The following is a 1,130,010-nucleotide window of genomic DNA, read 5'->3' on the forward strand; positions in this document are numbered from 1 at the left end:
CGGCCGACCCGTACAAACAGGCCGCACTAAACGAATTAAACTAACCGGAGTGCAATTAAACAACGTACAGCTCGTAACAAACGATCCAAATAGATATCATTTCCACAAAATATGGCCGCGGCAGTATCTCATAGAAGCAATCATGGCACCTCCATCCACTAATGATTCCTTTGAGAGCGCCGCCCGCCGCCCGCCGCTCCTACGTACCTCGTTATTAAGTGTGAATTCTACAAATTGTTCACAAATATTTGCCTCTACCTGTGTTTTTTCGAGCGGCAATATTTGCCGAATCAAGGCCGGAGTAAACGTTGGCCGATTCGGTCCGCCACATTATGGCGGTACTCTAATGGATTTACAGTGGGAAATCTTAAAGCAATAAATATAGTTTATGATGGATTTGAGGATACGATGCTCTCAAACCTGTTTGGGTAAGCACTCGTTAATTTGAACGCGTTCAACAGCCGTCGAGACTCTAAATAGAAGTGAAAACGGTCCAAACTACAAAATTTTACATTACAATATGTAAAGTAGTCCGTACGTTGGTAACGTTAATTCAGGACGTGTCACTTGTCTCCATCTGCAATACACACTACACAGTAAAGTGCTTAAATTCTAATTTAATATAAACCAATTTTTTTAACTAATCTAGAATCATAGACGTATACGTGCATATCTACACAATTTCATGATTAAAATCTTGACAAATTGAATCTTAAACTCTAGGACCTAGGTATTTAATGAGAAATAAATAGAGAGTCAAAGAATAAAACAAAGCAAAAAAATACTGGCAGAAATACTATACGTATTATGGATGGTTTCAGAGAAATTAGCAAAGATTTGATGGCATAAAGCAATAATACCAAAAACATTTTTAAACATAATATATGATCTAATATTTAAGTTGTATGGAGTGTCCTAGAACATTTAAATTTCGAAACTGTGAGAAAATTCACATGTATAGGTCTACCAGAATCTGATGGCAAACAGTGAGAAAATAAATTGACTCTAGCAAAACTGGGGTAATTGGAATAAAACATTTTGATCCTTTTTTTTCTTAAAGCGGCTGATTCTGTGTGCACAAATATAAAACAAAATCCAATGATGATGACTTCAGTTTCGCATGGTGTTTCCCGTTTCCGTGGCAATGCCGGGAATCGGGATAAAATGAAGCCTACATTACTGCAAATTTTCCTCAGAATCCATCTAATAAACACAATTCCCAAAGCTTTGTATAACCTTTGACCTGTCCCCCGTTACCCCCCTTCCAACCCCCTTTTCCAGTTAAAAAGTAGATTATGTCCTTTCTCAGGCTCTAGACTACAAAATTTCATTACAATCGGCTCAGTTGTTTTGGCGTGAAAGCGTGACAGACAGACAGACATATACTTTCGCATTTTATAATATTAGTATGGAAGTATAGATTACTATGAGAGAAGTAGCTGACAGCTGTTATAATAATATTATAGTTCATACCTACATACTTTGATACCTCCATGGCTTATATTATACGAAAAATTTTATTTTCGGTTTCGATATGATTAATAACCTATCGGCTTGTTTCTAGATAGAATATCTACCACAGCTGCCCTGCGGCTGTCGCGGTACTGCTATCGACGCGACAGGGTCGCGCTCATCGAAATTTGCCGCGCCACGCCCACCGCACAATAGACATAACGACACCGGTCTCGTGTCGTGCGTCGCGGTAATCGGAATGTCGTCCATATAAACACATACAAAGCAGTGGCTTGGCGACAGTCTCGGGTCGCGGGTCGCGGACATCGGTATGCTATTTTACGCGGCGACCGGACCGGTCTCTCTGTCTCGCGACGCGGGTCGCCGTGATTGTTTAGTCCTCCATACAACTTCATAGTGAGCAGTGGCTGTTTGGGTCGCGGGTCGCGGCGACCCGCTGCATGCTGCCTTGATCCGAATCATACCTTAAAGTATAATGTTATGTATCATAAAATTTTATATCTAATATACTGCTTACGCGAAATAGGAGTTTATTGTGAGGAAACAAAATAGAAAATCGCTTGCCTACCTTGGTTTAATACACATTTTTGGTAATTCTGGGTTTTTCAGATGATTATTATTAAAGACGTTTAAGTCGTTAACCGCATTGCCAAATGTAAAAAAAAATGTTTTTTACTATGTAGTTTGGCCTTAAGAAACTAATAATCAATATTTTGCAAATTGCAGACGTCTAGGAAGTAAGAAGCATAACTATTCAGGTCGTAAATTATATAATATGTATTTTGTACAGTTAAAGATAATACCGTCATAATTATTTATAACTGGGTTCAGCACAAAATATAATCTATAGAAAGAGACGATTTAATTCAGATGAAAAAATAAAATTTTGTATTTGTGTTAAAGGTAACGCATTATCTGTCAATACCAAGACTCTACAAGCTTCCTTTCCCATGAGGGCAAAATCACAACTAATCGTACCTACTGACATCTTGTTAAGTCACTTATCGAGACGAATTAGAATAGAAAAAAACAGATGTTGTAAGCTTACGCTCTCCAGCAAATATCTTCCAAATTTCACGTTGCTGAAATTAAGTACTCTGGTGTCGCTTTCATGACACAAGATTCTTGTAGGTATGTACAACATTATTTAATGTGGACTGTGGTGCTAAATTGTCTGTATTCATCTATTTGGTACACAAAAATCTGTACAGTTCATTTTTTTTTAATAAAACAATCTACATCTGCACAATTAATTTATTTGGAACAAAACAGTCTGCGTTATTCATTTATTTGGTAAAAACCGATTTGTGCAATTTATTTATTAGGTACAAAACCATCATTTATTTGGTACAAAACGTAGCCGGTAGTGGCCGGTAGTACAATCGTATCTCGATCTCCCCGATCTCGTGCTTTGGCCGATAATCTCCTAAAAGGTGTTCGTTGTGTTGTAGATAATTAATATTTAGGTCTGCCGGCGCCCCGCGGCGTCGCGCTCTTCAACGCTTTGTGGAGCGCCGACTCTATACTTCAGAGCTTGTTTACCGCAAAGTTTCTTTGATATTAATCCTTATGCTACCGGCATAGTGGTCACATACGAGGTAAGATAATAATGAACGGATCGTACATTTGTCATGTTAGACCATCAAAGGTGTGAATGACTTTTTTCTAGCCATTATTAATGACATTAGAAAATATTGTTTTTTGTTGCAATGTTGATTGTTGTCAATTAGTTTTTGTAGCGTTTGATTGTGGTAGTTGATTTAGTACATTTGGATATTATATTCGGATTTGTTTCGTTGGTACCGGACGTTTTATTAAGATTTAATTATGATAATAAATTATTATGTTATTGTTAAAAGCTTTAAAATCATTGTGTCTATATTCTAGGTAGCAGCCCTGGGTACTTAGTCAGCTATCTCGGGTGTCGAAACTATCGAATGTAACTCGACTACTTACCCAGCTCTGTAATAGCTGTATCAATTTGCATGTTACCACATCCTTGATTTCTAGTAGTCGATGAAAGTTTGAAAAAATTAATTTGCTGTAATTAATCATAAGACAATGGCCATTATGTTCAGAGTAATTGTGAGAAGAGAATTCAACTGCTGGACCGTGTATGGCGTAGCTTATGATTAAAAAACTATTAATTTTACATTTATTAAAATTAATATTCTTCTAGGCCTTCGTACGTTTGGTTCATCGGAAACAAGTTCTGATTCCGATAAGGTGTAAAATATTTTGGATATAAAATAAAAGGCAAAGCTGACTATGAATATTATTATGATACGTTGACGCACAGGAGGTAGGAACTTAAAATTCAATATTGCTGTGATCATGTTGGGCACATCTACAAGAATAGGATTTAGAACAGAATTTCATACCCTAAAATGTAACGTAGGCGTTAAAATACTACCTCTGTCACACAGGCAAAGATGTGGGAAAAAACTATTATTAAATATTTTTTCATCGGTACCTCCATTTTCAGTTAGCCAAAACTGCAGTAAAAACAAGTATTTAACAACATGAACAAAATAGATACACTTACAGAACAAAACGCAAACGAGGCGGCCGTATTTCATAGACGCGATTAGATCGGACTCGTAAAATGATTAACATGAGCAACAAAGATCCGGAGATGGAGATTTTCCAATGAATTAAACATGTTTTCATTGTGAAGGACGAGAGCGATGGGCGTGAGGCACAGGCGGCGGCGGGGGCGGGAGCGGGGGCGGCGGGGCTATTAACGCGCGGTTTAGAGATAACATCGGCCGACAAACTCGATTAGCGTCCGAGTGGTTCCATTACCAGCGTCCGAGTCATAGAAGCCGGCGGATTGGCTATAAAAAGCTTTTTATTAATATAAAATCGATTAAAATTTATTATATTCTATGTATGTATTTATGTATAAAGTCAGACTTTTGTATCATTCGTAAGTATAGTAAGTCAATATGTTTGTTAAAAAAAAAATACTTTTCAATTTATCAATATCAACTAAAGACATGAGTAACTGAAAATGGTAAAAATCACTTATCCCTTATGTTTATAATTATTTCAAGATTTGTACAGATTGTATGTATGTCGTATCTTATCATTACTTACAAATGTGTGTTGTAACTTGTGAATGAAGTGGAAATAAAAATTATTTTGTTTTTCGTACATCTTAAAATGCTTGTAAAATATATTTTTAAATGCACAGTAAATAATTGAATAGTTGCCTCTTGTGACTCGGACCACCAGCTTCGTTCCCTTTGGCTTTTATCGATACTGTGAGTTGAATCTAAACAATATTCTTAGTTAAATAATAATACGTTTTAAGTGTTTGTATTTAAATGCAAATTTAGAGATTAATTGTTTAGGTTCCGCGTCATTATTTAGCGGCATTATAAAAGAGGTTGTGTAAAGAAAGAAGATACAGATTTTTTATTCAATATTATATTATATGCATATTCTAGCAAGTATTATTTTAACTTTCTGATTTGTAAGAAATTGAGTCTTTTTCGTCAACTTTATTTTCGAATGTTAACTTTACCAAAGTTACACAAAAAAAATAATAATAAACTTACAATACATCATCACACACGTGACACGACACAATCTTAAGTCGAGCTACATCAACTGTTTCAGAAATATAAACCTTTAAATATTTTGACTAGTAATACAAGGAATCACCCATGACTATTCTACATAGAAATATTATTAACTTCTTTTGGATAACAATAACAACTCCCACACCGGTTTCGGTGACGGTGGCCGGCTTCAGGGCTGTTACGCAGGCGTGATTTTATAGTGCCCAAGTGTGTGCGCAGTACACAAGAGCACTCTCTATTCCTTTTGCTCTCATAACCCAGTGGGACGGAAGACCGACACGACTTGCGAGAGATCAGGTGCAGGACTGACTTTTTACATGTCCCTCCGATGCATGGATCATCTTACTTGTCAGAAAATCAGGTGATCAGCCTGCATTGTCCTAACCAAACTTGGAAATAACATGTTTCCAACGCGGGAACCGAGCCTACGACCGCCGCGTCAAGACCCTGGCTCTTAACCACGACCACGCAGGCGTTCCTTTGGATATACATCTATTATCAGAAAAATCGATTCATTGGCAGACGGACTAACATTGTTTTTTTGTACCTCGACGAAATAACGTAGATACGCCATTTGCCATTAAACCCATTTCCCTGATGATACATTACATATTGCTAGCATAATATTATGGACTATGGTCACACGCCTTCATCACTCGTATTTCTCCAAATGAGTCCAATTCTCGGCCCAATTGAAGTTAATCAGTTCCCTTAAACAAGGCTTTAGCGGCAACTGGCTTAATAATTCCAACGTGCCCGGAGCCTCCCCCAAAATACGCGTAGACGGTTCGGCGCGGGCGACAGAGACGACGCTATACGACAGACAAGGACGGATACACACTTTTTTTGGAGCTCAAGGTACAGACGATGTACTTTTTATAGCATTTCAAATATTGTTTTAATTGATTACTGTCAGAGTTTTGTCGGTTCAGTGGGGCGATTGAAATCCTAAATTACAGTGGTTATATTGTTTTTGCGTTTGAATTATTACAATACGATACGTAAGCTGCAGCTCTCCCTTTTATCAATATGTTTAAAATCCACAATTTTTTTTAATATATCAAAATCTATACTTAGTATTCAGTAACTTGTGTCGTGATACTGCGTTGTTCTGCGCTCCTACTTAATCTTAAATGACGCTTATATTTGTGAGCCCGATTCAGCTCGATAAGGGCTGCTGTATGTTTAATATTTAACGAACTTTCAAAAATATTCGACTGTGTATATATTTTTTAAATTGTACAGAAACAATGTTTGATAAATACGATAACAATAAGAAGTTAAGGAGTAATTATTGATGTCGCGTCGCCCGCATGCGGCCGCAGTGGCCGACCGCAGCCCGCTATCCGCTTCGCTACCCGCCCCGCCGCCCGCTCCGCTACCCGCGCCCATTGTCCGCTTTACGACCCTAATAAATTTTACTCGAACCGAATTTGCATATCTGTTTAGTGTTTACTAGATTCCGCGGTCAATTTTATTTGTTGAAACATAACTCATACTTTTAGTGTCGTTCTGGAGTTTATGTGCCCTAGTTCTCGCGTTTACACTCATGCTGGTACGCTACCGTTAGTGGTCAGACAATAAATAAATCTTTCGTTTGTGATCGATTTGTATATAGTACCTAAGTAGTATTTAAGTTCATCGCGAACTGAAGATATTTGGAAAAGTTTATAAATTGCGTGAGATGTTTTTGATCAATTTTATCCTAATAAGTATTGTTCCCGTAGCGCATAGATTATAGTAGTAACTATAACTAGGACCAAAGCTAGTTTGTTATTATTTTTTACAATCTTAAAAATGTGTTCGTAGCAACTCGTAACGCTTGCTACGTGAAACAATGCCTCTACGAACTGTCTACGGCGTAGCAGCTAATGAGCATCTATGATTTCTATGACACTTTTTGTCTACCTTTTTGTTCAATTTTTTTTTCTGAGGATAACTGTTTTCCTGATTATTTTGTCTGATGACTTTTGTTTGATGACAAGATAAACTTTGATGCGCATACGTTGCAAATATAATTAATATTTGCAACGTATGCGCATCAAAGTTTATCTTCCATAAAACTTTTTTATGGAAGATAATTTTTGAAAAAATTGTTTTATGGAAGATGAACTTTGATGCGCTGAGTTAAATATGTACTAGCTGAGTCAATATATTAACTCAGCTAGTAACTATTTAATATCCATAGTCTCAGCCTGTCATATGACGTTTCTAATATGTTTGAAAAAAACAAGCAAAAACAGAGATAGGACTGTTTCTCTGTGCATTTTTTATTAGTAAGGAGTAAGGACTTAAGCACGTGGTCGACATCACTTCTGAAATGATGAAATATCCTTAAAAAATTATCATTTTTCGAGTTCATAGGTTACTAAAGGTAAATGAAATGATCTGTAACCATAGAATATGACAATTGAAGCCAGCTCGTCTGGTGGTCTTTGTCTGCCGCGTGGCGAATCGTCACCACACCTCATATTGTCTGTCAAATGGTTTTGTAATGCGAACTGCCATTACCGTTGTGAGGTCTTCAAAACTTTTGATGGAATACAATGGGTAAGTTTTAATTTCTATTTGATTATTTGAAGAAAGTTTTAGCGGTATCGTTGACTTTTTTTTAATGTGTAAAATTTCTAAACTCGCTTCCAGGATAGATGACGGAAATTTGATAAGACGAAGGGAAAGCAAGGAGTAAAAAAGAGAGGACATAATATACCCCTCTTTCTATCGTGCAGCGAAAATGTATGCCTGCTCTGAGGTTTCTTTTGCACTTTCGCCGGTACTCCTAATCGTTGTTAACAAACATCACAAGATGTCCGTCAAAAATCTTACATATTTAGCCTGGCCGCACATTGTCCGAAATTTCTGATCAGAAACAGTTGAACGTCCGCGCTGTCTCTTACATTTTGTACTGAGCCGAGTGAGCTCGAACTCGCCGGAAGGATATTTCGGATAGTGTACGGGGTGGCGGTCCGGCGAAATTCAACTGTTTCTGATCAGAATTCGGACAATGTGCGGCCGGGTTTAAACGAGCAATTATTGTATATATATAATTGGAATCTCGGAATGGGCTCCAACGATTTTCATGAAATTTAGTATATAGGGGGTTTCGGGGGCGATAAATCGATCTAGCTAGGAATCATTTTTAGAAAATGTCATTTTATTCGTGTCTTATCGAATACCGAGCAAAGCTCGGTCAATTAGTTAGTGTAGCGTTAAATGACACAACATTTTGTTCTAATTTACCCGGAGTATATAAACATTAAATATATTTTGTAAAGTCATGTGTAGAGAAGAACCTTTTTGAGTACAATGCTTTTGATAATAACGTGTTGAATATCCCTTTAACGAAATATCAAACAAAAAATAATAATTAGAATTCCGATTCCATTTAAGCCGGACCTTTATTTGCTCACCGCGATTCACTCCATTAGAGTCCTGAATAAACTCATTATAAATGAATGCGACTGCCCGCCGAAAGCCCTCTTACAGAACTATATTAAACATTATCCACGTTTATTCCAAACCTTGATTAGTACCGTATCATTTAGTCCTGTATAGTAATTATAGCGGAGCAGCCGAAAATCAACCGTGAGCTGTTAATTTAAGGTTCGAAATGGAGTAATAGAAAGTCCGGGCGGCGCCTTTGTGAGCGGGAGATGAAAAGCGCCGCGCCACCATTTATCATTGACAAACACAATTGTATCGAGACACGGTCAAAGATCGGTGGACAAACAATACCGGGTTTAACTTATCAAATCCTACCTGTTGTAGTTTTATGGCTTTAATAATCCGAAATTATGGGCCGCGGTGGAAGGATTATTTTTATTCCCGTTAATCTTTTGTAAAGGTGAGATTAGTTCTGAGTTCTTTTGGAAGAAAAAAAAAACATATTTTTTCATTTCAAGTCGTAAACGAAAATAATGATGTTCGCGGCCACTCCGATATTCACATAATATTTATCTGTATACTAAACACTATATTATTATTTTAAGTCAACACTAGCTGTGTGACCGAGCTTTGCTCGGTATCCGATGAAAATGACATTTTCTAGAAATGGTTCTTTTCTAGATCGATTTATCGCCCTCGAAACCCCCTATATACTAATTTTCATGAAAATCGTTGGAGCCGATTCCGAGATTCCAATTATATATATATATATATATATATATATATATATATATATATATATATATATATATATATATATATATATATATATATATATATATATATATATATATATATATATGCAAGAATTGCTCGTTTAAAGATATAAGATAAGATAATATACATCATATTGACTCTAGAGTGAAATAGATAATAAAAAAATCAACAACGCACTAAGCCAAAATGGCAAAAGAGGGTTCCTTCGGTGACTAGACAATGATGGATATTAGACATAAAGACAATGTCGCAGGTCCTGCAAGAGGCGGGCTCACCGCAGCGGCCGCCCCCGCGCCAATATGGTGCGCCCCTAACGCTAACGAATGTCTCATACTAATTAGTATATAACTATCTCTTTCTTAAAGTATTTTAATGATCATTATAGAAGGTTATCTGATTACAAGATTTGTAATATAGTTGTACAAGTCGTGAATATAAAGTAATTAGCTTCTTAACTTAATCTATTTACTGAATGCAATAAGTAAATAATCACCTTAGTTCCAAAAACATGATTCAGTTCGTCCGTTATACTGGTTTATAAGACGTTTAATTTGCCTGCGAAGGTGTATCTCGCGGGGCCATTATTACGGTATTGATGAAACTTTATAACCACTTTAATTGGATTCCACCAAAATTGGCGTTTGAACTTTTAATAATAAATATTTATACAGGTAGCAGCTGCATTAAAAACATCGCTCGATACCCAAATAATAATTAGCCTGCCCTTAGCACCTCGGTCGGTGCGCGAGAAAAAAGAACGTCCAGCCTCGCTCGCGAACTAATACAACCTGTAATTTGGAAATTATTATCTAACACATTGTGCCTTTCTGGTTATCCCGCCGGTCAATTTGCCGTTTTTATGGCTCCCACCGCGCCGCGGCCTCTAATTATCTCGGCCACGATCGCGGCCCGAGGCGCGGCGGCCCCTGCCTCGATCCGCCAAAACGGGCCCTAACTCCGCCACCGTGAGTCCCAAATGACTCGAACCGCGCGCGGCTCTCGGAAAAAATATTTCAGAATAATATTTAAACTAACGCGTTAGTGCGAAATCTATTTGTTTTACAATAAGATTTAAGTGACTATTATCATTCATCGCGGCTGGCAATTTCGAGTACGACGGAATTCAAATACGGTAGTCGAAGTAGATACCATATTGTATAAATATAAGTTTAATGTAATAACAAAATACGCCGACAGTTGCGTCAGCCTCGTTAGTAGAATCACCATAAACGGCCGATTTCCTTACATCAGTACCGACGTATTTAATATCGTATATTTAAATTACGCTCGGGCAATTTAAAGATCTAATTTTAAAGAGGAACGTCCCGCGCTTCGGAGGCGTTTTTGATGCTCGACGCTTATTCTATTAGAAAGGACTACTAATAAAATTAATTTATTTCTCGATTACAACAGTTAAGCGACTTCAAAACGAGCCGCTGCGCGTCATTAATCATAATAATTAAGAATGGAAACGATCGCTTTTGTTACAAGTATTTAGTACGAGAGCCGTTCGCCGTAAACTTGTGTCGTGCGGGCGCGGGAGGGGAGGAAAAGAGAGGAAGACCAAGGGGGTTACTTACGGACAGGGTTGCCAATTTGAGAGGTGTCCTGATGAATTCCTCACAAATTAGCAAATTGCTGGGATTTTTCAAATCAATCGACATGTGAAAATATTTATTCCATATTTATTTATATACAAGTATAATTCATTTTGTATGACAAAATGAATTGTATATAAATAAATTATTCATTTTGTCATACAAGTCCTGAGCGAAAATTGTGGGAAATCAGACAACTTTTGTCCCCCATTACGGGAAATTCGATCCGGATTTTCGGGGTATTAGCATAGTATTTTAGTTGGCAACCCTGCTCACGGATGCCGTGTTTCATATTCATTTAGTTGTAATTATTCAGGCGATTCCGATAGGGCCCGGAGGCTCGCGGAATTGAAAGTGCATAACTAAGCGCTTTCTACAAGTAACTAGATACGCGTCCCTGGATTTTCTGCATTTTATTGCCATCACCATTCTGAATCCTTGCGATTATTACCTACTAAGTGTAGCAAAACTAATTTACTCATAGATAAACGCACAAAATATGATAATGATTTAGAAAAATCTACACGTGAGACGTAAGTGGATGAAGTGGCTAACTCACACTTTTAAAATGTTTATTTTTGCATAGATGGAAAAAAATAAAGCCTCTAGGCTTTAGTATTGGGAAAATGATTTACAATAAAACAAAGGTGTGTAACAACTAACAATAAAACAATAAAATGTTATGTGGCTAAAGTAAACGTAAAATCCATATTCCCGGTTCTAAGGTTCTTAAAATCTTACCTAGATAAGAATTAGAGGCACAATCGTTAAATTGATAATAATTAAAGTTTGTATTTCAGGATTATTATTTCACGCAAGCGAATTGTTTATCTATTTTTTACATTTTAGGGTCATCAATTCCAATGTTTCAAATGCTGTTATGGAAAATATTTATTGATTGAAACCCAATTGGCGGCGTTTCGTGATTCCAGATAATGCGCTGTATCGTTTGCAGTATACAGATTGGTCAGTGTTATTTAGTTACATTGTTATTGGCCATATTGATTATGGCCAACAATGATTCCAGACCGTGCAGTAATTTAATGAATTTTTAAAGGTTGAACTCTATCTCTTTTTGCTATTTTAAGCTGATCGCACATTTGTCAGTACCACACGCGTCATACGCGTCGAACGCGCCGCATAGTACAAGAAATGCGGTGCGTACGGTGCGGACGATTCTGCGAGGTTTCACTTCATTTCATACAATAAAATTCTAAAATGCGGCGCGTTCGACGCTTGCGTGCTAATAAATGTGCGATCACCCAGTCAGTTCACATGACAACGTGACGCGTAGATGCAATGCGATACATTTTAAAACGAACCTTTCAAAACTGAACTTTATTTACTAGAGAGTTTTATGGACACACTGAATAAAAATACTTGTTGCCTTCGGTACTGGGCTGCATGTTCCAAACTTGTATGGTACATTTAAAACTGCATCGCAACGCCTCGCGTCGTTGCAATGTGAGTTGACCCTCACTCTGAGGTCTGTCCGATCGGCACGCGTTGTTCCACTCATCTATTCGTTACACTTGTATTATTTACCTACTTGTAACAAAACGGAACGGTTACAGTTATTACATTTTTAAGTTTTGATGACCCTCGAGCAAGTAATAAGTAAATGTTCGACAAGATACGAATCCGCGTAGGAAAATAAGTGTAATTTTTCCTGTTTATTTCGTCTAATCTAAGCGTGACCAGTTTTGTGTGTCTGTAACTTATGGTACTAACTTAAGCCTACAACCAAAATAATTAAGTAAATAATTTCTTGGTCCATTTCCAAGCGAAAGAAATTGCGGGCCACAGCTAGTGTTAAATTAAATGACTTGTAAGTTGTATTTTGAAGCTTTAAACATGAAAGTGTTTCATTTACAACCGACGGTTTTATACTTCAATAAAATTGCAGAACGATGTGTGTGCATAATTGACGTCGGCACGATTGGTCGGCACAATCACAGAGTAATCGTGCAATCAATCGGTAGCGATGAATTATGCTAAATAGTCATTTGCATATCGCGTCCTTCAGATATGGTTAGAATATACCTATAATACATGATTAAATACTTTATTAATCAATACATACTAATATTATAAATGTGAAAGTGTGTCCGTCTGTCTGTTACTCTTCACGCCCACACCGCTAAACAACGTGGGAGAGCCATGCTTCGGCACGAATGGGCCGGCTCGACCGGAGAAATACCACGTTCTCTTAAAAAACCGGCGTGAAACAGCGCTAGCGCTGTGTTTCACCTAGTGAGTGAGTTTACCGGAGGGCGGAGGCCCAATCCCCTACCCCATTCCCTTCCCTACCCTCCCCTATTCCCTTCCCTTCCCATCCCTACCCTCCCCTATTACCCTATTCCCTCTTAAAAGGCCAGCGACACACCTGCAGCTCTTTTGACGCTGCGAGTGTCCATGGGCGACAGAAGTTGCTTTCCATCAGGTGACCCGTTTGCTCGTTTGCCCCCTTATTTCATAAAAAAACTGATTTTGCTGAAATTTAGTATGGAGATACTTTGAGTCCCGGGCAAGGACAAAGGATAAGCATCCTTTGTCCTTGCCCGCGCGAATAACGAATTTTGGTGCAACGGAGTTGCTGACGTCATCCAGTGTGGTATAATCGATACATTATAATAGAATAATGTACTGTAATTACTACTGTTTAAGAAATTATAATATTTCGGACTTTTTTTCAGATTAGTTTCCCGTTTTCCAAATTCGATTTTGCCCGCATCTTCGTCGAAATTGGTGTATCACTTAAGAATCCTATATATTCCGGGGATAAAAATTATCTCACGACATATCCTGGTATTCAAAATATTCCCATAACAAATTACATGAGGATTGGCTCAGTGGTTTGAGCTTGTAAAGGTAACAAAGACGGACCTGGATGGATGGAATAAAAATATTGTAATAATAATACTGTCTAATTGTCGTCTAATTGTACCTATAAATCGAACATAATATAATGCAAATATTCAATTTGCAAACTGAAAGTTATTTAATTCCTTTGGAACTAAAGTTGCATTCGATTTAATAAAAGTTGATAGAGACTGAGCAATTTCACGCGGCTGATAATGATAAATTATGAGATAAATTATTATAATTAGACGTTATCTAATTGGTTGCCTCGCCCTTAACATCAATTATAATTATCATAGTAATGATGCTTATACCTAATTATAACGAGTTTTTGTAAAAATATAAAAAAAATATCGAACAGTAATTGACCTTTAGTTTCACTCGTAGTATTCCTCCGTTTAATTTATTCACGGCTTTAATAAAAACATAATTATATCGCTATAATTATGTTTTTATTAAAACATTAATGACGATGAAGAAATATGAAAGTTGATTAAAAAATCATAATATTTTAGCGTGTCGAGACCGGCCGCCACTGCCGCCGACTTTACGACAACTCTTGGCCACTTAAATTTATTTAATTTATTTAAATGGCGAGCAAACGTTTTTCATAATTTATCAGTTTGACTAATATTATATATTTTAGTGCATTCAACTTTACTCAAATAGTGAGCATTAAAAAAGTTATAAGTAGGCACTCTACCAGCTAATGCCCGGCTTCAAGTTTTGTGACTGAAGTTTATATTATATTCACTAGCGCAGGGCTTCCCAAACTGTGCGTTGCGACGCCCCGGGGCGTTGCGACACTGTCCCAGGGGCGTCGCATGTCAACACAACCAAATCGAGTGAGAGCCGCTTGCATTATGTCAATCATACATCCCGGGATTCCCGGGCAGTCTAAATCCCCGGTTTCAGAATCTATGCTCAGAAAAGCTGGCTTCACATTAGCCAGCCTTGCTGGCTTCAATATCTTTCATAAATATATCTCTTTTAATTTTTATGCTTATGTTTTGATTTGGTCATTATATTTCCTAATCTATATATATAAAAATCAATTGCTGTTCGTTAGTCTCGCTAAAACTCGAGAACGGCTGAACGGATTTATCTTATCTTGGTCTTGAATTATTCGTGGAGGTCTAGGGAAGGTTTAAAAGGTGAGAAAAATTCGAATAATTGCCGGGAAAATCCTCAAAACAGCATTTTTCTATTTCCCATACAAACGTTTTCTAAATAAAATGGAGAGTCAATTTGTAATTTATTACCGCTGCATAAAGTTCAAATTCGCGTGCGCGTTGGAGGACCTAATATCGCGTTCTGAAACTCAACAAAAGTGAAAGTGAATCGCGAACGCGACAAAATTGCATAGTCTCAAAATACATAGTACATAAATAAACACAATTTTAGCTAACTTCAGTTGTTACTCTGTCCGATTATTTTTTTATTTTAGCTAACTTAAGTTGTTACTCTGCCCGATTATTTTTTTAATAAGACTATATAGAAATCGAAAGATAAATCAATAATAATAAAGACAAATCTTAATATATATATTTCTTGTGTGCGTGTGTATGTGACTGAACTCCTCCTAAACGACTGGACCAATTTTGATGAAATTTTTTGTGTGTGTTCGTGGAGATTCGAGAATGGTTTAGATTTACAGTTTGGTCTACTGGAAAATGTTTTTTCAATTAATTTCTTATTTATAAGGAGTTGTTGATTTTGGAATGTTTTACATTAGATCCGGCGGACGGCGCTATCATCGCATTCAATATTATTCTATTTCAATTTAGAATAATATTGAATGCGATTTACTCCGCCGTTTGTGAACCGATTTTCAAAATTTTTCTTCTGGTATATGTGGTATCATCCCAATTTGGTATTATATTCACAAAAGTGGTGATCTGATGAAGGATGCATAAGTAATCGAGGGAACTTCTCAAAATTTATATGGAAACATGTGGTGACTTCGGTTTCGTGAGAAGTATTCTAAGCATGATTTTGCAGCGAGGTATACCTGGTATACCGTGGTTCGGAAGGTGCTGAGAGAACTCCTGATTCTTTATAGATACAAGTTTGGGAAATTCGGCGTTGTTTTAAGAACGGAAAGCATATGCTACTACGCAAATTACATTCATCATCATCATCATCATCACTACCATTTTATACCATACATCGTCCCATGGTTATGACTTATGAGCCTATAATGACCCTGTTATTGGTACTTTGCATAGTCTTTTAGATCGAGACTCGAGTTTGTCAAGCGATAATTTAAAAAAATCGATACTTAATATTGCTTGAGAGTATATTTGCTTGAACTGAGAGTATGTAAGATAGTTAATTTATCGAATAAGACTATAGGCTATTTATTATCACGCTAAAACTAATACGACCGAAGAAACTCAGGAAAATGTGGGAAAAACGGGGGAAATATTAGAAATTACGAACTACTGGAGCAATTTTTATGGCAATATTTGGCACAGATATAGAGTAAACCAAGTGAAGGGAGTAGGGACATAAGAGCTATTTTTATGGGAAAATATCCGGTTTCCGTAAAATTCCTAATTTACGCGGGCGAAGCCGCGCGGGACATCTAGTAAAAATATAAATATCCAAATAGTGTTTATGTGATAACCTATGTAGACTGATTGTAAAATTAGAAAGTGTTTTTGGGGGCTGGGTTGAGGGGCGTCGTAAAGAAATGGCAAAGTCCCAAGGGCGTTACAGTACAAATACGTTTGGGAAGCCCTGCACTAGCGCCCTTAATTGGTATTTGGGTAACACTATTGAATACTCCTTTCAAAGACATCGGAAACGTTAGATAAGTGAACCTGTCAAAAAGTGTTGCATTTAAAAAGTGTTGCATTGATTTGACAAAAAGTTATACTATGATGATCGATGATGCCTCATGTAGATTTTTAATTCAGAGCTGTGACTTGTGAGTTATGTCATTAATGTAACTAGAATCAGTAAAATTACGACCGAGACATTACCGTGTACTGTGTAGTTAGCGATAATTGGAAGGTTCAGTTGTCGATGGTTGTTGAATTAATTATGCGTGCGTGATACGCCAAGCTGTCATTACATTGACGGAACTGTGACATGCATTCTGTCACTGTCATTAAGTGACGGAATTGTGACATGGGAACTTTGCACAATCAGTGGGAATGGTTACCCAGTAAATCACTTATTTACAATTTCATGAATGAGTCTAACGGAAAAATTTTGATAGCCTGAAGTTAAGATGACATTTTCAAAGATTGAAGACATGTCTTGGCACTGTTTATGATGAAATTCCTCACGCGAAAGTTATCACAAGAAATAAAAAAAATCTAAACACAAACCTTTAAAGCGCAAAGAAATCCACACGTCGAACACATTCCTTGCATCTTTTAAAGTCGGTTAAAAAAGTAACCTTCAAAGTCCGCTAAACCTTATCGGCGTTTCAATTACCCATACACTGTGCTAAAATTTTAAAAGTCATTTGCGATTATTTACGAATTTCATTACTAACTTTTCATTAAAAAAACACATGACGATGGCAATATAAATCTTATGTTTCATATGTTTAGGTTTATTTTGGCGTGGATTAAATGTATTGAGGAGATGAAAGATGCCGCCACCATTTGTCACTAGTTTCGGAACAAGGTGGTGCGGTAAGTACTGGCCCGCCCTGTTTGCACCTTTGCTGTAGGGTTGCCAACACCTGTATAACACTACAATCTATATATATATATATATATATATATATATATATATATATATATATGCAGGCATGCAGGTAGATGATATGACGTAGGCAGCCGCTAAGAAAGGATTTTGATCAATTCTACCTCCAAGGGGTTAAAATAGGGGTTGAAAGTTTGTATATAATATTACTTCTTAACGCGAGCGAAGAAAGAAAATTGTGTAAAATGTTTCTATACTCTACAAAATACACAAAAACTTAAACAATATGAGTACATGTTTGAAATATTTTATCACAAAATACAAAAAATTTGGTTCCAAATAAATGAGCTCAATGCTAATTCTTAAAACTTTAGATACAATATTCTAAATATCTGTGTAACAACTACTTTTTATCATGTGTTATTTTAATAAGCACCTATAAAAGCTGTAAAAGTAAATATAAAATGAATTGACAACCCTAAAGCATGTTGATGGAGCTCACTTTTTCACCATCACGAGGTGAAATGCGAATTTAATGCGTTCTTTTGGAACCGTGGCCAATCACTCGACATCGGATCAAAAAAATTATCCAAGAGGGGAATTCTTATCGCGAATATTTAAGCAAATATTCATTTAGTGTTGCAAATAATATGTAGTTCGTTAATTACAAGTTGTATAAGTCGTTAGGTTTGTCGGCAGATTATATAATTAAGGTTTTTAATTACATATATTATATTAAACATTAAAAATTAAATTTATTTTAGAAACTTTCATTTAAAGATATCATAAAGAGCACATTTTTGCAAAGAGGTATGAATATTGAATAAGTCTACGTGTTTCACTAATTGTAACGTAATAGAAAATGTCCTTTGTGAAATTAGCTCCCATACATTGAATGATATTCGCTTTTCTACAAAAACCTACACAAAAACTATTTTTTCTTCTCTTTCTCCATCTCTTAAACTTTTCAGCTCACCTTTCAATTAACAGTTATCATGTCAGTATAGGGAGTAGTGTGACGAACTTTTCATAATAATTTAAATAATAATTTAAAACTTGTAAGACTGCAACCGCTTTTGCCATATTTGATTAATTTGAAAAAAGAACAAAGTAAAATTAAACACGACCTCTGTGGCGTGGTCCTATAATGTACATGCAAACACGCTATAAATAGCAATTAAATATTTGGTATAACTAATAGCAGTGGACGCCATTACACCAAACGCCAAATCATTTACGAGAAAGCGAGAACCTGGCTGTACTATTTACATAATTTATTCAACGCACACCCCTACGGTTGTAACTTGGAAATTCAAGACGGAATAGTCGGTCTTGTGTGAAAAACGCCAAGTGGAATTTAGTCTTTATACTCACTTAATTATAGAACACTTTTTCTTTGACATAACATTTTCGTTACAAAACGTATAGTTCTATAAACGTCAGTAGATACTTATCATGGAACAAAGAGACTTCAATACTAATATTATGAATGTGAAAGTGTATGTCTGTCTGACTGTTACCTCTTCACGCCCAAACCACTGAACTGATTTTACTGTTTGGTATGAAGATACTTTTCATGGTTTGATAGTAATAGGGTAAGGGTACATGCGAATTTACACAAAGACTATTGTACGATATCCTGCAAAGATAGAATATTGATTCATTTTTATGTTCTATCAAGTAGTCTTCATTACTATTTTATTCTCATTAAAAAATTTAAATGTTAAAGTTGTTAAAAACTTTTTTACGTACAGAAAAAGTTTCTTTCATATTTTAAAAATTATAGTAGACTGTAGAGTACATTTATTGTTTTTATTTATAAAGATAATGGTTTGAAATTAAAGAGTTCATTTAAAACGTTTAAAAACTCCACAGTGAAGCGATATGCTACAATGTAAACGAGTTACAACGTTGTGGTAGTCAGGGCGCGATATAATCTTCTAAATATTAAACTAATATTTAGGCAACGCTTTGGTCGGCCGCCTCATTTGAATAAGGCCCTGCCCTACCATGAGCCCTCGTGCTTGTGCGTGAATACGGGGTATTATGAAGAACAAAGAAGTAGCCAAATAACGTCATAATATGCTATACTCATAGATCATATTATTATAACAATAACATACTTAATTTTATTGAATGCTACTCACAATATAAAATTATCATAAAGCAGGTAAGTACTTATATTTCTATCTGTCAGAATGGTTGCTTAGAGATGGTAGAAGGTTTCAGCCGTTTCACTGAATACTGAACAGGCCACGAACTTTTTTTATAATACCCAAATATGCGCGCAGTACATGGAAGTATGGCCAATACACGGTGAGAGCTAAGGTCTAAATCAGCTACAGACAGGGGTGGGATTTGACATACCGCCGGGCGGCAAATGACAGACTAGAGGTTAAATGAAGCTATTATTTTGAAATTCACGCCTTTTTTTTTAACATGAGGAAATGCTTTGCGCATCCCCGGCAAATTGGGGATATCGGCCGGGGGTTTTTTTTTTTTTTTAATGAAATAAGGGGGCAAACGAGCAAACGGGTCACCTGATGGAAAGCAACTTCCGTCGCCCATGGACACTCGCAGCATCAGAAGGGCTGCAGGTGCGTTGCCGGCCTTTTAAGAGGGAATAGGGTAATAGGGGAAGGTAGGGATGGAAAGGGAACAGAATAAGGGAGGGTAGAGAAGGGAATAGGGTAGGGGATTGGGCCTCCGGTAAACTCACTCACTCGGCGAAACACAGCGCAAGCGCTGTTTCACGCCGGTTTTCTGTGAGGACGTGGTATTTCTCCGGTCGAGCCGGCCCATTCATGCCGAAGCATGGCTCTCCCACGTCTAAAACATATGTGGGACTCCTGCGTAGTAAAACGTAAAACCCCATGGTGCTCAACTCATCGCTTAAGGCAGAGTTGCGGATACGATAGAACCTACCTACCTAAGTCAATTTTGGTTGCGGCCTATGACCAAAACGTGGATATGGCACGTATAAAAAAGGTTGAGTACCACTGGTTTAAACTCTTAAGTCTATCCACTGGACCTTGAAGGCAACCAACCATAAGATTCATAAATAAAAAGATGTAGGAGTTATATATTATAGGAGTATACATCTATCAAAAAGTCGCTTTTGGGATCTCAATTTGTGTCCTTTAGTTTATTTCTGGTACGTCTACCTAGTTTTTTCATTTAGAACAATAGTATGTCATTATTCTAGTTATCTTTGCATTCCTTTAAAACAGTGATTCTCAAAGTGGTCCAGGTGGACCCCCGGGGGTCTACGTTGGCCATGACAAAAAATGGGGGTCCTCAATTGTAGGCGGGGGTCCATGAAAATTAGTTTGGTTAGCAGTGAAGAACTTTTGTGTAGACTTGATTTCACTTATTAGAAAGCATAGGCCAGGGATGGCGAACCCTGCTTTATCAACGTACCACTTTTCTGAATAATCTCTAATAATATGTCATAGACGTGCCATCAAATAATATTTTTCTTTGTAATCCTGACGCGCATACGCCCCTAGCCTAACTTGGCGCTTTTGCAGAATAATCACCATAATATGTGCTCAAAATTTTATGGGGGTGCTTCAGGTGGTCCGCAGTATGCACCAACACCTTAAAAGTGGGCCACGAAGCAAAAGAGTTTGGGAACCTCTGTTTTCAAAGATAATATATGTCGCTGTATGCCTATACTGCCTATATATATGCCTGTCGCTACGATGCGGCACCCAGTAAATATCATAATCGTTATAGAATATAGCCTATAACTTGGATTAGTCTTCGCGGCTCCTTTGACTGCCTACAAAACGTCAGGGCCTGATTACACTTACCGAGTGGAGTGGCCAGACAGTGCTCTCGGCCAAGCACTCGGCATGTTTGTTATGCATGTGCTCGGCCGAGGGCACTGTCTCGCCACTCTACTCGGTAGGTGTAAACGAGCCCTTAATGCAGGATAGACCTGCACTCTCACAACAATAAAATATATGAGAAGTCGTAAAAATTCCGTGGGCTTTGTTAAACTTTAAAGCTCTCCGTTAAAGCTCGCTCTACCTTCAGTGGATAACCAATAAAATCCTACAGCTTTGTTTGTTTATAGCTACTGCATTGAATAAGTACATTTATGTGCATTTAAAGGGTTCCGTAACTTAAACTATTACGAGTATAAAGGTGCCGGTTGGCAGCGGACGACAAAGCTAGCGACACTTATTCATAGAAATACATAGAAACCAGTAGTGTCGCGACGACACGTAGTCTGCTGCCGCTGCATGTAGCCAGCTTCCAACTTGTACCTTAACGGTGTGTCTTGACCGTAAGTCCATTTAAATGGTCGGTCAACACCACAAAAGCGTAATTAAAAATGTACAGTAGTAACAATGGGCATTGTCCAAAAAAAATCACATGTACTTTTTATATTAAAAAAAAAAAACCTAAAATGTAAGGCATAAGTCATAACACATAAACAACAACACCATGCACCTAACTATATTGTACTTATGTTATGTCAAAATATAATAATGGCAGCAACAACTTCCACCGGATATTCCGGGCTGAATGTAAAGTATGTCGAAGCATTCAGGCACACCACATCTTATAATAACTGTGCATTAAACAAATGGGCCAAATACCAAGCTTAAATTTAAATATAAATTACAAGTATGAAAAATATCTGAATTGTAAAGGTAATAGAATTGTGTAATTGTAAATTAAGACGACATTAGATTTTTATATATTTATAATGGAACACTAATGCTTTTAATAAGAACTTAGAATAGGAGACAATTGTAATTACCTAATTTTTGACGACCTCTGTGGCTCAGCGGTGAGCGCGTTGGTGGCTCAAGCCGGGGGTCGCGGGTTCGAATCCCGCCGACGGAACAAAAATTTTCAAAGTTCCTGGGTCATGGATGTGTATTAAATATGTGTATCTTATAATAAAAAAAATCTTAAATATGTGTATAGTATAAAAGTATTAAATATATTTCCGTTGTCTGGTACCTGTAACACAAGTCCATCAGGTACTTACCACGGGGCCAGACTGACGTGGTGTGAAGCGTCCATAGATATTATTATTATAATTAAAATAATGAAAATGTAAATTTATATATCAAATGTAAATGTTAAACACAAAAGATAAGATCATGTAAAAAGAAATAGATATAAATAATCATGGAAACAAGTAGATTTTAAACTAAAATAAACAAAGTATGGAATTAACGAAATGTAAATTATAATATGTATTGTAATAGCCAGAGAAAGGAAAAAAGATAATGTAATAATTAGAGAAATAAAAATATGTGTTATAAATTAAAAATAAAACAGGGAATGTAAATAAATAAATTTGAGATAGAATTGAACAATGTGAATGATAATATAAAAGTTGTATCAAATGTTATGTGGAAATTGTATGTACAAATAATTTTAAAACAAAATATTATGTTAAGTGTAAAAATTTAATAAAGAGTAAACAATTGTCCCTTCTTATTGAAGGGGGAACAAGAGGTCCCATATAAGGGGGTCATTAAAAAAAAATAAAAACTCCGTAATATTTTTCATTTATGTTTTATAGCGTATATTTAATAAACTACCTATAGTAGCAATAGTAGTTTATGTACAATAATATTATGGATTTTAACTACCGCTACCCAGTAGCGGCTAATCAAGAGAGATTCGATTTTTATGACATAAATATTGTAATCGACTGACAAGGCCGGGCCTTTCATATCAATTTCCAAGTCGTTTGAATAATTGAAAAGAATTGCGTGTCGTAGTTTGGTACGAACGACGTTTTGTTTTACCTCCGGCAACACCTTTATGGTAACAATATAAGGATGAATCTCAGAGGTAAATTAAATGTGAACGATCTGAAGGTTTCAGTATAGTGCAATCTATGCGCGAGAGGCGGCGTCAGCCCGCCCCTTTCTCTGAGCCAATGGGATGCGACTCACTTGTCTCCGAGATCAGCATGGGCGACGACATTCATTGCTCTAGGGTGTACAAGTCACAAGCTCTCAGCGATTCTTGATTCCTTATAATTCCTTATTAATGTTATAAAAGAATACTTTAAACAAAATAATTAAGTTCACTGTATCAAATATTATCATTGTATAATTCGCTGATCTTGCTATAATTCTTTCAATTAAAATGCTATGACATAACAGACACATTTTAAAGACCTGAAAATATGATCATTGTGTATTTTTTTCCTCAACTCGCAGTGGAACGGTAGACAGTAGTAGTTTTATATAAGTGGGAGTTTATAGCTTTTAATTAAACATAAATGGTATGCAGGATACATAATTATTCGAATAAACAAATTAATTTAAAATTCAATTAAAATACAGAGCATGGTTAGTTTAAAACAAAACTATTAAGTATTCAGTCTTCAAAGGAAAAACAGTATGATTCATGAAATTTACATCAATTTTATACAGCTCTACATTCTACGCTCTCTCTACAATCGCTCCGCTGTGCGCTCAGCTCGGGTAAACCGCTCCAGCGTGTCCCGCGCACCACGCGACCGGGACACACCGCTTTCATAATCCAATTAAGAATAATCGTCGATAAACCGACGGCTCGATATCGATTTACGCGGTGATATTTTAGCGTCGTTAATAAATTTGTGCTCGTTCCTGCGTTTGATTGCACGCCACGTTCATTAATATCATTCGACATACTCGGCCCGCACGTATTTGCGCAATATGGCCTTCGTACTTAGTTATCGTGCGTCAAATTATTTGTAGGTTATTGGTGGTATAGGCGCAATAGTGTGTGCAGGCTTTAACAGTGTGTTTAGTAATAGAGGAAATTAAGCATATTTCCACTTTATTGGAATAAAATGTAACAAAGTAAATATATCCAGCATTTGAGTATGTATTTCGGTATTGCTTAAAGAATTACAAGTGTTGCTTTGCCACATTATTAGAAACGATAACATAATATATAGACGATAAAATAATAAGACAATGATTTGTTATCCGACATCATTTTAATATAAAATAAAAAAAAACTCAAATCGGCAGTGTCCGAGCTTTATTAATTTAATCTCAAACAATTAAACTTATCGACGTCCAATAGATAAAGTAATTAAGCGGGCTTTAGATCAATGACAGTATCGGGAAGTTGGAAAAATCGGATGATCGTGCAAGTCGGGTGGTAACGGTGGGGCGGGGGCGGGGCGGTCTATTGATTTCGCGGCACATTGGACGTGAGTTACGGCGGCGGCTCTGACGGACGACCGCATCCGACCGATTTATAGCATCGTTACACCATCCGACAAATAAATTCCTTACTTTTGTACGTGAAATCGGAACGGTTAGGTGCGATTTTATTTATGCGGGTCGCTTCAATTTGACTCGAAACAAACCTTTATAGTTTATGCGGTCGCGTAACCTGTAGAAAACATCGGTAAAATATGTAAAGTACGATTTACGATTCCATACAACAGTAGTACTTAGTGTGTATGATAATATGTAAGATTTTAGGTACTAGCTAAAAGCATAGCTTTGTGAGGGCTCGCGTTGTTTTCTACGTGGTAATAATAATTTTTATGGTTTATATTTTAATAGTAACCAAACCTTGACTGACCGATTATAACACATTTACATATAAATAAAAATTACTATGTTAAAGCACAAATCAATAGGCATGATAGCTTCTCCGTAAAGTGTACCACAAAAGTGCTCAGATTGTGGGTGAGATAATTTGTTTTCATTCCAATTTACAAAATTTCGGAAGAAAAAATGATGCTGCTCTATATCCCGGTAGACAGCACTTTTTTAAGTTACGAGAATTTTATATTATGCACTACTAAACTCCTAGCAAACGCTTCCAGGTCAATAAATATAAAACAGAAAATTACAAACATATGAAAATAACAAACTTTCACGAAACGAGCCTCGATAAACTACAATTTCTGTTTCTCCTAACGCCCATTTAACTAATGTTTTGTAACTCACATTCAATACAAACTTACCATATTACAACGAAATGTTGTTACTTTGTACGAAGTTCTCAAACTACATAAAACGGGGACATTACGCGTTTAAAGGGTAATTCCGCTATGATATGGCTGTTAAGTTACATTGTTGTCGTGTTTTGTGATGTGGGGAGCTGTCACAACAGACATTAATTTATTTTATTTTATGATTTTGTAACACAGCGTGAAGTTCAGCTTTTTGTGAAGGTATTGTATTCAATAGGAAGATTCACAAAGAGTAATGTTTCATCGCTAATTGCCCGCAACTTTTGGCATTACTCTCCAGTCATTTGATTCTCGTAATGGCGTGATGCAATGTGAAAAATCGAATCGGTAGATTGTTATGTAAAGGGTATTGTTAGTAATGTCACAGAATATATATTAGTAGTACCAAGTAATGTACAGAACTTTGATTACAAAACTTAAGTTCTATACATGTGAAATGTTTTATGTATAATACGTGGGAGAGCCATGCTTCGGCACGAATGGGCCGGCTCGACCGGAGAAATACCACGTTTTCAAAGAAAACCGGCGTGAAACAGCGCTTGCGCTGTGTTTCGCCGAGTGAGTGTGTTTACCGGAGGCCCAATCCCCTACCCTATTCCCTTCCCTACCCTCCCCTATTCGCTTCCCTTCCCATCCCTACCCTCCCCTATTTTATTCCCTCTTAAAAGGCCGGCAACGCACCTGCAGCTCTTCTGATGCTGCGAGTGTCCATGGGCGACGGAAGTTGCTTTCCATCAGGTGACCCGTTTCCTCGTTTGCCCCCCTTATTTCATAAAAAAAAAAATTGCTTCATTTTGTATTTTTGGTGGTCCGTTACAAACTTTACATAAAATCTATGGATTATTAAATCTTACACACTGCAGCTTCTACATTTGCATATTTTAAGCGATGGCTAAGTATAGTAATTAGTAGCATCTTTACAGAATTAGAAAATCGCTACAGAATTTGAAGTGTAGTATAAGAAATAACTATACTACGAGTAATATTTATTTTTCGTACCACATACCTGGACACTAAACTATACTAATATTGACAACAGAGAAAATGTTTTATTTTTTGCTATACACACTCATCAGAACTATTTCACAGATGAAATTTGGCAGAGTACCGACCTAGTAAAAGGACATAGGCATGTCGCGGAATACGCTCAAGATCTTTTACGCCGAAGAAGTTTGATCATCTAGTAATAAAATTCAATCGATAGTAATTAGTGAAACCGTTAAATCTAGCGTGAAGCGATCGCTGCCGTCGCATGATGGCGCGCCGTTACCATCTTCAATAACAATATTCAAATTTACCATTCGTCCCGGATTTAAACAAAAACGTTCTATTTAATAATGGGACGAGCACGAGTGTAATGGTATCTGTGCGTGCGGCCTCTCGAATCGATTATGATAACCTGTGTGCAATATAATAATCCTTATTACGTTTAAATAAGGGTTGTTCCAAAGGTAGAATGATTGCGAACGTCTCGCGACGCGTGCGGTTCCGCCCGCGCTCGATCTCTACTTAATTGTTTACGGTACGATAACGCGTTACTGATTTCAAATATTTCACACATATTTGTCGTGTACGTTAACGTGATACCGTCATCGATAGAGATTCGATTATATTGCCGTGAAATAATCGATTAAGAACCTCAAAAGAGTTCTCGATTTCTTAAAGTCAAAAATATAAGAAAATAGTGAGTAATGCATACTATACTAAATAATATTATAAATAAAATGCTGTGCTCTTACGCTAAACAGATTATGATATAATTATGCAAAGAGATAGTTGGAATTGCGGGAAAGAACGTCATTCCATATTTTTATCCCTTTTATGCTAAGACGGTTTTGCTCGATCGAGCAATAACGTCGAGCAAAACTCTCGAAATTTCGTCCACGTCCAATGAAGTTATAGCATAAACAGTCAACTAGTAGAAAATCCAATAAATAGCTGAATAACTGTATATTATTTAATAATGGAGCATTTCCCTAGGAAAGTTCGGAATACGACCGGATGGGGGCCGAAAACGGTACAAAACGTATGGGCGGGGACGGGGTAATGATATTACCCCACGGGTACATGTTTATTGTCGCTGGGGTCGGGGCGATGATATCATGACATAAAATGAATAATAGTATAATGAATAGACAAGATTGTCTATAATGACTTTGTCTATGATTAGGGTCTACGCCGTAGCAACGCTACGAGGCGTAGACACTAGACGTACTTTAATTCTCTTCTGTTACTGTTTTGTTTGACATTGATATTTCATATGATTTATTTTGATGTTATATTTTATTACTTTATTGTTGTAGGCAAGTAATGTATGTGCTATAAGTTTATTTTTTGACAGTTTATAAATTAGTGTTTTTTCGAGTTTGAGTCCTGATGAAATGTATATTCTAAAATATGTTTTTGTTTTGTACTAAAATATCGAATTTCCCAAGTTCTAAGTCTAGTTTACTTATCTTTTCACGTGACATGTAGTTGCAAATTATCACTGAAAACATGATAAGCTAAAAATCTAAGAAACTTCTCACATTAAAAGAGTGATCAATAATTAGTAATTAATTATATTATTCAGGACAATTAATATAAGCGTGGTTATTAATATAGGTACAAGATAAACGATGATTCAAACGCCAGAGGCGTAGCGAGCGAAATGATAAATATTTGCCAGGTGTAAAACTGAAACCTTCCAAATAACAGTGTGGGTGATTATGAAGCAGGGACTATACAATATACATGCCAGAATACCGGAATCGCGGAAAAAATCATAGCACCCAATTTCAAATTCTTCGCTAATATAATAAACTTGAAAATCGAAAACTTGAGTGCAAAATTGTGTTTCACTTTTAAATTTTACTTAAGATTTCTTAGTATATTAATGTGACTCAGAGTTATAATTTCAATAATAAAATTATTCCAGAAATTTGGAATACGGCACGTGTAGTCCCAGCTTTATAATAAAAGCGTCCATGTTTGATGCGGGGAACCGGTCATTTTAAAATTAATTCTATCACATCACCGCGGCCGGCGCACTAGGGTTGCCAACTAATATAACAATTTTTTCTTGCACGATAGATGTGTTCAGCGATGTTTCTATGTGAACATAATATATTATGCTATGGCTGTAACAGCTCAAAAGTCTACGTCTAGTTTACCCGGCTAGAACAATTTACTCTCAGTTTAATCTAGAATAAGCCGATTATAAATATAATATATAGGTATTAGTACTAGTAGTAGAAATTTTTTTTATAGTATACGCTAGGTTTTAGCTGGTAAACACGACACACGTGTTCTTCTCAAGAGGTATCATGATGTGAGAAATAATTTTACACAACTACATACACAAGCAAAGATTTTGAATACATTATCAAAAAATGTTGTTTCTATTTTTACCATAATACGATACCATTCTTACTATCGATACCACCAATTCATAGATGAAGACGAAAATAGATCCGTAGTCATTAATTTAGTTAATTAGAGAACAGGCACTGGAACTAGGCGAGCTATTTGTCAGTCAGTCAGTCAGCGCGAGACAGGCGACAAGCGCTAAGTAGACAGGCCAGGCACAATTGACGTCTGCCTCGCAGCTATACCTGTCTCCATCGACTGACGAGCCCATCTAGTCTAGACAATTAATAGCAAACATGTAGTTAGCACAGAATTTTAGTTTCTTAGGGTTCCGTACCCTAAGGATAAAAGCGGGATTTACTAAGACTTCGCTCTCTGTCCGTCTATTAATTAATAATGCTTATGTAATTTTATATTAAACTAGTTAACGACAAAATGCTGTTACGTTATAGGATTCCCATTTGGCTCTCAAACTTATTCGTGTTGGAGTGGAAAGAAAGATATTTAGAGGAAGGTGTTGTCATTTCAGCCATTGTAGTGAAAACTCCTTTCAGAACCTTTAACTTCAGAACAACATACATACACAAATTTACATTTATAATATTAAAGCATGGAAGTCGATATGTGTAGAGTTCGCAGGATTCAATTTCGCCACCCCTGTCTTGTTTAAACGTTGACGTGTCAGCCACTGAGCTATAGAGGTCATGCACAACTGCTCAGAATAAACAGCTCTTCATCACATTACTATTCACATATTTGCTTATTTATTACTATAATAAGTTAATTTGATTTATTCATGTTATATGACATTTACGCGTTAACTTTAATTACTGCTTACTTAGAGATTATTGATAATATTTTTTTTTTATGAAATAAGGGGGCAAACGAGCCTGATGGAAAGCAACTTCCGTCGCCCATGGACACTCGCAGCATCAGAAGAGCTGCAGGTGGGTTGCCGGCCTTTTAAGAGGGAATAGGTTAATAGGTAAGGGGAGGGTAGGGATAGGAAGGGAAGGGAATAGGGGAGGGTAGGGAAGGGAATAGGGTAGGGGATTGGGCCTCCGGTAAACTCACTCACTCTGCGAAACACAGCGCAAGCGCTGTTTCACGCCGGTTTTCTGTGAGGACGTGGTATTTCTCCGGTCGAGCCGGCCCATTCGTGCCGAAGCATGGCTCTCCCACGTCAAAAAATTATTTATTACGGATTAAAAATTCTTTATTATTTATTACGTATTAACAATTACGGACTTGAGATGTTCATCTATGAATGTCCGTGTTCAACTGTGCATGCTATAGAAAGCTTCGCAACCATGACAGTATCCAATAACGATTATTATCCAATATGGTCCTATATGGAAATTAACTCTTTACAAGAAGCCTCGACTGTCTCTTTTACAAAAATGTAATTTTGTTTTCTTTAATATGCGTCTTATAATTACCCAAAACCACTTCCATTTTATGGTACCAATAAAGTAAAATATTTGGATAATTTCGAAATAATGCGTAACCTATCAAAGATGTATCAAAAATGTTGAGTGCATTCGATTTGGTATTACCAATCAGTGGTCGGATTAGTCACGAGCGATTAGGACCTTCCAGAGACCTTAGGAAGGTCGCACCCAAAACAGGACGAGACGGCAATAAATTAAACCGTAATTATTATGATCGAATCGAGCCTTGAAGTTATTCGTAGATCGGGGGTCATCGTTGCATGGTACGTTAACATTTTTGTTACCGGGATTCTGTTATAGATCGAACGAGACTAAACTTAGGGACGACGCACGTTCAAGTATATTTGTAAAAGCTCGAACTTCGGTAAATTTTAAGATTTGACTGTAAATCTTAGGATTTATTTTTTATACAACATATTACTTCATCAATTTGTTCAAATATTATCCATACTTAATGTTATACATTCAAAAGTTTGACTGTCTATCTGTTAAGTCTTCATGCCCAAACCGTTGAATCGATTTTGCTGAAATTAAGTATACTTAGATAATAATAATAGCTCCCACACCGGTTTCGGTGACGGTGGCCGACATTGAAACCAGGCCAGCTACGCAGGAGTAATTTTATAGTGCCCAAGTGTGTGCGCAGTACACAAGAGCACTCTCTATTCCTTTACTCTCATAACCCAGTGGGACGGAAAACCGACACGACTGGCGAAAGATCAGGCGCAGGGCTGACTTTTTACATGCCCATCCGACGCATGGATCATCTTACTTGTCAGACAATCAGGTGATCAGCCTGCATTGTCCTAACCAAACTTGGAAATAACATGTTTCCAACGCGGGAATCGAACCCACGACCTCCGAGTCAAGAGCCGCGCTCTATACCACTAGACCACGGAGGCGTTTGGTATAGAGATGCCTACATTGAGTCCCGAGAAAGTAAATAGAATACTTTTTATCCCGGAAAAATGTACGGTTTCCACGCGATAAACGAACTTTGGCGGAACGAAGTTGCGGGTGTCATCTAGTCGACAGTAAATAAAATAAATAAATAAAATATCTTTTTATTCAAAATGGGTACCATGATACACTTTTTGAAAGTCGAACGAAGAAACTACGTTGCCTACCACCGGTTCGGGAACTACCCCGCCGAGAAGAACCGGCGTAAGAAACTCGCACGGGGCCATCTTTTACTAAAAAAAAAAAAAGTTATCAATAAGGTTTGAGTAGCAATCACAAATATATTTAAACCACAAAATGCAAATACTTGCGAATTTTCAGACAAATAATTTCTTATCATAACTATTAGCTACGTTATAATATTATACGGTAATCACTAGTATATCCCACAATGTTTACATTTTGTAATACACTTTACGGAAAAACTATCACGCCTATTGTTCTGTGCTTTAACATAGTAATTTTTATTTATATGTAGATGTGTTATCATCAGTCAGTCAAGGTGTGACGACGCCAGCCCTCACAAAGCTCGGCTTTAAGCTAGTTTATTAGTATCTATTATAAGTTAGTGCACTTCACCGAAGTCAAACTGTATATTAAAAGTGAAATACGGCGTAGTTAATATCATAATAAGGCAATTTCTTGACGAAATTATCTCATTTCACGGCGTGTTAATGAGTGAATTCGCCTGAACTTTCATGGAAGGTTTTAAATTTACTACAGCTATTAAGTTGAATTAAGTGTCTGCTGTACAGTATGGACCATTATACCTCTGAGTTTGTATGAAAATAACCCTTATTTTTTTAGTAGTAGAGGCTCTTTATGAAGTAAAATAATAGAACGGCGTGTGTAAAGTGCAAGTAGAGTAATGAATAATACAAACATTTGAGTTTTGCTGCGGTTTTAAAACTTTATCAGCGGTCTCAATTATTAAGTGTCATTAACATAAATAATATGCAGCCAGTAAAAGTAGTAACCTGTATAATTAGCACCCTTAATCTCACTTTTATTCAATGATAATTATATGAAGATGTTGATACTATTTCTAACATCTTAAAACGAAACTTAAATGTTAGGTTCATTACTTTAGCTTAAATTGTAATAGTTTGAAACTTCGATCAAATATTTTACCTTAAATTGTAATAGTTTGAAACTTCGATCAAATATTTTACCTTAAATTGTAATAGTTTGAAACTTCGATCAAATATTTCTGTATTTGATCGAAGGTTTGAAAGTAGTTTTAAAAACATATTGTGATATTTATACACTACACATCATTTTTATTCTTTACTCTCCAGTTTTAAGGAAGATGATATTATTGGGTAAATTAGATGGAATGGACGGCATGACTCGTAGAAAGACAAGTAGAAAGTATTAATCGTTGAATTAGGTGATAGTAATCGTTTAAATTTTTATTATTATTTTATTTTTGTTTTTATATTTTAAAATGAAATGTTTTTAATGTAACCAATAAATTGTAATGTAATATATTTTAATCCGAATAGTATCAATAATAACTAATGTATGCATGTAATCTTTGTAACAATTACTGGTAATAGAATAAAGGCTATTTTTATTTTTATTTACTTTATTTTATTTATTTTATTTTATTTATTTTAATCGTTTAAATTTTGAAGTGAATTGACCATTGTTCGATTCGTGTCGTGCGCTTAACGATTGCTGGGCGAAGCCGCGAACAGTTCCGACAATAGAGTACACCGGAAGCAATGGAAGTGCTAATTCGAAAAAAACCACACTGATCATCGGGATGACGCTCGTTGAGCGATGAAGTGACAGCGGCCTGCAATTAGCGACCAAGCAAAATGGCTGCGTATACGACAACTGTTTAACGACGCGCAATAATTAACCTGAAACCAACTCTAGCCCCTGGTTTTACGATTTCATTTAGCATGACAGTACGTCAACTGTTTAACGACGCACGATTTTCAAAAACCAACTCTAACCCCTGGTTTTAGGACTCCTTTTTAAATTTCAGGAAGTCCACCCCCATGTTGCTCGCGTGTGTGTTAATTTAATTTTCTACTTGCAACAAATTGCTCGGCGGGACATGACACTGGCGGGTCATGTCTAACGCATATTTGTATACGCCTTCATTATTCAGGATTTAAAGTAGCGAGTTTTTTGTTTGTACGTCTGATTACAAACCTGCTGGACGACATTGAAAGTTAAACTGGTTTGAATTAGATGTTAGTACTTTTGGTTATTAAAAAATTCCTTAACAGTCATAATAAATCTTAAGTTGAATAATGTATAGCCTAATAAAGATAGTTAATAGGTAGTTAAATTATAAACATTTATTCATTAATACATATATTGTAGGCTCTAAAACTGTTATTTTAATATATTGTATTTCAAACCACAGCACTACTAATACATATTCTGTGCCACAGCGCTTGACGTTTTCCGACACCTACCTTAGCGACAATGTTTATCAAGTAAGTACTTAAAACTTAAGATATAATAATACTTCGATTAAAGCTGGCTATTCCGCAAAGGTTTTCAATTAATTAATATCCTGTATCGGATCCTTTTTGTGTCATTAAAAGTTAATAACACCAATTGATCAATAATATCGATATGTGTGGCATAAATAAAGCGGGTGCGTAGAGCGCCCCGCGGCGCGCGGCGGCTCGCTGTGGGCATTTGTCATGTTAACACTAAACGTGTGAGGCCGTTTGTCCATGGGGAACGTCACCGACATAATCTTATAAAATGCCACTTTATGACCTAGGTCCTAGGCTATAGCCTAAAGTTTTAGTCCCTAGTCGCTACTCTCTAGACCAACATCGGTAGAAAATTAAACCTAATATAGATTAGGTCATAAGGGGGCATTTTTCGGATTTTTTGTAGGTGATCAGTAGCGGCGTTAGGAGGGGATGACGATGCTAGGCGACCGCCCAGGGCGTGATAAAAAGGGGCGAGCCGATAAAAAGGGGTGCCTAAGGCAAACAAAAAACTTTTTTTAGACCTACCAGAACCCTGGGCGCTGAAGAAAATTCGCCCGGGGCGCTGGTAGTACTGAAAACCGGCACTGACGGTGACGTATTCCGGTGACGGCGGCGGTGGACAAACGGCCTAAACGTGTGAAGCCACGTTATTAATGTCGGTCGGATTACCTCAGTCGGGTTGTGTCCATTGTCCTTCTCTTTCAAGCTTTCGAGATTGTCTGAATGAAATTTGATTTATGCTTTTCAAAAGTAAACATCCTTTGAGTCTATTTGAATAGTTTTATGCCGTCAATTGCATTAGCTTTTTGCTTGACCATTGTGAATCGAGAGTTATTTGTCGGCGTCTGAGTGAGAGACTCGATGAAAGGTTTTAACTTTTAACTGACTTCTTGAGAGAGGAAAAGTGACAAAAGTGGTAAAAGATTTCCACTCATCTAATCTATTTCTGAACACACTACACCGAAACATTAATAACGAATTTTTGTGAAACTAGAAGTCAAACAACCAAACGGATCATCGAAGAAGCAACACAAACTCTTGCTTACGTGCAAAATAGTTTCATTCATAAACTATAAAAGTCTACGATGAACCCAAACTTAACCACTTTTTAAATTAACTAGCTGATTTTACGATGCAATAACCAGCGGGTTCGGTCATCTTAAGCCAAAAGGTGTGATGCAGTAAAATTGTAAGCTGTTTTTGGAACACGCCGACGCACAGGTGTTTTAATAAGTAACCACTACTAATCAGTTGAAGGCTGCAAAAAATATGTGCCTCCTGTTTATAAAATAAGTGTTTAATGTTGTCATAACTTACAAAAATTACAGGTAGTTTGTTAGTTGTTTTAATAATAGCTAAAAATACTGAAATAGTTGCTTTGTTTGCGAATTGCTTTGATCATCTATTAAAACTTAATTAAACTAAAACAAGCTTACAAAGTAAAAGTATGACTGTGTGTTAAGTGCACCTTTGAGCTCAAATTTGCTGAGCCGGTTTGGGTGAAATTTAAGATGTAGAAACATTGAGCACCGGGAAATAACATAGAATATTTACGACCCGGAAAAGGTCAAGTTGTATAAACGACGTTTTTTAGACGTGGCAGAGCCATGCTTTGGCAAGAATGGGCCGGCTCGACCGGATAAATACCACGTTCTCACAGAAAACCGGCGTGAAACAGCGCTTGCGCTGTGTTTCGCCGAGTGTGTGAGTTTACCGGAGGCTCATTCCTCTACCCTTTTTCCTTCCCTACCCTCCCCTATTACCCTTATTCCCTCTTAAAAGGCCGGCAACGCACCTGCAGCTCTTCTGATGCTGCGAGTGTCCATGGGCGACGGAAGTTGCTTTCCATCAGGTGACCCATTTGCTCGTTTGCCCTCTTATTTCATTAAAAAAAAACTAATTTCATTCAAATTTCGAAACATTATCGAAATAAACTTTCAATACCGAACCGTGATGCGCTTCATTTTTAACTAACCCTAACATAAAATATTACATAATCAATTCAATTGTTATGATTTTAATGTGGCGTTAAATAAAGAACATCCTAGAGTTTTGAGGGGCGGAGCCCGACCGTCTGGAGATCCCTTTGTGATGCCGACCATTGTGAACGGCCATAGACAATGCGGCGATAGCACTCCCAGTGATATATGAATGCTAACCGATGGGATAGATTAACGATGTACTCGTTTGTGGGCGATGTACCGGAGGCTTCAGAAGGTTTTTAAATGGCGTAACAAGAACCATTAGCGCAATGTTGGGGGTAATATTTTGTAACAAGATACAATTTAGAGTTTGTCTCCACTTTTAGGCGTCTAAAGCCTACAAAGGATGCTATATCTCATACTAGATGTCGCCCGTAAATCCGTTGCAAAGAGATTCGTTTATCGCGCGAGAACCGTACATTATTCCGGGATAAAAATTATCTTAAATACGTCCGGTATATACTCAAAGTATCTTCATTCCCATCAAAATCGATTCAGCGGTTTGGGCGTGAAGTAACAGATATACACTTTTTATAATATTAGTATGGTTAAGAGAGACTTCTATACGTGCCTTTTACGTCAGATACGTCAGATTGGAAACAGTAGCGGCGTTAGGGGAGGCGACGCTGGGCGACTGCCCATGGCGCCGGATAAAAAGGGGCGCCGAAGCCTAACAAAAAGGGCGCCGTAACCCCTACACACTACCAGCACCATGGGTGCCAAAGAAATCTAGCCCAGGGCGCTGGTAGTGCTAAAACCAGCACTGATTAGAAAAGTATACACGGACCCAATTCTCGTACTCGTAACTCGATTCTGAGCTGTCATGGTTGGCTAACAATAATCACATGTCCTGGGTGAAACAACTCCAATAGAACCTATTTGGACTCTAGCACTTCAATTTCTGATTGTTTACGAGTCAAGAAAATGGCGGAACCGACCTACGTTTAGATAAATCTCGCAATCAATTGGCTAACAATGAGCCTTAGCCGATTATATCAGCTGTAATTGTCCGCTGAGCCAACGTGGACGATAAATTAGCCGGAGCTGCCCTGAGCCGCTAATACTACAACACAAATATTTAATAACGATCTGAGATCCTTTGAGGCGACCACTTATGTGAATAATACTACAGCAACCTGAATGGAGAGGCTCGTTGATATTTTATTTTTATAGCGTTTGTAGAATGATCTATAGAATCTATCTGAATTATGATAAGTCCATGTTATAAGTTATAATAATTATAATAAATAATGTAATGTTTTCCCTATTAAAATATGTTTCGTACTGTAAAAAGGTCTTAAAATAAAATTATTCCTAATAGAAACCAACATTGAGAGTTGAGACTAAGTACGTAGTTATTGTAAATTCGAAAACTCTACTAACGTCAGCGTAATCCGCATCTCACATGCAATTATTACTGTAAACTGTGAGGTTAGCTCAGCCAAAGTACACAAGAGTATAAAATAAATAATTAGTATAAGGTCTCCACTTCCTTCGCTGTGCGAGTTATCGCTCCACGATTGTTAAACATTATTACGACGGGTGTTGTTTAATAGAAACAAAAATATCTGGCGGCGCGCCTCGTGTTTGATCTCGAGGTGTTCGGCCGTCGGACGCGATTAGCCCGCTCTCAACGTATAATCAAATGTGCCTCGGGCCGATTCTCCGCGGGACGACCGAAACCGACCGCACCTCATACACGTCGGCGCCAACTCCAACCCGCACAAACGCAGGTCAAACAAACGCAGCGATGCACCAGCGAATGCTTTTCTTCGTCCCAGTTTTACATTAAAAACACAGCAAGTGAATAAAGCGGCCGTTGCCGACCGCCGAAGCCTCTCATTTGACCGCCATTTGTCGGCCATTTCGGTACAATCATAAACATCCCACACCGGTCACGTTAGCAACGAGAGAAATGATTTCGAACCTGAAATTGTTTCGCAAAGCTCTTGCCAACTAAAGTTTGTATAGTATTTATTTAATTCTGCAAGGAACCGACAAAGATTAAATGGAGGCTGTTAATAATTTGTGTATCATCCCACAAAAAAATTAGATATTGAATTTATGAATGCAGTCATTATCTTTAGAATATTATAGTACACAAATGGACTAGATTATTTTGGTAGCGAACACGTAGACTCTACCGATCTCTTTATCTCACCAAATTATTACAAAACAAGCAATTGAGTTAACTTGCTCTCATATATTTAACCGGCGAAAAAGGATTTTGAAACTTTATGATAACAGTGTGCTTTTAGTCAACATGCAAATCTTTATAACGACGCATTGAGTAAACTGATTTTGAAAACGCTTGTCTTACCATTATACGACTGCATGCTGCCGGCAGCCGCTACGCCGCAGGCTGGGAGTATATCAGCCAATTGTTTTGAAGCATCCTATAAAAATTACACCCCACGTCCCTCCAGCGTTTCTGATTTATTTAAAAGGTGTTGTGAGCGCACACCGGGCAGCTGATGCAACTAAAAAGTAAAATCGATGTTAAACGCTCATTCATAACAATTGTTAGTTTAAGTCCCGGTTTGGACCAGTTATCAGAAAGATTAAAGTTTCTTTGAAATAAATATATTTTGATGTTTTAGCACGGAAAATATAGCTAGATACTGTATATACTGTACTCTTTCAATGGGAAGAAAGTTTGTACCCAAAAAATCGTGCTGTTCATTTTAGACTAGATATAATAATATTGCCAGTAAACAATTTTAGTAATAGTACCTTTTTTTTACATGGGGAAATGCATTACGCATCCCCGGCGGATCGGGGACATCGGCCGGGGTATGTGGGACTCTCCGAGGAACTACCCACTAAAACCCCATGGTGCTCCACTCACCGCTTAGGCAAAGTTACGGGCACGATCAACCCACCGACCATCGAGGAAATTGATTCCGCCTTGACAGACCAACGTCATTTGGTCGGATCATGTCAATTCAATGTTAATAATTAATTATTGTGATCTGTCGGCTGGGTTTGACGTAACGCGACCAAACTACGTAAGTCCCCCATCTGCCTAGGAATCAACTTCTCTGATAGTACAACAAACTTACTTTACCTAACTTAGGCTATATGTTAATTATCTTTCGTACAGTACTACATATAGTAAAAGATTATTAAAAATAATGGATATTCAAGCGAAAACACAAGTCATTACATTTATACGTGAGCATTTAGGGATAATAAAATTAGTTTTTGACTGATGGCGAGCGGCGTCTTAACGATTGTCCGCCAGACGTGCCGGCGCAGCCTCCGCCAGAGAGGGACGGACGTATGTGATAGAAGGAGATAGACCACCTAACAAATTGGACCAACAAGAGTAATTCATTCTGATGAAACGTTGCTAAAATAACAGATTGATTGTTCAAGTTAGGTTGGTTGTTGCATAGTTTACATAAATCGAAATACTTGTATCTAGTTTCTGTTAAGTTGACCAATTTCTTTTAAAAAATCGTACCTATAATTAAATTAACTTTCCTTGTCCTGTTGTCTCATAGGCCTTAATCTATACCAGGCCTTGAATAAGGCCTTGTTGAGCTGCGTGAGCCTTACATACATAATTGTTAGTAGAAATGTCGACGCCAGCATGGACACAATAATTATTCATTCGAAGACCCGTCAAAAATATAATTTCTTAAAAGGATTCCGCCAAGTTTGAGAACCACTGATCTACACTATACCACATCTATTTATTTAAAGATCAGTGACATACATAAAAAGGAGATTGATTGACCCACCTCGCTCCATAAACGGGGTTTTGGGTGTATGTTCCCAAATGCGCTTCTTGCGGGATTAGCCACGTGATGGATGCGATGATGGACCGTCGCTATCAACGGCTTTGATTCTCCAAGTCCGATGGATTATTAATTTTATGACGATGTTTTAGGAATTTTATTAATTTTTTTCGGCGATGAATCAAAGTTTTATTTTATTAATTTTTTTTCGGCGATGAAGTTTGATTTTCAACTGACAAAAAGTTGGTAGTCCGCGGCTGTGTTGTGTGTATGATAGGATACGTATGAAGTAGAGAATAAACATTGTGGTTTTTTTTAATGAAATAAGGGGGCAAACGAGCAAACGGGTCACCTGATGGAAAGCAACTACCGTCGCCCCCCATGTACACTCGCAACATCAGAAGAGCTGCAGGTGCATTGCCGGCCTTCTTGAAGGTTTGTAGGTCGTATAGGTCCGGAAATACTGCTGGTGACACTTGACAGTTCGTTCCGTTCTGGTGACAGTTTTACAGTGTGCGGCAAAAATTTACGCGAAAAACGCACGGTGGAAGACTGCCACTCTTCAAGGTGATAGATAGATAGATAGATCGTTTATTTGCTTAGAATGCTGGTACAATAATGATCAGATGTTACATTGGTTTTCAGAGCCTCATACATTCTGCCTTACGGCATGCAAAATTTTAATGTCCGATAATTATATTATAAGCTATTAGATACAGATTTAAACTTTACACTTTAACATTATTTGCTAACATGCGACTTTAATTAGATAACGTAATATCTAGTAATGTCATAAACTCCCTAGTATAATTTAATTAAAAAATTACATCAAGTTTTTAATGTCAGTTAAAAACATAAAATCAATTAAATGTTCATCATGAAAACATGCGATTTAAGTTAAATATCTAGTCAAAAATAACAATAATAATAATAATCAGGTGAAATATCATAATTCATATAAGACAACAACAAATTAAATTATTCAGGTAGGATGTCACAATTCATAAAAAAATAACACGAAATTAGAGATTTAGTACATAGCAAATGATGAGGAAAAGTTGCAAATTCCTCAGAGCACTCCCCGTGATACAACCGATAGAGGATGCAGAGTGAAGCTACATCTCGGCGTAATTCCAAGGGGTCCAAGCTGTTTGAAACACTATGGGAGTCAACAATTCTAGCGGCCCTTCGTTGGATACGATCCAGAAGAAGCAATTGGTATTTGGCGCCCCTGCCCAGAGATGAGAACAATATTCCATATGAGGCCGAACTTGCGCCTTGTAGAGTTGTAGGCGTTGGTACGGAATGAAGTACTGTCTCGCTCTGTTCAGAACACCAAGCTTCTTCGAGGCTAACTTGGCCTTAACCTCTAGATGATATCGAAACTGGACTTCGCATACCTACGAATAATAAAATTGCATAGTACTGTTATTTTTATCGGCAATTTTTACTAAACAAAGTATTCTCCATCTCCCTTCATACGTAACTTTAGAATTTAGATACTATTTGATACTGACAGATGTTGTTTGCTAAAAAACTTAGAAAAAGTCGAAAACTTATTAATGAGTTAGTATACACATTTGTAAAATTTATCAACAAAAATTTCGGTGTAGCCGTATTCAGAAACGAGAGATTTGTTATAAACAATGATTTTTAAATAACAAATTTCAGGACGTTAGAGTGCCATTATCTATTTTTCTATTAATCCGTCGATCGTGGGAAAACGAGACACAATAGATATTCTATTTATTGTGTCTCGTTCACCGGTGAGCGTACTAAGGGGCTTGATGGATTAATCTAATTGCCTCGCTAAGCGTAAAATATTATATAGAAAAGTACTTTATAACCTAGTAGCAACTAACTTTCGAAAAGTAATAATTTAATAATCAACTTATGTTAACTGAGCGCCATCTATTGGTCGATAGTTACAGCATAAAAAGTTTCAACTCTACTCCAATATAATTCAACGATGTAGAGTTAACATTTTATTGCTTTTAGTTAAAAATATTATATTGCTAAGCATAAAATTATATACTATTAGGTAATATACATTGTTCTGTTTCTTAGGTTTCGCAACTTTATCAATAAAAATATTTTGTATCAGATGTATTGTTGTTTTCAATAAATTATTATTATTATTATTATTAAATTATTAGTTACATATTATGGCGTTATGTGAAAAAAGCCGCATTAAAATTCCAGAAAGGATAAGCACAAATAATACAACTATACTTAATTGTTATTATTGTCTATTTATGCAACTTTAAATTAATTTACACAATTTTAATGTGTGTGACATCAAAATCGTTTTGTCACAGACACACCCCTAAAACTGATTTAATATTCAAAAACACGATTCGCCTTTTATTCCATTATCAAAAACCCTAATTTGAAACGTAACAGCCATTCAGGCGGACCCCTTTCGGGTTGTCCCCAACAATATGTCGAGCTGAGTCGACGTCACGGTGACTTCTCACCGCCGTAATCGCGGGGGAAGCTCCAGGCTCTTTGTCATCACACCCCTGGTGACACCTCCATTGGAAAATAACCTTTGAGCCCCCGTTAATACACCACAAAGTCCCATACTATTATTTTTGCAAGCGTCATAAATTTTATGACATTTTAATACAGCCGTAACAACAATCGTAGGGCAAATGTTTTGGTAAGTAAGTAATAAATGGAATTACGTGTGGATGATTGATTTTTTCAATAAAATTTATTTATTGATATGGTATTTTAAAAATATTATATATTTTGCGAAAAGTCATGTTACAAGCTAACTATTTTGTGCACAGCATAATTTGTCCAACATTGGCAGTGCAAGGTGATAGGTATGCCTTACAACTGATACTGTAGTATTTGGATCGATATGCAGGGGAGCTACGGATGAATTATAAAACTATACATATTACTAGCGACCCGCCCCGGCTTCGCACGGGTATCAAATATAATATAGCCTACTTAGGTATGTCACTCACGGAAAAAATGATTAAAATCGATTCAGTAGTTTGATAGTGTCCAAGACCCAAGTCTGTGCGCACTAACCAAGCTTCTCTTATCCTTTACTGTCGTAACAGTGAGATGGTTTATTGCATAGATGGAGATTACTGATAGCTACGGTGGATAAATAATTATAAACTACGATGACATAGTAATTTAAGAATGAGTCAGAAAAAAATTTACGGTCTTTGGCAGGACTTTGGTCGTGATCTTAGTTATGGCGCTTGCATTGCTTTTAAATGTTAAATCCAATACATTTTTAGAGTCAATATGCCGTGGTATTGTTTCTTTTTCTCATAAAACACAATAGAGTTTCCAGGTTTAGTAAACAGGCAGCGCTAATAAATAGCGCTATAAATCGTCCACAGTACATTAGATGTGGGTAAGTGAGAAGTGCTCTTAGCGGCGAGAACGTGCGGTATTTATTTAACAGACGATAAGTGGGTTTGAGCGGACAGATTGTTGTGAATGTGCACTCACGGGTCAAATGGCCCAAGACTAATGCCGCCCCCGCCCGCGCCGCTCGCGCCGCCCGCCCAGGCCAGGGTTGCCACTTTTAGATGCCAGGCTAACTCTAAACCAGAGCAATTGGACCTATTTATGCATACCAGACTCAACCCACACGATGACAGTTCTGAGAAAAAGCCGTTTTTATTAAAATTGTGTACTCTTTAAAACTGATTGTTATTTTAAGTAAAGTTTATTTACAATAGTGTATTTTGTAATTTATTCTATGCGTACAAACATAAATATGTTAAAAATTACTACTATTTCCAACAAAAATTAAGCAAAAACAGGAGGGTTCCTTTTAGCAAAACTATCTTAGCGTGGGATACATTTAATCCAAAAATAATCATTTCTTAAATTTATTACACAAGTCAACAGGATTTTCGTGCATGAGATCTGTGTACCCAATTTGGATGTCTAACATCTAATTAGTTATAGAAACAATGATTTTAACTTACTAGAGATCGCCCAATGGTCGAAATTCGACCTTAGTTTCAACGACATTAGGACTACTACCTATATTTTGTAAAAAAATATTAGCTTTATCATAGTTTTTTCAACTCTTGTCTCTGGGACTCAGTTGATCTCAGACTGGCCGTGTAAGGATTGTCTAATAGTATCTAAGATTCAATAAAAAAAACTATAATCCATTTTCAATTTGTCACCTTCTTGTCAACAGACTTCAACCATAATTAAAAGAATATAATTCATATGTATAGGCTTGTCACTCAAAAATCTGTCATTTCTCATGTGTGTGTGTTGTAGTGTGTGCAATGTTTTATTTGTTAAAAAAATGTATGATAAAAGCATAATTTCAAAATAATATTAGCTCGATGCACTCCTTCACCATATAAACTATAACTGTGCAAAATTTCATTCTCCTACGTTTCCCCATTTTTCGTCAAAAGGGATACAAAGTTTTTGGCTCACGTATTAATATATAGATAAAATTTGCTTTTATATAAACTGAGACCTCATGAACTTTCAAATTTTGAAGAAAACCGGTATTTTTTTCTATCGGTTATGTAGTAAAAGAATGAAATATATATTTATTATTTTTTAGTTTATATTGTTGCTTATATCCCCAAAACAAGATTGAAATTAAAAAATATTTAATTTAGATTTAAAACTTAATATATTTTGTATCTAGGTGAGCATATCCTAAATATTATATATTGTTGTATGCTTCAGCGGTAAGTACCTAGTACCTACCTGATATAATATGGCGCTCCTACTTTTTTCTGGTTTTTACAAGGATGTTTAAAACTAGATGACGCCTGCAACTCCGTTTCGCCAAAACTCGTTTATCGTGCAGGAACCGTACCGGGATTTTTGCGGGAGGAAAAGTAGCCTATTGCCCTTTCTCGGGACTCAAAGTATCTGCAAACCAAATTTCAGCAAAATCGGTCCAGCGGTTTGAGCGTGAAGAGGTAACAAACAGACAGACAGATAGACAGACAGACAGACACACTTTCGCATTAGTAGTGATGGTTTGAAGGATAACGGTGTTTACACTAACACACTGTATAAGTAATTAGTATGGGTGAATGAAAAACCTCAGATTTCGTAACGTATTTGTTTATTATTTAAATAAGAATCTATAACTATATAAATCTAAAAAAACAAAACTATTGTAAAGTAAATTAAATGCTAAAACTATTAATCTAAATTGTATTATCTAATTCAAAATCAAAATCCGGTAGGCTTGTAAACCCTTCAATATCGTCTTCTAACTTCTATAGCATTATTTCCGACTGCGACTTGCGTTGGGCTTCTTGATAGAGAGTTATCATAAAAGTTTGAAAACAAACCTTATTACTATTACATAAGAGTTACCTACTATAAATCCCGTTACATAGTGTACTTTTTATTCTGTAAAAATGTACGGTTCCTCCAGATAAACGAAATTTTGCCACAGTCGAGTTGCGGGTGTCATGTAGTTTATAATATTATTATATATATACTAGATAACGCCCGCAATTCCGTTGCGCCTAAATTCGTTTATCGCGCGGTAACCATACATTTTTGTCGAGACAAAAAATATCCTATGTCCTTTCCCGGGACTTAAAATATCTTTGTACCAAATTTCAAGAAAATCGGTTTAGCCGATTGGGCGTGAAGAGGTAACAGACAGATAGATGGACAGGCAGACAGTCAGACACACTTTCGCATTTATAATATTAAAAGCATAAATGTAAGTATGAATATGGATAAAAAAATTAAATATATTATTATCTATAGGCTAATAGGTAAGTATTAATGTTAAATTATTAAATGTTTAAACTAGACGAAACAAATTTAAAGTGAAAAGTTAAAAAAAAACATCTTTTTTTTTTGTAATAAGTACCTATTAAATTGTTACATTACCTTGCTTGTCGTTTTCTTTATTATTTGATTGTTAGACAATTAGAAATCATAGTACTTATCTTGGTTTTCTTTTTTCCCATTGTTAGTATTTACTCCACAAATAAATTCGATAAATCTATTTATAAACAGGCTAGGCGCGCGCGCGCGCTTTTTTTTTTTAATAAGAACTCGACTTAAGAACGTAAAGGATTTGTATCCAACAAATCCTATTTCAATTATTCATGATTTCATAAATCATTAACGCGCGCTTTTACAAAGTGTTGCTATTTTTTGATAATATTGTTTTATTTAAATTGACTGGTTTTAATAAATAATAATAATAATAATATCTATGGACGCTTCACACCACGTCAGTCTGGCCCCGTGCTAAGTACCTAAAGGACTTGTGTTACAGGTACCAGACAACGGATATATATTTAATACTTTTATACTATACATATATTTAAGATTTTTTATTATATCATACACATATTTAATACACATCCAGACGGGAACATTGAAAAATTTTTGTTCCGTCGGTGGGAGCCACAGAGGGTGTGAAATTATTTCATTATTTTGAGTATATCTTAGTTTTTAAACAATTTTTAATTTTAAAATTTATTATAAATTTCTACTGTATAAGAATCACTCACTTGATGGAATTTTAAAGATTCAAAGGGCAATATGGCCTATTAAATGTTTAAAAACTAAAATATAATATTATAGATCTCTTAAACATAATATCTGGGATGTTTAAGACATTATGTTTATATGGAGGTTGATTTATTTGTTGATTTTAATTAAGAAATAATTAGTATTTATAAGGACGGCTTTATCGTTTTACGATAGAGTCTCTTTTTTTCTAGATTAAAAAAAACAGAATGGTAATAATCATAGACTTAGACCATGCGCGCACGGGCAACTTAGTTGCTCGGCGATTTATTTGTCTCTTTCGAAAAAATAATTGCCATGTCGCCGGAGTGCGCGCACGAGAGCGACAGCAACCCGACTTTTTTCAGTTTTTTTCTTGACAGTCATCAACATGGATTTGGTCGAGAAGGCTGTGGCCGTTGCACTCGCTATAAAAAACCGAAGAAAGCGTCGAAAAATAGAATAATGGGTGCATCCACTATGGAGCAATCGGCTGACTCTCGAGAAATTTTATACTAGTTTTATGAAATTGAGAGCATACCCAAAAAAAAATTTTAGTTACTTTAGAATGAGTGTCGAAAGTTTCGATGAACTGTGCAGAATCTTACTAGATTGGCAGTTTACGGCAGCAACGCGTTGCCACTTCGAAGATGTCTGCAGGCATATTTGACCTACATAATGACACAATAACATTATGAATTGACATTGTCTTTTGAGCTATCAAGTGGTTACGCATTTCTGAGAATATTTTGTAAGACGTTGCTATTGCTACTCTAGTATTTTAGAAACTCATTGCTGCAAGTACACACAAATTAACGCAGCGGCGGTCGAGTGGCAACTGGCCGGTCGGCAACTTTTTTGTTGCCCGTGCGCGCTCTTGCATAGAAACCAATAGGGAAGGAGACAGTTGCGTCGCGGGCTCTGGACAACGAAAAAGTTGCTCAGAGTTGCGTCGCTACGTGCGCGCACTTTCATACTAGCTCCTAGACTTCATCAAGAGACAAATAAATCGCCAAGCAACTAAGTTGCCCGTGCGCGCATACCCTTAATATATACTGTCGTATAGGTTTATGGTAATAATTTATATAAAAAAAACAGCCACGGCCCACGTGAGTCTTTGTAAAATATTAAGAACTAGGCCTTTTTTAATATGCAAACAGCAACCAAGTCGCATGATTCTACTTGCCTAGTTAAAAAAAATACCGAGAGACCATGTAGTTTGGATCTATATAAAAAAACAATACTCATTAATTTGTTAGTCGGTAACTTTGTTGTGAAAATGTTTTGTTCTGAAAAAAATGTTAGATTAGTACGATCTTCATAGGGTCGATAAAAGGGCCATTTTGGAATACTTCTGCATTATTAACTCAATTTTGGCAATGGTGTTGATTGGACTCATTTTGCATAAATAGGGTCAATTGAGCTGATGAAAATAAACGTGGTTTGGTCGGATACTGGATAGAATTGCATATTAAATGCTAGTATTTAGTCGACTCGACTGATTCAGATAACTATAATAGCATTTGAGCCCTTAGTTAAGATAATATTTATTATATAGTTTATCTTCATTGCAGCAAAATATATTATGGTCTCCGCGTTACACAATATTAATATTATGTTTCTGTCTTTAGCTCTGTACTTTTTACTGTTTTTCATTTCTTTCCTGTCTTCTTTACTGCTATTTACACAGAAAAAAAAATCACATTTTGGTAGCCCTTAGGAAGAAGTAAAAGTATTAAACACTTGTTTGGAACCTACGCCGAATTCGAATGATCCAATCATTGTTTTAGAAAAATCAAACTTTGAATTCTTTCCGCGGTGGATATTTGGGAAGCGGATATTTCATTATATTACTATTATTTCTTTCTGAAATGTAACTATTATATTCGATTATTTTAGGATTCAAAAATAACCTTTCAGTGTTTTATAGAAAAAATATATTTCGTACTGTATAGCTATTAATGATTGGTCTCCGCATTCTAAAACCAATCATTAATCTATGATTTCATAGTTACTCATGAATTTAGTTCGATTAATTAAGATATATTTTTCTCAAAATATCTACATACTTATAGATTTTCATTTTTGTCTGTCAGTCTTCGACTGTACAATAGCCAGATAATTAGAGCGCATTATGGTATACAAACCCGCTATTACTGGTAGCCGTTTGTAGAAGACGGACGGACAGTGTCATTTGCAACTATATTACGAAATCAATTCCTCAATCGATTTAATTCGTTGCACTCATTAGGCTTCTTGACCTATATTCAATTTCATTGAACAAATGCATATTTCTAGTAGAACTTGGCCTAGGAAACCGTATTTCACCCTTATCATCAAATAAAAGCTTATGATTGATAAATAAAGTCGATTTGAAAATACGATTTTATGAAAATAGGATTTGTACTGACGAAAACGCTTTTGCGGTACTTCCGATTTGGATGTGACGTCATCAGACTCCTAATTTAATATATTTTATTTATCGCGCTCGTTATATATAAGTTTATTTGTACATAAGTAATAAGAATAAGCCTTGCAAGATTTCTAAAATATATTTTCTTGAATAAGTCAAATAAAACATCAGTTTTATATATTATCTCCATTTATTGTAGACGGGAATTGAAATGGCCAAAACTTTTCTTCAAAAGTTTTCAACATTATAAATGATTTCTAATTTCTTATTTAATTATTTTATAATTTTTGGGCACTTTTAGACTCGTACATTTAGCACATAAAAATGTTCAATAAAAAGAGTTTAAAATACAAAACGTATGACGTCACACTATGGCGGACAGGGTTTTCGGCGCCATTATATAAGGCATATTTTTTAATCAACATTTTTATGGGTTTCTACTGTGTAAAATATTAAAATATTAGTTTTTTTGTGAAAATGAATGATTAAGAAGCGATTAGCATGAAGAAAAAAATTAGGTCAAGTAGCCTAATGCCATACAGTAGAATAAACTCAGTGTTGTCCTTAAAATGTAAAAGTCGTGACTTCAGAGACTTTAAAAAAATTTTAACATTAAAACCCGTAGCCAAATTGCATGCCAGATTATTATCAGCAAGGAGCGCTATCCTTTTTTCATAGGTTTTAAAGTTGTCCAAAACCACGCTATTATAATATGTGCGTGGGCCGATTCGGTCAAGTATTGAGATAGTCTACTGAATATTCAAATAGCGCATGTAAAGGCCGTTCGGAGTTATTTTACCTATGTTAAGACCTTTATATCGATGACTTAAGAAACATAGTTGTAGAAAATTCGACGTAAGTATTAACTAAGAAGTAATAACTGAAGTACCTACAGCGCAGGAACTGACAAGCAGCGTCATAACAGCTGTCCAAGAAAGTTATTTCTAGAAAATAGAAATACCTGGCCAATAGAATACAGTAGATTTATCGATTTAAGAAGGTTGATTCTCGTAATTATGTATGTACAGTATGATTCGAGTTTTAATTCTGTTTCACTTGCAAATGCACTCATTGTTACAAGTATTTTAGGAGCTCTACCTTTTTTGTAGAGACTAGGTACCTACTTATTTGCTTATTTAAATAGCCGCACGATGTTACATCACATTATGTGTAATACCATTAAATTTAAATAGCCGCACGATGTTACATCACATTATGTGTAATAATAACAGTAATTCAATTAACGCACATAATATATAATTGTCACATTCGAAATAAAATAATTAATATCTATACATAAATGGTTCAAGTTGTTAGTATTCGTATTTTGTGTCGATATTAAATCAAAAATCTTTATTAATTTCTCCTATATTAGAAAATAATTCAGTACAATTAAGATATCTAATGTTACAAAAATATATTATTATTAAATAGTTATAGTAGGAGACATGATGCCCTAACTAGGTTGCCCTGAAATGAAAATTGTATCTACGCCCAAACCAAATTATTCTGCCAGTTTTTGAGCGACACATACGGAAGCAGATTGCGACTAAAGACGTAATTTCTTTTGATATTAATACAAAATGGAAGCTAAAACAGGGCGAATTAACCGCTAACAGCTGACCAGGCTCCCCTAATGTTTCATAATTTGGACTAATTTAGCGGTTTTATATATTTTGCGTTATTGTGGTTGTAGGTACTTATGTCATGTCATGTTTAATGGGGATGTTTTATGTGTATTTAATTTCTATTAAGCCTTATGTACAATTAATAACAGGTAGGTACTATGAAGCTGGTCGATTTTAGGGACAAAGACAACTTTTAAGATTAACTTTGTAAGTCACTTTGTCTATTTTAGGTGTAAAGAAACTTTAGAAAGAAACTGTATCTAGTAGCTACGCTTATTCACAGTTAAAAACAATATAAATATGTATTTGTGGTGTACTTCCTAATTCCTATTCTTGACCTTATACATGATATGGTAACCTACCTACATGATAATATACAAAAGATAACGAGAAAAGCATTCTGCATTATTCGAGTTTCCCTTAGCATCACTTAACAATATTCGGTAGGCAGATAAACGACTTAAATAACATAAAGACTTACTTACTGTTATAACAATACAATATAGATAATGGTACGTATATATAACATGCGCTAACCTTCGAGCATTTTATTCTATTGACTATTGTCCCAAGCCAGCAGTAGCCACCTGAAGTTTACATGCGAATAATCATCCTTTGTCCAGAATTAAAAAGAAACATGCGGTTATAATTTTATAGCATGTCCGTCTGTCCGTCCGTTAGCGCTAATAACTCCATACATGTGGGCAGAAGACCTTGTGGTCGGCCATTCTTTAGGGAGCTAATAATTCTATCAATAGGAGAGCTGCGGTATTGCGGTAATGGCGCTAATGTGGCGAATTTCTAAATATGAACATAAGTTTGTAATTATTTATTATAGTTAAAATAATAATCGACAGAAAATTACTAGAATGATTGGAGTGGTTTTGAATAGCTCCGATATTTAAAAGGAGGTAGCGGATAACTCCTGGTAATTTAAGACACCTTCACCAAACTACGGTAGATACCTATTACCGAATTAATAGGTTCCGTGACCAAACTGTGGTTTCAAGAAGTAACTACACTGCGTTAGTTTGGTAGGTACCTACCTCTCGTTCATCACGTCCTAAAATAATAAACATGAAAGGCCATAGATGTACGAACTTAAAGCACGCGGGTTTTAAATTCGCGAACTTAGGTAGGTACTCAGCTCGACGTCGGTGACGCACGAGAATCGCTTACACTGGACTACCATGCCCCCAGGGCTCGTGGCTCGCGGCTTTTTGCTGAAATAAGATCGTCGAGGCATAAGTCCGCGTATTTACTTGCACGTCTGTCACCCCGTTCAGAATGGTCGTTAGAAGTAGGTGGTTACATCGCTCTTTAAAATTTCTGAATATTTTCAGGTTCCCATTACAATTCTGTTATCCCAGAATCTCACGGGAACCGTTTTAACTACGATTAAAACGTGATTAGAACGAACGTATAAATAATAATATTTTAATTTCACTACTCAACCAAAGATGGCGCTTTATTCAAATGGTAAAGTTTCAGGTATTAAACGAAAACCTCTAAACTAGAGAGCTTCAACTTTATCAGTAATGTTCTTTCAATAATATTTTATAAAATTTCAATAATATTGCCTAGATTTTGGACTTGACAATTGAGAAAAAACTTTTACACTTGACTCTGGCAATGGTTTTAGGCCTATGAAAAAAATGATTATGTCAATGTCAAAAACAAAAGTAAAAGAAGGAGATTATTGGATAATTTGGGCTATTTTGGAAATTGTGTTTTAATTAAATTTAAAGATTATTAATATTTGGAATAGTTCAAAGGGAAATGTGATTGTGTAAAAATGTCCCTGTTACGTTTAATTTGTGCAAGATCTTTGAATACATTGGATAAATATGTTCTTCGAGATACATTCGTGCGGCTCAATTCGCAAAACTCCATCAATTTGTCTGACCCGTCTGTACAAACATATTTAAAATATTTAATGGTAGAACATGAAAACCTGCTCGTTAAATCCCGTAGAACTATCGAAGAAGTCAAACGTTTTCAAGAAATAAGACCGATTGTTACAGTGCTAGAACAACGAATCGCATTGTATGACAGTATAGATTCTCTAAAAGATCTAAATAAACGGGATGGGCAGGACGATGAAATGAAGAAAATGATAAAAGAAGAAGCTGAGATTTATCTAAAACGAATGAAAGAAATCGATGGTGAATTGCAATCAATATTATTAGAACCCCACTTGTCGGATGGGGGTATTCTACTGGAAGTTTCAGCTGGCGCGGGTGGCCAGGAGGCCATGTTATTTGCTCGGGAACTGTTTGGACTATATCAATCGTATTCAGAATATAAAGGATGGGAAGTAGACATTGCATCCATAGAAAAGTCTGATATAGGTGGGATTCGGAAAGCTTCAATGCTAATTTCTGGTTACGGTGCACCCGAGTTAATGAGTATTGAAGCTGGCGTCCATCGTGTTCAAAGAATTCCCGTCACAGAAAAAGGTGGTCGTATACACACTAGCACAGTTTCAGTTGCTGTTCTGCCTCAGCCTACTGAAGTAGAAGTAGAAATTGCAGACAAAGACCTTGTGATAGAGACCAAAAGAGCGAGTGGAGCTGGCGGACAGCATGTGAACACTACGGACAGTGCAGTTCGCATTGTACACACACCTACTGGCACCGTTGTAGAGTGCCAAGAGGGAAGGTCACAGATTAAAAATAAAGAAATCGCTATGCAGAAGCTGAGAACACTCTTGCTTCAAAAACAAGAAGAGGAACAAACATCTAAAATCAGGAATCAGAGAAAAACTCAGGTATTTATAGATACTTTACAAAACTTTAATTCATCAAGCCCCATATGGTCACCGGTGACCGAGACACAATAGAAAATCTATTGTGTCTCGTTTTTCCACAATCGAAGGGTTCAAATATGACAAGAATAAACTTTTAATTCTTGTAATATTTTAAAAGAATCAAAAATAAGTCATACTAGCAGACTAATTTAATTACTGCTCTAAATGACTAAAGTATGTATTTTCTACTATTTCAGGTTGGTTCTAGTAATAGGAATGAAAAAATTCGTACCTACAACTATCCACAGGATAGAGTAACAGAACATAGGAAGAGTGGAGGTACTGTCCACAGTTTGAAAACATTTATGGCGGGCGGATCACAGTTGGAAGAACTACAGCAATCACTACTCAGACAGCAGAAATATGAAATGATAATGGCAGAGATTAACGACTACGTAAATAGACATAAAAGTGAAAAAGTAAGTGAATGATTAAGTTATAAATAGTGTATTTAAACTATTTTTATTTGTTGTATTTTAGTGTTGTTACTAAATAAAGTTAGATAAATATAGTGGTGTAGTTTGAATGTAAGCTTATTTTTAATTTAATGCTTTAACTCCCATTCGACCGTGAGAACAATAGATTTCCACGAATCCACGATTGAGGGATTAAATAATAGTCATGATTTAATCTTTAGAGGTTTTATTATAGTAGGCAGATTTATTGTAGATTACAAGTAATATGTGGCGTAATATAATGGTGATGTGAGTAAGCTATTAATTTTATGAAGGTACACCATTTAGCCAGCCACAATATTATATTTTTTATAAAACCCACAGAACTATTAAGCTTAGCTTAAATTATTTTAAGCTAATATAATTTAACAATTGCTATACCAAAAAAAATAAAACAAGTGAATGTTCACAATAGAGTATTTATTTGTACTTAACATGTTTCTGATAAAAACTAAAATCACATCCAACTAACAATTAGACTATGTAACTGAAGTAACATAACACCTATTACTTTGATTTGTTTTAAATAAAAATTTGCAATTTAGATAAATGATTCCAATCCCAGCTAAGCACAACAATGTTACCAGGACGGAAATATTTACTTTACCATAAATTATAATGCTAACCATACATACCTGACAGGCTATACAGTTTTAATAGGTAAATTGTAGCACAAATTTTTGGAAACTTGAGAAGGTTTCCGAACTTGGCTGAAGCCTACTTGACTTGGTTTACCCGTACAGTACAGGGTAACTTGTCAGGTACAGTATGTGCACAGCTTAACATTTTAAACATATTATATTGATTTACAAAATATAACAAAAGTAGAAACTGACATTCTTACTAATAAATTTTAAGATTAATTTTATTTGATATGAACATAGCGTTTTGCTTTGTGGCACCTCAGAATAAAATTATACAATAAGATATATAAAAATGTATTACATTAGTAAAATATTTTATTTGATAAGTTTTTGGAATTTGATATGCTAAAATGACATGTTTCATTATAGAAGTGCGACAAGATTGTGTAATGTGTAGTCAACTTTGTAGATAGTCTGTACCTTTAACCTGGATAGGTTTTAAACAGTCTCAACAACAATTTTTTTAGAGTTATTATTTAATCTTGCCATACTTCATTTTAAAATAATCGACTAGGATAACAGGGGTCCCCGCTGGATATATTTTTTTTTTAACTAACTACATAATAAATCTGAAATATATCTATCAAGTATAATCATTTATAAACAGTCAATTATGTAAATAAATTGAGTACTAAAATCAGACAGGAAATAATTAAAATTATACTCTGTTGTATCAGGCAGCCGCGACCGCACATTTGAACGTTGCTTTCCTGAAAAAAGTTTAAAGATGACTTTTATTACATTATGTTGGGAAATTCAGGATGAATGGGCCGGCAAGATCGGAAACGCAAAAGGGGAGTTATGGCCAGGCCATAACACTGCGTTGCGGCGTCGTATTGCAAAACCAACATTTGAAAAGAAATGTAGTTTTTTGCGATGCGACGCCGTAACGCAGTGTTGTGGCCTGGCCCTTAGAACGGGCGGGCGCACTTGGGTGGGTTGTAAAAAAATGGACCAAAACGACTCCTTGCTTAGCACGGGGATTGAAATTTGTTTCCGATCTTCGTAGACAAAATATACCTAACTACGTATAGTTTTTTTGATAAAAGATCCTACGCTTAAGTAAATAAGATCGTAGATTCATTGTCAATGTTATTTTATTTTTAAGTGTATTTTGTGAACTGTTTTTATTACCCATTGTTTAGCGTGGGAAAATTGATAATTTCACCCTCAATGATTCTACATCGCCAAAGTGCTGGACAAAATATGGTGTAACATTTTATAAAAATATGTTTTTAAATCCGCGCTCGCAAAACAATAGGTCGTAAAAATTGCTCGAAAAACTTATATAAAAAATGATTTCTGTTGTCGATGAATCTACGACCTTATTTGCTTTAAAACAGGAACTATTTTCCAAGAAACTATAGTTATTTCTTGTCTTTATCTTTTTCTTCTAGATCGACAATCCCCGTGCTAGGACAGCTGGCAGCATAGATAATCAACTCCGCTTTTCTCTCACGCTTTTCCGAGTTCAACGGTCAGCCCCATACACCGAATGCGGTCCTCTCATTTTGCATACTCTAACTCTATCCAGCGCCCGCACTAATACCTACCTCCGTATGATTTCTTATACACGACGTAGGTTGTTTTCTGTACAGCGGATGCATGTGCTTCAAGCAGGGCAGCGACTCATTGTACTGAACTTCGGTCGCGTCTATCGACGGTAGCATGACCCCCTCCTTCACCGAACAGAGCGCGTCTACGACCACCAGCAACATATTGGTGTAGTTCACGACCTGAGCGTAGAACGGTCTCTCGCACTCCTTAGCCGGTTTGTTGAGCTTCTCATCCAAATTCTTGTAGTCCAACTGGTAGAGATACATCTCCCGGTCGCAAGGTGTCGGCCTCGTTCGGTTTATTAAGACCAGCTTCTCGAAGTCTCGTTCTAGGATCCTCGGTGGTGGTTTCGATACGTTCGGGTCGTCCGTTTCGTCGTCGTTTTCGTAGTTCTGGTACGCAACTGTCATAAAGAAAACCGTTAATATATGGTTTTGGCGGTGGTGAAGTAACATGCAGAGATCGAGATCCATAAAACATGTAAAATTTGGACGTGAAGACTTCCTAGTGAATTCGAATCTATTGTATTGGTATCAAAAGCTGTATGGGATTAGGCGGAATGTTACAGCGGGAGGGGCCTATAAGCGAGAAAATATTTGTAATATAAACATGCATTTTCATGTACAAGTATAAATTTCTTGTTACAAGTAGCATATATAAGCATAAAGGGCATTGTCAAAACCTCATATTCTATGTCGTTTCAAACAATTAGATGGTAACAAAACTTAGGTATATGTTGTTAGTGATTATAAACTTTTTGTTGATTTCTAGTCGGTAAAGATATAGTTTGAAGACATTTTTAAGGCTAGGGCACGGAACTAAAATAGATTTTTAATGCTAAATGAAATCGAATCGATACTTTCTAGGTTTGAATCGTTATGAGTAAAAATTTATTTCTACTTCATGCGCATTCCAAATTTGAATCTACATTTTGTTCTACATAAATAGAATTGAGAGGGAACGGAGTTTCAAAAGTTGTTTCAGTGCAGTTGGCCACACTGTCTACTGTGCTCGGTCTATAAACTCACCAGTGGGTGTAACATACTCTGAAAACATAATGGAGTCGTTACTACTGTCGTATTTACTACAATCCAATGAAGACTCCATGGAAGAATTTAGTTATTACTATTAGTATGTGTCAGTTCCGACATGCACATTTTCAGTGTTGTGTGTGCATTGTAAGATACCATTCGAAGAAGACCAAAAATTGGATAGAGATTGTGATCAAAGATTCGTTTAACCCATTTAACTTCTTCACGATAAACAATGTTAATAACAACTTAACTCTCGTTACTATTACTATTTATCCACTCTAATGACATCAAACTAAACGGTTACATTTCTGTAACGTTATGCAGCTGTGCTCGTTGTCATGCAATAGACAAGGCATGCTGACAACTTCAAGAGCAACATTTATTTGCCATTGCTCCAAACAACCAGGCCCACTAGCACAAATCTGGATTAAATTGCGAATCCTTTTTGACATCATGCCTTCTATTTCCCATAAAATGTGGTAAAATCTTCTTCTGGCTAAGTATAGTGTTACATAAATGGATATAGTAATATCCATTTATGCAACTCGCTTAGACAAAAAATGTCTACCTGAATTTTGGGTAAATTTACTATCATAATATGAGTGATGAGATGTCTTTTCCTTGATAACCTAAAAAAAATGTTGCCTAAACCTCCTCACACAAGCAGTATACCATATACCCAATTGGTCGGTTATTGATTTTAACACACTACGAATAAGGAGGGAGATGACATGATTTGTAATCAAGGTTTGACTACCCCAGACTGGCGCAAGTGGACCATTCACTAAACTCCATGTTATATCTAACTTCTCCACAAAGATGCTGACACTGATGACGACACAAATAAAGACTAGGTTGTTGCTTACCATAGTCGAACGGGTAACTCGAGGCCTGGCTGAGGCCTACCGTGATAGAGTTGTAGAACCACATTGTCGTGCTTAGTATCCATACCATGATCAGACGAAGATTTTCCAGCGGCTAAAAGTTTATTTCGTATAATTGGAGAATTTAAGGCAATTGGATAAAACAGCTGTCTATTATTGGTGATTTTAAGGCTTTCATAGGCTTTGTTTTTGTATGGAATACGTGATTGGTTAATCATTACCGTCAGTAGCATAGTCGCTGGATTTGTCGTCTTCTTCTCCCTGAAGCAGACCGCTTGATAGTCAACGATGTGGACCGTTTTGAATACTTCGTCCTCTACCAACTTCATCATGATGTCGGGACGTATCTGGAATAGTTTAAACCTATATTAGTTACTAGATGTCCCGCGCGGCTTCGCCCGCGTAAATTAGGAATTTTACAGAAACCGTACATTTTCTCATAAAAAATATTTCCCCCGTTTTTCCCACATTTTCCTGAGATTCTTCGGTCGTATTAGTCTTAGCGTGATAATATAATATAACTTGATAAATGATCTATCTAACACTGAGATAAGTTTTTAAATCGGACCTGTAGTTCCTGAGATTGACGCGTTCAAGCAAACATACTCTTCAGGTTTATAATATTAGGTAGGTATAGATTTTTTTTAATTATCGCTTGACAAACTCGAGTCTCGATCTAAAAGACTATGAAATGGTATAATATGGTAGTGATGATGATGATGAATGTAATTTGCATAGTAGCATATGCTTTCTGTTCTTAAAACAACGCTGAAACTCCCAAACTTGTATCTATAAAGAATCAGGAGTTCTCTCAGCACCTTCTATCTATCTATTATATATCTCGGTGCAAAATCTTACTTGTTGGTAGCATATGCTTAGAATACTTCTCACGAAACCGAAGTCACCACATGTTTCCCTATAAGTTTTGAGGAGTTCCCTCGATTACTTATGGATCCTTCATCAGATCACCACTTTTGTGAATATAATACCAAATTGGGATGATACCCTATATACCAAAAGAAAAATTTTGAAAATCGGTTAACAAACGGCGTACGAGTAATCGTTGAATATAAGAAAACGAACATAACACCTCCCCCATTTTGAAAGTTGGTTAAAATTGTAGCCTATGTGTTGTTCTGATGTATAAGCTATATTATTGTAAAGTTTCATTAAAACCCGTTCAGTAGTATTTGCGTGAAAGAGTAACAAATATCCATACATCCACACATCCATACATCCACACATCCACACATCCATACATCCAAACAAACTTTCGCCTTTATAATATTAGTAGGATTACATTCTGCTTTGACAGGAACTTTTGATTATTAAAGTAGCTTAGTCCCAGTTGTATCAAGGATTTTGACGTTGGTATGGTTAATGTATCTAGATTCTAGATATATTACTAAATTGGTTTAGCCGAAATTACCTATATGAAGCAATTTGGCCTTGGTACAGATGACGTACTGAGTAAATGCTAAATAAGGTACGGTACCTTTCCAAAGAACTGTCCGGTGTGTTTGGTTTCCTTGCTGACAATCACCCATCCGTTGTTATCCACCAAGTAGCACTCCCAGTTGTTGTTCATGCAAGTGACGCACTTGTTGTGTTCGCACTGAAATGGAGACACAAGGAATTAACTTTGTTCCACTTTCATAGGCTTTCGTGCTTTTTAAAAGAAAATAGTGACAATTTAATTGAAATGATAGATGAGCTACGTGAGCTTTTTCATTCTTCTGTATGGTATTTACTGCCTTTTCATGGGTAAGCCTTGACGGCTTTGACTAAGCTTGTTAGGATTAAAAAATGTTATGTTCTTGATATTGGAGTTGTAAACGAATGAGTAATAAGTAATAACTAATCGATGTTTCAGTGCATAATTGGCTAGAACATTTCTAGCCAGTTTTGCACTGAAATCTCTCAATTTCTTCAGGCGTTAAGCTGCTTTGCACATTTGCATAAAACTTGCACATTTCTGCGCACTTAAAATAACAAAAACTTGGTGTAAGCATAGACGAATGTGTAAGTGAATCCATACCGACGAAGTGATATTCTCGAACCACTCGCTGAGGCGTTCGTGTTTGAACTGGAAGCCGACGACAGCAGCCGGGGCCTTCCGGTGGCCATCACCGTGGAACACCGCGTGCGCCGCCGTCACCACCGCCGCGCTCACGTTGAGTGGTGATCTGTCGGTGCTCATGTCGACGCTGTACACATAACTCAGAGGGTCCACGCCGTGTTGCTCCACCGCGCGCCGGTACCACACCTCGTCGATCGCACGCGGCCACTGCTTCCCGAATTGCGGCCTGTAAGGATGTGTTAGGGTTTAGTCTACTTACTACTCTCACTACTCTCTATAGCAGCAGTGACCGGTTGCGCCGCCATGGTGTCCTGGTGAAGTTAAGTTGCAGATTAAACACCATGATCGTGACATTGCAAAAATGTGTGTATTATTACCTCGATCGTGGAAATAGTACTCACAATAGATATTCAATTGTTATGCGGCACCCGGGTGCCGCTTGGGGGTTGATGGGTTATGTAAGTATTGTAGATTTGTACCTAGATGTCACATATCACAAATCACGATTAATGGCGTGCATCTCGAGACAGTGTGTACTGTACACACTGTCTCGAGATGCATTTAGTCACGTCACGCTAAGCTGGATGCACCCTCTCATTTTCGTTTTATTGCCCTCCTTGCTAACTCTTGCAATTTTGGTCCATATTCTAGGTTGGTAGGCTGCATAGGTTTTTATTGTCACTATCATCGGCCTTACTTGTCATTGTGTTCCTTTGGCGGATGCATTTGCCAGCGAGTGAGGCCGCTGTGCGTCGCCAGGAACGCCACGATGTAACCGAACCGCTGAATGAATTCCGCTCTGAAAAAGAAAACTTTCTTAATTTCCTCGCAGGTGCATTTAACCAAATCAAGTAACAGTTTTTATATTATGGAACGTGTCTATTTCGTAGATTTGGGACTTTTTATACCTACTGGTGTTTTTTGCACGTCCTTCTATCTATTTTATGTGTTGTTGTTTATGTTGTCTTCAAGCGCACCTCTTGTTCTAAGTTTATGTTCTTATACTTACAGTGTCCTTAAAGCTGCTAAACAATTATTTCAAAATAAACAATAGATATACTTACAATCCTGGTTTGCTAAATTATTTTTATAAGGACCTAGGTATAATAATTTGTTTTTGTACCACTAAAAGGAAAACAGATCTCTTTTTAGATTTTTATTTTATTCTGGAACTTTTATTTCGGAACCTTTTACTTAAATGGGCAGGTTAGTAAATTAATTTACTTCAGCTTAAAGGTTTAGCCGTCGTCCAAGGGAGAAATTTGTTCCCAGTAGGATGCTGAATGCAAATTTCATCGTATGATGCAGCTTCCACACGTATTCGTCTATAGTTTTTATTATTGTTTCGATGCAACGCTGATGAGCTTACAATATCATGAAGCCAAGGTGAAAATTGAATATTATTAGCTTCGGATCAAGCACTTTGTTTTAAATCAAGGACATCCTTACCAGACATACTTACACGGCAGCAATATAAAAAGAAATAACGGAAAACCTAATGTTTAGTTACCTTGGTAGGAGTCCAATCACTTTTGTCAAAGGGCTGGCACATAAAATGTTTCGTCTCAATCAATTAATTTCAGAATGATACAATTATTGAAATGTGGATCTTTAAATGTTGGCAGAGCGTAATTTATTTTATTTGACTATAAACAATCAAATAAGGCACAGAGATAAAGAGGCAGAGAGTCATCTAAAATGGATGGAACCATATATATCATTGGCTACTGACTTAAATTGAAGTTAATTTATGTTTTAGTAAACACTATTAGTACACAATATTGTTTGAACTTTTAAATACTTACGCTTTCTCATCTGATGCTGATTCTGAAATGCTTTTGTTAAACCATGCTGTGTTCCTCGCGTCGTACACAAGAGCTTGCATCAGCCCGTGGTCACCTGGAATTTTAGACACTCATTTAAAACAATTAGGCAGGTGAAGCCATGAAAGGTTGTATCTCCAATATTCTCATATACCTACACTTGCAGTTATTGAAAGTCATTTTTCCACCAAAAGCAATTCTTTAAATATCTACTACTAATACAATGCAAAAGATTATATTACCACTAGATGCGGGCATCATCTAGTGGTAATATAATGGTAATGGTGACATTAGTGGTAATCTTTTGTCATGCATTGTATGCCGCCCGCGCTACAACTCGTTTATCGCGCCGAAACCGTACATTTTCCGGGATAAAAAGCATCCTATATCCTTTTCCGAGACTCCCAAGTATCTTAATACCAAACACCAAAATCGATTCAGTGGTTTGGGCATGAACTGGTAACAGATAGACACACTTTCGTATTTATAATATTGGTATGAATCTTATTCGCTTTTAGAATTTAGGTGAAGAAAAAAAAAACTTACAGTAATATTCATTACGTGGAGGTGGGTTGGATGATTTCCTCTCGCGTGCTTCTAGGGTTCCTAAAATGTTAAAATTCTTCTTCAGACACACTTTCGCCACACTCAAAATCTCATTCTTATTTTTATTTTCTCACAAAATACCTTCGTTATGCCGTTCGTGGCCTTTGTTCTTATGATGCTCAGGAGGTCTCGGTTTTGCTGGCCATCTCCACCCCGGTTTTGCTACTCTTTCTAGGAAGTATAGCAATTCCTCTTCAGGTGTTGAGAAGGTTCGCTCGTAGTGGCGACAGTAAAGCCTGCGTAAGTAAAGTACTTATTGCAATTTTTGATACAGCCTCAATTATGCCATCTTTTACTTCGATTAAACTTTAAGAATCTTAGTAAAGTTTCAGAATATCTCCATGACAAATAAAAGTTATAGTGTAACTTTTACTTGGCTTTGCTTAAAAAATCCTTAACTTTTCTTTTGAAATTGTATTTAGCCTACGTTGGTATAACATACCTATTATATGCTGGGTAGGGCTAGGGCAGTTTTAATATAATTTTTTTTACATTAACAATCGCTGTGCTTCGTTTGTTAGTGTAAAGTTTATGACGTATTTACTAATTTAGTACTTTTGTAATCTACCTACCAATCAGGATGAACGCTCCAGTTGTCAGACAGGTATTGCAGGGCAGATATGTTCTTGGAGGTGAGTGAGAGTCTGTGTATGTCGTCAGTGGGTGGCGGCGTGATGCGGTGCCGGCCGTAGTTCTCCGGAATGGTCACCACTAGAGTGAACGGTGAGTCGCTGATGCCCGTCCAGTAGTAGTGCTTCTTACCGCGACCGACTCTTTTCTGGAAATAATGTTTTTATTATTACAGTATTGCAGTTCCTTAATTATTTTTTGTTGTGTGTCAAAAATTACTCTCTACTAAAGTAGGAAGTAATTTTTTACGGTAGTCGGTTCTTTTTTAATGTAAGTTTTGCGAAACGTTACTTTAGTATTTAATCGTTTCTTCGTTACTCACCATGTCATCCATATGATATTTTACATTCATTGCTTTATTTCCAGTTTTCTGGTCAATTATTTCTTTCCTGAGCTGAAATCACGTATTGAAATATTTTATTTAACATAACATAGTTTTTAAAGTGCTTGAAATTCATTAAAATTTTCTAACACGCTATATTAATTTTGGCTACAAAGGTAATATAATATTATGCAACCGAATTTGTTATGATCTACATGTATTTTTTTTTATTGATACAAGATGTGAGCCTCAAGAGTTCATTACCGGTTAAGAATTAGACTCCGTCTTTATAAACACTGCGATACTCACTGCAGTAAGCTCTTTGCTGAAATTTCTCGGACTTCTATCGTCATCGAATAATTCCACCTCTATCATGTCCACGCTGTTGTAACTAGGTTTCAAGATTTGCTGAAACTGAAAATACAATTTCGTTTAACAATGGGAGTCAAAATTGTAATATTAAAAGTTTCTAGGTGTTTAACATGACTATTTCTTTCTCATGATACTCACATTATTTTTAATCAATTATTTTGTTATTTTTAAGAAAAAAAGTCTTATACTTACCACTGGTCTCAAGTCCGGGTGTATTAATATGTATCCGTTATTTGTAACCATGAAAGCATATCCATTCACTCCTACCTGAAAATCAATTTCATAAGTACATAATTTTTTAAATGCATACAGCTTTTTTCTATCTTCGTCTTTCCCAGGTTTTTTTCTACGAAATTTAGATCTACTCATACAAACTATTAATTAAAAGTATGAGGTTTCGTGTCTGGTTTATAATTATATCTTTTCTCCTATCCAGACTACCTACTCGTGATAAAAGCCTTGTCCATTAACATTTGCAAAATTTAACCAGATCCAACCAAAATTAATAAAAATCTGACGTCGTAATATTTACCTTGTAGGGTGTCATCAAGGCTTGTATTTCCGATAGCGGGACATCGGTCCCAGCGACGCCTAATAACCTAGCAATTCTCATCTGAAAATACATTATCAATATTTTATTATTATGCTATAATATCTTATTCTGACTCTACTAAAATGTTATCACTCAAAACTACAAAAAAGTTATCAAAGTGAATATTAGTCAATATAAAAATGTCCAAGGTCAGAAGTGATTATTGACCTGGATAAATATGGTTAAAAGTTAACTGATATATATCCATGATGCTCATACTCTTACTTTTAAACAAATTAAGATGATAAAAGCAATTAGGAATCCAAAATATATTAAAATAGAAAAATAAGTTAATACTATCACAGTCTCACTACACGCAGACAGAAAAAAAGCCACGTGACAAGATAATTCTGCAGGATCTGTAAATTAGTGGTATCCTGCACTATATCTGTCCATATGACTTCGAATGACTTTGTTAGTAGACTGTGTCACTATCTACTATTCAATCATATTGTCTCATCTCAAATCATATATCTACTCTCATAAGTATTCTCGTAAGTCTAGCAAATAGTTCCGACTAGCATCTACGCCCCGTTAGTTACCAAACAAACTACGATACCTTTAAGGTTCTAGTTTTAATTATAATTATTACTAGCAATAATTCTACTGTAAATAGGAGTTATATATTCCAAAAACTCTACCGATATTTCTAAGCACCCACTACTTCTAGATCGGACCGTAACCTTATCCTTTAGTCCTTATTAGTTAGTAGGTATCTGTTGACATTTTAATTAGAGTTTTAAATTTAAAAGTACTTATAATTGTAACTTTAGTAAAAATAATAAATTTATGCATGAGTGAATTATTGCCAATTATGTTGAATTCTGCAGATAGTTTTAGGTTTTTGTTATGTTATGGAATTAAGTTTTTGTTATTCGCATCACCACTCATCCTTCGCCGTTCACACGAGTCTATGAGTTCGTGGGCCTACCTCTCTCTGGCCGTTCTCCTCTACGGACTGCGATTGTGGACGAACGAATGCAATAAAATATAACAACATATAGATAAATGCACTGAAACAACCTCCACTAAAATCAGTATCCTCTATCATGTAACTTATATACACTAGTAGCTGTAGGATATTATAAGTAATGTATCATTCTGCAAATGCAGTACAATAAAATCAATAAAATACACGAGATATAAAAGCCCCGTACGTCTTTCATGTTGGGCTGAAAATATTTAATGAAAAATATTTACATTTACTTTTCATGTTACGAGTCAACCGTTAACGTGTCTCTACGAAGACATCACTAGATCAGGCAAAAAATACAAGTTATTTATTACATAGTGTGCGAAAATGACTCTTGCACGAAATAATTAACTTGATAATAATAATTGTAGAAAATTATATGTCAATACCCTAGTGGTCTACTCTATCTAGTAGAAAACTACTTCTACGGTAAGCCAAAGGGTCCAACAACACAATATGAGCCGGCTAGCGACAGACACCGCTCTGCCGACCTCTATCGGGGACAGTTGCATCGCTAACGGGGCCAAATAACATTTTACCGTTACTGAAATCCAAAAACTAAATGAAAAACTCTCTCGTATCTTGCAATATATACTTTACATTAAAATCATTTAAATTTTCTAAGTGTAGTTCAATACCTCTTTCGTAACGGATACCCAGTAAGCTTCATTTATCAGTACATTCTCTGTGATGTTCTGAGGGGAAATCATCAAACAAAACTGAGTATTATTAGAAGGTATTGGTAATAAAATACATTAAATAGATTAGATCTAAAAATTCAGACTATGAAGAAAATATATAAGGAGAAAGAGCTTACGTCCAATAGGTAGAATAAAGAACAACCAATCTGTAAAAATAGGGCTATAAGTCGTTCATGCAAGGGAAAATTTTAAATTTGGAAAAATGGCGCTTGTTCGCCAGATCCGTTTATTGGCACAGAAAACAGAACAAAATGGGTCATCGTTTGTTTCAACAGAGCAAATTACCAGTAATTAATAAATATTTCCCATTTTGTTCTCTTATAAGTATAACGGTCATAAAATAATTTCAACTAAAGAACTACCATATAAAAAGCGATCTTACCTCGTTGTGTCGCAAATCGTAAACCGGCATTGATACTGAAGTCATAAGTTGGTACCGTGAATTTCCAAGTTCACTATACTGACCCTGCTTCATCTGAAAATGTATAAGAATACAATTTACCGTCAAGTCAAGTGAAAAAAAAAACTACCTGATTTTCTTCCTCATATCGTCAATCAAATTGTAAAAATTATTATTGTTTAATTACCTGCGTTATTTTCCATCTACGATTTTGTTCTTTTTCAGAGTTGAACAGCACTTTATCCCGGCGTTGGCTCATAAAACGTTCCTTCTGTTCTGCTCTTTCCCGCTGCTCCCACAAGTAATCTGCTACTTTTGGATCCTGACATAGGTAGTAATAATTAAAAGTTAATCTTTTAAATTTCTCTGAAATTTACAGCATTTATTGGATTCATTTATCGAATGGGTATTTTTCGGGTTTCGTCATACATGTTACATTAAGTTTCGTCGTATGTTTTCCATGATTTAATTCGCATGTATGGGATATAATTTATGATTTATTGATATAGTTTTATTCTAAATTCCCAAAGAATCTTACCGTCACATTCGCGTAAACTGGTGTCCATACAACTGGATGCTTCTCCCTCTGCAGTACCAAAGGTCGAGCGAGCACGTTCACGTGTTCCAGCACTCTCTCCCGTACTTCAGCTAACGTACTTAGATGCACGTAGTATCCCCTATTAGCACAGGCCATCCACTTCACCTCTCTTACGTCAGCCACCTGTGGTATGCTTTTCAGTTATAAATACATTCCAAATATTTCATGAGATGATTTACTATCTCGAGTTGTGATGTTTATCAGATCTATGATGGCTACATATGTGATGTGTCTGAATTTCGTTGTAATGAATGTGCTATGTAATCAATGGAATCTGTTAAATGTTGATGCTATGGAACGTAATAAAAAAGTATACCGTTAATATTGTTTTGTTACTCGTGTGCTATATTTTTGTACTTATATTAATATCTAAAAGTATACTAATAAGAAAAAGACAAACAGAAAGGACAAAAACACTACACAAACAAACAATGAGCGCCATACGTTTTAGCCCTTACATCTAAACAGATAATCTATAAGCAAAGCGATGAAAATGTCGGAAGGATGGAAGAGACATGAAGACACATGCACTTAAAGTAAGTTTCAGAAAGACATAGTACCACATTCAAGGTTACTGGTAATAGGTTCAAAGGGAAGGCATTATGCAGGTCGCACAATGACTACGACAAACAGTAATACCTGGAGTGGTACTACCTTTACCTCGCGACCTATCAGGTACGTGAACACCCTTACTGGAGTGTCGTATTTCCAATTATATCTCTCGTATAGTTCCTTATAGTTATAGGGAACGCCATCCGTAACAAGCATTATAGCCTGGAAGATGAAATAATATGTTCATAACATTTACGCATTAAAAAGTATACAAAATAGTTATTAAAACTTTCTATTGTTATTTTTTAAAAACGTGACCTACATTTTGCACAATATAATCAAACTCGTACCTGATTGCAGTTGGCGCCACCGCTATTGTTTCTGTAAATTTCAAGAAGTTCGAAGGCCCTTGTTAACGCTGCAGAGAAATTTGCTATTTCGTTTGTTTCGAAATTGTCCAAAGCAAGTTTGAGTTCCCGCAGATTTGCTAATGTCGCCTGAAAATATTAATTCTAATGTTAAAAGTACACATTTTCAATCATAAAATAAAGTAGTGATTTAAAACAACGACAACAATACTAACTTGCACTAAGGAATCTTCGAAACATGGTACAATTTCTTCTACGGTGTCAGCAAATGTCATGACGCTGACAAAATCATTATTTCCTAATGTATCCAAAATATTTGTTACTACATGTTTAGCTATATCTCTTCTTTGTCCAGTCATAGATCCGCTTCTATCTACTAAGATAACTACATCTTTGGGACTGGCAGCCGCTTCCATATACCAAGCTCTTGTCCGACAATCGTAAATATCAACTGGATCTGCACGCCACTTCATTGCTAAAATATTTTCATTATTAAAATGCATTAAATTTTTCGTTTCTCGCGCATTATTTTAACTTTCAAGATAAAATACGCTTACCGGGATAGTGTCTCATGAATCCAGTTGAACTACCAAAATACTGCCATGATAATGTCGGATCACTTTGGTAATTGTTCATGAAATGTGTATCTAATCCTTCTGACCAATGAATACCTTTAATTACTTCAGTCGCTGCAATGAAAACAATGAGCATTCGGTTTTCATTTACGATGTAAACAGAAGAGCAAATGTATAAACTATTTATAATCGTCAGTAATTTACGACCAAAACTGATTATTTTACGATCAAAAGTTATTTAGAACGTATTTCTTACCCCACGCATAAACATTTGTCGGTACGTGAACGCTACTAAAATTTATGTTGACTGGTATATTTGAAAAGTGTGGATTCTGAAGTAAGTGGGCATTCTTCGATGGAGGTCGTATAATCCAATTCTCCATATTAAATTCTGGTTCAGGCGTCGTAGTCATTGATAGGTCTTCGTATAAATCTTCCATTTCTTTACTATTATAGAATTGATAATCTTCAGGTACAGGTTCATTTTGTTTATCAAACGCCATATTTTCGGCGGCTTCTACTATACGTTTTACAGCACTTATTTTAAGTTCCATCATGCCTCGAATATCATCGGCCATACTCTGTACCAGCTTTTCTCCATCTCTTGATTCGATTTGAGCTGATTTAAAACTCTATAATACAATTATTCAATGTAGGTATATTATTATTGTGGACATTTTAATGACACGGCCTAGCTCTAAAGTACCTAATTTACAATAAGACCAAAAATAGTCTGATAAAATATGAACAGAAAATATAAGTAATGTTTTTCAAATATTTTTTAACTATAACTTAACACGACAGAATAAAAGAAATCTAATCACAATTAGTAATCGTTTAAAATCTAAATATGGGTCAACCTCAACTGTTTTCAGCATAGGAGATAAAACTACTTAACAACGGCATTTTACTGTTTTGTAATCGTATAATTAACAACAATAAGATTCTTACGTCTTGAACTTCCTTTTTTCTGGTGATGAATTCGCCAAAATGATAAAGTTCCGTTCCAAGTTTAACTGCCCATCCTTGAACGCTAAAAATATGATATCGCAAATTAAACTACTCATCAATCTTTTTATCAGATTCGATCTGAAATAGTCACTTACGTATTGAGAGATATTTTATTGACGGCATCATATTGTGAACTCGCGGAACAATCCCTGGATTCGAGGGACAAAAAAAGAAGCAACGATAAGACTATACCGACGCGGTTGCACATCAGATACACAATAAATTTCTTCGGTCTGATTTTTAAATTTCTTTCATGTTGGTTTTAGAGGAATCACTATCGGCTTTAAACAATATTCTAAAGGAACATGTAATAGAAAATGTATGGCTACAATTTATAACGTAGAAACGCGTCGTGCGCAGGCGTGGGTGCAGCCGGGCGGGCATGCGCTCCGCGTTCCTTGCGCGGACCGACTGAGTACTGACCAACATTTGTTTGACAACTTGTGGCTCTGATAGATAGGCACCTGCAGAACTCATCGATTCGTAAATTCGATTGAAATAGGTCAATATGCCATCGCTCGGGGGGGGTCGTGTTATCAAACATGCCTGTTATTGTTTTTAAATGAAACCATTAATAAGGATAATAAATTTATTGCCAAAATAGTAAATATAAATCTATAACACTTTAACGCAAACGTAACGTAAGTAACTTATGAAATTAGTAAACTAAATAACACAAATGCAGTAGCCGTGACAAAAGTCAACGCGTCAGATGTCGCTAGACTTCCTCTTCCACATGCTGTGATGTTGTTTTCCTGCAACAAAGTAAAGCATATTTTTTTAGCTAAAAGTAAAGCCCCCTAACTCTCTGCAATTCATAATAATTTATTCGGACCGATTACGAATGTGCGGTGGCCCTTAAGTAATAATTATTTTGTACTGACACTTTTAGTTACTTTATTAATTTATTAAATTAAACAAACTGTAGGGAGCGAAAATTTAAAAAATTAATGAACGGGCAATTTTAAAATGCCGAAAAATAATTCTCGCTAATTTTAATATTAAAACTTTTTATTCCTTTATCTTACTAAACTTTGTATCTTAACTTCAACAACAAAGTCGGCAAACGTTGCTATACAAAATACACAATTTGGTATTTCATATTATGTTACGTTAGCCGACGACGATAACTAGCCACGTGATTTTACTGTACATACTTTGTCGTGATACGTGAAACATCCCTCCAGTCTCCGTCTCATCAGGCCACCTAAATCCAACTTGTGGCAAGGTTCTCGACTCGTCGTGGAATTCGTAGTCGGTTCAGGTTCCGTGGATTTTGGGAGAGGATCGCATGAGAACTCCCTGTCGTTGTAATTTTTGTCAACGACGACCAAAAGCAGGTTGGTCTTGGTGACCAACGTTGCCCAGTACGGCGAGTGACACTTTCCCGGCTTCTCCTCTGATACAACTGGGGAGACGCCCATCGAGTTGAGGAAGTACGATTGGTTTAAAATGTACAATGTTATTCGGTGGTCGCACGAGAATAACTCCTCCTGTGGTTCTTGTACTGTATAGTTCATATCAGGAGCGGGTGTCGTGCTCTCTTCCTCGCCATCAGAGTCGTAGTCATCGGATACTGAAAAGGAATTGTAAAGTAAATGCTTATTGCTTACGTTTTTACTTTTGATAATTTTTGGTAGTAATATTTTGATGAGCTGAATTAGATTTAGATTTTAAATATTGTTAGACTTGTCAATACATTTTTTTATCATACATTAACAAAGAAATCGTGTTCAGTCTTCTTCAGTCTCGAAATCAGCGGGCAGCGGGGCGGGAGCGGCCGTCTAGTACTTACCTACGACGCGCGCGGCGCGGCGTGCCGCTCGTACTAGACGGCTTATCCATATAAATTTATACATTGGAACGTGCCACCGCTGGTCCCGTCCAACTGTCCGCTGATTTCGAATAGGTTAAAAAAAGTAATTTTAGTCATAAGAACAAAAAATCACGATATTTACCAATTGCATCCATATCGAACTCCTCGGCGTAACTATACTGGTTCCATTGAAAGAAATTGCACGACACGAAGAAGGTCTCAGTAATAATCCATTTTATGAACGCCCAAACAATTCTGAAGGGCTAAAAGCAAGAAAAATCTGAGATGACTATTATTTTGAAACTCAGTATTCAAAATCTGCACTCCAAATAATACTAAATGAAATTCTAAAATTCATGATTTAAATACTTCTGAAAAGAAAATTTACCGTGTCAAGTGTGAAGGCACTGTTCAGTTCAGGGAGGATGGACACTGGGCATAACGCCTGGTAGTTGAAGACCTCCACGTGGTCGAATATTTTCTTGTCGATGAAAGACTGGAGTACTCCCGGATAGAAAACTCCGAAGAACTGTCCGACCTGCGGCTGCTGGACACCGACGACGATGTACCCTGAGCTGTCGATCAAGAAGCAGTCGTACGAACCGTGCTCGTCGCAGGTCAGGTCCTGAGACAGATGAAAGAACATTGAAAGAAGATGTCTCAAGAAAATTAAATTGTAATTTAACATCCAACTATGAGTCCTTACACTTTACTTGGCTCACCAGGGTGTAGTCTGCTACATCCTGTAGCCCTAGCAAGGCCACCAGTAGAAATGCGAAAGTATGGACAAACTGTGGACATAAACTAAAGGTGCCGTTCCAATCTTTACGGCGGCCAATCGCGAGCGACAAAAATTCAATTAAAATACCATTTTATGATAGACTATAGTATATGTCATAAAGTAGGTTATTATTTGAATTTTTGGAAATAAAATAACAAAAAAAGGACATGGGCGAACAGTCCATAGACGGTCCCAATTTTATAATTGAAAAAAAAATTGGCATTTTAATTGAATTTTTATCGGTCGCGATTAGCCGCGGTAAAGATCGAAACGGCACCTTAAGTTTATGTCCACAGTTTGTCTATACTTTCGCATTTCTACTGGTCGCCGTGCTAGAGCTACTGGTGAGCCAACAACGCTGTACTTATAAGAGCGTTTCATAGAACGATAGGAGAATCATTATGAACTTTTTTATTTGTTGGTCATTGAATATAACACTATTTATTATCAATCTTCACTTACTTTCCTAATATATATCGAAGCTTACTTACCCTGCTGTTCTTTGTAACATTCGAGAAAATTTCAAAGAAGTTGGAATACAAGTATTGGAAGCCAACAACGGCGGCAGGAGTTTCCGAGTTTCCGTCCTTGTAGAATATCGCATAGCTCGCGGTGATGGTTATGTCGCCATTCTCATTGGTTATTTCCGGTCGGGAGGATATAGTTTTGTCTAGTATAGGAAGTGGCGTTGCGATGACTAGGGACTCCTTGTCTATCATGTGCTGGAGCACGGCTGCTTTGTACCACGTCTCCTCTATTGCGTTGTAGTAGTAATCTCCGAACACCCTGTATTAACATTTAGTTTATTGAGTCAAAGTCTATTGAGTTTTCTAAGCATAATAATCTTGTTTTACTGTATATTAGAGGTATATTCGATACCAGATAAACTGCCAATTTCGTGATAGGCATACGCATCACAAAAATGTCAGTGTACATATTATTACATTAGACTTCCACTTTTCAAGCAGCTCATGTACAATAAGCAGAATGATTCATAAACAAAGGGCTGACCTACGTTATTTCGTCGAGCTATGCCGATTCAATGTTGGTGATCACCTGGGGCCGTACCACGAAACTATTTTGAGAATCAAACAATCGTACGAGAATGCCGCGTTCTACTCTAACAAACGTGTAATGACGTTGCTAGAGCAGGACGCGGCATTCTCGTTCGATTGTTTGAGTCTCAAAACGTTTTCATAGTAGGCTTACTGACTCGTGATATGTCGCCTGGTTACAATATCACCCGACGAAGTTATGTCGATATGCCATCTACCTATGAATCACCATTTTATAGAACCTTAACAGTTTTAAAACTTACTTTCCAGTGAATTCCTTGTCTCTGTTACCCACTTCGTCGACCCATTCGTTTTTGTAGTCGTCAAATATGTAGTGCCACCTGGTGAGGCCGCTTGATGTGGCGATGAATCTGACGCTGACGTTGTACTTCCGCGCCAGGTTCCTCTCCTCCTCCGTAGCAGACCAGCTCCGGAAATATGGCGCTGAGAGCTTCGCGTCGAACACCAATTGCTTCACTAGATCCTCGTTGCAGTAGTAGTCGTCTTTGCCCAGAGGAGTTGTGCCGCAATGAGCTGAAAGGATATTTTGTTAGTTTAGCCGTTCAATCTTATGTAAGAGTTTTGACCCATAGCAAATTTCATTATTTTAACAAAAAACCGACTTCGAACAGTATTTCCACGTGGGTCCACCTGTGAAGTATCCTCTTTCCAACAAAAAATAATCATTATAGTCGGTTAACAAACGGCGAAGCTATCCGTGAACAAACATAAAAAAAATACTTATACGGGCGAATTGAGAAACCTCTTCCTTTTTTAAATTCGTTGTTTCAACTAGTGCTCGAAATGATCGATCACAATTAGTGAATGAACGCTCATATAAAAAAAAGATTCAATGCAGTATTGGATCCAATAAACTCAAACAAAGAGTTCGCGACGATACTTACTCTCGATCGTAAACGGCAGGCTCTGTGTATTGTCTTCTTTGTATTGTGTTTTGGTGATGTCTATTTTATTCCTCGATATATTTACTAAAAACTTAAATATTTCCACCTCATTGTTTTCAGATTCATGTCCTTCTAAGTAATGATACTTGCAATAAACCCTGTAAAGAGAAATTGTTGTATTACAAACAAAATTCAAATACTGCTTTGGTATAGTTCTAATCGAATACCTTATCATTTTTATTATCTTAATGTTCCATATCATGTTTTTGTGTTCATAATTTTCAGTATACTGACCAATACGATCTGACGTCTCATAAGCCTATTCATCATCATTATCATATTAGCCTATATTCCTCCACTGCTGGACATAGGTCTCTCTCAATAAACGCCAAGATGACCGATCTCCTGCTACTCGTATCCAACATGAGCGCGCAACGGTGGGACGACGATCTCTGTTTAGTTTAGAACCCATAAGCCTATTAAATCTCATCAAATCATAGGCTCGGTATTCTGCTATAGTTTCGGAACACATCGAATTGTTGTAGTTACCACAAACAATTTGACTTACCAATCGGGATGAACTCTGTAGGTGAAATTGAAGTAACTCGTCACGTTAATACCGACAAGCTCCTGTCCCTGCTTGGCCTCCACTGGGTTGTCTTTCAGCATCAACTCAGTGTCTCCATAACCCATAGGTAAGGAAATACCCATGGAGAATGGTGTACCCTCTAACTTGTTGAAAAAGTAGTCATGTTTTACTCTGGAGATTCTCCTGTAAAGAATAATGCTTTCTTTTAATTTAAAACAAAAATTGATGAGGCTATAATCTTACTAAAACTATTCTATATCCTTTCCCAGGGCTTTAAGTATGCCAATAAACCAAAATCGGTTTAGTTATATTTTGAGTGTGTAGTGGTAAAAGACAAAGGAACCGACTTACTCCTATTTTTGCATATTTGTAGATCACTCCATATACAAAAAGGCCGATCGAATCCGATAGAACTGGGTACTGACACAGGCTGATACGATATGATGTATCCCCACGTGTGTTCCGAAAGTCTACTCAGGTTGGCCTGCGTTCAGTCCGATCGGATTCAATCGACCTCCAAAAAGGCATGCTACTTGATCCTGATGAAGATGATATCTTAAAAGCCATGACACTTGGTGGCATTAGCCATGTTATTTGATTATGTATACCCGAGGAAATTGATTCCTAAGCAGTTGACATACCTACGTCGTTTGGTCGGCTTATGTCAATTCAATGTTAGCTGTTATTTACTTAGGTCCGCCATCTGCCTAGGAATCAACTTCTCTGATAGTACCTCATCCCGTCGTAATGAAACAGCACTTCGACGTTGGTCATGTTCCCCTCGACGCCGTTGACGAGACTCCTCCTGAGGTCCTTGATCTTCTGCCCCAGCTCGCGGGGACCTTTGCCGTCGTCCACCTGCTCCACCTCCACAAAGTCCACGCTATTGTAGTTCTCTTGGAGTTTGTCGTTTATCTGCATTAATCATATCAATCACAGAAAGCAGTTTACGAAGGCGTTATTTTTAATTTAGTTTGTACCATTAAAGAAACTGATTCATAGGCAAATGGCGGACCTATGTAATTTGGTCGATTTACGTCAAACCCAGCCGACAGAAAACATGAAATGAATTGACAGGAATTGACATATTCCGACCAAATGACGTAGCCTATGAATCAATTTATTCGATGGTACATCTTGTAGTGGTACAAGACGTATGGGGTGCAAAATTTTGCTGATTAATTCGTAATATTATGTCTAGAGGTGTAGCATGCCAGTAAAAATTAATTGCTTTTGATGCTTATAACAGCAAAATATTACTTGACTCTGCTCTTATTTTACACTAGCGTCTAGCGTGGAAACCCGAGTATACTAGACTTATTGAGCACTAAAACTCATCAAGCTCAACTTATAGTAACCAACGCTTATGAAGAATAAGAACTTATTTTATTACTTACTGTTGTTATGAGTAGCGGATGCAGTAACAAATATCCATTATTGCTCACGATAAAGGAATACCCATTAACGCCCAGCTGAAATTTAAGCGCAATTATTGTGTAAAATATTTAGTTACAAATATCCACAGGGCTAAGTTTACGCAATCAAAATTTCGGTTGAATAATGTTCGAACTTCTAAGATATTAAGTTACAAACACACAGGGTTCCATTAATTTTCGCACTTCGGTTCCCGCTCAGCCTAACATGTCAGGCTCAGCGGGACAGCTGGAGAACCAAACAGAGAAAGGATTTTTTTTATAACGGTTTTTGACCCACCATTATGTTTCCTACCACCACCACCACGAAAACCCTTTGATATAATAGGCCTTAGGCTCCCTGAGATTATATCAACATCCTAATGCTATCTTGGGACGTAACGTAATTAATCAGAAGAAAATACGAAAATTAGGAAGTATTCCAATTTTTTAAACAAAATTAAGGGAATTAGTCCCTTGGTCTTTGATAACATGTTGTTTCAATTCCTGCTTAGCCTGACGAGCTGTCTCGCGTATTAGGTATTCTAAAGGACTGCCTAAGACTGGCCATAGACGGACCGCAAGTTGCAGTCGGGACCTCCTGCATTAGAGCGGTCGCATTGAAATTTGCACCGACCTTTAATGACTGCTCGAGAGGTCCCTGTATTGCCGATATGAATTTAGTATGAAAACTGCATTTTGCAGTCGGTTTCGACTGCAAGACACGGTCAAGAAAAAGTGAAAGTAAGAGCAAAGAATAGGGGACTTACCTTACCTTTAAGGTAAGGGAAGTCCCCTAGTTCTTGTTTACATTATGATGAATACCTGATGCGGCTGGGCTAGCTTAGCGATGCTGTCAATGGGCACATCAGTCCCCGCCACTCCCAGCAGCATGGCGTCGTTGTGCTCCTCGTTGTACTTGCGGTCAAACGCCGGTATCGCCACTGACGTCACCAGCTTGTCTTCGTCCGGCTGGAGAAAAAACAAAAAAACTAATGTTTTGAGTTTTATTGAGGTGGAATGTATAGGGACGCTTTCATATCATGCGGATTAGCACCCGCGCGCGAATCTGTTGCGCATAAAAGTTACCCGCATCCTATCATCTCATAGGTGTTTTTCCCGACAGGTGAACAAGACGCACGTGTCAAGATCATATTACCCGCATGCGGGCCAGATCCGCGCACGGGCGATGATCCACATGACAGGAAAAGCGCCCTAATATATTATTATAAACAGGACAGGTCTTTTAGTCAAGTTTAATTTTTTTTAAGCGAAGGTAAAATTTAAAATATGGGACTTGGCATTATATTATTTTTAGGTGATTTGGTTCTTTCGAAGTCTATTGTCACGTCGCATAAAATTGTGAAATTCGTTGACGAAATGATCGTTCCTTTCGTTTTAAGGGCCTTTGTATAAAACAGGTTTTTAAACAACTTTTATTTAAGTAAATAAACAATTTAACACAAATGAGGATGTCATGATGCGAATAAAACTTGGCCCGAGGGGCTTAGCAGTTCGGTCACGAAGTTCCTAACTCGTTACTTATTAACAACAATGTTTACTTTTGCCTTCACCCTCGGGTCTTCAATTAAAACGTGAAACGTCGAAGAATCGAATTTGCCAATCAATTTGATGCCTAGTAAATGCTAAATCATATTGTAGCGATTTGCTACTCCAACTACTTGAAAAAAAACAATTTTTTCACAGAGGTACCTAACTTAAAAAATAATTTAAAAAATTTGAGCTACAAAAATATATTTTTGTAGCTTAAAATTTTAATTCATATAAAATAAAAAAAAATGGAGCATTCCTTATCATTTTACATAACCTTTACATTAGAATTAAACAAAAAGGCGTCAAAAGAGGCACAAATTCTCCCAGATATTGTCTTAAAACTACGTTTACCAAAGCACTCTCATCAAATATAATGAGAGCACTTATTTAGCCGCTCCGAAACAAAAGGTCACCTCGTCTCGCCCGTTGTTAGCGTCAAAAGAAGTCTGAAATAATTGGGCTCCCAGGCGACCACGTGTAAAGATTTCCCTTGTCTCACTGTCACTGAAAGTCTCGGGGCGAATGAATCTTGTTAATGACTTTTTCGCCTTTGTTTTACCACAGCAGTGCTGGCTGATACATTTTTATGACTATTTAATGCCGGTAAAATTTCGTAGCTACTATAAATAATGTTCTCGTTAATACATACCTTTGTCATGTCCTTGCTGACACCCCATTTGGATGTTCTCTGAAAAAAATAGGCTTAAAATAATTTCAGGAATACCCTTATACCCTTACCAAGCATATGAAAAATAAAAATACCTGAGATTCATACACTTGAAAATCATAAACGCGTAACTGGTCGCTGTTAAGCATTCGTGTCCTAACCCACAATTTTTTTGTTGTTAAATTTTGAATGCTGTCTTGTTCTCAATCATGTAAATAACATAACTGCATTCATAACTCAACACGTAATTTTTTTGTGGGTTAGTAATCGAATGCTTAACAGCGTCCAACTTTCCATCAGGCACAGTTGGGTAATAAACTCGAATTTAATAAAAATACGGCACAGTACAAACGGCTATTCTATGTAATAAAAATACGGTATAGTACATTCCATATTATCCTGGCAATGGCAGAAAAGTAATTCCACTACAGCCGGCAACCGGTGAAATATTACATCCGGGTTCCGGGCTACGTAGCTCGTAACACCGCTACGCGCTACGAGCTACGAGTGCGTAGCACTTAGCTACGCGTAGCCTTATATTATGTTTTATTAATTAGGGGGCGTTCATTAATTACGTGAGGTGTTCTAGGGGGAATGGGGTCAAGCTAAATCTTTCCAAAACTCACTTAGGGGGGAGGGGTGGTCGTAGCAAATGTCACGTATTTTTTTCAGTTGGGGAGAATCTTATGAGATTTCCCCAAGGGGGGAGAGGGGAGCAAAAATTTTTTTCACTTTTGTATGGGGAAACTCGTGACGCTCGGGCCCTTGCCCATACAAAAGTGAAAAAATTTTTTCGTCTTTCAGAGCTGCTACTTTCACAGTGAACTCTCTACAAGGAACACGTACACACCCTAAAGTATTATCACTTATTTTTGTTACACACTGTATAGATGCTGCGGTAATCGAACATTTTTTCTGCGATAAAAAGATACTATAATATACTTGCCCGTAATACAATACAAACAAATAAAAAAACTCCTCTAACTTTATAGTTATTATTTGTATTATATTAGTTAATGCTTGTATAGATTTTGCATACAACTTACGATTAGTGAAATTTAATTGAGAAATATATTGCAAAGGAAATGTACATTATTATTTTTTCTCAAGACAATTGGGGAATTTCATAGCAAGGTAGACATTGTTTTGGAGAAGAATAAGGGTAATAAATCATCTGCCATGATAAATCGCCGCCATTTTGGATGGCCGTAGCTCGGCCCATTAGACGGCAGTCTAATCCCATCACTCTTCATGATATCGCGTTATACGTGATATTAATTCCTCCGGGAATTGTGTGTTTAGTTGAAGGCTTTATTTATATGAGACTAGATAACGCCCGGAACACCGCTGCGCCAAATTTGTTTATTGCGCGGAAACACATTTTTCCGAACTAACGCGTATACTATGTCCTTTCCCGGGATTCGTAGTATCTCCATACCAAATTTCAGCAAAATCGATTTAGCAGTTTGGACGTGAAGAGTTAGCAGACAGATAGACAAAAAACAGACAGACAGACACGCTTTCGCATTTATAATATTAGTATGGATTTTTAAAATGATGTTTATTTTTATACTAAAATATTTAGGAGTTCGCGAAACGTAGGGGATGCGTAAATCCGCCCGCGCAATCCACTTTTCCCAAATAAACTTTTTACAGCTTCATGTAAAAATTCCCAAACGTCCGTGTTTTGTAAACAGAAATAACTGATCTTGAAAATAACGTTATGCTATCTTTACATTACTTGTAAATGTATAAATAGAGGTTATTTTTTAAGAAATGCTTAAAATAATCGCTTATCTTATTTATCCGTTTCAAATGCCATCTTGGATCATTGACTCTATTTTGAAGATAATAGTCAACAGGAAATTAATAATTCGTTTTTGAATACACTTTGCGGCAGGATTATTGTGAGTACTATAATAGAAATACATAATATTTTTCTAAGGAAGTGTAGAGAAAATGAGTTTGATAACGATCCGTCATTTTGTCTCAACAATCTTTGTAATCAATCTGTTGAATACAAAATACATTTCTACTGTACTAAGCCATTCTAAGGGCCATTTCCACCGTAGCTGCGATGCGAAAACTATGTTTTTAACCAATAGAAATACTTCATTTGCCTGTTCTTGCTCAGCGTAGCGATTCTATTGGAACAAATTCGCAACGCAGCTTTGGTATAAACTCCGGTGCCTGCGGTCATTTCACACACAAATCTCGTCCTTATTTGATAATGCACAGTATAGTACCGTATAGTCGATGTTGGCGTGCGTCCACGTGGGCGGGGGGTCGTCGCCGGCGATGATCATGGGCCGGGCGATCACGTTGATGTACTTGAGCACCTGCTGCTGCACCTCCTCCACCGAGTGGATGTGCACGAAGTACCCTGGAGACAGAAGTCGGCGTAATGAATTATATAAGTTATGCTAGCTAGCCTTTTGTAGTTAATTTCGTGTTAAGGGACTTAGGCCCGATTTCACCAACGACTGTTAAAGCTGATGCTCGAATTAGTATCACGTTACCTTTTCCGTTTTTTATATGAATGAATGAGAAGATATGACCACTAACAGACGTTTGTGAAATTGGGTCTTAACAGTGAGACAATAATATATAGTTTTGCATCTCGTTTCATAGTTTTGATGTAATATAGTATAGAACATAATATTATGTACTAGTATTATTATATAGACTACAGAGAACAAAGTTAGTATATACCAATTATGTCAGATTTTATGATAAAAAGGTAAACCTTAAAATAAACTTTATTTTTAAGAAAAAACTTTATTTTTTTTTCTAAGGTTTCGTACTTGTTAATAATGTTCAAGTTAAAATCTACTTTTTCAATAAAGAAAAAATAAATATATTAATAGCTAGTCATTTGCCAGTATTTACCCCATGAAGGACAAACATTTAATAAGCATACTTATATAATCCTAGTCCATCATGGGGATGGCTACGAAGGACAAATATTGTATTATGCTTATGTTAACGATAAGATAAAACTTGATATGACTATTTTGAAGCTATTACCATCGTTATATTAACAAATAACGTCGATAACATAAAAAGTAACAAATTCAAAATCCTCTATGCTTTTCTGAAAAACAAAAACAAAGTAATACTCGTAGCGTGTTAAAATATTTAGTGGGCATCAAAAGCAGTGGACAGAGCTAAAATGTCTAAAAATAGCCATTTTGGTAAATGACGTCTGAAATAAACCACCACCGTCCACCGCGCCTCGCGTGTTGATTCACCCGTCAGCCAGTATTTTACAACGAAATTACCATATCCGACCTCAAAGGCCGTTGGTCCACCGCCTCCGTCACCGACAAAAATTCAAATAAAATACTACTTTATGACTGAGACCATAAGCTTTCATTTTGCTCTACTCTACGCCACTACAAAGCATCGGCGGTCTGGGTCGCTAGACCAATGAATTGTAGAATTGTGTATTTAAATACTAACAAACTAACTTCTTTTACGTTTTGTATTGTTTCAGATTTATTATAAGGAAATTGATTAGTTTAAACTTAAATCCGCTCCTTATCGACATTTTTGGAGTTTTTTTTCTCACACTTATACTTTTTATTATTATTTTTATTCTATTCACAAAGGCCAATCCTAGAGCAAAGTTATTGCCACACGCAACGAAGTCTTTTTTTTCCTCATCAAATTACTGACACTAGCTATTCCTTATAGCAGGTCATTTTTAAAGAAGAAGAAGAAGACCAAAATGAAACCTGTAATAGCCTAGGCCCTAGGACCTAGGTCATAAAGTGGGATTTTATGTTAATTTTTGTCGGTGAATGACGTCCCGTTGACGGCGGCGGTGGACAAACGGCCTTACACATAATTTAGTAGCGAGTCATAATTTCAGTTTGTGTTTATTAAAACGCCTGCCTACTGCTCATAATTTGATGAATTATACATGCTATAACGTGAACTTGGAATATTCAAGCCATTTGAAGTGAATATACAGTTCTACAAGCATAAAGGATAATAATCTATTATAAGGTAATGCAAGGTTTCTGAGTTGTTTTGACGGGAGTTCATCTATTTATTTTTAATTATGTCAAAACCTAAACCAATTAACGGCTTTGTGGAATAGATAACCTCTTAATAAATACCTCTAGAACCGGACACATGTCTGATAACAATACAAATTAGCTGCTTGTATTTCATCTGTAGATGCAAATCCCCAAACATTCTAATATATTCAATTATATTCTACTATAGCCAAGAGAATATTACATTCAATTCCATTTAGAGCACACATACACAGATCTACTTGACACACATACCTCTATTGAGACAAGCCATCCACTGGATTTCCCTCACATTCGTGACTTCTTTTCCAATAAGATAAGTGAATACTCGCACTGGGATGTACGTTTTCCCGCCTATGACCTCTCTATTGTATTCTTCGAAGACTTCAGTCAAGTTCCCTGGCACGTAGTCTGTGATCACCATGACGAGTTGATTACAGCCCTGTGTACTGCTGACGTTGCAGTGACGCCTTTTCTACAAATATAAATACACGTCATCTTTCTTAAAGTAAAATATTATCATAATTATATGAAAAAAATGTTTTATTCTATTCTAGTAAGCAGCTATTTAAAAGAGTAGTAATTTGCATTGTTATCATTTTAATCAAATATCATTACTATTGCTATAAATGCGAAAGGGTGTATAACTGTCTGTCTGTCCCCTTCACGCTTAGACGACTGAAGCGATTTAGATAAAATTTATTATGGATATATTTTGAGAGACTGAAAATTATATAGGATAATTTTGTCAAGGAAATAATGGACGGTTTCCATGCGATAATCGAATTACGGTCGTCATCTGGAATACAAAGTACATAATTAAAGTAAAGCACCTCCTTCAACGTAGTAAAAGCGGCTATATACGCTTTCGTCAAGTTAGCGTTCCCATCCAAGGGCACTTTATGTTTCTTCCCGCCGTCCGTCGGCTCGAGCGTGTTGCTTATTGTTAGCAAATTCTCCGGAGTCGCTTGTACGAGGCCCTTGAAACACGTCACGACCTCCGAGGTATTCCCTTTGAACGTATACACATTTACATAGTCGTTGTTCGACAGCGTCGCCAAAAGGGAGCCTAGCGTCCTTCGTGCCACGTAGTTCTTGAAGCCGGTCATCGATCCTGATACGTCGAAGAGTATAATAACGTCTTTGGAGCACGTAGCGGCTTCTATATACCAGGATTTGACGCGGCAGTCGTATGTGTCGACTTCCTTCATGTTCCATGGCATCCCGGGGTAGAATCTGAGGATCCCGTGCGAGCTGCCAAAGTACTGCCACACAAGTGACGGATCGGAATTGTAGTTCTTTATGAACACTTCGTTGAGCTCCTTCGACCACAGTATAGCGTTTAGCGCTGGTGCCTCTGAAACATAGAAATGTATCACCTTTCTTGTATTTTCCCTAAAGAACACACACACAAAATGAGTAGGTACCGTACTGCAGGGTATAATTTAAAAATATGTTACAATATATACATAATATCTTGAAATGTTCCAGACCGTCTATTATGACATTTTTTGCGCTCAAGTTGTTAAACTAAATCCATCACTCCCAAATCAGAGTTTGTTTTATAACAAGTTACTAACATAACGAGTTTGCCGGAACATAACTTGTTATAAAAGAAAATTCTGATTTCGGAGTGATGGATTCTATATTTAAAGGATACAGAAAAAAAGAGACTCGTTTTCCTCTCGAACCAATAACATTACAGTTTAAATGGAATTAAATCGGCAATTTACTTGTATTTTATATATGGCAATGGTCCAAATAAATAGGTCAGCTGAAAGTTAAATTACAGTATTCGGGTGAAGAGAAATAATGGCTTAATTTTTTACCTCTATAAAATATGTTTGTAGGTACTTGTACACAGCTTGTGTTTGTGTTCACGTTTATGTCGTAAAAATGGGAGTCCTTTTCTAGGGACACATTCATATAGTTCGGGTTGTTTTTGGCAAAAGTCGGCGGCTCTGACGGCCTCTTAATCTCGGCCCCGTCCTCATTGAAGAACGCAGAATACTTCGCGGAACAGTACTCGAACTCGTACGTCTCATCTTCGATCATAGAGTAGTTGAATTCTGCGGCCAAACGCTCTGCCGTGGCATGAATGCACTAAAAAAATAAACGTTTATTCTTAAGAGCGCGTGTAAAGCAAAATTTTCGTTCTTTGATTTTATTTCTCTAGCGTTCAACGCCCTCTTAATTTGTAATGTCCTCGTTGCACGTGTCTAAGTAATACACTTTATCATTTTTGTTTCATTTATTTTAGATAGTTTTTATTATTCGTAGGATCTAGCATATTAATAAGCATGACACGTGTTTTTTTATTATTATTAGCTATTCTTTAATTAAAATTTAAATAATTTCGAGATATTTATAACACATTTCAAACACATTTTCATGAAAATGTTAAGGTGCACCCTCACCGGGAGCATTCGCTTGTAATGTAACGTTTTAGAGTCGAGCATTACATCAGTGAAGGAGGAGAACCGAGCTTTATAATGCGCACCGTAATACGCATACAAATTGTATATCAATGCTACGTGACAGTGAAGTCAACTTGCTATGGAATGCTCAAAGTCGAATTTATAATATTACATTACACGCGAATGCTCGTCAGTCAGGGAGGTAGTATTGTAATGTAATGCTCAAAGACGAATTTATATTGTTACATTACACGTGAATGCTCCCGGTGAGAGAGCATCTCTATAATAACAACGCCATTAACAAACGACAAATTTTAGGAAATTTAGAGGACTGTGGATGTAACATGTTTCTGAAAAATGCACACAAAATAAAGCTGTTATAGTATAAAAGCCCTGTTGTAACATTTTCTTTTCGGCCTCTAAAATTAATATCGTTAAAAAATTATTACGTCAGAAGCAAGAATTTATTTGAACATTATGCGTCCTTAATTAACACGTTTCACTTTATTCATGAGCCGAAAGATTTAATTAAGAGTACTATTTACCTTAACGGCGTTAATTTTCCGCGTCAACATAGTGCTGACCGACCGCAGAGACGATTCCAAAATTTGCTTCCCGTCTTTTTTCTTCACGCTAGCGTTCATTTGTTTGTATTTCTTGAAAGAAGAAAGACATTTTGATTAAGTATTCAAATAAAAAGTTACTTGCAAGCCGACGAGTTATCTCCTGTGGCCAAGTTCGGTAAGTAGTTTGTCGAAACCAATACTAGTTTTATTAAATGCGAAAATGATTATGTCCGTATGTTACCTCTTTATATGTAATCGCTCAACTGATTCGGATAAAAGGTAATTTATTTATAAACGAAAATTCTTCTAGTATTTTAATATTTTTACACCAAGACTATTTATATATACAATATCCTTATTATAAAGGGATACAGGTGTTCAAAATGACATCAATCAGATAAATACGGGGGTGAATGTGAATTATTTGAACACTTTCGGCAACTTTCTTTAGAAATTGTGACCTCAATATTCACTTCAGTGAATTTCATCCCTGGAGCGAACTGTCAATCGTATTCAGTTTGAAATACGTAGATACTTCGCCAGCAGGGAGTGTTGTGCTACTGATTGCCGGTACAGATATACAGGGTGTAACAAAAATAAGTGATAATACTTTAGGGTGTGTACGTGTTCCTTGTAGACAGTTCACAGTGAAAGTAGCAGCGCTGAAAGACCATTTTTTTTAACTTTTGTATGGGGAGACGCGTGACGCTCGGGCGCTTGCCCATACAAAAGTGAAAAAAATTTCGTTTTTCAGCGCTGCCACTTTCACAGTGAACTCTCTACAAGGAACACGTACACACCCTAAAGTATTATCACTTATTTTTGTTACACACTGTTTATTCTATGGCCCAAGCAACAAGATGAGTTACAAAACTATTATATTAAGTAACAAAATAATATGGTAAGTTTTATACCTAGTGGTTTGGAAATTGTTACCTAGGTTTATTTATTACAGCTTCTGCCTGCGTCTTCGTTATTGTAGACCAAAAAGTATTTAAATAATTTTAAACTGTATTTATTTTTAATTAAAAAATAAAATAATAACAATTAATACTTACTATTCTGATTTGATCAGATTTCGTTAGGGATTCACTTAATCTCCATAATTCTTCTCCTAGTGTTCTCGCCCATATTTTTACCCTAAAAAAATATTTTATTGTCACAAAATATGAAAATAAACAGTCAGTACAGTTGTCAACAGTAATAGTCTAAATAATCTTAGAATTTAGACGATTTAAAAAGTGGGTAGACCGTAGTTATTTCTAGTTTAGTTTGTTACATTGTTAGTTTAGGCTTGAAATCTGGTTTTCCCCACTTTTGTTATCTTCGTTATTTTTAATCATATTATCATATTTTCAATATAACAATAAAAAATATTGTAAAAAAAGGGGTTGGTTCAATTTTATACAGAATCGTTTTCAGATGAAACAATGTTAAATGTCAAAGTTTTAATTTTCATCAAATTTAATGTTACTCTACAGTGCTGAAAATTTCCCTTCATTTCGGTATTTTAAATGAGAGATTAAATTAAAATACATATAAAAATTGATTGCAATTAATAAATTATACATAAAAATGGATTGAAATTTTATTTCCTCGCTTGTTTATTGATTGATTATGTATTATCATTTATCGCTTATATATTTGATTTATTTATTGTATAGATAGACTATTTCAGTAGAATCGTAAAGTTTCTTGTGTTACGGCCGCATGCAGAGACATTTAATGAATACTGAATTTTGTAAAGAAAATTTACATACTTTTTCTGTCAAACTTTTTATTCAAATAATTAAGAGCGCACCTGACCCTAACTTGAACTAAACTGACTACATACTTAAACCTAGATCTCAAAATCTGTAAGGTCTAGAAAACTGATTTTTTGACACAAGTAACTTCAGTTCATGAAGATTAAATGCTCAAGATGAAAACACGATTACTGAAAAAATGCTCGATAGTTTCTTTTTTACAAAAAACCTTGTTTTAGAAACATTTTAGCTTGGATCTTCGAAATTTGCTGTCATTTCTTTAATATTTTTTAATATCTAAAAAGGCATTGATAAAACCTAAATTTGCTCAAAACACTTTTTTCATAATCATTATAGTTCGTCTTTTATTCAAGGAAAACTAACTTGGCGATGATTCCCGCCGTCCTTTTTCACCTGGCATATGAAAGACGGGCGTGAGTGTGAAGAGAGAAGGACGATGTTTGATTTTTGGAGTCAGGAGCGCTCTTAAATGTTTCTGAATGCGGCCTTTAAAGTAATATAATATAAAGCAGGGATTTATAGTTTGTGTGATGGTGTTCAGGGTGTAACCAAACTAAGTGATGCTACCTTAGAGAGTGTATGGGTCCCCTATGTAGAGTTCGTTGTGAAGGTAGCAGCGCTGAAAGAGTAACTTTTTTCCATCTTTGTATTGTAAAATTCATAACACGTGGGCGCTTGCCCATACAAATCGCAAAAAAGTTGTTCATTCAGCGCTGCTACTTTCGCAGTGAACTCTATTATAAGGAACACATACATACCCATATTCATTTTTTTTATCACTTAGTTTTGTCACACCTTGTAGTGCAGTGACATTTTAAGTGCGACAAAATAACGTGTGTGCTATAATTGTGTATTGGGTCTCGGGGCAGTGCAGACAGGACATAGTATTAGTGTCTAAACGCACTATAAGGCCGGAAATACGCGGCCGAAGTTCGGCATGATTACGTCAGCAATGCGCTACGCATACAATATAATGCGACGTAAATTCGACATTGTGTGTCATCGGTAATTGAAAATACATTGCAGGCGTAATCATGCCGAACTTTGGCCACGCATTTTCGGCCTTGTGTGTTTGGACACTTAAGGTTTTACCACAAAAGATTAAACATCTATTGAATTAAGTTAATTAAGTTAATTGGCGTGGGAGAGCTATGCTTCGGCACGAATGGGCCGGCTCGACCAGTTTTCTGTGAGGAAATACCACGTCCTCACAGAAAACTGGCGTGAAACAGCGCTTGCGCTGTGTTTCGCCGAGTGAGTGAGTTTACCGGAGGCCCAATCCCCTACCCTATTCCCTTCCCTACCCTATTCCCTTCCCTACCCGCCCTTATTCCGTTCCCTTTCTATCCCTACTCCCCTTTTACCCTATCCCCTCTTAAAAGGCCGGCAACGCACCTGCAGCTCTTCTGATGCTGCGAGTGTCCATGGGCGACGGAAGTTGATTTCCATCAGGTGACCCGTTAGCTCGTTTGCCCCCTTATTTCATTAAAAAAAACAGTTATTTAGAGACCATTTTGTACTGAATTTTTCTCTAATCAACTGTTCAACAGGTGTTTTAATCTTTTGTAGTAAGACCGTGGATGTTAACACAATAAAGAATGGTTAATACTTACGCTAAGTCAGGTCCACCTCCAAGCGGGCTGTAAATGAGTTTCTGTTAATTTTATTGTTAAATTGAAGTAATTGGTATACGTATAGCGTATGCATATATACGTACTGTATAAATGTTAGTAGAAAAACATAGAGGAAATAAACCAAAGAGTGTTAATTCACAATTTAAATTTTCAGTGTTGTATATAACTAAATTAATAAACCTAGAGCTTTATTAATTTAGTTATATTATAATTTTTATATGTTAGTAGTTATTTTTGTTATAATAGTATTTGTGTCTTGAATATGTATAATGTAATTACTTAGTCATGATTGTAATAATGGTCACTTTTATCAACTTTTATTTGTCGTTGATAAGAATGACTAGGATATTTAGAAATTAGACTTTATACTACATCTAAAGGCTTTTCCCTAAACTTAAGTGATATACTACCATAACTGAAGACATAATGTGAATGTAATGGGTAACAAAAAGTTTGGGAAAATAATTTGAAATAAAAAAATGTGGATTTTATGTACCATCGAGGAAATTCATTCCTAGGCTGTTGACAGACCAATGTCATTTGGTCAGATCATGTTAATTCAATCGGCTGAGCTTGACGTAACGCGACCAAACTACGTAGGCCCTTCTGCTAGGAATCAACTTCTCTGATAGTACCTATAGTCTATAAATATAATAGCCAGATGATGAAATCGATAAATAACAAAGTTTGTTCAAATTATACGGAAAAATGAGTAATTGTCCTTATGTTAAAAAATATTAGTTATCCGTTTCATTCACTTGCGTCTTCAATTATTCTTGTTTCTGAGCAAGTCCATACCTATGAGAATGGTGTGTTAATATTAAACTCTCACTTCCATTTCACGTCTGAGAACACTCGCGGCTCCTGGGTTCAATACATATCCCTATAATTCCCTTGACGATATAATGTAACGCTATTATATATTCATTATAAAAGAGGATTAAAATTTGAGGTAATCAGTGCGTATAAATCTGTCATTATTTGTTGAGTCAGGAGTAGGACAGCTGCTTGCAATATTATAATTAAATAATGACTTTCAATGGTGAATTTATTGTATTCATGTTGACAATGTATAGATTAAGTTACAACAGTGTAATTTTTGTTTTTCAAAAGATGATTTTCCCGCTTTTTTTGATAAAAAATGGCCCCGTGCGAGTTTCTTACGCTCTTTCTTCTCGCCGGGTTAGTTCCCGAATCGACATTAGGCAATTACACATAGGACGTTCTAAAAATATTTGTTTCAAATCTATTCAGAAATAAAACGATAAAAAACATACGGAAAATTTAAACTTATTGTATCGATGCTCGATTCAACATATTATTAGAATAAATTTGATTCTCTGGTGCAAGAGTGATATTGCTGTCATTGACATTTTACGATCCTTCTTACTTGCACCCAATACACAAACACTGTATTAGATTAAGTTCATAATTATTGTATTTTTGTCTAAAGTTTTTAATGAATTAAATAAATAACATACGTTATTCAGGCTCAATTATAGTGGGTTGGCAAGAATTCTGATAACAATATCTGAAATAAGCCTTTTACATAAATCCCTCTACCGTTACCCGATCGGTTCATTGGGTATTCTAATCCAATAACAAATGAATAGTTTATTAAAAAGTATTTCAATGAGAAAATATTTACTATCGTAACTTTGTACCACTCTACGTAGAGATAGTATAAATGTACATTTCAGATTAGATTATAAATACTGAAACCCTCGGCGGCGAGTTACATGAATTGTGTTTTAACTTTTAAATAAAATGTTTTTCGTTTACTAAAAGTAATAACGATTTCTTTTCCACTACAATATGCATTACGAAGCTTATTTATAATTCAGCGTACACTACTAGCTACTTACAGAACGTATCTACACAAAAACATTTCAGTAACTAGATAAATAATAAATCCAAAAAAATTCAGCTGTAACTCGTATTATATAATATAAACAAAGTAAACAGCTTTATCTGTAATTAATAATACAGGTAAAAAAAAACTTACGTATCGGCTTGAAAGGCAGGTGCAGGCTCAGGAAGCACGATCAACGTTAAAAACAATAGACACTTGAAATAGGACATTTTCAGGGCTGACTCACACACATCACAACTATCTCACGAAGCTCAATCATATTACTCGATAAGGCACATCGTTACATCTCTACGTAAGGCGAAACACGCGTTTAACAAGTGCAAAAAGTTCCTACAAAAGTTATAAATACGCGAAAGCTTCACCGGTGCGATAACGGACAAGGCCACTACGTGCTATTTACGTACTACGACTAATTTAAGCGTACACAATAGTCAACATGTTTAAAGGAAAGTTACGCGAATAAGGAAAGTTGAACGATTGAGGAAAGTTAAAATCGCGGAGCCGCGGGGCGCGGGCTGCGAGCGTTCGTCCGCTCGCACGCACGTGCTGCGTCTATTCTGGGCGGGCGGCGCATCGAGCGCCACGAAATAGGTCGCCCCGACGCCGCTCAGCCATGCCTGATGCCGCACGCGGCTCGGCCGGCTTAGCGAGGATTACCGAAATATGCTAGTTACGATGCATGTTTTAGAAGGTCTCGGTTATTGCTAATTGCAGTTAATGTCGCTTAAAATGCCTTAAAGATAGGTCTCGCGTATTTGTAATTGTAGTTAATGGTAGTCTGGGAATGTGATCGTTTAACAGTTGAACAACTGTCTTTCTTTTCTTTCTTTCAAGTTTTCATGATTCGTTAAGTGTGTGATAAACTAATATGGATAACACTTTTGCGTATACTACAAAATCAAGTGTTCTTGTTTATAGTGTAGAGATTTGTTTTGTAGAACATTTGAAGAATTGAAGAATTATTATTTATTACTAGAGATCGCCCAATGGTCGAAATTCGACCTTAGTTTCAACGACATTAGGACTACTACCTATATTTTGTAAAAATCATATTTTTTTCAACTCTTTGTCTCTGGGACTTAGCTGATCTCAGACTGGCCGTGTAAGCATTGTCTAATAGTATCTAAGATTCAATAAAAAAAACTATAATCCATTTTCAATTTGTCACCTTGTTGTCAACAGATTTCAACCATAAATAGAAGAGTATAATTCGTATGTATACTGCTTGTCACTCAAAAATCTGTCATTTTCCCTAGTGTGTGTGTTGTAGTGTGTGTAATGTTTTATTTGTTAAAAAAATATATGATAAAAGCATAATTTCAAAATAATATTAGCTCGATGCACTCCTTCACGATATAAACTATAACTGTGCAAAATTTCATTCACCTACGTTTCCCCATTTTTCGTCAAAAGGGATACAAAGTTTTTGGCTCACGTATTAATATATAGATAAAGTTATGTATAGGTTTTCCGTAAATACGTTTAAGCTTTTCTTTTTTAAACAAAAACGTTAATTCAAGAGTCTTATGAATTCTTGGGAGTTTTTACTGAAGTAAAAACTTTTAAAAACCCAATAATTTACGTCTCAAAATCGTTGGATTAAATGACTTATGGCGTGTTATGGCATCGATGGTATCTCTAGGGCCCCTCAATTACGGACTAACGCTAAAACGTGTAGGAATTCCCTGCCCACCCCCACTCCGCCTCCCCCTCGATCTCAGGAGATCGTCTGAGCACGCTCTTCATAAACAATCGCGAGCAATTTGAACTAAACAATAGACTAGCCAAGCGCGAATCAGACTATCAATCAACGGGGTTCCGTAATAGTAAAAACCTCCTAAATCGCCTTTGAGTTTTTAAACTAGTAACTTCAATTAGGTTTCCATTAACTTGTTTAAACTTTAAAATTCAAATAAGTTCCCCAACTAATGGAAAAATTAGCTTCAATTTTAAATTTTGTTTTATTTTTATGAAATAAGGGGGCAAACGTGCAAACGGGTCACCTGATGGAAAGCAACTTCCGTCGCCCATGGACACTCGCAGCATCAGAAGAGCTTTTGCAGGTGCGTTGCCGGCCTTTTAACTTTTAAGAGAGAATATGGTAATATATGAGGGTAGGGAAAGGAATAGGGGAGGGTAGGGAACGAAATAGGAGAGGGTAGGGAAGGGAAAAGGGTACGGAATTGGGCCTTCGGTAAACTCACTCACTCGGCGAAACACAGCGCAAGCGCAGTTTCACGCCGGTTTTCTGTGAGCCCGTGGTATTTCTCCGATCAAGCCGGCCCATTCGTGCCGAAGCATGGCTCTCTCACGTCATTTAGGTTTGAGACTATCTATCTAGTAACTAGTGTTTTGCTAGCTAGAATCTAGTTAACAAAACTGCCGAGTCAGGTACATGTGGCGTCGACTTTTTGGGGGCAATGTATGTACCACATAAAGTTAATATACCTAGCGGAATAGAGAGACAAAGGCCTGAATAAGCGTGATGTCACTATCAGTAACACTGCGTGGTAAAAAGAGACGTGTGATACATGACAGCAGAACTCTTTTTTTGACGTCCAGTCGGCACTTTCGGCACGTTGACAATTAATCTCTTAGAATTCATGTTCAATCTTGCTTGTGTAAGTGTATACGTACACATATTTTTACACACCCAATTTCGGTTTTATTTGACAGCTCAAGATTGTTGCTCCATTCCGCTAGGTATATTAACTTTTTGATGTAGGTACCATCGAGGAAATTGATTCCTAGGCAGTTGACGGACCATGACGTGGAATACAACAACAACTGCCTAGGAATCAACTTGTCTGATAGTACATTGTACTGTATACATAATATTATATCTGTATTCGTGTGAGCTTGAAACAATTTTAGTGCTACCATTTAATGAGATTTGCCTATGTCTTGAGAGTTAGACTTCATCTTGAGACTAATTCTCTTGTATTTCAAAACATCTCAATCAGTACACACCAGACCATAATCTTACAATGAAGTACTACTCAAGCAATCCTTTAGTAAAGAAATATAGCTAAGTGTATCGGCAAGGTCAATCGACAGCAAGTCGGTGTGGGGACAGGGGGCTGGCGCCGCCGTGTCGCCCACCCCAAGGGAGGAACATTTCTTATTAAACCGTGCATGAGCTATGAAAAGTATAATGAACTGTTAATGATTTTTCCATGCAAATGTAGTCTGTAGATATATTATGTGACAGTGTATGGTAGCTATGTCACATCGTCGTTCCCATGATTTTAGCTGGTTTCATTGCATTTTACAGCTAAGATTGTAATATCAAGATGATGAGTATAATAGCAAGATGAGCTATAATCTATGGACGCTTCACACCACGTCAGTCTAGCCCCGTGGTAAGTACCTGAAGGACTTGTGTTACGGGTAGTGAATGTTATTATTCGACAAATTTTACTATTCGAATAATTCGAATATTTTGCAAAAGTTTTCGAATAATTCGAATATTATTCGAATAATTAAAAATTTTTGAAAAATGCTGAAAAATCTGAATAAAAGTAACAAAAAGCTTCGTACAACCATGTACAACCTATTTTCTTAATACTATGAAGTAAGCAATTCTTATTTTTACTTTTATCAACATAATTTTTTGTAAATGACATAGTTAATTTTTATTGTTAAACACTTTAACATGTTTAAGGTTGCAGCTGGGCAATTAACGAAAGGCTGTAAAGTGTAAACCGTTTTCGATTGTAGCACCTTTTACTTTTCTCATGTGTATATGCTTAATATTGCTAGTCAGCAGTGGAGATTAAATAATAATAATATAATATTCGACGTTATGGTATCTGTTCATTAATACTAAGCCAGCTCATCCGTCTTTTTGATATTTTCAATCCACGTTCACCTAGTTCACCTTCACCTGTGTCAACGTAGCTCGTAATTATAAAAAATGGCCACTAGAAAACAAACACCACAACAAAGAAAAAAATTGCAACGAAGCCCTAGAGGAGGGTGAAACAATCTTAGAGTGACTTTAGTAATATGAAGTTTGATAACGCCAATAACATGATATTAAGGAGCCATCGACATTTTTTGATACTGTACTGTTTCAATTATCAGTCGAGGACTGCCGCGGTAAAGCTATTGAATAGCTTAACCGCTTTAATATTTATCAACTTGTCGAATCATAGATCACATATCGCGCGTTTCAAACCAGAAGGGTGTATAAAAAAGTGATCTTTTGTATTTTAACTACATATTTTAAGACTCTCAATATTGCACTTACATCTATTACTTTCTTAAAAGACGAGTTTGTTTTATATACATCCTTCTGGGTTAAAGCCCGCGATATAATATAGTTATCACGGTAGACAAAAATTTGAGAAAGCTTAAAAGAAGTCGATGGATACAGATCGTGAGCGACCATTACTGACGATACTGAAATCCATGACTGAAAGGAGTTTATATCTTCATTTGCATGTCTTTAGGCAAAATAACGTCTTAATATATATATATATATATATATATATATATATATATATATATATATATATATATATATATATATATATATATATATATATATATATATATATATATAACGGAGGAGTACGGCAACTAACATTGTGACACGAGAATTTTATGTAAGTATAAGATTAACCTACGTGATTTCTCTCCTGACAAGAAAATGAAGATGATAGTTACGTTGCTAGGAAGCAAGCAAACGGCATTGCTAAGATAAAAATGGCAGGCCCCGTAAAAAGATAGAAAAAGTTAACACAAACTCAGTTGCGCTAAAATTCGTTTATCGCTCGGGAACCGTATATTTTTCCGGGATAAAAAGTATCTTAATAAGTAATATGTTATTTTCCAGGACTCAAAGTATCCCCATACCAAATTACGTCATACCAAAGTTTGGGTATGAAGAGGTAACAGACAGACAGACACAATTTCGCATAGTATGGATTGTATTTAGTGATACTAAATCGGGCTGGACAAGAGATGGGATGAGTTTTCAGTTTTCATCCCTTGTACCTTTGAACAAAAATAAAAATGGCCGACCTACTGGCTAACCTATCACGTAATATTCCCAAAGAACAAGAAAACATCGATCAGCTTTTTCGCTAAATAAGTAATAAGAGAGACACTTGAAAGTCAGGCTAAAATTATAAAGAAAAAATGTTTTAGCGAGAGCGTACTAATTTGGAGCTGCTCCTATAAACAATCTACAAACTTTTCGGTTAAAAACTGGCTATTACTGTAAGAATCTTTTACGAGCTATGTCCTAGGTCGTAACACGCTCTTGATTACTTATTTTTATTTATCACTAGCTATTTGACCGAGCTTTGCTCGGTATTCGATAAAACACGAATAAAATGACATTTTCTAAAAATGATTCCTAGCTAGATCGATATATCGCCCCCGAAATCCCCTATATACTAAATTTCACGAAAATCGTTGGAGCCGATTCCGAGATTCCAATTGTATATATATACAAGAATTGCTCGTTTAAAGATATAAGATAAAAGTAGTATAATAAACTTCGGTTGGTCACAACTCACATCGTACCTGAAAGCCAAAATCCTGCGAAAATGAAACAGAACTTAAAGTACGTATTTGTACCGTTAAATGCTCTGGTAGTGACAATTACAATAATTGAATATTAAATGCTCCGGATATGCAGGGTAGAAGTGAGTACCGTGAACCGTCTCCAAGAGGTTTAAAGTGAAAAGTGTCCGCCAAACATAATTAAATAAAAGCGAGAGACGAAGTGGCGCTACAAGAACTTGAAGAGTCAAGAGATTTTGATCGGCGATTCTATAACGAAGCGAAAACGAAAAAGTTTCGGCTAAATGGCCTGGTTTTCAGCACCACAAGACAGAGTGAAGTGAGTTCACTATAAAGCTCCCTACTGATAATGGTATACATAAATAATGGCGTTGTTCAGTCAAAGGGCTAGCTGTTTAATTGAACGTCTATTTTAACCAGTTGGCTGCGACATATAATCATAAATATATTTCATATAAGCTATAGGCAAATTAAAACGTATGCTTGAACCAATCTATGTACAAATTTTGGAAGCTTAAATCACTCTCCTCTGTTGGCAAAATTAGAATCCCTTTTTACAGAGGTCTTTTTGATTGATTATTCTGTGTTATAAAAGTTGACCAATCGTGTTTTGCTATGGGTTTCTTAGCTTTAGTCATTGCTGAGAAAAATCGATATCGCTACAGCCAAAATATCGATGGCCCCAACGAATAAACGTGCAAGAGCTCTTACCCAAAAATTTTTTTTTTTTTATTTTTCGTTTGCATGGACTATGATACACCTATGTAAATTTTTTTGATTTTTTTTTTTGACTTAAAATAACGATTTTATAGATATGTAAACCTTTACTGTACGGAAAAAATAATAACATATATCACATTAAAATTAAAACATGCGCTTATTGCAGATTATTTGTTTATTTGAGTTCACCAGAATAAACGTGTTAAAACAATCTGGCGCTCGTGTCTATCTTTTCCTTTGGGTTATAACTCTTGCACGATTATACGTGTAAAAATGCAAGCGACTTTTTTCACTAATGCCTTATTGCAGATGGCGAAACTTTGAATATAATAATCACAGCTATTCTATTTTCTTTTACTAACTTCTCTTGTCTTTTCTGCGTTTGTAAAGGTTATTCGAAGAGCTATTTTAAAGTTTATCACAAGAGCTGCTGGTGAGTTGCCGGTCTTTTTAAGAGGGAATACGCTCTGTCCTTGAAGGTTTGCAGGTCGTATAGGTCCGGAAATACTGCTGGTGACAGTTCATTCTAGATTTTACAGTGCGCGGCAGAAAGTTACAAGAAAACAGCACGGTGGAAGTCCGCCACTCATCAAGGTAGTGAGGATGGTATATTTTTAACGTGGAACGATGCTGAAAAGTTGCAGGAGGTTGATTGACATGATTCCGAACGATTCCTCAGAGCACTCCCCGTCATACAATCGATTGAGGATGCAGAGTGAAACTATATACATCTCGGCGTAATTCTAAGGGGAATAACATTATGGCAGTCAATAATTCGAGAGGTCCTTTGTTGGATACGATCCAAAGGGATTTGTTGGTATTTTGAGGTCCCTGCCCAAATATGAGAACAGTATTCCATATGAGGCAGAACCTGCATCTTGTAGAGTTGCAGGCATTGGTCCAGACTAAAATACTGTCTCGTCCTGTTAAGAACAGAATCAGAAAAGTATCGTCTACCCCATTCAGAGACTTTCTCCTGTGAATTCTCTATTTTAGACATAAGTTCGTTTCGACTCTCGATGACATGTAGCCGAGAAATATGGGGGAAGCCGGTAAATAGGGCATCACCTGTACTATCATCCGCATAGCAATAAATGCCATTGGAATGTAACATGTCATTGATCTGCCAAAAAACTTGTGACCTATTTGCATAAATTCTCGGAAAGCCCATATTGTGATAGAAGCTTTGATAGTAGCGCTTTGAGCCAAACCCGATCAAAGGCCTTCGCAATGTCCAAACTAACAGCCAATGTATCTCCTCTCCACACAATCACCTGAGCCCAATGATGAGTTTTGTACGCCAAGAGATAACCAGTCAAGCGACCATACCATATAACATTACAAAGCGACAAATACGACTGTATGTCGTATTTGTCGCTTTGTAATGTCTGGCCGCCCAAGTATCGAAAGAGCTGATAATGGATTCCATTATCTTCGAGATAACGGAGGTTTATGCAATTCTAAGAAGCCGGGACAATGCCAGAAGAGTAGGAGAACCAAAAACGACGCGTTAAGACCGGAGCCAACTCTGGAGCACACTTTTTCAACACAATAGGAGGGATTCCGTCAGGCCCACTCGACTTTTGGATACCAAGGGCATGCAGGGCTATTCACACTGAGCGCTGACGTAACCTATTACCTAATATCCCACATGATGCCCCTGCATCGTGGTATGGTCGGCGGTTTTTGTCCCAAGGTCATCAAGGGTCGAGTTTGACGCAAGGAGCTTACCCAGAAGATCGTCTTTGTATTTGTCGTGTCGTTTCGTGGGCCAACGATCCATTTCCTACTTATAGGGATGGTAGGATGGCTTTCAAAAATACCCTTCAACAGCTTAGGCCAGAGACCAGAATTCACGTGTTTCCAAAGGAAGACACTCGAGTCTCTCACCAATACTATTGACGTGCTGTTTCTTTGCCCGATTGATCTCTCTCTTGAAGGATCTATAGGCAAGGTTGTACTCCATTTTATATATATTTGTCCACGCATAGACGCGAGGTAGGTCAATATTTATCAACAACAATAGGTCAACAATATTTTTTTACTGAACCATCAACAAGAAAGTATTAGCTAACTAGACGTTACACGCGGCCTCGCCCGCATAAATGAGAAATTTTACGGAGACCGTACATTTTCCCGCCAAAAGTAGCCTATTTTCTTTCACATCATGTTCTACTCTACATCTGTGCCAAATAACTTAAAAATTAATCCAGTCGTTTTCGAGATAAGCGCCCTCAAATAATTTTAGCGGTTTTTTCTACATTTTCCTATGTTTCTTCGCTTCTATTCGTCATAGAGTGATAATTTATAGTTTATAGCCTTCTTCTATAAATGAACCATCTAACAACAAAAGAATTTTTCAAATCGGACCAGTAGTTCCTAAGATTGGCGCGTTCAAACAAACAAACTCTTCTAATTTATAATATTAGTATAGATTTACATTTTATACCATACACTAATAAGGTCGTATGACATAAATAATGAATCAACTTCTTAACACTAATATACGGGCTTTTATCTTTACAAACATGTAAAAGCAACAAAATATAAAAGAATAAGCGTGTAAATGACCAGAGCATGGCTCAAGGGGAAAAAAACGTGGAATAACCATGCAACATTTCACTGCACTTGTTAAAACTTCATTTATGACACGAATAAACGTGCATTGATACAATATTCACTAGAATAATAATTTAATATGGTTTTTCTTAAATATGTAGTAAACCGTTAATATTTGATTTTTAATAAATATATGAGCTATAAAATATGTTTTTTACCTTTAATTTGATTATACATTATATTTGTCTATTTATTATGTAGTCAAAGTTATGTGGTTCCAAACGTTTTTTGGCTTCCAGAAAAGTTGTCTTTTTTCGTTTGCACGTTTATTCGTTGGGGCCATAGATATTATCAAGGCGTCGCCGTCAGCGTCGCGGGTACGGTAGAACCTACCGCAACTCTACCACACACTTTTCTATCCTAGAAGCTCCATCTACACTTCATAGCTTCGACGTTTACATCACTACAATCTCCAGAATATTCTTTTAGCATGGAAAGTCCTAGCTTATTATTCCGTAACATTGTACGACAGTTACATCACACCATTATCGCAAAAACATTGAAACTGATATTTCTGCTCTTCATTTGTTTGTATTAAGGGCCTTCTCTACAGGGATTCCGTAATTTACCGTATTTAAAGCCTTATAAACTCATAATTTGAAAACTACAAAATTATAATAAAAATACAGCAATAATCTTTAGTATAATATTAACATTCCTGTCCTCGTTTTAAATTTTCTATTTTTGTTTATTACACTCATGATATCAGCTTCCAAAGTAAAACCAATTTATTAAAATCCAAGCATACATTCAGCGTCTCCTTAGGATTTACAAATTACTTTTATTTGAAACACACGCCAATAGATCGACAATATCATAAACTACATATTCCCCGTTTTAAATTTTTTGGGACAATTTTGAACTAAGATAAGTAAAAAATAGGATTTTGGTGCGATCTCGGCAACGCGGCAAATGTATGGCCAAGGTCGTTTGCTCGGGGGACGGCCTTAATGCGCCTAATAAAATTTTACGATGAGTTTTTTCTATTGTTATTCAATTGATAATAATTAGTTCGGATGTGAACTAGAATGTTACTAGTATTACTTAGTTTATAATTACTACATCAACAAGCAAAACAAATGCTCTCTCATGATAAAAAATAGCCAACTACAAGTTGGAATTGCGCACGAATCTTTCCGTATTATTGTAGATAAAAAAATACAAAATTTAGCTTTTTGTATGTCAGCCCCCGAGTAATATTATATTATCATATTTTATTAGGGTTCCGTAACCAAAAGGTAAAAACGGGATCCTATTACTAAGACTTCGTTGCCTGTCTGTCCATCTCTCTGTCCGTCTGTCTGTCAGCAGGCTGTATTTCAAAAACCGCTATAATAGCTAGACTTCTGAAATTTTCACAGGTTGTGTAAGCTCGTCAAAATGAACAACTTTTTCTATGAGAATTGTTCTCATAAAAAAAGTTTCTCAATTTTTTATGAGAACAATTCTCATAGAAAAAGTTATGAGAATTGTTCTCATATATGCAGTATTTTTTTGCAAATACTGCATTTACGTGGGAGAGCCATGCTTCGGTACGAATGGGCCCTACTCGACCGGAGAAATACCATGTTCTCACAGAAAACCGGCGTGAAACAGCGATTGCGCTGTGTTTCGCCGAGTGAGTGAGTTTACCGGAGTAAACGTGCATTGATACAATAGTGTTAACAAGTCACATATTATTCACTAGAATAATAATTTAATATGGTTTTTCTTAAATATGTAGTAAACCGTTAATATTCGATTTTTAATAAATATATGAGCTGTAAGATATGTTTTTTACCTTTAATTTGATTATACATTATATTTGTCTATTTATTATGTAGTCAAAGTTATGTGGCTCCAAACGTTTTTTTACATGAGTCCCAATCCCCTACCCTATTCCCTTCCCTACCCTCTCCTATTCCCTTGCCTTCCCATCCCTACCCTCTACCCTATTCCTCTTAAGAGGCCGGCAACGCACCTGCAACTCTTCTGATGCTGCGAGTGTCATGGGCGACGGAAGTTGCTTTCCATCAGATGACCCGTTTGCTCGTTTGCCTCTTTATTTTATTAACAAAAATACAATTACGAGGGCAGAATGCTGGGAACTCAAAAAAATCCGTCTTCATACCCATACAAATTGCCGATCCGGGCATCCGTATGGTAAGTTTTGAGTTCCCAGCATAATTGTTCTCATAGAAAAAGTTGTTCATTTTGACGGGCTCATTTGATGGTTTTAAGGATAACGGTGTTTACACTAACACACTGTATAACACACGTGACCCTGGGATTCTCGTCATTAAAATCCATCAACCTCAAATATACATTAATCTATGCATATTATAAAACAAAGTCGTTTTTTTTCCTTCATGTCCCTTTGTTCCCTTTAATCTTTAAAACTACGCAACGGATTTTGATGATTCTTTCAGTGTTAGATAGCCCATTTATCGAGGAAGGCTATAAGCTATATTTTATTACGCTAATAACTAATAGCAGAATGTGGAAAAAACGGGGGAAATTATTTGAAAGGGCTTATCTCGCGAACTACTAGAGCAATTTTTATGTTATTTGGCACAGATAAAAATTGACAACGCGAAGGATCATAGGCTATCGATTTTAAGCATTTTTTCAGTGGCTATAAGTATATTTTACACCCGTGCGACGCCGGGGCGGGTCGCTAGTTATATAATATATTATATATTTTGTTCTAAACAGTATAGTCAGTTTCATAAAATATTCAGCAGTGAGGTTATGGGACTTGATTTTCATACCTCGAACGACGAATGACGTTTCGATCTGAGGCTGGCTCACTCGCATTCGCTTGTGTGCGCGAGTATGACAGTCTGCAATAGAAACGATATTCGAAGTGTTAGAATCAGATCGTAGTTTTTAATCCTTCCACGTTCATCCTGATTATTTCCCGATGCAACAGGGCAGCTCTCAGCTTATTATTAATCACTTCAGAGAATTTATACCTAATGATTCATTGCAAGCAAACAAGCGTCCGGTGTCATAAATTTGCCAATACAATAGTTAAAAAATCGGCCAAGTGCGAGTTGGACTCGCGCACGAAAGGGAAACCTTACCACTAAAGAGCAAAAATAGGTTAAAAATGTGTTTTTTTTTTCTATGGGATTATTTATATGTATTTTGTTTTATTTAAATTGTATCATTAATTATTAAATTATAAATATAACTGAATATTTTTGTGAACGTTTCAAGTGCCTACCTATTGTCATTATTGATATCGAGCAAAAAATTACAAAAAAAATTATTTTGTTGCATGAGCCCGTAGTCTTTCGATCGCAGATTCTTGGAAATGCTATTGTATTCTATTGTTATCGCGATCACGGGTGCTCTTATGGGGCTTGAAGGATCAAATATTTAATTTATTTTGTTTTTGGTATTTGTCGTTATAGCGGCAACAGATACCTACACACAACCCGTGAAAATTTTAGAAATCTAGCTATAGCGGTTCTTGAGATACAGCCAGGAGACAGACAGGCGGACAGACAGACGGACAGACAGACGGACAGACAGACGGACAGACAGACATCGAAGTCTTAGAAATAGGGTCCCATTTTTACCCTTTGGGTGCGGAACCCTAAAAAATACTCTTTCAGCGCTTCTATTTTCACAGTGAACTCTATTACATGTACCTTAAGAGGCCGGGTGCCATCGAAATTCTCATACATACGTAATACCAAAATCATTTGCTCCTACGAAAATATTTAACATGTTTGAGTTATTTTTAGCTTAAAATAGTAATTACCTACTTACCTAAAAAATTATTACGAAATATTTAAAAACTAAAAAAAAATTTTAGTGTTTAAATAATATTTTATAGTAAATTTTTGTGCAGGAACCTAGGTAATTACTATTTTAAGCTGAAAAATAACTTAAACATGTTAAATATTTTCGTATGAGAAAATGATTTTGGTATTACGTATGTATGCGAATTTCGATGGCACCCGGCCTCTTAAGTTCTATCACTTAGTTTTGTTGAACCGTGTGTTGCAAATAAAATTCGCCACTACCATCGCATGTCTAATGTTACAAAAGTGACAGGTGACATTGGAACCAAAAGGGTTAACCCCTCAACTGCCAATGACACGGTGTGGATTAAATTTTTGATACATCGAAAGAATTTTGTTGCAAAATAAACATCTGAATTCAACCTATCAAATATAAATGTACGCAACTGTACTCTATTTTGTAACTGTGACTTAATAACAATTGGCATTGTCCAAAAAATATCACATGTACTTTTTATACTTTTTTTCGTTAAAATAGGGTATTTTAAGATTATAAATTAAATAATTTTGAAATTCATTGGCTAGTTTTTCTTAATAAATTTTTAAAGTTTCGCTCTGACGTCATCGTCGGCCACCAATTAACCTCTGCATATGTTTTAAATTACCTTCCAATCTTATTTATAATGGCTGGTTCGTCAAATGCAAATTCTCATAATGTGAAAACTGATACGAGAAGCTTACCAAAAGTTCGAAACGTAATGTTAGTCGAATTTATTGCTAATTTAACGCCATTGAAGGTCAAACAAAGGTTAAACGTATTTGTTCAAAAATATAAGTAACTAATGGGTATTTTTTTCGTTTATATACAGAAAAACGATCAGTGACCTTATTTTTAGTAGACCTCGAAATGTTTTTGTAATGAGCAAAATTTAAAAAAAATGGACAATCCCCATTGAAATTGTGCTAGGTTAAACAAGGATACAAGGGTTAAACTAGGTTTGTTTGTATGACTTTGTTTGTTTTTACTTTTAACTTTTCGTCAACAGTACATGATAATTTCTTAACCATACTCTGTCCGTGTATTCGTGATACTCTGGTCACCAAAACCCGAATAACTTAAGGTGCGGTTCCGATCAACAAGCGACCGTGACTGACAAAAATTCAAACCAAATGCCACTTTATGACGTACGAATATCGAATAGGTTTCGTTTTGCTCTACACCAAGGGTGGCAAACACGCGGCCCGCTGTCTGTTACCTTGTGGCCCGCGAAGCCGAGCACATTTTGAAAGTAAAAAAATTAATACCAAAATTACCTTCAAGCCTAAAAGCAAATAAACACTTCTTTTCTTTTACTTTTAAAATAAAAGCTCTAACTAAGTTCTAATAGAAAAAATTAGTGTCCGATTTTGACTTAACATAAAATTTGGTAGTTCGGCCCGGGGTGAAATTCTACTTCCGAATTTCGGCCCAAGTGTCGAAAAGGTTGCCACCCCACCCTTGCTCTACATCATTACAAATCATCAGTGGCATGAGTCGCTAGACCTATGTTGGGAGAAAATGAAACTTTTAGCCCAGCACCCGTAGCATGACTACAGTAGAAATACGAAAGTATAGGTACACAAACAGCGGAGATAAACTGAAAGTGCCGTTCCGATCTTTACCACGGCTAGTTACTACTAGTTTACTTTCGCATCTCTACTGTAGCCATGCTACGGTGCAGGTCATAAAGCAGTATTTAATCTAATTTTTTGTCGGTCGCGGTCGCTTGCGGCAAAGATCGGGAAGCTACCTTTAGAATTAATACACCCATGATCATTCTTAGAAGTGACCCACTTACTAAAATAAAAGGTACGTTATTCCGACAAGCGTGAAGCAGTTATATCGATTATTTTATCAAACGAGTGGCGGCCTCGATTCTGAGAAAATATGAATGTGGCACGGGTGTTAGCCCGGCCGTCGCCAGGTAGTGGCGTGAGCCAGGGGTGTGGCGCACCTGGACATACTAGGGACTGACCCTGACTCCGCTGGGTAATTTTTTATTTGGGAAGTTTTTTCGATGACTATGATCTCAAACCTCATGTGACTTACAAAATAATAATATTTCGCCATATTAGAATTCGAGCCTCTCTTCAATATTTTTAATGCCCTAATCTTTGGATACTTTTAATATTTTGTATGATCTATCAAACTGAACCCATGACTTGTTTATAGTGACGTATGATTTTAAATGTAGATTGCCTGTATTTTTTTTCTGACGCATGTGAGTATCAAATCAATTTTCCGTACGTACATAAAACTAGCTCTACTAAGCTATATTATTGTTATATGTATCATCGAAGAAACTGATTTATAGGCAGTTGACGGACCTACGACAATTAGTTGGATTATATTTTCAACTTAATGTAAGTCGTCATCTGTCGGCTGGGTTTGAAAAAACGCGACCAAAATACGTAGGTCCGCCATCTGCCTATGAATCAACTTCTCTGATAATACCTGAATATAATGTAACAGAAAATGCAAAAAAGATTTAATTGAATTATCTATATACCTGCTCTAAGTACTGCCGCGACGCCGCTCGATGACGCTTAACGCCGAAGCGGATTTTCAGATTACGGACAATGTACATCGAATCCACTTAAAGTATCTACATAATATTATGTAATATACGTTTATAAAGTATAATTATTTTTCTTTTAATATTGTCTCGTTTAGAACATATCGAGAAATAGAAATATAATCATACTAGATGTGGCCGACAACCAAAGCGTGAAGAGGAAACAGACAGACAGACCCACTTCCAATGTATAATATTAGTAAGTACTAAGTTTTAGTATCCAAATGAATATTTGTATGAAATCGCCAAAACAATAATATATTAAATTAAGGCAAATTATAATAATACGACAACCGAATTTAATATCATTTCCGGAGAAATACCACGTTCTCACAGAAAACCGGCGTGAAACAGCGCTAGCGCTGTGTTTCGCCGAGTGAGTGAGTTTACCGGAGGCCCAATCCCCTACTTTATTACCTTCCCCACCCTCCCCTAATTCCTTCTCATCCCTACCCTCTCCTATTACCCTATTCCCTCTTAAAAGGCCGGCAACGCACCTGCAGCTCCTCTGATGCTGCGAGTGTCCATGGGCTTACCATCAGGTGACCCGTTTGCTCGTTTGCCCCCTTATTTCATTAAAAAAAAAATTAATTCATAGTTTTTGCAATAGACGTGACGTATAAATACCGAGCATCAACAAACAGCCCGAGTACCGACAGCGCACAGCGGACGAGATGTGTCATTACAGGGGTACTCGTTGAACTACGTGTTATGCCACTGCCTGCCAAACTTTTCAACGTTTGCGAAAACACATTTTATTAAATTTTAATTTATTCATATTTCACATCCTAATTCCTAGCCTTGCTTAGACACAGATTAAGACGTATTATTTCTAATTATGTATTCATAGATAATTTTTCGATTTAGGGATCTATTTGTGAAATATGAAGTTTTAAAGTGGAAAATTCGTTAGAGTCCAGTGTCCCCCCTTCTACCAGCTAAACAGTTGCTTCTGGAAATGTGAAAAAATTCACAGGAGTATATATGCTGAATTTAAGGAAAACTATCATGGCTAAGAAGATTTCATAAGTTATTGAGTCTATTAACTAAAAAAAAAGGTATTCGGCGAAGTATAAAATAACTTTACGTTCAAATTCCTTTGAACATAACTGAGATGATGTTGTTAGTATTGTGAAACACGTTATAAATGTACATTCATTGACCATACAAACATTTTTTTTAAACTAGCGGTACTACAGAACCCTATATTGTACGTGGCCCGACACGCACGTGGCCTATTTTTTGTGAATCAAAACTGTAACTCAAAACCACGCATGCATAATATCTTACGATTGTCGATATCGTGTTCAAACTTCAGAGTAGCTCGCCATCATGGCAGTTTGCGTAAGCTTACGTAACAATAACAACACAAGGGTGGCTACTGGCTGGTATATACTATATAGATTAATATTGCAAGTTGGGAGCCACTGTCCTGTACAGTATGTACACATCGTCGTAGTCACCGGCGGCGGTGGTCGAGTGCACTGTGCTTGCCGGGAGTTAAAAATTACGAATTACGATGTCATGACATTTTAAATTATATTCATCTTAAAATTTATGTAATAAAAAGGGAATAAAATATTTTTAAAATAGAAAAGGGTTTATTAAAAAGTAAATAATTTGCAATTTTATAGGCGCGTATGTTAAAAAAAATGTGCAAACATGTGGTCCTAGTTCCTGTGGAGAAGCGAGGCAGTGGTAAGTCTTTTGCAATTATAATATCACTAGCTATTTGACCGAGCTTTGCTTGATATTCGATAAAACACGAATAAAATTACATTTTCTAAAAATGATTCCTAGCTAGAGTAATATTTTTTTATGATAAGTATGATCATTCAAAAAATAAAAAAGCGTATAAGTTTAACTTTTAATTGGTCTGTACTTCTTCAGCAATTATTGGAGGAATCATTTTGTCAAGAATTATTATGTAGCACCTCCATCGTGGGTATAGCAGACACAATAGATTTTCAATTGTTATGCGGCAGCCGCTTGGGGATTGATGGGTTTTTTAAGTACATTTACTGCCTCAGGTTTAGAAAATATAACTTTTTTAGAGTTCTGATACATGCGCTATCGCGAAATCCTTAGACAGCGATGCAAACATCGATCGTTTAAAACTTTTTCCAGTTTCGCCTTGGCCCTTTTTCAAAACTTTTTCACAGTTTTAATTGTGCAAATATTAATTCAAATACCTACCATAGGTATTATTTTATTTATCTATGAAGTTACTTATCAAATAAAGTTTAATTTTAAGGGCTAAATTATAATTGCGTTTCGGTAAAATAAAACTGGCCGTAAATTATGTCGGATGCGACTCATGCATTACACGTGTTAACATCAATTATTTATTTAATAATTTTATAAAAGTTTTAGAACAAAAAATGGTGTGGCATATAAATTTCGGATTGATGAAAATTGTATTGATTGATACCATGAAGCAATTAGCTGATCATTATGACTAGAGCGTGAAGTCTTGGAGTACATCAGTAGTCATCAATTGAGGACTTGGGTCTACCTTGTGCGTCTGTGTCCAATTAGATTTTAGGCAATTGGTCCGAATTAGCAACGTGTTTGTCCTAATTTAAAGCGATTGTTCGATCTACATATTGTGCACTGTCTTCTAAAAAAATAAGTACTGTACTACGCACCACCGTTTAGTTTCTATTTTAAAAAGTATTCTAATTTTGAATTCAAACTGTGCTAGAAAATGTGTTTGTGCTAGATGAACTAACACTCGTTGCACAGATGATCTTAGGTTAGTAAGTTACGTGTTTACAATGGAATCTAAATTATCTATGAAAAATTATTGTCAATGAAAAAAATAATAATTATGTGTCCAGACTTTAAATTTTACATTATTTATCTTCAACTTATAGTTAACAGACTTCTGGTATAATAAATAATAAGTAATCTCGTCAGCCACACACAAACTTAAATCCAGCCAAGTGCCGGCAACGCACCTGCAGCTATTCTGATGCTGCGAGTGTCCATGGGCGACGGAAGTAGCTTACCATCAGGTGACCCGTTTGCTCGTTTGCCCCCTTATTTCATAAAAAAGTGTGCCACGCGCAATATAGGGTTCCGTCGTACCGCTAGTTTTTAAAATTTTTGTATGGTCAATGAATGTACAATTATAACGTGTTTTACACTACTAACAACATCATCTCAGTTACTTTCAAAGGAATTTGAACGAAAAGTTCCTTTATACTTCGCCGAATACATTTTTTTAAATCGACTATTACTCAATAACTTATGAAGTCTTCTTAGCCGTGATAGTCTTCCCTTTAAATTCAGCATATTTCCTACTCCCGTTAAATTTTTTCACATTTCCAGAACCAACCGTTTAGCTGGTAGAAGGGGGGGACACTGGCCTCTAACGATTTGTTCCACTTTGAAACTTAATATTTAACAAACGGATCCCTAAATCGGAAAATGATCTATGAATAATCATAATATTTTTAAAAAACCTATCCAACGACACCCCACACGATGAGGTGGATGAAAAAAAATTCATCCCCGCTTGATGTGTAGGGAAGGTACTAAGTATATAAAAATATTTTTTAAGATTTCATGTACCATTTTGTCGGCGTCATTAATCTGGCTCTGTAGGTCCTATAAATCTCTGAGCAGAACCGCGGACAGTCAGATAGACGGACAGAAAGAAGGACAGACAGACGGACAGACAAACGGACGGGCAGACCGAAACTATAAGGGTTCCTTGTTGACTACCGCGGAACCCTAATCTAAAAAAAATCTAAAGTTGCAAAAAATCCTATTTAATTACGATTTACGCCGTGGCCCGTGTAGTATTGCTTAAAAAATACTTTTAGCAACGAAGCTTTATCATTAATTCACATTTACCTATTTAAATTTCACGGTTGTAAATTGGGTGTAAATATAAATTATTATTTTTATTAATGTACCCCATAACCACAAGTCTACAAACTCCCTTCGTTAGCGGGTAAAAAGGGTTCATAAATATGTGACATAAGATAAGTTGTTACACAGGCGGGTTATTAGGAATATTGACAGAACGGTGCGCGGCGCTGCATTGAAATGCCGGCGCGCGCAGGCGCAGTACAAATCATCAATCTACACAACATCGCGAAGAAATACGAGTCCCCGTTGTTTGTGCTATGCTATGTGGCCATATAAGTGAACATAATAATATGAAGCTGCCGAAATTCGATATCTGTAAGTTTTCTGTGTAGGCATTCCGGTGCAATAACTCATTGTGCATGCTCATATTACTTTTATTAGGCAAGCTGCAAAAGTATTTTAGAGTCCCCGCAATTTCATACGCGCAAAATAAATAATTTTCCGCGATACAAAGTAGCCTATTATACAGTGTGTAACAAAAATAAGTGATAATACTTTAGGGTGTGTACACGTGTTCCTTGTAGAGAGTTCACTGTGAAAGTAGCAGCTCTGAAAGACGAAATTTTTTTTTCACTTTTGTATGGGCAAGGGCCCGAGCGTCACGATTTCCCCATACAAAAGTGAAAAATTTTTTTTGTCTTTCAGAGCTACTACTTTCACAGTGAACTCTCTACAAGGAACACGTACACACCCTAAAGTATTATCACTTATTTTTGTTACACCCTGTATAAGGACATAGGCTACTTTGTCTTTAACTTATTTCTATAATTATAAAAAATGTCATCAAAATTGGTTGCGTTATGCGTAGTACCTATTAAAGATTTAAGCAAAGGGACTGCCAGCGAGTAGTGATTATGTTCTATACCTACCATCAACTATGTAGTGATGTCGTTCAGTTGTTTTATTTTGCAACTCTGCTATGGGATGCCGGTAATAAAATACTATGTGCATCATGATATGGCGATAACCAAGAGAGGAGTCACAAAATATAATTACTTGTAACAATTTTGACATTATAAATGCAGTTTTGAGACTAATCTCGGAATAATTCACTGCTAATTTGGAGCTTATTTTTTGTTTGTTTATAAACGAAATTATATACGACTAGTATTTTAAAATTTGCTACATGTAATGCGCACTTACACAGATCTGGTATTCTGGGATCTTGGGATTCTATTCTAGAAATTATGAACAAATATACAATTTTGTAGGGATATTGGTATTTAAGCTTACATGTCTGAGAGCTATGCAAAGCCACGACTAGGTTTGCTCGACCTTAATCAACAAGTTACAAGACCCAAGTTGACCCAACAGAAAACCGAGGGCTATTCGTTTACTGTCAGATCCGTATGTTTCTTATATTATGTATTATTTACTACGAATAATAAATAGTTTTTATTATTCGTAGATTATTTATTTAAAAAAATATGATCTGATATTGTTCAGATTTAAAAGTATTTAGATATTTCCATGGCAAATCATTAAAAGTAGATTTGTGAAAAATAGACATGTTATTTATGTGCAAGGCTACCAATTTATGTCTTTATAAAATTATTAGTACATTATATAATAGGTAGGGTAGGTAGGCCGTAGGTCCTCGGAGAAGGCCGAGGCGAAGACCAAGGGCCAGACATAGTCATGACGTCCCGCCTTAGCAGAGGAGCTCGGGGCGTCGGCATAGGGCTGCCGTCGCCCATGGCATAGGTAGGCCACGATGCGCTAGGTGTTCCAGCGCAGCGTCGCGGAGTGGTGCGGAATGTGGTGTTTCCACGAGTGGAACCCAAAGAGGCAGAGGTGGTGGGGCTGCGGTCGTGTTACATCACGCGTTTCCCGTAGTCCCACCTTCAGGAGCAGGAACACCGTTAGGGTTTTAGTGTGTAGTCACTAGTCCCGGGTGCGGATCTTACGTCCGCCCCGGGAAGTCCCACATACCTCGGCGGTCCTCCCCAGCCCCGTGATGCGTAAACGCATTCCACCAACGATAATAAATGGCAGTCGCCCATTCATGAGATTAGTGATTACATTTTTACTTTGCGTGCAATTATTTTTTTTCTGTCTTTTCATAAATAGTAGATCACATAATGATTCACATCATAGACAAAATATAAGTACGTAACTTTGTTTTTATATAAGTATTCATAATATATTTATAGTAATCAGCATCTAATTGAACTGGTCATGGAAGTAACGATGTAGTACGCTAATTGGTGTTTATATGGGATTGGGTTCATTAGTACCAGATGTCCGCTAGACAATTATTAGCAATTAATATACGATCGATGCGCAGGTGGCGGGGGCACCAATTGATAGAAATCGTTCCATAAACAATCGCTTAGCAACAGTTAAAGTTAAATTAATCGCAATTTAAACATTGACATGCGGTCAACTGTCGCGTCCCCCAATCAAACGTCGGGTGCACGAAAATAAACAAAATCGTTGGTGCACCCGGAGATGTAATTGTTGAGACGTTGAAGAGGGTTTGAAGTTGAAAGTCCGTAGCTGTCCGGGAATTGCAATCATCAACCTTTCTCTTCTGCTGACTACACGGCCCTGGTGTCGATCATAGTGATTACAAATGAGTAATGACTAATGACAGCTTATCTCGGTAATATCGAGGTCCAGTGCTACATATTGTGATGTCTGCGGCGATTTACAACGCGAGAGCATCCGTTGATGCTGAATCTATTGACACCGCCACATTGTCAGCCCATTCAGCAGTTGGCGAGGATTATTCAATTAACTATTGTGCATCGCTGGACGGTATTGTATACTATTATATTCCGTTTATCGTAAGTACGAGACTCCCCGACTATTGGACTAATACACCCACGGTTCCGCAGCGGAATATAATAATCATTTTCCATCCGACTCTCGAAAATAACTGCAGCGTTCTGCTTGGTGTGACTACTATAGTGACACCATATAACATGACATGAGTATTATGAATATATATCTGTCATTTTGGGCTTACAATCTATCGGTATTCCTACTCTTGTCTAGACAAAACGTTTCTATACATGGAGTGGACATGTTACGAGTGCTGTTTAGGGTTCTAATGGTGCTGTAACACCACTGTGCACTGTTAGGTACTATTGTTGAGCTGGTGAATAAAATTAAGAGGATTCCACACCGCCATTTTTCCCATACAAACGCTGTCCCCTGTTTCCTCCCTGGATAATGCTAGTAGAGTTATAATTTTTTTCCTGAATATCTACGGCCACTAATACAATGTCCCTATGTTTTCCTTTTTTTCATAATTTAATTATTAAATAAGATATGAACGTTCAAAAACCCAAAAAAATGGCCAGATTTTCCACTGTGTTCAAACGTCCAGAAAACAGATTTGGATAGATTATACAAAAAAAGCAAAACATAGGAACACAGCTCAAGCCTTTTTTTAATCTTTAATGAAAAAAGTACTTAAATCGGTTAAGTTTTGGAGAAGGAATCAGGGGACAACGAATCGTTGATTTTCTGGATTTTCTGCAGTTGTCTCTATCGCGTTCTGCGGTATAGGCTTGAGGTAAGGGAGACAGCTATAGATATTACACGTACTTTTTTTTCATTTCTCTAGCTGCTGTGGTATCCTCTTAATAGCGATGAGGGAACTAAGTGTAGCGTTGTGGTTTCTCCGATCAATCTACTGAGTAGGTACTGTGTTATAATATAATATTATAATAAATTATTATTTAAACCATTCGGGAAACAAATTTTTCCAATCATTTTCTGTCACCGCTCGCGCTGTACAGATAAATTTAAATATATATAAATGGTTAATTATTAGTTTTTATTTTATTACCTGATTTAATAGATGTGTTCAATACTTACTGATTTATATAACCGGTGATCATTAAAAACAAAAATTCCAAACAATTTAATATCAATTCCCGTACAATAATGACCGAATGAGCTGCCATTGCCATGGTAGGCAATAATAAAATTGAAATGGCCTAGGACATAAATATTGCGGAACAATCGCGCTGCAATAAAAACTACTTAAATATCTTATAGTCGCAGTGCCGTAATTTGTGGAGTGGCCTGGCAAAAAAGTGCAGGGTATTTTGCCAGAATTATTTTCTCAGTAAAATCGTATAAAAATTACTTTAGTTCTGTAACTGCATTGGAAAAACGATGATATCCAATAAGGGTGTTGAAATATTTAATATAAAGTAATATTCTCAAAAGCTCGGTTGCGGTGTGAGTACCTACTCGTGTACATACCTACCTATCTATACATCTACCTAGAAGGAACCATAACAATTTAAAGGATTGGTGAAATCGGTTCATTTACCTATCGCTGTAAAATCATAGGATTGGTTTCGAAGTATATAGATGTGTGCGCACTTTGCAACTTTGCCTTCTTACTACAAACTAATTTTCTGTGGAGGCCATGAACATTGGACTGCCCCGTTAGCCATCGCCTAACTACGTCTCTGCTAAGATTTTTAGGCACATGAGTGCGGGAAATCTGATAAAAGTGCTATAAAATTGCGAGACATAAATTACGAGCAGGGATGACAGTGTGCGTTTAATCGCCACAGCCGGGAGCGGAACTAATCTTAATTAAAACTCAGAACATCTTTATTGATCGCGTGCTGCCGCCGCGCCGTCACATGCCCGCGCTATTAGCCGAGCTTACCTCATTACCAGCCATAACTCCTTTAACGTATAGGATACGTTGCAAAGCGCTTTTATCGAAATAATAAGTTTATCTATCCATTAGAACTTTTGATTGGATAACGTCAACCGTTAACCGAAACACTGCTAAATAGATAATATTTTTTTTTAACTTTTTTTTTTTAATCTTAGAAACTAAACTAGGCAAGTTTGTAAGCTATACATGCTACGGTCTATCGGAGAGGTCCACCTGTGCACTGTATGCATGCGCACCTGCGCGAAGACCGGAATGTGTGTGGAAATAGACCTGTGCAATTTTTCGGACCTGCGCAGGCGACCGGCACAAAATCGAAAATCAATTCTTTCGAGTGACACCTGCGCAGCTCAGGCATAATTGCACAGGTGACCTCTCCGGTAGACCGTAGCGTACATTAGGGAGGAAAAATTAATTATTTTTTTTTAAACAATCTCATCTTACTTTTGCAGTCCATGACAAAAGTACACAATTGAGAATACGATTTTGCATTCAAAATTTGTTTTGCAGCAATGAAGAAGACCTGCAAGCCGGCGATGCTGGGCCGCATCTGGCACGCGGGGCGACGGTCGCTGGAGCTCGAGCACTCCCCGCACCACCAGTTCGCCTGCTGCCAGTGGCAGACCGGCACCGCGCCAGCCAGGGCTTACTTAGTATATAGGTACGTGACATTCAGTTGACTTTTTTGAGCAATCAGCTATATTGTTCCTTGACTTCTCTGAGGAATCAACTATAGTCCCGACTCCCGTGTAGCCCCTCCCTTTTTTTAAGAGCAAAAGAACTCCGACGGCTGTATAACGTGCTAATCATGCATTGGTCTGACGAGACCGCCTGATTGATGCCAATAGTTGAGACTCTCCGCTACCCGTTATAGGTCTATTATAGCGAATCTTTAAGAGTCCGTATACGAAATTTTGCCGATTTTGCTGATTAACAGACGTGATTTAACAGTTAAAATACAGTATTTCAATAAGTTTGAATGCACAACATGTAAGATCATTTCAATTATAATCTAATGTTGCAGCTAGATTTTTGTTTTTTTTTTTAAGTATTTTTAAATAATCCAACTCAAACCCGCGAAAGTTTTGTGATTTTTGCTGTAAAAGGTTTAGAATATCACCTGTTTATGGATTGTATTAACGTCTTAACGGTATGAAAAAAATACAATGTATTGTTGAGAAAGTCGTCTATACAATGTTGGAATTACTTTTTACCACCTTAATATGAAATAGTTGAGTAAAAAAATATGTAACTCGGCAAAATTTTAGAGAAAATGGGCAAAGAATTGCTGTTAATTTCGGCAACTTGGAGCTGTAATTCATAAAAAGAAAACGACAGAAATAATCTATAGATAAAATTCTATCCAATTCGAGAAAAAAGAAAAAAAAAAGAAAAGCAAATTGTGCCAAAAAACACGATTCAAAACAACCTAAATCTCACATTAGCCTTGCGGCGAGTAATATAATGTGAGATTTAGGTTGTTTTGAATCGTGTTTTTTGGCACAATTTGTTTGTTTTTTTTCCTTTTTCTCGAATTGGATAGAATTTTATCTACTTATATAGATTATTTATGTCGTTTTCTTCAAAATTTCGGCAAAATTTCGTATACGGACTCTTAAGGATTCAAATAATACCTACTTCTTGCTGCGATACCTATTAATACGGAATATATTTCCATATTCTTTGAGTAACACTTCGTTCTCCAAGTGTTAGGGTGAAGCCAAACGAGCGTAATTTTGTGAGTCGTGAGTAGGGAATGCAATCTCGTTCTCGCGAGATTTCGGCCTTTTTGAGCGGGATTGATCTCGGACGAAAAAAAGGCGAGATCTCGCGAGTTCTCACTTGAACATAAAACCGTCTTATTTGAAGGGCGGACTGACACAGACAGGGTTGCGATCACGGAGTCAAAATAAAGAGGAGCTGGCCTAAGCAACTGTGCACTGTGATTCTCAACTAGGTCCTGAGTTTTGAGGTTTTGTTAGTTATAAAAGAACGTCACGTTATCGTGGACGCCGGCTTCCACGATAAAACGTTGGGTGTACCTTAAGTGCCCTTTTGATTTTACGCACCGCGGACGTTTTGTGCGGTTCAGAAATGTAAACGTTGTGATGTCCTCTAACGTGCGCGTTAAAAAGTTATCGTCGACGGAAATTTAAAAGCTTCTCCATAATATATTTCCATAAATCCCTATGTTATCGTTTTACCGCGGACGTCCACGATATTACTGCCACGTACAAAATTATAAAAGCGCATTAGAAGAGAAGACTGGCTGTCTCTTATATTTGTTATTTGATAGAGTGTAGATACGTATGTCAAAGTTTACTACTTAAAAATTTTAGACAGATACATCAAATAATGTTTGATGCATAAAATGCTATTGAAAAAAATCGTGAAAATTAATGTTAATCTTATAATACTTATAATATTTATTACTTTTTTTTCGTAATTTATTCAAATACTGTGATTATTTGCAAAAAAAAAACACCAAACTGCTAATCTCGCGAGATCTCGAAATTGGCGAGATCTCGCGGTATTGTATTCATAAAATCGCGGCATCTCACTTGAGGCCCAATCTCGCGAGATTCGCATTCCCTAGTCGTGAGTCGCAGAATTTCTGCCGCGTAAATATATTTTCATACAAATCATGACTCACAAAATTACACTCGTGTTAATCAAATGGGACTTTTATATGAAACTGAATGCAGCAGAATTTCTGCCAGCCGAAATTCTGCGACTCACAACTCACAAATTACGCTCGTTTGGCTTCACCCTTACTCAAAGAATATGGAGACACACTATTGTACAGTAGCAGACTAAAAGCTTAATTCTTAACTATTTAAAATTCCAGGTGGCTACTCTTCCTCACACTGTTATCGATTGGTATATCAAGTTTCGCCTGCCAGCGCCTGCCTCGCCTCTACGAGGGGCCCGCGATAGAGCTGAACTACTTCAAGTGGTTCATCTACTTCACCAACTGGGGCTTCATACTGATCATCCTGCAGGCCGCGCTCGCGCTCGCTGTTGTGCAGAGATACAGGAACGTCAACACGTTCAGTATATGTAAGTCCAATAATAGATATATTTTTTTATATAATGCAAACGAGCAAACCGCTCACCTGATGGAAAGCAACTACCGTCGCCCATGGACACTTGCAATATTAGACGAGCTGCAGGTGCGTTGCCGGCCTTCGATCAATTCGAGATATCGATATAAATCGATAGAAATCGATTTAATTGTGATTAACGGCCGCACTCAGAGAAATCCAGTGACTGCTTATAATAATAATAATAATAATAATAATAAAGCCTTTATTTACTGATACCATTTTATACGTGGGAGAGTCATGCTTCGGCACGAATGGGCCGGCTCGACCGGATAAATACCACGTTCTCACAGAAAACCGGCGTGAAACAGCGCCTGCGCTGTGTTTCGCCGAGTGAGTGAGTTTACCGGAGGCCCAATCCCCTAACCCCTACCCTATTCCCTTCCCTACCCTCAACTATTACCTTCCCTTCCCTACACTCCCCTATTACCCTATTCCCTCTTAAAAGGTCGGCAACGCACTTGCAGCTCTTCTGATGCTGCGAGTGTCCATGGGCGACGGAAGTTGCTTTCCATCAGGTGACCCGTTTGCTCGTTTGCCCCCTTATTTCATAAAATAAAATAATAAAAAAACATAGAATAATAATATTTCAGATTATGATTAGACATCGGTGTCACTTTGCCCTTTGGCAAAGGCCTCCCCTAGACTTCGCCACGTTTGTCTGTCTGTGGCCGTCCTCTGCTACAATGCTCCGGCCATTTTTTTAAAGTCATCTTCCCATCTCTTTCTTGGGCGTCCTTTCTTTCTTTTACTATCCCGAGGATACCACATTGTTATATCTTTTGACCATTTATTTCTCTTGTTTCTTATCATAGTGACTGCTTAGCTTTAATTTAATGATCATTTTGACATTAATATTTTCTGACGCTTTTTGTACTTTTTGTTAAATTAAAATTAAGTAATCCTTATTAGATAGGTAAGTTAGGTACTTACCTACCTAATAAGGATTACTTAACTTTAATTTTGCATATTATCTCGGATATTATGGAGATATTTATCTCGGAGTGCGATCGTGAAACTTTATCACATTTGGTATAGTTTAGGCGTGAATTGCTGACTTAACTACTACCTTTTTTTTTTTGTTTTTTTTTATTTTTATTAACGGCCCCTCACTAGGGACCTCTTGTTCCCCCTTCAGTAAGAAGGGACAATTATTTGCCTGATTTAGATTATTACAATTTCTAAATTTTTTATGAATTATTTACTTACTAGCGGCCCGGCCCGGCTTCGCACGGGTGGACATTGGTTTTTAAATTATTTTTTTTAAATAAAGGTAGTCAATCTTTAAGTTAAGCAGAACATAAAAATAGTTTACATTATTTAGCCTGCAACTACTATATTATAATTATTATGTACATATAACACATTTTTATTGTATTTTTTTTTATATTTTTATATTTTAAGTGTTATGTTTGATTATTTTATCCTTACCTGCAGAAGATACTATTATTTATAATATTTTGCAATTTCTTCATGTTTTTTTTTTGTTTAAAATATTTTATGTTTTTTTTTTTTAATAGTTTTATGCTTTATTATTTTATGCTTACCTACATCTACTATTATATACATTTTGAAATTTTCTATTTGTTTTTGTATAAAGTATTTTTGTTGTACTTTTGCGCTTTATGTTTTTTTACACCATACTTCTTTTTGCGTAAAAGATTCCATTAAAATTGGGTTAAAGCTTCCCTGTAAACGATATTTGATGTTGTTTTATTTTGTGGCAGCAAAATAAATTGATTATCAGCAGCTCCAACTCGGGATAGGCCAACGTATAGTTGACCATGAGTAAAACATTCTTTTCGTAGGTCGATGCCTACTAATTTGAAAGTTTGACCTTGGGACTTGTTAATAGTCAATGCGAAAGATATTTTTACCGGAAATTGAAGCCGTTTAAATGGGATTGGCAGATCAGTTGGAATCATCGGTATCCTCGGTATATGAGCTAGTTGACCAGCTGCTGGGCCGGTGTTAATGGTAGCTACAATTAAATTGTCCTTTAATTCTTTAATAAGCAGCCTTGTCCCATTGCACATATTTGGTGGGCATAAATTTCTCAAAAGCATGATTGGAATTCCGATTTTTAACGTCAGTTCGTGTGGTGGAAGTCCAGAAGGATTCAGCGAATTTAAAAACTCCTCTGGTAAGTACTAATACCTGCTGATAAGTAGTTTGGCATGGTTTGTACCAGCGCAACGTTACTATTGCATATTTTTAGTATTGCATACATACGATATCGCGGACTTTTACGTTGATATTAATGTCCTCTATAAGACTATAGTACATCACTTTGCGATAAGTAAGTATAGTCTATAATTTATAAAGCATAAGCAAGAAGGAATATTTTGGTAGATTTTTCACACAATTATTAACACTTAATACGGTTCCCTTGTTTCTCTCATTAAATATAGCCTATATTCAGCAGAAATTCCAATTCCATCGTGCATCGGCATCGTGGGTATCGCAGAACAATAGATCTTCAATTGTTATGCTGGCAGCCGGCTGCCGCTATTGGAGATTTATAGTTAAAGAAATTAATTAATTATAATAGCAATCAAAAATAATAGTCATTCAAAACTTATTTTAAAAAGTTCTAAAAATATTACTTTCGTAGTCATAACTTTTAAAGCTTTTTTGAAATTAGGATTATAATAATGAAGCACGATAGTCTATATCAAATCAATAAAGCAGCACCCGGCTGTCGCATAACTATTGAAAATCTATTGTGTCTGCGATTCCCACGATCGAGGTAATATTTACGTGGACTCTCCGGGCGAGTCTGTGGCACTGATAATTATTAAATCTCTCCCCTACCGCACGCACACCCGCGCATCGCGCCTTGACGCCCAATTCGCAACGTGCAGCAGAAATCGTAATATTTTAATTTCGCCATAACATTAAAACCAAACGTCCAATTTTAATCATTCAAAGACCAAATATTATCTACATTAACTGTACTTAGTGATGAAATAATTTATTTTGATAAGGGTCAATAGCATGATTTAAATAAACGCATTTAAATATAGTCCAAAAAAAATTCTAGATTTTTTAATAAAAAAATGGTTATTGTGCCTCACTCAACATAGATAGGTATAGTGTGTCGCGGATTTTTTTGTAGATATTTAAAAGATCTATAATTACTTAGAACATTTTATGCCTCTATCTTTTATAGTTTAGGCAGCGTACGCAAAATAAGTAACTTTTCTGGTTGATTTTTTAAACCTTGCGTCCGAAAATCCCAAATATCTTACGGAACCTTATATTTTTCCAAAATAAAAATTAGCCTATGTTCAGCAGAAATAATGCAGGATTCCAATGGTAAAAGAATTTTTCAAATCGGTCCAGTAGTTTCGGAGCCTATTCGACTCAAACAAACAAACAAACAAAAAATCAAATCTTTCCTCTTTATAATAGTAGTGTAGATAATTTTTTCTGTACATTTGTATCCTTATATCTGTTTACATTAACTTGCATCTTAATTATATTTCTATTTCACTTACAGATTTTACGTATTACATTAAATTTGTTGCATTCTATACTTTTACATTTATTACCTTCATATTATTACATTTATTACTTTTATAATTATTACATTCATTATTTTTATACTATTACATTTCTTCTTTGTATTTATATTGCTGTTACATTTATTACCTTTATTCTACTGCATTTCTTATTTTATACAATTATATTTATTATTTTTATACTATCACATTTCTTTCTTCTTCATATTTATATTGTTATTACATTCATATAATTACATTTATTACTTGTGTTGAATTACATTTTTCTTTAAACTATTGCATTTACTTGTTATATTTTTCTTAATTTTTTTGATAATTATAATTTCTTAACATTTTTAATATGATAGAATAGTGTCTTATGTGTTATATTAAAATACATTTTAAACGTTATTATATACCAAAAGATGGCTCTTATTTTCTATGTTATCTTATTTTCTTATTTATATGGGTGTTGCAAAATCTCCAATACAGTATGTGCATCCAGCCCGGAACTCCCGGCGCGAGTGGTTGCTTACATGATTATTACAATAATAATGTAATTGCAAAATTTTGTGGGACTATATAGCGCGTGCAATTGACATTTCAAATTTTTTAAGCCTTAAAATAAAAAATACCGTTTCTTTAGTTTCTTCTCCTGATATCAAAAAAATATTCAAATTTTTTTTATATTGCTTATTTACTGAGAAAATAAATAAAAACTGAAAAATACGCTGTGACGTCATACTTACGGCATAATATCATACAGTTTGTTTGCCTGGTGTAAAATAGTTTTAAAAAGACAACATGAAGCATAAAAACAAAAACGTCACTGTCAACCACCTGTCAACACTGACATTTCTAAAAAATAACATTACCTCATTGGTTACCTATCCTCCAGGTTGACGATGACATTGACAAACGTCATAATAAACGTAACAAACTTACATTGACAGATTTTTTCTTTTGTTAAAGTGTAATGGAATTAACCGTTCAGACGTAAGTATGACGTCACTTGGCGCTTACATCTCTTTAGAATACGAAGGATTAAAATCTATTTTTTAGGTTAGTATCATAAAAACATAATTTTGAAAAAGCAAGAAACACGTGTCGCCTTATTTTAAGTCTACTTTCATATAAAATAATAAAAAAGCCATGTTAAAATTTTGAAATGTTGTCAATTGACGGTACAGATGTTTCAAATCTTGAGTAGGAGGTGGTAACTTTATGTGTTGTGCATTGTCAAAAGCTTATGCCTTACATGCTTCCTTATTTTACAATAATATCATGTAAGTGCAAAGTCGTGTGGGTTTTTTTTTTCTCCACACAACACATTTACATTTATTGCTGCATTTAATAACAATTATTAACTACATACAATATTCTATCCTGTTCTCTTACAGTGACTTACGCGCTGGATATCTATATAAAGATATCCTGCCTCGGTGAAACGCACCCACAGCCCCGGTGACACATTGAGTACCACGTGCTGAGTGTGATCATCCTTCCCTTTCTTCTTATACTTCACACTCATTCTGTCCTTTATCCCTCCCAGGATGTCCTCCACGAGGTGCTTATTTTGCTCCCTGATGGCTTCTAGAATGTCGTCATCAGTGTAGCTTTTCAGCACCCCGTACAGCACAACCTGGGGATCCTTATTTTCTATTATCTGTGTATCTAAATTCACTCCCGCTTTTTCTATTTTGTCTCTGACTCTTTCTCTATCTTTCTTATCCCTGAACCCTATGATAACTTTTCTACCTTTTCCCCTCCTAATTCGGTCCACCTTTATCCCTTCTCTCTTTGCTTCCACAACCCTTCCTACGGTCTCTACTATTTCAATTGTGAGCATGAAGTTTTCCTTGTCCGATACGACTACTACCTTTCATTGTAAATGGATGAGGTGTCTGGTGTAATACATACTTGTAGTATGCTCAACTGTTCGTCTCAGATTTTGCGACTGCGCTCCAGGCAGTACAAACTAATCAGTTGTCAACAAGCAGTTTGCCTATCATAACGATTTCAAGTTTAAAGAATTTCAGCCAGCGAATCGCAATACTACAAATGACAAAGCCAACGGCCTAATAATGCCTTTTGCGGCCGTCCTAATAGGCAAAAAATTCGCGCTATTGAGTTCAATCGGGCATTTTGACAGAGATCTATTTGTTTAAATAAAGAAAAATTGTAGAGAAGTCAATATATCAATGAACAGCATACAATAATATTGGATAATGAATCTAGCCTTGACACGTCCCAAGTATCCGAAATTGTAATGGCTCGCGTGATTTTCTCCGTTAGTGTTGGTACTATGCACCATCGAAGAAATAAATTCGTAGACAGAAAGGCAGAGAAGACCTACGGAATTTGCTCGCGTTATGCCAACTTCAGCCTACAGATCAGAGACCATCCATAAAGTATGACACACGATTTTAATGATTTTTTCCCTCCCTCCCCTCTTGTCACAGGTGCTTGTCATACATTGTGAGCCCCCCCAGAGACATAGATGTGAAATACTTTATGGATGGTCCCTCACGACTAACATTGAATTGACATAGCCCAACCAAATAACATGGATCCGCCAACTGTCTATGAGGCAATTTCTTCGATTGTACTGAGTGTACGGAGTCGGGACGCGAGTCGCGTGGCCGCAGCAAATAGCAATCAACGTAAGATCACTTGGGCGACGCCGCACGTGGCACTGTGGACGGGAATAATTCGCGTCATCGCGTTGTTTAGCTCGTCTGTGGGATCAGCATGAGCATGTCAAAAAGTTTTTGCCAAAGTTATCAAAATTTTCAAATTAACATTTATTTTTGACAAACGTAAAGGTGCCTCTTCACGATGGCCCATGCCGACCCACTACAGGCCATCGCCATTATGAACGAGGTGTATGATGGCGGACGATTTCCAGGCTAGGCGCCCAATGGCGTGGCCTGCAGTGGGCCATCGTGGGTAATTGTGTATTGGCTATACTTTACAATTTCGTAGAACTCATGCGTAGGGTAAGCATGCAGAGTTCTACGTAAACGTAACGGATAATGTCGATACCTTACTTTTAGTTTTCTCCTTCAAGAAGTCACGAGGTACTTCATAAAAAAATGCTTCGGGCACCAATCTGCTAACTAGCCTTAATCCTTATCAGTAGTCTTTAATAAAGCCAATTACAAATTGCACTAATGGTATCTTTCTAAATCTGAGCGAGTCATCAGGCACGGAAATGGAGTTTCTAGTGTTCCAAATTCCGACCTGCAAACCTTCAAGAAGTGATCGTATTCCCTCGCGGGCTACGCATCTACAGCTCTTCTGAATTCTGATGTTGCCAGTGTCCATGGGCGACGGTAGTTGCTTTCCATCAGGTGACCTGTTTACTCGTTTGCCCCCTTATTTTATAACAAAAAAAGTTACAACATATTTTGTCATATAACTAACTTGTGTCAGCAGTCAGCTAACACCGCCCACAAGGGCCTGTTGCGGACGGCACATCAGACGTCAGTGCTAGATTGATACAATTTTGCGTCAATTAACGGCCGTTCCCAATATTTGATCTATCTCTGGTTTTGCCCTACTAGAGATAGGAATAGCTCACAATTGACATAAAATATATGTCTCTAATGTCTAATGTGAGCTATATAGTAATATTGGGAACGGCCGTAAAGCGACAAGTCGGATGCTGGCCGCCACAATTATCCTTATTGGTTCCTCATTCCGAGTGCCCCCGCTCCCGGCCGATATTCAATAACAATTGACGCAATTAACCGCGTATTGAGGCTATTCGCTGTCCATTACCTTCCATTCTGTCATTTATTAATTATATTTAAACTTGTTCTACAAAAGAGAATAAATCCATGTGATAACTTGAGTAAACAATATTGTGTCGGTACTAGTTATTTGACCGAGCTTCGCTCGGTATCCGATAAAACACGAATAAAATGACATTTTCTAAAAATGATTCCTAGCTAGATCGATTGATCACCCCCGAAACCCCCTATAAGTATACCTACTAAATTTCATGAAAATCTATATATATATATATCGGCTCCAACGATTTTCATGAAATTTAGTATGGTCTTTTTGTGATTGCCATAACGCGAAATTCGTGTCGTGAAATGCCATTCGTTTTTCTTGATTTGTTCTTGATTGATTAATCGTCCATAGGTATTGAAAATTATATTTAAATTACCACGCGTACTACAAAATATTTTTTCTTTTACTAAATCACTACATAACGTGTTTTTCATTATTTTTTGAAAATATCCATAGTTCCATAATATCCGTATATTAGTACTGTCTGTCTGTCTGGCGCCGGTTATGGATATTTTATAAGTGAAACGACGCCAATTTCGCGACGTGGCTGTTTCACTGTGACCACAACGCGTTGTGAGCCATTTTTTCGCTCATTGATGCGATTTCGGTCTTTGAGCGTAACATATAAGTACTTATACAAGAATTGCTCTTTTAAAGATATAAGATGTGTGTCCTTTTTAAAGCGCCTACAAAGGTCGCTTTAGCAATGACGAGTATCGTATTTTCCCCTATGCGCCAGTTACTTTTGAAAAGCAACAGATTTAAAAATAAAACTACATCGATTCATATTGCGAATTACCGAAACATGTTTACAACAGGTACAGTACACGGGAATACCGCAGTAATAAAAAACTGTAGTCTGCCTTAGTGCGTTCAGTCAGTTAATTTTTTATATTTATATAAGCATTCATATAAATATATAAAAACTCTTTACTAAAAAAATAGTTTACAAAAACACAAGAAAGAAAAGGTTCTAATTTCCAGCCTTTTGCAGTACAATTTATACGCTCTAAGCTACCTGTAATGGTTCTTTGAATGATGTCTATCCTGTTTCAGCATGCGACGAGGAGGAGATGATAGGTCTGCCGCGGCGGCGCCGGACGCCGCTGCTGTGCCGGGTCTACTGGCTGTGCCAGATCGTCGCCACAGACCTCGCCTTCGTCATCACACTCATCTACTGGACGCTAGTGCACGACCCAAGTTAGTAGCTTTCACTGTTTAATACAAAAGAGGTGTGACTAGAAAATGTTTACACGTCCCTTTGGACCGCAGGTTCTTGCGGTTGTGGGATATGTGCGTGGCGGCCAAAGGAAGATCTTCCGACCGAGCGAGGTGGTATGCTCGGTCAGGCCGAAGCCCACGTGATACATCTCAGCTGTCGTATATATACCAACGCGCTCAGAAAACTTCGATAGCGCGATGCAGGAATGTTAGGCGAATTGTGGGTACTCACACATCACTCCCCCCCGAAGACCGGAGGTCGAATCTTGAAGTCTTGTCGCTTGAGTCGCCAGTGCCAGTGAGTTCCAGTGAGTCGGAACTGTTGCAGTGAGTCCCAGTGAGTCGGAACTGTAAGCTGCTGCACGGGATCCAGTGAGTCGGATAGCTGCCGTGCGGGGCCGATGCTACGTGCTGACCAGGAGAGATGTGCTCTGCTTGCTGACCGGTCGGTGTAGTGAGAAAGCCCGATGATGCCGATGCGGAGTCGCCCAGGCCGCGGTACATTGCGGCTAGTGGACGATGTACCCGATGAGGCGGTATGCTGGCTGTGCGGAGGGGCGGGGAGTGATGATGATGAAGGAGGCGTGTTCTGTCGAGGGTCACCAATGTGGGATATGTGCGTGGCGGCCAAAGGAAGATCTTCCGACCGAGCGAGGTGGTATGCTCGGTCAGGCCGGAGCCCACGTGATACATCTCAGCTGTCGTATATATACCGACGCGCTCAGAAAACTTCGATAGCGCGATGCAGGAATGTTAGGCGAATTGTGGGTACCGCCACACGGTAATAAACTGCTCCACTTTACAGAGATCCACGACGTCAACACCCTCAACGTGCTAGTACACGGCGGCAACTCGCTAGTGATGCTCGTGGAGCTTTGCGTCACGGCGCATCCTGTGCGGGCCGCGCATGCGCTATACGGGGCTAGCTTTGGCCTAGCCTACGGAGTCTTCAGCGCGTTATACTGGGCCGCTGGTGGGACAGACCGCATCGGCTCGCCTGCTATATACCCGGCGCTGGACTGGAATAAACCAGGTTAGTATTAATTGTCTTTGACGGCCAACTTACTTCTAAGGCCAGTGGTACTAGGCATCCTATGCACTTTTTCATTCTCTATTATTTATCTTTGTAATTCCAGGATCGGCGTTCGGTTTCGTGGCTCTATGTGCAGTAGTGATGATGCTAGCGCACGGCGCGGCGACGCTGATAACGTGCGCGCGCGCGCGTCTTGCGGCGCGGCTGCTTGCGCGTGCGCAGCCCGACCGCCTCGCCCTACCCACGCACTGAGGGTTAAGAAAACGGTGCGTCAGATACGGCAAAAGCAGAACTCACATATGAAAGAGGGTCAAATAGTGGTAATTCACGAGACTGGAAAATTGTGTAACTTTAAGTAGCTTTTCATAAGCGTAGGTATTGTCTACCTTAAACATTGTAGGTCGCACCGTTATTATTGTAATAGTTGAAGACACTGAGCCCTTAGCCAAGGCTCCGATCACGACGATAAGTTAATAAATACATAAATAAGTTCAACAACAAAATGATTGTATGATATTAATAATATTATGTTTAATGCATCACGCCATACACTTTTTTCGTCGCACGTCTTTAGCTATGACATCTTGGATTAACACTCCCAAGCCACTAATTTACGGTGCCTGCACTATGCACACCCAGAGAAAGGCACGAAAATCAAAATGATTTTTACGCCCTAACGTGAAAATGTAGCATGAAACTATTCGCTACTGTGTGCATGTTTTGTGTTAAATATAAAGCATTTAAATAATGAAAAAGAATACAACAACAATAATTTATATAACTTATGTCAATTATATTAATTTACCTGTGGTAAATTAATATTTTACATTAATATTGTAATGTCATTACTGATTGTATTTAATGTAAGTATTGTTAAAACTTAAGAGTCTGTTATGCTCTGCTCAGTTTGATGCGCCGTATCAGTATTATTACGAGTATACACAAATTGTGATTAAGACTTAGATGTACACAAATGTTGCCATAAATATATTTAATGCTTCCGCCAAAACGCATGGAACTTTCACCTTACATACAATATTATTTGTAGCCTTTAAGCAAAGGGTGGAAGGAGAGTAAAACATCTCTAATATTTTATCACTGTTGAAAAAATGCATCTATAACTTGTACCATTAGATAAATTAATAATTCATAAGCGTATAGCGTACCTACGTTATTTGGTCAGGCTGCGTCAAAGTAATCTTAATTATAAACTTTCAGCATCTCCCAGACAGACGCGGCCTGCGGTGGCGGTGGAGGTGGCGGTCAATTGGGTAACTTGAGAGTTCTAGGAACGACACAGACACACGCGGCCACGCGGCCAAGTCATCCAACTGACAGCCGCCACCGCCACCGCAGGCCGCGTCTGTCTGGGAGACGCTGCTAGATTAATTATTTTTGTCATAACTCAACCGAATTACGTAGACCCGCTATCTGCGTGTGAGTCAATTTCTCTGAACGTACATTTGCGTACTGCCCATATATACTGCCTTTATTTAGGTCAGGTATTATGCTACTTATTTAAACATGTTTATTTGTTTATTTAACATTCCAAATGCACGAACGTCGTATTGCATTTAACGAGCTTTTTATGAAATAATGTAATAAAAGAAACGCTCGAAAAATCAAATTATTTATAATGTGTGTGATGATAATTTTTGCTAATTTTCAATAGAACACAACTGCAAAATAGTAGTTAAAATGTTTGAAATGCGTAAAAAATTTGTAGCATAGTTTGTGTGCTCAGCACTATTTTGTATTCAGAAGCCTCGTTATTAATTATTATTATTGTAACACGATAATATTATAGTGATTCTTGATTACTAATAAATAATAATATTATATTATACTTAATTACTATTGAAGCAAGAATGGGCTTCCGATGGTCGCACTCTGAGATTTAATAATTTCGTAATAATTTATTAATTATTATATACTTAAATTTAAATAAATAAGGATTTCGACAGAAAATGATTTGCTAAATCATAAAATCTCTTGAGTGCCGACGACCTCTGTCATGTGGCTCAGTGGTGAGCGCGTTGGTAGTTCAAGCCGGGGGTCGCGGGCTCGAATCCCGCCGACGGAACAAAAAGTTTTCAATGTTCCCGGGTCTGGATGTGTATTAAATACGTGCATGATATAATAAAAATCTTAAATATATGTATAGTATAAAAGTATTAAATATATTTCCGTTGTCTGGTACCTGTAACACAAGTCCTTTAGGTATATCGCGTCCATACATATTATTATTATTAGTCAATTTTATATTTCCAGAGTGTCGTGTCCAATTTTTATGCTTAAAAAATCGCACACGTTTTCATAATAATTTATATGTTAGCAAATGTAAATATAATAAGTAAGTACCTCTTGTATCCGTAGCAATATTTTACGGGTGGAGCCAAATGCTAGTATTATAAATTTATAACTCTTATGAGTGTTTGTGATTTTAGTGATAGACAAAATAATTGTTCCTATCCTTATTAAGCCTAGAGCTGTGATTTGTTATCACTTAGTTATATTTAGACACAGTATAAATATGTAAATATCTTGCAGTAGACCGTTTTTTTATAGATACCCGAAGCACACTGCACACAGACTGCAGGCGTGATTTCAGATGATTTGAAGTAGCAAAATATCATACAGTATGCGTATTGCGTATACTGTATGATATTTTGCTGTACTTCTATTCTTCGTACTAGACTGCTCGAAACGTTCGCACATTTTAGCATGTTTTCAGATAACTTGCAAACAAAATAATGCAGTATCACTTTGTGCGTCCCTATAACTATTGTTTTTGTTAAACAGTGTGATATCAAATTCATTTAAGATTGATTATTGTATTCGATAGTTTCAATAGCGAAGTTAGAAATCAAGAATTTTTGTTATAGATTTATAATATAATACATCGCAAGCGCCACGACATTTAGCGATGAGTTAACGATGTCAAATCCTATAAATCCCATACACTTTTGACATCGTACTTCGCTGTCGAAGGTAGATAAACGAAAGATATAAGCTCTCTGGTTACTCTACTGTATGACATTTATACTGTGGTTTAGGTTATTGTGTAGTGCACTCCCGGTGAGCAATATTTTATATCAACTCGTGTTGTGTTTCAAGCTTTTCTAAATTATAATCAGTTGCATCAAATGCATGTTATGTTTGGTAGAGTTATGCAATAATAATTTAAATGAATAAATGCTTAACATTTTATATTTGTGAATTTATTGACCTGACTTATTAATTTAATTTATTAAAGAAGGAAACGTTGACTCATGATGGAAAGCCATGATTGTCATAACAATTGAGCTAGACAACAACTAAACGTCTAATAATAATATTAAGTGGTGTAATTAAACAACTTAGATACCCCTTTTGCTTTGCTTATTTGATATACTTTGATGGGCCTCAATTCTTGTATATATACAGGGTGTAACAAAAATAAGTGATAATACTTTAGGGTGTGTACGTCTTCCTTGTAGAGAGTTCACTGTGAAAGTAGCAGTGCTGAAAGACCAAATTTTTTTTTACTTTTGTATGGGGAAACTCGTGACAAAAAAAAAAATTCGTCTTTCAGAGCTGCTACTTTCACAGTGAACTCTCTACAAGAACGTACACACCCTAAAGTATAATCACTAATTTTTGTTACACACTGTATAGATCGATCCGAGATATCGTAATTGGGTCCAAATTATTGTAATTTTTTATTTTTTTTACTAGTGAATGTCGGTGTTGATTATCCGTCCTATATGTCTTAAATTACACGGGAAAAGACTTGATTTTTTTTTATTATTGGAACCATTGGAACGTAGCTCCTTATTATTATTTTTAGTGTTCTGGCTTTGCTGATTGCTTTTCGCCACTTTTTTTTCTTTCTTTTGAAATAAGGGGGCAAACGAGCAAACGGGTCACCTGATGGAAAGCAACTTCCGTCGCCCATGGACACTCGCAGCATCAGGAGAGCTGCAGGTGCGTTTCCGGCCTTTTAAGAGGGAATAGGGTAATGGGGGAGGGTAAGGATGGGAAGGGAAGGGAATAGGGGAGGGTAGGGAAGGGAATAGTGTAGGGGATTGGGCCTCCGGTAAACTCACTCACTCGGCGTAACACAGCGCAAGCGCTGTTTCACGCCGGTTTTCTGTGAGAACGTGGTATTTCTCCGGTCGAGCCGGCCCATTCGTGCCGAAGCATGGCTCTCCCACGTCTAAACTTGCTCCACAATCTTCCCCGCCATCTTCATGAATGTCGGTCTGGTCGGTCCAAATTATTGTACTTACGGACGTAAAACAATAAAAACGTATTACGTATTACAGACGTAAAAAATAGTATTGAAACCTTACTTAAAAACGATAATGACAGTATGGCACAACGTTGCCCTATTTTAAGATGGGATCAGAATGGTTGACAGCGCGTGAAGGTGTTTTCTTTGGCAGCCTTGACTCGCAGTATCATTGTACTCGTTGTAGGGCCCGAGATGTAAGGTCAAGCTGTTCGGGAGTTATGTTCGCCTTGAGCCGACACGTGGGATGAGAAAATATTCAGTGAACAACAAAAAGGTTGTGTTCGGTTGTTTAGTTTTGAAGTGATGTTGTTAGTATAGCACGTTACGTGTTAGTATATCAAGCACTTTAGTAGCGTGCTGGTCGTGGTTACAGAATACAGGGCTTAGCTTACCCCCGTAGACTTTCAGTCATGGCCAGTGGGACCGCCTCTTCGCGGCGTGCCCTTTTTCCGCTGACTCTTTGTAACTTGCCAACAGAAGCGTATTCCGTAGCGTGCTTTGGTGGGGCCCTTATAAAAAATAGTTTGGAGGCCCTCAGGAAACGTTGGGGACCCCATTGGCCCGGGAGCCCCGTTTATACACAATATTATTATGTCAGCACCTACTACAATGAGACGACTATAATTTTCCTCAGAGCATAATCTAAGGCTAGCGATTAACGTGCAGCGAGATCGTAACCCTGGAGCGCACGCTTCACCAGGCAGGGCGATGCGCGTGCGCTTGCTATATGCGCGTGCGCATGTTCAGTCGGTCGCGCGCTAAATCGTGCGCACGACGCGAGCGCGCACCGCTATTAAGTACCTAGGCAACGCTCGCTGACAGTTCGATGTGTTTTATTAATTTTAAAATAAATTAAATAAAATACATGTGGGAAAGTTGAGTTTGTGAATTTACTAGCTCGTAAATTGACGTTATTCCTGGTATGTTATAATTTTAATATCGTTTAATATAAATAGATAAATCATCAAAACCCCATACATTTTATTCGATTTTAGAACGTTTTCATTACCATTCATCTTAAACACTCATACATACTCATTCATACATACTACACTATAATTACCGAAAAATATGGTTTCCCGCAAATTTTCCAAATTCTAAAATAAAGTATGAAATAGTCTGTTCAGAATATAAAACGTACATAAATATAAAATATATTTTGCTTTTTAAAGAAAGTATTATCATAGACTTAGTTATCGACTGCAGTTATGAGTTTTAAAAGGGACAAAAGTAACCTCCTCCCTTTTGGAAGTCGGTTAAATATAGACTTCATAAGTTGCGCCAGAGAAAAATTATACAGAAAACGCCTTCTACAATAATTCAAGTAATTAATTATAGTAAAATATTAAAGCTGATTATTAAATAAACTTAATATAATATCATACGCTTCAAGTCAGATATTTAATAAAATTAGATACTTACGCTTTTTAGATTTAAGCACACGGCTAGCAAAACTTTCTTTGGCAGAAGTGATAACGGTGGAGACTGATAGAGCATGTAGCACATTAAAATATGCGATAAGCATGTAACATTCTTAATTATTGTTTAAGGCCATTTTAACTTTTGTACTAAAACTGTAGTTTACGTAAACTACGTAGCGTAGTTTGTCTCGTCTTGCTGCCTCTAGCCTTTACATTCAGCTATTCAGCTTCAGTATTTGATATTTTATCCCTCTACTATTGTAACTACGTACTGAAGCGTAGTTTGTGACGTCTAAGCTGCCTCTAGTCTTTACATTCAGCTATTCAGCTCCAGTATTTGATATTTTAATTTTTATCTCTCTACTACTGTATAGCATAGCCTGACTGTTCCTCCTAGTTACTAACTTAGCAAGTGATATGAATTGTGCAGCAACTATAAAGTGAGTAATTAAAATGGTAAACAGCAATTTATTTTTTGCTCGCGTAAGTAAATACGTAGAGTGTAGACGGACTAATAACAATCGCAACAGCTTTATTTCAAATTGCATCCGGGTTATTTGATTAACAGTCGTGTAAAGCTTAATTACGAGGGGACACGGCTCTTCAGTTTTATAATTTACTTTTTATTTTTCTTTTCTTTCCGTAATGGTAACCAATTTTTCAGTTAGTTTTGCGAGTTAATAATGAATGCTGAAATCACGCTTGGAAAAAAACTATATTCTCTTAATTTACGCAAAAACCAGCTAATCTACCAACAGCAAGCAATGTGTAGCATTCGCATTAACTTTTGCAACTTTGCAACAAATAAAAAGTCTGTCGGAAAAGGAAGGAAATTGGAGGGAAACCCTAGAGCTTAAATGAAATAAAGTTGTTTATTTTTTGTCCTTGCAACTTCGTAGGGTCTCTTCATTGCAATAACAATAAAATTAATTGTTTCACCTTTTGTTTGACACAACGTGCATCAGCTGCACGAGTCACGACTTCATCATTTAACTGAATACACGTTTTAATAAAAACCTTGGCCTTGACCAAGGATTGCCTTTGGCCCAAGAACAAACAGAAGACAACGCTTTCGCAAAATTATCGAAAATTGTATAATAATAACGCGATAGCACTTTCAGTGTCAATTCACATTGAAAAGCGACATAGTGTTTGCATTATTAAAGCCACTAAGATTGGCAATGGGTAGCTCGACACCGCGAGTGTGCATCTTGCATCGACGCATCACGTACTGCAATGTGAACTTACCCTTACAGTTCATTCGATAATACAACTTTGTGAGTTCGTGCTTGGCCGCATTAGATGCGGAGATATCGGAGTGAAATACTATAAACAATTTCCTCTGAGCAATGGGCATTGGGAACGCATGTTCCTCGATTTCTATGGCCATGAGCACTTTACACTATTCATCATCCCACAGAGCGTTCAAAGGTATTTCGCCTTCAGTTTATAAGGCCGTTGTTTTTTCTTTTACGTATAGCAATCCGGGACAGCTAACCTCATCAAGTTGATATGGTTTTAAGAACACAGTTTGAATTTGCAATAAAATTGATATTAATAGTGTCGTAATAAGAAGTTCTTATTGTATTAAAAAGTATATTAAATTAGTTGTCAACGAGCCGGCGTTTGATTATACAACATGGTGGCAGCGGAAAAATAAAATATTTTAGAAAGAAAATAAAACGCTTACATTCCATATTCTAATTACGGGAAAAGTAATAAGAAGTAGAGAGTTACAAGTATGGAGCACGCTCGTCCGCCTCCAGAGCTCTGTTTGGGAGGCAACTCCGTCAGCCGGGCTGACGCATGGAAAAGGTGGATTACTCAGTTCCACCTTTTTACGAAGGCATCAGGGATGCAGAAGGAGGATAGCGGGGTACAGGTCAGTCTGTTGTTAAATCTCATCGGCCCGGACGGGTATGATATTTATGAAACTTTTCAATTTGCGAATGAATCGGACCGAGACGATATTAAAATTTTGGAAGAAAAATTTAATAAATACTTTGGAATTAAGAAAAATATTATAGTAAAAAGGTTCAGTTTCTTCATGAGGTGTCAAGAAACTGGTGAAACTATAGACCAATATGTAACTGCATTGAGACTTTTAAGTAAACCGTGCGAGTTTAAAGACCTGGAGGACGAGTTGATCAGAGATCGAATCGTGTGCGGCATTCGCGACAAAGCACTTCGCGATCGCATGCTGCGGCATGAAGACCTGACTCTCGATGCTGCTATTGGCATCTGTCAGGTCGAAGAGGTGTCGCAGGAGAGCAGCCGAGTGCTGCAAGCGGGGCCATCTCGCGTGGATGGCGTGAACGCACGCATGGTGCGTTTCGGCAGCGGCGGCAGCAGTGGCGCTGGCAGTAGCGCTACCAGAGGGCGCCGCGGCGGACAGCGGAGCTGGCCACAGCGAGAGCACCGGGTCGCAGTCGGCGCTGCTGACGCCGGTGTGCCGCGACGGAGCTTCGCGAAGACGGCTACGTCATTGCGTTGTCGTCGATGTGGAGGCGAGTGCAAGCACGTTGGCGAGTGCCCCGCCATAGGTAAACAATGTTACGTATGCAATAATATTGATCATTTCTCGAAAATGTGTAAGGTACGGAAAGTACACAATATTGAATTAAAAGAGCAAATGTATGACCAACAAAATATTTCGGACGCGGAGGCTGAGGAAGAGTTGTTTACGATATCATCCTTAGATAATATTGCCGAAATTAATTGTGTATCGGAAGATTGGAGTGTAGTTTTATATAGTAAGAATGGGTCTGAAAAATTTAAATTAGATTCGGGGGCTGACATAAATGTCATTTCTTACGAACGTTTTTTGGACTTAGGATTCGACTTGAGATGTATTAATGTCAATCATAAGATTAAATTACAATCGTATAGTGGTAACTTTATTCCTATAAAGGGTGTAGGTTTTTTAAGATGGTCTTATAAGAAAAAGGAATATTGTTTAAAGTTTGCTATAGCGAACATGGTCTGTCAAAGCGTGCTGGGATTGCAAGCATGCTTGGAGTTAGGACTTATTAGACGAATCCATGATTTGAGTGTCTCCAATAATGAGGATTTATTCAACGGAATCGGGTGTTTACCAGGCGAGTATCATATTGTTGTTGATAAGGGGGTATCACCAGTTATATGTGCACCCAGGAAGGTTCCATTAGCTTTGCGCGACAAGTTACAGGATGAGTTAAATAGAATGGTAAAGTTAGGAATAATAAGAAAAGTTACTCATCCGACGCCCTGGGTTAATTCTATCGTTGTGGTGGCCAAGAAAAATGGTAGTTTGCGTGTCTGTTTAGATCCTAGACCACTAAATAAGGCCATTCAACGGGCACATTTTCAACTGCCCACTTTAAATGAAATCGCTATGAAATTAAAGGGTGCAAAATTTTTTACAGTTTTAGATGCCACTTCAGGCTTCTGGTCTGTTAAGTTGGACGACGAGAGTACAGATTTATGTACATTCATAACGCCGTTTGGGCGTTATCAATATTTGAGGTTACCCTTTGGATTAAATAGTGCGCCGGAGATATTTCATGCTAAGGTAAGACAATTATTGGAAGGACTAGAAGGAGTAGATTCTTTCATCGATGATATAATTTGCTGGGGAGCAGATGAGAAGGAACACAATACGCGTCTAGGTGAGTTATATAAAAGAGCTAGGCATATTAATTTAAAGTTTAATAAAGATAAGTGTAGGATTTGTGTAACTGAGGTAACTTATTTAGGTCATATATTTAATAAGGACGGAATGCGGGCAGATACTGAGAAAGTTAAAGCTATAGTGAATATGCCAGAACCGGGGGATAAGAAGAGCTTAGAAAGATTTTTAGGCGCTATAAATTATTTATCTAAATATGTACCCAACCATTCAGAGCATATATATCCACTGACTAGGCTGTTAAAAAAAGAAACAAGTTGGTGTTGGGATGCCGGGCATAAAATTGCTTTTGACAAACTAAAATCATTGTTGAGTTCGTCGCCGGTGCTTGCGCTGTATGATGTAGACGGAGAGGTACTATTGTCTGTGGACGCGAGTAGCATTGCACTGGGCGCCGTGCTCATGCAGGCGGGCCGGCCCGTAGAGTACGCCTCTCGGACACTTACGCAGACGCAGCAGCGTTACGCGCAGATCGAGAAAGAATTGCTAGCTATTGTTTTTGCTTGTCAAAAATTTCATCAATACATTTACGGCAAGAGACACGTTATTGTTGAGACGGATCATAAGCCACTTGAGAGCATTTTCAAAAAGGCATTAAACGATATCCCAGCACGCTTGCAGCGAATGATGTTAAAGTTACAGGGATATGATTTGTTTGTTGTCTATAAGCCCGGAAAATATATGTATTTACCTGATACGCTGTCGCGTGCGCCTCTTCCTGAATTATTAGATGAGGATATTAGTAACGCTATACTGTGCCAATTAAAAATGGTTATTGAAAATATTCCAATGTCTATCAATAAATTAAGTACAATAAAAAAGGAAACGATGAAAGATAAAATGTTGCTTTGTTTGTTGAATTATATTAAGAACGGTTGGCCAGTCAATAGGTATGAAGTTCGAAATGATTTGAAGTACTTTTGGCCAATGAGAGACAAATTGTATTGCGTAGATAGTGTAATTTTTAAAAATAATCAAATTTTAATTCCAGTTACGTTACAAAATGAAATGTTAAAGATTGTACATGATGGACACTTAGGAATTGATCGATGTAAGAGACGTGCTCGTGAAGTTTTATTTTGGCCAGGAATGACTGATGATGTGGAACAATATGTGAGAAAGTGTAGAGTATGTCAAGAGAATCTAAATAGACCCGGTAAAGAACCAATGATTCCAATTTCAGTACCGAATATGGCTTGGAATAAAATTGGTATTGACATCTTTGAGTATGCGAGAAAGAACCATTTGATTTTAGTTGATTATTATTCAGGTTTTGTGGAAGTCTCTCAATTGAGTGATACCACGTCAAAGTCAGTTATAAATATAATGAAAGAGCATTTTGCACGCTATGGTATTCCAGAAACTGTCATAAGCGACAATGGTCCGCAATTTTCAGGTCGGGATTTTAAAGTTTTTTCTAACGAGTGGGGTTTTGAGCACATAACCTCATCTCCATATTATGCTCAGTCCAACGGTAAAAGTGAGAGGGCCGTACAGATGGTTAAAAAACTCATCAAAAAATCGGTTGAGAGTACGACTGATTTTTATTTAAATTTACTGAGTTACAGAAATACTCCTAGGGATAATTTAGATTCTCCGGCTAAAATGATGATGGGACGCCGACTAAGGTGTAGGCTCCCAGTGCATCCAGATCTTTTGAAACACGGTCACTACCCTGATCAATATAAAAATATTGTAAATAAGCAGTTAAAATATAAAATTTATTATGATCAGCATACTAAGCCACTGCCAGAATTAAGTGTTGGCGATGATGTAATAATGGTGGAAAATAATAATGAACGAATTCGTGGAAAGGTAGTCGGAAAAGCTGAGACCCCTCGTTCCTATATTGTAAAAAATAAAAAAGGAATTTATCGACGCAATCGCAGGCACTTAATTAGGCCTGTGACAGAAAACACAACAGATAACTCTGTTGTGCAAAATTTTGACAACTCGTGTGAGGAGATAGAATCCGAAGAGGAGAATAGGGATCATGGTTCAATCTATGAACCATCTGATTTAGAATCAACGGTTGACTTTGATTATTCTCCTCCTCGGACGCGAGGTTGTAAGCAGAGATAGATTAGCAATTTGTTTTATTTCATTTTATTTTATTGTTATTTAACATACTTACTTAGTTTAGAATAATCATTTTGTTTCTTTTATGTATGGGAAGATGTCGTAATAAGAAGTTCTTATTGTATTAAAAAGTATATTAAATTAGTTGTCAACGAGCCGGCGTTTGATTATACAACAAATAGTTTGGAGAAATAATTATTATTATTAGCGGCGAATAAATAAATTGCGTCAGACATATTGATCTAAATATTATTTCTCCACGCTAAAACCGGTAAACCAGAATTAAATTCGGTGTTAAGATTATTTGAGTCGTGGTTTAGCAAAGGCACGTCCCGAAAAATGCACGGTCAAAGAATTTCGGAGCAAGTTACCGGCAACATTTACTTATCTGTAGAAAAGGTCAGTTGTAAAATAGCCCTTTATCCAAGACGTTTTCTTCACCGTTTAGTTATAGAATCGCCGATCAAAATGTATGGAATTGACTCGCGTCTGTCGCGTCTGTTGCGAATTATAATAATTCTACTCATTTTGATCGGAGATACTATATAGAAGCGATAAGACAAGAAGATTAACAGATAAAGAAAACGTCTTAGCCAGGGGCTCTGGTCTTCATCATCGTCACGCGAGCGTCAGGTGAAACTTAATAAGCGCGTATTAGCACAGAATATATAATAGTGCTCCGTAGTATTAGCTCCAGTGTGTAGTACATGCTAATTGTTATGATACTAATGATTACGTACGCGTTCTTCATTAACTCTTATCAAGTTTCACTGGTAGCGTTTCTCGTTTAATTATTAAATTGTAAGGAATTGTGGCTTGCTGAAATAACATCAGCGGAACTAATATGGTCGCTTTGGAAAATCATATTATGAATCATAATAATATGATTCATTTTTTAAAAATCGCAAAATGCTTCAATTCATGTCACTCTGCTTGCAATTCATGTATATGTAGGTAATTCGTACTAAATTGAGATTCGTCAGTTTGAGAGGAATTGCAAAATTAGACCATTTTAGGTCCGCAGAACCCTTAGTGAAATTATTGTAGTGAGAAGATTCAATAACATTACGGAAAGGCCAGAGCAGAGGGCGCTACTAACACCAAAATCCAACATGCTGCACACGTCATATTAGAATACGAGCGTTTGCCCGCGGCTTCACCCGCGTTAGGAAGTATTATATACAAACTTTCATCCCCTATTTTACACATCTTGGGGGTAGAATTGATCAAAATCCTTTCTTAGCGGATGCCTTCGTCACAACATCTACCTGCATGCCAAATTTCAGCCCGACCAGTGGTTTGGGCTGTGCGTTGATAGATCACTATGTCAATCAGTCAGACACCTTTGAGTTTTATATATACCTATAGATTGACAGAAGCATTGTCAAACGTCGAACATTTTTTTTATTTACTGTCTGTGCTGGTGCTGCCCTCTAGCGTGAAAACGTTGCAGTAAATAATAAACATACCGGTAGGTTAAGTATAACCTACCCCTAGGCCGTAGCACTTAGCAGTAATGTTTTATTTATTTGTATGACAGGCTTTTTTTTTATGAAATAAGGGGGCAAACGAGCAAACGGGTCACCTGATGGAAAGCAACTTCCGTCGCCCATGGACACTCGCAGCATCAGAAGAGCTGCATGTGCGTTGCCGGCCTTTTAAGAGGGAATAGGGTAATAGGGGAGGGTAGGGAAGGGAAGGGAAAAGGGGAGGGTAGGAAAGGGAATAGGGTAGGAGATTGGGCCTCCGGTAAACTCACTCACTCGGCGAAACACAGCGCAAGCGCTGTTTCACGCCGGTTTTCTGTGAGAACGTGGTATTTATCCGGTCGAGCCGGCCCATTCGTGCCGAAGCATGGCTCTCCCACGTATAAAGACTACCGGGTTGATACTTGATTGTTTTACGAGTATTTACAAAATATGATTTGCTTTGTTTGGGTTATTAACTATTTAGTGCTATTTATTTTATGTTCACAATTAAATCGGTTTTACGTCATTTAAACTAGGAAACAAACAAAACATGTTCGGGATTCTTTTTTTTATTTAGATTCATTTCGAAGGTTCGAAAGGAATTCACTTTCAATAAAAACGTTGTACTTAAAGTTGTTACCGTTCATTATTATAAACACGTTTACGTGATAGGTATGTGATTAAATTGTATTAATTACTTAAATAATTATTACTTTGAGAGCGAGTGTTAAGAACATGTTTGTTGCAAAGTGAAATATAAAAATCGTTGCAATTTTCTAAAGTAAAAACATTTTTAAACAGCACGAGTTGACTAATTTGTGAAATGATATGTATGTACAGATCTGTCTGTGTACGTACTTTTTGAGACCTTATTCTACCCTAAATGTAGAGCTTTAGACACTGCGTTATTTAACTAGTTTATTGACTAGTTCCTCAGAAAATCATAAATCGTTATAGCTACGCAACGAGGTTGGAAAATCAAGAAATTTAACCGTCTTGGCAGTCAAAACAGCCGCACTGCCATGAAATTAATGAGTACCCTGACTACCCGCAAATAAGTAATAACTTAAACTGTTAACTAATTACATTATGTAGTAAAATTTACTACATAATATAACTAGTTAACAATTTCATTTATACTTTGTTACAATATTTGAGCTCACACGAGCGGCGATAGCCACTAGCGTCATCCGAACAAAAAATCATAATACAGAATTAGCTAGAAACCACTTGGAAATACCAAGGCAGTTTTAAAGCAAAAAGTATTGTATTTAGAAAAAGAAATATTATGTGCAGTTCACTAACTTTTTACGAAAGCTCAAGAGGAGCGTCCGATTTGTCTGTTTGTCTTTGAATAGGAGCTTCTAAACAGATGAGCTATTCTTGCTCTCGGTACTTTTTTTCTCACTTGCTACCGGAAAATTACAGCGTTTCCCTTTTTATTTTTGTTTATGAAAGGAAAAACTTAGATGATCTTATGTGCTATTTTCGCTGCCCGACACTTTTACCTGATTTTCAAAAATCTAACCTTTTGTAACCAGCGATAGCTGTACGATCTCTAGCTCATGTTATACTGTAGCGTTAATGTCTAAACACATTACAAAACACGACTCGAATAACCTTTTAATTAGTTGCAGGGTACCATTTAACATTTATTACAAAACAGCCCATTAAAATAATGTATTTAAATAATAAATATCTGAGACACCGAGCTTACTCGGAACTTAAGTACGAATTAAGACGAAGAGACACAATTTATCGTTTTTTTTTTCTCCTTAAAAATTCCCTACATAATTAATAATACCAAATTATCAAAAAAGGTCGTTGTCGAAAATCCGATTTTACCTATATTTACTCAAGTTTTTTCTCGTAAATGTGTATAAGTCGTTAAAATCAAAATATACGTTATAATCCATATTAAACCTTGACCTCATCGAAAAGAATAAAAAAATAACATTATCTGAAAATTGACATTATTTGTTGAGCCTGGCCATTTAGCCAAAACTTTTTCGTTTTCGCTTCGTTATAGAATCTCCGATCAAAATGTATGGAATTGACATAAGACGAGTCGAACGTCTACGTCATATTAAGGAACGCTTATGTCAATTCCTTACATTTTCATCGGCAATTCTATAATGAAGCGAAAACGAAAAGTTTTTGGCTTACCCCCCTGTTTTCTTTCTTGTAACAAGTATCTCTATAAGGCCGCGTTTCCACTGACGCAGAGCGGAGCGGAGAGGAGCTTAGCGGTGCCCGAATTGACCAATCGTGCTATTCCAGCGGAATGACAGCAAAGCGTAGCGAAGATTTCGAGTATGGTGATTGGTCAATTCGGCACCGCTAAGCTCCTCTCCGCTCCGCTCCGAGTCAGTGGAAACGCGGCCTTAGGAGACCACATCCACATCTCACCTTCAAACATAACTTTAAAATAACATAATACTTATTAAAATAATTTATTTAAATACTGCTCATTCACGAAAATTCACCTTGAAAATTGTGAATGAATAATAGTAACAGTGTCATTAGCATTGATAAGAGGTTAATAGCATACGTGACCAAAATAATATGAGAGTTAACCGTGACATTTATTAGTTAACTTAAAATTAATTTCGTCACATCAAGTTAAATTTTCTGTAATAATTAACTAAAATGTTCATTTAAAACAATTAAATTGTTTTGCAATAACTACACATCGTAATTAACAACGTGAATAATAAAACAGTACACATATACAAATATTAGAATTATACATTGTTTTGTTGTTGTTTTTCTATCAACTTCTCCAATGTATAAGAATAAACATTGTATAAATTTTAAAGTTTTTACTTAAAGAAATACTGTGTAAATGTTTTATTACTTTATGGGTATATTTTATCTTTTCCAAAAAAAGGAAAAAGAGTTAAAACAACTTCTAAAATTTATTCTTATTAACGGTTTTAACCTCAGGTTTTAATATACAAGGAGCCTGCAAGTTGCAACTTGCAACGAACAAAGGTCTAAGTACAGTGAAATCCTGAAGCCTGGCTCCTATTGTTTTACCTTGTTCATTAGCAACGTTAGGAAATTGCCCTTGGTAGATGTCATGCTACAGATAATGCAAAGGTTGAAATTATTTTTAATTATTATAGGCATGTCATTGTAAATTCGCTAGGCTTATAGATCTGCAAGGATGTTTTGGCACGTTGACGTTGTCACAGAGGACTGATTGCTGAATGTGAAGGTTTCAATCAAAATAATAATTTTCTATTCTTTATATATGTTGGATACAATTTATCCAAGACATATTTCATTTCTTGGATAAAATTTACAGGAGTTTCATTTTATACCTCCACAGTCCACAATATTATGTGTCTACATAGAGTTATACTTACACAAGTGTTAAGTGACATTTAAAAACAGGGAGGTGTTACTTCTGAGTTAGTCCTCACACCAAAACAGCCTTGTAAGTCTGTGTGATCTAGATGAAGGTTGCTCTCTGTGCTCGCATGCTATCCCACGCCACAGTACGCTAGCTTAACGTTGTGCAACCGATTTTTGTGTATGACAATAGAAGTTGCAACAGAGTTAAATGTAAGCTTTAACAATAGACTACACATAAACGACATTTAATAATTCGAATCTGATATGAGTTATATACTTATTAGTTATTGTACATAAACATACATTAACTCAGTTTAACTTATTTTGATCTAATTATCGTAAACCAAAATTTTAAAATTGACATAATATTATATCATTCCGTTTCGTTGTTGAGCGTCACATAAAGTGGTATCATTATAGATTTTAATGAAGTATTAGTTACGATATTGTAGTAGAGTTTTGTTAAAATTCAGATGAAAATAAATTAAAATAAATTATAGGCACACGCACAATAACTGACGTATTGAGAACACTATTAATCTACGTAACATTTTTTTCAGGTACAAAACCCAAGCAGATGCAATAATCAGACACATTTCAAATTTCACACATTCACGCAATCAAGATGAAGAAACTAAGCAGTTGGAAAGAGGATGCGCCGGAAAGCTTCTATGTGTGCTGCACGGCGCAGCTTCGGGAAACAAATGAAACCAGCGACATGTTCACCAACTCCTGGGCTAAGTGCCTCAGTCCCCTGGTCTGGAGGGTCCCGATCTTCATCTGGTCGATAATCATCATCACCCTGTCGGTGACATTCTTCTGGGGCCCCCGAGAGAAGTTCCTCCTGTATATGACGCATTGGGGCCTGGTGCTGATATTTTTGGAGTCGCTCTTCGGGATCGTAGTGTGTGTGAAAAGCCAGACGCAATCGAAGGGTAAGTGATAAGTGCAAAGAGACTTATTAAAATATGTATATTATGACTAGATCCATTTCTGTGATATTATGTAATCTGAAAGTAAATATGAAAAAATACGTGTGGCACTCGAAGACTGCCTCGGTAAAGCTACTGCATAGCATTTTTATCAACTTATGCAATTATAATTCGCATACGTCTAGTCACACGCACACAAACACCGTGCCGAAGCCTGGCAAGTGGCAACGCCGCACCGACCGGCACAGCGCTGTGTCGGTCGGAGTGGGATTGTTAGGTTTTTTTCGTTACGGAATTTCTTAATGCAGCCGCCGTAGCTCGCGATAAAAGCTATGTAATAGCAAAACAAGCCAGAAATTAAACAAATCATAGGGATGGTTTTAGGCTAAGGAGAGCTGGACAGTTGACCCAACCATTATTTGCTTTGTTTATAATATTTCCATACATACGAGTACTACACTGTTGTTCCGTGTTAATTATTGCCTTTACTATACCATACAGACGGTAGACAATAGGCATATTTCATCATCTATCTGTCTCATTTGTGAGGTATGTTAAGCCTTCAGGAAAATGGAATATTTCAGTATGCACAATACTAGAATCTTCAACTTTTCTGGGGGCACAGAATACATATTAGTACAAGTCTGGGGGTTGAAAACGGCTAGAACATTCAACGAAATGAGCACAGGCCTACGAGAATAAACTGCGTGACCGCTCGCTATTTCGGCGGAGCACTGAGCAAGATTGTTGCAGGTGGCCTGCTCTTTGCGCTTCCTACTGACATCGCGAGTGTCAGCCAACTTCTTGTTTCAATTGTCACCACTCACCACCTTTCGTAACTAGAAAGAAGATAGTCTAAAATCTAAATCTAAATAGCGTGACAAGGGATCTTGCCTGACATGTTTTAAATTGTTTTTACAGCAGAAATTACTAAATAGTAACTACGTAAGTATAGTAATCATCTTATCAACAAAATTCATGTATAATATTGATTAATATCCATAGATACTTAATTAAAAAGAGTAAATGTTCGCTTGTGTGTTTGCATCGTCCATCGAATTGGCTCCCAAGGTCCCAAGCTACTGGGCCGATTTTGATTTTTGGCATAAACTTATACGTGAGAGAGCCATGCTTCGGCACGAATGGGCTGGCTCGACCGGAGAAATACCACGTTCTCACAGAAAACCGGCGTGAAACTGCGCTTGCGCTGTATTTCGCCGAGTGAGTGAGTTTACCGGAGGCCCAATCCCCTACCCTATTCCCTTCCTTACCCTCCCCTATTCCCTTCCCATCCCTATCACCCTATTCCCTCTTAAAAGGCCGGCAACGCACCTGCAGCTCTTCTAATGCTGCGAGTGTCCATGGTGACGGACGTTGCTTTCCATCAGGTGACCCGTTTGCTCGTTTACCCCCTTATCTCATAAAAAAATTAGAGTACTACGGGAAAGGATAAAGTATACTTCTTATCGCGGAAAATGTACGATTACCGCGGAATTCTTTATACTGATTAACACAGGCCGTGCACACCGCTAGTTTAATAATTAGTATATATTCATATTATAGTAGATTGAATACACTCTAGTATGTAAGTGCGTTGAATTACGAACAACGAGTGGAAAACAAGAGGAACTTGGATCGTATCCAATATACTTCAATGCTAATTAATAAATTGTAATAATAATATGTATGCTTTCCATTCGCTAAATATAGAACAAAGATCATCATATGAATAAACTTTCAATAATTGAAAACAATATAACAAAATATCTTAACCCAGAATGTAGAGTACCGATAACAGAAGCAAAGTTTTAAAGTAGCCACAACTATCTTTTTCCAAAGTTTTTCATGGGTTTTTCATTTCCCCTTATACTAGGTATAACTATAGTTTGTGCGTTTTATGATGATATGCGTGACACATTATAATTGACAATAGTAGCCGGTAAGTTACCTAACAAAAATTAATCGAGAGTTTAAAAATATCTAATCACTTCGTAAAGGACTTGCAATCGAAATTATCGATTTCGTACTGACATTTCAGTGGTGCCGGCGATTTAAGATGGCCGCCCTTTTTTATCGATTTGATTTCGATTCAACAGAGTCAATTTCTATTGACATATGTTCCGTTTCATGCATAATATGACATTTTTCAAATGTTTTCGTAACAATAATTTTATACTCCTATTTCACAGTTAATATTTATAATTTTATATTAATAAGTTAGCATTTAGCAACTTTTCATTTTTATTCATTTACAATTATAGAAAACATTTGTTTTTGTAGATGGAATATAATTTATTAAGTACATTTTGTTTTTTTTTTTTTCTTGTAAAAAAAAACCCGTAGCAAGGAACATGAAAACTGTCACCCATATCATCTTAAAACGCACAAACTATAATACCTAGTAATAAGGGAAATTAATAATAATAATAATAAAAAAAAATTATTCAAACATAAATACAATACACTGCACACACTAAAGCAAAGAAAAAAAAAAGCAAACAATAAACCAAAAGAAAAAATAAAACAACAAACTACAAAAAAAAATATGGCATCATTAGGCAGTGCATTGTATAATGCCGAAAAGGATACCCACTCAGGTGTATTACCACGGCGCAGAACACTGCACCGCGGTACCTGATCTTCCGTGGTTCCTATACATATTACGCCTGACGCACGACAGATTCAACATAAATAATAATAATAATATATAATAATACTATACATAATATAATAATACAATAAAATAATAAAACATCATTTAGAATACTTAAATAAGAGTACGGTAGCTGTTATTTACGACACGGCACGGCATAACACCCGCACCTGTGATGCAACGACATTCCAGCTTCAGGAGATAAGTGCCTATTTCCCGCGCTTCAGTGCCTGAAACGAAGTTGTACGGGGAGCACGCGCAGGCGGCCTACCACAACCTTTCCTAAAACTATCATGTTTCCAGAACACTTTGTTGTAAGATTACAATAACCTTACTTTGATTCGTACCATGAACTTTTTAAGGTGTATGAAAACAATCTTGTTTTATTCCTGCTAAGTGATGGGAAAGAACGAACGATATCAAATTATTTGTTTACATTTATCAATGGGTGGAAGCGAGATAGCAGCTACAAAGCGCTTTGTCTCTCTCACACGATTGTATAAACAAATGAATTGTCATGGGTGGAAGCGAGATAGCAGCTATAAATCTTTTTGTCACTCTCACACGATTGTGTAAACAAATGAAGTGTCTTATTAGTCTAAACATATGTAGAAAAAACTTATTAGTGACTGTAGAGAATTTGAATGGTACTAAACCAAAATATTTCAATAAATTAAACCGATTCAGCGCTAAATTGTTAACAATAAGAATTAAATCAAATAGTGAAATTGTTGAAAAACCAACGCTGAAACCCAAATAAGACGTGAAGTGTTGGTGTGGTACGCTAAAACAAAAAAGTTTTAAGTGGTGTGTGAGTTGCGCGACTTTGAAGACTGTTTCGATATTTTCTATTATAAGGTAAATAGAAGGTACGTTTAGTAAATATTTAATACATTAGTTATCTCAAAACAAACGCCGTTTTTTATGTACATGGTTAACTTTAAATACAAATAAAGTTAAGAATTTTGTTGTTAATACATAATATGCGTAATTTAAAGTCGTACCGTACTCAATTTTTAAATATAATTTTACTAAAAAACAGTAAAAAATGCAAAACAATCTTTAAAAAGTTGATATTTCACAGCGGATTTGAGATCGCTAGTTTGACGTTAAAGTAATCTTGCTCATCTGTCAAACGGTGTCAAAATGGAGCTCATGGTACGCTGAGAGCGAATGAATCGGGACATGACGTCACAAAACGTCTTGACGGAACAATCATAAAGTAATCTTACTTTTAAGAGGTGATGGTACGAAATCATAAAGTAAGATTAAAATAATACTGCTTTAAGAGGTTGTAGTAGGCCCCCAGGTGTTTAAAAACCCGTTATTAACGCCAGTCGCCAATCCTCTTTATTTTTTTTTCATTCCTTTTTCGATTTTTATCGTTAAAAACGATAAAATCATTATATCGCATTTTGGTTAGTTAATAAATTTTTTGTGTCATTTAACTAGAACATCTTAAAAAGGTTTTCTAAAGCAGGCTGTCACTTGTATTATTAGGGTAAACAAGGACAACACTGAGAGCCTCTCAAAAATAAGCATTCAAGTATTTGTTGATAAGACACATCAGGCACATCTCACAAGGTCGGTTTCGCAATACGAAGATGCCAAAAGATTTATTGCTATACGCTGCTGTACTAGTATGTACATTGTATGAATGCCCTTCTAATATTTTTCAATGTTTCTGTGGAACTATACAAGCGGACACTTTCGGCACGGGTTAAGACTGTTTTCTTTGTCGAAGTTTAAAATGCTTAAATTATTTTATTTTATTATTTAAAAAAAATCAGGTACTTAGCACGGGACCAGACTGACGTGGTGTGCCATGTGAAGCGTTCATAGATAGATATTATTATTATTGTTTTGGGCATTTTTCTTTTACTAATGAAATATTTTGCATATTTTTACTAGCTCGTTTTTAAGATATGCTTGGATATACGAATTTTATATTAAACTTCGCTGGACGCTAGCACATACATTCGTTCATGTGGAAACCGTAAATTTTATTATATTAATAACTATCCTCAGCCCTTTTCTAGGAGTTCAAATATCTCCATATAAAATTCCATCCAAATCGATTGTGCGGTTTTAGTGGGAAGAGAAAACAAACACACACACAGCTGACTTTAAAATTAGTATCTAGATTGGATCTAAAGATTATTATAAAGCGACCCGCCCCGTCTTCGCGCGGGTATAAAATATATTATAGCCTATGTCACTCACTAAAAAAAATATTTAAATCATAAAGTTAATATACCTACCGAAATAGAGGAACAATCTCGAGCTGTCAAACGAAACCGAAATTGATTTACATCTGTGTGTAAAAATATGTGTACGTATACACTTACACTTAAGCATCTTTCTATGAGATTAAATTGTCATCGTGCCGATAAGTGCCGACTAGATGTCAAAAAAAGAGTTCTGCTGTCATATATCACACATCTCTTTTTAACACACAGTATTACTAATAGTGACATCTCGCTTGCTCAGGCCTTTGTTTCTCTATTCCGCTAGGTAAGCGTTTGCGTTTACAATGTAAGCGGAAAAAAATGTAATTATTTGCCACATCACATTAGAAACCTCAAAAATAACAGTATTTCTCCACTATTCAATGAATGTTATTATACATATAAACCTTCCTCTTTAATCACTCTATCTATTTAAAAAACCGCATCAAAATCCGTTGCGTAGTTTTAAAGATTCAAGCATACAAAGGGACATAGGGACAGATAAAGCGACTTTGTTTTATATTATTTAGTGATTACCTATATGAGATTTCCTGGTTGTGGCTAATGACTAATGAGTTATGAGGCGTATCACTGCTTATGTCAATAGGCTGTATTAACCGCGTAAATAATAATGAACTTGCTGTGTAATTAGAGTACAAGGACCCGTCACAGGCCACAGCCTCTTAGGGCTCTGATCGAAAATCGAAACGCGACTTTTAAAAGCTTGCTTGTTTTAGATGACAACTTATTTCCATACTAATATTATAAATGCGAAAGCGTATCTGTCCGTCTGTTTGTCTGTTACCACTTCAAGCCCAAACCGCTCAACCGATTGTTCTGACATTTTCTATGGAGATACCTTGAGTCCCGGGAAACAACATAGGATAATTTTCATGCCGGAAAAAATTACAGTTCAGATTAACATTTTTTTTTTTATGAAATAAGGGGGCAAACGAGCAAACGGGTCACCTGATGGAAAGCAACTTCCGTCGCCCATGGACACTCGCAGCATCAGAAGAGCTGCAGGTGCGTTGCCGGCCTTCTAAAGGGTAATAGGGGATTGGGACTCCGGTAAACTCACTTACTCGGTGAAACACAGCGGAAGCGCTGTTTCACGCCGGTTTTCTGTGAGGACGTGGTATCTCTCCGGTCGAGCCGGCCCATTCGTGCCGAAGCATGGCTCTCCCACGTCAACATTAACAGAGTTGCGAGCATCTAGTAAGGTAATATGTACAGCGGTCAGCGCAACATTTCCAAAACAATTATTCTTCTTTACAACTTTAGCATGCATCGATTGTAACTTTTAAAACCTCTAAAATACTTTAAAAATTAAAACACGTTTATCGCAATACGCAAACTTATAACAACAGCATAAAGTAGTTCCCGCAAAATCCCTCCTTTCTATATGGTTACTAGCTGTCCCGGCAAACGTTTCTTTGCCATATAAAGTACTAGATGACACCCGCAACTTCGTTGCGTCAAAACTCGTTTATCGCGCGGGAACCGTGCATTTTTCCGGGTTAAGAGCTCACCTGACTCTAAATATCAAACATCGTCCTTCTCTCTTCACACTCACGCCCGTCTTTCATATGCCAGGTGAAAAAGGACGGCGCGGAATCATCGCCGAGTTAGTTTTACTTGAATAAAAGACGAACTATAATGATTATGAATAAAGTGTTTTGAGCAAATTTAGGTTTTATCAATACCTTTTTAGATATTAAAAAATATTAAAGAAAAGACAGCAAACTTCGAAGATCCAAGCAAAAATGTGTCTAAAACAAGGTTTTTTGTAAAAAAGAAACAATCGAGCAAATCGTGTTTTCGTCTTGAGCATTTAATCTTTATGAACTGAAGTTACTTGTGTCAAAAAATCAGTTTTCTAGACCTTACAGATTTTGAGATCTAGGTTAAAGTATGTAGTCAAGTTAGGGTCATATGGGCTCTTAAAAACTATCCTATGTCCTCTCCCGGGATTCAACCTATCTCCATGCCAAATTTCAGCAAAATCGGTTCAGCGGTTTGAGCGTGAAGAGGTAACAGACAGACAGACAGACACACTTTCGCATTTATAATATTAGTATGGATATGGATTTCACCCGTATTATTTTATTAAAGTCACTAAATAAGTATGTCACCATGGCAACGTCCATCGCTATCCCGTCGCACAAACAATGGTCGCCTTCAGTCTCGAGTTGTAATAATTTACTATTATTTATTCAACAAATGCACTTATCAATATAAAAAGTACCCAGTAGCCGATTCTCAGACCCACTGAATATGCATATAAAATTTGGTTAAAATCAGTAAAGCCGTTTTGGAGAAGTACGCGGCCTTACATTGTGACACGAGAATTTTATATATAAGATAATAGACAGAGGTTAAAAATTTGCGTCGGACAGAAGACGTTTCAAAAATAGGTAAACTTAGTTTGTATCACACATCGATCGTTGACTTTACAGTTTACTGACATAATCATTCTCATCGGCGTAACATTGAGCCGCGCGCCGGCTGACCGTGAAATGGATCTTGTTGACGTGCAACAAGCAACAACAACACACAGACGACACATTCCGCAACAAGCGACAACAACAACACTTTACGTTGAGGCCACGTTACACCTAGACCAGTGGTACTCATAACTCAACCTTCGGGTCGCAACCATTCGTTTGGGTTACAAAAATAGGGTTCTTCAAAATTAACGATATTTTCACGACTTGCACAACATTGCACAGTTTTTCCGGAAGGCGTGAAAAATCAAAATGGTTTAACTTCACGTGGGCCACTGGAAAAGCATTGTCCATAGTATAAACGAAGGTATGAAAGTATAGACTCTATAGTCTATGGGCTTCACTAAACTGGCACTTTTACAAACAAAAAAATGCGCCCTCAATATATTATTATGGACGATAAAGTTATACAATGTTTAGTCCTTCTCTGTCAAGCCACTTTTCTAACGTATCGAACAAGACAAAATACTGATAATATGTAAAAGGTCTGTGCTCAGTGTGGAGGTCGATCTTTTTATAAGACGCTAGCTGTCAAATGACTAAACGAATTCACTTGACTCGATACAGCGTGATTTGTTGCAAAATATTACTCCAATCTTAGACCCGTATTGATTTTTGGCATGCTCTATAATTAAGAGTTGCTTAAACTTTGTTACCTAAATATACAGATTTAGGTAACAAAGTTTTAGCCTGACCTCCATGTTTTTTCAATGGCTTTTCCATTGTTATATAATCTTTAGGGAAAATGGTTCTCACCTTAGGTCAAAGTGTCCCCGAATTGGTTAGCTCATGCCTCATTGGTATTGTTCTCGTGGAGTTTGAGAACCTTCTGAGTTCCGCGTACCCGGGGTGAATTCGTAATATGTACCTATTAAGTATAATATTATGTAGTTACATTGTATAGACTATAGACTTATAGAGTATATAACACTATCTGAAAAGTTCTCTACGAACTTTTCGGACAGTCATATGTTGTCAGATAGGTATAATATCTCGAAGGTCGAATTAAACCACAAATACTTCATCAAATTTCCAATTACACAATAACAAAATATACAAGGTGTAACAAAACTGAGTAATAATACTTTAGGGTGTGTATGTATTCCTTATCATCCCTTCACACCCTATGTACCAGAGCTGCGTCTGCGAAGCGAGGTTCCCACAACGCCCTTGTACATAATATCCCGCCTGCACTGGTCCATAAAATATGAAGGTCGAAGCCGTCGTGGACTACATCCAGAAGAAGAACTGCGCCTGAGGGTCGAGCGTCTGCAGTCTCGCCACAAGGTTTACTTCAGTTCCTTTGTGGTGAGAGTACTGACGAACCTTCTTTCGACCTTCGGGGCGCAGGAGTTCTGGCCGATGGATGTGGTCTACCGGAGGTTCCGGGGGAGACTCCGAAACGATGCACGTCAACAAGTGACAAATACACTTTAAAAAATAAAATAAAAATATAGAGTTTACGGTGAAAGTAGCAGTCCTATTTTTTTATATATTTGTGATTTGTATGGGCAAGCGACCCCACGTTATAAATTTTACCATACAAAGATGAAAAAAGTGACTCTTTCAGCGCTGCCACTTTTACAGCGAACTCTATTAACTATTCTAACTATGTAACTATTAACCCATTCACTACAGTATCATCACTTAGTTTTGTTACACTCTGTTTAATTATTATTAATTACTTACCTACTAATAATGGTATTTTCTGTTTATACCTAGGCATAGTTTACACTTACAGGATTTCAACTAAATCCTTCTGCAATTTCAGATGGTGGTCTGGCATGGCACGTGCGCTTGTACTGGGTGCTGTACAACATCGCGGTACCCGTCGCCTTCCTCATCACACTCTTCTACTGGGCGGTACTGAGGCTGCGTAAGACCATTTCTATCTTCTCTTTAAGCACTACAATCTAGTGCCACACCGCACCGCAAAGGATCCACTAACTCACTTTACGGTGCACGGTGTATAATTATTGTACAGTGAAAAGTATGGTAAAGCCATCTAGTTTTAAATTGTCCACTGACCAATCACTTCATGCCTACGCTGATGATGAGTTTCAGGAAACTCATACTACATAATAATTTATATTTTTATTAAATAATACCCAGTTATAATAAAGATATTTCTTTAAACCGTACTGAATTATCAAGAAAAATATAGACTAGCTTCTAATGTCCAAAAAATTGTCGTACATTCTAATTAGCCGTTTGTGTCCCACTGCTGGGCAAAGGCCTCCTCTCTTTCCTTCCACCCGTCTGTATCCTTTGCTGTGTTTGGCCACTCTTTATCAACAGCGTCTAGTTTTTCGCGCCACCTTTTCTTGGGTCTGCCCCTGTTTCGCCGACCTTTCGGTAGCCACTCCGTAACTAGACGCGCCCATCTGTCCGGGTGCACTGTGAAAGCGACAATTATTAGGATATGTACAGGTTTAATCATTAAACTTGTAGTATAATGTACAGCACACTATGTCTTTTGGCGACGAAGACACAAGGCCTTTAGGTCAAGATCAACGATTTCTTAACCCGAAAATTCTCTCGCAGAAAATGCCATAAGCATCGAGTCATTAAGCCTTTTAATAGCGTATTCGATTTGTCTTTTAAGTATTTAGCGACTTGACCATATAAGTCCTCTAAGCGTGACCAAAATTTAGCCCACGTGATTATATACCCATGACCTTATCTGTTGCAATAATTATCTCTGGTAACCTTAAGCTTATTTACTATCGATCGTGAATTTAAAATCGCACATTCAGATATCTATCTGAAGCTGGTTCTTACCAAATGCACCTCTCAATGTCAAATATTTATGTGGATATATGCAAGTATGATTAAAATTTGCAATTCTAAAATTTTTATTAATTTGTTTTTAAATACATTTTGCTTCGAAATTCATCTATCAGTATACTAACTATTATTCTGATCACCTACCAACGCATTTAACCCATCAATCCCCAAGCGGCAGCCGGCTGCCGCATAATTAACAATCGAAAATCTATTGTCTCTGCGATACCCACGATGGAGGTGTTCAAATTAATCTTCCAAGAAAATCGAGAAAACCCAAAGGCCCAATTTATACTAGTGCAGAGTCGAAGCGCATCGATTACGTTCTGGAGTCGTTGAGGTTGAATTTATGTTCAATTATGGTAAGTCGCTTCGATGCGCTTCGACTCTGCGCTATAAATTGACCCTAAGAGCATTTCGCGACGCAACTTCCAGCGGGGAAGAAGATGAACTTCGCGCCAAACCCCATCCTGGACGTGATGCTGCACGGCGTGAACTCGGGGCTGATGCTGCTGGAGCTGGTGCTGTCAAAGGCACCGAGCCGCCTGCTGCACGTCATGCAGCCGCTCTACTTCGCCGGCATCTACCTGCTCTTCTCCGTCACTTACTATTTATGCGGAGGGCTGGATCCGTGAGTATCCCATAAGTTGCTAGAGAATTATCCTAATCATGAAAGCATAAATCACGTAATCTTAAAGCTTACTATTGCATATTACCAAACAAGGGGCGTAATTAATGGACGATTCCTGATACTCTGACGATAAGTTGATGAATAAAACATCTCATTCATAATCATTAACATCGTGAACCCTAGGACGCTGGTTCCGGCCCATAAAGCATTAAACTTTGCTAGATATGATCATATGCCACATCCTTGCTTTGTTCCCCTTGCTTATCCACTTATCAATCAATCATTATCGGCATTTTTCTTCATTCATTTCATAAACCATCTATGCCTTATTGATTGTGCCGGCCTAACCATTAGGCTGTATATTTTATTTCGGGTATTCGGTGAACGGCCGATGCAACTGCCAACTTGTTTGGTGTTTCACAAACTACGACCGAACGTATTTTTTGCCCACTTTAATTATTTATTGTTACTCGATAAACCAGTTGCTCGATAATTGAATAAAGATTCCGCTTTGTCAATCACTAATTATGTTAATCCTGGTTGCTTGTGTGGTATATGTAGGTCGGTCTACAGTAGGGAGACCTCTCATCCATCTTATAATAAGTGAAAAATAAACACAATTTCATGAGAAAATAAACAGTGAGTACCGAGTACCCCTGAAAATTGATATCGAGAAATAGATAAGTCGCCTTTTGGGAATAGGCGTTTCATTTTATATTTCTATCAAACATAATTATTGTGTAATCATTGCAGTGAGTGTTAGAGTAGAACATATTTGTTAGAGTAGAAGATTTCGTAACTTTTTTGTGCATTAATGAGCACCCATGCAGATGGACCTGTCAGAGCTATAGTAACTCCGAACAGTTTGAGTTCGAAGCGGTTTTATCTAGCCAGGCGTGAGAGGGGACGCGAACATCCGTTCAGGTCTTACTCTCACGACCTGTCGAAAAGTCGCTAGTGGTCTGTGCCAATTCTGTGACAAGGCTAACACGTTTCATTCATGCCCCTACCTTTCCACGCTGACGCAGAGGATGAGGTTTTTTTGCTCCAGTTCACTTCCTTTATGCCGAGCTGATAGGATTAATTTTATAAGCGAAGGTCGTATGTTTAACATTTATTTAAGGCTAGTTAGTAGTTACACATAGAATAGAAAGCAAACACAACTAAATATGAAGTTTTGTGAATCGCCTCTTAGTTAAGACTTTAGACCATAGTCACTGCATGTTATGGAGAGGTAAACAGTCTGAGTACCTACTTACAAAATTATATCAATATCTTCTCATTAAAAACGAAATGTATCGAATCAAGTCCCAAACATTTTCCAGTAAGCCCATTGCTTTGTTGACTGAAGCAATAAGCTATTGCCTATCGCCTAATCATGGTTCCCCTTTAAGCAAAAAAAATTAACTTTAAACCTCAATAAAGTCATAGAGAACAGAACCCGCAAGATAATTATTGGCAATACGTTCAATTAAAATATTAGCACACGGCCCAAGGAACGAGGTTTAGGGACTAAGGACTTCCACTTTTGAAGACCAATTACAATTATTTCCTAATACCTAAATGAATAAATTTTACCTCGTAGTAAAGACAAATTAATTCAAGCCCTGCCTAGATTTATTAAATGTTTCTTATTTTGAGTGTAATTAAACGATTTTGGCATTATAACTAACGGACTTAGATATAGTACAATATCAAGTTACTTATTATTATACAAAGGTATGTAACTTTTTGTATCTTCGATGCCACGGCCCATTGAAAATCCTCATACAGAATTGAATACCCAAGTAAGTAAGTAAGTAAGTAAGTAAGTGTAAGTATTGTTTGCTTTCGATCTATTGGGTCAATAAAAACTCACAATAATTCTAGTTAGCAGTTAGCAACTCTAAATAGAATTCAAACAGCGTTAGCTGGTAATTGGTAAGAATTTTGGAGTTTATTTTTTTAAGGTTCTATAACTTAACGTTCTCTGTATGTTAACGACACAGCTTAACATACATGTACGATGTTTGCTCACCTACTTGATAGGTTCGTTTTTCGCGGTCAATATTTGTTTTTGGTCAAATATAAAGTGGTCAGTGACGGTCAAAACCGTCTTTACTGTATCCTTTACGTGACAAATATAATTGTAATGATGTAGTGATTTATTGTTTATGATGATTTATTTAATCATAAACAATAAATAGGTAATTATTATATTTTATATAACACTTCAACTACTACTACTACTACTTATAACCTGTCTGGATTATTCGCTGAACCGATTTTAATGAAATGTTGTACTTTGCATCCCGGAAAAGGACAATACTTTTAATTCCGGAAATGTGCGGATAATCGACTTTTTGCGCAATGGGCATCAACTAGTTACAAATTTTTGTAGATACTTAGGGTGGGTTGCACCAGAGACGTTATTATAGTTAAGAGGATACACCAGGGGCTAGAGAAATGAATAAAAAGTACGTGTAATATCTATAGCTGTCTCCCTTACCTTAAACCTATACTGCAGAATTCGATAGAGACAACTGCAGAAAATCCAGAAAATCAACGATTCGTTGTCCCCTGATTCCTTCTCCAAAACTTAACCTATTTAAGTACTTTTTTCACTAAAGATTAAAGAAAGGCTTGAGCTGTGTTCCTATGTTTTGCTTTTTTTTTTGTAAAATCTAGCCAAATTGGTTTTCTGAACGTTTGAACACAGCGGAAAATCTGGCCATTTTTTGGGTTTTTGAACGTTCATATCTTATTTAATAATTAAATTATGAAAAAAAAGAAAACATAGGAACATTGTATTAGTGGCCGTAGATATTGAGGAAAAAAAATTATAACTTTACTAGCATTATCTAGGGAGGAAACAGAAGACAACGTTTGTATAGAAAAAAGGGCGGTGTGGACTCCTCTTAAGGTTAAGGTTATCGTCAAATATGGCGTACATTATTAACTTCAACTAGAGATTTGACAGTTCATTTGACATTTTGTTATAGTTAAAGTAAGTTGGTGCAATCCTGAACCCACCCTTAAAACAGTACATACTATTTAGGTACTGTGTCTAGGTTATAGTCCGTACTCACAAAATCACAAGCCATACACGTAAAGTGCGTGTTTTCGCAACAGCTAGCTGCAGCAACTGCGGACATATTGTTATTGAAATGATCGTTTTGTGCAATATAGAAAACATTTCCGAGCCCGATCGTGCGCTCAACGATGAAGGATGGTCGAATTAGTGCTCACTCGACCTACCTACCCTGAACTACTGTTCAATCGAACTACTGTGACACATCCATACTAATATTGTAAATGTGAAAGTGTGTCTGTCCATCTGTCTGTCTGTCTGTTACCTCTTCACGGCTCACGCCCAAACCGCTAAACCGATCTTGCTCGCTATATGGAGATACTTTGAATCCCGGGAAAGGACATAGGATATTTTTTATCCCGGAAAAAATTACGATTCCCGCACGATAAACTAATTTTGGTGCAACGGAGTTGCGGGCATCAACTAGTACTTAAATATTCAAATTTCGAACTACATCTGTGTTCTATAGAACACAGATGTAGATGATGTCTACACCAAGTCTACACACTTATTTCTAGTGTTTGTTCAGTTTTATTATTTTTGTTTTTTTATTTTAATAATTATATAGTTAAAGCATAGAATGAATAATAAAAATTATTCATTCTGTGCTTTAACTATAGTTGTTTTGATCTAATTTTGGCAGATATAATCGCATTCTCAATCATAATATTGTCGACCACGGACTTAATTATTTTATCGTACAACTAGCTGTCCCGGCAAACGTTTCTTTGCCATATAAAGTATTTCGCCCATATTATTTGATTGCTGTGACTAAATTTGTATGTCACCATGGCAACGTCCATCGCTATCCCGTCGCACAAACAATGGTCGCCGTCAGTCTCGAGTTGTAATAATTTACTATTATTTATTCAACAAATGCACTTATCAATATAAAAAGTACCCAGTAGCCGATTCTCAGACCTACTGAATATGTATATAAAATTTGGTAAAAATCAGTAAAGCCGTTTCGGAGCAGTACGGTAACTAACATTGTGACACGAGAATCCTACTAATATTATAAAGGCGAAAGTTTGTTTGGATGTATGGATGTGTGGATGTATGGATGTTTGTTACTCTTTCACGCAAAAACTACTGAACGGATTTTAATGAAACCTTACAATAATATAGCTTATACATCAGAATAACACATAGGCTACAATTTTAACCGACTTTCAAAATGTCCCCCATTTTGTGTTATGGTGTTATGTTCGTTTTCTTATGTTCAACGATTACTCCGCCGTTTGTTAATCGATTTTCAAAATTTTTCTTTTGGTATATAGGAATTTGGTATTATATTCACAAAAGTGGTGATCTGATGAAGGATCCATAAGCAATCGAGGGAACTCCTCAAAATTTATAGGGAAACATGTGGTGACTTCGGTTTCGTGAGAAGTATTCTAAGCATATGCTACCAACAAGTAAGATTTTGCACTGAGGTATACCTGGTATACCGTGGTTCGGAAGGTGCTGAGAGAAAATTGTGTAAACCGATTGTGTAAACAAATGAAGTGTCTAATTAGTCTAAACATATGTAGAAAAAACTTATTAGTGACTGTAGAGAATTTGAATGGTACTAAACCAAAATATTTCAATTAATTAAACCGATTCAGCGCTAAATTGTTAACAATAAGAATTAAATCAAATAGTGAAATTGTTGAAAAACCAATGCTGAAACCCAAATAAGACGTGAAGTGTTGGTGTGGTACGCTAAAACAAAAAAGTTTTAAGTGGTGTGTGAGTTGCGCGACTTTGAAGACTGTTTCGATATTTTCTATTATAAGGTAAATAGAAGGTACGTTTAGTAAATATTTAATACATTGGTTATCTGAAAACAAACGCCGTTTTTTATGTACATGGTTAACTTTAAATACAAATAAAGTTAAGAATTTTGTAGTTAATACATAATATGCGTAATTTAAATTCGTACCGTACTCAATTTTCAAATATAATTTTACTAAAAAACAGTAAAAAATGCAAAACAATCTTAAAAAAGTTGATATTTCACAGCGGATTTAAGATCGCTAGTTTGACGTTAAAGTAATCTTGCTCATCTGTCAAACGGTGTCAAAATGGAGCTCATGGTACGCTGAGAGCGAATGAATCGGGACATGACGTCACAAAACGTCTTGACGGAACAATCATAAAGTAATCTTACTTTTAAGAGGTGATGGTACGAAATCATAAAGTAAGATTAAAATAATACTGCTTTAAGAGGTTGTAGTAGGCCCCCATTCTTTATAGATACAAGTTTGGGAGTTTCGGCGTTGTCTTAAGAACGGTAAGCATATGCTACTATGCAAATTACATTCATCATCATCATCATCATCACTACCATATTATTATACCATGCATCCTCCCATGGTTATAATTTATGAGCCTATAATGACCCTGTTATTGGTACTTTTCATAGTCTTTTACATCGAGACTCGAGTTTGTCAAGCGATAATTAAAAAAAATTATACCTACCTAATATTAAAAACTTGAAGAGTATGTTTGCTTGAACGCGTTAATCTCAGGAACTACAGGTCCGATTTAAAAACTTATTTCAGTGTTAGATAGCTCATTTACCGAGTAAGACTATAGGCTATATATTATCACGCTAAGACTAATACGACCGAAGAAACGCAGAAAAATGTGGGAAAAACGGGGGAAATATAAGAAATTACGAACTACTGGAGCAATTTTTATGGCAATATTAAGCACAGATATAGAGTAGACCAAGTGAAGGGAGTAGGGACATAAGCTATTTTTTATGGGAAAATGTACGGTTTCTGTAAAATTCCTAATTTACGCGGGCGAAGCCGCGCGGGACATCTAGTTTTATATATAGGATAAGACACGACGTTTTGGTTGCTTTCCTACGTGGTTGACAAGTTTTTTTTTTTAAGTTCATGGTTTCAAGTATAAAACACAAAACTATTGAAAGATGTGTAGGATTTTGTTTAAACCTCAAAAAATTTTATCCTCCATACGAAGTCTCTTCATAATATAATATACTGTCAGACTCTTTGAGTGACCATAAACTAAGTTGTAGAATAGAACCTGAGTTAGGACCCATTAAATTTAATGTACACGTTGTTTGCGCATTCAATATGTACTTTTGGCTGTAAATAGCAAACCTTGTCCGTGTTTGCGACGACTCATAATAGCTAAACTGCTCCAATATTCAAACTTACGGATTGGGGATTGTCCATTTTTTTTTAATTTTGCTCATTACAAAAACATTTCGAGGAATAAGGTCAGTGATCGTTTTTCTGTATATAAACGAAAAAAATACCCATTAGTTACTTATATTTTTGAACAAATATGTTTAACTTTTGTTTGACCTTCAATGGCGTTAAATTAGCAATAAATTCGACCAACATTACGTTTCGAACTTTTGGTAAGCTTCTCGTATCAGCTGTCACATAATGAGAACTTGCATTTGACGAACCAGCCATTATAAATAACAACTGAAAAAACATACTGCAGAGGTCAATTATTGGCCGCCGATGATGACGTCAGAGCGAAACATTAAAAATTTATTGAGAAAAAACTAGCCAATGAATTTCAAAATTATTTAATTTATATTCTTAAAATACCCTATTTTAACGAAAAAAAATATAAAAGTACATGTGATTTTTTTTGGACAATGCCCATAAAATATTAAACTTGGCTTCTATGAGATCTGAAACTTTTTACCATTTGTCTTCTTTTTACATTGTTTTCGATGAGTTACTAATATTAAAAAAAAAACTTGTTATGGTTTATTTTTAAACAACAAGAGAACTCGAATGATACAAAAACTTATTTTCTTATTCTTAAAAGGTCATAGAGCACTGACAAAGATTTTTCTTGATTTTACATATTTTTTGTTGTTGCTTCTTATTTTCCATAGTTAAGGCGAGGATAAACTGTTATTCCGTTCCGTAAAATTTGTTATTCCGCGACTTCCGGTTTACCTAGTTGCAATATAATAACGAAGTTTTAAAAAATATGAGGTATAAAGCACAATATTTAAAATACCTTAAACCATAAACATTTTAATAAAACTTAATACTTTGGCTGTAATTAATTTACAAACTCACCTCCGATAAAAATCTATTTCATCGAAATATAAGTATTAAATAGGATAAAATCTGTTGTCAAAAATTGCCATCAGATTCTAGTAGACCTATAGTATCGAAGCAACAAGTCAATATATTCTTAAGGAAAGGGAGAAAATTATGAATTATCAGCAGAAAGATGATGGCCGATGAATAAATTTTCATAATATTTCTAATGAAAGGTATCGCCGAATTCATATTATATTCAGTTGATAAGCCCTTAACGCGCGTTTTGATTATGCGCGTTTACAACTATGTAGATATAATATGTGTAGATTCATGAATCATGATACATTTTATTCAAACCGTACACATGCTTTCACGAATAAAATGTTTGCGATAAAAGCGCGTTATCAAAATTCAAAACGATCGTTTAACGCTTGTCATATTAACATACCCTTATGACTATTTAGGGTGGGTTGCACCAGAGGCGTTGTTATAGTTAAGGTTAAGGTTATCGTCAAATATGGCGTCCATTATGGTCTATGGATTTTTACTAGGGATTTGACAGTTCATTTGATATTTTGTTATGGTTAAAGTTATAGTTAAAGTAAGTTGGTGCAACCCACCCATAGTTATTTCAGAGCTTAATCTGAACATACCATCAAGATTATTTAGTTGTCTCACACAGTCTAAACTCAGGGTTGTGAGACATAGAACCAGTGTTAGCATTGACAGATTAGTCTGACCTGAATGCTAGATTTCGCAATCTGCTTATTATCATCTCGCATTCTTATCTATCGTTAATTATCGTAAAGGTTACAGTAAATATTCCGTTTAGCACGTGTGGAGACTCGAGACTTGAGACAAGGACCTTGATATCCAAAAGGCATCCAGTCAAGGCGATCGAATCTCGTGCATACAAATGCGTTACGTATAGTTATGTCATTGCAGGTGGGGCAACGAATTCATATACCCGGTCATTGACTGGTCGAAGCCGGTGGCCGCGTTGGTGGTGGTGACCCTCACTGCGCTGTTCCTGGGTCTGATGCACATCCTCACCGTGCTGGTGGCAGCCCTGAGAGATTACCTCCTCAAGAAGTACCTCGGTGACAAACTCGGCAAATACAACGACGGATTCGACGCGTAGACTAAGTTGACCTACCAAAATAGACTGTGATGTGAAATAGTTGTAATTAATTTAATCGTACTATCGGGAGTCTAATTTGTGGGGTAGGAGACAAATGCTTTTATCATCTGTGCCAAAATCTCAAAATGTCAGTTTGTTAATAGTTCATACCTTTTTTATATACTTACCTACTATAATATATTGTAACTTTACTTCGAATATAAATTAGATTCTCTGATAGTACAAAAGGTAGTTTAGTTCACGTTGTAAATAATAAAAGTTTATTTCCTTAACCAAAACAATAGTTACCATAATGAAGAGTTAATTTGGTAAAAACCTTGCGGTAAACTCATGCAGTGGCATTGCTTGAAGTGCACAGTGCGTTATTTAAATGCCCATATACAACGTTAATATACAAGGCGATTCTAATTAAAAGAATAAACAATTAAGATGACATGTCAATGCTTCGAGATGTCATCAGATACTATGTGGAAGGTCTCGAATTATTATGTTTTGTAATTCTTTTTAGTGCTTCAAATATTGCAATTTTAAGACTAAATTTTCTAATTAATCTTCGATACACACTATTGGTCACACTCAGAGACATTTCACAATTAACTATAATTTAATGATGTCTTTTGACATTTCTTAAACTTAAATTTAATGAAGAGTTTATAACAAAATGGAGTCTGCTAACAAATTGCTGTTAAAATTTTTCATTAAAATTAAGTTATGTAATCGCTTAATTAATGTCTTTGAGTGTGGCCATATTTTGTGTGTTCTAGCTGTGTTGGGCTTTAGTTGGAGTTAGAGTCTGACATCCTGACTAAAGTTTAAAGGCCTGATTATGAAGTAGTACAGAAAATTGTTGTGACCTGACCCTAAGACAACATGAAAACAATCGTCTATAATCCAGTATCCACTGGCTATGATCACACTGCATAATTATTATCAACTTGTACTATCAATATTAAAATACCATACTATAAAAAAATCGATTGCTCTGTTCAACTATGGTCTTTTGTCACGCCATAGTTAAGCTAATTATGTCAGTAATGTGACTGTGTATTGTGCGCTCAATACGTTCGGAATTGCTTTACCTTTGATAGCACCTTCATTATTAGTAAATAATTACGAAGACGTAAGAGCTATTAGCGGAGAAACTCCGAGGATTTAATAGCTCTGGGACAGAAGATGTAAAGTAAAAGCACGAGAGATTGGAGGTTTTGTAGTATGCTATACAGTATTGATGAATGTCCTATAATATTATGTTATTTGGTCAAGTCAATGTTCTCAGGTGATCTGTCTACAAAAACTGACCATATGAGACGAAACCGCCATCTATGCCTATCAATTTCACTGATAGAACTTACCTTTTTAAGCGCCTCCAAAAAATGAAGAGGTTTTTGTTTTGTTAGGATCATGGGTAATATTATAAGTCTCCTCGTTATGTGCCTTTACAACTTACTTTAGGAACAACCTGATATAAAATTAAAAGCCTATACAAGTTTCATGGGACTTCCAAAAAAAATAGGAGGTTCTACGCTTGGATTTTTTTGGACGTCCAACGATCACTCCGTCGTTTGTGGACATATTATTAAAAAAAAAATTGTTATATTTAAATTTTAAAATAATAAAGGAAATTTTCAATTCGATCGTTATAATATAATCTGTAAGACTTTTACTAATATTCTGTAACCTATTTTTTAAGAAAAATTTTATGGGCTATGCAGCATAGTTGGTGTATGGCTAATATTAAATCTAAGGATGTATCATAATAGAGGCATGGGAAAAGAATTGTTCTAGGTATCTAGTTGCTCAATATTTAAATTTTGTCAAATCGGCTCTTAACTATTTTTTCTTTCTTACTGTTGTAAATTAAACTACCGCTTTAATTATTGGTATTATTCAGGAATAACATTTTTTTTTTTATGAAATAAGGGGGCAAACGAGCAAACGGGTCACCTGATGGAAAGCAACTTCCGTCGCCCATGGACACTCGCAGCATCAGAAGAGCTGCATGTGCGTTGCCGGCCTTTTAAGAGGGAATAGGGTAATAGGGGAGGGTAGGGAAGGGAAGGGAATAGGGGAGGGTAGGAAAGGGAATAGGGTAGGGGGAATGGGCCTCCGGTAAACTCACTCACTCGTGAAACTCGTGAAACGCGTGAAACAGCGCTTGCGCTGTTTCACGCCGGTTTTCTGTGAGAACGTGGTATTTATCCGGTCGAGCCGGCCCATTCGTGCCAAAGCATGGCTCTCCCACGTATACGTGACAATAACGATTTATTTAGGCCTTGCTAGCGTTAGCACTTTTCTGAATAAGTTTTCATCATTGTCACATAACCACTGACTCGATCTTGATGAAAATTACGTCACTAATTAAAGCCAGATGTAGGCTTTAATATGCAAATTAAATTAGGTCTTCAGACGGTATAATAAATGTGCTAGGACCTGTGAACGGTGCATGATTATTTATTTTTTATTGGAGCGCTAATTTAAGTAAAGTTGCGAGGATTCGTTTGCCGAAAATTATAGACTTCCATCCAGTAAGTAGTGTTCGAGATCTGAAAAATCGCCAAACGTTACCCCAGCAGGATTTTGAATATCTTCACAATGGATCAAGCTACAAACAAAAATTTTGTGCCCTAATTAACGTTCTACAAAGCTTAAATTATTTGCATTATTTTTATCTTTATTTTTACAAAAATCGTTTTTTCGAGTTTTTCAAGAAAACTACTAGCCCACTTATTATAAAAATTAGGCCGCATTTATAGAAGCCTGCGCTTTAATTAGGAGTACGAAAAATGTTTAAGAAATCAACAACATCTGGCTGGGGTAACGCACGCGAAAAAGGCCCTAAATAAGTTTATATCACTTTAACCTAATTACTATTAAGATTTTTTATGAGATTTCGTGCAATCTATGTTTACTAATACTTCTAATTATTGTACTAGGTACCTATTTAAATATTGAATGAGGATTAAGTATACTTAACTTAAAGAATTGTGTCATGTAGTATAAGTTTTATATCAATTATTTCTTCTTCCAATTACCTACATCTTGTACCCTGAAATCACCCTGAAATACTGTGATTTTTTATATAAAAGTTACCATCTCACACGTTCTTTTATTGCCTGATTTTTTTGTAGAATTAGTTATGTATTGTTTTTTATTATTCTAAACTACAATCAGTTAATCACTTAATTATAAAAATCTCCTCGGTCTCCTGGTGCCGTTTTTGGGTCCTAGGAATAATTATTTACAACTGATAGTAGCCTAGACGACTGTCAGTTGTAAAGAATTATTGTATCCAGAAATGACTCCTGTCAGTTTAAAATATTCACAGTTCGTAATTAAGACTGCACGAATAAACATTTTAGGCGCAAACAGTTAAGAAATAATACATATTTCTTAACTGTGAGTAATAACAGGTGAGGCGTGAGCAACAAGTGTTAAGGCTGCCCCCTCCCTAAAATTAGCAGGTCGATGTATGTCAGTACGAATATCGACGTAAAATACATTAACATATCAGCGCGCCTTGCACAGGGGCGGTTACGACGCTCGCCGCGTCCTTGATAGGGCGAAATAAGAAAAAATTATACTTTTCACATGGACCTGACTGTTCGATTAAAAATTCCTCGTCAGGTATGTATTAAATATAACATTTTCAATGCTCTAAGCCAGCAGGTTACGAAGTTAATAGAATATTTGCAGTAAAATCGATGACTACGGTACATTTTTTTTTTCTGAATAGATACCTAATGAGTTTGGAAAAAAAATCTCGTGAACAATAGAAGGTTTAGGATTAGTCTACAATATATATTTTTTCAGTATCGTGCTTTAAGTTCTACCAGACTTTATACAGGTTCAACTTAGTCTAAATTGCCAGGTGGCGCCTTAAGAGGATTCCACACCGCCGTTTTTCCATACAAACGCTCTCCCCTGTTTCCTCCCTGGATAATGCCGGTAGAGTTATGATTTTTTTCCTGAATATCTATGGCCACTATTAGCATGTCCCTATGTTTTCTTTTTTTTCATAATTTTATTAATAAAAAAGATAAGGACGTCCAAAAACCCAAAAAAATGGCCAGATTTTCCTATGTGTTCAAACGCCCAGAAAACAAAACTGGCTAAAATATACAAAAAAAAATAAAACATAGGAACACAGCTCAAGCCTTGCTTTAATTCTTAATGAAAAAAGTACTTAAATCGGTTAAGTTTTGGAGAAGGAATCAGTGGACAACGAATCGAAGATTTTCTGTTCTTTTATTAGAACTTTTGTCGTGTTGTCTTTATCGCGCTTTGCGGTGGGAGACTTGAGATTGGTGAGACAACAATACATTTTCAAATACCTATTTTCAATTTCTCTCGCCCCTGGTGTATCCTCTTAATTTACCTAATAATATAATACAAAATTCTCGTGTCACAGTGTGAGTAATTAAACTCCTCTGAAACGGATCGAACGATTTTCGTTACTCTTAGCGAGCATATCGGCTATGGTTGAGAGTCGAACAACATGTACTTTTTATATTGATAACTAGCTGTTGCCCGCGACTTCGTCCGCGTGGACTTCAGTTTATAGCGCGCGGTGTCAACAAAATTGGTGTCAAAAGCTTTTTAAACCCTGGTACCCCTCAAATCAAAATTCCCAAAACAGCTGTGCAGTGTGCACATAATATATATTTTTTAATTAAACTTTTTTATACCTAAAGCTAAGCTTTACATAACTTAGCTGCATAACACAATTTTAGCTTTACCCATAAACTATTTAGTATTTATATTTTATTACTAGATGTCCCGCGCGGTTTCGCCCGCGTAAATTAGGAATTTTACGGAAACCGTACATTTTCCCATAAAAAATAGCGTATGCCTCTACTCCCTTCACGTGGTCTACTCTATATCTGTGCCAAATATTGCCATAAAAATTGCACTAGTAGTTCGTGAGATAAACCCTTTGTAATATTTCCCCCGTTTTCCCCACATTTTCCTGAGTTTCTTCGGTGAATTAGTCTTAGCGTGAATTATCACCCTAAGATAGAGATATAGCCTATAGCCTTACTCGATAAATGAGCTATCTAACACTTAAATAAGTTTTTAAATCAGACCTGTAGTTCCTGAGATTAGCGCGTTCAAGCAAACATACTCTTCAGGTTTATAATAATATTGGGACGATCCATAGTATAATATGGTAGTGATGATGATGAATGTAATTTGCAAAGTAGCATATGTTTTCCGTTCTTAATACAACGCCAAAACTCCCAAACTTGTATCTATAAAGAATCAGGAGTTCTCTCAGCACCTTCCGAACCACGGTATACCAGGTATACCTCGGTGCAAAATCTTACTTGTTGGTAGCATATGCTTAGAATACTTCTCACGAAACCGAAGTCACCACATGTTTTCCTATAAATATTGAGGAGTTCCCTCATTACTTATGGATCCTTCATCAGACCACCACTTTTGTGAATATAATACTAAATTGAGATGATACCCTATATACCAAAAGAAAAATTTTGAAAATCGGTTAACAAACGGCGGAGTAATCGTTGAACATAAGAAAACGAACATAACACCTCCCCCATTTTGAAAGTCGGTTAAAATTGTAGCCTATGTGTTATTCTGATGTATAAGCTATATTATTGTAAAGTTTCATTAAAATCCGTTCAGTAGTTTTTGTGTGAAAGAGTAACAAACATCCATACATCCACACATCCATACATCCAAACAAACTTTCGCCTTTATAATATTATAGTAGGATTGGTAGGCTGATATCTATTGTTAGGTGCAGTGTTGTCACATCTACCAACTTTGTGGTAGATCTACCTATTTCACCGTCCTTCTACCTATGTATAGATATATTAGACTAGCTGTTGCCCGCGACTTCAACAAAATGTGATAACAAAGATAATAAAAAAGTGAAATATATCCTCCTCCTTTTCGGAAGTCGGTTAAAAAGTAGCCTAAGTTATTCCTTACTACATCAACTATGTGCCTAAAAAAGTTTCGTTAAAATCGCTCCAGCCATTTCAGAGATTAGCCGGAACAAACAGACAGACAGACAGACATACAGACAAAAATTGTAAAAAAAATTGTTTTGGTGTCTGTACCCTATATACATTCATATGCATTTATTAAAAAACGGTTCTTTTAATATTACAAACAGACACTCCAATTTTATTTTTATGTAGTATTATAATATTTAGTATGTAGTATGTATAGATGTATAGATTATTTAGTCACTTCAATAAAATAATATGGGCGAAATACTTTTATTATGGCAAAACAACGTTACCGGGACAGCTAGTTATATTATAAGATAGCTGCGATAATATTTATCGGGAACCAAATTATATGACGTATTGTCGTGTTATCGTCAGATACAAAACACAATGAGTATTATTACCAAAAAGTATGTCAAATAACACAGGTAACGGTTCAGATTTATAGTATTATCATAATATTATGAGTCACAGGGTCACAGACGATCGGCCACAGATCGGTGAAATGTGTACTAAGGTGTGATCGGTTGAAGTCATCTACGAAAAAGCATCCTTTGATGGTACCACTTTATATTTGGAAAAAATTACAGCTTGTTTAAATTTAGAATCATCTGTCGCCAGCAGTATTTCTGGACCATTAAGACCTGCAAATCTTCAACAAGAAAGCGTATTCCTTTTGAAAAGGCCGGCAACACACTTGCAACTCTTCTGATGTTGCGAGTGTCCATGGGCGCCTGTAGTTGCTTTCCATCAAATGACCCGTTCAGTAATGGGGCAAGAAGAAGCAACATCGCTTCTTTTTTGCGCAACTCCCACTTGCGTCAAAGTAAAGGCTCTACATAGCCTGTTCCTCAACACCAAGTGAAGGCCACTGCTCGCATGACCACCGCGGATGGCGGATGGGATTAGGTACGGGGCGATTGCGAATCTTATCACACGATAATGTCCCCGCGAGCAGTGTACGTCGTGTGGCCGCCGCGACAGCAGCCTTTCATTTCCGCGTTACAAAATGGGCGCCGTAAAAAAATACTTCGCGCGAGAGTTTCGCAAGGACATGCTTCAACTGGAGCACGAGGCGGTGTCGGACTTCTATTTGTGTAGCTTTATGAGGAACCGCTCGTCGATTCCGCTCCTGCTTGTTCGAGGGCTGCTGCTGCTGGGTTGCATCGGTATCGTGGTGTCGTCGTTCATCCTGACGGTCGCGGAAGCCCCTGCGGGCAAGTGGTTCATCTACCTGACCCACTGGGGGCTCCTCCTCATCACGGCGACCAGCGCGCTCGCATTCGCGGTATCTTGCCGAGCGTACTTCAAAGGCCCCATCGGTGAGTTGCTCAACCTTTGCCGACCGACCGACCGCGAAGGCCGCAAGCTGTAACTCGCTTGTGGCTTAAAAATATAATATTAAAGTCGAAGAACTGAATTGAAGATGTAAAAAATAGGTACCTACCTGTCAAACTTGGAATTGTTGACTGTATAATATTAAGTTACAAAATTGTAAACTTTATTTTAAAAGAACAATTTTTCTCTCACTTTTTTGGTAAAAAGTGGAACCCGTGCGAGTTTCTTACGCCGGTTCTTCTCGCCGGGGTAGTTCCCGAACCGGTGGTAGGCATCAGGTAGACATTCTGAAAAAATTTGATTCAAATTTACTCAGAAATAAAACATTTTTTATTTATTTATTTTTATTTATTTAGAAGGTCAATGCCACGAAACTAGTCGTAGTATAATAAATTGGACTATAGTTGCTTCTATTAAGTAAATACCAAATCAATATAATAATATAAGAAATTACACATGAATATTTAAAGTCTAGGTACTAAATTAAAGCGCAATTAAGTACCACAAGCTGAGATAATTTAAATTCTTTTAAAACGACTCAGCTCATCCATATTTTTTATTCTATTACGCAGAAGATAAGAATTAAGAACGTTTCTCTCCTAAGTGTTTCAACTTTCACTGTATATTGCCAGAATACATAATTGGTTATCTTTATTTGATGTTCACAAACATTTTCAGTTCACAGTTTAGGAGCAAAACTTAACATTTTTTACAATTCTAACTATGTATATTCCCGTAGGATCTTAAAAATTTGATTTGGTTCTTAGTGAAGCCAAATCCAGAAGAATTTCATGCTTGATTACAAGAAATACCTCTACAGTATTATCAGATATCATATACTTAGTAGTTAGTATGTTTACTATTCTAGTAATATAGCAATTTCTATTTACAAATTTTAAATGTGTTCTTAAAAAGTTGAAGTTATAAAATAAACTCTACAGGTCTAATCAACCTAATAATATTTATTATGTCACTACACTTATCTCTTCCTTAACGTAGAGTCTGTAATATTGTTATCAAACTAGTCGAAAATTCAAGTAAATTGCTGATAAAAAAGGCTAATGATTATAAAATAATTAGTCATCCGCGTATTCATATTATCAGTACAACATGTTTCCGAGCCTAAACTGAAATCGCCTCAACAGGCCTACCTACTCATTACCATTACCTAGGTACTAGACACTACTTAAAACTTAAAAGGAATTGACAGGTTTTAAAAAAACGGCCAAGTGCTGTATAATTATTATAGAGCAAAAATTGTGGTTTTTTTTTTGGAGCCTTAAATAATAATTTTATTTTGTTTACACTTTTTTGTATGTTCTTATAGTGGCCACAGAAATACACAAACTATGAACATTTCGAAAAGTCTAGCTATAGCGGTTTTTGAGATACAGCCTGGAGACAGACAGACGAACAGATGGACGGACAGACGGACATACCTTAATGTACAGGAACTCTAATGACTAAATGAGTTTGTTTTGTACAAGGAAATAACCATTCTTAGATCCTTTTAAGCTTCTTAATGACATCGTAAAATGTTTAACTTACTGTGCCACTAACTCTCGTAAAATTTAATGAGTAGGTATTGAATCGTGCTAACGATTAATGACGTAGTAATAAAATAAATAGACAACATAAATATAACACTAGGCTACAACTTCAAAGAAAAACTTTTAATGAACGCCACACTCAGAGACGTTTAATTATGATTATCCTTCAGTTTAATGAAGAGTTTGACAGATAATGTAATAATGGCTTATGTCAAAATTTTCATTTAATTTAAGCTAAATAGAATTTAAGTAAGTCATAATTAATTATTATAAGTTGCCCTAGTGCTTACAAAAAATCAAACTAACTATCTAACCTAACCTATGTTATCAGAATTTAAACCAGAACAGCGATATCAGGCCATTTAACCGAAACTTTTTCGTATTCTCTTCGTTATAGAATCGCCGATCAAAATGTATGGAATTGACATAAGACGAGTCGAACGTCAACGTCATATTAACGAACGCTTATGTCAATTCCATTCCATCCATTGTAGGATAATCGCTGATAGGAATAATTAGGATGCTTTCCAAATTTGCGCACTTTCAAGAGCTTTTATAGTCTATAGAGTGCAAAAAAATATTTTTTTATTACTTCAGAACTTAAAAAATCGCTAAATCTCTCTTAAGTGGTGCTATAGATTAACACAGGCTACTTTTAAAGCCGAAAAAGGGGCCTATAAGTTTTATGCGCTCTAGTCAAAAGCTACAAAAATAATACAAGGTGTAACAAAACTAAGTGATGATACTTTAGGCCTTAGGATGTGTAGGTCCGTCTCCCTTATAAGTGATAATATTTTAGGGTGTGTACGTGTTTCTTATAGAGAGTTCACTGTGAAAGTAGCAGCGCTGAAAGACGATTTTTTTTTTAACTTTTGCATTGGGAGACTCGTGACGCTCGGGTCCTTGCCCATACAAAAGTGAAAAAAAATCGTCTTTCAGCGCTGCGACTTTCACAGTGAACTCTCTACAAGGAACACGTACACACCCTAAAGTATTATCACTTAGTTTTGTTACACACTGTATAGAGTTCACTGTGAAAGTAGCAGCGCTGAGAGAGCAAAAGTTTTTTTTTAGATTTGTATGGGTATGCGCTCCCGCGTCATTACTTTTGCCATACAAAGGTGAAAAAAGTTACTCTTTCAGCGCTGCTACTTTCACAGCGAACTCTATTTAGGGGACCCATACACAACCTAAAGTATTATCGCTTAGTTTTGTTACAACCTGTATATTTGAAATAATGTAAGAATATTAGGCTGATCACCTGATTGTCTGACAAGTAAGATGATCCATGCGTCGGATGGCCATGTACTCCCACTGGTTTATGAGAGTAAAGGAATAGAATTTACGCTTGTGTACTGCGCACACACTTGTGCACTATAAAACTACTCCTGCTGATTCATTCGTCAAGCTTATTTTGAGAGAGGATACGATTGAGGAATGGGGCAGGAGATACGAAGTAGGAGGGACGGCTGGAGTCACGAAACTCTTTTTCCCAAGCTCTGACTGGACACGGCGGATTCGCCTTCTACTTGCACAGATTCAAGTTGAAGGAGGATCCGTCGTGCCTGTGTCAGCTAGAAGTTGAGGAGACGGTTCCTCACCTGTTACTCGAGTGTCCAATTTTTGCTGGCAATAGATATGATATTGAGCAAGAATTGGGCACATCGATAACAGGTGAGAATCTGCCTGTCATCCTGAGGGAAAAAAGAGGTTTGTTCCCCTTTTTTTTGTTAAGAGGATAGTGTGTTGCAAACAAGAGAAATTCTAGTAACCTATTTGAACGTTGTGCCGTATTTTTATTGTTTTAATTTTGACATTAATTGTAAATTGTAATTTTAATTGGAACGGAATTTGATATTTATTGAACCGTTATATCTTGTTTTTAAGCTGAAGTTTAGTTATTTAGCAATTTATTGCAATTTTTACCGGCCACCGTCACCGAAACTGGTGTAGGAGTTATTATTTGGAATAATTTGATAATGAAGACGTGAGTCGAAGAACACGATAACTAACATTTTGTAACATACAAACATTTACTCATTTTTTTCATTATAATTTGAACAAACCTTGTAACTATTGCTTCGTCACCTGGCTAATATATCTGGCTACACATAAAATGCACAGTTTTCTTATCTCATATAATTTTTCGGTCCAAAAGCCCCAATTTATGCACAAAAACTGTTTTTTTACTGTTAATAATACTTAATTATTATTATCGTGTTCTTCCACTTACGTCTTGGATTGTGTTTCAGATGGGACGTTCGGGCTGCCGTGGTACGTGAAGGTGTACTGGGTGCTGTACGAGATCACCATCACCATCGCCTTCTTCATCACCGTCTTCTACTGGACACTTCTCTCTGGTGGTGGTGAGGATTTAAGATTGTTATACATAACTTTAAGCTTGACATTGAATTAGAGATCATAGGTTACATTATGCTTGGTTACCCAGCTTTTGTTTCCTACATTATCGCACAGGATAAGACAGAATATGTCTATCACATATTTTGACTGCAAGATAATACACGAGTAACTAATATTATATGTATCAATAATCTGAATCAAGACCAAACCTACCCCATCAAGAGAAATCATGAAAATCCTAAAGAGTTACCTTCCCACAATTTAATTAATGAACTATTTAGTTCATGAAAATCATTAAAGTAAAAGTACCTCCTTGGTCCTCCCCTTAATTTTAAAACTTCTTTGATTTAGCATCTTCAATTGAATGTATTGCAGACGCGGAAGGCGAGTATGCTGTGGATCCAGTGCTGGATCTATTCATCCACGGCGTGAACAGCATGGTAATGTTCTGTCTGCTGGTGACGTCACGGCAGCCGGTCAACATACTCCACTTCTACATGCCCATCGTGCTGGGGCTCATCTACACGCTGTTCACTGTCATATACCACTTCGCTGGCGGCACTGACTTGTGAGTCAAGCTTAAAATTAATTTCCTTCTCTACTGTCTTGTACACGACTAGCTATCTATAGACCACGTATACTCAATGCAAAAAAAGACCACTTACTTATTTTTTGCTGATGCCACAATACAAACTTTTGAACACCCGACAAAAAAGAGGTATTATAAGGTTGGCATATGCCAACCTTATAATACCTCTTTTTTGTCGGGTATCTTTGTGTCTTTTTTTAACAGATATCTGTTTACCTATGTGTGTATCTTGCCGTAGCATCGTAGCATCATGTAGCATCCATTGGGATGGACCAGGGTTGACTGATTAATCTAGTTTTTGTTGTTAAAAGCTGACATGATCTAGACTCTAGAATACGTGTTCTTAGCAATAGCTTACAATTTACATGATCAACTAACGAAGTACTGGAAATTGCATTGTGATTCGTGACATTCATAAAAATGTTAAATAGGTGATTGTTTTTAAATTTAACATGATTGTTTTCCAGACTCGGAAACCCCTGGATCTACCCGATGATGGACTGGGCGAATCCCGGTTCCACGGTCATCATGGTAGTGGTCACGGCCATCGGCATCGTGGTCGTCCATTTGGTTGTGGTCGGCATCGCCGCAGCCCGAAACGCCCTCTCCAGGTTGTACAGAAATGACCTTCAGACCTTCTCCCTAAGCTAGCGCCGCAAATTATACCTACGATAATTGCGCTTTTTGTTAGGTGACGCCGAAATTTAAACCTAAGCTATAATATTCTGCCTGTTCCAGATGCTCCGAACAATGATGTATGCAGATACAAGCTGCTATACTTTTCAGACCCTGATGCTTTCCGTACAAATTATAAGATGTTTTTTACTACAATCACCAAAAGTTACTTTCCTCTAACGATAAGAGCCAAACCAAAATATATAATTCTTAAAGTTGTCCTTGTAAATATTACAAACTAAGTTAAACACAGACCCTATAAACACAAGTATTTTATTATTAAATTTTCTTTGTTTGGCAAACTCTGTGTCCGCGTCAAACACTCCTAAACCAAACGGTATCCAATCGAAAATTTATCAGTTCCAATAGCATCAAAGACTGACTATAAGTGGAACAAGTGTAGAGTGATTCCGTGTGATGATAGTGTATAAGTCTGATGAGCGTATAGTACTTACAGTTTTTATTGTAAATATTTTATACAATACATTTTATGTTCATAAAATAAAATGTGTATCATTTCCATCCTTTACTAACAATTGATCAAAGTTTATGAAAATAATCTTCTGTAATACAATATTTTTTTAATAAGTAGTCGTGAAAACCTTATTTCTACTTTTTTTTTATAATTTTTTTTTATAAATTATACATTTTTACTTTATAGAAATAACAATAGTAAGTAATTAAGTATATGTCGCAGCCGACTGGTTAAGTAAACCAGTCGGCTGCGACATTTATATTAGTAAATGTCGATTAAAATTAAGAAATTCAGCAGTTTCATGAAATATTACGAATAAAAAGTTCTAAGAAAACATGCCCTACACGAAGATAAGAATTTGGCAGTGATAACGGTGAATCAGTCGATAAGCGACCGCCGATCGGGTGCGATAACGCCACTCAGGTGTGTACTCGAACACGCAATGGACGCCATAAAATTATACTTCAAACAGGAGTGTAAGCTGCTGATGCTCGCCCTAGAGCATCCCAAGCCGTCGGATTTCTACATCAGCGTTTGGCAAGCGACGCGGTCGCCCGTGCCGCTTTTGATCTGGCGGGCGTTGCTCTTTCTGACGTCGATCGGCATAGTGATCACTTCGGTCACGTTTTATGCAATAAGCTCGGTGTCTTTGGGCTACTGGTTCATCTACCTCACCCACTGGGGCCTGACCTTGATGATACTGTCGACGGGATTCGGCTTCGCCGTCTCTTTGCGCACCTACATCTCTGGACCTTTGAGTGAGTGCCAATTTTTGCTTTGGATAGTGTTAACGTCGAATAAACTCTCGCTCAGCATGAACACCATAGAATGGGTTTCTTTTAACGATACAATTGATAAAGTGACTGATTTACAAAGAAAATAATATTGTCCCATAAGTCTGGCAGTCTAAATCTGGTAGGCCATGCTAAGCCGGCTGTTTGCAAATACTTGTTAGAAAATGTGATAATCAAGAATTAAGTGCTATAATAAATCATAATAATATTTTAAAAGATCGACTTACATAACGGCAATACTATATAATTTCCCTGCCTGAAAGACATCAACGCTAACATTTTACCAGCTAACTATTTTGCATTAAAGCGCTAACAATTTACCATCTCACTTTTTAGGCGTTGATTATAGTTTGCCGTGGTACGTGAAGACTTTTTGGGTTCTGCACAACATGTCAGTGCCGGTCGCCTTCCTCATCACCTTGTTCTATTGGACGATACTCTATGAGGGTGAGTTGAAAGTTGAAACCTACGACTTACGAGTATAATTATCAGGTAAATGGATTTATTAATTTTTTTTAAAGCATTCAAAGTCCTAAGCATTCATAGGCCACCTAGTTTTAGTATTAACTTATAGCTACATGAAAATAAATACAGATATTTCTTGCTATGCCAGGATATCGGGAAAATGAGGAGCCTGCTTTTAATCCTGGAAATATTGTCATAAACACAACGCCCGGGCATAAAATTGATACTGAGGATTAAGTTAATAGTTACATATTCATCGCATTAGATCCATTAGTATTTACTGAAAAGGATTAAGAATGTACCATCGAGGAATTTGATTCCTAGGCAGTTGACGGACCTACGTCATTCATCGGTCGGATAGGTTTGACGTTACGCGACCAAATTACTTAGGTCCGCCATCTACCTAGGAATCAACTTCCTAGGATAGTACATAATATTTTACTTTTTATAACCATTGTGTCTTCGCATAAAAACAATGTACGCTGGTAATCGTGCATTTTCAAGCGATATGAACGTTTTCACTTCTTCGTGGTCTACTACTCTATGTGGATACCAAATCACATCAAACATTTACCCTTTATAATAATAATCAAAGACAGTATATTATTGAGGATATAAACTAACATTTCCAGCGGGCGTGTCGGAGGAGATGAACCTGGGTCTGGACGTGTCGATCCACGGCATCAACTCCGTGGTGATGTTCCTGCTGCTGTCCAGCTCGTCCCACCCCTCGCGGCTGGTCCACGTGCTGCACCCCATGCTCTTCGCGCTCACATACGTCGCCTTCAGCCTCATATATTATCTCGCTGGAGGCGTTGACACGTAAGTGACTAGAAATTTCCCACGATATTGGTTTTTCTTTTTTCTACATTTTTAAAGTGTTTACAGATCTTGTACCTAATGCATAATATTATATCTGAAGATATTTCTAAGTTTTGAAATTTATCCAACCCAAAATAACGCTCATGTGCCATCCTTACATTAAAATTATGTTATGAGCAGATCTATGATGATTAATAATAATATTATTAAATGATGTACTTACCTATAGAGTTTTTGGTAAATGTTACTTAAAATTAAGTATAATATTCTTTAGAATCTCCATACAATGTTAACTCAAAACTATTATGGGCTCTCTACATTTCAAATAATTTGTTTTTCAGGGCCGGCAACCGCTACGTGTACCCGGTACTGTACTGGGGATCGGCGGGCAAAGCTTTCCTGGTGGTGGTGATAACTGGTCTCCTGCTGATAGTCCTCCACTTCGCCACCATCGGGCTGGCTGCAGCACGGGACGCCATCGCCAACCGTCTCATAAGGCCGTCCGTGACCGTCCATGTGGACGAACGATTAGCTCTGAGAAGGCCAACGGACAATGTGTAGATGTACTCAGAGAATTGTGAATACAGGCAAACATAGAGTGACCTGCCGATCTTCTTACAGACGAATGGCAGTTGTCGGCGGCACGCGTCGACGGCAGTCGTGCCGTTCGTCTGTAAGCGCTCTAACAGTTATAAAGTGTTTAAAGCAGGGGTTCCCAAACTGTGCCCCGCGGAGCCCTGGTGCGCCGTGGAAAGGCAAAAGGGGCGCCGTGAGTCGATCCTCCATCCTTATCCGAAACCACAAATATCAAAAAAATAAAATTATAATATTAATTAAATGAAGCAGGTAGATGATTAAATATTTGTTTATTATTATTTACCTGCGTAACCTAAGTGTAATTATTAAAGGTTTATTTATTTATTTTTCTAATAGCTAGGTAGAGTAGGGCGCCGTGGCAAAATATTAACGTGCAACTGCGCCGCAGGCTGAAAAAGTTTGGGAACCCCTGGTTTAAAGCACCTAAAGAAGTTTTAACTTTAAAATTTAATAGTTTACTGTAAACACTGTCTTAAAGTGTGAAGACTTGAAGAGAGACTTATGAGTTATGACTATTAATATGTTCATGTAGTGCGGTGAGGCGTGCGAAGTGGGTGGAGAGGATAAAGAAAGCGATTGCCGCGCTTGCCGTGGCCAAAATATGCAACCAAAGTGGCTCAGTTAGTAGTCAAACAAACTTGTCAATCTTGTTTTGAAATTTTTAGAAATTGGTCTTTATGGTTTTTGTATCGTAGACTGCAAAAATAACAGCAAAAATAGGTAGTCAGTATACAAATTTAATGTTTTTCCTAAATTCACTAGGATATTAGATCAGATAGCTGCTGTAAAAATGAAAAAGTATGTGATTCGATATAACCTAAAATTGCATTATCAGTCAAGTCAATTTTATTTAAGTTGCATTTTATAAAGATATTAATTGAGTACCTAACTATCGTTTTAGTGTTGATGAATGATGGACCACCATGTTCTCCAAAACCCGACGACAAAACTCGCAGTGATAGTTTCATAGAAAACCTATTTTATTTAAAGCCAATGTATCAGTGTTTTAGTAAAATTATAGACTCCGATTTTCTTACTGAGTATTAATATTGTAAAAAATAAATAAAAACAAGATTTTTAAAAACATTACATTTATTTTTTTCAAGTATAAAGTATTGCTTGTATTTTTGTTACTGATTAAAGCAGCAATATGTTTGCACTTGCCGCTCTGGTTATAAACGCAGCTGCATTTTACTCCAGCAACAACCGATCATTATTATCTATCTGTAAGAATAAATAAAAATGTTAAACTACAATAGTTACGTTTTTGGTTGGTTCATTACTCACGTTTGAACTTGTTTTATAGGGTGCTAAAGTCACCGATGTTCAACGAATTATATTGGCTCGTATTAAATAACATTGCCATTAGTTCTTAGCTCTTCTACATCCCTTACATGTCCTGCTAATACTAATTTACATAATTCCTTTTAGCATAGATTGGGCCTTGCAATGATATTCTATGTTACTAACGTAACTTGAAACTTATTGAGTGTTTTATACTTTCAAAACCAAACTTTTTTATGATTATATTCATTTTCCACAAGTAGTTTTTAACTAAATCTAACCCAAATACCATCAATTATTGTTCTAAATATATTTTATTTGCTATAATATTTACAAAATAAACAAACTCTTGTTTTTTTTTTATTTTTTGACACATGCCCCTAAAACTTCTTTTGAAATAATATGTCACTACTGACGTGCACGTTCCGAATACTCGTAGTATGCTTGTTAGGACATAGTGGCGGTGTAGGTTTACATTTCCAAAGTGCTCATTGCGCCTAAAGAAGTTTTCTCTTTAAAATTAGGTAATTAAAGTTAGGTTAATGGTTTACTGTAAACACTTCCTTATAGTGTAAAGAGAGACTTATGACAATAATGTTTTACGTATCGCGAATGCTCAATACCAGTTAGAAGTATAGATTAGAAGTAAGGTTATTTAATAGTTTTGTTATCGTTAATAGTGTTTTCAAGCCTTAAAGAAGCGCTTACACGGGCAATAATTACGGCAATAATTGCTCGGCGACACGAATGGAGCGATCTGGAGCAATTAGTGGAGCAATATGGAGCAATTTATTACATATCGCTCAATGTCATAATATCGCTCAAGTATTCGATGGCCACATCACTCAATATTGTATTGCGCAATATTGCTGCTTGTTGCCGCAAATTGCTTGATGTATTCGTGACGTCAAAGTTGACGAGAATTGACTGGAGTTGAGCAATTTTAGTTGCCATTACTAGAATCGGGTTTGATCGAAACATGAAATGTTTTATTTCAATGAATTTATGGCTTAGCTTGAGAACCTAGTCCTGTATATTGTCCTGTACCAAATCGCATTAATAAATTGTTGTTAATAGTTATGAGTATCATTTTATAATCCTCGTCATTATTCAGTGCATAAAACTTTTTTCACTGCAAGGAGTCACCAATGTAGCTATCGTTTTGGGTTTCTTTTTTTTTATGAAATAAGGGGGCAAACGAGCAAACGGGTCACCTGATGGAAAGCAACTTCCATCGCCCATGGACACTCGCGCAGGTGCGTTGCCGGCCTTTTAAGAGGGAATAGGGTAATAGGGGAGGGTAGGGATGGGAAGGTAAGGGAATATGGGCGGGTAGGGAAGGAAATAGGGTAGGGGATTGGGCCTCCGGTAAACTCACTCACTCGGCGAAACACAGCGTTTTCTGTGAGAACGTGGTATTTCTCCGGTCGAGCCGGCCCATTCGTGCCGAAGCATGGCTCTCCCACGTATAATCATATCCACCACGTATATCATCACGTTTCACCGCAGAGTACCAAAATATGCAGACATAATATAATTATATTTAATAGCATTGTGCCGGTTGCTTTTACGACAAGTATTTTTTTCTTTAATCGTAGTACTACCTTACTTCGGTATAATACTACAAATCCCATCATCGTAATTCTGAAACCCAAGCACAGTTGGACATAATATTATCTACGATCCAGTTGTAATATAAGTTGTTGTAAGCAAGAAATAGTATAGTAGGCAGGAAATGGTAACTTAAGTTGTTGTTAACCTAACCACACCACAGACATACCGCAAACTCATCTGCGCAGATTGCATGGCTAATGAAAAGTTATTGATAGAGGCAAAAGTAACTGAACGTTCCGATATGCTCTATTCTGTATAACATGTATATTGTCTATTCTGTATAATACTACGTCAGCCTTATTAATAAATACAGACTAGAGCAAGAATAACTTTACTCCTAGGCTTAAGGTAAGAGTAATAAAATTCAGTATTAATAAACTTGGAGTAAGGAAGGAGTAAACTAATCCGAATCTACTCTCGGAATAAAAGTTAGTCCTTCACACTACCTAGTTTAAGGAGAGATTAAGTATAGAACAAATGTGTATTTTGACATTTGAAAAAAAAACATTGGAACAAAAAATAACACGAACCAACATTTTATAGGTACCAGATGTCTAACGCGAATGTTCGTAAAAACTTACTTTTTCATCTTCATCTTAATTACTGGAACGAATACGTTTTGTTTGTTCGTTTATTGTATTTGATAATTTATAATAATAAATATTATTATATTTAAAATATGATAATATTTATTATTGTAAATTATCAAATAAATATAATAATATTTATTATTATAAATTATCAAATACAATGAGCGAACAAAAAAAAGTTTATCCCAATTACTGGAACGAATACGTTGTTTGTTTGCTCATTGTATTCGATAATTTGTATATTATTTTATTTGTTTTCAACACAGATTCGAAGTACAAAACTTCAAAGAAGTAACGTTGCAAACTTGCATAAAATAACAGTACTAACAAAACCAAAGAACAAAACAGTAAAAACCTTAGCACCACATGCACGGCATGCACCACAGCAAAACCCGCGCATATTTTGAATTTTGAAATAATAACAGGCAAAGTATGTTGACTGTCAGTGTGATAAATGTCATTTCTGACGTTAGTTCATTCCCTCAGTGACACTATTTACTTTTAAATTGGAAGGGTTGCCATAATGCACTCTTTAATCCCGATGTAAGGAATGTATTGTTACTCCAAGCTTACTCCACGTTTATAAATAAAAATTTATTACCAGAGCTAAGTCGGCCTTACTCCTGGATTAACAACTCCGAGTGTAAGGACAGATTATGCTGGGTGTAGGCCATTTTTATTAATAAGACCGTGTATGTGTAAATTTTATACATCATTCTAGCCTCCGAAGTCTAAGTTTTAAAAAAATAATTACTATTAAGGCTCTATAAGGATTTATAAGGATCTAAACTCAAATTTTTGATAGCCTACATAATATAATAATGACATAAACTGAGTACCTACTAAATAGGTTAAAATCGTACAATACAACATTCTACAAATTGTTTGTTAAATAGTTGCTAACTTGCTAACTTACGTAGATTTAAATTACTTACATTAAAACATTCTGAAAATATTCTAGATTTATGATCAAAGTCTAAACTAAATGGTAGTGTTGCAGATGCAGAACAAATATAATAAACGAGATATTGAGAATAAATCTAGAATATTTTCAGAATGTTTTAGATACTTAAATATAAAGATATAATAGGTAACGCAAAACAGGTAAAACACAAGATACGGAAATCCCAGAGTCGGAAAGCCCGAATTTATTCAATATACTTTCATTAATATGACACGAATGAGTCATTTTAGGACCTAGTTAGGTCTGAAGTAACTAAGTAAGTCTAGACATTGTAGTTAGCATCAAAATGAAACTGGCGGACCGAAGTCTGCCGGATAACCTATATATTTTCCTCGTCGATAAAACTTATTGGAAAAGTTTTTTTTCCGTTAAATGACCCTGACAGTAATTAATGTTTATGGGAAAACCTATTCAGATTGAAATCATTGATCTATTATTATTCAAAAAAAAAAAAAACTCAAATTTTTTTATTCAGAATAAATTTTTTCAAATATTCTCTGAACGTCGGGGCTACACAGATGCCTACCACCGGTTCGGGAACTAACCCGGCGAGAAGAACCGGCGTAAGAAACTCGCACGGGGCCATCTTTTTCTAAAAAGATGGAAAATTACAAAAAATATATTATAAAATAACAGTGTCATTATGACTAAATAAAATACAACGAATGTACAATTATTATACATATTATAATGAAACAGCTCTGCAGGGGGCGACCTTATTCCCATGGCGTACTATCATTCATGAAATCAGTAACTTTATAGTACGCTTTGGTACACAAACGTTCTTTAACAACTTTTTTAAATCTATTAATTGAGAGATTTTGAACGCTTTCTGGGATCCTATTATAAAGGCGTATACATTGACCTTTAAAAGAATTTTTGACTTTAGTAAGTCTAGTCACCGGAATTTCAAGCTTATGTTTATTACGAGTATTTCTCCCATGGGTATCACATTTTTTCGTGAATTGATATATATTCTTTTTAACATATAATACATTTGATAGGACATATTGAGAAGCAACAGTTAAGATTCCAGTTTCCTTAAATTTTTCTCTAAGTGAAGTATTACGGGCCAACTTGTAGATTGCCCGCACAGCTCGCTTCTGCAGCACAAAAATTGTATTTATATCTGCAGCATTGCCCCACAGCAAAATGCCGTAGGACATAATACTATGAAAGTAACTAAAATACACTAGACGTGCTGTTGTTTCATCTGAAAATTGTCTAATCTTACTTACTGCATATGCTGCTGAACTGAGTCTGTCGGCCAACCCAGCAATATGAGGGCCCCACTGAAGCTTGGAGTCTAGTGTAATACCTAAAAATACAGCTGTATCCACTAGCTCCATAACATCACCATTTAAAAGCACATTGGTTTCCGTTTGCCTTACATTGGGCAATTTGAATTTAATACATTTTGTTTTTTTACTATTAAGTAAAAGATTATTAACACTAAACCAATGTACAATCTTTGAGAGAGCATTATTTACTTCGTCATAACACGCATTAAGCCGTTTGACATTGAATGTAAGAGATGTATCATCAGCAAATAATACTATCCCATGTTTATCTTTAATTAAGAATGGCAGGTCATTTATATAAATAAGAAACAGGAAGGGTCCTAATATAGACCCCTGTGGGACCCCCATTTCAATTTTTGCACCAGCAGATTTTTTACCATTTATCTCAACCCTCTGAGTTCTATTTGACAAGTACGATTTTAGGAGGGCGAGTGCTGTGCCTTTTATGCCATAGTGACAGAGTTTCCTGACCAATGTTTTGTGTTGCACGCAATCAAAGGCCTTTGAGAGATCGCAAAAAACTCCTAGAGCATCCTGCGACGTCTCCCAGGCATTAAAAATACTACTGATCAATTCAACGCCTGCGTCTGTAGTAGACCGTCCCTTTGTAAATCCAAATTGTTTATTATGTAAAATATTATTTATATTAAAGTGCGTTAGTAATTGATTCAGTATTATCTTTTCATAAATTTTACTCAATGTCGGTAAAATAGATATAGGTCGGAAATTAGACGGGTCCAACTTACTACCAGATTTAAAAAGAGGTAAAACTTTACTGTGTTTCATTAGATCAGGAAATACGCCACTTTTTATACAATCATTAAATATAGTCGCTAAGTAGGGCGCGATAACATCGATTATAGATTTAATAACTTTCATTGATAGGCCCCACAAATCAGTAATAGTAGAGGTACGTCAGTACATACCTAAATGGTTTTTATACTTGACAAATTAAGGGGGCGACTAACCCTAAATTGACGATTACATAATTCATTTTTATACTTGAAAATAAGAGCCGAATTGTTTCATTTTCTAAACACAGATACTACATTATATTTCCAAGAATTTGATCTGAGTGAAAACACGATTTAAAAATTTTCTCGACAGAAAAAATATTACAAAAATGCATCTAATTTTCACGAATTTTTTTATATATTGCCACAACCGTGCATTAAACTAAGTTAATATTTTAACACATTGTATAAAATTCTATCATTGAGACACTGACCTGGCTGATGTTTAAAATTCGCCTCGTTTCGTCGTCCTGAAAGTGAGTGTGAAGATGTTTCGATCGAGACGATGTTTCATTTTTTGCGTTAGTCGCCCTCTTAAAATCGACATAATAAAACACTACTAACCTCTTATGACATGAATACTACAATAGTGTGTATCCGATTACGGCATAATCAGTCGTAAATTGAATCTCATAACCTATCAATGAGTAGCTTACGAGTTACGCCGTACTCAGGCACATCTAAAGATTACTAAGTAAGTTATGAGTTGTGGCGTAAAGTCCATACAGAATTGCATGCCCATAATATACAATTTACAATACATAACGAAACCCGAGTAAAATTCTAGAAGGTTCAAGAACCTTCATAAATATTGCTTACTAGATGGAACTCGCAACTCCGTTGCGTCGAAAATAGTTTATCGAGCGAAACCGTACATTTTTCCGCAACCTAACCTAAAAAATATTAAAAAAACGCCATCTATTGACGCCCAGGAATACTAACAACGCGTCGCTGTTTATTCTCAAAAAACGCCATCTAGTTGACGCACTGAGATACTATCAACGCCCTCTGCCCCTACCATGCAGGTACTAATAACAAAGTATCGAGGTCAAATATCGTTCTCTTTTCGTTTCTAGCCCCCTTTACGCCGAACGCTCGATAATGAACTTCGTTCCAATAAATTAGCGTGTAGGACAGACAGACACACTTTTACATATTAGTAAGGATTAATTGCTTTCACAATTCGATGTTTCCAGAACATTCCTGGCCACATAAACATTAAGGCTGTATACAGGTCACCCGGTCCGTTACTAGGCCAGTGACCATTATGGACGTTACCCCACGTCTGACATTGACTATTGAGCCACCATAGCCGGTTTGTGTGCAAAACAGCTGATTACATAAAACTTTACGCAAGACCAGTTTAGCGCCGGCAGCCACCACCGACGTTCGCGCGCCACGCCGCCGCGCCGCGAAGGCATGAGCCGGAAAAGTCTATAAAAATAAAACTAATAAATGAAACATCGCTGAATATTATTCAGATAATAATTATTGTCCGACTGATTGAATTAAAAATAATCGGAAAGTAATTTTGTAAAAAAATATTAAGTTTTTTTTTTTACAACCAGTTGTTGTATTTTATGATATTAGTGATCGAAGATTTTATGGGATGTTTGTTCACAAGGTGCAATAGAATAAACATTTCGTAAATTCGTCCGTGATAATGGTACTCGATCGATAACGAATCTGACAGACATCTCAGCTTGTGAAATCATCACAGATAGTGTTGTGAAAATGGTGAAGTGCACTAAGAAAACTTTTTCGTTCTCCGATCTGTGGGTTTCCTACCACGAGCGAGCCGGGGACTTCTACCTGTCGTCATGGCAACGGGGGGAATCCCCCATCCCCATGTTCGTGGTGCGGCTGATCCTGGCGGCAGCTTCGGTGGCCATCCTCGTATACTCCCTGTACTCCGGGGCCAGCCAGTTCTGGATGATCTACCTCACCAACTGGGGCCTGCTCTTCATCACAGTCATCACCCTCAGCGGCCTTCTGGTCTCGTGTATCGCGATATGTACAAAAATAACCGGTGAATATAATTAAATGTAATTATAAACTTACAGCGAGCAAAAAATCTCGCTTAAATTATCTTTTCTTAGTGTAATTCATATTATTATCATATATAGTATGAATATTATAATCTTATGTATAATTTAGTACGGATGTTTTGAGTACATGATCTACTGATCAGTAGATCATGTATTCAATATAGACAAACATTGCATTCGGACAAAGAAATAATTATCAAACTCAAAAAATGAGGCAAAAATATGTTGAATACAAATAATTATATATGCGTGGGTTACCTATGTGGGATGGTTTTAACTTTTAAGGACAAAAGCCAAAGCACTTCGACCAAATAAATATTTACCAAAACAAGTAAGTTGATATGGGCCTACTAAATGACGCCCTCAACTCTGTTGCACCAAAATGCGTTTATCGTGCACATTTTTCCGGGATAAAAAAAATATCCTATATCCTTTCCCGAGACTCAAAGTATCTCTATACCAAATTTCAGCAAAATCAGTTCAGCGGTTTGGGTGCGAAGACGTTGCTACCTCTTCACGCCAGACTTCACGACAGACAGACACACTTTCGCATTTATATTATTAGTATGGTTCTATGAACAACGGAAACCGCAATACAAAGGTAATATAACGACCAATGCCTACTAATACCATTCCAGCCATGCACTGAAAGCTGATCTGTCTCGTGGCTATCCAACTTCCTAGAATAAAGTAAACATTAGTATTTACCTTACTTAATATATTGGTATTTACCATAGCCTATACTTACCCTAAGTTACATTACTAAACTACTATTATACTACCTATATAAAACTAAGGGACCGTACCCATACTACGTGACCCAATTGGGGGGAGGGATGTTCAAAATACTACGCTCAGTCACAAGAGGGGGGAGGGGGTCTAGGAGTTTTGTCACGTAGTCAATTTCGCCGAGAGAAACGTCATACGATTTTTTTTTTCTCGCCATTTAATACTTGACATTGGCATTTATTATGGTTATTTAAAGCCAACAGCAATTAAAAGCAACTTATCAGGCATTTTGAAGTTTGGTGAAGCTGTCAGGCTTGGTGATCATTTTTGGTATTTTTATTATACTATATTTGGTGTTCGATTACAATTTGAACTACAGTCGTTACTAAAATAGCTAGTATGTACCATCGAGGAAATGGATTCCTCAGACCAACGTCATGTAGTCGGATCATGTCAATTCAATGTTAATTGTGATCTGTCGGTTGGGTTTAACTTTAAACGCGACCAAATTACTTATGTCCGTCATCTGCTTAGAAATTAATTTCTTTGATTTTTCTATTGTAATTTTAGACTATTGTAATTATACCTACAGGGTGTAACAAATCTAAGTGATAATACTTTAGGATGTGTATGTATTCCTTACATAGTTTACTGTTCACTGTGTGTAGTTCACTGTGAAAGTAGCAGCGCTGAAAGACCAAATTTTTTTTCACTTTTGTATGGAGAAACTCGTTACACTGGGGCACTTGCCCATATAAAAGTGAAAAACATTTGCTCATTCAGCGCTGCTACTTTCAAAGTAAACTCACTGTAAGGAACACGTACATCCTAAAGTATTATCACTCAGTTTTGTTACACCTTGTATAGTCTCTTAAATATTGGTGTCAAGTATTTCTTTTTGGTGAACTATTGGGTACAAAAGTATTTTTTGGTGATCGTTATTTTTATTCCCATATTATTTAATTAAGACCATCCCCCGAGCATACGACCTTGAACATACGCCAATTACTCGCCGTCAAACAATTAGTTTGGCGAGATTTGAAATGTAACAATATTATGTGGATTTTAATGAATAAATATATTTAAAAAAAAAATTTGACGCGTTGCCGAGATCGCACAAAAATCCATTTTTTTTTTACTTATCTCAGTTCAAAATTGATCTAAAAAAAATTAAAACGGGGAATATGTAGTTAATGAAATTGTCTATCTATTGTCGTGTTTTTCAAATAAACGTAATTTGTAAATACTAGGGAGATGCTGAAAGTATGCTTCAATTTTAATAAATTGTCTTTAGAAGCTAATAATTATCATGAGTATAATAAACAAAAATAGAAAATTTAAAACGGGGAAAGATTATTACTGGATTTTTGTTATTACTTTGAAGCTTTCAAATTATGAGTTTATAATACTCTAAATACGGTAAATTACGGAATCTCCGTAGGGAAAGGGCCTTAAGTAGTAATAATATTATTATAAACATGCTAAGAGTCTTTTATAATAAATAACTTAATAAGCATAAATACGAGTCAAATTATTTTCATTTGCTATCTACTCTTTCTACTTACAAAATGATTAAAAATTATTCTTGTCAATACCACGTGAACAATTGAAGGGGGGGGTGGGTCTTGGCATATACTACGCATGGTCAAAAGGGGGAGGGGGGGTGTCAAAAAATCTTAAAAAGTAGGTCACGTAGTATGGGAATGCTCCCTAACTTGATAGACGATATGACAAAATGTTTTGTAAATAGTGTGGGTCTTTCTATTGCTTAGAGGGTTTCTTTAAAACCAATCCAAACCTTTATGTAGTGTTAAACTATGTACAAAACTTATCAACAACATACCTTCGCTAGTCAACCACAAAGACTCTACAAATAATTGAAAATATTATGCATACGTAGTTACACTGTAGTACGTGCTTATGTATACTTCACTCTATGTATAAAACTTTATAGCAAAACTATGAGTAAATAACCACAAAGACTCTAAGAATAAATAACATTATGTATACGTAATAAACTGCAGTCTATAATCCATATTTACTTATGTATTTATAGTTGATACCAAACAATGTATAAGTAATGTATATTAACAATACGCCTTCGGAAGTCAACCACAAAGAATATGAAGAAATGATATGCAGACGTAGTTAATCGTACAAAGAAATAATTCAATAAATTGCGGTCAAAGTCGCAAATACACAAACCTAGATAATAAAAGAACTACACCTACTTACATTAACATTGTTTACATTTGGTTTACATTATGTAAGGATAGTTCAAGTGCGTGTAGCGCCACACGCAATGAAGAGTTCCAGAAGATTCTAAACTGATTTCCAATGGGCGTCGCGGAAGAACTGGCAGATGGTCAATGCAAGGTGTGATAAAACTAAGTGATAATACTTTCTGGTGTGTAGTTGACCTCTATATAGAGTTCGCTGTGAAAGCAGCAGCACTGAAAGAGTATTTTTTTCTCATACAATTCACAAAAAGCTCTTTCAGTGCTGCCACTTTCACAGCAAACTATAGAGTATAGACAAGGGAAACATACACACACAAAAGTGTGATACTTTAGTGTGTAACTTACAGGGTGTAACAAAACAAACTAATAGTTTTGTTACACCCTGTAACGCTATTAGTAATATGCTCAGAATGAATTGAGTACCAATCAATGACAATATTATTATTGCTGCTTAGTAATAAGGCCGCCTTTGTGTACCTTCTTCATATTATGATATTATAATTTATATTATTTTAAACTTTGTCTTTGTATTGAGTGTGCACAATAAAGTATATTTTCATTTCATTTCATTTTCATTTCATTTCATTTTCATTTCATTTTCATTTCATTTTCATTTCATTTTCATTTCATTTTCATTTCATTTTCATTTTATTTTCATTTTATTTTCATTTCATTTTCATTTTCATTTTCATTTTCATTTTCATTTTCATTTTCATTTCATTTTCATTTTCATTTTCATTTTCATTTTCATTTTCATTTTCATTTTCATTTTCATTTTCATTTTCATTTCATTTTCATTTTCATTTCATTTTCATTTTCATTTCATTTCATTTCATTTCATTTCATTTTCATTTCATTTCATTTCAATATATATTTAATAGATTTTGAGGTCTACTTGAAGCTATAATTACTTCAAAACCATGAAATAATTTCAGAGTTCTATATTTATTACAAGAAAATAATGAATCCATGTTTTTTAACATGGATTCATTATTTTCTTGTAATAAATATAGAACTCTGAAATTTCTTACAAGAAAATTGAACGCCTTTTTAGGCGAAGACAAACTGGAAGCGTTTATTAGATGAACATCGTGATTTAAACGACGTAAACATACTATCTTTCTTATTATCATATAACATATATATTAGAATAATTAATAATAATATCAAACTCTACCTCTCCGCCCATATAAACCTTAAAGTCTGAACCATTAGGTATTTACAGATCATTTAAAGACATAATGTTACCAAAATCGTTTGTCATGCCTTTTTTCGTTGATACAAAGATCGTAGAGATAACAAGATATTTAACGGACTAATTAGCTATATTTTGAACAGGTTTAAGTGAAATTCGATCTTATTTTCTCACACAGTCTACTACTGTCCTACTATGACTTTTTGGCTCGTGGCCAATATCGGAACGAATGATACGGACTACCGTCTTGTAAATTGTCTCAGTGATAGACAGCTGTTGCTGTCTATCAGGACAAAATGTCATCCAAGACAGTATATAAATAAGTCCATGCATCCAAATGACTATATTAACCTCTTGAACCCCACCGACACCTTAACATGCCACCCGTAAAAATACCTCTGTGTACCACCGGCACGTTAATGAGCCACCTGATGCACTCGACCTCACGCTGTTTTGTAACTTATTTTAGTGGGTTTAAGATTTAATTTCGTTTGTTCTATACATTATTTTTAAGAGTATGAAGTTGGCTACAAAAAGAATGCACTAAATTATAGTGTCCGACCGAAGCTTTGGCTAAGGCTTCAGCTTCAGCCGCCTTCGGCCAAAAAAAACACCTTCGGCGAAACCTTCGGCTTCGGCCTAAAACCCGGCCGAAGCCGAAGCTTCACCGAAGGTCCGAGCAACCGTCGAAATTGAACGAAAGACTGAGTAACTTCGTGAGAGAGCGACGGACCGGACCCTCAATATTGAAGTTTTGAAATAATTAATTATAGCTTGTGGACATATTGAACATAACTGTATTTTTAAAAGATAAAACCGACTTCAAAATTATACGTAATTGATAATTAAAACTCCGTATCTCCAAATCTACTAAACCGATTTTGATGAAACATGCACTATTCCCTAAGTTGAACAATACCTAGTACAACAAAAAAAGAATTACTGAAATCGGAATAATAGTTCCAGAGATATGATACGAATAGATACGAACACAAACATAAAAACATACATTCATACATACACTTGTAATTTGGCACCTTTGTTTACACGCTGATACAGATTACAGACTTACATATAGGAAAATTGGGCAGTTCTGGATATATTACACACATAGGTACGCTTGGAATTGATAACCTTCTTTATTTAAGTCGGTTAAAAATTATTAATTACTGAGAGTCGAGCGATTAAGATTATAAACCTTCGGCTTCGGCCGAAGGTTGTAGCCATTGCCAATTAATCGGCTTCGGCTTCGGCCAAAAATAGACCTTCGGTCGGAAACTACTAAATTAGTTCCTGATTGGCGCAAATTTTGTAAAACTTGAAAAAAGAATCGAAAAATTTGAATGGCGCCATAGAACGCGGTTTTTGAGGCTCAATAGAATTTTAACATCCCGGTATTCGAGAGGTTAAAGATCTTTGTCGGTCTTAAGAGGGCAACTAATCTCAAAAATCAAACATCTTCCTTCTCTCTTCACACTCACTTCTTTCATATGCTAGGTGAAAAAGAACGACGCGGATTCATCGCCAAATTAGTTTTTTCTCAATAACTCGATAAATATACAACATTTTAAAAATCCGCTAGGTCGATCTCTCAATGATAGAATTTTATACAATGTGTCAAAATATTAACTTAGTTCAATGCACGGTTATGGCAATAAATAAAAAATTCGTGAAAATTTGATGCATCTTTGTGATTTTTTCTATCGAGAAAATGTTAAGATATCGTGTTTTTGCTCAGATCGAATTCTCGGAAATATAATGTAGTATCTAATTATATAAAATGAAACAATTCGGTGCTTATTTTCAAGTATAAAAAATAAAAATGAATTATATAAAATCGACACAATCGGTTAGTCGCCCCTTTAACATGACCCTAATTTAGTAGTTGATTTTTATTGTGTTGGTGGTCTTCATTAGTCTCCGTAAGGACCTAGCAACACGTGTGGTATATGTATATAATATCTAATATCACAGTAATATAATTTATTGCATTCGATAAAATTATTATGGCCTTTTTATCGCCTCCTTTACGTGGTACACGACAAAACTAGTTTCATTAACCACTAAATCCTTCGGTGCGACTTCGTACTATACAGTGTTAAATTCTGGACATTCAAACATACGCGAGATAGATGTTGTTTTTTAATCGACTTAAAAATAAGGATGTTATCAGTTCGGCGCGTATGTATGTAATATTTCCAGAACTGCCCAATTTTCGTTTAAGTTTCTCTATATCACAAATGTTCCAAAGGGGTATGAAGATTTTTGTATGGAGCCTGGCCGACCTACGTTCCGCCATTGTGTTTTTCCGCGTTTACGATTTTTTTTTTCAAAAATGTATAGCTAACTTGTATTGATACAAGCAAAAAATAATCTTGAACAAAACCGCGTAAAGTGTCACATTTCGAAGATTTGAGCTGCCAAAGTTGCAATATCTTAAATTGGTAAAAGTTTGGCAGCTCAAATCATGGAGCTAATATAGCTTCATGGCTCAAATCTTCGAAATGTGACACTTTACGCGGTTTTGTCCAAGATTATTTCTTGTTTGTATTGATGTTAGCTATCCATTTTAAAAAATATATTCGTGAACGCGAAAAAACACAATAGCGGTACGGTAGGTCGGCCAAAATCTTCGTACCCCTTTCAAAAGTGTATGTATATATGTGTGTATGTATGTCTGTGTTCGGATATCTCTGAAATTACCATTCCGATTTCAGTAATTAAACTTAGGGAACAGTGCAAGTTTCATCAAAATCGGTTCAGTAGTTTTGGAGACAGGAAGTTTTAATTCCCAATTATTAAGTACGTACAAGTTTGAAGTCGGCTTTATCTTTTTAAAATACGGTTATTCAGACCAGAGTTTCAACTTTATATTATGTAAATATTTAAGAATTACTTATATCAAATGAAAAAACTCACGGACAGGGTTAAAAATTAAAATGCAGCTTTTCGAAATTAAAATAATATTATGTTGGCTCTTATATAAAATAAAACGACGCCATTTATCTGTCGTATGATGATGTTTTAATGACATTATGATGTGTAACTACCTGAGCGGATGTGCAGCGATCACAAACATTATTGGAGCAAAATAACCACAGGCTCTACCTAACGAGAGGATACATAATCATTATTTTGATTAGCCGGAAAGTAAATACCACGTATTCAATGAAACAAAGTTATATAACATCTCAATTCTAAGCTACAGTTAAGTTATTTTGATAATAAGTGTAGTGTTGGAAACAAAATATATTTTCAGTAAGATTAATAAAAGTCAAAACAGGTGTACTGCCCCCCTAGCTTAAATCCTGGGTACGCCGATGCTCTTAAGTCTAAAGCAATTAGAAATTATGAAGTATAGACATAAGAAATAAGTATGAAGTAGATACCTAAGTTGGTTTCAACAAACTTATCTAATGTAATGAAATCCTTAATTCCTAAAGCACTTGAAACAATTCGGTGCTTATTTTCAAGTATAAAAAATAAAAATGAATTATATAAAATCGACACAATCGGTTAGTCGCCCCTTTAACATGACCCTAATTTAGTAGTTGATTTTTATTGTGTTGGTGGTCTTCATTAGTCTCCGTAAGGACCTAGCAACACGTGTGGTATATGTATATAATATCTAATATCACAGTAATATAATTTATTGCATTCGATAAAATTATTATGGCCTTTTTATCGCCTCCTTTACGTGGTACACGACAAAACTAGTTTCATTAACCACTAAATCCTTCGGTGCGACTTCGTACTATACAGTGTTAAATTCTGGACATTCAAACATACGCGAGATAGATGTTGTTTTTTAATCGACTTAAAAATAAGGATGTTATCAGTTCGGCGCGTATGTATGTAATATTTCCAGAACTGCCCAATTTTCGTTTAAGTTTCTCTATATCACAAATGTTCCAAAGGGGTATGAAGATTTTTGTATGGAGCCTGGCCGACCTACGTTCCGCCATTGTGTTTTTCCGCGTTTACGATTTTTTTTTTCAAAAATGTATAGCTAACTTGTATTGATACAAGCAAAAAATAATCTTGAACAAAACCGCGTAAAGTGTCACATTTCGAAGATTTGAGCTGCCAAAGTTGCAATATCTTAAATTGGTAAAAGTTTGGCAGCTCAAATCATGGAGCTAATATAGCTTCATGGCTCAAATCTTCGAAATGTGACACTTTACGCGGTTTTGTCCAAGATTATTTCTTGTTTGTATTGATGTTAGCTATCCATTTTAAAAAATATATTCGTGAACGCGAAAAAACACAATAGCGGTACGGTAGGTCGGCCAAAATCTTCGTACCCCTTTCAAAAGTGTATGTATATATGTGTGTATGTATGTCTGTGTTCGGATATCTCTGAAATTACCATTCCGATTTCAGTAATTAAACTTAGGGAACAGTGCAAGTTTCATCAAAATCGGTTCAGTAGTTTTGGAGACAGGAAGTTTTAATTCCCAATTATTAAGTACGTACAAGTTTGAAGTCGGCTTTATCTTTTTAAAATACGGTTATTCAGACCAGAGTTTCAACTTTATATTATGTAAATATTTAAGAATTACTTATATCAAATGAAAAAACTCACGGACAGGGTTAAAAATTAAAATGCAGCTTTTCGAAATTAAAATAATATTATGTTGGCTCTTATATAAAATAAAACGACGCCATTTATCTGTCGTATGATGATGTTTTAATGACATTATGATGTGTAACTACCTGAGCGGATGTGCAGCGATCACAAACATTATTGGAGCAAAATAACCACAGGCTCTACCTAACGAGAGGATACATAATCATTATTTTGATTAGCCGGAAAGTAAATACCACGTATTCAATGAAACAAAGTTATATAACATCTCAATTCTAAGCTACAGTTAAGTTATTTTGATAATAAGTGTAGTGTTGGAAACAAAATATATTTTCAGTAAGATTAATAAAAGTCAAAACAGGTGTACTGCCCCCCTAGCTTAAATCCTGGGTACGCCGATGCTCTTAAGTCTAAAGCAATTAGAAATTATGAAGTATAGACATAAGAAATAAGTATGAAGTAGATACCTAAGTTGGTTTCAACAAACTTATCTAATGTAATGAAATCCTTAATTCCTAAAGCACTTGAACGCAATTAAAACATCCCTTTAACAAAAAAAGATTCACAACCTACAAAGCTATACAGCCCACCACGACCCACTGAGCTAGCCATTAACTCTTCAGTAAGTGCCAAAATCTTTGCAAAAATGTAGGGTACGTGGTGTGCAAAAAAAAATGGCGCCCGGCCTACCCTCTTTATACAAATAATGTAATAACCTTACATCTAATCCATATTTTATGTTTGTGTGAAAAATATTATAATATATGTTAAATTTTCTATCTATCAAGCCATCATAATATAGTATTTAGTCAGATGTGATATTCGTCTCACCACTGTAAACTTTGAAATCTATGTTTCTAACTATTTCGCAACAAATATATTAATACATTATTATAATCTCAATAACACAGAGCTATACAAACTGTTTATGTAAACAATTCTTTGAAATAACTTAACTTGTTATCATTAAACAGATAAGAGATAAGAGTAACAAAAACCGGTTTTGGTATTATACACAAGCAAAATTCGTCCTTAGTGCAATACAAATAAAGTTCAAAATGGCCGCGGCCGGCAAAAGCCGTTATAAATAGGTAATTTTTATCTTGATTGTTTTACTAAAACGATACTATTACATACTATTACTAGGATCTAAATCGTTTTGTACACGATAATATAAGCTTTTAACGTCAATTATTTACAAAAATATTAAACAAATCGCGTTCAAATCACATAAATAAAAACCAAATTTTCTCGTGTAAACTAGAAGTAATTACGATGTAAGTATTTCTTTCAAATGATTATCTAAAACTATTTATAAATTATACTTAATTAATAAATTAAACTATTTTAAAAAAGAAGACGAAGAAGACCCACATTTCCCTGATACTAAATTTTAGCAACCCTTTCTGTGCATTTGAGTTTAGACAGACACAACGATTTTAAAAATACATGATCAATGTTGTTTCAAGTTTCACTAAAGTATATGAGGGTAAGTTCAAATACAGGGTAAGTCCGGATAACTCAACTTATCTCTAAAGTACCTAGTCTGTAGTCGGTGTTTTCTTTTGCTTGGCGCTACGGGCATATACATCATACTGCACTGCAACCGCAAACTGTATAGTAGCGTACCGTAACTGTAGTCAGTGCCGTAAATAGGGCGGTGCCACCGGTGCCGAGGCACAGGGCGTAGTCTCTGGGGAGGCGCAAGAATGGCCAGACCAGGCAGACTCATATTCTTTCGAATTGCTCCCGATGTTTTCCAATGTAGAAAAAAAAATATCCACAGCCGAACATATAACATTTTCCTTTTTGGAAGTCAGTTAAAAAACAATGGTGTAGTTATATACCTAAGCTCGCACAGGGCGCAAAAAAAGCTATTTACGGCACTGACTGCAGTTTAATTTGGCGTAAACTTGAATTATCCGGACTTACCCTGTATCCGAACTTACCCTGATTAACCTTATACGTTAAGATTTTTCCTCATATTGTGACAAAAATGCGTATAGTCGCCGGGGCGGCGACTGCCGGCGAGCTATAAATAATAACAGTCAATTATTTCAACATCTCCGTCAAGGGAAAACCTTACATGAATCAGCAACACTATGCAAGGCTCTCCGATACATTCTTAGAGAGAATGGACATTATTACTTTATATCAAAGAGAAGTCTTTGCTTTATATAGCACATAAGAATCCTTCATCTTATAGCAGCTTATTTTAACGAACGCCTCCGTGGTCTAGTGGTATAGAGCGCGGCTCTTGACTCGGAGGTCGTGGGTTCGATTCCCGCGTTGGAAACATGTTATTTCCAAGTTTGGTTAGGACGATGCAGGCTGATCACCTGATTGTCTGACAAGTAAGATGATCCATGCGTCGGATGGGCATGTAAAAAGTCGGTCCTGCGCCTGATCTCTCGCCGGTTGTGTCGGTCTTCCGTCCCACTGGGTTATGAGAGTAAAGGAATAGAGAGTGCTCTTGTGTACTGCGCGCACACTTGGGCAGTATAAAATTACTCCTGCGTAGCTGGTTTCAATGAAACCGGCCACCGTCACCGAAACCGGTGTGGGAGCTATTATTATCATTATTTTAACGGGCATAAGGCACATATTCCCATCTCTTTCTCTATCTCTCAGCTCTCTTCATATCTCTTCATAATATATCTCCTGTATCTCCTGTATCTGCCAAGATCGACAGATAATACATATATTTGAAATATATTATTGTACAAACGTTGAAATATATTATTGTAGAAACGAAATGAGGATAGCCACATACCCAGCAAAATCGTAAATAAGGTTTAGCGGTTTGGGCGTGAAGACGTAACAGACAGACAGACGGAGAGACAGACATACTTTTGTATTTATATCATTAGTATGCATTGCTTACTAGATATTGCCTTATCAGCAAAAAAACTAGGCCTTTACATCCGTTGTGGATGATTTATACAGTATTTTCAGTGCGAAGTAACCACTCCTCAAATACTGTAGTGCCTGCCAAATGTCCGTATGGTTGCCAAAGTACATACGGCATTCTCGCAACATACTTAGTCGGCCTAGTCCAGAGGAAAGAACTAGTCAATACGTCTGGGACCAACTATGTGCGGGTTTCCTCACGATGTTTTCCTTCACCGTACGAGCGTCCGTATTATGTACTTGAGATAAAATGTTATATCAGCAAGCAGCAACTCTTTTTCTCTCTCGCAACAAAACAAGCCGATCAAAGTGTTATATGAACAAAAACTACCATAATAAATAATTTTACATTTATTATTCTGCATAATGTTATAAGTAAATCGTGATTATTATAAGTAAATACTAAATAGAAATGCTATACTGTTTGTTACAACGATTTATTTAAAGCGCGCTTGTAAGCTATGGGCAAATTATAGTGTATGCTTTAACTAATCTATGTACTCGTAGGTACGTATACAAATTTTTTATTATAAAAAAATTAGAATCCCTGTTTTTGTAGAGGTATTTTTGATTAATTTTTCTGTGTTATAAAAGTTGACCAATCGTGTTATACTATGGGTAATTCAAAGACAAAGACATGATGAATACTGACAATGAACTTTAATTTCTTAGCTTTAGTCATTGCTGAGAAAAATCGATATCGCTACAGCCAAATTATCAAGGCTGACGTCACCTCAAAATGTAGTTTTAAAATAAATAATTGAAAATTTAAAGGATTTAAGGGGCAATTCGGGAAGCTAAACCTGCAAACACCACCGTTATCAGCTATAACCCACAATAGAGCTTAGAGTTTAGAACGAATGATTATTTTTGGGTGCCACATCTTCAGGTGAGGCTTGCTTTCAGAATAGCCACTTCTTTTTGTCATCGGAAGCAAACTCACGTAGCAACGATTTTCCTGACGCCTCCCTGATAAGTTATAACTGAACTTATACCCTCAGGACTCAAGCCGGAGGGATGAGGGCAAGGACGACACGCACGGAAATTGTGCCGCCAGTACAAAGCCGTGTTTACACTGCACGAGTACACACAAACTTCAATATGTAGCTGACGAGCTGCGTGATGACTCGTTCCTGTGCAAACACCCTTTGTTTCCTTTCAGAACAAATCCATCTGTGATTTATTTTACGCACACATTCAAATGTTACATATGCACTTCACGATATGTATGAGCTAGATGACGCCCGCCTCCGTGGTCTAGTGACAAAGAGCGCGGCTCTTGACTCGGAGGTCGTGGGTTCGATTCCCGCGTTGGAAACATGTTATTTCCAAGTTTGATTAGGACAATGCAGGCTGATCACCTGATTGTCTGATAAGTAAGATTATCCATGCGTCGGATGGGCATGTAAAAAGTCGGTCCTGCGCCGACACGACCGGCGAGAGATCAGTCTCTCGCCGGTCGTGTCGGTCTTCCGTCCCACTGGGTTATGAGAGTAAAGGAATAGAGAGTGCTCTTGTGTACTGCGCGCACACTTGGGCAGTATAAAATTAATCCTGCGTAGCTGGCCTGGTTTCAATGAAACCGGCCACCGTCACCGAAACCGGTGTAGGAGCTATTATTATTATAGATGACGTCCGCAATTCCCATGCGCCAAAATTCGTTTGTCGGTCAGAAACCGAACATTTTTCCGGGATGAAAGTATCCTATGTTCTTTCTCGGGCCACAAAGTATCTCTGTACCAAATTTCATCGTAATCAGTTCAGTGATTTAGGCGTGATGAGGTAACAGACAGACAGACACACTTTAGCATTTATAGTATTAGTATCTACTAGTATGGATTATACAGTACATATTGCATTGTGTACAATGTACATGCTTGTAGATTAGTATGTCGTATGTCAAAGCACTAAGCAGCAATGTGTAATTTGCCAATGTAAATATTTAAGTGCTTACTGCATACTGCGTAGTGCATACAATATACAGATACTAGATGTTGGCACTTGGCAGCTCCTTTATTTCACAGGAATTCATTTATCAAGCGGGTACAGTACCATATCTGAGATAATAATATTAGTACCTGGATGACCGAGCTTTGCTCGGTATAGCAAACACTCATTGACTTCGTCTTACTTAACAACGCCATCTGCTGGAATAGCTTTAGCTGTTGTTGTGTCTGTAAGTAATTAGTGGCTCACAAAATAGTATTATTATTCGCCAATAGATGTCAGGAAGAGTCATATCTTTCAGTTTATCGATTATCGATAAAACACGAATAAAAAGACATTTTCTAAAAATGATTCCTAGCTAGATCGATTTATCGCCCCCGAAACCCCCTATATACTGAATTTCATGAAAATCGTTGGAGCCGATTCCGAGATTCCAATTATATATATATTATATGTGTGTATATATGTGTATATATATATACAAGAATTGCTCGTTTAAAGATATAAGATAGAATATTATTATATTTTATAGAAAGATAATATTATTATCTTTCTATAATCCCTTGCCATTTCCCGGGATTTAAAGTAACTTTACTAAGTATATGAAGTTATACCTTGCTTTAAGGCGAGGATAAACCCCAAATTGTTATTCCGTGACTCCCGGTTTACCTAGTTCCAATATAATAACGAAGTGTTAAAAAATATGAGATATAAAGCATAATATTTAAAATACTTTAAACCATAAACATTTTAATAAAACGTAATACTTTGGCTGTAATTAATTTACAAACTCACCTCCGATAAAAACCTATTTCATCGAAATATAAGTATCAACTAGGATAATTATACATTTTATTTAAATAAATTGTTAGTAAATCTATATTAAAATGCCCTTAACCGAACAATTTTGTTCCTTAATGTTTATTTCCAAAGATATTTTTAAAAAACATTAAAAATAGAGAAGATCCGCCCGAGAACCTACAGTTTTATGCTTAGCTAAAATGAATCTTATTGCGATGCGTATACGCTTGGTCTTTGGTTGTGTGCAAGGTTATCGTTTTGGATTGACATTAATCCCCGCCTTAAGTTTTAACTTATGAAGTTAAAGCTTAACGAGATTTTAAAGAAACTGCATTTGCTAGAATATTCTGTTTTCGTACTTACAGATTCAGCACAGCTGCCGTGGTACATAAGTTTGTACTGGTTGTTCTTCAACATCGGTGCTACGATGGCCATAGTCATAACTGGCCTCTACTGGACCTTACTGTATGCTACAGGTAAGCTAGGTAGTTTTGTATAAAGTTAGGTGGCAATCGATCTAACGGATTACCTGATGAAAAGCAACTACCGCCGCCCATGGACACTCGTAGCATCAGAAGAGTTGCAGGTGCGTTGCCGGCCTTTTAAGAGAGAATGCTCTCTCTTCTCGAAGGTTTATTTTTCAGCCTTATTTACCGGCCTTATTAATAATTATCGTCTACTAAAAAAACCATCTAGTATAAGTTACTTTATGTAATGTCTTATGGTCAAATATTGAAAAATCGTCAAAATACAATATCAGATATAATAATATTATGGTGAGATTAATTATTCATTTATACATAAATATCAATACTTTCATAAGAACATGTTTAGATTCCAAAGATTTATTAGCACGAAGATGTGAACCAGACCTTCTCAACGACAGACTTCCTCAACGATGTTGTCCAAGGCAAAATAAAGGCATTCTAGCGCTAAACAAAAAACATTTGAAACTCTACAGTCGTGCGTGATAGTCGCTTATTATGCGTGTTCAGAGGATCAACCCGGATAAAAACTTGTTACAAGGTTCTGAAGAGCAAGAACATTGTTTTAATTCATGGAAATTTGGTCTGGCAGTTTACAATAAAAAATTAAATAGGTAGGAACAGGAAAATTAACAAAAAAAAACTGCGATGATTAAATCTACTTTTAAAGGGAATTAGTTTTAGGAAATTAATTTTCCGTATACCATGCTGCACCCTCGAAGAGCTGAAACTGGACATCTATTATATTGATTGGTGTAGAGTTGTTATGTAGCCCGGTCAAGGGCGGATCCAGCTTTGGCGCCATGGGGGGGTCACATAGTCGTGGTCAAGACACAAGAACTTATAATTTAATTTTGATTAAATTTACTTAGTGGTTCACCTAGGACCTGGACCCAGCCCAAGGGGGGGTAATGAACCCCATGACCCCCTCCCCCCTGGATCCGCCCTTGAGCCCGGTCACCGAAAATGTAGAAATTATGCCATAAACGTGGCCCAATCTAATATCATCTTTCGACTGAAGAATGAAAATGTACTATCATCTGCCAAACTAAGTAGTTTTACCCTTGTTTATATCGTGCAACATATACATGGACCTCTAGGTCATCTGTGATCAAAATTATCTAGTTTTACCCTTGTGTATATCGTGCAACATTACCCTGCTTTTCAGAGGAGGACGTGAACTTCTGGTTGGACCTGACGACGCACGGGTTCAACTCGTGCATCGTGTTCGTGGAGCTGGTGGCGTCGCGTGCGCCGGTGCGGCTGCTGCACGTCTACCAGCCGCTCGCTGTCGGCATCTGGTATGCCTCCTTCACCGGCATATACTACGCGGCTGGTGGTGTTAACGGGTACGTATGATGAATCAAGTGGAATATACAGGCTGTCATAAAACTAAGGGCCTGTTTCACCACTTCCTGATAGGTGCCGGACATATCCACAACTTAACTTGACAGATAAAGTATGGAGAATCTGTCAAATAAGTTGTGTACAGCCTATCCGGCATATTATCAGGAAGTGGTGAAACAGGCCTAGCCTCTAAGTGATAATACTTTAGGGTGTGTATAGGTCCCAACTAGGGTTGCCAACTCAGTTGATCAGAAATCCGGGAGGTAAAAAAGTAATGAAAATCAAAAAAATAAAAGTAATTGCAATTCGTGCACACTTGAATTTCAGATTTTACATGTGTTTCTCAAACGATTGCGACATTTTGACCACTTCTTTTTTTTCCGGGAAAATCCCGGAATTCCGGAAGAGTTGGCAACCCTAGTCCCAACTCCCACGTATAGAGTTTACTGTAAAAGTAGCAGCGCTGAAAGAAGAATTTTTATTTAACTTTTGTATGGGTAAATTTATGACGCTCGGACGCTTGCCCATACAATATTGCGCTTTCAGAACTGCTACTTTCACAGTAAACAAGGAACACATTATACAAACCCTAAAGTATCACGTAGTTTTGTTATATTATGTATATTTTAACAATCGACACTTTAGAACTCAGTCATTGTTGGCCGGAAATGTATTTCCATTCCCAAATAGTTAACTATTAAGAGGATACACCAGGGGCTAGACAAAATGAAAAAAAGTACGTGTATTATCTATAGCTGTCTCCCTTACCTCAAGCCTATACCGCAGAACGCGATAGAGACAACTGCAGAAAATCAACGATTCGTTGTCCCCTGATTCCTTCTCCAAAACTTAACCGATTTAAGTAATTTTTTCATTAAAGATTAAAGTGGGGCTGAGCTGTGTCCCTATGTTTTTTTTTTGTATAATCTAGCCAAATCTGTTTTGTGGATGTTTGAACACAGCGGAAAATCTGACCATTTTTTTGGGTTTTTAAACGTTCATATCTTATTTAATAATTAAATTATGAAAAAAAAGAAAACATAGGGACATTGTATTAGTGGCCGTAGATATTCAGGAAAAAAATTATAACTCTACTAGCATTATCCAGGGAGGAAATAGGGGACAACGTTTGTATGGAAAAAAGGGCGGTGTGGACTCCTCTTAAGTAGTACAAAGAGTAAGTTATAGTTATTAAAAACACCAGCGAACTAAATATTCACCTCTTATACTGCATTTATACATTCGCGTTCGCTATTCGCCTCGTCATTCGACGTTGATTCGACGAAACATTCGTATACGAATGCTGTCGCGAACTTTGTCGCGAACTACTACCGTTCACACATTCGTGGAGTGATTCATTTTGATATTCGCACACGAACATGGAGGACGTGTTCATATTATCTAGCAATGTTGAATGAAAAATATGAAATTTATTATAGCGATATTTTGGGTTCCATTAGAGCTCTTCTTTTTTGTAAAATTCTAGGAATTCTAAAATTCACCTTTCACTCCACTCCATTTTTATTACATAATAATAATAATAATACTAAAATATACTAATAATAATATTTATTAAAAACCAAAATATATTTCCTTATTCTATTAGCCAAACTGCATAGTAGTTTGTCGGCGGGCTACGCGCTCATAAATGCAAAACTAATAAATATAATACTTATTATACTTTAACAACAAAATATAATCTTTTTGTATGTGTTATATCTTAAATTATGACTTATAAGTTTACACAATGAAAACTTACTAATGCCACGTGCGTGGCATTAGTAAGAAAAGAAACGAGTGTGATAACTAATAACATTGTACTAACGTTATAATAATAATAACATGATAACATAATATATAGAATATATAAATAATATAAGCCTATTTTTATATAGAATATAAAAATAGGCTTATTTTCAGTACAGTGTACTTAAGTCAAATATGTATGTTCAGCTTTGTACACGTCCTGTAGGGTCGGACGCTAGCTGTCAACTGAATGCAGGCGAATGTGTAAACAGTAAGTTCGTATTCGCTATTCGTGCCCTTTGATTCGCGTCCGAAAACCCGCTCTCAACGCGAATTATTCCACGAATAGCGAGGCGAAGTGCGAGGCGAATAGCGAGCGCACTGTTTACACATTCGTGTTCGCCATTCGCCTCGTGATTCGCCTCGCTATTCGTGCGAATGTATAAATGCGGTAGATGAATGATTGGTCTCGCGCTCGCGCTACGACTAGATACCGTCGGAGTACTTGAAAAATGCGGCAACAAATCATACGCCTGATAAGGCGTAAGCGCGCCAGTCGCGCCGCAAGCTTCGGGTGAGGTAGATGTGTCGATAAGTTTCGAAATTTTAAGTTACGTCCGTAGCAAAATGCCAGTTTGCGTAGTGAGACTATGCAATAATAACACTACAAGAAACAAGAAAGGTACTGGCATCACATACCATCAGTAAATATTATATAAATCGTCATAAACACAGAATAATAATATAAACCTGAAAATTCGGATCGGAGTACCGCTTGATGTTCAGTGTTGCCAATTACCATAAACTAAAAATTCCCAAATTTTTCTGAGATTGTGATTTTTATTTATTTATTTATTATATCTTATTTTTTTATATATACATAGTGGCTGAGTGGATGAGCGCATTAAAATCTCTAGCTAGGGTAGCTGGTTCGAATCCCGCCAACGGAACAAAAAGTTTTCAAAGTTCCTGGATCATGAATGTGTATTAATAAAAATGAATTATGAGTATCATATTATAATAAAAATCTTAAATACAGTTTATGTTTTATGTAAGAACACAATACAATAACAAATGAGAAAACAAATTTAACATTTGCTTTTTTATGACTCATTCTTAACTTTCGTTAAACTTCCTACCATTGTTTTTGTATTGTTTTCTCATCAATATTGTACCCATTATATTTCGTTGACCTAAACAACGTTGTTATTTTATCGCATTCTTTTCGAATGGACTTTATTCCAATGGTAAAGTTTATCTGGGGATTGAAAAATCAGCACTTACTATACAATAATAATAAATTACAAGACCACAGCAAATAATTTTTCCCCATTGATTGGGCACCAGTCACGTATCTGGCAACCCGATTATCTACGCACACAACAATATTTGTGCATTGTTTTACACACAGTACAATAATGAGGTGCCGCATTCGGGAATATGTGTTTTCTATACAGCGCGGTATCTAGTCGAGCGCGCGCGCGAGACCAATCATTTATCTAAGATTCACCTGTTGCACCTGTTGCACCACGAAAAGGAAAGATGATTGCAGGCACCATATTCAGTGGTACCCACTACCTAGTGGCTAGTATAACTTGCAAGAAATTATTTCGCCTCATTAACAATATTTTACTATAGAAAAATAGTAGCAGCTCCTATAACCCTAGAAGTATAACATCCCATAATTAAAAAAAATCGCTGCGTGTTTAAGAATTTGCAAGCCGCAACTCATAGGGGCACCTTGTTATGACATAATGCCTTCGGGTCAAAGGCAGCCCTACACGACTGCTAATACATATAAGGTACTTATTGTGTTTTTTTTTAGTTTTTTTTAATGAAATAAGGGGGTAAACGAGCAAACGGGTCACCTGATGGAAAGCAACTTCCATCGCCCATGGACACTCGCAGCTTCAGAAGAGTTGCAAGTGCGTTGGCGGCCTTTTAAGAGGGAATAGGGTAATAGGGGAGGGTAGGGAAGGGAAGGGAAGGGAATAGTTGAGGGTAGGAAAGGGAATAGGGTAAGGGTTAGGGGATTGGGCCTCCGGTAAACTCACTCACTCGGCGAAACACAGCGCAAGCGCTGTTTCACGCCGGTTTTCTGTGAGAACGTGGTATTTATCCGGTCGGCCCATTTGTGCCGAAGCATGGCTCTCCCACGTATGTTTCTGTATGTAGCATTGGTTGTAGATAGTAATTTCACGCCATCGCACACCCACAGGCAATAATTCAACATTACAACAGAAAATACAGGAGGCCATTAAATAAACACCTTAAATTTTTACTTTTTAAATAATTACTTTCCTAAATGGTTATCACCTTTTTAATGATAGCTTCTTAACGACTCGTCCTCGCTTACAACGAGGATATAGGAAAAAACAAGGCCGTTGCACATCTGTTGACGATTTTAAAAAACTGTAGTACCTGGGACAAGATTTTAAATGTCCGTGCGGTTGCCCAAGCACTTTCATATTCTCGCAGCCTAGTCGGCCTAGTCCAGACTCCAGAGGAATGAACAGGTCAATATGTCTGGGACTAGCTAACCATGTGCGGGTTTCCTCACGATATTTTCCTTCACCGTACGAGAAATCTGAAAATGTCTCATTGGTACACGCCTCCACCGGGATCGAAACTGCATCCTCTCGAGAGCAAACCAAAGGTATTTCCACAAGGCTACGGTCGCTTTTAGGATATAGGAAACCATTACAAGTTACCAGTGACGGATTAACCCCTAATCAAATTAAGCAATTGCTTAGGCCTTACCAGCAGTGACGGATTAACCCTTAATCAAATTAAGCAATTGCCTAGGGCATCACGTCTGAGGGGGCACCAGAAGAAGGACAAAAAACATCCGTCCTTAGGGCATCACGTCTCACCACTCTCACTTGACCAAAAACCTCACCAAAAAAAGTTTCTAAAAAAGAACTAATGTTTTTAGGTGGTAAAAGCTTCAAGACTCTAGTTGACATACGAATGGGGGGGACGGAGTACACAGGCATGGATTGCTTAGGGCAACAAGTAGTCTTAATCCGTCACTGGGTACCAGAAAAGTAAAGGTTTAAAGACGCGAGTTTAGTTGACATACGGTAAGAGGGGCCACAGGCATGGATTGCTTAGGGCATGAATGTCACTGCAAGTTATAACAAAACCTTATACAGAGTGTAACAAAACTAAGTGATAATACTTGAGGATGTGTATGGGTCCGTATAAGTATACTTAAACAGGGTGTAACAAAAACAAGTGATAATAATTTAGGGTGTGTACGTGTTCCCTGTAGAGAGTTCTCTGTGAAAGTAGCAACGCTGAAAGACCAAAAAATTTTTTCACTTTTGTATGGGGAAACTCGTGACGCTCGGGCCCTAGCCCATACAAAAGTGAAAAAAAAAATTTGTCTTTCAGCGCTGCTACTTTCACAGTGAAATCTCTACAGGGAACACGTACACACCCTAAAGTATTTTCACTTGTTTTTGTTACACCCTGTATAGAGTTGGCTATGAAAGTTGCAGCTCTGAAAGAGTAACTTTTTTTTCACCTTTGTATGGGAAAATACGCGCGGGCGCTTGATCATATAAATCGCAACAAATGCTATTTTAGCGCTGTTTTTTTCACTGCGAATTCTATACAAGGAACACATATAACTACACACCCTAACGCCTCCAGTCCACCGACGCTGCGAACTGCGAAAACTCTGCGAAACCATTGCGAAACAGAAATAGAGCGAGATGCAATATAACGCACTGTCGTGTGGCGGATGAGACAGTAAATCGGTTCGCCGCTGTTTCGCAGTTCGCAGCGTCGGTGGACTAGTGGCGTAAAGTCAGTATTATCGCTTAATTTTATTACACCTTGTATTTATACAGCAAGGACGAGCCGTTCATCTACCCGGTGCTGGACTGGCGGGATGGCGGGTCTTCGGCGGCGCTGGTGGCAGCCGCTATCGCCAGCCTGATCATCGTGTACGTGGTGCTGTGGGCGGTCACCGTGTGCCGGGACCGCGCGTCGCGCCGCCTCGTGCGCACCACCAGCTTGGATCTGCCGCTCACGCCGCCTGATCGACATACACCTAATGCTGTTTGATAAGTAATATGAGGTATAAGTTTTAGTGCTGTTTGAAGTAATGTTTAAGCTGTAGTAATGATTGGTACTCTATTGGTATAGGTTATACGCGCAGGAACACTTGAGTTGCGGAAATCAGAACTCTGTAACAATACGCCCTAGGACAAGGTGATAAGATAAATAATGCCAAATTAATACTTAGTTGGTGGTACTACATTGGTACCTGAGGACAGGTATTATAGTCAGAATTAGGAAATTGGAGTTCTACCTTAAAATAATAGAGTTGGAAATTGGATGTAGAGCATTTTTTCAGAGTCAATAGTAATAATCCAATGCTGAGGTTTAAGATTTTCAGCTCGTTTATATTAGCCTGGAATTCATATTTAAACACTGTAAATTTTTCACAACTCCTGAATTCCGGCGCGTACCGTCTCGACTATGGAGAGCTAAAAAAGGAATGCAATTACTCACTTTTAAAGTGCCGATAAAATAATTTTGCTCTAAGTAGACAAATAGTGTGATAAAAATGTTACCATCGTAGCCTAATATACGCAAAGCCTTCGCTTTAACTTTAAGTAATGTAGGTATTAGCCTATTAGGTAATGTTTGTACCATCGAGAATTTGATTCATAGGCAGATGGCGGACCTACGTAAATTGGCCGAATAATGCCCATGCCCAGCCGACAGATCACAACAGCGTATACAATACTTTAACATAAGTACATAACCCATTAAGCAAATAACGTTGGTACGACATCTGCCTTCGAACAGTTTCTCTGTACATTAATAGATGATTTTGGTATGTGTATTAATAGATGATTTTGGTTAGTTTAAATACTGCGGTGATAGCAAGAGTGTTCAAATATTATTGATCTAAGTGGATTTGTGGTTTAAGAATAGTCATGTAAGACTAATTTATTGAAGCTATAAGTATATTATAATTCAACAACATAGAACAACCTTTTTAACAGTCACTTAAAAGTTAAAAAGCAGTTAATCTTGAATTTTAATGGTGGTATTAGGGTTTTAACTTTCAATATTAGATATACTCTGATATACTTATGAAATATCATAACAGTATGTTTTTCCCATCAATGAAGAATTTGATCAAGTCGTCTTTTTTTCAAAGCCAAAGTTTTTAGTTAGTTACTTACGTCCGTTCCCAATATTTGATCTATCTCTGGTTTTGCCCTACTAGAGATAGGAATAGCTCACATTAGACATTAGAGACATATATATTATGTCAATTCAATGTTAGCTGCGATCGGTTGTATGTCAAACCAGAGATAGATTGAATATTGGGAACGGCCGTTATTGTATCAAAATATTTGATAAGCATATAGGTATCTAATACCACTTTAGGAATTATTATATATATATACATATATATATTTCGTTTAAAGATATAAGATAATAGCGAAAGATATTTCATATCTTACTAACTTATATGGTCGGCTATAAAACGCGGCAATAAATTTCGATAACAACAAAAATCATGTCCGTGAAAAATAATGACATTTACATAATTATTATTTTAGCAGTAATTTATCACAATGTCACGATATAAATAATATGCAGTAGAAAATCAGCATCAGCGTGTTTAACGTAACTTTAGAGTAAAATGCAGTATCACGTCGCCCTTATAGCTTCGGCCAAACCTACGCGACCAAAGCGACTGCGAAGCAGGAGCGTCTGCAACGCGGGGCGTTCGCGTCTTCAGAGCGGGAATAATCTACGGTTTCGCACCGTAGTCGCGCAGTTGTGCACAAGTTTCGCGTTGCAGACGCTCCCGTCCTGCGTTACTAACTTAGGCTTGGCCGAAGCCTAAAACTTGTCTCACTGCCGCACTCAGAGACGAACTTTAGTTAATTACTTACCTACCTATAATTAAATGAAAAGTTGACAGAAAATATAAGTTAAAGATCTCGACGCCTCATGGCTTAATATATGACAAAATCATATGGTTTTGCTCTACAAGGTGTAACAAAAATAAGTGATAATAATTTAGGGTGTGTATGTGTTCCTTATAGAGAGTTCACTGTGAAAGTAGCAGCGCTGAAAGACCAATTTTTTTTTCACTTTTGTATGAGGAAACTCGTGACGTTCGGGCGCTTGCCCATATAAAAGTGAAAAAAATTTTTGGTCTTTCAGCTCTGCTACTTTCACAGTGAACTCTCTAGAAGGAACACATACACACCCTAAAGTATTATCACTTGTTTTTGTTACACCTTGTAGAGCAAAACCATATGATTTTGTCATATAAGCCATGAGGCGTCTAGATCTTTAACTTATATTTTCTGTCAACTTTTCATTTAATTATAGGTAGGTAAGTAATTAACTAAAGTTCGTCTCTGAGTGCGGCAGTGAGACAAGTTTTAGGCTTCGGCCAAGCCTAAGTTAGTAACGCAGGACGGGAGCGTCTGCAACGCGAAACTGTTGTGCACAACTACGAATCGAGTAATAATTACTGTGTGGACCGCAAAACTCACAGCTCAAAGGCTCGCATCGAACCGGTTCAATGGAATCAAATATATCGATTTAGGATAAAACTATCGAGCAATGCTGAATGTGTGGACGATATCCCGAGCCGCGGGTTTTGCTTGACGTTATGTGAGCACTTAGCACTTAAGTAAACATCTGAGTGCGGCAGTTAGTGTTGCACTTTGATTTCAGGAATATGTCTGGAGTTACGCTACTGTATATATTTATATTGCGACATTATCTTGCCCTAGTCAGCAGGATTAGCACTACTAGATATAATAGTTTATAAGTTTCTGGTATTGATATTGTAATCCTAGGTTATTAGGAAGATTTTTTAGGAAATAACCAGGATATCACCAAGGCACTTTAGACAACATGCATTCGAAACTAATAATTTAAGACATCATGTCTTATGCATGAGTGCATAAAGTGGGTTAAGTAACTAACGATTTGAATAAACATGTAATAACAATGATATTATACCTAAACCCATATATTTTGGATATCTGAATTCACTGTCCAAATTGTCGAATGCAAATTGTCTAAGTACCCTGGCCGGTCGTTATCTACCTGAGGTATTGGGTAAAAAATATACGAAATCTATGTATATATTCCGTATATATGTGGCATTTCATTTAACTTAATGTTGTCGCTCAAGTTATTTAAAATTATTATAAACTGATTTAAATTTTAAATTAAACGGCATTCACTCACATTCTTACTTTATGTGATTGGAAAATGCCACATCTCGACAACACTGCTCACAGTGTACCTATATAAGGTCGTCGCCAAGGGGGGAACAGTTGCCCTAAGAGATCAAAATATACACCCGGCACCCCGCGTCCCATTTGATGTTAAAACGCTCAAAATAGGAGGCATTTTGAGCGTTTTTAACATCAAATGGAACGCGGGGGTAGTAAAGTTTTATACATTGATATTGATAGTATATATTGCTATTATATATTGATATACTTATATTGATTTCGATAGTAAAACCACAAAATTACTAAATAGTTACTACGTAAGTATAGAACCTTTCTCATTACAATCGTCATCGAGGCGCTTCATCATCTCGACTGAACCAGGCGTTCATGTTATATCCTCCATTATATTGCCCTATTACCCCCCTTAGTCATAAGTTGGCGACGCCCTTGATTGTTCATGGCCATGTTGTACCATGTTCCTTTTTCATCCATTCTGATCTAAATGTAAACAAATAACTCGACCAAATTAATATGCTATCGTATCTTTATTGCTTCCTCTTTTATCTTTTACTTTTCAATAGAACATACATTCTTATTCAGCGCACTATAAACTTATTACAAGTTTTTAACGTACGCCGTTAGGTATATATGATATTTAAATTAGTAGCATATTATAAATTTAAGTATTTAGAATTGTTTACGTTTAGACTTTAGATCTAAATATAGTCTGTCAAAAAAGTGGCAACATCGTAGTACCCTTTTTTCGTATGATTTGAAAGGGATGACATTACGATGTTGCCACTTTTTAATTTCTTCACTTTTTTGACAGACTATAATTTGAAACGTATTTTCCTAGGTGTACTGGTTGCGCAAAACATGAGCGAATAATAATATTATTGTCTTATAAAAAGAGAAAAATAAAATAGTAATTGTAAGCCATGTGACTTACAGTATACAAATAATATACAAATTGATGGAAAAACATTTATTTTATATAGCAAAACTCGTTATAAACACAAAGCAACCGATTATAATTATACAATTAATAACAAAACTAAATATGATATGTGATTATTAAGATTGACTTAGCCTGTATCTTGTGATTAACATAAAAATACCATCAAAACTACACAAACAAGTATAACTACAATAAAACTATGTATGTATAAATATAATTTTGAATTTCATTTCTAGCTCCCTTGCTTTGCTTCAAATGGATAAAATATGTTGTAAGTACATATAAAAATTTAATATGTACTTAGTTCAAACTTTACTAGCTGAACTATAATTTCAAGCTTTAGGCGCACTGCAGACGACAGACTATGCGTGACGCACTTTTTAGTCCGTGGAAATAGAACGTATGCAATTATATGCAGTAACGCACACGTTTGCGCTGCACGTCGTGTGCGTTATTGCATATATTTGCATAGGTTCTATTTCCACGGAATAAAAAGTGCGTCTCGGATAGTCTGTCGTCTGCGCTGCACTTTACTGTCTGTGAGACCGCACTATGCAACGCAACACTTCCACGTTTTATAGACGTTTTGCGAACGTGAATCGCACATTTAAAAACGTCAGTTCTATGGAATGCAAAGTGTCGCGTCGTGAGTCGTGACGTGTCGCTTAAGAGCGCTTACCGACGAAAGGCACGCGTCGACGGCAAGTGTCAAAAAAAATTAGCGACTACCGTCGATAAGTGTCGTACGTCTGAAAGAAGCCACGGCCAGTCCACACGGCGCGTTGCGTCGTAGATGCACTTAACAGATTTGCAAGACGTCTCACGCAATTGAAATCTGTCAATTCAGCACAAATTTAAAGACGCAACGCGCCGTGTGGTCAGGCCCTTAGTGCGATTTGTTTTTGCGATTTTACGCCGCAGCGCAGTTAGCTTTATTGCAAATCAACTATCTAAGGTTATAAAAAATGTGCACACCGTAATATTATCTGTAGCTTCAGGGAGACCATATTGATATTAACAACAAATACATTTCAAATAACAGTCTAAAAATAATGTTACATAGCTTCATTCTTCCAAAAATATGTTTTCTTATTTACAAAATATAACTATAATGCTACAAATTTAAATATATTACTGGGCTTATTTGAATGTTTTAGTGTGTTACAATTATGTATTTTTTATTTTTATTATTATATTTTATTATTATTAAGTGGACGCTGTTAAGCATTCGTGTACTAACCCACACAAAAATTACGTATTGAGTTATGAATGCAGTATGTTCTTTAGATGATTTAGAACAAGACTGCATTCAAAATTTAACGACAAAAAAAATTGTGGGTTAGGACACTAATGCTTATCAGCGACCACTTATTATATTTTATTATTATAACATAAAAACCTCTTTTATATCTATCTTATTTTAAATGTATTCGGTAAAAATGCGTCCAGTAAAAATCAGTAAAGGATTATGCGTGGAAGTTGAAAAAAAATAATCTAATAAAAATATTCATGCAGCAAATAAGTAATAACTATGCAAGTTTTGCTTGTATCTGTCTGTCTGTCTGTCATATTATTATTGCAAACGTCGTATAATCGACAAAGACATGGATCTTGAATGATTATACGATGTGACAATATTTTGTTAGCAAGAGGATTAACTGAAGCACTCAGAGGATTATTAATTATAGTTTGTGCGTTTTAAGATGATATTGGTGACAGTTTTCATATTTCTTGCTACGGGTTTCTTTTACAAGAAAACAAAAGAAATCAAAATGTAATAAATTATATTCCATCTACAAAACCAAATGTTTCCTATTTTTTTAAATGAATAAAAATGAAAAGTTGCTAAATGCTAACTTATTAATATCTTAATATATATATTTCTTGTGTGCGTGTGTATGTGACTGAACTCCTCCTAAACGACTGGACCAATTTTGATGAAATTTTTTGTGTGTGTTCGTGGAGATTCGAGAATGGTTTAGATTTACAGTTTGGTCTACTGGAAAATGTTTTTTCAATTAATTTCTTATTTATAAGGAGTTGTTGATTTTGGAATGTTTTACATTAGATCCGGCGGACGGCGCTATCATCGCATTCAATAATATTCTATTTCAATTTTAGTTTGTCCAGACAGATGGTGCTACGATTAATTTGAAAAAAATTTTGTTATTTTAAAATATTAAATAAATAACACATAGGCTACAATTTTAACCGACTTTCAAAATGGGGGAGGTGTTATGTTCGTTTTCTTATATTCAACGATTACTCCGCCGTTTGTTAACCGATTTTCAAAATTTTTCTTTTGGTATATAGGGTATCATCCCAATTTGGTATTATATTCAGAAAAGTGGTGATCTGATGAAGGATCCATAAGTAATCGAGGGAACTCCTCAAAACTTATAGGGAAACATATGGTGACTTCGGTTTCGTGAGAAGTATTCTAAGCATATGCTACCAACAAGTAAGATTTTGCACCGAGATATACCTGGTATACCGTGGTTCGGAAGGTGCTGAGAGAATTCCTGATTCTTTATAGATACAAGTTTGGGAGTTTCGGCGTTGTTTTAAGAACAGAAAGCATATGCTACTATGCAAATTACATTCTTCATCATCATCATCATCATCATCATCATCACTACCATATTATTTCATAGTCTTTTAGATCGAGACTCGAGTTTGTCAAGCGATAATTTAAAAAAATCTATATCTACCTAATATTATAAACCTGAAGAGTATGTTTGCTTGAACGCGTCCATCTCAGAAACTACAGGTCCGATTTAAAAACTTATCTCAGTGTTAGATAGATCATTTATCGAGTAAGACTCATCATTTATCGAGAAGGTTATATTATATTATTACTGTAAGACTAATACGACAGAAGAAACTCAGGAAAATGTGGGAAAAATGGGGGAAATATTTTTTATGGGAAAATGTACCTACGGATTCTGTAAAATTTCTAATTTACGCGGGCGAAGCCGCGCGGGACATCTAGTAAAATTATAAATATTAACTGTGAAATAGGAGTATACAATTATTGTTACGAAAACATTTGAAAAATGTCAGATGTCGGAACTTATGTCAATAGATATTGACTCTGTTGAATCGAAATCAAATCGATAAAAAAGGGCAGCCATCTTAAATCGCCGGCACCACTGAAATGTCAGTACGAAATCGATAATTTCGATTGCAATTCCTTTACGAAGTGATTCGATATTTTTAAAGTATCGATTAATTTTTGTTAGGTAACTTCCCTACTATTGTCAATTATAATGTGTCACGCATAATATCATCATAAAACGCACAAACTATAGTTTTGATGAAGAGTTTGACGTTATTTGTCAAACTTTTCATCAAATTAAAGTTTAATCATTATAAATGTATCTGAGTGCGGCAGTAAGATTACTATTGGTTTGTGTTGAGATATTATTTTTATAAGAGAGATATAGAGCTACTGTATATAAAACACTTGTTACATAAGAACATTCAAATTATTAGGAGCCCACTAAAACTAGCGTACATACCTAATACCTTATCATACATAACCGTTCCAACTCATCTTGATTTGAATGTAAACAAAAAAACTCGACCAAAATTATGTGCTATTGCATTTTTATTGCGTAGTTATTAATACTTAAACCCACTTAATAAATAATAATTGAAATACTCATAATATGACAGATATAGACAGCAGTGAGCGTTGCAATCTGCGTAAATATTGATAATAGGTCCACAAATTAAATGAGTTATTTAAGGGGGGGTGGGAGTTGAGTAAAATATCATCTAATCTTACGTTAGAGAGAGGGGGGGTCCTCGGCAAATCTCACGTAAGTAATTTTTTTCAGAAAATTAAAAAAAACATTACACATTTAAATACGATATAGAACTGCAAAGTTTTCACGGTAGAGGCAGCACCAGCACAAAAGTTTTGTTCGACGTTTCACAACATTTCTGTCAAAAATATGATATGACGTATACATGTAGGATTTTGGTCAAACCATTTACTGTGTGTGTTAGGCTAGGAGCCCCTTTTGGACCGTCCTTTGCGTAACATTCCCTATTGGTAGCATTATAACCGCCCATGCATTGTTTACATTTACGTCATAATGAATTGGAACGGCGTTTACATAAAATGTGCATATTATCACAATAATATTAAGCTACATTAACACTAAGAAGGCAGCTAGAGATCATCAGTATTATATACTTTCGTCAATATAATTTGGTTATACACTTATCAATATAGTACAGTCGCGTTGAGTTTCCAGTGAGCCATCAATACAAACGACAAAATTACGTCTAGGAGTCAGTACGAATACGATACGTTTTTAAAACAGTCATTCAAATTTAAACTTTATTTATTACATCAATTTGAGTCGACAGATTTGCGCTTGCGGTGTTGGGCTGCCCTTTTCAGTTTTGAATGGCTCATTTAAAAAAGCATCGCATAGCCACGTCACGTGCAATGTGAACTGACCCTAAAGGTCAATTCAGACCCATAAAGTTAATATACCTAGCGGAGTAGAGCAACAATCTGTCTGCTGCTGCATCTGCTGTCAAACGAAACCGAAATTACGTACGTATGTACGTATACATGACGTATATACTTACACAAGCATCTTTTTATGAGATTAAATTGTCAACGTGCCGATAAGTGCCGACTGGACGTAAAAAAAAAGAGTTTTGCTGTCATGTTTCACACGTCTCTTTTTACCACATAGTGACATCTCACTTGCTCAGGCATTTGTTTGTCTATTCCGCTAGGTATATTAACATTATGTTCAGACCGCAACGCGACGCGTAGATTCATTTCTAAATTTGTATTGAATTGACAGTCTTGCATGACCTCTCACGCAATTGAAGTCTGTTAAATCCATACAAATTTAGAATTGCATCTACGCGTCGCGTTGCGGTCTGAATTGACCCTAAGCCGCCATTTTTAATTTATCATCATTAGCACTGACGTCACTGCAAACTATTGTTACTAATATGAGCGAATTCTGCACCGGGGATTCGACCTATATTTTTACAGATAAAAATGCTACAAGAAATTTTGAGACCAAAAAAGTCACTTGGAAGATCTTCGATTTGTTTTTCGAAAGAGTTGACTAGATCATAGGAGTATGTTCCCGGCACGTTTGAGTTTTTTTTTTTATAAAATAGGGGGCAAACGAGCAAACGGGTCACCTGATGGAAACTACCGTCGCCCATGGACACTCGCAACATTAGAAGAAGCAAGTGCGTTGCCGGCCTTTGAAGAGGTAAAACGCTCTCTTCTTGTTACATTCTATACAGGGTGTAACATATTATAATATGAGTGAAAATACTTTAGAATTTTTATGCATCGCTTGTATAGAGTTACCTGTGAAGGTAGCAGCGCTGAAAAAGTGACTTGTGACTTTTATGTTTTTTGAGAAATACCCCAAACAATATAATACTGCTACTTTTACTGTAAATGTATACAAGGGGCATATTTCTACTCATCCTCCTGTATTATTATTCATTTATGTTATTTCGATTTATATACATATGTATAAACAAAAGATGAAGCTCGACCAATCTGATTTGTATTTCTTTACTACTGAAAACAATTTACAAAGGGGTAACATCATAGTCGGCCATACTTAGTTTTGTATATTATTATTATTTTAAAATTAATCGAAAATAAAAATTGTACATATCGATATTATGCTTTCACTTGTGCATATCGCAATTCGCAGTATATCGATCCTTGTCTGTCGATCATTAATAGCATAAGTGAGAAAGAGACAGAGCGATTCCGCTGTCCTAATTATTTTATGCCTGAGTTGGAAACTATAAGGATGTTATGGCTATCAGACAACAGACTTAGTTCTCGTTTATGGCCAAATATAAAATTATGGCAACATTTGTACGTTGCAATGACGACAATCATATAATATTCAAGTTATTTACTAGCATACATATTATAATATATAAAAAATATATTTATTTGTTACTGCTACTTCCAACTTTGTTTAAAAATCGATTTTAAGGGAGCTAATCGTTACCGTACCGTACCTGAATTGCACTGGATTTTTTGTGAAAAAATTTACATAAATACAATAAAGGTGTCGTATTTCAACAACATACAATGGTTCAAGAACAGTGAACTGCTGAACTGAAAATAACGCACCAAAGCGCTTCAACATTAGAGACTTTGTAAGTTTGTAGCCAAAACTAAAACATTTATTGCACCTGTTGACGAACGTAGCGCCCAGCGCAGATGTATATTCAAGGATATATAGTTAATCAGGGTAAGTTCGGATACAGGGTAAGTCCGGATAATTCAAGTTAACGCTAAATTGAACTCAGTTACGGACTACGGTACAGTAGTACAGTTTGCGGTTGCAGTGCAGTATGGCGTATATATTATGTCCGTATCGCCAGGCAAAAAAAAACACCGACTAATTTAGTGATAAGTTGAATTATCCGGACTTACCCTGTGTCCGAACTTACCCTGATTAACCTTATAGTGTAGATGTGTGTGTTTTACTCGGCGACGGCCAGCTCCTCAGCACTCAGCAGGAACACGCGGAACGAGCTCTCGTCCACCGCGTCACTGTACAACTCCTCCTGACATACATGTAGACATCTGATTATATGCACGATCAAGCCGAAATAAGCATGCAAATATGCACGAAAAATAGCCGAAATATGCACAAAATATGCACAATCGCAAGTAACTTATTAAAATTAATGATTCAATACATTTGTATTTGGTACCCGTAACACAAGTCCTCGTTAGCACGGGGCCAGACTGACGTTGTGTGGAGCGTCCATAGATAAAGGTATGTTACCTGTGCTATGTCGACTGAAGGCGCGTCTAGCAGGTCGGCATCGAGTGGCGGCGCACGGGACATATGCCTAAAACATTATATTGTAGACGGTTATGTTACACAATAATTGCAAATCTATGACGTCTCACAGTAGAAAATGGGGCCCAAATAGCTTAGATGCTGTGAGTAAAGTTATTAAACTGAAATAACAATCCTATCGTCGAATGAAATATCCAATTTGTAACTGTAATTTGCTGTTCACATAACTTAATAATGTCCAGTTCTTTTCAGCTTTTGATTGGATAACGTCAAACATAACCCATCAATAACGCCAGTAAGAAAACCTGTCAAAAACCTTAGAAAATAGTAATGAACTCACTCGCTGTCCTCATTGTGTATGACGTTGCCGTGCAGGAACAGGTCACTTCGTATCGTGTAGCTGTTGCTCTCCGCCCCTTCACACTGTTCCACCTGCAAATAGTTAAGCGTCGTTTATTTTTAACCCTCTTCGACAGGGAAGTGGGCAGGGAAGTGAGTACGGAAGTGGGCAGCGCGAGAATGTAAATAGTCACTCGCGCTGCCGCTGCCCGACGCAACAAGTTCGAGTATAAGGGCTGAGAGCCTCCGGCACGGCGCGTTGCGTCGACGCAGCGCTGCCGTTGCGTTGTTTTATATACAAATAACCATGGTAACAGCAGCGCGCAACGCACACATGACGGACAGCAGCCCCCGAAACGAAGCGGGAGGGGGTGTTGACGTTAAGACTGCTTCGTAATATGGAGCTGCGTCATCGCAGCAGCATCGTCAAACTGCAGCGCTGCGTCGATGCAACGCTGACGCAACGCGCCGCGTGGACAGGCTCTGCGTGTAAACGCTCACTCGCGTCGTTACTAACGTAGAAGAATTCAGGGCAATATTGCCGGTAGCGCGAGGAACAGCGGCAGTGGCTGAATCTGGGCTGAATGTAAGCGTCCCATTATAATAATTACGATTAGTAATCCACCGTTGACGATCCTTAACTCAATTTGATCGCCACGTCAAACATACCAAACATGTAAGCTGATTTAGATAAAATGAAGAATATATTATACAATGTGTTAAATCCCGACACCGGTGTCCGATCCTTTAATGTCATATTTTATCGACAAATTGGTCCTCAAATTTTATCTCTCTCTCACGGTTGTAAAATGGCAGCCATTTTAGTTTTTCTCGGGCTTTCACACTAATCTGACCAGTACTTCTCATGTAAATATCCTATGAAGATAAAAAAGGTCTCATTTGATAGCTAAACTTGTGTACTACGCTTACACAGGCAGTATGTTATAAATTTCGTGGAATTAAAAATAGAAAATTCAAAGTTTAAGAAAAAAAAATGTGTATTTTTTAATTAATGGCTTTTTGTGAAAAATCTAGCACATTAAACTGGTTCTTTTTTATTTTAAAAAGATAGAGGTTTTTATCTTAAATAAATTCTTTACTTCAATGCTTTAAGTCAGATAGTTTAGAAGTTATAACCATTTTCCTAACAAAGTATACGTTTGATTTGTCGTGACGACGAGAGTACCATAGAAATAAATATGGATAAATCAAAATGGTCGATTTTAGTCAGCAGTCTTGTTAGTTATTCACCCCTTCAGCATAGGTTCTAGCTACATTATTTAAATAACATTACTTACGTGAACGTCCTCGCCCAAAACGAACGCGTCGTGTGCGATTTCTGCGTGTACGTCCTGCACAATTTCTTCATGTTCGTCGAGCGCGTGCGCATCCGCATCCATTGCGTCCTCGTCAATTGCGTGTGCGTCCATTGCGTGCGCATCTATTGCGTGCGCATCTATTGCGTGTATGTCCATTTCGTGCGCATTAATTGCATTTGCGTCCATTGCATGCGCATCTATTACGTGCGCGTCTATTGCGTTCGCATCTATTGCGTGTACGTCCATTGCTTGTGCGTCCATTGCATTCGCATCCACTTCTTGCTCTTCTGTGTGTGTGTACACATGTGTGCGTTCGAGCGGCCACGTACAGTGAGTGCGTGCGGCGTGCTCCTCATCATCAACACTTTGCTCCACAACACACTGCTCCACTTCCGCTGGCGTGACTAACTCGCACTCTGGGTATAGGCTTATCTGTATAATAAAAATATATAAGTATAGACAAATGTTATTCATTTAATTATTAAAAAATACTTAAGCTTAGTCGCTTTGTGACACCTGTGGTGATTTCAACATTTATTATACGCAACTTTAAGAAAACGAAACCTAATGTTATCGTTGCTTAGTGCAGAATAGTATTGTAGACGTGAATCATAAATACAAATGTCAATACATATTACCATAAACATGTTTTTGCTCTCTCCAGGTATACATATTTTCTCCTCCAATACTTCAGATGTTTCATCTGTAGATGACAAATTTTGTTCTTGCCTGTGGACTCTCTTCATGTGCTTGTAGAGGGAACTCATGTTTGTAAAAGTCCGCTGACAATCTGAAATTATTTAAATTATGAATACACAGAATACCCTCCCTTACTAATAAATATTTTATTTAGGCATTAAAAGCTTCACAATAATATAACTTTATCTTTTACATGGGACTTTGGAGTGCTTAATAGGTAATAACAAAACATTGCATGTAATTGTATTTGTAAATGCGTTACTGAATTTGACTAGTATCACTAGCACGCTATCACGCACGCACTCGCGTAGAAACACGTAAATACACGTACGTAAACGCACAAGCGTTCATTTGGGCGGCGCCCGGTGACCTCACACATAGCGTCTGATACGATTCACACATAAACACGCACGCACGTACACGTGCGCAAGCGTACACCAGGCGTTCCAAGTGACCTCACACATATCATAGTGTCTGATACAGTGCGTGTATACAAGTTGTAACAAAACTAAGTGATAATACTTTAGGGTATAAATGTATCCCTTGTATAGAGTTCACTGCGAAAGTAGCAGCGCTAAAAGACCAATTTTTTTTCTGATTTGTAATATGGGTAAGCGCCCCAGCGTCACGAGTTTCCCCATACAAATGTGAAAATTTTGCTCTTTCAGTGCAGCTTCTTTGTATCCCACACTGTATACACATACAGTGTTTATGTCCCATGTATACAGAGAACTCTATACACGGGACTCATAAACACATTATAATTATCACCTAGCGGAATAGGGAAACAAAGGCCTGAGCAAGCGAGATGTTGATGAGACATTGCGTGGTAAAAAGAGACGTGTGATACATGACAGCATTCCCATTTTTTTTCATCTGTTTAACGTCCAGTCGGCACTTATCGGCACATTGACAATTTAATCTCTTTGAAAGATGCATGTGTAAGTGTATACGTAAACAAATTTTTACACACAGACGTAAATCAGTTTCGGTTTCGGTATATTAACTTTATGGGGTGTACATATGAGCTCACCGGGCGCGGTGCAGGCGCGGCGGGGCGGGCGCGGGGCGTGGTAGCGGGCGACGTGGTCTCGCAGGTGCTCGCGCCGCAGGAACGCGGTGCCGCACTCCGCGCACGGGTGGCGCCGCTCGCCCGTGTGACGACGCGCGTGACGCAGCAGCTTGCTCGCCGTACGGAACGACCAGCCGCAACCCTAGAGTTTAACACGATTTTATCACCTTGGACTGTATGTTTGTAACGGAATCTTTGAGCACGATTTTTACCGATCTCCAGTAGTCTAAATAATTCGAAACTTTGCGTACGTATTAAGAGCCAATAGGCAGGTCAACACAGAGCAAGCAGCCTCGCGCGGCGAATGCCTTGCGAGGCTGCTCGCTCTGAGAGGACACGCCTAATGACAATGCAATCATTTGTTAAAATTTTTGAAAAAAAATTGCTTCTTTTTCCTTTTTAAACGATTATATTAATTTTATTGAATAATATTATGTTGTTTAATGTTACTTCAATGTTCTAGAGCACATAGCTGATTGTTTTCAATGTCAGAGGACAATAGTAATTTTGCTGTAACCTTCCTAAAAACTCATACCAAATTACCGGTTCAGCATATTTAATAGTAAAGAAAGACAGACAAACAGTCACATATTTTTATTCACATTACAGTATCGAGGGTAAAATGTAAGTGTAAGTATATATTATGTTAAAATGTGGATGACTTAAGGGTTCCCACATAAAACAGTTAATTCGCATCGCATCGCAAAAATCTGAAACAAAACTTATTGTCCACGCATGGACATCGTGGCATAAAGTGCGACGTCCCTGGCGCACGGACCTCGCGGACCTGCGGGGGTGCCGGGGGACAAGGCGGAACGGGTTTGGAGCGACGGCGGCGAGCTGCCCGGCGGGGCTACTCTCTTCTTCCCGGACCACCGGCGCACGCGCACGTCCACTAAAATATATCACTGTAAAATTCAGAATATATCGGAGTTCTATCTTTTACCTTTTTTATTTAATTTACCAGTAGATAGGACCCGACACTTATACTAAAAATAACAATGCGATGCGAATTCGCAGTTTTGCGTGGGAACCCTTAAAATTGAAGTCAATTAAAATCATACCGGGTACTGGCACGGGTACGGTTTGTCCCGGGTGTGGGCGCGCTGGTGCTCGCGCAGGCGCCAGGGCTTGCGGAATACGCGGCCGCAGCCAGCGTACGCGCACGCCAGCGCCGGCGCAACTGAGATTGGCGCGATTTGGCGCGGGGTAACTTTATATATGAAATCAAATCATACCGGGTACTGGCACGGGTACGGTTTGTCCCCGGTGTGGGCGCGCTGGTGTTCGCGCAGACGGCAGGGCTGGCGGAACACGCGGCCGCAGCCAGCGTACGAGCACGCCAGCGCCGGCCGCCGTACGTGCGAGCGGCTGTGCGCGCGCAGTCCCGTCGCCCAGAAGAACGAGCGCGAGCACTCCGTACATCTGAAGGTGTTAGCATATTACTTTAGCTATTAACGGCCGGCCTCAGAGAAATTTGATAATTACTAAACTTTAATTTAATTGAGATTTTTACCTTAATAAGGATAATATGTTATATAAAAGTGTTTTTTTACAGTTAAGTAATCTTTAAATTTCTCTGAGAGTGCCCATTAGTCTCTTACTACATAAGTTTGGGAACTTCTGGTGTACTGTTTCAATTTAAAATGCATCCAGATGAAATAAATCACCACCCAAGCCTTTACACAACGCCACCATTTTTTTCTTGGTCCCACACCCCCCTTTAGACCTTCAGCGCCCATAAGGGGGTATTATCTCCCACTTTGGGAAAGGCTGATGTATACTAACAGAGATTCTTGAGATTCCTCAGCAAAAATATTTCCTCACATATAATATAGAAACCACTTATCACATCACACATAAATAAATAAATTAATATAGAATATTTTATGAAACTTACTTATAAGCGGCTTCGTCTGGTGTATGTTCTTCATTTAAATGTTTTGATAAGTCTTCCCTAACTTTAAATATTCGTCCACAGGACTTTTCTGATCCATCCTCTCTGATTTCTTTCACAGGACACTCAATAGTTATTTGTCTTTGTGGTTTAATAGTGCCGTCTTTGTTGTGTAAGCTTTTATGCTTTTTCAACTTTTGTTCACTCGAAAACTCCTTATCACATCCATCTATATCACACTGAAATATTATATAATAGTAGGAAAAATTAAATTAATAAGAAAAATTACCCCTTGTATTTGGCCCGTATTTTGTATGCAATTTAAACGCGGCGGAAATTACGCCGGCGTAATTCAGCCTAGTGTGTTTAGACACAAAGACAGCATACCTTGAATTTTATTAGTGAGGGGGTGTGAGTACAATTTTAATAAGCAAAATATACCTTTAACTTATTTGTGCTGCTGCTCTCCATATCCTCGGAGTTAAAATTTGATGTATTCAGTATTGTAATACTTGATATGGGAACCACTTTAGTACTAGTTTCTGGTGCTGTCTCTATATAAATACTTTCTACATCACCTGAAATCAATTAAGGGTATATTTTAGAGCATGCTGATTGCTGATACACAAACAGAAATAGCACAAATAATTTGTATGTACTATCAGAGAAGTTCATTCATAGGCAGATGGGTGACCTACATAATTGGGTGTGCAATACAGTGCTTTATTACAAACCCAGCCCACAGATCACAAGTAACATTGAATTAACATGATCCGACCAAATGACGTGGGTCTGTCAACTGCTTATTAATCAATTTCTTTGATGGTACACAAAGTCTAGTGACTACAAGCCCTTGTGATATACATACAAACTCAAGCAAAGAGGACTTACATGGCTTGACCACTGTCTTGTTATTAATAAATTCCATCCACTTTGGTTTTTCGCTGGTCTCCAAGTCTTTTTCGATTACTACATTGCCTAATTTTGATATATAATCCTAAAATTTAAAGTATATCTTACAACATGAAATTTCTCTGTGCAGTGGCGGATTTACAAATTTGCCGCCTGTAGGCTATTCAATTTCTGACGCCCCTATAACTGACCTTTGAACTTCAATACGTTAGTTTAGTTCACTATCATATCCCACCAAAAACATTTTTTGAAAATTTTTGCTGAGACGACCACACATGGTTTCACCCTGTGCGGTAGCGAAATGGCGAAGCCTTACATATTTACTGGTATGTACAATTTGTTTAAGTTAGGGTCAGTAGAGTTAGGCCATGTAGACTCAGAAGCTTGGCTCTACATGAGATCTCATATCTTTTTCACAGGGTAAACCCTTATGTGGTCGTCTCGGCAATATTTTACAAGAAATGTTTTTGGTGAGATTTTTTATTTCTGTAAGATAAAAAAAAATGAGGCTAAATTTGCCGCCCCCTAAATCTGCCGCGTTAGGCTCAGCCTACTTAGCCTATTGGTAAATCCGCCACTGTCTCTGTGGTAATAAATAATTCTATCAACATACAGGATAGTACTTACTTCATTAAAATCTTTTAAGGAATAAAAATTGTCAACATAGAACTCTTGTGGATCTGAAATTTTCAAGAATTTATTAGATGTTTACCTCCAGCTTATTACTTCCAAACCACTCTAATAAAAATGACTTACTTAGATCAGTCTCATCAGTATCATGGGCTGCATCCTCAAATACCTCATGACTTTTCATTGTAGTATTCAATTTTAATACTTGTATGGGCTTTAGTTTCTTTGGAGGATCTTCAACTCTTAATTCTTGAGACAAAACACTTTTCCCAGAACTTAGAGATTCACATGCTAAGTATGAAAGATTAGTCGCCTTCGTTTTGCGCCTCAGAATATTTGGCTTTTGAATTTTTTTCTTTGGGCTTATGATATCGTGCGAGACAAACATTTTTTATTCTTCTAAACATTGAACAAGGGTTTGGGTATTTATTATTCTGGTTAAAGAATACAGACCCTTCGAAAGTGTAGACATGCGGACCGGATAAAATTCATAATAATTTAAAGGTAAACATCAAAACTGGTTCCAATACAACCTATTGTCGTCTAAATACTGATGTCAGAAACGCACATATTATAGGCGCGAAAATACTATGTTCTTGCCAAAAACTTATTAAGCCACATTCTCGCAAAACACAATATGCTTATTCCCACATTCTTACTAGAGTAATAGACGATATTGATAAATATTGTAAGGAAAAACTACAAAAGTATTGCAGAAATTTGTCTTGAAATGAAATGAATCTTGATTGACATTTGACACTTGACAGTAGACTGTGATAAGTGACAGCACAAAAGTCATAGATTAAGTATTAACTATAATACTTAATCTATGACTTTTGTGCGTGCGTGTATTCAGAGCGTGCGAAGTGGGTGGAGGGGGTAAAGAAAGCGATTGCCGCGCTTGCCGTGGCCCGTGGCAAAAATATGCAACCAAAGGGGCTCAGTTAATAGTCAAACAAACTTGTCAATCTTGTTTTAAAATTTTTAGAAATTGGTCTTAATGGTTTTTGTATCGTAGTCTGCAAAAATAACACCAAAAATAGGTAGTCAGTATACAAATGTAATGTTTTTCCTAAATTCACTAAGAAATTAGATCAGATAGCTGCTGTAAAAATGAAAAAGTATGTGACTCGATATAACCTAAAATTGCATTATCAGTCAAGTCAATTTGGAAAAAATTAATATTCATATGGCCTTTCAAATTATCAAATTTTGCTTGTTTGTACCAAAATTTACCTACTTTCTAAGGTGTTCTCCAGTTTGGAAATTTACCAATAGTTTGGCCTCTTTTGACGCCGTATCCATCCGTAAAATTTTGACCCATATTTTTAATTGTTCACTTACGGATAGGGCGTGGTGCCAAGCATCACTCCCTATTCGCTTTGGGGGCATCGGCATCAAGAAAGTGTCAGATGTTGCTCTTCCAGCCTTTCTGTCTTCAGTAAATAGCACCAGTCCATTGACTCGCCAAATTCTCTCCCCTTCTTTTGGCAACTTTGATTTTCCGTTTTATAGTGATGCGTTAGAGGCCTGGAGAGAAGCTAGTGCCAATGGGGCCGTTCCAGCCAACATTTGTTTGCAGCGTCTTTGGGATGAGCCGCTTTGCCGTGTTGTATTTGATAAGCTAGTTAACTCTAGTTCCGACGCGGCTGAGCGGGCCCGTCTTCTGGCTGCTGCAACTTGGGAATCTGGACTCTGGCTCTAAGCACTTCCATCTCCAAATTTAGGCACGTTACTGGACAATACCACCTTCTCCCTTGCCATCAGTCTGCGACTAGGTTTGCCAACAAACCATCCACACTGCTGCCCTTGTGGATCTATGGTAGATCGTCTGGGTCACCATGGGCTTTCTTGCCAGCGGAGCGCTGGTCGTCTGTCGCGCCACGCGGCATTGAATGATGTTGTACGTCGGTCTCTTGTCTCCATCAACGTTCCGGCTATTTTAGAGCCGAATGGTATTGCCCGTGATGATGGCAAGAGACCCGACGGCTTAACATTAGTTCCATGGAAAAGTGGGAGGTGCTTGGTGTGGGACGCAACATGTGTCGACACACTGGCGGCCTCCTATTTACATGGAACTTCAGTGACGGCTGGTGCGGCGGCGTCCGAAGCGCAAACGCGTAAGCGGCGAAAATATGTATCTTTAAGCCGTGACTACATATTTTTGCCGCTTGCGTTTGAAACGTTAGGCCCATGGGGGGATGATATGAAAAAGTTTTTCAATCTTATATCATCCCGCCTCATAGATCGCACAGGTGACCAGAGGGCTGGAGCGTATTTTGGCCAGCGATTAAGCCTGGCCTTACAGCGGGGCAATGTGGCTAGTATTCTGGGCACTCTCCCTAAAGGCAGCAGTCTGGATGACAACCTTTTTTATATTTAAACTGTTCTCTTTTTTTTTTTTTTTTACTTATATACGCTAGTTTTTATTGTAATTTAGTTTTATTGTATTAGTTTTATATTAAGTTGTTACTTAGTTTGTTTTAATTAAAATTATCATATTTTTAATCAGTCAATTTTATTTGAGTTGCATTTTATTATATTAATTGAGTACCTAACTATTGTTTTAGTGTTGATGAATCACCATGTTCTCCAAAACCCGACGACAAAACTTGCAGTGATAGTTTCATAGAATACCTATTTCATTTAAATCCAAAGTATCAGGTGGAGGAAACAGTGACTCACAAATTACGATAAACCAGATACTACATCTCGTTTAACTGATCTTTTAGAAGCTGGAGATAGAGTTTGAAGGAAAAAGGTTTTTCAAGTAAGCAAGTCTTAGATGAAAGGGGTAAAAAAGTTAAAATTATTATGCCCCCATTTTGAGCAAAACAAAACGAGTACTCTCAAGAAAAAACCGAAAGGACTTGCTCGCTGATGTTGCTCAAGTAAGAATCCATATTGAAGTGATTGAAAGCAATGATATTCTATGTAACTATTTTAGAAACTCATTGATTTCATGTGTATTAATGCAAAGACTCACAAACATGAAGAATGTTTGCAGTGGTTTAGTATTAATGTTACACAAAAATAAATAAAAACGAGATTTTTAAAAACATTTCATTTTTTTTAAAGTAAGTATAAAGTATTGCTTGTATTTTCGTTACTGATTAAAGTAGCAATATGTTTGCACTTGCCGCTCTAGTTATAAACGCAGCTGCATTTAACCCGATCATTATTATCTATCTATAAGAATGAATAAAAATGTTTAGAGTTGCTTTATCTAAATGCTTAGTTACGTTTTTGGTTGGTTCATTACTTACGTTTGAACTTGTTTTATAGGGTGCTCTAAAGTCACCGATGTTCAACGAATTATATTGGCTCGTATTAAATAACATTGCCATTAGTTCTTAGCTCTTCTACATCCCTTACATGTCCTGCTAACACCAATTTATTTCCTTTTAGCATAGATTGGGCCTTGAAACTTATTGAGTGTTTTACACTTTCAAAACCAGTTTTTATGATTATATTCATTTTCTACAAGTAGTTTTTTAGCTAAATCTAACCCAAATACAATTAATTATTGTTCTAAATATATTTTATTGCTATAATATTTACAAAATAAACAAAGTCTTGTTGTTTATTTTTTGACACATGCCCCTAAAACTTCGTTTCAAATACTACTGACGTGCACGCTCCGAATAGATGTAGTCTTAGCTCGTCATCGCGTGGCCATTTTGTGCTTATTTTCATACAAGTAGTGTGCTTTTATTTTCTTGAAGATTTCTATTTGTCTATTATTTCGAAGCACTTTATGATACCGGAAAGAAAGTCAATTAGTTAATGATATCGATTAACTATAGTTCAAGTGATGAAAATCCGTAAACACACGTAAAAAGCTATGCAATTTTTATAGCCAAATTATTAATTGATGTGACATTTTTAGCACTAATGCCATAGCACGAATATTTTAGCACTAATGCCTTATATAGCACGAGTAATGGCCTGTATTCACTTTCATTAGTACAAGTGCAAGTGACTAGTAATTGAGGCAGTGGAGTGTAGGTATGTAGTGCAAGTAGTGTGAAGTGTCCAATTCTTATTTAGTGATAATTTAGTGGCTCTATTTAGTAAATTCAGTAGTAGCTGTCAACCAGCGATTGTTTTTTTGTCAACCATGCGAGTACGGCCGAACATCGAGAAGCGAGCTTGCAATTGCAAGAAGTACTCAAAGAAGTATTAAATGCGGTGCTGTCTGAAACGGGAACTCTTTTGGAAGCTGAATTTGCAAGACCAAGAAAAATATGGGATCAATAGAAGCAGAGTAGACAGAATGATAGAGTATGCCGACTTAGAACTGATGTTGAAATTTTTAAATTTGACGTATTACGACGAAAATCGTCGCTAGGGTTGTTAAGTGTTACCTACGAATTTAAAAATATGACATATTCGATGGACGTGTTCCTCTTTGGCCTTATTGTTGTTTGTGTTTTGGCACATGCGATTAAAATTGTCAGAATCCAATTTTGAAATCTTTATTTTAAATATTTAAAAATAAATTATATCAGCCAGCGCGAGGCACATTCCGTTCATAATCCTAGTGAAACCCGACGAATTTGACAGATATTGAAACCTGACCGTTTCTTTGCAGTCAAAGTACTGGTAGTTATGTCTATTGTGATAGAAGCCTTTGCTATTTTTTGCAAAAATACAACTGCCATTTTGACATGTCCTTCATTTTTAATATTCGTTTTATTTAAAACTAGTTTAAAACTATTTAACCATAAAGTATTTATATAAAATAAAACTAGATATCACCCGCAACGGAGTTGCGGCAAAAATTAGTTTATCACGCGGAAACCGTGCCATTTTTCGGGATATAAAAATATCCTATGTCCTTTCCCGGGACTCAAAGTATCTCCATACCAAATTTCAGCAAAATCGGTTCTGAGTTTGAGCATGCAGAGGTAACAGACTATAGGTGAGAAGGCGGTAAAGAATACACCTATATAAATTTAAACACTGTATTGTCTCTTAAATACAGGAAATTAGGAAACGTAACGAAATAATTGCTAATATCATAAATATCATGCACGCGCGCGGCCTTCAGTGCCGAGGTTCGTTTCAGACTGGCGAGCACAAACTATATAGAATAGAATGCTAATGCTGGCGAGGCATCGCTCGAAGGCTGCGCGTGCGCATTCCTTAGACATTAACAGAGAGACACATATTCGCATTTATAATATTAGTAAGTATAGATTAGTATGGAAGTAATTGAAAAGGTGTCCTTTTGTACTTTTAATATAATATAATAATAATATCATATCTATAGACGCTTCACACCACGTCAGTCTGACCCCGTGCTAAGTACCTGAAGGACTTTTGTTACGGGTACTAGACAACGGAAATATAATATTTAATACTTTTATACTAGACTAGATGACGCCCGCAACTCCGTTGCGCCAAAAATCGTTTATCGCGCGTGTACCGTACATTTTCCCGGGATAAAAAGTATCCAATGTCCTTTCCCGGGGCTCAAAGTATATCCATACTAAATTTGAGCAAAATTGGTTTAGCGGTTGGGGCGTGAAATGGTAACAGACAGACATACAGATAGAATAAAGACAGACAGACACACTTATAATATTAGTATGGATAGGTGTAATTAGGTCTAATTTTTATGTGATAGCGTCCTTAAAACGATACCATTGGACGATCTTGGATCTGCGTGTATCATCCAATGGTATCGTCTTATAGACCGAAGGTACGGCCGCCCGCGCCGTGGCAAGAGAGGCACCCATTCCAGTTTTCCGTTACTAAACTTTTCTGTGAAACGAGTACCTAACGAGTAACGACTAACGACCAGTGAAAATGACTGCGACTTTGCGACCTTACCAAACACCATCTAGCGCAGCCATTCCCAAAGTGGGTGCCGCACTGGCCGCTGAGAGTCTAAAGGCGTTGTGTAGAGGCTTGGAAGTGGGGGTGATTTATTTTATCTGGATTTATTTTAAATTGAAACAATGTTGACGCTAAAACATAATTTGTTCTCAAACTGGGCAGTGGCAAAATTAGTTTGGAAACCGGTGATCTAGCGAGTAGTGATTTAGCGACTGCAGTCAGCTGCATGCAGTAGTCTGCACTCTGCAACGAAATATATTGGCAAAAAACTTACTTTTTCAAAAGTGAAAGGAATGGAAGAAGCTAATGTCAAAATACGTGCCTTAAATAAATATATAGATAAAGAAGTAAAAATATCACGAATTTTATTTATGTATTTTTAAATAGGCATAACTTTAAATTTATTAAAAATAAAACATTACAATTTGGTTGTAGTTGTAGAAAATTTGTAGAAAAATGGATACAAAAATAGCATTAAAAAAAGTTTGTAAGAGTGTAAGTGAAAGAAATTATTCCTTACTGACCTCTGGAGATCTATCGCATTTAAATAATAAGGATGTAGTAGTGTGTATTACCGGAAATCCAGGGCTATGTGAATTTTACACAGATTTTGCAACAGAGGTTCATAAACAAACATCATTGCCTGTTTGCGTTATTAGTAAGTGAATTTCCTAATGAACTTTTGACTTTGTTCCTTCTTATATCTTTCTAACCAATATTTGTATCCACAGATCACATAGGTCATGAAGAAAATGAGAATAATGAGTTATACAAACTTGAAAGTAATAAAAATATATTTAACCTTGAGGGGCAGGTGCATCAAAAATTTGACTTTATAACTAACCACATCGATAAAAACAGCAAAATACACTTGGTCGGTCACTCCATAGGAGCCTGGATGCTCGTAGAAATGTTAGATAGATATGGTGAATTACATGAAAGGATATCATCAGCGAATCTTCTGTTTCCGACAATACAAAAACTGGCTCAAACAAAAAATGGCAGGTTTATGAATAATTATGTTAAGAAATCTTTTAAAATAATAATATTCTTGTGCACTTTACTACAGTGGTTGCCTAATGCATTTACAAATTTGCTTATCGGTACATATCTCACATTAAATTCATTACCTTGGACTCATTGTAGTAGCATTAGACAGCTTCTAAATCCTTCTGTCCTAGAAAAAGTTTTATCTCTCGCTTTTGAGGAAATGGATACAGTTAAAGAATTAAATAATATTGGTATGGAGAAATTGAAACACTTTTCCAATGTTATCTACGGTAGCAAAGATAACTGGGCGCCAGTTCAGTATTTAGATGAGTTAGAGAGATTTAAACCGGAACTCCAAGTGAAGATTGTTGATATTGATCATTCTTTTGTTTTAAAATCATCTGAAGCTGTTGCTACTATGGTATCAGATTTCATTAACAAGAGAAAAAGCAGTTAATAATTAATTTTACATGTATGGCCTGAGCTTCTGTTGCTTTTAAAATAATGGTTCAAGACAATAAGGAACAGGAATGTGCATTTATAGTCAAATAGATTCCACTGTCTTATAAAGGGGGTAGGTATGATAGTTATTTAGAAATAATTTATTTAAACTATGTGTAACAACTAACAGTAGCTAATAAAATGTACTTCAATGCATTCCATAACATTTTATTGTTGTTTTTATTTTTTTATAGCTTTAATTTTTATAATAAAGATTAATGAGCATTGAACTCATCATTTATCTGAACTACAGTTCATATTTGTTTGCATGTACAGAGATGAAAATAATCACCAGATTAAATACCTAAAAAATAAGGTTTAGGTAGTTATAAAAAAGGCAAATAAATTTTGTTTGATTAATATTTTATTACAAGGCTAGAAAGTATAATTTATTTAAACATTTTAATCGCCTCAAACGCATGAAGACACTTTTAGTATTACTGACTGAGTCTAATATCCAGTGGTGACACTTTATTATTAGTTGCCACTAATTACAGTAACCCTAGAAGTGTCTCTCGATGTTGGAGCTCTTAATAGTTATTAGTTGTTTAAGTACTAAATAACATGTGATGAATTAATTTATACAATGTATGTGACAGGATTTAAAATATGTGTACAATGCAAGTATTTTTTTCACCATCATCCATATGCACAACCACTACATCGGAATCAGGCCCTACAAAAAATCAGCATTTAGTATTTCAGTAGTTGACATAATAATTTGACCGGCGATCAAGTGTCCATATGTAACACAAACATTGTAAAAAATCCCATCTGCTTTTCAAAAATACTGAGAGAATGTATGGAGTGGATAACCAAATTTCGATACCGTGAATGCGCTTCTATTGAATCCATATAACAGCTCTCACTTAAGACTTCTTTACTAGTAAAATGTAGCATTAGTACTCTTAGAGTTTTGGAGTAAGTCTTCTAGGGAGGTGTTATTCGAACCATATTATACTTGACAATTGAGTATATAATATTAATTGTAAAACAGGTTTGACTCATACACTATAGTTAACAAAGTGTACAATAAATAAATTAATTTACATCTAACATTATAATGCAGTTTTTGTATATTCTGGAAATTTAAGAGATTTCTTTAACTCTGAAAGTTCAAACCATACAGGTATTGTGAGTACATATTAGGTAGTTCTAGGTAGGTTCAATATAATTGCACACTTTTAAAATGACTTATTTTTTAAAACTATTACATACCTACGTGCAGTGTATTTTTCGTGTTTGGTATGAAATATTACCAGCCTTATAGTTTTTATTTAGCATTATAGCAAAAGAGGCAATATACAGTTTCTTACATTTTCTTTTGGTTGTGTAAACCAGAAGTATAAAATTTGTTTATATAAATGATATGTAAATATGCATTTGTAAATATGAATAATAATTTTTGAACAAAACATACAATATGCATATTTAATGAGGTGGTCAAAATCTTTGGCTTATTCCTAACACTTAGTAATTTGTTTAAAGACGTAGATTCATAGCATGTAATTGTAAATTTAAATTTAAAATGATATTTAGTATTAATTACCTCCATATAATAAATACATTAAAAGCAGCGTTTAACTACTCATGGTCCAATGTCTCTGTATGCTATGTAACTTTTGTGTGCCAGACAAAAACAAGCTAGTTGCAGAGTTTAATTTGCTTTAAATATTATAGTAAGGTGTAGTGTCAGTAGCGACAAATTACCAACATTATCAGGAACAAGCCAAAGTCACTACATGTTACAAATAATCCTATTTTAATCAAGATGAGGATCATACAAACAAAAATTAAATAATAATTATGCGCAGACTGAGTTTAGACTACAAATAAAAATTACTACAGTTAACATATACAGCAATATTGTTCAAAAATTTAAATTGACAACATTAATAATCGGCCAAGAGCGAGTTGGACTCGCGCAAGAAGGGTTCCGTACCATTATAGAGCAAAAGTAATATAAATAATAAAATATTATTTATTTTATTTCAATTTTATTATTAATTATGAAAGTTTAAATATAACTGAGTATTTTGTGAACATTGCAAGTGCCCACCTATTGCCATTATTGATATCGCGCAAAAAATAGCAAAACAATTAAGTTTGTTGTATCATGTATGGGAGCCCCACTTAAATATTCAATTTGTTTTGTTTTTATTTCTTGTTTTGTTAGCGGCAACAGATATACACAACCTGTGAAAATCTAGCTACAGTGGTCCTTGAGATACAGCCTGGAGACAGACAGAAGGATAGATTGGGTCCCATTTTTACCCTTTGGGTACGGAACCCTAAAACAGAAAGTGACATGATTATAATACATAATAATATATTGCTCTAATTTTTCAACTGCATTATTTGATTTAATACTCGCTCAATTAATTAACCTGATTAGATTTTAGTGACTTATTCGGGTTACTTTAGATATTAATCGATAATGCTGCATTTTCTACTGAAGCTTATCTTGATAAGAAAAGGCGTTAATGTTTTTTGGTTTGTTTGCGAATGGTACTTATATATTATTATTTTATAAATTAATACATATATAATTTTACAGCACATTCAAACAGTGATAATTAATCTAAGTAATATTTCACAGTAGGACTATTAATGTTTGTCAACTTTATTTCTATCAAAAGCTAAATTTTTAAGCGGTTTTTATTATCTGATTTTGCTTCTGGCAGTTTTAAGAATGTGAAGACATGTTTAAAAAAATATGCATCCCTGAAATAAGTAGTACACATGACAAGGGTACGGTCCCCGCCAGATTGGGTGTACAATCTTTGGACACAGTAATGTTGATTAGATCTCGATCGAATATTGGTCGATCTATGAACCTGATATCGGCGACCGTGTATAAAAAAAGTACATTTATAAAGCATTTAACCAAAATTGGTGTGTGTACCAAAACTGTACACAAACATACCTCAGTCAATACACATACAAGAGAACCTTGGAAGCCCGTATAGCGTAGTTTAACATTTATGATATTTTGAGTTTCCCAGTTTGACTATGTATATTTTAGCAGGTTGTCAATTTCAGATCTTACGACATAAAAGTAACTCTAAATGATACAAAATTAAATGCAGAAATAACACACAAAATCTATTACAGCACTTTAAATAAAAAAAGAAATTATCAAAATATATTATCATTATATTTTCACCCTAAGCCTCTTTAATATAATAATTTAAATATTTAAAATGTTTACATTCACACTCGTCCATACTAGCCATTGAATAATGAAAAGTCCATAACAAAGTACTTAGTTACCTAATAATAATTATAATATGTTATTTCATCAAAACGATTTTTTTGTGGTTTATTAGAAAAAAATAATTATGAAATTATTTAGAACTCAAGTCAAAATTAATTTATGGCTAATACATTACATCTACACTCTCTTGGATAAGATGGTATGATTATAAGTATGTACTCAGTAAAATGAAATATATCTGTATAAAATATAAATATTATATGAATGTAATATGTTCAAACTAAATAAGAAAATTAAAATTACGGTATAAACAATATAGGAACTAGCGAGATAGCTCTCAATCGAAATCGGTATAGGGGTCAATTTAAGTATATATTTTAATCCTAGCAAGTAAATATAGTAATCTAGAATGATTATTTAAAATGCAATCATAGATGAACAATCGATACCTGCGCAACCTCACGAATTTAAAATAATTACAGTATAAAACGTTCACACGCATACATCAATCATTCGGACAACGAATCGAATATGGTACAATTCACATTTATAATTTGAAAAATCTTAGTATCTAGGGAAAATAAAAACTCGCACTAATAATACTCGGCGGGCGGCGCCGGAGGAGTCTAGCAGGTGGTCTCGAGCAGCGGGTCGACGCGGGGCTCCGGCACGCACACCGCGCGCTGCGACGACGACTTGTACAGCCGCCGCGGCCGCTCCTCGTCGTCCGATAGCGCGCGCGGCGGGCGGCGCGGCGCCGGCGAGCACGTGCAGCGCCGGCACTCGCAGCCCACCGCGCCGCACGCCTCGCACACCGCCGCCGCGCGCTCCAGCCGCCCGCGCCGCACCTCGCGCACCCACGGGTCCGCCACGCGCGCCCGCCGCCCGGACCCCGCCAGGTCCGCCTCGCTCATCTTGCGCCAGGGGTCGCGCTCCGCTCGCGGCCGGTCGAGCTCCGCCAGGGTGTGCGACGACGCATCGGGCGACGAGCGCTCGCTGCGGACGACGCGGGGGGTCGGCGCCGCCAGGGCCGAGGGCGAGGCGGGCGGGCGGCGCGGCGAGGGCGCGGGCGAGGGCGCCGACGACGGCAGCAGGGCGGGCCGCGGGCGCTCCGAGTGCGAGCGCGCGCGGGCGACGGGCGAGCGGGCGGCCGGCGTCACGTCGCTGAGCGAACGGAGATGGATGCGGCGCCGCACGCCCCCGGGTGAGTCGGCGTCGGTCACGCTGATGCTGATGTTGTGCACGAGGGGCCGCGGGCTCCGCACGATGTCGGAGTCTGGTCCCTTGCTGTCGGAGTTTTTTTCTACAGTATGGGGGCTCGCGGAGCCGTCGAGCTTGACGATAGGTTTTTCGGGGCCGGCCCGGCTGGGCCCGGCCCCCGCTAGCTAGAGGAGTCTCTCGGTCGCCGAGCTCGAAGTCCCGGAGCTCAGAGTTGACGCAGGATTTTGGTCATCACCTGCAAATGTTACAAATACTAAGATAAACATTCATAAAATTAGTGTCATGAACTCATGACTCAAAATAATATAATATTATATTAAAATTTAACTTGAAATAATAGTTAGTTCTGTTTTATTAAAAAACACCCAAACATTTGTTAATTTCAGTCATTCACTTTGAGTTTCATATAATTTTTAATTTCTAACCCCCTAAAGACAATTAATTTTCGGACTTCATTTGATTTATAACTTTTTCTATATCAAAAAGAGTTTTAATTGATTTGTAGTTATAAATTCTAATAGTAAATTTAAAAAAGGGATGAATCCCATATTGGCATAAGGCAATAATAAGAAAATAAAAAAATTATATTATACTTGATAACTGTTTACAGTTACAAAAACATATTAATTGTTGTTAGTTCAAAAGTATTGAATTGGTTCCTTTCATTGAGTCCAATATCATAGCTTCATTCTGCTTAAGTCTTTGCAGACATTTTTGTATGCAAAAATACATATTATACAACATTAAGCTCATGCAAATAGCTTTCAGTATTCCAAAAAATTTCAGAACTCACACAGTAAATAGGGTATAGGTCTACCAGGATCTGATGACAAAAAGTGAGAAAAGAACTTGACTCTAGCAATACCGGGGTAATTGGAAAAAACATTTGATCCTTTTTTTTCCTTATGGGCTGCGCTACACCGGAGTGGCAGCGGCAAGGTGAGCACTTTCAGTGTCACTCGATTTGAGACGCCTCCGTGGTCTAGTGGTATAGAGCGCGGCTCTTGACTCGGAGGTCGTGGGTTCGATTCCCGCGGTGGAAACATGTTATTTCCAAGTTTGGTTAGGACAATACAGGCTGATCACCTGATTGTCTGACAAGTAAGATGATCCATGCGTCGGATGGGCATGTAAAAAGTCGGTCCTGCGCCTGATCTTTCGCCAGTCGTGTCGGTCGTCCGTCCCACTGGGTTATGGGAGTAAAGGAATAGAGAGTGCTCTTGTGTACTGCGCACACACTTGGGCATTATAAAATTACTCCTGCGTAGCCGGCCTGGTTTCAATGGGACCGGCCACCGTCACAGAAACCGGTGTGGGAGCTATTATTATTATTACTTTCAGTGTCACTCGATTTTAAACTTTATCTTCATTACTGTAATACATAGTATCGCTTGAGAAGTCTACGGCCGCCCGTGGCCGCTCGTGGCGATAACTATACTATGTATTATAGGCAAGCGATACTATGTATTACAATAATGAAGATAAAGTTTAAAATCATATGACACTGAAAGTGCTCGCCTCGCCGCTGCCATTCCGGTGTGGCGCGGCCCTATAACGGTTGATTCTGTGTGTGAAACATGCAAATATAAAAATGTATCCAATGATCAAGGATATTTTTTGAAAGTATGCCATCCGAATTTGCCAACAAATCCTGGTAGATCTATAACATCAAGAGTTTTTAGATATTTGTCAATGTTTCTAATGTTCGGGCCACACTAACGAGAAACGCCGTTAATTATCGCGTTAATTCTAAAACATGTTATAGCATTATCGCCTTTAATCAGTGGCATGTAAAGGCGATAATGCTATAGCATGTTATAGAATTAACGCGATAATTAACGGCGTTTCTCGTTAGTGTGGCCCGAACAAAAGAGCTGGCCATCCCTAAATCATAGCAGCTGTCATTCAAATGGGGTTTTTGCAGTCCCAACTCCCAACTTATTTTAAGAGTGATAAAAACATTGTCTTTTTCGTATTATGAAATTTGTTTTAAATAGAGAGAAGTTATTCTAATGGAGTACTCATTTAACCCGTTGATTGTGGAAAAAGAGACACAATAGAATTTCTATTGTGTCTCGGTCACCGGTGACCGTATGGGGCTTGATGAATTAAGGCCTCGTTAAGGGATTTGTTAAAAGCAAAATAAGTAAAAACTATGTAGCCTACATAAACCTAACATTATCATCATTTGGCAAAATAAAAAACTTGTTAGTAAAACAAGATTTTTAATTTCTAACACACACAATATACACTATACAGTATTAAAATTATTTCCAATTAGAATGTAGTAATATAAACAAATTGTACTTGAGTTTTGTCATAATTACCTTGAGTAGTTTGGCCTGTGGCCGGCAGTCTTTGTCAGTTGAGCAACTCAACAGAAACAAAACGTTTCAGTCTTTCCAAATATTGGTTAAATAATTCCACATCATTGTGACCAGCGCCCTGCAATGAAACATTATTGTTACATAATTTTTTTTTATGTATTTATTCAAGTATTTTACAAAATTGTTTCCTTATTTTAAAAACTGCCAAACTGCATTTCAGTTTGTTGGCGATATTTGTAACACATATTTTATAATTATATATCTAATTAAACAATTTTATTATGGAGCTTAATGATTTTACTAAACAATGTGACATGTTTGTTTCAAAATAGGTACTGACATAGGTAAGTACATAGAAATTTAAAATTTGTTATGCAATATTTTTTTCTGAAACATTATTTATTCTGAAACCTAAATACTACAAATTTTGAGCAGTTCAGAGTTCAGCCAAGTAAAGAGATAAAAGACTAGCAGACAGACATTTTCACTCGTAATATTAGTATGCAATATGCATTGTCCCTATTTAATCTTGATACACACATTCAATTCAATTTCCAATTTGTATTACATTGAATGAATTACACACATACCTATGCTAATGTAGTTATACAAGGCTTATGATGACTCAACTATGTGCAATGAACAAGGGATCAACATAAGCATTTTGTGTTACAAAACATAATATCCCTATATTGTTACACATGTATACTTATAGTCCACTGACTTAATATAATTGGTTGAATATGTTCTATGCATCATTGGTGAATCTTATATATAAAAATGGATTTTCAAATGTGTTAGTCGCGCTAAAACTCGAAAACGGCTGAACGGATTGGGCTGATTTAGTCTTAAAATATTCGGAAAAGTCCAGGGAAGGTTTTAAAGTGACACAAAGTTCACCGGGACAGCTAGTTTTGACATATTTTTGCTTATTGCTATATTATAAAACACCTTAACATAAATTAATCATTTGTACCTCAACCCATAAGGGCTCCACAGCTCTGGGACACCGCTCATAGATAGCTAGTCCATGAGAGAAATCTATCACCTCGTCTTCAGTTCCATGTATCACTAGAACTGGTGAAGTAACTTTGGGAATTTTGTCAATGCTGAAAACAACATGATACCCTAAGTTAATAAACATAAACAGATCATTTTGATCAATAAAATATTCCAAACAAAAAAGATGCTAATACTTTTACACTATCTACTATCAGAGAAGTTGATTCATAGGCAGATGGGGGACCTACGTAGTTTGGTCGCGTTACGTCAAACTCATCCGACAGATCACAATTAACATTAAATTGACATGATCCAACCAAGCGACGTTGGTCTCTCAACTGCCTAGGAATCAATTTCCTCAACGGTACATGGCTTTTTAGCACAGCAAGATTTAATATAGCTAATGACAAGGGCAAGGAGGACATAGTACATGCTAACTTGATTTCATTAGATCTATAAACAATAAAATATTGTTTTGCAAACATTCCTTATCACTTTTGATAACTGCATTTAAGGTAAATCATTAATTTTTATAGAATCTGTATTACCTGGGAAATGCATCAAAGAACCATGTTCTTTTGGTATTCGGAAACGCGACGCGCATCCCAGACATCAACGGCGAATGGAGCACCACAGCTCCAACCTCGTATCGGGCAGCTAAGTCTACTGTGGGCACAGTACCAATACTCTGACCATACAGTATAATATTCTCTGGACTTATTCCATATCTTGTTCGCAAAGCTTGCCAGGCAGCGTCTATGTCAGCGTACAAGTTCTTCTCTGATGGCTTTCCTCCACTCACCCCATAACCAGAATAATCATAACTGAATATATTACAATTTATTCTAGTACCTAGTCCTAAGTAGAAGCTACTCATCTGTCCCAGATCTACAGCATTTCCATGAGAAAACAATATAGTAAACCGAGCATTGGGGCTGCAACGAACAAAGAGGCAAGCGATTCTATTGCCTCTAGAGGTTCTCGAATAAAATCCCTCAATATTCTCTTTCTCGCGTTCGGAGTATTGCCACTCGGCTCGGTCGGTAAATGTTAATGAAAATTTAGATCCTGTCTCGTCTGGAGTAAACGAATACGTGGGTTCAGGGGGTAGGAATGCAAGCTTAGCCGCAATTTTTCCTGGGCATGGCGGACAACAAAACAGACAACAAAGTTCACTGAAACTTAACCCGTTCATATTGGCAACTTACACAAGTTCATTGATATAAATTGCAACCATTATTTTTATAAATTCACAAACGGTAAATTACAATTCATTGCGAAAATAAAAGAAATCTCAATTCTATTTGACAGCTACCAGCTACGATAACATTTCAGCCATTATTATTTTTTTTTAATATGAAAGGCTCAAAAGTACAAGAGTATTATCTATACAGCCTTTTAAATGGCAGCTACACTCCTGCCAAGTGCCAAACTCATAAAGTTATTAATATATCCTAGCGGAATAGAGAAACAAAGGCCTGAGCAAGAGAGATGTCACTATCAGTAACACTGCGTGGTAAAAAGAGACGTGTGACACATGACAGCAGCATTTTTTTTGACGTCCAGTCGGCACGTGCCGCACGTTGACAATTTAATCTCATAGAATTCATGTCCAATCATGCTTGTGTAAGAGTATACGTACACATATTTTTACACACAGGTAAAACCAATTTCGGTTTCGTTTGACAGCTCGAGATTGTTGCTCTATTCCGCTAGGTATATTAACTTTATAGCCAGACTATAATATTTAAGTTCTCTTAGATGCTACAAGCTGTGTCTCGTAGTTTATTTATAGTCTATGATATTATATTATAAAAAAAAGTTTAGTACATACAAGTTTAATTATTAGTAATACCAAGGCAGATATTATATCTCAAGTCTCAACGGCGCGCGGCGGCGTTACGAATGCGACTGGGCCGATTTGGTCGGAACAAAGCTTCCAGACGTTCCAATTTGGTCGGACGGTCGGCTTACCGGATGCGCCGCGCCGCGCCGGCGATCCGACTACGTCCGACCAATATTAATAATAATAATTATGTCGGAACTGTTACGTATAGTTTATATCCTCTATGGTCGGACCGACCGCTCTACTCACTTTCCAATTTGGTCGTGGCCGGATGGTCGGCACCGACCAAATCGGAGCGTCTAGCGTCTGTACTTCATAGTATATTAAGATGGCCATTGATCTTTTTATCTTCTCGCGGTGTTTTTAATTTTATTATACAGTATACTGCCAGATACCAGGCAGCGACGGATAAAATACACATTTTGAATGATCGTAAGAGCCCAAATGCCTAGGCCACTTTCTATCTAAGTATTCAATATTAAATGTACCTAATAAATAATACACGAGCCACAGATGTAAGAACATTAATACAGATTTAAATGATACAAGAGTTTTAAGTAATTAATACGAAAATTTTATTATGGTAAGTATATATACTTTTGTAAAAATCACAATGTTATGTTTGTAAGTAGATCTAAGTTATTAATAACAATAAATAAATTTAAATAAAAAATTATGCGCAAGATTGTTGTGTATGACTGTATAGTCCGTCAAGAAAGTGAAGAAATTAAAAATGTGGCAATATCGTAGTGCCATCCCATTTTTCTTAGATTGATTTGAAAGGGATGGCACTATGATGCTGCCACTTTTTAATTTCTTCACTTTCTTGACAGACTTTAAAATAGGTTTATTTATTTACTACATCATATTACAGATTATAGAGCACTGTTAGCATCGCAAAATATTTTAACAGTCCCTTTTTGATCACAAGATGACTTAAACCCATAAATTAGTGCATTCAGATAAAGCAAATATATTTTAAAGACTTATTGTCTTCCATTCTTCAAAATTCGCATACAATACAAACTTTATCTTTGTTCCACTTCTCTTTCTCAATAAAAAATAATAAGGTCAAAAGTTTATTAGTCCATAATATTATAATTTTCGGTTTCCTGATTACTTCATGGCTCTGGTACACTATACCCATAATTAGTGTTTAAATGTATTCAATATAAAACATTATAGACTTTCATTATTTATCCAAAATTCTATGGCCGAGTCACAGGTACCAACAACTAAAACTCCATTCATGTAACGTAACTGAAATAGAAAATAAACTTTCGTGAAAAATAAAATACCTACTAATAACAATTATTAACGTAGTAAACTTTAAAGAATCATTATTTATTATTAAGTATATAATTATGTAACAAGTATTGAAATGATGTAAGCTGTTTAATTATTTTTGCTAAAGAAGAGCTGAGATTTCTGGCACAAGGTTCCACTTAAGAGAAATCTCCACCAATGTTTTTGTAAAGCTGTATTTTTGGTGAATAAATAAATTTATTATTATTATTAAAACAAGTTACAAGCAAATGAGGAATAAGGTTAAGGCCTCTTTAAGTCTATACTTATATTATATACTCTGACTGTAAGTTCTAAAGGAATGGGCTATTATTGAGGCATAGCTCCAGACATTTATATAATTCTTGAGGCCCTTACGCGAGTATACTTTTATTGCAAGGATTCAAACAAACTGTGTCCGAATAACAATAGTATACAGTAGCTTGTTTATCAGTTTTTGTCGTAGTCGCTAGATGGCGCTAGTGTGTTGTTTCTCAACACTCACCTCCATTATATAAGTACGCTGGACCCTTTCAAATGACAGCTATTTTTGTGCCTATTTGAAGCGGAATCAGCGCCCCCAATGCGGGGGAAGAGAACTAAATCTGACGTAAAAATGACGTTTGAAAGTCGCCATATTTGCGCTGATAGCAGTAGTGAGAGTACTTGGAACTTATACTAGTGATGACAACCAATAACGATTAAGCAGCCATTTGCAAGTTACGTCAGATTTAGTTCTCTTCCCCCACATTGGGGGCGTTGATTCCGCTTCAAATAGGCACAAAAAGCAGGTGGGTATCATAAGTCCAGCGTACTTGTATAATGGAGGTTAGTATTCCTCAATAAATCTCTATAGTCTAGACTCTAGACTCTAGAGCTGCATACTTAATCAAGATTGTAGTGAATTCACTACTCAAATTTCTAAATACAGTGTGTTGAAATCTCTTATTAATGGAAGCAACTCATTGATCAATAGATCAACTCCTCAACTGCTTCAAGCATTGTCATGACTCGTGTCACATCATGATTTGCCCAAAATTGAACATATTAAGAACTAACCTGTGTTATGTCAACTGTGCTTGTCTGTATACTCTTATATTCCTGTGGTGGGTTGCAGTTGTATAAAAACTTAATCTCCCCTCGGTCAGAACTAACAATCATAGTCCCCAGACCCTGGGTACAGCCAGCTACCTTATTAGCCGGTTCAGTATGTGACGACTCAGGCCACAGAGTGTGAGATGTTACATATGTAAAGTCATCAGGGCGGAACAAATGCAATACTCCTTTTGAGTCACCGATATACATTGCACTTGGACTCCAACTCATTGATACTGGGTAAGCTTTGTCTGAAGGAATCTTTATATCATTCTTGAATATCTTTCCAGCTACTCTGTCATATATAGCTAGTGTTTTGTCTTCGCTGACTGATGCTATTTTATCTTTGAAAGCCGATAAAGCCAATATTGGTCCTCTATGGGGTTTGTATGAACTTATTTCAGTTGGTCCACTTTTAATGTCAAATGTCAATATATTTTTGGAATATAAGCCAACCATTACTATCTTGTCACATGCTGCAACTGAAAGAGCTGACATGCCACATCTGAAATAGACGAAAATGTTATTGGTCTTCAATTGATACTTAATAATACAAATAAGTAACAATAAAAAAAATATGTTAATTAAAATATTATTCCATTAATATTAAATACATATTTGCTTCATTAGAAAATCACAAAGCTTCACTATTCTCAATGTGGTTTGCTGCTATAGAGCAGTCATAGGACTTATAAAACTTATAAGATCTATTGGTGCAATATTTAATTGCTGCTCAGGTTCAAAGTGAACTTGTTTAGAGCATAACTATGTTTGTCTTAATTTATCACTTACTGGAATGTTTCCAGACACTCTAAACCAGTTTCAATATCCCAAGCCTTAACAGTACTATCCCATGATGCAGAGTATATAATATTTGGAACATCCTCATCGGTCGCTAAGTCCCAGACCCATCCGCCATGGCCGTCATGTTTTAGTTTGGTTGGTTTTAGACCTGTTAATACAGTTTCATGTTCACTTGATGCATTTGATTCTATGTCTTTTACGTCCCACAATGCTATGCATCTATCTCTACCACCAGAGATACATGTTTTTCCTTGCTAAAACAACTTTAAAATGTTAATGCTTAATAATGTAATGTACACTAATTGAGTTTTATTCAACTTCTGTTTATTATACTGATAACAAATAAAACTTACATTCATTAACAGCACTGTGTCCACAGAAGCGTAGTGCACATCTTTGATTATTAGGTGTTTCATTGTTTTCTCCACATTGTACCATTTACTCTTCTCAACATCCATTTCGACACATACTTCAGGCCAATCGATTTGAGTCTCATCATAAGTTTCTAAGTAGCACAATGGAGGGAAAAAGCCTTTTACTCGCTCGTGTACCCAGTGTTTCCACAGACTTTCATCTTCCAAAATATCCATAAACCTTTTGCATACTCTTCTTAGAGTACATCTCAAAAAGTCTGCTTCCAAATATGAACATATCTTAAGTATAATCTGAAATTAAACAATACATTATAAAATATCTGACTTAAATCTAAATTAGCTAATTATCTCTAAAATGATTTGTTATTTCATGTCATTTGGCATTTCAGCTGTCTGTAATTACAAATTAAGCACTGACTGACAATATTCGTTTGTAAGAACAAACAAATATTGTCAGTCAGTAATTAATTTCAATTTTATAATAGGTATACATAATTTGTTTAAAATTGTTAGTACCTCTAGTGGCAAATTTTCAAATGTTGGTTCAGCTGCCTTATAAATTTCATCATAATTCGTTTCTGCTAAATCTGTTTCGATTTCACAACTAAAGTTTTCGGTTGTTTCAAGAACTTCACACATTTTAGTCTACAAATAACAGCTGTGAAATTAAAAGATAACAATACAGTGTATGACTAAGGCTATGACAGGACATAAAATAAACCAGTATTCTCTTTATGGACAATAACACAAATCTCGTTTTCCATGGGATCCTAAATTTAAAAAAAAAAAATTGTTACTGTTGGAAGATATTGTCGATAAGAGTTTTAGTAGATTACAAACGTTCAATAAAATGTGGCCTAGATAGGATAGTCTCGAAACAATGCTATTTTTATACGGTTCTCGATTCCATTAAACAAAGACCTTACCTTTTTTGCTTAGGGATTACATATACGTATGTTTGTAATAGTGAAACACAAATGCATAAAACTTATTTCAACAATACTATCTAGCACTCTATAAAAATTTCCCTTTCACATTACACGATTGTTTGAAAGTAAACTTGCTAAACAGAAATATTTTGGTTGATTTTTGTTATTTTGACAGAAAAACAGCTGTGACTTGAGTTCATCTTCTTCTTCTTTTTTTTCTTATTATGGCACTCGGCTTTTTAACCATGGCCAGTGTCAAGTAAAATATGGCCGTTTAAATTCCAGATTATTGTCAAGTCGAAGGTCTAGTAAAAGTCTAATGTCGGTTGTACATTCTCGCCGAGACACAGCGAGGCGGCCCGAGTGCGAGAATGTAAATGGGTGCGCTCGCCTCGTCTCGCCTGTCTCGGACCCTCTCGGTCCGGTGTCGGTATTTTGCGCCCGAGACAAAGGGTCTCACGAGGAAAGCGAGCGCATTACTGTACACTCTAGCGTTTCCGCTTCGCAGACGCTTGTTCGCATAGGTTTGACCTAAGCTTAAACCTCATTTTTATGCGGGCAGCGGGCTCCACACTCGCGGCGCGAATTACAGCCGCGATTCACGGATACTTGAACGCGCCGTGAACACGTCACGAACAATTAATATGGCCCTCAGCAGCTCAGCTACCTACATTATAATATTATATACACTCGCAATCTTCGCATATTTACGTTCGGGCATTTGAGTAAAATGGACGTTGAAGTCTCTGTTGCTGCTGCTCTGACATTGTGTGCGACAGCGAATAAAAGCGAGTGTGGAATCCACACTTATTCACTGTACTGTGGATGATGTTCGCGTTCGCGCTTCGCTAGCCCTTGGCGCGGGGCAAAAAATCGACAGCGGTCGAATAGCCATTTAAATTAAAAAAAAAACAAACGTGTAACATCGATCAGGGATCAGGGCTTGTACCACGAAACCGTTTTGAGACTCATACAATCGAATGAGAATGCCGCATCCTACTCTAACGTGAAATGACGGTGATAGAGCAGGATGCGGATTCTCATCCGATTGTTTGAGTCTCAAAACTGATTTCGTAGTAGGCCTACCACCTACAGAACAAAATTAAAAAATAAAAATGTCAAAACAAAATGTTTTGCAACATCGCCGATCGCATGCGGCAATTCCGAATTGACTGTCTTAAAAAGTCTTGATTTTAGTTTTCCATATAATTTTGTAAATATTGGGATTCACTAATAAATCCTATTTGTAAGCATTGTGAGTACCTTTGCTTTTTCTTTTTATAAATTACACATTGTTGTACTTTATATTTTTATTCTTATATTTTTTAATAACTCAACTAAGTTGTCCAAAATGGACTCGGAACTACCACAAGAAGGCGGTCCTGAAAAGATGGATATCGAAAAAGAGTTAACAAACAAGTTTTTGAGCGGTCAAATGTCTTTTGCTGAATATTCGAGTGAGTGGTATGAAGGTGACGAAGAAGAAGATTTAGACGAGGCGGACAAAAGATTCGAGGAGGAACCCCAGCAGTCTAGACAGTTAAGTAAAATCTTGAAGAAAAAGCGCAGATATACTCGCCTTTCAACAGCACTTCTGGGCTTGATGGGAGAAGCCAACTTACGTTTCGCTCGTGGCGACGTAGAAATGGCCGAAAGGATGTGTCATGAAATTATCAAGCAATTGCCAACAGCCGCCGAACCTTACCAGACGCTCGCACAAATATATGAGAATGATTCTGACAAATCTCTTCAATTTTCTCTTCTCGCAGCTCATTTGGGCCGCGCCGATGCTGATGAATGGTGGAGACTAGCCGGAATATCTAAGCAACGAAATGACATTAAGCAGGCAATGATTTGCTACACTCAAGCAACAAAAGCAGAACCTCAAAATATGGAAACGCACCTCAGACGGTTAGAATTTGTAGAGTACCTAGAAGAAATTAAATTTCCACTAAATTCATTGAATATATCTCGAGTAAAGTGTTACCATAAAATTGTGACTTCCATGTCACCTCACAAAGGTGAAATTATCATGAAGTATGCTAGAATGGCTGCATCTCTTTATGATACTAGTACAGAAGTAGAGAGAACTATTGAAGTGTTATCAGCAGCATTTAAGAAATGCCCAGCATTGTTTACACCGCAAGATATGAACATCTACTTGGAAATGTTGATTACACAAAAACAGTATCAAACCTGTATAGAAGTTTTTGTATCAGGTGTGGGTATTGACATTGAAGCCGAAATACAAACCTTCAAAACTGCAACTGGTGAAATTGAAGAGCAGACAAACTATATAAATTGCATGATCCCAGACAATTTGGCTATTGATCTTAAAAGCAAACTTTTAGTGTGCTTTATTCATTTGGGTGCATTCAACCTTGTACAAACACTATTGAGTGATTTTCTAAAGAATGATGTGGAAAAAGCCGGGGATCTTTACATGGACATAGAAGAAGCATTTTCAGCTGTGGGTCACCACGAAATGGCTATAAAGCTTTTAGAACCTCTAGTTAGGAACACAAATTTTGATTTAGGGGCTGTCTGGCTCAAGCATGCTGAATGTTTATTAAACTTGGGTAGAATTGACGATGCTGTGGAATCATATCACAAGGTTCTTAAACATGTGCCACAACATCCGGATGCCCGTAGAAAACTGTTTACTATTCTCGAGTCCAAGGGGTGCATCAATGAAGCCTTGAACATCCTGCAACAAGATCCTAAATTTGTTGTAAGTCCCTCTCTTCTCTACGAGCAGTGTAAAGTTTTAAAAAAGTACAACATGTTACTAAAATATTTAGAAGTCGGTGAAATATTTTTATCCAGACATGGAACAAAACTTAGACATCAGGAGGAATTGATCATGGCGAGTCGAGTGAAAGGGGCACTGGAGCTTTTGCATAATTTTCGGACACTCAGAGGAGAAAGTATACATAGTGAGGATGATATACAGTTTGCAGATGAATCATTTAAAATACCAGTTGGTGAGGAGTGGGAATTTTTTCTTGAACTCTATAACATCGCTTTCCAAAACAAATTGTATCCAATTATGGAAAGATTAACATTCACAGCTTTTCTTGTTAAAGGATTTTCGACTTACAGACAACACTTGGAATACTATTGTGCACAATCTTGTATGTTGAATCGAGATTTTAAAAATATGTTAAAGTTTTTAAGAGATTTGGCCAATAAATACTATGGCACAAGGATATTTAACTTACTTGGATATGTTTTCAATTTTTCTGAGGAATGTATACAAAATCGTTACATTACTAGGCTCTTTCAGAAAGATTGTAATGTAGTTAGATTGTTGTTCTATGGGAACAACTTTTTTATATCTGGGAGATACTTGATAGCTTTAAAATATTACTTGGAATACCATGATCATTGCAGAGAGCCAATTTCGGCTCTTCTTATTGCCATCAGTATTTTGTCACTTGCAGCTCAGAAGACGGTTGACAAACATCATAATTTAATTTTACAAGGAATTTCTTACATGCAGACATATCGAAAACTACGAAAATGTGACCAAGAAGCATACTATAATCTAGGTAGGGCATACCAAATGTTAAATATAAATAATCTAGCAATAGAGTGCTATGAAAAGGCCCTTAAATGTGGACCTATAGCCCAGTGTAGTCAGCACGGCGTTTTAGACTTAACAAAGGAGGCTGCTTTTAACTTATATGTTATTTACAAAGACCATTCTCCAGAAATAGCTAGAAGATATATTTTAAAATACTTGGTTGTATAAATAAACTTTACAGTAAGATGACGTCTTTCTCTTGTCAAACACCTTTAGCAGTTATAGAGTTATGAAATACTTTTGTAGTAGCTCTACAGACAGAGTCTAAAATTGTATCAACAATAGGGAAGAATAAAGATGAAATAAATAAAATTAATACATTGGCTTAGTACGGTTTCACCTTTAAACAGTTTAAAAAACATTTTGAAATATTTACATGTTTTATGATTTTTTAACATACTACTGATGTTTTCCTACATAAAATAATTAAATTTAAGCCATAATGAAATCTTCCCCACTTACTGCCTTAACTCTAGAGTGTGTCGTTAAATTCTTCAACAAGTGTTTGTTTTAGATCCACAAGAATGGCCGACACAAACATAACACCAGCAAATGAAATAACATTCAATGAAATATGTTTATTATTTGAAAAATTGTATAAAAGAAAAAAACAAAGACAGGAACAAAATAAAATTTTGATGAACTTTGTTAATGAATTCAGATTGAAAGTAGCGAAAACTATTGGAAAAAAGGTAAATACTGCTTTTATTATATTTTGTTGTTTATAAGATACTCCCCTCAAAATATGCTGAGTGCTACTGGCTACTGCTGAGTGTGAGATTCTATTACTTCTTGCCATAGGCACTTTAACGACAATTTGTTTGGCTTTGAATAACTAAGTTTCTAATGACGGCCACTAGGGGCGCTGTTTCGATCCCGTACAAAATATTAAAGTTAACCTCGTAATGATTTGCGATACCACAGCCATAGATTTGGTCAGTTGGTTGTCTATTTAAGCCCTACCCTAGGTAGCAGGAGTGGGTAGGTCCTAAATCCAACTACGTATAATTACTGTCCTATATCCTATCTATCTACTGCCAACTATTACTATACTAGCGACCCGCCCTGGCGTCGCACGGGTATAAAATATATAGCCACTGAAAAAATGATTAAAATCGATAGCCTATGATCCTTCACATGGTCTACTTCTTGTCTGTGCCAAATAACATAAAAATTGCTCCAGTTCGCGAGATAAGCCCTTTCAAATAATTTCTCCCGTTTTTACCACATTCTCCTATTAGTCTTAGCATGATAAAATATAGCCTATAGCCTTCCTCAATAAATGGGCTATCTAACACAGAAAGAATTTTTTAAATCGGACCAGTAGTTCATGAGATTAGCGCGTTAAAATTAGCCCTTTTAAATAATTTTCCTCTATTTCTTCGCTCCTATTAGTCTTAGCCCCAATTTCACCAACGTATGTTAGCGTTAACAGCTTGTTAAAATGTCATGTCTTCTCTTTCATTCATAAGAAAAATGAAAGAGGTAACGTGATACTAGTTCGAGCGTTAACTTTAACAGTCGTTGGTGAAATTGGGGCTAAGGCTCAATTTGACCAACGACTGTTAAAGTTAACGCTCGGATTAGTATCACGTTACTTCTTCGTTTTTCATATGAATGAAAGAGAAGACATGACATTTTAACAAGCTGTTAACACTAACAGACGTTGGTGAAATTGGGCCTTAGCATGATAAATTATAGCCTATAGCCTTCCTCGATAAATGGGCTATCTAACACTGAAAGAATCATCAAAATCCGTTGCGTAGTTTTAAAGATTAATTTAAGGGACATGAGGGAAAAAAGCGACTTTGTTTTATAATATGTATAGATTTAGCTTACCCAACACCTTGTTTCAGAATACAACCTTCTATCCTATACTAAGACTGCTACTTCCGCAGTGCGAGCGCGAGAGGAACCCTTACAATCTAAAAGAGACGAAGCTAGGGAGGCTATTGGTGAACGTCCTTGGGCTCAACAAACAGTCTGACGTAGCTCAGAAACTGTTGAACTTTCGAGCTGTAAACAGTGGTTCAAATGACAGTGATTTCGCGAGCGTCGCATACTTTGTATTAAAGTCTAGAATAGGCCAAGATGCGTCGACCGTGAGTGTTGGTGTAGTGAATGAAGTGCTACACACTATTGCTTCAGCCGAAACGGGCAATAAAGGACGTAAGTTGAGTTTGTTTGAGATGAGTACATTAGAGATTAACTACCACACAAACTGCCGCACTCAGAGTGGAACATTAATTAGTTAAATCATAAATGTAATAAGTAATTTATTCAAAATTTTGACATAAGCCCCATACATTATCTGTCAAACTCTTAAATTTATATTTAAGAGTTTGACAGATAATGTATGGGGCTTATGTTATTTATAAATAAAAATTAAAGTATGTCTCTGAGTACGGCGCGGCGCGGCGGTCAGACCGCCGTACTCATATTTACGAATTAATTACATTTAAGTAATTAATGTTCCACTCTGAGTGCGCCAGAGAGACAAATATGTATATTTAAAATGTCTTCTCTTTCATTCATATGAAAATCGAAAGAGGTATGAGCTAAGATATAAAGGAGAAGAGAGACAAAGGAAAGGTCTCTTGAGTATTTTTTTCTTTTTTTTTTACTAATAATACACTTTATTAAAATAAGGTTTAATATTCTACCGACATTGGTAGATATTAGATTTACTTATTAACATATTCCACATTTTCAGCTGTTCTCGACGAGTCGTTCAGTTATCTGATGAAAAAGTTAAACGCAGCAGAGTTCAAATGGATACTGCGGATAATATTGAAGGATTTGAAACTAAGTATGAGCACGCAGCGCATTTTGGGCGCTTTCCATCCGGACGCACCAGAGTTCTTCCAAAACTGTAATAATATTCAGAAGGTATTTTTAATTTGTTTTATCAGAAAAATTAGTTAGGTGCGATTCATTAATTAGGTACGTGTTTTTTAAGCCCTCTTTTATTTATTTATTTATTTAAAGATACACCAACAACATAATTATTGTGACAACATTAATAACTTAAAAGCTAATACATTTTTGTTTTAAACTAACACAATAGTTAATTACAGGCGTATGCAACTGTTTTAGAGGTATTTGCTCCTTACATTAAAATAAGTTTCTAGAAGTGTGTCATAAGAAATGCTTAACTTACTATAATATTTAATGTAATTATAATTAATATAAACGAACTTACAATTAATTAGAAGAACTAATATTTAATTTTATTTTCAAGCCTTACGTGATTAATGGACAATCCCTTACGTGTATAAACATTAATGCTGCAAAAGAAAACAATGTCTACAAAAAATGTGTTCGTTCGTATTGCACAAAGTTCCAACTTCAAAATGATTCAACAAAATATCCTTCCTTCAGTAAGACAAGGACACTATTATACTATAGTCTTTTTTTATGAGTGTTGAGCGAATGGCACTGCTATAATTATATTTCCAACATTATCATTGACTCATTTTAATTTCAATGCAATACAAATATTGTCGCTTATATTATTCAATTAATAATATCTAATTAGTAAATAAACAAGATACGTCAGTGATGATCCATTTGAGCTTAACCGGTGCTAGACTATTTTAGCTTGAGATTTAATTCATCATCATCATCATGATTTTTGTCAGGTGTGCGAAGAGTTTGAGGACGGTGACATTAGGCCTTTGGAACTGGGCGTCCAAATCGGATACGCGATCTGTCCCATGCTGTCCGAGAGAATGGACGTCACGGACGTACATCAACTGTCGCCAGACAAAGCTTATCAGGTTGAGGATAAATTTGATGGCGAAAGATTTCAGGTAGGTTACTTATATTGTATACCACACCAGTTTTCGAGCGTTATGCATATTTCGAGTTCAAAACTCAATGTTATGTAAATGTCCAGTCACCGCATTTTGAACAAGACCTAGCCCTACATGTTTCTTACACTCGCGCCTGATGCATTGCATTGCTTTCTCAGTCTTTACCGAACTTGAAGACAAAACGTTAATTTGTGCGCGGATGAGAGACAAGTGACCTTATGCTCGATTTACACGGGTGACTAACGGGTCGATTTTAGTCGCGCGGCAAGTCACCAGTCGAATCGCCTGTCCAATTTACACATTCTACAAAAATCGCCTGTGCCGCCCGAGATCTCCGCTATGTATTTGCAGCAAGCGATCGCTTGCGACTGAGCGTTTGAACGGTTGATTTTAGTCACCAGCCGCATGCGGCCACTGGCCGCAGAACTTTGGGGCTTGCGGCTTTAGCCGCATGCGGCGTAGTCGGATTGTCATTTAGACGGTCGATTTTCGCCGTGCGGCTTTAGTCACCCGTGTAAATCCACCATTTGGCATTTCAAAGATTTTTATTTATCTAGCGACTGGAAGTTTAAAAAAAAACCGGCCAAGTGCGAGTCGGACTCGCGCACCGAGGGTTCCGACAGCTTAAAGGTATTATAGACCTGAGTATTTAGTATGAATTTCAATTTAATACCTCTACGCGTTTATGAGGAAATGGGTAGTAAGTTTAAAATTATTAAAAAAAAATATATTATGTGATGTAACTAAAAATTTATGGTTTTCGTAATTTTTCCTTTATCTATGCTATAAGACGTTGCTTCGTACCAAATTTCAAGATTCTGAGTTCACGGGAAGCACCCTGTAGGTTTTGATTCCCTTGCAAGTGTCGAAAATTTGCGGCATAAACGGCTGTATCTTTTGATTGCGTTGGCTTAGAAGTTTGATTTTTTCACAGCTTCAAGGGACAGTAGACCTGAGTAATTGATATAAATTTCAGCTTCATGCCTCCACGCGTTCCTGAGAAAAAGGGTCTTGACAGACGGACAGACGGACAACAAAGTGATCCTATAAGGGTTCCGTTTTTTCCTTTTGAGGTACGGAACCCTAAAAATCAATTTCTCAAGTCCTCGTCCCTAGAGTCCAAAATGCCAGAGTACTCTCAATTTGGTATTTCATGAGAATACCTGTATTTTGTACTTAGATGGAAACCGGACACGAATACATAATCTAATATGGATCGAAGCTGCGTTATTATGGCATGCAGTAGAATCAGGGTACAGGGGTACAGAAGTCGTATAAAAGCTCATTGGTTTCTTTGTGCACAGATGCACATGGAAAACGGAGTGTTCAACTATTTCTCACGCAAGGGTTTCTCGTACGCCGACAACTACGGACAGACATACGAGTCGGGCTTGCTCACGCCGTACCTGAAGGATTGTTTGAACAGTAACGTCAAAAGCGTCATACTCGATGGAGAAATGATGGGATGGCATAAAGAGAAGCAATATTTCGGATCCAAAGGTATTTCATATTAATTTTATTTAGTCCGAAGTTTATGTGAAAGTAGTACAAAAGTATGTCTGTTTGTTATTTTAAGCCGTTATTTATTCGATTTTATGAATTTGATATAGAAAGACTTCAAGTCTCTCAAAAGGAAAAATTATACCTTATCATGGAAATGTTTTGCAGCAAGGACCTAATCGTAGTTACTAAAAGATTTCAATCGCAGGTTACTCGTACGACATCAAGAAAGTAACAGATAACTCGTCGTATCGCCCCTGTTTCTGCGTATTCGACGTGCTCTACTACAACGGCCGTTGTCTCATCGGACCCCCCGAGAAAGGCGGAGTTACTCTCAGAGATAGACTGAAGGTACTGGACACTGTATTCACCGATGTGGTCGGCGTTATACAGATCAGTAAACGGAAGATTGTCAAAGATAGGTGGGTATTTTCTCAGTTTTTTTTATTAATTATTTATTTTTAACCCCCGACAAAAAAGAGGGGTGTTATAAGTTTGACGTGTCTGTCTGTCTGTCTGTTTGTCTGTGTGTGTATCTGTCCGTGGCATCGTAGCATCCAAACGGGTGGACCGATTTTGATCTAGTTTTTTTTGTTTGAAAGCTGACATGATCGAGAGTGTTCTTAGCTATAATTCATCATCATCAGCCTGCTCAGTGCTGGACAATCAGGGTTTATCTGGTTCATGAAAGGCTGTTAGCAACTTGTAGTCGTTTGATGGGTTTTATATTTCATTCTAGTTCGTGACATTTGTGAATATACAATAAACGTATTACGTATACACATAATAATGGAAAGTTGACCTGGTGCTGCAGCATCACCTGGTAATGAATAGGATATCCAACTCCTCGCCAACTTAGAGCAGAGGTTTCGGGTTTGGGCTCATTTTAATAGCGACAACCAGTAAGAAGTAGATAAATAGCAAATATTTTCATGCTGCTGCTGCAGCATCACCTAGATTCTATAGGAACCGAGCTTCGTATGAACCCAAAGTGGAGATTTCATGTTTGGGCTCATATTAACGGCCTCATCGAAAAGGACATTGATAGATGGTAATCATGAAACTATGATTTTGTTGATAGGAATTATTCTGCACTTTAACCAACACAAGTTTAAAAAGTATGAAATAAAATTAAATTAAGAAATTAAAAAAAAAGCGGTTCCCCGACACACCTTGACAACAATTATGGACTAAAATATTACTTTACACAAGTTAGGAATTATTTGAACTTAAAGGCAGTAAACATTATTTCATTACTTTTTAAAGTTGTTTGGCGGGGGTTTTTTTTAATTTTTTAATTTAATTTTTTGCTTTTTAAAAGTGTTCTAACAACAAAAAAGTTTGGAACCGTTGTTCTGCAGTATTTGTTCTTGACATTTCTCATCGCTTTGCTGCAATGTAACCGCCTAGTGCGGTCTTTCCTTAAGGCCTCAGTCTCGATATTAGCGCGCAGTGAGGCGGGAGCGTTGGCGGCGGCGCGGGAAGCCGTCTAGTACGCCGCGCGCCATTGCCTTCGAGCCCAGCTGTTTCATATAAATCTATCCCACCAAAAACATTTCGTGTAAAATGTTGCCTAGACGACCACATTAAGTGTACACTGTGAAAAAGATAATATAAAATCATATATGTAGAGCCAAGCTTCTGAATCTACACGGCCATACTCTACTGACCCTAACTAAAACAAATTCTACATAATATCATTGTATGGCTCAGCTGTTCGTTACTAACTTCAGATCAGAAACTAGTAACTACAGATACATTGGAACGCGCCGCTCCCGCGCCGCCGCCGCCACCACCCCGCTGCCCGCTGATTTCGAAGCTGAGACCTAAGAGACACTTATAGCATAGAATAGAAAGATCTAAGACAATCGTATCCCCAGGTATAGGAGCTTAGAGTCGAATTTTACGATGTTGGAATTGAGACTTTATTGCTTTCCTTTCAAATAATTTTAGATGCCAAATTTATACAACTTCAGGAAAAAAGACAACAAGCAAAGATAATATTATATCTTTATCATTGTTATGGTCTTTGTTGTTAAAAACTGCTCGTAAACTAGCTATTTTAATATTTTTATTTTTGTTAACAGTTCCGAAGTACTAGAAGGTCTCAATACGGCTATCGAGAACCAAGGCGAGGGCATCGTGGTCAAAGACTTGGACTCCTACTACATTGCCAACAAACGAAACGCCGGCTGGTATAAGATAAAACCAGAGGTAAAAAATGTTTTTTACTATTAAGTATGCCTTAAGACAAGTATGACTGACCCAAAAAATCAAACATCGTCCTTCTCTCGTCACACTCACGCCCGTCTTTCATATGCCAGGTAAAAAAGGACGACGCGGATTCATGGCCAAATTAGTTTTTTCTCAATAACTCGATAAATAATAAATATACATCCCCTATAGCTCCTCCGTTCGCAACCTCGGTATATACTTTGACCGCACTCTTTCATGGAACACCCAAACTCAAGAACTCCGCAAGAAGCTCCTCGCTGCCACTGCTTCTCTCAGACGCCTCAGTTACTTCCTTCCTGTATCAACCAAAATCTCATTAGTTCACGCTCTACTCTTTCCCATCCTAGATTACGCAGATGTCTGCTACAGTGATCTAAATGATCAACTTCTTTCTTCCCTTGAACGCCTGCAAAATCTTTGCATCCGATTCATCTTTGGTCTGAGAAAATACGATCACATATCTAACTACCGGACAGAGCTAAAGTGGCTACCTGTTAAGTTGCGTCGGAATACACATATTCTTCATCTTCTTTTTAATATTCTATTTAATCCCAAAACTCCTGCTTACCTCAAACAAAACTTTACCTTTCTTGGACACAAGCATCCTACACTTCGCTCAGCCAATAAATTAACTCTTGCCTTCCCTTCCCACAACACTAACTTCTATGACTCTTCCTTCACCGTCTCTGCTATTCGTCTGTGGAATTCTTTACCCGAAAGCATACATAAGTCCAAATCTATTGATAATTTTAAAAAAAGACTCAAACAATATTACTTAGATTTAGCTGCAAACTCTTAAACCCTTACGATTTATCCTCTTCTTCGATTCATATTATTATATTACTTATATGTATTTATTTTATTCGGTATAAAGTATCTATTATATTTATTTGTGTATTATATTTATTTATTTATATACTAATAGTATCTTATCTTATTTTTATTTTAAATATTTTTAGTTATATTTTATGGTTGCCTGGTAGAGACTGCTTCCAGCAGTAAGGCCGCCAATTCAAACTATTTCTGTTTTTGTAACGTGTGTAAATTGATCTGTTTTGTTTGTTTGAATAAAGAGTTTTTTATTTATTTATTTATTATACAATATTTTAAAAATTCGCTAGGTCAGTTTCTCAATGATTGAATTTTATACAATGTGTTAAAATATTAACTTAGTTCAATGCACGGTTATGTCAATAAATGAAAAATTCGTGAAAATTTGATGCATCTTTGTCATTTTTTTCTATCGAGAATAATTTAAGATATCGAGTTTTTGCTCAGATCGGATTCTTGGAAATATAATGTAGTATCTAATTAAAGAAAATGAAACAATTTGGGGCTTATTTTCAAGTATAAAACAAAATTATTAAATCGTAAATTTTGGGTCAGTCGCTTTACAAAAAAAACTTTACAAATATGTCATCACACGACCAAGAAACGACTGTGTCTTGGTCGTGTGACTGACATTGGGTGCATCCTATTGCACTAACGCCATGTTGCAATGTGAAGTGACTACTACTACATTGAAATTGACAAACTTGCCGCCCGCGTTGGGCTGTTTGTTCCAAGATTGAATGACTTATTATTGAATTTTAATGGCATTAAAAATGCATCTAATGCTTCTTACAGACGAACGGCACGTGTCGATGGCAGTCTACGGCAGTCGCTCTTTTTTTTCATTGATTTTTTTGACACTTGTTGACAGCAGTCGACGGCTGCCGACGACTGCCGTCGATGCGTGCCGTCGACAAGTTCCGTTCGTCTGTAAGCGCTCAAAGTTCAACTTAGAGCGTTAGTAAGTTGTCACTTACTTGTGACGTGTGCACAGGACAACGTCTGTAAAGTCCTTTAGTGTAGGGGTTCCTAAACTGTGCTCCGCGGCTCCCTGGTGCCGTGGAAAGGTAAAAGGGGCGCTGTGACTCGTGAGTCGATCCTCCATCATTATCCTAAACCACAAATATATATAAAATAAAATTAAAATATTAATTATACAAAGCAGACAGATGATTAAATATTTCTTTATTATTAATACTTACCTATTTGGAACAAGGGTGGAACCCTTGTTCCAAAGAGGTAAGTATTTGGAACCCTTGTTCTTTTTGTGTAATATGTATGTATATTGTATGTTCAGTACACCGAGGGCGCGGTGACGGACCTCGACTTGGTGATAGTGGGCGCGGACGAGGCGGAGAACAAGAGGCAGGGCCGCGCCAAGAGCTTCTACGTCGCCTGCCTCGACCACGCAGAGGGTAAGTCGTTGTTGGTAATATGATTAAATACTAACTTTAACACCCCTATCATGGGTATCGCAGACACAATAGATTATTATGCGGCAGCCGGCTGCCGCTTGGAAATTGGTGGGTTAAAGCGAAAGTACTGTATCTATCTTTTTGTCTGTCTTTCACGTCTAGACCGCGAAAATATCTTAGAAAAAATGTATGGTTTCCGCAAGACTAACCAATTTCTGCGAATTAAAGTTGCAATAAAGTTGGCAACATCTACTAATAGTATTTAAAAATTAAAAAAAAAAACTAAAAATTAATATGTGCGAGTCCAATTCGCAATGATTGGCCAAATGTTTATGTTCATTGTCATTCCAGGCCTTTACAAAACGTACCGTTGTCTGTGATCTGTTGCCGAGAACCCTAATAATTTACGAATAGCTTAGCCGTAAGTTTCATCGCTACAGTACTACTGCTACCTACTGAATAGAGAGGGCACAATACAAATATGATAAAACTTCCAGATTACTAACTTATTCGTATGTATTAATTTTATTATTAATTGAGCACAGCTGGAACCTTTTCCTCTTTTACAGGATCTGAACGGTGGGTGTGCGTGGGTGGAGTCGCGTCAGGTCTGACTTTCGACGAGAAGGAGCGAGTCTGCGCGTTCCTGGAACCCAACTGGAACACCAGCAAGAAGAAACCCCCGCCATCGGATATACACTTCAACAGACTCAAGCCCGACTTGTGGATATTGCCTGAACATTCTATTGTACTCCAGGTATTGATAGAGTTCGACTTCTTTCTCTGTATCCTGAGAGAAAGAGCGAGAAAGTTTGATAAAAGTTAAATGCTACGTGTTTCCGTCACTCGTATATACGCGCAATATTGCTATCGCGTGCGTTTTGAACGACAATGAATATACTATCCTAATTCACTTAGCTAATATTCCTCTCGCTTATAAAAATGCTGAATTTTGAATACCATAAATTGAACTACCAGATCAAGGCGTCAGAGCTGATCCGCAGCACGTACTGTGGCGCGGCGTACACGCTGCGTTTCCCGCGCATCACCGCCGTGCGCGACGACAAACCCGTACGTGACGTCATGACGTTGGACGACTACAACAGACTTGTTGCTGTAAGTTTTGGTTTACAGTTATTTTACCTAAGAGTTTACAGTTATTTAACCTGTATTTTAAAATACTTGGGCCTGTTGCACCACTTCCTCATAAATGCCGAATAGGCTATCCACAGCTTATCTGACAGATGGAGCATCTGTCAGATAAGTTGTGGATAGCCTATCCGGCACTTATCAGGAAGTGGTGAAACAGGCCCTTACTAATTTAAAACCGACCTGTATTTGTCAGTTTGTCACACAATAAGATACACGTTGAAATGACCGATTTGCCGCTCGCGGTGTACGTATGTCTGTTTTTTTTTAATGGCTCATTTCAAATACATACATCGCGAGGTCTCACGACGAATTTCTTTCCTACAGAACAGCAATCCAGTAGAGAAATTATGCACGAAACGCATAAACGAGTCGGAAATCGAGCAGTTCGGTGTGAAAACTCGGCGGACGCGCGCGGCCAAGGTCATACAAGTTCCTGAACAATTCCGAGCGGTGCCGAAGAGAGACGTAGAAGTGACGTCACAGGCGCTGCGCGGACGCAAGATTTGCGTGCTCTCTGATGACGAAGACTGCAAGAAGATTGAGCTGATTAATATTATAGAGTCCCATGGTGGAAAACATGTGGAGAATATTGGTAAGTTTTTTTTTTATGAAATAAAGGGGCAAACGAACATACGGGTCCCCTGATGGAAAGAAACTTCCGCCGCCCATGGACACTCGCAGCATCAGAAGAGCTGCAGGTGCGTTGCCGGCATTTTAAGAGGGAATAGGGTTATAGGGGAGGGTAGGGAAGGGAATAAGGGAGGGTAGGAAAGGAAATAGGCGAGGGTAGGGAAGGGAAAAGGGTAGGGGGATTGGGCCTCCGGTAAACTCACACACTAGGCGAAACGCTCTTTAACGCCGGTTTTCTGTGAGCCCGTGGTATTTAGCGTAGGTGTAAGCATGGCTCTCCCACGTCAGATCGTAAGTAACGATATGACTTGTCTGTATCAGAGTCCGACATGAGACACACCGAAATAAAATTAAACGAGGTACGACTTGGCGACGCATAATAATAATACGAATTAAAATGTCAAATAGCGTGACGCCGCTTAACACTTTCCTTAACAGCATAACATAATGCAGGAATCTATTCGCCGAGAATATTATATACATAGTCCGACATGACTATGTATATAATATTCTCGGCGTTTGTCGTTTAGGTGTAACCTGACATTAAGTAAAGGGAGAGGAAAAAATGCCTATACTCCACTCGGGCTAACTTGTCGCTAGCGGTCATTGCCTCTGTCAAAAACTTGTCATTTTCCATATAAAAACACGATAAACAATATCTGACACTTCATGACGCGATTGACACGCGGTTTATAATATGGAAAATGACAAGTTTTTGACAGGGAGTCAATGACCGCTAGCGACAAGTAAGTTAGCCCGAGTGGAGTATAGATTCTAGAATATAATATACTATATCAAAGAAATAAAAGAATACCCGCGTCTAGTTTTCATACCCTTCTTGTTCTATTGTACCCTTTTAATAATTTAACTAAGACCATAGAGAAAAATTTGTCAATACAGATACGACCTTTTTTTGCTTCTAGGTTCGGACACATGGTGCAGCGTGGCAGGACAGTCGTCTTTCCGTGTTCGGAAACTGATCGCCTCTGGCCAATACGACATAGCGCCGACATCATGGCTCAGGTACGAGGAACTTATTACAATGAAGTAAAAACAGATTACTTAGTGAAATTACATTGAAAATTTTCGATAGCAAAGTTAGACAATTTTTTTTTTAATCGAATGTGGCGATGATTGGCGGCCGAAAAGGAAGATCTTCCGACCGAGCAAGATAGCATGCTCGGTCAGGCTGGAGCCCAATGACGTCATTTCATATTATTATATAGGGAGTGCCTCCGCTGCCGGCGCCGACTACCAAAAATATCAATAATGGGAACCGGCGTATATGGAATCTATACCTTCACACAACGCTCTATAGTGTTGAGTTCGGGTATACCATAAAAATATGTAACGCCGTGTTGAGGGTTTTAAAATATACCCGACTGCAACATTCGTTTTGAGTATAGTATAAAAATATTTACCGTCGTGTTAAGGATTTCAAAACCGGCGGTAAGTGTACTGCCGGCAGCCGAGATATAAAACAACGGCTGCCGGCGCTGGCACTCAAAATGGGAACCGGTGAAAATGCGTAAAACGCTAGGTTCCAATGCCGATAAACAAATTTTAAAAATAAAATATAATTATAATCTCAAATATTCGACTTCTTAACCGACCAAAGGTGGAGGTTGTGTTCTGCTGTGGATATTTTAGTTTTTTGTGATGCATTTTCATTAGCTTTACTACATTTTTTCAGCTACCAAAAAGTAAGATTTTGCACCACAGTACCCCGTAGTATAATTTGGAAGGTAAACAGAACTTCGGACTCCTTATACATGTTAGACTTTAGAGAGTTTCAGCGGTGTTTAAAGAAGCAAAGGTACATATTATATTATGCTACTATGCAGATCAAATTTATCATCATCATCATCATCACTACCATTAAAATATGCATCCTCACATTATGATTTATGACCTTATTATTTATAGTTTTTGATAATTATTCTGTCATTTGACAAGCGATGTTTGCCGAATAGGCGCCGGCAGCCTATTCGGCAAACTTCGGAAAACGGTGCCGGCAGCCGTTTCGGAAAACGGCGCCGGCAGCCATTTCGGCAACCGGCGCCGGCAGCGGAGGCACTCCCTATTATATATCTTGCCGTTCCCAAAAACTACGATAGCGCGATGCAGGATTACGGCGCTAGTTGTGGGTACAGCCACAACATTTTGACTAAGTGTTTTAACTAAAACCTACCTTCCTATCTAATTTCTTTATTGGTTTCATACTCAGGTCTTTACCAAAATCGGATTCACCATGCAACATAGCACCCCTAGACATGCTCTCCATAAAGAAAGAGACGGAGCTACAGCTGTGCCATATGTACGACGAGTACGGAGATAGTTACACGGAGTTTACCGACGAAGCTACGCTTAGGAAATGTTTCCAGAGGATGGATAAGGAGGTATGTTGGCTCTTGTTTTATTAACTGACTTCCAGAAAGAAGGCGGTTATTATAGCGTTAGTAAGGAACATTTTAATAATTGAAAATTCTCATAAAACTATGGAGGAAGTTTGTAAGGAACATTTTACTAATTGAAAAATTTCATGGAACAGTGGGAGAGTGAAAGACATGCTTTGTCATGAATAGTCTAATCGTATACATATCGCACTAAATAGTGTGATACTAAGTACCAAACGCGATTAATTTTATTTGACTTAAAATTTTCATACTCATCCTACATGTAGCTCGAGGACTGCCGGGGTAAAGTAATAAAATAAAATAAAGCGTAGCAATTACTATCAAGTTGTGTAATTATAATTCGCATGCGTCGGATGTAAGGTTTATTTTCGTTACGGTTTATTCGGTCTTGAATTGTATTCCTATCTTTTGACGACCGTTCTTTTATTCTTTCATCTATTATGCAGAAGACCATTCGAAACATAGTGGTTTTATTGTTAGTATTTCGGGTGTATTAGGTATATATTTATTTTGTGTATTAAATTAAGGTCATATTTTCAGCCACCAATCTATTTGACGACCAAAGAGAAACTACAACTTGACTCCGAGTTGTTTGGGGAAGGCCCAAATCCATTCTCATATCTACGCCCCTGCATTATTTACTCCAAGAATCCTTTATACAGTCTCCTAGCTAAACTAAGACAGGCTACGATAACCGATGACATGCAATATGCTACTCACATAGTTGTACCTCAAGAAATTGATGTGAAGGAAATGGAAAATAAGAGACAGGAAAACGCAAAAATAGTGACCGAAGACTGGCTAGAAGCGTGCTTTGAAAGTAATAAAATGGTGGACGAAGTAGATTTTTTACTAACTGAAGATAGAAATAAACGATGATATCTATCGTTGTGGATTCTTTTTTGAAAAATTGCCGTATCCTTATTGAAATTACCTAATCTAAGACTTATTTTAGTGTCCCGCTGACCGTCGGTGCTAACACTGATATGTATCTATTAAATATCAATACTGTCCGCACTGTCCGCTGCGCGTTATTCAATGATGTTAAACTAATAAATTTTATAACAACCCCCGATTTGAAATTGCCTGCACAAAACGCTTTCTACAATTTTACACATCTCGGGCCATCAGCGCCGAAATGACGGCGCGCGTGCGGCCGGCGCGGCGTAAGACTAAAATCAGCCTTAAACTTTTTCTGTTGGGTTTGTTTCCCAATTTAAGAGTATCATTGTATGATGCTTGAAGAGTGTATTGGTTATAAAATTTTCAAGCATACTTACACGCATCGAATTGTATGTGAGACAGAGTTTAAATAAACTGTAAGTTTAACAAAAGTAAAAATCTCAATAACGTAACTTTGAATACAAACACACAACTTTGTTGTAGTTGATTGTAACTTTGCAATAAGTATCAGATGCATTAATTGAGCATAAGATCAAACGCATCCAGCCGTCAAATAAAGCACAATGGAGCGAGGCGGGCGCACAATACTCTCTTGTGTCAAACAAACTGCTCAGTGCATATTGAAATTGTATACTAAACGAAATAAGTGTAGCCACATAATAAGACTACCTATAACATGGCGGCTGCAAGAAAAAAGTAATAATTGACAAGGTCTGAATTAATGATAACAGTATAAATATACCTATGTTTTTAAGGCCGGCAATGCACCCGCAGCTCTTCTAATGTTGCGAGTGTCCATGGGGGACGGTAGTCCAGGTGTCGAGTTTTATTTAATTTAAATATTATTGTTAATTATTAAAGTACACACTTCGTACACAATCATATAATTAATACTTTTATATGAAAATTTCAAGGGCCTATCTGTCGCCATTATTGATATCGAGCAAAAATAGCAAAAAAATCATGTCTGTTGTATGGAAGCCCCCCAGCCCCCTTAAATATTTATTTTATTTTGATTTTAGTATTTGTTGTTGCAGCGGCATTCGGCAACAGACATACACAATTTGTGAAAATTTCAGAATTCTAGCTCTAGCGGTTCTTGAGACACAGCCTGGTGACAGACAGACGGACAGACAACGAAGTCTTAGTAATAGGGTCCCGTTTTTACCCCATTCAATATTTTTATTTGTAACGCAGTAAAGTTTAATCGAGATAAGCGTAAACGCTTGCTTGCACTACATTACGGATGAAATTCCTAACACTTAAGTGTGTTAACACAAAAGCAGAAAATATCTCTTATCTTTCCCTATAAACATAGAACTCATAGAAGCAAATTAAAAATGAAACAGTAGCGGTGGTCAAGATGTAATATGAGCGGTAATTGGCAATCGCTGACCGGCGCGGATATCGGGTCACAAACTGAGATGATATTGTCTATGGTCTATGGAGTATTTATACATGTAGGTACGAATTACGATTTTTTTGTATTTGATGAAGTTTTAATTGTAAATTAAACGAAGATTTTGACATACCTAAGTCTCATACATTATCTGTCAAAGTAATTAAAGTTTAATCGTCAAAATCGTTAAATGTCTCTGAGTGCGACCGTTAGTACTCAAAGTAGCTACCTAATTTTACGTAGGTATGTTATGACGTCTAGTTAAGCCCTACGTATTTGTAGTCAATATGTCATATATTTTCCCGACTGGGCCTTTCCCTTTCGGGAAAAGAAAAGTTGGAAGACCTAGAGATAGATGGGTCGACGAAATTAAAGATATAGCCGGCAGGGATTAGATGGGAGTGGCATCAGACAGAAAAACATGGGAAAAGTTAGAGGAGGCCTTTATCCGTAGAGGAGCCATGCCAATAAACTAAATGAAAAATAAAAAGGATAAAAGGGGTATACTTAATAAAAATATTGTGTTTTTTAGTTTTGTATATAAAATATATTCTATTTAAGTTAAAAAGTGTGTAAAGCATGGAAATAAATGGCTTTATTATTATTATTATTGATGTCATATATTTCATTCAATAGTGCTCTTTTGTCCCTTTCATTATTTTTTGTAAGTAATCTAAAATGTATGTTGCATAAACTTGCGCAAAACGAACATAAGAAAGAATGTAATATAATTTTTGAAAATATTTATGTAAGTAATAGAACACAATTTAATAATAAATTATGTGTAGCACAAAATATGAATCGTTAATCATCTGTGACAAGTAAAAAATCTATCTGTTTGTTCATGAAACGTATCAAATAACAAAATAAAATTTTCTAACACCAGACTGTTAGTACCCGCCCACCGGCGCTCGACCAACCGCGAGCAAGGGGGCAGGGCCGATCTCAGCTGACGTTTACTTCGGCAACTTTTCAGCTCTCAATCGCTGAAAGCATTCGATCGGGGCTATCCGTTACCGACCCACCGTTTAGTAAATATCGAGAATTTTTGAAAGAAGTAACATTCGAATTTTTTAATTAAAAATATTTAAGTCATTATATCTGATTGCTTATTTGTTTTTAAACGTAAACTCAAAAAAATATATTTGTGAATTGAAACTGAAAAATTATATTATATCCGTGAATCGTCTGAGAATGTGAGAAGATGGAAGACGACAAGGGTCCGCGGAAGCCGTTGCGCACGCCCAAGTGCGCGCGGTGCCGTAACCACGGCGTCATCTCGTGCCTCAAGGGACACAAGCGGCTGTGCCGGTGGCGCGACTGCCGCTGCCCCTCCTGCCTGCTCGTGCTGGAGAGACAGCGGGTCATGGCTGCGCAGGTACATACACTACACACGGCGTCATCTCGTGCTTCAAGGGGCACAAGCGGCTGTGCCGGTGGCGCGACTACCGCCTCCAGCCTGCTCTCATAGAATTAGAACGTTAGAAAAGACATTCCATACAATCGTCAGCGCTAAAATGTGTCACCCTCGAAATGAGTGAGCTCACTCATCTGAGAGCAGTGTGCCTTAGGACGCGGTAACAGCCGGACGTGTTTAACTCATTAATTATCGCGTTGTTTTTCGTTACATTTCGCTCCAGAAAGCCATCATGTGCCTTCCGACAGTGCAGTAACAAAACGAGGAATACAAATAAAGCCAAAGGTGTAATATTTCACACGTAATTACTAAGATTTTATTAATATTTAAATTATTGTCTTCCATTTTAAGAGAAAAATCAAAGCGAAGCGTAAAATGAGCGAAAGAGAAAGTAGTATATGATATTACTGTAAGACAAAAAAGGACGACAATATTTTCTCTATTCGATTAAAGCGTAAAATGAGCGAAAGAGAAGGTAGTATATGCTATTACTGTAAGACAAAAAAGGACGACAATATTTTCTCGATACACATTTTGCATGCAAAAACATTGCTACAGTTTTGACGGCATACGTCGTATCTAAGTATTTTGATATCGTTGCCTGCTCTGTGCTGGAGAGAGAGGGTCATGGCTGTGCAGGTACTAACACAGTCAATAATTATAGGTACCCCTCGATTTTGGTGCCTATGGCCAGTTAAGCTGAAACCGTAAGTCAGAACACGTCCGCATCGTCCTCTTTCTTGTGATATTGATTAAACTGAGACAACCGGCGACTTCGACTTCCGAGTTCAGTGCCAATCTCTATCTATACCACTGAAGACGCTTTCGACCACATTAAACAAACCATTGAAACGTGGTAATACTAGTTTTACGTTTAACGTTTGTAATCGGCAATCGCGTAATTTCTGTTGGGAAAAATGGTTACTAATTATTATACAAAGTCGCATGTAGCTAGTCTTATTACGTGTTTGGGTTAATTCTATTTTAAATTTTCATTTAGGAAGTTTTCGGCCAGTTTTCCGTTCTAACATAATTATCACAACCTCAGGTGGCGCTCCGTCGACAGCAGAGTGCCGGCGGCGCGGCGCGGGACGGCGAGGCAGCGGCGCTGGCTGCACGTAAGCGAGCGTACCGCGCCCGCCTGCGCTGCATGCAGATGTCCAGGACATACCCCATGCAGCCCGCTTATGGTGCGTATTTATTGATTTTAACAGCTATGTAGCCTACTAGAGCTTGTCCAATTTAAATGACGCGCCTCTCTCTCTTCTATCCCTCCCTCGCACCGATTTCGGTGACGGTGGCCCATTTTTTACGGTAACCGGTTTCATTGAAACCGGGCCATTTACGCAGCAGTATTTTCTATTCCTTTACTCTTAGAACCCAGTCAAACAACGAGAGATCAGGCGCAGGACCGACATTTTACATGCCCATCCGACGCATGGATCATCTTAATTTTCAGACAATCAGGAGATCAGTCTGCATTGTCATAACCGAACTTGGAAATAACATATTGATATTTGATATTTCCAACGCGAGAATTGCACCCACGACCTCCGAGTTAAGAGGCTCTAAACCACTGGCCCACGGAGGCTCTTATGAGAAGTTCTACCAACGCGAAATGATATAATAGAACTCTCTTTTACCATGGCATGGGTATGGCATTGCGCTGGTCTCAAATCCTATTTATCCAGGATCAATAGTTTGAATTTATATAATCAAAATATGATTGTTTGTACCTTTGAGCATCCTGCATCCCTAACAACTTAGGAATTGTCATCTTTATACATGTACCCAATTCACAGCAGTTCAAAAACAATTATTGATATAGCCTGTCAAGAAAGTGAAGAAATTAAAAAGTGGCAATATCGTAGTGTCATCCCTTTCAAATCAATCTAAGAAAAAAAGGATGACACTATGATGTTGCTTATTTTAAATTTCTTCACTTTCTTGACAGACTATACTTTAACGGCTTAGTTACAAAAAAATTGCTAGACAGGTATTTCTCGTACAAAAAGATATTCTAAAATCTAGATTGTAATTAAGAAGTTAGGGTTGTGTTAATTCTTAGAACACCTCTTGTCTTTTTTCGAAACGTAAGGTAAATTACCACCCGGCACCCATAAGAGATTTTCTTTCTATACATACATATGTATACGTTCTCGGGCGTGGAGCATTAATAGCTTACCCTTTGCTCCCGACTAATTCGTTCCCCATATGTTGTTATTGTTGTAAGCGAGCCCACTACTCCGCCACTAACAACACTCGCGAATTAGCTGAACAAATATTAGTTTTGGAACAATCGTATTCTGTTAACTTTGTTTTGTGAGGTGTCAGCTTTAACTCTTTGAAATGTTTCTCTATTTTTCAAAAAAATAAATTTGTTGGAGAAATATAACTTGTTGCTTTGATTTTGTAAAACGACAGTGTTAATATGTTCTAAATCTAAACAAAAAAACCTGGTTGGTATTATAAAAACTAAAAAGTCGACTGATGCTATCGGTTGTACATTCTAAAGTATCTTTTTTTATTTTTTTGTTTATTTTTTGCGTTTGATATTCCTTCATTTGCTTTTGATATTCGTCATGTAAAATGCTACAAAATAAAAGCCGAGACTAAATAACATTTTCGGGCGATTAAAAATAGATCACCGCAGCAATAAAACTCAAACGAGGCAAACTTGTCGTTTCATCACAGAACAAAAGATGACATCTAACGCTCAGTAACACTTCACTGTCTATTAAAAAAAACTAAATATCTTTTAACTATTTTTATGAGCTCGAGTGTGTATTACAAAAAACTCTGAGGCGGCACTTTGTCGCGGTGTCGCATTACAACAGTTGTGTGTAAACATGTCTTCCGCTGGATGATAGCCCGCCGCCCGCGCCAAAATTCTTTTTATCCCACCGTTTTACGAGGGTTGTTTATTTATGTCACGTTGTTACATTTCCTCTCGCATAATTTCGCTTTAACTTCACCGATATTTGTAACTTTCGACTTTTTTTATAATGCCGGCTGATTGTATATAATATAGTCCGTCAAGAAAGTGAAGACATTAAAAAGTGGCAACATCGCAGTAACATCCCCTTTTTTCTTAGATTGACTACGATGTTGCCACTTTTTAATTTCTTCACATTCTTGACAGACTATACGTACGTATCTAATACGCGAGACCGCACCAGGCGACACTAAGCTTCAGCAGAGCAACGCGACAGGACTAGTTATAATATCGTCGGTTAATTGTACCTGATATTATTAATAACCAACGATTATATCTCAAAACCAACCCCCCACTAGAACACTACGGTGCCACTATCTTCAGGCAGCCGATTCTAAAAACTTTATAAATTGCAGGCAACGTACGCATGGATTCGTCTTGGAGCGAGCGGTTGCGGCGTCGCCGTGCGTTCGCGGACGCGGCGCTGGGCGAGCCCGCGGCGTTGTGCCGCCACCTGTTGGCCGCGCTCCTCACTAATTACATACCGCCACCGCCCCCGCCAAAGAATCCAAAGATCTCCTTCTCCATCGAGTCTATAATCGGCGTTAAGTAGAAGAAACTATAATATAGTATAGTCAGAAAAAACAAAACTATAAAGGTAAACAACCACAAATTTTTGGTTGCCTTTTTTGAGGCTATGAAATATTTTAAGGATTCTATAGCCCAGTTTCGGAACACGTAGAAATTCGTAAATTGAATTTTTTCTCCTTGTACTTCGCGCACGAAAATTATTTGTAAAATTGTAAAAATTATGGCTAAGAAAATGAGAGAGACAGTAGCGATTCAATGAATTTGTACTTACGTGTTTCTCGACGTGACCGTATGTTAAAATTTTTCTTTTTCTGATAAATATAACAATCAGTATTTATGTCTACCAAAGATTAGTTTTAAAAGAATAATAAAATGCGTCTTTATCGAACAATTAGTGCTTTATTAACGAAATGTATGGTAAAAGAATGTCTATGGTGAGGTTCCCAATTACAACCACAATACATTATGTACATTTATGTTTACACAAAATATTATTTTGTATCGAAACGAAACTTCCGAACGGTGAGTACAGAAATTATTGCAGAATACAAAATATGTTTACAAAATTACAACCGTTGTTCAACACCTGTAGTTAGGCCTCAGATAGGAGGTAGAGACGAAACGACGTACAAAAATATCTTCACTGTACTCACTGTTGACCATAATGACTTACAATGTTCCACTGAAAATTGAATTCATATCAACTGAAGACGATTATTCGAAACTATAAATGTGTTTGAATAACGAATCAAGTACATAAAATACTTAAAAATGTTCTATACAATACAAATATCAAAATATATAAGTACGATTTATATAATTTAAATATGATATATAGATACATAGCGGTACGAGTTGGCATTGAGTTTTGATGCAACATAATAATACATTCTGCAACCGCCCATTATTCGGCGTTCGTGGTAATGACTAAATATTTTTCAGTTATTTCACTTCAGAGCTTTTTTAAAAGTTAATAGTGACACTTTTCCGTTGACAAAATCAACACTTCAAAGGGAAAATAACTCTGAACGGACTATGTGGTTTTGTATATGTGGTTGGTGTGATTTGTGTATATGTGGTTTAAGTCCGAACTTACTAGAACACTGGCGCTACCGAGCTGCGTTTTAACCAATTAAAAGCGTTATCGAATAGATAAACTACCGATAAATTCACTTCAGCAATAAGGTATTAGTGATTGAAGTCGCCGCTAGTGTTATAGCTAGTAAGAGCTGTCACATACATGGCTTTACATGAACCTTCAACTGTTTCATTTAACGATAATTTACGAATATGTGGAGTTTGAATAATAATTGAAGACGTAAGTGGCTGAATTGGATAACTAAAATTTTATAACATGAGGGCAATTACTGATTTTTTCCCCTCTAATTTGAACAAACCTTGAAACTTATCTACTTCACCATCAGACCATATATAAAATCCACATTTACTTCATTTAAAATCATTTTCCCGGTCCTAAAGCCTACATTTGTGCAAAAAAAAAACAAATTTAAAATTGTTAGCCACTTCACCTACTTACGTCTTCAATTCGAACAGACAGCTTGTCTCACTTGAGTGCCAAATAATTTTTGTGAAAAATACAATCTGATTCCGATCACAAATGGTTCCCTATTACATGACACATTGTCAACACATCATTATACCATCGCATAGGAACATTGTTCTTCAGTTTTTTAACTACATATTAAGTTTTGCTTTATTTTTATACAAAATATGTTTATTTGAAAATATTACAAAAGATTTATTTTATTTCCGTTTGTAGTGATACATTTCTTAATTTTTTATTACAGAAAAATTAATTTCGATGGTTAATAAAAATGTGATTTATATGCGTCATGTAATATTGTAGTATGTGTACCAGAATTTACAAATTGATTGCAACATACAACTTCATAATTTTTAATACAATGCCTGTGTCAATTATAATTTTTCGGTTAGACGAATTAAATAACTTTCATTACTTATTGGCCTTATTGCATTGAAATATTACCAACATATTTTATTTTTCTTAATCATTCAATTCGCCTGACCTAATAAATGTATCTTAATTAAAATATTATATTATAATGCGTGTTTCAATGAATATATAATAACAATGAATGTTCGACAAAACCACAAATCTTAGAAACCAGTAGATATGACACTTCAGATAAGTTTTTAATGGGAAAGTTAGCGAACGACGTGTCGCATCAACATCACTCGTTTCTATGAGTTTGTATAAAGTTCCCTCGCATGTCGCGTACGGAATTTCTTACAAATTAAGACAGGCCGCATAAACATTTATTCTGTATTCGTTTTCCTAATGTAATTTCGATTTGGAATTTCGTGAAGCTAGCGCAAACATTCGTTTTTCTTCACGAGCGAACGCGCCGTCTTGCATTCGAAACGCACGTGCGGAATTCGTTCCGTTCGGAGAAAAGCGAGCATGTGCGTTAGTTAATAGTTAATGTATTTTCTTCTGATTCCTTGCATTCGTATGTCCAAATATGGAAAACAAATTCAGAAATCGAATACGGAAAACGTGTTCATGCCAGCCTAAAAAAAAAACAGTAGTCTATACGACATGTCGTTTGCTGATGCTTCGTATCGTCCGATACGATCATTAAAATATAATTTTACTTTTGTTTTTGATAAATAGGTAAAAAATATTAATTATTGCTCTCAATTTCAAAAACGCAAGTAGTTGCTATTATTTCCATTTAGGTGCTTCAACTTATCCATGTCGTGAGTCGTGACATATCTACCTTAGACCATTGATCTGTGGTCAACACTAAACTACATAAAATAATAGCGTAACTTCTCTACTCTAGTAAATATTTTTTTTATCTTCATTTGTTGAGTTTTAATGGGATAATAAATACGTAAGGAAACGCTTGTAAATCAAATATCCACTAGAATAGACAAGTCATTAAAATTAATATGGAATACCTAACTAGGAAGGGAAGTGCCATTACGAACGCCGCGCTCACACACACACGCACACACACAACACTTAAACAGCTATTATCACGGTTTTTAGGAAAACAATTCTAAATAAAACATTTAATAAAATCTACTAACCTTAAAATTAAAGAGGGCACGAGCAGCGCGTAAGTACAATGTGTAGGTATTACAATAATTTTCCTTTGAAACTAAAAACTAAAAAAAATATTAAAGTGAGAAAATGTTACTTTTGAACTTTTTAAAATTGGAATATCTTTTCAATTTTTTACACATGCGCTTTTTTTTATTATTATTCGATCAAGTCTCATAAAATATAAAACCGATAAGTACCAAACGAGTTCTAAATTTCTAGTCCAGATTAGATATTATGAGATTACTATTTTGAATTCTGTGAGGATCCAGATTGAATCGAAACTGAATTAATTTTAGATAAAAGTATCAGTCTACAAATAACTAAAAATTATATAATCCGAGCGATTTTTTTTTTGATATAGTGACGCGGTATGTGTAAAAAATCGCAAAAACCCAACACAACAATGACATTTAGTGCATAAGTAGTGCCGTCTACACAGTATAATGCTAGACAGTAGGCAAACTTACGATTACGACAGTGAGCGCTCAGACATCGGGCATCGTTGGCACATGACAAGGAATGGGACTAGACGGGATTGGGGACGGGACTTTGGGAGCGTCGGGTATTACGCAACGCAGTTAGGTTTATATAAAACGAAGTGTTCGACCCGTAACGTCTTTATAATACCACATTATACATATTAGTACAATTAGTATAATACTCCAAAATGAAAAAGAAGGTAGAGTTGTAAAGAAAAATGTTACGGTAGTGTTAAACAAGAGAGTCTAAATTGATAGAAAATTGCGTCACATAATACTTGAAGCTTCCCTTTTGGGTCTCGGAGGGATAACTGGGAATATACATACGAATATCATAATTTGGGTTGCATACGATAAACATATATACTTATCGTAAAAAATAATATATTTTGTTTTGCCAAAAAATAATTTTATCCCAAGGAATGTAGAATTTGATGTATCCCCGAATAACCCTATTACATTCCGATGCACTTAACCCTAACGTTACGATTGCAATAGTCTAATGTTCATTCGTACTACAAAATTTCAGAAACCATCTTGGACTCCATTTTACCATAAATATTTTTTTTCAAAAGTTATGACTATGCACTTATATTGTTTTTGGTACGTATTCAAAAATCTTAAAATATTTTTACATTGAATTATTATTATAAGGATTAGATATTAAACTTTCAACCTGTAATGAATGTTCAACAAATGCTTTTGTTTCCTGTGCACCTATAATATTATTTAATACAACTTATTGGTTACTATCAATTCCTGTTAATAGTTAATGTCGCACTACTGCAACAGAACGTAAAGTAGGCGTATCAACAATCTCTTACCAATAAAATGCGTCCAAGACAGAATCTGAAAACCCTAAATAATATAACAAGTGTTTAAAGTCAGACTTTTAGCTTTCACAAAACAAAAAAATAACATTTTTAATTTCTATATAATTATAATATAATATACAACTCATATGTATTTACATATATTTAATATTTTATTTATACACATAAATAATACTTCATATCAATCATACAAGTTGCGTCCTAGGACGCGACTGTCGTGGCGTCAACGTACACGCAAGTGCGGATTGTGGATCTAATTCTAATGACGCGAAAAATCATTTCAATTAATGTGTCTGTTTGTTGATTACTGAGGTATGCCCTCATGAGAATAACACTTTAAAAATTGCATAAAACAATAACGCTCAGTACAAAGGTATGGGTAAGTTGGCACCACAAGAGTCGGTCCACGCCAGCAACTGAGCAATCATACAAAATACAACGTAAAATACTATTTGGTATATATAGAAATCTAGCTGACACAAATACAAGCGATATATCTACAACGGCATATAATCGTATATAGTCAAAGTAAACCAGTCACAAATCACAGTTGACATAAATTCTCGATTTCACAAGTCTTTTTACATTTATATAAAAAAAGTTAGCACATGTTCTTACTCGACACATACGAATAGAGACACTAGAGGAGACATAAATGCAAGGCAGTTTATTATTTGCACTTTACCGAAACTCAGGAGTCAGTCACGTTTGCATTTGAAATAAACGAAGCGCAATAAATTTAATATTTTCAGTCGACACAGAGGCGACCGCGAAAGCAATATTACGTCAATACGAGCTACGTCCTAAATATAACATGCAACAGGTTAGAGGGCCACATTCGTTTGACGAGGTGCATAAAACACGTACCTCTTTACTAATAAAAAAAACTTACCCAATAAGCTATACAGCATTTTGTCCGTATCTATTAGGCGTAGACAAGAAAGAAACATTCTACAGCGTATCAATTGAGTACATAAATATTTTTATTTCTATTAAAATGCTTACCCATTAGATACGCTATAAAATGTATTGTCCTCTTTCAATCATCTCTGCCAACATTCTAAATACTATGTCCTTATTTATAATAACATTATAAATAAGGACTTAACATTGTATAGATTTAAGTAACTTTTTTATTAATTAGTAAGGAGGTTAATAAATTTTGAAGTAGGCAAAACGCATCTACACACGACACCTGACACCGATACACTGAGGGTACAAATGTCCAGTTAAAATGTACTCGAAAAAATATAAAACATACTCATATACACTAACACTATCACTAGTTCATGCAATGTGGAACTGCGACTATCGCCGCGGGCTCTCGAACGGACACAGGTTTTTAAACATAAAATTGTGCCGAAAACTACATGAAATAAAAAATAAACGGAAACGGTCACAAGAAACGCCACAGTTATGATCTATAGATTTTGCTTCACATAATTTCAAGGTTCGAGAGCCTCATGCAGTCACTTGTTAAGTGACCACCAAACTTCTATACTTACCCGACAACACAAAGCTTTTCAAGCGTTTTCTCCACGTTAAAAGTGAACCGTTGCGATAAAATCATCAAAAAATTTACAGTCCCCGTTTAGATCCTACGTGCGAGGATACGGTGTGCGTCTACCCTAACTCGGTTCACAACCTACTACACTCGATGAGGTTAAGTGAAATAGCCGCTTTACACTAGTGAAACTTTCAGGTACGATACTGTTACGGGTTGTTTTAGGGTTGTCTATGGTGAGGCCAGTTCTTGTCTATGGTGAGGCCAGTGTTCGGTAGCTGTAGTCTGTGGTGAGGCCAGTGGACTGCAGCTGTTGGCACATCTCGGAGCGGCTCCGGCACAATGTCTCCCCGACCCGTGCTGACATTGGTTCCCCTGGAATCATCCACGGCTAGTAAGCTCGGCCACACCGGTGCGTTGCGTCTTCCAAAATGAATAATATAAGAACAATAATAAAATTACTATTATTTTCAACACGAATATTAACGCGTTTTATGCCACGTTGTATTACAGCAACTATATAATATACAATAGTTACAGCGCAGCGCTTCATTTCCCCTCTGGGTGACAACGACAACTTCCGAAAGCAACAACTTCCGAAAACGACAACTTTCTAAAATGTTTCCTGTCTGTCGTTCCGTTTGTCACAGTTATCTACTTAAAGTGAAACCAGACTAAGCGTAACTACTTACTTCTAAAATCTGTGGTAACTACACTACAACAGAGCGACGCGAAACTTAACTTTCAATAGCTTTGGAGTTATTTGTTGCGTAGTATCGCAGCCCCGTATTGACATTTACGTCATATAAAGAATATTTGGCCGTGACGTGTCGTGTCGCTACGCTGTACACACTGACCTCTATAATACACTGGACAGGCGATCGCTATCAATAAAATATTCCTATTTGAAAGTCGCCATATTGGCGCTGATTGCTATGTGAAGGCAGTAGTGAGTGTACTTGGAACTACTATTTTGCAAATGGCGGTTGTCATTTTCTATATAAATTAGTTCACAGTACGCTCATCGCGGCACTTCAATTCGGCATAAGAAATAGCTGTCATTTTGTACGGTATAGCCTGTCCAGTGTATTATAGAGGTCAGTGGCTGTATAGCTCGACAACTGACTAGGCTTTATATGAACGTGGGTGACATTGACGGGAGCGCTGCTGGTAAAGGAGAACTGTCAAACACATGTCAAAAATGACGTTTTTGTATGATAGAAGCGTTTAGTTCCGTTTCTCACCACGTTCATATAAAGCCTTGTCGAACTGTAGTGTAGTTACGAATAGTGCGGTCTGACCCTGAGGCCAGTTACAAGTCCTAAATATTTTCAGACATCTGTAGCCATGCATTTACCGATGCCAATAAAAACATACTAATATTATAAATGTAAAAGTGTGTCTGTCTGTTACCTCTTCACACACACAAACCGCTGAATCGATTTTGCTTGGAAATACTTTGAGCCCCGGAAAAGGACATAGGATAGTTTTTATCCCAGAAAAATGTACGGTTCCAGCGCGACAAACATATTTTGGTGCAACGGATTTGCGGGCGTCATCTTATATTACTACTAAAGCAAATATAGATCCTCACCAGGTAATAGTTAGCGCGACGGCCTATATCCCGCACATGGCGGCGAGGCGCGCGCTCAGCTGCTCGGGAAACTGCTCCGTGAACCGCCGCCAGTTCTCCTCGCCCACCTGATTCTTAAAACCGTGCAGGATCTAGAAACAATAATGCACATTTTAAGCCATATTAAAGGTGCGTTTCCACCGGAGCTGCCTTGCGAGGAATGTGTTTTTGAGAACCAATATAATCGTTTCATTTGCCTGACCTCGCTAAGCGCAGCGATTCTATTGGTTCTCAAAAACACATTTCTCGCAACGCATCTCCGGTGGAAACGCATCCAAGGGTCTACGATGCTCAACGATCCCTATCGGAAGCTATTAAAGAGTCGTCTAAAGATTTGACTGGAATCCTTTATCTTGGGACTAGGTATTAGGGCGCCAATTTTGCTCTGATTTTGTTCTATAAGGCCATTGCACTATCAACCACGTGTGATGTTCATTTACTGAAAATCTTAGGATCGGAAGTGGTGACCACCAACACAAAAGCAAGATAAAAGGGAAGGTGAAATGAAACTTTTGCTTACGATGCCTATTGGAGATTCGCAAACAGAGTCTAAGTTTTACTCGCTCGTTTAGATCTGGGTTATAATAGTGAAGCCTAAGTTGAATATAATTTTATCTCATTCCAAATACGAAGTTTAACTTACAGGCTTTATCTTACATCTATCATTTGGGCCTAAAACGAAAGTGATTACATACCTTAGTGAACATCTCCTTCAGGTCGTCCTTAGGGTGCGACCACGATGCGACCGCGTCGCAGAAGAACATGAAGTCCGGCACTACGCCGCCCGGGTTAACCTGGATCATCTGGCACATGCCGCGGAACGCAGAGTCCTTCTCGTCGTTATCGCGAATGTTGCGTAGCGATATACACCTGCGCACCACCACAATGTACTACATGACACTTCCCCGCTAGTGCGAGCTGTTGCACCGCGTCTGATACGATCCCGACACGATATATAAATCGGATGAAAAAAGTCGGATCGTGTCTCGGGCGCGGATCGGACGTAGTTCAAAATGCTCTAGTAGCTGAACACTCTACAAGCTATGCGATAGGATGCGATTAAATTCGTCTCATAGATAAGGAAGCAAATAATAATTACCAAATAATTTAAGGTAAAATGTATGGTTAGAGTGAACGTATTAGGACATACGGGGACACATCGTATATGAACACAGATATCGGACTCTGAACTGGGGACAAATATTTTTTATTTATCAAATAATATTTTAATACTAGTATAATATAAAGTTTGCGTGTACGTTTCATATGCATGTGACACTATAGTAACATATTATAATATTTGTTCGTCAGTTCGGGTGAGATATAATAAATAATAATTAGCTTGTATATATATTCGGAAAGCGGATGGTGTTCACACACTGGCTGGACACGGCACTGGCTGCGGCGAGCGCGACCCCGCGACCCACGTCGGCGTAACAAAACAAATATAAAACAAAACAACTCATCGAATAAAACATATCAAGCTTTAACAAACACCATCCACGATCGAAATAATACCGACAAATTATTTATCAAAAATTAATAGTAATAATATAAATTAATAATAAAAAAAATTGACTACAGACCACTGCCGTACAAATTGATGTAAAACGGGTGCGACGTCGTGGGGGCACACATAACCTAGCCGACCGATAGTAATCGCTACGCCACGACATACCGAGAACAAAACCAAGAAAACAAATCAACAAACCATCCAAAACATACTTAATACATAATCAACAGCGGCGAATAGTGTCACCGAGAGAGAAGTGAACTCCTACGCGCTAGCGACCGCGCGCGGCCCGGCAGACCTACTCGTACCCGGAATTATCTAAAGGCCTTATCCTCGTATCTCAAATCTCGGTTCGATTACGTACTGGGGCTCAACTCTCATACCTCAAATTAGGGATTGTAAGGCTGTCGCGCTCGTGCGCGCTGGATATCGTGCGAGTGCGAACGAGACAGGCTTACGATCGAATCTAAGGTACGACTATAGCTCCCAGGACAGTCTTAAAATCGATATTCCAGTTACAAAAATTGAGCTTCTGACTGAATACAGTATACATCGGTCTTTAAAGAGATATGTTTCGTTCGTATCGGATTTGTAGAGCGCCATCTCTTACAAACGTGTTGAGAGATGGAGCTCTACAAAGATGGGCTTGATTACACCTACCGAGTAGACAGGCAAGATAGTGCTCTCGGCCAAGCTCTCGACATGTTTATTATGGATGTGCTCAGCCGAGGGCACTGTCTCGTTAGCCTACTCGGTAACCATATCTTTCCTAAAGCCGAAGTACTACATATTTCTTTCGGTTAGAATGATGTAGATTTTATAAAGCTGAACTACATATGCCAATATCATTGTTTTACTAGTGGAAAAATACCTCGCGCAACCAGTTTCGCGTTCGGCGAAATATAAGTAGTGAATAGACAATAGATATGGATACTATAAAACTATTTAGGTGACATGATGGGCGTGATCTTGCGTATTTTTAGTACGGTAAAATATATTATTACAATATAATATTATCATAGAAAGTTTCCAGACAATTGGTAATGTGAATTGTGAATGTGTAAAATTTGTGTTGAAAAGCAACAATAAAATATAATCATAATATTACAGATAACTACAGACTTAATACACTTCTAGTTGGTTAGTAAAAAAAATTTTTCCTGTTTCATAGGGTTTTATTTTACTATCACTACAAAAAAGACAAGCGGGACATGCTATTTCTTTCAACAATCAAACAAGTCAATCTTTTTAATCTACATTGTAGATTTTAAAATTGTATATTTATACCCCTACAAAAGTTTTATTTTTGTAAACACTAGTTTCAATTTAAATTTGTATAATTCTAATCAAAGTTTGAAGACACTATTATTTTATACACCGGTCCGGTCCAGTCCGGTCTTGGAAAAGATAGAAAATCGTCCATTCTCTTATATATCTACTCTACTAGACTCATTCCTCCGCACGCGAAAATACTTATATCGCGTACCCATGAAAATGAGATAGCAATATATTCGTGGGCGAATGAAGGAGACAAGTTGTAATGGGTCAATGATCTAGTTTCTACTTTCTCCACTGGATACACATTTTTTCTACTGGCCTACACATTTTTTAGGGTCCTGTACCCAAAGGGTAAAAATGGGACCCTATTACTGAGACTTCGATGTCTGTCCGTCTGTCTGTCTCCAGGCTGTAGCTCAAGAACTGCTGTAGGTAGACTTCTGTCACAGATTGTATATTTCTGTTTCCGCTATAACAAATACTAAAAACAAAACAAAATGAATATTTAAGAGGGGCTCCCATACAACAAAAACGTGATTTTTTTGGCCTTTTTTGCTCGATATCAATAATGGTAACAAGGAGGCACGTGAAATTTTCACAAAATTCTTAATAATGTGTACTTTAATAATTAATAATAAAATAAAAAAAATATTTAAGGGGGCTCCAACACAATTTTTGGACTATTTTTGCCCTATAACGGCACGGAAAACTTCGTGCGCGAGTCCAATTCGCACTTGGCCGATTATTACAACATTGCATTGCTATATGTCGTTACAAGGATATTGACAAATGCAGTCAGCGGTAGCTCGGGCGTAGTAACTCCGGGCCGCCTGCGGTCGGCACACACTCGCTATGGGTACTACTCATATTTACACCTCAGATAAAATAAATTAAAATATGCACTTCACTATCCCATTGCTAGCATCTCAAAAATTAAATTTAAGCTGAAAAATTTTAGGTATTAATATAATATCTCTACAAAAAACATCTGGATACATTTAACGACATTAGAAATTAGTAAACATTCAGGTGATACATATGTTCAGTTAATATAATATGTAAACATTATAATATAAAATAAATGATGAACGTTTATGATAAATCAATATAAAGCGGTGAAAAAAGTTTCATACGTCTCTGTAACATGACTGCCACCAAAAGTAGTTCACAGAATATTCTAGCAACTTGTAGTTTTAACTTAAGTCAATGTGTTCGCTTCGGTCACTTACCTGTGTTTTCGAGTAGTGTCTTAGGTGTGTTGTGCCTGTTGATGATGTCTACGAGATGGTTCAGCACTAGAGGTACATATTTTGATGTGTCGGCTCCTACAAGTAGACATTACGATTATAATAAAGTTACAAACAGTAACATTGCCTATTAAAAGTTTTTGGCTGATAATAATTAAATAAATCTCATACAAAAAAATACAATTAGGGCGAGACGCGTCCCATCAGTTACGTTATAGAATAGAGCGAGATGCAACATAATGCATTACCATTTCACTTGCAAGACACTTTCAGTATTCGTAAATCTTTTTCTTAGTCGCAGCGTTGGTATGCTAACAGCTATAAGCCCGGGCTCGCACCAGCGGCCAAGCCGCGGCGGCCATCGAGATAGATACCTTAGTATGAAACCGCCATAGACGACGCGCACCTGGCCGCACGCTGTCAAGCGGCCACACCATACTTTCGATGGCCGCTAGTGCGCGCCCGGGCTTAGGATTACTTTTAAAACTACTTTTAAAAGTATACTTACCTAGTTTTATACTAATCTCGCCGATAGCCCACGTGGCGTTGTTGCACACAGATATCAGTTCCGGGTTGAGGTTCATGCCGAGTATGGGTAGGAACTCAGGAATATATGGTAGCACATGTTGGAAACACGCCTTCGTCAAGTCTCCTAATAACGCAAATGATGATTGCCGCACCTGAAAAAGTTGAGTTGCGTACATAGATGTGTCGGTACCCACAATTCGCCTAACATTCCTGCATCGCGCTATCGAAGTTTTCTAAGTGCATCGGTATATATGTAGTAGGATGATTTGATAAATCGGATTATCGCGAAAATTCTAGGGACTTCGCGAAAACACGGATAATTAGACAATACATTGTTCAACCTTACTGACAAAAGGTCGTGTATTCGGGAAAACGCGAGTCGCCTTAGTAAGATTGCTAAATGAATCGTTAGTTATTACTTATTATCGAAAAAATCACTGATTGGTCGGTTTAAGCGCCCCACAACAACATCTTCTCTGATTGGTTGAAGACTTGACGTTTTAAATGTCAATTCATTGTCACGCGTTGTTTTTTTTGTGGTCGTTTTTGTAAGCGAGCTAGCAATTTTTGATATTTTTAATGTGTTTAAAATTGCAGTTGGACTTGAAAAATAGTGCGAAAAGTGTGTCTGTAAATACAAAATGACTGATGCATACGTGAAATTAGTTCTGAAAGTCCAACAGATCCAGAAACTAATTCTAAGGTTATGGTTGAGGTAAGAAAAAGGGTAATTAAAAAGTAAAGTTCCTATGAAGAGGCATTGTCACTTCTTAGTTCTTACTAAAAAGATAGTAACCAATCAGAATAAGAGTTGGCCAGTAAGCAAAAATCAAGCCAATCCGCGTTAAGAATGTGCAATGTTACTAAGGCAACTCGCGTTTTCGCAAAAAACCTAACTTTTTTTAGAAAAATTGAAAAATATAAACAGCATTATCTAATTATCCGTGTTTTCGCGATGTCCCTAGAATTTTCGCGATAATCCGATTTATCAAATCATCCTACGACATATATACGTCAGCTGAAATGTATCACGTGGCTCCGGCCTGATCGAGCATAACACCTTGCTCGGTCGGAAGATCTTCCTTTGTGGCCACCACACAATATTACCACATAGAAATTACAATTACAATTAAATGTGACTTGCAGGGCAAATGCATTACAAATTCTATTTAGTTTACGATTAAAATCACATATGGGTAACATATTAATAAATTGTCAGCAAAACATCATATCTACTAAGAGACAAAGAGAATAAAAAGAATCAAACATTAATGAAATGTTTTGCCTCAGATAATAAAAGATAACAATAAAAAAACGAGCTTAACTTACCTCTGGCATTGGATCCTGCATGCACTGGTAGAGTAGCTGCATCAAGTTGGAATTGAGCACCAAGTGGTTGATGTGTCCGTCCAATCCCTCCGCCAGTCCGCTCAGCAAGTCCAGCGCCACTATCATAAAGTCTTTGTCCGGTGCCTCAAACTGCTCAGGACTTTGACTGTTTGCCTGTTAGGAGGATATCATGAAATATATTGAATGATACTTTAAACATAAAAGACATAGGGCCTGTTTCACTACTTCCTGATAAGTGCCAAATAGGCTATCCACCACTACTTGACAGATGAAGTATGGAGAATCTGTCAAAAAAGCTGTGAATAGCCTAATCGGCACTTTATCAGAAAGTGGTGAAACAGGCCCTTACAGGCTTACGATACAAGTATATTGTAGCGCGTTAGAAATCGGAACCAATACCGTCATAAACTTAACTCAAAAAAATTTATACAGAATATTTTTTTTCTAATATTCTCTGTATATTGGTGCTGCTGGTCCTACCACCGGTTCGGGAACCAACCCGGCGAGAAGAACCGGCGTAGGAAACTCGTAACATATTGCAAACTATCATAGACTCACCAAAGCATCCTCGTAATGATAAAGAAGTAAGCTACTCCTTACTAGCATAATAAGTATGACGTAATGTAATAATATCTATGGACGCTTCACCCCACGTCAGTCTGGCCCCATGCTAAGTACCTGAAGGACCAATGAATATACACAAATAAAATAATATGTCACTTACGATGTTTTGATTGAGTGTCTGTTCTATAAGTGAGACACATCTCCTGAACACAGGTTCACAGTAGGGTAGGAAGCCGGACTGCAGCGCTGTGGCGACTGATGACAAACACTAAAACAAAGAAGATATCTATGTATTAGGGTGATAAGACTTTATTACATAATTGTTTAATGCAAGAAGTAACTAGGCTGTTACTTGCACCAATTAGTGATATTTTTATGCTGATATGCTAATCATGCCTCCACTTTCGTGTCATATATAAAGAGTGAGCGTAATAATGTTTAATATCATATTCAATTTGAACCTAAATAGTTCAAGCCTAAGCAATTTGAATACCTATAAATATACACACAAAACATTACAAACTTACCTCCAAAAGTGGAAACAGATCCTTATCCTCATCCTTCAGGATATTCCACTTAGTTATGAGCGGAGGCATCAGTAGGTCGATGTATTCCGGCTTGTTGAGATGGTGTCCCACACTATCTGCCAGCGTGCCTATAGCGTCATACAAGATCAGCAGGTTTTTGTGCTGGTATCTATTGAAGGCATACACCAGAGTCTGTAGAATATGACCGAGGTACGGTACGAGTTCGGTACACGCCTCCTCCTCGAGAGTTGCGAACGCTGAACAAGCTGCCTCCTGTACGCGCTTATTGTTGTCTAGCACTCGTTTGAGTAGCTGTAACATGAATAAATTGGGTATAAAATACGTTTGAAATAACAGTAATGAGGACACTTTATTTTGTATTTCAAGTTAAGATAGGTCACGAACCACTCATTACACACACACTGAACTCTACACATAGTCCTACTTCGTTTTATAGTTTCTTAGATCAGAGCGAGGTTAAGCTCCTTCCATGCGTTGAGCATAACGCGTCGAGCGTTACGTCTTCGGAAAGACATAACCTTATAACATTCACCCTCCCACTTCATCTCCTATCGCCGGCTCGCTAGTCGCTAGGATAAGATTTCGATTAGCGTCGTAGATTCCCACGACACGACGTCGCACTGTGAAACGACTTCACGTCGTGGTACGACACGACGTCGTATCGTGTTTTTGTGTCACGCTCCTAACACCGCTTCGACAACGTTTGCCGCGGCCCGGCGCTAGACCATCAATTGTATTGTGCAATATCACACTTTAATTTTATTGCAGTTTATTTGACAATTTGAAGGCGCGCGATGTTGAATATCAACCCTAGACGGTCAAAAATATTACGTAATACATGATATTGCGCAATGAAATTGCTCGTCTTGGGGCCCACTAACACATTAATGTGGTAAAATATGCGCATACTAATATTATAAATGCGAAAGTGTGTCTCTATATGTTACTTTTTCACGTCTAAACTGCTGGACCGTTTTTGCTGAACAGTAACAGAGGAAATTTTGGGTAAATCTGTATACTTGTACAATGAACCCAGACGGAAGTCATTTCAGAACGAAATATGCAGCGCTAAAATTAAGTGGGAATGAGAAATTTGTTGAATATTTAAGAATGACCATATTAACTTTTGAATAACATATCAAGATAGCACCTTGTTTACAAAAACAATATGTGTTCAGAAAACTTGTGCATCCGCATCCGCGGAGTTTATGTTTGGACAATTTTTGTTCGGAAGTTTCACCCAGAATAGCGCGCGGTGCACCGTTTGCGGCACCGTGTCACGGTGGCGCGGGCGGCGTCGTGCCGTAACACGGTGCCGGCGCCGCGCCGTGTGTAATGGGGACGCGGCCTATCACTTAAGTCACCTCAGTCATAACAGGTCGTAGATAGAGATCGTGCGACTGCGAGACTATCCAGTGCGAGTATCGCGACAGCGTCCAGCACGTGATGGCGCGCACCAGGGCCTTGCGCTCGCCGAGACAGCACACGAGGTATGGCACGAGGTCGGGCAGGTGCGGCACCATACCGCCCATACAACCGTCCGCCACCGCGCCGAGGGCTAGGATACCGCTCTCCTAGACACAACATAATAATGTATAATTCAGTATTTTTTTATTAATGGCTGGGGGTTCGCGAAGCTTCTGTAGGGTCGCTAGAGGTCGAGAATACTGTTTAATTTGATTAAAAAAAAAAAAACAATTAAAATTAAAAGTATTAATAATATTAAATTAAGTAGGTGAATTTTAACTATTCATAAATGTTGCGAGCCAAAATAGAAAAGGGTGGGGGCGCGAAATATTTTTTCATACGTCGCATCATAAAAAAGGTTAAAACACTGACGTGTAATTGGTAAAAAATTGCTTTTAATTATATGTATAGGCCGTGCACAAGTTTGTTATCGCTTGGCAAAAATAGATGGGCAATGCGCCATGTATGGGCATTGTCCAAAAAAATCACATGTACTTTTTTTTTTTTTTCGTTAAAATAGGGTATTTTAAGAATATAAATTAAATAATTTTGAAATTCATTGGCTAGTTTTTTTTTATAAATTTTTAAAGTTTCGCTCTGACATCATCATCAGCGGACAATTGACTCTGAGTATATTTTAAATTTCCTTTCAATCTTATTTATAATGGCTGGTTCGTCAAATGCAAGTTCTCATTATGTGAAAGCTGATACGAGAAGCTTACCAAAAGTTGAAACGTAATGTTGGTCGAATTTATTGCTAATTTAACGACATTGAAGGTCAAACAAAGGTTAAACATATTTGTTCAAAAATATAAGTAACTAATGGGTATTTTTTTCGTTTATATACAGAAAAACGATCACTGACCTTATTCCTCGAAATGTTTTTGTAATGAGCAAAATTAAAAAAAAATGGACAATCCCCATTGCCTCTAATAAAATATCTCATAGTGTGCGACTTAAAGTCGGGGCGTTTAACAATTATATTAGATGTTATTTAAAAACACGATAGAAGTTTTAATCATATCAAATGAAATGTGAATGTGACAATTTTGTCCCATAGACTTTTGTCTCTTTTCTATTCCAAATTTATGGCAACAGAGGTAAACTAATTTTAGACAAAATATTGTAATTACCTTGATGACCCAATTATCGTGGAACAGTGTCTCCTTGAGTATGGGGAAGAGTACGGGCAGGAGGTCGGCGCCGAACACGTTGGCGAGCATGTCGAGCGCCGCCGCGCTGCACTTGCGCAAGTTCCAGTCGGACAGCGAGCCGTCGTCCGCCTCGCCGCCCTCGTCGTCCGAGTCCGAGTCCCCGCCGCCCGACATGGCGCTGTCGCCGCCGTGAACTGAAACGTTGGTTTATAAGGGTAGTTTGTGAGTCATGAGTCACAGAAATTCTGCTTGGCAGAAATTCTGTTGGGATGCCAGACGAGCGCCTTTTGGCTATTTTGAAATTCTGATGTCATTCGCTATAAAATCGGAAGACACATCGTATCGTAGTCAATTAGGACAGGACACTTAACAAAAACTCCTAAACCAATTAAAATATTTAATTTGTTGGAAAAAGTACAGCGTTCTTTTACTAAAATACCCAGAAAACTGAAAAGACTGTCATATGAGGAATGTCTGGAAGCCTTGAAAATTACCACTCTTGAAACAACAGAGGGATAGAGGCGATTTAATAGAAACATATTATAAAATCCTGAACGGACATTATGACATTCAAGATATACAAAATATATTCACATTGAATGATAATAAACATTTGAGAGGCCATAACATGAAGCTCTCTGCCAGTTCCTCAAAAAACAATCCACATAAACACTTTTTGTGCAATCGAGTTGTAAGAGCGTGGAACAGCTTGCCAGAGGATGTTATAGCAGCCCAGAATGTTAATCATTTCAAGAACAGACTTGACAGATATATAAGACAGTTTATACGTGGGAGAGCCATGCTTCGGCACGAATGGGCCGGCTTGACCGGAGAAATACCACGTTCTCACAGAAAACCGTTGTGAAACAGCGCTTGTGCTGTGTTTCGCCGAGTGAGTGAGTTTACCGGAGGCCCAATTCCCTTCCCTTTACTCCCCTATTCCCTTCCTTTCCCATCCCTACCCTCCCCTATTACCCTATTCCCTCTTAAAAGGCCGGCAACGCACCTGCAGCTCTTCTGATGCTGCGAGTGTCCATGGGCGACGGAAGTTGCTTTCCATCAGGTGACCCGTTTGCTCGTTTGACACCTTCTTTCATAAAAAAAAAAATATATATATATGAAAAATCACTGTTAAAATGCACAGAGAACAATCTGATACAGGCAACATCAGTTGTGTATATAATAATAATAATAAAAAATAATAATAATAATAAAAAAAATAAAAAATATATAGTAAACCTGCTTTAGTATGGTATCTATACAAATTTTGCAATTGTTTTCTCTCTCCTAAAAATATGCTATTTATGGCTTATGTGGTGTTAGAACCTAAAGGATGATATTTCTTATGACCCAATCAATATGGTTACCATTGTGTTTGATGGTGTGCGAGCGCGGCTTGTGGAACCTCGGCCGTATGTCGGACTCGCGGTCTGGTTCCGCATCATCAGCATCATCATCCCGGTCACCCCGCAGCAGGATAACATCCATCTCCGAGTACCGCATACCCCGGACAAGGACTGGCAGCAGCGCTGGTAACCTTGGCCCCAGGACCTATAAAATATAAGATTTCTTACAACTGTAACAACCCCAAATAAAGGAGAATTTGTGTACTAACCACCTTATTTATAAAAAAAGTAAATGTTTTTATAAATAAGGTGGTTAGTACACAAATCTCCTTTACAGAACTTCTGTAGTTTGAAAATTGCAAATGTTATTATTAAGAAGAGGACAAAGATTATTGTTTATGTTTATTTCCAAGCTCAACAGTCAACATATTAGAATTGATAATGAATAAGATAAGCAGTGTTCTATCTAAAATGCTGAATACATTGTACTAATATTATAATACCTATACAAAGTTTCTAATTTGAGATAATAACTATCTGCTGTTATTATTAAAACCTTGAATATGAGAGAATGCTTAAAATTATTAAAAACAGCTAAGAATATTGACTTAACAATATACTTACATCTCTGCACACATTTTGTTCCGCTAACGACAGCCAGAATTCGCAAGCTTCCAAAGCGACACCCTCTTCAGCATCTTGAGTGCGCATTAACATGTACTAAAAAAATAGATAACCCATTAATTTAATCTTATGATTTGTGTTAACATTCAATAATAGTTTAATACATATCAATATTGTTTCATTTTAATGTAATCAAGGATGTTTTAAATTATGTTTAAATTCTATGATATCTCACATGTTTTAAGAAATGAATGACTTAAGAGCTAAAGTATTGAGCACAGATATATCTTATATATAAAATTCTCGTATCACAATGTTAGTTACTGTACTCCTTCAAATGGCTTTAATGATTTTAACCAAATTTTATATGCATATTCAGTAGGTCTGAGAATCGGCTACTGGCTACTTTTTATATTGATAAGTGCATTTGTTGAATAAATAATAGTAAATTTTATTAACTCGAGACTGACCGTGACCATTAATGTTTGTGCGACGGGATAGCGATGGACGTTGCCATGGTCACAGAATATATATTAGTAGTACCAACAGATTTCCCACTCGTGCAACCCGTTTAAAAAAATAACAACTCATGCTACGATACTATAAAGTTCAAATTCCGACCGCGCAATGCTAGGTGCCTACAATTATATTTGCCTACATGTACGCTCTCTTTCTATCGCGTAAGAGGCACCCTTTCTGACGAAATCAAGATTGTCACCTTTTAGAAAATAAAATAATCTTCTTTTAATTACTATAGCTACTAAAAGCAAACTTTTTTTTAATAATAATCAAATTTTAGTAACCCAATGTATATTTTATAATAGTTTTATATTCGATTATAGTGTAGGAGCTGGTCAGGAATTTTTTACAACTTAAACATAGTAACTTGTGTTTATTTATGTGTAGTATGCGGTTTGTTTGTAACAAATTAATTTATTTGCTATGTTTGTGTATTTTTTTTATCTTTTTTTGTATTTTAAAGTCTTAAATTACTTTATTGAAATATTTCTTTGACTTTTTTCAATTGTTCATATTTAATTCAATTTAATTCAAATATTCTTTATTGTGCACACAATACAGAGAGAATACAAACAATTTAAACAAGATTACATAGGTGTCACAATGGCGGCCTTATTACTAGGTAGCAATCTCTTCCAGGCAACCACGAGCGAAGGTGATATTGTGGAAGAGATAAGTGTGCATGTGTAGACAAAAGAATACACATATTATATTATTTATATTTATCAGATTAATAACGATTCTGTCACAGCGTTTAAATCAGTACGTAGATAATATATGCGACGAAAAAATCTTGCGCGCGCGTCACCGCTCGCTTGTGAGTCCCTTGTGATCTGCCCCTTTAAAGGGGTACTTACAGTTCGATACCTAAACACGCGAGTGGGACAGGCCTGCCATGGTGCCATAATTATTTTTTAGTCACTTCAATAAAATAATATGGGCAAAACAATGTTTGCCGGGCCAGCTAGTTTACTACAAAAACTTAAAACTACCATCACTGGAAACCTTATTTAGTAGATAAGTAACATAGACTACAATGTGAAGATACTGACCTCTATAATATTTGGTAGGTATGGTATTAGTCTGTCTAGTCTCACTTCCAACAGCAGAACGAGTGCATGACAAACATTTTTCCTCACATCAGGGTCTTCGTCAGCTGCCAGGTGAAATAGGTTCTGAAAACAACTATACTTACAAGTTTGTTCAAACTAAATAATCCAAATATAATATTTTATGGTTACTATGAGTTTCACACAGCAAGTATATAATTTCTGGCTTTAATAGAAAGCTGGCATTCATTGAGTAAATAATATGATGTTACATTGACTCTATGAATGAATACCATGGTAAATATTGGAAAAATTTGAACTTATTTATTATGGGATTCTATTGTACAAAAATTATGGTTGCAGTAAATTCTTTAATTTAAAAAATTAAAGAATTTTCAAATATAATACCAGTCTTGGTTGACAGTTGTTGATTATATTTAATATACATTAAAATAACAACCCAAGCTTGTATCCTGGTATTAAAACGGATCCACACATGAAAAAAAAACACTAAAGATCTATTTCACAACAAATTACCTCAATAAAGGAGTCTATGTGCATCATAAGTGCCTGAGATCTGCCCATGATGAAGTAGTTGACACATGCTATGGCATGACATCTTATTTTAGGTGATGAATGTCTGAAAAACTGTAGGAACTTGGGTATTAAAACATTTAATGGTCTATTTAATGCATCACTGTCAAGTAACTCGGCTGTGTCTTCGCAAATCTTCTGTAATGCTCCAAATGCTCCCTAAAACAAGTAACATAAGGTGAATACAAAATAGTACTAAATAAATTTTAAATAATGTTTTAAGTTACACTTCCATTATATAAATTAAAAAAAAAAACCCTGGAAGTAGCACTAGCAAAGAAGAATAAGTGTTATTTACCTCACAAACATTGTAATCTTGTGAATCGAGCATCTGGCACAGTGCTGGCAGCAGCTCCGGCCATGATGTTAACTCGCCTTTGCTAGCAATAGTTGTAATGATTATACCGACAGTAGCTCTTATCAGCGGAGAGGGGTCTCCTACAGCTGACAGACATTCTCTTTTGATAAACTCGGCAACCTCCGGTAGGAAGCTGTTGTACCTTGCTTTTACATTATTTTTTAATATAAGTCCACTCAAAGACCGAGTCGGCTCCTCCTCCGACACCAACTTTGTGAGGACGAAGATCAAGTAGTTGTTAAAGTCCGGGTATTTGTTAAGTTCTTCCAATTTCTGTGATTACATTGTTATGGAAATCAAAATCTGACATTACTGTCATGTCGGAAAAATCGATATCAATAAAAGCGTTATATGAAGGACTCCAAAAAAATAATATAAAAATATCCTGCCCTACTTAAAATTTGAAATAATGAAAGCACACAAACAATTTTTTTCATTTAACATTGCAATATATCTTTGAAAAAAACCACGCCGATAAAATTCATTGACGTGAAAACTTTATAAAGGATACTTGTTGGACTGCTCTTTGAGTTGCAGTATCTGGTGATTGAGACTCTTTTAAAAGTGTTAATATTTGCATCAGCCCTTCTTGTTCAGGTTTCCACTCCATTTTCATAATAATTTTAGTGATAAACGGTTTTATTTCGTTTGGACTTGATAAGTTCAACCATGCCAAAAATTGACGAATGTCGCGGGTCGTCCATAGACTACGGAGAGGTCACAGATAGCAATTGTATTATCATGGTATTATCTATGATAGATAGCACTGGCAAAGTCCAAAAAAATCACCTGCACAAATTTAGCACCCCATCGAAAGATTTTTGAAATCAAAATGACCTTAATCGATAGGTCTACGTTAGGTCTGTATAGGTCCACCATAATTTTCGTTAGGTCCCCTATAGTTTTTAAATGGTTTTTTAAATATTTTTTTAAATTTTGCAAAAAAAAAGGTATCTTAGCACCTCATCTTTAAACCGAAACTGATGATTTTTTATATTTTTGCATTATTTATCGTTAGGTCTGTATAGGTCCACAAAATTTTTGTCAGGTCCCTTATAGTTTTTTAATAAATAATTTTTTAAATTTTGCAAAAAAATTTGCATTAAAGCATCTAATCTATACCGAAACTGATGAATTTTTATATTTTTTTGCTTTCTTTATCGTTAGGTCTGTATAGGTCCACAATAATTTTTGTTAGGTCGCCTATAGTTTATAATAAATATATTTTTTTAAATTTTGCAAAAAAAAAAACGAATTAGCAGAATATAGTGCCAAGAAAAAAAACAATAGATTTATGTTGTTAAAGTAGTCAAAAAGGTCATTTTTCCGAAAACATTTTCTCTTTTTATTTACCAAAGCTGCGTGAGCTACGAATAATAAAAACGAAGGAATTGTAACTCCCATACTATTACCGTTTTAAATTTGGTTCCTTTTGATCTGTCATGTTATGTAACGTCAGCCTAGTACCGCTCAAGGTCACCTTAATATTTCAAATGTATTGAAATGTGTAGGTACCTAAGAGTTAAGACTGGGTTGCACCAGAGGCGTGGGTAAAGTTAAAGTTAAATTTATGGTTATAGTTAAGTTAAATTTAACTTTAACTTTACCCTTAACTTTGCCCGGAGAAATTGACAGATGACAGCTGATCCAACAAGGTTATACATGCGCGTGGGCGGGGGCGCTGCTGGTAAAGGAGAACTGTCAAAAGTTTTTGTATGATGACCATAGATTAAGTATTATAGTATAGATATAGTCTTAGCCCGTCATTGCGTGGCCATTTTGTGCTTATTTTCATACAAGTAGTGTGTGTTTATTTTCTTGAATATTTCTATTTGTCGATTATTCCGAAGCACTTTATGATACAGGAAAGAAAGTCAATTAGTTCATGATATCGATTTACATTCAAGTGATGAGAATCCGTAAACACACGTAAAAAGCTATGCAATTTTTATAGCCAAATTATTAATTGATGTGACATTTATAGCCCTAATGCCTTATATAGCACGAATAAGGGATTAATAAACTTATAAATTATCTTTTTAGCTTACGAAAATACCGATTGAAAAGCCCAAAAAACGTTGTTCAAAACTTACGTATTTAATGTTAAATGCACGTGTTTGAGGCATTCTTTGGCCATTCTTATGATTTATTATTTAGCGAAACCACAAAACTCAATAATATCTAGCATTAAATGTTCTCTAAAAACCTTTATTAACACTTTTATTACATGAAATATGCCGACCGACTCCTTTGTTATGTCCTAGTAAGTAGGACATAACATTACACGCTTTTGACGCTTATACACCGATATAAGGCTCTCTCCAGTATAAAGTACCTCCAATAATAATTATTTTACTGATACCATAGATTTATTATAGGTTTATGACTGATACAGATATGTTACGTCCATACTATTTTCCGACTTAAATGTCTTCCGAACAATTTTCAAATTCAAAATTGCAGACATTGACAAATTTGACAGATAAGTGAAACAAAAGATACGAAAAACCAATTACATAAAAGAGACAGTTCTATTTTTAGACGTCGAATCGTATCGCTATCTTTTTCTTCACCTGAGCTATGACGAAAATTCGTTTCTTTCCAGATTGCTCGAAAAAATAATTGAAAATATAAATAATCGAGGTATTTATTGCAATCAAGACATGTGGTAAGAGATTCCATGTGTTTTGTTTACTTTCGAGTCATAATTGGTACATTTTCGAAACACGCACGACGTCATTTTCAATTTATTTAGGTAAGACAAGACGCGGCACGTTCGTGATTGCGCTCGATGCAGACTAAACAACAGACGGCCCAAACAACGGCGGCGCGCGCGTTAGTAACATATCTGGTTTGAGTATTTCATCATTGTTGTACCTCAATGATGATGACAGTGTTTGTTCCTTTTTTCGCCACATGCATTTAAAACCTTGTCGAGCTCTATGGTTATAGTTAAATATGGCGTCTTGATGGCGTCCATTTTTAACTTTACCCAAAGATTATGCACTGTAGTCAAAGATAAAGTTAAAGTTCAAGTTAATATATTATAGGTTTATGTTCGCATATTATGTTTCGCACTTCGCGGCCCGTTCCCCGGTTTTCTGTCCCGCGACAAAGAATTTTTTTTTAATCTTTATTTTATGGGCTTTTGCCATACAAGACATGCCAGCATTGTTTAGTGAACAGAATATTATAATTAACTTTATACTTTATTACTTTATACTTTATATACTTTATTTACTTTATAATATTATAAAGGCGAAAGTTTGTTTGGATGTATGGATGTATGGATGTTTGTTACTCTTTCACGCAAAAACTACTGAATGTATTAAGATACATGAAATTTTACAATAATATAGCTTATACATCAGAATAACACATGGGCTACAATTTTAACTGACTTTCAAAATGAGGGAGGTGTTATGTTCGTTTTTTTATATTCAACGATTACTCCGCCGTTTGTGAACCGATTTTCAAAATTTTTCTTTTGGCGTACAGAGTATCATCCCAATTTGGTACTATACTCACAAAAGTTGTGATCTGATGCTGGGAGCCATGACTAATCGAGGGAACTCCTTAAAATTTATATGGAAACATGTGGTGACTTCGGTTTAGTGGGAAGAAGTCTAAGCATATGCAATCAACAAATAAGATTTTGCACCAAGGTATACCATGATTAGATTGGGAAGGTGCTGAGAGAACTCCTTTGCATTGCTTTAAGAACGGAAAGCATATGCTACTATGCAAATTACATTCATCATCACTACCATATTATACCTTGTAATGTTATATGCATCCCATGATTATGAGCCTATTATGACCATAGACTTAATATACAGGGTGTAACAAAAACAAGTGATAATACTTTAGGGTGTGTACGTGTTCCCTGTAGAGATTTCACTGTGAAAGTAGCAGCGATGAAAGACCAAAATTTTTTTTCACTTTTGTATGGGCAAGGGCCCGAGCGTCACGAGTTTCCCCATACAAAAGTGAAAAAAATTTTTGGTCTTTCAGCGCTGCTACTTTCACAGTGAACTCTCTACACGGAACACGTACACACCCTAAATTATTATCACTTGTTTTTGTTACACCCTGTATACTGTCGATATTAAGTCTATGATTATGACCCATTGGTACTTTTCATACGTTAGTAACATAGAATATCATTGTCATAGTCATTTAGATCAAGATTCGATTTTGTCAAGCGATTTAAAAAATATTTATTTGTTTGATTGAACACATTAATCACATGAACTATTGGTCCGATAAAAAAATATTTTAGTGTTATTAGATAGCTCATTTATCAAAGAAGGCTATAGGCTATTTTATCACGCAAACTAATAGGACCGAGGAAACAGGAAATGTGGTTAAAACGGAAAATTATTAGCAAGGGTTTATCTCACGAACTACTAAAGCAATTTTGTATGTTATTTGGCACAGATATGAGTAGACTACGTAAAGAGAGATAAGCTATTTTGTTGCTAAAAAATGTACGATTTCCGTAAAATTCCTAATAATTTACGCGAGCGAAGCCGCGCGGGACATCTAGTTTATAATATAAAGTAAGATAAATACGGCTCAAGAGCGCAAACTATAGTGCGTCAAGAAAGTGATGAAATTAAAAAGTGGCAACATTGCGGACATGTCGTGAACTTTGCGAGTGTGGATGATGGATCAGTAAATTTGGCAGTATGCGCGATCCGCGGCGCGACGCGCGCCACGATCCGCGCCGCGGTCCGAGGCGCGCGACAGTGGATCGGCAGTTACGACGCTTGCCGCGTTCTTGATAGGGCGAAAATGTATGAAGAAATTTGAGAGTGTTTCTTATTTTTCTTATACTTAAATGGAAATGTTATTTATTTTATATAAAACTAGCTTTTGCCCGCGACTTCGTCCGCGTGGACTTCAGTTTATAGCGCGCGATGTCAACAAAATTGGTGTCAAAAGCTTTTATAAAAAAAACCCTGGTACCCTTAAATCAAAACAGCTGTGCAGTGTGCACATAATATTAATTTTTTTTTAAATTAAACTTTTTATTTTATGCCAAATTTTTAAGCTTATTTAGCCCCCCAATTACACAACTTTACCCATAAACTATTTGTCATTGATAGGTTTAAGGTTACGTCACTGCATAGATAAAGTACTGATTTATTAAATAACGTAAAAAAGAAATAACAATCGAAAAAGACCAAATTTATGATAATACCATCTCTTATAGAAAGACTTTTGGGCAAGCGTTAGCGCGATGTAGGAGACGCACGGCGCCATCTATTATGAATTTTTGGAACTAACTTACGCATTTTCACTCCCTTACAACGCTTTTTTCCAGTAAAATAGTAGCCTTATTATGTCCTTTCCAACTCAGGCCTTAGACTATCTATTTACAAAATTTAATTACAATCGGTTCGGTAGTTTTGGCGTGAAAGCGAGACAGACAGACAGAGATACTTTCGCATTTACAATATTAGTATAGATATAAAATATTTAGCTATTGATACAGGGGACTTTTTTTGTATATTTATTTTCGTGGGTGACATTGACAGGAGTGCTGCTTGGTAAACGAGAACTGTCAAAAATGACGTTCTTCTATGATAGAAGTGCATTGACTTTTATAAGGTCATGACTTTCTTGACACATCAAAAATGTCAAAAATTTATGTCGTCTGTCAGATTTTTCCAAATTTTTAGTCTTAAATACTAGTAATTGGGGAGGCTTACGCCAAAAGAAGAAGAAGAAGAAGAAATACTAGTAATCTGTGTTTTTAGTTCTCACGTGTATTTTGTTCACTTTGTTTTTGAATAGTTATTCGTATTTAATTCTAATAGTAATTAAACTAAAATGCCGAAAATCAAAGCAGAAAAGAAATGTAGAGTTCATAATGAAATCGCAAAACAAGGTAAGCAATTAGGTTATGTATTTGGTTATAATACAAAACTTGTTATTTTTAGACTGTTCGTTAATTTTAATAGTTAATAATTAAATTATACTAAATTTTTTTATAAATCTTACCCCGTAATAAACGAATATATTCATATTCATACATAACAATCTAATTGAATGTTTTTTATTTACTTTTTTTTCAGGAATTCAATTCAACAAGGATTTTGGCCAACATATTCTAAAAAATCCCCTTATTATCACATCGATGTTAGATAAGGCGGGCTTAAGACCTACAGATGTAGCCCTTGAAATTGGTCCCGGTACTGGTAATATGACTGTAAAAATGTTAGACAGAGTCAAGAAAGTTGTAGCCTGTGAAATTGATACTAGGTACATATAAGACGTTAAAACACTGTCTAACTTCAATCCAAACTAGTTAAATTTAACCCTTAATCAGGCATAGTATGGTATATTGACCACCTAGGTAATTGGGAGTTTTATAGTGATCTTTGTTTTTTTTTATTACCAATATTTATATCCATTGCCCTAATTTTAATATTTTTTAAGAAACGGTTCTTACGTGTACATTGTAGAGGTAAGAATTAAGACCACACCATATTTAAAAATATTTTTTTTATTGACAGTGCACAGGGGGCCTGATTAAGGGTTAAAGCTTATGATGAAATTGTGTCTGTCTTAATCGAACATTCTGTGTAAAGTTGCTTGATTGCAATGTTTTTACTTGTCAAATAGATTAGTTGCCGAGCTGCAAAAGAGAGTTCAAGGAACACCCTACCAAGCAAAGCTACAGATTCTAGTTGGGGATGTATTGAAAACGGAGTTACCGTTTTTTGACATTTGTGTAGCAAATATACCTTACCAGATCAGTTCACCTCTGGTATTCAAATTGCTGCTACATAGGCCATTCTTCAGATGTGCAGTATTAATGTTCCAACAGGAATTTGCCCAAAGACTAGTAGCAAAGCCGGGTGATAAACTGTATTGTAGATTGTCCATAAATACACAGCTGCTAGCTAGAGTTGACATGTTAATGAAGGTGAGAAGAGTGGCTGCCAAGTCAATAATGGGTATTTTAATGACCATTATTGACGTGGCTTAAGCAACATTGCTATTGAAAAACAACTTGTATTGCATTTGTATATAAAACTTGACATTCTTTTTCAGGTTGGCAAAAACAATTTCCGACCTCCACCAAAAGTTGAATCCAGTGTTGTAAGAATAGAACCAAGAAACCCCCCACCACCTATCAATTTTGTCGAGTGGGATGGCCTGACCAGAATAGCATTTGTCAGAAAAAACAAAACACTATCAGCAGCTTTCAAACACAGCACAACCATGGCAGTCCTTGAAAAGAATTACAGAGTTTATTGCTCACTACATAATACGGTTAATAAACTTAATTAAAATTTTATTTTATTAATGTTTATATGCTTAACTTCACAAAGTTATTATCATAGTTGTAAAATCTGGTTCTAGACTTAGTAGATGACATAACAGAAAATGTAATGTAGAATAAAGGTCAAACCTCAAGACAAAATATAATTGGTGTTTTCTTGAATCACTATAGTTTTTCAATAAATTATTTGTATGTTACAGGATATACCTGAAGATTTTGACATTAAGCAAAAAGTTCAAGAAATTCTAACAAAGGCCGAAGCAGATCAAATGCGCGCCCGGACAATGGACTGTGATGATTTCATGAAGCTACTGCATGCTTTTAATGCGGAAGGAATACACTTTGCATAACAATATTGTATTTCATTTTATTCTAACTTTGATCTATAACATTATATTCACTTTTAGTTAAACGCAGATTTCTTGAAACCTCTATCAGCATAATCAGAGTCAGTTGTACGTTCGGACTTAAATGGAAATCCTGGTTGTCCTGGTAATACCATTGGCTTTGTCCTCATTACTCTCCAGCCACCTTTCTTAGTCCAATCCTGCAAAATAAGTCAAATGATAAATATACTGTTGCAATAGATGTATGACTAATAATCTATATGTCGCCGCCGACTGGCTTAAAAAGGCGTTCAATCAAACAGCTAGCCCTTCGACTGAACAACGCCATTCAATCACACGTCTAGCTTTTATATTGAATATTTTAGTCGCTCAAAACGTTCAACACTACAGCTGATTCAAAAGCCGCCGTCTAATTGAAGTAGTTCAGCGTGCACCGCTGCGGCGCTAGGTGCGTGTTATTTACAATATGGCGTCAACTAGCAGGTGTTTGTTGGTGTTGGTTGTTTTGCGGAAAGAAAGTAGTTAATAAGAGTTACAAATGTTCTTAGAGATACAAAAATTGTGGAGGCACATACGAGTGAACCAAAATTTCAACAAATATTCGAGGAGAAATTACGGGATTATGAAATGGATGGACGCAGCCCTCCCGAAAGGGGGGTTTGGGGGGCACAGCCCCCCTTCAAAACAAAAACAAACGCAATCCAGAAAGTCCAAAAGTTGGTTAGGTTAGGTTACAACTTAGACCACAACACGTAGGGAGCCGAACGAGCGTGCTGCGGCAGCAGCCGGCGACCGTCGTTAAATAAAAGGGGGGCTCGGGGGGGCGCAGCCCCCCGCCAAAACAAAAACAAACAATCCAGAAAGTCCAAAGTAGGTTAGGTTAGAACTGTGACTGTGCTGCGGCAGCAGCCGGCGACCGCCTCAGAATTTTTTATTTTTACTTATTGCTTTAAACTTTTGGTCACCCCTTAAACTTAATCCGAGAATAATCTTTCAATAAAATACAAAAAGTTTTCCTATTCTCCCAAATTACATATTAAGCTAATGGTCGCCCTAGTTAATTTGCCATTAAACCAGTTGGCTAAGTGTCGTCTAGCTGTAGTGTTGAATGTTGTAGTCAACAAGTCAGCTAAACGACGTATAGCCGTGTGATTGAATGGCGTTGTCCAGTCAAAGGGCTAGCTGTTTGATTGAACGGCTATTAAAACATACTGCGACATATATAATATGAAAGAAAGATTTTAAATTTATTTTTAACTCCAAGCCATAGTGATTATATCTATCTCTTTGCTCTAAGTGTTAAAGTTAAACTGAGATCCCAAAATTATTTGAATATCAAGATCTATTTTAGGTAAATCTTAGACTCAATAAATAAAGGCAAAAATAATACAGTTGTATACTAACATTTCCTTGATATTTGAAATAGTAAAGAACTCCCAAAATTCCGAGAGCTATAAATCTTTGCATAAAATGTTAAAGTTAAACTAAGATCCCAAAATTATTTGAATATCAAGATCTATTTTAGGTAAATCTTAGATTCAATAAATAAAGGCAAAAAGAATACAGTTGTATACTAACATTTCCTTGATATTTGAAATAGTAATGAACTCCCAAAATTCCGAGAGCTATAAATCCAAGTTTTCCTGTGATGTATCTGTAGTCTGCAGCTCTTTGTGCTCCCTAAAAAGAGATAAACATGGTAATGAGTTATGTGCATATAGCTTTTAAGCAAAGCATTATGTAAATTATATTATAACGACAATGTTTTATAAGCATTGTTTAGGTTATTACTATTATGTAACTTTACCAGCATTGGAGTTAAGCGATCATAAAGAACGTCCAGGGGTTTGCGATAGAAGCGGCGGATAGGATTGATGCGTTCTTTCCAATATGCCTCAACGTGTACGGGTTCGTTCGGGGCTAAGATCTGATCCTTCAGCCACTGCTTGCGAAAAGCTCTTTCAGCATCAGTCATTCCAATGCATCTTTCGCGTTCTATTGCCACACGACCACAGATGGTCATAGGCTTGGTGCCTGCTAATTGCGACATTTTCAGTAATTAACTCCACACCACTATTTGAAAAGATAAATGGAAGTAAATAAATCGAAATCGCAATTTTCGTATTTTTTTTTTTTATTTTAATTTGACATTTTGACAGTGACACTGACATTTGACAATGACTTCTTTTTACGTTTTGGGGTAAGGCAAATAGCTACGGAACTCCTAAATGTTTTAAATCGGTTTTATCTTATGTAAATACCCCTTTTATTGAGATTTTGTGTACATATATTCGTGATAACAATATAAGATTGTGATGTCTCTACTAACATTTGTGTTTGTGTTTGTTTTAGGTTAATCAACTCCTGTAAATATGTAATTTTGTTTTTTAACCGTACACGTCTTGTTACTTCACCAGACCTTCGCTACATAGAGCAAAGTCCTTTAAGCCACTCTGACATTGGCAACTCACCGAGGCGGCCATTTTTAAAAGAAGAAGAAGAACTCCTAAATGGGGAGGCTTACGCCAAAAGAAGAAGAAAAAGCGCGGGAAACTTCGGAGTAGGCGGGAGTGTTTTCTCGGAAAAATTTTTGCAAAATTATTAAAAATAGGATAAGGAGGGTTAAAGTTGTAAATTATTAAGTATTTTTATTATTTATTACTTGTATAAATAAATTTAGTGTAGTTAGCTGTATATAATTGGTAAGTTTTTTTTTCTTGTATATATTAGTTGGTCCTGTTGTATAAATTGTAAAAAATAAACTATTTTGGGTGGTTCAATGAATGAGCCGCCCGACCCTACGTCGGGGCCGGGCCCGGGGCCCGGTCCTGATGTAGGCCTGAATGTAACTATTACGACGGATATGGACTATGAACATGATATGAGTGGGAGCCGCAAACGGCCGAAAACAACTTTCAAACAAGACTTTTTAACAGATAATATAGTATCGAATACGCCAACAAAACCATCAGAATCTATTGATTCACAAATTATTAAACCTCGTATGTACACTACTACTGATAGTTACCCATATGTTGTACACGTTCAAAGGATAACATCATCTTTACAGGATGGTACCACTCTGCACCCCCTTATTTTAGGCAAATTTTTTAAAACGAATAATGTAAGTAATATAGTACCAGGTAGTATTAAGAAAATAGGTAGGAACCGATGTACAGTAGCTTTTAAGTCATACATGGATGCCAATAATTTTGTTACTAATAAAAATTTAGAGTCTTTTAAGTTAAAGGCATTTATTCCTAATTTTAATGTAACCAGAATGGGTGTAGTTAAAAATATCCCAACAGAATGGACTGATACTGAAATATTAGAAAATTTAGAAACACCAGTAGGTTTTGGCAAAGTATTAAAAATTAGGAGGATTAATTATAAGGTCAAAGTAGAAAACATTGTCGAATGGAAACCTTCTCGTTCTGTGGTTGTTACTTTTGATGGACAAATCTTGCCTCCTAAAGTTTATATTTGCTACAATTCATTACCTGTAGATTTGTATATATATCCGACTATTCAGTGCTACAATTGTTGTAGATTTGGCCATACAAAGACAATTTGTCGTTCAACGCCACGATGTTTCAAATGTGGTCAAGAGCATTCAGCAGATTCATGCGTGAGTGAATCAGAAAATTGTATAAATTGTTTAGGTAATCATTATGCTACGAATAAAAACTGTCCCGAGTTTTCTAGACAGAAAGCAATAAAAACTTGTATGGCTGAAAAAAATATATCTTATGGTGAGGCTAATAAATTGCAGCCTCCTATTCTAACCGGCAGAAGGTCTTATGGTGATGTTTTGACATCCAATGGACAATTTTCTGATTCTTTTATGACATCTCAGGATAATAATGTTCGATCTTATAAAAAAACTTTTTTTTCAAAGCGTACTCCACAAATTCCAGCTGGTAAGGGGTATGACAAAAATTTTCATAACAGTATTATCAGAGAATATCAAATTCCATCATCTAAAAACGGTTGTGCATATGTTGACTCTGAAACAAAAAAGGAATTATCAGACAAAAAGATTGACACAAACACAATTTTAAACGTATTATCTGCTCTTGTTAGTGCTTTGCAACAAAATAATACACTTAAACCGTCCAACGTTGCTTCTTTAAACAATTTGATTAACTCTTTTGATAACAACATCAACAATGGATTCCAACATAATGCAATGGAATTGTAGAAGTATACTTACTAAAAAAACTGATTTGATTTACTTAATAAATAAATATAACCCAATAGTTATTGCCCTTTCTGAAACTTGGTTACGACCATATTTTGCGTTTCGTATTCCAGGTTATTATTGTGTACGAGATGACAGACCTGACGGATATGGTGGGGCTGCCATGTTGATAAAAAATACCATACCTTTTAAAGTATTGACATTGCCACATGTAAATAGTACTAATTTCAATAGAGTCGGTGTACAGTTACTAAATCCTAATATGTATATTTTCTCATTGTATATAGCACAAAATTCTTCTTCCACATTTTTAGATGTAAATAATTTGCTTAATTCTTTTTCTGGCCCAAAGTTAGTAATGGGCGACTTTAATGCTCATCATCAGTGTTGGGGAAGCGATGTGTCCAATAGGGATGGTGAGGATTTATTAGATATCATAGATAAATTTAATTTATGTGTACTTAATACGGGGGTTCCCACACGGGTCGTGAACATTAATGAAAACAAAAGTGCAGTTGATGTTTCCATATGTTCTCCTTCATTAGCACCGAATATATCTTGGCAAACTTTGTCTTCTTCATATGGTAGTGATCACTACCCTATTCGTTTATCTTTGGCTTATAAAAGTAATAGTATAAATAATAAAAGAATAAGAAATAGATTTAAATTGGATAAGGTTGATTGGAGTAATTTTAAAAATGAAATAGATTGTGAAGTTAAGAATCTTCCTGAAATTCGAGTAGGAAACGAAGTAACTGCTTCTGAATTGCTAGCTAAGACAATTATTGAAGTTGCTGATAAGCATTTCCCTACAAAAAAAGCAATGGGAACCAAAGTTCCATTCCCTCCGTGGTGGGACTCCGAATGTTCGGAAGCAGTTAAAGAAAGAAAAATCATTGAGAAGGAATATGCTAATAATATGTCTAATGAAAATTTTGATAAATTAACACAAATTAATAAAGCCACTCGAATTTTTTTTAAAACAAAAGAAGCAACAGGGTTGGAAAAATTTCTGTTCATCTCTATCCCCATCCACATGTCCATCAGAAGTGTGGAAAAGTATAAAACGATTTCGATCTGTATTCAAAGAACAGACCATGGTACTTCCTAAAGACTTTTTAAGTAATTACATTAATCTATTAGCTCCATCTTCAGTAGCAGAATATTTTCCGATCCCTTCTCCATCCTGTTACATAAGAGAACATTCGTATTCTGCATTAGATTCTCCATTTACAATGGTTGAGCTCAAAGGTGTTTTATCAAGTGTAAATGATTCTACTCCAGGCATGGATGGTATTCCGTATTCTTTTTTGGCTAACTTAGGGGATAAAGCATTAGGGTACTACTTAAATCTTATTAATACGGTCATGATTTCTGGAAACATTCCTGGCTCTTGGAAATCTCAGGAAGTAATTCCAATATTAAAACCTAATAAACCCGCAGACAAAATTACTTCATATAGACCAATAGCACTATCATCAGTTTTAATTAAAGTTCCTGAAAACCTAATTAAAAATAGATTAGAATGGTTCCTTGAGCATCATAAATTATTGTCAAACAGTCAGTTCGGTTTTAGAAAAGGTAAATCCACCATGGACAATTTAAGTATATTTACTACAGATATTCGATTAGCTTTTATAAATAAACAATACGTTGTAGCTGCCTTTTTAGATATTAAGTCTGCCTATGATAATGTTATTATTTCAATTCTAGAGAAAAAAATGTACAAATTAAATATTCCTCCCATCCTTATTACGTTCATAATTAATTTAATTAAAGAAAGATTAATTTCTGTATTTTTTAACGATATTGAATGTCTTATTCGTACCATATTTAAAGGACTGCCACAGGGTTCGGTTTTAAGTCCTGTTCTTTATAATATTTACACGTATGATTTGGCTTCGGTATTTGCGAAATTTGTGAAAAAATTACAATACGCAGATGATTTAACTATTTACGCTATCAGTGCAGACATTCATGCCGCTTGCAATTCATTAAACCAAAGTCTTGTTGCCCTTAAACAGTGGCTTTTTGATAATGGACTAGATTTAACTGTGGAGAAAAGTAGTGTAGTAGTATTTACCAAAAAGCTTTCTATTCCAAAAGTAAACATCTCCTATGATAATAAATCAATTCCGGTTAAAACAAGTGCAAAATTCCTAGGTGTTCATCTTGATAATAAATTAAATGGTAACTCACATATTGATTATGTGATTTCTAAATGTGAACGTAATTTGAATATGTTAAGATGTCTTGCGGGAGTTTGGTGGGGAGCTCATCCGTTCTGTTTAAAACTCATTTATAATGCTGTTATTAGAAGTGTCTTAGACTACGGTATATTTTTATTAGTAGGTGATAATTTGTGTGTAATGAAGAAATTAGATAAAATTCAATCTAAAGCTCTCCGAATAATAGGTGGAGCTATGAAGTCAAGTCCCATTAATGCCTTACAGGTAGAATGCACTGAGCCACCTTTGAGTCTAAGGAGACAATATTTAAGTGACAGATTCGTTTTTCGTTTAAAACAGTACAAATTCCATCCTTTATTAGAAAAACTAGCTCAACTGAATACTGTTTTAGAGTCACATCCCTTTTATAAAAGGTCTCTGCCATGTCTTATTGTAAGTTATCGTAAACTTCTTTCAATATCTGCTCCTATTTATCAATCTGATGTACTACCTTTGTTCTCTTATAATTTTGAAAGTCTGTTGATTGAACCGGATGTAAAATATAATTTAGGTGTAATTAAAGATAATAATATAGATAATTTTATAAACACCCAATATAGTAATTGGCATCATATTTATACTGATGCTTCTAAGTTACAAGAAACAGGAAATGTAGGAGTTGGTGTTTATCACAGTCAATATAAAATACATCAAAAAGTTAAAATGCCTGTAGAAAGTTCAGTATATTCCGGGGAATGTTTAGCCATATTCAAAGCTTTAGAATACGTATTAATGTTTAAATTAAAACAAACCATTATCTTTTCAGACTCAAAAAGTGCATTACAGGGTATTGAAAAATTTCCATTTCGCAGTAAACCCTATCACCATATTATTTTTGATATCAGATATAAACTTTATAAAATATGCATTGAGAAAGGATATACAGTGTCATTTTCTTGGGTTCCTAGCCACTCAGGAATTGTAGGCAATGAAAAAGCAGATGAAATAGCTAAGGATGCAGTACAGAGTGGCGACATGTATCCATTTCAAATTTATCCCAGTGACCTTTTGAGTTTACCGGCAATTGATTTATATAGAGAATGGAATAAATATTGGGAATTTACTGGACAACATAAGGGTAACCGGATGTACAATCTGCAGCCTCTAGTACCAAAAAAGTCTTGGTTTAATAGAATCAATAGTTCAAAACGAGTGATTTCATCCATAATCAGAATGCGATTAGGACACGCGTGTATTCCTAGCCATCTAAATAGAATTGGCGTATTCAATAATGATATGTGTGATTGTGGGGAGGACACGGGAACTTTAGATCACATATTTTTCTCGTGTCCTTTGCTTGATCATACATCGTTTTTATCCTCTTTACACTCCCTTCATGTTCCTCTTCCTACTAGTATGATGTGTATATTAAGTGACCCTATTAAATATTTAAGTATTTTATCTGAATTTATATTATGTAATAATTTAAGTTTATAAAATATGTAATCACTGATGTTTCGTATTTTATTATAATTAAAAGTATTTGTATACCAAAATTTTCCTGATCCTATCCAAAATTTCGTCCCTGCTATCCCTACCTTTACCGCGTCATAAGTTTCCCAACCTTTAACACTCGACACTGGCAATAGTTATATGCTAGTCGCCAAAAAAAAAAAAAAAAAAAAAAAAAAAGAAGAAGAAGAAGAAATAGCTACGGAATAGTAATTAATTAAAGCTGGTGGATGCGTATTCTAATACCGCATTTATACATTCGCACGAATAGCGAGGCGAATCACGAGGCGAATGACGAACACGAATGTGTAAACAGTGCGCTCGCTATTCGTGGCATTCGCGTTGAGAGTGGTTTTTCGGGCGCGAATCAAAGGGCACGAATAGCGAATACGAACTTACTGTTTACACATTCGCCTGCATTCAGTTGACAGCTAGCGTCCGACCCTACAGGACGTGTACAAAGCTGAACATACATATTTGACTTAAGTACACTGTACTGAAAATAAGCCTATTTTGAGTACAGTGTATAGTATTAATTATTATGTTATCATGTTATTACTATATTAATGTTAGTACAATGTTATAAGATTATATTTTGTTGTTAAAGTATAATGCAGTTTGGCTAATATAATAAGGAAATGTATTTTGGTTTTTAATAAATATTATTATTAGTATATTTTAGTATTATTATTATTATGTAATAAAAATGGAGTGGAGTGAAAGGCGAATTTTAGAATTCCTAGAATTTTACAAAAAGGAAGAGCTCATTTGGAACCCAAAATATCGCTATAATAAATTTCATATTTTTCATTCAACATTGCTATCACAATATGAACACGTCCTCCATGTTCGTGTGCGAATGTCAAAATGAATCACCCCACGAATGTGTGAACGGTAGTTCGCGACAGTATTCGTATACGAATGTTTCGTCGAATCGACGTCGAATGACGAGGCGAATAGAGAACGCGAATGTATAAATGCAGTATAAGATTTGGGGGCATTGATATTTTATGGATGAACTTTGCATATCACGGATAAGGCGGAGCACTTTTCAAGATTTTGCTGCTGCACCCTGTGGCCCAAGCATCAGCGACAGCCAGTCCTTCGCTATTTTATAAAAGCTGAAAGTTTACCTGTTTATGACCAGGCGCGGTCGCAGACTGAATGGGTCATTATTTTGTGAGTTGTGAGTTGTGACCCAGGCCCGACACAAAAGAGATATATAATAACATAAGATTTCCATGCTTTTAATAGTGACACTCCAATCTTTTTATCACAATGGATTTTTTAAATTATTTTATCGTAACTATTGTCCGCACAGATTGGACGTCATAGTAAAAAATGTTTGGAATTGTGTATTCTATCCGAATATTGTTTTTTTTTCTTTTTGGCCGGCACTTTCATTTTTTGGTCCAAATATGTATGAAATGATGTCCTTTACTTTTATTAATCTGACTGAAAATATATTTTGTTTCCAACACTTCATTTTGCGCAGAGTAGGTAACACTTTTTTAATTGCCACTTGCCAGGAAAATTGACGTTTATTTTATCTTCCAGGGGGGGGGGGGGGTACCTTGGTACGCCCATGGATAGTTGTATATTTGCATGCAATGAAACAACAAATTAAATGAATAACTTTTTATTTTACCTAAAGTACACAGTTAGTTACCAACAAACGCCCTTAATTCTAAATTCTAATTCGTCTTAAATATTACAAACATTATTTCATTCAGAAAGCTCATCTTCTCTTTTATCGCCATGGACAATTTTCTGTTTGGTGAATGGCGACCAAAGACCTCTAAACTGCTCTAAACGAGTGAAAGTGGACGGAAAGCGACTATTTGTAAAGAATAAAAAATACTGTAAGAATTTTAAGTCATTCTTTTCTCAGAAACTGCTTATATTGCTTAGGTACGATAAAATGTGATTCGTATTGCTTTGGCCCTTGTATTACTGATATTTATTTATTACATGAGCAAGAGAAGATGAAAGAGTGAAATGAAAGCACAATCAGTTATGGCGTTTCTATTGTATATAGTCTCTTCAAAGATAATTAATTATAATAAAGTTAAATATCACTATTCACTCCTACAGAAACTCCGGCAAAATACTATGAGAATTTCTGAGAAAAGTTTTAATGGTAGCTTTCATTATTTGCCACAGCACAGCACGGCACGGGCACGGCACAGCTGTTAAGGTATAGTTACACATGCTTATTTCAAGCACGAAAGCATGCTTCAACCAAGTAGTTGCAGTTTTCGAGCACGTGTGCCCAAGCATTGCTCAAAATAGGCATGCTTATTTCGAGCATGCTAAAAAATCGACAGGCGTGCGATTTTTGAGCATGCTATCTGCGGCGCGGGTGGCGGGGGGCGTGGTTTAAGCACGTGTGGACAGGTTTGTGGTACTTATCGATAAGTTTTTCTCTTATAATAAGCATGCTCTAATAGAAGCAAATGTATCGAGTTCAAACAGCATGCTTGTTTTAAGGATGTTCCTCCTCATTGTAAAAACCGTATTTTTAAACTGCACTGTACATTTTATTACTCCATTTAATGCCCGAGAACTAAATACACGCTTCACACAATAATAGGTTTTATGTATTACTGGTTGACTGGTAGCATTTTTCTTCGCCTAAAGCACAGTGGTGAAATTATAAGCACATTTTATTCAGAAGTCTAACTTCGTAAAAAATACGTTTTAAAACTTGGTGTAATATATTGCTGTAACTACTAGTAGTAGTACTACTAGTACACCTATTATTACATTTTTGATAATAAAGTTTTAAAATGTTTAAAAATAGCAATTAGCATGTATCTTAAAAAGTATAAATATAACAATCATATTTTGTTTCTTACCCTGCGTTTTAAAAACGAAACAGCGTAGAAAAATATCTTACAATACATAAGTGTAAGGTAACAGGGTCTACCCTATACATGATGTTGCAAAAAAAATCACGTAAAATTCACACAAATAGGATTCAAACCTAGGTATGACCTATGTAGGTTGTAGAACTCAATATTTTAACTTTATTACGTCTCATTGCCTGGTGTTGCCAAACACGGACATAATGACAAATAAATAATCCGAAACCACGAAACTTTAATTTTTATCTCAGTCAGTAATATACAAGCAAAACAAAATCTTTTCAAAATGATAGTGAATGGATTATTATTATTGGTCATCCTAAAATTTACGTCACTCGATAAGGGGGAACCATTCATATTATGACGTATTTTATGTACCGACTGAGAGTATTATTAATTATAAATTCGTATTCTAAGTGCCCTATTTGAATTTCTGTCTCTACTTTATATCTACTTGCCGTGAATTTAAAGGTGCTGTCGCGTTCACCGCGGCAATCGACTACGACAAAAATTTAAATAAAATGCTACTTTATGACCTAGGTCCTAGGCTATAAGTTTCATTTTGCTCTACGCCAGTATATTAAGCAGCGACAGCATGGATCGCTACACCAATGTCGGTAGAAAATGAAACCTATAGCTTAAGTAATAAAGTATCATTTTATTTGAATTTTTGTCAGGCGCGGTCGCTTATGGCAAAGATCGGATTTACATTTACTTCGTAAAGTTAACTTAGCATCCATTTGTATGGCGTCAAAACAACCTCTAAATTAATCGGCGTAGGCACAAAACTTCACATAAAATATCAAAATCTGTATGAATTTCTGCGCAACGTTATTTTGATTATACGATAGTGACAAAAATTCGCACTCAACACACTTTTATTACTTTTAATGTTCCGGATAAAAGCCATTATCTTAATTACTGTATCGGCCTTATCTAATGCACGGTCATACAAATATTTGTACGCGAATTGACATAGTTATTGCCGTTGTACAATGTACAGTTACGAGGGGTTCACCTCGACCACGGTGTTCATGTGCTGCGGGTGCGGCTTGAACTCCACAACCTCCTTCCACACCAGCTCTGAAAAGCGAAAACATTATTTTTAACAATGTTTTCCGTTTTAACCATAAAGTTATTATACCTTTTTTATCGTTGGGGAAATGTAATTACGCACCGGCGGTCTGGGGAGGGCTACCGGGGTATGTGGGACTCCCTAGGGGCAGGGGGCCGCGCCCGGACAATGGGCATACCCACTAAAACCCCAACGAGTGTTCCTACTTTCGGCTTTAGGCAGAGCCACGGGATACGCGGGCTACACAACCGCGACAAAGTTAATATACCTAGCGGAATAGTAGTAAACCAATTTGCATTTACACAAAAGTAGTGTACTGTAAAACCATGTTGCCTTATTAGAGTTATTAGTTATTCATTTCATATGAAAATGACAGAATGCATAATTATGTAAATGATTTACTAAAGGTGACGTAGTAATGATATCAACCCTGTTGAGCTCGTCCTAATGTGCGCGTACATAATATAATTTTCATTGTGTAATTCGAGTGACTTGATATTTAAGGTGACACCGCGTTAAAGTAAAAAACCGTGTTGGATATGTTTTAGATTGCTTGTTTTCTATGAGAGGCCGGCCCGGCCACAACAAGAAATGGAAAGGGCGTCAGCGACAAAATGGTTTTGGTCGCGTAATTTAAAAACCATAAATATATTTCATATAAGCTATGGGCAAATTAAAGCGTATGCTTGAACCAATCTATGAACAAATTTTGGAAGCTTAAATCACTCTCCTCTGTTGGCAAAATTAGAATCCCTTTTTTACAGAGGTCTTTTTGATTGATTTTTCTGTGTTATAAAAGTTGACCAATCATGTTAAGCTATGGGTAATTCAAAGACAAAGACATGATGAATACTGACAATGAACTTTAATTTCTTAGCTTTAGTCGTTGCTGATAAAAATCGATATCGCTACAGCCAAATTATTCCGGCGGCGTATAAGGCGTCGCCTTAAGGACAAAATATTGTAAGTATAGCATATTTTGTATCGTGTAATATTTTTTTATCTAAGACATTGCAGCTCTGCCACGGAGAGTTGACTAAAATGAGAATTGAGAGTGCTCGTTTCTTGGTAGTAACCAGTGCGCAGTGGCGTAACATCTGTGGGCGTAACTATACCATCTGGGGCCCGTGGCAAATTGATGGGGCGCTACCAGTAAAAATCGTCACTTTAATAATAAAATGGGTACAATCAATGTGTAAAAAATTAGTCACGGCCTCTTGGGCCGGGGCCCTTTTGGGTCGGGGCCCGTGGCATTTTGCCACCCCTGCCACTGGTAGTAACATTGTGTGATTTCCTAACCTTTCCACTTGTCGACGGGCAGGTCCATGTCCTCGAAGCTCTGATCGTAGGGCGCGGAGGTGGGCTCGTCCGTGGGGTCCGCGTACTGCGCCAGGTACGCGTGCGCCAGCGCCTGCTCCGCCGTTATACGCCTGCGCAGTGTTATGAGATCATTAGGGTCAATTTATAATAGCGCAGAGTTTAAGCGAAGCGAATTCCCAAAAACAGAACATAAAATATTCAACCTTAACTCCAGAGCGTAACGCCAATCAGTGTTGCTCGGGCGTTAGAGTTGCGTACGGTAAAATGTACGGTTTTCGCAGGACTTTACACGTGTAAAAAGTCATTGAAAAAGTGAAAAAAATTAAGAAGAGTGAATCATCAACACAAGACGAAGGACGCTTTGTCCGTGTTAATGTTCAACTTTAATATCGTCGGAGGAGTTAAGGGGGCGACTAACCCTAAAGTGTCGTAGTAAGTAATTTTATAATTCATTTTTATACTTGAAAATAAGCCCCGAATTGTTTCATTTTCTAAAATTAGATACTACATTATATTTCCGAGAATTCGATCTGTGCAAAAACACGATATCTTAAAATCTCTATAGAACAAAATCACAAAGATGCATCTAATTTTCACGAAGTTTTCATTTATTGCCATAACCGTGCATTGAACTAAGTTAATATTTTAACACATTGTATAAAATTCTATCATTGAGAGATCGACCTGGCGGATTTTTAAAATGTTGTATATTTATCGAGTTATTGATAAAAAACTAATTTGGCGATGAATCCGCGTCGTTCTTTTTCACCTGGCATATGAAAGACGGGCGTGAGTGTGAAGAGAGAAGGACGATATTTGATTTTTGGGGTTAGTCGCCCTCTTAAGATCACTAATGAGTCGTGTGTACACGTGCTGGGCTATATCACGCGCGACGTAGAGTATCGACTATCGAGGCATGAACGTCCTCTTGATGCAAATACAGTAACGAAAAATAATAATATGAAAAAAATAGTACCATCGAAGAAATTTATCCATAGGTAGATGACGGATCTACGTCATTTGGTCGGGTTACGTCAATTCAATATTAATTTTGATCCGTCGGCTGGGTTTGACACATAAAGTTAATATACCTAGCGGAATAGAGCAACAATCTCGAACTGTCGAACGAAACCGAAATTGTTTTACGTCTGTGTATAAAAATTTGTTTACGATGGTTTACGTATACACTTACACAAGCATATTATTGTATTTACTAACAGCTTATGGACTCCGGTCTGAAATAAACATTTTTATTTTTTTTATTTATTTATATTTCTAAGAGATTAAATTGTCAACGTGCCGATAAGTGCCGACTGGACGTCAAACAGATGTAAAAAATTGGTTCTGCTGTCATGTATCACACGTCTCTTTTTACCACGTAGTGTTACTGACAGTGACAATTTGCTCAGGCCTTCGTTTCTCTATTCCGCTAGGTATTTTAACTTTATGGTTTGACATATCACATAAACATACCAAATTACGTCGGCCCGCCATCTGCCTATGAATAAATTTCTTCGATGGTAGGTACATACATAGTGGATTATACAGGGTGTAACAAAAACAAGTGATAATACTTTAGGGTGTGTACGTGTTCCTTGTAGAGAGTTCACTGTGAAAGTAGCAGCGCTGAAAAACTATTTTTTTTTCACTTTTGTATGGGGAAACTCGTGACGCTCGGGCGCTTGCCCATACAAAAGTGAAAAAAAAATGTTCGTCTTTCAGCGCTGCTACTTTCACAGTGAACTCTCTACACGGAACACGTACACACCCTAAATTATTATCACTTGTTTTTGTTACACCCTGTATAATATGATTGTGTTGGTCATGTTATGTGATGGACTCACTTGTCAGCGTCCAGCTCCAGCATAAGCTCGAGCAGGTTGACGGCGAGCGGGTTGGCGCCGCGGAACACCTCGCGAAAGTCGCGCCGGTGCAGCGTCGGCAGCGACTGGATGTAGTTGCGAGCCTGGAGAGTAGAGCCAGTTGAGTATAGGCCATAGGAAGAGGCGAATAGGTGTAGCGAGGTACGGGCAGGGGGGAAGAGGGTTTGCTAATGCTCACGAGTTTCATTCCCAAACGTGGAGCGGAGAGTTGCGGGGTGAGAGGGGAGGCATTCAATTCCAGTTCGCTTGCTCATATTATTTTGTTTTTAATTTTTATCTCACTTTCATTACTATTGTGAGATACTCATGTGTTAAAAATCCTGAATTGGAAATCTAGGATTATCTTAAATTTTAGGAAATATTCACGTATTTTACTGTAATATTCCCCCCCTTTAACCCTCAAAAAACTAGCTCACGACTTATATGATTTTCTGTATGTGAAGGGCGGCGAAATGATCTTTGCCCGGAGCTGCTATATAGCTAGATCGGGATCGCCTGGATAGTAGAGGTTGGTTGTGGGAATAAATAAGGCCAAACGAAAAGGGGGAATTTTCGGTCAGGCCGAAGCCTACTAGCCGGTTTTCTGTGAGCCCATGGTATTTCTCCGGTCGAGCCGGCCCATTCGTGCCGAAACATGGCTCTATCACGCTATAATGTGTATTTATGGCTTGTAAATTAAATTAATAAACTAGAAATAAATACATTTCTTTATCTTTATTAATTGTGGAAGCAAAGGAGCAATTAGATCACCTGATAATAAGGGTTTATAGTTGCCCCTAGCTATTAAAAGAGCTACTATAGCGCGTTGCGAGTCATTTAATACCTTCACTCTTTTCATAAAGGCTTGCAGGCCATGTTCAAAAGAGTACAGCTATTTCAAGAAGTGAAAGGCGAGGAAAAGACATTTTATCAAGCGCATTATATTTCAACCACATGCTGCACTTTGGGATAGCCTTTGTAAGTAAATTGTTAGTAAGCTTACCTCTTCGCTTAGTAATTTATCAATTGTCTCCTGATCTGGCTTCCCGCATAAGAACAAAATTCTTGTGAATTGATCAATATCTGTTTGCGCAAATGTTAAGGTAAGCAAAACTTACACAAGCGACATGTTACAAAGCTCCTTAGAAAAAACATTAAGTATAGAAAAACATTATTTAAAACCCCAAAAATTACCGTAACATTACAATAGACATATTTTTTGAAGACGGACAAAACAACTTACATACTTAAACTAACAAACTTTATAGACAAAGGGAAAATTGGACAATCACATTTTTTGATCCAGTTCACAGTTTTCTCCCGTGTTACTTACTGACTCTGATGATATTTTCTGCATAAACTCCTGTGCTGGCGTGCCCAGTACCTCCATGATCAAATTTAACTGGTGAATATCTGTCTCATAAATTAAGGTTGAAAAACCAACTCAGTTTCTTGTTAACAAGCATTAGTTATTGTTATTTCCAATATTTTTCCCCAGGAGTTTAAAGGCTTTATTTAAATAGAGTAGATAAGCATGCTTTCTTCATTATAATTTCATAAGTTTTTCAATAAACTGACCTCTTTGAATTAATATTAAGGTTTTTTTATTTGGTGACCTAATTTGGGGTCCAAATTGAACTAAACTATTTTATTCCTTAAGTAATGTATCTGTCGCATTCATCTGGTTTAATCTGCGATTGAATGACTAGCGCATTCATTGAATGACACCATTCAATCAAATGACTAAAGGACAATTACTCGTCAAGACGTTGACTGTGATGTGTAACGTCTTGACTAAAAGTCATTATAATATAGCGAAGTTGTTAAACGGGATGCTATACTTTTTTTTAAGTAGCCGTTGGCCGGTAAATCCACGCTGTCCTATTATTTTATTACAAATAAAGCAATTTAAACTTTAAAGTAAATTTAATTAACAAAATATCAACACAGTGCTATCAGCTATGTGAGCTGTTTGACGCCATATTTGTTTTAGTGATTACTAGCGCCGCAGTGGAAGAAAAATGAAATACGTTCAATTACCTGACTGATTTTATGTCCGCTATTTTCAAAGGGCTATGTTACAAATCGCTAACTAGTAGGATGTTGAGTGACGATTGTTCAATCGACATGCAGCAAAGTCATTCAATGAATGCACTAGTCATTAAATCGAATCGCAGATTAAACCAGATGACTGCGACATATCTAATGAGTGTTGAACTTTTGAAATATATTTTCATTATTTACAAGTTACAACTTAATGACAATAATAAAATATTTCTTACATAATATCAAGTTTCTACAGATATATTATAACATAATAGATACATTTTATGAGTCAATTTTTCAATAAACAATTTGAGTTAAGTACATTTTCAGGCTAATATTTCACAATTTAGCCAGTCATATTGTGAAATATACATGCATTAACATCATTAGAAAGGCTCTGAAAAAAAAGATGAACTGTCAAAAGGATACGGTCTGTGCCGGGGAAAAGAGTTCTGCCGGTGAGCAGTTCAGCCATGATGCAGCCCACCGACCAGATGTCTACGGTCTGATTGTAGTGCATCCAGTTGAGCATTATCTCAGGTGCTCTATACCACCTGTCCAAATTGTTATGTTTAAAATTCAAATCAGTGTAAGCACAGATTTAAGAACTGAGCAAATAAATAAATTTTATTACAGTAGTCAACATTGAGTCACACCTCAGCAAATCTTGTGGCTACAAAATGCTCTCTATATGTATAGTTGCATTGTTATATGATTTTAATTTTTGACAAAGCAATGTCTGTACTAGCATCTGATTGAAGTTCATAATATTATGGTGCTGCTCACTGAACTTCAAATTTTGCTGTCATAAAATAAACAAAAGTCATTCAAAATAAATATTTTACCTAGTCGCTACATATCCCGTCATCTCTGTCTCTGTAGGTCTGGCAAGGCCAAAATCTAAAATCTTCAACTCACAGTCTTCATTCACAGCAATATTTGAAGGTTTAAGGTCCTAGAACAAATTGGTTGTATCAAAATATGAGTCTTCTATTTTATTCAATTCCAGGTTATTTTTATTCATTTTGGTTTTTAGTAAATTGAAATCACCTCCATACTGTTATTATTTTCAGAGAATATACAAACAAATATTGTCCTCATTTTCATGATAAGAATCAAGTATTTTTATTTGTCACACAATTTTTCAAAAATATTTCAAATTAACACACCCTGTGAATGATCCCCGCTGAGTGAATATATTTTAAGCCTCTAAGTATCTGATACACAAGAAACTGAACATGGTCATCTGATAACTTCTGAGTCCTCACAATATTGCTCAAGTCCGCACCCATTAAGTGTGTCACTAAATACACCTGCTGGAACTCTTCTAAGCTCTTTTCTGGACTGAAAACATCCAGGAGACCTAAAATGTATTTTTTTTTAAATTAAAACTAGCACTTGCCCGCAGCTAAGCTAAGAAGTATTATTATTATTAATTAGGTATCAAAGTCTCAGACCAATTGCTTAAAATTGACAAAGTTTCATAAAAACTTTCATCCCCTATTTTATCCCCTTGGGAGTAGTCAACAGCAGCTGGCCCCCCCCCCCCGGCCCAAAACCTGGGTACGCCCATGATAACAAATAAAAATAACTAAAGTATTGTTATTATTTAGCCAAATGTGCACATACCAATAACATTTTCATGATTCATATGCTTCAACATTCTCAATTCACGATACGTTCTCTTGGCATGTACTGCTGATTGAAAAGGTCTAGCCAGTTTCTTGATAGCTACTTTTATATCATGCAGAGTATCTATAGCAGAGCTGAAATATTTATCATTAAAGAGATAAAAAATGCCATTTTCTTACACGATATACCTACACAAAGTTAATCTATCAAAAAACAAATGTTTCCACTTTCCAGTTGAAATGCGGAATGTAATTTAAAGTGGGAATGTAGTGCTTCGTTAGTGAGGACATTAACAGCATAATACTATGGAAACAAGTTCCGCCTACACGTTTTCAAATATAGTATACGTATCATACTTTATTTCAAAATCTTCAAGATAATTTTCTTTAATATTGTAGTGTATGTATAGTAATTCATTTTAAAAATAAACATTGGCACAAATATTTATTAGTTACTAAATAAAATACGTACCAAACTTGGCCGTACGCTCCGGATCCTACAGGTGTAAGATTTTGGTACCTCTCCGGCACAATCCATTCTGTTTTGTTTATTTCCACCGTATGGTACCGAGGCATATTGATTAGTAATGTTTTATATAATAAATGCAAATTGCCAATAAACCTAAATCGCAAAAGAATTCTAAAAACGCGAAGCCCGAGATTTACTTTTCTGTCATTTTCAAGTGACGTAACTCGTAAAAAATGTCATTTGTCAAATGTCAAATATTTTTTTTACATTTGTGCAGTCAAAAACCAGAAAATAAAACAAACAAAAAAATGTTTATCGGATCCATTCATTACAAGTAACTATTATGGTAATAAGTTTATTACCATAATAGTTAATACCCAACGATATCAAAATACTACGTTCTAATTCTATGTTAATACCCACTAGTTTATAAAATATTCGATTCTTGGGAGTTGAGAATTTGAGACCAAAGCTTTTACTTTTAGGGCTGCTGGCTCGAAGGACCAAAGAAGTTTTAAGAACAGAAAAGTTTTCGGATATAATGTTAATTCATAAAACACCTAAAATAATATAATTAATTCATGACCATAAAGTCAGGACTAGTTTGTAGTCCTGATGCAGTGTGCTAAAACCGTTCCGTGTGGTTCCGTACCATTAAACAGCAAAAACAGCCAAAGATTAATTATTTATTTGATTTTATTTAAAATTTATTTTTAATTATTAAAGTATAAATTTAATATACTTAACTGAGTATTTACTATTTTGTGAACATTTCAGCCTACCTTATGCCATGATAGATATCGAGCAAAAAATTCAAGTTTGTTGTATAAGAGCCCCCCTAAAATATTTAATTTATTTTGTTTTTAGTATTTATTGTTATAGCGGCAACAGATATACATAATCTGTGAAAATTTCAACTCTCTAGCTATTACCGTTTTTGAGTTACATCCTGGAGACAGCCAGACGGACAGACAGATGGACAGACAGACAGTCAGGAAGACGCCAGACGGACAGACATCAAAGTCTCAGTAATAGGGTCCCGTTTTTACCCTTTGGGTACGAAACACTAAAAACACACTTTTGAATTTAACCCCTGGAGCATGATCAAATTAGCTTTTATTATGTTGTACAAGAGAATTTCGTACGAAGCACCGTTTTTTATGAGTAAGCAAAAAAAACAAAAATCGGAGGGGTCTGCCCCCCTATCATTAACTTTGTCAAAACCTGAGCTAATCCGTGCTGGGCCTCTATCATGAGCTCTTAAAGCCAGCCAGAATACTGACTGGCTCGCATTTTGGTACCATGACCTCTATTTTCCAGCCAGTCAGTGGTCACGTGACACAAAACTCACTTCTCCATTGTTAACTGAGTAATAATTTCGTATCATTTGGTATCATGACAACACTTCTGACATAAGCTCGCTTGCTTTTACGTCAAATACAGCAATTCAATAAACACCAACCAACGAGTAGCTTTTACTGAATAGTTTACATTTTAGTAATTTTATTTATTAATATTACATACTTTTTAGTCTTAAATTATATTGCTATTTAGTTGGTTAGTTACTTAACAAGTTATATTTTAGTCTGTAGCATATATTTTAGTGAAAATAATTCGTTATTAAAACCAAAAAACTTAACATTCGAAGTGTCCAAATTTTTGGAAAACGATTAAGTATTCTCAAGTTAATCACGAACTGATACATAAGTAAAGACGTAGAGACCTTAGTAATCCATTTAGTGTTAGTGAGGTTTCAGAATAATAACTTATGTGAGGTGTAGTATACCTATATGTCTAGTCAACAATAAGGTTTGCATTTGTGCGATGAGCTAAGACTGCATTGATTTAGTACACAAGAAACACATACAAGGTATAAGGAACACAAGTGTTGTGTATAATTACTGTAAAACAAGTATGAATTTTCACCAAAAACCTACAGGTACAATCTTATAGTTGCATTGTAGGTTTTTGTGTTATTTCACAAACTATTTCCTTGTAAACCTGAAGTATTTTGGTATATGCATGATAAACACTGCACCAAAGAGGTAAATAATTCAATATTACTTACTTTTAACAAGAATTTTCAGAACACAACCTTTTAACCTTTAGATGTATGTATAACATGCTCCGGATAAACATTGACACACCTAAACTACTAGAAAAGTTAAATAATTGATATGATATTATCAATCCCAATTAGAAACCCAATTAGCTAAATTCTCATATGAGCACTTTTTCATTTATAACTTCTTCTCTTGACGACAATATGGTATTATATGATGGGAATAGTGTAAATCACTAAATTTTACTCAAAAACAAAAACCTACATTATAGTACTTTTCCAAAAAAGACTTACTTAATAAGAATTGCATAACAAACATATGGAACTTATTGTTCATAAAACATAATATTATCATAGGAACATATATTATTATGTATTACCAAAAATACTTTTGTACTTACCTCAATAATAATAATAAGTATTAGTTTTATATTAAATTAAAACTTACTATGTACTTCTTAGGAACCTATCTTAGGAGCATTTCGTACAATCTTTTGATTGCAGTAGGTCTTTGTGTTATTTCACAAACTATTTCCTTGTAAACCATGCATGATAAACGCTGCACCAAAGAGGTAAATTCAAAGGTATTACTTTCTCAATAACAAGAATTTTGAGAACACAACCTTTGAAACTTTAGATTCAAGTATATTCACGAATAAATATTGACACACACACATACACCTAAACTACTAGAAAAGTTAAATCATTGATAATATAAAATCCAAATTAGCTAAATTCTCATATGCACTTTTTCATTTATAACTTCTCTTGACTACAATATGATATAATATACAATGGGAATAGTCACTAAAACTCAAAAATATAATCCTACATTACTTATAGTACTTTTTCCAAAAAGACATAACAAAAATTGCATAACAAACATACTTATTGTTCATAAAACATAATATTTTCATTGGAACTTATATTATTATTACCAAAAATTCTTTTGTACCTCAATAATAATAATATTAGTTTTATATTACTTATTACATTAAAATTTAAAATACATGAGGACTTTAGTAAGTCCTCATGTATTATACATTTTAAAAAGATGTGGTCGTTTTAGGGACCTATCAGACAGAGTGGTCACGCGTTGAAGCATTTGCGTTGGAGCAGTCAGTGTGTGACTGAGGAGCAATTCTAACACATTCAGAACTCCTCCTGTGTGAGTATATAGAGATACTCACACGGGAGGCATTCTACAACATAATACAACACAAAGAACACAAAACCCTTGACCGCTCTCTGTCTGAGATATCCCAGGCAATTTCCCATAGTTGCAACTTGCAATGCAGTTTCTAATTGTTATTGGTTTGCCAAATAAAAGTCTGAAATTATAATATTGTTTTTATCTTTCATCAAAAGTTGGTATTTGAACTCCTTTAATAATAATAAATTAATATTTACACAAGGGATATTTGATTCATCTTCTTTGATTTTAAGTGACAAGACCTTGTTTAAGATTTCCGCTGTATAAATATTTTTAGAAGTATAATATAAAAGAGATTTAACACTTGCCTATCTGATACTAGGTTGATAATAAGGTGTAAGACAAATGTAGTACCTATTGATGAAAGCTGTGTATGAATATGTATCTAAGGTAGGTATATTTAAGTGAGAAAATAAATGAAAAAACATTTAAAAACGAGTATTTATTAAATTTCTTTTAATTAAAGCTTTTGAGTGAATATATATTATCTTCCTAGGACTTCGTCATCATTACACTTGCAATTCTTTATTATAAAATGTAGTACTTATAGTATCTCAGTGTTAGCAATCATCCTTTATCCTGAAAAATATTTGGTTCAGCGTACACAGTACTAATAATGTAAAATGCCTTACAAGGCACAAAAAGGGGATTATTAAACTTATAAATTGCCTGTTTATGTTACAATAATACCTATTTGAAAGCTCAAAAAAACGTAGGTGTTCAAGAATGAGTTCAAGTTCAACAAACTATGTTCAACTCATGACATCAACTCTGTTGTAATGCATGTAATTGTAATCCACAAGTTTGATGCATTTCTAAGACTTTTTCATGGTAGATTATTTAGCGTAGGTATCAAGTAGGTATAGGATATAATAAACTTATCAATTTCTTGCTTAAAACATAATCTCTATAAACTTAATAACAATATCCAATTATCTTTTTTTTTTTGTCTCCTTCTTCTTCTCTTTTTTAATTGCCGACTCAGTTAGTTGCCAATGTCAGAGAATTCTTTCTCCTCTAGATCGCCATGCTTGTGATAATATAAACATGAAGGAGTGTTATTTTCTCAGTGTTTTCATAAAGGGCTTATAAAATACCAAAAAATATAAATAAAACCATTTACACATTTATAATAATTACCTTTAAATACAATAAATCGGTGCAAAAGTAACTATTCCTACATTGACCACGTTTTATATTAGAAAATAGTATATTTTATAATAAAAAATATTAATCTTTTTTTAAACTATATTTTCATCTTGATTTACAATTTTTCCGTTAGTCGTTATGGCTAAGCCATTTCAATTCCTAAAAAAAAAAACAATTCCGTTAGTCAAATTTGACGTTCGTGTTTGACATTTCTTAATCCAGTTCAGAGACAAATATTACAGGTTAAAACCATTGAGAAGTAAAAGTGCACATGATACGGAAACATAACCATTCACTTTACAACTGTTTACATACCTGCACGGATTAGCTCAGGTTTTGACAAAGTTAATGATAGGGGGGCAGGTATGTAAACAGTTGTAAAGTGAATGGTTATGTTTCCGTATCATGTGCACTTTTACTTCTCAATGGTTTTAACCTGTAATATTTGTCTCTGAACTGGATTAAGAAATGTCAAACACGAACGTCAAATTTGACTAACGGAATTGTTTTTTTTTTTAGGAATTGAAATGGCTTAGCCATAACGACTAACGGAAAAATTGTAAATCAAGATGAAAATATAGTTTAAAAAAAGATTAATATTTTTTATTATAAAATATACTATTTTCTAATATAAAACGTGGTCAATGTAGGAATAGTTACTTTTGCACCGATTTATTGTATTTAAAGGTAATTATTATAAATGTGTAAATGGTTTTATTTATATTTTTTGGTATTTTATAAGCCCTTTATGAAAACACTGAGAAAATAACACTCCTTCATGTTTATATTATCACAAGCATGGCGATCTAGAGGAGAAAGAATTCTCTGACATTGGCAACTAACTGAGTCGGCAATTAAAAAAGAGAAGAAGAAGGAGACAAAAAAAAAAGATAATTGGATATTGTTAATAAGTTTATAGAGATTATGTTATAAGCAAGAAATTGATAAGTTTATTATATCCTATACCTACTTGATACCTACGCTAAATAATCTACCATGAAAAAGTCTTAGAAATGCATCAAACTTGTGGATTACAATTACATGCATTACAACAGAGTTGATGTCATGAGTTGAACATAGTTTGTTGAACTTGAACTCATTCTTGAACACCTACGTTTTTTTGAGCTTTCAAATAGGTATTATTGTAACATAAACAGGCAATTTATAAGTTTAATAATCCCCTTTTTGTGCCTTGTAAGGCATTTTACATTATTAGTACTGTGTACGCTGAACCAAATATTTTTCAGGATAAAGGATGATTGCTAACACTGAGATACTATAAGTACTACATTTTATAATAAAGAATTGCAAGTGTAATGATGACGAAGTCCTAGGAAGATAATATATATTCACTCAAAAGCTTTAATTAAAAGAAATTTAATAAATACTCGTTTTTAAATGTTTTTTCATTTATTTTCTCACTTAAATATACCTACCTTAGATACATATTCATACACAGCTTTCATCAATAGGTACTACATTTGTCTTACACCTTATTATCAACCTAGTATCAGATAGGCAAGTGTTAAATCTCTTTTATATTATACTTCTAAAAATATTTATACAGCGGAAATCTTAAACAAGGTCTTGTCACTTAAAATCAAAGAAGATGAATCAAATATCCCTTGTGTAAATATTAATTTATTATTATTAAAGGAGTTCAAATACCAACTTTTGATGAAAGATAAAAACAATATTATAATTTCAGACTTTTATTTGGCAAACCAATAACAATTAGAAACTGCATTGCAAGTTGCAACTATGGGAAATTGCCTGGGATATCTCAGACAGAGAGCGGTCAAGGGTTTTGTGTTCTTTGTGTTGTATTATGTTGTAGAATGCCTCCCGTGTGAGTATCTCTATATACTCACACAGGAGGAGTTCTGAATGTGTTAGAATTGCTCCTCAGTCACACACTGACTGCTCCAACGCAAATGCTTCAACGCGTGACCACTCTGTCTGATAGGTCCCTAAAACGACCACATCTTTTTAAAATGTATAATACATGAGGACTTACTAAAGTCCTCATGTATTTTACATTTTAATGTAATAAGTAATATAAAACTAATATTATTATTATTGAGGTACAAAAGAATTTTTGGTAATAATAATATAAGTTCCAATGAAAATATTATGTTTTATGAACAATAAGTATGTTTGTTATGCAATTTTTGTTATGTCTTTTTGGAAAAAGTACTATAAGTAATGTAGGATTATATTTTTGAGTTTTAGTGACTATTCCCATTGTATATTATATCATATTGTAGTCAAGAGAAGTTATAAATGAAAAAGTGCATATGAGAATTTAGCTAATTTGGATTTTATATTATCAATGATTTAACTTTTCTAGTAGTTTAGGTGTATGTGTGTGTGTCAATATTTATTCGTGAATATACTTGAATCTAAAGTTTCAAAGGTTGTGTTCTCAAAATTCTTGTTATTGAGAAAGTAATACCTTTGAATTTACCTCTTTGGTGCAGCGTTTATCATGCATGGTTTACAAGGAAATAGTTTGTGAAATAACACAAAGACCTACTGCAATCAAAAGATTGTACGAAATGCTCCTAAGATAGGTTCCTAAGAAGTACATAGTAAGTTTTAATTTAATATAAAACTAATACTTATTATTATTATTGAGGTAAGTACAAAAGTATTTTTGGTAATACATAATAATATATGTTCCTATGATAATATTATGTTTTATGAACAATAAGTTCCATATGTTTGTTATGCAATTCTTATTAAGTAAGTCTTTTTTGGAAAAGTACTATAATGTAGGTTTTTGTTTTTGAGTAAAATTTAGTGATTTACACTATTCCCATCATATACTACCATATTGTCGTCAAGAGAAGAAGTTATAAATGAAAAAGTGCTCATATGAGAATTTAGCTAATTGGGTTTCTAATTGGGATTGATAATATCATATCAATTATTTAACTTTTCTAGTAGTTTAGGTGTGTCAATGTTTATCCGGAGCATGTTATACATACATCTAAAGGTTAAAAGGTTGTGTTCTGAAAATTCTTGTTAAAAGTAAGTAATATTGAATTATTTACCTCTTTGGTGCAGTGTTTATCATGCATATACCAAAATACTTCAGGTTTACAAGGAAATAGTTTGTGAAATAACACAAAAACCTACAATGCAACTATAAGATTGTACCTGTAGGTTTTTGGTGAAAATTCATACTTGTTTTACAGTAATTATACACAACACTTGTGTTCCTTATACCTTGTATGTGTTTCTTGTGTACTAAATCAATGCAGTCTTAGCTCATCGCACAAATGCAAACCTTATTGTTGACTAGACATATAGGTATACTACACCTCACTTATGTTATTATTCTGAAACCTCACTAACACTAAATGGATTACTAAGGTCTCTACGTCTTTACTTATGTATCAGTTCGTGATTAACTTGAGAATACTTAATCGTTTTCCAAAAATTTGGACACTTCGAATGTTAAGTTTTTTGGTTTTAATAACGAATTATTTTCACTAAAATATATGCTACAGACTAAAATATAACTTAATAAGTAACTAACCAACTAAATAGCAATATAATTTAAGACTAAAAAGTATGTAATATTAATAAATAAAATTACTAAAATGTAAACTATTCAGTAAAAGCTACTCGTTGGTTGGTGTTTATTGAATTGCTGTATTTGACGTAAAAGCAAGCGAGCTTATGTCAGAAGTGTTACCATGATACGAAATTATTACTCAGTTAACAATGGAGAAGTGAGTTTTGTGTCACGTGACCACTGACTGGCTGGAAAATAGAGGTCATGGTACCAAAATGCGAGCCAGTCAGTATTCTGGCTGGCTTTAAGAGCTCATGATAGAGGCCCAGGACTTTTTAAGTATGTTTATCTCCTAACTAGCCCAAACAAAGTTTTGAAGTCAAAATTTCTGCTTTCGACTTTTCCAAACAGAAAATTTTATATCTATAATATCCCATTATTATGAGAAATTTTATTTTTCTTATAGTCAGAAGAAATAAAAAATGTTTAAGACACAGGTTTAATGTGTACTTTATTATTTACAACATAATATTATGATGCATCCACACCAGTGTTACTTTTTGTTCCAGCAGTCTATTAACCTATCAAGCCACCTAAGGACACCGCGGGTGACCACGACAACAATAGAATAACTTTAGATTTCCGAGAATCCGCGATCGAAGGATTAACCAAGGGGTGGCTAGATGGAAACCAAAAGTAGCACTGCGATAGATGTAGTATAATTGATATCGTGACAATTTACAGTTCATGCTTCATAAATATCAAAATGCTTTTATTAAAATTAAAAAATATATATATTATTTACACGCTAATTATAAGCTAAAATCAAAACATTAAATAATACCCTTTGAGGTCTTCCCTTTTGTACATGAGCGACATCTTGTTTTAGAGTATAAAAAAACTTCCCTACAACAGATAAGAGACCAGAATATCTGGTCTCTGAAAAGACATAATATTATATGCGCACGAGTTTAAGATCGCAGGCCGAAACTGAAGGGTAATCAGCACATGTGTATAATGCCTACCAATAGAGTACCTACAATAGGCAATAGCTACCAATAATGTGTATGTAATCGCGATTTTTTTCTACGCTTAGACTTTTGTTCGTACAGATCCCCGCAACTTTTGCCATCCTGCGTAGAAACGGACCTTAATAACGACGGTCCTGATCGATAATGATCTACCAATAGAGTATACCCCTGAGTGCACACCCACTTCGCCCCACCAAAAAACTAGGCCTTTATATCCGTTGTGGATGATTTATACAGTATTTTTCAGAGTTCGAAGTAACCACTCCTTAAATACTGTAGTGCCTGGGGCCCTGGGACAAGATTTTTAAATGTCCGTATGGTTGCCCAAGCGCATACGGCATTCTCTCATCATAGTCGGCCTAGCCAAGAGGAAAGAACTAGTCAATACGTCTGGGACCAACTATGTGCGGGTTTCCTCACGATGTTTTCCTTCACCGTACGAACGTCCGTATATTGTACTTGAGATCAGAAAATGTCTCATAGGTACAAGCCTCCACCCGGGTTCGAACCTGCACTCTCTTGGAGTGCGAACCGAAGGTCTTCCCATTAGGCACGGACGCCCCACCAAAGAGATCTAAAAATCGTACATTGCGCTTTTCCTTTCCAGTTTCGCCAAGCAGTCTTAAAATTTCACAACACATAATATAATTGTTATGAATTTATGATTATAATAATCAATCAAATTACTATACCTTGTATTTGTTGAATGTTGTAATATTTTGGATACTCTCAACTCCCTATAGGTAGTCTATTGAGTTTATAGATAAAGCCTCAAATGCAGAGGAAGAAATAGTAACATTTTCTGGTCACATAATTGCCTGGTCTACAGTACTTGCGAATTTGCTTAATGCTATTTAATATACTTTGAAAATATTTAGAGACAATGGCGAAATCTCGATCAGCGCAAAATGAGAAAAAATTAAAACTTAGAATTGATCAATGAGAACTTTTATCAAACCACTCAATAAATTTGCTTGTCACTGATCACTAATTTAATATTGATACATATTTTTATTACACGTACATTATCACATTTTTGATGACGACATTATTGATTTTCCTACAGACAAGTTCAACGGGAGATCATCGGAATCTGTGTTGTCAGCTTCCTCGTCCCTCGCGCAAACCTCCACTTCCACCTGGGAACCTATGTCACTCGTATTATTATGAGGTATATTGGATTGGTTTTCGTTTCGGTTTTCCCCGGCGGCGCGCAGCGGCGACGCCGAGTCATCTCGCCTGCTGCTGACGACGTTGACGACACTCCTCAGTCTTTTACTCTCACGGCTGGAGCGGCGGTCGTGGGCCCTATCCCGTTTCCGTTTCCTCCTGCCGGCGAGCCCGCTCGTGCCGGGCTCCGCCGAAACCGGCCGGAGCTCTTCCGCCGCCCTCGAGGTGCTGGCTTCGCTCCTGCTCTTCGTGCTCTTGACGCCCTTTCCGGAGTGGCTTTTTCTTTTGCTGTGCTTGTCCCTGCTGGACGAGGGTTTGACTTTTTTACTTCGGTGATGCGAGCGCGACGGGCGTTTACTCCTCCTTTTGTGCCTGTCGGGGGAGGTAGATTTCCGGCGTCTCCTCCGCCGGGGGCTCTCCTCCGTGTCGCTAGAGCTGATCGAGGAGGCGGTGCTGGAGCTATAGTAGGAGCGAGAGGAGGGGGAGGAGGGTGAACAGGAGGAGGGCGAGTAGGAGGAGCTCCAGCCGTCGGCGGTGGGCGGCGGGGGCGTGGCGTAGGCGTCGCCGGCGTGCGGGCAGCGGCGCGGCGGCGGCGTGTACGTGCTGCCGTCGCTCTGTTCGTCGCTCTCGCTCGGCGCCGCGGGCAGCGCCCGGTCGCTCTGCTTCTGCAGCTTTAATTTGACGATCAGCGGGGGCCGCGCCTCCGGGGCCGAGTTCCGCGGGCGCTCCGGCGAGTTCTCCTGCACGATGACGTCGCTATCGGAGCCGAGCAGGTCCACCACCTCGGGCGTCCTGTCCTGCGGGGGCTTGATGTACCCTACCACCATCACCTCGGACGAGTCGTCGTCAGTGTCGGAGTGCGAGATGGTCTCGATGGGAATGACGTTGTCGCGTGCGGTGGACGGCTCCGGGATGTAGTTCTGCGGGTAGACGGGGGCGGGCACGCGGGAGGGGCCGGCGGGGGGCTCCGCGGGCTCCGAGCTCGACACCATCACGATGTCGGAGTCGACGGTCGCCTCGGACTCGGAGCTCGAGATGACCTCGTTGACCATCGTCATGATTCTGTTGTTGGTGGTGTACTGGACGTGTCTGTCGTAGCCGGTCATGTCGTACGGCGTCGAGGCGAAGCAGTAAAGCTCGTGGAGGAAGTGCTCGGTTCGCTCGCCGAAATACCGCGTCATCTCCTCCCTGAACTCGGTGGAGTTGATGTGATACTGCGGGAGGAGCTCCAGGATTCGAGCCACCACATACGAGATGTGTCCGTCATTCTCGTTCAACAAATAGTGCAATTCTCTATTGAGCCAAGGCACCAGGCGATGCATTTGTGAACTATTGTACCTTTAAAAGAATTATTTGAAGTCTTAGTCCAATATGTAATAATTTATAACTCTCGTTTTTACTACATCAGAAATATTATTAAATTTCCTGAACTGTCAAAGTTAGCAGTATTACCTGTAAAATTCTGGGGTGCAGTCTCTGAATCTGCCTGTAAAATCTGGAAGAGGCCGGGCCCACAGGTTGTATCTGTAGACTGACCGCCTGAAGGAGTGTGGCGAGCGGCGGCGCGGGGTGGGAGAGGGCGGCGGGAACACCTCTGCTACCATCGGGTAGTGATGCATCAGTAGTTGCTGGAAGGCCAGAGTCTCCCGCCTCGGTAGTGTTAAAGTTGTCCTGGGATTGGAAGAGATAATAGTATAATGAGGGAGGGAAATAAATCTTTTATTAGGGTTCCATAAACCAAAGATAAAAACTGGACTAAGACTTGTTGTCTGTCCATCTGTCTGTCTGTCCCCAGTAGTCTAAGCGATAAGTTGAGAATGGCGAAATATAGAGATAAGGGTCATAAAAATACGTGCGATAGCTCATTAGATTCGGGAAGACTTGTTTGAAGAAATTGTTGATAAAAAAAATGTTTGTTTTTGTAACCATATGGAAGACAATCAATCATGATTTTTAAGAGGAAATTTTTTTCTAAAATAATAATTTAAACAATAGAAATATTTAAAAAACGATTATAAACAATAAAATATTGTTATTAAGAAAAAAATTTGTTTCTAAAAATCATAATATTTTCAAGAGAATAAAGGTAAGAAAAAAAAATTTTTAAAAGCATCGAAATAGTCCATTGGTTTATAAATTTTTTATTAGCAAATGGCGGAAAAAAAAATTTTTTTAGTTAATACATGTCCTTCATTGATATCAAATCAATTACGTGATAATAAATGAAAACTTTTTTTTGACAATATTACGTGAATTTCTAGTTTTTTGTTCAAGTTAAAAAATGATTATAAACAAAGTATGAAATTTTTTAAACTTTTATGGCGTGATCTTGTTAAGTATGTTTATATCAAGGGCTCCACGAAGTGAAAAATTTTACGAAAATTATTTAAACGTTTTCTTTAAAGTACAATGCGGACGGAAGTTCGAAAAAATTTCGTTAGTTAACATTTGTCTAATTTGTTGAAAAATTAACTTTAAGTTAAATTCCCAACGGAAGCAAATTCTTTGAAGTGTTCGGAATACACCATAAGTTTTTGAAAATTTTAAATTAATATTTAATACCTTTAAAAAAATAATCAGTGTGACGTGCTCGGTTTTGAAGCCACGCGCGCTACCTAAAAATGCCGCGCGGAGGCTTACTTTCAGCGTTAAATTAGAATTATCAATAATAGAGATAGAATTCCGGGAGTTGGGATTTTTTTATGGAAATTTCTTCTTCTTTAAGAATCTTTTTTTAAAATTTCTTAATGTTAATAGTATCGGAGTTTTTAACAAAAAACATAATACCTTTTTTTTTGCAACTCAATTTATAACTTTTGCAATTTTTTGTGTGCTAATACACGCTTCCGATACACTTTTCTAGACGTCTTCCCGAATCTAATGAGCTATCGCACGTATTTTTATTACCCTTATCTCTATATTTCGCCATTCTCAACTTATCGCTTAGACTACAGACTGTATCTCCAGAACTGCTATAGCTAGACTCCTGAAATTTTCACAGATTGTGTATTTTTGTTACCACTATAGCTATATAAAAAGAGCGAGTCGGACTCGCTCACGAAGGGGTCCATTATAGAGCAAAAATTGGCAAAATGTTGTGTTTTTGTATGGGAGCCCCCCTTAAATAAATATTTTATTTAAATTTTATTATTAATTAATTAAAGTACACATAATAATGTAATTATGGATTTTGTGAAAATTTCAAGTGCCTATCTGTTGCCATTATTGATCAAGCTAATTATTGATATATTGCAAAAAATCACGTTTGTTGTATGGGAGCCCCCCTTTAATATTAATTTTATATTATTCTTCGTATATTTTGGTGTTATAGCAGCAACAGATATACATACTATAGTAGTTCTTGAGATAAAGACAGACATCGAAGTCTCAGTAATAGGGTCCCGTTTTTATCATTTGGGTAAACAAAATAAAATTTATTTAAATTAATATTCCCTTTCAACAAATTTGTTTTTTTTTTGTCTTTTTTTATTGATTTTAATAATGGCAACAAGAAGGCACTTGAAATTTTCACAAAATCTCCAATTATATGTGTACTTTAATAATAATCAATAATAAAATTAAAATAAAAAGAACATTTTAAAAGGGTTTATTTAAAGGGTTTTTGGTATTTTTGCTCTAAAACAGTATGGAGGCCTCCGTGAGCAAGTCAGACTTGCACTTGTTTCTTTGTTGCCTTTACTGGATAATCTTAGGTTTATGATAGTACCTGTATCTAAATCGCCTTGTGACCAGGCTGTCAATGTCAATTCTGTGGGCTGGCTCCTCCGGCGGTTGCTGTTCCACCATATACTCCTCATATTGGTGATTGGACCGCACATTGTGAATAATAGATCGAAAATTTTGTTTACAGAGAGGACATACTGCTTTAACCTAAAAGTTTACATAAGTTATATAAATAAATATTTCTCAAAGTACGCAACAAAAACACACAGTAAGTAACTATTTTGATGGTTCAACACAAGTCTTGGATAGGGAAGAGCATATTTTGTCAAGACAAAAAGTTCAATTTAAAAATGAAATGTAGGATTTTTTTTACAAAATTTTTATAAATGACATTGCTTAAACTGCTAAGTAATGTTTACATACTCACAAGTGCTGAACTTTGTTCAGTAATACTGAGCAACATGATAAGATGATAGTTTATGATATAATAATGACATAGCAAAAAATAACTAGTGAATAATACTATGTTACACAATGCTGAAAAAAGTTGTAAAATCTATTTAAGTATGATTAAGTTTCAATACATTCTTTTAAGTGTTCTATTATAATTTAATACCATTAGCATTACAGAACATGAACAAAGTTGAATATATTTCTATACTTATAATACTGTTCTGAGGTTTGCAATAAATTAAGGAGTTAAAAGAAACTTAATCCAGTACTATAATATTATCATACATATTATAGATATATTATAAGATAACTATAAAAAGCAGGGCTTGGAGACCATACATTTCCAAAAGAGCGTTTTCATTGTGATTCCCCTCTGAAGGGACCGAAATAATTCCTGGTTTTGTTCAAAGAGCAACATGAAACTGCTCCTGCTCAAAATGCCGGTTAGAACCGTTCACGATTATCACCTCACCCACTCACACACACCTCGACCCTGGCCCATTGTCCACACATTAAAAACAAATGGCCTATTGGCTATTAATGGTGCACTAGAAAGGAATAGAAGATATCACTGCACTAGTTACTTTCTGCGAGGAATTAACCAGGTTAATTTCAGAAGCAATACCGCTCGCATCTCAGTTTCAAACGAACACTTATCCAAAAACCTGGTTAAAAAAATACCAGTTCCAAGCCCTGATAAAGTGTAATATATAAAATAATAATAATTGATTCTACTCTGCATATGTTAATTTAATAATTAATAATTTTATATAAGTACTTGTTCATTTTATTTCTTAACAGGAAACAAAGTTTGTTATACTTTAAATTAGATTCAAACAACAAATAATAGTTTGTTTGCTAATTTATACATTCTAAGTCTATACTACATTTTAAGAACTGTTATTTTATAACTTAGAAAAAAGTTTTACATTTTAACTTAACAATAAAATACTCATGAATATACTTACTCTGCTCCAAGTAAGAAGACATTTAAAACAGAACTGATGTAGGCAAGAGTCTGTGAAGGATTTATTTCTACATGTACCGAGGCATATGGCACAGTTTGGCGGTGGGGAGCCTCTGCACCCCTCATTCCTGGGGCTGCTGTCATCACTTTTCACACTACTGGGATTTGCACTTGAACTGTCATCTTGAACAGCAGCTGGTATTGTCTCCATTGCCAATTATTTCTCAACACCTGATCAAATACAAACATGCACTTTTTATAAAGCTATAAACAGGCTATAAAAGGTTTGACACTTTGCCATTACTGCACATTCTGATCCAAATAAGATCAATAACAGATTCCATTTTGATTTATAACCGTTATCAATTTCCATGTCTGTAAAACTTTTTGGGAGAACAATCGATATTGTAAAGTTAGTTTAGCTTTGTAACTTCTTTAATACTTCAATGCACAATAATTTGTTTGTTATAAACAAATTTTAAATTTTACAAATGCAAACAGTAGAAATAGATAATCATTGCTGAACATTTTAATTTAAAATTGTATTTTAGCTTGTAAAGATATAATTTTAACTTTCGTCTCGCTTCTTCGTGCTGTTATATTGAAAATTTACAGCATCACAAATAAAAAAAGGTTAACAATACCTCATCCTATTATTAAAAAACTTTGTAAACAAATAAAATACAGGTCTTCAAAAACATAATAGGATCGATTATTTATTGTACTATCCCGTTAATATTTAATATTTTATTAATTTTTACTGTAAAATGCGTAATGATGATAAATTCTAGCAATTCTGTTTTCTGACAGATGGAATAGGGTTTTTTTTTTTTGGGATTTGGCACTGACACTGGGGTGTACTTTGCCATAAACAAAGGTAGGGAATAGGCGGTGGAAAAACAAAGTAAGTACGGAATTTAGGATTTTGGATCTAGTTAGAAAGTTTCTTAATAAAATGTTATATTATATTATATTATATTATATAGATTTAAATATTAATTAAATTGTGACGTAAATATTGAGATAAAAAAGAATAAACTAATTTATTACATGAATTTAATAATATTGGAACAGAAGTAGGAAAGGGTATAGATATAGAGGAGAGGTTATCATATCTAAGACAGGAGTGATCATACAGAGGACAGGAAAGAATAATATGATTTAAATCACCCACTTCCAAACCGCAATCGCATGCATCATCGTTGCGAATCCGAATTCTTTTTAAGTGCGCCGGTGTGATGACATGTCCCAACCTCATTCTAATTATAGATGAAGTTGTACTTTTTGATAGCTTTATTTTGAAGCACCAAGGCTTAAACTGAATCTCAGGTTGTTTAAACTTATAATGAACACCTTTTCTTTGACTACTTACTGCCCAGTTCTTACTCCAATCCTGTTGGAGAAAGTTCTTGGCAAGAGACGGCAAGTCGTGACAATAATTCACATACGGAAACACATCTCCACAAGAAACCGCATCTTTGGCCAGTCTATCTGCCTCCTCGTTTCCAAGAATGCCGCAATGACTTGGAATCCAAACAAATGTAACAGACAAATAATTACTGACAGTACACCTGTGCAAAAGGTTTCTGATTTGTACACACTTGACAAGTTGACGGAGTTTTGCCGGGCGCGGGAATGTGAAAGAATGCTGTTGTTTTTGTTTTATGTTTCTAAAATTGTGTTATCTGGGTTTTTAATATGTAATATTGGTAGAATATAAACCATTAGGTAGATAGTCCTTATCGATTTATCATGCACAACTCACAAGTGTAGGCAAATGCTACAACTTCAAGAAACGTGCTTTTTTGTGTTCTCTTCAAAATTCCGTCGAAAGTTGACTCCTTGACTGTGAACTTTGACTAGACTTTAGACTTAACGATATAGTAAAAAACAAAGATCTCTAAAAAACGATGATGAAAAATCAAAGAACTGTGAAAAATTGTGAAGAATAATTACCTTTCTACCTGTGGCAAATCTATACTAGTAATCTGTGGTGGCAAATTCAATGGGCAAATTACACCCCCGGTCAACCCCCAGTGTCAGTGCCAACAGAAAAAAAATGACACTTGACAGTGACATATTCCAATTACAAGTAATTTTGCTCGTGAAATCTGAAAATATTTTTCAGAAATTTCGAGCATTACTAATTGTAAATAATTTCAAAAAAATAACTGTACAAAAGTTATTGAAGATGGGTGCACTAAAAAAGGTAGCAATTTTTAAATTCTTATAGTAATAAATTACAACAAGGTTATATAATAATATGTAAACAATTTCAGTTCCGATTTTTCACTGTGTTTTAAAATTTGCAGACTACAGGTCTGCTAGGTTTAGCGGTAGTGCCAAATCCACACCATACTCTTGGAGCTCTATATGGAAAAATTTTGAGAACCCTACAACAAATGCCTGAGCAAGCAGTGTATAGAAAGTACACAGAACAAATTGTCAAAGAGCGAGCAGCAATCTTAAAGCAGGTAATTATTGGTAATGCTGGTTAATTAATTGCTTGCTATGATTCTTATCTGGATTTTACATAGGTTAGTAATAGTAATTCACATTCATTATTTTATTAGATTGGTTATCATTAGACATCGGATGGGCCGGCTCGACCGGAGAAATACCACATTCTCACAGAAAACCGGCAGTGAAACAGCGCTTGTGCTATGTTTTGCCGAGTGAGTGAGTTTACCGGAGGCCCAATCCCCTACCCTATTCCCTTCCCTACCCTCCCCTATTCCCTTCCCTTCCCTACCCTCCCCTATTACTCTATTCCCTCTTAAAAGGCCGGCAATGCACCTGCAGCTCTTCTGATGCTGCGAGTGCCCATGGGCGACAGAAGTTGCTTTCCATCAGGTGACCCGTTTGCTTGTTGCTTATTACATAAAAAAGAAAAAAAAAACTATGAGGGCACAAAACTACCTAAGAAATATGCACTATCAACGAAAAATTGCCAAAATATGCACTATCGCCTAAAAAGTGCCATTATATGCATTTGCATATGCAAGTATGCAAATGCATATAATCCGATGTCTAGTTATTATATTACGTTAATGATACTATTTTATCTGCAGACAAAAGACACATATGAGATTGAGGCAAAAATCAACTGTGGCCAAGCTGAAGAATTAATCATTCAGGCAGAGAATGAACTAAATCTGGCAAGAAAGATGTTAGTCTGGAAGCCATGGGAACCTCTAGTTACAAAGGCCCCTAAGGGACAATGGGATTGGCCACCAACTAAGGCTTAAGTCTTTTAATTAAAAGTTGCATTACTATTTTAAGAGCCTATGGCCACATCTGGGTAAAGTCCGCCAAAAACATAACTTATTACCAACAGAAAAAATCTTGTTTTGTTCAAGAAGTTCTATACTTAACTATTGTTTAGTTTACATGATGAGTAGCCATTATAAAGCTTCCTCACTCACAATGTTATATATATTTGATTAAATAAATAGTGTACAAATTATTAACATTTATTTCTTAAACAAAATAAATAAACCCTTAAATATAACACCCTCCAACCATTGCAGGTTAAACTGATAAAAATTTGTTCATATCAATTGTTTAGTTGTGGATTTAAAAAGCATGGATACAAAAGATTTTATAGACATAGTGATAACATATTATAACAATAAAAAATTGCAAACAAAGCACATTTTGAAACTTGACAAACTGATTCCAACTTTCTGTCTTTGTTTCAGTGCTAGCATGTAAAGTAAAAAGTTCAATATAAAATACAATATAAAAAGCTTGCATCTTTCATTGTGTATATTTTGATTATCTAAGTTAATACATTTACTTAATAAATACTAATCCAAAATAATAATTTCTCATATTAAGCATCATTCACAAAATTGAATGCTCTGGACAAAAATATTAATAGTTTGAATACTTTTATGTAGATTAAAATGAATTTTAATATAGCATATTATGACATTTTGTTAATCTCACTACAGGGATTGGAGATTTGTTTAACACTAAACAATGTATCTTGTGTTTACTTTATAACCATAACTGGATCGAAAAATCTTCTATTCTTGTCACAAGTTGTCCAAATTTTGTAATTAAATAAGTAAACCTTATCTATACATAAATATTTAAATAATTTAGACAAAGAATGGTGAATTTACATATCATTGGACATATTATTATTATAATAACAATTACATAATATTATATGATATTATAGAACACTCCATTACTGAATTTTACACTTTAGTTACATAAATAAAGAACAAAATTGACAATATTAGAATTTAATTTCCAAGTTTAAAGTATTATTTAATAAAATATAATATTTAAATTAAGTTGCTAACTTAATTTAAATAACTTAAAATAAATTATTACCTATCAAATTTGAACTAAATCTTTCAAGGGATAACACTTAAATTAGCTTATATATATGTACTTCATGTTCAATTATTATACATCATGGAGTATTTAAAAATATAAAATACATTGTTTGCCTTACAATAATTAGTAATACTAGTAATGTCAAATAAATGCAGTAAGTATTTGGAAATCATGTTAAAGATTGCAAATATCTTTAAATAAAATTATAATATTAAGCTAAAGTTTACCTTCACCTGTCCTTTAAGTAAACTATAATATTATGTTTCACCTACTTATTGAATATCGTAGATCTTTAAATAGCAATATGCTGATAGTCTATTATCTTACTGGTTTACAACTTTGAGCAGGTTGATATCTAGTTGTATAGCAATTTAATGCTTCAAATCCTAAGCGGCCACATGCGGCCGCAATAACAATAGATAAGCTATTGTGTCTGGTTCCATGATCGAAGGATTAAACTACTAACTGAGTAGCTGCTGGCTTGTCATGTTAGTCGGTGTTGCCAAATTTTGTAAATCTTCTGAATAAGCTTTCCTTCTAATTCCAATTGAACATTACTTTAAATAAGGTACAATTTACACCCTGTTAAGAAGTAGTTTAGAACATACATACTTCTGGCTATCATTAAAACATTGGTTTGCATTAACTTAGTTGGCACGGTTACATCTGAATGTGCTATTGAAATGAAAATAAATAACATAGAAGAGAGCCTAATTATACAATATAAGTTGTAAAACTACTTGGCAAATTGGTAACTATAAATATTCTAAATACTTCTACACCCATTGTTACCAAACACATATTACCGTTCAAACTTAAAATACATTTATAAATAAGTAACTTATTAAGTTATAATTCATGGGGTTGCTTTATGGCCAGGTTATAAAAAATACTTAAATTAAAGTTTGTACTCAACTTTGTACAATGTAAAATATGGAAATCTTGTATTTAGACTATGACAGTGGTTTTATTATTGTCTAATATCTTAAAAGTTAAAACATATTATTTTCAATGGTTTCTTTAAAGGAAAATTATACATGTTGTATAATTAATAACTTATTTCATCAATGCAAACATACCTGGCCATTCACTTTTTCAAAATAATATAAAAAATAAATACACTTGTTTGAAATTATGTGGATGTGACTCCTTTTCTGGCCACTAACAAATTGAGAACTGGGTGTTTCTTTATATAACTAACAGCCTTTTTGTGTGTAACCATTGTAAAGTCATATCCATTACATTGTAGGATTTTGTCATGCATTCTTAAGCCAGATTTTGCTGCAGGACTACCTTCATGTACTTCTGTAACATATATACCCTGAAAGAGAAAATTCTTGTTATTTTCTTTGGACACTCGTAGGTGAGTTGATAAAAAGTAGTTGGCACGTCATCTATACTCACATTATCAGTGTACCCTTGCGGACTCTTTCGAAAGTCCTGGTCTATTCCTCCCCCGATTTTAAAGCCACACTTCATAACCTCTCGTCCTTCGGGGTCAACTCCAGCTTCTTTTTGAAGGGTGATCGGTATCTGCAAGTGCAAGATTAAGTTGATTGCTGATCCTTAACAAAGTACATGGGAGTGGTCTTCGAACTTACACTAAGACACTCCATAGCCGTTCCGGCCTGGTGCTGAAATGCCATCTTCGCCATGGTTGCTAATTTTGTTTGGTACTTTGTTAGATTAAGAAAAACGACGCTTTAATAACAATAATTGAGAGTTTTACGACAAAGCTTTACAACATTTCTCCAGCATCGGTTGACACTTCTGACTTCTGTCAAGTGATAATGACGTTTTGTTTTGACAAATGACAATTGACAACCTTTTTTTTTTATTATTTCACGCAATGTGCAAGAGCTAGTAGCTGAGAATCACTTGCATTTTAAAAAAATCTTAAATATATTTTGTATAGTATAAAACTTAAAAGTATTAAATATATTTCCGTTGCCTGGTATCCGTAACACAAGTCCTTCAAGTACTTAGCACGGGGCCAGACTGACGTGGTGTGAAGCGTCCATAGATATTATTATTATTTGTTGCAATTTGCGACCAATTTTATGGTCCTGGAGCCAGTGACAGATTTTCATGACCAAGTCCCTCCCAATCTAAACTTCGTAAAATGAATAAGGGACATAATATGAATACTAGCGAACTTTTTTCTTCATGCGCGGGAGGCTGCCACTGCTCACCCCACCCACGGAGTCGCAGCTGACGATCGCTAGTTATATACCATAGTATAAGTCCCTTATTCATTTTACAAAGTTTCGCTCGAGAAGAAATAATTGACCAAAAAATATGTACCTGGCTCTAGGACCATCAGGTCCATCTAGTGGTCACTAGATAAAACTATATCATTATTAATTAGTTTGCCTCTCTTTCTTTTCATCTTTGATACGCATACGGTAAAACTAAGTTTACAGTAATTATTATTACAAAGATAACTAGTATTTGTGAACAATAGGAGTTTCAGAAATGTCACAAAATAAAAATATTTTATAAATTAGGTATAGTAGGTAAACTAAGATGACGCCCGCAACTCTGTTGCGCCAAAATTAGTTTATTGCGCGGGAACCGTACAATTTTCCGGGATAAAAAAGTATCCCTAGTATGTCCTTCTCCGGACTCAAAGTATCCCTAACCAAATTTCATCAAAATCGGTTCAGCGGTTTGGGGTGAAGAGGTAACAGATGACAGACAGACAGTAATACTTTCGCATTTATAATAATTTAATTAATAAGTATGGATCTAAGGGAAACAAGAAAATTAGGGAGAAAAAACCACAAGTGTTACCACAACACACACTTTATTCCTCCCGCATTTGTCTTAAATTTATAATTTATCATTATAACACAACATGTAAATAGAAAGATTTTATACAATAGTGTATACATAAGCTAACCGTCTATATTATTCAACAACGAAGTAAAAGAATTACGAATTGCTTACATTAGCAGTCTATTTTAATGATATGTATCTTTTGCTCTTTGGAACAGCCATTTATAAATTGTAACTTACCTAATAATTATTGTTTTCACTATGTTTTACTTTGATTTTGACGCTTGTATGTTTTAACCATTATCATGTAGCCAGTTTATTCAAATGTAGGTATTACATTTAACCATCATTGAAACATTATACCTTGCTTGTGAGTAGGTCTAATACAGTAATTAACATGATGTTGATTGGTTAGTTTAAGATTTCCAACTACTGTATCATGTCTTTTTAATATATTGCATATACAGGATGTAACAAAACTAAGTGATAATAATATATTTTAAGGGTGTGTATACACATCCTTAAAATATATTATCACTTAGTTTTGTATATTTTGTAGTTTTGTTTTGTATTTGTAGACATAAATGTGTCCCTTGTATAGAGTTTGTTTTTGTGAAACAACGTGAAAGTAGCAGCGCTAAAAGAGCAAAATTTTTTTGTGATTTGTATGGGCAAGCGCACCTGCGTCAGGAATTTTACCATACAAATCACAAAAAAAAAGTTTAAGTATCTATCAGCGCTGCTACTTTGAAATTGTACCCAATACAGGGAACTCATACACATCCTAAAGGATTATCACTAAGTTTTGTTACACCTTCAACCTTGTATACAGTGTGTAACAAAAATAAGTGATAATCCTTTAGGGTGTGTACGTGTTCCTTGTAGAGAGTTGACTGTGAAAGTAACATCCTAAAGTATTATCACTTATTTTTGTTACACCCTGTATAATATCATTGTAAAACATAGTGACAAGCTGTAATACCAGAAGTCTGGTCCTCTACTTTCTTATTCTATACAGTACAAACTAGGGACCTCTTTAAAATTATAGGCCATTTCACCTACGTCATAGTACCAGTTAGCGAATAATTTCTGAGTCTATCAGAAACAATCCGCCAAGCTTTGAAATGAGCGACATGTTGTGTGTATGTTGTTGCATCAAATGCTGGCATATTTTACAGATGACATAATAATAATTATTTAGATGGGCATACCGAGGGGGGGGGGAGACAGCTGCCTCCCCCTGGATCATGTTGACGTCCCTACTAAGTATATTATCTAGTACTTTCATCTATAAAAATTAAAAATTAAGAAAACGAATTTTTGCCATTTGTTTGCAATAAGTACAATATTTTTACAACCAAAAATTAATATTTTTTTATTCTTTATAAACACCTAGCTTATAAAAAATCTTATTTGCCCCCCCCTAGCCCAGAACCTGGGCAATTTGCCCCCCCCACCTGGCCCAGAACCTGGGTACGCCCATGATTATTTATATTATTTTACTGGCATGTGATTATCCAGAACTTAACAATTTTAGTACCATTTACAGTAACAATGGTTGTGGTATTTGCTTACAAAGTTTAGCTTGGGTACAATTAGTAAACTAGTGGGCAGTTTTGTTTCTCTTTAAATTGCAACACACGGACACAAAATGTCTATTGTTTGCTGTGAGATTATTGCATATTTAAAAAAATACTTCATAGCTTAAAGGCTTATTATCATAGCATTAGCAGAATTTCCAAAACCAAACTTCATCAATAAACAATCTCACAGCAAACTCGAGTACATCTAAAACTAGTATGTACAGACTACAGACCAACAGCCAACATCTCGCTTAAGTTACACTAAAACCTGTCAAGTTTAACGACATTTAACTAACCAGCATAGTATTAACCTATATAATATAGTAACAATGTTTTCTCTTAAGATCTAGACTAGCATTTGGAGAATTTTGCTAGGTTATAGGTAAGAAAAAAAATGAACAAATTTTAAGCGTTCAAATAAAAAAAAAATTGAGTATGCATAAAGTTCTTCAAAAACTCGAATCTTTTTAAAATTAAATTCAAAAATACAGGTGTTCCGCAAGGGACGAGTTTGCACCATTCACAAAAGGCAGTAGATTTTTAGTAAAAGTTAAAAATTGTGGCAACACAGCGCATAGAGTAGCCTAGAAAGACGTATTCGCGACTTGAATGAATCGTCAACAAAAACTATGATTTAGGTGTCTTCTTTTCACTGGTGGTTTTATCACCTATAATATTATATAGGTATCATTGTGTATATTATCATAAAAAATCACTCAGCATCACGTACTTTGATGAATATACTTCAAAATTATCAACCATTATAACTTGGCCTTTAAATTACAAAACATTCAATACAAAGGTAGCATACTTAAATCGGACGGCCAGCGCTTCTTACACTTAGGCTAGTCTGGCAATTATAGACTACGATGTAGCTACGTACGCTAGATAAAGGGTCGTTGCATCGAACTACAGTCATGTCTTTATTGGTTCATATTACATAATATTACGTCAGCAATTCTCGCAGTTGTTTTACGGGCTATACAATATTTATAACAGAGTAGGTGTAGATTCTTGAGCAGTCGACTACACGTGTATGGTGCATTCTCGACGCTCCTGTTCCTTCCTTTGTTGATATCTGAAACGCACATATATTATTGCAGGAATTTTAAAAATCGTTGATTGTAAAATATTATCTCGAAATTTTTAGATAGCGCCATCTAACGTCGAAAGGAATTTTTATTTTCAAATATCTAATAACGCCATCTAGCGACTGAATAATACGTAAAAACTATGAAAGTAAATCTTTCAGCACTACCTTACTTCCAAGTTTTATCATAAATGACGACTGAATTAAATTTCTGTGATTTATGTAAGTATGTCATTTTCAAATTTCAATTAAAAGGACTTGTGTGTGCTCTATGAACTTATAATAGTGTTTGAGCTCAATGGTGTGCTCACTTTATTTTGCAGACTTAGCCCCAATTTCGCCAACGTCTGTTAGTGTAAGTAACTAAGTACACACATACGGTTTTGCTTGATCGAGCAATCACGTAGAGTAAAAATCACGGATCGGGCTTTCGTCCACACATTCAGCATTGCTCGATACTTTTACTTCAGTTCGAAGGAAATTAGCTACGAACAAGCTACGAATAATAAAAACTAGTGTCAAAAAATTTGTCAAGCCGGCTCGATTCGAGCCTTCAAACTGGCTCGATGCGAGCCTTCGAGCTGTGAACTTTACGGTCCACACGGTGGTTTTTGCTCGATATCGAGTAAAACTATCGAGCAAAACCGTATGCGAGACTACTTCGTAGAAGTAGAAAACTTCGTCATTCGGCCGAATTTCGGTTAAAATGCCGAACATTCGGCACTAAATATACTTGCACTATCATAATAGAAATTAATGAAAAAAACATATCTGTAGTAACAGTGAAATGAACGAAGTCTGATACAAGAACTATACTCATTCAAAGTCATTTACTTATTTGAATTTGAAAAAGTAATCATACGTGATAAACAAAAAACTTAAATTGGTCTTTTTAACGACCAGTCTCAAAAATTTTAGGTTACTTAAATAAACAAAACACAAAATTAAACCGCTGTTCTAACTAACCAAACCAGCCTTAGAAATCTTTTTTACTTAATCAAAAAACAAAATTTTACTGCCCAGAAGGGCAGTAAAATTTTGTTTTTTGATTTTTGATTTTTGACAACAAGTCTAAGAAATCTCGTACTTACTTAAGTAATTAAAAAAAAAACAAAAATTGTGACTTTACTTTTACTTTACAAATGACTAGCTGGCTAACGGCCCCGCGGGGAAGTGCGGAGTGCGGGCGGGGCACATCTAGCAATATTTGCAGCAAGTGCGTAAACAAGTCACAAAACGAAAAACCGCGGCGAAATTGAACTGAATTTCGGCCAAACTTCGGCCGAATTTTTCATTTTTACCGAATGTTCGGCTGAAGTTCGTATTCGGTTCAAACCACATTCGGCCCATCACTACTTAGCATTAGTCAATGATATTATATGAAAAAATCAAAGCTGTTAGTGCTGACAGCTTGTTAAAATGTCACATCTTCTCTTTCATTCATAAGAAAAACGAAAGAAGTAACGTGATACTAATTGGAGCGTTAACTTTGTCGTTGGTGAAATTGGGGCTAACTGTAGTAAATTGCTTGATGGCCGTATTATACTGACTTATCAATCAGCGAGGATATGTCCGGGGGCACGGGAGGAACGGGGGCGAAGCTCCCCGAAAGGGCGTCGCTGCCGTTTTGTCCGCCACTTGAAATGTTTACAGAATGACAGGTAAATAAAATAAATAAATAAAAATAAAATAAAATATGTTTATTTCAGGCTTCATCAACCCATAAAAATATGAGTAGATGTGTTAGTAACAATGCATGACTTAATCTATGTTAGTATTTTTACTAACATAGATTAAGTCATGCATTGTTAATGCGTTGCATTTAATTTTATTTATAAATTAAATTAAATGTTTACTTAAAATCTACGCTAAATTCTACAATAAATAAAGCTTTTCAAAAATAATAATTTGTAAAGAGTCGTTTTTAATTAAGTAAGTATCTAAATACTTAGTTTATAATACTATTGTAGCTACTTCAAAATTTAAAGGCTACATAAGCGGTTTCTTTCATATAAGTAAAAGCATTCTAAGATAAGGTTGTATTATTTCATGCAGCGTCTGTTTTCTTTGTTAAAGTGTAACTACCTACTCAGTGTAACTTAGAATCCATACCAATTACCAACTATCAATAAGGCGTGTTCCCATAATTAAAGTTTATAGATAACCGCTTTTGACAACATAAGGGCACTCACTCAAAAGGACATGCTTTACCGTTAAAGTTTATGACACCTCTAACATATTTTATTATGAAGACTGAGCCTACGCGGAATTCAGAACGCGGCGAAAATTCTGGGCGCTGAATAAAGAGCGCTGGAAGTGGGAACGCACAGACTTCTATTTTCAAACCTTTAAATCTTTCTCATCGTTCCGAATTCAAAATAGTTCCGGGCGTAGCTCTACTACAGAAACTCCGCGGTAAAGCAAGTCCTGCAAGCAAGGCTCTGTAGGTGCTAGTGCGGACTGCGGGGAGCGAGCGTGGCGGCGGTGAGCGGGGGGCGGGGGGAGGTACCTGGTCTACCTGCTGGCGGTGCGCCGCCCGCTGCCGTACGCGCTGCCGCCGCCGGAGCCGCCGGAACCTGTAGCCAATTATGTGGTTGGAATACTAGCTGATAACACTAACATAACTGATAGCCCCAATTTCACCAACGTCTGTTAGTGTCATCAGCTTGTTGAAATGTCATGTCTTTTCGTTCATTCATAAGAAAAACGAAAGAGGTAACGTGATACTAATTCGAGCGTGAAATTGGGGCTAAAATAACGTCAGTATTATCAATGTTTAGAATATTAATATGTACGTTCTTTCAGATGTCTTAGTACCATCAGAGAAATTGATTAATAGCCAGGCTTACATACGAGATTTGGTCGGGTTATGCCATGTTAATCATTGATTCTCGTAAATCTTGATCTGTCGGCTGGGTTGGACATAAATAGACTCAATTATGAAGATCCGCCTCTGTTTATGAATCAATTTCTTCGATAGTTGGTACCTACTTATTAAAGTTTTCTAAGTTCCGTTAAATGACACAAAATGTTTCGTGACGCGTGGCTCTCCACTTGGCCATGACGTGTAGCGACGCTATGCTACAGCGTAGTTTGTGTTTGCCACTACTTATTGCTACTAGGTTAGGTCAAATACAAATATCTTTATTGCCAGAATGTTGTTGAAAGGTCGCGTCGTCACGTCTGTGTTGAGTGTGAAACCTTACCCTTGGTAGTAGTGTTAGCGGCGCTGTCGGAGTAGTCGTCGGAGTCCGACCGCTCGCGCCAGCCGGGCGGCGGCGGCGCGGGCGCGGCGGCAGCGCGCGGCCGGTGACGCGCCTCTACCGTTGACCGCTGGGATAGAGAGGACTCCTCTGTAACAAAACAATTTTGATAGCAACCATGATCACCACCAGATACCAGCGGGGCTAAAATGGTCGCTTTGCAGAATCACATTATGAATTATGTTATGATTCATTTAAAATCGCAAAATGCAAGTCTGCTTGCAATTAATATCTAGTAATTCGTACTAATTTGACATTTGTCAGTTTGACAGTTTTGACAGTTCATTTGCTGAATTGATTGAGAGCAATTGCTAAATGTGACCATTTTAGCCCCGCATAATGGGTGGCAGCGTCCTAGGGCGTCCTAGGGGGGGCGGCAGGGGCGGCGTTATTGTGTTCGAATAACACCATTGAACCTTGTGTCTAAACACACTAGGCCGAAAAAACGCGGCCGAAGTTCCGCATGATTATGCCTGCAATGTCAAACGCATACAATATAACGCGACGTAATCGGCGAGATCATCTTACTTGTCAGACAATCAGGTGATCAGTCTGCATTGTCCTAAAAAAACTTGGAAATAATATGTTTCCAACGCAGGAATCGAACCTGCGACCTCCGAGTCATGAGCCGCGCTCTGAACCACTGGACCACGGATGCATTACCGTATCTGTAGTGATCGCAGGCGCGCCGGCGGCGGCGGTGCGGCGGCGCGGCGTCGTCGTCTCTCCGTGCGAGCGTGCGGAACTGTAGCGCGTGGACCGCGCCCGCGCCGCCGAACGTCGCGTACGGACTGATCTCGTAGAGCTCCGCTAGTAAAGGTAACCAATCTTAAAACTTAGAGCCTACGTGATTGATTTCAGCTATTGTATATACAGAATGTAACAAAACTAAGTGATAATTATATTACTTTAGACTATAAAAGTAGCAGCGCTGTAATTTTTTTTCACTTTAGTACCGGGAAACCCGTGACGTTAGGGCGCGTGCCCAATGCCCATACAAATCACAAAAAAAATTGCTCTTTCAGCGCTGCTACTTTCAGTCAACTCTCTACAAGGAACACATACACATCCTTAAGTATTATCAATTAGTTTTGTTACAACCTGTATACCCAATTACCCATGTACTTATAAAACTTCGATAGCGCAATGCATTTCTGCATTGCGCGCTAATTGTGGGTACCGCCACAATAGTATGTTTATGTAGCCCCATTATCACCAAGCAGTGGGTGAGCCGGTGATTAAAAGCACTTGATCCTGTCAGGATAAATAAAAAGGTTTTAAAACATAAGCTTCATCTATTCAGGAGCTACGATGCTCGCATACACAGGTTATCCCTATTTTGGAAAAGTAAAAGAATCGCTTTATTTACTTGACCCCTAACGGCAGCTATTCTATTGGATCTGAAAAACACTTTCTTTGCTACGCAACTTTGGTGGAAAGTGGAAACGCAGCTTTAAGCTGCGCGTCCAGCGGATCGGAATCGGAGCGTACACAGCGGACGGATTTGTTGCTTTGTATTGATTTCTATGGTACTGCCTGCACTGGAACGTCATTTCTGCGCCTGCCAATTTACTATATCTATAAATGACGACGCTCCGTCCGCACCGTACGCTCCGATTCCGACCCAGTGGACGCGTGGATTTGTGGGGTGTTTAAACTGGGTACAATAATCTTAGTAAAGTGCCGGCTGAAGTGAAAACTTGATTATTAACGTTGTGCATTATTTTTTTCACTCATTTTAGATGAAAATCGATTTTTTAAAAACATCGATTTTTTTGATTAATCGAACGAAAAACCCTTACAATCGATTAAATTTTTAACCCATTTTTAATAAAAATCGATTTTTAAAAAATCGTTTTTTTTAATTAATCGAAACCCTTACAATCGATTAAAAAATATCGACAATCGAAAAAAACAATCGATTGTTCGATTAATCGATTTCGATTTTAAAACACTACTCTCCAACCGTATTACGGTTTTTCGATCAGCACGAGAATCTGACGCGAGTTTCACAGTTTTTAGCCATCCCACAAAAGTGCTCAACGCCGCTAAAGAAGTTTTCACTTCAAAAATAAATAATACTGAGCAGATATTCTACCTGAGGAGTCATCATTAGACTTCTCGTTGCCGTTGATGGATGAGGAGGAGTACAGCTTGTGCCCGTCCCGCAGCTTCTCCCGCTCGGCCTCGTTGCTCTCGCTCAGCTTTCTGTTGTCGCGCAGGTAGTGATCGTTCGACAGACATAATAATCTGAAAAAAAGTAAGGGAATTAGGTAACGGATGAACGTTAAATCAAAGATAGGTAGTAAGTATTGTGCTTGACAACTGCATTCGACAGGTAGTCTGAACAAGCTGAAACAAAAATTAGTAAGCGGTGAATAGCATTTAACATTTAGCATTTCCCTCAGACTGAGATCATATCAAAGGGTTTTCGTGGTTGGATACCGCTGTCGATCCTGGCGACACAGGAGATACAGTGGTGGGAAAGTGTGGTGGGCCAACGCCCGTTTAAAAGAAACAAGTGATGAACAATCATTGGCCAAATACCTACTAGTGAGAGTGAAAGACAGAGATAGCAACAAAAGAGATGTAAGTGATGAGTTTGCTGCTTTGAGCAAAGTGGCAGAAACAAATCCAGCTGCCATGTTCGAGACAGTAGCCCTGACTCTAAGAATAATCTTACTTCCGCTTGCCGTGCAGCAGACACAGCAACGCTCCGAGCGCTGCAACAATGACGAGCGCGCTCGCAGCACACGATACGAGGACCGTGCGCAGTGCTGCGGACCGCGCGCTTCCGACTGGCGTACTGGTGACTTGTAGCGGTGGGATGCGGCCTGTAACATATTATGACGTCATGTCGGAGATTATGGGTATGTAGGAAGGCATATTATAATATAATGCTGTTTTTTACTACTGAGTGTCATTAATCATCGCCTTACGTTGTCGCAAAGTGACAAGAACAATTCCAACCATCAGTCAATCATATCGATCAAAGTTTATCTTACAAGTGGGAGGCTCTTATTAGCTTGTTGTTTGCAGGAACACTATATCTTCATAATCGATCAAATCTTGTTTGAAAAGCAGAAGCTGCTTATGTTAGCATGCCGGTTTAATATACGAGCAGTCCATTCAGAGTTTATCCCAAAGTGTCTATGAAAGAGATCCTTACATATTAACCTATTTAATAGTCCTGACTCCTAACACCTAACTATATCTATATGAGAGGGTAATTCCCAAACTTTACCTCCAGCCAGCGTATGTGTATCAGCTAGCAGCGCGACGCGCTCCCCGCCCGCATCGCTCCACGCCTCCACCGCGACTTCGTACCACGTGCCCGGCGACAGATCGCCCAGCACGTGGCTCGTTGCGCTCGGTGAGTCGCCAGCCTGACAACAAAATAAGTAGATTTCGTGCGTTGTGGCCATTTTTCAACCGTCACCATCTGACTGTTAGGTAACATGTTTTCCATGAAGCAATGTTTGACAAAGACAACAAAGCAACACGTTCAAGGTAAGCCCGCACTATGCGACACCACACTGCACTACCTGTGAAGTGTGAAGTGTGGTCTTCTGTTTATACTTTTACATTACAATTTGGTGACAATGGATTCTTCAAACGTCGTTTTCATATGAAAACGACGTTTGAAGAATCCTAAAGTTATACTATATAGTATAACTTTATTTCAATTAGATAGATAACAGCCGTATAAAGATACCTTTATCCAGTGCTCATCGCCCGCGCGGCGGTAGGTGACCCGGAATCCCAGTATGGGACACCCGCCGTCTCGCCACGCATAGAAGTTCACTTTGATAGCGGTCGAGTTGGTGTGGACGTGTTCCTCGGGCTTAGGAGGTTTTGGACCTGTAACATTGTGGACAGTTAGTTAATGCTTAAATCGCTCGTCAATAATATAGCTAAGTTAATTTTGGGCACATGTAGAAAGTTCTTATATCCAGTATATAGTTATAATAATTATAGGTACATCGGATGAATGGTTAGCAGGTGGCATGCGGTGGTGCGCTAACAGCAGTGGTCAGGTTTTTTTCTCTATTTAATGAATCTTTTGTGACAGCTTCATTTCTCTATCTTGTTTATTTTATGCTGTAAAATCACACTTACGTCCTCCTCGAGTAGTAGCAGTGAGGGTCTCGCTAGGCGGGCCGAGAGACACCTTGTTCTGCGCTTGTATCTTGGCGTTATACGTCGTGCCGCACTTGAGCGTGTCCATGGTGTATGTGCTCAGCTCTGGAGAGAGCTCAATTGTACGCCACTCGCTTGAGGAGTTCTCTTTGTAGTGGAGTATGTAACCTTGAAGAGAATATCAATTAGTTATTAAGGTAGGAAAAGAGGGTTCGATAATAATATTATATCTTTGAGCAAATTCTTTCTATTGAGAGTGTTATGAATGAAGCATCTAAATATGGTATAGTATAAGCTCGGATCCCACTCTTACGATACCTGAGATCGTCGTCAATAATTTAGAAATTTAGATTGAGATCCAACTTAGATCTTGTCACTAAGCTACAATAGGCATAAAGCCTTTGATTATATACTACACTATATAGGTAATCAAAGCATAAAGCTATTATTACCGAGTACTGGCTGTGAGTCAGGGGGCAGGCGCCAGTGCAGCTTGATGCTGGTAGCAGTAGTGTACTGCAGGGACAGCGCTGGCGCGCCGGGCGGGAGTACGGCCGTTACCGTGTACACCACAGAGTCCTCGCCCAGCGTGTTCGTCGCCGTGCAAGTGAAGTTGCCCACTGATTGCTCGTTCACTTCTGTAAAGTGTAATGTTCATAGTTAGTAAAAGTTAATCAAACAACTTAAGAAGCAATTCAGAAGCGTTCATATTTTATGATCTCAAAAAGATATTATGGTGGCTTTTTCATATCATACATTTTTAGTTTAATGGTTTTTATTGCGTCAATGATATTATTGTAACTATTAGATAATGTTTCGAACATAACCTAAAACGTAAATTAAGTCTCACCAAACCTAGGTAAGTATCTTGTTCGCATGCTGAAAGTTTTTCGAAATTTTATCATATTCCATAAAGAAAACCATCTGTAAGAGCCTCCACTATACCTCGTATATGCAGATGCCCCGCGCGCGTGACCTGGTAGTATCTGTGGTGTGTGACGGGCGCGCGGGCATGCGTCCACCTCGAGCGCGGCGGCGGCGCACCGACAGCGGTACACGCCAGCACCGCCCCCCGCCCCGCGCCCACCGCGCGGGAGCCGCCGAACGACGCGATGCGCGCCGGAACTGTGACGTCATAGAAAAAATGGCGGCGTTCTATATTCAAAATTCAAATGACATTATAGCTAAAGCATATTAATATACCTAGCTACACAATGATGTTCTACTTATACAGATCTGTTACGTCCATACTATTTTCCGGCTTAAATCTCTTCCGAACAATTTTCAAATTCGAAATTGCAAACATTGACAAATTTGACAGATAAGTGAAACAAAAGATACGAAAAACCATTTACATAAAAGAGACAGTTCTATTTTTAAACATCGAATCGTATCGCTGTCTCTCTCTTCGCCTGAGCTATGACGAAAATTCAATTTTTTCCAGATTGTTCGAAAAAATTATTGAAAATGTTAATAATCGAGTTATTTATTGCAATCAAGACAATGTGGTAAGAGATTCCATGTTTTGTTTTTTTATGAGTCATAATTGGTACATTTTCGAAACGCGCACGACGTCATTTTCAATTTATGTAGGTAAGACAAGACGCGGCACGTTCGTGACTGCGCTCGATGCAGACTAAACAACAGACGGCCCAATTGGGCCGTATTTGAATCTTCACAACGCGCGCGGTAGTAACATACTTATCTGCTTTGAGTATTTCATCATTGTAGCTACAGCTTGAATTTAGCAGTGCAAAATGTTCTTTTACTCACTTCTAGCGCTAGGTCCCTGGCCAACCACCAACGTGGAGTCGCCTTCGCCCACAGCAGTGGTCGCTGATACCCAGAACTCGTACAGCTGGTGTTCGCGTAGCCCACGAACTGGCTGTAGCAGCTCAGACTCAGGAGATGCTGTACCGGGCACTGTCACGTGCGAGTGCTTGCCTAAGCTGAAAAGTCAATAATAATAAATAAATTGAAGTTAGACGTTACGTTGAAAGTAAGGAGTACCGACTACCGAGTAGGTACAGTAATCGGCTGATTGTAAAATACTCTTAACACCAATACATTTTTTTATACTCCAGTGTTTACCTTATGCGTAGTTTGTAAAAACGTAAATAAACGTAGTAAATGAACCCTCACGATTTAGCGACAACAAAGCAAGCGCCGTTTAACGCTAGAATTATGTATTTATTTATTTATTTATTTATTACAAATCACAACTATCATTACAGGTTAAAACCTAATACAATAGAGCGTTACTATTTCTTACATAAAATTATATTCTAGCTTACTTGCTACACAATATGTGACCTTGGTGAACTCATTCAATGAGCACGTAAACAAATCGACCGTGTTTGCGACCGTGTTCAGCGTCCGCAGCGCCCGCGTGAGCGGGGCTATCCGCAGCAGGTTGGTGCGCGCGCGCGACACCTCCAGTAGCGGCGGTCGGCGCCGCCGCTCCGCGTACCCGTCCGGCACACTCAGTCTGGCTCCTTGCAGCACAGCTGGATTGTGCGTTTCACCGCGCAAAACTTTAACTACATAAGTAGCTAAAGCTACTTCCCTCCTAGCTTCTAATTTGTAATATCCGACCATACCCAGAACAAATAGCGTTGGATACAGTAAAGGGTAACCTGGGTAAACCCCGTACCTCTTGAGGTATATGAAACGCACAAATTTGTTCTGGATACGGTCTAGCATTTTAATGTACTTGTCTTCGTACGGGGACCAAATGACGGCATTGCCTTCTAAGTGGCTTTTCACTAGAGCCTCATAGAGGGCTTTCAAAGCTGCGATGTTAGAGAAGTGATGCGCTTGCCGAAGCAGAAACCCTAAATTGCGGTAAGCCTTTTTACATACTTCAACTACATGTTTTTTAAAGTTTAGATCGGATGTGAAGCTGACTCCTAAATCTTTAATTTCAGTGACACGTTTTAGTGGTATTCCCTCTATGCAGTATTGATGCTGACGAGGTGAGCGAGCGCGGCTGAACGACAATACGCAGCACTTAGTCGTGTTGAAGTACAGCTTATTGTCTATGGACCACTTCACAATCCTGTCAATATCCTGCTGCAATTTTATGTGATCAGCGTCCTCTATTATTTTCATTATGATTTTAAGGTCATCAGCAAACAGTAAGGCTATCGTTTTTTTTACAACTTCAGGTAGGTCATTCAAAGTCAAAATGAACAGAAGAGGACCTAAATTGCTGCCCTGACTCACTCCAGATCTCGTGAAATACGATTCAGAAAAGCATCCGCCACAATCCACATATTGGCATCTATCCCGCAGATAGTTAGCAAAGAAAGCCAGGGTATGCGGGGCGCAACCTGCTTCAGCCAATTTTGACAAGAGAATGTCATTGTCGACTGTGTCGAATGCCTTTCTAAAATCAAAGTATGCCACATCTACCTGTTCACCAGCGTCTACAGCAGGTACTAGATGCGTCATTAAGTCCAGTAAGTTTCCTGTCGTTCCTCGCGCAGGACGAAAACCATGCTGAGCGTCATTCAACTGGCTACAAACCTGAGTATACAGGTCACGATGAATGGCCGACTCAAAAACCTTAGCTGGAGTACAGAGGATCGCCACTGGCCTATAATCGCTGGGTTCCGGGCCACCCCCGCCTTTCGGTACCGGCACAACACGCGATAGTTTCCAGCGCTCGGGAAACTGCGCGGTTTCTATACACGTATTAAACAAGTGTGTCAAAGGCTCAACTAATACTCTACTGCAGTCCTTGAAAATATATGCTGGTATACCATCTGGACCCGCCGACCGCTTGGGCGGCAGGCGGTCGAGCGCGCGGCGCACGTCGCCAGGGCGTAGCCGCGTGATTTGCACGTGCGCGCCCGGCGCCGACGACGCCGCTGCGCTCGCCGCCCCCACGCTCAGCTCCGGCGGCTCCGGATTGTATACAGAGTAAAAATATCGAGCGAACTCATTCGCGGCTTCGAGCTCGGTCAATTGCCGACCATTTCTTACTAACTTATTTGTTCTCGAATTGCTTTTCCTGGATTTCACGTAACTCCAAAAGGCCCGCGGATCCGCCGCCAGATGGCTTTGTATCCTTTCGCAATACCGATCATGAGCTCGAGCCGTCTCGATTTTTACTCTCGCCCTACACTGAGAGAAAGCCGAGTAGTCTGCAGGCGATTTACTCGATTTGTATTTTTTGTGTAATTCGTACTTCTGTTTAACATCTTTGATAATAACAGCAGTGTACCAAGGGGGATACTTTCTAGAATCTAAATAGCATTTTTTCTGTGGAACACACATGTCAAAAACTTCATAAATTTTGTCATAGAAAAGATTTAACGCAACATTAGGATCGCTTAGATTGTACATTTCGGACCAGTCTATTTCATTTAGTAAATTATATAATCGAAAAAAGTCTGCTTTGTTAAAGTTCCAACGCTTACTTTCCGCTGCTATCTGAGAGAGTGATGGCGGCGGGCGCGCAGGCTCGGGGGGCGGCGCGTGGCCGCCTAGCTCGAGGCGCACTGCGAGTGGCGGGTGATACGCGTCCACGGGCTCCAGCCCCTCGTCCGCCGCGCTCACGGAGACGCCGTCGAACGCGCTCAGTACTAGGTCCAGTTGACGATCGTTGCAGTTCGGCACCGCGTTATATTGAATGAATTCACCAAAGGCCATAAAGTATTCATAGTAGTTACTTACATTTATATTACACGAAAGCAAGTTAAAATCGCCTATTATAACGAAATTTTTACCATATTTTATACATATTTTTTCTAATACACTAAACATTACCATGTACTCACTCTCATCAGTATGAGGCGGAATATAAACTGCACAACAGGTAAATAAAAATCTATTTTGGGTATGAACTGTGGCACAAATAACTTCAAAGCTATGAGCGTCAACATCAACATCGGTCACCATCACCTGGCGTAGCTCGTATGTAAGGCTTATAATTAACTGATCACCAGAAATAGTAACATTTCACAGACAAAAATAGTAAACGATCACCAAAATACAGACTACCATTTTAATGTAAAATGATAACCAAAGATTTAACATCTTAAAACCAAAAATAGTAAATGATCACCAAAATAAGTAAATGGTCACCAAAATTAGTAAATGATCACCAACATTATACTAGCATTTTAAAGTAAAATGATCACCCAAATTAGTAAATGATCACCAACATAATACTAGCATTTTAATGTAAAATGATCACCAAAGATTTATTATCTCGCTATCGTATTTATGCAAAATAACTCCAAATAAATCATTGTTACTTAAACCAAAAGCAGTAAACGATCACCTACATTATGCGTTAGCATTTTAATGTAAAATTATAACCAAATATATTTTCATTTAGCAAATATCCTATTAAAGAGACGAAGACAGATAAACGGACAGACAGACATCGAGAGTCTTAGTAAAAGAGTCCCGTTTGTACCCTTTGGGTACGGAACCCTAAAAACGGGACTCTATTACTGAGACTTTGATGTCTGTCCGTCTGTCCGTCCGTCTGTCTTTCTCCAGGGCCTAGGCTGTATCTCAAGAAGCGCTCCAGCTAGACTTCTAAAAATTTCACAGATTATGTATATCTGTTGCCGCTATAACAACAAGTACTAAAACAAAATAAAATTATTATTTAAGGGGGGCTCCCATAAAACAAACGTTATTTTTTTGGCCTTTTTTGCTCGATATCAATAACGGCAACCGGTAGGCACGTTGATATTTTCGCAAAGGCCTTGATTATATTATATTAACTTCAATAATTAGGTAATAATAATAATAATAAATAATTTAAAAGGGGTTCCCATACAAAAACACAATTTTAAGTCTAATTTTGTCCGACTCACACTTGGCCGACTATTTTGTTAATAATAATGCTTACATGCTTTGTCAATCGTAGTGATTTATTTGGACAGAAATATCGCAGATTTGCTCACAAGGATTTGGTGATCATTTACTATATTTGGTGATCATTTACTATATTTAGAGATCATTTACTATATTTGGTGATCATTTACTATATTTGGTGGTCATTTACTATATTTGGTGATCATTTTTTCATCTTTCAGTATTTTAATTTGAAAATATAATACTTAGTTAAATTCAATTGTAACCTGTTGGGTTGAAATAAAGATTTATTATTATTATTATTATTTACTTAATTTGGTGATCATTTACTATATTTGGTGTTCGATTACAATTTGAAGTGTTGTCATGAGTAAAATAGCTGGTAGTATTGCAATTTTAGACTTTATTTTTTTGGTGTTAGTTTATTTTTTTGGTAAACAAGTTTAGGGTATCAGTGCATTTTTTGGTGGTCATTATATTTGTTCCCATTATGTAACTTACACACCAGCCCATTCATGTCAATCTAGTGGATATTTCCGCTACTTTCTGACGTTACTTACCGTCCAGCCTCCCTGTAGTAGACGGTGTAGTGTGTAATGATGCCGTTAGGGTGGACGGGTGGAAGCCAGCTTACGAGCACCGAGTCAGTGGACTGTGGCAAAGCTTTGATCTTCTCTGGCGCAGATGGTACTAAAAAATAAATACCGCATTTAATTTCCGCTCCGACCTATCTTCGCAGATATTACAAGATTTTCTAATTTAACAAGTCTTCACTGATGTCCCCAAAATATGAAGGGTATTTGGCAAGTGGCAACTTCAAGTGTACACCAACTCCTTTAACGTTTACGCCAGTTCCTTAAGCGAGAGATATCCATACTTCTATACTAATATTATAAATTCGAAAGTGTGTCTGTCTGTCTGTCCATCTACGTCTGTTTGTTACCTCTACATGCCCAAACAATTGATTTTGCTTAAATTTGGTATATAGATACTTTGAGTCCCGGAAAAGGACAAATGATACTTTTTACCCCGGTAAAATGTACAGTTCCAGCGAGATGAAATCATTTTGGCGCAACGGAGTTGTGGGCGTCATCTGGTATTATATTTTATACCATCTTCTTCCGTGCGGCAGTACACAGGTGCGCTGCGCTGACCGTCGCCCGCACCGGTGTAGGCTAGCAGCTGGATCGAGTAATTGGTGTACTTGAGCAGCGTGTGCAAGTAAGTCTCTGTTGTGCTAACGCGCTTTATCTCGGCTGCTTCACCTGGAATTTGATTCAAAGATAAATAAATCATTTAGCAGTTATTTTAGCATTTAGCTGTTATAGATTTCCAAGTTGTAAGTTTATTCAATGCAATTACTAGAGACCTTATCAGACAGAGAGCGGTCACGCGGTCAAACGTTCAAACTTAAAGCGGTCAGTTTTGCATTATTTTTGTTGTATCTGGGTAGTGGGTGCACGGTAGTGCCCCTGCCAAGACGAGCTAAGCGAAGTTACGAATTTACGATACATCTTTAATATAAAAATGAGTCGCTGAATGTGTTGCTAAGCGCAAAACTCGAGAGCGGTTGGACCGATTTCGCTAATTCTTTTTTTTAAATATTCCTTGAAGTACGAGGATGGTTCTTACGGAGACAAAAATTCTAAAAAAAAAATAATTAAATTTCCTGAAAAAGTCTAAAAACAACAAAACTCGAGAACGGTTGGACCGATTTCGCTAAACCTTTTTTTAAAATATTCCTTGAAGTATGAGGATGGTTCTTACGGACAGAAAAATTCAAAAAAAATATTAAAATTTCCTGAAAAAGTCTAAAAACAATACTTAATGGATTTTCAATTGTGCTAGTAACGCTAAAACTCGAAAACGGCTGAACGGATTGGGCTAATTTTAGTCTTAAAATATTCGTAGATGTCCAGGGAAGGTTTTAAAGTGACACGAAGTTCACCGGGACAGCTAGTATTACATATTATACAATGTATGTAATATGTTATATGTATCGTAAATTCGTGACATTATTGACATAGTATAATATGTCATATACCCACACAGGGACCGTTCTGACCGCGTCAGAATTGCTCCTGTCACCTGTGTGACTGATCACTCGAACGTAAAATGTGAACGCAGAACGCTTGAACGCGGGAAAGCTCTCTGATGGAAGATGAGGTACAGGATTTCATATATATTTTGATACTTTATGATATGAAGTGCCTAATTTCCAATTCGCCATTTGCAGGTCTTGCGTCGACCAATACCAGCTTCCAGCCACAGACTATAAAAATAAACTTTCTCCTCCTACTTACCGTGTAGCGTAGTGAGCGGTGCGTATATGACCTTGTACCCCTGGACGATTCCACCGCGCTGGCCGGCCGGCGGCGGACCCCACGACACCTTCACGCTCGTCGACGACAGCGCCGAACAGGACACGCGGGTTGGCGCTGCCTCTGGCACTGCAATTAGTCATTTACTTCTACATTACACAAGAACTTGCACACTGATAAAGGATAAAAGAATACATAATAATTATAGCTCCCACACCGGTTTCGGTGACGGTGGCCGGTTTCATTGAAACCAGGCCAGTTACGCAGGAGTCATTTTATAGTGCCCAAGTGTGTACTGTGTGCGCAGTACACAAGAGCACTCTCTATTCCTTTACTCTCATAACTCAGTGGGACGGAAGACCGACACGACCGGCGAGAGATCAGGCGCAGGACCTTCGATCACTAATATACAGTGATCGAAGCGCAGGACCGACTTTTTACATGCCTATTGCCCATCCGACGCATGGATCATCTTATTTGTCAGACAATCAGGTGATCAGCCTGCATTGTCCTAAACTCCTAACCAAACATGGAATTTACATGTTTCCAACGCGCGAATCGAACCCATGACCTCCGAGTCAAGAGCCGCGCTCTATACCGACTATACCACTAGACCACGGAGGCGTTAAAGGATTTGCCAACGCGAAGAATACATAACTTTAGTTAGGACAATTATCCTTTTAAGCTATTGTTATAGCTTTTATCGCGGGCATTGAGAGCGGTGACCGAATCAAGAATGAAGAAAGTAATGAAAACCTAACATTCGTCTAATGTCGTTTCAGTTCGGCAGACTTCGGCTCGGTGTGGCTCGGGGTGTGGTGCTCGCCGCACCGTCCGGCAAAGCGGTGCGGCGTTGCCGCTTCGCTGTGCATGTTGCCAGACTTTGGTACGATGTTTGTGTGCGTGCGACTATTTCCTCTACTATTTCTTGAATATTCAACATACCTCCTTCGAGCGTGGTGGCAGCGATGGGCGGCGAAGCGGGCCCAGCAGCCACAGCGTTAAATGCGCGGACGCGTACCTCGTACCGCGTGAACTTCTTCAGTGCCGACAGACTCAGCTCCGTCGAAGACCACCCATTCACTGTCAGCGTGCTGTTGATATGAAAGTTATAATTTTTGTGTACACAGGTGAAATAATAACAACAATCTTTTAGGCTGTTTTGTTGATTAATTGCTACAATAATGTAACATTATCATTCTATCAACACCTAGCAAATTAGCAAGTTCAAAAGATTTACGCATATTTTGTGACTTCCTTAATCTTCTTGCTGATCGTTGCGTGGCATGTTTGGTCCTTTTTCCTCTCTATAAAAATATATGCCTACTTGCCTAGGGTTAGACACGAGTTTGTATAGTAAAATGTTTCAAACAAAGATCAGATTTAAAAAAACACGTAGGAAACCTTCCAGTTCAAAAGACTACGATTTATTTCCTGATAATCGAGTGCCCTTTCCATGTTTGTCCCGTCGTACTCACCGCGTAGAATTAGGCACAGGTGTGCCATCCGGCCCCAGTTCGGAGCACAGCACGGAGTAGCCCAGTAGCTCGCCATGCCAGGTGTCGCGTGGTGGTGTCCGCCAAGACACCGCCAGCTCACCCGCCGCCCCAGCTGACACGGTCACGCCGCCGGGGGCCGCGGATGGTGCTGTTAACGTGATGTTCTTGTTAAGCCAATGTAAAATGAAATCTGTTGGGAACTTATTTCAGCATAATAGGTACATAGGTAACATAGGTATGCCAATTTGTTTTGCCTCATCATAAAGCATAGCAGCTAGGATCCCGCATCCCAATAGTTAAAGATTTATAAGCAGGCATGGATGCAGGATATTATTATGAATTCTTCAATAGCTCGTAAATTTTTTAGCTTAGGAACAAGTGTCAACGTACTGTATGGTCCCACCACTCCTACCGTCCACCTTACCGTTACGATACCATGTTAATTGCCCCAACGCTAAACTGCATATAAATCGTTACCTTCCTCCTGGGTCTTGACGACGACGGGCTCGGTGAAAGCGCTGCGCTCGATAGCGTTGGCGGCGGCGACGCGGATCATGTACGCGGTGTGCGGTCTCAGCCCGCCCAGCACTGCTTCGTAGTGTATGTTGCCTTTCTTTGTTAGCCTGAGAAATTAAATAGCCATAAATTGTATGTACCCATCGAGGAAATTGATTCCTACGCAGTTGACAGACCAACGTCATTTGGTCGGATCATGTCAATTTAAGTAGGCTGTTTTTGACGCAACGTGAGTTGTGACTACTACGTAGGTCCCCCATCTGCCTAAGAATCAACTCTGATATAGTATAATGTAGTTATTACAAATGATGAAGCAAAGAGCTTGATATTGATATTCAAAATGAAGTCCTGTATGAAGCTCCTATAGTCAAAACTGTGAAATTCGTGGTCATGGTATTGTCTATAATATGGCGCTAAATGGCCAATATAAGAAGCCTTACCACGTGACAAGTTATTAAGCAAGGGTCGAGGTATGTTAAAGATGAACGTTAATAAAAAGGGCTCATACATTCTGATTTCACCGAACTAAGCAATTCTTCTCCGGTCTCCCCTATCCATCTCTTCACAGTATCCAGCTCCAGACAACAAAGGTACTCACGTGACATGATCGTGCGGCGCATCATGGGACGAATGTACCACCGGCGCGTCGGGCACAGACACGTTGAGCGTTATAGCCGTGTCCCATCTCGCGGGGTGCGCGCCGGCCGCCAACGCGCAGTACTGCAGCGAGTACGCGCGCAGCGGCGAGTTGCCGTCGAACCCCTGACTCCAGGATAACCGCACGCCGCGCGATGTGATCTCCGTCACCGAGAGCGATTGAGGCGTTTCGGGTTTTTCTAACGGACAGAATTTTAAATAAATTATAGCGCGGTGGTCAAGGTATTTTGAGGTTTTCTGACGGGCTATATTCGTTAGCAGCAGCTCTAGTCGATTCGTAGATTGATAAGCAATAGTTATGATCTCGATGTATAATTCTAATAGAGTTGAGATTGTAATAAAAAAATCTAGTAAAATATTCAGTTTTACCTCCTACTACCCATAAAGTGGTTACACCAATAAGTAGGTAGTTTGTAGTATTTTTTATTTTATTTTTAAAGAGAAAGAAAAATAGGACAGCCGTTCATGCAGAGATAATATCAAGACTCTCAGTTTTTACAACATTAGCCCTTACATCTTCGACATGAAGGTACTGCTTAGCCAGAAGATACTGTTACCTTGGCCTCCTATTTTCTTCTGATTAATTTCGTTGCGGGTCCCAAGACAGTTTTAGCATGTCCCTCGGGCTCCCCCGAGATCATATCAAAGGGTTTTCGTGGTTGGATACCGCTGTCGATCCTGGTGACACAGGAGATAACAGTGGTGGGAATGTGTGGTGGGCCAACGCCCGATAAAAAAAATGTTACCTTGGACGGACAGGTATATGTAATGGTCGCTGTGCCCGTACGCGTTGACGGCCTGGCACTTGTAGACGCCGGAGTCGCGGCGGTCGGCGCGGCTGATGTGCAGCTGCGAGCGCAGACCGCCCTCCGTCTTTGCCTCCGATATACTTAGCCTGAGGAATGTGCAACTTTAGAAGTAATATTCAAGAGCAAGTGAAAGAAACGCTTGGCCAACGTCCCTCTATCACGCGCGTCCCGATTTTAACATTGATATCTACATCTTCTGGAGTTACCTGTAAGTGGCCAAGTCAAGAGGCGCGGAATCTCTGGTCCAGGTGAGCCGCAATGGAGCGTCACCGCGCGCTTCGCACGACAGCGTGGCGCCCGTGTCTCGCCGCGCGGATACATTGTGGGAAGTCACTTCGAAACGCGCTGGCTCTGGAAATATAGAACTGTTGCAATAACAACGATAGATCGACAGACGGACACACCTTCGTATCCAAAATATTAAGTATAGAAACTTTTGTTTGCAGCTCATTACCCAGTTAATCCATCTGTGGCCCTTTGGAATTGTAATACCGCGACAAATGTAGCTGATACGTTAATCGTCGAGGACTACTCTTGTATAATATAATATACGCTTTTCTTTCCCAAGTAAGTTCTTACCATTGATAGCGACGAAGATGTTCTTAGTCAGTGCAGTGCCGACACCGTTTTCTGCTTTGCACATGTAGTGGCCCTCATCATAGGGCAGCGCCGCCTCGATCCACAGCGTGCCGTTGCTTAGCAACTGAAACCGCCCGCCCAGGTTAACCAGCGGCGCAAAATCCGATCCCGTACCAGCTGAAACAAGGCATTTATGCTTTCAGTTCAGCAGTACAAATAAGCAATACTTTAAGTTACTTTGTTTGCACAATGTGACGGTGGTAAAATTACTTGTTACGTGCTTGTAACGTAATTTTACTAGGTATTTAACCGCTTTATATCAATATAAAATTATTTACTAGGAGTAGAGGCCTATAGAGCGTGCAGTAAACTTATATTTTATGATTACAAGAACATGTAGACATTGCTGCAGTAGTTACCCCTCTGTTTCATCCAGACAACGTGTGGTGTGGGCGAGCCAGTTGTCTGGCAGTGCAAAGCAAGGGGCTCCCCCGCCAGTACCGCCGCGTCCGTCGGCTCCGATACCCACTTGGGGGATACTGCCGCATGAAATACAAAACCAAACTTTATGAACGCAGAACAGCACAAGTAAATTATTGCTCTAGCGCGATTCGCGACTGAGTGAGCGCCATCATTAGCACTAACTTGGAATTAACACATAAGATTATGGTTTTTATATTTGGATCATTTTCGACTACTCAGGTCATATAATTAGTTAAATAACAATCAAGAACCACAGCTAACAAACACAACAATATATTAACCTTTTTGATCATTTCTTTTGGATAATCTTAACCCAAAGTTGTAATAAAAATAAGGTGCACATTATATTAACCTTAACTAATTACCCATCCTTGCAGCTGAATAACATTAGAAACAACTACTTCTAAACATAATAACAATTAACAATCATAAAAAACAGTAACGTTAAACTTTCGTGAAGAATTTTGAAAACGATCAAATCAATGAATATAGGTCTACTAGAATCTCATGGCAAATTTGGATGGGAGATTTTCAAAAAATATCCTTAATCATTAAATATTAGATCACGCACAGAATCAGTCGCTATACCTAAGAAAAAAAAAGTATCAAACGTTTTGCTTCAATAATTTCTCCAGGTTTGGTAGCGTCAATTTCTTTTTTCCATTTTTTGCCATCAGATTCTGGTTGACCTATATTTATCGATCAGTATAATACAATAATTATTGAAATTTGTTTCCACATTCCAATCAACATAATATTTATATTGAATTAAGACTAATGAAACGATTTTGTTTACATTATACTTACGCCAAAAAATCAAAATGAAATAAAAATTTCAATTACCATTTTAGCCATTAGCCATCTGTAATCCATCGTCGCAAAACAGAAAGTTGATATTGTACATTAAGCAGTAAAACAAGGATGAATGTAACACAATATAGTGAAATGATTTCTTTTGTGGTTAACCCAGCGCTTGGATCTGGCAAGCGAAACATCAAGGTACGATTTCGTTGATTCCCTATCTTTTCAAGCGTTATAGACTAAGGGTGCTCTGTGCACTGTGCGCTACGTTCTGTGCTGTGCTCTGTGCTGTGCCGGTCTGTGCAGTAAGCGGCTTTACCTTTGACAACGAGCTCAGCGGTATAGTTAACTTTGGCCGCACTGTTGGATGCGACACACGTGTACAGGCCGCTGTGACGGGCCGATACCTCCTTGAATACAAGGTTGCTGAAAAAATCCGCTTGCCGCTCTTCCACCTATACAATTTTATTTGCTTTAACCATTATATTAGGAGGCTTTCAAGATTATTTCATAAGGCATCAATGTTGGTCTTGATATCGACGTCAAAACCTAAGGTTTTACCAAGCAAACAATAAACACACCTGTAATGAAGACGGTATAGGTCCGTTATCCTTGAGCCATGTGAAGTGGACGGGCATGTCTCCTGATGTTACGCTACAGCTCACTTGGGCTCTCTTGCCCTCCTGAAGGTTAGCAGAGAACGAAAATGGCTCTATCTCTGGTGGGTCTGAAAAAAGGTAGGTTTTAATGGAGGCTTAACTTTTAAGTTTATTCCCGATTTATAATTTGCAATTGATCCCACATACAAGTTACCCAAAAGTAAGAGATAGCTTGTTATTCTTCCGATACTGGTGTATCATCCAATTGTTTAGTTTTCTCTGTCAGCATTATAAAAGCTACTTACTGCTAACAATAAGCTGCAGCTCTCGCCGGGCTATCTCCCCGTGCGGGCCCATCACTGTGCAGGTGTAGGCGCCAGCGTTAGAAGACTCCACCTTCGTTATACGCAGGGCGCCGTCAACGTTGTTGTCCCACTCTACCTGGCTTCCATCTCTCTCCCACGTTACTGAGCTACAAACCATCAAATATGTTACTTTTTAACCAACTTCCAAAGAGGTGGAGGTTACATGATATTTTTTTGAATGTTCAACGATTACTCCGCTGTTTTTAGATGCAGGATTAGTATATAGAGCAAAATACTCTATGTGTAAGTCAACTCACCTAATGGGGTATCCCGAGTAAGGACAAAATAGCACCAACTCTCGACCAGCCACCGCTCGCACTGGCCCAATAGACCTTACGTATGGGGGTCCTAAAACACAGAATGACTTGATGGAACATAAAATCAAGCACTTACATCTGACTAAAAGCGTGTAAGGCTAGATATAATAGATCTAACACAAATTCGTAAAACATATTAATATCAGCAGCCATAGATAATCATAAATCGTTCCAAAACCTATTTTGATGTTGGATTCTTTTGGACTGATTCTTTAAAAGCACGTGGAGGTATCATACCGTATATGTTGAGTCGGGAGGTATGTGCAACATCGCCAAGCGAGTTGGCGGCACGGCAGGTGTACAGACCACCGTCCTCCGCACGCACCGCTGTGATGTTGAGGTAGCTCACCACGTCGTTGCTTTTGGTGGCAAACTGCTCTATGCTGTATCTGCAAATTGTGACGATGACACATAGAATAAGAAAGGGTTGTATTGAATGCTTATTGCTTGTGGAAACACTGGTTGCGTCGAGTAAAAGGGGCATAAATGTTTGAAAGATAACGACGGTAATCATACCAAAGTTATAATACCAAACTACCCAATCTTAATTCCTATGATTGGCAGTGATGGCACCTTAGATTTCTGTTTAAAAATGCTAGAAAAGATTTTTGTGTCTCTCTATCTCTCTCTAAAACTATTAAAGTGCCTATAATTTTTTTGTACTTTATTGTCTAGATACATTTTCTACTCCTCTGCATTCTACTCTCTACTTACCTATGTCCTCTTGCCATAGTGTTAAGCGGCTGTCCATCAAGCAACCAAGTAAAATGCGGCGGGGGAGAACCAGCAGCGGAACACTTGAGCGTCACCACCTGACCCGGCCTGAGGACTTGCTCTATGAACGTATATTGTAGCTCTGGTGCCGTGTCTGCAAGAAATAAAGCGGCAAGCTTAAATATCTTTATTGGCAAGGAAAGATTAGACCAAAGTGTAACACCGATGGTCATCACGACATAACCCACAAAATTTCGTGTTTTAAATTTTGTGATTAGCTTCGTGATCTAAGCTATAGGGCAGCTTCCGTTGCATCGTAATTCGTAACCTAAGCGTTATGGCGTCATATAGTCAGTCAAGCCTTACTAAATACTTCTAGTAACTGCAAATACTCACCACCTAGACGAAGTTCAGCGCTAGCCTGCGCAGAATCACGATCATTCCGCGCCACGCACTGGTAGACACCGCGGTCGGCACGAGTTACGGCTGCCAGGCTGAGCCGGTCACCTGCGGGCGACAGTCGCGCAGCACCAACAGGTGCACCGTTGTGCAGCCACTCCAGGCGAGGTGCTGGCCAGCCACTCCATGAACAGTTGAGGGTGGCCGTGCCACCGCTGTTAACCACCTACACACCAGGAATTGATTACGTCTTATGGAGGTCTGTCACCGTAAGCCATCAAAATTAAAAATTTATTGCACAATCCAGGAACAAAGAATAAAGAACATAGATGTTCCGAATCAGAAAATATTGGATATCATTTTGCCGCAATAAAATAGCTATTATACAAAATATCCGGATCTAGAATGTCTTGTAATTAGCATCTCTGATAGGAGGTATTTAAGCCGGGCCGCACATTATCCGAAATTCTGATCAGACACGTCAGAAATTCTGATAGTATGCGGGGTCTACAACAAAATGTATGAAAGACTGCGTTTCGGCGGGCGTCCGAATTTTTCTGATCAGAAATTTCGTATAATGTGCGGCCGGGCTAAACCGGGGTAAATTAGTGCTTATGTCAATTGATTGCTAGAGGATTAATTCAAATACATGATAGATGTGTGTCTCATATCTATAGCCTGCGACGATTGTTTTTGTTAATAATACCTACGGGTAAACTTATTATTCCTTGCCATTTCCAAGATGAAGCTCATGATGTATTTGATGTAATGAAATAATTAACTAGATACTGCTGGGACTGGAGTTTATATAACGAAAATAACAAACCATAGTGCTACAAAGGTGCGTCCTAGTTCATTACAGTTTAGGTACATTAATTACGAGTTTTATTTATTTAATAAGGCTTTATTGTGTTAGTGCTTCAGCAGAAGGCAGCAGTAACAGGTACGTATTGTTCGTGACGCCCCGCAAGAATGGCTAATGTGCCAACAATACGCGTTTGTACAGCAGAACTACCCCGTGCCATTGTCTTCGTGTTTACTCCACAACAAAACATGTGGAAATGGGAACAGAATATGAGGTGGAAGTTAATTTTGTGACTATTAGCTTAAAAGCCTCACTTATAACAGTTATGAGAAGGCTTGCCCGTAATATTGTAAATGCGATAGTGTTGTCTGTCTGTTATTTTTTGAAGATTTAACTGCCGAACCACGACCAAATTTTATTAGGACTTTGATGGAGATATTTTGTGTTCTGGCCATAGCAGTATTTATTTCAGAAACATGAACGGTTCCCTCGTATTAAACGATTTTCGGCGTAACGAGACGCAGGCTAAAACTAGTATATATATTTTCTATTCAATACACGTTATACAACTTTTGAATAGTGAGTCCAGTCCAGTTATAGTTTACATAATCTCTACACCAACATGAGCTGATGTAGGCAAAATTAGACGAGTCAATATGATTACGGCAGCATTATGTACAAAATATTGCATCTGGACACAAACGAAAACCACGGGGGAGAATGGGGAGATTGACCGCGACCGCACGATCCGACTGCCACGTTCAATTAATTATAGCGATCAATAAAACAAACTGACAAATTACGTACATTGTTTACTTGACATGCCGTACACGATATTACGTAAGGCCTGCCGTATAGCGGATGGAATTGAAAACCAAATCTGGGAGCACAAACTACAAACCATTTTGGTCCGTATTCCGTACACTCCAGACGCAATTGAAAATGGAATCATTTCTCTCAGTAGTTTTTGGTACTCCCGAGAATTCAGACTGCCAGGATCTCGATCCTGGTAGTCTGAATTCTCTTTTGGTCAACGCGATGTGGAGTATGATTCGAGATAGTTCGGAAGAACGGATCTCGATCGAATCTAAATCAACATCAGATTAAACAGAATCATTTATTAAACTACTTATTGTGAATGATGGTCAAGGAAGAAAAAGATACAGCGTGAGGAATAAAGTCTACAAACTAAATTATCTTAAGATCTAGAGATCAGAGAGAAGATAATAAAAGTTTAAAAACATGATAAAAGCTATCATAAAACACAAAAAGATAGAAAAAGAGCGAGCACATAATATATTGGTTCCTATAGATAAAGATAGATAGCATTTGTTTTGTAGGTGTCGTAACAATTGCAATGCTGACGACAATGGCCCCCAACTTCACAATAAACGAAAACACTTTTATTCGCTTCATGTGGATGCTAAATAAAATGACGATAAAATTCAGGACCACCTCTGAATACGTTAAGTGCTTAACGTGTATTGCTATTGTATCCAAATGAAACATTTTGATACTTTTATTCAAATGTTAGTAATATTGCATTAATTTAGTTGCTAACAACTTGTTGCAACGTAAAAATTCTGATTCAAATGTTATTAATGTACAGTTCCGGAGGTTCTTCGAGTGGAGATCTGCATTCTTCGATAGAGTTGTTAAATAGTTAACAGCTTGATGTTGTGTGAAAGTGCTACTAAACATATTATAAATTATTATAACCTCCTCCTTTTTGGGATTCGGTTAAAAATATGAACTTCTGTCGAAAAAACCTCGCAAACTATGGATAAGCAATTCATATCCATACTAATATTTTAAATGAGAAAGTGTGTCTGTCTGTCTGTCCATCTGTCTGTCTGTTACCTCTTCACGCCCAAACCGCTGAACCGATTTTGCTGGAATTTGGTATGAAGATACTTTGAGCCCCGGGGAAGGACATAGGATACTTTTTATACCGAAAAATGTACGGTTCCCGCGCGATAAACGAGTTTTGGCGCAACGGAGTTGCGGACGTTATCTTTAACTGTATAACTGTACTCGGCGAAACATGGCGGTAGCGGTCATTGACTCGCTGTCAAAAACTTGTAATTTTCTATACAAAGCCGCGATTGACAACATCTGACACTTAATGTCAATCGCGGTTTATATGGAAAATTACAAGTTTTTGACAGGGAGTCAATGACCGCTACCGCCATGTTTCGCCGAGTACAGTATAGTACAATATTATAATGTATGCTACATAACAACGAAATTGACGGCTCACTAGCTTCATCAGACGCTCTTCGTGTTGTCCGTTCATTTATTCGGAATAATTAAGAGGCCTCAACAGCTCGCAGCATTTTACTAATGGGATTTTTACTGTCCGCCATTTGTAGCTGTGTGGATTACGAAGAAAATTAAATTTGCATAATGACAACGAGTCAAACATTGTTGCGATAAGTTGACTTTTGGGGAATTATTCGCTGTAATAGACTTAACGCTCGGAATAAGCTCCTCTTTTGTACCGTAAAAGTCATTACTTTTTACACTACTAACTACTGACTACATTTAGTTAATGACGGTAATTACAAATGATTTGTCTAGTAAATAGTCAAGAGTCAAGATGCGCTAGCTCCACAACATAACCTTTCCATTATAAATTCCAACTTTATAGTTTTGTAGAATCATCTACGACAAGGGGAATCAGACAAGGACATCCAACAATGCCACTCTATTGTTTGAAGAAATTACTCTGAGGTCAGCAACCAGCAGAGGTTACTACAAGTTGTAGCACATTGCAACGTGACACATGGATGCTAATTGCTATGCAATGAATTTTTAAATAACGTAAACAAAACTGCGGGCTAAAATGGTCGCTTTGGAGAATCATACTATGAATCACAATATTATGATTTTTTTTTTAATTGCGAAATGGTCACTCTGCTTGCAATTCATGTCTAGTAATTCGTATTAATTTGAAATTTGTCAGTTTGACAGTTTTGACAATTCATTTGCTGAATTGATTGAGAGGAATCGCTAAATGTGACCATTTTAGCCCCGCAGAACTTTATTGAATATTAATTTGACATTTGAATGGCCCGTTGAAAATTAATCTCAACGGCTGTCAACGGTGCAACCTGAGTTGACCCTAAGTTCTAGCGCATTAAGGTCAATTTAGACCGCAACTCGACGCGTAGGTAGATGCATTTTTTTAATTGTTACCATCTGTCAAATTTGTATTTTTTTTTCTTTTCAAAGTTAAGACAACAACACCTACTCTGTAAATTAATTTGCTAGTTCTTGACTTCTTGTCGCTATTATTATTTGTTTTTTTCTGTAAATAATTTTGTGTTTAGTTTAGTCTAAGCGTTGTGAAGCCACTCATTGGCCTCTGCAGAAAATCAGTGCAGCGGGCTTGCTTCCTGCGTTTGCTGAGCTGGGGCCAATTTTTGGTGTCACACAGCATTGTAGTAGTTAATTTTATAATATTATAGTCGAACTGTATATTTATATTATGATGTATTGTGTGATGCTAAAAATAAATCCATTCTTATCTTATCTTATCTTATCAATTGCGTGAGACGTTTAGCAAATCTGTCAATATCCATACAAATTTAGAAATGCATCTACGCGTCGCGTTTCGGTCTGAATCAACCATAAAGTTAATATAAGTACCTAGCGGAATAGAGCAACAATCTCGAGCTGTCAAACGAAACCGAAATTGGTTTACGTCTGTGTGTAAAAATTTGTTTATGTAATATACACTTACACAAGCATCTTTCTAAGAGATTAAATTGTCAACGTGCCGATAAGTGCCGACTGGACATCAAACAGATGAAAAAAATTGGTTCTGCTGTCATGAATCAGTATCACACGTCTCTATTTACCACGCAGTGTTATTGATGGTGACACCTCGCTTGCTCAGGCCTTTGTTTCTCTATTTCGCTAGGTAAAGGTATATTAACTTGGAATTAACCCTAAGTCCTAACGCAATAAGCAAAGGTGACTAACCTGCGTATGCGGCTGCACGTGCACAGTGAGCGGTGCGCGTAACGCCAGCCGCAGTCGCAGCGTGAGGTGTCCGTGCGCGTTAGCGGCGCGGCAGGCCCAGCGGCCCTCGTCAGCCGCCTCCGTCCGCCGCAGCACCAGCGCCGCGCCCCCGCCCCACGCCGCCACCCGCCCGCCCTCGCCCGCGTGCACCTCGCGGAGAGCGCCGCTCGCCGACTCGCGGTACCAGCTGGGAACAAAGAGGAAATAAGGTTCTGCTACTATACTCGACTCGACATGAGCTTCATCATACTGGCGCGGGCGGTTTGAGGGCGTGACATTGCGAAGCGACCGATTATACGCGCGAATTTCCACCGTAGCGAAATGGCGGTTCAACCGTAAACGAAATGGAACCGTAAGACAGCACTGATTAAAATTTATATTTGCGGCCGCTTGTCGTCTGTAATGCGGCGAAATAGCGCTGCTCTCTAATATACGCCCGCAAACCGGCTAGCGTGTTTGAGAATAGGCAATGTGACGAAAGAAAAGACGTCTGTCTCTAAAAAAACCCATTATTATAAGGTCTCCGTCTCAATAGTAGTCAACTCTATGAGAATTTTAGAGAGAACGTTGCTAGACGTTTGCAATATCATTTAGCTATAGTTTCAGGTCATTGTAACAAAAGGGACACCTTTTCACAATGCTCTGAAAACGTAAAGTTATGTTTGCACAGAAGATTGAATATACACATAGGTAACAACGGAAAAGCAAACAATAATAGCGTTGGCAACAGCATCACCGCATTACAGACGACAAGCGGCCGCAAATATAAATTTTAATCAGTGCTGTCATACGTTACGGTTCCATTTCGTTAACGGTTGAACCGCCATTTTGCTACGGTAGAAATTCGCGCGTATAATCGCTACACAGAAATGTCAGACCGTAAACCCTCTCATTAGGAGGATTCGGCGACGTTAAGTACCCCGTACACGGTAATTCAGCATGACCATTCATTTACGTGAATTACATGCTGCATGATGAACGCTCATTTTTCATCATGCAGCATGATAATTCAGGAGGATAATTCAAGAGTATAATAATAATGTTATTTACTAAACTAAAAAATACGTGGGAGAGCTTGCTTCGGCACGAATGGGCCGGCTCGACCGGAGAAATACCACGTTCTCACAGAAAACCGGCATGAAACAGCGCTTGCGCTGTGTTTCGCCGAGTGAGTGAGTTTACCGGAGGCCCAATCCCTTACCCTATTCCCTTCCCTTCCCATCCCTACCCTCCCCTCAGGGGCGTCTTTCCCATAGGTGCAACGTGTGCGGTGCACACGGGCGCCGCGGTCCTAGGGGCACCGAGCGCCGCTCGCACTTGGCGCGCGCCCGCGCTGGCCGGCCGCCACGGCCCACGCTTTATTGACCAACGTAAAAAGAACTCCAGTTTGCAAACATTTTTGGGTATTTTTTTTTTTTTAAAGAAGGCAGGTCTCTGTATCCCTGACGTCACTGCGACCCATGAGGATCTATTGTGACTTCTTCGCACTAGAGTATCATCCCCAACCCAATACTGCTCATAAATTGAACGATATGGTTGGGGTTGGTGCCACGAATTTCCTCTGTGGACGAGTATTCGTGGCGACCAAGGTGCCTGTTCCTGCTCTGTAGTAGAGCAAGTCGAGGAGAAGGTGAATAGGTGTTTCATCCTCCTCTTCACAGAATCTGCAAGTCCTAAACAGAATGGGTATTTGTAGCATAATTTTTGTGTAATATCCGACGCTCTTCTTATATTTGTAGAATTACAGCAAAGCAAGGCGCGCCATTAGCGGTTCGGCTTTTGCAATATAAATATTATAATCTTTATTTTTCAACGTGAAATGAACCTTAAATGTGAAAAGCACAGTGTTCTAATTTAGAAAACAAACTGTGCCATGCTGGCTCTTCGGATGTAGAGAAGTTAGAGCTCTTCAATGAAATCGAATAATGAAATCGAATTAATACCGATGTTGTGATGATGTGATGTTTAATAAGTATATAACATGAAATTTAAAGTAAAATTGAAGTACTTAAGCGATATAAAATTTATGTTTTGGGGTTAAGCTTGTTAGGGTCAGTCAAGACATCATGGTCAAAACCGAAAAAAACTTCAATCTACAAACAAATAACAATAGAGTTTGTTATCTATTTTATATTGGAGAAATTTGACAGTATCTATACTAACTTGATGTGCTGTTATAGTTCGTCTGGTGGAACGAAGGAAGCCACCGCTTAGAGTCCTCACCCTCAAACGGCCGGACAAACTGTACTTTTACTTTGTACCCATTTCATTTTGACCGCGCGCGCGCTTCTTAGGGGGCGCTAGGGTAATGTTTGCACACGGGCGCCACATGGGCTAGAGACGGCCCTGCGGCTCCCCTATTACCCTATTCGCTCTTAAAAGGCCAGCAACGCACCTGCAGCTCTTCTGATGCTGCGAGTGTCCATGGGCGACGGAAGTTTCTTTCCATCAGGTGACCCGTTTGCTCGTTTGCCCCCTTATTTCATTAAAAAAATATACAAAATTTTAATTGTTCTCAATAGTTTATAATTTATATTATAAACTATTAAAAACTAATTATTATAATTTATGTTATAAACTATTAAAAATAATAATTAAAATTTAGTGCTGGTGTCTGTACACGGGTGGCGGGGCTTTTGTCATAAAAAACACACTCGTGTTAATAACAAGTTAATTAAAACTAGCGACCCGCCCCGGCGTCGCACGGGTAGGTATAAAATATATAGCCACTAAAAAACTGATTAAAATCGATAGCCTATGATCCTTCACGTGGGCTACTTCTTATCTGTGCCAAATAACATAAAAATTGCCGCAGTAGTTCGCGAGATAAGCCCTTTCAAATTATTTCCTCCTTTTTTTCCCCGCATTCTTCTATTAGTCTTAGCGTGATAAAATATAGCCTATAGACTTCCTCAATAAATGGACTATCTAACATTGAAAGAATTTTTCAAATCGGACCAGTAGTTCCTGAGATTAGCGCGTTCAAGTTAGCCCTTTCAAATAATTTTCCACATTTTCATCTATTTCTTCGCTCCTATTAGTCTTAGCGTGATAAAATATAGCCTATAGCCTTCCTCGATAAATGGGCTATCTAACACTGAGAAAATCATCAAAATCCGTTGCGTAGTTTTAAAGATTAAAGGGAACAAAGGGACATGAGGGAAAAAAAGCGACTTTGTTTTATAATAAGTACTAGCTGTCCCGGCAAATGTTGTTTTGCCTGTTTACCCAGTTTTCCTGCTTTTCTCTTGAGGTTTTTCTGATTTTTTTTTTGTTTTATAAACCTCACGGAGCCCGAGACCTTTCCAACGAATGCAAAATCGTGGAAATCGGTTCGTGCGTTCTGGAGTTATAGCGTCAGGAAGGAAACCCCGACTTATTTTTATATATTAGCTGTGATATTAGATAGATACAGATATGTATTGAAAGAAGTTACATATTAAAACACTATATTGAACAATAAAACTAAAACGTAAATTAATAAACTAATAAAATGAAATAAAAGAAATGCGAAAACAAGTTACCGCGTGGAGCTCGGAAAATTATCTCCTTCTCTATTCTATTATTAAATTTTGAAATTCAGAACAGAAGAAAAAAAAAACACATACCTATTATATCCGATAAGTATATATTTTTTTAATTTATGTTTAGGCACAGAATATATATTAGTAGTAAGTACCAAGTTTAGGTTAAACATTTTAAGAAACATTTCAGTCTAAACTCTAAACTGCCAAAAATTAAAAAAAAAAATTAGCTCGAATAAATGTATAATTTCACTAAAATATTTCACACACCATAATAACGGAAAATAAACAAAAAAAAACTTGAGAGGTGTCAAAGGACACCCGGGCTTAGATAGGTATTATTTCTTATGTAAGTAATAAAAACCTGTATAGGGGAACTGAAGGCAAAATTGTATATTTAAGGCAAAACTCGCCTTACATCAACAAATATAGCTTTACTATTAAATTTTTTATAGAACATCTTTATTATTAATCACTCTACAATTCCTATTAATCACACAGGCCATTTTGCCTGCGTGTGAAGGTAAATCCATTTTACCTTCACACGCAGGCAAAATGGCCACGGTAAAGGGCAAAATGGTCTCAATGCATATGTCATTTGGGGAATACCTTTTACAAATAAATGTTGTGTACAACTAAACTACAATGTGCCTAGAGGAGACAAATCATGCACTGCACCCGTCTTTTTTGTTTTTAGGTTCTCATGAATAAATGTCACATTTTGAAGTTAACCGTTTTACCCCTTTCATTCTTTACATACTATATTAACCCTTCAGTAAGTGCCAAAATCTTTGCAAAGTTAAAATCATGCAGAACACTGTGTCATATCATTTAATAAAACATATTAATTACAACAAAAGTGCGGACTGGTAAAAAATTGTGTTTTTTACATCAAAATGTGAAAAAAATATTTAACCGCAATAAAAATCCGCTGTTCCGTATGACAGTTTCGCCGGCAATGACCGAGAACGGGAAGGGCCCGAGTAATTAGTAGCGTTACCTAGCAAATAGATGGCCCTAGTAGGTTTCAAGTAATTTGACCGTTCCGTTTTGCCTGCATGGTCCGTTTTGCATGCAGTTCCCCTACACTCAAAAATAGACGTCGCTTCACCGCACTGTTCAATGCCAGAGAGGGGGAGAGAAACAAGCACTACCGCACGGCTTACAACTATTTAGCATTTTTGCTATAGTTGTAACTAGTATAATATGTAAACTGGGCTTTCGTTCCATCCGGGTGTCCCTTGACACCTCTCAAGTTTTTTATGATGATAATCTTATTCATTGCACCTTGAATAAATTATTGTACAAATATTTCCGGTTTCCCACACCGGTTTCGGTGACGGTGGCCGGTTTCATTGAGACCATCCCACAGGAGTAATTTTATAGTGCTCAAATGTGTGCACAGTACACAAGAGTAGGTATACTCTCTATTCCTTTTACTCTCCTAGCCCAGTGGGCCGAAAGAACGACACGACTGGCGAAAGATCAGGCGCAGGGCCGACTTTTTACATGCCCATCCGACGCATGGATCATTACTTGTCAGACGATTAGGTGATCAGCCTGCATTGTCCTAACCAATCTTGGAAATAAAATATTGTTTCCAACGCGAGAATCAAACCCACGACCACGCTAAACCACTGGACCACGGAGATCACGATACGTTCTTGTAAATACTTACCGACGTTTTTTGTATAAACTAATTGAAAAAGTTATTTCATCATCATCATCATCATATCAGCCTATATTCGTCCAAAAGTTATTTATTAGCAATAAAATATTATATTATGGCAAAATATATTATTCGATTTATTAATTTTGCGCACATTAACAGTTTGTATGCCCTGTTCAAAGAAACGCATAATTTTTTTAAGTGTTCGGGAGCACCACCCTGGTACTGAGTTGTCCCATGGGCATGCCGATGACATGCCGATCGCGCGATCCGCTGCATTATTGCATGACGAAAAATTAAACCACTTGTAAATCAATGTACAGCACGTAGTTTGCATGTCATTCGCGTCATTCACTACAATAAACGATCATGCGTGAATTACAGCACGTAACTCATGTCGTGCTGAAAAATTAAAGAAGTTGTAATTCAATGTACAGCACGTTGTACAGCACGTAGTTTGCATGTAATTCGCATCATTCACTGCAATACACGATAATTCGTGCATTACAGCACGTAATGCATGTAATGCAGAATTACCGTTTAGCGAGCGCATTAGGTCGGCGATTAATTAATAGAAGATGGCTGTTTCCAAAATAAATTGAATTTTGAAGTTTTGGTGATGTTTTCGGAAAACTGATGGATCGGCTGATATAAATTGACATCAGGATTTTGGCCCACTTGCGCCAGTATATGTACTTGTACTATTATCTATTCTGTGGTATATGTTAAAGTCTCAAGTATATGTTAAAGTGGATTAATTTTAGTTAATCTTTTCGTTTTGTGTGATGATCATTTCGCGGTAAATTAACATCTTTTCGCGATAAAAAACGTCATATTCCTGTATTGGTATGTCAAATCCCACTAAAATCCACTCTGTATTTTTTTTATAAAATAAGGGGCAAACGAGCAAACGGGCCACCTGATGGAAAGCAACTACCGTCGCCTAGCAGTTTCATCACTTGTAACATCAGAAGAGCTGCAAGTGCTTTGCCGGCCTTTTAAGAGGGAATACGCTCTCTTCTTGAAAGTTTGCAGTTAAACTCGAACAGGTAACAAACTGGCAGACAGATACTAACTTTTAAAATACAATTAAAATAGTTTAAGATTATAGCGAATGAGGTCTAGCTAGCCCTATAATTCTGCAAAGAGTATTCGAACACCGAAGGCATAATAAAGGTGAACATAAAGTAGCACGCTCATCAAAATGTTCCCTTCGAGCCATCTGAAAGCCGAATGGCACCGGCGGCTGTTTGCTGACAAATATTAGCACGCGCGACAACATTTGAATGATAAATGCAGCTAGTTTGTTCAACGGCAAATCCCGTCCGCCAACTGCAAAAATACGGTAACAAGTGCCGCTCAAACAATAAACGTAAGCCAGATTCATAATATTCATAAAGTAATAATATTTTTGGTGTCGTAGATTATACTATCAAAGAAATTAATTCATTGACAGGCGGACTTACATAATTTGGTGAGGTCAAGTCAATGTTAATTCTAATAATAGTATTTTATTAAAAAGATAAAACCAACTTCAAAAGTGTACGTATAAATATTATATTTCCGTTGTCTGGTACCTGTAACACAAGTCCTTCAGGTACTTACCACGGGGACAGACTGACGTGGTGTGAAACGTCCATAGATATTATTATTATTATTAAGAACATTTTACAGATTTTGTCCTGGTTACAGGTCGCCTGAATTTCATGTAGAGTTCCCTCTAACTAAAGATATCTCATCTGACAAGCTATAAATTGTACGAGAAATGATTGCCTATTTTCCGAAGGAGCCTTTAAGGAGCCAGTTAATTTACCCAAGAGAATAATGAGTGGATATTTTACAAAATTCAGCCGTCTTCCCAAAGCCATATATCTATGTTGGCCTTGAAGTACCGACGAGGGAGTCGGTAAGTCGAGGCCTCTAATAGAAACAGCCAAATGATTTATCGCACAGTGTATCCATACTAATATAATACATGTGTAAGTCTGTCTGTCTGTCTGTTGACAAGCTCAAACCGCTAAACCAATTTAGCTGAAATTTGGTATGGAGATACTTTGAGTCCCGGGAAAGGACATAGGATACTTTTTTCCCGGAAAAATGTACGGTTCCCGCGCGATAAACGATTTCAGCGCAACGGAATTGCGGGCGTCATCTAGTTGATTACGCAAAATATCGGAATTGCGGAATATTGGTTTACTCTGGAATAAGATATACGATGGGGAGACTCGAGTTACAGTTGCCTGGAGACGAGAGGCGAGACAAAACAACGCGCCCGCGGCGAGCGCCCAGTTAATTGAGTATTGTTAGAACTAAGTACTGATATACCTGAATTCAGACAAGTTCATTAGCAAAAATAATGGTCATCTAGTGACCAGTTTTTTGACTTGACCGAAGCTTTTATGGTCTCGCTTTATTTTGTGGCGATTCAAATTCTAGACTTTGTATTTATGTACTTAACCATTCAAGATTCTCAGCAGACGAATATTATAGTTATCAGCATTGTGATATAAAATTTTGACTAAAACTTTAATGATCTTATATTATGCGCCTTTTCAGACGATTCTAGACAACATATCTATCCAGCCATTCTACGTCTGTGAAAATTGTGAGCAACGCAAATGCCAATAACCAAGATAAACGTTTGGAAGTATCAATATGATTCCCTGAGGCCGGAGGGCTCGCTTCGTCAGGGTTCACTTGATGAGGGATCTTGCGGGAACATCTATTATATCGCAGAAACATTTTAACAAAATGAATTGGGTTTCCCCCTAAAGTAATCTGGATTAAAGTCTGTAATCCTTATCTAATATATAAAAATAAGTCGGGTGTTCCTTCCTGACGCTATAACTCCAGAACGCACGAACCGATTTCCACGGTTTTCCATTCGTTGGAAAGGTCTTGGGCTCCGTGAGGTCTACAGAAAAAAAATTCAGAAAAAACTACAAGAGAAAAGCAGGAAAACAGGGAAAATCATTTTATGGCAAAACAACGTTTGCCGGGACAGCTAGTTTATTATAAATGTGAAAGTGTGTCTGTCTGTTACCTCTTCAGGATTAGTCGCTGAACCGATTGATATAAAAATTTATGTAATGGCGATACGTCTTTATGATCAGGAAAGGACAAAGGTCAAGGTTTTATCGCGGCAAAAGGTACGGTTTCAAAATGATAGCCGGATATCTACGCTACGTAATAAGCAGGCAACATTTATGAAATAATAATAATAATAATTGTGGAATCTCTCCAAGATTATGCGACGAGGATGTTGGGATTAACGTAATAGAGGTTGATTCGCTAGACTGCTAATTAGTAGGAAGTAAAATGTTTCATTATTTCACTTAAGCCCACTTGGAAATTCTGGGTAACTGTTAATTATTTACTTAACATCAAGGACAAACCTTAGTCTTTCTTACCAGTGATAAATGGTTATGATTCAAGCATTAATAAAATAGGACTTACTTATACATCCATACTTAATATTATAAATGCGACAGTGTGTCTATCTGTCTGTCTGTCACCTCTTCGCGCAATCCACTGAACCGATTTTGCTGAAATTTGGTATGAAGATACTTTAAGTTCCGGGAAAGAACATATAATACTTTTTACCTCGGAAAAAGGTACAGTTTCCGCGCGATAATCGAATTTTGGGGCAACGGAATTGTGGCCGCCATCTTTTGTATAAATAGCACCAAAATAAATCACTAAGGTATACTGCACGACGTAGTATGCAATGCGAAGTTTTTATTTGCGACAAACTTTGTAATATCTAAGTTGCGAGAGTAATAAAGTGGACAAACATAAGCGGGGGAGTCCCCCGGCGCTGCGGCTTGCAATAATGGAAAACTAATGTTATGTCCCATAAGCCGCCGCATCGCCGCTATACCAACAATCTTTTAAACTTACTACGCAAACGGCGAGGATTTTTAAAAGAAAAATACAAAATTTTCATAGCGAGAGAGCTGGATTTCTTAGAAAAAACCCACTTATAGGGGTATTAAAGTTACCTGCTAGGAAATATGAAATGATACGGCCAGAGTGGTAGGATCAATTTCAGATGTTTCAGAACCTTTTGGAATTAAGCGGACTGAGGGGCTTTATGTAGCGGCTCTAAATAGATTGTTTGGTTTAAGTTCGCTTGCGCCAATCCGAGCCTAATTTAGCTCGGTGTTAAAATGTTGTAGAGACATTGTCTATCGACATTGTACTGCTGTATGTTATTTTATATTGTCTAGCGACATTGTCCTACTGTATGTTACCTTATATTGTCTATATATTATGATGCTATGTTATATATTTTATATTATGTTATATTTTGTGCCGTTGGCTAGGCAGTCATGTACGAATAATTGATTGCAATAAACGTCTCATGCACTCCACCGTACTTTAATTCCAGTCACCCCGCCCAGTCTTTACAATGTCATGTCTTTTTTGCAATGAGTACAATGAGCACAATGAGATAAATAACATAATAAATGATCCAGGGCTAATTTTAACCCCGACCGGCACAAGTAGGCCTCATGTAATCAAGTTTACTAAAAGTTGGACAGATTAATGGCAGGCGGTCAGGGTTCTCTAGAACATTTTTTTTATTACTATCAAGCCTACATCAAGCTAATTTTTGTAAGTAGCTTCATTTTGATAAGACGAACAACATTTTGTCTTGAAAGTGGAAGCTTACAGAGATAGAAAGGATACTTTGATTTGACGGTCCTAAAATATGGGTTGTTCTAATATATTTGTAGGACAATGTTACTGTTAAATTATATAATTATTAGCCTATCAATATACAAAAAATCAGCTGGTTAGGGTTCCGTTTTAGGGTTCCGTAATCAACTAAGTTTTGTTGATTACGGAAGGGCTTGATTACAGGCCCTTAGTAACGCGTAAGTAGTTGTAATAATACAACGCTAATGTTCCACGTATAATTGATGAGATCGTTTCTGCTGTCTCAGCAGTCTCCGACCTCGCTCGTCATCCATCTTGCCGAGCATCGAACTGTCACGCGATACACGTGTCATGTTAGGGACCGATGGAGACTGCTTAATGTATTTACACGTATATAAATCCCACAGAAATCGTGTTTGTTACACGTCCTAGGTTGCTTTTTGTCATACAAATATTGTTTTATATGCTACGAATAATAAAAACTAGTTATATGAATTAAGCTATATAGCTGTCTATTTGGTCTACTCTACATGTCATTACTTATTACATTTACGTGCGTTTCCTTTTTACGGTCTACTCTTTATCGGCGCCAAATTTTCATGAAAATCGGTCCGCTTTTGCTTGATGCCGTGAGTCGCGTGACCAAGGGGAAAAGGATAATAGCTTGTGCACTAGACAATCGTCGTGTTACTTTTGACATTTGCGTGATTTCAGAAAACTTAAAGAAACAAAACAATGGATGTCGCCTCGCACGATCAACACTTACGGTCTTACCACAAAAGATTAAACATCTGTTGAACAGTTGTTTTGAGACCATTTTGTACTGAATTTTTCTCTAATCAACTGTTCAACGGGTGTTTAAATATTTTGTAGTAACTAGTAAGACCGTTAGTGTCTTTGTTTGATTTCAAGAATAACGTAGAGTCACTGTATGCACTATAGTCTATAGACCACTAGGCATAGTATTTATAGTGTTCTATTGCCAGTACCGCATGTCACGATTCACGATAGTGAAGTACACAAAGAAATATAGTTTATGTATTGAGTTGGTTTGAAAAGGTAATCTTTACTTTTCTATCGAAAAAAATAGTAGATAGAAAAACAGTTCCAGCATTTCCCTTTTGAATAACAAAGCAAACATTAACTCTAATGGTTTAATAAAACTTAAAAGAACGGTAATTTTGTTTTCCATCATTACTCTGTACATAAATATTATGATAACGGGAGAAAAACACGAGCACTGAAAAACACAGGGTAATGAAAGAGTTCGCTCTATCACTTTGAAGGGTCCCTGCAATTTCAGTCGTCGCTTTTTTGTCGCCGGTGCGGGCGGTAGGGAGCGATGCGGGCAGGGTTGCTACTTGCTAGTTGCTACATCACCAAACCTAGTACTAACCAACCAGCTTAGGGCTTCCACACATAACTGCGAATTCGCATCGCATCGCATTACAATGTCATTTTTATCATGAGTTTTGCCCCAGATACTTGTGATGCGATGCGAGTTTGCAGTTTATATTTGTGAGAGCCTTTAGCCGGACATTTGAATAAAAAGGCTTTCAGCATTGCGCCTATATAATATTTTCTGTTTAAGTAAGACGTAAAATAGTTTAAAATTAGTAGGACCGAAGACCCTTAAATTTTGGCCAATTCACGCAATCTAAAGCCCACGTCCAGCTTTATTCGGACGGCTGGCAACCCTAGGCGCAGGACTGTGAGGGGTGGCGGGGGGAGCCTCGTTACGCGTCGCCTGCCTTATAAGCATATTTTAATTTCACCGACAAGTATCCTAGAGAAATTTACATTTACTGATGGGGTCTGTTTACTTGACCCGAACGGCGAACCTAAATTCAAAATACATATCAGAAATGCGCCTCGCGGGATTTTCATATACCCGTCACAAAACAGAAGTTAAATAAAATACCAGAATCATACAAAAGCCAAAACACAACAACTAAAAAAATAGTCGTGGTTTTATATAAAAAATCTTTGTCAGCAATTTCAAGCAACATTCCAGGAAGCGAAGGCATTATTTCAAACAATAGAAGCTGAACACGATACAATTGTAAATTGAACCAATTGGACTCCAAGAGAGGCGGTATTATCACAAACAAAAGTCACTTGAGCCGTCACACGGCAGCTCGATACATACGTGCCGAGATCATTGCTCCAAATTGGAATCTCAGTTTTGCGGCTTCGCCACGTTGGCCATGATGGACAAACATGGTTATCCATACTAATATTTTAAATTCGAAAGTGTGTCTGTCAGTCAGTCTGTGTGTCTGTGTGGCTTCGCCCGCGTAAGTTAGAAATTTCACGGAAACCGTACATTTCTCCACAAAAAATTGTCTATGTCTCTTCACGTGGTCCTCTCTATATCTGTGCATAAAAATTGCTCCAGTAGTTAGTGAGACAAACATTTTCAAATAATTTTTCATGCTTTTTCCACATTTTCCTCTGTTTCTTTGGTTCTATTAGTCTTAGCGTGATAAAATTTATACGTGGGAGAGCCATGCTTCGGCACGAATGGGCCGGCTCGACCGGATAAATACCACGTTCTCACAGAAAACCGGCGTGAAACAGCGCTTGCGCTGTGTTTCGCCGAGTGAGTGAGTTTACCGGAGGCCCAATCCCCTAACCCCTACCCTATTCCCTTCCCTACCCTCAACTATTCCCTTCCCTTCCCTTCCCTACCCGGGGAATTTTATTACCCTATTCCCTCTTAAAAGGTCGGCAACGCACTTGCAGCTCTTCTGATGCTGCGAGTGTCCATGGGCGACGGAAGTTGCTTTCCATCAGGTGACCCGTTTGCTCGTTTGCCCCCTTATTTCATTAAAAAAAAAAAATGGCCTATAGTCTTCCTCGATAAATGAGCTATCCCGCTTGTTGGATTAAATTAAAAAATTAGTCCTCTACGACAATCTATAGCAAATATACCATATTTTGTAGAAGCTGTCTTTTAAAACTAGCATTTTCTATTCCATCGGATGTTCGCAGTTCGGAAGAGAGGGTTGCGCTGCAACTTGCGTAAGTCAAATTCCATTGTTATGCGAAGTTATTTGAGTTAGTAACATGTCGTGAGTACCAACTGCCATTGCTAAAGTTGGTAACATTGATAAAGTTGGCAGTTGCGGCAACTTTGGTGGGCATGAACTGTTTGTTAGAACTGATATCGACTTCGTTAACATATTGAAGTCCTTCGTTTGTTTAGTTTGAAATATTTCGTGATTGGTCTGTATCAGACAGAAGTTATACTCTGTTTTACGCCTGCTGATGTGTGGTGTGTGGGCAATTTGTAAAGAAGACAAGAATAAAAAACAAGCCTTTTTCTTTACAAAATAACAAGTATTTTACACACGGGGCTTATGATGTTATAAATAGTTTGAGTATCAAAAATCACAGGATATAACATTGTATTTAATAACTATAAGTTACTGGATAACCCGTGAACTTAGCATAACTTAGCCATACATTTTCTACTGTATAAACCTTTCCTGGAATATTTCAAGACTAAAATTAGCAAAATCAGTTTAGTCGTTTAAGCGAGACTAATTACTATGATTCATTTTTATTTATGTAGATAACATCCTCTTTACACAGCGTGGATTATTCTATTAGTGAGAAGGTTAAAATTTTACAAGGTTCAGGTAAACCAACGAATTTCACAAGTGAATGTAATAAAACATAAACTAATAACATTTGCGGACAAGTCTCCAAGTCACATTAAGTTGATTACTTTTCAAAGTTTCGTCTTTACTACGAGCTCGGCAAGGTCTTCTCCCAGGAGAATTGAAATCTTATCAGAATAGTCACCGCTTAGAATTTTATTATAAACGCACGCTGACTCGTTTATAACGAATTGTAGGGCTGGGGAATTGAAGTGGCTGGTGGAAATATTCTATTAATAGTCCGATTTCGAAACCCAGGAGAAGCCAACTCAAATATCATTCATACTATAATTATTATAATTATATTGCTCATACAAATATCCGCATAATATGTATACCGTCTGTAGTTTTACAATGTCCATGTCTGTACACTGTACAGGCAATTTTCTAGCGTATCAAATAATGATAAAACATTGTATGAATCTAATATCTGTATACACGTGTATACACAGTGTGAATCTGTATATAAAGGACTTTTCATTAGTAAGGAGGTTAAGTTTTTATAAACCAAAAAACCGCGGCAACTCAAAACAACGTTCATGATAGTGAATTCGGTAAAAACACTAAGATGTCGGCAGGGGTATGTTTAATGAGGGACCCCTCGCACCTAAATGTGTGAGGTGCGCCCCACCCGTGCGGAACCGTGGGGGAGGGAGGACCTCTTGTAAAGCGGTCCGAGTGTCGCGCCAATTTGTGACCCGAAGGGTATCCGACTAAAGTTAATGTTAAATTTGAACAGCTTAATTAAATTCATGTCTGTCGTCAGTTCGTCACATATTGGTTTTGATACTTTCCCTTTAAGCCTGTAGCGTTTAAAGCGTAGCTTTTGTTTAGGAGGTCGTGGGTTCGATTTCCGCGTTCGAAACGTGTTATTTACAAATTTGGGTAGGACAATGCAGGATCACCTGATTGTCTGACAAGGATGATGATCACAGATCAGAGAGAGCGCAATCCCCATCAGAAAAAGTTTCAATGTGACAGCAAAATCCCCATTAAGAAAATTAGCCGCCATGTATTGAATTCATTTGTTACAAACATTTTATTTTTATTTTTATTTATTTAACTGTTTATTGCACACACAAATTTTTACATGAAATATACCTACACAGAAGAAAAACGACACAACAGGTACTGCTTATCTCTAATAGAAATATCTTCCAGCAGTCCTACGGAGAGAGATGTGATGGGAAATATCAGATAGGGCGTGCACAGATAAAAAATATAAAACCTACATACTAATACACGATATACAATTAAAAATAATATCTATTATATAATACAAATACATTACATAATTATTATAATATTATATACAAATTATAACATATACTATAATATTATTAAATAAATAACCAAATACATACTATATGTATATTTAATAAGAGTTTTAGGATTCTTTGTTGAGGTAGTACTCTTTTAGTCGCTTTTTAAAAACGGCGATGGAAGGGCTGTCGCGAATGGTGTGGGGAAGGGAATTCCATAATCTAACTGCATGAACGGTGAAGGAATAGGAGAAGAAGTTGGAGCGATGGGAGGGGAGAGATAGATTCGTCCTCACGTTAGACCTGCACGGGATGTCAAGAGGTCGTGCAAAGTTGAAACGATCTATAAGGTAAGAGGGAGACATGGGATTGTAAAGGATTTTGTAAAGGAGAGAGAGAATATGGGAGTTTCGCCGGAGCCGGATCGGGAGCCACTTTAACTTCGATCGAAAAGCATGGTCGTACTTTTTTAGTCCAAACACGAAACGGATACAGAGGTTCTGCAAACGTTCCAGTTTTGATAAGAGCTCTTCGGTAACGTCCAAGTAGCAGCAGTCTGCGTAGTCAAAGATAGGGAAAATAAGGGTTTGAACAAGAAGGATTTTTGTATTTAAGGGCAAGAAATTTTGAAGGGTCTTAAGCGTGTGTAGGGAATGATACACCTTTTTGCTAATTTCATTGACCTGCGCGTTCCAGGACAGATTATTATCCACAATTATACCAAGATTTGTCACCGTGTTCGTATAATCAATTGGAGTAACATTGAACAAGATCTTGGGAACACTGTGCAAACGCTGGATCATATATTTGCTACCGACAATAATGGCTTGTGATTTTTTGGGATTTACTAACAAGCCAAAAGAGTTAGCCCAATCTGCAATTCGCTGTAGATCGGCGTTAACGTCGCTGACTGCGGAACTAATGTTATCGATGTGCGACTGACGATAAATCTGCAAGTCGTCTGCATAGAGATGGAAGTTACATGTTAATATGACCAAAGTTACAATATTAATAAAAATGGAGAACAAAAGGGGAGAAAGAACGCCACCCTGTGGGACCCCCGCATCAAGATTACACCAATCCGAGGTGACCTCGTCAGAGCGAACCCTTTGCGAACGTCCCCGAAGATACGAGTCGAACCAATCTACCACGGAGGAGGATATGTTAAGGGAACGAAGGACTGACAGGAAAATGTCAAAGTCTACTGAGTTGAAAGCACTGCTAAAATCAAGAAGAACCAAAATAGAGACAAACTTTTCCTCCATAGCTAGTCTGAGATCATCTGTGACTTTTAGCAGTGCTATGACAGTGCTATGACCAGGACGGAAACTAGATTGAAAGGGGGAAAGCAATTTATTAACGGATAGGAAGTTGGAGAGCTGCTTGTGGACAATGTGTTCAAGGATTTTGGAAAGATAGGGTAATATGGAGATAGGTCTGTATTGGGATAAGGAAGAAGGATTAGAGGTTTTCGGTAAAGGAATAACATTTGCACGTTTCCATGCCGAAGGGAAAGAACTCGTTGACAAGGAATAATTGAAAATATGACAGAGAATTGGCAAGAGTTCAGGGAGGGCAAGGGAAATCATACGTGGACTAAGGTCATCATCGCCCACAGCAGTGTATGTTATAGCTTTTATGTGCTTCATAACGTCATTCTCGGTTACTGGCTTGAAAGAAAAGGGAGTATAGGAAGGTACAGGAAGAGAGGAGAGAGATGGGAGATGGTGTGTGCTTTGGTAGCATGGTCGACGGTGGTTGGTGGGCAGGTGAAAATTGCATTAAGTGCATTTAAATCTTCGGTGTTATCAGGAAAACTTGAAGACTTTCCTACCCCAAGCGTTGAAAGGAACTTCCAGAGTTGGGAAGGGTTACTCTGGTCGATAGTGGAATGAATATGGCGTCTTTTGGCATCCCTACACAGACGACTGCAATGATTCCGCAGATACTTATATTCTGTAAAATTATCATCAGTTGGCCGTTTTCTATACCGGCACAGAGCTCGGTTTCGTCTAGCCATCATGGCCACAATATCTTGAGTCAGCCAAGGAGTCGGCGCGTGCTTAACCTTAACTCTTTTTACCGGAGCGTGGATGTTAAATATTTGAGTAAGTGTATTGGTTAGCAGCGATACCTTCAAATCAATGCTCTGGGCCGAGTAGACGTGAGACCAATCCGTGTTTACATTATCATGCTTAAGAGCCCTCAAATTAACCGCCTTATAACTACGAAGGAAAAGGAATTTTGGTTTTCGACGCGGAGGTTTGATTCTAAAAGAAAGGAAAACGAGGTCATGGTTTTTTTTTTTTTTTTTTTTAATGAAATAAGGGGGCAAACGAGCAAACGGGTCACCTGATGGAAAGCAACTTCCGTCGCCCATGGACACTCGCAGCATCAAAAGAGCTGCAAGTGCGTTGCCGGCCTTTTAAGAGGGAATAGGGTAATAGGGGAGGATAGGGAAGGGAAGGGAAGGGAATAGTTGAGGGTAGAGAAGGGAATAGGGTAGGGGTTAGGGGATTGGGCCTCCGGTAAACTCACTCACTCGGCGAAACACAGCGCAAGCGCTGTTTCACGCCGGTTTTCTGTGAGAACGTGGTATTTATCCGGTCGAGCCGGCCCATTCGTGCCGAAACATGGCTCTCCCACGTATAATGGTAAGAGATATTGGTGGGAAACTGGCCATGATATTCTACAAGGTCAGGAGACGATGTAATTAGGAGATCTAAGAGGGAAGGCGTGCAGTGCGGAGCATGGTGAGTTGCTACTCGTAGGAGCGGGAGAACGCAGAGGTTAAGGGAAGAGAGTAAGGTTCGGAGTCTAGTGGCACGATAATCGAGTTTCATGAGGCATGTGTTGAAATCGTCTGCAATTAGTGTATAGTCAAAGTTTGGGCTGTGTGTGGCTAACAGGGATTCTAAGGCGCTAAAATAATCAATCCGCATAGATGGAATGTAGGCCACACAAAGCAGTTTTGTAATGCAAGGTGACCTCAACACACAGATATTCAATAGAGCCTGTGTCTCGGCTAGGTGAGGCGGTAATCAACTTATAATTAATGTCACCACGCAAATACATAGCCACCACTTTTGCCCACACGATCATTTCTGATTAGCTTATAACCCGGTAGATATACCGGGGAATCGCTAAACATTTCGATCATATCTGGGTAGTGGCGAGGTATGCTCTGAGCATTAATATGGACAATGTTAAAGTTTTTTGGAAAACGGGAAAAGGAACTAATCAACTGTTCATGAGCAGAATACGAGGCCGATCCCCTATCACCACTATCAAGACTGAGAAAACTGTCGGACGAAGAAGAGCACGAAACAAAGTCTTCATTTATAACATAATCTGATGAATCCATAAACTACTAATATAATAAATATATACTTAAATAAGACTTAATAATATTCTTATATAAACTACAAGTACTATACGTCTGTTGCTATTACTAATATATATATATATATATATATATATATATATATATATATATATATATATATATATATATATATATATATATATATATATATATATATATATATATATATATATATATATATATATATATATATATATATATATATTAGTAATAGCAACAGACGTATATATATATATATATATATATATATATATCGTAGGTATTCCCTAATTTAATATAACCCATCCTAGCTCACCATAGCAATGAAAGAAGAAATTAGCAATTATAACACCAGTAACACAAAATTACAAAAAAAAAAATATACCATCCAAAGCAGCCATATCAAAAATAAAGCATAGGCTCAACTAGATACAGTAATTACTATTACGTAATAATAATACAAGGAAAAAAAAAGCCTAAAACTAATACAATAATATTCATTATTAAAAGCGTACTAGGCGTTAGTAACAAAATTAACATTTTTTTTATGAAATAAGGACGCAAACGAGCAAACGGGTCACCTGATGGAAAGCAACTTCCGTGACCCATGGACACTCGCAGCATCAGAAGAGCTGCAGGTTTGCAGGTTTTAAGAGGAAATAGGGTAATAGGGGAGGGTAGGGAAGAGAATAGGGGAGGGTAGGGATGGAAATAGGGGAGGGCAGGGGATTGGGCCTCCGGTAAACTCACTCACTCGGCGAAACACAGCGCAAGCGCTGTTTCACGCCGGTTGGGCCGGCCCATTCGTGCCGAAGCATGGCTCTCTCACGTCAAAACATGTGATAAATGAACTTCACATACTTAATTGTCCGAACTAAACCTATAAATAACCAAATAACGTAGGTCTGCCTATCTGCCTGTAAATGCATTTTTTCGATGGTACATATTAATATACAGTGTGGTATATTTATTCAGTGACGGTCACTGTATAAATAGACAGAAAATTGGACGTAACTCCAATTTGCTGGAAGATAAAAGATTTTATTCGACATACTTCACTGGTCACGAATCTTTGTCCAACTGCAGCTTGTAAATAACAAATAGCTCAGATACAAAGACGCTTCATCTGTCATCTGGGATTCTCAGTTATTTGGAAATATTGTTATTGGAGCTACGTTTATATGTACTATACACTGACCACTTAAAGCGTGACTCTCGTAGCATACATTTAGTATGCTACGAGGGTCGCGCTTATACTGGTCAGATTATAGTTTGTCGCTGCGAAGGTTACTGGACACGATTCAGACTGTAAGGGACCCCCCCTATATATTTTTTTTAGTTTCATATTATTATTAGTTATTAAGGTACTAGATCAAGACCCAGCGACGGTCAGACTTTCCTCATTTTAGAAAAGCTAAATTTTACCTGTTTGTAACCTTTACAGAGGTAAGAACGACCATATAGCAACTATGGAGTTTCGGTCGCGGTTATTTTAGGAGATATCCACCTCTGAAGGACGAACTGACCTTCGAGAAAGAGTAAAGCTCAATTTTGACAGTCGCCAGACACCCTTGAACTCAATGAGTTTCTAAAATACTAGAGTAGCAATGTCTTACAAAAGATTCTCAGAAATGCGTAACCACTTTTTTGTTCAAAAGACAATGTCAAGTCATATATTCGTTATGTCATTATGTTGTGAGATATGCCTGCAGGCATCTTCGAAGTGGCAACGCGTTGCTACCGTAAACTTCCAATCTAGTTACGTTAGTAACATAGAATATCATTGCTTGAACTTTCTTAAAGTGATTTTGTCAATCATTTTTCCGGCCCTAAAGCCTCCTTTTACTCAAGAAAGTCATTTTTTACTGTTACTTATCGTGTTCTTCCACTCACGACTTCAGTTGTCAAGTTGTCAATGATTGTAAGTAATTATATCTACTACAGATCAATTATTTAATCCATCAAACAACTATAGACTCGCTTGTAGCCTTTCAATAGTATAAACTCCAAATTTTCTAGCAATGAGCAAGTTCATAAACTTAAGATACAATTTTTCCCCACGGAAATAAAAGAAGTCAGGTCCATTATAATCGTAATCGCTTTGTGCATGATATCGTGCGTTTCTTTGTGTTTTAAAATCCTCTCCTAATTGGTTCATACAAAGAAAAATAATATCAAAATATTACGTTCAGCGACGCGAGACAACGGGAAACGAGAGCGCCTTTGTAATCGAAAAACTAATACCAAGCAATTTGAAGAAGAGAAATTATTTTCTAAAGAGAATAAAATATGGTAGGTAATTAGGTTATCAGTAACATCTTAATGTTTATAGATACTTTAAAGTCAGTTGTTATGGAATATTCTTTAATTACGGATATTGTAATTTACGTGTTCCGAAAAATTGGAAACTATGGAGCGTTTTGAACAGCAAATTAATCTATGAAATATTTAACTGTAACACAGAGTATTACCTCAGGGCCCAGACCAAGTATTACAAAACAACAAGAAGTATTACAAAACAAAGTGATGTGAATTCTCTGTATAGAGTTCACAGAAAGTAGAAGCGCTGAATGAGATTTTTTTTAACTTTATGTATGGGAAAGTTCATGATGCTGGGGCGTTTGCCCATACAAATCACAAAAAACTGTATGTAAGAGACACGCGTACACAATGTTCAGTATTTTCACATAGTTTTTTTACACCCTGAGTAGATCAGCGGCGCGGTGGTTCTTAAACTTTTTTGGTGGCACTACCCGTCTACCAAAACGTGACATTTTTGACGGACCTCCAAAAAAAGAATGTTATTGTCTTTGAATTGTCCTGTACGTTGTCAATTGCGGAGCCCAAGGGCTTTGCAAAGCACGCTTTGAGAATAGCTAGAGTAGAATATACTGGACCTACAAAACAATTTATTCGAAGTTTATCATATACGGGATTCCCGATTTAACCGGTGACCAGTCGGCCTTTTTGCAGGCTGATTAAACCAGGGGCGGTACCACGAAACCATTTTGAGACTCAAACAATCGTACGAGAATGCCGCGTCCTACTCTAACAAACGTGAAATGACGTTGTGTGAGCAGGACGCGGCATTCTCAGCCGATTGTTTCAGTCTCCGTTTCGTAGTATGGTACGTGGACATAGGAACACACAGAACGATTCCAGTCAGTGGGCTTAACGGATCGATCAATCAATTTATGCCCCATAAACGGGGAGATTGATCGATCGGATCTCTAGAGAATGCACAACATCGTTTCTTGAAAAAAAAAAAGTTAACTGCTGCAGCGACGACCCTTAGGGCCGCGCCACATCGGAATGGCAGTGGCGAGGCGAGCACTTTCAGTGTCATGTGATTTTAAACTGTATCTTCATTTAAACACATCACGAGCGGCCACGAGCGGCCACGGGCGGCCGTAGACTTCTCAAGTGATATTACATTATCTCTAAATAGTATAAAACAAAGTCGCTTTCCGCTGTCTGTATGTATGTGTGTATGTATGCTTAGATCTTTAAAACTACTCAACGGATTTTGATGCGGTTTTTTTTAATAGATTGAGTGTTTCAAGAGGAAGGTTTATATGTATAACATATGCATAATATGGTAGAGAAACACTGATAATTTTAGAGGTTTCTAATGTTATGTCGTAAATAAATTCATTTTTTTGCGTTTATATTGCAAACGCTGGCTAAACCCTACGAGATAGATCAAAATAATGTACTACAGTATTGTACACCTTAATAAGGTAAACAAAAAAGTCCGCGATGGTATATGTCTATTTCTTAGGGATAACTCACAATAGCCATTTTTGTTCTTTACTTTTTACGAAAAATAATGGCTTATTTACGAAGCGATTTTAACAATTTACAACATTAACCCTTATCCAAATAAACATGTTTGGAAGCTAAGACATTAAATGTAGATTATAATTGTCTTTTACACTATACAATTTCGATCAATACTTTAGAAGTTTTCAAACGTATAAACTTACGCGGAATCAAAAAATATGTCGCGCGGCGGCGGCCGAGGGACATAGCGGTTACGGCGGAACCGGCCGGGGGGCTCTCATAAGCTTCGGGCTTATGTTATTGTAGTAGATAGTGTATTTCGTCATTGTGTGGTTGTGCAGACGGTAACGCAGAGGAGCAACCACAGCGCTTTCTTTCAGATATTCATTGTTTCTGGTTCTTTGGTTTCTGAATTGTCGATAAAAATATATTTGACTTGGTTAGAAAAACGGACTTTTGTTTTTGCTTTGCGATTGGGTTATTTGTTGCTTTGTGGGTATTACTATACGATCATGCCTGGAAGACGTCGTCGTTCGAACATAGGTCGTAGTACAGTGAATGCCAAAAGAGCACGTTCAGCAAGAGATGAAGAATCGTCAACGGAACGTGAGACTCGCCTCAGCCAGAATAGTGATAGAAATCGGATACAGAGAGAAAGAGAATCGTCTGTAGAGCGTGAGGCTCGCCTCAGTCGGAAAAATGATAGAATTCGGATACAGAGAGAAAGAGAATCGTCTGTAGAGCGTGAGGCTCGCCTCAGCCAGAATAGTGATAGAAATCGAATACAGAGAGAAAGAGAATCATCTGTAGAGCGTGAGGCTCGCCTCAGCCAGGATAGGGATAGGCATCGAATACAGAGAGCAAGAAAATCATCCGCACAGACACATAGCAACACCGAACAAAACGAACAACCAAACAGCCACAGACCCGAGAGAGTAACTAATTCATGGGTAAATAAAGAAAATTCTGCCAATTTTTGCGAAACTTTTATCGTTTACGCAGCACAATAGGAAAAATCACCCGATTTTGAAACATTCTTCATTGGTGCTCCGCTTCTATTGGTCTTAGCGTGATAATATATTATAGGCTACATCCTACTAATATTATAAAGGCGAAAGTTTGTTTGGATGTATGGATGTGTGGATGTATGGATATTTGTTACTCTTTCACGCAAAAACTACTGAACGGATCCTACTAATATTATAAAGGCGAAAGTTTGTTTGGATGTATGGATGTGTGGATGTATGGATATTTGTTACTCTTTCACGCAAAAACTACTGAACGGATTTTAAGGCTACAATTTTAACCGACTTTCAAAATGGGGGAGGTGTTATGTTCGTTTTCTTATATTCAACGATTACTCCGCCGTATGTTACCCGATTTTTATATTCACAAAAGTGGTGATCTGATGAAGGATCCATAAGTAATCGAGGGAACTCCTCAAAACTTATAGGGAAACGTGTGGTGACTTCGGTTTCGTGAGAAGTATTCTAAGCATATGCTACCAACAAGTAAGATTTTGCACCGAGATATACCTGGTATACCGTGGTTCGGAAGGTGCTGAGAGAACTCCTGATTCTTTATAGATACAAGTTTGGGAGTTTCGGCGTTGTTTTAAGAACAGGAACCATATGCTACTATGCAAATTACATTCATCATCATCATCATCATCATCATCACTACCATATTATACCATTTCATAGTCTTTTAGATCGAGACTCGAGTTTGTCAAGCGATAATTAAAAAAAAATCTTTATTTTATTTCTAAAAATAGTTTGACGACCTCTGTGGCTCAGTGGTGAGCGCGTTGGTAGCTCAAGCCGGAGGTTGCGGGTTCAAATCCCGCCGACGGAACAAAAAGTTTTCAAAGTTCCTGGGTCATGGATGTGTATTAAACATGTGTATCATATAATAAAAATCTTAAATATATGTATAGTATAAAAGTATTAAATATATTTCCGTTGTCTGGTACCTGTAACACAAGTCCATCAGGTACTTACCACGGGGCCAGACTGACGTGGTGTGAAGCGTCCATAGATAAAAAAAATCTATACCTACCTAATATAATAACATTGAAGAGTATGTTTGCTTGAACGCGTCAATCTCAGGAACCTGACTGGATAAGTTTTTAAACCAGACCTGTAGGTCTGATTTAAAAACTTATCTCAGTGTTAGATTGATCATTTATCGAGTAAGACTATAGGCTATATTATATAATATATTATCACGCTAAGACTAATACGACCGAAGAAACTCAGAAAAATGCGGGAAAAACGGGGAAAATATTTTTTATGGGAAAATGTAAGGTTTCTGTAAAATTCCTAATTTACGCGGGCGAAGCCGCGCGGGACATCTAGTTGAAGATAAAGTTTAAAATCGTATGACACTGAAAGTGCTCGCCTCGCCACTGCCATTCCGGTGTAGGCGGCCCTTAAAGATTAAAAATTGGATGCATCCAATTTTTAATCTTTAAGGGTCGTCACGCCGATCCGAGTTATAGTTAAATATAAGTTAAAGTTAGTTTCTCTTATTCCTTGTATTTATGAAAGAAAACTCTTTTTCTACACAACCCTGTGTATAGCCTTAACTCGAATTGGTGAATATTGAATATCTAAGTATAGTTATGTAAAACAACATTACACTCCGGACAAATCTTAGTGGTTTATGGAGAACTTAGAGACATCGCCTGCAACTCCGTTGTGCCAAAATTCGTACGGGCTCAAAAGTAAAACTGTTCAGCGGTTTAGGCGTGAAGAGATAACAGGCAGAAATATATTATAATATAAATAAATAAATAAAATATTAATGCAACTTTTCTAAACGTAGGGTTGGCAGCCCTTGTCAATCTAAAAGGAATAAAAACCGTGCACGACGTGTGCTCATTTATCTATCCTGTTTTTGCCGACTGTACACTTGGTGTCCAATTAACCAACTGGTTTTATTTACTTTCCTACCCTGAGGTACTCGATATTAGAACGTACGAAACGAACATTGCTGTAGACTTTTTAAGTTAACAAAAGCCTATAGTTAGCTTGAAAAAACCCTTTTCGGCATTTCCGCAGAAAACTTCTTAGTTTCATTTAGTTCATCATTTATTATTTCATTTGTAGTTTATTTCTTATTTAGTATTTGTATCAAAATATGTAGTTTTTATATTTTAAACGTATACTAAATACTTATTTAAAAATAATGATCTGTTTCCATGTTCCAACTAATAAGTTAAAAAAAATTTCATAATATTCAATATGATGATTTATATCTTTAAACGAGCAATTCTTGTATATAAATATATAATTGGAATCTCGGAATCGGCTCCAACGATTTTCATGAAATTTAGTATATAGGGAGTTTCGGGGGCGATAAATCGATCTAGCTAGAAATAATTTTTAGAAAATGTCATTTTATTCGCGTTTTATCGAATACCGAGCAAAGCTCGGTCAAATAGCTAGTGATGATTTATACACCTTACTTATATTGCTATATCAATTCAAGTATGTTGTTTTCTTGTAAGTATATAAATTAACTTACAATAATAAAATGATTGTTTCCTGTACAATCGCCACTTGATAAAAAAAGTATTGATGTCATAATTAGTATCACTAACAAAACATTATCAATAGCACTCCTTTAAATACTATCTCGTTAGTCGAGTAACATTCACATCCGTCATTGTTTTGTCTGCGAATGTACCTACGCTACAGAACCCGTTTTATACGTGGGAGAGCCATGCTTCGGCACGAATGGGCCGGCTCGACCGGATAAATACCACGTTCTCACAGAAAACCGGCGTGAAACAGCGCTTGCGCTGTTTCACGCCGAGTGAGTGAGTTTACCGGAGGCCCAATCCCCTTACCCCTACCCTATTCCCTTCCCTACCCTCAACTATTCCCTTCCCTTCCCTACCCTCCCCTATTATCCTATTCCCTCTTTAAAGGCCGGCAACACACTTGCAACTCTTCTGATGCTGCGAGTGTCCATGGGTGACGGAAGTTGCTTTCCATCAGGTGACCCGTTTGCTCGTTTACCCCCTTATTTCATAAAAAAAAACCCTATTCTCGCGACTCGAATTCGAGCGCAGGCTTTCTCACTTGCGAGAATTAAAATAGCTTACTACGGTATTAAAGATAATAATTCTTGTACGTTGGACCGCACAAATATTGCTCTAGTTACACGTGGCAATGAAAATTGTGTGACCGACGCGAGTACGACAACAACCCTTACGTGCATTTTACTGCATACAAAATCATCTTCTAGGACTCTAGGTTCTCAAAATTGCTGAATATTTTAAATCGTGGGAAATCGTTGTATGCATTAAGCTCGTCACAGACAGAGCAGGTAATGTACATTACATCCCGGGATGTATATCTTTACATTATATTAATGTATCACACACACAACAGGTAATGTAATGTATCTTTCTCTACATTTCAATGCTAAACGCCCCGCTTGACGCACATTTCAGCTGCTAAAGTGTTATACAGGCTGTTCTTATTTTTAATGTTGTAATACTATGGCCTTTCGAGTTACTTGCTATTAGATTCATCTTCTGATAGATAGTTCATCAGAAGATGGTTCGGATGGTAATTTTGATGCGCGCATTGTTACATATTGTGCCAAAAACAGAACGATGTGGATTGAAGATATTTGATTGAAAATATAGGCTCTGGGGAACAGACTGCCTGCAGTACCTGCTGTGAAGTGCTGCGCTAAGGTGGCACATTATCATACACATATAATATAATCACAGAAATTTTTGAACACCCTATGAAGAGAAAAGATGTATCGTAATATACAGAAATATATTGAGATGTATTGAGATGTATTTAGATGTATCAAAATATAAATGTATATTTTCATATAGCTCGGTATCTTAAGATACGAAGATGTCAAAATATACATTATAGCTGCTGTGTGTGGTCTCCTGACGATTTCTATAGAAAGATGTATTGAGATGTATCGAGATGTATCGTGCTATAATATACATCTTTACATTACCTGCTCTGTGTGTGACAAGCTTTAGTTCTTTGCCTATATTTGCATGTCAATGGCATTTCCTAGAACATTTATTTGACTCAGTAACTTTTTCGCAGCATTTATTCGTAGTTCGCGAGTATGAAATCCTGTGATTGAGGTGACATTCGAGTCATGAGAATAGGGGCCCAGGGTTCAACACGAACAAAACACAATTTGTTCTCGTTGGAGCGAATGGCGAAGCTCGCGATGAGTTACGAGAGCTGTAAGCGACGAATGGCCAGCGACGAGCTATAAACAATAAGCGACAAAGCCTGGCGCTTATTGAGCGACGACCGACGAGCGATAAGCGACATAATAGATAGCCACAATGACCTAGGATGGAGCAATACAAGCGATTATCAACGTGTTGAAGGGCATATCTTATGATTGCCCATGATCCACGTCATGCATGCTATAGATAGCTTCGCAATAATTATGATAGCAATTCAAATTATCCAACCATTTTTTGATCTCGAAGGCTGGCTCATGTCCATGTGGTTGAGGATGTGCTCTGACATCATCAACCAGGGTGCCTAACTAAACTCCAATCCAAGTTTTGTTAAGCACCCTCGGCACCCATAGGCTGACGACTTGTCACATAATTATGGGACTAGTCGTCAGATGTGCAGATTGGCGCTTCTCACCCACGGCTCACCCCCCAAGACCACATGCCAATTTTTTACGGGCTTTGGCCCGCCACGCGGTATCTTCTGTGTCAATCACCTGCGGATTTCAAAGGGAGTTGTCCAAGGTCTGTCTAACACTTTAAGGCACGCCGCACAATCCGGTCTTCTATCTAAAAAACCGACATGATTATCCTGGTCCAACGTGGAGAACTTTGCGACATACGGCGCAGTAAAAATGATGTAACGGGATTAAGGCCGTCGACGTACGTATAATATAAGTCGCAGAGTTCCGGCGCGGCGGGGTTAAGTGACGGTTCGGGCTGGCTCGTGTAACGTCAAAGGGCGTTAATATTCCATGAATTTAATTCGATTTGTCCCACCCTATACCTTGACGTAATCATTTTCTTTCGAGAAATAGAAACGCAAAATTTTAGGCTTATGAGCATCGTGTGTTCCGTTTTTTTCTTGTTTATATTTTGTAGCCATCTTAATACTGACCAAAATGCTACTTAAGCTCGTCGCAAGTCGGTGCTGATGATACCAAAAACCAAAAGGGGCTGCAGATCATATTTGCATGAGAATATATAATTTTATTTGGGACAGGGTGTTACAATAAAAATGTTCATAAAAGTCGGACGCCCTGATCCGCGTATTCATAGTCGGACGGCCGTAAATCTCCGGCCGGAGCCGGACGTCCGGCTCTGCACCCGGTTATTACGGTCGTATTCCCCGGACCGTTGATATCTTGTTTCAGCGATCATCCTTTGCGAAATTTCCACCTAAAATATGAATTTTAGTATCGCATCCGAGACCTTCCCTTCAAACTCGGGTGTAATTTTCCCTCCCGTCATATTTCCGTAACCCGTTGCTATGGGTAATCATCATTTGTCAATTTTATATTGGTTTTGTGAGTTCATTACATTGAGTTCGAAGCTATTTTATTTCCTTATTCGGGCACTGTCCTATGTAACAAATAACAATGTGAAATTGATATGACCTCAGGGAACCCGATGGACAGACCAAAACAGCTATAATAATATAATATAATATCTATGGACGCTTCACACCACGTAAGTCTAGCCCCGTGCTAAGTACCTGAAGGACTTGTTTTTCGTGCTAAGTACCTGAAGTTTTTAGTTACAGATGCCAGACAACGGAAATATATTTAATACTTTTATTTATACTATACATATATTTAAGATTTTTTATTATATGATACACATATTTAATACACATCCAAGACCCAGGAACTTTTTGAAAAACTTTTTGTTCCGTCAGCGGGATTCGAACCCGCGACCCCCGGCTTGAGCTACCAACAGCCCACCAACCGAGCCACGGAGGTCGCTATCTCAAGATAAAATTATAATAACTGTTTAACGGCCGTTCCCAATATTTGATCTATCTCTGGTTTTGCCATACTAGAGATAGGAATAGCTCAGATTAGACATTAGAGACATATATTTTATGTCAATTGTGAGCTATTCCTATCTCTAGTAGGGCAAAACCAGAGATAGATCAAATATTGGGAACGGCCGTAAATCTATTCTACGATATGTTTTTTTGGATAAAGCCCCAATGATTTGGATATTTTTTTTAATCTCGCAGAATAAAGTTCTGGATATAAGTATTAAAATCCGTAAACCAATGCTTAATTACTAGCGTCTAACTTTTCGAGCTTAGACGCTTATGTACTAAAATATTTCAATTGCGAGTCTCGACCAAGGCTTTTTTTATTACAACTGGCTCTACGCTGCCCTAGAGCGCCACTGGAAAATCCGAATCGCGTCGTAGCATGAATATTTAAGAATCGGTAAAGCGATAAAAAGTTAATCAGCACACAAAGAAAAACTTTCGGACATAAAAAATAACGTGAATTGTTTTGCAGAGTTAAAAAAACAAAAGATGTTAGCGCTGTAGACGATACTCAGTTTAATAATACCCCAATTCTGCTATTGTAATCCATCATTTATATCGCGTTTAATAATAATTGTACGCGGATTCTCTTATGTCAATCCAACGTTAATACAACTTTTATCCTTTCCAGGCCCTATCGAATTGTAGTGTGTTTTTTTATATAAAATAAGGGGGCAAACGAGCAATCGGATCACCTGATGGAAAACAACTTCCGTCGCCCATGGACACTCGCAACATCAGAAGAGCTGCAGGTGCGTTGCCGGCCTTTTAAGAGGGAATAGAGTCATAGGGTAGGGAAGGGTAGGGAAGGGAATAGGGTAGGGGATTGGGCCTCCGGTAAACTCACTCACTCGGCGAAACACAGCGCAAGCGATGTTTCACGCCGGTTTTTATGAGCCCGTGGTATTTCTCATGCCCTGGCCTTCTTCGTGCCGAAGCATGGCTCTCCCACGGTGAAAAGTGAAATGCACGCCAAACGATAACGTTGATAACACTCCAAATCGTAACGTTGATTTTACAATTCATGAGACAGTATTTTGTAGCTTTATCATACCAATTGCAACGAAACTTTAACGAAGCTGTATTAATGTTGAATTAAATTGAAGAATTAAGGTACTTGTCGTTACGAATTACCGCCCGGGAGAGACCGCTACGCAGTTGTTGGGAGCACTTTCTTGTTTGTCTCGCAATAATTGAATTTTTGTCGGTATTATTAACCTTGCCTTTATTGTAGCTGATCAACCTAGCATGCGAATTAGGGTTCGTAGTTAATGTATTTTTTTATTTCTTTGAGCGTTTTTTTGTGGGTTTACTTATAATCTTAGTAGCTTGTGTATAGCTGGAGGAGGCCCATGGTATTTTTCAGTCGATTCTGTTGGCAATTTAAGGAAAATAGTGGTCAACCGGATGTCCTGTTCGCAATTTATGAAACAACTAGCGCCATATTTCCTCTAACCGGAACTTAAAGGAACTAAGATGGCGCCAGAAAATTTAGTATAAAAGTTGCTGCACGAGTAATGTTCGGGGCTTTTTGCTTCCAATCATTGAGTCGACAAGTTGGACCTTAAAAGTATTTAATCAAAGGGAAAGTACTGTGAGTTTTGAGTGTTGATTTGGTGTGTTAAATAATTAATTTATTGTACCGTGTAAGACATTAATAAACCCTGTGTTACTTTGGAGGAATTTATTTATTTCTAATATCAGAAGTGACAAGAATCCGTGAAAATTGTACAATGGGTAAACGTTCAAGACGAAGAAAGGCTCGGTCAAATAGTTCAAGTAGCAGCACGAGTAGTGCCCGAACACCATCGCCTCCACCCAAAAGGAGAAAAGTATCAGGTCAGGCTGATACCTCGACTGTGAGTACTAACAATAGCTTTATACTCAACAATATTATACCGGAGTTCGACCCACTGAGAGATGATATTAATGCTTGGCTTGGTATATTACAATCTTACTCTCGAACGTTTAGATGGTCCGATGAAATGGTACGTTATCAGGCGTTAAACAAATTAAAAGGTTCTGCGAAAGTTTGGTATGATTCTTTATTACGTACAGAGCGAGAATGGCCTTCGTGGAAATGGAGGGATTGGAAAAAAAGACTTGCATCGAGTTTTCGCATTCAACGTAATATGTTTGAACTATTAAAGGAGATATTAGATAAAAAACCGACAGAAAATCAGTCTTTGTACGAATTTTATTTTGACCAAAAATGTAAAATTGACAGACTCTCTTTAGACTTTTCAGAACAAGATATAATTTCAATAATTATAGGAAATATCGGCGATAGTAACATAGGCGCGTCCGTTGAAGCGAGTAATTTTGTGACATGCGATAGCTTAGCTAGCTTTTTGCACGGACGTATTTATAAATCGAAAACATCTAGCAGACAAATTAATTCAAATCCTAGGGATTTTCCAATTAAAAATAATAATATTCCTGCAAAACAGTCGACGTCTTTATCTTCGTCACAAACCGAGTCAAATAAATCCATCTTGAACAAAGATTCCGGTCAGATGTTTACGCGTAAGCAAATTAAGTGTTTTGCATGCGGCGGAAATCATAAAAGAAGTGAATGTGAGACTAATAAGTGTGATTATTGCGGTAAACGAGGTCATTTAGAGTCAGTATGCTATCATAAATTAAATTCATTAAAAGTTGATAAACAAGAAACTAAAAATATTTCTACGTGTAATTCACGTAACAAATTTGTCAAATCGATATATATTAACGACTTTGTTTGTGAAGCCTTTGTGGATACAGGCAGTAGCTGCTCGTTAATATCAGATAAATTAGCAAGTAAATATTCCTTAAAAATTTTACAACTACCTATACCTGTCTACTTACAAGGTTTTTCAAAACAAAGTTCAAAAATTATATCCGAGAAAGTTACAGTTAATTTAAAAATCGACTCTGTTGCTTTATCGGAGATCGACTTCTATATTATAGACGATTTGGCAGATTGTGAAGTTTTAATCGGTAGAAATGTAACTGAACGACCAGATCTTATGTATTCGCGGGTTGGTAACGTTTTCAAATTTGATTACGCTAAAAAGTTTACGGAATTTTCTAGCGTTGTGAGTCAACTCGAAATCGATTCAGACATCCGTCAAGAAGAATTAATGGCTTTGTTCCGTAAATATAATGACTGTGTTGCGTCTAACATTAAAGAACTAGGAAAGGCTAAAAATCACGAAATGACAATTAAATTAACTACCTCGCAACCGATTCAATGCAGACCCTATCGGTCTTCTCCAGCAAATAGACAAATTATACGCGAAATGATTAGTGAATTGTTAGAGAATAACATTATACGTGAAAGTCACTCGCCCTATGCGAGTCCAGCGCTGCTCGTTAATAAAAAGAACGGTGAAAAACGGCTCTGCATTGATTATCGGCAGTTAAATAAAATTACCATAAAAGACAAGTACCCCATGCCACGTATCGAAGATCTAATAGATCGTTTACAGGGTCGTAAATGTTTTACTAGCTTAGATTTGAAATGTGGGTACTATCAGATCAGTATTAACGAAAAGTGCATAGAAAAGACTGCGTTTATAACAGAGGATGGACACTACGAGTTTTTAAGACTTCCCTTTGGTTTAGTTAATGCGCCGTCATATTTTCAACAGATGATGAATAAAGTTATGGGTAATTTAAGATTCGAAGATATTATTTTATATTTGGATGATGTTTATCTAGTGACCGAAACGATAGAAGACAATTTAAAATTGTTAGAAAAAGTGTTAAATATATTGAGAGAAAATGGTCTAACTTTAAATCTAAAAAAGTGTCATTTCCTTAAAACAGAAATTGAGTTTTTAGGGTATAAAGTGAAACCTAATTGCGTAATGCCTACCGAAACTAAAATAAACGCAGTCCAAAATTTCCCTAAACCCAATACAGTTCACCATCTTCGACAGTTTATTGGCCTTATAAGTTATTTTCGCAAATTTATAAAAAATTGTGCTATGATTTCAGCACCATTAACAAAACTGTTGAAGAAGGACGCTGTTTGGGTTTGGAATACGGAGCAGGAGAAATCTTTTCGAACACTCAAAAATACGTTAACGTCGGAAAGTGTTCTGACTATTTTTGACCCCAATAAAGATAGCATATTATATACTGATGCGAGTAGGAACGGTATTGCCGGAATTCTCATGCAGCTTACAGAACGAGGGGAAAAGCCCGTACATTTTTACAGCAGACAAACTACAGCTGACGAAAAGAAGTATCATTCGTTCGAGCTAGAACTTTTAGCCATAGTTTGTTCGCTGCAAAAATTTCGGTTGTATCTTTTAGGGTCGACATTTAAAATTGTCACAGACTGTAATGCGGTGAGATATGCTCTTACTAAGAAAGAGATTGTTCCCCGAATAGCACGATGGGTTCTGGCCACCCAAGAATTCTCATACGAGATTGTACATAGGGAAGGCTCTCGCATGCAACACGTCGATGCTTTGAGCAGAAACCCAGTGCCATCCGGGGAAAAATCGGAAATCGAGATAATAATGTCAATAACTGAAGCAGATTGGCTTTTGTCAGTGCAGCTGCAAGATCCCGATTTACAACAAATTAGAGTAATTTTGGAGGCCGGGGATATAGATAATAATAAAGACATTTTTAACAAGTATGATTTATTAGGTGGAAAAGTCTACAGAAGAACGTCCCAAGGTCGACGATGGGTGGTACCAAAAAAATGTTATTGGCAAATAATAAAATGTAATCATGATGACTTGGGACATTTTTCTGTAGACAAAACTGTTGAGAGAATAGGGAGTCAGTACTGGTTTCCTAGAATGCGTCACATAGTTAAAAAGTATATTAAAAATTGTTTGAACTGTATTTATTACAAAAATAAGGGAGGTCCAAAAGAAGGGGAACTATATCCGTTGCCAAAGTATGCAGAGCCATTTCACACTATTCATTTGGATCATTTAGGTCCATTTGTAGAGACTAAGAATAAAAATAAATTTTTGCTAGTCGCGGTGGACGCGTTTACGAAATTCGTTTTTATCTCTGCCGTCAAATCAACTAAAACTACTTGTATTATTGAACAATTAGAAAATATAACAAAAATATTTGGGAACCCTAAACGGATTATAACAGATGCAGGAGCTGGTTTTACGGCAGAGGAATTTTTACGTTATTGTAGAGATAAAAACATTCGCTTACATACAGTGGCAACGGGTATGCCCCGATCAAACGGTCAAGTAGAACGTTTCAATAAGACTATTTTAGAAGCCTTGAAAGCTATAGGAGCTAATACCACCGATGATAATTGGGATTCGTTTATTAAAGTACTGCAACAAGGGTTAAATAGTACAGTACATAAAACCACAAAGGCCGTTCCTAGCGAGATTTTTTTCGGTTACCGTATAAGATCAGACAGTGATAGTTTAGCGCCTGAGATAGACGACGATAAGATATTTGATGTGACTTCTTTACGTGAGAGAGTGAGTGAAAATATCAAAACTAATGCCAAATTACAAAAAGGAAGATTTGACAAGGGTCGTATGAAGGCTAGAGAATACTCTGAGGGTGAATTGGTGCTAATTAAAATTCAAAGTCAGAGGAATGATGGGAAAAGCTGTAAATTATTACCAGTTTTCAAAGGCCCCTTCAGAGTAAACAAAATTTTGGGCAACGATAGATACGAAGTGATCGACATACAAATAAAAAGTATAAAGGCATATCAGCTGCAGAAAACATGAAACCTTGGATACGAATAGATGATTGGATATCTGAATAAGATTTTCTTTTTAAGGTTTGTATCCGTGTTGGCAAGGTAATGTTCTTTGTTTTAATTTTATTTATTAAAAAGATGGTTATCCTAAAAATATTAAAACGAATAATTTATCGCATAAATGTTACAAACTGGGTTATGACTTAAAGTTGAAATAATTATATTATGATGATGCTTTGAGTTTGACATAATGAAATCAGATACTTGTAATATAAATCTGTTGAGCAGATCTGGACTAGAGCGAACTTGGTACACTTAAGTGAGGTATACCCTTTGAGTGCAAGTGGCTTTAGAACCTTGGATCCAGTTCGAACTTGGGCTCTTAAGTGAGGCATAGTCCCTTTAAGTGCAAGTCGGCTGGTGAAAAGCTACTCAAGGATGGAACGCAGGTGTCTGATACTAATGTCAATACTTAAAGGCGAGGTAATTATTATTCTTCTAACATCATATTTTATTGTTTCAGCATTATTTTTGTGAGGTGCCTGGCGGCTTGTGAGGTGCCTGGGACAGTCACCGAGCAGAATGGCCGTGTTGGCAATTTAAGGAAAATAGTGGTCAACCGGATGTCCTGTTCGCAATTTATGAAACAACTAGCGCCATATTTCCTCTAACCGGAACTTAAAGGAACTAAGATGGCGCCAGAAAATTTAGTATAAAAGTTGCTGCACGAGTAATGTTCGGGGCTTTTTGCTTCCAATCATTGAGTCGACAAGTTGGACCTTAAAAGTATTTAATCAAAGGGAAAGTACTGTGAGTTTTGAGTGTTGATTTGGTGTGTTAAATAATTAATTTATTGTACCGTGTAAGACATTAATAAACCCTGTGTTACTTTGGAGGAATTTATTTATTTCTAATAATTCTTTCTAGCGCTACCCGTAGGCCAGCCAGGTTGACTTGTCTAGCTCATTTCGCCATTTGTATTTACTCTACAATTATTAGATATACTTTTGTAAGCCTGCGTCATAAATACGACAGCTTGTATGTATATAAATACCTCCATACCCTTCCTGCGTTGACATACAACCTCCCCTCTCCCCATTCGTGCCCGTGCGTTAAGTGGCGAAGCGTTTATGAGGGTAGAACGTCACTCGTAGCTGTCAAGTGAACTGAGCTGTCTGAATGCCAAGATAAGAACATAGGCGTTCAGTCGAGACCATAATAATAAGTCGGATAGTGACATCTTGAAAGCCAATGACAATTATTCAAATGAAATAGGGTAGGTTCCGAAATTTTGCCCAGTATACTGGCCAGTAGTAATGATATCTCGAATTAACTGGATACTGTACTATATGGTGTCGGATTCCATATGACATCTTGAGCACTGACCAGTATTACCATTATATTTCGAAACCCAAGCATTAATCTGATATTATACAAACTAATAGTTCAAATGATTCCTCGTTTTTTGAGGCTAATTAATTGTTACAGCGTTAAGCAGGAATTAAATTATATAAGACATTCAACTTAATAAATATTATATGTAGCCTAATTCATACTGCGAAATCCCTTAATAGGATTACGTTTCGCTATTAGGGAAGGCTCGTGAGTGGGGGCTGGCCCGGGGAGTGCCTCCGCTGGCCCCCGCTGTCACCGCAGCCCCCGCTCCCGCTGCATTACAGTATGAACCCTCCTCGGCCTAATACCGACTCCATAAAAGCTTTCCATGCGTTATTATTTAATGAAAACGTTTACGCCACACTCACCGACAGACTCTAGTATCTACTTAGCTGGTAATATCGTACGTAGCGAATATGTAGAGCACGTGTATTAATTAATCTGTAATATTAATATTTTAGACTTCCGTATTTCAATCTCGGAAGTAGAAGTTTTCTAGTTTCGTCTCGTCTTCCGTCCCCCTTTTCCGTCTACCGTCTAAACGGTTCGCATAGCACGTACCGTTTGGACGATATATACCATAGATTCATTGTAATCTGGGGTTTTGGTAGAATGTCAACAAAGCATTCAAATGCGTTCCTTCTAAAGGCAAGACCACGCGTAAATGCATTTCTAAATTTGTTCATATACGCGTCGCGTTGTGGTCTAAATTGACCCTAGCGGCCGCACCACACTGGAATGGCAGCGGCGAGGCGAGCACTAAAGTTTATGACGCTGAATGTGCTCGCCTCGCCACTGCCATCCCGGTGTAGCGCGGCCCTTAGTGACACTACGCTACGGTGCGTGCTGCCTGTCTAGCATACGCGAACGAGATATCTCACTCTTCATGTTTTTTCGATGTTTGATGGTTTGTCTCTTCATCTCTATTGACCCCAGCATGACAAACATTTTTTCTCGCGTAGATATATCATCAAAATAACACATTTGTATAGAGTTTTGTCGAAATAATGTCGAGATTTTGACATTATGAGACAAGTAGTTTTTAATTATCTCGAGAGTGAGATATCTCGTTGGCGTATGCTAGGCAGGCAGGTGTAGCGAAGATGCGACACTTTACCTTCGACAGAACTGACGTTTTGTATCGCGTAGCTATGATGTCGCGTATTGTGGCCTGTGGGCTGTGGCGTAGCTCATACGATTCCATACGAAGAAAGGCCGTGACTTGTCGTGTCACTCCGCAGCGTAGTGTCGCCTAGAAGGCTCGATCCCTAGATCGGTCTCACCTTCATATTCTATAGCAATCAAAAACTTAACTTTACGGGTAAGTATGTAACAAAAACACTTATTTGCTTCATTATCATGTTATTGATGGATACCGAAATTCTCAAACAACACAAGACTTGTTTGTTGTTTGATAGACAAACAGTTTACGGGCACTTCCGGCACGAGGGCGGAGAGGGGGCGGAGGGAGCCTCACGATACAAGTTAATATCGACGCTAAGCACCTACACACGTCGTCATTATTGAAGCACTGTTAATATAGGGCCAGGTACATCGGACAACGACACAGTATAAAAGTTATACAGTAAACTAAAGTAACAATTATTTTTTTAACAAATATTGAACCCGACTTCCAAGGTAAAAACAATAGAAATATTCGTAATTAACCAAAACGTATTAAATAATTCTTATTTAATATATAATAAGTGTCATTTTCAGAGTTCACCTAAACCTCAACTATTTCTGTACTCAATCTTAGCCGGTACCAGCTGACTTAAGCGTAGGTTCTATGCAAAGGGTCTTAGAAATTATTCAGACTGGTACCGACTCCAAAATGTTGAAGATACTGTGGGTCAGGTAGTTGTAAATGCTTGCAGTTAGCTAAGCGATGCTGAAATTTTATATCTTTAAAGGCTCAGGAGTTCTGTTTAATGCCTTTGGATCCAGAGCACACCAATTTATATAAATAAATTTTCACTTATCCGTAATGTTTGAGTGAATAGAAGTGAAGCGTATTCCCTCTTAAAAGGCCGGCAACACACCTGCAGCTCTTCTGATGTTGCGGGTGTCCATGAGCAGCGGCAGTTGCTTTTCATCGGGTGACCCGTTTGCTCGTTTTCCCCCTTATTTCATATTAAAAAAAAACTTCCCTCGATTCCTCGTGAATCTCATCATCAGATCACCGCTTTGCCAAATGCCAGGTATACTGTTTCATCTGCCGTTGATGCAATGGGCATCATCATTAATATGGTGTTAGCTACTTTACTGTAAGTCTGCCGAACATTCGCTCTCAGTCTAATACAGATCCCAGATAGTAACATTTGCTTCCTAATGTCTTATTTCAAGAACATGGTTAACTTGCGTTATTGTATAAATTGGTAGTGGTAATAATGAACACAGCAAGGTTTTAATTTTACTAGAGATCGCCCAATGGTCGAAATTCGACCTTAGTTTCAACGACATTAGTAACCTATATTTCGAAAAAAATATATCGACTTTATCATATTTTTTTCAACTCTTGTCTCTGGGACTCAGGTGATCTCAGAGTTCAGACTGGCCGTGTAAGCATTGTTTAATAGTATCTAAGATGTTTCAATAAAAAAAAAACTATAATCCATTTTCAATTTGCCACCTTGTTGTCAACAGACTTCAACCATAAATAAAAGAGTATAATTCTTAAGTACAGGCTTGTCACTCAAAAATCTGTCATGTTTCCTAGTGTGTGTGTTGTAGTGTATGTAATGTTTTATTTGTTAAAAAAATGTATGATAAATGCATAATTTCAAAATAATATTAGCTCGATGCACTCATTCACCATATTATAAACTATAACTGTGCAAAATTTCATTCACCTACGTTTCCCCATTTTTCATCAAAAGGGATACAAAGTTTTTGGCTCACGTATTAATATATAGATAAAGCTTGTAGCTCCTCTATATCTGAATCGAACAAATAACACTTTAAGTATCGTTATACTCTCAAGTTTTATTTCGATATGTTAATTTGAAGTACCTACTCATTTTATCGAAGTCTTCGGCGAGGGGAACTCGAAACGATAATTGAATAATAATTGATTCAGAAAACTTCCTATCACGTTCAAGTTCCAACTAAAAGCCAACACAAAAATGTAAATACAAATTCAGAGAACATTTCTCATAAATCTAGGGAAATATACGCGCGTATAAATAAGAGCATAGTATACGTACAATATAGAAAACCACTCTTCATAATGAATCGGGTACACACACACACACACTTGCGTGATGTCCGATAACTTTAGGGACAATGCTGCAGTTACTTTTAAATGGATTTAAAAACAGTAGGTACTTTGTAGGAAATATTTGGTCACTATGTTGCACGAATTCAAGAACATGGCAGAGTTACGCTACTGTATATATCTGTATTGTGATGGTGTATAAAGTTGTGCCGCGGCGGTCGCGAGGGAGGAATAAAACTTTGCATTACCAACGTGCCGACAGACAGACAATATTATTTCTACCTATCCGTAAAACTTACAGTTACGACCACGGAGCAAAAACAACCTCCGTGGTTACGACAAAGGCCAGAACTAAAACTTTATACAGTTCATTATCTCCTAGGAATAGTACTTATTTCAAGTTTTTCAGAAACTTTTCTTCTGAAAAGACAATCATAATTCTTTATCTAGATTTCTCAGTCTTTAGCTAAATATAGAAAACTTAAAATAGCATGGTAAGAAATACCTTGTTCTTGTATCCTAAAAAGGCAACATTGTGTCAAGTGACGAAGAAAAATGCTAGAATTTTGAGAAAACACTGGGGGAAAATGCTTTACATTTACACGACATTTATATTTAAAGTCGCTAAGGAAACGTAGCCGCTTTAAATAATACCGCTTAAGATTGTAGTTAAGTGTGGATTTTGCGACTAGTATCGGATTAATATCAAAGGTAATTTAGCATTGCCTTTAATTAAATCAAATCAGACTCTATCATTGAGTTAACTAGTTAACTGGTTTAGATTGTAAGCATTAGACGTAGTGACGTCACAGTGGGCTCGGTGACGTATCGTGTGTACAGTCTATACACTATATATATCATAATGACAAGCGGTGGGCTATGCCCAATGTCCCATTCAGACCGAACCTATTGTTATTGCAGATGTGGAATGTGTATTGTATAATATTATCTTACCGACTTTCGAAACATGGATAGGAGCCTATTGTTGTCTGTTTTTGTAGGTCATGTGACTTCTCAATGTGCCAGACAAAGCCAAGCAGACCTTAAAGCACTTATATCTCTACTATAATTAATGCATTAATACAGTATATAATTTATTAATAGCGAGGCAATTAGACTGGCCATAGACGGACCGCAAGTTGCAGTCGGGACCAACTGCTCTAGAGCGGTCACGTTGAAGTCGTACACGACTGTAACACGACCGCATCCTGCAATCGACCATTCATAACCTTTGTTGTTCGACAGCACGGCGAAACTCGACTGCAGAGCGATTGCTCCGACCGCTCAAGAACTGCTCGAGCGGTCTATGTATTGCGGCGGTGCGGCAACCGCATCTTGCAGTCGGTTTCAACTGGAAAATACGATCCGTCAATGGCCGATCTTACTATTCACTAGTCAGTACTATATTGCGCACGTGATCACTTGGTACTCACGTGATAGTAGGCGGGGGGTTGGCGTGTACCAGACATGGCAGCACCGCCTCCCCTCCCCGCCGCGCAGACCCCTCCCACGCCCCGTGCGACAGCGCCCGCGGAGGACCTGCCACCGGCAGCGCTGAAACGAAGAGCTCGGTATAGTCGGTATATCGGCAGTTGGAGTTGGTAAATCACTGTCTTCAAACTCATTCCGGATTCGTACGAGTCTAAATATGATCTCTGAATATAGTCAAGTATAGTGTGTTTTGAGGTTCTTTAACTTTTTTAGGTGTACTTGAAAAATATAAAAGGATGTTTTTTGCGAAAATGTGTCTGCCTTTTGGCTCTTTAAACATAGGCTGATGAAACGATTTCATTGAGGTATACCTAAAAAGTGAGGTAGTAGTAAGACGTCATACTTGAGAGTTCAGGATAGTACATATATACATAAAGTAAGGTTGCCGCCCTATTTTAAACGGAGTTTGGTCTAATGAAGTCGTGACTTACGGGCAACATGTAGAAAACATGCCTCAGATTCTGTATACGAAACTATTTTCACAATATCTTAATATATAAAATTCTCCTGTCACAGTGTTTAAGTGCGTGAGCACTTTCGAATTCAAATAGAATCGATTCAGCCATTTTAATGAAATATTGTATGTATATATATTTATACGTGGGAGAGCCATGCTTCGGCACGAATGGGCCGGCTCGACCGGATAAATACCACGTCCTCACAGAAAACCGGCGTGAAACAGCGCTTGCGCTGTGTTTCGCCGAGTGAGTGAGTTTACCGGAGGCCCAATCCCCTTACCCCTACCCTACCCTCAACTATTCCCTTCCCTTCCCTTCCCTACCCTCCCCTATTACCTATTCTCTCTTAAAAGGCCGGCAACGCACTTGCAGCTCTTCTGATGCTGCGAGTGTCCATGGGCGACGGAAGTTGCTTTCCATCAGGTGACCCGTTCGCTCGTTTGCCCCCTTATTTCATAAAAAAAAAAATTCGTTAGGCCTGATAGGTTTTTATATTGATATTAGAAATAATGTATACAGCAAAACAACATTTGCCGTATCAGCTAGACACATAGTGTGACTAGCTGACCCGCCCTCGTATCACGTATCTTGCGAGAGCAATGCGATAGCAATTATTGCGCGATAATTGCTGCAAAATCGCAATTTCGTATCACGTACTATCAGTCAAAACAATACGATTGCAATCGATCACTATACATAACACGATTGTTTGTGACATTCATGTCGCCCAGCAATCACTCGCGCGATTATTGCTAGTGGATTGTTGATCGCTATTTTTACGTGATAAGGTAGCCGGTCTACTTACGTGTGACGTCAATAGTGACAGGCACGCTCCTTCTACGCTCGCCGGTGAGGGAGTCCAGCACGGCGCAGGAGTACTGAGCGCCGGTGTCCTCCGCACGCACCGCCCGCAGTAGCAGCCGCCAACCTTCGTCGAGTAGCAGCGCATCGCCAGCTGATGTGAGAGAAAGAAAGAGATATTATACAGATGTAGATGAGTAAAAAGAGATAGGATGTCATGGTAGAAGTAGTGGTAAAACAAGATGAGTATAGTCGTCCAACTAGGTAACATAAGCAAATCAATCAATAAGCGACGTTTTAGACTAAACAATCGAAGGACAATCTCGAGGCTTTACCTAAGTCCGGAGATTGGTAAGTACAAAGTTACTTCAAAACTAAGATCTGGCATAACCCCAAGTTTAGCCTCAAATTCGCCGTACCGAAATCGCGGAAATTGTGATTGTTGTAAAGATATTGAATAGGCTCCTTAAATGCTGAGCAATGTCAGCAGCATATTATTAAGCTTGAGAGGATCCAAATAACTAGTTAGGAGACTGGTAACAATACAATATGATGAACACATCAGTGCCTCGCTCAAGCAATTCGTGGAACTAATGATTCGTCTTTGCTATGTCAAGTGCAAAGACGAATCATTAGTTCTATTATAGTCTACTAGATGTCCCGCGCGGCTTCGCCCGCGTAAATTAGGAATTTTACAGAAACCGTACATTTTCCCATGAAAAATAGCTATACTTACTCTCTTCACGTGGTCTACTCTATATATGTAAATATTATGTGCCAAATATTGCTATAAATATAGCTCCAGTAGTTCGTGAGATAAACCCTTTCTAATATTTCCCCCGTTTTTCCCACATTTTCCTGAGTTTCTTCGGTCGTATTAGTCGTAGCGTGATAATATAATATAGCCTATAGCCTTACTCGATAAATGAGCTATGTAACACTGAAATTAGAAATAAGTTTTTAAATCGGATCTGTAGTTCCTGAGATAAGCGCGTTCAAGCAAACATACTCTTCAGGTTTATAATATTATAAGTGTAGATTTTTTTAAATTATCGCTTGACAAACTCGAGTCTCGATCTAAAAGACTATGAAAAGTACCAATAACAGGCTCATAATCATGGGACGATGCATGGTATAATATGGTAGTGATGATGATGATGATGAATGTAATTTGCATAGTAGCATATGCTTTCCGTTCTTAAAACAACGCCGAAACTCCCAAACTTGTATCTATAAAGAATCAGGAGTTCTCTCAGCACCTTCCGAACCACGGTATACCAGGTATACCTCGGTGCAAAATCTTAGTTGTTGGTAGCATATGCTTAGAATACTTTTCACGAAACCGAAGTCACCACATGTTTCCCTATAAATTTTGAGGAGTTCCCTCGATTACTTATGGATCCTTCATCAGATCACCACTTTTGTGAATATAATACCAAATTGGGATGATACCCTATATACCAAAAGAAAAATTTTGAAAATCGGTTAACAAACGGCGGAGTAATCGTTGAACATAAAAAAACGAACATAACACCTCCCCCATTTTGAAAGTCGGTTAAAATTGTAGCCTATGTGTTATTCTGATGTATAAGCTATATTATTGTAAAGTTTCATTAAAATCCGTTCAGTAGTTTTTGCGTGAAAGAGTAACAAACATCCATACATCCACACATCCACACATCCATACATCTATACATCTAAACAAACTTTCGCCTTTATAATATTAGTAGGATAGTTCTATACAATGTAAAAATAATGAGCATTTTTTCTTGCTTTAGGATTTCTAAGATTTAATAAAATAAAAATTGCAATTGATGCCGATTGGTTATACGTATCATTGACAAAACGAATATGAATAGGCCTAGTCTATTACTAGTACTAGGCCTAAAAGGTGCGCATGCATACTTAATGATTTATAATTGTGCACAAGAAACATTAACAAAATAATATTTTACACAGTAAGACGACACAAAGGATCTGATTATTTGTAATAGAAATCTCTTCCAGCAGCCCTACGGAGAGAGATTGGATAAGGATAGCAGATAGGACATGCACAATAATTAACATACCTACTTACTTTTTCTATTTTATAAACAATTAGAAGAACGTAAAAGCCGGCATTATAACCTTGCTCGTGAGAATGCAGGGTGCCGCTTAACTTCTTCCCGATTAATAAAGCTCACTTGCGAAATGTTTGTGCTTTCAAAGAAATTAAAGGATGAGGAGGATCAACGTAATTTGTTCGGATTATATCAAGCCGAGTAGCCTGATCATAACTAACTTTACAATAACAGGAAATAACGAAGGCCGCTATGCCGCACTCAGAGTGGAACATTAACTACTTAAATGTAATTAATTCAAAATTTTGACATAAGCCCCATACATTATCTCTCAAACTCTTTATTAAATTGAAGGTTAATCGTAATTAAATGTCTCTGAGTACGGCGCTTTAAATCAACTTCTTTGATGGTATACAGGGTGTATCAAAACTAATTGATAATACTTTAAGGTGTGTATGGGTCCCCTATATTATAGAGTTCGCTGTGAAAGTAGTTGCGCTGAAAAAGTAACTTTTTTCTATCTTTGTATGGAAAAATTCACAACGCGCGGGCGCTCTTTCAGTGCTGGTACTTTACAGTAAACTCTATATATTATAAGGAACACGTACACACCCTAAAGTATATCACTTCGTTTTGTTACACCTTATATAAAATACAATTAATTCTTACATAGGTTATCTGAGGCGGCAAGTACGGCGTCATCCCGGTACCAAGCGACGACGGTGGTGTGGTCGCGCAGCGTCGCCGGCGCGGTACAGCTCAGTAGCGCCGGCCCGCCCGCCGCCGCCGCTGCTGCTGTTGCTGCTGCCTGCCACTCCTGCCACACCACTGCAACAATAATAATAGTTAATAATAATAACTCCCACACCGGTGTCGGTGACGTTGGCCAGTTTCATTGAAACTAAGCCAGTTACGCAGGAGTAATTGTACAGTGCCCAAGTGTGTGCGCAGTGAACGACAACAGTTAATTAATGATCTTGTTTAATGGCTTATGACATGACAATTTTTGGGAGACTATCAAGGGCCCTTTCCTCACGGACACTTTTTGTAGCGAGTGGACGTGTCATGACGCGTCGCTAGTCGCTACTATATTTATGCGAATGGGCGACAGCATCGCGTGAAGGCCTTAATTAGCCATGGCGACTTTTTCAGCGATCGCCTTATATCGCTCGCTAGTTCGATCTTTAAAAGCCATCTCTACTTTCAACGACTGCGGGGCTAAAATGGTCGCTTTGGAGAATCATACTATGAATCATAATATGATTAATTTTTTTTCAATTGCAAAATGCAGGTCTGCTTGCAATTCATGTCTACAGCTCGACAAGGCTTTAAACGAACGTGGCGAAAAAAGGAATTAACGCTACCATCATATAAAAACGTCATTTTTGACAGTTCTCCTTTACGAGCAGCGCCACCGCCCACGTTCATTTAAAGCCTTGTCGCACTGTAGTAATTCGTACTAATTTTACATTTGCCAGTTTGACAGTTTTGACAATTCATTTGCTGAACAATTCACTTGCTGCCGCGCTGGTCTTATTAAATTAGGATGTTTTTTCCTAGGCCAAATTTTACCTGTGCTCTTGCAAAAGAAACTATGAACTCACAAAAGATTGCCTGAAACAAGAATTTTGAAACAAAATATTATAATAGCATGAACTCTGAGCACAACCCGCGACTTTAATTCTTAAATCCCCAAGATATAATTAGCATACTATGTTAGATACAATTAAATTCATATGCAAATTCCGCTACCGCCCCGGAATTTATAATGGGTTTAAATTGGTATTTGCGTTTATTTAGCGCCGGGCCATAAACAGGACGCAATAGCGTCTAAGCACCGTTCATAGTAGGCCTGGAGATACTGACACAAAATTCTTGTTCATTTGTACCAGTATGGCGGTTTTACAGGGGTATAATTACGTAAAGGCAAAAAGGAAAATGATGGTCATAGCGCTCGCACTGGCAGCCCAAACGCATGGGCGTTAAAATCGAACGTGTCGGATAATTTTATATGTGGGAGAGCCATGCTTCGGCACGAATGGGCCGGCTCGACCGGATAAATACCACGTTCTCACAGAAAACCGGCGTGAAACAGCGCTTGCGCTGTGTTTCGCCGAGTGAGTGAGTTTACCGGAGGCCCAATCCCCTACCCTATTCCATTTCCTACCCTCCCCTATTCCCTTCCCTTCCCTACCATCCCCTATTACCCTATTCCCTCTTAAAAGGCTGGCAACGCACATGCAGCTCTTCTGATGCTGCGAGTGTCCATGGGCGACGGAAGTTGCTTTCCATCAGGTGACCCGTTTGCTCGTTTGCCCCCTTATTTCATAAAAAAAAAATAAAAAAAATAACGAGTGTCGAACGATTTGTTCCACAAAAATGCTTGTATTTTCAGATAGTCGAAAAAAAAATAAGTAGGCGAAAGCGTAATGCCATACTTGTCGGGTGCGGCTTACAGCCCACCAAACCGACGCGAATACGTTAATTTTAATAAAAAAATTAAAGCATTTGTATGAGGCTAATTTTTGCATAGCTAATCATCGTCGGGTAGCCATTCACGAAAATCACCTTGCCATACTTTTCCGACAGCGCCCAATGGCCGCCATACCACTGCAAAGGTGTACTTTTTTTTTTTTCGCCAAACGATTTGTACCACCCTGAAACTTTTATTAACAGTTCCCTGTATTATCATAAATATGACCCTGATAATACCTGTGGGAGGCAGCGAATATGAAAAATATTATTTCAAAATCCTAAGATTTTATTCGTAATTTCAAACGGTTTTTCAAGTATGGCGCCACTTTTTCCCTCTACTACAAGTATGGCAAATATACTAATGGTCACATTGTGTCGTATAATTTCCAAAAATCCAAATGCAAAACAACAAATCGTCCAATTTTTATCACTTTTTTGCTTAAGTCCGAGAGTCATCCCCCATGGTTACAATCTGTAACAATTTTTTTTGGTACAATTGTTAAATGACGAGACTGCAATGATGCCATGATGTAAAAAATGATTTTACGTATTTTATAGTCGTATTTTTGAAACGTGTCAAATAAATAAGTATTTCAAGTATGGCAGCACTTTTTCCCCCTACTAGAAGTATGGGAAAAATAATAACGGTCATATTTTGTCAAATACTTTCCAAAAATTTAAATGCCATACTGGTACAAATCGTTTGGCGAAAAAAAAGAAAATTACACCTTTGCAGTGGTATGGCGGCCACGCGATTTACATTGAATTGACATAATCCAACCAAATAACGTAGGTCGTAGGCGGTAGGTCCGTCAACTGCATATGAATCAATTTCTGCGATGGTACAACGTTGACATTGCAACGTGTTCGCCCGCTTTCGGCCGAGTTTGTGGCCACCCTAATAAATGTTAGAGATGAGAGAGGCTGTGGCGTTTGAGGTCGCACTATATCCTCCAGTTTATGGAGCGTGTACGTTTACACTTATTTCACCCCTGACAGCACCTTTATGCCGATGACATAAAGACTCTTATAGAAACTCCGGTTACATAATAACTCTTAGAGGTACGTCCCCGGCAGACACGAGAAGGTTAAAGTAATGAGTTGGTAACTTGTTGAAGTAACATGGTTATTGGTTGGCTGACTAGTCGCTCCCACGTGCCTACGTATTACCTTGTACTAAGGGCCTATTTCACCACTTCCTGATAAAGTGTCGGATAAGCTATCCACATTTTATTTGAGAGATTCTCCATACTCTATCTGTCAAGTTAAGTGGTGGATAGCCTATCCAGCACTTATCAGGAAGTGGTAAAGCAGACACAGCATAAGGCGTAGTAGCAACTTTTTACATGCCCATCCGACGCATGGATGATAATATTACTTGTCACTTGTCAGACGTTCCGGTGATCAGTCTGTACCGCCCTAAAAAACATTTTTCCAACGCGGGCATCGCACCTGCGACCGATTCAAAGCTTAAAAATGCTGATGATGCTACCACCGCCTTCATCACTTAGTACTTACCCCATTACCCGGAACAGCCCCTCTATCATGAGCTCTTAAAGCCAGCCAGAATACTGACTGGCTCGCATTTTGGTACCATGACCTCTATTTTCCAGCCAGTCAGTGGTCACGTGACACAAAACTCACTTCTCCATTGTTAACTGAGTAATAATTTCGAATCATGACAACACTTCTGACATAAGCTCGCTTGCTTTTACGTCAAATACAGCAATTCAATAAACACCAACCAACGAGTAGCTTTTACTGAATAGTTTACATTTTAGTAATTTTATTTATTAATATTACATACTTTTTAGTCTTAAATTATATTGCTATTTAGTTGGTTAGTTACTTAATAAGTTATATTTTAGTCTATAGCATATATTTTAGTGAAAATAATTCGTTATTAAAACCAAAAAACTAAACATTCGAAGTGTCCAAATTTTTGGAAAACGATTAAGTAGGTATTCTCAAGTTAATCACGAAGTGATACATAAGAAACGTAGAGACCTTAGTAATCCATTTAGTGTTAGTGAGGTTTCAGAATAACAACATAAGTGAGGTGTAGTATACCTATATGTCTAGTCAACAATAAGGTTTGCATTTGTGCGATGAGCTAAGACTGCATTGATTTAGTACACAAGAAACACATACAAGGTATAAGGAACACAAGTGTTGTGTATAATTACTTACTGTAAAACAAGTATGAATTTTCACCAAAAACCTACAGGTACAATCTTATAGTTGCATTGTAGGTTTTTGTGTTATTTCACAAACTATTTCCTTGTAAATCTGAAGTATTATTGGTATATGCATGATAAACACTGCACCAAAGAGGTAAATTCAATATTACTTACTTTTAACAAGAATTTTCAGAACACAACCTTTTAAACTTTAGATGTATGTATAACATGCTCCGGATAAACATTGACACACCTAAACTTCTAGAAAAGTTAAATAATTGATAATATCATAGAATCCCAATTAGCTAAATTCTCATATGAGCACTTTTTTATTTAAGTATAACTTCTTCTCTTGACTACAATATGGTATTATATGATGGGAATAGTGTAAATCACTAAATTTTACTCAAAAACAAAAACCTACATTATAGTACTTTTCCAAAAAAGACTTACTTAATAAGAATTGCATAACAAACATATGGAACTTATTGTTCATAAAACATAATATTATCATAGGAACATATATTATTATGTATTACCAAAAATACTTTTGTACTTACCTCAATAATAATAATAAGTATTAGTTTTATATTAAATTAAAACTTAAAATACATGAGGACTTACTATGTACTTCTTAGGAACCTATCTTAGGAGCATTTCGTACAATCTTTTAATTGCAGTAGGTCTTTGTGTTATTTCACAAACTATTTCCTTGTGAACCATGCATGATAAACGCTGCACCAAAGAGGTAAATTCAAAGGTATTACTTTCTCAATAACAAGAATTTTGAGAACACAACCTTTGAAACTTTAGATTCATGTATATTCACGAATAAATATTGACACACACACATACACCTAAACTACTAGAAAAGTTAAATCATTGATAATATAAAATCCAAATTAGCTAAATTCTCATATGCACTTTTTCATTTATAACTTCTCTTGACTACAATATGATATAATATATAATGGGAATAGTCACTAAAACTCAAAAATATAATCCTACATTACTTATAGTACTTTTTCCAAAAAGACATAACAAAAATTGCATAACAAACATACTTATTGTTCATAAAACATAATATTTTCATTGGAACTTATATTATTATTACCAAAAATTCTTTTGTACCTCAATAATAATAATATTAGTTTTATATTTTTACATTAAAATTTAAAATACATTTTAAATTTTAATGTAATAAGGACTTTAGTAAGTCCTCATGTATTATACATTTTAAAAAGATGTGGTCGTTTTAGGGACCTATCAGACAGAGTGGTCACGCGTTGAAGCATTTGCGTTGGAGCAGTCAGTGTGTGACTGAGGAGCAATTCTGACACATTCAGAACTCCTCCTGTGTGAGTATATAAAAATACTCACACGGGAGGCATTCTACAACATAATACAACACAAAGAACATAAAACCCTTGACCGCTCTCTGTCTGAGATATCCCAGGCAATTTCCCATAGTTGCAACTTGCAATGCAGTTTCTAATTGTTATTGGTTTGCCAAATAAAAGTCTGAAATTATAATATTGTTTTTATCTTTCATCAAAAGTTGGTATTTGAACTCCTTTAATAATAATAAATTAATATTTACACAAGGGATATTTGATTCATCTTCTTTGATTTTAAGTGACAAGACCTTGTTTAAGATTTCCGCTGTATAAATATTTTTATAAGTATAATAAAAAAGAGATTTAACACTTGCCTATCTGATACTAGGTTGATAATAAGGTTTAAGACAAATGTAGTACCTATTGATGAAAGCTGTGTATGAATATGTATCTAAGGTAGGTATATTTAAGTGAGAAAATAAATAAAAAAACATTTAAAAACGAGTATTTATTAAATTTCTTTTAATTAAAGCTTTTGAGTGAATATATATTATCTTCCTAGGACTTCGTCATCATTACACTTGCAATTCTTTATTATAAAATGTAGTACTTATAGTATCTCAGTGTTAGCAATCATCCTTTATCCTGAAAAATATTTGGTTCAGCGTACACAGTACTAATAATGTAAAATGCCTTACAAGGCACGAAAAGGGGATTTTTAAACTTATAAATTGCCTGTTTATGTTACAATAATACCTATTTGAAAGCTCAAAAAAACGTAGGTGTTCAAGAATGAGTTCAAGTTCAACAAACTATGTTCAACTCATGACATCAACTCTGTTGTAATGCATGTAATTGTAATCCACAAGTTTGATGCATTTCTAAGACTTTTTCATGGTAGATTATTTAGCGTAGGTATCAAATAGGTATAGGATATAATAAACTTATCAATTTCTTGCTTAAAACATAATCTCTATAAACTTAATAACAATATCTAATTATCTTTTTTTTTTGTCTCCTTCTTCTTCTCTTTTTTAATTGCCGACTCAGTTAGTTGCCAATGTCAGAGAATTCTTTCTCCTCTAGATCGCCATGCTTGTGATAATATAAACATGAAGGAGTGTTATTTTCTCAGTGTTTTCATAAAGGGCTTATAAAATACCAAAAAATATAAATAAAACCATTTACACATTTATAATAATTACCTTTAAATACAATAAATCGGTGCAAAAGTAACTATTCCTACATTGACCACGTTATATATTAGAAAATAGTATATTTTATAATAAAAAATATCAATCTTTTTTTAAACTATATTTTCATCTTGATTTACAATTTTTCCGTTAGTCGTTATGGCTAAGCCATTTCAATTCCTAAAAAAAAAAACAATTCCGTTAGTCAAATTTGACGTTCGTGTTTGACATTTCTTAATCCAGTTCAGAGACAAATATTACAGGTTAAAACCATTGAGAAGTAAAAGTGCAAATGATACCGAAACAGAACCACTCACTTTACAACTGTTTACATACCTGCACGGATTAGCTCAGGTTTTGACAAAGTTAATGATAGGGGTCCAGGCTGTAATTATTCGCGGCGGTACTGAATTTCAGTAATTGTGTTCCGCACGCGGGCGATAACGCATTGCCGTCATAACGAGCAGCGACTTGTGTCAGGAAACCGTACATATATTATTATGAGCCTTTTTTTTCGCCGAGAAAATGCTTTTAAGCATCTTGCGGGGGATGGGGGTCCTGATCGGCGGCAATCCACTGTACGCACTAGGCGGGCCGCGGGATCACGTAAGCATACATTTTTTTGGGTTCCGTACCCAAAGGGTAAAAACGGGAGAGTCTCAAGAACCGCTGTAGCTCGACTTCTGAAATTTTCATAGATTGTGCATATCTGTTGCCGCTATAACAACAAATACTAAAAACAAAACAAAATAATATTTAAGGGGGGCTCCCATACAACAATCGTGATTTTTTCGGCCTTTTTAGTTCTATATCGATAATCGCAAGAGGTAGGCACTTGAATTTTTCACACATTCTTTTTTTATATGTGTACTTTAATATTAAATAATAATATTAAAATAACTTAAAATTTAAGGAAATACAAAAAACACAATTTTCAGTCTGTATCGGTACGGAACCCTTCGTTCGCGAGTCCGACTCGCACTTGGCCGATTTTATTTAAAACTTATACATGTTATGAGTCTGATGCCAAAATAGCGATGTTAATGCCAACTTTATTGGCGACTGCAGCGATAGTGCGATGTAAGGTAAGATATTGCGTAGAGTGGTAGAGTAGTGGATACATACACTTACACACATAGATACATGACATACTGCATAGCATACGTCATAACATAGCATACATGCATACACTATTTGATGTGTACATAATATAGTCGCTGTTAAGCATTTGTGTTATGTGTACTGACTACCAACCCACATTTTTTTTTGTTAAAAATAAGTCTTGTTCTAAATCATCTAAAGAACATAACAGCATTCATAACTGATAAGTGATAACTCAATACATATTTTTTGTGGGTTAGTACATGAATGCTTAACAGCTTAACATCGTACATTGCTATAACTGAAACTGATAGGTCAATAAAAATAGTATAGAAAGTATGTAGTCCATCTTCTTATTGTACAACGCGACACGTTCAGAACGCGCGCACGTCTGAACGCACTATAAGCATTATTTCAGATTACATGAATACAACGAAGAGTTATAGGTACTGTATTTATTTAATAGTTATGCTTTCGTTTTAGTGTGCACCGCGCTATTCAGTATTATTGATGCATTGCTACCACAAATAAAAGGTGCAGTTTACATGTGGTTGAATACTGAATGAGCGCTGAAATCATTGGTAAAGCTTTAGAACTGTACAAAGATTGGACTTTTCAATACAGCATACGTTTTAAGATTCAATAAAGAAACTTTAGCCAACTTTTACCTTATTCCTGTACCTAGAAATGTTACAAAGTTGAGTTCGAGCGTTGTTAGTGTTGTAAGTTTTTGACGACCATAGCTTAAAAGCATTTTCCGATTCTTGCATTTTCAATAACATTTTCATATTTTTTGTAAAACGTCATCGTTTTACAAAAATTCGGATCTTAATTTGTACGAAATTAAATTGGGTCATCGTTAAAGAACGTTTCTTTAAATGGTTGATTGGATACTGAGGCACGGTAAAATTACATTAAATTTCCGCGTTTAAAATTCGTCTTTTATGCACGAAGGCGAAATATTTAAGGCTGATATTGCTATCTATACTAATGTTTTAATTGTGAAAGTGTCTGTATATACGCATTATCTTTATTTTTCTAGTTGCATTGTCTATGTACCAAGAAAAATACTACAGAATCTATGACGAACTAGACCTAGTTTGGCACACGTGGATCTAAAAGTGACTCATTAGGGTCATTACCCATATATTGGTCTACTATATCAGACAGCAGTCGCAATTTTCTCCGGTTTTTGCTGAAACAAACACACGAAGCTTAATTATATAAACCGCTGAGATAGATTATCCGCACGTGACCCAGACACGGGACACGCGCCGTCCCACTGTGGCACACAGACAAACAAGATAGTACCATCAAAAACATTGGTTCGTATAGGCCAATATATGTATTATCTATGGCAATGAGTTTCTAAAATACTAGAGTAGCAATGTCTTACAAAAGATTCTCAGAAATGCGTAACCACTTTTTTGTTCAAAAGACAATGTCAAGTCATATATTCGTTATGTCATTATGTATGTGAGATATGCCTGCAGGCATCTTCGAAGTGGCAACGCGTTGCTACCGTAAACTTCCAATCTAGTTACGTTAGTAACATAGAATATCATTGATCTATGGTATAGGCAGATGGCGGACCTATGTTATTTGGGCGGGTCATGTCAACTCAATATTATTTGTCAGAACGCGACCAATTCACGTTGATCATCAGCCTATGAATCAATTTCTCGATTGTACCATCGAACAAGTTGATTCAAAGACTGTTCTGAAGAGATGGCAGACCTACGATAAGCTGATCGCACATTTGTTCGCACCGTTGGATGCACCGGATACTACACGAAATGTGACTCGAACGGTGCGGACGAATGTGCAAGGTTTCAAATTATTTCATATAAGTATAACGAATTCTAAAATGTGCGATCACCTTTATTTGGCGGAATTAAGTCAACTCAATATTATAATAATCGTGATATTCTGTCGTCTGGATTTAACATGTCACGAGTCACGACCAAATTACATAGGTCCACCATTTGCCTATGAACCAATTTCTCTAATAGTACATTACCTGTGACCTTTACCGGCAATCCTATGTATGTGGTTTGTGGTTCTGTAATGTGGTTTCAGTTTCCACAAATAGACTACGAGTACAGGGAAAATACATTCAGGGAGCTGTTTTCATTACAAAATCAATTTTAATGATCTCCGACATGACACGTGTAACATTAAGCCCGGGCGCGCACTATCGGCCAAGCTGCAGCGGCCAGGTCGCGGCGGCCATCGAAAGTATGATGTGGCCGCTTGTTCTGGGTGGACGGCTGTAAGCTTCACGCCACTACAAAGCAGCGGCGGCATGGGTCACTAGATCAATGTCGGTAGGAAACCTATTATAGCCTAGGTTATAAAGTGGCATTTTATTTTAATTTTTGTCGATGACACCTCGGAAAAGATGGTGGCGGTAAACAAACGGCACATAAATTCGTAAACTATAAAACAATACTATGCAGTTTTAACCGCGGTATCCACATTTCACAATTTCCATTCGCTCCGATTCCCGAACCTAGCGACGTGCTATTGGTCAATGCGTACTCGCGAATCTACTTTAACCAATAGGCAATGGCTGCACGGTACGTTATCGAACCATAGTCGAACGGGAATTGTGAATACTGTATAACTTGCAACGGGAATGTTGCATTTAACTGCATTATCCAGTGTAATTGGACCATCAGCTGGACATGTGGCGGGTGCGAGTGGCGTGCATGTTCGCGACGCACCGCAGCCCGACCTACAAACGCCTACAACTCAATTTACACTGGTAATTAACGAATACTTACAATCTGAGCTTACGATATACCTTTAGGTATTATATTTTGAAGAAACGACCCAAAGTTTCGATACAAATTACATGATTTCAGTAGTTCCTGAGATTAGCGCGATCAAATAAGCCCTTTCAAATAATTTTCCCCGTTTTTTTACACATTTTCCTCTATTTCTTCGCTCCTATTACTCTTAGCATGATAAAATATAACCTATAGCCTTCCTCGATAAATGGACTATCTAACATTGAAAGAATTTTTCTAATTCTTCCTGTGATTAGCGCGTTCAAAGAAACAAACTCTTCTGCTTTATAATATTAAGTACAGATATAGATTCTATCCTCATATTGCTCGAAGGGACATTAAAGTTGCTAGGTATCTTTTAATGTATTAACAAGAATGACTCTGGTAAATCTATATATTAATACGTGAGAGAAAAACTTTACGAAAAATGGGGAAACGTAGGTGCATGAAATTTCGCACAGTTATAGTTTATATGGTGAAGGAGTGCATCGAGACAATATTATTTTTAAATTATGCTTTATCGTATATATTTTTAACAAATAAAACGTTACACACACTACGATACTACTACTAAAAAAGATGACAGATTTTTGAGTGACAAGCCTATACATACGAATTATACTCTTTTATTCATGGTTGAAATCTGTTGACAGCCAAGTTGACAAATTGAAAATGGATTATTGTTATTTTTATTTAATTTTAGATACTGTTAGATAATGTTTAAACCAGTCTGAGATCAGCTGAGTCCTAGAGACAAGAATTGAAATAAACTAAGATGAAGTCAATATCTTTTTACAAAATATAGGTAGTAGTCCTAATGTCGTTGCAAGTTAGGTCGAATTTCGACCATTGGGCGATCTCTAGTTCTAATTTTAACCACATTATATTTTGTATTCGAGTATATTATATTGACAAGGCTGCCAAACGTGCGTTTCGTTCATTGACTTTTATAAGTGGACTCGGCATAATGGTCTCTACCAAATCAAAATACTGTGGCCAGTCCGCCATTTTATGTTCCGGTTCTCCGAGGTACATAAACTGTCAAAGTGTCGTATTATAGGGATGTCGAAATTGAAAGAAAATATCGATATATCGATACATCGATATTTGAAAAAATATGAATATCGGTCTCGATATATCGCGAAAAAAATAGGCACTTGAAATGTTCACAAAATACTCAGTTGTATATGTCGCAGCCGACTTGTTTAAATAGCCGTTCAATCAAACAGCTAGCCCTTTGACTGAACAACGCCATTCAATCACACGGCTATACGTCGTTTATCCGACTTGTTGACTACAACGTTCAACACTACAGCTAGACGACGCTTAGCCAACTGGTTTAATGGCAAATTAACTAGGACGACCATTAGCTTAATATGTAATTTGGGAGAATAGGAAAGATTATTCTCGGATTAAGTTTAAGGGGTGACCAAAAGTTTAATGCAATAAGTAAAAATAAAAAATTCTGAGGCGTGTTTTGTGACGGTCGCCGGCTGCTGCCACAGCACAGTCACAGTTCTAACCTAAACTACTTTTGGACTTTCTGGATTGTGTTTGTTTTTGTTTTGGCGGGGGGCTGCGCCTCCCGAGCACCCCTTTTATTTGGCGACGGTTGCCGGCTGCTGCCGCAGCACGCTCGCTGCGCTCGCTTGGCTCCCTCTGTGTTGTGGTCTAAGTTCTAACCTTTTTTTTTTTTTAACCTAACCAACTTTTGGACTTTCTGGATTGTGTTTGTTTTTGTTTTGACGGGGGGCTGTGCCCCCCGAACTCCCCTTTCGGGGGGGCTGCGTCCATCCATTTCATAATCCCGTAATTTCTCCTCGAATATTTGTTGAAATTTTGATTCACTCGTATATGTGCCTCCACAATTTTTGTCTCTTTTATAACACTTATAACTTTTATTAACTACTTTCTTTACAAAAAACAACCACAAACACCAACAAACACCTGCTAGTTGACGCCATATTGTAAATAAAACGCACCTAGCGCCGCAGCGGTGCGCGCTGAACTACTTCAATTAGACGGCGGCTTTTGAATCAGCTGTAGTTTTGAGTGTCTAAAATATTCAATATAAAAGCTAGCCGTGTGATTGAATGGCGTTGTTCAGTCAGAGGGCTAGCTGTTTGATTGAACGGCTATTTAAACCAGTCGGCTGCGACATATACATACTTTAATAATAATAATAATTGATGGTAAAATTAAAATAAACTGTAAACACTTCGTGCGCGAGTACACCTAGTATTTGTCCGATTTTTTGGTAATTTTTGCCCGATATCAATAATGGCAACTTAAATAATAACTAATAAACTTAAAATAAATTAAATAGTTTTATTAAAATCAAGGAGGCTCCTATATAAAAAAAAAATCTATATTTGCCTATTTTGTCTCTATGTACTATAATACATAGAGACAAAATAGACAAAAATGATTTTTTTATATAATATAAAAAAAAAGATATCAATATAATATAACAGGACGCTCACTTATAACATCTTAGTTTATCGATATCCTCGACAAATATCAACCGAGTGTCTCATCACTATAGACCGCCATGTTTAGTAATATGGCGCCGGCCACACTTTTTTGTAGTTATGTCGCTTCCATCTGTTTCCTTATTCATTGGTTTCGTTGTTTGAATAAGACGCGGATGGGTGAAGGATTAAATTAATTTTCCTGCTAAATACATTACGTCCATTTTTTTAGCATTTAAGGAAAACCCATAGATTTTAGAAGTAAGGAAAACCGTTAATTTTTTACATTTCCTCTCGCCTGTTATCGGAATCAGATTTAATTTTTATAAACCTACAGGCTACAGACGGGGATGTTTCCGTACACAAATTTCATCTTCGTTCCAGAATGGCGGTAAACAACATTTTGGAACGCGGCCAACATTTGCTGTGATAACTTCCTATACATTCAGAACAAACTAGAAATTGGACCTCTACATTACCGTAATGTACCTACTTACAACATTGATTTCATATAAACAGTTCGGGCCAGTTCACATTGTAACACGACGCGACGACGCTATGCGATGCTATTTTAAATTACAAATTCAAACTTGAAGTTGATTTAGGGCTCCCGCCCTAGGTAGGTGTAACTGCAAATTCGCATCGCATCCCAAATATCTACGACAAAATTTATACTAAAAATGACATTGCGATGTGATGCGATGCAAATTCGCAGTTTTGTGTGGGAGCCCCTACAACGAAGATAATATAGATTAAAGTATGTCGTCAAAGTGCTTGCCTCTCGCGGTGTCAGGTTGTCTGTTCCTTTGAATGGCTTTAAAAATGCATCGCAACGCCTCGCGACGTTACAACATGAGTCGACCCTTAAGTGACAAAACGATTAGGTATAGTAGACACTAGACAAACAAAACTTTTACCAAATATGCCGCACGGAAAACTGACGCGGTTAGAATTTGTTTATGGTAATCCCCCGGATTAAAATCCCGAATTCGATGAATATTTAAAATCCTATCGAAAACTAGGAACTGTAACTCAGCGGACGTCGCGGGGGAGACGGCCATTACTCCGTTCCGCCAATAACTCAGTCGGGACAGCACATTAGACATTCTATTTAAGCGCGGTAGCCGGACCTCGGTCGCCTGCAAGACGAATTGACCGGTTTTTGCTGAAGCTTGGCAAATGGGAATGGCGGACAAATTGGAGGAATCACCTTTATTGTGCCTTTATCATGATACGTTACTGTACCATTGAAGATACAAAGGAAAATATGTTACTTTCACAAGTAGTTATGGTTGTGATTTTAGTGCCCTTTACGCACATAGGTGCCCATTACGCACGGTAGGCGGACCTCGCTCGCCTGCAAGGCGGTTTTTGCTGAAACTTGGCAAATGGGAATGGTGGAGAAATTGAAGGAATCACCTTTATCAAGACGTTAGAGACATAGAAATACGATACTAAATTCTAAGGGCCCTATCACTCGGCGACTTTTTGTAGTGATGCAGTAACGTAACTATCGCGTATTTGCTTTGATACGGTCGCGAATCGCGACGCTTAAGGCGCGATTACGTCGCTACAAAAAGTCGCCGTGTGTTAGTTCCCTAAAAAGCTTCGTACACATCTAACGCTTTGTATTTGGGTCCCTTTACGCACATAATAGTGTGTCAATAACAACCCAAATGTTTAAGGCCCAGTAGTCCCTAAAATTAGCAGGTCGATGTCTGTCAGTACGAATATCGACGTTAAGAATATTAAAATAACATTCATATCAGCGTGCCTTGTACAGTGGCGGTTACGCGCTCGCCGCGTGCCTTGATAATAGAAAATAGGAGTAAAAACCTTTTGTTTTTAGTATTACACAAATCAAATATATCAAATCGTTTACGTTAGGTTTCGACACATATACATTTTTTTTTTCTAGAAAGTGTGTAATTTAGCAATAAAATGATTTAATTATGAAAAACAGCGTTATAACAGTCATCTTTGAGATATTTTTCTATCAAGCAGAATTTTTCAAATTGTGTACTGATATACTTTTGCGTATAGGATATTTTCTCAATTTTAAAACGGTACTTATTTTATACTTAAATAATGACATTTCCTTTACGTTATTTAAAAAACCCATTTTACGTAGTTGCAACAACCACATCGCCTTAATTGCTTTTGGTTTCGTCAAGGTCCATTCCCGGGATGACGGTACTGCGCGGTTCAGGAATGAACAAAAGCCGATGTCAACAGTTGTTACTTGTCACACGTAGATGTCATATCACCCAATGGGGTAAAAATTGGGTAAAATGGTTCCAATGGAACCATTTTCTTAGTAAACTTATGTTTCTTTAGCATCGTATTTCGATGCCGCCATGTTTTCAGCATTTGAAGGTGCAAATAGACGAAGCCACAGGGTCCCCCGTATTGAATTGAACAAGTCGTATACAGTTATAGCCGCATTCGAACAAAACCACACCGAACACAACTGGAGCGCAATGAATTGATTAAATTTATTAATATACGGGAATTAATATTTATTTTGACGGCGACAAACGAGTACTGGGAATTAAATGTTTACTCCAGTTATAATTGAGTTCACATTTGTACAACAGTATCAAATAAATCAACCGTGTAATGAGAATATCATGTATCCGCTATATAGTATACTTACTCCAATACACGGTAAACGATAGCGTGGATTAACCCGTCAAGCCCCATAAGCTCACCGCCTACCAGTGAGCGAGACACAATAGAATAACAATGGATTTCCAAGAATCCACGATCGAAGGATTAAAATAAGAAGGCTGTATAGTGTATAGCCCGCGCCCAGTTTTGAGATCGTTCGACGAAACTGGAGGTACAAACTACAATCGGCGTACAATATCTACCACTAACGTGACACCGCCTGATGATGGATAACATCTCTGTATCGCACTCCTTAGCCCACCGAAGAAACACCTAAAAGTCGAACACTGCGCTTTCCTCTTCCAATTTGCTGAGTGACCTTAAAGTTGTGCGTAGCCTCTGCTTATTCGATTGAATTTCAAATCACCCAATGTTAAGTATCCTTACTGTGCTGGCTTCGACACTATATATTTGCCAATTCAATAAAGGCCAAAGAAAACAACTTTTGTTGGGCACAAGAATCACAAAGAGCCAATACATAAATGACGTGGAATGGCCGTATTCATAATTCATTAATTTCGTCCCCAAAAATGTTCCCTGTCTGAATCGATGTCGCCACAGTGACGCGCGCCGCACCGAGTGATGAATGTCGCTGATTCGGCTGAAGCCATTATGATTTATCATCTGGTTTCGTTTTCAAAACCGACGCTCAATTTATCGCCTATACCGTGAATAATGAGCGCGAGGCTTGGTTACATGACTTATAATCACATTTTGGACGCGTATCGTGTCATTTTATCGAGAGAAATTTATAAGGGGTGTTATAAGTTTGACGTGTCTGTCTGTCTGTCTGTTCGTCTGTGTGTGTATCTGTCTGTGGCATCGTAGCGTCCAAACGGGTGGACCGATTTTGATCTAGTTTTTTTTGTTTGAAAGCTGAAATGATCGAGAGTGTTCTTAGCTATAATTCATCATCATCAGCCTGCTCAGTGCTGGACAATCAGGGTTTATCTGGTTCATGAAAGGCCGTTAGCAACTTGTAGTCGTTTGATGGTTTTTATATTTCATTCTAGTAGTGAATTAACAATATACGTATACACATATTAATAATGGAAAGTTGACCTGGTGTTGTAGCATCACCTGGTAATCAATAGGATATCCAACTCCTCGCCAACTTAGAGCAGAGGTTTCGTGTTTGGGCTCATTTTGATTGCGACAACCAGTAAGAAGTAGATAAACAGTAAATATTTACATGCTGCTACTGCAGCATCACCTGGATTCTATAGGAACCGAGCTTCGAATGAACCCAAAGTGGAGGTTTCATGTTTGGGCTCATATTAACGGCCTCATCGAAAAGGACATCGATAAATGGTAATCATGAGAATATGATTCTGTTTATAGGAATTAATATTCTGCACTATAACCAACACAAGTTTAAAAAGTATGAAATAAAATTAAATTAAGAAATTTAAAAAACCCCCGCCAAACAACTTTAAAAAGTAATGAAATAATATTTACTGCCTTCAAGTTCAAATAATTCCTAACTTGTGTAAAGTAATATTTTAGTCCATAATTGTTGTCAAGGTGTGTCGGGGGACCGCTAATGTAGATGTTTGATTTCACATAACAAGTTTAAGGATCAATTCACAGCGAACTGAATCGAGATAATCAGCGACTTGGCGGTTGTAGGTTGTAGTTTACTTAGCGGTCCCCCGACACACCGTGACAACAATTATGGACTAAAATATTACTTTACACAAGTTAGGAATTATTTGAACTTGAAGGCAGAAAATATTATTTCATTACTTTGTAAAGTTGTTTGGCGGGGGTTTTTTAAATTTCTTATTGCAGATCGCGTTGTGCAAGCGTGACCTTATCAAAACTAATGCACCCCAGGTGGCTCATTGGAGGTAATGTGTGAGGAAGTGGAAGAGAATGACAAGATACTTTATATGTAATGCAAAACAACTTTAAACAGAAGTTGACTGATGTTTCTTTTTATGGCGAGTACTTAGGTACTGAAGGCCAAAGTCTAAAGTTTGGGCTTGCTATTTATATACGGAAGTCTGATGACTGACTCGGGAAATATTGTCTTCCCATATACGTTATATATTATTTACGGATCTATCTACGAAAAAACGTTGTTTATAGGGACAGACAGCGGAAAGTGACTTTGTTTTATACCATGTACCATCAAAGAAATTGATTCATAAATCATAGGCAGATGACGGACTTACGTGTTTCAGTCGCGTTTTGTCAAACCCAGCCGATTAAATATTGACATAATCAGAACAATTGACGTAGATCCATCTACTGCCTATGAATCAATTTCTTCGATGGTACATAGTGATTGATATGTACCTATGTTTTCCATAAAATCTTACCGAATATCACGTTAGGAGTTAGGACACAAACCCCATGGGCGACCAGACGTTACGAGCGAGCGCATCACTTCGAGCAAGCCCAAATCTAATTTCGCCGTTCTACTACACTCGCAAAATCAATATCAACTAGCTTGAGCGTCATAATTTGTAGTTTCCGAATATCCTGGACGCAAATTTGATAAATCAATAGCAAACGGCTCGTCTTGCGCAATGACCAGAGGTAAATTTGTTATTTTATTAATACCGGAGCCAGCTGGGGCCGTTGGACAGCGAGAAGTATTGGAAACATTTTATGCAAACCATCAATACTCCGAGCTCGATATTTCATTTGAGAAATGGCGAGCAGGCCGATTACCTGATTAAAAGTAATCGGCTTAATAGATATCTATAATATCTGGAGTTTGTCGAGTTGGACGGCTTCGTGGTCCAGTAATTTATGCTTGGCTGTTAACGCAGAGACGAAGCCACGACGGGTTCCCGCGTTATTATTATTGCGGTTTCTGAAAATCTGAAAAATTTTAAACTCGTTTTGATTGGTAAAAACTTAAAACCTCAAAAGTATAAAGTTTGTTTTACGATTAAGATAATGTTATTTGGCAATTTGACTGGATCGAATAGAAAACGAAGCTGCATTAATGTTGTATTTATCGGGTATATAGAATCGGGTGCTGCACTCGGCTTTTGATGTTTCGCGTTACATATTCTGACACTGATTAGTTTACACCGTGCTCTGTATTATGCAGGTGCAAATATCGCGTCATTAGGTTTAACTCACACTGGGCAAAGAGAGTAGACAGAACTATAAACATGGGATAGAGTCGAAACGACGCGTCATGTTTTTCGACAAAATATATTCATCTTTATTATTATACTATTTAAGTACTTTCTGCGATAAAAATATGGAAGTGTCGAAGAGTTAATAATAATACGTGGGAGAGCCATGCTTCGGCACGAATGGGCCGGCTCGACCGGATAAATACCACGTTCTCACAGAAAACCGGCGTGAAACAGCGCTTGCGCTGTGTTTCGCCGAGTGAGTGAGTTTACCGGAGGCCCAATCCCCTAACCCCTACCCTATTCCCTTCCCTACCTTCAACTATTCCCTTCCCTTCCCTACCCTCCCCTATTACCCTATTCCCTCTTAAAAGGCCGGCAACGCACTTGCAGCTCTTCTGATGCTGCGAGTGTCCATGGGCGACGGAAGTTGCTTTCCATCAGGTGACCCGTTTGCTCGTTTGCCCCCTTATTTCATAAAAAAAATAAAAAAAAAATAGAACAATAGAGATGAAAGCTGTAGGCAAACAACACGACAAAGAGAATATAATCACTACGTTTCAACACGACGCGACGCTTTGACTCTGCCCCAGTGTGAGTTGAGCCTAAAGTAATTTGAGTATTGAATAAATTAATTTCAGGCGTCCAATGTGGGTTGGACGCGATGCGGACATAATATGATACGCCATATTGTGCGATGAACATGAATATTCCATCAGAAAACCTTGGGCCTGCAAAGGGATACATGCATAAGGCTTAAGCTCTTCTAATACGCACGCCTCCGTGGTCCAGTGGTTTACAGCTGCGTAGCTCTTCATTCGGAGGTCATGGGTCCGATTCCCGCGTTGGAAACATGTTGTTTCCAAGTTTGGTTAGGACAATGCAGGCTGATCACCTGATTGTCTGACAAGTAAGATGATCCATGCGTCGGATGGGCATGTAAAAAGTAGGTCCTGTGCCTGATCTCTCGCCAGTCGTGTTGGTCGACCCACTGAGTTATGAGAGTAAAAGAATAGAAATTGCTCTTGTGTACTGCGCACACCCTTGGGCACTATAAAATCACTCCTGCGTTACTGGTCTGGTTTCAATGAAGCCGGCCAGCGGCACCAAAACCGGTGTGGGAGTTAAATACGCACTCTTACTATCGCCTACGAAAATCTGTGGGGTTGGTTTCCGTTGTTTGTGGTCAATGATGTTAATATGGCCGGCTCACAATATTCCAATACAGTGATCCAATCCAGCGTTGGATTGATTCTGGATAATGTAAACGGGTACGGGACTGGAATGCACTGTTACTTTGTGGTCGACGATGTTACTTGACAGTCAGTCAGTTTTTTGACGCCCTGTAATCCGGATTCTACTATTTTATTCTTCGTACTTTTTAGGGTTCCGTGCCCAAAGGGTAAAAATGGGACCCAATTACTGAGACTTCGATGTCTTGAGATGCAGCCTGGAGACAGACTGTCTGTTTGTCTGCAGGCTGTATCTCAAGAACCGCTATAGCTACACTTCTTAGACTTAGTATTTATGTTGTCGCTTTAAAACATAATTTTAATATTTATGGAGGGCTAATAGGAATTGTAGACAACAAACGTGATTTTTTGGCTTTTTTACTTGTAATAAAAATAGGTGGCTACTTGAAATATTTATTTAATCCTTAATTATATTTGTACTTACTTTAAAATTAAATAAAAATAAAATAAATATTTGTAATAAGAGGCTCTCATACAAAAAATCCAATTTTCCACCTACTTTCGCTCTATAACGGTACGGAAACCTTCGCGCGCGAGTCAGACTCGCACTTGGCCGTTTTTATTTGGATTTAGTCTACTTACAAAACAAACACGTCAAACGACTGATTTTTTAAGTTTTGAGTAAAATCTGGTAAAATTCATTACCAGAGTAAACAGAATCACACAGAACTAACGAGTAGGCCGACTCAGAAGAGATCTCGAAATTTATACGTTTGACGTAGATGTCATAACCATAACGGCCGGCGCACGCCGTAAGTGCGTTACTCAGCAATGTGAAACCATAAAGTATAATATACATAGCGGAATAGAGAAACAAAGGCCTGGGCAAGCGAGATGTCACTATCAGTAACACTAGCTGCGTGGTAAAAAGAGACGTGTGATACATGACAGCAGAACCAATTTTTTTTCATCTTTTTGACGTCCAGTTGGCATTTAGCGGCACGTTGACAATTTAATCTCAGAAAGATGCTTGTGTATGACTGTATTTACGTAAACATATTTTTACACACAGACGTAAATCAATTTCGGTTTCGTTTGACAGCTCGAGATTGTTGCTCTATTCCGCTAGGTATATTAACTTTAGTGTGAAACATGTTGAAAGTGACACTTTACGTCCAACTCGCGTATAGTAGCCCGCTTGTTTGAAGTCGAGATTCTCCTTAGTTCTGTCTACTTTGCCATTACGCAAGAAAAATTAAATATGAAATTTGTGTCCCAGTTTGTAAACTCTCATGAGTCATGAGTAGACATCAGATTATATGCATTTGCATACTTGCATATGCAAATGCATATACTTATATGCATATATGCACTTTTTAGGCGATAGTGCATATTCTGGCAATTTTGCGTTGATAGTGCATATTTCGGTGGTTTTATGCCCTCGTAGTCTCCAAACTAGCTATCATGACACACACTAAGGCCACAAAACACAGGTACGATAGATCAAAACACTTAAAATATGTGTCTCCATCCCCACTTAAAAAATGCAATAGGTACAATATCTTTCTAGACACAAAATTTTTCTTTGTAGTTGGCAACATTAGTAAAAAATTTGAATAAAGTAGTTACCGATTTATTAAACTTCCATGGGCATTAAGATTGCAATCGGAAATTGTTGATAGAAAATTATTATTGGTGCTGTATAAAAAACGAAAAATCCAGGATTTGATGAAATTATAAAAAAATTGACGCTTTTATTAACGGCACCACCGGAAAGATCTTCAAAAAATAATAAATTTTAATAATAAGTGACTTTTGATTGTGCATACTTTGTGCATATTTCGGCCATTTATCGTGCATACTTGCATGCATATTTTGGCACTTTGATCGTGCATATAATCCGATGTCTAGTCATGAGTCATGAGAGAATATTATTTGAACGCATAAAATATGTACGTAATCACTTACACCCTTGTTTTCCCTTTTTGTGTTTTTTCCCTCTCTCAAAAGGCTACTTAGCTTACTATATCCATGTCCGTACTAATATTATTATAAATTCGAAAGTGTGTCTATCTGTCTGTCTGTTACCTCTTCGCGCTTAAACAGCTGAACTGATTTTGATGAAATTTAGAATTGAGTTATTTCGACTCCCGGAAAAGGATTTAGAATACATTTATTCCGAATAATGTACGGTTCCCGATCAATAAACGAATTTCTGCGACAGGGAGTTGCGACTTGTGGGCATCCACTAGTTGAATATTATAATACTAGACTAGAATTTTACGGAAACCGTACATTTTCCCGCAAAAAATAGCCTCTGTCTCTTCACGTGGTTCTCTCTATATCTGTGCCAAATAACATAAAAATTGCTCCAGTAGTTTGGTAGATAAGCCCTTTCAAATAATTTTTCCCGTTTTTTCCACATTTTTCTCTGTTTCTTCGCTCCGCTCCGCGTTAGGACTAATATCCTAACGCGATAATATATAGCCTACAGCCTTCCTCGATAAATGAGCTATCTAACACTGAAATAATTTTTCAAATCGGACCAGTAGTTCCTGAGTTAGCGTGTACAAACAAACAAACAAACTCTTCCACTTTATGTCCCATACATTAGTATAGATTCAGCTCGAATAAATCGTTCATTTAAAATATTTAGCTGCAAGTTTATTTAGATCATAACTAATTTATTGACTTGTTTATTCAGATCCGTATCCATACCACTATTTTTCGTCGTATTTTCTGGAACAGATCCAGGCATACGAAACTCCCATACTTTATATTCATCCGGTTAGGTAAAGGCATGAAATGCGAACATGTTCTGACAACTTTCATACTAAGTTAAGGCCTTCAAACTTCCGCAAGTACCGCGGGGGAGTCGGCGTATGCGAGGAAAAACAACTCCAATAGAATAGTAATTAAAGTTTGCAATACTCAGTGATACTGATAATTTTATTACTTCAAAGTTCTAGTATCTCTATTAGCTGAAAATTACTTCTAACATTAATATTTTATTTTATTGGTATTTCCGTGGTACCATAAATATTTGCGCAGAACGATTTATAATATTATTTGATTATTTTGAGGTTATAGGTTATAGGTTACTTTTATTCATCTATTTAGTATAACTTAAGAGGATACACCAGGGGCTAGAGAAATGAAAAAAAAGTACGTGTAATATCTATAGCTGTCTCCCTTACCTCAAGCCTATACCCCAGAACGCGATAGAGACAACTGCAGAAAATCATCGATTCGTTGTCCCCTGATTCCTTCTCCAAAACTTAACCGATTTAAGTACTTTTTTCATTAAATATTAAAGAGAGGCTTGAGCTGTGTTCCTATGTTTTATTTTTTTTGTATAATCTAGCCAAATCTGTTTTCTGGTTGTTTGAACACAGCGGAAAATCTGGCCATTTTTTTGGGTTTTTGAACGTTCATATCTTATTTAATAATTAAATTATGAAAAAAAAGAAAACATAGGGACATTGTATTGGTGGCCGTAGATATTCAGGAAAAAAAATATAACTCTACAAGCATTATCCAGGGAGGAAACAGGGGACAACGTTTGTATGGAAAAAAGGGCGGTGTGGACTCCTCTTAACATACCACTGACGGTTGGCAACCTTATTCAGAACGAGTCTGAAAAAAATTGCTAAACTTCAATATATTCGACCATAATTTGTGCATTTGGTGTCATAATAGAAACTACCATTATTTTAAGGCATGTATTTAAATCAATATCTATATATTCCCTTTTCTCGATCAAAATATTTGAAAGTTTCACCAAAAATACTGACTTGCACACTAATTATGCACCCTAAATAATGCGAATTCAGCATACTATTTAAAGTTATTTGCGAAACTGCTTTACTGAACGAATAACTATTATTAAAATAGTATATCTAACAATTCCTTAGTTCAACAAACATACTACAACTTTTTAAAGGAAAACCATGACCTAAATTACTTTTAGGAACATCATTTATTCTAAATAAAACCCAATTTAATCTGTTATGTTCATATAATTAATAGAACACATAAAAATCATCAAGTGCTAATTTAACATGGACTAAACTTTGGCATAGTGAATGGTAACTCAGTTTATAAACAATAATAATAAACAATCGGCGAAGAGCGAGTCGGATTCGCGCACAAAGGATTCCTTACCGATATATTGCAAAATAATTAAGCCTCCGGCTTTGGAATTGCACTCTAGGGGTTGACAAGCTACTAAAGAAAAAAAAAAGAAAAAAACAACTGGCTTCAATTATGAGTCGACGGAGCCCCGCTACGCGGGGTTCCTACTTCTGGGTGGTTCACAAAAAATAACCACGATGGCTGGATCAAGTCATATTGGGCCGACATTGCTATTAATTATTTAAGAATCTTTAATAAATTTATTAACCCATACAATTACAATACAGTAGTGAATTTTGATAATTTTTCTTAATTTTTAATTTTTATCAAGAAATCTTGAATTATATAGTTTTGGAATGATAAAATCTTTCACCATATCTCATCATAATTACCAAAAATCTCTGTCGCTAACACAGAAATAGATCAAGATATATCTGTGGTCGCTAAAGAGTAAAGAGCGAGCGCAAAGGAGTGAGTGCGGCGTTAGATGAGGAGGCCCCAACATGTTTTTCAGTAAAACAGAGAAACAAAAAGAAAATAAAGTTAGGTTAAAAATATTTTAGTTGCACGATTTGTCAATTTGTAGACTTGTTTTGATAATAGAAATTCATTTTATTGTGGTGCACCTTTCGATATCGTTTTTAGAAATTCCGTTGTAAGATTGTCCAATTATTATTTAGAGTGCAAGTTAGTATTTTTGATAAACAATTTAAATTTTAGTTTTACAAATAATATATCCGATGTATGAACCATATTTTTGGTGTGAATTCGGTTATAAAGGTCGTCTCGTTTTGTATGATGTTTAAGTTTTTTTTGAAGGACATGTTCAGTTAATCAATTGTTTTTTTTTGATCAGCATTAGTTTTTCCGGTATGCATTCAGTTCATTAGCGGAGTTAAGGTAGTGTGCTGAAAAATTATTCTGATGTGCATTTCATAATATCCCTTATTTTAATATTATTTGGATTTTGGTCTATACTCTATACAGTTCTCAATTAAGTTTGAACAAATGCCAATATAGGGTTATTTCTAACTAAAAATTGAAACCGACTTTCAAGTGGAAATAATAACATTACTTGTTCTTCAATGCACTAAAATCAAATAAATCTTACTCTTGATAGTGCTTTTTACATAATTCTCCTAAGCCTCACTATTTCAGTACACAATCTTCATTATTCTGAAGTCGGTTAAAAATAGGTCATAATCATAAGTCTTAACCATAAAGTTAATATACCTAACGGAATAGAGCAACAATCTCGAGCTGTCAAACGAAACCGAAATTGGTTTCATCAGTGTGTAAAAATATGTGTACGTATACACTTACACAAACATGATTGAACATGATTTATATGAGATTAAATTGTCAACGTGCGGCACGTGCCGACTGGACGTCAAAATAACGAGTGCTGCTGTCATGAGTCACACGTCTCTTTTTACCACGCAGTGTTACTGATAGTGACATCTCTCTTGCTCAGGCCTTTGTTTCTCTATTCCGCTAGGTATATTAACTTTATGGTCGTAACTCATAACTCATAGTACGCTGAAGTGATAGAGTTCAAAATGGCGCGTTCGACACGGGCGCCAGCATCGAGTGTCACGCTCGTTAAATCGCATCAGACTTAACGAACTAAAATAAAAAATTCCACCCACTCATTACCGAATTAAAGGAATTCCTTTTGACCGTTCCAATTCAATTTCCATAATATCTAAATTCAATTTATTGGAAACGAGTAAGGTGCAAATATTTTTACAGTCCGCTCGACGCCAAAACTCATTTGTATAAATGAATTTTTGGATCATTTCACAACATCTGATCCATTAGATAACCTTATCCGTGCTAGTCAATTTGCATTTAGTAATTTCGACGGCAAAGTTAGAAATCAATAATATAAGGGATTTGTGATGATTTTATGTGTCATTTGGCGATGGGTCCCGTTTGATCCCATACAATTGGTTCGAAATTATCTTATGTAACTTGACTACCTGTTAAGCGAGTAGAAATAGATATAAAAATTTGTGAATTTTAACATTTTTATTTTTTAAATTTAAAAACAATAGAGGTCGCCTAGTGGTCAAAATTCGACCATAAATAATAATTTAAATTAATGGTTTGGACGCTATTAAGATTCCACTGTCAAAATATTGACTATATTTAAAATCATGGCTAATTCATATACCTGAAACTATAATAATAATAATAATAATAGCTCCCAAACCGGTTTCGGTGACGGTGGCCGGTTTCATTGAAACCAGGCCAGCTAAGCAGGAATAATTTTATAGTGCCCAAGTGTGTGCGCAGTACACAAGAGCACTCTCTGTTCCTTTCAAAATCAAAATCAAAATCAAAAATATTTTTATTCGGAGTAATTTTTTTACAAAAACTTTACCGAACGTCGATACTACGGTGCCTACCACCGGTTCGGGAACTAACCCGGCGAGAAGAACCGGCGTAAGAAACTCGCACGGGGCCATCTTTTACTAAAAAGATGGAAAATTACAATTTAAAACATATACAGTACAACACGGTCACATTAACCTGACGCACCACTGGAATGTATATGCAAGCTTCGTAATGACGTCATCACCATGCGTCTAGTTAATTTGACTGTGTTATATAACAATATTATCACTAAGAGCTATTTACAATAGGAATTATGAAAAATATTCTAGTAGCCTATAAGAACCACCCTATTCCCAAGGTGTGTTGTCGTCGATGAAATCATTGATTTTATAATAAGCTTTAGTACACAAACGTTCTTTTACTACATTTTTAAATTTATTGATAGAGAGATTTTGAACGTTTTCTGGGATTCTATTGTACAGGCGTATACACTGGCCTTTAAAAGATTTGCTGACTTTGCCAAGTCTGATCACTGGTATTTCTAATTTGTTCTTATTTCTAGTGTTAAAACAATGATTGTCGCTTTTCTTTTTGAAATTATTTAAGTTCTTTCTTACATACAGTACGTTATCCAAGACATATTGAGATGCGACGGTCAGAATATTTATTTCCTTAAACTTTTCTCTTAAGGATTCACTCTCATAACCCAGTGGGACGGAAGACCGACACGACTGGCGAGAGATCAGGCGCAGGACCGACTTTTTCCATGCCCATCCGACGCATGGATCATCTTACTTGTCAGACAATCAGGTGATCAGCCTGCATCGTCCTAACCAAACTTGGAAATAACATGTTTCCAACGCGGGAATCGAACCCACGACCTCCGAGCCAAGAGCCGCGCTCTATACCACTAGACCACGGAGGCGTGATGAAACTATGATAAGGTTATAGTTCACACCTATTACTATTAATAACGGTCAAATTTCAAATTTCAAATTTTTTATTTGCAACGGTCATTAATTAATTTTTACAAGATTGCTGAAAGTATTTTTTTTGTCAAGGAACAGATTTTTTATACGTGGGAGAGCCATGCTTCGGCACGAATGGGCCGGCTCGACCGGAGAAATACCACGTTCTCACAGAAAACCGGCGTGAAACAGCGCTTGCGCTGTGTTTCACCGAGTGAGTGAGTTTACCGGAGGCCCAATCCCCTAGTCCCTACCCTATTCTCTTCCCTACCCTCCCCTATTCCCTTCCCATCCCTACCCTCCCCTATTACCCTATTCCCTCTTAAAAGGCCGGCAACGCACCTGCAGCTCTTCTGATGCTGCGAGTGTCCATGGGCGACGGAAGTTGCTTTCCATCAGGTGACCCGTTTGCTCGTTTGCCCCGCTATTTCATAAAAAAAAAAAAATTCGCTGTAGAATACAATGACTCATAATATTAGGCCATATACCGAATACGACTTGCCGACACAATCAAGAAGAAACAAACGTACGAGTCGGCAGAAAAATAAGCAGCATTTACATGGATCGTATAAAAACTTGGCGATATGTGGGAGCGAACGAGGCAACATTTTATCCAGGAGAATTAGGTCGCTCCCGTGGGGGCAATACGGATGTATACACTGTTACATCGATAGGTCATATCAGGTTTCAAAGACGTCTGATTGATGTCTCCTACACAGGTTACTACGTATTAATTAACCCTGTGTGAGTACCATTACAGTGCAGTGTAGAGAAACTGTCCACGTACAGTATAAGTACGTAAAGTATAACAGAAACTGAACCATGCAGGTATTCGTCATTGAGATTTAAATATACTCATCATTACCGGAGTTCTCGACAAATGACACCATCTCTACATGTTATACTATCTTTCTCTTTATACGTGAATTCAATGTTTGGAATCGAAAAACTAATTACTTTATTTGCGTCGTGTAGTTGCTATGCCAGGAAAACAAGCAAAAACCCACCCCTTGGAATTTTGCCAATCTTGAATGAGACACTTTTTTAGTAGTAGGAAGTTGTACTAGGGTCTAGGAGTAATAGCAGGGACGTAGGCAGATCGTAGAGTTGTATTGTCAACTAGACTTGACATAACCCGACCAAATAACAGGTCCGTCATTTGAATATGATTGAATTTCTCTGATTGTACCACTTTTACTGCTACTACTACTACTAAAGAAAGTGTCTGCTTCATGCTTGGCATAATTCCATGGTTCACTGCTGCTGCACTTGCGGTGATGCCGAAATCGGCAAGAAGAGCGGGGCTTTGCCGCGTGTAGCGCTGAAGAACGGCATGGAGGGGTTTAGTCGGTAAACCTCCGGCATACTCAACCGGAGGGGAGTGGGAGAGGGAATGTATTTCCCATCCTCAGAAAAAAAATACGCGTGGCACTCGGGGACTGCCGCGGTAAAGCGATTGCAGATTGCTTTGTCTTATACGATTCTATAGACTAGTCGCACGCATACAAACACGTTAAACGATGCACGGTAACGCCGTTGCAGGGGGTGTTAGGTTTTTTACGGAATTTTTTGATTCGGTCACCACGCTCAAAGCCCCGCGATAAAAGCTATGCGATAGCCGTGCACGTCCATGCTGTACAGGTAGTAGTCGTAGCCTGCCCGTATTTTTGGTCAGTACTCAAGATGCATCTCGGTCTCAAGACACGGTTTAGGCTCTGTGATTGGTTGGCTGTCAAAATTTGAACCAATCACAGAGCCGAACCGCGTCTTGAGAGTTGAGACCGGGTCGCTTCTTTAATACTGACCAAAAATACGGGCATTAGTAGCAAGTAGTAGAAAGTAGTAGTGGTAGCCGGTAGGTAATAGTTTGACTGACCTGCCTGCGCCCTCATGTCGCGTGAGACGACGGCACCATGCGCGTTGTGCGCGCGGCAGCGGTACGCGGCGGCGTGCACGTCCGCGCGGTACTGCGGCGCGGCGAACGGCCGAAACACCAGTGTGCCGTTGTCCAGGACATGCCTGTGAATTGTGAATTATAAAAAAATATAAATAAAGATAATATAATCGTAATCATGCTATAGAGGGGATGGATGATTTGTCTCATGGTTTTTCGCCTGGATAAGTCGTGAACCCTACGGGCGTCCCCCTTTGCCAGGCATATTACAAAAAATGCTTAACATTTTACCTCACTATGCAATTATTTCTTTGGAGTAAAAATATTTTGAGGCGTTTTAGTGTAAAGATAAAATTTTAGAAATGGTTCATGGACCATGATATTGTTACTAATCAGCTACGAAATACCAGTATATTTATTTATTTATTTAAAAACTTTTTGCACGTTGTAGTACAAAGGCGGGCTTAATGCCTTGTGGCATTTTCTTCCAGCCAAACCTTAGGGTGTTGCAGAGATAGTGAGGTAGATGCAAACATTTAGAGGACAGAGGGATTAAAACATCTTATAATTAGTATAGTACTTGACTAAATCAAAAATAATAATTGTTGAACATTTGACACGACTTAACCTAGATTTTTTGCTCGACGATCTAACGAGATCTCCTGAAAACTGCAATCAATTTCATTTTGCAATTATAATGTCCATAACTTATCTCCTTTGTCAGTTTTAATTCAAAACAGATAATCAGATTTGTATCTGGACTGCAGGCGCAGGGCGAGGACAAGAGCTCGCGAGGCTAATTGAAAATCAATTTCAATCGGGAAAAATTCCCGGAGACGTTTCTTTTTTTCCCTCCCTCCTCCCCTCCGGCCCCGACATGATCGTTTAATGATAATTGCCTCCGACGTCGTCGCTTCCATATTGCGTCTGCTGAGCCTACTTTCTTTACGTAAACAACGTCGGGAATGACTATTAGTAAAGCATATTATAATTGATGCGTTTGTCGAGCCTCTGGCGTAAAAGGCGTAGGTTATAAATTACGCCTTTCGCTGATTTTATTTACAAAGCGATACCGATATGATTACTTAACTTTACTACTCGCGATTTAGACATTTTGACGTTGTGAAAAACTATTAACACAATAACATATTTTTATAACAGCGTGTAACATAGTACACTACAACATGTCAAGAAATAAACGTCTCTTTTGTTATAATTTGTAAAAAAAAAATTGACAACAAAATATGTTATCTAACGTTATATAACTGCTATGTTCCGTACCTTAAGAGGATTCCACACCGCCGTTTTTCCATACAAACGTTGTCCCCTGTTTCCTCCCTGGATAATGCCGGTAGAGATATGATTTTTTTCCTGAATATCTATGGCCACTATTAGCATGTCCCTATGTTTTCTTTTTTTCCATAATTTTATTAATAAAAAAGATAAGAACGTCCAAAAACCCAAAAAATGGCCAGATTTTCCTCTGTGTTCAAACACCCATAAAACAAAACTGGCTAAAATATACAAAAAAAATAAAACATAGGAACACAGCTCAAGCCTTGCTTTAATTCTCAATGAAAAAAGTACTTAAATCGGTTAAGTTTTGGAGAAGGAATCAGCGGACAACGAATCGAAGATTTTCTGTTCTTTTATTAGAACTTTTGTCGTGTTGTCTTTATCGCGCTCTGCGGTGGGAGACTTGAGATTGGTGAGACAGCAATACATTTTCAAATACCTATTTTCAATTTCTCTTGCCCCTGGTGTATCCTCTTAAGGATTCGTAGTGATTAAACTTCCTTATTTGTATGTATGGACTCTACATTCCTGTTTCATTCCAAATAGACCCAAATCCCGTAGTATTATTTTATACGCCGCTTTCTACATTACAAATTAATTAGCGTTACAGTATTTTAAAAACATGGGAAAAATATTATGAGTGATGCAGTTGCATACGTGGAACTCCACCGAGCGTTGCACTGGCGCGCAGAATAATAAAACTTCGTACATTACATATTCCTAATTAATCATGATTCAAAGTTCTGAAACTAGGACTCCATGTCGGGTTATTGCTGTGATCTTCGACCTTGCGATGATTGTCAAAGTTTGTAGGACTCGTTAACCAAATAGGTCTGAAGTTTGATAGTGAATCGATTAGCTATGTTCTTGACCTTTTGGATCTTAAACACTGTTAGCTCAGACAAAGCGGGTTCTAGAATTTTCCTTGAGGACTAACTCAAAGGATCTGACATATCTTCGGTATTTCTTCAGAAAGACATGAAATCAAGCCTGAGAAGTAAGCGCACCTTTGTGAGTAAGCGCACGCCAGTCTAGCCGTGTCTCTTTGCAAAGTGAGTGCGAAGTCAGTGCTTCTGAAGGAATATGTAATGCTCTAGCCTCATAGGAAAACTATTTATCTTCACTCATAACTGGAAGGTAAAATAAATTGTTGCGATAATAAATTATGTATAATAAGTAGCTACGATAGCCTTCCTAAGTGTCTAAACACACTAGGCCGATGTTACGCGGCGTAAATTACGCATTATTACGTCAACGCATACAAAATACGGACGGAACGCGACGGAATAGTGTGTTATCGGTAATTTAAAATACATTGCGGGCGTAATCATGAGGAATTTACGCCGCGTAACTTCGGCCTAGTGTGTTTAGACACTTAGAAAGCTATTTAGTATTAGCGTAACTATTCCAGGACCGTTGTATTGTCTGTCATATGATCATATCACATATGAATATACCTACCAGATTGAGACCTTTTTCCTGACAGAGAAAAGCACACCTTGTATACATATACAGATATACGCTTTGTTAATATTTTAATAAGTAAGCGGGAATAATAAAGACAATCATCTTAATTAAATCACCTACACCACGTACCAAACTTTTATAGCAAAAGTTATTTCTGAATTTTAGACTGCGATGTGGGATACGCTCGTACAATTTTGGCTAGAGCCTATTAAAAGCATCATTCTATTTTTCAGGTTGTCAGTCGCAGTGCCGTCATGTATTCGCGTTTCTGTTGCTGAAACTCGTCAGAAACAAAATATTGCTCCTTTGTTTCGTTTTGATTTGAAAACATTTCTATTCCTACTTTGTGTTTGGGGCAAGTAGCCATCCAAGTACTGTTAATATTATGGCGTTAAAACAATTTTTTTAAATGAAATAAGGGGGCAAAAGAGCAAACGGGTCACCTGATGGAAAGCAACTTCCGTCGCCCATGGACACTCGCAGCATCAGAAGAGCTGCAGGTGCGTTGCCGGCCTTTTAAGAGGGAACAGGGCAATAGGGGAGGGTAGGGAAGGGAATAGAGTAGGGGATTGGGCCTCCGGTAAACTAACTCACTCGGCGAAACACAGCGCAAGCGCTGTTTCACGCCGGCTTTCTGTGAGCTGTTTCACGCCGGTTTTATTTCGGAAAAGGTCTACATTATACATACAGTTCTATGTCAACGTCAATTTTCTTGCAATTAATTCTGACAGGTTCAGGTAGTCTGTTTACGTATTTTGTTGCTGCGAAGCGAGTGGCTAGGTTTAGGACTAACAGGCCTGAAATAACGAGGGCCCAAACTTTTCATATAAATTTGGCGAGTCGGTTTGCTCATTAAAACATGACAGGAGCTCCCGAGCCGTGAATTGTCTCAAGCTTTATTACTATACTTTGTTATGACCTCATAAATAAAATTTAAACAAAAATATCCTTGAGATGTTCCGATGTAAATTACTTTTTGAGCTGCCATCACACAATCGGTATAATGACTTATTAAGCTGATCTTTTGTATATTTCTTGAAGTATTCAATTTAGCTGTAGGTTACTTTCTTTCTTTAAAACAGAAAATTCTTCTTTATTTTATAAAACAATAGTTTCTTTGTCTTGAACTGTTTAAGTAAAAACAAATTTACAAGTTTTAATTAAAACAATTGTCTTTTTATAAAGAAAATGAAAAAGCACCGAATGTTCATGGCACAGTATAATTTTTCCGTCTATTTTTCAAATGTAATGGAAAGTGAAAATTAAAATGTGAGTAATCTATTTCATACGAAATTATTTTCTTTGGAACAAAACATTTTACGTTAAAATGTTTTTCTTTGTAATGCCTTGTATAAATGCGAACGTTGCTGGATTTTTATTAAATTTTGTATACATATACATTATACAGAAATAAAAATGTCTCCCTTTAGTTCACAATTCAACGTGATGTGACGACGAGAAGCATTATTAAAATGCCATTAAAATTTGGAATATGCAGCCCAAAACCGCAAGCAGCAAGTCAATTAATTCAATGTGAACATTCTATTGTAGTAAATAAAGTACAGATTTAAATGGTTCATTTGAGAACGCATCGTATTCACGCGTCACGTTGAAATGTTAACTGACCCTAACTTTACGTATCAGAGAGATTCGTAAAGATCACTTTTAGTTCAGAGTCTACAGACAACAAATGGAGTGAATTCGGGAGCAGCAGTTAGTTAATTAATAAGCGTACAAAATTACGAGTACCTCTTTTAATGGAATTAATCATATCAGATTAAAAGTTATGTCAGGAAGACATTGAAAAGGGTCAGAAGTTTGTTTTGTCTGATAAGTGTTAAGTAACACCAGGGGCGTAGGGCTGCGCGACCGGATTGAAGAGGCCGCCATATTTTACCAAAGTTGCAGTAAGTTATATTATACCTACATCCTACCCATAAGTATATATTATAATTGATTGTACTATCGGCTCTTGGTGGAAATTCATGTTGAAGACTAATAAAAAACAATTTTTCAAGCACCTTTTCCACTTTTTTTTAAAGAAATTATATATATTTTCACGAAATACACGACCGACCGATTATGTATATCTAATTATCTACCCCCTAAATACTGAAAATGAATGATAATATCTATACCTGGTACAATGGTATGTCACTTATGTCCTTGCTATCATGAGACTTTTGTAAGGTATCAAACAAGGAAAAACATTGTTTTAACGAGGTTATAATTACAAGTTACGTATAACGTCAGTACACTTAGCGTGGATACTATTATTATTAAATATTAGTCACAAAAAAATCCGCGTGGCTCCGCGTGAAAGCACATTTTCTCCCAAAAAGTACCCTACGTTCTTCTTCGTGTTTTACTCTATATATCTGTAACAAATAACATCAAAATTGGTCTTGTAGTTCATGAGATTAGACGTGTTAAAAGTTTAGAACTATCTCTTAAGCTTTTTATTAGTGTAGGTAAGTTTTACGAATAGTAAAGAAGATTAAATTACTAGACGAAATATTTTTGCATCATGCATGTTAATTTTTTGCTTATTTTCTCCTAGAATCTCAACTCCGTACCTACGACCGTTGGACGAATTTCGCGAATATACGCGTTCTGTATTGATTATCCGAAGTTATTGATATAATAGTATCATAGTCCCTACACGCCTACGGTCTGTATTGATTAGCTGAAGTAATTGATAACACCTAACAGTATCATTTGCGATATTGTTATGTAGCGGCAATCGTCGAATTTCACGGGCCGCGCTCAAAGGGCGGCCATCATTAGGGCCCCGTCGAACTTTCGAGAGCTGTCTAAGTGCTCTTGTTTCGAGCACTATTTGCTGAGTACACGCTGTCCCCAGACTTTGCTTGTTTCTTCTTTTTTCTCGACTGAAGAGGTGTTTTGTAGTAGACAGAATGATTGACAGTTGTTAGCGAAAGTTTGATAGCCTGGCTCTCAGTTAGGAGAGTGTGGTTTAAACTGTCGCGTAGTAACAACTAAACATTTTTGAGTGACGACCTCTGTGGCGCAGTGGTTGGGCGCGTAGACAGCGCTCAAGCCGGGGGTCGCGGATTCGAATCCCGCCGATGGAACAAAAAGTTTTCAATGTTTGTTAAATATATGTATATAATATATAATATAATAAAAATCTTAAATATAAGTATGTATAGGATAAAAGTATTAAATATATTTCCGTTGACTGGTACCTGTAACACAAGTCCTTTAGTTACTTACCACGGGGCCAGACTGACGTGGTGTCAAGCGTCCATGGCATAGGTATTATATTATATTTTGCCTTCTTTGATCAGGACAATGACAAACCTGATTTTCTGACAAGTAGATCGATGCGTGTGATGAGTTTTGCGGCTTATCTCTCGCCGGTCGTATTGGTTTATGCGACTAATTGGTTCGTAACTTATGAGACCAAAAAACAACGCGTCTTTCTCTATTATGTACACACTTCGGCGCTTTAAAAATGACTTCGACGTTGGCTTGATTATAACAATTGATTTCAAAATCTGTGCTACTACACTATAATGAATGCGGGATTGGACGGCATTTTCTTGTTAATACCAATTGCAATGAAGCATGCACTGAGGGAGTGTAAGTGTTTCGTTGTCATTACTAAATTGTATTTGGGTAAAAGGAACCAAAATTAAAAAGGTAAGTATGAGATTTACGTTTTCTTAGCATTGTATGTCCATGTTACTATTTGACGCTCTTATACTTTGAAATAGATTTTCGTAATGACTTCCGTCGTTTGTAACATTTGAGTTCACGTAATTGAAACAATTTCACTTTCAGTAAAGTTTCCTTCGATACAATCTTCAGAATCGATCACTATCAGCTACTTAAATATTAGTTACACTGAAACTTCGGAATGTTCTCTCTTCATAGCTGAGGCTATTTCGTTAATATTACGTCAAGTTAAAGTAACTCGTAAAGTCCTTTACGAAAATAAAACCAGAAACATTTTTCTGGAAAACGATTCTAATATACTAACTGATAAGTATAATATTTATTATTTGCATTCATCAGATATATAATTATTGTAGATAACGAGCTAATAAGTAAAAAAAAAAATGATTAAAGAATTAGGTTGCAGGGTTTCATGCTATTTAAAAAAATTTTTACTTCCAGCAAACCTCTTCAACTATAAAAAAGTGCGAGTTGGACTCACGCACGAAGGGTTCCGTACCATTATAGAGCAAAAATAGTAAAAATTGTGTTTTTTGTATAGGATATTTAATTATTTAATTTGTTTAAATTTTAATATTAATTATTAAAGTATTAATACAGGTGAGTATTTTGTGTACATTTCAAGTGCGAGTTGGACTCGCGCACGAAGGGTTCCGTACCATTATAGAGCAAAAATAGTAAAAATTGTGTTTTTTGTATAGGATATTTAATTATTTAATTTGTTTAAATTTTAATAATAATTATTAAAGTATTAATACAGGTGAGTATTTTGTGTACATTTCAAGTGCGAGTTGGACTCGCGCACGAAGGGTTCCGTACGATTATAGAGCAAAAATTGTAAAAATTGTGTTTGTTGTATAGGAGTTAATTATTTAATTTGTTTAAATTTTAATTATTAAAGTATTAATACAGGTGAGTATTTTGTGTACATTTCAAGTGCCTACCTGTTGTCACCATTGATACCGAGCAAAAAATGTTTGAAAAATCACGTTTGTTGCATGGGAGCCTCGCTTAATTTATTTTGTTAAACATTTATTTAGTTTTTAGTATATTTTGTTGTTACAGCGGCAACAGAGATCATAATCTGTGAAAATTTCAACTCTCTAGCTATTACCGTTCTTGAGTTACAGCCTGGAGACAGACGGACAGACGGACAGGCATCGAAGTCTCAGTAATAGGGTCCTGTTTTTACCCTTTGGGTACAGCTACCCTAAAACAATATAAGGTTTTTGACACAGTTATTTTATGCCCGACTTCTGAGGTTTTTCTACAGGCGTTTAACTATTCCCGCGTTCCACTTGAAGTTAAAAACGATCAAAACACTCAAAATGCCTCCTATTTTGAGCGTTTTGATCGTTTTTAACGTCAAGTGGAACGCGGGGTATATAACAGTGTCGTTGGTTGGTGAATATTTTGACGTTAGCCAATCAAATGCACCAGTGAATAAACTCCTGTCAAAAAATCTCAGTAACCGGACATCGGCGGTCGATATTTGAATTTAGAACGTTCCTTATCCTCGAATAGTCCAGTAGGGGCGCACCGTGCAGTACGTAAATCTCCCACTGACATATCGTTATGCTGCCCGCCCCCCGTCCGACATGGATAAAAACCACTGAACCTACGTTACTTTTTATCTGAGGTTTACATAACCGTTAAAAGTCTTGTCAACATTAATCTTCTGTGATGTCAATGTTTTTGCTTGTTGTTTAGCCTAAACAACAACTTTTATGGAAATAAAAAACATTTTGTTTTCTTTTCAGGAACTTTTGGTAAGTAACAATAATTAATGATAAACAATAAAAAATTTGATCTGATTTATACAATCCTACAAGGATGTTTTAGCTGACCGTTATTTTGTATAATATTATAACTTGAGAGACACCCATTGACCTCCATTATACAAATACGCTGGACCTAAATATTATACCCACCTGCTTTTTGTGCCTATTTGAAGCGAAATCAGCGCCCCCAATGGGGGGAAGAGAACTAAATCTCACGTAACTTGCAAATGGCCGCTTAATCGCTATTGGTTGTAGAAACTAGTATTAGTTCCAAGTCCTCCCACTCCTGCTATCAGCGCCAATATGGCGACTTTCAAACGTCATTTTTACGTCAAATTTAGTTCTCTTCCTCCGCATTGGGGGCGCTGATTTCGCTTTAAATAGGCACTTTAAAGGTTATCGTAAGTCCAGCGTACTTGTATAATGGAAGTCAGTGGAGACACCTCTTTCATACCCCCACGCGACTGTCCTGTCAATGTCTTCAAAGTTCGTCATTTTGCCAAGCCAAAATATTGCTGATGTCATTTAAAGTAACATCTATATCTACGCACCCATGACGATACACCAAAAACATCCTTGTTAAAGTTGTAGCTCTATAAAATACTCACATAGGATCTCATTTATTAAAATAAGATTTGAATCTGAAGTTATGACGGTCGTTAAACAACGCTACTGACGTCTGTGATCTGAGCATACGTGCAGCTGAAATACACATATCACCCGAGCGCGATCCACGACACAAAGCAAGAGAAAATTGGAGCTGCATAATTTTATGTACACGAGTCTCCCTTTAATTAACTTATAAAATGCACGACTGCGCTCGTTCCTCGTGATGCAATATGCACTCTATCATTTTAACATACGGTGCATATTGCTGCAGCACTCGAGCGTTTAATAAGACAGGATTCCCTTCACCTGACGAGTTACGCTCTGAGAGATTATTGCGTTAGATGGGACCGCCTTCGTACTTTCTGATGCGAAAAATTCATTAGGGTGGGTTGCACCAGAAGCGTTGTTATAGTTAAGGTTAAGGTTATCGTCAAATATGGCGTCCATTATTGACTTTAACCAGAAATTTGACAGTTCATTTGACATTTTTTTTAAAGTTAAAGTAGGTTGGTGCAACCCACCCTTAGATTTACTCTTAGATGTACATTGGAGTGAAGGGAAACTTGGAGTGAAACTGCACTCAGAGTATTATGTAGGTCAAATAAAACCCCTTCAGATTTTATACATGGTATGCCCCATCTATATCTTATATCTTTAAACGAGCAATTCTTGCATATATATATATAATTGGAATCTCGGAATCGGCTCCAACGATTTTCATGAAATTTAGTATATAGGGGGTCTCGGGGGCGATAAATCGATCTAGCTAGGAATCATTTCTAGAAAATGTCATTTGTATCGGATACCGAGCAAAGCTCGGTCAAACAGCTAGTATATATAAAGTCGCAAGTGAAGACTAAAAAGTGCGTCACGGATAGTCTGTCGTCTGCGCTGCGTCTAAGTAGTATGCATATGTACGGAAGTAATTAATATACTGAGTAAGTATTTGAATTCCGCAATTATCATCTAGAACTATATGACGAACGAGCTTTTGCCCGCGGCTTCGCTCGCGTTAAGAAGTATTATTATATACAAACTTTCATCCCCTATTTGTACCCCTTAGGGTTGGAATTTATCAAAATCCTTTCTTAGCGGATGCCTACGTCATAACATCTACTTGCATGCCAAATTTCAGCCCGATCCGTCCAGTGGTTTGGGCTGTGCGTTGATAGATCACTATGTCAATCAGTCAGTCACCTTTGAGTTTTATATATATATAGATTTCCTCATCAACCTACTATAATATGTAAGTTAAGCTTAGCATCAAAATCATTAAACGTCCTGCCGTGACGTCACACTCAGCTGCAGTTACGTAATGAACGGGCGAGTAAACATGCACCGGGACGCAGATAAATCCCGCCCAGAATAGAAACAAAACAACATATTAGCGCGAACAATGGCTCCCTGGCGACACCCCCCTTCCCCCTTCTTCTACCCGCGAGTATATATCGTATGATCTAACAGTGGAGGAACATAGAACATCAATGGAATTAGCACCGAAATAATATTATAACAATAGAACCAACACAAGTATGACGATCAACTAAAAGTATGCCTCGGTGTATTTAGTGGAACACCTTTTGGAGACTCAGTAACTCTTCCATGTTACTTTTACTTATATCTTCTTCTTCTTTGTCCACCCCATGTTCCCAGTTTATCTGGGGTCGGGTCTACCTGTACGTTTGCGCCAGAATTTGCTGTTCTGGGTTGTATCAGTACTTAGGCTTTCCTGGTCCATGTTGTTCCGCCAAGTTGCAGGTGGTCTTCCTGGTCTCTTGTACACGTTTGGTATATTGAGGACTTTCTTTACGGCGTAGGCATCGTCTCTTCTTTGTATGTGACCGTACCATCTCAGTCTGGACTCTTTGACTTTTTCCACTACAGAAGCTTTTACTTATATATTCGTAGCAAATTAGCAATACTTGGAATGATATATTTTACAAGCAAACAAAAAAAAAACTTGAGAGGTATCAAGGGACACCCGGATGGAACGAAGTTCCAGTTTATTATATGTACAAAAAACCTGTATACACTAAAAAAAGTCTCGTTTATGAAAATCGTAATAATTTCCTGCGATGTGAAGGAATAAATTAGAAGGGTCGAGAAAAGGTGAAATGAAAAATTAATTTGACAGCTGAGAGCTCGCTGCGGCTTGATGTCATTCCCCGAGGTCGGAACTTGTCTGATGGACATGAAAACTCGTAACTTGTGCGGTCATTGGTCAATGCCTATCGCGGCGAGCGTTTATTGGATGTCACGCGATGAAGTTTCCGGATCAAAGTCGAATTACCTACGCACTATGAATCAGGGCACAAACTTACCGAGGTGAGCAATAATGATTTTTGATAATTCATTCACCACCAGGTGGAGCTACTAGCATACTACAGCTATAATAGTTATAATGACATGGCAGCTGTTTATTGACAAATTACTGTTTATTAACACGAAAATTGACATGAAGTACCCTACGACTTCATAGCACCACCCTGGTGGTAAAGTATAAGATATGGAAAACCTTATTGCTTTCGTTTTGCAGAAAAGCACTTAGCAGACCCGGCAAATGTTGTTTTATGTTAAACGTTTTATTATTAAGAGGATACCACAGCGGCTAGAGAAATGAAAAAAAAGTACGTGTAATATCTATAGCTGTCTCCCTTACCTCAAGCCTATACCGCAGAACGCGATAGAGACAACTGCAGAAAATCCAGAAAATCAACGATTCGTTGTCCCCTGATTCCTTCTCCAAAACTTAACCGATTTAAGTACTTTTTTCATTAAAGATTAAAAAAAGGCTTGAGCTGTGTTCCTATGTTTTGCTTTTTTTGTATAATCTATCCAAATCTGTTTTCTGGACGTTTGAACACAGTGGAAAATCTGGCCATTTTTTTGGGTTTTTGAACGTTCATATCTTATTTAATAATTAAATTATGAAAAAAAAGAAAACATAGGGACATTGTATTAGTGGCCGTAGATATTCAGGAAAAAAATTATAACTCTACTAGCATTATCCAGGGAGGAAACAGGGGACAACGTTTGTATGGAAAAAATGGCGGTGTGGAATCCTCTTAACCCATCAATCCCCAAGAGGCACCCGGCGGTCGCATAACAATTGGAAATCTATGGTGCCTGAGATTCCCACCATCGATAATAAGCTTGAAAATTTAATATAATTACAAACCATCCTTTCGAATCATTCTGTCCATTGAAAACCGCATCAAAATCTGTTGCGTATTGTAATGGATCTACGCAATATAATATATAGACGGACTTTGTTATGTACTACATACACTGTCTTTCTTAACTGGCAATTGGCCCACCACACACTCCCACCGCTGCAACTCCTAGGAGTTGATCATACTGTCTGTAAAACTTGAATGGACTTCTATGCATTGGAATCAAAGTTTATATTATTCGAGAACTCTCTGCAAGAGCGTCAATAACTTGATACACCCAAAACCATCAACAGGCACGTCTTAGTGCAGCGAACTTCCCCAAACTTCATTACAACTTCGCATACTCCTGTTGGTTTTAAATTAAGTTCACATCGGCTGGCACAATAGCCCGTAGGCTTCGAGTTATAGAACAAGTGAACCTATCAGTGGCGGATTTACAATGCCGCTAGAGGGCTATTCAACTTTTGCCGTCCCTATGCTATTAGTTATTACTACTACTCTAGATCAGAAAATTGTGAACTAAACTTTAGGCGCTTTGTAGACGACGGGGCGGGGCGGGCCGGTCAATTTCGCCGCGAACGATAGCACAAAGGGAATCCTATATTACCAACGCACACGGCGGGTACAAAGACCGCGCCGCAGGTGCCCGGCGGGCACTGGCCGCATGTCCGCGGACAAAAAGCCCGCCCCGCCCCGTCGTCTGCAAAGCGCCTTATCGTATTGACGATATAGTTAAATCAAATATTTATTCTGAAATTGCAACTTTATGATTTGTGTTTAGTGTCGTTTCTTTGTCTGCGTAATACATTTTTTGTATTTCAGTAGGATATTAAAAGATTGGGCCAAATTACCCTGCCCTCATAAATGTGCCCTAGGTCCCAAGTCTACTTAGCATATAATAGTGGTAAATCCGCCACTGGAACCTATTCAGTTTATATACTAACGTATAAACACGTTCCAAAGAGTTTTTTATCGTGAAGTGGGCATTAAGAAACTCGTCGTTATGTGCCAACTCGCCTGCGATGCTAAAACCGACTTTCCATTCGGGATTTTATGTTATTTCTGAGAGCTTATAAACGTTAATGTCGTCAGAGTTAATTTTTATTCGCATTTCTATTTTGGTTCGTATTTTGCGCTGTCCTATAAAGTTTGCTAAACTAATCTATAAATGTTTTCCGATTGCAACTTTGACACATTGAAACTTTTTTAAATTTTGATTAACTTATTTGCTTTCGTTGAATCTATACATATTAATACGTGAGAGAAAAACTTTGTAACCCTCTTTACGAAAAATGGGGAAACGTAGGTGCATGAAATTTCGCACAGTTATAGTTTATATGGTGAAGGAGTGCATCGAGCTAATATTATTTTAAAATGATGCTTTTATCCTACGAATAATAAATTTTATTATTCGTAGCTTTTATCATATATATTTTTAAACAAATAAAACGTTACACACACTACGACACTACTACTAGGAAAAATGACAGATTTTTGAGTGACAAGCCTATAAATACGAATTATACTCTTTTATTTATGGTTGAAGTTTGTTGACAACAAGTTGACAAATTGAAAATGGATTATTGTTTTTTTATTTAATTTTAGATACTATAAGACAATGCTTAAACGGCCAGTCTGAGATCAGCTGAGTCCCAGAGACAAGAATTGAAAAAAACTATGATGACTTTACAAAATATACGTAGTAGTCCTAATTTCGTTGCAAGTAAGGTCGAATTTCGACCATTGGGCGATCTCTAGTTTTACTAATTTTATGATATTATACTGGTTTAAGTTACCACCGCAAAATATTGTACTGTTGTCCTGCCGAATATACCGTCCAAAATTGCATTTAATAAAGTCGATGACACACTCATCCGATTATTTACTATGTCATAATTTACCGCTAGATACATAAGTGTGTTTCGGTGGCGTTGTAAAAGCCGGTGTCATAAATAGCACTTACGTCCCGAACAATAGAGGTCATATTTGTAAGCCCCAAAGCCATTCACGTAAGCCCACTGGAGCGAGCTATAAACGCCTGGCTGTACCGTACTTACACCGTCATCATCAAAATTATTCCTAACAACTAGGCCTTTACATCCGTTGTGGATGATTTATACAGTATTTTTCAGAGCGAAGTAACCACTCCTCAAATACTGTAGTGCCTGGGACAAGATTTTTAAATGTCCGTATGGTTGCCCAAGCGCATACGGCATTCTCGCATCATAGTCGGCCTAGTCCAGAGGAAAGAGCTAGTCAATACGTCTGGGACCAACTATGTGCGGGTTTCCTCACGATGTTTTCCTTCACCGTACGAGCGTCCGTATTATGTACTTGAGATCTGAAAATGTCTCATAGGTACACGCCTCCACCCGGGTTCGAACCTGCACTCTCTAGGAGTGCGAGCCGAAGGTCTACCCATTAGGCCACGGACGCTCTATTACGCTTACCTAACCTAACAATAGAATAGAAAATACAGGCCCTTGTGTGTATTTCTGTCTTTACAGAGATAGCGCAGGTCAAAGTCAAGGTCGTAGCGAAGATGAGAACGATGGGATGGATCACTCGGTAGAGATAACATTAAGTTGGTTATTAAAACAGAAGTACTAGCAACAAATATAACTACTGCATACTTTTGCAAAATGAAAGTAACGTTTACTTTCATGTTCAAAGAAAGACAAGCAACGATTGAAATATTCTGAATGCAGAAAAACGAAAGTAGAAAAATGCTCGTGAAAATATTATACACGCTTTTAGAATGAAATCATGTGAAACCTTTTCTTCGGATAAAATGATCAAGACACATGTGGAGTACCAAAAGCAATATTAATACGAACTGATCCAAGTCTGCCAACCTTTGCAAAATCTAGATGATGAGAATCTCCAGATGAATTTGGATAATGCAAATCTCTTATAGCGAATTCCGAGTTCAAGTTAAAGCACCTCAAGTTAAACTCATGAAACGCTTCAAAGGCAACCTTCGGAGTTATCGACTTGCCAAACGCGGTTATCTTTAAAATTATCCGTCGTGTGGCGTCGCAAAGCGAAGATTTGAGACGCGGGATCCAACATGAAATATGTATAAGCTGTTTTGAATAGTTCAAATCGTTCACGAAGTTGCGGTGTTGGCTGCTGAGTCTAATTTACCAGAATTCTACGATGCTATTGGGATTTTAAAGATTGTCTCAAAACTCATATTTGCTTGGTAACGTAAAAATAAGAGCTCAACTTTAGAAACAATTCAGCAGCTAAACATCCATACTTCCATACTAATATTATAAATGTGAAAGTGTGTCTGCCTGTCTGTCTGTTACTTCTTCACGACCAAACCGCTGAACATATTTTGCTGAAATTTGGTATAAAGATACTCTCAGTCCCGGGAAAGGACATATGATACTTTTTATCTCGGAAAAATGTGCAGTTCCCGCGCGATAAACGAAAGCCCAATCCCCTACCCTTTTCCCTTCCCTATCCTCTCCTATTTCCTTCCCTACCCTCCCCTATTCCCGTCCCTACCCTACCCTATTACCCCTTAAAAGGCCGGCAACGCACCTGCAGCTCTTCTGATGCTGCGAGTGTCCATGGGCGACGGAAGTTGCTTTCCATCAGGTGACGCGTTTGCTCGTTTGCTGCGCCAATTTTTTTTTATTTCATAAAAAAAAAATTTGGCGCAACAGAGTTGCGGGCGTCATCTAGTTCTATATATTTAAATCATCATTCATTAGATTCAAAATATTTTATAGGATACCTTTATAACCACACCAGCATTACGAGTATAATAAATGATTCGGAGCCAACAACAACGCTGTCGGGCAAGTCGAGTGAAACTACAAAATAAGATGCGAATCAATATTTTTTCATATTCGATGAAGTTGAAGTATGAAGACCATTCCCAGATACTTTCAAATGCAAGACCAAAGAGTCCCTGACAAACGCAAAGGCAATTTAATACATCACACCGAACTTCGCTCCTTGATTCACAGGAGTTTTATGTGCGAGTCGGGAGAGTAACAAAGGACGAACATTAGGTCCAGCCGCGCATCCGGTGACAAACGAAAGGAAAATTTCCGTGGCGTTTCTTTAAAAATGGAAATGGCGGCGACAATTCGCGGTCTCATATTACACTTGAAGAAACATTTTAGGATGATTTTAATCTCAGGCAGACCGCACGTGACAGAAATAGGACGACTCTATGTAATAGTTACTTAATCAAAGGTTAGAAATATCAAAATTAACTGATAATTAACATTAAAGAATATGGTCATCAGAAGTGAGGGTAGTTAAATAAAAAATATATAGACGATAGAATATGTTTATTGTCGGTCCAAGGCCCTACCACTGGTTCAGTGACCTTCCCACCGAGAAGAACCAGCAAGAAACTCGGTGGGTCTAAATATTCTTTTCAACAGTATAAATTACAATACAGAACACAGTACACACAACAATCAAGTCACTAACAATCATAGCAAAGGCATAACCAATAATCAAATAACATTTAAGAAATATTATCCACCTAATAATTAACACAAAGCAACACAAATACAATAAAATATGGCGGATAATAATTACAATAGAAAAGTACTTAACTCACTGTTCAGTCGTCTCCAGGTCACCAGGGAAAGTGTCCCAATTACGACTTTCTATGGCTTATATATCCCGGGTTTGGCTTTGACCAGGGGATACTTCCATCTATTGGCTAAACCCATTGACCAATCAAAACAAGTCAATATTATGTCTTGTATGATATTTTAATTATTAAATATTATTTTAATTTGACCGGAAATATTCCCTTTATCCAATCAGCCAACCATAACATTTCTATTGGTTATTAGATAATAGTCCACAAAACGTTTTATTTCTCATTTACGTATTGTTGTAATGTATTGTTCGAAATATCTTAGATATTTCGAACAATACATTTATAACATATCTCACAATTGAAACAATAATATAAATAACAACTTCTAACTGAAATAAACATTAAGTGTCGATAATTAGATAAATAAGTATCTAAATGAACCAAAACTTCCTTATCATGTTTCACAGATAATAATCATTTTTATCTACTTCGAGTTGCATATTTCACAGATAACAAATACTTTCATCTTCTTCGAGGTACAGCTAAATAACCTAGTTATTTGCCACATTTTTGATAATCTTACTTTTCAAATTATTGTAATTTCTTTATTCCTTTGTTTAATTGTTACTATTATAATCTCAATTCTATATTGTTATTTCATTTTCTAACACGGCCATACTGATAATGCTTCGCCTAGAAGCTACAAAAAAAAAAAATTGCCAAAACAATCTCCAGTCATAGATAACATAAAATCGCTTTGTTTTCCATTCTATTTATTTATCCGGCCATTCTGATAAAGCTTCGCCTCGAAGCGTTTACTTTTTACTTTAATTGTTACTTCTAACCTTTATTTAAGCAATCCCATACCGTGGCCGCGCCACACTGTCCTACTCCCAAACAACCGATAGCCTCGCTATCAACCGGTAACACGTCGCTTAAGATAAACTGGGAAAGCTTAAGTACTTATAACAAAGGGATGGGTTGTTCGCCATTATGTATTCCCAATGCCAACTAAATAAGTTTAAGCATTAAACAATCCCATACCGTGGCCGCGCCACGTCACCATCTCAAACAACAGATAGCCTCGCTATCAACCGGTAACATGTAACCTAGGACAAACCGGGAAAGCTTAAATACATACTTATAACAAAGGGATGGGTTGTTCGCCATTATGTATTCCCAATGTCAATTCAATTTTCATCAGGCCTTATCTATGTTATCTATGACATTGCCATCTATATCATCAATTCAACAGTGAACTTCATGTTCAATCGAACTAAAATCATATGCAACTTAAAAACAAACTGAGATTATAACAATATCACAGAATATATTATAATAGTACTCCACAATATCCAAAATCATTTCAGAATTCGCTAGTACATATTACGATAAACATAATTATTAATTATTCATAATAATTCCATTTCCAATAATTATTACAGTACAAAAATAGTTTCATCCTTAACAGCAAGGTATTAAATCATTTATAGATTATTAATTACTATCTATTTTATAGCATCTTTAACAGCAATGTTTTTCACTGACCCACTCTCCTGGCGAAAACTGACCTTTCTTTTCGTTACCATTATATTATATCCCGTAAAGTAACTATATCTCTTAGAGAGAAGCGACTATTTGGAAGAATAACAAACTTCATACAAACTTTAAACTTTTGTCCTAATTAATAATTTCGTCTATGATCTTGGTTCACATTTACCAGATCACCTACCTTGTCTTTTTGATTTCTTCTCGCCCGATCAAACGCTGTTTAAACTTATATTTTGCTACTTGTACTAAACGTTTTGCTAACTCGCGATCAGACATATTTTGATATATAGTTATCATCATTAAGACCTTCATTTTACCCTAATACTTAAACACTGACTTCTACCCCCATTAATATAAGTATTATTGATAGATTGTTGTACTTTTCATGGCCCGTTCGGCCAATCTGACCATGACTCGAAAATTGTACATAATATAACATAATATTGAGTCGAAACATATAATATTATTAGACTGTTGTACTTTTCATGGCCCGTTCGTTCGGCCACTCTGACGATGACTCGAAAATTGTTCATAATTTAACATATGTATTAAGTAATTACTGTCGAAACATATCTTTCGACTTGGCGATTGCTAAGGGAAGTACTAGTACCTATCGAAATAATTATTATGATGATCTGTATTTATTATTTAGTTCTCTAAAGAGACTTCTTAATTGATGTGAAATAAATTTAGTACCAAGGTATGTAATAACTAAAAAAACTGTGCCAAAAAAAGCGTTATAGTTTCTCTTATTATTGGAATTAATTCTTGAGAATTTAAAGGCATGGTTTATGGAAACGGTAAAACCATTAACTATTACCCAACAACTTAAAATTGTTATACTTAAAACCTTCCTTTGATACATTAAATGGACCTGCACAATCTAAATGAATTTTATAAAATTCAATTAATGTTCTAAAGAAATCTACGATATTATATTTTTATTTGATAATTAATAATAATTGTAAGTTAATTTTTAACATAATTAATCATCCCTATCTTGAATTATAAAATAATACTATTTCTCTATGAAATAATCAATAAATAATGAGTATAATTAACGTCCGCAATAGATTTTATGTCTAATTATTTATTATTGACAATTATTGGTTATATTATAAGTGAACCACGTAGGTACAAATTATTTGCTTTTATATAACACATCTGGAAAATTTAATAATACTTGCTAAATTTGTAAGAATAATTGTACTTAATATTTCTATTTCAAATTACAGTATAGTTTATAAGCTAACTATTGTTCTGCCCAATTGGGCAAATGTGAAGGTACCATGTTCAACTCCAGTAACATCTTTACTAACACACGTTTTGCAAATAAAGAAATTGAATTGAATTGAAAACGAAACTGCTTGATTGTCGATTGGATGCCAAAAACCTTTCCTTGGTCCTGATGGACTTTTCCAATTTCATACAGATTAAGCAATAGGAAATGTATTTTTTTTTTAATAAATTTAATCATACCTGGAAACCAAAAGTACTGTCCTACTTTATGTGCTACCTTGTCGAGACAATGTGAGTAACGCCCCAACATGACAGTTTTCATCGTAAACGAGCTTTAATAAACTTAATCTATAACCTTTTAGTACGTACCTACAGCTTTAAATATTGTGCGTTAACAAAGAATGGAAATATTTGTTTAAAGCATAAAAAATATCATGTATTAGATAACGATTTCTATCCAAATTCCAAATCCCTGCAGCTAATTTTGTCAATAAGATTTGGATTTCTAAATATTTAATTTCAGCATTTTTTTTTTAACTATGAATGTGAAATATCATCTTCAATTTGTATAAGGTTTATTTCCCCCTTTTTTTTTCTATTTCCTCCGAATCTACTTTCAATCTTGACTAAAGAGATCGACATTGACTATTAAGTATTTTTTTTTGACTTAATAGCGTTACAGTCCGTCACTATTTTGAACTTTATACCGATAGGATAATTCCTAAATAAATGCTTGAGAGCATTGTAAATATCTAATGTTTCTAAATTGTAATAACAATAATTATCTAGATTATTTTAGGCTGGTTAAAGGTTATTTTACTAAAATAAGTAACAACTTTGTTTTCTTTACCCAGTTTCTGAAAGTAAATCGCACCATAGGGATATGGAACTAGCTTCTGTGTGTAACTCTGTTGGAAGTCTAGAGTCAAAAATGGTAAGTAGTGTACGAGAAATAAGGCAGTTTATAACAACTTCTAGCAACGTCTTGGGCAGACCCCATTCCTATTTATGTGATTTTTTTTTTCTTAAAAGGTTCTGATAATATAAGTATGTACATGATGTTCGTTACGCAACATCAGGAACAAATTTTACACAACTGGCAAGACCCATAAACTGTCTAACCTGTTTAATATTAGGTACTGGGAATTGGGAACCTAGCTAAAGCTTTAAATTTTCACTTGGCATGACACCATCCAACCTAAATACTTTTCAATATTATCAATGTAATAGTTAAACTTTTTTTTTTTTGTATTTTTATAGTGAAACCAGACGAGCTTACAGCTGAAATAGGTTTTCTTGTAAATATTCTAAGCCTTGTTCAATATTTTAAAATGGTATTAGAATGCCAACAAAAATTTAAGATTCTGTAAAAATAATCAGAATGTCTTTAAATTGAATGATGTCTCATAACGACGACTGATCCTCCGCCACATAAATATCAAGTTCGAGAGATAAATCATATTTTGTCCTTATCGGAATTTTCATTTTTGTAAAAACTTTCCAACTAAAGTATTTGTAGAAATAAAAAAGGCATCAACATCTAAATTTAAAAATACGTAGGTACTTTGGTTAACTTAAATTCGCTTGATCTAAAAAAAATAATCTTATATAGGAAAGTATAACCTACCCGCTTTTTTTTTTCTTGTCATTCTGAAAATTATTATTCGAAAACGATTCGCATTGATTCTTTATATGGCCTAGTTGATTACAATGAAAATAACTAATAATTTTTACCGACTTGCTCGTATTTTGATGATTTAATTTGAAACATTTTTGATTATAACCGTTATTACGGCAAGGGCCGTATCCTCAATCAGAATAACTCGAGCAGAGAGTATAGTTTTAACATTACTGTTAAGTGATGCGATTCGAACCTTTACTTCCATTATTCTACCACAAAATATGTCTATTATTTGAGATTAAATATAGCAATTTTAGTGTTCTTAATAAAAAGTTCAATTAGGGAAATTGTAAAGTTTAAAACTGAATTTTAAAACAACCTTAATAATAATCATCTTACACATTATTATTAATTATATTTTTACAACTACGTTTCTCCTTACATATCATGATATTATACTAAATTTTTGCTCATTACAATATAATACATTAGCAGTTCTGAATAAAGCTTTGACTTTAACTTTTAAACTGCAAATTGTGGGTACCTTCAGAATTTCTCGTTTTTCTAAATCGATGGCAAACAGCAGCCCTGTCGTGGGCCGACACGACGACACGTCATGGCGACGTGATGACACACGATGACGCGACGACACGCGGCGACGTGATGACACGCGGCGACACGACGACACGCGGCGACGCGACGACACACGACGTCGCGACGACACATGACGCGACGGTGCGGGTCTTCTTTACCGCCGTAGGCCTCCTGCCTACGGCGGCCGTTACAGCTTCACATCAACCCTCGAGAACAGAAAAAAAAAACAGGGATTAGTAAAAACGCAGTGGACGTAGATCAAGGATCCCACTTCTGATGACAGAAATAGGACGACTCTATGTAATAGTTACTTAATCAAAGGTTAGAAATATCAAAATTAACTGATAATTAACATTAAAGAATATGGTCATCAGAAGTGAGGGTAGTTAAATAAAAAATATATAGACGATAGAATATGTTTATTGTCGGTCCAAGGCCCTACCACTGGTTCAGTGACCTTCCCACCGAGAAGAACCAGCAAGAAACTCGGTGGGTCTAAATATTCTTTTCAACAGTATAAATTACAATACAGAACACAGTACACACAACAATCAAGTCACTAACAATCATAGCAAAGGCATAACCAATAATCAAATAACATTTAAGAAATATTATCCACCTAATAATTAACACAAAGCAACACAAATACAATAAAATATGGCGGATAATAATTACAATAGAAAAGTACTTAACTCACTGTTCAGTCGTCTCCAGGTCACCAGGGAAAGTGTCCCAATTACGACTTTCTATGGCTTATATATCCCGGGTTTGGCTTTGACCAGGGGATACTTCCATCTATTGGCTTAACCCATTGACCAATCAAAACAAGTCAATATTATGTCTTGTATGATATTTTAATTATTAAATATTATTTTAATTTGACCGGAAATATTCCCTTTATCCAATCAGCCAACCATAACATTTCTATTGGTTATTAGATAATAGTCCACAAAACGTTTTATTTCTCATTTACGTATTTATGTTCGAAATATCTTAGATATTTCGAACAATACATTTATAACATATCTCACAATTGAAACAATAATATAAATAACAACTTCTAACTGAAATAAACATTAAGTGTCGATAATTAGATAAATAAGTATCTAAATGAACCAAAACTTCCTTATCATGTTTCACAGATAATAATCATTTTTATCTACTTCGAGTTGCATATTTCACAGATAACAAATACTTTCATCTTCTTCGAGGTACAGCTAAATAACCTAGTTATTTGCCACATTTTTGATAATCTTACTTTTCAAATTATTGTAATTTCTTTATTCCTTTGTTTAATTGTTACTATTATAATCTCAATTCTATATTGTTATTTCATTTTCTAACACACGCGTAGCGCGCGCGCTGATACAATAATAAAAGTATGAAAATCCCTAATCTATGAAATTCTAGAAAGCGTTTATGAATAACAAGTAGCGGTCTGTGCTAATATTTTATAGATTTCGGTGTCAGCGCCAGCGTACAGCGAGCGGTCATCGCGACTGCAAAACTAAAGGTAAAAATTAGAACCGAACGACACGCGACAACTGCAGACGACGTATCATTGAGACACTACTGGTTTCTATGTATTCTATGTGTACATAATATTGTATGTACATTGTACATATGCACCATGTATGTGTATGTGCAATGTGCATGTATAAGTGGAAATACAATAACGTCAATAAATATGTTGCATCCGGTCAAAAACGGAAACGGAACTTAAGTGCGCCATCTTTATGAAACTAGTAGCGCGCTTTGACAGAGTCGCGGCGTGTCAGAGTGGGAGAGATGGAGAGGGAAACGTCCCCTCCTGTACAGTAGTCGCCAGAAAGTGAGATCAGTCTCGTTTAGGCTTCCAACTAGCCAACACGTTCCGGAACTGTCCCTAGTTTCGTCTAAGTGCTATCTGTGCTAAGTGAAGTAATTAAAGTGTTGCAAAGTGATAATTATTGTGAAGTATTTAGTGAAAGTGTAAAGTGTTCCTGTGAAGTTTCATTATGAAAGTGTTTGATAAATGATGGAAACTCAATAAGAATTATAATAGAGAGATTATGAGGTGGTACTATTTCATACTATTCTCTCCTCGCCCGTCTTCCCACGCCACTGTCTTGAAACAGCACTTTACGATGAAGACCTATCCTGATAATAGCGAAGTTCCTTTATGTAATTAATAATATGTTGTGTAACATTGATCCTGAAAAAAAAAGAGTAAATTTAAAACTAAATAATAAATTGTTATCTTAAAATGTTATGTAAGAGTTTTTATAAAATAATATACTGAAGTAGCAGTATAGTATAAAAACAGAACGTCTCTCCCAAACAGATAAACCTTATAGGTTTTTTATATGGGAAACCACAGTCATAATATTGTTTTCTTGTAAAATTTTGTAATGTCTTGAATAAAAGAATAAAAATAAAAAATGTATAGAAATACATAGAAACTGTTTACAAAGTTTCTATGTTCTATAAAATACCTTCCGCAGCTAGCGACACGAAGCTAGCGACAGTTGTCATAGGAATACATAGAAACTAGTAGTGTTGCGACGACACGTCGGCTGCTGCCGCTTCATGTAGCCGGCTTCCAACTTGTACCTTTAGGTGCGATTTCTTTATGAATTTTTAGACGGAAAACTATTGTAATAAGTTGCAATACCTGCGGTTCATACTCTTACAGCCGTACTCAGAGACATTTAATTACGATTAAACTTCGATTTAATAAAGAGTTTGACAGATAATGTATGGGGCTTATGTCAAAATTTTGAATTCATTACAATTAAGTAATTAATGTTCCACTCTGAGTGCGGCAGTTTCTGCTTGCCTATTCGCTTAAGCCTCTTAATCTGTCGTATGTTTTATCTTTGTTTTAACCGTAGCTACTTTGTTATAAAGAAGATAATATACATTGCTTATCCGTTATCTTTAACTTATCAGAAAAGTATCAAAACTCTCAAAGTTGGATGATAGGAAACTTTTGACTGTTTCTGGGAATTGTTCAATAAATAAGGAATATTTTATTCCGTCAAGTAGAACCACCTGCCACCCGCACGTGTGGCTTTTGAGGAGCGACGTTTATATTTTCTTATGAAATATTAACAAGTATGCGATGAGAAACAAAAATACCGCCCCTCGTGAAAAATTTCAAGGAAAACTATGTATTTTTGATATACAACAACATTGTATACTTCGTCACTTTACGGCGTTTGCATCTATAAATCTTTACTATGTTATTACGTTTGCGTAGAGTTTTCCACGCAAACGATATATCTTTTATTTAGATCAAAATGAAATCAAATTTCAGAATATAGGCTATAATGCTAAGAATTGAACTAAGGACTGCAATATAACACATGAAGGTCGACTTATTGTCGGCTAATACAATCACACATCAAAATAAGTTAAACAGAGTGTAAGTGACTATGTTTACGTAGTATCCACGCCGTAGAACTACGTAGCCGTCGCCGTAGAGAGGCTACGCACGTAGATGAGTCACAGCTACGTGGCGTAGAGCTCCCCTGCGATCGTGAGTTTATTTTAAAAAGTCCTCTCTCAGTTTTACGTAAGTTTTTTCTAACTTGGCTTAGTCCAAAAAATCTCAAATTAAACGATAAAATGTTTCATGGAATATAATATTCTGCTTCTTTTAACACAGTTTTTTTTGACCACAACAAAACCGTCGAGTTTCGCATTTTAAATAAATCCTACGTCTCATTTCCTACTTAGATCTTTATTACTAAGATTTTTTAGCTGTCACTAGCAGGTATACGAGGAATGGTATATTTGTTATTACGAGGAATAATATATTTGTTGCTGTCTGCTGACAAGCTTTAAATTAAATGGTGATCGTTTGAACCTCACAGGCTCACACCACCATCACATCCACAAACAGTAGACCACCTCGCTCGCATGCTCGCTTAATTAGAATGTGACCAGCGTTGCAAGATTTTTTTGTGCCAAGTCGGGACTTTCGAACTTTTTGAGGGAAAATAGCGGTATTCTTCTGTCAAAAGCGGGACTTAGTTAAAAATGGTATAAAATCAAAATTTTACCTTTTTATTAGACAAAGTGCCTGTTTCACCACTTTCTGATAAAGTGCCTAATAGGCTATTCACAACTTTTTCTCCATACTTGATATGACAAGTTAGTTGGTGGATAGCCTTATCTGGAAGTGGTGAGACAGGCCATTACTATTATTACGTATACTACGACGTAATAGATATCAAAATCAACCATAGAAAATCCACCCCTCTTCTGCACACTCTGCTAAGCTGCTGCGTAATGGAGATACCATTTTCTCAGCACGCTGCACGTACGTTCGAGTTATCCCCGAAAAGCGGGACTGAGCCTGTCCCGACATCTGGAAACGCTGATGTCGACATACCTGAGTCCCGGCACGTCGTCGAGCGGCGAGCCGTCAGCGTGCTGCCAGGCGAGGAGCGGCGCGGGGTAGCCGTGCGCGGCGCAGGAGACGCGCGCGCCCGTGCTGTTGGAGAACACCAGCCGCGCCGGCGGCTCCATCAGGAACACCGGCCCGTGCTCCTGACCGGAGCCCCCTGAAACATTCACACTTATTATTACTTATATTTACTCACACTTATTATTTACACTCTTATTATTTAAATGTTTGTAACTTTTTTTTGTTCATTCTTAGTTAGCTAGTTCTTACTGTTTGGTTTTTCCATGTCAGCCGAGCGACACGATACGACACATAATAATATATTTTGGGACATTACTATGCACTACAATTTATACTATAGAAAGTGTCGCCTCGTTTTGGTGAGTGTAACTTTGATGCACATTAATAATTTCCCGTTTGAATTTAGAGCGGGAACCGAACATTTTGTTACAAATTACAATAAATCTTAGGTCCTTCCCGAAAATCAAACTATCTTTAAACCAAATCTCACCTATATCGATCAGTTTAGGCATGAATTGAGGCACGTTACGTCCAGAGATTTAACACGTAGTTCTTGGAAATGTACTAAATCGTGTACCTCTGTCGGGCCTAGTCCAATATAGTTCCGTCTGTCGTAGGTCGTGCAATTAGATTTGCGAGTGACGTCGGTATGACGCTTCACATACAGTATTACTCTACCTCTCTCTTTGCCTACAGAGACGATACACACTGCGTCCATTATTTCTGTTTTGCCATTCATGCATTGAAAATTTTATGTATCATTCGTTTTTTATCTCATCTCATTTCATTTTCACCAATTTTTTTGTCGCTAATAGCTATGTCCGCACTATGCGCTTTCATCTTCAATTTTCGTCATCTACTTTCATTCAACTTTCATTTGGAACGAACGCAACGCCAGCTGTCATTTTGATAACAAAACGAAAGTTTTGGATACGGTCAGGGGGCATGCGTCGCGGGCATGCCTCACGTTCGCTGTTGACTGCGCTATAACGCATGCCCTTGACGAACAGAAAAAGGCAAAGAAGAACAGAAAGAGACAAAGTTATTGCGTGCTGTATTTCACCTGTCATTGGAAGTCATCTAACCATCATCTAACCTATAAGTTACCATTGTTTGTATTTTATTTTAATGTACTTTTCTGTAATTCTGTTGGTGAATCGTGATTTTCAAATTACTCCCCAGAATAACTTTGTTGATATTTTTTTCTCTTTACAACTTTGCCACATATTTTATCAAAGTAGGATAATTAATAGTAATATCACTCTTAAAGTTGTAACAAAGCGCTGGATTTGACCACTGGATTGGAATAATGTAAACCGCCCATTATTCCAAAAGATTAAAGTGATTAACGGCCATTCCCAATATTTGATCTATCTCTGGTTTTGCCCTACTAGAGATATGAATAGCTCAGATTAGACATTAGAGACATATATTTTATGTCAATGTGAGCTATTCCTAGTAGGGCAAAACCAGAGATAGATCAAATATTGGGAACGGTCGTAAGACACCACGCCGATTATTCAAAATTGATATTATGAAACTTATAATACGACTGCGTGTATGCCTGTCTGTTTGCTTTAACTACCATTCATTGTTTCCATCTTCCGCGTGACTTTGGTCGCATTTATTATTATTTGCTTTGCTTGAGTTTTTTTGTTTCTATAAGGAACGATAAAAGGCACATAGTATAATGTTACATGGCGGGCGCGGCGTCGGTAAGAGGCTGTAAGCGATTACTAAAACAATGCCGTCTCAAATAACACTTACCCGCTTCTGTTGTGTGGGCAAAATACATACTTTTAAGTAAACTACATGGATATAGTTGGGATAGCTTTAGCTAATGTGCCTTGTGTTCTAATATTAGCGAAGTCCTTAGCTGTAAGAATTTTGTATCACTCAATATCATGTATATAAAAATGTGTTATTTGATTTGGTTTGAATGCTGTCTTTTACATACCCACTTAGGGTCAGTTGAAACACGATTCGACGTGTGATCTGACCCTACGAATAAACGCAAAAGTCATCTCATTACTATTTGAGAAATCGTTGAGACGATAAAGAAAACTTCATGCATGTAGCAAAAGAAAAAGGCCTACACACCTTCTCTCTAACAAAATTGCAATGAACTTTGCTCATATAACGTAAACCAGTAACCGGTACGCCTGATTGAGTATAGTAGCAATTGTTTTGTATCGTTGTGTCATTTTTACATCACCTCGTGGCCCTGCCCAATTAAAATGTAAATTGGTGTCAAACGCGGAAATGTTAACGCCATGTGAACCATGAATAAACAATTTGCATACACTCCAAATTATATAACGAACTACGAGAAACCTGGTTTAAACTAATAGGGCCATGCGGAGTTATTACTTCGTAGATTAATAATTATTATTGTAGTAATTTGCTGAAATGTTTTATACCTGTGAGTGGTGACGATAGGATTCGATGAAATTAAAGTGTACCGGCGAATCGAGGCGGTAGCGGTCATTGAACCCCTGTCAAAAGCTTGCCATATTTCATAGTGTTCTATATATTAACTGCGATTGACAATGAGATAGTGTAAAGTAGCCTGTACACACTGGCCCACGATGGTCCACTGCAGGCCACGCTATTACGTGCCACGCCGAAATCGTCCACCATCATACACCATAATCCCCGTCTACACAATGGCAGCTTGTAGTGGGCCAGCATGGTCCATAGAGGCACGCCTCTTCACAATGGACAATACTACTTAAGTACGATATCGTATATATTGCATACTCGATTGGAATGAGAATTGGAAATTATTATCAGAGAGAATAGTCTATATATAGCTTTATAACAGTTTAATTTTTATTTTTAAGTTAACAGAATACAGTCCGAGCATTTTTTCATCCCTCCTATACAAGAAAGGTCAAATGATCGCTGGTGCCAACTTATTTCATTTTCCACAGTAATAATTCCACAGTAATATTATAAACTTTACATGCACTTATTCCACTTAATATTAATTTATTTTATGTTTCACATCACCGGTTTCGATTAAAATCATCATCAAATTCATCAAAATAAATTAATAAAAGTGGAATAAGTGCATGGAAAGTGTATATTATTACTGTGAAACATGAATTTCCATCAAGAAGTTAATCATTTGTTATTTCATTTTGACTTTTTTTTTTTGTTTCTTATAGGCATAGTCGATCATCGACAGAACAATATACTTAAATAAAAAGATAAAGAAGGTATCGTCGCAAAATTATTTTTTACGATAAATGATAGTAATATTATTGTAGTGTAAAACTTAAAATGTTCGGCTTGTCTCATAAAGTTAATATACCTAGCGGAATAGAACAACAATCTCGAGCTGTCAAACGAAACCGAAATTAGTATCATCTGTGTGTAAAAATATGTGTACGTATACACTTACACACACACACACACAGACAGATTAAATTGTCAACGTGCGGCACGTGCCGACTGGACGTCAAAAAAGAGTGCTGCTGTCATGTATCACATTCACACGTCTCTGTTTACCACGCAGTGTTACTGATAGTGACATCTCTCTTGTTCAGGCCCTTGTTTCTCTATTCCGCTAGGTATATTAACTTTATGGCTTGTCTTTACGCTGGCTTATGATGGACTAGACGACGCCCGCAACTCCGTTGCGCCAAAATTCGTTTATCGCAAAAGAACCGTACATTTTTCCGGGATAAATCCTATGTCATTTCCCGGGACTCAAAGTATCTCCATACCAAATTTCAGTAAAATCAGTTCAGTGGTTTGGGCGTGAAAAGGTAACAGACAGACGGACAGACACACTTTCGCATTTATAATATTAAGTATGGAAGCATGGATTGCCATAATTGCCTATATGATTGCGGAGCTGTCTACAGTTGGTAATAAGTATGCACCATCGATGATGATAACGGGTGATTATTTTATCGAATATACCCTTCTACAGGTTCGTTATCGCCTACATTTGTCCATCATAACTCCCACACCGATTTCGGTGACGGTGGCCGGTTGGCGGTTTCATTGAAACTAGGCCCAGTACGCAGGAGTATTTTTATAGTGCCCAAGTGTATGCGCTGTACACAAGAGCACCCTCCATTGTCCTAACCAAACTTGGAAATAACATGTTTCCAACGCGGGAATCGAACCCACGACCTCCGAGTCAAGAGCCACGCTCTAAACCACTGCACCACGGAGGCGTATCGTCCATCATGTGCCGACATGGATGGTTGTATAATAACTTTTACCACCAAAAAGGTTTTACGTTGTTAGAGCATATGTCGCGGCCGTAGGTTACGGGCCAACGTTACGACTTAGCTACGTGTTACGAACGTAATAGCTGACACGTTGTTGTTACAGGCACCTTCGTTATTACTGCTTTATTTACGTTTACCATGCCGTAAAAAGTGTTGTAGGGTTCACACTGCACATTAGGAAGTACTTTTTCGTTGAATTGATTTTTGTTCTCTACCATGTCATTTACATGTCTGTAAGCTGCATTTTTCGCCTTACTATTACCAGCTATTACCATAGTACTATTAGAGAAGTTGATTCTTAGCCTATAGGCAGATGGCGGACCTGTGTTATTTGGTCGATAAGTCAAACCCAGCCGACAGATCCCGAATTACATTGACTTGACATGACCCGACCAAATTAAAAGTACCATAGAAGAAATAGGCAGTCTGTCAACTGTCTATGAATAAATTTCTTATATGATACTTTTAAATTAAGTCTTATTTAACTTTTCCGCAACGACAGCAGTAAGCTCCGCATGAACACAGTAAAAAATGCGAAATAAATAGAAACGCTGACAGATTTAGACAACGATATATTATATTTTTATTTGTCACTCTGTCACTTTGTAACATTAGCGGGCCCCTAGACGATCAATTTTACTGTGCGATATCACGTATTGTGCAATATTATTTACCGACTAGGATTAATATTAAACGCGACCGCCTTTCAATCTTATTGTCAAACTAGCTTTTGCCAGCGGCTTCGCTCGCGTGAAATTCGAAAATCGTGTACAATACGAATATTCTTGCAAATCTCCTTTAGAAAAATGATGTTTTTCCAAGACCAAAATTAGCCTATGTTACTCTCTATCCTTTCAACTAAGTCGATGCCAAAAATCAAGTCAATTGGTTGCTTCGTTAGGCTGCGAAGAAAGGACAAACAAACAAATACACTTTCGCATTTATAATATTAGTATGGATAGCTGTTTCCCGTAGGCGTTACCATAGTATAATAACGGAAATGGATAATTCTCTCCTTTTTATGGTCCCTCACTCAAATGGTAAAAAACGGAACCCGAGTACAAAGATATAATATCAGCCTGTCCGTCTGTCCATATCCAGGCAAAGCCCCTCATATTAATCAAACGACACGCAAAATCTGCATGTTTAGTTTTGGTTAGATTAATTTCACTTTTAATAAATAACTTACTTTGATTCTAAAGAAGGAGAAGTAAAACTCAACACTAACGACGCAACACTATTTTGCTTAGCAACATTACCAGGAGGGGGGTTTGGGGGGGGCGCAGCCGCCCCCCAAGTACCGGCCGGGGGCAAAGCATCCCGCATGTTAATCAAACGGCACTCAAAATCTGTATGTTTAGTTTTGGTTAGATTAATTTCACTTTTAATAAATAACTTTGTTTGATCCTAAAGGAGAATTAAAACTCAACACTAACGACTCAACCCTTGGAGAGGTGGGGGGAAAAATTTTTGTACACCAGATGTTAAGTTGGGAGAAGACAAATATATCTGCGAAAACCGCATTCAAATCGGATCAGTAGTTTTCGTGTGATGCTGGAACAAACATACAGACAGACAGACAGACAGACAGACAAAAAACTAACCACAGTTTTGGCTTCTATAGCGATGTAGTAACAGCCCCCGCTTATTATTTTTTGGATATCTTTAATGTACAGAATTGTCATTTCTACAGTTTTATTATATGTATAGTTAAATTGTTGAATAAAATTAATCGTCTAGGGGCCCACCCATTCTATGGCCGTCATGCTAAGTTTTGGATACAGGCTTACAATAATAATGTCCTGTAATTACTAATTAGTGACTTACCCGTGGCGAAGAGCATCGCTAGAGCGGCGACGGCCCAGCGCATGTTGTGAGCGCGAGCGGTCACATGACGTGCTCTATATTCCAGACCTGCCGACAAAATAATCATTAGGTCATTTGACCATGTTACAAATATTAACTTGTATTGTGGACTGTATTTAATGTAAATAGCAACCATAAAATATGTAATTACGTTTATAGAAAATTGATGTTTCGCCCTAGGGCGCTTGATGTGAAGTGACGCAGGGGCGCTTTCCCATACAAATCACAAAAAAATGTCTTTCAGCGCTGTACTTTTACAGTGGTCAGTGAATTCTATACAAGAGACACAAAATATCACAATACACACTCTAAAGTATTATCATTTTGTTTAGTTACACCCTGTATATACCACCTGCTAATTTATATTCTATGTGTACTAACGTAGGGCTATAGTTGTATACCAGCGACTTGTAAGCGGGTAGTAACCGATAGTAGCCGCTAGAAACCCAAAGACTTCTATTTAAACTGAGGAGAATTATTCGCTAGAAACGAATAAATAGCAGCTTGTTACCTGACTTGAGCATCAAAGAGAAAAACTATTTTTAATCAGCCGCTATTTATAAGTCAATAGTAGGGTAGGTAATACCGCTAGGAATGATAAAGTAATGATAACAAACCAAAAAAGCCGTTACTAGCCGCTTGGCTAATAATGTTAGCAACCGGCTTCACATCTATATAGGGCACTATTTTTAATCAGCCGCTATTTATAAGTCAATAGTAGGGTAGGTAATACCGCTAGGAATGATAAAGTAATGATAACAAACCAAAAAAGCCGTTACTAGCCGCTTGGCTAATAATGTTAGCAACCGGCTTCACATCTATATAGGGCACATTAATTACGAATATTACCACCAAGCTAGAGCTCAAGCTAGCACTAATAAGGCTCCAACAGTACTAACTGTTCGATTTGAATAGAGAAAAATTATGTTTACTGGTCACAAAATTACTAAAACCAAACCATGTGAAAACACAAACCAACCATAGTTGCTAAATAATTAAAACTATTTCGCAGCGCTCGCTCTAATAAATTTTAAACTTACTAAGCGGAAGAATGCATGCACCGAGGTATTATATTTTCGAAATGAATTGCCCAGAAGCAGGAGCACGGTCGTTTCATTAAAAATGTAATTTGTGACGAGGCAAGTCTCATATCAATTATGCATCGTCTTAACGAGAGATAAAGGAGAGATCTTCACGGGTAGAGCGGGGGCTGAGTGGGGGTCAAAGAGGGGAGAGAGGAAAGCGGGGGTTGACTTTGACAGATCCAATTAGGATGTTCCATTACGGGGTTTTTAAAACAACGCTCATCTTGTTCATGAATGTTTTATGTACGTTTATGTCGTTTCATTACTGTTATCAAAGAGCAGCCATTAAGGTGATACAAGGTATGAAACGTGGGTATTTTAGGGTTCCGTAACTAAAAAGTATAGCGGGATCATTTAGGACATACTGGTACCAACACGTATATACAGAATGTAACAAAACACAGTTATAATGCTTTAGGGTTTTTATGTGTCCACTGTATAGAGTTCACTGTGAAAATAGCAGCGCTGTAAGAGCAATTTTTTTGTAATCTACATGGGCCTGCGCTCCTCCAACGTCATGCATTCGGCCATACAAAAGTTGAAAAAAAAGTTTGACTTTCATTCAGAATATACAGGGTGTAACAAAAATAAGTGATAATACTTTAGGGGCTGTACGTGTTCCTTGTAGAGAGTTCACTGTGAAAGTAGCATCGCTGAAAGACCAAAATTTTTAGTCACTTTTGTATGGGGAAACTCGTGACCCACGGGCCCTTGCCCATACAAAAGTGTAAAATAATTTGGTCTCTACAAGGAACACGTACACACCCTAAAGTATTATCACTTATTTTTGTTACACCCTGTAGATTAGCAGGTAGTATATACAGGGTGTAATAAAATAAAGTGATAATAATTTACAATAGCCTAAAGGTCTAAAGGATGTCAGACCCTGAAAAAAAATAGGGGGGTTTTTTAGGGGCTTGGGGGGTTATTTATTTCATCTGGATGCTTTTTAAATGCACAATGGAGGCGCTAAAACATAATTTGGTCTTAAAGTGGGCAGTAGACAAAATAAGTTTGAGCTTTAGAGTGTGTATGGCATCTCTTGTATAGAGTTCACTGTAAAAGTAACAACGCTGATAGACAATTTTTTTTATGATTTGTATGGAAAAGCGCCCCTGCGTCATGAATTTTGCCAATGTACGTGGTGTACCATATACGTGAGAGAGCCATGCTTCGGTACGAATGGGCCGGCTCGACCGGAGAAATACCACGTTCTCACAGAAAACCGGCTTGAAACAGCGCTTGCGCTGTGTTTCGCCGAGTGAGTCAGTTTACCGGAGGCCCAATTCCCTTCCCTATCCTCCCCTTTTCCCTTCCCTTCCCTTCCCATCGTAGGGATGGGAAGGGAAGGGAAATCCCCTATTATCCTATATTCCTATCCCCTTTCTATTCCTTCTTAAAAGGCCGGCAACGCACCTGCAGCTCTTCTGATGCTGCGAGTGTCCATGAGCGACGGAAGTTGCTTTCCATCAGGTGACCCGTTTGCTCGTTTGCCCCCTTATTTCATAAAAAAAAGTTATTCTTTTAGCGTTGCTACTTTCACAGTGAACTCTATACAGGGGACTCTTACACTAAAGTATTATCACTTAGTTATGTTACACCTTGTATGTTGCACTTTAAGTGTCTGAACACACTATACAAAAGCTACACGACTAAATAAAATAACACTGCAAGCTAAACGTTTTTTTTTATTTAATGACGACAGTCGACACATAAGAATAATTATTCTAAAACGGAGTTGCGCCAAAACTCGTTTATCGCGCGGGAACCGTACATTTTTTTCGGAATAAAAAGTTTCCTATGTCCTTGCCCCGGACTCAAAGTATCTCCATACTAAATTTCAATAAAATCGGTTCAGCGTCTTGGGCGTGAAGAGGTGACAGACAGAGAGACACACTTTCGCATTTATCATATTATTAGTATGGGAGTATGGATTAAGTACGTTGCGTTATTTCTGTATAACTAATTTAAATGTTATCCCCGATCGAAATTTATCTTAAAAGCAGCAACATCATATTATTTAATTTTTAATTTTTAAAGTAAGCAAATTAAAATATGTAAAGGCTCTTATATCCGAATTTACCATTCAGAACATAAAATCACCCGCGGAACTTCCGGCGCGTAACATCGGCATGGTATGTTTTAGTCACTTTATCTTATAGAGCTTAAATGCTACGTTGGAAAACAAACATATTTGCAAAAAACTACCAAATTCATTTTATTCTAGCCACGCCGTTGCTAGGTATAGTTTAGACTTCGAATCAATTCGTCTAGTTGTTTTTAGAACAAACAATGCCGAAATTAGCTGAAGCTAAAATATAAACGTCAATCTGCACTAATTGGATGTATTTGATTAGTCTAAATCTGACTGCTGCACTCAGAGTGGAACATTAATTATTACTTATACGTAATTAATTCAAAATTTTGACATTAGTGTTATACATTATCTGTCAAACTCTTCATTAAATTGAAGGTTAATCATAATTAAATATCTTTGAGTACGGCGGTTAGGTTAGTCGTATAACGTTTAGATGTAAAATGTCGAAAGTGAAATTTATTTATTTTGTTCATTGCTGAAGTTAAATGCAAATTATAAGACAATCATGGTGTCATAAAAACCTATAATATTATGGTTTGTGAGAACATTGGTAACTGGTAAGTAGCACGCTACTTACAACACTCAAAATCACTGCAGGAAGTTTGTGTATTGTAAAATTTTTGTTACTTATAAATGCAAACTTTTCTTTTATTATGGTCTAGTAAAGCACGTTTCTTCTAGGTTATTCAACTTACAATTATTGCGTTTATTCAGTTCCAATCGCCTAATTGCACGTGTGTAATCAATCGTGACCAATCACAATACACGCTGCCAAAGGTCAGCGTGACGTTTGTCAGTTGTCAGCAGTGTGGTGCAGTCTTCGGTGCCTACCTGCGGTCGGAGCACCAGCCGCCCGTCAGCTGATCAGGGCGCGAGGGGTGCGGGGCGCGCGGGGGCACATCCACATCTCATTAGATCCTAGGTTACTAATTAAAAGAGCACTTCACCGAGCTTTAACCCTACGATTCACAGGTCAATTACGTGCGTTCCCTTCGCACCGTCGTCCGCTGCGGTTGGTGTGAGAGGGACGGGTGATATCGCGCGAGACGCCCGCCGGCGGTGGTGTCGCGAGGCCGACTAAATCTGTGCTCCTCTCAGCGCGGGTCAGGTCAGCGGTTGGGGCGCGTCCACCCTGCCGCCGACGCCGGACCACGTATTGTCTCAGCTGAATTGACCCCTTTATCCCGACTCGACTGCACCCATTGTACACCATATTACAAAAGCTATTTATGACTTTCAAATTTATATGTTGCTGAAATTAAACATCTAGTCTTCTAGATTCTAGATTTTCATGGACCATAGTGAGTTCCTCGTGGGTCGTGGGCCGTGGCATTTGAAATATAGTTAGAGAAATATAGTTAATAACGAATATTCTAATATTAAGTACAAACTATATTCAATCCAGCATGTACCTACTTAACTTCAATTTATGAGACTATTTATTCAATATTCAATCTTTCCTGTGCTGTTCCTCTAATTTACATTCCCTCACTGTAAGTTTCGTAAATAAATAATAATGTGCTCTGTTCGATAGGCGTTAGAAAACACAGCTGAAAGTTATTTACATTTAGTTAACCGGCAAGATTTCTCCTTCAAGGAACTACAAATAGAGCCTAAACAAACACTTGATTTTATTATCTCAACGTGAAGTCAGCTTTACCCAGCATCCCTCACATCGAAAGTGCCCACCTGTGTTACACACACACACATATACAGTTCGAAGCCTCCGCAGAATTTTCCTACGTGGTGAAGAAAATCCTGTCAGGATGTGAGGCTGTGTATGTGCGAGTGGAAAAGAAAATGGCGGCCGAGCGAGGCGCATGCGCTCACAACTAGAGACCATACAAGAGGAGTCCTTGAGGACTGATTCTACAAATTCACCCTTATCTTAATCTACATAAGACTCACTAACTCTGTCAACAGCGGAACTGTTAATTTGTTCAAATTAACGCGGGAGTTTAAAGTCCTTAACTTGCGGACGTCAAAGAATATTCGTTCGTGACGTTCATACATACATGCATGCTATCTGAGCGTAAGCAGGCGTAAGTGACGCCCAGGGGATTTATGGAATAAGTATACCTACCTTACATGCTTAATTTTAAATTTACTACAGCTAGTTTAAATCTAAGGTTAAAAAATATAATAAAAAATTTACTATCTCGCCATGATTTTCATGTTGAACAATGACAAACAAAACAAAAACAAACAAACTGGCACAGTTTCGACAAAATTTTTCTTAATGAAAACTATCCGATGTATTCCTCCCAAAGACCTCTAAAGTTTCTTATGTCAATGATTCCACCTCACTTCCATCACTTCCATATTATCATACTGTATTCCTTAAGCCCGGCCGCACATTATCCGAAATTTCTGATCAGAAAAATTTGGACGCCCGCTGTAACGCACTCTGTTCATACATTTTGTTGTAGACCCCGCGGCCCGCATACTATCAGAATTTCTGACGTGTCAAAATGTATGAGCGGGGCGGGGCGTCCAAATTTTTCTGATCAGAAATTCCTATAATGTGCGGCCGGGCTAAAAATTATGGATTTTTTATTTTTTTCCGGAAATTTAATTTGACACGGTCTTCGTGTCAAATAAAATTTCCAGAGCTATATTTGTCACACTGAAACAAGGCTCTTTTTAAGTTTTTTGTGTTTTTTAATTGCTTATTTTAGCATAAAATGTCGATAAAATCATCAGAAGATGAGCCAGAAAAAATTAATATCAATTTAATGACCTTAAGAAAGCCGACCGAATTGAAAAAAGTCATCGACTCCGTTCCGAAACCAAATCGAGCTGTTCCCGAGAATGGATTACCAATGTGGTACAAGTTAGGGTTAGAATGCAAGTTGCCAGTACCACACATACCCGCGGGGAAAATTGTATTTTCCCGTGGAAAAATTGGTGAAGATGTAAGCAATAAGCATGCTATGGCCTTTGTAATTTTCATGTTCTGTCATTGGCGGTTATATTCACTTTGCCACAGTCCTGCATCACGCTATAGAAGTTTTATAAGAGCGTCGGTATAAATAGAACAGCTGAAACCAACATAGTGTTTCTCGCTCGGTTGAAATATACCATTGAGACCTTCACATCTAAATATTTCCCTATGTCGTATAAGCACGACTTGTGTTTTCTAGGTCTTCCGGAAAGGCCTCGGTGCAGGTCCTCAGCCGACCTTTGACCTGTCAGATCCTCACGGCCACAGCGTCAGCACAGAGTACGTGCCCATCCACGACCCTCATCTGACTCACCACTTCTCACGTAAACCGGCTCGCAACTTGATGATATCGCTGGGCAACTGCACGAAAGACGGTCGTGCTATATGCACGCTGAAAGAATTCAACCAGTATCGAAAATTTCTGTACAACAAATTTATGGATAGAATCCATATGGAGATAAAGAAGTTGGTAATGTATAATTTTCCTACAGGCGAAACTTAACAAAGATAAAAATTAAAGAAGAGTTTTTATCAAATGTTTATCTCAGGATGAACGAGCCAGAGACGATTTAGTTTTGAGAAGAGTAGAAGCAGATGTCGCTAGGAGAAAACAAGTTTTTATAAGAAGAGAGCGCGCCAGGGAACACTTGGAGAAGGTGGCGCAAGAGCATGCCGACGAATTTGCGGAAAAGAAGAGGCTGTAAGTACCCAAATCTTTTGAAGCAATATCTGGTGAAGTACGGTCTCAAACTTATTTACATCATTTTCAGGGCCAAAGAACGCGAGAAAAAGGTCAGAGCACGAATTAAGTATTTAGCAGAGTTCAATGAGAAGAACAGAAAAGAAAGGGCACAAAAAGCGAGAGAAAAAGAAAATCAAATTAAACAACGCGTGCACGCGGCTGCCGAGTTAGAAATACGAAGGAAGATCACAATGATCCGCTTGTGGAGGAGCAACGAGAAGAAGAGGCTTAATACTTTGAAGTTGGAACAAGATCTTAAGCAAAGGATGTTAGAGGCTGAGGTAAGATTTTGTATAGTGGCATCAGGCATGGCATTGCTGCGTGTGCACGTGCACGCAGGCACAATTAATAGACTACATTATTCAGTATTGTATTATCGTTAAAAAGTATTTTCACACATTTTGAACAATCGATTTTCACGAAAACAAGGTCTAAATTCTAAAATATATGTCCCTACGCCATCTGTCTATTATTTTGTGAACCACATTGTACAATAAGTTGTTGAAGTTTCGTGTATTGTAGAAATGCGGTGCTTGGGATAAGTTACAGCCTAGCTCATAGATGGCGGTACGAGTAGTAGTTTCATGTGTGAACTGTGAAGTAATGTAATTAGACCTATAACTTTTACAGGCTGAAAACAAATGGAAAGCCCGAGTGGAATCTCAACACCAGAAAATAATAAATGACGCTCTTCTTCTCAAAATATATATGGAAGACATGAAAGCAGCTGCAAGAAGGAGAGCCAAGTTTGTTTTATTTTACTTTATATTATGGCTTTGAATAATTATGGTATTATAATTGTATATATTATTATGTAGGTATAATAATATCCCACATACTCCAATCTGCAAGAAAAAAAGGCATTTTCAAAAATTAAATTTAACGACCGCACTCGGAGACATTAAAATATGATAATACGTTAATTTTAATGTATTTTTATTTTTATTTTTCGATTAATAAATTTAAAAAAGTAGTCAAAGAACGTTTGTGTGCCAAAGCCTATTATAAGGTCAATGATTTCATAAACGATGGCACATCTTGGGAGTAGGATGGCTACTTCTACATTATTATATTATGACTTACAATTATGTATGGATGTTGACATTGTATAATTTTGAGTCACAATTGTAAATTTTATTTTAAAAAGATTAATTTTTTTCTCACTTTTTTGGTAAAAAGTGGGACCCCGTGCGGGTTTCTTACGCCGGTTCTTCTCGCCGGGATAGTTCCCGAACCGGTGGTAGGCACCATTAGCATCAACGTTCTGAAAGTATTTGTTACAAATCTATTCGGAAATAAAACAATTTTTTTTTTTTATTTATTGAATAGTTTAAGTTTTGACAGCACATGTATGGAGCTTATGGCGAAAATCTCCATAATTGTTTAATTAAAAAAAATGTTTAATTTAAAAATCAAGTTACAAGAGTTAATTCAACTCAGTTTGAGGGCGGGTATAAGAATACAATTTATAATTTATTTTTCTCATCACAATAATAATACACTTATATCATTACAATAAAGAAATTCAAAATTTGTGGGGAGACTGGAATCTTAAACTAAGCAGTGTCCTGCTTGTATTTTAAGACACCAGGCCTCCAATTTTAATTAAATTTAAGTACATTATTAAATCTCTCTGAATGCAAAAGTTTGTGTCTTTTATAGCATGTTTTTAGGGTTCCGTACGCAAAGGGTAAAAACGGGACCCTATTACTGAGACTTCAATGTCTGTCCGTCCGTCTGTCTGTCTGTCTCTAGGCTGTATCTCAAGAACCGCTCCAGATAGACTTCTAAAATTTTCACAGATTGTGTATTTCTGATGCCACTATATTATAACAACAAAATATACTAAAAACAAAATAAAGTTAATATTTAAGGGGGCCCATTACAACAAACGAGTTTTTTCTGTGTTTTTTTTGCTCGTAATCCATAATGGCAACTTGAAATTTTCACAAAATCCTCAATTATAGATGTATTTTACTATTGAATAATAAAATTGAAATAAAATAAATAATAAAGGGGGGCCCCATACAAAAAACACATTTTTTTCCCTGCTTTCGCTCTATAACGGTACGGTACCCTTCGTTCGTGAGTCCGACTCTTACTTGGCCGATTTTTTTTTTCAACTTCAGACGAGCCGAAGAATATGCTTACAACACGGATTTGGAATTACAACGCATCAGAATGGCCAATTGGAGAAAACTTCATGGCAGTGTGGCCACGGGTAACAGAGATGTTCTGATTAGAAAAATGGGTGCGGAGTTTGAGAAGGTGCTTTCAATATATTACGAGTATATACCTTTAAGTACCGTTGTTTATTGTTAAATGTTATGTAATTTCTTTCTCTATCTGTAGATATGATATGTAGAATGTAGATAAAAGGGCTGTGGCACAAAATATGTCAACGCCCACCTTCGAACCAGACACTAGTGGTAAGCTACGTATTAATAAATTACAAAACATACAGTTTAATCTAAGTTACATCGTATGCTTGCTCTTGCTCTATGTCTGTGATCTGGCAACACATAAAAATCACAGATGTTTTATTTCAAGTCATATTTTTTTTTCAATGAAATAAGGGGGCAAACGAGCAAACGGGTCACCTGATGGAAAGCAACTTCCGTCGCCCATGGACACTCGCAGCATCGGAAGAGCTGCAGGTGCGTTGCCGGCCTTTTAAGAGGCAATAGGGTAATAGGGGAGGGTAGGGATGGTAAGGGAAGGGAATAGGGGGGGGTAGGGGAGGGTAGGAAAGGGAATAGGGTAGGGGATTGGGCCTCCGGTAAACTCACTCACTCGGCGAAACACAGCGGAAGCGCTGTTTCACGCCGGTTTTCTGTGAGGACGTGGTATTTCTCCGGTCGCGCCGGCCCATTCGTGCCGAAGCATGGCTCTCCCACGTCAGATATTTCCTAAAGGCTCCATTTATGCAAGAAAACGTCATTTATATAAACTATTACTTACCTGGTTCTTCCACTCCCGTCTTCTACAGACGCAGTTAATAATGTTACTAGAACTATTCAAATGTTCACAGTCGAAACGCGGTTCGAAGGGCATTAACCTGAACAAGGCGCAGCGCATGGCCTCCGAAGCGGTGTCCCTGTCCATGTCCACTCCTGGAGACACCCTCATGATGCTGGGACAGGCTCGAGCCAGGATGGACATGGAGATCATGCTGCCGTCACCACCCATCAAGATATTGGATCAAGTATTATGTTTGACATTAATCTGTTTTTAACCGACTTCAAAGTAAGGAGTCTATCAATTCGACCCGTATGTTATAATATATATGTAATATTTCCAGCCCCCTGCCTATCATGAGCTCTTATAGCAGTATTACTTTAATATTACTTTCAGATTTGGCACAAACAAAAACCATACTTATTTTTATATGTATAGATATCATGTTTGATTATACGAAATCCAAAAGTAATACATATTAAAGTGATACTGCTACGATAAGAGTTCATGGTAGGGATCCCAGTTTTTGGATAAAAAGTATCCTATAATGTTCTTTTGTGGGACTTAAAGTAATATCTCTACACCAAATTTTAGCAAAATCGGTTCAGCGGTTTTGGCGTGGAATGACAGACAGACAGACACATTTTCGCATTTATAATATTGTAGTATGGATATTATTTTCACTTTTTTACAGCTTCTCGAAAATGCAATAATGATATACGCAAGAAAACGTGTGAATATAATGATGCAGCACGTCCAACATGCGGCTTACTACAGAGCGGCACAGGAGTTCAACCATCTCCCACGATCACCAGCTTCTCTAAAGGGGTTAGTGCTACGAATATTAAAAACCAAGGAAACGTAACCATTCTTCAATCGTTTTGAATTTGCTTCTCAAGGTTCTTTTCGCACACTAAAATAACATGGCAATAGCTACGAAACACTACATTTAAATTGAAAAAATAAAGCCGTTGACAATTATTGTCATTTCTATAATTACACAAAATTCTTGCATGTATTCGAGTCACATTTTGTAAAATCAGAACAAATTTTTTGACACAGTTAACTCTACCGTTTTTATAAATTATTTGTAGGGTTGGTGTATAATAAAATATTATGCAGTGATGGGGCAAAACCGACATTTTATGTGGGCACTGGGCAAGATATATTTTGCGAAACCCCCTAATGGCTGACGCGGGAGGAAGAATTTTGTTGAAAGAAAGATTTTTTTGATACTCAAACTTTTATTTATAAAAAATTTTAGTTATAAGAGTATCAAAACTTGTAAATAAAAAAAAAAACGTCCTGGTCCTAGGGGCGCGAGGCCCCTTGGACTGCGAGGCCGTGACTGGGTGGTCGCCCACGTCGCCCACCCCTTACGCCGTCTCTGTTAATATGACATGCATTACAGCGATTTGATGCTCGATACAGGATACTAATGTCTCATCAGTATCCTGTATCGAGCATCAAAACCTAAATTATTATCATTAGCTCATTAGTAATGAGCTAATGATAATAATTTAGGTTAACGGGAATGTTATACATCAATAGCTGTCCCTGCAAACGTTGTTTTGGCAAAAAATGATTTTCCCTGTTTTCCTGCTTTTCTCTTGAAGTTTTTTCTGATTTTTTTCTTCTACAGACCTCACGGAGCCTGAGACCTTTCCAACGAATGCAAAACCGTGGAAATCGGTTCGTGCGTTCTGGAGTTATAGCGTCTGGAAGGAAAACCCGACTTATTTTTATATAATATTAGATTTAATAACTACAGATTTTGTCTCGAAAAAATTCAAAAAGAAAATTGTGCTATAACACTTTTCAGTTTTCTTTCTTTCACTTTTCCGCGACAAAATCTGTAAGTTAAAACTAATCAACTATTCTAGTTAGGTACAATAATTGGGCTCAGGAAGCGATTAACTTTACGTTCGACATCAATCAAGTAAAGGAAATTGAAATACAGAAACTTTCCGAGCCGCGATTATCTTGAAAGGCCGGTCTTAGCAAATTTTCAGCCGACTTTAAAAATAAGATTTTATGTTCGGCTAAGAATTTTTTTTCCTAGGGGCCACAAGCCAGTGCGATGGTCCACACAAAATGATACGGAGCTACCACCTAAGGCTACGAACCAGCGAAACTCGGCCATAGCTTTTGGCGAGATAACTCACATACAGGCTAAGGACTCTGTGGATTACGATTTGAAGCGTACGAGAGATCGACCACCCACGCCAGTAGTAAGTTAGGCTTAGCTAGAGTTGCCGTTTGGATTGACTTTCCTTATCAATATGAAACCACCTTTGAAATGTCTTCTTTCCAACAAAAAAGTATAATCAAAATCGGATTATAAGAGACGAAGTTATTCGCAAACAAACATAAAAAGCACATTTACGATTAAATTATAAATCTCCTTCATGAAGTCAGTAAAAAACTCGATAAAAATAATATTGTTTAACCTCTCAACTAGTTTGACATTTGTGCGGAGGCACAAAATGTGGTAGGATGCTTAACTTTGTATTTATTTAGATCAATATGAATTTGAGTATATTTCAAAAGAAAGTCTCCATGTCCAGAATAACTGATCACAGTTTTAATGTAATAATAGTATTTATATTATACAGTATGTAACAAAAATAAGTGATAATACTTTAGGGTGTGTACGTGTTCCTGGTAGAGAGTTCACTGCGAAAGTAGCAGCGCTGAAAGACGAATTTTTTTTTTCACTTTTGTATCCAGGACAAGGGCCCGAGCGTTACGAGTTTCCCCATACAAAAGTGAAAAAAATTTTGGTCTTTCAGCGCTGCTACTATCACAGTGAACTCTCTACCAGGAACACGTACACACCCTAAAGTATTATCACTTATTTTTGTTACACACTGTATAAATGTTCATTTTTCATAGTTTACTATGTGATACACTTAATTTCCTTTCAGCCGTCTTTGACAACGCTTGTAGAGGTGACTTTCTCCGATAACGTCGAGAATTTGCCAGACCCCGTCTCTAATGCCAGTAATTTACCTGAAAGAAGGAAAATGATTGAGGTAAATCATTAATTTTTATGTTTAATAATCTAAATGGAAATATTTCCTTGTGTAAATGTGATGTTATTAACTGAATTTTGAGTTTATTTTCATTAAGTACTTCATTTTCCCTTATAATATACCTCCTCCAACAAAATTTACTTCATTTTCCTGTACATAATATGGGCACCTATTCCAACAAGTAATTGCAAACGTGGACGTTTGCAATTTTTCATTGGTTTATTAGTCTGTAATAGATATGACTTATGACTATAGCTACTAGAATCCTAACCTAACCTAGACTTAGACCTACAGTATAGCTCATTGGCTTATAATTTAGTGATTCCTACTTATATAAATGATTAGCTATCATGTCCACTCTGTGCACTTTCATCTTCAATTTTCGTCATCAACTTTCATATTGGCGCATTCAATAATTGAATGCGTCAAGGGACGCAACGCCAATATTGTTACTTAGAAGTTTTGGATACGGTCAGAGGGCATGCGTCGCGGGCATGCCTCACGTTCGCTGTTGACTACGCTATAACGCATTGACTTGACGAACAGAAAAAGGCACAGTGTGCACAAAGCTATTGGTCTCACGCTCGGCGCTACAACGTAGCACGTCGTAGCGCCGAGCGCGAGGCCAATGATGATTTATCTAAGGATTCCTAATTATTCCTTATTTTATTTTTGTCTAGATGGTGAATATTGCCGGTAGAGTCATGATGCGATCTTTGAATAAACGCATCACCAGTGCCATCGATTTGGTCATCAAGAAAATCACACTGCCGCACATAAGACATCCAAGTATGTTTTGTAAATATTTTAAACTAGATGACCCGGTGAACTTCATATCACCCCTCCTTATATAACCTTCCCTGGACTTTCACGAATATTAGATTAAAACTAGATGTCCCGGCAAACGTTTCTTTGCCATATAAAGTATTTCGCCCGTATTATTTTATTGAAGTGACTATTAAGTATGTCATCATGGCAACGTCCATCGCTATCCCGTCGCACAAACAATGGTCGCCGTCAGTCTCGAGTTGTAATAATTTACTTTTATTTATTCAACAAATGCACTTATCAATAATTATAAAAAGTACCCAGTAGCCGATTCTCAGACCCACTGAATATGCATATAAAATTTGGTTAAAATCAGTAAAGCCGTTTCGGAGGAGTACACGGCCTAACATTGTGACACGAGAATTTTATATATTTAAAGAAGATAAGCCAAATCGGTTCAGCCTTTCTCCAGTATTAGCGAGACTAACACATTAATAATAAAAATATTACACCTATAGACAGTAAACAAAACTTTCAGAAGTCATTATAATGGAATGATAAGCATTTACGGATTTTGTCGTGGACCATTTTATAATTGCTACTGACATTTCGGGTACCAGATAGCTATAATAATATTTATTGTAATTGAATATACAGTATCTACTGCTATTTTGTTACGTGACCCAGTCGATAAACATCTAAACTCCTACGTTATTTGTACTGAAAGACAGGTGTCGCACAAATAGCTTACTACAATATAATTAGAAGTAACAATCCATACTAATATTATAAATGCGAAAGTGTGTCTGTCTGTCTGCCTCGTCACGCCAAAACCGCTGAACCGATTTTGCTGAAAAGTACTTATGAAGATAATTTGTGTTCCGTGAAAGTACATAGAATACTTTTTATCCCGGAAAAATGCACGTTGCCCACGCGATAAACGAATTCGAACGCAACCGGGTTGTAAACGTCATCTATTACTAATAATTTGAGGGAGTAAGGTACCCATACATTTTTCAAAATTGCTTTAAGTGACCAATAATAACAAAAAGATGAATGCCCGGTTTCTGATTTTTTTTGGCAGTCCGACTTATCTTTCCAGTAGCATGTTTGGTGAGCTACGCAAAGACCAATTATTTTCATACATCCTCTAATGGCTAACGTTATTAACAACGCTGTTAATAACATATTAAGCTCCTGCCAAAAAACCGCAGAAATCAGGTATAATAGTGATCCCAATCAGAAAGAAAGTTAGCTGATAACGATGAGTTAATACATCTTCGATCACTCTCGTTCCTTCTCGTTGGGAGTTGTATTATCTCCAAACACATTCGAACAAACATACAAAAACTTTCTGTTTGCGTCTAGCTTAAAAACTTACGTAGTACGGTACTAGAAAATCCTTAGGCCGCGCGCGTTTTTTCTCAAACGCTACGGCTACAGCAGAACACGCGCACCTTTGAACGCGCCCTAAGGAAAATGCGATAAGGGATGAATAAAAACGTCTCCGCTGCGCTCCGTTCTGTCTGCACTCTGCACTGACGCTTATCGTTTGTTTGCGTTGTAGATGAAAAACTGATTTAGGACATCTCTTATTGACGTTTTCCAGTGACGTGGAGCGAGGCAGTGGACGGTGTGTCGACGGCGGTGGTGGAAGGCCGCGTGAGGCCAGACTGCCCAGAACTCCGGCAGGCCACGATGCACATGGCGTACGCGGTGCTCCAATCGATACGGCAGCGGAGCGTTGAGAATCGGAAACTGCAAAAGGTAAATAATGTTACGGAACCAACCAACGAACAAATCCCTTTAGCAACCCATAGTGCCATCAATTGTTCGTGGTTATACTAGCCAAATCATGGAATGTTCACCCTACTGTCGTGAGTCGTGGGCTCGTGGCCCTTCAGGTATAGGGGTACAGTCACCAAATTTCGTCCGTCCCCTTCGATATCTACTTATTTAAAAACTGCCATCTATCATAAGTGGCACGAGCTAGGAGCTAGCCAGTCGGTCATTGTGAAGAAGTGAGGGTATCACGCCTTTCGTACCGGCAGGAATTGGAAAATCAAAAAAGTTTTCAAAGTCAGTTTTTAATTGAAATATTATTGGATACCATAAAATATTGAGATGCCTGACTTATTGATACAATTTGTTTGTAAAACTAATTATTATTACCTCAGATGTAACATTTTGAGACTATAACACGTTTTTTGTTTCAATAGATGAACCAAAAAAAATATTAAAATTTCATAATATCGTCCCCTTACGTGAACCTAATATCGTCCCCCAAGACGGTATTAGGTTCTCAAACAGTGAATCGATCTCGAACGTTCATATCTCTTCTTTTTGCTTGAAACTGTAGAAAATATGTTTTTTTAGGGTTCCGTACCTAAAGGGTAAAAATGGGACCCTATTACTGAAACTTCGTTGTCTGTCCGTCTGTCTGTCTGTCTCCAGGCTCAAGAACTATCTCTCATCTCAAGAACCGCTATAGCTAGACTTCTGAAATTTTCAGGAATTGTGTTACATATATTCTGTTGCCGCTACAACAACAAATACTAAAAATAAATATATTATATTTATCCCTTTAATTTTATATTTATATTAAAGAGACGGAATTAGGAGCCCAAAAATAAAATTTGAAAATATGAGTATTTTTGTTAAATTTATTTTTAAACTTTTCCTGAAAACGTTAACGCATTTTTGATTATTTTTAAGAATAAAGGAATAGTGAAGCTAAAGTTTAATGTTTGATTTATAACTGTAGTATTTTATTTTATTTTTTTAGAACGTTTTTAAAAAAGGGGACGATATATGGCGACTGTACCTTACCTCTTGATTTCCAGCAATTTATCGATCAACCAGCGATAAAAGCAACTTATCTGATAATGAAGGGTAAATTCAGATTACAACGTTGGAAGTTGAAGTTCTTTATCGCGCGTTGGGAAGGAGGGCTAGACGGAAAAGTTGTAACGACATGACAGAAAAGTGTCGGTATATAACAATTAGAAATCAAATGCTGTAGTTGTAAGCCGTGCGATAGCGCGTGTTTCTCTCTGTCTCTCTCTCTCTCTCTTTTTTTACAACTTCGTTCCATTGCATCCGGGTGACCCGACACCTCTCAATTTTTTTATTTCTAATTATTTTAAAAAACCAGACTAATCTTCAAATCATAAAGTAATATAAGCACTAGATAATTGCGTGTATCTTTATTACTAACAACTTTTTATTATTCAATATGATATTGTTTAAGAGAAGATCAAAAGACAACAAAAAATATAATCCAAGCATAAGTTCTTGTAGCCATAGTAATCGTAACGTTCGATCTCACTCGTCTGATCCTTGAAAGCCCAGAAATTAAAAGTTTTATCTAGCCTGAAGAATGATCTTGAAGATCTTAACGATTAATTTAATGGTTTTCGTTTAAGACTTGAGTAATAAGATTCTACAGAATCTTTTTTATACGTTTTTGTCAGTGCATCTAATATATAAAATTCTCGTGTCACAATGTTAGATAGCGTACTCCTCCGAAACGGCTTTACTGATTTTATCCAAATTTTATATGCATATTCAGTGGGTCTGAAAATCGGCTACTGGGTACTTTTTATAATTATTGATAAGTGCATTTGTTGAATAAATAATAGTAAATTATTACAACTCGAGACTGACGGCGACCATTGTTTGTGCGACGGGATAGCGATGGATGTTGCCAAGGTGACATACTTATAGCGTTTTCGGCGTCTGCACTGCCCCGGGGCAGTGTGGACCGACAGGATACGGAAACATCCGAAGTTTAAATTAAGAACATAAACTACGTATTGCATAGTAGGTACTAGTGCAATAAGTAGTTTATGTTCTTAATTTAAATTTCAGATGCAGTTCAGATGCCGAAAACGATAAATTAGTCACTTCAATAAAATAATACGGGCAAAATAACTACTTACTATATATGGCAAAGAAACGTTTGCCGGAACAGCTAGTATTAATATAAAACGTTGGTGCAAAATTTTCCGGCTTCAGAGCTCGCCATTCAGCGGTTCGTTGATCGATCATTTGGCAATTACTTGGACTGCCAGTTTCTCCTCCATAAATAGTTTCCAAGATTAATCATTTTGCTGTCGGTTTTTCAGGGAACAAGATGTACTCCGAAGCAAGAAGATTTTTACAAAGCAAAAGACGATTGAAGATTGATTTTGGGATGTTTTTCGGGAATAAAATTATTATATAAAAGGTAATTGTCTCTTTGTCTTACCATAATTTAGTTCTTAGTGCCTATTTTGATAATTGATAACCTTATAGTAGGGGAGGGGAGGGTGCTATTTATGTAGTCACTTGAGCGTCATGGAGACCTAGCAGGTTTTTTACATTAGGTAAAACTGATAAAAAAAAATAGGAGCGTTTTTAGGGTTCCAAAGGGATAAAAACAGACCCTTTTACTAAAACTTCGTTGTCTGTCCGTCTGTCCGTCAGTCCGTCTGTTCGTCTGTCCATCTGTCTGTCTCCAGGCTGTAACTCAAGAACGGTAATAGCTGCTAGAGAGTTGACATTTTCACAGATTATGTAGGTACATCTATTGCCACCATAATAACGAATAGAAAAACAAAATAAAATTAATATTTAAGGGGGCTCCCATACTACAAACCTGATATTTTGGCCTTTTTGCTCTATATAAATAATGGCAACAGGTAGGTACTTGGATTTTTCTCAAAGTCCTTAGTTATATTATGTTTGTGTATTATAATATTTAATACGAGTAATAATGTTATTCAAAAAGTTATTCACTTTATTTTTATATTTTTATTTGTTATTTAAGGTTATTTATTTATTATTTATTTTATATCTACGGCGATGCAATTGCTATAATTATGCAATCATAATATGCATCTGGGAAGCGTACCTCTCCTATTTGCAAATACGCCGTTTGATTGAATGCCTGTATGATTTGTAACACCAGTATTTTAGACTATCCAGTATTTTTTTCAGACAGGCGTTTAATAATTTATTGTGGTTTTATGCTTTGTAAGTTGTTCTACGTACTTACTACTTATCAAACGTTGACAGACAGTGAGAGTGAAATAACTATGTGACGCGTCGCTATAACGACCAGTGTATTTCGTTCTTTAAGAATTTTTAAACTTTTTGATTGCCTACTTTTACGTTCCTTTCATCGCGAAAAAGTAAAACTTACTTAGGTTTGTATTATTGGCTCTTTTCAATCCTTACCGGTATTTTCGCGGATTAATCGCGGACGAAACTATATTTTATATGCAGATGGTATTCCTATTTCCTGGTAATTGCGCAGAGAGTCGACGCGAGCTCTAGCCTCTATACAAACTGAATTCTAAACAGACGCGGGCAGAGTCGGCACTCGGCAGACGCGGGCCGGCTGTCGCGCGCACCACGCGTGTCCACGTGTGTCTCGCATTTAATTAACTACTTGTTATCGATAAAAAAAACAAACAAAACTTAGTGAAAAAACAGAGTGCGCTGATTCTTTGCAGGTTACGTTCGGTGAACTTTTTTTTTAGTTTTGCGATGTGCAATGTTTTTGTAGATTTTGCATTTGTTATGTGAGATTCATGCCTAGTTCAAGGGTTCCATCGATCGAGATACGTTATCAGTGGATGCACTGATAGGCTTGTGCGCCGAGTAAGTCTTTTTAATCCTTTTATTGTGATATAAAGGGATTTATAAGTTTGTTTCGGATATGTGAGTGGCGATGCAAGTTGCAACACATGGTAACGCTGTTAGTTTTCTTCCTACGTAGTGGCCAAGTGCGAGTCGGACTCGCGCACGGAGGGTTCCATACCATTATAGACCAAAATTAGGCCAAAAATTGTGTTTTTTGTATGGGAGCCCCCTTAATTTTTAATTTTATTTTATTATTATTATTAAATATTAAAGTTCACATACGTACCTATGCGATAAAAAGATTTAATTATAGTATTTAATTTTTATTTCACATCCTGCAACCGGCTTCTCGTTTAGGTATCTTTAAATGATGATGATTAAGTGAGCGCTAGAGGCGAGATGAATATCAATTTCCAATCAATCAAAAATTCACTGTTACTCCCGTCACGATTCGTGATGTAGTTCAGTAAAAGCATGAAACTTAATTATTATTATTCTGTTTTACAAAATTTGTGTCGAATTTTTGTTTCGTTAAGTTGAGTTAGTTTTGCCAATTGCCAATTATGTAAACCATTCGTCAAGCCTTCTGTTAGCATTCAGGATAATCATTGATTAACGGCAACTAAATCATAATATTGAAACCAAAAACTTTCGGTAGAGTTGGCTGGAGTGTGCAACGGTGTCATGAGTTCATGAGTCATGACGTAATATGTAACTCAGTTAATAAATTAGTACAGTATTATATTATGAGTAATTTGGCAATGTTGTAATACTTGTAACGATGTGCATCCGGTGCGGTGTTTACTTAACATTGTTTATCTGAAACAAGCGCTAATGCCGGCCTCTATTTGCGCCTGCAGGATACTCAGACAACTTGCATTCGATCATTTCGGCGAAGTCAGAAGTTAAACTTACTACTGGATTTGACATAACCCGTCGCTATATTTGCAAAAGCAATGGGTTACTGTAAATTGCAATTTTTGTATCAGCAATATAACTCCAAGTATCTTGAAAATTTACCATTTTTTAGATACTTCTAGTGAAAACAACTTTGAACAGAGTCTGCAAACTGATACGAACACATTTTTTCTTGGTAGATAAGGCAAACATCTCTAACAGCCGTTCCCAATATTTGATCTATCTCTGGTTTTGCCCTACTAGAGATAAGAATAGCTCACATTAGACATTAGAGACATATATTTTACGCTACGAATAATAAAAACTAAGGAAAAGTAACTCCGTCAAAAAACATGCTCCACAATACTTGTCAAAAAAGTGTACCTTAGGTACACATTTCAATACATTTGCAATATTTAGGTGACCTTGAGCGGTACTAGGCTGACGTTACATGACAGATCAAAAGGAACCAAATTTAAAACGGTAATAGTATGGGAGTTACGATTCCTTAGTTTTTATTATTCGTAGATTTTACGTCAATTCAATGTTAGCTGCGATCGGTTGTATGTCAAACCAGAGATAGATTGAATATTGGGAACGGCCGTAAGTAAAGATGATAAAAAATAGAGGGTGCAACAAAAAGAGAATAGGTGAGCAAATAACAATGTCTTCATACCTTGTAGTTTTTGTCTGTTCCTCATTGGCTCTTGTCGAATATTTGACGGAAAATAATAGCTTGGGAAAAGTGGGAGTAGATACGCCAAAAGTTTTATATTTATACCGAATTTTCAAACGCACGTACCTGATACAAATTGAGTTTACCTAAATAATAAAATATTATAATGGTTAGCAAACATTGACGGTTCGATGGTAATTGAAGACATGAGTGGATGAAGTGGGTAACTAACGTTTTACAACATATCAGAATCAGAATCAGAATCATTTATTTGCAGAAAGTACCGTTACAAAAGATGTTACAATAATTATACATAAAAGCAATTACTCATTTTCCCCCTCATAATAGAACTTAGTCAGGGAGCCCTAGAACAATTTTTTTTTTATTACTATCAAGCAAATTTTTTGTGAATAGCTTCGTTTTAAAAAGACGAACAACAATGTCATCTGCGAAAAGTCTTGAAAGTGGTAGCTAACAGAGATAGAAACGTTGTTTGTCTTATTAAAATGAAGCTACTTACAAAAAATTAGCTTGATAGTAATAAAAAAAGTTGTTCTAGGGCTCCCTGACTATTGTAGCTTTCCTACTTCGCCATCTAGTTATTTTAGCTTATATATTATCTTACTATAAATAGAATCCAAATTTTTTTGACTCCAAATAATTTTCCCGGTCCTCGAGCCTCCATTTGTACAGAAAAACGACAGTTTTCAAATTGTCAGTTACCCACTTCACCTACTTATGTCTTCAATTACTCATTACATCAATGACATATACACCCACACATAAAATATAGGTACTTCTGTCTTCTTAGAATCCGTGCCACTAAAGAAGTCCCACGGAAAAACTGAGAACTAATTTGCTAGACCTCAGCCTACTCAAGATTAATCCTATTATAAACATTATAACTTACCCTACATAAATACGTCTAAGGTAAAAAATCGGTGAAATTAATAACGAACGATGCTTTAACATAATAATTTACCGGAGGCCCAATCCCCTACCCTATTCCCTTTCCTACCCTCCCCTATTCCCTTCCCTTCCCTACCCTATTACCCTATTCCCGCTTAAAAGGCCGGCAACGCACATGCAGCTCTTCTGATGCTGCGAGTGTCCATGGGCGACGGAAGTTGCTTTCCATCAGGTGACCCGTTTGCTCGTTTGCCCCCTTATTTCATAAAAAAAAAAACAACGCGATTGCAGCGTCGCGTCTGCGGGACTTCTTTTGTGGACTCTACATGCCCAGTTTTTTTAACAAGGGTTTATGTCTTCAATAGCTGTGTTGTTTGGACACTTTTTTGACCAATCAAAAGCGCTAGAGAATAGATAGATTTCTTTCAAGAAACCTCCGAAAGCAGCCGTGAGGGCCATTGTACTAGACTCGGTTTAAATTAATTCTAGAAATTAAGTTATATTCTTTCTCCCTTATCTTCTATTTGAAGACGTGTGTGGAGGAATAGTAGCAACATTTTATAACATAATAGCAATGGCTAATTTTTTCCCCTTATAATATAATATAAACAAACCTTGTAAGTTTTACCTACTTCATAATCTGGCTAATATTTATTAATTATTATAATTTTTTCCGGTCCTAAGTCCACCTGTCTCTTCTGACAACAAAAACAAACATTTTCAAATTGTTAAGTACCCATTTCATTCACTTAAGTAATAATTTATATAAGGAAAGGCCACTTTGACCAGACAGTTAACTTTAGATGAAGTACAATTGGTCAAAAAGTCACTGGCGTTGTACCCATCATATCAACAAATACTGCATCAATCCAGTTAAATACATTCTAAACGATCAATTGATACGTATTGAACATTAATTGAGTGTATCGGGCTTCACCGAGACCATTAGCACGTGGGACACGATGTCAGATGTACAAACTGGGTACATAAGTACCTAACTACTGCACTCAGAGTGATATAATGATTGTTTAAGTTTAATTTGATGAAGATTTTGACAAAAACTCTTGTATAGAGTGTGTTTCCCTTGCATTAAGTGCACTGTTAAAGTGACCATGCTGACAGGACAATTTTTTGTGATTTGAATAGGCAAGCGCCCCAGTGTTATGAATTTTCCCGTACAAAAGTAAAAAAAGTTACTCTTTCAATGCTAGATGAACAAGTAGTACAATTAGCCCTTAAGTTAGTTTTGTTACACTCTGTATAAGTTATACTATAAAATATCATTTATTTAATAACGCTATCGAAAACATTGAATGCAAGTTGTCTAAGTTTTCTCAATTAAAAATCCAAAGATTGAATTATTATATACAGGATGTAACAAAAATAAGTGATAATACTTTAGGGTGTGTACGTGTTCCTTGTAGAGAGTTAACTGTGAAAGTAGCAGCTCTGAAAGACGAAAAAAAATTTTCACCTTTGTATGGACAAGGGCCCGAGCGTCACGAGTTTCCCCATACAAAAGTGAAAAATTTTTTTGGTCTTTCAGCGCTGCTACTTTCACAGTGAACTCTCTTCTTTTTGTTACACTCTGTATACTTACCTACTCCAAACTCCAAACGTTTCAATCACTTACTAACAAACAGAGGCTAAAACCTAATTACATCATAATAACCTTATTAGTTATTACATCACTCTTTATTCATTCAACTAAGTTATATTTTCGTACCAAATAATTATTAGGTTCTTACATAACTTGACGAATGATGGTCTTATGGTAAGCTATATAATAATATTTGTCAGGGCATTCCCAACGCCAGACTAACAAGCACTCACTTCCCTCCTGGGTTTTTCCGTCGAAAGGGAGCATACCCTACTCACTCAACACCCTCGCCCGAAACACAATGAAAACATTATTGTAGGTAGAGTTTTAGGTAGGCGACTAAGTCAGCCTTTTCAAGCCAACGCCCGGCTCGCTCAGGTTAAAATTTTGTTTAAAATCCTTTTGTTCTTGCTTAAATTTACTGAAAGAAAATAAACGCTTATTTGATAAATAAATAATAAATGAGAATTAATAAAATTAGGGACACGAAAACCCTGGTTACTTTTTTTAAATTAGACCACCTAATCTTAAATTTGTGGCAATTTGAAGTCTATAAACAATATATTTACTATTTATTACTAAACGTGTCAAAATTACTAAATTAAGAACGTGTAGAGTGTAGATAGGTTGTCCATAAAATATACACAGAGTACTTTATTCGAATAATATTTTACTAACGGAAAATAACTAACAGCAGCAACCTTCCACTGAGGTACATTCACAAAGCATCGTCAAAGACGTTTGTGCAACAGTTTTGCTCAATTTGTTATATTTTACGTCGCGTTGTAACCTAAAATTCGTGACAGACTTATGTGCAGATAATCGTGACTACTCAATATAAAAATAAAACAATTTAAAACATTTGTAATTTGTTACATAGTTAAAGTGCGTGTGGAGCCTTGGCTTAGGGTTGCGAATATTCATAGCTACTCAGTGCTCTATATACTATGTGTCCCGACACCAGTGATCGACCCTTTAATGTCATGCTGTATGGCAGACAAACTGGCTCTTAATTTTTTTTCTCTCGCGGTTGTAAAATGGCTGCCTTTTTAGTTTTTTTCGAGCTCTCATAATTTAATCCGACCAATGATTCTCATGGAAATATCCTATGAACATGAATAAGGTCTCATTTGATAGCTCATAGCTAATCTTGTGAACTACGGTTACATGGACATTATGTTATAATTTATAAATTTCGAGGAATTAAATATAGAAAAAACAAAGTTTAAGCAAAAAAGTTTGTGTATTTTTTAAAACTAAGTAGGTACGCTTTTTGTAAAAAAATGTATTTTAATTCCTCGATCGCGGATTCTTGGAAATCTATTATTATTCTATTGTTATTGCAGTCGAATTCCGCATGGAATTTGATAGGTTAAAAAAAAAACCTCAGGTTTTTATAAAAAAATTAGAAAAGGTTAATTACCTTAAAAATTAATTAAAAAGCTAAATTACCTTAAATAAATTCTTTGGACTTTTTTGCTCCCAGTCAGATAGTTTTATAACGATTTGCTAAGAATATTGATCAGCTTTTTTTGATTGATCAGATCAGCGCGAAAAAAAATTAAAATTACAAACGTTAGAGAAAAAAAATATATGATAGCTTAAATTAATAATTGTCGATAACAAACAGTACCTTACCTCTTAACATTTGTTTCGCAAACATTAGGGCCAATAGAGAACGGCGATGTTAGATTCAAAAAGACAGTAAGGCTATATAATATTTTTAGAAACCAAAAATTTTTGGTGTCATCTTAATTTCATCAAGTGCATATTCTTCTCACGAAGTCGACTTTAGTTTTCAGCTGTATATGACTTGTGTGAGTGTAAACTAGAAGTGTTGTGAAGTAAAAATGTCGGAACGGTTCAAAGTGACGAAGTCGGACGAGCCCACGGGCAAAGCGTTCAAGAACTATGGCGCTACGGCTGCAGACAACGAGGTTGAACTCAAGGGGAAACTCCTTCCAGACTCAGGTAAGTTCTACTTCTAACAATAATAATAAATTCTTTATTTGCACATACAAAAAAAAAACACATGCAAAAACAAAATAAATAACAACAAAAAAATATACAAAATTACGAAAATGTGCAAAATGGCGGTGTTACCGCTTTAAGCGGTTTCTTTCAGACAACCAGTATATAATGACATTAAGAAAAAGTTCTACTTTTTTAAGAGGGCAACTAACGCAAAAAATCATACATCGTCCTTCTCTCTTCACACTCACGCCCGTCTTTCATATGCCAGGTGAAAAAGGACGACGCGCATTCATCGCCAAATTAGTTTTTTCTCAATAACTCGATAAATATACAACACTTAAAAAATCCGCCAGGTCAGTGTCTCAATGATAGAATTATATTATACGATGTACTTATTAAGATATTAACTTATTTTAATGCACGGCTATGGCAATATGTGAAAAATTTGTGAAAATTAGAAGCATCTTTGTGATTTTTTCCATCGAAAAAATTATAAGATATCGTGCTTTCGCTCAGATCAAATTCTTGGAATTTGGAAATATAATGTTGTATCTATGTTTAGAAAATGAAACAATTCGGGGGTTATTTTCTAGTATAAAAATAAATAATTATAAAATCGACAATTTAGGGTTAGTCGCCCCCTTAAGCCCTAAACGAACCGTCTAGCAATCCAAATGGTTTGTAGGCAGTGTAAAATCGTTCCGTGAATTTGAAATACACGAGGTCTAGCTGTAAATGGACATCTCATGTATGGCCAATGGCAGGAGCCTATATTTTCAAGGGGTAGAGATCTTTTTTTTACAAGGTTTTGAGTGTAGCGACCGAATAAAGAAATTCCGTAACGAAAAATACCCCCACTCCGACTGGCATAGCGATGCGAAGCTGCCAGACTTCGGTACGGTGTTTGTGTGCGTGCGACTAAACGTATTAAGAGAATCATAATTGCTTAAGTTGTTAAAAAATGCAATGCTGGACACGTATTTTTTTACTTTCCTGTTTAATCTCTCTCGATTCTCTCTTATTGTAATAATATTATTATTACCAATTAGTACCTCTTAAGTCTAAGCGTTTGGCCTTAAAAAATGGAAGCCGAAGCATTCGGTTTTAAGTGTCTATGGCGACATGTGGAGTAAACTCCATTACCAGTATTATTTTGGACGTATATTGAGCCAACATTCGTCATTGCTTGTATCGGTTCAAGCCGTGTATAAGCCTTTTACATTCGATACGTAGTTCTAAATCGCCTTATTAACACTTAATGTATTCATATTATACTTACGCCGCATATAAAGTTGCATGATGTTATAGGAGCTATGTAATATGCAGCTACGCAACACCGCAAGCGGTTAGTGACTATAAATACCCATTGGGAGTGTATTGTTTACAATCTGGTGTCGATAGCGTTGGATTGCTTTAAAATCAGCGAGTAATAAAATCAGGTCATTCTGTACTCGAGAGGAAAATGGGACAATAAAGTTTATGTACCATCGAGGAAATTGATTCCTAGGCAGTTGACGGACCTACGTCATTTGGTCGGTTTATGTTAATTCAATGTTAGCTGTGGTCGGTCGTATGGATTTAACGTTACGCGACCAAATTACTTAGGTCCGACATCTGCCTAGGAATCAACTTCTCTGATAGCACATTGGAATATTTGTGGGAATGTCGTTTTTTAGGGTTCCGTAGCCAAATGGCAAAAACGGAACCGTTATAGATTCGTCATGTCTGTCTGTCTGTCTGTCCGTCCGTATGTCACAGCCACTTTTCTCCGAAACTATTAGAGCTATAGTATTGAAACTTGGTAAGTAGATGAAGTCTATGAACCGCATTAAGATTTTGATACAAAAATGGAAAAATTATTAAAAATTTACGGGTCCCCATAGGCAGAACTGAAACAAAAATATTTTTTTTCATCTAACCTATGCGTGTGGGATATCTATCGATAGTTCTTCAAAAATCATATTGAGGTTTCTAACATCATTTTTTTCTAACCTGAATAGTTTGCGAGAGAGACCCTTCCAAAGTGGTAAAATGTGTGCCCCCCCCTCTAACTTCTAAAGTATTAGAAATATTAAATCTACATGATAATTCAAAAAAAATATATGATGTACATTACTATAAAAACTACCAACGAAAATTGGTTTGAACGAGATCTAGCAAGTAGTTTTTTTATAAGTCATAAATGGTAAACCTTAATTTAACTTTCATTAAATCAACTAATTTCATAGAAATAAACCTTACTGCTGCTGCGGAACCCTTCATGGGCGAGTCCAACTCGCACTTGGCCGGTTTTTTAACCGAGTTCCAAAGGGGCTTATGTTAGGTATTGGATATCCTCTCCGGCGTCGCGTCGCGCGTCACCCGTGCCCGCAAAAAACTATCCCCGTTAAGCGTCGCGCGTCACCCGTGCCCGCAGCGGGTGGGAGATTTTTTTTTTTCCTCATTTAAAAAGTAAAGCTTGTCCACAAGTGTTAGGTGTTCTGTACACTGCCAAAGACATTGATGAATTAGTCTATGCCTGTTTCATACTGTATCTATGCAAAGTGAATTTATTAAAAAATATTATAATCTGAGCCATTTTTATTCCGGCACTTGCAGTTGTTGTGTACAGTTATTATGAGTGTAAATTATTAGGGAAAAAGATAATAACGTAAGTAAATCATAATATTATGTTTAACTAAATAATCAGTAACGAAAATAATCCTAACACCTCGCACTCCGCGGCACAGAGCGATGAGTGCGACTAGACGTATGCGAATTACTATTGCATAAGTTGATAAAAAATGCAATGCAATAGCTTACCGCGGCAGTCTCCGAGTGCCACACGTATTTTTCCAACAGCATGAAAACGAAATCAAATAGCATTTTTTACCATTAACTTTGTTAAATCCGTTCTAAATTCGACAGTTATTATTATGCAAATGTTTACTTGAGTGTTTTGTGTAAAGATTAACCGGCTAACCTTCAGGTTGACCTCACTCTAAACAAACAAACTTCTTTTTATTGTAAGCTAATACAATTATGGTTTTAGAATTTTTAAATTTAGTTTTGTGGATCCAGGGATCAGAACACTTGGACAAACTGCATTCGATTTCGACGGCGAAGTTAGTACAGCTTGGCAAAAAAGAGTGTTTTTAAATGAGGGTGCTTTTCTTTTATTATAGGCAACCCAATGCTATGCTTTAACGTATTTTTGACACAAAATGTACTGCACAATATGTACTGTAATGATGCCATAAATTAAAACTTTTAGTTCCAGCTGTCATCGCACTGGACTTTTTTTCAAAGTTGTAATAAAATATTGTCGATAAGTGCCTTGTAATACTTTGTTTAATCTCACGCAATTTTCATTTATAGCTTCGTTGTCGAAATTATAGAATGTAAGTTGATTAAGTACCCAGTGCCCTCATTGTCACATGTTTGTACTTTGCATACTTAATTGGCACAAGTCACAAGTCACAACTCAAATATTTCAAACTCAGGATGTGGGACGACGCTTTTGGCCCCAAACAACAACGAAGTGGGGCCATTTTCTTAACCACGTTATTTGCCTCGTCTCGATACATCCATTACAAAAGTTTATTGAAACAAAAACTGATAGAGCAACTAAAAACTGGTTCCAAATCTTTTACTCGTAATTTTTTTAATATTATTTAGGTCAAAATTGAATAATTTTCCTGTAGTTTTTCCATCAGCCCTCAAATCCGTTTTACTTGTAGTTTCTTACCATCTCGATAAAAACTTAGGACTTGTAAAAATAATAAATCATCTGCCAAAATCACGCTATTTGGATTTGATGGGCGCCGGCGCTCTCTAGGGCCTAGCCCATAAATCAAAACTTGCGGGGTACCGAGAAAATATCAATATCAACCAAATTCTTAGTTAACCAGTTGCAGAACTTTGCATTTGGACTATAACACCTTAAAGTGACCGCAACGACTGCAGTGGTTTGTAAAATAGATTTCTGTTAAAAAAATAGATTTCTGTTCAAATAAAAAAAAAAACGTCAATTATTCGGGATAGTCAGTTAAAACCTAACCTTAGTCGTGTTCTGTTGGCTGGGCTTGGCATAACCAGACTTAATTGCGTAGATCCGCCTATGAATTAAATTTTCTGATAGCACGTTGGGTACGTGTGTTGTGCAGGATGCTTTTAAGCGCTAGTAGAGCGGCAGTTAGATATTATATCGACATTCGACACCTCAGGGCCAGGCCACCACACTGCGTTGCGGTGCCGTATCGCAAAAACAACCTTTGAAAAGCAATGTAGTTTTTTTGCGATGCGACGCCGCAACGCAGTGTTGTGGCCTGGGCCCTGGCCCTCTGGGCTCAGAACTCAAGTCAGAGCGTTTATCTTGGTATGTGATTGACATAAAGTTGTTTTCTTCGTCTTGTTATGTAATATCATGTCAAATCCACATTTTTGACATCTAACTTCTCTATCAAAACTGGCGAATACAATAATTTGACTAAAGGACCTGAGCCTGTAACCAAGAGGTTTTCTGTATCGCTTCTTTTAAAGAATCGCCGATCAGAAAGTTTGGAATTGACTTGACATACATTTTGATCGGCGACTCTATAAAGAAGCGATAAAGAAAACGTCTAGGCCAAAGGGCCTGGTTAAGGAGTTTTTCAGTGCATTTCCAAGTTGGTCGTATGTGAAGGAAGTACTGAGATCAACATGTCATTAGCGCCTCACTGCGCGCAGTTTCCCGGCGTAATTACTAAGCTGAGAGCTGAAATACTAAAGTTTCTTATTACTTGCAGGTCTTTGACGAAGAAATTTAAACATAGGTAGGTAGTTATGTATTGCTAACGTCACATGCCTTGAAAGGATTAAAGATGTATGATATAATGAAAACAAAAATGAAATATTGGCATTTTTTATCATTGTCTGCTATGTTATAAGTTTACTAGCTGTTGCCCGCGACTTCGTCCGCGTGGACTTTAGTTTATAGTTGTTCCCGTACATCAATTGAGTCGTTTACGCGCAAATCAGAAAATCAATCAGAAAAGTATATTGTGTGGGAACCGCACATTTTTCCGGGACAGAAAACATTCCTTGTCCTAGATTCAAATTAGTATCTCCAATCTCCATGCCAAATTTCCTCTAAATAGATTAAATAGTTTAGTTGAGAATCATAAAAGTTTATTGTGCGGGAACCGTACATTTTCCGGGACAAAATTAGTATTCCTTGTCCTTTCCCGAGACTCAAAGTATCTCCATACCAAATTCCATCAAAATAGATTGAATAGTTTACGCGCCAATCATAAAAGTATATTGTGCAGTAACCGTACATTTTTCCGAGACAAAATGTATCCTATGTTCTTTTTCGGGACTCAAAGTATTTTTATAAGATTATACCAAATTTTAGCAAAATGGGTCCAGCCGTTTACGCGTGATGTCGTGACTCGTGACCACGCGAAATATAACGTTCCGCGCAGCTTCGCTCGCGTAAATTAGATATTTCACAGACAAATTAGTCCACAAAAAATAGCCTTTGATCCCTTACGTAGTTTACTTCTTATCTGTGCCAAATAAAGGAAAAATTGCTCCAGTAGCTCGTGAGATAAGCTCTTTCAAATAATATCCCCCGGTTTTTTTTAACATTTTCCTCTATTTCTTCGCTCCTATTAGTTTTAACGTAATAAAATATAACCTATAGCCTTTCTCAATAAATGGACTATATAACACTGAAATAATTTTTCAAATCGGACAAATAGTTCCTGAGATTAGCGCGTTCAAATCAGCCATTTCAAATAATTTCTCCCATTTTTTCCACATTTTCCTCTATTTTTTCACTCCCATTAATTTTAGCATGATAAAATATAGCTTATAGCCTTCCTCGATAAATGGGCTATCTAACACTGAAAGAATTTTTCAAATCGGACCAGTAGTTCCTGAGATTAGCGCGTTCAAACAAACAAACAAACAAACAAACTCTTCCCAATTATAATATTATAAGTATATAAGTATAGATATAGATAACTTATACTACATAATATAATTAAGAATGTCGGCCTATTTCGCTACATGGGAAATAAAATTCCTACTGAACTCGAGCTGAATCCTGTTTATATATACCATACATTTTCCGGGAAGAAAACTATCCTATAATATCCTTTTCTTGGACTTCTATACATCGAATTTCATCGGCTTAAGACGTAATGTCTAAGCACACTAAGCCGAAAATACGCGGCCGAAGTTCGGCATGATTACGCCTGCAATGTATTTTAAATTTGTATGCGTAGAGCAATGCAAGCGTAATCATGCCGAACTTCGGCCGCGTATTTTCGGCCTAGTGAATTTGACTTACTTGTACTTACATGTACAAGTAAGTCAAAACACATATGGACAGGCAGACGCATTCATACATGTATAAGTACGTAATACGCATAACTTGTTAAATTCAGATTATAAAAACCTCATGACGTAATTGAAAAGAAATTAAAATGCGCCGCCACGAATGTTAATAGAATACAAAGTTTAATATAACTGGGCCAAAGCTAAGTTCGGCTTGCTGAGCAAACTCGATTACATCAGTGAAAAAACTGCGAAATGGGTCACATGGAGGCATTCAAAAGAGCACATTTCAAAGTGTTAAAGAACTTAATTATGCTGAGACTGAAACTCATTTAATTTGTGCGTCATTCAAAAGACTGAGTGTAAGACTGAACTTGGAAAAGTCGGAGTTTCATACGATTAGAAGTTACTCGTGGTGGGTACGGGGAATTAGGTCCATAATATTTGTAATGTAAATCAAACATAAATGTTTAAGTCAAGATTTTAAAGGCGAAAACACAAACTCCTTTTTGGACGTTGGTCAGAACTTAGAAGTAATTTTGTTACGTTCGTTCGGTTTAAAAAAAAAAAGGTCAGAAAGGAAAAAGTTGCTACAAGCAATGAGTTAGGATTACACCTATAACCGAGTAGAGCAGTGCCCTCGGCCGAGAAACATCAACATACCGAGTGCTTGGCCGAGTGCACTGTCTCGCCGCTACGAGTACGGTAGGTGTAAGGATGAAAGCATCAGATCGACCAAATGCAATTTGGCATCGCGTATGAGCATTTCCTGAGAAAACATTTAAAAACATGTTTCTTGGTTGGGATACCTACTAATTAATTTTAATTGACTGGAAACTGTTATACAATATAATCCGTGAAAAAACAACCTAAAAGAGATGCAATCTAATAACAGACGGACGGGCAGAATTCTCGGTAGTTATTAACCTTTGAACATAGAACTTTGAAAAGCAAAGAGAAACCGAGAAAGATTTTAATGTGCATTTTTCTGCATTAAAATCAGTGAGCACTTAAAGTTTTGCTAAAGCAGTCAAAAACATTTTCAGCTAGGAACATGCAGCTTGTGAATTAATTAATGTTTGCGGTTAATTTTTCTAGAGCTTACTCTTTGGAACGTTATTTTCTATTAAAATGTTAAGATTTTAATATTTTGTGGCATGTGGTTCACCGAAGTACTTACTGATGCGTTTATGTTCATATATTTAGTATGGTTTTTAAGCTATAGCATAGCTTTTACTGCGGGCTTTGAGTGCGGCGACCAAATCATAAACATAAACCAAAATAAGTGGGTAACTACGAATAATAAAAACTAACTACTAAGAAAAAGTAACTCCGTCAAAAAACATGCTCCACAATACTTGTCAAAAAAGTGTACCGGTACACATTTCAATACATTTGCAATATTTAGGTGACCTTGAGCGGTACTAGGCTGACGTTACACGACAGATCAAAAGAAACCTTTAAAACGGTAATAGTATGGGAGTTACGATTCCTTAGTTTTTATTATTCGTAGGCGGGTAAGTAACAATTTGTAAATTGTCCTTTTTTTCAGCATTAATGAGGACATTCACTATGTCCACACTGTGCACTTTCATCATCAATTTTCATCATCAACTTTCATATTGGCACATTCAATAATTGAATGCGTCAAGGAACGCAACGCCAATATTGTCATTTTTGAAGTTTTGGATACGCTCAGATATATGCGTCGCGGGCATGCCTCACGTTCGCTGTTGACTGCGCTATAACGCATGCCCTTGACGAACAGAAAAAGGCACAGTGTGGACATAGCTTTTAGGATTGAAATGATTTTAAATAACAAAGTGGATTCTATGTATATAGCTATATACAATGTATCCTAACACCAGTGTCCGATCCTATAATGCCATTTTTTATCGACGAAATGGCTCTTTTGTTTCTGTCATCACGGTTGCAAAATGGTAGCCATTTTATTTTTTACTCGGGCTCTTATACTAATTTGATAAATACATCTCATGTAAAAGTCCTACGAACATAAAAAAGTTTTAATTTTCGTGAAATAAAACACAGAAAATCAAAGTTAGGGTTTTTTGTGTATTTTTTTTTTGATAATTGGCTTTTTGTAAAAATCTAGCGTATTAAACTGGTTATTTTTTATATTTTTAAATGATAAAGGAGGTTTTAAGGTAAAATAAACTACTAAACTTCTTTGCTCTCAGTCAGATTTACTTTAGAAGATGGGTAAACAAACAAACAACAACAATGGGAAAATCATCTTATGTTTGAACGTTAGTTTTATGAGCTAACTATTATTAATTTTATTATTTGTTGCTAGTTGCTACATAATATTAATTCTTATTGCATATTAAAAATATAAGTTATCTCAAATAATAATAATAATAATTGTTATTAATACCTCTTGGCCTAAGATGGAAAAATTACAAAAAGCAATAATAATTATATTGCTTGTGTCGTAACAAACGAAAAAATCTTGTATCTAATGTTTTTTATAAATGACACATTAAGAGAAGTAGAACTTACTTGATTTGAATTTGTAATACCTTTGTTAGGGCCGACCTAAAATAATAATACCTTTATGAAATACAGGAATTGAAAAATCTCTTTCGGCGCGATGGCTTTTTGCGAGGTTCTATTTCAGTCAAATCCGTTAATCAGTTTACTCGCGAACCTCAAACAAAGCCAATTTCGCTTTCATTTCAAATAAAAAATTAAGGGTTTTTTTACCAAAATGATAAGGTTTGATTTAAAATAGACTTTGCCTGTTAAAAAATGCTGATTCTTCCCCGTAGAGCTCTTATAACTTGTTTATTCCATAGAGATTTGTATAATTTAGAAATTTTCAGAATGTAAGACGCAAGTGAGACCGACAGGAATGGAATTATAGCAATAACATTTTTATGTTATTGCTATAATTCATTTTTGTCAGTTTTTCTTTTTTGTTCAAAAACATCAGCATCTCATAGAACTCTAGAAATCTGTGTGAAATATAATAGTTTACTAGCTATTTCGATTCGATAAAACACAAATAAAATGACATTTTCTAAAAATAATTCCTAGCTAGATCGATTTATTGCCCCCGAAACCCCCTATATACTAAATTTCATGAAAATCGTAGGAGCCGATTCCGAGATTCCTTATACAAGAATTGCTTGTTTAAAGATATAAGATTTGAAAACTAATTATAGGTCTACCAGAATCTGATGGCAAAAAATGAGAACAGAAATTGACTCCAGCAATACCGGTGTAATTGGAATAAAATATTTTGATCCTTTTTTTTTCCTTATAGCGGCTGATTCTGTGTGTGAAACATTCAAATATAAAAATTATCCAATGATCAAGAATATTTTTTTTAAATCTACCATCAAAATTACCAACAAAATCAAGATTCTGGTAGACCCTGTACTAATCCAAGTAACTGTGCCATAGTACCTACTTTATTTAATGTACTATTGAGAAAATTTGTTTATAGATGTCAAGCCCAGCTAACTTGCTGTTCTAACTGCTGATTTGACAATTGACATAATCCGACCAAATAGCATGGGCCGATAGAATGTTGCAAAAGGCGTTAGACGTTAATAAAAGAAGAAGAGGAAGAACATTGTCCGGCGGACCTGATTATTCCTTGTCCCAACCTATTTCTATTCCAAGTCCAACATAATAATAACAGTTACGCAGGAGTAATTTTATAGTGCCCAAATGTGTGCGCAGTATACAAGAGCACTCTCTATTCCTTTACTCTCATAACCCAGTGGGACGGACGACCGACACGACTGGCGAGAGATCAGGCGCAGGACCGACTTTTTACATGCCTATTGCCCATCGGACACATGGATCTTCTTACTTATCAGACAATCAGGTGATCAGCCTGTATTAAATCCTAACCAAACTTGGAAATAACTTGTTTTGAACCCAAGACCTCCAAGAGTCAAAAGCTACGCTCTAAACCACTTGTTCACAGAGGCGTTGCCCAACATATACCCTAAGTCGCAGAATGTAAAGTATTTACTATTTAGTATTAACTCAGCTGTTCACATTTGCGTATAGACTTACATGGCCTTGTTTCGTGCTATCATGTGATAGCGCTATCAACTGTGAGTCAGCGTGGACCGTCGAAAACATGACCTCCCATGAAGTTCAACTATAAATAGACATCGAATAGTTTCTACTTCAGGTTCGGAGATATTCTACCCCTTACGAGGCCGTATGCTCACTACACAAGCACTGTTTTCGAACGAAATTGATTCGGAGATATTCGACCCCTAACAGGGCCTTATATTGACCACATGAGTACCATTTTCGAACGAGATCTCTGAGCTGTAGATTGGGATTTGGGATATTTTAGAGGTTATAAAAAGGAAGGGAATGGAATTTGACATTTGTAGCATGGAATATTAAATAAGTTTATTATTGTGAAAACTTTTTTAGTTTCAGTATTATTAAAATTTTATGAAAGAAGTAAACAGCAATCACACATACTTAGTGACCATCTACTTTTACTAGGCACCTACGTTCAGTGCAGTGGGAATGGTTCGCAAGCCACAATATTCCTCCCTGTGGGCATTAATTTTGGCAATATCCTTTTAATATGACGAAAATATAACCGTCCTGAAAAGGATTCCTACGTAATTAATTAGTTAGGTATTATGTATATACTATACGCCTCCATGGTCTAGTGGTTAGAACGTCGCTCTCGACTTCGGAGGTCGTGGGTTCGAATCCCGCGTTTGAAACATGTTATTTCCAAGTTTGGTTAGGACAATGCAGGCTGATCACCTGATTGTCTGACAAGTAAGATGATCCATGCGTCGGATGGGCATGTAAAAAAGTCGGTCCTGCGCCTGATCTCTCGCCAGTCGTGTCGGTCTTCCGTCCCACTGGGTTATAAGAGTAAAAAAGGAATAGAGAGTGCTCTTGTGTACTGCGCATACACTTGGGCACTATAAAATTACTCCTGCGTACCTGGCCTGGTTTCAATGAAACCGGCCACCGTCACCGAAACCGGTGTGGGGAGTATTATTATTATTATTATGTATATACTATACAATGTATGAAAGAAAATTTTCTACAACTATACATACTACACTATGCTTTAGACGGCTAAAAGTGATGTTGCGTTTAAAGTAAGGCTATAACAGGGTTCGTTTAGTCATTAATCATAGTCTGAATCCATGCGATGACTAGCGTGCCAGGTGGAGGCGGGCGGGGGTTTTAATCTAGTTAGGTTGTATCACAATTTCCGTCGTGAACGACGCGACCTGTTGATTTACGTTCGTATGACTTTGGCGAGTTGCCAACTGAGATACCAGATGTTATTTAACGTTCCAATGAACTCGGTTTTTTACCGAATGCATGGTGCATCGAATGCAAGCAACAAAGTAAAATTATTTGGACGATTCCCAAATATTGTTGATTATAGAACTGCCTGCGATCGACATTCTGGTTATGAGAATACTAGCTGCTCATGATCTGATAATTAATCTGTTCCTAGACCAGCTTTAACCCAGATTTGCGATAAGCTGAAGTTATAGCGAGAGTGTATATCAAAGTGACCCTTATATTATACTGTAAAAGGTCATAATTAAAAAAAACCCTTTTGAAGTCTGGCAGGCGAAATATTTTTGCCTTCTCTTGGCACCGTGCAGGAGTTACGCCGTAACTAAACTTGAACGGATCGTAACTGTTGCTTAGTAACGACTAACGGTCCTATTATTTAGTTTTATATATGCGACCCATCGCGTGGTTTTGGCCCAGCTTAGCAATACCTAGGTCACGTTTAGCTCTATATTAGTAATTACACGAATCCTAATATTACAAACCTAGACACGTTCAGGGACTGTAGTCTGTAGCTTTCTACTGGTGATAAATTTTTCAACATCGGCAACATGGCTTAAAAGCTGATTACCTCATGCTAATTAAGGTCAAACTGAAGTTTTAGGCCTAGTGCTCACCTAAGATACGCAGTCTTTAGTCAGTGCTTTATTTATTTTTTTGTGCTGAAGGCAAGTCAAGTAGCCCTGATGTCACTGCGACCCTTGATGATCTATTGTGACTCTTTCGCATTAGAGTACCGTCCCCAACCCAATGCTGCTCATAAATTGAACGATGTGGTTGAGGTTGGTGCCACGAATTTCCTCTGTGGATGAGTATTCGTAGCAACCAAGGTGCCTGTTTCTGATCTGTAGTAGAGCAGAACAGTCAAGGAGAAGGTGGTAGGCCTCATGTAGACGCGACGTTCTAAAAGTGTTAACTTTGTTAACCTATTTAGAAATAAATATTTTCATTTTATTTCATAGGTGTCTCGTCCTCCTCGCAGAATCTGCAAGTCATTATGCTACTAATACCTATTCTGTTAAGGTGCTTATTGAGCTTGCAGTGCCCAGTTAGGCTTCTGGTAAGGATTCTTAATTGATTCCTACCCCATATACTAAGGCAGTATTATAGCTGTCATGAAATGGGCATTGTCAAAAAAAAAATCACATGTACTTTTTATATTTTTTTTCGTTAAAATAGAGTATTTTAAGAATATAAATTAAATAATTTTGAAATTCATTGGCCAGTTTTTTTCTCAATACATTTTTAAAGTTTCACTCTGACGTCATCATCGGCTGCCAATTGACCTCTGCAGTATGTTTTGAATTTCCTTTCAATCTTATTTATAATGGCTGGTTCGTCAAATGCAAGTTCTCATTATGTGAAAGCTGATTCGAGAAGCCTACCAAAAGTTCGAAACGTAATGTTGGTCGAATTTATTGCTAATTTAACGCCATTGAAGGTCAAACAAAGGTTAAACATATTTGTTCAAAAATATAAGTAACTAATGGGTATTTATTTCGTTTATATGCAGAAAAACGATCACTGACCTTATTCCTCGCAATGTTTATGTAATGAGCAAAATAAAAAAAAATGGACAATCCCCATTGTCGAGGTAACAAGCATTATAGTCGGACTTACGAAAGGCAATTTTGACAATATGAAACACTTTCGTCTCTAACTGCCGCTCTCAGAGACGAATATTAATTACTTAACTGTAATTAAATTAAGATTTTGACACATATAATAGTGGCTTAATATGTCTTAATCTTAACATTCGTAAGACGCTCTTGTTTCGAGTGCATGCAGCTTCATATTGCAATAGTCGGCCCAACTATTTTGTCAAAAGCGGTAAGCCATAAGTAGGCTTATTAGTTATTACTTATAAGTAAGAAGAGATTAGTAGATAATAGTCATTGTCAAACCATAACATTATCATGTGACTATTAATGATTGAGTTTCAACAATTGTGTAAATAATTGTTCAGTGCGTTGACTTACCAGTCAGCGAACAAAAGTGTTCAATATTAATTACATTCTAACCTTGATACTTTAACACAGTAATGTTCTGTAATGTTTATTAAATAATGTAACTGTAAGCTTATGTAAATGAGTTTGTTTACTTAATCAGCTATTAAATACGTAATTATAATATTCACTATGTCCAATTATCCTAGAGTAAACACAATTCTTTATTGAATATCATATTTTATTCACCTTATGATAACGATGGCATGAATTTGGCAAGTTTTAATTTTTATTAGCAGGATCTCGTGATAATTTAGATCTGAATTTTAAGCACATTCACAGAATAATATATTAGTAGTACCAACTACAAATTAAAACAAAGTCGCTTGTATCTTTATTTTCGACGTATATTTAAAACAACTACATTGATGTAGCCTATTTGTAATCGACTTCCAAAAAGGAGGAGGTTATATGTTCGTATGTTTACATTTTATACTAGCTGATGCCCGCAACTCCGTCACGCAGAAATTCGTTTGTCATTTCCCGTTACCGTACTTCGTTCTTTTCGGGAATCAAAGTATCTTCATAGAAAATTTCGTCAAATCGGTTTAGAAGTTTAACCGTGAAGAGGTAATAGGCACACAGACAGAGACAGGACAGAAAATTTTAATAGTATCATACTCGTACATGGATATTCGTACTATTATATTGGAAAAACATTCGCTAATTTTAATAATAATAATAATTTAAAATATTAATTCTTCAAGCCCCATAAGAGCACCGGTGATCGCGACAAGAATAGAATACAATAGCATTTCCTGGAAACTGTGATCGAAGTATTAAATTGGTAGATTTTTTTCTAGCATTTAACGATATAATATTTTATTCACCGAATTTGGAAACAGGAATGACGATATTTCACTTCTATTAACAAACCTACTGATAATTGGTTTGTCAATATATAGATCTTACTAATTGTGTATTTTTTTTACCCCAGCTGCAACACTCGATACAATATGGCGGAACTCAATTAGGTTATGTAATTTTATTATCTCGTTTTGGGTGAATCGCGTAGCACATGTGCAAGTTTAATATTTACGATCCTTGTTATGTTTGCTACAGACGACAGTGCTCAACTGATCAAACGGGGATGAGTCAAAATCTTTTCGTTTTCGCTTCGTTATAGAATCGCCGATGAAAATGTATGGAATTGACATAAGCGTTCGTTAATATGACGTTGACGTTCGACTCGTCTTATGTCAATTCCATACAATATTTGAAGCGAAAACGAAAAAGTTTCGGTTTCGGCTAAATGGCCTGTTCAGTCACAGAAGACACAATCAAAACCATACGGTACTCTCGAATCATTCTTTCTAAAAACCACATAAAATTAAATCAAAATTCGACGCGAAGTTTGAGGGCCTATTTCACCACTTCCTGATACCGTGCCGGATAGGCTATCTACAACTCATTTGACACATTATGCTCCATACTCTATCTGTCAAGTTAAGTTGTGGATACCCTATCCGGCACATATCAGAAAGTGGTGAAACAGGCCCTTAATAATCTAATAATATAATATTATAGAAACAGACAGCGGGAACTAACTTTGATTTATAAATATTTTAAAGCGATGACAAAGCTTTATTACTCCCTAATATTTTTTAAATTATTATTCTAAAAACTAGTTAAAAGCTGAGCTCTGTGAGGGCTCGCGTCGTTTTTCTGCGTGGTTTAGGCAAAATTATAAAGGCACAGCGAAATTGTGCATATCTATCTTGTAGTCTGTAGCGGACATAACAGAGCTCAGTCGGACCGGTTTACGTCTGCATCATGTTACGACCAATAAACGTGTAATAGCTTTGCATCTGACTGTAGATAGCTTTGATAAGAGCGACACCTACTTACTAGTCACTAAACAAGCGTCGTCAAAATATATTTACAAGAGCTAAATAGAAATAAGAGACTTATAGCTTCTAATAAAAAGTGCGAATGGACCTAATAATGGTACGATGTAGTTAACTGTACATTTTATAGCTCTTCAATCTTTACTGACAAAATCGAACTTGGACCATGGTCCATGTCTGTTGACTTGCATCTCAATTTTTCCCCACTTCAATTTTATTAACCGACTCCAAGGAGGAGGTTATACGTTCGGCTGTGTATATATTTTTCATTTTACTATAGTTTTCATTACTTTGAGGTCGGTACTAGTCCAAAAATTTCAGATATTCTGACAATGACTGAACTCACGATTAAATTAGCTGGTACTTCAAAATAGTGTAGACTGTAGACTAAGTATAGTTTGTACAGAAATAATTGAGATTTAGACGAATTCTGAAAAAGGATTAAAGAGTTAGAATTATTGAATACTTTTAAGTGCATATTTATTTGTTTTTACCTTGAAAGTCGGTTTTGTTTGTTAACAATAATAATTTTGGCCGTAGTTGTGGGTTCAACAAATTTTCTGTTCGAAGTTCTATGTTTTAACTACCTAAATATAACAACTTCTGTACCGAACAGTAAGAAGGTTTGTGGTTTTAATGGCCCCGTTGTTTCTATGTCGAATGTGTGTTTTCAAATTGTACCAATAAATGTGATATAAGTTATTTCCAGACACGAAAGTAGAATAATTTGTACAGTCATACACGCGAAATTACGGCATAAGGCCAAGGGTAATCGAGTGTTATGTAACAAGTTAGAACTTAGATCGAAAGACTTACGGTCGAAAACTTAGACTAAGATTAAGATAATTATATAGATATACATTAAGTTACATTATAATATTATGGCCTTGCTATTTTGCGTCTTGCGGGTTTGAAAAGTCTAACTTTATAAAACACTACAATTATTATTGCTCGGTCAGTAGGTTTTTTCATTGCTCATAGTATTTATATATGAGTGTAATATTACTACGACTATATTGTAATACTATGAGTCAATATTATAGTCGCAGTAATAGCAAATACAAGATACACAATATATTATACAAATAATAATATTTTTAAGCATATGCTACGAAAAAGTTAAAGATTTTGCACCGAGGTATATCATGGACCCGAAGGTGCTGAAAGAATACCTGGTTCCTTGTATGAGTTTGGAGGTTTCAGCGTTATTTTAAGAGCGAAAAGTATAATTATGCTACTATGTAAATCACATTCATCATCATCTGCATCACTCCATCACCATGCATCATCTCAGTATGATCCTATTATTGGTACTTTCATAGTATATTATATTTCACTTAGGTAGGATACAGCTAGTTTATACTAATATTAAAAAGCTGAATAGTTTGTTTGTTTGTTTGAACGCGTTAATCTCAGGAAATACTGGTCCCATTTGAAAAATTCTTTCAGTGTTAGCTCATTTATCGAGGAAGGCTATAGGCTAATTATCACGCTAAGAGTTAAGACCAGACCTATAAGGAGCGAAGAAACAAAGGAAAATGTGGTAAAAACGGACAAAATTATTTAAAAGGGCGTATCTCAGGAACTACTGGAGCGATTTTTATGTTATATTTGGCACAGATAAAAAGTAGACCACGTGAAGGATAATACTTAATAGTCTTTTTTGTGGGCTAAGGGCTCCAACACAAAACTGCGAATTCGCATCGCATCGTAATGTCATTTTTATTATGCATTTTGTCGCAGATATGTGCGATGCGATGCGAATTCAGTTATGTGTGGGAGATTTGTCTGTGAAATTCCTAATTTACGCGGACGAAGCCGCTCGGAACGTCTAGTGATATATAAAGTGATGACGAGTGAGTACCTGTGGGGCTTCGGGCTGGCCTACTACTGCCCCTGCCGCGGCCGGCGAGCTGTAAGCCACCGTAAGACGATTACGGGACCGCATGCCAACCTTTACGATACTTTGTTTTATAATTATTAATGGCGATTGATTCGATAGAAGAGATAGGTAATTAAATATTGTAAGGAAGTGCGATTTATGTTGTGTCGATTGAGGTCTCTTCAGCCTGCCTAGCATACGCCAACGAGATACCTCACTCTACATGTTTTCTCGATGTTTGATGGTTTGACTCTATTGACCATAGCATGACAAACATTTTTCTCGCGTAGATCTATCATCTAAATAACACACTTTATAGAGTTTTGTCGAGTTAATGTTGAGATTTTGACATTATGAGACGAGTAGTTTTTAATCATCTCGAGAGTGAGATATCTCGTTGGCGTATGCTAGGCAGGCTGACTTATTGAGATTTGAGACTATCTACATTCATACTAATATTATAAGCGAGATAACGCCGGTATCTCCGTTGCGCAAAAATTCGTTTGTCGCACGGAAACCATAAAAGTTTTTGGGATAAAAATGTCCTATGTCCTTTCCCGGGAATCAAAGTATGTCCTGAACACCAAATTTCACCAAAAACGGTATAGTGGTTTGGGCGTAAAGAAGTAACACTTTCGCATTTATAATATTATTCGTACGGACTATAATATGACGCCCACAAATCCGTTGCATCAAAATTCGTTTATCGCGCGCAAACAAAATATACGTGGGGAGAGCCATGCTTCGGCACGAATGGGCCGGCTCGACCGGATAAATACTACGTTCTCACAGAAAATCGGCGTGAAACAGCGCTTGCGCTGTGTTTCGCCGAGTGAGTGGGTTTACCGGAGGCCCAATGCCCAAAACCCTACCCTATTCCCTTCTCTACCCTCAACTATTCCCTTCCCTTCCCTACCCGCCCCTATTACCCTTATTCCCTCTTAAAAGGCCGGCAGCTCTTCTGATGCTGCGAGTGTCCATGGGCGACGGAAGTTGCTTTCCATCAGGTGACCCGTTTGCTCGTTTGCCCCTTATTTCATTTAAAAAAAAACATTACATTTTCCCGTGATAAAAATTATCCTATTTCTTTTCGGGAGTTACAGTAACTCCATACCAAATTTCAGTGAAACCGGTACAGTGGTTTAGGCGTAAAGAGGTAACAGACAGACACACTTTCACATAAATTATAATATTAGTAGGGATGTACCAAATTCAATAAGCACCAAATGATACACATTCCGATATCGACTCACAAAAGCACAACAAATGCTGAAGCGAGAGGCAATAATATTATTATGTGATACACCAAGCATAAGGTATCTGACCAAAGGGTCCTTTCTGGAACTAATGGAATAGTTTCACTAGAAACTTAGGGACTATCCTTTATGTACGTCACGCGAATCTCATCATTTTTCGTAGATTTTTTTTATGAAATAAGAGGGCAAACGCGCAAACGGGTCACCTGATGGAAAGCAACTTCCATCATTTTTCACGAGTTATAGGCGACGTGACGCGCGCTTCATTCCGGAGTCTCCCCCGGAACCTTCCGTAGACCACATCAGGCGGCCAGAATTCCTCCCCTTCAAAGGTCGACAGAAGATGTGTCGGTACTCTCACCACAAAGGAACTGAAGTTGACCTTGTGGTGAGACTGCAGACGTTCGACCCGTTGAGAGATGTCTTCTTACTGATGTAGTTCACGACGTCCTCGACCTCCATGGACCAGTGCAGGCGAGATATGTATAGGGGCGTCGCGGGGACCTCGCTCCGCAGACGCAGCACAGGTACATAGGGCGCGGTGCCGCGATGGTTGCGGGCGGCGGGCTTCTTCTTCCTCCTCTCCGCCAGTATGAAGCCCTCCTCATCGCACCCCCTGCTCTCGTTCTTGCCAGGTCGACTTGGCCATAGTAAAAGGAGGGGAAGTTATAAGTTATCTTCATACAAAGGCACCGCGCGCGGCTTGTATGTGTGCGCCATAGTATCAATGCGTCGCCACGTACGGCACACAACAAAATCTCGGCGTGTTTTAGAGGCTTGTTGTGTGCCGTACGTGGCGACGCATTGATACTATGGCGCACACATACAAGCCGTGCGCGGTGCCTTTGTATGAAGATAACTGACTTTCCCTCCTCTTACTATGACTTGGCCTTGCTGCTCTTTGTAGTCTTGCGGCTCTCCGTAGACTTACGACTCTCCGAAGCCTTACGGCTCTCATTCTCTCGATTTTTATACGCCCGCGGGGAGGACGCGGCGCAACCAGCAACAGTCACGTAGTTTTACTGAGTCGCCTGTGAACTCGGTGGATTCTTAGACACCCCCATCGACTTCCCCCTCCTTGTCCCAAGTAGTCCCATATTTTGTGAGACCAAGCCTCTTGTAACGTCACATGATCACATCTCACCTTAACATTTAAAATTTCGCGACTCAATTTATTAAATTTGAAATGTGATGTCACAAAACTTAGGACCCCTCACACCTTGTCACACCATAACGTGTTTTTTGTCAACCCCCTTCCTCCCTCTCTTCGTGTGACATACTTTATGGATGACCCCTTAGGAAGCCAAGCACCGAACAGCCACAACCGACGATTTGTATTCAAATTGCAATCGGTAACGTACTTTGTCTTGGGAATCAATTATGCGAGGTCGAACGTATTAGCATTTCTATTGACGGAAATATTAGATCTGGTTACAGTAGAAAGGTAAAGGCCGAATCCCAAAAAGGACTGCTGATTAATTATATTAGAATTTCAGCAGTGTGCTATCAAATATGCAAATGGTGGACCTTCGTAATTTGGTGTATATTGATAGTGTAAAGCCCATCTGGCAGATAATGACTAACGTGAAAATGATATAATCATCAGTCCCGTAACGGGTACTAAGAAGGCTTTAGCTGATGTCTCTGGCTCCCTTATATTAAAGTGGTTGGATACCGGTGTCCCTGCATCCAATATTGGAGATGAAAATTTTGTGGGAATATGTGATAGAAGATTTTTTTCGAAGCTTTTTGTTTGCAAAGCGCTCGTTTAAACAAAAAGCTTCGATATTCATCTAAAGATCGAGTTATATGCGTCCTCGCGAACGCGCGGTTACTGATACACCCCCAGATCACAATTCAACCCCAAAACCAATTGTATGTAAATGATAGGCAGGCCGCGCCGCTATTTAAATAAATCGTTCCATACTATTGCTTGTGATCAACACACAAATCCCCACAAATCCAGACAAAGAATCAATTTTATGGCGGTACATAGGCAAACTGCCTAGTGACCCAGTAGCGTTAAAGAACAATATTTCACAATAGAATCTCCCTAAAGAGTAGAATATTCTATGGCTCTATTTTTCGGAATATAAACGCTTGTTACGCGAATCTCGGGCGACCCGGCACAACAATAAGGCTTAAAGTGCTATCAAAGACACAAAACGTGACCCTGCCTCCGAGACTATTGTAAGGGCATCCTGTTATTTTTCAGACCTAGCACCCGCAATCATTATTTCATTGTGAATGCTCCCAATGAAGCCTCTCGGGTCTGTCTGTCATATTTTAAAAAGAACCTGTAGTTGTAGAGTAGGAGTGACAACAACGTGCAAAGGTCGTAAAGACTTAAGGTCAATTCATTTTGCAGCGTTGACGCCTCCGTGGTCTAGTGGTATAGAGCGCGGCTCTTGACTCGGAGGTCGTGGGTTCGATTCCCGCGTTGGAAACATGTTATTTCCAAGTTTGGTTAGGACAATGCAGGCTGATCACCTGATTATCTGACAAGTAAGAAATCCATGCGTCAGATGGGCATGTAAAAGGTCGGTCCTGCGCCTGATGTGTCGGTCTTCTGTCCCACTGGGTTATGAGAGTAAAGGAATAGAGAGTGCTCTTGTGTACTGCACACACACTTGGGCACTATAAAATTACTCCTGCGTAGCTGACCTAGTTTCAATGAAACCGGCCACCGTCACCAAAACTAGTGTGGAAGCTATTATTTTTTATATTGCAACGTGAATAGGCGATGCGATACCGTTCAAAATAGGAACAGCCCAACACCGCAGGCAGCACGTCCTGCACGTGTGTTAAAATTCTAATTCAATCAATGATGATCAATTGAAAAATGAAGGTGATCAATTCTTCTAAAGTAGTAAACTAGTAAGTCACGTCGCATTGCAATGTGTACTGACCCTTATTTTAAGCTATTTAAATACTAGATGACGCCCGCAACTCCTTTGCGTCAAAATTCATTTATCGCGTAGGGACGGTAATTTTCCGGGATAAAAAGTGTCCTATGTCCTTTCTCGGGACTCAAAGTATCTCCGTACCAAGTTTCAACAATCGGTTCAGCGGTTTGGTCCTGAAGAGGTAACAGACGGACAGACAGACAGATAGACAGACAGTCACATTTTCGCATTTAAATAAAAAAGGGTGAAATACTTCGGAAAAAGATAGCTACAGTCGCTTAAAAACTTGGCGACACGACGGTCGCGACTCGCGTTATCAGATACGTTAGTAAAAAGTTTTGTATCTGTTAGTACCCTATAAATGCTTTTTATTATCCAACGATGTAACTTACTCAAGGGGAGATCTTAGCCCCTATTTAATCCTTTGAATGTTGATCCTGTTTGGTTAGTAGTATTCAGGTGTCTGGGCCCTTTCTTGACCTTCAACTAAGTATATTGAACGTTGCCCGCAGCTTAGCACAGATATTAGTTTTGCCCGAATAAAAGCTAACCTCCGTCCTTTTTGGGACTTAAAGTATCTCCATAACATACCTACATTCTAAGTTACAGGCAAATATATTATCTCTTTATTCTAACTTTCACATATTTTATAATACTAGCTATTTGACCGAGCTTTGCTCGGTATTCGATAAAACATGAATAAAATGACATTTTCTAAATATGATTCCTAGCTAGATCGATTTATCGCCCCCGAAACCCCCTATATACTAAATTTCATGAAAATCGTTGGAGCCGATTCCAAGATTCCGATTATATATTTATATATATACAAGAATTGCTCGTTTAAAGATATAAGATTAGTATGGAAGTATGGATTTCATAATAGTACTAGGCGAAACATGGCGGTAGCGGTCATTGACTCCCTGTCGAAAACTTTCTATATAAACTGCGATTGACAATGGACTAGGAACATCTAACACTTCATTGTCAAACGCGGTTTATATAGAAAGCGACAAGTTTTTTTTGACAGAGAGTCAATGACTGCTACCGCCATGTTTCGTCGAGTAAATTATAGGCAAAATACTCATATTCACCCTTCACTGTAGTTCTTTTTGCTAATTTGTCAGCCTCTTCGTTTCCATATACAGTCCAATGTGAAATGGTAGCAATTGGAGAACTATAATATCTTTAACTTATCTATTGGCATGGCAGAGATAATTTAATATACTTCTTATAAGCTAAAGTTACACATCTGCTGCTAGAAGTACATGAGATAGATATGTATTTAAAAGTATTATTAATTCGGAAGGAAAGGAAGACCTTCTGACCGAGTAAAAGTCAATTCAGACCGCAACGCGACGCCTAGACGCATTTTTTTTTTATGAAATAAGGGGGCAAACGAGCAAACGGGTCACCTGATGGAAAGCAACTTCCGTCGCCCATGGACACTCGCAGCATCAGAAGAGCTGCAAGTGCGTTGCCGGCCTTTTAAGAGGGAATAGGGTAATAGGGGAGGGTAGGAAAGGGAAGGGAAGGGAATAGCTGAGGGTAGGGAAGGGAATAGGGTAGGGGTTAGGGGATTGGGCCTCCGGTAAACTCACTCACTCGGCGAAACACAGCGCAAGCGCTGTTTCACGTCGGTTTTCTGTGAGAACGTGGTATTTATCCGGTCGAGCCGGCCCATTCGTGCCGAAGCATGGCTCTCCCACGTTATTTCTAAATTGGTATGGATTTGACAGACTTCAATTGCTTGAGACGTCTTGCAAATCTGTCAATTCAATACAAATTTATGCATTCTGAATTGACCCTAAAGTTGTATACTCGGCCGGGGCCCACTGTAGTCACTTCAGACGTATTTGTCATAATTATACATCTTAAAAACTTCGAAAGCGCGATCAGGATTGTGCGCTATATCCCCTTGACTGTCTATGCCCATAAATGCGCCAGCTGCTGGCGTTTTGCAAAATCGGATATGGTCCGAACAACCGATAATAATAATTTACGTTTGAGTATAATTCACGTAAGATTTTAGTGTTGAGTCACAATAGACAACGAAACAGTAGGCCGACTTAGAACTTGGAAGTGTTCTCAAATTCGTAAGTTTGAATTTTGACGTAGTATGTCATATCGGCCGCGCACAGTAACACTGCGTTGCTGAGCCGTTCATAGCTTGCTTGCAGCGGTACCACGTGGTACAACGCGCCGATTTGTAAGGAGTTGTTTTTGAATTTCGAACAGTACCACTGACTTATATTATGATGTATTGTGTGATGCTAAAAAGAAATCAATTCTTATTCTTATTTATCAACTTTTGAAGTCGGACTACTGCTTCGTTCTGTCTATTGTGGTTGAGTGATGTCCGCCATTTTGAAACCGCTGGAAATAGCCCGAGAGCCGGCGACTGTAACAACATCATGCGCCTGGTAAACGGATAGCGGTCGGATTTGAGCAGCCCGCCCTGCAGCTCCAGAGATAATTGCCACTGCGATTCAGTCAGCTTTGAACGAGCTAACGAACAACGAGAAATACATATCCAAAGATTGGTAAACACTGGATAAGGCACCATGTAAATTTGACGGAAAAATCTTGATGCAACTCAATATGCCTGCATACGTTTATTTCGTAAGTGAAGATGGCTATGACCATTCTATGGGTTTTTGGTCCGTTTTCACTTGTCCATGCTTTTGTCTTTACATAATACTCTTAGAAAGATTCAGCGGGAATCATCAAAACAAATACACATTTGCCATACGGCCTTTTATTATCTTACAACTAATAACAATTTAAACGAAAACTAATGCTCTAAAACTAAACTAACAAATTAATTACACTATTTCAACTAAAACTAATACTCTAAAACTAAACTAACAAATTAATAAATTAATCAAATATTTATCAAGCAACAAAATAACACAAATTAACAAGATGGCTACTAATTTAGGAATTGACTACTCAATCGGGCAGAGTTTCCCCTTACCAAAGCGTCTTACCGAAAAAGAGGGAGTTAAATGATCATGCAACGACTTATATAGGCGCTTTTCCCCACAGTGTTGTCATCAGTAAATTGGTGTTGCCACTATGCTAACAATACTTATTAAATTTGTCTAAACTCTAATCAATTGCACTATATACTTACATCAATGTACTTAATTATTTTATGTGTCCGTTCTATCTTGTTTTATACCATAAAAATATATATGCATGCTGTTGTCACTCGCAGTCACAAAGTTTAAAACACAAAATCTTTTAGAATTCTTTTGGCTCCTTTCGGAAGTCGTCTTATAAGCTTTCATCATTGGCCTTTACGTCTGTGCCAGACGATTTACGGCGTATTGGTCTGTGTAACAGCTCTTTTCATGGCTGTGCAAGCCAATACGCGAACGACATAGACGACCACAGTAACGACAGGAGAAATTAGAGGTTGATGGTACAGAACTTTGATTTTTGTGTTTTTTATCTTTCAGAGCTTGGAACCAGGCATCATCGCAAAACTTACTACCCTCCATTATCCGTTTGCGATAACAATCTGCTCTGTTTTCCGCGAGCCTCTCCCAGTTGCGGTGATCAATTCCGAAAGCCATCATGTCGCGCTTTGCACAATCTTTAAAGCGAAGTAACGGCCTTCCCACATTTCTTTTAGCATTCGCTACCTCGCTTAGCATAACACGTCGTGGTAAGCGAGAGGGTTCCATTCTGTACACGTGTCCAAGCCAGCGTAGACGTCGCTGCTTTAGCAGTGCCGTCAAGCTAGGTAGCTGTGCTATTTCTAAAACCCTCTCGTTTGTGACCCTGTCTTGTCATGTCAAGCCGTTTGTGACCCTGTCTTGCCATGTCAAGCCTGGACAACGTACGTTGTCCAGGTTTCGGCACCATACAAGAGTATGCTTAAGATTGAAGCTTGAAAAACAACAATTTTAGTTTTGGTTGTTAAGTATTTATTGTGCCATACTCTCGTACTAAGCCTCCCAAACATTGTTTAATAAGCTTTAATAAGCTTTACGTGTATGTGTATTGTGTATGCGTCAAAAAGTCTCATAGCATAGTTATACAGTATGTAATGGGGGTAAAAGCATATTTTGAATAAGGTGCGGGTTATAAATATGCGGGTTAAAATTATATTCATATTGCAACACCAAACAAAATATGTTGGCAGAATAACTATAGGAGTTTTTAAAAGATATACGCGCTTTTCACACTTTGTTTATGCAATGAAATATCATTTTCCGCATAAAATCAGTGTGAGCGACTATAAAATAGAGAAAAGAGAAAAGCTGTGAAACTATTAAACTATAGTTATACCCTCGGGATACGTGCTTCGCCCCTGGGTAAACAATATCCAGGTGGAACAATAAAGAAAAGAGCCCCATTTCAACCAGACCAAACGTTCACGAAATCTCATTTAATAAATGTACAAACATCAGACGTATACTGTAGGCAAGGATCGGTGCAGACGAGCGAACGACTGCTGTCGCTTCTTAATATTCTTACATTTGGTTTTCACTCGGCGACTTCACAATATGAGTCTTACTTTAACCAGGCTGGTCATGGTCTTTAGCCACCGTTTCAGCTATTTAAGATACAATTTAAAAAGTTTAAACTTTTAATATATTCTACCATAGACTAAAGAAAATGCCTGGTCTCTGATTCAACGAAAGGTTGTGTTCATCAAGTCGTGCTCATTTTGAGTCATGTCTTAAAGGTGAAATGTAACAAAGCATACGCTTAGCATTTTGACACTAAATATGACTGGACTCATTCACACACGCGGGAATGCACAATACGAGTGTGGTCGGTTTGGCCTGCGCTCCATGCGACCAAAATCTGCCTCCACTCAGTGTAGTGGCGACGACAGCTCACAGTTGTCGGTCGCCCGTTTGCGCCGAACCCAATGGTTTATTCACGTTATTATCATTACGTTTCTTGGAGTAAAATAATAAAGGAAAGTTTTTGTATATAATCCTAAGAAGTAAATTATTTAAATGGTTCTTTTGGGCTTTGTTTCATTGTCCTGAAGGTTTGTCAGTTACTTAGTTCAGATTAGAAACTAAATAAACAACGAAGCCATCAATCAGTAAGTATGTAACTTACTGATATTATGCAGAATTTGTTGGAGTTAGGGTCGATAGAATTAGGCCGCGTAGATTCAGAAGCTTGGCTCTACATGAGATCTCATATCTTTTTCACAGGGCAAACCTTTTGTGGTCGTCGAGGTAACATTTTACATGAAATGTTTTTGGTGGGATAATATTTTAGTAGATTACTTAGTATCAGCTTTATTATTTTAGTATCGTACTGAAAATAATATTTAGTAGGTACTCTAGTACAGTCATGCATACATTAATACGAGTTAGTATAAATGCGAGTATTTTACGGTCTGCCTGCCTTTTGGAATTTGGATGTTGATTTATATGAAATTGAATACGGAAATACTTTTGCTGTAGAAAAAGGACAGTTCCTAATTGCAGCAAAATGCACAGCTACTACACGATTAATGAGTTTTTACAATATTAGGGGTAACATCACAGACATAGATCATGATAGATACCGCATGTGTATGTGCTTCGCGTGCCATATCGTGCTCCCAAACGACGAGCAATGCTCGTCTTTCGAAAGTCTGTTCTTTAGTCTGCTATCGGAATCGGACGTCAATCGGAATTTTAAAAATGCCTAAATGCATAAAGAATCGCATTGAGCTGTAGAAATTCAAATAGAAACGCCTAGATAATGGGCACTTTTCTTATCATCGGTACGTCACAGTAGCTATAAAAAGTGGCACGCTCGTTATCATATAAATGGAGCGACATGCGGTATCTATCTCGATCTATTTCTGTGGGTAACATGTGTTACTACAGATATTAAATATTTTATAACTCTACAAATTCTACAATCTATTACGTAAGGTACAGAGAATATAGTCGAAGAAGGTAATTAGAACAAAAGTTATTCCAAGTGATATTGAAATCCCAGTGCTAACTATCGTCATCAGTTGCGGAACATTAAGGGCTTTGGCACAGTATAAATGTTACAAAGTAGTTTTATTCAGGTATGTGTGATCGCAAAAAAACGAGTTTCACTTTTACTTTGGTTTGAATTACACTGCAACGCGACAGGAGGCGTCGCGATTGCAACCAGAAGATAGCCAACAGTATGCAGCAAACATACCTTACAACGCTACAGGACGTCGAAGTGGAAATTGACCCTAAAGTGTGGATGCAGTATGCACTCGATTCAGGTGATCTATATTGTATAAAATTAATTATTGTAGTGTTGATTGATAAAAATAAAAGATTGTCGCTAAAACAAAAAAAATCGCGACGTTTTAATTTTTCAATTTATTAATCGTGCAAGCGCATTTTAGTATGAAGCTGGTATGCTGTATAATATTTATATTGTGGCAGTAATGTGAACAGTTTAAACTTCTGTATATAGCGGGCCTGGAATTTACATAATTTTGCATCTACCTTCAATATCTAGGATTTGAACACTCATGAATAACAATGTTAGTTTGGAGTTCAAATAGCAATGGAATGTAGATTCTCGATGTAACCTCGCTATCTGGCAAACGTATTTACTTACTGATATTCTAGGAATTAATACTTGAACTAGATGTTGCCTGCAAGTTGCAACTTCGTCCGCACAGTAAGTTAAGGCCCCGAAATAGATCGATCCGATTGACCGATACCGGACTCATGTTGTGTATGCTCAAGAGTCAAGCCAGTCAGGTCAGCCTGCGATTCGTCCGACCGGAGAAATCGGCCTACCCGTATAATAAACGCGCGGTTGCCATATCATAATTTGCCGCTAACTATCGTATATGTCCTGTCCGAACAATATTCGTACATTTTTTTACAACGCATTAATACGGTTCAGTACCAAAAGGATAAAGAAGCATAAGGCCCAGTAGTCCCTAAAATAAGCAGGTCGATGTCTCTCAGTACGAATATCGACGTTAAGTACATTTAAATAACATTCTGAATATCAGCGCGCCTTGTACAGTGGCGGGAACGCGCTCGCCGCGTGCCTTGATAATAGAAAATAGGAGTAAAAACCTTTTGTTTTTAGTATTACACAAATCAAATATATCAAATCTTTTACGTTTGGTTACAACACATATACTACATTATTTGTTTTTTCTAGAAAATGTGTAATTTAGCCATAAAATGATTTAATTATGAAAAACAGCGTTACAGTCATCTTTGAGATTTTTTCTATCGAGCAGAATTTTTCAAATTGTGTACTGATATACCTTTGCGTATAGGAAATTTTCTCAATTTTAAAACGGTACATATTTTATACTTAAATAATGACATTTCCTTTACTAAAAACGTGTTTTAAAAAACCCATTTTACGTAGTTGCAAAAACCATAGCGCCTTAAGCGTGAAGGGTAACATTTGAATTTGTAATAATATAATACTTATATTATGTATTATTATATTAAGGAACAAAAAATAGTTTTCTTTTTCATAATTTAATCCTTCAAGCCCCATAAGAGCACCGGTGATCGCGACAACAATAGAATACAATAGCATTTCCAAGAATCCGCGATCGAAGTAAGAAATTATTGTAGCTTAGAAAACCACCATTACTAGAAAGTATGTGGCATAATACACATAAAATCATTTATTAAACTCCAACCTAACTCTATCACTCTATTTTGCCATTTAACATTTGCGTTCGGCTGAGTACTACGTTATAGTGCAGCGCACCTGAACGTCAGCTGACTGTTGGATAAATCAATAAGTTGATTGATATTTGAGGCGTCAGCTTATAGCGAGGCCATGTTACTGCGGCGCGTTGCGTCGCTGGAACGGAAGGCACCAACAACGTTGCGGCGACACGTAAAAAAGTACAAGTCGGAGACAGCGTCAATTCAGACCACAATGCGACGCGTAGATGCATTTCTAAATTTGTATGGATTCGACAGATTTGCAAGACGTCTCACGCAAATGAAATCTGTCAATTCAGTACAAATTTAGAAATGAAGATATATGCGTCGCGTTGCAGTTTGAATTGACCCTAAGATTCACCTGTAGCCCTAGCACGCTAACCAGTGGAAATGCGAAAGTATGGACAAACTGTGGAGTTAAACTTAAGGTAGCGTTCCGATCTTTTTTCGTTCCCAAAAATTCAATTAAAATGCCACTTTATGACAGACTATAGTCCTAAAAATTCAAATAATATCCTACTCTATGACATACTCTATAGTCTATAGTCTGTCATAAAGTGGCATTTTAATTGAATTTTTGTCGGTCACGATTGGCCGCGGTAAAGATCGGAACGGCACCTTTAGTTTATGTCCACAGTTTGTCTGTACTTTCGCATTTCTACTGGTAGCCGTGCTAGGGCTACAATTGTGAAACAACGAATCGTTAACTTTTTGGTGCGGCAACGCAATGAAGAGTGAACGCTTCTTTATTATCACAACGAAGTCTTGTGGCCTTCCTCGTCTTACACGCTAATTGTGAATGAAGTTCTGATTTAATTTTCAAATCAAATAGTTGTTGTTCACCAACGTACAACAATAGTTCAACTGTTTTGGTTTGGTACTTTACCAAATAGCAATGAGAGCTATCGCCTATCTGCTTAAATATTTCGCCAAAAAACATTAATGGCCAACATGTCTTTGCTAATTACGAGGACGAAATTAAAAAACAATTGTTTTAAACAAAAAAAATTTACCGACTCCCAAGCTAAAGTCGATTATATTCATAAATTAACTTTAAAAAATATTAACCATGGTATACCGGGATGTAAAATCTTGGTCTTTGTTCGATATTACATAAAACTTTCGATTACTCATAGATCCCATCATCAGGTCACCATTTTTGTGAACATGGTAGGTACCTAAGTATACAATAAGACAAAAAATTTGAAAATCGGTTCACAAGCGGCGAAGTAATTGTTGAACAAACATAAAAAAAAATAAAAAAATATCAACAGCTGAGGAAATATTATAAGCTCCTCTTTTTTGGAATTCGGTTTAAGTGTAAAAGTGTTGTTTCGTTTAGTATTTTTGTTATCAAACTTCATTTGCCTGAAACAACCGCCTCCAAGAAACCAACCGACTGAAAAGCTCCTAAATTAGTGTAAATTATAATTAATAACTTTTAACTTGAGTATACTCTACGAAAGCGGTATGTTGACAATTCTTATAAATTTGAATAATTATAAATTTATAAGATTCGCTAGAGTCCAAACGGTGAATTTAGGCACAAAACTTTACAGTTTACATGCAAATTGCAATGAAAAGTTGTGTAATCGTTTGCCCCAGCCCTATAATAGTACATAATATTATTATAGGTTCGACTATAATAAAGCGCTTACGATTTTACGATTTGCAACTTCGTTGTCGAAATTATGACTTGTCTATAATAAGACGTGGATTTCATTAAAGATTAAAAAAAGGCTTGAGCTGTGTTCCTATGTTTTGCTTTTTTTGTATAATCTAGCCAAATCTGTTTTCTGGACGTCTGAACACAGTGGAAAATCTGGCCATTTTTTTGGGTTTTTGAACGTTCATATCTTATTTAATAATTAAATTATGAAAAAAAAGAAAACATAGGGACATTGTATTAGTGGCCGTAGATATTCAGGAAAAAAATTATAACTCTACTAGCATTATCCCGGGAGGAAACAGGGGACAACGTTTGTATGGAAAAAAGGGCGGTGTGGAATCCTCTTAAACGACACGTATCCACTGGATACGTGTCGTTTAAGAGGATTCCACACCGCCCTTTTAAACGACACGTATCCACTGGATACGTGTCTTTTTTTTCATAATTTAATTATTAAATAAGATATGAACGTTCAAAAACCCAAAAAAATGGCCAGATTTTCCACTGTGTTCAGACGTCCAGAAAACAGATTTGGCTAGATTATACAAAAAAAGCAAAACATAGGAACACAGCTCAAGCCTTTTTTTAATCTTTAATGAAAAAAGTACTTAAATCGGTTAAGTTTTGGAGAAGGAATCAGGGGACAACGAATCGTTGATTTTCTGGCTTTTCTGCAGTTGTCTCTATCGCGTTCTGCGGTATAGGCTTGAGGTAAGGGAGACAGCTATAGATATTACACGTACTTTTTTTTCATTTCTCTAGCCCCTGTTGTATCCTCTTAACAGCCTGTTAGAATCCTTGCCTAAATTAGGTTTAAGTAAAGATTTAAACTTATTGTTTTCTCTGGCTTCAGACATCGCATTCTAAATATACTTGAACTTGTACAATGTACACTTGTACAATGTACAGGGTGTAATAAAACCACGGAGCTAATATAGAGCTCTATATTAGCTCCATGAATGAAACTAAGTGATAATACTTTAGGGTGTGTACGTGTTCCTTGTAGAGAGTTCACCCCAAAGTATTATCACTTAGTATTATCAGGGCACAGCCCAAACCACTGGACGGATCGGGCTGAAATTTGGCATGTAGGTAGATGTTATGACGTAACTTAGGCATTCGATAAAAAAAATAATTATAAAATTTTACCCCTAAGGGGATAAAATAGGGGATGAAATGTGTATAATCTTCTCTAAATAGTATAAAACAAAGTCGCTTTCCGCTGTCTGTATGTATGTGTGTATGTATGCTTAGATCTTTAAAACTACTCAACGGATTTTGATGCGGTTTTTTTTAATAGATTGAGTGTTTCAAGAGGAAGGTTTATATGTATAGCATATGCATAATATGGTAGAGAAACACTGATAATTTTAGAGGTTTCTAATGTTATGTCGTAAATAAATTCATTTTTTTTTGCGTTTATATTGCAAACGCTGGCTAAACCCTACGAGATAGATCAAAATAATGTACTACAGTATTGTACACCTTAATAAGGTAAACAAAAAAGTCCGCGATGGTATATGTCTATTTCTTAGGGATAACTCACAATAGCCATTTTTGTTCTTTACTTTTTACGAAAAATAATGGCTTATTTACGAAGCGATTTTAACAATTTACAACATTAACCCTTATCCAAATAAACATGTTTGGAAGCTAAGACATTAAATGTAGATTATAATTGTCTTTTACACTATACAATTTCGATCAATACTTTAGAAGTTTTCAAACGTATAAACTTACGCGGAATCAAAAAATATGTCGCGCGGCGGCGGCCGAGGGACATAGCGGTTACGGCGGAACCGGCCGGGGGCTCTCATAAGCTTCGGGCTTATGTTATTGTAGTAGATAGTGTATTTCGTCATTGTGTGGTTGTGCAGACGGTAACGCAGAGGAGCAACCACAGCGCTTTCTTTCAGATATTCATTGTTTCTGGTTCTTTGGTTTCTGAATTGTCGATAAAAATATATTTGACTTGGTTAGAAAAACGGACTTTTGTTTTTGCTTTGCGATTGGGTTATTTGTTGCTTTGTGGGTATTACTATACGATCATGCCTGGAAGACGTCGTCGTTCGAACATAGGTCGTAGTACAGTGAATTCCAAAAGAGCACGTTCAGCAAGAGATGAAGAATCGTCAACGGAACGTGAGACTCGCCTCAGCCAGAATAGTGATAGAAATCGGATACAGAGAGAAAGAGAATCGTCTGTAGAGCGTGAGGCTCGCCTCAGTCGGAAAAATGATAGAATTCGGATACAGAGAGAAAGAGAATCGTCTGTAGAGCGTGAGGCTCGCCTCAGTCGGAAAAATTATAGAATTCGGATACAGAGAGAAAGAGAATCGTCTGTAGAGCGTGAGGCTCGCCTCAGTCGGAAAAATGATAGAATTCGGATACAGAGAGAAAGAGAATCGTCTGTAGAGCGTGAGGCTCGCCTCAGTCGGAAAAATGATAGAATTCGGATACAGAGAGAAAGAGAATCGTCTGTAGAGCGTGAGGCTCGCCTCAGCCAAAATAGTGATAGAAATCGAATACAGAGAGAAAGAGAATCGTCTGTAGAGCGTGAGGCTCGCCTCAGCCAGAATAGTGATAGAAATCGAATACAGAGAGAAAGAGAATCATCTGTAGAGCGTGAGGCTCGCCTCAGCCAGGATAGGGATAGGCATCGAATACAGAGAGCAAGAAAATCATCCGCACAGACACATAGCAACACCGAACAAAACGAACAACCAAACAGCCACAGACCCGAGAGAGTAACTAATTCATGGGTAAATAAAGAAAATTCTGCCAATTTTTGCGAAACTTTTATCGTTTACGCAGCACAATAGGAAAAATCACCCGATTTTGAAACATTCTTCATTGGTGCTCCGCTTCTATTGGTCTTAGCGTGATAATATACTAGCTGTTGCCCGCGACTTCGTCCGCGTGGACTTCAGTTTATAGCGCGCGATGTCAAGAAAATTGGTGTCAAAAGCTTTAATAAAAAAACCCTGGTACCCCTTAAATCAATACAGCTGTGCAGTGTGCAAACAATAAGTACTTCATTTTTGTATGTTAAACTTTATATATTATGCCAAATTTTAAAGCTTATTTAGCCCCCCAATTACACAACTTTACCCATAAACTATTTATCATTGATAGGTTTAGCCCCAATTTCACCAACGTCTGTTAGTGTTAACAGCTTGTTAAAATATCCTGTCTTCTCTTTCATTCATGTGAAAAACAAAACAGCTAACGTGATACTAATTCGAGCATTAACTTTAACAGTCGTTGGTGAAATTTGGTCTTAAGGTTACGTCACTGCCTGTACAGATAAAGTACTGAGTTATTTAATACCGTAGAATAGATATAACAATCGAAAAAAATCGAGACTTAAATGTAGGATGATACCACTTCTTATAGAAAGACTTTTGAGCAAGCGTCAGCGCGATGTAGAAGACGCACGGCGCCATCTATTATGAATTTTTTGAACAAATTTACGACCCTTACAACCCTTTTTTCCAGTAAAAAAGTAGCCTATGTCCTTTCTCAGGCTTTAGACTATCAGTATACAAAATTTCATTACAATCGGTTCGGTAGTTTTGGCGTTTGGCATGAAAGCGAGACTGACAGACAGACAGACAGACAGAGATACTTTCGCATTCATAATATTAGTACAGATTATGTGCACACTGCACAGCTGTTTTTGGGTATTTTGATTAATTAAGGGCCGCGCTACACGGGAATGGCAGCGGCGAGGCAAGCACTTTCAGCGCTGCCATTCCGGTGTAGCACGGCCCTAAGAGGGGTACCACTTACCAGGGTTTTAAAAAGTTTTTAAATTTGACACAAATTTTGTTGACACCGCGCGCTATAAACTAAAGTCCACGCGGACGAAGTCGCGGGCAACAGCTAGTTATGAATAAAAACAATAATATATAATAAAGTAGGTACCGTATGATTAGTTCTGTTATAATAATGAAGTAAAAAATAAAGCGCCATCTGTTTTCATATATTAGAATTAAAATGTTGATTGCATTGATATATTTTCTGGATGGAATATAGGCCAACACAACACATTCGAACTCCTTAGAAATGCAGTAGGAGTTCTATAAGATAAGATAGATTGATTATTATTATAGCAAGTGATAATATTATTAAACATAATATTCTAACGTATTAAAAACTATAAACAAAAACATAATAACTAATAAGTATGATTAGTTTTATGTTCCAACGAAGTAAAAAAAAGCGCCATCTGTTGAATCGTATTAGAACTAAAATGTTCATTACATCGCGTCGATATATTTCTGGATTTTTTATAATATTATACATAAAATATATTTAAGATTTTTGAAATATTATTTTAATACACATCCAAGACCCAGGAACATTGAAAACTTTTTGTTCCGCCTGCGGGACTCGAACCCAGGACCCCCGGGATGAGCGCTGGCCACGCGCAATGCGAATTCATTTTCATCGATATTTTCATGGAAATAAGATATTTTCATGGAAATAAGATATTTTCCCACATCAAAATGTAGCCTATGTCCTTTCCCAGACTCTAGAATAACTGTGTACAAAATTTCATTGCAATCGGTTCAGTAGTTTTGGCGTGAAAGCGAGACAGACAGACAGACAGACAGACAGACAGACAGACAGACAGAGATACTTTCGCGTTTATAATATTAGTTTTTGGCGTGAAAGTGAGACAGACAGACAGACAGACAGACAGATATACTTTCGCATTTATAATATTAGTATGGATTAGTATAGAAGTATAGATACATAAAATATATTTAAGTAAAAAATAAAACGCCATCTGTTGAATCGTATTAGAACTAAAATAAAATAAAACGCCATCTGTTGAATCGTATTAGAACTAAATTGCATCGATATATTTCTGGATTTTTTTTAATATTATACATAAAATATATTTAAGATTTTTGAAATATTATTTTAATACACATCCAAGACCCAGGAACATTGAAAACTTGTTCCGCCTGCGGGACTCGAACCCAGGACCCCCGGGATGAGCGCTGGCCTGCGCAATGCGAATAAATTTTCATCGATATTTTCATGGAAATAAGATATTTTCCCACATCAAAATGTAGCCTATGTCCTTTCTCAGACTCTAAATAGATATAAATATAAGATATAAATATATAATAATAATAATAGAATAACTGTGTACAAAATTTCATTGCAATCGGTTCAGTAGTTTTGGCGTGAAAGCGAGACAGACAGACAGACAGACAGACAGACAGACAGACAGACAGAGATACTTTCGCATTTATAATATTAGTATAGATTATAGGCTACATCCTACTAATATTATAAAGGCGAAAGTTTGTTTGGATATGTGGATGTATGGATGTTTGTTACTCTTTCACGCAAAAACTACTGAACGGATTTTAATGAAACTTTACAATAATATAGCTTATACATCAGAATAACACATAGGCTACAATTTTAACCGACTTTCAACATGGGGGAGGTGTTATGTTCGTTTTCTTATATTCAACGATTACTCCGCCGTATGTTACCCGATTTTTATATTCACAAAAGTGGTGATCTGATGAAGGATCCATAAGTAATCGAGGGAACTCCTCAAAACTTATAGGGAAACGTGTGGTGACTTCGGTTTCGTGAGAAGTATTCTAAGCATATGCTACCAACAAGTAAGATTTTGCACCGAGATATACCTGGTATACCGTGGTTCGGAAGGTGCTGAGAGAACTCCTGATTCTTTATAGATACAAGTTTGGGAGTTTCGGCGTTGTTTTAAGAACAGGAACCATATGCTACTATGCGAATTACATTCATCATCATCATCACTACCATATTATACCATTTCATAGTCTTTTAGATCGAGACTCGAGTTTGTCAAGCGATAATTAAAAAAAAATCTTTATTTTATTTCTAAAAATAGTTTGACGACCTCTGTGGCTCAGTGGTGAGCGCGTTGGTAGCTCAAGCCGGAGGTTGCGGGTTCAAATCCCGCCGACGGAACAAAAAGTTTTCAAAGTTCCTGGGTCATGGATGTGTATTAAATATTATGTGTATCATATAATAAAAATCTTAAATATATTTCCGTTGTCTGGTACCTGTAACACAAGTCCATCAGGTACTTACCACGGGGCCAGACTGACGTGGTGTGAAGCGTCCATAGATAAAAAAAATCTATACCTACCTAATATAATAACATTGAAGAGTATGTTTGCTTGGACGCGTCAATCTCAGGAACTACAGGTCCGATTTAAAAACTTATCTCAGTGTTAGATTGATCATTTATCGAGTAAGACTATAGGCTATATTATATTATTACGCTAAGACTAATACGACCGAAGAAACTCAGGAAAATGCGGGAAAAACGGGGAAAATATTTTTTATGGGAAAATGTACGGTTTCTGTAAAATTCCTAATTTACGCGGGCGAAGCCGCGCGGGACATCTAGTATACCTTTAAATAAGCAATTATTGTACTTATATAAATATATAAGTAATTGGAATCTCGGAATCGGCTTCAACGATTTTCATGAAATTTAGTATATAGGGGGTTTCGGGGGCGATAAATCGATCTAACTAGGAATCATATTTAGAAAATGTCATTTTATTCGTGTTTTATCGAATATCGAGCATAGGTCAAACTTAACGCGAGCGAAGCCACGGGCAAAAGCTAGTCTTTTTTTTTTTATGAAATAAGGGGGCAAATGAGCAAACGGGTCACCTGATGGAAAGCAACTTCCGTCGCCCATGGACACTCGCAGCATCAGAAGAGCTGCAAGTGCGTTGCCGGCCTTTTAAGAGGGAATAGGGTAATAGGGGAGGGTAGCGAAGGGAAGGGAATAGTTGAGGGTAGGGAAGGGAATAGGGTAGGGAAGGGAATAGGGTAGGGAAGGGAATAGGGTAGGGGTTAGGGCGCAAGCGCTGTTTCACGCCGGTTTTCTGTGAGAACGTGGTATTTATCCGGTCGAGCCGGCCCATTCGTGCCGAAGCATGGCTCTCCCACGTATAAACTAAATTACTTCGTATGTCCATCATGTTTTGAGGGCGGATGTACCACTTAAGTGGAAGTTCTTTCAACGTAGATCGATTCCCAACGTAATATTGGCGTGTCACAGTGATGGATAACAATTCCTTCCGTACAATTACGTTCCGTACATTCCACCCTTTTCCAATGTTATCGCTTTTTGGGCTTTTGAATTTCCTTTCAACGATTTGGGTGAATAGAGGTTTTCGAAGTTTGTTAATATTTTTAATTTTTTTATTAAAAAGATTACTAAATGAATTGTTATTTGAGCGTAATATTGAGCTGGATTTTATTTGTTTCCTTTGTTTAAATTGTTTTTGTTTTTGTTGTTTTCTGTTGTTGTTAGCCGCAATACCTACTTAAATACCTGTACTCTTGTAAACTCCCCCATAGGACAGGCCTTAGTTTGGGGGCTATTAAATGTTAATTATTGTAAACATTATGGTCAATAAACTATTTGTATTTGTACATAAAATACTAAATTTCTATTTTAAAAACAAGCTAATAGAAGTAAACTTTATAGTGGTACCAAACGTAGGCAAATCCTCTACTTAGCTTAAAACAATGCTGCTATTCGATCGGATGCGACCATATTTTAATTTCGTAATGTTTTTTACTGTTTAACCACTTCCTAATAAGTGCCGGATAGGCTATCAACCACTTAACTTGACAGATAAAGTATGAAGAATTTATCAAATAAGTTGTGGATAGCCTATTCGGAACTTTACCAGGAAGTGGTAAAAACATAAATCTTTCACTATTTAAATCCAAGCACCAAATTTATAGATGAATTTATATTAAATTTATTTTTTGTGCTTTTTATGTCCCATTGCAATCCTCTCTTTCAGCTTTCCAGGATACTTCTTGTGTATACAGAGTGTAACAAAAATAAGTGATAATACTTTAGGGTGTGTACGTGTTCCTTGTAGATAATTCACTGTGAAAGTAGCAGCGCTGAAAGACCAAACTTTTTTTTCACTTTTGTATGGGAAAACTCGTGACGCTCGGGCCCTTGCCCATACAAAAGTGAAAAAAATGTTTCGTCTTTCAGCGCTGCTACTTTCACAGTGAACTCTCTACAAGAAACACGTACACACCCTAAAGTATTATCACTTATTTTTGTTACACACTGTATGACTGACCTCAAACATGCCTAAAAAAATAACAAAAAATTATCTGACCGTAAAATTACAAGTTCGAAGCCGGCTACATGAAGTTGCAGCAGACGACGTGTCGCGACACTACTGGCTCATTTATTATTATAGCTTCTGAAACCGGGGATTTAGCCTGCCCGGGAATCCCGGGATGTATGATTGACATAATGCAAGCGGCGCTCACTCGATTTGGTTGCGTTGACATGCGACGCCCCTGGGAAAATCAGTAGTGTCGCGACGACACAATGAGTTTCTAAAATATTAGAGTAGCAATGTCTTACAAAAGATTCTCAGAAATGCGTAACCACTTTTTTGTTCAAAAGACAATGTCAAGTCATATATTCGTTATGTCATTATGTATGTGAGATATGCCTGCAGGCATCTTCGAAGAGGCAACGCGTTGCTACCGTAAACTTCCAATCTAGTTACGTTAGTAACATAGAATATCATTGCGACGACACGTCGTCTGCGGTTGCTTCATGTCGTCCGCTGCCAACCGGCACTTTAACAGTGAATCCGTTCAAAGGAATATTGTATCTGTAACAAGCTAGAGAAAATTCTATAGACGAGAATTCAAAACATAGAACATGAGTGCTACTGGTTCTAAGCTTTTGCACCAGCATTGCTGTAACTTTGGAAAATTCTAGACGCACGCGCGATAACTCCAGCTAACGACAGATGTTGCCCGCTCCCAACCGCAATACTCGCTAATGTCCTTGCCACAGAAATACGAATAATTTATGAAGTTTACTTTCTTCGGCAGAAAATTAATATTTTGCATCGGAAACCCCGTTGAAGCAATTGTCTGTGTGTGCTAACAATTTCCATTTAAAAATCCTATCGCATAATATTATTATGAATGAGAAAGTATATTTTGTTTCAAATCTCGTCACGATTTAAACGCTGGATCAATTTTGATGATATGGAAAATTAGCTGCAAAGCGATATTTTGAATTCCACCCCTACTAGACAAGTGGCAAGCGATTATCGTTTTACGCCACCAAAATGTATGGGATTTGACATTAGTATTCGCTAGCGAAGCGATGACTTATGTCAAATCGCATACATTTTGTTGGCGTTTACGAGTACGATAATTGCTTGCCACTTGTCTAGTAGTGCAGGATGGAAATGAGGAGAGTTATTATTGCAGGGAACAATACTTTACGTTACGATACGGTTCGTTTTTGTTTTGAGTAATATGAAAAGACGATTCATTTTCTGATAAAAAAAAACCTTTTCACCCATATCCTTTGTATGTCGCTTTTTATGTTTTGTTCAAGTAACAATAGTTTATAGATCCTCGACCTTCTTTCCAGATACGGTGCGAGACTCCAACATACATAATATCATGGCATAATTATTTATTATGAGAATTTTCGAAAAAGAATTATTATATAATTTTCGAAAAAAAAGAGAAAAGAAATTTATTATGAGAATTACAGTCTACATTCTACAACAATCTATTAATTATTGTACAATGTAGACTGTAATTATTTTTTATTGTTAATTTTGCATATTTGTTGCACAGAGACCTATGTGCTGAACCTAACATCAAATATTATATAAGACCTATTCATTGTAACACACATGAAGACTGATAAATACTCTTGAAATAAAAACTTTTTGTAATGATTTTCGCATCCCCGGCGGATTGGACATCGGATTTTAGGAATGAAGTAGGTATATACATAAAATTGGATTTGCAAAGAGCAATATGCAGTGTTACGCATGTGCAGTGGGGCATTTCACGCTTAGCCCAGGGTCAGACGAATTGGGGTCGTATTTCTTAATTGACTTAACGGAAGCTTTTACGCTGCTAGCTGAATTCGTTAGGGCAACGCTAACGCAATTTTTCAGTAAGATTATTCACATTCTAATTGCTTAAAAATAATTGACCGAACGTGATTCAAGAGCACCTGTGACTCGATGGGCTGCTTAGATTTAAGGTCCTGTTCAGGCGCGGTCCGAAGGGGGGGTCACGGGGGACATGACCCCCCCAAAATCTGGGACAAATGGATAAATCTCAAAATCTTGCCAAATAATAAAAGGAAACTTCTAGCTACCCCAGTAGCGTTCTAGCAGCGACAAATATGCGGTTTCTATAGAAAATGGCAAGTTTTTTGACAGGGAGACAATGACCGCTACTGTCTCCCCCCCCCCCCGCTACTGTCTGACCCCCTCCAAAATTTTAGGCTGCGACCGCGCCTGGTCCTGTTATCAGCAAAATACTGAACAGAAGTCGGAACGCTTATAAAGTTACTCGCGTTTGACCTTACCACATGCGATATTTTCGGTAGAATTGCTCTATGAAAAGAAAATAAATTATTTCGGAGAAGTGATTTTTTTAAATTTTATAATTACATTTTAATTATTATAAAATTTAAAAAAATCACTTCATTTCATTATAACAGTACTCTCTACAAAAGGTCCTTATAATTAATTACCAAGTAATGTAATTAATTCTTAGACAAATAATGTCCCAAAAAAGAAATGCCACTAGGTAATTATAATTATAAATACCTATACAGGAATTTGAGATCAAGGACGTGCTTTTCTAGAAGCTATTTCTTTTTGAGTATCTGCTTTTTGAGTATAAGTTTCTCATTTTCGTAGATTTCTCTAATGTTCGTAGATATTAAATAATCATAAAGATCATGATTGATTTTACGAGCGTTAGATGGATGGAAGTATCATTAATAGAACTTTATGCTGTAGCCAATGAATTTTTTAATTCTATGTGTAAAGTATTGATAAGATCACACACGTCGAATTCCACATATTAATACCCATTTTCCACCGCGCCCCATTACGTGAAGAGCCCATATTTTTATCAATACACCTAGGACTTCGCTTTACAATTGAATAAATCCATTTCCATCAGTCTCGTGCAGGCTCCACATTTAAATATATTTGCATCCCAAGTGGGAATATTCATTTCACTGACTTTCGCCCACGACTGTGTTCGGTTTTTTATTATAACTAGAGATCGCCCAATGGTCGGAATTCGACCTTAGTTACAACGACATTAGGACTACTACCTATATTTTGTAAAAAATACTGACTTTATCATATTTTTTTTCAACTCTTGTCTCTGGGACTCAGCTGACTTCAGACTGGCCGTGTAAGCATTATCTAATAGTATATCAGATTTAATAAAAAAAACTATAATACATTTTCAATTTGTCAACTTGTTGTCAACAGACTTCAACCATAAATAAAAGAGTATAATTCGTAAGTATAGGTTTGTCACTCAAAAATCTGTAATTTTTCCTAGTGTGTGTGTTGAAGTGTGTGTAATGTTTTATTTGTTAAAAAAATGATAAAAGCATAATTTCAAAATAATATTAGCTCGATGCACTCCTTCACCATAATATAAACTATAACTGTGCAAAATTTCATTCACCTGCGTTTCCCCATTTTTCGTCAAAAGGGATACAAAGTTTTTGGCTCACGTATTAATATATAGATTTTCAAGTGAGATGATAGTAAGTGGGTTACCAGAGTCCTACAAAAAGTTCAACTTTTTGTCCTAGCTCAGTATAACCTAAAAACTGAATCGCCTTTGTTAAACTCGGTGCTATGGTACGAAGGACACGCAACTTGCAACTAGGGTCCAAACGAAGGTCGATTTTTGTTCGAAGCCGATTAATCGCCTACCACCACAACCATAGTCGAAACTTAACCAGCTCTGCGGGGCTAAAAGAATTATACATTGAATCATAATATGATTCATTTTTAAACTCCACTTTGCGTGCAATTCATATAGTGATTTGCTTCGATCAATGATTCAATTGGTCGCCGCGCGCGAGCGCTGCGCGAGAGACCAATCATTGTCAATGTAAGCGAATCACTATATGAATTGCACGCAAAGTGGAGTTTAAAAATTAATCATATTATTATTATTAATTATATGATTCTCCAAAGCGACCATTTTAGCCCCGCTGAGATGATCCCCTAGATTAGCTACCTAGTAACAAAGATTAGGAATATCAACGGTTCATGTAGTTTTCCAGACAATGAATTTCCGACTATTTACCTGTGTTTCCAATTCGATTGTGATTTTAAGCCGGGGCCGACCGCCGAAGACTGTGTCTGAAACGGACGGAGTTAAGTTTATCACACCGAACCGTACATTTTTCCGAGATAAAAAGTATCCTATGTATGTACTTATACATTTATTTAATACACATCCAAGACCCAAGAACATTAAAACTGACTTTTTGTTCCGTCGGCGGGATTCGAATCCGCGACCCCCGGCTTGCGCTACCAACGCGCCACCAACTGAGCCACATAGGTTGTCGCTGCAGGGATGGTTCAGGGGTTTGGGGGTGAAGAGGTAATAGACAGATACACTGAAGAACAATTTACCAGGTTTTAAGATCCTCACAGTCGGATTTTAATGAATAGGTTTGACCGTCTGTGAAAGGTACGGTAATGGATTAGAATAGTGTTTGGGAGTCTTGTTGTCTCATTAATCAAGTCAAGTAATCCATTATGTTTGTACTGAGGCTGCTTATCCGTGGTTTATCCTGATCTTATCTTTTCTACTAACTGAAAATGTCGATTGTCTTGCTGATTTTTAGGGTTCCGTTATTCATGAGACTTCGATGTCTATCTATCTGTCCGTCTGTCTGTATGTCCGTCTGTCTGTTTGTCTGTCTGTCTGTCTGTCTGTCTGTCCGTCTGTCTGTCTCCAAGCTGTATCTCAAGAACCGCTGAACCGCTAGAGTTTTGAAATTTTCACATATTGTGTATATCTGTAGGCGCTATAATAACAAAAACAAAATTAGTTTTTAGAGGGGGCTCTCATACAACAAACGTGATTTTTTTGGCCTTTTTTGCTCGATATCAATAATGGCAACAGGTAGGCACTTGATATTTTCACAATGCCTTAATTGTATGTCTACTTCAATATTTAATAATAATATTAAAATAAAATAAAAAAGGGGGGCTCCCATACAAAAACACAATTTTTGGTCTATGTTTGCTCTACAACAGTACGGAAACCTTCGTGCGCGAGTCCGACTCGCACTTAGCCGATTTTTCAGAAACAAACTAAACAACTAGTTAGGGTTCCGTCCCTAAGGGTAAAAACGGGACCCTATTACTAAGTGTCTAAACACACTAGGCCGAAGTTATGCGGCCTAAATTCCGCATGATTACCGATGACTACACTATTCCGTCGCGTTCCATCCGTGAATTTACGCCGCGTAACTTCGACCTAGTGTGTTCAGACACTAAGACTTCGTTGTCTGTCCGTCTGTCTGTCTCCAGGCTGTATCTCCGGAACGCTACAGCTAGACTACTGAAATTTTCACAGATTGTGTATATTTCTATAACAACAAAATATACTGAAAACGTAGCTGAAAACAAAATAAAATTAATATTTAAGGGGGGCTCTCATATTATAACAAACGTGATTTTTTCGGCTTTTTTCGCTCTATATCAATAATGACAAGAGGTAGGCACTTGAAATTTTCACACATTCTTTTTTTTACTATAATATGTAAACTGTTCTTTAATATTTAATAATAATATTAAAATAAAATACAAATTTAAGAGGGGCTCCCATACAAAAACACAATTTTAGCCTGTTTTTGCTCTGTATCGGTACGAAACCCTTCGTGCGCGAGTCCGACTCGCACTTGGCCGATATTTTTTTAAATCTGAATGTAATTATTGTATTATTAAGTAGGTATTCTCGATAAAGGAGCCTTTTTCACCCATTAAAAATTTTGCGCACAATATATCATCATGTTAGATCTTGCTGCTTCATTCAGGCCAGTCTTTCCCAAAGTGGGCGATAACGCTTCGTTGTGGGATCTGAAGACCCATAAAAATGGGGGCTTGATTTATAATTTAATTTCATCTAGATGCATTTAAAATTATTGCATCTATTCCTATTTCCCTCACATTCATTTTCATTTTTGGCTAGCGGCGACTTCTTATAATATAATATTTTGTTAAACAAAAATCCTGGTAATCCGGGATTGGAGAAAATTTCAGAATGCAAATTAAGTTGGTGAAAATGGTAAAAATATGGTTAGAGAACGAGTAATTTAGCATTTTGTATATTTTATTGTTATAAAATTTTCGGCAAAAGCCCCTTACATAAATAAAGATAAGAAATTAGGTGAAACAAATAAGTTTGGGAACCCCCGATTTAGGCCCTCAGCCATATTATATTTTTATCAGAAATGTAATATTTAAAATACGACATCATACATGTTTAGTCATCGCAACTTATTACCGATTTTTGCGATTTCGAATTACAATAACGAAATTAATGAAATAATCTTACTTTGTTAATTTAGTTATTTATTTAATTTATCATCATCAGTACTTTTTACAATTTAATGAAGAATTCGACAGATGTGTCGAATTACTCTCTACTCCTGCTCTGACAACGTAATTTCTCGTTTGTTAGAGCAGGACGCGGCATTCTCGTACGATTGTTTGAGTCTCAAAACGGTTTCGTGGTACGGCCCCTGCGAATTCGTATCGCATCGCATCGCAAAAATCTGCAACAAAACTCGTACTAAAAATGACATTGCGATGCGATGCGAATTCGCAGTTTTGTGTGGGAGCCCTAAGGTCTGTGGTCAGATGAGATGACGGTGTTCGATATCACAATATTATTGTCTGCGGTCGGAGCTAATTCCTCGCCAATAACATCTCTACTTAAGAGCTCACCTGACTCTAAAAATCAAACATCGTCCTTCTCTCTTCACACTCACGCCCGTCTTTCATATGTCAGGTGAAAAAGGACGGCGCGGAATCATCGCCGAGATAGTTTTACTTGAATAAAAGACGAACTATAATGATTATAAAAAAAGTGTTTTGAGCAAATTTAGGTTTTATCAATACCCTTTTAGATATTAAAAAATATTAAAGAAAAGACAGCAAACTTCGAAGATCCAAGCAAAAATGTGTCTAAAACAAGGTTTTTTGTAAAAAAGAAACTATCGAGCATTTTTTGAGTAGTCGTGTTTTCGTCTTGAGCATTTAATCTTTATGAACTGAAGTTACTTGTGTCAAAAAATCAGTTTTCTAGACCTTACAGATTTTGAGATCTAGGTTAAAGTATGTAGCCAAGTTAGGGTCATATGGGCTCTTAAGAGTACGGATTAAAGCTATAGTAGCGGCCAACGCCAAGGAAGATCAATTTTCTACACGTGTTTCTATGATATCTACGTTACTATATCTATGATATCTAATGTGCTAGTTACGGGCGCAAAAAATCTTAAAAATCAATTGGTTCAACGGTTATAACGCTGAAGAGGTCACAGACAAGCAGGCACTTTTTATAATATTAGTATGGACGAAGTATATGATGTTCTAAGCAGACCTTGTATAGTTATTCACTTTGTAAATATTTTTATTAATAAAGAATAATATAAAAGTAATATTCTGATTGCGAACTCTAGTTACATTAACGTCTCTGCATTTTCAACTTTTTATTTACTTAATATTGTTTGAACTGCGAACATCCAACTCAAGCGTGGAACTTAACAATTACATTTATTGACTGGAGACTATTAATGTGAAACCTGCAAAGTGCTGATGTGGTAAAGTAACAGGTCTCCACGCCATGCTGGTTCTTATCGACGTAACATTATTATTAATAAATAACATGTCGGACACTTTATAGTCCGGGTTCCCTAGAACAATATATATTTTTTTATTACTATCAAGCTAATTTTTCTTGAGTGGCTTCGTTTTGATAAGACGAACAACAACTTCCTCTGCGAAAATTCTCGAAAGTGGTATTCAAAATAAAACATCTTTTTGTCGCCATGGTCATTGCGTGCACCATGATTTTGCAAACGTTAGGAAAAAATTAAGAAACATGCTAAAGTCTATCTAGTATCTATGTATTATGTATATTATATAAATTATATACTGTTAAATAGAAAAACGTTTTATAAATCAGATAGAGTTCTATCTCATTTGTAAAACGTTTTTTGAAGCCAATAAAAAGCGATAAGTAATAAAAAGGTAAACTCCTGTCAGAAATCCTCAGAAACTGAGCATAGTTTAATAGAATCAGGGTTCAAAAGTCAGATAACAAAAGCGTTTTAAACATTTCAAAATTAGTAATACATTTAAAGTCAAGTTCATCGAAACAGAAATATCTCCGGTCAGGGCCGAGACGTCTGAAATCTGATTTAGAAATAGCAATCACAAACGTCCGATATTGCTACGAAACCTGAAACATTTCGTTTAAAAGAAAATATATTATCTCTGTAAACAATAAAAACAGTAGGTAAACTCCGTCCACAGTGCTTAGTCGGAGCGCATTCGCTAGATTCGATAGCTATGTTAGAAAATCAGATTACCAAATAGCTACCTACTACGTAGTTACTTGGCTATGTGATTTGAGCGATGCGTTATAATTTCCCGTATTTTTTTTTGCTATGGAAACTAGCGAATACATTTTGATTAAGCGCTCTGTACTATCCGATTATTTTTAAAAGCTTTTATTTAACTTGTCTGTATGTATGTAAGTATGTATGTTACGGTGGAATTTTGGAACTTAATTTTAAGGTAGATATATTTAATCGATTGAGCTGAAATTTTGCATACGCGTTTAGTTTGGATGACCATGCACGATATGGTATGTGACATCACTCTAAATCCAATATGGCCGACCATTAAAGATGGCGAAACAATTATTTTCTATGCAGTCCTACAATATGGATATTAAATGAAAGGGCTTTTTGAGAGTAACTCGAAAACGAATGTAATTTCATTCTACATCCAACATGGCGGCTCATCCAAGATAAGGGAATAGTTATTTTTATTGCACTTCTGCAATATGGGTATCAAATGAAAGGGCTCATTGAAAGTAACTCGAAAACGAATGTAACGTCATTTTACATCCAATATGGCGGCTCATCCAAGATACGACAATAGTTATTTTAATGCACTTCTGCATTATGGGTATTAAATGAAAGGACTTACTGAGAGTAACTCGGAATCAAATGTAATGACATTCTATATTCAATATGGCAGCTTAGCCGGGATAGGGGAATAGTTATTTTAAATAACTTCAACAATATGGGTATCAAATAAAAGGGCTCATTGAGAGTAAATTGAAAAATAATATTCAAGTCGTGTCGTGTCGTGCGTGTCATGTCGTGTCTTGTCGTGACGTGACCCGACGTGACCTGACGTTACGTGACGTAACGTGTCGTGTCCTGTCGTGTCGTGTCGTGTCGTGTCGTGACTTTACGTGACGTCACGTAACGTGACGTGAAATGACGTGACTGACAGCCAGGTTTCATAAAATGCCCGGTTGAATACGGTCACTTTTGTTAAATGAAATTTAACTTTTTTGGGCCGATTTTTCAATCCTGAGATAAAAGGTCGGATAGTTAACTGAAGAATAAAGTTATTCGGTGGTTTAACCGTCGAATAAGTCACAGTCAATTTTTCAAATGTCACTTATTCCATAGATAATCTGACCGAATTTTTGAAGTCTGGCAACTCGCACTTTACACAGTTGAAACAAATATATAGAATACTCTATTGTTAGAGCAAGACAGACTCAGTCTCATTGTTTTTGGGTTATTTGTCTGTTTCGTTCGAATTGACGCCTGTGCACATGTTGTTTATTAACTATTGTGATTGAAAATAAAAAGATGCTGTGACGAACAAAGACTTTTTGAACTGCACCAACTGTATTAGGATGGTATTAGGTAGCTGATAGTATACCTATCTATTTATTGACTGTGTTTCGTGTTTGTGTTTCTTGCTTAATTTTATATTCTACTAGCTGTCCCGGTGAACTTCGTGTCACTTAAAAACCTTCCCTGGACTTCTACGAATATTTTAAGACTAAAATTAGCCCAATCCGTTCAGCCGTTCTCGAGTTTTGCGCTTAGTAACACATTCAGCGACTCATTTTTATATTATGGATACAACAGGAAGCAAATGTAGCACAGATTCTTTTAAAAGTCTGAATGAAAATCTTTTGGATCCCACAAGTTATAATGCAGGCCTCGATCTGACGATTCTTTCTTTTCTTTCCAAAGGATTCATACGATTCATATATTCGTTTATTATGGCATCTTCTTCAATTGCCAGATCATCAATTTCATCCAAAATATCCTTAAAACGATAGTTATATGTACCAATTGCCAATGTCAATGTGAAACTATCTGTCTAATAGCAGTTATTTGGTGGCTCACGCGACGGATATTTTTATTCCTCAGTTAGCGGGGTTATTCGCCGGTTAAGTCCTATCTGACGATTGAAAAATTCAATATCTTGCTATCTGTCGAATAAATACTATCTGTCTGTTTATCTGAGGATTGAAAAATCGGCCCTAAGAGAAAGAAAATGTAGCACAGATTCTTTTAAAAGTCTGAATCGGCGCTGAAAATCTTTTGGATCCCACATGTTATAATGATCAGGCCTCGATCTGATGATTCTTTCTTTTCTTTCCAAAGGATTCATTCGATTCATATATTCGTTTATTATGGCCTCTTCTTCAATTGCCAGATCATTAATTTCATCGAAAATATCCTTAGTTATTAAATAAACGTAAATTACAACCTCAAGCCAAATACCAGTTACCAATGTCAACGTAAATTATCTGCAGCTATCTGTCTAATAGCGGTTATTTGGTGGTTCACGCGACGGATAGTTTTATTCCTCAGTTTACGGGGTTATTCGCCGGTTAAGTCCTATCTGACGATTGAAAAATTCAATATCTTGCTATCTGTCGAATAAATACTATCTATCTGTTTATCTGAGGATTGAAAAATCGGCCCTTAGTCATGCAGAAATCTAGCCAGAGATAACTAAAAAACAAAAAATAAATAATTAACAAAAAACTTTTTGAAAAAAATAAAAGCTTGTCGCGCGATTTCTAAATAAACTAGTACCAATTTATATACTATATATTTATAACTATATAACTGAGTAAATTGATATTATATTTTTATTTTAATAAATTTCTCGAGTACTGATAGATTGTAAAGTCTCGCCGCTCGCGACAAGCTTTTATTATCATGCAAATTGTATAATATATTGAGGATTATAACTTAATAGTTGAAAAATTATTTTCTTCTTTTTAGACTATTTAAATAAAAGCTTTTTTTTCAAAAAGTTTTTTGTTAATAATTTTTAAAACGATAATGTAGCTTCGTCCAATGTTCGTTTCAGCTGGTAAACTGCGTTGCGACAAAATCCGTTAATCGCGCGGTAACCGTACATTTTTCCGGGATAAAAAGTATCGTATGAGTATTTTCTCGGGACTCAAACTAGGAGATAGTTTGAGTCCCGAGAAAGTACTCAATTTCAACAGAATCGGTTCAGTGGTTTTGGAGTGAAGAGGAGACAAACTTTCGCTTTTATAATTGTAGTAATGAGAGTCACAACTCCAAAACTCAGTTGTTTGTCGTTAAGTACTTGATAGAGAATAGTTATTTTTCTTTTGCAGTAAAACGGGGCTCTATGCCCGAAATCTAACTTGCTAAACACGGAGACAAGAAAATATTATATTATTATGAGACGGGACTGTATTATTTTCCTTTTTAGGGTTCCGTACCTCAAAAGGAAATAACGGAACCCTTATAGGATCACTTTGTTGTCCGTCTGTCCGTCCGTCCGTCTGTCAAGACCCTTTTTCTCAGGAACGCGTGGAGGTATGAAGCTGAAATTTATATCAATTACTCAGGTCTACTGTCCCTTGAAGCTGTGAAAAAATCAAACTTCTAAGCCAACGCAATCAAAAGATACAGCCGTTTATGCCGCAAATTTTCGACACTTGCAAGGGAATCAAAACCTACAGGGTGCTTCCCGTGAACTCAGAATCTTGAAATTTGGTACGAAGCAACGTCTTATAGCATAGATAAAGGAAAAATTACGAAAACCATAAATTTTTAGTTACATCACATAATATATTTTTTTTTAATAATTTTAAACTTACTACCCATTTCCTCATAAACGCGTAGAGGTATTAAATTGAAATTCATACCAAATACTCAGGTCTATAATACCTTTAAGCTGTAACAAAATCAAACTTCTATGTCAACGCAATCAAAAGAAACAGCAATTTAAGCTGCATATTTTGAAACTCGCAAGTACTCGCAAGGGAATCAAAACCTAAAGGGTACTTCCAGTCGACCTAGAATCTTGAAATTTGGCATGAAGCAACGTTTTATAGCACACATAAAGGAAAAATTCCGAAAACCTTAAATTTTTAGTTACATTACAAAATATATATTTTTTAATAAATATAAACTTATTACTTTTTTCCTCATGAACGCGTAGAGCTATCAAGTTGAAATTCATATCAAATACTTAGATCTAATTGCCTTTAACCCGTGAAAAAAAAAAATTCTAAGTCAACGCAAAAACGCAAAACGCAAAAGTACAACCATTGATATTTTTGAACCAGATTTCTAAATAGTGACTAAAAAACTTAGTAAATAAATAACTTTAATAAAAGAACTTTCGCAAGTCTGCTGCAAGGCTAGTATAAGTGTTTCAGTTATATTATAGATAAATGATATGTGTTAATATAAAATAAAGGATTACTTAAACGATAAAGAGATCTTTGCCTTAAATTTATGCTCCTCCATCTTTCCCCATTGTAATGTTATGAATTTCATTTTGCAATAAAAATACCATAGTTATGACTCGATTGTCGTAATGAACGAACTTTGTAAACCTTGCAGGTTTGTACGGAACCCTCGGTGCGCGAGTCCGACTCGCACTTGGCCGGTTTTTTTTTCTGTATGACAATCGCACATTGCGGTGATGCGGTATTGGGATGGTCGACTGTATAATATTTTTCGTATCGTGGCCGCTGTTTCCACCCAGTTATTCGAAGTCACGAAATGTCATAAAATACTTAGCAAAAAATCCGGCCGATTGCGTGTCAACCGCCAACCGGTCTAGCCACGCGCAAGGGCTTCTGAAATTCATGACCTAAGCCCTGAGAATTCGAGACCTAAGTAAATTTGAGGAATAAAATTTCTTATTGTAAGAAGACGTGAGTGGAAGAATCGAACAAGTAACATTTCGTAACATACGGACAATAACTCATTTTTTCCCTAATTATTTTAATAAAACTTGTAACTTATCTAACCTAGCTAATATTATATCTGGCTACACATATAATCCATAGTTTTTCTATTTCAAATAATTTTTCCGGCCCTAAAGCCTCCATTTAAGCAAAAAAGCGGGAAGTTTTTTCATGTTACTTACCTTATTATTTTAATTTTATACCTTACCTAAATTTATTGAATTCCTAACATAATCCCATATTAAATTATTAATGGAGAGATTATGTTAGGAATTCATTAAATTTGAGGAATACATTTTCTGTAATTTATTATAGACTAAGAGCCTTCGATGGCCAGACATTCCTCCGTTTCGTAAAGCTGAAAGTTTAAGTTGAAAACAAAATATCTTTAAGTCAGATTAATAAAAGTAAATCTTCATGTTTTTTGTATTTCAACATACCAAACTAACCATATAACCTGTCAGCAACCTTAAAGGAGACTTCCTTTACTATTTTTTGGCTGTAGAGTTCTTTGGAAACGTGCAGCTGCCCCCTGGAGCCAAGTAACCATTAAAATTTTTATATACCGCCATCTAGTTCATAAAGCTCGAACTAAAATAGTTTCATGAACACGAATAGAAATTAGAGCAGCGAGTTTCATGTAAGTTTCAATTCTGTTTCACTATTACTCCGCTAGATGGCAGTAGAAGTAACAAATTTTGTTAAGTTCAGCATGTTTTTAAAAACCATACGGCATACCCTTCGTTGTTACTAATTGTAACATTTCGCTATTATAAAAACAATTGGTAAAACGTTATTTTATTCTTACTGGCACTCAAAGTTTATCTGCTTATTACCTATATTAATGTGAATATTGCGATGTAAGATAGTATTCTCTCGTTTATATTCTGGAATTTCTGGACCATGTAATTATAAAACTTTTTGATTGTTCTAGAAAATACTTACAGTATTGTTGGCTTTGAGACTTTAGGTTTTTTGTAGGAAACAAGAAGTAAAAGTTAAATAAATGTTACCCAAGCTAAAATGGTTACTTTAAGAACGCTGCTGCTGCATTCTATTTTTGAAAACGTAAAATTTTAGAATAAGTACAAAAGTGTAATAATTTATGCTGAAAAAACAACAAAAAATATTCTTTGTATCTCAGTTCTTTGTAAACATCGGAAATGGGACGGTGCTTCAGAGGCTAGCGCTGGAGACCATTACAAGTAATGGCTCCCTCAACAATGTAACGTTAATGAGTTATGATCATTATTGATGGTGTTGGCGAGGCGACGTGCCGCGACACATCTTGAGTTTTCCTCTCCATCCATGAAATAATCTGAAGAAAGGTTATAAATGCCTGGAACTCAATGATCATGCCTAGGATGTCCCTTCGATTGCAGGCTCTCTCATTCGCGCGCACAAAATCACACAGTAGTCTTGGTCTTGGTCTTTTTTTTGCAAGACCATGGCTGGAAGACCACGACCAATCCTTAAGAGGAGTCCACACCGCCCTTTTTTCCATACAAACGTTGTCCCCTGTTTCCTCCCTGGATAATGCTAGTAGAGTTATAATTTTTTTCCTGAATATCTACGGCCACTAATACAATGTCCCTATGTTTTCTTTTTTTTTCATAATTTAATTATTAAAATATGAACGTTCAAAAACCCAAAAAAATGGCCAGATTTTCCGCTGTGTTCAAACATCCATAAAACAGATTTGGCTAGATTATACAAAAAAAACATAGGAACACAGCTCAAGCCTTTCTTTAATCTTTAATGAAAAAAGTACTTAAATCGGTTAAGGTTTGGAGAAGGAATCAGGGGACAACGAATCGTTGATTTTCTGCAGTTGTCTCTATCGCGTTCTGCGGTATAGGCTTGAGGTAAGGGAGACAGCTATAGATATTACACGTACTTTTTTTTCATTTCTCTAGCCCCTGGTGTATCCTCTTGACCGACTTTCAAAAAGGAGGAGAGATTCGGCTGTGGATATTTTTTTGCTCATTATTATTTTGAAGTTAAAACTTGACTTGAGCTGGACTTTTATATCAACACTATTGATACATATCGCCAAATGCTTGTCTGTGCGCTATTGTATCGCATATTTGACTAATCGCCGATTGAAAGGCCAAATAAAAAATCCAAAAAATCAACCCGAAATTCGCAGGCGATAATGAACACCATTGTCGGGTGTCATCGGCGTCACGGTGTCACGGCGTCGCAGTGTCACGGCGTCACAGTGTCACGGTGTCACGGCGCGGCGTCACAGATACGGACCGGGCGTCACGGCTTGTCCGGGCACGAGAGAGCTGTATCGACCGCCCGACTTTCGCCAAAGCCTAGAAGCGCACTCAAACATGTTCACTGTTCAGCTCCCCGCTAAGCCTGAGTCTAGATTTCTGTTGACTTTTGATTTTTATCTCGAGAACGAAGTGGTCGTCTGAGGCCTCGGTGTTATGGTCATGGTCATAATATTGCACCTGAGTGTAGAAAACCAAAGGGCTTATTCCACCTTAATAAATTTAGACGTCTAAATTGATTCAGTAACTCAGTCCACTGAAATAGTACTTAGTAAGTTAGGATCCTAATTAGCGTACTAAATCGGAAGTGTGGCTTCTGATTGAATCAGAAGCTTCTAATTAGTCTTTGTAGGATCCTAGTAGACGTTAGTAAAATGGGATAAGCGGCCTCCAAGAACATCGGCGTAAACTACGGCTTGTTAACACCGATTTTCTCGGAGGTGTTTTATGACCATATCACCGAAACCTTTGTTGGGTCAACCCTGAACGACATACCATATTAAGTGATAACATTGACTTAACATAACCCGAGCAAATTAATATCGTAGAGCCTCCGTTCTCTACCTTTTTTTTATTAAATAGGGGGGCAAACGAGCAAACGGGTTACCTGATGGAAAGCAACTGCCGTCGCCCATGGACACTCGCAACATCAGAAAAGCTGCAGGTGCGTTGCCGGCCTTTTAAGGCGGGGATTAATCTCAATCTGAAACTATAACTTTGCACACAACCAAAGACCAAGCGTATACGTATCGCAATAAGATTCATTTTAGCTTAGCATAAAACTGAAGTCACTCTAGCGGATTTTCTCTATTTTTCATGTTTTTTTTAAATATCTTTGGAAAGAAACATTAAGAAACAAAATTGTTCGGTTAAAGAATTTTTAATATAGATTTACTAACAATTTATTCAAATAAAATGTATAATTATCCTAGTTAATACTTATATTTCGATGAAATAGATTTTTATCGGAGGTGAGTTTGTAAATTAATTACAGCCAAAGTATTAAGTTTTATTAAAATGTTTATGGTTTAAGGTATTTTAAATATTGTGCTTTATACCTCATATTTTTTAAAACTTCGTTATTATATTGGAACTAAACATAAGCGTTCGATAATAATAAAAATACTGGGGTCTGGGTGTAGCAAAACGTGACGTGTGTACGTGGTCCTCGTAGAGAGTTCACTGTGAAAGTAGAAGCGCTGAAAGATCAATTTTTTTCACTTTTGTATGCGAAAACTTGTGACGCTAGGGCGTTGGCCCATACAAAAGTAAAAAAAAAAACGGTCTGCGCTGCTAATTTCATTGTGAAATTAGCAGCACTCAAAGACCAACTTTACGAGGAACATTCTGTATGATCCGATCAAAAATGTATGGATATAATAATATAAAGTCGAAATTCAATTCTTATCACGTCAATTATAAGCGATAAAGAAATCGCGGTGGCTAGGGGCTCAGTTCTACAGACCGGATTACATGAGCCATCGGGTAAAACCCTTTAAAATTTAATTTGTTATTATTTTTAGCAATATTCCGCGAAATAAAATTTTAACTTTATTTCGCGGAATATTGCTAAAAATAATAACAAATTAAATTTTAAGCTATGGATTGCCGCAAAGTAACGCCCGATTCCATTAACTATTTAAAACTCTTTAGTTTGCTGATTGCTGATTGGTTTTCGCTAACTCACAGATAGAGTTCGAAATTCCAATGAATAAATTCAATAAAATCGTTCATCAATGTCCAAAATTATTTTCGAACTTTTGAATTCAAAAAGTTATTTGACTTACGTTAATGAGGATGAATTTCATTAAAATTCAATTCGTTTTTAGTATATTTATCATATTATACAGCAAAGGTCTCGCAGCCAAGAGTTAGCGTAAAATCTATAGCCCATATCACGAGACATACATTTTTTACGAACGACAGTTACTTAATGGAACTAGTACCTACTCGACTTAGTGAAATAAATGAAATTCGTTTATTGTGCAGGAACCGTACATTTTGCCAGGATAAAGACTAACTAGCCTTTGTCCTTTCCTAGGACTCAAAATGTCTTTTATTTTCATGCAAACCAGGTAAGCCTGAAAAGGTTAATACTCTGTATAATTATAGACAAGCCTAAAGACTTGACCACCGTTTTCAGCATTTTTAATATTAATAATAATAATACAATAATATCTATGGACGCTTCACACCACGTCAGTCTGGCCCCGTGCTAAGTACTTTAGGTACTTGTGTTACAGGTACCAGACAACGGATATATATTTAATACTTTTATACTATACATATATTTAAGATTTTTATTATGTCATACACATATTTGATACACATCCAGACCCGGGAACTTTGAAAACTCTTTGTTCCGTCGGCGGGATTCGAACCGGCGACCTCCGGCTTGAGCTACCGACGCGCTCACCACTGAGCCACAGAGGTCGTCGGAGAATATGGATAGTATGAATGTTTTATTAGTTAACAGACATTGAAGGAAGTTTATTATGAATGTTTTATTTGTTAACAGACATTGAAGGAAGTTTATTATGAATGTTTTATTTGTTAACAGACATTGAAGGAAGTTTATTATGAATGTTTTATTAGTTAACAGACATTGAAGGAAGTTTATTATGAATGTTTTATTTGTTAACAGACATTGAAGGAAGTTTATTATGAATGTTTTATTTGTTAACAGACATTGAAGGAAGTTTATTATGAATGTTTTATTAGTTAACAGACATTGAAGGAAGTTTATTATGAATGTTTTATTTGTTAACAGACATTGAAGGAAGTTTATTATGAATGTTTTATTTGTTAACAGACATTGAAGGAAGTTTATTATGAATGTTTTATTAGTTAACAGACATTGAAGGAAGTTTATTCAACTGAAAATATATTTGAATTTCTTTTCGAAGCTGTACAATACACGTGAATTTTTCTATTTCTTGTGTCGAAAGCTTGTCAAGGTAAAACGTACAACTTTATCGTTAAACTTCGTTGTGCATTTTAAATTCGATTGTTATAAATATTCAAAAAAATGTTTATTTTTCGCTTAGTTAAATAGTAGTTAAACAAAACAAATATATTACGTGATTAAAAATATAATGTTTCTTAAATAACATACAGCTTTCTTGCGGCTTTGGATGTGATTACTTCTGTTAGCTTCCTATTTATTAAAATTACAATGCATATATTTTTTTAATGAAATAAAGGGGCAAACAAGCAAACGGGCACCTGATGGAAAGCAACTTCCGTCGCCCATGGACACTCGCAGCATTAGTAGAGCTACAAGTGCGTTGCCGGCCTTTTAAGAGGGAATAGAGTAATAGAGGAGGGTAGGGAAGGGAAAAGGGGATGGTAGGGAAGGGAATAGGGTAGGGGATTGGGCCTCCGGTAAACTCACTCACTCGGCGAAACACAGCGCAAGCGCCGTTTCACGCCGGTTTTCTGTGAGAACGTGGTATTTCTCCGGTCGAGCCGGCCCATTCGTGCCGAAGCATGGCTCTCCCACGTATAAATCTTTATTTTATCTTTATTATATCTTTATTATATATACATATTTATCTTTATTTCCTTCTGAAAGCGTATTCCAGGGGCCATAATATCAAACAGGGGATACAGCATGCTATCACTCCATAAAAAGCTGGAATATAGTCTTGATTGATGTCTTTCAGAGTACCTGAAATACAATATTATGTACCGTTAGATATTTTAAATACACTGTGCCCCCATAATACAGTAGAAAATGAACGCTTTTCCGGGATAAAAAGGAATATGTTTTATTTAACCCTTCGATCGGGGAAAAACGAGACACAATAGAATTTCTATCGTGTCTCGGTCACCGGTGACCGTATGGGGCTTGATGAATTAATTAATTAATTCTATATTCATAATAATCTAGAAACTTGAAGCAACAATTCATCAAAAACCTGTTTCAATTAAATCTATTCCTTGCACCATCGAGGTAATTGATTGTACACCGTTAATGTGCATTTGAAAGAAAGAAAATATATTTATTTGGCATAACATAGATAGATAGATAGATAACTCTTTATTGCTCACAAATTGGTAATAGTACCAATTTGTGAGCAATAAAGAGTTATTTAACTAGTTCGACTAACTTCTTAACTAACATCGTACAAACCGAATAACAATTATTAATACTGACGTAATACCAAATTGGTTCCCATTCAGCAATGTTGTGAACTGATCCGCAACGCTGATTTTCAATGGGCAGCTTACTTGCTAATACTTATTACTCATCTTTTGAAGTACTTCTCTATCTAGAGACAAGCCTTTCCATCACTTACCAACTAGCGGAGAAAATATAACATTGATGATTCCCGCGGCCAGTAGGAACAACGCGTAGGCTGCTGTGAAGTCCTCGTGAGCCACGTGGTTGGAGATCACCACGGGGCTGGTGATGTGGAGCAGAGCCCGCAATACCCCCAGCACACATATCACCATCACCACCCAGAAGATTTCTGTTATTTGTAGAATTACTGGAAGGAGACAGTTAATGTTGTTACACATCCATACTTTACTTATAATAATAATATTACCAATGCGAAAGTGTGTCTGTCTGCCTGTCTGTTACCTCTTCACGCCCGAACCGCTGAACGGATTTTGCTGAAAGATATGGAGATACTTTGAGTCCCGGGAAAGGACATACTTAGGATACTCTTTATCCCGGAAAAATGTACGGTTTCCGCACGATAAACGAATTTTGGCGGCTGGGTTTGACGTAGCGTCACCGACTTATAAGGTCCGGCAACTGCCTAGGAATGAACTTCTCTGATAGCACCAAAAAGAAATTGTAGAGAAAATAAAGAAATTCATTTAGGTACCTAGCCTACCGACGAATGTGAAGAATGTTGCCACGTAGAACAATACCCTGGGGTTGACATTGACGAAGCTGCTCAGGGCGGCCAGACCGAACCGTCCCCCAACATCGGCCGCTGCACTTATTGAAATGCAAAGTGCGATTCGATTCTGAAATAAAAATATGTACTATCAGAAAAGTTGATTCATAGGCAGTTGAATTACCTTCGTATTTTGGTCATGTTATGTCAAACCCAGCGGACAGACGACGACTTAGTGGGCCCCTAGCCGATCAATGTTAGTGTGCAATATCACGTATTGTGCAATATTATTGACCATCTAGGGTTGCTATCGAACGTGCCCGACTTTCGATCTTATTGTCAAATAAATTGTTCAATGATACTGTTCAATGATATTGCAAAATTAAATTGATCGTCTAGGGGCCCACTTACATTAAATTGATATTATCCGACTAAATGATGTAGATCCGCCAGCTGCCTATATGAATCAACTTTTCTCATAGTAGGTACCAATGAGTCTAAAAAGTTTTAATAATAACCGTCCTTTAAGTAATATTACAAACGCCAAAGTTATAGTCTATCTGAAGTGCAAAATGCTACAAGATTCTTAACAAAAATCGTGAGCCGTAGAAAGTTGTAAAAATACTATAAAAATATTATCAACCTTGTTTATACTAGTCCATATTTATATTACTTTTTTTATGAAAATAAGGGGGCAAACCATCCGTCGTCCACGGACACTTGCAGCATCAGAAGAGCTGCAGGTGCGTTGCCGGCCTTTTAAGAGGGAATAGGGTAATAGGAGAGGGTAGGGAAGGGAATAAGGAAATAAAAAAGGGTAGGAGTTGGGCCTCCGGTAAACTCACTCACTCGGCGAAACACAGCGCAAGCGCTGTTTCACTCCGGTTTTCTGTGAGGCCGTGGTATTTCTCCGGTCGAGCCGGCCCATTCGTGCCGAAGAATGGCTCTCCCACGGACAATTACTATCGTAAAACACCAAAATGTGACTGTCTGTCTGTTACCTTTTCACGCTTAATTAATAATTCAGTTTGGTATGGGAAATATAACACTTCCATTTGGGATGCTGCATGATGATGCGTATGAGTCCCAGAAAAGGACGATAGTTAATATGCCGGAAAAATTAATGAACAGTTTTACCAACCGTCTCATATCCGTACTGCTGCAACAACATCGGTAGTAGAATGAAAAATATCAAATCGGAAAAGTTGACGAAACTCTGTCCGACACAGATGTTGCAGTACACCAAGTCCTTTAAGATCTTAACGTTTAATATCTCGAGTATGCTCCTCCTGAAATTAAATGTTTGATGAAGTAAGATAAATTACAGGTTACAACAATTTTCAAGAATTTTTAAATTGTATCATCAAAAAAATAATATAAGAAGATCACACAGCAGGTTTATGATATTTGGACTAACAGCAATGACTAATTGACATAATCAGACCAAATTACGTAAGATCTGTCTAGGATTACATTTCTGGTAGTGGGGATTTGGTATTTACAGATACCTATAGGTATAGATTAAAAGATTTTGGTTACATTTAATCAAACGCCTGAGTAGCAACAAGATTATCTTACACTATTTTCGCAGTCGTACTATGATTCTGCGGTTTATTCCTCTGCAATGAGTTTTCTGTATTTTGTAATAAATCTGCATTCTCATTATTTTCTACGTTTGCCAAGTTAATTCTTCCTGAAAATAATACATCGTTGGTAATTTCTTCGTCACGCAAACATACAGAAGGAAATCTTGACACGACAAGCATATTGCAAAGCAACCCGAATATTAAACAAGTCGTATAAGGAAAAAGATTATCTAATACTACTTTTTATCTGCAAGCTTCAATATTCTCTATTCAAGCAGCCCAAAGGGATACAAAATGCTTGTGAAGTCAAGTGATACAAGACAAAAAATACTCGCTATTCGTCTTTTATCCGTCGTTTTGTCAATCATTGTCATCATCCCTGGCAGCGTATGTAGCGATATCGCCGCTATGATCACCAGAGTTCCCCTGAACCCGTACGAAGTCAGCAGCATCTTCATCAGCTGGGGATACCATATCAGAATGAAGCCCTGTATTCCCTTTATCAAGCTCATCACTTGCGTCCTTCTTCTCACGAAGTAAATATTCAGCGTCGAGTAACAGACGGGCACCATCATACCGAAGCCCATGCCCTGGAGCATCCCAAATGTGAGAGGTAGATGACCGGTATTTGATATTATCACGTTCAATAATGATCCGACGATAAATATAGCGGCGCCGATGAAGCTACCAGTTCTTAATAGTTTACTTTTAGACATGATGTTGAGTATTAAGCCTGTAAAATATGGAAAGAACGTGTAAAATTATTGGGACCATAAAAACGGTATTTCATAGTCACAGTCTTGAGCATTTTTATTCTACGGAACCATTTCTTTGAATGTCAGGACGTACGGCCGAGCATCAAACAAAGCGCTCGACAGAAAAAGTATGGAGCTTATGGCATAATATATTCATTAAATTTAAGTTACGAAATCATTAAATTTCTGAGTGTGGTCGATAATCCAGTAAATCTTAGACGAGATTTTCACGGGTCGGTAATGATTCACGGAAAATTTCTATCTATTATAATATATACAGCCATTCAGCTGGATTCCTAAAAACAGAAAATCTACAGCCTTCTTTTTTGGTAGTGGCCCGTGTAAATCCCTGTTATGTATTTGTTTACCTCCAATAGCTAACATGATAGCGAAGACTCCGTGGGCGGTTGTTATCGATCGCGCCGAGGAATTAGTTTCCAGGATAAAATCCTTGTAGATCAGCCCAAATGAGTTAACATGGCCGACGCCAGCGATCTGCAAACAGGTTGTTTGTTTTATCAGTTCAATAAATATAATATATTGTGCAATTCGTTATCCCCTTTGTTACCAATACAAACAGAATTGCTGGGTTTGTTTGAAGAAAAGTGATTTCATAGAGGTTTATCTTTACAGTGACTTTTTGTGCGTGAGTGAACTACCTACCTAAACTAACATATGAAGGTATCTAAAGTCTATGATTCAAACTGTGAGGCTGGATTTATATGTGTCAGCAAATGTATGTAACGATTTATTTTTAATAGCGGCGTGGTGCGCAGTTATTTCCATACAATTATTGCTTGTGATCTCGCGGTGAATTCATAAAAATTGAGCCTGAGGCGAGTCACACAAATTGCGAAAATTAAAGGAGTGAAATTTTTTCACTCGCTTTTTCGTCTCTTGGTTCGTTGGTTTGAACTATTCATTCACCTTAATCTAAATGTTAAGGTCGGTGTGCACAGTTTATATTACCTAATAGTTGGTTAAAATGTATATTATTATCTGTTATAAGTACGAGGAACAACAGTGAGAACATGATATTTAATTCACAATAATTAAGAACCCAGAAACCCAGACTGGCGTAAGAACCTGTCAATTTTTCTCAAGCCAGGCATTAGTATTAAGATCGTAGTAACAAATGCAACCGTATCTTATCAAAACTGATAAAGGTTGTTGTGTAATATAAGCTGATGTTCATAGACATGCAAATAGTTTATATTATAGTACTTATAGGTAAATTATTGTAAAATATTGGAGTTAATTTTCCCTGTGCTATATTAACCTATGGTTGTATTATTCTAGCGAGCACTTTTCCACCTTCTGAACTGGCCTTTGAATGATTCTAACCTTGAAGAGCAAAGTAGTGTTGTACTAATGCTGTTTTAATTTTTTTATTATGTAATTTGGGGCCGTCTATGGTCTATTCGCCCATATCCTTTTTTGCCAATTTTGTACATAGGTTTTCGCACCAAGGATAATTGAAATAACATTATTACTTAATTGTTATGTTAATGTTTTGTTATCTTCTTTGATCTTCCCTTATTTCAAATTCAAATTGATTCGACAAAAATGATGTCGAAAGAAGCCCACTTTTTGCGCGTGAGTAAAAATAATATTTTTTTCAAGCTTTGGCCTTGCGGAGACTCATAAATTTTTATTAATTGCTATCGATTGACTTACTTGTCATCAGAAATTCATAACCTTTGCGGAAAATGGGTAACTTTACTAGTGTAACCCGCGACTCTCCTTTTATTTACGATACGAAATATTATTCGATTATTATGCAAATCAGACGAAGGGCCTTGCGGAGACTCATAAATTTTTATTAATTGCTATCGATTGACTTACATGTCATCAGAAATTCATAACCTTTGCGGAAAATGGGTAACTTTACTAGTATAACCCGCGACTCTCCTTTTATTTACGATACGAAATATTATTCGATTATTATGCAAATCAGACGAAGTTCAATTATCAAGAAAACCCAAATGTTATTATAAACTGTTATTCATACAATTATGTATATACTTAAAAGCAAAAAGTACTTAGACTTTTTGCGTAAATTGAGTGCTTAAAGCTTATTATTTATCCAAAAATATAATTAAATGAATGGAAAACAACCAAATGAACGGCAAACACTAAAGCGACGTAAGTTGTTCTATTCTATTAGTAAACATGTTATTACAGCGCAAATTGTTATAATGGCATTCATTCATGTAAATGCACATGAATGAATGTGTTTTTGAATGTATTACTGACATTAAACAACATAAAACTACTTACGAAAGTGACGATTGTGCCTAAACAAACAACATATCCCCACGGGTCCGTCTTATTTTTAGTCACTTCCATTTTGAAACTCACGACTCTATGAGAACACCGTTGGGGCAATACTAATATTATTCTGGTATATGTGTGTTGTTCCAAAGAGATAAGCATTAGTATTTGTTGTGTGCAAAATGTTACGTGTTTGTTCGCTCTGTTTAATGTTATTAGTACACGGTTCCGCCCTTGATAAGGCAATTTGGATGTGGACTTTGTGAAATACACCCTTAATTTAATTACATGACTTCTTTTATGAATGTTAAAAGTTGTTTTGCTGTGATAAATGAATCGTCATATTTTGATTTCTTCCCTAAAACTAGCATTTAAAATTTTGATGAGAACCCGTCAGTGGTATTAGCAATATAATATTATTTAACATCAGTTAGCAGTGATAGCATTTTAAAACAAAGGGAGAATCTTTTTAAACCATTATCTGCTTAAGCCCTTTTTATCTGGTGAATCCCCTATATTTCGAAATACACTCAAACCTTTGTTTGAATGCATTTTATGTGTGAGTGAACGGAAGTCACCAATAGAGTTATAAATTGTCCAGTTAAATCACATACCACGCCTCGCTCGCTTCTTTGAAACCTGCCTGAGCTCAGACCTCTATAATCTAATTCTCTATCAGATACCTACTAGATAATATGTTCCTGATTGCATCATTAGTGTGACCTTAGCATATTAATGCTACCGTAAGGCTGTGTGATTCTATTTTTATACCTTTTTGAGTCCTTTGAACAGTTGTTTCGAAAAGTCTGTCTTCAAAATTAGGTACCTGCAATCTAATATATAAAAATAAGTCGGGTTTTCCTTCCTGACGCTATAACTCCAGAACGCACAAACTGATTTCCACGGTTTTGCATTCGTTGAAAAGGCCTTGGGCTCCGTGAGGTCGTGATTATTATCCCCGAAAAAAGTACGGTACCCGCGCGATAAACGAATTTCTGCGCAAGGGACTTGAGGGTATCAAGTTTATTTTAAATTCAAGTCTTTGGTAAACATAATAGGCATGCGGACAGTTTCTTTTTCTGGGCAGTAAGTAAAGGACCATTCAAATATAGAAACATTGGTGAAAAAATGACTGACATCCAGAAGAAGATGACACTCCGCCTGAGGGTCGAGCGTCTGCAGTCTCGCCACAAGGTTTACTTCAGTTCCTTTGTGGTGAGAGTACCGACGAATCTTCTGTCGACTTTCGAGGGGCCGGAGTTCTGGCCGATGGATGTAGTCTTTTGGAGGTTCCGGGGAGACTCCAGAACGAAGGTGTTGGAGGGCTGCGGCCTCCCCCCCCCCGTCCCCCCGCTTCGCTAATCCGTGGTTAAGTAGGACTGTTATGTCCTGTAATGTAATAATTGATGTGCTTGATACGGCGCCGGCAGCGGAGGCAGGATCCTTATATAAAATTTGTATATTAGTTTTAAGGTATTTATTATTATAGGCATGATGACTATTTTTTTTTCTTATCGGTAATTGAAAGACACTTAAAAAATAGAAACAACGTTGAAAGAATGACTCCGATAGCTTAAAAATTCACCAAGATATGACAATTCAAATATCTCATAAAAAAGACCTGCCCGAAACGCTCCATACAAAGTGCTACGAAAGTATGACGTCAGTCTTTCGTAGTTTGTACACATCGGGAGAGAACTTTATTCGACAGGTATATTAAATGCTGCGTTTATGAAAGTGGTTTCATAACAAAAGTTGCTTTTAATTGCATAAATTGTCGAATTGTACACAAATATTTAAAAAATTAATTGAAAAAAAAATCGACTTGAATACAAATGCTATCAAGCTGAAATTTTGGGAACACTTATTTTTTACCGTGATTTCTTTATTTTATTAACAAAATTTGCTAATCTTTGACCTTGTCATCATCCCTATTATAATTGATATGTACATGTCAGATTTAAGGTATCTGTTATATGAGCCTCTGATGCCCGAAATAAATGATTTGATTTGATTTAAAAACTCCTCGAAATATCACAATTCAAAGCTCACACAAAATATACCTTCCCAAAACGCTCTAAACAAAAATGTTAGCTATGACGTCACGCCTACCTATTGTACTCGGCGAAACATGGCGTCATGGCGTAGGTAGCAGTAAGCCGCGATTGACAAGATCCGACACTTCATTGTCAATCGCGGTTTGTATAGAATTTTTAAAATTTGTATAGAAAATTACAAGTTTTTGACAGGGAGTCAATGACCGCTACCACAATAGACATAACGACCAGTAGTTCGACTGCAAAGAAACGGACAGGTTTCAATATCTGTCAAATTCGTCGGGTTTCACTAGGATTATGAACGGAATGTGCCTCGCGCTGGCTGATATAATTTATTTTTAAATATTTCAAATAAAGATTTCAAAATTGGATTCTGACAATTTTAATCGCATCTGCCAAAACACAAACAACAATACGACCAAAGAGGAACACGTCCATCGAATATGTCATATTTTTAAATTCGTAGGTAACAAGTTAACAACCCTAGTGACGATTTTCGTCATAATACGTCGAATTTAAAAATTTCAACATCAGTTCTAAGTCGGCATACTCTATAATTCTGTCTACTCTGCCGCTACCGCCATGTTTCGCCGAGTACAGTATAGATTGTACGCATCGCGGACCAGAATATATTAGTAGTACCAAATCGCGGGAAGATTTTGTTTGATAGTTAAATATTGCGTTTATGAAATTGGTTTCATAAGAAAAAATGTTATAAATTGCATAACTTATCGAATGTTAAGTAATATACAAAAAAATAATAAATTTTATTTAAAAAAATCCACTTGAATATCCAACTTTGAAGGCTCATAAGTCATAAGTCATAACAAAAAATGCGGCTATGAAGCTGAAATTTTGGGAATACTTATTTTTTTAATCGTTGTGTCTTTATTTTATTAAAAAAATATATCTTTGACCTTGTCGTAATCTCTATTATGTAGGTAGTAGGTACTGTATACCTACATCCATTTTTCTCAATGAGTCATGTGCTTTATTGTTTTGTCTGTCATGGGCATTATCTTCTATTGCTAACAAAAGGAAATTGATAAGCGTAATCCCCAATTGATAACTTTGTTCCATTCGGGTGTCCCTTGACACCTCTCAAGTTTTTTATCTGCTATTGCAATAAAAATATTGATAAGTTTTATATATTATATCGTTTATTCATAGTTAAAAATTAATTTTTTTATTAAATAAGGGGGCAAACGAGCAAACGGGTCACCTGATGGAAAGCAACTTCCGCCGCCCATGGACACTCGCAGCATCAGAAGAGCTGCAGGTGCGTTGCCGGCCTTTTAAGAGGGAGTAGGGTAATAGGGGAGTTTAGGGAAGGGAAGGGAATAGGGTAGGCGATTGGGCCTCCGGTAAACTCACTCACTCGGCGAAACACAGCGCAAGCGCTGTTTCACGCCGGTTTTCTGTGAGAACGTGGTATTTCTCCGGTCGAGCCGGCCCATTCGTGCCGAAGCATGGCTCTCCCACGTTCTTGGCTAATGTTAACCAACCAACAACACTGACGAATAGATAAATTCCTGTCAAAAACCTCTTTATCACCGGGTATCAGTCTTTGGACGTATGGACGTAAAATTCCTCCTCATTTTATAAAATAACAGTTCTTATTATAAGGCCGGCCATAGACGTGCGGCAACCGCATCGAGAAGCGACTGCAAGATGCGGTTGCCGCACGGCGATCTGCAGTTTTCATACTGAATTTATATCCGCAAAACACGGACCGCTCGATCTGTTCTTGAGCGGTCGGTGCAAATTTCAACGCGACCGCTCTTAAGCAATCGGTCCCGACTACAATTTACGTCTATAGCCAGTGGCGACCTATAAGAATTTATTAGTTTGATCTTTATCAATACTGTTTCTTCGCTTCGCATGCTTATACAGTGCTTCAATAGTCCAGGGGATGACGCAGCACAGGTTGCACGCAGCGAGCATGGAGTAAGCGACCACGTAGCTGTCAGTGTAATCGCGTACATAGCCTAAAACACAATTTTCAACAAATAAAATAAAATATATTTTTATTTAAAAAGGTAAGTAGCATGTAGGTAGGTATCATGAATACACGTCTAATTTATAATGTCTTAGGAAGAACGTAGAAATTAAGATGTCTACCACCGGTTCGGGAACTAACCCGGCCAAAAGATAGAGGGTTTAACCAATTTTGTCGGATAGTTTCGTTTCGGAGCGGAACCAAATATAGGAATGATACTTGGAACCTAAATAAACCGGTTTATAGTGAGATAGTGGCATATTTAATGTTAGTTATTGTGTTCTTCCACTCACGTCTTCAGATGTGAAATTATTTTGATCGATCGAAGTCATACCAGTAATAAAAGAAAAGGTGTTGTAACAATATAAAATTTACCTATCAAAGGTCCGACGGTCATACTAATCGCGCCGTCCAACAGCATGTAGAAACCGTACGCTGACGGGTACTTCTCGATGGGCATGTAGTCCGCTAGAACTATCGGCTGTGTGATGAACACCAGGGATTTGAGGGCTCCCAGCACAGCAGTCAGCAGAAGCAGCGGTATATACGTGGTGAACTGTACGATAGCTGGAAGCAGAATTAGAAATGCGTTTTTCAAACCAGTCGCTAGGTAAAAGACCTAACCTAGCACTTTCTCTCTTTTACACGCGCATGAAAATATCGTTATCGAGCTTTCTGTGTGAGGAAACAAGGCACCAATATTTGTTTGTGCAAATTATAGAGACAAGCAGTTATAGGTCTAGTAGTAAGATAAGACGAATTTTTCGCGTCCTGCGACTGGTAGTGAGGGAGCCCTAGAACAATTTTTTTGTGATTACTTACAAGCTAGTTTTTTGTGAGTAGCTACATTTTGATAAAACGAACAACATTTTTATTTCCGAAAAATCTCGAAAGTGGTAGCTAGCAGAGACAGAAAGGATTTCATACTTTGGCTTGATGGTCCTAAATATGGATTGTTTTATTTGTAGGACAAGGTAACTTTTAAATTATATAACTATTAACCTACCAATATACAAAAAATCTGCTTTTTAGGGTTCAGTTTTAGGGTACAGTAGTCAACCAAGTTTTGTTGATTACAGAACCCTAAAAAAGTAACCAGCTGATTTCGAGTTTTGATGAATTGAATGAGTCAAAATAATATAATAACTCACTAATCTTAAAAATAACTTGTAGAAGAGCTCCGATGTAAAAAATATACCGGCTGTTGATTTGAATGAATATTCCTGACAATGAAAACAAAAGTCGAACCACCATGTCGGTAGCGCTACCGACTGCCATTACGTTTGCTATCTCCGTCTGGAAATAAAGTAGTAATAAAACATAAAGAAAGTGAAAAAACTTCTAAAAATAAATTCATGTCTTATTAAAACCGACCTTGCTTAGTTTGATCTTGTCTAGGAATAAAGGTTCCAATATAAAAAAGGTTTTGTTGGAGAAAAATGTGAGCGCCATTCCGATTACGATGTTTACGTAAATAGGGTCTTTGAGAATTGTTAGATCCAATAAATCGTATATCATACGCCTAAAAGGAGACAGAACTATTAGTTTAGGTTATGTCACAAAAAAATTGATGGGTTTTAAAGTAGTCGTTAAGTAGAGCGAATTTTTTAAAAGACTCTACTTGTTTTTATCTTGTTTTTACAGGTAGTCTTGTCTTTTTTTTATTTTTAACAGTTCGGTGTAAATACCGACACAGCTGATGAGATAGTCTCTTCGGCGTCAGAGAGAGACAAGACGTTACGAATTAGGCCCTTTTCAAAATTATTCCCTATCCGACGCTAGTTATTTAAATATTTTCCTCTTTGGTCCTTAAATATATTTTTAGCATCGTATTTCAAATTTCTATGCTTGAAGTTCTTTTACATACCTAGTTGTTTTTGCCTTACTCCTCTTTCGTGCTAAATTTTTAAAATCTTCTCTTCCATTTACCCTTAATTTAATCTCGACAACTTTGGCAGACGCATTCAATAACTGTTGTTCTTCGTTGAGCTGTGCTTTTGTTTTATCGTCAAATAATACAATTTTACTATGTTCCTCATGGCACGTTTCTTCTTTGTAATTTTTTGTGACATCAATTTCCCTTTTGTAATTATTTTCCAAAGTAAGTTCTACAATTTATGAGTAAAGTTTAATCACATTAACTACGTACCTATTATGGAATTTCATACAGAAGTTAACAAAATCGATAAAATCATTATATTTACTTTTCTCCTCGGGTGACGCATATTTCTTCTTCATATGCCACCGGACCGGTTGCAATGTAAGTGATCCTAAAATAGAATGAGCGGATATTGCGCATATTATTGCTAGAGTTCCCCTGAACCCGTACTCAGTCATCAAGAATTTCGAGATCAACGGATATACCACCAAGGTAACCGCTAGGCACGTCTTGCATAGTCCCAAACAAAGTACTCTTTTCCTCACGAAGTAGCTGTTGATGGAAGTATAAGATGCTGAAGACAGAATCCCCAAGCCAGTTCCTTGCAGTAACCCATTGGTGATCACAAGTTGAAGCGTTGAGGTTACGAAGATAGCAAAAATTGAGCCCACCACGTAGGTCACGGCGCCAATGAAAGCGACTTTACGGACTGAGAGCTTCTTCAAGATGATCGTTGTTAGGAACCCTGTGAAATAGACAATTTATTTTAACAGACTCAGTAATATGAAAACATTAATGTAAAAGCGTTTGTCTGTTTGTTACATCATCACGCCTAAACCGTTGAGTAGATATTTATGATAGAACGAGCTTTTGCTCGCGGCTTCGCTCGCGTTAAGAAGTATTATTATAATATACAAACTTTCATCCCCTATTAGAACCCCTTGGGGTTGGAATTTATCAAAATCCTTTCTTAGCGGATGCCTACGTCACAACATCTACCTGCATGCCAAATTTCAGCCCGATCCGTCCGGTGGTTTGGGCTGTGCGTTGATAGATCACTATGTCAATCAGTCAGTCACCTTTGAGTTTTATATATATAGATTTTGCTAGGTATATACTTTGAATCCTGAGAAAGGACATAATCATAAAATATTATGACAGTTTTGTCCCTGTAAACATTATACGGGGTTCTCGCGCGATAAACTATTTTTGGCATAGAGAAGGGTGCATCATCTAGTTACCTGATATAGCAATAGACATTTCGTAAACTCCGAAGACCACAGTGACCTCGCCAGTGCCGGCTCCGAGCTCCTCTAGGAAGTCCACATAGATCAGACCAAACACCGCCTTGTGCGCTGTTCCAGCTATCTAAAATTGTATATACTTTTAGCTAGTGTTTTTCAGCCTACGACTCGCGACCCCCTGATTACGAAGCTTCTGTTGGGGTCTGGGGAAACGCGAGAGGTCGAGAGAAATATTTCATTAAAAAACCGGCCAAGTGCGTGTCGGGGCCACGCGCAATATAGGGTTCCGTTACGGAACCTTTTAATAAACTAGCTTTACGACTGGCGCGCGTCGGTAGTAGGTACCTAGTACCTACATACCGCTAGATTTTGAAAATTTTTGTATGGTCAATGAATGTACAAACGTGTTTTACACTACTAACTACATCATCTCAGTTCCTTTCAAAGGAATTTGAACGAAAAGAGGATCCGATCTAGCGAAAACACGATATCTAAAAATTTTCTCGATCGAAAAAAATCACAAAGATGCATCTAATTTTCACGAATTATTCATAATATATTGCCATAACCGTGCATTAAACTAATTTAATATTTTAACACATTGTATAAAATTCTATGATTGAGAATCTGACCTACTGGATTTTAAGCATGTTGTATATTTATTGAGTTATTGAGAAAAGACTGATTTGGACATGAATTCGCGTCGTCCTTTTTCACCTGGCATATAAAAGACGGGCCTGAGTGTGAAGAGAGAAGGACGATGTTTAATTTTTTGCGGTAGTCGCCCTCTTAATAGGGCATAATACGACCACTTAGTTTTTGTCTTAATTTTAATATTTTTAAGAGACAGACAGACACACCATATTTAAAAATATTTTTTCATGCCTGTGCACATGGGTTAAAAATGCATCGCGTTGCATTGACACGTCACGTTAAACGTTGCAATAAAAGCTGACCCTAGAAGGCATTTCAAAGGTCCTATTATGAATAAAATAGAAAAAAAAAAGGCATTTCATACTAGTTCATAAATTGTGGCCGCACTAATGTTGTCTGAACGAGCTCCTTTTCTGAATGTAATATTCCTGGGCACGGTAGAATTTAAATCTTGTAGTTGCTATCGCGGCAGCTATGGATGCTCATTAAGTCAGTGAATTTACAAATTACAAGTAATTTAATGAAAATTGTTTTATATACTTAATTACAATTTTGTTTAATGTAATTACAGAAAAATGTTTTATTTCAAAATATCTGTTGCCAGCGACTTCGTCTGCGTCTGCATATAACAAACATAGATTTTTCCCCATATTTACACCACTTTACACGGATTCTTCCACCGATTCTGTTGTCACCGATGTTAAAGATTAGTGTAACTAATGTTTTGTTCTCATGTAAGTGGATATTATTGTATCTTTTATGAGAACAAATTATTTAAACCTTAATTCGTCGCAGTGTGTCGTCACATTAGAGTTAGAGCCTTTTATATTGAATGGACTATGCAACACAAAAATAACTATTATAAATTCGAAAATGTAGTTCCTTAGATTAGCAAATTAAAACAAACTGTACGGTTTGAAAAAAACAACTCATTGCCAAGCATTAATTTCCTTGACTGACAATGTGCCTATTTATCATAATATCTACTGCAAACCGTACATTAGCCCGACTGTAAAATATGCAATATTTTAATCAAACATTAATTTAACCGACTGTACAATTTTTAAAATTAAAAAAAGTCACTGTTATACATTTATTTCATTATAATCGACTCTATAATTCGCTAAATGATAAAACCCACTGCCAAACTCCCCCAAAATGTCAAGTCTCTACGATCAGTGGTGCCATTCAGGACAAACGTTTTACATAATTATATATTATAATTATAGATGTCTATAATATTCGTAAAATTGTAAATAAAATATAATTTCTTATAATTAAGTATACAACATTTTTTCTCACATCGTTTCATCTATATGACCATCAATGCTATTTTAAAATATGTAAAAAAATCTTTTTTTTGTCTTTCTTTTTAAAATTTACTTATAATACGACTTTATAATGGATATATAATAAACACGATGTTAATGTTCTCGACAATAATTATTACATGAAAGATTTAACATGACTTTGTGAAAATCACAAACTTATGTGATTTTTTAGGGTTCCGTAGCCAAATGGCAAAAACGGAACCCTTATAGATTCTTCATATCTGTCTGTCTGTCCGTCCGTATGTCATAGCCACTTTTCTCAAAAACTATAAGAGCTATACTATTGAAACTTGGTAAGTAATAGGTACAACTGAAACAAAAAAAAAATCATCTGCACTATGCGTATGGGGTATCTATGGATAGGTCTTCAAAAATAATATTGAGGTTTCTAACATCATTTTTTTCTAAACTGAATAATTTGCGAGAGACACTCTTCCAAAGTGGTAAAATGTGTCCCCCCCCCTCTAACTTCTAAAGTAGGGTCATGATAAGTCTAAAAAAAATATATGATGTACATTACTATAAAAACTACCAACGAAAATTGGTTTGAACGAGATCTAACAAGTAGTTTCTTTTAAATGTCATAAATGGTAAACCTTAATTTAACTTTCATTAAATCAACTGAAATCTAAAAATAAATCAATAAACTTTTAATTTTATAAAAATAACCTTATTGCTGCTGCGGAACCCTTCATGGACGAGTCCAACTCGCACTTGGCCGGTACTATAACTAACATTAATAATTTTTTAAATAATTTGAAAAAAAAAACTTAATTTGAAATTTATAATTTATAACTTACGAGTTGAAACCTAATTATAGGGCATTCCCATGGAGTTAGAACTTTGTAATTCCCTAATTATTTTAATAACTTCAATTAGTTCTTTATTGTAACAAAGAGAGAGAGTATAAGGTAAAACTCACAATAATTATTATTATCCAGGGCACTTTAATTTTTCGATCGTGGACTCTTGGAAATCTATTGTTATTCTATTGTGTCTCGCTAACCGGTGAGTTTATGGGGCTTGATGGGTTAAATGTCAAAAAGTCTTACATTATACACTGGTCTACATTTTTTTTCACTCCTGCATATCGAATGATAAATCAGATGAATAGAAATTTACCATAAAATCTTCCGTAGCACATATTATATTATTTTAACAGGGGTATTAAGTTAAACTCACTTTCTTGCAAAAAATCTCATCTATACATATCTATACATACATAATATAAAAATAAAATTGGAGTGTCTGTTTGTAATATTGAAAGAACAGTTTTTTACTACATGCATATGAATATAATTATATACCGACAGATAGACATACAGACGAAAATTGTAAAAAACAATTTTTGTCTGTATGTCTATCTGTCTGTCTGTCTGTTTGTTCCGGCTAATCCCTGAAATGGCTGGTGCTATTTTGCCGGGACTTTTTTTGGTAGATAGCTGATGTAGTAACTAGTAAGGTGTAACTTAGGCTACTTTTTAACCGACTTCCAAAAAGGAGGATGTTATATTTTAATTTTTTCATATTTGTTAGCGGACTATCCATCTTTGTTATTATACTATGTTGACGCGGACGAAGTCGCGGGCAACAGCTTGTAATATTATATAATTGTTCAAACTGATACAATTAATGTTGAAAAAAAGTGTGTTTAAATAAAACCTAAAAATTATTAAATTAATATATTAGTAGAAAATATAAGAAAAAAGAAAAGTAATGCTCTCATTACTTTTCTTTGTGTTCGCAACAAAGCAAGCACAGAAATTGGAAAGCATCGCTTTTGACCATTTTCCATAATAGATTTTTTTATGTGCTATATGTCATGACTTTAACCTTTTGCCGTGTTAATCTGATACAGCTGCTCCAAAATTTGTGGAAAAAGGTCCAAGTAAAAATCCAATAGGGACATATTGCATTTGATGGCTTTGTATAAAGAAAGAAGTTGAAAGAAATCATTCTTCACATGGATGAGTTAATAGTAAATTCGCCACTTAAATAGCAATAATCGGCCAAGTGCGAGTCGGACTCGCGGACGACGGGTTCCGCAAAAATAGGCCAAAAATGGTGTTTTTTGTATGGGAGCCCCCTTAAAATTTTATTTTATTTTCATATTATTATTAATTACTCGTATCATGAAGGTGCACATGTAATTAAGGCATTTTTAAAAATTTCGAGTGCCTACCTGTTTCCATTATTGATAACGAGCAAAAAAGCCCCTCTTAGATATTATTAATTTTATTTTGTTTTTAGTATTTGTTGTTATACCGGCAACAGATATACACATTCAGTAAAAAAATCAGAAGCCTAGCTATAACGGTTCTTGAGATACAGCCTGGAGACACACAGACGGACGGACATACGGACAGACAACAAACTACACTGACAGGCGTACTCCTGTGTATGCCTGTTTCCTGGATTTATCGAAGGCATTTGACCTGGTTGCTTATAATCTCCTATGGAATAAGCTAGAAAAGACGGGCTTACCGACAGATTTATTGGAGGTCTTTAAATACTGGTACGGCAGTCAAGTTAACTTTGTTAGATGGGCGGATGAGCTTTCTGAGCCTTACAAAATGGAGTGTGGGGTGAGGCAGGGGGGGTTAACCTCGCCAAACCTCTTCAACCTGTACGTAAATGAGCTGATCGAGGAGCTCAGCAACACACATATTGGTTGTCACATTGGCCACATATGTGTAAATAATGTAAGTTACGCAGATGACATGGTGCTGCTGGCCCCCTCGGTGAGCGCGCTCAGGAAACTTTTAAAAATCTGCGAATCATATGCAAATATCCATGGACTTATGTATAATGTCGCAAAGAGTGAATACATGGTGTTTAAAGCTGGTAATAAGTGTCCAAATATCATACCTCCAATAAATCTGTATGATAAGCCTCTAAAAAGGGTTAAGCAATTTAAATATCTGGGTCATTATGTGACTGAAGATTTAAAAGATGATGTTGACATGGAGAGGGAACGCAGGGCGCTTTCGGTAAGAGCGAATATGTTGGCACGCAGGTTTGCTCGATGCTCCATTGCAGTTAAAGTAACGCTTTTTAAAGCATATTGCACATCATTCTACTCGAGCAGTCTGTGGGTCAGGTACACGCAAAAATCGTACAGCGCCTTGCGGGTCCAGTATAATAATGCCTTCAGAGCACTGTTAAAGTTGCCTCGTTTTTGCAGCGCCTCATCTATGTTTGCACACGCGGACGTAGATAGCTTTAGCGCCATCTTACGCAAAAAAGCGGCGTCATTGTTACATCGCATAAGAGGCAGCAGTGACGGTCTTCTGAAGGAGATAGCAGATGGCGGGAGCTGTCCGTTTATTTGCAACTTAATTAATACTACGAAGTCCTTAGTTAAATATGAGTACTAACAAAACTAGAATATAAGCCTATACTAACATTTTATTTTTAATATTTAATGGATCTTGTTGTCCGAAAATAAACATTTTTATTTTTTATTTTTATTTTTATTTTTATTTTTATTTTTATTTTTATTTTTATTTTATTTATTTTATTTGAGTACGGAACCCTAAAAAAGTAGCACAAAATGTCAGGGGAGTTCATATACAACTTCTTAATATAATCTATCTATATATATAAAATTCAAAGGTGACTGACTGATTGACATAGTGATCTATCAACGCACAGCCCAAACCACTGGACGGATCGGGCTGAAATTTGCCATGCAGGTAGATGTTGTGACGTAGGCATCCGCTAAGAAAGGATTTTGATAAATTCCAACCCCAAGGGGTTCAAATAGGGGATGAAAGATTGTAAATAATAATACTTCTTAACGCGAGCGAAGCCGCGGGCAAAAGCTCGTATATATATAAAACTCAAATGTGACTGATTGACATAGTGATCTATCAACACACAGCCCAAACCACTGGACGGATCGAGCTGAAATTTGGTATGCAGGTAGATGTTATGACGTAGGCATCCGTTAAGAAAGGATTTTGATAAATTCCAACCCCAAGGGGTTCAAATAGGGGATGAAAGTTTGTATATAATAATACTTCTTAACGCAAACGAAGCCTCGGTCAAAAGCTCGTATGGTATAATATTGTACCTAAAAAACAAAGAGAAAGCTTTATTGAGAACACTATTCCAGTTGTGTGATTTCATTTTGCTTTATAGGTGAATAAATAAATAAGCACAACATATTTAAGTAAGTATAAGTATATAAATAAAATATAAAACTTACTAAAAAATCGGTGTAAAAAAGAAACAATCACAAATAAAACTTTTAAGGTATTGAACGCTATTGGTGATACGGGCCTGGAGATACTGACACAAAAATCTTGGTCATTTGTGCCAGTATGGCGGTTCTACAGGAGTATAATTACGTAACGGCAAAAAGGAAAATAATGGTCATAGCGCTCGCACTGACAGCCCAAACGTAGGGTACAAATCGTTTGGCGAAAAAAAAATTACACATTTGCAGTGGTATGGCGGCCATACCACTGCAAATGTGTAATTTTTCTTTATTGCATTACTTTTTAGCCTTGCCATACTTTTCCGACAGGTCCCAATGGACCTGTCGGAAAAGTATGGCAAGGTGATTTTCGACGATGATTAGCCATGCAAAAATGAGCCTGGTACAAATGGTTAATTTTTTTTTATTAAAATTAACGTATTCGCGTCGGTATGGCAGGCTGTAAGCCGCACCCGACAATTATGGCATTACGCTTTCGCCTACTTATTTTTTTCGACTATCTGAAAATACAAGCATTTTTGTGGGACAAATCGTTCCACATTCGTTATTTATCAGACACGTTCGATTAACGCCCACGCGTTTGGGCTGTCGATGCGAGCGCTATGACCATCATTTTCCTTTTTGCCTTTACGTAATTATACTCCTGTAAAACCGCCATACTGGTACAAATGAACAAGAATTTTGTGTCTGTATCTCCAGGCCTAATATAGATCTCACTGATGCGTGCGTGCAAATTCGTGCTAAAACCACTTATGCCAATGCCATCTATAGTAGTGATAGAAAAAAACGGAAATCAAACCACATATATACTAGATTTAGCACACTAAACTCTTCAAAATCATATTTTTATGAAAAGGAGCATTTCGTTGCAGACCAGTGTTAAGCGTTGAAAGTATTTTCAAACTAAAACCTAAGGTACCAGTAATAGAATATGACTGCCAATAATATGAAAGTATCCGATGATAGATCCCATATGTTTTTTTGTATTGTTGTTTGAATCTTTGGATTTGAACCACAATCCTCAACGAAAACAGAAGGGAAACTAGGAGGGTGTTTTCCGGCGAATTTTCCTGTATTGTTGTTTAGTTCTATCTTTGGATTTGAACCACGATTCTCAACGAAAACAGAAGGGAACCTAGAAGGGTGTTTTCTGGCGAATGACATCGCCGTCCAGGGAAATTATAGCTGCTGTAAGTCAAAATAACACCAGTGCAAGCCCAAACGACGAGACTACGAAACTTCATATTATTGTTATAAATTGTTTGTATGAAATTCTATAGAATATGCCTCGTTATTTTGATTGTAGGGAGCTTAATAAAGGCTATGAGGCAGATCATATTATAATTTTGGCTTCCAGAATTAAATTGTATGTGTTTGTCTGTTTTTTTTTTAACTAGTCTATGCTGTCCCAAAGGCTTCACCCAGAGTCAGTCTGTTACTAAAATAAATTTTGAAGATGACAAAGGAAAGTTTTTATCACGAAACCGGGTGAAAGAATCTCCGTACAATAACTTAAAATTGACATGCAATAAGATGAAAAATAATAATCATAAAAAACAATAAAAAAATATTAATCACAAACAATAACAATAAAAAAAATAATCAAAAACTTACAAAAATAAGTGATATTCCTGCACACACTACGTAACCCCAACCGCCTTCGGGTGGGACTTCCTCAAACTCTCCCAAACTCTTAGCTGTCATTATTCTTTTTTCTTTTTTTTTATTATTTTTAACTTGATATTAAATTAAAGAAGACATAAAACCAAGTCTACAAGCAGTAGCGTTTGCTCGCATACTGGTTTGTAGTCGGTCAAATGCTTGAACGTTGGTTTATGCAAAAATTATAACCACATACCACAATATACATAATGTACTTTGGGCTTTGGCTATAATATAATAATATTATTTAGTTATTATCAATATTTCTACTTGTCGTCGCTTTTTCTGTACTTTTATACTTTTTTAAAGTTTTTGTATGGGTTTAATCTTTTAAAAATATATAATACTAGCTATTGCCCGCGACTTCGTCCGTGTCAGCAAAATGTGATAACAAAGATAACAAAAAAGAGAGAAAAAATCCCCTTTTTAAGGTTCCTTTATAAAAGAAGTAAAATATATCCTCCTCCTTTTCGGAAGTCGGTTAAAAAGTAGCCTAAATTATGCCTTACTACATCAGCTATGTGCCTAAAAAAGTCCCGTCAAAATCGCTCCAGTAATTTCAGAGATTAGCCGGAACAAACAGACAGACAGACAGACATACAGACAAAAATTTTAAAAAATGTTAATACATTCATATGCATTTAGTAAAAAACGGTTCTTTCAATATTACAAACATCTACACTCCAATTTTATTTATATGTATAGATGTATAAATAGATATAATCTGAATGAAACTATAAGAGCTATACTATTGAAACTTGGTCAGTAGATGTAGTCTGTGAACCGCATTAAAATTTTGATACAAAAATGGAAAAATTATTAAACATATTAGGGGTCCCCATAGGTACAACTGAAACAAAAAATATTTTTTTTCATCTAACCTACGCGTGTGGGGTATCTATAGATCGGTCTTCAAAAATAATATGATATTATAAGATACCTCTATCTTATAATATCATATTTTTCTAACCTGAATAGTTTGCGAGAGAGACTCTACCAAAGTGGTAAAACGTGTGTCCTTCTAAAGTGGGGGCATGATAAGTCTAAAACAATATAATAATTTGATGTACATTACTATATAAAATTACCAACGAAAATTAGTTTGAACGAGATCTAGCAAGTGGTTTTTTTATGTCTTAAATGGTAAACGTTAATTAACTTTCATTAAATCAACTGAGATATAAAAATATATCAAAAACCTTTTAATTTCACAAAAATAAACTTTATTGCTGCTGCGGAACCCTTCATGGACGAGTCCAACTCGCACTTGACCGGTTTTTTTTCGGATGTCATTACAACCGTTTCACTAAAGGTAAATAAATATAAAAAAGTTGGTAAATGAAAAGTATGCAGTTTTCCTGATGTCGAATAATGTTGAATACTTACTTAGTTTTCACACTTCTGTAATAAGCGCTATAATAAACCTCTGCCTTTTACGGTAAGATTAGAATCGAGTTTTAGATACATTTAAAGATGTGTTACAGTTCCGCCCGAATAATTTTCCTACGGGAAAAATGTGTTTTTACGCATTAGTAGGGTTTTTACAGTATATTATTAACTATTGAGGAAAAATAGCCATGTGTAAGATAAGAATAGATTATATTATACTATTCTCAAATTATTGCCGAATACTGTCGGTTACAGTCAATTATTATTTTTAACAAAAAAATTAAAACCGACTTCCAAGGTAAAAACAATAATAACATCCATATTATATGAACTAAAAAGTATTAAATAATGTTTCCTATCTAATAGTGCCTTTTTCCGAATTCGGCTAAAAATCAACTATTTCTGTACTCAATCTTCATCATTTTGAAGTCGGTACCAGATATAGCTGAATCTTCAGTCTGCCAGAATATTTGAAACTTTTGGAACTGGCACCGACTTCAAAATTATTAAGATTGAGTAAGTACCTACAGAAATAGTTGATTTTTAGCCGAATTCGGAAAAAGGCACTATTAGATAGGAAAAATTATTTAATACTTTTTAGTTCATATAATATGGATGTTATTATTGTTTTTACCTTGGAAGTCGGCTTTAATTTTTTGTTAAAAATAATAATTTCACTCTTTTTAACCCCCGACAAAAAAGAGGGGTGTTATAAGTTTGACGTGTCGGTCTGTCTGTCTGTTTGTCTGTGTGTGTATCTGTCCGTGGCATCGTAGCATCCAAACGGATGGACCGATTTTGATCTAGTTTTTTTTATTTGAAAGCTGACATGATCGAGAGTGTTCTTAGCTATAATTCATCATCATCAGCCTGCTCAGTGCTGGACAATCAGGGTTTATCTGGTTCATGAAAGGCCGTTAGCAACTTGTATTCGTTTGATGGGTTTTATATTTCATTCTAGTTCGTGACATTTGTGAATATGCAATATACGTATACACATATTAATGGAAAGTTGACCAGGTGCTGCAGTATCACCTGGTAATCAATAGGATATCCAACTCCTCGCCAACTTAGAGCAGAGGTTTCTTGTTTGGGCTCATTTTAATTGCGACAACCAGTAAGAAGTAGATAGACACTAGACAGTAAATATTTACATGCTGCTGCAGCATTACCTGGATTCTATAGGAACCGAGCTTCGTATGAACCCAAAGTGGAGGTTTCATGTTTGGGCTCATATTGACGGCCTCATCGAAAAGGACATTGATAGATGGTAAATACGTTGATAGGAATTATTCTGCACTATAACCAACACAAGTTTAAAAAGTATGAAATAAAATTAAATTAAGAAATTTAAAAAAAAACCCCGCCAAACAACTTTAAAAAGTAATGAAATAATATTTACTGCCTTTAAGTTCAAATAATTCCTAACTTGTGTAAAGTAATATTTTAGTCCATAATTGTTGTCAAGGTGTGTCGGGGAATATTGTGTACTTTTATAGATACGACAGTTTATTTCATACTTATTTCATAGGTATGAAAAATGTAAATAATTTTAGTTATTACTTCCACTATAACATTATGTGTTCAGCATAAATTGATGCATTCATACAGCCAATTTATAAATTAATAATGTGTAACATTTACTATCGCCCTGTATAAGCGGGCGCAACACCGACGAGAGTCGAGAGTCGAGACTTGTCTACAGGCAGTAGCTATGCCTGTAATGCAAATTGCAACGCGTAGCTGCACAGTCGTACTGCGGGCGCATAGCGTGCGCACGCGTTTTATGAATAGGAAAAGGTACAAGTATTCTGAATGGCAATGCAGTGTGATGAACAGGTGAATGCTTATGTAATAAAATATGTACTAGAAGATATTATGTTAGCCGTAGGTTACTTAATTTTTCCATTGTAGCGTTACTTATTATATCCCGTGAGGCCGTGTTAGCACAAGCCCAGTATGGGTTTTTAACACTGTTATTTGTCAACTGTATATTAATTTTTGTGTATCAATAAATAAATAAATAAAAAAATATTACATTTTAAACACATAATTTTAATCTTAAACCTATACTTACAACCGACGAATATAGTTGAGTTATGTGTACAGAGATAAGTAACGCCATTTTATTTCCCTCCCGCCCCTCTATGATACCTTCGCCGGCGCTCATTATACGCCGTTCTTAACGCCTTTTAGTTGATGCGCGAGCGTCGATTTGAGAAAACGATTTTGTTGCCGTATTCTTAACACTATTTTATCAATGCACGTTTATTCGTGTCATAAATGAAGCTTAATCAAGTATAGTGAAAGCAGAGTGGGCCTTTTTTTGATGGGCAGAGCGAGAGGTCCCGCCCAAGCACCGCCAAAAATCATGGTGCTGCACGGTCCAACAAACGCACACCTCGAGGGTGTACTGGGCCGTGTCCTCCGCAGCACCGCACTCATGGCAGGTTGGCGTTGGCTCCCTCCTGGCGACATTACACAAGTACGCACCGAAACACCCGTGTCCAGTGAGTACCTGTGCAAGGCGGAAGGTGAGGGGTTTTCTCTTGCGGCGCCGCAAGAACTGGATGCAGAGCCTGAGCAGTACGTTAACCGTACTGGGCCTGCGCCAGACTCTCACCCCACCTCCTCAACAGCCACTGCTATCCCAGCTTTCGGACCCGCCCGAGCTCCTCCCAATGTAGGTCTTCGCCCCGTGACCTCTCTGAAACGAGGAGGTGCAACTCGGCAGAGACCGTCGCAACAAGCTCCCACGCCGGGTTTTCCACCAGGGCAGTGGCTGTCGCCCAGGACGTTCACCGCAAAGACCCGCTGCGGTCTTCGCCACCCTCACGACCTTCGGTCCCAACTGTTAGAAATGTGGGCCGAAGGTCCACCTCCTGTCCAGGATGAGTCCAAGACATTTAAGCGTCGGACTCATCCTGACCTCCATCTCTTCGATAAGGAGTCGTGCTCCGGGTGGGGGACCTCTCCTCCTGGGTCCGCGGAAGAGTAGGGTTTCGGGCTTGCTTAGGCGAGGGATGCTCCCACCTCAGCCAGCCGCGCAGCCTCCTCGAAGGTCTTCTCTCGGAATAAGACATTGGTGTGGTCGCAGTAACAGACGAGCACCATGCCCGAGAGAAGAGCACACCGCAGGGCCCAGTCGAAGCAAGAAACATCCAGACGTGAACCTTGTGGGACACCGCACTCGACCTTCCTCCTCTCTGAGGACCCCAACCCGTCCTCGTAGAAAGCAGAGTGAGCCGGCTTCTATTGTGTGCTCCAGAGCTGGCTCACGTCACGTCTTTTTCGTTTCTCCTACACTTCTGGCACTGTCCCGGCCTCTTGCAAGACAGCTTTGGTGTACCCGATCCCCAAAATAGGTGACCGCTCATATCCTTCCAACTACAGACCAATCGTTATAACCTCCGTCTTCTCGCAGATTATGGAATCCATTATCAATAGCCAGCTCTTTCGATACTTGGGCGGCTTGGGATTACTAAGCGACAAACAGTACGGGTTCCGAAAGGGTCGCTCGGCTGGTGATCTCTTGGCGTACCTAACTCATCGTTGGGCTCAGGTGATTGAGTCGAAGGGAGAGACATTGGCTGTTAGTTTGGACATTACAAAGGCCTTTGATCGGGTTTGGCAAAAAGCGCTGCTTTCAAAGCTTCCATAATATAGGCTCCCCGAGAATTTATGCAAATGGGTCACAATTTTCTTAGCAGATCAATGACATGTTACAGACCAACGGCATTTATTGCTATGCAAATGATAGTACAGTTGATCCCCTATATACCAGCTCCCCCCTTATTTTTCTAAATGTCATTGAGAGTCGAAACGAACTTGTGTCTGAAATAGAGAATTCACAGGAAAGTCTCTGAATAGGATCGACGTTACTTATTCCAATTCCACCCCGCCAAGATACAAGTTTACGCGTTCACCACTAAAAAGTCACCAATAGTCATATATCTCCTTGTTTTCAAGGTACCTCTTTAACAATCTCCCCCAGCATTGAAATACTTGGCGTAAACATATCGAGCGAAGTCCAGTTCCGGTGTCATCTAGAGGGTGAAGCCAAGCTAGCCTCGAAAAAGCTTGGTGTTTTTAACAGAGCGAGACAATATTCCAGTCCGGGCTAACGTCTACAACTCTACAAGGCGCAGGTTCGGCCTTATATGGAATACTCTTCTCATGGACAGGGGCGCCAAATACCAACTACTCCCTTTGGATCGTATCCAACGAAGAGCCGCTTGAATTGTTGACTGCCATAGTATTTCAAACAGGCTTGACCCCTTGGAATTACGCCGAGATGTAGCTGCACTCTAATTCCTCTATCGGCTGTATCACAGGGAGTGCTCCTGCAACTTTTCGCCATCATTCTTCACGGTGTAAGACTGCCACTCATCACCTTAATGAGTGGCAGTCTTCCACCGTGCGTTTTTCACGTAATTTTCTGCTGCACACATGTAAAATTCCCTGTTTATTTTCTTATATTATAAACAAATAACAGTAAATAATCGTATTATTTCTTATAATATGTTATAATGACATTCTTTTAAAACAAACAATTCATTCACTTTAAGATACAGCATTCCATAATAACAACGTCTGTCGCCGATTTTGCACTTAAACCAAAAGTTGTAATGCAATTTAATTAAGTAAACAAGATACGGCGAAATGAAATTTGTAGCGGCATGTCTTAATTGAGATACGATAGATCCGTCGCTCAAAAAAAATTTGCTTTTTTAAGTTGTCTATATTACATTTCCTCTCAAAGATACAACATTTCTGCTGCATAAAATAGAAAAATATTTTGTCGTAACTTGTTAAAAATCAATGAAATATCAACTTTAGAACAATTTAAAGAAACTCATCGTATAGGCCTCAGATTAATATAAATACGTTCCAATTTTTAACGTTCTATGTTGATAAATATAGAAGTTATGAATTTTAAAAAAAGTTTTTTGGCTCTACTGTAAAGTTGGGTTTTTCGAGATACGCCACTTCTGCTTTCACCCGTCGATATTACTCTGCGTATCTTATTAGTTATTACAATTTGACAAAATATAATATCAGCTGCAGATAATTTTAAACAATACCACAGAATAGATAATAGTACAAGTACAATACTTACATTTAAAAATATTATCGAAGCAACTTACTTCTCAGAAGTAATGTCAAATGTGTGCCTTACGGTCTGGAGTTAAGGTTGAATTTGTTATGTTAAATTTTTGTGACATTGGTGACCCTGTCGTGGTAATGATGATGATGATGATGAATGTAATTTGTATAGTAGCATAATATGCTTTCAGTTCTTAAAACAGCGCCTAAACCCCCAAACTTGTATCTATAAGGAATCCGGAGTTCTCTTAGTATCTTCGGAACCATAGTATATCTCGGTGCAAAATCTTGCGATTTGGTAGCATATGCTTAGGATGCTTCTTATAAAACCAAAATCGCCATATGTTTCCATATAAATTTCGAGGAGTTCCCTCGATTACTCATGGTTCCCATCATCAGGTCACCACTTTTGTCAAAATGGGACCAAACTGGAGTGAAACCTCATACAACAAAACAAACATTTCGAAAATCGGTTCATAAACGGCGGAGTGACTGCTGGAGCCACCTTAAAATATTATTTTGACTTTAGTTTCTTATACTATACGAGCTTTTGCCCGCGGTTTCGCTCGCGTTAAGAAGTATTATTATATACAAACTTTCACCCCCTATTATAATCCCTTGGGGTTGGAATTTATCAAAATCCTTTCTTAGCGGATGCCTACGTCATAACATATACCTGCATGCCAAATTTCAGCCCGATCGGTCCATTGGTTTGATAGATCAGGCAGTGCGTTGATAGATCACCATGTCAGTCAGTCACCTTTGAGTTTTATATAATATATCACTAGCACACTTCCACTGGTGGTTAAGTTATATTTTTAAATCTGGTTTTCCGCATTAAATTAGGATATTGCTTTGAGCTCATTTCATATTTAAATATAAAATATTATCATATTTTATTATCTTTGTTAAACGGTTCAATAGGACAGCTAAGACTTCTATCCTGAGTAGTTTGGTTTTTCACGATTAGACGCTTACTATGAGGCGGTCCCTAGACGGTCAATTTTATTGCCCAATATTACGAATTGTACAATATTATTGACGATTAATTAGAATTATTAATCACTTCGCTTGCTTCGCTCGCCCTATAGTATATCCCACAACCTGAGAACTTTTGTGGTACACTTTACGGAAATATCACGCCTATTGATTTGTGATTTAACATAGTATTTTTTATTCATATATGTAGATGTGTTATCATTGGTCAGTCAAGGTTTGGTTACTATTAAAATATAAAAATAAAATCAGCCAAGTACGAGTCGGACTCGCGCACGTAGAGTTCCGTACAGTTATTGAGCAAAAGTTAACAAAAAAATGTGTTTTTGTATGGGAGCCCCCCTTAAATATTTATTTTATTTTAATTTTATCATTAATTATTAAAGCACAAATATAACTAAGTATATTGTGATTATTTCAAGTACCTACCTGCTACCATTATTGATTACGAGCAAAAAGGGTCAAAAAAATCACGTTTGTTGTATGGGACCCCCCTTAAATATTTACTTTATTTTATTTTTAGTATTTGTTGTTATAGCGGCAATAGATATACACAATCTGTGAAAATTTCAGAAGTCTAGTTATAGCGGTTCTTAAGTAACAGGCTGGAGACAGAGAGACAGACGGACAGACGGACATACAGACAGACAACGAAGTCTTAGTAATAGGATCCCGTTTTTATCCTTTGGGTATGGAACCCTAAAACAACCGACGCAAAAATACGACGCGAGCCCTCACAATCTCGACTTTTAGCTACGAGTAGTATTAAACATTGTGCAGTGATTGAACGAAAGTTTGAGCTAGTTTAATTATTTTTATTGTACCAAACTTTTTTGACGACCTCTGTGGCTCAGTTGGTGGGCTGTTGGTAGCTCAAGCCGGGGGGTTGCGGGTTCGAATCCCTCCGGCGGAACAAAAAGTTTTTCAAAAAAGTTCCTGAGTCTTGGCACATCCAAGACTAGAGATATATTAAATATGTGTATCATATTATTCATATAATAAAAATCTTAAATATATGTATAGTATAAAGTATTAAATATATTTCCGTTGTCTGGTACCCGTAACACAAGTCCTTCAGGTACTTAGCACGGGGCCAGACTGACGTGGTGTGAAGCGTCCATAGATATTATTATACTTTTCTGTAGGGTCGGTATTGAGCAATATTTTTCAGTCTGTTACATCTTGAGGAAGAAGAGGCGCGCTCGTAAAAAATCGTTAGGCCGATTTTGGCCTTTTCCTGTAGCACACTTTCGACCAGCGACGTATTCGTTTACGTTTAGCTGCCAGCTAAACTACAGCGGCAGCTAAATCTTGCTCAACGTTGCTTCAACTGAACATGAAAACATTGCACAAAAAAAAATGTATTATTGTGCAATAAGACAGACAGACAGACAGACACACTTTCGAATTTATTATAATTTTAGTATGGTTAAAAGGCTCATAAAACACCAAGTAACAAAATAATAACTTTATTATCTATGAAATAACTTACATTCTAATTACTATATTTATAATATTATGATATAATATTATCATATAGGGAATATAAGGTAAGAATACATTTTTGACAACTTTTGAACACATGCGATTGGCATATCGACTAGCCTTAACTCTAAGTTGCCTTTAAAAGGAGCTTTAAGCTCATTCTACAGGGTGTAACAAAACAAAGTGATAAAACTTCAGGGTGTGTATGAGTCCCTTGACCACAGAAATAAATCAAGATAGAACGGCTAAGCGGGTGGAGTACGCGTGTTTCAATCTTGCTCTGTCGTGCAAGATTCGTTGAACGTTCATTCAGATAGCTCGCACGTCTCGATTGCACCGGAGCGGTTGGGCAAAAATGCCTCATTGTGCAGTGTCTAAGCGTAAAAACAGAAGTATGAAAGTGAATCGGTCAAAAGGAGGTATTTCTTGCCACGGATAAGTTATTTGTTTTAACTAAAGCAAAAATTGACACGATCAATTCCTTAGCAACGCACGCGCGACGCCGTTCTATCTTGATTTATTTCTGTGCCCTTGACTATCAGAGAAGTTGATTCATAGCATAGGCAGATAGCGGACTAACGGCCGGGACACAAAAACACGACACGACGTCGTGTCGTAGGAATCCACGACGAGCATCGCGATCGCGAAAAAACTACGAAGCGACGTCGTAGCGTCCCACGACACACGGCACGACGTCGAGTCGTAGAAACTCACGTAAAAATTCAAGGATGACGCATCGTGAGTTTCTACGACGCGACGTCGTGCCGTATATCGTGGCACGTCACGATGTCACATCGTAGTTTTTTACGATGCTCGTCGTGGATTCCCACGACACGACGTCGTATCGTGTTTTTGTGTCCCGGCCCTTACGTAAATCGGCCGTGTTTTATCAAACCCAGCCATTCTATCACGATCAACATCGAATTGACAAAATCCGCCCAAATGACGTAGGTCCGTCAACTGCCTAGGAATCAATTTCCTCGGTGGTACATACTTAAGTGTGACAGTAACAGAGCTGAAAGAGGTTTTTCCTTTGTGTTTTATACGGGCCAGAATTTTCCCATACAAAACTTAACAGAAACTGTTTTAGCGCTGCTACTTTCACAGTGAACTCTATACGACACATACACACCCTATATCTTCACTATTTTGGTACTGTGTGAATTGACGATACTTGCATTCAACTAAATGGACGATAAACAGTCCAAAAACGTACGTAAAAATGTACGACCGTACGTCCGTTTGGATGGACGCAAATTGTATTTCAATTTTACGTTGGGTCGTATTATAAATGGCTGTTCCATCAATGCACACCAAAAGAACCTACTTAGGGCCCTTCGACGCGCGCTGACGACATAGTAAAGGAGGGGAAGTAAGTTATCGTCATACAAAGGCACCGCGCGCGGCTTGTATGTGTGCGCCGTAGTATTAATGCGTCGCCACGTACGGCACACAACAAAATCTCGGCGGTACAAGCTGGTACCAGCCTCTAAAACTCGCCGAGATTTTGTTGTGTGCCGTACGTGGCGACGCATTGATACTATGGCGCACACATACAAGCCGCACGCGGTGTCTTTGTATGAAGATAACTTACTTCCCCTCCTTTTACTATGCTGACGACGCGCGTTTCTGATGCGCTCGTCTTCTGCGCTACGCATCGCATTTTGACACACATTTTAAAACTTTAGGCTTCCATGGGTTTGCTGAGCGTTCATCTTGCGTTTGTATCGATCGAAAAAAACGTGGTGTGGAAGGGCCCTTAGATAACATTGATATGGGCAGTACCTATATAACTCGGCCATGTTTTCATTCATTAGTATATTATATTCATAAAAACACGTCTTCTAATGCTTACACAAATATGGCACATCGCTCATAATATTATACCTAGTTACAATAATCTCTCTCAAAAATTCATGTTAATATTATGTAAGCAATTCTGTTTTAATTAATTTCATAATTATAATTATAACGCTAATATTTGGAAGCCAATTTATTTAATGATCATGATACATATAAGTTATAAAGTTCTGGGATTTTTAAAATAAATTTATCTATTCATTTGTGCTTTTCATTGGCTAAAAAAGTTGACCAATCAATAAATCTATTGAAAATAGAATAATTTTTTTAGAAATACCTATTCGGGTAAAACCAAAATTCCATTGATCCAACCCAGTGATTAATCGCTACTGGAATGCACAGAAATGTACTGAATTGCATTCCATTGCAATCCAGTGTCCGTTTACATAATTCCAGTAACAATCCAGTTCTGGATTGGATTACTGGATTGGAATAATGTAAACTGGTCATAACGTCCGATTTTAAAAGGTCAAAAAACCTTAGAATTGAACAGCGACCGGCGGGGCTAAAATGGTCGCTTTGGAGAATCATAAATAATATGAATTCATTTTTTAAAAATCGCAAAATTGACACTCTGTTTGCAATTCAGATGTCTAAATTCGTACTAATTTGACATTCGTCAGTTTGACAGTTTTGACAATTCATTTTGTGAATTGATTGAGAATTGAGATGAATTGCTAAATGTGACTATTTTAGCCCCGCGGACTGAAGTCAAAACATTAGAAACCGACTAAACGGACTAAGGAGACCACACAGAAGGAGATTTAAATAAACTTTAATCTATAGGATCGTTTTCTTACCAACTTAGATGTCCAGGAACTATATATTAAAATTATCTCTACGGCAAGATAATAAAATGAGTATTTTTATAAGTCCTAGCTTTTGCCCGCCGCTACGTCCGCGGGGCAGAAGCAGTAGAGGGTTATAGACCGACAAGGGTCTTTTGGCACATGGCTTTTGGAACTAATACTGCCATTGAAGCGTCACTCGATAGACAGTAGCATACAAATTTGAGACACGCCCCCATGGCAAAGTCACCCAGGTGCCACAAGATCCTCGCCAGATTATATGTACATAGACTGTCACAAAGAGGTCAAATGCTTCAGGTGTGTGCAGTATCCTGTCGTGGTCTTCTTCTCATGATGATGGCTTCAATTGTCCAGGGAATGACGCACAGCAAGTTGCAGACCGCCAGCATTATAAACGCTATAGTGTAGCTCTTCGTGTAGTCACGGATGAAACCTGAAACAACAATATTTTCGGAATCAGAATCAGAATTAGAATCATTTATTTCTGGAAATAAATAATTATTGCTTTATTTATTATGTATTATTATTATTCATTTTTTTATGACTAAACGAGTTATCTACAATGTGTAAAACTTAATTCAATTCAGGAATAACAAACCACTAAAATGCCGATTATCGTACTTTTTTTTTTTTTTTTTATGAAATAAGGGGGCAAACAAGCAAACGGGTCACCTGATGGAAAGCAACTTCCGTCGCCCATGGACACTCGCAGCATCAGAAGAGCTGCAGGTGCGTTGCCGGCCTTTTAAGAGGGAATAAAATAGGGCAGGGTAGGGATGGGAAGGGAAACGAATAGGGGAGGGTAGGGAAGGGAATAGGGTAGGGGATTGGGCCTCCGGTAAACTCACTCACTCGGCGAAACACAGCGCAAGCGCTGTTTCACGCCGGTTTTGCTGTGAGAACGTGGTATTTCTCCGGTCGAGCCGGCCCATTCGTGCCGAAGCATGGCTCTCCCACGTATACTATACTATCGGAGAATTGATTCATAGACAGAAGGCGGACCTACATAATTTAGCCGCTGTATGTCTAACCCAACCGACAGATCACGGCTACAGTTCGACAAGGCTTTATATGAACGTGGCGAGAAAAGGAACTAAACGCTTGTTTCATACAAAAACGTCATTTGTGACAGTTCTCCTTCACCAGCAGCGCTCCCGTCAATGTCACCCACCTTCATTTAAAGCCTTGTCGAGCAGTTATATTAAATTGACATAGCTTGACAAAATTATATAGGTCTGTCACCTATAAATCAATTTCTTCGATGATACCAATCACTGGGAATTCCATATAATAATTATGACATAATATTATGAAATAGATAGTCCTTAAAATTTTCAGCACTAAACGCGCTGATGATACTATTGAAAGTCACTCTCGATCATAATTATCAGCTTTCCAACAAAAAAAAAAAACTAGGCCAACATTAATGTGCTTTTCGGATGCGACGGTGCCACGGGCTGGCAGGGCTGGCACACACAATAGGCTACTTGACACATATTTAATTTCATTGAACAAATACATATTTCTAGTAAAACTTGGCATAAGAAATCATATTTCACCCTTATCATCAAATAAAATCCTATGATTGATAAATAAAGTCGATTTGATTTACGAGTTTATATATTTTTTTAATTAATTGTACTGAAGAAAACGCTTTTGCGGTACTTTCGATTTGGATGTGACGTCATCAACTTGTAATTCAATATTTTTTATTTAATGCGCTAGTGGGCTTTGGTTCAAGACTTTACAGCCACAAAACAAAAATATTTTACACTGTTTATAGTAAGTTTTTATGTACCATCGGGGAATATAATTCCTATGCAATTGACAGACCAACGTTAATTGGTCGAATATGTCAATTCAATGTTAATTGTGATCTGTCAGCTGGGTTTGACGTAACGCAACCAAACTACTTAGGTCCCCGATTTGCATAGGAATCAACTTCTCTGATAGTACATAAATAATAAGAATACGCCTAAATAGGTTTGTAAAATATATTTTCTTGACTAATTCAAATTATTATCTCCATTAACACGTAGTTGGGAAATGAAATGGTCAAAACATTTCTCCAAAAGTTTTCAACATTGACAACAGACCAGTAATTTTTCATTTCTTGTTAAATTTTTTCCTAATCTTTTGTACTTTTATACTCGTACGTTTAGCACGTAATTAAAAGTTTCAATGAAGAAAATTAACTTATTTATCAATTTATAAAAACAGAGTGTCGTTTTTTTGTTCTAAGTCCCGGCCCTTCTTAAGTAGTTTTGATACTCTGAATTTAATTTAATTTGATAACTTGAATATAAACTTGACATTTGACAGCGACATAATATTATGACATCACTTCTATCACAGAGTATAAAACACAAGTAATATGACGTCACACTATGGCGGACCATGGCGGACAGTGTTTTCCGTGGCATTTAAAATGCGTATTTTTGAGTCGACATTTTTATGGGTTTCTACTTTTTAAATTTTAAAATATTAGTTTTTTTTTGTAATAAGGAATGACTAACAAACGATTAGCATGAAGAAAAAAATGAGGTCAAGTAGCCTATAATTATTGCTATCGAATATCGGTACGTTTTTGCCGGGGTTAAAATACAGGATATCAGCACAATAAAATATAGCAAAGTACACTGCAGATCATAGTAACGTTTTTAAAGCGCTTAACAATTTGATAGGAATTGAATGTAGCCTTTGAAATTTAAATAGCAAAGAGACCCACGAAAAAGAGACTAATTAAATTGAACGGAATACTTCTCGTAATTTAAATATTAACAATGAGTGTACTTGTTTGATAGGTTCAATTCTATTATTTGTAATATTTCCTAATAGGAAGCATCCTGTTTGAAATAACTTAAAAGAGAATTAAATACTTAATTATAATGTCATGTTAATAAACATTAAGGTAATAGGGAATATTAAGCAAAGGTCGGAGCAGAGGGCGCTGCTAGCACATATTACAGTAAATTTTCGGCCAAGTGCGAGTCGGACTCGCGCACGAGGGGTTCCGTACTGTTATAGTGCAAAAAAAGCCTTAATATATAATATTTTATTTTGTTTTTAGTATGTACTCTCCTTAAGTATTGATCGTGTCTCACCAGTCATGCTGTATATCCTATTAACTGTTTTAGGAATCGAAAAGTAACTTTACATTATATTAATTCGATTTCGAAATTAACAATCTTAGCATGTCCGAAGTCCAACAACTTGGCTTAAATTTTTAAATTTTTATGGAAATGCGTCGCGGTGTCTACTTTATATTTTAGTCACGTCTTTGTTGTGGATTTATGTAACTAATTTGAAAAATACTCAATTCTTTTTCTTTCTTACGTTTTAAAAAGACCTACCGAATTATTGGCCTGAAGTGCCAGTACCTAATAGTATTGAGATTTGAGTCATACTACAGAAAATCCAATTATTGGCATTTTTTAAATTTTTAAATAAAATTCTAAGCTGCCAATAATCCAATAACTAGCAACGATTGGGAGTTTGCCCTGCATTGTATCAATAATCTATCTCGCCGATAAACCTTGGTTTGGTTAAATTGTATACGTTTTTAAGTTTCTTGAAATTAATAAATTAAAAAATCTTTAGATTTCAAACAAGACCGTGTACCATGTATGTATTTGGATTTTTTTGAGGTGGATGACATCGTCATTCCTTTTGTTTTCAAACAAAAACTTAGCGTGCCAATAATAGAATGACTGTCAAAAATTGGGTAGTTTGATGCTACGTATGTCTCACCTATCTTGGGTACAATATATATCGGATTATATAATCTCACCAAAAACATTTCATGTAAAATGTTGCCAAGACGACCACATAAGGTTTTCCTTTTGAAAAAGATATCAGATCTAATGTAGAGCCAAGCTTCTGAATCTACAGATCTCTGGCTCTAGCAAATCTGGCTTAACTCTACGGACACTAACTTCAACAAATTCTACATAATATCAGTAAATGTATGGCTTCGCCGTTTCGTTACAGTCGTGATGCGAATACTTAGTTTCTGATCTGAAGTAAGTAACGAAACAGCTAACTGCCGCACTCAGAATGTAACATTAATTACTTTTAATTCAAAATTTTCACATAAGCCTCATACATTATTTGCCAAACTCTACATTAAATTGAAGTTAATCATAATAAAATGTGTCCGAGTGCGGCGGTAAGCCATGCATATTTAGGAAATGCCCTTGCGGTTCGCTTGGCTGATGGCTCGTCTTGGCGGGGGCACTACCGTGTCCCAGATATGATGATGCTTCATAAATTCTGCCTCACCTATCATCGGTCCGATGCTGAGGCTGACAGCACCGGCAAGCAGCATGAGGAGGCCGTACGCCGACGGGTACCGCTCTATTGGCACGTGCTCCGCGATCACGATGGGCTGGGCGATGTGCACGAGGGACCGGAAAGCCCCCAGCAGACCCGTCACAATCAGCAGCGGGGTGAATGTAGTGAACTGGGTTAGTACTGGAAAGATAAAGTTATTATAGTCACTATCCGTACTTCCATAATAAATGCGAAAGTCCGGCTGTCCGTCCGTCTGTCTGTCTATCTGTCTGTAACCTCTTCACGACCAAACAGCTGAACCGATTTTGATTGTTTGTTTATTTTGGTATAGAGATACTTTAGTCCCGGGAAAGGACATAGGATACTTTTTATCACGGAAAAATGTACAGTTCCCGCGCGATAAACGAATTATGGCGCAACGGATATGCCGGCGTCATCTAGAGTAGATATAATAAGATAGAAAATAAAATACGACGGTCCTAATCTCACTCTCGTTACTAAGAATCTCAATCTACCTCTCAAGTCCAAATGCAACAAGCCACTTAGGTTCTCAAGCGTGCCAAAAATATTTTATTATACAACATACACACTCGTACACACATACTTTCACTCGACTAATCCCCTTAAGTGTAATCCAGAATACACCTTTATAAGTACCTGGATGACCGAGCTTTGCTCGGTATAGCAAACACTCATTGACTTCGTGTTACTTAAAAACGCAATCTGCTGGTCGTTAAAACAATTAGTTGCTCGCAAAATAGTATTATTATTCGCCAATAGATGTCAGGAAGAGTCATATTTTTCAGTTTATCCATTATCGATAAAACACGAATACAAAGACATTTTCTAAAAATGATTCCTAGCTAGATCGATTTATCTAAATTTCATGAAAATCGTTGGAGCCGATTCCGAGATTCCAATTAAAAAGTTTAAAGATATAAGATTATGCTATCACCTTAAGCGATTCCCTATTTAAATACTAGTGCACAAAAATAGCAACACTATTAGACCTCTAGCATAAATCGCCATTAAAATAAATTAAATGAGACTTTTTTTGTTTCAGGTACTTTTTCCTTCCCAATCACTTTATATCGGTGACAAGTAAAGGTTTGTATTCAACTAGAATTTATTAGGAAATAATCCTATTGTTAGGCGTGATATAAAGTTGAGATGATGAAAAAATAATAAAATATTCCAAGGCATTTCTCATTATAATAATAACATTGAAAACTGAATAGATGTTTGTTGTGATACTAGTGACTAAGATTTCGAAACACCTAATATTTTTATTATTGCAAAATATTTAACAAAACTGGGCTAAATCGTAAATTCGTAAACAAGATTTGCAAGCAAGAACACCTTGCGAATGTTTTGGGAACAAACAATAACAATAATTCTCCTGTTAGAATTTTTTGATGTTGGATAACAACGCTTAATAAGAATACAAAGCAAAAGACAACCTATCATCCTATACCTACCCTCCCCTATTCCCTCTTAAAAGGCCGGCAGCGCACCTGCAGCTCTTCTGCTGCTGCGAGTGTCCATGGGCGACGGAAGTTGCTTCCCATCAGGTGACCCGTTTGCTCGTTTGCACATTATTTCATAAAAAAAACATCCTACTAAATTCAAACTCCAATTGATTTCCAAATATTATGTATATTAATTACTAATATTTTCCAATGGTCCTACTTGGTGCCTACCACCGGATCGGGGGGGAAATAAATTGGATACCGTTACGTAAAACTACGTAACGGTATCCAATTTATAATATATTTATATTTTAAATTGATACTATATAACATCTTAACTAAGCGAGGGGTAGCGGTAGCGGCCTAACAAGCGCTGGTGGCTATATTTACATTCTCGTGCTGCCCACTTCCCTGCCCGCTTCCCTGCCTAATGCCCTGCCCGATAGGGCTGAATGAAAACGGCCCATTATGCTTACTCCGTGTAAAATGTTATGGGATACATACCTATCCTAAATATAGCAGAAAAGAGCGCTCCCGTGTAGAACATGTAGCGGCTGTTCATGCGGAAGAATTGGCCCAAGACGCCGAGGATCAGCCGTGCCGACATGTCCATAGCACCCCCTAGTGCTATGATATTCGCTATTTCAGTCTGAAAGCGAGACAAAAAAGAGTTTATTATTCTGAAAAACCTAACACAATAATCGCTTTTCGATAAATAAATTGACGATTTGGACATTATAGAGGTATGGGCTATGGCCATACACGTATAGATAGAAAAAAGTCGTACTCACATAAGTTTAGCTTTAGCCCGTAACATTAATGTCATACTTAAAGTGTCAAAATGGCCCCAAACAACACCGATGTGGCCCCATTACCTCGATACATCAAATCTATCTATAGTAAAAATAAACTGGCAAATTCTGCGTCAAACCAAACTTTCGGGTATCCGTCTAAAGTTTCGCATGCATAATGAATGACCGATACACTGTCTCCTCGCAACTTCTAAAGGCAATTTTGAAGGTTTCGATTTACGTTAAATTATTATTTAACCCATCGCACACAAACTTTATTTTTACTTTATAGTTATTATATTTATTCAGACAATAATTATTATTATTAATGATTAATAAATAATATACTTATACGGAACTATTAATATAAAATTGTATACTATATTGAGTTTATGTCAAAATGTTTATTAAAGTTGAGCAATCATTAAATCACTGTCTCTACAAGAAGCCTATAGTCTATTGTCTAGAGTCAAGACCAAATAAATTCTAACCATTTGCGAAACTTAGATTATCGCCTGCATTCAGTGAAACAATATTTTCAATCTAGATTATTATTGTCAATGTCCTATGTAAGATTTAACTTGCGTGGAACATTTTATATTTGGCGATTAAAAACCAAGTACATTACTGGATGCACTTAGTGATTAGAGAGCTTAGAAATTAGATATTTAAATTATTAATTTTTTTAATTAAATGACTAGTTTGACAGGAGCATTATTAAGTCAATGTCTACATTAAATAAAAGTTAGTAAATCATTAAAATATGTCTCAAGTGCGGTCGTTTCGAAATCCGGTGCCGAGCTCGATCCCGGGTTCGAGTTCGCATGCGGATAGCATAGGAACACACCTAAATCATGACCGCGACCGCGACATTGTCGTAGAGAGCTCTACCAATTACTTTGACATTAGAACATACACGCGTATGTCACCCCAACTGGACTCGGAAGGGGAGAGGGACGGCCCTCTTTTAAGCAATAACATTAATAACTTGAGCTCATCTACCGCGATAACTCGTACGCAGCTAGTTTGTGCTACCGCGCGCGAGCAGCCTCACTCGTCTGAGAGTGAGTAAGGGGTCGGACCCCTTAAGAGCAGGGGGGACCCGTGTCCCCACGTCAGATAAAAATAGCTTATTTTCGTAGCTCTCCCCAATATTGCCCGACTAGAATGTCACACGTGTGACTTTAGGGGAGGGGGCCAGGCCCCCCTCATTGTTTATTTCCAAACCAACTAGCAACAGACTAGTTATAGCCACGATTAAACTACCATGGTCTTAACCAGACCAGTAGCTTAGACCCTTTCGAAAAAAAAATAATAAATGTCTCAAGTGCGGTCGTTAATGCTATCATCGAGTTCAACCTTCAAAATTTGAACTTGTGCGTAGAGAAGGAATTCGTTCGGAAGTCGAAACGGGTTTTGATAATTTTATGTACGTCTGTCTGCAGTCTGAGAACTGGTAAAAAGCGTGTCCGACCACAACACGTGACCAACCACGTGCATGTTTCCATTGTGATACGTTATTGTCGAGTGACAGGGTCCACTTTTGATAAGCGCGAGCTTCGAGGAATTTGTATTATAGCCTTGTACTATTACCTATTCTGTGGTATATCTTAGACTTTAGAGCCCCCGCAGACTGCTGACTTTAAATCGGCCTTTAGTTTGGTTTGGCCCTTGATCAGTATGAAGCTGTATGGAAGTGCGCATATTACAACGATACCGAGTCGGCCGATAATTAAGTTTGATGGGCTATAGTCTATACGATTGCCTTCAACGGCCAACTGTCGGCCGATGCAAAATCAGTACGACGTTTTACCACGCGGGCAGACGACGCCGATTGTTTGGTCGGCCGACTCGGCAGAAATTACTAAATAAACAAAATAAAACGTGTAAAATTTTCCATTCAATAATCTGCTGTGTTTAGTTGGCCCCGTGTACGCGCTGCCAGTCCAACCCGATCAATCTATCGGCCGATTAAAAGTCTGCAGTCTGTGGGGCTCTAAAGTGCAAGATTTTGTCTTACTCGAGCCACAGAATCTCGAGCACTACTCTTGCGATTCCGATTCCTGGAACTCTTGCTCGATATGGTTGTTTATAGTTTGTGCGTTTTATGATGATATGCGTGAGTGAGTGTGACACATTATAATTGACAATAGTAGCCGGGAAGTTACCTAACAAAAATTAATCGAGAGTTTAAAAATATCTAATCACTTCGTAAAGGACTTGCAATCGAAATTATCGATTTCGTACAGACATTTCAGTGGTGCCGACGATTTAAGATGGCCGCCCTTTTTTATCGATTTGATTTCGATTCAACAGAGTCAATTTCTATTGACATATGTTCCGTTTCATGCATAATATGACATTTTTCAAATGTTTTCGTAACAATAATTTTATACTCCTATTTCACAGTTAATATTTATAATTTTTATTAATAAGTTAGCATTTAGCATCTTTTCATTTTTATTAATTTACAATTATAGGAAACATTTGTTTTTGTAGATGGAATATAATTTATTACATTTTGATTTTTTTTGTTTTCTTGTTAAAAAACCCGTAGCAAGGAACATGAAAACGGTCACCCATATCATCTTAGAACGCACAAACTTTATTAGATGTCGAGGGCGATGTATCATCATTTCATCATGCAAAGCATGTTTGTTTACGGAATTAAAAATTATACAGAATACTCGATTCATTAGTTATATTAATTAGTACGCTTCTATTACTACGATATAAACAAAAACGTGGTTAGTACCGAATAAGATTTTTAGCGTGATTAACTCTATAAATATCGGATCGCTACATCTATTTAAAAAATATATCCAAAGCTGAACATAATATAGCCTCCTATTTTTGGAAGTCGGTTAATAAAAGAAAAGTTTTACTGTTGCTAAGTGCCACGGGCCATGGCCTATGGCTTTATTCTAAATTGGTTCAATGACTTGACGTAGCTCTCAAAAAATCTAAATTTCTAAGAGCTACGTATGGCTACGGCCTACGCCTAAATAACTATATCTACAACCTAATATTTTAGATTCAGCTGTAACTTTCCCGGTACCGAATTATATAAAACTCGGTAATATAATATAGATATTGCATAATATTTTGTAATAATATCATGGTCGACCGTCGAGTAGCAACATTCCATCGTAATTTAATGGACCTTCAAACAACGGTGTTTTTATGGTATTTGTTTGTTCTTTCTTTACTCTATACGATTTTGTAAGCACATCGTATTATGACTCAATAGCATTAGTTATTATCTAATGACTAATTAGTATTTACTAGTAATGTGGATGGGACACTAAAAATGTTAACCTACTTTTTTTTAAATTAAGTCTAAATAGTTTTATTACTCATCCTGTCCAAATGGCGTTATTTATCCCTTCTACAACTGTTAAAGTATGGCTTTCAAAATAACTTCATGTAGGTTACAACCTTATTTATTAAAGATATTATTTTTAATACGTTCTGGAAATCACATATTTTGTCTCATCACCTTTTGGTGGTTTTTTAAGTTTTTTCACCGAAGATTATGCAATAACACCTTTGGCTCACATTAATCACTCGAATCAACAGACATCCATACTAATATTATAAATGCGAAAGTATCTCTGTCTGTCTGTCTGTCTCGCTTTCACGCCAAAACTACTGAACCGATTGCAATGAAATTTTGTACACAGTTATTCTAGAGTCTGAGAAAGGACATAGGCTACATTTTGATGTGGGAAAATATCTTATTTCCATGAAAATATCGATGAAAATGAATTCGCATTGCGCGTGGCCAGCGCTCATCACGGAGGTCCTAGGTTCGAGTCCCGCAGGCGGAACAAAAAGTTTTCAATGTTCCTGGGTCTTGGATGTGTATTAAAATAAAATTTCAAAAATCTTAAATATATTTTATGTATAATATTATAAAAAATCCAGAAATATATCGATGCAATGAACATTTTAGTTCTAATACGATTCAACAGATGGCGTTTTATTTTTTACTTCATTGTAACATAGAACTAATCATACTTATTAGTTAGTATGTTTTTGTTTATAGTTTTTAATACGTTAGAATATTATGTTTAATAATATAATCACTTGGTATAATAATAATCAATCTATCTTATCTGATAGAACTCCTACTGCATTTCTAATACCTATATGTGACAAGTTGACAACAGAAGGCGCTTTAAAATAAAGGAGTTCGAGTGTACCGGTGTTGGCCTATATTCCATCCAGAAAATATATCAATGCAATCAACATTTTAATTCTAATATATGAAAACAGATGGCGTTTTATTTTTTACTTAAATATATTTTATGTATAATATTATAAAAAATCCAGAAATATATCGATGCAATGAACATTTTAGTGTATGGTTTAAGGTTACGTAACTGTGCAGTGACGTAACCTTAAACCTATCAATGATAAATAGTTTATGGGTAAAGTTGTATAATTGGGGGGCTAAATAAGCTTTAAAATTTGGCATAAAATATAAAGTTTAATATAAAAAAATGAAATACTTATTGTGTGCACACTGCACAGCTGTATTGATTTAAGGGGTACCAGGGTTTTTTTATAAAAGCTTTTGACACAAATTTTGTTAACACCGCGCGCTATAAACTAAAGTCCACGCGGACGAAGTCGCGGGCAACAGCTAGTAATATTATATTCCTCTTAATTGTTGAGACTCTCAATTTTTCCCATTTTACAAGTAACTTTACTACAAGTCAATTATACAACATTAAAATTTTCTACAAATTTTTTCCATTTTGAATGTTATAGAGTCACTTTCATAGTATGGTAATCGTGTAGATAAGCAAGTTGTTATTGATGGAGATTGGAGAGTTTTATCAGAAGTCAGTCACTTGTCAGACGAGTTATGTTACTAAAGTACGCCTACGGAGTACGGAACTATAATAGTAATTAAAGTAACATTAACCGTTTAAAAAAATAAGACAAATTAATATTATGCTCAGTGTTATCTTAGTCCCTTAGTTCTGTCTACTCTGCGGGGCGAGCCAAGATCTTTTCTATATTATCGCTTCGTTATAGAATCGCCAATGATAATGACATAAAAAGGTCTAATAGCTCACCCCGCTGGTGTTACTGTCCCTCCTGATGATCAATTTGTTTTTTTTTTTTTATGAAATAAAGGGGCAAACGAGCAAACGGGTCACCTGATGGAAAGCAACTTCCGTCGCCCATGGACACTCGCAGCATCAGAAGAGCTGCAGGTGCGTTGCCGGCCTTTTAAAAGGGAATAGGGTAATAGGGGAGGGTAGGGAAGGAAATAGGGGAAGGTAGGGAAGGGAAAAGGGTAGGGTAGGGGATTGGGCCTCCGGTAAACTCACTCACTCGGTGAAACACAGCGCAAGCGCTGTTTCACGTCGGTTTTCTGTGAGAACGTGGTATTTCTCCGGTCGAGCCGGCCCATTCGTGCCGAAGCATGGCTCTCCCACGTATAATTTCTTAATAGAAGTTAGTCTTTTCAATAGCATTTTTGATTCATTGCATAATCTTCTGTTAAAAAACAATCTAAACTTGAAATTTTTGACTACCAATATTAGAGGTGATTAAAAAGTAGCTTGACCGTGTCAATAAATTATGCATTTTGTGTCTTTCACTGATATCAGTCAAAAACATCTTGTGTCTGGTAAACAGTATGCTAATATCCAAAATCATAATACATGCATTTTCTTATCAACAATAATTATATTATGTGTACCTACGTCTGCTATATTTCTAATTAGTATTAATTGGACGCTGTTAAGAGGATTCCACACCGCCCTTTTTTCCATACAAACGTTGTCCCCTGTTTCCTCCCTGGATAATGCTAGAAGAGTTATAATTTTTTTCCTGAATATCTACGGCCACTAATACAATGTCCCTATGTTTTCTTTTTTTTCATAATTTAATTATTAAATAAGATATGAACGTTCAAAAACCCAAAAAAATGGCCAGATTTTCCACTGTGTTCAAACGTCCAGAAAACAGATTTGGCTAGATTAAACAAAAAAAAGCAAAACATAGGAACACAGCTCAAGCCTTTTTTTAATCTTTAATGAAAAAAGTACTTAAATCGGTTAAGTTTTGGAGAAGGAATCAGGGGACAACGAATCGTTGATTTTCTGGATTTTCTGCAGTTGTCTCTATCGCGTTCTGCGTTATAGGCTTGAGGTAAGGGAGACAGCTATAGATATTACACGTACTTTTTTTTCATTTCTCTAGCCCCTGTTGTATCCTCTTAAGTATTTGTGTATCATCCCACAAAAATACGTATTGTGTTATGAATGCAGTCATCTTTGAAACATTTAGAACTCATAACTTAACAGCGACCAATTAGACATTTTCATAGTTTATTTGTTTTTAGACTTCTATTTTTATGAACACATTGGCATCCTAATAATAATAATTGTAGTCAAGTTTTAAACGAGTTCCACTACTTTCTATTTTGTAAAGTTTTTAAAGAGATCAAATTGTTAGGAAAAGGAGGTCTATTCTCGAATTCCCGAATTCTGTCAGTAGCGGTCTTTGACCCCTGTAAAAGAACTTGTCATATCTCACCGTTTTCTATACAAACCGCGCCTGACAATGAAGTGACAGATGTTTCTATTATAAGGACCATAAAGTTAATATACCTAGCGGAATAGAAAAGAGAAACAAAGGCCTGAGCAAGAGAGATGTCACTATCAGAAACACTGCGTGGTAAAAAGAGACGTGTGATACATGCCAGCAGCGCTCTTTTTTTTGACGTTCAGTCGGCACGTGCCGCACGTTGACAATTTAATCTCATAGACATCATGTTCAATCATGCTTGTGTAAGTGTATATGTACACATATTTTTACACACAGATAAAACCAATTTCGGTTTCGTTTGACAGCTCGAGATTGTTGCTCTATTGTGCTAGGTATATTAACTTTATGATAAGGACAATATCGTATTTTGCGTACTCGATGTGAACTGACTGAGTATGAAGTACTTAATCACTTCAAACTCATAAATAGTTGGAGATTATCATACTAAGATATTTAGTTACCAAGATGTCTTAATTGATGAATCTACGAGTAGGGTCTGTGTCTTTATAAGAGTTCAAGTTGTTTCTTACGTTAACAGAATGCAGTGCGAATATTTTTCACATAGCTCCTAGACTAGAAAGGTCAATGACTGCTGGTGCCACCCTAAAATATTTTAACTATAGTCGTTTTTGTAAAAAAATATTAAATGAAACTTCTAGACTTAGATTGTTAGTATCGAATAAATATAGTGGTTAAAATAAACTAACCACCTCGTATTTAAATAACGTCATTTCATAAAATGACTGAGCTAGATATTTGCTTATCTGTCACTTATCGCAACATATTTATAGCCATATTTATTTATTAACGAAATATGATAAGTAAAAGTCAGAAATCTGCATAATATTGTCATTTAACCAAAATGCCAATCCTTCAATTTTTGATAAAAGTGACGCTTAAATTTTAGGGTTCTCTATGTCTAGTGAATTTTTATATGTAAAATATTCAGAACCAATAATAAAGACTTTAACGTTCGAATCCAATTTATGGACATGAGTGAAACAGAAGTTCACTTCTTGACTTCTAAGTTTTATGTTTAAGGTGCCTCTTTACGTTACCATTGTATACACGTTTTTTTTTTGTAAATAATTACTATCCAATTGGCACCATGATTACGAAAATCGACGTGTTATGGCCGTTATGGGGCAATTATCGACGAATGTGCCCCTATTCATGTTCGTGATTGGTTGTATGGGACATTACGTAGAGAGGTCAGAGTCCGCATAATATTTATATTATATCTAGTAAAAAGTTTATGGGCTTATGTTACTTTAAGAGTTTTATAGAGTAAAACAATTCTTACCTTACTAAGATTGTTCTTGTCTAGGAACAAAGGTTCTAAGGTAAAGAAGGTGAGGTCGGCGAAAAATGCGAGGGCTATCCCAAAGATGATGTTCACATAGACCAAGTCTTTCAGTAGGGTCAGGTCCAGATATTCAGCTACCGTTTGCCTGAAACAAAAAAGGTATTCTTAATTCACATAAATTATTTATAAACCTCCAAAGTATTTTTTTTTTCACTTTGTCATTCAAGATTATTTAACTGTAATGCCAGACATACTCGCAAGTCTGTAGGTGGTTGAAATATGATTAGGTATAGGTCTACTAGAATCTGATGGCAAATTTTGATGGCAGATTTTCAAAAAAATATCCTTGATCATTGGATACATTTTTGCATGTTTCACACACAGAGTAAGCCGCAATAAGGAAAAAAGGATCAAAATGTTTTATTTCAATTCCCCCAGTATTGCTAGAGTCGATTTATTTTCTCACTTTTTGCCCTTAGATTCTGGTAGATCTATAATTACTTATAATAAAAAAAAAGTATTTTTATGACATCTTGAAAGAGGGGTGAGCAGAAAGGGCTTTAATTTTAATTAATGTTAATCGAATTCTATATTTAAATAATAATTTAGAAAATAGAATGACTTGCAAAATATTGTCTAAAGGTCAATTTATAATAGCGCAGAGTCGAAGCGAAGCGAATTCCCAAAAACTGAACACAGAAAATTCAACCTTAACTCCAGAGCGTAACGCATACATTACTTCTGTGAGGCCAATCAGCGTTGGTCAAGCGCATTCACGCGAATTCGCGCGGATGCGCGCGGATGCGCGTGCCTTTTTAGATTCTCAGAAGCAATAAAGTGCGTGAACGCTTTGGAGTTAAGGTTGAATTTGTTATGTTCAGTTTTAATAATTCGCTTCGATGCCCTTCGACTCTGCGCTAGTATAAATTGACCCTATGGCTTATTCGTTCTTTAAACAGAAAACTTTGCATATTTTGAATATCAAAAGATAGAAATATACGAAAAACTGATATGTGGCAACAAACATAAAATAATAATCTTAGATTTATTAATAATATTATGATAAATACAATAGCTGAAAGATGGCTCAAATCCCATACCCTAACGTTAAATTCTACGAAAACTAATTTTATTACCTTCTCCGTAAACCCCAAGTCCCAACCAACAGTTGGCTTATCTTTAAGATCACACATCTGCATGTCTTCCCTCGATACACCCCAACCCCTTTGTAACTGTCCTACAATATCCTCCGTCGACTATATAAAATATTTAGGTGTAACACTCGACAAATTCCTCAATTTTAAAATCCACATAAGCTCATTGACAGCCCGTATGCGTAAATTAATCTATATATTTAAAAATCTACGTCACATTGCAAACCAAGAAATAGTCCGCAAAGTCTACTACGCCTTATGCCTACCCATAATTTCGTATTGTATCTCTTGCTGGGGCGGAGTGACAAAAAGTATACTGAAACCGCTCGAAATATCTCATAGGGCAATCCTGAAGGTTGCAACTTTCCGTCCTATTCTACACCCGACCACTGTATTATACAAAAACTGTGATGTACTGAACATCCGACAATTATTCATTCTCAGTGCAGTTCTTCTTCAACACCGTAAGTCGTAACACTCCTTTCATCGCGATTACGAAGGGTCGTAAGGACAGAATATGTCAAATACCTCAACCGTGATTGTCTTTTACAAAACGGTTCTTTTACTTTTTGGGCCCATATTTTTATAACAAAATTAACCTAAAAGTATCACTGTACGAATCCACATATAATGTTTGTAAAAAGCTAGTCCGGAAATACTTACAAAACAAAAGTCACGATGAAACGGAATGCTTCATGCCATAACACACACACACGCACGCACGCACGCACGCACACACACACACACACACAGAGAGAGAGACGCACACACTCACACATACACACACAGACACACACACACACACACACCTTTGCATGCTCTAGTATAATAATTAATAATTATTAAAATTATGTTCCGTAAAATTAGAAATATACGTCACTATCTTTAATTTGTAACATCTGCAGGAAAAGGGACTGTTAACCCTTACTACAGGTTTCTCAACCTGTCAAGGGTAACAGTGCTTCACCCACCAGTGACGAGATTGTAAATTATTATTATTATTATAAATTGATATTCAATCAGATTTGGTGATCATTAAAAAGCAATAAGTATTCACGAAAACAGTTGTTTGTCTATTTTTGTGCTTTCATAATGCATGAAACTTTTGAATTTGGAACATACATGATGATATCGAAAATATAATATAACATTATACTTAATTATAAATTATGCAATTTAAATTTCGAATTACTTATTACAACACATTTGTTGTATAGGAGCCCCCCTTAAAAAATATTTTATTATTTAATAGTTGTAGCAATAGCGGCAACAGAAATACACAATCTGTAAAAATTTCAGATGTCTAGCAGTTAGCTATATATATTTCTAGTTCTTGAGATACAGCTTGTAGACAGACAGACAACGAAGTCTTAGTTATAGGGTTCCGTTTTTATCCTGTGGGTACGAAAACGTAAAAATGAAATGAACGCCGTTCCCGCACGAAACGTCTCAAAACAAAATTACATAATATAAATCGAAAATCACAGCTCTCCTCGTGATGTTTCAGTAATAATTCGGTTGTTAATAATAATCCTGATAGCGACGTAGCCATCCGGAACGGTCTGTCTCGTCAGTCACATAAAACGAGATAATACCCAAGTTTGATAGGAGGATTATTACTGACATATTCGATCTTGGCCTATGCCCTCAACTTGTATGTAACTACGCCTGATATCAGTTTGTCGCGTGTTGCTTATCTGTATATTTTGGTGACTTGTCCAATCTGGACATTTCAAAATAAATAATTACGAAAAAATGCTTACAATAGAACAGCTGTGTGTTTGGAATGGCTAAACATTGACTTTTCAATAAGTGCACCCGCACGTGCACCCAAGTTATTATTAAGTTACGCTTATGTGTGCGTGTCCCGATTCGAGGAGTCTAGTATGAAGTTAAAATATAGCAATATTTTTATACTGTGGTCACAACTAACTATATTTTACTACAAACAATAATAATTACTAGAGATCGCCCAATGGTCGAAATTCGACCTTAAATTTAACTAAGTATTTCTTTGGATCCCCGTTTAAAGTATTGTCTACTTCAGATTTAATAAAAAAAATCCATTTTTAGGGTTCCGTACCAAAGGGTAAAAACGGAACCCTATTACTAAGACTTGTGTTGTACCTACATGGTAGTGTGCGCGTTGTAGTGTGTGTAATGTTTTATTTATTAAACTAATGTATGGTAAAATCATAATTTTAAAACAATATTAGCTCGATGCACTCCTTCTCCACATTTAAACTAAAACTGTGCGAAATTTCATGCTCCTACATTTCCGCATCTTTCGTAAAAGGGGTTCCAAAGTTTTTCGCTCGCGTATTAATATATTGTAGATTATACTTTGATATTAGGTTACTATGTTTGGACAAAAGCAATACAAGATTACACTTCTGTGTTTATTTAATCTGTGCCGTAATCTTAAGTTAAATTGCACCAGCATAGCTAGCACAAGCACGTAGACAAACGAAAGAAACTAAATTTTGACAGTTTTACCGGAAAAACATTGGAGAAAAAGTTTCTTTCGTATCCCGATATCTTCCGCTTTTGAAAATCTATAAGTCAAGCATGACGAACCGCTTTTGACATTTAGTTTCTTGATTTTTTTTTATTTTTATTATGGCACTTGGCTATAAAACCATGGCTAGTGTCGAGTAAATGGCGGCAAATTAAAAAAAAAAATCGATGTATAGCAACCCTGTCTATAGCCGGAATAATAGTTTTGATCTACAAACTACGAATAATAAAGTTACTTAGTTTTTATTTTTCGTATTTCGTAGATCAAAACAGTATATATTATGTCTATGATCAAAACTATAATTCCTATAAGTTGCTGCACGTCGATTTTTTGAATTTGCCGCCATTTATTCGACACTGGCCATGGTTTTATAGCCGAAGTGCCATAATAAAAAAAAAAGAATCAAAAAACGTAAATGTCAAAAAAATAATTGACGGTTGCTATGGAAAGAGTTTCTTGTCTTTGTCCACTAAAACTCAAGTCGACGGGTGGCGCCATGCTCAGGAAAAAGATATGTAGACATGGGAAATAAACTGCCATTACTTTCTTCCGAAGAATCGACTGGGCAACGGCGTGCTAGCTATGCAGATTGATAAAACTAAAATACATGACATTGAAAATATTATGAGACCGTTTTAAGTAATTATCAACAAATTAGTTCTCGTTTGCAGTGCAATTTATGTGGGAAAATTATTACTATTCATGTTGTTACCCGTATTATTTTTTCTCCACTCTCTACTTTTAAGTTTATGGTTAAGTAAGCTCTCTAGTAGAGATTACGAAGGCAAAGTGGGTAAGGCTCTTTTCAAGTATACACCTTACTAATGACAATGTATGACTCACATACGGTTTTGCTCGATAGTTTTACTCCAAATCGAGTAATAATTACTGTGTGGACCGCAAAACTGACAGCTCGAAGGCTCGCATGCGCATCGAGCTGCTCGAAGGATTGATGGAACCGGATCGAGCTGGATTGATGGAATGAAATATATTGATTTAGAATAAAACTATCGAGCAATGCTGAATGTGTGGACGAAAGCCCGAGCCGCGGGTTCGCTCGACGTTATTGCTCGATCGAGCAAAACCGTATGTGAGTAGGTACTTAGCATTAACGACTAAATGTACGACTATAGTATAAGCAAAATTCTTACTTACCATTTTCCCTCCTTATTTTTTATAATCGGCATCGGCTCTGCCGCTATACTGCCGAAGTTGCCCAAACTGTTGACGGACGCGGCCTTATACAGGTTCTCCATGTACACATTATCGTTGGAACTAAACCTACTATCACATTTCTCTGTGCCCATTAAAACAGGTATACTCAGTCTTCTCAATGAGGTCATTTTTGGCGCCAAAAGACCAGGAACCTTATGCGCGTTCTCTAAACAGTTCTTGGTGAACAGATTCTCTACCGACTTCGTATTGTGTACCAAGTGGTTATTATGGAGAGCGAGGTCGAATTTATTTATGTCTTCTACGTCCGAAGGAGTCGGTGGTATCACTGAAAAAAAAAACAAAATTCAAATTAGGAACTGGACATAAATAGACTCCCTAAATGAGAGTTGGCATAAAATAATCTTAAAAAAATATAATATTTGTATTTTATTATTTTTTTTTACAAGTTTATAAATATCTAGCTCATAATTTTAATTATAGTTATAAGCTGTTATTTAAGCTTATTAAGTTGTAGACTACAAATTATTAACATTTGCAGAAGCGTTGCACTAATTTATGTATTTGGGCTAGAATAAAATATTTAAATTTATATTAAGTAGAGAGTAAAATTGTCACAAAATACCGAGTTATTGTCTCGTTGTAGTCTCATAGAAATTCATAATATCGGACTTGTCTGAGTATTTTGCATACGATACGATACAAAAATTTTGTACTAATAGGTATATTTTTATCTTAATAATAAAATATGTTAATAAAATTTATTTTAGTACTTCTCATAAATCACATGCTTGAATAGGTATAATGACGTACTTTGGAAGCATTTCAATATAATTCCAAAATCAGAAAAAAACGGAGAAGTTTTTTATAGCATGAACATAAAATATTGTAATGATTATTATTAAAACATATTCTATAGAAAATATGGTCTATAGTTGTAGTGCACTACCTCTTAAAATTATTATTGAAAAAGTTTTTCAATAAAACCTATATTAATAATATATAGATTTTGTTTGATGTTTTAAGTTTTTGGTTGTTATATTAGTACGGTACTTATTAAGTTTTTTAGTTCCGATCTATTGTATTAGGTTATCCTGTAATAATAAATATATAATATGTGTTCAATAAATAAATAAGAAAGTAAATAAATAAAAAATATTTTATACGAAAAAAAATTGCAACGTGCCCATTTTTCCTTCTCACAATTAAAATTATTTTAGCTTTAACCAACGGAATGGGCATGGCTTAATTATTCCCCATAAATTATTATAAAATGTTATTCCCCATAAAATGCCACAAGCTATCGCCTAATAATAAAAATGATGCCTTTGGTTACAGCCTTTACCTACCTATCATTTCATATATCGTATGAGATATGAAAATATCCTTTTACATTACTATTAACCTATTAAATATGGCCTAAGTATACAATTATATGGCGCTAACATAATAATACATAATGCCACAATTACCGAGAAAATGTTCTAAACTAATTGTATAATTGTCACTTACATACAATTTTCTCGCAGGACTTAAACTGTTTAATCATATGCCACTCCACCGGCTGCATTGCTACGGCGCCGAAGATGCTGTGGGCGGAGATCGCGCAGAGGATCGCCAGGGTCCCTCGGAAGCCGTACTCCGTGATCGTGAACTTGATGAACAAAGGGTACACCATGGTTACCATGCCAATCGAGGCCTTACACAGGCTCAGATAGAGCACCTTTTTCCTCGTGAAGTAGCTGTTGAAACTCGTGTAAGAAACCGGAATTAGGAGGCCCATTCCTAGCCCTTGGAGGAATCCGTTCGTAATGATGAGCTGCGTCGTGGATACCACGAAAATGGCCAGGAACGAGGCCAGCGTATAAATAAAGGCCCCAATCAGTCCCACCTGTCGCAGCGACAGTTTCTTTAAGGCTATGTTTGCGGAAAAACCTGGAAAGAAATGCTTGCTTTAATCACAAATTTGTTCCAGTTATCTTTGTATAACTAACTTTAAAGATTAAGGGCCTCTTTCACCACTTCCTGATAAGTGCCCCGAATAGGGCCTGTTTCACCACTTAACTTGACAGTTCAATCTGTCAAAAAAGTTATGAATAGCCTATTCGCCACTGCCACCACATATCAGAAAGCGGTGAAACAGGCCCTTAATATTATCTTTATACATGATTTAATTCATAATTTATAATTATACACGTATATACAATATCTACTCCTATCCGAGTAGCTTAATTCGTAACAATAATTATTCATACAGTCATACAAATGTTTTGAAACCTGTTATTTTGGATTTTTTAGGTACTGTAAATATAAAAATTTTAAAAATAGAATATTCTATTTTTATATCCGACATTGAACTTAACCAAAAAAGCTGTTCTAATACGATTAATGACACCGATTTGGCTAAAATACAGTTTAAAAATAGAATTCAAGCTATTTTAGTCAGAATAATGTTTATAAATTGATATCTTTATTTCTTTTTTATTTTAAAGTCTCAAGTAGGTGCGAATGTACGATATTTAAATGTATATACGAGAATGGGTCATGTATAAGAAGCTATAGTAATTTAAAGTAGTTTTAGAAGAGTTTAAAGATTCTAATTATTATTAGGTACCCAAAAAACTAACGGCTGCAGAAACGTACAAATTTATATTATAATAATTATTATGCTAGGCCTGATGTCTTTTAAAATTGTCGTATCTTATACTAAAGAATCTCTTGTACAAGACACTATCAGAGATATGAATTCAAGGGCAAAGGCGAATCTACATAATTTTGCAGGGTTATATCAAAAAAAAGATGACAGAATCCGATCAAAAGACGCGTATATCTACGCGAGTCGCAACCTATGAATTGATTTTTATCTATTTATATATTTGAAGTAGGAATGTACTTAGTACTTACATATTATTATGACATTTTTAGGAGTTTCTTTTTAACCGATTTCCAAGAAAGAGGAGGTTGTACGTTCGGCTGATATTTTTTTGTATGTTCAACGATTACTCAGCCGTTTGTTGTCCGATTTTCAAAATTCTTTCTTTTTTTATAACGTACCTGTAATCGCCAATGTAACTTGAAATACTCCGAACACCACGGTTACCGCCCCCGTACCCACTCCCAGTTCGTCCAGAAAGTCATTGTATATGAACCCGAACACTGGCTGATGAGCGGTCCCAGCGATCTGAAAAAAAAGTTAAAACACCCAATAATATTGGCAATGTAGGATTTCGTAATACTAAGGGCCTGTTTCACCACTTCCTGATAAGTGCCGGATAGGCTATCCACAACTTAACTTTACAGAACAAATAAAGTATGGAGCATCTGTCAAATAAGTTGTGGATAGCCTACCCGGCACCTTATCAGGAAGCGGTGAAACAGGCCCTAAAAACGTTTTCGTGCCAATGATAGGATAATTATACAGAGTGTAACAAAACTAAGTGATAATACTTCAGGGTGTATATGGATCCCCTGTATAGAGTTCACTTTGAAAGTAGCAGTACTGAATGAGCAAAATTTTTATCACTTTTGTATGGGGAAACTCGACGTGACGCTGGAGCGCTTGCCCATACAAATCGCAAAAAAATTTGGCTCTTTTAGCGCTGCTACTTTCACAGTGAACTCTCTAAAAGGAACACGTACACGCCCTTAAGTATTATCACTAAGTTTTGTTACACCCTTTATAACGTATTTGTACAGGGTGCTACATAACAGCGATAATCATTTCGGGTGTATTTGAGTCAGTTCTTTGTAAAGGACATTTTAAAAAAGGGACATAAAATTTTAACTTATACACACCCAAATTATGATCAGTTTTTTCTTACACTCTGTATATCAATTAATGCACACGCGGCTTTTTTTTATGAAATAAAGGGGGCAAACGAGCAAACATGCTTGCTGTTTCACGCCGGTTTTCTGTGAGAACGTGGTATTTCTCCGGTCGAGCCGGCCCATTCGTGCCGAAGCATGGCTCTCCCACGTATACGCTTTAATATTAAACAGAATGAGCTCAGCGAACTCATTGCCATGCCAAGGAGCATGAATGAAGCTTAATAATATTATTTGTTGTTATTGAAATTATTGTTATAAATTTATAATATAACGCCTCGTCCTAATTGAAGACGTGAGTGGAAGAATCAGGTAAGTAACATTTAAAAAATTGCCGTTTTTTGCGCTAATGGAGGCTTTAGGCCGGCCGGCAAAATGATTTAAAATACAAAAACTGTGGATTTTATGTGTAGCCAGGTAACGGTAGCAAGTAGGTAAGTTACAAGGTTAGTTGAAATTTTAAGGGAAAAATAAGTATTTGTCCTTATGGTATTTGGTTAGTTAGTTATTTGGTTAGTTATTCCACTTACGTCTTTAATTGTTAGTAAATGAAAATAATTTATACTGTTCCACGTGGAGACATGCGAGTCAAGTTAATGTTATGTTTACGAGTTTCGTGTTAACTTGGTCTCGAAGGCCAATTTCAGTAATGAAATACAATATCAATGTCATTTAAACTAACTACTAATAAGGTAACAGTAGCTCTACAATGAGTTTAAAGCTATTATAGTATTTTTCGATACTCGATACCGACTACCGTAAATTTTTAGTATGGCAAATTTTACAGCGCCTCTAGCGGTTACTTGCGGAACTAAAATCGCCATAGTAAATATTTACGTAGTAAATATTTAGTATGGCGAATAGTCGAGTATCGATAAATACTATAGCTTTAAACTCATGGTAGAGCTACAAAGTCAAAACAAACAGATAGACGACATATTGTTTCATTGCGTTGCGTCGTCGCAACGCAATATTTTGACGCATAGACGACCACACAGACACTGATCCATCGCAGCGTTATTACGAAGCAGTCTTAACGTCAACACCCCCTCCAGCTTCGTCTCTGGGGCTGCTGAGTGCTGTCCAACATGTGTGCGTTGCGACGACGCAGCACGCCACGTGTGAACACCTTGGTTATTTGTATGTAAAACAACGCAGCGGCAGCGCTGCGTCGACGCAACGCTGACGCAACGCGCCGTGTGGACAGGCTCTTAGACAAGCCTTCCTGTTTACAACCATTAAGAGCCCATATGACCCTAACTTGACTACATACTTTAACCTAGATCTCAAAATCTGTAAGGTCTAGAAAACTGATTTTTTGACACAAGTAACTTCAGTTCATAAAGATTAAATGCTCAAGACGAAAACACGATTACTCAAAAAATGCTCGACAGTTTCTTTTTTACAAAAAACCTTGTTTTAGACACATTTTTGCTTGGATCTTCGAAGTTTGCTGTCTTTTCTTTAATATTTTTTAATATCTAAAAAGGTATTGATAAAACCTAAATTTGCTCAAAACACTTTTTTCATAATCATTATAGTTCGTCTTTTATTCAACTAAAACTAACTCGGCGATGATTCCGCGCCGTCCTTTTTCACCTGGCATATGAAAGACGGGCGTGAGTGTGAAGAGAGAAGGACGATGTTTGATTTTTAGAGTCAGGTGAGCTCTTAATATGATAAGTGATAACTAGTCATAAATACCAATCCTACCGAATATTATCGAACTATAATATAGGTCAGGTATATTTGTGACGTCAACAAATAATAGTTACGTCACAAATTTAATGCATCGTGAGAATCTGACCGAGTGCACAAGCCTTCCTGTTTACAACCACTAATATTATGATAACCATTAATTTATGAATGCTAAAGTCATAAATTTGACGTGTCGCATGGAAAAAGCCTCGATTTTTACAAATAACAATATTTTATAGAACGTAAAACTATACAAACATGTTTTTATTTACTCAACTACCATGTGACCTCAATTTAACTTAATGTATTACAAATGCCTAATTTATTGAAGTTTTGGCACTCGAGAGCGTTTTATTAATTGTTGTTCTATATCTTTCGATTTTCGATACATACGTAATTTTTATGTCTTTAAAAACAAGGTAACAGAATTGTGGAGTCGTATTTTGCATGGAAATGTATGTTTTGCTCAGCGTTGCCAGTTTTTTTTTGTACCAAGTCGGGACTTTGGAACTTTTTGAGAAAAAAAAGCGGGATTCTTCAGTCAAAAGCGGGACAATGTAAAAATGGGTATAAAATTAAAAGTTTTTTGAATTTTTTATCTTTTTATTTGCATTAGAATAACGTTTACGTGGCAAAAGATAGCTAAAGTAGCCAAAGAAAATCCACCCCCCTACCTCCCGTACTTTTATCTTCATTACGCACCTTTCTTTCTCAGCACGCTGCACGTACGTTCGGGCTTTACCCGAAAAGCGGGACTGAGCCTGTCCCGCGCGGGACATTTAATTTTGATGAAAAAATCGGGACGTCCCGCCAAAATCAGGACGTCTGGCAACGCTGGTTTTGCTGTCTTATATAAGACGTGTACGGTGTATAAGACTACTTCTCGACAGCTGCTGTCTAAAAAAATATTATGCACCAAGGAATAATTGTACAAAATATATAAAATCAGATCGAAATATATCATTTTCTTGATAAGTAGAAAACTTCTTGGAATCGAAACTTATATTGTGAATATTGCAAGTCCTTACCCTTTACACGCTAAACATTCTATTAAGACGGAAAAATACTTCGAGTTCCCGGGTAGGACTGAGGACATAGCATAATCTTATATCACAGAGAAAATGTACCATCGAGGAAATTGATTCCTATAGGCAGTTGATGGACCTACCACAATACGTCATGTGGTCGGCTTATGTCAATTCAATGCTAGCTGCATAAAGTTAATATACCTAGCGGAATAGAGAAACAAAGGCCTGAGCAAGAGAGATGTCGCTATCAGTAACACTGCGTGGTAAAAAGAGACGTGTGATACATGACAGCAGCACTCTTTTTTTGACGTCCAGTCGGCACGTGCCGCACGTTGACAATTTAATCTCATAGAAATCATGTTCAATCATGCTTGATCTATGAATTGAATTTAGTAGACACCACCGTATGCGCTATGAGAAAATGAATTTAGTAGACACCACCGTATTCCTAGGCATAACGCTGGATTGTAAGTTACAATGGGGTCCACATATTGCGAAACTGGCAGATAAGCTTAGTTCTGCAGCATATGCTGTTAAAAAAATTCGTGAAATCACTGATGTAGAGACCGCGCGATTAGTTTACTTTAGCTACTTTCATAGCATAATGTCTTACGGCATCCTCTTGTGGGGAAACGCGGCGGACATTAATACAATATTTGTGCTGCAGAAGCGAGCTATTCGTTCTATTTATAAGATGTCGTCTTTGGAATCTCTAAGAGAAAAATTTAAAGAAATGAGAATTCTGACCGTCACATCTCAATACATTTTGGAAAATCTCTTATATGTTAGAAAGAACATAAATATTTTCAAAAAGAAAAGTGATAATCATAATGTAAATACTAGAAATAAGAACAAGTTAGCAATACCAATGTTCAGACTAGCCAAAATAAGCAAATCCTTTAAAGGCCAATGTATACGCCTATACAATAACATCCCAGAAAATGTTCAAAATCTACCTTTAAACAAATTTAAAAAAGCAGTTAAAGAACGTTTGTGTGCTAAAGCGTATTATAAAATCAATGATTTCTTCGAGGACAGCACACCTTGGGAATAGGGTGGCTCCATGCAGGTTACTTTTCTTTTAATTTTGTTACATAGCTGTAAGCCATAACATTGTAATTTTCCATTTTTTTTGCAAAAGATGGCCCCGTGCGAGTTTCTTACGCCGGTTCTTCTCGGCGGGGTAGTTCCCGAACCGGTGGTAGGCAACGTAGTTTCTTCGTTCGACTTTCAAAAAGTGTATCATGATACCCATTTTGAATAAAAAGATATTTTATTTTTATTTATTTATTTACTTGTGTAAGTGTATACGTATACATATTTTACACACAGATGAAACCAATTTCGGTTTCGTTTGACAGCTCGAGATTGTTGATTGAGAGAATCATCCGACCGATCACAGCTAGCCATAAATGGCTAGCTGTGATCGGTCGGATGAGTTAGAGTTAACGCGACCAAATTACTTAGGTCCACCATCTGCCTAGGAATCTTCTTCTCTGATAAGTACCATTTTCGCGCGAAAAACTAATTCCTGCGCATGCGCAGCGAGCAACATCTACTTGGTTATAATTTCAAGTAGTATTTAAGACTGAGAATAATTATTATTGCGAAAAAATATTTGCAACAATATCATCTTCTCCTAAAACTTTCTTGGGACTTTAATGACTTCCTTGAAATTAAATAAAGTTAGAGCTCTAATGTTTGTGTTAAGAACGTTAATATTGCCATTAAGTAATATTAAGTAATAACTATTTGCTAAGTTATGCTACAGAAAATATAGGTAATAGTTATAAGTTATAAATAAACATTCACAATGGATTTTTTCTAATATTATAATAATTATGTATTGATTATACTATAATAATTAATATTACTTAGATACCTTTTCTTGCGATTTGCGAATTTGCTTAATAATCTAGCAAGCTAAGTTATCTGTCAGATGTTTATAGTAATTATTTTTAATGTAGTAATTTTATAATTATTAAGTATATGATAATTTTAATTAGTGTTTTGCCGTTTGGTACTGAACCCTTAGCACGCAAATATACTCGTACTTAGCAAATTTTTAGCACATCTTTTTCCTGTAATGAATCAATCTTTGACGCGCGTTAAAGGGCAATGGGTCAAAGTTTGACAGCCTTTATATTGCATTATTACTAGCTGATCCGACAAACGTTGTTTTGCCATATAAATTATTTCTTGTATCAATATAAAAAATAGATAAAAAGTAAAGACCTATTCTCAGGCCTAACGAATGTACTATCAGAGAAGTTGATTCCTAGGCAGATAGCGAACCTATAAGTAATTTGGTCGCGAGGGGCGACTAACCCTAAAGTGTCGGTTTTATAATTCATTTTTTACTTGAAAATAAGCCCCGAATTGTTTCATTTTCTAAAATAGGATACTACATTATATTTCCGAGAATTCGATCTGAGCAGAAAAGAGCAACAATTTCGAGCTGTCAAACGTAACCGTAATTGGTATCATCTGTGTGTAAAAATATGTGTACGTATACACTTACACAATTATGATTGAACATGAATTATATGAGATTAAATTGACAACGTGCGGCACATGCCGACTGGACGTCAAAAAAAGAGTGCTGCTCTCATGTATCACACGTCTCTTTTTACAACGCAGTGTTACTGATAGTGACATCTCTCTCAGGCCTTTGTTTCTCTATTCCGCTAGGTATATTAACTTAATGTTCACGACACGGAAGATCCGTAACATGTCAAAACTTTTTACAATAAAATAATTTAATATGCAATAATAATGTTGTGAGTAAATTGCATGCTATTAAGTAGTTTTTTCTACGACGTCCACCTTATGTGTTAGATCAATAGATATATAATATTTTATTCTAAAGAATATCAATGATATTCTATGTTACTAACGTAACTAGATTGGAAGTTTACGGTAGCAACGCGTTGCCACTTCGAAGATGCCTGCAGTCATATCTCACATACATAATGACATAACGAATATATGACTTGACGTTGTCTTTTGAACAAAAAAGTGGTTACGCATTTCTGAGAATCTTTTGTAAGACATTGCTACTCTAGTATTTTAAAAACTCATTGAAGAATATTATTAAATACTCTAGTTATAATTATTCAGAAAATATTTATTACCTTCTTCATGCTTTAAGTTAAAATTTATAATATAATGTATTACTAGACGTCACCCTCAACTCCATTGCGCCAATATTCGTTTATCGTGCGAGAACCGCATATTATTCTGGGACAAAAAGTATCCTATGTCCTTTCCCGGGACTCAAAGTATCTCCATGCCAAATTTCAGCAATATCGGTCCAGCGGTTTGGGCGTGAAGAGGTAACAGACAGACAGACACACTTTCGAATTTATAATATTAGTATGGAAGTATGGATTATGTCGTTTCCCGCAACTCAAAGTATCTCCATACCAGAGACCTATATTTTCCTTAGTCTATGACACCAGAGACCAGACATTTCCTTAGTCTATGTCCATACCAAATTTCAGCAAACTCGGTTTAGCGGTTTGGGCGCGAAGACGTAACTGCAGACAGACAGACACATTTTCGCATTTATAATATAATTTGGATTTGTAAGTTGATATTATAGTTTATTGTTCCTACGAATGGAAGTAAAAATTTGCAATCCGGCAAATATTATGTCTAATATTTCGTCGAGACATCACGTATCCGATGAGTGCCTGAGTCAGCGTTTTGAGTGGACTTTAATTATATGCCTTAACGAAATTTAAGTTAGAACTCGACTAATTTGGTTGTAATTATTATGTTGAACCTACTTTTTCTTGGAATTGTCTCGCACGTGTATAGACATTAAAGGAGTGCTATGGGTTTTAACACCCTAGTTAATACTGTTAGTATTATTTCGCATTTTTGTGGCACGGTCATAGGAAAGTAAGGAGTAAAATATAGTAGGTTCCTACTAAGGTAGAGTCTCTATAGAGCAACACTTACGAATATATTGGACAGTAGAGTACTACGGTAGAGTTTCGAATAGACTGGACAGCAGAGTACTACGGTAGAGTTTCGAATAGACTGGACAGCAGAGTACTACGGTAGAGTTTCGAATAGACTGGACAGCAGAGTACTACGGTAGAGTTTCGAATAGACTGGACAGCAGAGTACTACGGTAGAGTTTCGAATAGACTGGACAGCAGAGTACTACGGTAGAGTTTCGAATAGACTGGACAGCAGAGTACTACGGTAGAGTTTCGAATAGACTGGACAGCAGAGTACTACGGTAGAGTTTCGAATAGACTGGACAGCAGAGTACTACGGTAGAGTTTCGAATAGACTGGACAGCAGAGTACTACGGTAGAGTTTCGAATAGACTGGACAGCAGAGTACTACGGTAGAGTTTCGAATAGACTGGACAGCAGAGTACTACGGTAGAGTTTCGAATAGACTGGACACAGTAGAGTTTTTAGATAGAGTTTCTTTAGACCTAAGAAAACGTAACTCCCATATTTCAAACGTTTTGAATTTGGTTCCTTTTCGCACACTAAAATATGGCAATAGCCACGAAACACTCACTCACGAAATAAAGCCGTTGACATTAAGGGTCGGTTCAGACCGCAACGCGACGCGTAGATGCTTTTCTAAACGTCTCACGCAATTAAAATCTGTCAAATTTATACAAATTTAGGCCGCGTCTCGCCTCGCCTCGTCACGTTGCGGTCTGAATTGACCCTTATTGTCACTTCTATATTTACACAAAATTGTGTACCGAATACATGCATAAAGTATGCATATCGGGTCACATTTTGTAGACTCGTGGACAAATTTTTTGACACAGTTAATCTTCCTTAGTTTTTATTATTCGTAGCTTTAAGACTTACGAATATAACGGAGAGCCCGACGCACACGATGTATCCCCAGCCTCCCTCAGGCGGGACGAGCTCATAGTTCTTGTCGTCACTGTCACAGCTGACCACACTCTTCCCTTGCTCACTCATGTTGAACGAAAAACGACGCCGACGACTCGTTTTTACATAATATATACCCGTTTTATTATGCCCCGGGAGGTCTAATAAACGAGATTAAACTGTGTGCGGAGGACTTAGATATGATATCTCGGATTTTCCGAACCGAAGACTTTAAAGTTACGATGTTTGTTCGATCTGATTGACGAGTCGTGTTCGAGTACGCTACGCGGTCGGAGGAAGACTGTCATAGAGACGACCGCCTTCAACTATTTGAGTGTAACTTATTCATTCAATAACCAGAAATCTTGAATGGACGGATATAATTAACTATGTGAGACCGATGCGATAAGACGATTTATTTAGCATTTCACCTCGCTTCCAAATAATATTTTATTAGTTTCATTTATTTTATGTCTTTAAATATATCATGCATGGTATGCGTGGTACGCATGTCAATAAAATAAGTTTGTCCGTTTGTACACACTGGGAGATTTTTCGTATTTTTCAGAAAAATCTTAAATAAGAATTAAAAAAAATGACAGTGGGATTTAAAATATTTTTTAACCGTTACGTTCTACTTATTCTACTTATTTTTTTGTTTTTATTTAATATACTTAGTGAAATATTTGTTAGTCCTAAAAATTATAAAGTTTTTAAAAGTCTTTGCTATATTTTACGTAAGTTAGATACTTACGTAAAATATTTATAACAGAATATAAAAACTTTGAATAATTGTTTGTTTCAATTTAAATGTTATTCAAAAAATGTAAACTACATTAACTTGGACTGAGTCGCGACTCGCAGGTAAATACTAGTATTAAATATTATTATAAATAGCATACTGGAAACGGATATACATTAAATTAACTCCCGTTCAAAACTTAAAATAAGAAACGTTATTTTTTACATAAACTAATTCAATGACCCAAACGAAAGAGCAGGAAAACAATAAAGTTAGCTATGTATATATTGTTAACCGACATCCAAAATGAAGAGGAGGTTCTACGTTCAGCTGATAACAAAGTGTAACAAAACTTAGTGATAATTCTTTAGGGTTTGAAGTAGCAGAGCTGAAAGAACATTTTTTTTCGTGATTTGTACGAGCCAGTGTCACGAGCTTCCCCATACAAAAGTGAAAAAAAAATAGTCTTTCAGCGCTGCTACTTTCACAGTGAACTCTCTACAAGCCTCCGCCTTAACGCCTCCGTGGTCTAGTTGGTGTTAGAGAGCGTGGCTCTCGACTCGGAGGTCGTGGGTTCGATTCCCTCGTTGGAAACATGTTATTTTCCAAGTTTGGCTAGGACGATGCAGGCTGATCACCTGATTGTCTGACAAGTAAGATGATCCATGCGTCGGATGGGCATGTAAAAAGTCGGTCCTGCACCTGATCTCTCGCCGGTCGTGTCGGTCTTCCGTCCCACTGGGTTATGAGATTGAAATTAATAGAGAATGCTCTTGTGTACTGCGCACACACTTGAACACTAAAAAATTACTCCTGCGTAACTGGCCTGGTTTCAATGAAACTGGCCACCGTCACCGAAACCGGTGTGGGGAGTATTATTATCTCTGCAAAAAACACATGTAACACACTTTAAAAAAAATCACTTAGTTTTGTTACACCTTGTATATATTTTTTATATTTGAAACATACTATAGAGGTTTTAGCAACGTCACACGAACAAACAAACATCAATATACCTCTGTTGGGATTCCAAATATGTAAACAAAGGTAGTAATATTAAACTTTTATGAATAGCACTAGGCTTATTCAGATAAAATTAAATCTATTACAATAAAAAAGGTGAAAAATAAGGAAAGATGACGTTGCCGCGTTAATGACCATCATTATTATGGAAATGGAGGCCTTGGATTTCGAAATTAATTGGAAGGGGTACTTAAAAATAATGATAGAAAAATTTCACTAAGGTGTGATTTCACCAAAAAAATTGAACGCGCTTGTGCACACTTAACCAGTTTAAAAAGTATAATAAAACTCAACGCGTTATCAGCAAAACTGAGTTTGATCATATAAACGCAAATTGTTCGAGGTTTAGGGGCGATTTCACCAAAGAAATGCAACGAGTTCAATGCACACTGAACCGGTTCAAAACGTATAAACGCGATTATAACATCGAATTGCATTTTACCAACATAAACTGAACGCGTACACAGCAAATCCAAGTTTTGTCTTCTGAACGCCCAAGGTCCGAAGTTTAACGTCATAAAACCCGTTCAAGCCCTGTCATGGCGGAATGAAAAACATAGACAAAATAAATGTCGAGATGACTGTTTCAAAACATGCGTTTGGTTAGTTTGTGTATTGTTTCTTGATATTTTGTAGTTAAATTAATGTGAAAAGGCTTTAAAATGATAAAAAAACATGTAAAATGATCGCGTGACGTCAGATTAAATAGTCGCGATCAAACGAAGTTTGTGAAATCTATTTGAAACAGAACGAAATTTACGTCGCCGCATGAACGCGTTCAATGGGAACTAATGTTTTATAAAACGAAGTTTTATGTGTGTTTGGTGAAATCCCACCTTAATTACTTACATAAAACTCGTTTAGGTACTGTCAGTGTAGTGTCATGGCGGAACTCAAAACATAGACGAAAGAAATATCAAGTTGAGAGTTTTGACGGATGCATTTGATTAGTATAATATTATAATATTTCGTGTCTTGCTATTTTATTATTAAATTAACTCGCTATGGCTCTAAAATTATGAAAACATCTAGAATCATCGCGTGACAACACTTAAACTTCCATTTCTTAATCGCGATTAAGACAAAGATTGTGAAATCCATTTGAAAAAAAAACGAGATTTACGTCGCTTGAACGCGTTCAATGAAAATTAGGTTTTATAAAACGAAGTTTTAAGTGTGAATGGTAAAATCGTCCATTGGTATGCGACGTACTAATTTGAATATTTTTGTATTTAATACCGTGCGCGTCTATAATAGCTGGGACAGTTAAAATATTTTTAATTAAAGAAATTATTAGGAGGTATTTATAAGGTATTATAATATATATAATAACTGAACACTATAAGTGAAATTGATTCAAATTGTGCAGATGATGGACCTACTTTATTTGACCGGGTTAAGTCAAGAATATAATTATTAGCTTGATACATTCCAACAAAAAAAAGGGGTGTAGTGGGTTGTTAGCGACAACTTCTGTTAGTCGGCCATCTCTTAATGGAACAGGAGCTTATGTTTAAATTCGTTAATAGCCTGCAATCCTCTCGCCAGTGGCTCCAAGTAGCTGTCAGCACACAGCGGCCACACCCTGGTACACCACGTCGACTCGTGGGCTAAACCTGGTTGAGGGGACTCCAGTATTGAAACACATGATGCTATCTAAGCGGAATCGTGTGTTTCAGAACTGGAGGTTGTACGGTTTGTCCCCGTACTTTTAGTGCTGTTGTCTCGGTGGTAACGCAATCCACTATCTGTGGCGAGATAACCAGGCAGTTGTTGAGGGCCTGAAGGTAACGATAGGACAAATAGTGTCGTGACCAGAAACTGCATCTACTCGTTCACTAATCGTAGCGGTTTACCGTTCCATTAGAGTAAGAATGAGGAGACGAGAGAGTGCACCTGTGTATTGCGCGCGCACTTATGCACTTAAATATTTCCTGCGTATCTGACTTGGTTACGTTTCACGGACTCCGAGAAAGTAAAGTCCTGTGGCGATGGGTAGAGGTAGAAAGGTCTGGCATTGATGTAAGCTGGGCTTTGTCTGATACCTGCACACGGGCGGCTGAAGGAGAGTGGTCGCTTTTGCACTGCATGGGAGTGACAGTGTGGCTCGGCAGCACCCTCAGCGACAAAGCAGCTCTATTTAGAGGGGCACTGCTTTCCTCGCGCAGTCGAGGAGGGGACTAGAAAAGGTGTCCCAAACAAATGCTCACTCCAACAATTTTTTTGGGAGGTGGTAACCACGACTGCCTGTGCATCCCAGCTAGACGTGGTCGAAGTACTAAGAATAAACAAATGACATTTGGTGCTTGGAATGTCCGCACTCTTTTGGATCGACCAAATAATATCTGTCCAGAGCGTAAAACCGCTATTGTAGCCCGGGAGCTAGGGCGATACAATATAGACATAGCTGCTCTCAGCGAAACCCATCTACCTGAAGAGGGAGAGCTTGTCGAACATAGAGGAGGCTACACGTTCTATTGGAAAGGTACACCAACATCTGAACCAAGACGATCTGGAGTAGGTTTCGCTATAAAGAACAGCATTGCCTCTAGGCTAGTAGAACGACCGATTGGAATTTCTGATCGTGTCATGTCCCTTCGTCTACACCTAAATAATCACAGGCACTTAAATATTATTAGCGTATATTCCCCAACCCTAGATAAATCTGATGACGAAAAAGAAAAATTTTACGAGGAACTCTCCCAAGTCCTAACTAAAATCCGCCCAAGTGAAAAAATCCTACTCCTTGGAGACTTCAATGCTCGCGTGGGTCGGGATTTTGATGCCTGGCCTGGTACATTGGGACGGCATGGTATTGGAAATATGAACAGCAACGGACTATTATTATTAACTTTCTGTTCCCAATTTCATCTGGCAATAACCAATACCATGTTTCGTCAACCAGCTAAATATAAAACCACCTGGATGCATCAAAGATCGAAACATTGGCATCTTATAGATTATGTTATTGTTAGGCAGCAAGATATTTCTGATGTCACGATAACGCGAGTGATGCGCGGTGCTAACTGTTGGTCTGATCACCGTCTTATTGTCACCAAAATGAATCTACGTCTCAAACCATTACATAGATCTTGCAGAATCAAACCAAATAGTCTTCACCTTAAAAAATTGGAGAGTAAAGAAACTCGTTCCAAGTACATTGACTCTATTAATCTTAATACAGTAAACATAAATATTCAGGCTGGAAGTACTGACGAGAACTGGAAACTTTTATCTGGTAACATTTTAAATGCTGCCACAGATACCTTAGGTACCAAGCCTCGTGTATGTGATGACTGGTTTGATGATAACAATGAGCTGCTTACTAAAGCTTTAACGGAGCATCGCAAACTGTTAAGACGGAAGGATCAAGCAACCAATAGTCAAGAAATTAAAGAAAGTACAGCGCAAGTCAGGAAACTAACTCGTATTGCAAAGGATGAATGGTGGCAGGAAAAAGTTCGTCACATCCAAAATCTTGCAGACACGAACCAGCTAGGGGAATTTTTCAGAGAAATGAGAAGGTTGATAGGCAGTAAATATAAAGCAAATGTGCCAATAAGATCTTTAAGCGGTAATCTCTTAGTCAATAAAGATGAAGCACTTAACCGCTGGGCACAACACTTCAATACCTTGCTTAACGTAAACCGATCAGCTGATCTAGAGTATTTAAGAACTCTGCCAACTTTATCCCCAAAGGAAGAACTGATAATCCCTCCTAGCCAGCAAGAAGTAACGAATGCCATAAAAGCTTTGAAGAACAAGAAGGCAATCGGAGTTGATAATGTTCCAGGGGAACTATTAAAGTATGGAGGTGATGAATTGCACAATAAGATGTGGCAACTTTTTTGCAAAATATGGGAAACCGAAGAAGTTCCCGCGGACTTTAGGGTTTCAATTATTTGTGCTCTATATAAAAACAAAGGCGACAGATCTGAATGCGACTCCTACAGAGGAATCTCCCTTCTTTCCACCGCTGGAAAAGCGCTCGCAAGGGTAATTCTAGATCGCTTGATGGAGTTGTCTGAGGAGCTGTTACCAGAGACCCAGTTTGGCTTTAGACCAAATAGAAGCACCTGTGAGGCTATTTTCTCACTGAGACAAATTCAAGAGAAAAGTAGAGAACAGCACCAGCCTCTTTGTATATGTTTCGTTGACCTTGAGAAAGCCTTCGACAGTATCCCTAGGGAGGCTCTTTGGATAGTCTTATCAAAATTAGGATGTCCCGACAAATTAATTCGCTTGATAAGACTCTTGCATGACAGCATGACATGTTGTGTAGCCGTCAGTGGTGAACGCTCAGAACGATTCCCAGTTACATGTGGCGTTAAGCAAGGGTGCGTCCTAGCGCCCACTTTATTTGCTCTTTATTTCTCTGTTGTCGTGAAGGAGACTTTGAAATGCAATGCCGAGGGCATCCGCATACGTTATCGCACAGATGGTAGTATTTTCAATCTCGCAAGGTTAAAATCTCGTCGAAAGGTATCATATGATCTTATTACCGAGCTAATGTACGCTGATGATCTATGCTTTGTTGCGAACACTCACGAAGGACTACAAAGGCTGATTACTAGACTGAACAGTGTCTGCATTAGGTTTGGTCTGAAAATCAACATATCTAAAACAGAGGTAATGCTTATGGACACCGTGAACCGAGCTTCTTTAAATATGTGCATTGAAGACCAAGCCCTAAAGGAAGTCAACAAATTTAAATACTTGGGAAACACTGTAACAGCCAAAGGCGACCTCGACTCTGAGATAAACAGCAGAATTGGTGCAGCAATGTCTGCTTTTGGCAAACTCCGAGACCAGGTTTTCCGCTCTCACAATATCAAACTGAGTACTAAAATACAGGTGTATAATATGGCGATTGTCCTGCCTAACATTCTGTACTCATCAGAGACGTGGTGCCTCTACCGAAGACATATACGCATGCTAGACAGATTCCATCTGAAATGCTGACGTGACATCATGAATATCAAGTGGTCGGATCGTATTCGCAACACTGATGTTCTCCGACGAGCTAATGTCTGTGGCATAGAAGCATACTTGATAAGGCGGCAGTTGCGTTGGTGTGGACACCTTGTAAGAATGCCGGATCAGAGAAAGGCAAAGCGCATCTTCTTTTCTGAGTTGGAACACGGCAAACGCAAAAGTGGTGGTCAATTTCTACGCTACAAGGACGTACAGAAAAGACACATGAAGAGATGCAATATTGATCCCTCTAGCTGGGAATCTCGGGCGAAGGAGCGGCTAGAGTGGAGGCAACTTATAAATCACAAAACATACTCTTTTGAGGAAGAACGAAGGCGGGAACTAGATCTCAAACGTGACCAGCTAAAAGCAAGACCGCCTGCTAATATACGATATAATTATGTAAATGGTGCCCTAACTTGCGAATCCTGCTCTCGCACCTTTACTGCTAAGATTGGGTATATTAGCCATATAAGAGCAAAACATAATGTTATGAACAATTAAACATAACCAAGTCACTGAAGCCGAAAACGGCTAGGTAGATTATATATAACAAAAAAACGTCCGCATTCTGCCTATCTGTGATAGTACGTATCATAGAAATACCAAAGTGAACTTCTCAGTTTTAGGGCTCCGTACCCAAAGGGTAAAAATGGGACCCTATTACTAAGACTTCGATGTCTGTCTGTCCGTCTGTCTGTCCGTCTGTCCGACCGTCTGTCTGTCTGTCCGTCTATTTGTCTCCAAGCTGTAACTCAAGAACGGTTATAACTACAGAGTTGAAATTTTCTGTTGCCGCTATAACAACAAATACTAAAACTAAATAAAATTAATATTTAAGAGGGCGACTAACCCAAAAAATTAAACATCGTCCTTCTCTCTTCACACTCACGCCCGTCTTTCATATGCCAGGTGAAAAAGGACGACGCGGATTCATGGCCAAATTAGTTTTTTCTCAATAACTCGATAAATATACAACATTTTAAAAATCCGCTAGGTCGATCTCTCAATGATAGAATTTTATACAATGTGTTAAAATATTAACTTAGTTCAATGCACGGTTATGGCAATAAATGAAAAATTCGTGAAAATTAGATGCATCTTTGTGATTTTTTTCTATAGAGAAAATTTTAAGATATCGTGTTTTTGCTCAGATTGAATTCTCGGAAATATAATGTAGTATCTAATTTTAGAAAATGAAACAATTCGGGGATTATTTTGAAGTATAAAAATGAATTATAAATTGACACTTTAGGATTAGTCGCCCCCTTAAGGGGGGCTCCCATACAACAAACGTGTTTTTTTTTACCTTTTTTGCTCTATATTAATAATGGCGACAGGTAGGTACTTGAATTTTTCCTAAAGTCCTTAGTTATATACTGTACTTTAATATTTAATGATAATATTAAAATAAATTAAAAAACACAATTTTCGGCATAATTTTGCTCTTTAGTGGTACGGAACCCTTCGTGCGCGAGTACGACTCGCACTTGGCCGATTTTTAAATTTCTGATTTAAAAGCTAACGAATCAGCATATTTGGTGTCGTTTGTAGTTTGTACCCTTAGCGACATGAAAAAACGACAGCAAAACGCTGATTGATAACATAGTTACCCACTGTATCTGATGAAATTAACAATTATTATCACAAACATAATATGAACAGTAGTTAAACAAAATCAATAATTCTATAGACAAGACTGTGTTGCAGAGGACTGGTTTCCTGTATCATAATATAATATGATGCTTGCATGACGCATCAATCTATTAGATGTCCGATAGCTACGAATAATAAATATTATGGAACTGAGTCAAAAACAATATGGTAACAAATAAAGGTATTTGTTACCGTATTGTTTTTGGTATAATATGGTAACAAGAGTTACTATATTGTTACAACTATACTAGGTGTGCATATCGTGGAGCTTTTGTGCTTTTAGAATGTTGTCAACTTTGATTATACACTACACTGTTATGTAATGTATAATCAAATGTTGTCAAAATCGGGTCAGTCATACAATTTTTGTTGCCCTTATACTTACTACGTTTTATGTCAGCATATTTAAGCGGGTCCTTGCCATGTATGTTACAGCCACGCATTGACATCAGTCAATGTATTACATTAACCGTTCCATCCTGTATTATATTTCGATGCTCGATAGTAAAAAATCTAAGGAGCTATTTTTATACCATACATAATATTTCTAGACATTAGTTATCTTAAATATTTCTTAAAATTATTTGTCCTCTTCACTGTGACTTCTTATTAATTATCGTAAGGTATTAAAAAAGATGAGATTTTAGATATAAACTAGCTGTCCCGGCAAATGTTGTTTTGCTATATAAAGTAATTCGGCCATATTATTTTATTGAAGTGACTAAATAAGTATGTTACCATGGCAACGTCAATCGCTATCCCGTTGCGCAAACAATCATCGCCATCAGTCTCGAGTTGTAATAATTTACTATTATGTATTCAACTAATGCACTAATAACTAAATAATAATTATCAATATAAAAGTAAATATTGTCCGATTCTCAACCCTAGCCGATATGCTCGCCAAGATTCACGAAAATCGGTCGAGCCGTTTCAGAGGAGGTCAAATACGCACACCGTGACACGAGAATTTAATATATTAGATAAATCATAATAATTATTATTCGAATTTATTAATTTGTCAATTCTGAGTCCTGACCATAATATCCTAGTTTATTATAAGATGATGAAATACGTCATTATTAATTTCTCGTTGCAGTTAAGCAAATAAGGATTGAAAATGTTTTAGAAATGGAAGTTTTAGATTTTTTAAAGATTTTATGACTTAGGTTGCTTTCTATTTTTTCTACATTTTCCTGTACTTTTCTTCAATTTGTGGGATTTTCTTCATAGGAGGATAATGTGTGGCATTTCCTTGTTACACTAGTAAGACGTAGACAAGCGACAAACGATTATCGTAAAAGCCAACGCCAACGCCACAAAATGTATGGGATTTGACATTAGTATTAGCGAAGCGATGACTTATGCCAAATAGCATACATTTTGTTAGCATTTACGATAATCGCTTGCCACTTATCTACTAGGGCTAGCCCTTTAGCGAAGACCTTTTCTTTATCGCTTCGTTATAGAATAGCCGATCAAAATATTATGTGTCCCGTGTGCGTCCAAAACTTGTTACAATAATATCTATCAATTTTATTGCACAAGCACCAGAGTCAAAAAGGTGAGAAGAAATAAACTCCTCTGATGGAAAAAAACATCATAGAAGTTTCTGAACTGTTTTTGAACGATTGTTAATAGTTCCTATTCACTCGACGCTTGTGTGTTCCTGTTTTTGTCTGATCTCGTCTTGTCGCCATTTTGCCTTTTTATAAAACGCTGTGCAATAAAGGTATTGAACTTTATATTCGGGTTTACATATTTTATCTCCTACAATAACTCCTATATGGGTTGCACCAGAGGCATGGTTATAGTTACCTACAGTTATGGTCAAAGTTATGGCTATAGTTATGGGTAACTTAACTTTGACCCATTTGACAGATGTCTGTTGATGTTGCGGTTATGGTTATCGTTAAATATGGCGTCCGTTATTGACTTTATCCAAAGATTTGACATTTTGTATTGTAGTTATAATTAGAGTTACAGTTGCAGCCTAAACGTCTGTTTAACCAGCGACCAGTTCCTCTATGGTTTAACTGTTATAGTTATATTTGACTATGAACCTTGCGTCGTATCGGTTTATATCTTCTGTACTCTATTATATTCTTGATCGATAAGTTTAATTTGTATTATGAACTTAGTAAACAAACAATCTAATGACTATTACAATATATGTTATCATTAGTAGCCGGTACTATCAACACTTGAACTCTACGGGCCATCGTAGGGTTAATTTCTTGTGTAATTATTGTACATACTGATAATTATTATAAATAATTTTTACAGGATTGTCTAGACTACAGTAAATTATTCTAAAACATGATACGTCTGTATATAATAACGGTAAAAAAAAAACTAAAAAAACACGATTTAGCCAATCCGCCATCTTGGATGTTGGATTTTAAGTCAAGTGACTATTTTTTTGTATTTTTGACAGCAAACCCTTTCATTTGATATCCATATAACGGGGGTGCATTTCAAATAGCCTGTCCGCCATATTGGGGAGGCCGCCATATTGGATTTCTAATGCCATTTCTTAGCTAGTATCATATTTTATTGTCATTAGAACTCAGAGCGTGTGCAAAATTCCATCCTAATAGAAGACCGGGAAGTGGGTCAAATTAAGATTCCAAGATTTTCTTACATAATATACTATATACATAGTTATTTCTTATTAGTTACAAATGAAGCTAATAAAACCGTGTTAAAAATTATTATTCTCGCATCGTGTCATCTAGATGTATAGTTTATAAAAACAAAGAAATTTTAAACTTAGAGTTTCACAATGTTACGTTATGTGTGGTAACCACAAAGTTTCTAGAATTTTTTTAAACGTTAAAACGCATTAAAAACGAATTAAGCGTCGGAATATTTTTATAAATACAAATTGTCAAAGTCCGGAAAAAGTGGAAACATTTTTAATTAACAGTTAATCAATGAGGATTGCTCAATGTTAACACAACGCGTCTGGTATTTAAGAAAGTTTCTTCTTTAGTTAAACAAAGAACAGAACCTTAAATTGGATAGAAATCTATCAATGCTCGTGGACAGTTACAAGGTTAAGGGTGGGTTGCACCAACTTACTTTAACTATAACAAAATGTCAAAACATGAACTGTAAGATATTGGACGCCATATTTGAAGATAACCTTAACCGCGTAATTTAGCTCAGTTAAAGTTAAAGTTAAATTTGACATAAGAGTGATAGTGTTGCCTTAACAAATATTTTTTTCTGTCAATTTGTGTGGATAATTCATTTTTAATATACTCAGCCCCATTAACTTTGGAAAAAGACATTTGTCAAATTCTGTGGTCATTGTTAAAGCTAAAGTGAAAGTCAACCTAAACTTTAACCTCAACTTTGACCATAACTGTAACTATAACAACGCCTCTGGGTGTAACTTACCATATGTGTTTTTATTTTTAACCCCCGACAAAAAAGAGGGGTGTTATAAGTTTGACGTGTCTGTCTGTCTGTCTGTCTGTCTGTCTGTCTGTTTGTCTGTGTGTGTATCTGTCCGTTGCATCGTAGCATCCAAACGGGTGGACCGATTTTGATCTAGTTTTTTTGTTTGAAAGCTAACATGATCGAGAGTGTTCTTAGCCATAGTTCATCATCATCAGCCTGTTCAGTGCTGAACAATCAGGGTTTATCTGGTTCATGAAAGGCCGTTTGCAACTTGTAGTCGTTTGATGGGTTTTATATTTCATTTTAGTTCGTGACATTTGTGAATATACAATATACGTATACACAAAATAATGCAAAGATGACTTGGTGCTGCAGCATCACTTGGTAATCAATAGGATATCCAACTCCTCGCCAACTTAGAGCAGAGGTTTCGTGTTTGGGCTCATTTTAATTGCGACAACAAGTAAGAAGTAGATAAACACTAAATATTTACATGCTGCTGCTGCAGCATCACCTAGATTCTATAGGAACCGAGCTTCGTATGAACCCAAAGTGGAGGTTTCATGTTTGGGCTCATATTAACGGCCTCATCGAAAAGGACATTGATAGAATATGGTAATCATGAGAATATGATTGTGTTGATAGGAATTATTCTGCACTATTTAAACCAACACAAGTTTAAAAAGTATGAAATAAAATTAAATTAAGAAATTTAAAAAAACCCCCGCCAAACAACTTTAAAAAGTAATGAAATAATATTAACTGCCTTTAAGTTCAAATAATTCCTAAGGTGTGTAAAGTAATATTTTAGTCCATAATTGTTATTAAGGTGTGTCGGGGGACCGCTTATGTAGATGTTTGATTTCACATAACAAGTTTTAAGGATCAATTCACAGCGAACTGAATCGAGATAATCAGCGACTTGGCGGTTGTAGGTTGTAGTTTACTTGGCGGTCCCCCGACACACCGTGACAACAATTATGGACTAAAATATTACTTTACACAAGTTAGGAATTATTTGAACTTAAAGGCAGTTAATATTATTTCATTACTTTTTAAAGTTGTTTGGCGGGGGTTTTTTTTTAATGAAAAATTTAAAACATACACCTTATTAGCTACCTCTGGCGACTGCTCTAAGCAGTCGCGTTGAAAGAATCATGGCCAAATTTGTATAGGAGCTGGACTCGACTTTTATTTTTGATGTCCCAAAATAAACTATAGTTAGATTTGGTTGTTCTTATGCTTTAAACATAATTTCGTTTGAGAATTATGTCTAAATAGCCACGATTTTTTATAATAATTAATAACGTTTAAAATTATTTTGAGGTTAGACTTAAGAACTACCTTTTTCCCGACTGCGGTGTAGCCTACAAGTGTCTATTCGGCGATCTCGTTTCTAACTATTTCAATTTTTCCTAGAGTATTACCCAGAAAATAGAACGTTGCGAATGATCGCCGGCTGTCAGAACATAACGAAACTAAAATATATTGATCTTTTTTTGTGGCTGTTTATAGACACATTTCTAATGATTTTCGATGCCTTAAAATATCAGAGAATTTTTGCTACTAATGGCATGTCGGGACGCCACCGCCCGCCTGGTACGATTTGGCCATTGTTCTTTGTACCTATCGCTCAAGAACTACTCGTTTATGTATTTTGGATATGAATTTAGTATGAAAACTACAGATCGCCGCTGCGGCAACCTCATCAATCATCATCAACCGCGGCCGGTTCAAAATTCATCGCGACAGCTCTATTATAGTAGTCGGTCCCAACTGCAACTTGCGGTCCGTCTATTGCCAGTCGTTACATAATCGATGCCTCCTACGTAAATGAAAAATAATAACAATAATAATAATAATAAAATGCTTTATTCAGACATAAATACCATGCACTGCACACACTAAAGCAAAAAAAAAACAAACAATAAACCAAAAGACAAAAACTGCTCAACTAAAATAACAAACAACAAAAAAAATGGCATCAGTAGGATAAATAATATTTCAAAGGAGCCATTATTAAATTGGTGTCGATATACCTTCTATATTTGAAAATGTTGTACATATACGATTATTTACGTAGACGGCATTTAATTATTATAATGTTGCCGGCCCTGCCACCGATCTGAGGTTCAACAGTCAAGACTGTGATCTATTTACAATCGTGAAGCGACCCCTTCCGTGTTGCCTTATCAGTAAGTTATAAAGTTTACGAGTGTTTACGTCGCTATTACAATAAATTGAAGACGTGAGTGGAAGAATGCAATAAGTAACATTTTACTCATTAATTTTCCCATTTTTTACATTTACGCATTTTTTCCCTTATAATATTATGGACAAACCTTGTAACTTATCTACTTTCTCACCTAGCTAATATATCTGGCTACACATAAAATGCGTAGTTTTTTATATTTTAACTCATTTTCGGGCCCTAAAGCCTCCATTTATGCAAAAAACGGCAATGTTTTGCTGTTAGTTAATGTACAATGCAGCATCAGCGATGTAAACTATATATTTACTACTCAAGATACTATTTTGTTTATAGGGTTCCGTACCCAAAGGGTAATATGGAATCTCAGAAAAATGGAAGTCTCAGTAATAGTACTGAGACTTCGCGATGACTGTCCGTCTGTACTTCTGTCTCCAGGCTGTATCTCAAGAACCGCTGTAGCTAGACTTCCGAAATTTTCACAGTTTGTGTATTTTGTTGTGTGTCGTAAGTGGCGATGCATTGATACTATGGTGCACACATACAAGCCGCGCGCGGTGCATTTGTATGAAGATAACTTACTTCCCTTCCTTTTACTATGGTCTGGCTGGTATTAATATACTTACTAGTTTTAATACCAGCATTTAAATTTCGAACTGCATAGGTCTGCGAGGAGCGGCGCCGCTCCTGCAATGAAAATATGTGTAGGCAGTAGGTCTTCTATTGTTGTAAACGGTGCATAATTTCAAACCTAAAGAATTCAGTACCGTGAATACAGTACCGTGTCAAGTTTCTATGCGAGCTAACCCTAAGTACAAGTTACATAGGACTGATGATCTGACGACCTCTGTGGCTCAGTTGGTGGGCCGTTGGTAGCTCAAGCCGGGAGTCGCGGGTTCGAATCCCGCTGACGAAACAAAAAGATTTCAAAGTTCCTGGGTCATGGATGTGCATTAAATATGTGTATCATAGTATGATAAAAATCTTAAATATAATATGTATAGTTTAAAGTATTAAATATACTATTGATCGCCCAATGGTTGAAATTCGACCTTACTTGCAACGACATTAGGATTTAGGACTACTACCTATATTTTGTAAAAAATATTGACTTCATCATAGTTTTTTTCAATTCTTGTCTCTGGGACTCAGCTGATCTCAGACTGGCCGTTTAAGCATTGTCTCATAGTATCTAAAATTAAATAAAAAAAAACAATAATCCATTTTTTATTTGTCAACTTGTTGTCAACAGACTTCAACCATAAATAAAAGAGTATAATTCGTATGTATAGGCTTGTCACTCAAAAATCTGTAATTTTTCCTAGTAGTAGTGTCGCAGTGTGTGTAACGTTTTATTTGTTAAAAATATATATGATAAAAGCATCATTTTAAAATAATATTAGCTCGATGCACTCCTTCACCATATAAACTATAACTATGCGAAATTTCATGCACCTACGTTTCCCCATTTTTCGTAAAAAGGGTTACAAAATTTTTTCTTACGTATTAATATATAGATTTCCGTTGTCTGGTACCCGTAACACAAGTACTTAGCGCGGGGCCAGACTGACGTGGTGTGAAGCGTCCATAGATATGATTATTGATTATTATTATTATTAAAAGCTCACAAACTTGAGGTTCACACATACGAAAACGCACACACCGGTCCATCGTTATACGCCACAGCTACTCCCATACACACAATATGTTATAGTATCACTGAATTGTAAATGAATGATTACTTGTTTTTAGAGTTCCGTACAAATAATATATTATAATTTATAATTATAAGGGCCATATGCCTGCGCGTACAATTATTATTATCTTCTTCTTATATATAAAATTCTCGTGTCACAATGTTAGTTACCGTACTCCTCCGAAACGGCTTTATTGATTTTTACCAAATTTTATAATATACATATTCAGTAGCTCTGAGAATCGGCAACTTTTTATATTGATAAGTGCATTTGTTCAATAAGTAAATATAATATATAAATAAGTAGTAGTTAAATTATTACAACTCGAGACTGACGGCGACCATTGTTTGTGCGACAGGATAGCGATGGTCGTTGCCAAGGCGCCATACTTATTTAGTCACTTGGATAAAATAATACGGGCGAAATACTTTATATGGCAAAACAACATTTGCCGGGACAGCCAGTATTTTTATAAAAAAATCGGACTAAAAAAATAATTAATTTTTAATTTTCTGGACTTTTTATTATTAATCTTACTACCTATCGACGCCCCCACCGAATAATCAGACAATGTGCTATTGTGGGGTTTTTGCTGTTATGCGATTTTTGGCATCTAGAAGTCAAAATACATCATGTGAATTTTTTTTTAGAATTTTTCTGTGGATATTTACAAAGATATAAAAAATTATGTATTTATTCCATAACAATACTTAAAATTGTATTTTACACCAAAAACTGGGCAATAGGCTATTGCGAAAAAATATGTCAAAACGAATTGACGCTAAACAACTATTGCACGACTATTCGGGTAAATAAACTGCTGCCTACTGCACACTTCCACTCCTGCGCATCTCAATTTCACACTCCTTTCACTCAGGTAGCCGCTGATCACCCGCCTCAGGTTCCCCAGACACCTAACTTCAGCTAACCGAACCTTTACAGCTGGCCACCAAGCATTGTCGAAAGCCCCCGCTGTGCCCAGCGAAACCACAACAGAAATTTTCTCCTTCTCTCTCTTCTTTCTGATGTAGTTCAATAACCTATAGAGCGCGTCTTCGGTGCATATTTGGGGCATAAAGGCATATTGGTTGGGTTTTATTTTGGACAACTTGTAGAATCTGAGTCGGACGACCATCATATCGCGGTGATGATCTCAGTCCACTCACCTCCAGCCTCCAGTCTCAGACGAGCATCAGATCAGTCATCGCAGAGGACAGGACCCAAGAGTCAGGAATTGTCAGACTTTCTTCATAAAAAAATAAGAATGTCTGACTGTCCCTGGCTAGCTTTTTTGAATGTCTTAAATCGTCATAGACGTAAGAATGACCAGCGGTCGTTTTGGAAGACATCAAGTGGTAAAGTCCTTCCTAATATTCGTTAAATTATGTACATTGCTAATATTTTTATTTTATACTTTACGGCTATAATATTGTAGGAATCCGTCTTCTTCAGTTTTCAGGATATATAATCATAATCTGTTTCGATTTTCCACACGCGGGTTTTCTGACAAACAAGGATGTATGGGCAATACTTGCTACAAAATAAACTAATCGTGACCGATAAGCAGCGAGATCTTTACAAATTAATGAGAACGTCTTTAGATATCTTCTTCTTTCGCAAATACTCCTAAGAAGTGTTTAAAACTGTTACGACAGCACTTGTTACAGTTTCACGCTTGCAAGCAGCTGTCAGACAGTCAAACATTATTCGTGGAAGTTGTCCTGCAGGTCCTAATGGGACCCAATTCAGTATTTAATTAGGAATGCGATTGCTAGCTACTATAAGATATGCTGTTATAGTGTGTTGTGTGAATATTGTATTGTATTGTAACTTGAGAAGTTTTTAACATAGTTTTGATCCTGATTACATTGAACTGTATTACGATGTAGACAGAAGTCGACGATTTAAGCACCGTCAAATAAGAAAGGCCTATGATACTCTCGGAAGACTGTCTAAAGCAATTTCCTGCCATTATCATTCATTTTATTAGAACATAATATGATATTGATTATTGTGACACCAACTCTGGTACTCCGGTGGCGATGAGGGTTATGATTAGCATTTTAATTAACTGCAATGATTATAAGTACTACTAAAATGATAGAGCCAGTCTCCAGAGTGTATTTTTTTGAACCAAGAGCTGTTTCGATTGCAAGAATGTCATTTATATCATCAAATAATGAATGTATTAAAACAAAAATACATATTATTTTTATTTTACCTACAGTATAAAATCATTGGAATAAACGAAAACGACTATAATTATAAAGTGTACAATATTTTTTAATCACCGAATAGTAAAGTAATAGGTGTTTAACAATATTCTTATCCCAAAAAATTTCCCCGAATAATATTGCAATGAGATATTATATAATATGCATTTTATTGCAGTCGAAACGCAAAATTATCCGAATAATCATGCAATAGACAATAATGATCAGAGCTTGACCTACTCCAGAACGAAAAGTTGCGTTATTTAAAAAAAAAACTTCAGTGGTAAATATTGTTAAGATAGCAAGATAGGCAAAAAAATTAGCTTTCATTTGAGATATAAAAAGTCTTTGATGCTTTTTTTTCAACGGAGTTACTAACAAAAATCAGTTTTTCGGCTCTCCTGAACATTTTCATTTTTACGATTGTCCGATTATTCGGTGGGAGCGTCGCTATGTATTATCACACAATACATATTAGTTTAACAAGTATTGTGTAGGCTTTAAATGTTCACTACTTGTTTCTATGTAGGCATTGTAGAGCTATCCATACTATACTTAATAATATTATAGACTTAATATATATAAATGCGAAAGTGGGTCTGTCTGTTACTTCTTCACGTTCAAACCGCTGAACCGATTTTGCTGAAATTTGGTATGGGGATACTTTGAGTCCCGGGAAAGACCGCGATACCGCCTATGAGCAGTTGGTAAATATCGCGTAACAGCAAAATGCGCAAAATTGAGATATTGTACCAGCCGATTTGAATCGCATATTGGCTTATATTAGGCTTCACAGAATTTAAATTATCCAATTAGAAACGTACATTTTGCCATCGAAAAAATACCGCGGAACAGTAGGCGGCCGGAAGTTAGAAGCAATTCCGCGTATTTACTACAGCGGCAAGAAAAATATATCGAAAATTGTAAGTACTCCTAGAAATAACTATTTTTCTGAGATAAACTACCACGTAAGTATATTTTAATTATTGTTTAATATTGTTCATATGTATTGTATTCAACCTAGAATGTTTCAATGAGTTTACCACCATTGCCATTGCTTTGAAGATCAAGGAAGATTACGGCATGTGATCATTATATTTTCACCTTAACAATACAGGCGGCAAGTGGCAACTAATCGCCACGACAAAATATGATCATCAGGTTGGGGAAGTAGCTCAGTTAAGCTAAAGCACCCCGGGGATATGGGCGACTAGTAGTGCTAAACCTATCCTAACCCTACTAAAACCAGCTGCGATTTGCCTTCAGCCGTATACGGAGGGGTGTTCTGGATTTGTCAAACACAGGGCTCCCTCCACAACCGGACAGTCTTCTCCAAAAGGGAGCTGACTACCATCAAAGTAAGGAAACGCTTCGGCAAATTGAAGAGTTCCCTTCGGCGTTGGGACTAGCTAAGCCGGATAGGTTACCAGCCTCACTGATTTGCCTTCAGCCGTATACAGAGACATATTCTGGGTTTGTCAAACACAGGGCTCCTTCCACGACCGGACGGTCTTCTCCAAAAGAGAGCAAACTACCACCAAAGTAAGGGAACGCTTCGATAAATTGTAGAGTTCGCTTCGGCGTCGGGACCAGCTAAGCCGGGTAGATTCCAGCCTCACACGGAGCCCCAATTGCCAAGACAATGCCCAAAAAAAACCCATAGTCGATTAAAATAATTTATGTACAGCAAAGTAGAGCATAAATAGTAGATTAAAAATATGCAATTAATTTTTTTCTAAACCATAACCGAAACCGATAATTTAAAAAAAATAAATCTGAGATATACAGTGTGGTATCTACTTCGAATCAACTAGTTATTTCCTTTGTTTTTGTGATCTTTCTCGTGAAAACGATGTTGAAAGATAATAATGTACCTACTTACAATAATTAAATAGAAAAAAAAATCGGCCAAGTGCGAGTCGGACTCGCGCACGAAGGGTTCCATACGAAAGTAGGGAAAAATTGTTTTTTGTATGGGAGCCCCCCTTAATTATTTATTTTAATTTAATTTTGCGATAAAATATTAAAGTACACACATAATTGAGGATTTCGTAAAAAAATCATGTGTCCACATAATATAGCCATTATAGATTAGGAGCCAAAAAGGTCAAAAAAATCATGTTTGTTGTATGGGAGCCTCCCTTGAATTTTAATTTTATTTAGTTTTTAGTATCTGTTGTTACAGCGGCATCAGATATACACAATCTGTGAAGATTTCAGAAGTCTAGCTATAGCGGTTCTTGAGTAAGAGCCTGGAGACAGACGGACAGATATCGAAGTCTCAGTAATAGTGTCCCGTTTTTACCCTTTGGGTACGGAACCCTAAAAAAGTATGTCAAATATAATATAATATTTTAAGAATAAACTAAATCACAAGTGGCTTCACTCTACATCCTCTATCGGTTGTATCACGTGGAGTGCTCTAAGAAATTGTTCGGAATCATACCACCTGCAACTTTTCGCCATCCCTCCACGCGAAAAATATACCATCCTCATCACTTTGATGAGTGGCAGTCTTCCACCGTGCGTTTTTTGCTTAACTTTCTACTGCGCACTGTAAAACTCTGTAATAAACTGTCACTATATTTTCAATACGACCTGCAAACCTTCAAAGGCCGGCAACGGGCTTGCAGCTCTTCTAATGTTGCGAGTGTCCATGGGCGACAGTATAGTTGCTTTCCTGATGGAAAGCCGTTGCTGATGGAAAGCGATGGTGACCCGTTTGCTCGTTTGCCCCCTTATTTTATTAAAAAAAAAGATCATATAACCGATGTCGTGTACTTAATAATCCTAAAAAAACAGTACATATTGTATACAGATTATTTTATATACCAAACTAACATTCTATACTGTCAGATATAAAAGTGATAAATATTTGAAATACATTAAATTCATAAATACATAATTACAACACTGTACATCTGTATTAAAAATGTTTTTACTACGTACTAATCGCCTCACTATCGTTTGTAGCATCGCGTCGTCCTGAATATCATATAGATTCCTATAAGAAAAGTCAATTAGTTACGATCGTTTTTAAAGTACTCGGTGATTGTTTAATCCAAAAAGGACATTGTATTTGGGATACAGTATGAGTAGTCTACTATGCCACATATAAATGGTTTCAATCGATTACGGGTTTTTGGTCCATACATTTTTGGGCATTCGCCTTTGGAGATTCGCATAATGACGCCTCCACACTCCCGATCCGGAACAGAGAATAGCTCATTATACTTCGTTACTCTATGGCCCAACGATTGTATGCCTCGAGGCTGCTTTTCTTGCCTTTAAACCCTCAGGAGCTCCCACTCCAGGCCGCGACGTCCTCTCTGAAACGAGGACGAGCAACTTGGCGAAGACCTTTGTAACCACTGCCACGATAGATCTCCCGCTAGGGCAGTAGATGCCACCTAGGAGACCGTTCGGCACCTCCTGGTAACCCTCACCGCTACATTGCGAAGAGTAGCTGCCGCCCGGCTAATGCCCGCCTTATTACTACGAAATTAGTAAAAGAATCTGCCCATATTGAACCACCGTAAAGAGCTAAGCTCCGACAGACTGGATTCTGGCAGCTATACTCTGGAGAGTATAGCTGCAGCTGCTTTGGTCCCTACATTTAAACGTCAGACTCGTTTTGACCTTCGACCCTCTGATAAGAAGTGCTCCGGGTGGGGGTCCTTTTCTTCAGGTCCGTGTAAGAGCATGCAGGGCTTTAGTATGTACTTATGTAATAAAGCATATTTTATTTTTTATTTTAAATGATTATTATGATCTCTGTCAGATAAAGTCAAAAATCTATGAAAAATTGGGATATCAATTAAAAATTAAGAATAGATAGTATTGTATAATTAATTTGGTAACTAACACATCATATTTTTGCTAGGTTACAGTGTAAAAAAATATAAAATATTTTACCGATTTCTTTGATTTCAAAACCGCGTACCTTTAATAAAAAGCCTACTTATTTTATATTTACTTACTACAAACACGCGTAAGTGACTTTACACAAAACCTAAGCCAATTGCGAACAAATTTACGTTACTAACCACTAAGGAAAGTACAAAGAACTAGCTGTTAAGTTCAGTCGGTGATAGGAGTCAAAATAGCTGAGATATTCAGTTTTTTCTTCCTCCTGTAAAATCATCAAAAAGCAGATACGCGGTATTTACCAACTGCTCATACGCGGTATCGCACGCGCAGCGACGATAGGATACTTTTCATCCCGGAAAAATGCACGGTTCCCGCGCGATAAACGAATTTCGGCGCAACGGAGTTGCGGGCGTCATCTAAGTAATAAGTGGAGCTGAGTGGAGGCTGATTATGGAACCCTAAAAAGTTAAAATTAATCAGTTTATCTCTATCTAATCTCATCTTAATATATTAATTTATATTCTTAACATATTATTACTATGATAATTTATGCAATTTATACGCAAGAATTCCAATAAGAAGCAAATCGATGTCCAAATATATCCTAAGATATAGTTCTTTGGAATCGTAGGTGAACTCGCGCGAGCTCCGAGGATTGAGGAATTGAGAACTGCAGAGGAGCGCCAAAAGATGCAACGTTCCAAAAGAGTTTTCAGAACTTATGCGTGGAATGTAATTAAAGTTACTCATCTGACTTATATTTGTGCACTAATAACAAGCTAAGGTTATATTTTATTTTCGTTTTGTCAACTTTTTAAGTTAAGCGATTTTTATGAGACACTAATAATACGTGTCTCATAAAAGAAGCTTATAAACTTCAGGCTATCTAGCTCACGTGTAGTACAGCGTACAGCACATGATATCTCATGTCTCTCACCAGTCTTAAAGTAAACGTCACCATTAAGCTGAAACGACGACGACCAGTTAACTTTGTGTTTGTCAATAGAATATTACGCAAAGGTCAGACCAGGGGGCGCTACTAGCACATACAGTAAATAATCTGACCAAAATCCTACACGTTGCAAACGTCATGACTCATGTCAGAATATTGACAGAAACGTTGTCAAACGACGAATAAAACTTTTTGTTGACTGTATAATATGCTAGTGCCTGGTGCTGCCCCTAGCATGAAAAAATTGCAGTAATAATATGTCCTATAAGCTTAGGATCCCACCCACATCCCACTATAGAAGGACCTTCACCGAGCTCGTTAAAAGGGCCCATTCACGGCAGTGCTGCAGTGAATGGGCCTCACTGATTAGTTCACACTCGGTGTTTCCGGCCGGCAACACCGAGTGTGAACCAATCAGTGAGGCCCATTTAATGCAGGACTGCCGTGCAGTCCTGCCGTGAATGGGCCCTTTAATGGATGAAATGTATTTTATATTCGATAACGTATGTCAACAAATTTATTGCCAGTGGGTTGCCTAAAAAATTTCAGTCCAGAAATAATACATTTCGCTGGTTTGATTAATAGGCAAATTCCGTAGAAATGAAAACGTTAGGTTGTCTATTTTTTTCCTGTCACAACTCTTGGGTAGGCACTAGGCAGGTAAATCGATACCAGTACCGGTCTGGTTAATGCTTAATGCATATTCTACGGGCTTCATACTTTCGACTGGTATGGAATTTGTCTATTAACCAAACCAGAATTTTTTTTTTATTCTGGACTGAAATTTTTTAGGCAACTTACTTGCAATAAATTTATTGGCATACGTAATTATATATCTATAAAATAAAATACTTTTCATCCATTAACCAGCTCGGTGAAGGTCCTTCTATGGTGGGATCCTAGGCCATAATATTACGCGCACCCCCTTCAGGTACTCTCTCGAAGAAAATAAAGGACGATCTACGGAAAACACTCAGTAGTATAAATCAAATAGCAAAGTCAATACAAGATGTTTATATAAAGCGAGAAGATAAACAATTGTGTGTATTTGTTTACGTTGATAATTATGGTAAAATCCCATTTCACGTTTGTTCTTTAAACATAATAATGCGACAAAACATGTTATTGGATTTGCGAGTATTACTACTTGTACTATTATCTATTCTGTCGTATTACCTAAAGCGTACTAGCGTGTTTCATTCATACAGGAGACAAGTAATAAGATCGTCAAGTAACATCGAGTTCGCTGGTAGAGTTACGGTAGGTTCTGCCCAGTTTTGCCAGACGTCCGATTTTGGCGGGACGTCCCGATTTTTCCATCAAAATTAAATGTCCCGCGTGGGACAGGCTCAGTCCCGCTTTTCGGGGAAAGCCCGAACGTACGTGCAGCGTGCTGAGAAAGAAAGGCGTAATGAAGATAAGAGTGTGGGAGGTAGGGGGGTGGATTTTATGTGGCTACTTTAAGTGTCTATTGTCACGTTAATGTTATTTTAACGCAAATAAAAAGATAAAAATTCAATAAACTTTTGATTTTATACCTTTTTTACTTGGTCCCGCTTTTGATTGAAAAATCCCGTTTTTTCACTCAAAAAGTTCAAAAGTCCCGACTTGGCTCAAAAAAAATCTGGCAACGCTGGTTCTGCCCTACCCATCGGCGGACCCAGGTAGGGGCAGAGGGGGCAGCTCCCTGCCGGGCTCGCACGGCCACCAGTAGAAAAGCGAAAGTATGGACAAACTGTGGACATAAACTTAAGGTCCTTTTCGATTTTTACCGTGGCTAATCGCGACCGACAAAAATTTAATTAAAATGCCACTTTATGACAGACTATAATATATGTCATAAAGTAGGATATTATTTGAATATTTAGGATTATAGTCTGTCATGAAGTGGCATTTTAATTGAATTTTTCGGAAAGAAAAAAGATCGGAACTTCACCTTAAATTTATCGCCACAGTTTGTCTATTTCTTCAAATTTTAGCAAAATTGGTTCAGCGTTTTGGGCGTGAAGAGGTAACAGACAGACAGACAGACACACTTTCGCATTTATAATATTAGTATGGATGTTGTATGACCGGAGAAATACCACGGGCTCACAGAAAACCGGCGTGAAACAGCGCTTGTGCTGTGTTTCGGTGAGTGAGTGAGTTTACCGGAGGCCCAATCCCCTACCCTATTCCCTTCCCTACCCTTCCCTATTCCCTTCCTTACCCTCCCCTATTCCCTCGGCTCTCTGATGTTGTAAGTGTCCATGGGCGACGGAAGTTGCTTTCCATCAGGTGACCCGTTTGCTCGTTTGCCCCCTTATTTCATAAAAAAAACACAAGCCCATTGCAACTCCTGTGTCGACAGATTAACAGTGGTAACAAACCACGAAAACCCGTCGGTATGATCTCAGGAGTGCGAGGTACAAGCTGTTAGCTATCCTCTAGGAACCCGCAACGAAATTAATCGGAAGAAAGGTAGGAGCAGTAGGAGATACCCAATTTTCCTACCCAAGCAAAGCGGGAGACAGCCAAATAACAACTCGTGTAGGTGAACCACGTCCGCAGCTGCGGTTACAGTCAAATCCATTTCTTATGACCATACCCCAGAGAGTAGTAATAAAGTTGCGAGTTTCTTACGCCGCGCCGGTTCTTCTCGCCGTGTAAGTTTTCGAACTGTTGGTAGGCACCAATACCATGTAGACTTTCAGAAATTGAGAAATAAAACATTTTTTTAAGGTACCACGACGAAAGAGAGTTAAAAATTGATACAACAAATTTCTTAACAGCACTCGCATAAAAATAAACGTTACATTGATAATACCTCAGGGTTTGTATCCATCCCTTATATTACACTAGATGACGCTAGAATCGTTCGCCGACGCCGCCCGAACTTATAACATTTAACGTCTTACCGTATTGTCATTTAATTTAGTAGTTATAGACTTGTCAATACTTACCCCTATTAAATCTAGCCCCCCCCTCTCCCCTATACCTAAGATTAGTAGGAAAATTCACAGCGTTGTAGGAGAAAAGCCATAACGTGGTTAATTTTCCCATACAATTATTTTAAAGGTTACTTACTCTCCTGCTACTATCCAAATGAACTCTATAATAAATAATAATTAAGGCCACATACACTCCCTAAAGTACAATCACTTTCTTGCTAAACACCCTGTATAAGTCATCATATTTTACTTGCTTTAGAAATGAGGAAAAAAATATTCTTCATTATTATTCGTGTAACGCCTGCACATAATATTTTCTTACTTACACTTGCTCTTCTGTTTGATAAGTATATCAATGTGATAAGTTAATAACAATGTGACGGTATAAACTTTTAATAATAGCAATGCATGTTGTAGCGTCCAGAGAATGTACAGAAACGTAGGCATATAAAATAATTTTATACTTAAGAACCTACAATGAAAATTGACCAAAAATTTTTTTTTTTTTACTTTACTAATCAACAGAAGCTTTAAAATTATTATTAACTAGATGTTCCGCGCGGCTACGCCCGCGTAATATAGAAATTTCACGGTAACTATACATTTTTCCGCAAAAAATTGCACAATATGTCCCTTCACGTGGTCTTTTCTTCATGGGTGCCAAATAACATAAAAATTGCTGGGTAGTTTTTAAGAAAATTAGCTGCTATTTCAAATAATTACCCCCTTTTTTGTGCACATTTTCCTTTATTTCCTCGATAAATGGGTTAACACTGAAATAATTTTTCAAATCCAACCAGTAGTTCCTGAGATTAGCGCGTTTAAACAAACAAACAAAAAACAAACTCTTCCGCTTTATAATATTAGTATAGATTGTTTACCTTGTACGTGGGTACCCTTAAAATATGCCTGATTAAAGAGATTGAATCACAAAGAAGATTCTGAGTTATTTATGTAACAGCATCCGTCTTTGTAATACTTGAGCACGTTATAAATCTCCCTCTCGAGTGCCGGCCACCAATTTTTATCCACAAAGGGAAATGTTCTAACAGGCTTTATTATAACAGATGTTGCCTGCAAAAAGTCTCAGGATCGTAATGAAAATCAATCATAATCATTATTCAGCTCAAAACATTAAAAACTTAAGCTAGATACACATTTACAGAGATAATTTCTAACTTTGTGTTAGGGTTCCGTACCTAAAGGGTTAAAACGGGATCCTATTATTAGTAATGGTCCCATTTTTCTTCAATGTCTGTCCGTATGTCTGTCTCCAGGCTGTATCTTAAGAATCGCTCATCGCTATAGCTAGATTTCTGAAATTTGCACAGATTATTTACTTCTCTTGCAGCTATAATAACAAATACTAAAAATATATAAAACAACAAATAAAATTAATATTTCCCATACAACAAACATGAATTTTTGGCCTTTTGCTCTATATTGTTAAATAGAGTAAAAGGCCAGCTATATTGATATATGTAAAAGGTAGGCACTTGAAAATAATATATTTTCAGAAAATCCTTAATTATATTTGTTATTTAATAACTTCTCGTGTGTGGATCGTCCCTTTACAGGACTTTAGAAACTTTGCTGATACTGCGGGGCATCCTGTCACAGGACTCGCTACAGCTGCAATCACCTTGTTTAGTTTTGCATATTTTGGCGTCTATCTAATAATAAAATTAAAATAAAATAAATATTTAAAGGTTTGTAATATTCCCATACAAAAACACAAATTTTGGCCTATTTTTGCTCTCTAACGGTACGGAACCTTCGTGCGCGAGTCCGGCTCGCACTTGGCCGATTTTTTAAATTATCTCATAAAACTTGACTAACGGCCTTGGTATATGTAGTTAAGTATAAAGTCTAGGTGTTACTGGAGAACTACCTCTATATAAAGATTATTAAAATGAGCAAAAAATACATATTATAATTTATATTTTATAAAATTTATTCATAAGCTTTAGTTCGTCGATAAATCTCACTTTATAACCCACTTGTGTTTATTCTTCTTATAAAGTAGTTCTATGGACCAGAACATGAGAATGATTCCGTAGAACGATGCCAAAATGTAGAAAACTGTGGGATAGTTCCCCGTCAAACCCAACACTGAATCTGAAACAAAGTTAAATTCACTCAGAATTGCATAACTTGAAAATGTATATTTCACGTGGGAGAGCCATGCTTCGGCACGAATGGGCCGGCTCGACCGGAGAAATACCACGTTCTCACAGAAAACCGGCGTGAAACAGCGCTTGCGCTGTGTTTCGCCGAGTGAGTGAGTTTACCGGAGGCCCAATCCCCTATCCTTTTTCCTTCCCTACCCTCCCCTATTTCCTTCCCTTCCCATCCCTACCGTCCCCTATTACCCTATTCCGTCTTAAAAGGCCGGCAACGCACCCGCAGCTCTTCTGATGCTGCGAGTGTCCATGGGCGACGGAAGTTGCTTTCCATCAGGTGACCCGTTTGCTCGTTTGCCCGTTATTTCAAAAATATATATATATACCTAGGTTACTTATTATATTTTAGTAGTTAGCATCTTGTGAAAAGCTGAGCTGTGTAATACTCGTAGTATAGAGGGTACGTAAGTTTTATCTATACGTATAATAAAACTGTAGAAATGACAATTCTGTACATTAATTGTTTTTGGGGGCTGTTACTACATCGCTATAGAAGCCAAAACTGTGGTTAGTTTTTTGTCTGTCTGTCTGTCTGTCTGTCTGTCTGTATGTTTATTCCAGCATCACACGAAAACTACTGATCCGATTTGAATGCGGTTTTCGCAGATATATTTGTCTTCTCCCAACTTAACATCTGGTGTACAAAAATTTTTCCCCCCACCTCTCCAAGGGGTCAAAAGAGGGGGTAAGATTTTGTACCAAACTGTTTTCTTTAACACGAAAACTAGTGATCCGACTTGAATACGTTTTTCGCAGATATATTTATCTTCTTATAACTAAACATCTGGTGTATAAATTTTTCCCCCCTCACCCCTCTAAGGGGACCAAAGAGGGGGTCAAATTTTGTATCAAACATTTTTCTTCAATGGACTAACTTCATATTATTAACTGTATTTTCCAATTTAACATCTGGTGTATAAAATTTTTCCCCTCACCCCTCTAAGGGGACAAAAGAGGGGGCAAGATTTTGTATAAATGTTTTTTCTTTAACACGAAAACTACTGATCCGATTTGAATACGGTTTTTGCAGATATATATGCCTTATTCAAACTTAGCATCTGAACCGCCCCAAACCCCCCCCCCCCCCCCCCCTCTGGTAATGTTGCTAAGCAAAATGGTGTTGCGTCGTTAGTGTTGAGTTTTAATTCTTATTCCTTAGGAACAAACTAAGTTATTAATTAATAGTGAAACATGTGAAACATACAGATTTCGAGTGTCATTTGATTAATATGAGGGAGGCTTTGCCTGGATATGGACAAACGGACAGGCTGATATTATATCTTTGTACTCGGGTTCCGTTTTTTACCATTTGAGTAAGGGACCATAAAAAGGAGAGAATTATCCTATATTATATAAAAATTATTATTATAGATTCTATTTTTAAACGACGCGCCATTAAAAAACACAACAGCGGAACTGGCAGGCATGGTACAAAGACAGGGGGATAAACCAGTCTCTCCTACACCGGTAGTCTACCCTCTCTCCTTCTCTATTCCTGATCGAAAATCCGTAAGAAGTAGACGCGAAAAAGTGCCCAACGCCGCTAAAAAAGTTTTCACGTCAAAAAGCGGTCAAAATACTAACCCATCACCGGAGTGAGGACAAAATTCGTTATCCCCGACATCAGCATGACTATTCCAAATGCTGCACTAAACTTCTCTACTCCCACAGCCTCAGCGACCACCAGTGGTGCTAGTAAGATAATACTGCATCTCGGTATACCCATCATTGTTAGGAAAATCAGCATTATTGTAGGATTATCCGACCACAGCATTCCTGAAATATTTCAGTATGACGAGACAAAAAGGTGTGAATTTGAAATAAGACTCATATAATATATTATATTTTTTCGAAATGTTTTAATAATTTAGCTAGATATCTATAAAGACATAAAATGATAATTTCCCGTACATTTTTTTGGGAAAGGACATAGGATACTTTTCCGGAAAAAAGTATCCTATGTCCTTTCCCGGGTATCTGTATACCAAATTTCAGCAAAATCGGTTCAGTGGTTTGGGCGTGAAAAAGTAATAGACAGACAGACAGACACACTTTCGCATATTTTATAATATAAGTAAAGAATGGAAAGGGTTCCGTCTCTCTTACCAGACTTACCAATTCGTGCAAATAACGCAATTACCAAGCCCGCTACATATAGTTCTCGTCTGCTAAACTTGTTTATCCAGTGGCTAGTCACCACGAATATTATTTTAGTTAAAAAGTCCCCGTATTCTTGCAGAGAAATTGCCCATGATATTTGAGTCTGAAAATATTACAAACAATTTTTACAGCATAAACGGTAAACCTTAGCAACCAGCCTTCTACAAAGGGAATTGGGAGTGCCCAATTCCCTTTGTATAAGGCTGATTGCTAAAGGGGGTGACAGACGTACGAGTAAGTACGCGGACTTAGGGCTCGACGATCTTAATCGCCTGTGTGTCAGCAAAGAGCCGCGAGCCGCGAGCCTGGGGGCATGGTTAATCCAGTGTGAGCGCTTCTCGTGTGTCACCGACGCGAGCCGAGTAAGTTCGCGAACTTAAAACCCGCGTACTTTAAGTTCGTACGTCTATCAGGCACTTAAGGTTTATGCCGTATACAAGCTAGTGAGCTTGTATATTAATTTGTATAGTGAACGCCGACGTAGGAATAAAGCTATAGGAATCCGAGGCCACAGATATGCAAATACACGTGAAACTAGGTGTTGCCCGCAACTTTGTGTCGACGTTATTCATTTATTACCCGAGGTACGCACATTTTTTCTGATCCTAAAACTGTTCTAATAGTTATGTCCACACTTTCATCTTCAATTTTCGTCATCAACTTTCATATTGGCGCATTCAATAATTGAATGCATGAAGGAACGTAACGCCATTTTTGTCATTTTTGAAGTTTTGGATACGATCAGAGGGCATGCGTCGCGGGCATGCCGCACGTTCGCTGTTGACTACACTATAACGCATGCCCTTGACGAACAGAAAAAGGCACAGTGTGGACAAAGCTATTGTCCTTTCTCGGAAAGGGCAATTTTGATTGATGGCAACACACTAACAAGCCTACACACTCCTAGCAAAACCAGTTTAGTAGACTCATTAAGTTGAAATTTCAGTGTAATTATCATACCGCGTTCCAGCGCATTTGCCTCAAGGCCCGTGGGAGCATGGTGATGAATGTGGCGTCAGCGAACCCCGCCAGCGCCAGCCCCAGGGGTGCGATTGACAGTAGAAACTTCTTTCTGATCATTATGTCCATGTAATCACCAAGAAATCTGTAAAATTGTAGAGTGATTAAATATCTAAGCTTGACACGAGATGGTGAAGAAAGACTTAATCTTTTGCCGTCGATATTAGTTGCCCGCAACTTACGTTAAAACGTTCATGCGGAGATCGTACGTTTTGTAAGAATAACAACTGTATCATGTCCTTCTATGTTATCTCAATATCAAAATTCGTCTAAATCGTTTCAGCAGGTTAATGGTCAACAGGAAACACTTTGCCATTATAATATTTACCTATAATATTATTAAGTATGGACAAGTGCAAAGTCATAGATTTTGTAACTAGAGGTTGTCCGCAATTCTGTTTTTCAAGTTTATATAATTTAAATAATTTCGCTGTGTTATTCACAGGATGTTTAATACTTTTCGTGCATAAAAACGTGTGTCCTTCTCTTACCTTATTCCTAAAGGGGTAACGGACAGACAAACAGACACGCAATTTTAATATTAGTATGGACAATGGATGGATTAGATAAAAAATGGAGAATTATAAACAGTGAATTTTTACCGACTTGTCAATCAGCTTTTTCCTCCAGTCTTTATTTGATTTCAATTTTCTCATTAATTCCCCTGTTTGGCTCATTTGTACTTCCTTATCATTTAATAATACTTTCAATTCTGAAAACATAAAAAAATACCATACGCTTAGTTTCTCGTCAGTTCAGTCTGGTGAGATTGACGCGAATTTGAACGTCTAACTAGTTGATTGTGTGCTTTTTAGCCATCAATCTGGCGTCAGTTTCAGACTGACGCCAGATTGATGACAAACTGCGTGTAACCCACGTCTAAAGGTAAGTTTTCACCGAAACCCTGAACTTGGCAATGCATAAAAGCAATACGATACTGAAATTACAAATAGCGTGACGCCAATTCCAAGCTTGCCGGGTTCCGCATTGCCTCTTCCCCTTTCCTTGTACCATCTAAGAAATTGGTTCCTATAGGCAGTTGACGGATCTGCATCATTTGGTCGGATTATGCCAATTCAATGTAAGTTGTGATCTGTCGGCTGGGTTTGACATAACTCGACCAAACTACGTGGGTCCGCCATATGCCTATGAATAAATTTCCTCGATGGTACATTGACCCTAAAGTCTAAACATCATTATATGGTATGAATAAATTATAACCAACCTATTTCTCTTGTTTCAGGTAAGTGAACCTTCTTTATGTGCATTGAAACCGGTTGCATCAGACAAGCTCCAAGAATGGTGTTCATAGTAACAGCAGATAAAAAAAGTATGGCGCCGTGTCCTCCGAATCTGTCCAGAGACCATCTTATAACTCTTGGAGACACTAGAGCAGTTATGGCTGTAAGTAAAATATTATTGGAATGAAATTCGAACAGGCTAGACGGAAAAAATTGAAAACGAAAGTTGTAACGACATTTTTTGTTTCTCTGTATGTCTCTCTCTCTCTCATAAAAAGCAACTTCGTTCCATCCGGGTAACCTCTCAAGTTTTATAATCTTTAATCTAATACCATTATATTATGAATACGTCGTCTTTATCTGACCCTTTGGAATGGTGATACGACAAAGGCAGCAAAGCTCGTATTATACATGAGATATTATTTATTAGCAATATTATAATAGTACGCAAGTAAAACTCGTGTCTATATTTACTGAATTTCACATCATCAAGCGTAAATTTCGCATGATGAATGAACGGGACGGAATAGTGTGTCATCGGTAATTTGAAATACATTGCGGGCGTAATCATGTTGAATTTACGCCGCGTAACTTCGGCCTAGAGTGTTTAGACACTTACAACGATGGTTCAGCGACCCAGAGTGGATCTTGGCTGGAAAGATTTGGCGTCACTTTTCGCTGTCTTGCGCGGTTTCTTGCCATTCTTTGACTTGAAGATCGGGAGATCATACTCCACGACATCTATCCACATCGGCCATCGCTTAACACCGGTATCGTGGGCAGACACAATAGATTTTCAATTGTTATGCGGCACGGCAGTGGCCGGCTGCCACTTGGGGATTGATAAGTTAATCTACTGTTTGCTATTTACGTTGTGGGTTTTCATACTTACCAGTTGTTATAGAATACACGATACTAACTGCTAATAATCTCCTTTTATCAAAGTATTGGATGATCACAGTGAAGCAAATGTTGAATAGTATTCCAGTTGTAAGGCCCTGAAATTAACAAAAACAATAAGGCTAAAATAACAAGTCGACATAACAAAAAAAATTGTGAAGCTGGTATTGTACATGAACTAGGTTATTGGTAATTTTAATGATTGTCTTTTGAATTTTTATGTGATGCTAATTAATGAAGTTTTTACATGTTATGGGTTTATGATACCTGAAATGAACACGTCATGGTTAAAGAATAAGATTATATAAGTATACTTAGCAATGTGACTACGTGACTAGTCAAGAAATTTACAGCAAAAAACATTTAATATTTTAAGCAAGTACTTCAATAGTACAATAATTGAATATACCTGTATCACTCCTTGAGTAATAAACAAAAGCGCCGTATTTTCAATAAACTTGGCAGTCACTTGCCCGCAACTCAGTACCGTCGCGGCCAGCAGCGCCAACTTTCTGATTGACATCAGTTTTAGAAGAGAGCTTGTCGTGAAACCTGAATTTTTTTTCAATTGGACGGCGTTATGTAATCACAGATTAAGCGACACTTGAGAGAATTCGAGAAAATAAGCTTCAAAGATTTTAAACTTAAAATTGTCGCTGTGAGCTTATTATTTATGTTACGTTTATGATTTTTTTACTGTAAATTAAGATGTAAATAAAGTTTAGATAAATATAGAATATATTACTGTGTAGAATATACTTTAAAAGATATAGCCATTTTTCCGCTTAATTCGTTAATGTTTTATAGCTATATTCAGATAAATTAAATTTGTCAATAACATACTATACGACATTATTGTCGTTTGATTCTTTAATACGATTTATTTCGGGTGAAATAAAGTGCAATAAAATATTAAATCCAAATATTATAATGAAAATTTCTCAAATTAAACAAAAATTATACAGTTTTTCTAAGATGATAGTGTATGTCTTTAATGATTACGAAAATACACATAAATTTGAATGGTTTTTATAGTCAAATACCACTAAATAACATAATTATTTGCTTGTCTCGCTATCCTTTATGAAACTAACATAAATGCGAAAGTGTGTCAGTGTGTCTATTTGTTACCTCTTCACGCCCAAACCGCTGAAATTTGGCATGAGGATACTTTGAGACCCGGAAAAGGAAGTAGCATACTTTTTGTCCCAAAACTTTCCCGAGACTCAAAGTATCTCCATACCAAATTTCAGCAAAATTGGTTCAGCGGTTTGGCTGTGAAGAGGTAACAGACAGACAGACAGACAGTATTTAAAGACCCCTCTCCACGTTGCTCTATGATGGATAACCTCATTGTCTCCAAGACTGCGGAGCTGCTTATTTACCATCGTAGAAATTGGTAATAGAATGATAATCTTAACTTTTTATGACTTTAATCTTTAATAAACTCGGTTCTCATCGATTCTGCAAAATACGATATCGCTCTTAGACTAGAAACATTTGCCACTTCATTGTCGATCGCGGTTGGTTGCGATGCGATGCGTGCGATGAAATATTTAGTTTTTAGTTAGTACAAGTTTTTGACAATGGGTCAAGAGGTCAATTTGACTTTGTGCCGTATATAAACTAACCTGATATAGCAAAGATAACTGGAGTAAGTTTATCCAATGAAGCGATGGCTGAAGCGTCCATATTCACTTGCACATAAAGATCCTTGTATAATACACTATGGTGCTTGGTGAAGGTTTCAAATATTACCTGGAACATACTTAGTTATGTACTATGATCACTCGAATTTCGAAAAAAAAAAAACGAGAGAAATAACAAGATATAATTACATTTTTATCAAAAGTAAATTATCGTAAGTGAATTTTACGAGACGCTCCCCCTACGGAGATGCCGTAATTTACCGTTTTTAGAGTCTTATTAACTCATAATTTGAAAGCTACAAAATTAACAATAAAAATACAGCAATAATCTTCATCATATGAAAATTCCTTTCTTCGTTATTAATTTCCTATTTTTGTTTATTATACTCATGATATCAGCTTCCAAAGTAATAATACCAATATAATTAAATTCAAGCATACATTCAGTATCTCCCTAGTATTTACAAATTACGTTTATTTGAAACACACGCCAATAGCTATATATTAACTACATATTTATTAAATATAAATCATTAACTACATATTTGGCATTTGAATTTTTTAGGTCAATTTTGAACTAAGATAGGATTAAATATTAAGAAGGATAAAGTAGGATTTTGGTGCGATCTCGGCAACACGGCAAATGTATGGTCAAGGTCGTTTGCTCAGGGGATGGCCTTAACCAGAACATGTAAATAGTATCACATTAATCCAACTGGTTGTAAAAATAGAGAAAGACGACAAGCTCTACATTTTATAAAATTTAAAAAGCCTATAAAAGTACTATCAGAGAAGTGTCAGATGGGGGACCTACGTAGTTTGGTCGCGTTACGTCAAACCCAGCCGACAGATCACAGTTAACATTGAATTGGCATGATCCGACCAAAAGGACGTTGGTCTGTCTGCGTAGGAATCAATTTCCTCGATGGTACATGATTTTTTTTTATTGATCAACTTTTACATTGTATAATTTTAAGTTACAATGGTAAACTTTATTTTAAAAAGATCAATTTTTTTCTCACTTTTTTGGTAAAAAGTGGGACCCCGTGCGAGTTTCTTACGCCTGTTCTTCTCGCCTGGATAGTTCCCGAACCGGTGGTAGGCACCAGTAGTATCAACATTCTGAAAGCATTTGTTACAAATCTATTCGAAAATAAAACAATTTTTATTTATTTATTTTATTTATTTAATACATTACTGCAACACAATTGTCGGCAACGCACCTGCAATTACTCATTTGATGTTGCGAGTGCTTATAGGCGATGGTAGTCGCTTTCCATCAGGTGACTTTGCTCGCTAGCCCCGTATTTAAAAAAAAGTGCATCTGCTTTAAATGTATAGGATATTATCTTACCAAATGAATAACAACAGCCACCACAATCATATAGCCCCAACCGCCGTCAGGCGCCTCCAAAACTCTTTTAGATTTCCCATTATTCATTGTACACTAACTCTGCACAGTACTGTGTCGGTAATAATGATGTTCTTGTCGTTTATCTCAATACGTATTTGTACAATAGTATCTCGGTATAATATACTTTGAGTAAACACTAAACAGTATAAAGATTTGTAGAGTGGCTTGGATGTATATTACGAATAATAAAAACTAAGGAATCGTAACTCCCATACTATTACCGTTTTAAATTTGGTTCCTTTTGATCTGTCATGTAACGTCAGCCTAGTACCGCTCAAGGTCACCTAAATATTGCAAATGTATTGAAATGTGTACCTTTTTTTTTATGAAATAAGGGGGCAAACGAGCAAACGGGTCACCTGATGGAAAGCAACTTCCATCGCCCATGGACACTCGCAGCGTCAGAAGAGCTGCAAGTGCGTTGCCGACCTTTTAAGAGGGAATAGGGTAATAGGGGAGGGTAGGGAAGGGAATAGGGTAGGGCTTAGGGGATTGGGCCTCCGGTAAACTCACTCACTCGGCGAAACACAGCGCAAGCGCTGTTTCATGCCGGTTTTCTGTGAGAACGTGGTATTTATCCGGTCGAGCCGGCCCATTCGTGCCGAAGCATGGCTCTCCCACGTACCTGGTACACTGTTTGATAAGTATTGTGGAGCATGTTTTTTGACGGAGTTACTTTTTTCTTAGTTTTTATTATTCGTAGATTGTTTATTACAGAAACGTAGAGAAATGATTGTTGTTTCAGCACTTCCTGATACCTACTCACTACTTCAAACATAACTCTATGAATCAATTTCTCCGATATACAGAATGTCACAAAACTAAGTGATAATACTTGACCTTGATAATACTTTGACGACCTCTGTGGCTCAGTGGTGAGCGCGTCGGTAGCTCAAGCCGGGAGTTGCGGGTTCGAATCCCGCCGACGGAACAAAAAGTTTTCAATGTTCCCGGGTCTGGATGTGTATTAAATATGTGTATGATATAATAAAAATCTTAAATATATGTATAGTATAAAATTATTAAATATATTTCCGTTGTCTGGTACCTGTAACACAAGTCCTTTAGGTACTTAGCACGGAGCCAGACTGACGTGGTGTGAAGCGTCAATAGATATTATTATTATACTTTAGGGTGTGTATGAGTCTCGTGTATAGAGTTTACTGTAAAAGTATCAGCGCTGAAAACGGATTTTTTTTTCACTTTTGTATGGGAAAACTCGTGACGCTGGGGCGCTTGCCCATACAAGTCTCTCAGCACTGCTACTTTCACAGTGAAATCTCTACAGGGAATACGTACACACCCTAAAGTATTATCACTTAGTTTTGTTACACCCTGTATTGAAAAATATCTTCTGTTTTGCAATTCATAAAAGTCTGAAAGGTTCACTTTGGCTTAAGTGATATTCGCGTAAAATATGTCATTATGGGTTACCCATTATTAAAACTACCCTTGTTAAGGCGTGTCACGCCATTAGCAATAGCCGCACGCCTTTGTTTGTCCCAATTCATTATTACTGCATGTTTACTCTAACTTGGTGGCTATGCACTTTTAGAGTTCCGTAACTAATAGGGCCAAAACGGACCCTTTTATTGAGAGAGAATGCTGGCTTACTATCTATGAGTCCTTCTGTTCGCCAGGATGTGTCAAGTAAAAATGATTTTAGGGCCTTTTTACACTGGCAATTTGAAAGCGACGCGACTGCGCAGCGCACACGCCGCGATGACGCCGCGATTGCGCGGCGTGCGCGCAGATTGCCTTCGGTGTTTTGGACACTCAGCAGCAAAATGTATTCTTCACTCCCTAGACGAGTCTACTATATATAATAATAATCTGTGTAGACGAGTGTACAAAATGGCGTCCACGCCACGCCGCGACGACGCTGCGCAGTCGCGTCGCTTTCAATTAGCTCGCTAATCGCCAGTGTGATAAGGCACTTACAATCTTAACCAATTATTTAAGATTGAGTTTTATCAACAATATTATGGTATTTTAATTTTTAATATCGAATGTTCAAAGACTATTTTAAAACGATATCTGGTTTCTAAAATGTTACCCTTAAATATTGTGACCCAAACATAATCAACATCGCGAATAATTAAAACATTTTCCCGCTTAAAAATGTCGGACTTTTCCAGTCGGTTGCCCTTCAGACCGTTACAAAAGATGAACTTAATTTTTCTCTGTCAACGTTCAACGGGTTAATTACTTCTCTCGCAACATTAACATTTTATTTCAGTTATGGCGGAACGAAAAATCATGCGTTACAGCAGATTTTATGTAACCTAAATGATAAGTAAATGACCCAAGTTTACTATTAGTAAAAAAGTAACGAACTAAAACAAAGATTTTCTTAGCAAAAAATATAATTTTACAAAAAAAAACAAATAAAGGATATTATGGGCGAAAAAATTGTAGACGACAAGTCTTAAAAAATAAATTAAGTTTTTCCAAGACACAAAGGCCATAGCAATTTGATGATACAGCCTGAAACGTTGGCGTGCGCCAAAGCCGTTTCCATACTTTTTATGTTGTTTAGCGGTGGGGAACCCATGGGGTTGGATCGTGGGGCAGTGGTGGCGTACCACCAGAGCAGCCCCGACGTGCGTGTCGGTTTCGCGAACATTCCATACCGTTTAAAAAAAAACGTTCCATTTTGGAAAGTGCGTGTTTTTGTGATTCTAAATTAAAATACAGATTAAATTTAGCTTACCGCTAAAATATTACTAGATTTTATGAATCGTTTACGGCGTGGTCGTTTTAAATAAATTTCAAAGTAAATTTCAAGATCAAAGAGATAACAGTCGAATGTAATAAAGTTAACCTTAGCAATATGCAGTAAATAAAGAAAAATAATGTTTAAAATTTTGTTACTTGAAGACCAAATAACTATAAAATTATAAAGGTTATTATGATATTCAATATTTGAGTCTTATAAAAGAAAATTTGTAACTTCTCAAGAAAGCATTAAAATATATCTTCAGATGCAGTTGATACATAAATATTTTACTGCCGAATCTATTTTCTTACGAAATCCAATCTTACATTTCGAAATCGTACCGCTACGAATTCGAGAAAGAAATTTTCTAGAATATTACATATTCAGATTTCTATGTTACAGGCGGATTTTTGCCAAATAAACGTTCACAGTCGGGTGCGTCCGAATTACTTATTTTGGGCTTATCCTTTGATGAATAAGTTACGCAACCACATTCGGTAATCTCTGAGAAGGGTTTGAAATAATATTTCTCGGTGTAATGTAGCGTCATAATTCCAACGTAATATTTTAGTAAAATGAACCCAAATTTAACCTGTATTAAGTCATCGCAACATTAGATTTCGTAAGATAATAAAATACAAGATGATTAAAATTATAGTGGCTGTTTTACTAGATAGGATATAATTAAACTTGGGTAATACATGACTTGTAAGAGATTTGATTCAAAATTATATCTCTTTTAACTTAATAATAGAACTTGATAATCTGTGTAAAAACTACACCGTTGAATTTCATTTGCCTTAATGAGTGGACAATTTTAAATACAACATTGTGTCTGTGTAAATATATTTTTATTATTGAATGTTGAGTGACATGTGAGTGAAAGTGAACCACAATGTTCAGCAGCGGCGACACTCCGCTGATGACCCCGGATGGGTACAGCACCATATCGCAAGGTAAAATATTCAAACTCAACGCTCCACATAAATTCTCTTTAATAATATACTCGATTAACGTAGGCTTTTAACATAACGGTAGGGTACAATATTCTGTGATTAGTGATTAATGAGTATGATTGCTTTTTTGAGCTGTTTAATGTTAGACAATCATCTTTATTTTATCTCTATGTAATATGTATGTAAGATACATATTGTGTGAATGTGTGACAAATATAGTAGTTTTTACTTAAAACAAAATATGCCATACACTATATAATATAATATAATGTCTGGCTTACGCGCAATAACTTTGCACTTTTATACGTGGGAGAGCCATTCTTCGGCACGTATGGGCCGGCTCGACCGGAGAAATACCACGTTCTCACAGAAAACCGGCGTGAAACAGCGCTTGCGCTGTGTTTCGCCGAGTGAGTGAGTTTACCGGAGGCCCAATCCCCTACCCTATTCCCTTCCCTACCCTCCCCTATTCCCTTCCCTTCCCATCCTTACTTCTTACTGTTCCCTCTTAAAAGGCCGGCAACGCACTTGCAGCTCTTCTGATGCTGCGAGTGTCCATGGGCGACGGAAGTTGCTTTCCATCAGGTGACCCGTTAGCTCGTTTGCCCCCTTATTTCATAAAAAAAAAGAAATAGCTGGTCCACGAACTTGCGGGCAACATCCATATACTAATATTATAAATGTGAAATTGTGTCTGTCCATCTATCTGTTGCCTCTTCACGCTCAAACCGCTGAACCGATTTTGCTGAAATTTAGCATGGATATACTTTCAGTCCCGGGAAAGGACATAGGATACTTTTTATCTCGGAAATGTACGATCCCCGCGCGAATCGAAAAAATAAACGAATTTTGGCGCAACAGAGTTATGGGCATCATCTAGTGTAAAATAAAATATTATCACATTATTCACAACAAAAAAGTTTCGTGCAGCAATTATCTCTTTATATAATATAAAATTCTCGTGTTCACATGTTAGGCCGCGTACTCCTCCGAAACGGTTTTACTGATTTTAACCAAATTTTATATGCATATTCAGTGGGTCTGAGAATCGGCTACTGGGTACTTTTTATATTGATAAGTGCATTTGTTGACTAAATAATAGTAAATTATTACAACCCGAGACTGACGGCGACCATTGTTTGTGCGACGGGATAGCGATGGACGTTGCCATGGTGACATACTTATTTATTCACTTCAATAAAATAATACGGGCGAAATACTTTTTTTTTATGAAATAAGGGGGCAAACGAGCAAACGGGTCACCTGATGGAAAGCAACTTCCGTCGCCCATGGACACTCGCAGCATCAGAAGAGCTGCAGGTGCGTTGCCGGCCTTTGAAGAGGGAATAGGGTAATAGGGGAGGGTAGGGATGGGAAGGGAAGGGAATAGGGGAGGGTAGGAAAGGGAATAGGGTAGGGGATTGGGCCTCCGGTAAACTCACTCACTCGGCGAAACACAGCGCAAGCGCTGTTTCACGCCGGTTTTCTGTGAGAACGTGGTATTTCTCCGGTCGAGCCGGCCCATTCGTGCCGAAGCATGGCTCTCCCACGTTTTAGCTAGAACCTAGAACGCTAGAACCTCTTTATATATGGCAAAGAAACGTTTGCCGGGACAGCTAGGTTATTAGGTAAAGCAAATCTCCGAAATGTTGTTAATCCTCATGTCGGTATTGTCATTACTACAACTTACGCTCTACTGAACACTGTAGCTCGTCACAGGTGGAATATTACATCCGGAATTTAACTGGATCCTGTTTAAGACAAAGTAACAAACGTAATAATATGTACGCTTCCCGCTAAACGACATCGTTTGTACAATTTTGAAGCTTGATTGTATATAAATTGCTCTATAAAATATTCTGGGTATTAAATGTTTTATAGGACTTCGTAAACGCAAAATTTATTCCCGCTAGAACCTCTTTACAATATAAATACTACTGTGTATCGGTGCCACATTTAATCAAAAGTAGAACACAGTAATTAAATGAACCTACTTTATTCAAAAATAATAATTAAGAACGGTAGTAGCTAGGAAGTTGTAATTTTCACAGACCGTGTTGCCGCTATTACAACAAATACTAAAAACAAAATAAAATGATTATTTATGGGGGGCTCCCATAAAAAAAAACATTTTTTTGGCCTTTTTTGCTCGTAATCTATAATGGCAACAGGTTGGTACTTGAAATATTCAGGAAGTCCTTATTTTTTTGTAATTTAATATTTAATAATAAAATTAGAATAAATAATTAAGGGGGGCTATCATACAAAAACACAATTTTTTCGCTATAAAACGGTACGGAACCCTTCATGCGCGAGTCTGACTCGCACTTGGCCGTTTATTTTATTCTTATTGAAAGTGTATACTTACAAAGGTTCTGACTTCAACCACAAAAAATAAAATATATTCGTAGAGGTCTACGGTCGTAGCAGACTGCGCTACGAACAGCACAGAAAAACGGCAGCGGATGCAGTGAATGTTTCATGCGGATACTGTGTATGTATTCAACTACGACGAAGGCAAATTAATTTTAAAGTGGATTCCTAAACCGATGGACGGCTAAAAAATTTCTAAGTTTGGTAGGAACTAGGAACACTTCGGGCTGGGTACCTTATTCTTTTCTGACAAGTTTCTGACAGCAAAAATGATCACGAGTCATGGACATGTAAAAAAAATCTGTCCCGCGCCTAAACTTTCGCTAATCATGTCGATTATTATTAGTCCTACTGGGATACAAAAGTAAAGGAAGAGGGAGTGAAATTGCTATGTACCGGATGTCCAGGTTTCAAGGTCACTGTCACCAAAACCTGTACGTTTACTTGTATGCAATCTGGGGGGGAGTGTGGCGTGCGAGCGCGGCCGTGAGGGAGCCATTAGCTACCTCCACACAAGGTCGTGTATTCACATAATCACGTAATTGCAACGGACCTCTTATACTACGTAAAAGCATCAAGATCATCATCAGGGCGAGCGAAGCAACACAACCTGAACACTTTTGTGGTACACTATCACACCTTTTTACTTCCAAGTTTGGTTAGAACGATTGTTCTAACCAAACTTGGAAATAAATAGGTGTGATCATCTTATTTGTCAGACAATCAGGTGATCAGCCTGCATGATTGTGCAGGCTGATCATCTGATTGTCTGACAAATAAGATGATCCATGCGTCGGATGGGCAAATAAAAAGTCGGTCCTGCGCCTGATCTCTCACCAGTCGTGTTGGTCTTACGTTCCACTAGACTATGAGAGTGAAAGGAATAGAGAGTGCTCTTGTGTACTGCGCATACACTTGGGCACTATAAAACTACTCCTGCGTAACAGACCCGGTTTCAATGAAACTGGCCACCGTCACCGAAACCGGTGTGGGGAGTATTATTAATTAGTATTAAAATATAAAAAAACTGCCTTTAAGATTATTATCGCGATGTGAGCCCTAACAAAGCTCGGCTTTTTGCTAATTTTTAAGCGGGATTGCAACTCCTGTAAATATTGACAAATACCGCGAAATACCTTTGAAATGATAATAATATCAAGAAGCCCTAAGGAATACGCTTAAACTGTCTTAGGACCTGATTAGAAGCATCCCATTAGATGAGTACTCTAAATATTCGTTTGTGAGTAAGTGTAAAACTGTCACTTTTGTAACTCTTTACGACATTAATATGAAGCCTGCATTATGAAGAGTCCATTAATAAAAATACAATTTACACAAAAAGTAAAAGTCACTAAACGAATCGACCAAAAGTTAAAGTCCGCTAAACAATATATTTCATCGTGGAAGTCGGGCTTTTGACAAACGATCGCGCTGAAATTGGTCCGCTTTTATTTACAGCTTGTTTCATCTCGGCCACGCGTCGGATTGAATTCATAGCTCGCTCACGTTTCCCTCGGAATTATTTTCCTGTTCCTCTCGATTGTATTTTTTTTTAGAACTCTGTAGACAAAGGTTTATAGATTGCGAAGTCAATAAATGCTTTGTTTTCATTTTTGGCTGAAGAATGTTATCGAAGTATTTGTATCGTTGCATTTAGAAGATTTGTAACAATTGTGAAGTGATGCTGTTAAATGCCAATAGCGGCTATAAGTTTTGTTTAGGATTCCTAGACACCGTATAAGATACCTAATACCTATGCTGCCTTTTTACTGTAAAAGTTTACTACATCATGAATATTTACGTGAATAGAGCCAGTACCTTTATTGTGAAGATTTAACGAAGTGTTTCAACATTTTTTCTACATACTTTTTTTTAGCAGAGAAGATAGCAGAATTAACATAAATTCTTCATTTAATAGTGCTCCTTTATCGCAGTCCATTTCTACGCGCGATGAAATTTATACGAGTAATTCTATGCACGGATAAAACTATAGACATAGTAAGGGGCGATTTCACCAAAGAAATGGAACGCGTTCAAAGCACTCTGAACCGGTTCAAAACGTATAAACGCGATTATAGCATCGAAATGCATTTCACCAGCATAAACTGAACGCGTTCACAGCAAATCCGAGTTTTATCTTTTGAACGCCCAAAGTCCGAAGTTTAACGTCATAAAACCCGTTCAAGCCCTGTCATGGCGGAACGAAAAACATATACAAAAGAAATGTCAAGATGACAGTTTTGACACATGCGTTTGTTAGTTTATGTATTGTTTCTTGCTATTTTGTGGTTAAATTAACGTGAAAAGGCTTTAAAATGATGAAAACATGTAAAATAATCGCGTGACGTCACGTAAACTTATATTTAATAATCGCGATCAAAAGAAGTTTGTGAAATCCAATCGAAACAAAACGAGATTTACGTCGCAGCAGGAACGCGTTCAATGGGAACTAAGTTTTATAAAACTAAGTTTTATGTGTGTTTGGTGAAATCCCACCTTAAAGGGTAACCTCGCTAAGCTATGTAAAATGTAAAAGTTCGTCGCTTGGATTCACCCGTGTAAAAACTTTTTCGTTTAAGCTTGAAGTCGAAATAAGCAATTGTATTTTATAATACTCCCCTGCTATTACCTCTATAGGGGAAAATTATGGGAGGGTATACCTCTATAGGTAAATAATAACTAATTTACGTCAGCCCAACCCCAGTAGTAAATTTATTAAAATATTGTTCGGGCAACACAGTTCGTGGGTAAATATTGACCGCTCTACAGGGACTGTTGTTTGTCTGCAAACCAACCTTAAAAGGCCCTGAAGAATTTAATTATATACCTACCATTTCGTGCCGTTTCGTGAGATGTATTCCAAGCATATGCTACCAACACGTAAGATTTTGTACTGAGGTTCGGAAATTCCATGGTTCGGAAGGTGCTGAGAGAACTCCTGACTCCTTATTGATACAAGTTTGGGAGTTTCGGTGCTGTTTTTAGAACGGAAAACATATTATGCTACTATGCAAATAACATTCATCATCATCACTACCATAAACAATTATACCAATGCATCGTCCCATTATGATCCTATTATTATTGATACTTTTCATAGTCTGGCGTGATTCGTAACTTAACCTACGGGTCGCACCATGGACATGCAGATTGAAGGTAGGTATGCCTTGTCAAAAAGGCAAACTGTCTTTACAGTAATATAGCATGACCATTTCCTTTTTTTGACGTGTTACTGAAGGTTATGTCTTACTTAAGTAGGTTCTAGAAGTAAGGCTGGTTCTGAGGTGTTGCGGTGACCTCCATCGATAGTGGTGATGATACTGACGTTAATAAGATTAGACACACCAAAAACTAGATTTCTGGTCTTATTTATATTTATAGAAAAAAAAATTCAACAAGAAATAGGAATTTGATTTAGATAAGAGAGATCGGTATTATGATATGCCAAGTGCCTAATTACGAAATTTTATCCATTCACAGTATTATTTTTCATCTAATAAGATTGCTTAGACAGATAGACAAAAAACGATGCTTTATATAAAAAACTTTGCGCCATTTAGCGACAAGTAAACAAAGTTCTACTAGTTTAACTGGATATTACTGATTCGATCCGCGTGTGAAACTGGATTTAGTCTAAATAAAATGTAATGGTTCTATGCAAATATGTGTTTTGTGATAAGCAGCGATTTATTGTGCATCTCGTTAACCTTTTGGATCTATGTTATTTGTATCGACATTTTTTAATGTTGACTGTATCTCTGTGCCACAGACAGAAGAGCCTTTAGTAAGACTGCTATCGATTGAACAGCCGCGAAATTAGGAAATTTTTCGTGGGAGAGCCATGCTTCGGAACGAATGGGCCGGCTCGACCGGAGAAATACCACGTTCTCACAAAAAACCGGCGTGAAACAGCGCTTGCGCTGTTTCGCCGAGTGAGTGAGTTTACCGGAAGCCCAATTCCCTTACCTATCCTCCCCTTTTTCCCTTCCCTTCCCATCCCTACCCTCCCCTATTACCCTATTCCCTCTTAAAAGGCCGGCAATGCACCTGCAGCTCTTCTGATGCTGCGAGTGTCCATGGGCGAAGGAAGTTGCTTTCCATCAGGTGACCCGTTTGCTCGTTTGCCCCCTTATTTCATAAAAAAAACAATTAAAACATAGTTAAGTGTCATGACACTTGCGATCTCTCCTTCTTTGTTTCGACAGAATTGAGGCTTCGCAGTCGCAATGCATTTTGATTGAGTATTACTGCGTCTCAACTTTAAAATATGACTGCGGCCGATTCGTTTTCAGAAAATGTTCAAATACTACGGTTTTTCTGCTCCCAGCTCATACATATTAGACCGACTTAGACTGGGTTGCACCAGAGGCGTGGTTAAAGTTAAAGTTATGATTCTAGTTAAGGAAAATTTAACTTTAACTTTAACCTTAACTTTGCTCGGAGAAATTAATAGATGACAGCTGATCCAAGAAGGTTATAAATACACGTGGGCGGGGGCGCTGCTGGTAAAGGAGAACTGTAAAAAATGGCGGTTTTTGTATGATAGCTTTAGTTCCTTTTTTCGCCACATGCATTTAAAACCTCGTCGAGCTCTATGGTTATGGTTAAATATGGCGTCTTGATGGCGTCCATTTTTATCTTTAACCAAAGATTTGACATTTTGCATTGTAGTTAAAGTTAAATTTACAGTTAAAGTTAAAGTTGGTTGGTGCAACCCAGTCTTAGATAAAAGCTAACCAAATCTCAGGGTCGTGAAAGAAAGCAGAAATTAATGATTCCAACAAACCAGCGAGTCGCTTCCGTGGACAGAAATAGCCGAAGGCCGCGACCCTGACTGAAAGCCACGTGAAGTGTCATTGATAAACAGCTGGTTACGTGCCATGAAAAAAAATTTTTGTGATTATCAACACGAGGTGATAGTTAGCTCTCAATGTGTGCTGCATCTTGGAGCGGTGCTAAGCCCGTAGCCTAGACGTTTTCTTTATGGCTTCCTTACTTTATAATCACCTATCAAAATGTATGGAATTGACACTAGACGAGTCAAACGTCAACGTCATATTCACGAACGATTCAAATCGGAAATTATATAACGAAGCGATAAAGAAAAGGTTTGGCTAAGTGAACTTTTTTGACTGGAGGACCATCCTCCTATTAGGTACCTATTTGATTTATTAGTTATTACCTATCTGAGAGCTGGCTAGACGCTAGGATAACATTTTTTTTGTGGTAAAGAATTTTGTAGCGGTCTGAAAAATCCCTGGATTTAAATAATGCCTGTGTTTATACCAAACAGTAATGTTTCAGTTCCAACATGCAATGCAACTAGCCCGATAATGAGTTTACGTTGAGTCATGTCACCTTCGCCCCACTACAAGGCCTCCACAAATCAATATAATGATATGTCAATGTCATACCTGTACTCAAGCCCTTCAGGCGTTTTCAGGGTTTTGTGTTATTTCAAGACCAATTTCTGATGAAAACAGCCGTACAATAGAACTTAATGATAGGTTTTTCATAGACATAATGTTTCTGCGAGGACATATTATATTAAGGGCCTGTTTCACCACTTTCTGATAAAGTGCCTAATAGGCTATTCACAACTTTTTTAAAAATTCTCCATACTTGATCTGTCAAGTTAATTGGTGGATAGCCTTATCGGGAAGTGGTGAAACAGGCCCTAACATATTTATTTTTAACTAGATGACGCCCGCAACTCCGTTGCGCCAAAATTCGTTTATTGCGCCGAAAACGTACATTTTTCCAGGACAAAAAATATCCTATGTGCTTTCCCAGGACTCAAAGAATCTCCATACCCAGCAAAGCGATTCAGGAGTGCCGAGGTAACAGACATACACACTTTCGCATTTATAATATTTAGGGCCTGTTTCACCACTTCCTGATAAGTGCAAAATAGGCTATCCACCACTTAACTTGACAGATGAAGTATGGAGAATCTGTCAAAAAAGCTGTGAATAGCCTATTCGGCACTTTATCAGAAAGTGGTGAAACAGGCCCTAAGTAATTATAGATATCAATTTTTTTTTATAAATGCGAAAGTATGTCATCTGACTATCCTCTTTCATCTAGTCTGACAGGTCTGTCTATTAAAACATATTATTATTTAAAGTATATTAATTGTCTATATAGGTACCTACCTATATAGACAATTAATATAGGTATACTTTGAGTCTCGGGATATGGCATTATAGTTTTTATTACGTGGCAAATTAAATTATACCATTCAATTTGTAGTAATACCAATCAAACGAAATTATTACAGACATTTAGGGTGGGTTGCACCAGAGGCGTTGTTATAGTTAAGGTTGAGGTTATCGTCAAATATGGCGTCCATTATGAACTTTTACTAGGGATTTGACAGTTCATTTGACATTTTGTTATAGTTAAAGTTAAAGTAAGTTGGTGCAACCCACCCTTAGTAATTTTATGAAAGCGAGAGTGCATAGTTATAATTTTTTCTAAGAATATCGACCCAAAACGATTCAGAAGAAAGGTGTGGAGACATTTTAGCCCGGAAAAGAACATAAAATGTCATTCATTTATAGCCTTGATAATAATTGAAGTATTTTTTCATGTGTCATGAAAAAATGTGGTGGCAACTAATTGACGCCACTTATAATGATGTCATCGGGGCATCGATCAGACCCATAAAGTTAATATACCTAGCGGAATAGAGCAACAATCTCGAGCTGTCAAACGATACCGAAATTGGTTTTCATCTGTGTGTAAAAATATGTGTACGTATACACTTACACAAGCGTGATTGAACCATAAAGTTAATATACATTTTTGACATCACATAGCATATACCTATAATTATAATTGTACATAGTTTAAGTCCTTTTTTACTTTTTATTTTCTATTCTGTATATGTTGTGTGTTGAAAAAAATAAACGTATTCTATTCTATTCTATTCAACCTAGCGGAATAGAGAAACAAAGGCCTGAGCAACAGAGATGTCACTATTAGTAACACTGCGATTAAAAAGAGACGTGTGATACATGACAGCAGCACTCTTTTTTTGACGTCCAGTCGGCACGTGCCGCACGTTGACAATTTAATCTCATAGAATTCATGTTCAATCATGCTTGTGTAAGTGTATACGAACACATACTTTTCACACAGATGACAACCAATTTCGGTTTCGTTTGACAGCTCGAGATTGTTGCTCTATTCCGCTAGGTATATTAACTTTATGATCAGACCTCGATACGGCCTTAATGAAATTTATATTAAGGGCTCGATATTGAAGTAACAAAACGGAGCCTTGGGTGTAGCCGTGACCGCCTACTACCTGCTATAAAATTCTCAATGTCGAAACACACATGAACTGTGGAAAGTTCAAGCAGAAAATCGATCCAGGTGTGTCGGGCCCGCTCGATACAGCTCGGCCGTTTCCGACCTGTCTGCCCTAATAAGCTGCTATTGTGAACTCGCCCTAGGAATTCGCTCGCGAAACACGCGACTGAAAAATTTCGCGGGACTTCCACAATATTATGGCACAATTTCAGACTAAGGGTGAATCCATACGAGCGTAATTTGTGAGTCGCAGAATTTCGGTCGCGTAAATATCTTTTCATGCAAATCATGACTCACAAAATTACGCTCGTGTGAATCAAACAGGATTTTTATGAAACTGGATGCAGCAGAATTTCTGCCAGCCGAAATACTGCGACTCACAACCCACAAATAACGCTCGTTTGGCTTCACCCTTATACGTACACATGATATGAATACCGGAAATAAAAAAGGGTGTAAGTGCCAAAAACAAAATGTAGTGGAATTGTTGATCAAAATAGTAGCTCATCTTCGTAATAAATTTTGTTTATTTTTTTAAGGGAAATACTTATATTACGATAAAATCTCTTTGTGTAGAAAAAAATAAGTATTTAACTTATCAATTAAGTACTACAACAAAATTACATTTTAATTGACAATCTAAAAAAAACCCTAACTTCAATTCTAACTAACTTAAATAAGGCTCTAAGTGCCATACATTATGTTTTAAATAAATATCTAAGTTCCAATGTTTGTTTCGGTAAATTGGCACTTTGGACATTTAAAGTTTTACAGTTTAGACACACAAAGACAAGTGATGTGATAATATTACATAAGTAAATAACCAAATACAACAAATTTACCAAATTTTTGAGTCAACATAGTAAAATACCAAGTAAAAATTTTAACGTGGGAAAGCCATGCTTCGGCACGAATGGGCCGGCTCGACCGGAGAAATACCACGTTCTCACAGAAAACCGGCGTAAAACAGCGCTTGCGCTGTGTTTCGCCGAGTGAGTGAGTTTACCGGAGGCCCAATCCCCTACCCTATTTCCTTCCCTACCCTCCCCTATTCCCTCCCCTTCCCATCCCTACCCTCCCCTTTTACCCTATTCCCTCTTAAAAGGCCGGCAACGCACCCGCAGCTCTTCTGATGCTGCGAGTGTCCATGGGCGACGGAAGTTGCTTTCCATCAGGTGACCCGTTTGCTCATTTGCCCCCTTATTTCATAAAAAAAAATGAAAGCAATAAAATATATTTCCGTTATTTATTTAAGCTAATTTTAATCGCGGGTAATTCTTTTATTCATGTTTGGTTTTTTGACATATTTTGTGTTGCTTTGGGGCATCCTTTGAACACTCGTCAATACTCTTTACGTGGTGCGTACTCTTTGCTGACAGTTGCGCTCTTAAGAATTTGTTATCTTATCCCCAATACCCAACCATATTATATCCAACTACATTTGGGGCTCCGGTAATTTCACTAACTCGGAACACAGCATTTAGTGTCTAAACACACTAGGCCGAAAATACGCGGCCGAAGTTAGGCATGATTACGCCTACAATGTATTTATTTTAAATTACCGATAACACACTATGCCGAAATTACGTCGCGTTATATTTTATGCGTAGTGAATTGCTGGAGTAATCATGCCGAACTTCGGCCGCGTATTTTTGGCCTACTGTGTTTAGACACTAAGCCGTGTTACGCGCGCTTTCTGTGACGTCTCACGTCATGATCCAGTTGAACCAATAATATCCTCTGATATCCTATGATAAATTATCTCTCTGACTTTGAGCATTTGACGAACTCTGTGACTCAGTGGTAGAGCTCGTGGGTTGCTCGAGGGTTTCGGGTTCGAATCCCGCCGACGGAACGAAAAGTTTTCAATGTTTCTGGGTCATGGGTGTGTATTATAATATTAAGGCCCGTTTCACCACTTCCTGATAAGGCTATCACCAATTAACTTTACAGATCAAGTATGAATAATCTGTCAAAAAAGTTGTGAATAGCCTATTAGGCACTTTATCAGAAAGTGGTGAAAGAGGCCCTTAATATATTATTAAGTTTACTCTTCTTTACTTAAATGTCGATGTTGACGTTTGCGTTTCGATGATGGCCTCTTTGAGTTGATGACCGACTTTGTGTTTGAGTAACCTAGTTAACGGCGCGCTTAACAAACTAAAACTATTTGCAGTGAACGGTTCCGCTTACAGTGAAGAGTGCATTAAAATCCATCCCGCAGACTCTGAAAGACTAACACAGTTTCAGTTCCTTTTGATATTGCAAGGAGGATAGTTTGAACTTCTGAAATATTACAAGTAAGAGCTTTTATACATCCATTTTTACTGAATTTATTCGTTAGATAGATGGCGGATCTATACATTTGTTCAAATTTAATGTTAAATTCGCTACGAATAACAAAAATCGGTCAAGTGCGAGTTGGACTCGCGCACGAAGGGTTCCGTACCACAATAGCGCAAAAATACTCTGAGGATTGTATTTTTTGTATGGGAGCCCCCTTTGATTATTTCATTTATTAAAAATATTATTATAAATTATTAAATATTAAACTAAGCAAATAAAACTGAGTATTTTGTGAAAATTTCAAGTGCCTATGTATTGCCGTTACTGATATCGAGCAAAAAATAACAAAAAAAATCACGTTTGTTATATGGGAGCGCCCCTTAAATATTTAATTTATTCTGTTTTTAGTATTTTTTGTTATAGCGGCAACAAATATACACAATCTGTGAAAATTTCAGAAGTTTAACTATAGCGGTTCTTGAGTTACAGCCTGGAGACACACAGACAGACAGACGGACAGACATCGAAGTCTTAGTAAAAACGGGACGTTTTTACGCTTTGGGTACGGAACCCTAAAAACTAGTTATTCGTAATTAGTCGACACGTGTTCGGTGACAACGAGATCTAACTATGATAGGTCTGCAATCAATTTCTCTTACATAATTTATGTAATAACTATATCAATATTGGGGATACAAATTAAGTAATAATATAGGTTAGTATCCAAAAACTTTACATACTAAATAACGGATTTAACTTTGATAACAGGAAAAACGTTTTTGTACATAAGTAATAATTATCTAGGTAAGCAATAAACAACCGCGTTAGTGACTTTTCAAGAACAAAATTAATTTCAACTGATCCAAAAATTGCGTCTTCTTTTCAACCTGAACACCAGCTGATTGTTTAAATATTAATATAAACCTAAAAGACGTCCTATGGACGCCATAATGAAAGAATAAGAATACGTCCTATAAGTATATAATATTGGCTACCCCGGAAAAATATTATGTAATGTAACTCTGTGTACATTGTATATTATAGTAGTACTATACGTAGGTACATTACAAAAATTATCAAAATTTAAATCTCATTTATGAGGAATGTGGAAAGATAATATAGACTTTTTTTTAGATTATATGCAAATATTAATCACATTTCATTCTGTAAACTTTGCGACAAAATTGTCCAATTTAATAAAACAGCAAAGCCGTGACAGTTCAGTTATCTCGTGCAAATAAATTAAACCAGCGGTAAAGTTAGTACAATAGTTAGCCAACTCGATGACTACCGGCTACGAACTGCGATACCGACATTGGTTTCTGTTGTGGAATTTATTACTTTCAGCCAGTTTAGTGCAAGAATTTGTACATTGTGCATTGTAAATATGGAACTGAAAATATAATATTTATTGTTGATGTAACTATTGTAACGATAAATATATTTATTACGTGGTAGAGCCATGCTTCACCATACGAAAAATACCACGGGCACAGAAAACCAGCGTGAAACAGCGCTTGCGCTGTGTTTCGCCGAGTGAGTGAGTCCACCGGATGCCCAATCCCCTACCCTTTTCCCTTCCGCACCCTTCCCTATTCCCTTCCTTACCTGCACCTGCAGCTCTTCTGATGTTGCGAGTGTCCATGGGCGACGGAAGTTGCTTTCCATCAGGTGACCCATTTGCTCGTTTGTCCCTTTATTTCATAAAAAAAGAATAGTAAGTTATCGGTCGTGCCGAAAATATTCTAATATTCTTTACATCTAAGCTGCTTTCAAATATCGCTTTTGATAAGCTTGGTTAAAAACCTTACTAAGCCATACGTAAGATTGTCAGCAAAATTCAGTAAGCGCGCGTTCAGACGTGCGCGTTTTCTGCGCGTTTTTTGCTCGCGCGGATTCAGCACGTGTGAAATTGCTATAGCATTTCGAAAAACACGCGACGCGCGCAGAATGATGAATCCGCGCGAGCCGAAAACGCGCAGAAAACGCGCACGTCTGAACGCGCGCTAAAGCTGGTAGAATGTTATCGATAAACATTTTTATTCTTAACCGCACTTAGAAAGTATAATACAAGTTTTTTCCGACGGCGGATACAAAAGAAAAACAACGTCTTGCGGAGCTGGCACTGGCCCACATTTTCTCACATTATACGAGTACTAGGTCGACGTAATTTGTTTCCGCGCTATCCATCGCTGGCTATTCATAAACTTCGTGGGCCACGCTCATATTCAACCAGAAATGTATTACAAATTTCGAATATATTGCGGAAAGTCAACAAAAAATAAGACTACGCTAATTTGGTACAAGCGAAGTTTCTTGAAGAGGACCTCTCGCTGTCATCCGTCACAGCCTCAAAGCGGAGTTGATGCGAGCAATGTTCTCGGGCTTGGCGAGCTAAATCAAATATCCAAGCGAATATTTACATAAAATATTATCTTGTAAGAGTTTCGAAGGAAAGGTATCATTGCAATTTTTGTAAGAAGCTATAATTAATCTTATACTTCAAACTGCGAAACCATCACAATTACTCCGACGTATGCGAAACCTGGCTCGCATCAAGGTCCCCGATTCCACCCTACAGCTCATGTGGGCCAATCTCCTCCCGACAAATATTCGCTCCGTCCTGGCCATCAGTGAAACGTTCCAGTCGAAGACCACACTCGACGAGCAAGCTGCGCTGGCCGACAAAATAATGGGGAGTCAACTGTAAATACTGTACATAGCATTTCATCATCAAGTCATCGTGTAAATAGCTCCGCATCAACATCATCAAACATCGAGTGCCTGCTCATAGAAGAAGTAAGAAAACTGTCTCTAGAGGTCGCTGAACTAAAAAAACATCAGTACAACAACAATAACTATAGAAGAGGACACTACCAACGGTCAAGACAGAGATCAACATCAAGATTCCGGCAACGGTCAACTTCGCGTCCACGGTCTGCATCACCATCGCCATTCTGTTATTATCACAACAGATTCGGCAAGGAAGCGAGAAAATGTACGCAACCGTGTACATTCAACAACAAGTCGGAAAACTAAGCAGAACGTTGGCAGCGGCGGAATCCGGCGTTCACAATAAACAATACCGCCTATTCGTCACGGACAAGAGTACGAATCTCACCTTTTTGGTAGACACGGGTGCAAACATATCCGTCATACCGAAAAAGAAAGGCCTCCATCTCCAGCCGCTACCTTTTCAACTTTACGCCGCCAACAACACCGTCATCCCGACTTACGGCGAGAAAACACTAGAACTCAACATCGGACTTCGCCGACCCTACAAATGGAAATTCATCGTCGCAGCAGTATCAAAGCCAATCCTCGGTGCCGACTTCCTGCAACACCACGAACTCATAGTCGACTTGAAGAACAGAAGACGTCGACTGGGGGAACCAGTCTACACATCAACGCTCCTGGACGCTACACGGACGTACCTACTGTCCGTAGCGTCGACAGCACGCAGTCGTACCACGACATACTCGCTGACTTCCCCGGCATCACACGATTGACAGCGATGGACATCACGTCGGGGTCACCAATGTGGGGATATGTGCGTGGTGGCCAAAGGAAGATCTTCCGGCCGGACCGAGCATAACATCTCGCTCGGTCGGAAGATCTTCCTTTGGCCACCACGCACATATCCCCGCACTTATAAAATCGTCGAGGTAAAATTTTTGTACATTGAAAATAAACTTCAAAAAACGAGTCAGGGGCATAGTAGAAGAGTAATAGAACACATTTTAACTGTTTTTGAAATTTTTGTTTCTCTGTCTGTTTGTCTGTTTGTACAGGCTAATCTCTGAATCCGCTGGACCGATTTCAATGAAATTTGGTATGATGATACCTTACATCCCTGGTCAACATCTTAGATACTTTTTTTCAACCGACTTTCAAAGAAGGAGGAGTTAATGTTTACTTTGCTGTTTGCGGTCAGATTTTCAAAATTCTTTTTTTGTTATATATATTGCCCGAATTTGATACCATGTTTACAATAAAATCGGCCAAGTGCGAGTTGGACTCGCGCACGAAGGGTTCCGTACCGTTATAGAGAAAAAATAGGCCCAAAAGTTGTGTTTTTGTATGGGAACCCCCCTTAAATTTTATTTATATTCTAATTTTATTATTAATTATTAAAGTACACATATTATTAAGTATCCTGTGAAAATTTCAACTGCCTGCCTGTTGTCATTATTGATATCGAGCAAAAAAGGCCAAAAAAATCATGTTTATTGTATGGATATTAAATATTGATTTTATTTTGTTTTCAGTATTTGTTGTTATAGCGGCAACAGATATACATAATGTGTAAAAAATTCAGAACTCTAGCTATAACGGTTCTTGAGATTCAGCCTGGAGACAGACAGACGGACAGACGCGAAATCTTATTAATAGGGTCCCGGTCGTTTTTACCCTTTGGGTACGGAACCCTAAAAACGGTGACTTGATGAGTAATGGAATTGAAGAAACTCCTCGAAATCGTGGTTTAATTGTAGATTATGAATCTGAGAATAAGAGGTATGTTAAAGAGGGATAGATGCCTACATTAAATCCCGTCTTCTGAAGTCTATCCTATATCTCCGTCACATGTTCCTTTTCCCTGTTTTGTGGCCCCCATCTCCTGTCCACGCCAAGCGGACTTCGAAGAAAGGATTTTTCAAAACGATAAGTATCTGAGGTTCAAGTTTCCTGGGTCTTTGATGTAAATTAACAATTTCGTGTGAAATATAGATCCAAATAAAATAGTCGTAGAATGTGTTCAATTTTCTAAATCTCCATTTTAATAACATACATTCACGCGGACGAAGTTGCGGGCAACAGTTAACCAATTTATTATCATCAGTTGTTCGTTTACACGTTAGCCTGGATCCACGTCGTGAACTTGGAGACTCTGGTATTCACGCCCGGGTATCTCGCCAGCCCGCACTCGTGTCCCCATGAGCAGACGCCGACGATGACATTATTGTGGAGGAGTGGACCACCGGCGTCGTCCCGGCACTGGTCGCGGCCGCCCACGTCCAGCCAGCCCGAGCACACCATGTTGTCCGTGATCGAGTACGACAGCGCCGCGTACCGCGATTGACAGATCCCCTGGTTAACCGTCCACATTTGAACGTGACGCAGCTGCTCCGATGGACCGCCGCCGAACTGAAATTAGTTGAGTAAGAATCAGTTAAGACCACAACGCGACGCGTATATGCATTTCTAGTATGGATTTGACAGATTTGCAAGCCGCCCCACACAATTGAAAATTTCAAGGCGCAACTTACACGTTAAAAAGTAGCGTTGATACAATCTTTCTTTGTTTGCCATTTGGAAGTAAATGTTTTACTGAACCCATCACCCTCTACGCCGTTTTTTTTTTACAATTGTAAGGTTCAAGTTTTTGATTAAATTAAATAGAATAAATGATGTAAAATGTTTAAATAAAATACTTAATATAGTAAATAAAATATTTAGACATTTATGGAATTATCAAAATATATTTTAGTTAATTATTTGATCATAAAGAGAAACGGATGTTCATAATATTATTTTATACTAACGCCAGTCGAAAGTCAATAACGGTGGTTAATTTAATATTTAATATATTTTAATGTTAAAAATAAATACTAGAAATTATTTAAATATACATAAATATTATAAACAATTAAAATAATACCTAAAATTAAACGCGGAAGTTATTTAAATTGCGCACTAGCGCCACAAGCGGAACTCACACTTTACCCGCCTAAATTATTAAAAGTAGAGAGGGAACTTGTGGACTGGATGGTTTTTTCCAGCCTCCAGGACAGTTGGTGGCGATCCTTCGTAGAGGATAGTCCATAGCAGTAAAGTGTGAGCTCGATGCTTGAGCTATAAAATATAACTATTATAACTATTATTACTGTGACTCCGTGGTCTAGTGGTTAGAGCGTCGCTCTCGACTCCGGAGGTCGTGGGTTCGAATCCCGCGTTGGAAACATGTTATTTCCAAGTTTGGTTAGGACAATGCAGGCTGATCACCTGATTGTCTGACAAGTAAGATGATCCATGCGGTCGGTCCTGCGCCTGATCTCTCGCCAGTCGTGTCGGTCTTCCGTCCCACTGGGTTATGAGAGTAAAAGGAATAGAGAGTGCTCTTGTGTACTGCGCACACACTTGGGCACTATAAAATTACACCTGCGTACCTGGCCTGGTTTCAATGAAACCGGCCACCGTCACCGGAACCGGTGTGGGGAGTATTATAATTATTATTATTACTGTGAGAAAGTAATTGCAATAGTTAGAGAGGAAAGTGTTGAAAAGTATTCAGTGTTATAAACGTGATTGTGTTATGTTATTTGAATGAGTGATTGGAGAATTAATGTAATAAACAAAGTGATCTGAGTGTTTGAAATTTATTTTAACAATAAGTTTACAGTGTTGTTTTACACAATAATTAGATATAATCTTTAAAAGAAAACCTATTCCCGATGTTTTGTCACTCATACGATAGAAGGAGTATTCCACGAGAATAGTTTTTCGGAATAATAAGTAGCCTATTCTAAACCCAAACTGTGTTTGGTGTGATAGTCGTTTGGAACGAATTGTATAAAACTTTGGGCTGAAAGAAGTAATAAACTTACATAAGTTGAGCCCCAGCCAATCGCCCAAACTGCTTGGTTGTCCTGCAGATTGTAGTTGGCTCCCGCGATACTGCCAGCTCGTACGTTACTATTGAAGGCTATTGTGGAAGCGGGTTTCAGAATAGCGATGTCGCTGTCGTAAGTGCGAGCGTCGTAGTTTTGATGGATGATGACTTGATTAACATTATGAATGGCACCGCCGCTGTTAGCGAAGCTGGAGCCGACACGCATCCGCCATCTGCTTGGCAATTCGCCGCTGAAACGTCGTTATTAAATTCCATTAGTCATGATTTACAGTTAATTGTATTCGGTTAGTTACGTAGGGCTAATTATTTTTTAGGGTTCCGTACCTCAAAAGGAAAAAACGGAACCCTTATAGGATCACTTTGTTGTCCGTCTGTCCGTCCGTCCGTCTGTCAAGACCCTTTTTCTCAGGAACGCGTGGAGGTATGAAGCTGAAATTTATATCAATTACTCAGGTCTACTGTCCCTTGAAGCTGTGAAAAAATCAAACTTCTAAGCCAACGCAATCAAAAGATACAGCCGTTTATGCCGCAAATTTTCGACACTTGCAAGGGAATCAAAACCTACAGGGTGCTTCCCGTGAACTCAGAATCTTGAAATTTGGTACGAAGCAACGTCTTATAGCATAGATAAAGGAAAAATTACGAAAACCATAAATTTTTAGTTACATCACATAATATATTTTTTTTTAATAATTTTAAACTTACTACCCATTTCCTCATAAACGCGTAGAGGTATTAAATTGAAATTCATACCAAATACTCAGGTCTATAATACCTTTAAGCTGTCGGAACCCTCGGTGCGCGAGTCCGACTCGCACTTGGCCGGTTTTTTTACTCTTTGTAGGGAGTATACAACGTGACATTTTAGTGGTTGTTTTCCCGCAGCTCAGAACGATTTACCTATTATAGTAGTAGGTAGGTACTATCGAATCATGCAAGTTATTTTTTTTTACTTAATAAAAAATATTTTGTATGACGTACTATGGCAACTTATTGCTGAGAGGCGCGAGCAGCAATGACCCGGCCGAATTTTATTTATCATTTAAATAAAAAAAAATCACAAATCTATTGTTATAATAAGATAGAGTCATTTTACTGCGGGAAAACAACCATTAAAATTTCACGCAGTATTAAGTATATATTTTAATATTATGCCACGCAGAACTTTAAAATATCTGTGAAACTGATAAAGGCAAATAGAGCAAGTTAACATAGGCATTACCTTAATTATGACCACAGTGTACCGCCGACTACCCGTTTCGGCCGTTTGATTACTTATTTACCAAAAGACTAAACCCTGTGCCCCCTCGCATGCCCCACCCAAAAGTGATTAAAAAAACTGCGCCTATCCCTTCTGTTTTTGCTGAGCAACCTCAAAATTGAGCAGGGGCTATAAAATACGGTAGTCAAGAAATAAAAAAAAAACTTACGCTACGCAATGTGCAGCTGTCAGAATCGCTCTGTTTGTCAGGATAGAGCCAGCGCATGCCTGAATGTAGTTCACCGAATTTGAGGCGTGCAGCAGAGCCGTCACGAATGGGTACGAGGTGACTGTTGCGAGGGAACCACCCACAATCCTCTGCTGACAGTCCGATGGGACTGAAATAACAGAAACACAAAAGAGTAGATAGATAGTAGAAGAGAACTATACATTAGACCGCTCATATGTCTTCAGTAACTGTTATTATAAACAGAGAGGGCAACGAAAAAATCTATACATCTATAAATAATAATAATAATAATAAATAATAATAAATAAATATAAATAAAATTGGAGTGTCTGTTTGTAATATTGAAAGAACCGTTTTTTACTAGATGCATATGAATGTACATAGGGTACAGACACCAAAACAACATTTTTTTAAAATTTTGTCTTTATGTCTGTCTGTCTGTCTGTTTGTTCCGGCTAATCTCTGAAATGGCTAGAGCGATTTTGACGGGACTTTTTTAGGCACATAGCTGATGTAGTAAGGAATAACTTGGGCTACTTTTTAACCGACTTCCGAAAAGTAGGAGGATATATTTCACTTTTTTTATAAAGGAACCTTAAAAAGGGGACTTTTTTCTCTTTTTTATTATCTTTGATCTCACATTTTGCTGACGCGGACGAAGTCGCGGGCAACAGCTAGTTTATAATAATTTCCATAAATATATAGGGGAATAACTGAGTCAAAAAATGGTTTCATATAAATCCTATTGGATTTCAAAGTAAAAAAGACAGTAAAATGTATAGAAAGTAGAGATCCACCTACGAGCCAATAATATGATTAACAAGCATCACTCACCTATCGCAAGAGTTCCCAGTAAAAATATGAACGCCTGTTGCATTGTTCCGCAGACAATGATATCGATTGGAATTCTTCCAAGCGGTATACTATTTATATTGAATGGACAAGATAATTCAAACATATAATGAGTGTTCGATAAAATAATTCCTTGAAAGTACTTCAATGAAGCACTGTTTTTGACTGTCTCCTAGAATAGATAGCGTCAAGAGTTCAAGACTCAAGTGTTCAATGAAATGAAAATTATTAGTTAAAAGTTTTTATGGTAATCTGCATCTCCCTTTTCTTTATGTACCATGCCGGTCATGATCTAGGATCTCTTATCCACTTTGTATTCGGTTTCAAATTCGAAAATTTCCAGCACGACATCTAATAAAATATGCTTGCCACGCTATTGACCTATGACCGCGTTTTAAGTTTCCAATGCGATTCTAACGAGAATTGTAAGCCCTGGAACTGTCTCTACCTTTTTTGGAAGCCTTATGCCTTTCCAAATAAAATCTTTTACATTCCTTTGCAAAGGCAATACATCAAGGGCAAAAGATTATCCCATTTTATTTAAAAATTGATTAAAAACCAAACCAAAGACATCATCTTCTGATACTTAGTAAATCATCATAATATAATGTTCAGTATTTGTCAAGTGTCTTTCTGTGTATACATTGAGGATTATATTTTATTAATTATTTTTTAAGACTGAGCATACGCTTTGTCTTTATATAAGTGCCATAATAATTTCACAACAAAACAAAACAAGCCGCGATACAACGATGCATTTACATTTCGTCGAGTCTCCATTTTTCATCGTAAATTGATTCAAAATTAATTACTAAAGTCTTTAAGCAAAGTGAAAATAAAAATATTAAACAACATTCATTTTGTGGCGGTACCCACAATTCGCCTAACAATCCTGCATCGCGCTATCGAAGTTTCGGAAAACGGCAAGATATATACAACGTCTGAAATGACGTCAGTGGGCTTCGGCCTGACCGACGCGAGCATGCTATCTCTCTCGGTCGGAAGATCTTCCTTTTCGGCGGGCCACTAACAACGTTAAATTTCATCAACGTTAAATTTCATTCAAAATTTCATCCATAGAAAGTTATGGATGTAACTTTAAATATCGCCCGATACTGGTATTGAGGACGAAGCTATTATGACAGTTTCATAATCTACTAACGGTTCAACTCTACAACGCAACGTCCAGTAACAAACATCTAGAACTTTTAACTTTGGGTTTACGAACTTAAAACTTGCAATTGGCTCTGGCCCACGGCTCTAGCATATTAATTTTATGTGACATTGTGTCGCTAGTTGCTGCATCTACGTTTTTAGGGTGATTTTATTAAGATAATGTTATTATTGTTAAATGCTTACTATTTCGGCAAAGTTAAGAGATTATGTTGATCTTATTTTGATAATGTTACTGCAGTGATGAGTGAGTTGACTGAATAACAAATTACGTAAGTATGTCATTTATTTTTTGTTGGTAAGTTTGTATACAATATCCTGTTATTTCCAAATATAGAATAGATATAGATATAGAATCTAGTTATTTAGTAGATATTATAGAATCTAGTTTTTAACTTCGAGAGTGAGATATTTTTATTATTTATAGTTAGCGAAAAGTACTAGTACTCTTCTCATAATGTCAAAATCTCGACAAAACTCGATAAAAATGTGTTATTTTGACGACAGATCTACACGAGAAAAATGTATGTCATATAATAATAATAGCTCCCACACCGGTTTCGGTGACGGTCGGTTTCATTGAAACCAGGCGAGCTACGCAGGAGTAATTTTATAATGCACAAGTGTGTGCGCAGTACACAAGAGCACTCTCTATTCCTTTACTCTCATAACCCAGTGGGACGGACGACTGGCGAGAGATCAGGCGCAGGACCTACTTTTTACATGCCCATCCGACGCATAGATCATCTTACTTGTCAGACAATAAGGTGATCAGCCTGCATTGTCCTAACCAAATTTGGAAATATCATGTTTCCAACGCTGTAATCGAAAACCCACGACCGAAGAGTCAAGAGCCGCGCTCTATACCACTAGACCACGGAGGCGTCAATGTAATATTATGTCATGTTACGGTCAATAGAGATGAAGAGACAAACCGTCAAACATCGAGAAAACATGTAGACAAAATTTTCTCGTTGGCGCATGCTAGGCGCACTGGACGTGACGAAGTTGCCCGGGGGGGGGGGGACCTTTCTGGAATAATAAATGATAATATGAATTACACAGTTTTTACGTGGGAGAGCCATGCTTTGGCACGAATGGGCCTGCTCGACCGGAGAAATACCACGTTTTCACAGAAAACCGACGTGAAACAGCGCTTGCGCTGTGTTTCGCCGAGTGAGTGAGTTTACTGGAGGCCCAATCCCCCTACCCTATTCCCTTCCTTACCCTCCCCTATTGCCTTCCCTACCCTCCCATATTATCCTATTCCCTGTTAAAAGGTCGGCAACGCACCTGCAGCTCCTCTGATGCTACGAGTGTCCATGGGCGACGGTAGTTGCTTTCCATCAGGTGACCCGTTTGCTCGTTGGCCCCCTTATTTCATTAAAAAAAACTCAGGCAATATGCTATAAATTTTGTGAAATGAAACATAAAAAAATCAAAATCTAGCAGATTAAACTGGTTCTTTTTTATTTAAAAAAATAGAAGAGGTTATAACGATTTTCCTATGAAGTATAGGTCAGATTAGTATGAAGTCAAAAAAATTTGAACTCATGATTAATGGCATATTTAAGTGACAAATTGGCTTTCAAATATTTTTTTTCTCCAACTTTTGAAAAAAATATTTTTTCTCTGGCTTCCTAACTATGACTTAGAGCATTGAAGTAAAGAATTTATTTCAGATGAAAATCTCTTCTATTTTTTTTAAATAAAAAAGAACCAGTTTAATCTGCTAGATTTTTCACAAAAAGCCATTAATAAAAAAATGCAATTTTTTTTCTTAAACTTTGATTTTTCTATATTTGATTCCACATATTTTTCTATATTTGACTACATTTGATAACATATTGCCTGTGTAAGCATAGTCCACAAGTTTAGCTATCAAATGAGACCTTTTTTATCTTCATAGGATATTTACATGAGAAGTACTGGTCAGATTAGTGTGAACGCCCGAGAAAAACTGAAATGGCTGCCACTTCACAACCGTGAGAGAGAGAAAAAATTTGAGAGTCAATTTATCGATAAAATATGCCATAGATCATGACATTAAAGGATCGGACACCGGTGTCGGGACACATTGTATAGGTTGGTGAAAAAGTCTTTTCGCAGTATGTTGTAATGAACTGGTCATAAAATCTCTTGGGCTATACCAATCATAGACTTATTTATATACTGTGATACCAATAGTATCTGGCTGATTTTGGTATCATTATAAAAGTTTTAATTTTACAGAAGACAATTCCAAATTCAAATTAGGTAAATGTGAGATTTTCTTTTATTTTTCTTAGTGTTAAAATGAGTGATTCTAATGAAGAAATTCGATACATTTTAAAATTTTATTACAATAAAGGTAAAAATGCAACACAAGCTGCGAAAAAAATTTGTGATATTTATTTTACTTCCTCAAGTTTAGTTTATGGAATAATAATTAATGCGTAGAGTGTGATTTCTTACTGACATTCCGATTAATTACTGCTCACGCGTAACCGCTCGTTCAATAATTTTTACCTCTCATTTAATTATTATTTTCCTGCTCATTTACATAATCACTGGTCCATTTCATTATTTTGACGGTTCCGTAGCAAAGGGTAGAAACGGGACCCTATTACTGAGACTTCGATGTATGTCCGTCTGTCTCCAGGCTGTATCTCAAGAACCACTATAGCTAGACTTCTGAAATTTTCACAGATTGTGAATATCTGTTGCCAATATAACAACAAATACTAAAAACAAAATAAATAAAAGTTTTTAAACGTGGAAACAGCAAAGTTTCTTGTGCGTAGAGAGTAACATAAATAGCCGTAGAGACGCTTGACACAAAAGTATTAGTAGGTAAGAAATGAAATAACTAATTATTTTTTTATTAATATTTTATTTAATAAAAAAATTTACATCTAAATAATTAATAATGGAATACAACATAAAATACATATTTAATTTATACCTTTAAAAAATATTTTATTTGTTTCTTTTCTTTCTCTTTGAAATTTTTTGTATAAGTAGTATTTTCTTGACTAAACTAAAAAAACAGTACCTATTTCTAACCCTAAAAAAACAGTACAGTACAGTTGCATATGATATCGCATAGCGTATAAAATAGAATACAAATAAACTGCAATTGTAGGCATTTAAGACACGATCTAACAGTCATGTGGCGAGTCCGCACTAACTACTCTTAGATGTTGCAGCGCAACCATCCTTATCGTTCTTGCGTCGAAACCGTATCGCTGTCTCTTTCTTCGCCTGAGCTATGACGAAAATTCAATTTTTCCACATTGTTCGAAAAAATAATTGAAAATGTAATTGAGGTATTTATTGCATACAAGACATGTGGTAAGAGATTCCATGTGTTTTGTTTATTTTTGAGTCATAATTGGTACAATTTCGAAACACACACGACGATATTTTCCATTTATTTAGGTAAGAAACGACGTGGCACGTTCGTGACTGCGCTCGATGCAGACAACAACAGACGACCTAATTGGGCCGTATTTGAATCTTCACAACGCGCGCGGTAGTAACATATCTGCTTTGAGTTTCTTTGAGATGGAACTTGGCTCTCCATTTTTACATTTATGTTTTTGGTGGGATTATCTATACAAAAATTATCAAAAATCAGCGATACTACGGAACCCTATACTGCGCGTGGCCTGACACGCACTTGGCGGGTTTTAGGGCAACATTTTATAAGAAATGTTTTTGGTGGGATGTTAAGTGGGCGACTAGCCCAAAGTTTTCTATTTTATAAGTCATTTTTAAACTTGAAAATAAATCCGAATTGTTTCATTTCCTACAATTAGATGCTACCATAATATATTTCCAAGAATTTGATCTGAGCAAAAGCACGATGTCTTAAAATTTTCTCGATAGAAAAAAAAATCACAAAGATGCATCTAATTTTCACGAATTTTTCATTTATTGCCATAACCGTGCATTGAACTAAGTTAATATTTTAACACATTGTATAAAATTCTGTTATTGAGAAACCGACCTAGCGGATTTTTAAAAAGTTGTATATTTATCGAGTTATTGAGAAAAAACTAATTTGGCGATGAATCCGCGCCGTCCCTTTTCACTTGGCACAATATGAAAGACGGGCGTGAGTGTGAAGAGAGAAGGACGATGTTTAATTTTTTGGGTTAGTCGCCCTTTTAAATTCTAGTCACGATCAAAAATTGTTACGAAATTTTATATTGATGTTAAATTATATTAAAATTGTTTTTAGAACCTAATATTAATTGTCTTTTGTGTCCTATCTATCCAATATCCAACAATACCAAAAATCTTATCATAATTAATAAAATTGGTTTACTTTTTACAAATAATCCGTTCGATTATGTTATCGTAATAAATATTATCGATAATTATTATTGTTAGCGATAAGAACCATCAGGAAAACCCATCGTCCGATTCCCTATCTCTTGGATTTTCCAAAAATTATTTTTTTTCGATTTTATAATTTTTTCTCCATTTGGCAATTGGTTCTGGCGAGTTGACTTTAACATTATACGTATTAATAGTGATCTCTTTGTAGAGCAAAAACTATTTTATTGATTATTTTAAATGTTACAACACAAACAAGGACTTTTTTCTAGAAAGATTTCCATCTATTTATAATGTTTATTAATTTTGAAGTTTTACGATTGAATGTGTACAAAACCGTTAATTTTTTTTCTTTTTGATGCAGGTCAGTGGCGCGAGGTACACTACCTAGACAACATGAAACATCTTAAAGTTTTGTAGTAAGTATTGCAAGAACCCAGTTTCGCTTTGTTCGTTCATCTATATCTATTTATCTTCGGTAATAATTACCCACGGAAATAAATGAATGAAAGTTCGTGTGTTCGTAATATTAGATAAGTATATAGTATTTGTTTTACTTGACATAATACATTGCTAATGCCATGGTGCTTGCATTTTCTTACTTCAAATCGCAATATAGAATGTGTCCCGACACCAGTGTCCGAACCTCAGAACAGGAAAATAAGGAGAAGTGTTATGTAGCGCTGTTTATAATATGGAAACCTATGTCGCCGACTTCAATGACACTATATTTGTCAGCATAGTGTCAACGGTACACGGTCTAGTGATGTCCGGTCTATCTACGGTGTCGATTAATTATTATTTCGACGATATGGATGTATTTTGGTAGGTATTTAAATACTATTAAAAGAATGAAAGTGATAAATAATTAATATTACAGTCTAACAAAAACAACTTAAAGGCCGAAAGGGGTTGAAATCATCCATGTTTACGAAAAACTTTTACTACGGGACCAACTCAATTCGGCAAAATAATCAGCTGTTTGCCAAATCGTAACTAGGCAATAGATAAACATTCATAGTATTATACCATATACCAGATTTAAATTGGAAAAAGACAAATTTATCTGCGAAAACTGCATTCAAATCGGATCAGTAGTTTCCGTGTGGTGCTGGAACAAACATACAGACTAACAGACAAAAAACTAGCTACAGTTTTGGCTTCTATAGCGATGTAGTAACATCCCCCGCTTATTATTTTTTGAATATCTTTAAGAAGGAAAAATGTAAAAAAGGGACCCTATTCCTAAGACTTCGATGTCATATTATTGTCTGTCTCGGCTGTATATCTCAATAACCGCTACACTTCTGAACCAGGGACGAAATCTGCCGCCAGTTGGCACAATAGAGGACGGAATGAAAAATTCCATCCCCTGCATCACCACATCGGCAACAGAGTTGGCAGTGTTGTCGGGATCATCCGGCGAGAAGCACACGTGCCCCCAAATATAGGATGCAAAAAACGACCGCATCCCATCCCAGTCTGCCGACTTGTAGTGCCACACACGACGGTATTTAACAGCACGCTGTCTTAACACCGTCGTAATTGGCACAGAACTCCTAACAAGGCAATGATCCGATGAACCAAGAGGTGCGGTTACGGATATTTGGTAGCCGTCAGGATTTGAAGTCAGCAGGAGGTCCAACAAGGAAGGATTCTGACCATCCACATCTGGGATTCGGGTAGGCGTAGTAACCAGTTGTGTCAAGTCGTTCGCAAGGGCAAAGTTGCAGACAGATCTCCCCGCATGATCAGTTTTACTGGAATTGAGCCAGTCGGCGTGGTGGGCATTAACGTCGCCAAGTATTATGATCTCTGCGGAAGGGATCCGCTGCTGCACAAAATCTGAAGCAGCTTGCAGGTGCTCCAAGAGTCGGTCCGTCTCGGGGTCACCACTATGGGACCTATATAGGCACGCATAGACGCGAGGGTGGTCGTCGCAATCTATGCGGAGCCATAAGGTTGACAGGTCCATGACCTCAAGATTGCTGAGGCGGCGAGAGCTGATATCATCTCTGATATACACACACACTCCAGCTTTGGGTAGAAAGGAGTGCTCGAAATAATATCCTGGGTGGGAAAGGTATAATGTGTGAATCGGAGATGATATCTGCGTCTCGGTTAAAAAGAGCAAAGCCGGCTTTGCCGTCTCAAGGTGGTAATGGACGGCATTAAGGTCGGAGTGTAATCCCCTGATATTACAAAAGGCCACGTTTAATATCAAGAATACGAGGGGCAGCCTGGACGTCCACGCTCAGTTCCAGGGGTTCCTGAGCATGGACGTCCAGAGAGGGATTCTCCAACGCAGTTGGTACCCTCCTGGGGTAACAAATTGTTTTTCAACTGCGGCATTTCCAGGGGGGTAGGGGATTGGGCCTCCGGTAAACTCACTCACTCGGCGAAACACAGCGCAAGCGCTGTTTCACGCCGGTTTTCTGTGAGGCCGTGGTATTTCTCCGGTCGAGCCGGCCCATTCGTGCCGAAGCATGTCTCTCCCACGGACAAAGTTTGTTTGTTTGTTTGAATGCGCTAATCTCAGGAACTACCGGTCCGATTTGAAAAAATATTTCACTGTTAGATAGTCCATTTATCGAGGAAGGCTATGTATATACATGTATTTAATAGGAGCGAAGACATAGGGGAAATAAAGGAAAATGTGGAAAAAACGGGGGAAATTATTGGGAAGATTTGAAAAAATCTTTTAGTATTAGATAGCCCAGTTATCGAGAAATTCTATAGGCTATATTTTATTACCCTAAATCGAATGGGAGCGAAGAAATAAAGGAAAATGTGGGAAAAACGGGGGAAATTATTTGAAAGGGTTTATTTGCACGCTCTAATCTCAGGAACTACTGATCCGATTTGAAAAATTGTTTCAGTGTTAGATAGTTATTGAGGCTTTAGGCTATTTTTATCATGCTAACACTAATAGCAGCGAAGAAATAGAGGAAAATGTAAAAAAACGGGGGAAATTATATGAAAGGGCTTATCTCACGAAGTACTAGAGCATTTTTTCTGTTATTAGGATCAGATAAGAAGTAGACCACGTGAAGGATTATAGGCTTTTTTTTGTGGACTAATTTTTCTGTGAAATACCTAATTTACGCGAGCGAAGCCGCGCGGAACGTCTAGTCTTAAATAAATTCCTTTACTTCTATGCTCTTAGTCGGATTAGTTTAGAAGTTATAACGATTTTCTTATGAAGTTAATTGGTCAGATTAGTATGAAGCCAGATAGTTTTTTTTTTTCAAAAGTTGGGGAAAAAAATTTTTGAATGCCAATTTGTCACTAAAATATACCATACATTATGACATTAAAGGACCGGTGTTGAGAATGTGCATAATATTGAGTAAGTGTATTATAAAGACACCACGACTCATTTTGTCAAAGCAAATCGATCGGAAAACGTGCGTCAGTAAAAGATTAAAGGTCATTCTATAATCACATTAATTATTATATCAGGCGAGTTACTGAGTCTGTACTCGTATAATGGATTGCGCCTCTGAAATGTTGCTAATATATTTTCTATTTAGGTTACCGAGGCTCTGGATTATTTTATATTATTGTTTAGTATTGAGTTATGGCTATTGATTTTGGAGTAGGCGTTGTCTACATCATCATCATGTAAACTGCAACCGGTCTCGGGAGAACATGTTCGTTGAACTTGACTTTCGTCTTGTCCAAGTTCATCCCGAGACCGATCCGCCGGGAAGATTTATTTCCTGCAAGTCCTCCAACGATCTGCCAATATGACGATATCGTCAGCGAAACGAAGGTGTGAGAGGTACTTGCCATTAACGTTTATGCCACGTCCTTTCCAGTTTAGGGTCTTGAAGGCGTCCTCTAACGCATTTGTGAACAGTTTCGGGGAAATAATATCCCCCTGTCTCACTCCTCGATGCAAATAGATTGGCCTTGTTGTGGCCCCCTGTACTCGGACGGACATAGACGCGGCACTATAAAGACCTTTCAAAACTTCGACGTAACGCCAATCGACTTGACATCGTTGCAGGGCTTCCAGAACAGCCCAGGTCTCAACAGAGTCTTCTCATAGTCCACAAAGGCGAGGCACAATGGCTGCCTGTACCCATGTGACTTTTGTACAAGTTGCCTTAAGGTGTTAATGTGGTCTACACTAAGTAATTATGCTTTAAGGCATAAAATTATAACTTTAAATTTTCAGAATTATTATGAAAAGTTTTGGAATTATTATGAAAAAACGTACTTGAAAAATGTTGTTTAGACAAGAAAATATAATTATGCTTTAAGGCATAAAATTATAACTTTAAATTTTCAGAATTATTATGAAAAGTTTTGGAATTATTATGAAAAAACGTACTTGAAAAATGTTGTTTAGACAAGAAAATATCAGATTTATAAATTAAATATTTATTTACATTAATTTAAAAAATAGTTGAGTCGCAATCGCGAAAACTTAAATTTACAATGACTACAATTTAAGCATTGCTCTGGATCCAAGCGGTGTATCTGGATACGCGGGCGTTGACACCGGGGTAGCGGGCGAGAGCGCACTGTTCACCCCAGGAGCAGACACCGACGACGATGCCGTTGTGGTACAGAGGACCGCCGGAGTCACCCTGGCACTGGTCCCGACCGCCGACGTCGAGCCAGCCGGAGCACAGCATGTTGTCGGTGAGGGTGTACCCCAACTCGGCGTAGCGAGTTCTGCAAGTGTTCTGGTTCACGGTCCAGATCTGAACGTGACGGAGCTGCTCAGAACCCCAACCGCCAACCTGTAACAAAATATAAAATTTGTGAAATATTTTCTAATAGCAAAATACTTCCGTACAAAATACACGATATAGAAAAAGGTATGGACTCAAAGTTTAAGGAGTCTAGGCAATTTATTCGATGCTAAAGAAACTGTTAAACTGAAAGGGCTAAACGAGCTCCATACGAATGTAGAATTAGGTCGAATTAGAAGCACGACAATAATTGAAATAGTGACTTACGGAAGTAGCACCCCATCCGACGGCCCACACGACTTGGTTGTCAGCGAGGTTGTAGTTGGCACCAGCGATGCTAATGGCGCGGGCTTGATTGTTGAAGGTGAATACGGTGGAGGACCGGAGAATGGCAATATCGTTGTCGAAGTTCCAGCGGTTGTAGCTGGGGTGCATGATGATTTGGTTGGTGTTGTGGACGACACCGCCGCTGTTGGCGTTGGTGGAGCCAATACGGATTCGCCAGTTGGAGGCCGCATCACCGCTGTAAAAATGCAAATTATGTTTAGTTAGGATGTAATTTGTCAGGATTAAAACTATATTCTCTTTCGGTGCTCAAAATAATATCATCTTCATACTACGAGTACATTTCATCACAATCGGTTCTATGGTTAAGGGTAAAGGGGCAACCGAAATACTCGCTTTCATCTTCATAATCTTAGTAGGTATGATTTTAAGGGTATTTCTTTCTTCTAATTTGTTTGTAGAAAAAGATATTGTTTTTTTTTAGATTATTCGATCTTTCCAGGCAATAATTTTATGTAGTTCTTACTCAAAGCAGTGGGCAGCTGAGAGGATAGCCCTGTTGTTCAAGATGGCACCACCGCAGGCTTGGGTGTAGGTTGCTCCCCACCAAGAGAAGAGGAGAGAAGCTGTCCCTGGGTAGTTCTCAATGTTGGTGACTGAACCACCCACAATCCTTTGTGGGTTTTTAGGTGCAGCTGAAAATATATATTTTAATTTTTTTTCACTGAGTTTCACAGAGCATATTTTCACGAATAGAAGAACCTCAAGTATCAGTAGGAATGGCGTGTTTTGGCACTTAATCTTAAGAATATTATGGTAATTTTTAGGGTTCCGCAGTCAAGAAGGTTTCGGTCTGCCCGTCTGTTTTGCGCAGAGACTATACCTGCCTAGAGGACCTACAAAGCTGTAATTCGGCATGAATGCAGATATTAATGATGCCGATAAAATGGTATATAAATTCTTGATTTTTTTTTTATGGTACCTCCTTTACACATCAAGCGGGGATGATTTTTTTTTTCACGTCCACCCGACCTTGTGGGGTGTAGACGGATAGGTTTTTTTTAATATTATGAGTTTTCATAGATCATTTTCTGATTTAGGGATCCATTTGTGAAATATGAAGTTTAAAAGTGGAAAAAATCGTTAGAGTTCAGTGCCCTTCTACGAGCTAAAGGAGCTAAAGGGTTATTTCTGGAAATGTGGAAAAAAAAATCAAAAAAATTAATTAGGAAATATGCCGAATCTAAAAAGAAAACTATCACGACTTAGAAGACTTCATAAGTTTTGAGTAATAGTCGATCAACAAAAAAAAATATTCGGCGAAGTATGAAGGAACTTTTCGTTTCAATTCCTTTGAACATAACTGAGATGATGTTTTTATACTCCACTCGGGCTAACTTGTCGCTAGCGGTCGTTGACTCCCTGTCAAAAACTTGTCATTTTCTATATAAACCGCGATTGACAATGAAGTGTCAGATATTGTCAATCGTGGTTTTATATGGAAAATGACAAGTTTTTGACAGGGAGTCAATGACCGCTAGCTACAAGTTAGACCGAGTGGAGTATAGTAATTTTTTTTTTAAACTAGCGATGCCTACTACAGAAACTTATACTGCGCGTGGCCTGACACGCACTTGGCCGGTTTTGTATATAGAGCGACACAATTTATTGTCGACCGTGTTGTGATGAAAATTCAAAACGTTTTATTCGTCGAAACGACAACTTTTAACATACTGGATAGTAATTATTTAGCCTGAGGCAGACACTGATTTTACAAAAAAAAATTACCCGCAACAGCGGCTAGGCCGAGCACCAGAAGTAGAAACACAGCACGCATTGTGATAGCAACTTATTGACTGTGTTTAATGAGCATTTTGAGTTTAATATATACTTGCCAGTTTTATTTTTTATCAATTAATCACATATTGATTTATAACGGTATATATGTTACCTTTAATGTGCGTAAACCAGTTAGACTGCAGATTAACAAAGTATTCAGATTATTTGGGTGAATCAGTTAAAGTGCAAAAAGTGTGTTCTATTCTCATTAAATCACAGATTCTTGTTTGAATAAATCGTGTTATTTAGCTGTAGAGAATTATTTAATATACTTTTTGGACTTAAACAAAGATCATGTCAACTACAGTTTTAGGTTGACTTGACTTGGACTTTTATGAAGGAAGAGACTAGCTAGAACTAACTAGGTAAAGTGCAAATATAAGCTTTTTTTGGATATTATGATATTGAATGTACTGTCACTTTTTGTTGGAAATTCATGTTCAATTAAATTATTATATATTTTCCTTGCACTTATTCCACTTTATTTTAATAGATTTATTACAAAATTATTATATTATGTACACGACCGGTTTCGAAAAAAATCACCATCAGGACCTGATGATTTTTTTTAGGTTTTATTAATAATTGATAAGCTTTTTTATTTAAAAAGGGGTATGAAGATTTTTGTATGGAGCCTGGCTGACCTAATGTCCGCCATTTTGTTTTTTTTTTAAATCGCGTTCACGAATAAAGCGTCTCCCAGACAGACGCGGCCTGCGGTGGCGGTGGCGGTCAGTTGGATGACTTGGCCGCGTGGCCTCGTGTATCTGTGTCGTTCCTAGACCTCTCAAGTCATCCAACTGACCGCCACCGTCACCGCAGACCGCGTCTGTGTGGGAGACGCTTAATTCTTTCAAAAATGACATTGTAAAATTATATTAAATTATGTTATCGAACATGTCCAATCCATAGCAATGAAAATAATCATTGCATCTTAGCACTGGGGTAGTAAAATATGCACAAGAAATCATAAAAATAATATTATCATGCGGATAGTTAATAGATATAGATTTATAGATACACACAAATCACAATATGATTTTGGTGTATCTCGGGAGGAAATAACTAAGGATTTTTTAAGTATAGAAAAAATAATGTTGATCGAAATGAAATGTCCTAAAACCTTATTTAATTTTATCAAAAAAAATATGAATAAAAATCGCGACGGCATTTAAAAGTAAAGAACAAACTCCGTTCCAGAAAATGGTGATGAATGAAAGCATTTTTAAAAGCTTTTATTTAACTTGCTCTGTATGTATGTAAGTATGTATGTTACGGTGGAATTTTGGAACTCAATTTTGAAATAGATATATTCAACCGATTGAGCTGAAATTTTGAATACTCGTTTGTTGAGTTTGGATGACCATGCACGATATGGTTTGTGACATCACTCTTAATCCAATATGGCCAACCATCCAAGATGGCGAAATAATTATATACTCCTAACTATCTTAAAGAAAAATTCTCTTTCCTTGGCCATAACCATCCTACTCTTCGCTCAGCTAACAAACTCACTCTTGCTTTTCCTTGTCATAAAACCTCTTTCTATGACTCTTCTTTCACCATTTCCGCTATTCGCCTTTGGAATTCACTACCCGAAACCATCCAAAAATCAATCAATATTTTCAAGAAACAATTAAATGAATATTACTTAAGCCTTGCCCCTTCAATATAATCCTTTTATTTTTGCGTCCCTTTCAGTGGTTTTTACTTCTATTCATTTATATTATATAATATTAAGTATATTATTATATTATATTATGTATTATTGTATGAAAGATTTTAATGTGATTATGTATTATAATATTGATTATAAATTGATCAGTTATTTTTAGTTTTAAGTTGTTGTACTGTTCCTATTGTATGTCATATTTTCATCTCTGTTAGTACTTGGTTGTCTGGAAGAAACCGCTTGTAGCGGTGAGACCGCCAATTTGCGCAAATCCTTTATTTTTATATTATTTTTATTGCTATGTTTTTAATGTGCAAATAAAGAATTTTATTATTATTGTTATATTCTATGCAGTCCTACAATATAGATATTAAATGAAAGGGTTTTATGAGAGTAACTCGAAAACGAATGTAATTTCATTCTACATCCGACATGGCGGCTCATCCAAGATACCACAATAGGTATTTTTTATGCACTTCTGCAATAAGGATATCAAATGAAAGGGCTCATTGAAAGTAACTTGAAAACGAATGTCATAATATCATTCTACATCCAATATGGTGGCTCATCCGAGATATGGGAATAGTTATTTGTAATCAGTTCTGCAATATGGGTATCAAATGAAAGGGCTTATTGAGAGTAACTCGGAAACGAATGTAATGTCATTCTATATTCAATAATTATGGTAGCTTAGCCAAGATAGGGGAATAGTTATTTTAAAGCCCTTCTGTAATATGGGTATCAAATAAAAGGGCTCATTGTGTCAAGAGTAAATTGAAAAGTCAAGTCGTGTCGTGTCGTGTCATGTCGTGACGTGACGTTGCATGAAGTGGCTTGCAATTTATTTCTGTATTTTTGTACTGATTTGACATTTGTCAGTTTGACAGTTTTGACAATAATATTGATTTGCTGAATTGATTGAGAGGAATTGCTAAATGTGACCATTTTAGCCCCGCAGGCATTATTAGAAATTAAGTAACAAAATATTAGTTTGTAGGTACTTTACAAGCCTTTAGCTTTATTTATCAGACTAAATCACTTCCAAATATCGACGTTAAAAGCGCGCCGCAAAATGCTGGATATGATGTTTCTTTACAAGGTTACACATGGACTGATCGATGCGCCTGATTTGCTGGAATCCTTGTCATTTAGCGTACCCAGAGTGGGTAGTCGTTTCCAACATCGTAACACTTTTTCCCTATCATCATACAGGACAAATTTAGGACAACATGGCCCTTTGTATCGCATGTGTTAATCACTTAGAGTATACATTAGCAAGCTATAGAGCGCGCGCATCGCTCGTTCCCCGTTGTGCCGATCGTAAGCAGAAGTTCTATAGATACTCAAACGTATAACGCAAGTCTAGTGATGTTCCATGCGCCATCGTTTGACGCTTATAGGAAAATATGTTCACACTCGTGCTTACAGTAACGTATAACGCAAGTCTAGTGATGTTCCATGCGCCATCGTTTGACGCTTATAGGAAAATATGTTCACACTCGTGCTTACAGTTCATACCTTGTTAGAAGCACTCTATAGCTTGCTATAATGTATACTCTATGGTTAATCATGTAATGCTATCAATAAGACCTATGACATATTCTCTGGTTCTCTTGTCTCGTCTAAAAAGACTCTTAAGGAGATCTTCGGCTAGGGTAATTACTGTTTTTTCTTTGTAAGTAACTCCAACTAAATAATATGTGTTTAAAAATAGTAGTTAGTTGACACAAATTCTAATTGTTATGTGCATGTTGTGTTCACTTCTTAGAGAGATACATTCTCTGGCATTATCATTTTATACTCTATTATTTATGGCTACATGTATTGTGAATTGTATCTTGTTTTGTGAACCTAATAAAAAAAAAATATGTTTTGCACTTTTGCACGTTATTCTTTAAACTAATTATTTATGTCTTGTGAAAATTTGAATCTGTTAAAACAAAAGCGACAATCTCCCAGTGGACATAGACATATTGTTTGTTTCATTCGCTGGTTTTTAACCATACATTTCTATTGGATACACATATATTTTTTGAAAGTGACAATTGGACAATTGTCGGGTTTGAATCCCAATAAGTAGATGGTGTTGTTAGTGACAATCCGGGAAAATATGTATCTTTGCTTCTATATATCTATACCTTCATATTTAAATAATACATTTAATTTAATTTTAATAGATAATTCATTAAACATTTCGTTTATTGAGTTGTGAACATAATATAGCCTCTCTGTTAATCATTACTCTGTCAAGTTCACCACGTGATAACATTATTTCTGATTTTTTTTAAATCGACGACGGCATGATAAGTAAGTATGTACCTTTCGAGCGCCATCTATTGAGCTAGTTTGCCGCAAATTCTAAAATGTCAGTTGCCTAATGCCTATGCCTTATATTATTATTTATTTCCATTATTAAAACTTTGGCAGCTCATGTCTTCAAAATGTGACACTTTACGCGGTGTTTATGTTTAAGCTATCCATTTTTAAAAGAATTTATTCGTGAACGCGATTAAAAAAAAAAATGGCGGACAAGTAGGTCGGCTAAAATCTTCATACCCGTTCACACTTTAACGGAAATCAGCAGATTACCTAGGTAATGTGCACGTTAACGTATTCTGCATTCTAACGGTAACATAATATATATTTATCTGTGTCGTTCTATTTCAGGTGACCGCGGCTAAATATTCGAGTGGTTTTCCTCAATACTTTAGCGTCATTTTTGTAGAAAAAATATAATCAGCGCAATTTCATGATCTTAGTAGTTACTCAGATCAAAGCGTTGAAAATAATACGAAGTTAATACCGACGGTATTCTGTCATTCCGGTTCAAATTTTCCTGAAAAAGAAAATGGCGTGGGCTATTTATGAAATAACATACGTAAAAAACAAACAAATTAAAATATTATTACATAGGTAATTAACAGAAATTACCATAAAGTTAATATACCTAGCGGAATAGAGAAACAAAGGCCTAAGAGAGATGTCACTATCAGTAACACCGCGTGGTAAAAGAGACATGTGATACATGACAGCAGCACTCTTTTTTTGACGTCCAGTCGGCACGTGCCGCACGTTAACAATTTTATTTCATAGAAATCATGTTAAATAATGCTTGTGTAAGTGTATACGTACACATATTTTTACACACAGATGAAACCAATTTCGGTTTCGTTTGACAGCACGAGATTGTTGCTCTATTCCGCTAGGTATATTAACTTTATGGAAATTACAGATAAATGCGGTTATCATATTTTGTAAGCCAGTTACCTGATTTTGTTATTGCTAGATATCGTAGGTACATAGATAGGAGAATTTCGGTACAATAACAAATTACATTGCCCAATCAAAGCCCCTTACTAAGCAGTCATCGCTAATTCCAAGAATATAGTGTTAGAAATTGTTTATTTTTAATACTTCCGTTCATGGGCGTACCCAGGTTCTGGGCCAGGGGGGGGCAAATTACCCAGGTTCTGGTGCCAGGGGGGGGGGGGGGGGGGGGGCAAGTTGCCCAGGTTCTAGGCCAGGGGGCGGCAAATCAGATTTTTCATAAGCTAGGTGTTTATAAAGAATAAAAAATTAATATTTTTTAGTTAAAATATTGTATTGCAAACAAATGGCAAAAAATCGTTTTCTTAATTTTTTATTTTTATAGATAAAAGTAATAGATAATATACTTAGTAGGGACGTCAACATGATCCAGGGGGGGGCAGCTGCTAGCTGCTGATATAACATATTCTAATTTAATGTCTGTTCTTTTGGGGGAACTTCCGGTAGAAATGGCGCCACTGACTATAGTTATAAAAGTTCAGTGTCGCCATTTTGGCAGGCCAGTCGTTGATCACTTAAGTTATAGTTGTATGTAATAGTTGAGGGAAATATTATAATTTGTATAAAATAAAAGTTAAGTGAAAGGTACTGTGATTTTTATTCCCGAAAAACTTCTGGTCGTTAATAATAGACTGAAACATAAATGTTTGTAACATTCCTGCATCGCGCTATCGAAGTTTTCTGAGCGCGTCAGTATATTATATACGACAGCTGAAATGTATTACGTGGGTTCCGGCCTGACGAGCATAACACCTCGCTCGGTCGGAAGATCTTCCTTTGCTGCCTCCACGCAGTATCTCACATTTTGTTATTAAATCGGCTAGAATCTGAAACTTTAAATAAGCCGGCAAGAAGAATCCGCTCCGCAACGTAGAAACATTGGTACAACACCACCTTTTACGAAAAAGATGACTATATTGACTACATAGTTAAGTATATCAAATGTTTCCATAGAGCTAATCTCGTCCATGCTCTATGAGGATAATAATAATATTTTATGAATTAATTAGATTTTGGTAACTAATTTTGGTAACTAAGAGCATTAGTTGTAATTTTTTTAATAAACTTGACAATTGACATTATGTTAGAAAAAGAAAATTTTTATTCAACTTCAAGCGCTCTGACCTGGTGTAAGTATGATCAAGTTAAATTGAAAAAGTCGCTCGACCTCAGTGCATAATGCGGGATGTGTGATGTAAAATTTCTTGTAATTTTATTTGAAAGTTGCTCAGCTCGAGCTCTCGAGTACTCGTGTTTACAGACCTAACATTATCCAGGCCTTTTAACTTGTATTAAGATATTTGGAACCTGATTTTATATTAACTGTATGCACACCTAATTTTTATATGATTTTAACTTGCTCTGTATGCATAATTTATTTGTGTGTGTGTGTGTGTGTGTGTGTGTGTGTGCGTGTGTGTGTGTGTGTGTGTGTGTGTGTGTGTGTGTGTGTGTGTGTGTCTGTCATTTCTCATGTGTGTGTATTGTAGTGTGTGTAATGTTTTATTTGTTAAAAAAATTTATGATAAAAGTATAATATTAAAATAATATTAGCTCGATGCACTCCTTCACCATATAAACTATAACTGGTTGCAAAGTTTTTCGTTCGCGTATTAATATTAAGATGATTAATCACGTTGTACAGTCGGGTAAATAAATGTTTTGCAATTCGTTTTTTCTAAATGTTGTCATTATACAGTCGGACAAATTAATATTTTCAGTGGGTCAGGGAAATGGTTGTTTCGCCACATGGGGTTATTTCTTTTTTTTGTTTCGCAGCAGGTTTAATTCAAATAACGCTCCAATGTAAAGTTGGGAAAATTAAAGTTTTTGCAGGAGGTTTTATTAAGATAACGGCCGTAACGCACATTATAAGTCAAGTAATCCATATTTGGCAGTACATTTTGGTTGAAATGAAATAAATGTTGACCAGTGAGTTTTAGTGAGGGAGCCCTAGAACGAATTCAGGGTTCTGTAATCAACAAAAATTGGTTGACTACTATACCCTAAAACGAAACCCTAACCAGCTGATATTTTGTAAATTGGTAGATTAATAGTTATATAATTTAAGAGTAACCTTGTCCTACAAATAAAACAATCCATATTTTAGGACTATCAAGTCAAAGTATGAAATCCTTTCTATCTCTGTTAGCTACCACTTTCGAAATTTTTCGAAAATAAAAATGTTGTTCGTCTTATCAAAATGTAGCTACTCACAAAAAATTACCTAGTACAAATCACAAAAAAATTGTTGTAGGGCTCCCGTACTATTTGTTTCAAAATTCGAAAATTGTGTAGTCGGGGTACTGCAAGACTTGCAGTAGGATTTGTTCTCAATAGGGACATCGCAGACGACAGACTTGGGCGCCGCAGACTCGATCGCACAAAAAGTCTGTCGTCTGCGATCTCCCTAACGCACATTATTACAGTCATTAGACAAGGAGTTAATGCTCGGATTAGAGTACACTTTGTTTGTTTTAACGCGCTAATCTCAGGAACTCTGCATAGTCAATTTATGTCAATAATGGCTCTAGGCTATGATGAAGGCTCTAGGGCAGGGGTCACCAAATGGCGCACCGCGGTCCGCATCCGGACCGCCGACCCATTGTGTGCGGACTGAGCATTTTCGTGGATGAACTTCGTTAAAAATAAATTTCGGTCTCGACTTACTGATAAACATCTTCAGGATTTAAATTTTAATATCAATAGCTTGCACCAGTTTCACTTCAAACATCAGATTTTTGTAATTTCAGTAATTACTTACTTTTGTTTAATAAATTATTATTTTTTTATAAAATGTGCGGACCGCGAAGGTCAGGTTCATTCCTGGAAATGGACCCCGAGCGACTAATCGGTGACCATTGCTCTAGGGCATAGGCCATAATGCAATATCACTCTGCGACGAATCGGTGGAAGAATTAATGGAAAATAGTCTAATAATATGGGGAAAATTATCTATGTTTGCTATTATATACTGACGCAGATGAAGTCGCGGGCAACAGCTAGTCAGTACATAAATGGCTTGGCTGTTTCGTTACTAACTTCAGATAATAAACTATATATTCGCAAATCGCATTACCTCCGCGACCGAAACGGCGAAGCCATACATAATATTATAATAACCGAATAAAATTCCTTTACAATCTTTTGTGCGGTAACGATAAATTTAATAATCCGCCTGGACCTAATTTTCTCTGAATATTGAATTGGTTCTGTAAATATTTTCATTAATAGAGAATATGCAAATTGTAAATGGCAGTGATGCAGATGTTGTCTATGTAGTTATTAGTTCTTATTTTTAAAATTTGATAGGTGTCTCAGTCATAATAGCAAGCATTGCCTTGAAATTTAGTAGTAGGTAAACGCTATAATATTTAGGAGAGGATAATCTACATCAGACATCTGCAATTAATGTAGACTTTATAAAGATGTTAAGCCCGGCCGCACATTGTCCGAAATTTCTGATCAGAAACAGTTGAACGTCCGCGCTGTCTCTTATGTCAACTGTTCACTCTGGCCGAGAGCTCTCGGGCGAGAGTCTCGTGCGAGAGCCCCTTGCCCGAGTGCGATCATGTACATTCTCGCTTAGTTCAATCGCAGTTATGAACTCAGAGAAGATGGACCATTATTTTTCTCTATGAGATGGACGAAAACACCACTCTTGCAGCTGCCGTAGCTCTCTGTTTATTATAATTAGTAATTTCCAAATATTTACACAATAAAAATAAAAAAAAATGTCGAAAACGTATCTACGATCAATGATCATTGATCACCATTCACCATGCATCGAAAGATATCAATGTAATCTATAATCAAATATCTATAATATTATTTAATTTTATTTCTCACAGATAATGACAGATAATGACGTTTATTATTGTTATTTTTCTGTTATGCACTGTCTAGCAGCGCGACTAGTAGTGAAAAACGCGAGAGTGTACAGTAATGCGCTCGCTTTCCTCGCGAGACCCTTTGTCTCGGGCGCATAATACTGACACCGGACCGAGAGGGTCCGAGACAGGCGAGACGAGGCGAGCGCACCCATTTACAATCTCGCACTCGGGCCGCCACGCTGTGTCTCGGCGAGAGTGTACAGCCGACATTACATTTTATACTGAGCCGAGTGAGCTCGAACTCGCCGGTAGGATATTTGGGATAGTGTGCGGGGTGGCGGTCTGGCGAAATTCAAGTGTTTCTGATCAGAATTCGGACAATGTGCGGCCGGGCTAAAGAAGGCACCAAAGGGACAGTAAAAATGAAAACATAATAAGTATTGAAATAGCATATTATTTCACTTTAGAAGTTTATAAAAAGCATCACAAAGATTACGATTGTCAAGGTCTTCTGAATAGTTACAGTGGCGTCATTATTGTGCTATTAGCATTTCATTCGTTGCTCTGGATCCAAGCGGTGTATCTGGAGACGCGGGCGTTGACGCCGGGGTAGCGGGCGAGAGCGCACAGTTCACCCCAGGAGCAGACACCAACAAGAACGCCGTTGTGGTAAAGAGGACCGCCGGAGTCACCCTGGCACTGGTCGCGACCGCCGACGTCGAGCCAGCCGGAGCACAGCATGTTGTCGGTGAGGGTGTAGCTTAGCTCGGAGTAGCGAGACCTGCAGGTGTTATGGTTCACGGTCCAGACTTGGACGTGGCGGAGTTGCTCAGAACTGGGGCCTGCGAACTGCAAAAAAATCATATTTTATATTAATAATAATTTATTTTCTATTTTTACCCCAGTTATGTTGATTAGTTTTTTTTATGAAATAAGGGGGCAAACAAGCAAACGGGTCACCTGATGGAAAGCAACTACCACCGCCCATGGACACTCGCAGCATCAGAAGAGCTGCAGGTGCGTGTCCGGCCTTTTTAAGGGGTAATAGGGGAGGGTAGGGAATGGAAAAGGGGAGGGTAGGGAAGGAATAGGAGAGGGTAGGGAAGGGTAAAGGGTAGGGGATTGGGCCTCCGGTAAACTCACACACTCGGCGAAACACAGCGCAAGCGCTGTTTCACGCCGGTTTTCTGTGAGCCCGTGGTATTTCTCCGGTCGAGCCGACCCATTCGTGCCAAAGAATGGCTGTCCCACGGAAAAACTTAATTAAATAGCTTAATTAATTGTTACGTGTAAAAAAAGTGACAACTACATAGTTTTTATGTTACAACTATTAAATAAATAATTTGATATATTAGATTAACAAACAAATATGGTGGAAATGTAATACGGCTATGTCAACCATTGTAACTTTTTTTTAACGCTGTGATCTGTATAACAAGTAAACATGACAGCTTTTTTCTTAAGTAAATGTTCACTACTGACCATTTAAATTGCTAGTTCTATATTTTAGAACAAGTGGAATGATAAACATCTAAATATTAGCTCACATCTACCCCTGTATAATATTAGCTGACTAATGGAGTATTTGTAGTGTAATATATTTCCAATTGTAGTTTTTATGTATCAAATTTACACTTATATTTAAAGCCTTTAGATAGGTTTAGGTGAATTTATCGCAAAAATACAGCATAAAAATCACGGATGATTTACAATAATACTACATTAAGACCCAATTTCACCAACCTCTGTTTGTTAAATCCTAACAAGGCATTACTTAACGGACCTTGGAAAATTAAACAGACTGTTAAAATACTTATGTCCCACAGTAAAAATTTAACAGCGGATTAGTAAATGCAACGTTAAGTGAACAACGAGTGAATAACATTCAATTCATTCGTTCTTGTTATAAGGCGACGAAATTGCAATGTACAAGTTTAATACGACATGTTGGCTGCAATGTGTCATTTTCACCTTATTCGTATAATACGTCATCTGGTAGATATTGCGACCAACTTAAAATATCACTGATCGCATACGTTTGTTACACTACGATAGTTCTTTTTAATTTACCAGGTTAATAATTGTGATCTGTCAAAACTGAAAACATGAATCATGATACAAACTTTAATTACTTATTTCGGCTTGGTAATTTTGATACAAGTCAGTGTATTTGCAATGTCAAGGAAAATCCGAGGGCTGAATTTTTGACAAAATGAAAATAAATAATTATGCATAACATGAAAAATAATAAATAATATGTAAGGATGTGGCGAAACATGGCGGCAACACTCAAAAGTCAAAACAGATTATTTTATTGATATTGGATATTGTCTTTAAAAAGTTGTTATTTTGACTATTATAACGGCCTGTTATATATTTAACGGACCTCCCCAGCAGGAATTAAAATTTAACACCGTGTTAGGCGATTTGACATGACATTAGCGTATGGTGGAACGCTCGATAGCTCTAACAGGCCGTTAACTGATTTAACAAGCCGTTATTTATTTAACATTGCTTGATGAAACTGGGTCTAATGCTAAAAGTACACGTGTAAACTAAATGTTTAAACTATTAAATGGAGTAAAATACTACTTGGGCGTGATACAACCGATAGAGGATGCAGAGTGAAGCTACATCTCGGCGTAATTCCAAGGGGTCCAAGCTGTTTGAAACACTATGGCAGTCAACAAACAATTCGAGTGGGCGACCCTTCGTTGGATACGATCCAGAGGGAGCAGTTGGTATTTTGGCGCTCCTGCATTGAGATGAGAACATAATATTCCTTATGACAGTAATAATATACACTTTTCATGCACTTTTCCCACTTTTATTAATTAACAATTATGTTTTACACGACCGGTTTCGATAAAATCATCATCAGATGGGAAACATGAATTTCCACCAAGAAGTTACGGTACATTCAATATCATATATTCCATATATAAAGCCGAACCTGCGCCATGTAGAGTTGTAGGCGTTGGTCCGGACTGAAATACTGTCTCGCTCTGTTATGGACACCAAGCTTCTTCCAGACTAACTTGGCCTTGGCCTTTAGATGACATCGGAACTGGACTTCGCTTGATATGCTAACACCAAGTATTTTAATGCTATATTATAATTGTTAAAGAGGTGCACTCAAAACGAGGATAAACGACCATTGGTGACTTTTTAGGATATACGACCATAGTTTCTTAAACTACATATTACCAGCCCAGTCCCCCTTCCCATTTAAATTTTATGTTCATGAAACCTCTTCTATGACCTTTCCCGATTCAGTCGTTTTAGCTATCTAAGCGAAATGAGGCAATAGACCGACACGCTTTCGCATTCAACATTTAGAAGGATAGAGACGTGACACATTCCAAATTAAACTTACGCTGGTAGCTCCCCATCCTGCAGCCCAAACAACTTGGTTGTCAGCGACATTGTAATTGGGGCCGGCGATGCTGACAGCACGGACGTTGCTGTTGAAGGTGAAGGCGGTGGCGGAATGCAGGATTGCAATGTCGTTGTCCATAGTGAAGCGGCTGTAGCCGGGGTGGTTGATGATCCTGTTGGTGTTGTGGACGACTCCGCCGCTATTGGCGTTGGTAGAACCGACACGGATGCGCCATTGCCAGGCTGCATCATCTCTGTTAAGAAAAAAATACTCGTAAACCTCTTATTTAAGTAGTCTAAATGATGTTTTATTATTTTATTATATTATTATATTATGTATATTATTATTATTTATGTTGAATCTGTCGTGCGTCAGGCGTAATATATAGGAACCACGGAAGATCAGGTATCGCGTTGCAGTGTTCTGCGCCGTGCTAATACACCTAAATAGGTATCTTTTTCGGCATTACGCAATGCACTGCCTAATGATGCCATTTTTTTTTTGTTTGTTTTGTTGTTTGTTTTATTTTAGTTAAACAGTTTTTTTCTTTTGGTTTATTGTTTTTTTGCTTTAGTATGTGCAGTGCATTGTATTTATGTGTGAATAAAGCATTTTATTATTATTATTATAAAGGCGTAAGTTGCCCTTTGTTTTTTTAAACGGGCGTTAGCCCACCAAACATTGCCACCACTGTATCTCTTGTGTCACTAGGACAGCGGTATCCAACCACGAAAATCTTTTGATATAATCTCAGGGAGCCCGAGGGACACGCTAACCGCAACGAAATTAAACAGATTAAAATAGGAGGAGTAGGAAGATTCCAATTTCCCTCCCCATAAAAGCGAAAGACAGCACAAAGTTGCAATGACCGACAGTCAAAGAACTTAAGGGGGAGCACCACGGAAATAAGGTTATTAATTGCGCCTAAACTAAAGCTAAACTAATATTGGAGTATAGTATGTTGCCCTTATGTTGGGATAGTCATTACTGGAGGTCTCTGTATTATCTATGATTGAAAGCATGATTGAGAAGCTGTTTATAGCATGCGATAACAACATGTTGTAATAACAACACGCCTCGCTAACAAAACAAGCCTCTCGCCTTCTTCGTAATCTATATATGAATACGTGAGCCAAAAACTTTGTATCCCTTAAGACGAAAAATGGGGAAACGTATGTGAATGAAAATTTGGAAAGTTATAGTTTATATGGTGAAGGAGTGCATCGAGCTAATATTATTTTGAAATTATGCTTTTACCATACATTTTTTTAACAAATAAAACATTACACACACAACAACACACACACTAGGAAAAATGACAGATTTTTGAGTGACAAGCCTATACATACGAATTATACTTTTTATTTGGACGCTGTTAAGCATTCGTGTACTAACCCACACAAAAATTACGTATTGAGTTATGAATGCAGTTATGTTCTATAGATGATTTAGAACAAGACTGCATTCAAAATTTAACAACAAAAAAAATTGTGGGTTAGGACACTAATGCTTGAAGTTGTAGTCTGTTGACAACAAGGTGACAAATTGAAAATGGATTATAGTTTTTTTTATTGAATCTTAGATACTATTAGACAATGCTTACACGGCCAGTCTGAGATCAGCTGAGTCCCAGAGACAAGAGTTGAAAAAAAAATGTTAAAGTGAATATTTTTAGTCTTAATGTAGTTGAAACTAGGGTCGAATTTCGACCATTGGGCGATCTCTAGTCATTTGAACTGGTCCGTCAAGGGCCAAGCTTGCTGTAAAGTGGGATAAATGCGGATAAAGTACTTACCACCTTTTTTTTTTTTATTAAATGGGGAAATGCGTTACGCATCCCCGCCGGATTGGGGACTTCGGCCGGGGTATGTGGGACTCTCCGAGGAACTACCCACTAAAACCCCATGGTGCTCCACTCACCGCTTAGCAAAGTTACGGGCACGATCAACGCACCGCAACTTTGCCAACGGTTGTCTGTGTCAGACCCATCAAAACATGCAGGCTTTTCTAGGTCGCCTCGCGATGTGGCCTAGAAAAGCCCACACGGTGGCGGATAAAGTACTACCTACCCAATCTTCTACACTTCCTCACTTATAATAATTAGTTAAATATAAGTTTACCTCCAAAGTTAACTTACTCGAAGCAGTGAGCGGCTGAGAGGATAGCACGGTTGTTTATGATGGTACCACCGCAAACTTGGATGTAGCTGGATCCTGACCAGGAGAACAGCAGAGCCACAATAGAGGGATATTCTGAGATGTTGGTGACTGATCCACCCACTATCCTTTGTGGGTTTTGTGGGACAGCTGAAAGTACAATGCGTTAGCTTACAAATCGTCAATTAGGAAACATAATTAAACTTTTTGTAATTTAAAGACTTTTGAAATGACACAATTATAGTTAATTCTTCCAAAATAGTGTTAATTAAAAAAAATCGGTTTCAATTTACCCGCTACAGCAGCAAGGCCGAGAGCCAACAGCAGGAATACAGCACGCATTTTGTTATGCACTTCACTAACTTTACAAAAACTATTTCAGCAATTTATACTAACATGATGATACGATATAATAGTATTATCATGGTTCAGTCATCAGTGTTTGGTTTTACCCACGAATTATCTTTTACTGAGTTTTAATCTATGGGCTCATAAGCAATGATCCGTAATCTAACGATAAACTACTCAGATTAAAAAAACGGAAGCTAATTACAATATTATACTAGCTTTATCCCGCGGCCTTGCCTGCGTGAATAAAGCTTAGGCCAAACCTACGCGACCAGGAACTGCGAAGCGGAGCGTCAAGTTGACAAATGTGTGTTTTGTATACAAAAAACACATTTGACAAATTGACGCAACTTGACGCTCCGTCACTGACGCGTAGGTTTGTTCTTTAAGCCGCCTCCCCATTCAGTGTTTTAGAACATCCACATGTTCACACATGATATTTTTTTAACACTTCGATGAAAGTTTGCTCTTAAAATTTTTAAAGCGCGAATTAAAATTAGAAATTCGTAAATCTCTGGTATGAGACTCGATTGAAATTGAAGTCTTAGTAATAGGCGGAATTGGGTACGGAACTAGGGATTGCAACCCGGAAAACCGGATCCGAAAATTCGCCGGATCCGGCGTCATTTTAGGGGTACCGGATCCGGTCCCAATATACCGGATCCGGAGACCGGATCCGGCGTAAGCGATTTGTGGCAATAGAATCAGGCGTTACTTTGCGGAAATCCATAGCCTAGAATTTTGTATATTAATATTTTTAGCAAAATTCCGCCAAATAAACACCAACCTGTAAGTAAATGATTGAGTGTATGCCGTGCTGCGCATGCCTATGCGTACACTCACTCATGTACTAAGTTGGGGTTTATTTCGTGGAATATTGCTAAAAATAATAATATACTTTAATTTGTGGCTAACTGATATGGTTGTTGCATGAATAAGTTACGTTAAATGCGTTACCCCTGGATAAGCTTTTTCTCATTTGTGCAATATGAAGTTTTAAAGTGCTAAACCCCTTTTACGAGCTAAACGTTTGCTTCTAGAAATGTGAAAATTCACGGGAGTAGGAAATGTGCTGAATTTAAAAGAAAAATTATCACGGCTAAGAAGACTTCAAAGTTATTGAGTAGTAGTCGATCAACTAAAAAAATGTATTCGACGAAGTATAAAGGATCTTTTCGTTCAAATTCCTGACTGACTGAGATGTTGTTGTTAGTAGTGTAAAATACGTCATAAATCTATATTCATTGGCTATACAAAAATTATCAAAAACTAGCGGTACCGTACTACGGAACCGCAGCAGCTCTATTAGAAGTTATTTGTTAAGTGACGCTTTTAAATGATGAGCAACAAATGGATGTATATCGTCAAGTATCAACTCGCCAATGACTACAGCTACGTATGGTGGTGGGGAGGGTGCAATTAACCTTCTCATTCTTCTAGGCTAGGCCGACTATGTTGCGATAATGCCGTAATGTGTGTGAGCAACCATATGGACATTTAAAATATTATTCCATGCTCTACAGTTTTTAAAGAGTGGTTATCTCTCTTTAAAAACTGTAGAGCATTTTTATACATAATTACTTGAAATTCCTCTATCGTTAAAAAGATGTCCCTTACAGTACACATTTTTTAATGTCTAGACAGGTTTTTTAGTAAAAAAATATTTAAAGGACGTAAGTATTTTAACATGTTAGAAAAATAGTGTAAATGCTTCTAAAATACGATGCAGTCTCTTACGTTAACCTTCAGCTTAGTACAATCCTCACAACATGTCTTTTACGTTGAGAATTGAGACATAAAATTATGTAATTGTTATAATTTCACTAAAATTTGTACCTTACCTTCATTATAAATATCTTTTTTCAAGTAAGGGAAGTTAAGAAGATAATTTTTGGACACCTTCTCAAAAAGTCTTATCCGTAAAGGTTATAAAGTTTTAGTGTTTTTGCTAAACCTTTAGATTTTAGGTATACACATGTAATGCAATCAATTGAAGATTAAGGATTAAGGATGACACTACTCTCTTGGCTGCAAATGAAGTCGAGATGCAAGAACTGTTTCAGAGAATGGAGCAAACCATCAATACCTTGGGCTTCTCTATTAATAAAGAGAAAACCAAAATCATGGTCATAGATAGAAGCAACACTCTACCTATGACTGGCGCTCTAAAATTGGAAGTGGTTAGCGTATTCGTCTTTGGGTTTACTATTACGAACAACGGCTCCTGTGAACCAGATTTTCACAAAAAAACTGACCGAAAAGACAAAATATGCAAAAAAGACGAAGTTTATCCACACACTCATATTCTTCATCAGTCTTTAAGGATCCGCTGCTGTAGACCGAAGACGCATCGACGCCTTTGAGATGTGTTGCTGGAGGAAAATGCGCTGAATTCCATGAATTGCTTTCAGAACCAACGCATCCATTCTGGCTAAACTATACATGAAAACATCACACATCTTAGAATATTTCGGACACATAGGCAGAAAAAAGGAGGCAACCTTGAAAAACTCATGATAACTGGCAAGATTGTGGGAAAAAGACCGCGGGGCCGCTGTCCCATGAGTTGGCCCGATCAAATCCGCACCACACTTGAGTTGTCTATAACGCTTTTCAAGTGGCCACAGATAGAAATAGCTGGCGTAACACTATATAAAGGAAGGTCATAGAAGGGGGAGGTCAAGATCCTCGGACATGAGAAACACGACTCGATGAGGAGGAGCATTCAGGTATGAAAGGGGGACCCGCTGTGGGTGTGTTGCGGGTTCTTCGCCAAGTTGCACCTGCTCGTAAGAGATAAGGTCACAAGGTGAAAAACCTCCAATGGAAAATGCCAGAGTTGGCAGGTGCGGAAAAAGAGAGCAGTAGCTCCTGATAATGGAAGTGAGAAGCTTAATGCCAACAGAGACTCAGACTCTGCGTCTAGTTCTCAAAGCTCAGAGAATCTCTTACCTTTCGGCTCCACCTTGCACGGTGCTCACCGGACTCAGTTGTTTCGGCACGTGCATGTACGTAATATTAATAATTCAGGAGAGCCTACGTCAGCCTGCCACGAATGTGGCGCTGTGGAGGACTTGAGGTGTGCGATGCAGCGGCATGACATCAGCTGTGAATCCGTAATTTCACAGAAAAGGGCCGAAGAGCGAAACAGGGAGGAAGATCTACCCTCCATTCGGCTCAGGATACAGATTTCGGTAGAACAAAAGAGCAGAGACGTTTTTTTGAAAAGTTCTAAGACTATGTCTTAAGGGGTTTTGCGTGTATATGGGAACCTTCTCAGCTGACCCAGTCCCGGTGCCGATGAAAATGCTTCAGTTGGCCTTAGTTCCCTTATTTTGTTGGAAATCCTATCCCTTATGTGGTAGACCAGCCAGTCGAGGTGGGCTTCTTATGTTAGATAGTTTCAGGACACTCTCCGTTTTACGGCTTATGGCAAATGTTTTAGTGGGTTGGCTGGTACTACTCGTCGGCCAGTCCCCCATATCCGTATCCAATTATGAATGATAGAAAAAATAATAATTTTGTTTCGTTTTCATGCTGTGAATTTTATAAGGATTACTGATTAAAATGTTGTTTTTATCACTCTAGTATTCTTCTCACTTAGTGAAAAGTTGAAACAAAAATTTCAACTTTTCACTAAGTGAGCATTATTAATTTTTATTTAGTTGAAAATTAGCTAAGCATACTTATAACCCTTTTTATTTCTCATAGTGTTCTTCTCACTTAGTGAAAAGTTGAAACAAAAATTTCAACTTTTCACTAAGTGAGCATTATTAATTTTTATTTAGTTGAAAATTAGCTAAGCATACTTATAACCCTTTTTATTTCTTCAGTTTTTATGCGAAAACTCACTAAATGCACTTAACAAGCAATAAAATTATACTAATGAAAGAAACGTTAAGGGCGAAAAGTCACTAAAGTAGTTTTTATTGAATATTTATTATAAAAATACATTTAAATTCATTAAAAATTATTGTTTAAATAACTTTGGTATACCATCCAAGCAAAAGCAAAAAGAAAAAGTTTATATCTCTCAACAGAAATTTGCAGGAATTTTTTGAAAATTTAAAAACTTTAAACGCTCGTATCTCAAAATGATGAAAAAGCTATCTGGTGAATTTTAGCTCTACTTCCCGTAGAGCTCTCCCTCTCTTCTCGGAATCAGCTCCATCGATTTTCATGAAATTTAGTATATAGTTTAGTAGTAGGGTTTCGGGGGCGATAAAACGATCTAGCTAGGAATCATTTTCAGAAAATGTCTGTTTATTCGTGTTTTATCGATAATTGATAAACTGAAAAATATGACTCTTCCTGACATCTATTGGCGAATAATAATACTATTTTGTCAGCAACTAATTGTTTTAACGACCAGCAGATGGCGTTATTAAGTAACACGAAGTCAATGAGTGTTTGCGATACGAGTACGGTACCGAGCAAAGCTCGGTCATCCAGGTACTAAAGATGTAAAAGAAGGCACCAAAGGGACAGTAAAAAAGAAAACATAATAAGTATTGAAATAGCAAGTTATTTCACTTTAAAAGTTTGTTAAAAGCATCACAAAGAATACGATTGTCAAGGTCTTCTGAACAGTTACAGGGGCGTCATTAATTGTGCTTGTAGAAGTTCATTCGTTGCTCTGGATCCAACCGGTGAATCTGGAGACGCGGGCGTTGACGCCGGGGTAGCGGGCGAGAGCGCACTGTTCGCCCCAGGAGCAGACACCGACAAGAATGCCGTTGTGGTAGAGAGGACCGCCGGAGTCACCCTGGCACTGGTCGCGACCGCCGACGTCGAGCCAGCCGGAGCACAGCATCAAGTCGGTGATGGTGTAGCGCAGCTCAGAGTAGCGAGACCTGCAGGTGTTCTGGTTCACGGTCCAGAGTTGGACGTGGCGGAGTTGCTCAGAACTAGGGCCTCCGACCTACAAAAACACATATTTTATATTAATAATATTTTATTTTCTATTTTGACCCCAGTTATGTTGATTAGTTTCCCAAACTAGATATTACCAGACGGTCTCCCTTACCATTTAAATGTTATGTTCATGAAAGCTCTTCTATGACCATTTCCGATTCAGTGGTTTTAGCTATCTAAGCGAAAAGAGGCAACAGACCGACCTTCTGATGTTGCGAGTGTCCATGGGCGACGGTAGTTGCTTTCCATCAGGTGACACGTTTGCTCGTTTGCCCCCTTATTTCATTAAAGAAAAAAAACACGCTGTCGCATTTAAAATTGGGAAGGATAGAGACGTAAGATATTCCAAATTAAACTTACGCTGGTAGCTCCCCATCCTGCAGCCCAAACAGCTTGGTTGTCAGCGAGATTGTAGTTGGGGCCGGCGATGCTGACAGGACGGACGTTGTTGTTGAAGGTGAAGACGGAGGCGGAATGCAGGATTGCGATGTCGTTGTTCATGGTGAAGCGGCTGTAGCCGGGGTGGTTGATGATCCTGTTGGTGTTGTGGACGACTCCGCCGCTGTTGGCGTTGGTGGAACCGACACGGATGCGCCATTGCCAGGCTGCATCACCACTGTTAAAAAAAAAAATACTCGTAAAGGCGTATAAAAAAATACTCGTAAAGGCGTAAGGCCCTTTGTTTTTTAAACGGGCGTTGGCCCATCACACATTCCCACCACTGTATCTCCTGTGTCACCAGCCCCCTTAGACAAAGTATCTTTCATTAAAAACGATGACGAAATTCGTTATCAAAATGTATGCGGTTTGACATAAGTCATCGCTAAATGACATTTCGCTTGCGAAGACTAATGTCAAATCCCGTACATTTTGATAACGAATTTCGTCATCGTTTTTAACGAAAGGGACTTTGGCTACAGGGGGATCGACAGCGGTATTCAACCACGAAAACCCTTTGATATGATCTCAGGGAATCCGAGGGACATGCTAACCGCAACGAAATTAATAAGAAGAAAATAGGAGTAGTAGGAAGATTTCAATTTCCCTCCCCATAAAAACGAGAGACAGTACAAAGTTGCAATGACCGACAGTCAAAGAACTTATAGGGGACCACGGAAATAAAGTTATTAATTGCTAAGCTAAAGCCAAATTAACAATATTGGAGGATGTTGCCCTTATGTTGGGATAGTCATAATTATTGGAGGTCTCTGTATATTTTATTGTATTATCTATGATTGGAGGCATGACTGAGAAGCCGTTTATAACATGCACTTTGCACAATCACAACACGCCTCGCTACACGCCTCGTTCTACAGTGTATAGCTTACTGTATTATTATATAAATTAGGTATATTACTTAACATTACTAATGGCACTATAAGGCACAAAAATGTAAAATATGCACTTATTGTAATCGCGACATAGCTACTACAAAATTGCAAAATAATTATATTGATATAATTTATATGCAAACTAATTACGTGTTGGACACTTCGGACTAAAGGGGTAATATGTAAGGAAAAAAATGTACTTAAATGAAAATAGAGATAATAACATAAACTGATAATATTATGTATCAAGAGAAATATTTAATAAGGGTGCATTGATATGTAAAATAGCACGGTAACACAAAAATGTCAGAGAGAATTATTAGGAGACAAGGAATGTAAGAAAAAAAAAAATCAAGCCAATGTAGAAAACATATTATTTTTGTAAATATTGACCTGTATTACGTACGAGGGAAATAAAAAAAAACACGCCTCGCTAACAAAACAAGCCCCTCGCCTTCTTCGTAATCATTTGTATTGGTCCATCATGTGCCAAGCTTTTTAGCTGTAAAGTGGGATAAATGCGGATAAATCTTCTACACTTCCTCACTTATAATAATTAGTTAAATTTAAGTTTACCTCCAAAGTTAACTTACTCGAAGCAGTGAGCAGCTGAGAGGATAGCACGGTTGTTTATGATGGTACCACCGCAAAATTGGGTGTAGCTGGATCCTGTCCAGGAGAACAGCAGAGCCACAATAGAGGGATATTCGGAGATGCTGGTGACTGATCCACCCACTATCCTTTGTGGGTTTTGCGGGACAGCTGAAAATACATTGAGTTAGCTTACAAATCGTCAATTTTAACCCTTAAGAGAGAGTTGTTATGTATCATTTGGGATAGGCTGTCTCAAAAACTACTTTGGACATCGACAAGTCTGATTTTTCCTGTGGTCCATCCACAGGAAAAAGTCATTCACTAAGTGATGCATGAAGTATTATCGCCAAAAAAGGCTGTCAAGCTGAACTTTCTAAGCTTATTTCGATTTTGTTTACGTTATCTACACTAATATTATAAAGAGGAAAACTTTGATTTTTTGTAATGAAAAATTGTAATGAAAAAGCTCAAAAACTACTGGACCGAGTTTTAAAATTCTTTCACCATTCGAAAGCTACATTATCCACGAGTAACATAGGCTAAATTTTATTTAGAAAAAAATAGGTTTCCGTAAGATATTTAGGTTTTTCAGAGACGAGGTGTAAAAAATCGACCGGAAAAGTAACTTTTTTTATGAAATAAGGGGGCAAACGAGCAAACGGGTCACCTGATGGAAAGCAACTTCCGTCGCCCATGGACACTCGCAGCACCAGAAGAGCTGCAGGTGCGTTGCCGGCCTTTTAAGACGGAATAGGGTAATAGGGGACGGTAGGGATGGGAAGGGAATAGGGGACGGTAGGGAAAGGAATAGGGTAGGGGATTGGGCCTCCGGTAAACTCACTCACTCGGCGAAACACAGCGCTAGCGCTGTTTCACGCCGATTTTCTGTGAGAACGTGGTATTTCTCCAATCGAGCCGGCCCATTCGTGCCGAAGCATGGCTCTCCCACTTATATTATGCGTACGCTGCCTAAACTATATAAAAGATAGAACCATAAAATGTACTTATTAATTGTAGATCTTATAAATGTCTACAAAAAAGTACGCGACACACTATACCTGTCTATGTCGAGAGAGGCACAACAACATTTTTTTAATTAAAAAATCTTTAATTTTTTAGACTACATTTAAACGCGTTTAATTTACTCATGCTATTAATCCTTATCAATATAAATTATTTAATCACTAAACGTACAGTTTATGTAGATAATATTTGGTCTTTAAGGGGGCGACTAACCCTAAAGTGTCAATTTTATAATTTATTTTTATACTTGAAAATAAGCCCCGAATTGTCTAAAATTAGATACTTACTACAGAATTCGATCTGAGCAAAAACATGATATCTTAAAATTTTCTCGATAGAAAAAATTCATTTATTGCCATAACCGTGCATTGAACTAAGTTAATATTTTAACACATTGTATAACATTCTATCATTGAGAGATCGACCTAGCGGATTTTTAAAATGTTGTAGGTATATTTATCGAGTTATTGAGAAAAAACTAATTTGGCGCAGAATCCGCGTCGTTCTTTTTCACCTGGCATATGAAAGACGGGCGTGAGTGTGAAGAGAGAAGGACGATGTTTGATTTTTGGGGTTAGTCGCCCTCTTAAATGACTAAAATTTGAAGTTTGTTTTGAAGTTATGGCGAAATTAAAATATGTATTACGATTTCTACTGCACGGCCCGTTGCAAAGTGGGCGTCATCAAGGGGAGTTTAGATCTTTTAGTTCTTTTAGAGCTAGAATATTACACGCTATTAACATTTTCTTAAATATTTGAAAATGCCTAAGAGAGCCAGGTCGGACGACCATGGCGCCATAGTCCGCCATACTTATATAAGTCACTTCAATAAAATAATATGGGCAAAACAACGTTTGCCGAGACAGCTAGTTATGATATAAAATTGTACTTATTATTTTTTTTGCCTTATAGATAATTTATTTCGTGACATACAAACTTTATAAAATACAAATTTTATGGAAATTTCATTACAAAAAGAAGATATATTTTTTATAAGTTCATAAATATTTTTGTGCGCCTTATTATTGTCTGTTCTATGATTATAAAAAATTATAAGACGTTAATAAATTTAAACACTTTTGTATAAATACAATATAGTAGACTTTTCATAGAGGTAGTAATATTTCTTGAGTTTTCAGCATTCCGCTTTAATTTTCATGATAGAAGGTATTTTTAAAGTAAATATGAGGTTTTTATGCAATGAGTTTCTAAAATACTAGAGTAGCAATGTCTTACAAAAGATTCTCAGAAATGCGTAACCACTTTTTTGTTCAAAAGACAATGTCAAGTCATATATTCGTTATGTCATTATGTATGTGAGATATGCCTGCAGGCATCTTCGAAGTGGCAACGCGTTGCTACCGTAAACTTCCAATCTAGTTACGTTAGTAGCATAGAATATCATTGTTTTTATGCATATCATAATATTAATACGCGAACGAAAAACTTTGTAACCCTTTTTACGAAAAATGGGGAAACGTAGGTGCATGAAATTTTGCACAGTTATAGTTTATATGGCGAAGGAGTGCATCGAGCTAATATTATTTTGAAATTATGCTTTTATCATACATTTTTTTAACAAATAAAACATTACACACACTACAACACACACACACATGAGAAATGACAGATTTTTGAGTGACAAGCCTATGCATACGAGTTATACTCTTTTATTTATGGTTGAAGTCTGTTGACAACAAGTTGACAAATTGAAAATGGATTATAGTTTTTTTAATGAGATACAATCAGACAATGCTTACACGGCCAGTCTGAGATCAGCTGGGTCCCAGAGACAATAGTCAATATTATTTTTTACAAAATATAGCTAGTAGTTCTAATGTCGTTAAAACTATGGTCGAATTTCGACCATTGGGCGATCTCTAGTTTTGTTTGTTGGGTTAAAAGTCCGAATAACATTTTGAGTCCATTTTGGCAATATTAAGATTTTAATTAAGTCATTATTTTCCAATTTAAGAACCGGGTGTTTTACACCCGCGGTAGTCATAATAGTACACGGAATCATTGTAATTTGTAACCAATATAATAAAACTTTATGCAATTTAAAGAATTTTGAAATTACATAATTATAGTGTCGATTTGTTGAATTCTTCCAAAATAGTGTTACCTAATTAAAAAAAAATAGGTTTTAATTTACCCGCTACAGCAGCAAGGCCGAGAGCCAACAGCAGGAATACAGCACGCATTTTGTTATGCACTTCACTGACTTTACAAAAACTATTTCAGCAATTTATACTAATATATTGATACGATAAAGTATTATCATGGTTCAGTGTTTGGTTTTACCCACGAATTATCTTTTGCTGAGTTTTAATCTATGGGCTCATAAACAATGACTCGTAATTTAACGATAAACTACTCAGATTAAAAAAACGGAAGCTTATTACAATATTATACTAGCTTCATCCCGCGGCCGCGCCTGCGTGAATAAGAAATTACGCATTTCTGAGAAGCAAACTTCAGTGTAACTTCCTTAGAGTCGAAATTTTTAAATCGATTCGAAATCGAATCGAAATCGCATCCGAATCGTCACCTTCAAGGCTTAGGTATGTATATCGTTCACCGGCGACGAATGCCAGAGGCAGAGCGGTCGCAGACTGGTTTACAAAAACCGGCTTAGTACTCGCCAATAGAGGTACTGTCAGCACCAGTGTGCGGTGGCAGGGAGAGTCGATAGTGGACCTTATCCTGGATAGCCCTTCTATCGCTCGTCGAACCAACGGTTGGCAGGTTCTTTAACGGCCGTTCCCAATATTTGATCTATCTCTGGTTTTGCCCTACTAGAGATAGGAATAGCTCACATTAGACATTAGAGACTATTTTATGTCAATTGTCAGCTATTCCTATCTCTAGTAAGGCAAAGGGCCAGAGATACATCGAATATTGGGAACGGCCGTTAGGGGTTGAAACTATATCGGACCACCTTTATATCAGACGAGCTTTTGCCCGCGGCTTCGCTCGCGTTAAGAAGTATTATTATATACTAACTTTCATCCCCTATTTGAACCCCTTGGGGTTGGAATTTATCAAAATCCTTTCTTAGCAGATGCCTACGTCATAACATCTACCTGCATGCCAAATTTCAGCCCGATCGGTCCAGTGGTTTAGGCTGTGCGTTGATAGATCACCTCCGAAAGCTCCAGAATGAATCTGGAGCTTTCGGAGGAAGCTGCTATTGTTGCATCCTGGACACCGCGGCCCTCCAATAACGTCGACGAATGCGCGTAGTGGCTAAAAAGGGCTATGCGCGGCGTCTGCGATGCCTCTATACCACGTGTTGGGCCCTTAAGACCACGGCGCCAAGCATATTGGTGGCGTCCGGAGCTGAATTCTCTGCAACAAGAATGCACGGCGGCCTGTCGCCGTTACAAGAGATATCGCAGACGGCGTATTAGAAACCAGCAGTAGGAGGAAGTGCTGTACGACGCATACCGCGCGGTCTGCCTCGCCCTTCGTGATGCCATTTCCCAGGCGAAGGCTGACGCTTGGCATGCGTGGCTGTATACTCTCGAACAGGACTCATGGGACAAGCCCTACAAAATATGGGTTCGCCAAAAGTTGCGCCCTACTGGGGTCTGGGTCCCTAATAACACAGACAATCGCACCGGACCTCCGAAACAGAGCTTTATCTGCTCTGTTTCCATCCGAATCTGAGTGGTACCAACCAGCCTCTGCACCACCAATGGAAGACTCCGAGCTTAAGGGAGAGCAAGAAATGCCGCTAGCAGCGGCGGTACTTAAAAAAAACTAACTTGGCCAACGAAATTATTTTTAATCGTAAGCATTTAAAGTGTCAGGGCAAAGGTATGTTAAGGTGTACTCGGGGAATCGAGACAGCTGTAGCGGTAATTGCCTTCCTGTCAAAAAACATGTCATTTTCTATATAAACCGCGATTGACAATGAAGTGTCAGATGTTCCTAGTCTAATGGTGCCTTCTCACGGCGCGTATTATCGCAAGCCGCGCCGCGCCCGCTCGAGCCACGCGCCGTGTGAAGGGGTGGCTCGGGCTGGCTCGAGCAGGCGTGTTTAATATCATGCGCCAGCTCGAGCCACGCGACTGAAGAAAGTGGTGGCGTGGTTGCGTTCTCACGGCGCGTGCTACCACGAGCCGCGCCGCGCCCGCTCGAGCCACGCGCCGTGTGAAGGGGTGGCTCGGGCTGGCTCGAGCAGGCGCGTTTAATATCATGCGCCAGCTCGAGCCACGCGACTGAAGAAAGTGGTGGCGTGGTTGCGTTCTCACGGCGCATGCTACCACGAGCCGCGCCGCGCCCGCTCGAGCCACGCGCCGTGTGAAGGGGTGGTGCGGCGTGGCTCGTGCAGCCGCGTCCCGATCCGATTAAAGTCGGTAACTTCAAAGGCGCGGCTTGAGCAAACAGGCGAGCACGAGCCACTCCTTCTCACGGCGCGTGATATCACAAGCCGCCCCACGCCGACAAAAATTCAAGTAAAATGAAACTTTATTAACACGAAAATAGATATCATTTTGCTCTAAGTCACTACGTTAAATAAGTAAATTTTAATGAAATGCAACTTTATTCACTAGGCAATTAGGTTGCATTTCAATATATGCCGCTAATTTTGTTAAATTAAGTGTAATTCATTTATTTGATAACAGACGCCGCTGCTTGGCGGCTACATCGCGCTATTATAGCTAGCACGAAGATTTTTATTATAGGTCATTAACTAATATGAAACTCTTTTCACTAACACTCATTCTTGGTGTTGTAGAATTATCACGCCAGAGGGATGTAAGTCCCAGGGTGGGATACCCTGGGGGCTGGGACTAAATTCCTATGGCGTGTATTGGTCCTCAAATACTGGTGGCAGTTCAGAATAATTCCTGAGTTTAACAGTGCATGGCAGGATGTTACGCAAAAAATGCACGGTGGAAGACTGCCACTCACCAAGGTGATGAGGATTGATGATGGCATGTTTTTCGCGTGGAATGATGACGAAAGCTTGCAGGATGTACGATTCCGAATAATAATAATTGCTCAAAACCTTCCCAGTTCCCCGTGATGCTATACTAGTTTTATAATTCACAATAATAATTATTATTATGTTTCCACTTGTACTGGTGGAAGAATGACGCTTCTGTTCGAGCATCACAAAATCCGTCTGTACGGCTACCCTGGGACTAAAATCGCTCTGGCATGATAATTCTACAACACCCTGGAGTGAGTGTGAATGGAAATAACTTAATACTAGTTAATCACCTTATACGTATAACAAATATCTTCGTGCTAGCTATAGCGCGATGTAGCCGCCAAGCAGCGGCATCTGTTATCAAAATAAAGGAATTAAACTTAATATAATAAAATTAGCGGCATAGATTGAAATGCAGCCTAATTGCCTAGTGAATAAAGTTGCATTTCATTAAAATTTACTAATTTAACGTAGTGACTTACGGCCGTTCCCAATATTTGATCTATCTTTGGTTTTGCCCTACTAGAGATAGAAATAGCTCACAATTGATATAAAAATTAAAATATATGTCTCTAATGTCTAATGTGAGTTATTCTTATCTCTAGTAGGGCAAAACCAGATATAGATCAAATATTGGGAACGGCCGTTAGAGCAAAATGATATCTATAATCGTGTTAATAAAGTTTAATTTTACTTGAATGTTTGTCAGCGTGGCGCGGCTTGTGATATAACGCGCCGTGAGAAGGGGTGGCTCGTGCTCGCCTGTGGCTCGTGCTCGCTCGTAATAGCTGGCTCGGCGCGGCGCGGCTTGTGATATCACACGCCGTGAGAAGCCAGCCTAAGGGCGATATCGTATTATGAATACTCGATTTGAATTTTGAACTGAATATGAAGCATATCACTTCGAACTCATAAAAAGTTGGAGATTATCATTCTAAGAGTTACCAAGAGGTTTTCCGATGAATCTGTAATAAGAGGTCAGTTTTATTCTTAAATATTCTAACTACAGTCACAGAATATATATTAGTTGTACCAGTGCGTAAATACAGCATTTTTCATTTAGCGCCTAGACTAAAAATGTCAATGACCGCTAGCGCACCGTTTCGCCGAGTACAGTATAGAAGCTGAAAATCTCTATAAATACTTTATAGCTTACCTAGTTTATAAATAAATTATAATAACAAAGGCCATGACAGGAAAGAATTAATAGAAAGCTAACGAATGACGTCATAGCACGATATAACTGCCCTTATTAAGAAAACTCTCTTATAATAGTTTTGCGAACAAAGTCGCGCGCTTTCGCAAGTAAATCATAGATATAATTTATTGTACCGTACTAAATAGGAGATTATCGCTTAATCCTTCGATCGCAGATTCTTGGAAATCTATTGTTCTCGCGGCCACATGTGGCTGCTTTGGAGTTGAAGCGAGATAACTTGTGTGATAAATGTGAATCATTAATGACATTACAAAATTAGGTACTGATATCGTCACGATGATAAACGAATCATAACGCGACTATATATCAAGCGGATAAGTTGAATAGTTGCAGAGACGCGGAAAAAGCCCGCAACTCCACACGTCTTCGCCCCCACTTGTTCCCACAATCCCATTTCCCCAACTTTCTTGTTCACTTCGACATTTTATTAGTTGCGCGAGAATAACTCGTTTACTTGTAAAACTTACTTAATAGAATTTCTTTGCTATCGTTATGCAATGTTTTCTTAGAAAGTGTGGTTTTATTGCGAAAACTGAAAATGTATAGCTAGTAGGTATCCATCAATTGTGCAAGTGCAAAAATAATGCTTAAACAATGTTTCCCTATAAACTACATTATCGCATCGCAAAAAGGGCTGTGTTGGCTTCGCACCTACTGGTGGATATAAATGCTTAACTATAACGACCCATCATAGATTATGATAAATTAGGTAAGTACTTACTTACAATTCACAATGATAATTATTGTTGTAACCTAGTGTAGTGAGTATAGATGTACCTAGTGGCAAAGTTTCCGATCCCAAGAAGTCATTCGTAGGGCTAGGTACAGTATGTGAGTACATACGTTGGTACGTAAGTAGAATGATATACATTGACTATTATTATTAGCATGTGTCAATCATTGGATATGAGAAGTACCTAATAATTGTGGGAAAACCTTCATGTCGACATTGTTTACTTCAAAGTATTATTATTTTATTACTTACTTATTTTGCAAAATATCTTATATGAGTGAATGTGTATCATAATGCAATGTGCCTGCATACAATAAATATGGGTATACTTATTGTACGGTGAAGACATAATGTATGTACCTGGGGACTACTATTTACTAACAAAAAATTATAAGTAACTATACTTATTATGATACTGATGCACAGCTGACTCTCCTTTGCCTGCTGCATTGATCACATAAAGGTAGTGTTGTTTATGATTTGTATATCAGATAGTGTTTGTATGTCTTATCCTTGATTATTCGCACATGGGTTTTTTTTGAGTCTATGTAAATATGAAAGTTTATTTTGTAACTGTATGAATCTGTAAAATTTGTGAATGTGTATTTGTGTTGCAAAAATAATTATTATTATTATTATTATTATAGTAAAAGGAGGGGAAGTAAGTTATCTTCGGCACCGCGCGCGGCTTGTATGTGTGCGCCATAGTATCAATGCGTCGCCACTCGCCACGTACGGCACACAACAAAATCTCGGCCAGTTTTACTAGGCTGGTACCGCCGAGATTTTGTTGTGTGCCGTACGTGGCGACGCATCGATACTATAGCGCACACATACAAGCCTCGCGCGGTGCCGAAGATAACTTACTTCCCCTCCTAATACTATGGAGTCATGAGAGTGAATATTATTAATATTAATAATATTCACTCTCTTCTTAACGCATAACTGATTACAATGACGCTTTCAACATTTTTTATGACCTCTTTTTATTATTATACTTACTTTGCCTTCCTGTCATTCGCTTTAAAACATATATTTATAAGAAAACCGTACCTAGTTGGATTACCAAAGCCCTAAAAATTTGCAGCAAAACGTAACGAAAGTTACAAGTAACAATATTATAAGAATAAATCTGAAATAGCAAAAAATAGATATAAAAGATATTCAAAATACTAAGAACATGTTTTAGGCACGCCGAAAAAAATTACCACAGCAAGTATATTGAAAATTCGTAAAATAAATGTAAAGCCTCATAGGCCTGGAGATACTGACACAAAATTCTTGGTCATTTGTACCAGTATGGCGGTTTTACAGGAGTATAATTACATAAAGGCAAAAAGGAAAATGATGGTTGTAGCGCTCGCACTGGCAGCCCAAACGCGTGGGCGTTAATCGAACGTGTCGTATAAATAACGAGTGTCGAACGATTTGTTCCACAAAAATGCTTGTATTTTCAGATAGTCGAAAAAAAATAAGTAGGCGAAAGCGCAATGCCATACTTGTCGGGTGCGGCTTACAGCCCGCCATACCGACGCGAATACGTTAATTTTAATAAAAAAATTGAACTATTTGTACCAGGCTAATTTTTGCATAGCTAATCATCGTCGAGTAGCCATTCACGAAAATCACCTTGCCATACTTTTCCGACAGCGCCTAATGGCCGCCATACCACTGCAAAGGTGTAATTTTTTTTCTTTTCGCCAAACGATTTGTACCAGTATGGCATTTAAATTTTTGGAAAGTATTTGACAAAATATGACCGTTATTATTTTTTAAGACACGTTCGATTAACGCCTACGCGTTTGGGCTGCCAGTGCGAGCGCTATGACCATCATTTTCCTTTTTGCCTTTACGTAATTATACTCCTGTAAAACCGCCATACTGGTACAAATAACCAAGAATTTTGTGTCAGTATCTCCAGGCCTATCATGGAACATTATCAAAAAATATTCTAATCAGTGCAATGACAAAACATTTATTAAAGAAATTAATATTAACAAGAATATAATAGATAATCCGCAAGAAATAGCAAATGCTTTTAATAATTATTTTATTGATACATCAAATTTGGACATACATTCTAATTCTATTAATTAATAACCAAATATTTGACATGCCTAATAATAAAAGTATTTTCTTATTTATTTATTTATTCGGTATAGTAACAGACAGCAAAGTGAGTAATACAGTTAACAATAATAAACAAAAGAAGTAACATTTTACCATGCAGTCCAATAAATACTATACACAACATTAAAAAAAAATCAATAATAATAATAACAAATGTCAAGTAAGTACATACTCTAATAATTACACTAAAATATTTAAATAAGTAATTTAACAATTATTAGAATTGCGACTGTCACAAACACACATGTTTTTAATACAAAGGTAGGTACTCAATATCATTAACTACAAAACACAAATAATAATAAAAATAAATTCATTGCGACCAAGAAGCATAACATATTGCGACATAGATAAAAATGTAATAAAACAAAAAAAACCGTGTACATGTAAAGAAACTCTTCAAATAATTGACTCTCTAAAAACAATATATGTAGGTCATGATGAGATGTCCACAAAAATAATAAAAAAGTGTAAACACGTGTTGGCTTGGCCCCAATCCTAACGTATCTAATAAAGCAATCATTTTGTGAAGGAACTTTTCCAGATAAATTCAAAAAATTGTCAGTCATCAAGCCTCTACACAAAAAGAGTGATAAAAACAACTTAATAATTATAGACCTATTACGCTTGTTCCTATATTTCAAAAATATTTTAAAAAGCTTTGCATAGAAGAATCACTCGCTTAAAAAAAAGATAATATTATTATCATAAAAAGCGAACAGTTCGGTTTTCAAAAAAATAAATCAACGCTACAAGCTTGTTACAATCTAATGAACCAGATCATTGCTTATTATAAACAATTTTTCTAAAGTAACAAATGTACGGTAAAATCCAGAAAAGGTAAGATTTTAAAGGTTTTATTGTTTTCTCATACATTTCTTTAAAATACGATTGAATATACTTACTAAAATATTTATTGAATATAATTTACTAAAAACAGTAAAAAATGCAAAGCATTGTTAAATCTGCTGTGAAATATCAACTTTTTTACGATCGCTAGCTAAAACTTTAAAGTAATATTGCTCATTTGTCAAACGGTGTCGCTTACTAGACGGTGGTGGTAGGCTCCCAGTTGTGACGTAACGCCTAAAAGTAAGCGTCCACAGGTCGGTATCGTACGCAACGGACGTCTCGCATCAAACGGATAATTTTTTCGCAGTACATCCTCTGAATTGGCAGCGTACGGATTACCGACTAGCCTAGTAAATGAATGCTCTAAAGTGGGGGTGGGTATGGAATAGTCAAAAGCAGAAATTTTGACTTAGGAAATTTGTTTGGACTAATTTGAAGTTAAACATACTGGCTAGTCGGTAATCCATACGCTGCCAAATCAGTGGACGTACTGTAAAAAAAAATATCCGTTTGATGCGAAACAGCGAAACGGCCGCTGCGTACAATTACTTAAGATATAATATGAAATGCACGCAGAGTGACCAATTTGCGATTAAAAAAATTTAATCATATTTAATATGATTCTCTATAGTGACCATTTTAGCCCCACTGTTGTAATCGTCCTTTCTTATTAAGTAGTCAATCCTTTAAATACATCAACGAATAAAATTCCTTTAAAATCTTTTGTGCGGTAATGATAAATTTAATAATCCACCCGGACCTAATTTTCTCTAAATATTTAATTGGTTCTGTAAATATCTTCATTAATAGAGAGTATGCAAATTGTAATTCATGGTAAATATAATTTTAATGTTGTCTATGTAGTTATTAGTTCATTTTTAATAATTTTTAAAATTTGATAGGTACCTCAATCATAATACTAAAGAATTGCCTTGAAATTCAGAAGTAGGTAAACCCTATATGTTTAGGAGAGGATAATCTGCATCTGTAATTAATGTGGACTTTCTAAAGATTTAAAAGAAAGCACCAAAGGGTCAGTAAAAAAGGAAACATAATAAGTATTTAAATTGCATATTCTTTCACTTTAAAAGTTTGTTAAAAGCATCACAAAGAATACGATTGTCAAGGTCTTCTGAACAGTTACAGGGGCGTCATTAATTGTGCTAGTAGCAGTTCATTCGTTGCTCTGGATCCAACCGGTGAATCTGGAGACGCGGGCGTTGACGCCGGGGTAGCGGGCGAGAGCGCACTGTTCGCCCCAGGAGCAGACACCGACAAGAATTCCGTTGTGGTAGAGAGGACCACCGGAGTCATACTGGCACTGGTCGCGACCGCCGACGTCGAGCCAGCCGGAGCACAGCATCATGTCGGTGATGGTGTAGCGCAGCTCGGAGTAGCGAGACCTGCAGGTGTTCTGGTTTACGGTCCAGACTTGGACGTGGCGGAGTTGCTCAGAACTGGGGCCTCCGAACTGCAAAAACATATATTTTATATTAATAATATTTTATTTTCTATTTTAACCCCAGTTATGTTGATTAGTTTAACTAAATATTACCAGACGGTCCCCCTTACCATTTAAATTATATGTTCATGAAAGCTGTTCTATGACCTTTTCCGATTCAGTGGTTTTAGATATCTAAGCGAAAAGAGGCAACAGACTGACACGCCGGCAACGCACCTGCCTCTTCTGATGTTGCCAGTGCCCATGGGCGACGGTAGTTGCTCTCCTCCAGGTGACCCGTTTGCTCGTTTGCCCCCTTATTTCATTGAAGAAAAAAAAACACGCTTTCGCATTTCAAATTGGGAAGGATAGAGACGTAAGATATTCCAAATTAAACTTACGCTGGTAGCTCCCCATCCTGCAGCCCAAACAGCTTGGTTGTCAGCGAGATTGTAGTTGGGGCCGGCGATGCTGACAGCACGGACGTTGTTGTTGAAGGTGAAGGCGGAGGCGGAATGCAGGATTGCAATGTCGTTGTTCATGGTGTAGCGGCTGAAGCCGGGGTGGTTTATGATCCTGTTGGTGTTGTGGACGACTCCGCCGCTGTTGGCATTGGTGGAACCGACACGGATGCGCCATTGCCAGGCTGCATCACCTCTGTTAAGAAAAAAATACTCGTAAAGGCGTATGTTTCCCTTTGTTTTTTAAGCGGGCGTTGGCCCACCACTGTATCTCCTGTGTCACCAGGATCGACAGCGGTATCCAACCACGAAAACCCTTTGATATGATCTCAGAGAGCCCGAGGGACATGCTAACCGCAACGAAATTAATAGGAAAAAAATAGGAGCAGTAGGAAGATTCCAATTTCCCTCCCCATAAAAACGAGAGACAGCACACAGTTGCAATGACCGACAGTCAAAGAAGGGAGCACCACGGAAATAAAGTTATTAATTGCTCCTAAGCTATAGCCAAATTAATAATATTGGAGGATGATGCCCTTATGTTGGGATAGTTATAATTATTAGAGGTCTCTGTATATTTTATTGTATTATCTATGATTGGAGGCATGATTGAGAAGCTGTTTATAAAAATATGCACAATCACAACACGCCTCGCTAACAAAACAAGCCCCTCGCCTTCTTCGTAATCATTTGTATTGGTCCATCATGGGCCAAGCTCTTTGCTGTAAAGTGGGATAAAAATCACTTTCTCACTTATAATAATTAGTTAAATTTAAGTTTACCTCCAAAGTTAACTTACTCGAAGCAGTGAGCAGCCGAGAGGATAGCACGGTTGTTTATGATGGTACCACCGCATATTTGGGTGTAGCTGGCTCCTGACCAGGAGAACAGCAGAGCCACAATAGAGGGATATTCGGAGATGCTGGTGACTGATCCACCCACAATCCTTTGTGGGTTTTGCGGGACAGCTGAAAATACATTGAGTTAGCTTACAAATCGTCAATTTTAACCCTTAAGAGAGAGTTGTTATGTATCATTTAGGATAGGCTGTCTCAAAAACTACTTTGGACATCGACAAGTCTGATTTTTCCTGTGGTCCATCCACAGGAAAAAGTCATTCACTAAGTGATGCATGAAGTATTATCGCCAAAAAAGGCTGTCAAGCTGAACTTTTTAGAAAGTAAGGCTTAGGCTAAGCTTAGGCTTATTTCGATTTTGCTTACGTTATTATGATATAAAATTGTTTTTTTTTTGCCTTATGGATAATTTATTTCGTGACACAAAAACTTTTTACTATACAAATTTTATGACAATTTCAATTAAAAAAAGAAGATATTATAATATTTTTTATAAGTTCATAAATATTTTTGTGCATTAAGATGCACAAAAATATTTGCGGTCTGTTTTATGATTATAAAAAATAATACGACTTATCAATAAATTCAAACACTTTTGTATACAATCACGGACGTAAAAAAAATACGGACGTAACCTTATCTAATCACGAGTGAAGCCTAGTTATGGCCGCCCGTGTAGAACGTGTGCGTGATATGAGGGTTGCCATATAAATCATAAATTTGTAAAATTTCCCTACTTTTTTTTGTAAACTCAGACAAGTTAAATGTTATTTTTTATACTTAAACATATTTTTATGTTTTTTTCGCTTCAGAAATGTAAGCGGTTGTTAAAGATGTCATAATGAAAATATAATTTTTATGACACTATAGATAGAAAAAAAAACACATGTTACGTACAGACTACAGAGAAGTATATTATTTACATAACATTACAAGTAATAATGAGTATGTATAAACATTTACAATAATAAAATTATTACTAGCTATTTGACCGAGCTTCGCTCGGTATTCGATAAGACATGCATAAAATGACATTTTCTAAAAATAATTCCTAGCTAGATAGATTTATCGAAAACCGATATACGAAACCTATATACGAAAAAATATAAGATACTTAGGTCCCGTAACCCGTTTCATCAAGCAATCAAGCAATGTTAAATAAATAATGGCTTGTTAAATCAGTTAACGGCCTGTTAGAGCTATCGAGAGTTCTACCATGCGCTCACGTCAAATCAAATCACCTAACATGGTGTTAAATTTTATTCCTGGTATAGAGGTTCATTCAATATTTTCATTCCTACTAGGTCTCAATGACGCTCGGGTACAAATAGCACCTTCCCTCCCCTACTACTGAAGAAAATCTAAGACAACAATTTTATAATATAATATCTATGGACGCTTCACACCACGTCAGTCTGACCCCGGGCTAAGTACCTGAAGGACTTGTGTTACGGGTACTAGACAACGGAAATATATTTGATACTGTTATACTATACATATATTTAAGATTTTTATTATATGATACACATATTTAATACACACCCATGACCCAGGAACTTTGAAAACTTTTTGTTCCTTTTTTTCCAACTTTTTGTGATTCGAACCCGCGACCCCCGGCTTGAGCTACCGACAGCCCACCCACTGAGCCACGGAGGTTGTCAAACAACAATTATATCCACTTTTGTTAGTTAAGAAATTAATAGGGGTGTAGACTATTTTTAGGAAATATATTTATTTTACAGATGTACATATTTTGTTACACCTAAAAATATGTATAAAAAATAAATACACTCTTATTTCAATAAAAAACCACTTATTAAATTTAGCTTTAAAATTTCTCGCTAAAGCGCTAAAGGTCATGATGGCGTCGCTATGACGTCACGGTACTCCAAACAACAAAAATCTTTGTATGGGTTTGACATCGAAATGTCACTGTCACACACAATGTTTTAGTGATCGTGATGTCACATCCTGTCATGGTTGTTTGCGATCACATGATAATACAGATTAAATATAAAAAATATTATAAAGTTGTTAAGTAAAATATATCCATTTTCGGTAATTCTATAATACAAACTCTCAAAAAAACAATAATTTGTTTTAGATTTCGTTTACTGTCTACACCCCTATTATTGTATTCCTGCCTAATACTGGTCAATAGTATGCTAAATACTTACATGATACTAATAAAATTATTTAATTATTTAAAAATAATTTAAAATTTTCCCCGGTTTGGGGAAAATTTCCCCATTTTGTTATGGACATTACTGATCTGTTGAAGTTGAATTAATAAACACACCGGCAAAATTAGAGGAACATAACAAAATTTTCATTTTTTTTTAAATTGTTCACTGATTTTTATATATTTATTTATTTATTTACTAATTGATTATTAAAAAATAAATTTTATATAAATTTAGGGCATAAAAACGTGAAAAATAGAAAAAATCAGCAAAAATCAAAAAATTAAGAAAATCTTTGAAATTTCACTAGTAAGTTTTTAAGATAAATTCTCCATTTTTATTAAAGAAATGCCATGTTAAAAGCGTGTAATGCCTTTTATGGATCTCAAGAGGGCCTGGATACGCCATTCCATGCTTGCATTTTAATTGTCAATCATTTCCTGTGGGATATTCTCCTACTCCTCCACTAGCGCCAACTCGAGCTCCTGGACACATTTTGGAGCTGGAGTTTTAACTCGTACCATTCACCCATTGATGTGCCACACGTCTTCAATCGGATCCACATCCGTAGACCACACTGGCCTCTCCACCTGGGCTACGCCAGCATCGTTTAGGCCCGATTTTCTTACTCTATGGACGCACATAAAATTGAAATTACTACCTAAAACTGTGTAAAAGGCACACCATGCCGTTCCAGGATGTGGGAACTATAGCCCTGTACTGTCGAAGTACCATCATCTATAATCATCAGCTCCATGCGGGCTCCAAATCATATGCAACTCCAAACCATTACGAAGCCTGCATCATAGGCAACTGTTTCCGGTAAGTTTGATGGCCTGTAGCTTTCCTTATGATTTATCCACATTCTTTATCGCCTGTCAATACAATGTACACAGAATTTGCTCCCATCTCTGTACAGCACAAAATTTCACTCACTTGTCTAATTCTGATGTTCACGCGCAAATCTTAGCCTGGCTCTTCGGTGTCCTGCCTCAAGTTTTGGTGCCCTTGCTGGCACTTTTGAGTTTAATTTAACTTCTTTGAATATTCTTCTTACTGTACAATCACTTACACGTTCATCTTGGACCTGTTCCGACAGGTTTCGTATCTGCATAGCAGTTTGAGGTCGATTTCTTAAGTTTTGTTTCCTTACAAAATGGTCATCCTGAACCATTGTCACCCGATATCTGCCTTATTCTCGTCTCCGAACGTAAGATCCAGTCTCTCTGAAGCGTTGAAAGTTACAATGAACCACGGAAGCCGACACACCTAAGGCCTGACTGACCGAACGGTAGATGTGACCTTTCTCTATCGTGGTTACAGCTCTAGCTGTCGCAGATGCTGGGAAATCACTAATTTTGTATCTAAGCAATGTGTTCTTCCAAAAACCAAACAATTAAATGAGCTGAGCATACCTTGCACCCCGCTAAAACGCCATTCTTATCAGGAACACTTACAACGTCAATAATCGAAAAACACTTATTAGGGCATAATTGCTATAAAAACCTGTCAACTTGCCAGTTTTGTTCAATATTTTATTTCTTGAAAGAGCTTAGAAGCTATAAAAAAGGCTTTCAGACAGCCCGACCCACTTGAGTTCAAGTTTTGGCCCTTTTTACCTATGTTCCGCTAATTTTGCCAGTGTGTGTATTTGCATTATTTTATCAAAATACTTTAAAAATATGTTATCTTACCTATGAAAGGTTATTCCTTAATGTTTTTTGTGTAAGGTTGTATTGTTTTTGCACTATTTTACAACACAAGATGGCATATTCATTTTTATTTATGAATGACAAAGACGTGTCACAGCGGTGCAATCTAATTGCGTAATGGCGGTACGTGGCGGTACGATCAGCTTATTACAGTGCGAGTGTGTGTGTAAGATGTGTACGTATGATCGCCTTGGCTTATTAAGGGTGCTTCACTCATTTCATAATGGCGATCCGTCCGTATTTTTTTTTACGTCCGTGTATACAATACGAGTATACTTAGTAGATTTTTCATACAATTAGTAATATTTCTTGAGTTTTCAAGATTCTGATTTAATTTTCATGATAGAAGGTATTTTTATAGTAAATATGAGGTTTTTATGCATATTTTGTTTAAGGGTTAAAAGTCCGAATAACATTTTGAGTCCATTTTGGCAATATTAAGATTTTAATTAAGTCATTATTTTCCAATTTAAGAACCGGGTGTTTTACTCCCGTGGTAGTCATAATAGTACACGGAATCATTGTAATTTGTAGCCAACATAATAAAACTTTATGCAATTTAAAGAATTTTGAAATGACATAATTATAGTGTCGATTTGTCGAATTCTTCCAAAATAGTGTTACCTAATTAAAAAAAATAGGTTTCAATTTACCCGCTACAGCAGCAAGGCCGAGAGCCAACAGCAGGAATACAGCACGCATTTTGTTATGCACTTCACTAACTTTACAAAAAATATTTCAGCAATTTATACTGCCTCATTGGTATATTGAGTTTTAATCAATGGGCCCATAAATAATGTCTCGTAATCGAACGATAAATTACTCAGATAGATTAAGGAAACGGAAGCTTATTACAATATTATACTAGCTTTATCCCGCGGCCTCGCCTGCTTGAATAAGAAATTAAGAACTCTCTGAGAAGCAAACATCGGCTTAACTTCCATAGAGTGGAAATTTTGAAATCGACTCGATAACGGAACGAAATCGAATCGAAATCGCATCCGAATCGTCATCTGCATCCGGATCCACCCGTACCTGATATTCAAGGCTTAGGTATGTATATCGTTCACCGGCGACGAATGCCAGAGGCAGAGCGGTCGCAGACTGGCTTACAAAAACCGGCTTAGTACTCGCCAATAGAGATACTGTCAGCACCAGTGTGCGGTGGCAGGGAGAGTCGATAGTGGACCTTACCCTGGTTAGCCCTTCTATTGCTCGTCGAACCAACGGTTGGCAGGTTCTTTAAGGGGTTAAAACTTTATTGGACCACCTTTATATCAGATTTGACATCGCTGCTTGGGCGGCAGCGGCCCAAGGTGGTCCCTGAAGAGAATGAATGCGGAGCTTTTGGAGGAAGCTGCTATTGTTGCATACTGGGCACCACGGCCCTCCAATGACGTCGACGAATGCGCGGAGGGGCTAAAAAGGGCTATACTCTGAGCAACAAGTGCCATTATCGTCAAAACCTGATCTGATGCACCGAAAATTATGATTATGGTCTCATGCGATTCGGAATACCATCTAGAACATTCTATCAAAATTACAAGAGGGGCTAAAAAAATGCAAAAGTTATACACAATAAAGTAAACATAAAAAAAAGGGTTTGGGTTTTTTTTTTAATATTTCGAAAACTATTTGAGATAATCAAAATTTGGAAACAGATCCTCAAAAAGCAGGAAATTTCCTAAAAAATCCTAGATTTTGGAACCTTATCAATAATCCTTATAGCTTCAATTGAGAGACAAAAGTAACGGTAAAAAAGCGTGGTTCGGGTTTCGCGTGATTTAATTGGGCACTAAGTAGACATATCAATAAACAATAATCTATCAACAAAAATAAATTATCACAATTTGTTTAATTGTTATGCTTTTGTTAATTTGTTAATAGTCACCATTTTAATGTTAACATAAAAAATCAGAGTGTTTCAAAACAAGAAATCCAGAAATTTTTAATATTCTTTTGAGCTAATCTGTAAAGGCCTTTTAAGAGATCCCCGTTGAAAAAATTCAAAAATTTTATTTTTACTCTTTTTATTAACATTCAGAAACATTACAAAATTAGTAATGTAAATAAAGCAATCATGGTATTTTTATATCCAATTATTGTTACTATTTTGTTTTGTTATTGTAACAATAATACATATTTTTTATTTATAAATAATAATATTTAAATAATAATTTTCATTGACGAAAAAACCCTAATTGCTATATTTACATGAAAAATTCGTGAATGCCTTTGATTGTTCATAAAAAAGTGAAAAGTCAAAATTGTTAAATTTTTCTAACGGATATCTCTTCTAAGCCCTTTTAAGATTTTAACTCAAAAGAATAATAAAAATTTCTAGATTTATTGTTTTGAAATAATCGGAGTTTTTATGTTAACATTAAAATGGTGACTATTAACAAATTAACAAAAGCAGTACAATTAAACAAATTGTGATAATTTATTTTTGATGACGGATTATTGTTTATTGATATGTCTACTTAGTGCCCAATTAAATCACGCGAAACCCGAACCACGCGTTTTTACCGTTACTTTTGTCTCTCAATTGAAGCTATAAGGATTATTGATAAGGTTCCAAAATCTAGGATTTTTTAGGAAATTTCCTGCTTTTTTAAGGATCTGTTTCCAAATTTTGATTATCTCAAATAGTTTTCGAAATATTAAAAAAAAAACCCAAACCCTTTTTTTTATGTTTACTTTATTGTGTATAACTTTTGCATTTTTTTAGCCCCTCTTGTAATTTCGATAGAATGTTCTAGATGGTATTCCGAATCGCATGAGACCAAAATCATAATTTTCGGTGCATCAGATCAGGTTTTGACGATAATGGCACTTTTTAACCAGAGTAAAAGCCAAATTAATAATATTGGAGGATGTTGCCCTTAAGTTCGGATAGTCATAATTATTGGAGGATCATAACTTTCGGTGCATAAGATCAGGTTTTGACGAAAATCACACTTGTTAACCAGAGTACTAACACTAAAATAATTTTTCAAATCGGACCAATAGTTCCTGAGATTAGCGCGTTCAAACAAACAAACTCTGCAGAATTATAATATTAGTATAGATATTCTAAATACAGTGCGTAAATACAGCATTTTTCATTTAGCGCCTAGACTAAAAAGGTCAATGACCGCTAGCGCCTCGTTTCGCCGAGTACAGTATAGAAGCTGCAAATCTCTATAAGTATACAAATCTCTGTATCAATCAATGCCACTTTTCGTTGCAATTTTATAATTCAAGAACGCGCTCACCTATCCAAACCAAATATTTAGGATTAGTTCGGACTATTTAGTAGATAGTTTATTGTGAAGTTTGCACAAAATTGGTCGAACAGTACTTCATTAATCATTTATCACATAAATGGCGGATCATGGGGATTGTGCTGCCGAATTGAATCTTTTTTCAGTGCTGACAAAGCAAGCAAGTTAAAATTTTTTATTTTTATCATTTTACTAAAAGATTTCGAAAAGTAGTTAATTTAATTCCGAGGATGGCATGACGCGATGTCATAAACATAATAAATACTTTATAGCTTACCTAGTTTATAAATAAATTATAATAACAAACGCCATGAGAGGAAAGAATTAAAAGAAAGCTAACGAATGACGTCATAGCACGATAAGAGGACACACCGCCGTTTTTCCATACAAACGTTGTCCCCTGTTTCCTCCGATCTGGATAATGCCGGTAGAGTAATGATTTTTTTCCTGAATATCTATGGCCACTATTAGCATGTCCCTATGTTTTCTTTTATTTTCATAATTTTATTATTAAAAAAGATAAGAATGTCCAAAAACCCAAAAAAATGGCTAGATTTTCCTCTGTGTTTAAATACCCAGAAAACAAAACTGACTAAAATATACAAAAAAAAAAAAAAAAACAAAGGAACACAGTTCATTAATTACTTGCTTTAATTCTTAATGGAAAAAGAAATTGGTTAAGTTTTGGAGAAGGAATCAGCGGACAACAAATCGAAGATTTTCTATTCTTTTATTAGAAATTTTGTCGTGTTGTCTCTATCGCGCTCTACGGTGGGAGACTTGAGATTGGTGAGATAGCAATATATTTTCAAATACCTATTTTCAATTTCTCTCGCCCCTGGTGTATTCTCTTATTAAGAAAACTCTCCTAAAATAGTTTTGCGACCAAAGTCGCGCGCTTTCGCAAGTAAATCATAGGTATAATTTATTGTACCGTACTAAATAGGAGATTATCGCTTAATCCTTCGATCGCGGATTCCTGGAAATCTATTGTTCTCGCGGCCACATGTGGCTGCTTTGGAGTTGAAGCGAGATAACTTGTGTGATAAATGTGGATCATTAATGACATTACAAAATTACTGATATCGTCACGATGATAAACGAACTTATAACGCGACTATAATTTATATCTAGCGGACAAGTTGAAGAGTTGCAGAGACGGGAAAAAAGCCCGCAGCTCCACACGTCTTCGCCGCCACTTGTTTCCACAATTCCACTTCCCCAATTTTCTTGTTCACTTCGACATTTTATTAGTTGCGCGAGAATAACTCGTTTACTTGTAAAACTCACTTCTTTGCTATCGTTATGCAATGTTTTCTTAGAAAATGTGGTTTTATTGCGAAAACTGAAAATGTATAGCTAGTATCCATCAATTGTGCAATAGCAAAAAGAATGCTTAAACAATGTTTCCCTATAAACTACATTATCGCATCGCAAAAAGGGCTGTGTCGGCTTCGCACCTACTGGTGGATATAAATACTTAACTATAACGAGCCATGAGAGTGAATATTAATAATATTCAGTCTCTTCTTAACGCATAACTGATTACAATGACACTTTTAATAACTTTTATGACCTCTTTTTATTATTATACTTACTTTGCCTTCCTGTCATTCGCTTTAAAACATATATTTATAAGAAAACCGAACCTAGTTGGATTACCAAAGGCCTTAAATTAGCAGCAATACGAAACAAAAGTTACAAGTAACATACTATAAGAATAAATCTGAAATAGCAAAAATAGATGTAAAAAATATTCAAAAATACTAAGAACACGTTTTAGGCACGCCGAAAATTATTACCAAAGCAAGTATATTGAAAATTCGAAAAATAAATGTAAAGCCTCATGGAACATTATCAAAAAATGTACTTACTAATCAGTGCAATGACAAAACATTTATGAAAGAAATTAATATTAACAAGAATATAATTGATAATCCGCAAGAAATAGCAAATGATTTTAAGAATTATTTTATTGATACATCAAATGTGGACATCAATTCTAATTTTATTAATTAATTACTAGCTATTTGACCGAGCTTTGCTCGGTATTCAATAAAACACAAAAAATATATATATATATATATATATACATCCGGGATTGCTCGTTTAAAGAGATAAGATAACCAAATATTTGACATGCCTAATCATAATAATAAAAGTATTTTCTTATATCCGTGTACATGTAAAGAAACTCTTCTGATAATTGACTCTCTAAAAAATACAATATTATGCTGTAGGTAGGGAATGCAATCTCGTTCTCGCGAGATATCGGCTTTTTTTAGCGAGATTGATCTCGGACGAAAAAAAGGCTAGATCTTGCGATTTTGACGAGATTGCACTTGAGCATAAAAACGCTTTATTCGAAGTGCGGACTGACACGGACGGAGTTGCGATCACGGAGTAAAAACAAAGAGGAGCTGGCCTAAGCAACTGCACTGTGATTTTCAACTATAAGTAATGAATTTTGACTTCTCGTTGTTTTGTAAGGTACTGTTTTATTACTAAAAGATTTGTGTTTGATAGTGTGCGCTTTTATAATTCTGGACGTCCATTATAGTGGAAGCCGGCTTCCACGATAAAACGTTGAGTACGTTCAATGCCCTTTTGATTTTACGCACCGCGGACGTTTTGTGTGGTTCAGAAGTGTAGATGTCGTGATGTCCTCTAACGTGCACGTTAAAAAGTTATCGTCGACGGAAATTTAAAAACGTCTTCATATATTTCCATAAATAAAACAAAATGATAATATGATCATAAAAAAGGAACAGTTCGGTTTTCAAAAATAAATCAACGCTACAAGCTTGTTACAATCTAACGAACCAGATCATTGCTTATTATAAACAATTTTCCAAAGTAACAAATGTAAGATAAAATCCAGGAAAGGTAAGATTTTTAAGGTTTTATTGTTTTCTTATACATTTCTTTAAAATATAAAAGAATATACTAAAATATTTATTGAATATAATTGACTAAAAAACAGTAAAAAGTGCAAAAATGCCAAAAATTGTTAAATCTGCTGTGAAATATCAACTTTTTTAAGATCGCTAAATTAATTTTAAAGTAATATTGCTTATCTGTCAAACTTGTGGTGGTAGGCTCCCACTTGTGACGTACCGCCTAAAAGTAAGCGTCCACAGCACAGATCGGTATCGTACGCAATGGACGTCTCGCATCAAACGGATAATTTTTTCGCAGTACATCCTCTGAATTGGCAGCGTACGGATTACCGACTAGCCTAGTAAATGAATGCTCTAAAGGGGGGTGTGGATGGAATAGTCAAAAGCAGAAATTTTGACTTAGGAAATTTGTTTGGACTAATTTGAAGTTAAACATACTGGCTAGTCGGTAATCCGTACGCTGCCTAATCAGTGGACGTACTGTAAAAAAATATCCGTTTGATGCGAAACGTCCGCTGCGTACAATTACTTAAAACATAATAATATGAATTGCAAGCAGAGGAACCATTTTGGGATAAAAAAAAATTAATCATATTTAATATGATTCTCAATTGTGGCTATTTTAGCCCCACTGTTGAAATCTTCCTTTCTTATTAAGTAGTTAATCCTTTAAATACATTAACGAATAAAATTCCTTTAAAATGTTTTGTGCGGTAACGATAAATTTAATAATCCACCTGGACCTAATTTTCTATGAATATTGAATTGGTTCTGTAAATATTTTCATTAATAGAGAATATGCAAATTGTAATTTATGGTAAATATATGATATAAAATGTTGTGACCTATGTAGTTATTAGTTCCTTTTTAATAATTTTTAAAATTTGATAGGTACCTCAATCATAATACTAAAGAATTGCCTTGAAATTTAGTAGTAGCTAAACCCTATATATTAAGGAGAGGATAATCTACATCTGCAATCAATGTGGACTTTATAAAGATGTAAAAGAAGGCACCAAAGGGACAGTAAAAAAAGAAAACATAATAAGTATTGAAATAGCATATTATTTCACTTAAAAGTTTGTTAAAAGCATCACAAAGAATACGATTGTCAAGGTCTTCTGAACAGTTACAGGGGCGTCATTAATTGTGCTTGTAGAAGTTCATTCGTTGCTCTGGATCCAACCGGTGAATCTGGAGACGCGGGCGTTGACGCCGGGGTAGCGGGCGAGAGCGCACTGTTCGCCCCAGGAGCAGACACCAACAAGAACGCCGTTGTGGTAAAGAGGACCGCCGGAGTCACCCTGGCACTGGTCGCGACCGCCGACGTCGAGCCAGCCGGAGCACAGCATCATGTCGGTGATGGTGTAGCGCAGCTCGGAGTAGCGAGACCTGCAGGTGTTCTGGTTCACGGTCCAGACTTGGACGTGGCGGAGTTGCTCAGAACTAGGGCCTCCGACCTGCAAAAACACATATTTTATATTAATAATATTTTATTTTCTATTTTGACCCCAGTTATGTTGATTAGTTTCCCAAACTAGATATTACCAGACGGTCTCCCTTACCATTTAAATGTTATGTTTATGAAAGCTCTTCTATGACCATTTCCGATTCAGTGGTTTTAGCTATCTAAGCGAAAAGAGGCAACAGACCGACCTTCTGATGTTGCGAGTGTCCATGGGCGACGGTAGTTGCTTTCCATCAGGTGACCCGTTTGCTCGTTTGCCCCCTTATTTCATTAAAGAAAAAAAACACGCTGTCGCATTTAAAATTGGGAAGGATAGAGACGTAAGATATTCCAAATTAAACTTACGCTGGTAGCTCCCCATCCTGCAGCCCAAACAGCTTGGTTGTCAGCGAGATTGTAGTTGGGGCCGGCGATGCTGACAGCACGGACGTTGTTGTTGAAGGTGAAGACGGAGGCGGAATGCAGGATTGCGATATCGTTGTTCATGGTGAAGCGGCTGTAGCCGGGGTGGTTGATGATCCTGTTGGTGTTGTGGACGACTCCGCCGCTGTTGGCGTTGGTGGAACCGACACGGATGCGCCATTGCCAGGCTGCATCACCACTGTCAAGAAAAAAAAACTCGTAAAGGCGTATGTTGTCTTTTTTAGGTTTCCGTACCCAAAGGGTAAAAGCGGGACCCTATTACTGAGACTTCGATGTCTGTCCGTCTGTCTGTCACCAGGCTGTATCTCAAAAACCGCTATAGCAAGACTTCTGAAATTTTCACAGATTATGAATTTCTGTTGCCGCTATAACAAAAAATACTAAAAATAAAACAAAATTAATATTTAAGGGGAGCTCCCATACAATAAAACGTGTTTTTTTTTTTGCCTTTTTTGCTCGTAATCAATAATGGCAACAGATAGGCACTTGAAATTTTCACAAAGCCCTGAGTTATTATGTGTACTTTAATAATTAATAATAATATTAAAATAAAATAAAGATTTAAGGAGGCTCTCATACAAAAACCACAATTTCCGGCCTATTTTTGCTCTATAACGGTACAGAACCCTACGTGCGCGAGTACGACTCGCACTTGGCCGATTTTTTAAAACGGGCATTGGCCCTCCTCACATTCCCACCACTGTATCTCCTGTGTCGCCAGGATCGACAGCGGTATCCAACCACGAAAACCCTTTGTATGATCTCAGGGAGCCCGAGGGACATGCTAACCGCAACGAAATTAATCAGAAGAAAATAGGAGCAGTAGGAAGATTCCAATTTCCCTCCCCATAAAAGCGGGAGACAGCAAAGTTGCAATGACCGACTGTCAAATAACTTATAGGGGAGCACCACGGAAATAAGGTTATTAATTGCTCCTAAGCTAAAGCCAAATTAATATTGGAGTATAGTATGTTACCCTTATGTTGGGATAGTTATTATTGGAGGCATGACTGAGAAGCTGTTTATAACATGCACTATCACAACACGCCTCGCTAACAAAACAAGCCCCTCGCCTTCTTCGTAATCATTTGTATTGGTCCATCATGGGCCAAGCTTTTTGCTGTAAAGTGGGACAAATGCGGATAAAGTACTACCCAAATATCTTCTATAGTTTCTCACCTAAAATAATTAGTTAAATATAAGTTTAGCTCCAAAGTTAACTTACTCGAAGCAGTGAGCGGCTGAGAGGATAGCACGGTTGTTTATGATGGTACCACCGCATATTTGGGTGTAGCTGGATCCTGTCCAGGAGAACAGCAGAGCCACAATAGAGGGATATTCGGAGATGCTGGTGACTGATCCACCCACTATCCTTTGTGGGTTTTGTGGGACAGCTGAAATACAATGCGTTAGCTTACAAATCGTCCATAGGCTACAACGGTGTTTTTACACCCGGGTCACGAAATATTTTGGCTAAAGTTTTTTTATGCGCGAACTGATCGCTTCGTGATTTCGTGTATTCTTCTAAAAGGTAAGCAGTGCCGCAAATAGGGTGGTGCCACCAGTGCCCAGGCACAGGGCGTAGACCCTGGGGGGCGCAAGAATGGCCAGACCAGACAGATCCTTATTTTTCGAATTGCTCCCGATAAGTTCCCGCTGCGCCCCAGAGATGTTTCCCAATGTAGAAAAAAATATCCAAAGCCGAAAATATAACCTCCTCCTTTTTGGAAGTCGGTTAAAAAACAAAGGTGCAGTTACATATAAGCTCGCACAGGGCGCAATAAAGACTATTTACGGCACTGAAGATAAGTAGCCTCCGAATACGCAGGAAAAACAGTGATTATATACGAAGTTGGACCGGGTGTTTTAACACCCGTTGTATTCATAATAGTACACGAAATGATTGTAGCCCTTAAGAGCGACCGCAGATATTACAATTACAAGTTGACCGACAAAATCGTATAGTATGACTGTGGCGGCATATGAGAGCTCGCACATTGCATCCAACTAAATTGTACATCTTTTAGTTGGATGCAATGTGCTAGCTCTCAATAGCCACCATAGCTAACAGTATACTATGAGATTTAGTCGGTCAACATGAAATTGTAAGTCTGCGGTCGCTCTAAGGGTTAAGGAAACATAATAAAACTTTTTGTAATTTAAATAATTTTGAAATGGCATAATACATAATGTCGATTTGTCGAATTCTTCCAAAATAGTGTTAATTAAAAAAAATAGGTTTCAATTTACCCGCTACAGCAGCAAGGCCGAGAGCCAACAGCAGGAATACAGCACGCATTTTGTTATGCACTTCACTAACTTTACAAAAAATATTTCAGCAATTTATACTACCTCATTGGTATATTGAGATTTAATCTATGGGCCCATAAATAATGGCTCGTAATCTAACGATAAATTACTCAGATAGATTAAGAAAACGGAAGCTTATTACAATATTATACTAGCTTTATCCCGCGGCCTCGCCTGCGTGAATAAGAACTCTCTGAGAAGCATTTGAAATGTTGATTTTTTCACCGTTATTATAATTTAAATGATGTGTGCTTTATTTTTCTGTTGTAGAATTGTAAAATGGCTCTAGAAACATGACTTTATCAATCTAAGAGTAGACGGAGCAGATTCAATTCTGGAAGCCTGGCTTCAAGAAGATTTTGACAAAAAAACGACATTCCTGAAGATATTGTGAGCCATCCTGAAACAAGTTAGCTAGGAGGGAAAGTATGTGTCACTACAAAAAGAAAACAAAAACAGATGAGCAGATGCTCATCTGTTTTTGTTTTTCGTGCACAAAATGTCTGAAGCCGATATACGTTTTACTTGCTCAAAAAAGATGTGCCGACGTAGTGAGTTTTTTTTAGTTTATTATTTTTTTTTGTTATTTTTTTTTATTTATTTATTTAAATCAGGCATCTTGGCCTATATTATATATACCTTATAGACTAAGACACATAACATTTATACTAAAACTAACACTAAGCACTAAACACGTGTTGTCTGCGACGTGGGGCGCGACGTATTTGGAAGTCAACCTCCTGTAGACGACTCCAATCGGCCAGAACTCCTCCTTCTCGAAGGTCGGTAGATGATGAGTCGGGCCCCTCACCACAAAGGAGCTAAAATTGACTCTGTGGCGGGACTCCAAACGCTCGACTCTCAAGACGAAGTGGGTTTTATGTACCTTGATGTACCTTTATTGGTTTAAAAACTTTAAGTAATTTTTAATTTTTAGAATATTTGTTAGTTTAGAGAAACCTTAACTATGGTTTTTAAAGACTGATAAGTGCATTTTCTTCAATTTTCAAGAGGATCTCAGAATTTTGGTTAGTTTTGTTATTTATTCTTACTAGAGAGATCGCCTAATCGCCCCGACACGAGAATTTTATATATATTAGATTTACTAAGTAGTTAAGAAAATTGTTAAGGCGAGGATAAACCCCAATTTGTTATTCCGTGACTCCCGGTTTACCTAGTTCCAATATAATAACGACGAAGTGTCAAAAAATATGAGATAAAAGCACAATATTTAAAATACCTTAAACCATAAACATTTTAATAAAACGTAATACTTTGGCTGTAATTAATTTACAAACTCACCTCCAAGAAAAATCTATTTCATCGAAATATAAGTATTAACTAGGATGATTATACATTTTATTTGAATAAATTTTTAGTAAATCTACTACGAATAATAAAAACTAATCTATATTAAAATCTCTTTAACCGAACAATTTTGTTTCTTAATATTTATTTCCAAAGATATTTAAAAAAAAAACATGAAAAATAGAGAAGATCCGCCCGAGTAGTTACAGTTTTATGCTAAGCTAAAATTAATATTATTGCGATGCGTATACTCTTGGTCTTTGGTTGTGTGCAAGGTTATCGTTTTTGATTGAGATTACTCCCCGCCTTAAACAAAATCTTAAAGAAATTTGTTTTATTTCATAAAAACATACATTTAAAATATGTGAGTCCCAGGGACTCATCGAAGGTATTTACGTTAGTACATTTCACCTAGTGAATTGAGGTGCAATTGAGGGTTAACTTCCTTAGAGTAGAAATTTTGAAATCGATTCGATAACAGAACGAAATCGGATCGAAATCGCATCCGAATCTACATCTACATCCGCATCCTACGGGTACGGGCACCCAAAATTCAAGGCATAGGTATGTATATCGTTACTCGGGGTGGTAGTGTGGGGACACCGCCGCCCATTACACCGAGTTCCAGAGAGAGCCGTGATGCGCATGGTGCTCCTGCACATCGCGGCCACCGTGTGGGCTTGTCTAGGCCACCTCGCGAGGCGACCTAGAAAAGCCTGCATGTTTTGATGGGTCTGACACAGACAAACGTTGGCAAAGTTGCGGTGGGTTGATCGTGCCCGTAACTTTGCCTAAGCGGTGAGTTGAGCACCATGGGGTTTTAGTGGGTAGTTCCTCGGAGAGTCCCACATACCCCGGCCGATATCCCCAATCCGCCGGGGATGCGTAACGCATTTCCCCATGTAATAAAAAAAAAAAAAAAAAGGTATGTATATCGTGAGATTCGCCTCAAGGCAGGAAAATTGATTTTATTTATATAGATTATGGATGTTTGCTTCTATTATATTGTTGTATGTTTGCTTCAGATAGCAACGATGAAACTGCTCAGCTTGCAATTTGCAGTGGCAACTTGCCTGTACAATAGCACATTATATTTATGGCCTTGTACTAGACCAATATATATATTGTATAAAACTAATAGGTGACTGACTGACATAGTGATCTATCAACGCACAGCCCAAACCACTTGACCGATCCGTTTGAAATTTGGCATGCAGGTAGATGATATGACGTAGGCATCCGCTAAGAAAGGATTTTGATCAATTCCACCTCCAAGCGGTTGAAATAGGAGATGATAGTTGTATATAATAATACTTCTTAACGCGAGCGAAGCCGCGGGCAAAAGCTCGTAGTAAATAAAATTGAATTTATGGTTCATCACAAACATACAAATTTTCACATTAAGCTTCGTGTCCAAATGATGGTCTAACCATTCATGGATGTCGACCTAGGTCCTAGAAGTACATACAATTATTTCAAATTATGCTCTCCAGGTTTATCATCGGAAGCCGTAAAGATAACACCAACCTTATACGTACTAGATAAAAATAATTAAGATTAGTTTATAATACGTGGAAAATAATAATTATAAAATTTTGAGATATCATTTTTAGGGTTCCGTGGTCAACAAGGAACCCTTATAGTTTCGGTCTGTCCGACCGTCTGTCCGTCTGTCTGTCCGTCTGTCTGTCCGTCTGTCTGTCCGTCTGTCTGTCCGTCTGTCTGTCCGTCTGTCTGTCCGTCTGTCTGTCCGTATGTCCATCTGTCCGTCTGTCCGTCTGTCCGTCTGTCTGTCTGTATGTCTGTCTTTCCGCGGTTTTGCTCAAATACTATAGAACCTACAAAGCTGTAATTTGGCATGAATACACAATATTATATTAATGATGCTGACAAAATGGTACATGAAATCTTGAATTATTTTATCGTGTGGGGTGTCGTTGGATAGATTTTGTAAAAACATTATGAGTATTCTGATCATTTTCAGATTTAGGGATCCGTTTGTGAAATATTAAGTTTTAAAGTGGAAAAAATCGTTAGAGTCCAGTGTCCTCCCCTTCTACCAGCTAAACGGTTGCTTCTGGAAATGTGATAAAATTCACGGGAGTAGGAAATATGCAGAATTTAAAGGAAAACTATCACGGCTAAGAAGACCTCATAAGTTATTGAGTAATAGTCGATCAATTAAAAAAATATGTATTCGAAGTATAAAGGAACTTTTCGTTCAATTTTTCTTTGAAAGTAACTGAGATGATGTTGTTAGTAGTGAAAAACACGTTATAATTCATTGATTGACCATGCAAAATTTAAAAAAAACTAGCGGTACTACGGAACCTTATATTGTGCGTGGCCCGACACGCACTTGGCCGGTTTTTATTCCGAGTAACGAAAAGTGTAAACACAATTTAATCAGTTATTGATAGAAAATTAGTTACTTCCTTGAAAACCCAACTATAATCTATACATCTATACATATAAATAAAATTGGAGTGTTTTGTGACTGTTTGTAATATTGAAAGAATATTTTTTTACTAGATGCATATGAATGTATATAGGGTACATATACCAAAACAACCTTTTTTACAATTTTTGTCTGTATGTCTGTCAGTCTGTTTGTTGCGGCTAATCTCTGAAATGGCTGGAGCAATTTTGACGGGACTTTTTTTGGCAGATAGCTGATGTAGTAAGGAATAGCTTAGGATACTTTTTATCCGACTTCCGAAAAGGAGGAGGATATATTTTACTTTTTTGTATTTGTTCTCGGACATCTACGCCATTTGTGGACCGATTTTCAAAATTTAACTAAAGTTCACGCGGACGAAGTCGCGGGCAACAGCTAGTATTATTATAAAGGCGAAAGTTTGTATGTATGGATTTATGTATGGATGTTTGTTACTCTTTCACGCAAAAAGTGCTGAATAGATTTTAATGAAACCTTACAATAATATAGCTTATACATCAGAATAACACATAGGCTACAATTTTAAGCGACTTTCGAAATGGGGGAGGACGTGTCATGTTCGTTTTTTAGTTCAACGATTACTCCGCCGTACTTTGTGAACCGATTTTCAAAATTTTTCTTTTGGTCATCCAAATTTAGTACTATATTCGCAAAAGTGGTGATCTGATGAAGAGATCCATAGGTAATCGAGGGAACTCTTCAAAATTTATATGGAAACATGTGGTGACTTCGATTTCGTAAGAAGTATTCCAAGCATATGCTACCAACAAGTAAGATTTGCACCAGGGTATACCATGGTCCGGAAGGTGCTGAGTGAACTTCTGATTCTTTATAGATACAAGTTTGGGAGTTTTGGCGTTGTTTTAAGAACGGAAAGCATAATATTATGCTACTATGCAAATTACATTGATTATTATCATCATCATCATCACTACGTATGACACATACACGTACATATGACCCTATTATGACCCTATTATTGGTACTTTTCAGTAATTTAGATCGAGACTAAAGTTTGTCAAGCGATTTAAAAAAAATATTTACTTACATTATAAAGTATAAACCTGAAGAGTTTTTTTGTTTGTTTGCTCGAACTACGAAGATAATATCATGAACTACTGGTCCGATTTAAAAAAATATTTCAATGTTGGATAGCTCATTTTTCAAGAAAGGCTAGGCTATATTATAATATTACCACGCTAACACTAATAGGACCGAAGAAAGAACAGACATAGAGGAAAATGTGGAATAGACGGGAAAATTATTAATCTCACGAACTACTGGAGCAATTTTTATGTTATTTGGCACAAATATAGATAAACCACGTGAATGGACATAAGCTATTTTTTGCGGGAAAATGTACGGTTTGTGTCCATAAAATTCCTAATTTACACGGGCGAAGCCGCGCGGTACATCTAGTAATATTATCTATATAAGTACATCTTTATGCATCTATATACTTAAAAATAAAATTGGAGTGTCTGTTTGTAAGATTGAAAGAACTGTTTTTTAATAATAGATTTTCTACAATTTTTGTCTTTATGTATGTTTGTTCCGGCTTGTCTCTGAAACGGCTGGGCTTTTTTGGCAATTTCCAAAATTATTTTGCTGTTGTATAAGATAGGTTTCCTGTGGCAGATTTTGGATGTCTTAATTAAATTAAATTAAAGGTTGTTATTATTTTAGAACACAAGTATATTTGTCACGTTGAAAAAGAAAGACAAGACATGCGAATTTTATGTATTGAAGATCACTCCGTCCAAAATCCAAATAGTGGACAGGGCTGTAACTAGAATTTTTTTCAAAGATTTCAAATACGTTTTTCTCTAAAATCGGGTTGCGTACAAATATTTAGTACTGCTTTTTGGATACTAACCCCCTTACTAATAAAAATTCCTTATACGCGTGTTTAACGTATGGATTAGAGATGTGTCGATCATGACTTTGGCTGACTAGCCGACTAGCCGATTAGTCGGCCAAAAAGAGGCCGACTAATCGGCCGACAAGTCGTCCAAGCCGATCATGGTTTCAGAAGTTTCTGTAACACTTTTTTTACAGCTGATTCGCGGGTAAGTCACACACGCCGCCTGCGAAGGTGTCGGATCGCGTTGTTTACTTCGCGTACGTTACTTTTTTATGATACAATAATTAATGGTTTTGAGGAAATATTTCATATATTATATTATGTATATCCAATCTTGATCTAATAATATATATTATCTAATTTGTTGTTAAAAACTATATACTTATTAAAAAACATTTCTTTACTTGCAAGTAATTTCAGAAACACTTCATTTAATTTTAAAATGTGTAAGTGTCTAAACACGCGGCCGACAAAACGCGGCCGAAGTCCGACATGATTACGCCTGCAATGTATTTTAAATTACTGATGACACCATGCCAAAATTAAGTCGCGTTAATATACAATCATATTATTATAATTTATAACGCGACGCCCGTAGCGTATTGCAAGTGTAATCATGCCGAACTTCGGCCGCTTTTTTTAAACATGAAGAATATTCAAGGTTTTTCTTTAATGTAATTTCAATAATTAAAAAATTAAAAAATAATAAGCCGGATAGTCGGCGCTTTTTGCCGACTATTCGCCGACTAGTCGCCGACTACAAAAGTAGCCGGATAGTCGGCTTTACCGGCTAGTCGACGACTAGTCGGCACATCTCTTGTATGGATAGTTATATAGGCTGTACAAAGTTACACACACGTTACACAGGGTCTATACAGAGCTCTACTAATAATGACATTCAAGACTTTGTGTACGGTAACTAAAATCGCGGTATATACCATATACTGTAGACTCAAAGGAAAACGTTCAGGAATTAAGTAACACGCTATCTGATGTTCGGGTGTTGATGCCAAAAATTGGTTTAAAAGTTATGTCTTTATGAACCTGGTAGTTACAATTGGACACAAGATTGATATTTAAACATTTTTATTTAATAATTATTAATCAGTAGAGTAGAATTTCGTAAATATTATAATGTTTGACTATGACATTACTTTCATGGTTTTTGAACGCAACGCTAATGTCAAAGTTTTTTTTCTTGTTATGGCGCTCGGCTTTTAAACCATGGCCAGTGTCAAGTCGAAAGTCTAGTCAAAGTCTAAAAAGTAGTCGGTAAAGTCAACAAGTCAATTCAGTTGTTTTAGTAAAGTGGTAGATCCTTTATTAAAACTTTCGATGGAGTTTTGGAGGGAACACAAAATGACACGTTCTTGAAGCTATATCACTTGCCCACACTTGTGCACGACAACGAATATTTAATGGTTAATATTCTACCAACATTACACATTAAAAACCGAAACAACACAATTTTAGGAAAACAATACAAAAAATAACGTCACTCTTTCTTATACCCGGCAAAACTCCAATGTCAAAGTTAGTAAAATTTAAAATTGTCATATTTTGTCACTTATGACGTGTTTGGGGCGCGTTCCACTAAGCGCTCAAACGCTGAAAATACTCCTTCAGCCGTTCCACATGTACAGACAAAAACAACGCTCAATAATCCATTTCACTTGAGTTTGTATCATTGACGCGATTTATGTCATGCGAGTGGAACGGGAAAAACTACGGTCGTGAGCGTTATCGTTGTAGGTGCTTAGTGGAACGCACCCTAAATAAAACGATCGCGATGTTACATGATAAATTACGTTTACATTGAAAACCGTCTTCAAAATAATGAAGATTGTGTACATAGAAATATTTGAGGTTTAGGAGAGTTATGCATAAGGAACATTAAAGAGTAAGAATTATTTAACACTTTTTGTTCATTATAAATTATTATTGTTTTTACCCTGGAAGTCGGTTTTAATTTTTTGTTAAAAATAATAATTATGATATACTCACGGACGTAAAAAAAATAGATATACTATGATGATGACTTATTTAGTCACTTCAGTAAAATAATTTGGGTGAAATTATCCGGTGTATGTCATGACGTGTATATGTATAATATTATATTTCTCTATGGGCGAAATACTTTATAATATGGCAAAGCAACGTTTGCCGGGACAGCTAGTCTCTATCTCTATACAATATATAAAAATCAATGCCACTTTTCGTTGCAATTTTATAATTAAAGAACGCGCTCACCTATCCAAAACAAATATTTAGGCTTTGTTCGGACTATTTAGTAGATGGTTTATGTGAAGTTGCACGGACTATAAAGGCCCTTAAAAAGAAAACTCTCTTAAAATAGTTTTATGAACAAAGTCGCGCGCTTTCACGAGTAAATCGTAAATTTTTTGTACCGTACTAAATAGGAGATTATCGCTTATAATTTACTGATAGCGTCACGATGATAAACGAATCATAACGCGACTATATATCAAGCGGACAAGTTGAAGAGTTGCAGAGACGCGGAAAAAGCCCGCAACTCCACACGTCTTCGCCCCCACTTGTTCCCACAATCCCATTTCCCCAACTTTCTTGTTCACTTCGACATTTTATTAGTTGCGCGAGAATAACTCGTTTACTTGTAAAACTTACTTAATAGAATTTCTTTGCTATAGTTATGCAATGTTTTCTTGGTGAGTTCAAAAGTGTGGTTTTATTGCGAAAACTGAAAATGTATAGCTAGTATCCATCAATTGTGCGTGTTGTGCAAGTGCAAAAATAATGCTTAAACAATTTTTCCCTATAAACTACATTGTCGCAACGCAAAAAGGGCTGTGTCGGCTTCGCACCTACTGGTGGATATAAATAACTATAACGACCCAAATTGCGAGTGAATATTATTAAACAATGCACAATAGCGGGGCTTTGGTCGCTTTGGAGAATCATATTATTATGAATCATGAAATGATTAATTTTTTTCAAATCGCAAAATGCAAGTCTGCTTGCAATTAATATCTAGTAATTCGTACTAATTTGACATTTGTCAGTTTGACAGTTTTGACAATTCATTTGCTGAATTGATAGAGAGGAATTGCTAAATGTGACCATTTTAGCCCCGCAGGCCGTGTTTTTGTTCACGAGCTTACGACGCGTGACGTTTCATTGGACAATTTGGAAGTCTTTTACACTCAAACACAGTAGCACTAGCACGACACATATAGAATATATTATGATGATGCCCACAACTCCGCTGGGCCGAAATTAGTTTATTTCCGGTATAAAAAGTATATAATATTATGTCCTTTCCCGGGACTCAAAGTACGAGTATCTCCATACCAAATTCCAACAAAGTCAATTATTATCTGGGAGCACGGCAGTGCTCCAGCCAAGCTTTTTAGCAAAGGCACGGCCGTAGCATACTTTTCTCGAAGCGGTTCGCGGCTTTTTCACACCCCCTTTATCTTCGACGTTAACAAAGCAAGGGATTTAGAATTTCGGTGACTAGGAGCAAGTATTAAAACTAGCTTAATCTCCAAATTACATAATATTTCGAAAAAGAGTTTAATAGTTATGGATGATCAAAGTTACTACATTTTGTCACTCACTGACTGACAGATTATCAAAATTCTAAGGTACTTCTAGCAGACTTAGAACCTTGAAATTTGGCAACAAGGTAGGTTGTTATCCACAATGACAGGGAAAATTATGAAACTGGCCAAGTGCGAGTCGGACTGGCGTACATATGGTCCCGTACCGTAAATTTGTATGGGAGCCCCCCTTAAATCACAAGTTTATGTACTTTTTATTGCTTATTATTAAAGTTGATATACAATTAAGTATAAATTTCTGAAATTTTCAAAAACCTTACTTTTACTATTATGGATATAGAGCAAAAAAGGGCAAAAAAACGTGTTTGTTGTATGAGACCCCCGATTAATCATTTATTTTATATTACTATTAGCTATTATTATTAGCTTTTATAGCGACAACAAAAGTACATAATTTGTAAAAAAATTAAAATATCTAGCTATTGCGGTTCTCGAGATTTATCCTGGTGACACACGGACGGACGACAGACAGACAGCGAAGTCTACACTCATTAGGAATAGGCTCCCGTTTTCATCCTTTGTGCAATATAACTTTTAATAAACTAACTTTTTAGAAAAGATTTTTATGTTTGTGGCTTTGCAAGAACATTAAAAATGAGTTTCGACTTCATAATAATTATTTAAGGAAAAATAGTGTTAACAAAGTTAACAATGAAACTATGATAATTAAATTCGATTAAAATATAAATGAAATCAGAACTGCGAATTACGATGTACACTCCATACTCGCTCGATAGATGCTGTAGCACTCCCTTTATATCGCGGTATCGCTTGTTTGCGGAGTATAATTATTAATTATTATGGTTTAAAAAAATCCGGGATAGGTCGTAATACTCAATCGAAAGTAACATCGGTGCACGAATAACCTCCTGAAAGTCCAAAAGTTGTTGGGCTATCGTCATAGAATTTGTACTTTGTAGAAGTATCAATTACCTGTTATTATCAATTAATTTTAGGACCTAGAATATTATATACCTAGAGATAGAGAATGGGTGCTAAGCTAAGTACAGAAAAGTTTTAACGTGACCTGAAAAGAAAAGAAACTTAAAAAAAAAGAAATGAAATCACATTTTATTGTATGACGTAAAAAGGAGCCAAGAAAAATATTGCATTCTCTAGTGCTCATTGCCAAGCCACTATAATCATTATAAAATAAAGAGAGCTATTGATAAATTCACTGAATGTTGATTTAAATTACAAAATAAGTTGAAGGCTTGGCTTGAATGTGATCTAGAAACTTTTTACGATAGATATATTGCATGGCTATGCAATATTTTGCTTAGCTCCTTTTTACATTTAATGTTTTGGTGGGATTATTAATATTACATCAACACTGTCAGATGTTAACATAATCTAAGTTTTTGTTTGTCATGTCATCCTTTGTAAATATTTAATTAATTAAATATAAAACTATATTAAAAATTCTACAGCATAGAGTGATCTGAGTTCCGACGATCCCTAACCCATCAATCCCCAAGCGGCACCCAGTTGTCCCTTCAATTGTTTTCAATTTCAATCATTTGAAAATCTAATGTGTCTGCGATTCCCACGATCGAGGTATTACTAATTATAGCTCAATCTAATCACAATATGATAGCTTCAGCTTAATTATAATAATATTAAACGTGAGCCAAAAACTTTGTATCCCTTTTGACGAAAAATGGGGAAACGTAGGTGGATAACATTTTGCACAATTATAGTTTATATGGTGAAGGAGTGCATCGAGCTAATATTATTTTGAAATTATGCTTTTATCATACATTTTTCTAACAAATAAAACATTACACACACTACAACACACACACAAAGAAAAATGACAGATTTTTGAGTGACAAGCCTATTCGTACGAATTATACTCTTTTATTTATGGTTGAAGTCTGTTGACAACAAGGTGACAAATTGAAAATTGATTATAGTTTTTTTTTTATTGAATCTTAGATACTATTAGACAATGCTTACACGGCCAGTCTGAGATCAGCTACGAGTAAGTCCCAGAGACAAGAGTTGAAAAAAATATGATAAAGTCATTATTTTTTTACAAATTAAACGTAGTAGTCCTAATGTCGTTGAAACTAAGGTCGAATTTCGACCATTGGGCGATTTCTAGTTATAATAATTGTAGGTTTCTTGGTAAGTATATACAACTATCGCTACACGCTTTTATCACAGTCAGTATCAACAAGATTTTGCAACGAGGTAAACCGTGGTTCGGAAGGTGCTGAGAGAACTCCGACCTGACTCTTCATAGATACAAGTTTGGGAGCTTCGACGTTGTTTTAAGAACGGAACGCCCTTCCTACTATGCAAATCATCATTATCATCACTAGCTTATACCATTACATAACCATGATTTAATCCCATTTTGACGCTATACACCAAACATAATATATAAAATAAAAAGGCTTGAAAAGCTGAACATTTTATTGTATGACGTAAAATCTCTAAGCCGTGGGAGAAAAAAGTTAACGAGGGTAGAAGTTAAAAAAATCACAAAAAAACACCCTGTATTATTGCATCAATTTATAGTGTTGCTGGTAACGAATCATTTCTGGAAAGTAATCATATATGGTATACTTGAGGAAAGTGTTGTATTTTAGTATATTGTTTAATATTTTAAGAAATGTATGGAAAAATAATAAAACCTTAAGTATCTAACATTTCCTGGATTTTACCGTATATTGTTACCTTGTAGAAATTGTTTAATACTATTCTTATAAAGAGGTAAACTTTGTTTGTTTGTTTGTTTAATTGTAATGAATAGGCTCAAAAACTACTGGACCGATTTTAAAAATTCTTTCACCATTCGAAAGCTACATTATTTACGAGTAACATAGGCTACTTTTTATTTTGGAAAATATAGGGTCCCGTAAGATATTTTAGTTTTTTGGAAACAACCAGAAAATTTACTTATTTAGCGTACGCTGCCTAAACTATAAAAGATAGAACTATACAATGTTCTAAGTAAATGTAGATCTTATAAATATCTACAAAAATGTCCGCGACACATTATTATATTTTTTTAGACATTTTCCTACAATATTTCGTCAAAATGTATGAAAATAGAACATTTGGAAAAATTCGCTATTTTTTAAAGTTTGACAACTATAGTTACTTCGCAGAATTTGTTCCTTGTTAGCAACACGATCGAAAAGTGTAATAAAAAATAGACGTCCACGAATCCCGCCAATCCCAGAATTTTCAAAGTAATAGAACTCAAAGTTCCACGCGTTAGGGATTTGGTATTTTTACCAGTGTTAGTGGTGATAATTAGCTTTCTCTTAAAGCATCACGCGCTTGCAACATCGCCTTAGTTTAGTCAGAAAAAATTAAAAACTGAAAATTTTCTTTGTTTTCATGGCCCCCATAAGTCATAGCCGACTGAAAAAGGGTTCATAATATAGATTTTTGTATTTCCTACGAATATTAAATAGCATGTTTTTGTCTAATCTACGAATTTTGAACTATAATAACTTTTCACTTTTTTATGGACGTGGGATTGGGATTTTCTTTTTGAGATAATTCAAAAACTATTTAAGCGAGACACCTGGGTGTTTTACTCGGAGACTTTGTAATTAAATACTCATTTGAATTAACCAATAAAAAGAAGATGTCCGTTTTATTGGTCGAAAAAAACACTGTATGTCGTTGAAATTAAGGTCGAATTTCGACTATTGGGCGATCTCTAGTACGTTCTAATTCTATGGTTCTTTCTTGATTATTTTTTCTTTGGAGTCGTTAATTGAATGTCGCACAATGGAAAAATTGAAATATCGCTTTATTTACGAATATTAAGTATAGTTTACACAGAGCCAATCTTGGCGCCAGTCCTGCAGAAGCCAATACTGGCCTGGCCCTTTTTGTTTAGACAAAACCATCGCATTCACGATTTTTTTTTCGGGTCTCCACACGTTTGCAGTTACATATGAGTTTACGGCAAAGTCTGTTGAAAAAGATATGTTTTAAGGAACTATTAACAGAAGAGTTGATTGAAATATTAGAAAAAAATAAAACGAAAAAATTCTTTTTTTTTTTAATAGTCATTCCGGCACGAAATTGTTCTAGTGCCGAAGCGCGCATTTGTTTATTTTTGTATGAATCACAACGCTTATCCCACAAGCATTCGAGCACCATATAAAGTTGTATAAATTTTAAAGTATCCTCTTCGTTAAATTTTCTCGGCATTATGTCCTTTTTTTTTTTTTTTTCCGGAGGGGGAAATGCATTACGCAGAAGCGGATCCATCGCAAACCACTTCACAATTAGCAGGCTTCGATGTAAGTAATAAAACTGCTTTAATCCACTTGAAGCAAATTGGGAAGATAAAAAAATTTGAAAGGTCCTCATGAATTGAGTGAAGCAAACCAGAAAACACGCGTCGACTGCTGCGTTACATTGCTCCACCGAGACGATAATAAAGGGATTTTAAATCGGATCATTACTTGTGATGAAAAATGGATGCTTTACGATAATCGGAAGCGTTCGTCGCAATGGCTGTCCCCTGGAGAATCAGCCAAATCCTGCCCTTAGCGAAAATCGACTCAGGAAAAGTTACTTGTGAGTGTTTGGTGGACTAGTGCCGGCGTCGTTCACTACAGCTTTCTAAAATCTGGCCAAACGGTTACGGCAGACAGCCTGTAGACAAGTGGCAAGCGCTAACGCTAGCGCTACAAAATGTATGCGATTTGACATAAGTCATCGCTTCGCTAACGAATACTAATGTCAAATCCATTCATTTTGTAGAGCTAGCGTTAGCGTTAGCGTTTTGCCTCTTGTCTACGGGGGCATGACGGAAGAACTAGCTGCTAAACAACCAAGGCTGGTCAATCACTCTAGGCCACTGTTGCTTCAGGACAGCGCTAGACCACACACTGCACAACAGACGGCCGCAAAACTGGAAGAGCTACAATTGGAATGTCTGCGACATCCACCGAACTCCTCGGACTTGCTCCAACAGATTACCTTTTTTTTTTTCGGAATTTGGATAACTTCCTACAAGGAAAAATATTCAACTCTAATGTGGCAGTCCAAACCGCATGCAAAGAATTTATTGACTCTCGTTCCTCCGTTTTATTTACTAGTAATAGGATCAACGAACTACCCTTAAGATGGCAAAAAATCATCGATAGCAATGGTACATGCTTTGATTAATTAAATTATATTATACAAAAAAAAAACAACTTTATATTCCTCCCATACAAAAAACTCCAATTTCATATTATTATGTAAGAACCTTTCTCTGCTTTCATAGTCTTTTATATTATATCACTTAAACCGCGGGTAACATCGCGGGTTAATATAATAATGTTTTCTATGTATTTATTAGTTCTTTTTTAATTATTTTTAAAACTTGATAGGTATCTCAGTCATAATAGCAAGCACTGCCTTGAAATTTAGTAGTAAACCCTACGAATAATCTATACTAATATTATAAATGCGAAAGTATCTCTGTCTGTCTGTCTGTCTGTCTGTCTCGCTTTCACGCCAAAACTACCGAACCGATTGAAATGAATTTTTTATACAGATAGTCTAAAGCCTGAGAAAGGACATAGGCTACATTTTTACTGAAAAAAAGGTGGAGAAAATGCGTAAATTTGTTTAAATTAAGTTAGTTCCAAAAATTCATAATAGGTGGCGCCGTGCGTCTCTTACATCGCGCTAATGCTTGCCCAAAAGCCGTTCTATAAAAGGTCTTCTTACATACTGGTTTCGATCTTTTTTCGATTGTTATTTCTTTTTTACGTTATTTATTTAATAAGGCAGTACTTTATCTATGCAGTGACGTAACCTTAAACCTATCAATGATAAATAGTTTATGGGTAAAGTTGTTTTAATAAAAGCTTTGACACCAATTTTGTTGACATCGCGCGCTATAAACTGAAGTCCACGCGGACGAAGTCGCGGGCAACAGCTAGTAAAAACTAAGGAATCGTAAGTCCCATACTATTACCGTTTTAAATTTGGTTTCTTTTGATCTGTCATGTAACGTCAGCCTAGTACCGCTCAAGGTCACCTAAATATTGCAAATGTATTGAAATGTGTACCAGTATACTTTTTTGACAAGTATTGCGGAGCATGTTTTTTGACGGAGTTACTTTTCCTTAGTTTTTATTATTCGTAGAGTAAACCCTATATATTTAGGAGAGGATAATCTAAATCTGTAATTAATGTGGACTTTATAAAGATGTTAAAGAAGCCACGAAACTAGGGACAGTAAAAAATAAAACATAATAAGTATTGAAATAGCATATTATTTGTCTTTAGATGTTTATTAAAAGCATCACAAAGAATACGATTGTCAAGGTCTTAGACCTTTACAGTGGCGTCGTTTGTGCTAGTAGCATTTCATGAGTTGCTCTGGATCCAAGCGGTATATCTGGAGACGCGGGCGTTGACGCCGGGGTAGCGGGCGAGAGCGCACCGTTCACCCCAGGAGCAGACACCAACAAGAATGCCGTTGTGGTAGAGAGGACCACCGGAGTCACCCTGGCACTGGTCGCGACCGCCGACGTCGAGCCAGCCGGAGCACAGCATGTTATCGGTGATGGTGTAGCGCAGCTCGGCGTAGCGAGTCCTGCAGGTGTTCTGGTTCACGGTCCAGATCTGGACGTGGCGGAGTTGCTCAGATGAGGAGCCTTGGAACTGCAAAAAAATCATATTTTATAATAATGATAATAATTATATTTGCAGTTTAAACCCAAGTTATGTTGATTAATTTCCCAAACAAGATGTTACCAGACGATCCCCCTTCCCATTTAAATTTTATGTTCATGAAACCTCTTCTATGACCTTTCCCGATTCAGTCGTTTTAGCTATCTAAGCAAAAAGAGGCAACATACCGACACGCTTTCGCATTTAACATTTGGTAAGATAGAGTAAGTTACGTAGGTATCCCAAATCAAACTTACGCTGGTAGTTCCCCATCCTGCAGCCCAAACAACTTGGTTGTCTGCGAGATTGTAGTTGGCGCCGGCAATGCTGACAGCACGGACGTTGTTGTTGAAGGTGAAGGTGGAGGCGGAATGCAGGATTGCGATGTCGTTGTCCATGGTGTTGCGGTTGTAGCTGGCGTGGTTGATGATCCTGTTGGTGTTGTGGACGACGCCGCCGCTGTTGGCGTTGGTGGAACCGACACGGATGCGCCATTGCCAGGCTGCATCACCACTGTTAAGGAAAAAATACTCGTAAAGGCGTATGTTGTCTTTTTGTTGGGATAGTCATTATTGGAGGCATGACTGAGAAGCTGTTTATAACATGCACTATCACAACACGCCTCGCTAACAAAACAAGCCCCTCGCCTTCTTCGTAATCATTTGTATTGGTCCATCATGGGCCAAGCTTTTTGCTGTAAAGTGGGACAAATGCGGATAAAGTACTACCCAAATATCTTCTATAGTTTCTCACCTAAAATAATTAGTTAAATATAAGTTTAGCTCCAAAGTTAACTTACTCGAAGCAGTGAGCGGCTGAGAGGATAGCACGGTTGTTTATGATGGTACCACCGCAAATTTGGGTGTAGCTGGCTCCTGTCCAGGAGAACAGCAGAGCCACAATAGAGGGGTAGTTTCCGATGCTGGTGACTGATCCACCCACAATCCTTTGTGGGTTTTTTGGGACAGCTGAAAATACAACGCGTTAGTTTACTTTTAATGAATTTTGAAATGACATAATATTAGCGTCGAATTCAGATTCCAAAATAGTGTTAATTAAAAAAAAAATCGGTTTCAATTTACCCGCCACAGCAGCAAGGCCGAGAGCCAACAGCAGGAATACAGCACGCATTTTGATATGCACTTCACTAACTATACAAAAAATATTGTTGCTATTTATACTACCTTGTTGATGCGATATGGACACACGAATTATCTTTTACTGATTTTGGTTCGTAATCTAATGATAAATTATTCAGATAGTAGCGATGCCAATTATTTAGTTAATACCCTACAAATTCAAGAAACAGAAGCTTATTAGTTATTACAATATTATACTAGCTTTATACCGCGGCCTCGCCTGCGTGAATAAGAACTTTATGAGAAGCAAACATCGGTTTAACTTCCTTAGAGTGGAAATTTTGAAATCGATTCGATAACGAAACGAAATCAAATCGAAATCGCATCCGATTCCGAATCCATATCTGGCTATACGACGATATACCTACTATATCGTGAGATTCGCCCCAAGGAAGGAAAATGGATTTTATTTATACTTATAGATTATGAATTAGGGATGTTTGCTTCAGATAGCAACGATGAAACTGCTCATCTTGCAATTTGCAGTGGCAATTACTTGCCTGTACAATAGCACATTATACTTATTGCTTTATACTAGAGCAATAGTAAAATAGTATTTATGGTTCATCACAAACAACATACAAATTTTCACATATTTAAGCTTCGTGTCCAAATAATGGACAATTCCTTATGTGAATGACTCTACATTTGATACGACTAGCATTTTATTTTGTCATATTATACAATGTGTCCCGACACCGGTATCCGATCCTTTAATGTCATGATCTATGGCATATTTTATCGACAAATTGGCCCTGAAATTTTTTCTCTCTCTCACGGTTGTAAAGTGGCAGCCATTTTAGTTTTTCTCGGGCTTATTTTAGTGACAAATTGGCTTCCAAATTTTTTTTCTCTAACTTTTGAAAAAAAAAAATTCTCTAACTTTGGAAAAAAGGGTTGTAAGGGGGTGAAAATGCGTAAATTTGTTCAAATTAAGTTAGTTCCGAAAATTCATAATAGCTGGCGCCGTGCCGTCTCCTACATCGGGCTGACACTTACTTAATCGTCTTTCTATAAGAGGTGGTATCAGCTTACATTCAATTTCCGATTTTTTCGATTGTTATTTTTTTTCGTTATTAAATAACTCAGTACTTTATCTATGCAGAGACGTAACCTTAATTAAACCTATCAATGATAAAAAGTTAATGGGAGAAGTTGTGTAATTGGGGGCTAAATATACATTAAAATTTGGCATACTTAAATAAAGTTAAATTTTAAAAAATTAAATAAGTTATTTGCACACTGCACAGCTGTTTTTGGGTGTTTTGATTTAAGGGGTACCAGGGTTTTTTTTTTTATAAAAGCTTTTGACACCAATTTTGTTGACATCGCGCGCTATAAACTGAAGTCCCCGCGGACGAAGTCGCGGGCAACAGCTAGTTATATATATGAGTAATTTATCATTAGATTACGAACCATTATTTATGGGCCCATAAATTAAAAATCAGTAAAAGATAATTCGTGTGTCCATATCGCATCAATATGGTAGTATAAATTGCAACAATATTTTTTGTAAAGTTAGTGAAGTGCATAACAAAATGCGTGCTGTATTCCTGCTGTTGGCTCTCGGCCTTGCTGCTGTAGTGGGTAAATTGAAACCGATTTTTTTTTAATTAACACTATTTTGGAATCTGAATTCGACGCTTACATTATGTCATTTCAAAATTCATTAAAAGTAAACTAACGCGTTGTATTTTCAGCTGTCCCACAAAACCCACAAAGGATTGTGGGTGGATCAGTCACCAGCATCGGAAACTACCCCTCTATTGTGGCTCTGCTGTTCTCCTGGACAGGAGCCAGCTACACCCAAATATGCGGTGGTACCATCATAAACAACCGTGCTATCCTCTCAGCCGCTCACTGCTTCGAGTAAGTTAACTTTGGAGCTAAACTTATATTTAACTAATTATTTTAGGTGAGAAACTATAGAAGATATTTGGGTAGTACTTTATCTGCATTTGTCCCACTTTACAGCAAAAAGCTTGGCTCATGATGGACCAATACAAATGATTACGAAGAAGGCGAGGGGCTTGTTTTGTTAGCGAGGCGTGTTGTGATAGTGCATGTTATAAACAGCTTCTCAGTCCTGCCTCCAATAATGACTATCCCAACAAAAAGACAACATACGCCTTTACGAGTATTTTTTTCTTAACAGTGGTGACGCAGCCTGGCAATGGCGCATCCGTGTCGGTTCCACCAACGCCAACAGCGGCGGCGTCGTCCACAACACCAACAGGATCATCAACCACGCCAGCTACAACCGCAACACCATGGACAACGACATCGCAATCCTGCATTCCGCCTCCACCTTCACCTTCAACAACAACGTCCGTGCTGTCAGCATCGCCGGCGCCAACTACAATCTCGCAGACAACCAAGTTGTTTGGGCTGCAGGATGGGGAACTACCAGCGTAAGTTTGATTTGGAATACCTACGTAACGTCTCTATCTTACCAAATGTTAAATGCGAAAGCGTGTCGGTATGTTGCCTCTTTTTGCTTAGATAGCTAAAACGACTGAATTGGGAAAGGTCATAGAAGAGGTTTCATGAACATAAAATTTAAATGGGAAGAGGGATCGTCTGGTAATATCTAGTTTGGGAAATTAATCAACATAACTTGGGTTTAAACTGCAAATATAATTATTATCATTATTATAAAATATGATTTTTTCGCAGTTCCAAGGCTCCTCATCTGAGCAACTCCGCCACGTCCAGATCTGGACCGTGAACCAGAACACCTGCAGGACTCGTTACGCCGAGCTGCGCTACACCATCACCGATAACATGCTGTGCTCCGGCTGGCTCGACGTCGGCGGTCGCGACCAGTGCCAGGGCGACTCCGGTGGTCCTCTCTACCACAACGGCATTCTTGTTGGTGTCTGCTCCTGGGGTGAACGGTGCGCTCTCGCCCGCTACCCCGGCGTCAACGCTCGCGTCTCCAGATATACTGCTTGGATCCAGAGCAACTCATGAAATGCTACTAGCACAAACGACGCCACTGTAAAGGTCTAAGACCTTGACAATCGTATTCTTTGTGATGCTTTTAATAAACATCTAAAGACAAATAATATGCTATTTCAATACTTATTATGTTTTATTTTTTACTGTGCCTTCTTTTACTGCCTTCTTTAACATCTTTATAAAGTCACTAGCTGTCCCGGTGAACTTCGTGTCACTTTAAAACCTTCCCTGGACTTCTACGAATATTTTAAGACTAAAATCAGCCCAATCTGTGCAGCAGTTTTCGAGTTTTAGCGCGACTAACACATTTGAAAATCCTTTTTTATATATATAGATTGCTGAGAAAAATCGATATCACTATAGCCAAATTATCAAGGCGTCGCCTTAAATGAAGTACAGTTCGACCAATTTTGTGCAAAGTTCATATATTAACCATCTACTTACTAAATAGTCCCAACAAAGCCTAAATATTTGGTTTGGATAGGTGAGCACTGAGCGCGTTCTTAAATTATAAAATTACAACGAAAAGTGGCATTGATTTTTTTATTATAATATTATTATATATTTGCCGCGTAATTTAAAAACCATAAATATATATTTCATATATATAATATAATTATATATTTACAGAAGGTCCTACATGGTGCCTACCACCGGTACGCTGACGTTGCTATCGGTCCTTATCTTCTTTCACGATCCAAACACCTCATTCAAAGGGTACAAAATGCATGCGCAAGATACTGTTGCAATGTGCCTCCCCGCGCCCACGTAACGCCGTACATAAACAGCTTGAGATGGCTTAAGATGGACGGTCGCCGACAGTTACATTTTGCCACGTTACTGTTTGGTGTGGTAAAATTAAAAACACCATCCTACCTGTATAATAAGCTGCAATGGGCATGCGACAAATAGCTGACCCTCACCACCAGGGGTTCGGCATACCTATTAATTACTCCTATTCATCACTCGTCCGCATTCAGAGGTTGTTTTAGGTACTTGGCGAGCAAGATCTGGAATAACCCTTTCGTGCTCTGCATTCTATAAATCATTTTAAAAACAAACTAAAGTTAACGCTACTGCAGGATCAGCTTAGCCTTGGGTGGTCTGTCTGGTCTGTTTTGCGCCTGACATTTTGGATCCACAGAATATCAGGGACTGTGGTTATCCATAGTCGTTTTACCTAAGTGGACTCCATTTCAATGGCTTGAGCATTACACCTCCTACCTTCCCATAACACTCTTGCTTGCTAGGTTATAATTGAAATGTTTGTTACTTGTTACTTTTTTTTTTGTTCAATCTTAGTTAGGCTAGTTACAGTTCATATTATAGACTACTGTTTTGTATTCCCATGTCAGCATCATTATTTAACTGTTCTGTGTTTTCGTTTTTTTTTTGTAATGTAGTGTGGTGTAATGCCCAAAGTTCTTGAATAAATGTTTTATTATTTTATTATTATTATTATTACAAGAGCAGTAATTCTGGTCAGATTAGTGTGAAAGCCCGAGAAAAACTAAAATGGCTGCCATTTTACAACCATGAGAGAGAGAAAAAATTTGAGGGCCAATTTGTCGATAAAATATGCCATAGATCACGACATTAAAGGATCGGACACCGGTGTCGGGACACATTGTATAAGGCCTTTAAAAAACTCTAAAATAGTTTTGCGAACAAAGTCTCACGATTTCGCTAGTAAATCGTATAATTTATTGTACCGTACTATATAGGAGATTATCGCTTATGATTACTTGTAAATGTGGATCATTAATGACATTATAATTACTGATAGCGTCACGATGATAAACGAGGTAATAACGGGGCTATAAATTATAATATATCAAGCGGACAAATTGAAGAGTTGCTGAGACGGGGAAAAAGCCCGCAACTCCACAGTCCACACGTCTTCGCCAATCGCCACTTGTTCCCAAAATCCCACATACCCAACTTTCTTGTTCGCTTTGACATATTTTTATTAGTTGCCCGAGAATAACTAGAAGTAAGTAGCAATGCGAAAGTATACACAAGCTGTGGACATAAACTAAAGGTGCCTTTCCGATCTTTACCGCGGCCAATCGCGACCGACAAAAATCATAATATTAATACGTGAACGAAAAACTTTGTAACCCTTTTTACGAAAAATGGGGAAACGTAGGTGCATGAAATTTTGCACAGTTATAGTTTATATGGTGAAGGAGTGCATCGAACTAATATTATTTTGAAATTATGCTTTTATCATACATTTTTTTCACAAATAAAACATTACACACACTACAACACACACACATGAGAAATGACAGATTTTTGAGTGACAAGCCTATACATGCGAATTATACTCTTTTATTTATGGTTGAAGTCTGTTGACAACAAGTTGACAAATTGAAAATGGATTATAATTTTTTTTTATTGAATGTAAGATACTATTAGACAATGCTAACACGGCCAGTCTGAGATCAGCTAAGTCCCAGAGACAATAGTTGAAAAAAATATGATAAAGTCAATATCTTTTACAAAATATAGGTAGTACTTAGTCCTAAAGTCGTTGAAACTAAGGTCGAATTTCGACCATTGGGCGATCTCTAGTTCAATTAAAATGCCACTTTATGATAGACTATTATAGTATATGTCATAGAGTAGGATATTATTTGAATTTTTAGGACTATAGTCTGTCATAAATTGGCATTTTAATTGAATTTTTGGAAAATAAAAAAGATCGGAACGCTACCTTAAGTTTATCTCCACAGTTTGTCCATACTTTCGCATTTCTACTGGTGGCCGTGCTAGGGCTACTGGTGGAGCTTTTAAACTTCAGTACGTTCAAGTAGGTACTTATAACAATCGAGTTAGGGTTCATTCAAATCGTTTGTTTTAATGGGTTTTCTGTTTAATTCCCGCTTAACAAGAATAACAGTTTCGATCGATGAGAAGTTTTTTTTTAGATGAGTCGGTGGTGCCGTGACGGCAAGTGGCAAAACGCTCAATAGATAAAATGCAGCCCAGTGTGCTTGCTTAATATAAAAGCACAAATAAATTCCAACATTCCAATGAGAACGCGCGCTGTCGCATTGCGCAGACAAAAAAGGCGATCACGATAGCAAGTGATCGGCGGTGAAAGGATGCGTTAGCATGCTATCGCGCGCTTCAGCGTTCCGGAGTCTCCCTGCCGACCATTGCATTTTGTCCGTGATGCCGATCGCCTCGAGGAATCCGCCGCGTGCTATTGCATATGCATTCTGTCTCGGTCTAGCAAATGGCATTTCTAAGCAACAGAAAGAGAAGAGCGACGGAAAAAGGCGAATCCGTGCTGCCAGATGAGGTCCAACCCTTATTTGGTGTGCCGCCGGCAAGCTTGTTTCAGAATGAGGCCGCCGGCCTTGCCCGACGAGTTATGCCGCCGGGCCCGGTGGTTATGGTGTGTAGACAGCTTTAAATGACTTCGTTCCATTCGTAGATATAGTATAGCTTTAATCTATACTCTATACTTAATATTATAAAGCGGAAGAGTTTGTTTGTTTGTTTGTTTGAACGCGCTAATCTCAGGAACTACTGGTCCGATTTGAAAAATTCTTTCAGTGTTACATAGCCCATTTATCGAGGAAGGCTATAGGCTATATTTTATCACGCTATAACTAATAGGAGCTAAGAAATAGAGGAAAATGTGGAAAAAACGGGTGGAAATTATTTGAAAGGGCTTATTTGAACGCGCTAATCTCAGGAACTACTGGTCCGATTTGAAAAATTCTTTCAGTGCTAGATAGCCCATTTATTGAGGAAGGCTATAGGCTATATTTTATTACGCTAAAACTAATAGGAGTGAAGAAATAGAGGAAAATGTGGAAAAAACGGGGAAAATTATATGAAATCGCTTATTATCTTAAGAACTACTGGAGCAATTTTTATGTTATTTGGCAAACATGAAGAATAGACAACGTGAAGTTACATAGGATATTTTTTGCGGAAAAATGTACGGTGGCGTGAAATTCCTAAATTACGCGGGTGAAGCCGCGCGGAACATCTAAATATTATAAGGAAGGTCAATTCTGTATATTGAATATTTTTGTACAATAATACTTGGGACGTGGTCTACTATGCTAACGCGGACGAAGTCGCGGGCAACAGCTAGTCTATAATATAATATTATTAACATTATATCATTAAGTAACAGAGATGACTGTTACAATCCATGCATACTTTAGATGTAGAGTTTAAATAAAAAAAATCGGCCAAATGCGAGACTCGCGCACGAAGAGTTCCGTACAATAATAGAGCAAAAATATGTACTTAGTTTAAAAATGTGTTTTTTTTTGTATGGTAACCTTACTTATTGTAAAATTACTTACTTATTGTATTAAATATTTTTTTATGAAATAAGGGGGCAAACGAGCAAACGGGTCACCTGATGGAAAGCAACTTCCGTCGCCCATGGACACTCGCAGCATCAGAAGAGCTGCAGGTGCGTTGCCGGCCTTTTAAAAGGAAGGGAAGGGAATAGGGGAGGATAGGAAAGGGAATTGGGCCTCCGCTAAACTCACTCACCCAGCGAAACACAACGCAAGCGCTGTTTTACGCCGATTTTTTGTGAGAACGTGGTATTTCTCCGGTCGAGCCTGCCCATTCGTGCCGAAGCATGGCTCTCCCACGTATAAATTATTATTAATTATTAAAGAATAAATGGATTTTATACATAGCCAGATGTAGAAATTCGAATAGAAACGTTGGCCTAGATAATGGACACGTTTGACGTTTCGTATCATTACTAGGCTGACTGTGACGTATCACAGTCAGCCTAGTAAACGAATGCCCAAAATGGGGGTCTGCTTGGAAAAGTCGAAAGCAGAAATTTTTATTTTGGTACTTTGTTTAGAGTAGTTAGGAGATAAACATACTTAAAGTCCTGACCCCTCCGAGGTGAGTCGGAGGGGGGGGAAGAAGGTCCCGGTTTTTGGTTTTTTGCTTACTCATCAAAAACGGTGATTCATACGAAATTGGGTACGTACATAATACACACACTGGCAAAATTAGCGGAACATAGGTAAAAAGGGCCAAAACTTGAACTCAAGTGGGTCGGGCTGTCTGAAAGCCTTTTTTATAGCTTCTAAGCTCATTCAAGAAATAAAATATTGAACAAAACTGGCAAGTTGACAGGTTTTTATAGCAATTATGCCCTAATAAGTGTTTTTCGATTATTGACGTTGTAAGTGTTCCTGATAAGAATGGCGTTTTAGCGGCGTGCAAGGTATGCTCAGCTTATTTGATTGTTTGGTTTTTGGAAGAACACATTGCTTAGATACAAAATTAGTGATTTCCCAGCATCTGCGACAGCTAGAGCTGTAACCACGATAGAGAAAGGTCACACCTACCGTTCGGTCAGTCAGGCCTTAGGTGTGTCGGCTTCCGTGGTTCATCGTAACTTTCAACGCTTCAGAGAGACTGGATCTTACGTTCGGAGACGAGAACAAGGCAGATATCGGGTGACAATGATTCAGGATGACCATTTTGTAAGGAAACAAAACTTAAGAAATCGACCTCAAACTGCTATGCAGACACGAAACCTGTCGGAACAGGTCCAAGATGAACGTGTAAGTGATTGTACAGTAAGAAGAAGATTCAAAGAAGTTAAATTAAAATCAAAAGTGCCAGCAAGGGCACCAAAACTTGAGACAGGACACCGAAGAGCCAGGCTAAGATTTGCGCGTGAACATCAAAATTAGACAAGTGAGTAAAATCTTGTGCTGTACAGTGATGGGAGCAAATTCTGTGTACATTGTATTGACAGGCAATAAAGAATGTGGATAAATCATAAGGAAAGCTACAGGCCATCAAACTTACCGGAAACAGTGGCCTATGATGCAGGCTTCGTAATGGTTTGGAGTTGCATATGATTTGGAGCCCGCATGGAGCTGATGATTATAGATGATGGTACTTTGACAGTACAGGGCTATAGCACCGACATCCTGGAACTGCATGGTGTGCCTTTAACACAGTTTTAGGTACTAATTTCAATTTTATGTGCGTCCATAGAGTAAGAAAATCGGGCATTATTACCTAAACGATGCTGGCGTAGCCCAGGTGGAGAGGCCAGCGTGGTCTACGGATGTGGATCCGATTAAAGACGTGTGGCACATCAATGGGTGAACGGTACGAGTTAAAACTCCAGCTCCAAAATGTGTCAAGGAGCTCGAGTTGGCGCTAGGAGGAGTAGGAGAATATCCCACAGGAAATGATTGACAATTAAAATGCAAGCATGGAATGGCGTATCCAGGCCCTCTTGAGATCTATAGAAGGCATTACACGCTTTTAACATGGCATTTCTTTAATAAAAATGGAGAATTTATCTTAAAAACTTACTACTGAAATTTCAAAGATTTTCTTAATTTTTTGATTTTTGCTGATTTTTTCTATTTTTCACGTTTTTATGCCCTTTATTTATATAAAATTTATTTTTTAATAATCAATTAGTAAATAAATAAATAAATATATAAAAATCAGTGAACAATTTAAAAAAAATTGAAAATGTTGTTATGTTCCTCTAATTTTGCCGGTGTGTTTACTTCGTACATAATAAAAGCTAATTAAATTCTCTACAACTTCGTCCTTTACACTTTGTATCTATCTCCAATCATTGCCTCGCTATGAGCTTCTAAAATTGGATAATAGCTAGAGAGTTGAAATTTTCAGAGATTATGTATTTCTGTTGCCGCTATAACAATAGATACTAAAAACAAAATAAATTAAATATTTTAGGGGGGCTCGCATACAACAGACTTGATTTTTCTCATACAAAAAACAATAAAATGTTGAATATCGAACCTTTGCCTGATTTTTTCGTTTAATATCACTTTGGAGAAATTGTTTATAATTAGCAAAACTAGCGCATGGTGCAATAATAAAGGGTGTTTTTTTTTATTTTTTAGGAAAAATAAAACATCCTGTATTATTGCACCATTCGCTAGTATTGCTTATTAATTATTATAAACATTTTCTCCAAGGTAATGATGTACGGTTAAATCCAGGAAAGGTTAGATTTTTAAGGTTTTATTGTTTTCCCATACATTTCTTTAAAATATTTTATTTTATTTGAAAAACAAACAGTGATTTATTACTAATTTACATATTAATAGTAGGTATCAGAACACCATTTATATGTTTTCACATACAGATAACTATATAAGAAATAGAAACAAATAACTTGCAACTTAATACTAAAAAATACATAGCAAATTAGTGAATGATAATAAATTTCTTGTTGGTACAGGAGAAAAAGAAAGTAAAACTAAGCAGAGAATCAGAGAATCGCATCGAACCAGTGCTGTGTCAACTTTTGTTTCAAGGCAGAAGGTGAAGTTATAAATAAATCAAAATCAAGTTCTGGAGTATCATTTAAGCTGTTAATAAATTTTGAAGATCTAATGATAAAGGAGTTTCTTCGGTAATTTGTATTAGAGAATGGGACATACAGGGGAGTCTAGACTCGAGCTGACCTTGATGGTACTTTTAGCGAAATTTTAGAAAGGAGTAATGGGGTGTCAATTTTGTTTTGAATAGTTTTGAGTAGGAAAATGATATCAGAGATACGGCGTCTTTCGAAAAGAGGGAGAAGGTGAAATCTTTTGGATCTCAATTCATAAGAAGGATCGTATGTATTGCATTTAAATTGTAAGTGTTTTAAAAATCTTTTTTGAATCGATTCTAGCCTATTTATATGAACAGTGTATTGGGGATTCCAGATTTCAGAGCAATATTCGAGGGAACTGCGTACATAAGAACAGAAGAGAATTTTTAATATCTTTATATTTTTAAATTGTGAACTCATTCTGAGAATAAATCCTAGTGACTTATTAGCTTTATTTAAGATGTGGTCTAGGTGTTTATTGTAAGATAATTTTGTGTCGTGTATGATACCAAGATCACGAATCTCTGTCACACTTTTTAGCTCAAGTCCCTTTCGCTTGTAGGGGAAAGATGTTGCTTTAGACGAGCGGCTAAAAGTCATAGAGGAACATTTAGACACATTGAGATCCAAATTATTTACACAACAATACTCCTCAAGTCTGTATATATCCTCTTGCAACAGTTGACAGTCTGATATGTTATAGATAGATCTATACAATGTCATATCATCTGCATACAAAAGAAATTGAGAATGCTGAAAACACGCCTTAATGTCGTTTATAAAGATGTTAAATAGGAGGGGCCCTAGAAGAGACCCCTGGGGTACACCCGAAGGTACATTACTCCATGCGAAGAAAAACCATTAAGAACCACAGCCTGAGTTCTATTGTCTATGTAGGAGACGAACCACCTATAAAGATTGCCGTGGATTCCAGCATGGTCTTCCGAAGGATCTTCCGACCGAGCGAGATAGGACCACTGACGTCATTTCAGACGTTGTATATATCTTGCCGTTCTCCGAAACTTCGATAGCGCGATGCAGGAATGTTAGGCGAATTGTGGGTACCGCCACATCACTCCCCCCCCGAAGACCTGTGGTATTCTTCGATGCGCTTGTGTTGTCAGGTGTGGCCCGAAGCTACGCGTGCAATGACCAGGAGAGGGACCCCGTGCACTGCTTGCTGACCGGTCGTTGTAGCCTATGGCTGCCCCGTTCAAGCCAGACGCGGGTGCGACCGGCGCGGACCTCCAACGCGGCTTATGGTCGAGGCGACCCGGTTATGCTTGATTTCTACTGACGTGGTGCGGAGGGGCGGGGAGTGTTGATGATGATTAATGTCCAGAAGGATGCGTGTTCTTGTCGGTGGTCACCAATTTAACGTTGTTCGTGGCGGCCGAAAAGGAAGATCTTCCGACCGAGCGAGATAGCATGCTCGGTCAGGCCGAAGCCCACTGACGTCACTTCAGACGTTGTATATATCTTGCCGTTCTCCAAAACTTCGATAGCGCGATGCAGGAATGTTAGGCGAATTGTGGGTACCGCCACACGGTCAAATGCTTTGCTATAATCAGTAAAAATAGCATCCAATTGCCCTCCTGAGTCCATGGTTTCAGTAACATAATCAACAAATGTCAACAAGTTTGATGTAGTTGAACGATTCTTTAGGAAACCATGTTGTTCATTTATGAAAGTTTTAGAGCAGAAACTGTAAACGTTGTTATAAATTATGCGTTCAAACAACTTGGCAAAGATACATAATTTCGAGATAGGCCTGTAATTCTTGACATCTGACCGGTTGCCACCCTATGAAACAATATATTAAAATACAACACTTTCCTGAAGTTTGCCATATACGATTACTTTCCAGAAGTCATTCCTTACCAGCAACACTATAAATTGATGCAATAATATAGGGTGTTTTTATGTGATTTTTTCTTACCTTCTACCCTCATTAACTTTTTTCTCCCATGGTTTAGAGATTTTTTGTAATACAATAAAATGTTCAACTTTTCAAGCCCTTTCATTTGGTGTATGTCTCAAAGTGCTAAATTACTTTTGGACGATACTCCCCTCCTTCTTTAAAAATTAATTATTTATTTTATTTAAATTTTATTTTTAATTATTAAAGTATAAATATAGCTTATATAGCTAAGTATTTTGTGAACATTTCAGCCTACCTTATACCATGATAGATATCGAGAAAAAAATTGCAAAAAAAATCAAGTTTGTTGTATGAGAGCTCCCCTAAAATATTTAATTTCTTTTGTTTTTAGTATTTATTGTTATAGCGGCAACAGAAATACACAATCTATGAAAATTTCAACTCTCTAGCTATTATCGTTCTTGAGTTATAGCCGGAGACAGACAGACGAACAGACAGAAGAACAGACAAACGGACAGACAAATGGACAGACAGATGGACAGACAGACGGTCAGAAAGACGGACAGACATTAAAGTATCAGTATAGGGTCCCGTTTTTACCCTTTGGGTACGAAACCCTAAAAAACACACTCGGCCAATTTTAGAAGTTCATAGCGAGGCAATGATGGGAGATAGGTACAAAGTGTATAGGACAAAGTTGTAGAGAATTTAATTAACTTATATTGTGTAGTACAAGAGAATTTCGTACGAAGCACCGTTTATGATGAGTAAGCAAAAAACCAAAAAACGGGACCTTCTTTGCCCCCCCCCCCTCCATCGGGCTCACCTCGGAGGGTTCAGGACTTTTTGTATGTTTATCTCCTAACTAGTCTAAACAAGGTACCAAAGTCAAAATTTCTGCTTTCGACTTTTCCAAGCAGAATCATTCGTTTACTAGGCTAAGTATGTAGGAAAAAAGTGGAACGGTCGTTTTCATACAAATGGAGGGACATGCGGTTTCTATCTTGATCTACGTCTGCGCTTCGGCCCCTCAATCGGGCAGTGCAGTTCATTTGCCCCAGTCATAATTATATGACTATTATCTGTGAGTGTCGGTTTATCTTGAAATCGACTGGTCATGACTACAGTATAACACAACATACTTCTGTGTTTTTATCGCTAATGTCCTACTTATAATGGAGAAAACGATAAAAGAACGCAACATGTTCTATGCGTCAAAACTGCGCAGTGACACTGCAATGATTTTTGGGCACGAAAAATCGATAGTTTTTTTTTCAGATCTTTTTCTGAGATGCAATAAAACCAGTCCATCAAATGTTTAAGTTTACTCTAAAACAGACTGTAGGTATATTTGTTAAACAAAATTTAGGATCGTGAATTTGATATACCAGTCTCGCTGGGTTAAACTAACACGTACTATGAAACACTCGAAGCCTGGTGAACGCATTAAACGTCTACATTAAACGTTATAGACTATAGTACTACCAAGTGATAGTATTCCGCAATGAAAACAAACAATAACGAAGATAATATTATTAGCGAAGACACTTAGTTCTGTTCCCGGAGTCGCACGAAACCCATCCATGTTTTACATGTTTATCTTCGGAGGTTAAGAGGTTACAATTACTTTATTTGTGTTGAGTGTTGCGGATTCCGGCTAATTTGGTGCGTCCGGCCGAAAATGCCGGAGAAGGGCAGTAACGGTGATAGTGATTACATAATCGTGCCACAAGGTGAGCTTTTTATTAATTTGCAAAGGATGAGAGCGGAGGACCTGTGAAACTATCTTTAGAAACTTCCAGTTGGAACAATTATTATAAAACTTTATCTGGCTTAAGCCAAGCGACAAACAAAATACAATTGTCAGAAAATATCAAATACAATTTAAGACATTGATATTTTGCGTTAATTAATTTTGTTTTCATAACACTAAAGATATTGTAATAATGTTATTAGATTCAACTATAGAGTGACTATGATTGATCGAAAATCTTGATTATTAAAACTCTGTTGTAACTAGGTAAGTACATAATTTGCTTAACTCAAAAACAGTGAGTAAAATAATTTCAACGAAGAGCTTAAACTAGCTTAGGTTTTTATGTTACCCCATAAATGCTGCCTGTAAATAGGTAAACTTTTAAACCGCAAGAAATTGTCCATTAGTTGGATATAAAAAGCTCTATAAAATATAATATTGGCTTCTATAACAAGTAGAAACACCGAGGGACTTTAATCCTCAAATGCATACAATTATTTTGAATTCGGTTTTATCTTTTTAAAATACTATTATTAATAAACTTAAAATATTTCTACTTTCTACTGTGCTTCTTAAAAATAAGTACCGCAACTAGATCATGCATTAAGGTTGCCTGAAGGAATGTTTTGTACCCAATAAGACACTGTTTTTTTTTTTTCATATAGCATATAAAGCATTTTATATTCAGAATATTAATCGTTGGTAGTCTTTGTTAGAGAAATGCATTTTCTTTCAAGTGTTGCAATCGTTTATCTTAAACTTTATCGGTTAATGGATTTAGATAATTTATACTTTCCAAGTGATGTTTAGTTCCTCTAATATATTTAATTTCATTATAATTGTATTTGTTCATGCTTTCTTATAAAATGAGGGTGGCCAGGCGTCTGAATAAGGCCGGACGGAGTCAGATGTTTTTGGTTGCGTGTCCGAGAAAATTGTGTCAGGTCTGCTGCTTTTGCAATGATACTGTTTGAAGCGTTTATATTTTTAATATTGGTAGATAAAACTAACTTATCTTTGTTTAATCTTCAAAAAATCCAGATCATTGCTCTCAGATGCGGCATCCATACTAATATTTTCTGTCTGTTACCTCTTCACGCCCAAATCGTTCAACCGATTTTGCTAAAATTTGGCATGGAGATACTTTGAATCCCGGGAAAGGATATAGGATACTTTTTATCCCGGAAAAATGTACGGTTCCCGCGCGATAAACGGCTTTTGGCGCAACGGAGTTGCGTTCGTCATTTCGTTCATTATACGACTTACAAAATATTTTTCTATTTAATAATAATAATATTAATCTTTATTTAAAAACTTTTAGCATCTGTTACATTGTATTGTTATAATATGACCTAGGAGTACAATACAGTTGTATACGAACTTACGAAGACAATAAATAACAGACTTTACAAATATTGCATAACTTTGGCGCCTGCACTAGGCTGAGCCTGTCCTGCAGATCACCAATATATTTTCCTTCTTTTAGACATTTACTTTTAGAAGTAATGATGTAGATACCAATGAGACAACTTTGCCTGATTTATTTCAAAGGGACTTTATCAACTATTGTTACTGCAGTTTATGGATTAGATTGTGATCTTTTGTTTACCAAATTATCAGTCACATGCTCCGAGATAATCTCAGGATAACCTACTTTTATATTGTATAAATGGAATTTTCACTGGAAAACATGTAAGTTTTTGTATGGAATTCAATTTTAGTTGTTGTGCGATATGCGGCTGTTGTCCGGACAGGATAAAGACGGTGGGGCAGCCGAGGCCTGTCTCAGAGGTCAGTGATCTTTCAAATTCTAAATAAACCTCTACCTAATAGCTGCAGTAAGCCTATAGCTACTTATAACGCCTTTATATATAAAAATAGGCGGTCAAAATATACATGTATACTGTATAGGCCGAACAGACAAAAAGAAACTAATTTTAAATGGCACAAAGAAGTATTTTAGGTCAAGATTTAGATCTTAATCTTATTGATCTTATCTTAGATTCGATCGGATTTTTGTAGGTCACGCTGATTATTTCCTAAACTTAATTATAAACGTCGTACCAAGCATTACAATTTACAATCTTAAACTTATCTTAAGATAATCTGTCACTGATTTTCAGGCGTAAGTTGATATTACGGTTAAAAAAAAACTAGGCCTTTACATCCGTTGTGGATGATCTATACAGTATTTTTCAGAGCGAAGTAACCACTCCTCAAATACTGTAGTGCCTGGGACAAGATTTTTAAATGTCCGTATGGTTGCCCGAGCGCATACGGCATTCTCGCATCATAGTCGGCTTATCCAGAGGAAAGAACTAGTCAATACGTCTGGGACCAACTATGTGCGGGTTTCCTTACGATGTTTTCCTTATTAATTACGGTTAGCACTTAGCATAATAAAATACGCGGTAGCGTGTCAAGCCAAGTTCAAGTAAAACAGAACTGGATAGCAGCACCGTGTGTATAAACAAAATACATAACAGCCATGCCATGAGCTCTTGTAGCAGTATTACTTTTGAATTTCGTATAAACAAACATGATCTCTATAATTTATACAAACAAAACGACGTATTTTGTTTGTGCCAAATCTGAAAGTAATATTAAAGTAATACTGATATAAGAGCTCATGGTGGGGGGGCTGACCCAGAAGGGTATGGTTTGGAAACAGCTGGCTCTCAAGTCATTACATTACAAGACAGCGCACTATCTAATTAATAGTAATGTAATGACGCTTCAGCGTTAAAATCAGCCACGCGCCAAAACGTCTGTGTAGGATTTTATCTAGTCATGCCTTTTCTAACCGACTTCCAAAAAAGGAGAAGGTTTTTTTTTCAATTCAACCGTATATAATATATTATATTCTTTTTTTAAACTTAAGCCTTAACAATAACTTTATATACTACTAACTGACCCGGGAAACGTTGTTTTTCAATATAAAGTATTTTTAGTATCAATATAAAAAGATACATACAGCCGAACGTATAACCTCCTCCTTTTTGAAAGTCGGTAAAAAGTAGATAAAAATTATTCTCAAGCCTAACGAATGTACACTAACTGATGAAGACTAACATAATATACGAAAACTGGACAGTTCTGTAAATACTACATAGTACCTACATACATACGGGTCAAATTGATAACTTCCTTTTTTGAAGTCGCTTAAAAATATTACTTATATATTATTTACTGTGCTGCAAGTCATGTATTTTCATTGTTTATTCATTGGCGTATCATAATATAAAAATATGTAATATTGTTTACGTTGAAAGCTGTTTAATAAACATCAAGAATCAAGATTTATAGCGGGTGATCAATAATTGATTGATGAATTAATTACTCAGGTCTCCGAGACTCCCTCAACCTGACTAAACAATAATTTAATTACTACTGACGGCTTATTTACATAGGAATTTGCTTAGCACATTTCAGCTTTAGGCACGAGAATTTCAACCCCGCTTATATTGCAAATGAATAGTTTGTACGTCTAAGGGCCTGTTTCTCCACTTCCTAATAAAGTGCCGGATAGGCTATCCCATAGATATCAGAAACAAACCCACAACTTATTTGACAAATTATCCATACTCTATATGTCAAGAGTGGCAAGTGCTGAATAGCCATCCGGCACTTATCAGGAAGTGGTGAAATACGCCCTAAATTATATTACAGGGGAGCCTGCGAGGCCAAACTTTGATCGCAGTTAAAGCCAAGAAAAAACCATCATAATAAAAATTTGAAGTAGCTCAAAAATACGCTGTTTTCGAAATAACATTGCTAGATTTCTTATCTTCTGAAACCTTTTGCGTAAAATTTTTTGAAGATACTTGTGGTGTCAATAAACTGACAAAGTATAAATATACAAAATTGCCTCTTAATAAAAAAAGTTTGTGTTCTACGTAAAACGGATATACTATCTTTACCGGAAAAACATACGTTTCGAGTTTCCCATGGGATGCAACCTTTTTGTGAAATAATAACAACACCAAGTAGATAATACATTTGTTTTTTCATAAAAGCAACTGTTTTTACCGAACCGTGTAACTCTTGTGACCTGCGGGGCTAAAATGGTCACATTTAGCAACTCCTCTCAATCTATTCAGCAAATGAATTGTCAAAACTGTCAAACTAACAAATGTCAAATCAGTACAAAGATACAGAAATTAATTGCAAGCAGAGTTGCATTTTGCGATTTTGGAAAAATGAATCATATTATGATTCATATTATCATGATTCTTCAAAGCGACCATTTTAGCTCCGCCGTCCGTTTAGCTCCTTTCGAAATAAAATTAGTCTAATATTAGTGTGGCTCGGTCAATGTTTAACCTCTAAATATGTATCAAGCGCAATTTATGCAAATTTGCTAAACGGTTTAATGTGACCAGAATATTACGGGATCGTGATGAAATAAAACCTTCGCCTTGGCCCTGTAGGGTCGGCCGTTAATTCAACCTTTATAGCGCAAATAAACTTCGCCAAGTTCGCCGAACAAAATTATAAGGGTAACTCGCTGAGCCCTTATAAAGTAGCCGTTTGTTTTATTTTAAACGTTGTTTAAATTTATTCAAGGTATTCCGAAGCCCAACTCGGATTATTCCATTTGTTTCTCTGGAATATATTTTCGTCGTGAGTAAATTGATAATCCAATAATCTGCCCCTCCCGTTCAATTTATTGGATGCGAAATTATCTACTGCCATCATCATTAACCTCGTGTTTAATATTGCGTAATAGGGTCAAAAATATATAGCTACCACATCGATTTCAGTACCGGTGACCAGTTTCATTAAATGTAATCTATGCAGGAGTCGTTTTGTAGAGCCTCAAGTATCTGCGTAATACATAAAGACACTTTTGGCCTACGATGGCTTACGGCGAGTGCCGGGAAATCGTCCACCATCATGCACCACCCGTTTACACAATGGCAATGGTATGTAGTGGGCCAGCATGGTCCACTGTGAACAGGCAATTGAGGCACAGAAACACAGTCAATTAGTTGACGTGTACTCGTAGAGGCCTCTAAGTGCCTCTAATGTAATATTTTGACGATCCAATCAAAGTTTTACTTGCAAAAAACATCCAAAGTTTGTATTAAAATAAACCATTGAATATTCCGATTTGCGACCCAATTTACATGCCCTGAAAATTTCGTTGTTTAAAGACAAACTTTAATAATTTTTGCGTTGTGAAATAGAAAAGTTTAGCAATTTTGAACGAGTTCGCAGCGGCATGGGTTATTCATGAGACCCGTCACAGGGTCGCGAGCGTCACTCACACTTGGCCTACTTGCCGTCCCCAGGCACATGCCTGTATGGTGGATACACTTTCTTTGATTTAGTTAGCTCAGCATCCCGGGCAGTTGTCATAGAGAGTTTTTCCGTCAAAAAAAATTTTTGTTATACCTGAAATCGTAGTACTCAACAATGTTTTAGTCAGCTATCACAAATCACAATCCATCTTACTAATAATAATAATATCATATTAAGAGCAATGTGCATAGCTGTTGTGCTACGTTTATTTATTATCTCACGCTTCTTTTCTAACGTATCAGACGAGGGCAAAACATTGTAGTAGTTCCCGAACCGGTGGTAGGCAACGTAGTTTCTTCGTTCGACTTTCAAAAAGTGTATCATGATACCCATTTTGAATAAAAAGATATTTTATTTATTTTATTTATTTATTGTATGTCTGTATACACATTATTAATTTTATTGGTAAGTTTTTTATTGTAACTTGTACTTTCGTAGGTCTTAATATTTCTCAAGCCACATTAATGTAATTTACCAAGGGTCAGCTATGGGAAACCTGGCACGTTTATTGTTCTGTTTTAATAAGCTAATTGGACATACGGGATCACGCTCACAAAGGAACTAACGCGCTTGAAATGAAATTAACTTTGTAATGAAGTTACTTCCTTTGTGTTACGTTTTGAACATATTCCATTTTACTATGAATCCAATTTACTATGCTGTTTAAATGAATCTCATTTTTGAGGTTCGCTGTATTCCATACTTACGAGTACTTAATATTATAAATGCGAAAGTGTGTCTGTCTGTTACCTCTTCACGCTCAAACTGTTGAACCGATTTTTCTAAAATTTGGTATGGAGATAGATTAAGCCTCGGGAAAGGACATAGGATTTTTTTTATCCCGGAAAAATACACGGTTCTTTCATGATAAACGAATTTCGGCGCAACGGAGTCTTTTAGTATATATTATTTCATTCACAATTCGTTCATTCGTTCATATGACTTTTATCCCTCTCGTTTTTTAGTTTTTGCAAACGGACTTTTTTCTTCATATATGAGAAATCTTAGAACCCTGCTGCCAATATGTAATTTGTACATTGTAAATGGCCGTACTTGGCCAGTTATTTGTGACAGAAGTATCTTTTTTTATTATTATTTTTTTCGCCGAGAAAATGCTTTTAAGCATCTTGCGGGGGATGGGGGTCCTGCCCGCAAGTATGATGATAGTAGCCGTGGCCCCTACCCACATTCTAGCAAAGTAAGTATACCTATTTGGAGTTCTAATAATAAAGATACTAGCTATTTGACCGAATTTATTTATATTTTCTAAAAATGATTCCTAGCTAGATCGATTTATCGCCCCCGAAACCCCCTATATACTAAATTTCATGAAAATCGTTGGAGCCGATTCCGAGATTTCAATCATATATATATATATATATATATATACAAGAATTGCTCGTTTAAAGATATAATATATAAGCAACCGTGAAAGCTATCTTCGTCTGTAACAAACAGTATACTGTGTACTTATTTGTATACTCGTTTGTATACAAATAAGTACACAGTATACTGTTAAATATTAGTTAGGGACAAACTACTGTATTATTATTCGATGTGTTAGAATACCTATTACTTATTCGTAAGGGTAGACGCTTAATGCGACGCCTTGATAATTTGGCTGTAGCGATATCGATTTTTCTTAGCAATGACTAAAGCTAAGAAATTAAAGTTCATTGTGAGTATTCATCATGTCTTTGTCTTTGAATTACCCATAACATAACACGATTGGTCAACTTTTATAACACAGAATAATCAATCAAAAAGGCCTCTATAAAAAAAGGGATTCCTATTTTGCCAACAAAGGAGAGTGATTTAAGCTTCCATATTGATTCAAGCAGATACTTTAATTTGCCCATAGCTTATATGAAATGTATTTATAGTTTTTTTTTAATTACGCGACAAAAACCATTTTGTCGTTATGCCCTTTCCAGTTTTTGCTGTTCCATTGCTTGTTTTCTATGAGAGGCGGGCCCGGCGTCTCATAGAAAACAAGCAATTTAAAATACATCCAACACGGTTTTTTACTTTAAAGCGGCGTCACCTTAAGATTTATAACATCTAGGCTACATAAAGATGTTTCGCACAACGTTAGTAACTTCTACAAGAACCATTATACTGGTAAGATGCTCATTTCGCATTTTTTGGAGAGCGCTCGAGTTGACGTCTCGTTACACTTGAGGCTGTACAATTTTATGAACAATGAGAGGTACTCTACATCATTCCTAAATAATAATGGAATCTAAAAAATCATTGATCGTTGAAATCGTGCTTGTTAAATATGGAGTGTAGATGGAAGATAACTATCTTATATGGGGGATATTTGAAAAAGTGTCCAGCTGTACGCAGTAAATAACAGTTGAAAAATCCTCCAAGAGTGGCGCTAGCTGCAGCAAAGGGTATGGAATGAATCTAGCCGTTGGTGACAAAATATAAATTGAAGTTAGCCGAATAGCCGAGTCACAGAATTACTGGGTTAATACCAATATTATATTTTGAAAAATATAACCTAAAATAGCTGAAATAAAAACTGCTAAATGATTTAAAATTTACCCTGTTGCTACTGTAGCGCCACCCTAATTTAACGCATTTCAGCGGACACTTTTTACATACAGAGATAGTTGTCCTCCATCTACTCTCCATATTGTTAAAGTAAGTGTATTCACAAAGAAAGGCAACGTATTCAATTTTTTCAATGTCACTTATTAATTATTATCATTGATATTATAATGTTATATTTTATATTAATCATACAAGATCTAATTTGCCGATTACGATTTAAACGACCATCATTTAACCCATCAATCCCCAAGCGCCACTCAGCTGTCACATAACAAATAACAATTGAAAATCTATTGTGTCTGCGATTCCCATGATCGAGGTATTAATAAAGATCGAAAACTTTACACAAAACAGCAGGGCTTTTGTGTGGAGTGTAGATTAAAAAGACTAGATGATAATGGACAGTAGAGACACAGCTCTGGATCGGTAAAGACAATGTTACACAAGTTGTAAAAAATGTAATGATGCTTTCGAAACTCTATTGTGTGGCGCCCAGGAGCGAGCCAAAAACTTTTTATTTACACATGCATACATACATGATAAGCTTATAAACTTAACTCTCCTGGAGCTGTCGGGTAAAAAAGACAAAGCGCATTACTTTATTAATAACTTTTCCGCACGCCCTTATTTATAAAATTGACGTAGGTGCTACACTATGAGCGGAGGTAGGTCGCTGTTTGGCCTATATTCCGTCTCGCCCCGGTTTGCCAAAAGTGCATAGCCCCGTCCCTGTCTCCCGTGACGTCATAACGCAACCCCTGTGTGTGTGCGTGTTACACACAGTAAATACAGATGCAACAGTTATTAAACCACTGGTGATATTAAATTAACACAATAATTATATTCTCCCAAACAACGATGCCAACAAAGCAATTACGGGCAGAATTCGTTTGGTCGTGCTTATTAATTGAGCTAAAAATAGATGAAAAGGAAAATTTTCCCGAGAATTTCCACCCGAAAAATATTTCGATTACGGTATTTGTGGGATAAACAATGTTTATTTGAATTGAATATATACGCGTAGGACTGATGAAATAGAAGTTTTTTTTTTTTAAATGAAATAAGGGGACAAACGAGCAAACGGGTCACCTGATGGAAAGCAACTTCCGTCGCCCATGGACATTCGCAGCATCAGAAGAGCTGCAGGTGCGTTGCCGGCCTTTTAAGAGGGAATAGCGTAATAGGGGCGGGTAGGGAAGGGAATAGGGTAGGGGATTGGGCCTCCGGTAAACTCAATCACTCGGCGAAATACAGCGCTAGCGCTTTTTCACGCCTGTTTTCTGTGAGAACGTGGTATTTCTCCGGTCGAGCCGGCCCATTCGTGCCGAAGCATGGCTCTCCCACGTATAAAAGTTTTATCAATATAAATTACTAAGGGCCTGTTTAACCACTTTCTGATAAAGTGCCGAATAGGCTATTCACAGCTTTTTTGACAGATTCTCCATAACTACTTCATCTGTCAAGTTAAGTGGCCTTATCAGGAAGTGATGAAACAGGCTCTTAGAATAAAAGTTCAAATGAAAGATGTTTTAATAAACAAGTTAGGATTAATTTATTAGCAAACCCGGCCAGACTTGATCCTGTCTTAACTTTGGGGGTAGCGATGAAATAATAAATAGCCAGAGATCTTTTCTCATGACCTACCAAATAATGACATTTTGTTTTATTTCAAACAGAACACAAATAATTCGTAGTATTCAGCCAAGCTATTTAAGGACTAGCTGAATGAGACGTAGCTAAGTAGTTTTTTTTTTACGTAATAAATGGTAAACCTTAATTTAACTTTCATTAAATCAACTGAAAATATTTAAATATAAATCAAAAACCTTTTAATTTCATAAAAAGAAACCTTATTGCTGCTGCGGAACCCTTCATGGGCGAGTCCAACTCGCACTTGGCCGATTTTTTATATCTAAGCGAACAAATCAGGCATTCGGTCGCTAAAGTATTCAATTCCATGAGGAAATAATAAAATTACCATTTACGAGTCCATAAATCGCAAGTCCTGTCGATTCCACATGGATCCCATCACCAGATCAGAATATACAGTCCCTTGGTACGAGATTACATTGCTTTCACAGTCAGCGTGGACGATCAATTGTTTTTGAATAATACAGGATTTATATTCTTTTAACCGCATTTCGAATATCCGACTACGGAAAACTAATTTGAAAATAGAATTAGAAAAAGTATGTAAGAGCGCTTACAGACGAACGGCACGTGTCGGCGGTACGCGTCGGCGGCAGTTGACGGCAGACGACGGCACGTGTCGGCGGCAGTCGACGGCAGTCGGCGGCACGTGTCGGCTGCAGTCGGCGGCAGTCGACGGCAGCCGTCGACCTTGCAGTTGTGACGTAGCGCGTAAAGGTAAAGGCCCACAGGTCGGTATCGTACGAAACGGACGTCTCGCATCAAACGGATATTTTTTTACAGTACGTCCACTGTATCGGCAGCGTACGGATTACCGACTAGACAGTATGTTTATCTTCAAATTAGTCCAAACAAAGTTTCTAAGTCAAAATTTCTGCTTTTGACTATTCCATTCACACCCCCCTTTTGAGCATTTATTTACTAGGCTATTCGATAATCCGTACGCTGCCGATTCAGCGGAAGTACTGTGAAAAAATTATCCGTTTGATGCGAGACGTCCGTTGCGTATGATACCGACCTGTGGCCGCTTACCTTTAGGCGGTACGTCACAACTGGGGGCCTACCACCACCTCTACTAAGCAACACCGTTTGACAGATAAGCAATAATTACTTTACAACAAAGCTTTCTGGAAACATGATCGTTTTAGGAAAGGTCGTGGTAGGTCCCCTGCAAGCGTCATAAATTGTCAACGGCTGCCGTCGACTGCCGTCAATTGCCGTCAACTGCCGTCGACTGCCGCCGACACGTGCCGCCGACTGCCGTCGACTGCCGCCGACACATGCCGCCGACACGTGCCGTTCGTCTGTAAGAGCGCTTAGTATACAATAACACACGTTTTCCGTCCTCATATATGCGGCAAGCCTTAGAATACAAAACAAAACAAAAAAAATTCAAGACATTCGCAATCCAAACTTCATTCCTAATATCTCTATAGTCTAGACCAGCCATTCTCGAAGTACGCTCTGCGCAGCCCGGGGACTCCGCGACCGACACGTAAATAATTGGAACGAAGTTCTTTATCGCGCGTTCGGCGTAAAGAAGGCTAGATAGAACGATATTTGACCTTGATACTTTTTATTAGTACCTGCATGGTAGAGGCAGAGGGCGTTGATAGTATTCCTGTGCGTCAATTAGATGGTGTTTTTTGAGAATAAATAGCGACGCCTTATTAGTATTCCTGGGCGTCAATAGATATGGCGTTTTTTTAAATATTTTTTTTTGAGTGTATAATATTATGTATAAGGGGTTTTTGAACGTAAGAAATAACTTCGTTCCATTCGGGAGTCCCTTGACACCTCTCAGAGTTTTTTTAGAAATGTCATCAGACACCAGTATGAGAAAATTCATTCAAAGACAACATCCATGGTGGGGGCTGTCAAAAATGTCATTTCTTAAAAGGCTTCCGCCATCAAAAATGTTTAAGAACCGCTGGTCTAGAGTCGAAACTCTAGGGAGGCCTCGACGTATTAAAAATTTGTAGTATACATATTGATGTTGTCTATAAAATATGCAAAAACTACACTTATTCATGAGGTTATTTAAAATAAATGATAATTAATCAATAGTCATATTAACATCCAGGGATAGGGATGCATGACGTATTCTATTATTAATATCCATACTAATATTATAAATGCGAAAGTGTGTCTGTCTGTCTGTGCGTTTGTCCGTCTGTCTGTCTGTCTGTTACCTCTTCACGCTCAAACCGTTGAACCGATTTTGCTGAAATTTGACATGGAGATACTTTGAGACCCGGGAAAGGACATAGGATACTTTTTATCCCGGAAAAATGTACGATTCCCACGCGATAAACGAATTTTGGCGCAACAGAGTTGCGGGCGTCATCTAGTTATTAATATTCGTATTCTGTTCTATTATTAAAATATTATTTAGGGCTTGTTTCACCACTTCCTGATAAAGAGCTTGATAGGCTATCCACAAATTATTTGACGGATCCTCCATACTCTCTGTCTAGTTAAGCGGTAGATAGCCTATCCGGCACTTATCAGGAAGTACTGAAACAACCCTTAATAGTATTAATTAATATCTAATATCTATCATATTATTTTATCAGCTTTAAAATGTATGAGTGGATGGTAGTGATACTAACAATACTGAGGTCGAACCGTGGGCAAAAGCTGAAAAAAACTATAACTCAATATTTAAGAACTGATCGTAATATGGGAGAGCCATGCTTCGGCACAAATGGGCCGGCTCGACCGGAGAAATACCACGTTCTCACAGAAAACCGGCGTGAAACAGCGATTGCGCTGTGTTTCGCCGAGTGAGTGAGTTTACCGGAGGCCCAATCCCCTACACTATTCCCTTCCCTACCCTCCCCTATTCCCTTCCCTTCCCATCCCTACCCTCCCCTATTACCCTATTGCCTTTTAAAAGGCCGGCAACGCACCTGCAGCTCTTCTGATGCTGCGAGTGTCCGTGGGCGACGGAAGTTTCTTTCCATCAGGTGACCCGTTTGCTCGTTTGCCTCCTTATTTCATAAAATAATATATATATATATATATATATATATATATATATATATATATATATATATATATATATATATATATATATATATATATATATATGTGGTTCAGATTAGATTCAGCGAGTTGTATGTCGGGGAACCTTTTCTCTCCTAATTCGTCATACAAAGTGCCACGAAGTTACCCTTATCTATATGTCATCTTTCCGACCTTTTTTAAATCGTTCGCATTTCCCTTCATCACGTGCTGTACGCAGACAGTATAGTCTGTGTATTATCGAACATACTGTTATTATGACTCCATACATATTATTATTATAATTAATGCGAAAGTATATCAATCTGTCCTCTTCACGCCCAAACCTCTGAACTTATTTCATTGCACTTTAAGTCCCAGGAAAGAATATAGAAAACTTTTTATCCTGAAAAATGTACAGCGGGGCTAAAATGGGCGTTTTCAGAGAATCAAATTATGAATCTTAATATTATGATTCATTTAATAAAACCGCAAAATGCAAGTCTGCTTGCAATTCATGTCTAGTAATTCGTACTAATTTGACATATTTTGTCAGTTTGACAGTTTTGACTATTCATTTGCTGAATTGATTGAGTGGAATAATTTAATTGCTTAAGAGGGCGACTAACCCCAAAAATCAAACATCGTCCTTCTCTCTTCACACTCACGCCCGTCTTTCATATGCCAGGTGAAAAAGAAAGACGCAGATTTATCGCCAAATTAGTTTTTTCTCAATAACTCGATAAATATACAACATTTTATAAATCCGCTAGGTCGATCTCTCAATGATAGAATTTTATACAATGTGTTAAAATATTAACTTAGTTCAATGCACGGTTATGGCAATAAATGAAAAATTCGTGAAAATTAGATGCATCTTTGTGATTTTTTTCCATCGAGAAAATTTTAAGATATCGTGTTTTTGCTCAGATCGAATTCTCGGAAATATAATGTAGTATCTAATTTTAGAAAATGAAACATTTCGGGGCTTATTTTCAAGTATAAAAATGAATTATAAAATCGTCACTTTAGGGTTAGTCGCCCACTTAATGTGACCATTTTAGCCCCGCTGTTCATGCGCGATAAAGGAATTTATGCGCAACGGAGTTGTAGGCATCAACTAGTTAGTAATATCATAATTTATCGAAGAGAGATAAGCAGTGAATCGATTAAATATTAATTTCTATTAAATAATAATTTATTGTTTCAGGTATGTAACAACAGCTTGATGTAAGGTTTGAAAATTATAAAAAGCATTAAGCTGCTTGGTAAGTACAGGATAGAAGAACCACCTTTTGTTATGTAGAGAATAGAGCCACAGAATAGATAATAGTACAAGTACTAGAGCCGTAAACGTAAACACTTCCCTACCCTAAACCTTCCCTGGACTTCCACAAACATTTCAAGACTAAACTAGCCGAAAAGTTCATCCGTTCTCAAGTTTTAGCGAGCTACATTGATTTATTTTTATTTATATAAATTGAAACAATTACTCAGCTAAATACCGTAACATACGTAAACCAAGGTAGTAAAATAATATAGCACAGTACATTATACGTCATACTGCTAAATTAAAAATGGAACGAGCAAAATTTAAAGTATCTCCAAGTTTAAAATGAAAGTGAATTTTATGAAAGTTCCAGGACAGTAAGTATTAAAAGCGAGTTAAATTTTCATCAGGGCTTCATTTGGCCGTATCGCGTCTGAAAAGAAATGTAATAAAAAATTGGCCAAGTGGGAGTCGGACTCGCGCATGTAGGGTTCCGTACCGTTATAGAGCGAAAATAGGAAAATTTGTTTTTTTTTTTTTGTATGGAATCCCCCCTTAATTATTTGTTTTGTTTTAAGTAATTTTATTATTTAACATTAAAGGACACATAAAATTGAGGATTTTGTGAAAATTTCAAGTGTGTACAATATGTTGCTGTTATGGATTACGGGCCAAATAGATAAAAAAATGACGTTTGTTGTATAAGTGCCCCCTTAAATATTAACTTTATTTAGTTTTTAGTATTTGTTATTTTAGCGGCAGCAGAAATACATAATCTGTGAAAATTTTAGACGTCTAGCTATAGCGGTTCTTGAGTTACAGCCTGGAGACAGAGCTGACAGACAGACAGACAGACTGACGGACAGACATCGAAGTCTCAGTAATATGGTCCCGTTTTTACCCTTTAGGTACGAAACCCTAAAAAGCAGCCGGGTGTTCAACCGGCCAATCCCTTCTCCGGACGAGCTCAGGGTACTTAGACAAGTTGGGTTTATCGAATCCAAATTCAACAACGACGTGAGAAAATGAATGCATGGGATTTAACAAATGCGATCTCAGTGTTGCGCAATATTCCATACATACATTTACCTATATATCATCTTACTCCTCTGATGAAAATATCGAATACAATTTGACTAAATACCCAGAGTGCTTAGTCAAGTGGAATTCGCTAGTTTCGATAACGAATTTAAATGTCAAAAATGTATGGGATTTGACATAACGCATCGCAAGCGCCATGACACTTAGCGATGCGTTACGTCAAATCCCATACATTTTTATTCGTGATCGAAACTAGCGAATTCAACTTGACTAAGCACTCTGAGCCTACAGGCTTGGCTACTGCCAAGACGGTTTTCTTTATCGCTTCTTTATAGAATCGCTGATCAAAATGTATGGAATTGACATTAGACGTGTCGAACGTCAACGTCATATTAACGAACGCAAATGCCAATTCCATACATTTCGATCGGCGATTCCATTAAGAAAAGGTCTTGGCTAAAGGGCCAGCACAAAGCCCGTTCGCGAAACTTCGATGAATACCCAATTTAATATATTTAATTGGGTCTAATTTGCGTGTGACGTCAACCGAACAACTACTAACTCGAATTAAGCCGATTTCGCGTTATCTAAATTCTGTATTGTTATAATTTACGACACGATTACGGGTTAATACATTGCATCCTGAAGTGGAAAAGTGTTATCTGTTATCTTATAATATATTATACTAGCTGTCCCGGCAAACGTTTCTTTGCCATATAAAGTATTTCGCCCGTATTTTTTTTTTTTTTGGTAAGTGCTTTACGGTAAGTGGTTGAATAAATAATAGAAAATTATTACAACTCGAGACTGACGACGGTGCGATGGGATAGCGATGGACGTTGCCATGGTGACATACTTATTTAGTCACTTCAATAAAATAATACGGGCGAAATACTTTATATATGGCAAAGAAACGTTTGCCGGAACAGCTAGTTATAATATAATATTATTGCAACTGAAATACTTGCTCAAACCCGCTCGTTTAACTAAGCGCCAGACCACAACAAGGCGTTGCGGCGCCGCATCGCAAAAATCTACGACGTCGCAGAAAGCCATGTCAGCGACATTTCCGATGAAAGTTTTGCGTTGTGACATCGCATCGCATTACTGTGCGATGTTCTTTTTGCGATACGACGCCGCAACGCAGTGTTGTGCGCTGGCCCTAAGGATTGGTTCACATTGCAAGGTGACGAGGCGGTGTGAAGCATTTTGAAATGAGCAATTAAAATTTGGAATAGGCAACCTGACCTGCAAGTAGCAAGTCTTTTTCAACGAGCAAACGGGTCACCTGATGGAAAGAAACTACCGTCGCCCATGGACGCTTGTAACATCAGAAGAGTCGCAGGCGCGTTGCTGGCCATAAGGGCCGAAACACAATAATCGCGTTGCGGCGTCGCGCCGCGGAAGAAATGTAGTAAACGTAAACGATATAGAGCAAAAAATATTTCACTCTTATCTTATCTTATATCTTTAAATGAGTAATTCTTGTATATTATATTTATAATTGGAATCTCGGAATCGGCTCCAACGATTTTCATGAAATTTGGTATAAGGGGGTTTCGGGGGCGATAAATCGATCTAGCTAGGAATCATTTTCAGAAAATGTCTTTTTATACGTGTTTTATCGATAATCGATAAACTGAAAAATATGACTCTTCCTGACATCTGTTGGCGAATAATAATACTATTTTGTTAGCAACTAATTGTTTTAACGACCAGCAGATGGCGTTATTAAGTAACACGAAGTCAATGAGCGTTTGCTATACCGAGCAAAGCTCAGTCATCCAGGTACTTTAGTTAATAAGGCTATGAATCCTGATGGCGAGTACTTTTCTCGAAGATACAAAGCATTAAAGACAGACGAAATTTTTTTTTCTCCTACTTTAGAATGAGTAGTTGAAGAGCTACTAAGCGGGTTATCAAAACATACAATACAGTAAAATAATGTACAAAGAAGGAAACCCGTTACTACTTTTTAAATGCTGGGCTTGACTATAAGGTAAATTAAAACAAATACTAATATATTTTATTACACTACAAATCCCAGAAACAAACTGAATCATCACCACTTGTTAACAAGTGTGACGTCGTCATAACGCTGGAATTAGCGGCGCGGCGCCGCCGCAACGCGGTTATGTGTTTCAGCCCTTATATTATGTCAATTGATTATGTGTAATATGTATGTCCTTGCAATATGTGATTCCAATCCAAAGTAAACACTAATCACTAATCAGCAACAAACATTCATATCATACATTATGAAAATGTTTTGTAATGTGCCTTGCGACCATGATGGAAATGAGCCGTTTTCACTATAAGCCTCAATTGAAAAATATTTTCACAAAAAGGGAGGAAAAGCGAACGAATTAGACTAAACGAGATTGCTATTTCCACCGAAACGATTTGATTTAACCTTGGGAAATACGAAACCCTGGATTTTATGTCCCGCATAAATTTTCCTAATCATATCTTTTGTGTTTTCATACACTTGTCAATACATTGTGTAATAAAACTAAGTGATAATACATTAGAGTGTGTATGTGTGTATAAATAGAGTTTGCTGTGAGTCCTGCAAGAGTTACTTTTTTTTCATATTTGTATGAAAAAAATCATGACGCGCGGGCGCTTGCCCATACAAATCACAATAAAAATCTTGCTCTTTCAGCGCTGCTACTTTCACAGTGAACTATATACAAGGAACTTACTATGCACTTAGTTTTGTTACACTCTGTATATCTTCACATGCAAAATCAAAAATAATAATGTGAAAGTGTACATTTCCCTGCTATAAATATACCTAGCCTAATAATAATATTATGTCCTCGCGGTCAACTCTATCTGCGCCAAATTTAATCGAAATCGATCCATCTTCGTGCTAATTCTTTACAGAATACAGATAGACAGACATAATAATTTTGTTTTACACATATTTAGTGCATGCAGTAGCTTAAGTAGACTTTTGTAGGTAGGGTAGTAAAATACCGAACAAGGACGCGCGATAAATAACGTTAAATTATGCGTACAGTGTCAAAAGTTTGGCCTCCAGCCTTCACGACGTAGCTCCTGTTCCCTGAGCCAGTGTTTTTCAACATGTAGGTCGCGGTCCCCTAAACTCTATCTAAATTTGGGAACCCCTGCTCTAGGGCCTAGAGCACTGGTTCCCAAATTTATTTTATCTATAACTGCCCACTTTGAAAACAAATTATGTTTAGCGCCCCCATTGTGTCAATTCAAAATGCATTCAGATAAAATAAAATATCACCCCCCAAGCCTCTACACAACGCCACCATTTTTCTCTGGGGCCCACACCGCCTTTAGACCTTTGGCGCCCACAAGGGAGCGTTATCGCCCACTTTGGGAAAGACTACCCTAAGGTCGCTAAGCTTCTGTAGGGGGGGTCGCCAAAGGTCAAGATAACTATTTCAGTCAAAAAACAATAAAGATTAAAAGTTCTGATATAGAGGTATAGTAAGAGACTTTTAACAAAGGAATATGTATATACATCATAAAAAAGCAAATGGTGAGGGGGTCGCGTAATATTTTTTCATACCAGGTCACATCATAAAAAAGGTTGAAAAACACTGCCTAAAACATAGTTGCCAACTCCATAATACCCGTTTTATCTCCCGAATTAAATTATTATTGAACGTCAAAATTAATAAGTAAAGTTTCGAATTGAAATTCCGTTTTGTTCTCATTGTTCCTCCAGTTTTTGTTTGCAGCCTCTTTGTTACGTGAAAGGTAACTTTCGTTTATCATTAAAAGAACCTTCAAATTACGGACGCGATCATGAAACATTTTACTTTCAATGGAGAAATATTTTTAACGTGATAAATATGTCACCAGTTTCACACAGCGAAGGTCGGTGAGAATATTTCTTTTCTCAGAATAAGTGGTTGTTCTGAGAAAAGAGATATTCTCACCAACCATGATGAGGGTCTAAGACTTGTCGATCCAGATTGGAACTAATCAATTAGGTAGTTCAAATCTGGATATGGATACCAAGCCATAGCCTAAAGATAGACATGACATCTATAATATAAAAATGAGTCGCTGAATGTGTTGCTAAGCGCAAAACTCGAGAACGGCTGAACGGATTGGGCTAATTTTAGTCTTAAAATATTCGTAGAAGTCCAGGGAAGGTTTTTAAGTGACACGAAGTTCACCGGGACAGCTAGTAAGTAATAATAATACACAATATGGTGAAGAAAAATGTTGACCCTTACAAATATTTCGTTACAATAAATGTATGTAATTACGTTCCGTTTCCACAGCTCTGTAAGCGAAGGATCAGAAAACCAATTTGGGTGTGGATGAAAAAATTAATCCTTCATCCAATTACGTGGGACGCCAACCGTATAAGGGTCAATTCAGACCGCAACGCGACTCGTACATAGATGCATTCCTAAATTTGTACTGAATAGACAGATTTCAATTGCGTGAGAGGTCTTGCAAAGCTGTCAAATCCATACAGAAATGCATCTATTGAATTGACCCTAAATGATACATTCGCTAAGTTCTGTAGGTACTGCCTAAGAAGACTACTATTAGATACTATAATATCCCCTACTTATTCAAAAGTCTATATATATATAAAACTCAAAGGTGACTGACTGATTGACATAGTGATCTATCAACGCACAGCCCAAACCACTGGACGTATCGGGCTGAAATTTGGCATGCAGGTAGATGTTATAACGTAGGCATCCGCTAAGAAAGGATTTTGATAAATTCCATCCCCAAGGGGTTCAAATAGGAAATGAAAGTTTGTATATAATAATACTTCTTAACGCGAGCGAAGCCGCGGGCAAAAGCTCGTAATTATATATACCTATACTGTATCCGCTGAAACATGGCGGTAGCGGTCATTGGCTCCTTGCCAAAAACTTGTCATTTTCTATACAAAGCCGCGATTGACAACATCTGACACTTCATTGTCAATCGCGGTTTATATAGAAAATGACAAGTTTTTGACAGGGAGTGACCGCTACCGCCATGTTTCGGCGGGTACAGTATGTATAATATTATAATTTATAACATTTTCATATTGGTACCACTGCGTATGAGTAAATTTGAAAAGATGACAACAGCAAATCTGTCGCCTCAAAATTCGTTTTAAATGTACTATCACTTAACAGACAAGTTGATTCATAGGCAGATTGCGGACCTGCGTAATTTGGTCGTTTTATGTCAAACTCAGAAGACAGCTGTTCATGGCTAGTATTCAATTGACATAATCCGACCAAATTATGTAGACGTCTGTCAACTACCTATGAATCAATTTCCTCGATGGTACATTGTACCTGTACAGTTTTTCGCAACAAACATTATCCTATAAATTGTGTTGCTCTCTCTTATATCAATCCATAATCCGTACTAATATTATAAATGCGAAAGTGTGTCTGTATCTTCACGCTAAACCGCTGAACCGATTTTGATGAAATCTGGTATTACTTAGAGTCCCGGGAAAGGACATAGGATACTTTTTGTCTCGGAAAAATGTACGGTCCCCGTGTGATAAACCAATTTTGTGTCTCAATAACAGTTATCAAAGTGAATGCAGTAGCTCCACCATGAGTTTAAAGCTATAGTATTTCTCGATACTCGATACCGAGTACCATAAATGTTTAGTATGGCAAATTTTAAAGCGCCTCTAGCTGTTACTTGCGGAACTAAAATCACCATACTAAATATTTACGTAGTCGGTATCGAGTATCGATAAATACTATAGCTTTAAACTCATGGTAGAGCTACAGTACGACGTTAAACTTGTTGCTCTGTGAAATATTGAGGCGCTCTCACTTTCATTTTCGTATCTAATATTATTGCAAGCATAACATGTTCAAAATTTTTGTTTAACCCACGTTAACATGACATGTTAACGTGGGTTAAACAAAAACGCACGGGGCCACCAAAAAGGAGGAAAATAACAATGTTATTTTCCTACTTTTTGGTAAAAGGCGAGTTTCTTACGCGCCGGGTTAGTTCCCGAATCTGTGGTAGGTCTCATGTAGACGCGACGTTCTAAAAGAGTTAACTTTGTTAACCTACATAGAAATAAATATTTTCATTTTCACCCACGTTAACATGACATGTTAACGTGGGTTAAACAAAAACGCACGGGGCCACCAAAAAGGAGGAAAATAACAATGTTATTTTCCTCCTTTTTGGTAAAAGGCCCCGTGCGAGTTTCTTACGCGCCGGGTTAGTTCCCGAACCTGTGGTAGGCCTCATGTAGACGCGACGTTCTAAAAGTGTTAACTTTGTTAACCTACACAGAAATAAATATTTTCATTTTCATTTTTAAAAGTCATATGCCGCACTCAGAGTCGAACATTAATTACTTAATTTTTTTTATTTCAAATCATTTTCCATATTAGCATAAAGCCTCCGTTTATGAAAAAACGACAGTGGCAGTTTAATCTATTAGTTATTTATACGAAAACCCACGTATTTGCTAGGCACATGTAGTCACTCACGTCCACGCCACGTCGTCGCATCGCTTAAGATGATACACCAGGGGCGAGAGAAATTGAAAATAGGTATTTGAAAATGTATTGCTGTCTCACCAATCTCAAGTCTCCCACCGCAGAGCGCGACAGAGACAACACGACAAAAGTTCTAATAAAAGAACAGAAAATCTTCGATTCGTTGTCCGCTGATTCCTTCTTCTAAACTTAACCGATTTAAGTACTTTTTTCATTAAGAATTAAAGCAAGGCTTGAGCTGTGTTCCTATGTTTTACTTTTTTTGTATATTTTAGCCAGTTTTGTTTTCTGGATGTTTGAACACAGAGGAAAATCTTGCCATTTTTTTGGGTTTTTGGACGTTCTTATCTTTTTTAATAATAAAATTATGAAAAAAAAAAAAGAAAACATAGGGACATGCTAATAGTGGCCATAGATATTCAGGAAAAAAATCATAACTCTATCGGCATTATCCAGGGAGGAAACAGGGGACAACGTTTGTATGGAAAAAAGGGCGGTGTGGAATCCTCTTAATCCTGAGTTGCCATTTTAATGTTTTAACTTTTTAAGCGGATATTAATTTTTGTCGTGTTTGGTAATTTGAAATTCTCAATTTTAAGCTGGTTTAATGGTTTTCAAAACAAATATTATATTATTTTATATTACATTAAAAACAAACTCTCGTGTATATAGTACATAATTTTGGCGTATATGGCACTTTTTGTCTCATATATTTTTTTCTAAAATACATTTTCTTCCTTACTTGATGGAAATAGTTCCTTTATCGATTTCAACAGTTTACAGTTTGTTAGTACATAATACAATAAACACAATGAAACAACAAGGTTGCAAAATTACATAATTAAACCATTGCTACCAGTAGAATCTCACTGAAACTCTTCTAAAGTTATTTTTTACCGCTTTTAACCATTGTTAACTATACATCCCTAAGGCCCAATTTCACTAACGACAGTTAATGCTCGAATTAGTGTCACGTTACCTCTTTCGTATTCCATAAGAATGAAGGAGAAGACATGAAATTTTAACAAGCTGTTAACACTAACAGACGTTGGTGATATTGGCCATTAATCTGGTTAGTATTAACGAACGTGTTGTGAAGTGTAGTTGCTATTATTTAGCAAAAGCCCAAATACCACGTAGAATATAGCGCCCCGACCTAGCCAATCACATAAATTAACCTCCCTCGTGATTTCGCTTAAGATTTAGAACGAGGCTCTCTTACATGCCAAATTAATATCCGATTAATTGTGGAAAAGATTTTATTTGCACATTCAGCAATCACATTCGCAATTATCTTAAGAGTAAAAAAAAACTGTGGTATCGACCTGTAATCCTTTTGTATTGCTGTCTTCTTTAACTTTCTAAAATATATCTTCTTCTGTGTTAATAATTCCCCCCACACCGGTTTCGGTGCCAGTGGCCGGTTTCATTGAAGCCAGGCCAGGTACGCAGGAGTAATTTTATAGTGCTCAAGTGTGTGCGCAGTATACAAGAGCACTCTCTATTCCTTTACTCACTTAACCCAGTGATACGGAAGACCGACACGGCTGGCGAGAGATCAGGCGCAGGACCGACTTTTTACATGCCCTTTTTACATCCGACGCATGGATCATTTTGCTTGTCAATTAGGTGATCAGCCTGCATTGTCCTAACCAAACTTGGGAATAACATGTTACCAACGCGGGAATCGAACCCATGACCTCCGAGTCAAGAGCCACGCTCTTAACCACTGGACCACAGAGGCTTCTTCTGTATTAAATAATATACATAAGGTATCTAGGAGAAGCAGCTGCTGTACGCTTCAGTACTTTAAAATAAAAATTCAGAGGTCACATGACAGATGAGATCATGGTACACATCTAAACTTATAACACCCCTTTTTTGGTCGGGGCTTAAAATAACAAATAATATGATAGTTGCCCAAAAAGCCAAGAGATATTAAAGATATTTTCCAACGATTCAATTACTCCACATGGGCATTCTTGTGTATGAAAGCGTTTAAGCGACAAACTCATTTGCTTAATACGACCAAACACGGGCCATGAATATACATGATCCGCGTGTTCGGGCTGCGGTGACGTGTCACGTGAGTGACGTGTTCACAGTTCTTCTACCTCTGAGTTGATGGGAATGATCCTTATTTACGTCGAATAAAGGTCCTCTTAGAGGGTAAAAGTTGTAGTGTTCTTGGTGTTGAATATAAATCAGCATGTACTAAGATGGTGGCTTTGATTTTAAACGCAAGAAACTATTTTTCACCCGCTTGGGAATTGAATTCAGAATCTTCTTTTGTAGTAGTAGTTGTGGACTTGTGGTACTATTTTTACTTAACCTTATAGGTACCTTTCAACGTAATGAGGTCCAGTAATTGATATTTCATTGTGTAAAGTTTGGACCCTCATTTTACCCTTTTTGGGGATTACTTACGGAAGATTGCAGAGCGTTCGGGTATGGTTAAACGGTCTTCGTACACTAGAATTCTGGCATTTTATCAGAGAACTTATACGGCAGACGACTTACGCAATTTAGTCGGATTGTGTCAAGCCCAGCCGAGAACATGATCGTTGGACTCGAAACAGTACCCAACCATAAGGGCTGCGCTACACCGGAATGGCAGCGGCGAGGCGAGCACTTTTAGTGTCATATGATTTTAAACTTTATCTTCATTATTGTATCGTATGAAAAATCCACGGCGGCCGCGATTTCTCAAGCAATACTATTTATTACAATTATAATAAAGATAAAGTTTAAAATCATATGACACTAAAAGTGCTCGCCTCGCCGCTGCCATTCCGGTATAGCGCGGCCCTAAGGCTGCGTTTCCACCAGAGCTGAGCGAAGCTGTGTTGCGAGGAATGTGTTTTTGAGAACCAATAGCATCGCCGCGCTGAGCAATGTCATGGCAAAGTCATTTCATTGAAACCATTCTATTGGTTTTAAAAAACACATTCCTATTCCTCGCAACACAGCTCCGCTCAGCTCTAGTGGAAAGGCAGCCTAATAATCCAGCCATCCACCTATGATTAAGGCGACGACGCGACGCCTTGATAATTTGGCTGTAGCGATATCGATTTTTCTCAGCAATGACTAAAGCTAAGAAATTAAAGTTCATTGTCAGTATTCATCTTGTCTTTGTCTTTGAATTACCTATAGCATAGAACACGACTGGTCAATTTTTATAACACAGAATAATCAATCAACAAGACCTCTGTAAAAAAAAAGGGATTCCTATTTTGCCAACAGAGGAGAGTGATTTAAGCTTCCAAAATTTGTACAAAGATTGATTGAAGCATACACTTTAATTTGCCCATAGCTTATATGAAATGTATTTATGGTTTTTAAATCATTTTGTCGCTTACGCGCTTTCCATTTTTTGCTGTTCCATTGCTTGTTTTCTATCTCATAGAAAACAAACAATCTAAAACGTATCCAACACGGTTTTTTACTTTAGTCTTTAACGCGGCGTCACCTTAACAGTATATTACAGCTAACCTTTTATGTTTGAAAACCCTGGTTTTTTTCAACATTTACAATGTACTATACAATGTTTAATATACTTAAATTCTAAATACTACTCAGTTCCCATTGTTGTTATATAATATTAAGTTTTTTTTCCAACTTTAAGATGAAGCAAAAACGTTAATAGCTAACACATGAGTGCTACAGAGCTATTTACATGACTTAATAACAATAATTTTTGCGTTAAAAAAATTGTACCTACTTGCGGTTTAAACCGGGGTATGACTTTGACAAAAATATTACTCTTATGTAAGTACTAATATACGGGATGTAACAAAACTAAGTGATATTATTTTATGGTGTGAATGATCCCCGTGTATAGAGTTAACTGTAAAAGTGGTGGCGCTGAAAGAGCAAAATTATTTTTCACTTTTGTATGGGGAAACTCGTGACGCTAGGGCGCTTGCCCATAAAAAACACAAAATAACGTTTTAAAAAGATAAAACTTATTTCAAAATTATGTAACGTATATTCAGAATTGAAATTCTCTATATCAAAAACTATTATCCGATTTTAATGAAACTTACAGCATTCCCTAAGTTGAACAATACCAAGTACAACAATAAAAGAATTACTTAAATTGGACTTGTAGTTCCGGAGATATGAGAACACAAACATAAAAACATATGTATGTATGATACATAACAACACTTTTGAAAGTTGGCACATTTGTTCAGACGCTGATATAGACTGACATAATATACGAAAACTGAGCAGTTCTAGAAATATTACATACATACTCGTGGAATTGATTACCTCCTTTTTTTGAAGTCGGTTAAAAAAAGATGAACTCTCACAAGGAACACATACACACCGAAAAGTATTATCACTTAGTTTTGTTACACCCTGTATGAATAAACTACTATAAAGGTATTTAAAATTAGGCATTTTTAATCCCGTTACAGTAAGCTTGACTTCACAAGTTTAACAAAATACGGTGTAATCATCATAATATTATATTATTTAAGAAGCTAATAAGACGGATATAATTTAATTTATTAACACACACGCAGGACATAAATTAGTTCGTGAAGGCGGCAAAAACCAAGGACAGAAGGCTAGTCTAAAAAATATTTTCACACATAATTTATTTTCTGAACTATGATGACTTCACCATCCATATCAATACTAAAGGTGCTCCCTCAACGCGAGCATTCACGTGTAATGTAACATTAAAGATTCGACTACATCACAATACCTAGTACCTACTATAAACCTCCCTGACTGACGAGCATTCGCGTGTAATGTAATTAATACGTCGGAGAGCCATGCTTCGGCACGAATGGGCCGGCTCGACCGGAGAAATAACACGTTCTCACAGAAAACCGGCGTGAAACAGCGCTTGCGCTGTGTTTCGCCGAGTGAGTGAGTTTACTGGAGGCCCGATCCCTTACCCTATTCCCTTCCCTACCCTCCCCTACTACCCTACCATACTATTCCCTCTTAAAAGTCCGGCAACGCAGCTGCAGCTCATCTGATGCTGCGAGTGTCCATGGGCGACGGAAGTTGCTTTCCATCAGGTGACCCGTTTGCTCGTTTGCCCCCTTATTTCATAAAAAAATGTAACATTTGACTTTGAGCATTCCATAGCTAGTTGATGTTACAAGTTGTATCAAGATATTACACACTGTACCATTACAAGGTGCGCATTTTAATGCTCGGTTTTGTATCATTTCAAGTTGCGCATTGTAATGATAATAATATAAAACTCACTTTTCTCTCACTGATGTAATGCTCGAGTCTGTAACGTTACATTACAAGCGAATACTCCCGATGAGGGAGCACCTTAATATTCATTTTTAACAGACACAATTCATGAGAATGGTGTCTCTTCTTCACACTAAATCCATTGAACTAATTTTGAAGAGTGTACGGAAATATACGATAGTTTTTAACTCGCAAAAATGTACCGTACCGTTATAAATTGCGCAAAGAATTTGGGGGCATTAGCAATAAAATATGGCTAACGATTCTAAAACACCAGTATTAAATGAACAAGAGAAATGTGAAGAGCAAACCTCAGCGCTGACCCAAATTTCAGTCGGCATAAATTCGAACGTCTCGCTCTCGACCTGCGAGAGACTGCCATTGTCCTACCCCTCACAATGAGAGCCGATATTTTCTTAATTGAAGGCTGGATCTTTCCATATTTTCTAATATCGAAATCCCAGGACGACTCCTGGAATAATGACTTACTGCGGAGCATCGTAATTTGTGGGCGAATCCTCTATGGATTTCAATACAGGTTCGTGTTCTCCGTTGGAAAGTAAACTCAGTTTGTTGCTCTACAAAAAACTTTATGGACAGTGAATACCTTCAGACATTGCTAAGTTTGTTACATGTTTATTTGAATAGCAATTCGCGATGCCTGGACCTACCCCCTAGACTATCAATTTTATTGTGCAATATTTTAGTTTTAAGAAAAATATTGTTTTTTGTTATTTCTGAGGTTATTTAATTTGTTTTCTTTATGTAAATTGTTTTTGCTTTTGTTGTTTTCTGTTGTTGTTAGCCGCAATACATATACTTGTACTCTTTTAAACTCCCTGCCTTGCCTATTTTGGGGGGGAGTTGTACATAAACATTATGGTCAATAAACTATTTTCTTTCTGTCTTTCTTTTCATTGAACAATATTATTGAACAATTTATTTGACAATAAGATTGAAAGGCGCGTTTCAAAAGTTGAAAATTAAAAATAAATGACATAATATAAGCGGGCCTCTAGAGTAGTATTCTAGACGGTCAATAATATTGCATAATACGTGATATTGCACAGTAAAATTGATCGTCTAGGTGCCCCGCTTATCTGGGTGCACGGGAGTGCCCCCGCCAAGATGAGCCAAGCGAAGCGCGCAAGGGCACTACCTACCTTTTCTCGAAACGTTTCGTCGTATTTTTGCACCCTCGTAACTTTGGTTTGGATAATGCCAGATAGTTGAAATTTTCAAGATATTATGACATGGGTATAATAATTTTAATATTGTTACTATTATACTTTAGATTTTATAGGTGTCCAAAAACCCACACAAATGGCACTGACTCACCGATCATCAAAATTGTTAGGGTACTTCCTGAAGTCTCAGAAAGCTGAAATTTGGTATGTAGCATACTATTAGTACAAAAACAACAAAAAAATTATCAAACCCAACCCAACCTATCCCATCCCCTTGATATAGAGGGGGGATGTTAGTATGGGATACCCCCGTTTCTTGTGCTGGATACACAATTAAAAATAGAGTATAAAATATTTCTTGTGCCAAAAAAAATACGTGTTAGCCATGTGAGACCACAGACTCACAGAAAACCGGCGTCAAACAGCGCTCTCACAGAAAACCGGTGTAAAACAGCGCTTGCGCTGTTTCTTCTAGCGAGTTAAGCGGAGACCGGAAGCCCAACTGAACTATACCTTATTCCCTATCCCTGTTCTCTTCTGCTTATTCCCTTAGCCTATTCCTTCATAAAAAGGGCGACAATGTACTTGCAACTCTTCTAATGTGACAGTGTCCATGGATCGCACGGACGACGGCAGTTGCTTTCCGTCAGGTGGCCCGTCTGCTTGATTGTCCCCCAATTTTATAAAAAATCGGCCAAGTGTGAGTTAAACTCGCGCACGAATGGTTCAGTACCTCAATCGAGCAAAAATACGCAAAAAAATTGTATTTGTTTGTATGGGAGCCCCCCTTAATTATTTAATTTATTTAAATTTTATTATTGATTATTAAAGTACAAATATAACTGAGTATTTCGTCAATACTTCGAGTGCCTATGTGTTGCAGTTATTGATATCGAGCAAAAAATAGCAAAAAAATCACGTTTCTTGTATGGGAGCCCCCGTTAAATATTAATTTTATTTTGGTTTTAGTATTTTTTTTTATGAAATAAGGGGGCAAACGAGCAAACGGATCACCTGATGGAAAGCAACTTCCGTCGCCCATGGACACTTGCAGCATCAGAAGAGCTGCATGTGCGTTGCCGGCCTTTTAAGAGGGAATAGGGTAATAGGGGATGGTAGGGAAGGGAAGGGAATAGGGGAGGGTAGGAAAGGGAATAGGGTAGGGGATTGGGCCTCCGGTAAACTCACTCACTCGGCGAAACACAGCGCAAGCGCTGTTTCACGCCGGTTTTCTGTGAGAACGTGGTATTTATCCGATCGAGCCGGCCCATTCGTGCCGAAGCATGGCTCTCCCAATTTGTTGTTATAGCGGCAACAGATATACACAATCTGTGAAAATTTCAGAAATCTAGCTATGCGGTTCTTGAGTTACAGCCTGAAGACACACAGACAGACAGACGGACAGACATTGAAGTCTTAGTAATAGGGTCCCGTTTTTACCCTTTGGGTACGGAACTCTAAAAGGGAAAGATAACTTTTCTCTCTAAAAAGCCGGCAACTCGGCGACGATAGTTACTTTCCATCAGGTGACCTGTTGCTCGTTTGTCCCCTAATTTTATATTTAACCGATCCTGACAAGACACTAGCAACTTTTTTAATATTGCGAGTGTACATCCTCGTTTGCACCTTAATTTCATAAAAACGCATGTGGTAATGTTTATTAAGTAGGTACAGAATCATTCTGTAACTCTTAATAAATAATATAATATTATATTTGTAATTACTTCACTTTGTAGACTTTAGACCTTAAATCGTCTTAAAAATATGTAAGTTCAAACACTTCAAAGTATTGTCGTAGTCTCAGCCCTCAGGCCTCAGCAATAATTCTTTGCGAATATTTAATTTTTAGTTTATCATCGGTTAGTTCAAATATGAAACCTACACCTATAAGTTAAACGGTTATATCAAACATCTTCGCGTCAAACAACAGTGCGATGTAGATAGGTGAAAATTGAAATCTCTTGTTGACTAGAGTACATTAACAAGTATATTATGAAACTATTCGTGCTAGCTATATCGCGATGTAGACGACCAGCAGCGACATCTATTATTATCAATAGTAAAATATAGCAAAAAATCACGTTTGTTGTATGAGAGCCCCCCGTTATTTTGTTTTTAGTATTTGTTGCTAAAGTAGCAAGGGGGCGTCCACAAATTACGTGAGGTGTTTTTACAAATCTAACCTCTCCCCGTGGTTAGATTTCGTGAGATTTACGTGTTGGATTGTTTGACAGTCAGTAGATGTATCATGTAATTCTCGTTTATAAGGTCAATGTATGAATGAATTTATTTTCTTTGGAAACGAATTAGGGTGGGTTGCACCAGAGGCGTTGTTATAATTATTAGCTAAAGTTAAGGTTATCGTCAAATATTAGGTCCATTATTGACTTTAACAAGGGATTTGACAGTTCATTTGATATTTTTATAGGTAGTTAAAATTAAAGTAAGTTGGTGCAACTCACTCTTAGGTTGGGTTGCACCAGAGGCGTGGTTAAAGTTAAAGTAAAGGTTAAAGTTATGTTTATAGTTATGGCTAAATTTAACTTTAACTTTAACCTTAACTTTGACCGGAGAAATTGACAGATGACAGCTGATCCAACAAGGTTATAAATGAACGTGGGCCAGCAACAGCGGCCCCTGCTGATAAAGGAGAACTGTCAAAAATTGCGTTTTTGTATGATGACAGCGTTAGTTCCTTTTTTCGCCACGTGCATTTAAAACCTTGTCGAGCTCTATGGTTATGGTTAAATATGGTGTCTTGATGGCGTCTATTTTTTACTTTAACCAAAGATTTGACATTTTGCATTGTAGTTAAAGTTATAGTTATAGTTAAAGTTAGTTGGTGCAACCCAACCTTAATGAATGACCTTAATCGTATTACGATTACAGTACTCCCAAATTAATAATGCGCATGGAAATCTTGAAGTCTAGTAATAGTGTTCCGTTTTTACCCTCTGGGTACGGAAACCTAAAAGTAATTCACCCAAACAAAATGAACTAAAAGAAAAACAACATAAACCAACTTACAAAAAGAAATGAAGTCCCACCAAAAACATTTTCATGTAAAAATGTTGCCAAGATGAGAACATATAGTTTGTGGTGTCAAAAAGTAGTGAGATCTCATGTAACGCCAAGTTTCTAACTTTACAGACTCAGCCCTAAATTTAAAAACCTTAATTTTACACTAAAGCGCGGCAAAATATGTGATAATAATATAATGTGTCAGCCGTACGAGAAGAATCTAAAAACTCTACACATTAGTCAAAATCGGTGTCTTGGCCATTTTGTTATTCGTCATGCTATGGGCTTTGAACTTAATATATACCTTTCTGTTGTACTTACAAACTTTTATTTTAAAATGGCCAGGCCACCGATTTTGACTAATGTGTAGAGTTTTTAGATTCTTCTCGTACGGCTGACACATTATATTATTATCACATATTTTGCCGCGCTTTAGTGTAAAATTAAGGTTTTTAAATTTAGGGCTGAGTCTGTAAAGTTAGAAACTTGGCTCTACATGAGATCTCACTACTTTTTGACACCACAAACTATATGTTCTCATCTTGGCAACATTTTTACATGAAAATGTTTTTGGTGGGATATCTTATTTCTTTTTGATTTTCAATTTTTGTAGAGATATTTTAAAATATTAAGAAAAACACCATAGCTCAGTCGTAGAAATGTAAAAATCAATCAAAATCAAATAATTTTTGTTCAAACTTATTTTACAATTTTTACAAAATTCTTTCTGAACGTCGAAAATCGAAACTATGGTGCCTACCACCGGTTCGGGAACTAACCCGGTGAGAAGAACCCAAAATCAGTGTTTACATAATGAGTCCATAAATATAACTACTTCTGTAATCAAGTAACCGACGTTATAAAAGTAACCCGAACGTCCGGAGCGGGGATTACGGTTTACTTTACATAAGCAGCTCCCGCGTACGGCTTCTAAGTCATTGGGATTTACTAATCGTCTTGAACCCTTACTGTGGAAGGCCGCGACTATCGTCTTAGCCTTCAACAACATTGTATTACATTTCCTATTTTATGAACCTGCAATTAAAAGATATACACTTTATTCCCATTTCCCACAATGAGGGATGTTTGGCGCTACGAAATACGAATAATAAAAACTAAGGAACTTTATTATTCGTAGTTTGTAGATCAAAACTATAATTCCGGCTATAGACAGGGTTGCTATACATCGATTTTTTTAATTCGCCGCCATTTATTCGACACTGGCCATGGTTTTATAGCCAAATGCCATAATAAAAATAAAAACAGAATCAAGAAACTAAATGTCAAAAGCGGATCGTCATGCTTGACATATAGATTTTCAAAAGCGAAAGATATCGAGATACGAAAGAAACTTTTACTCCAATGTTTTTCCGGTAAAACTGTCAAAATTTAGTTTCTTTCGTTTGTCTACGTGCTTGTGCTAGCTATGCTGGTCACGAAATAGCTTCCACATGTCACGATATAGCTGTCATATATCTGTCTCACACGACTACTACCGTTTATCTGGTGGCAAATGATACAAGTCACAACTCACAACCCCTTATTGACATAATAATATAGTCCATGAGCGTCCGTGCGCATCCACGCCAAAGCACAGAATAGATAATAATACAAATGTGCTTGTAGGTCTGTTAAATAATATTTTTTATTTTACAGACCTACTTTCATCTTTAGCGTGGATGCGCGCGGATTATTATTTTATTATTGACATGTATGCAATGCATTAATTTGAAGCCAAGACTTTTTAAGCAGTAACAAACTTATCATATGTGACGCTAACATATTGCGTATTGTGTAGTGGTTGCCTGTGATTTCAAAGCCATACTAATATTACAAATGTGACAGTGTATCCTCTACCGCTGAACCGATTGTGCTGAGGTATGGACATGGTGTGAGCCCCGGGAAAGGACATAAGATTATCCCGGAAACATGTACGGTTCCCATGCGATAAACAAAGTTTTGGCCGTCATGTAGCAGGTAATAAACTGCAGACTTGTTAGTGCACTAAACTAACTTGGCAGCAACTAACAGGAATGTTAAAGCATTTTGTCGTTTTAGCGGTGAGCTAAGTAACATAATTAAAATGTTCAAACTATTTTAATGCAATAACGACCTCACTCCGAGTCATTTAATAATTATTTAACTTTAATTTAATGAAGATTTCCTCATAAGCTCCATTACATTTTCCGTCAAACTTCTTAATTAAGTATAATATAATTGTTACGTGTGTAATCATTAATGTGTCACTGGCCGCGATCGTGATGGATCTTTTGATCGACAATCTGTTTTCCATTAAACGTAGATTAAACAGTAAAAAAAACCATACTGATATCATGAATGCGATAGTGTGTCTGACTCTCTTACTCTTCACGCTTAAAAATCTCTGAACCGATTTTGATGAAATTTGGTATGGATATACTTTGAATCCCGGGGAAGGACATAGGGATACTTTTTATCCGAAAGAATGTACGGTTGCCGGAATTACGCGGCGCGTCATCTAGTATTCTCATAAATGTATTTAAATACTAGAAACTTTAACTGCTGCAAGAAATAACAATGATCACTGATGGACCAATCTCAATGGTTAAGAGGGCGAATAAAGTAAAAATAAAACATCGAGTTATTAAGATCTTTACACTTACGCCCTTCACTTTACGTCTTTCATACGCCAGGTGAAAAAAGACGGATGGATGGATGGCTTCAGCGCCACGTTAGTTTTTTCTTAATAACTCGATAAATATAAAAAAAACGTTAAAAAAATCCGCTAGTGCAGTCCCTCGCTAATAGAATTTGATATTATTTATTAAAATATTGACCCAGTTAAATGCACCGTTTTGAAAATTAATGAATTAATATTCGTGAAATTAATCTTTGTGATTTTTTTCTATCGAGATAAGATATCGTGTTTTCACAGAGTACAGACCATCAAATGTAGTTTCTATGTTAAAAAAATAAACAATTCGTTGCTTACAATCAAGTATAAAAATTAATCACAAAATCATTCCCCTGAGCAAACGACCTTTGCCGTCGCGTTGCCGAGATCGCACCAAAATCTTATTTTTAGGGTTCCGTACCCAAAGAGTAAAAACGGGACCCTATTACTAAGACTTCGATGTCTGTCCGTCTGTCCGTCTGTCTCCAGGCTGTAACTCAAGAACCGCTATAGCTAGACTTCTGAATTTTTTACAGATTATGTATTTCTGTTGCCGATATAACAAAAAATACTAAAAACGAAATAAAATAAATATTTAAGGGGGGCTCCCATACAACAAACATATTTTTTGGCCTTGTTTGCTCGTAATCAATAATTGTAGCAGGTAGGCACTTGAAATACTCACAAAATTTTTAGTTATATTTGTTCTTTATTTAATTTATTTAATTATTAAAAAAATAAATTAAATAAATGTTTATGGGGGGCTCCAATATAAAAAAAAACACAATTTTTTGCCAACTTTCTCTCAATAACCTTACGGAACCCTTCGTGGACGAGACCGACTCGCACTTGGCCGATTTTTTTACGTATCTTAGTTCAAAACTGACCTAAAAAAATCAAACGGCAAATATGTAGTTAGTGAAATTGTCGATATATTGGCGTGTGTTTCAAATAAACGTAATTTGTAAATACTAGGGAGATACTGAATGTATGCTTGAATTTAATTATATTGGTATTACTTTGGAAGCTGATATCATGAGTATAATAAACAAAAATAGGAGATTAATAACGGAGAAAGGAATGTTCATATGCTGAAGATTATTGCTGTATTTTTATTGTAATTTTGTAACTTTCAAATTACGGGTAATAAAACTCTAAGAAAAGTAAATTACGGCATCTCCGTAGGGGGAGCGCCTTAAGTCAATTTTCAACTACGCTTGGGACTGAAAGAATTAATTTTATTCGAGTCAGTGAGGAACAAAGGGCAGATAATTCTGCGCTTATCACTGTGCTTGGGTTTCGGTGAACAATGACAGCTATCACGGCTTAAACCCTGCTACAGTTTTCATATTATTATCATTTCATACGCACACGATCCAAATTTAAGAATCAGGTTTCTTTTACCACATAATATTACTAGATTTTGCCCGCGGCTTCGCCCGCGTAGAATTCTGAGAACTATAGAGAAATATAGCCTATGTCACTCGGGAACACACCAGCTTTCTATCAATGTTAATTTTTTTGCAATATGACCAGTAGTTTCAGAGATTACCTCCAGAGTACAAACAAAAAAACAAACTTTACCTCTTTATTATATTAGTGTAGATATAGACTAGCAGTTTCTATGTTATTCCTATTCCTTATCCCAAATTTGAGTATTAGCGTTCTATATTTAAAATGTTTGTGCATGAGCTCCACGATGAGCCATGATGGACGATCATCGCTGCCACCATGTGGGTGATTGTTACGGGCAATCAGAATTCATAGACGAACATGTGCGTAATCGTTTGTATTGACCGCCATAATTGCGAGGTTGTCTATAATCTATAGCCGCTATCCCCAACCCGCGGCCCGCCGCGCCGGGACTTTATCTGTGATGTTAAACCACTTTTAACCGACTTCCAAAAAGGAGGAGGTTATATTATGTTCGTCTGTTTTTTTTTGTATGTTCAACCATAACTTCGCCGTTCGTGGACCGATCATCATGATTATTTTGTTGTTGTACAGGGTTGAATTCGAGGTTGGTACCATGTTCACAAAAATGGTGATCTGATGATGGGATCCATTAGGAATCGAGAAGACTCCTTAAAATTTGTATGAAAACATGAAAACATAGTCATTACTGCCTATGCCTGCCTAAGTTCTATGTCAAGCATCTCAGTTCTGGGCTGGTACCGACTTCAAACGAATGAAAATTGAGTACAGAATTCGTTGAGATTTAGTCGAATTTTGAAAAAGGCACTAATCAATAATAAGAATTATTTCATACTTTTAGGTCATTTTAAGAATATTGTTTTTACCTTGGAAGTCAGGTTCAATTTTTTGTTAAAAATAATAATTAAATTCACGCCCACCGACACATTAATGCAAAGTCGTGGTGAAAGTCGTCAACTTTTTTTCACTTTTTAATGATTACTTTTGAAGAACGTTATTTTTAACCCTAAAAAATTTTGTTGCGGCCCGTGACACCAAGAACAAAACATGTTTGTGGCCCGTATGAAAAAAAGGATTGGGGACCACTGTTCTATAGCATGCACATTGCACAATCGATCATGAATCATGATCATAGACTTGATATAACTACACGTGCATAATCGTTTGTATTGGCCCATTAAGTGAGGGCTGAGGCATTGAATGTGGAGATACATAAAGTAGATATAAACGCTGCAACGATAGAGTCTTACCTATAGGTCAAATCTAAAAGCTGGCATAATCATTAGGATTCTTACCTATAAAGCGCAGAACCTAACGCCCGCACTCCCTACAAATTCGTAAATGGAGCATTATGTGTCTGGGACGCTATTTTCATGCCTCGAAGCAAGATGTCATAGTTGCGTCTGAGACAGCACAAGTGCGTGAGTGAGACAGCCTGCTCTCGAAGCGATATTCGAGTCGTAAGAATAGGCCCCGGTCGATATTACCTGAGTATTACATAAAGGAAGATTATAATGCTCAGCCGCGGCCCGCCGTCGTAAAGATAACTAAATTGCGAGCCGGGAGAATACAATACAATGTACTAGCAGTATCAATAAAATAGTAGACTATATACTAAAGCACCAAAAACAGCCGCACGCACACATAAGCAGTGTTATAGGTAACTTTAAAGGGCCAAAACAAGGGAATATCGCATCCGCGCGCGTAAGTCTTTTCTCCGTTACACGAATTTGATTTCAAGAACGCACCTGAGTTAAACTACTGTGCAGTATTGTGGTGTGCCTTCATATTTCATGAACTGACGAGGTTTACAACAATTTTACAGCCCAAAATGGAGTACGACTTTATTATATTAAACTTTGTATCTATTATGTGCGTAATCCACATATTGTTCGGGCTAAAAGAAATAAATAGTGAAGACTTTGGCAAATGATCTTCTTTACGTAGGTAAGGTTTTGTCATGGGAGGCTCTATAGTCTATAGAACCTGTAATAAGCCTAGCTTTTCTAGCCCAGATTTAAGTTTATTTATTTACTGAGCGAAAGCCTTTCCTATTTTAAAATATTCAAATAAAATGTAGATTATAAATTGTCGCTTAGCGAGCGTTGTATGAATAAGTAATTGTTTTGTTTGTTCATAATATTGTCATCAGCCAATGCGAATGTAAAATATTTTATTCATAACTACTTTTTCTCCCTTTTTTTGGTCACTGAAAAAATACATATTTTTTTTTGTAAATAACACTCCATAATCTACGCTCATTTTTGTTTAAGTTGGCCCAATATGGAAGAATAAAGGCGATTAAGAACGTGGTGTTTGATTGCCGATGATCGACGTTTTAATGTGCTACGTCGTATACAAGTTACCAACCATGGTAGCAATCATAATAATTAAGGACGTGAATGCGAGAACTAAATAACTAAAATTTTATAACATAATGACAATTGCTCATTTTTACCTTACTTACAATTTATATTATTTAAACAAACATTGTAACTTACCTACTTCATCATCTGGCTAATATATCTGGCTATACATAAAAGACACTTTCTTTTAATTTCAATCCATTTTCCCGATGGTAAAGCCTCCATTTATGCAAATTTTTAACTGTTTCTTATCTGCTTCTTTCATGTCATAAATTAAAATGGCGCATCGTGAATTCCTATAAAATTGAAAAACATTCGGTCGATATAAGCCCATAGGAAATTTCGTTTAAACCAAACTTTTTTCGTTAGCACTCAACTCGCCTTAACTTCTCGAAGGAAGCGCAGGTTTTTTTAACGAATTCATTTATTTGCGAAACAAAATTTACCTTATTTCGACGAGTTCAAGACGAAAAAGTTAGAGATTCAAGTTGTTGCTAATTAAACTGAGCCTCTTTCGTTAAGAAAGGGATCAGGATCCCTGAGGTATGTTCGAAAGTTGAGAAAAATGATGTTCATACTCCCGCGAGGGGCCGACATAAGTGGAACTCAAATTGGATCTACTCAGAAGTTTAATCTCATTTAACGTTAATAGTAAATACGTACTGCCAGTCAGTTTCTACTTGATATAACAGGTGAAATAAGTTGAAAAGACTACGGGTCTGTTACTCAAATAAAAAATCGGCCAAGTGCGAGTCGGTCTCGCGCACGAAGGGTTCCGTTATAGGGGATTATATATGGGAACCCCCCTTAAATTTTTATTTTATTTAAATATTATTATTAATTATTAAAGTACACATATATTCAAGGCCTTTGTGAAAATTTCAAGTGCCTACCTGTTGCCATTATTGATATCGAGCAAAAAGGCTAAGAAAATCATATCTGTTGTATGGGAGCCCCCCCTTATATATTAATATATATATTTTTTTAGTATTTGTTGTTATAGCGGCAACAGATATAAACAATCTGTGAAAATTTCAGAAGTCTAGCTATAGCGGTTCTTGAGATACAGCCTGGCGACAGACAGACAGACAGACAGACACACAGACGGACAGACAGACAGACTACGAATTCTTAGTAATAGGGTCCCGTTTTTACCCTTTGGGTACGGAACCCCCTAAAAATGAATACGATAATCATGTAAAATCTTATTAAAAGTACCTGGATGATCGAGCTTTGCTCGGTATAGCAAAAACTCATTGACTTCGTGTTACTTAACAACGCCATTTGCTGGAATAGCTTTAGCTGTTGTTGTGTCGTTAAAACAATTAGTTGCTCACAAAATAGTATTATTATTCGCCAATAGATTGCTCGTTTAAAGATATAAGATTTAAAATCGGAAAGAAAGTACTATCTAGTTTAAAATGTTAGTGACAATAATCAAATGGAATCCCCAAACTCATAACGTTTTGGCTTAGGCCTTAGAAGTGAATTCAAATCCATAGCCATTGTATGTAGAAGTCAAACCAAATCCAGGCCTTTAGGCATCGCCGTAGAGCCAAATCAAACCCCTATACAGGGTGTAACAAAACTAAGTGATAATACTTTAGGGTGTCTAAGTAGCAGTCCTGAAAGAGTAACTATTTTTCACCTTTGTATGGAAAAATTCAATTCGGAGGTTTGCCCATACAAATCATTAAAATGTAGAGCACATTTTCAATGATTTGTATGGGCTTCAGGGCTGCTACTCTCACAGTAAACTCTATATACACGTCATACACACCCTAAAGTATTATCACTTAGTATTGTTACACCTTGTATAGTCACGCAGTCGCAGAGTCGCGCGACTGCCCGCTGCGACCGCGACCGCCGCGCCGGCCCCAGCTGACACTTGACAGATAATGCGGAGTTGATGGGCTCCATCCCGACTCCATTACCGCTATCTCTATTGTATGACTTCACTTTAAACTCAATTTTCTCGTTTTTTCGTCTTGTTCAATTTAGAAAGAACCGTATATATGCCTGTATATTAAGTTAACTTCTAATAGAAAAGTTGTGTATTTGACAAAAGATCTGTAGTTTCTTAACTAAATGTTCCAAGGAACGAGTGGCCGCTCCATTTACTTGACATTTTAAAAATCAGATAACCTCAGGAAAGTCTCGGAAGGATTCGATTTTCTTAAGCTCGACTCGTGATTCGTAAAGTTATTTAACCGTATTTCTTTTTTACTCGAAAAATCTTAGCGTCGCGCCTAACGTTGATAAAAAATAGTGAAATAAAACGAGAGTATCGTAAATCAGTACGAATAGAGTCGGCGTCGGGCGGGCGGGCGGCGGGCGGGTTGCGGGCGGGCTACGGGCGAGCTGCGTGCGCGTGCGCGGGGCGCGGGCGGGTGTGCGGTGGCGCGGGGCGGGGGCGGCCGGCGCAGCCTCCCGGTGCAGCACTCGCCCGCGACCCGCCGCCCGCATCGATCCCGGTCGTCCCGGCCGAGCGAGCTACCGCGCGACCAGGGCGCTCGTCGCGCGCCGCACGCCGCACGCCGCCACCGCGACCCCACCGCTACCCGACCGCTACCGTCAGCCGCTTGCCGTGCAGGTTGTGTGCTTACGTAACGAGGACGCGTGTGACAGATTTTCGATGATGCGACCTCACAGTAGCCCGCAAATATTAAATTGTCAATCGATTTTCCATTAGTGATTTTTGAAAATCGAATAGACCGGATTTCGCGGGCACGTTGACACTCGACATCCCGTGTAACCCGTGACCGACTGATGCCGTAACACAAAGCGATAAAGTTTAATTTCGCTCGATGACAGTAATATTATGTAGCGCCGTCATTTTTCGGCGGCGCTACTCGGATTTGACACTTTCAGTTTTCTCTGGTTTCTAGGGTTTTGACGTTTATTACGGTGGCACCACGACGTACGTTTTCGGAAATCGTAGTTTTAATAAACCACTTCTCATTTCCACACAAAAACGAAGATTTCCGAGGACTACTAGCGAATTGGTTTGACTGTACCTGCGTGAGTGATAAAACATGATAACAATGGGCATTATTTCGCAAAAACTTTCGGTTTCGACTTTGACAAAAATACTTGCAAATTCGATCAATAAAAATGCATTTATAAATGACAAATGTTTTCGACCTCATACCTTTAACGTAAACAATTAGGCAAAAATTTACCTTACATCAACGAAAATAGAGCTTAATGTTGAGTGTCCCGCCGAGTTTGGTACGGAGGCAACCTCCGTAGAGGATAAGGCGATTTTCACACGCTCAACAGTCAGCGCCCATTGTCTGAATCTTATCATAGTTATCTCCGGGCGCTACTTAGGATCAGGTGAGTCGAAAATCACCTCATCCATTCAAACAAAAAGTAATAAGGTTCAGAAAAGGAGTGCTAAAATATTGGCTTTCTTGTATACATGAGGAGTGCAAATTAAAAAAAAAATGTGTTGTCTTTGTTCATAAAACATATTTTTGAAGCGGCTAATTTTATAACAATTTTTTACTTTTAATACAAGGCGTCAAATGTTTAAGAAGATTATGATATATGAAAAGTGTGTCTTTGTGGACGTGATAAAAAACAAAGCAATATAAAATGAAATAGTGAAATTATCGACTGAAATTTTCAGATAATTTCCAAGAAACTTCCAATTGAAATACAAAGACGTAAAAGTGAATTCTTTAAAATAGAAAATCGTGTTCAATTATTATAATTTATTGACAACGGAACATTTTTCAAATTCAGGCCAACTGGCGCGCCGCGCCGACGCGACAGGCGGAGGCTGGGGCCTAGGAATTTTCACAGGAAAACGTTAGGAACATGATAAACTTTTTATTCTTATACAAGGTGTAACAAAGCAGAGTCATAATAGAGTGTGTCCCATAATCCATGTAGAGTTTGTAAAAGTAACAGCGCTGAAGGAGTAACTTTGTTGCTAGAGCGCTTGCCCATACCATTAACCGCTGCTACTTTTACAGTGAACTCTTTATAGGGAACACTTACATGCCCTAAAGTACTATAACTTAGTTTTGTTACACTCTGTATAAGCTAACTCTACCTTTAAATTTTTGGAACATCAAAGTATCATTTTGCAGAGAGCGGCCCTATGTTATTTGATCTGGTTGTGTCAAGCCAATATCAGCCATGAATGTTGGCTGGGCTTGACATAACTCGACCAAATCACGTAGTCCGCCATCTGAATGAATCGATTTCTCTGATGACATTAATACCTACTTGGAAGGTTTATAAGGGAATAGGGCGACGAACCCAAAAATGCCAGGTAAAAAAAGACGACGCGGATTCATCGCCAAATTAGTTTTTTCTCAATAATTCGATAAATATACAACATTTTAAAAATCCGCTAGGTCGGTTTCTCAATGATAGAATTTTATACAATGTGTTAAAATATTAACTTAGTTCAAAGCACGGTTGTGGCAATTAATGAAAAATTCGTGAAAATTAGATGCATCTTCGTGATTTTTTTCTATCGAGAAAATTTTAAGATATCGTGTTTTTGCTCAGATCGAATTCTTAGAAATATAATGTAGTATCTAATTATTTTAGAAAATGAAAATTTTCAAGTATAAAAATGAATTATAAACTCTAAAATTTTGGGTCAGTCGCCCTCTTAATACTAACAGAAGTCCCTGAGACATAAATTTAATTCCACGAATAGAAATTTAATAATTTGCTTAATAGAGGGCTAAATTGAGATGATTCCAGCCCGCATCATAACGTTCGGTCAATGAAGCCAGTGGGCTACAGCTATTATTTACACTGCAGTATGCAACCAAGGTCTCTCAAATTGTTCTGCCACATCTCTTTAAGCTGTATAATACGCTAGTGTTCACGATAATATCAACAATCGCTTTGTTTTATTCTGCCGTCAGCGTCCTATAATGTGTTTATGTTATTCAAATACGTTCACATACTCACATAAAATATTGATATTAATATTTGTCTGTTTGTATCTTATTTTTAACCGACTTCAAAAAAGGAGGTTATCAATTCGACGCGTATGTATGTAATATTTCCAGAACTGCCCAATTTTCGTAAATGTTAGTATATGTAAGTATGTATGTATCTATGTTTTTATGTTTATGTTCGCATATCTCTGGAACCACCATTCAGATTTCAGTAATTCTTTTTTGTTGTACTAGGTATTGTTCAACTTAGGGAATAGTGCAAGTTTCATCACAATCGGTTCAGTAGTTTTGGAGATAGGGAGTTTTAATTCGTACAATAACGTACAATTTTGAAGTCGGTTTTATCTTTTTAAAATACAGCTATTATATGATCTAAATACAGTTCTCAAGACGTAGATAATAAAAGTAGATTTGCGCGCACGCATTGCAACTCTTCTTTTATCATTACAATTATCTCAATTCAAACAAATCAATAAATTATCTATTAATTATCCATCAGGTGACCCATTGGCTCGTTATATGTCCCCTAATTTTATTAAAAAAAAAACTATAGGTTCTTCACAAATCCTAAAAGAGACCTTCATAATAAATATTTCAGTCATCATTGGAATTGAAGATGGTACGAAAACGGTGGATGGTTTGCCTTAAACGCTCTTGCTGGTAGGAAGTGAGAAACCCTTTCAATTAGCAAGAGCCTTTAAGGTAACCTCCGCAGTTACTCCAACGATACCCGCCGCTTATCAAGACTCCAACTCAAGGAACACGTGCTAAAAATGCATGCAGCCTGAAATTACATAGCAACAACAAATTGTCAGATAAACAATGAACAATCAATAATTTAAACAAAAATTTCAAACCAATCCCCAAATACTCCTAGATAATATGCTCTAAGCCAGCTATGCTCAACCTACGGGCCGCCTACAGGCCACCGAGACTTTTTCAGTGGCCAGCGTGAAGTTAAACCGCTTTTAACTTCACACCCACTGGCAAAATAGTGCAATGACATTGTGAAAGTCGTAAATTTAAAATGGCTTATTTTGAAGAACGTTATTTTTTAACCCTAAAAAATTGGTTGCGACCCACGACACCAAGACCAACATTCCACATAATTATCAGAAACTACTAAACCGATTTTGATGAAACTTGCAGTGTTCCCTAGAAGTTTGACAATACCTAGTACAACAAAAAATAATTACACAAATCGGACTTGTAGTTCCGGAGATGTGCGAACACAAACATAAACTTTTGAAATTTTGTGACTAAATTATACAATCATTTTAAATATTATAATGTAGCTTAATCATACCTATACGTTAACCAAGATAAAACTTCCTTAAACTCTGCTAGAGAGTTGGTAGTGGGTTGAAATTTTACTATTTAAATAAAATAAGGAAAAGAACGTGATAACATAGTTTAAAATTTTGTGTTAAATTTTTTACAATCTATAAAAAAAGGTACACAAAACCACAGTTACGGATGTGTTAAATAAATAAAGTATTGGAAGTTTGCTGATATCGGTATTAGTCACAGATTATGCAAAAAGTTAAGTGTGCGTTCCGATAAAAAGTTAAATCAAATGGAGACTAACTTGACTTCTTTTATATATATTGTAGAGTCATCTTTTTGATTAATATTATGATTGCGAGACCTATTTCAGAAATCACAACACTTACTTTTTTTTTGGTTTTACTTTACTTACGATATTTTAATTACGGTCTTATACTATAAATTATTATATTACTAGATGACGACCGCAACTCCGTTGCGCCAAAACTGGTTTATCGCGCGGGAACCGTACATTTTTTTCGGTATAAAAATGTCCCTATGTCCTTTCCCGGGACTCAAAGTATCTCCATACCAAATTTCAGATAAAAACTCTTCACGCCCAAACCGTTAAACCGTCAACGGTTTTGGCGTGAAGAGGTAACAGACATACAGACAGACACACTTTCGCATTTATAATATTAGTATGAGTATTTTGGTTGCGCCCTGTGTGGTCGCTGGTTGGGCACTAGAGCAGTGTCAATATTTGGATTGGATAATGGAGTCTCTACGGTCTGTACAGTTTTAATATTCCGTGGAATTATGACTAACTATCAGTTGGTTCACGCGTTCCAACATCCGTGTATATTTAAGAGATCATTATGATGTGGGGCGTCGGGAAAATCTGTCACGTTATCGGTCGGGGAGTGGTCGGTCTTACGGTGGTCTTACGTTAGTCTTACGTCAGTTTTACGTTCAGCAGTGATGAGAGGCGCAGCGTAAATAGATTTATCCCCTCGCGCTACCCCGAAGCCAGAAATGGCTTCAGAAAAGGAGAAAATGGCGGCCGAAACGAAATCCCCCTCCAACAAGAGCAATTGCACGTCGCCAGGCAAAAAAGGTAAGCATCTGTTTACCATAAACTATACTTTGAAAAAAAAAAACCTGCGAATTCAAAACGTGAATTCGAAAAATGTTTTTAAAACTCTGATTTGAACAGGCATTTTCTAATGTTTTAAGATTATACTTCTGGTATGCGAAGTTTATATTATTTAAAGATTGCTTGATATTGTAATGCTTAATATTTTAAATATCATACGGACATTTAAATTCATGTCTCAGGCTGTCTGCAGTACTTGAAGAGTGGTCAATTCGCTGAAGATACTGTATAAGTATGAAATATCCATAACGGTTGCAAAGGCAAAGTCGTGGGAAATACTAGCGAATATTTACTAAGCCCTATGTTTATATTCAAGTGTATGAATTTGACAATAGCTTATTCAACAATACAGCACTAGACCTTTGTTGCTGCATAGACAAAGAGAACATAAGCCAAGCGGGTCTTTATGAAATTCAACGGCAGTAAACCCAACTGTTTGCTGCTGTTACAGTCGTCTGTCATGTTTTGTGCGCTGTCTTTAGTAGTCATGGTCCAGAGTATTATTATTTATTATTCTTAGTTAGTTTCAAAGATATTTGATAATAGAATAATTATTGTATTTTATCAAATTATAGGTCTATACCCTGAGAATGAGATAGGCCGGACCACGTAGATATCTATACGTTGCTACGTGCTAGAAAGGAGGCAAAGGAAAGAGAGTTAGGTACAGTACCTGATCCTGTAGCCAAGACTTTTTCTTTATCGCTTCTTCATAGAATCGTCGATCAAAATCTATGGAATTCGAACGTCGACGTCATATTAACGAACGTTTAAGTCAATTCCATACATTTGATCGGCGATTCTATAAAGAAGCGATAAGAAAAAGTCTTGGCTAAAGGCCTGGTACCTAATAAAGAAGCAGCAAATATTTTTGTAGACGTAATAGGCAATGTAGGAAACAACTTATAAATATTATGATATAGCCACACGGCACACACAATTAAAATGAAGTAATATCATTTGAGAGGTTTCTGTTGTTCGCCGCGTGCGCGAAATCCGTTTAGATACCACGGCCATGTTGGATACAATTACATGACGATCCTCTTGTGTAAATTTCATGATGCCTGATCCACGATGCCATGATTCCATCCAACCTTGATGAGTAGCGGATTTGCACCGTTTTTCGCGTAATATTCTGCCACTTTCTATACGTGGGAGAGCCATGCTTCGGTACGAATGGGCCGGCTCGGCCGGAGAAATACCAAGTTCTCACAGAAGACCAGCGTGAAACGGTGCTTGCGCTGTGTTTCGCCGAGTGAGTGAGTTTACCGGAGGCCCAATCCCCTACCCTATTTCCTTCCCTTTGCTCCCCTATTCCCTTCCCTCCCCTATTACCCTAATCCCTCTTAAAAGGCCGGCAACGCCTTGCAGCTCTTCTGATGCGAGTGTCTATGGGCGACGGAAGTTGCTTTCCATCAGGTGACACGTTTGCTCGTTTGCCCCCTTATTTCATAAAAAAAGCATCACGCCACACACTGTAAACTGTAAAACTCTGAAACGATCTGTCGCCAGCAGTACTTCCGGACCAATGTGACGTACAAAAATTCAAGAAGATAGCCTATGCACCCGCAAATCTCCTGATGTTGCGAGTGTCCACAGGCGACGGCAATGGTAAGTAAACCATCAGGTGACCCGTTTTCTCGTTTGGCCCTTAATTAAAGAAAAAACTATCCTATTAAATACATCAACATCATAGTTGGTAGCGGCGACAAGTTTATAGTTTTTTTATAGAATCGCCGATCAAAGTATATTATGGTATTGACATAAGACGAGTCGAATATCAACGTCATAATAACGAACGCTTATGTCAATTCCATACATTTTGATTGGCGATTCTATATTGAAGCGAGGACGAAAAAGTTTTGGCTTAATGGCCTGTGCTATCTGGGGGCACGGCAGTGCCCCCGCCAAGTCGAGCAAAAAAAGCGGCACTGCCTTACCATCCTTTTCTCGAACCAATTCAGGCTCTTTTTGACCCCCTATTACTTCATTGTGGATTTGAATGTCGAGTATTGGACATTGCGCTTTGGCCTGTCGTATCGTCGTAATTCGCGGCGTTACTTTCGCTGAAAACTACAGGGTGTAACAAAACTAAATGATGTTAATACTTTTAGGTGTGTATGTGGTCCTTGTAGAGAATTTACTGTAAAAATAGCTGCGCTGAAAGACCATATTTTTGTTTTCCCTTTTGTATGGGAAAATGCCCAGCGTCACGAGTTTCCCCAAAAAAAGTGAAAAAAATATTCTTTCAGCGCTGCTACATTTACCGTGAACTCTTCACAAGAAAAACATACATACCCTAGAGCAGGGGTCACCAAATGGCGGACCGCGGTTCGCATCCAGACCGCCGACCCATTGTATGCGGACCAAGCATTTTCAAAGATTATAACTTCGTTAAAAATAAACTGTCTCGATGAACATCTCCAGGATTAAATTCCAATAGCTTGCACCAATTTCACTCCTAACATCAGAGAGATAATTAGCTGCAAAAATTGACACTATTTTCATTGATTTGTAAACTTTGCATACTATTTTTTTTAATGTGTGGACCGCGACGGTCATTTTATTTCTTAAAATGCACCCCGAGTGAAACTAATTGGTGACCCTAGAGTACTACGAGTATCAGTTATCACCTAGTTTTGTTACACCTTGCTTCGAAAGGTTCTAAAGTCTAAATAAATGTATAAATAAAGTCAAGTCATACTATTTATGGACGCCTCACAAGTCACACCACGTCCGTCTAGCTACGTGCTAAGTACTCGTGTCACAAGGACCAGCCACCAGGCAACGAACACGAAATAAAAGTTAAAGTGGAGTGTAGACTAGGGAATGCAATCTTGATCTTGCAAGATCAAGATTCCACCAAGATCTTGAGTGATTTTCCAAGATTCAATCTTGAAAGCCATCAATCCTGAATTTCGAAATCCTGTTCGCGATCTTGACAAAATAGTCCAAGATTGTAGCAAGATTTCGAGATTTTCAGACTGTTCATACCTGCGCTGCAAAGCGCGAACCACATATTTAAGGGTATATAATATAGTAGACAGATAAGCACAGACGACGGACTATCCGTGACGCACTTTTTAGTCCGTGGAAATAGAACCTATGCAATTGCCAAATTATATGCAGTAAAGCACACGTCTGCGCTGCACGTTGTGTGCGTTACTGCATATAGGTTCTATTTCCACGGACTAAAAAGTGCGTCACGGATAGTCTGTCGTCTGCGCTGCGCCGATTTTTATGTTTCAAAAAACTTGAATTTGTAAAAACTGAGTTTGTTATGTTTTACATAATATATAACTTAATATTAAAATATTTGTTACTATCAATTTGCAGCAAAAAACGCATTTTTTTCAATTATTTTGAAAATCCCGAAAATCTTGATTCGCGACCAAGATCTCGACCCGAATCTCAACAAGATCTCGAACTGACCAATCTTGGTTCAGAAAAAAGACGCCAAGATCTTGAGTAGTCAATCTTGGTCCAAGATTGCATTCCCTAGTGTAGACCACATTCGAGTGATTTAGTGTGTCTCGTGTTAAATTGCAGTACATTATGCGGACATGTCCCGGGCCTTTCAAAGAGAACAGCCATTTTCCTGCAGTCCAGCTCCGTTAATCCCAGTTTCTGAAGCTTCAAAGAAGATTACAGTTCGTCCAACTGCCGGCGATAAAATTAGTCGCAATCTGTTTGCACGCAGACTTTATGTTTTACCTTGAAATATTGGTGCCAATTTTAAGCATCAAAGTTACAGCGTTAGGTTTAAACTAGATGTTGCATATAACTCGCCAATCGTTTGTCATGCGAGAAACCTGCACTTTTTTAGTAAAAACTGTCTTTCCTTCCCTTGGACTCAAAGTATACATATAATACCAAATTTAATAAAAATCTGTAAAGCTATTTACGGGTGAAGAAATAATAGACAGAAGGACAGACAAAAGTAAAAATTATTTAGTTTATGAAAATTATGGGCCCCGTAATCGGTCATGTTTTTTTTTTTATGATATAAGGGGGCAAATGAGCAAATGGGTCACCTGATGGAAAGCAACTTCCGTCGCCCATGGACATTCGCAGCATCAGAAGAGCTGCATGTGCGTTGCCGGCCTTTTAAGAGGGAATAGGATAATAGGGGAGGGTAGGGAAGGGAAGGGAATAGGGGAGGGTAGGAAAGGGAATAGGGTAGGGGATTGGGCCTCCGGTAAACTCACTCACTCGGCGAAACACAGCGCAAGCGCTGTTTCACGCCGGTTTTCTGTGAGAACGTGGTATTTATCCGGTCGAGCCGGCCCATTCGTGCCGAAGCATGGCTCTCCCACGTATGAGCATGGCTCTCCCACGTATGTGGCTTTAGCTGTATTAAAACTCTGTTAGCTATTTCCCTGATCAACCTTTTTTGATAATAATCTATAGTTAAGTGGGGTGGGGAAACATGAAAAAATATTAGGCCCAGCGATTTAAAAAAAAACCAAACGGCTGTTCATGTGCACACAATTTTTTTTTTTATCGATCTAGTGGTGGGAAGGGATTACCGGCGTTTATTAAAAGTTGGAAAATGCTAATTATTTTTATGTGGGCTCAGCTGTGTTGGCGTTGAATTTCGTGCGAATGACCGATTTCGTCATCAGCTCTTAGTAATTCACACAGTCACAATAATAATTATTGGTTGAGTTTCTCAAAATTCAATTTTTCGACACCGATCGTATTCCATCTTTCTGTCAAGTGGCAACGAAATACGGCTGACGGCTTTCTGTGTAGCTTCAATATTAAAGTACGTCTGAATTACTTAGCGCAGTAAATACCCTGGGTTGATATAAATTTGTTATTCCATAGCGGGGAGACATTTAAAATTCAGCCGCTTGACCTATCTGCTTGCGAACACTTGTGAAACATTTATAGCTTAAACTGAACACCGTTCACACGTTTCGACTTTCGAATTAGCCATACCGACTAATGACATGCGCAAATTAATTAGTTCGTTAACAAAATATGCTATGCATATTTATCGTGTTCAATCAACAGGGAATTAAATTTTTCATCTCAAAAATATGCAAATATCGGATCACAATTTTAGATTTTTACCTACTACAGAGTGCTTACATATTTATTATTTACAAGATGACGCCCGCAACTCCGTTGCGCCAGAATTCGTTTATCGCGCGGGAACCGTACATTTTTCCGGGACAAAAAGTATCCTATGTCCTTTCCCGGGACTCAAAGTATCTCCATGCCAAATTTCAGCGAAATCGGTTCAGAGGTTTGGGCGTGAAGAGGTAACAGACAGACAGACAGACAGACAGACAGACGTAGTAGACAGACAGACACACTTTCGCATTTATAGTATGGATTTAACGGAAACTTTTCAATTTTCACCTTCATCATATACAAATATTTTGTTTGTAATGTTCATCTAAACATATTTAAATTATTTTCTTTCATGCAATAACGAGAAATAAGTATCATACCTAAACATTTCAACAAGGGCCGTATATTTAAAAGGCTCATTTTACTGATTGGTAAAAACCCATTTTTCGAATTAAATACACAGGTTAAGTTATAAATAAAAGAGTTCTCGCGTTTTGTTGCCATCTACGAGTGAGAAGTAAGGGTTTGATACTTTATTTGTACTATACTATTTTATATTATGTACTTACTTACTGAGAATCAAGTATTCAAAGTTTAGTGTGACTAAATTCAAAGCTCACTATTATTTTGATACGAGCTTTTGCCTGCGTCTTCGCTCGCGTTAAGAAGTATTATTATATACAAACTTCCATCCCCTATTTTAACCCCTTGGAGGTAGAATTGATCAAAATCCTTTCTTAGCGGAAGCCTACGTCATAATATCTACCTGCATGCCAAATTTCAGCCCGATCCGTCCAGTGGTTTGGGCTGTACGTTGATAGATCACCATGTCAGTCAGTCACCTTTGAGTTATAAATATATAGATTTGGCCAACTGCTATTTTTATCACTGGGCCAAGTTATGTTGAAAAATCGTTTTTAAACATATAAGACCGAGTCCTTCAGGCGAAATTCTTAGAGCATCATTTGTTAGCTAAAGCTATGTTACGTAATTTACGATCCTCCTTCACTCCCCCGGGCAGAATCGGCTTCGTCATTTCCTTCCGAAAAGTTTGTCGCCTGTCGGCTAATATAACGCCTTTTGTAGTTTTGCAAAACATGTTTATCATTGTCTACTCGGCTCGTGCAAATGTACTTTAAAATTAAAAAATATATATGTAAAATACTGAGTGCTAAACGAGCAAATTTTTTATGTAATTTCTCATAGTCCGGGATCCCTAGAACATTTTTTTTTATCACAATCAATTGGTACCACTAATATATTATATTCTGTGCTATCAAGCTAATTTTTTGTGAGTAGCTTCATTTTGATAAAACGAACAACAATTTTGTTTGCGAAACATCTCAAAAGTGAGCTAACAGAGATAGAAAGGATTTCATACTTTGATGTGATGGTCCTAATATAATATGGATTGTTCTATTTGTAGGACAATAATTATTACTTTTAAATAATATAACTATTAACCTATCAATATACAAAAAATCTGCTGATTAGGGTTCCGATTTACGGAACCCAAAAACGGAACCCTAAGCAGCAGATTTTTTAATAGTTATATTATTTAATAGTAAGAGTAACAAATAGAACAATCCATATTTTAGGACCAATAAATCGAAATATGAAATACTTTCTATCTCTGCACTGTTAGCTACCACTTTTGAGATTTTTCGCAGATAAAATTGTTGTTCGTCTTATCAAAATGAAGCTACTCACAAAAAATTAGCTTGATAGTAATAAAAAAAATGTTCTAGAGAACCCGGACCATATTACACGTAAGCTGGGTACTGACTACTGACCAAGCGATTCCACAGCGAGCATTCGTGCAGTCAGTACGTCGTGTTATAACGGTAGGGTGTGTAATGTGTACGAGTATGTTGCCCTTACATAAAATTCACCGTAAAAATATCAGCGATGAATAAGTATTTTTTTTGTGATTTGTATGGGTAAGCTCCCGAGCATCATAAATTTTCCCATAAAAAGGTGAAAAAAGTTATTCTTTCAGAGCTGCCTCTTTCACAGCGAACTCTATACAGGGTGTAACAAAAACAAGTGATAATACTTTAGGGTGTGTACGTGTACGCTCGGGGCGTCACGAGTTTCCCCATACAAAAGTGAAAAAAATTTTTGGTCTTTCAGCGCTGCTACTTTCACAGTGAACTCTCTACAGGGAACACGTACACATCCTAAAGTATTATCACTTGTTTTTGTCACACCCTGTATAGGTAGGGGACCCATGCACACCCTAAAGTATTATCAGTTAGTTTTGTTACACCCTGTATAACTATCGCTTGTTATCTCATATAAATCGAGCCTAAGTCCCTAACACACTAGGCCGAGAATACGCGGCCGAAGTTCGGCATGATTACGCCAGCAATGCGCTACGCATACAATATAACGCGACGTAACTTCGGCATGGTGTGTCATCAGTAGTTTAAAATACGTTGCAGGCGTAATCATGCCGAACTTCGTCAGCGTATTTTCGGCCTAGTGTGTTTAGACCATGAAGTTAATATACCTAGCGGAATAGAGCAACAATCTCGAGCTGTCCAACGAAACCGAAATTGGTTTTTATCTGTGTGAAAAATATGTGTACGTATACACTTACACAAGCATGATTGAACATGAATTCTATGAGATTAAACTGTCAACGTGCGGCATGTGCCGGTTGGACGTCAAAAAAAGAGTGCTGTTGTCATGTATCACACGTCTCTTTTTACCACGCAGTGTTACTGATAGTGACATCTCTCTTTCTCAGGCCTTTGTTCCGCTAGGTATATTTACTTTATGGTTTAGACAATAAGAACAATTATTTTTTTTATTTCCAACCCCGAGTTGCCTTTTTCACAAAGGGCTAACCGCAGACAAAACCTAGTGTAATATAATTGATCAAAGAATCATAGTTTTGAGGACCGTCAGGAATTCAAATGCTGTTAAGTAAATTGAAATTGGAGTGAACAGCAAAATGTTTTAAAGAAATATGCGCCTTAACGCAACTGAGCCTTAATGATATTAGACAAAAAGATGAGAAAGTACTTGAGCATGGTCTTCAGTTCTGTCACGGGTCGTATAATTTTTAGTTGCGGAGAAAAATTAGGGCAAGGGAATGGCTGTATACTTGGAAACCGGCCAAGTTCTCTACGTCGAGACTGAAAACAAATCTGATAGAAATCAAATCCCAAATTTGACCTGAATATACCACAGCCTCAAACTGGTGACAATACTCTTTTATTTATAATAAAATAAGGGGGCAAACGAGCAAACGGGTCACCTAATGAAAGCAACTACCGACGCCAATGGCGTTGCCGGTCTTTTAAGAGGGAATACGCTCTCATCTTGAAGGTTTGCAGGTCGTATAGGATCTGGAAATACTTACTGCTGGTCGTTCCAGAGTTTGCGTGTTTTTTATTGTGTTTCTTACCTTTCATTTCCGCGGCTTGATGGTGAATAGTTATGTTTAATGCGACATATTTATCATGTCATATTATGTGTTTATTTACGTTAGCACAAAAGTTTATATTGCAGGTTTCTTGTACTTATATAATATATTAACCATAAACATAATTGTACGCAGTACATATTATGTACTGTGCACAATTATGTTTATTGTTAGGTCAGGCCTTAGGGACTGAGGGTCTATAGGGCTTTAGGGACTTAGGTTAACAGGGTTCAATCTCTAAAATATTAATATGTAACTATTAACTGGACGCTGTTAAGCATTCGTGTACTAACCCACACAAAAATTACGTATTGAGTTATGAATGCAGTTATGTTCTTTAGGTGATTTAGAACAAGACTGCATTCAAAATTTAACGACAAAAAAAATTGTGGGTTAGGAGTTTAGGACACTAATGCTTAACAGCGACCAACTAAGGGATACAAATAACAAAGATATAAACTTCCATGGAAACATTTTTGCTCACCAAAAATTATCAGGTCTAGTGTTACGTCTTTTTCATAAGTAGGTACCACGTAGGTACTTTAATCATTAAATTATTATTGTGGGTGTATACTTGAAAAAATGACTTTTTTTTTAATTATTAATTAAGACACTTTATTAAAGGCGATTCAAAATTAAAATATAACTAATTTTCGCATATAAGTATTACTCTGTCGTCATCGCACTCAATATGAATGTTTTTTTTCTTTTTTAACAATACCTAGAGCAAAAGAAAAGATAAGATCAAATGGAATCAGCAATATCGCTTCAAGTCTACTCAGGACTGAGCTGAGAGTTTTTAAGGTGGAAAAGGTTTCGCCTTTGTTAATTTTTTAGGTCAAATACAACTTAAAATTTTATACGCTACAGCATTTTCACATCATTAAAGAATTAATGTTGGACGTACAAAGAGTTTTTGTTGAAACTTGAAAGCTACAAAGATATTCTTCTAGAATGAAAATATTAACACGTAAAAACTGTAATTTTTGGGACTAAAAAAATTATACCGAAAAAGATTATTATTTTCAGATTCCTCAGTTACTAAATTAAATACTGAATGAATGTTTGCATTTTCAAAGTTTTCTAAATTTAATATGTATTTTAAACAGAAACAAGCAGTATTTAACATAATATAATCTTTGCTCGGTATTCGATAAAACACGAATAAAATGTCATTTTCTAAAAAATGATTCCCAGCTAGATCGATACATACATACAGCCCACGCTAATAAATGCACACTGTTGCCGGGGCGGGTCTTTTCGGGCCGTGTCGCATTGACCGAAATCCGCCGAGCAAAAATTCGCGCCGATGCGCCCCGGCACAATGTGCGATACGCGCATCCGCTTCCATACAAATTGTATGGAGGCGGATTTTTGCTATGCGCCCCGGCACGCTGAGCCCCGGCACGGCCCGTCTCAGTGTGGTCACTCCTTTAAAAACACTTTACATCAGTTAGTTTACAAGTTAGCCAACATAGGTATGTAATATGTATGTCTCGTTTATATAGCATTTTTACCGACTTCCAAAAAGGAGGAGGTTATACGTTCGGTTGTATGTATCTTTTTTTTTTGTATGTATGTTCAACCATAGCTCAGCCGTTTGTGATCCGATTTTCAAAATTATTTTTGTGTTGTATAGGGTTTAACTCGAATTTGGTACCATGTTCACAAAAGTGGTGATCTGATAATGGAATCCTGGAGGAATCGAGGGGACTCCTTGAAATTTGTATGGAAACATATAGTGATTTCAATTTTTTCTGAAGCATTCGAGGTAAATACTACCAAAAAGTAAGATTTCGCACCAGGTTATACCCTGAATCCGAAGGTACCCAACAGAAATTTTGAATCCTTATAGATACAGGTTCGGGGATTTCGGCGTGGTTTAAACAACTGAAAGCATAAGCCAACACATCAATTTATTTGATCATCATCATCAAAATCGTAATTATGCCATGGGTCATCACATTATGACCCAATTATTGATGCTTTTCGTGATATTTTGCATCGAAGCAGATGTTTTTGATGATTATTTCGCTGTTTGTGGACCATTTTCAAAATTCTTGTGTTGTTGTATAGGATATAATCTTAATTTTTGTATTATAATTACGAAAGTGGTGAGCCGATGATGGGATCTATGAGCAATCGAGGGAAATCCTTGAAATTTATCAAAAGACTCATAGTGGTTAAAATGTTGTTTCTAACTTAAACATATGTTACGAATAAGAGAAAGTTCATACGAAGGTGTCTCTTGGTCCAAAGGCACTGAACAGAACTCCTGAACCTTTAAAGATAAAAGTTTTTAAATTGCAGCATCGCTTAGATAACTGCAAGCATTTACCACAATTTCGCTTACAGTAACATAATGTGAATAGTTTACATTCGTAGTGGTTATTTACGCATAAAGCCTTATCTTGTAGATAACTAAAAAGAGTAAAATTATAATTTTTAACAAAAAATTAAAACCGACTTCCAAGGTAAAAACAATAATAATATGAACTAAAAAGTATTAAATAACTCTTACTCTATAATAGTGCCTTTTTCAGAATTCGTCTAAATCTCAACTATTTCTGTACATACTACAGTCCTCATTACTTTGAAGTCGGTACCAGTCCCAAAAGCTTCAGATATTCTGACATTGACTAAACTCACGATAAAATTAGCTGGTACCGACTTCAAATAAATATAACTGATAAGCTAAAGCAATAATCTCCTGGACGGTAAAGTTCGCTCCGGAGATTTGACGGCTTACAGTTTGGCAGCGCTCGCGGAGCGCCATTCCTGCTTTTTACACTTAATATTTAATACTTATCTATACTCTTAATTTATCTTTAGGAGTTTTTATATTTTTAGTTTATGTTGCAATTAAATAGTACAAGAAGTTTGAGGAAGGTTATATAATGGCTGTTTTTTTGCATAAGTATATTGTGTTCGAATGAATTCAACATCCATTCGCAAAAAATGTACGCTAAGTTGTCCATGTTGAATATTATGCAACATTTCCTAACCCTAAAGGGTTCTTCTCCGATCTCTTCAGAACATTTTAAAACCAAAATTAGCCCCATCTCGTTGCGTTGAGACATTAAATTTCCTATACATCATTATTATAGTAGGTACTTAAAATAATATGTTGATATTTTGTCCAAATATGTAATATCTATCCCGCCGGCTAAGTTACATATCGTACGAAATTATGCCATATATATTTGAATACCTCATCAAGTGCCGAGCGAGAAATCTGGGGCAAAATTATATTGCTCATACAGTTACGAGAAATATACAACATACGAGTCTGTCCCAAATGCTAAAAAAGTTTAAGCTACAATCCACAAGATCCAATCGTTTAATTTTATACATGATTTTATATATCGAAATCATACTTCCATACTTTTTATAAATGCGAAAGTGTGTCTGTCTGTAAGCTCTTCACACTCAAACCGCTGAACCGAACATGCTGAAAGGTATGAAGATACTTTGAGTCCCGGGAAAGGACATAAGATACTTTTTATCCTGGAAAAATTAGTTCAGTTCCCGTGCGACAAACTAAATTTCGCGCTACGGATTTAAGAGATTAATTTACATTACACAATCCGTAAGGATATTCTGATTTTGAAATATAATAATAGACAACATGTAAGGACCATAAAGTTAATATACCTAGCGGAATAGAGAAACAAAGGCCTGAGTAAGAGAGATGTCACTGCGAAAGTAGCACTGGTAAAAAGAGACGTGTGGTGCATGACAGCAGAACCAAATTTTTTCATCTGTTTGGCGTTCAGTTGGCACTTATCGGCACGTTGACAGTTTAATCTCTTAGAAAGATGTTTGTGTAAGTGTATACGTAAACAAATTTTTACACACAGACGTAAATTTTTTTTGGTTTCGTTTGACAGCTCGGCACACATTTACGGCAACATTGTGAGCCTTAGACCCAGTTTCATCAAGCAATGTTAAATAAATAATGGCTTGTTAAATCAGTTAATGGCCTGTTAGAGTTATCGAGCGTTCCACCATACGCTAATGTCATGTCAAATCGCCTAACACGGTGTTAAATTTTAATTCCTGCTGGGGAGGTCCGTTAAATATATAACAGGCCGTTATAATAGTCAAAACAACAACTTTCAAAGACAATATCCAATATCAATAAAAGAATCTGTTTTGACTTTTGAGTGTTTCCGCCATGTTTCGCCACATCCTTACATATTAATTATTATTTTTCATGTTATGCATAATTATTTATTTTCATTTTGTCAAAAATTCAGCCCTCGGACTACCATTGACATTGCAAATACACTGACTTGTATCAAAATTACCAAACCGAAATAAGTAAATAAAAGTTTGTATCATGATTCATGTTTTCAGCTTTGACAGATCATAATTATTAACCTGATAAATTAAAAAGAACTATTGTAGTGTAACAAATGTATGCGATCAGTGATATTTTAATTTGGTCGCATTATCTACCAGATGACGTATTATACGAATAAGGTGAAAATGACACATTGCAGCCAAAATGTCGTATTAAACTTGTACATTGCAATTTCGTCGCCTTATAACAAGAACGAACGAATTGCATGTTATTCACTCGTTGTTCACTTAACATTGTATTTACTAATCCGCTGTTAAATTTTTACTGTGGGACATAAGTATTTTAACAGTCTGTTTAAATTTCCAAGGTCCGTTAAGTAATGCCTTGTTAGGATTTAACAAACAGAGGTTGGTGAAATTGGGTCTTAATGTCAAATTTAACTTTAACTTTAACCGAGGAGAATTGAGCGGTTAAGTTAGTCGTCAATTATGGCGTCCATTATTGACTTGAACCAGAGATTTGACAGTTCTTTTGACATTTTGTTATAGTTAAAGTCAAGGTTATAGTTAAAGTAAGTTGGTGCAACCCATCCTAACTCATCATCCTGTCGATGATGAGTACCTCAATGAGTATTTTAGGGTGGGTGAGTTGCACCAACTTTAACTATTATTGGCATCGTAGACTTTTTGTTTGGAAAAAAAGGGCGTCAATATAAATATGAATGCCAATTACAGTTTCTGTTGTACCGTACCATCGAATAAATTGACTCATAAGCAGTAGACAGACCATAAAGGTAATATACCTAGCGGAATAGAGAAACAAAGGCCTGAGCAAGATGTCACTATCAGTAACACTGCGTGGTAAAAAGAGACGTGTGATACATGACAGCAGCACTCTTTTTTTTTTGTCCAGTCGGCACGTGCCGCACGTTGACAATTTAATCTCATAGAATTCGTGTTCAATCATGCTTGCGTAAGTGTATACGTACACATATTTTTCACACAGATGAAAACCAATTTCGGTTTCAAATAGTTGATGGAATCAGGCGTTACTTTGCGGAAATCCATAGTTTAAATTTAATTTGTTATTATTTTTAGCAATATTCCGCGAAAACAACTTCCACCTTTAAGTAAATGAGTGAGTGTACGCATAGGCATGCGTACAGCACCTCCCTCCTCCCACACTGCCTATGCGTACACTCGCATGCAAGAACTTGCAAACACCACCACCTAACAAGCAATAATGTTGGCAAATCCGTGCATCCGTGGTGAGGGGCACCACCATGCAGGTTGAAAACCTCGACGCGCCGTTGAACGGACGTTGTTCGTAGAGTCCACATCCTGAGGATGCTCCGGTGTTGGGGCGAAACGCGCGTTGAGGTTTTCAACCTGCATGCGAGTGTACGCATAGGCAGTGTGGGAGGAGGGAGGTGCTGTACGCATGCCTATGCGTACACTCACTCATTTACTTAAAGGTGGAAGTTGTTTTCGCGGAATATTGCTAAAAATAATAACAAATTAAATTTAAATTTCGGTTTCGTTTGACAGCTCGAGATTGTTGCTCTATTCCGCTAGGTAACTTTATGAGACAGACCTACGTCAGTTGGTCGGATTATGTCAATTCAATGTAATTCGTGATCTGTCATGTCGGCTGGATTTGACAAAACGCGACCAAATTACGTAGGTCCGCCATTTGCCTATCAATCAACTTCTCTGATGGTACAAGCTCTAAAAGAGCCATATGGGTGTTAATATTCACGAAAACAAATTGCTACCGAAACATAATTAAACAAAGAGAAAGTTGTATAAATCCTTTGGGCTGGCAATATCCCTGGACCTTGGCGCGTGTTTGCTCAGAGTAACATCAGAATAATGAGCTGGGGTCTCAGGCCGCATCGATCAACGGGGATTTACTTGAGCCCGAGTGTTGCCATTTAACTTAATTTGTTTCTAATGTTGCTATATTAAGAGCCTTCTTATTTTCTACCTCTTACAAATTGAAAAATAAATTTTAGTTAAGTGGACGTTGAGTATGTACTATATTTTTTTATAAAATAAGGAGCGCAAACGAGCCAACGGGTCACCTAATGGAGCAACTACCGTCGCCCATGGACACTCGAAAAATCCGAAGAGCTGCAGGTGCGTTGCCGGGCTTTTAAGAGGGAATACGCTCTCTTCTTGAAGGTTTACAGGTCGCATTGGTCCGGAAATACTGCTGGTGACAGTTCGTTCCACAGTTTTACAGTGCGCCACAGAAAATTACTCAAAAAACGCACTGTGGATTAAGACGACAACCTTGATGAGTTAACATTTTAAACTTTCGCGTTGCATTATAATGAAACTTTTTAATCGGGACTTAACGTGACTTATTTAAGTGGTAATGCTACTACGAGTACATACTTTTTCTCGACGTTTCGTAGTAGCATTACCACTTAAATAAGTCGCGTTAAGTCCCGATTAAAAAGTTTCATTATAATGCAACGCGAAAGTTTAAAATGTTATCTTAATAACCGATACAGGCCGGATATTATTAGAAAAATAAAACATCTAGAATTCCTTCGTAAAAAACGCGCTCGATTGGAAACGTCGGTTATATTCCTGTCACAGCGCCGCGATAGTGCAGTGTTACCTAAATGTGTGTGGATAAAACCGTGTGATGACATAGCGTGTTCGAAGAGGATTCTAACGTCTGCGAGAAGTCCCCTCGCGACCACGGCCGTTGCAACACGGCCGAAACGTCGAGAAAAAGTATGTTCTCGTAGTAGCATTACCACTTAAATAAGTCGCGTCAAGTCCCGATTAAAAAGTTTCAACCTTGATGAGTGGCAGTCTGCCACTCATCAAGGTGATGAAGATGAGATATTTTTCGCTTAGAACGATGGAGAAAAGTTACAGGAGATATGATTCCGAACAATTCCTCAGAGCACTCTCGTGATACAACCGATAGAGGATGCAGAGTGAAGCTACATCTTTTTTTATTAAATAAGGGGGCAAATTAGCAAACGGGTCACCTGATGGAAAGCAACTTCCGTCGCCCATGGACATTCGCAGCATCAAAAGAGCTGCAGGTGCGTTGCCGGCCTTTTAAGAGAGAATAGGGTTATAAGGGAGGGTAGGGAAGGGAAGGGAATAGGGAAGGGTAGAGAAGGGAAGGGAATAGGGAAGGGTAGGGAAGGGATGGGAATAGGGTAGGGAAGGAAATAGGGTAGGGGATTGGGCCTCCGGTAAACTCACTCACTCGGCGAAACACAGCGCAAGCGCTGTTTCACGCCGGCTTTCTGTGGGAACGTGGTATTTCTCCGGTCGAGCCGGCCCATTCGTGCCGAAGCATGGCTCTTCCACGTTTGAAAAATCTCGGCGTAATTCCAAGGGGTCCAGCCTATTTGAAACACTATGGCAGTCAACACTAGCGCGCACCTGAATAACGAGCTCCGCTGCTGTTGATTACTTTGAAGGAAATTATGATCAAACCAAAGTAATATTTTTTACAAAACAAAACGATTTCGAACAGTATTTCCTTATTAATTTGTTATGCCTGTGAAGGTCTTTCCAATAAATAAAGAGTCATCAAAATCGGTTCAAAAACGGCAAAGTCATCTGTGAATAAAAATAAAAGGAATATAATATATATACGGTCGAATAGAGAAACCTCATCAAATAGGTTAATAGACTAATTAAAAAGCATTTGTGCGTTGCGAAACGGATATTAAGCACAAAACTTCGAGGAACATACTCACCGAAGTTATTCGCGTAAATAAAACTTTTGACGCTTTCACACTGAAGCTCGGGTATCTAAAGTTCGTGAAAGCAGCCGGCGCTCATAAGTACTCATAACATATTCCTGTACATTCGTGAAGCTTTCTTCTAGAAACTTCAAAGAGTTTTCAATATTACTTTTGTATTAACAAATTATAAATTAACATCACTATCAGCGTTGGGCTAAATAGTTTTGTCGATGTCTTTATTAACGTGTTGTTACTTGTTGACGTTGAGTGCTCTGTCATCCTTTGGGCCAACCATAAAGTTAATATACCTAGCGGAATAGAATTGGTTTCATCTGTGTGTAAAAATATGTGTACGTATACACTTACACAAGCATGATTGAACATGATTTCTATGAGATTAAATTGTCAACGTGCGGTACGTGCCGTCTGGACGTCAAAAAAAGAGTGCTGCTGTCATATATCACACGTCTCTTTTTACCACGCAGTGTTACTGATAGTGACATCTCTCTTGCTCAGGCCTTTGTTTCTCTATTCCGCTAGGTATATTAGCTTTATGGGGCCAACCCCCACCACAACTCCGTTTCATTGACTTTCGTACGTAACCACATTGTATTTGGAACGAAGTTCCCTATCGCGCGTTCGGTGTAAAGGGGGCTAGACATAACAATATTTGACCTCGACACTTTTTATTAGTACCTGCATGGTAGGGGCAGAGGGCGTTGAAAGTATTCTTGTGCGTCAACTAGATGGCGGTTTTTTGAGAATAAACAGCGACGGGTTTTTAGTATTCCTGGGCGTCAATAGATGGCGTTTTTTATAATTTGAGTGTATATTATGTATACAGGTTTATTGAACATAAGAAATAGCATCGTTCCATTCGGGTGTCCCTTTACACCTCTCAAGTTTTTTTAGCATATTTTGGATATTTTGTGACTGTTTAGGTAGAAAAAAAATAACAAATATCTTATAGGAACTTGATTAAAAGGGAATAAGCAATTAAGAAACCAATTATAATATTATTTCCAAGCGGTTCGTCGAAACTCAGCCCTTGATGAAAAAATACGCAGCAATTTAAAATTTTAATGAAAAGAAAAAAATGCCAAAGGAAAAAACCATTGTAGATCTTACCAATATTTATGGTAAAAATGCGGAAAATCCTCGATTAAAATGATGGATCTTGACTGTATTAAGTAAAATAAGGCCTGTTATTATTAAAATAACAATTAAAACATTTAAGGTCGTCTAAAACCCGTTTGCGTTAATTACACACATTATGCAAATCATGGAGTTTATTTTTACAACGATGTTAATTTATATAACTAGAAGATATCCATCGTTTACTATAAAAATACAAAATTAAACGATTTTAAAGAAGAAGAAGAAAGAAGGAGGCGAATAAAAAATACGCTTGGGCTGGGCTGCATTTGGGAAGCACCGAAATATCTTTGAATCGTCGATCCCACTATCCCTTAATCCCGTTTTTAATAAAACCCACCCGGGGGGGGATGGCTCTTTCAAGGGGTGCTCCCATACAAAAAACATACTTTTTGGCCTATTTTTTCTCTATAACCGTACGGAACCCTTCGTGCGCGAGTCCGACTCGCACCTGGCCGATTATTATAATATCTTATCTTATCATCTATTAATTTAAATACAAGGTCATGTTTTGCAAAATATCACATCTTGTTAATGGTAGACACGAGGTAAATTAGTTTAATTATAAAGGGAAGTTCCTCCTAAATACTTCACAGTTGGTACATAACAAGGCAAAATATTAAGTTATAACAATATCTATATTATTAAAAAATAAATTTAATTTTTTTTACTCTCGCTAAAACTCGCGAATGGCTGAACTGACTTGCCTAATTTTAGTCTTGGGAAGTCCAGGGATGTTTGGAGCAAAGTATATTAATACATGATATTTACGTTACTTAGCTTCAACAAAAGCGAAAAAAATAAATAACCTGCGCTAGTTTAAGGGTTAAAGTTAACCCTGGTTAAATATTTTGTTAATTCTCTCGTTCTACGTATTTATGAAAGAAAAGGCGTGATACTTATTTTAACACAGACTTAACTTAAATTCGGATTGCAACAAGTGTATGAAGTGTAGCCAAAGTAATGGGTAATCTATAAATAATAATATATTAAGGTATAAGTGTAAGACGTACTCACATACGGTTTTGCTCGATCGAGCAATCATGTAGAGTAAAAACCACGGCTCGGGCTTTCGTACACACATTCAGCATTGCTCGATAGTTTTACTCCTGTTCGAAGGAAATTAGCTACGAATAATAAAAACTAGTGTCAAAAAAATTGTCAAGCCGGCTTGATTCGAGCCTTCAAACTGGCTCGATGCGAGCCTTCGAGCTGTGAGTTTTGCGGTCCACACGGTGGTTTTTGCTCGATTTCGAGTAAAACTATCGAGCAAAACCGTATGTGAGTACTTAGCATTATAATTATGTTGCTGTAGCAATTTAAATTTTAATAAATAAAAAAACCACGACCGATGCTAAATATAGCTTTCCGATTTCAGAGCAATATAATTATACTGGTAAACTCGTAGATTATTCAATTAACATCAACAAAAGGTACTCGTATCAAAGAACCTCATTAGAGAGGAAAGGTCAGCCCTTGACATTCTGATACAGCATTATTAAATTACACTTTATTTCGCGAAGGGCTCTTCGTTAAGTCAAATTAATACAAACCGTGTGATCCGGGCTCGCGAGTCAATACCATCTCGTTCACATTTCGCTGATCAAAAACTTCGAAACGCGCCTTGTCAGAAGTCACATAAAACACGCCCCGCCCCGAGTAATCAATAATTTAAATTATTCCGAATACGAAAACCCACTTTGCATACTCCGATCTAAGTGAAAAAGTGAAAAGAAATTTAAAATTATAATACGAGCTGAAAAATTGCTAAAGGTAGCCTTTCGAAGCGAGCGTCAGTGACGCGACGATTGTGCCGCCGCGACATAGATAGATGTTTTATGCAGATGTATGAAATTCTAATTTCTAGGGAATGTCATTCGAGCACGGCGACACTAAGGGTTAAATCAGACCTCAACGCGACGCGTACATGCATTTCTAAATTTGTACTGAACTATCAGATTGTGTCACGGTGCCGCGAACGGCGTGTTGCCACGTGCCCCTATTCAGTTTGATTAAAATATTATGACAAGACAATATTTGCAATACGCAACTTTGATAGGTATTTTCATATTATGCCTCGTAACGCATTTTTTTTTCGGAACTACCGTTTGCTACCGTGTCAAGGACCAAGGTAGCGGCGCGGCGCCGTGTTTGATGGGGACGCGCTGCTGTCGCTCTGTCGCGACGGCACAGTCGCGGCGTCACTGACGCTATAGTCGCTCGCTTCGAAAGGCTACCTTTAAGCTTTCTATTTACGTAATATTTTAGCTGATGTAAAGCCAGACTCTATTAGCCGCTCTTAAGCACTCCTTATTGATTTTACTTTATTACTTTTTGTGCCTCTCCTACTCTTTTCTTTGTGAAACGTTAAAGTCCTTCGTAGGTTGCTAGTTTGATTTACGTATTATTTTTATTGGCAACCTAGTCGAGCTGGTCTGGGAAATGTATTACGTCTTATTTTCGAGATCTAGTTTTCTACATGGATCTATCATCATATTTTTAAGTTTATGTGTAATGTATATGTCATTATAAGTCGTGACATATAAAAGAAAAATTTTAGCTTAGGTTCCTATACTCGTATATACTTCACAATTTTATTTATTAAATCCCTTCATCAAATCATGCCATCAAGCAAACTCAAAACGTTCACTTCCTCACATTCTGACTTGTATTTTGATTTGCGTTTCAGTGCCACAGGAGAACTGTACTAGATATTGTACGAACTGTCAGATAAACACAATCCACATGACAAAACCCGGGCAAAGAAATGTACACAAACCATGCATTTGACGGTAAGACTAACTGAACCTAGTATAAACCCAGTATAGCACCTCAACTAACTCAAAAACATTTTTATAATGTTTACTCAAACTCTAAAGTTTTGAGTTAGCACAAGCTCATCGAATCTCAAAACACGAATTTTAACTTACCTTCTTAACAAGGCTACCTACTCTGTATTTAAAGCTGCAAAGAATATACTTACTTTACATTTCACCCAAAATACTTCAGTCATTTAAATATGAAAATCAGCGATTAATTACTTGTTTCTTCAAATCATTAAAACGCCAATAAACTCAAAACTTTTAACCAAAGAGTTTATTCAGAAGGGGATAAAGCCCGGTTGCGTTGAGCCAAAATCCGTTTATCGCGCGGGAACCGTACATTTTTGCGAGATAAAAATGGGCGACGCTGGATGACCGCCCAGGGCGCCGGATAAAAAGGTGCGCAGAGGGAAAACTAAAAGGGACGCCGCAAGCACGCACTACCAGCACCCTGAGGACTAAAATATCTCGCCCAGGGTGCTGTTAGTACTAAAACCGACACTGACTACTGAACCTAAAAAATATATAAAAACTATAAAAGTTAGTAACTGTTAGTGAGTTTGCTAATTAACATTTGTGATGACGAGTCCTGCGGGGGTTACATTTAGCAATTCCTCTCAATCAATTCAGCAAATGAATTGTCAAAACTGTCAAACTGACAATTAATGTCAAATTAGTACAAATTACTAGACATGAATTGCAAGCAGACTTGCATTTTGCGATTTAAAAAAAAATGAATCTTATAACTCCCCAAAGCGACCATTTTAGCCCCGCTGTATTAGCGGGGCTAAAATGGTCGCTTTGTAACACAACAAAGTTAGCTGTATTGGCCAGCGGAACTCCCAACTTTGTTGTTAGAGCCCTCGAAACTTTGTCGTACGTCTATCGGGTACAACATTATGGAATATTAATTTGATACTTTCTTATTGAAATATTGATATTGTCGAGAACTTTGTTCGCTTGAGCTATTGACGAAATTTATTAGTTTATTTGCTCTTAACTTGTCGGCTTTACGGTACAGCTTTTTATGTTTGTCATATTGATTTTGCCAAACCATGGTTCCGAATCCAATCACTTTATACAGTAATTATTAACACTTCGTTGAGAATATTAAAGTGGTAAAATTTAAAAATAGAGGATACTTCATGATTTCAAAATTATCCATGGACTCTTGTATGATTTTGACTGTAATAATTGTGTTAGAGGTTTTCAAACGTTAACCTTGGTTCATCGATTTAAAATGTAAGTCCTAGGTTACACGATCATATTTTATTCAATCTGACCCATTAATCTGGTAAATATTGACGCTGAACGTGTGACCCACGGATTGGACTGGTCATTTTTTAGGGTTCCGTACCCAAAGGGTAAAAACGGAACCTTATTACTAAGACTTCGTTGTCTGTCCGTCTGTCCGTCTGTCTGTATGTCATCACTCCCCAGGCTGTATCTCAACAACCGCTACAGCTAGACTTCTGAAATTATCACAGATTGTGTATATCTGTTGCCGCTATAACAACAAATACTAAAAACAAAATAATATTCATATTTGAGGGGGGCTCCCATACAACAAACATGAGGACTGAACTGATGCCAGATTGAGCGTGTAACAGTTTCTAAAACTGTTCCCGTATTAATAATTTTCTTTTTTTTCAGGTGACACAGACGAACATGGCCTGCCCAAAGACAAGGACAAGGGATGCGATACGAACCTCTATCTCTATCATGTAAGTTACTTAAACCTATGAAAATGTTAGATTACGAATGATCTGTATTCATTTAAATCAGTCAAAGAGGACAGACAGACAGAGAAACGGATTAACTTTCACATATTTTGTGATATAATATTATAAGTAAGGAATACTTCAGAACGAAGACACCTTCAAAAATTGTTACCACATTATGATTAGTGGCTATTTCGTTCTAATTTTTAGGGTTCCATAGTCAAATAGCCATAAGAAGTGACATTTTCTAATTACATTATTAAAAACAATTTATGTATCGCTCACGGAGCCCCTACAAGGCCTTTACCCTTTGCGGAGTCCCAGGGCTCCATGGAGCACACTGATGTAGGACAAATTTAAAAATGAAAATCTCTAACTTCGAAAATAAAACATCGGATAAGTGTATGGATGCTTATTACGCGGGCTACTTTCGAACATGCTTATTACGGCCTAAAAACTTCTTTCGATTATTGCAGAAAGGTTTCTTTAAATAATTCTCCGAGGCTGAGTTCGCGGGTTATTGAATATTTAAACTATGCCAAAATACACTTTCCCACACTTTCGTGACCTCAAGTTACTTGGAATTATTAATGGAGCATCGCTTGACCCTCATCGGATTGAGATAAGCCGTACATGTATTATGCAAACATCGCCCTTGCTAATAACGCGGTGAGCATATTATTCAGGGTTTTGGCATAAAGGTACAAGTTAGAAGCCGCCTACATGAAGTTACAGCAGACGACGTGTCGTCACAACACGTCATTTCTATGTATAAATTCTATGAATGTGTCGCTATAGCTTCGTGTTTTTTTTTTAATAAGGGGGCAAACGAGCAAACGGGTCACCTGATGGTAAGCAACTACCGTCGCCCATGGACACTTGCAACATCAGAAGAGCTGCAGGTGCGTTGCCGGCCTTTTAAGAGGGAACACGCTCTCTTCTTGAAGGTTTGCAGGTCGTACAGGTCCGGAAATACTGCTGGTGACAGTTCATTCCAGAGTTTTACAGTGCGCGGCAGAAAGTTACGTGATAAACGCACTGTGGAAGACTGCCACTCGATAGCGAAAAGTTTCAGGTGGTATGATTTCGAACAATTCCTCAGAGCACTCCCCGTGATACAACCGATAGAGGTTGTCTTGTCGAAAGAGGTGTCGCTAGGTATTTCATAGAAATACGTATACAAACCAGTAGTGTCGCGACGACACGTCGTCTGCGGTTGCTTCATGTCGTCCGCTGCCAACCGGCACCTTTAGGCTGGATTGCGTCCAGCCGAACGCGCGATTTGTCGCTATTTAAATGAATCGTTACTTATTATTGATTGTGATCTTTCGGTATAGCGGCCAAACGGCTCGGTCGTACGGACGCATACCTATAAATAGGATTTGACAGATTCGCAAGACGTGTCACGCAATTGAACTCTGTCAAATCCATACAAATTTATGCAGCGCCGCGCCTCGCCTTGCCTCGTCGCGTTGCGGTCTGAATTGACCCTTAGGGCCGGGACACAAAAACACGATACGACGTTGCCCCACGACGCGACTTCGTTAGACGATGTGACGTGTGACGAATCCACGGCGAGCATCGTGAAAGACTACGACGCGACAACGTAAAGTGCCACGATATACGGCACGACGCGCGACGTCGCGTCGTAGAAACTCACGATGCGTCATCTTTGAATTTCTATGTGAGTTTCTACGATTAAAATAAAAATACGAGTTAAATTTTTAAACTGTCACTAATAATTGTAAGCAGTCTGAAATATGCATCTTTCTTCCCGCAAACAAGCGAAGAAAATATTCAAACTTTCGATCCTGAGGGCCTAGACAAGTGGCAAGCGATTATCGTAAACGCCAACGCCAACGCCACAAAATGTATGGGATTTGACATTAGCATTCGCTAGCGAAGCGATAACTTGAAATTAATAATTAAATTTAAATTAAAAATAAGACGAATAGACAGGTAAAGTTAATAGTCAAAGAATATCTTACATCTTTAAGCTACAATGAAGTAGAGAAACTAATAGAGCCGACTAAACTATAGTAGCAGCTGTCCCGGCACAAATAATATACACACAAACGCGCGCACACACACGCACACACACACTCACGCACACACAAAACTATAAATTAGTAGATAATTTTATGTACATAATATTGTGCTTAATATATTTTATATTGTAACATTTTTTTGTTAAGACAAAAATACTCTTTCTTATAATATAATAACTCCGTATTAGATTAAAAGTTTTTGTAGTATTTAAGATTAGTTTGCTTCACTTTACTAAATTATTTATTTCCTTTGTAGATAATATATAATATATAATATAATATAATATCTATGGACGCTTCACACCACGTCAGTCTGGCCCCGTGCTAAGTACCTAAAGGACTTGTGTTACAGGTACCAGACAACGGAAATATATTTAATACTTTTATACTATACATATATTTAAGATTTTTATTATATCATACACATATTTAATACACATCCAGACCCGGGAACATTGAAAACTTTTTGTTCCGTCGGCGGGATTCGAACCCGCGACCCCCGGCTTGAGCTACCAACGCGCTCACCACTGAGCCACAGAGGTCGTCAAGATGTGGAGGAGGAAGGTTTGCCTGATACAGGCTGAGCCTATACTAGGTAGCCATCATTGTACTGTAATTATTACTTACTGTAATTTTTGTCATTTACAAAAATAAAGATAAAGATAAAAAAAGTAAAGATTATTATTAACTAATCGTTACGTACAATTTCTGATGATCACGGGCGGTGGCTGACGTATACAGGGTGTAACAAAAACAAGTGATAATACTTTAGGGTGTGTACGTGTTCCCTGTAGAGATTTCACTGTGAAAGTAGCAGCGCTGAAAGACCAAATTTTTTTTTCACTTTTGTATGGGCAACGGCCCGAGCGTCACGAGTTTCCCCATACAAAAGTGAAAAAAATTTTTGGTCTTTCAGCGCTGCTACTTTCACAGAGAACTCTCTACAGGGAACACGTACACACCCTAAATTATTATCACTTGTTTTTGTTTCACCCTGTATAAATCGAGTATCAAGTTAATACCATAAAGTTAATATACCAAGCGGAATAGAGCAACAATCTCGAGCTGTCAAACGAAACCGAAATTGGTTTCATCAGGACGTAAAAATATGTGTACGTATACACTTACACAAGCATGATTGAACATGATTTCTATGAGATTAAATTGTCAACGTGCCGCACGTGCCGACTGGACGTCAAAAAAAGAGTGCTGCTGTCATGTATCACATGTCTCTTTTTACCACTCAGTGTTACCAGATGATAGTGACATCTCGCTTGCTCAGGCCTTTGTTTCTCGATTCCGCTAGGTATATCAAATTTATGGTTAATACAGTACAGCGCCATCTAGCGTTAACTCGCGACTCATAACTCAATAGTACGCCCCTCGTAAACACGTTAAGTCATAAAACTTTTAAAATTAGAACGCTCGTGTTCGGGCCCGTATCTCGCTTCACATATTTATGACTCTTGTAACATAAAATATTATACTTTTATTTCTTTTACTGTATCACTTTCGGGCTCTTAAGTGAATTACAGATGTAATAAAAAACATTCTCTTAGAAAAATAATTGAAATTCATATTATTATACGCCATAATATTAGGCTTCTCAATTCGACCGTATAGTAAGTTGAGGTAGGAAAAACTAAATAGTAATACTGGTTGAGTCTGATTTTTTTTTTCTAAAATTAAAACATACTCACAAAACATAATATGGTTCCCGTTTAGGATAAAATGTTAAATTTATTCAGTGTATGATTTCAAAAAATCTGAGTCTTCAGATGAAGACAAAATATTTAATGTATTAAATAACTTATAATAAAAATATTTTGATATATATTATATATAAAATTGGAATATCGGAATTTGCTTCAACAATTTTCATGAAATTAAGTATATATGGGCGATTCTACTACAGACGGCCCTTAACGAGAATTTTTAAAATGAGACATTAATTACATTTTTCTATTGGAATATACGTAAGAAGATGTGTATTTACTAACAAAACAATTTTTATCGGTAAAAAATGAATTTCCAATAATTTAGAGCGTTTTTAAGCAATATCATCTAAGGGACGCGATGTTTTTTCCCATATTCTTAAATTAAAATAGCATATATTTTAAATTATTGTTTAGTTGTGGTATAGTTATACAGCAATATGTCGAAATCTTTTGTATAAATTACACTATTCAATCGTTTTTAGTGATTTAGACGATTAATTTTGTCAGGCCAATAAACAACTGAAAATAAAAATAAAACTACAATTTGGTGCAGTTTTATTACAAACTTATTAGTATATATTATATATTCCATATCGAAAATTTTAAAATTTGTTAGAGAATTACGATTTCATTCACCTTTAAGAGATTTGAGAATTTTGATGTTGCACCCGCGATCGTAAAATGGTTAATAACTTCTAGTACTTATTATTATAATTACTTTTATCTAGTTACATAGTTTCTTTATTTTATGCTATTTTGAAATATAGGCAAGTTATTTTGTAAAAGTTCCGCAATAACCAGTATTCACATATGAACTCATCACAGTTCTTAATGGAGGGTCAATATGGTTGCACCCGCGATGGCACTTCAGACCTGTTTGTGGCAATTCATACATTTGATGAAGGTTTTCATTTATAAATCATTGTTAAACTAGTTAAAATGTATCCCTTAAAGGGATGTTTTATTAATAAATATGCTTCATTTTGGCTGTAGGAAGCTTTAAGTGTGTCAAACTGTTGCACCCGCGATAATGGAATCGCCCATATGTGGTTTCGGGGGCGATAAATCGATCTAGCTAGGAATCATTTTTAGAAAGTGTCATTTTATTCGTGTTTTATTGAATACCGAGCAAAGCTCGGTCAAACAGCTAGTGTATATATATAATTGGAATCTCGGAATCGGCTCCAACGATTTCATGAAATTCTGTCTATTGGGGGTTTCGGGGGCGATAAATCGATCTAGCTAGGAATCATACTTAGGTAAAAATGACATTGCATTTTATTCGTGTTTTATCGTATAATTATTTCTAAATCATTATGAATTTATATTTATATATATATATATATATATATATATATTTAGGAGGAAAACAAAAAAAAATATGATTTTAGGGGTTTTGACACCAACTTCAGGGATACAAGTATTTTTGAGAGTTGGTAACACTGCGAGGAACATTAGTACTACGAAGCCATGTGGCGTAGACCCCGTAGAGCTCGTAGCCCGCTACGGCGTAGCACATCGTAGCGGGCTACGTAACGTCCGGAGGGGACATATCGTAAATTTCACGGCATTTAGATGTGCAATTTTCGATATTCGATGCCAAAACTCGATTCGAATTTTATATGCAATTTTCAGGTACGTCGTCCTGTAATTGATGCGTATCGGATTATTCGATTTGGATTTTATAGGGCCGTAACGTTCAAACGGCCTGTTTTATGGCTCCCGACAGCTTGTTCAACGTACTTAATAGGAATATGGAATACTACCTATAAAGACGTTGTAAGCAAACAGATGCTCCAATGTTGAACTCATTGTTAAAGCGGATTTATTAGAAACATTGTTTAAAGTTATATTGTTTTGTAATGTAGTAAACGTAAACGATATAGAGCAAAAAATATTTCACTCTTATCTTATCTTATATCTTTAAATGAGTAATTCTTGTATATTATATTTATAATTGGAATCTCGGAATTGGTTCCAACGATTTTCATGAAATTTAGTATATAGGGGGTTTCGGGGGCGATAAATCGATCTAGCTAGGAATCATTTTTAGAAAATGTCTTTTTATTCGTGTTTTATCGATAATCGATAAACTGAAAAATATGACTCCTTCTGACATCTATTGGCGAACAATAATACTATTTTGTGTCGTTAAAGCAACTAATTGCTTTAACGACACAACAACAGCTAAAGCTATTCCAGCAGATGGCGTTGTTAAGTAACACGAAGTCAATGAGTGCTTGCTATACCGAGCAAAGCTCGGTCATCCAGGTACTTAATTATTAATTAACTAATTCACACTTAGCAGAGGTTAAGTGTGAGTTAAGTGTGTCATCACAATCACTTCTCATCAAAAAGACGTTAAATAGAATTTGTATGGTAATTAGTTACCATTGTTTGCTACAAGGGGCGCTGTTTTGATGCCATGCAAAATATACGTAATTGGCGTTCTTATGGTGAATAACCCTCAGCACTCTTTTACTCATTTCGCGTAACAACATCTAAAGAAGACTAAAAAAGGGAGAGTCTGAAGCTGTTTAACTTAAATGAGACCCGGATCTCGGTGTCCCATTTCTGATTTATTACTGTCGATGTGTAAAAAATTATGACAAGAAAATAACTACACGACGGAAAGGTTAGATTGCTCGCTTTCTTCATCACAACAAAGTAATTTATATTTATTTTTAATAAAAATAAAAAGGATTTTTCCGCAAAAATTTTTGAGAGAAGAAGAGCCAGCATCCTTAAATACAAACTGTCGATATCGAATATGTAAGGGTCAATTCAGACCGGAACGCGACGCATAGTCCGTAGATGCATTTCTGCATTGAATTGACAGACTTGCACAATGAGTTTCTAAAATACTAGAGTAGCAATGTCTTACAAAAGATTCTCAGAAATGCGTAACCACTTTTTTGTTCAAAAGACAATGTCAAGTCATATATTCGTTATGTCATTATGTATGTGAGATATGACTGCAGGCATCTTCGAAGTGGCAACGCGTTGCTACCGTAAACTTCCAATCTAGTTACGTTAGTAACATAGAATATCATTGGACTTGCATGACGTCCCACGAAATTAAAGTCTGTCAATTCACTACAAATTTAGAAATGCATGTACCTACGCTTCGCGTTGCGGTCCCAATTGAACCTTAGTGACAAGGTATAATGCTAAGTACTCACATACTCGATAGTTTTACTCCAAATCGAGCAATAACCACCGTGTGGACCGCAAAACTGATAGCTCGCGGAACAGAAGGCTCGCTTCGAGCCAGCTCGATGGAATTAAATATGCCAAATATGTTATTTCCTTCGATTCGGAGTAAAACTATCGAGCAAAACCGTATGTGAGTACTTAGCATTAGGGCGTTCGCTGCGTTAAGCGTGTGCCAGGCGCGGCTGGCCGTCGCGGGCGCCCGCACCGTGCGCTCGTCATAGTAATCGTGCGACGGCTGACCCGCTCAACGCATGGGATGACATGAAACAAGCACGCCTCGCGGGTGGCCGCGCCGGGCGCACGCCTAACGCAGCGAACGCCCTTAAGAGGTTGCGCTACCATTTTATTAAGAATATTGGCTGTGTAGAATCAGGATTGATTTTTAGAAAGGTGACGGTAGGCAGAAGCCGGTTCGATTCTCGGGTAGGGAAATCGATTTTTCCAAAGAGCCAATAATGCAGTTCAAGTTTTTATTAAATCGAGCTTACAACTCCTAACATTTTTTCACTGTGTCCTATTTTTATCTCGATTTTGCTTAACATGATATTTTCAAAAATCATCCTGCATATACTTAGCACAATTATTATAATATCGTACCATCGAGGAAATTGATTACTAGGCAGTTGACGGACTTCATTTGATCGGCTTATGTCAATTCAATGTTAGCTGTGATCGGTCGGATGGGTTTGACACAACGCGACCAAATTACTTATGTCCGACATCTGCCTAGGAATCAACTTCTTTGATGGTACAATGGATTGGATTTACGCTAGTTCTAGCGTTAGTCTATCAGTTTGCTCTGCGAAACGAGAGAACTGTGTAATTGACTGATGGATGGGTCCAAATAACATACATCAATATGTATGATTAATGTCGAAATCGTGCATGGAACGATTCCTATGCACCATTTTGGCATCAATCTAAGCCCGGCTATGAACTTATACCTGGAACGAGCATCTAAGCCTATCGTCTAGATAGAATAGAAATCTTAAAGAAAGAAGAATAAATGTTTTAATAATGAAATAAGAAAACTAAATTGCGAAATTGAAACAAAATTTCAATTTGAGCTACAATATTTCATTCGGTACAATGAATTTCTTATTAAAACTTTACCTGAATAACCTTAATTAATAAGTCCCGGCAGAAATTTAATTAAACCGGTAGCTTACCTTAGTGTTTGTAGAGTTACCCGGATATTGGAGTATTCGTGTTCGATATGGCCGTGATCGATCGCCGAGCTCCAGAGGAGGCGGCGGGCGGAAGGCGACAAGTGTCATTCATAATCATACTTCGATCAGATACTTAGTGCTGGCACAGTTTTGTAGTCGCCTGTTTTCGCTTTTAGAGCAACCGAATGCTTTTCATAAGTTAATTAAATTCAATGTTGTTGTCAAAATATGGATCTTGTACTTTAATAATAATATTATGAATGCGAGAGTAAGTCTATTGACTTTGCATGCTCATTACTCAAACCGCAGAACTTTTTTTTATATTCGATACGGAGATATACTTACTAGATTTATATGGATAAGCCGTTTTCGATAGGCCTCGAAAAACCGCTGCGTGGCGAGCGTCTTTTCGAGTCCAGTCCATACTCGTATAAATCGGAATGGAACGCGCCGCTGCCGCTCCCGCCCCGCTGCCCGCTAATTTCAAGACTGAAGCCTAAGTCCAAGGGAAGATATACCTAGGTTATTATCCCGGAAAAATAAAAAAAATCGGTTCATCTAAGTTGCGGTAAACCCTAGTGGAATGAATTTAAATGGAAACCGATTTATTCTAACTACGGAAACCAATAGAGCGAGACTGGTAGCCAAACGATTCTGGCAATACTCAATCGACTTAAGTGTTTGGAATCTTAAAAAAGGTATCGAGAATGTGGCGTCAGGCTACATTTAAAGCCTTTTGAAGTACGCCCAATAGATTTTGAATAAAATACGTGTTTGAAACCGTAGCGTAGGTGGAAAAGAAGTACGCCTAATAGGGTTTAAATAAAATACGTGTTTGAAACTGTTGGGAAAATATTCAACAATGTGCATTGTGCAACTCTAGAATTAACTGTCACCAGCTGTATTTCCGGACCAATACGACCTGTAAAACTAAACCTTCAAGAAGAGAGCGTATTCTCCCTTAAAAGGCCGGCAACGCACCTGCAGCTCTTCTTATGTTGCGTGTGTCCATGGGCGACCATGTTTTGTCGTATGTTATTGTAATATTAATCCTGTAATTATTATCCAAATAGTTATCAAATATGATGTAAAGTGAAACATTGGAGTACGGTCCAACCTTAGAAAAAGGTGAAAAATCAAACATAATACTTTCTCTTTTACTCTCATGAGTTATGTTCCTCTGAAGTAAGAATAAGGAAGTCAGAGGAACATAAATTTAGAAAAATCCAAGAACCGTAAACTTGCTTCACGGTTCAGTGTAACAAGATTGCATCGGTACTGCAGTTGACTTTGCGGAAAATATCAGCTTGAAACATTTTACTGTGGCTATTTTGTTCAATCGGACATTTTATTTAGCTTTTAGGATATTTTATAAAATTTTAGTTAAACGTTTTGTTCAAAAGAAATAGTAAATTTTATAGATTTTCTTTAATATTTTTAAAATAAAGTTCTTTATTTTAAGCTTGTGAATGTGCAGAATAAGATATTATAACGAATAAAGGTTGCGTTAACAAATACCAGTGTAAATGTTTCAAATATTTCTAGAATTTATCGATAATATTATTAACATTCTGTTATTTCGATTTTCGCGGTTTAGCTTTAAAACCTTTAAAGTACTTCGAGGTTAGCTTCAGCTCGCAGAGTTCGGTAAATTCTGGTTTTTGGAAACCTCAAAGTCTGCCTAACTTTTTAAATGGTGACCTTAATCTAAGAAGATTCATACTGCTTAGATTTATGTTTTCTTTCCGACAAAAAATATCAAATCAAAATCATCAAAATCGCTTCATATACTTACTTACGACGAAGTTATCCGCAAACTAAAATAAAAAAGCTTACACAGGTCGAATTGAGAAACCTCTTCTTTTTATGGTTTCGTACCCAAAGGGTAAAAACGGGACCCTATTACTAAGCCTTTGTTGTCTGTCCGTCTGTCTGTCTGTCTCCAGGCTGTAACTCAAGAACGGTAATAGCTAGAGAGTTGAAATTTTTACAGATTATGTATATCTGTTGCCGCTATAACAATAAATACTAAAATCAAAATAAAATTAATATTTAATGGGGGCGCCCATACAACAAACGTGATTTTTTGGCCTTTTTTGCTCTATATCAATAATAACAACAGGTAGGTACTTGAATTTTTCTCAAAGTCCTTAATTATATGTGTTCTTTAATATTTCATAATAATTTTAAAATAAAATGAAAAATTAAGAAGGCTTCCATACAAAAAATAAAAATTTTGGCCTAATTTTGGTCTATAATGGTACGGAACCCTTCATGCGCGAGTCCGACTTGCACTTGGCCGATTTTTTTAAGTCGGTTAGTAAAAGGCATAATCCTTACTAATGCGAAAGTGTGTCTGTCTGTCTGTCTGTTACCTCTTAACGTCCAAACCGCTGAACCGATTTTGCTGGGTAAGAAGATCATTTGAGTCCCGGGAAAGGACATATGATACTTTTTATCCAGGAAAATGCACGGTTCCCGCGCGATAAACTAATTTTGGCGCAACGGAGTATTAAATAAATATAAATAGGAAATCTTAAAAGAAGGGGTAAGAACATTGCGCTTTTATTACAGGACGAACTCGAAGACAGACCTCGAGTGGCGACCTTCCTCAGCTCCCTGGCAGACTACTCCAACACCATCCCTACGGCTTCAGCGGCAGACCCCGACGCACCCAAACCCGCACCGCCGGCGCGCATGGGCACGCTGATCGGCGTGTACCTCCCCTGCATACAGAACATATTCGGCGTTATCCTCTTCATCCGTCTGACGTGGGTGGTGGGCACGGCCGGCGCGATACAAGGCTTCCTGATTGTACTGACATGCTGTTGTACGGTAAGTTTACTTTTTAAGTGTATATCAGCAGTATATCCCACAACCTGAGCACTTTTGTACCACACTTTACGGAAAAACTATCACGCCTATTGTTATGTGCTTTAACATAGTAATTTTCATTTATATGTAGATGTGTTATTATCCATCGGTCAAGGTTTGGTTACTATCAAAATTTAAACACATGACGAATCTATAAGGGTTCCGTTTTTGCCTTTTGGCTACGGAACCCTAAAAATGCCTTGAAGATTATTATGGCGCAAACGACTCGTACCCTCACTAAGCTCGGCTTTTAGCTAGTTTAGGTATTTACAATGTATTGATCTTGGAAACGGAAAAACTACCTGTTGGCCTCTAAATTAGTAAAGATTGCAGAGGAAGCTTAGATACACAGATCTGTGCAGATTCAAAAAGCAGTGATGTAAAACTCATCGTATACGGCAACTTTATTAATAGCTCCCACACCGGTTTCGGTGACGGTGGCCGGTTTCATTGAAACCAGGCCAGCTACGCAGGAGTAATTTTATAGTGCTCAAGTGTGTGCGCAGTACACAAGGGCACTCTCTATTCCTTTACTCTCATAACCCAGTGGGACGGAAGACCGACACGACCGGCGAGAGATCAGGCGCAGGACCGACTTTTTACATGCCCATCCGACGCATGGATCATCTTACTTGTCAGACAATCAGGTGATCAGCCTGCATTGTCCTAACCAAACTTGGAAATAACATGTTTTCCAACGCGGGAATCGAACCCACGACCTCCGAGTCAAGAGCCGCGCTCTATACCACTAGACCACGGAGGCATTGGCAACTTTATTGATATAGTACTCGTTAAAGTTACATGTAGATTTAGATTTGAATCTTCTTGTTTAGTTCATCAAAAAATATTTCATTCAATAGTTCATTTGAAAAACATCCATCGACTCGTTACATTGCTATTTGAACGCCTACGACGGCTGAGCGACCCAAAGTTGATCTGACACTACTGCACTGCTAGAATGGTCACAAACACACATAAACACACTCACACTAATAACATCAATAAAATAACTTTTAATTTAGTGTAATTATATTACTAATTAAATTATAAAAAAAATTAAAAATAAAATTAAGTATGTAATTATTGTAACTTCGTTTCGTCCCCACAACACAGGCATCGCCTAGTGTGGGGATCCGTTATCGCATTATATTATGTTAAAATTTTTTGGTCAATAAATATTTGTATTTGTATTTGTATTTAGCAATTCCTCTTAATCAATTCAGCAAATGAAACTGTCAAACTGACAAATGTCAAATTAGTTCGAATTACTAAATATGGATTGCAAGCAGACTTGCATTTTGCAATTTTTAAAGAATGAATCATAACATGATTCATAATATGATTCTTCAAAGCGACCATTTTAGCCCCGCTGAACCGATCGCTAACGTGATTTCTTCTTGTGCAGACAATGTTAACGGCGATATCGATGTCTGCGATCGCCACGAACGGTGTGGTCCCGGCCGGCGGCTCCTACTTCATGATCGGACGGTCCCTCGGCCCCGAGTGCGGCGGCGCGGTCGGCATGCTCTTCTACACGGGGACAACGCTCGCCGCGGCTATGTACATCGTGGGTGCTGTTGAGATCGTTCTGGTAAGTCGCGATTGAAAGCAGAACCGCTTTACTGTTTTAGTGCTTGTTCAGACACAGCGGGAACCGCGCGGTTCCCGTGCAGAAACCGAGCGGTTAAAATACAACGCCATAGTAATATGCAGCGAGCAGTTTAGCCGCCCGCGGTTCCCGCTGTGTCTGAACAAACATTTAGTGCTATGTCAGCTTCGTTCCTTTAATCCAGGTCGTTCCTATTAATGCTAGCTCAGAGAAAGCGGAAACCGCACGATTCCCGTATGGAACCGAGTGGTTAAGTTTGAACGATTAGGAAGCACGGGTCTAGTGGCCTACTACGAAACAGTTTTGAGACTCAAACAACGAGAATGCCGCGTCCTGCTCTAACAACGTCATTTCACGTTTGTTAGAGTAGGACGCGACATTCTTGTACGATTGTTTGAGTCTCAAAACGGTTTCATGGTACGGCTAGGGGCCGTACCATGAAACCGCGCGATATCGACTGACTCTGAACTGGGGTTAAACAGCATACAGAAGTAAAATAACTGGCTGTAGTATTGAAGTTCCACAATCCTGCATCGCGCAACAACGTGTTATAAGAGTGACGGTATGTTTATGACGACATCTGAAATCTATTTAGAGGGCACTAGCCTCACCGAGCATACCGCCTCGGCAAAAAGATTTTGGAGAAACAACAGGCTGGACGGAACAAGAAAATATTCTTGCATTATTTCTGCAATAGTCGAATCGGGGTACAGAAAAAGGTTAGGAAATGATTTAGTAATTCCAACATTATTTAATGGACCCCGGTTCCCGGATATATTGAGAATGATGGGCTATCGTATATCTCCAATGGCTCACGTAGCTGCTATTAAGTTGGATAAAATTTTTATCGCCTCGACGCCTATAGTTTTTGCCTTTGTTTTATTTCGTCTCAATTTATAGAGCGGAAGTGCTCCTAGCGAAAGCAAAATATATTTTGTTTTCTCTGAGCATATTATATTTTCTGAAATGGCGAACTTTGTCGTAATCATCATGCTATATTTACATTATACACAACAATTTTTATTCATCTTAAATGTACTATCAGAGAGATTCATTGAATTCGTCAAGTCAATCTGCCGCACTCAGAGACATTTAATTATGTCTCTTCAATTTAATGAAGAGTTTGACAGATATAATGTATGACGCTTATGTCAATAAATAGTAGCATTTAAGCATTTAAGCTTCGATCACATATATATATACCATTTAAGTAATAAATGTTCCTCTTTGAGTCCGGCAGTTTGTCTGTAATTTGTCGGCTGTACTTGACCAAATTACCGCCATCTGCATATTTAAAACCTACAAATATCATCGGCAGCTAGTCGTGAAATCATTACAAGGAGAGAATGTAATATCATAACAAACGAATTTTGTTTTAGACGTACATGGCGCCGTGGATGTCAATATTCGGTGACTTCACGAAGGACCAAGAGGCTATGTTTAACAATTTCCGAGTGTACGGCACGGGGCTACTGCTGATCATGGGCATGGTGGTGTTTGTAGGCGTCAAATTTGTCAACAAGTTCGCTACGATCGCCCTCGCCTGCGTCATCCTGTCTATAACTGCGGTATACGCCGGAATATTCGTCAATTGGAACGGAAATGACAAGCTACAGTACGTTTTGATCATAAGCAGTCAAATTGTTTTTAATTATTCGGATACTTAATTAAGAAGTTACAGGTTTTCGCAAATATATATTAACAATATTCGGAGGGCTTTTCTAATTTCCGATGTGTGTTCAGATCTAATACGCAAAACGCACTAGAACTTACGAAAGAACAACGAACGTAGAGCGGAACAAAATAATTAATTAAGTTAATTTAAAACTACCCGAAAAGTAGTAGTTTTAAATAACTTTGAAGTTGGACATCTATCACTTTAGTCCACGCGTGACCAAAGAAGCCGAAACGTTAGGGAATTTGAAAAGTGAGTCGCGAAAAAATCCGTAAGTGTTGAAATCAATATTATATCAACTTTACTTTCAGGATGTGCGTTTTGGGTAAGCGACTACTGAAGGATATTAACATTGAGAATTGTACCAAAGAAGTAGGAGGGGAATTGCATCGTGTCTTCTGTCCTGACAATATTTGCGATCCATATTATAAGGACCATGAGCTAAGCATCGTGCAGGGTATTAAGGTAAGATTAGGTGACATAGCAGCGATTACTAAGAGTGTACTAAATACTAATAAAATGATGACTTAAACTTTTCAGGGACTCGCGAGTGGTGTTTTCTTTGATAATTTACAAGATTCCTTTCTTACTCTCGGACAATATATCGCTTATGGAAAGGAGCCAGACGACATTGAACAAATGGAGCGGCCAACATACAATCAAATTTACGCCGAAACAACGACGACGTTCACTATCTTAATTGGGATATTTTTCCCATCGGTGACAGGTAAAATATAAATAAATCTATTTCATAAGTGATTCATATTATATTACCAAATACATACAGTTTAATTGGAAAATTATATTATCTTATTAATTTTAAACAAAAATATCTATTGGGAGTTAAATATAATACTCATTTTCAGGTATCATGGCCGGATCTAATCGGTCTGGTGATTTGGCGGATGCACAGAAAAGTATTCCAATTGGAACGATTTGCGCCATTCTGACGACGTCTACTGTTTATTTATCTTGCGTGCTTCTTTTTGCGGGCACAGTTGACAATTTGTTGCTGCGTGATAAGTATGTAAATTATTTTTTATCATAAGTATCCTTATGCTTATAGCCTTGAACATAACCAGTATCTTCAGTGGTGTCTTCTCTTCCTGCCTTGCCTTTACCTTTACCTTGTGCATCGAAACGTTCTTTATGAGATCCAGTGTACTTTGAGGTATCGGTCATTCTATCAACGACGTTTGATTTATCTACTTTCGTGGCTTTAGAAGTACCCGGAGAAGCAGATTTTGAAAGTTTATCTTTTATAGCACCAGCATCTATCTTGCACTCTTTTGCTAGTAAATCTATGAAATCTAAAAACTGCTTGTAATCAATAGTTTTTGACTTAAATCGAGCAAACAATATAGCAGTGTTGGTAGTTGTAACTTTTTTCCCATCTATTACCTGAGCTTCTTTTAACCACTTGTCGATATTAGTTAAAGTTATTTGTTTACCGTCACTGCTAGTATTACCAAATTTTGCATATTCTTTGAAAGCATTTTCCATTATGGATTGATGGTACAAAAATAACTAAAAATTTTCCAATGTTTAATTTTTGTTGTTGTTTATAATTTTGACTGATTAACACAATGTCATTTTTTTCTTTTAATAACCCACTAGATAATGTGCATTACTTTTTAGATTCGGCCAGTCAATTGGTGGAAAACTTGTTGTGGCCAACATGGCTTGGCCAAATCAGTGGGTGATATTAATAGGATCTTTCCTGTCAACCCTTGGAGCTGGATTACAATCTTTAACTGGTGCGCCTCGTTTACTTCAAGCGATTGCAAAAGATGAAATTATTCCTTTCTTGGCACCATTTGCGGTTTCGTCAAGTAGAGGAGAACCAACACGGTAATTATGTTTTCGAGGTCTATGAGTATTTGTAGCTAAAGACCCACTTAAATAAAATTTAAAATAATACAATGTTGTTTTTTTCAGAGCTTTGCTATTAACGATGGTAATCTGTCAATGCGGAATTTTGCTGGGAAATGTCGACATTCTTGCGCCTCTTCTTTCCATGTTTTTCTTAATGTGCTACGGATTTGTAAATTTAGCTTGTGCTTTACAAACACTTTTGAAAACTCCAAATTGGCGTCCTAGGTTCAAATATTATCACTGGTAAGAAATTTTTGATAAGAGCAATAATGCTCGAAAGTACTCAATAAAGAAATTCAGTTCCATTTTTATCTAATTTGTCTTTATTTTCAGGTCGCTGTCTCTTGCGGGTCTAGTCCTATGTATCTCTATCATGTTTATGACTTCCTGGTTTTATGCTCTTATAGCAATGGGTATGGCTGGAATGATATACAAATACATTGAATATAGAGGGTAAATATCACCAAACAATACCAATTACGGCATTTAAACAAATAATTACATTATAGAAATTGTGACATTTTTTCTACATTCCAGTGCTGAAAAGGAATGGGGTGATGGACTCCGGGGTTTGGCTCTATCTGCAGCTCGTTACTCCTTATTGCGCCTTGAAGAAGGACCACCACATACAAAGAATTGGCGTCCCCAAGTTTTGGTGCTGGCTAAGTTGAACGATGATCTGAACCCCAAGTATCGCAAGATGTTGGCGTTTGCTAGCCAACTGAAGGCTGGTTAGTAAATTTATTTTCTAAGACCACAAACTCGAAAATTGTTATTTAAAAGTATTTATAATACTTTGATACGTATTGATACTTAAATATGACAACTTACAGGTAAGGGTCTGACGGTTTGCGTCTCTGTATTGGCCGGAGACTTTACGCGAAGATCGGGAGAGGCATCTACTGCTAAGCAGAATTTACGTAAATGCATGAACGAAGAAAAAGTCAAAGGTTTCGTCGACGTCCTTGTTTCTCCTAGCATACCCGACGGTTTGAGCCACTTGTAAGTAAATACACTAATGCATTGAATATAATATACCCCTTACTATTAAGAAAATGTAAGCAGCGTATAACTGTCGAAGTTCCGTAGTCTCTGTCTGCCATGTGTCATTTTTAATATGCCAGACCAATACAAACATACTTCGTATAGTAGTTGCTGTGTAAATTATTTATGTATTATTAGGGGGGAAAAGTATGCAAAAAAATCGACAAGTGTTCAGCCGAAGTAGTTACCTAAACAAATTCGTATTGAAATTTTCAGTGTGCAAACCACTGGGTTAGGCGGTCTGAAGCCAAACACTGTTATTGTGGGTTGGCCTTATGGTTGGCGACAATCGGAAGATGAGCGCACGTGGCAGTCGTTCCTACAAACCGTGAGGGCTGTCACCGCGGCAAGAATGGCCATGCTCGTACCGAAAGGAATTAACTTTTTCCCGGATTCAACAGAGAAGGTAATACTAACTTGGACTTTGGATTAGAGAAAAAAAATTAGGGCAGAATTTTCGTGGTAGCAAACAAAACTTTGTGTCTAATTTTGTATGCGTTAAACAGGTATCCGGGAATATAGACATCTGGTGGATAGTTCACGACGGTGGTATGTTGATGCTGCTGCCATTCCTCCTGAAGCAACATCGCACGTGGAAAAATTGCAAGATGCGCATCTTTACCGTCGCGCAGATGGAAGACAACTCCATCCAGATGAAGAAGGACCTAAAGATGTTCTTGTATCAGCTACGTTTGGAAGCAGAAGTCGAAGTTGTTGAAATGGTAATTGACTCAATTAGTTCTTTGTATAGTCTGTACATCCGTTTGTCTGCACTATGCAGTTAAATTATGCCTAATGTTTAAAAATATGGTCAAGCAAACAAACCAATTGCGTAATTGTTACAGACTGACAGCGATATATCCGCATATACCTACGAGCGTACTCTGATGATGGAACAACGTAATCAAATGCTGCGTGAGCTGAGACTCAATAAGAAGGAGGCACTAGGCATGGTCAGTACAGTTGCACACTTTGAATGTACTCATTATATTGCCACTGTCTATTCAACTACTGAATATACTAACCATTTAAAGCGGTGTAAAAATCTCACTTGCTGTACATACTACATAGAGAAGTCTGCTTATCTACGAGATATTAATTATCATGTGTTTTCTGTCGCTTCCAACGCAGATGCAAAATTTGGTGGACTATCACGAACAAAACGCTGAGGAGAAGTTGCCTCTGGTAAAAATATCGACCAAGTCCACTTTTTATATGCATTTTGATATTTTTTTCTAATTTAGACCTAGTTGTTGCATTGAGCAATCATCTATTAGGCTTCGATGGTCCAATATTTCGCAAGTATCTATATTATTTTTCTTCTATATCTTTGCTTTTACCGAACATTAGGATCTTGTTAGTTTAGAATAGTTTACTTTTCTGATACGTTTGTCTGTACGATCATCATATTATCATCCAAATCATCTAGGAAAGATTCATTAATCATTCCTACTGTTTTGCTACGTCTTTAAAATATAGCTTTCGATGTTTTTCTACTTCCAATTTCCTAATCACTTCTGTGGCTTCTTGCACCGTGTCTTTATTCAATGTTATTACTTAATGTAATTAATGTTTTTCCTATATGTACATATCTAATCGTAATTTCATTTCTTTTTACGCATTAAAATATTTTACCATTCATATTAATTTCAGTGTTACACAAAAAAATAAAAACTGTAACCAAACAAATTCAAAATTTTAATTACTTACTCACATTAAGGTAAGTTATTTATAACAACAGCTTTCAAAGGACATAACATGCTAGAAACATTAATAGTAAACTTTGATTACCCAGTTTAGAATTCGTTTGCAATTCAACAAAGTTCCTGACTCCTTGAATACCTGTGCTATAATGTTGTTGATTTCAAGAGGTACCTCTTATTGTAGGTCCAAGCGATCGTAGATCACCATCACGCAGACGTGAAGACCACTAGTAAAGTGCGTTTCGCTGAACCTGGATCCGAGGCTGCTCCTGACGACGCCCCCTCACCTCCTCTCGCGGAACTTGAAGAAAAAGATAAAGATGATAAGGTGAATATTAACACTGAATTCTATAAAACTTTAACTATATGTCTGATATCTGCGGGTATAAAAATGGCAGTAAGTAATTATACTGACTTAAAACAGATCCTGCAGATAATAGGCATTTAGTGTTTGAGCTTGAAATCTGTATTGCTACTGATGAAATGTTTTCTTGGAAAGATGTTAACTGTAGTTTACAAGGACGTCCATTCCTTGACGTTGCTCACCCCATAGCTAGTGATGAAATCGTAAACCATAAGGAAACTAAAATATATAAGTAATCAATTTTGCAAAAATATTGTACACAATACGTGTAATTTTGAAACGTCGTAGTATAAACATTGTGTATAAAATTTTTGCAATCTATGATAGGCCTACTTACAATTCTTACAATTGAAAGTAGGACTTGAATACTAGTTAACACGCTTTTTATTTTTTATTTACGACACCATAACGCACAAATTGTGTTTATTTATCTCATCAAAGATGTATCGATTGCTTGAGGAAAGGGAGATATTCGATTGCTATACAGCAATGTAAATATCTGCCGTACCTCAAATATGAAACCAAGTTATTTGACATTATTGTTGTATTTTCTTTACTGTTGTTCTAATATTTTGTTATTTCTATATAAGTAAATAACATTTTTTTTAATAACATTCGAATTAATTACGTACTCGTAGCTACGGTTACACTTTCTTTTGTTTTGCCTAGTATAAGGACAGATGTCAGAACATCTAAACCTTTTTAGTTTCCAAATTAACTTGCCAAGAATTCTGTAGATTACGAAGTTCTACTTTAATATTCAATTCATCTATTGGGATTGTCATCTGGCCAAACATTTTGACAATTTCTATGATGCGAAATTCGTGAAGAAAATACAACCACCGCATTAACATTAGTGAATTCACTTATTGATTGCCTACCGTTATAGCCAACTATAACGAGTCCTAGCGAATTTACACACGGTGGTCATATGTTTGGCGATACTTCATTCACGTTGAGTTTTTCACTTTGATTTGTCACATCACATTAGCTTGGATGTTTCAATGTCCGTAGTCAGCTATCCTTTAACAATTTAAATAATATATGACATCCCGTGTTTCATTCGCTTGAATCTATCATGTGCAACTCTTGGTGCGGTTCAAAAACGTTCAATTTGGAAACGACGCGACGGATTGGTTGACGTGGTAGGACGAATTTCGAAGTAGTTTGTTGCACATAATTGATTCAATGTGGGACTCGCCCGATGAACGCTCGCAGTGTGAGGACTCGCCGTCGCCGACTGCCGACGAGAAAAAGGAAACCAACGCTAATGGCGACGCACTCAACCAGAAGCCCAATCTGCCTCCTATCACTCCGTAAGTTTTTTTTACTTGTCTGATAACAAAGTGTAACTGCTGCACTCAGAGACACTTAATAATGATTAAACTTCAATTTAATGACGACAGATAATGTATGGCGCTTATGTTAAAGTCAAAGTTCGTCCTTAAATGCCGCCAAAAAATATACAAAATTAACTAAAAAAAGTTTGCTGGCAAAAGATTGATGATCACTATTTAAGATGAGCTTAGTATATACCTGCATATACTTCCACCATTGGAAGTTATTAAAAATTACATGGCGGCTGTACACACTCGAAGAGACCTTCGCCGATATCCTCGGCCGTATCTACATAGCTAGAGCAAGCGCTCTGGTTTTCCTAGCAAGAACCAACAAGACGAGGACAAGAGCGCCCTGTGCACACTCGCGCTCAGCCTGTCTCGGGGTGTCTCAAACTCTCGACGAGTGTGTACAGCTGCCAACAGAACATACAACGAACATTGTCTTAAGGAACTTTGTATGTGTTAGTGACGAGGGCACGGTACGGCGCATGAACACCGCCGTGAAGCTGAACGAGGTGATAGTGTCCCGCTCGCACGATGCACAACTTGTCATCCTCAACCTGCCCGGACCACCCCGAGACACGAAACTTGAGAGGGAATCTAACTGTAAGTATACGCTTATTAATGATATTATTATACTTACTTGTGAGTTGTGTGTGTAAGGTTATTATCAAGAGTTTCTCTATTCAATTGTTGGTCAATATTTCGACATTAGCCAATCAAAAGCGCTAGTAAAGAAGTAAACTCCTGTCGCAAACCTCATAAACCTTGATAACGATAAATAATTTGAGAATTGAATATAATGTGTGATTCGACTATTATCGACGTCGATTGTGATATAAAAAGTTTCCCAATAATAGTTATATATCCATCATGGTCTAAAGTGGGCCTTTATACTTCAAGCTTTATCACATAACACATTCCTCCACCTCCACGAACATTGCATTATAATAATAAATATTATCGAAACATATCACGAGTGAAATATTCAAGATGCATTATCAACATGCCTGTTCTCCATTACAGACATGGAGTTCTTGGAGGTGTTGACGGAAGGCCTGGAGAAGGTGCTGATGGTACGCGGCGGGGGACGCGAGGTGATCACCATCTACTCGTGAACGCCCTGCGCGCTGCTCACTCCACATGGCAATATTAATCTTACACGTGTTTCTGAACTGTTAGCGGACGCGCCCCACTACGGGCGCCAAATGTGTCTCCTTGTGTTCTCTCGTCTAGGAATAATTCGGTTTCCATCGGTCATATCTACGTCGCTCGTGGTTTCCGTATTTTACGCATATATTTTGTTACGATTATTGAAATTATATTATTTCGATATACTTGTTAGATCTAAAATTTTGTTACGTTTGATGCTTAGAATGATTTATGAAAGATTTATTCACTGTTATAGCGTAGATAAGTGTATGAATTGTATCTAATTAATGCCTTAAACTGATAGTTCTAAGTTTGTTTCGTTACTACTTAGTAGCTAAGCGATTAGGTCTCTCGGAGCCGCCGATATCCATATCGATTCATTTTTACTATTGTTATACTTCCCTTCGAATTTTTAATATAAATATTGACAAAGGCGTACGCACTATAAAAAGTATCTGTACAAAATAACTGTAAATAGATGTTTTGTTAAGATTGTAATGTCTGCTCAACTAAAGTAACTCCACCTGAAAGATCATGAGCCCTCATTTGTACTCTTTACCCGAATAGATTAGATCTAGTCACTAACACTGTCATTTGAAAATTCTATTTATATTATGCTACATCGACGAAAATTTATCGATTTTAACTGACAACAAATATGTTATTTTTACTTTATAGTTTTGTATCAATTATTTTAAGTTAAAGTAAAATAAAACCAAAAAAAAGTTGACGACAGATTTGCGGTAGGCTAGTCTGTGCTGAGAATAGGTAAAATAGAATTTTTGAAACTACCTAAAATTAGGAAAATCTTTGTCTCCCTCTTCTGGCATTCACTTAGTTCTTATAGGTAACGAAATGTCAGAAGTGGGATAAGATAATCGGCAACTTAATGCAATAACTCGAGATGAGACTTTTAGATGACTATCCTACACGATCTGTGAATACGTAATAAGTAAATCAACTTTATGGGCGATTTCCCTTTAGTGAATACTTAATATTGTAAGGATATTACGCACATTCGCGTAGTTAGTACTGTGGTCGTCAATAAGAGAAACGCATCGTATAGAGACAAAAAGTAATTGAACTTCATTAGATATAATTCCTTCGAGCACTCTAAAGTTAGTGGTGCAAATGAATAGACTAGTTGTTATACAGATAGAGGTCTACATACTACAATGGCTCTCGCAACATTCGTTCGATTCATATTATGGTAAACTTTTTATGAAATTTGAATCTTATTAAATTCTACTTTAAGGCTCATGTTTAAAAATTTGGTTTTTCATAATATGAATTGTCGATTTTAGACCTCCTGATGACAGTTCACTCTTTTCCAAATGTTAGGTCTCAGTGTAAAAAGACCTCGACCTTAACATCCTAATTATAAAAGTAAAATAATTGCAATAGAATATCTACTTTAAAAATTTCGAATTCGGCATAAGAACATCTAGTTACGTACCGAATTCAGGCAAGTAACATAGATCAGAAAAGTTACTATTCAGTAATACTTGATATTTTAATATTCATTTTCGTACCATCTTTTGGTACTTGTCTAATCAAATACCGTTAAATATTTTAAAACCATCTTCCATCAATGAAAGAATGTCATTAGTAATCGACATCAAATATTAAGCGAGCGATATAACATTTATTTCCTTACATATTATAACATAAACTAAGAAAATTTATATGTATGCTACGAAACACCAATGTACGTCATTGTGAACAAAACCATAATGTGGTTCCTATAAAATGGTTGCACAAAAATCCACATACATTTTACCTACCTTTAAGTGTAAAGACTATTTAACTCGAACTAAAATACAAAAAGGTCAATTTCACTCATTAATTTTCATTTATACTTGTGTATTTCAATCGAGTGTTGCAAATTGCATTAGTAGTAGGTATCATCGGCTTAGGTTTCGAGAAAATATGGCTTTATAGAAAATTTCAGGGCTGTGCAAAGTCAACATCTGTATAGTGCATAACATGATATATATGAATGTTGAAATACACAAATATAAATCTAATAAATAAGTAATTCATGATTTTAAAAAATAAGAAAAAAAAGTTAGGTTACTGCCAAATAGAAATCGATGTTGTACATGATGTTAGGTTGTAACTGATAAGTAATTATAATTAGGTAAAAACATTCCCAAATTTCATGTCATTAGATTTATTAGACCTATTTAAGTAATAGAATTTTATTGACTAGTGCATGTCTCTTTGCGGTTTTAGAATACCATAACCTACATGATAGATTAAAATATTACCTAAAGTTAGTCGTTTCTGCTGTAAGAGACTATACTATCATGTGTGTCTTGAATTTTAAAATCTATGAAAAACACAAATTACAAAACGATTTTGTGATTCAGTTTTTATTAGCTTAATCAACCTGTCGAACCATAGTATAAGCCATAAGGTATACTATGGTTGAATGGTGCTTGCAAATCGAGATAAATCACTGATTTAGGTACATCTGAATACCGTTTAGTCACAAGTGACTTTTCTGTACCATAGCTACATGAACAATATCTCTAAAAGTTGAATAATAATAATAATTACAATTATTAATTTTGCTACTTATGTTACACTTTATATTATTTTCCTTCGATAACGGACTATATTATTTTATGTGATATGCAACAATGTATCTAATGTAAAACGCAGCAAGTGCCATTGGTAAAAATCGAAACGATCAAGAGCGTATTAGAAGAGGAACCATTGAAATAAGGCGTGATACTATTGCAAAGCGTTTAAACATTTGATTTGTACCCATCATGTTGAAACAAAAACAGTTTCACATTAATTACTTTTCCAGTACCGGTACATAATGTTATGTATTAGCTTAGTACTGATACAAGGGTGTGTGACGCATGTGCATTTGTAATGCATCTGTGTGGTATGAGAATACGTCGTGATACTTGTGTGATCAAAATAAAATGATTTTATTTATATTAATAACTAAAACATTATATTAACAGATCATAATATTATATAAACGGAATATAATTCAGATCGTATTAATACTTGATTTTAAAGTTTTGTCACTGAGTGTCGAACTCTATTATTCGTAGTAACAAATGTTTATTTTTCTCGAATGGTATGGAAATTATGTATGTTTGAATATATCTTTAAACACAATATGATTGCAAATCAAAGTATCTATATATTTTATTCTATATAATAAGATGATACATTTTAAATAATGTTTTGTATGTCTGTCTCTCCCCGGCAGGTAGAGATGCATTTAGTAGAGTAGGTTTTCAAAACTTAACACCAAATTCGGTTCTGATTATTTGTAAGTACCTTAATAGCTATTTAAAGTTAATGAATATATTTTAATTATATTTAAATTGGCAGCCAGTTCGGTCATTCCCGTATTTGTATTTTGCTTAAATTGGGCGTAGCGACAACAATAGTTTAGTTTAACTACACTGCAAAGAAGCAATCAGGCGGTCTGAGTATTGATTAACTGCTTATTATAAGTACGCACGTAAACACATTTTCAGTACTTTCTAATTAAAGAGACCATAGACAAAATAATTGGCTGTGTATAAAATCCGAATTACTGATGTCACGCTGCGCCCAACATGCTTCATTATTATAATTCACTACAGTTATAATATTATTCCTAAGATTGTATAGTATTGTGTGCCAAATATAATATTGTGTTTCAACTACAATATATAAAATATTTGTATAAGAGCATAAAAACAATACATTTATCCGCTCACAGTTGACAGCCCTTTCCATTATTATTTTTTTATTCTGACATAAAAACTCCTTTTATTAAAACATGAAGGATACATTTCTTATTTATATTCCTATAATTATAATAGTCGTTAAATACCTTTCCCAAATGACTTTAATATGCGAGCTGTATGATTTTAATACCTTCTATACTTAAACATGTATTCAAAATTGCACGTAGAGTAAAAGTATTCCTACTTTTGAGCTAGGCAAAGAAATGTAATGAGGATTCGTTAAAAGTAACTTTATCGAGTGTCTTGTAATTTATTAATATGTATACTTATTATAATATGATCTATGTTAGAGTTTAGGCTGTGAGCCGATTTAACACATCCTTCAAAATTTAATATTATTCAAGCTAGAGTTACTGTGATACACGATTTGGCTATAATAGTACGTCTTAAGTTGAAACATCCACTGTGTTTCATACTTCATTACATTATAGTTTCTAGTGCACCTTATATTTTCTATGTTTGTATGATTTATATTTTTATTGTCGATAAAATAGGCGTCTATGATGTACCTTCGTCAAATTCTATGGAAATAGTGAGCTGGTTTGAATTTATCGTAACGTTTAAATCTTTCTGAGAATTATGTATGTTCTAAAACAAAATGTTTCGATCTTGAATCTTATAAAGGATTTTTATGATGAGGACGGTTTAATAAAATTACTAAAATATTAAAAATAACGTTTCAAATAATGATCCTAGTGAATTAGTCTGTGAGTACATTAAGAAAGATGTTATGAGTATAATAAATTAAATTAATGATACATTTGTTTTACTTCTCAATTGCTACCTAGTACTACATGAGTAATATGCAGAACAGAGTTAAAGGACGGTATTACCATCAAATGATGTAGGTATCTATAGGTCTACCAGGATCCTGATGGCAAATTTGGATGGCAGATTTTCAAAAATATCTTTGATCACTGGATAAATTTTTATATTTGCATGTTCCACACACAGAATTAGGAAAAAAGGATCAAAATGTTTTACTCCAATTACCTCGGCACTGCTAGAGTCAATTTATTTTCTCACTTTTTGCCATCAGATTCTGGTAGACCTATACCTATTACCGTGCTTCGTGGTTGAAGCCTTTTTAATTTAAGAATATATATAGTGCAGACTGCACAACTTGCCTATCCTGTCTACCGCGGTTGAGACCATAATATATTACATAGCCTAAAATTGTAGCAATAAGAAAAACCTGCAAGTCGGCAGCAAAGCAAAGAAGAAGCGGCTTTAAGGTTTTATGGCTTGTTTTGGTTTCGAAACTGGCAGTTTGTACTCTCATTAACCAACGCCTCCGTGATCGTGGTTTAGAGAGTGGCTCTTGACTTGGAGGTCGTGGGTTCGATTCCCGCGTTGTAAACCTGTTATTTTCCAAGTTTGGTTAGGACAATGCAGACGTCCGTCCCAACGGGTTCTGAGAGTAAAGGAATAGGAAGTGCTTGCTTGTTACATTGCGCACACACTTGGGCACTATAAAATTACTCCTGCGTGCCTGGTTTCAACAAAACCGGCCACCGTCACCGAAACCGGTGTGGGAGTTAGTATTATTATTATTACTGTCATTAAAGCAAGGAATTGAACATCTGGTTACGGCCTGTCCACATTTCCACGTCACGACGTCGTCAACGTGGACCGGTGCTGTAACGTGGCACGGTTTACGGTACGTTGACGTGACGTGACAATTTACGTCAACGTAACGTGAAAATGCACGTCACGGTGTAGTAACATTTTAATTTTTACGTCTTTTTTTCTTAAATCTCTCTCTCCTTAACAATAGCAGAAGCAGAATACGTATTGTGCGGTTCATAATATGATAAGTAGTGATGAATGTATGAATGTAGCAGTTTTACAAGGCACGTGCATCGTGACGTGCATTTTTACGTTACGTTGACGTAAATTTTCACGTCACCACAACGTACCGTGCTACGTCACCGCACCGTTCCTCGTTGACGACGTTGTAACGTGGACATGTGGACAGGCCCTTAGTACAGAATTTACTAAAAATTTAAAAACCATGTTCTGATAAAAAATATTTATTTTTATAACAAGACTAGAGCTGCATAATATTATTTCAACATCATTATTAGTGTTTAATATCACATTTATGGTTTACTTAATAGTTGAGTAATTTCTAACCACATTTTAGTCTTTAATTTGTACTTTCAAAGTGATGGAAGTAATAATAAAAATATCACACTTACTACTTATAGAGTAGTAAAAATATAAATTTGGTATTAGCCATGGTAAATTTAAAGCCCATAGATTATGCAATATTCTACTACAAGTAATTATTGTCGTCTCTAGGCAGACGGACTGTATTTCAGCTTATTTCATATTAGTAATATAAATTGAGTCAGTAAGTATAATATAAATTAAGTAACTAACAATACAAAATATATCAATACACCATGTCTACAGCCTGTTTGTCTAATGTCTAAAACTCCTCTAAATAATAATATGCCTTCACAAAATACATATTTCCATAAACTTACCTTAGCAACTAATCAGATATTATGACTGAAAGACATAAATTTTATTTGCTAGATAATGTCACAAGCTAGTTAATTGGTCTTCCATAGTCTCCTGTATATAATTTTTCAGTAAATCTTTATCTTGAGAAGCATATAATTGACTTAGCATAAAATACTTCAAGCTTACAACTTTGAGGCCCAGTATTTTCATATGCCTAATTCTCATAGCTTGAGGTCCAATCAAGGTTTTACCATTGGAGCAATAATGCTCAGGTAAGTGTATTAAAAAAGCTGTAATATTATCGGACTTCATATTCCATTTGAAATTGCCAGTGCCAAGTCTAGGCGGGTGCAACATTACATCTATAATATATGTGCTGTCTGAACAATAATTAGGAATAGGCACAGCAGTAGAAAAACTGTTTGAGTCTCCTATAACATCAGTGAGAGCTTGATTTATTTTTGATAGCATATTCTTAATTCGAGTGTCTTGTGTGATTGGTGTGTAGCACTGATTTTTCGGCAACATTGGACCAGAAATTGTCTTACATTCTAAAGACAATGCGGTGTCTATTAATTGTAACTTTTTATATGTTTCTGGGTTGTTGATTTTGACAGTATAGCTGGGGTTAAATATCTTGCTTATAAGTTTCAATGGGTGATGTTCAAGATATAAAAACGATAGAATAATTGAACACATGTCGTCAATTGATACTTTGTCGAATTTTCTTAAAAGTAAATCCTCCACAGAATTCCAGTATTCCATACCATTTTCGGGTTCTGTAAAAAGGTATCCATGCGGACAGATGAAACATTTCAGAAAACTAGGTGGTACCTCATCTATGTTAGATAGAAAATATTTACTACAGGCATTCAATATAGGCTTATTGCATATTTGAAATTGCATGCAGTAGTTGTACACACCGGCTATAAACACATGTGTGTGTATTTTTGGACCTTTTAATCTCATGTACTTCTCAATTGCTGCAACTACTTGATCATCAGAATATTTAAGGTGAGTAAACTTTGTGACCATATCTAAAATCTCATCTTCATGAAGGCTGTGTATATTAGCATACAACCAATGGCTCAGTACTGTCAACATTTGCATTGAAAAACCCTTTTCTATAATCAAAACATTGAGTATATCTTGCATTGCAGAAAACTTGATCTTGTTCCATACTTCAGAGAATTTCTGTTCTAGCAGAAGAAACATTGTTCTCTTACTGGCTTTTAATCCTGGCAAGATGTTAAACATACTTGAAATGTTATTTTCATCAATATCTTTTTCTTTATCTATGAAGCCAACCCATAATCTATCAATTGTATCTTTATACTTTTGATCTGTATTATTGTTTATCAAAAAAGTTGCAAATTCACACAGCTGATCTATTGTGAGCTTATTTTCAATGAGTCGTACCATAAGCTCATCAGAAAATTTATGTTTAAATGGTTCCATGATAACTGAATTTGTATTGAGAACATTCAAAATTGTTTGTGTGTCTTCTGTTTTCATAACGACCTTTTGCAGTTTTTCTAGAATGGCACCTTTAGCAAAATTTATATGCACACTTTGCTCTTCCAGCTTATAATCGTGGAGTTCTTGTTCCAAGGCGTAAATTCTCTCAATAGCACCGAGAGCAATGTTAGGAGTGATTTTAGTACATTTTGTAATTAAAGAAAATACCTCACGCAAGTCCTTGCACTGCTTGAATTCCTCCTGAATTAAATCATACCTGACCGATTCACTTGTATTCTTTGATAGGCCAGATGTTTGCGTAAAATCTAAATCTTTTAATTTCCTGATGAGCACAGGTAGTTCGTGGACGCTATAACCATTTTCAATCAGGATTGTACTGTTTGTAAATTCAGGGTGGTTAGACTTGTCGTCACTAGAACTTCGAGAAAATAAGGCTATCCAGTGACAAAGTGAGTTTGCACTTCCACAGCTAAACATAATATTACCACGAGCTTTTGAATACGATCTCAACAAGACCTGCGTCATTTTTTTATCTAAATAGAATTTATCTAAACACTATTTTTATTAACAAAAATAAACAAATGTCACCTGTCATGAACACATGACTAATGAGAATGACATAGGTAATTACCCAGTCTAAATTTTGACAATCATTGAACGAATGAACCATTGAGGTACCTACTATTACTTTAACTATAATACGTGGGAGAGCCATGCTTCGGCGCGAATGGGCCGGCTCGACCGGATAAATACCACGTTCTCACAGAAAACCGGCGTGAAACAGCGCTTGCGCTGTGTTTCGCCGAGTGAGTGAGTTTACCGGAGGCCCAATCCCCTAACCCCTACCCTACCCTCAACTTTTCCTTCCCTTCCCTACCCTCCCCTATTACCCTATTCCCTCTTAAAAGGCCGGCAACACACTTGCAGCTCTTCTGATGCTGCGAGTGTCCATGGGCGACGGAAGTTGCTTTCCATCAGGTGACCCGTTTGCTCGTTTGCCCCCTTATTTCATAAAAAAAAATCTATGGAATGAACTTTGAAAATAAAATTCTCTATGGATAGAAGAAGGAACTGAAAATATTGCAGTTTTGCCAACATAACAAATTTTGTAGATAAAAATCTGTAGTCTATTACCATTTACAAATGCCAGTGTCAAGTGTCAACTGTCAAACGTCAGTAATCATTTTTCTCGTTTATTGTGGCGGTCGCGGGTGTTTAGTTTCTGAAATCCAAGTCTCGTGATTTCTAAAGTTTATTGGAAGTTGTAATGTTTATCTAAGTGATTAAGATAATGCCTTGTTTTTTATAATTGGGCGGTAGGTTAGTGCAATGTTCAGAAAATATAATTTTGAGTTATATAAATATCAGTCTTGCAGTTATAAAATTAAAAAAAAGTGTTTTTAAAAATCAAGTACCGTACAAAATTATTTTGAATGCTGCTATTATTTAATTTTTGCATTAGGGAATTGGATTTTATCCATTTAAACTTTAAACTATTTGTCCTTATGTCTATTAATATTCAAATAGATAAAGACACAATTTGGTGATTCTTTTGTTAGACTACTAACAAAAAAATCACCAAATTGTGTCTCTTTCTATTAATCTAGTACCGATAATATCTTATTGATGCACTTTTTTCAGAACTAGTTAAGTAACTCAGGAAATAAATAAAATGCCAGAACAAACAAAGGTTAGTTACCATTGAATACTTGTTACTTATAGTATACATTTAAGATGCTATTTTCAGTTACTTGGTATTGTGATAATTTACTTAATTATGTGTTTATTTTTGCCATTTGTGATTTCCTATTTGGCTCATAAAAATATTCATGTACTACCTTTATTAATAAATGAATATTTTAGGAGCAATTTATGCGCATTAAATAGTATGCTGGTATAAATATTACAGTATTTAATTGCTTTAATTGTTACATGTTACATGTGCAATAGGGTGTTATTGTTGTTAGGACCATCGTTAGTCATCAAAACAATATCAATTGCATGTGTTGTGCACGGATGCTGATACCATTTCAATGTACACATGCTACAGTCATCCTGGATTCATGTTTCATCATATTAAGTATATTATGTGCTAAGAGATATCCTGTGTGTCACATGTTATCCTATGTGTGTATTACTCAGCAGTACTCTTTACAGTGCCCTCAGCAGAACATTTTTCGAGGTGCCATTAACTTTGTCAGTTTTAAATTTCATGAAAATTATATTTTACTCTTAATGCTTTAACTCCCAAGCGGCTACTGTGTTGTGTCTGGTTTTTCCACAATCGAGGTATTAAATAATTTCCAAAGCCTTGCATGTCTAGGAAGTTAGAGATTTAATTCCAATGTTTGAATGTTTTTAATTACTGCTCAACTTTTACTATTTAAAAATGAAGCAATTTTGTCAGGGTTCCCTCGACAACTTTTTTTTTATTGCTATCAAGCAAATTTTTTGTTAGTAGCTTCATTTTGATAAGACAAACAATATTTTTATCTGTAAAAAATCTCGAATAAGTGGTATCTAACAGAGATAGAAAGGATTTCATACTTTGATTTGATGGTCCTAAAATATGGATTGTTCTATTTGTAGGACAATAATTATACTCTTAAATTATATATAAGTAATAACTAATAACCTACCAATATACAAGAAATCTGCTGGTTAGGGTTCCATTTTAGGGTTCTGTAATCAACAAAACTTGGTTGACTATGGAACCCTAACCAGCTGATTTTTTGTATATTGATAGGTTAATAGTTATATCATTTAAGAGTAGCCTTGTGTTACAAATAAAACAATCCATATTTTAGGACCATCAAATCAAAGTATGAAATCCTTTCTATCTCTGTTAGCTGCCACTTTCAAGATTTTTCGCAAATAAAAATGTTGTTTGTCTTATCAAAATAAAGCTACTCACAAAAATTCGCTTGATAGCTACGAATAATAAAAACTAAGGAATCGTAACTCCCATACTATTACCGTTTTAAATTTGGTGCCTTTTGATCTGTCATGTAACGTCAGCCTAGTACCGCTCAAGGTCACCGAAATATTGCCAATGTATTAAAATGTGTACCTAAGGGACACTTTTTTGACGAGTATTGTGGAGCATGTTTTTTGACAGAGTTACTTTTCCTTAGTTTTTATTATTCGTAGCTTGATAGTAATAAAAAAAAATGTTATAGGGCACCCGGACTAATTCTTATCAGGACATAGTCAAGATTATATTTAGTGAAGTGTATTGTTTTTTTCCTTTGATTTTTAAAAGATTATTTAAAAGCGGATATAACAAAAGATAAATTTTATATCTCACCTACTCATAAAGGAAACAAAATCTTCACAATACTTTAGGCATCTGCACATTGAAGTCTTCATATCAATTTACGATTGTTTATCTTGTAACATAATTTTTTAGTACGCAATTGTTTTAGATGACGTTCCAAGTGAAATGGGGTATAGCCGGCGATGGCATGATCACTCACGACTTCCTAACAGCACTGGGCACACTTCCCCCGGACCAGCATAAGGTCGTCGCGATCGCTGGCAAAGACCTAGATCGTGTGCAGCGATTGGCCACGCTACATAACATAGGAACAGCGTACGAAGGCTTCGAGGCTCTAGCACGCGACACAAATATCGGTGAGATAAAAGACTCGTTAACAAAAGTTAAGTATAGGCAGCACACAACTCATCACACGGCAAAAATGGAAGGAGGTCTATTTTAGCTCGGTTGGTGGAGCAACAAATAGTCGGGAATGTGTGGAACGAAAACACGCTGTTGGTAGGTCAGTACCTAAGTTGTGCGCGGCCTATAAGAATTATCTGAACGTCGCAAATTACCCAAGGACAAATGTACTCGCCCTCAGTTTACATTAATTATTACCTTGATGTCTTCCAATCTTTAAGCTAAAGCATGGCTCGCGCGATAATGGGTATCTAACTCCCAATACGGTGGTGTTACCAGTGTAGGACAATCTTTTGTTATATTCCAGCCTTTGTGTTCCGTCTTCATATTACTTGACTATTTGTGATCATCGCTTTTCTTTGCAGACATAGTTTTTGTGAGCGTACTCAACTTACAACACTTTGAGATCGCGAAACTTATGTTGGAGAACGGCAAACATGTGCTGTGCGAGAAGCCAATGGGGATGACTTACAAACAGACGAGGGTATTAGTGGACCTAGCGAGACAGAAGAAGCTGTTTCTTCTAGAGGGCATGTGGTCCCGTTTCTTCCCGGCGTACGACGCGCTCGACAAGCACATAGCCATGGGCGGTCTGGGGGAAGTGTATCACATCAATATACAGTTCGGCGTCGAAATCAACGACATAGAGAGGAATCTGTAAGTTCCAAAGTTCGATTTCATGTTTCAAAGTCCAATTCTATTCTAATATATATCTATCGAACAAAAATCTCCCGCGATGCCTACAAGCAACTCTAAGGTGACGTCATAATCGAGTAGCGTTTTGTATGGAGCATTTCGGGCAGGTCTATTTTATGAGATTTTTGAATTGTCATATCTTGGTAAATTTTTAAGCTATCAGAGTCATTCTTTTACCGATGTTTCTATTTTTAAAGGGTGTTTCAATTACCAATAGAAAATTTTCATCGTCATCATGCCTATTCCGCGAGGAACGTATATATATTTCCGGAAACTATCCTATGTCCTTTTCCGGGTCTCAAAGTGTCTCCATACCAAATTTCAAGAAAATCGGTTCAGCGGTTTAAAGTTTAAAGTACGAGGTACTCGTGATTATAATATTATCTGCACTCGGGCTAACTTGTCGCTAGCAGTCATTGACTCCCTGTCAAAAACTTGTCATTTTCCATATAAAACTACGATTGGCAATATCTGACATTTCATTGTCAATCGCGGTTTATACGAAAAATGACAAGTTTTTGACATAGTAGTTACATGTAACATGACATAGTAGAGTATATAAGTTTCGAGTGTGCGATGTTGGTCATACAAATGCATAGCAAAAACCCTCCCTATTGCCTAACCTTAAGAACTTATTCCTCCATCTATTACAGAATGAAAGACCTAGGCGGCGGCGCGGTGCTAGACCTTGGTATATACATGCTGCAACTCCTGCAGTTCATATACAAGGACCCGCCAACGGATATCATGTGTACGGGCCACCTGAGTAAAACTGGTGTGGACGAGTCTATCTCCTGTGCGTTGAAATACAAGAATGGGAGGACTGCGACCATAGCGGCGCATACAAGAGCCACCATGACTAACAGAGCTGACATCGTCGGCACCAAAGGTACTGTGGCAGTAAGTATCGAATTTGTTACTATAGATACTTGTACTAGACGTTCCGCGCTGCTTCGCCCGCGTAAATTAGATATTTCACACACAAATTAGTCCACAAAAAATAGCCTATGATCCTTCACGTGGTCTACTTCTCATCTGTGCCAAATAACAAAAAAAATAGTAGTATTTTTTTTGTTATTTGTACTGTAGAGTAGTTCGTGAGATAAGCCCTTTCAAATAATTTGCCCCGTTTTTTCTACATTTTCCTCTATTTTTTTTGCTCCTTTTAGTTTTAGCGTGATAAAATATAGGCTATAGCCTTCCTCGATAAATGGGCTATGTAATACTGAAATAATTTTTCAAATCGGACCAGTAGTTCCTGAGATTAGCGCGTTCAAACAAACAAACAAACTCTTCCGCTTTATAATATTAGTATAGATTCTGTGCTATAGAGGACAGAATGTAGACATTCGATAGGTTCGATGGCAAAGTTTGAAATAGAGCTTTAACCCATCAATCCCCAAGCGGCAGCCGGCTGCCGCATAACAATTGAAAATCCATTGTGTCTGCGATACCCACGATGGAGGTGTTGACTTCCTCGCTTTAACTGACTTAAAAAAAGGATGAGGTTCTATGTTCGGCTGTACCTAGATAAAAAGTTCACTGAATAAACACCTACACTAAAGGAGTCACAAATACATTCGTCGTTCTTCAGTATATAATTTTATATTGTAGTCGGTAAATCTGGTTTTGTGTATGTAATGAGTCTTTTTTCTGCAATTTATGAATATTTATTAATCATAATTTTATCTTAAAGTAAGATTCTCAAAGTAATTTACATAAAAATATAATACGAACGTCTCTTTGTTTATTATTATGAATATTTTCAGTATCATCATGTTTAGAATAAATGTAGCATTGATAGTATGCACTAAAAATGTAAAAACATGAAACTGGTACGTTTAGGTCGTACCAACGCAAAATATGATAAAGGTTCCTTCGAAAGATATTATCTTCAACATTAGCCGTGACACTTCAATGTCACGGCTTCAATTTTATAGTTCGAGGTCCCTTTATGATACCTCAATGCAAAACATTAGTAACGTGAATTCATATCGTTTGGCCTAAGGCAATTTTGCCAAGGTGACATGTTAGTCTTTGGATAATTAGACGACAGGCAGTGACGGATTAACCCTTAATCAAATTAAGCAATTGCCTAGGGCATCACTTCTCAGGGGGCACCAGAAGAAGCACAAAAAAAATTCCTTATAGGGCATCACGTCTCACTCTCCCGTCACCACACCAAAAAAAGTTTTTGGGAAAAAACTAATGTTATCAGGCGGTAAAGGTTTAAAGACCGATTCTGGTTGACATTTTTTTTTAATGAAATAAGGTGGCAAACGAGCAAACGGGTCACCTGATGGAAAGCAACTTCCGTCGCCCATGGACACTCGCAGCATCAGAAGAGCTGCAAGTGCGTTGCCGGCCTTTTAAGAGGGAATAGGGTAATACGGGAGGGTAGGGAAGGGAAGGGAATAGTTGAGGGTAGGGAAGGGAATAGGGTAGGGGTTAGGGGATTGGGCCTCCGGTAAACTCACTCACTCGGCGAAACACAGCGCAAGCGCTGTTTCACGTCGGTTTTCTGTGAGAACGTGGTATTTATCCGGTCGAGCCGGCCCAATCGTGCCGAAGCATGGCTCTCCCACCTCTAGGGACATACGGATAGGGAAGCCCACAGCCCACAGACATGGATTGCTTAGGGCAACAAGTAGTCTTAATCCGTTACTGACGACAGGGCTTGGCTAATCTCTAACTAGACCTGTTGCCCGCAACCTCTTTCGCGTATAATTTATTATTGCGCGGAAACATGGACATTTTTGGAACAAAAATTATCGTATGTCCTGTTCTTGGACTCAAATTATGTATATATCCATATCTTATTGACATCAATTAAGTCGGATTATGTGTGAAGAAATAACTAACTGACCCACTTTTCAGATATGCAGCTGTGGCTCTGCCCGCGTAATTTTTACAGTACCTAAGTGATTGTATCTTTTTAAAACCTACGCAAATGTCCACCATTGCTTTTTCATTAAAATCTGTTCAGTAACTTTTTCGGCGAAACAGCAACAACATCTATCCATCCTCACAACCTTTAAGCAAGCAGTTTCCTGATAATAACAGCGTCGTGAATGACGGCACTCGAATTCGGTCAAGAGCGGAACAGTAACTTATAAGAAACAGTTTTCGGTCATTACCACTACGTGTCCTGTTATGGGTTTCAAGACCAGCTCAAGTATAGGCCTTATATGGTCAAAACGAGGCGTTGCGCAATCAAAATTCACCAGGGATTATCTTGAAGGTTTTAGGGTTCCGTTGTGTAGCAGAGAATTTATAAAAGCGTAACTGATGTATTTATAAGTAAAGCATTTGCAAACATGTATGTAAATGCGACTGCGTGGTTTACCATAAATCATAATGTGTGCGTAGCTTTCTGAGTTTCCTCTCTTATGCTAAGTACTCACATACGGTTTTGCTCGATTGTTTTACTCCGAATCGAAGGAAATGACATATTTGACATATTTAATTCCATCGAGCCGGCTCGAAGCGAGCCTTCGAGCTGTCAGTTTTGCGGTCCACACGGTGGTTATTGCTCGATTTGGAGTAAAACTATCGAGCAAAACCGTATGTGAGTACTTAGCATTAGATAAACTTTTAACTTAGCCTTCTTACACCTTTATGAATCTATTTCCTCGATGGTACATAAGCATTGTGTACACGTTATAAGTGTACACACTGGTGTTATTTAACGTAACTAATGTTAATGAGTCGGGCAGTCTCAATAGGTCGTGCTGTTACGTCCAACATTTAACTATCTGAAACACTTCAAGGTCGTCATGATGTCTACGTATGTTAATAATGTTAAATATTCAGGAAAATCTTGCGACTATTCTTTATCGCACCAATCTAGATTGCGCTTGTATGTAGATTGTGGTATCACTATATTTATCTTGGGTCTTCTAACACGCTTGCTCTTTGGGTGGAATTATTGGAATGAATTAACCCCATCGTACCAAAATTGTTACGATGTATACGTATGATAAATTCGACGATTTTTTTAAATCTCCTTGATAAATCTGTAATAAATATCGATGTATGTTTATATCTAATCGCATATTATGTAAACAAATGGAAGGTGTTCGTTGTCATGATCTTATTGGAACGAAGTTCCATATCGCGCTTTGCGAAAAGGGGCTAGACGGAACGACACTTTGACCGACACTTATTTTAGTACCTGCGAAGTATGCGGCGATGATTTCCACTGGCGAGTTTAAAACTTCGTTCGATCCGGGTGTCCCAAGGGACACCCGGATCGAACGAAGTTGAGAAATAAAAACTTGAGAGGTGTCAAGACACCTCTCAAGTTTTTATTTTTTATTTACATTGGTCCCTTAGACACCTCACGGGACCGTAAGGGTTTTGCTGAAATACTAGCGCAGAGTCGAAGCGCATCGAAGCGACATACCAAAATGGAACATAACAAATTCAACCTTAACTCCAAAGTGTAACGCACACTACATTTAACTTCTGAGATTAGATAAGGTTGAATTTGTTATGTTCAGTTTTTGGTAAGACGCTTCGATGCGCTTCGATTATGCGCTAGTATAAATTGACCGTAACCAGAGTAAGAAATTTACCGTGGTTTGTGGTGTCATGGTGTGATACCGCATGTCCTTGAGCAACACTTTGAAAGAGAGCCACTCCCTATGCATTTGCCTATTCCGTTCAGAGGAAAAAAAGCCTGAATTTTTTTCTAGCTTGAATACTTCTGGTGCCCGACGGCTCTCCACCTGTCAGCTGCGAACAGCACGGAGTGGTCGCTGCCGCGCGGACGTCACCGCTTCCACTTCCACAACAGCGCCGGCCTCGCGTACCAGATACAGGAGTGCCACGACTGCCTCAGCAAAGGTGAGCATTGGCGAAGTGTACGGGCGGAATTCTCGCACCTCGAATCTAACTTCGGTTTTTCGTTTCTTAACAATTCGATCAAACATTTGTGTCTGATCGGACACCGACTTGTCAATGGTTACGGATATTTCTTTTATGGGAGCGCCCCGTATAATATGTGTTCCCTACGCACTTAATGTGGCCGTTGCACTGTGCACACATATAAAGTGTAGTTATTAAGTGTATAATATAATTTATATGTATGTTAGTCATTAAGGTATATTGTATTGTTTGCAGTATGGGCCTATGTAGCCTGATATAAATAAATAAACAAATAAATAAATATTGTACTCAGAAGCGGGATTGCCCCTGCGGTTATCAAGTTCGAAAAAATATATAGTTTACACATGTTAAGGCTGGCCGCATACAATCGTTTTCCGTATTCTTAAAATCCGAATGCTTGGAATCAGAAATATTAATTGACGCAAACGTTCGTTTTTTCCTAATGGGACGAATTCCGCACGTACGTTTCGAGTGCAGGCTAGCGCGTTCGCGTGTGAAAAACACGAACGTTTGTCTAGTCTCACGGAATTCCACATTAGAAAATCGCACACGGAAAACGTGTTATGTGGCTGTATATACAGACTTGTGCGAGACGCAATTGATGTCTATCGATTCAATACAAATTTAGAAGTAAGTACTTACCTAAATTGCGTCGCGACGCAAGATCTTTAAACGTGGTACTGTAAATGAGTGGATTGATCCATTGGCGTTATGTAAATGTTATAAAAAGTAACTTTAATACACTAGGGGTCATCGGTCCAACGACTCTGTTCAAGGGCATATAATATTGGATCATATCTACAATTAATTGAAATTGCAAATTACATTACGCGGCATATGTATGCATCAGCATTCGCGATTATGCAACATGATAGCAAAGATACTGACCGGCGATGGATTAGTCAACGAAACATTAATTGTTTCTTAGCAGTTTTGTCAAGAGTTTTGCCAATGAGTTTTAGGCGAATTCTGAAAGAGGCATTTTAAAGAGTAAGAATTATTGAATACTTTTAGTTCATTTAAGAATAAGTATTAAGTAATGTTAGGTATAGTTTTCACTTGGAAGTCGGTTTCAATTTTTTGTTAAAAATAGTAATTTCACTCTTTTTAGATAATTTATAGTTTTCAGTAAAGACTGTTCTGCTTAGTGACTTTGGATCCAGTATACACCTTCATAATATGAAACTCATTATCTGTGTTTACTACCACTTTAGAAAGAACTCCAAGCATATATACATATATACCCACTGTTTATGCTTAGAGTTCATCAAAAAATGCTGAAATGTTCAAACGCCTATCTCTAAAGGCTGTTTTCAGTGACTTTCGACGTGATGATATGATATGACATAGTAGCATATGCTTTCAGTTCTTAAAACAACGCCTAAACCCCCAAACTTGTATCTATAAGGAATACAGAGTTCTCTTAGTATCTTCGGAACCACAGCATACCTTGGTGCAAAATCTTACTTTTTGGTTGTATGTGCTTAGGATACTTCTCATTAAACCAAAATCACCATATACTTCCATATACATTTTGAGGAGTTCCCTCGATTACTCATGGATCCCATCATCAGTTCACCACTCTTGTGAACATGGTACCAAATTGGAATAAAACCCTATACAACGAAAGAAAAATTTTGAAAATTGATTCACAAACGGTGGAGTAATCGTTGAACATACAAAAAAAACACAGCCGAACGTAAAATCTCCTCCTTTTTGGAAGTCAGTTAAAAAGTAAACTACATATAGTATAAACTGGTATAAACAACATTGTCACGACTTAGCACACATCTCACTTCTCAATGTAAAGGTCCTTTACGTTTCCTGATGATGGATGACCAAGGATGTTTAATGTGTGGACATGTGTAAAGAGACATATTGATACACAATAATATGTCCATCATAAGATAACGACGGAAGGCCGCTTGAATAGGCTACTTGACCTACTTTTTAGGGTTCCGTAGCCAAATGGCAAAAAACGGAACCCTTATAGATTCGTCATGTCTGTCTGTATGTCTGTCCGTCCGTATTTTCTTCATGCTAATCGCTTCTTCATCATTCATTTTCACAAAAAAAACGAATATAATATTTTAAACAGTAGAAACCCATAAAATGTTGATTGGAAAATATGCCTTTTAAATGGCGCCGAAAACACTGTCCGCCATAGTGTGACGTCATGTTTTTTGTATTTCATACTTTCTTTATTGAAAAAAAAAATTATGTGCTAAAATAAAAAAAATTAAATTAGAAAATAATTTAGAAATCATTTGTAAAGTTGAAAACTTTTGGAGAAAAGTTTTGGCCATTTCATTTCCCAACTATAATGGAGATAATATAATATAAAAATTACTAGTGTGATGACGTCACATCCAAATCGGAAGTACCGCAAAAGCGTTTTCGTCAGTACAAATTAAAAAATATAAATAATATTTTTAAATCGACTTTATTTATCAATCATAAGCTTTTATTTGATGATAAGGGTGAAATACGGTTTCCTAGGCCAAGTTCTACTAGAAATATACATTTGTTCAATGAAATTGAATATAGGTCAAGTAGCCTATTATGTTTGTGTCAATAATCGAGCAATGCGAATCTGAAATTGCTACGAAAATCCCCGAAGTTTTCCAGCGAGAGTTCATTATCCTTATATTATTGTACGATATTTTGGGCGGTATGCAAGTGCGTCATCTCTACGCACAATCGCGTCCATCGCCATATCAGATAAATATTTGTGTAAACAATAACACTGATTTGGAACCACTGATAGATGTTCATCATCATCATCATCTTAGCCGACATCTCCTTTAAGATTTAGGGGCAAATCACAAGAGTTAAACTCAGCTCTGGATTTATGTATAGACAGTATAGGCTATAGGCCATGGCCTATGATCGGCAGCGTCCTATGGCGTCCTAGGGGGGGCAGCAGCCAAGGGCGTCGCCAGCCGTTGGCGCAGGGGGGGGCAAGTTGACTTTACCTACTATAATTCATACTTTTCTCATTCTCTTTGAATGAGAAAAGTATTGTATGAATTGTAGGTAAAGTCGACAGCACATTAAGCTTTTCACTTGTAGTCCGAGCCTTACTTCTATTACCAGATTTTAATATTATAGTGGTTGTTGTTTGCATTATATTTGGTAACTTTTTTACAATGTCTAGGGGGGGGGGGGCAGCTGTCCCTCCCTGCCCCCCCTTGGCGACGCCCTTGGCAGCAGCGTCCTAAGATGGCGGCGGGATGCCGTTTGGCTACGGAACCCTAAAAAAGAACTGACGAGTAGGCCGACTCAGAAGAGATCTCTTTGACGTAGGCCGGTATAAATAGTCAGTACTCAAGATGCATCTCGGTCTCAACTTCAAGACACGGTTCAGGCTCTGTGATTGGTTGGCTGTCAAAATTTGGACCAATCACAGAGCCGAACCGCGTCTTGAGATCGAGATGCATCTTGAGTACTGACTATTTATACCGGCCTAAGGCCCGTATAAATAGTCAGTACTCAAGATGCATCTCGGTCTCAACTTCAAGACACGGTTCAGGCTCTGTGATTGGTTGGCTGTCAAAATTTGGACCAATCACAGAGCCGAACCGTGTCTTGAGACCGGCTCGCATCTTAAGTACTGACTATTTATACCAGCCTAAGTGTGTCATAACGGCCGGCGCGCGCTGTACTAATGCGCTTAGTATTGTGAAACGTGTTGAAAGTGACAGTCGCGCCCAACTCGCGTATATTCGCCCGTCTGCTTGACGTCGAGGTACTCCTTAGTTCTGTCTACTCTGCTATAGATTTTTAAATCAGAAAATTGTCAACTTCCAGGTCTGCTAGAGAGTCCCAAGATGACGTTAGATGAGAGCATAGTCCTGGCGAAGCTGACTGACACGATGCGCGCGCAGGTCGGCGTGCTCGACTAGACACAACCAAAGTAACCGCGAACCAGTATTAGTGAAGTATTACTTATTTATTTGCTTAGTACTTATTGAATTGGTAAGAGTTTCGCAGGGAAATTCTCCAGCAAGCGGCCTTCGCTAACTTGAGACGTGTCTTATATCTGTCTAAACGGGCCCCTAGACGATCAATTTTATTGTGCATATTGTCCAATATTATTGACCGTCTAGGGTTGATATTGAACGCACCCGCCTTTTAATCTTATTGTCAAATTGTTCAATTAGTAATATTGCACAATAAAATTGATTGCCTAGGAGCCCACTAAAGGTGAGACCGTACTGAGCGACACTAAGCGAGGCGACGTGACATTCCCGTTCCATAGAATTGACGTCTGTAAATTGTTAGTTTTATGGCAGTTCACGTGAAGTGTCGTGTCGCGTCGCTGCCGCCTAGGTTCAGCTACTTGTAAAGCAGATTTTGTAGAACGTAAGTCTTGCCTAAATCAGCACGAAAGTCGAAAATACTGTAAGAAAAATCTTGCCTTTTATAAGGTCTCGACATTCATTAATATACCTGACTTTTACTTACCAATATTTCTAAATGTTAACTCAAATATCAGCGCAAATTTTTAAATTAATTAGTAACTTAGTCTGCATAACATTTTAAAATGTCAAAAGATTTTGAACGCTATTTCCTTTTGATTAAGTACCTAAATAGCACGACGAAGAAAATGCCACGAAACACTAACCAAAAATATGTACTTATTTAAATATACCTATTTGTAGTATTATGAGTGCTATTAAATTATAAGTGTTCATAAAATGTAACTTGAGTGCCTTATTATGTTTTTATTTATTAGCATATTTTTTTAAATACTTAGAAGAAAACAGGTGCTAAAACTACTACTTACTGATAAAATGTTTACACAGTGGACAATAATTTATTTTTATTATTTAAAAATGTTGCTATCCTTGACTGTCAAGTAACTTTTCTAACGTATAAGACAAAGACGGATTAATTCAAGTAAATATTTTGTTAGTAAATGGTGAATGCCAGATTATATTGATTGATGACTTAATTAAGGAAAATACTTTTTAAAGTAAAAACTATTACAAAATATTGTAGTCTTAGTTATTAGTCATGGCTCACTCAAAAAAATTGTTTTTTTAATTGAAGTACTTAAGTATCAAACACTTACCGCCGTACTCAGAGACATTTAATTACGATGAATCTTCAATTTAATGAAGAGTTTGACAGATAATGTATGGGGCTTATGTCAAAATTTTGAATTAATTACATTTAAGTAATTAATGTTCCACTCTGAGTTCGGCAGTAAATCACTTTATAGTAAAATACGTAATTAAAAAAGTACTGTATCTTAACTCAATAAATAACACGCTTACTTGTAATTAAATTATTGTTTATCATAGTTCAATTAGAGTTAACCGACTTTATTAAAGACAGATTACACAAAAACTTGTCCTTCTACTCAAATAATCTAGACAAAAAGGTGGCCATAGGTTTTAAAACAAATGGATCTATTTTGATGAAATTTGGCACGCGCATAAAGGGGACCACCGGGAACACAAGGTCACAAAAGACATAACTACCAGTAGTTCGACTGCAAAGAAACGGACAGGTTTCAATATCTGTCAAATTCGTCGGGTTTCACTAGGATTATGAACGGAATGTGCCTCGCGCTGGCTGATATAATTTATTTTTAAATATATAAATAAAGATTTCAAAATTGGATTCTGTCAATTTTAATCGTATGTGTCAAAACACAAACAACAATACGACCAAAGAGGAACACGTCCAGCGAATATGTCATAGTTTTAAATTCGTAGGTAAAAATTTAACAACCCTAGCGACGATTTTCGTCATAATACGTCAAATTTAAAAATTTCAACATCAGTTCTAAGTCGGCATACTCTATAATTCTGTCTACTCTGACAAGGTCCATTACCGTGGGATATTTGTATAGTTTTCGTGGTGTATAATTTCATCGCACACGAAGTGGCAAGAGAAAAAATATTTTTTCTTCTAAATTCTTCAAATTAATAATTATTTCGAGATACTAAGGAACCCTAAAAACTTTAAAATGTAACCAGCATTTCTCGAGAAGGCTACTATGATGAGTAATGTAAACGTTTTAAGTTGGCGCGATAATTAAGGGTCAGGGCGAACCACTACGCTTTTGGCGAAGACAATTTATCGCATTTCCTCCGCGTACGCTGCACAGCCCCGGATTTATAAATAGGCCGTATAGGCCGTTGCCTAGGAGCCGTCCATAGGGGGCCTACACTCATAAAAAATATAAATTCGGCACTGATTGCTCAGAATGCTGTGCAATGTCCTTGAAATCAAAACTCAACACAGTGATATGTTTTACGCGTGCGAGATTTAGTACCTCATTGTTTTGCTACATCAAGTTATAGGTGACTTGATAGTTGATAGTGATGATGTTTTTATTTTGGTTTCAACGAATTTGGTATTTAAAGCTGACTTGATACTATGATGATGTTTTTATTTTGGTTTCAACGATTTATAGTTTTTTCTATCTGTGCTTATAATATTTCTTTTGTAACTACATTCATGAAAGTAAATTGAGTCCTTTCATAGTTATTTTACCTCTGACATAACTTCTAATCCACCGTAATAACTTATTACTAATAAGTGATTACTCTGATACAAACTTTGAGAGAAATTGTTAGCTACTAACCTTACGGTCTCATTTTCACTGATCTGACTGTCAGCCGCAGAATGTTAGCAGGCTTAATGGGTAGAAAGTGTTCTTCAACTTATGGGTCGCGACCCCTGTAGCCGGGAAGCATCTGTAGGGGGTCGCCAGAGGTCGAGAGAACTATTTCAGTAAAAAAACTGTACTTAAATAATACAAAATTATATATTAGGAGAATTTTAACAAAAGGGGTTTATTAGGAGAATTTAAACAAAATATTCAATAATATTATTTTTCATATCTACAAAAAAGCAAAGGGTCGGGGGTCACATCATCAAAAAGGTTGAAAAACACTAGTTTAAAACAAAGCCTATTGTCAGTTAAATGTGAACAAAAATATGTATTTCTAGTATTTATATATTATGGAAATAAACATAATCACTAATGTATGTAAATTAGTATGTAATGAGACCGCATTTGGGTGCATGTCTGATTTTGTATTATTATCCTGATTATGTTTTTTCTGTGTTAATTATTATGAGCACAATAAATTTACGGCCGCTCGGAAAGATGTTAAATGAATACTTAACTTTAATTGAAGGAAGAGTTTGACAGATAATAAATATGGAGTTTGTGTCATTTTCTTTGTGGAATTAATGTTGAGTAATCGTGAAATTAATCCTAATGCGTCCGTTATTATTTTAACACGATTTTATTAATTTGGAATGTATCTTTGAGCACATTTTTACCTATCTCCAGTAGTGTAATAAATTCGAAACTTTTCATACGTATTAACAATTAAAGCCGCCATTCCAACGCGGCGCACGGATTTATTAGTTTGACTACGCGGGTTAACGTTTCCACTGCAGCACACGCTATGCACACGGCCACGACTATGTACAACTGTAGCGCAGCACAGTTTTGAATACTATGTACACGCTTTCGTGTATCCCGTGCACAGCATGCGTAGCGTGGCCAGCGTTGAGCTACGTGTGCACCATATTCGAGCAAGCTAAGTGAGTTAATTCATGCGTAGCGTGTCCGTGGGTTGCAGTATTTTCTTACAAAGCGAAGCTTGACGTACGTGCGAGACTACGCGTGCGCTGCGGCGGATTGGCGGCTTTAGAGCCAATGACAATGCAATAACTTGTTAAAATTTAAAAAAAGGAGTGAAATTCGGGAACACAACCTATGTTCAGTTTGGTGTAATAACACCAGCAACTCAGTGCCTATAATTTACCTCGACCAACTGTGATCGTGTTGTGACTTGTGACGCAAGTTATTAATATGATAATAAAATAATAAACTATTTACTATACTATGTTAGTAGTTTTATTTATATTAGTTATAAATATGATCAAGGGAATATGAAAAAAGTATTAACCTTTTTATTAATACTAGATCGTAGTTAATTAATTGTATTTATGTTTAAATAAATTGAAAAAGTACTATTAGAAATGTATACACGTCATGTGCATATGCATAATACTATTATAATCGTCGGAACGTATTAACAAATTTCATAATATTATAGTAGTCCAACGATACCTGTTCTAGATGGCATCTTGATCTAGAACAAAATAAACCAACATAGTTACTGTACATACAATATTTTATTATCTCTCATACACACGTAAGTATAACAAGGGTCATTATTGCTTAAAGCTCTGGAACACTTTCTGAATGATGTTAGCTCCCTCTCTCAGCTGGTCTTCCGTTATGACGAGGGGTGGTGCGAAGCGGATGGTCTGACCGTGCGTGGTCTTCGCCAGCAGACCAGCGTCTTTCAGTCTTAAACACACGTCGTACGCTGGTATACCTGAAAAATTTGAAATAGTATTTTGAAAAGATAAAACCGACTTCAAAATTGTCCATACTTAAGAATTACTATTCCCTATCTCAAAAACTACTAAACCAATTTTGATGAAACTTGCAGTACTCCCTAAGTTGAACGACACCTAGTACAACAAAAATCACTTAAATCCGACGTGTGGTTCCGGACATATGCGAACACAAACATAAAAACATACATACATACATAATTACATACATACAATTTGGTACATTTTGTTCAGACGATGATATAGATTAACATTTCGTGCGTGAAGCGCGTGAAGCGTGTTTCTTTAGTTTTTTTAATGCAGGCGCAGGCGGCAGCGTCCTAGGATGGGGGCAAATCCGGCCCTGGACAGATATGCAACATGCGTTTGTTTGTATGCACAATGTCTTCTGCCAAATGCCTGTTGTAAAGCCTCTGTGGTCCAGTGGTTAAGAGCGTGGCTCTTGACTCGGAGGTCGTAGCTTCGATTCCCGCGGAAACATGATATTTTCAAGTTTAGTTAAGACAATGCAGGCTGGTCATCTTACTTGTCAGACAATCAGGTGGATTGTCTGACAAGTACGATTATCCATGCGTCGGATGGGCAATTGGGCATGTAAAAAGTCGGTCCTGCCGCCTGCGCCTGATCTCTCGCCAGTCGTGTCGGTCGTCCGTCCCACTGGGTTATGAGAGTAAAAAGAATAGAGTTCTTGTGCACTACGCACACACTTGGGCACTACAAAATTACTGCTGCGTAACTGGCCCGGGTTTCAATGAAGCCGGCCACCGTCACCGAAACCGGTGTGGGAGTTATTATTATCAGGTGTACGTACTGTCGTGAACATCAACAGCGAACATCAGTCCGCGGCCGCGTATCGCCGTAATCATGGTTTTGGGGATTTTCTCGAGCTCGGCGCGGAACACGCCGCACAGCTTCTCGGCTTTCTCGCACAACTTCTCTTCTAGTAGTACCTGTCAAATATATTTTGGTGAGTGGCTTAAGGCTAGGGCTGCCATCCGTCCGTATTTCCCCGGATTCGTCCTCCTTTGAAGGGCGTCCAGTGACCGACCGGTTCTTGAAGGGTCCGTGTGAAATCCGGACACTTTTGTTGAGAGAAATCTAACTTTTTTCATACAACGAAAAATAATAACTCGCTTAGCATACAGATTGTTTCTTCTCTGATCAAAATCAACGAATTCAACGATTTAAAGGACATGAGTTTACAAATTCTTGTTGCAAAAAAAGATGTTTTAGCAAAATTTGGCACTACGTAATCGTAAATACTTTATAAGAGGTCCGGAGAAATAACCACATTTCGGCCAAAGGTCCGGATTTTCGTCGTGCTGCAATTGAGGTGATGGCAGCCCTAATTTAGGCAGAATACCTACACAATAGATGTATTAGTAGGAGCTGTTGTGACTCTACTCGGATTACACGCGTCAGTTAGGGTTGATTGTGAGATCTCTTTGATTCTTTCCTTTAAAGGGAAAGGCAGACCAGTTTAATGTGTCACGTTTTTCAGTCATCGGCAAATAAGCGACATTTTTAAATTGCATTCTGCAGGCTTAGCATGGCCAATTTAGAAAGGTTTATTCTTGCGGTAGAGTAGACAAAGTGAGGGAATAACAAAGAAAAATCTGCCAGTTTGTCTACAAAAATTCTCAGCGTTTCTACTCTTTCGCATTTCTACTGTGGCCATGCTAAGCATGCTGATCTCTCGTTTTTTTCTCTACATATTTGTGAGGTCTCGACGGTCAAGAATACGTCAACTAATTTCTTTCCAATTGCTTATATGAACAGTAAACTTGAATATCGGTAAAATACCTTGATAGCCTCAGTGGCGACGGCGCAGGCGAGCGGGTTGCCGCCGTACGTCGACCCGTGGGTGCCCGGCTTTATCACCTGAAACATATAATATAAGGTCAAATACAAAGGCGTAGCTACCGCCGTATCAATTACACGGGGCCCCGACAAAGCACGCTAAGCTTCTGGTAAAATACTTCATTAGATAAAGACTTGGGAAAAGTGCCAAGGAGTGTAGAGGTTTTACCACTTTTATGCTATTGGTTGGTAAAGCTAAGATTTAAAATTAAACTAAAACAGTGCTATGCTCCATGGTCCCATATTTTATACCTTGGCTCTTGTTATACCTCCGTATGGAACATTAACAAATCTATGCATCTGATAAACATGTAAACATTAGGTTTAGTTATGATAACGAAAGTATAGTGAAGTTCTTGTATTGCACACACACTTAGGCCGTACAACTTACATCCATGACGTCGTTGTTGGCGAGCACGGCGGAGACGGGCAACATGCCGCCGCTCAGCGCCTTGCCGAGGATGAGGATGTCCGGCTTGACCCCCTCGTGCTCCACCGCCAGCAGCTTGCCCGTGCGACCTGAGACAATGTTATAGTTAATGAGGCAGTTATTATAGTGGGCAATAGCGGCATTAGGGGAGGGGGCGACGCTAGGCGTGACAAAAAAGGCGCCGCAGGGCAGCACCTTGACCCACAATTTTACCAGCACCCTGGGCGCTGAAGAAATCTCGCCCAGGGCGCTGGTAGTGCTAAAACCGGCACTGTGTGTGGGTCAAGGGGCTGACAGTATCTTCCCAAAATAAGTACGTCCAGATTTGGGGGTAATACGTTTGGGGTCTCGTGGCTCGTTAGGCCGGCCATAGACGTACCGCATCTTGCAGTCAAAAGCGACGGTCGGTGCCAACGCGACCGCTCTCTAATTTAAAAATCAAGCCAATGTAAAAAACACATTTTTTTTTTGTAAAAATTGACCTGTATTACGTACCTACGGAGGAAATAAAAAAAAAATACGCGACCGCTCTACGTCATTTGGTCGGCTTATGTCAATTCAATGTTAGCTGTGATCGGTCGGATGGGTTTGACTTAACGCGACCAAATTACTTAGATCTACCATCTACCTAGGAATCAACTTCTCTGATGCAGCACAGTACATGAGTCTTTTTCACTTGCCCTTAAAAAATATTGCGCATCTACCCGTAAAAGGAAATAGTTTAAAAATTAAAACACTAAACTATTTTCAAGTCCTTTTAAGCGTAACTAGATTCGTTTTAGTACCATATCAGCACTGCGCAATAAATTAAACAAATAAATAACTGAATCTCTAATCGTCATGCTTGGAGTTAACACGACCATATTGGCTAAAGAACCGGCCGCAAAAACTAAATTTATGCGAAACCAATACGTCCATTTATGGCTTAAAGATTTATTAGAATTGATGTTAGTATGTAGGAACGTATTTAAGCAATTTTCTTCGTGAGTTATAAAAAAATAAAAATATGCCTTAAAGACGGTCAATAAAGTATTTATATTATGGTTTACTATTGGCTATACATAGAAGATAGGACTAACAATAACTAGAGAAATTGCTTTCCTCAGTTCACCAGGTATTAGGTATAAGCGCACATTTCGATCTTAGTTTAGTTTTGTTTATTGGAAAGTTAGTAAGGCCTGTATAAATAGTCAGTACTCAAGATGCATCTCGGTCTCAAGACGCGGTTCGGCTCTGTGATTGGTCCAAATTTTGACAGCCAACCAATCACAGAGGCTGAACCGTGTCTTGAGACCGAGATGCATCTTGAGTACTGACTATTTATACCGGCCTTAGTTTGTATATATACAGGATGTAACAAAACTATAATTGGAAACTACACAATTGGAAAGTTGCCACTCACCCAAGCCAGTCTGCACCTCGTCAGCGATCCACAGCACGTTGTATTTCGTGCAGAGCTCTCTCACGCGGCGGAGGTAGCCGTCGTCCGGTATCACGACTCCCGCCTCACCCTGGATGGGCTCTACCATGTAAGCCGCCACGTTAGGATCTCGCAGAGTTTTCTGGAAACAAATACAAAGTATACAACGTGTAGCGAAATGCCATGGCGGTAAACAGGGCGATCGCCCGGGGCCTCGCTCTTGCAGAGTCCTCGCAAGGTTTTTTTTTTGTAAGACAAAATGCCTCGCAAAGACTGACTGACTGACGAAACGTAATACTTTAGGGTTTGTATGTGTTCCTTATACAGGAATTTATTGTAACAAATCTAAGTGATGATACTTTAGGGTGTATAATATACACCCTATAGTATTATCACACTATGTGTACCTTGTAGACAGTTCACTGTGAAAGTAGCACCGCTGAAAGGCCAATTTTTTTTCACTTTTGTATGGGAAAACTCGTGACGCTGGGGTGCTAGCCCATACAAGTGAAAAAAAAGGTCTTCACAGAGCCTGAACCGTGTCTTGAGACCGAGATGCATCTTGAGTACCTACTGACTATTTATACCAGCCGTAGCATCTAAACCCAGGCGCGCACTAGCGGCCAAACCGCAGCGGCCAGGTCGCGACGCCTTAGTATGAAATCGCCATAGACCACGCGCACCTGGCCGCACGGCGGCCAGCGGCCACACCATACTAAGCCTAAGTCTAAATAGAACTTACTCTGAGATTTTCAAGTCAACAAACCTCTAACGCTGGGATATCATTATAAGGCACGATTTCGAAGCACGGCATGTAGGGGCCGAATCCGTCGTAGCACGCGGGGTCAGTGGATGAGGACACCGCCGACAGTGTTCGACCCCAGAAGTTGCCTTCAGCGAAGATAATCTGGAATAAAATATGAAGGTCTGAAAGCAACTGTAAGCGGGCCCCTAGGGCCTAGGGTCTAGTAGTTTTAGGTAGGGTCCGGATACTGTAAGAAAATTTTAACGAGCTCCAGAAAAAAACAAACTTGCCCTATGTAGATTAAAAATATTATTTTAATTAATGCAGGTATGTATACTTTATCTATGTATTAATTGATACTTGGTATAAAATACATTACAATATTTCGCGGTCCGAGATTCAACCTTTCGAGGTCCGTTTGCCTGTTGCTGACCGCTGGTCTAGACGATCAATTTTAAATTGTGCAAGATCACGTATTGTGCAATATTATTGACCGTCTAGGCTTAAGAGGGCGACTAAGCCCAAAAATCAAACATCGTCCTTCTCTCTTCACACTCACGCCCGTCTTTCATTTGCCAGGTGAAAAAGAACGACGCGGATTCATCGCCAAATTAGTTTTTTCTCAATAACTCGATAAATATACGACATTTTAAAAATCCGCTAGGTCGATCTCTCAATGATAGAATTTATACAATGTGTTAAAATATGAACTTAGTTCAATGCACGGTTATGGCAATACATGAAAAATTCGTGAAAATTAGATGCATCTTTGTAATTTTTTTCTATCGAGAAAATTTTAAGATATCATGTTTTTGCTCAGATCGAATACTCGGAAATATAATGAAGTATCTAATTTTAGAAAATGAAACAATTCGGAGTTTATTTTCAAGTATAAAAATGAATTATAAAATCGACACTTTAGGGTTAGTCGCCCCCTTAATATTGAACGCGCCTTTCAATGTTGTTGTCAAATAAGTTACCGTTCAATAAATATTGTGTGTAATATTGCGTAAAAAAATGTATCGTATTCGTCTAGGGCCGCTAAGATGGATAGAATAATATAAGAGAACGTTTTTTTTTTTCAAAAAAAACTCATACAAATTGCCCGGCAATTTTTATGGGTATAACGACGGATTTTTTGAGTTCCCAGTGTGGCGGTACCCACAATTCGCCTAACAATCCTGCATCACGCTATCGAAGTTTCGGAGAACGGCAAGATATATACAACGTCTGAAATGACGTCAGTGGGCTTCGGCCTGACCGAGCATGCTATCTGTCTCGGTCGGAAGATCTTCCTTTTCGGCCGCCACTAACATCGTTAAACCAGCATTGTTCTCATAGAAAAAGTTGTTCATTTTGACGGGGTCATTGAGGAGAACGGTGTTCACCCGAATCTAACCTGCATTTTACATCCCGGCAAGTGCGCCATATAGCTAAGTATATTTTACATACTATAGAAATATATCTATTTGGCGCACTTGCCGGGGTGGCGCTTTGCCACACTCACTATAGTTACAATAATGTGAAATTGCGCTTATATTTTTGATTGTTTGAACATAGATGAATGTTTCTATATTCTAATGTAGCTAGTAGGCTGAGATAAGATAGGTACGTCAATAGATATATTATAGCGAGCTAGATTAAATCGTATTGATAGTCACTAGCTTTAAAATTTAAAGTTTATAATGACTCTATATCTCTACTACTGCCTTCCTAAGGCAAGACTGTAGGTAACACCGGAGCCAGTAGCCAAGACTTTTCTTTATCGCTTCTTTATAGAATTATCGTTTAACATAACACGTTGGAATTGACACCACAAAACCGTTTTGACTTTTGAGATTCAAACAATCGAATCCAGAATGCCGCGTTCGTATTTATTTATTTAACGTTTATTTATTTATTTATTCTAACAAACGAGAAATGACATTGGAGCCGGTCGCAGCATTCTCATTCGTTTGTTGGAACGAAGTTCCTTATCGCGCGTTGCGAAAGGAGGCTAGAGGGAAAAAGTTGTAACGACACATTTTTATTAGTTCCTGCGCTGTAGGGGCAGAGGGCGTTGATAGTATTCCTAGGCGTCAAGTAGATGGCATTTTTTAGAATAAACAGCGACATCTACCGGACGTTTAAATAAATTTTATTACAATTTCATAAAAGCGTCGTTCTTAGTATACCTGGGCGTCAATAGTTGGCGTTTTTTTAATAACTTCGTTTCATCCGGGTGTCCCCTGACACCTCAAGTTTTTTGAGTCTCAAAACGGTTTCGTAGTAGGCCTCCTGGCTGTTCAATTCCACTCACCTTCGCCTGGTTGTTCGGTATCTTTTTGACATCGTATCCCCACTTCCGGGCGATCTTGCAGGCACTCTCTCCGCCCTCCACGCCGGTGTTCATGGGCAGAAGACGGTCGTAGCCCAGCAACTCCGTCATGAACTTCTCGTATTTACCCAGCTGGTCGGAGTAGAATGCTCTGGAATTTTTCAATGAATCAGGAACAACTTTAGATTTAGATTATGTTGTCAATTATGATTCATTCATGAGTCTAGGTCATAACTTATTCACGAATCACGAATCACGATCGACCGAATGTAGGTATTGGCAAAGAGGTGTCAGGGGTCAGCGAAGAGTGGTAAAAATACTCTTTTTAGGATCTTTGTCTCGTCGGTATTCGAAAACAGCGGGTGTAAAACATTTCGACCTTATTAGATACGCATCAAAGTTTAATAATCGGCCAAGTACGAGTCGGGCTTGCACAGGAAGTGTTCTGTACCGTTATAGAGAAAAAAACAGAGCAAAAATTGTGGTGTTTGTTTGGGAGCCTCCCTTAAATATTTATATTATTTTAATTTTATTATTAATTATTTAAGTACAGAAAATTAACGGACAGACAACGAAGTGAATGAAGAAATCTTAGTAGTAAGGTACCGTTTTTACCCTTTGGGCACGGCACCCTAAAAATTATAGTGCGGGTGCACCTAATTGTGGAATAGACGGAATTTGATCTAAATATAAGTGGGCTCTGAATTAGATGACATATTAATTGTATTACGTTTTGTTACTCGATAGTATGAATATTGAGTAAAGATCTTTTATACTTAAATTAATATGGTCGCTGTTAAGCATTGTGTATTAACCCAAAAAAATGTATAAACTAACAAAGATTGATGGTACAACATAAGCTTATAGAAACTTTTGTTGAGTTATGAATGCAGTCTTGTTCTAAATTATCTAAAGAACATAATTACATTCATAACTCAATACATGAGTATTTTTTATAGGATGATATAACGTAACTACCACCCTTTGCTCCTGAATTAGCTAGAGCCCATAATAAATAATCCTTCTAATTTATGAGTTGTAGCTCAGACTCCATTTAACTTATGAGTTCACAGAGACGAGAAGTTCCACCTACCTGGATACCAGCGTCAATTTTTCCGCCTGCTCTTTCAGCACCTTGATTAATCTGGGATGGCAGTGACCCTGGTTGACTGCTGAGTATGCGCTCAAAAAGTCAAAATACCTCTTTCCCTCTACATCCCAAACGAATGGACCTAGACACAAAACAGGTTAGTCAGATTTTACATTCATTTATTCTTCGTTCAACATTCTCCAAGTTTAAATATAATATTAACAATGCTATTCATGGGTAAATAGCGGGTCTACGTTATTTAGTCATATTAGAGCCAGTCCACACAGCGTGTTGCGTCAGCGTTGCGTCGACGCAGCGCTGCCGTTGCGTTGTTTTACATACAAATAAACAAGGTGTTCACACGGCGCGCTGCGTCGCCGCAACGCACACATGACGGACAGTAGCCCCCGAGACGAAGCGGGAGGTGGTGTTGTCTTTAAGGCTGCTTCGTAATTACGCTGCGATGACGCAGCGCCCGTGTGGCCGGCTATGCGTCAAACAGCAGCGCTGTTGTTGACGCAAAGCTGACGCAACCCCCCCCCCCCCCCTGGTACAGGCTCTAAGCGGGAGGGGGTGTTGACGGACTGCTTCGTAATAACGCTGCGATGACGCAGCGCCCGTGGGGCCGGCTATGCGTCAAACGGCAGCGCTGCGTCGACGCAACGCCTGTGTAGACAGGCTCTAAGCAGGAGGTGGTGTTCACGTTAAGACTGCTTCGTAATTACGCTGCGATGACGCAGCGCCCGTGTGGCCGGCTATGCGTCAAACGGCAGCACTGCGTCGACGCAAAGCTGACGCAACCGACGACGCTGACGCTGGTACAGGCTCTAAGCGGGAGGGAGTGTTGACGGACTGCTTCGTAATAACGCTGCGAGCTGCAAACGGCAGCGCTGCGTCGACGCAACGCTGACGCAATGCGCCGTGTGGACTGGCTCTTATGTGAAGTCAGAGTAAAGTTGGCTGAGCTTGATATGATTTATCATTTACTTATACTTAATTGTATAATCTGAATGAAAGCAGTTATATTTATGTCATGAGACAATATGATATGTGATGTGAAATCTGTTGTCTCGATTACAAAATCTTCCATTAATTAACATCGTAATATTTGTTAGCTTGATAAGATAAGTTCATCTCTCTACGTATGTGACCCCACAAGAAAAGTTATTTAAAACTGTAACGATAACGAATTATTGTTTTTCGTTGATATGCTAATTTGGTATCAAGTTACGAGTAGGTGCTACATTCAAGACTATGAAACAAGGCACGTATCTAGTATCCATACTAATATTATAAAAGCGAAAGTGTGTCTGTAAGTATATCTGTCTGGTCTATCTGTTACCTCTTCATGCCCAAACCGATTTTGCTCGGTATGGATATACTTTGAGTCCTGGGAGAGCCCCACGGTTTTTTTACTTTATAGCTAATGCCTGTGTAATTATGACGAATTAACAGTAATTACAACAATCAATAATAATAAGTAATTATAGCTTTGCAGCGTTTTACGAATTGTCATAAATAATATAATGCCACTTTATGACATAGACCATAGTCAGCCATAGTCCTAAAAATTGAAATAAAATCCTACTTTATGACGTAGACTTTAGTCTAACGGCCGTTCCCAATATTTGATCTATCTCTGGTTTTGCCCTACTAGAGATAGGAATAGCTCATAATTGACATAAAATATATGTCTCTAATGTCTAATGTGAGCTACTCCTATCTCTAGTAGGGCAAAACCAGAGATAGATCAAATATTGGGAACGGCCGTAAGTATGTCATAAAGTGGCATTTTAATTGATTATTTGTCGATCGCGGCTAGCCGCGGTAAAGATCGGAACGGCACCTTCAGTTTATCTTCGCTGTTTGTCTTTACTTTCGTATTTCTATTGTAGCCATGCTACGGGTGATGGGCGCCGCGGCGCACAGTTTGGGAACCCCTGGATTAGACAATATTATGTAGAATGTAGAGAAATGTAGAGACTAGAGAGATAGAGACATAATGTACCGAAATAAAATCCATAACTACTACTAGTGTCTACTACTAGTAGGTGTGGTAACTACTGCCTATATTTATATAATACTAGCTGTTGCCCGCGACTTCGTCCGCGTGGACTTTAGTTTATAGCGCGCGGTGGCAACAAAATTTGTGTCAAATTTAAACTCTTTTTAAAACCCTGGTAAGTGGTACCCCTCTTAGGGCCGCGCTACACCGGAATGGCAGCGCTGAAAGTGCTCGTATAATATAGTTTAAATCGGTAGTACCTAACAATAATCCAGGGATTCCTTAACTTGGGTCCGAAAACCCCAACGGTGTCCACAAATGGGGTATTTGTGGACACCGTTGGGACAGCGTTCAGACAATCAATGTACTTATATTTGATAAAAATATACATTGATACCGGAAAAGAAAATAATTATTTCGCGGAATACGGTTCTAGAGCGATAAAATTAAATCTTGTGCGATTCACGAACAAAATAGTAGACAACATCTAAATTGATCATAAAGGATCATAAGTTCTGATATCTTATATCTTTAAACGAGTAATTCTTGTATATATAGCTAAACCTGGGTAAGTGACAACCGGATAAGTGAGAAAACTGTATAAGCGAGAGTAATAGCTAGGACCCGTCATTTTAAGCTCCCAAAACCTCTATGAGCGAGAAACAGAAACCTCTGTTAGAGAGAGTCGTTTTTCTCTCATGGACCTCTGCACAGTAGGTATAGCAATATGTCATATTGCTATACTGTGACCTCTGTGAGCGAGACTGCTTTTCTATACCTCTATAAGCGACAGTCGAGGTTTATTTTTTATTTACATTCACAGTAACAAATGAGAAAACAAATTACAAAATGAACATCTGCTACAATTTAACATCTGCCATTTTATGACTCATTCTTAACTTTTGTTAAACTTCCTACCATTGTTTTTTGTATTGTCTTCAATATTGTACCCATTCTATTTCGTTGAGCTAAAAAACGTTGTTTTTTATCGCATCCTTTTCGAACGGACTTACTCAGTTTATGGTTTACCAATTGCGAAGGAAAATTCTGTTCTGTATCATGTCGAAACGGAAAATTAAACTACTTTCATTGAGTGATAAACTTAAAATAGTGAATGCGTTTGAATGCGGTTGTTGATCAAGCAATATTAGACAAAATATATGAGTTACAGAAAAACATTCAAAATACAAAAACAGAAACCAAACGAAATTGACGGATTTTCTAAAATGTAAATAAGTCCTAAATAAAATAAAATTACATAGTCCATGAATTTTTGACTTGTCATTTCTGCGTACCTCTATAAGAGAGAAACGCTAACCTTGTACCTAAATAAGCGAGAAACTCGGGTGAGTGAGAAACCTCTATGAGCGAGAATAAAATCGTGTTCCCTTGAACTCTAGCTTAACCAGGTTTGACTGTAATTTGAATCTCGGAATCGGCTCCAACGATTTTCATGAAATTTAGTATATAGGGGGTTCTAATCGATCTAGCTAGGAATCTATCGAATACCGTGCAAAGCTCAGTCAAATAGCTAGTACATAATAACAATAATAAATTTTATCCCCGAAAAATATACAGCACCAATTTCTGCGCAACTCAGTTGTGGACGTTATCTAGTCTAGTTAATAAAATATTATTTTGAAACACCAGGGTTGTTTCCATGGGCGCCGGCAGAAATAATTTCCAAGGGGTGCAGATTTTAGTTTTCTTTCTTTTTACGAAAAACAGTGACTATTTACGTCAACAGAATGTAACATTTAGTGCCGACACATTACGAACTATCCTTGTACGGCATGGTAATAGGGTTACAAAATGCTTGTTATTTCAATAATTCCTGTTGATCCCGAGATTCCCAAGGGGTGCAACTGTGCAAGTGCACCACCTGGCAACCCCTTGCCGGCGCCCATGGTTGTTTCTATTTTTGAGTTGGTTATATGAACTAGTTACCTTCTCCTCTACACAGCGCGACGGGAACAGGCGCGTAGTTTCGGCATCCGTGCTTATCTTCCAGGTCGAAAATTTCTTTAGAGCTCATTTGTTTCCCGGCCATTATATCTGAGGAAAATGACACAAATTCTCAACTGTATCGTGTTGACCTTCTTCTATGACGCATCTGCATACACTGATTTGTATTCATTGAGATTTGCCGTTATCAATCTAATGTTGTCGACAATGGTTGGCCAATCGTTTGGAAAAATTTCGGGCCTTACAATCTATTACTTAATTGTTTCTTTTAAGCCTTTATTGCAGAAAAAACTAGAACACAATATTTTCAAGACGAAACCAAAGTTTTCAAAGATCGAAAAAATGCACGAAAGTTTTGCTAAATTATCAAAACGTGTTTGAAATTTAAAATTATTTTTTTTACTTAATTATTAGTAACTTGTTACCTACAAGTTACTAATAATTAAGTAAAAAAAGTACTACATTTTTTTTCAGAGTTTAAATCGAGACACCTACCTACACGAATCCACTATGCATATGAACTCTCACCAGTCGTGCGGCCTACACGTTTATATATATCTTGGGAGATAACAATTACTTTGTTTGTAAAGTGTCATAATCTTAACTAAATAATGTGAGATTAGTCCAGGATAGTGCAGATGGAACGAGCTATGTTATCTTACCTTTGCAAAGTAAATACTAAACTTTACAACCGTCATGTATCTTGAATCATGATAGACACATTTTTATGGTCTGTCCATGTGTAAACTACGCAAACATCGAGATTTGAGACTAAATTCGTTTGCATTTTTTTTTTAATGAAATAAGGGGGCAAACGGGTCACCTGATGGAAAGCAACTTCCGTCGCCCAGGGACACTCGCAGCATCAGAAGAGCTGCAAGTGCGTTGCCGGCCTTTTAAGAGGGAATAGGGTAATAGGGGAGGGTAGGGAAGGGAAGGGAATAGTTGAGGGTAGGGAAGGGAATAGGGTAGGGGTTAGGGGATTGGGCCTCCGGTAAACTCACTCACTCGGCGAAACACAGCGCAAGCGCTATTTCACGCCGATTTTCTGTGAGAACGTGGTATTTCTCCGGTCGAGCCGGCCCATTCGTGCTAAAGCATGGCTTTCCCACGTATATAATTGACTCTTAACTTGCTCAGCGACCGTACTATAGTACGGATAATACCGACGAACCAATGCAAGGGTCTATTTACAATATTAAGGGCCTGTTTCACCACTTTCTGATAAGGTGCCTAATAGGCTATTCACAACTTTTTTGACAGATTCTTCATACTTGATCTGTCAAGTTAATTGGTGGATAGCCTTATCAGGAAGTGGTGAAACAGGCCCTAAGTTAGTTACATCGTACCTAATGATAAGTAGATCGAGAGGCGAAATAGTGAGATTCGAAGCAAGACTCTGAGACGAGAATTTAGATTATCTACTAGATAAATTATTACTATCGGAGAAGTGATTCAGAGGCAAATGGCGGACCAACTTTATTAGGTCTGTTTATGTCAAACCCAGCCGACAAAGAGAATATACCTAATCACTACGTTTTAAGAAACTGCACTCCCATTTTTTTTTGTTAAAGAAAGCAGGTCGCTGTAACCCTGACGTCACTGCGACCCTTAAGGATTTATTGTGACTCCTTCGCACTAGAGTATCGTCCCCAAACCAGCATTGGTTTGGGGACGATACTCTCATAAATTGAACGATATGGTTGGGGTTGGTGCCACGAATTTCCTCTGTGGATGAGTACCTATTCGTGGCGACCAAGGTGCCTGTTCCTGCTCCGCAGTAGAGCAGTACAGTCGAGGAGAAGGTGAATAGGTGTCTCATCCTCCCCCTTACAGAATCTGCAAGTCGTTATGCTACAAATACCCATTCTGTTTAGGTGTCTAAACACACTATGCCGAAGTTCCGCGGTGGAAGTTCGGCTTGGTTCCGCCTGCAATGTATTTAAAATTACCGATGACACACCGTGCCGAAATTCCGTCGCGTTATACTTATATTGTATGCCTTTGACATTGCTGACGTAATCATGCGGAATTTCCGCCGCGGAAAGTCGGCATAGTGTGTTTAGACACTTGGTGTTTGTGGAGCTTGCAGTACCCATTTAGGCTTCTGGTAAGGATTCTTAATTGATTCCTACCCAAGGTGAGCACTAATTCTGATAGCTTCTTGCTGAAGCCAGGAATTAGTGCCTTGGAGTGTTTAAGGCCAGGGATCTCAGCCCATTGCTTCCTGCTTAGTCTGTGACCCCATTCCTTGATCAATTGCTTTAATGTACTGAGAGGTATACCACAGACAGGTTCTAGGCCATATCTATATGACTCTCGACCCCAAGCCTAGCCAGTTCGTCAGCGGTTTCATTGGCGGGGACGTTACTATGGCCGGGGACCCATACTAGGCGGATGTTGTCTTTCCTTCCCAGCATATTTAACGTCTCAATGCATTCTAGAACCAATTTGGATGAGACTTCTGCGGCAGTCAGTGTTTTAAGTGCAGCTTGACTATCAGAGAAGATAAAAATATTTCTATTAAACACTTGACCGTTATTTGAAGCATAATAATTGAGATAGGCACTTCCGTTTCCGCAGATTTTACCTCCTTTTCTTTCCTGAATGTTGGTAGCTCTGTCAACCTTGGCGCCATCATCGAGCAGGTAGAGGGAGAATTCCCGCTCGACTATGATCATTGGCGTTTTGTTTTCCGCACTGCACAGTCGTGCTCAGAAGTCATTACGTATTATACCTCCTTATAATAACTCCTAGTTATATAATTTAAGTAAAAAGTGAAATAATTTCAGTGTTGTGTTTTTACCGTTTTTCAAGTGTTTTGGTAATTCACGTAAGTTATATTTTTATACATTTTTTCGTAAGAAAAGATGAACATTTCATATTAATAACGATTTTATCGTTCGTATCATTACTTTAATAACGATTATAAATTTAAATAAAGTTCTTATGTTTGTGTTCTTTCCTAGGTTAAGGTAGCTATTAATAATGAATAACGAATGTAAATTTGTTAATGATTCGGTAGTGACACCAGCTAACGTTAGATTTGAAACTAGCCACTAATGTGGTTATTTAAAAAATATTTTGTTAGAGAAAAAGTATTTGATTTAGAGGTCAATGATGAGCTTAAATATTTAGATAAAAAAAAAACAATCTCACGTGCACAAATCATACGCGGCATTATTATATTGCGTACTTATGCAGCGCGGAGCATTGAAATCTGCTCTTAAGAAATTGTTACAATGGTCACACGCTTCAAGCTTTGACCCCTGAAGGTTAAATGAAAACGTTAAGGATTTGTATCACAACGTCAGAGTTACTTCAATTAATTTGTGGTCTGAGCTGAGCTTTGAGATAGAGCTGAGGTTTTCAAATGAGACGCAATGCAATTATCAATTTCGTTCACGACCCAGTTCTTGTAATCATTTTATCTAAGCTAATTCCGAGTTGCTGGTGTCACTACTCGAAAAGACTGAGGGAGCTCGCAAAACCTTTGTTGCGAATAGTCTGAATAATGTTGCTGCCGCTGCGCAAGCGGGTTCTAGAGCAACAGTTTGACTCGCCGCCCCCGCAGGGGCAGGCTAAGAGTTGTATATCCGCGCAGGGTATATCTCATGGATGTAGTGCTAGCTCGCACATTTCCCATGCTCACCAGTCTGCGCAAGGCTGTTCTTACAATCGTCCCCCGCAGGGATAAACAATTAATTTTGAACCACGGTCAATGCCTAGCAATGCACGAAGTTCTTTTCACTCGAGAGCTTAGCCTACCCCCGCAGGGGCAGACTAAGTGTTATATACCCGCGCAGGGTATGTCTCATGGATGTTGTGCTAGCTCGCACATTTCCCATGATACCAGCCTGCGCAAGGCTGTTCTTACAATCGTCCCCCACAGGGACAAAGAAATAATTTTGAACCACGGTCAATGCCTGGCAATGCACGAAGTTCCTTTAACTCGATAGGAGCTCGATTGGACAACTGAGGGAACTTCCACGGCAAAAGTACCCGTGAACGTGCCGCTTCTCTTTCGGATCTCGGGAATGCCAAAAAATGTAAGTACTGACAATCAGAAATTCAGAGCGGGTCAAACTTTGAAGTTTTACCGCCGTTTCTCGTTGGCAGCGCCTAGATGCTCCAGGTTATTATTATAAAGATTCTAAAAGGGTACCGCATACCATGGAGAAACCACCTCGGTTCATTCCAAAATTAAACCAAAATCATTTTTCTACCACAGAGTCGGAAGATATGTATCTCCAAATTCGACAAATGATATTCCAGGGTGTATTAGAAGTTGCCAGCCCCTTGCCAAGTTTTATTTCGACAATGTTTCTGGTCCCTAAGGTCGACGGGTCCTGCCGTCTTATTTTCAATCTTTCCACTCTATTCGATTATGTTTTGACTCAGCCATTCGGGCTCATAAATGTTGAACTAATGACAGTTTTGTTTTGCAAGCTTATTTTACCTGGCAGTCGCTCCATCGCACTGACGGCTCCGACGTCTGTATACAAGGGACAGTTGCTGCAAATTACTTGCTTATTGTCCGGTCACCTACTTCCTGACCAATTGGGTTAAACAAACCCTCAGAGAGCAAGTTCTGCGTATCATCGATTATTAGGACGATTATCTTATTGCTTATTAAAACAAAATAATTCTACAGAAGCATGTCCAGATTTTGCTTCAGACGAGAGAAAATGTCTAAAATTCATCAAAAGATTTTACCAGTCCTGAGTCCTGACAAAGAGTCTGGTAGATCTAAAGACCTTGCAGTCGGTCTCCTGAACTTCGCCAGTTTCATAGTACTGAAGGCTACATTACCGAGCTCTCTTGTCTCTTCTCATAGACTTGGATAAGTCCGCATTTCAGGATCGCTGCTCTCTACCGAGACAAGCGACGATCTTCGGTGGTGGTTGCAAAATCATCATCTATCAACTTCCATTCATTGGAGCCCACCATCGCACTGCTTGGCAACAGATGCGTCGGACCTAGCTTATGGTACTCAACTCGACCACCTTTCCTTAACGGGGACATGGTCAGCATAAGAAAATTTCATGCATTACAATCAGAAAGAGCTTCTAGCGCTGTATATAGCCATAGCATTGCCTTCGGCCAAATACCTCATTTAGAGCTGACAAGCTTCCAACAGGAACTCAGAGCACTTCTAGGCATTTTTTTCAACAATTGAGCTCACGCAGACATCGACAGTTGGACTGCAACCTAGTACCAACTTATAGATTTCTTAGATTACCGATAAACAGTACTGCCAACCTTCAGACAGATGATCAGATCACAGTTTGACAGTTCTAGTGATGTGAACTAATTATTAATTATTATCGAATATCAATACTAGTTTTGGGCCTTTCTATCAATAATATCCTGGGGGTAGTTGGGCCTTGGGGCCTTGGGGCCTGGGGGTTTCCCCATTTGCATTGTTGTTTCTGGAATGTATATTTAAAAAAACTGTATATTTTTTAGAGATGTGCCGACTAGTCGGTAAAGCCGACTATCCGGCCACTTTTGTAGTCGGCGAATAGTCGGCAAAAAGCGCCGACTAATCGGCTTTTTACTTTTTAGCAATGAGGGATTTTCATTTATATTTTTTAAATTTTATTTTTAACAATCTTAACTAGATGGCGTAAGATGGCTATAAACACTTCTAGATTTTCTATTGGTTCCTCACCGATCTGAAATTATCTGCAAGTTGGCATCATTGACTTGAGATTGTTGTTTCCAAAAAATATCAGTGTACTGTCAAGTGTGACAAAAATCAAAATATCTTAAACCTAAGCGATCATTGGCCTAAGCGATTAGGCCAATGATCGCTTAGGTTCAGTAACGCGAAAAAGCGTTACGGAAACTTTCAAAACCATGTCGGCTTGGCTGACTAGTCGGCCGACTAGTCAGCTTCTTTGCAGCCGACTAATCGGCTAGTCGGCCAAAGTCATGATCGGCACATCTCTAATATTTTTATAATAACAGAACTGAGATAACAGTAAAATACAAGTTTTTTTTTAAATGGCATACAATGGTAAAATGTTTTTTCTTTAACATAAGATTCAAAACTTACCAGTCTTGCATTTCTTTGGTGATACAATGTTCTGAACCGAAATTCCATCGTCCGCAATAGGATACATTTCTACTGAAATTAAAGGTTGAAGGTTAATATAGGAATATTTTTGTTACTTCTTCTATAAATCATTTTTTTGTTCAAAATAAAACTCTTCCAACAACTTCTTATTGCTTAAGCATTATGAGTCACACGGTCACACCCAGTAGGTAAGAATATAATATTATTTTTCTGTTTGTGCACCATTTTCTTTTTAGTTCCCTAGGTCCAGCTTATGACTGTTGCAAGCGTCGCCAGCACTGTATAATGTTATTTGGTTTTTATTATTTTAATCCTCGTCGAGAACAAATCCTTAAGGATAGGGGCTCAAAATTTTTTTGCTGTACCTAGCAAAACAGACAGACCAGTCCACAGGTACCTTTTCTCACAGCTTTTCTTATATCATTAAGGTGTGGGGAAAACACAGAATTTTACCTTCAATGGGTGCTAACCCATTCACCGCCAAGTGCCGCACATCTGAACAATACTGAGGTGCCACATACTTTGTTTTTTTTTTTACAATTTTTGATTAAATGGCGTGTACATCTTAATTTTAATGTTACATTGCAAACAAACACAAAAACAAACCAGCAGCAGCAAAGAAGCATTCGAAAAAAAACAACAAAATGTTTTATCATTGATAGTGAATGGGCTTCAATGAAGTATAAATAGTAGTATTTCTTACCTCCTTTTCTTTTATATGTCAAGTGTGCAGGAGTTTTCGATGTTGAAGGTACAAAATTATCAGTACCATATGTTTTATGGATGTTGGTAAGCACTGGTCCACCTGAAATTAAAATATATAATTTATGCTTAACTTTATGATAATTTCCACAACTATTTCATAATACAATAGAAAAAAAAAAAGAAATGTCTACCTTGATAAATATGTGTCTCTGTCTCATTTATTGCATTGCTTGTTTCAACTGATATGTTCTGAATGTTTATCATTTCTGTAGTAGACATAAGTTTATCTGGAAAAAATGCATAAGATTTAAGGTTCAAGATGTTTACTATTTCACTAGAATTTAGAAAAATTTTAAAGTAAGTTTTTCCACAACTTACCTAGGTTGACTGACTTCATACATAATTTTTTTTAAAAATTAGAATGGTCACTCACCTGTATGTTTTCCAGCAAAATCAATTTTATCATAATATGATTTAATATGTAAAGGAAACTCAGTAAATAGGTCATCAGACAAAGGGGTTCTTATGAGACCTTCGGTTGGCACTGCACTGGCTAACAACCGGTTCCCTTTTGCATTGAAGCATTGACGGGCAAAGTGGGCACCACAGATAAACTTAAGCTGATGCAACTTTTCAATAGGCACATTAACTAAATCTTCAATGCCCGATGCTTTCACCCATAATCGGCATCTGAAAGATATAATAATTTGTTTGTAGTCATTCCATGCAGTCATCAGACTTAGTTCTCACAGGAATCAAAACAGTACTAGCTTAAGTTACTGCTGGATAATATAGCATTTTAGAATGCTGGAAAAAATTGAGGACTCGATCCAATAATTAAAGAGCCTTATTTGACAAAAGCAAAATCTTTCGTCTGTATAAAGTAAATAGCAGATGTACCTACAACTTACAAGTTTTATATTATATATGTCAGCGTACGATTGCAAACACCGCCAGATTGTAATATGACTGAGAGATGGATTGTAAACAACCAGTTTTCCGGTGGTTTTAAATTATTTCGTATTTAAAATAACTTCAATTGCCTGAAAATTTGATGTAAAACATTGAATAAAATTTAGATATATTTAAAGTGCAGTTTGAATTATAAATTAGGTTAAGTAATTTTAATAACTGAACATTCAAACAGCACTTATATCTAAATTTTATTTTATGTTATACTGTATACATCTCATACCATTGGATATTGAAGTTATTTTAAATACGAAATAATTAATTTAAAATCACCGGGGAACTGGTTGTTTACAATCCATCACAGTCATTTTACAATCTCGCGGTGTTTACAATCTTACGGTGACATATATATAATTGGATGGATTACGTCTTATGACTTTATTACTCATTTACATTTCGTACCGACACAAGCAACACAATGAGTGCAAAACCCTGAGGGTCACATTATATTATGTAAAGGCATGTAAAGGTACAAAAATTGTAAGACTTACCTACCGTTCAGGGTCGAGAGGAAATTTTGCAAGAAATATGCTCGATTTAGGGAGTCTACGAACTCCACAAATCGTACACTTCTTGCAGATGCGACTTTCCATGTTTGATGTTGGTTAAAATATTATTTTCAGACGAAAATAATATTACAATCTCACTTTAAACAAGGAGTCGATGAAAATGTAATTAATTATTTTCAAAGTTCAAACAAACTTCAAAAAGTGACATATCACATATGACATCACGCCATTTTTCCAATGCTGCCAACCTTGAGAGTTGAGTAGTCCAAAACATAAACTAAATCATAGACTTTATATATACTGTCGTATAGACCACCTGACAACCCGAAAATGCGTGACCATTTTCGATCTGTCAATGTGTGCGTGTGCTAGTGATGTATATTTTACTATCGATAGTATAGTATTTTGTTATCGATAGTATAGTCCGTTCGAGTTATTTTACCTGAGTTTCTATAAGAAATAAATAATATGCAACTTTGACAGATTTGTATTTCAAATTTGGTATCGTAAATTTTAATTGGCAAAAAAAGGTGACGATTGAAAAGTATATACACATTTTCTTTTGGAATGATTTTTCAATCGTCGGATATGTTATGACATGAGGTTCTTATAAGAGTAAATAATATACACATAACACATTATAAAGTTACTTATTTATTACTCAGGTAAAATCTATCTGGTAAATCAGCCCTGACATTGAAAGTAAACAACACACTATACTAGTATATTATATTTTATTCTTATTATCATAATATTTTTTAATACAATTATTTTTAACCGACTTCCAAACAGGAGGAGTCTAGACGTTCGGCTCTGGATATATTTTTTATGTATGTTCAACGATTACTCCGCCGTTTATGAACCGATTTTCAAAATTTTTCTTTTGTTGTACATTGTATTGTTTCGAGTAGGTATCATGTTCACAAAAGTGGTGGTCTGGTGATGGAAATCATGAGAAATCGAGGTGACTCCTTGATATTCAAATGGGAACATATGGTCCCAGAAAACGTTCAAAATCTTTCGATTAATAACCTTCTTGGGATTCCAACCAACACGCCCAATTAATTTCAGCCATTTTCCTCTTATTAGAGGATCTTGAGGGAATCTGTAAAACAAATGATTATGATATTGTTACGGTACATGTTATACGGACACGTGGTGCGCAAGTACATACTCGAACCTTCTAGAAAGGTTTAATGTTTGTTTACGTGTTTACCCTTTATTTGTTAGCGTGTTTGAATTTAGACCTTATGACTGAGACCATAAGGTCTAAATTAAATTCAACTTACTGCACTTATCGCAAGGACGGCAGTTTTATTGTGGTACATGCCCGAGCCTCCTAGAAGTTTCCCACGGTTGTTTACTTGTTTACGTGAATCGGGAAATTTCTGGAATTCGTCTCGCCATATAAAAAGAGCCGCAGGCAGGCCCGGCAAGTTAGTTCGTTTCGAGCTTTCATCAAGGCGATTTCGGAGTGACAATAGTGAGTGAACCAGTGAAACCTGCGACTTGGCTACGACCTAGGACAGTGATAGTGCTTAGTGATTGGACTTAGTGATTAGTGTTTGGACTTAGTGCTAAGTGTTGTGACCTAGTGTTTAGTGCAGTGTTAATAAAGTCTTCAAGAGAGTCACCAGGTCTTTCTCTCCAAATCCTCGAACCCTAGCACGTAACAACTGGTGTCAGAATTGCGATTTGGAGATGCCATTGACTCCGAGAGAGGACTTCAAGGGGAGTGTCAGGACAAGGGCGCAGCGAGCTGCTGCCATTGACTCCGAGAGAGGAGTTGCGGAGGTCACACCCACTGGGGACCAAGCTCCGCCCACTGAGGGACATGCCCCACCCACTGGCCCCGTCCACATGGCTCCGCCCACTGGCCACGCCCACTGGCCACGCCCCTCAGGCTCCGCCCACTTTGGACATGGCCACGCCCACTGGCTCCGCCCACCGGGACACGCCCACTGGCCACGCCCCTCAGGCTCCGCCCACTTTGGGTATGGCCACGCCCACTGGCTCCGCCCACCAGGCCACGCCCACTCAGGCCACGCCCACTAGCTCCGCCCACCGAGCTCCGTCTGCTCAACCCCTGCCTACTGGCTCCAGCCACCATGCATCGCCCGTAGCTTCTGCGGCCCCTCAAGTGGCTCCCCAATTACAAAGCCTAATTGAGTTAATTCAGGCTCTGCAAGAATCACAAGACCGCAAGTTCGGCGCTTTGCAAGATTCTCAAAGAGCTGAAATTCACGCTTTGCAAGAGTCACAAGACCGCAAGAGTCACAAGAGCAACAAAAGGACCTCCAAGAGAAAGCGCTTTTAGCTATAAAGGATGTCAGTGACACGGTGACTAAGCTTCGTAAAGATGTCGACGTAATGAAAGAACGAGTTACTGGGTTAGAGACGGTTGTGGAAAATTTGAAAACCGGATTCACAGAACTACAGAAGAGAGTAGTGCGCCTAGAAACTACGGGAGTTGCGGTGTCTAGTGGAGTCACTGGTATGGCGCAAGGACCAAGAGTAAAGGTGCCACCGTACGACGGCACTACTTCTTGGAACGCTTATCGTCTGCAATTTCAGACTGTTGCTACCGCAAACGGATGGACGGAGGAGCAATGCTTGACCGCTCTCACTGTTGCACTCAGAGGGCAAGCTGTGTCGGTTCTGGAGGCACTGCCACATACGGGAAATGGTTTCCAAGACCTGATGGAGGCACTGGAATCTAGATACGGGGAGCGACACCTGGAGCACGTGTTCCGTGCCCAACTGCGTGACAGAGTCCAACGTTCAGGAGAAGGACTTCAACAATGGGCGTTGGAAATTGAAAAACTCGTCAGGAAGGCATATCCAGGAGCCGACACCAAGATGGTCGACACAAATATTGTTCAAGGATTTGTCGACGGAATCAAAGACTTGGAGGTCAGGGCTGCAGTAAGACTTGGTCACCATACCTCGCTAAAGGAAGCATTAGCGCATGCTTTGGAAGTCGAGGCTGTGCGCCATGACATACGGCAGACCCATAAGATCCACAAGGTCTCTGAAGAAGTCAAGGAAGTTAAGGCTTCTACGAGGAAAAGACTTGAAGCCATGTGCTATAAGTGTGGTGAGAGGGGCCATCTTCAGCTAAACTGTCCGCAGAAGAAGACCCAGATGGCAAGGATAAAAAGGATCGAGGAACAAATGGAGGAGTTGAAGAAGCAAGCGGTTTCGTCCCCTACCCGGAATCATGGGGAACGAATAGAATCCAGAACTAAGGGGCGAGTACTGGATGACGCGGAGAAAGCCCCGGTAACTGTTACCTCCCAGGCAGGCAGGCACGGAGCGGAACAAAGAGAACAAGTAATTTGGGGCACATGGAGAATGAAGCTATGAGAAAGGCTCAAGAAAGAGATAACGACCTTCGGCACATCATCACATGGAAGAAACGGGGTGACATAAAACCAATCTGGAGTGAGGTTGCACCCACTGGCGCTGTCACTAAGGCGTACTGGGAGCAATGGGACAGTCTGATACTTCAGGATGGACTACTCTAGCGGAAATGGCAGAAGGCTAACGGCAGAGAGTTCTATTTTCAGATAATTGTCCCAAGGGCAAGAGTACCAGATGTTCTCCGCGAGATACATGAGGGCGTATCAGGGAGTCATCTAGGCGTCAAAAGGATGCTAAGGAAAGTGCGAGAACGATTCTTCTGGTTGCATTGGAGAGATGATGTGCAGGATTGGTGCCACAGATGTATTACTTGCGCTGCTGTGAAGGGACCACAGACCAGGAGTAGTCGTAGGAACAGCGTGGCGCGTTACCATGGCAGTAACAATGATGCTCGGGACGAGCATCTATAAGAGGGGAGTAGTGTTACGGTACATGGTATACGGACACGTGGTGCGCAAGTACATACTCGAACCTTCTAGAAAGGTTTAATGTTTGTTTACGTGTTTACCCTTTATTTGTTAGCGTGTTTGAATTTAGACCTTATGACTGAGACCATAAGGTCTAAATTAAATTCAACTTACTGCACTTAAAGGTATGTGTATATACATTATTAACATTTGTTTACTATCAGAGATAAACGTGAAATATTTAGATATTATTCCATCTTTTTACAGATTGAACACGGAACCAACTGCTAACTTTTATACAAATCTAGACATCTTCTGACCGCCCCTTACTCATGGGACACTATACATTTCGTCAGAAGAATATGCAAAGCTTGCAAAAGTGATGTATTTAGTAGACATTAAAGTCTCTCAAGAAGGAGGTGTAGACGTGTAGAGGAATGCTATTGTGAATGCGCTGCAGGAAATGGTGCATTTGCTAAGTGCAAACAATATGTCTGTGTCATGGTCATTCATGGCTTACATGCACTATCTTGAACCAGCAGTTTTTGAAAAATAATTGTATAAAAATTATTTAAATGTAATAAAACCAAACAATCATTGATATCAGCTTTGATTTATTTTTCATAATACATTCTCTAAAGTTACAACACATGAAACATAAAAAATATTTGACTTGCTATTGGTTAATCCTATAATCCTCTCAGTATTCAAACACATTTTAGTACTTGCTGCAACTGTGGTACAACAAGCTGCGGAATCCTTACAGTAACTTTTCTATTAGCAAACATAATCATAAGATAGCCTATTCCCATTATTTGTCAATCACATATAGATCTTGCATAATTATGCTAATAAACAGTAAGACAACAGAAGCTCTGTATGTATTTCTTAAAAATGTTTCTTATGGCTCAGCATCTGAAAATATATGTTATAATTTGTTATTGGTTTGTTTGTAAGAGGCATGTCTAGGAAATAATAAGTTTGGCTTAGGCTAGACATCATAAATTTCACAACTTACCTGTGTATTTACTTCCTTCAAAATAATCTTCTGTGAAATGAAGTGAACTTAAGCGTGCCATATTCTTTCCTTGAAATTCTTTATTCATAAGGCATTTCCCCACTTTTTCTTCACTTTGGGTCTTTGGGAAATATATGAACTCTCCAGTTTTTGAAACTCAAAGCACAACATTGAGGCATTTTTACGAAAATTGATAAATAATACTCTTGTTTACAAAAAACGTATTGGATTTGACAGCTCTAATGTCAAATTACGGTCAGTTGACGATGCGACGCCTATCGGGATAATAAGGCAGTTTTGCTCCTCATTGCTACGACGTGTTTATTTTTGCTAATATTCTGTCTTTAGAGACTGGCTAGCGAAAGATGAGAGTGGAAAAAGGCGGCAAATTAAAAAAATCGACGTTTAACAACCATGTCTATAGCCGGAATTATAGTTTTGATCTACGAACAACGAATAATAAGGTTTCTTAGTTTTTATTATTCGTAGTTCGTATATACGTCGATTTTTTTAATTTGCCGCCTTTTTCCAGTCTCATCTTTCGCTAGCCAGACTCTAGTTCTCTATTTCAAATAAAATATTGTTAATCCTCGCTTTTACTTCCATACTTTGCGTAACTAAGCCCGGCCGCACATTGTCCGAAATTTTGATACGAAATAGTTGAACGTCCGCGCTGTCTCTTACATTTTGTACTGAGCCGAGTGAGCTCGAACTCGCCGGAAGGATATTTCGGATAGTGTGCGGGGTGGCGGTCCTGCGAAATTCAACTGTTTCTGATCAGAATTCGGACAATGTGCGGCCAAAGGTACTATTGTTCTTAAGAGGAGTCCACACCGCCCTTTTTTCCCTTACAAACGTTGTCCCCTGTTTCCTCCCTGGATAATGCTAGTAGAGTTATAATTTTTTTCCTGAATATCTACGACCACTAATACGATGTCCCTATGTTTTCTTTTTTTTCATAATTTAATTATTAAATAAGATATGAACGTTCAAAAACCCAAAAAAATGGATAGATTTTCCGCTGTGTTCAAACGTCCAGAAAACAGATTTGGCTAGATTATACAAAAAAAAGCAAAACATAGGAACACAGCTCAAGCCTTTTTTAAATCTTTAATGAAAAAAGTACTTAAATCGGTTAAGTTTTGGAGAAGGAATCAGTGGACAACGAATCGTTGATTTTCTGGATTTTCTGCAGTTGTCTCTATCGCGTTCTGCGGTATAGGCTTGAGGTAAGGGAGACAGCTATAGATATAACACGTGCTTTTTTTTCATTTCTCTAGCCCCTGGTGTATCCTCTTAAATAACACAATTTTTTAAGAAAAAATTTTCATCAAAATTTTGTACATATACGATTATACGCTAGTGCTTGAATCAAATCACAGACTAAGAAGAGATACTACGTATCAGACCGCCAACTGCCGAACATTTTTTGTAACCATAGGATTTCTGGAGTCAACTGACATTACTTTTTTTTTTAATGGACAGATATCCGGCAAAAAGGTCTACCGTCCTATGCCCTAGTAACCAAAAATAAGCACCTTTAAAAGAACCTTATATTTTATTGGCAGGTATTACGTACGCATTAATATTATCATATTAATACCTGCCATCGAAGATTTGATTTAATTAAATAAAAGAATATGTTATTTATTAAATGATTTATTTTTTAATTTCTTCAAAAACTTTTCATATGCCAATTTCTGAAAATATGGTAGGTCCGACTTGTTTTTAATTCTATAAATGTCCACGCCCCTCAAAATTTTGTTGATGTTGTTACACCAATTAAATATTGTGAACCTCACTGCAACATTCATGAAGTATTGCTTCACTATGTTTTGGTGCATGGTACAGTCTACCAAATCTGTGAATACTTCTGCTTCAATATTTTTAATTATTCCTTTGTATACATTTTTTTCATATGCTTTTTTTTCTAAATATTGATTTGCTCTATCCATGACTGTACCAAAGCACCGAACGGCTTTTCCGGATGGGTAACTCAGTTTTCTTTTATTTGTACAGCTTTTATATTCTTTTTGGCTGATCCAATTGTGAATAGTTTCATTCTCGGACGTTGTTAATTGCCTTTTACAAATAGAACAAGAATTTTTTTCCAAAATTTTTTTTATTACCCATCCGGTTACATATGCCTTGGAATGCACCAACAATCTTTCTTTTCGTGCTTTTTCTAATACTCCCTGAATGTTTTGAGCTTCTGACGGACCTGGCAGAACATTACAAGTTGTCTCATTTGGGGCAGTTGAAGCTTCTGTGATATTTTTTTCATTGTTGTCAAATAAAGATGACAAATTTAACAATTGTTCTGCCGGGTCCTCTTCACAATTCATTCCCTCAGAGTGGAATTTTATGACACCAGTTATCGTAAGTGATTTAAAAGTATTTATGAAATTGTGGCAGGTTGGATCAGTGTTCCTGTAGTTATACGCCCGTACCTGACCAAAATAATTTTCTATTGGGTCAGTATTAAAGTATCTCGGGCGCATTATTTTTAAATCTTTCGTCTGAAACACCTGCCACAATCTCATGTAACTTTTTAAAGTTACAACAAAATTTTTGAGCGTAGGCACAGTCTTTTCCTGACCATTTTCAATGAATTTTAAGTCTTCTAAATTTTTTATTGCCTCTTGCCAGAACGCGTGATGCTTGCTGGTCTCTCTCACCGCGGTGCGCAGAGTTTTGCCTCCTGCCTTTTTTGCAGACACTGTTGCCCCATTAATACTATCAAAAAGGTCGTCAAAAAATGACACCGTCTCAGCCGTATTCTTCAATGTCTCGCTCACTGGCGTCCCATCAACGTAGGTGGCTGTAAAAAAAATTCAAAGTAAAACTTTGTAACAAGCAATTTAAATAGTGGTTAAGATCATAGGTCTTTCCTTAATATTTAGTCTGTCCATGTCTATAGTGGGAACTGACTGAGAATCATGTACTTCTGTTGTTTCATTTATTTGGTAACAAATTAGCCTTTTTGTTCGAAATAAGTAACTAATCAACTTAAGAAATTTTGTAAAGATCTCCATAAATATATAATTATATAATTTATAATATATAACTAATTATATAAATAACACCCAGACATAGAAAAACAATTGTGTTCTTCACACGAATGCTTGTCCTGTTGTCCTGGGCGAGAATCGAACCCGTGACCTTTGGCAAACTAGTTAGTACCAAAAGGGCCAACCAGGCTGTCATAAAAATAGTTGGTTTAGAACACAAAATAAAAAGCAAAAAAATTATAACAAAATATATGTAAAGGAACCCAACTTACCAAACTGAGACGTGTATGATAGTGCAGCAGCTACTGACTTGCTTAGTACACGGACACAGTTTTTCACCTAAACAAAAAAGCAATTATTAATTTCAAGACCCTTTTAATGCAAATTAATTTATATTTTTAAATTTTATGATAATAATCTGGACAAGGACTTCTTATTCCACATGAATCAAGGTAATAGGGTAGTCAAATGATAAACATACAATTCAAATTAGATAAATTATTACACCCAAACACAGCACAAACTATCAACAGCATATTTTTGTACCCAGTGAGATTGACAATGCTCTGCTCTGAAATATATTCACAAATATATACTCATAAAATTACCTTCATTTTTTTTATCTTATTGGGAACAACATGCTCATCGTTTAATTTGTGCAAAATTCTTGTTTGCGTATGGCTGCAGTCTGTGGTGTATACATCTATGATGTCTTTCCACTGTGAAATCTTGCCCTTCCATATAATATTCTTGGTCAGAAAATTATTTCTGATCCCTTTGATGAGGTGAGATGGGTCAAAGATTACACTCAGCTTATTTTCATTTATGATGATTGTGTCATCTGAAACCATTAATGAATTATAATAAGTCATAGAATAGTAAACATAACTCGTTTTTTAAACAATATAATTTGGACACTTCACACATGGTAATCTGATCCCAGAGAAAGTTAAATGTAGCTTGAAATATGAAAACCAGAGACTGGTAAACATTAATTATAATTACTCACACCCAGACACAGCAAAAACAATTGTGCTCATCACATAAATGTCTTTCCTGAGTGGGAATCGAACCTGCAACCTACTAATATACTAACCTGGATGCTCATTATTTAAGAGTTGTTCCCTCCTTGTTTCTGCTTGCAATTGCTTAATTGCAGATTGAAATGAGGTGCCTTGATCACACCCAAGCACTAAAGGCTTTAACCCAGCCTCTGCAACGGCCGTGACAACCAATTTCATTATTTGCTTTAATTCTGGCCCAGAGGTAGCACCCTCACAAAAGTAGTATGCAAGAGGCTGTTGCCACTTATGGACTGCCCCGCGTGCCATAAATACTAATACATGGTCTGCGAATTTATCTTTTCTTTCCCTTAGATCAATAAAACCGTCTATTTTATCCATTTTTGGGTCATAGGACAACCCCATTCCCAATGCCATCTCATCAAAAATAATTGAGCAGTATTTCTTGGAATCTTTCCAACCTGATACCTGCAATATGAACAATAGTATAATTAAACTTAGCAGTTTGATGTTTGATGTATAAATGTTGTATCTATCAACCTTATAACAATTGATTTTTGAGAGAGTAAATAGTATTACTTAGTTAAAAATAAACACATGCAAAAAATGTATTACTTCTTTTTTTATGAGGCCAAAAAATCCAGGGTTGATGCCAGCCTCAATTTTTAGCCTGGAGACCATTTTATTTAATGTTGATGACGATGGCAAGATAAAAATTTTATGTAGAAATTTGTAACATTTCGGGCTTTGCTTCATTATAGCTAATGCTACTAATTTCTCTTGCAATGTGAATCTGCGTCCTTTTTTCTTTTTTGTGCACAGATTTAACTGCATCTCTATAATTTTCTTCCCATAAGGGTTCATGCCATCAATCATTTTTTGGAATGCATTTCCTTCATTTAACTTCTGGGCTCTTTTTGCACGGCGATAGAAGTCAGCTTGGTTTTTCGCTTTAGTGTACTCCTTATATATGATTTTACATGTAGGTGTCAGCTTGTTAATTGAGCGGATAATCCTTTTCCTCCCAGCCTTTTTTGGTGTAGCGGCCATTGGAATTGTCGTTATATTAGTATCTGGAAGGAGACAATTTATTTTTTTATATTTTGGATTTTTGTTAAAGCAATATTGGAAATACATCTAAGAATGTTCCAACAAACTTTCAGTTCCAGAACCCTGAATTATTAATAATTTACCAATTTAAAACTAATAATTTACCAAAAATTTATAAGCGATATAATACTAGTATGTTTAAAAATTAAATACATAAATACTTTTTAGACAAGCGTTTATTACTCGGTTAACCCTTTAACCGCCGAGCTTAAAATCAATTGTCGTGCCTCTAGCGCCGGCACCATAAATCGAAAAATTTATACCTACAATTATTTTTAGGTCTTCTAATTAAGAAACTAAAGTGTAATCAATTGTAAATGATTACTTCGTTAACTATTTACCAAATATAAACATTATTTTAATATAATACAGTGCTATCAAACAAAAAAGGCAGATTAACCGAGTAGTGGTACTGGTCGTAAATATCCGACCTTGGCGAAATGGGCACGAAAATATTTGTCGGATTATTCCGACCTTGGCGGCTAAAGGGTTAAGAAATATCTAGAAGAGGGACCAATCAGATATTTTTTCTCTCTCTTTTTCCAGATATTAACGTAACATTAAGAAATCCTGACATTACCCCTTTAACAATTAAATTACAATTTAACAATAAGAAATAATAAACTTATAATAATATATAGTTAGATATCATAATTGAACTAACCTTCAGGCGGAGTTCTAGAACGGATTTCAACTCGGAGAACATTCTGTTCATTGCTCCTGTCATCCATAGTATCTTTATTAACTTTGAGACATTGGTTTTTTGTTTCACATATACCTAAAACAAATTATTGTCAATTATATTAAAATTTAAGATAACTATGAATCAGACAAACAAACATGGCGTTAAAGCATGTTTTGTTTAATAAGCCAAAACTTGCTATGTGACAATCTCATTTCATTGCTGTCTGTGCTTGTCAAAGGCAGTTTAAATTCGGGAACATTTCCAACTCTATAGCTTGGAATATAACCTTAATTATTTTCTCAGCCTTTTAAGAGATTTGTTGAATAAGAAATAGTTAAGCAAATATAGGTCTAGTACTTCCAGCTGATTGTGTAACGACTTTTTCCAAAACAGGAAACAACTTCAACAAGTAACCGACTTTCATAAAATTTATATGGGGCCAAATGGAAAATTTATTCTTTCAGTTTAAAAAATATGAATTGTTATACAATGATGAAGTTCTGAGGTAACAAGCATAACAATAAAGGCAATATCGCGGAGAAACATACATACATACAGGTTAAACTGAGAAACTCCTTTTTTTAAAGTCGTTTAAAAATATTATATTGATTACTAATCATATAATAAACCAAAAACAAGCAAACATATTGTTTTAAGAAACATACATAACAAACAATTATAAACTGGTCAATCATATTTCATCACTCTTTACTTCAGGGACTTATTAGTATGTCCATATTCTCATAGTTATCATAAAATCATAGCTATAAGTTTAAACATACCTTTAGATGTTCCAGGGCGGATTTCAAATTTATTCATACACAAATCTTGACTAATAATTTCTGGATGATTTTTCCTAACAGGAATGTCTGAAAAAGATTTATTTTATATAAGTGCATAGTTCTGCATATGTACAAGAACTAACAAATAATCGGAAGGGACACTTCATACCTGGTGATCTGTCCCCGTAGCATGTACAGTAAAAAAACTTTGTCACACCGTGTATCCATATCTTACCAACATAATATAAGACACAAGGACAAGTAGTGTGACAAAAGTTTTCTCACTTTACATATACAGGGGCTGGTTACCTATTATATGGATACCAAAGATCAAGACATATTTTTATTTAAACCTTTAAGTCTTGTGTGCATAAAATATTAACACACATATTAAAACTTTTGTAGTTTATGTAAGGTAAGTTTAGGATATAATAATGCTATCTATATATATAAAAATGGATTTTCAATTGTGTTAGTAACGCTAAAACTCGAAAACGGCTGAACGGATTGGGTTTTAAAATATTCGTAGAAGTCCAGGGAAGGTTTTAAAGTGACACGAAGTTCACCAGGACAGCTAGTATTATTATAATTATATGCATTTTTAGACTTTTTTTATTCATAAATTTTGTTAGCTTACCTGCAAGTGGAAGAGCATCTTTAGAATAAGTGTGATCGTAGTGTCGTTTCCTGCTGTAATTATGATCAATAGCAGGATTGACATTTTCTGAAAAAAAAAGTAACAATAATTATTATAACATACAAAATTAAACCTTAAAATATTATTTATATGTGCCGAAAGATACCTTTTTAAAGTATATTAAAAGCAGCAGTTAAAAAATATCAAGTACTTCTAACTTCGTTCGGTCGTAAGTCTGATGTTTTGATAAACCTTGTCTAATTTACTGTACCATGTAAATTAGACAAGGTTTATCAAAATTTTTAGGTCAAAAAATATTAAATTACAAATTAAACACGGAACCCTAAAAGTGCATCCCTGCACATGGTATTTATTCCAGTTTGTAAATGAATATGGACATAAAATTTGGGTTTCTAAAAGCTGTATTTTACTTAGAAACAAAAAAAATAGTTACCTGCAAAACCAGGAACGCCGTTTGAAATTTCAGCAGGCGTAAACAGCGTTGGATACGCGTTTGTCAGTAAACGAGAGTTTGCTCCAACAAATTTTTTGGCAAAATGTTTTTGGCAAACGAAAAGGTTTCGTACATTTGCTGATGCCCTAATATTGTCATCATTGAGGCACTCGAACCACTTATTCAGGCGTTTTTCATCGGTTGGAAACTTGTGAAGCATAGCGTCCTTTCGCGTACTGTTACAACCACGAACACAACACCTAAAGTACATTTTAAACAGTGTCACACTTAACTTACACTAATTAAGCGTCCAATTTCGCGTATTTTTCGTACCAGAACAATACAACTGCAGTTGCAGGATTACAGCTAAAGTGGAGAGGATAAGCTCAAAGACTTCACTCGATCGACACAATAACAGTAATGGCGGACTGCGGAAGCCGGTCGGCAAACGTCAACGCAAGAAGTCGGGAGCGGGGGCCGGGGGGTCGGGAGGAACTGTCAGTTTCTCTCAGAAATTTCAAAATGGCGTCGCTCTATGCCAAGTTTTTTTTCTATGAAGATTGAGGGCCGTGAATCAAATCTATCGATGCCCACAGAAATATGCCTATCGGTATTTAAACAATAACATATAAAACTAATCTAAAAATGAAATGGGGGTGTAAAAGTATTATAATATGTATTTAATTTAAGAATAAATAATATACTATGTGTGTTGTTTACTTTCAACATTATATTTGCATTTCTATTAATGTAAGGGCTGATTTGTCAGATAGCTTTTACCTGAGTAATAAATAAGTAACTTTAGAATGTTTATATTATTTACCCTTATAAGAACCTCATGTCATAACATATCCAACCCAAACCATAATGTGTATCTACTTTTCAATCGTCACCTTTGTTCTGCCAAATAAAATATATGATAACTAATTTGAAATACAAAATCTGTCAACGTTGCATATTATTTATTTCTCATAGAAACTCAGGTAAAATAACTCGAACGGACTTTACTATCGATAGTAAAAGATACATAACTAGCACACGCACACATTGACAGATCGAAAATCGTCACGCATTTTCGGGTTGTCAGGTGGTCTATACGACAGTATATAAATAAGTTTATGGTCCAAAACATAAAATGTTGATTCTGTATGTTGGTAATGATCCGCATCTTCAAACTTGAAACCTTGCCATCGAGTTACGGCCATTCCCAATATTTGGTCTATCTCTGGTTTTGCCCTACTAGAGATAGGAATAGCTCACAATTGACATATAATATAGTTTGTGCGTTTTATGATGATATGCGTGAGCGTGACACATTATAATTGACAATAGTAGGGAAGTTACCTAACAAAAATTAATCGATAATTTAAAAATATCGAATCACTTCGTAAAGGAATTGCAATCGATTTCGTACTGACATTTCACTGGTGCCGGCGATTTAAGATGGCCGCCCTTTTTTATCGATTTGATTTCGATTCAACAGAGTCAATCTCTATTGACATAAGTTCCGTTTCATGCATCTGAAATTTTTCAAATGTTTTCGTAACAATAATTATAAACTCCTATTTCACAGTTAATATTTATAATTTTATATTAATAAGTTAGCATTTAGCAACTTTTCATTTTATTCATTTACAATTATAGGAAACATTTGTTTTTGTAGATGGAATATAATTTATTACATTTTGATTTTTTTTGTTTTCTTGTAAAAAAACCCGTAGCAAGGAATATAAAGACTGTCACCCACTATAATGTCTAATGTGAGCTATTCCTATCTCTAGTAGGGCAAAACCAGAGATGGATCAAATATTGGGAACGGCCGTTAAAGAATAAAAACTTTATATTTCAAAATTTTTGTGACTGGCTTAGGGGTCTGGCTTTTTAGGGTTTCGTACGCAAAGGGTAAAAACGGGACCCTATTAGGCTATTACTGACACTTCAATGTCTGTCGGTCTATCTGTCTCCAGCCTGTATCTCAAAAACCGCTGTGGCTAGACTTCTGAAATTATCAAAAATATCATAAACTAGCTGTTGCCCGCGACTTCGTCCGCGTGGACTTCAGTTTATAGCGCGCGATGTCAACAAAATTGGTGTCAAAAGCTTTTATAAAAAAAAACCCTGGTAGGTACCTACCCCTTATGAGCGCATATGACCCTAACTTGACTACATACTTTAACCTAGATCTCAAAATCTGTAAGGTCTAGAAAACTGATTTTTTGACACAAGTAACTTCAGTTCATGAAGATTACATGCTCAAGACGAAAACACGATTACCTACTCAAAAAATGCTCAAGTTCCTGCGCCCCCCCAAACCCCCCCTCCTGGTAATGTTGCTAAGCAAAATGGTGTTGCGTCGTTAGTGTTGAGTTTTACTCCTCCTTCTTTAGAATCAGAGTAAATTATTTATTAAAAGTGAAATTAATCTAACCAAAACCAAACATGCAGATTTTGCGTGTCGTTTGATTAACATGCGGGAGGCTTTGCTCCTGCCCTTACTGGGGTGCTCCTGCCCTTGCTTGGGTTTGAGGTAATTGGGGGGGGACCCCCCCCCCTCCTGGTAATGTTGCCAAGCAAAAACATGTTGCGTCGTTAGTGTTGAGTTCATTCTTATTCCTTAGAAACAAACTAAGTTATTAATTAATAGTGAAACATACAGATTTCGAGTGTCATTTGATTAATATGAGGGAGGCTTTGCCTGGATATGGCCAGACGGACAAGCTGATATTATATCTTTATAATCGGATTCCGTTATTTACCATTTGAGTAAGGGACCATAAAAAGGAGAGAATTATCCATTTCCGTTATTATACTATGGTAACGCCTACGGGAAACAGCTATCCATACTAATATTATAAATGCGAAAGTGTATTTGTTTGTTTGTTATTTGTCTTTTCTTCGCAGCCTAACGAAGCAACCAGTTGACTTGATTTTTGGCATCGACTTAGTTAAAAGGATAGACAGTAACATAGGCTACTTTTGGTCTTGGAAAAACATCATGTTTCTAAAGGAGATTTGCAAGAATATTCGTATTATACACGATTTTTGAATTCCACGCGAGCGAAGCCGCGGGCAAAAGCTAGTACCTAATAACTAATATTAGCATATTAGCTGATTAAGCGAAGGACATTATAGTACTTATACCCATTGACTTTTCTGTTTCCTTATTCATTGCTTATACCTACCTAATAGTAATAAGTAATAACTATTATGTAAATAAATTAAAAAGCTGATAAAATATTAATTGGTGCATTGGTGGGTCTGAGACGAAGCTATAACGTTTAAAGTTCAAAGCCAAGATAAAATTAGTAATTACTATAGGTAGGACGATAAAACGAACAGCAACAAACTATATTTGGCTAAATTTGGAATTTGGAACAATATAAATACTTACAGACTTATCTCATTATATTACTAACTTATTAATGTATAAAATGATGCAATTATCGCGTGCATGCCGAACAGTAATTAACAAATAACATAAGTAATATTAATAATAGTCTTGTACTTATATAATACGTAAGTACCTAAGTAAATTGGAATTCATAACCCTTATGAGTTATGAGCTAAAATTGAAGTAGGTACGTAACGTAACTACGTAGGTACTACCAAAGGAAAAAAGTTTTGTTTTCAAAAATTTAAAAATCGGCCAAGTGCGAGTCGGACTCGCGCACGAAGGGTTCCGTACCGATACAGAGCAAAAATAGGCAAAAAATTGTGATTTTGTATGCTCCCCCTTCAATTTTTATTTTATTTTAATATTAAATATTAAAGTACCTACACTTATAATAAAATAATGTGTGAAAAATTCAAGTCCCTACCTCTTGCCATTATTGATATAGAGCGAAAAAGGCCGAAAAAATCATGTTTGTTGTATGGGAGCCCCCCTTAAACATTAATTTTATTTTGTTTTCACTATTTGTTGAATGTTGTTATAGCGGCAACAGATATAGGTACACAATCTGTGATAATTTCAGAAGTCTAGCTAGCTAGTCTAGGTTCTTGAGATTTAGCCTGGAGGCAGACAGACGGACAGACAATCGAAGTCTTAGTAATAGGGTCCCGTTTTTACCCTTTGGGTACGGAACCCTAAAAACTAACACTTTCGAAACTGCCGGCATTATGTGGGAGAATTCTCACATAATGCCTTCTACCGTTTCGGGTCCGCAGGATTGAGCTAAATTCTCGAATTTTTTTAAGCGCACCGCGGGCTTGTTTTACTAGTTGTACACATTGGGCCAACGCATTGAGCCAATGCATTTGGCTCAAAGGCCCAATGTGTACATGCAGGCTTGGGGCTGTGGAATATATGCGTGGAGGCCGCAAACTCCGCAAAGGAAGATCTTCCGACCGAGCGAGGTGTTATGCTCGGTCAGGCCCCAGGTGCCCGACGGTGTAATTTTAAAAGCGCGACCATCCGAAGGTTAATGAGTTTTTGACTGAAACAGATGCTTACTGATATAATGTCATAGTATATTATGTGTAGCAACGAATACTGTACTCACAAGGAGATATTGTGTAGTGTGTACTTTAGAAGGCATAACTGTTATACGCTAGTGCAGCTATCCCCAACGGGCCGCGGTTAAATCATTTTGAAATTCACACCCACCGGCAAAATAATGTAAAGTCATCGTGAAAGTCGTGAATATTTTTTTACTTTTAAATCGGTAATTTTGAAGAACGTTATTTTTTAAACCTAAAAATTTTTGTTGCGGCCCGCGACACCAAGACCATTATAATGGAGAATGTTACTAGGTATGCCAAATTGCTTGAAATTTTGTCACAGTAAAGCCTGTGTGTATACAAATACACTAGTTTTTGTTGCATACCTAGTAGTTTTGATTTTATAGGGATTCAAAGTTTCGAAAAATATCGATTCCCGCTAACAATCCTGCGACCGCTTGTGACGTCATATATATATTTTTTAATGAAATAGGGGGGCAAACGAGCAAACGGGTCACCCGATGGAAAGCAACTTCCGTCGCCCATGGACACTCGCAGCATCAGAAGAGCTGCAGGTGCGTTGCCAGCCTTTTAAGAGGGAATAGGGTATTATGGAAGGGTAGGAAAGGAAAGGGAATAGGGGAGGGTAGGGAAGGGAATAGGGTAGGGGATTGGGCCTCCGGTAAACTCACTCACTCGGCGAAACACAGCGAAAGCGCTGTTTCACGCCGGTTTTCTGTGAGGACGTGGTATTTCTCCGGTCGAGCCGGCCCATTCGTGCCGAAAATGGCTCTCCCACGTATAAAAAATAGAGAATATAGTTTATAGAGCCAATATAGGCCAAAAATTGTGATTTTTGTATGGGAGCCACCCTTAAGTACACATATAATTAAGGCCTTGGTAAAAATTTCAAGTGCCTACCTGTTGCCGTTATTGAGCTACAGCAAAAAATCACGTTTATTGTACGGGGCCCGCGCGGCGCGGCGGAATTTTGCTATGACGTCACACCGTTACCGGGCGCCCGCGTCGTATAGTTACAACTTGTTTTGCTTATAAATCGGAAACTAATTAACGTATCCAAGTAATTCTTTCACTAATATTCTTAATTTTGACAGAGAATGTGGACTGCTAATAATCAAAATTAGGTAACATTCTCCATTATCATGTTTGGGGCCCACATGAAAATAAGTTTGGGGACCACTGCGGTAGTGGCTGTCTCAAACACTCTCGAGTCTTGACTCTCGACACATATTTTTCTACTGCACCTCTACAATCTTCGAAAATATCTTAATTTTTTACAACGAAAATAATTATCATAATACTTTCAGCTGTTCACAAGTTTTAGTAAATGTAGTACTGGGTAAAGTTAAAAAAGTACTGAATCAGTAAGTTATTATTTATTTATTAATAAATACCTAAATTATACTATTTACAATTACACTAATATATTCTCATTTTCTAAATTTATTTTCTGGATCTCCACCGTAAAACTCCTTGTAAGTGGGGAAGGACTGTTGGCCCTTTTCTATCGGTGATGGTAGCGAACCACCATCAGCCAATCTTTGAGCCTCAATTTTTTCTGCATTCAACTTTTTCATTTCAGCTATAGCAACATTTTTTGCTATCTCCTCTTCTGTTGGTGGTTCCACTCTGAAAACAATTTTGTGAGGCTACATAAACAGTAAATTAAAAATCTTGATTGTCAATGGACTGGTTATATTAGAGTGGAATGATGGAATGGAATGAATGGAATGATTTCTTTGCACTGACACAGGAGTGTACTTTGTCATAGAAAAACTAATTAATAATACTTATAAGATTACTAAAACTAGTTTAAACACTGCAGCACTGCAGGTATCACAGACACAATGGTTATCCATTGAAAATCTATAATTGTGTCTGTGATACCCATGATGGAGGTGTTAAATGGAGAGATAAGAGTTTTGAAATATATTTTTAACTGTTTCTGATATAAGAAGCTCCACTGTGACATTAACTTTCATATTTAAAAGTAATCAAATACATTTTCATAAGTTTAACTTCATAGTGATAATGTAAGTTTGTTTTACAAATCTTACCGTCTCATTCTTAACCACGCTTCCCACTCAGCTGGTATGGGATCTTGAAAATCTAGCCCTTTGGGTGGATCATACCATCGGGATGGTTTACGCCTTCCTGAATTTGGCTCGGCTGGGATCTCATAATACTTGTTGCCGATATAATCTTTACCTGTATGGGGAGAACAGATTTGTATTTATATTTGTTACTTATTATAACTTAATAAGTAACAAATATAAATACAAATCTGTTTTTAAAAATACACTTAACTACAAGTACTATAAAAATACGAGTAATTTTGCCAAACTTGGCACAAAAAAGTTGAAACATGATAAATGTTAAAAATACCATAAAATAAATTTAAACAGTAGAAATATTACTTGCATACTAGTGCCAACTATGCTATTTTTGTCGCCGACAATTGTTAGAAACAGTATTGATATACTTAATTATATTTTTGGCACTTTTGTTAACATTACACACCTATTTCATTGCCTCTGATCTGTCTCGGCTTAAAGGAATTTATAAAGTTCCTGAACACGATTCTCCACAAATGTCTATGTTCTCCATTAGACATCTAAAAGAATGGATATTACTGCAAAAAATACTTAATAAACATAACCTTAAAATTAAAATACAATTTCGAACTATTATCCGATAACAGTATTAACTTCAGTTTATTGAATGAGATAAGAGATTACATAATTATTTTCTTTCTTTGAAATGTAGCTTAATTATTGGTACCTTTATTTTTATTTACAAACACAAATGAAATTTACGAAGGTGTTTCCAAAGCACAGATTACTAGTATATATTTGTAGATTCCAAAGTACAATGTCAAGTGTCAACAAAATGTCAAGTTCGCTGTTCAAAAAGTATGGCACTTCGGCTATTTAACCATGGCCAGTGTCGAGTATATTGGCGGGAAGTAATGATGGAGTTTTGGAGAGAACTCAGAACACAAAATAGCACGTTTCTAAATATTTCATCACTTTTCTACACTTGTGCACGATAACAAATACCTAATATCCTACCAATTTCGCATTAAAAACCTAGTTAACACAATTTTAGGAAAATTGTACAAAAACACAACATCACTCTTACACATTCCCAGCAAAACTCAAGTTCGCTGTTCGATTTTCATATTTTTTTCGAAGTCAAGTTGTCATATTTTGGTTGAGATTTAGGAAAATTGTACAAAAACACAACATCACTCTTACACATTCCCAGCAAAACTCAAGTTCGCTGTTCGATTTTCATATTTTTTTCGAAGTCAAGTTGTCATATTTTGGTTGAGATTCTGCCCGGATATGTGAATGTGATTGACATAATGCACGCAGCGCTCTCTCGATTTGGTTGTGTTGACATGCGTGATGCGACGCCCCTGGGGCAGTGTCGATGCATAGTTTGGGAAGCCCTGCCTTAAGCCTTATTCCACCTTACTAAATTTAGACGTCTAAATGATTCAGTAACTAAAAGTCAAGTGGAATAGCATTTAGAAAGTTACTGAATGTTATTCCACTTGACTAAATTTAGTTACTGAATGATGAATCATATTTTAATAGTGCGTCTAAATTTAGTAAGGTGGAATAAGTGCTTAAGACCCAATTTCACCAACGACTGTTAAAGTTAACGCTCGAATTAGTATCACGTTACCTCTTTCATTTTTCTTATGAATGAAAGAGAAGACTTGACATTTTAACAAGCTGTCAGCACTAACAGACGTTGGTGAAATTGGGGCTTAGCCTTTTCTTCTTCTTTTTTATTAATGGCTCCTTTGTGAGCTTAGCCTTTTATTTATTTTAAAAAATGACAATTGACAGAGTGACAGTGAGAGCTGACAGCAGATTTTTTGAATGGCAACATTAGTAAGCAATTACGAAAGAATGGGAGAGGTTCGCTTTCTCATGCAAATTCTATTAATTATTTATATTTAAGCGCTATAATTATGGGAAGTGATCATTAAATTCCTATTAGAGTCAAATTAAATGTAAAATGTGAATAATTTATTCAGTAATTGAGTATAAGGTGCCTATGTGAAGTTATCATTTATGATTTGTTTTGGTTTCATTCACGTCTATTGATTTATCGTAAGCCAGTGACCTGTATTTCGTATTTGTTATTTGAATCCCGTAAATAATTAATTAAACTTTATACAGAGTACGGATAACGCATTGCGTTCTCCTGTAGATCAATTGGACTACTAAAATGAACCAACTGTGTGTAAAACTTGTAAAAGAATTATGACATGTCCAACTTGTGAGTGATGAAACGCAGTTTAGATTAAAATATTTGTGATTTCGGTATGGTGATTAAATCATAATGATGACGCCTATCGAGGAGAAAAAAGATGAAAAGGTTTGTGCAGCAAACGGTTTGTAGAAAAACTTTTGCTTACTTACAAGGTTTCTCAGTTCCATAAGCATGGAGAGCTCCCAGAGCCCTATTCTATCAAAATTTCTATCGAAATAAAAAACAGAACAAAGTAAAACATAAAAATAGGAGAGTTCTAAAATTAAATAACTTATATTCATTGTAAATAGTACTTAACTATTATCAATTCTACTAAATTTAATTTTGCAGCTTGTTCCTAAATGATGTGTTACCTTTTTATGTCTAAATACAAATATTATATACTGTACTCGGCGAAACATGGCGGTAGAGGTCATTGAGTCCCTGTAAAACTTGTCATTTTCTATACAAAGCTGCGATTGACAACATCTGACACTTCATTGTCAATCGCAGCTTATATAGAAAATAATAAGTTTTTGACAGGGAGTCAATGACCGCTACCACCATGTTTCGCCGAGCACAGTATAGTTTTTATCAAAATTGATAATATAATGACACTGCAACACCATTCCAGTAAGCAATAATAAAATATGGTTGTCTGGAAGAAACCCCTCAAAGTGGAAAAACCCCCAGTTTGTGCTCTTTCAATAACTTGTTTTTTTCGTACTTTGTATTTTTAGTGAGCAAATAAAGAGTTTGTTATGATTATTAAAACAATATACTTAGCAATTATATCATGGCATAATTATTTCAGATCCGCATGGGAATGGTGCAGGTGTCGGACGGGAAGTCCCGTCCGCGGCCTGCACGATTGCTCCTCACCATGGAGTCTGTCACCGTTCAGAGAGAGGTGGTGGTGCAGCCTCAGCCACCTCGGGACAAAACTGTACCACATGCCAGGGTAAGTCTTTCAAAGCATATTATTTAGTAAACTTGTACTGTACTACATATGCTTGGTAGTTTTTGCTAATAATTTAGAAAATTATAAATTTTATAAATATATTTTTTATATTTATAAGTAGATAAATTATAAGTTTTATGTTTATAAGTTAGATTTAAAACACATATACAACGCTACAACTCCCAAGCGGCCACAGTGGCCGCAAGAACAACAGATTTCCAAGAATCCGCGATTGAAGGAGAAAATTTTATAGAACATTAATTTTATTTTAGGCATTGTATTTACAATCCATTGTGATATCTTGCATATTTGTACAACTTCCACTTGGCGGGCTTTAATTCTAGTAATTATTTTACATAATTTAATTTACATTTTTATAGATATTTCATATATATTATAGTACCTCAATAGCTTGCGCTGAATATCTTATTAAATTAACTTATATTTATTCAGGAGCGAATGGTGCAAATAACTCGGCAGAAGGTTGGCGGACTCGGTCTTAGCATAAAAGGTGGGGCTGAGCACAAGCTGCCCATACTCATATCCAAAATATATAAGGACCAAGCAGCTGATCAGACTGGCCAGCTGTTTGTTGGTGATGCTGTTATCAAAGGTACCTATTATGACTGTAGTCTATTGGTAATTGGTATCCATGCTTATAATATAAGTTTGAATTGAATTATCAACATACAGTAAACACTTAAATGTTAAGACTGTTTTAATATCCAAGAGTACTTAAAAATTTATGAATGAATTTATAAAGTAGAATAATAATTCTACTTTATAAATTCATTCACATTCATTTTCACAACTTGATGGTACTTCCCTTACCATTTTTCTGGATAGTAAGTAATAACTTACCATCCAGAAAAATGGTAAGGGAAGTACCATCGAGGAATTTGATTCCTATGCAATTGACAGACCAAGGTTATTTGGTCGAATATGTCAATTCAATGTTAATTGTGATCTCTCAGCTGGGTTTGACGTAACGCAACCAAACTACTTAGGTCCTCGATTTGCATAGGAATCAACTTCTCTGATAGTACATGTCTTTCAGCTGAATAACTTAAAAAAAAACTTTCGAACTATTCTTTTACATATCCCATGGCATATGTCTAAAGTTAAGTCTTGAAAGAGATTCTAAGTGTCTGTAAAACTGATTGTCATGCTATTGGCTTTTCTAAAATATATAAATTCACATAGTGACGGAACGCATGTTGGCGGGCCGCATTTTTCATACGTTTTATGACCGAGTGCGTAACTGGCGATAAACCATACGTTATGACCGGCCACATTTCCTGTACAGATGTTTAGGAAATGCGGCCGGTCATAATAAGCGCGTGACTTCAGTCTTAAGATTACTCTAAACATGCCTAAGGGCTTTCTATACCTAGGGTCGCATAACATAGTTCGTGTCGATCGTCGCCCAGTGAATGGTCATTAGCGTGGTGGAAACTCGGAATTAGGGTCAATGGGAGTGCTCAAATAGTTACGTTAATTGACTCGTTACTGGCTCCGGCTTCGATACCGATTATAACATACTACATTTAAATGTTATTATGTGTTATAATAAACCAATTTGGTGTTTTGCTAGCTACTTAATAACTTAATGTTCGCGGCAACATTAAGTTCAGTTAAGTTCTATCTGTTAAAATACAGTATATACTTCATTAGAATAGTACTTTTTCGGGCAAAGCAAAATTTTAACCAGGGCCCGTACCACGAAACGGTTTTGAGACTCAAACAATCGTACGAGAATGTTGCGTCCTACTGTAACAAACGTGAAATGACGTTGTTAGAGCAGGACGTGGCATTCTCGTCCGATTGTTCGTTTGTATTTATAGACGTATTGAGTCTCAAAACCGTTGCGTGGTACGGGCCCTGAGCCAAGGCTCTACTAATATCCTCTATAACTCCACTCATCCCATTACTATCCATTATCCATACTTCCATACTAATATTATAAATGCGAAAGTATCTCTATCTGTCTGTCTCGCTTTCACGCCACAATTGCTAAACCGATTATAATAAAATTTTGTACACAGTCTAGAGTATGAGGTTTTACGACGCTTTGAAATTTGACACCAATTTTGTTTATTATTAGATAGATTTTAAGGAAACCCACATCCCACACGGCATATGAAACAAGGGCCCAATTGAGAGCCGTCTTCGGTGAACAGTTTATCTCACATTTTGGGGTCGTCAATTGGCCGCCAAGATCGTGTGATTTAACGCCTTTGGACTATTTCTTGTGGGGCCATGTTAAGGCTCATGTCTACCAGGGATAAACCAGCAGTCCAGCAACGATTGACGCACTGGCAGCCAATATTGAAGCATTTATTCGTGAAATACCGGTCGATATGTTGGAGAGAGTGTGCCAAAATTGGACCTTGCGCATGGACCATCTAAAGCGGAGCCACGGCCAACATTTGCGTGAAATCATCTTTAAACATTAATTTTAACTTTGTATTTATCATACTATCTATTCCAATACAGATTTGATAATTTTTTAATTTTTTTTTTTTAAACAAATCATATAGGTACCTACCTCTTAAAAATCACCTTTTATTAAAATAATAAATTAAGGGGAGCTCCCATACAAAAACACAATTTTTCGCCTATTTTTCCTCTATAACGGTACAGAACCCTTCGTGCGCGAGTTCGACTCGCACTTGGCCGATTATTAATATGAACCGTACATAAATAAACAGCGTCGCTACCGTTGAAATCATAGTCGTACTATACAAGGGTTGAATAAAGTCGGTCATGATATAAAAGGATTGATAACACTTGTTTGGCTTTAAATACAATAAGTGCATTACACAGGCGCCGCATGCATATAATCTAGCTTTGACATTAATTAAATACGAAATAAACTGAAACAATCCTTTTATTGTAGCCTGGCACATGATATTCAGTCACGCGATGTTTTTATATTGCGGTATTTATGTTACGCTCAAAGACCGAAAACGCTCAATGAGCGAAAAAATGGCTCACAACGCGTTGTGGTCATAGTGAAACAGCCACGACGCGAATTTCGCGTCGTGGCCCTAGTAAAAACGGCCACGACGCGTTCTGGTAATCACAGAAATACCACATAGCGAAATTCGTGTCGTGGCTGACGTGCTATTCGACCACAACGCGTTGTGGTAATCGAGAAAAGCCATGACAACGCGTCATGGCTTTAGCATTGAGCATTTAAAAACAGCCACGACGCGAATCCGTGTTGTGGCCCTAATGAAAACGACCACTACGCGTTCTGGTAATCACAGAAATACCACATAGCGAAATTCGTGTCGTGGCTGACGTGCTATTCGACCACAACGCGTTGTGGTAATCGAGAAAAGCCATGACAACGCGTCATGGCTTTAGCATTGAGCATTTAAAAACAGCCACGACGCGAATCCGTGTTGTGGCCCTAATGAAAACGACCACTACGCGTTCTGAAACCAGGCTAGTTACTCAGGAGTAATTTGATAGCGCCCAAGCGTGAGGTTATACGTGGGAGAGCCATGCTTCGGCACAAATGGGCCGGCTCGACCGGAGAAATACCACGTTCTCACAAAAAACCGGCGTGAAACAGCGCTTGCGCTGTTTCACGCCGGTTTTTACGCCGGTTACGGTTTTTACGGTTTTCACGCCGAGTAAGTGAGTTTACTGGAGGCCCAATTCCCTACCCTATTCCTTTCCCTACCCTCCCCTATTCCCTTCCCATCCCTACCCTCCCCTATTACCCTATTCCCTCTTAAAAGGCCGGTAACGCACCTGCAGCTCTTCTGATGCTGCGAGTGTCCATGGGCGATGGAAGTTGCTTTCCATCAGGTGACCCGTTTGCTCGTTTGCCCCTTTATTTCATTAAAAAAATTATTTTATAGTGCCCAAGAGTGTGCGCAATACACAAGAGCACTCTGGTTTCAATGAAACCAGGCCAGTTGAGCAGAAGTTATTTCATAGTGCCCAAGTGTGTGTGCAATACACAAGAGCACTCTGGTTTCAATGAAGCCAGGCCAGGTACGCATGAGTTATTTTATAGTGCCCAAGTGTGTGCGCAATACACAAGAGCACTCTGGTTTTAATGAAACCAGGCCAATTAAGCAGGAGTAATTTTATAGTGCCCAAGTGTGTGCGCAATACACAAGAGCACTCTGGTTTTAATGAAACCAGGCCAATTAAGCAGGAGTAATTTTATAGTGCCCAAGTGTGTGCGCAGTACACAAAAGCACTATTCTTTACTCTCATAACCCAATGGAGCGCTGGCGAAAGATCAGGTGCAGGACCGACTTTTACACGCGCACACACGTGGGCACTATAAAATTACTTCTGCGTAACTGGCCTGGTTTCATCGAAACCAGAATGCTCTTGTGTATTGCGCACGCACTTGGGCACTATAAAAAATTACTCCTGCGTAACTGGCCTGGTTTCATTGAAACCAGAGTGCTCTTGTGTATTGCGCACACACTTGGGCACTATAAAATTACCCCTGCGTAACTGGCCTAGTTTCATTGAAACCAGAGTGCTCTTGTGTATTGCGCACACACTTGGGCACTATAAAATTACTCCTGCGTAACACGGCCTGGTTTCAGAACGCGTCGTGGCCGTTTTCATTAGGGCCACAACATTAATTCGCTGTTTTTAAATGCTCAGAACGCGTCTTGGTTTTACTCGATTACCACAACGCGTTGTGGTCGAATAGCACATCAGCCACGACACGAATTTCGCTTTGTTGTATTTCTGTGATTACCACAACGCGTCGTGGCCGTTTTCACTAGGGCCACGACGCGAATTTCGCGTCGTGATCGTTTCACTATTACCACAACGCGTTGTGAGCCATTTTTTCGCTCACTGAGCTTTTTCGGTCTTTGAGCGTAACATTTATAATGTTATTTATTAGGTTCTCGCGGCATTCAAATACATAAGTTAGAGATTATTAAATCTATATAAAGCAAGCTGTGAACGTAATTTAAAGTTAAGGTAAAATTTGTTCAGACAGTGTTGAATGATTTTGTGTGAAGATTGATAAGAAAATAATTGTCTGTTTGATTATAAATGATTATGAGCTAAGACTGTCATGAGTGTCATCAAATCCCATGTATCATGTATGTTGATGATTTATGATTAGTATATACTTAAGTAAACCAAAGTAGGTTGTTAACTCAAGAGAATAAAATATAGTTTTGATAAAGTTTATTTTTGGGATTATGGTATTCATATTTTTTTTATTTGCTTCAAAAGTGGTTAATAAGAAGTGTCATAAGTCAATAACAAAACATGAACACCTATATTATGACGTCCATAGGCCGGGATACCCGGCGAGAATTGAAATAAAACGTTTCACTTTTCAGTGAACTAAGAACGGCGTGAGGAGAAAGAGGCAGAAACCCAACCCAAAACTCATCGGCGAGTGAGACAGAATGAGATATACTGTGTTAGCCTGCCCCTTGACGATCAAGTGGGCAAGTAGTCCAGACTCCAGACCTACAATAATATTGAACAATATCACGTATTGCGTAGTAAGGCCGTCTAGGGTTGATATTGAACATCGCGCGCCTTCATACCCCATTCAAGTTAGACATTTGAGATTGCATAAATTAGCACCATGCTGATAATCGGTAATTTATTGTTTAAGACATGATTAAAAATTAAATTTGAAAGTTCCCCATAATTCCCTTGTGTGACAAAACGAAATACCCAAACGACGATTACAACTTTAACAAATTTTTGAATCGTTATATTTCAAAAATGGTGGCTCTTAGGGAATAAAATATTGATCCATTTTTTGTAGATCATTTTATGACCTACAATTTTGTTTTAAGCATTTTTATGAAAAAATTTACCGTTTTGCTAAAAATCTTGAAAAACAAATTTTTTGGACCTTTGACCTTCAGTAAAAAAAATCCATACAGGTTAACTATGGGGAACTTTCAAATATCATTTCTAATCATATTAAAAACAATATTACTGATTTTTATCTTGGTGCAAAATGCAACCTCAAAATGTCTAACGGCCGTTCCCAATATTTGATCTATCTCTGGTTTTGCCCTACTAGAGATAAAAATAGCTCACATTAGACATTAGAGACATATATTTTATGTCAATTGTGAGCTATTCCTATCTCTAGTAGGGCAAAACCAGAGATAGATCAAATATTGGGAACGGCCGTAAGTTGACTGGTGTATGGGTTAGGACTTAAGACAATAAAATTGCTCGCCTATATCACGCTTCAATTTTATTGAACAGTTTATTTGACAATTAATAGATTGAAGGCGTGCGATGTTCAAAATCAACCCTAGATGCCAGACGGTCAATAATATTAGGTATGTAATATATGTATTTGTATATTGCGCAACAAAATTGCTCGTCTACGGGCCGGCTAAAACTCAAGATATTTATATTTTTAAATTGTAATAATGTGTATCGTTTCAGTGAACGGCGAGTACATAACTGCGTGCAAGCACGACGACGCGGTCAACATCCTCCGTAACGCCGGCGACATTGTCGTGCTCACCGTCAAACACTACCGCGCCGCCACGCCCTTCCTGCAGAAACAGGGTACGATTGTTACATCCCAAGTCAGAGTACTATCAGGGCCGGATTTATGTTTTTAGTGTTCCGTATCCAAATGTAAAAACGGGACCCTATTACTAAGACTTCGATGTCTGTCTGTCCGTCCGTCTGTCTGTCTGTCCGTCTGTCTGTCTGTCTGTCAGCAGGCTGTATCTCAAGAACCGCTATAGCTAGATTTCTGAAATTTTCACAGATTGTGTATATCTGTTGCCGCTATAAATAAAATAAATTCGATTTTTAAGGGGGACTCTCATACAACAAACGTAATATTTTGCAATTTTATGCTCGATAGCAATAATGGCAATAGGTAGGCACTTGAAATGTTCACAAAATACTCAGATGTATTTATACTTTAATATTTAATAATAATTATGCTCGGGCCACACTAACGAGAAATGCCGTTAATTATCGCGATAATGCTAATACTTGTTAAAGCATTATCGTCTTTAATTAGTGGCATGTTAAGGCGATAATGCTATAACATGTTTTAGAATTAACGGCGTTTCTCGTTAATGTGGCCCGAGCATTAGATAGACAATTGTGGGAGAGTTTAGGGGAGGCCTTTGCCATAAGGCAATCAGATTTAGTTAAGAAAATTTAATATTGTATAAAGTATATAAATGTAAAAGAAACAAATGTAAGTGTCTGAATAAAGGCTTATTTTATTTTTATTTTATTATTTAATAATAAAATTTAAATAAAATAAATAATTAAGGTGGGCTTCCATACAAAAAAACACATTTTTTACCTAAATTTGCTTTTTAATGGTACGGAACCTTTCATGCTCGAGTCCAACTCACACTTGGCCGATTTTTTTATGAGTATAGGCCACTTTAATTTTGCCGCCCCTATGTATGAACTCTGCCGCCACACTGTCACCCTGCCCTAGGACGCCATAGGACTCTGCCGCCCATAGGCCATGGCCTATACTGCCTATTAAATCCAGACCTGAGTACCTACTATAATTATTGTCTGTAGGTTTACCGCTGTAGAATTGACCTTCCTGCTGAAACAGGGTATGATTGTTACATCCGATATCAGTAGGGCTACTACGAAACTGTTTTGAGACTCAAACAATCTGACGAGAATGCCGCGTCCTGCTCTAACAACGTCATTTCTCGTTTGTTACAGTAGGACGCGGCATTCTTGTACGATTGTTTGAGCCTCAAAACGGTTTCATGGTAGGTACGGCCCCAGGGTACTATTGTCTGTAGGCTTACCATGAAAGAATAGATATTCGTGACAGATTTTAGGGACGAAACAACTGATTTACTTTGTCAATGCGTCTCTTTGTATGTTCCTCTATGAAAAAGTATATAATTATGATAGCCATAGCCTGATTTTCCTGAAGAAACTTCTTCTTTAAATATTTGTTAAATTGCAATAAACATTATTCACAATGTGAGAACATACTTAAAATATTCATTCGACATAATTTGTTTGTTTGGCTTGCTAGGCAATTTAAAATAATATCTCATAATTTATAAAACACGCAATAATAACATTAATTGCTGCGAACTAGGCATATTCCCATAATTAATCTATACTATATATACTAATAATATTATAAATGCGAAAGTATCTCTGTCTGTCTGTCTGTCTGTCTCGCTTTCACGCCAAAACTACCGAACCGATTGTAATGAAATTTTGTATACAGATACTCTTAAGCCTGAGAAAGGACATAGGCTACTTTTTTACTGGAAAAAAGGGTTGTAAGGGGGTGAAAATACGAAAATTTGTCTCTTACATCGCGCTAACGCTTGCCCAACATCTTTCTGTAAGAGATGGTATCAACATAATATATTTGAGTTCCGATTTTTTTCTATTGTTATTTTATTCGATTGTTATTTTTTTTTACGTAATTAATAAGTCAGTACTTTATATTATATACAGTGACGTAACCTTAAACCTATCAATGATAAATAGTTTATGGGTAAAGTTGTGTAATTGGGGGGCTAAATAAGCTTTAAAATTTGGCATAAAATATAAAGTTTAATTTAAAAAAATGAAATATTATGTGCACAATGCACAGCTGTTTTGATTTAAGGGGTACCAGGGTTTTTTTTTTATAAAAGCTTTTGACACCAATTTTGTTGACATCGCTCGCTATAACTGAAGTCCACGCGGACGAAGTCGCGGGCAACAGCTAGTAATTTCATAAAGTTAATGAACTTACAACAAGGTTTGTTACATAAGAAAATTTTGTCCTTGTAGTTTTTTTAACAATAATAGATTAAAATGAAGTATATTATCGATCTCTTATATATAACCTGTAGTTTAGTCTATACGTTATCGCTCGCACTATAGACAAATCCATACCCAAACAGTAAGAACCGTGGACAGATTATTGATATTTTCTGTAGCATGTTTCTTTACTCTTAAGAGAGACCTTTTCTCAGTAGTGAAATGACCTAGAAAATAAACACAATTCTTCTTACAGCTGATGGCGCGTCCGACACGGACAGCAGTACAGGCGACGACCATCCGTCACACAAGCCGGACGCCAACTGCAATACTGAGACCAACGGTGGATGGCAGAGCGCTGATGATAGTAGACCTGGCAGCGCGGGCTCCGCTCGCTCCCGACCTCCCTCTGTCGCATCTGACCGTCTCACCGAGAACCGAACTGAGACTAGGGAGTGGGTGGACGTTGTATCCGGTAAGTTTGTAGTTTGTACGCATACGTGCACGCACGGTACGTATACGTACGTGACGTCGAGCGTACGACAGCAGCTGAAGCTGAAAGTAGAGAATTAGTTCGTATAGTGTGTGCTGAGTATGTACGCATACGCACACAAATAAACGCGTAAGTGCTCACTAAACACATTTTATATACCATCGAGGAAATTGATTCCTAGGCAGTTGACAGACCAACGTCATTTGGTCGGATCAAACGGTTCGAATCGGTCGGTTGGGTTTGGGTTTTGACGTAACGCGACCAAACTACGTAGGTCCCCCATCTGCCTAGGAATCAACTTCTCTGATAGTATGGATACATCGACACTAAGGCCAAAGGTGGTCACAAGAATATACCTCTACTGGCCCTTGGAGGCGATTTATACGTGTTAAAAAATTACATTTGCATAAAGACACACGCATTCAGGTGTATTACTAAGTAATACTAAGTATTATAGTTTTATATAAGATTATACGTACGTAATGTTTCAGTGAAGATACGTACGTAATGTTTCAGTGCCGCTGATGATGGGCTACGTAACCAGATACGTGTTTGGCACGGACAAGCTGAGACCTGGAGCCTTTGAGGTAAGAAAATAAAATAAAAAGTTGATAATAATTATTATTATCAATATCGGGAATATTATATTCCCGAGACGCGATATTATTTGACAATGCGTCACTTACGGCAAATCACCTCTTGCGGCGTGGTACGTTCCTTTTTTAACCCACCAATCCCCAAGCGGCAACCGGCTGCCGCATAACAATTGAAAATCTATTGTGTCTGCGATACCCACGATGGAGGTGCTACATATGAACTTTTGTTTGTACCAAATAAAGTTCAAATTCAAACATTTGTCATGCAGGTTCGCGGCGCGCGGCCGCATATAACGTCGGGCGTGATCCACGTGGAGGATCCGGCGGCGCTCTCGCACTGGCTCAAGAGCATCTCAGATAACATCATGGGCCTCACCAACCTGCAGGTTTGGATTTAGTTTATTATAAAAATATCTAAGCTGTCCCCCTTACCAATATTTTGTACCTACAATAGATGCGCTCTACAATATTTTTTTTGTCCTGATACATTGGAAAATTTGCTTGAAAGACAAAACATTATAATATTATCTCTTACGAGTAGCAGTAGACGCAACATGGTGCCAATCGATTCGATATTAGTTATTGAATATTATTTATTATAATATGTACAAAATCAAAAATGTTAATACAAATCTATCCTCTATCTATCCTTAAATTAGCAAAAGCCTTATATAGGCTTTGGCTAATTTAAGAAAGCAGGCGTAGGACTTGTTTTACCACTTTCTGATAAAGTGCCGAATAGGCTATTCCCTACTTTTTTGACAGATTCTCCATACTTGATTTGTCAAGTTAATTGGTGAATAGCCTATTCGTCACTTATCTTATCAGGAAGTGGTGAAACAGGCCCGTAGGGTCATAAATATTTTAACTTTTGATACTAATCTTCTTTATCCAAATATCCAGATGAAGCTGCTAAACCGGCACTTAGCGGCTGGCGAGCGTATCGAGTACATGGGCTGGGTGCACGAAGGCGTGGTGTCGCCCGCGCAGCCCTGGCAGACCTACCGTCCGCGGTTCCTCGTGCTAAAGGGCACTGACGTCATGCTGTTCGATGTGCCACCGGTTAGTACCCCCCTGACAGATATGGTGCCACTGGTGTGTACCCCTGACAGGTATAGTGCCACCGGTGAGTATCCCTGACAGATTGTGCCATCGGTGAACACCCCTGACAAAGATTGTGCCTCTGGTAAGCACCCCTGACAGCTTAACTAATGCGTTGCGATCGATAAGTACCCATAAAGCTACAACAACGTTCTTTATCTATCAATTAGAGACGACATGATATTCACTTAAACGCCATGCCATATCAATGTACCGAAACAATAAAGCGACGCCGAAAAATAATGTAATATGATGCAGATAGCAGGCAGTTATTTCCCACAGTATCCTTATTTGTAACGTGTTATATCCCTAGCCTACACCAATGCGCCCTACTGCATACGACGTTTCACAAATTCTTCCACTTGGTCCGTTTATACGCTATTTAAACTACATTTCCAATTTCCCATTCTCCATTTACAGATGAACACAAGCGAGCTAGCGAAATGCCCGGAAAGCCTCAAGGTGTACGCGACACTATTCCGAAGCGTGAAAGAGAGCGAGACGGTGGACTGGCGGCAGCACTGCTTCCTCCTACAGTCCGGGGCCGCCGGAGCGCCGCACCCGCGGTACTTCAGCGCTGACACCCGCCATGAGTTGTTGCGCCTGGACGCCGCGTGGACCGCGTGTTTGGTCGCCGCTGTGGTGCGACTCGGCGTGAGTTATAGTTCAGTGTGCAAGACTGGGATAGATGAGTTTAGATTAAAAATTACACCGAATCGGGACGGGAGTATATTCACATGAATGCCGTTTCTACCATAAAGTTAATATACCTAGCGGAATAGAGCAACAATCTCGAGCTGTCAAACGAAAACGAAAATGATTTACATCCGTGAGTAAAATAGGTGTACGTATTCACTTACACAAGCATGATTGAACATGAATTCTATGAGATTAAACTGTCAACGTGCCAATAAGTGCCGACTGGACGTTTATATTAATATTAACTTTATGGGTTTCTACTGACTCAAACGTCATACATAATTTAAGAGCGTAGTCACGTTGCTCCGTTGCGCTGCGGAGCGTTATGTCGTTGTAAAGAAATAACGCCATGTATGCTAAGTCTTTGTATCGACGTACTACAACATGATACAAGACGGTGACACGCACGCGGTGAAACGTCGCCGCTTCGTTAACATAATACAGGGTGCAATTAAACGTTCCTGCCAAATTTTGATATATTGATCCTTGTTAACGTCTGTAATCTTAAAATAATATAGTGTACCTGTAAAAATATTTTGTAGCAGATGTATTGTTGTTTCAATCAATTATTATTATTGTTAAAAATAAAAATACACGTATTTTTTCTTTTATAATCACTCAGTACTAAAATTTTGAGAAATAGCTTCCGAAAGTTATCCCAAAAAACACTACAATTAATTAATGGACACGACGCGTCGCCCGCGCGTGACATGCCCCTGCGTTCGCGCCTCCCCCCGCGTCACCCCCGCTCATTCCCCCGCGCTGCGAGTGACCGTTCTGCAACGATTTTTAATGAGATAAAATATGTAATTAAAAAAATAATAACACTACATTTTTTTGGTTCAATGGATTCTCCTAATGATACCTAAGACCTGGAAAAAATTTGGCAGGAAGGTTTAATTACTGTATAACGCGACGAAGCAATGTAACCTCGATCCAACGTGCTATGTCGCATCTCGCTTTATTGCGGTACGTTGTCTCGCTCTAGTACTTTTTTGTGGTTCACGGCATGAGTTTGCTTAAATCCTATTGTATGTATATTACAGAAGAAGACGTTCACGGTGGTGCACGGCGGTCGCGCTGCGGGCCTGACGCTGGACTGGGCGAGCGGGTTCTCACTCAGCGAGGGAACGCCCGGCGCGCCGCCAGTCTGGTCATACAGGTACCACATTTCAAAGACTAATACAGATAGCGTGAATACTAAACTAATTGTACGCCGAACGAAGTCTACGGGTCCAATATATAGTAAGTAAATCTGAGAACACAAAAAAAATAGTTATATGAGAGTTAAATTTTTAAGTAGACATTGTTTTGTATTAGGCAAAAATTCTAAATAGTTTATCTGGTTTCTGTAACTTAGTATGACTGTAACTTAGTGTAAATTACTAAACAGGCACTAAATAATTACTATAATCTTACTTTTCCTAAGAAAATAAAATAAATAATAACACTGATTTTTCAGGTTTTCGCAGCTGCGAGGCTCAAGCGACGACGGGAAGTCTAAATTAAAGTTGCATTTTCAAGACTCCGAGACCAAAGTTATAGAGACGAAAGTGAGTACTGAATCGTCAACAAAACATTCCGCATGCATAAACACACGCACCCTTACGTGCACAAGTACACGCACACACACACGCTAAAACAAGCGCAAAATGCATACGCCCGCACACACTTACTAACGCTTGTATTAATACCATAAAGTTAATATACCTAGCGGAATAGAGAAACAAAGACCTGAGCAAGCAAGATGTCACTATCAGTTACACTGCATCGTCACACATGACGTCGTAAAAAGACACATTAAAGCAGAACACGCAGACGTCCAGTCGGCATTTATCGGCACATTGACAATTTAACCTCATAGAATTCATGTTCAATCATGCTTGTGTAAGTGTATACGTACACATATTTTTACACACAGATGTAAACCAATTTCCGTTTCGTTTGACAGCTCGAGATTGTTGCTCTATTCCGCTAGGTATAATAACTTTATGATTAATACAGAGCTTCAGCTCTTTAGCTTATTAATCCCTATTACACCCCCTTATTTTTGCATCGGCTAGAAATCAAATATTTTTTCTTGAGAGTAAAAAATTTACGCTTATAATCACGGTGAGCGAAGGGAGCCCTACCCCTAGTATATCCCACAACCTCAGCACTTTTGTGGTACACTTTGCGGAAAAACTATCACGCCTATTATTTTGTGCTTTAACATTGTATTTTTTATTAATACGTAGATGTGTTATTATCAGTCAGCCAATGTTTGTTTACTATTAAAATATAAAAATTGCCTTATTATTACCACGCAAAAAAACAACGCGAGCCCTCACAAAGCTCGGCTTTTATCTAGTTTAGCGAAACTTGACATTAATTTACTGTTTTCTTCTACCCCGTGTAAACTATAACAAATTGATATGAATGTTTCAGGAGTTGGAGTGTCAGATCCTACAGAGCCTGCTGTTCTGTATGCACGCGTTCCTCACGGCCAAGGTCGCGTCAGTGGACCCCGCTTTCCTCGCCTCCATACACCAGTCCAACTGAATCTGTCCCGCTCTATCAGGTACAACGAGATAGAGATAGACTATATGCGACACATGTCCCGCTCGACAAGAAGATAGAGATAGACTACATCTATGCAGTTTGTAAGTGATTTAATCTTTGAGGCGTAAGAAGATATAGGGATAGACTATTTGTAAGAAATTACAAGGATGTTATGGTTTACAATGTATAACATGGGGTAATTAGCATGTGGTTGTGTCAACAATGCTCTGTCTCTCTCATTATTACGAAATAAAACAAGGACAGACTATATTATACAATTACAAAACAACAAAATATATAAAACTATCCTTGAATTCGCTACTAAAAATATTTCAGTATCGTCTCTATATCCCTAGTAAATTTGGTGTCATGTAACAAAAATACTTGTCTAAAATTACATCGAAATCAATATTATGTACTGAGGGTACTCATCATTATAAATGTGTTGATTATTTGTAAATTATAAACTGTCTCAATTTATATTGCCTTCGTAGTGTTAGAATTTCGTTTGTAACGTATGTAAAACGATTTGTTGGTGAAACGACGTTGAAATTAGTCTAAAATATTTATCGATTGGTTATTTAAAATTATTGTGCAATATACGAATTGTAAATATATGAGCGAATGGAGTGTTCGATCCTTGCTAAAACTTTAAAGACTTACTTTTATATATTTTAACATTTTAAAGGCATATTGACAATTCTAAATATAATTTAATTAGGCCTAAATATTTGCAGCGAATTCTAACTTAAACATAATTTAAAATAAAATATTTCGCCCCCACATTTTTGATTATTATATTATTCTTAAATAAAATTTATTATATTAATATTAGGAATAATTTTAAAACGCTGTATATCTTGGATTATAATGCAATTAAATATTATAAACACTTTTAAATTTTTGTGCTTAGTCTATATTTTAAAGCGACTTTCTTATAAAATGTATGTTCTTTTGCATCTAAGAATATTTAATTATATTTAATTACGACGATGAACTGAAAATCGAATATTTTAATTCTTAACACGATCTGTAGCTTGTGTAATTTAAATATTTAAGTAATAGGTTTTGAATAGAACCGCATAATAATTTTCTTAAAATATCTAAGCAGTTTTTAAATTATTATTACAACTCCTATGCTACCGTAACACAAGTATTTTATATTAGTATTTAAAATAGTTTTTAAAATATTTTAACAGAGCTAGTGACCAGTTTGAGTTCTTAGACACCATAGATATTAAATGTCCTATGTAACGCCTACCAAAACTAATAGATGCTATATTTTCAATTGACATAGATTTTTCCAGTATTTTCCTGTCCAGTATTTAATATGAATAAATTTGTATTTGAGGTATTTTGTAGCATGTAAACTATATTAATTTATAATTCAATAATCCTTTGTATATTATAATATACAAGATGACGCCCGCAACTCCGTTGCGCCAAAACTCGTTTATCGCGCGGGAACCGTACATTTTCCGGGACAAAAAGTATCCTATGTCCTTTCCAGGGACTTAAAGTATCTCCATGCCAAATTTCAGCAAAATCGGTTCAGCGGTTTGGGCGTGAAGAGGTAACAGATAGACGGACAGACACACTTTTGCATTTATAATATTAGTATGGATGTGTGCATTATGACTGAAAACGTAGATATGTACTAGTATAAACTTAGCGCAGTCAGTAGCTCTACCATGAGTTTAAAGCTATAGTATTTTTCGATACTCGATACCGACTACGTAAATTTTTAGTATGGCAAATTTTACAGCGCCACTAGCGGTCACTTGCGAAACTAAAATTGCCATACTAAATTATTTACGTAGTCGGTATCGAGTATCGATAAATACTATAGCTTTAAACTCATGGTACAGCTACAGTAGGATTAAAAACCGAATGTTAATGACCTCAAAGGGACCTATCCTATTTTTATTTTTTTTAATCACCTTTAAAAATAATAATGTTTCAATTTTAACTGCATATGCCTCAAATATAAAACGTAGCAACTTTTGCGCTTGCGTCATATCATTAAACTTAAGTAAATTATATATTTATTGAGAGATGAAATGAAATTAATTTTCAGATTGTTTGTTGGAAAAATTTAAATATTTTATCTTGTCGATCTGTTTTCTAGGATATGTCTATGAGTGCATAGTTTTATAGAATCTTATTGATCTTATGCGATGCATGCGTGTTGAATACAATAGCTAGATGTATAGTCCTAGCCACGAGATACGCAACAAAAATGAACCTTTTCACTAATTACCTGTATTTATATTTTACTAATTAATTAGCATTTACACAGCGAATACAACATAGTATCTGGGAACTGGTCGTGTCTGATTGAAAAAGTAATAATATGGCAGACAAAGATTGAAGAAGGCCCTTGAATATATTTATTAGAACCTTAACTTTTGACTCATTTCGTGTCTTGGACCATTTTAAAAGTGTATTGATATAAAAGTATTATACTTAGTTGTAGAGTTTTCCTTTAGCGGGGTCCACAGTGCAATGTTTATTCCGACCTGATTCCGTACAACTTACTGCCTCACTCAGAGATTAAATTAAAATATTACTTAACTTTAATTTAATGGAGATTTTGACATAAACTTCATAATATATGGTCGCTGTTAAGCATTTGTGTAATCCATATTTGGTTTGTTGAGTTATGAATGCAGTCTTGTTCTAAATCAGTGGTCCCCAACCTTTTTTTACATGCGGGACACAAACATGTTTTGGTCTTGACTCTTGGTGTCGCGGGCCGCAACAAACATTTTTTAGGGTTAAAAAATAACATTCTTCAAAATTAAAGATATAAAAAGTGGAAAAAATTTAACGACTATCACGTAAACTTACGTTATTTTGCCGTGGGCTTGTATTTTAAAATTGTTTAACATCACGCGGGCTACAAATAAGGTCCCGGCGGGCCGCGGGTTGGGGATAGCGGAATGATCTAAAGGAACTGAATAGCAGGGCCGCATGCGGCCCGCGGTCCGCGGGTTGGGGATAGCGGTTCTAAATGATCTAAAGGAACTAAATAGCAGGGCCGCATACGGCCCGCGGGCCGCAGGTTGGGGATAGCGGTTCTAAAATATGATCTAAAGAAATGGAAGGAATGACTGCATTCTTAACTCAATACGTGATTTTGTGTGTGGTATGCTACACAAATGCTTAATGGCGTCCATATAATATTATGTGTCGAACTCTTTATTAAATTGAAATTAACCATTTGATGTTTCTGAGTGCGGCCTTTAGTCGCGGCTGTAGCTTTAACTTTATAATTTGCATACAGAAACTCTTTTTCTCATTCTATATTGTTCTGTGCGAGTGTGAGTTTTGTGCAATCGCCGTGAGGAAGCTATATAGTTTAAAAACAGCGCCTCTAGTGGCAATTAATCTGTCGATATGGTAATATATTACTGCAATATTTTGACGCTAGACTGCAGCACCAGCATAGACAGTAAACAAAAAGTTTTGTCCGACGTTTTACAACGTTTCTATCAATATTCTGTTGTGACGTGTGCATCGTGTCAGATTTATGTGCTAGTAACGCCCTCTGCTGTGACCTTTGCGTATTCCCTATTGTAGTCACGGCGATAAATGCAAAATCTCATGCTCAGGCCTTGTACCATGAAACTGTTTTGAGAGTCAAACAATCGGACGAGAAAGTTGCGTCCTACTGTAACAAACGTGAAATGACGTCGTTAGAGCAGGACGCGGCATTCTCGTCCGATTGTTTGAGTCTCAAAACAGTTTCGTAGTAGCCTTACAGTACCGTAGTGTTAGATCTTATAGCTTTAATATATTAACAAAATCTCTTTATGATTAGTGATGTTTTACAATATTATATTAACGATTTTATTAAATCATAAGTAATGCTTAGTTAATGTAAGGTTATTAAGTTTGTTTGTAGTTGGTTATATACAGTATTACCATTTATTATAGGCTTAAAGTTCAAATCGTTTTGTAAGGCATAATATTGTAAGATTGATATCTGTCTCTTTCACTCGCGATTGCGCGTGAAAGAGGTAGCGATAGGTCAATGTACGAATATGTGCGTGTGCCGTGACCGAACTATGGATATCTGAAGTAACAATTATTGGGAAATGTATGTCAATTTTAACGCAATAGTCATGATATCTTTCTCGTTGTTAGTACTAATGAAAGAGAAAACATGATATTTTAACTAAAACTAACAGGCGTTGGTAAAATCAGTACAGTGTTAAACGAAAACAATAATTGTAAACGTAACCTTGTATATCTTTTGATTCCAGTCGCCCTGTGTATAAATTGTGTGTCTGATAAAGATTCTATCAGGGAATTTTATTCATAAACAGGTGCTTTTCATAATTTGCAACTAACGCTGATTTTCGTTGGTACAAACGCGAGCATGTTTACATATAGCTATTTGATGTACCATCGAGGAAATAGATTCCTAGGCAGTTGGCAGACCAACTTCATTTGGTTGGATCATTTCAATTCAATGTTAATTGTGATCTGTCGGCTGGGTTTGACGTAACGCGACCAAACTACGTAGGTCCCCCATCTGCCTAGGAATCAACTTCTCCGATAGTACGGTTTTTACATTGTAAAGTGCTGATCTAGCAACGGAATAGTTCATTAGCTATGTCCACACTATGCGCTTTCGACTTCAATTTTCGTCATCTTCCGTCATTCAACTTTCGTTTTGGCGCATTCAATAATTGAATGCGTCAACGAACGCAACGCCAACTGTCATTTTTAATAACAAAGCGAAAGTTTTGGATACGGTCAGAGGGCATGCGTCGCGGGCATGCCTCACGTTCGCTGTTGACTGCGCTATAATGCATACCCTTAACGAACAGGAAAAGGCACATTGTGGACAAAGCTATTGGATGATTGGCGTGACATTCTTTGAGCAAGAACATGTCATTGTAATAACAAACTCACTTATTGATTATATACGTATTTCAATACGAACAAATTATGAAAACACTCCACTAGCTAATGAATGAGATTTCCTGATAGTAAAATAGTATTGTAGATATAACTCGAGTGTATACCGAACGTAAGTAGTTATTTCGTTAAATTGTCAACGTTTGCAGGCTTGTACAGTCTGTTATTTCACCTGCGGGCTTATATGAAAGTGTCCCTTACGTCTTTGGCATAAGAGTCACAGTGAAATAATTGATCGGACTGCATGTTTGGTTGTCTTGCCTGCGGCGTGTATAAGGAATAAGGATGATAAGGCTATGGGGGTGATTTAAAAGGAATTTTAAAAAATGTGCGGTAATGTAATGTCACATAAAAAACAAGTATTAAACTACAAAACGTTCTGTACTAGTTGTCATTAGGGAGCCCGATACTGTTCTGTACTAATAACCCAAATACTAGCATTTGCAAAACAGATTGAATTCTCCTATGCATCCGCGCGCGCCGCTATTTGAATAAATCGTTAAATACAATAGCTTGTGGTCTCGCGGAGTATAGCGTCCAAACCGCTCTATAACGCTGATGCATATAAATCCAGCTAAGTTCTTACGGAATGCCTTGCATAATATACAACGGTGTATTTTTAAATCAAAGAAAATCAATCGAGAAAATTACGAGTGCGCTGCTGTCATATAATAATAATAATGACTCCCACACCGGTTTCGGTGACGGTGGCCGGTTTCATTGAAACCAGGCCAGTCACGCAGGAGTAATTTTATAGTGCCCAAGTGTGTGCGCAATACACAAGAGCACTCTCTATTCCTTTTACTCTCATAACCCAGTGGGAAGGAAGACCGTCACGACTGGCGAGAGGTCAGGCGCAGGACCGACTTTTTACATGCCCATCTGATACGCATAGATCATCTCACTTGTCAGACAATCAGGTGATCAGCCTGCATTGTCCTAACCAAACTTGGAAATAACATGTTTCCATCGCGGGAATCGAACCCACGACCTCCGAGTCAAGAGCCATGCTCTGAACCATGAAGCTAATATAGCTTCATGCTCTGAACCACTGGACCACGGAGGCGTTAGCTGTCACATTATGTTACTGCTAAGCGGTAAACCCCATCTAGCCTTATCGTCCGGTAGGTAGTAGTGCACTGTTTGTCTGTATCACTGTACCTCTGTAACATAAATGTGACGAGGCACGTCAATTTAACGAATATACTCAAGACTGACTTAGCGCGTGGCTCGGTGTATTGGGTTATAGTGTGTGCAGGTCGGGCTATACAGCCGCGTTCTTTATGTCTTTCGGGACAATTCCCGAGGGACATTAAGAAAGTAATTGTAGTTTATGAGATTTTAAATATAGGCTAAGTAAAACTTTAAGATTGAGACTACTGGAAGGATAAGAGGTGCATGTGTACAATATCAACCAATAACGTGTCAGCGTCTAATCGCGGTCCACCAATAAAGACATCATTTTACTAAACTACCAATAAGGACTTGTCATTTCCATAATCTACCAATAGCTATGTCCACACTATGCGCTTTCGTCTTCAATTTTCGTCATCTTCTTTCATTCAACTTTCGTTTTGGCGCATCCAATAATTGAATGCGTTAACGAATGCAACGCCAAAATTGTCATTTTTGTTTTTGGATACGGTCAAAGGGCATGCGTCGCAGACATGCCTCACGTGCGCTTTTGACTGCGCTATAACGCATGCCCTTGACGAACAGAAAAAGGCATAGTGTGGACAAAGCTATTAGCGTGTCCGTTCCACTCCGCTCACTCCTCGCCCCACTAAAGAGACCTAAAAATCGAACACTGCGCCTTTCTTTTGTGCAGCAATCTTAAAAGTTTTACGCGACCTACACAAGTGTATGCATGAATGTTTGTTACATAACGTTAAATGGAGATTGACCAAATATTCAATTTAGATTTAAAATACGAATAATGTCGTTAAAACTAGTACAATAGCTTTTCTCTTTCCATACTTTGGTCTTCCAAATTTCTTCCTTCTCTTACTCTCCTTAGAAGAAATTATCTCAAAGTTAATCAAGCTTTGAAAAAAAGGCTGCATTTATATGCGTCCGCCCGAACGCGCGGTTTGGCGGCTACGCGAGATTACAAGCAAATATATGTAAGTAAATTACAGCGACCGCGCCGCTATTTAAATAAATCGTTGCATACTTTTGCTTGTGATCTTGCTGTGTAGCAGCCAAACCGCGAGTTCGCGCCGCCGTATACAGGGTGTAACAAAAATAAGTGACAATAGATACTTTAGGATGTGTACGTGTTCCTTGTAGAGAGTTCACTGTGAAAGTAGCAGCACTGAAAGACCAAATTTTTTTTTTCACTTTTGTATGGGGAAACTCGTAACGCTCGGGCCCTTGCCCATACAAAGGTGAAAAAAAAATTTCGTCTTTTAGCGCTGCTACTTTCACAGTGAACTACAAGGAACACGTACACACCCTAAAGTATTATCACTTATTTTTGTTACACACTGTATATAAATCGAGAATCTGTCCAGATAAGGCTTTTTACGCGCGTACACGAGATACTAGAGCTACTGTATGTATATCCCGTCCAGATGCCTACGCGCGTTTCCTTACTCGCGCGTAAAAAGCGGGACTCTCGACTCGCCCGTTTAACGCGCGAGCGACGCGCGAGCCGAGATACTTGAGTGTCGAGTCCGTTGCGAATGGACGAATTTGATTGCCATGTTTGTAGCGTAAAAGCGCGCGTAAAACGTGGTATCTGGATGCAATAGAAATTGAAACACACGTCTAGACTTCGCGCGTAAAACGCCTCATCTGGACAGGCACTAAGAGCCTGATCTGCACACTGTAGTTTATGTAGTTATAGACTGTTCACTTTACTTTTATCTTTCCATCTTTCTTCCCCATTGTGTAAAGGGATGCAAGCGAACAATGTTAAGTCAATTATATCCCATCCGCTAAAATAGTTTGTATACTGATGTAATAAATACAGTTATATTGTGTTGTTTTAAACCATTACGTTTAAAATAGAATAATTTTATTTTATGTGAAATGCTATTATTGAAATTGTTGTCGAGGTGTGTCCAGATTAGTGTCACGTGACTGTGACCGGAAACACGGTCATAAGGCAGATTGTATATTTAATCAGGTTATGTCAAGTCAATGATAGCTGTAATCTGTCTTGACATAATCCGATTAAATTATGTGGGTATGCCATCTGCCTATAAATTTCTTTAATGTGCTTATAACGCACATGCGTCTATCGTACGAACCTTCGTGCTATGAGACTATTGGACGACCATTGGACGATACGCCCGATCGTCCAATGGTATCGTTTTATGCCCATAGCACTACGCAGGTGCGGCTCGGGCATAATGGAATATTGTATACATAATATGAAGAAATTATACTCCTGAAATGCCATGGTCATAGTCACGACTATTCTGGACTTAAAGTAATCCTACAGTCAGTTAATTTTTAAAATTCATATTTATTACGTAGGTGTAAAGATCAACTTTGCATTTATTTAAAAGCTATGTTCTCGAATTTTTTGTTAAGTTTTCACTACTCAATCTACAGTTTCTTATCCTATTCTTACGATCTAAAGATTTTCTGGCTAAATCGATTTTTATGATTTCTGTAGGGAATGTAAAGGTTTGTCGTTCGCTATGTGACTACGTGTATAGTGATGTAACTTGTACCGTAGCTAGTGAACATTATTCTAATTTGTTGATAACCGATTGTATCCATTAGTAAAAGATTTGAAAAGGATTTTTGTGTTTCTTTTAAGTAACCTTTAAGATTCTGAGAAGCACGCAACCGCGGCCGACAAAAATAAAATAAAATGCCACTATGAAATAGTCTATGGGTTTCATTTTTTTCTACCCAATACAAATCAGTGGCGATTTCGGTCGCTACATAATTTTATCGTTCGCGGTCGCGTTCTGCGAAGAAGATCGGTAAGCTACTTTTAGTTAACAAGTTAAAAAACAAAATCTTTTGACGAGTGAAATCAATACAAATTAAAATATCACATTACGTGATATCATCTTGGATTTTTCAATTTAATATCGCTAGACCATTGCCGCGTTTCGCAGTAAATGGTATCTACAACTTAGATTTCTTACAGACGAACGGCATTTGTCGGCGGCACGCGTCGTCGGCAGCCGACGCAGCCGTCGACACTTGTCCTGCCGTCAACAAGTGCCGTTTGTCTGTAAGAGCACTTTGTACAATATGTACCATCGAGGAAGTTGATTCCTATGCAATTGACAGACCAACGTTATTTGGTCGAATATGTCAATTCAATGTTAATTGTGATCTGTCAGCTGGGTTTGATGTAACGCAACCAAACTACTTAGGTCTCCGATTTGCATAGGAATCTTCTCTGATAGTACTATCAGAGAAGTTGGTTCCTAGGCAGATGGGGGACCTACGTAGTTTGGTCGCGTTACGTCTAACTTGAATTGACGTGATCCGACCAAATGACGTTGGTCTGTCGACTGCCTAGGGATCAATTCCCTCGATGGTACATTGTATAATGAGGGAAACACTATATTTAGCCGTTTGCTCGTTTTCCAACGACAATCGTTCACGCGCTCATTAATTTTGAACTGTTCTGATTGGTAATTTCTAAATGTTCTTCGTTTTCGTTTTCCTTGCGTATTCAAGTATCGGGGTTCCGGGGATGAAAATAAAAGACGGACAATTTTGTGTAATGTATAATTAAAGCGAAGGAAAGTTGAAGGGCTACACAAACTCCTAGAAGCGACATCCACGCCGTACGGCCGCTAACATTGAACAATGAACATTAATACTCAAATATACCACAAAAATCATCTTAAATTATCAAGATTATTCAAAGTTATTTCACCCTGGAGTGAACATTAAGCCGTTGACATAAGGGTTAAAATAACTCTGAATGTTAGAAATAAATGTACATCGTTGAATAATTTTTACGGGATACCTAACTGAATTTTTGTAGAAAATTTCAAGTAACATTATAATATACCTATTGCAAAATTGATATCTTAAACGCAACTTAAAACTAAACTTAAAAAACGTCTCGTTGAAAAACAAAAATGCTTTTAAGAAACTTAAAACACAATATTGTCTTCAATATCTACTATAAATAAAATTGATATGTAAAGTTAACTTTGTCATGATTATGTATAGAAAATTATTAGGTAGTGATAATATTTACGAGTTTTCGTAATAAAAACAGCGTCTAGTTATTGTCTAAGTGACTAAGTTACAAATATTTTGTATAAAATTTCAAGAACATAAGCAACATCCGCCTTACAACATTCAACATCGATAATTCTCTTTATGAAGTCTATATTATGAAGTTTCATATCTATCGTGTTTAGAGTGCTGGGTGTGAGTTTCCGCCGTAGCTCGCCGCAAAGAAGTTAGGTACAGCTTGGCAAAAAAGAGTGCGTTTGCCGTTTTAACCCATCAAGCTTCATAAGCTCACCGGTGAGCGAGACACTATAGAATAGCAATAGATTTCCAAGAAACCACGATCGAAGGATTAAATGAGGGCGCCTTTCTTTTTTAAAAGGCAACCCTTTAACGCACTTTTGACACAAAATGTACTAGTGTAGTGTTGACAAATACTTTAATTTGGCTAATATAAAAAACTCCGACTTCCAGCTTTCACCGCGCCAGACTCTTTTTAGACAAACTGTAAGTTGTGCCTAATTATAGCATGACATCAATCAAATTGCCTCAGGGTTAACCCTCAACTACTAGACATAGAATGATTTATAAAACACTAGCGACCCGCCCCGGCGTCGCACGGGTATAAAATATAATATAGCCACTGAAAAAATTATTAAAATCGATAGCCCATAATCCTTCACGTGGTCTACTTCTTATTTGTGCCAAATAACATAAAAATTGCTCTAGTAGTTCGCGAGATAAGCCCTTTCAAATAATTTCCCCCGTTTTTTTCACATTCTCCTATTAGTCTTAGCGTGATAAAATATAGCCTATAGCCTTCCTCGATAAATGGGCTATCTAACACTGAAAGAATCATCAAAATCCGTTGCGTAGTTTTAAAGATTAAAGGGAACAAAGGGACACGAGGGAAAAAAACGACTTTGTTTTATAATAAGTATATAGATATCGATATAAAAACTGTAGTTAACTAGATACGCTTCAAGGCGAGTGCTCGCACTCAGCACACTAAAGGACGTTAATAGCTCATTAGTTCGAGAGATACACTAGGGCCTACTATTTCAATACCCGAGTAGGAAGAACCTTATTCTACACGGCACTCTCGTACCTATTACGTCTAAAATAAAGCGATTGCACCTAGACATCACGTAGGTACAGAACTCGGCCGAAAATAACGTCTATCTCTCACTCTTTCTTTTCTCTGTCTACCAAATAAGGAGGTATCACCAATATGACCGTCTAAAATATAAAAGTCTTTTCCAGATAGGTAGAGATATTAACTAAAACAAAATACGAGAAACAGTTTGATATAGATATGATGATGATGATGATAACAATAATAATGTTTATTATTTATTATTATTAGATGACCTCTCGGAATCGTAATAATTTTATCTATATTTAATGCGACTACTACTCGTTGGCCAATACTGGACACAGGACAGCTACGTGTCCTCTACAGCTTCGTGTTGGCATGCTACATAGTATTCGTCCATGATAGCATGTGATTAAAGTCGTTTTCAAAAGTGATGTTGTATTTTCTGCATCCGTAGACAAGTGGCAAAACGCTAACGCTAGATCGCTACAAAATGTACGGATTTGACATTAGTATTCGCTAGCGAAGCGATGACTTATGTCAAATCGCATACATTTTGTAGCACTAGCGTTAGCGTTAGCGCTTTGCCACTTGTCTACAGGCCCTGTTTGTCTATTTGGCTTAAAGCCTATTACCAATTTGTAGACTATCATATTGGCGAAACAGAGATCATACAAAGTCATACCTTATTTTCAGCCGGGTGCTGCAGGGCGCAGGGGCACATCCTTAGACTAGCTTCCGTAACCGAACATAAGTTTTTGTGCGTCTCTATTACATACTACGCTTACGTAAGGTAATAAATACTATAATAGGGACTAGGAATGCTCACAAGCCGTCAGTTTTGGAACGCAGATCAATAATTATTATCATAATATAATCTTATATCTTTAAACGAGCAATTCTTGTATATATATAACGATTTTCATGAGTATGTAGGGGGTTTCGGGGGCGATAAATCGATCTAGCATATAGGAATCATTTTTAGAAAATGTCGTTTTATTCGTGTTTTATCGAATACCGAGCAAAGCTCGGTCAAATAGATAGTTAATAATAAGTACCGTAGGTATTTCATTCTGTAAAATTAATAATTATTTAATTGTGTAGTTGTGACAACTATAAATAATTACTTATTCTTGTTACTCTCAAAGATAATTTCTTTGCTATCAAATTATTTTCTCAAAATTTTATTATAGTTTTGAAAAATTATGGTACCTACTTTAAATGGATTTATAAATATTAAATACTTCTTTAATAGCTACTTAAACAGGTCGCCCATAAGCCTACGCGATGGAAAATATAAGTATCTAACACTTAATTAAAATCATAGTCGAAATACATAGATAATATTATATTTGTTATTGTCTGTATTTTCGTAAAGTTCGTTTTATTATTGTCTTAATTTTCTGTTATAATTTTGCAGTACGCGTCAATGATTCATAGCCTAAAAAAATACAATATTATGTATGCCTGAGCATCATGGTTTTTCATCGGATTTCATGGGTTTTTATTTAAGTAAAAGAGAAAATTCCAATTTTTCCCAATATTTGGCCAAATTGACGGCGAAGTTATTTTATTCAGTTTGAAGCAAAGTTATTTTGCACTTTATATTGAAATGTGTACTTACCTATATTTTTTCATTTTCTTTGGAGTTTTTTCTACTTTTCAGTTTTTGACGCGTACTTTCTTAACACCTAACAATAAACTGTTAATAATACTTAATTGATATTCTTCTTCAAGTCACCGAGTACAAATTGACGACAGTTCGTGAAACGAAAGCGATCATAATAAAGATACACAGCAACAACAAAACACATACCTACAACAATTAATATTCATATTTTTAATACTTTCATATTTAAATATACTTGGGAAACTTTGTGTGATGAAACAAAATGCCTAATCCCCTCCACACATGCCCAAATCATCCAATATAATGATTTATCTCAAACACTCGTTTGGACAACTAGATCCAATAATTTGATCGTGTGTGACGGACAATACTAAAAGATATTAAACAGTACACAACCATTTACATCGTAAACCACTAAATAGACGGTAAATATAGTTTCATAAATAGATCTGTTTTACGAAAATAATCATCTCATTCGTTCTAAATATCGGTTCGTAGAAACGCATCATCTCGACAAAACGGAGCGGTTCAAAATATACTTTAGAATATATTAGATATAAAACATCCAGTGTCTACTAACATTTAATATAAAGATTCGAGCCGTGAACACTTACAACCTCTAGTGACAACAGCGAGCTACCTAAGTACATTGTATATGTTCACATATAGTACACGTAACACTTAGAGATGAACATGACCCATGTTCTATATAAAGCCAAATACCAATGCATCTCGTGTTATTTATAACTTGTAACCTTTATTGTTTTAACTGACTAACGAATTAACAAAGCGTCCTAAATACAACAGATGCGACTACATCGAAACGAATTCAACTAAATGTTACCCTAGTAAGTATTACCTAATTTAAAAAGATAAAGTAACAAACAAAAAAGTCAAACACTTAAGCAATAATAGGTAATAGCCGCCACTCACGTTCAAATGATGACGTTATCACCGGTCTAAATAAGTGCCGAAATATTATTGACAAATTTGGCGTTGATTGAATGCTGTTGGACAAATCTCTTTGAACGTGTGTGACGGTCATAACGTAACGTCTACTACTATTGATATTTACTAACCTAATTTATATTTTAGACAAAATGGACATCGACCGAGTCCTATTGAACTTACAATAGTAAATCGACCTCCATTTTCTAACGACTACGTTACATTCAGTCACTATGTTTCAGAAGAATCAGTTTGGCCGCGAGTCGGCCTATAATATAATATTTTTATTGTCTTTTTCTTGATAATTTACTTTTGTATAAAAAGGACATTAATTTCTCCAACTTTATAAACTATTACATACTAATAGAAAAGCTCGAGTTGAGAAGGTGACTCATAAGACGTCGACAACCTTTAGGGGTCGACAGACACGGAGATTGTTAACAAACACGAGAAAAACCAAGATAAAATATCCATGGAGATGCCGCCCAGAGCTTTTTTACAGTTCCTTAAACCATGCTGTTTTTTTAACCGAGTTAAAAAAGGGTTATAACTTATGCAATAAATTATACAGGGTGCAATTAAACCTTCCAGCCAAACTTTTCCAGGGCTTAGGTATCATCATGAGAGTTCATTTAACCAAAACAAATAGGGTAAGTATTTTTTTAATGATAAAATATTATCCCATTTAAAATCGTTGCAGAACGGTCACTCGCGGCGGTGGGTATGGGCGGAGGTGACGCGGGGGCACGTCACACGCGGGCGACTTGTAGTGTCCATAAATTGTACTGTTTTGTAGGACAACTTTCGGAACCTATTTCTCAACATTTTAGTACTGAGTGATTATAAAAAAATACGTGTATTTTTATTTTAACAAGGACAATATATTAAAATTAGGCAGGAAGGTTTAATTGCACCCTGTATTTGTCATGTGAAAGTGTATGACACATTGCACACTTATTTTGTAACTATATTAAAACTTAAGTAATTCCTCATTTTTTATAAGTAACGGTTATATAATAATCATGTTGTTAATATCTACGCGTCTGTCCGTGTCTGTATAATATGATACATCTATACACTTTATAATATACTATAGCAACTTTGAGCATAAGTTTCGCCATTTTATTCTACGTAACATACAAAAATAATATTAATGTAATTTACAGCCGTTGTGAAATTGAATTATTGTCTCACACTAAAGGTATTAATTTTAGGAGATCTTTCATAAACCATTTTATATTTTTCACAAATCTTTAAATATACAATATATTTGAATGTATAAGTTTAAATGATATTGTTTTGTATAATCTAGTCTACGTCTAGGCATAGTGTTCCTACTTACACGCTATTAAAGCTATATCTCTAATGTCCATTGACAGCTTCGAAAGACCACCGCCCCGCTGCGGAAGAACGGCTTTTAGCCAAGTTGTCATCGCTAATTAATATGACGATAATAAGAGTATTTTAAAAAGATAAAACCGAATTCAAAATTGTACGTAATTGAGAATCAAAATGCCGTATCTCAAAAACTACTGCACCGACTTTGATGACACTTGCACTATTCCCTGAGTTGAACAATACCTAGTACAACAAAAAAAGAATTACTTAAATCGGACTTGTAGTTCGAGAGATATGCGAACACAAACATAAAAACATACATACATACACTTTTGAAATTTGGCACATTTGCTCAGATGCTGACATAGACTAACATATACGAAAACTGGGCAGTTCTGGGAATATTACATACACACGCGTCGAATTGATAACCTCTTTTTTTGAAGTCGCTTAAAACGAACCGGATCAAGAGCATACCGATGCTCATGCGATGGCAACTTGGATAAAGGCCCGAGCTAAAAAATAACCGCTATAAAACGATATCAAAACGTCTACACTAAAAGCGGGTGATGAGTTATTGTCCCATGGAAGAACTAGACCGCGGCTGGGGCCTCGCCTGAACGACATTCAGAAAGTATACATCTATAAAAGCACTTCTCGCTATTAATCTAACACCAAACATCAAATAAATATACACCCTAAGGTCACTACGTAAGGTCGAAAACGAAATATCAAGGGATCGAAGGACCAAAGTATCTAAGCTCCCGACTCTACCCTACAGTTAGTCATAAGCGCCTTATAGTACATCTGTATACACCGCTAAAAACCTCCCGAGAAATACGCTAAGGGGCGATTTCACCAAAGAAATGGAACGCGTTCAAAGCACTCTGAACCGGTTCAAAACGTATAAACGCGATTATAACATCAAAATGCATTTCACCAGCATAAACTGAACGCGTTCACAGCAAATCCTAGTTTTATCTTCTGAACGCCTAAAGTCCGAAGTTTAACGTTATAAAACCCGTTCAAGCCCTGTCATGGCGGAACGAAAAACATAGACAAAAGAAATGTCAAGATGACAGTTTTGACATATGCGTTTGTTAGTTTATGTATTGTTTCTTGCTATTTTGTAGTTAAATTAACGTAAGAAGGCCTTAAAATGATGAAAACATGTAAAATAATCGCGTGACGTCACGTAAACTTAGATTAAATAATCGCGATCAAAAGAAGTTTGTGAAATCCAATCGAAACAAAACGAGATTTACGTCGCAGCATGAACGCGTTCAATGGAACTAAGTTTTAAAAAACTAAGTTTTATGTGTGTTTGGTGAAATCCCACCTAAGTTACGTTCAAAGTTGTAAAAAGTAGAACTTTGAAGCGTCCAGCGCCCGCCCTCCGACGTCCGGCTTCCGGCACCGACGTCCGGCTTCCGGCACCGACGTCCGGCTTCCGGCGCCGGACAATCGGCCTCCGACTTTCGGCTTCCGGCAGCCACATATCACAGTTCCATATCACGGAGGCGAGTGATATGCTCGTCAGCCAGACTATATCGCAACGAAACTATTTTATTCCTCACTACGATTATAAGTAGTTTTGTCACGATTCTCATACAGTATTTTCGTATATAATAATTGTCATCGTACAGTAAAAACATTATAAAGTGTCGTATTATTGTCGAAGTTACCTTATAATATAAAGTCCATAAAACACGTTATTGTCATCGTCCGGTGGTACACCAATAAATTTCTCTTATAAAAACCTCTAAGTTATCAATTTGACTAGTTTGCGAGTCGTGTTCGCGAACGCTAAACTCAAGTCTGTGAACGCCCGACTCGAGTCCGCGAAAGCGAAGTAAACAAACGAGCGACTAGAATCCACGAACGCCTGACTCGAGTCCGCGAACGTCCAACTCACGTTCGCGACTTTCTTCAACCCGCTCATCGGTCGTCATCACTATATAGGCGCAGCTGGGCCTGTATCCAGGGCACGTAGTGGGGCACATACGCGTATACGCCGGGCAGGCGAGGGTGGGCACACTTGATGCCCCACGACACGATGCCCCCGACGTACCAGCGCGCCGGGTCGTCAGGGTCCTTGCATAGCAGGGGCCCGCCGGAGTCGCCCTGAAACGAAAATGATGTACATTTTATGTCTATGGTTCTCATCGATTGCCTAGACAATTAACAAAATATATAATATTTAGGGCTACTTTCGATTTACATTTGGATGGATCAGTAATACTTATCAATATAAACATATTATCTAGCTGTAGCTAGTTAATGCCAACAAGATTCCAACATGCTTACGTAGGACATGTTGGAATCCAGTCCCACATGTTAATGTGTTACATCAATGCGATCTCAGATAGTTATTGCTGAGGTCGCATTGATGTAATCAGCGCAGATTTGATTTTAGCAAAATTTTTAATTTGAAACCCACGAATAATAAAAACTATATTCGTAGTATGAAACGTATTTTTATTGTTGAATGTTGATAAACAAGAACAGAATATGTTATTATTAGCTATCTATAAAAACAAAAATTTGTGACTTTATGGCCAAACCAGCATATTAATATGTGTAAGTACATAATATATTTGGGCCACAATAAAAAAAAATTGCATAGATAAATTTAACAAACATGGATCCCAGACTTCCAGACACGACAGATGTGATCGAAAAGGAATATCTGTATTGGGGCGTTTTGTTATGTTAATTTTACATCAAAATTCAGGTTCCGTATGTGCGGCGTGTTCAAACCAGCCGACGTCGCGACTTCAGATTATTACAAGATACTACGTGAACTCGTATTTTTGTTGTGTTCTACATTATATTTGTAGTTAGGGTTGCCAGGCGTCAGGCGTCAGGTCGCCTGACTTTGTCCGGATAAAGCCGGACAAGGTCAGGCGCTTTTTTCTTGCGTGTCCGGCCAAAATCAAAGGTAGTCCGGCCTTTGTAGAGCCTGAAAACGCAAATTTTAGACGGTTTGACACCTTTTTTTTTTTTTTTTTTTTACATGGGGAAATGCTTTACGCGTCCCCGGCAAATTGGGGATATCGGCCGGGGTATGTGGGCAGTGTTCCCAACTTAGGGGTTTTCCCCCCAGATTTAGGGGTTAAATAAGTGAGATGGGATTTTTTTAGGGGTCTAAAATTTTTAGGGGTATTTTCAGGGATTTTTTTACTTTTTAATATTTTGAAATTGTTGATATTAATATTAATTATTTATTGACCTAGCGACTTCTAGCGACATCTATTACGTAATTCTATGGCCACTCTGTGGTGACTGGCGGCAACATATTAAATCAATTATTATAAAAAAATATATTTTATAACATATTTCAGTATATTATTTCTAAACTATTATAAATTTATATATATATGCATACTAGCTGCCCCTGTGAACTTCGTGTCACTTTAAAACATTCCCTGGACTTCTACGAATATTTTAAGACTAAAATTAGCCCAATCCGTTCAGCCGTTTTCGAGTTTTAGCGTTACTGACATAATTGAAAATCCATTTTTATATATATATATAGATTTTAGGGGGAAGACAGAAAAATTAAGGCGATTTTAGGGGTTTTTGACACCAATTTAGGGATAAATATTTTTGAGAGGTGGTAACACTGTATGTGGGACTCCTGCTACCCACTAAAACCCCATGGTGCTCCACTCATCGCTTAAGGCAGAGTTGCGGGTACGATAGAACCTACCGCAACAGACGGTTTGACACCTAATGAGATGTGAAATTGTATAACTATTAGATGTTAAACTGTTTTAATAAAACATAAAATTTGTACGGTGTACACGAGCTGTCGAACGTATTTCTATATTAAAAGTTTAGATTTTAAGTACTCGATAGCAACTCTTTTTCGTACTAATGTCTTGATGCTGATTACTTTGTCCGGCTTTTCGATTTAGCAACCTGGCAACCCTATTTGTAGTCATATTCAAGAGGCGTTTTTCAGCCTCATGATGCGAACATAACTCACCGCTGAGTCATCTTCAGTTGAGCAAAGCTCTTAACCTTATATCCTTAACATAGAGCTCAAACTCCACCGTACCTGGCAGGCGTCCTTCCCGCCTTCTGGGTATCCAGCACAGACCATGCCCTCGGTGACGTTGAGGTCGCGGTGTTCGAGCCACTGGTTGCACACCTCACGATGAAGCACCGGCACCTCCACCTCGTTTACCGCCGCCTCGTACTCCGACACTGAATAATAAAAAATCATTTAAACGCCTTTTTTTTTTTTAAACGGGCTTTGGCCCACCACACATTCCCACCACTGTATCTCCTGTGTCGCCAGGATCGACAGCGGTATCCAACCACGAAAACCCTTTGATATGATCTCAGGGAGCCCGAGGGACATGCTAAAGCTGTCTTGGGACCCGCAACGAAATTAATCAGAAGAAAATAGGAGGAGTAGGAAGAATTCCGTTTCTTATTTTCAAATCAAAATTTATTTAAACGCCTGTATACCAAACTACGTAAACATTCAAAGCTTATGTTGTAGAATCGGGTTCAAATCCCGACGACGGAACGAAAAGTTTTCAAAGTTCCTGGGTCATGGATGTGTATTAAATATGTGTACCATAATATAATAAAAATCTTAAATATATGTATAGTATAAAAGTATTAAATATATTTCCGTTGTCTGGTACCCGTAACACAAGTCCTTCAGGTACTTAGCACGGGGTCAGACTGACGTGGTGTGAAGCGTCCATAGATATTATTATTTTAAAAAAATCACAGAAATTAATGAATAGGCAGCAGCCCCGGATTTATAAATAGAGCGTACAGGCCGCGGCCTAGGGGCGGCAGCGTCCGTAGCGGGCCGGTAGGTTACGTACGTGGGGCGGCGGAAATAAAGTGGCCTACGCTCATAAAAAATACAAATTCGGCACTGATAGGCAGATGGCAGACATAAATAATTAAAAGCTATGTGATAATATGTCAATCTCAGTCCAGAAATTACGATTAACATTAGCTTGAAATACCAGACCAAACGACGTTCGCCATCTGCCGTTGAATCGATTGTGATCTTTGGCATTGGCCATAAAGTTAATATACCTAGCGGAATAGAGCAACAATCTCGAGCTGTCAAACGAAACAGAAATTGATTTATATCTGTGTGTAAAATATGTGTAGGTACGTATACACTTACACGAGCGCGATTGAACATGAACTCTATGAGATTAAATTGTCAACGTGCGGTACGTGCCGACTGGACGTCAAAAAAAGAGTTCTGGTATCATGTATCACACGTCTCTTTTTTAACCCCCGACAAAAAAGAGGGGTGTTATACCACAGAGTGTTACTGATAGTGAATCTCGCTTGCTCAGGCCTTTGTTTCTCTATTTCGCTAGGTATATTAACTTTATGGTATTGACATACATTGAGTCCCGAGAAAAAACATTAATGAATGACACGACGTTTCTTCATAGTTAAAATATAGAGAAAGTCGAAAGACAATGAGGGTGTTGAATTCTATTTGCCATCAGGTGCCGCTATGTAAACTTAGGGTCTATCGTGTCAAAGCATATTATCGTGACACATGACAGTTATATCGTGACATATGACAGCAGTTTGACATGATAGGCCCTAAGGCTAAATAGCGGCAAATAGAATTTCAAACACCCTCATTCCTATGGTGGCCACGCTGTTCAACTCTATGAGTAATTTACGAAAATGAAATCCAGAAATGACTTATCAATGCCAACAATGTTTTATGAAACAGAAGTGTTTTCAATTTGTGCCTCCCTTAATTAAGCACCAGAGAACACCTGCGCGCTTTATTTAAGGTAGACGCACACTTGTACGCATAATTAAGATCAATAATCAAAGTAAATACTGTGTTTAACACCTTGTAAAAACCAGTCGACGATTAATCGTCGACCAGTGGCCACTCGTCGTCATAGTTATTATGCTTACATTAATAAAAAAATTACTTAAAACTTTAATTAGTTGAAATTCATGTTCATGTCGATTAAACAGAAAAATACGCTTTTATGTATTTAAAAAAAGTCGTAGCGAGTGCGTAGCTGACGCTACGAACCGTAGCTCCAGTGTTAAGAATCATAATAATTCATAACACTTAAAATTACTTTTACTTTAAAAAAATACGGCGGAGCAGCGGGGCTAAAATGGTCGCTTAGTTGAATCATACAATGAATCATTTACGATTCATTTTTAAACTTCTCTTAACGTGCAGCTTAACGATATTTTTAACGATATCTAGTAGGTAACATCTTATATATCTTTAAACGATTTTCATGAAATTTAGTATACAGGATGTAACAAAAATAAGTGACAATACTTTAGGGTATATAGGTGTTCCTTGTAGAGAGTTCACTGTTAAAGTAGCACCGCTGAAAGACCAAATTTTTTTTTCACTTTTGTATGGGGAAACTCGTGACGCTCGGGCCCTTGCCCATACAAAAGTGACAAATTTATTTTGTCTTTTAGAGCTGCTACTTTCACAGTGAACTCTCTACAAGGAGAGGAACACGTACACACCCTAAAGTATTATCACTAATTTTTGTTACACACTGTATAGGGGGTTTCGGGGGGATAAATCGATCTAGCTAGGAATCATTTTCAGAAAATGACATTTTATTCGTGTTTTATCGATAATCGATAAACTGAAAAATATGACTCTCCCTGACATCTATTGGCGAATAATAATATTATTTTGTTAGCAATTAATTGTTTTAACGACCAGCAGATGGCGTTATTAAGTAACACGAAGTCAATGAGTGTTTGCTATACCGAGCAAAGCTCGGTCATCCAGGTACTAACATTTAAATATAGTTTAAAAAATGCCGTTATTACTACCGGTAAAATGTATCCGGTACCGGTAAAATGTACCGGTATCGTTATTTTCTGGTATGCGACGTTGCCAGTTCGACGCGACACATTTCGTTAATATTCATACAAGTCTGTTGGTAACATTTTTAGATACCTATAGGTATAAAAATAACGTTATTAATACTGATATTTTTAACGGTAATTTTTGGTATGCAACGATTCCAGTTCGACGCGACACCTTCCGTTCATGTTAGTAGACGCACGAAATCTCACTCAAAGCCCAACTTCGAGCACCAAAGTTTTTTCGCAAGATTTGTGCTTACCTACTTTTTAGGGTTCCGTAGTCAACAAGGAACCCTTATAGTTTCGGTCTGTCAGGCCGTCTGTCTGTCTGTATTAAATTTTACTGTGCCAGATGCGGACATCTATACTTACCGTCTTGTACCGCGTTTGAAATTACGAGCCATTCCACGCGAACACGGACATGTCATACTTGTTCTTATTTACAGCGAACACTGCACAGTGCACGCGGGTGTGCTCGTACTATTTATTTACGCGCAAGATTGTTGATTAATTTAATTATTCAGTAAACCGTGAGCCGTGGCCCGTTTGCTCGTTTGCCCCCTTATTTCATAAAAAAAAATTCGACATGACGCATATTTTAGGGTTCCGTAATCAACAAGGAACCCTTAGGGTGAGGCCAAACGAGCGTAATTTTGTGAGTCGTGAGTCACCTGATGGAAAGCAACTACCGTCGCCCATGGACATCACTACACTCGCAACATCAGAAGAGCTGCAGGTGCGTTGCCGGCCTTTAAGAGGGAATACGCTCTCTTCTTGAAGGTTTGCAGGTCGTATAGGTCCGGAAATACTGCTGGTGACAGTTCGTTTCAGAGTTTTACAGTGCGCGGCAGAAAGTTACGCGAAAAATGCACGGTGGAAGACTGCCACTCATCAAGGTGATGAGGATGGTAAGTATATTTTTCGCGTGGAGCGATGGCGAAAAGTTGCAGGAGGTATGATTCCGAACAATTCCTCAGAGCACTCCCCGTGATACAACTGATAGAGGATGCAGAGTGAAGCTACATATAGCCCGCCTTAAATATTTAATTTATTTTGTTTTTAGTATTTACTATTATAGCAGCAATAGAAATACATAATGTCAGAAAAACAGATGGATGAGCGAATTGGTAGCTCAAGCCGGGAGTCGCGGGTTCGAATCCCGCCGACGGAATAAAAAAAATTTTTTTTTGTATCTATCTTTATAAAAAAATATAGATATTTTAAAAGAGCTAAAAACTAAAAGAGATATGAAAGCTTTAATAAATGCCATTTTTGATTAAAATTAATCAGCGACATCTTTGGGAGAGTTTTGCAGTTTGTGAACGTGTTTTAAAAATAGTCTACTAGATGGTGCATTTATTTATTGTATTTTTTATTTGTTAGGCTAATTTGATACACTCAACGCCATCTATCGTTCAGATGAGAACTAAAAACTGCAGACACGCTGTTTTTATGGGATTCAAGAGTCTATAATTGGTATAAATAAAGTGTATAATTGGTCTGTGGTGTGATGGTAGTGATGATGATGATGATGAATGTTATTTACATAGTAGCATAATAATATGCTTTCTTCGTAAAACAACGCCGGAACCCCCAAACTTTTATCTATAAGGACTCCGGAGTTCTCTTAGTATCTTCGGAACCATAGCATACCTTGGTGCAAAATCTTACTTTTTGGTAGCATATGCTTAGGATACTTCTCTTGAAATCAAAATCACCATATTATGTTTCCATATAATTAATAATTTCAAGTATCGGTTAAATTTTCATATTGTTATATGGGCATAGATGCCCTTGCGGCAGTAACGTTACGAAAATATTACGATATTTAAAGATTATGGTGAAATTATTAAACAACATTTTGTTTTTAGTTATACAATGATTTTAATGAACAAATATACAATAAATGTACAGTTTAATACATAAAATATAACAATTATATCAAATATTTCGTGGATCATTCATAAAATCATAAATAATTGTAGAAAAAAAAACCGGTCATGTTCGTTTTTATGTTTTTCAGAATGGCAATACAGTTTCAATTATGAATCTGCTAATGAATTGAATTTCCATTGACGTAGGACGTTATTTTACAAAATTAGATGAATCACCGACGATATTGCTCGTAATATCGTCGCTGAATTGATTGAGAGGAATTGCTAAAAGTTACCATTTTAGCCCCGCAGTCCGCTTTGCTTAATAATTGAAAAAATTCAATAAAATACCTACGAAATTATTCACTCTTCATACGAAACTTGCTTATGTGGTAATAAAAGTAATAAGAATGACGATAGTTTTCTGTAAAATCAAAACAACCATAATATTTTGTAGTATGGGACATGATGTGCGTCGATCTTTATATTTCCGTAGGCCGTAGCAAAATTTCGTACGCTACGATTCGTAGCACTGCCTCTACGCGGCGTAGCGTGAGCTACGCAGATGCTACGTTGCATTTATTTGGCATTTTATTAAAGTTCATTGTTTTTTTACGAAATAAGGGGCAAACGAGCAAACGGGTCACCTGATGGAAAGCAACTTCCATCACCCATGGACACTCCATGGTGCGTTGCCGGCCTTTTAAGAGGGAATAGGGTAATAGGAAACAATTTTATTGAACAGTTTATTTGACAATAAGATTGAAGGCGCGCGATGTTCAATGTCAACCCTAGACGGTTAATATTATTACGCAATAAAATTGCTCGTCTAGGCGTCCGGTTACTCAACGAACCTTGCAGTATGGAATACTAATCTTATGCAATGAACATTTTCTACGATTACAAATGTCATACATACTCGTACGTTGTAAGATCTAAGTTTACGTCGCTTCGCGCTCTAAACTTGCGGCGGTCTACCATCTTATTTATAATTAGCTGTTACCCGCGACTTCGTCCGCGTCAACGAAATGTAAAATACATAGGTAAAAAATAAAAAAGTAAAAGTAGTCGGTTTAAAAGTAGCCTAAGTTACTCCTTATTACATCAGCTATCTGCCAATAAAAGTACCGTCAAAATCGGTCCAGCTATTTCGGAGATTAGCCGGAACAAACAGACAGACATACAGACAGACAAAGATTCCAAAAATTGTTATTTTGGTGTAAGTACCGTCTAAAAATTCATATGCATGTAGTAAAAAACGGTTTTTTTAATATTACAAACATACACTCCATTTTATTTATATGTAAATGTATAGGATGTATAGATGTTATCTCTGTCGTTTTTTATAATACTGAAAGAGACAGAACTACTCACTGTCTTTGTCGTCGCGCTTGCCCCAGCCGATGACGGTGCAGAGCGTGCCGGGCAGCAGCGCGCGGCGCGCCGGCGGCAGACACACCGGCGACAGCTGCTCGTGGTATCGTACTCGCACTGCCAGCTACAACAGACAAAGAGCCATAAAGACGGCAGAATAAAGAAAAAATAACCTAATAAGTTGTTGAGTATCGGGAGAATCGATTACACTTATGAAAAAGAGAAGTTTAACTTAAGGTACAATTCCGTGCATCGCAACAGTCGTAAGCCGCGCGCGACCTACGACTGTCGTCGGCCGCTCGCGACAATAGTCATTGTATGAAGATGCATGGCACCGTTTCTAACTATGACAGATGCGCGCGGCCGACGACAGTCGAGGGCCGCGCGCGGCTTACGACTGTCGCGATACACGGAATTGTACCTTAATTCATGAAGCCCTAAGCGGCCTCATCCGGCCGCGATAACAATAGATAAGCTATTGTGTCTCGTTATTCCACGATCGATTGGTCAATTCAGATTGCAACGTGACGAGGCGAGGCGCGACGCGACGCGACCTAAATTTGTATGGATTTGACAGATGTCGTCAGCTTGAGACGTCTTGCGAATCTGTCAAATCCATACTAATTTTGAAATGCATCTACGCGTTACGTTGCGGTCTGAATTGACCCTAAGAAATATATATCTTAACTAGCTGTCCCGGCAAACGTTTCTTTGCTATATAAACTATTTCGCCCATATTATTTTATTGAAGTGACTAAATAAGTATGTCACCATGGAAACGTCCATCGCTATCCCGTCGCACAAATAATGGTCGCCGTCAGTCTCGAGTTGTAATAATTTACTATTATTTATTCAACAAATGCACTTATCAATATAAAAAGCACCCAGTAGCCGATTCTCAGACCTACTGAATATGCATATAAAATTTAGTAAAAATTAGTAAATCCGTTTCGGAGGGGTACGGTAACTAACATTGTGACACGAGAATTTTATATATAAAATTAAAACACGTTTAACTACGTTGCGGTCTGAATTGACCTTTTATGTATGTACAACATAACGTCTTATCATCAGAGACTATAGAGGCGACAAATATAACATTCCAATAAATTATGTTACCACGGTGTTTGGAAGGTTTACATGACATCTAATAATCGCACTTAACACCCCCAAGAGGGTAACCGTTGTGAAAACATTTAATCTCATGATACCTCATACGTTTAGGTATTTAGCGCAACAATCACTAAGTACTGTATCAATGCGACTCAACCAACTTCACAACTGCAATTAGAAGAGGGGAAGTTGTGCGACTCGACAGTAAACAGAACAAAGAGAATGTTACCGAACAACAACAGTTAACTCCAGGTACAATTGCATCAACTCGACAGCGAGAGAAGTAATTATTGAAGTTAATGGAGACAAACAAATCTTTGAAACTATAAATGTATATTTCCTATATTGTTTGATGACTTTATAAAGAAATTCCAGAAACAATTAAGCAATGTACAATGTCGTTGTCTAGTTCGTTACTAAAATCACTAAGCAGATAACAGATTGCACGGCTATGGGATTCTTTAATTATATTGTGTGAATAATTTTGGTATAAATAACGTATGTCACGGACTACATAAATTTCAGTATAATCATCGAAATTAAACATAGGCGATATAATATAAGATTGGCGCAGTTGGTAGGATCGGAGCACCGAGCGCAGCGCGTAGGATTAGAGTATTTAGCGCAGTCGGTAGGACCGAAGCAATTGGCGCAGTCGGTAGGATCGGAGCGTTTTGTGCAGTTAGTACGATCAGATCGTTTGTCTCCGTCAATTATATCAGAGCATTGGCTTGTCTGTACAATCAAACCCATTAGCAAAGTCGGTAGGATCGGAGCGTTTTGTGTAGTTGGTACGATCGGATCGTTTATCTCCGTCAATTATATCAGAGCGTTCGGCTTGTCTGTACAATCAAGCCCTTTAGCAAAGTCGGTAGGATCAGAGCATTTGGTGCAGTCGGTAGGATCGGAGCATTTGGCGCAGTCGATAGGATGTTTAGCGCAGACGCATCGTACCTGGAAAAGTGCGACGTCGTTGTCGTGCGCGACGCCGACGTTGTAGTTGGGATGCGGCACGACGCGACGCACCTTCACCTTCTGCCCGTAGTACGCGTGCGAGCGACGTCGCGTGATGCCCAGCTGGATCGTCCAGCCGTTCACGTCGGAGTGGCTGTGGGATTAAATAAGTTATAGTCCTTTTAACGGGCAAATTCCCACCACACATTCACACCACTGCGACTCCTGTGTCGCTAGAATACACAGTGGATTTTTTGGAACCCTATATTGCACGTGGCCCGACACGCACTTGGCCGGTTTTTATATACCGACGCTCTTAGAAAACTTCGATAGCGCGATGCAGGAATTTTATGCGAATTGTGGGTACCACAGGTATTTTACGTTTTTTTTTAATACTAAAAACGTAATTCGCTTTTTAAAATATAATATTTTTGTAATCTTCAAAACAGGTAAAACGTCGTTTTGCGAAAAGTCCAGTAGATAAGTCTACTCGTGCAAAGGCTTAAGTTGGAAACGTTGTAGGGACAAAGGGAAATATCATTAAATTAATATAACCTTGAAAGTATGAGTAATGCCTATAAGAAGTAATAGGGTTAGAGCCCCAAGCCGCTTGAAATATTTGCTACAAATCTTCGGAATTGTTTTTGAGAAAATAAATTACATCAGTCGCCCGGAGCTCCGTACCTCATCAAATTTTTTCCGCAGTTACATAAGGATCCTTTTTAACCGACGCCTAAAGCAGGAGGAGGTTATATGGATAGGTTTTTTAAACAATAGGGTATAACTTAGCCAATAAATATAATAATAATAATAATAATAATAATAATATCTATGGACGCTTCACACCACGTCAGTCTGGCCCCGTGCTAAGTACCTAAAGGACTTGTGTTACAGGTACCAGACAACGGAAATATATTTAATACTTTTATACTATACATATATTTAAGATTTTTATTATATCATACACATATTTAATACACATCCAGACCCGGGAACATTGAAAACTTTTTGTTCCGTCGGCGGGATTCGAACCCGCGACCCCCGGCTTGAGCTACCGACGCGCTCACCACTGAGCCACAGAGGTCGTCGCGCTCTGCAAATATGTGATGCTGGGATTATGTTTGCCTTTGAATCATGAAACTACTTCCTTCTGGTCGGAATTTTCTAAATACCCATGCATACATGACCGGTCTTTAAATATTTAGTCCTGCTGTGGATCAAGTCATACATTTCTTTATTCGCGACTAACTACGTTGCAATCGCGTTTGAACAATTACGCAGTGCCGGTTTTAACACTACAAGCGGCCTGAGCGAGATTTCTAAGGTGGGCACCTTAGAAATCTCGTCCAGGCCGCTTGTGCGAGCGGGGCTAAAATGGTCGCTTTGGGGAATCATGTTATGAATCATAATATGATTCATTTTTTTAAATCGCAAAATGCAAGTTTGCTTGCAATTCATGTCTAAGTATTCGTACTAATTTGACATCTGTCAGTTTGACAGTTTTGACAATTCATTTGCTGAATTGATTGAGAGGAATTGCTAAATGTTACCATTTTAGCCCCGCTGGGCGGTGGTAGTGCCAAAAAGAGAAGTCTGCGGCCCCCCTTTTTGTTTGCCTCCGGCGCCCTTATTTATCCAGCGCCCCGGTTTGTCGTCTAGCTTCGCCGCGCCCCCCTCCCATATTTTTGTGTGTGAAACAGACAAGAAGCGACGGGCTAATCTACAATATTCTACGTTCTCCTCGACCTGACTTTACAATATTCATCGATGATATAATATGACCTCATAACTGGTATTAGAGCACAATATACAGCATAATCCGGCAGACGCGTCTATTTCTATAGGCATTGTTGTATAGGGGCGAGCAGCTGCGGTATAATCAATAGACCGGCTATACCTCCCCAGATTTTAGGAATTTAAACTTGAGTTATCGTTTCGTTTAGTTCGCTAGAATCAGAGACATTTTAAAGAGTGAGAAGTGGCGACAGATATTTAAATATTAAAGGCAATATATTGCTATTGAACTATATTTTATTGAACAACTCATTTGACAATAAGATTTGAAAGGCGGGCGCGTTAAATATTAATATTATAGACGGTCAATAATATTGCACAATAAAATTGATTGTCTACAAGCCCGCTCAAGTTATTTCAAAACAATATTTATAGCACTTTCAGTCACATACTTTTGCATTAACAGAAAAAATGTTGTATGGGTAATCTTTTAGAGATATCCGAAACCTTTTTTGCTAGGTAAAGTCACTGTGGTGCAAAGCATAAGACGAGTCTAACATTTATATTTCTTAGTCCATCCTGGTCGTGTTGTCAGGTCTGCTAGTAAGAGGTCAATTACCTTTTCAGCACCTTCGTCCAGGCTGCCAGGTTGTAATACTAAGCTAAACAAAATCTTACGTCGTAATCCAGACTAATTTTTAACCCCTCCAACAAAAATTACATAGCAACTCCACTCTTGACTATTTTTAAAAGTTGCTGAATAATAAATAAACTATTTTATACTCCCACGTATAAAAAAACTATTTTATACGTGGGAGAGCCATGCTTGAGAAATACCACGTTCTCACAGAAAACCGGCGTGAAACAGCGCTTGCGCTGTGTTTCGCCGAGTACAGTGAGTGAGTTTACCGAAGGCCCAATCCCCTACCCTATACCCCCCTCCCCTATTACCCCATTCCCTCTTAAAAGGCCGGCAACGCATCTGCAGCTCTTCTGATGCTGCGAGTGTCCATGGGCGACGGAAGTTGCTTTCCATCAGGTGACCCGTTTGCTCGTTTTATTTTTTATTTCATTTAAAAAAATAATGTATGACGTCATACATTTTTTATTATTCAGCAACTTTTACCAACATGACAATAACTGTCATGTTGGTAAGTTGGTAATGAATTTAGCCATGTCTGCTCTAAATTAATCTGTACGCGGGAGGGAAACTCGGCATACTTGGACTTATTAGTCCGATATTTCAGCTCCGTAGTTGGGACAATAAGGAAATTGGAACTTTGAGGGGACGCAATCGATTCTGATTTCACGTTCGCGTACACTTAATTAATTCAGGTATTTAATATTTACCTTAATAATGTTCTACTACCTAATACAATATCTATATATTAATACGTGAGTCAAAAACTTTGTATCTATTTTAACGAAAAATGGGGAAACGTAGGTGAATGAAATTTTGCACAGTTATAGTTTACATGGTATAGGAGTGCATCGAGCTAATATTATTTTAAAATTAAGCCTTTACTCATATATTTTTAACAAATAAAACATTACACACACTACAACATACACACTAGGAAAAATGACAGATTTTTGAGTGACAAGCTGTACATACGAATTCTACTCTTTTATTTATGGTTGAAGTCTGTTGACAACAAGGTGACAAATTGAAAATAGATTATAGCTTTTTTTTTAATCTTAGCTACTATTAGACAATGTTTACACGGCCAGTCTGAGATCAGCTGAGTCCCAGAAGTAAGAGTTGAAAAAATATGATAAAGTCAATATTTTTTTTACAAAATATAGGTAGTAGTCCTAATGTCGTTGAAACTAAGGTCGAATTTCGACCATTGGGCGATCTCTTGTTAAGTTAAATATATAAATACTGCAACAATCTTAAAAATATTTTTACCGATTTCTTCCATTAACGTAAAATCAAAAAGTGTTGAAGAAATATTACGTTAAAATTTTTAAACATAGAAAACACATTTTCTCTACCTAACAATCACACAAAGTAAGTAGGTACTGAGTACCGATATTATGTCCTCTCTATATTGGATCAAACTAATATGTCCTCTTAATATTATGAAAATTTAAGGTTTAATGGAATACTACTTAAGAGCCCATATGACCCTAACTTGACTACATACTTAAACCTAGATCTCAAAATCTGTAAGGTCTAGAAAACTGATTTTTTGACACAAGTAACTTCAGTTCATAAAGATTAAATGCTCAAGACGAAAACACGATTACTCAAAAAATGCTCGATAGTTTCTTTTTTACAAAAAACCTTGTTTTAGACACATTTTTGCTTGGATCTTCGAAGTTTGCTGTCTTTTCTTTAATATTTTTTAATATCTAAAAAGGTATTGATAAAACCTAAATTTGCTCAAAACACTTTTTTCATAATCATTATAGTTCGTCTTTTATTCAAGTAAAACTAACTCGGCGATGATTCCGCGCCGTACTTTTTCACCTGGCATATGAAAGACGGGCGTGAGTGTGAGGAGAGAAGGACGATGTTTGATTTTTAGAGTCAGGTGAGCTCTTAATAGTTTTAAAAAAGAAAACATACATTTACTGTAGCTAACAGTCTTTCAACGATCTTTTGGTACGCGGATGACAGTAACAGGAGGACGTAAATCTGAAACAGCTACATATCTCTTACGTGATATTTTACAAGATGCTGGAATTAATTATGTCTACGCGCCAAACGTTCCTTGTAGTATTAAACGTTTAATAAAAATCTTAAATATGTATAATATAGTATAAAATTTATAATTATAATGAATATAGTGGAAAGAGTGCGGTGTTTAAATATATTTGTTGTCTCGGGTACCCGTAATACAAGTCAGGGGCCAGACTGACGTGGTGTGAAGCGTCTATAGATATTATTATTATAAAAGATCCTTGTCATATTGCATCCAGTATTCAGTGTTAATGGAAATCTATAAATGGACGCTGTTAAGCATTCGTGTACTAACCCACACAAAAATTACGTATTGAGTTATGAATGCAGTTATGTTCTATAGATGATTTAGAACAAGACTGCATTCAAAATTTAACAACAAAAAAAATGTGGGTTAGGACACTAATGCTTAGCGACCAAATAATATTAGCTGAACCAAGTACTCACTTGCCCACACAATGCGAAGCCGTCAGCACCCACTGATCAGCGACTAGCACTCCCGCGCAGTAGAACACCTCCTCGGGCCCCCCCAAGATGGCGGCGAGGAAGGGCCAGTCCCCCGGCGACGCCTCCACCCCCCCGACTATCCGCTTCTGCCCCCCTCCTATCACACGCCGCTTGCCGCACTCTGTTGACAATGATGATAATTGTAGTCAATTTACTAAACTTATAGTTTAGTTGTTTTAACCTATTGACAGTCGAGATAGTTCAGTGGGAAGTTGTGCAATGATAGGTACAAAGTAAGTACCTGTTTCACCACTACTTGATAAGTGCCGGATAGGCTATCTACTTATCTGATAGACAGAGTATCTGTCAGATAAGTTAGGGATAACCTATCCGGCACTTATCAGCAAGTGGTGAAACCGCCTCTTAGTCTCATACGACTTTAAGATAAATCGACAAAACTAGAGGTTATAATATGCGCGATGCCTATGTGTACAATATCCACTTATAACATACATATCATCGCCTTATCGCAATCTACCAATAACGAACCATCTGGCCCTTTAGCTAAAACGTTTTCTTTATCGCTTCTATACAGATTCGCCGAACAAAATGTATGGAATTGACATAAGCGTTCGATAATTAATATGAAGTTGACGTTCAACTCGTGTAATGTCAATTCCATACATTTTGATCGGCGATCTTATAAAGAAGTGAAGTGGAAACGTCTTAGCTAGGGGCTGTGATCACTGATCTACCAATAGCGATTCACTCCTCGCCTCATCAAAGAGACCGGTCACCGGACACTGAAAATAATGTATGTGTTACGACTTACGTTCATTATATTTTTGCGATGCGATCTTAAAGTGGAGCGCGGCCTATACAACTACATCTCTCTTGTGCATTCATGATTTTTAATCAAAGTAAAATAATTATCATATCTAAGAAACAATCCTCTTATGTAGAGGTTTAATTGAAAAACGTTACAAAGTACACACAACTTTTTGTTCATTTAAATGTGAAAGAAATTTCATTTGGCGCTCGGCCTCGACGAAGGTCGGAATTAAAATGAGTCTGTCATAACCGCCGGCTCTCGGCCTACGTTATAAGTTCTCAGCCGTACGAAAAATATTTACACGCCGCGAGTATGGCGCAATCCAAAGTTGAATTTTTCGCTCGGAAATATTAAACCGTGTATTGCAAATGGCAAAGTGTGTCATCCTGTCTGTCTGTGCATCTTCTACCTCTTTAAGCTTTAACCCATCAATCCCCAAGTGGCACCCGGCTGTCATAACAATTAAAAATCTATTGTGTCTGCGATTCCCACGATCGCAGTGTTAACCGCTTGTCTTAAGCGATTTTGATGAAATTTGAAGTGGAGATACTTTGAGTCCCGAGAATACACAGCAAGTTTTATTTGAACAAAAAAAAAATGACAGTTTCCTTATTGTGTGACGGTTTAACAGAAACAAAAAACTTACTTAAAAACAGCAAAAAAAAACCTTTCTTCAAGAAAAAAAAAACAATTAAGCCGCTTTGCGCCACAATGATATTTAATGTTTTAATAAACAATAACATTTAAACCTTGTGCCGCCTGTGTTGTGTAATGGGGTAATAAAGTCAGTCTGCGGTCTCTCGTTAGATATAACGGCGAGTGCATGTACGAAAAATCACCACTTATAAGCTGATGTTAACAAGTTATAACATAGTTATAAAGGAGTTATTGTTAGTTAAAACTATAATCCGACTACAGCCTGCTAAACCTTATTCATTCGAGACTATACGATAGCTTCAAGGAATAAAAGGGAAAGTTGCGGGTAAATGATTTACTAGCATAACAACGTCCTTTTCTCCAGCCCCTTTTTGTTCTTGCCTCGAAGCTCACAAGCGCTACATAAGTATACATATTATGTAGACTACATTATACTTTCATCATGATTAGGATATAAATCAAAAGAATTTAAAAAATGCCATTTTCAAAATAAAGAATTGTTGAAGTGCCGTACTAAGAGACATATTAGCATATTTTGATGATTCTTTTTATGTACAGTACTCCCAAATTAATAATGCGCATGCAAGTCTTCGCTAATTGTCGTAATCACGACAACACCCGAATCTATGAAACGTAAGAGCCCCAAACAATGCACTTGCATTTTGCACCTTGTTCAAAGGTCTCTACGTCGCTGCAAAGCGCTGTTTTTCTTAAAGTTAAATTTAAAACAGCGCTTGCAGCGACGTCTTCCGACGCTCGGGAAAAACGATCGTTGCCGAAAAATTACGAAAATTTCTATGCGCATTATCACTTTGAGAGCACTGTTATGAAAATGTTAACACAATTTCTTTCAAACTCTTCATTAGATAATTAAATTTAAGTAATCATTAAATGTCTACATTTGGCTACTAGACAAATAAGTTTTTAAGTCTGGTTATTGAGACAAAACGCTGTCGCTCTCAAGTTGCGGCAGCGCTCCACCTGCCGCAAGTCGTTACGCGAACATTAAGTTTTTGCATCCCCCGCCTAACGAACTTGTAATTAAGAAAAATGTGGAATCACAACGTCTAACTGTGTATTTTATTAACTTTTATGAGTTGTTATTCCATTTGAATAAATTTAGAAATTCTAATTAGAATCCTAAAAAGAATCCTAAATCAGTTGTGACGACGCGGCTATTTTAGCCAGACGTCTTCTTAATGGCTCCAGTTCTGTCAAAGCAACAAAAAATTGGTCTTCTCATAGGCTTAGCTGTTGGCTCAATGAAAATAAAAATAAATAAAAGGCGAAAAAGACGGTTGAAAGAATTTTTGCTCCTCGAAAAATTATGAATTCTGAACTTTCTGAACTACTTGGAACCAGCAGACTTTAGAAATTACCTACGAATCGAAAGCTGTTCGTGCTGCTTCTCTTTGGAATACTTTGCCTCTAGATATTCGACGAGCCGGTTCAATAAATATTTTTAAACATAAACTTAAATCTAATTTTCTTAATATGCACTAGCTTATTCCTGTCACATCTCTGCTTTATCATCAATAATTATAGTTAACTGCCAACATAAATAGACCTGGTTTTAGTAATAGTTAGCAATAGTTTTAGAATTTGTCTTAGTTTTAGTAATATAAGCACTAGTATCAGTTTAATTTGCGCACCTACACGATTTTTATATCATTCCCAATTTTCTATCGTAGCTACAAAAGGTTGACTGGTAGAGATTGCTTAGTAGCAATAAGTTCGCCTTTTGTACATCAATTAGTAATATTTATTATTGTATCTTTCGTATTATGTACTGTATTTTGGTGTGCAATAAAGAGTTATATTATTATTATTATTATTATTATTATTTTTTTTTTTTTAATTTTCTTTTCTTCCTTGTGGGGTAGCTACTGCAGTTGCGGGCTTGTGGCCAAACAACTGCAAGTAAATGTGAAATTAAGTGATGGATAAGAATTTTCGGACAATTCGGCATGTATTTAAGATGACTGCTTTCTGTAAGATTATGTATGTAAGTGGATGTATATTAAGTGTTTTGAGTGATGTGTGTAGTGTCTTAGGTATAATGCCTGTGGTTGAGATGATGATTGGTATGATTTTAACTGTGCTTACTCTCCATTGCGCTTTTAGTTCTATTGACAAGTCTGTTATTATTACGAATGGATTCCAGATCGTATAACATAATATATATTGACTTTAATACAATAAAAGGTTGAAACCATCTGGCAACACTGATTTAGTCAGTCAGAAGCCACACTTTTTCTGATTTAGGGGCGATTTCACCAAAGAAATGGAACGCGTTCAAAGCACTCTGAACCGGTTCAAAACATACGTTTTGAACGCGATTATAACATCGAAATGCATTTCACCAGTATAAACTGAACGCGTTCACAGCAAATCCGAGTTTTATCTTCTGAACGCCCAAAGTCCGAAGTTTACGTCATAAAACCCATTCAAGCCCTGTCATGGCGAAACGAAAAACATAGACAAAATAAATGTCAAGAAGACAGTTTTGATACATGCGTTCGTTAGTTTATGTATTGTTTCTTGCTATTTTGTAGTTAAATTAACGTGAAAAGGCTTTAAAATGATGAAAACATGTAAAATAATCGCGTGACGTCACGTAAACTTAGATTTAATAATCGCGATCAAAAGAAGTTTGTGAAATCAAATCGAAACAAAACGAGATTTATGTCGCAGTGTGAATGCGTTCAATGGAAACTAAGTTTTATAAAACTAAGTTTTATGTGTGTTTGGTGAAATCCCACCTAAATCATTTAGACGTCTAAATTTAGTTCCCACCACAGTCTCAGTGCAAACAAACTCTGTGTCAATTCAATTATACACTTGAGAGCTTTGTTGAGTGTTTTACAATTGATAATTAAAAAATGCGCGGTTTCCAGGGATGAAAATGAGTTTCTCCTCCACTGAAACTCTCAACATACTTTTCTTGATAGACTCGCAGCCACCAAAATACAAATTAATATATTATACTTACACGAAATTGTGTGGTTTAAAGTAAGTATAATATACATAGCGCTAATTATACGAAAGAAACTGCGACAATTATTTACACTCTCCAAGGCTTGATACATGGAACGCCATTAATAAACACACCGGCAAAATTAGAGGAACATAACAAAATTTTCAATTTTTTTTAAATTGTTCACTGATTTTATATATTTATTTATTTATTTACTAATTGATTATTAAAAAATAAATTTTATGTAAATTTAGGGCATAAAAACGTGAAAAAATAGAAAAAAAATCAGCAAAAATCAAAAAATTAAGAAAATCTTTGAAATTTCAGTAGTAAGTTTTTAAGATAAATTCTCCATTTTTATTAAAGAAATGCCATGTTAAAAGCGTGTAATGCTGGTGTAATGCCTTCTATGGATCTCAAGAGGGTCTGGATACGCCATTCCATGCTTGCATTTTAATTGTCAATCATTTCCTGTGGGATATTCTCCTACTCCTCCACTAGCGTTAACTCGAGCTCCTGGACACATTTTGGAGCTGAAGTTTTAACTTGTACCGTTCACCCATTGATGTGCCACACGTCTTCAATCGGATTCACATCCGTAGACCACGCTGGCCTCTCCACCTGGGCTACGCCAGCATCGTTTAGGTAATAATGCCCGATTTTCTTACTCTATGGATGCACATAAAATTGAAATGACTACCTAAAACTGTATAAAAGGCACACCATGCAGTTCCAGGATGTCGGTGCTATAGCTCTGTACTGTCAAAGTACCATCATCTATAATCATCAGCTCCATGCGGGCTCCAAATCATATGGAACTCCAAACCATTACGAAGCCTGCATCATAGGCCACTGTTTCCGGTAAGTTTGATGGCCTGTAGCTTTCCTTATGATTTATCCTCGTTCTTTATCGCCTGTCAATACAATGTACACAGAATTTGCTCCCATCACTGTACAGCACAATATTTCACTCACTTGTCTAATTTTGATGTTCACGCGCAAATCTTAGCCTGGCTCTTCGGTGTCCTGTCTCAAGTTTTGGTGCCCTTGCTGGCACTTTTGAGTTTAATTTAACTTCTTTGAGTCTTCTTCTTACTGTATAATCACTTACACGTTCATCTTGGACCTGTTCCGACAGGTTTCGTGTCTGCATAGCAGTTTGAGGTCGATTTCTTAAGTTTTGTTTCGTTACAAAATGGTCATCCTGAACCATTGTCATCCGATATCTGCCTTGTTCTCGTCTCCGAACGTAAGATCCAGTCTCTCTGAAGCGTTGAAAGTTACAATGAACCACGGAAGCCGACACACCTGGCCTGACTGACCGAACGGTAGGTGTGACCTTTCTCTATCGTGGTTACAGCTCTAGCTGTCGCAGATGCTGGTAAATCACTAATTTTGTATCTAAGCAATGTGTTCTTCCAAAAACCAAGCAATCAAATGAGCTGAGCATACCTTGCACCCCGCTAAATCGCCATTCTTATCAGGAACACTTACAACGTCAATAATCAAAAAACACTTATTAGGGCATAATTGTTATAAAAACCTGTCAACTTGCCAGTTTTGTTCAATATTTTATTTCTTGAATGAGCTTAGAAGCTATAAAAAAGGCTTTCAGACAGCCCGGCCCACTTGAGTTCAAGTTTTGGCCCTTTTTACCAATGTTCCGCTAATTTTGCCAGTGAGTTATAAGTACCATCAGAGAAATTATGATTGACTCAGAGGTAGATATCAGAATTAGCAGATCTATGTAATTTTGTTTTGGTCGTACTACTACCAAAGTCCAGCCAATCAACGATTAACAAAAATGACATAACCCAATCACATAACTTACTCGTAGGTCCACCATCTACCTGTGAATCAATTCCTTTACTAGTACGAGCTCTCGGACTATAACGTGGACATAAAATACCTCTCCCCTCCCCTTGCCTCCCCCCTTAGCCATAAACCACCAGTAACAATGTGGCTTCCAATATCTCGCGTGTCTTGCCCACCACAATAAAACTTGTAACAATAACTTACGGCTTTGTTCACGACCAATAAAATTTGTGTTATTTATTAATTTAGGGCTTAATCGACTTTGTTGATTATAGTTTTCGGTTCATAAATTTTACTCCTAAGGGTTAATTCAGACCGCGACGCGTAGATGCATTTCTAAATTTGTATGGATTTGACAGATTTGTAAGACATATGGTTCATGAAATCTACGCGTCGCGTTGCGGTCTGAATTGACCCTATAGGTGAGATGAGAGATGGCACTATGCGGCAGCGACGCGACGCGACGCGACACTTCACATTCCATAGAACTGACGTTTTGCAAACGTGAATCCCATCGCTTTAGTGCGGTCTCGCCTTTAGAGTCAATTTACACTGCAAAACTTAAAGTATTTTTAAGCAAGCCATTCAAAGGAACATGCAGTCAAAAGGCAACATCGCAACGCCTAGCGACGTTGCATGGTGACCCTAATGAGAATAAAATGATGAACCTTTTTCTATCAAAATTTAATTACACATTTCAACTGTAGAATGCCTAATGAAGTCTATAGACTCGATTCGCACGGTTTACTGTCATCGTAAAGTTGACCTTATGATAAATGGAGATTGAAATTCACGACCTCTCGTCAAGTCCTAAACGAAATTATATCCTACTGCTATGTCATAAAGTATATTTTTCTCTACGGCTCTCCAGGTAAGTTTTATTGATATAGTTAATTAGAATTACCCCCCTCCCGCTGGCAGATTGAAATTTTATTAACTCTCATAAAGCTGCGTTTTATGAATAGGAGGAGGTATCAAAATGTCTTGGACGGGTCTTCTCACTTGTATCAGATCTGAGAACGTTTAAGGCCTTCATATTGGGCTCTGATTAACTACCATGATTGCGATGCACAATCGATGTTGATCGAAGCGTTAATCATATTCCTTTCTACACGTTCGTGGTTCATCATAATCCAACATAAAGAAGCCACTATGTTCAACTTTGATAGTACTATCACAAGTTGATTCCTAGGCAGATGGCCTAGGAAGACGACTTATAGCGTTTTCGGCATCTCGAACTGCCCCGGGGCAGGGCAGGCAGGACAGGCCAAATGGATACGGAAATAGCCGAACAAAATCGATGGATTTTTGTTTTTGTTCGTGAAGAGTGTATATTCTTAATTTAATCTTCGGCTATTTTTGTATCCGTTCGGCCCGCCCAGCCTACCCTTCCCCGGGGAAGTTCTAGATGCCGAAAACGCTATAACATAATTCGACCAAATGACGTTGGTCTGTCAACTGCCTAGGAATCAATTGGCTCGATGGTACATGCTATAGAGAGCTTCGCAATCATGGCATTTCATCATATCAACGTGTTGAGGAGTCTTATAATTATTAGTTCTATCTACTCTGTTAAAAGTTGTCACTTAAGTCCGACCTGAAAACACCTTTTTTTTAGCATGGGGAAATGCTTTACGCATCCCCGGCAAATTGGGAATATCGGCCGGGGTATGTGGGACTCCTGTTTACCCACTAAAACCCCATGGTATTCCACTCATCGCTTATTATGTTTTGTAACTTAGAAACAACTTTTCACAAAAATTTCCACAGCTCAAAGTTTTGACTGTGGGTGTATATTACGTGGGTGCACACGTGCTTGAATCATTGTAATATTAACAATAAAACAAAAATAGGCTACGAGTACATACGCATTCAAATAAACAGCCAACTCATTAACAATGTAACCGTGTCCAGCTTTAATATCTCCGTCTAACAATTCGGGGTTATTAGAAAAGTTTTCGAAATATTTTTCATAAACGTAAGGAATCCAATAAAAACTGTTTTAATTAAATAAATTGTTATCAAAGAAATTCATACGAGATATCGAAATACTTTTGCAGAAGTTGATATGATTGGTTGGATATTATCTTACTTCTTATCACCTGGTTTTTGCTTGCTTTAAACTTTATCATTGCAAAGCTTAGAAACGGCATTATGTACTCTATCTTAGGAAAACTAGTTTAAGAGGGCGACTAACCCAAAAAATTAAACATCGTCCTTCTCTCTTCAAACTCACGACTTTCATATGCCAGGTGAAAAGGACAAGGAAAATTAGTTTTTTCAACTCGATAAATATACAACATTAAAAAATCCGCTAGGTCGGTTTCTCAATGATAGAATTTTATACAATGCAATGTGTTAAAATATCAACTTAGTTCAGTGCACGGTTATGGCAATAAATGAAAAATTAGTGAAGATTAGATGCATCTTTGTGATTTTTTTCTATCGAGAAAATATTAAGATAACGTGTTTTCCTCAGATCGAATTCTTGGAAATATAATGTAGTACCTAATTTTAGAAAATGAAACAATTCGGGGCCTATTTTCAAGTATAAAAATTATAAAATCGAAAATTTTGGGTTAGTCGCCCTCTTAAGGAATGGGTCGTTAGAAAAGAGTTAGCAGTTACCATTTGTATGTCTCCAATGCTTCTGTATCTTTTGGCGCTTGCCCAAAAACTAACACCGAGGTATTGCGAGTGACTGCTAACTAGCTTTGTCCACACTGTGCCTTTTTCTATTCGTCAAGGGCATGCGTTATTGCGCAGTCAACAGCGAACGTAAGGCATGGCAGCGACGCATGCCCTCTGACCGTATCGAAAACTTCAAAAATGACAATATTGGCGTTGCGTTCCTTGACGCATTCAATTATTGAATGCGCCAATATGAAAGTTGATGATGAAAATTGAAGATGCACAGTGTGGACATAGCTAATGTTGGCGTTGCGTTCGTTGACGCATTCAATTATTGAATGCACCAAAACGAAAGTTGAATGAGAGAAGATGACGAAAATTGAAGACCAAAGCGCATTGTGTGGAAATAGCTAGGGTATCCACTCCCCCTGTCTATAACATCTTACTGTCGAAGGATCCTTATAGTACTGTTAGGATGGATTTATATGCGTCCGCACAAACGAGCGGATTGGCCGCTACACCACGAGATCACAAGAAATAGTATGTAACGAATAACGATTTATTTAACCCATCAAACCCCAAGCGGCACCCGGCTGTCACATAACAATTGAAAATCTATTGTGTCTGCGATACCCACGATCACGGTATAAATAGCGGCGCGGTCGCGCTGTTAGGCTGCCTTCCCAGTCGCGAGTAGTGCGGCAGCCGCGCGGCTCGATTTAGTATAGAAGTCGCGCGGCTGCCGCACTACTCGCGACTGGGAAGGCAGCCTAACAGCGCGACCGCGCCGCTATTAATACCTCGATCGTGGGTATCGCAGACACAATAGATTTTCAATTGTTATGTGACAGCCGGGTGCCGCTTGGAGATTTGGGCAGCCTTATTTTCATGCAATTGATTATGATCTCGCGAAATATATGACGACGCTACGCTTACGACCGCGGTGCGTAAAATCAAAAGGGCATTTAACGTACCCAACGTTTTATTGTGGAAGTCGGCGTCCACGATAACGTGACGTCAGGAATTATAAAAGCGCTCAACCAAGCCTATGTTGCTGTATGTATGAATAGATATACATGTCGTTACTCGTGTCACGGCTTATATATCATTATCATATTGTGAATAAATTAATAGCAGATAATCCCATAAAACAGATACATAAATTAATCAGCGCGTCAAATTTATCTCAATGATAATTAATTGCACCATTATTTATTCCTTATTTAAATAACCATCAATCGACGTTTTAATTTACACAACGGACAAAGGCAATTTACATTGTCGAATTGTAAAATATGTGGAACTTCATAATGTAAATTGATTTACAACTACTCCCGATAGTCCCGAAGAATATTTTAAGAGGATACACCAGGGGCTAGAGAAATTAAAAATAGGTATTTTAAAATGTATTGCTGTCTCACCAATCTCAAGTCTCCTACCGCAGAGCACGATAGAGACAACACGACAAAAGTTCTAATAAAAGAACAGAAAATCTTCGATTCGTTGTCCGCTGTTTCCTTCTCTAAAACTTAAACGATTTAAGTACTTTTTCATAAAGAATTGAAGCAAGGCTTGAGCTGTATTCCTATGTTTTATTTTTTTTGTATATTTTAGCCAGTTTTGTTTTCTGGGTGTTTGAACACAGAGGAAAATCTGGCCATTTTTTTGGGTTTTTGGACGTTCTTATCTTTTTTAATAATAAAATTATGAAAAAAAAAGAAAACATAGTGACATGCTAATAGTGGCCATAGATATTAAGGAAAAAATCATAAGGAATTATCCAGAGAGGAAACCGGGGACAGCGTTTGTATGGAAAAACGGCGGTGTGGACTCCTCGTTTGTGTCAGTGGGACACAAACGAGGAGTCCACACCGCCGCTGGGCAAAGGCCTCCCCTCTTTCCTTCCACACGTCTCTATCCTTTGCTGCACCTGCGTAGTGCTTCGTGCTTAAAACGATACCATTGGACGATCTGCGTGTATCGTCCAATGGTATCGTCCAATGGTATCGTCTCATAGCACGAAGCTTCGTACGATAGACGCATGTGCGGTCGCAGCTCAGGGCTATAAAGTGAAATCCACAAGAGTTTCTACAGTCTGCGTTATCGAACTCCACCCTAGTTAGCAGATTAAGCATACTATTGTGGACTGTATGATTTTTTTTGTTGTTTTGTATACCTATATTTGAGCTTTGATGACTTTAAATTATGCTATGCCGCCCTTTTCATCGTTTTTCGTTCATCGTTTCAACATGACAAAAGCATGTGTTGTGGACACATCCACAACACATACTTTTGTCATGTTGGACTTAAAATGGCGACACACTCTTCAACATGCATTGTTAACACGAAAAGATGACACAAAGGATCTTGCTCTAAAAATAAATCTCTTTCAGCAGCCCTACGGACAGAGATTGAATAAAAAACAGCAGATTTTTATTTTATTGTTGTCGTAACTTACAAAATATGTACTATCGAAGAAATAAACTAGGCAGTTGACAGATCTACCTCAATTGGTCGGATAATATAAAAATGTAAGTTGTGATCAGCTGTCGGCTGTTTTTTTTTTTTTATGAAATAAGGGGGCAAACGAGCAAACGGGTCACCTGATGGAAAGCAACTTCCGTCGCCCATGGACACTCGCAGCATCAGAAGAGCTGCAAGTGCGTTGCCGACCTTTTAAGAGGGAATAGGGTAATAGGGGAGGGAAGGGAAGGGAAGGGAATAGTTGAGGGTAGGGAAGGGAATAGGGTAGGGGTTAGGGGATTGGGCCTCCGGTAAACTCACTCACTCGGCGAAACACAGCGCAAGCACTGTTTCACGCCGGTTTTCTGTGAGAACGTGGTATTTATCCGGTCGAGCCGGCCCATTCGTGCCGAAGCATGGCTCTCCCACGTATGACGTAACTCGACCAAACAACGTACGTCCGCCATCTGCCTATCTTCTTTGATAGCACAAGTTATATCTGTAAACTTTTAAAAAGGAGAAGAACACTCACCGTAGTTCTGACATACGAGATGCAGGCGCGCGCTGGAGTGGCGACAATCCCGCAGCTCTCGCAGCAGTCCGCCCTCGCTCCGTTGGAAGGCGCGGTAGGACTGCGCCACGCCGCGCACCGGCGCAGACCCGGGGGTGCGACCGCCGCCCACAACCGCGCTCCGGTTTACAGATCTGGACAAGAGTGGGTAGTGAAACGTGCAAACCACGTGCCCGTAATTACGAAACTTCATTATACAGAGTGGCGGCCACTAGACGATCAATTTTATTGTGCAATATCACGTATTGTGCTATATTATAGTCTAGGTTTGATATTGAACGCGCCCGCCTTTCAATCTCATTGTCAAATGATATATAAAATTGATCTTCTGGTCCCACTAACAAAACTAAACCAGTAAAAATACTTTAGGGTTTTTATGTGTCCCTACTATTATTATAGTTTCCTGTGAAAGTGGCAATGCTAACATAGCATTTTTGTGATTTATATGGACAAGCGCCCGAGCCTCATGAACTAAATCTTTAACAGACAGCAGCGATAGTAAAAATTGAGGTTGAATAAAGATGGACACTGTTAAGCATTTGTGTATCATTCCACAAAAAAATATATATATTATAATATATTCAACAAAAAAGTGAAGGGTAAATGAAATGCTTAGCAGCACCAGGTTCACTACCGTTTTACCTTTTCTAAATACTTACAAGTTACAAGATATCTTGTTATTATAAAATTCTCATAACGTTTCATAGGGAATATTTATATATATAGTAGAATAAAATACAATCATATTCCCAACGAACGAATAGCATTGATTAAAATCTTGAACCTACAAAGCTTCTTCGTAGACTCACTTTTATTACATACTAGTTTAAATAATATATGACATGATGAAATTCTGTTTTACCTATGGAAACTGAAAGGGTTGATAAATTGATATGATCCATATTATCAGAGTTGACATCAATTTTATATTAGACGTAGGTTATTTGTTCAGTTAATCATCAATCTGATGGCTAAAAAGTACATAATAAAGAAATGATCAGTCCGTCAATCAACTGGTTAGACGTTCAGTTTTGCGTCAATATTACCAGATTGATGGAATTGATGAAAAACTGAACGTGTAGCCTATGGATAGTTCTCAAATCGAGATACTTGGTACACAATTATAATGTATACATCTGTATCATACATAAGTTCCTATTTAGATAGTAGGAAGTAGTCATTAAAACAGATGAATATGACTTACGAGTATCCCAGCATGGCGCAGAGCTTGTGCGCGGTGGTATCGTCGAGCGCGTGGCTGATGCAGGCGGGGAACCAGGACTGGTTGGCGGCGCGGTACACCTGCAGCTCCCCGCGGCCGACGTCGCCGTTGGCTTCGCTTAGACGCACTGGTGGATGAGGTCATGTTAGACCGTAGCATCGTTAGATTCGCTTGAGTGGCCCATTCACTATCCTGCATTGCAGTCCGCCGTGCCGTCCGCCGGCTTATGCAGGATTGTGAATGGTGTCGCTGGCCGGCCGCCATGCAGGCCTGCGACACCATTCACTATCCTGCAGCGGACTAACAGTGAGCGGACGGCAAGGCGGCCTGCCGTGAATGGGCGTTTAGAGTTTAGACGCAGTGGATGAGTGTATGTCTGAGTTGGCTCAGTAAGTCTAAGCGGAGCTAACAAACGGTTCGCCGTTTGTTAACTCCGCTTAGACTTACTCTTACATTGGTTTATATGAGGTAAGACATAACTTGAGTCATCGTTCGCTTCGCTTAGTCGCATTGGTGGATGAGGTTATGTTAGAGGGACCCGTAACACCATTAGCTTCGTTCATAAGTGAGGTAAGACTTTACTTGATAGTTGATACCATTGGCTTCGCTTAGAAGAACTGCTGGATAGGTTTATATGAGAGAGAACCGTCTTGAGAGTAGTTTTGGAGTACATCGATGGCAGTGAGAGGTCAAGGAATCGATTGAATAGCTTAGGGAGCATACCCATACTACGTGACCCATTTAGGAGGGGAGGGGGGTCTACAAAATATTACGCTCGGTCACGAGAGGGGGGGGGGGGGTCTAGAGTTTTGTCACGTAGTCAATTTTGCCGAGAGAAACGTCATACAATTTTAAAAAGTAGGTCACGTAGTATGGGTATGCTCCCTTAAGTAAAAATCATAGACCATAATCATGATAAGATCACCAATGGCCTATCAATGAGGCAATGCTGGAAATGGATGCTCTGCCAGACAGAAAAGATTTTTACATAATATTTTAAGAATAAGCTTCGTATTACTTAATTATATTTGCAGGTTTTTCATTTGTTTTTTTAAATATTCCCTCTTAAAAGGCCGGCAACGCACATGCAGCTCTTCTGATGCTGCGAGTGTCCATGGGCGACGGAAGTTGCTTTCCATCAGGTGACCCGTTTGCTCGTTTGCCCCCTTATTTTATAAAAAAAAAAATATATAATTTCAAATGTGACTGAAAACACAACAATTATTATAATTTATAACTATATGATAAGGTAGAAATTCTTGTATCACAGTAATAATATACACTTTTACAGTAACAATACACACCGGTTTCGATAAAATCATCATCAGGTCACACCTGATGATGATGATAATGATTTTATCGAAACCGGTCGTGTGAAACATAAAATTGTAATAAAATTAATTAATAAAAGTGTAACAAGTGCATAAAAATTGTATATTATTACTGTGAAACAACAATAATTTGCAAAGCGACTTCATTTCTAAACTATTTACGAACTAGCAGTACCGAGGCGTCGAAACGACGCTCTTACATGACGCGAACGCCGAAAGCACTACAAAGTTAGCTGGTTGTTTATTATGATAATCCGTCAGCGGTTATCTAAGTTCAGGTAGCTCAGACGTTCGTAAACATATCGCGTACGCCGCAACTTGCAGGTAGTTTTAATGAGGTGCAGCTAAACTTTAATATGATATTGCTTTGGATTATATTTCAGCTTTAATATTCTCTCGAATAGGAGTTGCATAAAAGTTATGCAAGTTTTCTTGCTCGTTAAGTTAATTAGGAGCAGGAATTTTTGTATAAAATATTTTAGCATTTGTTTATTTTCTTAATTTAAGTCAAATCAACATCAGCGGAGCTATTCATAATTACCGCGGAGTGATTAAGTATCTTGCGATAGGCGTTTGACAGCAAATTTACACAATATCTGCTGACAAACGCCTGTTGCAACGACGTTGAACAACAACTACGAATAATAAAAACAAAGGAAAAGTAACTCCGTCAAAAAACATGCTCCACAATACTTGTCAAAAAAGTGTACCTTAGGTACACATTGCAATACATTTGCAATATTTATGTGACCTTGAGCGGTACTAGGCTGACACGTTACATGACAGATCAAAAGGAACCAAATTTAAAACGGTAATATTATGGGAGTTACGATTCCTTCGTTTTTATTATTCGTAGAACAACAACGATTAAACGACGTCGCCGTCGCGCTTGCACACTCGACAGTTGAGCTCGTCGGAGCAGATTTCTCAGGTCTATACTTATGGCAGTTCTTTTCATTTTGTCCCCAGGGTCAGTCCAGCTTGCCGTCGCAGAAATGTGATCGAGAGACGCAGCGCTGGTTGCCACAGTGGACGTCGGCGCCACATACTGTGGTGTACGCGGTGTACGCGTGGTGTTCTTGGATCTATACTTACGGCAGTTCCTCTCGTCTTGTCCCCAGGGGCAGTCCAGCTTGCCGTCGCAAAGATGTGCTTGGGAGATGCAGCGCTGGTTGCCGCAGTGGACATCGCCGCCACGCTTGCACACGCGACAGTTGAGCTCGTCGGAGCGGTCGGCGCAGTCCACGTGGCCGTCGCACCGCCAGTCGTGGGGTATGCAGCGGTTTATGTCGCATTGGAACCCGGTGGGACACACTAAAGAACGTTAACATTACTCATCTATCTTCGTTAACGTATTGATGCCTACGTGGTAATGAATTCCGGTTGCTGGATAAAAAGAATTCTTGATAAAAGCGTCAAGCCTCTTTCACTCGCGTATGAAAACATTGTAATCAAGACAGCATTTGCGTTTCGCGCGAATTACGAGTTTCTTACGCCGGTTCTTCTCGCCGGGTTCCCGAGCCGGTGGTAGGCCTCGTGTACGTTCAAGGTGTTAACTTTGTTAGCCTATTTAAAAATAAACATTTTTCATTTCTTTTCATTCAATTTGAGTGTAAGTGAAACAGACAAGTGCCGTGGTTTCTTCAAAGTTTGTCCGGCAACAAGAATTTACCAGAATTAAAGTATTAAACAATACTCAAATTAGTTACATAGTAATATTATTATTGTTTCGCGATATTGCATATTTTAAAAATTATTACATTACGAAGAATCATAAAACTTAAACGCTATATTATGGTCGCTGTAAAGCATTAATTGTGTATTAAGTATTAACCCACAAAAAATTGGTGTTAAGTTACGAATGCAGTCTTGTTCCAAATGTTCTATAAAGAACAACGATTCTAACTCCATTCATAACTCTATAAGTATGTCATTTTTTTGTAGGATGATACACAAATGCTTGCGTCCATATATAAAGCACACACACACACACAGATACACTTACTTGGCTTTGAAGCTCTGATTTTAGCCTCTTTGACTTCTTTATGGCCTAGGCACACATCTGTATCGGTGGATTCTGGGAAGATCTCGCACTGCAGATAGTCTGGCATCGACAAGCCAAATACTTCCAAGAAGAAGCCACATCTTCTCATCGTTTCTGAAAGTTCAAGTCGCTTTCAACCTTCGCGATCTTAGAAAAATCGTCTTTGAATATAAAAATTCTAAGACCTTAAAAACTTGTATACATTCATGAAAAGAAAACGTCTTGAAAGTATCAACATTCTTTGGTAGTATCTAAAGAAGAAAATCTCTCTGTGTTTAAAAATAGTGCTAAGAATAACAGAACGTTTAAAGTCTTTGAATTTTATAAAAAGACGCTTAGGGACTATTTCATCACTTTACTGATCAGTGCCGGATAGGCTACACTCTATCTGTCAGATAAGTTGTGAATAGCCTGAAACAGCTCCTTAATCTATTTCAATAAACCATACCTTAAGGCGTATTGTTGTGTATAATGATAGTGGTATCCCTCAAGTATAGGCCTAGTATAGGATACCCATTATAAGTAGGTAATTGCTTTCCCAAATTATTGACTTTTACTTTGGGACAAATATGACACAAATTAAAGTGGTTCAGTACTTGGAAAAGCACCCTGACAGCTTACAAGGGATGTTACTACCTTGGCAAAGTCCCCTGACAAACGGATGTTCCTACCTTGCCACAGTCCCCTGACAGTTTAAAAAGGATGTTCCTACCTTGGCCCAGTCCCCTGACAGCTTACAAAGGATGCTCCTACCTTGGTACAGTCCCCTGACAGCTTAAAAAGGATGTTCCTACCTTGGCACAGTCCCCTGCAGGGCCGCACCATGTGCCCCAGCGGGCCGCACTTCGGCACGAACAGCGAGCACAGGAACAGCGCGGTAAGTTCATAGCACCGCACGTCCACCACCGCCTCATAGATGTCCAGGTCCTGTACAAGGATATTTTTCAGATGTACAGGACCTAAAATATATTATGTATGAATAACTAAACTAAAATAAAAAAAATGCGTAGTCTCTATTTCAATAGTTTTAGTAGGTTTAGGAAAAAAAAGGTTTGGTTTAGGTAGTTTATACGTGGGAAAGCCATGCTTCGGCACGAATGGGCCGGCTTAACCACAGAAATACCACGTTCTCACAGAAAACCGGCGTGAAACAGCGCTTGCGCTGTGTTTCGCCGAGTGAGTGAGTTTACCGGAGGCCCAATCCCCTACCCTAGTCCCTTCCCTACCCTCCCCTATTCCCTTCCCATCCCTACCCTCCCTTATTACTCTATTCCCTCTTAAAAGGCCGGCAACGCACCTGCAGCTCTTCAGATGCTGCGAGTGTCCATGGGCGACGGAAGTTGCTTTCCATCAGGTGACCCGTTTGCTCGTTTGCCCCTTATTTCATTTAAAAAAATAGGTAGTACTGATTGAATTATGTTGTAACAAACAAAGACGTAATCAAATACTATAATTAACAATATAGAGTCCTAAATCTATCATCCTTTCTTTTACACCGTAGACAAAACATAAAAATAGCTCAAAGCAAAATCTGTTATTGTTAGAATATTCTGGAAACATAACTGTCCGTGAACTCCGCTTGGCGCGCCAACAATTCACGAACAGAAACCACGGCCACTTAGATACCCGGCGCGCCGCGGTCGTGCATTGCTCGACGTCTGCATATCAGACGCGGTCAAACTATGTCAAAGTAACTATAGACTATGTTGGCGCTATGTTCCTAGTTTATTTTGAGATTTGGGTCTAAGCTAGACTCACTAAAAGCAGAGATTTTATATTAATAGATGTTGTCTGGAACTTCGTGGCTTAAAATTTTGTTTTTGAAGTGGGAACCGCACATTTTTTCGGTATAAAAAGGAAATCATCACGCTCACGTACTTATACAGGGTGCAATTAAACCTTCCTGTCAAATTTTTTCCAGGGTTTAGGTATCATTACCAAAAAAAATTCGGTGTTATTTTTTTTTTTAATGACATATTTTATCCCATTTAAAATGGTTGCAGAACGGTCACTCGCGGCGCGGGGGAATGAGAGGGGGTGACGCGGGATGAGGCGCGCGCGCGGGGGCACGTCACGCGCGGCCGACCGTAGTGTTTTTTAGGATAACTTTCGGAAGGTATTTCTTAACATTTTAGTACTGAGTGACGTTAAAAGAAAAAATACGTGTTTTTTTATTTTTACCAAGGATCAATATATCAAATTTTGGCAGGAAGGTTTCATTGCAGCCTGTATATACTCTGCAATGTTAATGCAATCGATTCAGTGGTTTATTTGTGAAGACTGAAGACGTAACAACTAGCCGGTGACATAATTTTGCATTTATGAGTATGGAAAATGATGTTAGTTGAAATTGGATACAAATTCAAGACTTTACCTATATAAGGGAGAGTTTATTTTTGTAGTGATCGTCATGATTATACCAACATGGCCGCATCACGACGAAATCCTTGTTCAAATACCCAACCGAACGTGACAAAATTTTAGCATAAAAGTAATTTTCCGTTTATGTACTTTTACGAGGCGGTAAATTTTAAAATTTGTGTTTTATTTAGACTCTAAATTAAAAAATAGATTTGGAACAAAGTATGTAAATTCGAGTTCTTCAATTAAACATTTTATGATGACTTTTCAGTTATCATAAAACGAAAAATAAATTCTAAATGTCGAAATTTTCATAGATACCTTACGAATTGCTCTTTAAGAGATTTTTAAGACCGTGATTTTCCTTTATGTTCTCAAATGTCAATGTTAATTTCATTCATTATTTCAGAATTACGTAGGATTCTTGCCCATATTATAATTTAAAAGTATATAAATTTATATTACACCACAATATAATTCGCAACATACTCATATGCCATAACAACCTTGAAATGGCGGACACCATTTTATGATTACAATTCACCCTTCACTAAACTTTTCGCTTGTGTAATAAAGCTTTTAAAAGTTCTATCAGTCGCTGCGTGTTGTGAGTTGTGACACGTCTCGGTTTACCGCCACGTGTACGGCAATTCGCTAAGTGTTCCCCTCCACCCTTCCACCCTCCACGTGTTACACGACTTACAGGCTACAGCTAGCGCGTGTAACAATATCATATCTGGTAAACAAACCCTACCCATATTCTCTAATGCATATATACAGGATGTAACAAAACTAAATGATAATACTTTAGGATGTGCACATGTTCCTCGTAGAGAGTTCACTGTGAAAGTAGCAGTGCTGAAAGACCGAATTTTTTTGGCCCCTGTATAGGGAAACTTTTGACGCTGACATACAAAGTGAAAATAATCGGCCAAGTGCGAGTTGGACTCGCGCACGAAGGGTTCCGTACCATTATACAGCAAAAATAGGAAAAAAAAGTGTTTTTTTTGTATGGAAGAAATTTTATTATTATTTACTAAAGTATAAATACTATTGAGTATTTAGTGAACATTTCTAGTGCTAACCTGGTGCCATCATTACTATAGAGTAAAAATGGCAAAAAAAATGACGTTTGTTGTTCGGGAGCACTTCTTAAATATTTTTTTTTGTTTTTATTTTTATTATTATTATTTTTTATGAAATAAGGGGGCAAATGAGCGAGCGGGTCACCCGATGGAAAGCAACTTCCGTCGCCCATGGACACTCGCAGCATCAGAAGAGTTGCTAGTGCGTTGCCGGCCTTTTAAGAGGGAATAGGGTAGGGGAGGGTAGGGAAGGGAATGGGGCAGGGGATTGGGCCTCCGGTAAACTCACTCACTCGGCGAAACACGGCGCAAGCGCTGTTTCACGCCGGTTGTCTATGAGAACGTGGTATTTCTCCGGTCGAGCCAGCCCATTTGTGCCGAAGCATGGCTCTCCCACACATAAACTTATAAATTTGGTGCAACGGACTTGCGGGCGCCATGTAGTTAAATAATATACCACAAATATAGTATCAAAGTTTTCCATTAACCGCGAATTTTCACCATTTCCACAAGGTGTACGATTATGCGCAAGCACAAAGTAATAAATAATTAATATCCCACCAAAAACATTTTCATTTAAAAATGTTGCCAAGATGAGAACATAATAATATTATAGTTCATCGTGTCAAAAAGTAGTGAGATCTCATGTAGAGCCAAGTTTCTATCCTTACATACTCAGCCCTAAATCTAAAAACCTTAATTTTACACTAAAGCGCGGCAAAATATTTGATAATAATATAATGTGCCAGCCGCACGAGGAGAATCTAAAAACTCTACACATTAGTTAAAATTGGTGACCTGGCCATTTATCATTAGTTACGGTATATTATTAAGTTCAATGCCCTGACGAATAACAAAATGGCCAAGCCACCGATTCTGACTAATATGTAGAGTTTTTAGATTCTTCTCGTGCGGCTGACACATTATAATATTATTATCAAATATTTTGCCGTGCTTTAGTGTAAAATTAAGGTTTTTAGATTTAGGGCTGCGTATGTAAGGTTAGAAACTTGGCTCTACATGAGATCTCACTACTTTTTGACACGACGAACTATAATATTATTATGTTCTCATCTTGGCAACATTTTTACATGAAAATGTTTTTGGTGGGATTTCATTTCTTTTTGTAAGCTGGTTTACGTTGTTTTTTCTTTTAGTTCATTTTTTAGGGTTCCGTGCCCATAGGGTAAAAACGGGATCCTATTACTGAGACTTCGATGTCTGTCCGTCTGTCTGTCTCCAGGCTGTATCTTAAGAACCGCTTTAGCTAGACTTCTGAAATTTTCACAGATTGTGTATTTCTGGTGCCGCTATAACAACAAAATATACTAAAAACAAAATAAAGGAAATATTTAAGGGCGACTCCCAATCCAAACATTAAGACACTTGAAATTTACACAAAATCCTTAATTATATACGTACTTACTTTAATATTTGATAATAAAATTGAAATAAAATAAATAATTAAGGGGGGCTCCTATACAAAAACACAATTTTTTCTCCTCCTTTCGCTCTATAACAGTTTACAGTACGGAACCCTTCGTGCGCGAGTCCGACTCGCACTTGGCCGATTTTTTTTGTGTATTTCTTTTAGGTTTCCGTACCCAGAGGGTAAAAACGGAACCCTGTTACTAGACTTCATTGTCTGTCCGCTATCCGTCTGTCTGTCTGTCTATCTATCTGTCTCTTGGATGTATCTCATGCATCTAGCGACGGCCGTCGTGACTTACCGACTATCATAATATAAATTATAAACTTTCACCTTATTTTTAAATTTCCGTACCCAAGGGGTAAAAACAGGATAGGGTCCCGTTTTTACCCCTTGGGTACGTACTGAGACTTCGATGTCTATCCGTCTATCCATCTGTCTGTAATATGTCTATCTGTCTCTAGGATGCATCTCAAGAACGGTAGAACTAGAGAGTTGAAATTTTCATCGATTATGTATTTCTGTAGCCGCTATAGCAATAAATACTAAAAAAAAAATATTTCGGGGATTTAATAATATAATATTCTCATACAACAAACGTGATTTTTTAATGTAATAGATGTCGCTGCTGGTCGTCTACATCGCGATATAGCTTGCACGCCCCCAGATAATAAACTGACGTGGACGGGTAATTTGTGAGCACCGTACGCGCCGAACGCGTCGAATGCACCGCATTTAAAATTATATACGCAAAATGACGACCACTGTGGCTCAGTGGTGAGCGCACTGGTAGCTCAATCCGGGGGTCGCGGGTTCGAATCCCGTCGACGGAACAAAAAGTTTTCAAAGTTCCTGGGTCATGGATGTGTATTAATTAAGTGTATCATATAATAAAATCTTAAATGTATGTATAGTTTGGTACTACTAATATATATAATTCTGTGGTATAGTATAAAAGTATTAAATATATTTTCGTTGTCTGGTACCCGTAACACAAGTCCTTCAGGTACTTACCACGGGGCCAGACTGACGCGGTGTGAATCGTCCATAGATATTATTATTATTATTAATGCGGCGCGTACGGTGTAGACAGTGGACGAATGCGCGAGGTTTCACAATATCATTTCATACGACGAATTCGAAAATGCGGCGCTTTCGGCGCGTGCGTGCTGATAAACCTGCCAACCTTTAAAAATGGGTTACACGTTTAATTAATTTTTCCCTCAAGATTAATCTTGATTACGAAATCCTATTCAGGTGTAACGAAGCTAATCTTCAATGTAGGAAGTACCTACCGGTACTTCCCTGAGAGGGCTCGAGCTATCGCTGAAGTTTCATTAGCATAATTAAGTCAAAAATTTCAATAGCCTCTTAACCTTTTCTTGCCATCTGCTACGAAATATGGAGCAAAATGTAGTTGACATTTAACGATCTGATCCATTAAAAAGTACTTACTTGTTCGTTCGCGTTTACCGAAATACTTCTTGTCAGAACACGTTACACGAATGACAGGGAAGTTTATGGAAGACATAGCGACATCGACTAAATTAGCGCTCGACTAGAAAAACACTTAAGGTGACGCCGTGAAGTAAAAAAAAAGTTTTGGATATGTTTTCTATAAGAGGCCGGGCCGGCCCTCTCATAGAAAGCAAGAAATGGAACAGCAAGAAATGGAAGGGTGTAAGCGACATAATGGTTTTTTTTAAATTATATTTAAAAACCGTAAATAAATTATAGTGTATGCTTGAACTAATCTATGTACAAATTTTGGATGCTTAGATCACTCTCCTCTGTAGGCAAAATAGAATCCCTGTTTTTATAGAGGTATTTTTGATTAATTATTCTGTGTTATATAAGTTGACCAATCGTGTTATGCTATGGGTAATTCAAAGATAAAGACATTTATCTTTGTATATAAATTTAGCTATGATATTTGTTGTTAATGACTATTGAGTGTTGTTGCTTATTTTGCTTATTCTCATTTTCGAGTTACAACTGTTGCATGTTACATAATATTAATGCTTATTTTTCTTTTTTTTGTTACGTATATGTGAAAACTTTATAAATGGCTTTATGTTTCTATAATAATTATACTCATAGTGAAATTTTTGAAAAGCTGTAAGTTTTCTGAATAAAATAAAAAAAAAATAAAAAAAAAATAATGATGAATACTGACAATGAACTTAAAATCGATATCGCTGCAGCCAAATTATCAAGGCGTCACCTTAATAGGCCGGATTTATTATATGCGTTCGCGCAAACGCGCGGTTTGGCCGCTACAACGTGGGATCAAAACGGCGTATGCAATATGCATACTCGCTGCTAATTAGTTATTGGATATTTGCAACCGTTGTAGTATGTTTTCTGAGACGTTGGCTATAGACTGGTCAACCCGTTATTACGACATTTTTCGCGATCAGGATGTTTGTTTATTTTCAAATTACTGAAGTAACTTCATAACTACTGGTCGGATTATACTAACATATTTATTGTTGTCATTCGGTCGGATAAGGCCTAACGTAACGAAGCTCTTTCAGCGAATCAATCATTGTCAGGCTACAATGGCGCACCGTTTGAGTCCTGACGCCGCCGACGTCTCAACAAAGGGTTCATTTATCGGATACATTGTACAGGGAATCGATTACGGCCTAATTAACTCCGACCATCGGCATTATGTATTGATGAAACTATTCGTTGGTAATCTGTAATTAAAACATAAACATTTGAAGCGCCTAGCGTATGTTCCGTGTTCATATTTGATCGCTAGTCAATCTAAAAGACTCTTATTCATTCCTCCCTCTCAAGTACTTAACTCTAAAGCATTATTATTCTAAAACGCGACGATTTTCGTGATAAACGGTCACTCGCAACCAGCCGTAAGAGCTATTGCTGTAAGTGCCTTCAACAAAACAAAGGCGGACGGCTGAGCGGCCGCCGAGTGAAAAGCACTTCGGAGCGACGAATATGTCAATGTCAATTGACTGAAAACACGTATAGAGCTACTACGTCGTACATCATACATCTGCATCCGATATTTTCCATATATTTTCATGCAAAAAGTAGATGGATAGATACTAGATAGATGTTCGCAAAAATTTCATCCAATTTCTGGCTGGGGCAAGACGTAAGAATCGAGCATTATTATGATGCACACATGCAGCCCAAGTTAATCGTAGTTCGAAAACCTAACATGAGTTGCACGCCACATTTCGAATCTTCCGTTATGAAAGTAGCAAGATATTATTTGGGCAAACAATTATTCATTTTGATTGTTATAATTGTTGTAAAATGTAAAAACCACATGAATCAAAACGATGTGAAAAACTACCAGGGTTTGACTTTTTACTTTGGCAATAAGGTTCTTACTTCTAATAATCAATGCCAGACATAATATTATTTTTTCGAATCTAGTTTCTCGCGCTTAAGGCCCAGTGGTCCCTAAAATTAGCAGGTCGATGTCTGTCAGTACGAATATCGACGTAAAGGACATTAAAATAACATTCATATCAGCGCGCCTTGTACAGTGGCGGTCACGCGCTCGCCGCGTGCTTTGATAATAGGAAATAGGAGAAAAAACCTTTTGATTTTAGTATTACACAAAATATCAAATATATCAAATCGTTTAGGTTAGGTTACGACAAATGTACTACATTTTTTATTTTTTCTAGAAAGTGTGTAATTTAGCCATAAAATGATTTAAGTAATTATGAAAAATAGCGTAATAACAGTCATCTTTGATATTTTTTTCTATCGAGCAGAATTTATCAAATTGTGTACTGATATACAATTGCGTATAGGAAATTTTCTCAATTGTAAAACGGTACTTTTTTATACTTAAATAATGACATTTCCTTTACAACAAAACATTATTTAAAAAACCTATTTTACGTAGTTGTGACAACCACAGCGCCTTAAATCCGCATTTTTCGTTCCCTCTACGCATGCTATCCGGATTCAAAATACGCCGTTTCCACTAGCTACGGCTTAGGAAATTCGGAACATAATATTATGTGGAAGATAATTAATTGATAATATTGAGCTGATTGAAGTTATCAAACGGTTTCCGAACAATTAGCGGAGTGCTCAAGGCAGGGGGCATAATCCCCGCGGCGAGTGGTCCGGCACGTTCTTTGATCGGGAGACTCAAGACGGGCTTCGAAGATGTATTTACAATTGGGTTTCTTCAGGAGATACTACTGGTTTATTGAATGTTAATGTGGAGGCCTAAAAAGTCCATAATTAGATAGTGGATAATTAAATTGTATAATTTTAAGTTACAATTGTAAATTTTATTTTAAAAAGATTAATTTTTTTCTCACTTTTTTGGTAAAAAAGTGGGACCCCCGTGCGAGTTTCTTACGCCGGTTCTTCTCGCCGGGATAGTTCCCGAACCGGTGGTAGGCACCATTAGCATCAACGTTCTGAAAGTATTTGTTACAAATCTATTCGGAAACAAATCAATTTTTATTTATTTAAAAACCCAACAAAAATTAAGTAAATTTTTGAGACTACTATACAATGGATTTGTTGTATTGTAAATAACACTGACCTGCTGCGCATCCCTCTGCCCGAAGTGTCCGATGTAGTTGGGAAAGATGGTATAGTTGTAGGAGATGCGGTGCTGCCGGCAGAAGCTGACGATCACCGGCAAGCAGACGCCGGGTGCGGGGTTCCGGTCGGGCGGCTCCGTGGGTGCCGGCCACGTCACCACAAGCGACCGGTTCACCACTTGCGACACGTACTGGGGAGGAACATGGAAGTTTAAATATGGAACCTGCCAGCCCTACTAGACAAGTGGCAAGCGATTATCGTAAACGCCAACAAAATGTATGCGATTTGACATAAGTCAAAACTTCGCTAGCGAATACTAATGTCAAATCTCATACATTTTGTTGGCGGTTACGATAATTATCGCTTGACACTTGTCTCTAGGCCCAGTAGGGCTACTACGAAACTGTTTTGAGACTCAAACAATCGGACGAGAATGCCGCGTCCTGCTCTAACAACGTCATTTCACGTTTGTTAAGTAGGACGCGGCATTCTCGTCCGATTATTTGAGTCTCTAAACACTTTCATGGTACCGACCAGTATCGTATGGTCAAGAAACGGGCGATGTGTACAGTTTAAGAAAAAAATTCGGTTTCCTTGGCAACCCGTCCTGGGGAGGAAGAAAGAAGTTTGAATATGGAACGGTACGGAAGAAAAATGGACAGAACCGTAGTGTTCTTAGCTAAATTTCATCGTCATCAGCTCAAACGTGTTTTGTGAAACAATACAAAGGTTTCACAAAACACGTTAGTTTCACGTTAATCCACGAATACATAAATTACACAAATTCTGTGCTATCTATTCCAAAAACATATTATTATAACGCCACGTTTCTAATAACCAGCTTATCAAATTATTACATAAAACTACCACAAGGACCAAGGTTGAAACACGATGACGGGCAACATAAATGACACTAAAATTGTAAAATGATAGAGGCGATGTCTGCAAACAAAAGAGCCCGCTTTAATTACGGCCTGTCGGAATTTCGGCAAGTCCTCTGTTCCAGGAATGTCTATGAAAAAGTTAATTTCGGAGGCCTCCCCTTTAAATTATTTAAGGCACCGCTCCGTAGGTATGCTGACTGCATACATATTCATTGCCCCCTTTGAGGCAGCCTTAAAAGAATTTGGAAAACTGCATTGTATAATTTTAGAAATTTAACAAGTTTTTGTTTTAAATACATACTGAAAATTTCTTTACTATCGAATTCTTTTGTTCTCTTAGTGCGTTGCCTTGCTGCTTTAGTGCGTTGTGGAAACGGAATAATGCATTTATGCCGTAGCAACCATGTACAGTTGCGTTGCAGCGTCGCACGTCAACACAAGGCTTCATTTAGACCGCAACGCGAAGCGTAGATGCATTTCTAAATTTAGGATTTGACAGATTCGCAAGACGTCTCATGCTCACAAAATCTGTCAAATCCATACAAAATGCCGCGCCGCGCCTAGCCTTGCCTCGTCGCGTTGCGGCCTAAATCAACCCATAGCAGGCCTGTCCCACTCGCGTGTTTAGGTATCGAACTGTAAGTACCCCTTTAAAGGGGCAGATCACAAGGGACTCACAAGCGAGCGGTAACGCGCGCGCTAGTTTTTTTCGTCGCATATATCTACGTACTGATTTAACCGCTGTGACATAATCGTTATTAATCTGATAAATATGAACAATTGAAAAAAGTCAAAGAAATATTTCAATAAAGTAATTTAAGACTTTAAAATACAAAAAAAGATTTAAAAAAATACACAAACATAGCAAATAAATTATTTTTTTACAAACAAACCGCATACTACACATAAATAAACACAAGTTACTATGTTTAAGTTGTAAAAAATTCCTGACCAGCTCCTACACTATAATCGAATATAAAACTATTATAAAATATACGTTTGGTTACTATTTGATTATTACTATAGAAAAGTTTGCTATTAGTAGCTATAGTAATTAAAAGATGATTATTTTATTTTATTTTATAAAGGGTGCCTCCTACGCGATAGAAAGAGAGCGTACATGTAGGCAAATATAATTGTAGGCACCTAGCACTGCGCGGTCGGAATTTGAACTTTATAGTATCGCAGCTAGAGTTGTTATTTTTTTAAACGGGTTGCACGAGTGAGAAATCTGTTGGTACTACTAATATATATTCTGTGCCCATAGTGTCTAAACACACTAGGCTGAATGACGCCGGCGTAAATTCCGCCGCGTTTCAAACTCATACAAAATACGGGCGGAACGCAAGAGACGACACATTATTCCGTCGCGTATTTGTTTGCGTTTGACATTTGCGGCGGAATTTACGCCGGAGTAATTCAGCCTAGTGTGTTTAGACACTCAGGGTTGATTCAAACCGCAATGCGACGCGTAGATGCATTTCTAAATTAGTATGGATTTGACAGATTCGCAAGACGTCTGACGCAATTGAAATCTGTCAAATCCATACAAATTTAGAAATGCATCTACGCGTCGCGTTGCGGTCTGAATCAACCCTTACAAGGCAGCGACAGCCCAACGCGTCATTCATTCTATCATGTCCGTCATTGTATCAAAACACCCCGTCCGACGATGCAAGGCACCATCATTTGTACTAACAGAGAAGTTGATTCATAGGAAAATGGCGGAATTCGTAATGTGGTCTATAAGTCAAACCCAGTCGATCCGGGACTAAAGGTGCCTGTTCACAATGGACTATGCTATTCCACTACAACAACACAATGACGATGGCTACACCATTGTGTATGATGGCGGACGATGGCTAGTGGATTGCCAGGCAGTAAGGAGCCATGCGCCATCGTGGTCCACATTTCAGGATGGCCTGCAGTGGGCCATTGTGTACTGGGCTGGCTGGCTTTAAATATTTTATTGACATGACCCGACCAAATAGGTCTCTCATCTTCCAATGAATCAATTTCTTCAATGGTACATATTATGCAAAACGTCGTCGCACCACAAGTTGCAACGCAACGGATCAATGTAGCTGCACTCTTATAAAATGCCTCCACAAATAATCAAACATTTCCGTCTCATCATCATCAGTTATCATCAGTTACCGGAGGCCCAATCCCCTACCCTATTCCCTTTCCTACCCTTCCTTATTCCCTTCCCTTCCCTACCCTATTCCCTCCGGCAAGGCCGGCAACGCACCTGCAGCTCCTCTGATGCTGCGAGTGTCCATGGGCGACGGAAGTTGCTTTCCATCAGGTGACCCGTTTGCTCGTTTGCCCCCTTATTTCATAAAAAAAAAAACATTATGATTATAAAACGTTATTATTTCGTCCGTAACGAACTGTTTTATTAAGATGTCTATCACGATAGCGCTAAATAAGATGGCAGTAGTCGTTACAGAGGAATAATTTTATTTTTTGCTCCATCGTCCCCACGAAATGTCGCCGAAACGAACGGGCGTGATAATTTCCGCCGCTTCCTGAGGCAATGGCATCGACGGACAGATCTCCAAACTATATTTTTCTCGACAACTATTGTGACGTCACTGTTACATAAGTGACGACGTTGAAAACACTTTATAGCAATTGTATATTGGGCAATGACAGACAGTCTCAGAATGCGCTACAAAATAGCAAACACGACGATATTATCAATAATTAGATATTGTAGTTGATTATGCCCTTAAGGGGAGGTTATTCCTAAATTAGCAGGCCGATGTCTGTCAGTGCGAATATCGACGTAAAAGACATTAAAATAACATTCATATCAGCGCGCCTTGTACAGTGGCGGTTACGACGATCGCCGCGTCCATGATAGGGCGAAATAGGAGATAAAACCTTTTTACTTAGGTAAAAAATAGTATAACTAAACATGTATCCGTACATTTCCCTGTAAAATTTTAATAGTAATCGAACTATCCAAATTATTTTTTGATTGAGTCCCTGTAAGTCCTATAAAACTGAAAATGTTTTTAAAATCGAGGTTGTTTCGGATTTTTTTTTTATCGAGTAAAATTATCTGTATTGTGTTTCTAACCATAAAAGTCACTAGTTAAAAGATGTATCTATACATGTATATATTTTTCAGTTTTTTTTAATGACGCTTTCTTTAAAAATTACTCATTCTAGAAACGTGAATTTGGAATAACCTAGCCTTAAGAGGAGTCCACACCGCCCTTTTTTCCATACAAACGTATAATTTTTTTCCTTAATATCTACGACCACTAAAACAATGTCCCTATGTTTTCTTTTTTTCATAATTTAATTATTATATTAAATTTCTATGTTTCATAATTTAATTATTATAAATAAGATATGAACGTTCAAAAACCCAATAAAATGGCCAGATTTTCCGCTGTGTTCAACCATCCAGAAAACAGATTTGGCTAGATTATACAAAAAAAATAAATAGGAACACAGCTCAAACCTTTCTTTAATTTTTAATGAAAAAAGTACTTAGTCTCTATCACGTTCTGCGGTATAGGTTAATGCGGGCTTTGAGCGCGGCGACCGAATCAAGAAATTCCGTAACGAAAAAAACTAACACACCCGACTCCGACCGGCAAAGCGGCACAGCTGTGCCGGTGGGTGCGGCGTTGCTAGACTTTAGCACGGGGATTGTGTGCATGCGACTAGACTAGACATAATATGCGAATTAAAATTGCATATTAAAAAATTATATGCAATAACTTTACCGCGGCAGTCCCCGAGTGCCACACGTATTTTGTCCATACACTATCAGTATCATTATGAGATTATTTATTGATCTGGTAGGAAGAAAATTTATAATTACTTATTATAAGATACTTTAGTCATATAAGGCGCTTCCAAAAATAATTAAACAGCCTTCGATTTTTCATTCAATCATGTTTATAGCAAGAAAAATCCCTTTTTAAAGCGACTTTCGTATCATATTTCCCTTGCCCACGCAGATCAAAATACGGTGAAAACCGCTTTATATAAGTAACGAAAAAAGTATTTTGAATGAAAAACAAAGCGAAAGTTCCTTCCAAAGCGAAATGTTGCGTAGATATAATTTATATCTACGCGGTTTATATTTGGGAAGCCAAGCAAAAATATTTCTTTTTAACACAAACAAAACAAGCTAATTACATAAATATCGAAACAATGAGTCAAAGAGATCGAGTAAGGACAAACGGTGGATAAAACGTTTCGACACTGAATCGACAAAACTCAAATAAAATGCCACTCTATGACCTAGGCTATACGTTTCGTTTTTCTCTACACCACAACAAAGCAGCGGCGGTATGGGTCGCTAGACTAAAATAAAACCTATAGCCTAGGACCTAGGCCATATTCAGAGGTTACACGTTCAGTTCCTCATCAATCTGATCCATCAATCTGGTAAGATTGACGCGAAGATCATCTTTCATTTCATCTAACTCCCGGATTGACGGACTGATGGATCGGATTGACGGATTTTTAAATGTTTGGTAATTTTCATCAATCTCGGTAAGATTGATGTCAAATTGACGTCAGATTGACGGTGTAACCGCGTTCATAGTGGAGGACGCTTCGTCGCTACCATCTGTGGGGATCTCGCCACCGCAAGCTATTTTAATCGAAGTAGAAAAAGCTTTAAAATATAATAAAAGGGATGAGGCGTTAGAAAGATTATTGATAATATTTAAAAAAATAGACCCATGGTTCTATTGAAGATGTAAAAAAAAACAGCCTGGGTTCGAATAAAGAAAATTTTTGCATTTAAGGTCAGGAGCCGCCGGAGTAGACGATGTCTACACACCAAAAAGCTGCAAAACACGTCTGTTCCTTGAAACCTGTAATCTCCGACTGATGCCAAATTGATGGTAAAGTGACAGTCCGGATTAATTGTGTAACATCGCGCTATGGTCTATTAATTTACCATCAGTCTGATTATTAACGAATTCACGGATCAGATTGATAACAAACTGAACGTGTAACCCCCGACTTAGGTCACAAAGTGACATTTTATTTGATTTTTTGGCGGTGACGTTCCGGTGACGGTGGCGGTGGCCTAACCAGCCTAAGGGCCTGTCCACATGTCCACGTTACTACGTCGTCAACGTGTAACTCATGAGGTGAAAATTTACGTCAACGCAACGTGAAAATGCACACGTCACGATGGAGCAACATTGTACGTCACCATGCCTTGTAAAACTGCTACATTCTTCACTACTTTTGTTAAGAAGACGGAGTGAGAGATTTAAGAAAAAAAGGCGTAAAATGTTGCTATACCGTTGACGTAAATTTTCACGTCATGTCAACGTACCGTGCCACGTTACCGCACCATTCCACGTTGACGACGTCGTGAGTCGTGACGTGGAGATGTGGACAATGGACAGGCCGTAATTGTTTCGAAATGAACGAACCGAAGTTGGAAGTGTAAGCATTGTTCAGGTAGGCTTTGTGATTTCTCGCATTAACAAATTCATCGGCAATTATTTTTCAATCAATTAATGGTAATTGTTTAAGTTAAGGTGCGTTGAGACTTGCGAGTGAAACTTCTTGACAATAGCGTTGGTAGGAGCGTCACGATCTTGGATTTAAAATAATATAAGGTAAATGACTAGTAGATTGGACAGTACCAGGAATTGGAAAAAGCAAAAAAACACAATATTTATTAATGCTGCTTTAAAAATTTCCTGTTTTGAAAAGTAAAAGAACGCCTGTTTTTTAAGAAAAACAGTCAGTTTTTAAAGCAACATTAATAAATATGGTGTTTTTGTGCTTTTTCCAACGATCCTTTACCCTACTTTAAATATAAAATTAAAAGTTTTATTTCTGACTGCCAATACTTAGTAGTTAGTAGGTAGCTAGTAGTAGGTGTTGATGCTGTATTGTTCGTCTGTACTGTCAGTGCACGTGTTGTACAAACCAAGAGACAATACGACAGTATTTCGTATTAAATTAATAAAAATAAAGTGTCCGAAGTCCAAAACCAGTCACAAGGTGATGCGGTCACGCAATAATTTACTGTGTTACTTAGACATAAAGTTCAAACTCACCTGGACAGCGGGGTTGGCGCGGAAGTAGGCGAAGAGGGCGCCGGTGATGGCGAGCAGGATGAGCGCGTTGAGGCCCAGCTGCAGCAGCCGGAATCGCAGCGCGGAGGAGTCGCCCGCGCCGCGCATGTCGCGTAACATCTGATATATTGATATAACAAGTTATAAATAAGTTATAGAACTATAATCCGACTATTTAAAAGATACATAATAATTTGAAATGTGCTAACAAGTTTCATTTTATATCGCACACGACATCATCAAGTCCCCTAGATTGTTGTCCTCCTGTAGCTATTTTAATGTGACGTCATGTACAGGGCCTGATCTAGCTTATTATCCGCTCCGGGCAAAGATAATTTTTGCCGCCCTTGACATACAGAAAACCATACAAATCTTAAGTTAGTTTTGTTGGGGTATAATGGGGGAATATTTAAGTATACTGTAAAATACTTAAAATATATTTCCACTATCCAACCTAAAGTAGATTGGAAGGTATAATTTTCAAACTTGGGTGGTGGATGGGTAATGGCTAGGTTGGAAGATAGGAATAAGTCATTTTGCCGCCCCTCAATTTTGCCGCTCTGGGCAAATGCCCGGCTCGCTCCCCCTTAGATCGGGCCCTGGTCATGTAGCCTATAACCAGCGGACGATCAAAGGCTGTCAACGATACCTCATTATAATTTATAACTAGTTTGGACTATTAGCTCTAATAACTTAAATTGTGTTACGATCACGCAGCTATCTGCTTAGCCCATATAACTTATCATTTAGAAGTCAATTTTTCTAATAAGCCAAATTGAACAAATAAGAAAAACATAATGATTATATACAGGGTGTAACAAAAATAAGTGATAATACTTTAGGGTGTGTACGTGTTCCTTGTAGAGAGTTCACTGTGAAAGTAGCAGCGCTGAAAGACCAAGTTTTTTTTCACTTTTGTATGGGGAAACTCGTGACGCTCGGGCCCTTGCCCATACAAAAGTGAAAAAAAATTTCGTCTTTCAGAGCTGCTACTTTCACAGTGAACTATCTACAAGGAACACGTACACACCCTAAAGTATTATCACTTATTTTTGTTACACACTGTATAATAGATTTCGATTTTACATGCTATAAGCTTTGCAGTCACGGCGACAACCAACGTTTTGCTGTACAAAACCAAAACAATATCAAGTAGTATTGTAGTATTGGGTAAAACTTGAGATACTGCGTAATGGTCGTGATCGGGGTATTGGAACAAAGACCCCGCTCTACAAGGGGATTACACCGAGATACACTCAATCTTTCCAACATTTTAAAAGCTTTAAGAAGATTTTCAAACGTCTATTAGAGCAAACATTTTGAGACGATAAAGATCTCGGATGTCTGTTATATAATATTTCATTTTCTATTTATATAGTCTCATGTTTTATTTTACGGAAGGTGAAATCAGTTTTTACATTTTTGTTAGTGTAATAGGTTGTTAGAAAATATATAATGTAATAAATTATACTCAAAAAGCTTTTTGAAAAAAGCTTTTATTTAAATACTCTAAAAAGAAGAAAATAAGTTTCGCCTTAAAAATTTTAACTATTAAGTTATAACCTCAATATATTATACAACTAGCGACCCGCCCCGGCTTCGCATAAAATATATTATAGCCACTGAAAAAATTATTAAAATCGATTCAGCAGTTTTGACTTGTATTCATTATTACTACCCGTGGCCCGCATTGGTCGGTACTCGGTACCGCCGGCCGCAAAAGCTACTTCCCGCAATTTTTAAATCTGTAATATCTTCGAAAATATTAATTTAAATCATATTATGCTGTAAAGGGCCATAATATTAGATCTACATTAAATCAACAATGTATTTAAGTTATTTAATTGGATAAAGATTAATGCTGTATTTATTAAAATTGCTTCGAAAATTAGCCATTATTTGTCGTAAAAAGAAAATTACAAAAAAATGTAATTGTGGGATATCCATAAGAGATAGACATATTATACCATCGCGGAGTTTTCTGTAGACCTTTTCAATGTGTACAATACTTGGTACATTATTTTGATAAATCTCGTATGGTTCAGCTTGCGTATAATCTCGTATTTACCATCACATATCACATTAGAAACCCCAACAAAAACAGTATTTCTCCACTATTTAATGAATGTTATTATACCTATAACCTTCCTTTTAAATCACTCTATCTATAAAAGAAAACGGCATCAAAATCCGTTGCGTAGTTTAATGATGGAACAAAGGGGACATGAGCGAAAAAAAGCGACTAAGAAAAGCTTTTCGCGAGACTTAACAATAAATAAATAAATATCATAATCATCTAGTTCTAAATTTATTTTAACTTCGCGTAAGCCAATTTTAGTCGACCAAATAAGGCCCGACGTCTGCATAAATATAATTATCTTTGAAAAAATGTTGCAAAAAGCGATCTGCCGTCAATAAAAGAGAAAATGTTTCTCAGATAGCGTACATTCCTATTTTCGGGACATAATAGCAGCATGCAAACAGTAGATATAGGGTTCTGTCACAGGCGGCTCGGCGCGGCCACGCATGGCGGCATAAAGCCGCGCCGACTGACGGGGATTTGTCAGTTAATATCGTATATAATACACAAAATAATCGTATTAGTTAAATTCATGGTTTATTTTACTCCTACTATATAGTGAAATAGAGTTCCCCTCCCCCCGCGGCTCCGTACGGTTAACATCGCCTGACGTGCCCTCCGGGATCAAAACTATTTTTCAGTGGTTTTAAATCGATAAATGCGTGCTGAGTGTGTGTAAATAGCTAGGTAAAGGTGCAATCTACATTTACTGTAAGTTTTTGAAACACATTTGCCCGTATTTTGTTGGATTTAACTTGGTAAGTAAATTTCATTGTTCATTTTTTGTTGGCGGCTGAAGGTAGACAAAATATTGTGAGTGCCGGTACGCGCGCGGGCGCAGCGCCGGCCGAACAGGTTGAACAGCTGATCATTATCACCTATTAAAGATTATATTTCATTCAACTTTGATAAATAGTGTGAATCTTGCTGTTTTTAACTTCGACTTTACACAATGTCAAGCCATAACAATATTCCACCAGATAAGGACACTAACCCATTCGCTAGAAGTGTCATAATGACTCGCTCACCGCCCACTTTGTCTAGTAAACGTTTATTGTCAGAAATATCACCTTCTTCGTTATCACCTGTCGAGAAGCGACACCAACCCACTAGGGACGAGCCACTGTCCCCCGTAATATCGCTGCTAGACACAAGCCGCGCATACGATGATTCATGCAATTACTATGAATTAGTCAGGGAAGCTGGCTAAAATAAACGAGTTTGCCAATGACACCGTGTCGCGTCACAACAATTTCACTAATAAAACTGAAATTATGAACATGACACAAAAATTAACTACCATTATTTCACTTTTGGCACTTAAAAATTCGTCACTAGAAAATAAAGTCGCAAATATTGAGCGTGACTTGATAGCAGCTAAAAATGCATCTCACGCCGTGCAATCAGCTCCCGCAGCACAAAATGCCTCTTATGCCGACGCGTTAAAGCTCAAACTCGCAAAGTCGGTACCACCAGTCGAGACGCGTAAACCGCTCCCGTGCGTCATAGCATATCCGACGCAGGAAAAATCGGCCGAATTAAAGTCGTCAATTGAAACGAAACAAGCATTAATGAAAGCTACTAATCCCTCGAATGGCTTTTAATTTCACGGTGTAAAAAAAACCCCCAAACTCGGGCGTCATCTTACGATTAACTAGTGAGTCACAAATAAAAAAAATTAAAATCTGTCGACGCACTAAAATCAGCCGACCTGCGCCTCGAAACTCCTAAAGGCCGTAGCCCGGGTATCTTAATTAAAGATGTACCGCAACATATTTCAGACGAAAATTTTATCCTAGCACTATATAATCAGAATATTAAGGGTGAGATCAATGTGTCTGAAAATGAATTTAAGAGCACGACAAAAATAATAAGGCGTCGAGTTCTGAACAATAACTATAATAGAAAATCAAAAGAAAAACTTTTCATAGATTGGACATGTGTCGTTTTGTCGATGACGTTGAACTAGTGCGCTGTCTCAATTGTCAACAGTTCGGTCAAACTTCAAAATTCTGCCGCGAGTCTGACCCGTGCTGTCGTCATTGCGCAAATAAACATAAATCGAGCGACTGCCCCAATAAAGATCTGAAAGACTTTAAGCCGGTGTGCGGTAGCTGCATCCGTTACAAGAAGCCTAGCGACCACCCCACGGGCTCCTCCGACTGTCCAACTTACAAGGCAAAAATGGAGCAATTAATCTTAACAACCCACTATGAATAAACTAGTTATAGGACAGCTGAACCTTCATAACAATAAGCACGCGACGTTAGAATTGGAAAAATTAGTGTCGGATTATAATTTAGACTTGGCTCTCATACAAGAACAATACCAATGTAAGTTGCTACGGTCGAAAGTCGTACAAACTGATAACCTACTCAATAACTGTAGTGAAATACGCACCTCAGTCTAAATTCTCAATTACGGCCCTAAAAAACCTGTCGACTTCTCACTGTGCGGTGGCGGAGGTCTCGTGTCGATACTTCAGACTGTACGTAGTTAGTTGTTACTTTCAATACTCCGACCCAGTTGGTCCTCACTTACACCAGCTACGACGCGTCCTACAATCTCTCGCGGGGAATAGAATAATCATAGGTGCCGACGTCAATGCCTCTTCGCCCCTATGGCACGGCAAACTTAGGTATATTGACCGCGACCGTCGTAGTGCGATAGAAGATTTAATTGCAGAGTTTAACCTGCAAGTTCACAACACCCCTGATGCACCACCTACTTTTAGCAGCCCTTCAGGCGAATCTTCCATCGACGTCACGCTTTCTAGCGCGTACGTCCATAGTAATAATATTATTAACAGGCGCGTCATTCCAGACGCGTCGTGCAGCGACCACCGTTTGATTGTATACGAGTTCTCATGGGAGCGCATGATTCGGCGATTGAATCGAACGACTTTAAATATAATGTTAAAAATGGAAATTGGAACTTATTCAAGGACCTTATGGCCGCCCATTCCAGAGACTTCACCCGACTGGACTTAAATTCTAAGCCGAGCCGGACTTGGACGACGACCATCACCGCGAAATTAGACATCGATTTTCTGACCCCGTAAACACCCCGGTCTCCGACTTACCAACACTCGATGAGTTTATTAAAGGCGTTAATTTACTACCTACAAAAAAGTCCGCCGGCGAGGACAAAATTAGTAACATTATGATTAAGCAGGCATGTCAAACGGCTGGACCAGCGATTTTAGAAGTTTTCAGAGAAGGAACGTTCCCAAAAATTTGGCGAATCGGCACAATTAAATTAATCCCAAAAGCCGGTGATAAGCCACCTGATGACCCGAAATCTTACCGGCCTATAACACTTCTACCGTGTCTAGGTAAATTATTAGAACGTCTAGTTGTGCCCCGCCTTATACCTGGCGGGCTGAAATTTAATAACCAACAATTTGGATTTACCGCCGGAAAATCGACGATCGATGCGGCAATCGAAGTCAGAAAAATTGTGTCGTAGGTATATCTTTAGATATCGCAGGGGCCTTCGATAATGCCTGGTGGCCGATGCTACTACTAAAGCTACGGAACAGAGGATGCTACCGCAATATTTATTATTTACTCCAATCATATTTCCGTTACGGCGTTATCAAACTACGACTCGGTCACTACATCTACGTCAAAGATCTAACCGGCGGCTGCCCTCAGCGGTCGGTACTATCATCATACTCACCAGTCTGGGCAGATAGGGCTACGATAGGTGTAGCTCGACGTAAACTTTTACAAAGCCAACGTCTCGCATTAATATTCCTATGTAAGGCATATAGAACGGTCAGTACTGAAGCACTTCCTGTCCTGTCGGGTGTTTTGCCTGTAGACAAAACACCCGACAGAACCGTATTAGAAATACAGCGCCGAGCTGTCTTATATTATAAAAATAAAAATATTACGACCCCAGATTTCTAAAGCATGAAGGACAGAAACAAATTAAGTAGATTATTCGAACCGCTAGATATAACAATACAAAATCTTATATCTGAGTGGCAGGATCGGTGGGATAACTCAATCAAAGGTCGGCATCTGTATAATTTCTTTCGTTCGGTACGCAAACGACTCACTATGCATTGGATAGAAATCGATCACTGCGTTGCACAATTCCTAACTATAAAGCTAAACTTTATGGATTCAAGTTAGTTCCGTCTCCTCTTTGCGAGTGCTCGACTGAAGATAGCCCACAAGAACAAACTGCTCGTCACATACTCTGGGAATGTGATCTCTGGCATGAGGAAAGAACCGATATGCTAAACGGCCTCCAATGTATTTCTAGAGTCGTATATTACAATGATCTCGTAGGCAGTGCTTTCAAACGTTTTTGTCATAAATACTATTGGAAACAATCCAACACAAGCTTGTCAGTTTAAGAAAAGGTCATTTTTTTATTAAGTAGGCTTAATACAATATAATTATTTTCCCGTGGTGCTTCCCCCTTTGTTCGGACATTAATGTCACGAAAATTTAGCTGTCTCCCGCTTTGCTTGGGGAGGGAAACTGGATTTCTCCTACTCCTCCTACCTTTCTTCTGATTAATTTCGTTGCGGGTCCCAAGACAGATTTAGCTTGTCCCTCGGGCATCGCTGAGATCATATCAAAGGGTTTTCGTGGTTGGTTACCACTGTTGATCCTGGCGACACAGGAGTTGCAGTGGTGGGAATGTGTGGTGGGCCATTTGCCCATTAAAAAAAAATAGAGTAAAAAGAGAAGGATACTGGATACTATGTAAATGAAAAACACATTGAGTTTACTCAGTGTCTGTGTTCTTCACATAAATTTAATATACCTAGCGTCAACCTATCGTTAATATACCTTCCGCTAGGCATATTAACTTGGTTCTTTATCAAGAAGGAATTAGGCTACTTTTTTAACTGGATATGTTAATTGTTTATTTCCTAAGGACTTTCTTTAGCGGGCAAAATCTTATAGGTATGTTTTTAGGGTTCCGTATTTTGATCTGAATAAATGATGATACATATTTTGTCTCTACCCAACCGTGCAATATTTCTGAAAGTCCTGTAGCTTCTTATGAACCCATAATACTATATGATGCAAACAAACAAAACATAAATCGTAAATACTTACAGAGCAGGAAATAAATAAAGTATAAACTATAAACTAGTATCATAAATAACAAAGCAAAATCACTTCACCGTATCGATAAAATAACCCGCCAAACCCAACTTTATTACAGAACACAGATACAGAAACTCCGCAAAGTTAATTGAATATCGGCCAGTTATAAGTTTAGCGTGGAACGGAACGTAATCTATTGGAAGATCCGATAAGCGCACATTTTCAATTTTATTCTGTTTGGAATCGCGGCCCGCGATCAAATTAAGTGCAATTCACCGCTCTCCACACCGTAAAATGGAACGTTCTGTGGAAGTCAGCGCAGGTAGCGGAAAAGGTGTTTTTATTTATTGAATTCTAATTTTGAATTCAATTTCTATTCATAATCTGGGACTTTTATATTTTATGTTTAGTAGTAGTAGTAGTTGTGTGTGTGTGTGTGTGTGTTTTGTTCATGCTGACGACAACCAACGGCCTTATATTATACGCGAGTTGGGCGTGTATGTTACTTTCAAAGATGTTTCACAATGCTGGGTGAGAGCCTGTAAATAAATAATAACCAAGGTGTTCACACGGCGCGCTGTGTCATGACAGCAACGCGCAACGCGCACACATAACGGACAGCAGCCCCCGAGACGAAGCGGGAGTTGACGTTAACTGCTAAGAATGGTTCGTAATAACGCTGCGATGACGTAGCGCCCGTGTGGCCGGCTATGCGCCAAACAGCAGCGCTGCGTCGACGCAACTCTGACGCAACGCGCCGTGTGGACAGCGGGGCTAAAATGGTCGCTTTGGAGAATCATAATATGAATCATGATAATATAATACATTTTTTTAAAATCGCGAAATGCAATTCTGCTTGCGATGATTTGACATATGTCAGTTTGACAGTTTTGACAATTAATTTGCTGAATTGATTGAGAGGAATTGCTTTGGCGATTCACAAAGGAACCATACTTTAAAAAGAAGAAGAAGGAGAGGAATTGCTAAGATGCAGATGTGACCATTTTAGCCCCGCAGCCGCATAAGTACAGCTGCGCGCACCGGCCGATGTGACATACTCGTACTACGTCAAATGTATTCGAGATCTCTTCTGAGTCGGCCTACTCAGAAGAGTTAAAAACTCGTTAGTTCTGTTTACTCTGCTGACGTAATCGAGACTTTTATAGGATTAGGAAGCAAACAAGAAAACGGACACCTGATGGAAAGCAAGTGATGATGATGGACATGGAAATAAGAGGATTTTAAGAGGCAATCGCTATAAATTTGCTATAAAATTACGTCCAGCCCGATCATTGTTGAAATCAAATTAAAAGTTCAAGGGAAAGATGTATTTCCATGTTCCCAAGACATTATTTTCCGACAATTTAGAGGTTTCCTGGAATGTTAAATTTTTAGCGTTTGTTCTAAAGTGGTTAAAGTCAGTATGCAAAAGTAGTTTTGCCACCGTAGCAATTTGGCTGTAAATAGCATTGTTTACAGAAAGTATCGACGGTTTCGAGAAAAACGCGCTTAGTTAGTAGTGAGTACTAAAATTTTAAATTCGTTTTTCTCGAAGTCGTCAAGCCTAGTTAACGGGATATTCTATTAAATTCTAAAGATAATATATTTATCTATTAAACTGTAATCGCTAACGAATCTATATTTAAATAATATGCTGTTTAAATTTTGTTAGCTTGTGCCACAGCCGCGGTGCGCTAAATATTGCACTACAATATTTGAATGCGGCCGGCTGCGTGCGACGCCGAGCCGGGCCGAACATTTTATGACCATTCAACTAAAACTAATTTATTATTCAAACATTTCCGCCACGCTGTTAGAAATTAAATCGTATGAAATGCTCCGGATTTTATTGTATGAGGTTGCAAAATATGAACATCGATAGCGTATTGTAAACTGTAATTCTGTATATGATCATGATGTACATATTTCTGGCTTTAAGTTCTTTGAGGAAAATAAAATAACTATTGTAATAAATATTATTTAAGCGAGAATTTTTTTCCAGTCTTATGCGATTTAGATAACCTCTTGGGGTATTACAAACAATGATACTGCTTATGCAGTACTATGTATCATTGTTTGTAATACCCCATATAGATATACCTAATTGAAAAAGGTCTTAGGCCCAAATAATAATTGCGTTTAGATACTACTAAGTATGTCTCTGTGTCCGCAAGATTATATATAAGTACATCGTTAGATTATATTTCTTGAGATAATAAAAAAGATCCGTAACAATATATATAATTTCAATTTAACGCATTATTTTTTGCTAGATGATAGATTATATTCTATCGAACTGAAACTGTTGAATTACAATATTATATCAATGACACATAATATATTGTGTTGGCTCAGACACTCTAGTTGGAGGAACCTCGAGAAGAACTCTGCATGGTAAAGTTCGAGCGCCGCGCGACACATTAAAAGTTGGAGAATTTTATGATCTGAACATGAACGCCAGCAAATAACTTTTAAACGGTCGACTGCGAATGTAGGCAAATATTTCCGCGGAGCTGAATTTATTCGGTTCACTCCATTTCATTGTATGGTTAAAAGTAATGATTTTTGTATCAGTAAACTGTTTTATCGCCAGAGTTGATAAATGATTCACAGATTCAGTAAAATACTCAAATTGGTTTTCATACAAAACGCTGCGCATTCAAGTGAAGTATGTTACCGCGCTAAGCTGCATCTGAACGACGCGACACGTCACGGCCAAACATTATTTTTATGAAATTGTATGAGCTAAGCCGCACGTCAGTACTATAGAATATGAATTACATGAAGAAGAGTCGCTCCACTGTTATAGCGTAGTGTCGTCGAATGCAGTCTCGCCTTAAACGTGAGCTGTATTAGTGGAACTTACCCGGTGGTGTAGCGACATATTGCTGCCGTTCTGCAGGCGGACGATGGTCTGCAGCGACGCGGGCGTGGACATGCTCTTGGTGATGGCGGAGTGGCCTGATTCTCGCTCCTTCTGCTCCTTCAGCAGCAGCCCTCTCGCGATCTTCGCGTTGAGGCTCTTGTTGACATGTTGGTGTGGCAGCAGCGGCGCCTCCATCGTCTTCGTGGTGTAGGACGGCGACGACGTCTGGCTGAAGGAGTCCGATGACACGTTTGAGTCCTGCCGCACGCTGATGTTGGACCCCGAGCTGGGGGAGCGTTTCATCTGCGGCGGCGGCGGCGCCGGCTGGAACGCGGGCGTCTCGGGCGCCTTCTGCGGCGGCCGGCGCGGCACCGGCGGCTGCGGCTGCGGGTTCCTGTTGCAGTCGAGCTTTTGCGGGTTCTGTAGAGGCGGAGGGACGTTGGCCCGGCGGTTGCCGTTGTTGTCTGTCTGAGTAGGTCGGGGTGGTGTTGGGGGTGGGGCCCGGCGAGGCGGCTGCGGCGACGTGCGTCGCGGTGGAGCCGGCGGGGGCACCGGCAGCGGTGGTGGCACCACCACGGGTGCGGTCCGCTGCGGCACCGGCGGCGGCTGCGGCGGCGGTTTCTGTGTCTGAGGTGTCGGCAACTGGAACAATTACATTTTATGACTGGGTGCGTCCAGTCCATATTAGACGTGACAATGAACGCGACATTTCAGAAGCCTAGGTATAATTTTTCCAGCATACAATTATTTTGAAGCGACCCATTCCGAAACATCTTGGTCATATGTCACGTTAATCTGGACGCATAACAATGGCTCTATATCACACATTAGTACGTAAAGCAAAAAATTACGAGCTCGGAATAATTAGAATTCTCGGAACGTAGCAAAGAAACCCTATTAATTCACACGACGTTTATATCTAACTTCATAAAGAATATCCAGTCTAAAATGTGCAGCACCATATAATCCGGTTACCCGGGGAGAGAGGATTATAAAACACAATCACATTATGCAGTTTCGGCAGCCGCCAACATTATGTCATTATTTAAGATTCAGTAAAAAGTTTCAAAGTTTTTCCACGGAGGAAGTTCGCGCCTCATTGTTTTATAGTAAAGTATTAGCTTCGAAGTTGGCACTTGACGCTATCAAACCGTATTCTACGAGTAACTTTAATCTTAAGATTCTTAAGAGGATTCCACACCGCCGTTCTCCCATACAAACGCTGTCCCCTGTTTCCTCTCTGGATAATGCCCGTAGAGTTATGATTTTTTTTCTGAATATCTATGGCCACTATTAGCATGTCCCTATGTTTTCTTTTTTTCATCATTTTATTATTAAAAAAGATAAGAACGTCCAAAAACCCAAAAAAATGGCAAGATTTTCCTCTGTGTTCAAACACCCAGAAAACAAAACTGACTAAAATATACAAAAAAAAAAAACATAGGAACATAGCTCAAGCCTTGTTTTAATATTCTTAATGAAAAAAGTACTTAAATCGGTTAAGTTTTGGAGAAGGAATCAGCGGACAACGAATCGAAGATTTTCTGCTCTTATATTAGAACTTTTGTCGTGTTGCCTCTATCGCGCTCTGCGGTGGGAGACTTGAGATTGGTGAGACAGCAATACATTTTCAAATACCTATTTTCAATTTCTCTCGCACCCTGGTGTATCCTCTTAAGCTACAAATTGTTGAACATCAAACTGAGGTTTAGAGAAATTATTAACTACTGTTATATTTTAGTAATCCCATCCCACCCATCGTGCAGAATCATAATATAATCAAAAAAGTTGATTCACAGGCAAATGGCGGACCTACGTAATTTGGTCGCGTTAAGTAAAACCCATCTGACAGATCACAGCCATTGAATTGTTCAGCAATTGTGCAATTCAGCCTATGAATCAATGAGGGACGATTGCATTGGCGCTATGTAGCCGCTATTTAGGTTCTATCGTGTCAATTGTCATGTCAAGCAGCTGTCATATGTCACGAAATAGCTTCCATATGTCACGATATAGCTGTCATAATATTATGTATGACACAAAAGATCCTACCGTCGCTGGTGGCAAACAATATATCGACAACTGTAATTTTTTTCGATGATTTAAATTTTAATACCACTACAACACGTTACCTTAACTTGCTGTCTCGGCGGCGCGTATCTCGACGGCGGGCAGTAGGGCAGGGCGTCGGAGGGGCAGTAGACGAAGGTGCGGGCGGGGGGCGCGCACGCGGCGGTGGAGTGTCGGCGTGGCGCGTCGCCGCTCGGACGCAGCAGCTCCAGAATCTTCTCGCCCGGCGTCACGGCCAGGCTGCCCGCGCGGCCGTACCTGAGAGGAGAAATTAGGTTTTTAACACGCTTTTATTAGTTTGGGCTGTATGTATGTAACGGAATCTTTGAGCACGATTATTACCCATCTCCAATAGTCTAATTAGTTCGAAACTTTGCACACGTATAAAGAGCCAATGACGATACAATAATTTGTAAAAAAAATTAAAAACTTACTATGTGACGCTACGTAATCGATCTATTGAATAGAAGAGGGCCTTATGGGATAAGCTTATGAAAGGAAGTGCCCTCTCTGTCTACCGTGCAGTGAAAATACCTGCCCTGCTGTTTATGTTTCTCACAGGCGCTTCAAACCTTTTAACAGAGATCTTCAAAAGGTGATTGTTAAAGATTTATTACTCAAAAGGACGAAATTGTTTGAAATCATCACCTCTAAACAAAGTAAAGCCAATAAACTTATAATAACACAGACAACTTATGTATTTCAAGTTCGTAGCAAATATTAAGACAGCATTACCACGTAATTCAGCCGACGAAGTAAGTTGGGAACGTGCCTCTAATTCTAATGAAGCAAGTAACGACAATAATTGTCTATCGAGTGAGGAATTTCAACACCTAATAAAACGAGACGATCCGTCTGTGTCGATCTAATGAACTCGAATGTAAACAATAGTAATTTGTATCTCCTGTAGCCCTAGCACGGCCACCAGTAGAAATGCGAAAGTATAGACAAACTGTGGACATAATTTAAAGGTGCCGTTCCAATCTATACCGCGGCCAATCGCGACCGACAAAAATTCAATTAAAATGCCACTTTTGACAGACTTTGACAGACAGTATTGGATCCGACGTACCGTAAAATCCTGCATGAATCGTTTTTTTCGATCAAATATATTTTAAAATAATCTTTAGAACGTATAGAATGGATTAATGGGGTAGGTGGAATGGGTTGCCTTGTCAAAAGTAGCCGCAAGTACCTCATTTTTTATATTAATTTGTCAAATAATTATTAATTGGCTGTCTTGCACTTTATCTGTTTTAGCTCCTTTTATCAAAACTATCTTAAAATCATAAAGTGATTACTAATTTTCAGTTCGAATGAAATACGAATTTGATATTCGGTAGCTCAGCGGTTAGAGCACCTCATTAATTAAGTCAAATTCATGAGACGGTCGGGGGTTCATATCCCTCACGAGCCGACTATTACATTTGCTTTGTATAAAATGTTTACACTAAACAATAAAAGACCACCTACGATCAAGTAAATATTATCAAAGGCATAATATAGAGAACTTCATAAAATACATACTTTATGATTAATATTAATATTCTTTATATTATTGATAATGCGGTGAGGTAAACAATCGATAGTAATATCCTGGTACGTGTATGCGGTAACGACCATTCAACGCAGACAATTACCGGGGCTTTGTCCGCGCAAGCATCGACTACGACTGACGTACGGACAGCAACCGAAATGTATATGTTACCGTTAATGTGCGTAAACCAGTTAGACTGCAGATTACAAGGTATTCTGCAGGTTATCTGGGTGAGTCAGTTAAAGTGCAAAAAGTTTATTCTATTCTCATTAAATTTCATAAAACAGGTTCTTGTTTGAATGAAACATGTTATTTCGTTGTTGAGAATTATTTAAAATAAATTTAAGGACAAAGGAATAAATTATTAAGGCCGCTCCAACGGCGCTGCCGAAACGCAGCGATAAAACCAGCCTAAAATTTAAGTAAAATGTAACTCCACTAACAAAATATAACAGATCGTATCATCTAGAAAAAAAACAATCAAAACAACAACAGTCTTAGTTTGACAAGCTTAAGTCAATGTTTTAGAACTTTTACGATAAAAGAGAATGCAAATTAACCCGGTAAAGTGCAAATATAAGCTTTTTTTATTTAAAATTTTCGCACTTTAATGGATGACATCAGGAAATCTGCAGGTTATCTAGGTAATGTGTACCTTAACGTATTCTACATTCTAACGGTAACATTATGTATTTACTTGGCAACGGCTGCAAGTATCACAATGAATCCATGTTGTATACTACACTGTTATACTACTTATAAATATACTACAATATTTTAAATGCCCATGTACTAGTGTTGGTAAAAATAGCATTAGCAATAATAATTAATTGTTAATTGCCCATTAGCAATCATTAAATTAATATTACTTGCTAAAAAATACGATTGCTAAAATTATCGTGCGCAGCAATTAGTCAGCGATCATGAAAAATAATTCAAGCCCGCGATGTTTGGCACCGCGGCGCTAACTGTTAATGAATTATGAATTGCTATTTTTCACTCGATGCGAAATAATACTCGACGCGAGCAGTGCGACGCGAACCGTGAATTCAGGATGTTGCGTTTTTAGCAAATAGCAAAGCAATAGCACGTAACATGCTAAGATATAAAAATTAGCATGTTAATGAAATTAATCGAAAATAGCATTAATTCCCATTACTACTATGTACCATCTCCCTGAAGGCTTCAGGATGTGACCGGGATAGGCCAGCATGAGCTGAGAAAACGTATAAATGCGAAAGTGTGTGCTCTTAACGCTCAAACCGCTGACTTTGTCTCCCGGGAAAGGACATAGGATACTTTTTATCCCGGAAAAATGTATGGTTCTCGCGCGATGAACTTTTGGCGCAACGGATATGTGAGCGTCATCCACTATAACTACTTAAGTTATCATTGTTATTGGTCTGTGTGTAGGTCTGTGTATAAAAAATATCAGTTTAATATCATGTGACTTGTCGTTATTTTTCGTACTGACTAAAAATTAATACAAACAAAATTAAACAAACATAAATCCATCCGTCTAAACTTGTAATCAAGAGCTGCATATTTGCTGTCTGTACCTTAATTAACCTGCACTCAACCTCAATAGCATGTAACTAATATATTAGAGTTAATTACCTAGCTTAGTCCTCACTAATTCAATAACAAACGTGTTTCTATGATGTATTATGCTATTCAATTTACGGCATACCAATAATATTATTGCATTACGCATGGTGGCTCATTGCTTTGAATACGAGGATTATAATTTGATAATTTATGCAATTTATTAGATGTGTTCGTTGCATAAAGTTAATACGCCTAACGGAATAGTAAAACAAAGGCCTGAGCAAGCGAGATGTCACTATCAGTAACACTGCGTGGTAAAAAGAGACGTGTACATACATGACAGCAGAACCAATTTTTTCATCTGTTTGACGTCCAGTCGGCACTTATCGGTACGTTGACAATTTAATCTCTTAGAAATATGATTGTGTAAGTGTATACGTAAACGATTTTTTACACACAGACGTAAATCAATTTCGGTTTCGTTTGACAGCTTGAGATTGTTGCTCTAATCCGCTAGGTAACTTAACTTTATGGTTTGTTGTTGTTAAATGGTTTTGAAGTCTGAATCTAAAGATAATGTAGAATATAGAGCTAGCATTAACTAGACTGGTTTTGCCCTGCAAATAAGAGAGTTCCAAAGCCTTCAAAATAATATAAATAGGCCCCAAAATTTAAATAGTTCCTAGATATAGTATGTAATGCTTTCATATACTAATTTGCTGCATATCTTCCTCTTTCCTTAATTGAAGAACATGCCTAATACAATCATAAGGACTTTTACATGAACTTTTACACAGTAACATCCAATTTAACAATGTATCAATGTCTACTTCATTCGATTTTAACGCGGTTGAATTGAATGTTTGCGTCGTAAATTGTCTTTTGGAATTCAATTTAGATTATAATTTGTGGCCTACGTACGAGTACATCGCGCTGCGTATTACATTGTAATCCCATCACAGCTACCGCAACATTCGCATGTCGTCGTAAGTTAAGTGTCTCAGCCCTCAGGTGTCGGTATACTACTTGCTGACTCGACAAATATTTTTTTGCCATATAAATGGTATCAATATAAAAAGTAGATAAAACCTATTCTCAGGCCTAATGAATGTACCATGGAGGAAGTTGATTCAGTATGTCGAATATGTCAATTCAATGTTAATTGCTGGGTTTGACGTAACGCAACCAAACTACTTAGGTCCCCGATTTGGAATCAAGTTCTCTGATAGTACATAAAAAATTCATTAAAATCGGTCGAGCCATTTGGAGGAATTTGCGCACAAATACTGTGACACGAGAATTTTATATATTAGATACCTACTTAAATATTATAACAATAAAATATGTGCGGCCATTTAAAATGCAAAATTTTTCGTATGTACATTATGGTTTATCTTTAAAATAAATGAACTTCATTTACCGTTCATTTTTTCCGCCATAAAAACTATCTACTACTATATCCTTTCTCGAGACTCAAAGTATCTGCGCGCCAAATTTTATCAAAATCGGTCCAAAGGTTAAAGCCTGAAGAGGTGACAGATAGTCAGGAACACTTTCGCATTTATAACACTTTAAGGGGGTGACAGACGTGCGAGTAAGTATGCGGACTTATGGCTCGACGATTTTAATCGCATGTGTGTCAGCAAAGAGCCACGAGCCGCGGGCCGCGAGCCTGGGGGCATGGTAATCCAGTGTAAGCGATTCTCGTGTGTCACCGACGCGAGCCGACTAAGTTCGCGAACTTAAAACCCGCGTACTTTAAGTTCGTACGTCTATCAGGCACTTTAAGGAAGTAGGGACAAATCAACTAAGTCAGTTCTCATTTCGACATGACTAGGTGATGCCCAAAATTGGAGAAGGCAGCCCAACACCACGGGCTGCAAGTCTGCCAATTCAATGTAAACAGGAGGCCTACAACGAAACCGTTATGAGACTCAAATGATCGAAAATGCCGCGTCCTACTCAACGTCATTTCACGTTTTTTATAGTATAGGACGGGGCATTTTGATTCGTTCGTTTGAGGATCAATTCAGACCGCAACGCAACGCGTAGGTGCATTTCTAAAATATGGATTCAATAGATTTGCAAGACGTCTCACGCAATTGAAGTCTGTGAATTCAGTACGAATTTAGAAATGTATATACGCGTCGCGCTGCGACCTGAATTGACCACAGAAATAAATCAAGATAGAACGGCGACGCGCGTGCGTTGCTAAGAAATCGCTCGTGTCAATTTTTGCTTTGCTTTTAGTTACAACAAATAACTTACCTGTGGAAAGCAATACCTCGTTTTGACCGATTCACTTTCGTACTTCTGCTTTTGCAATTAGACACTGCACAAGGCATTTTTGCACAACCACTCCGGTGTAATCAAGTCGAGACGTGCGCGCTGACTGAATGAACGTTCAACGAATCTTGCACACTTGTGCAAGATTGAAACACGCGTACTCCACCCGCTTAGTTTTATTTCTGTAGAATTGACCCTAACAGGACACCAAAACAGATACCATACATCAGCGGCCTATTACCGCTAATAGCCGGCGTCGGTCATCACGCTAATGGAATATTAATCGCTCGGTTCATCGACATCATATTGATTTATCGGAAATAAAAATATCGTCAGACATGAACGAAAAATTGTTGTTTAACTTTTCTACATGCTTTTGGTATAAAACAAAAGAGTATTTTTATAATTTAAAAAAAGATACTAATTCAATCTGCTACCATCTTTCTTTTGGGTGGATTGACGAAATCTACTGCTTGAGAAGAGACCAGCTCGCTATCATAATATCAATTAGTCTGTGTGTAGATATCCATACTTCCATACTAATATAGAAGCTTTATAAATGTGAAATCGTGTCTGTCTGCCTGTCTGTTACCTCTTCATGCTCAAACCGCGGAACCAATTTTGCTGGGCATGGAGATACTTTAAGTATCGGGAAAGGGCATCTAAGGATACTTTTCGTTCCGGAAAAATGTACGGTTCTAGAGCGATACACGAGTTTTGGTACAACGGAGTTGCGAGCGTCGTACATCTTATATATAAAATTCTCGTGTCACAATGTTCGTTCCCGTACTCCACCGAAACGGCTTGACCGACTCTCATGAAATTTTGTGAGCATATTGAGTAGGTTTGAGAATCGGCTACTGGGTACTTTTAATATTTATAAGTGAATTTGTTCAATAAATAATAGAAAATTATTACAACTCGAGACTGACGGCAACCATTGTTTGTGCGACGGGCTAACCACGATGGTCGTTGCCATGGTGACATACTTACATATTTAGTTACTTCATATTATAAAAGCAACGTTATAAAAGCTAATATTATGTAAAAGGCACCAGCTGTTGCCACCGCGCGTACCAGAGTGGCGTAGAGTGTGCTACGAGATACGTAGACGCCTGCTACGACGTAGCACTGCTACGAAACTTGAAATACACGGCCGTGGCAGAGTAGACAGAATTGTCTATTGTGGCCGTGGCACAGTATAGCAATATGACATATCCCTAGCCGTGGTCTGATATTTGATTAATGAATAATGATTAAAATAAACTTAAGTAAACAGCTTACATTCGTTAAATCAATCCATTATTTCAAACAAACTACACAACACTGCAGAACACACACGAAAAAATTCACGATTTTCAAATGACTGAAAAATATTCGTCGACCACAGATTGTATATTATTTTGCATTCAGAATGTGGCAAATGTATCATAGATCGTAACTAATCAAACTTCTTCATACAAAAGTAGTCTCTAAATCAGCGAAATACGAAATATAATCGAATGAAGAGCGCGGCCCACTTGGGCCTTATGGCGCTTGACATTTAGTGCGGCCCAATTGGGCCTTATGGGGATTAAGGAGCTAACTCTTTGAAACAAGTAAGCTATCAAAAAACAAAATAATAATTTCATCGAAAACTAAACCACTAAATCTAAAAGAAACGAGCTTCCATTTCATGAATAATATAACACGAGGTATAAATAATTTATAATTCCTTCTTGATATTTACTTCGCGCGAAATAGAGATAAAGACAAAATAGAGAGAAATGGATTCGATCGCGGTGCGGGGAGAGGAGAGGGGGGGGAGGGGTAATAAACCGCCCGGTGTGTTCGCCAACGGCTGCGTGATGTTTCCGGACGAACGCACCACGACCCATCTTAACACACGACATGCGACACACGACACGACTAATTGATATCGTATCGTGAGATATAAACAGATATATTTATAAACGATAAGATACAAAGTCAAATCTTTCGATTTTAATATAACGTTACACTAAGCAATAAAGTAATGTTATGACTGATTCGAAGTCCAGTTTTAATTATTATTTTGTGTTATTATATATACAAGAGAGGCTTTTTATTCTCTTCTCTGATTTTTTGGGATTAGATTAAGTATAATATGCTAATCCCATAAAGTCAGAGTAGATCTTTTGACCGAGTGAGGCTGTATACTCGGCCAGGCCGAATCCTACTTTATCGACTTCAGCTGTCTTATAATATTAAGGGCCTGTTTAACCACTTCCTGATAAGTGCCGTATCCGTAAAAAAGGTGTGGATAGCCTATCGGCTATCCACAACTTTTTTGACAGACAGAGTATGGAGTATCTGTTAGATAAGTTATGGATAGCCTATCCGGCACTTATCAGGAAGTAATGAAACAGGCCCTTAATATCTCATTCTTAGGACATTTTGATAGCGCCATGCTCGATTGCGGCGCTAAAGTCCATCACTACTTCTTTACCAGAATCTAATATCTAATGTCTATGGACGCTTCACGCCACGTCAGTCTGGCCCCGTGCTAAGTACCTAAAGGACTTGTGTTACAGGTACCAGACAACGGAAATATATTTAATACTATATATATAGAATATTCCAAAAGTCAAACTAAATAATTTAGATAAATTACCACTTTTTAAAACCTGTTTACTTCCAACTATCGTGTCGTAATCGTGTGGGGTATGTGTACACATACCCCACAATCGTATCGTCGCGCAAAAACGTAAACGTTTGACAAATGTCTCGGGAGTAGTTAGCTGGTATGTATTTGACTTGGATTAATAGAGGAGTAAGTTGATGTCGAAAAGATAAACGACGGTATCGATAACTGAGTGCTTAGTCAAAATGTATTCGGCAGTGTCGATAGCGAAGTTAAATGACAAAAATTTATGGGAATCGACATAACTGATCGCAAGCGCCTTGACACAGAGTGGGTTGTATCAACTCACTTCAATTATAACAAAATATCCAATCAACTGTCAAATTTTAACAATGTTTAAAATGACGCCATATTTAACGACAACCGTAACTGCTCAATTTTGGTCGGATATCGTTAATGTTTTTGTCACAAGGGTCATAGTGTTGTCATAACAAATTATTTTTTTCCTGTCAATTTGTACGGATAATTCATTTTTTATACTCTCAACGCTAACATTTAATAAATGTAACTTGGACATTTATCAAGTTCTGTGGTTATTGTTGTATTGCTAAAATAAACCTTAACTGTAACTTTAACGCCTGTGGTGCCACCCACTGTAAGTGATTCATTATGTCAAATCCCATACATTTTAGACTAACTTTGCTATGAAAACTGGCGAATGCATTTTGACTAAACACACTGTACACAACATTTGACGAACGTGGAAATCTAACTTTGACGAACTTCGCTTTGTACAAACTCGTATAAAGTAATTTAAATGTGATTTCCTTATTTGCTGTTATTCCGAATTATGTTTCGCTTTAAAGTTTATTAGATTAAGTGTCCATAAAGATGCGTGTTCTTGTCGGGGTCACCAATTTTAACAATGTTAGTGGCGGCCGAAAAGGAAGATCTTCCGACCGAGAGAGATAGCATGCTCGATCAGGCCGAAGCCCAATGACGTCATTTCACACGTTGTATAATATAATATCTTGCCGCTCTCCGAAACTTCGATAGCGCGATGTAGGATTGTTAGACGAAATGTGGGTACCGCCACAGTCGCTTATGTACCTGTCAAAAATTTGTATGATTTTAGGTTCCGTGCTCAAAGGGAAAGCTCTATTACTAAGACTTCGATGTCTGTCCGTCTGTCTGTCAATAGTCTGTATCTCAAGAACCACTATAGCTAGAAATCACAGATTGTGTATTTCTGTTGCAGCTATAACAACTTACTAAAGTTAATATTTAATGGGGGTTCTCATACAAAAAATACAGACAGACGGACAGACAACGAAGTCTCATGAATAGGGTCCCGTTTTCACCCTTTGGGTACGGAACCCTAAAAAATCGCGTTTATTATATGGGAGTCCCCCTTAAATATTAATTTTATTTTGTTTTTAGTATTTGTTGTTATAGCAGCAACAGATATACATAATCTGTGAAAATTTCAACTCCTAGCTATTACCATTCTTGAGTTACAGCATGGAGACAGACAGACAGACAGACAGACGGACAGACGGACAGAAAACGAAGTCTTAGTAATAGGGTCTCGTTTTTACCCTTTGGGTACGGAATTCTAAAAATGAGTAATAGTCTTAAATTTATAAAATGTTAAGTATCTAATTATTCTACTCACGTATTTAAATGCGACTAATGGTATGCATAAGCACTCTGGATCATGATTCATGAGCATTGAGCAACCGGAACACTTGGCTAAGCCGGTACTCACCGTCCCCTGACAGCGGCGTCGTCGTCTGCGGCGCCGTCCGGCTGCAGGTGCATCCCGCTCTGAGCCCATGTCACAGTCAACCAGTCTGCAACAAAGAAACGTCATATTATTAAACAAATTTAATGTTATACAAAAAAATAGGTTAAATTAAAAAGATAAAACCGACGAGAAAAGAGAAAATCTCGCCAGCTTATTCATCAAATCAAAATACGTAGGTAGTAAAGATAAGTTTTTTTTTTTTTTTTTTTTTTAATGGCCCCTGTCTGGGACCTCTTGTTCCCCCTTCAAGGAGAAGGGACAATTGCTTGCATTTATTTACTTTTTACATTTGTATTAAAGATAAGTTTACAAGATACTAAATTACACAACTAATTAAAAGATACATCATTTCGAAAACTAAATCTATCTATCCTTACTAATCTATTGACACCTCATTTGAGAAAATATGAGGTAGAGGCTACGAGGGTACATACATACATAAAGTACCTAAACTCAATACATAGCCGAAGTCGACTCAAAACTACACGGTACTTCAAGTAAAGTTCATCTGCTTATTTAAATTAACATTGCAATATTACTAGTATTGCGAATTATATTAAGAGCCATTCAAAATGTAATAGGCAGACCGATACCGCGAACGGTACTCTGTCAATTCAATATGTATCTTCTTGTATGGCATATAAAGTTCAGTTTGAAATGGCTCGTATAAAAGCACATCTACACGTGCGCTGACTTAGGCTGTGGCAACAACAAAAACATTTTCCTTTCATCGCACCAAAAGCTATAGATTAGCGGACGAGATCAAAGAGAGACTATTACGCAGAGATCGTGCGGCGATTAGACTGCTAATTCATCTAGTGATAGCTCGCATATAGAAAGATATAGCCAGGCCCTAAAATTTCCAGCAAATCGATTTTAAATAAGAAGGCTTTTTTGCGCCGAAAACATACTTTAAAATCTAATATATAAAATTGTCACAATGTTAGATAGCGTACTCCTCCGAAACGGCTTTACTGATTTTAACCAAATTTTATATGCATATTCAGTGGGTCTGAGAATCGGCTGCTGGGTACTTTTTATATTGATAAGTGCATTTGTTGAATAAATAATAGTCAATTATTTGACCATTGTTTTTGCGACTGGATAGCGATGGACGTTGCCATCGTGACATACTTATTTAGTCACTTCAATAAAATAATACGGGCGAAATACTTTATATGATAAACAAACGTTTACCGGGACAGTTAGTATCTATATAAAGCTGATGTGTAGTTTGTTTGTTTGAATCCACAAATCTCAGTACTTAACTAATTTTTATGTAATTTGGCACAGATATAGACCACAATTATATATGGTACTTTTTTGCAGGATAATGTACGATCCCCGTAGAAATTTTGTACCGCGATTAAATTGTAAAGAAAATTATAAAATCTAAAGCGCAATTTTCTTTATTCGTACGCAAAGAGGTCTGAATCCGCCGGGCTTATCGTATCAGCCGGGTTATGACCTTTCGGTCCTCAGATGAGCATTTAATTAAAAGCCTTTTTTTAGTTCTGTAAAGAAAATGAGGAGAGTGATTACTACTTATTCTACTACACTGTAAATAGGTAATATTATTTTACCGGTTACGTAATTTTAAAGTAAAATTATTCCTTTAAAAGTTGTAACAGGTTTCATGCATCAATGTCAGATCCTTGATATTCGATAAGGCTACGATTACCATTCCTCTATCAACCAATAAACGATTCGAAAAACGTATCGAAGAAATACATAGGCTGAGCATTATGTCAGAGTAGACCATAAGTTAATATACCTAGCGGTATATTAACCTTCTGGAGTAGACAGAGTTAAGGAGGACCTCGATTAACGAACGGGCGAATGTACGCGAGTTGGGCGCGAGTGTCACTTTCAACATGTTTCATAATGCTGATATTTGATACCGCATTAGATATGATGTTAAACGTATACATTTCGAGATTTATTCTGCGTCGGCCTACGAGTTAGTTCTGTTTACTCTGATTATGTCATTTGGTTCCATTATGGCAAACTAATGTTAGTCTTAATATCATCTGAATTTTACACGTAACGCGACCAAATAACAAACGGCGGCGGCGAGACACCAAACATAACTCATCGAGATGCCCCCACCTCAATACGCCCCTGGATGTTATGTACAGGATCTTAATTCATGTCCATTATTCATTAAATACAGTGTGTAACAAAAATAAGTGATAATACTTTAGGGTGTGTACGTGTTCCTTGTAGAGAGTTCACTGTGAAAGTAGCAGCGCTGAAAGACGAAAAAATTTTTTCACTTTTGTATGGGCAAGGGCCTGAGCGTCACGAGTTTTCCCATACAAAAGTGAAAAAAAAGTTTGGTCTTTCAGCGCTGAGACTTTCACAGTGAATTCTCTACACGGAACACGTACACACCCTAAATTATTATCACTTATTTTTGTTACACCCTTTATATTTCAGTATTTAATCGCCTCCGTGGTCCAGTGGTTAAGAGCGTGGCTTTTGACTCGGAGGTCATGGGTTCGATTCCCGCGTTGGAAACATGTTATTTCCAAGTTTGGTTAGGACAATGCAGGCTGATCACCTGATTGTCTGACAAGTGAGATGATCCATGCGTCGGATGGGCATGTAAAAAGTCGGTCCTGCGCCTGATCTCTCGCCAGTCGTGTCGGTCTTCCGTACCACTGGGTTATAAGAGTGAAAGGAATAGAGAGAGCTCTTGTGTACTACGCACACACTTGGCCACTATAGAATTACTTCTGCGTAACTGGCCTGGTTTTAATGAAACTGGCCACCGTCACCGAAACCGGTGTGGGGAGTATAGTATATATTATATAGTTCTTTGTTTTTTTAGGGCTCATTAAAGTATTCCACCGATGTACCTTATTAAAATAATTTAAAATAACGTATAAATCCAGATTCTAAACTTCTGCTATGAAAAATTATATCAAAATATTTTCAGTTGTTTTTTCGTGAATATAACAAACAACGCACTAATTGTGATGAAAGTGTCTTTAGCGCTACGACTTTAACGTTAATAATAACTAGAAATCGCCCGATGGTCGAAATTCGACCTTAGTTTCAACGACATTAGGACTACTACCTATATTTTGTAAAAAATATTGACTTCATCTTTTTTTTTTCAACTCTTGTCTCTGGGACTTAGCTGATCTCAGACTGGCCGTGTAAGCATTGTCTAATAGTATCTTAGATTCAATAAAAAAAAACTATAATCCATTTTCAATTTGTAAACTTGTTGTCAACAGACTTCAACCATAAATAAAAGAGTATAATTCGTATGCATAGGCTTGTCACTCAAAAATCTGTCATTTCTCATGTGTGTGTGTTGTAGTGTGTGTAATGTTTTATTTGTTAAAAATATGTATGATAAAAGCATAATTTCAAAATAATATTAGCTCGATGCACTCCTTCACCATATAAACTATAACTGTGCAAAATTTCATTCACCTTTGTTTCCCCATTTTTCGTTAAAAGGGTTACAAAGTTTTTGGCTCACGTATTAATATATAGATTTATTGTAAAGAAACTCAGCCTTTCTTTTCGTTAAGATAATATGAAATTAGGATGAGAACATATTATGACCGACTTTATACAAGTAATGGAAGTGAGTCGGCACAAACGCAAACTAATTATGAAAACATCCTTTCACAACAATAGCTGCTCTCATTAACAGCAATGTATGTTAATTAAAAAGTTTAAGATTACCAGATACGTCAAGGCATACACGAGACTACACAGTTAAGGCGTAAGTTAGCTTAGGAGGAAAAGTGCGATTCGAACTCGCCCACGAAGGGTTCCGTATCGTTACAGAGCGAACGTAGGAAAAAATGTGTTTTTGTATGACATTCCCAGCATTGCCCAGTTTTCATAATTATATTATGTTAGTCTATACCAGCATCTGAGCAAATGTGCCAAATTTCAGAAGTGTATTTATCTGTGTATTTTTTTTATGTTCGTGTTTGCATAGCTCTGAACCTACAAGTCTGATTTCAGTAATTCTTTTTTTGTTGTACTCGGTATTGTTCAACTTAGGGAATAGTGCAAGTGTCATCAAAATCGGTGCAGTAGTTTTTGAGATACGCCATTTTGATTCTCAATTACGTACAATTTTGAAGTCGATTTTATCTTTTTTTTAAATACCGTGTACCGTATGTAACGTATGTAGCGTACCGATCAGCTAGAAAGATTCTGGCAATCCAACCAAAGTAAATCCAAAAATTCTAGCTAAATAACTCTTCTTGGCTGTTGTCGTGAATTTCAATGCGTATACTTCATGTAATGTTGGCTGAGCTAAAGACACGTCTTTAGCGAGACGAGTATTATATGAGAGGTATTAAACCCTTACAAGATATGTTGAGTAATTACAAGAGCGTTTACCCGTTGCTATACGGGTAGTATGAACAGCCATTTTTAAGCCTTAAAATGAACCATTTTCCTTGATAATTTCACTGATTAAAAGGATCTGAGGGTACAAAAAGTTTGCTTTACGGCAACATTCAGATTAGAAGAATATTTTTTCTATAACAAGATGACCCGGTTTGGTTTAGCCGTCACGTGTTATAGCAAAACCGCATTGAAAATTTATTTTTATTTAAATAGATGATTTTAATTCGTGCCTTTGTAGATAGAAATTAAATATTAAAAAAAAAACATTCTGTAGAAGAACAAAAAAATTTATACGTGGGAGAGCCATGCTTCGGCACGAATGGGCCGGCTCGACCGGATAAATACCACGTTCTCACAGAAAACCGGCGTGAAACAGCGCTTGCGCTGTGTTTCGCCGAGTGAGTGAGTTTACCGGAGGCCCAATCCCCTACCCTTTTTCCTTCCCTACCCTCCCCTATTCCCTTCCCTTCCCATCCCTACCCTCCCCTATTACCCTATTCCGTATTCCGCAGCTCTTCTGATGCTGCGAGTGTCCATGGGCGACGGAAGTTGCTTAACATCAGGTTTACATTCAGGCTTAACGTTTGCTCGTTTGCCCCCTTATTTCATTAAAAAAAAATCGGGTGAAATTCATTTCTGTTTCAATTACGATTTTAATAAATCAATTTTATCACATTCACATTAATTAAGGGGGCGACTAACCCTGAAGTATCGTATAATTTTATAATTCATTTTTTACTTGAAAATAAGCCCCGAAATGTTTCATTTTCTAAAATTAGATACTACATTATATTTCCGAGAATTCGATCTGTTTTAATTTTTTTTTAGATAAAATTTATGTGCAAGTTTAAGGATATATTCTCGTAATGTAGGGAATTTTAATTCTAGGTGAATGTTACTGAGATTGGTACGAAATTTCGTATTGAATGCAATTTTAATGGCTTTATTTTGAATAGTCTGCAATAGTTGGTAATTAGTATTAGAAGTGCTACTCCAAAGGGGCACGCATATGTTATACAGGGTCGAACTAATGTTGAGTAAATTCTTAGTTTAGTGTGGGGGCTAAGCGAACTTCTCCTATTCAAGATAGGATGAAGAGAGCCAATTGCTTGTGCTCCTTTGATGCGAAGCTGGCTAACGTGTTTGGATCAATTCAACTTGGCGTCCAAAGTTACACCTAAATATTTTACGGACGAGCTCCACGGTATAGAGTGACCTGATATCTTCAACAACCTTTTGGGAAGTTTTCTTTGCCGAGTAAAAAGTATGGCTTCAGTCTTGTTCTCATTGAGTTTTAATTTCCATGTGGTAAAGAAATTTTGGAGCAGTTCTAAGGAAAACTGAAGGCGGCCTATCACGATGTCGATATCTTTCGAAGATGTGTAAGAAGCTGTATCGTCGGCGAAACAAATAATAATGATCGGTCGTTGCTGGTGTAAAATGCATAACCAGAGCGGCAAGTGCAAACATATTTACAAAAACACTGATACTTTGGATTTAAATAAAATAGGTATTCTATGAAACTATCACTGCAAGTTTTGTCGTCGGGTTTTTGAGAACATGGTGGTCCATCATTCATCAACACTAAAACGATAGTTAGGTACTCAATTAATATCTTTATAAAATGCAACTTAAATAAAATTGACTTGACTGATAATGCAATTTTAGGTTATATCAAATCAAATACTTTTTCATTTTTACAGCAGCTATCTGATCTAATTTTCTAGTGGATTTAGGAAAAACATTAAATTTGTATACTGACTACCTATTTTTGCTATTATTTTTGCAGTCTACGATACAAAAACCATAAAGACCAATTTCTAAAAATTTCAAAACAAGATTGACTAGTTTGTTTGACTATTAACGTAACCCATATAACCTTTTTGGTTGCATATTTTTGCCACGGCAAGCGCGGCAATCGCTTTCTTTATCCCCTCCACCCACTTCGCACGCTCCGAATAGTCACCCGTGTAAATCCAGCATAACGCATTAGTACGGCGCGCGCCAGCCGATATGACACACTACGTCATATGTTCGAGATCTGAGTCGGCATACTCGTTAGTTCTGTTCACTCTGCTAGCACTGAACCCCAGCTAGCAACATTAAACTTCAGAGGAAGGTGACAAATGACACATGAAATTGGCGAAAGTAGTTGCGCCGACCCTCGTCAAAACCCGCGGCTCCAGCTTTATCAAATATGGCGGGCGTAACAACTTGACAAAATAATCACATTATTCTTATTCATAATTCAAATACCCGAGCATTTCTCGAATAGGAAAGTCGATGTAGTAACAAAACTAACGCCAGCATTTCTGTCTGGTTTCGGTGGTTTTTCAACTGAAGTTTATTTCAACAGCGTTGTTGTGGTAGGGTGTACATGACTAGTGATTGGACAGTACTAGTCATTGGACAGAGCACAAAAACACTATATTTATTAAGGATGCTTTAAAAACTACCTGTTTTTCTTTAAAATCAGGCGTTCTTTTACTTTAAAATCACGCAGTTTTTAAAGCAACATTAATAATAGGGATGATGACAAGGTCAAAGATTAGCGAATTTTGTTAATAAATAAAGAAATCACGGTGAAAAATAAGTGTTCCCAAAATTACAGCTCGATAGCATTTTTATTTTTTTTGTTATGCGCCTTCAAAGTTAGATAATCAAGTCAATTTTTTTTTCAATTAAATTTCTTAATATTTGTATACCAATCGATAACTTATGCAATTAAAAGCAACTTTTGTTATGAAACCACTTTCATAAACGCAATATTTGATATACCTATCGAACAAAGTTGTCTCCCGATGCATACAAACTACGAAAGAGTGACGTCAGTCTTTCGTAGCACTTTGTATGGAGCATTTCGGGCAGGTCTATTTTATGAGATGTTTGAATTGTCATATCTTGGTGAATTTTTAAGCTATCAGAGTCATTCTTTCAGCGATGTTTCTATTTTTTAAGGGTCTTTCAATTACCAATAAGAAAAAAAAATTGTCATCTAGCCTATTATGGTTTATTGTGCTTTGTCCAATGACTGGTAGTCTGGTACTATCCAATCTACTAGTCATTTACCCTAAATATTTTTCTGTTTGTTCATCCCTCGATCGCTTGGAAATCTATTGTTATTCTATTATTATCGGTCGAATTCGACCGCTTGGAAGTTAATAGATTAATAAAATATAATATTACTTTGTTTTACATAACCCGACCAAATTACTTTGACCCGCCATTTACTTTTGAATTAATTTCTCTGATAGAAAAGATAATAAATGAAAGTTGGTAATTAAATATTAATATTTTAAGATAAAAGACAAAGAAGTAAAACATTTTAGCTTTATATCTATGTATCAATCAATTTTCAAATATAATTTAATATCGACAGTCTTTTAAGACTTTTGTTTAATATACTTACACGGTGCGAAATATCAGATTTGAGAGAGACGAAATCGAACGGAAATTGGGAAGGTTTTGCCATGATTTATTCCATGCCGTAGCAAAGGCAATAACAATAACAAGTCAAAAAAGTCACGTCTACTGATACGTGATTTTTCCGCGATTCACGTGAATAGAGCCACTCCTGGGGAGAAGGGGACTCCTCGCTTCGGGACTGCGGTTGAATGACTCATGAGAACCTGTATGGCTTAGCCAACACGTTATCTTTATCTCTCCTTCCTTCTTTATCTCTTCCTTACACGTAATTGCTGTAAAAATAGTATACTAACTGCATAAATGTGGGTTAGTCTGTCTGTCGCGAGTTTCTTACGCCGGCTCTTCTCGCTTTCGTTAATTCCCGAACAGGCGGTAGGCACCATAGTTCCGGCGTTGAGATTTTTTTTGTAAAGAATAATTAACACTGAATAAATTTGATTTTAATTTTGTCTGTCTGTTCCCTCTTACGCCCAAACCGCGGAAACAATTTAGATGAAATTTGATATGGGGATTCCTTTTATAGCGCGCGATGAACGAATTTTAGGCCCGTATAAATAGTCAGTACTTAAGATGAAAGTCAAATTAAGGGGCGAATAACCCTAAAGTGTCGATTTTATAATTCATTTTTATATTTGAAAATAAGCCCCGAATCGTTTCATTTTCTAAAATTAGATACTACATTATATTTCCGAGAATTCGATCTAAGCAAAATACGATATCTTAAAATTTTCTCGATAGAAAAAAATCACAAAGATGCATGTAATTTTCACGAATTTTTCACATCAACTTAGTTCATAACCGTGCATTGAACTAAGTTAACATTTTAACACATTGTATAAAATTCTATCGTTGAGAGATCAACCTAGCGGATTTTTAAAATGTTGTATATTTATCGAGTTATTCAGAAAAAACTAATTTGGCGATGAATCCGCGTCGTTCTTTTTCACCTGGCATATGAAAGATGGGCGTGAGTGTGAGGAGAGAAGGACGATGTTTGATTTTTGAGGTTAGTCGCCCTCTTAAGGTTTACTATTTATGACGTATAAAAAACTGCTAGCTAGATCTTCTTCGAACCAATTTTCGTTGGTTGTTTTTGTAGTTATGTACCTATATCATATATTTTTTTTAGACTTATCATACTTTAGAAGGTAGAGGGGGAGGGGGGGGGGACACACATTTTACCACTTTATTATAAAGCTCAATATGATTTTTAAAGACCTATTTATAGATACCCCACACGCATAAACCTATGCGTGTGGGGTATTTATGGATACCCCACACGCATATGGAAACAAAAAAAAATTCATCTAACCAAATGAATTTTTTTTTGTTTCAGTTGTATCCATGGGGCCCCTAAAATGTTTAATATTTTTTCCATTTTTGTATCAAAATCTTAAGGCGGTTCACAGACTACATCTACTTACCAAGTTTCAATAGTATAGCTCTTATAGTTTCGGAGAAAAGTAGCTGTGACATACGGACGGACAGACAGACAGACAGACAGACATGACGAATCTATAAGAGTTCCGTTTTTTGCCATTTAGCTACTGAACCCGAAAAAGTCATAAAGAGTGTTGTTTAAGCCCCATGGTATCTAAGGAAAGACATTTTAACGTGACGAGAAAATATTTAAAGGAGCTGTTTAGAATTGAAACAGTCAGCGAAACACCACGGTCACCAAAATGGTCAATCTGATTAGAATTTTATTTGTGTAGTAAATAAAGTTAGCTTTGAATGGCTCAATTAAAATGGCATTGCGTCGTCTCATCATGTTGCAATGTGAACCTGAGTGAAGACCGAATGAAGTATCTCTGGTGAAACGTTCACAATAAAACAAAAATCTCCATTCATATTGGAAAAAAAAGTTACTACAATACAGTTAATTACCATGTACCTTGTCCATAAAAACTGAAATTCCGTTACGTATTTTGTACCTTTAATATAGCCAATCCATTAAAGGATAAACTAGAAAATTGAGACGTATAAGAGAATAATAAATTCATTGTACAACTTCCAATTACTAGGTTTGAGTTCTAGCTAGGCACCGCCATTTTCTATTGAATTACGGCATTAGTTCGAATGGAATGTCGTGATAGCTCCTACAATACTGCTATTGTGCACTGATCTACAATTTCCTAGGCCAATAGTTTAACTTCGTTATGGGCTACATTTTACCGAGCATAAAGTTTTTCGACGAACAAAATTCTGAATAATATCGCCACGCCGGTTTCGGTATGCCTGTTTTGGAAAGAAGTTCCTCAAGAAAGGGGGCTAAATCGAAAAGTTGTAACGACATGAAACCAAAGTGTAGGTATATATTACAACCGTTACAACTACAGCAAAAATGCTATAGTTGTAAGCCGTAGCGGGTGTTTCTCTCTCTCTCTTTTTTATGTTTTTTTTTTTTTATAGCTTCGTTCTCAAGTTTTTTTAATAAAGCCAAGTTACGCAGGAGAGATTTTAAGTACCGTATGTGAGTCGTGAGATGCATACAGCAGCACAATCTTTTCCTTTTCTCTCATAACCCAGTGGGACGAACAAACGACACATCTGACGCATGGATCATCACACTTGTCAGACAATCAGGTGATCACCCTGCATTGTCCTAACCAAACTAGGATATGTTTTCCAAACGCGGGATTCGAACCTAAGACCTCCAAGTCTTATATTATCCTCTTTATCACTGGACTATGGAGGTGTTATACTGGAAATTCTAAACACCAAGTTTCCAAAATGATCTATAGTTGTAAATTGATGTTAAACATTAATTTCGATACAAAAATGTTGATAATCGATGAAAATTTATTTCAAACACTTTATATATCGACTTCAAACCAGTTTGTAGAATGTAGATATTGTTTATTAGACATTAGTAGATTAGACAATAATATTATGTTATCTCCATAAACATAATAATACTTCTGAAACATGAATATTATTATGTAGGTATATTTAATATTTTTTTTCCAAACTTGATAACAACTCTGAGTCGATTCAAATATGGAAGAAAAACAACGGGGGATTTCGTAGTGAATATTAACAAGTAAATTATAAAATGATTTTCATAATATTCTTAAGCCGAATTATAAAAGGCTGAGTAGGCTCAAGCCTTAACCCAGGGCCATAAACTATAATGACGAATCAGCTGCGAGAGTTTGTGAAAATTAAGAAATTAATTTGCTGAAAGACGAAAAATTGTATTAATTTGAGAGAAAAATTAAAGGTTCTTGAGAAAAACGAAATTCTACACTGCGGCCAGCCTAACAGGAATCTATACTAATATTTTAAAGCGGAAGAGTTTGTTTGTTTGTTTGAACGCGCTAATCTCAGGAAGTACTGGTCCGATTTGAAAATTTTTTTCAGTGTTAGATAGCCCATTTGTTGAGGAAGGATATAGACTATATTTATCACGCTAAGATTAATAAGAGCGTAGAAATTTTAGAAAGTGTGGAAAAAACGGGATGAATTATTTGAAAGGGCTTATCTCACGAACTACTGGAGAAATTTTTATGTTATTTGCAACACAGGAAGAATAGACCACGTGAGGGATCATAGGCTATTTTTTATGGACTAATTTGTCTGTGAAATATCTAATTTACGCAGGCAAAGCCGCGCGGAACGTCTAGCAAAATATAATTGAGTTACATGAGTTAGCGTAGTAAGGATTTTAAAGGCAATTGCAAGCAATAGACATCCGCACTGCAACGCCAGATAAACTATCTGTCTACTGCAGACTCTGCTCAGTGTAGTGGTAACTGTAAATGTGTCGGAACTTTTAATTTCCGGACTGACTTTTCCGTGCTTGTCGCACTATATGTTACATGGCTATTCGACCAACAATTTTAAGTTCTGATCTTTGCCGCACGCCACGCAAAAATGTAAATAAAATGCCACTTTATGACGTCTAGGGCCAAGGCTATAAGGTTTCATTTTGCTCTATACCACTACAAAGCATCGGCATGGGTCAAATGTCCGTAGAAAATGAAACCTATATCCTAGGTCCGAAAGTGGCTCATTCATTTTCATTTTTGTCGGTCGCGATCGCTTGCCGCATTGATCGGAACAAACCTTTTATGTTTTTTTATAAAATAAGGAGACAAACGAGCAAACGGGTCACCTGATGGAAAGCAAATACCATTGCCCGTAGACACGTGCTGCAGATGCGTTGCCGGCCATTCGGTAAAAATACCAAACATATTATTTACATTATCATTTAACGTAGATGCAAAAACTTTTACACCTAGAATACGGAGCGGTCGGTACAACTACGACCTCGTCCAAAAGTTATGCGCATTTTCTTTCATTCGCGCATAACTCAAACTAGATGTATGTAAACCATTCTAATAAATGTTTGATTTAGAAAATGGTGAATATATTTTTGTTATCGTATAAGGCTACAAAATGTGTTTTTCCGTGGCCCGTGCTAACACATAAGATTTATACAACAATATCTTACTGCTTACAAGTCCTATCTGCTACATAGAGAATTCCTAACAAATGCTATTGAATAGAATTCTATACGATCTCAGGGAAAACTGAGCAAAAGAAAGTATGTAATAAGAAACATACAATATATATAAAGATTATATATATTAACTATTCTCTGAATAGCAATTACGTTTGCGTCAGGACCATAGACAAGATAGACCGGGAAAAAATAATAATTAGTAGGATAAATTGAAAACGAATGTATTTATCGAGTCAGTACGAGAGATAAGGGGCGTCTGAGGCGTCTAACTCCGTAATTAAATATCGAACTCGAGTGTGTGTTTAATGATTTTACTCTTAATTAAACTTTTGCTCGGTATTAAATTTAGCTGACAATGGCGCGACTTGGGAGAGAGATGGCTTTGAAGACTAAGGGCCTTATCACATTGGCGATTAGCGAGCGATTTGAAAGCGACGCGACTGCGCAGCGCATACGCCGCGATGACGCCGCGATTGCGCGGCGTGCACGCAGCTTGCCTTCGGCGTTTTGGACACTCAGCAGCAAAATGGATTCTGACGTCACTCCCTAGACGAGTCAACTATATATAATAATAATCTGGTAAGACGAGTGTACAAGATGGCGTCCACTCCATGCCGCGACGACGCTGCGCTGCCGCGACGCTTTCAAATCGCTCGCTAATCGCCAGTGTGATAAGGCACTAAGGGCTGGGCTATAACGTTTAATATTCGTTAGACGTTAGTGCTGAGACGGCCTTGATGCGAGTGCGCTAAAGATAAGGAAAGTGCTTAAACTATCAGGTGACTGTCAGGAAAGGGGCACGTCGCTCGGAGCGGAAAAATTACTAAAGCAAATTATACCTATTTTAGGTGTATAAGGTAAGGGTTAAATAGGATTAATTTTAATGACAATAATTGTTATTAAGGCGGAGCAGGGCCTAAATTTGATATGGGCTAGATATATTTTAAATGATTCTAAAATTTGCTTCAATGTGCATTATATAGTCTACATTATTTAACAAACATCTACCAATAAATCAACGTAACCATGTAAGGCCTAACCGCATTAAATCAACTTCTAATGACCGGCGTCTAAAAATTTATTACACGATTTGTTTATTCACTAGTGATTATATTAACGCCTCCGTGGTCTAGTGGTATAGAGCGCGGCTCTTGACTCGGAGGTCGTGGGTTCGATTCCCGCGTTGGAAACATGTTATTTCCAAGTTTGGTTAGGACAATGCAGGCTGATCACCTGATTGTCTGACAAGTAAGATGATCCATGCGTCGGATGGGCATGTAAAAAGTCGGTCCTGTGCCTGATCTCTCACCGGTCGTGTCGGTCTTCCGTCCCACTGGGTTATGAGAGTAAAGGAATAGAGAGTGCTCTTGTGTACTGCGCACACACTTGGGCACTATAAAATTACTCCTGCGTAGCTGGCCTGGTTTCAAAGAAACCGGCCACCGTCACCGAAACCGGTGTGGGAGCTATTATTATTATTATTATTAGTGATTATGATTTACTATTAGCAAATTAACAAAGTGTAACCCAATAAATACCACATATAGCAAAAAATAATTTCTGTCGTAAACCAAGAGACTCCGATCTTTAGCGATTAACAAAAACAGCCTGTAGCATTTATATTATGTAGTGAGTACCTAAGTCCGAACACTTTTATCGTGATCGCGTCTATAATAAAAAAGTTTAAGCACGTGTAAGCATTTCAAAGGGATTGCACCAAGAGCGAGCACACATAAATAGTGTGTTAAACTGACTGCGGAAAGTCGGAGCTAACCGACACTTCCGTACTAATCACTTTTGTTTGTTTGCAACTCAAACAGCTCGCTCTGTAACATAGTGCATATTATAACAACATAATATATATTATATTGTTATAGTCTAAACTGACAAGACACAACCATTTATTATTATAACAAGGATTTCTATAAAGTTCTTTGTCGATTTTGAGTGTAAAAAATATCAGCTTATTAGCGTTTTCGTGTACGCTCTTATCGAATCTGCAAAATTACAATGGCTGTTGAAATTTAGAAAATGGCCATATAAATAACTTATATAAATATAAGTATACGTACCGCCAATGCACACAAGTGTCAAGTGAGTAACAGTAGTTAACTACTGTTTCTCACTTGACACTTGACAATATAGCAACGTTGCTTTATATTTTCGACACGTCAAATAGAAGCCTAGAGCTGCACTATAATAATTGGAACGAAGTTCCTTATGGCGCGTTCGGCATTGCTAAAGGAGGCTAGACAGAACGATATTTGACCTAGACATTTTTATTAGTACCTACATGTTAGGGGCACGGGGCGTTGATAGTCAGTATTCCTGTGCGTTTTTTAATAATTTTTTGAGTGTATATAGTATACAGATTTTTTGAACATAAGAAATAACTTTGTTCCATTCGGGTGTCTCTTGACACCTTTTTTATTCTTATAAGCGATTTCTCATTACCTAATTACTTACTTCATTATCAGTAAATTTTTATCTCCCCCTTTTTGTACAATAACACTTTGTTTGTACCAAAAACAAATACAGAGACACTTCAGTCGAAAAGTAATCAGTTTTGATATAATTCAGAAAGTAAAGAAAAGCCGAAAGATCGAAGGGTGATTTAATCTATTAAGAGAGATTAGATCGGGCCGCGAAAACGGTTGGCTTGTTACAATAATTGTCTTCTGTCGCAGTTATCTTCGAATCGGAGGACAGTCACCCTTTTAATAAAATATATTATTTAAACTTAAAATCATAGTCCTTTGATTAATGACTCATTAATTATTTGTTGAGGAAATGATTGTTTAGGCTTCGCAGCTCCGGCTCAGTGATTTTAATTAAAATAAAATATTGGCGTTTCAGAAATTAAATGGTGCGAGCGGCAGTGATCATTTCCGAATGCGAGATTTCGCAGAGCGGTGTGATTATTTCATAATATATTTTTATTAACCATAATGTTTTTAATGAATAGGTAATATTGTAATTAATTGTATCATCTTTGATCAGCGCGCGGGAAAAACCTTTTGAACTAGAAACATGAAATTTTCCAAACGTTTTTCTCATGTAAGTAATAGTACCTGGATGACCGAGCTTTGCTCGGTAAAGCAAACACTCATTGAGTTCGTGTTACTTAACAACGCCATCTGCTGGAATAGCTTTAGCTATTGTTGTGTCGTTAAAGCAATAATTAGTTGCTCACAAAATAGTATTATTATTCGCCAATAGATGTCAGGAAGAGTCATATTTTTCAGCTTATCGATTATCGATAAAACACTAATAAAAATATATTTTCTAAAAATGATTCCTAGCTAGATCGATTTATCGCCCCCGAAACCCCCTATATGCTAAATTTCATGAAAATCGTTGGAGCCGATTCCGAGATTCCAATTATATAATATATATACATATTATATATAAGAATTGCTCGTTATTTTATATGTTTAATATAAGATACTAAGAACGATAACTAGACCACATCCATACCTACTTCATACTCGGTATGCCGTATAATCATTACAATATTAGGTAAGTATTATAAGATATGTGAAAGTGTGTCTGTCTGTCTGTTACCTCTTCATATTTAAACCGCTGAACCGATTTTTAGGGTTCCGTACCCAAAGGGTAAAAACGGGACCTATTACTGAGACTACGTTGTCTGTCCGTCTGTCTGTCTGTCTCCAGGCTGTATCTCAAGAACCGCTAGAGCTAGACTTCTGAAATTTTCACAGATTGTGTATATTTTTTGCCGCTGTAACAACAAATACTAAAAATAACATAACTAAATATATATAAAAAATATTTAGTTATTAAAATTTTTTTTATATACTTATAAAAATATATAAAAAAAATAAAATTAATATTAATATTAATTTTACAACAAACGTGATTTTTTCGGCCTTTTTCGCTCTAAGTATATCAACAATCGCAAGAGGTAGGGAATTTTTCACACATTCTTTTTATATGTGTACTTTAATATTTAATAATAATATTAAAATAAAATAAAAATTTAAATCCCATACAAAAAACACAATTTTTAGCCCATTTTTGCTCTGTATCGGTACCCTTCCTGCGCGAGTTCGACTCGCAGTTGGCCGATTTTTATGAAACTTAATATGTATGCAGATACTTCGAGTCCCTATATACTTTCCCGGAAAAATGTAGGGTTCCCTAACTAACGATAACAGAATTTATGCGCAAAGGAGTTTTAAGTGCTTGTTCAGACACAGCGGGAACCGCGCGGTTAAACCGCTCGCAGCTTATTTAACTACATCAATGGCGTTTTATTACACCGTTCACACTTAACCGCTCGGTTTCTGCACGGGAAACGCGCGGTTTCCGCGTGTCGAAACAAGCACTATACATATAGGAGTGAGCACACTGAGACGGGCCGTGCCGGGGCGGTGCGATACGCGCATCCGCTTCCATACAAATTCCATACAATTTGTATGGAAGCGGATGCGCGTATCGCACACTGTGTCGGGGCGCAGCGGATTTCCGCTTCCATACAAATTGTATGGAGGCGGATTTTTGCGATGAGCCCCGGCTCGCTGCGGCCCGTCTCAGTGTGCTCACTCCTTAAAAATGCAATCGTTTTATTTCATGACAAGCGAATATTTCTGAAGCGGCATTTACAGACATTTATTAAAAGATCGAAGAGTTTGATAAGGTCTTCGCAGTTGAGTGAATTAAGAGTTCTGATAATCGAGCTGTCACTCGGAGGTAATTAAAGAGGGGCAGAGGCCGGCGTAAGCTCCTTATCACCCGGTGACAGACAGAGCTGACACCAGACGTTGTTTAGTGAGCTTGTCCTGACACTAGTGACACTAGCGACACCCAGTGATACGCACTAGAGTACCGTTTACCTGTCAGGATATTTAAGTTAAAAAATAAGAACCATAGAAAGGTAAAATATTATTTTACTCTGTTATGCTTTCCGATCCATGCCGCAAGCGATCCCGACAGACAAAAATTAAAATAAAATACTACTTTGTGAACTAGGCTATAGATTTCATTTTCTACTGACATTGGTCTAGAGAATTATGCCACCGCTGTTTTGTAGTGGTGTTTTTTTTTTTTATGAAATAAGGGGGCAAACGAGCAAACGGGTCACCTGGTGGAAAGCAACTTCCGTCGCCCATGGACACTCGCAGCATCAGAAGAGCTGCAAGTGCGTTGCCGGCCTTTTAAGAGGGAATAGGGTAATAGGGGAGGGTAGGGAAGGGAAGGGAATAGTTGAGGGTAGGGAAGGGAATAGGGTAGGGTTTAGGGGATTGGGCCTCCGGTAAACTCACTCACTCGGCGAAACACAGCGCAAGCGCTGTTTCACGCCGGTTTTCTGTGAGAACGTGGTATTAATCCGGTCGAGCCGGCCCATTCGTGCCGAAGCATGGCTCTCCCACGTTTAGATTTGGTGTAGAGCAAAATGATTATCTTTATCAGATCTTTATAGTTATTTGCTAACTTGACGCTTCCGTTTTTTATTAGGACTTGGCTCTCGCGGAGGTCACGTGTTCGGACGTTCCCGATTTGAAAAATTCGGAAGTGAGAAAAAGATTATTCTTCTCTCCGCCTGATCTCGCATCGGTCGTTTTAGCTAGAAATCCATTTATAAGTGGGATAGATAGATACGTTATGAGATGTATGAGGACAGATACGTTAAAGTTTTTAAACGTAAAGGACCTGAGAGTGATCACGTGTATTGTGCACAGACTTTTGCACTCTATATTTTAATCAGTGTTGAAGCTTTCAAGCTCTGAACTGTCTATATAATTTTAATAACACAATACCTAAAAAAAACCGTGAGTAAAAGTCTGTAGACTTATTACTTAAATAAAAGCTCTACCTGAAAAGTTTACCGCCGTGACTACAAGAAAAGTAATAAGTAAACATAACTTTTGAAAACAAAGTAACAAGAACAAAAGTCGCTATTATTATGTTGCAGCCTTTTACTCATATTCTCTAGAGTTAGACTTTAGAGTCTAACCCAGCGGTTCTCAAACTTTTTTCGGCGCCGGAACCTTTTTAACAAGTGACATTATTGAGGGACCCATGCTGCACGTCTGATGACATTTCTCATAACAATTTATGTGTCTTTGCAGAGCCCCAGGGCTCCACGGAGGAGCACTTTGAAAATGGCTGGTCTAGACAATAAAAACAGGACGTCGCGTCTGTGCAGTTCACCATACGACGGCGTATGAAATAACAACGTCATTTCCAAAAGTCGATTAGTTTTACAACCGGCCTAGTCATTTCATAACACGCCGACAGCAATGAAAATAAATAGGCGAAAATTGTACTCGGTAAGGTTCGGCTGGTACGCTTTCAGTCATATATATTATAATTTTTTGATCGTCGTTTTTTTATACATCAATTAAATCGAGTCAAAAAACGAAACGCCCTAGATATTATATTCTTTGTCTTTACTTCAGTGCAAAAAATTTCTCAAAATCCCAAATAATTTGGACTTAGTATGGAAATTTCGTTAAAAGAAGAGGTAACTTTGGGATTTTTTTCTATCGAGTGAAGTTCATGATACTGTGTAATGGAATATAAATTCCACTGTGTTAGATCCTTAACTAACACATTTATTTTTTCAGAATCAAAATTACTATATTTTTGTGTCTACTGTCACTTTTAAATCTTGAAAATCGTCCGCTTCTGGGAATACAGGCCCTTAACTAGATTGCTAACGGTCGCATTCAAAGATATTCAATGATTAAATAACGTTCATTTAATAAAGAGTTTAACAGTAAACGTAAAGAGATTGTGTTATAATCTTCATTCAATTGGAGTAAAGCAATGATTAAATATCTCTAAGTGCGACCGTAAAACATTAGCGGTCATAATTTGTTAGTAATTTCACACAAACCGAGACTTAGTTGAAACAGATACAGTAAGTTTAGACATTAGACTATGAAAGTCCTTACTGAGATTATGATAGGACATCCCCGCACTGAAGGCTTTCTATGAACTTTATATCTTTGTCAGAATATAATTCTGATCATTATCCTTCATCATCACTGTTATTATCATTGTCATCTTTTGATATTATGTAGTACTGCAATTATATGATTGTAGTAGAGCTATTTAAAAAAAAAAACTTTTTTTTATTGTAGTAGAGCAATTTAAAAAAAATGTTATACGTTCGTCTGTTTATATATATATTTTTTTTGTATGTTTAACCATAACTTCGCCGTTCGTAGACCGATCTTCATGATTATTTTGTTGTTGTTTAGGGTTGAATCCGAGGTTGGTACCATGTTCTTAAAAATGGTGATCTGATGATGGGTTCCATGAGGAATCGAGGGGACTCCTTGAAATTTGTATAGAAACATATAGTGATTTCAATTTTTTTTTTAAGTGTTTCAGGCATATACTACCAAAAAGTAAGATTTTGCACCAGGATGTACCCAGATTCCGAAGGTACCCAACAGAACTTTTGAATCCTTATAGATACAATTTCGAGGTTTTTGACTTTATTTATACTACTCCAAGCAAAAGCCAATGAATTCTACATTATTTCTGCTGAACATAGGCTAAATTTTATTTTGAAAAAAATTGGGTTTCGTAAGATATTTGGGTTTTTCGGACGCCAGGTGTAAAATCAACCAAAAAAGTTACTTATTTTGCGTACGCTGCCGAAACTATATAAGATAGAACCATAAAATATTCTAAGTAATTGTAGATCTTATAAATATCTACAAAAAAGTCCGCGACACGCTATACTTATCTATGTCGAGTAAGGCACAATAACAATTTTGTTATTTAAAAATCTTGAATTTTTTTTGGACAACATTTAAACGCGTTTATTTTATTTATGCAATTAATCCTTATGAAAATAAATTATTTCATCACTAAGTACGGTTTATGTAGATAACATTTGGTCTTTGAATGATTAAAATTGGACATTTAGTTTTGAAATTATGGCCAAATGAAAATATAACGATAGTGGGCGTCACCAAGCGGGGGTGCGCGTGCGGGAGGAAGACAATCTGTGCAGTGTGCACTATATGCATCCCTTCGGATATAATGACTGCGTCCGCGTCGTCGATGTCAGTGTTGCAGTCTGTGAATTGACCTGAGAATCAGTTTGCTGACCGACTCTTTCAGGGCAGGCTTTTTGCAGCCGTAACCGACATCCACGTGGGCGGAGCCGCGGGCGACCGCTAGTAATAATATGTACAACTCTAAGACAACAAGTAAGTAATATAGCCTTGTGGTCTCATAGGTAACTAAAAAGGGTAAAATTATTATTTTTTAACAAAAAATTAAAACCGACTTCCAAGGTAAAAACAAAAGTAATATTCTTAAACATAATCTAAAAAGAATCAAATAATTCTTATTCCTTATTATAGTGCCGTCTTCAGACTTCGCCTAAACCTCAACTATTTCTGTACTCAATCTTCATGCTTTTGAAGTCGGTACCAGCTTACCTTAGCGTAAGTTCTATGTCAAGGATCTCAGAACTTTTCTGGGCTGGTAGCGACTTCAAAAGTACGAAGATTGAGTACAGAAATAGTTCAGGTTTAGGCGAAGTCTGAAGGCGGCACTATAATAAGGAATAAGAATTATTTGATTCTTTTTAGATTATGTTTAAGAATATTACTTTTGTTTTTACCTTGGAAGTCGGTTTTAATTTTTTGTTAAAAATTAAAAAATAATAATTAAATTGCACACTTGTTACTGCCTATTTTTGCTCTATAATTGTACGGAATCCTTAGTGTGCGGGTCCCTTTTTTTATGAAATAAGGGGGCAAACGAGCAAACGGGTCACCTGATGGAAAGCAACTTCCGTCGCCCATTGACACTCGCAGCATCAGAAGAGCTGCAGGTGCGTTGTCGGCCTTTTAAGAGGGAATAGGGTAATAGGGGAGGGTGGGGATGGGAATGGAAGGGAATAGGGGAGGGTAGGGAAGTGAATAGGGATAGGGCCTCCGGTAAACTCACTCACTCGGCGAAACACAGCGCAAGCGCTGTTTCACGCCGATTTTCTGTGAGAACGTGGTATTTCTCCGGTCGAGCCGGCCCATTCGTGCCGAAGCATGGCTCTCCTTCTCGCACTTGGCCGACTTTTTCACAAACATGGCAATACTACGCTGCGTTGCTACTCTCTCTGTCTTGTAAATTTTTGATCAAGTACGTGACATGAGATTTAACATTTTGTACCCATCTCTAAATGCACAACAAGCAAGCAACAAGCTTTCTCTCCATACATATTTCTTCATAAAAAGGCTCTGTTTAGTGTTAAGATTTATAAAACTTCATTGTACTTTGTAATTACTTATATACACTCTTAAACATCATTGTACTTTGTAACCTTAGTACATAATTATAGTTACACAAAATTTTGTTTGTTGTGTTAAAAAATCATGTTTGTTTGCTAGATTATCTTTGTTAATGGTGAAAACCTGTCATTGGCTTCTTGTTTTATCTATAATTTAACTATTTAAGTAAAATTGTAAGCTGTTGGTTTTCCAATATTAAATAAATAAATAAATAAATAAATATTTTGCAGGATATACTTAGTAGTAGAAGTAGGTAGAACTTAAATATACACATACCTACATACAATGCAGAAGTACAATTAGATTTTAATATAAGTACATACGCCGCAAAATAGAAATGCTTTTCGATACAAATCCGCGGTTCCCCAACCTAATGCCTGTGAATACAAAGCACTTTCAGATCTTATTCAAATATGAGTTTCCACTTAATCCCATTTGAGGGTATTCTGTATTAATCTAGACGCTGCCAGCTGTGTATTGCGCTGACGAAAAATTGGGTTTTAATTTTTCAGTTGTAAAAAAGGAGATCGAGCACAAATGTATTAAAGTTCGTCCCAGGAACCAATAACATACGATAACTTACTTTTGTTATAACTTTTTTCACAAATAAATTTGGGAAATCTTGCCAAAATATCAATTCATGAGCATGAATAATAATTTCAATAATAATTAATGTTGCATTTAAAGTTTAGGCACACCTTTGCACAATTATAGTGGAAAATGTACGGTCTACTTTGCTATTTGCGATAAAAAATAAAATTACACAATATTAAGCTCTGTAACGATTATAATAACTTTCTAATTAGCTTACCTTTGAATGAGGCCATGTCTGTTTTGGCCCGAGTTGTCGTGGTTACATTAGCACCGGCCGCCGGCGCCGGCGCGGCGTGCTCGGCGTTACCTGCAAACAATTGTGACGTCACTACTGTTCTGTAATAATTATACCGAAAAGACCATAGCACACATACTCGGAAAGAGATGCATCTGTACTAATCGAAATCATAATGACATCGCCATACGGTACGGTATACGGAGGCGATACGGTACGATCTCTTTTCTAATTTCTAGTCGATATGAGTGTGTTGTGACCTTTAGCCCGGGCACGCGCTAGCGGCCAGGTCGCGGCGGCCAGGTCACGGCGGCCAGGTCACGGCGGCCATCGAGATAGATACCTTAGTATGAAACCGCCACAGACCACGCGCATCTGGCCACACGCTGTCAAGCGGCCACACCATACTTTCGATGGCCGCCGCGGCCTGGCCGCTAGTGTTGTTCTGAATCGTGCCTATCGAAGTATTTAAATCGGCGTGACTTAGACATGACTTAGACGCGCAAGCATATTTTTTTTTTATGAAATAAGGGGGCATACGAGCAAACGGGTCACCTGATGGTATTATACCTTATAATATGGCACAAAAACGTTTGCCGGATCAGCTATCTATAGAATATAATTATTTTAATTACTAGAGGATACTAAAAAAACGTTCAAGTATCAATATACTTTTGCCGCTTACAAATAAAAATACATTAATTTGTATTCTGGTAAAAACAAGTATCTTTTGCGTGTACGTGAGTTAAAATAATCAGCCATCTCTTGCCACTTTCCAATACAAACAAGACAGAATCCATTTCCTGCTTCCCACCGCGCCGATAGTTTTGCCGTCAAATATTTAAATAGGCTCTCCGTGTTGCGCCAGCGGAAGATGGCAATCAATTTTCACATTATTTCAGGATTAACGTGTGGAAAATTCGCATTTTCCTGCGTTTACTAAAGAATTTTTTGGAACGGCAAGCTCTGCTTGTCTTCACGGGGTGTCGGAAAAGTAATAACAAAGACAAAGTGCGTTTGTGCACTATACGGAATTTTACCATCCGGCGCGGTGTGGCGCGGCGCGCGGCGTCCCGATTTCTTACGTTTAGATATGGCAAACGTGAAAGTTATGAACGCGCCGGACGGCAATATTCCATAGGCAATATTCGTGTAGTGCACTAAACGCCCTTAGATCGTTTGTGCACTACACGGAATTCCCCGTCTTCCCGATTTCTTACGTTTTGATATGGCAAACGTGAAAGTTATGAACGCGGTACGACAAAATTCCGTGTAGTGCTCAAACGCCCAAAGACAGCGAACCCCCACTACGTCTAAATACGCCTAAAAATGCTTATTAAAAAAGAAGAATAATTATGAAATAGAAACATATTAGTTAAAAAATTTCTCTTTCAGCACTGCTACTTTCATAGCGAACTCTATTTATTATAGTTAGCTTTTTTCATTTTTTAAGAGGACACGTAAAACCTAAAGAGTTTTGTTACACCCTGTAGAGCAGCCTTTCCCAAAGTGGGCGATAACGCCCCCTTATGGGCGCTGAAGGTCTAAAGGGGGGCGGTGTGGGACTCAGAAAAAAATGGGGGCGTTGTGTAGAGGTTTGGAGGTGATTTATTTCATCTGGATGTGTTTTAAATTGAAACAATGGGGGTGCTTAAACATTTTTTTTTTCTCAAAGTGGTCAGTAGACAAAATAAGTTTGGGAACCCCTGCTGTAGAGTGTTAATGACACTGCTAAACATATTTGTAGTTCTACACTCTACAGAGTAGAGAGTGGACCTAAACTTAACATGCTTCGGCACGAATGGGCCGGCTCGACCGGAGAAATACCACGGGCTCACAGAAAACCAACGTGAAACAGCGCTTGCGCTCGCCGAGTGAGTGAGTTTACCGGAGGCCTAATCCTCTGCCCTATTCCCTTCTCTACCCTTCCTTATCCTCCCCTATTCCCTCTTAAAAGGAGGCAACGCACCTGCAGCTCTTCTGATGTTGCGAGTGTCCATGGACGACGGAAGTTGCTTTCCATCAGGTAACCCGTTTGCTGCTGAAAGAGCAAATTTTTGATGTGATTTGTATGGGCAAGCGCCCGAGCGTCAAGTTACAAAAGTAAAAAAAAGTTTATCTTTCCCGCTGCTACATTGACATTGAACTCAATATAGGGGACTCATACCCACCCTGAAGTAATTATCACTTAGTTTGATCACACCTTGTATATCCAACTTCAAAAACTTTACGCCTCGTACATTGCTCATTTCCCACATGTGTAAGACAGTTTACAGTAAGTATTTCATCAGGTAAGTTCAGTCATTCAATATGGCGCTGGGCGCACCTGTGCTCGCGTCGCGACCGCCATAAAACTTAATTTACAACCGTTCAATTAAGCTGCGTACTCACTGTAGGAAATACTTTGTGACCAATTATTATAAAGTACGCCCATGTCAACAACAATCTTAACAACTCGTACTCGATTCCTGACAGCCTGGTTATACATTTTTGAACTGAAAACGTTTTTAGCGGCGTTACATCAGGACGAGTGAGCTGATCGACAATCCGTAAGACAGGTGCGACGTAGGGGCGGAAGTTACCCCGTCCCCTTATTGCCATTCAAAATCGGAATAGGCAGGCCAATAACGAAGGCAAAAATTCCATAAATTCAATGTGTGTGTTTTTGTGAAGTACTTAAATAAAATTTGATTTGCGGACCTCTAAACGGACGTTATACATTAAGGTTGTTACCAGAAAGATGGTCACGTAAATCCGGTGTATAAACTACTTAAGACCCTCCACCTGTCAGACAAAAATCGACGTCCTCCAAAATTATTACAACCTACGACAACCTGCGACCTATATTACGTCTCGTTTGTACTTATTATGTAACTGTCAGTTCCATAACTTTCATGTTTTAGGTAGCGCAATTAAAAATCGTTCTTATTTTCATGTTCGCCGCAAAACGTTAAATGGCTGAATACTTTAAGGTCGCCGTATTTTTTTTACTGTTACTACTTTGTGATATGTTATGTTGATAATATGACTGAATGACTGATGATAGATATTTATTATTAGAATACCAATATTCTTAAGGTGAGACAAACTACGCGACACGACCCGATGCGACACTTCACGTTCCACAGAGTTCTATGTAATGTCAGTTGACGTTATACAGACGTCAGTTCTCTAGAACACGAAGTATTGCGTCGTATCGTAGAAATAAGACATACCGCTTTAGGGTCAATTCAGACTGCAACGTGACGCGTAGATGCATTTCTAAATTAGTATGGATTTGACAGATTCACAAGACGTGTGACGCAATTGAAATCTGTCAAATCCATACAAATTTAGAAATGCATCTACGCGTCGCGTTGCGGTCTGAATCAACCCTTAGAGAGCGGTGGCCTATGAGCGGTTTCGCCTTTAAAGTGGTCGCACATTTATTAGCACGCACGCGCCGAACGCGCCGCATTTCGTGTAATATGCGGTGCGATCGACGCGTACGGCGCGTACGTTGATGACAAATGTGCGATCAGCTTATTCATATTAGTTATCAGCTTTCAGCATCTTTATGAAATGTTGTGACTTCCAGTTTGAGCCATAGATAACATTATTGTACAACTTTAGTATTAAACATGAAAGCAGTAGTTAGATCGTTTGATACTTGATAGTCCGCGTGCCACGATCACAGATTCCCGCACCAAAAATTTAATCAAACATCAATATCAACGCAATATTTGCCGACATATTTCATGGAATTACGGTATGTTTAATGTTCAATAAAACTCCGGCCAAGCGACTGTCGGCAACGACGAGTTGGGTTCCGTAGTATAAAGTTTTATATGATATTGAATGTATTGTAACTTCTTAGTGGAAATTCATGTTTCAGAGTAATAATTTATTTATTAATAATAAATAATAACATAATAATAATAATATCTATGGACGCTTCACACCACGTGGTGTTCCTTTAGGTACTTAGCACGGGGCCAGACTGACGTCAGTCTGGCCCCATGCTAAGTACCTAAAGGACTTGTGTTACAGGTACCAGACAACGGAAATATATTTAATACTTTTATGCTATACATATATTTAAGATTTTTATTATATCATACACATATTTAATAAACATCCAGACCCAGGAACATTGAAAACTTTTTGTTCCGTCGGCGGGATTCGAGCCCGCAACCCCCAGCTTGAGCTCCCAACGTGCTCACCAGTGAGCCACAGAGGTCGTCAATACACTTTTCCTGCACTTATTCAACTTCTATTAATTTATTTTTATTTTTTTATAATTATTTTCCACACAACCGGTTTGCATAAAATCATCATCGAGTCGTAGTGTATTTAGCTGACAGTTTTTAAGTTTGCCGCAATATTAATATATTCATGTCATCTGTATGTCATCTGCCCCCGTAGACAAGTGGCAAAACGCTAACGCTAACGCTAGCGCTAGCGCTACAAAATGTATGGATTTGACATTAGTATTCGCTAGCGAAGCGATGACTTATGTCAAATCGCATACATTTTGTAGCGCTTACGCTTTAGTACAACCCGCGCAGAACACGCGCACGTCTGATCGCGCCCTAACCGATTATACAACCTAAGGCTGGCCTCACACAGCCGGAATGTTACTCTGAATTCATATTATTAATTCAGAAAGACCGGAATACCATACAATATCAGTATGCTCCACACACATTCAGATTTTTTCAGATTATGAATTTCTCAGAACGATCTGTAAGAATGATACTGACGATACCGACGACGATAAAGGATGAACCCAGTATTTGCGTTTGCATTTCTTTTTTTTATTATATAGAGCCAAAAGCAATGCTATTAGTATTAATTCTTCTTCCATAAAGACGTGTAGGTATATGTGCGACGAATCACAAGACTACTGATCAATCTGAATTTTTAAGATATGTGTGAGGCAAGGTGCCGAAATTTAGATTATGAATTCAGAGAGACATTCGGGCTGTGTGAGGCCAGCCTTAGTCATTAGACTTCTGCTTATATATGCACAGGTTTGTTTCTTGTATAAAAAACATGGTTAAAAGCTTTTACAATTTTTACAAAACTTGCAGTAAAATGACCGAAAGATCCTTATTTTTGACATCCGAATATAACTGATTGTGAGTAAATTATTAACCCAATTTTTTTTTTCATAGTAAATATTTGTACAGATTTCGGATCCAAAATATTACTTATATTATTTTTCTCGAGTCAACAATATATAAAATCACGTTTTATCTCAAATATTTAATGTTCGATTGGAAAAATTCTCTTTTTGCTTTCGGAGGAGTGTAAATTTAAATTATCAGAAGGTAGGTTTCCGTAAAAAATATACAAAAAATATTACGCTATCTATTTTATAATATCTATCATCTCGTAATTAGGAAAAACGTTTGATCAGAACCTCATCAGAACACATAAAATATTTGAAGGGAAAAAGAAAAAATAAACTTTAGCACGCATATTTTTTTCCATTCAGCCAATCACGCGATAAGGACAGACGAACCTTTGTTACGGATGTTACAAAGTTTTGCGTTTTGTATAACCCAAAAAAAATCTCATAATATTAGAGACATAAACTTGTTAAGTAACTTTATGCAACTTAATATTACACTGACCTTATCTAGATTCACATATTAAACAGTAATATAAAGTTATTTACACATAATATATCCCACCAAAACCATTTTCATGTAAAAATGTTGCCAAGACGAGAACATAATATAGTTCATGGTGGCAAAAAGTAGTGAGATCTCATGTAGAGCCAAGTTTCTAACCTTATATACTCAGCCCTAAATGTAAAAACCTTAATTTTACACAGTATACTTGATTTAATGTGTCGGCCGCACGAGAAGAATCTAAAAACTCTACACATTAGTCAAAATCGATGGCCTGGCCATTTTCTATTTGTTACGGTTAGTGTAAAAGTTATTAAGTACAACAGAGAAGTAATAAATATATTACGTTCAAAGCCCATAGAATGACGAATAACAAAATGGCCAAGCCACCCATTTTGACTAATGTGAAGAGTTACTGTAAAATAACCGATGTTGTTTATGTACCTATAAGGAGAACTATTTAGAATATACCTACTATATTATAACTATACTGATCCTAAGATTCCTGGAGAATGGGCTAAGGGAATAAGCAGAAGAGCATAGGGGTAGGGAAAAAGGTATAGGGTGCAGTTAGGCCTCCGCATAACTCACTCACTAGACGAAACACAGCGCAAGCGCTATTTCACGCCGATTTTCTGTGAGAGCGCTGTTTCACGCCGGTGTTCTGTGAGTCTGTGGTCTCTCATGGCTAACACGTATTTCTAATTTGTCACAAGAAGTATTTTATACTATTTTCAATTTTGTATCTAGCACAAGAAACGGGGTTATCTCATACTAACATCCACCCTCTGTATCTAGGAGATGGGATAGATTAGGTGGGGTTTGATAATTTTTTTGTTGTTTCTGTACTAATATTGTGTTACGTACCAAATTTCAGCAACTAAGACTTCAGGAAGTACCCTATCAATTTTGATGATCGGTGAGTCAGTGCCAAAAATGTGGGTTTTTGGACACCTATAAAATCTAAAGTATAATAGCTACGATATTCAAACTTTGCGCATTTAATTATTACACTTATGCTATTATATCTTAAAAATTTGAACTATCTGAAATAATCCAAACCAAAGTTACGAAGGTTCAAAAATACGACGAAACGTTTTTTTTTTATGAAATAAAGGGGCAAACGAGCAAACGGGTCACCTGATGGAATGCAACTTCCGTCGCCAATACTCCGGCGTAGCCAGCCCATTCGTGCCGAAGCATGGCTCTCCCACGTTTCGAGAAAAGGTAGGTAGTGCCTTTGTGCTTCGCTTGGCTCGCCTTGGCAGGGGCACTACCGTGCACCCAGATCACAGTTTACAAGTTCCTTTTTGCACAAAAGAGTTCAACGATAAGGTTCCAAGATGTCTGTTCTCGTTTGTTCGCGGAACCCCTAAAACTACCCTCGCGGACCCAACAATACCCTAAATCACAACTGAAATATTTTAAATTTAATAATAACTTCGACTTAAGTTCCCAAGCGAAAAGAAAAATGAAAAACGAAATCGGAGCAAATTGAGATTTCTGCGCCAAGTCACTTTTATTGCTTTAGAAGAAAAAGTTTGTTGGTAATGAGATCGAGTCGCGGCCATGTGCGTCTGTTTGTTTGGAGGCTTAGGGTCAATTCAGACCGCAACGCGAGTCCAGGGTTGCCAACTTTTCCAGCCGCCATAACCGGACAACAAATTAAATAATAATAATTAATAATGAAACAGTTTATTGCGCTATAGGAAAAAATTACAAACTTTTTGCACCCACCTAACTGTAGAATAGTTTGTTCATTTAGTCACAAAAATAGTCAAATATCCCCCCTCGCGGCCTGCATGCTGATTGCTGTCTATAACTAACGAAAGTGACTTTGGCTACGGCCCCAGGAGTTCTCTCCACGTTCCGAACCACGGTATACCTGGTTTCCCTCGGTACACAATCTTACTTGTTGGTAGCATATGCTTAGAATACTTCTCACGAAACCGAAGTCACCAAATGTTTCCCTACAAATGTTGAGGAGTTCCATCTATTACTTATCGATCCTTCATCAGATCCCCACTTTTGTGAATATAGTACCAAATTGGGATGATAAGGATACCCTATAAGTATACCAAAAGGAAAAAAATTAAAATCGGTTAACAAACGGCGGAGTAATCGTTGAACATAAAAAAAAGACATAACACTTCCCCCATTCTGAAAGTCGGTTAAAATTGTAGCCTATGAGTTATTCTGATGTGTAAGCTATATTATTGTAAAGTTTCATTAAAATCCGTTCAGTAGTTTTAGCGCGACAGAGTAACAAACATTCATACATCCATACATCTATACATCCAAACAAACTTTCGCCTTTATAATATTAGTAGGAGTAGGATTTAAGCTACCATACTCCATGTAGAATGATAAAATAACAATACATTTAAAATTTAAATACTTACAATTATACACCATCATGCTAACCTAACTTCAATAAAAGTCTTTTAATAAACCACTAGAAGTAGTTCCTGGTTGACTGTTATTAATAACGAGCAAGTTCCTAAGGCGATCTCATATTAAAGTTTATATTACAGTCCGCTCACAATACGCTGGCCGGGCACTTCGGATTAGTTTTACTTTAGGGCCTGTGTCACTGAAGCGCTTAAAAGTTACTTTAACGCGGTTTCATAATAATATATACCTGGGAGAGCCATGCTTCGGCACGAATGGGCCGGCTCGCCCGGAGAAATACCACGTTCTCACAGAAAAACGGCGTGAAACTGCGCTTGCGCTGTGTTTCGCCGAGTGAGTGAGTTTACCGGAGGCCCAATCCCCTACCCTATTCTCTTCCCTACCCTCCCCTATTCCCTTCCCTTCCTATCCCTACCCTCCCCTATTACCCTATTCCCCCTTAAAAGGCCGGCAACGCACCTGCAGCTTTTCTGATGCTGCGAGTGTCCATGGGCGAAGGAAGTTGCTTTCCATCAGGTGACCCGTTTGCTCGTTTGCCCCCTTATTTCATAAAAAAAAATTATAAATTCGACTGTGTTTTTGTCTGAATATCTGTAACTTCAAGCCCAAACCGCTGAATCGATTTTGATGAAATTTGGTATGGAGATACTTCAACTCACGGGTGAACGTCAGTAGACGTTAGCAACCTCGGTGCACTAAAATTCGTTTATCCATACCGTACCAAAATTCGATTGGTTCAGCGGTTAGCGTGTGAAGAGGTAACAAACAGACAGACAGACTGACTTTTGCATTTTTTTAAATTAAATGTTGCACAAAACCTGCCAGACTCTTACAATTAACATGGAAATGAACTAAATACATCACATCAGTGCTTGGCCCTCAAGATGTTAACACTGCATGCATCAGAAAATACATGTTAACAAGTAGGTACAAGATCAGTTATATTCAGTGCCGTAAATAGGGCGGTGCCACCGGTGCCCAGGCACAGGGCATAGACTCTGGGGGGCGCAAGAATGGCCAGACCAGAGAGATCCTTATTTTTCGAATTGCTCCCGATAAGTTCCCGCTGCGCCCCCGGCCCCAGAGATGTTTCCCAATGTAGTAAAATAATATCTACAGACGAAAATATTATAACCTCCTCCTTTTTTGAAGTCGGTTAAAAACAAAGGTGCAGTTATACAGGGCGCAAAAAAGGCTATTTACGGCACTGGTTATATTTAAAAAGATTTAAATGCTAGTATAACAATAATATTATGATTATTTAGCTACAGATTATTAGCTACAGATAGAAATATTAGTATGTAAGTTACTTCGTTCGTGTTGGGAATAGAAACATGTTATCACATGTCTTGTCGCTATACTGTACTCGGCGAAACAAAGCGGTAGCGGTCAATGACTCCTTGCCAAAAACTTGTCATTTTCTATATAAACCGCGATTGACAATGAAGTGTCAGTTGTTGTAAATTGCGGTTTTGTATAGAAAATGACAAGTTGATGACCGAGACAATGACCGCTACCGCCATGTTTCGCCGAGTATAGTATACTGTCATAGTCTGTAAGTTTTTGTAGTGCGCCCCTCCGCCAGCGGCTAGACACAGTGATTAAAAATTCTTGAGCGAATATTTTAAAACGGACCTTGAGAAAATGTTTCATCTCATCGTGACGTCAACGAAACCCAGACAACGTGAGTATGATTATGTATAAGGGTCATACCATAAAGTTAATATACCTAGCGGAATAGAGAAACAAAGGTCTGAGCAAGAGAGATGTCACTATCAGTAACACTGCGTGGTAAAAAGAGACATGTGATACATGACAGCAGCACTCTTTTTTTGACGTCCAGTCGGCACGTGCCGCACGTTGACAATTTAATTTAATAGAAATCATGTTCAATCATGCTTGTGTACACATATTTTTCACACAGGTGAAAACCAATTTTGGTTTCGTTTGACAGCTCGAGATTGTTGGTCTATTCCGCTAGATATAATAACTTTATGGGTCATACTATTAATATGGGATTGTCCTTAATATCAGAGTAGACAGAATGATAGAGTATACCGACTTAGAACTGATGTTGAAATTTTTAAATTTGACGTATTATGACGAAAATCGTCGCTAGGGTTGTTAACTTGTTACCTACGAATTTAAAACTATGACATATTCGATGGACGTGTTCCTCTTTGGTCGTATTGTTGTTTGTGTTTTGGCACATGTGATTAAAATAATAATTGTCAGAATCCAATTTGAAATCTTTATTTTAAATATTTAAAAATAAATTATATCAGCCAGCGCGAGGCACATTCCGTTCATAATCCTAGTGAAACCCGACGAATTTGACAGATATTGAAACCTGTCCGTCGCTTTGCAGTCGAACTACTGGTCGTTATGTCTATTGTGTTAATATCATAAACTAGATGACGTCCGCAACTCCGTTGCGCCAAAACTAGTTTATCGCGTGGGAACCGTACATTTTTCCGAGATAAAAAGTCTCCTATGTCCTTTCCCGGGACTTAAAGTATCTCCATGCCAAATTTCAGCAAAATCGGTTCAGCGGTTTGGGCGTGAAGAGGTAACAGACAGACAAACATTAGCATTTATGATATTATAGTATGGATGTGAGAGTGTGTTATCTCTTCACGCTTTAACCGCGGAAAGAATTCGTTGTTTGGTATTAGGATATTTTTGGACGTGGGAGAGATATGCTTCGGCACGGATGGGCCGGCTCGACCGGATAATTACCACGGGCTCACAGAAACAGCGCTTGCGCTGTGTTTCGCCGAGTGAGTGAGCTTACCGGAGGCCCAATCCCCTACCCTATTCCCTTCCCTACCCTCCCCTATTACCCTATTCTCTCTTAAAAGGCCGGCAACGCACCTGCAGCTCTTCTGATGCTGCGAGTGTTCATGGGCGACGGAAGTTGCTTTCCATCAGGTGACCCGTTTGCTCGTTTGCCCCCTTATTTCATTAAAAAAAAAATTATACAAAAAAAGCAAAACATAGGAACACAGCTCAAGCCTTTCTTTAATCTTTAGTAAAAAAAGTATTTAAATCGGTTAAGTTTTGGAGAAGGAATCAGGGGACAACGAATCGTTGATTTTCTGCAGTTGTCTCTATCGCGTTCTGCGGTATAGGCTTGAGGTAAGGGAGACAGCTATAGATATTACACGTACTTTTTTTTCATTTCTCTAGCCCCTGGTGTATCCTCTTAAATGCGGATGCATTTAATGACAGTTAGGAAATCTTATCTCAAAGTATTTTGACATAAGCCCCATTAATTATTATCTGTCAAACTCTTCATTAAATTGCGGTTCAATCTTATTTTCCTGTTCTGAGGGTTCAATCATAATTAATAAATGTCGTAACTCGGAGGAGTACGACTGTAAGTATTTGTACAAGCACTTACTTAAGGGGGCGACTAACCCGAAATTGTCGATTTTACAATCCATTTTTATACTTGAAAATAATCCCCTAATTGTTTTATTTTCTAAACATAGATACTACATTATATTTCCAAGAATTTGATCTGAGCGAAAACACGATATCATAAAATTTTCTCGATAGAAAAAAATCACAAAGATGCATCTAATTTTTACAAATTTTTCATATATTGCCATAACCGTGCATTAAACTAAGTTTATATTTTAACGTCTTATATATAAATTTCTCGTGTCACAATGTTAGTTACCGTACTCCTCCGAAACGGCTTTACTGATTTTTACCAATTTTTATATGCATATTCTGTAGGTCGGCTACTTTTTATATTGTTAATTACGTTTATTGAATAAATAATAGTAAATTATTACAACTCGAGACTGACGGCGACCATTGTTTGTGCGACGGGATAGCGATGGACGCGGTTGTCATGGTGCCATACTTATTTAGTTACTTCAATAAAATAATATGGGCGAAATACTTTATATGGCAAAACAACGTTTGCTGGGATAGCTAGTACTGTATAAAATTCTATCATTGAGACGTGGCAGATTTTACAATGTTGTACATTTATCGAGTTACGAAGAGTAACGAAGAAAAAACTAACTTGGCGATGATTCCGCGTCGTCCTTTTTCACCTAGCATATGAAAGACGGGCATGAGTGTGAAGAGAGATGGACGATATTTTATTTTTTGGGTTAGTCGCCCTCTTAAATGTAGATTTTGACATAAGCCCCATTAATTATCTGTCAAACTCTTCATGAAATTGAGGTTTAATATAATTAATTAATGTCTCCACAAACACTTACTTCATAACATTTGATAAGTTTCGGGCATATAAGAAAACATTTGTAAGAAACATACAACTAAACAAGTTTCTAATGTAACATAAGATGTTTCTTATAAATGTTTCCTTTCTTTAACTTAAAGTCTTATTTATATTATATAAATAAGCTTTTTAGGAAGTTTTGCTAACCGATAAACCTACTATAATACATTAGCGCCACTCGTGACCCGTTTACATTAAAAAGGTTGAGCCTCTTAAAGTGCGTAGGATTTGAAAGAAGTGATTTATTCGAGCGTTTAAGTTATTCCTTTTAACCTTTTTCACGTTCACGTAAAAAACAAATATTTTAAATATGTTTCGGCATTCGACATAATTCTTATCGACGAATTCTTTTAAAATTTCTCAATTTAATTTCTTTTCTCGTATTATACCGTACTAAAAATATTTGTAATCATTTTCATAAGACGTTAATGAAGGCCGATAGTCTACAAGGAAGGTCGTAAGGCATGAGCGAACTAATGAGTATAAGAGCATTAAAGATTGTGTTGTATAAAATACAACAAATAGATGTTATTATTAGCAACATTTATTAGAAAATCTCTATTTCCTGCGAGCACTAGGTCAGGCGATGTAGGTCCAGGGCCGAGAAAAATATTATCTTATATATAAAATTCTCGTGTCACAATGTTCGTTCCCGTACTCCTCCGAAACGGCTTGACCGATTCTCATGAAATTTTGTGAGCATATTGAGTAGGTCTGAGAATCGGCCAACATCTATTTTTCATACCAAAAATTATTTATATGGCAAAACAACATTTGCCGGGACAGCTAGTATCATCTAAAAATATTATATCTTAAAGATGAACTTAATAAGTATAAGACGTATTTAGGGTCACAAAGTAACTAATTTTATTTGTTGGTCGCCATCGCTTGCGGCGAATTAGGCTAACCAGTGTGTACTGTGTAGGTATGTGTCCATTATACATATACAGTTCACCGTGAGAGTATTAGTGTTGAAAGTGTTACTTTTGACTTCAAAGCATTTTTTTTGTATGTAGGAATTCATGAATATGCCTATACACAAGTAAGACACATTCGCACCCAAAGTATTATCACTTATAAATGAATAAAGTAATGCTTTAATATACAAGATCGTTTAAGGAATATACCATGTAACTCGTATCTTTTCCACGTGGATAAAAAAATTGTCAGTTATTTGGCGACTTACGCATGTTAAGGATAAACGTATTCGTTTGTGTCGTCACAAATAAGAGGAATTTGGGACCAGGGAATGGTACAAAGTGAATTATAATAACAAAAGTAGCGTTTCGCCTCGGATTTTCGACGTCTAAATCACTTACTTGGCTGATTTTTAGGGTTCCGTTTATGATATAAACAAACGCATCAATAAAAATAGTGTGTATACAATCAGTATAATAATATGTGTGTGTGCCTTCCTTTTACCACAAAACTGATTTCGGTTAAAAGTACAATGAATCATATAATTGTGACCATCTTGATAGGCGTCTTAAAATAATATCAATTATAGTTAAGTATAGCTTAAATTTATCTTCAAATGCCTCCATGGTCCGTTGTGTAAAAAGTGTGTCGTGTCGGTCGTCCGCCCTAATGGGCTAAAGGAATTGAGACTGCTCTTGTGTACTGCGCACACACCTGGTCACTTTACAATAACTCCTCCATACCTGGCCTGATTTCAATGAAACTGGGCACCGTCAGCGAAACCGGTGTGGGAGTTATTATTTTTATTGCTCTTAAAAAAGTGTCCTAACTCCAAACGGACGGGCAGGATAAGATTATCCAATGATGCAGACATGTTCTGTTGGACATGGTTCTAGCTTTTATACAAATAGAGAGAGACTCTATTGTCCTTAGAGGAGTTTCTTTGAGGAGTTGGAGACATTAAAAAAATGCATGGTGCACACACGTAAAATAATTTAGTCACGAACCTTACGATCAACACCTAGATATGTGAAGTAACCCGAGCTTGTAGCCAAGACGCTTTCTTTATCGCTTCTTTATAAAATCGCTAATCGAAATGTATGGAATTAACAATATTAGTCGAGTCGAACCTACGTCGAACGTACTAACTCGTAGTTCGCTTGGAAGAAATTGCTCATTAGCAATAAAGCCGCCTTTGCGTTCTTGTAACTTTGCTGAATGTATTTAATGTTTAAGTACAATATCTTTTTTTTTAATATCTATGGACGCTTCACACCACGTCAGTCTGGTCCCGTGGTAAGTACCTGAAGGACTTGTGTTACAGGTACCAGACAACGGAAATATATTTAATAGTTTTATGCTAAACATAGGTATATTTAAGATTTTTATTATATGATACACATATTTAATACCCATCCATGACCCAGGAACTTTGAAAACTTTTTGTTCCGTTGGCGGGATTCGAACCCGCGACCCCCGGCTTGAGCTACCAACGCGCTCACCACTGAGCAACAGAGGTCGTCGCTTCTCATCTTGAACGCAATAAAGTATATTATATCTACATATTAACGAACGCTGATGTCAATTGCCTACGTTATGATCGGCAATTCTATAAAGAAGCGATGAAGAAACGTCTTGGCTAAAGGGCATGTGTCACCATCGACCATCATATAATAACATATTATTAGGGTTTAGACGTGGGAGAGCCATGCTTCGGCACGAATGGGCCGGCTCGACCGGAGAAATACCACGTTCTCACAGAAAACCGGCGTGAAACGAGTGAGTGAGTTTACCGGAGGCCCAATTCCCTTCCCTATCCTCCCCTATTCCCTTCCCTTCCCATCCCTACCCTCCCCTATTACCCTATTCCCTCTCTCCTCCCTCTCTAAAAGGCCGGCAACGCACCTGCAGCTCTTCTGATGCTGCGAGTGTCCATGGGCGACGGAAGTTGCTTTCCATCAGGTGACCCGTTTGCGCGTTTTTTTCATAAAAAAAAGGGTGATTACATAAATTAACATTAACAATCGTAAAAAGTCCTAAGAATTGATTGACTTATTAATGCGTGAAATGTGTAAAAACAATTTTATAAAAAAGATATGGGTAAGAAAAATAGACCAGGGTACCGTAACAAAAATGATGAATTCAAAAAAATCATTGCCATTTATTTTTACGTCCAAGAGTATTTTCTTTTTTTACATTTTTTAACAATAAGAAATTATTAGTTACAGAAGTTATAATAAATCCTAACTAACGACGCAGGCTTTAATACTTATCTTAAAGTAAAACAATTTTTCTTTTAAGCTTAGAAAGCTTTAAATAATTAAAATGGAAAAATGGTTATCATTAAAAATAATAGAATAAGACGGCCGGCGGCGTCCGAGCGACGGACGCTCAAGCGATAACGGCGGCCGTAAAAGATGAATTAAATTATACAAAATCAAAGAAGCTACACCACTTTATAGCACCTTCAAATTATAATTTTATGGAAGGACCGAAATCGGTGCAAAGTTTCAAATTCAATGTACTTTAACAGCGGTGAACATTAATTCAAATTTCAAACACTGTACATCAAGTATCTTGTCAAACTAAAATATTATATAATATACTTTAATACACCTCGCATTTTGATAAAATTAGCAGCCAAAAAATCTTACAAATCCGTCGCCCGCGAATTCAATATTTACTTACAACATATACAGCTACAGCTCTTCGGGCGTCCTATCAATTTCGGTCGGATTTCCGCCAATTTTTTTAACAAAGCTTCACTAATATTATAGTTTACGTGTATTATTATTATTTAGGAGTATAATAGTACTCACCGGGTGTAGAGGGAGGCGGGCGCGGCGGGCGCCGAGCCCGGCCGCTGTGAGTAGTGGGGACGTCAGCCGCTCCGCGCGTAGGCGGCTGTCTGAGCCCCCGCCCGGCGTAGCGCCCCCGCCTCCCACCCCGCCGCCCTAACCTGTAATCTTAAAGCCCCGAGCCCTGACCATGGTGTCGCAACACTTTTTTTTACCTTTTTGGACTTCTTAGAGAGATGAAAGAACTGTGAAAATAATAAAAATATTTTTTTAAATTTAATCATAATTAAAAGCCTTCACTTCTTTGCATTATATCGTTTATCAATATGATGATGGTGAAAAAAATTAATCTGATATCCTTACTAATATTATAAATGCGAAAGTGTGTCTGTCTATCTGTCTGTCTGTCCGTCTGTCTGTCTGTCTGTCCGTCTGTCTGTCTGTCTGTTACCTCCTCACGCCCAAACCGCTAAACTGATCGTGCTGAAATTTGACATGGAGATACTTTGAGTCCCGGGAAAGGACATAGGATACTTTTTATCCCGGAAAAATGTACGGTTCCCGCGCGATATACGAATTAGGCGCAACGGAGTTGCGGGCGTCATTTAGTATAAAAATAAGTCGGGTTTTCCTTCTTGACGCTATAACTCCAGAACGCACGAACCGATTTCCACGGTTTTGCATTCGCTGGAAATGACTCCGTGAGGTTTATAGAAAAAAAATCAGAAAAAACTTCAAGAGAAAAGTAGGAAAACAGGGAAAACAGGCAAAACAACGTTTTCCGGGACAGCTAGTTATTTATAAAATTTGATTAATTAGAACCATGGTTAGGCCGACTTAATCTTAAGGTGTAAGGCGTATAAATAAAGAAAAAAAAACCATGGTCTTTATTTTCTCAAAACAAATAATTTTTTTGTGTACTTCAGATGACTGCGCCATGAAGATAATAAGTTTAATTAGTGACTAGATGACGCCCGGCACTGCGTTGCGCCAAAATTCGTGTATTGCATTGGAATTGTACAGTTTTCCGGCATAAAAAGTATCCTATGTTCATATCCTATGTTCTTTACCGGGACTCAAAGTATTGCCATACCAATATTCAGCAAAATCGGTCCAGTGGTTTGGGCATGAAAAGGTAACAAACAAACGGACTTTCGCATTTATAATATTAAGTAGGATATATTTTATACTGTCAGGCCTAACTGTAATATTCAGTTTATCAAGACCCAACTATTCTCATTTTGTTGCCAATTTAGTCTACTTTCAAATAATTCCTAGTGACTTGTACCATTAAACAGGTCCTTGGTGGTAAAAAATGGCAAAAACTGATCAAAAATTTAATGGCTTCTCATGAATTTTACAAGGTTCCGGAAGGATTTTGGGATGGAAAAATTATATTTGTCATTACATACAACATATAAAAAAATCAGAACTACCCCATTTGATGCAAGTGAAGACACCTTTTATTGTACAATTTCCATGGACTTTTGGTTTCGATAGATTTGTCGTCGCGTCGTGAAAGTAACGAAAAGCGGTTTTAAAATACTGCCTTAAATTGCTCAAAACAGATAAAAAATAATATTTCGAGAATATGAACACCTATATTGAAATATGGGCATGTTTCTTTGTGAATGACAGCTCTTTTTAATAAGCTTCATTAGTAATGAATAATATATCCTTTTTCTTAGTAACAAAATGTTATTTTTTGTGTAAATAATTATAAGAAAACCTTTGTAAGAAGAAGGTTGGCTATTCTCTGGACTCCCTCGAGATATCACTCAATTAGCGGTGGGCTCTTCTCAGGTGTTTTGTGATTAGTGATTACATATTACTACATAATATTATTATTATATTGTCTTATGGAATGATAATATTAAGTCTTTTGACGCTTTCGTGGTGGCTCAAAGCCCGGCTTTTGTCTCTTACGACATAGGTTATGATTTATGACAATGCAGGCTGATTACCTGATTGTTTGATAAGAAAAAAATCGGTCAAGTGTGAGTCGGACTCGAGCACGAAAGGTTCCGTACCCAACGGTACGGAACCTTTCGCGGTTACGGTTAAAAAAATATTAAGGGGGCTCCCATACAAAAGACACAAATTTTGGCCTAGTTTTGCTTTACAACTAAAGCAAAACTAGGCCAAAATTTGTGTCTTTTGTATGGGAGCCCCCTTAACATATTTTTTAATTTCATTATCAATTAATTATTCAAGTACACATATAATTGAGGGTTTTGAAAATTCCAAGTGCCTATCTGTTGCCATTAGAGATATTGAGCAATAAAATAAAAGAAACACGTTTGTTGTCTGAGAGCCTCACTTAAATATTAATTTAATTTTGTTTTTAACCCATCAAGCCCCATTTAAAGCTCACTGGTGAGCGAGACACATTAGAATAATAATAGATTTCCAAGAATCCACGATCGAAGGATTAAAATTAATTGTTACTAGCTGTTTGACCGAGCCTTGCTCGGTATTCGATAAAACACGAATAAAAAGACATTTTCTAAAAATGATTCCTAGCTAGATCGATTTATCGCCCCCGAAACCCCCTATATACTAAATTTCATGAAAATCGTTGGGGCCGATTCCGAGATTCCAATTATATATTTATATACAAGAATTGCTCGTTTAAAGATATAAGATAGCGGTAACAGAAATACACAATCTGTGAACATTTCAGAAGTCTAGCTTTAGCAGGTCTTGAGATACAGCCTAGATACAGACAGACAGACACACAGACAGACGGACAGCCAGACGGACAAACATCGAAGGCCTTAGTAATAGGGTCCCGTTTTTACCCTTTGGGTACGGAACAATATATTTTTTTTATGAAATAAGGGGGCAAACGAGCAAACGGGTCACCTGATGGAAAGCAACTTCCGTCGCCCATGGACACTCGCAGCATCAGAAGAGCTGCAGGTGCGTTGCCGGCCTTCTAAGGGGTAATAGGGGAGGGTAGGGAAGGGAATAGGGGACGGTACGGAAGGAAATAGGGGAGGGTAGGGAAAGGAAAAGGGTAGGGGATTGGGCCTCCGGTAAACTCACTTACTCAGCGAAACACAGCGGAAGCGCTGTTTCACGCCGGTTTTCTGTGAGGACGTGGTATCTCTCCGGTCGAGCCGGCCCATTCGTGCCGAAGCATGGCTCTCCCACGTCAAAATGATCAATGCTTCGGATGGGCATATTAAAGTTTGAGCCTGCGCCTACTTTCTCGTCAGTTGTGTCGGTCTTCGGTCCCACAAATCACAATGCAATTTGAAAAATTTCAATTCAATTTTTTTTTCCTGCAAGGAATAATAAAATTTATCCTAGGTAAGAAATAAAATTATATTAATATAATTTTCATGTTTTTATATAAAATTATTCATAAAACTTTATCGAGTTAACATAATAATAATATTATATTCATATTTAATTTCAAACAAACTGAATATTTTCAAACAAAATTTTGTTTGCTGCACGGCCGAAAAGCTTGAAAAGTTCTTTAATCATCTCTATTCGTGAGAACTTTTATCAAGTTCCACAACATAATAAGCTCATTCAAGTCAAATTTGTTCACCGGCTTCGAGAACCTGCGGTATCGACCTAACTAAATAATTGTTTACAAATGTGTTTGCCAAAATTCATTTATCGCACGGGAACCATACATTTTTCCGGAACAAAGAATAGCCTATGTCTTTTTCGTCCCCGGGACTCAAGGTGTCTCCATACCAAATTTCAACAAAATCGGTTCAGCGGTTTGATCGTGAAGAGATAACAAGCAAACAGATTTTCGCATTTATAATATTAGTATGGATTATAATTAATGCGATATTGTGTGTGTCTCTTACGTCTTCACATTTATACTGCTGTATTGATTTTGATGCGGTATAAAGAAAATATTGGAACGGAGTTAGACAGAACGATATTTGACCTTCATTTAACCTCGACACTTTTTTATTAGTACCTGAATGGTAGGGGCAGAGGGCGTTGGTAGTATTCCTGTGCGTCAACTAGATGGCGGTTTTTGAGAATTAACAGCGAACCGCATTAAGATTTTGATACAAAAATGGAAAAATTATTAAAAATTTCAGGAGTCCCCATAGGTACAGTCAGCGTTCAAAAGTCCAGTAGCACCGTAATGACCATATCCGTTTGCCGGTATAGTGCGTATTTATGTGTGCGTCCTGTTACCGTGCACACACTTAAATGTCGTACAGTATCAATACAACAAAGTTTAAGCGTGTAGTGGATGAGAGACAAAGATAACATATATTTTTGTCTTCTTCATTCATTCTTCTTCATTTATGCACTGCACTGTGTCAATAAATGCAAAAATGTCGTTGGACGCGTAAGACAGTTCATAGCTCCATCAGTAAATAGTTGGCCTCGCAAGGTTGAAATGATCACGGTTCAAATCTCAGTTATCATAATAAAGTTTTCGTATTGTTTTTACAATCTCAGCATTCTTAAAATCTCAAATTAAGTATATTTTAATGAAATGGCTATTTTGAAAGCTTTTTTTTAAGTGAGGATATTATTATTATATTTTGGTTACTTAGATAATTACTTATAATATTATATTATAAATATATTATAATAAAACAACATTTACAAAAAATAAAATATATATTTGTTTCAATGACATAACAATTATTGAACATAATTGACGGACGACGGTAAAATCTTTGATCCGCAGATCTATCAATATAATAATACCTATTATATCTATTGTGTTATCAATATTTCATGCTATTGAGGTTATAGTTTAATTATTCGTTTTCCGAGGAAAAGAGGATTAAAACTTAACCTCAACCTAAAAACCTACCAATTATTGGCCAGCACGTTCCTTTGTATAATGCCCAATTGAAACTTACAAAATATAAATATTATAACAATTAACACTAATTATTGCGACATAGAAATACATTTTTAATTTAATAATAAGTATTAATGATTATTAATATTTTGTGTAACCTCCATTATATTCGATACAACTAAGAAGACGTCTGCGCATGGAAGCCACAATATTCTTACAAATCCACGTAAGTCCTCCCACAACTGCATGCAATGGGATTTGAGCAGCTCCGGCCATCTTCCATCGCGTGCTCGCCATCTTTGCACCATTAAACCCCATATATTTTCAATCGGGTTTAAATCTGGGGATCGTGCTGGCCACGGAATAACCTTAATATTAGAATGATCACTGAACCAATTGCGACCTACGGAGGCTCGGTGAATTGGACAATTATCATGCACAAAACTTATTTCGCTATCACCATACACATTTCGCACAGTAGGCAACATAATGTCCTCTAACACTTTCACATAATTTGCACTGTTGGCTCGCGTAGGTATAAATGCAAGTTAACCCGGCCCTTGCGCACTAATCCATCCCCACATGTTCACACTTATTCTGCCAGATTCAGTGTTTGATACCACGTTATTTTCACACCAACGGGTGTTATCTTTACGCCATAAATGTAGTCTTCCTTTTTAAGAATATTTAAAAGTCTTTTCATCGGAAAAAATTGTTGTTTCCCAATCAAAATCTAAATACTCTCGTGCAAAGCGTAACCGTTGAGTCAAAAACGGTTTTTTCGCCGGCTTTCGGTGGTGTAGTCCCTCGTCATGAAGTGCACGACGAACGGTGACCAATGACGTGTTAAATTCATCGGCAAAACGTCTTGTCGGTATGAAACCACACGTTTCATACTCCGCTGCCATATAACGACGCTGAGTCTGGTTAATAAGAAGTGGCCTTCCACTTCGTTTACGACTCTGCAAGCCACCTTCTTCCTCGAATCTTTTCACCCATCGACTCACAGTATTTCTCTAAAAAAAAAGAACAAATTGTAAAATACGATTTTTACCAATGAAAAAATACACATCAAAATAATATAATTAATTTCTACTTACTGAGAAGCCAGTTTCGTTAGAAATTTGAGAAATATTCAGGCCATTCGAATATGACCACAATATTAGCTCTTGCTTCGATAGTAATATTTGCTTGCATATTGGATAAATTGTAAATCGCAACAGTAAGAAGTAAGAACACAAACACTCGTAGCTGAGTTCACCAACCAACAACATTATTTTTAATATTTTGTTTTCTCCAAGCCTTTTTTTAATCTACCCTCACATACTTTGCTGTGACTAGAATGTTACGTTTCTAACTAAAATTGCTGTGCTTTTAGTTAGAAACGTAATTTTTATATTCTACATAGTTGTATCAATACTCATAGTTCATAATAATTTATAAATATTTCTCAAAAAGTGTTATACGTAACACTTGGGTCGGATTTGATCCTGTAATTTAGCTGGTGACTTAATAATTCTTAATAGACGCACTTGCTAAACCACTGGGCCACGGCAGTGCTCGCGTGTCGACACGAAATTGACGATATGAATATACAGACGAACAAAGTGTATGTGTGTGTGAATTGTCTTTATGGAAAAAGGTCACAAGTAACGTTAAGTGTTGACGCTATCGTTGCGTTCGATTGCTACTGGACTTTTGAACGTAACTGTACAACTGAAACAAAAAAATTTTTTTTTCATCAAACCTATGCGTTTGGTGTATCTATCTATGCATAGGTCTTCAAAAATTATATTAAGGTTCCCAGTATATATATTTTTTTAATTGAATAGTTCGAGAGAAACTCTTCCAAACTGGTAAAATGTGTGTCCCCCCCTCTAACTTCTAAAGTTACTATAAAAACTACCAACGAAAATTGGTTTGAACGAGATCTAGCAAGTAGTTTTTTTATACGTCATAAAATATGGTAAACCTTAATTTAACATTCATTAAATCAACTGAAAACTAAAAATAAATCAAAAACCTTTTAATTTCACAGAAATAAACCTTATTGCTGCTGCGGAACCCTTCATGGGCGAGTCCAACTCGCACTTGGCCGGTTTTATTCAACACAAAATCCGTTCACTAGTTTTACCTGAAAGAGTAAGAGACATCCATTATGTTCACTTTATAAAATCCTTTCTGATTTCGATAACGAGCAAATAATTTCGAATTGTGGACGAAAAAAATATTTTCGACAAAAAAGGAAGTGTTGGTAAATGACGTAAATGGCATTGGTGAAAAATGTGCAGCCACCAGACACCAAAACAAAAACAAAGCCACGCCCCCGCCGTAGCGGCCGCTACGCCGTAGCCGCCTACGCGCTCGTAGCGCGTACTACGCCTCTACGAGACACGCTAAGGTGGTAATGACTTATGTGTTTTGTCTGGACACACACAAGTTGCATTTTGAGAGAACAATTTTTTTTTAATGAAATAAGGGGGCATACGAGCAAACCGGTCACCTGATGGAAAGCAACTTCCGTCGCCCATGGACACTCGCAGCATCAGAAGAGCTGCAAGTGCATTGCCGGCCTTTTAAGAGGGAATAAGGTAAAAGGGGAGAGTAGGGAACGGAATATGATAGGAAATTGGGCCTCCGGTAAACTCACTCACTCGACGAAACACAGCGCAAGCGCTGTTTCACACCGGTTTTCTGTGAGAACGTGGTATTTCTCCGGTCGAGCCGGCCCATTCGTGCCGAAGCATGGCTCTCCCACGTATAAATATATATTTAACCATCCATACTTACTTACTATTATAAATTTATTAAATGCGAAAGTGTGTCTGTCTGTCTGTCTGTCACCTCTTCACGTGTAAGCCGCTGAACCGATTTTGCTGGGTATGAAAATACTTTGAGTCCCGGTAAAGGATATAGGATACTTTTTATCCCGGAAAAATGTACGGTTCCCACGCGATAAACGAATTCTGGCGCAACGGAGCGGGCGTCGTCTAGTATTATATATTTAGGGTTAGCAATTAGCATTCTAGGGTTCTGTAAGAACACGGAAGAATTAAAGTAACAAGTATCATATTTATTACCAACAATTTGTCTGTCCCACAGTCTGTCAGTTTGTCTGCCCCACAGTCTGTCAGTTTGTCTGCCCCACAGTCTGTCAGTTGGCTGTATCATGTAGAGCTTTCTGTGCGTGTCCAACTCACACTAATTATCTGTTATTAAAAACTGTTTAATTCGTTAATAACGATCAAAATCCTTCGTGTAGCTAAAATGTGATCTTTAAAGATCACTAATTTTAAAATTAATACAAGCTGACCCGACGAACGTTGTTTTGCCATATAAATTATTTCTAGTATCAATATAAAAAGTAGATAAAAACCTATTCTCAGGCCTAACGAATGTACTATCAGAGAAGTTGATTCCTAGGCAGATGGGGGACCTACGTGGTTTGGTCGCATTATGTCAAACCCAGGCGATATTTCACAATTAACGTTAAATTGACATGATCCGACCAAATGACGTTGGTCTGTCAACTGCCTAGGAATCAATTTCTTCGATGGTACATACAAAATTTCATTAAAATCGGTTGAGCCATTTTGGCGGAGAACTTTATATATTAGATAATTTGCTGAAATAAACCCACTAGCCGTGTCACATTAATATAATGTATCGACATAAAATATAATCTGACTCATTTGTACCCGGATCTGTCTTGGTCTCGCCCCATTTGGCCCCGGAATGGCCCAGGGCGAGTCCGCTAATTAGCATTTTATGAAGAAACTCCGAACTCACGTCCTGAATATCCTATTCGAATATTCTCCTCCTATACAAAAACTTTGTAAAGCAAAATTGAAGGTAGTTTGAGTGAGATTGCATGTAACGACGGATTCTATGGATCATATTTTGATAACAGTGTAAGCCGGAGATCGCAGTTTTAAATTTAAAAAAAGTAATTGACCGTTGTCTTTTGATATGAATCTACTTATGAAAAAAAGGGGATCGAAATTATATTGCGTCACGACACCATCACGATTTTGGACAGAAGTTTTTCTTCTGACTCTGTACACAGTACACACGCTGTCATTTTTTATTTTATGCCATTCCAAGCATTATTTAAAAGTACATATTATAATTTCAACTCAAATTGTGATTCTGCGATATCATAACGTCTTTAAGGAGTTTCACGTCTGCATAATTTAAATCCAATCGGGACTTTGTGTACCAATATCTTAACACAGTAATTTGTAACGGAAGCTTTCTACTTCATTAGATATTTAAAATTAATCACCCGTGCACATTGCTGGAAAAGCTTCTTACGATATGCTTCATTTCTTTTGTTTTAATTACGCTTCTCAAGACTAAAAAGTTTTCTTAATAATTATCATATTACATCTTGTATACTTATCCCACAACTTGAGCACTTTTGTGGTACACTTTACCGAAAAACTATCACGCCTATTGATTTGTGCTTTAACATAGTAATTTTTATTTATATGTAGATGTGTTATAATCAGTCAGTCAAAGTTTGGTTACTATTAAAATATAAAAAAACTGCCTTAAAGATTATTAATATTAATAAGCTCGGCTTTTAGCTACTTATTATTTTATTCCACTTAATTTAAAAAGCATTTAAAACCAATGAGGTTTGTGCAATGCTGCGATACAGTCTTATTTGCAAATGAGGTTATAAATTATAAAACCATAACTGGAATAGTTTTACAACTTTCAGTAGGAGGATCCCTTAATCATATATTTTTATTACCTAAGTCATCATTGCAAATGTACAACTTATTCACTTAAATCGGTTCAGTGTACTTTACGTATTAACATTACATAATATAGCTACACTATAAAGTGGCAAAATTATCCTGCTTTTAAGATACCTATTCCGTTGTGGGTAAAAAAAATGATTAATAATAATAATTCGTAGATCGAAATACTAGAAAACTATAAAGGCATTCTGAAGAATTAAATATACTTCCGTTAATATATAACTAATTATATTTTAACTAACCATATTTCTATATTCTAATTAATTTATTTCACATCTATTGGTGGAAAACTAGCTTCAGACATCTTAACAAAAAATAGAACAAATAAATCCGATCTATTAAAAAAAGGATCCCCATCACTGAACGTTAACTCTATGTCATTAACCCCCACAGATTTCAGGGAAATAGATAAGATAATTCTTAATCTAAAAAGTAAAAGTGCTCCTGGAATAGACACTATATCTACCACAGTCCTAAGGAATTCGCATAAAATTCTATCCAGCCTGATTTCCCATCTCTGCAACCTGAGCTTTATTAATGGTACATTGCCTGATATATTTAAAAAAGCTGTCGTAATCCCAGTGTACAAGGGTGGCGATATTGATTCTGTGTCAAACTATAGGCCTATATCATTACTTAGTACTATCAGTAAAATCATAGAAAAAAACATTTAATACAAGACTCATAAAATTCTTAGAAACTAAAAAACTGTTAGCAAGTTCTCAATTTGGCTTTCGATCGGGCAAATGTACTGAGGACGCAGTCTCAAAGTTCTCAGAAATAGTTACACAATCTCTTGATAGAGGCCAAAGATGTATAGCTATATTTTTGGACCTCAAAAAAGCGTTTGACACCGTTTCGATACCGCTACTCTTGGCCAAGCTGGAGAAGATGGGTATACGTGGGTTGCCGTTGGAATGGCTCCGAGACTATCTATCATTGAGAAGTCAAATTGTAAGAGTGGAGAAAGACTATAGTTCCGATGCTAAAATAACCTATGGAATACCTCAGGGTAGCACCCTCGGACCTACTCTTTTCTTGGTTTACGTGAACGAATTATGCAAACTTAATATGGTCAGTGGCAATATACTCGCATTTGCGGATGATACTGTCTTAATATTTAAAGGATCATCATGGCTGGATGTTAAAAAATATGCAGAGGAAGGTCTCCGAACAGTAATAAAATGGCTAGATCAAAACTTACTAACTATTAATATACCTAAAACAAAATACATTTGCTTTAGGATTACTGCTGCTTCGATACCACCAACAAATTACAAAATTAAAGCCCACTCCTCCGTCTGTATTTCGGAACGTGACTGTGATTGTGCTACCGTATTGCAAACAGACAGTCATAAATACCTATTGTAATAGACAAACACCTAAATTGGCGTCCACATATTACGGCATTAAGCAAGCGTCTACGTAAGCTTTTACCTATATTCAGGAATCTTCGTGATGCTGCTGATTTCTCTCTTATAAAAAACGTCTATTATGCCCTTTGCCAATCGCTTCTGACATATTGTGTTACCGTATGGGGTGGAGCCGCTGCCAGTCATCTCTTGGAGCTAGAACGAGCCCAACGAGCAATTATTAAGGTTATGTCCCATAAGCCCAGAAAATATTCTACAGAATTACTCTATCGTGAGACCCAACTTCTGACTGTGCGGCAATTATTTATACAGAACGCAGTGGTACGACACCATAAATATGTAGACCTCACACAATTACCCCTACATAAAAGACTCGTTAGGACTCCGACCATTTCAATTAACACAATGTTTGCAAGACGTCAAATAACTTATATGGGCCCCTATCTATATAGATAGATATTTCAACAATCACTATGAAATCCTAAAATTGAATAAATCTCGTCTTAAATTGTTAATAAAACAATCTCTTTTGTTACTTAATTATTTACAAACTGAAAATATATTATCAAAATTAACGTAGGCAATTTTGCATAAAAACCATTGTTATACTTACACCAATTCTTACATCACTAATCTAGCAACACTGTATCCGGTATAGGCCTGCAACGCACCTGCAGTTCTTCTGATGTTGCGAGTGTCCATGAACAGCGGTATTTGCTTTCCATCAGGTGACCCGTTTACTCGTTTGCCCCTTTATTTTATAATAATAATTTAAAAAAAAAACATTTCAACCATCACTTTAGTTTTAAGGAAAAAGTAAAAACGTGTTAATATAACACAAAAATATAGTTACACTACTTATTATATACCTATTACATGTATAAAATCATCCATTACTTATTATTACTATATTTTGACCTGAAGCGTGGAGCTTGTAACTTGGACCACACGCAAAATTTTGATAAACAACAGCTGTCGAGGCAAATGTCTACAAACTAATTTGTACTTACCCTCACATTTCTTTATATTTTTTTATTTCATTAGTCATCTTACATTTTACGTGTAATTATTGAATATTATGTTAAGTAAATTTTACCAAGTGTATTACTTTTGGAAAATTGTGTCCACCGTATGGGGTGGAGGGTTGATAGTCTGAGACACAGGAACTCCTAGTTCAGGCATCAACCCACCTAAACGCTTACTGTAAAACTATTACAAATAGTGTATTTTCTACTTTAAGGTGAGAAATAAATGATATTATTATTATTATATTTATGACCAACTTATCTAAACTTATGTACAGAATTTTTTTTCATTCAAATCATCAAAAACATTTATCTAAAAGATGTGTTCATGGTTCAGATGTGTACAACATCTGAAACATGAACACAGTATATCTGACCAATAAAGTGATAGCGAAACAGTTTCTGTTCCAACTCGTAGTATATATTTCATGACAGTTTTTGTTGTTTTAGTCCAACCTCCATACAGTAAAAAGGCTCTATCGAAGGCCGAGTGTAACAGGTACGGCGTAATGGCCTGGCCATGAAATTCTGTCAGACACGCGCTATTCCTCGTTCAGATTTATTAACCGACTTCAAAAGAAGGAGGTTATCGATTCGACCCGTATGTATGTTTTTACATGCATACGGGTCGAATCGATTACTAGAACTGCCCAGTTTTAGTATAATATGTTAGACTATATCAGCGTCTGAATAAAATATGTGCCTAATTTTAAAAGTGTAATATGTATGTTGTTTTGTTTGTGTTCGCATATCTCCGGAACTATAAGTACGATTTAAGTGATTTTTCTTTCGTGTGCAATATTTCTACATGTTATTCAACTCAGGGAATGCTGGAAGTTTAATCAAAATCTGTTTAGTCGTTTTCGAGATGTGAATGTGAATGAATTGTGCACAGAATGTAAAAAAAAAAAAAACAGAAAACAAATGTGCCAAATTTTGTGCTCCGCGAAAAAATCCATAAGTGTTTAAACCTTGTAATATAATGAGTGATACTCGCGTAAACCTAAGAAATCATTACAGCAGGGTATCTCAAATTCCGAGGTGAACTTACTATATTACTTGGACTATCGGGAATGCTGGATGTTTAATCAAAATCTGTTAAGTCGTTTTCGAGATAATAAATTTTAGTTCTTAATTACGTAAAGCTTTTTGTGTAGAATTCTCAGATCACAGTATTGTGTATTCTCACTACTGTCGAGTTAGTGGCCACACTATGACAGTAAAACTAAATCGAATTGCGCTCGTTTTGTCTTTTTGAGCGCGCAACTGCAGCCGATTTCCAGCCGAGCGAATAACGCTAACGGGTAATACTGAAACGAGCTCGCCACATTACTAACTGCAGTAGAGGGAACTTCGTTACTGTATTATTTAGTAGCTTTTCGATACATAAGGTTTAAATGGACGCTTTTAAGCACTCGTGTACCAAACCACGTAAATATTGAAGTATACGATACGTAATATATGACGTAATTGAGTTATGAATGCAGTTATGTTCTTTAGATGTTTAGTACAAGACTGCATTCAAAAGGAGAACTCCCAAACAAATAAAAATTTTGTAGGTAAGGACCCAATTAATCCTTAACAGCGACCATATTATAACGTAACGACATGAGACCTGTGATGATATTACCTACCTGTATAATTTTTAAAGCATAAATAGTAATAATATTCTGTGCCACAGTCGCGATTGCAGCCACAAACTTTGGGGAAGCTCACGAGATTAATCTACAAGGTAAACTTGACTTGACGACCTCTGTGGCTCAGTGGTTGAGCTCGTAGTCAATGCTCAGACCGGGGATCGCGGGTTCGAATCTCTCCGACTGAACAAAAAGTTTTCAATATTCCTCGGTCATGATTGTGTATTAAATATAATATGTAATATGTATCATAATATAATAAAAATCTTAAATATGTGTATAGTATAAAAATATTACATATATTACATATATTTCCGTTGTATGGTACCTGTAACACAAGTCCTTCAAGTACTTAGCACGGAGCTAGACTGACATGGTGTGTAGCGCCCATAGATTAAAAAAACGTTGCATTATGTTAGCGGCTATTATATTGGCGTCAAACAAAACCGCTTACGTTAATTTGAAACATGATCGCACATCGAAATGCGTTTAGAGAAGCAATTAAATAAATGAAACACAATAATAGTTATAGAAACATTATAATAACAGTAGAGATTAAAATTAATTCAATTCGCTAGCCGGTAATAGTGTAGAGACAGCAACATCGAGCTGCAATCGTACAGAATATTTTTGAATTTTGACTTTACTCGTTAAAATGAAAGTTAGATCTTTTTTTATGAAATAAGGGGGCAAACGAGCAAACGGGTCGCCTGATGGAAAGCAACTTCCGTCGCCCATGGACACTCGCAGCATCAGAAGAGCTGCAGGTGCGTTGCCGGCCTTTTAAGAGGGAATAGGGTAATAGGGGAGGATAGGGAAGGGAATAGGGTAGGATAGGTAAGAAAATAGGAGAGGGAAGGGAAAAGAGTAGGGGATTGGGCCTCCGGTAAACTCACTCACTCGGCGAAACACAGCGCAAGCGCTGTTTCACGCTGGTTTTCTGTGAGCCTGTGGTATTTCTCCGGTCGAGCCGGCCCACTCGTGCCGAATCATGGCTCTCCCACGTCAAAGAAAAATGAAAGTTTAGCTTGCCACATTTCCCAAATTGAGATGGTTGTGCCTGTGAGCAAAAATGCTGAATATTTATTATTTAACGAAATAAAAGTGTTGTTGCGGAAAACCGTCAAAATGTTTTATGGGGCTAAGCCAGGTCGATTACAAAATGTTGTAAGTTTTTAATGCTGTTTAAATTTAGTTTAATAACTGTATGTCTAATTTGATAAATAAATAATAATAAAAAATAAATAATAATAGACAACATCCTAACAATATTTTTTGGGTCCACTTTAAGTTAGGACCAAAATGCGGCATCCGACACCGCGTCGCCTCTTATGTCAGGGTGTTTCAGAAGAATATGGAATACTAATCTAATATATTATATTTCTATGCTATATGTTCGATAAAAACTACGTACACTGACTGTACATAGCTGTATCGAGCGCGGTAACACGTGTTCTGCCGGCGTCCGGTACTCACATTATGCTTGCGGTAACGATTTCATATGACTCCCATATTTTCCGCATTATATTGTACTCAGGAGTGTAAAGTGACTCTATTGAGTAGTAGAAGCTACATTTAATTGCAAGCATTGTAAACGCATCGAAATAATATGTTGATGTGTTTTAAAAGATTGTGCGTGTTGTGTAATATATGCTACTCTTTCCCGCTTCTACTTTTAACATAACTAGAGATCGCCCAATGGTCGAAATTCGACCTTAGTTTCAACGACATTAGGACTACTACGTTTAATTTGTAAAAAAATATTGACTTTAAGATCATATTTTTTTCAACTCTTGCCTCTGGGACTCAGCTGATCTCAGACTGGCCGTGTAAGCATTGTCTAATAGTAACTAAGATTCAATAAAAAAAAAACTATAATCCATTTTCAATTTGTCACCTTGTTGTCAACAGACTTCAACCATAAATAAAAGAGTATAATTCGTATGTATAGGCTTGTCACTAAAAAATCTGTCATTTTCCCTAGTGTGTGTGTTGTAGTGTGTGTAATGTTTTATTTGTATGATGTATCACATCATGACATCACATAATACCTGCAGAGATCTTGTGGCATGACAACTAATCTTGCATGCTAGCTCAAAATTGCATGTGCCTTAATTTTTAATTTGGCCACACGTAAAATAATTATAACGGAAGACGGCTTCGGATGTAAAACAAGTTTCGCTCACAGACAGACCCTTTACAGGATGGCGGCTTGTTATTTCATCCAAATGCCAAAGTATCCTTTTAAGATTTAACCTAACATCAAAAGTTAGTATCAGATAAACTAACAACAAAAGTCAGAATCTTAGTAATACGAAGAGCCTTAATAATTTACTCTTGTTGTTCACAAAAGAAACACTGTTGCAGTTTTCTTTTACAAAGTGCATGTACAAAGTTTCAGTCACTGGTTGGCGAACTGTCGTTAGCGGAGTGTATGAGCCGATATATTATCACGGTCAGCGGCAGCTGAGTCATTGCTTAAGTTCTTTTGTCCGAACTAAAATTTTCGACAGAGTTCTCTATTAACAGCTAGTACAACATCAAAATACTTGAGGATTAAGAATTCAAAAGCGAACTACATTAAAGTAAATTAAGTAATGAAAGCTAAAGGAGCCTTAACGCCAGGCATTATATTATACAAAAAATCATAACCCTCCTTTTGCTTTGCCGTAGTCGGGTAAAAAGATCATAATTAATTTAGTGAACCCATTTGCTAATGTATTGTTTATCATATAGTTTGGGTTTTACTTATTATTAATGTCTATCTACTGATAGTTATTTTTTATTTAACCCATTCATGACCACCGTGCCAATTTGGGAATACTCCATTTTTAATTGTTTATGAAAAAAATATTGACATTAGGTGAAAAATCTTACATATCAATAAACTTGAAAGTGTTGTCGTTACGTATAAAATTAAATAGTTCCGTTAAATATTATACATTTATAGCAGCATTTGGCTAAAATTTGCTTTCGAAGAACACGTCGACGTAGTTACCTGTTTTGAGTTATTATATTTTACACGTTAAGTATATGTTAAAGCAGTGCCATCTTAAAAGAAGGAAAAGAAGTTCCTTCATGTGACAATGACATTTGTGAACAGTGTGACATAAGTGCAAGTGACGTTTTAGTGACACATTTCTAGTCCCGGGCGCCGCCGGCTAACCACGCTCCCTTCCTGGTGCGCCTCTGCAACTCGAAACTATTTGTCTTCCGCAACCCAGCCGCTACAATTTGGTAACGTAATTTACACCTTAAACATCGAAAACAGTATATCATCGTCAATAGACATTATTCTTCAAATACAATAAATGACGTATCCTATAAGCACATAACAAGTTTTTTTCAAATCATTTTTTTACCTTTTTATAGCAACTGAAACATTGCTGTACCAATTTTGGTACACTGGCTACAAGTATACTAAGAAAAAATATTTTTTTACATTATTATGATGAATCGCTAACGACTTTATAGTGTCACTAACAGCTATCGTGGGATTAAGGAAGCGCTGAATACGATTATCAAAGGTAGTGATGATGCCTTGGAGTAGAAATTGACCATCATTTCACTGGAGTCCTATGTTTTTATTGACAAAGTGGTTTTGATGATAGATCAATTTCATCAACCTTGCTAAATTTTCAGGAGAAATTGAAGTTCATAACGTTGGTACTTTTTCGGATTCTGAGGATAGCGGTCATGATGATGAACCTGCAGCAAGCAGCGAGTAGAGCTTGTCTTAGATCTAATAAGATTCAAACTACCGCTAATATAACAGCAGTACATACTATCGGCCTAATTGATTAGTGCTAAGTGTTACTTCTTACAGTACGAAGTGTACTCCTTATACTCAGACTTATTCAGAATCGTATAGCCTATCACTAAACTAAAAAAATAGCAAACTTTTGTAACAACTACTACAAGAAACCACAGGGATGATGTGGTCAAAATGGACCAATCAATATTGTTGTATAGAATTAGCATTCATTATTGAAGTGTCAGCACATATGGAATAACACACAGACATGATTGACATGAGCTTATCCAATGCGTGTCTTTTACATGTCCATAATAAAGAAGGTGCAATTGACAAGCTATTATTTTATCAAGACGGAGCTAGATTTTACCTCCTATAATGATATCGTCAAAGTCTTACTCGCCCACTAGCATCCAAAATCGAAAAACTTTATTTCAAAAGGACTTTCAAAGCGTGAATGTTAGGTTGTCCGTCATAATAAAAGTCCAAGAGCTTATAAAAAATTCGAAAAAATAATTTGCATTGAGTAAGAATGCTTCACACAATCCCATCTACGCCGACTCTATAAGTGGCCTAGCCATTGTGCCAATTTGGGTACACCCTATAATTTCAATAATATATTTTTCTTGCCGTTTTGGTTTGGCTACAAATAGGTTAATAACTCTACGAAAGTAATCTGTTAAAAGCCTAAAATATATAAAGTTGATTTTTCGAAACTTATATTATTATGTCTGAACCATAAAGGTAATATACCTAGCGGAATAGAGAAACAAAGGCCTGAAGCAAGAGAGATGTCACTATCAATAACACTATGTGGTAAAAAGAGACGTGTGATACATGACAGCAGCACTCCTTTTTTGACGTCCAGTCGGCACGTGCCGCACGTTGAGAATTTAATCTCATAGAATTCATGTTCAATCATGCTTGTGTACACATATTTTTCACACAGATGAAAACCAATTTTGGTTTCGTTTGACAGCTCGAGATTGTTGCTCTATTCCGCTAGGTATATTAACTTTATGGTCTGAACACCGGTCGGGTCCTTGACAAAACTATGAACTCGTAAATTGTTTGCACTCGCTGCAAGGACGCTGCGAGCCCTTCTTATATTACAACAAAAACACTATAAACTTAAATCAATAAGAAAACTTTATATTATGAAACTAGACCTTCAGCGCAGCTCTGTCTACTTAAATAAGGAATTCCGTGGTAACCCTACATTTTCGCGTAAAAAAAGTATGGTATGTTCCTTCCTGTGATCAATTCTCGATCTATGCCAAGTAACATAAAAGTCGGTCCAGTAGTTTGTACCAAAGCTCGTTCAAACAAACAAACTTCAACTTTATAATATTAGTATAGATATTTACTCATCAAAATCAAGCGTTCCACGTCTCAATATATTTCCCGGTTGAGTGGTTTTCATGACATTTTTGCAGAACAAAAACCGGTTTAAAATCAATTTCGTACGAGAGCATCTTGTAATCCGCGTCGTCGTTGTTATCTTTTCAGTGCAAAGAAGGCTCGGGAGGGCGGGGGTGTGAGGAGGTGTGTGCTAGGCGGGGGGGAGGGGGGTTGGAGGTTTGGAGGCCGCGGCCGGCCGGGATCCATTAGAGAGGCTTATGCTCCCCTGCGCGTGGCTAAAACGTGAACTGTCTTAGAGTCCCAAGTTATTGGAATATCAGCTTAGTGCATTATATGGTTCGTTTTCGGCTCTATGCGAAGTGCATGTATCTTATTGAGTATACTAGGACAAATAATATTTTTTAGAATGAAAGTCAGCTTAGGTAATAATTCATGACTAAACTTTCACTCCATTATTATGGTACTACGACCATTTCCTGTCTGCCGAAAGAATTATATTTCATCCGTCTTATCAGTTCATAAAATACACTATCTACCATATGCCAAAAAAATTTCAATTAAAATTTTTGTAAAAAATTTAAAACCGTTTTTCAATGCTTTATTAATTGCTTTTTTATTAGCTTAAAAGGTAGTTTACTGGTTCCATAATAGATAGTAAGTATATCTAATACATGTAAATATGTAGAATTATTTTAAGATTTAAAAATTTACTAGGTATGTCAAACATTATACCGTTTCAAACATTATAGGTATAGGTAATATGGCAAGTATATTGTTTTCAATTTGTAGAATACCTACTATAGAGGAATTATAATAATATTTCCCAGGTATATTCCCGATATCTCTCCCACGGGCGCACTATGTTAAACGGAATATTGTTAATCCGGGATATAATAATATATGCGGACAAACATGGAAGTCTCAGTAATAGGTAGTGTTGCCAGGTGTCCCGATTTGCGCGGGATGTCCCGATTTTCAAGGGTCTGGGGACGCGTCCCGATTTATACCTAATCGGGACGCCAAATGTCCCGATAAATCAAAAAGTGAAAAAGAAAATCATAAAAAAAAATTAAGTAGGTAGGTGCGTAGTTTTTAATTTTTTACTCATCACATCACTATTTCAAATTCAAAATGGCATCAGCTTCACGTCACTTCGCATTGCATGAACGAGAGAGCGTAATGTAATAGATAAGAGTGAGAGAGTTGAGACGTGTGTATGCATTGCGAACGTCACTCAATCAATCGGTCAATACTCAATTCGGTCGGTCGGTCGGTCATTCGGCAATCTGCATTCTTCCATATCGTTAACGTTTTAAAATGGTTTTGTGCCTTTTGTGTGTCTTTAGATTAGAATATTATAAAATAGTAAATAAAAAATTTGGACAACGATTAATTATTTTTTAATTTTCACTAATACAGCAAGCAAGACTGACTACTTGTTTTAGAATAAAGACCTATTTGATATAGATAATATAAAACTAAACTTGCACTATTAATATAGAATGCAATAAATTAAACCCTAATTTAAAACACGTTGTTTTTTTGTTTGTCCCGATCTGCAACCCTACATCCCGATTTTCTTGACCTCATGTACCGACTGAAAACAAATCGGACCTGGCAACACTAGTAATAGGGTCCCGTTTTACCCTTTGGGTATGGAACCCTAAAAAGAGCATGTGTACATGGTGTCAAGTGAAACTTTCTGTACAAAATCGTGATGGCGTCGTGACCCAATATTTTTCATAAGGTGACCTTGCCCGCGAATTTCACTCTTCATTCGCCTAAAGAAGTTTCACTTCAAGACCGGCCAATGTCAGAATCGCGTACGAAGAAATCGTATAACAAATTGAAGATATGAGTGAAAAAAGCAGCTGAACAGTTAAAATTGCCGTTTTTTGTATAAATGTAGGCTTTAGGGCCGAGAAAATGATTTGAAATAAAAAAAATGTGGATTTTATGTGTAGCCAGATATTAGCTAGATGATGAAGTAGGTTAGTTATAAAATGTTAGTTATCGGGTTCTTCCACTCACGTGTTTTATTGAAAAAGAATCCAAAAAGTCTGCTACAGAAACATGGGAGTGTTTCACATATAAATTAATTATTTGTTAAATAAATATCAAGTACTTGCTGTCAGTAGCAGATATTATCTATGGTAGAAAGGCGACCATATTGAAAATTAATTATACAACGCATCCGTAGAAATGAAATGAATCGAATGAAAAGAGATTGCTTCTTACTGATATCAAAGACATCTATTTGATGTCTTTGATAAGATCTAAGATAAAAGTTATAAGTACTTTACATTTAAATTACATTGTAATAGTCTTTCTATTTACTTTACTTCCATACTAATTATTATAAATGCGAAAATGTCTGTCTGTCCGTCTGCCTATCTGTCTGTCTGTCTGTCTGTTACCTCTTCACGCTCAAACCGCTGAACCTATTATGCTGAAAGGCCTATGCCTTTCAGCATAATAGGTTCAGCGGCTTGAGGGAGTCGAGGCATTTCTATAAATGCCTCGACTCCCGGGAAAGGACATAGGATAGTTTTTATCCCGCGAAAATGTACGGTTCCGGCGCGATAAACTAATTTTGGCGCATCAGAGTTTTTTTTTTCTTATAAAATAAAGGGGCAAACGAGCAAACGGGTCACCTGATGGAAAGCAACTTCCGTCGCCACTCGCAGCATCAGAAGAGCTGCAGGTGCGTTGCCGGCCTCTTAAGAGGAATAGGGTAATAGGGGAGGGTAGGATGGGAAGGGAAGGGAATAAGGGAGGGTAGGGAATAGGGGAGGGTAGGGAAGGGAATAGGGTAGGGGATTGGGCCTCCGGTAAACTCACTCACTCGGCGAAACACAGCGCAATCGCTGTTTCACGTCGGTTTTCTGTGAGAACGTGGTGTTTCTCCGGTCGAGCTGGCCCATTCGCGCCGAAGCATGGCTCTCCCACGTATAAACGTTGCGGGCGTCCTCTAGTAATAATATTATAAATGTACTAGAATGACGGCCACAACTCTGTTTCTCCAAAATTCGTTAGGTGAGGTTTGAGTAATCAAGCTAAAAAACTCTTCTTGTTTTCACATTTCCGTAGTGTAATGCTAAGTGCTCACATGCGGTTTTGCTCGATAGTTTTACTCCAAATCGAGTAGTAGTTACTGTGACCGCAAAACTCACAGCTCGAAGGCTCGCATCGAGCCGGCTCGATGGAATTAAATATATCGATTTAAAATAAAACTATCGAGCAATGCTGAATGCGTGGACGAAAGCCCGAGCCGTAGGTTTTGCTCGACATTATTGCTCAATCGAGCAAAACCGTATGTGAGTACTTAGCATTAGATGTAGTTAATAATAATTATTATTAAAAAAGTAAACATGTATTGAAGGGTAATTCTAATCCATGTAAGGTTTCACTAATTAAGTTCAAAGGCAAAAGGAAGCTTTCAGTGGTAGCACCTCCTATATTTAAAAGGTTTGCAATAGTCGATGTCAAATTGCAGCTTTCATTTTCGTGTAGGCCTATCATAACATTACAATTAAGAGGAGTCCACACCGCCCTTTTTTCCATACAAACGTTGTCCCTTGTTTCCTCCCTGGATAATGTTAGTAAAGTTATAATTTTTTTTCTGAATATCTACGGCCACTAATACAATGTCCCTATGTTTTCTTTTTTTTCATAATTTAATTATTAAATAAGATATGAACGTTCAAAAACCCAAAAAAAATGTCTAGATTTTCCGCTGTGTTCAAACATCCAGAAAACAGATTTGGCTAGATTATATAAAAAAAAAAACATAGGAACACAGCTCAAGTCTCTCTTAAATCTTTAATGAAAAAAGTACTTAAATCGGTTAAGTTTTGGAAAAGGAATCAGGGGACAACGAATCGTTGATTTTCTGCAGTTGTCTCTATCGCGTTCTGCGGTATAGGCTTGAGGTAAGGGAGACAGCTATAGATATTACACGTACTTTTTTTATTTCTCTAGCCCCTGGTGTATCCTCTTAACTATACTTGTACTATGCACTTATACATTTATATCTGAAATATTTTCTTGTTTCGGCCCTATATACTCGTACCTCTTTTTTACTTTTACGAGTTGCAGTTTTTAAATTCATTTTTATTCATTGAAATTTTACACCAGACGATGAAATGTATTAAATAGTTTTTGGTTGGCAACATGATAACACATTTATAGTAATTTCGTACATTTATTGCCGTAGCGATTACAAAGTTAAAGACTCAGTTCTAAGCTGTCCTTTCAACAGCCATAAGCGGATTAGGACACGAAAAACCTCATAAAATACATCCTTAGTAGTCACGCTTGTACGTTGTATTAAACATCATAAAATTGACAACATTTACTGAGAACAGCGTTACAAATACTGGTAATTCCTGCTAAGAACACACTTCTTTAATATGGCCGACTTTTTGGTATTCGTTATAATATAATTCATTCTTTATATTTTAAAGACTTACTTAAGTATAAATATTTTAAGGAGGAATAATAATAATGAACAATTATAGGCTACTTGACCTATATTCAATTTCATTAAACAAATGCATATTTCTGGTAGAACTTGGCCAAGGAAATCGTATTTCACCCTTATCATAAAAAAAGGCTTATGATTGATAAATAAAGTCGATTTGAAAATATGATTTTATACTTTTTAATTTGTACTGACGAAAACGCCTTTGCGGTACTTCCGATTTGGATGTGACGTCATCACACTAGTAATTTAATATCTTTTATTTATCGCGCTCGTTATATGTAAGTTTATATGTACATAAAAAATAAGAATAAGCCTAGAAAGATTTATAAAATATATTTTCTTGGATAATTCAAATAAAACATCAGTTTTTACCCGACTACGGCGAAACAAAAAGGAGGGTTATTACCCGACTACGGCGAAGCAAAAAGGAGGGTTATGATTTTGGCCTGTTTGTATGTATGTATGTGGATGTAGAATGAATTATATTATATAGTACAGGTGATGCTGTATATACCGGCTCCCCTAATATTTCTCGGCAAAATGTCACTGAGAGTCGAAACGAACTTGTGTCTAAGGTGGAGAATTCATTGGAGAAGGTCTCTGAATGGGGTAGACGTAACTTAGTCCAATTCAACCCCGCCAAGACACAAGTCTGCGCGTTCACCACTAAAAAGTCACCAATGGTCGTTTATCCTCGTTTCGAGGGCACATCTTTAACCATCTCCCCTAGCATTGAGATACTTGGCGTCAACATATCGAGCGAAGTCCAGTTCCGATATCATCTTGAGGGTAAGGCCAAATTAGCCTCGAAGAAGCTTGGTGTTCTTAACAGAGCGAGACAGTACTTCAGTCCGGACCAACGCCTACAACTCTACAAGGCGCAGGTTCGGCCTCATATGGAATATTGTTCTCATCTCTGGGCAGGGGCGCCAAAATGCCAACTGCTCCCTCTGGATCGTATCCAACGAAGGGCTGCTCGAATTGTTGACTGCTATAGTGTTTCAAACAGCTTGGACCCCCTGGAATTACGCCGAGATGTTGCTTCACTCTGCATCCTCTATCGGTTGTATCACAGGGAGTGCTCTGAGGAATTGTTCGGAATCATACCACCTGCAACTTTTCGCTATCGTCCCACGCGAAAAACATACGAGTACCATCCTCATCACCTTGATGAGTGGCAGTCTTCCACAGTGCGTTTTTCGCGTAACTTTCTGCCGCGCACTGTAAAACTTTGGAATGGGCTGTCACCAGCAGTAGTTTCGGACCGATACGACCTGCAAACCTTCAAGAAAAGAGCGTATACCCTCTTAAAAGGCCGGCAACGCACCTGCAGCTCTTCTGATGTTGCGAGTGTCCATGGGCGACGGTAGTTGCTTACCATCAGGTGACCTGTTTGCTCGTTTGCCCTCTTATTTAATTAAAAAAAAAAAAAAAAATGTGGATATGGATGTTCATCTGTTCTCTCGTAACTTTAAAACTACTTAACGCATTTGGACAAATGAGGTGTCGTTAGAAGCCTCTTGACTGTCCGCTGGTTATAGGCTACATGACATCACGTTAAATTGACTGTAGCACCATCTAGGGGACTGAAAGTAAAGAACAAAAAAAAATATTTTTCCTCACAATTTCTTGTGGGGTATCAAAAGAAAGAGCTTTATTAGCACATTTCAAATTTGTAAACATTATTATCAATTTCTCACGGGTTTACGAGCAATCACCTGATAATTGCATGAATTCATAAATCACTTCAATACAATATCTATACAAATACATATAATAAAATCGGGATCGGAGGGAGGGATGGAAATAGGAAGGGGGAGTTTCGAGGGGGGGGGGGGGGGTGTTGTCGGGTCGTCAGTGTTGAGTTTTGATAGGAACGAAGTTATAAATTAAAGTGAAATTATTGTACCCTAAACTAAACATACACTTTTTGAGTATCATTAATTAATTACCATGTCCTCCACATGCTTGGCCCTCAGCCGGAACTTGGGGGGGCTGCTACCCTAAACTAAACACACACTTTTTGACTATCATTTAATTACCTATATGAAGGGCTTGGGCTTCGGTCGGAACTTGGGGGGGCGCAGCCCCCCTAAACCCCCCCTCCCTCGTGGAAGTGTTATCGGGTCGTTAATGTTGAGTTTTGATTTTCCTTTTTTAGAAACAAGGTTATAAATAATTAAAAGTGAAATTTAATTGTGCCCTAAACTAAACATACAGTTTTGACTATAATTTAATTACCTATATGGAGGGCTTGGCTGGAACGCCCCCCCAAACCCCCCCTCCCTCGTGGAAGTATTATCGCGTCGTTATTGTTGAGTTTTGATTCTCCTTTTTTAGGAACAAAGTTATAAATTATTAAAAGTAAAATGATTGTACACTAAACTAAACATACACTTTTTGACTATCATTTAATTACCTATATGGGGGGCTTGGCTGGAACTTGCTGGAAACCCCCCCTCCCTCGTGGAAGTGTTATCGCGTCGTTATTATAATAATATCTATGGACGCTTCACTTTTTATTGTTGAGTTTTGATTCTCCTTTTTTAGAAAAAAGGTTATAAATAATTAAAAGTGAAATATAATTGTACCCTATACCTATGACTACCTATATGGAGGGCTTGGCTGGAACTTCGGGGGGGCTGCGCCCCCCCAAACCCCCCCTCCCTCGTGGAAGTGTTATCGCGTTGTTATTGTTGCGTTTTGATTCTCCTTTTTAAGAAACAAGGTTATAAATTAAAAGTGAAATAATTGTACCCTAAACTAAACATAAGTACACTTTTTTTAAAAAAAATATCCATTTCCTTTAACATTATTATATAGTATAATAATTATAATAGCAGCTAACGCGGACTAAGTCGCGGGCAACAGGTAGTGAAACAGAACCAAATAAATTGTTAAACATCCTCATGATCCTCGATCATTTGAGAAGTTGGATAGTTTAAGATCGAGTGAATCTTAGCCCCAAAATAATTGAAATAAAAATAAAGTTTAAAAAACTAAAACCCGACTACTAAAACACGCTCTGAAAAGTACGAAACAAGAAAACAGTTTATAGGGATATGGAAATGTTTAAAGGATAGCCGTGGTCGTATGCCACCTACTAGAGCAAAACAGATTCATTATATTATATTAATATAATAAAGGGCATACATACGATCACGGCTATCCTTTAAACATTTCCATATCCCTATAAACTGTTTTCTTGTTTCGTACTTTTCAGAGCGTGTTTTAGTAGTCGGGTTTTAGTTTTTTAAACTTTATTTTTATATATATTATCTCCATTTATTGTAGACGGGAAATGAAATGGCCAAAACTTTTCTCCGAAAGTTTTCAACATTACAAATGATTTCTAAATTCTTTTCTAATTTATTGGCACTGTTAGACTCGTGCGTTTAGCACATAAAAATTTTCAATAAAGAAAGTATATGAAATACAAAAAATATGACGTCACACTATCATGGCGGACAGTGTTTTCGGTGCCATTTAAAAGGCACATTTTTCAATCAACATTTTATGGGTTTCTACTGTTTACTTACTGTTAAATATTAAAATATTAGTTTTTTTGGTGTAAATGAACGATTAAGAATCGATGAACATAAAGAAAAAAAAAATCAAGTAGCCTATTACTAAACTAGCGAAAAGCCGAGCTTTGTGAGGGCTCTCGTCGTCACACCTTGACTGACTGATGATAACATATCTACTTAAAAATCAAAATTACTATATTAAAGCACAAATCAATAAGCATGATAGTTTTTTCGTAAAGTGTACCACAAAATGTTCAGGATGTGGGATATAATAGGGTTCGCTTCGCTCGCCCTGATAATAACAATATGAACATTGAACATATTTTGAAAATCTATCGTGTATCTACGTTTCTGCTCGTCAGAAGTAGCTCCCTGGCGATAACAACGCCGATCCATCGCGGGGCATTTGAATTCAGGGGACGGCTCAATGCCACGCCGCGATGGGAATACCAAACAAAGATGGCGGCGACTCACGAGCGGGAGCGGGTAGGACCAGCGAGCTAAACTCTGCTCTCTAGATTATGGAGGAAGCTGACAGGAATATCATACTATACATACACATATGAGTGGCAACAGTAGCGGCGTTAGGGAGGGGGGGGGGCGACGCTGGAGGACTGCCCAGGGCGCCGGATAAAAAGGGGCGCTGAAGGCAAACAAAATGGGCGGCAAATTTTTTCAGCACTATCAGCACCCTGGGCGCTGATGAAATCTCGCCCAGGGCGCTGGTAGAGGTTAAACCGGCCCTGTATATCAAGGAGAATGCTGACAGGAATATTATATTATACATACACACATAATGAGTGGCAGTCTTCCTCCGCGCGTTTTACCCGAAGCTTTCTACCGCGCACAGAGAGCGTATTCCCTCTTGCAACGTCATTGCAACTTTTCTGATGTTGAGTCCATGGGCAACGGTAGTGGATTTCCATCTGGTTACGCGTTTGCTAGTTTGTCGCCATATTTTATAAAAAAATCGCATATAGGTTCTCCAATCCCTAATTTATTAAAATTTTATTGATAATTATGTATATAATATATCCAGGATCCTCATTATCACCCTTTCAAATTGAAAGCTTATAAATTAATAGAGCTTAAAACTAACAACCAATTACCTGAATCGTATTATTGAGTGGTTTTATAAGGCCCACTTCCGCGAATCTAAGTTAAACTTACCCAATGTTAAAATATCATGCCTTGTCTTTAATAAATATGAGGAACAAGATTAACAACATAATATTAATTACTCATGGTAAACTTTAAGCCAGACTGGTGCATTAGTGCAAGATCGTACTGCCATACTCAGAGACATTTAATGATTTCTAACTCTCGTCTAACGGGGCTCCGGGAGAGGATGGGAACCCCCCTCTCCCGGACTGGCTTAGTCAGTCCTGGCACCGAGGGGAACGCTTCGATTTGCCGAAGCGTTCCCTAATTTTGGTGGTCCCTTCTGAGGTAAACTGGCCTGTCATGGAGGGAGTCTTGTGTTTGTTAGATTCGGGACATCCCTCCTTTATACGGCTGAAGGCGAACCGCAGGTGGTTTTAGTGGGTAAGACCGGCGCTCTTGCCGGCAGTCCCACATACCTCCGGGGTGCTTCAGCTTAACTGAGGCACCTATAACGGGGTTTCCCCTGCGCATCAAAAAAAAATACTTAATTTTATTATTGTAGATTTTGACATAAGCTCCGTTTTGTTAAATACTGTATTCAATTAAGTTAAGTAGTCCTTAAATATACGAGTTATTTACTGCTGTTTCATACGAGTGGTATAGTATAGTCCGCTCTCGCTTCTGCCTAGGACGGCAGTTGAGCGATATCCGCTCCGCTTCAGCCTGTATCATGGGAACTATTGGAGTACGGCGTACCCTTGACCCGGCGCGTAAACACTTAATACCTATCACCTCCAGCCTACAAGCGGTAATTACTCTTCCAGACCATGTTTCAGTCCTTGTTCATACCTGGGTTTTACCTCTACCTGTAGATTACACGTTTCGTGTTAGAGTTATCTGCTTTAATTCGAAACAAGTCTAAGAGAATGAATTAAAATGCAATAAAAGTAAATAAAAATGTCGCCCACAACGATTTCGGTATAGTCACCCAAATTTCAATATAAGACCAGATCGATTACCATCATATTGTGTCACAGTCGTTCTATTATTATCAGAGGAAATTGTTTGTGCCTCCGTTGTCCTATTTATGATTATTGCTTGTCATGGACATTAAAAACTTTGGTCAGCTCTCAAAATATTAACCAGCTCTCAGTTCCAAGCTTTTTAACAAACATCCACACAACACAAGAAATTGAACCTTTAGCTTCGGAGCTAGGACGTTGCGAAGTTACACACATACTATAATATTATAAATGCGAAAGTGTGTCTGTCTGTCTATTGCCTCTTTACACCCAAACCGCTGAACCGATTTTGCTGAAATTTGGTATGGAGATAAAAGTATCCTATACTTGTCATCCCGGAAATATTTACGGTTCCCGCGCAATAAATGACTTCTAGTATTTACCCTATATTTGCGTTAGGGGTTGAAAATATTGAACAGCAACACGTTTGACCCGATTGCGAATTGTTGGAGCTAATAACGGGTGACAGGCGGCGCATCCGCCGCGCTAATGGACGCATCCATCACACTAAATAAGCGCCGTAATTACGTCACCGCCTGCACACGTGGCTGCATATAGGGAACGAGCGGAAAAAGGTGCCGATAAAAACACGGGCTGAGACGTTACCTTATAATTTACTTGACAAGTGCTGCCACTGTATTATATGCCTCCGTGGTCCAGTGGTTAAGAGCGTGTCTCTTGACTCGCAGGTCGTGGGTTCGATTCCCGCGTTGCAAATATGTTATTTCCAAGTTTGGTTAGGACAATGCAGGCTGATCACCTGATTGTCTGACTAGTAAGATGGTCCATGCGTCGGATGGGCATTGGGTATGTAAAAAGTCGGTCCTGCGCCTGATCTCTCACAGGTCGTGGGTTCGATTCCCGCGTTGGAAACATGTTATTTCCAAGTTTGGTTAGGACAATGCAGGCTGATCACCTAATTGTCTGACTAGTAAGATGATCCATGCGTCGGATGGGCATTGGGTATGTTAAAAGTCGGTCCTGCGCCTGATCTCTCGCCAGTCATGTCGGTCTTCCGTCCCACTGGGTTATGAGAGTAAAGGAATAGAGAGTGCTCTTGTGTACTGCAGCGCACACACTTGGGCATTATAAAATTACTCCTGGCCTGGTTTCAATGAAACTGGCCACCGTCACCGAAACCGATGTGGGGGGTATTATTATATTTTAAATATTTATTTTTATAAAATAAGAGGGCAAACTAGCAAGCGGGTCACCTGATGGAATTCAACTAATGTCGCCCATTTGCACTCGCAACATCAGAAGAGCTGCAGGTGTATTGCCGGCCTTTTAGGGAAGAATACGCTCTCTTCTTGAAGGTTTGCAGGTCATATTGATCCGAAATACTGCTGACGACAATTCGTTCCAGAGTTTTACAGTGAGCAGCAAAAAGATTGTGTTCTACCAACTATAGTTACTCATATTCCCTATACGGGCGCGGTTTTAGGGTGAAACTTTCTCCAAAATGGAGAAACCTATGACGTAAGGCATATTGTAATTATCTGATATTTAAGGAGGTCATGTTCCGGTGTCTTTAGAGCTCTGACCTCTACAGTATTCAGAATATTATAATATTCATTATGTTACGTAATTTTTATTAGCAACGCTTCACTTCGGCTTGTCATTATGCTAAAAGGCGAGTCTTTCACTTAATACATACCCAAAAAATCCTAACCCTTTTCAAAGCATTGTTTAGCTCAAACATTCTTACAAAAACCATATTTGGAAAAGTGTCTAACGGTAAACTGTTTCTTGTTTAGGTCTTTACTTAGAACTAGATAATGTACGCAATTCCGTTGCGCCAAAATTGGTATACCACGCGAGAACTATATATTTTTTCGGGATAAAAAGTATCCTATGTCCTTTCCTGGGACTCAAAGTATCTCCATACCAAATTTCAGCAAGATCGGTTCAGTGATTTTGTTGTGAAAGTTAGCAGATAGACAGACAGACACAATTTCGCATATATAATATTAGTAAGTATAGTATGGATTTTAGGCTTCGAAGAGGATATAGGTTCACTTCACTCAAAGGATCTTTTGATGTAAATTCATATCTGATTCGTTTTCGAATTATTGACCCTGTGATTTACAACTCAAAAAAACAACTGGACCGTGGATTATTTTTATTGGTGATGATAATATTATGTTCGAGGAAAAGTTAGATGGATGATATATATACGCAAAACTGTTATAAAAAATAGTACGAAATCTTTCAATCTCTTCCCTGACACGGAAGACAGAATAAATATACAGGGTGTAACAAAAATAAGTGATAATACTTTAGGGTGTGTACGTCTTCCTTGTAGAGAGTTCACTGTGAAAGTAGCAGTGCTGAAAGACCAAATTTTTTTTTTACTTTTGTATGGGGAAACTCGTGACGCTCGGGCCCTTGCCCATATAAGAGTGAAAAATTTTTTTCGTCTTTCAGAGCTGCTACTTTCACAGTGAACTCTCTACAAGGAACACGTACACACCCTAAAGTATTATCACTTATTTTTGTTACACACTGTATAGAAAGGTTTTGGCTATGTATGTCGCATGAATTTCATACTGATGAGAGTTAAACAATTGGGATGTCAATAGATTTGATAAAATAGCCGAGGTAGAAACTAAAACAATAATATAATTAAAGGGGTCCATAGTCAATACTTTTTAACTTTTGATCATTACTAAAGTTCCTTTTGCAAATGGAAACCCTAACCTCAAAGTCATAAAATAATATAGATGAGATATTCATATTAAAACGATTGGTTAAATTTATTATCATAATCTCATAATACTCGTAGACATCTGTGCAACGAACCCGAATGTCCTTAGCCGCTTAGCCGTCGGGGCCCGGCGATGTTACAGCCTTGTTACACGTTCCTTTTTAAGGTCCAGCTACACGTCTTGGATGAACACTATTTAATTTAATTGTAGAGTGGATCATACTTATAGCGGAAAACAGTCAGTGGATCACTATTGTCTTATTAATGTCACACTTAGACTTATAATAATTTCAGTTGAAAAGTTCAACTGAAGACGTATGGAGTCTATATAAAAATCGTTATGGAATTAAAGTTAAGTAATCGTTAAATCTCCCTAGAGAGCGGTTGTTAGGAGACTTGGCTCGTGCTTGGCTCTACCACCTCGCTTGGCAGCATACCTCCTTTTTTGGCTTCTACGCATATTTCTACACAGTAAAGACGGAGAGTTGAAATGTATCCCTCAAATATCAATATACAATCTGTAGATTATTACCAAAAGATGAAATTGACGACCTCTGTGGCTCAGTGGTGAGCACGTTGGTAGCTCAAGCCGGGGGTCGCGGGTTCGAATCCCGCCGACGGAACGAAAAGTTTTCAAAGTTCCTGGGTCATGGATGTGTATTAAATATGTGTATCATATAATAAAAATCTTAAATGTATGTATAGTATAAAAGTATTAAATATATTTCCGTTGTCTGGTACCCGTAACACAAGTCCTTCAGGTACTTACCACGGGGCCAGACTGACGTGGCGTGAAGCGTCCATAGATATTATAAAAGATTATGCTTAGGAAACCTCTCAATAATATTATAATCCAAGGATTAGACCACTCATTAAATATACAAATACATTGTACGTCACCATGCCTTGTAAAACTGATACATTCTTCACTGCTTATCTAGATATGGACCGCACTATACGTATTCTGCTTCTGCTTTTGTTAAGAAGATGGAGAGAGAGATTTAAAAAAAATTTGAGAGGTGTCAAGGGACGCCCGAATGGAACAAAGTTATTTCTTATGTTCAAAAAACCTGTATACATATTATACACTCAAAAAATATTTAAAAAAACGCCATCTATTCACGCCCAGGAATACTAACAACGCGACGCTGTTAATTCTCAAAAACCGCCATCTAGTTGACGCACAGGAATACTATCAACGCCCTCTGCCCCTACAAGCAGGTACTAATAAAGTGTCGTTTTTCGTTTTCGGTCTAGCCCCCGCAAGGCGCAACGCGCGATAAAGAACTACGTTCCAAAAGACGTAAAAAGTTGCTACACCGTGACGTGCATTTTCACGTTACGTTGACGTAAATTTTCGTGTCACGACAACGTACCGTGCCACGTTACCGCACCGTTCCACGTTGACGAAGTCGTGATGTGGAGTGTGGACAGGCCGTTAGGGTCAAATCAGACCGCAACGTGATGCATTTCTAAATTAGTATGGATTTGATATACTCCACTCGGGCTAACTTGTCGCTAGCGGTCATTGAAAAATTTGTCATTTTCCATATAAAACCACGATTGACAATATCTGACACTTCATTGTCAATCGCAGTTTATATGGAAAATGACAAGTTTTTGACAGGGAGTCAATGACCGCTAGCGACAAGTTAGCCCGAGTGGAGTATAGATTGGCAAAACGTCTCACGCAATTGAAATCTGTCAATTCAGTACAAATTTAGAATTAAGATTCGAATACTCTCGAGTAATTGAAATTTTGAATTTCGAATTCAGCACTCACTCCAAATGTGTCCGTATCGCAATATCAACTTTTAAAATATCGGCGGAGCGTCGTAGGTTTCCAATACAGATGTTATTACCGGGCTAACACAAGTATTCGACCGCTGTGGAGTTGGCACGCGCGTGTAGGGGGGTATAGGGGGTACAAACACTCATTAGATGAAGACGTGACATAACACTGAGAAAACGACACAAAGTGTACACCGTATTGGTTCGTTTAACCGAATTTAAAATAAAAAGTATGCTCTTTTAATAGCACCTTAATAATTATAATAATATAGATATGATACGTATATGTTTTAATACGTTTGCGTTTGCGCGAGAGTAGAGTCAGGTAGAGTCAACTATTTTTAAAAATAGTGCAAACGCTACGAATAATAAAAACTAGCTAAACGTCTTTGTGTAAGTATTCGAAAATATCTGAAGTAGATTTTTTTAAGCTTACATAATAGGCATGATGACTTTTTTTTTTCTTATCGGTAATTGAAAGACACTTAAAAAATAGAAACATCGTTAAAAGAATGACTCTGATAGCTTAAAAATTCACCAAGATATGACAATTCAAATATCTCATAAAAAAGACCTGCCCGAAACGCTCCATACAAAGTGCTACGAAAGTATGACGTCAGTCTTTCGTAGTTTGTACGCATCGGGAGACAACTTTGTTCGACAGGTATATTAAATAATGCGTTTATGAAAGTGGTTTCATAACAAAAGTTGCTTTTAATTGCATAAGTTATCGAATTGTATACAAATATTAAGAAATTTAATTAAAAAAAAATCGACTTGAATATCCAATTTTGAAGGCGCATAACAAAAAAATACAAATGCTATCAAGCTGAAATTTTGGGAACACTTAGTTTTTACCGTGATTTCTTTATTTTATTAACAAAATTCGCTAATCTTTGACCTTGTCATCATCCCTATTGTAATATAGTTGTTACAACTATAGGTCTACCAGAATCTGATCGCAAATTTTGATGGCAGATTTTCAAAAAATATTCTTGATCATTGGGTATTTTTTTTTTAATTTGCATGTTTCACACACAGAATAAGCTATAAGGAATAAAAATGATCAAAATGTTTTATTCAAATTACCCTACCCCAGTAATAATTGCTAGAGTCAATTTTCTCACTTTTTGCCATCAGATTCTGGTAGACCTATACCTGACGCGACCGGTGGGAGGCATCGTAGACTTTCCAAACACTTACTTCGTAACTTATTCGAACTTCAAACTATTTCAATTCATGTCTTATTCAAATACTTACTTCATCAACGTGTATTATGTTCTAAATTCAAAATAAGACATTCGAGAAAGATTAAAAAAATAAGAAAAAAGCTATAAACAAATTGTAGTGGGTTCAGGTGAAATATGTACGCAGTTAAATACAAGCGCGGTTTCCGTAGCGAGTGCTTAGTTGTAAAATGTTAAGCCAAAATAATGCCCCAACCCCAAGGAATTGCGAAATAACAACGTTTGAGAAAGGAGAATTCACCGCTACTACTGGTTTTAAATCACTGCTGGACCAGCAATACTAGTGACGAAAGCAATATATGATTTTTGGGATCATTTGAATAGATATAGTTAGAACCGCAATAGTTGAAAAATATGTCGTATTCGAATTTCAAAGTCTGTTCGAAAAAGTAGTTTGGGAGTGTCGGTAGAAGTGAAAATGTAAACCATTCGTTTTCACTTTTAACAAAATGATATTTTCTCTCAAATTACGCCACTCCGGTTCGAATGTTTCCTATAATAACTCCCACACCGATTTCGGTGACGGTGGCCAGTTTCATTGAAACCAGCTACGCAGGAGTCATTTTATAGTGCCCAAGTGTGTGCACAGTACACAATAGAAATTCCTTTACTCTCATAACCTAGTGGGACGGAAGACCGACACGACCGGCGAGAGGTCAGGCGCAGAACCGACTTTTTACATGCCCATCCAACGCATGGATCATCTTACTTGTCAGACAATCAGGTGATCAGCCTGCATTGTCCTAATCAAACTTGGAAATAACATGTTTCCAACGCGGGAATCGAACCCAGGACCTCCGAGTCAAGAGCCACGCTCTAAGCCACTGGACCACAGAGGCGTTGCATGTTTCCTATGCACGTGTGCTGACGCTAGTTTAACATTTTTTACCTATCTCAAAAAAGGCCTCTTATTAGATTGTGTTAGAAATTTAAAAAAAATATGTTCTTATAAAATCAGATCTGTTATTAAACTTTTGATACTCAACATTACCTATCTGATGATATTGGAACACGTATAGAACGTGAAAAATAATAAAAATAAAATTCTGTATCGTTTACATGCGAGAACCAAAAGTATAGCGGCGCGGAGATTTTCCAGGGGGAAGACAAATAGCGGCCATTTTTATTTTGCTATGCAAATGGAAACAGTCCTCAGTTAATATCGCCCGGCGCGAGGAATGCGTGGCCGAGATATCGCGCTTTATTTGACAACCGCCCCCGACACATTTTAATGGTTTCCAGTGGTTAGGTCAGCATCAGTATGTACTATCAAACAAGTTGATTCCTAGGCAGATGGCGCGGACCTAAGTAATTAGGTCGCGTTGTGTCAAACCCATCCGACCGATAGCTATGATGAGCTAAAATTGACATAAGCCGACCAAATGACGTAGTACGTCAACTGCATAGGAATCAATTTCCTCGATGGTACTGCCTATGTATCAATTGATTAGGCAGTCCTATGCAGTTTCGTCGAATCATATCAAGTCAGCCTAATTACGACTAATATTGTCTTGACATAATATCCCAATTCCCAACTAAATAACGTATATTATGTTGTCTGTAAATTTGTTATATTCCAGATTTGTGTAAGCGGGTCTTGGAGTCACTTCACATCTAGAGGATTCGATCCCGGGCGATTTTTCTAATCCCGGGATTTCGGGATTATCTACAATCAATCCCGGGATCGCGGGATAATCCCGGTTATAATGGTAATAGAAAATGACAACTAATACCCGTCGTTTTGGACCTAAAGTACCCCGTACACGGTAATTCAGCATGACCATTCATTTACGTGAATTACATGCTGCATGATGAACGCTCATTTTTCATCATGCAGCATGATAATTCAGGAGGATAATTCAAGAGTATAATAATAATGTTATTTACTAAACTAAAAAAAAAACGTGGGAGAGCCATGCTTCGGCACGAATGGGCCGGCTCGACCGGAGAAATACCACGTTCTCACAGAAAACCGGCATGAAACAGCGCTTGCGCTGTGTTTCGCCGAGTGAGTGAGTTTACCGGAGGCCCAATCTCTTACCCTATTCCCTTCCCTTCCCATCCCTACCCCCCCCCCTCAGGGGCGTCTTTCCCATAGGTGCAACGTGTGCGGTGCACACGGGCGCCGCGGTCCTAGGGGCACCGAGCGCCGCTCGCACTTGGCGCGCGCCCGCGCTGGCCGGCCGCCACGGCCCACGCTTTATTGACCAACGTAAAAAGAACTCCAGTTTGAAAACATTTTTGGGTAATTTTTTTTTTAAAGAAGGCAGGTCTCTGTAGCCCTGACGTCACTGCGACCCATGAGGATCTACTCGTATTGTGACTCCTTCGCACTAGAGTATCATCCCCAACCCTATACTGCTCAAAAATTGAACGATATGGTTGGGGTTGGTGCCACGAATTTCCTCTGTGGACGAGTATTCGTGGCGACCAAGGTGCCTATTCCTGCTCTGTAGTAGAGCAGGGCAGTCGAGGAGAAGGTGAATAGGTGTTTCATCCTCCTCTTCACAGAAACTCTTCCTCTTCTTATATTTGTAGAATTACAGCAAAGCAAGGCGCGCCATTAGCGGCTCGGCTTTTGCAATATAAATATTATAATCTTTATTTTTCAACGTGAAATGAACCTTAAATGTGAAAAGCACAGTGTTCTAATTTAGAAAACAAACTGTGCCATGCTGGCTCTTCGGATGTAGAGAAGTTAGAGCTCTTCAATGAAATCGAATAATGAAATCGAATTAATACCGATGTTGTGATGATGTGATGTTTAATAAGTATATAACATGAAATTTAAAGTAAAATTGAAGTACTTAAGCGATATAAAATTTATGTTTTGGGGTTAAGGTTGTTAGGGTCAGTCAAGACATCATGGTCAAAACCGAAAAAAACTTCAATCTACAAACAAATAACAATAGAGAAATTTATTTATATAAGAGAAATTTGACAGTACCTATACTAACTTGATGTGCTGTTATAGTTCGTCTGGTGGAACGAAGGAAGCCACCGCTTAGAGTCCTCGCCCTCAAACGGCCGGACAAACTGTACTTTTACTTTGTACCCATTTCATTTTGACCGCGCGCGCGCTTCTTAGGGGGCGCTAGGGTAATGTTTGCACACGGGCGCCACATGGGCTAGAGACGGCCCTGCGGCTCCCCTATTACCCTATTCGCTCTTAAAAGGCCAGCAACGCACCTGCAGCTCTTCTGATGCTGCGAGTGTCCATGGGCGACGGAAGTTTTTTTCCATCAGGTGACCCGTTTGCTCGTTTGCCCCCTTATTTCATTAAAAAAATATACAAAAATTTAATTGTTCTCAATAGTTTTTAATTTATATTAAAAACTAATTATTATAATTTATGTTATAAACTATTAAAAATAATAATTAAAATTTAGTGCTGGTGTCTGTACACGGGTGGCGGGGCTTTTGTCATAATAAACACACTCGTGTTATTAACAAGTTAATTAAAACTAGCGACCCGCCCCGGCGTCGCACGGGTAGGTATAAAATATAAAGCCACTAAAAAACTGATTAAAATCGATAGCCTATGATCCTTCACGTGGGCTACTTCTTATCTGTGCCAAATAACATAAAAATTGCCGCAGTAGTTCGCGAGATAAGCCCTTTCAAATTATTTCCTCCGTTTTTTCCGCATTCTTCTAATCGTCTTAGCGTGATAAAATATAGCCTATAGACTTCCTCAATAAATGGACTATCTAACACTGAAAGAATTTTTCAAATCGGACCAGTAGTTCCCGAGATTAGCGCGTTCAAGTTAGCCCTTTCAAATATTTTTCCACATTTTCATCTATTTCTTCGCTCCTATTAGTCTTAGCGGGATAAAATATAGCCTATAGCCTTCCTCGATAAATGGGCTATCTAACACTGAGAAAATCATCAAAATCCGTTGCGTAGTTTTAAAGATTAAAGGGAACAAAGGGACATGAGGGAAAAAAAGCGACTTTGTTTTATAATAAGTACTAGCTGTCCCGGCAAATGTTGTTTTGCCTGTTTACCCAGTTTTCCTGCTTTTCTCTTGAAGTTTTTCTGATTTTTTTTTGTTTTATAAACCTCACGGAGCCCTAGACCTTTCCAACGAATGCAAAATCGTGGAAATCGGTTCGTGCGTTCTGGAGTTATAGCGTCAGGAAGGAAACCCCGACTTATTTTTATATATTAGCTGTGATATTAGATAGATACAGATATGTATTGAAAGAAGTTACATATCAAAATACTATATTGAACAATAAAACTAAAACGTAAATTAATAAACTTAAAAATTAAATAAAAGAAATGCGAAAACAAGTTACCGCGTGGAGCTCGAAAAATTATCTCCTCCTCTATTCTATTATTAAATTTCGAAATTCAGAACAGAAGAAAAAAAACACATAAGTACCTATTATATCCGATAAGTATAAATTTTTTAAAATTTATGTTTAGGCACAGAATATATATTAGTAGTACCAAGTATAGGTTAAACACTTTATGAAACATTTCAGTCTAAACTCTAAACTGTCAAAAATTAAAAAAAAAATTAGCTCGAATAAATGTATAATTTCACTAAAATATTTCACACACCATAATAACGGAAAATAAACAAAAAAAAACTTGAGAGGTGTCAAAGGACACCCGGGCTTAGATAGGTATTATTTCTTATGTAAGTAATAAAAACCTGTATAGGGGAACTGAAGGCAAAATTGTATATTTAAGGCAAAACTCGTCTTACATCAACAAATATAGCTTTACTATTACATTTTTTATAGAATATCTTTATTATTAATCACTCTACAATTCCTATTAATCACACAGGCCATTTTGCCTGCGTGTGAAGGTAAAATGGACCACGGTAAAGGGCAAAATGGTCCCAATGCATATGTCATTTGGGGAATACCTTTTACAAATAAATGTTGTGTACAACTAAACTACAATGTGCCTAGAGGAGACAAATCATGCACTGCACCCGTCTTTTTTGTTTTTAGGTTTTCATGAATAAATGTCACATTTTGAAGTTAACCGTTTTACCCCTTTCATTCTTTAAATACTATATTAAAGTTAAAATCATGCAGAACACTGTGTCATATCATTAAATAGAAAATATTAATTACAACAAAAGTGCGGACTGGTCAAAAATTGTGTTTTTTACATCAAAATGTGAAAAAAATATTTAACCGCAATAAAAATCCGCTGTTCCGTATGACAGTTTCGCCGGCAATGACCGAGAACGGGAAGGGCCCGAGTAATTAGTAGCGTAACCTAGCAAATAGATGGCCCTAGTAGGTTTCAAGTAATTTGACCGTTCCGTTTTGCCTGCATGGTCCGTTTTGCATGCAGTTCCCCTACACTCAAAAATAGACGTCGCTTCACCGCACTGTTCAATGCCAGAGAGGGGGAGAGAAACAAGCACTAACGCACGGCTTACAACTATTTAGCATTTTTGCTATAGTTTTTAAAGTAACTAGTATAACATGTAAACTGGACCTTCGTTCCATCCGGGTGTCCCTTGACACCTCTCAAGTTTTTTTATGATGATAATGTTATTCATTGCACCTTGAATAAATTATTGTACAAATATTTCCGGTTTCCCACACCGGTTTCGGTGACGGTGGCCGGTTTCATTGAGACCATCCCACAGGAGTAATTTTATAGTGCTCAAATGTGTGCACAGTACACAAGAGTAGGTATACTCTTTATTCCTTTTACTCTCCTAGCCCAGTGGGCCGAAAGAACGACACGACTGGCGAAAGATCAGGCGCAGGGCCGACTTTTTACATGCCCATCCGACGCATGGACGCATTACTTGTCAGACAATTAGGTGATCAGCCTGCATTGTCCTAACCAATCTTGGAAATAAAATATTGTTTCCAACGCGAGAATTAAACCCACGACCACGCTAAACCACTGGACTACGGAGATCACGATACGTTCTTGTAAATACTTACCGACGTTTTTTGTATAAATTAAATTGAAAAAGTTATTTCATCATCATCATCATCATATCAGCCTATATTCGTCCAAAAGTTATTTATTAGCAATAAAATATTATATTATGGCAAAATATATTATTTGATTTATTAATTTTGCGCACATTAACAGTTTGTATGCCCTGTTCAAAGAAACGCATATTTTTTTTAAGTGTTCGGGAGCACCACCCTGGAACTGAGTTGTCCCATGGGCATGCCGATGACATGCCGATCGCGCGATCCGCTGCATTATTGCATGACGAAAAATTAAATCACTTGTAAATCAATGTACAGCACGTAGTTTGCATGTCATTCGCGTCATTCACTACAATAAACGATCATGCGTGAATTACAGCACGTGACTCATGTCGTGCTGAAAAATTAAAGAAGTTGTCATTCAATGTACAGCACGTTGTACAGCACGTAGTTTGCATGTAATTCGCATCATTCACTGCAATACACGATAATTCGTGCATTACAGCACGTAATGCATGTAATGCAGAATTACCGTTTAGCGTGCGCATAAGTGTATTAACAAGATGGCCGACATAACGTCAAAAAAATTTCAAATCGGATAAGTAGTTGCTGAGATTAGCACGTTCAAATAGGCCCTTTCATATAATTTCCCCCGTTTTTTCCACATTTTCCTCTATTTCTTCACTCGTATTAGTCTTAGCGTGATAAAAATAGCTTGTAACCTTTTTCAACTAATGGGCTATCTAAAACTGAAAGAATTTTTCAAATCGGACCAGTAGTTCCTGAGATTAGCGTGTTCAAATAAGCCCTTTCAAATAATTTCCCCCCGTTTTTTCCACATTTTCCTCTATTTCTTCGTTCCTATTATACTTAGCGTGATAAAATATAGCCTATAACCTTCCTCGATAAATGGGAACAGTAAAAGAATTTTTCAAATCGGACCAGTAGTTCCTGAGATTAGCGCGTTCAAACAAACAAACAAACTCTTCCCAATTATAATATTAATATTAGTATAGATGAAATTAGAAAATACAATACAACAAAGTTTTCGTTAGAAGCTTATCTTTAGTTTTGTTTTTAGTTTTTCGTAGTGCTAACGGGTAAAAATAAATAGATTATAGATAGGTACTGCTACTTCACGTTATCTACGTATGAAATCGTTGTTAATTTATAATCCGAATTCCGGAGAGGAAGTCTGTAATCTTTAATACAAATATGTAGGGTTTGTATTATTCAATTTAATATTTTTGTCCTAATGGTCGACATTATCTGAATCTGGAAACATTTCATCGATAATAGAAAAGACAGTTGTACATCACTAGTATTAGTTCCAAATACTCCCACTGCTGCTATCAGCGCCAATATGGCGACATGATGGCGACTTTCAAACGTCATTTTTACGTCAAATTTAGTTCCTATCCCTAATAATGGGGGAGCTGATTCCGCTTCAAATAGGCACAAAAATAGCTGTCATTTCAAAGGGTATCATCAGTCCAGCGTACTTGTATAATGGAGGTCAGTGTACTGTAGGGACTAATATTGCTATACTGTGACGTCGCCAACTAGTTCTATTGAGATGTATAACGGGTAACTCACCTGGCGACCGACTGGCGACGTTGCCATGTAGCCAGCGTAGCCAGAGTCGACCGCTCCGCATGCGGCGACTGGCTACATTGCCAGTTGCTTGCACTTCTTTTTATGCTCCGTCACTCAATCAGTCGCTGGTTTTAGTGATATCCTCAGATAATTGAACGTTTTTTCAGGGTATTTTCTTAAATCTTCATAAATTTAAAGAAAATGTAGAGACGCCAGACGTAGCCATGGTAACGTCACTGGCCATGGCATCACAGTGAGATAAGGCCCATCTATGGTACATTTATGGAAACGTCGCAAGTCGCAACGCTTTGCAAAGTTGCATTATGACTGGCCCTTAATTTCGCAAATTAACTTCAGCTAATAAAAGATACGGTACCAAAGTGGTACTATGAGATCGGATCGTAATAAATGAGCAGATATATTATAGTAATTCATGCATGAGTGAGCCCGCACGTGACGGAAATGATGATGAATCTGATCCTTTCGGGAAATATTTCGGGTTTAATATTATTATGCTAATCGTCATAATTCGCCGTTCTCAAGGATTCAACAGGGGATGAGTCCACCCTTTGGGAGACTGTTTTTGAGAAATTAAACCTGTGGTACCTACTTAATTTATCTGGGATGACAAAAAACATATTTTTTCTCGGTAAAATATATTATATTCGGTTTACGCGCGAATTTTTGTGCTTCAAAGTTGTACAGAAATTCGCATGGACAATACTAAACTACTCGAAAAAGTTCAGAGACGAGCTACAAAGTTAGTCAGAGGCATTGGAAACCTAGAGTATGAAGAACGATTAAAGTATCTCGGACTTACCACATTGGAAGAGCGCAGGATGAGAGGCAGCCTTATAGAATCATTCAAAATACTTACTGGTTACTACAATGTCGATAGACCTCTTAAATGCAAATAATCATCTTCGGGGACATCCACTGAAGCTATGGAGAATACCACATAAGAGCAATCCCCTAAAACACTTCTTACCTAATAGTATAATTGGAATCTCGGAATCGGCTCCAAATATTTTAATGAAATTTAGTATATAGGGGGTTTCGGGGGCGATAAATCGATCTAGCTAGGAATCATTTTCAGAAAATGTATTTTTATTCGTGTTTTATCGATAACCGATATACTGAAAAATATGACTCTTCCTGACATCTATTGGCGAATAATAATACTATTTTGTTAGCAACTAATTGTTTTAACGACCAGCAGATGGCGTTATTAAGTAACACGAAGTCAATGAGTGTTTGCTATACCGAGCAAAGCTCGGTCATCCAGGTACTAATAATAATAATTATTCAGTAAGCCATAATTTACTTCTGTATAAGTTTTCCTTTATTTAAACACATAAAGACATTATAAATCTTCATTACCTTCCAAACAAACTACCGTTTGACCATGAGTACGACAGCGTTTACTCAGTACATTTCGTCGATAATGTCGACACCGCGGCCGCGCCATTCGTAACACATACAACATTACCTTCGCTAAACCACGCGTGTGTTACAAATCGCTACGTGACCGCAGACAGACCTGCGTACAACTCAAGAACTTAGGGTTGGTTCAGACCGCAACGCGACGCGTAGATGCATTTCTAAATTTATATGGATTTGACAGATTCGCAAGACATCTCACGCAATTGAAATCTGTCAAATCTATACAAATTAATGCCGCGCCGCGCCTCGCCTCGCCTCGTCGCGTTGCGGTCTGAATCAACCTTTAGACTGGATTTATACTTACTAATATTTTAATTATGAGAGTGTCCTCTTCCTCTTCCTCCTCCTCTTCACTCCCAAACGCAAAAAAATCAAAATTGGGTATGAAGATACTTTGAGTCCCGGGGAAGGACATAGGTTTTCATTTATTACGATTATAGACAGATTTTCGTTTATTTTTCAAAATTAATATACTTAGTTCTCCCTTATTACCCATATTCCCGCGCAAAATAAATTGCGGGCAACGCGACATCTAGATGATTAAATTTAATGGACGGATTAATTTGCCCTAATTCATAGTACGTATTTAATTTCATAAATTATAATTATTTAAGACACTAAATTATATTACTTGATGAAATAATTTAATTGGTAAATTAAGTAGGTAACAGATTTTGCTAAACTTTTGAAGTTCATAAAATATCTCAAAATTCGCTTCATTTCGGTTCTCATTTACTGGCAACAGAAAATTTGATGCCCAATGGATTTGGCGGCTTGAAATTCTGCCAGCTTCCGAGGGTTGAAATGCTCCCAAAACAATTCAGCATTTGTAATAGCTCCTTTACCCGAAGGTTAATAACAAAACATTTTCAGATATTATATATCTGAAAATGTTTTGTTATTAACGCTTTATCTTAAAAAATGTTGATTCTTTTCTTACTAAATGCTAATCGGATTTTTATAATAGACGAGACCTTGACGGCTTCTTTTAATGGCAGAAAAATCTTGTTTTCTTTAGTAACGATTATTAATATTCTCCGTACCCTCCGGTTCTATTCTACCTATATTATGTTTGTAAAATGTATGTTAATATTATTGCATACAGCATATTTAAATATATTGCAGCGCATCGGCGTTGTACAGTTACCACAAAATAAAAAACTGAAGGCATAGACTTTTACGTATATGCCTTCAGTTTTTTATATGTGGACTTGCTACAAATCAATTTATTTGGCCTTCGCGTAAAAAAAAAACGTTTTGCGCTCGGAGACTGCCGCGATAAAGCTATGGCATAGCATTTTTATCAATTTATGCAACTATAATTCGCATACGTCTAGTCGCACACGCTCAAATACTGGCCGAAGTCTGGCAACGTCGCACCGACCATCAATGCGGTGCGGCAACGCCGCTCCGCTATGCCGGTCGGTCGGTGTGGTGCCACCACGAGCCACATCGAGCCGAAGTCTCACGATCTGTAACAACGTTAGACGAATGTTAGGTGATTTTCGTAACGGAATATCTTGATGCGGTCGCCGCCCTCAAAGCCCGCAATAAAAGCTAGGTAATAGCTTAAAACACGGAACCTAGGCATTAGAATAATTATTATTAAGTACTAGTTTATTTTGACAGGAGTTTATCTTTTTAATAGCAATGGTGACTGGTTTACTTATTAATAGTAAGCCAATCAAAAGCGCCAATGAATACATAAACTTCTGTCAAAAAACCAAAATACAAAATAAACGATTCACAAGTTCGTGTCCCTTAAAGTAAAGTATTATGGTCACTTTCGAAGCTGAAATCATTCGCTGTCTCCGTAATCTCGCATTCGGTGTACCGCGATACATAATTTTATGTAACATCGATATACTAAACACAACATTTAGTTTCATTTATTCGGGTCTCCGAACAGTCTTACATTAAAAGTTATTATATATTTATATAAAGTAAAGTATACATTAATATAAAACCAACGGCGGTGACCACAGATGAACAATTAGAGCAGAGAGTAGATTAATTATTAAAGTATAAGTAATAATAATAATAATACTCCCCACACCGGTTTCGGTGACGGTGGCCGGTTTCATTGAAACCAGACCAGGTACGCAGGAGTACTTTTATAGTGCCCAAGTGTGTGCGCAGTACACAAGAGCACTCTCTATTCCTTTACTCTCATAACCCAGTGGGACGGAAGACCGACACGACCGGCGAGAGATCAGGCGCAGGACCGACTTTTTACATGCCCATCCGACGAATGGATCATCTTACTTGTCAGACAATCAGGTGATCAGCCTGCATTGTCCTAACCAAACTTGGAAATAACATGTTTCCAACGCGGGATTCGAACCCACGACCTCCGGAGTCGAGAGCGACGCTCTAACCACTAGACCACGGAGGCGTTATAAGTAGTATAAGTAATAGTATAAGTAAAGTAGAAAGTATAAGTAATTAACATTTGAAACACTACATATTTCCACTTTGTAAGCAATAAATTATCATTTCAAAATGTAATCTATGTAAAAACAGGTTATGGCATATTATGTGTATCTATTTTTTACCTTAGCGTAGCCCATGTCTAGCATTTGCGTAATGCGTAACAAATTATTTTGTGGCTTTGGCGTAGCAAATGTATAGCTTGGTCGTAGCTTTGTCGTAGCACATACGTAGCTTTGTCGTAGCACAATCAAGGCGTTGTCGTAGCATATGCGTAGCTTTATAGTAGCACAACCGAAGCGTTGCCGTAGCACATACGTAGCTTTATCGTAGCGTTGACGTAGTACTTGCGTAGCTTTGTCGTAGCACAAGCGAAGCGTTATCGTAGCACATACGTAGCTTTATAGTAGCACAACCATGGGCGTACCGAGGGGGGGGGCAGGGAGGGGCAGCTGCCCCCCCCCCCCCTGGATCATGTTGACGTCCCTACTAAGTATATTATTTTGTACTTTATCTATAAAAATTAAAAATTAAGAAAACGAATTCTTGCCATTTCTTTGCAATACAATATTTTTACAACAAAAAATTATTAATTATTTATTCTTTATACACACCTAGCTTATAAAAAAAATCTAATTTGCCCCCCCCCCCCCCCTGGCCCAGAACCTGGGTAATTTCGTAGCATTAACGTAGTACTTACGTAGCTTTATCGTAGCATTGACGTAGTACTTGCGTAGCTTTATCGTAGCATTATCATTAACGTAGTACTTGCGTAGCTTTATCGTAGCATTGACGTAGTACTTGCGTAGCTTTATTGTAGCATTGACGTAGTACTTGCGTAGCTTTATTGTAGCATTGACGTAGTACTTGCGTAGCTTTATCGTAGCACAAGCGAAGTGTTGTCGTAGCACATACGTAGCTTTTTCGTAGTATAGACGTAGAATCTATAAACATTACATGGTGTTATTTTTCTGTTCTAACTACCTCTAGTAATTCCACATACTAGTTTATCATTATAGACTCAACTCTAGAAGAGTTGAATATTATTTTCTAACTTATTTTAAACATGTTTCATTCCATTTCCTCCCGTTTTTTATCGGTTAAATAGATTTTAAAATACCATTAAGTTGTAAGCGTGATAGCGGACTCGTTAAGATGGGCGGGTGATTGCTGCACTAATGGCAGACCGCGGCTCCGGTCACACCCCACTGGTTCTAATAGAATATCGATTGCTATAACATTAACATACATAACCGAGAAAAAGTAAAATTCTAATCACGAATATTACTTAAAGTAACACGTGAAACATTATGGGAGGCCGGAGGATGATGCCTATACTAATCGTAACCTGTATTTTATGATAATAGCTCCCACACCGGTTTCGGTGACGGTGGCCGGTTCCATTGAAACCAGGCCTGCTACGCAGGAGTAATTTTATAGTGCCCAAGTTTGTGCGCAGTACACAAGAGAACCCTCTATTCCTTTACTCTCATAACCCACTTCTCATTCAAATCTCATTTTTTTCGTGGGAGAGCCATGCCTTGGCACGAAGGGGCCGGTTCGACCGGAGAAATACCACGGGCTCACAGAAAACTGGCGTGAAACAGCGCTTGCGCTGTATTTCGCCGAGTGAGTGAGTTTACCGGAGGCCCAATCCCCTTTTCATGCATTCTTTCACGCATGGATCATCTTACTTGTCAGACAATCAGGTGATCAGTCTGCATTGTCCCAACCAAACTTGGAAATAACATGTTTCCAACGCAGGAATCGAACCCACGACCTCCGAGTCAAGAGCCGCGCTCTATACCACTAGACCACGGAGGCATTCGTTTATTTTATGATACTACTAGCTGTCCCGGTGAACTTCGTGTCACTTTAAAACGGACTTCTACGAATATTTTAAGACTAAAATTAGCCCAACCCGTTCAGCCGTTTTCGAGTTTTAGCGTTACTAACATAATTGAAAATCCATTTTATATATTTGACTTTTAAGTATTATCACAAATTTTTTGACTTTTTCAGGATTTTTTTTTTAGAATTTTTCTCTCCGTAAGAACCATCCTCGTACTTCAAGGAATATTTTAAACTTTTTTTAATTAGCGAAATCGGTCCAACCGTTCTCGAGTTTTGCGCTTAGCAACACATTCAGCGACTCATTTTTATATAATAGATGTAGCCTGGGCCATTACGTACAAATTACTTAGGTATATATTGTGTCATCTTATTAAAAAACTAGATTTATTAGCCTAGGTGGCCAAATCTGGACCGTACACACTTCACTACATACAAGCTTACAACAGTAATTATACCTTCTTTTGGCTTTGCTGTTCTTTTTTTTGTGAAATTAATCATCAAACGAATAGACAAATTACCTGATGTCAAGCGAAAGCCACGTACTGACAAACGCTACTTCAGTTACTGGGCGGAACTTAACGCAGAACGCAGCAAACGGTCCACCTGATGGAAAGCAGCTACCGTCGCTCATAGACACTCGCAACATCAGAAGAGCTGCAGGTGCGTTGCCGGCCTTTTAAGCACTCTTAAAAGGCCGGCAACGCACCTGCAGCTCAGAATCAGGTGAGGTGGTGTTATAAAGTTTTGAGATATTATGTTGTATCCGGTGAAATTCGCCAACAAACTGTTATGCAGTTTCGCGATTTGTATTGTCTAAGAAAAAAAATGTAAATTTATTTATTTGGATAAATAAAAAAATAAAAAATAATAATACCGGCGACACCGAAATAAAACCGGCGAAAAACGACCTGCGAACCTTCAAGAAGAAAGCGTATGCACTAATACGCTCTCTTCTTGAAGGTTCGCAGGTCGTTTTTCGCCGGTTTTGTTTCGGTTTAGCCGGTATTATTTCGGTTTAGCCGCTAGTATTTCGGTTTTATTCGAAACGTTTACGCCTTTCACATTTAAAATTAAAATATTTTATAACTTTTTACCCACCAAAAAGCCTAGATCATATTCTATCTGGATAATTATCACGTATAAAACTAATTTGTGTGCGACATAAAGGTTGCCGTGAGCGATGACGCGGCGCGTCGTGACTCGTGATGGATGGCCGCGTGTCCCGGATAATGACGTCACGTGGTGTTATTTTAATCTCATTTTTTTCACACATGATCATGAATCAATCATACATCGATGAATTAAACGCACGAAATCAGAATATTTTTCTAAAATTAGGGGAGTGTATGGTATTTTAAGATTACTAGCTATTTGACTGACCTTTGCTCGGTATTCGATAAAACACGAATAAAATGACATTTTCTAAAAATGATTCCTAGCTAGATCGATTTATCGCCCCGAAACCCCCTATATACTAAATTTCATGAAAATCGTTGGAGCCGATTCCGAGATTCCAATTATATAATATATAGATATATACAAGAATTGCTCGTTTAAAGATATAAGATAAATGCGAAAGTGTGTATTTCTGTCTGCTTGTTTGTTTAACTGTTTTATTTTTGCGAAGTATGAGTCGTCTGTATTTTGTCTTTCACATTTTGTGTGTTAGCTTCCCTCTGAACCGATTAAGATTTTCGACCTGGCCGTGCGTAGTCCCAGGAAAAGAAGACGTGAACCTTTTCCGCAGACCCCAAATTTTAGATATGATCCTGGCAGGGTCGCCATGCAATATTGCAGGCTTGGGATACTAATAAAAAATGACTTGTCTTCTTGTGACTTGTCTTCTTCTGTTAATAAACAACATTCATGTTGTTTATTAACTAACTTATAATTATTATACTTAACCTACCTTATATATAGGAGGGAGGTGTGACATACTCTCATTGTAAAAAATTGTAACGAAATTGATTAATAAAAAAAAAATTATTTATACACTACAAGACTGCAAGTCTTCTATTTTCCCATAGGTTTTGTGTCTTGTCATGACCTCATAAACGTACTCCAAAACTGGAGCCTATCCACTATCATAGCCAAGCATCGTTTAGCATTGCCTACTTAGTTTATCAGTAATTATAAAAGTTCGACGACATTTTGAACACGCTTTTATAAGCTTGTACTGTATGTATGTAACGGAATCTTTGACTACGATTTTTACCTATCTTGCATACGTATTAAGAACCAATGGCAGTGCAGTAATTTGTTAAAATCTTTTGAAAAAGAAATCAAATCGAATAACTCTTATAAAAATGAAAATAAAGCGTGTTTTTTTAGTTTTCTTTAATTAATTATTACTAAGTAATTAAATAATAGTAAATTACTAACATCCAATGAGACGTTATCTATTTACCAAAACTCATTAAGTTATTATCAACGAGTTTTTCCCGCCCGCCCACATCTGAGCCTTCTCACTTTACTCTAATTACTTATTTGAACTAATAAATTCACAAACTATTGTATTTTGTTCGAGTTGCGGATCCAATATTTATCTTTACACTAAATCTGTACAGCCTATCCCTCGTGAAATAAATGCCAAGCGATTCACGGCTTTATGTTAAATGTGTTATGTTGAAAATTGTTTGCACGAAATAGTAAGGTTCGGTCGCTAATTGAAAACCACTGGGTGTTTGATGGGGACTTTTTGCTTCTTTGTAGTGTTTACTGTTGAACGAGACTTCTTGCGGGTTTTGCTCGTAAAGGTCGAGGGACCGAATGTTAAAGGTATTCACAGCATTCTGTATTGGTTGAGTGTGTGGCAGCTCAAGTCGGGGGTCACGGTTTCGAATCCCACCGACTGCACAAAAAGTTTTCAATGTTTCCGGGTCTGGATGTGTATTAAATACCTATGTGTATGATAATATAATAAAAATATGTATAGTATAAAAGTAATAAATATATTTCCGTTGTCTGGTACCTGAACACAAGTCCTTCAGGTACTTAGCACGGGGCCAGACTGACGTGGTGTGAAGCGTCCATGGATATTATATTATTATTATATTATGCAACAGCCTACCGGTAATTACCAGAAATGCCTTCGGAAATACATCATACTTACCTAGTTATTAAATAACTAGTTAGGTAAGTATACACTAGATTACAGTTAGACACCGCACATTTTAATGAATAATACAAAATACAGTAGCGTAACTTCCTGGACTTAAGAGCCCATATGACCCTAACTTGACTACATACTTTAACCTAGATCTCAAAATCTGTAAGGTCTAGAAAACTGATTTTTTGACACAAGTAACTTCAGTTCATAAAGATTAAATGCTCAAGACGAAAACGCGATTACTCAAAAAATGCTCGATGGTTTCTTTTTTACAAAAAACCTTGTTTTAGACACATTTTTGCTTGGATCTTCGAAGTTTGCTGTCTTTTCTTTAATATTTTTTAATATCTAAAAAGGTATTGATAAAACCTAAATTTGCTCAAAACCCTTTTTTCATAATCATTATAGTTCGTCTTTTATTCAAGTAAAACTAACTCGGCGATGATTCCGCGCCGTCCTTTTTCACCTGGCATATGAAAGACGGTCGTGAGTGTGAAGAGAGAAGGACGATGTTTGATTTTTAGAGTCAGGTGAGCTCTTAAAATCAAATTCAGATTGCAACACGGAGACAAGTTTTATGTGCGCGTAAGGGCGCTTGAGGGCGCTTTTCTTGTCACATGCGTGTTGTCACCCGCGTGCGGATCTGGTCCACATGCGGGTGACAACACGCTCCTGACCGAGTGCGTGTTGTTCGCGTGACAGAAAAAGTGCCCTAACGCACTAAAAAAATTGGCCTTTGCATCTGTTGTGGTCTGTGGATGATTTATACAGTGTTTTCAAAGCGAAGTAACCACTCCTCAAATACTGTAGTGCCTGGGACAAGATTTAAATATGAGTATCCGTATTATGTACTTGAGATCAGAAAATGTCTCATTGGTACACGCCTCCACCCAGGATCGAACCTGCACTCTCTACGAGTGCGAACCTAAGATCTACCCACTAGACCACGGACGCTCACCCTAACGTTGCTTGCAACCGATTTGGGTGATCTAGTATAAAAGGTACTCTACTGTATATAACATAATATACTGTGTTTATAAGACAAAGATGTGGTTATAAGACGAAGACGTCAATATTGCCGGAGCGTGTTATTTGTTTAGTGGGAGTCGATAGAGATAGGAGATGAAGCATTAAGGAGTGAGCACACTGAGACGGGCCGTGCCAAAATCATGCCAAAATCATACCGGGGCTCATCGCAAAAATCCGCCTCCATACAAATTGTATAGAGGCAGATTTTTGCGATGAGCCCCGGCACGCTGAGCCCCGGCACTGCCCGTCTTAGTGTGCTCACTCCTTAAAAGGTACAAGTTGGAAGCCGGCTACATGAAGCGGCAGCAGACGACGTGTCGTCGCGATACTACTGGTTTCTTTGTATTTCTATGAAAAGTTTCGCTAGCTTCGTGTCGCTAGCTGCGGAGGGTATTTCATAGAACATAGAAACCAGTAGTGTCGCGACGACATGTCGTCTGCGGTTGCTTCATGTCGCCCGCTGCCAACCGGCACCTTTATGTCTCGAATACAAAATCTTACAGACTTGGCCTTGAGGGCCAGTGTGACCGCTCAACAAGCGATTCACCTTTTTAATTATTTTAACAGAATATCAAAATTTTTACAGATTATTGACACAGTTTTAAATCTTCCATGGGCCCAAGCACACGGCGACTTTTTGTAGCGATGAAGTAGCGATACTACCCCGCGTCTGTATATTTGTACAGTCGTACATTACAAATGCGATCAAAAGAGACTATCGTGTATTTAGCAAACGTACGATTGCGTCGCTACAATAAGTCGCAGTGTACTGGGGCCCTAGTGTTTCCGAAGTTTTTTAACGGGATTCTATCTTTTCACGAGTGCGCCCGATTGGGTAACGTAAGAACATAACAAAATAACGATGTTTTTGTGTTTGTCTAAAGGATTAATGCCTGTTCTCATTTTCTTTTAGCCCAAACTTAGGATGATGTTCTGCATCATCCTAAGTTTGGGCTGTGAGATGTGTGTGAGATGATGCAATATCACCAAGAAGAAATGGCGTCACTATTAAAAAGCTTATGACTTATGAGCTATCATTTTCCAATGTAAAGATATTCAAAACTGCGAATAGCTATCATCAATTTTTACTCCTGAAGTAGATACCATTATCTTACCTTACCTTATAAAGGGGCACTTTCCTGCCGATATAAATTCTAGCACAACATTTATCAAAGCTTGCCCCTTATTGGATTTTCGTTCTCACATGGTTTAATTTGCAGTTCATCGTCTGTCAGATGATCGTCAGGAGGAATTTTTCGATCGGGTCGCCTAATCGAACGAACTCGGAGGAATTTAAATAGTAAAGGTTCTCGCACATTCCACGGGAATCGATATCGTGGACAAAGGTAATGA

At 37.3% G+C, this 1,130,010-nt stretch overlaps 42 protein-coding genes and 2 long non-coding RNA genes across 94 annotated transcripts; 18 read left to right on the forward strand and 26 right to left on the reverse strand.

Moving 5' to 3' along the window:
- The first annotated feature begins 51,510 nt into the window (after window positions 1-51,510).
- On the forward strand, window positions 51,511-59,835 carry LOC121730081 (peptide chain release factor 1-like, mitochondrial). 2 transcript variants are annotated; one of them, XM_042118921.1, is made up of 3 exons: window positions 51,511-52,577; window positions 52,814-53,051; window positions 59,826-59,835. In XM_042118921.1, exons 1-2 carry the CDS (start codon window positions 51,603-51,605, stop codon window positions 53,045-53,047), a joined length of 1,209 nt encoding a protein of 402 aa, XP_041974855.1. In that variant the 5' UTR covers window positions 51,511-51,602; the 3' UTR covers window positions 53,048-53,051; window positions 59,826-59,835. The 2 variants fall into 2 exon arrangements, with proteins under 2 accessions (XP_041974855.1, XP_041974854.1); XM_042118920.1 differs by lacking the exon at window positions 59,826-59,835 and having other exon boundaries at window positions 52,814-53,125.
- Window positions 53,475-69,191, reverse strand: LOC121730066 (voltage-dependent calcium channel subunit alpha-2/delta-3). 16 transcript variants are annotated; one of them, XM_042118867.1, is made up of 29 exons: window positions 68,889-69,191; window positions 68,734-68,815; window positions 68,039-68,414; window positions 67,765-67,896; window positions 67,423-67,682; window positions 67,190-67,336; window positions 66,948-67,061; window positions 66,228-66,410; window positions 65,877-66,011; window positions 65,672-65,764; window positions 65,227-65,283; window positions 64,547-64,573; window positions 63,556-63,636; window positions 63,216-63,290; window positions 62,961-63,065; window positions 62,652-62,723; window positions 62,272-62,477; window positions 61,781-61,935; window positions 61,640-61,699; window positions 61,076-61,169; window positions 60,781-60,813; window positions 59,968-60,069; window positions 59,229-59,496; window positions 58,686-58,805; window positions 57,412-57,537; window positions 57,173-57,284; window positions 56,301-56,318; window positions 55,269-55,675; window positions 53,475-54,425 (listed from the first exon to the last, which is right to left on the reverse strand). In XM_042118867.1, the coding sequence occupies exons 1-29, from the start codon at window positions 68,999-69,001 to the stop codon at window positions 54,327-54,329; spliced, it is 3,852 nt and encodes a 1,283-aa protein (XP_041974801.1). In that variant the 5' UTR covers window positions 69,002-69,191; the 3' UTR covers window positions 53,475-54,326. The 16 variants fall into 16 exon arrangements, with proteins under 16 accessions (XP_041974801.1, XP_041974800.1, XP_041974805.1 ...); XM_042118866.1 differs by having other exon boundaries at window positions 66,942-67,061; XM_042118871.1 differs by lacking the exon at window positions 64,547-64,573.
- A 177-nt stretch (window positions 69,192-69,368) lies between these two features.
- Window positions 69,369-90,433, reverse strand: LOC121730068 (voltage-dependent calcium channel subunit alpha-2/delta-3). 2 transcript variants are annotated; one of them, XM_042118883.1, is made up of 20 exons: window positions 90,004-90,433; window positions 87,978-88,004; window positions 85,657-85,738; window positions 84,578-84,688; window positions 83,445-83,718; window positions 82,449-82,972; window positions 81,871-82,090; window positions 79,819-79,955; window positions 77,555-77,593; window positions 76,177-76,323; window positions 75,337-75,411; window positions 74,673-74,854; window positions 73,919-74,122; window positions 73,351-73,508; window positions 72,709-72,979; window positions 71,882-72,176; window positions 70,998-71,234; window positions 70,752-70,872; window positions 69,951-70,369; window positions 69,369-69,548 (listed from the first exon to the last, which is right to left on the reverse strand). In XM_042118883.1, exons 1-20 carry the CDS (start codon window positions 90,078-90,080, stop codon window positions 69,444-69,446), a joined length of 3,705 nt encoding a protein of 1,234 aa, XP_041974817.1. In that variant the 5' UTR covers window positions 90,081-90,433; the 3' UTR covers window positions 69,369-69,443. The 2 variants fall into 2 exon arrangements, with proteins under 2 accessions (XP_041974817.1, XP_041974818.1); XM_042118884.1 differs by lacking the exon at window positions 87,978-88,004.
- Window positions 90,434-98,548: 8,115 nt separating this feature from the next.
- On the forward strand, window positions 98,549-127,072 carry LOC121730083 (protein rolling stone-like). Of its 3 annotated transcripts, XM_042118927.1 has the most exons (7): window positions 98,549-98,554; window positions 109,214-109,288; window positions 114,135-114,285; window positions 116,473-116,684; window positions 125,089-125,232; window positions 126,059-126,286; window positions 126,390-127,072. In XM_042118927.1, exons 2-7 carry the CDS (start codon window positions 109,231-109,233, stop codon window positions 126,536-126,538), a joined length of 942 nt encoding a protein of 313 aa, XP_041974861.1. In that variant the 5' UTR covers window positions 98,549-98,554; window positions 109,214-109,230; the 3' UTR covers window positions 126,539-127,072. The 3 variants fall into 3 exon arrangements, with proteins under 3 accessions (XP_041974861.1, XP_041974859.1, XP_041974858.1); XM_042118925.1 differs by lacking the exons at window positions 98,549-98,554; window positions 109,214-109,288 and adding an exon at window positions 106,710-106,792; XM_042118924.1 differs by lacking the exon at window positions 98,549-98,554 and having other exon boundaries at window positions 109,142-109,288.
- A 4,216-nt stretch (window positions 127,073-131,288) lies between these two features.
- Window positions 131,289-164,306, forward strand: LOC121730088 (protein rolling stone-like). Of its 2 annotated transcripts, none has more exons than XM_042118932.1 (5): window positions 131,289-131,482; window positions 143,119-143,493; window positions 152,650-152,754; window positions 154,098-154,293; window positions 162,343-164,306. In XM_042118932.1, the coding sequence occupies exons 2-5, from the start codon at window positions 143,184-143,186 to the stop codon at window positions 162,536-162,538; spliced, it is 807 nt and encodes a 268-aa protein (XP_041974866.1). In that variant the 5' UTR covers window positions 131,289-131,482; window positions 143,119-143,183; the 3' UTR covers window positions 162,539-164,306. The 2 variants fall into 2 exon arrangements, with proteins under 2 accessions (XP_041974866.1, XP_041974867.1); XM_042118933.1 differs by lacking the exon at window positions 131,289-131,482 and adding an exon at window positions 142,607-142,640.
- Window positions 164,307-169,503: 5,197 nt separating this feature from the next.
- Window positions 169,504-175,146, forward strand: LOC121730091 (protein rolling stone-like). Its single transcript, XM_042118935.1, has 5 exons — window positions 169,504-169,838; window positions 173,657-173,770; window positions 174,141-174,333; window positions 174,822-174,965; window positions 175,093-175,146. Exons 1-5 carry the CDS (start codon window positions 169,526-169,528, stop codon window positions 175,106-175,108), a joined length of 780 nt encoding a protein of 259 aa, XP_041974869.1. The 5' UTR covers window positions 169,504-169,525; the 3' UTR covers window positions 175,109-175,146.
- Window positions 175,147-175,785: 639 nt separating this feature from the next.
- On the forward strand, window positions 175,786-178,238 carry LOC121730087 (protein rolling stone-like). Its single transcript, XM_042118931.1, has 4 exons — window positions 175,786-176,262; window positions 176,635-176,745; window positions 177,396-177,585; window positions 177,927-178,238. Exons 1-4 carry the CDS (start codon window positions 175,947-175,949, stop codon window positions 178,144-178,146), a joined length of 837 nt encoding a protein of 278 aa, XP_041974865.1. The 5' UTR covers window positions 175,786-175,946; the 3' UTR covers window positions 178,147-178,238.
- Window positions 178,239-186,313: 8,075 nt separating this feature from the next.
- On the forward strand, window positions 186,314-210,023 carry LOC121730089 (protein rolling stone-like). Its single transcript, XM_042118934.1, has 4 exons — window positions 186,314-186,758; window positions 201,553-201,663; window positions 202,841-203,021; window positions 208,623-210,023. The coding sequence occupies exons 1-4, from the start codon at window positions 186,464-186,466 to the stop codon at window positions 208,837-208,839; spliced, it is 804 nt and encodes a 267-aa protein (XP_041974868.1). The 5' UTR covers window positions 186,314-186,463; the 3' UTR covers window positions 208,840-210,023.
- Window positions 210,024-218,247: 8,224 nt separating this feature from the next.
- On the reverse strand, window positions 218,248-227,408 carry LOC121730076 (zinc finger protein 76-like). 2 transcript variants are annotated; one of them, XM_042118907.1, is made up of 12 exons: window positions 226,789-227,408; window positions 226,660-226,712; window positions 226,012-226,117; window positions 225,562-225,698; window positions 225,124-225,359; window positions 224,462-224,648; window positions 223,185-223,365; window positions 222,091-222,242; window positions 221,432-221,884; window positions 220,135-220,226; window positions 219,777-219,843; window positions 218,248-219,552 (listed from the first exon to the last, which is right to left on the reverse strand). In XM_042118907.1, the coding sequence occupies exons 1-12, from the start codon at window positions 227,048-227,050 to the stop codon at window positions 219,469-219,471; spliced, it is 2,010 nt and encodes a 669-aa protein (XP_041974841.1). In that variant the 5' UTR covers window positions 227,051-227,408; the 3' UTR covers window positions 218,248-219,468. The 2 variants fall into 2 exon arrangements, with proteins under 2 accessions (XP_041974841.1, XP_041974843.1); XM_042118909.1 differs by having other exon boundaries at window positions 226,012-226,113; window positions 226,659-226,712.
- A 1,380-nt stretch (window positions 227,409-228,788) lies between these two features.
- LOC121730073 (general transcription factor 3C polypeptide 3) lies at window positions 228,789-251,884 on the forward strand. 2 transcript variants are annotated; one of them, XM_042118903.1, is made up of 3 exons: window positions 228,789-228,799; window positions 229,785-229,790; window positions 249,470-251,884. In XM_042118903.1, the coding sequence occupies exon 3, from the start codon at window positions 249,487-249,489 to the stop codon at window positions 251,848-251,850; it is 2,364 nt and encodes a 787-aa protein (XP_041974837.1). In that variant the 5' UTR covers window positions 228,789-228,799; window positions 229,785-229,790; window positions 249,470-249,486; the 3' UTR covers window positions 251,851-251,884. The 2 variants fall into 2 exon arrangements, with proteins under 2 accessions (XP_041974837.1, XP_041974836.1); XM_042118902.1 differs by lacking the exons at window positions 228,789-228,799; window positions 229,785-229,790 and adding an exon at window positions 249,303-249,355 and having other exon boundaries at window positions 249,439-251,884.
- On the forward strand, window positions 232,895-234,163 carry LOC121730085 (lipid droplet-associated hydrolase). The gene is made up of 2 exons (XM_042118929.1): window positions 232,895-233,164; window positions 233,238-234,163. The coding sequence occupies exons 1-2, from the start codon at window positions 232,963-232,965 to the stop codon at window positions 233,951-233,953; spliced, it is 918 nt and encodes a 305-aa protein (XP_041974863.1). The 5' UTR covers window positions 232,895-232,962; the 3' UTR covers window positions 233,954-234,163.
- On the reverse strand, window positions 238,467-243,101 carry LOC121730086 (alpha/beta hydrolase domain-containing protein 17B). The gene is made up of 4 exons (XM_042118930.1): window positions 242,313-243,101; window positions 241,739-241,871; window positions 240,763-240,880; window positions 238,467-238,670 (listed from the first exon to the last, which is right to left on the reverse strand). Exons 1-3 carry the CDS (start codon window positions 242,957-242,959, stop codon window positions 240,797-240,799), a joined length of 864 nt encoding a protein of 287 aa, XP_041974864.1. The 5' UTR covers window positions 242,960-243,101; the 3' UTR covers window positions 238,467-238,670; window positions 240,763-240,796.
- LOC121730080 (F-box/WD repeat-containing protein 9-like) lies at window positions 244,429-255,686 on the reverse strand. 5 transcript variants are annotated; one of them, XM_042118919.1, is made up of 6 exons: window positions 255,681-255,686; window positions 247,684-247,812; window positions 247,147-247,458; window positions 246,782-247,047; window positions 245,954-246,494; window positions 244,429-244,870 (listed from the first exon to the last, which is right to left on the reverse strand). In XM_042118919.1, exons 2-6 carry the CDS (start codon window positions 247,804-247,806, stop codon window positions 244,790-244,792), a joined length of 1,323 nt encoding a protein of 440 aa, XP_041974853.1. In that variant the 5' UTR covers window positions 247,807-247,812; window positions 255,681-255,686; the 3' UTR covers window positions 244,429-244,789. The 5 variants fall into 5 exon arrangements, with proteins under 5 accessions (XP_041974853.1, XP_041974850.1, XP_041974852.1 ...); XM_042118916.1 differs by lacking the exon at window positions 255,681-255,686 and adding an exon at window positions 248,096-248,239 and having other exon boundaries at window positions 247,684-247,837; XM_042118918.1 differs by lacking the exon at window positions 255,681-255,686 and adding an exon at window positions 248,094-248,239.
- Window positions 249,253-266,563, forward strand: LOC121730072 (DNA ligase 4). The gene is made up of 15 exons (XM_042118901.1): window positions 249,253-249,351; window positions 252,197-252,374; window positions 253,539-253,851; window positions 254,396-254,571; window positions 255,324-255,494; window positions 256,802-256,997; window positions 257,206-257,419; window positions 259,085-259,211; window positions 261,361-261,478; window positions 262,048-262,235; window positions 262,457-262,594; window positions 262,955-263,222; window positions 264,184-264,283; window positions 265,488-265,659; window positions 266,218-266,563. Exons 2-15 carry the CDS (start codon window positions 252,207-252,209, stop codon window positions 266,554-266,556), a joined length of 2,688 nt encoding a protein of 895 aa, XP_041974835.1. The 5' UTR covers window positions 249,253-249,351; window positions 252,197-252,206; the 3' UTR covers window positions 266,557-266,563.
- Window positions 266,564-269,183: 2,620 nt separating this feature from the next.
- Window positions 269,184-273,279, forward strand: LOC121730707 (doublesex- and mab-3-related transcription factor 2). Its single transcript, XM_042119846.1, has 3 exons — window positions 269,184-269,357; window positions 270,445-270,586; window positions 272,748-273,279. The coding sequence occupies exons 1-3, from the start codon at window positions 269,184-269,186 to the stop codon at window positions 272,942-272,944; spliced, it is 513 nt and encodes a 170-aa protein (XP_041975780.1). The 3' UTR covers window positions 272,945-273,279.
- Window positions 273,280-278,420: 5,141 nt separating this feature from the next.
- Window positions 278,421-295,293, reverse strand: LOC121730071 (transportin-1). 2 transcript variants are annotated; one of them, XM_042118898.1, is made up of 17 exons: window positions 295,116-295,293; window positions 294,545-294,877; window positions 294,190-294,405; window positions 293,656-293,778; window positions 292,085-292,180; window positions 291,482-291,665; window positions 290,094-290,308; window positions 288,858-289,067; window positions 287,473-287,784; window positions 287,106-287,213; window positions 286,361-286,534; window positions 285,012-285,183; window positions 284,486-284,581; window positions 282,052-282,127; window positions 281,161-281,335; window positions 280,427-280,557; window positions 278,421-279,207 (listed from the first exon to the last, which is right to left on the reverse strand). In XM_042118898.1, exons 1-16 carry the CDS (start codon window positions 295,218-295,220, stop codon window positions 280,450-280,452), a joined length of 2,703 nt encoding a protein of 900 aa, XP_041974832.1. In that variant the 5' UTR covers window positions 295,221-295,293; the 3' UTR covers window positions 278,421-279,207; window positions 280,427-280,449. The 2 variants fall into 2 exon arrangements, with proteins under 2 accessions (XP_041974832.1, XP_041974834.1); XM_042118900.1 differs by lacking the exons at window positions 278,421-279,207; window positions 280,427-280,557; window positions 282,052-282,127 and having other exon boundaries at window positions 281,167-281,335.
- A 5,063-nt stretch (window positions 295,294-300,356) lies between these two features.
- Window positions 300,357-302,254, forward strand: LOC121730084 (probable dimethyladenosine transferase). Its single transcript, XM_042118928.1, has 5 exons — window positions 300,357-300,500; window positions 300,688-300,874; window positions 301,238-301,541; window positions 301,670-301,891; window positions 302,102-302,254. The coding sequence occupies exons 1-5, from the start codon at window positions 300,443-300,445 to the stop codon at window positions 302,249-302,251; spliced, it is 921 nt and encodes a 306-aa protein (XP_041974862.1). The 5' UTR covers window positions 300,357-300,442; the 3' UTR covers window positions 302,252-302,254.
- Window positions 302,249-304,392, reverse strand: LOC121730097 (NADH dehydrogenase [ubiquinone] 1 beta subcomplex subunit 6). Its single transcript, XM_042118943.1, has 3 exons — window positions 304,056-304,392; window positions 303,827-303,928; window positions 302,249-302,448 (listed from the first exon to the last, which is right to left on the reverse strand). The coding sequence occupies exons 1-3, from the start codon at window positions 304,296-304,298 to the stop codon at window positions 302,305-302,307; spliced, it is 489 nt and encodes a 162-aa protein (XP_041974877.1). The 5' UTR covers window positions 304,299-304,392; the 3' UTR covers window positions 302,249-302,304.
- Window positions 304,393-311,752: 7,360 nt separating this feature from the next.
- On the reverse strand, window positions 311,753-321,623 carry LOC121730082 (mitogen-activated protein kinase p38b-like). 2 transcript variants are annotated; one of them, XM_042118923.1, is made up of 9 exons: window positions 321,403-321,623; window positions 320,929-321,065; window positions 320,469-320,662; window positions 320,145-320,254; window positions 319,729-319,853; window positions 318,587-318,666; window positions 317,236-317,357; window positions 315,371-315,501; window positions 311,753-314,079 (listed from the first exon to the last, which is right to left on the reverse strand). In XM_042118923.1, exons 1-9 carry the CDS (start codon window positions 321,504-321,506, stop codon window positions 314,000-314,002), a joined length of 1,083 nt encoding a protein of 360 aa, XP_041974857.1. In that variant the 5' UTR covers window positions 321,507-321,623; the 3' UTR covers window positions 311,753-313,999. The 2 variants fall into 2 exon arrangements, with proteins under 2 accessions (XP_041974857.1, XP_041974856.1); XM_042118922.1 differs by lacking the exon at window positions 318,587-318,666 and adding an exon at window positions 318,257-318,336 and having other exon boundaries at window positions 321,403-321,611.
- Window positions 321,624-330,869: 9,246 nt separating this feature from the next.
- On the reverse strand, window positions 330,870-337,453 carry LOC121730074 (E3 ubiquitin-protein ligase Topors-like). 2 transcript variants are annotated; one of them, XM_042118904.1, is made up of 5 exons: window positions 337,296-337,453; window positions 336,653-336,882; window positions 335,275-335,438; window positions 333,000-333,218; window positions 330,870-332,885 (listed from the first exon to the last, which is right to left on the reverse strand). In XM_042118904.1, exons 2-5 carry the CDS (start codon window positions 336,860-336,862, stop codon window positions 331,406-331,408), a joined length of 2,073 nt encoding a protein of 690 aa, XP_041974838.1. In that variant the 5' UTR covers window positions 336,863-336,882; window positions 337,296-337,453; the 3' UTR covers window positions 330,870-331,405. The 2 variants fall into 2 exon arrangements, with proteins under 2 accessions (XP_041974838.1, XP_041974839.1); XM_042118905.1 differs by lacking the exon at window positions 337,296-337,453 and having other exon boundaries at window positions 336,653-337,087.
- Window positions 337,454-338,726: 1,273 nt separating this feature from the next.
- On the forward strand, window positions 338,727-340,117 carry LOC121730099 (NADH dehydrogenase [ubiquinone] 1 alpha subcomplex subunit 5). The gene is made up of 3 exons (XM_042118945.1): window positions 338,727-338,860; window positions 338,964-339,125; window positions 339,723-340,117. The coding sequence occupies exons 1-3, from the start codon at window positions 338,843-338,845 to the stop codon at window positions 339,897-339,899; spliced, it is 357 nt and encodes a 118-aa protein (XP_041974879.1). The 5' UTR covers window positions 338,727-338,842; the 3' UTR covers window positions 339,900-340,117.
- Window positions 340,118-340,993: 876 nt separating this feature from the next.
- LOC121730098 (tax1-binding protein 3 homolog) lies at window positions 340,994-342,773 on the reverse strand. The gene is made up of 3 exons (XM_042118944.1): window positions 342,606-342,773; window positions 342,409-342,537; window positions 340,994-342,325 (listed from the first exon to the last, which is right to left on the reverse strand). The coding sequence occupies exons 1-3, from the start codon at window positions 342,657-342,659 to the stop codon at window positions 342,137-342,139; spliced, it is 372 nt and encodes a 123-aa protein (XP_041974878.1). The 5' UTR covers window positions 342,660-342,773; the 3' UTR covers window positions 340,994-342,136.
- A 2,587-nt stretch (window positions 342,774-345,360) lies between these two features.
- Window positions 345,361-484,943, reverse strand: LOC121730065 (Down syndrome cell adhesion molecule-like protein Dscam2). Of its 3 annotated transcripts, XM_042118864.1 has the most exons (39): window positions 484,675-484,943; window positions 480,622-480,708; window positions 474,512-474,683; window positions 448,504-448,646; window positions 419,345-419,503; window positions 416,620-416,769; window positions 415,299-415,419; window positions 374,548-374,773; window positions 369,753-369,981; window positions 369,357-369,510; window positions 368,880-369,031; window positions 368,583-368,673; window positions 368,266-368,432; window positions 367,943-368,088; window positions 367,681-367,816; window positions 366,497-366,616; window positions 366,078-366,254; window positions 365,705-365,849; window positions 365,436-365,584; window positions 364,631-364,868; window positions 363,994-364,139; window positions 363,496-363,664; window positions 362,963-363,111; window positions 362,000-362,146; window positions 360,809-360,961; window positions 360,257-360,386; window positions 355,632-355,807; window positions 354,804-354,983; window positions 354,311-354,496; window positions 353,838-354,026; window positions 353,434-353,579; window positions 352,963-353,104; window positions 352,402-352,552; window positions 351,817-351,968; window positions 350,382-350,528; window positions 349,662-349,808; window positions 348,974-349,031; window positions 348,006-348,092; window positions 345,361-346,443 (listed from the first exon to the last, which is right to left on the reverse strand). In XM_042118864.1, the coding sequence occupies exons 2-39, from the start codon at window positions 480,662-480,664 to the stop codon at window positions 346,392-346,394; spliced, it is 5,625 nt and encodes a 1,874-aa protein (XP_041974798.1). In that variant the 5' UTR covers window positions 480,665-480,708; window positions 484,675-484,943; the 3' UTR covers window positions 345,361-346,391. The 3 variants fall into 3 exon arrangements, 2 of the variants coding, with proteins under 2 accessions (XP_041974798.1, XP_041974799.1); XR_006036067.1 differs by lacking the exon at window positions 348,006-348,092 and having other exon boundaries at window positions 346,419-346,443; window positions 348,667-349,031; XM_042118865.1 differs by lacking the exon at window positions 345,361-346,443 and having other exon boundaries at window positions 348,032-348,092; window positions 348,965-349,031.
- A 1,532-nt stretch (window positions 484,944-486,475) lies between these two features.
- LOC121730075 lies at window positions 486,476-498,491 on the forward strand. The gene is made up of 13 exons (XM_042118906.1): window positions 486,476-486,758; window positions 486,987-487,256; window positions 487,336-487,487; window positions 487,558-487,810; window positions 488,160-488,275; window positions 489,659-489,797; window positions 490,561-490,734; window positions 491,182-491,315; window positions 492,550-492,718; window positions 493,415-493,522; window positions 494,203-494,311; window positions 495,900-496,057; window positions 498,418-498,491. The coding sequence occupies exons 1-13, from the start codon at window positions 486,528-486,530 to the stop codon at window positions 498,469-498,471; spliced, it is 2,067 nt and encodes a 688-aa protein (XP_041974840.1). The 5' UTR covers window positions 486,476-486,527; the 3' UTR covers window positions 498,472-498,491.
- Window positions 498,492-499,674: 1,183 nt separating this feature from the next.
- LOC121730070 (solute carrier family 12 member 4) lies at window positions 499,675-871,345 on the forward strand. Of its 12 annotated transcripts, none has more exons than XM_042118886.1 (22): window positions 499,675-499,936; window positions 505,796-505,971; window positions 847,555-847,625; window positions 858,348-858,608; window positions 860,053-860,238; window positions 861,636-861,871; window positions 862,243-862,396; window positions 862,472-862,658; window positions 862,798-862,954; window positions 863,570-863,782; window positions 863,870-864,049; window positions 864,140-864,259; window positions 864,344-864,537; window positions 864,640-864,808; window positions 865,067-865,256; window positions 865,357-865,572; window positions 865,696-865,803; window positions 865,982-866,035; window positions 866,738-866,881; window positions 868,067-868,233; window positions 868,724-868,863; window positions 869,284-871,345. In XM_042118886.1, the coding sequence occupies exons 2-22, from the start codon at window positions 505,851-505,853 to the stop codon at window positions 869,373-869,375; spliced, it is 3,360 nt and encodes a 1,119-aa protein (XP_041974820.1). In that variant the 5' UTR covers window positions 499,675-499,936; window positions 505,796-505,850; the 3' UTR covers window positions 869,376-871,345. The 12 variants fall into 12 exon arrangements, with proteins under 12 accessions (XP_041974820.1, XP_041974821.1, XP_041974822.1 ...); XM_042118887.1 differs by having other exon boundaries at window positions 505,803-505,971; XM_042118888.1 differs by having other exon boundaries at window positions 499,675-499,788.
- Window positions 563,874-570,131, reverse strand: LOC121730078 (monocarboxylate transporter 6-like). 2 transcript variants are annotated; one of them, XM_042118912.1, is made up of 8 exons: window positions 569,796-570,131; window positions 567,884-568,010; window positions 567,092-567,493; window positions 566,753-566,867; window positions 566,316-566,463; window positions 565,169-565,304; window positions 564,623-564,814; window positions 563,874-563,991 (listed from the first exon to the last, which is right to left on the reverse strand). In XM_042118912.1, the coding sequence occupies exons 1-8, from the start codon at window positions 569,949-569,951 to the stop codon at window positions 563,879-563,881; spliced, it is 1,389 nt and encodes a 462-aa protein (XP_041974846.1). In that variant the 5' UTR covers window positions 569,952-570,131; the 3' UTR covers window positions 563,874-563,878. The 2 variants fall into 2 exon arrangements, with proteins under 2 accessions (XP_041974846.1, XP_041974845.1); XM_042118911.1 differs by having other exon boundaries at window positions 565,160-565,304.
- On the reverse strand, window positions 596,328-627,474 carry LOC121730077 (monocarboxylate transporter 9-like). Its single transcript, XM_042118910.1, has 8 exons — window positions 627,158-627,474; window positions 618,811-618,937; window positions 617,269-617,691; window positions 615,739-616,084; window positions 610,909-611,056; window positions 602,749-602,893; window positions 600,764-600,955; window positions 596,328-596,915 (listed from the first exon to the last, which is right to left on the reverse strand). The coding sequence occupies exons 1-8, from the start codon at window positions 627,272-627,274 to the stop codon at window positions 596,776-596,778; spliced, it is 1,638 nt and encodes a 545-aa protein (XP_041974844.1). The 5' UTR covers window positions 627,275-627,474; the 3' UTR covers window positions 596,328-596,775.
- LOC121730079 (monocarboxylate transporter 12-like) lies at window positions 654,795-663,494 on the reverse strand. The gene is made up of 10 exons (XM_042118913.1): window positions 663,366-663,494; window positions 661,994-662,120; window positions 660,772-660,914; window positions 660,355-660,460; window positions 659,447-659,623; window positions 658,828-658,933; window positions 658,162-658,306; window positions 657,157-657,304; window positions 656,626-656,817; window positions 654,795-654,976 (listed from the first exon to the last, which is right to left on the reverse strand). Exons 1-10 carry the CDS (start codon window positions 663,450-663,452, stop codon window positions 654,843-654,845), a joined length of 1,365 nt encoding a protein of 454 aa, XP_041974847.1. The 5' UTR covers window positions 663,453-663,494; the 3' UTR covers window positions 654,795-654,842.
- On the reverse strand, window positions 683,882-688,072 carry LOC121730094 (trypsin CFT-1-like). The gene is made up of 4 exons (XM_042118940.1): window positions 687,993-688,072; window positions 687,138-687,306; window positions 685,682-685,937; window positions 683,882-684,221 (listed from the first exon to the last, which is right to left on the reverse strand). Exons 1-4 carry the CDS (start codon window positions 688,033-688,035, stop codon window positions 683,925-683,927), a joined length of 765 nt encoding a protein of 254 aa, XP_041974874.1. The 5' UTR covers window positions 688,036-688,072; the 3' UTR covers window positions 683,882-683,924.
- LOC121730093 (trypsin CFT-1-like) lies at window positions 697,964-766,825 on the reverse strand. Of its 2 annotated transcripts, none has more exons than XM_042118939.1 (4): window positions 766,776-766,825; window positions 699,024-699,192; window positions 698,480-698,735; window positions 697,964-698,260 (listed from the first exon to the last, which is right to left on the reverse strand). In XM_042118939.1, exons 1-4 carry the CDS (start codon window positions 766,822-766,824, stop codon window positions 697,964-697,966), a joined length of 771 nt encoding a protein of 256 aa, XP_041974873.1. In that variant the 5' UTR covers window position 766,825. The 2 variants fall into 2 exon arrangements, with proteins under 2 accessions (XP_041974873.1, XP_041974871.1); XM_042118937.1 differs by lacking the exon at window positions 766,776-766,825 and adding an exon at window positions 700,286-700,334.
- On the reverse strand, window positions 709,607-715,059 carry LOC121730102 (trypsin, alkaline C-like). The gene is made up of 4 exons (XM_042118947.1): window positions 714,997-715,059; window positions 714,685-714,853; window positions 712,545-712,800; window positions 709,607-710,017 (listed from the first exon to the last, which is right to left on the reverse strand). Exons 1-4 carry the CDS (start codon window positions 715,043-715,045, stop codon window positions 709,721-709,723), a joined length of 771 nt encoding a protein of 256 aa, XP_041974881.1. The 5' UTR covers window positions 715,046-715,059; the 3' UTR covers window positions 709,607-709,720.
- Window positions 719,676-725,135, reverse strand: LOC121730101 (trypsin, alkaline C-like). Its single transcript, XM_042118946.1, has 4 exons — window positions 725,069-725,135; window positions 721,890-722,058; window positions 720,326-720,581; window positions 719,676-719,972 (listed from the first exon to the last, which is right to left on the reverse strand). The coding sequence occupies exons 1-4, from the start codon at window positions 725,115-725,117 to the stop codon at window positions 719,676-719,678; spliced, it is 771 nt and encodes a 256-aa protein (XP_041974880.1). The 5' UTR covers window positions 725,118-725,135.
- On the reverse strand, window positions 733,967-740,166 carry LOC121730096 (trypsin, alkaline C-like). Its single transcript, XM_042118942.1, has 4 exons — window positions 740,100-740,166; window positions 735,494-735,662; window positions 734,635-734,890; window positions 733,967-734,263 (listed from the first exon to the last, which is right to left on the reverse strand). The coding sequence occupies exons 1-4, from the start codon at window positions 740,146-740,148 to the stop codon at window positions 733,967-733,969; spliced, it is 771 nt and encodes a 256-aa protein (XP_041974876.1). The 5' UTR covers window positions 740,149-740,166.
- LOC121730103 (trypsin, alkaline C-like) lies at window positions 746,776-749,802 on the reverse strand. The gene is made up of 4 exons (XM_042118948.1): window positions 749,754-749,802; window positions 748,729-748,897; window positions 747,426-747,681; window positions 746,776-747,072 (listed from the first exon to the last, which is right to left on the reverse strand). Exons 1-4 carry the CDS (start codon window positions 749,800-749,802, stop codon window positions 746,776-746,778), a joined length of 771 nt encoding a protein of 256 aa, XP_041974882.1.
- LOC121730095 (trypsin, alkaline C-like) lies at window positions 768,365-769,830 on the forward strand. The gene is made up of 4 exons (XM_042118941.1): window positions 768,365-768,419; window positions 768,533-768,701; window positions 768,988-769,243; window positions 769,509-769,830. Exons 1-4 carry the CDS (start codon window positions 768,371-768,373, stop codon window positions 769,803-769,805), a joined length of 771 nt encoding a protein of 256 aa, XP_041974875.1. The 5' UTR covers window positions 768,365-768,370; the 3' UTR covers window positions 769,806-769,830.
- LOC121730105 lies at window positions 834,033-845,030 on the reverse strand. The gene is made up of 3 exons (XR_006036068.1): window positions 844,971-845,030; window positions 841,961-841,968; window positions 834,033-834,042 (listed from the first exon to the last, which is right to left on the reverse strand). It is a non-coding gene; the product is annotated as an uncharacterized LOC121730105 (long non-coding RNA).
- A 4,207-nt stretch (window positions 871,346-875,552) lies between the features above and the next one.
- On the reverse strand, window positions 875,553-877,688 carry LOC121730574 (FAST kinase domain-containing protein 3, mitochondrial-like). The gene has a single exon (XM_042119682.1). It carries the CDS (start codon window positions 877,647-877,649, stop codon window positions 875,724-875,726), a length of 1,926 nt encoding a protein of 641 aa, XP_041975616.1. The 5' UTR covers window positions 877,650-877,688; the 3' UTR covers window positions 875,553-875,723.
- A 624-nt stretch (window positions 877,689-878,312) lies between these two features.
- On the forward strand, window positions 878,313-890,467 carry LOC121730536 (trans-1,2-dihydrobenzene-1,2-diol dehydrogenase-like). Of its 3 annotated transcripts, none has more exons than XM_042119623.1 (7): window positions 878,313-878,444; window positions 878,766-878,814; window positions 880,550-880,757; window positions 881,169-881,460; window positions 882,153-882,399; window positions 886,197-886,347; window positions 890,200-890,467. In XM_042119623.1, the coding sequence occupies exons 2-7, from the start codon at window positions 878,797-878,799 to the stop codon at window positions 890,292-890,294; spliced, it is 1,011 nt and encodes a 336-aa protein (XP_041975557.1). In that variant the 5' UTR covers window positions 878,313-878,444; window positions 878,766-878,796; the 3' UTR covers window positions 890,295-890,467. The 3 variants fall into 3 exon arrangements, with proteins under 3 accessions (XP_041975557.1, XP_041975558.1, XP_041975559.1); XM_042119624.1 differs by having other exon boundaries at window positions 878,313-878,440; XM_042119625.1 differs by lacking the exon at window positions 878,313-878,444 and adding an exon at window positions 878,521-878,535.
- Window positions 890,468-894,542: 4,075 nt separating this feature from the next.
- On the reverse strand, window positions 894,543-914,992 carry LOC121730437 (ornithine aminotransferase, mitochondrial). Of its 3 annotated transcripts, none has more exons than XM_042119464.1 (14): window positions 914,876-914,992; window positions 913,842-914,098; window positions 913,600-913,695; window positions 913,407-913,508; window positions 912,683-912,751; window positions 906,604-906,711; window positions 902,655-902,793; window positions 901,544-901,712; window positions 899,266-899,406; window positions 898,482-898,641; window positions 897,041-897,168; window positions 896,593-896,670; window positions 895,601-895,739; window positions 894,543-894,767 (listed from the first exon to the last, which is right to left on the reverse strand). In XM_042119464.1, exons 1-14 carry the CDS (start codon window positions 914,971-914,973, stop codon window positions 894,601-894,603), a joined length of 1,851 nt encoding a protein of 616 aa, XP_041975398.1. In that variant the 5' UTR covers window positions 914,974-914,992; the 3' UTR covers window positions 894,543-894,600. The 3 variants fall into 3 exon arrangements, with proteins under 3 accessions (XP_041975398.1, XP_041975397.1, XP_041975399.1); XM_042119463.1 differs by having other exon boundaries at window positions 912,683-912,754; XM_042119465.1 differs by lacking the exons at window positions 912,683-912,751; window positions 913,407-913,508; window positions 913,600-913,695; window positions 913,842-914,098; window positions 914,876-914,992 and adding an exon at window positions 907,117-907,145.
- Window positions 914,993-921,247: 6,255 nt separating this feature from the next.
- LOC121730708 lies at window positions 921,248-927,855 on the reverse strand. Its single transcript, XM_042119847.1, has 11 exons — window positions 927,772-927,855; window positions 927,439-927,698; window positions 926,985-927,071; window positions 926,348-926,434; window positions 925,545-925,658; window positions 924,386-924,843; window positions 923,845-924,238; window positions 923,357-923,589; window positions 923,021-923,087; window positions 921,394-922,558; window positions 921,248-921,254 (listed from the first exon to the last, which is right to left on the reverse strand). The coding sequence occupies exons 2-11, from the start codon at window positions 927,656-927,658 to the stop codon at window positions 921,248-921,250; spliced, it is 2,832 nt and encodes a 943-aa protein (XP_041975781.1). The 5' UTR covers window positions 927,659-927,698; window positions 927,772-927,855.
- Window positions 927,856-933,260: 5,405 nt separating this feature from the next.
- LOC121730455 (NADH dehydrogenase [ubiquinone] 1 alpha subcomplex assembly factor 2) lies at window positions 933,261-934,719 on the reverse strand. Of its 2 annotated transcripts, none has more exons than XM_042119491.1 (4): window positions 934,681-934,719; window positions 934,420-934,513; window positions 933,957-934,107; window positions 933,261-933,528 (listed from the first exon to the last, which is right to left on the reverse strand). In XM_042119491.1, the coding sequence occupies exons 2-4, from the start codon at window positions 934,511-934,513 to the stop codon at window positions 933,330-933,332; spliced, it is 444 nt and encodes a 147-aa protein (XP_041975425.1). In that variant the 5' UTR covers window positions 934,681-934,719; the 3' UTR covers window positions 933,261-933,329. The 2 variants fall into 2 exon arrangements, with proteins under 2 accessions (XP_041975425.1, XP_041975426.1); XM_042119492.1 differs by having other exon boundaries at window positions 934,687-934,706.
- A 1,110-nt stretch (window positions 934,720-935,829) lies between these two features.
- On the forward strand, window positions 935,830-951,956 carry LOC121730454 (gamma-2-syntrophin). Of its 2 annotated transcripts, none has more exons than XM_042119489.1 (12): window positions 935,830-936,294; window positions 936,983-937,129; window positions 937,583-937,742; window positions 943,553-943,678; window positions 946,134-946,352; window positions 946,887-946,957; window positions 947,236-947,352; window positions 947,870-948,028; window positions 948,488-948,721; window positions 949,813-949,928; window positions 950,229-950,319; window positions 951,194-951,956. In XM_042119489.1, the coding sequence occupies exons 1-12, from the start codon at window positions 936,259-936,261 to the stop codon at window positions 951,305-951,307; spliced, it is 1,590 nt and encodes a 529-aa protein (XP_041975423.1). In that variant the 5' UTR covers window positions 935,830-936,258; the 3' UTR covers window positions 951,308-951,956. The 2 variants fall into 2 exon arrangements, with proteins under 2 accessions (XP_041975423.1, XP_041975424.1); XM_042119490.1 differs by having other exon boundaries at window positions 948,488-948,725; window positions 951,194-951,314.
- A 14,859-nt stretch (window positions 951,957-966,815) lies between these two features.
- LOC121730288 (atrial natriuretic peptide-converting enzyme) lies at window positions 966,816-1,076,754 on the reverse strand. The gene is made up of 18 exons (XM_042119267.1): window positions 1,076,683-1,076,754; window positions 1,060,637-1,060,726; window positions 1,038,229-1,038,313; window positions 1,028,550-1,028,745; window positions 1,026,418-1,027,059; window positions 1,016,379-1,016,516; window positions 1,009,434-1,009,625; window positions 1,000,804-1,000,936; window positions 999,971-1,000,123; window positions 999,061-999,279; window positions 996,617-996,761; window positions 995,374-995,546; window positions 983,467-983,647; window positions 978,597-978,750; window positions 976,530-976,653; window positions 970,475-970,623; window positions 967,751-968,535; window positions 966,816-967,253 (listed from the first exon to the last, which is right to left on the reverse strand). The coding sequence occupies exons 2-17, from the start codon at window positions 1,060,650-1,060,652 to the stop codon at window positions 968,350-968,352; spliced, it is 2,886 nt and encodes a 961-aa protein (XP_041975201.1). The 5' UTR covers window positions 1,060,653-1,060,726; window positions 1,076,683-1,076,754; the 3' UTR covers window positions 966,816-967,253; window positions 967,751-968,349.
- LOC121730303 lies at window positions 1,010,919-1,028,451 on the forward strand. The gene is made up of 3 exons (XR_006036092.1): window positions 1,010,919-1,010,928; window positions 1,020,962-1,020,968; window positions 1,028,361-1,028,451. It is a non-coding gene; the product is annotated as an uncharacterized LOC121730303 (long non-coding RNA).
- Window positions 1,076,755-1,130,010: the final 53,256 nt, after the last annotated feature.

This window comes from Aricia agestis, chromosome 9 (genome assembly GCF_905147365.1).
Source record: "Aricia agestis chromosome 9, ilAriAges1.1, whole genome shotgun sequence".
Classification (NCBI taxonomy): Eukaryota; Metazoa; Arthropoda; class Insecta; order Lepidoptera; family Lycaenidae; genus Aricia; species Aricia agestis.

What these genes read in the sequence shown, in the direction of transcription:
- LOC121730081 (XM_042118921.1), top strand. Translation starts at nt 51,603, where the DNA reads ATGTCCCTGTTACGTTTAATTTGTGCAAGATCTTTGAATACATTGGAT. An exon ending in GGAATCAGAGAAAAACTCAG is followed by an intron (nt 52,578 to 52,813) that starts GTATTTATAGAT and finishes CTACTATTTCAG; the next exon opens with GTTGGTTCTAGTAATAGGAA.
- LOC121730066 (XM_042118866.1), bottom strand. Translation starts at nt 69,001, where the DNA reads ATGTGCAACCGCGTCGGTATAGTCTTATCGTTGCTTCTTTTTTTGTCC. An exon ending in GAAAAAAGGAAGTTCAAGAC is followed by an intron (nt 68,415 to 68,733) that starts GTAAGAATCTTA and finishes ATTGTATTATAG; the next exon opens with AGTTTTAAATCAGCTCAAAT. An exon ending in GTATAAGAAATCATACGGAG is followed by an intron (nt 54,426 to 55,268) that starts GTAGGTATTAGT and finishes AACTTTTTTCAG; the next exon opens with GAAAGCAACGTTCAAATGTG.
- LOC121730068 (XM_042118883.1), bottom strand. Translation starts at nt 90,080, where the DNA reads ATGTCCTATTTCAAGTGTCTATTGTTTTTAACGTTGATCGTGCTTCCT. An exon ending in CTTTTACTACGTTGAAGGAG is followed by an intron (nt 82,091 to 82,448) that starts GTGCTTTACTTT and finishes TTATATTTGTAG; the next exon opens with AAAAGGCGTCACTGCAACGT. An exon ending in TTTCATTACGACGGGATGAG is followed by an intron (nt 74,123 to 74,672) that starts GTACTATCAGAG and finishes TATTCTTTACAG; the next exon opens with GAGAATCTCCAGAGTAAAAC.
- LOC121730083 (XM_042118927.1), top strand. Translation starts at nt 109,231, where the DNA reads ATGCTATGTGGCCATATAAGTGAACATAATAATATGAAGCTGCCGAAA. An exon ending in AGGGCTTACTTAGTATATAG is followed by an intron (nt 114,286 to 116,472) that starts GTACGTGACATT and finishes TTAAAATTCCAG; the next exon opens with GTGGCTACTCTTCCTCACAC. An exon ending in GACGCTAGTGCACGACCCAA is followed by an intron (nt 125,233 to 126,058) that starts GTTAGTAGCTTT and finishes TCCACTTTACAG; the next exon opens with AGATCCACGACGTCAACACC.
- LOC121730088 (XM_042118932.1), top strand. Translation starts at nt 143,184, where the DNA reads ATGAAGAAACTAAGCAGTTGGAAAGAGGATGCGCCGGAAAGCTTCTAT. An exon ending in AAGCCAGACGCAATCGAAGG is followed by an intron (nt 143,494 to 152,649) that starts GTAAGTGATAAG and finishes CTGCAATTTCAG; the next exon opens with ATGGTGGTCTGGCATGGCAC. An exon ending in CTGGGCGGTACTGAGGCTGC is followed by an intron (nt 152,755 to 154,097) that starts GTAAGACCATTT and finishes CGCAACTTCCAG; the next exon opens with CGGGGAAGAAGATGAACTTC.
- LOC121730091 (XM_042118935.1), top strand. Translation starts at nt 169,526, where the DNA reads ATGGGCGCCGTAAAAAAATACTTCGCGCGAGAGTTTCGCAAGGACATG. An exon ending in GACACTTCTCTCTGGTGGTG is followed by an intron (nt 173,771 to 174,140) that starts GTGAGGATTTAA and finishes AATGTATTGCAG; the next exon opens with ACGCGGAAGGCGAGTATGCT. An exon ending in TTCGCTGGCGGCACTGACTT is followed by an intron (nt 174,334 to 174,821) that starts GTGAGTCAAGCT and finishes ATTGTTTTCCAG; the next exon opens with ACTCGGAAACCCCTGGATCT.
- LOC121730087 (XM_042118931.1), top strand. Translation starts at nt 175,947, where the DNA reads ATGGACGCCATAAAATTATACTTCAAACAGGAGTGTAAGCTGCTGATG. An exon ending in TTGGACGATACTCTATGAGG is followed by an intron (nt 176,746 to 177,395) that starts GTGAGTTGAAAG and finishes TAACATTTCCAG; the next exon opens with CGGGCGTGTCGGAGGAGATG. An exon ending in CTCGCTGGAGGCGTTGACAC is followed by an intron (nt 177,586 to 177,926) that starts GTAAGTGACTAG and finishes TTTGTTTTTCAG; the next exon opens with GGCCGGCAACCGCTACGTGT.
- LOC121730089 (XM_042118934.1), top strand. Translation starts at nt 186,464, where the DNA reads ATGGTGAAGTGCACTAAGAAAACTTTTTCGTTCTCCGATCTGTGGGTT. An exon ending in GATATGTACAAAAATAACCG is followed by an intron (nt 186,759 to 201,552) that starts GTGAATATAATT and finishes TCGTACTTACAG; the next exon opens with ATTCAGCACAGCTGCCGTGG. An exon ending in GCGGCTGGTGGTGTTAACGG is followed by an intron (nt 203,022 to 208,622) that starts GTACGTATGATG and finishes GTATTTATACAG; the next exon opens with CAAGGACGAGCCGTTCATCT.
- LOC121730076 (XM_042118907.1), bottom strand. Translation starts at nt 227,050, where the DNA reads ATGTTTGTCTCGCACGATATCATAAGCCCAAAGAAAAAAATTCAAAAG. An exon ending in CAAGACAGTGGTCAAGCCAT is followed by an intron (nt 225,699 to 226,011) that starts GTAAGTCCTCTT and finishes AATTGATTTCAG; the next exon opens with GTGATGTAGAAAGTATTTAT. An exon ending in TTTTGGGCGAGGACGTTCAC is followed by an intron (nt 220,227 to 221,431) that starts GTAAGTAATGTT and finishes AACTATTTGCAG; the next exon opens with GTGGAACAGTGTGAAGGGGC.
- LOC121730085 (XM_042118929.1), top strand. Translation starts at nt 232,963, where the DNA reads ATGGATACAAAAATAGCATTAAAAAAAGTTTGTAAGAGTGTAAGTGAA. An exon ending in ATTGCCTGTTTGCGTTATTA is followed by an intron (nt 233,165 to 233,237) that starts GTAAGTGAATTT and finishes TTGTATCCACAG; the next exon opens with ATCACATAGGTCATGAAGAA.
- LOC121730086 (XM_042118930.1), bottom strand. Translation starts at nt 242,959, where the DNA reads ATGAACGGGTTAAGTTTCAGTGAACTTTGTTGTCTGTTTTGTTGTCCG. An exon ending in TTCTTTGATGCATTTCCCAG is followed by an intron (nt 241,872 to 242,312) that starts GTAATACAGATT and finishes TGTTGTTTTCAG; the next exon opens with CATTGACAAAATTCCCAAAG. An exon ending in TGGAGCCCTTATGGGTTGAG is followed by an intron (nt 240,881 to 241,738) that starts GTACAAATGATT and finishes GTTTCATTGCAG; the next exon opens with GGCGCTGGTCACAATGATGT.
- LOC121730080 (XM_042118919.1), bottom strand. Translation starts at nt 247,806, where the DNA reads ATGTGTGAAGTTCTTGAAACAACCGAAAACTTTAGTTGTGAAATCGAA. An exon ending in ACACAGTGCTGTTAATGAAT is followed by an intron (nt 247,048 to 247,146) that starts GTAAGTTTTATT and finishes AAGTTGTTTTAG; the next exon opens with CAAGGAAAAACATGTATCTC. An exon ending in GCACAGTTGACATAACACAG is followed by an intron (nt 244,871 to 245,953) that starts GTTAGTTCTTAA and finishes TTTCTATTTCAG; the next exon opens with TTACGTTACATGAATGGAGT.
- LOC121730073 (XM_042118902.1), top strand. Translation starts at nt 249,448, where the DNA reads ATGGACTCGGAACTACCACAAGAAGGCGGTCCTGAAAAGATGGATATC.
- LOC121730072 (XM_042118901.1), top strand. Translation starts at nt 252,207, where the DNA reads ATGGCCGACACAAACATAACACCAGCAAATGAAATAACATTCAATGAA. An exon ending in GGTATAAGATAAAACCAGAG is followed by an intron (nt 259,212 to 261,360) that starts GTAAAAAATGTT and finishes TTGTATGTTCAG; the next exon opens with TACACCGAGGGCGCGGTGAC. An exon ending in AAAACATGTGGAGAATATTG is followed by an intron (nt 263,223 to 264,183) that starts GTAAGTTTTTTT and finishes TTTTGCTTCTAG; the next exon opens with GTTCGGACACATGGTGCAGC.
- LOC121730707 (XM_042119846.1), top strand. Translation starts at nt 269,184, where the DNA reads ATGGAAGACGACAAGGGTCCGCGGAAGCCGTTGCGCACGCCCAAGTGC. An exon ending in AGCGGGTCATGGCTGCGCAG is followed by an intron (nt 269,358 to 270,444) that starts GTACATACACTA and finishes TCACAACCTCAG; the next exon opens with GTGGCGCTCCGTCGACAGCA. An exon ending in CCCCATGCAGCCCGCTTATG is followed by an intron (nt 270,587 to 272,747) that starts GTGCGTATTTAT and finishes TATAAATTGCAG; the next exon opens with GCAACGTACGCATGGATTCG.
- LOC121730071 (XM_042118898.1), bottom strand. Translation starts at nt 295,220, where the DNA reads ATGAAAATGGAGTGGAAACCTGAACAAGAAGGGCTGATGCAAATATTA. An exon ending in ACCTACCAAATATTATAGAG is followed by an intron (nt 292,181 to 293,655) that starts GTCAGTATCTTC and finishes CTATTTTTTTAG; the next exon opens with TACATGTTAATGCGCACTCA. An exon ending in CATCAATTTGTACGGCAGTG is followed by an intron (nt 281,336 to 282,051) that starts GTCTGTAGTCAA and finishes GGTGGTGCGCAG; the next exon opens with GTGTATATCGCTACGCAACA.
- LOC121730084 (XM_042118928.1), top strand. Translation starts at nt 300,443, where the DNA reads ATGCCGAAAATCAAAGCAGAAAAGAAATGTAGAGTTCATAATGAAATC. An exon ending in GAGTTGACATGTTAATGAAG is followed by an intron (nt 301,542 to 301,669) that starts GTGAGAAGAGTG and finishes ATTCTTTTTCAG; the next exon opens with GTTGGCAAAAACAATTTCCG. An exon ending in ATTGCTCACTACATAATACG is followed by an intron (nt 301,892 to 302,101) that starts GTTAATAAACTT and finishes TGTATGTTACAG; the next exon opens with GATATACCTGAAGATTTTGA.
- LOC121730097 (XM_042118943.1), bottom strand. Translation starts at nt 304,298, where the DNA reads ATGTCGCAATTAGCAGGCACCAAGCCTATGACCATCTGTGGTCGTGTG. An exon ending in ATCGCTTAACTCCAATGCTG is followed by an intron (nt 303,929 to 304,055) that starts GTAAAGTTACAT and finishes ATCTCTTTTTAG; the next exon opens with GGAGCACAAAGAGCTGCAGA. An exon ending in ATTTCAAATATCAAGGAAAT is followed by an intron (nt 302,449 to 303,826) that starts GTTAGTATACAA and finishes CTTATTTTGCAG; the next exon opens with GATTGGACTAAGAAAGGTGG.
- LOC121730082 (XM_042118923.1), bottom strand. Translation starts at nt 321,506, where the DNA reads ATGCCTCGGTACCATACGGTGGAAATAAACAAAACAGAATGGATTGTG. An exon ending in AGAAAATATCATCAGAGTCA is followed by an intron (nt 317,358 to 318,586) that starts GTAAGTAACACG and finishes TCTACTCTCCAG; the next exon opens with GCTCGCAACTACATCCAGTC. An exon ending in CTGGAGCTGGACGCTGACAA is followed by an intron (nt 315,502 to 317,235) that starts GTGAGTCCATCA and finishes AACACTGCGCAG; the next exon opens with GCGTATAACGGCGGAGCAGG.
- LOC121730074 (XM_042118904.1), bottom strand. Translation starts at nt 336,862, where the DNA reads ATGGAGACAATACCAGCTGCTGTTCAAGATGACAGTTCAAGTGCAAAT. An exon ending in GTCTTCTTACTTGGAGCAGA is followed by an intron (nt 335,439 to 336,652) that starts GTAAGTATATTC and finishes GTAAACTTTTAG; the next exon opens with GTTAAAGCAGTATGTCCTCT. An exon ending in ACAAGGCGATTTAGATACAG is followed by an intron (nt 333,219 to 335,274) that starts GTACTATCATAA and finishes TTCCAATCCCAG; the next exon opens with GACAACTTTAACACTACCGA.
- LOC121730099 (XM_042118945.1), top strand. An exon ending in GAGCAGCAATCTTAAAGCAG is followed by an intron (nt 339,126 to 339,722) that starts GTAATTATTGGT and finishes TTTTATCTGCAG; the next exon opens with ACAAAAGACACATATGAGAT.
- LOC121730098 (XM_042118944.1), bottom strand. Translation starts at nt 342,659, where the DNA reads ATGGCGAAGATGGCATTTCAGCACCAGGCCGGAACGGCTATGGAGTGT. An exon ending in CGGCTATGGAGTGTCTTAGT is followed by an intron (nt 342,538 to 342,605) that starts GTAAGTTCGAAG and finishes TTGCACTTGCAG; the next exon opens with ATACCGATCACCCTTCAAAA. An exon ending in CGCAAGGGTACACTGATAAT is followed by an intron (nt 342,326 to 342,408) that starts GTGAGTATAGAT and finishes TTTCTCTTTCAG; the next exon opens with GGTATATATGTTACAGAAGT.
- LOC121730065 (XM_042118864.1), bottom strand. Translation starts at nt 480,664, where the DNA reads ATGCGCTGGGCCGTCGCCGCTCTAGCGATGCTCTTCGCCACGG. An exon ending in CGCTGAGCTCGTTGTCAAAG is followed by an intron (nt 366,617 to 367,680) that starts GTAAAGCCGCTT and finishes TTCATGCGGCAG; the next exon opens with TATCCCCCAAGTGGGTATCG. An exon ending in GCGCCGCACGATCATGTCAC is followed by an intron (nt 364,140 to 364,630) that starts GTGAGTACCTTT and finishes TTAATTTCTCAG; the next exon opens with GCTAACAAAGAAAGGCAACA.
- LOC121730075 (XM_042118906.1), top strand. Translation starts at nt 486,528, where the DNA reads ATGTCGATAAAATCATCAGAAGATGAGCCAGAAAAAATTAATATCAAT. An exon ending in ATCGACCACCCACGCCAGTA is followed by an intron (nt 492,719 to 493,414) that starts GTAAGTTAGGCT and finishes ATTTCCTTTCAG; the next exon opens with CCGTCTTTGACAACGCTTGT. An exon ending in AAAGAAGGAAAATGATTGAG is followed by an intron (nt 493,523 to 494,202) that starts GTAAATCATTAA and finishes ATTTTTGTCTAG; the next exon opens with ATGGTGAATATTGCCGGTAG.
- LOC121730070 (XM_042118886.1), top strand. Translation starts at nt 505,851, where the DNA reads ATGTCGGAACGGTTCAAAGTGACGAAGTCGGACGAGCCCACGGGCAAA. An exon ending in ATTTTTCCCATCGGTGACAG is followed by an intron (nt 862,659 to 862,797) that starts GTAAAATATAAA and finishes ACTCATTTTCAG; the next exon opens with GTATCATGGCCGGATCTAAT. An exon ending in AAATACATTGAATATAGAGG is followed by an intron (nt 864,260 to 864,343) that starts GTAAATATCACC and finishes TCTACATTCCAG; the next exon opens with TGCTGAAAAGGAATGGGGTG.
- LOC121730078 (XM_042118911.1), bottom strand. Translation starts at nt 569,951, where the DNA reads ATGCTTATCTCTTTGGAACAACACACATATACCAGAATAATATTAGTA. An exon ending in AGCAGTACGGATATGAGACG is followed by an intron (nt 565,305 to 566,315) that starts GTTGGTAAAACT and finishes TTTTTATTTCAG; the next exon opens with AATCGAATCGCACTTTGCAT. An exon ending in CACATTCGTCGGTAGGCTAG is followed by an intron (nt 564,815 to 565,159) that starts GTACCTAAATGA and finishes GTCTCCTTCCAG; the next exon opens with TAATTCTACAAATAACAGAA.
- LOC121730077 (XM_042118910.1), bottom strand. Translation starts at nt 627,274, where the DNA reads ATGAGTGAGCAAGGGAAGAGTGTGGTCAGCTGTGACAGTGACGACAAG. An exon ending in AGTTACATTGGCGATTACAG is followed by an intron (nt 617,692 to 618,810) that starts GTACGTTATAAA and finishes ATTTCTTTCCAG; the next exon opens with GTTTTTCCGCAAACATAGCC. An exon ending in AAAAATAAGGAGGGAAAATG is followed by an intron (nt 611,057 to 615,738) that starts GTAAGTAAGAAT and finishes TTTTTGTTTCAG; the next exon opens with GCAAACGGTAGCTGAATATC.
- LOC121730079 (XM_042118913.1), bottom strand. Translation starts at nt 663,452, where the DNA reads ATGAATAATGGGAAATCTAAAAGAGTTTTGGAGGCGCCTGACGGCGGT. An exon ending in TGGCTGTTGTTATTCATTTG is followed by an intron (nt 662,121 to 663,365) that starts GTAAGATAATAT and finishes AGTATGTTCCAG; the next exon opens with GTAATATTTGAAACCTTCAC. An exon ending in TGCGTTATTTGCACGAATTG is followed by an intron (nt 656,818 to 657,156) that starts GTAAGTCTGGTA and finishes GAAATATTTCAG; the next exon opens with GAATGCTGTGGTCGGATAAT.
- LOC121730094 (XM_042118940.1), bottom strand. Translation starts at nt 688,035, where the DNA reads ATGCAACAGGCGTTCATATTTTTACTGGGAACTCTTGCGATAG. An exon ending in ACTGGGAACTCTTGCGATAG is followed by an intron (nt 687,307 to 687,992) that starts GTGAGTGATGCT and finishes CTGTTATTTCAG; the next exon opens with TCCCATCGGACTGTCAGCAG. An exon ending in TTGGCTGGGGCTCAACTTAT is followed by an intron (nt 684,222 to 685,681) that starts GTAAGTTTATTA and finishes AACTAATTTCAG; the next exon opens with TTCGGCGGCGGTCCATCGGA.
- LOC121730102 (XM_042118947.1), bottom strand. Translation starts at nt 715,045, where the DNA reads ATGCGTGCTGTATTCCTGCTGTTGGCTCTCGGCCTTGCTGCTGTAGCG. An exon ending in CGGCCTTGCTGCTGTAGCGG is followed by an intron (nt 714,854 to 714,996) that starts GTAAATTGAAAC and finishes TTGTACTTTCAG; the next exon opens with CTGTCCCACAAAACCCACAA. An exon ending in CAGGATGGGGAGCTACCAGC is followed by an intron (nt 710,018 to 712,544) that starts GTAAGTTTAATT and finishes ATTTTTTTGCAG; the next exon opens with TTCGCAGGCCCCAGTTCTGA.
- LOC121730101 (XM_042118946.1), bottom strand. Translation starts at nt 725,117, where the DNA reads ATGCGTGCTGTATTCCTGCTGTTGGCTCTCGGCCTTGCTGCTGTAGCG. An exon ending in CGGCCTTGCTGCTGTAGCGG is followed by an intron (nt 722,059 to 725,068) that starts GTAAATTAAAAC and finishes ATGTATTTTCAG; the next exon opens with CTGTCCCGCAAAACCCACAA. An exon ending in CAGGATGGGGAGCTACCAGC is followed by an intron (nt 719,973 to 720,325) that starts GTAAGTTTAATT and finishes GTGTTTTTGTAG; the next exon opens with GTCGGAGGCCCTAGTTCTGA.
- LOC121730096 (XM_042118942.1), bottom strand. Translation starts at nt 740,148, where the DNA reads ATGCGTGCTGTATTCCTGCTGTTGGCTCTCGGCCTTGCTGCTGTAGCG. An exon ending in CGGCCTTGCTGCTGTAGCGG is followed by an intron (nt 735,663 to 740,099) that starts GTAAATTGAAAC and finishes ATGTATTTTCAG; the next exon opens with CTGTCCCGCAAAACCCACAA. An exon ending in CAGGATGGGGAGCTACCAGC is followed by an intron (nt 734,264 to 734,634) that starts GTAAGTTTAATT and finishes ATGTTTTTGCAG; the next exon opens with TTCGGAGGCCCCAGTTCTGA.
- LOC121730103 (XM_042118948.1), bottom strand. Translation starts at nt 749,802, where the DNA reads ATGCGTGCTGTATTCCTGCTGTTGGCTCTCGGCCTTGCTGCTGTAGCG. An exon ending in CGGCCTTGCTGCTGTAGCGG is followed by an intron (nt 748,898 to 749,753) that starts GTAAATTGAAAC and finishes ATTGTATTTCAG; the next exon opens with CTGTCCCACAAAACCCACAA. An exon ending in TCAGCCGCTCACTGCTTCGA is followed by an intron (nt 747,682 to 748,728) that starts GTAAGTTAACTT and finishes TTTTCTTGACAG; the next exon opens with TGGTGATGCAGCCTGGCAAT.
- LOC121730093 (XM_042118939.1), bottom strand. Translation starts at nt 766,824, where the DNA reads ATGCGTGCTGTATTCCTGCTGTTGGCTCTCGGCCTTGCTGCTGTGGCG. An exon ending in TCAGCTGCCCACTGCTTTGA is followed by an intron (nt 698,736 to 699,023) that starts GTAAGAACTACA and finishes GCATTTTTACAG; the next exon opens with CGGTGATGCGGCCTCCAACT. An exon ending in TCGGATGGGGTGCTACTTCC is followed by an intron (nt 698,261 to 698,479) that starts GTAAGTCACTAT and finishes ATTTTGTTACAG; the next exon opens with GTTGGCGGTTGGGGTTCTGA.
- LOC121730095 (XM_042118941.1), top strand. Translation starts at nt 768,371, where the DNA reads ATGCGTGCTGTATTCCTGCTGTTGGCTCTCGGCCTTGCTGCTGTAGTG. An exon ending in TCAGCCGCTCACTGCTTCGA is followed by an intron (nt 768,702 to 768,987) that starts GTAAGTTAACTT and finishes TTTTCTTAACAG; the next exon opens with TGGTGACGCAGCCTGGCAAT. An exon ending in CAGGATGGGGAACTACCAGC is followed by an intron (nt 769,244 to 769,508) that starts GTAAGTTTGATT and finishes ATTTTTTCGCAG; the next exon opens with TTCCAAGGCTCCTCATCTGA.
- LOC121730574 (XM_042119682.1), bottom strand. Translation starts at nt 877,649, where the DNA reads ATGACGCAGGTCTTGTTGAGATCGTATTCAAAAGCTCGTGGTAATATT.
- LOC121730536 (XM_042119623.1), top strand. An exon ending in AGCACGCGACACAAATATCG is followed by an intron (nt 880,758 to 881,168) that starts GTGAGATAAAAG and finishes TTTTCTTTGCAG; the next exon opens with ACATAGTTTTTGTGAGCGTA. An exon ending in CCACGACTGCCTCAGCAAAG is followed by an intron (nt 886,348 to 890,199) that starts GTGAGCATTGGC and finishes GTCAACTTCCAG; the next exon opens with GTCTGCTAGAGAGTCCCAAG.
- LOC121730437 (XM_042119463.1), bottom strand. Translation starts at nt 914,973, where the DNA reads ATGGAAAGTCGCATCTGCAAGAAGTGTACGATTTGTGGAGTTCGTAGA. An exon ending in GACATATAAAAGAAAAGGAG is followed by an intron (nt 912,755 to 913,406) that starts GTAAGAAATACT and finishes CTTTAATTTCAG; the next exon opens with TAGAAATGTATCCTATTGCG. An exon ending in AAATTGACGCTGGTATCCAG is followed by an intron (nt 901,713 to 902,654) that starts GTAGGTGGAACT and finishes GAAAAATTCCAG; the next exon opens with AGCATTCTACTCCGACCAGC.
- LOC121730708 (XM_042119847.1), bottom strand. Translation starts at nt 927,658, where the DNA reads ATGCTTCACAAGTTTCCAACCGATGAAAAACGCCTGAATAAGTGGTTC. An exon ending in AGATGCTCTTCCACTTGCAG is followed by an intron (nt 926,435 to 926,984) that starts GTAAGCTAACAA and finishes AATCTTTTTCAG; the next exon opens with ACATTCCTGTTAGGAAAAAT. An exon ending in ATCATACACGTCTCAGTTTG is followed by an intron (nt 922,559 to 923,020) that starts GTAAGTTGGGTT and finishes TTTTTTTTACAG; the next exon opens with CCACCTACGTTGATGGGACG.
- LOC121730455 (XM_042119491.1), bottom strand. Translation starts at nt 934,513, where the DNA reads ATGTCTAATGGAGAACATAGACATTTGTGGAGAATCGTGTTCAGGAAC. An exon ending in GATCAGAGGCAATGAAATAG is followed by an intron (nt 934,108 to 934,419) that starts GTGTGTAATGTT and finishes CTCCCCATACAG; the next exon opens with GTAAAGATTATATCGGCAAC. An exon ending in GCGTGGTTAAGAATGAGACG is followed by an intron (nt 933,529 to 933,956) that starts GTAAGATTTGTA and finishes AATTGTTTTCAG; the next exon opens with AGTGGAACCACCAACAGAAG.
- LOC121730454 (XM_042119489.1), top strand. Translation starts at nt 936,259, where the DNA reads ATGATGACGCCTATCGAGGAGAAAAAAGATGAAAAG. An exon ending in TGCTGTTCGATGTGCCACCG is followed by an intron (nt 948,029 to 948,487) that starts GTTAGTACCCCC and finishes CTCCATTTACAG; the next exon opens with ATGAACACAAGCGAGCTAGC. An exon ending in CCAAAGTTATAGAGACGAAA is followed by an intron (nt 950,320 to 951,193) that starts GTGAGTACTGAA and finishes TGAATGTTTCAG; the next exon opens with GAGTTGGAGTGTCAGATCCT.
- LOC121730288 (XM_042119267.1), bottom strand. An exon ending in ACAAGACGAGAGGAACTGCC is followed by an intron (nt 996,762 to 999,060) that starts GTAAGTATAGAT and finishes CTCATCCACCAG; the next exon opens with TGCGTCTAAGCGAAGCCAAC. An exon ending in TGCGCCATGCTGGGATACTC is followed by an intron (nt 995,547 to 996,616) that starts GTAAGTCATATT and finishes ACTCTTGTCCAG; the next exon opens with ATCTGTAAACCGGAGCGCGG.